The sequence below is a fragment of the Pristiophorus japonicus genome, chromosome 1 (genome assembly GCF_044704955.1).
Source record: "Pristiophorus japonicus isolate sPriJap1 chromosome 1, sPriJap1.hap1, whole genome shotgun sequence".
Lineage (NCBI taxonomy): Eukaryota > Metazoa > Chordata > Chondrichthyes > Pristiophoridae > Pristiophorus > Pristiophorus japonicus.
The window spans coordinates 442523070-443676502 of record NC_091977.1 but is presented as its reverse complement, the minus strand read 5'-3'; the positions used below and the strand labels follow the sequence as shown (position 1 = coordinate 443676502).

Genomic DNA, 1153433 nt, shown 5'->3' with positions numbered 1-1153433 from the left:
GCTATATACATTCCAGCATTTTGTTTTTTTAATTGATTTAAAACGAGACCACACATTTTTAATAGCTATTTTGTTTACTGAAATCCAATTTTTCTAAACTTCCATTTCAAATACTTGACAAAGATTTTTTTTTTTTCTCTTTCTCCTCCAACCCTTGTCCTTTTTTTCATTTCAGGTACTCAAGTACTGGACTCTTCCCAGTCAGAGGATGAAGAGGAAGAAGACAGTGATGATGAAGAGATGCCATCACTCAATCTTACACTTGCAGCCACCAGCTCAGCGCCTGGCACTGCATGTATTTAATAGACTAGGATAGAGGAGGGATCTGCACGAGGTGAGACACTTGGCACAAGTACACAGGAGCTATAGGGCAGAAGGAAAGGATAGCACAGATGCCAGCTCGCTGGAGGGCGAGGTCGTACTCTAGTTCTGCTGTCGAGGACTCAGATAAGGACTTCAATGGGCTAGGCTACAGAAGAATGTTGATGGGTATACAGAATCATATGTTTAGTGCATTGGAAAGGCTACCAGAAAGCCTGCGAATGATATCAATGAGCATGGAGGAGTTAAGTCCAACTTGGCACAGGGCTTTAAGTAGAGATTAGAGTTCATTCTTTCCAACATGGAATGGGTGGTCACCTCCATCAACTCAGCTGTGGTATCCACCATGATGAAGTGACTGATGGCCGATATGACAGCTTCCATTACAGCACAACCAGCTTCCATCAAGATCTGAGTGCTGCAGTGAAAGCTCAGACTGCTGCCTTAGAAGCTCAGTCTGCTGCCGTCATGACTCTGGATACCAGTGTTCAAAGGATCTTCCAGAGCATCACAGCAGTCCATCAATCAGTTCTCCAACAGATCAGCAGGATTGCTGAGGTACCACCCGGGGTGAGTGGCAGTTGCATTATGGAGCACAAACCTGCTGTCATCTCTCTGAATGACAGCATTACTGCTCTCACCATGCCACTCTGTCAGTCCCCTTGCTGTTGCCTGTCAGCCAGACAGCCCAGATAGCTGCAGTCCAGGACAAAATGGTGCAGTCTGAAGCCGGGCTTTCTAGGCTCAGATCTGCTCGAGGTCACCCAAGTCCATCTGCAGTTTCCTCAATTGAAGATTACCAGCGTTCCACCGCTATGCTGCAGCCACTGGGGAAACACCTCGTCGGAGCACTCAGATAGGCAAAATCACATGAAAGACAGGTGCTAAGGGAATGCACAAGGGTGATCAGTTTCATCCTGTTTAACATTGTGTTCAGCTGTGCAAGGTTAAGACAGGGCATTGGCTGTAGTGAGGAGTTGGAAAATGGCAACAGTGTCATCATCTCCCTGCTCTGCATGCTGCCAGCACTCATTTGGCACGTGTATGCAAACCCTTTTACCAAGATGGCGTCTTGATCATTTCCCATCGGAAGCGCGTGCGCGCATCTCGGACCCCATTTTTGAGTTATATGTGGCTACGTATCACCTAAATACGGGCACTACACGGCCCAATTTAACCCCCAACAACCACTACAAATAAACCCGCTAACCTCTAAAGACACTAACCACTAAAAATACAAGCCAATAAAAACAATGACCAATAAACATACTGACCAATAAAAACACTGACCAATAAACGAAATACTTGTGATGTAACATTTTGATTTTCTGTCTGTTTTAGACACACTGCTCCTCTCTTGGCTGCACCTTTATACTGTTGCCGCTGTGAGTTGGGTTGGGATGGGGGGGCGGCGGTGGAAGCTGGGAAATCCCGTGGTTTTTCGGGACCAATGTCCCTCTGTTGTGCCCAGTGAATGCATAATATCTAGGTGCAAAGCAGAGGAAAACGGGATGGAGACCTGTGTCGCTGGCGGTCTCGCCCTTTTGTGCTGCCTCAGGATTCCAGTGGCTTCCATTCTGGGCGACAGGAAACATTTAAGCGAGGTGAGGATGGTATGAGGACACCTCCTCCTTACTTTTCCTGCCGCTGAGCACCAACTGTCAGAACCAAAAAAGAGATAAGTTACTTTCTCTTCAGCAGCACTAAGAAGAGGATGGGGCGGAAAGACTTCTGGTTTCTGTTCCTGGACATCAGACAGAAAAATCTACAACAAGCAGCCATTACCTGTGCCTTAGACCTGTAGCGCGCACATACACACACACACACACACACACACACACACATACACACACTTCCAGGCACTAGTCCCTGCCCTGGGATTGATTGGATAATTTTTGTCTAATCCTGGAAATCAGGACATATTCAGGTCACATCAGGCAGAGTGCACTTCAGGTGTATTCCACCTGACTAGCACACAGACAAAAGAGGGGAAGAAAATCTGCCTCGCTTAGTTGGGCACAACTACTCAAAAGTATGTTTGATCTCTGTCAATAAATATTTTTTAATTAATTGATAATTTGTAAAAGACTCCTTTGATGGTGAAGATCAAAAGAATCTCAATTACCTCAAATGTCCGTAAAAAGCACAATGCCTTACAGTGAGATAGTTACATTTCATTTGAGCCTGCACACTAATATTGGTACCATTATATCCTAGAATGCCATTATAATTTCACAGTTGTTTAACTAATATGAATGCTTCTGGTTATCAACATGTCAGAGCCATGTTTATTGCACAGTTACAGCAATTTACAACGACACTCCAGGATATATAGCTTGAAGATGATCACAAGCGGTGGTGCATTAATCTTTTTACCACTTAATGCCACTTCATCAGATGAGGTAGCAATTCCATCTTCAGCAGGGATGTGAGTGGAGAGGCAGGATCTCAATGTTCACTCATATTGCAGTTAAGAAGGCTGTGTTCCACATGTGTACTCAAACATAGACATCGAATGTTGCTTGCTTGGCTTTCGAGGCATTTTTAATAAGGGCAGGCAAGGTAAGAGAAATCAGCAGCACCTTGGAAGAATGCATTTATAAAGCACATTACAAAAGCAAAATACTGCGGGTGCTGGAATCTGGAATAAAAACGGAAAATGCTGGAAATCTCAGCTGGTCAGGCAGCATCTGTGGAGAGAAAGCAGAGTTAACGTTTCGGGTCGATGAGCCTTCGTCAGACTAAAGCACATTAGTAATTTACAGTAATCTTCCCTCACTCTTTGTTAAAGTGAGTGAATTGCTTGGCACAAAAGCCCTGAGAACAATACAATGCCTTTTACAACCCTAGTCTTCAAACGGGAGTGGTTCCTTCCCCACAAATTTATATTTAGTCACCCCAATTAAAGCCCTACACGGACTCAAATTGTACCATGCATACATCTTTTTATCACATCCATTATAGGCTTGCTGACATCTGGATTTTGTAGACACCCATGGTACCTAAAGTTAATTCCAGCTCCTTCCATTATTTTTCGAGGAAAAGAAAGCCCACAATAACACGGTGAAAGAAGTCAAAATGGCAAACTCCCTACGCTTTCCCCTTCTGCAATCAGGAAGCCTTGTCAGCATCACTGAGGAAGGGGGCGGGCTAATCCTAGACACTGTGGGGGCGGGGGGGAGCAGGTGTGACTTCAGTCAGTTGGGGTGAGGGGTCAGATGTGACCTCAGTCACTGGGGATTGCAAGTCAGATGTGATCTCAGTCACTGGGAGAGTGGTCTGCTGTTAAAATATAGGCCTCGCTATACTGCACAAACAACATTTTCTGTCCTGGCAACTTGGCTGTGCTCCCACCCTGTGTGCACTGGATTGGGATAGATGCTGGCTGCAGATTGATCTGAATATTCTGTTTCTCATGCATGTCATTCTATTGTAGTCTCCATTACCAGTGAACAAAGTAAATCATGAAATGCTTTTCTCACTCCTTCTTCTGACTATGACATGTGACCATTGTTCCTCAGCAATGCATTCTGACCTCTCTTCCTGCTTTTTCTCCTTTGGATGTGCCTGGTGATTAAGGAAAAGCAGAAGAGTAACAAGTAGCAGGCCCGCCTGCATGCAGCCCTGCCAGCACATCAGAACACATGTGCTGCCAATCATTATATTCCTTGTAAACATCATCTTGGAGGCAACGACCTGGGAGAACTAGAAAGTGAGCCAGAGAGAATGGCACAAAGTGAAACACACAGCATGAGTGAGCAGGAACAGCTGGGGATAGAAGTTAAGGAAGAAGAGATTGTTAACTGGAAGGCTGGGAAATGTCATTCCTCAGCTGAAGAGCCTTGGGGCCCAGATCTCATAGGTACTGCTTTTAAAAACATGATGCCCCAGAGCATTAAACACACGTGCAGAACTGACATCTTGGATACTGTGCCACAGATGGCAGGTGAAATGAAAGAGTTCAGTACCCACACTGCAGTCCACCTTGAGGCATCCAGCAGATCTACCACAGAGGTCCCATGATAGAGGCCCGAAGCACTGTCTGCAGTTATAATTGTGACTTCTCAGATTATTGCTGCAAGTTATTGGAGCTGGAACACAAACAAGTATCTCTCATGGTTTTCATCATCATAGGCAGTCCCTTGGAGTTGAGGATGACTTGCTTCCACTATAAAAGTGAGTTCTCAGGTGACTGAGGAGTCCAATGCGAAACCTACAGTCTCTGTCACAGGTGGGGCAGACAGTGATTGAAGGAAGGGTTGGTTGGGGAGCCTGCATTGATGCACGCTCTTTCCGCTGTCTACGCTTGGTTTCTGCTTGTTCTCGGCAATGGGACTCGAGGTGCTCAACGCCCTCCCAGATGCTCTTCCTCCACTTTGGGCGGTCTTGGGCCAGGGATTCCCAGGAGTCGGTGGGGATGTTGCATGTTGTCAAGGAGGCTTTGCAGGTGTCCTTGAAGCGTTTTGTCTGCCCCACCTGGGGCTCGCTTGCTTTGGGAGTCTCGTGTCAGGCATGCGGACAATGTGGCCCACCCAATGAAGCTGATCGAGCAACCGAATGCTGCGCTGGTGCACTGAAGGCAATGTTGGACCTCGCCGTCATAACTACAGAGGAACCTCCCTGCTGTCGGCCACAGGGAAAATCATTGCAAGAATCCTCCTCAATGGTCTTCTCCCTGTGGCTGACGAGCTCCTTCCAATTCGCAATGCGGATTCCGCCCACTGAGGGGTACAACGGACATGATCCTCACCACACGACACCAACAAAAGAAATGCAGGGAACAGCACTAACCCTTGTACATGGCCTTCTTTGACACTGTCAACTGTGAGAAATTATGGAGTATCCTCCTCCGTTTCAGCTGCCCTCAAAAGTTTGTCACCATCCTCTGTCAGCTCCACGATGACATCCAAGCCGTGATCCTGATCAATGGATCCACCACAGACCCAATCTCATGGCTTTAGTATCTAATTGGTACCAGTAATTATGATTTCCAACATTAATGACCATGCAGAGACAATTCCCAGTATTAGCGACACAGAAGGAATGTGTTGACTTGATGGCACTGTCTCTCAGGATAGTGGCACATGTGTGTCCTCCCAACAGCCTTTTAGATATGTGTACATCAGGCACAAAGGGTGCAGGACCAGGCTGACCAAGCCCCAGCACAAAAGGTATTGTGAGATAGGAAGTTCATCTAGACACGCAGCAATGAGCCATCTCATGCACTTCTACTGCTCAGCTAGCATCTATAGAATCATAGAATGCTACAGCATGGAAGGAAGCCATTCGGCTCATCATTCCTGTACCGGCTCTTTAAAAGAGCTATCCAATTAGTCCCATTCCCCTGCTCTTTCCACATAGCCCTCTAAATTGTTTCCCATCAAGTTTTATCCAATTTCCTGTTTGAAATGTATTATTAAATCTGCTTCCACCACCCTTTGAGGCAGGACATTCTAGATCATAACAACTCACTGTGTAATTTCTTTCTCCTCATGTTCCCGCTGGTTCTTTTGCCAATCACCTTAAATCTGTGTCCTCTGGTTACCGACCCTTCTGCCAATGGGAGCTGTTTCTCTTTACTTATTCTATCAAAACCGTTCATGTTTTTGAACACCTTTAATAAATTTCCCCTTGATCACCTCTGTTCTAAGGAAAATAACCCCATTTTCTTGAATCTCTCAATATAACTGAAGCCTTTCATTCCCGGTGCCATCTAGTAAATCTCCTCTGCACCCTCTCTAAGGCCTTGACATCCTTCCTAAAGTGTGGTGCCCAGAATTGGCCACAATATTCCAGCTGGGGCCAACAAGTGTTTTATAAAGATTCAGCATAACTTTGTTGCTTTTGTACTCTCTGCCACTATTTTTCAAGGCAAGGATTCCGTATGCCTTTTAACAGCCTTCTCAACATGTCCTGCCACCTTCAAAGTCTTGTAAATGTACACCACCAGGTATCTCATTTCCTGCACCCTTTTAAAATTATGTTATCATCATTGAGGAGAGCTAGATTAGGGTTTGGACTTCACAAATAACACCAGGGAAATCAGAGTAGTAAGAAGCACTCAGCAGATTTGCACACTGTGGGCTGTAAATAAGATTGAGGTAGCACTCAAGATGCTGTACTTACAAACATTTGTCCGGACTTTGCGATCAGTGGCAAAGGAATGACACTCGCCATTTATTGCATTTACAGCTGCCCATAGACTTTTTGCAGCCTTTTTTGCAGCAACTTGCTGTCATCAGGCATCCGATACAACGTGGGAATGGATCTGTGGTATGTGTGAGCAGGTAATGCAACATCGTATCTCTTCAACCAATCAGAATGAAGAATAACCAGGAAGTATAAATTAGAATTTTTAATTCAATGTAAAATCATGTATAGAAAGCAAAATAAAGAGAGGGAAAGATGGGATTAAGGCTAGAATTTTCTTGACCTTGGCCAGTGCAGGCACTGGCCATATCAGGTCCCAAACCCACTGCTTGCACCGTCCCACTGTACAGAATTAACTCACCTTAATGGGGCCTATTTAGCCCGCCCAGCGTGTTACCAGGCCCAATTAAATGGTGCATGTCTGGTAGCATCATTCATGACGCATTATCAGCCTGTATCTTTAAAGTGACCATAGCCACATTAGATTTGATGTTTCATCTAACATAGTGCTGTCACCTTATGTATGTACAACATTGGAGTGCTGCAAACACTGACAATGACTGCACAGAGGCAGAGGGCTGCACCCAGATTATCCAATGAAGGAGGGAGTCAGAACATGCAGAGAGGTCCTCTTCCCTTCCAATGGGTGGAAGAGACTTGGTTGCACATTGCAGAGGAGGTCATAAGCAGGCATGTGGTCAGGAGAACCTGGGAGCAGTGTCACAAACGTTTCAATGATCTCATTAGATCAGGAAACGTTAGTACAAAGCCACACTCAACTGCATCCTGCTGTGCCTCTCATCACATCTCCATCACTCTGCCTTCCCTACCCTACTGCTGTACATCCTTACCCACACCATCATATATTGCACCTCCACCTATCCCTCTCCCTCTGTCTACATTATCACATCCCCATCTCAGTAGCCACTCCTCACACTCACCCTCATCCTAGTGCAATCATACCAATTAACAACACACAAGGGTAGGCAATGTTTATGTAAAGTTTCTGTTAATGTGGTGACAAACATAAAAATCTTTATTTTCAACACTTTCTGATCTTGGATAGATTTGTGTGCACCTTTGGAAGTGGCTTAGTGAGTTTCAGTGAATGGTGAGACATAACGGAACTTCCCAGCAATGGTGATGGGTGTGAAAGGAATTGCTTGGTCATTGTAAGGATACTTTATGGTGTTGATGTGGGGTGGTGCCAACCTGGTCGATCATGTGGCATCCATACGGGTGTAAGCATAAAGTTAATTAAATCTGGTCATGATGCGATCATCCCTGGCCTCCCAGGCAGCAATGTGCTCGGGTGCTGATGCCCTCAGTCCTGTGAAGCACCAAGTGATTGTGGAAAAGGTTAATGTTGTTGTTGGTGCTGCTGTGTGCCAAGTGATGCCGGTATTGGGACTCATCGTGGTCCAATTTTGAGGACTAGGATGAGACAATATAAATGGCACCCATGTTGATGGAAGATATGGCAGGTGAAGTACAGATTTCAGAAGCATTCTATCAATGGTGAGAGAGTTCTTCTAATGATGTGACACTGGATGGAGACTTTGTTGGGAACACTTGCAGCCTGCAGAATCTGTGCTGGAAATGGACTGAGCAACAGCTTCTGCCTGAGGAAAGTGACCATCTGTCAGATGGGAGCTTTTACTGTACATTTGCTGCTGTCAAGTAATCAGCTGGAGCAATGGCCACTGAACCCCCGCCTCAGGTTGACAGACATGGTTCCCAAACTGCATGAATCCCATGGCCATGCAGGGAAATTTAAAAAGTAAGTGAAGAAAGGCTCTCAAATGCCTATAAGCTACCTGATGATCATTTCAATTGAGTCCCCTACTGCTGCCGGTCAGGTTCGCTCTGCAATGACAGACGTGCCTGGGGGAAAGGCGCATGGGAGTGAGATGACAGTGAGTTCCCAACCTGCTCTCAAAAATAATAACTTTCCCACCATGCCCGGTACCACCCTGGAAAATTCCAGCCTAAGAGAGAGAGATAAAAGAGATATAAAGAAAAAGTAAATAAAAAAATGTTAATTTAATTTAAATTTTTAAATCTCCAACAATAATTAAGTTCTGAAGGAATGAGACTTCATATTTGTAAAACTAAATTTTCAGGGCCAGAGAAGTTGTTTGGTAGTAATTAAGATTATCAGACCATTAACACTTTACTTACAACTGACTACATCAGCCCTAAGTTTTTCTGGTGTGTTTAATGGATATCAGCAATTTCATGCACTTCATGTATTTTAATGCTGAATTTCTTGGCGAGGTACTGGTACAGAGAAACTCATGGAGGAGCAGGGCAAATCAGACAGCAACTTCCCAATTTCCGCGTTTAACTGTGTATGTGCAGGCACCAGAAGTTGCTGTCCGATTTACTCCATAATAAAGGCGAACGCCGATATCCTCATTGTTATTTCTATCGCAAATTCTGGACCAATACTGTTCCTACCAAAGTTGAACAGTAGTTTTGATGAAAGAGCGTGAATAGGAGTCACCTGAATGAAACTACATGACATCATATCTGTGGTGGGAAGGAGGAAACTGTAGCTAGGACTCTTCCTGCAGTTATCATCATCATCATAGGCAGTCTCTCGGAATTGAGGAAGACTTGCTTCCACTCTTAACATGAGTTCTTAGCTGGCTCGACAATCCAATACGAGACCTGTCGCTGTTGGGGTTGTCCATGAGGGTCCAGACATTCCAGGTCCCGAACTTCATGTTAAAGGAGTGGAAGATGCCTGCGCGTGAGTTCATTTAACGTGGGGTGGCCGTTACACACTGGCTACCACACGGGCTTAGCTAGGCAAGGTCTTGATTCAGTGGCAAGAGGGTCCATGATGACTGAAAACCAGGCACTGCTATATGGGCCTGATTGCCTACGGCGAGATGTTGGCCGCAAGCTCGTTGCTGAGTAGTGCCCTTGATGGTAGGTGGTCCGAGGCTTGGCTGGGGGCAGGCATTGGGAGGGTCAGTGGCCCACTGGGGCTCAGAGTGGGGGTTCAGGGGAGGTCACAGCCATGATGCTCACCATGTGCTGGAGAAGGAGAAGGAGAGCTCCTGTCGTTGCTGAAGGAGGAAGTCACAAGTCTAGATCATTGATGTATATCACAAGCAAGATGGCCGCGCATGCGCTCTGTATCTCGATGAATCACACAAACCTGCAGCTTTCCTTTACAAAGATGGTGGTAGTCAGCCTGTGCCTGTTATCACGAAAAAGCCCCGAGCGGGCTGAAGCAAATCCGAATCAACAGGGCGCAGGGGAGTAACGCACCTGGTGGGTAGGCTTCATAAACATCTGGTGTAGGTCGCAAACCCGGACTCAGAAACTATAGCTCCCAAATTTGCAGTCAGTTATGATAATCAAAAGAAAGTCTCCCATAAAAGATTGGCATGAATATATCTTGTAGCTGGTAAAAAGTTGTCCTCTGCATTCTCTTCAGGCTGCTCCTCTTGCTGATTCTTCTACAGCTCATGAGTGCTTTGTCCTCCAGGCATCCATGATGAGACCTTGTTGTAAGGCAATGTTGGCCAGCAGAAAGCACACAGCCACTTTTGGTGTCTGCACATACTACTGAACTCTATTGCACAGCACCCCCAGAACTGAAGTGTGCCTTCAGAATTCGAATACAATAGGTCTCATCAACTACTTTTATGCCAATGTTGATTTTGCTCCACAAGATGATTTTAGAAGTTTATATAAGATTACATAGAATATATGGACCCAACCAGTCCATGCTGCCATTTATGCTCCACTCGAGCCTCCTCCTCTCTTTCCTCATCTAAATCTATCAGCATAACCCTCTATTCCCTTCTCCGTCATATGCTTATTTAGCTTCCCCTTAAATGCATCTACACTATTCATTTCAACCACTCCCTGTGGTAGCGAGTTCCACATTATCACCACTCTTTGGGTAAAGACTTTTCTTCCGAATTCCCTATTGGATTTCTTGGTGACTATCTTATATTGATGGCATCTAGTTATGCTCTTCCCCACAAGTGGAAACATTCTCTCTGTATCCACCCTATCAAAATCTTTCATAATTTTAAAGACCTCTATTAGGTCAAGAGAAAAGAGACCCAGCCTATTCATCCTTTCCTGATATGTATACCTACACATTTCTGGTATCATCCTTGCAAATCTTCTCTGCATCCTCTCCAGTGCCTCTATATCCTTTTTATAATATGGTGACCAGAACTGTATGCAGTACTCGGGTATCACTTCCCATTAGTGCCTCGGAGTGGCGGTAAAGCCTTGCTCATGGCTTAACGCCCAACCGCGGAGATTTTAGCGCTGCCCGTGAAATTCGGTTCACTTTTACCGGCGGCACTAACAGTTATCACCTCACCCTCTAACGCCAGCCAGATCATGACGCCAGTATGTGTGCAACTCCTCACTAGTGCCCTGGATGTGAAATTCGGTCTGTGCGCCTCACTTTCCAACAGCCGCTGAACAGGCCAGAGAAAGCAGGTGGTCGCAGCTACTTGGGGCGATGCCGGGAGGGTATTTAAAGGGATGAACAACCAGGTTATTCAGAGGTCCACATAACACAGTGCGTGTATCTCTTGGATTGCTCCGGTAGATTGTCTTCAAAGTTACAGTTAAGTAGCAATTTTTGGTGTGCATTTAGATGGGTGCAATGCTGGCACGGCACCTTCACCTCGTCCAAGCAATTGGTAGGTGGTGTCTACAGAGAAAGGAGATTGGGAATGTGGAGCCACGAATGAAAAGAACCCGTAGACGTCGGGACAGTAGGCCTTACCCCCCACAGGTTTATTGGGAGCACTTCTCATACCGAGACATATCTGAGGAACAGTGCGTTAGAAGGCTGCGGTTCTGCAAGATGGTCATCACCGAGCTATGCCAGCTTCTGCAGCCAGGCCTAGAGGCTGATATCAGGACAAGGACATCACTGTCCATCGTAGTAAAGGTCACTGTGGCACTCAGTTTCTATGCCTTCGGCTCCACCCAGGCTACAGCAGTGGACATCTGCAGCGTGTCGCAATTTGCTGCTCATTGTTGCATCCGCAAGGTCACACACGCTCTCTACCGCAGGAGAATGGACTACATAAAGTTTCCCATGATGATGGAGAAACAGGAGGGTTCGTCAGGATAGCGGGATTTCCAATGGTTCAAGGCGCCATCGTTTGCACCCACTTGGTATTGTGTGCACCACACCAGAATGTGGAAGTGTTTTGCAACTGCAAGGGCTACCACTCTCTCAATGTACAGTTGGTGTACGACCACATACAGCGAATCCTCGCTGTGAATGCCCACTATCCTGGCAATGCACACGATGCTTTCATCCTGCAGGAGAGCACTGTGCCACGACTCTTCCAGCCACCACATGAAGGTTGTGGCTGGCTGCTCGGCAACAAAGGCTATGGTCTAGCCACTTGACTCATGACACCCCTCTGCAACCCCAACACGCATGCTGAGCATCGGTACAATCATCATCATCATCATCATAGGCAGTCCCTCGAAATTGAGGAAGACTTGCTTCCACTCTAAAAGTGAGTTTTCAAGTGACTGTACAGTCCAATATCGGACTTACAGTCTCTCTCACAGGTGGGGCACACATCGTTGAAGGAAAGGATGGGTAGGGAGTCTGGTTTGCTGCACACTCCTTCCGCTGCCTGCGCTTGTTTTCTGCATGCTCTCAGCGACAAGACTCGAGGTGCTCAGCGTAGTCGTGTTGGTTTGGTTCGTCTCCCCATTACTTACTTTCAGCAAAGGCTTCGTTTCATATTTCTGAGCGGCTTTTACCGGCGCTTTCATCCTTCTCCTCCTACATCTAAAGCACGATTCAAACAGTAATATAAATATAACCAACATCTGCACTATCACTAATACATGTGACATAATTCTTATCCAAGGGTGTACATAAACATTAAGTCCAAAATTTCATTGACCAACACTTTCTTTGTGTCCTTTTGCAGCTTAACAATCTTTTTCATCAGGATGATGTATTTTTCTCGTTGCTCACGGACACTCTTCTCCAACGCTGTCTGTTCCTCACTGAGTTTGGGAATGGGTTTTCTCTGAGGCTCTTCGAAGCCCTCATACCCCGCCTTTATAGTGCCTACCACCATTCCACCAATTGTTTCTTCTTTTAATTCTGGGTATATAATGTATCCCTGAATATTAACCTCTTCTCTGGTCGTGAAGCAAAAGTCGGTGGCAGTGATGGGACAGTGTGTTACTCCTTCCACAGTCATGTTAGTGGCTGTGGTGCTGCCACACCATTGCCCGTTACTTCGTGGTGCTGCTGTTGTCTTGAAATCCAGCATCAGCGGGGTTATGCTCAGAATGCATCCTTCTGTGCGGCTGTATCCACAGTCATCTTGATCAAATTTGGGATGTTCTCGGCACAAAACAACCTCGTTATTCTTATAACAATCTTTAATACACACACCCTTGGCATCATCTCCCTTCTTAATAATGTATTAGTGCAGTTTGTGGTATCTGACCCATGCTTGGTTTCTTATTTCTCCTATATTGTCAACTTTATACAGGAGGTTTCCCTTGGTCATATCATGTTGAGGTATTGACAGTACAAATCCGATTATATTCTGATGACCAGTTACACATTTAGTTTTAGGAACCCATGCATGGCTGTTTCGCCTGATTTCACAGGCGTCTGTTTCCCTTTTTCTCAAGGTCCATTCCCTGAATACATCATTGGTTATCCAATCTAGGACCTCCCCATTTTGTAGCTGTTCTAAGTTATGTTCTATTGTACTTATCATCCATGCTCCATATCTGGCGCTTACCATGGCGTTTCATCCGCTTTTGCTATTGTACTTTTGGTTCGCGTTTATTAAGTTAATTGTCTTAGCATGATCCCTTAGTGTGTGGGCCACTTGTAACAATTCTCGTTTGGCCCCATCTCCCAATTGGGCCTGCATTTTCTCATTATCATTACCCTTTCCACCAACCCTCTTAGGGTTTGGGTGAGTGTGTCAACCTGCTCTTCTACCATCTGGAGATCTATAGTGTTTACCGTGGTTACGCCCGCCGCATATCCCACGCCCATCATTTCTAATAGCCCCCTTTTTCGTCTAACCTTCCCTTTTAATGTGATAAACCTCAGGGTCTTAGACTCGGGTCCATCTAAGGCCCGCAGTGTCAGATTTAGAAATATCGTGATTATCTTCTGGCACACAGGCCTGTTGTGGAGAAAAGAATTGTTTAATTGCTCGATCAAGGGAGACACGGTCTATACCAGTTCCTTAACTGGATGCCTTCCCACCATTCTCATCTAATACTTCAGGAGCTGCTTCTTTTATACAGAATTCTTTGCAAAGTCATTATTTACATTACCATTGGTCAGTCTTTCTACCGTGTGACAATTTTTTTTGCTTTGTTACAGATTGTTCAGTTTTAACTTTGCTAATTGTTTCACATCCTCCTAGGGTATGAACATATGTATCCTGCATCCTGCCTCCTGCCAATAACAGGAATCTATTTCTTAGTTCTGAATAACAACAGGGAGCCACTTCCTAGGTCTATGACATTAGCTCTGAATAACAGGAATTGCACCATTGTCCTACAGTTGCACCTGCTAATTTCACATCAGCAAATTGTGCTTTTGCCTTCCTAATCCAAAACATGTTCAACTCTTTAATTCCCGCTTCAGGCAGTCTTGAGCCAGGGATTCCCAGGTGCTGATGGGGATGTTGCACTTTATCAAGGAGGTTTTGAGGGTGTCCTTCAAACATTTTCTCTGCCCACATGGGGCTTGCTTGCTGTGTAGGAGTTCCGAGTAGCGTGCTTGTTTTGGGAGTCTCGTGTCGGGCATGCAGACAATGTGGCCCGCCCAACGGAGCTGGTCAAGTGTGGTCAGTGCTTCGATGCTGGGGATGTTGGCCTGATCGAGAATACTGAACGAGAACATTGGTGTGTCTATCCTCCCAGTGGATTTGCAGGATCTTGCAGAGGCAGCGCTGGTGGTACTTCTCCAGTGCTTTGATGTATCTACTATATATGGTCCATGTCTCTGAGCCATAAAGGAGGGCGGGTATCACTACTTCCCTGTAGACCATAAGCTTGATGCCAGATTTAAGGTCATGGGGCTAGAACCTCCACTTATGTGCTTATCGCCCAAAAATGAGCATTATTTCCGGTGTGGGCGGCAAAAAGGGCTTTCAGATCGCCGGATTCTCGCCCATTCTCAAAACACCTAATTTATATTTTTGAAAATGGGCGTTACCGCGAGCGATATCAAATGTGCGGTAGCGTTAAATTTTTTTGACCTTCTGCCGTAAAGTGTGGCCGTCCTGAGCAACGGCATGGCAACGCTCGATTCACGCGATTCTGGAGGTCAAGGGTCACCATGACATGCGCAGAAGAGGAGACAGAGAGAGAGGGAGCTCAGAGAGACTGAAGGCGTGGCTGGGTGTGGTGTGGCTGTTTTGGGAGGAAGGAGGGAGACTTTAGAGCTTCACAGCAAGTAGACAAATAAAAAGTAGCTGTTATCAGCCACATATTTGACTGAATTTGGCCTATAATGGAGGGAGAGGAGGAGGCATCACAGCACGCTGTGGAAACTGATGCTGGAGAGAGCAGTGAGGTGGAAGAGGAGCACATTGGAGGCCGCAAAAGAGCCAGGAGGTTCTCGGATAAGGCAAATGCCTCCCTCCTGCAGCAGGTCGAGCTATGCTGGGGTGATTTGACACAGGGAGGGTGTGAGAAGTCCACCCCAAACACCTACCAGAGGATATGGACCGAGATAGCAGAGCTGGTCTCCTTGGCGACCAACGAGGTGCATGAGGGCAACCAATGCCGCAAACGATGGAACGACCTTATGGGATCCGCAAGAGTAAGTATTACATTAATTTACAGGTACTTATGTATTTATATCATTTGATTTGTAACAGTCATGAGTGACTATCAGAAGATGTGAGATCTTGCCCTTTTACTGGGAATGTTTTATTCAAAGTCTGCGGTCACAGTGTACGTCTTTAGTTAAAGAATGATAATAATCATAATAATCATGATTGCATCTGTCATTTATGTGTTGTATCAGTCTCTGTGACAGTCCCTAGCAATGATATCACGCAATGATCTCATGCCATGTCGTCCTGTCACCTTTTACAGAAGAAGCTATCGACGATGAGGTCCGTGCAGAGGCGAACGGGTGGGGGGCCACCAGTCCCCAGCGATATCACAGTGATGGAGGAGTGAGTGCTCACACTCGAGGGGAAGCACTCGCAGATAGCCACGGACACATCTGCATTTCCTGAAGTGGTGCCATTGTGTGATGTAGGTTCAATAGATGCCACACCAACTCATATCCGACCAATCATATATGATAGATGATTTCTGAAAATGTCATAGAAATAATGCTGGCCTAATGAAAATCATTGCAATGCAAATGTGTTGATGGTGGTGAAATGTGATGCCTGCGATGATTTTGAGAGCGGTGGTGCTTTTGTCGTGCATATGCTGTGTGTAGCACTGGACTCACCTTGTCACCCTGGAACCCCCTTCTCCTCCAATAAACTCATTTGTGTCTTGCAGCTCAGCAAGCAGCATGGCCCAGGCAAGGCCACAGAGGCCAGAAGGTGGGGGCGCGGGGAAGGAGTCAGCGATCGATCGTACTACATCTGGAGCTGAGGAGCTCCGATTGTCGCCCGTCAATCTGCTGGGTCTGTTCTCCACAGATGAGAGCGACGACTTCAAAGAACCTGCATCGCCATGGTCCAGAAGCCATTCCACCTCAAGACCATCTAATGGTCCTCCGGTCATTCCTGCCTCCACTCTGGAGGTGCCCGCCCCAAACACCTATCCATAGGGCACCCCAGGACGGTGCTGACCACACAGAGGCCTCATGAACACAGCAGGTCTGTTCCATGAGCGCGACATGACAGCGGAGAGATGGTATAGTTGTCGAGGAGTACTGTAGACATTGGTGACCAGCTCATCGAAGCATTAGGGGGCATATCCCGACACCCGGCCACCATGACTGAGTGCATTCCATGCATGATGGAGTCCCTGGATGCGATAGCCAGGAACACTGCTGCCACAGGCCTCCCAGTGGTCCCCGAGCGCGGTACTCCACCCCTAGGTTCCGCACCACCACTGCGAACGACAGATGAGAACAAGGGCCAAGATCCTGCTTCTGCATCAGAGAACGTTGCCCCCTCTGCAGCCCCCGCTCCTGTACCCATGCAACCAACGCATCTGTCTTCATCCCCCCCCAATGAGGCACCGCCTGAAGAGCTCCTCAGCCTGGCACTGTGGAACGAGGAGGGGAAGCGGTAGAGGTGGGGAGAAGAAGGGGAGGGGGAAGGAAAGTGAGGTGCATGTCCGCAGGTGATGGCTGTGTTATATCTCCATCTGGGTGTATACAATTTGTTGCAATGCATGAGGGCTGGGGACCATGCTCCTGCTTTGCCTTTGTATCCTGTATTGCTGGACATGTTGAACATGTGATTTATGTCAATGGTGGAAAAAGCAGGGTGTGGGCGGGGTGTTATTGACTGTGATACTTATGATTTCAGACCAATGTTGGTATTTAATTTTTGTTATTGAACATAGCTTTGTTGTGCATGGTCTCAGATAGCTGGACCATTACACACTGGTGATTCCTTACCATGAAAGGGTTAAATACAACTTAACATCAATCAACGTTAACTTTAACAGGCACCAAGGTGATGGACACCATTGATGTCTGAGCTGCATACACACAGCAGTGTGTCAGCGTTGTCACTCACATCAGAGCTCTTTCCGGCAAATCTTTCTGATGCCAGCTCCTCACGTAAGAGTGGGATTTAACAAATGCCAGCCACATCACTGGCATTCGTTCCGGTTAGTTCCACTTTTTGTGGGTGTTTTTTTAAGCGAGCGATATTGTGGGCGATGTGTGCGAGGTGGTGAAATTGACGATGGGCGATCTCCATGGCCGCTAGTTTGGGTAAATATGCTCTTTACATCAAAAAAACAGTGGGCGGGTGTTAATTTTGAATCTCAGCGTTAATTCCATGTGGAAAGTAACACTGGGCGATATTATGGGCGTTGAATTCACCCATTCTGCTGATTCCATTCCAAAAAAGTAGGCGGGCGGTAATATTTTTTTCTCGCCGTTTTGTCCATTGGGAAAATAATACTCAGCAATAAGTCTCCTAAAAAAGCCCATCAGGTTCCATTTTGTACCAAAATGTGCGATTATATGGGCGTTATACGTCATTTCAGCGGTAAAATGGGCGTTAAGTGGGCATTAAGCAGGCAAAAGAAGTGGAGGTTCTAGCCCCTGGTCTTCAAACACTCTCTTCCTCAAGCGATCGAGGGCTGCGCTGGCACACTGGAGGCAGTGTTGGACCTCTTCATCAATGTCTGCCCTTGCTGATAGTAGGCTCCCGAAGTATGGAAAATGGTTAACGTTTTCCAAGGCCGCGCCGTGGATTTTGATGACCGGGGGCAGTGCTGTGTGGCGGGGTCAGGTTGGTGGAGGACCTTTGTCTTACGTATGTTTAGTGTAAGGCCTATGCTTTCGTATGCCTCGGTGAAGATGTTGATGATGGCTTGGAGTTTGGCCTCTGAATGTGCGCAGACGCAAGCGTTGTCCGCGTACTGTAGTTTGATGACAGAGGATGGTACAACCTTGGATCTAGCCTGGAGGTGATGAAGATTGAACAGGTTCCCATTGGTTCTATAGTTTAGTTCCTCCCCCGCGGGGAGCTTGTTGAGAGTGAGATGGAGCATTGCAGCAAGGAAGATCGAGAAGAGCGTTGGCGCAGTGACACAGCCCTGCTTGACCCTGATCCGGATGTGGATTATGTCTCTCATGGATCCATTGATCAGGATCACGGCCTGCATGTTATTGTGGAGCAGGAGGAGGATGGTGACAAACTTTTGGGGTCAGCCGAAATGGAGGAGGACGCTCCATAGTCCCTCACGGTTGACAGTGTCAAATGCCTTTGTGAGGTCAAAGAAGGCCATGTACTGTTCCCTGCATTTCTCTTGAAGTTGTCACACGGTGAAGATCATGTCCATTGTTCCCCTTAATGGACGGAATCTGCATTGTGATTGTGGAAGGAGCTCTTCAGCCACAGGGAGAAGATGGTTGAGGAGGATTCCAGCGATGACTTTCCCAGTGGTCGACAGCAGGGAGATTCCTCTGTTGTTGCCACAGTCGGACCTGTCCCCTTTTTTGAAGTTGATCATGATTACGGCATCTCTGAGATCTCCTGGCATGCTCTCCTCCTTCCAGATAAGAGCGATGAGGTCATGCATTCGTGCCAATAGTGCTTCTCCGCCATACTTTAGTGCCTCAGCGGGGATTCCATCCGCTCCTGATGCCATGTTGTTCTTGAGCTGATGGATGGCCTTTCCTATCTTGTGTAGGGCTGGGGTTTTGCTGAGATGTTGGTGAATAGCATGCTGTGGGATGGAGTCGAGGACACTCGTGTCAAAGGCAGAGTCTCAATTACGGAGAACTTCGAAGTGTCCTTCCAACGAGCCCTGGCTGCCTCGGTGTCCTTAATGAGTGTCTCCCCATTCTTGGCCAGCAGTGGGGTGGGGCCTTGGGTGCTTGGGCCATAGGTGGAATTAACTGCGGTGAAGAATCCTCGCACATCATGGCTGTCGGCCAGCTGCTGGATCTCCTGTGCTTTCTCCACCCACCATCTATTCTTTAGGTAACGGGTTTTTTGTTGGACCTCGGCCTTCAGCCATCTGTAGAGCTGCTTTACTGTTCCCTAATTGGCTTGCTGCTTTAAGTTCAGAAATGCCCACGTTTGCGGTTTATTAGCTCCTGGTTCTCCTAGTCTTTCTCGTCAAACCAGTCTTGGTGTTTGCTGGTTGAATGACCGAGCGTCTCTTCGCAGGCACTGGTTATGGTGGCCTTGAGGGCAGATTAGGCGCTGTGGGCACTCTGCGTCTCGGAGTCATCGAGAGTCGCCAGGTTGGCGGGGAGCCGCTGGCTATATATGGCTCTCTTAGCTGGGTCTTTGAGTGCCTCGGCGTTGATTTTTCTACGGCATTGCTTCTGTTGCCATCGCCGCTTTGGGGCTATACTAATGTGGATGACGGAACAGATTAGGCGGTGGTCTGTCCAGCAGTCGTCTGCTCCTATCATGGAGCAGGTGATGCGCACGTCCTTGCAATCCCTGGCTTGAACGATGACGTAGTCGAGCAGGTGCCAGTGCTTGGAGCGAGGGTGTTTCCACGATGTCTTGTACTTGTCCCTCTGGCAGAAAAAGATGTTGGTGATGACAAGGTCATGTTCTAGGCACTTTTTCAGGAGCAGGGTACCGCTGGAGTTGGTTTTCCCTGCCGATCACGCCTCCCGAGAGGTCTGTCTCCTTACCGACTCTGGCGTTGAAGTCGCCGAGGAGGATCAGTTTGTCGACCATAGGGACTCAGGACAGGGATTGTTCGAGGCTGAAGTAGAATTCCTCTTTGACCTCATCTGTTGTGTTGAGTGTTGGGGCATACGCGCTGATAACTATGGCGCGCTCATTCCAGAATAGGGTGAACCGGAGTGCCATGAGTTATTCGCTTATCCCGCAGGGAGAGTCTCTGAGACGGCCGACCAGCTCATTCTTCATGGTGAAGCCAACTCCATGGAGGCGGCGTGTTCACCCTATCGATACAATGGGAGCCATGCGGCTACCCGGAACCTCATAGAGCAGACTATTGGGGTGCTAAATCACCATTTCCAATGCCTTGACCACTCTGGAGGCAGCCTTCAATACTCCTCTGATCAAGTCTCGCTCTTCATTGTGGTCTGCTGTATGCGGCACAACCTGGCCATCATCAGGGCCCAGGCATTGCCACTGGTGATTGCAGCTCCACCTCAGGAGGCGGAAGAGGAAGAAGAGCATTGTTGTATGTGTGGATTTGTTTTTACTCTGTACAACCATCAGAAGGCTCATCCCCTGGAGTCCCAAGGGATCCCATAATCCCTTGGGAGCACAGGTAGTTAAGGAGGCTTCACAGGTTGGAGAGGCACTCTGGTTACCTGCAATAAAAGACTAAGGTCACACTTTACTTTGAGCTCACAGTATTCAGTCTGATTCTTTCTCCATACACAACAACTAGCAACGAGATACAGATAGCGAACCCAAAAATGCAGAGAACAGTGGGCATCTTGAAGAAATTTTCAGAGGGAGATGATTGGGAAACTTTTGTGGAGCGACTCGACCAATACTTCGTGGCCAACGAGCTAGATGAGGAAGAGAGCGCTGCCAAATGAAGGGCGATCCTCCTCAACGTCTGTGGGGCACCAACGTATGGCCTCATGAAGAATCTGCTCACTCCAGCGAAACCCATGGAGAAATTGTACGACAATTTGTGCACACTGGTCCGAGAGCATTTGAACCTGAAGGAAAGCGTTCTGATGGTGAGGTATCGGTTCTACACCTACAAAAGGTCTGAAGGCCAGGAAGTGGCGAGTTATGTCGCCAAGCTAAGATGCCTTGCAGGACATTGCGAATTTGAAAGACATTTGGAGCACATGCTCAGAGACTTTTTCATACTTGGCATTAGCCACGAAACCATACTTTGCAAAATTTTGACTGCAGAGACCCCAACCTTGAGTAAGGCCAGACTGATAGCCCAGGCGTTCACTGCTACCAGTGTCAATATGAAGCAAATCTTTCAGCATACAAGTGCTGCTACAAGTACTGTGAACAAAGTGATGTTGTTTTCGAACCGTAACGTACAGGGCAGGTCACACAATACTGCAGCTGCACGTCCGCAGATGACTCAGCGTCCACCATCAAGGGTGATGAATGCAAGGCCGTTAACACCTTGTTGGCGTTGCAGGGGTGATCATTGTTTCCATTCATGCTGGTTCAAAGAGTATGTTTGCAAGGGCTGTGGAACAATGGGACACCTCCAATGAGTGTGCAGGCAAGCTGCTAAGCCTGTTAAACCTGCAAACCACCCTGTTGCAGAGGAGGACAGATCCACGGAGGATCACGATGAACCAGAGCCTCAGATAGAGGGGGCAGAGGTACATGGGGTGAACACATTCATCACAAATTGTTCCCCGATGATGCTGAATGTTGAAGTAAATGGACTTGTAGTGTCAATGGAGCTGGACACGGGTGCGAGCCAGTCCATCATGGGCAAAAAAACTTTCGAAAGGTTGTGGTGCAACAAGGCCTCAAGGCCAGTCTTAACTCCAGTTCGCACGAAACTAAGAACTTACATGAAAGAACTGATTCCTGTAATCGGCAGTGCTACCGTAAAGGTCTCCTACGATGGAGCGGTGCACAAGCTACCACCCTGGATGGTACCGGGCGATGGTCCCATGCTGCTTGGCAGGAGCTGGCTAGGAAAGATACGCTGGAACTGGGACGACGTCCGAGTGCTATCGCCCGCTGACGACACTTCATGTGCCCAGATCTTAAACAAATTTCCTCGCAGTTTGAACCAGGCATTGGGAAATTCCAAGGAGCAAAAGTGCAGATCCACTTTACTCCGGGAGCGCAACCCATCCATCACAAGGCGAGAGCAGTACTGTACGTGATGAGAGAAAGGGTAGAGATCGAGCTAGACCAGCTGCAAATAGAGGGCATCATTTCACCGATGGAATTCAGCGAGTGGGCCAATCCTATTGTCCCAGTCCTCAAGGGAGACAGCACTGTCAGAATCTGTGGCAATTACAAAGTAACTATCAATCGTTTTCCCGACAGGACTAATACCCACGACCAAAAGCCGACGACCTTTTTGCATCGCTGGCAGGAGGAAAGACGTTCACGAAGCTGGATCTGACTTCAGCCCACATGACACAGGAACTGGAGGAATCATTGAAGGCTTTTACCTGCATCATCACACACAAGGGTCTTTTTGTTTATAACAGCTGTCCATTTGGAATCCAATCAGCAGCGGCGATATTCCAGGGAAACATGGAAAGTTTACTGAAGTCGGTCCCGCATATCGTGGTCTTCCAGGACGATATCTTGGTCACAGGTCGGAACACAGTCGAACACCTGCAGAACCTGGAGGAGGTTCTTAGTCGACTCAACTGCGTGGGGCTCAGGCTAAAACGCTCGAAGTGCGTTTTCCTGGCACCTGAAGTGGAGTTCTTGGGAAGGAGGATTGTGGCGGACGGCATCAGGCCCACCAACGTGAAGACGGAGGCAATCGAGAACGCACCAAGGCCACAGAACGTGACGGAGCTGCAGTCGTTTCTGGGACTCTTGACCTACTTTGGTAACTACTTACCGGGTCTCAGCACACTGCTAGAACCACGACATGTCTTGCTATGAAAAGGGGGCAAATGGGTTTGGGGCAAAAGCCAAGAAAATGCCTTTGTAAAAGCGAGAAAATTGTTATGCTCAAACAAATTGCTTGTGTTGTATGATCCATGTAAGCGTTTGGTACTAGCATGTGATGCGTCGTCATATGGCGTCGTGTGTGTATTGTAACAAGCTAATGATTTTGGGAAAATGCATCCAGGAGTCTGTCCAAGGCTGAAGGAGCCTACAGCATGATTGAAAAAGGAGCATTAGCGTGTGTCAATGGGGTAAAGAAAATTCAACAATACCTGTTTGGGCTAAAATTCAAATTGGAAACTGACCATAAGCCAATTATATCCCTGTTTTCCGAGAGTAAAGGGATAAATACCAATACATCGGCCTGCTTACAGAGATGGGCGCTCACGTTGTCCGCATACAACTATGCCATCCGCCACAGGCCAGACACAGAAAACTGCGCCGATGCTCTCAGTAGGCTGCCATTGCCCACCACGGGGGTGGAAATAGCGCAGCCCGCAGATCTAGCCATGGTTATGCAAGCATTTGAGAGTGAGTAATCACCCTTCACTGCCTGGCAGATCAAAACCTGGACAAGCCAGTACCCCTTATTATCTCTAGTCAAAAATTGTGTGCTTCACGGGAGCTGGTCCAGTGTCCCAGTGGAAATGCAAGAAGAGATAAAGCCGTTCCAGCGGTGCAAAGATGAAATGTCTATACAGGCAGACTGGCTTCTGTGGGGCAATCGAGTAGTGGTCCCCAAGAAGGGCAGAGACATCTTCATCAATGACTTCCACAGTACCCACCCAGGCATCGTAATGATGAAAGCAATAGCCAGATCCCACGTGTGGTGGCCCGGTATCGATGCGGACTTAGAGTCCTGCGTTCACAGATGTAATACGTGCTCGCAGTTAGGGAGGCGCTGCTAAGTTTATGGTCGTGGCCCTCCAAACCGTGGTCTAGGGTACATGTCGACTATGCAGGCCCGTTCTTGGGTAAAATGTTCCTTGTGGTTGTAGACGGGTACTCCAAGTGGATTGAATGTGAGATAATTTCGGCTAGCACGTCCGCTGCCACTACTGAAAGCCTGCGGGCCATGTTTGCCACACATGGCTTACCCGATGTCCTGGTGAGCGACAACGGGCCATGTTTTACCAGTGCTGAGTTCAAAGAATTCATGACCCGTAACAGGATCAAACATGTCACAGCTTCCCCGTTTAAACCAGCGTCCAATGGTCAGGCAGAGAGAGCAGTGCAAACCATCAAGCAAGGCTTGAAGAGGGTAACTGAAGGCTCACTGCAGACTCGCCTATCCCGAATCCTGCAGCTACCGCACGAGACCCCACTCACTCACTGGGATCACATCTGCTGAACTACTCATGAAAAGAGCACTTAAGACAAGCTCTCGTTAGTTCACCCTGATCTATATGAACAGGTAGAGAGCAGATGGCTTCAACAAAGTACATACCATGATAGCGCAAATGTGTCACGCAAGATTGAAATCAATGATCCTGTATTTGTATTGAATTATGGACAAGGTCCCAAGTGGCTTCCCGGCACTGTGGTGGCCAAAGAGGGGAGCAGGGTGTTTTGGGTCAAACTTTCAAATGGACTCATTCACCAGAATCACTTGGACCAAATCAAACTCAGATTCACGGACTATCCTGAGCAACCCACCTAGGACCCTACCTTTTTTGATCCCCCAACATACACACCAGTGGCAACCGACACCACGGTTGACCACGAAGCAGAGCCCATCATCCACAGCAGCCCAGCAGGGCCCAACATACCAGGCAGCCCAGCAAGACCAGTTGCACAGCAGCCCAGCGAAGGTCCAACAAATGAATCAACAACACCAGCTTTCACACCAAGACGATCAACCAGGGCAAGAAGGGCCCCAGATCGACTCACATTGTAAGAAGTTACACTATCGACTTTGGGGGGAGTGGTGTTGTTGTATATGTGGACTTGTAGTTATTCTGTACAGCCACCAGAAGGCTCCTCCCCTTGAGTCCCAAGGGATCCCATAATCCCATGGGAGCACAAGTACTTAAGGAGGCTTCACAGGTTGGAGAGGCACTCTGTAGACCTGCAATAAAAGACTAAGGTCACACTTTACTTTAAGCTCACAGTGTTCAGTCTGACTCTTTCTCCATACACAACAAGCATGACGATGCACAGAATGGCGAGGCAGGCGAGTAGGAGGATCAGCAGCCACGGAAGATGCATCGTGCCAATGCTTCTGCTGCTAGGGCTGCACGTCAGCGCTTCATCCTGCATTGATTTCAATGAATCAATGACCAAATGACAACTGGGCTCCATAGTCACATCGCTACGTACTAGGCTCATAGCATAGCTCCATGAAATTCTCAATTAATACACATGACGGCAATACAGATGGTTAAATCAACATTATATTATCTCTCATAAGAGTGTGCCCTCAAGCAGCACACCAATAACCCTTCACCTGCAACTAATAAAGAATGTAACAAGTAACAAGTGCGCCTTGTAGACCAACACTCCTCCCAACTGAAATGTAAGACCAGCTTCCATGAATCATATTATACCATGGCCCTTCCACAAATAACAGGTGTCAAACACCAGGAACAAATTATGTACAATTATACTTACAAGATGTGGCCTTCTGGCCATGGTTGGAAAAGTAATTATTCTGACTAACTCACATATTTCCCACCCCTTCCCTTCCCCCCCTCCCCTCCCCCCCCCCGCCCATGCCGAGTGCGCCTCATTTATGTGCTCACAGTGCCTGCAGCAAGGCTGCTTGAAGGCTGCTGTGTCTGCGAGGCAGAGACTGCAGATGGCATACCAGGATGCCCTGATGCAGCTCTGGGCCCAGCTGCGGACTGCATCACCTCAGCTTGAGCGGCAGCAGTCTCTGATGGGTGGAGTGCAGACCGCGGCAGATACAAAGGCAGAGTGGCAATAGTGAGAGCCGGAATGCTGTCATCATGAGAGAAGACAGCTATTTACTTCGATGCATTGCTCCACCTCTGGGGATGAAGCTTAGCATCCAGAGCAATCTGCTGGAGCACAGATTGCTGGCCTGCTTCGGCACCGTGAATTCCCTGTTGGACTGTGGGGAATCCAGAGAGGATGGCAGCAGCAGTCAGTGCTTGCGTGGCATCAATTTGAATCTGCATCATAGAAACATAGAAACATAGAAAATAGGTGCAGGAGTAGGCCATTCAGGCCCTTCGAGCCTGCATCACCATTCAATAAGATCATGGCTGATCATTCACCTCAGTACCCATTTCATGCTTTCTCTCCATATCACTTGATCCCTTTAGCCGTCAGGGCCATATCTAACTCCCTCTTGAATATATCTAACAAACTGGCATCAACAATTCTCTGCAGTAGAGAATTCCACAGGTTAACAACTCTCTGATTGAAGAAGTTTCTCCTCATCTCGGTCCTAAATGGCTTACCCCTTATCCTTAGGCTGTGACCCCTGGTTCTGGACTTCCCCAACATCGGGAACATTCTTTCTGCATCTAAACTGTCCAGTCCCGTCAGAATTTTATATGTTTCTATGAGATCCCCTCTCATTCTTCTAAATTCCAGTGAGTACAGGCCCAGTCGATCCAGTCTCTCCTCATATGTCAGTCCTGCCATCCCGGGGATCAGTCTGGTGAACATTCACTGCACTCCCTCAATAGCAAGAACGTCCTTCCTCAGATTAGGAGACCAAAACTGAATACAGTATTCCAGGTGAGACCTCACCAAGGCCCTGTACAACTGCAGTAAGACCTCCCTGCTCCTATACTCAAATCCTCTCGCTATGAAGGCCAACATGCCATTTGCCTTCTTCACCACCTGCTGTACCTGCATGCCAATTTTCAATTATTGATGTACCATGACACCCAGGTCTCGTTGCACCTCCCCTTTTCCTAATCTGCCGCCATTCTACCTTCATGTTTTTGCGACCAAAGTGGATAACATCACATTTATCCACATTATACTGCATCTGCCATGCATTTGCCCACTCACCTTGCCTGTCCAAGTCACCCTGCAGCGTCTTAGCATCCTCCTCACAGCTCACACTGCCACGCAGGTTAGTGTCATCTGCAAACTTGGAGATATTACACTCAATTCCTTCATCTAAATCATTGCTGTATATTGTAAAGAGCTGGGGTCCCAGCACTGAGCCTTGAGGCACCTCACTAGTCACTGCCTGCCATTCTGAGAAGGATCCATTTATCCTGACTCTCTGCTTGCTGACTGCCAACCAGTTCTCTATCCATGTCAATGCATTGCCCCCAATACCATGTGCCTTAATTTTGCACACTAATCTCTTGTGTGGGACCTAGTCAAAAGCCTTTTGAAATTCTAAATGCACCACATCCACTGGTTCTCCCTTGTCCACTCTACTAGTTACATCATCAAAAAATTCTTGAAGATTTGTCAAGCATGATTTCCCTTTCATAAATCCATGCTGACTTGGACTGATCCTGTCACTGCTTTCTAAACGTGCTGCTATTGCATCTTTAACAATTGATTCCAACATTTTCCCCACTACCGATGTCAGGCTAACCGAGCTATAATTCCCCGTTTTCTCTCTCCCTCCTTTTTTACAAAGTGGTGATACATTAGCTACCCTCCAGTCCATCGGAACTGATCCAGAGTCAATAAATTGTTGGAAAATGATCACCAATACATCCACTATTTCTAGGGCCACTTCGTTAAGTACTCTGGGATGCAGACAATCAGGTGCTGGGGATTTATCAGCCTTCATTCCCATCAATTTCCCCAACACAATTTCCTGACGAATAAGGATTTCCTTCAGTTCCTTCTCGCTAAACCCTCGGTCCCCTTGTATTTCCGGAAGATTATTCGTGTCTTCCTTCGTGAAGACAGAACCAAAGTATTTGTTCAATTGGTCATGCCATTTCTTTGTTCCCCATTATAAATTCACCAAATTCTGACTGCAAGGGACCTACGTTTGTTTTCACTAATCTTTTTCTCTTCACATATCTATAGTGGTGCCGCTCCATCTCGTGAACGTGTACGCCTCTCAGCCCGGCCCGCAGCAAACGCGCTTCTTCGAAGAAGTATCCGCTCTTCTTGGCTCCGTCGACGTCGGCGACTGCATTGTCCCCGGGGGGGATTTTAACTGCACCCTCGAGGCGAGGGACCGCTCCGGTGCCCCGCAGAGCATGACGGCGATCGAGAAGTTGAGGGACCTGGTTGGGTCCTTCGACTTGGTGGACGTCTGGCGAAATCTCCAACCCGACTCCAGCGCCTTTACTTGGGTGAGGCCTGGAGTATGATAGTCCAGAATCGACCGCCTTTATGTGTCTCGGGCGTACGTTTCCTGCGTCCCGGCGGCCTCCATGCGGCCGGTGCCGTGTTCGGACCACCACCTGGTGTGGGCGGAGCTCGCTTCACTCAGCACGAGGACGGGGTCCGCGTACTGGCATTTCAACAAGCAGCTGCTGGAGGAGGAGCGGTTCCAGGACTCGTTCCGTCATTTCTGGGCCGACTGGAGAAGGAAGCAGGGGGGCTTCCCCTCCTTGAGGCTATGGTGGGACGTGGGCAAGGCTCACGTCCACGTCTTCTGTCAAGAGTACGCGAGAGGGTCGACCAAGAGGTGAGCGTCCAGGGTCGGGCGCCTAGAAAAAGAGGTGCTTGACCTGGAGTCCCATCTCGGTCAAGTCGTCGAGGACCCGGCCCTGCGGACGGTGTACGAAGCGAAGAAGGCCGCGCTGAAGGACCTGCAGTTCATTGGGTCCCGAGGCGCGTTCGTGAGGTCGCGGATCCGGTTCCTGCGGGATCTGGACCGCAGCTCCCCCTTCTTCTACTCGCTGGAAAAAAGACAGAGTGTCCGTAAGCAGCTCTTGACGCTGCTGGCTGACGACGGCTCTCTTGTCTCGGATCCGGAGGTCGTCAACAACAGGGCCTGTGAATATTACGGGACTCTGTTCTCTCCAGAGCCGTCCAGCGAGGAAGCGTGTAGAGTTTTGTGGGAGGACCTGACGAAGGTCAGCCCGGAGGGCGCCGAAAATCTGGAAGCTCCGCTAAGCCTGGCAGAGCTGACCGGTGCCCTCGACTGGCTCTCGAGGGGAAAAGCCCCGGGGCTGGACGGGCTGACTGTGGAGTTCCACAGGGCGTTCTGGAACGTCCTGGGGGGCGACTACGCGTGGGTCCTGGGTGAAAGTCTGGCGACCGGGGAAATGCCCCTCTCTTGGTGCAGGGCAGTCATTGTCCTGCTGCCTAAGAAGAGCGATCTCCGCCTCCTTAAGAACTGGCGCCCGGGCTCCCTCCTCAGCACGGACTACAAAATCTTCGCCAGGGCGATGTCTGCTCGCCTTGGCGCCGTGCTGGACCACATGATACACCCCGACCAGTCCTACACGGTCCCGGTCCGGACAATCCATGATAACATGCATCTGGTCCGGGACCTCATCCATCATTCCCAGGAGGCTGGTCTGTCGTCGCCTTCCTATCTCTCGACCAAGAGAAGGCGTTCGACAGGGTGGATCATGACTATCTGTTCGGGACTACGCGCTTTCGGGTTCAGGACACATTTCGTCGCCCGTATCCGACTTTTGTACACCGCCACGGAGTGTCTGATTAAGGTTAACGGGTCCTTGATGGCGCCCCTTCGCTTTGGGAGAGGGGTGCGCCAGGGATGCCCCATGTCCGGCCAGTTATATGCCATCTGCGTGGAGCCTTTCCTGCGCCTCCTGCGGACGAGGTTGACGGGACTGGCTCTGCAAGGGCCGGGCGTGGAGGTCGTCCTCTCGGCTTACGCCGATGACGTGCTCCTCGCGGTAGAGGATCCCGCTGACCTGCGGAGGATGCGTGAGTGCCAGGAGATTTACTCAGCCGCATCCTCCGCCAGGATCAACTGGGAGAAATGTTCCGGACTCCTGGTGGGCCAGTGGCGAGTGGACTCCCTGCCGGAGGAGCTCAGCCCTTTTGCCTGGAACACGACCCATCTCCTCTATCTGGGAGTCTACCTTAGCCCCGATGAGGAAGCCTGGCCAGCAAACTGGCAGGAGCTGGAGGCCAAGGTCGCCGCTCGCCTAGGGTGCTGGACATGACTGCTCCGAGTGCTGTCCTACAGGGATCGAGCGCTAGTCATAAACCAGCTGGTGGCTGAAATGCTGTGGTACCGGCTGGTCACTTTGACTCCTTCCCCTGCGTTTGTCACCAAGATACAGAAGAAGCTGGTGGACTTCTTCTGGAACAACAGGAAGCACTGGGTCTCTGCCGCGGTCTTCAGTCTCCCACTTGGGGAGGGCGGTCAGTCGTTGGTGTGCGTCAGCACCCAGCTCGCGACTGTCCGTCTTCAGACCCTGCAGAGATACCTTTACGTCGAGCCCTCTCCTAGGTAGCGCGCTCTGGCGACGTATTTCTTCCGCCAGGAGCACGGCCTCAACTACGACACGCAGCTCCTGTTTGTGAGTGTGGGGGGCGTCAGGACCGCCCTCCGGGAGCTGCCTGTCTTTTACAAAGAACTCACCAGGATCTGGAACAAAGTCTCCACCAAGCGCAGCTCTCCACTGGCTGGAGTGGCGGCCGTCCTGCAGGAGCCGCTGCTCGGGAATCCGTACCTCCACGACCGAGGTTTTAGGTGGCAGTCGGACGAGAGGGCTGTGGCTGGTGAGGTGACCAGGGTCAGAGACCTGCTCGATGGCGGAGGAGCGGGCTGGATGGCGCCAGACACGCTGGCGCAGTGCCTAAATTCGGCCAACGTCCGAAGCGCGGCCGATGCCATCGAGTCGCTAAAAACAGCTCTGGGCCCTGACTCCATTAGGTGCATTGTGGAGGCTCAAGCACGTGGGGAGATCCCGTCCGAACTGACCCCCGTCCGGACGGAATTCCTCATCGGCGCCAAACCCCGGAACCTCCCTCGGGAGCCGGCGCCTCACAACTTGAGCCGCCTCGTGGAATTCCCCTCCGTGCCTTTCAGTTCCGCGCGGAGGGGTTTCCTGTACGGGCTGCTCCTGCACACCCTCAACTTTGCCATCCTCGCCTGCCGTCCGGACATGCCATGGCGTACTGTCTTGCCATCCGGAGGAGGCTGGGGTCCCCGATGGAGGGCACTCTACGCGGGAGTCCTCCCACTATTTATCGGGGACTTGGCCTGGAGGGTGGTGCACGGAGCAGTGCCATGCAATAAGTTTTTAAGCCGGTTCACGGGCTCCCAGGCCACCTGCAATTTTTGCAGTCTGGAAGAGTCCATGTTCCATGTTTTCATCGAATGCACGAGGTTGCAGCCCCTGTTTTATTATTTAAAGGGGCTGCTCCTGAAATTCTGGCTGCACTTCAGTCCCACACTCCTGATCTTTGGGCACCCTGTTCGGAGGGGAGCGAGTAGGTCCGAAGGCCTCCTCGTAGGACTGCTCCTGGGCACGGCCAAGGGTGCCATCAGCCGGTCCAGGCAGCGGGCGGTCGTTCAGCCTGACTGCCTGCCTCTCTTCCGCGCGTACATCCGCGCCAGGGTGTCCTTGGAGATGGAGCACGCGGTGTCCACCGGTACGCTCGCGGCCTTCCCGAGAGGTGGGCGCCGGAGGGACTGGAGTGCATCGTTACCCCCGGCAACCAAATTTTAATTTGATTTTATGTATTTTACAGTTTGTTTTAATTGCCGGTTTTAGTGTCCCCCTCCCCTTTTATAGGGGGCACTTGTAGAATTAATGATTTTATGAACCAAAAAAAAATTTTAAAAAAAAAGTCCAAACAAAGTCAAAAATACAAACAAAAAAACAAAAAAAGGACAGTTTTGAAAAATGTTTGGAGTGTCCCCCAGATTGGGGGGCATTTGATTTAATGTTTATTTCATTATCCAACCAAAAAGAGTTCTGTGGAAAAGGGTGGAGCTGTTGGAGGCGTGGCCTGATCACTTGGAGCCTGGAGCAGTGAGGGAAGGAGCTCCCTGCTGTAGCTCCTGCCTGGAGGCCTTTGTGAACCCTGAGACCAGCCCAGGAAGACAGGGAATGGGCTTACTTCATTACAATCCATCCAGAGGGAGAGGAGGAGAGCAGACAATTCAACAACTTCATTACTTCCACAGAGAGTTGGAGAGAGGGGGAAAGAACAACAACCTGTGTGGAAGGAGGGAGACTCTACAACATTCTGCAGGTGGGTGTATTGCTGCATTCCCCTAAGGACATTGTTTTATTGGTGGGGGGAGAAAAGACGATTTCTTCAAGGCCCGGAACATCGCGGGGGGTTGTGTGTGTGTAGAAGTGTGTGTGGGGGTCTTGCTTACAGCTAGGCCCCACACACCACTGAAGCACCCCTCCCCCATTGCCTAGGCTGGGATAGCTGGAGCTACCTGGCTGAAGAATTATTAATCATCGTATTTAACATCGTTGGGAGTGCGTGCCTGGGTGGCTCCAGCTGCCCCAGGTGATGACATCTTCTCCCCCCACCCGAAGACCATCCTATAAGACTGTGTCTGGTTTTTCCATCATCTGGGGAGTGCACCCCCGAAGAAAACACCCACCCATCACTGCGTGGGGAGACCAGCCCTCACAGCTTCCCTCTTTCCCACCCCCCGACCTCTCACTCTGTCACTCTCTCTGTCTCTCCCCTCTCTCTCTGAGAGCCCCTTTCCTCCTTTAATTAAAATTAAATTAAGACAACTGAGCAGAGGGAGCAAGGCCCCTCCCCAATCGTTAACTAGGGGAGAGGTGTGCCCCATTAAGAGCTCCCTCTGCTCAAAACACCAACGAGGCCAATTAAAGACCATTAAGTCCTGTGACTTTGGGGTGGGTGTAGCCCTTAAAGGGACCCCATCATGGCGACCCCATCCACGCCGGTGGCAGGGCCAGCTAAAATGTACGCGCAGGCGGCGTCCACATCCACGGCGCCTCCTGCGCCTCCTGCTGCCCTGCCACCATTTAAACTAATTACAAAAAAACACGGGATCAAGAGCTACACTCACCCCACAATGAGCATTGAGGAGTGCGTGCGGGCGATGGCCATTGTCGCGGCCTCCAAAATGTCTGGGAAGGCTGTGTTCTTCCTGGGGTCAGAGCGGGCGGTGTCCCTGGCCATTAAAAAGGGGCTCACGGTGGGCGGGACGTTCCTGCCGGTGGACCCTCTCGAGGCCACCATGCAGAGTGTCATCCTTTCCAACGTCCCGCCCTTTGTTCCCGCTGAGCTCCTCCTCCCTCACCGACACCAACTGGGGGAGGTAAGGTCAGGGATTAGCCCCATACCGCTCGGCCTCAGGGAGAACAGCCTGCGCCACGTGTACTCCTTCCGCCGCCAGCTCTTTGTCCGGCTGGCGCGGGAAGAGACGACAGAGGGCAATTTTAATGTGGCGCATGAGGGGACTGCCTACCACGTCTTTTGGACGTCGGACGGCGTGCGGTGCCATGCCTGCAGGGAGGTGGGGCATGTTCGCAAGAACTGCCTCGCCTCCAAGGCCGGCAAACCACCGAGGGCGGCCAAGGCTGGCAGCGCCGCCACCCCTCCCCCTAGTTGTGTCCGCGTACCGGGAGCCGTGGATGCGCGGGCATCGTCGGAGGCCTTTGTTTTCACGGCCTCCAGCAGGGGGGAGGGAGATCGTCCGGCCGGAAAGAAGGCGCGGAGGAATGCGAAACATCTCGAGGCGGGTCCCCTCAGTGCGCCAGACAGTCTGATCACCGCGCTCAGCCCAACCCTGTCACCGGCGAGCGCGGGGTGCCCTGAGCCCGTGCCCGAGCCATTGACCAATACCGCAGAGGGGCTCGGGCGCGGGCAAGAAAAGAAAAAGGGGGGAGTGGAGCGGGAGGCCTCTGCAGACATGGAGGTCTCCCTGCCTCCGTGCCCCCCCAGGAACAAAAGGAGGCGCCGCTCCAATGAGGCGGAGGGGGAACAACATCCCTCCGCGGAGGAGTCGGTGCCCGCCGGGTGTCCCGCGTCCCCCACCAGCGCCCCCAAACTGCGCCGTAGGCGAGAGGAATCTGTCCCCGGAGAAGGTGGAGCAGTTGAGGCTGCCCAGTCTCTGCCTCCGGGGGATGGCATGGAAGATCTGCCTGTCGTGGGGGGCGTGGGGCCAGCGGAGGAATGCGTTGCCGCTGGGTCGAGCGTACCGGGGACTGAGGCAGGCGGGGCCGAAAAGGCCGAACCTCAGCCCGCCCAGCTGTTAACCAACTTCCCCCGGGAGTCGCTCGACCTGGAAGAAATACAAAGTGTTAACAATTTTAATGATTCTATACACGTTGGGCCAGGGGGTGGCGGCGGGGAGGGGGAAGAACACCAACCTTCACCCCCTACTTTGGAGCTGGGGGAATTGGAGGACCTGGAACATTTCTTTGACCAGGTCACTCCATGTACCCCGGGGGTTCCTGGGGCGGAGGAGGAACCCCTTCCGCTGTCGCTTCCCGACCCAGCACCACTTTTAAAATAGCCCAGTGGGGACTCCTCTGTCGACGATCCTGGGGGTGGGATCGGGGCAGAGACAGGGTCGGATGGAGCGGCCGGGCCGTTTGCCGTACCTCGTGCGGTCGACGGGCCGGCTGCTGGCGGCGACCTCCCGGAGGGGGACGGGGACTCGGTGGAGGACGCGGAAGAAGATCTCAAGTCCATCGCCAGTGAGGCGGTGGATCTCCTTGCGCCCGACGCTTAGTCCCACCTCATTCCTGTAAAGGAACTCCGGGACTTTTTGGTCCAGAGCCAGGGTCACTGCAACCGAAACCATCTGGCCCTGGAAAGATGTTCCGAGCCGGTGCTGCTCATCGCGTCCGTCCGCGCCGCCGCTAAAACCATGGCCGCGGGCGGGACCTTACCAAAGGCGCAAAGCCTTGAGCTGCGCCGGCTCAAAAGGTTCCTCGCTGGGCTGCTGAGGGAGTGGAGGTCAACAAACGACTCCACCACCCCCCCCACAATAGATTAGGTAGAGGTTACTTAATGCTTTTGTCATGAAGATAACCATAGACAGTCTCAACATCAACGGCAGCAGAGAGGCACGCCGTGGATTTAACAATTTTTCGCTCCTGCGGGAGGGGAAATATGCGGCGTGCTTCCTGCAAGAAACCCACACCGTTCTGGGAGACGAAGCCACGTGGCTCCCGGAATGGCAAGGAGAGGTCCGCATGAGCCACCTCACCGCCACTTCTTGTGGGGTGGCCATCTTGCTGGCCCCGCATTTTCAGCCAGAGATCTTGCGGGTCGAGGAGCACATGCCAGGTTGCTTGCTGCACGTTACGGTTCGCCTGAGGGACGTGCCACTCCATCTTGTGAACGTGTACGCCCCTCAGCCCGGCCCGCAGCAAACGCGCTTCTTCGAAGATGTGTCCGCTCTTCTTGGCTCCGTCGACGTCGGCGACTGCATTGTCCTCGGGGGGGATTTTAACTGCACCCTCGAGGCGAGGGACTGCTCCGGTGCCCCACAGAGCATGACGGCGATGGAGAAGTTGAGGGACCTGGTTGGGTCCTTCGACTTGGTGGACGTCTGGCGAAATCTTCACCCCGACTCCAGCGCCTTTACTTGGGTGAGGCCTGGAGTAGGATGGTCCAGAATCGACCGCCTTTACGTGTCTCGGGCGTACGTTTCCTGCGTCCCGGCGGCCTCCATGCGGCCGGTGCTGTGTTCGGACCACCACCTGGTGTGGGCGGAGCTCGCTTTGCTCCGCGCGAGGACGGGGTCCGCGTACTGGCATTTCAACAACCAGCTGCTGGAGGACGAGCGGTTCCAGGACTCGTTTCTGGTCCGACTGGAGAAGGAAGCAGGGGGGCTTCCCCTCCTTGAGGCTATGGTGGGACGTGGGCAAGGCTCACGTCCACGTCTTCTGTCAAGAGTACGCGAGGGGGTCGACCAAGAGGTGGGCGGCCAGGGTCGGCCGCCTAGAAAAAGAGGTGCTCGACCTGGAGTCCCGTCTCGGTCAAGTCGTCGAGGACCCGGCCCTGCGGATGGTGTACGAAGCGAAGAAGGCCGCGCTGAAGGACCTGCAGCTTGTCGTGTCCCGAGGCGCGTTCGTGAGGTTGCGGATCCGGTTCCTGCGGGATCTGGACCACGGCTCCCCCTTCTTCTACTCGCTGGATTAAAGACAGAGTGTCTGTAAGCAGCTCTTGACGCTGCTGGCCGACGACGGCTCTCTCGTCTCGGATCCGGAGGGCAACAACAACAGGGCCCATGAATATTACGGGGCTCTGTTCTCTCCGGAGCCGTCCAGCGAGGAAGCGTGCAGAGTTTTGTGGGAGGACCTGGCGAAGGTCAGCCCGGAGGGCGCCGAAAATCTGGAAGCTCCGCTAAGCCTGGCGGAGCTGACCGGCGCCCTCGACTGGCTCTCGAGGGGAAAAGCCCCGGGGCTGGACGGGCTGACCGTGGAGTTCCACAGAGCGTTCTGGAACGTCCTGGGGGGGCGACTACGCGCGGGTCCTGGGGGAAAGTCTGGCAACCGGAGAGATGCCCCTCTCTTGGCGCAGGGCAGTCATTGTCCTGCTGCCTAAGAAGAGCGATCTCCGCCTCGTAAAGAACTGGCGCCCGGTCTCCCTCCTCAGCACGGACTACTTCGCCAGGGCGATGTCTGCTCGCCTTGGCGCCATGCTGGACCACATGATCCACCCCGACCAGTCCTACACGGTCCCGGGCCGGACAATCCACGATAACATCCATCTGGTCCGGGACCTCATCCATCATTCCCAGGAGGCTGGTCTGTCGGTCGCCTTGCTATCTCTCGACCAAGAGAAGGCGTTCGACAGGGTGGATCATGACTATCTGTTCGGGACTCTGCGCGCTTTCGGGTTCGGGACGCATTTCGTCGCCCAGATCCGACTTTTGTACACCGCCGCGGAGTGTCTGATTAAGGTTAACGGGTCCTTGATGGCGCCCTCTCGCTTTGGGAGAGGGTGCGCCAGGGATGCCCCATGTCCGGCCAGTTATACGCCGTTTGCGTGGAGCCTTTCCTGCGCCTCCTGCGGACGAGGTTGACGGGACTGGCTCTGCAAGGGCCAGGTGTGGAGGTCGTCCTCTCGGCTTACGCTGATGACGTGCTCCTTGCAGTAGAGGATCCCGCTGACCTGCGGAGGATGCGTGAGTGCCAGGAGATTTACTCGGCCGCATCCTCCGCCAGGATCAACTGGGAGAAATGTTCCGGACTCCTGGTGGGCCAGTGGCGGGTGGACTCCCTGCCGGAGGAGCTCAGGCCTTTTGCCTGGAGCACGACCCATCTCCTCTATCTGGGAGTCTACCTTAGCCCCGATGAGGAAGCCTGACCAGCGAACTGGCAAGAGCTGGAGGCCAAGGTCGCCGCTCGCCTCGGGCGCTGGACAGGACTGCTCCAAGTGCTGTCCTACAGGGGTCGAGCGCTAGTCATAAACCAGCTGGTGGCCGCAATGTTGTGGTACCGGCTGGTCACTTTGACCCCTCCCCCTGCGTTTGTCACCAAGATACTGAAGAAGCTGGTGGACTTCTTATGGAACAACAGGAAGCACTGGGTCTCTGCCGCGGTCTTGAGTCTCCCGCTTGAGGAGGCGGTCAGTCGTTGGTGTGCGTCAGCGCGCAGCTCGCGACTTTCCGTCTTCAGACCCTGCAGAGATACCTTTACGTCGAGCCCCCTCCTAGGTGGCGTGCTCTGGCGACGTATTTCTTCCGCCAGCAGCACGGCCTCAACTACGACACGCAGCTCCTGTTTGTGAGCTTGGGGTGCATCAGGACCGCCGTCCAGGAGCTGCCTGTCTTTTACAAGGAACTCACCAGGGTCTGGAACAAAGTCTCCACCAAGCGCTGCTCTCCACCAGCTGGAGTGGCGGCTGTCCTGCAGGAGCCGCTGCTCGGGAATCCGTACCTCCACGACCGAGGTTTTAGGTGGCGGTCGGACGAGAGGGCTGTGGCTGGTGAGGTGACCAGTGTCAGGGACCTGCTCGATGGCGGAGGAGCGGGCTGGATGGCGCCAGACATGCTGGCGCGGCGCCTAAATTCGGCCCTTCCTTATTAGCCCTCCCAAAGTGCATCACCTCACACTTCTCTGAATAAATTCCATTTGCCATTGCTCTGCCCACCTGACCAGTAGATTAGCATCCTTCTGCAGCCCATTACTTTCTTCTTCATTATCAGCCACACAGGCAATTTTAGTGTTGTATGCAAACTTCTTAATCATACTCCCTATATTCAAATCTAAATCGTTAATATATACCACAAAAAGCAAGGGACCCAGTACTGAGCCCTGCGGAACCCCACTGGAAACATCTTTCCAGTCACAAAAACAACCATCAATCATTACCCTTTGCTTCCTACCTCCAAGCCAATTTTGGATCCAACTTGCCACTTTGCCCTGGATCACATGGGCTTTAACCTTCTTGACCAGTCTACTATGTGAGACCTTATCAAAAGCTTTGCTAACGTCCATATACACTACATCATACGCACTACCCTCTTCGACCCTCTTGGTTACCACCTCAAAAAATTCAATCAGGTTAGTCAAACATGATCTTCCCTTAACAAATCCATGCTGACTGTCCCTAATTAATCCCTGCCTTTCCAAATGTAGATTTATTCTGTCTTTCAGGATTTTTTCCAATAATTTTCCCACCACTGAGGTTAAGCTGACAGGCCTGTAATTATTCGGCCTATCCCTTTCTCCCTTCTTCAACAAGGGTACTACTTTAGCAATCCTCCAATCCTCCGGCACCATGCCTGAATCCAAAGAGGACTGGAAAATGATGGTCAAGGCCTCTGCTATTTCCTCTTTTACTTCGCTCAACAGCCTGGGATGCATTTCATCTGGGCCTGGGGACTTATTAACTTTCAAAGCTGCTAAACCCCTTAATACTCCCTTTCTTACTCTATTTATTTCATTCAGAATATCACACTCCTTCTCGATAGCAGTATCTGCATTGCCCCTTTCCTTTCGGAAAACAGATGCAAACATAGAAACATAGAAAGTAGGTGCAGGAGTAGGCCATTCAGCCCTTCGAGCCTGCACCACCATTCAATGAGATCATGGCTGATCATTCACCTCAGTACCCCTTTCCTGCTTTCTCTCCATACACCTTGATCCCTTTAGCCATAAGGGCCATATCTAACTCCCTCTTGAATATATCCAATGAACTGGCATCAACAACTCTCTGCAGTAGGGAATTCCACAGGTTAACAACTCTCTGAGTGAAGAAGTTTCTCCTCATCTCAGTCCTAAACGGCATATCCTTTGTCCTAAGACTATGTCCCCTGGTTCTGGACGTCCCCAACATCGGGAACATTCTTCTCGCATCCAACTTGTCCAGCCCCGTCAGAATCTTATATGTTTCTATGAGATCCCCTCTCATCCTTCTAAACTCCAGTGTATAAAGGCCCAGTTGGTCCAGTCTCTCCTCATATTCGTTAAGAACCTTACCAACATCTTCCGCCTCAACACAAAGATTACCCTCATGGTCTCGAATAGGCCCTACCTTTTCTTTAGTTACCCTCTTACTCTTAATATAGTTATAGAACATCTTAGGGCTTTCCTTCATTTTACTAGCCAAGAATTTCTCGTGCTCTCTCTTAGCATTCCTAATATCCTTTTTAATTTTGCCTCTTAACTTTCAATATTCCTCTAAAGATTCTATAGTATTTAGCCATTGGTATATGACATAAGCGTCCCTTTTTTTCTTTACCCTCCCCTGTAAGTCCCTAGACATCCAGGGAGCTCTAGAATTATTATTCCAAACCTTTTTCTTTAAGGGCACATGTTTGGCCTACACCTTCCTTAAATGCCTCCTACTGTTCCGACACTGATTTACCCACAAGTAGCTGTTTCCAGTCCACTATGGCCAAATCACTCCTTAACTTAGCAAAATTAGCTTTTCCCCAATTTGGGACTTTTATTCCAGGCCTATCCTTGTCCTTATCCATAACCGACTTGAATCTGACTGAATTATGGTCACTGAATTATGCTCTCCCACTGATACCCCTTCAACCTGCTCAGCTTCATTCCCCAAAATTAAATCCAAGACTGCCCCCTCGCATTTGGGCTAGCTACATACTGACTAAAAAATTTCTCTTGAATGCATTTCAAGAATTCTGCACCCTCTATACCCTTCATACTATATTTGTCCCAATGAATATTTGGATAGTTAAAATCCCCTACTATTACTACCCTATGGTTTTTGGACTTCACAGCAATTTGCCTACATATTTGCTCCTCTATCTCCCTCCCACTGTTTGGGGGTCTATAATACACGCCCAGCAGTGTGATCGCTCTTTTTTATTTTTCAATTTGATCCATAAGTTCTCATTTGATGATCCCTATAACATATCATTCCTCCTCACCGCTGTAATAGTTTCTTTAATCAATACCGTAACCCCCCCGCCCCCGCTCTCTTCTTACCCCTCTTTCTATTTTGTCGAAAAATCCTATAACCAGGAATATTGATCTGCCAAACCTGCCCCTCTTTCAGCCATGTTGTATCGCAGTTCTGGGCACCATGTGCCTTGCCGACACATGCTGAGCCACCTCCCTCCACAAACGTCTGAAAATTCTAGACCGTGGCCTTCTGCCACTCTCTGGCTGCAGGACATCCATTTGCCTCTATATAACCTCTATTAAAGCCTCCAGGGCCGCGTTGGAAAAAAGGTGGGCACGCTGGCGAGCTCCACCCTCAGCCATGTTGCCGCTCTGACCAGACTGCAATGATGAAACTGCATCTGTGCAAAGACATCTTACCTCCCCTTTAAGAAGTGGCTGGCGCCGGAATGGCTAATGACCATCGCCTTCATCCATATTCGGTCTGGGAATTTATCACAATGATTTTCAGCTTCACCACCCGAAGAGAATTGTGCAACGACTGATTTACCAATCCATTTCCCTCTCGGGGCACTGAAATAGAATTTTACAGTAGACGCTGTTAACTTTCCCAAGGCGCTACAGTTACCGACCATCTGGGCTTACCGCCGCAAAATGGGTGATACTGAACTTCTAGCCCTCAGTGTAGTCTAACCAAGGTTCAATACTGGTTAAGCATAACTTCCCTACTTTTCAATTTTAAGTTAACTAAACAATTGGCATACAAGGATAATAATGCAATAGTAAGACAAACAAGAGCAGCACAGGTCTTAAGGGAATACTTATACACATTCAATTATAAATGAGACAATCGGAATCTGTATTTTTTGACCTACAAAGTAGCTTCTTGGTAGAAGAGCTGAATGGCTTACACTGCCGCCTTTCATCTTTGAGATCCCACGCTCAATAAAAAGGAAAGGCAACTTCTAGTGAAATGTGACAGGCGCTATCTTGTCATTTTATGATAATCTTCTAAAAGCTGAGTCTGGAATCCACTGTAGAATAAGATAATTTCAGTTAACTGCAAATAATGTTCACTTGCTGAACAAGAGTCCTGGGAATACACTTTTTTTATTATCTTGGCCATATTATGGTTCTAGCAAGAAACATTTTTCACTATGAGAGGAATAATATTGTATGGTTTAACTAAAAGAAACAGAAGAAAAAACATCATTGTAAGTCTACCAGCAATGGAAGAAGAAAAGTTACAAACATTTTTAAAATCTGAACATAGTTTTCTTTTTATTGCATATGCAATTTAAACATGAATTTGATGTAAAGTCTGAAAATATCGGTCTCTCTAATATCCAGGGCTGAAATGACATTGGTACCTGGCACTAATAGCGAGGTAATTAGAAAATATCTGCACTGGCTGCCCTCGCACACAGCTAGCCATCAACAATTATCTGTGCTCCCATAGAATGAGACTGCAGAGTGATGCCTCAACCCAGAACCACTGAACTGTCAATGCAGAAATAGGTGGGTTTAAACTACTTTAATTCCTTGCTGCTGTTTGATATCTTCCAATAAATAATCCAAATTCACAAGCATACGCTACAGGTCACAATGTCATTTGCATGAAAATGAATGTCAATTTGCTCCAAAATAGAGAATAAATGCTTCCTGTGCTCATTCAAACCAGAAGTAAAGTGCAGTTGATTATTATTTGCACAGAATAAGATAAAATTTTATTGGTTCTTAGGGTATAAATTGCCTTGAAGCTTCATAACATTTACAGTTGATTAAATCAAGTGATAGGGTAGATAGAGTGAAACTTTTCTGCTGGTTGGGGAGTCTAGCACTAGGGAACAGAGCCTAAAAAATAGAGCCGTGTCTTTCAGGGGTGAAGCTAGAAAACACTTCTATGTGCGAAGGGTGACAGAAATTTGCAACTTTCTTCTGCAAATGGCAGCTGATGCTGGGTCAATTGTTCATTTTAAATGTGAGATTAATAGCTTTTTGTTGATCAAAGGTATTAAGGTATATGAGCCAAAGGCATGTATAAGGAATTAGGACACAGATCAGCCATGATCTCATTGAATGGCGGAACGGGCTCGAGGGGCTGGATGGCCTACTCCTGTTCCTATGTTCCTATGTTTCCACAAGTGAAATTCAACTTTAGAGGTTATCAATTGCTACATTTTAGCTCCATAATTATAATTGTGCTTTGTTGTAGTCACTGTAGTTCACTAAATCTTCATTTATATGTTTTTGCATAATGACTGTATGTGATAATGTTTGTTAGTTTTCCATACACCTGACAGATCTTAAAAATAGGAACTGGCCTAGCCTCTCAGCTTTGAGAGTGACAGGAATCAACAGATACAAACATATCATAAGGTTTCAAGACACATCTGTATGATGGATCTTTTTTTGACTGATAATGTAACATGGGATTCCTAAAATTAATAACTAGGAACTAAGGCCATGAAAATGTAAGACCAGATAAGAAACTGGAAGAAACTTTGCAGAACCTATCCTCAGGAGAGTTACTGGATTGGGTAGAGTCTATGGGGATGTCTATTGGTCTATGCCCGATTGGGTGGAGTGTAAAATGGGGCACAGACAATCTGATTCCATCAGTTTCTCCCCAGGTGGGATAGGTTAGGATTATCTCTGATGATGCAGCAGACTGCACAAGTTCCTGGATGGAAATACAATCCTGAGGGTTTAATATATTTTTATTTTTCTTGGTTTCCTACGTTCTTTTGTTGAGTTATGATTCATTTATAAAGCAATGAAAAGTCTGTATTGGGCGAGGAACATAGTGAATACACATATGGATTGTCACGACTGACTTACAGAATGATAGAAAATAAATAGTTATGATTCAACATAGGAGCATAAGCATTAAATGAGAAAACACCATTCAGCCCATCAAGGTCACAACCTGATCAAATTATAAGATTTGAGATCAGAGGTTTCAACAAAGTATGCAACCTTGTGATGTGATTATTGATATTATTGTGTTCCTAACACAGATGAAGCTGCACACAGGGAGGTTAAAGTAATAGTGACCTCGGTCTTTAATAAGACACTCCAGAGTGAGGAACAAGCCTTAGGGGCTTAGGGATGCTGGGATCTCTTGGGAATTCAGGGGATGCGCTCCCTGGTGGTGGAACATGGGAGTGCATGCTTTACAGATACACAACATCACTCCCCCCCAAAGTCAAAGTGAAAACTATTTACAAGGTGAGGCGGTCGGGAGCCTTTCTTTCCCTGGTGGACCGCCTCGGTACAAATGTCTGTTCTGGTGTGTTGGCTGTGCCCTCGCTGGGCTGGCATGTTGTTGGCCCTGCAGGGCTGCTGGGTGAGCCTGGCCTTGCTGGGCTGTTGGGCGTGATGGGTTCGATTTCCTGGTCCATTGGGTGTGTGTTGTGGGCTCGAAAAAGGTGGTGTCTGCTGTGGGTTGTTCAGGGCAGTCTGTGAACCGCAGCCTCGTTTGGTCCAGGTGCTTTCTGCAAATTTGTCCATTGTCTAGTTTGACTATAAACACCCTACTCTCTTCTTTAGCTATCACCGTGCCCGCGATCCACTTGGGACCATGTCCATAGTTTAGCACATACACAGGATCATTCAGTTCAATTTCCCGTGACACAGTGGCGCGACCATTATTTACATTTTGTTGCTGCCGCCTGCTCTTTACCTGATCATGCAGATTGGGGTGAACCAGTGAGAGTCTGATTTTAAGTGTCCTTTTCATGAGTAGCCCAGCCGGGGGCACCCCTGTGAGCGAGTGGGGTCGTGTGCGGTAGCTGAGCAGTAATCGGGACAGGCGGGTTTGGAATGAGCTTTCTGTGACTCGTTTAAGGCTCTGTTTGATTGTTTGTACTGCCCGCTCTGCCTGCCCATTGGAGGCTGGTTTAAACGGGGCCGAGGTGACATGTTTGACCCCATTGCGGGTCATAAATTCTTTAAATTCGGCACTGGTGAAACATGGCCCGTTGTCACTGGCCAATATGTCAGGCAGGCCGTGGGTTGCAAACATGGCCCTCAGGCTTTCAATGGTGGCAGTGGCGGTGCTTCCCGACATTATTTCACATTCAATCCATTTTGAAAAAGCATCCACCACCACCAGGAACAGTTTACCGAGAAACGGGCCCGCATAGTCGACATGGATCCTCGACCATGGTCTGGAGGGCCAGGATCACAAATTTAGTGGTGCCTCTCTGGGTGTGTTGCTCAACTGAGCACACATGCTGCATTGCCGTACACAGGACTCGAAGTCAGAGTCAATACCGGGCCACCACACGTGGGATCTGGCTATCGCTTTCATCATTACTATACCCAGGTGTGTGCTGTGGAGATCCGAGATGAACATCTCCCTGCCCTTTTTGGGTAGCACTACGCGGATACCCCACAACAGGCAGTCTGCCTGAATGGACAGCTCGTCCTTTCGCCGCTGGAACGGCTTGATTAACTCTTGCATTTCAACAGGGATGCAGGCCCGGCTCCCATGCAGTACACAGTTTTTACTAGGGACAGCAGAGGATCTTGGCTGGTCCAAATCCTAATCTGGCGGGCCGTGACAGGTGATTTATCATTTTCAAATACTTCTATGACCATCAACAAGTCTGCGGGCTGCACCACCATCAACAAGTTTGCAGGCTGCGCCATTTCCACTCCAGTAGTGGGCAATGGTAGCCAACTGAGAGCATCCGCACAGCTCTCGGTGCCTGGCCTGTGGTGGATGGTATAGTTATATGTTGATAGTGCGAGTGCCCACCTTTGGATGCAGGCTGAGGCATTAGTATTTACCCTCTGTTTTCAGCGAACAGGGATATGAGGGGCTTGTGATCGATTTCCAGCTCAAATTTGAGGCCAAACCAGTACTGATGTATTTTCTTTACCCCGAACACACACGCTAATGCCTCTTTCTCAATCATGCTGCAGGCCCTCTCGGCCTCAGACAAGCTCCTGGAGGCATCGACGACAGGTTGCAACTTCCCCGCAATGTTAGCTTGTTGTAATATACGCCCGACTCCGTACGACGACGCATCACATGTTAGCACAAGTCTTTTACACGGGTTATACAATACAAGCAGCTTGTTGGAGCATAAAATGTTTCTGGCTTTCTCAAAAGCAGTTACTTGGCTTTTTCCCCATACCCAGTTCTCACCTTTACGCAATAACACATGTCGGGACTCTAAGAGGGTGCTTAACCCCGGTAGGAAGTTACCAAAATAGTTGAGGAGTTCCAGGAACTACCGCAGCTCCGTGACATTCTGTGGCCTGGGCGCGTTCCTGATAGCCTCTGTCTTGGCGTCTGTGGGCCGAATGCCGTCCGCCGCGATCTTTCTCCCGAAAACCTCCACTTCTGTTGCCATGAAGACGCGATCCAGTCTCTGCAGGACCTCCTCCAGGTTTTGTAGGTGCTCGCTGGTGTCCCGTCCCGTGACCAATATGTCGTCCTGAAAAACCACCGTGCGTGGTAACGACTTGAGTACCCTCTCCATGTTTCTCTGGAAGATCGCTGCAGCCGGCCGAATTCCAAACGGGCATCTGTTGTAGATGAACAGTCCCTTGTGCGTGTTGATGCAGGTGAGGCCCTTCAAAGACTCCTCCAGCTCCTGTGTCATGTAGGCCGAAGTCAGGTTGAGCTTGGTGAATGTCTTGCCTCCTGCCAGCGTCACAAATAGGTCATCTGCCTTAGGGAGCGGGTATTGGTCCTGTAGCGAGAAACAATTAATAGTTACTTTATAATTGCCGCAAATCCTGACCGTGCCATCACTTTTGAGTACTGGAACAATCGGGCTGGCCCACTCGCTGAATTCCACTGGGGAGATGATGCCCTCGCGTTGCAGCCTGTCCAGCTCGATTTCCACTCTCTCCCTCATCATGTGAGGTATCGCTCGCGCCTTGTGGTGAATGGATCATGCCTCTGGGACCAAGTGGATCTGCACCTTCGCCCCGGAAAAGTTTCCAATGCCTGGCTCAAAAAGGGAAGGAAATTTGTTCAGAACCTTGATACATGAGGCCTCATCGACATGTGATAGCGCTCAGATGTCATCCCAGTTCCAGCGGATTTTGCCCAACCAGCTCCTTCAAAGCAGTGTGGGGCCATTGCCCGGAACAATCCAGAGTGGCAGTTCGTGCACTGTGTCCTTGTCGGTGACCTTGACCATGGCGCTGCCCAGGACAGTGATGAGTTCTTTGGTGTACGTTCTCAGTTTCGTGTGTATGGGGCTCAGGGCTGGTCTGAGTGCCTTGTTGCACCACAGTCTCTCAAACATCTTTTTACTCATGATGGATTGGCTAGCACCAGTGTCCAGTTCCATGGCCACGGGTAAGTCTTTCAATTTTACATTTAGCATTATAGGTGGACATTTTGTCGAAAATGTGTGCACCCCGTGTACTTCAGCATCTGCCTCCTCTCTCTGAGGCTCGAAATTGCTTTGATCCACAATGGACCGATCTTCCTCTGCCACGTGGTGGTTAGCAGGTTTTGCAGAGCTTGCAGCTCGTTTGCAAGCTCGTTGGAGGTGCCCCATTGTTCCACAGCTCTTGCAAACATACCCTTTGAAGCGGCATGAATAGGCTGAATGGAAGCCTCCACAACGCCAACAGGGAGTGAATTGCCTTGCATTCATCCTTTGTTGCGGACTCTGAGTCATCTGGTTCACCTGAGGCCTGCTGACAATTGCAGACTCGTGGTTTCTGTCCTGTACATTTCCAAATACAGTTCCAGTTAATTTATGAACATTGCTAGCACTTGTGTGCTGAGAGATTTGTTTGGTGTTATCACTGGTTGACATAAAACTCCTGTGCTATCGCAATGGCATAACTGAGGATCGGTGTTTCTACGGTCAAAAGTTTTCGTAGGATGGTCTCGTGGCCAATGCCCAGTACAAAAAAGTCTCTGAGCATCTGCTCCAGGTAGCCATCAAACTCACATTGTCCTGCAAGTCGCCTTAGCTCGGCGACATAGCTCGCCACTTCAGATCGCTGGCACGTGTAGAACCGATGCCTCGCCATCAGCACGCTCTCCCTCGGGTTAAGATGTTCCCGAACCAGTGTACACAGCTCCTCATACGACTTATCTGGAGGTTTCACCGGAGCCAGAAGATTCTTCATGAGGCTATCGGTCTGTGCCCCGCTGACCGTGAGAAGGACCACTCTCCTTTTTGCAGCGTTTCCTTCTCTGTCCAGCTCGTTGGCTACAAAGTACTGCTCTAGCCGTTCGACACAGTCCTCACCCTCCGAGAACTTCTCCAGGATGCCCACAGTTTGCTGCATCTTTGCATTGGATTCGTATTCTTGTCGCCAGTTATTGTGTTCTGAACACAGATGAGACTGCACACAGGGAGGTTAAAGTAACAGTGACCTCAGTCTTTACTAAGACACTCCAGCGTGAGGAACAGGCCTTAGGGACCGGCTTATATACAGTGTTTCCAAGGGATGCTGGGACCTCTTAAGACTTCAGGGGATGCGCTCCCTGGTGGCGGAACATGGGAATGCATGCTTTACAGATCCACAACAGATCTATCAAATACATACATTATATACATTTAAGCCTAGAAATTCCTGGAGATGGAGAGGGTGAATATCCTAATTTATGCAGGGATGTGCCTGGAATCTGAGTCGGAACCCAGTTACGCAGGAATTCCACCCCATTTACACTGGCCCTTAAAACTCTGGTGGGAGGGGACGCTACGAGTGGATCTTTTGCCTGTCCATGTCCACACATGAAGGGGGCGTGTCTAGAGGAGTTGCTGGACATCTTTAAGAATCTCACCCATTATGCCTTCAGTGTGTTTCAGTTCAATTCACACCACTGAGACTTGGCGTAAGTTCCGCTGAGGCTTTTTAAAAGACCCGAGACCGTGCCCAGATTTAATGCTGTTTGGTTCCCTTTGTAACTGAAGGACCTAAAAATTCAGGTCATTTGTGACTCCTGGTAATGCCCACTGGGGGCGCTAACAGGGCGCAAACGACTTTTCGTCCAGGCACGACACCGCTAACAACACCCGCTAAATTCAGCAGTTTAGTGGCAGCGGTAACGTGTAGCGCCCCACTCTGCTGCGCCGACGATGATGATGATGTCATCACTATGCGCAACACCCCGTTAGCGTCCCGGACCCTAAATTGGGTACCGCCCCCTGAAGCTGCGCCAGGCGATGGTAGCGACAGCTTGAGGGTGTGTACAGGGCAGCTGGCCGCTTGCTGGCGCAAGTTAAAGGGAAGGTAGTGCTTAAAAAAAAATTTCCTCTGATTCTGTCATGCCCTGTTGGCGCTTTGAAGGCACGGCACCCCCGCTCGCCGGTGGTCCAGGTAGGACCCTTTTGTTGCTGCAGAGTATGCAGCTTGGGCCCTTCCCTTTAATTAAGGGTGAGCCCCTCCTACGCGGCAGCGCAATGGAGCCCAATGCGTAGCACTGCTCCCCCCCCCCCCGATGTGTTCGCCCCACTACCACCCCAGAAAGGAAGGGAAGAGTTTTATTTTGCACTCCACTTCCTTTCGGAGGCATTAACCCCAATTTCTCGTGAGAGACGAGACTTTGCGCCTGGTGCAAGGTCTCGTGCCTTGCAAGTGTTACCTCTAAATGGGGCAGTACCCAATTTTTCCCCCCAAGATCTTTTTACCTGCTTTTTCTGTGGCCCCAGAATGGGTCTTGGGGACCCTCTCGTTGTTCCTCACGCTGCCTCACCTTCCAGCTGATGAATCGGGATAGGCACTGCTGAAGCATGCATGTGGGTTTAATGTGCTCATCCCAGTAATGTAAATGGTCCCATCCCCAGGATGGGGTCTTCGGCTTCAGATTGGGGCAGATGGCGGTTTCACTCCACCGCACTTGTGCCTGTGGAACAATTCCCTGGGAATTTCCGGAAGATTGCATCAGTCGGTCGTACTCTGCCTCTGAGTTTGCTTTAAGTAGCCATTCATCCAATTACTTATTCATGGGATCTTGCTATATTCAAAATGCTACTTTTTGCCTGCTCAAGTCTCTGCATTTCAAAATATTAATTCTGTGTGGAAATGCATTGAGAAATTTGACAAGGTGCTAATAGATGTCTTTTCATATGTATCAAAAATAATGTGCTATCCCAAAGCTTCTGACATTGTTTGGGCATGGGAGATTGGCCCACGAAACTGTCCCTCATTGCGCCAGTTTTATGTCCGTATAAGGACCAATTTCTAGGCCTATATACTTAGGCGAGGTCATTCCCTCTGCAAACATCTTCTCGCTAAGTTTTTTTTAGTTTTGCCCCATATGTCATCCGCCTTACATCAGGAATCATTCCTGTTCTCTACACATTATCCAATGCTTGCACATCTTTTATTGTCGTGTAATGACCAGAACAGTAAACAACATCCAAGTGTGGTCTGACTACTACACAGTACAACTTCAAGATAGGATCAGGAGCCTTACATCGCACCATTATGGTTAAACATCCAACCTTTTGTTAGCTTTTTCAATTACCTCACCAAACTGCCTAGTTATTGATAGTGGCAAACCCATTATTACTCCCAAGCTTCTTTCTGAGTCACCCTGTGCTAATTCTGTTCTGTTTGTTTTGCACTTATGTCACAGATTATTTCATCCATATGCAACATTTTGCATTTGTCAGTTTTAAATTTCATCTGATATTTGTCTGCCAATTTGCATAAATTATCCAAATCTCTCTCAAATCCCGAATTACTCAGGTTTACTGCACTGTCCCTTTCAGTATTATCTGTTAATTTTACAATTGATTTCAAAATCCAGGTCATTAATGTCAATAAGAAACAACAGAGACCCAGGCACCAACCTCTGTGAAACTACACTCAACATTCCCCACCCAGTCTGACAGAATACATCTCACTAGTACTTGGGATTCTCAAGCTTTCAGCTTACCTAGAAGGGTTTGCATCAAGAACCTTACTAAACATCATCTGAGCATCCAAATAAACTACATTATAGGGAATTCCACAATCTTTATATGTAACTTCCTTAGTTACAGGAAGAGAGACACACAATTATTTTAGCTTTGACAGCCATGCCACAGGAGATTGACTAACTTAACTTATAAGTTTTATGTCAGTGAATGTTGAGTGTATCCTGGTTATCTGATTGTTCCCTGCTAATCATATGCTTAGCAGAGACCAATCAGACTAGATCACAAGAAAGAATGTGGAGTCAACCCCCTCACCATGCTGAGCAATGCACAGAAATTCTGCTGGTTATGTATTCGTTCCAAGATATTTCCCATTGGCGCTCAAATTGCTATCACTATTGTGATGTTCAAAGGTTACTGAGAAATTGCTATGTATGAAGATAAACTGAACAATTCACACTCCCAAAGCAGATCTTCATCCATGGATGGAAAGTCCTGTGGGTCCAACTAACCTCAGCACCCAAATTTTGGTTATGCGCTCCTCGTGGTTGAAACTCACTGGAAGCATGGCACTGCAATGGATCAGTCATCCTTAATGACTGCAGGACATGTCATCTCACTATCATCAGCATATGTTGAGTGTGCTTTCACATGGCCAAGTTACTAGCCATCACACTGGTAGCCACAATAAATACTATAGAGGATCATAGGAACGCAGGAGTGTATATGACCAGGAATGACCATCGTGATCTATTTGGCCAACCCTGTGCCCCAGAAAATATCATGTGAGAGGGTTTCCACTCAGTTGAACTGGTTTGTTTGGCATAACTTGCCCGAAATCTGCGTAACCCAAAAGCCTGTAGGATTTTATGCACTGAACGCATTCTGCGTAAATCGGGTTTCCGCGATCTTTTGCGCCAGTTTAAAAAGTGCTAAAATCTGGCCCCACCCCCAGGATGAATTAATCAATGAAATAAAAATAGAAAATACTAGGAAGACATCGCAGGTCAACCATCACCTGAGAGATAAAGATAGTTAAAGATCTAGACAGGAGATGAGGAGAAATGTTTTCATTCAGAGAGTTGTCAGGAATTGGAACGCTTTACCTGAAAAGGTGGTGGAAGCTAATTCTATAAATAATTTTAAAAAGGAGTTCGACAGGTACTGGAGGATGAGGAGCACAGTCTAATGTTCAAAAAGAGGAGGTGTGAGACTAAGCACGACTGCTGTTTCAAAGAGCCAGCACAGGTCGAATGGCCTCCATCTGTGCTGTAAGTTTCTATGATTCTATGATTCTATTACCTGGGATAGGACCTTTAATTTTAGCATTGCTCTTAGATTACCAAAATCATTTCTGCACAATATATTTCGAAGCTATTGCCAATTTACTCAGCCTTTTCGACATTGAGAGAACGACCCAAAAGGTTCAGAGACTGTTACTCCTCAATAAACCTACTTTAATTTTGGATGAGTGAAAGTGAGGTATAGTGGGGTGATTTTCCCTACTCTAGGTGCGAAAGAGCCTTCAAGGTGGCCAAGATCGTGTATGATCTGATAGCCATTACAGAGATGTGGTTGCAAGGTGACCAGGACTGGGAATTAAATATTCAGGGGTACTTGACAATCCGGAAAGACAGACAGAAAGGAAAAGGAGGTGGGGTAGCTCTATTGATAAAGGATGGAATCACTGCAATAGTAAGAAATGATATTGGCTCAAATGATAAGGGTGTTGAAACAGCTTGGGTGGAGATAAGGAACAATAAGAGGAAAAAGTCACTGGTGGGCATAGTCTATAGGCCCCCTAACAGTAGCAACTCTGTTGGTCAGAGCATAAACCAGGGCCGAAAGGACTCCAAACCTGCCACACCTGTCCCTTTGGCGCACACCAGCTGTTCATCGTGCTGACAGATTCGGGGGACGTCAAACCGGCCGAAGGGACTCCGGGCTGGCACTGAACCGGCCAAAGGGACTCCGGGCTGGCACTGAACCGGCCGAAGGGACTCCGGACTGGCACTGAACCAGCCGAAGGGACTCCGGGCTGGCACTGAACCGGCCGAAGGGACTCCGGGCTGGCACTGAACCGGCCGAAGGGAGTCCGGGCTGGCGCTGAACCAGCCGAAGGGACTCCGGGCTGGCACTGAACCGGCCGAAGGGACTCCGGGCTGGCACTGAACCGGCCGAAGGGACTCCGGGCTAGCACTGAACCAGCCGAAGGGACTCCGGGCTGGCACTGAACCGGCCGAAGGGACTCCGGGCTAGCACTGAACCAGCCGAAGGGACTCCGGGCTGGCACTGAACCGGCCGAAGGGACTCCGGGCTGGTGCTGAACCAGCCGAAGGGACTCCGGGCTGGTGCTGAACCAGCCGAAGGGACTCCGGGCTGGCACTGAACCAGTCGAAGGGACTCCGGGCTGGCACTGAACCGGCCGAAGGGACTCCGGGCTGGCACTGAACCGGCCGAAGGGACTCCGGGCTGGCGCTGAACCGGCCGAAGGGACTCCGGGCTGGCGCTGAACCGGCCGAAGGGACTCCGGGCTGGCGCTGAACCGGCCGAAGGGACTCCGGGCTGGCGCTGAACCGGCCGAAGGGACTCCGGGCTGGCACTGAACCGGCCGAAGGGACTCCGGGCTGGCACTGAACCGGCCGAAGGGACTCCGGGCTGGCACTGTACCGGCCGAAGGGACTCCGGGCTGGCACTGTACCGGCCGAAGGGACTCCGGGCTGGCACTGAACCGGCCGAAGGGACTCCGGGCTGGCACTGAACCGGCCGAAGGGACTCCGGGCTGGCACTGAACCGGCCGAAGGGACTCCGGGCTGGCTCTGAACCGGCCGAAGGGACTCCGGGCTGGCACTGAACCGGCCGAAGGGACTCCGGGCTGGCACTGAACCGGCCGAAGGGACTCCGGGCTGGCACTGAACCGGCCGAAGGGACTCCGGGCTGGCTCTGAACCGGCCGAAGGGACTCCGGGCTGGCACTGAACCGGCCGAAGGGACCGAGGCGGTGGCGTTCAACCCAATGTCTTATACTCCCAACCAAATTTTAATTAATTTTAAAACTTTTAATCAACTTTTAAACTTATTAAACAATTTGGGAGAACTTTTAAAACTTACATTTTAAACTCTTAATCAAAATACTTTTAAATATCTATTATTAATCTACATCTTTTACTTTTTAACAACTTTTAGAAACTTTTTAAATTGTGGAAACTTTTATAATCTATTTATTGATTTACATCTTAGACTTTTTAACAACTCTTAGAAACTTTTCAACAAATTGGGAATCTTTATCAACTTTTAACTTTTAAAATAACTTTGGAAGTCACTTTCCTAATGCCTGCCCCCCAACCAAACCTCGGGCCATCTACCATCAATGGCACTACTCGGCGCCGAGCTTGCGGCCAACACTTCACCGTAGGCAATTCGGCTTATAGAGCTGTGCCTGGTCTCCAGCAACATTAACATTTCCCCAAAGCAGAGGGGACAGCAGAAGCAGTTCCGCAAAAAAGTTAATGCCGGGGCACTTAGTGACCCAGCTAAAGGAGCCCGACACAGCCAGCGCCTCACAGCCAATCTGGCGTGCCTTGATGACCCTGAGATGCTGAATGCCCACAACCCTTGGTCTGCCCTCCAGGCCTCGAAAACCAGTGCCTGTGAAGAGACACTTGGTCATTCAATCAGAAAACATCAGGATTGGTTTGATGAAAATGATCAGGAGATCAAAGAACTAATAGATCGCAAGCGCAAAGCATTTCTGAGCCTCAAGCAACAACCCAATTTGGGAACTGCAAAACAACATTACTTAGGCTCAAGGCTCAGGTCCAACAATAAAAAACCAGGACCTAAAGAACAGGTGGTGGATGGAGAAAGCACAGGAGATACAACAACTGGCCGACAACCACGATATGCGAGGATTCTTCACTGGGTCAAGGCCACCTACAGTCCAAACTCCCAAGGCCCCACCCCACTCCTGGCCAAGAACGGGGAAACACTCATCAAGTACACCGAAGCTGTCAGGGCCTGATGGAAGGAACACTTTGAAGATCTCCTCAATCAAGACTGTGCCTTTGACTCGAGTGTTCTCGACTCCATCCCACAGCATGCGACCCGCCACCAATGCAGTGAAACTCCAATGTGCACGAGGTAGGCAAAGCCATTAAACAGTTGAAGAATAACAAGGCTACGGGTGCGGATGGAATCCCTGCTGAGGCACTAAAATATGGTGGTGAGGCACTGTTGGTGCAGATACATGACCTCATCTCTCTCATCAGGAGGGAGGAGAGCATGCCGGGAGATCTCAGAGATGCAGTGATTGTGACCATTTTTTAAAAAGAGGACAAGTCCGACTGCAGCAACAACAGGGGAATCTACCTGCTATCAGCCACTGGGAAAGGCATGGACGATGTATAGAAGGCACCTCAAGTCGCTGGAGATATATCACCAACGACGTCTTCGCAAGGTCCTGCAAATCCCCTGGGACGACAGGCGCACCAACACCAGTGTCCTCAACCAGACTAACATCCCCAGTATTGAAGCACTGCCCACACTCATAGAAACATAGAAACATAGAAAATAGGTGCAGGAGTAGGCCATTCGGCCCTTCTAGCCTGCACCGCCATTCAATGAGTTCATGGCTGAACATTCAACTTCAGTACCCCATTCCTGCTTTCTCGCCATACCCCTTGATCCCCCTAGTAGTAAGGACCTCATCTAACTCCTTTTTGAATATATTTAGTGAATTGGCCTCAACAACTTTCTGTGGTAGAAAATTCCACAGGTTCACCACTCTCTGGGTGAAGAAGTTCCTCCGCATCTCGGTCCTAAATGGCTTACCCCTTATCCTTAGACTGTGACCTCTGGTTCTGGACTTCCCCAACATTGGGAACATTTTTCCTGCATCTAACCTGTCTAACCCCGTCAGAATTTTAAATGTTTCTATGAGGTCCCCTCTCATTCTTCTGAACTCCAGTGAATACAAGCCCAGTTGATCCAGTCTTTCTTGATAGGTCAGTCCCGCCATCCCGGGAATCAGTCTGGTGAACCTTCGCTGCACTCCCTCAATAGCAAGAATGTCCTTCCTCAGGTTAGGAGACCAAAACTGTACACAATACTCCAGGTGTGGCCTCACCAATGCCCTGTACAACTGTAGCAACACCTCCCTGCCCCTGTACTCAAATCCCCTTGCTATGAAGGCCAACATGCCATTTGCTTTCTTAACCGCCTGCTGCACCTGCATGCCAACCTTCAATGACTGATGTACCATGACACGCAGGTCTCTTTGCACCTCCCTTTTTCCTAATCTGTCACCATTCAGATAATAGTCTGTCTCTCTGTTTTTACCACCAAAGTGGATAACCTCACATTTATCCACATTATACTTCATCTGCCATGCATTTGCCCACTCACCTAACCTATCCAAGTCGCTCTGCAGCCTCACAGCATCCTCCTCGCAGCTCACACTGCCACCCAACTTAGTGTCATACGCAAATTTGGAGATACTACATTTAATCCCCTCATCTAAATCATTAATGTACAGTGTAAACAGCTGGGGCCCCAGCACAGAACCTTGCGGTACCCCACTAGTCACTGCCTGCCATTCTGAAAAGTACCCATTTACTCCTACTCTTTGCTTCCTGTCTGACAACCAGTTCTCAATCCATGTCAGTACACTACCCCCAATCCCATGTGCTCTAACTTTGCACATCAATCCCTTGTGTGGGACCTTGTCGAACGCCTTCTGAAAGTCCAAATATACCACATCAACTGGTTCTCCCTTATCCACTCTACTGGAAACATCCTCAAAGAATTCCAGAAGATTTGTCAAGCATGATTTCCCTTTCACAAATCCATGCTGACTTGGACCTATCATGTCACCTCTTTCCAAATGCACTGCTATGACATCCTTAATAATTGATTCCATCATTTTACCCACTACCGATGTCAGGCTGACCGGTCTATAATTCCCTGTTTTCTCTCTCCCTCCTTTTTTAAAAAGTGGGGTTACATTGGCTACCCTCCACTCCATAGGAACTGATCCAGAGTCAATGGAATGTTGGAAAATGACTGTCAACGCATCCACTATTTCCAAGGCCACCTCCTTAAGTACTCTGGGATGCAGTCCATCAGGCCCTGGGGATTTATCGGCCTTCAATCCCATCAATTTCCCCAACACAATTTCCCGGCTAATAAGGATTTCCCTCAGTTCCTCTTCCTTACTAGACCCCCCGACCCCTTTTATAACCTCCTTCGTGAATACCGAACCAAAGTACTTGTTCAATTGGTCCGCCATTTCTTTGTTCGCCGTTATGACTTCCCCTGATTCTGACTGCAGCGGACCTACGTTTGTCTTTACTAACCTTTTTCTCTTTACATATCTATAGAAACTTTTGCAATCCGTCTTAATGTTCCCTGCAAGCTTCTTCTCATACTCCATTTTCCCTGCCCTAATCAAACCCTTTGTCCTCCTCTGCTGAGTTCTAAATTTCTCCCAGTCCCCAGGTTTGCTGCTATTTCTGGCCAATTTGTATGCCACTTCCTTGGCTTTAATACTATCCCTGATTTCCCTTGATAGCCACGGTTGAGCCACCTTTCCTTTTTTATTTTTATGCCAGACAGGAATGTACAATTGTTGTAGTTCATCCATGCGGTCTCTAAATGTCTGCCATTGCCCATCCACAGTCAACCCCTTAAGTATCATTCGCCAATCCATCCCAGCCAATTCACGCCTCATACCTTCAAAGTTAGCCTTCTTTAAGTTCTGGACCATGGTCTCTGAATTAACTGTTTCATTCTCCATCCCAATGCAGAATTCCACCATATTATGGTCACTCTTCCCCAAGGGGCCTCGCACAACGAGATTGCCAATTAATCCTCTCTCATTACATAACACCCAGTCTAAGATGGCCTCCCCCCTAGTTGGTTCCTCGACATATTGGTCTAAAAAACCATCCCTTATGCACTCCAGAAAATCCTCCTCCACCGTATTGCTTCCAGTTTGGTTAGCCCAATCTATGTGCATATTAAAGTCACTCATTATAACTGCTGCACCTTTATTGCATGCACCCCTAATTTCATGTTTGATGCCCTCCCCAACATCACTACTACTGTTTGGAGGTCTGTACACAACTCCCACTAACGTTTTTTGCCCTTTGGTGTTCTGCAGCTCTACCCATATAGATTCCACATCATCCAAGCTAATGTCCTTCCTAACTATTGCCTTAATCTCCTCCTTAACCAGCAATGCTACCCCACCTCCTTTTCCTTTTATTCTATCCTTCCTGAATGTTGAATACCCCTGGATGTTGAGTTCCCAGCCCTGATCATCCTGGAGCCACGTCTCCGTAATCCCAATCACATCATATTTGTTAACATCTATTTGCACAGTTAATTCATCCACCTTATTGCAGATACTCCTTGCATTAAGACACAAAGCCTTTAGGCTTGTTTTTTTAACACCCTCTGTCCTTTTAGAATTTTGCTGTACAATGGCCCTTTTTGTTCTTTGCCTTGGGTTTCTCTGCCCTCCACTTTTCCTCATCTCCTTTCTGTCTTTTGTTTTTGCCTCCTTTTTGTTTCCCTCTATCTCCCTGCATTGGTTCCCATCCCCCTGCCATATTAGTTTAACTCCTCCCCAACAGCACTAGCAAACACTCCCCCGAGGACATTGGTTCCGATTCTGCCCAGGTGCAGACCGTCCGGATTGTACTGGTCCCACCTCCCCCAGAACCGGTTCCAATGTCCCAGGAATTTGAATCCCTCCCTGCTGCACCATTGCTCAAGCCACGTATTCATCTGAGCTATCCTGCGATTAGCTTTGCTGGGCAGGCCACATAGTTCGCATGCCAGATACGAGACACCCGAAGCAAATGCTTTATGCAGAGCTCCTTTGTGGTAAACGAGCCATAGGAGGACAGCAGAAACCTTATAAGGACACCCTCAAAGCCTCCCTGGTAAAGAGCGACATCACCACTGACACCTGGGAGAACCTGGCCGAAGACCGCCCGAGGTGGAGAAAGTGCATCCGGGAGGGCGTTGAGCTCTTCGCGTCTCAACGCAAATAGCGTGAAGAGGCCAAGCGCAGGCAGTGGAAGGAGCGCGCGGCAAACCAGCCCCATTGACCCCTTCCCTCGATGAATTTCTGTCCCACCTGTAACAAGGTCTGTGGCTCTCGTATCGGACTGTTCAGCCATCAAAGAACTCACTTTGAGAGTGGAAGCAAGTCTTCCTCGATTCCGAGGGACTGCCTATGATGATGAAACCAGGAAAAAGTGGGGACTTGTAAAAAGTTAACAGCAATAATCATGGGTGATTTGAACCTCCATATTGATTGGGCAAATCAAATTGGTCAGGGTAGCCTTGAGGAGGAGTTCATAGAGTGCGTAAGGGACAGGTTCCTTGAGCAGTACGTAACAGAAACTCGGCTATCTTAGATCTGGTCCTGTGTAATGAGACAGGATGAATAAACAATCTTCTAGTAAAGGATCCCCTCAGAATGAGTGATCATAGCATGATTGAATTTCAAATTCAGATGGCGGGTGAGAAAGTTGGATCTAGAACCAGCGTACTAAGCTTAAATAAAGGAGACTATGAAGGTATGAGGGCAGAGTTGGGTAAAGTGGACTGGGAAAATAGATTAAACTGTAGGATGGTTGATGAACAGTGGTGCACATTGAAGGAGATATTTCACAACTCTCAAGAAAAATATATTCCAGTGAGGAGGAAAGGGCATAAGAGAAAAGACAGCCATCCGTGGCTAACTAAAGAAATAAAGGACGGTATCCAATTAAAAACAAGGGCATACAAAGTGGCTAAAACAAATAGGAGGACAGAAGATTGGGAAGCTTTTAAAAGCCAGCAAAGAAAAAGTAAAAAAATGATGAAGAAAAGGAAGGTAGACTATGAAAGTAAACAAGCGCAAAATATAAAAACAGATATCAAGAGTTTCTATTGGTATATTAAAAGGAAAAGAGTGGCTAAAGTAAATGTTGGTCCCTTAGAGGATGAGACCGGGGAATTAGTAATGGGGAACATGGAGATGGCAGAAATGGCAGGAACGGCAGTAATCATGGGGATTTTAACAAATCGCACGGGGTAGCCTTGAGGAGGAATTCATAGAATGCATACGGGATTGTTTCTTAGAACACTATGTTACAGAACCTACAAGGGAGCAAGCTATCTTAGATCTGGTCCTGTGTAATGAGACAGGAATAGTAAACAATCTCCTAGTAAAAGATCCTCTCGGAATGAGTGATCACAGTATGGTTGAATTTGTAATACAGATTGAGGGTGAGGAAGTAGTGTCTCAAACGAGCGTACTATGCTTAAACAAAGGGGACTACAGTGGGATGAGGGCAGAGTTGGCTAAAGTAGACTGGAAACACAGACTAAACGGTGCCTCAATTGAGGAACAGTGAAGGACTTTTAAGGAGCTCTTTCAACAAAAATATATTCCAGTGAAAAAGAAGGGCAGTAAGAGAAGGGATAACCAGCCATGGATAACCAAGGAAATAAAGGAGAGTATCAAATTAAAAACCAATGCGAAGAAGGTGGCCAAGGTTAATGGGAAACGAGAAGATTGGGAAAATTTTAAACGACAGCAAAGAATGACTAAGAAAGCAATAAAGAAAGGACAGATAGATTACGAAAGTAAGCTTGCGCAAAACATAAAAGCAGATAGCAAAAGCTTTTACTGATATATAAAACGGAAAAGAGTGACTAAAGTAAATGTTGGTCCCTTAGAAGCTGAGAAGGTGGATTTAATAATGGGAAATGTGGAAATGGCTGAGACCTTAAACAATTATTTTGCTTCGGTCTTCACAATGGAAGACACAAAAACCATGCCAAAAATTGCTGGTCATGGGAATGTGGGAAGGGAGGACCTTGAGACAATCACTATCACTAGGGGGGTAGTGCTGGACAGGCTAATGGATCTCAAGGTAGACAAGTCCCCTGGTCCTGATGAAATGCATCCCACGGTATTAAAAGAGATGGCGGAAGTTATAACAGATGCTTTCGTTATAATCTACCAAAATTCTCTGGACTCTGGGGAGGTACCAGCGGATTGGAAAGCAGCTAATGTAATGCCTCTGTTTAAAAAAGGGGGCAGACAAAAGGCAGGTAACTATAGGCCAGTTAGTTTAACATCTGTAGTGGGGAAAATGCTTGAAACTATCATTAAGGAAGTAATAGCGGGACATCTAGATAGGAATAGTACAATCAAGCAGACACAACATGGATTCATGAAGGGGAAATTATGTTTAACTAATTTACTGGAATTCTTTGAGGATATAACGAGCATGGTGGATAGAACTGTACTGATGGATGTGGTGTATTTAGATTTCCAAAAGGCATTCGATAAGGTGCCACACAAAAGGTTACTGCAGAAGGTAAGGGTATGCGGAGTCAGAGGAAATGTATTAGCATGGATCGAGAATTGACTAGCTAACAGAAAGCAGAGAGTCGGGATAAATGGGTCCTTTTCAGGTTGGAAATCGGTGGTTAGTGGTGTGCCACAGGGATCGGTGCTGGGACCACAACTGTTTACAATATACATAGATGACCTGAAAGAGGGGACAGAGTGTAGTGTAACAAAATTTGCAGATGACACAAAGATTAGTGGGAAAGCGGGTTGTGTAGAGGACACAGAGAGACTGCAAAGAGATTTAGATAGGTTAAGCGAATGGGCGAAGGTTTGGCAGATGGAATACAATGTCGGAAAATGTGAGGTCATCCACCTTGGAAAAAAAACAGTAAAAGGGAATATTATTTGAATGGGGAGAAATTACAACATGCTGCGGTGCAGAGGGACCTGGGGGTCCTTGTGCATGAATCCCAAAAAGTTAGTTTGCAGGTGCAGCAGGTAATCAGGAAGGCGAATGGAATGTTGGCCTTCATTGCGAGAGGGATGGAGTACAAAAGCAGGGAGGTCCTTCTGCAACTGTACAGGTTATTGGTGAGGCCACACCTGGAGTACTGCGTGCAGTTTTGGTCACCTTACTTAAGGAAGGATATACTAGCTTTGGAGGAGGTACAGAGACGATTCACTAGGCTGATTCCGGAGATGAGGGGGTTACCTTATGATGATAGATTGAGTAGACTGGGTCTTTACTCGTTGGAGTTCAGAAGGATGAGGGATGATCTTATAGAAACATTTAAAATAATGAAAGGGATCGACAAGATAGAGGCAGAGAGGTTGTTTCCACTGATCGGGGAGACTAGAACTAGGGGGCACAGCCTCAAAATACGGGGGAGCCAATTTAAAACCGAGTTAAGAAGGAATTTCTTCTCCCAGAGGGTTGTGAATCTGTGGAATTCTCTGCCCAGGGAAGCAGTTTAGGCTAGCTCATTGAATGTATTCAAATCACAGATAGATAGATTTTTAACCAATAAGGGAATTAAGGGTTATGGGGAGCGGGCGGGTAAGTGGAGCTAAGTCCACGGCCAGATCAGCCATGATCTTGTTGAGTGGCGGAGCAGGCTCGAGGGGCTAGATGGCCTACTCCTGTTGCTAATTCTTATGTTCTTATGTTAAAATCTGAACAAATATTTTGTATCAGTCTTTACGGTAGAGGATGCTAACAATATTCTGACAGTGGATAGTCTAGGGGCTATATGGGGGGAGGAACTTAACACAATCACAATCACTCAGGAGGTGGTACTCAGTAAGATAATGGGACTAAAGACGGATAAATCACCTGAACCTGATGGGTTGCATCCTCCGGTCTTAAGAGAAATAGCGGCAGTGATTGTGGATACATTGGTTGTAATTTACCAAAATTCCCTGGATTCTGGGGAGGTCCCAGCAATTTGGAAAACTGCAAATGTAACGCCCCTATTTAAAAAAGGAGGCAGACAAAAAGCAGGAAACTATAGACCAGTTAGCCTAACATCTGTGGTTGGGAAAATGTTGGAGTCCATTATTAAAAATGCAGTCGCAGGACATTTGGAAAAGCAAAATTCGGTCAGGCAGACCCAGCATGGATTTATGAAGGGGAAGTCATGTTTGACAAATTTGTTGGAGTTCTTTGAAGATGTAACGAACAGGGTGCATTTTGACTTCCAGAAGGCATTTGACAAGGTGCCACATAAAAGGTTACTGCACAGGTAAAAGTTCACGGGGTTGGGGGTAATATATTAGCATGGATAGAGGATTGGCTAACTAACAGAGAACAGAGAGTTGTGATAAATGGTTCATTCTCTGGTTGGCAACCAGTAACTAGTGTGGTGCCACAGACATCAGTGCTGGTACCCCAACTATTTACAATCTATATTAACGACTTGGAAGAAGGGAATGAGTGTAATGTAGCCAAGTTTGCTGACGATACAAAGATGGGAGGAAAAGCAATGTGCGAGGACACAAAAATCTGCAAAAGGACATCGATAGGCTAAGTGAGTGGGCTAAAATTTGGCAGATGGAATATAATGTTGGAAAATGTGAGGTCATGCACTTTTGCAGAAATAATCAAAGAGCAAATTATTATTTAAATGGAGAAAGGTTGCAAAGTGCTGCAGTACAGTGGGACCTGGGGGTAAGTGTGCATGAAACACAAAAGGATAGTACGCAGGCACAGCAAGTGATCAGGAAGGCCAATGGTATCTTGGCCTTTATTGCCAAGGGGATGGTGTATAAAAGCAGGGAAGTCTTACTGCAGCTACATAAGGTATTGGTGAGGCCACACCTGGAATACTGCATGCAGTTTTGGCTTCCATATTTAGGAAAGGATATACTTGCTTTGGAGGCAGTTCAGAGAAGGTGCACTCGGTTGATCCTGGGGATGATGGTTTGACTTATGAGGAAAGGTTGAGGAGGTTGGGCCTCTACTCATTGGAATTCAGAAGAATGAGAGGTGATCTTATTGAACGTATAAGATTATGAGGGGGCTTGACAATGTGGATGCAGAGAGGATGATTCCACTGACGGGGGAAACTAGAACTTGAGGCCACGATCTTAGAATAATGGCCCACCCATTTAAAACAGAGATGAGGAGAAATTTCTTCTTTCAGAGGATTGTAAATCTGTGGAATTCGCTGCCTCAGAGAGTTGTGGAAGCTGGGACATTGAATAAATTTAAGACAGAAATAGACAGTTTCTTAAACCATAGGAGATAAGGGGTTTTGGGGAGCGGGTGGAGAAGTGGAGCTGAGTCCATGATCAGATCAGCCATGAATGGCGGAGCAGGCTCGAGGGGCCATATGGCCTACTCCTGTTCCTATTTCTTATGTTCTTATGTTCTTATATTAAGCTGAAACACCGGGTTCGCCCGCATTTAGCGCAAGATGGCATCTTGGTAAAGGAATTGAAGCTTGCACTCGGAACAGCCGCCCTGAGGATCGTTAAGGGGATGATTGCCACATAATTTGCCTCCTGACACTCAATAACGAGGCTGCCTAGCTTTTCGGTGGATAGCACTTGGCCTAACGCCCTCTCCTGACATCGACTAGCTGATTGGGAGTAAACAAGTCATTGCTGAGTATTTTCAGTGCTACTTGAAGATATATCAAATTTTACTGTTCACTTGCTGCGGAGGTTTGAAGAGGACATTTGAAACATATTGTGAGACTGTCTGAGACACTTTATCAAGACTTCACCAACGCTCAAGCATTTATTCTGGAAATTCTCTGTGAATTTCATCTGAAAAGTGTACGTGCTGTGCTACTCTGCATATAGGAGTCAACAAGAGAAAGGGTGTGCTTGGTCATCAGCATCTTGCTAGGGGTCCACCTTTAGTCTTCAGGAGGAATGGAAGGAGGAAATTAAGCCAGGCAGAGCAGCATCAGCTGCTGCAGGAGACACGGACAAGAGGGGCAGGAGGGTGAAGTAGACTTCTTCCCCCCTGCAGGTACAGAACATCCCTCCTCCTCTGGACCTCCTCCACCAGGACCTGCACTGCCACATCCAAAAACCTGTGCGCCCTTTCCATCAGCCCCTGATCCATCCTGAAATCTGCTCCTGTATGGTACCAGCCAGCCCACTGCACACTGTTGCTGTTACTTTGCTGACACTCAGAGGACGGGATGGGTGGCAGGTCAGCTGTAAAATTTAAAATGATTGACAGCTAGTCAGGACACCACTGCCAACCTGCCGCAACGCTACTTTCCCAGATATCAAGTCCATCAACGTTGAACAGACCCGCCACAGAGTGGCAGGGGAGGCAATTTAGGTCATTATTAAACTTGTTAAGAGCCTATTAACAAGAATTTTGAGCTGAACTTACTGCATTTGGAAGACAGATTGAACTTTATGCTGGTTGCAAGTGTTTGGAGCAAACTCTCTATCCAGTGTCACCTCATTGGAACAACCACTCTCACCATTGACAGGTCGCTTCACCTGCCATCTATTACATTAGCATCAGTGCTCTTGAAACTATCTCATCTTGGTCCTTAGAATCCCACCACGGTCTGCCCCAACACCAGCAGCACCAGGCACACCAGCACTACCCTTCTCTGCAATCAACTGATGCTGCACAGGACACAGGGCATCAGCATCCAAGCACATTGCTGCCCGGGAGACCAGAGATGGACTTACCATGGCCAGATTGACATTTCTTGAAGCAGTACACCCTGGCTGCTACATGATGTGCCAGGTTGGCACCACGCCACACCAACACCATAAAACATCCCTACAATGTACAAGCCATTCTTTTCACATTCATTAGCATTGCAGGGGGTACCGTTATGTCTCACCATTCACTACAACTCACGAAGTCACTTCCAAAGGTGCACACAAATCTGTCCAAGAATGCAAAGTATTGAAAATAAAGATTTTAATATTTGACAACACATTAACAGAAACTTTACATGTACATTGCATAAAACACCCAAGTGCCTACCCTTGTGTGTTGTTACTTGGTATGATTGGACTATTGGACTAGGATGAGGGTAAGTGTGAGGGGTGGGAAGTGTGATGGGAAGCGATAATGTAGAGCGAGAGGGATGGGTGGAGGTGCAAGGTAAGTTGGTGTAAGATGTGGTGGAGTCGGGTAGGGAAGGCAGAGCGATGGGGATGCGCTGAGTCCACAACAGGATGAAGTTGAGTGTGGCTTTGCAGTAACATTTTGTAATCCTCTGAGATTATTGAAAGGTTTGCACCACTGCAGCCTGGTTCTCCTGACGACATACCTGCATGTGTCCTCCTGTGCACTGTGCAACCAGGCTGCGTTGGTCTCCTGGTGAGATCTTTTCCGCCCATTTGAAGGGAAGAGAACCTCCTTGTTTACTGTGACTCCCTCCATAACCATATGGAGGAAGTCATGGGGGAGCCTGTGCACTTCTGTGCAGCACTTGTCCATGTTTGCAGTATCTCAATGCTGTTGAACAGTGACAGCATAATAAATTTACGCTGGTCCCTTTAAGGAAACCGACTGATGACGCGTCATAAAATGATGTCATCAGACCCGCTTCCGTCAATTGGCCGGGAAACGCGCTGAATGGGTTCAACAAGGCCAATCAGCATAAAATCATTTCACAGAGCGGACTAGAGCCAGCAGCGAGGCTGGGATCCACCACTGACCCCGGCCGCACTGGACCTGCCAACATAGGGGAAATCGTGGCCTTTCAGCATAAGTGGATGTGTGGAGACCACCACAGATACTGCTCCAGGAAAATTGCTTCTAATCATAGCTTGAGTGCTAAACCTGCAGGAGTCTGGTTAAGTGCCTCCAGGCAAGTTTAAACCATTGTAATGATCAATTAGACCCAAAATAATGTGCTAAAATCAGACTTTCAAACCGGCTTGTCTTATTAACACATCACCCATTGAGCACCTTTTTCACCTTTCCTCCAAAATAATCCCTTAAGTTTTGACTCTCAGAAGCAAAAGCTTGACTAGGAAGATCACAAATGAGCAGGTAAATTGGCTAATAGACTACACAACTGCTGGTCCTTACCATATTTCAAATTGCAAGAGTGATTGAAGCGAATAGTATAGGCATATTTAAGGAGCAGCTAGACAAGCATATGAGGGAGAAGGGAATGGAGGGTTATGCTGTTAGATTTAGATGAGGGAGGAGGCTCGAGTGGAGCATAAATGTTGGCATGGACTAGTTGGGCCGAAAGGCCAGTTTCTGTGCTGTATGTCCAACATAATATGTAAAAATAATTGTGCCAAGAAATATATCGGGAAAAGTGCCAGACACCATAATATATATGCATAATCATAAGAGCCTTGAATCGACTGTGTTAACATATTTGTTTTTAAGATTTTGTCGGGACTTCATTCCTTTAATTATAGTGATCTTCTCTAGAGTCATGGGGGCATGCAGGCATGACAGTTCTGCATTACGGAGCTCTGGGAGATTCAAATGGCCCTTGTCACCTGGCAAATGAAGGGGTGAAATGAAGAAAAGGTCTTTGTAAAATTTGGGAAAAGCCAAATTAATGTCTTTGATGCTGCAAGGAAATAAGACCACATGTACTTTGATTGATGGGCTATAGTATGCCTGCTGCTGCTTTTCCAGTGGTTTGCGAGAACATTGTCTGGTTTATTCCTGTGTGCTTCGTGTTTATGTTTCTGAATGATGCAGTTGGCCATGTGCCCAACTGCAAAACAAGGCACAAAACTTGTTTCGGATACTCGATTCGCTGCCTAATGTTCTTACTCATGTTGATTAATTTATATTCTGTCTTAAAGACCGTTTATTATTAGCTGCTGCAGAAATGCTGCTATGTTTTTCAACAGGTTAAATTAATCCAACTAATTCAACTATTATTTAATGTCAATCATTTAATTTTTATTCATTCTCGGGAAGTGGGCGTATCTAGCAAGGCCAGTGTTTATTTCTTATCCCTAATTGCCCTTGAGAAGGTGGTGGTGAGTGCCTTCTTGCAGCACTGCAGTCTGCGTGGTGAAGGTACATTACATCATCATCATCATAGGTAGTCCCTCGAACGAGGATGAATTGCTTCCACACCAAAAGGGATGAGTTTGTAGATGTTTCAATGAAGGACCCGATATTCCAGTCCTGAACTCTAGGGGTGGAAGAGGCCTGTGCGTGGATTTTTTTAACATGTGGTGACCATTGCACATCTGCCACCACACGGGCTTGACAGAGCTAGGCCTTTATCCAGTGGCAAGGATTAAACAGGACAACTGGAGACCTGCTCTGCTGCATGGACCTAGTGCGCACACATATCGCAGTGCTGCCCCTGGGCCCTCAGCTCTTCTGGGCCCCGTACCCCCATTTGCCACACCTCCGCCACGATCTCTCGCCACTGCTCCACACTGGAATACCAATCCACCTTTCTGATGTTCTATCCTGTATGTGGCATTTCAGGAGGCGACTAAACAAGGCTATAGCAAGTCTGGGGGAGCCGGTTCTGGGGGAGGTGGGACCAGTACAATCCACACGGTCTGCACCTGGGCAGGACAGGAACCAATGTCCGAGGGGGAGTGTTTGCTAGTGCTGTTGGGGAGGGGTTAAACTAATATGGCAGGGGGATGAGAACCTATGCAGGGAGACAGAGGGAAGTAGAATGGGAGCAGAAGTAAAAGATCGAAAGAAGAAAAGTAAAAGTGGAGGGCAGAGAAATACAAGGAAAAAATCAAAAAGGGCCATATTACAGCAAAATTCTAAAGGGGCAAAGTGTCTTAAAAAGACAAGCCTGAAGGCTCTGTGCCTCAATGCGAGGAATATTCGTAATAAGGTGGACAAATTAACTGCGCAGTCAGCTATTAACAAATATGATATAGTTGGCATTGCGGAGACATGGCTCCAAGGTGACCAAGGCTGGGAACTCAACATCCAGGGGTATTCAACATTCAGGAAGGATAGACAGAAAGGAAAAGGAGGTGGGGTAGCGTTGCTGGTTAAAGAGGAAATTAACGCAATAGTAAGGAAGGACATTAGCTTGGATGATGTGGAATCTGTATGGGTAGAGCTGTGGAATACCAAAGGGCAGAAAACGCTAGTGGGAGTTGTGTACAGACCACCAAACAGTAGTAGTGAGGTTGGGGTCATTCTTGCTGTTGAGGGAGTGCAACAAAGGTTCATCAGACTGATTCCTGGGATGGTGGGACTGAAATATGAGGAGAGACTGGATCAACCGTGTCTTTATACACTGGAGTTTAGAAGGATGAGAGGGGATCTCATAGAAACTTTCAAGATTCTGACGGGACGGGACAGGTTCGATGCGGGAAGAATGTTCCCGATGTTGGGGAAGTCCAGAACCAGGGGACACAGTCTTAGGATAACGGGTAGGCCATTTAGGACTGAGATGTGGAGAAACTTCTCAACTCAGAGAGATGTTAACCTGTGGAATTCCCTGCCACAGAGAGTTGTTGATGCCAGTTGATTGGATATATTCAAGAGGGAGTTAGATATGGTCTTACGGCTAAAGGGATCAAGGGGTATGGAGAGAAAGCAGGAAAGGGGTACTGAGGTGAATGATCGGCCATGATCTTATTGAATGGTGGTGCAGACTCGAAGGGCTGAATGGCCTACTCCTGCACTTATTTGCTATGTTTCTATGTTTCTATCAAATAAGAAATTAGGGATGCCTGCAATAAGGCTACAGCAGTTATCATGGGTGACTTTAATCTACATATAGATTGGGCTAACCAAATTGGTAGCAATACGATGGAGGAAGATTTTCTGGAGTGTATTAGGGATGGTTTTCTGGATCAATATGTCAAGGAACCAACTGGAGGGCTGGCCATCCTAGTGATGTGTAATGAGAAAGGACTAATTAGCAATCTTGTTGTGCATGGCCCCTTGGGAAAGAGTAGAATTCTTTTTTAAGATGAAGAGTGACACAGTTAATTCAGAGACTAGGGTCCTGAATTTAGGGAAAGGTAACTTTGATGATATGCGACGTGAACTGGCTAGAATAGACTGGCAAATGGTACTTAAAGGGTTGATGTTGGATAGGCAATGGCAAACTTTTAAAGATCACATGGATTTACTTCAACAATTGTACATCCCTGTCTGGAGTAAAAATAAAATGGGGAAGGTGGCTCAACCATGGCTAACAAGGGAAATTAAGGATAGTGTTAAATCCAAGGAAGAGGCATATTAATTGGCCAGAAAAAGCAGCAAACCTGAGGACTGGGAGAAATTTAGAATTCAGCAGAGGAGGTCAAAGGGTTTAATTAGGAGGGGGAAAATAAAGTATGAGAGGAAGCTTGCTGGGAACATAAAAACTGACTGTAAAAGCTTCCATGGGTATGTGAAGAGAAAAAGATTAGTGCAGTCAGAATCAGCTGAATTTATAATGGGGAACACAGAAATGGCAGACCAATTGAACAAATTCTTTGGTGTTGTCTTCACGAAGGAAGACACAAGTAACCTTCTGGAAATACGAGGGGACAGAGGGTTTAGTGAGAAGGAGGAAATGAAGGAAATCCTTATTAGTCAGGAAATTGTGTTAGGGAAATTTATGGGATTGAAGGCCAATAAATCCCCAGAGGCCTGATAGTCTGCATCTCAGAGTACTTAAAGAAATGGCACTAGAAATAGTGGATGCATTGGTGATCATTTTCCAACAATCTATCGACTCTGGATCAGTTCCTATGGACTGGATGGTAGCTAATGTAACACCACTTTTTAAGAAAGGAGGGAGAGAGAAAACGGGCAATTATAGATCAGTTAGCCTGACATCAGTTGTGGGGAAAATGTTGGAATGAATTGTTAAAGATGAAATAGCAGCGCATTTGGAAAGCAGTGACAGGATCGGTCCAATTCAGCATGGATTTATGGAAGGGAAATCATGCTTGACAAATCTTCAAGAATTTTTTGAGGATGTAACTAGTAGAGTGGATAAGGGAGAACCAGTGGATGTGGTGTATTTGGACTTTCAAGGTCCCACACAAGGGATTGGTGTGCAAAATTAAAGCACATGGTATTGGGGGTAATGTATTGATGTGGATAAAGAACTGGTTGGCAGACAGGAAGCAGAGAGTAGGGATAAACGGGTCCTTCTCAGAATGGCAGGCAGTGACTAGTGGGGTGACGCAGGGCTCAGTGCTGGGACCCCAGTCATTTACAATATACATCAATGATTTAGATGATGGAATTGAGTATAATATCTCCAAGTTTGCAGATGACACTAAGGATGCTAAGAGGCTGCAGGGTGACATGGACAGGTTAGGTGAGTGTCAAATGAATGGCAGATGCAGTATAATGTGAATAAATGTGAGGTTATCCACTTTGGGGGCAAAAACATAAAGGTAGAATATTATCTGAATGGCGATAGATTAGGAAAACGGGAGATGCAACGAGACCTGGGTGTCATGGTACATCAGTCATTGAAATTTGGCATGCAGGTCCAGCAGGCGGTGAAGAAGGCCTTCATAGCTAGGGGATTTGAGTATAGGAGCAGGGAGGTCTTACTGCAATTGTACAGTGAGGCCTCACCTGGAATATTGTGTTCAGTTTTGATCTCCTAATCTGAGGAAGGTCGTTCTTGCTATTGAGGGAGTGCAACGAAGGTTCACCAGACTGATTCCCAGGATGGCAGGACTGACATATGAGGAGAGACTGGATTGGATGGGTCTGTATTCACTGGAGTTTAGAAGAATGAGAGGGTATCTCATAGAAATATATAAAATACTGACGAGATTGGACAGGTTAGATGCAGGAAGAATGTTCCTGATGTTGGGGGAAGTCCAGAACCAGGGGACACAGTCTAAAGATATGGGATAAGCCATTTAGGACCGAGATGAGGAGAAACGTCTTCACTCAGAGAGTTGTTAACCTGTGGAATTCTCTACCGCAGAGAGTTGTTGATGCCAGTTTGTTGGCTATATTCAAGAGGGAGTTAGATATGGCCCTTACGGCTAAAGCGATCAAGGTGTATGGAGAGAAAGCAGGAAAGGAGTACTGAGGTGAATGATCAGCCATGATCTTATTGAATGGTGGTGCAGGCTCGAAGGGCCGAATGGCCTACTCCTGCACTTATTTTCTATGTTTTTATGTTTCTATGTCTGTGGGCTTCATTAGAAACATGTAGCAAGAAAATTTAGTCATTTATTCTATCACAGATGGTTCCTTTGTACACAGAGAGTCAGTTCATGAAATTTAAGATCCAGATTTCAGGAAAGACTAGGAAGGTCACCTGGCCAGTTCTGATAAGAATTTGAGTGCCAGCAATTACACCCCGAAAGAAAGGATGCTGATCCTTGTTTAGCTCAACACGTGGCCAAAGTCACAACTCCGAATACATCATCCAAATTGGTCTATTGAGTTAGAAGACTCGGCAAGTTGGATCTCCACAGTTGGTTTATGACCTGCACACAAATAAATGTTTCGTCTCAATAAGAGTTTCATGACCTGCACACAAGTAAATGTTTCCTCTAAATCATAGGATTACATGGGATAGATGGCACTGAAACAGACCATTTGGCACAATCAGTTCATGCCAGTGTTTATGCTCCACTCGAGCCTCCAACCGTCTTTCCTCATCGAACTTATCAGCATAATCCTTTATTCCCTTATCCCTTATATGCCTATATGCCTCCCCTTAAATGCATCTATATTATGCGCTTCAACTACTCCCTGTGGTCGCACGTTCAACATTCTCACCACTCTCTGGGTAAAAGAAGTTTCTTCTGAATTCCCTATTTGATTTCTTGGTGACTATCTTATATTGATGGCCTGTAGTTTTGCTCTTCCTCACAAGTGGAAACACTCTTTCTGTGTCTACTCTATCAAAACCTTTCATCATTTTAAACACCTCTATTGGATCACCCCTCAGTCTTCTCTTTCCAGCAAAGAGACCCAACCTGGTCATCCTTGTAAAGCTTTTTTGCACCCTCTCCAGTGCCGCTATATCATTTACATAATATGCCATCTAGAATTGTTACACAGTATTCCAAGTGAGGTCTAACCAAGGTTTGATACAAGTTTAGGATAACTTCTCTATTTTTCAATTATATCCCTCTAGAAATAAACTCAAGTGCTTAGTTTTTATAGCTTATTAACCTGCGTCGCTACTATTTGTTTATTTGTACTCTGAGGTCCCTTTGCTCTTCTACCCCATTTAGATTCTTATTTTCCGAGTGATATGTGACCTCCTTATTTTTCTTATCAAAATGTAATATTTGTGTAAAATTAATTTGCCAATTATATGACCAATCTGCAAGTTTATTAATGCCTTCTTGTAATTTGTTGCGGTCCTCCTCAGTGTTGACCATCCATCCAATTTGGAGTCATAGAAACATAGAAACATAGAAAATAGGTGCAGGAGTAGGCCATTTGGCCCTTCGAGCCTGCACCGCTATTCAATGAGTTCATGGCTGAACATGCAACTTCAGTACTCCATTCCTACTTTCTCTCCATACCCCTTGATCCCTCTAGTAGTAAGGACTACATCTAACGCCTTTTTGAATATATTTAGTGAATTGGCCTCAACAACTTTCTGTGGTAGAGAATTCCACAGGTTCACCACTCTCTGGGTGAAGAAGTTTCTCCTCATCTCGGTCCCAAATGGCTTACCCCTTATCCTTAGACTGAGACCCCTGGTTCTGGACTTCCCCAACATTGGGAACATTCTTCCTGCATCTAACCTATCTAAACACGTCAGAATTTTAAACGTTTCTATGAGATCCCCTCTCATTCTTCTGAACCCCAGTGAATACAAGCCCAGTTGATCCAGTCTTTCTTGATATGTCAGTCCCGCCATCCCGGGAATCAGTCTGGTGAACCTTCGCTGCACTCCCTCAATCTCAAGAATGTCCTTCCTCAAGTTAGGAGACCAAAACTGTACACAATACTCCAGGTGTGGCCTCACCTGTACAACTGTAGTAACACCTCCCTGCCCCTGTACTCAAATCCCCTCGCTATGAAGGCCAAAATGCCATTTGCTTTCTTAACCGCCTGCTGTACCTGCATGCCAACCTTCAATGACTGATGTACCATGACACCCAGGCCTCGTTGCACCTCCCCTTTTCCTAATCTGTCACCATTCAGATAATAGTCTGTCTCTCTGTTTTTACCACCAAAGTGGATAACCTCACATTTATCCACATTATACTTCATCTGCCATGCATTTGACCACTCACCTAAGTCACTCTGCAGCCTCATAGCATCCTCCTCGCAGCTCACACTGCCACCCAACTTAGTGTCATCCGCAAATTTGGAGATACTACATTTAATCCCCTCGTCTAAATCATGAATGTACAATGTAAACAGCTGGGGCCCCAGCACAGAACCTTGCAGTACCCCACTCGTCACTGCCTGCCATTCTGAAAAGTACCCATTTACTCCTACTCCTTGCTTCCTGTCTGCCAACCAGTTCTCAATCCACATCAGCACACTACCCCCAATTCCATGTGCTTTAACTTTGCACATTAATCTCTTGTGTGGGACCTTGTCGAAAGCCTTCCGAAAGTCCAAATACACCACATCAACTGCTTCACCCTTGTCCACTCTACTTAAAACATCCTCAAAAAATTCCAGAAGATTTGTCAAGCATGATTTCCCTTTCACAAATCCATGCTGACTTGGACCTATCATGGACTCAGTTCCACTTCCCTGCCCGCTCTCCATATCCCCTTATCCCCTTATCATTTAAGAAACTGCTTATTTCTGCCTTAAATTTATTCACTGTCCCAGCTTCCACAGCTTTCTGAGGCAGCAAATTCCACAGATATACAACACTCTGAGAGAAGAAATTTCTCCTCATCTCTGTTTTAAATGGGCAGCCCCTTATTCTAAGATCATGCCCTCTAGTTCTAGTCTCCCCCATCAGTGGAAACATCCTCTCTGCATCCACCTTGTCAAGCCCCCTCATAACCTTATACATTTTGATAAGGTCGCCTCTCATTCTTCTGAATTCCAATGAGTAGAGGCCCAACCTACTCAACCTTTCCTCATACCCATTATCCCCAGAATCAAACTAGCGAACCTTCTCTGAACTATCTCCAAAGCAAATATATCCTTTCGTAAAAATGGAAACCAAAACTGCACGATGTATTTCAGGTGTGGCCTCACCAATACCTTGTCTAGCCGTTGCAAGACTTCCCTGCTTTTATACTCCATCCCCTTTGCAATAAAGTCCAAGGTGCCATTGGCCTTCCTGATCACTTGCTGTACCTGCATACTATCCTTTTGTGTTTGATGCACAAGTACCCCCAGGTCCCGCTGTACTGTGGCACTTTGCAATCTTTCTCCATTTAACTAACAACTTGCTCTTTGATTTTTTCTGCCAAAGTGCATGATCTCACACTTTCCAACATTATACTCCAGCTGCAAAATGTTTGCCCACTCACTTAGTATGTCTATATCCTTTTGCAGATTTTTTGTGTCCTCCTCACACATTGCTTTTCCTCCCACCTTTGTATCATCAACAAACTTGGCTACATTACACTCAGTCCCTTCTTCCAAGTCATTAATACAGATTGTAAATAGTTGGGGTTCCAGCACTGATCCCCACAAGTTACTGGTTGCCAACCAGAGAATGAACCATTTATCCCGACTCTCTGTTCTCTGTTAGTTAGCCAATCCTCTATCCATGCTGATATATTACCACCATCCCCGTGGGTCATTGAATAAATTTAAGATAGAGATAGACATTTTCTTAACCAATAAGGAAAGAAGGGGTTATGGGGAGCGGGCAGGGAAGTGGACTTGAGTCCATAATCAGATCAGCCATGAGCATATTAAATGGTACAGCAGGCTTGAGGGACCATATGGCCTACTCCTGCTCCTATTTCTTATGTTCTTATGTTCTTCTGTTATGTTCTTATGAACCCTTCCAAAATGGATTTTTCAGCGGTGTGGCTGTCTTAATTTGAGCATAATCACCACTGAGAAATTCAGCATGCAGGTAAGGGTTTCTAACGAGCCAGTTGCTCCCTGGCCTATTTAAAGGCCAGAGTTTGCAGCAAGGCTCTGAGGGGGGAAGGAGTCTGGAAGGATGGCTGGTGCAAGAAGAGCCAACAGGTTCACTCATATGGAGCTGGAGACACTGATGGATGGTGTGGAGGACAGAAGAACAATACTGTTTCCTGACGTGGGGCGACCTGGCAGTCAGGCAGTACATAACACATGGAGGGAGATTTCAGGGGAGGTGTCAGCTGTTAAGTATGGAAGAACTCCACAAGACTGAGTACTGTGAGCTAAAACTGATGTGACCTTAGTCTCTTTAATACAATTCCAGAGTGCATAAGCAGCATGGCAGACAACCTTTTATACTCCCTTGCATGAGGTGTGCAGGTGACCCTTGGGCCTCTAACAGTTGTGCCCTCTGGTGGCAAGTCTTACACAGTTACAATGTTTACAGACATAACATCACTCCCCCCGCCCCAAAGTCTTTGATACAAATTATTTACAAGTTGAGACGATCCGGAGCCCAATATCCCTGATTGATCGTCTGAGTTCAAACTCTGGCATGGGTGAGTTGGTCAGATCATTGCTACACTGGTCTGACAGGACTGTTGGGAATGGTGGGGTCATCTTCTTGATTGACAGCGAGGTCGATTACTGGTTGGGTGTGTGTTGGTGGGTCGATGATGGTGGTGTGAAGACAAACGTAGGTTCCTTGCAGTTGGATTCAGGTGAATTTATAATGGGGAACAAAGAAATGGCAGACCAAATGAACAAATACTTTGGTTCTGTCTTCACGAAGGGAGACACAAATAACCTTCTGAATGTACGAGGGGACAGTGGCTCTAGTGAGAAGGAGGAACTGAAGGATATCCTTATTAGGTGGGAAATTGTTAGGGAAATTGATGGGATGGAAGGCCAATAAATCCCTGGGGCTTGATAGTCTGCATCGCAGATTACTTAAGGAAGTGGCCCGAGAAATAGTGGATGTATTGGTGATCATTTTCCAACAGTCTATCGACTCTGGATCAGTTCCTATGGACTGAAGGGTAGCTAATGTAACACCACTTTTTAAAAAAGGCAAGGGAGAGAGAAAATGGGTAATTATAGGTGGTTAGCCTGACATCAGCAGTGGGGAAAATGTTGGAATCAATCATTAAGGATGAAATAGCAGCGCATTTGGAAAGCAGTGACAGGATTGGTCCAAGTCAGCATGGATTTATGAAAGGAAAATCATGCTTGACGAATCTTTTGGAATTTTTTAAGGATGTAACTAGCAGAGTGGACAAGGGAGAACCAGTGGATGTGGTGTATTTAGACTTTCAAAAGGCTTTTGACAAGGTCCCGCACAAGTGATTGGTATTGGGGGTAATGTACTGACGTGGATAGAGAACTGGTTGGCAGACAGGAAGCAGAGAGTTGGGATAAACGGGTCCTTTTCAGAATGGCAGGCAGTGACTAATGGAGTGCTGCAGGGCTCAGTGCTGGGACCCCAGCTCTTTACAATATACATTAATGATTCAGATGAAGGAATTGAGTGTATTATCTCCAAGTTTGCACATGACACTAAACTGGGTGGTGGTGTGAGCTGTGAGGAGGATGTTGAGAGGCTGCAGGGTGACTTGGACAGGTTAGGTGAGTGGGCAAATGCATGGCAGATGCAGTATAATGTGGATAAATGTGAGGTTATCCATTTTGGGGGCAGAATATTATCTGAATGGAGGCAGATTAGGAAAAGGGGAGGTGCAACGAGACCTGGGTGTCATGGTTCATCAGTCATTGAAGGTTGACATGCAGGTACAGCAGGCAGTGAAGAAGGCAAATGGTATGTTGGCTTCATAGCTAGGGGATTTGAGTATAGGAGCAGGGAGGTCTTACTGCATTTGTACAGGGACTTAGTGAGACCTCACCTGGAATATTGTGTTCAGTTTTAATCTCCTAATCTGAGGAAGGACGTACTTGCTATTGAGGGAGTGCAACAAAGGTTCACCAGATTGATTCCAGGGATGGCTGGACTGACATATGAGGAGTGACTGGATCAACTGAGCCTTTATTCACTGGAGTTTAGAAGGATGAGAGGGCATCCCATAGAAACATATACGATTCTGACGGGACTGGACAGGTTAGATGCGGGAAGAATGTTCCCGATGTTGGGGAAGTCCAGAACCACGGGACATAGTCTTCGGATAAGGGGTAGGTCTTTTAGGACTGAGATGAGGAGAAGCTTTTTCACTCAGAGTTGTTAACCTGTGGAATTCCCTGCCGCAGAGAGTTGTTGATGCTAGATCATTGGATATATTCAAGAGGGAGTTAGATATGGCCCTTACAGCAAAGGGGATCAAGGGATATGGAAAGAATGCAGGAAAGGAGCACTGAGGGACTGATCAGCCATGATCTGATTGAATGGCGGTGCAGGCTCGAAAGGCCGAATGGCCTACTCCTGCACCTATTTTTCTATGTTTCTTCAGGTTGTGCCTGGTTGTTGGTGAACCACAGTTTGGTCTGATCCAAATGCTTTCTGCACGTTTGTCCATTCAGTAGTTTGACGATAAACACTCTATTCCCCTCCTTGGCCAAGACAGTGCCAGCGACCCACTTCGGACCATCACCGTAATTAAGGACAAACACAGGGTCGTTAACATCAATGTCACGTGATACAGCCGCGCGATCGTGGGACGTGTTTTGCCAGTGATGCTGGGTTTCCACATGAGCATTTAGATCCGGATGGTCGAGGGAGAGCCTGGTTTTGAGTGCTCTCTTCATTAACAATTCTGCAGGGGGAACACCAGTGAGCGCGTGGGGTCGCAGCCGGTAGCTGAGCAGAACCCGAGATAAGCGGGTCTGCAAGGAGATTTCCGTCATGCGTTTCAAGCTCTGCTTGATAGTTTGGACTGCCCATTCTGCTTTACCAATGGATGCGGGCTTAAATGGGGCAGACCTGACATGCTTGATGCCATTGCAGGTCATAAATTCGTTGAATTCCGAGCTGGTGAAACACGGTCCATTGTCACTGACAAGGACGTCGGGCAAGCCACGGATGGCGAACATAGCCCGGTGGCTTTCAATGGTGGCATAGAAACATAGAAACATAGAAAATAGGTGCAGGAGCAGGCCATTCAGCCCTTCTAGCCTGCACCGCCATTCAATGAGTTCATGGCTGAACATGAAACTTCAGTACCCCCTTCCTGCTTTCTCGCCATAACCCTTGATCCCCCGAGTAGTAAGGACTTCATCTAACTCTCTTTTGAATATATTTAGTGAATTGGCCTCAACTACTTTCTGTGGTAGAGAATTCCACAGGTTCACCACTCTCTGGGTGAAGAAGTTTCTCCTCATCTCGGTCCTAAATGGCTTACCCCTTATCCTCAGACTGTGACCCCTGGTTCTGGACTTCCCCAACATTGGGAACATTCTTCCTGCATCTAACCTGTCTAAACCCGTCAGAATTTTAAACGTTTCTATGAGGTCCCCTCTCATTCTTCTGAACTCCAGTGAATACAAGCCCAGTTGATCCAGTCTTTCTTGATAGGTCAGTCCCGCCATCCCGGGAATCAGTCTGGTGAATCTTCGCTGCACTCCCTCAATAACAAGAATGTCCTTCCTCAAGTGAGGAGACCAAAACTGTACACAATGCTCCAGGTGTGGCCTCACCAAGGCCCTGTACAACTGTAGCAACACCTCCCTGCCCCTGTATTCAAATCCCCTCGCGATGAAGGCCAACATGCCATTTCTTTCTTAACCGCCTGCTGTACCTGCATGCCAACCTTCAATGACTGATGTACCATGACACCCAGGTCTCGTTGCACCTTCCCTTTTCCTAATCTGTCACCATTCAGATAATAGTCTGTCTCTCTGTTTTTACCACCAAAGTGGATAACCTCACATTTATCCACATTATACTTCATCTGCCATGCATTTGCCCACTCACCTAACCTATCCAAGTCACTCTGCAGCCTAATAGCATCCTCCTCGCAGCTCACACTGCCACCCAACTTAGTGTCATCCGCAAATTTGGAGATACTGCATTTAATCCCCTCGTCTAAATCATTAATGTACAATGTAAACAACTGGGGCCCCAGCACAGAACCTTGCGGCACCCCACTAGTCACTGCCTGCCATTCTGAAAAGTACCCGTTTACTCCTACTCTTTGCTACCTGTCTGCCAACCAGTTCTCAATCCACGTCAGCACACTACCCCCAATCCCATGTGCTTTAACTTTGCACATTAATCTCTTGTGTGGGACATTGTCAAAAGCCTTCTGAAAGTCCAAATATACTACATCAACTGGTTCTCCTTTGTCCACTCTACTAGTTACATCCTCAAAAAATTCCAGAAGATTTGTCAAGCATGATTTCCCTTTCACAAATCCATGCTGACTTGGACCTATCATGTCACCATTTTCCAGATGCACTGCTATGACATCCTTAATAATTGATTCCATCATTTTACCCACTACTGAGGTCAGGCTGACCGGTCTATAATTCCCTGTTTTCTCTCTCCCTCCTTTTTTAAAAAGTGGGGTTACATTGGCTACCCTCCACTCCATAGGAACTGATCCAGAGTCAATGGAATGTTGGAAAATGACTGTCAATGCATCCGCTATTTCCAAGGCCACCTCCTTAAGTACTCTGGGATGCAGTCCATCAGGCCCTGGGGATTTATCGGCCTTCAATCCCATCAATTTCCCCAACACAATTTCCCGACTAATAAAGATTTCCCTCAGTTCCCCCACCTTACTAGACCCTCTGACCCCTTTTATATCCGGAAGGTTGTTTGTATCCTCCTTGGTGAATACCGAACCAAAGTAGATGTGCTGGATGGCATGATTATGCATTCAATCCATTTCGAGTAAGTGTCCACTACAACTAAAAACATCTTTCCGAGAAAGGGGCCAGCAAAATCTGCGTGCATCCTAGACCACGGTTTGGAGAGCCATGACCACAGACTCAATGGAGCCTCCCTTGGTGCATTACTCAATTGTGAGTACATGTTGCACTGCTGTGCGCATGACTCTAAGTCCGAGTCACTGCCGGGCCACCAAATATGCGACCTGGCTATAGCCTTCATCATAACTATGCCTGGGTGGGTATTGTGTCGGTCGCGTATAAACGTTTCCCTGTCTTTTTTGGGCAAAACCACGCGATTACCCCATTAGAGACAATCCGACTGGATGGACATTTCACCTTTGCATCGTTGAAATGCCTTAATTTCATCTTGCATTTCCCAAGGAATGGCCCACCAGCTCCTATTGAGGACGCAACTTTTTACAAGTGATAGCACAGGATCCTGGCTTGTCCAAGTCCTGATCTGGCGAGCAGTGACGGGGACCCCTCGCTCTCAGAAGCATCCATGACCAGAAGCAAGTTGGCGGGCTGCGCCATTTCCATCCCAGTAGTGGGCAATGGTAGCCGACTGAGGGCATCAGTACAGTTCTCCGTGCCTGGTCCGTGGCGGATAACATAGTCATAGGCGGACAATGTTAGTGCCCATCTTTGGATGCGTGATGAAGCATTGGTGTTTATACCTTTGCTTTCTGAAAACAGCAAAATGAATGGCTTGTGGTTGGTTTCAAGCTCAAACCGATGTCCAAATAGGTATTGGTGCATTTTCTTTACCCCATATACACATGCTAACGGCTCTTTCTCAACCAAACTGCAGGCTCTTTCAGCTTTTGACAGACTTCTTGACGCGTATGCAACCGGTTGAAGTTTGCCCTATACATTGGCTTGCAGTAACACACAACCGACCCCGTACAAAGATGAATATGTGGCTTGAGGAGTGGTGCAGAAGGGAGGGATTCAAATTCCTGGGACATTGGAACCGGTTCTGGGGGAGGTGGGACCAGTACAAACTGGATGGTCTGCACCTGGGCAGGACCGGAACCAATGTCCTTGGGGGAGTGTTTGCTCGTGCCGTTGGGGAGGAGTCAAACGAATATGGCAGGGGGATGGGAACCTATGCAGAGAAACAGAGGTAAATAAAATGGAGTCAGAAGCAACATATAGAAAGGAGAATAGTAAAAGTGGAGGGCAGAGAAACCCAAGGCAAAAAACAAAAATTCTAAAGGGGCAAAGTGTGTTAAAACGACTCTGTGCCTCAATGCGAGGAGTATTCGGAATAAGGTGGATGAATTAACTGCGCAGAGAGCAGTTAACGGATACGATGTGATTGGCATCACAGAGACATGGCTCCAGGGTGACCAAGGCTGGGAACTCAACATCCAGGGGTATTCAGCATTTAGGAAGGATAGACTGAAAGGAAAAGGAGGCGGGGTGGTGTTGCTGGTTAAAGAAGAAATCAATGCAATTGTAAGGAGGGACATTAGCCTGGATGATATGGAATCGGTATGGGTGGTGCTGCGGAATTCCAAAGGGCAGAAAACGCTAGTGGGAGTTGTGTATAGACCACCAAACAGTAGTAGTGAGGTTGGAGACAGCATCAAACAAGAAATAAGGGATGTGTGCAATTAAGATATAGCAGTAATCATGGGCGACTTTAATCTACATATTGATTGGGCTAACCAAACTGGTAGTAATGCGGTGGAGGAGGATTTCCTGGAGTGTATTAGGGATGGTTTTCTCGACCAATATGTTGAGGAACCAACTCGGGAGCTGGCCATCCTAGACTGGGTGATGTGTAATGAGAAGGGACTAATTAGCAATCTTGTTGTGCAAGGCCCCTTGGGGAAAAGTGACCATAATATCGTAGAATTCCTTATTAAGATGGAGAGTGACAAAGTTAATTTGGAAACTAGGATCCTGAACTTAAGGAAAGGTAACTTCGACAGTATGAGGCCTTACTTGGCTAGAATAGGCTGGCAAAGGATACTCAAAGGGTTGATGGTGGATAAGCAGTGGCAAACATTTAAAGATCACATGGATGAACTTCAGCAATTGTACATCCCTGTCTGGAGTAAAAATAAAACTGGGAATGTGGTTCAACCATGGCCAACAAAGGAAATTAAGGATGGTGTTAAAGCCAAGGGAGAGCCATATAAATTGGGTAGAAAAAGCGATAAACCTGAGGACTGGGAGAAATTTATAATTCAACAGAGGTGAACTAAGCGTTTAATTAGGAGGGGGAAAATAGAGTATGAGAGGAAGCTTGCTGGGAATATAAAAACTGACTGCAAAAGCTTCTATAAATATGTGAAGAGAAAAAGATTAGTAAAGACAAACGTAGGTCCCTTGCAGTTGGATTCAGGTGAATTTATAATGGGGAACAAAGAAATGGCAGACCAATTAAACCAATACTTCGGTTCTGTCTTCACGAAGGAAGATACAAATAACCTTCCGAAGGTACTAGGGGACAGTGGGTCTAGTGAGAAGGAGGAACTGAAGGATATCCTTACTGGTGGGAAATTGTGTTAGGTAAATTGATGGGATTGAAGGCCTATAAATCCCCGGGGCCTGATAGTCTGCATCCCAGAGTACTCAAGGAAGTGGCCCGAGAAATAGTGGATGCATTGGTGATCATTTTCCAACAGTCTATCGACTCTGGATCAGTTCCTATGGACTGGAGGGTAGCTACTGTAACACCACTTTTTAAAAAAGGCAAGGGAGAGAGAAAACAGATAATTATAGGCGGTTAGCCTGACATCAGCAGTGGGGAAAATGTTGGAATCAATCATTAAGGATTAAATAGCAGCGCATTTGGAAAGCAGTGACAAGATCAGACCAAGTCAGCATGGATTTATGAAAGGGAAATCATGCTTGACGAATCTTCTGGAATTTTTTGAGGATGTAACTAGCAGAGTGGACAAGGGAGAACCAGTGGATGTGGTGTATTTGGACTTTCAAAAGGCTTTTGACAAGGTCCCGCACAAGAGATTGGTGTGCAAAAACAAAGCACATGGTATTGGGGGTAATATACTGACGTGGATAGGGAATTGGTTGGCAGACAGGAAGCAAAGAGTCGGGATAAATGGGTCCTTTTCAGAATGGCAAGCAGTGACTAGTGGAGTGCCGCAGGGCTCAGTGCTGGGACCCCAGCTCTTTACACTGCCCCATTGTTTCGCAGCCTTTGCACACATAGTGCTTGACTCGACATTGTTGGGCTCAAATATTACCCCCGCAGTGCCAACATGGTGCTAATGGATTTGCATTCATGCCTGATGGCGACTCTGAGTCATCCTAGGTCTTGCAGCTGCAGACGTGTAGGCCCTGCCATGTGCAGTTCTGCCTGCTAGCGACGTTATTTTATGCACAATACTTGCCAGTGAGCTTCAATGCTGGGAAACTATCTGTCTGGTATTATCGCTCGTGGATATGAATGCCTGAGCTACCGTGATGGCTTGATGCTGAATTCTCGGGGTTCGGCAGACAGCAGTTTGAGAAGAATGACGTCGTAGCCGATGCCAAGCACAAAAAAGTCCCACAGCATTTCCCCCAAAAATCCAGCAAATTAGCAAGTTCCCGCAAGGCGTCTCAGGTCGGCGACATAACTCGCCACATCTTGGGCCTCGAAGCGGTGGTGGGTGTAGAAGCGATACCTGGCCATTAAGATGCTCTCCTTCGGCTTGAGGTCGTTCCAAATCAGCGTACACAACTCTGTATATATCTTCTCCGCTAGTTTCTCCGATGCTAGCAGATTCTTGATAAGGCCATATGTTGTGGATCCACACACGGTGAGGAGAATCGCCCTGCGCTTGATCGCTTTATTGTCCACATCCAGCTCGTTGGCTACGAAGTACTGTTCGAGATGCTCAACGAAGGCTTCCCAATCATCACCCTCTACTAATCTCTCTAAATTACCAACGGCAGCCATAACCACGTGAAAGTTCGTAATCTGTTACTCGTCGCTGATTGTTAAGTATGGAAGAACACCACAAGACTGAGTACTGTGAGCTAAAAATGACGTGACCTTAGTCTCTTTAATACAACTCCAGAGTGCCTAAACAGCATGGCAGACAACATTTTATACTCCCTTGCACGAGGTGTGCAGATGACCCTTGGGTCTCCAGCAGTTGCGCCCTCTGGTGGCAAGTCTTACACAATTACAATGTTTACATACATAACATCAGGCACCTCGATCTATGTGAGGAGGGTGCTGCCCGGTCTGCATCCGGCCCTTCCAGTGTGGCGATGGGTCAACGCATCCTAGCTCTGGGGCGATGGGGATCCTCCTCATCATCATCATCCTCCTCATGCACCTCCCCCTTCTCCTTCTGCGCCTCCTCCTCCTCCTCCTCCTCAGGTGGTACTGCTGGCTTGACCTCCAGCAGCCTTCCTCTCATGGTGGCCAGGTTGTGCAGCATTCAGCAGATCTCGATGATGAAGGAGACTCATTGGGAAGAGTACTGCAAGGTGCCACCAGAACAGTCCAGGTACCGGAACCTTTGCTTAAGGATGCCCATGCACTGCTCGATGATGCACCTGGTGACACAATGAGCGGCATTGTATGCATGCTCTGATGCTGTCCTGGGATTCTGCAGTGGAGTGAGCAGCCTAGTGTACAGAGGATATCCCTTGCCCCCAAACAGCCAACCACAATCCTGATTCGGGCCAATGAAGACGGCGGGCACACTCGTCTGGCACAGAATGAACAAATCATGGCTGCTTCCTCCCTTGTCCGCTGCCTGTCTGCACAGTGCTGACGGCGATGCCTTCTCCTGCGTGCTGCCCTGCTTCTGAGCAGGTATACCAGGTGTCGCCCTCCCAACACTCCTCCCATCCTCAGGGTGAACCCTGCTAAGCAGGTCTCTGCAGCGCACAGGACGCCACTAAAGAGTCAGACTTGAAAGTTGTACAAAAGTATGTGTAAACCTCTGAGCAGCAATCAGCAGGTTGAATGCTGCCAAAACATTTAATAAAACTATTAAAAGATAAACACAGTGGATGTTGTAATCTTAACTAAAAATACTAAAATTACTAAAACTATTTCCCTATCAAAGGGCCCCGATCGTGGCAACACTCCAGCAGTGTCCCATTCGAGCACCGACTCGAATACCTCGCAGGGACACTACTGGGAACAGGCTTACCTTTTAGCAGCTGAAAATCCCGGTCCTGGTGGCTTTTCAGCGACCTGCACACTGCAGAGCTCTCCGCTGGAAAGTCTCTTTTACAGCGGCTTCACTGCGCCGTTTCTGCCAGAAGTGAACACCGCTTAAATCCCTCCAGAGCTGAATATGCTCAGGGAGGAAAAAATCATCCGACCGCTGCATCCGATCGATTTTATCGGTCGCCCGTCCAAACTCTGCAGTTGCCATCCCTTCAGGGACAGTGAATTTCAGCCCCAATGTCTTTAGGTGAATTTCTGTGCCATCATTGTCATCTAGCCATATCTCAGAAATACGCAATATGTCTAAATTCTCCACCACAGCATAGGATTGCAGTTCTAACAATTTGCTTCCAATACTCCTTGCATTTACATAAAAGCAACTTAAAGGTCTCCCATCTAATTTCTTAAAGTTATTAATTCTATTTTGCTTCCTACCTGGTTCATCTTCCTGCTTAGCATCTATGTAGTTATCACTAACTTTGAAATATTCCCCTTCTGACTTAGTTTAAATGCTTTCTGAAATCATGCTCAAAACCCTCTGCCAGCCTGTTTGCTCCCACGTAGTTAAGATGGAGGCTGGTGTGTCTTTGAATAAAGAGTCAGACTAGATACTGCAAGTTCAAAGTAAGCTGTGACCGCAGTCCTTTATTACAGATCTCAGAGTCTCTCCAGCCTGTGAGGCCTTCTTATATACAGGTGCTCCCAAGGGATTGTGGGACTCCAAGGAATAAGACCTGTTATGTATGTAAACCTGTAAATATCATGTTATTTAGACATGGTATTTACAGGCTTACATACATAACAGAGGCCATCCCTCCTAAACAACTTACCTTGTCCAGCGAACACCTCCCAATTATTGATGAAGTGAAGCTTCTTTTTACAAAGGTACTGAAGCCAGATGTTGAATCCTTTGATTCGGCTATTCCTCTCCATCGATCTGATCTGGACATGACTGGTAATAGCCTGGAAACTACTACCCTTGCACCCCTTTGCTGAATTTTATTTAAATATTTCTTTGTCACTCATATATTACTTTTATTTTATGATTGTACAGTAAAGATTCAACACCCACCATATTAGATTGAATTTAAAATTTAATGTGGCCAGGGTCCCTTTAAGGATCTTGGCTTAGAACATGTCATGAATGACTTCACCAGACCTGTTCCATTTCATTGGGCCAGGTAACGTACTGGGGGGCTTAATAGGTCCCATTAAGGTAAGTTCATTCTGTACAGCGGGATGGAGCCAGCAGTGATTTCGGGACACACCATGGACACTGGTAAGGTAAGGTAAGATAAGGTAAGTAAAATTCCAGCCCATAGTACCTTGTAAGGGGAAGTAGATAAATATTTGGAAAAGTAAAATTTTAAAGGATATGAAGAAATGGCAGTGGAATAGGACTAAGGCTAAAGAGCTAACATGGCACACTAGGCCAAATGGCCTCATCTGTGCTAAGAAGAGTTAATTTAATTAAAAATTCAAAATGATTATGTTTGCATACTCAGTCCTTTTGAAAAGACAATAGACTATGATGAAGTGCAATGTACTAACCAGAAGGTTGTTCAAAGGACATATCCTTTAACTCAAAGCATCTATATCTCCAAAGTTGTTTTATTAAATAGATTTAGAATAAGATTAAGAGATAGCTATTTTAATTGCACAAATATCCGCTGCTCTTAATCCAATTAATATTGCTGCAATCTGGTTCTCAAAGCTTGTCTCGATTACACAACCAAGGAAATGAGCATTTTATTTGCCTTTAACTTAACCTTGTATTCAGTTAGTGCACAATATGCTTATTCATTTCTCTACTTTAAGTTTATATTGTTTTTAACTATTTGAGAGGAAATTAGATAAGAAAACAACAGTTTTTACAGCTGGATTTTAATGAAGAATCATAAAGAGTTTTATTAAAATGAACATCTTAAAAACTAACATTTGCAGAAGCAAATAATAACTCCATTACATGCTGTTGAGTAAGTTTGACAATATTTATCTATAGTTAAGGCATAGATTTAATCCCCCCAAAAAGCTGATAAAAGTGGATATGTTCCTTTGTATTTCTGGTGCTTTGATCTCCCATGCTCAATATACCCATGTTTGTCCATATCCTGATTAAATGAGAAAGTGTACAATTATCAGCAGAGTGCTAATCTGCACTTATTTGCTTTGCTCCTGCCCAATGTTCAAAAGCTAAGATTTGATTAACATCAGTTAATTACATAATTATTGGTTAGTTTTGATGTATTCTGTCAAGTAACATTTCAGAGAAATTGATCATGTCCGAAGATGTAAATGTTTTAGTCTGTCGAAGATGGTTGGGCAAGGCAAGAGGGGAAATGAACAGAAATGAAAGGGGTAAAGAGTGGATGGCAATGAATGAGGAGGTGGAAGTCGATTTCAGTGAAAAGGGAGAATGGATGGCAATGAAAGGGCGATGGAAGAATGGATGGGGTGGAACCCCATTAGAAATAAACCACCAATTATGTGCCTTCAAGATTTGGATTTTGCTTTCAGGTTTTCATGTAACTAAGTTATTTTTTCCTTCAGTACAAATAAAGAAATCTTATGTATACATACAGCTTATGTTACAAAACCAATGGGACTATTTTGTTTTCTCGTGTCAGATAACTTTAGGAGTTACGTTAAAGATTCTGTTCGAGTTCTGAAAAAATGGTTTGTTTGATTCAAGCAGAACTGAGCCAACAAACTGAACCTAATCGCTCACTCCCAGAATAAGGAACAGAAGTCTAGAAATTAATTTGTGCAATATTAGTACAGGATTGCTTAATATTTAAAATGTTTATACTCTAATATTGCATACAGTAATTTCAAGGCAATATTAGCCCTCACACAACCCGGTATTATGTTTTTTTTTAAGAAGTGCAGACATATTACTGCACAAGTTCAAATAAAAGAAAAAAGAGAAAAAGAACTTTCATTTCATGACCTCAGGCTATTTCAAAGCACTTCACAGCCAATTAAATACATTTGAAGTGTAATCACAGTTGTAATGTAGGAAATGCGGCAGTCAATTTGCGCACAGCAAACTCCCACAAACAGCAACTAAAATAAATTGTTTGTGTTATGTTTTTTTTAGTTTTTGTTTTTGTTTTTATTTTTTACTTCAGATTTTCAGCATCCGTAGAATTTTGCATTTGCATTTGTTTTATGTGTTGGTTGAGGGTTAGATATTGACCAGGGCTTCGAGAGAACTCTCTGCTCTTCTTTGAATGGTGCGGTGGGATCTACCTGAGAGGCCTTGGTTTAACATCTCATCCGGAAGATAGCTTCTCTGAAAATGCGGCACTTCCTCAGCACTGCATAGACGTATCAGTCTAGGTTATGTGCTCAAGTGGAGTGCAACTTGAACCCTCAACCTGAAAAGATGACAATTGCTTTATTAAAGTAAAATCGCAATTCAATATTCAATAATCTGCTTGAATTATCACAAAGGGTTTCTGCCACATGGTGCTGGCAATATTAATTTTTCTTAAATGTTTTTGGTGAATGCTTGTGTTCATGAAGATGAACCTATGCCCAGTCTACTGTCAGCCAGAAACAGTTTGTCAATGATACCTGGGATGAAGGGGAGCACTCTATTAATCCCTCAACATCTGCTCTGCAAGGATTTCTTGGGGAATAGCCATTTGCTTTCACCTCTTTGATGATTTGAAAGGGAGTACCTGGACCTAAAAAATAAGCGGATTAGGGTTGCCAACTTTGGTTGGACACATTCCAAGTGGTTGCATCATTTGACTTCTCACATTTCAAGCAATTATACTTCAGAATGTTTGTGCCTTTAAAATTAATAATTGAGTATAAAATAATTTTATGAAAGCATTCTTATTAATAAAATGTAAACAAGCACTGCTACTGAAAAAATAACAAACAAGTCCTCATTTTAAAAAGCTACAACAACCCTTGAATTAATGATTCAAGAGCAGTCACTCGCCATTCATTTTGTTGAGGACAGCATGGAACACTATCATTGGACGAACAGTCCCTGGACTTATTGTAATAACAACTACTCGCAGGTCCCACACTCTTCGCTCTGCAATCAACCTCCCACCAAGTAGGCATCACACACTCTGGGCCACGGCAGGTGTGCGCTGTATGTTTCTGACTTGGTCTGGTCACGGTTGCTGCACTATCACTGCCATTCAAAAAGCACTTCTGGAAGAAGGTGGCCAAGCGAGTGAGAGCTAGGGTTGCTAACTCGACTGCCAACTCCTGGGTTGCTTAGAGGACGAGACCAGGGAATTAGTAATGGGGAACATGGAGATGGCAGAAACTCTAAACAAGTATTTTGTATCAATTTTTACGGTAGAGGATACTACCAATATTCCAACAGTGGACAGTCAAGGGGCTATGGGGGGGAGGAACTTAACACAATCACAATCACTAAGGAGGCAGTGCTCAGTAAGATAATGGGACTAAAGGCAAATAAAGCCCCTGGCCCTGATGGCTTGCATCCTAGGGTCTTAAGAGAAGCAGCGGCAGAGATTGTGGATGCATTGTTTGTAATTTACCAAAATTCCCTGGATTCTGGGGAGGTCTCAGCAGATTGGAAAACTGCAAATGTAACGGCCCTATTAAAAAAAAGAGGCAGACAAAAAGCAGGAATCTATAGACCAGTTAGCCTAACATCTGTGGTTGGGAAAATGTTGGAGTCCATTATTAAAGAAGCAGAAATAGGACATTTGGAAATGCAAATTTGGTCAGGCAAAGTCAGCATGGATTTATGAAGGGGAAGTCATGTTTGACAAATTTGCTGGAATTCTTTGAGGATGTAATGAACAGGGTGGATAAAGGGGAACCAGTGGATGTGGGGTATTTAGACTTCCAGAAGGCATTTGGCAAGGTGCCACACAAAAGGTTACTGCACAAGATAAAAGTTCACGGGGTTGGGGATAATATCTTAGCATGGATCGAAGATTAGCTGACAAACATAAAACAGAGAGTCAGGATAAATGGTTCATTCTCTGGTTGGCAATCAGTAAGGAGTGGGGTGCCGCAGGGATCAGTGCTGGGACCCCAACTATTTAAAATGTACATTAACGACTTGGAAGAAGGGACTGAATGTAACGTAGCCAAGTTATCTGATGATACAAAGATGGGAGGAAGGGTAATGTGTGAGGAGGACATAAAGAGGCTGCAGGAGGACGTAGGCAGACTAAGTTAGTGGGCAAGAATTTAGCAGATGGAGTATAATGTTGGAAAATGTGAGGTCATGCACTTTGGCAGAAAAAAATCAAAGAGCAAGTTATTATTTAAATGGAGAAAGATTGCAAAGTGCTGCATTACAGCGGGACCTGGGGGTGCTTGTGCATGAAACACAAAAGGATACTATGCAGGTATCAGGATGGCCAATGGAATCTTGGCCTTTATTGCAAAGGGGATGGAATATAAAAAGCAGAGAAGTCTTGTTACAGCTGTACAGGGTATTAGTGAGGCCACACCTGGAATACTGCGTGCAGTTTTGGTTTCCATATTTACGAAAGGATATACTTGCTTTGGAGGCAGTTCAGAGAAGGCTCACTAGGTTGATCCCGGGGATGAATGGGTTGACTTTTGAGGAAAGGTTGAGTAGTTGGGCCTCTACTCATTAGAATTCAGAAGAATGAGAGGTGATTTTATCGAAACGTATCCGCTTATGAGGGGGCTTGACAAGGTGGATGCAGAGAGGATGTTTCCACTGGTGGGGGAGACTAGAACTAGAGGGCATGATCTTTGGATAAGGGGCCGCCCATTTAGAACTGAGATGAGGAGAAATTTCTTCTCTCAGAGGGTTGTGAATCTGTGGAATTCGCTGCCTCAGAGAGCTGTGGAAGCTGGGGCATTAAATAAATTTAAGACAGAAATAGACAGTTTCTTAAACTATAAGGGGATAAGGGATTATGTGGAGCAGGCAGGGAAGTGGAACTGAGTCCACAATCGGATCAGCCATGATCTTTTTGAATGGCGGAGCAGGCTTGAGGGGCCTTATGGCCTACTCCTGCTTCTATTTCTTATGTTCTTATGAGATCAATCTTAAGTTCCTGGAGTCTCCAGGACAGTCCATGGCAACCTTGATCAAGTAAGAGTGGGGCATTTATATGACAAAGCTAATTTTGTGCTAATATTTTTCAATTAATACCATATTGTATGTTATGTTAGAAATAAGCACTATTTTAATTAATTGACAATACATTAATTTATATTAAAAGAAACCTGTGTTAGTTTGTAGATAATGTCTCATCTTTATCTCATGTCAGTCTTTGTATGGCTGGTTTCTTTCTTTGCAGTTATCTTCTCAAATGTTCAAAATCTAAACTCCACTCTCTGTCAGTGATATTCCTTTGCATATTTGAGGTAATATGTGTGTGAAGTAATGTTAATATGTAGCAATTTAATGCTTTAACATAAAATACAGCGCATTAGTGCTCCTAAAATTCTTTAAGGGCAAAATTGAAGTAATAAATATTAACACACAGTGCACATGTGTCAAAGTTCTTGGGGCCAAAATTGATGGACATACCGCTGCATACCAAATGCAGACCGCTGACACACCGCCCAAAATCACGAAATTGCTCAAAAAATACCTACATACCACCCACATATCGCCCGCAGGAAATTCATCAGCAACATACTGCCGGGCAGAATGCATACCGTCCGCCCACATGGAGCACCCTACAGACCAACATTGGTAGCATACTGCCGACATACCAACTGAAAAAAGGTGGTTTTATGCCGATGGTATGTCAGCGTTATGTAAACTACAATGTTCCTCCCCCGCTCAGTGATCTAGTTCTCTCCCCTGACCCCTCAGAGATATAGTCATATAGTCCTCCCCCCAGCGATTCAGTCCTCCCCCAGAGATCTAATCACCCCAGAGATCTAATCCCACCCCCCAAGAGATCTAGTCCTCCCCCCAGATGTCTAATCCCCCGCAGAGAGATTTAATCCCCCAAAGACTTAATCTCACCCCCAGAGATCTAGTCCTCCCCTCAGAGATCTAATCCCACCCAGTGATCTATTCCCCTCCCAGAAAACCGTGAAAACAAACAAACAAACAAATAAATAAGTAGACAAATAAATAAATAAATAAATAAATAATATAAGTATTATAAATAAATCAAAAACACTGCACAAAACAATTAAAAATCTACAATTCCCTGCGATCTGACGCCGCAGTCTCTGGACTCTGGACTGCTCTTCTCGGAGGTGTAGTGGGCTGGGGCGGGGGGCGGTATGGGGGTCGATGGAAGAGCACGCGTGCGCAGAACTCTGGATGCAAAGTGTCCCGAGTCCCAGAAAAATTGCCCTGCACCGCAGCAGCCCGTCCATCCGCTGACACACCGCTCAGGACCGCCCGGACCAATGTTGCCAGCACTCCACCCCAGCGGTACTGGGCAATGAAGATTGACCGACCACTTAAGCCAGCCGAAAATTGGGCGGTCCAGCAATTTCGGCCCCTTATGGCTTATTAGCATTTTCCCTACTACTGACATCATAGAAACATAGAAACATAGAAAATAGGTGCAAGAGTCAGCCATTCAGCTCTTCGAGCCTGCACCACCATTCAATAAGATCATGGCTGATCATTCCCTCAGTACCCCTTTCCTGCTTTTTCTCCATACCCCTTGATCCCCTTAGCCGTAAGGGCCATATCTAACTCCCTCTTGAATATATCCAATGAACTGGCATCAACAACTCTCTGCGGCAGGGAATTACACAGGTTAACAACTCTCTGAATGAAGTTTCTCCTCATCTCAGTCCAAAATGGCCTACCCCTTATCCTAAGACTGTGTCCCCTGGTTCTGGACTTCTCCAACATCAGGAACATTCAACCCGCATCTAACCTGTCCAGTCCCGTCAGAATCTTATACGTTTCTATGAGATCCCTCTCATCCATCTAAACTCCAATATACCAAGGCCCAGTTGATCCAGTCTCTCCTCATATGTCAGTCCCGCCATCCTGGGAATCAGTTTGGTGAACCTTTGCTGCACTCCCTCAATAGCAAGAATGACCTTCCTCAGATTAGGAGACCAAAACTGAACACAATATTCCAGGTGCAGCCTCACCAAGGCCCTGTACAACTGCAGTAAGAACTCCCTGCTCTTATACTCAAATCCCCTCGTTATGAAGGCCAACATGCCATTTGCCTTCTTCACCGCCTGCTGTACCTGTATGCCAACTTTCAATGACTGATGAACCATGACACCCAGGTCTCGTTGCATTTCCCCTTTTCCTAACCTGTCGTGATTCAGATAATATTCTGTCTTCGCGTTTTTGCCCCAAAAGTGGATAACCTCACATTTATCCACATTATACCGCATCTACCATGCATTTGCCCACTCACCTAACCTGTCCAAGTCACTCTGCAGCCGCTTAACGTCCCCCTCACAGCTCACACCGTCACCCAGTTTAGTGTCATCTACAAACTTGGAGATATTACACTCAATTCCTTCATCTAAATCATTGATGTATATTGTAAAGAGCTGGGGTCCCAGCACTGAGCCCTGCGGCACTCCACTAGTCACTGCCTGCCATTCTGAAAAGGACCCGTTTATCCCGATTCTCTGCTTCTTGTCTGCCAACCAGTTCTCTATCCACATCAATACATTACCCCCAGTAACATGTGCTTTGATTTTGCACACCAATCTCTTGTGTGGGACCTTGTCAAAAGCCTTTTGAAAGTCTAAATGCACCACATCCACTGGTTCTCCCTTGTCCACTCTACTAGTTACATCCTCAAAAAATTCTAGAAGATTTGTCAAGCATGATTTCCCCTTCATAAATCCATGCTGACTTAGACCGATCCTGTCGCTGCTTTCCAAATGCGCTGCTATTTCATCCTTAATAATTGATTCCAACATTTACCCCACTATTGATGTCAGGCTAACTGGTCTCTAATTACCCGCTTTCTCTCTCCCTCCCTTTTTAAAAAGTGGAGTTACATTAGCTACCCTCCAGTCCATAGGAACTGATCCAGAGTTGAGAGACTGTTGGAAAATGACCACCAATGCATCCACTATTTCTAGGGCCACTTCCTTAAGAACTCTGGGATGCAGACTATCAGACCCCAGAGATTTATCGGCCTTCAATCCAATCAATTTCTTTAAAACAATTGCCCGCCTAATAAGGATATCCTTCAGTTCCTCCTTCTCACTAGACCCTCGGTCCCTTAGTACTTCCGGAAGGTTATTTGTGTCTTCCTTCGTGAAGACAGAACCAAAGTATAGGTTCAATTGGTCTGCCATTTCTTTGTTCCCCATTATAAATTCACATGAATCCGACTGCAAGGGACCTACGTTTGTCTTCACTCATCTTTTTCTCTTCACATATGTATAGAAGCTTTTGCAGTCAGTTTTTATGTTCCCAGCAAGCTTCTTCTCTTACTCTATTTTCTCCCTCTTAATTAAACCCTTTCTCCTCCTCTGCTGCATTCTAAATTTCTCCCAGTCCTCAGGTTTGCTGTTTTTTCTGACCAATTTATAAGCCTCTTCCTTGGATTTAACACTATCCTTAATTTCCTTTGTTAGCCACGGTTGACCACCTTCCACATTTTATTTTGACTCCAGACAGGGATGTACAATTTCTGAAGTTCATCCATGTGATCTTTAAATGTTTGCCATTGCCTATCCACCACCAATGCTTTAAGTATAATTTGCCAGTCTGTTCTCGCCAATTCACCCCTCAAACCATCGAAGCTACCTTTCCTTAAGTTCAGGACCCTAGTTTCTGAATTAACTGTGTCACTCTCCATCTTAATAAAGAATTCTACCATGTTATGGTCACTCTTCCCCAAGGGGCCTCGCACAACATGATTGCTAATTTATCCTTTCTCAATACACATCACCCAGTCTAGGATGGCCAGCTCCCGAGTTAGTTCCTCAACATATTGGTCTAGAAAACCATCCCTAATACACTCCAGGAAATCCTCCTCCACTGCATTGCTGCCAGTTTGGTTAGCCCAATCAATATGTAGATTAAAGTCACCCATGATAACTGCTGTACCTTTATTGCATGCATCCCTAATTTCTTGTTTGATGATGTCCCCAACCTCACTACTACTGTTTGGTGGTCTGTACACAACTCCCACAAGCGTTTTCTGCCATTTGGTATTCCGTAGTTCCATCCATACCGATTCCACATCATCCAAGCTAATATCCTTTCTTACTATTGCATCAATTTTCTCTTTAACCAACAATGCCACCCCGCCTCCTTTTCCTTTCTGTCTATCCTTCCCTGGATGTTGAGTTCCCAGCCTTGGTCACTCTGGAGCCATGTCTCCATGATGCCAATTACATCATACCCGTTAATTGCTATCTGTGCAGTTAATTCGTCCACTTTATTATGAATACTCCTCGCATTGAGGCACAGAGCCTTCAGGCTTGTCTTTCTAACACACTTTGCCCCTTTAGAATTTGGCTGTAATGTGGCCTTTTTTGCTTTTTGCCTTGGGTTTCTCTGCCCTCCACTTTTACTTTTCTCCTTTCTATCTTTTGTTTCTGCCCCCATTTTACTTCCTTCTCTCTTCCTGCAAAGGTTCTCATCCCCCTGCCATATTAATTTAACCCCTTCCCAGCAGCACTAGCAAACACTCCCCCTAGGACATTGGTTCCGGTCCTGCCCAGGTGCAGACCGTCCGGTTTGTACTGGTCGCACCTCCCCCAGAACCGGTTCCAATGTCCCAGGAATTTGAATCCCTCCCTTCTGCACCACTCCTTAAGCCATGTATTCATCCTAGTAATTCATACAGTAGTAGGAAAAATGCTAGAAACTATTATTAAGGTAACAGGGCAATTACAAAATAGTAATAGAATTGGATGGAGTCAACACAGATTTATGAAAGGGAAATCATGTTTGACAAATCTGTTTAAGTTTTTTGAGTTTGTAACTAGATGAAAAGATAAGGGGAAACCAGTGGATGTGGTAAAGTTGGATTTTCAGAAGGCATTTCATAAGATGGCATGCAAGAGATTATTAAACAAAATTAGGGCTCAAGGGATTGGGGGTAATATACTAGCATGGTTTGAGGATTCATTAATGGACAGAAAACAGAGAGTAGGAATAAATGGATCATTTTTGGGTTGGCGGACTGTAACTAGTAGGGCACCGCAAGAAACAGTGCTTAGGCCCCAGCTATTCACAATCTACATCAATGATTTCGATGAGGGGACCAAATGTGATATATCCAAGTTTGCGGATGATACAAAGCTAGGTGGAAATTTAAGTTGCGAGGATGATGTAAAGATGCTTCAAGGGGGTATAGACAGGCTAAGTGAGCGGGCAAGAACATTACAAATGGAATATAATGTGGGGAAATGTGAAGTTATCTATTTTGGTAGAAAAGCAGAATATTTTTTAAATGGTGAGAGATTGGGAAATGTTGCTGTTCAGAGGGACCTGGTTGTCCTTGTACACGAATCATTGAAAGTTTATATGCATGTACAGCAAGCAATTAAGAAAGCAAATGATATGTTGGCCTTCATTACAAGAGGATTTGAGTATAAGAGTAAAGGGGTCCGACATTCACCATCCCCGAAGGGCAGCTACCGCGGAGTTTGGGCGGTCCATCGAAAAAAAACGATCGGCCACCGCAGTCAGGTACTTTTCTCTCCCCGAGACATATTCAGCTCGGGGAGTATTTTTGTTCACTTCAGCTAAAAATGGCGCGGTGAAACCACTGCAAAGGAAGGTTTCCAGCGATGAGCTCTGAAGCGTGCGGGCCGCTGGAAAGGGGCTACCACAGCGAAATTCACCGAGGAAAAGGTAGGACTTTTCCCGGCGGTGCTCCCGCGAGGTTTTCGATGAGATGCTTGAAAGCAACACTGCTGGGGCCCTTTGGTAGATAAATAGTTTTATTACTTGTTCGTGTTTTTATTTCATTTTCCAGCATGCATTCCCCAGTATTTATGTCTTGATATTGTTTTATTAATTATTAATGTTTTTATTTCATTTTCCAGCATGCATCTGCAGTAGTTATCTTTTCATATCGTTTTATTAATTGTTTTGGCTCCATTAAACCTGCTGAGTGCTGCTCAGAGGTTTGCACATACTCCTGTACGTTTGTACAATTTTCAGGTCTGTCTCTTTAGTGGAGGCCTGTGGGCTGCAGAGACCTGCTTGGCAGGGTGCACCCTGAGGATGGGAGGAATTTTGGGAGGACGACACTGGTGCACCTGGTCAGAAGCAGGGCGGCACGCAGGAGAAGGCGTCGCCATCAGCAACATGCAGACAGGCAGTCGGCAAGGGAGGCAGCAGCCATGATTCGTTCATTCTGCTCCAGACCAGTGCGCCTGCCATCTTCACCAGCCCAAATCAGGATTGTGGTTCGCTGCTTGGAGACAAAGGATATTCCCTGTCCACTTGACTACTCACTCCTCTGCGGAACCCCAGGACAGCGCCAGAGCATGCACACAATGACGCTCATTGTGCCACCAGGTGCCTCATCGAGCAGTGCATAGGCTTCCTTAAGCAGAGATTACAGTGCCTGGGCTGCTTTAGTGGCACCTTGCAGTACTCTCCCCAATGGGTTTCCATAATCGTCATGGTCTGCTGCATGCTGCACAACATGGCCTTTATGAGGGGACAGCCATTGGAGGTTAAGCCAGCAGTACCACCTGAGGAGGAGGAGGAGGAGGAGGAGGAGGATCCATGTCACCCCAGAGCTAGGAGGCGGCGACCCATCGCCACCCTGGAAGGGCTGGGTGCAGACTGGCCAGCACCCTCCTGGGATGGTGCGTCCTCACATATATGTAGGTGCCTGACAGCTCCCCTGCAATCTCGCTCAATGCATTATGTACTGCCTGACTGCCAGGTCTCCCCACATCAGGAAACAGTATTATGTTCTTCTATCCTCCACACCGTCCATCAGTGTCACCAGCTCCATATCAGTGAACTTGTTTGCTCTCCTTGCAACTCTTACACCAGTCATCCTTCCAAACTCCTTCCAAACTCCTCCCCCAATCAGGGGCTTGCTGCAAGCTGGGGAGCTGGCTCATTAGAAACGCTTACCTGCGTGCTGAATTTCTCAGTGGTGATAACGCTCAAATAAGGACAACCACACCGTTGAAAAATTGACTTTGGAAGGGATCATTAGTGCTGGAACCAAATTGTTCACTTTTGGAGCTGAATATGGGGTGGCCCAGCCACGAAAAAATGTTGGCACTAATGGCCCCAAAAAGCTCAGAAACACCAGCTTTCCAACGGTACTTATTTTCGGACCCAAGATGTCTGACTGCTATTATATAGAAACATAGAAAATAGGTGCAGGAGCAGGCTATTTGGCCCTTCGAGCTTGCACCACTATTCAATATGATCATGGCTCATCTTCTAAACTCCAGTGAATGAAGGCCCAGTCGATCCAGTCTCTCCTCATATGTCAGTCCTCCCATCCTGGGAATCAATCTAGTGAACCTTCGCTGCACTCCCTCAACAGCAAGAACGTCCTTCCTCAGTTAGGAACCTGTACACAATATATTCAAGGTGTGGCCTCACCAAGGCCCTGTACAACTGCAGTAAGACCTCCCTGCTCCTATACTCAAATCCTCTTGCTATGAAGGCCAACATGCCATTTGCCTTCTTCACCGCCTGCTGTACCTGCATGCCAACTTTCAATGACTGATGTACCATGATACGCAGGTCTCATTGCACCTCCCCTTTTCCTAATCTGTCACTATTCAGATAATATTCTGCCTCCCTGTTTTTGCCGCCGAAGTGGATAACCTCACATTTATCTACATTATACTGCAGCTGCCAGGCATTTGCCCACTCTCCTAACCTGTCCAAGTCACCCTGCAGCCTCTTAGCATCCTCCTCATAGCTCACACTGCCACCCAGCTTAGTGTCATCTGCAAACTTGGAGATATTACATTCAGTTCCGTCATCCAAATCATTAATGTATATTGCAAATAGCTGGGGGCCCAGCACTGAACCTTACGGTACCCCACTAGTCACTGTCTGCATTCTGAAAGGACCCGTTTATTGCTGCTCTTTGTTTCCTATCTGCCAGTTCTCTATCCACGTCAATACATTACCCCCAATAACATGTGCTCTAATTTTGCACACTAATCTCCTGTGTGGGACCTTGTCAAAAGCCTTTTTAAAGTCTAAATACACTATATTCACTGGTTCTCCTTTGTCCACTCTAATAGTTACATCCTCAAAAAATTCTAGAAGATTTGTCAAGCATGATTAGCCTTTCATAAATCCATGCTGACTTGGACCGATCCTGTCACTGCTTTCCAAATGCGCTGCTATTACGTCTTTAATAATTGATTCCAACATTTTCCCCACCACTGAGGTGAGGCTAACCGGTCTATAATTCCTGTTTTCTCTCTCCCTCCTTTTTTAAAAAGTGGGATTATATTAGCTACCCTCCAATCCATAGGAACCGATCCAGAGTCTATAGAATGTTGGAAAATGACCTGCAATGCGTCCACTATTTCTGGGGCCACTTCCTTAAGAACTCTGGGATGCAGACTATCAGATCCTGGGGATTTATCGGCCTTCAATCCCATCAATTTCCCTAACACAATTTCCTGACTAATAAGGATTTCCTTCAGTTCCTCCTTCTCGCTAGATCCTCGGTCCCCTAGTATTTCCAGAAGGTTATTTGTGTCTTCCTCAGTGAAGACAGAACCAAAGTATTTGTTCAATTAGTCTGCCATTTCTTTGTTCTCCATTATAAATTCACCCTGATCCTGACTGCAAGGGACCTACATTTGTCTTCACTAATCGTTTTCTCTTCACATACCTATAGAAGCTTTTGCAGTCAGTTTTATGTCCCCTGCAAGCTTACTCAGCCATGATCTTATTGAATGGTGGTATAGGCTCGAAGGGCCGAATGGCCTACTCCTGCACCTATTTTCTATGGTTCTATGTTTCTATGTTACTCCCATACTAATTAAACCTTTTGTCCTCCTCTGTTGAATTCTAAATTTCTGCTAGTCCTCAGATTTGTTGATTTTTCTGACCAATTTATATGCCTCTTCCTTGGATTTAACACTATCCCTAATTTCCCTTGTTAGCCAGTTGAGCCACCTTCACCGTTTTATTTTTACTCCAGACAGGAATGTACAATTGTTGAAGTTCATCCATGTGATCTTTAAATGTCTGCCATTGCCTATCCACCGTCAATCCTTTTAGTATCATTCGCCAGTCTATCCTAGCCAATTCACATCTCATACCATCGAAGTTACTTTTCTTTAAGTTCAGGACCCTAGTCTCTGAAATAATTGTGTCACTCTCCACCTTAATGAAGAATTCTACCATATTATGGTCACTCTTTCCCAAGGGGCCTTACATAACAAGATTGCCAATTAATCCTCTCTCATTACACAAGACCCAGTCTGGGATGGCCTGCTCTCTAGTTGGTCCCTCGACATATTGGTCTTGAAAACCATCCCTTATACACTCCAGGAAATCCTCCTCCACCCTATTGCTACCAGTTTGATTAGCCCAATCTATATGCAGATTAAAGTTACCCATGATAACTGCTGTACCTTTATTGCACGAATCCCTAATTTCTTGTTTGATGATGTCCCCAACCTCACTACCACTGTTTGGTGGTCTGTGCACAACTCCCACAAGCGTTTTCTGCCCTTTGGTGTTCCGCAGCTCTACCCATGCAGATTCCACACCATCCAAGCTGATGTCCTTTCTTACTATTGCATTAATCTCCTCTTTAACCAGCAACGCTACCCCGCCTCCTTTTCCTTTCTGTCTATCCTTCCTGAATATAGGGCCCTGGTGAGACTGCACGTGGAGTATTGTGTATATTTATGGTCTCCTTGTCTATGGAAGGATATACTTGCCATAGAGGGAGTGCAACGAAGATTCACCAGACTGATTCCTGGGATGGGGGGATTATCCTATGAGGAGAGATTGAGTAGACTAGACTATATTCTCTGGAGTTCAAAAGAATGAGAGGTGATCTCATTGAAACATACACAATTCTTACAGGGCTTGACAGGGTAGATGCAGGGAGAATGTTTCCTCTGGCTGGGGAGTCTAGAAACAGGAGGTCACAGTCTCAGAATAAGGGGTCGGCCATTTAGGATTGAGATGAGGAGAGATTTCTTCACGCAGATGGTGGTGAATCTTTAGAATTCTTTACCCCACATGGCTGCAGAGGCTGAGTATATTCAAGACAGAGATCGATAGATTTTTGGATATTAAGGGAATCAAAGGTTATGGGGATCGTGCAGGAAAGTGGAGTTGAGGTAGAAGATCAGCCATGATCTTATTGAATGGCGGAGCAGGCTCGAGGGTCGGAATGGCCTATTCCTGCTCCTCTTTCTTATGTTATTATGTTCTTATGTTAAGGGCTTATTAAGTACCAACTAAAGCTGAATGTCAAAATTTGCTCATGCTTGCATACCAATAGATATGTTAATGGTGTCTTGCAAAATGTCAGGAGTAAGGCAGTGGGAAGAATCAGTGCCAAGCATGGAGTAAAGTGGAAGTCTGTACATTGCAAGCAACATGGCTACCTACACTTCAATGAAGGGATATCTATCAGTAAAGATGCTATAGATGCCACATGCAATCTCCTGGAACCAAACCTGCAGTCTCGAAGCAATTGTGTTGTCACTGGTAAAAGTGATGGTGCCACTCAACTTTTTCACCACAGGCAACAGGGGACATGCCAAGGATCTTTGGGGGAGAAATTGAATAAACGCGCCCTTAAGGCGCAAATATCATTGGGGCGCTAATTTTAGCGGCGGAAGTTTTGAAGCGCTGGCGGTAACAAAATTGATTGTTAGTGCCCTAAGAGTGGAATGCTAAGGGAAGCATTCCACACTTCTCTTAGGGCACTAAGCCGGTAGCACTACTGAAGTTCTAGCGCTAATCAAAACGGCAACATAGCGCTCTAATTAGGGCTGGATTTTGACCTTTTAGCATTTCGGGGCACAAATTGCGGTGGTGCGCAAAAGTTTGCACCGGGAAATAGTTTGAACGTAACATAAGAACATAAGAAATAGGAGCAGAAGTAGGCCATTTGGCCCGTCGAGCCTACTCCGCCAATAAATAAGATCATGGTTGAGCTGATCTTGGGCTCAGCTCCATATCCCTGACCGTTCACCATAACCCTTCACTCCCTTATCGTTAAAAAAATCTGTCTATCTCCACCTTATGGGCCCAAATTTGCCCAAGAGTTGCCCCGTTTTTTTTTGGAGTAAGTAGCTTTTTTTGGAGTAAGTTAAAAATCGCAAATTCCCCATTTAACTTGCTCCAATGTAAGTCAGTTAGTTAGGTTTTTTTTAGTTTAGTTTGTTCTCTCCAAAATGGGGAGTGGCAAGCCACTTACATCTCTTCTGGCCATAGAAGCAAATTTGGCCAGCTGAAAGTTACTCCAAACTAACTTGGACCAGTGTATGTGGCCACTTTTGTAGGCACAGAAAAACCTTACCTACAATTAAGAAATCACGCAGGTAGCCAGATATAGGAGGCGGGGGAGTGCGGGGGGAGGTGAGTTATTGGATTCCAAAGCTCTAAAGACCTTCACAACATCAGCACAACATTACAACATCTTCAGCACAACAGCTGCACAACATTATCACAAATAAATGAAAGATAAATCAGCTGCAGAAAATAGAGCAGTCCTATCTTGCCGACTGTAGAACGCATCGGCTAGCCCTCCCACTGGGGCTAGGGGCGGCAGGCACGCACGACTGTAGTGGTGAGGGATTTTTACTTTTTACAGTTGACCCTAGATGTTGCGTGGTCCTAATGGAGGATGATTCAGTTTTAATGCAAAATATCTTTGAATGTAAATTTTATAGTGCACTTCAACAATACCAACAACAACAACAACAGCCACAACAGGAAAGAAAGTCTGCACTCATCCTTCACCCACATCTCGGGGAAAGTGCACTTCCTTATAGGGTCAGTGATGGTGGTGGCGGGGGTTGGGGGCCCGGCTTGTGTCTGACCGGTGGCTGGTGCGTGGAGTGAATTGGGAGTGGCATTTGAGTCTCCGGCCCTTATTGCAGAAGCCAGCTCTCTCATGGCATCTGCCATCATCTACACACCCTCTGAAATGCCCACCCTGACTTCCCATCTTAGTGCAGAGATTTCACCCGATAGTGTCGCGACCTCATCACGCATCCCACTGGCGGCCGCCACGAGTGATCTTGTGAAGGCATTGGTCTCCTCACCTAATGAAACAACCTGATTAACTCTGCTGAGGTGCAGGCTGGGATGGTGGGGGACTGGGTGTCCCAAGATGCATTTCCCGACCGCCATTCGGACCCGCGACCCATGGAAGGTTGCCGAGGAGCTAATGGAGGGTTCTGGCAGTGTGATGCCCTGTGATATGTCCTGATCCATATCGCGGTCAGCATTCTCCTGAGCACACATTTCCATGGACCGCTCCTGCCCCCACCCAGCTTGGTCTGGAGCGCACGCATCTGGATCCTCAGGATCTTGAGGAGTGTCGACTTCTTCTGCAAAAGACAACACAACAGTCAAATGGTTAGCAGCACAGGAGGGGGCAGGATGGGTGGCATGAGTAGTCTCATGCATAGCAGGCCAGTCATCAGGTTGATTTGAAGGGCCACTATGCATTTTAATAACTCACCCTCACCCTCACCCTCGCGTATTGGTCCAGCTTGTGCAGAGCTGATTCTTTTTCTGCAGGTGCGAGTCAGCAAGGCAGCAACTCTCTGTTTCAGGGGTGTCTGTTGGTGCAGATTTGGCGGCCCTCCTCCTGTTCTAGTTCTCTCCCTCTTGTTGTGGGCCAATTTCTTCTGCAAAGATGAAAATATTAATTGTCAGACATGGTGCGCTTCTGATGGGTGGGACACATACAGATGCTCACATTTTCCACTGCAATTCAATTTAAAGATGAAGATATTACTTACACTCACTACTTGACCAACGTCCTGCCATTTCTTCTTGCACTGGCTTCCAGATCTTGCGGTGTTGACCCCAGCGGAGAAATCTTCTGCAACGAGGTTCCATCTTTTTCTCATTTCCTTGGGTGAGACCTTTGTCTGACCACTCTTGCTGATATCCAGCTCCAGCCATTTCTCCTCAATTACAGTCGCTAATTTCTCCACTCCTCATGGAGGAAATTCTTGGTTCGTCTTGCACACTCTTGCGCCATTCGTCTATTGGACTCAAACGCAGGTAATGTTCAAAAATCACACTTATACCTCTCTTACACCTATCCAGCACTCCTGTCCACTGCCTCAACCACACAAAAATCAATATTCAGACTCACCTTTATATATGCTCCATAACCAATTAATCTGATGACGATCTCCCTTTAATTGGCCGATTGCCAAGCTTCCTGTTACACTGCGCATGCGCGCAAACCGAAACGCCCATTGCGCATGTGCGCACGCTCAAACAGTCATGCGTGCCCCTGCCGGCACTCCACAACACGCTGGGCCCAAGCCCCACCACCCTGCCGGCCGCGCTGAGGAAGGGCGGCCAAAGCTCCACCGCACCCCCGCCCCCCCCCAGGCTCTGCTGTGTGACACCGATGGATCCGGACAACGAGGGAGCGGCCAAATTCACAGTTAGATTTTTAGCACTTTTTTTCCCCCAGGAAGTCAGCGCACCATATCGAAATACATCGCTCTAAGCAACTGGGGAAATTTGGGGCCTAAATATGTTCAATGATCGTGCCTCCACAGCTCTCTGAGGCAGAGAATTCCACAGAGTTACAACCCTCTGATAGCAGAAATTTCTCCTCCTCTCAGTTATAAATGGGCGGCCCCTTATTCTTAAACTATATCCCCTGGTTCTAAATTCCCGTACGAGTGGAAACATCCTCTCTGCATCTACCTTCTCGAACCCCCTCAGTATTTTATATGTTTCAATAAGATCACCTCTCATTCTTCTAAACTCTAATCAGTTTTTTCCTTTACATGTTGTTCACTGCAGAATGCAGTTTTTTGTTTCTTTAGATGTTGTTGATTGCAGGAATCAGTTATGTGTCCATAAGTGTTTAAGCATTGTATTATTTAGGGATTTGTGGGGCGGAGGGGCGGGGCATATTGAGACTGTTCAATGTTGGTAAAAATTGTTCTTTTCCCTTTGACATTGTGCAAATGAGACATAAGACAGCAATCAGTTGTAGAATAGCCAGCATGGTGGCATAGAGTGGCGAGGCAACGCTCAAACCTCCCGTTCCCCGTTCAAGCAGACCGGTTAATGATAAGCTGATGGCATAAGGCTCTTGCACCCGTCACATACCCATGCTGCCTCCCCCGTGGATATGGTCATTGCGGTATGGATTACTTGGCAGGCTCCTCTTCCTCATCCTCCTCCTCCTGACGTGGTCCTGCAATCTCCACTGGCAATGCCTGTCCCCTCATGATGGCTAAGTTGTGTAGCATTCAGCACACAACAATGAACTGGGAGACTGGCTGAGGGGAGTACTGAAGGCGGCACCCAGAGTGGACCAGGCATCGGAAGCGCTGCTTCAGCATGCCAATTGTCTGTTCAGTGATGTTGCAGGTGGCTGCATGGCTGTGACTAGTCACTGTTTGCCAACCAGAAAATGACCCATTTATCCTGACTCTCTGTTGTCTGCTGCTCGGCTTCTGTGGCAGGGTTCCGGAGGGGGGTCATGAGCCAGGTGGCTAAGCTGTATCCTTTGTCGCTGATCAGCCAGCTCTGACCTTGTCTTTGTCGCTGAAACATGTGTGAGACACTGCTCTCATGCAAGATGAAAGCAGTATGTGTGCTTCCTGGATAGCAGGCATTGATTGTGAGGATGCACTGAGTGTGGTCGCAGAGCAGCTGATCGTTTAGGGAGTGATATCCCTTTCTGTTTCAGAAGACCTCAGCATTCTGTGTTGGTACTCACAGGCCAACATGTGTACATTCAATGGCACCCTGAACCTTGGGGAAGCCTACAACTCATCCAAACCCTAGAGCCCTCTCATTCTCGCTCTCCCTGGTCATTGGGAACTTTATGAAATCCATTGTGCGTGCATGCAGTGTCCTTGTCACCTGGCGAATGCAGAAATGTGTAGCATGCTGCGAGATGCAGCATATGTCACCTGCTGCTGTCTGAAAGGATCTGGAGGCATAGAAGGCCATCGCCACTGTAATATTCACCTCAACGGGTAACACAGTCCTGTTAGCGCTGGTCGGCTGTAGATCTGCCTGTAGGGGCTGGCATATCTCTGTCAACACTTCTTTTCTGAAACACAGTCTTCGAATGCACTGCGCATCAGAAATGTGGTGATATGAGTGATAAGAAACATAAGAAACATAAGAAATAGGAGCAGGAGTAGGCCATACGGCCCCTCGAGCCTTCTCCGCCATTCAATAAGATCATGGCTGATTTGATCATGTACTCAGCTGCACTTCCCCGCTCTCTCCCCATAACCCTTTACTCCTTTATCGCTCAAAAATCTGTCTATCTTCACCTTAAATATATTCAATGACCCAGCCGCCACAGATCTCTGGGGCAGAGAATGCCATAGATTTACAACCCTCTGGGGGAAGAAATTTCTCCTCAACTTAGCTTTAAATGGGTGGCCATTTATTCTAAAACTATGACCCTTAGTTTTAGTTTATCCTATGAGTGGAAATATCCTCTCTGCATTCACCTTGTCGAGCCCCTCTCATTCTTCTGAACTCCAATGAGTATAGGGCCAACCTACTCAACCTATCTTCATCAGTCAACCCCCTCATCTCCGGAATCTATCTCGTGAACAGCCTCCAATGCAAGTATATCCTTCCTTAAATACGGAGACCAAAACTGCATGCCGTACTCCAGGTGTGGCCTCACCAATACACCATACAGTTGTAGCAGGACTTCTCTGCTTTTATACTTTATCCCCTTTGCAATAAAGGCCAACATTCTATTTGCCTTCCTGATTACTCGCTGTACCTGCATCCTAACTTTTTGTGTTTCATACATAAGGACCCCCAGGTCTCTCTGTACTGCAGCACTTTGCAATTTTTCTCCATTTAAATTATAATTTGCTTTTCTATTTTTTTTCTGCCAAAGTGGATAACCTCACATTTCCCCACATTATACTCCATCTGCAAAATGTTTGCCCACTCACTTAGCTTGTCTATATCCCTTTGCAGATTTTTTTGTGTCCTCTTCACAATTTGCTTTACCCCCATCTTTGTATCATCAGCAAACTTGGCTACATTACATTCGGTCCATTCATCCAAGTCATTAATATAGATTGTAAATAGTTGATGACCCAGCAAAGATCCCTGCGGCAGCCCACTAGTCACTGTTTGCCAACTGGAAACTAACCCATTTATCCCGACTCTCTGTTTTCTGTTAGTTAGCCAATCCTCTATCCATGCTAATATATTACCCTCAACCCCGTGAGCTTTTATCTTGTGCAATAACCCCTTATGTGGCACCTTATCGAATGCCTTCTGGAAATCCAAATATATCACATCCACTGGTTCCCCCTTATCCATCCTGTTTGTTACATCCTCAAAGAACTCTAGCAAATTTGTCAAACATGAGTCTCCTTTCATAAAACCATGCTGATTCTGCTTGATTGAATCATGCTTTTCCAAATGTCCCGTTAATGCTTCCTTAATAATGGACTCCAGCATTTTCCCAATGACAGATGTTAGGCTAACTGGTCTACAGTTTCCTGCTATTTGTCTGCCTCTTTTTTTAAATAGGGGCGTTACATTTGTGGTTTTCCAATCCACTGGGACCTCTCCATAATCCAGGGTAGATTACAACCAATGCATCCACTATCTCTGTAGCCGCTTCTCTTTTGATCCTAGGATGTAAGCCATCAGGTCCAGGGGATTTGTCTGCCTTTAGTCCCATTATTTTACCATTACTACTTCATTAATGATAGTGATTGCATTAAGTTCCTCCCTTCCTATAGCCCCTTGATTATCCACTATTGGGATGTTTTTAGTGTCTTCTACTGTGAAGACCGATATATTTGTTCAACGTCTCTGCCATTTCTCTGTTCTCCATTATTAATTTCCCAGTGTCATCCTCCAGGGGACCAACATTTACTTTAGCCACTCTTTTCCTTTTAATGTACCTGTAGAAACTCTTACTATCTGTTTTTATATTTTGTGCTAGTTTACTTTCTTAATCTACCTTCCTTCTCTTAATAATTTTTTTAGTTGTTCTTTGCTGGCTTTTAAAAAATTCCCAATCCTCTGGCCTCCCACATTGTATGCCTTTGTTTTCAATTTGATACCCTCCCTTATTTCCTTAGTTAGCCACGGATGGTTATCCCTTCTTTTACAGTCTTTCCTTCTCATTGGGATATATTTTTGTTGCGAGTTATGAAATATCTCCTTAAATATCTGCCACTGCTCATCAATCATCCCATATTTTAGTCTATTTTCCCAGTCCACTTTAGCCAACTCTGCCGTCATATCTTTGTAGTCTCCTTTATTTAATAAATAATGTTCCCTGTAAACCCATGGTGGTTACCGCTTCGTCCCAAACATCTGCGACCTCTTCAATTCCATTGCAAACCATTTCAATAAGCCTTCTTCTAGCTTGAAACCGCCTGCTACTAGATACTTTGCTGCCGAACTAGCATTACCCCCATTGAACTCTCTTACTGACCTTGAAAACAAAGGGTTAAATCTCATAAAAGTGTCGCTTTAAAATGTACACTTGCAGCATTCTCCACGCAATCATGGTAGTCACTGACAACTGCGATATAAGATCCTCCAGCCTCCCTTTAAATATGGCGCCAATTGCACTTGCTGCACCCTGTTTTTTTCGGTCGGGTCGTGGGGTGGCCGCTAAATCAGGCGTGAGGCCCGATAGTTCCACCTGGGGCGCTAGCGCAATCTTGCACGATGATTTAAGTCATCCTGATGTTCAAAACAGAGGGTGAGGCGCCGCCACAAAACTTGTGCCGAAAATTCAGGCTTGGCGCTAAATCCTGGATGTCCCATTTGACGTCCAGAAGCACCATTTGCCGCACCACCGAGGCACAAAACGGGGCTCAAATTAACGGAAAACCCAACCCCAAAAGTAGGATCACTGGAAAAGAAAAATATTAAAGTAAATTACAAATCACATGTTTCAAACATCAAACATCCCAAATAAAGTTATATCATATGAAATAATGAAGTAAATCACTAAAACTTACCTGCTTCACACATTAGTGCCCCAGGACAGCTCTGCACGCCAGCTTTCACTAGTGAGATTAGCGCCGGGTGCTAAGGCTGGCGAAAAAATTGAAGTTAGCTTCCTTGGCGCTACCGGGGCATTCCACACAGGAGCAACATTCCCTGGTGCTAATTATTAGCACTGCCGCTAAACCCCAATCAAGTTGGCGAGTGGTGCTAATATCAGCTCCCTTGTAGCACCCAAATGGCTCTATTCAATTTTAAGTCCCATCACTCTTTTCCTTTCCACCTATAGTTTATTCACATAGGCTTATGAAACTGTTGTGCCCAAAAGGACTATCATGGGGGCCAAGTTCCGGCCTGAGATGCTCCTGTTATTTTGGAGCAACTGATTTAGAATGGAGTATCTTAGAAATTGCAATTCTCGGCATTTAGTTTGCTCCAGTTCTAGTCAGTTAGAACAGTTTCAGTTTGGAACAGATTTTTTTTTTCAAAAAGGGGCATGTCCGGCCACTTACGCCCGATTTGAAAGTTTAGGCAGTGAAAACATACTCCAAACTAACTTAGAATGGAGTAAGTGTAGATTTTTGTACACTCACAAAAACCTTGTCTACACTTAGAAAATCAGGCATAGGTTACAAATCAGGCGTAGGGAATGGGGGCGGGGCGGGGGGGAAGTTTAAAGGGAAGTTTACAAACATTAAACACTTCAGTTTTACAAATAAAGAGCCATCAATAATAAATGATAAATACATCAATAAATCAACCAATAAATCAATCAAAAAAAATTAATAAAAATAAAAAAAATTAAAAAATCAATAAATAAAACATTTTCTACTTACCGACTACAGCACCGGGAGCCCTCCAACAGCGTGCTGGGACAGCCCCCCCAAGTGTGTCTCTGTCAGTGTCTCTATCTCTCTGTCTGTATGTGTGTGTGTTTCTTACTCTCTGTCTGTCAGTGTCTGTGTTTCTGACAGCGAGAGGAGGGGGAGAAGGGGAGTGGGGGAGGAAGGAGGAGGGAGGTAGATGTGGGTGGGGGAGGTGGGCGGGGTGGGAGGAGGGGGAGAGGAGAGAGGGGAGGGGGGAGAGGGGGGAGGGAGAAAAGGGGGGAGAGGGGAGGGAGGGGGGAAAGGGGAGGGAGGAGGGAGGGCGAGGGGAAGGAGAGGGAGGGAGGGAGGGAGAGGGGAAGGAGGGGAGGGGAGGGGGGGAAGGAGGGGGAGGGGAGGGGAGAGAGGGGGAGGGAAGGAGAGGGGGGAGGGGGGGAAGGAGAGGGGGGAAGGTGGGAAGGAGAGGGAGGGGGAGGGGCGAAGGAGAGGGGGGGAAGGAGAGGAGAGGGGAGGGAGAGGGAGGAGAGGAGAGGGGAGGGAGGAAAGGAGAGGAGAGGGGAGGGGGGGGAGGGAAGGAGGCTCAACGGCCAGGCCCAAGACTTAAGGCTGGATTTACAGGTAGGCGTCGGGTCTCGGGTCTCGGGTCTGGAGGGGGGGTGGGGGGGGTTGCGGAGATCGGGGGGGGAGGGGGGGTCGCGGAGATCGGGGAGGGGGGTCGCGCAGATTGGGCGTGGGTTGCGGAGATTGGGCGGGGGGATCGCTGAGATCGGGGGGAGGTGAGAGAGTCGCGGAGGTCGGGGGAGGGGTGGAGAGTCGCGGAGGTCGGGGGAGGTGGGAGAGTCGCGGAGGTCGGGGGAGGTGGGGAGAGTCGCGGGGGGGCGGGAGTCGCAGAGGTCAGGGGGAGCGGAGGTCGGGTCGGGGGGGAGAATCGCGGGGATCGGGGGGAGGGAGGAGGAGAGTCTCGGGGGGGAGGGGGGGAGAGTCGCGAAGGTCGGGTCGGGTCGGGGGGGAGAATCGCGGGGAGGGGGGAGGAGGAGAGTCTCGGGGGGGAGGGGGGAGAGTCGCGGAGGTCGCAGGGGGAGAGTCGCGGAGGTCGGGTCGGGAGGGGGAGCGGAGGTCAGGTCGCCGGGGGGCGGGGGGGAGCGGAGATCGGAGGGGCGGGGGGAGTCGCAGAGGTTGGGAGTCGCAGAGGTCGGGTCACCGGGGCGGGTGGGCGGGGGGGGGAGGGAGGGGGGGGAGAGTGGGGGTCGGGTCTGGTCCGGGGAGCGGGAGTCAAGTCGGGTCCGGTCGGGTGGGAGGTGAGCCTTATCCACGCAGCCCCAGTGAGGCCATTCGGCCAGAGCTAGGGGCTGCGTGATTTGGGCCCCTCCTCCACAGTTTTGGGCGCCTGGAGCTACTGCACATGCGCGCCCACTGTAGCGCGCATGTGCAGAGGTCCCGGCACTGTTTTCAGCACAGGGACCTGGCTCCGCCCCCCACAGCTCGTGCTGCGCCGCGCCCAGCTCCAGAGGACCTGCAGGGAGCCGGATAATAGGTGAGTTTTTTTTAGGCGCACTTTGTGGCGCGAAAAACGGGCGTCCAACGGCGCAGCCCGAAACTTGGGCCCACGGTGTTGTTATATATGAGCCTGGCAGCCACATAATCCATGTTTCACCTTATTTGTTTCAGCCTGTCACCAGCTAATTGTTATCTTCTGACAGGTTGACAATAATGCCATGCAGTGTTACTATGCTCGACAAAGTGAAACAAGAAACAAAAGATTCACAGACCGACTTGGCAGTGAAATAAAGAGTTTTCTAAGCTACCAGGGAAACTGGCATACATAACTGTGATAATAGTCCTATCATCACAGACTGCCTGCTAATAGAATGGAGCAATGCCTTTTTAGTTAAGAATTATTAGCAAATGCACATCCGTAACACCAGGTATATCTGTGAATGGAGCGATAATAATTGCTTCCTTCACGCTTTTTTGGTGCTAAAATTATGTTAGGAAACTGATATAGTGGATTTTCTTTGAAGTAAATTCGTGGTGACTTTCGAAATGATATTGGTCAGAGGACAGGATGAAATACTTCGTAACATCTGCTCAGGTGTTATAGTTTCCTCGAGTGGACTGCTGCTCTACCAAGTGGACTAGTGATGTACTGCAACTACTGATGTAAATAATAAAGGATCATGTGACACAGTCACACGCTGACAAGTTTATGTGTTAAGAGCCATCTTGGGTAGAGTATGTTTATTAGTGGTGTATTAAGAATATATCATATTGGTGTTGAAGATAAGATATTTTCAATCCCTAGGTGAAATTTTTGTTGGTGGATAATCTAGCCAACCAACTGAGAAACTTGGAGAGATTCTTTGTTTTGCAGAATAGCTAAAAATCCACGGTAAATTACAAGCACTCTTGCCTGAACTGTTGACGTTGCCAGAGACCATGTGGCCACACCTATGGGAATAATAAGGCATTTGGGTGAGCTCCATCATGACCGAGAGACTTTTGGAGCCTATGTGGAGCAGCTAGAAATGTTTTTCACCATGAATAGTATCATCGAAGTTCCCGATGATGAAAACCATAACCAGGTGGTTTTAGAAAGAAAATTGGCTATTTTCTGGAGATACATGCCATCAGGAGCACAAAGGTAGCTCACAGAGGTTCGCGAAATATCATCATCCAAGTCGATGTCACAGGAACCAGGATACCCATGGAAATCGACACTGGTGTATCCGTCAGCGTAGTACCGGAATCACTATATCTCATCAAGTTGAGTGATTTTCCACTAGAGAAATCGAAAATAGAGCTGCAAGGCTGCTCAGGAGAGAAAATTCCTGGGGTAAGACGTAAGACCATACTGGCGAAATACAATAATTAGTTTCAGTGCTTGCCTCTCATAGTAATGGCAGGAGACAAGCCTGCCTTGATCGGTAGAAATTCGTTGGGATCACTGAAGCTGGATTGGAATGAGATTTTTCATGTTGAAGCGAAATTTGCATCAAAAGATAACATCATCAAGTTTTATCCGAAGGTGTTGCACAAAACAGGCAGTCCGATCCTGGACTTCAAGACGAATGTCAGAGTGTAGAAGAACACAAGACCAGTTACTGCAAGCCATGTCCCATACCATACACACGCAAGGAGAAAGTTTGATCAGGAAAAGGTTAAGTTTGTTCACATTGATCATATTTTACCGAGAGATGTGGAAGGAGTTGAAAGTTGTAATGATTCGATTATTTCTGATGAGTCAAATAGCCTTGTTACAAGCAGAGCAACAGTAGCAGATCCTACATCAGATATACTAGAAACAAGTCAAAGAGAATGTCAGAATTTAATTTTGAGTCTGAGTCAGGCAGACAAACAGTCTGAAGATGTAGAGAATCCAAGTGTAGATCAAGGGTTACCCTTGGAGAAAAACACTCCTCTGGCTCAGAAAATCCATCCCAATATCAGGGTCTATTATCCAAGTAGTATGTGGCTTCCTTATAAGAACATAACATAATAACATAAGAAATAGGAGCAGGAGTAGGCCACACGGCCCCTCGAGCCTGCTCCGCCATTTAATATGATCATGGATGATCCGATCATGGACTCAGGTCCACTTCCCTGCCCACTCCCCATAACCCCTTATTCCCGTATCAGTAAAGAAGCTGTTTGTCTTAAATCCATTCAATGCCCCAGCTTCCACAGCACTCTGAGGCAGCAAATTCCATAGATTTACAACCCTCTGAGAGAAGAAATTCCTCCTCATCTCAGTTTTAAATGGGAGGTGGTATGTCTTGAATAAAGAATCTGAACAGGTACTGTAAGATTAAAGTAATGTGTGACCGTAGTCCTTTATTACAGGTTTCCAGAGCGCCTCTCCAGCCTGTGAGGCCTCCTTATGTAGAGGTGCTCCTAAGGGATTGTGGGATCAGCCCAACCAGCCCAACCAGTTGCAGACAAAGATAGAGGGGTGCGAAATCAAGAGGTGACGTCACAGCCAAGCTGGTAAGTGGTTGGCTGTTCGACTGGTAAGCATAACTCTCTTTTAGACTGGCTTTTAGATTGGTTTAATTGGCAGCCAATCAATAAGTAGCTGTTTGGTGTTTAAGTAAATTTTAGTAAGTAAATTAATTTAAGGGTTAAGTAATGGCAGGAGAGCTCGGACCCATGCCATGCTCCTCCTGTGCTATGTGGGAAGTCAGGGAAGCTTCCAGTGTCCCTGACTACTATGTATGCGGGAAGTGTGTCCAGCTGCAGCTCCTGACAGACCGCATGACGGCACTGGAGCTGCGGATGGACTCACTCTGGAGCATGCGCGATGCTGAGAATGTTGTGGATAGCACATTTAGTGAGTTGGTCACACCGCAGGTAAGGGTTAGAACAGATAGTGAATGGGTGACCAAGAGACAAGGCAAGAGCAGGAAGGTAGTGCAGGAGTCCCCTGCGGTCATCTCCCTCCAAAACAGATGTACCGTTTTGGAGACTGTTGGAGGAGATGACTTACCAGGGGAAGGCACCAGCAGCCAGGTTCATGGCACCGTGGGTGGCTCTGCTGCACAGAGGGATGGGAAAAAGAGTGGGAGAGCTATAGTGATATGGGGACTCTATTGTAAGGGGAATAGATAGGAGTTTCTGCGGCCGCAACCGAGACTCTAGGATGGTATGTTGCCTCCCTGGTGCAAGGGTCAAGGATGTCTCGGAGTGGCTGCAGAGCATTCTGGAGAGGGCGGGTGAATAGCCAGTTGTCGTGGTACATGTAGGTACCAACGCTATAGGTAAGAAGCGGGAAGAGGTTCTACAATCTGAATTTAGGGAGCTAGGAGTTAAATGAAAAAGTAGGACCTTAAAGGTAGTAATCTCTGGATTGCTACCAGTGCCACGTGCTAATCAGAGTAGCGGGAGCAGGGTAGTTAAAATAAATACGTGGCTTGAGCAGTGGTGCAAGAGGGAGGGATTCAAATTCCTGGGACATTGGAACCAGTTCTGGGGGAAGTGGGACCTGTACAAAAGGGACGGTCTGCACTTGGGCAGGACTGGAACTGATGTCCTAGGGGTAACATTTGCTAATGAAGTTCGGGAGTGTTTAAACCAATATGCTAGGGGGATGGGAACCTATGCAGCGAGATAGGGTGAAGTAATATGGAGTCAGAAACAGATGGTAGAAAGGTAAAAAGCAATAGTGGAAGGCCAAGTAAACAAAGGCAAGAAACAAAAAGGGCCACACAACATCATAATTCTAAAAAGGACAAAGGGTGTTAAAAAAACAAGCCTGAAGGCTTTGTGTCTTAATGCAAGGAGTATCCGTAATAAGGTGGGTGAATTAACTGTGCAAATAGATGTTAATAGATATGATGTGATTGGGAGTATAGAGACGTGGCTCCAGGATGATCAGGGCTGGGAACTCAACATCCATGGGTATTCAACATTCAGGAAGGATAGAATAAAAGGAAAAGGAGGTGGGGTAGCATTGCTGGTTAAAGAGGAGATTAATGCAGTAGTTAGGAAGGACATTAGCTTGGATGATGTGGAATCTATATGGGTAGAGCTGCAGAACACCAAAGGGCAAAAAATGTTAGTGGGAGTTGTGTACAGACCTCCAAACAGTAGTAGTGATGTTGGGGAGGGCATCAAACAGGAAATTAGGATTGCATGCAATAAAGGTGCAGCAGTTATCATGGGTGACTTTAATATGCATATAGATTGGGCTAAACAAACTGGAAGCAATACAGTGGAGGAGGATTTCCTGGAGTGCATAAGGGATGGTTTTCGAGACCAATGTCGAGGAACCAACTAGGGGGGAGGCCATCTTCGACTGGGTGTTGTGTAATGAGAGAGGATTAATTAGCAATCTCTTTGTGCGAGGCCCCTTGGGGAAGAGTGACCATAATATGGTGGAATTCTACATTAGGATGGAGAATGAAACAGTTAATTCAGAGACCATAGTCCAGAACTTAAAGAAGGGTAACTTTGAAGGTATGAGGTGTGAATTGGCTAGGATAGATTGGCGAATGATACTTAAGGGATTGACAGTGAATGGGCAATGGCAGACATTTAGAGACCGCATGGATGAACTACAACAACTGTACATCCCTGTCTGGCGTAAAAATAAAAAAGGGAAGGTGGCTCAACCGTGGCTATCAAGGGAAATCAGGGATAGTATTAAAGCCAAGGAAGAGGCATACAAATTGGCCAGAAATAGCAGTGAACTCGAGGACTGGGAGAAATTTAGAACTCAGCAGAGGAGGACAAAGGGTTTGATTAGGGCAGGGAAAATAGAGTACGAGAGGAAGCTTGCAGGGAACATTAAGACGGACTGCAAAAGTTTCTATAGATATGTAAAGAGAAAAAGGTTAGTAAAGACAAACGTAGGTTCCCTGCAATCAGAATCAGGGGAAGTCATAACGGGGAACAAAGAAATGGCAGACGAATTAAACAAATACTTTGGTTCGGTATTCACTGAGGAGGACACAAACAACCTTCCGGATATAAAAGGGGTCAGTGGGTCTAGTAAGAAGGAGGAACTGAGGGAAATCCTTATTAGTCAGGAAATTGTGTTGAGGAAATTGATGGGATTGAAGGCCGATAAATCCTCAGGGCCTGATGGACTGCATCTCAGAGTACTTAAGGACGTGGCCTTGGAAATAGCGGATGCATTGACAGTCAATTTCCAACATTCCATAGACTCTGGATCAGTTCCTATGGAGTGGAGGGTAGCCAATGTAACCCCACTTTTTAAAAAAGGAGGGAGAAAGAAAACAGGGAGTTATAGACCGGTCAGCCTGACATCAGTCGTGGGTAAAATGATGGAATCAATTATTAAGGATGTCATATCAGCGCATTTGGAAAGAAGTGACATGATAGGTCCAAGTCAGCATGGATTTGTGAAAGGGAAATCATGCTTGACAAATCTTCTGGAATTTTTTGAGGATGTTGTCCAGTAGAGTGGACAAGGGAGAACCAGTTGATGTGGCGTATTTGGACTTTCAGAAGGCTTTTGACAAGGTTCCACACAAGAGATTAATGTGCAAAGTTAAAGCACATAGGATTGGGGGTAGTGTGCTGACATGGATTGAGAACTGGTTGTCAGACAGGAAGCAAAGAGTAGGAGTAAATGGGTATTTTTCAGAATGGCAGGCAGTGACTAGTAGGGTACCGCAAGGTTCTGTGCTGGGGCCCCAGCTGTTTACATTGTATATTAATGATTTAGACGAGGGGATTAAATGTAGTATCTCCAAATTTGTGGATGACACTAAGTTGGGTGGCAGTGTGAGCTGCGAGGAGGATGCTATGAGGCTGCAGAGTGACTTGGATAGGTTAGGTGAGTGGGCAAATGCATGGCAGATGAAGTATAATGTGGATAAATGTGAGGTTATCCACTTTGGTGGTAAAAACAGAGAGACAGACTATTATCTGAATAGTGACAGATTAGGAAAAGGGGAGGTGCAACGAGACCTGGGTGTCATGGTACATCAGTCATTGAAGGTTGGCATGCAGGTACAGCAGGCGGTTAAGAAAGAAAATGGCATGTTGGCCTTCATAGCAAGGGGATTTGAGTACAGGGGCAGGGAGGTGTTACTACAGTTGTACAGGGCCTTGGTGAGGCCACACCTGGAGTATTGTGTGCAGTTTTGGTCTCCTAACTTGAGGAAGGACATTCTTGCTATTGAGGGAGTACAGCAAAGGTTCACCAGACTGATTCCCGGGATGGCGGGACTGACATATCAATAAAGACTGGATCAACTGGGCTTGTATTCATTGAAGTTCAGAAGAATGAGAGGGGATCTCATAGAAACGTTTAAAATTCTGATGGGTTTAGACAGGTTAGATGCAGGAAGAATGTTCCCAATGTTGGGGAAGTCCAGAACCAGGGGTCACAGTCTAAGGATAAGTGGTAAGCCATTTAGGACAGAGATGAGGAGAAACTTCTTCACCCAGAGAGTGGTGAACCTGTGGAATTCTCTACCACAGAAAGTTGTTGAGGCCAATTCACAAAATATATTCAAAAAGGAGTTAGATGAAGTCCTTACTACTAGGGGGATCAAGGGGTATGGCAAGAAAGCAGAAATGGGGTACTGAAGTTGCATGTTCAGCCATGAACTCATTGAATGGCGGTGCTGGCTCGAAGGGCCGAATGGCCTACTCCTGCACTTATTTTCATTGTTTCTATGAGCCCTCTGGTGGTTAAACAAGGTATTTACAGGTTTACATATATAACAGCACTCCCCCGCAAAGTCAATAGTGTGACTATTTACAATGTGAGTCGATGTGGGACCTTCCCTTCCCTGGTTGATCGTCTCGATGCAAATGCTGGTTTTGGTGAGTCGTTTGTTGGGACCTCGCTGGGCTGCTGGGTGTGGAGAGTCCTGCTGGGCTGCTGAAGGTGATGGGTTCTGCTTCGTGGTCAACCGCTGGGTTGCTTGCCACTTGTGTGTGTGTTGGGCGGGTAGGAAATGTAATGTTTATTGTGGGTTGTTCTGGATATTCCGTGAATCTGAGTTTGGTTTGATCCAAGTGTTTTCTGCAGATGAGTCCATTTGAAAGTTTGACCCGAATCACCCTTCTTTGGCCATGACAGTGCCGGGAAGCCACTTGGGACCTTGTCCATAGTTCACACAAATACAGGATCATTAATCTCGAATTCGCGTGATACATTTGCGCTATTCTGATATGTATTCTGTTGAAGCCGTCTTCTCTCTATCTGTTCGTGTCGATCAGGGTGTACTAATGAGAGCCTTGTCTTAAGTGCCCTTTTCATGAGCAGTTCAGCAGGGGGATCCCCAATGAGCGAGTGGGGTCTTGTGTGGTAACTAAGCAGGACTCGGGATAGGCGAGTCTGCAGTGAGACTTCAGTTACCCTCTTCAAGTTTTGCTTGATTGTTTGCACTGCTCGGTCTGCCTGACCATTGGACGCTGGTGTAAACGGGGCAGATGTGACATGTTTGATCCCATTGCAGGTCATGAACTCTTTGAACTCGGCACTTGTGAAGCACGACCCATTGTCACTCACAAGGACATCAGGCATGGCGTGTGTGGCAAACATGGACCGCAGGCTTTCAATAGTGGCAGCGGACGTGCTTGCTGACATTATCTCACATTCAATCCATTTGGAGTATGCATCTACAACCACAAGGAACATTTTTCCCAAGAATGGGCCTACATAGTCGACATGGACCCTGGACCATGGTTTGGAGGGCCAAGAGCATAAACTTAGTGGCGCCTCCCTGGGTAGATTGCTTAACTGTGAACATGTATTACATTTGTGCACACAGGACTCTAAGTCTGCATCGATACCAGGCCACCACACGTGGGATCTGGCTATCGCTTTCATCATTACAATCCCTGGGTGAGTACTGTGGAAGTTACTAGTGAAAGTGTCCCTGCCCTTTTTTGGCACCATTACCCGATTACCCCACAGGAGGCAATCTGCCTGTATGGACATTTCATCTCTGCACTTCTGGTACAGCTTTATTTCCTCCTGCATCTCTAACGGGACACTAGACCAACTCCCGTGGAGCACACAGTTTTTTACAAAGGAAAGTAAGGGGTCCTGGCTCGTCCAGGTTCTAAACTGTTGGGCAGTAACAAGTGATTGCTCACTCTCGAATGCTTCCATTACCATAACTAAATCTGCGGACTGTGCCATCTCCACACCTGTGGTGGGCAATGGCAGCCTACTGAGAGCATCGGCACAGTTTTCTGTGCCTGGCCTGTGGCGGATGGCAGGATTGTATCCTGACAACATGAGCACCCATCTCTGGATGCAGGCTGATGCATTCGTATTTATCACCTTACTTTCAGAAAAGAGGGATATAAGCAGCTTATGGTCGGTTTCCAATTCAAATTTGAGACCAAACAGATATTGATGCATTTTCTTTACCCCATAAACACACGCTAACGCTTCTTTTTTGATCATGTTGTAGGTCCTCTCAGCCTTAGACAGACTTCTGGATGCATAAGCAACCAGTTGCAATTTCCAAGATTAATTAGCTTGTTGCAATACACACCCGACGCATCACATGCTAGCACCAAACGCTTACATGGATTACAACACAAGCAATTTGTTTGAGCATAATAGTTTCCTAGCTTTCTCTAAGGCATTTTCTTGGCTTTTACCCCATACCCATTCATCTCCTTTACGCAGTAAAGAAAGCACTGGTTCTAACAGTGTGCTAAGACCCGGTAAGAAGTTACCAAAGTAATTCAGGAGTCCGAGAAACGACCACAGCTCTGTCATGTTCTGTCGTCTCGGTGCATTCTTGATTGCCTCCATCTTCGAATCGGTGGGCCTGATGCCGTCCGCCACGATTCTTCTCCCCAGGAACTCCATTTCAGGAGCCAGGAAAACGCACTTTGAACATTTTAACCTGAGTCCCACACGGTTAAGCAGACTAAGAACCTCCTCCAGGTTCTGCAGGTGCTCAACGGTGACCTATAACCAAGATGTTGTCCTGGAAGACGACGATGCGTGGGACCGACTTCAGCAAGCTTTCCATGTTCTTCTGGAATATCACCGCGGCTGACCGAATCCCAAATGGGCATCTTTTGTAAATGAAGAGACCTTTGCGCGTGTTGATGCAGGTGAGGCCCTTCGATGATTCCTGCAGCTCCTGCGTCATGTAGGCTGAGGTCAAGTCCAGCGTCGTGAACATTTTTCCTTCCACCAGCGTCACAAATAGGTCATTTGCCTTTGGTAGTGGGTATTGATCCTGCCAGGAGAAACAATTCATAGTTATTTTGTAATCACCACAGATTCTGACGGTGCCGTCTTCCTTGAGGACTGGAGCAATCGGACTGGCCCACTCATTGAATTCGATCGGCGAAACGATGCCCTCTCATTGCAGCCGGTCCAACTTGATCTCCACTCTCTCTCTCATCATGTACAGGACCACTCTCACCTTGTGATGGATGGGTTGCGCCACCGGAATCAAGTGGATCTGCACTTTTGCTCCTTGGACCTTCCCGATGCGCGGTTCGAACACCGAGGGGAACTTGTTTAGGACCTGGGCACGTAAAGTGTCGTCGAAGGATGAGAGCGCTCGGAGGTCGTCCCAGTTCCAGCATATCTTTCCCAGCCAGCTCCTGCCGAACAGTGTGGGGCCATCGCCCGGTACCACCCAGAGTTGTAAATTGTGTACCGTTCCTTCATAGGAGACCTTTATGGTGGCGCTGCCAATTACGGGAATCAGTTCCTTTGTGTACATTCTCAGTTTAGTATGAATGGGAGTCAGGGCTGGCCTTGAGACCTTGCTGCACCACAATTTATCGAAAGTCTTTTTGCTCATTATGGACTGGCTCGCACCCGTGTCCAGCTCCATCGACACCGGGAGTCCATTTAATTCAACCTTTAGCATTATCGGGGGCCACTTTGTGGTAAATGTGTGCACCCCATACACCCCTGCCTCCTCAGTCTGAGGCTCTGGTTCGTCATGATCCACCGTGGATCTGTCCTCCTCTGCAACATGGTGGTTTGCAGGATTGGCAGGGTTTGCAGCTCGCCTGCACATACATTGGAGGTGTCCCATTGTTCCACAGCCCTTGCAAACATAGCCTTTGAAGCGACATGAATAGAAATCATGATCACCTCTGCAGCACCAAAAAGGTGTTAACGACCTTGCATTCACTACCATTGATGGTGGACTCTGCGACATCTGCGGACATGCAGCTGCAGGCATGTGAGTCCTGCCCTGTACGTTATGATTCGAAAACAATATTACTTTGTTCACAGTACTTGCAGTAGCACTGGTGAGCTGAGAGATTTGTTTGGTATTGTCACTGATGGCGATGAACGCCTGGACTATCGCTATGGCTTTACTCAAGGTTGGGATCTTTACAGTCAAAAGTTTGTGAAGTATTACGTCATGGCCAATGCCAAGTACAAAGAAGTCCCTGAGCATGTGCTCCAAGTGTCCTTCAAATTCGCAATGTCCTGCAAGGCGTCTTAGCTCGGCGGCATAGTTCGCCACTATCTGGCCTTCAGACCTCTTGTACATGCAGAGCCGGTACCTCGCCATCAGAATGTTTTCCTTCGGGTTTAGATGCTCCCGGATCAGTGTGCACAAATCATCGTATGACTTCTCTGTGGGTTTCGCTGGAGCAAGCAGATTTTTCATCAGGCCGCAAACAGTGAGGAGGATCACTCTTTGTTTCGCTTCTCCTTCCAGCTCATTGGCCACGATGTATTGGTCGAGTCGCTCCACGAAGGTTTCCCAATCATCTCCCTCCGAAACTTTCTCCAGGTTGCCCACGGTTCTCTGCACTGTTGCGGTGGGGTTCGTCATCTGCATCTCGTCGTCAGTTGTTATGTCTTGAATAAAGAATCTGACCAGGTACTGTAAGCTGAAAGTAATGTTTGACTATAGTCCTTTATTACAGGTCTCCAGAGTGCCTCTCCAGCCTGTGAGGCCTCCTTATGTATAGGTGCTTCCAAGGGATTGTGGGATCCCTTGGGACTCAGGGGATGAGATCTCTGATGGTAAAACAAGGTATTTACACATTTACATATATAACAGGCGGCCCCTTATTTTAAGATTATGCCCCCTAGTTCTAGTCTTCCCCACGAGGGGAAACATCCTCTCTGCATCCACCTTGTCAAGCCCCCTCATAATCTTATACTTTTCGATAAGAACACCTATCATTCTTCTGAATTCCAATGAGTAGAGGCCCAACCTACTCAACCTTTCCTCATAAGTCAACCCCCTCATCTCAGGAATCAACCTAGTGAACCTTCTCTGAACTGCCTCCAAAGCAAGTATATCCTTTCTTAAATATGGAAACCAAAACTGCATGCAGTATTCCATGTGTGGCCTCACCAATACCCTGTATAACTGCAGCAAGACTTCCTTGCTTTTGATAAAGGACGGAATCACAGCAATGGTAAGAAATGATATTGGTTCAAATGATAAGGGTGTTGAAACAGTTTGTATGGAGATAAGAAACAATAAGGGGAAAAAATCACTGGTGGGTGTAGTCTATAGGCCCCCTAACAGTAGCAACTCTGTTGGTCGGAGCATAAACCAGGAAATAGTGGGTGCTTGTAAAAAGGGAACAGCAATAATCATGGATGATTTTAACCTCTATATTGATTGGACAAATCAAATTGGTTAGGGTAGTCTTGAGGAGGTGTTCATAGAGTGCGTAAGGGATGGGTTCCTTGAGCAGTATGTAACGGAATGAACCAGGGGGCAGGCTATCTTAGATCTGGTCCTGTGTAATGAGACAGGATTAATAAACAATCTTCGAGGAAAGGATCCCCTCAGAATGAGTGATCATAGCATGATTGTATTTCAAATTCAGATGGAGGGTGAGAAAGTTGGATCTCTAACCAGCGTACTAAGCTTAAATAAAGAAGACTATGAAGGTATGAGGGCAGAGTTGGGTAAAATGGACTGGGCAAATAAATTAAAGTGCAGGACGGTTGATGAACAGTGGTGTACATTTAAGGAGATATTTCACAACTCTCAAGAAAAATATATTCCAGTGAGGAGGAAAGGGTGTAAGAGAAAAGACAGCCATCCGTGGCTAACTAAAGAAATAAAGGATGGTATCCAATTAAAGACAAGGGCATAAAATGTGGCCAAAACTAGTGGGAGGACAGAAGATTGGGAAGCATTTAAAAGCCAAGAAAGAATGACTCAAAAAATGATTAAGAAAGGGAAGATAAACTATGAAAGTAAACTAGCACAAAAAAAAAGATAGCAAGGGTTTCTATAGGTATATAAAAAGGAACTGAGTGACTCGAGTAAATGTTGGTCCCTTGGAGCACAAGACCAGGGAATTAATACTGGGCAACAAGGAGATGGCAGAAACGCTAAACAAATATTTTGTATCAGTTTTTACGGTAGAGGACACAGAAACATAGAAACATAGAAAATATGCACCATATAAAAGGTTACTGCACAAGATAAAAGATCACGGGGTTGGGGGTAATATATTAGCATGAATAGAGGATTGGCTAACGAACAGAAAACAGGGAATAGGGATAAATGGTTCATTCTCGGGTTAGCAATCAGTAACCAGTGGGGTGCCGCAGGGATCAGTGCTGGGACCCCAATTATTTACAATATATATTAACGACTTGGATGAAAAGACTGAGTGTAACGTAGCCAAGTTTGCCAACGATACAAAGATGGGAGGAAAAGCAATGTGTGAGGCGAACACACAAAATCTGCAAAAGGACATAGACAGGCTAAGTGAGTGGTCAACAATTTGGCAGATGGGAGTATAATGTTGGAAAGTGTGAGGTCATGCACTTTGGAAGAAAAAAATCAAAGAGCAAGTTATTATTTAAATGGAGAAAGATTGCAAAGTGCTGCAGTACAGCGGGACCTGGGGGTACTTATGCATGAAATACAAAAGGTTAGTATGCAGATGCAGCAAGTGATCAGGAAGGCCAATGGAAGCTTGGCCTTTATTGCAAAGGAGATGGAGTATAAAAACAGGGGGTTCTTGCTACAGTTGTACAGGATATTGGTGAGGCCACATCTGGAATACTGCGTGCAGTTTTGGTTTCCATATTTAAGAAAGGATATACTTGCTTTGGAGGCAGTTCAGAGAAGGTTCACGTTTGATTCCACAGATGAGGGGGTTGACTTGTGAGGAAAGGTTGAGTAGGTTCGGCCTCTACTCATTGGAATTCAGAAGAATGAGGGGTGATCTTATCGAAACGTATAAGATTATGAGGGGGCTTGACAAGGTGGATGCAGAGAAGATGCTTCCGCTGATAGGGGAGACTAGAACTAGAGGGCATAATCTTAGAATAAGGAGCCGCCCATTTAAAACTGAGATGAGGAGAAATTTCTTCTCTCAGAGGGTTGTGGATCTGTGGAATTCGCTGCCTCAGAGAGCTGTGGAAGCTGGGACATTGAATAAATTTAAGAAAGAAATAGACAGTTTCTTGAACGATAAGGGAATTAAGGGTTATGGAGAGTGGGCAGGGAAATGGACCTGAGTCCATGATCAGTTAAATGGCGGAGCAGGCTCGAGGGCATTATGGCCTTCTTCTGCTCCTATTTCTTATGTTCTTATGTTCTTAAGTATAGTTCCCCCTGTGCGTCACAGTCTTTACTGAGTACTGATCGACCTGTTATCAGCATTACACCTATCAGTCTGTCCTTTGACCTGCAAAGCTACATTATAGATATCAGTTCCTCAGTTACCTGCATGCTCACAATTGTCCCAGTGGTCTGACGGGTTCATGGAGCACAACTTCTGATGACTGACCACGTCACCTTTCTCTGACAACTGCAGGCTGTTGTCCCCTCGTCTGTATGTTTATCCCTGCCTTTTCTGAGGTTTTGTTTCCATGGTTACCGAATCCTTACTGAATCCTTCCTTTGATCCATCGATGATCTACCTCTTTTGTGAGCATGCATTTAGCACTTCAGAAACTGGCCTATTGTCTCGTCTAGCGCTATCATGGAGCTCACTATGTTCAGTATCGGTGTTTATGTTTCTAACCTGCTCAACCTTCGCCATCTCCAGGCCAGGTCCAAGACCACCCTAACCTCTGTCGTCAAGCTACAGTATGCGGATGATGCCTGCATCTGCGCACATACAGGGGCCGAACTCCAGGACATAGTCGACGTATTTACTGAGGCGTACGAAAGCATGGGCCTTGCGCTAAACATCTGTAAGACAAAGGTCCTCCACCAGCCTGCCTTGCAGCACAGCACTGCCCCCCAGTCATTAAGATCCACGGCGCTGTCCTGGACAATGTGGACCATTTCCATTACCTCGGGAGCCTCTTATCAACAAGGGCAGACATTAACGACGAGATTCAAAACCGCCTCCAGTGCGCCAGTGCAGCCTTAGGCCACCTGAGGAAAAGAGTGTTTGAAGACCAGGCCCTCAAATCTACCACCAAACTCATGGTCTACAGGGCTGTAGTAATATCCGCCCTCCTGTATTACTCAGAGACATGAACCATGTATGGTAGACACCTCAAGTTGCTGGAGAAATACCACCAATGATGTCTCTGCAAGATCCTACAAATCCCCTGGGAGGAAAGACGCACCAACATTAGCGTCCTTGATCAGGCCAATATCCCCAGCATTGAAGCACTGACCACACTTGACCAGCTCCGTTGGGCGGGCCACAAAGTTCACATGCCAGACACCAGACTCCCAAAGCAAGCGCTCTACTCGTATCTCCTTCACGGCAAACAAGCCAAAGGTGGGCAGCGGAAACGTTACAAGGATACCCTCAAAGTCTACCTGATAAAATGCAACATCTCCACTGACACCTGGGAGTCCCTGGCCAAAGAGTGCCCTAAGTGGAGGAAGTGCATCCGGGAGGGCGCTGAGCACCTCGAGCCTCATTACGGAAAGAGCATGCGGTAAACCTGTCCGACCCTCCCTTACCGTCAATGACTCTCTGTCCCACCTGTGACAGGGATTGTGGTTCTCGTATTGGACTGTTCAGCCACCTAATCATGGGTGGAAGTTCAGAGCAGGTTCACTAGGTTGATTCCAGAGATGAGGAGGTTGACTTTTGTGGAAAGGTTGAGTAGGTTGGGCCTCTACTCATTGGAATTCAGAAGATTGAGAGGTGATCTTATCGAAACGTATAAGATTATGAGGGGGCTTGACAAGGTGGATGCAGAGAGAATGTTTCCGCTGATGGGGGAGACTAGTACTAGGGGCATAATCTTAGAACAAGGGGCCGCCCATTTAAAACTGAGATGAGGAGAAATTTATTTTCTCAGAGGGTTGTAAATCTGTGGAATTCGCTGCCTCAGAGAGCTGTGGAAGCTGGAACATTGAATAAATTTAAGACAGAGATAGATAGTTTCTTAACCGATAAGGGAATAAGGGGTTATGGGGAGCGGGCAGGAATGTGAACCTGAGTCCATGATCGGATCAGTCAAATCATATTAAATAGCAGAGCAGGCGCGAGGCGCCGTATGGCCTACTCCTGCTCCTATTTCTTATGTTTTAAGGACTCATTTTAAGAGTGGAATCAAGTCTTCCTCAATTCGAAGGGACAGCCTATGATGATGATGATTACATTTCTACAAAGGTTTGGTCGGTATCGGTGTTTTCATGTCTACAAAAGGCTTCTCACCAGTCAGTATCGTTTCCATTGTGTTGGGGTTTCTCTTGCAGTTTGTTTGGTTTTACATGTCCACAAAAGGTTTCTTGCAGTCCCATTTGTTATAAATGTAAACTTGTATTTACTCTGTGCAGCCACCAGAGGGCTTATCCCCTGGAGTTCCAAGGGATCCCATAATCCCTTGGGAGCACAGGTATTTAAGGAGGCCTCACAGGTTGGAGTGGCACTCTGGAGACCTGCAATAAAAGACTAAGGTCACACTTTATTTTGAGCTCACAGTGTTCAGTCTGACTCTTTCTCCATACATAACAACTGGCGATGAGATACAGATAGAGAACCCAAAGATGCAGAGAACAGTGGATTCCTGGAGAAATTCTTGGAGGGAGATGATTGGGAAACTTTTGTGGAGCGACTCGACCAATACTTCGTAGCCAACGAGCTAGATGGAGAAAAGAATGCTGCTAAACGAAGGGCGATCTTCCTCACCGTCTGTGGGGCACCAACGTATGGCCTCATGAAAAATCTGCTCACTCCAGCGAAACCCATGGAAAAATCATACGATGATTTGTGCACACTGGTCCAAGAGCATTTGAACCCGAAGGAAAGCGTTCTGATGGCGAGGTATCGATTCTACACCTACAAAAGGTCTGAAGGCCAGGAAATGGTAAGTTATGTCGCCGAGCTAAGACGCCTTGCAGGACATTGCGAATTTGAAGGACATTTGGAGGACATGCTCAGTGACTTTTTTGTAATCGGCATTGGCAACGAACCCATACTTCGCAAACTTTTGACTGTAGAAACCCCAACCTTGAGTAAGGCCATAGCGATAGCTCAGGCATTCATTGCCATCAGTGACAATACTAAGCAAATCTCTCAGCACACAAGTGCTGCTACAAGTACTGTGAACAAAGTGATGTTGTTTTCAATTCGCAACGTACAGGGCAGGTCACATGCCTGCAGCTGCACGTCCGCAGATGTCTCAGAGTCCACCATCAAGGGTGATGAATGCAAGGCCATTAACACCTTGTTGGCGCTGCGGAGGTGATCATCATTTCCATTCATGTCACTTCAAAGAGTACATTTGCAAGGGCTGTGGAACAATGGGACACCTCCAACATATGTGCAGGCGAGCTGCAAATCCTGTTAAACCTGCAAACCACCATGCTGCAGAGGAGGACAGATCCACGGAGGATCACGACGAACCAGAGCCTCAGACCAAGGAGGCAGAGGTAAATGGGGTGCACACATTCACCACAAATTGTCCCCTGATAATGCTGAATGTTGAACTAAATGGACTCACAGTGTCAATGGAGCTGGACACGGGCACGAGCCAGTCCATCATGGGCAAAAAGACTTTCGAGAAATTGTGGTGTAGCAAGGCCTCAAGGCCAATCTTAACTCCAATTTGCATGAAACTAAGAACTTACACAAAGGAACTGATTCCCGTAATGGGCTGTGCTACCGTAAAGGTCTCCTACGATGGAGCAGTGCACAAGCTACCACTCTGGATGGTACCGGGCAATGGTCCCACGCTGCTCGGCAGGAGCTGGCTGGGAAAGATACGCTGGAACTGGGACGACGTCCAAGCGCTATCACCCGCTGATGACACTTTGTGTGCCCAGGTCTTAAACAAGTTCCCTTCGCTGTTCGAACCAGGAATCGGGAAATTCCAAGGAGCAAAAGTGCAGACCCACCTAATTCCGGGGGCACGACCCATCCATCACAAGGCGAGAGCAGTACCGCACATGATGAGAGAAAGGGTAGAGATCGAGCAAGACCGGCTGCAAAGAGAGGGCATCATCTCACCGATTGAGTTCAACGAGCGGGCCAGTCCTATTGTCCCAGTCCTCGAGGGAGACGGCACCGTCAGAATCTGTGCCGATTACAAAGTAACTATCAATCGTTTCTCCCCGTGGGACCAATACCACTACCAAAGGCCGGCGACCTCTTTGCAATGCTGGCAGGAGGAAAGACGTTCACGAAGTTGGATTTGATTTCAGCCTACATGACGCAGGAACTGGAGGAATCATCGAAGGGCCTCACCTGCATCAACATGCACAAAGTTCTCTTCAATTATAACAGATGTCCGTTTGGAATTCGATCAGCAGCGGCGATATTCCAGAGAAACGTGGAAAGCTTACTGAAGTTGGTCCCACGCACCGTGGTCTTCCAGGACGACATCTTGCTTACAGGTCAGGACACAGTCGAGCACCTGCAGAACCTGGAGGAGGTTCATAGTTGATTCAACTGCAAGGGGCTCAGGTTAAAACGTTCCAAATGCGTTTTCCTGGTGACTGAAGTGCAGTTCCTGGGGAGCAGAATCGCGATGGACAGCATCAGGCCCACTGATTCGAAGACGGAGGCAATCGAGAATGCACCGAGGCCACAGAATGTGACGGAGCTGCGATCGTTTCTAGGACTCATGGACAGCTTTGGTAACTTCTTACCGGGTCTCAGCACACTGTTAGAACCACTGCACGTCTTACTGCGTAAAGGGGACGAATGGGTATGGGGCAAAAGCCAAGAAAATGCCTTTGTAAAAGCGAGAAAATTGTTATGCTCAAACAAATTGCTTGTGTTGTATGATCCATGTAAGCGTTTGGTACTAGCATGAGATGCGTCATCATATGGCGTCGGGTGTGTATTGCAACAAGCTAATGATTTCGTGAAATTGCAACTGGTTGCTTATGCATCCAGGAGTCTGTCTAAGGCTGAGAGAGCCTACAGCATGATTGAAAAAGAAGCGATAGCGTGTGTCTATGGGGTAAAGAAAATGCATCAATACCTGTTTGGGCTAAAATTCGAATTGGAAACTGACCATAAGCCACTCATATCCCTGTTTTCCGAGAGTAAGGGGATAATTACTAATGCATTGGCCCACATCCAGAGATGGGCGCTCATGTTGTCCACATACAACTATGCCATCCGCCACAGGCCAGGCACAGAAAACTGTGCCGATGCTCTCAGTCGGCTGCCATTGCCCACCACGGGGGTGGAAATGGTGCAGCCCGCAGATCTAGACCTGGTTATGGAAGCATTTGAGAGTGAGCAATCACCCATCACTGCCCAGCAGTTCAAAACCTGGACAAGCCAAGACCCCTTATTGTCCCTAGTCAAAAACTGTTTGCTTCATGGGAGCTGGTTCAGTGTCCCAATGGAAATGCAGGAAGAGATAAAGCCGTTTCAGCGGCGCAAAGATGAAATATTTATACAGGCAGACTGCCTTCTGTGGGGCAATCGAGTAGTGATTCCCAAGAAGGGCAGAGACACCTTCATCAGTGACATCCACAGTACCTACCCAGGCATCGTAATGATGAAAGCGATAGCCAGATCCCACGTGTGGTGGCCCGGTATCGAAGGGAACTTAGAGTCCTGCATGCACAGATGTAATACATGCTCTCAGTTAAGCAATGCACCCAGGAAGGCGCCGCGAAGTTTATGGTCTTGGTCCTCCAAACCATGGTCGAGGGAACATGTCGACTATGCACACCCGTACTTGGGTAAATTGTTACTTGTGGTTGTAGATGCGTACTCCAAATGGATTGAATGTGATATAATGTTGGATCGCATATCTGCTGCCATTACTGAAAGTCTGAGGGCCATGTTTGCCACACATGGCCTACCCGATGTCCTGGTGAGCGACAACGGGCCATGTTTTACCAATGCTGAGTTCAAAGAATTCATGACCCACAACGGGATCAAACATGTCACATCTGCCCCGTTTAAACCAGCGTCCAATGGTCAGGCAGAGAGAGAGCAGTGCAAACCATCAAGCAAGGCTTGAAGAGCATAACGGAAGGCTCACTGCAGATTCGCCTATCCTGATTCCTGCTTAGCTACCGCACGAGACTCTATTCGCTCACTGGGATCGCACCTGCTGAACTGCTCATGAAAAGAGCACTTCAGACAAGGCTCTCGTTAGTTCACCCTGATCTACATGAACAGGTAGAGAGCAGACGGCTTCAACAAAGTACATACCATGATAGCGCAAATGTGTCACGCGAGATTGAAATCAATGATCCTGTATTTGTATTAAATTATGGACAAGGTCTCAAGTGGCTTCCCGGCACTGTCATGGCCAAAGAGGGGAGCAGGGTGTTTCGGGTCAAACTTTCAAATGGACTCATTCACCGGAAACAATTGGACCAAATCAAACTCAGATTCACGGACTATCCTGAGCAACTCACCTTGGATCCTACCTTCTTTGACCCCCCAACATACACACCAGTGGCAACCGGCACCACGGTTGGCCACGAAACAGAACCCATCATCCACAGCAGCCCAGCAGGACCCAATATACCAGGCAGCCCAGCAAGGCCAACTGCACAGCAGCCTAGCGAGGGCCCAACAGTTGATTCACCAACACCAGCTTTCACACTGAGATGATCAAACAGGGCAAGAAGGGCCTCAGATCGACTCACCTTGTAAATTGTTACACTGTTGACTTTGGTAGCCGGGGGGGGGTGGGAGTGTTGTTATATATGTAAACTTGTATTTACTCTATACAGGCTCCAGAGGGCTCATTCCCTGGAGTCCCAAGGACTCCCATAATCCCTTGGGAGCACAGGTATTTAAGGAGGCCTCACAGGTTGGAGAGACACTTTGGAGACCAGCAATAATAGACTAAGATCACATTTTACTTTGAGCTCACAGTGTTCAGTCTGACTCTTTCTCCATACATGACACCATGGTGTTGCGGTAGATTAATATTAAGCATTTTAAACAGGAGTCTCCAAGAATTCTTACATCATACAGGAAGTCAGTATTTACAGCTTTTGTTTAATGCATTTTATATAAAATGTTTAAAAAGGTTTATGACGGATTTTGATTTCCTGGGCCTTACACTGGGTTCAAGCCTTACATGCCCCTGAATTGATGGCTCTGGGCTGGTGCTTGGGAGGGAGCAATTGATTGACTGCATTGGAGACATGCATTAGAGAATGAGCCACAGAGTAATGCACAGAATAATGCACAGAGCATGATTGGCAAGAGGAGCTGTGATAGAACATGAGGAAGATATTGCTGACACAAGGGTCAGGAGATATCATCCCTCAGCTGAAGAGCCTGTGAACCTAGATGTCATGATTTGCTTTTAAATCAAGGAAGCTTGAAGATTATGAAATATATGTGCAGGCAGTAAAGATGTGCAGCAGATGGTGGGTCAATTAGGGAAGTCCATTATCTGCACAAAAGAACATAAGAACATAAGAAATAGGGGCAGGAGTAGGCCATGTAACCCCTCGAACCTGCTCCACTATTCAATAAGATCATGGCTGATCTGATCATGGACTCAGCTCCACTTCCCTGCCCGTTCCCCATAAACCCTAATCCCCTTATCATTTAAGAAACTGAATATTTCTATCTTAAATTTATTCAATGTCCCAACTTCTACAGCTCTCTGAGGCAGCAAATTCCACAGATTTACAACCCTGAGAAAATAAATTTCTCCTCATCTCAGTTTTAAATGGGCAGCCCCTTATTCTAAGATTATGCCCCCTAGATCGAGTCTGCCCTATCAGTGAAAACATCCTCTCGGCATCCATGTTGTCAAGCCCCCTCATAATCTTCTATGTTTCGATAGGATCACCTCTCATTCTTCTGAATTACAATGAGTAGAGGCCCAACCTCTTCAACCTTTCCTCATAAGTCAACCCCCTCATCCCCGGAATCAACCGAGTGAACCTTCTCTAATCTGTCTCCAAAGCAAGTATATCCTTTCTTAAATATGGAAACCAAAACTGTACGCAGTATTCCAGGTGTGGCCTCACCAATCATCGTCATAGGCGGTCCCTCGAACGAGGATGACTTGCTTCCACAAGAGTTCACAGATGTTTCAATGAAGGACCCGATGTTCCAGTCCTGAACTCCAATTGAGGGGGTGGAAGATGCTGTGTGTGGATTTTTTTTAACGTGTGGTGACCGTTGCACATCAGCCACCACACGGGCTCGACTTTACGAGCCTTTATCTAGTGGCAAGGGTTGAACCAGGAGACTGGAGACCTGCTCTGCTACACGGACCTAGTGCGCACACCTGTCGCAGTGTGAGCTGGCCCGTGCTGCCTCTGGGGTCTCGACTCTTCTGGGGCCCGTACCCTCATTCACCACACTTTCACCCACGATGTTCCAGGGCCTGGCGCTCCAGCTCTATCTATAGCTCCGACCTTCACATAGGTCGGGGAGCATGATCACGCGGTGACCCACCGACTCAATGGAAACCTTGCATGACCAGTGGGCACCGCAGTATGTGACTCGTCTAATATAATGAAGAGAATAATATTTTAGTTGACTGGATCAATTTGTTTTGTTTAGCGATGGCCTAAACTTGGGAATCGGACACTTGTAGAGATATCTGTTCTGGTAGCCTTGACCAACAGAGATGTGGAGGCTTTAATCAATGCTCTGTATAACTGTAGCAAGACTTCCTTGCTTTGATACTCCATCCCCTTTGCAATAAAGTCCAAGATTCCATTGGCCTTCCTGATCACTTGCTGTACCTGCATACTATCCTTTTGAATTTCATGCACAAGTACCCCCAGATCCCATTGTACTGCAGCACTTTGCAATTTTTCTTGATTTAAATAATATTTGTCTGGATTGCAGTCCACTCTGGCATATGTGGCAGCTGAAGCGAAAGGCGCCATGACAGAGGCAATAAGGACAGTTTGACTTGAGATTGGAGAGGATAGTCTCTTCTGGTCTCCAAGTGGCTGAAGCTGGGTTATAGAAAAGTAGAAAAGTATCTTTCAAGACTCGCTAATCTCATTGGTAACATTAGACCTGCTTTCTCACAGATCAGCAGCCAAGCAGCACCAGTGCCAGTACCAAATGCATGGCAGGAATGTGCTCACGCTGACATGAAACCAGACCTATTTCAGTTCGAAAAGGCTTATATTCAGAGACGGCAGCGAGCCACTTCACACATTCCTGCATTTTTGGTAACACCTAGCAAGAACATGAGATTTCACAGCTGGAAGCTCATGCATTCAAACCAAGAGGAAGTGCAATGGCATGAAGCAGATACTCATACAGTATGAGATGTAAGTAAAATTATGGTAATATTGGCTACATGCAGACATTTAGAACTGGCTTGGATTTGGATAAAAATAAAAGGTTGTGAGTTGCCGTGCATGTTGGGTCTGTAGATGATGTTACATCTGTGGTAAGAAGGTGGAAGATATAGACAGGACTGTTTGTGCAGTGACTAGGGGCTAGATATTCCACTTTTTTTCCATGCTTAACGCCCACTTAACATCCATTTGACCGCTGAAATGAAGTATAATGCCCATATACCGCCCATTTAGCCACAAAATGGAAACTGACAGGGATTTTTCAGAAACTTATCGCCGAACGTTGCTTTCCCCCATGTGCTTAACGCCGGGAAAAAATAATACTGCCCGCCCACTTTTTTGGGGCGGAATCATCAGAATAGGCGAAATCAACACCCATCATATCGCTCAGCGTTACTTTCCGCACGGAATTACCGCCAAGATTCAATAATACTGCCCTCCCATTTTTTTGTTGTTGTAAAGAGCACATTTGCCAAAACTAATGCCCAGGAGATCACCCACTGTCATTTTCACCACCTCACAATATCGCTTGCCCAATAAACTGCCTGGAAAAAGTGGAACTGTTCTGAACTAAAGACAGTGGTGTGGCTGCCATTTTTTAAATTGCAGGTCGCTTCATTCAAAAGGCTGCTTCAACTTTGGGGGGATTTGGGTTAACTCTGGAGTTCTTATCAGGTGAAGTGACCATCTCAACAGACATATTTTCAGACTCCAGGCTATTGGGGTTTTACTCTAGGTGTACTTTAGGAAGGAAATTATTGCTTCTGATCAATCGCTATTATATTTTCATTGCAATGGGGCCAGCCATTTCTCAGCCTGCATCGATTAATACGCAGATGCTGCAGAGTGCAGATGGCTCAATGTGTGATGCACATCATTATGTGCCCAATTTAAGATGTGCAAGAATGAGGAGGAGGGCCAGACCATACACACCCTGCACTTATAGGGAAAAGAAGTCTTACTTCAACGTGTCTGACCACCCCTGCCTTTGGAGACTGCGCTTCCACAAGATGGTGATCAATGAAATATGTGAGCTCATCAGGTCACATATGCAGCGTGCCATCAGGACATCAGTGTCGGTCGAGGTCAAGGTCACCGTGGCACTGTCTTTCTATGCGTCTGGTTCCTTTCGGGCCTCTGCAGTCGAGATTTACCCTCTGTCTCACCTTGCCACCTATCGCTGCATTAGACAGGTCACGGAGGCCCTGTACACATGAAGGATGGACTTTATCAGCTTCCCCATGACCACGCAGGCTCATACTGAGAGGGCTGGAGCATTCTACAGCATTGCTAAGTTCCCCAGGGTAACAATACAGTGCACTCACATCGCCATGCGGCCACCTTCTCAGGACCCGGAGCTTTTTCGTGACAGAAAAGGATTTCACTCCCTGAAAGTCCAATTAGTTATCGACCACAACCAGATCATAATGGCAGTGAATGCCAAATGTCCGGGCAGCTTCGATGAGGCTTACATCCTGCGTGAGAGCGCTGTCTCTGACATCTTTAAGAGTCAGCCACAAGGACAATGCTGGATGCTTGGTGATAACCGATATGGCCTAGCCACCGAGCTGATGCCCCCACTGTGTGACACCCACACCAAGGCCGAGAGGCGATACAAGCAGAGCCACAGAGACACATGCAATGTGGTCCACAAAACAATAACTGTGCTTTGGTGGCAAAAACAGGAAGGCAGAATATTATCTGAATGGTGACAGATTAGGAAAAGGGGAGGTGCAACGAGACCTGAGTGTCATGGTACATCAGTCATTGAAAGTTGGCATGCAGGTACAGCAGGCGGTGAAGAAGGCAAATGGCATGTTGGCCTTCATAATGAGATGATTTGAGTATAGGAGCAGGGAAGTCTTACTGCAGTTGTACAGGGCCTTGGTGAGGTCACGCCTTGACTATTGCATACAGTTTTGGTCTCCTAATCTGAGGAAGGACATTCTTGCTATTGAGGGAGTGCAGCGAAGGTTCACCAGACTGATTCCCGCGATGGCAGAACTGACATATGAAGAAAGACTGGATCGACTAGGCTTATATTCACTGGAATTTAGAAGAATGAGAGGGGATCTCATAGAAACATATAAAATTCTGACAGGATTAGACAGGTTAGATGCAGGAAGAATATTCCCGACGTTGGGGAAGTCCAGAACCAGGGGTCACAGTCTACGGAGTCTAAGGATAAGGGGAAAGCCATTTCGGACCGAGATGAGGAGAAACTTCTTCACTCAGAGAATTGTGAACCTGTGGAATTCTCGACCACATTAAGTTGTTGAGGCCAGTTTATTAGATATATTCAAAGGGAGTTTGATGTGGCCCTTACGGCTAAAGGGATCAAGGGGTATGGAGAGAAAGCAGGAATGGGGTACTGAAGTTGCATGATCAGCCGTGATCATATTGAATGGTGGTGCATGCTCAAAGGGCTGAATAGCCTACTCCTGCACCTATTTTCTATGTTTCTATGTTTCACATGTCTGGACCACTCAGGAGGGAAGCTACATTACAATCCTGAGCAAGTAGGTAAATTTGTGGTCGTGTGCTCCTTGCTGCACAACCTGGCTATCAGGAGGGGACAAGAATTGCCAGAAGGGTCTGATGCTCTGCCTCAGGAGAGAGAGGAAGAGACTGGCTATGCAATTATGCCCACGAGCACCTCCAGACACCCCGTAGGAAAGGGCCCGTGGTGGCTATATAGCTGCAAGACTCTTACGTGAGGAGCTGATACTTGAATGATTTGCCTCAAAGAACATTGCTATGAATGACAATGCTGACACACTGCTTTGTGTGTGCAGCTCAGACATCAATGGTGCCCATCACATTGGTGCCAGTTAAAGTTTAGGTTGATTGATGTTAAGTTTTATTTAACCCTATCATGTTACGGAATCACTAGTGTGTAACGGCCCAGCTATCTGAGACAATGCGCAACAAGGTTGTTATATATGTACACTTGTATTTACTCTGTACAGCCACCAGAGGGCTCATCCCCTGGAGTCCCAAGGGATCCCATAATCCCTTGGGAGCACAGGTATTTAAGGAGGCTTCACAGGTTAGAGAGGTACTCTGGAGACCTGCAATAAAAGAATAAGGTCACACTTTACTTTGAACTCACTGTGTTCAGTCTGACTCTTTCTCCATACACAACAACTGGCGATGAGATACAGATAGCGAACCCAAAGATGCAGAGAACAGTGGGCATTCTGGAGAAATTCTCGAAGGGAGATGATTGGGAAACTTTTGTGGAGCGACTTTACCAATACTTCGTGGCCAACGAGCTAGTTGGGGAAGAGAGCGCTGCCAAACGAAGGGCAATCCTCCTCACCGTCTGTGGGGCACCAACGTATGGCCTCATGAAGAATCTGCTCACTCCAGCGAAACCCACGGAGAAATTGTACGACGATTTGTGCACATTGGTCCGAGAGCATTTAAACCTGAAGGAAAGTGTTCTGATGGCAAGGTACCGGTTCTACACCTACAAAAGGTCTGAAAGCCAGGAAGTGGCGAGTTATGTCGCCGAGCTGGGACACCTTGCAGGACATTGCAAATTTGAAGGGCATTTGGAGCACATGCTCAGTGACTTTTTCGTACTTGGCATTGGCCATGAAATCATACTTCGCAAGCTTTTGACTGTAGAGACCCCAACCTTGAGTGAGGCTAGAGCGATAGCCCAGGCATTCATTACCACCAGTGACAATACCAAGCAAATCTCTCAGCATATAAGTGCTGCTACAAGTACTGTGAACAAAGTGATGCTGTTTTTGAATTGTAACGTACAGGACAGGTCACATATACCTGCAGCTACACGTCTGCAGATGTCCGCAATGCAAGGCCATTAACACCTTATTGGTGCTGCAGGGGTGATCATCATTTCCATTCATGCCGATATAAAGAGTACATTTGCAAGGGCTGTGGAACAATGGGACACCTCCAATGAGTGTGCAGGCGATCTGCAAAACCTGTTAAACCTGTAAACCACTATGTTGTAGAGGAGGGCAGATCCACGGAGAATCACGATCAACCAGAGCCGCAGATCGAGGAGGCAGAGGTAAATGGGGTGCATACCTTCACCACGAATTGTCCTCCAATAATGCTGAATGTTGAACTAAATAGACTCCCGGTGTCAATGGAGCTGGGCACGGGCGCGAGCCAGTCCATCATGGGCAAAAAGACTTCTGAAAGGTTGTGGTGAAACAGGGTCTCAAGGCCAGTATTAATTCAAGTTCGCACAAAACGAAGAACTTACACGAAAGAACTGATTCCTGTAATCGGCAGTGCGACCCTAAACGTCTCCTATGATGGATCGGTTCACAAACTACCACTCTGGGTGGTAACAGGCGATGGTCCCACGCTGCTCGGCAGGAGCTGGCTGGGAAAGATACACTGGAACTGGGACGACGTCCGAACGCTATTCGTGTGCCCAGGTCTTAAACAAATTTCCTTCGCTGTTCGAACCAGGCATCGGGAAATTCCAAGGAGCAAAAGTGCCGATCCATCTAATTCCGGGGGCGCGACCCATCCATCACAAGGCGAGAGCAGTACCGTACTTGATGAGAGAAAGGGTAGAGATTGAGCTAGACCGGCTACAAAGAGAGGGCATCATTTCCCCGATCGAGTTCAATGAGTGGGCCAGTCCTATCGTCCCAGTCCTCAAGGGAGACAGCACCGTCAGAATCTGTGGCGATTACAAAGTAACGATCAATCGTTTCTCCCTACAGGATCAATAACCACTACCAAAGGCTGACGACCTCTTTGCAACACTGGCGGGAGGAAAGACGTTCACGAAGCTGGATCTGACTTCAGCCTACATGATGCAGGAACTGGAGGAATCATTGAAGGCCCTCACCTGCATTAACACGCACAAAGGTCTTTTTGTTTATAACAGATGCCCGTTTGGAATCCAATCAGCAGCGGCGATATTCCAGAGAAACATGGAAAGCTTACTGAAGTCAGTCCCGCACACTGTGGTCTTCCAGGACGACATCTTGGTCACAGGTCGGAACACAGTCGAGCATCTGCAGAACCTGGAGGAGGTTCTTAGTCGACTCAACTGCCTGGGACTCAGGTTAAAACCCTCGAAGTGCGTTTTCCTGGCACTTGAAGTGGAGTTCCTGGGCAGGAGGATTGCAGCGGATGGCATCAGGCCCACCAACGCGAAGACGGAGGCAATCAAGAACGCACCGAGACCACAGAACGTGACGGAGCTGTGGTCGTTTCTGGGACTCCTGAACTACTTTGGTAACTTCTTACCGGTCTCAGCACACTGCTAGAACCACTACATGTCATACTACGAAAAGGGGACGAATAGGTTTTGGGCAAAAGCCAAGAAAATGCCTTTGTAAAAGCAAGAAAATTGTTCTGCTCAAACAAATTGCTTGTGTTGTATGATCCATGTTAGCGTTTGGTACTAGCATGAGATGCGTTGTCATATGGCGACGGGTGTGTATTGCAACAAGCTAATGATTTCGGGAAACTGCAACTGGTTGCTTATGCATCCAGGAGTCTATCTAAGACTGAGAGAGCCTACAGCATGATTGAGAAAGAAGCGTTAGCGTGTGTCTATGGGGTAAAGAAAATGCATCAATACCTGTTTGGGCTAAAATTCGAATTGGAAACTGACCATAAGCCACTTATATCCCTGTTCTCCGAGAGTAAAGGGATAAATACCAACGCATTGGCCCTCATCCAGAGATGGGCGCTCACGTTGTCCGCATAAAACTACGCCATCCGCCACAGGCCAGACACAGAAAACTGCGCCGATGCTCTCAGTAGGCTGCCATTGTCCAGCACGGGGGTGGAAATGGCGCAGCCCGCAGATCTAGCCATGGTTACGGAGCATTTGAGAGTGAGCAATTACCCTTCACTGCCCAGCAGATCAAAACCTGGACAAGCCAGGACCCCTTATTATCTCTAGTCAAAAGCTGTGTGCTTCACGGGAGCTGGTCCAGTGTCCCAGTGGAAATGCAGGAAGAGATAAAGCCGTTCCAGTGGCGCAAAGATGAAATGTCTGTACAGGTAGACTGCCTTCTGTGGGGCAATCGAGTAGTGGTCCCCAAGAAGGGCAGAGACACCTTCATCAATGACCTCCACTGTACCCACCCAGTCATCGTAATGATGAAAGCGATAGCCAGATCCCACGTGTGGTGGCCCGGTATCGATGCGGACTTAGAGTCCTGCGTTCACAGATGTAATACATGCTCGCAGTTAAGTAATGTAGCTGGGGAGGCGCCGCTAAGTTTATGGTCTTGGCCCTCCAAACCGTGGTCTAGGGTACACGTTGACTATGCAGGCCCGTTCTTGGGTAAAATGTTCCTTGTGGTTGTAGACACGTACTCAAGTGGATTGAATGTGAGATAATGTCAGCTAGCACATCCACTGCCACTACTGAAAGCCCACGAGCCACGTTTGCCACATACGGCTTACCCGATGTCCTGGTGAGCGACAATGGGCCATGTTTTAATAGTGCGGAGTTCAAAGAATTCATGACCCATAACGGGATCAAACATGTCACATCTGCCCCGTTTAATCCAGTGTCCAATGGTCAGGCAGAGATTGACAGGCGAGAATCGGAGCTTCTCAGCATCAGATGTCAGATCGTCCGGTGAGTCAGGCCCCGTGCCCCCACCTTCTGGTCTCTGTGGTCTTGCCTGGGGCCATGCTGCTGGCTGAGCCGCAAAACACAAATGAGGTTATTAGAGGAGAAGGGGTTGCTAGTGTCACAAGGTGAGTCCAGCGCTACACACAGTATATGTATGACAAAAGCACCACCACTATCAAATCATCACAGACATCACATTTCATGACCATCAACATATTTGCATTGCCATGATTTTCATCAGCCAGCATTATTTCTATGACAATTTTAGAAATCATCTATCATATATGATTGTTCAGATATGAGTGGGTGTGGCATCTATAGACTTTACATGATGCAATGGTGTAAACTTTACTCACGTGGCTTCATTTCAGGTTCTGCAGATGTATCCTTGGCTGTCCAAGGGTGCTTCCCCACGAGTGTGAGCACCCGCTCCTCCATCTCAGTGATGTCGCTGGTGACCGGTGGTCCCCCACCCATTCACCTCTGCACGGACCTCATCATCGAGAGCTTCTTCTGTAAAAGGTGACAGGACGACATGGCATGAGATCATTGCGTGATATCATTGCTAGGTACTATCACAGAGACTGATACAACACATAACCGACAGATGTAATCATGATTATCATGATAATTATCATTCTTTACCTAAAGACGTACACTGTGACTGCAGACTTTGAATAAAACATTCTTGGTAAAAGTGCAAGACCTCACATCTGCTGATAGTCACTCATGACTGTTACAAATCAAATTATATAAATACATAAGTACATGTAAATCAATGTAATACTTACTCTTGCAGATTCCACAAGGTCGTTCCATCGTTTGCAGCATTGGTTGCACTAACACCCCTCATTGGTCACTGATGAGACCACCTCTGCTATCTCGGTCCATATCCTCTGGTATGCCTTTGGGATGGGCTTCCCACGCCCTCCCTGTGTCAAATCACCCCAGCGTAACTTGACCTCCTGCAGTAGGGAGGCATTTGCCTCATCCGAGAACCTCCTGGGTCTTTTGCGCCCTCTATTGTGCTCCTCTCTCCCACCTCACTGCTCTCTTCAGCATCAGTCTCCACAGCGTGCTGTGATGCCTCCTCCTCTCTCTCCATTATAGGCCAAATTCGGGCAAATATGTGGCTGGTAACACCGACTTTTTGTTTGCCTACTTGCTGTGAAGCTCAAAAGTCTCCTTCCTCCCAAAGCAGCCACACCACACCCAGCCATCCCTCTGAGCTCCCTCTCTCTGTCTCTCTCCTCTTCTGCGCATGTAATGGTGACTCTTGACCTGCAGAATCGCGGGAATCGAGCGTTGCCATGCCGTTGCTAAGGATGGTCTCACTTTACGGTAGAAGGTCAAAAAAATTTTACGCTACCGCCCATTTTATATCGCCCATTTTCAAAAGTGGAGACTAGGTGGTTTGAGAATGGGCGAGAAGCCGGCGATCTGAAAACCCTTTTTTACCACCCATGCTGGAAATATCACCCATTTTTGGGCGATAACCACAAAAGTGGAGGTTCCAGCCCTCGGTGCTTTGAGAATGGGCGAGAAGCCGGTGATCTGAAAACTCTTTTTTACTGCCCACGCCGGAAATAACGCCCATTTTTGGCCGATATGCCCAAAAGTGTATAATCTAGCCCTAGATGTGGTAATCAAGAGAAGGTCTTCATATCAGATCAGATCAGTACAAATGTGCTTTGCAGCGGCCAACAGGTTGTCAGAAAAATTATTCAAATAAAATGAAGATGTGGTCACAACATAATTTTGACTTTTAAAAACATATTAATGTCAACAAGGATAAAAGTATTATACCATGAAATGCACATTCTATTACTAAAATGCAGCTTTGTACAACCTGGCGCAATCCTTTAAGACCACAAGGTCTAATTGCTGTGCTTTCCTGAGATCATTTGGATGCTAAATGTTCTTAGGTAGATCCTGATATCAATTAGAAGTCAGAAGGAACCAGCAGGAAATGTAGACGTTTTTACTGTGTGGCATCTCATCTCTTCGTTTAAATTTGATCTCGGAATGTGGTCTTGCTGACAAGGCTGCAGCTATGAGGTTATGTTCATTTGCATGCACAAAGGAATAACACAGCAAGTTTTTTCTGTGTGGATTGAAAGACCAATACACTTGTGGCTTTACTCAAACACATTTACCCAAACATGGCATTTCTTTCTGGTATTAAGAATTCAGGTTTCTGATTAATTAAAAGCCAGATGTGCATATGGTAATTGTAGTACTTCTGTTTCCTAATTACTTAAATAATCAGTGTAGTAGAATGGAATGATAGAAACCTGTTTTATTCTTTATGCAATTGTTTCAGAGGGACATAATTAGAATTATGACTTTACATATATTTGCATATATTTTTAAACAATCTTTAATTTATTCTTTAGAGAATTGGAGATCAAGAAAAGCAATTGCTTGGCTGACAATATTAGTGATTCAGCACATTACATACATCTCTGTATGATCAAAAAATGTAGCTAGCAACTGAGAATGGGTCAGTGACAGTTTGAAAGACAGTTGGCAGATCTATAAAGTTGTTGGGCCATGCATTATTGGCAGATATTCTCATACTTAGAAGTAAAAAGCTCCTATGAACAAAGAAATGTATTAGTAATTGTCCACTTTGGATGTACATTGTATAATCCAATGGGATCTATCAAACACATCATGCTACTGGAAATAATAAAGAAACTTGAAATGAATGGAAAAGTCAAGGCCAAAATATTGATGTAACTTATGTCAATAGTGTTATGTGTGAATAAAGAGTCTGACTGGATACTGTGAGCTCAAAGTAAAGTGTGACCGTAGTCTTTTATTGCAGGTCTCCTGAGTGCCTCACCAGCCTGTGAGGCCTCCTTAAGTACCTGTGCTCCCAAAGGATTGTGGTATCCCTTGGGACTCCAGAGGATGAGCCCTCTGGTGGCTGTACAAGGTATATACACAAGTTTACATATATAACAACACTCACCTCCCCCAAAGTCAACAGTGCAACTATTTACAAGGTGAGTCAATCTGGGGCCTTTCTTACCCTGGTTGATTGTCTCGGTGCAAATGTTTGTTTTGGTGAATCGTTTGTTGGGGCCTCACTGGGCTGCTGTGCAGCTGGCCTTGCTGGGCTGCCAGGTGTGGTGAGTCCTGCTGGGCTGCTGCGGGTGATGGGTTCTGCTTCGTGGCCAACCGCGGTGTCGGTTGCCACTGGTGTGCATGTTGGTGGGTCAAAGAAGATAGGCTCCAAAGTGAGTTGCTCTGGATAGTCCGTGAATCTGAGTTTGATTTGGTCCAAGTGTTTCCGGTGAATGAGTCCATTTGAAAGTTTGACCCGAAACACCCTGCACCCCTCTTTGGCTACAATAGTGCCGGGAAGCCACTTGGGACTTTGTCCATAATTCAATACAAATACAGGATCATTGATTTCAATTTCGCATGACACATTTGTGCTATCATGATATGTACTTTGTTGAAGCCGCCTGCTCTCTACCTGTTCATGTAGATCAGGGTGAACTAACGAGAGCCTTGTCTGAAGTGTTCTTTTCATGAGCAGTTCAGCGGGTGGAATCCCAGTGAGCGAATGGGGTCTCGTGTGATAGCTAAGCAGGACTCGGGATAGGCGGGTCTGCAGTGAGCCTTCAGTTACACTCTTCAAGCCTTGCTTGATGGTTTGCACTGCTCTCTCTGCCTGACCATTGGATGCTGGTTTAAACGGGGCAGATGTGACTTGTTTGATCCCGTTACGGGTCATGATATCTTTGAACTCAGCACTGGTAAAACATGGCCCGTTGTCGCTCACAAGGATTGTGCGTGGCAAACATGGCCCGCAGGCTTTCAGTGGTGGCAGCGGACATGCTTGCCGAAATCATCTCACATTCAATCCATTTGGAGTACATATCTCAACCACAAGGAACATTTTACCTAAAACGGGCCTGCATAGTCGACATGAACACTGGACCACGGCTTGGAGGGCCAAGGCCATAAACTTAGTGGCGCCTCCCTGGGTGCATTGCTTAACTGCAAGCATGTGTTACATCTGTGCACGCAGGACTCTAAGTCCGCGTCGATACCGGGCCACCACACGTGGGATCTGGCTATCGCTTTCATCATTACGATGCCTGGGTGGGTACTGTAGAGGTCACGGATGAAAGTGTCTCTGTCCTTCTTGAGGACCACTACCCGATTGCCCCACAGAAGATAGTCTGCCTGTATAGACATTTCATTTTTGAACTGCTGGTATGGCTTTATCTCTTCCTGCATTTCCACTGGGACACTGGACCAGCTCCCGTGAAGCACACAATATTTTACTAGGGACAGTAAGGGATGCTGACTCATCCAGGTTTTAATCTGTCGGGCTGTGACGGGTGATTGCTGACTCTCGAATGCTCCATAACCATGACTAAATCTGTGGGCTGCGCCATTTCCACCCCCGTGATGGGCAATGACAGCCTACTGAGAGCATCGACACAGTTTTCTGCACCTGGCCTGTGGCGGATGGCATAGTAATATGCGGACAACGTGAGCGCCCATCTCTGGATGCGGGCTGATGCATTCATATTTATCCCTTTACTCTCGAAAAACAGGGATATTAGTGGCTTATCGTCAGTTTCCAATTCAAATTTTAGCCCAAACAGATATTGATGCATTTTCTTTACCCCATAGACACACGCTAACGCTTCTTTTTCAATTAGCTGTAGGCCCTCTCAGCCTTAGACAGACTTCTGGATGCATAAGCAACTGGTTGCAATTTCCCAGAATCATTAGCTTGTTGCAATACACACCCGCGCCCTACAACGACACATCATATGCTAGTACCAAATGCTTACATGGATCATACAACACAAGCAATTTGTTTGAGCATAACAATTTTCTAGCTTTTACAAAGACATTTTCTTGGCTTTTGCCCCATACCCACACATCTCCTTCACGCACTGATTCTAACAGTGTGCTGAGACCCGGTAAGAAGATACCAAAGAGCTCAGGTGTCCTAGAAACAACCACAACTCCGTCACGTTCTGTGGCCTCGGTGCATTCTCGATTGCCTGCATCTTTGAATCGGTGGGCCTGATGCCACCCGCTGCGATTTTCTCCCCAGGAACTCCACTTCAGGCGCCAGGAAAATGCACTTTGAGCATTTTAACCTGAGCCCCACGCGGTTGAGTCGAATAAGAACCTCCTATAGGTTCTGCAGGTGCTCGACTGTGTCCCGACCTGTAACCAAAATGTCGTCCTGGAAGACCATGCTCTGCAGGACCGACTTCAGCAAGCTTTCCATGTTTCTCTGGAATATTGCTGCGGCTGATTGAATTACAAATGGGCATCTGTTCTAAATGAAGAGAACTCTGTGCGTGTTGATGCAGGTGAGGCCCTTCGATGATTCCTCCAGCTCCTGCGTCATGTAGACAAAGGTCAAGTCCAGCTTCGTGAACGTCTTTCCTCCCACCAGCGTTGCAAGAAGGTCGTCAGCCTTTGGTAGTGGGTATTGATCCTGCAGAGAGAAACAATTGATAGTTACTTTGTAATCACCACAGACTCTGACGGTGCTGTCTCCCTTGAGGACTGGAACAATCAGACTGGCCCACTCGTTGAATTCGATAGGCGAAATGATGCCTTCTCTTTGCAGCTAGTCTAGCTCGATCTCTACCCTTTCTCTCATCATGTACGGTACTGCTCTCGCCTTGTGATGGATGGGTCGCGCCCCCGGAATTAGGTGGATCTGCACTTTTGCTACTTGGAACTTCCCGATGCCTGGTTCGAACAGCGAGGGGAACTTGTTTAAGACCTGGGCACACTAAGTGTCGTCAGTGGACGGGAGTACTCGGACATCGTCCCAGTTTCAGCGTATCTTTCCCAGCCAGCTCCTGCCGAGCAGCGTGGAACCATTGCCCGGTACCACCCAGAGTGGTAGCTTGTGCACTGCTCCATCGTAGGAGACCTTTACAGTAGCACTGCCGATTACGGGAATCAGTTCCTTTGTGTAAGTTATCAGTTTCGTGCAAATGGGAGTCAAGACTGGCTTTGAGGCCTTGCTACACCACAATTTTTCGAAAGTCTTTTGCTAATAATGGACTGGCTCGCACCCGTGTCCAGCTCCATTGACACCGGGAGCCCATTTAATTCAACCTTCAGCATTATCAGGGGACGCTTTGTGGTAAATGTGTGCACCCCATATACCTCTGCCTTCTCAGTCTGAGGCTCTGGTTCGTTGTAATCTGCCATGCATCTGCCTTCCTCTGCAACATGGTGGTTTGCAGGATTAACAGGATTTGCAGCTCGCCTGCACCTACTTTGGAGGTGTCCCATTCTTCCACAGCCCTTGCAAACAAATCTTTGAAGCGGCATGAATGGAAATGATGATCACTCCCGCAGCACCAACAAGTTGTTAATGGCCTTGCATTCATCACCCTTGATGGTGGACTCTGAGACATCTGCGGACGTGCAGCTGCAGACATGTGGGGCCTGCCTTGTACTTTGCAATTTGAAAACAACATCACTTTATTCACAGTATTTATATCAGAATTTGTGTGCTGAGGGATTTGCTTAGTATTGTCACAGGTGGCAATGAACGCCTGGGCTATCGCTATGGCCTTACTCAAGATTGGGGTCTCTACAGTCAAAAGTTTGTGAAGTATCATTTCATGTCCAATGCCAAGTACAAAAAAGTCTCTAAGCATGTGCTCCAAGTGTCCTTCAAATTCGCAATGTCCTGCAGGCATCTGAGCTCAGTGACATAACTCGCCATTTCCTGACCTTCAGACCTTTTGTAGGTGTAGAACCAGTACCTCGCCATCAGAACGCTTTCCTTTGGGTTCAGATGCTCCCAGAACAGTGTGCACAAATCATTGTATGATTTCTCTGTGGGTTTCGCTGGAGCAAGCAGATTTTTCATGAGGCCATACATTTGTGCCCCGCAGACAGTGAGGAGAATCGCCCTTCGTTTGGCAGCGTTTACTTGTTGGCCACGAAGTATTGGTCGAGTCGATCCACGAAGGTTTCCCAATCATCTCCCTCCGAGAATTTCTCCAGGATGCCCACTGTTCTCTTCATCGTTGGGTTCGTCATCTGTATCTCGTCGCCAGTTGTTATGCATGAATAAAAAGTCTGACTGGATACTGTGAGCTCAAAGTAAAGTGTGACCTTAGTCTTTTATTACAGGTCTCCAGCCTGTGAGGCCTTATTAAGTACCTGTGCCTCCAAGCGATTGTGGGATCCCTTGGGACTCCAGGGGATGAGCCCTCTGGTGCCTGTACAAGGTATATACAAGTTTACATATATAACAAATAGCATTGATGTGGCTTTAATATTTACAAAGCAAAAATAGCAGTGAAGAAAATACACAGGGAATATGCATGGATATAAATAATGGTACAATATACAGGCAACATAGATTAGGCATTGAATTAGATGCAGCTCAGTCAATAAACCACACTAATAGTGGCACAACAGCAAGAAAGCAATAAAGGTCTCTGGAGAAAAGTCGTTCCCTCCATTGACCTTGTAAATTTATATTACTGACATTGAGATGTTGAATGAGGGAAAGATGGACAACAAATGGCACATTTCCTCCTTTGATAGATATTTCCAATTCCACTTTTTAGTCGCATTTTATGAAAATATTCCTTTATTTGTGACCCAAAAATGAATTCCAGAAACATGTTTGAGCAAAAGTTAACATTATAAATGATTGCATTTACATTCCCGATAAAGATATTCTAATGTAATTTGCTTCATCTAATAGTTCCAAGTGCAGTGGTATGTGAGCTACATATCATTTTCAATATTAATTTGAGCTACATATCATTTTGCAAAATGAATTTGAGCTACCAGTTGACATTTCACAACTAATGCAAGTAGTAAAGAATTCAGTTCTACAGGTACTCTGCTAAATTTCCACAAATGGTTCAAATTGTTGTAATCTGTCAGTTGTATGTGTCGGTAACAATGAATGGAATTAGGGTCTCTTTTTCCACCCATCACCATTTTCTCTGAATTTGGGGCGGCTGCATAAAATGCCTATGGTGTAACTGAAGGAACTGTAGCATTTGACATATTTCTCAACATTTTCACCCTAGCAATCCTTTAACTGGGCACAAGGGATGCCTGTGCAACCAAGGAATCCAGCAAATCTAAGGGCTTCAAAGAGATGTTTCAAAGGCTAATTTCACTATCGGAATTAATTACGACCAGCTTGTAATGATCACAATCAGTCTGTTTAAAAACTGATCATGTTTATATCCTTAAAAAACAAATTGTCCGGACTGCAGACTTGCTTAATTTCCTCCCTTCCCATGTGACCCAGCGGCTCCCTTAATGGTACAGAAACCGACCTGAAATATCTAAATAGCACTGATCCCGGAAACTGGGATAGGGTCAGGGGCACAACTGGCAGGCTAGCAGGCCTGACCTGCTATAGTTACAGTGGGTACCATCTATTAATATAAGGAGCCACTGCCAACTAAAAAAAAAGCAAGAACTTACATTTATAGAGTGCCCTTCATTTCCTCAGGATGACCCAAAGTTTCTCACAGTTAAAGTATTACTTTTGAAGTATAGTCACTGGTGTTTTGTAGGGACAAAGATGACTGAGATAAATAACCAATTAGTCTCTTTGGGGGTTAAGGGATAAATGTTGACTAGGACACCAGGAGAATTCCCCTGCTCTTTTCTGAATAGTGCCACTGGATCTTTTACACCCCCTGGAGATCCAAGCAGGGCCTCATTTTAACATCTTATCAAAAAGACACGTCCAGTAATCCTTTAGCACTGCAGCAAAATTTCCGCGTAGATTATGTGCTCAAATCCTGCAGTGGTGATTGGACCTTCTGACTCAGAAGATGAAAGTCCTACCTTGGGTAAATTACTCACTAGCTTCCTAGTGTGCTACCTCATAAATGTAAATATTAAAGGCACTATATAAATGCAAATTATTGCCGTTGCTGTTGAAACAATCATCAACCATAAAAATAGTAAAGCAAGGGTACAAATCAAGTTTCAACTAGCTCAATAATATTAGCTCAGTAGCGAAAAAAACAAATGCTGCAGATCGGAATATACCAGATTCAAAAAAAAGGGAAGCTTATGACAGATACCGAGAACTCTATACTGCAGAAACTTTAGAGGAGCATAAAAAGTGCAGGGGTGCAAGTAAAAAAGATATCAAGAAAGCAAAGAAAGAGCATGAAAGAATGTTGGCAAGTAAAATCAGGGAAAGCCCAAAGATGTTTTATAAATACATTAAGAGGAAGAGGATAAGTAAAGAAAGAAGGGGGCTATTAGAGACCATAAGGGAAATCTGTGTGTGGAGGCAGAAGATGTGGGTATGATGCCTAATGAATACTTTGCATCTGTTTTCACAAAAGAGAGGCACAATGCAGACTTTGCAATGAGGGAGGGAGTGTGAAATATTCGACGAGATAAACATAGTGAGAGAAGAAGTATTAAGGGGCTTAGCAGCTTTGAAAGTGGATAAATCCCCAGGCCCAGATGAAAAGTGTCCCAGGCTGTTAAGAGAAGCAAAAGTGGAAATAGCTCTGACCATCATTTTCCAGTCCTCTCTGGCTACAGGTGTGACGCCAGAGGATTGGAGGACGTCTAATGTTGTACCTTTGTTTAAAAAGGGAGAAAGGGATAGACCAGTCAGCCTAATCTCAGTGGTGGGAAAATTATTGGAAAAAATTCTGAGGGACAAGATAAATCTTCATTTGGAAAGACATTGATTAATCAAGGACCGTCAGCGTGGATTTGTTAAAGGAAGGTCATGTCTGACGAACTTGATTGAATTTTTTGAGGAGGTAACCAGGAGGGTCGATGTGAGCAGTGGGTATGATGTAGTGTATATGAATTTTAGCAAAGCTATTGATAAGGTCCTATATGGCAGATTGGTCACGAAAATAAAAGCCCATGGGATCCAGGGCAAAATGGATCCAAAATTGGCTCAAAGGCAGGAAGCAAAGGGTAATGGTTGATGGGTGTTTTTGTGACGAGAAGGCTGTATCCAATGGGGTTCTACAGGGCTCAGTGCTGGGTCATTGCTTTTTGTGGTATATATCAATGACTTGGACTTGAATGTTGGGGGTATGATTAAGAAGTTTGCAGATGACTCTAAACTAGGCTGTTTGATTGATAATGAAGAAGAAAGCTGCGGACTGCAGGAAGATAGCAATGTACTGGTCAGGTGGGCAGAACAGTGGCAAAAGGAATTCAATCCGGATAAGTGTGAGGTAATGCATTTGGGAAGGTCTAACAAGGCAAGGGGATACACATTAGATCGTTCGACACTGAAAAGTGTAGAGGAACAAAGAGACCTTAGAGTGCAGGCCCACAGATCCCTAAAGGTAGCAGACCAGGTAGATAATTACATAGTATTTACAGCATAGAAACAGGCCATTCAGCCCAATGGGTCCGTGCCAGTGTTTATACTCCACACGAGCCTCCTCCCACCCTACTTCATCTCACCGTATCAGCATAACCTTCTACTCCTTTCTCACTTGTGTTTTTCTAGCTTCCCCTTAAATGAATCTCTGCTATTCGCCTCAACCATTTCCTGTGGCAGCGAGTTCCACATTCTCACCATTCTCTGGATAAATAAGTTTCTCCTGAATTCCCGATTGAAATTATTAGTGACAATTTTACATTTATGGTCCCAAGTTCGGGTCTCACCTCTGTATCCGCAGGACCCCCAAACTGTACCCACCGTAACCCCTCGTTCCGGCCCCCATACCCCATCGCTCTCACCATGTACACCATCCCCCTGAACCCCCGTACCCACCACCCTCACTCCCCATACCCCATCCGCCTCACTCCTCGTACACCATTCCCCTCACTCCTCGTACACCATCCCCCTCACTCCCCGGATCCCATCCCCCTCACTCCCTGTACCCCATCTCCCTCACTCCCCATACCCTATCCCCCTCACTCCCCAATCCACCCCTCATCCCCCCATACCCCAATCCACCCTCACCCCCCGATACCCCAACCCCTCACTGCACCACCATATACTTCACACCCTGTACTCCATCACCATCACCCCCTTGCACCCTCATCCCATCACCCCCCTTAACCCCAACCCCCTCACCCCCTGTATTCCAACCCCCTCACTTCATTCCCCTCACTGCCCCGTACCCCTTTTCCCCTCACCCCCATACCCCAACACTGTACCCCATCACCCTCACTCCCCTATCCCATCACTCCCCCTGCACCCCAACCCCTCACCTCATCCCCCCCATATCCCACCCCCTCATCCCTATACCTTAACCCCACCCCCTAGCCATCACCACCCCGCCCCCCACACCCCAACCCCCTCACCTCAGCACCGTATCCCCCCCAATATTGCTCAGCCCCCCTCCTCGTACCGCACTCATCCCATTCCCCTCACACCACCACCCCCCGTACCCCAACGCCCTCACCTCACCACCGTACCCCTTCACCCCCCAACTATCCCCCTGCCCCGAGCTGCGGGCCCCGTCTCAGTGTGCGGGCCCCAGGCGACCCTCCCGCCCCTTTCACCGTCCAATGTGGGAGGGCAGACAGGAAGGTGGTTACTTGACTTTATTAGTAGAGGCATGGAATAGAAGAGAAAGGACATTATGCTTGAATTATATAAAACACTGACTAGGCCGCAGCTAGAGTACTGTGTGCAGTTCTTGTCACCACATTACAGGAAAGATGTGATTGCACTAGAAAGGGTGCAGAGGAGACTTACAAGAATGTTGCCTGAACTGGAAAATTTTGGCTATGAAGAAAGATTGGTGATGGTGGGTCTGTTTACTTTGGAACAGAGGAGGCTGAGGGGAAACCTGATTGAGGTCAATAAATTATGAGGGGCCTGGATAGAGTGGATAGGAAGGACCTGTTTCCTTTGACAGAGGAGTCAACAACCAGGGGTCATATATTTAAAGTAATTGGGGGAGGTATAGAAACATAGAAACATAGAGGAGATATCAGGGGAAATGTCTTTACCCAGAGGGTGGTGTGGGTCTGGAACTCACTGCCTGAAAGGGTGGTAGAGGCAGAAAGCCTCACCACATTTAAAATCTGCACTTAAAGGGCCGTAACATACAGGGACACGGACCAAGAGCTGAAAAGTTGGATTAGGCTGGATAGCTCTTGGTTGGTCGGCATGGACATGATGGGCCGAAATTGCCTCCTTTCATGCTGTAAATTTCTATGAATCTATGATAATGAGATCCACATTGGGTAAAGGATCAAAATATAGCTGTAACATATGATTCAAACAGACTGTAGCATTTAAGTAAAACTATTGCAAGAATTTCTGCAAAACAGGATACTTGGACAAGAAGAAAATATGGATTTCACAGTTTTCAAAATTAAAATCTTAATAATTTGCTTTAATATTTAAACCGTGGTTCTCCTAAAAGTAATGGATACAATTACTCAAGAGCAACAAGGAATGAACTAATCCAGCTCTTCACTCTGATTTTCCTATATGCTTCATTTCATAATGCTGCCCTTACAGTCTTTCTCCAGTACCTTTCTTTCCTGTAAATTCTAAAATTACTGTTGAAAATATTTTTACAACAGATTTGTGGTAGTATGTTGCATGCTGCACAACTTGGCCATTATGAGGGAACATCCCTTGCCATCCCCGATCTTCGAGATGCTGAGGAGCAGGAGCGCAAGGAAAAGAAGACGGAGGAGAAAGTGCAAAAGGAAGTGGAAGAGGAAGAGGATGCTACAACATAGACAGCCCCAGTCTTCCTGGGCTCTCCGTGATCAGATTATTCATGAGTGATACCAGTAATCTCAATTACACCTCCCCAATGACCAACAGCCCCACAATCCTTACCTTTCCTCTATCACTCACCATCACATCGTTCTCCTTCTGACAACCCACAAATAAAAACCACTATCAAATACAAATTCAAATCCAATTTTATAAATTCACTCATTAAATTCATTCATGCATAAAAAATGAAACTAAGTACCATTGTGCATTCCCTTAGTGCCTGTCTTCCATGTGCCTTTGCCTATCCTATTGCTTGTACAAGGTACTTTCCTAATGACTGCAGCATGGGTGGAGGAAGACTGCTGACCTTCAATTGAGGAGACTGCAGATGGCCTTGGAGGACGACCTTGAGCAGCTCTGGGCCTAGAGCGACTGGCTGTAGACTGCACCATCTCGGCATGGACTGCAGTAGTCTGGGCTGGCTGGTTGGCTGACAGGTAACAGTAAGAGCACTGGTGGAATGGCAGGGGTGGGAGCAGGAATGCTGTCATCCTGAGAGGGGACAGCAAGTTTCATGGAGTCTCTGCCACTCTCCTGGGACAGTGCCTCAGCAATCCTAGTGATCTATTGGAGAACAGATTGCTGGGCTGCCACGACTGTTGCCCTGGAAGCCACTTTTAACAGTGGTATCCAGAGCCACCACAGTAGCAGTCTGAGCTTGCACAGCAGCAGTCTGAGATTCCATTGCGGCACTCAGACCTTTTATGGAAGCTGTTTGTGCTGCAATCGAAGCTGTGACACTGGTCATTAGATGCTGCATCATGGTGAATTCCACAGGTTTGTTGATAGAAATAATCAGCCATTCCATGTTGGAAAGGATGGCTCCAAGCTCTGTGCGAATTCTTGAGCCAAATTGGAGCTGGACTCCTCCATGCTCTTTAACATTGTGTGCATGCTTTCTGGCAGGTTTCCCAATGCACCAAGCATTTGGTTGTGTACACCCATCCCTTTCAGTAGGCTGCCAGATTTCCCAGGCCTCGAGAAACCGGGCAGCTGATGTGAGTCGAGGAGAGCTCCCAAAACTGCTCCCCCATTAAACTGTCCCCCGATACAAAGGCCCCCAGGATCGGGGATTGATCCCCGGGATCGGACACACCTCTGCCCTGCGGTCACGGATCAAACTTACCTACTCCAACCACCTGCTCCGGAATTCTCCCCGCCTGACAAGAAGCCAAGTCACTCAATCAGACTGACCTCTGAGCAAGGACCTGTCAGAGCCAAAAGAAATATGCTGCAGAATTAAAACAACTAGGTTTCCCTCTGTCAACCCTCCACATCTCCCTGCCAGCCCCACCCTCCACCAACTCCCACATCCTCCACAATGCCCCCCACCACCCTCCTCCCCTCACCCCCATACCCCTACATAACCAGCCCTGTTAGTATCCAGGCCTGTAAAAATGTGCACAGAAAAATAAACATCTCTCCTTAATCTAACATTGTGTTAGTGGTTGATGGTCAGGATGCTATTCATTTTGAAGAGTTAAATAAATAATATGCAATATGAAGGAAAGAAAAGTGAGAGAACGTTTTTTTTAAAGAAACCTTTAGGGCAGCTTTGCTGATCCATTTTACTGATACTTGATACGTCCTTACTATACAGTATAAATGCACACGAGGCCCATGCTTGAGAGAAGGTCAGTCTGTGACCAGTCCTTTATTCCATAGCACTCAAGTGATAGAAGTGGGTGGAGCTTCCCCTTTTATATCTGAAGGTCCAGGTTAGGAGTGTCTCCCACAAGTTCACCACCTAGTGGTCATTGTTCTCACAGTGTACAACTTAGATCAGATTATACATGGGTTACAATGCTGGTTGAATACATGACATCACCTACCCCCCCTCCGCAAAGTCTTATTGGGATCACAGGTTGAGTCTCTCAGGTGGTTTACGCTCCCTTGTAGAGCGCCTGAGTTGGGGCTCCGGTTGTTGGGCGATGGCCTGAGTGTCTGCTGTTTGCGGTGCATCAGGCCTGTCCGGACCGCCCACAGTGACTGGGCTCTCCACCCTTTGGTTCCTATGTTCGGTCACCTGTGGTGGAGTGAACTCTATATTGTGTTCTTCCTCTGCTTCTTCTATGGGGTTGCTGAACCTCCTTTTAGTTTGATCCACATGTTTGCAGCAGATTTGTCCATTGGTAAGTTTAACTACCAGAATCCTATTTCCCTCTTTGGCAATCACAGTGCCTGCGAGCCATTTGGTCATTGACATCAAACAGGGTCATTGACATCAATACATTGCGCCCTCGCATTCTTGTCATGGTAGTCACATTGTGACTGGCGCCTGCTCTCGACAATTTCTTTCATGGTGGGGTGTATAACGGATAACCGGGTTTTGAGCATCCTTTTCATTTGCAGCTCTGCGGGTGGAACCCCTGTGAGTGAGTGTGGTCGGAATATGTAGGCCAACAGGAGTCATGATAAGCAGCATTGTAGGGAACCCCCTTGGATTCTGAGCATCCCCTGTTTGATTATCTGCACTGCTCGTTCTGCCTGGCTGTTTGAGGCCGGCTTGAACGGTGCCGTTCTGACATGGTTAATTCTATTGCCTGCCATGAAGTCCTGGAATTCAGTGCTTGTGAAGCACGGGCCATTGTCGCTGACCAAGACGTCTGGTAGACCGTGGGCGGCGAACATTGTCCGTAGACTTTCTACCGTGGCAGAGGATGTGCTTGAATTTAAAATGTCACAGCTACGGACATACACAAAGCAGATCATTCTGGTGCTAGGCAGCGCCACGGTAGTCGTGACCCACAAAGATTCGGAGAACAGGTTGCCACTCTGGGTTGTCCCGGGGGACGATCCCGCACTACTGGGGAGGAGTTGGCTTGCTGTCATGAACTGGAAATGGGGCGATGTCAATGTAATTTCCTCTGTGGAGCGAGTATCATGCTCACAGATCCTGGACAAATTTGACTCATTATTTCAACCCGGCATCGGCACTTTCATGGGGGCCAAGGTAGTGATTCACATAAACCCGGATGCCAGGCCAGTACACCACAAGGCCAGAGCGGTGCCATACGTGATGTGGGAAAAGATAGAAGGCGAATTGGACCGCCTGCTGAGAGAAGGCATCATCTCGCCAGTCGAATTCAGTGACTGGGCGAGCCCGAGTGTGCCGGTGCTCAAGGCGGATGGGTCGGTCAGGATATGTGGCGATTACAAGGCCACCATCAATCGGGTGTCACTCCAAGACCGTAGCTGTGTGTCAATCGGTGATAATTTTGGCCTCCTGGCCTTGGGCGCCCAAAACTTTTCGAACTGTTTGATACCCATCAAGGACTGGCTGGCCCCCGTGTCTAGCTCCATTGATTCTGGGATGCCATTGAGGAGCACTTTCATCATTATCGGTGGCGTCCTGGTGTATGAACTGTATACATGCTGTATATGTAGCCCAACAGGAGGCATGATAAGCGGCATTGTTGGGAACCCTCTTGGATTCTGAGCATCCTCTGTTTGATTATCTGCACTGCTCGTTCTGCCTGGCCGTTTGAGGCCGGCTTGAACGGTGCCGTTCTGACATGGTTAATTCCATTGCCTGCCATGAAGTCCTGCAATTCAGTGCTTGTGAAGCACGGGCCATTGTCGCTGACCAAGATGTCCAGTAGACCGTGGGTGGTGAACATTGCCCGTAAACTTTCTACCGTGGCAGAGGATGTGCTTGAATTTAAAATGTCACACTCGATCCATTTGGAGTAGGCGTCTACTACAACCAAAAACATTTTTCCCATGAAAGGACCTGCGTAGTCCATAGTCCACATGGATGCGTGACCAAGGCGGGCCATGGCCAGGGGCTAAGGGGGGCTTCCCTGGGCTCATTGCCCAGCTGGGCACACGTGTTGCACCTGCGAACACAAAGTTCCAGATCTGCGTCAATCCCTGGCCACCAAAAGTGATTATACACGGGTTACAATGCTGGTTGAATACATGACAATACTCACTGTGGAAAATGGGTAACGAGTGATTTGGAAGTCAGGCAAGATTTTCAGTCATCTGGATTTGAGTGTGTGCTCGCAAGAAACTTATAAGAACCTCATTAATGCTCTAAGAGTTTTGTAAATTAATTAAAATACGAAGAAGCCCTGCTTAGTCTTGTAATATATTTGCTTCATGGGTTCTTCGCTTAAAAATTCAAGGCAACACATTGCGATCAAAAAATAGTTGTTTTTTTTAACAAAGGTTTAACAATCACACTACACATTACCAGTTCATCCACTAGGCTCAGAACTGCATACCTCATTGTGGATGACCTAGACCCAACTGACTGGGATTTCATTGAGTCTTGTGAACATAGAAACATAGAAACATAGAAAATAGGTGCAGGAGTAGGCCATTCGGCCATTCGAGCCTGCACCGCCATTCAATAAGATCATGGCAGATCATTCCTTCAGTACCCCTTTCCTGTTTTCTCTCCATACCCCTTGATCCCCTTAGCCGTAAGGGCCACATCTAACACCCTCTTGAATATATCCAATGAACTGGCATCAACAACTCTCTGCGGCAGGGAATTCCATAGGTTAACAACTCTCTGAGTGAAGAATTTCTCCTCATCTCAGTCCTAAATGGCCTATCCCTTATCCTAAGACTATGTTCCCCAGTTCTGGACTTCCCTAACATCGGGAACATTCTTCCCGCATCAAACCTGTCCAGTCCCGTCAGAATCTTATATGTTTCTATGAGATCCCCTCTCATCCTTCTAAACTCCAGTGAATAAAGGCCCAGTTGATCCAGTCTCTCCTCATATGACAGTCCAGCCATCGTGGGAATCAGTCTGGTGACTCCCTCAACAGCAAGAACGTCCTTCCTCAGATTAGGAGACCAAAACTGAACACAATATTCCAGGTGAGGCCTCACCAAGGCCCTGTACAACTGCAGTAAGACCTCTCTGCTCCTATACTCAAATCCTCTAGCTATGAAGGCTAACATACCATTTGCCTTCTTCACCGCCTGCTGTACATGCATGCCAACTTTCAATGACTTATGTACCATGACACCCAGGTCTCGTTGCACCTCCCCTTTTCCTAATCTGCCGCAATTCAGATAATATTCTGCCTTCGTGTTTTTGCCACCAAAATGGATAACCTCACATTTATCCACATTATACTGCATCTGCCATGCATTTGTACACTCACCTAACCTGTCCAAGTCACCCTGCAGCCTCTTAGCGTCCTTCTCACAGCTCACACCTTCCCAATTTAGTGTCATCTGCAAACTTGGAGATATTATACTCAATTCCTTCATCTAAATTGTTAATGTATATTGTAAAGAGCTGGGCTCCCAGCACTGAACCCTGCGGCACTCCACTACTCATTGCCTGCCATTCTGAAAATGACCCGTTTATCCCGACTCTCTGCTTCCTGTCTGCCAACCAGTTCTCTATCCACGTCAGTACATTACCCCCAATACCATGTGCTTTGATTTTGCACATCAATCTCTTGTGTGGGACCTCGTCAAAAGCCTTTTTAAATTCCAAATATACCACATCCACTGGTTCTCCCTTGTCCACTCTGCTAGTTATATCCTCAACAAATTCCAAAAGATACATCAAGCATGATTTCATTTCATAAATCCATGCTGATTGGTCCGATCCTGTCACTGTGTTCCAAATGCGTTGTTATTTCATCCTTAATGATTGATTCCAACATTTTCCCCACTACTGATGTCAGGCTAACCGGTCGATAATTACCCGTTTTCTCTCTCCCTCCTTTTTTAAAAAGTGGTGTTACATTATCTACACTCCAGTCCATAGTAACTGATCCCAGAATCGATAGACGTTGGAAAATGATCATCAATGCATCCACTATTTCTAGGGCCACTTCCTTAAGTACTCTGGGATGCAGACTATCAGGCCCTGGGAATTTATCGGCCTTCAATCCCATCAATTTCCCAAACACAATTTCCCGCCTAATAAGGATATCCTTCAGTTCCTCCTTTTCACTAGACCCACTGTCCCCTAGTACATTTGGAAAGTTATTTGTGTCTTCTTTTGTGAAGACAGAACCGAAGTATTTGTTAAATATGTCTGCCATTCATTTGCTGCTCTTTATAATTTCACCTGAATCCGACTGCAAGGGACCTACGTTTGTCTTTGAAACATAGAAACATAGAAAATCGTTTCAGGAGTAGGCCATTCGGCCCTTCGAGCCTGCACCGCCATTCAATGAGTTCATGGCTGAACATGCAACTTCAGTACCCCATTCCTGCTTTCTCGCCATATCCCTTGATCCCCCTAGTAGTAAGGATCTAACACCTTTTTGAATATATTTAGTGAATTGGCCTCAACAACTTTCTGTGGTCGAGAATTCCACAGATTCACCACTCTCTGGGTGAAGAAGTTTCTCCTCATCTCGGTCCTAAATGGCTTACCCATCCTTAGACTGTGACCCCTGGTTCTGGACTTCCCCAACATTGGGAACATTCTTCCTGCATCTAACCTGTCTAAACCCGTCAAAATTTTAAACGTTTCTATGCAATCCCCTCTCATTCTTCTGAACTCCAGTGAATACAAGCCCAGTTGATCCAGTCTTTCTTGATAGGTCAGTCCCGCCATCCCGGGAATCAGTCTGGTGAACCTTCGCTGCACTCCCTCAATAGCAAGAATATCCTTCCTCAAGTTAGAAGACCAAAACTGTATACAATACTCCAGGTGTGGCCTCACAAAGGCCCTGTACAACTGTAGTAACACCTCCCTGCCCCTGTGCACAAATCCCCTCGCTATGAAGGCCAAAATGCCATTTGATTTCTTAACCGCCTGCTGCACCTGCATGCCAACCTTCAATGACTGATGTACCATGACACCCAGGTCTCGTTGCACCTCCCCTTTTCCTAATCTGTCACCGTTCAGGTAATAGTCTGTCTCTCTGTTTTTACCACCAAAGTGGATAACCTCACATTTATCCACATTATACTTCATCTGCCATGCATTTGCCCACTCACCTAACCTATCCAAGTCGCTCTGCAGCCTCACAGCATCCTCCTCGCAGCTCACACTGCCACCTAACTTAGTGTCATCCGCAAATTTGGAGGTACTACATTTAATCCCCTCGTCTAAATCATGAATGTGCAATGTAAACAGCTGGGGCCCCAGCACAGAACCTTGCGGGACCCCACTAGTCACTGCCTGCCATTCTGAAAAGTACCCATTTACTCCTACTCTTTGCTTCCTGTCTGCCAACCAATTCTCAATCTACGTCAGCACACTACCCCCAATCCCATGTGCTTTAACTTTGCACATTAATCTCTTGTGTGGGACCTTGTTGAAAGTCTTCTGAAAGTCCAAATACACCACATCAACTGGTTCTTCCTTGTCCATCAACTGGAAACTTCACAAATGTTTTTCTCTTCACATATTTGAAGAAGCTTTTGCAGTCAGTTTTTATGTTACCTGCAAGCTTCCTCTCCTACTCTATTTTCCCCCTCTTAATTCAACCCTTAGTCCTCCTCTGCTGAATTCTAAATTTCTCCCAGTCCTCAGGTTTGTTGCTTTTTCTAGCCAATTTATATGCCTCTTCCTTGGCTTTAACACTATCCTTAATTTCCCTTGTTAGCCATGGTTGAGCCACCTTCCCCGTTTTATTTTTACTCCAGACAGGGATGTACAACAGCTGAAGTTCATCCATGTCATCTTTAAATGTTTGCCATTGCTTATCCACCGTCAACCCTTTAAGTATCCTTTGCCAGTCTATTCTCGCCACTTCACGCCTCATACCGTCGAAGTTACCTTCCTTTAAGTTCAAGACCCCAGTTTCCGAATTAACTTTGTCACTCTCTATCTTAATAAAGAATTCTACCATATTATGGTCACTCCTCCCCAAGGGGCCTCGCACAACAAAATTGCTAATTAGTCCCTTCTCATTATACATCACCCAGTCTAGGATGGCCAGCTCTCTGGTTGGTTCCTCGACATATTGGTCTAGAAAACCATCCCTAATACACTCCAGGAAATCTTCCTCCACTGCATTGCCACCAGTTAGGTTAGCCCAATCAATGTAGATTAAAGTCACCCATGATAACTGCTGTACCTTTATTGCATGCATCCCTAATTTCTTGTTTGATGATGTCCCCAATCTCACTACGACTATTTGGTGGCCTGTACACAACTCCCACTAGCGTTTCCTGCCCTTTGGTATTCCATAGCTCCACCCATACCGATTCCACATCATCCAAGCTAATGTCCTTCATTACAATTGTAGTAATTTCCTCTTTAACCAGCTACGCCACCCCACCTCCTTTTCCTCTCTGTCTATCATTCCTAAATGCTGAATACCCTTGGATGTTGAGTTCCCAGCCTTGGTCACCCTGGAGCCATGTCTCCGTGATGCCAATCACATCGTATCCGTTAACTGCTACTGCGCCGTTAATTCATCCACCTTATTCCGAATACTCCTCGCATTGAGGCACAGAGCCTTCAGGCTTGTCGTTTTAACACACTTTGCCCCTTTAGAATTTTGCTGTAATGTGGCCCTTTTTGTTTTTTGCCTTGGGTTTCTCTGCACTCCAATTTTACTTTGTTTCTTTCTGTCTTTTGCTTTTGTCTCCTTTTTGTTTCCCTCTGACTCCCTGCATTGGTTCCCATCCCCCTGCCATATTAGTTTAACTCCTCCCCAACAGCACTAACAAACACTCCCCCTAGGACATTGGTTCCGGTCGTGCCCAGGTACAGACCGTCCAGTTTGTACTGGTCCCACCTCCCCCAGAACCGATTCCAATGTCCCAGGAATTTGAATCCCTCCCTTCTGCACCACTCCTCAAGCCACGTATTCATCTGAGCTATCCTCCAGTTCCTACTCTGACTAGCATGTGGCACTGGTAGCAATCCTGAGATTACTACTTTTGAGGTCCTACATTTTAATTTAACTCCTAGCTCCCTCAATCCGTCTCGTAGGGCCTCATCCCATTTTTTACCTCTATCGTTGGTACCTATATGCACCACGACAACTGGCTGTTCACCCTCCCTTTTTAGAATGTCCCACACCCGCTCCGAGGCATCGTTGACCCTTGCACCAGGGAGGCAACATACCATCCTGGAGTCTCGGTTGCGGCTGCAGAAATGCCTATATATTCCCCTTACAATTGAATCCCCTATCACTATCACTCTCCTGCTCTTTTTCCTGCCCTCCTGTGCAGCAGAGCCACCCACGGTGCCATGAATGTGGCTGCTGCTGCTCTCCCCTGATGAGTCATCCCCCTCAACAGTACTCAAAGCGGTGTATCTGTTTTGCAGGGGGATGACCGCAAGGGACTCCTGCACTACCTTCTTTGCACTGCTCTTCCTATTGGTCTTCCATTCACTAGCTGGCTGTGTACCCTTTACCTGTGGTAAGACCAACTCACTAAATGTGCTATTCACGTCATTCTCAGCATCATGGATGCTCCAGATTGAACCCACCCACAGCTCCAGGGCTGCAATGCGGTCCGTCAGGATCTGCAGGCGGATACACTTCCCGCACACGTAGTCGTCAGGGACACCGGAAGCGTCCCTGAATTCCCACACAGTACAGGAGGAGCGTAACACGTGTCCGAGCTGTCTTGCCATGACTTAACCGTTAGATTAACCTAATTGGGCAACAACGATGTTAAAAGATTACTTACTGATATCGAAAAGAAAAAGAAAAGCTACTTACCAATCACCAGCCAATCACTTAGCTCCTTGGCTGTGATGTCACCTTTCGATTTCTTTCTACTTCCTTTTTGCCTCCCTGCTGCAGTTGCACTGGCTGGGCCTCTCCGACCATGAACATCCGAACTGCTGCCACATTGGGCCTTTCTAGGCCTGCCTCAGCGATCTCCCGCCTCTCCGACCATGAACAACCGAACTGCCGCCAAGTTGGGCCTTTACAGGCCTGCCTCAGCGATCTCCCGCCTCTCGCCGACCACAAACTCATCACGTGACTGGCTAAGCCACTCACAATGCAACAGCTCTAGAAATCTGTGAGTATCCTCACAATAAAATGGAGGCAGAAGCAAAAGATAGAAAGAAGAAAAGTAAAAATGGAGGGCAGAGAAACCCAAGGCAAAAATCTTTGTGCCTCAATGCGAGACGTATTCGTAATAAGGTAGACGAATTAACTGCGCAGGCAGCTATCCTCACAGGTGCATACATTACCAGTCTCTGAGAATGCATCTTTTGCTGTTTAAGCCTAGAAATGTAGTCAGTGTTAGGAACACGCATTGTGGCTTTTGAGAGTTTGTTAGCTTAAAAGTATATTGCTTTTTTTCTGTTGTTTATGCTTTATATTTCTTCCTCCATTTTTGTTGCAATTCATATTGCTTTTAGTATGTGAATTTCTGGGAGGGGGAAAACTCAACTGGTTTTTCCATCTCACTGCTTCTGGAAATTGAACTTTAGTTGCAGCAATTAGCATTCTGAAAGGAGTATCTAAGGTGATCAGGAACAGGTCTGTTTACTCCATATATACATATACACACAGACAGAGCATTGTTCGTTGCATTTTTTACTTGCTGTCAGTTACGCACAATTTTAATACAATTTTCTGAAAGCATGAACATAAGAACATAAGAAATAGGAGCAGGAGTAGGCCATAGGGCCCCTCGAGCCTGCTCCGCCATTTAATACAATCATGGCTGATCCGATCATGGACTCAGGTCCACTTCCCTGCCCGCTTCCCATAACCCTTTGTTCCCTTATCGGATAAGAAACTGTCCATCTCTGTCTTAAATTTATTCAATGACCCAGCTTCCACAGCTCTCTGAGGCAGCAAATTCCACAGATTTACAACACTCTGAGAGAAGAAATTCCTCCTATTCACAGTTTTAAATGGGTGGCCCCTTATTCTAAGATTATGCCCCCTAGTTCTAATCTCCCCTATCAGTGGAAACATCCTCTCTGCATCCACGTTGTCAAGCCCCCTCATAATCTTATACGCTGCGATAAGATCTCCTCTCATTCTCTGAATTCCAATGAGTAGAGGCCCAACCTACTCAACCTTTCCTCATTAGTCAAACCCCTCATCTCTGAAATCAACCTGGAGAACCTTCTCTGAACTGCCTCCAAAGCAAGTATATCCATTTTTAAGTATCGAAACCAAAACTGAACGCGGTATTCTAGGTATGGCCTCATCAATACCCTGTATAACTGTAGACAAGAATTCCCTACTTTTATACTCCATCCCCTTTGCAACAAAGGCCAAGATTCCATTGGCCTTCCTGATCACTTGCTGTACATGCACACTAACCTTTTGTGTTTCATGCACAAGTACCCCCAGGTCTTGCTGTACTGCAGCCCTTTGCAAATTTTCTGCATTTAAATAATAACTTGCTTTTTGGTTTTTTTCTGCCAAAGTACATAACCTCACATTATACTCCATCTGCCAAATTTTTGCCCACTCACTTAGCCTGTCTATGTCCTTTTGCAGGTTTTTTGTTTATTCCTCACACATTGCTTTTCCTCCCATCTTTGTATCCTCAGCAAACTTGGCTATGTTACACTCGGTCCCGTCTTCCAAGTCATTAAAATAGATTGTAAATAGTTGGGGTCCCAGCACTGATCCCTGTGGCACCCCACTAGTTACTGATTGCCAGCCCAAGAATGAACCATTTATCCCTGTTGGGGAGGGGTTAAACTGATATGGCAGAGGGATGGAAACCTATGCAGGGAGAAAGAGGGAAGTAAAATGGGGGCAGAAGCAAAAGATAGAAAGAAGAAAAATAAAAGTGGAGGGCAGAGAAACCCAAGGCAAAAATCAAAAAGGGCCACATTGCAGCAAAATTCTAAAAGGGCAAGGTGTGTTCAAAAGACAAGCCGGAAAGGCTCTGTGCCTCAATGCGAGGAGTATTCTAATAAGGTGGACGAATTAACTGCGCAGGCAGCTATTAATGAATATGATATAATTGGGATTAAGGAGACATGGCTCCAGGGTGACCAAGGCTCGGAACTCAACATCCAGGGGTATTCAACATTCAGGAAGGATAGACAGAAAGGAATAGGAGGTGGAGTAGCGTTGCTGGTTAAAGAGGAAATTAACGCAATAGTAAGGAAGGACATTAGTTTAGATGATGTGGAATCTGTATGGGTAGAGCTGCGGAATAGTAAAGGGCAAAAAACGCTAGTGGGTGTTGTGTACAGGCCACCAAACAGTAGTAGTGAGTTTGGGGACAGCATCAAACAAGAAATTAGGGATGCGTGCAATAAAGGTTCAGCAGTTATCATAGGTGACTTTAATCTACATATAGATTGGGCTAACCAAACTGGTAACAATACGGTGGAGGAGGATTTCCTGGAGTGTATTAGGGATGGTTTTCTAGACCAATATGTCGAGGAATCAACTAGAGGGCTGGCCATCCTAGACAGGGTGATGTGTAATGAGAAAGGATTAGGGTTAGGGTGGATAAAGGGGAATCAGTGGATGTGGTGTATTTGGTTTTCCAGAAGGCATTCGATAAGGTGCCACAGAAAAGGTTACTGCACAAGATAAAAGTTCATGGGGTTATGGGTATTATATTAGCATGGATAGAGGATTGGCTAACTAACAGAAAACAGAGAATCGGGATAAATGGGGTATTTTCCGGTTGGCAAACAGTAACTAGTGGAGTGCCACAGGGATCGCTGCTGGGGCCTCAACTATTTACAATCTATATTAATGATTTGGATGAAAGGACCAAGTATAGTGTAGCCAACTTTGCTGATGATACAAAGAGGGATGGGAAAGCAAGTTGTAAGGAACACACAAACAATCTGAAAATGGATATAGACAGGTGTATAATGTGGGAAAGTGTGAGGCTATCCACTTTGGCAGAAAAAATAAAAAAGCAAATTATTATTTAAATGAAGAAACATTACAAAATGCTGCAGTACAGAGAGACTTAAGGGTCATTGTACATTAAACACAAAAAGTTAGCATGTAGGCACAGCAAGTAACCAGGAAGGCAAATGGAATGTTAGCCTTTATTGCAAGGGGATAGAGTATAAAAGCAGGGAAGTCCTGCTACAATTGTATTATTATTAGTTGCTACAATTATTAGTTAGGCCACAGCTAAGAGTACTGCGCACAATTTTGGTCTCCTTGTTTAAGGAGGGGTATAATTGCATTGGAGGCAGTTCAGAGAAGATTCACTCGGTTGATTTCTGAGATGAAGGGGTTGACTTATGACAAAAGGTTGGCCCTGTACTTATTGGAATTCAGAAGAATGAGAGGTGATCTTATTGAAACATATAACATACTGAGGGGGCTCGACAATGTAGATGTGGAGAGGATGTTTCCCCTCATGGCGGAATCTAGAACGAGGGGACATAGGGCTAGAGTTTCCATTATTTTTACACCCACAACACCCACAATGTCCATTTTACCGCTGAAATTAGGTATAATGCCCAGATATCGCCCATTTAGCCACAAAATGGAAACTGACACCCATTTTTCAGACACTTATCGCCGAGCGTTACTTTAGTCATGTACGTAACGCCGGGAAAAGATAATACCGACGCCCACTTTTTTGGGATGGAATCATCAGAATGGGCGAAATCAACGCCCATAATATCGACCAGCATTACTTTCCGGACGTAATTAACGGCGAGATTCAATAATACCGGCCGACCACTTTATTTTGTCGTAAAGATCACATTTGCCAAAACTAACGCCTAGGAGATTGTCAGGCGTCACTTTCACCACCTTGCACACATCTCGCCCACAATATCGCTGGCCCAAAACACCGCTATAAAAAAGTGGAACTGTTCTGAACTAATCACAGCGGTGTGGGCGCCATTTTTCAAATCGCAGGTCACTTCATTGAAAAGGCTGTTTCAACTTCGGGGAAGTTTGGGTTGACTCTGGAGTTCTTCTCAGGTGAAGTGACCATCTCAACAGACATCTTTTCAGACTCTGGATGATTGGGTTTTACTGTCTTTTCGTGTGGAAATTATTGCTTCTGATCAATCGCTATTATACTTTCATTGGAATGGGGCCAACCAGTTCTCAGCCTGCCCGATTAGGACCGAGATGAGGAGAAACTTTTTCACCCAGAGTGTTGTGAACCTGTGGAATTCTCTGCCACAGAAAGTTGTTGAGTCCAGTTCGTTGGACATATTCAAAAGGGAGTTAGATGTGGCCCTTACGGCTACAGGAATCAGGGGGTATAGAGAGATGGCAGAAGTGGGGTACTGACATTGCATGATCAGCCATGATCATATTGAATGGTGTTGCAGGCTCGAAGGGCCGAATGGCCTGCTCCTGCACCTATTTTCTATGTTTCTATGTTTATATGCAATACACAGATGCTGCAGAGTGCAAATGGCACAATATGTAATGCACATCATTATGTGCCCAATCTAAGACGTGCCAGAATGAGGAGGAGGTCCAGACCATACACACCCTGCAATTACATTGTGCATTGTGCAAATAGATGTTAACAAATATGATGTGATTGGGATTACAGAGACATGGCTCCAGGATGATCAGGGCTGGGAACTCAACATCCAGGAGTATTCAACATTCAGGAAGTATAGAATAAAAGGAAAAGGAGGTGGGGTAGCATTGCTGGTTAAAGAGGAGATTAATGCAATAGTTAGGAAGGACATTAGCTTGGATGATGTGGAATCTATATGGGTAGAGCTGCAGAACACCAAAGGGCAAAAAACGTTAGTGGGAGTTGTGTACAGATCTCCAAACAGTAGTAGTGATGTTGGGGAGGGCATCAAACAGGAAATTAGGGGTGCATGCAATAAAGGTGCAGCAGTTATCATGCGTGACTTTAATATGCACATAGATTGGGCTAACCAAACTGGAAGCAATACGGTGGAGGAGGATTTCCTAGAGTGCATAAGGGATGGTTATCTAGACCAATATGTCAAGGAACCAGCTAGTAAGGAGGCCATCTTAGACTGGGTGTTGTGTAATGAGAGAGGATTAATTAGCAATCTCGTTGTGCGAGGCCCCTTGGGGAAGAGTGACCATAATAGGATGGAGACTGAAACAGTTAATTCAGAGACCATAGTCCAGAACTTAAAGAAGGGTAACTTTGAAGGTATGAGGCGTGAATTGGCTAGGATAGATTGGCGAATGATACTTAAGGGGTTTACTGTGGATGGGCAATGGCAGATATTTAGAGACCGCATGGATGAACTACAACAATTGTACATTCCTGTCTGGCGTAAAAATAAAAAAGGGAAGATGGCTCAGCCGTGGCTATCAAGGGAAATCAGGGATAGTAATAAAGCCAAGGAAGTGGCATACAAATTGGCCAGAAATAGCAGCGAACCCGGGGACTGGGAGAAATTTAGAACTCAGCAGAGGAGGACAAAGGGTTTGATTAGGGCAGGGAAAATGGAGTAGGAGAAGAAGCTTGCAGGGATCATTCAGACGGATTGCAAAAGTTTCCATAGGTATGTAAAGAGAAAAAGGTTAGTAAAGACAAACGTAGGTCCCCTGCAGTCAGAATCAGGGGAAGTCATAACGGGGAACAAAGAAATGGCAGACCAATTGAACAAGTACTTTGGTTCGGTATTCACGAAGGAGGACACAAACAACCTTCCGGATATAAAAGGGGTCAAAGGGTCTAGTAAGGAGGAGGAAATGAAGGAAATCATTATTAGTCGGGAAATTGTGTTGGGGAAATTGATGGGATTGAAGGCCGATAAATCCCAAGGGCCTGATGGACTGCATCCCAGAGTACTTAAGGAGGTGGCCTTGGAAATAGCGGATGCATTGACAGTCATTTTCCAACATTCCATTGACTCTGGATCAGTTCCTATCGAGTGGAGGGTAGCCACTCTGGAGGGTTTTCAAGGGGTTTTAAAAAAGGAGGGAGAGAGAAAACAGGGAATTATAGACCGGTCAGCCTGCCCTCAGTCGTGGGTAAAATGATGGAATCAATTATTAAGGAGGTCATAGCAGCGCATTTGGAAAGAGGTGACATGATAGGTCCAAGTCAGCATGGATTTGTGAAAGGGAAATCATGCTTGACAAATCTTCTGGAATTTTTTGAGGATGTTTCCAGTAGAGTGGACAAGGGAGAACCAGTTGATGTGGTATATTTGGACTTTCAGAAGGCTTTCGACAAGGTCCCACACAAGAGACTAATGTGCAAAGTTAAAGCACATGAGATTGGGGGTAGTGTGCTGACATGGATTGAGAACTGGTTGTCAGACAGGAAGCAAAGAGTAGGAGTAAATGGGTACTTTTCAGAATGGCAGGCAGTGACTAGTGGGGTACCGCAAGGTTCTGTGCTGGGGCCCCAGCTGTTTACACTGTACATTAATGATTTAGACGAGGGGATTAAATGTAGTATCTCCAAATTTGCGGATGACACTAAGTTGGGTGGCAGTGTGAGCTGCGAGGAGGATGCTATGAGGCTGCAGAGTGACTTGGATAGGTTAGGTGAGTGGGCAAATGCATGGCAGATAAAGTATAATGTGGATAAATGTGAGGTTATTCACTTTGGTGGTAAAAACAGAGAGACAGACTATTATCTGAATGGTGACAGATTAGGAAAAGGGGAGGTGCAATGAGATCTGGGTGTCATGGTACATCAGTCATTGAAGGTTTGCATGCAGGTACAGCAGGCGGTTAAGAAAGCAAATGGCATGTTGGCCTTCATAGCGAGGGGATTTGAGTTCAGGGGCAGGGAGGTATTGCTATAGTTGTACAGGGCTTTGGTGAGGCCACACCTGGAGTATTGTGTACAGTTTTGGTCTCCTAACCTGAGGAAGGACATTCTTGCTATTGAGGGAGTGCAGCGAAGGTTCACCAGACTGATTCCCGGGATGGCGGGACTGACCTATCAAGAAAGACTGGATCAACTGGGCTTGTATTCACTGTAGTTCAGAAGTTTGAGAGGGGACCTCATAGAAACATTTAAAACTCTGATGGGTTTGAACAGGTTAGATGCAGGAAGAATGTTCCCAATGTTGGGGAAGTCCAGAACCAGTGGTCACAATCTAAGGATAAGGGGTAAGCCATTTAGGACCGAGCTGAGGAGAAACTTCTTCACCCAGAGAGTGGTGAACCTGTGGAATTCTCTACCACAGAAAGTTGTTGAGGCCAATTCACTAAATATATTCAAAAAGGAGTTAGATGCAGTCCTTACTACTAGGGAGATCAAGGGGTATGGTGAGAAAGCAGGAATGGGGTACTGAAGTTGCATGTTCAGCCATTAACTCATTGAATGGCGGTGCAGGCTAGAAGGGCCGAATGGCCTACTCCTGCACCTATTTTCTATGTTTCTATGTTTCTATTACAGGGAGAAGAGGTCTTACCTTGATGTGTCCGAGCACACCTGCCTTTGGAGACTGCGCTTCCACAAGGTGGTGATCAATGAAATATGCAAGCTCATCAGGCCAGATATGCAGCCTGCCATCAGGACATCAGTGTCAGTCCAGGTTAAGGTCACCACGGCACTGTCTTTCCACGCGTCAGGTTCCTTTTAGGCCTCCCTGGTCGAGATTTCCCCTCTGTCTCACCATGTCACACATCGCTGCATTAGACAGGTTACGGAGGCCCTGTATGCACGTAAGATGGACTTTATCAGCTTCCCCATGACCACGGAGGCTCAGACTGACAGGGCTGGAGCATTCTACCGCATTGATAATTCCCCAGGGTGCAGCGAGCAACACAGTACACTCACATCACCATGCGTGCACCTTTTCAGGAGCCAGAGCGTTTTCTTAACAGAAAAGGATTTCACTCCCTGAAGGTCCAACTAGTAGTCGACCACAACCAGATAATAATGGTAGTGAATGCCATATGTCCGGGCAGCTTCGATGTGGCTCACATCCTGTGTGAGAGCGTTGTCTCTGACATGTTTAAGAGTCAGCCACAATGACAATGCTGGATGCTTGGTGACAACCGATATGGCCTCGCCACCTGGCTGATGACCCCGCTGCGGGACACCCACACCGAGGCCAAGAAGCGATACAACCAGAGCCACAAAGACACACGCAATGTGGTCCAGAAAACAATAATTGTGCTTAAGCAGTGTTTTAGATGCCCGGAGCACTCAAGAGGTGAGCTACAATGCAACATTGAGCAATTAACTAAATTTGTGGTCGTGTGCTCTATGCTGCACAATCTGGTTATCAGGAGAGAGAGGAAGAGGGGGATGAGGGGCTGGATGCTGACCTAAGGCCAGACAATCAGGTTAACTATGCAACCAAGCCCACGGCCCCCTCCAGACCGCTGGAAAGGGCCCATGGTGGCGACATAGCTGCAAGACTCTTACATAAGGAGCTCATGAATAAGCAATTTGCCTGAAAGAACGTTGTTGTGGTTGACAATGCTGACACACTGCTCTTTGTGCAGCTCAGATATCAATGGTGGGCATCACCTTGGTGCCAGTTAAAGTTAATGTTGAATCAAGTTAAGTTTTATTTAATCCTTTCATAGAAACATAGAAACATAGAAAATAGGTGTAGGAGTAGGCCATTCGGCCTGCATCGCCATTCAATTAGTTCATGGCTGAACATGCAACCTCAGTACCCCATTCCTGCTTTCTCGCCATACCACTTGATCCCCCTAGTAGTAAGGACTACATCTAACTCCTTTTTGAATATATTTAGTGAATTGGCCTCAACAACTTTCTGTGGTCGAGAATTCCACAGATTCACCACTCTCTGGGTGAAGAAGTTTCTCCTCATCTCGGTCCTAAATAGCTTACCTCTTATCCTTAGACTGTGACCCCTGGTTCTGGACTTCCCCAACATTGGGAACATTCTTCCTGCATCTAACCTGTCTAAACCCGTCAGAATTTTAAACGTTTCTATGAGATCCCCTCTCATTCTTCTGAACGCCAGTGAATACAAGCCCAGTTGATCCAATCTTTCTTGATTATGTCAGTCCCGCCATCCCGGGAATCAGTCTGGTGAACCTTCGCTGCATTCCCTCAATAGCAAGAATGTCCTTCCTCAAGTTAGGAGACCAAAACTGTACACAATACTCCAGGTGTGGCCTCACCAAGGCCCTGTACAACTGTAGCAACACCTCCCTGCCCCTGTACTCAAATCCCCTCGGTATGAAGGCCAACATGCCATTTGCTTTATAACCGCCTGCTGTACCTGCATGCCAACCTTCAATGACTGATGTACCATGACACCCAGGTCTTGTTGCACCTCCCCTTTTCCTAATCTGTCACCATTCAGATAATAGTCTATCTCTCTGTTTTTACCACCAAAGTGGATAACCTCACATTTATCGACATTATACTTCATCTGCCATGCATTTGCCCATTCACCTAACCTATCCAAGTCACTCTGCACCTCATAGCATCCTGCTCGCAGCTCACACTGCCACCCAACTTAGTGTCATCCGCAAATTTGGAGATACTACATTCAATCCCCTCGTCCAAATCATTAATGCACAATGTAAACAGCTGGGGCCCCAGCACAGAACCTTGCGGTACCCCACTAGTCACTGTCTGCCATTCTGAAAAGTACCCATTTACTCCTACTCTTTGCTTCCTGTCTGACAACCAGTTCTCAATCCATGTCAGCACACTACCCCCAATCCCATGTGCTTTAACTTTGCACATTAATCTCTTGTGTGGGACCTGGTCGAAAGCCTTCTGAAAGTCCAAATATACCACATCAACTGGTTCTCCCTTGTCCACTCTACTGGAAACATCCTCAAAAAATTCCAGAAGATTTGTCAAGCATGATTTCCCTTTCACAAATCCATGCTGACTTGGACCTATCATGTCACCTCTTTCCAAATGCGCTGCTATGACATCCTTAATAATTGATTCCATCATTTTACCCACTACTGAGGTCAGGCTGACCGGTCTATAATTGCCTGTTTTCTCTCTCCCTCCTTTTTTAAAAAGTGGGGTTACATTGGCTACCCTCCACTCCATAGGAACTGATCCAGAGTCGATGAAATGTTGGAAAATGACTGTCAATGCATCCGCTATTTCCAAGGCCACCTCCTTAAGTACTCTGACATGCAGTCCATCAGGCCCTGGGGATTTATCGACCTTCAATCCCATCAATTTCCCCAACACAATTTCCCGACTAATAAAGATTTCAGTTCCTCCTTGTTACGAGACCCTCTGACCCCTTTTATATCTGGAAGGTTGTTTGTGTCATCCTTAGTGAATACCGAACCAAATTATTTGTTCAATTGGTCTGCCATTTCTTTGTTCCCCGTTATGACTTCCCCTGATTCTGACTGCAGGGGACCTACGTTTGTCTTTACTAACCTTTTTCTCTTTACATATCTATCGAAACTTTTGCAGTCCGTCTTAATGTTCCCTGCAAGCTTCCTCTCGTACTCTATTTTCCCTGCCCTAATCAAACCCTTTGTCCTCCTCTGTTGAGTTCTAAATTTCTCCCAGTCCCCAGGTTCACTGCTATTTCTGGCTAATTTGTATGCCACTTCCTTGGCTTTAATACTATCCCTGATTTCCCTTGATAGCCACGGTTGAGCCACCTTCCCTTTTTTATTTTTACGCCAGACAGGAATGTACAATTGTTGTCGTTCATCCATGCGGTCTCTAAATGTCTGCCAATGCCCATCCACTGTCAACCCCTTAAGTATCATTCACCAATCTATCCTAGCCAATTGACACCTCATACCTTCAAAGTTACCCTTCTTTAAGTTCTGGACCATGGTCTCTGAATTAACTGTTTCATTCTCCATCCTAATGTAGAATTCCACCATATTATGGTCACTCTTCCCCAAGGAGCCTCGCACAACGAGATTGCTAATTAATCCTCTCTCATTACACAACACCCAGTCTAAGATGGCCTCCCCCCTAGTTGGTTCCTCGACATCTTGGTCTAGAAAACCATTCCTTATGCACTCCAGGAAATCCTCCTCCACCGTATTGCTTCCAGTTTGGTTAGCCCAATCTATGTGCATATTAAAGTCACCCATGATAACTGCTGCACCTTTATTGCATGCACCCCTAATTTCCTGTTTGATGCCCTCCCCAACATCACTACTACTGTTTGGAGGTCTGTACACAACTCCCACTAACGTTTTTTGCCCTTTGGTGTTCTGTAGCTCTACCCATATAGATTCCACATCATCCAAGCTAATGTCCTTCCTAACTACTGCATTAATCTCCTCTTTAACCAGCAATGCTACCCCACCTCCTTTTCCTTTTATTCTATCCTTCCTGAATGTTGAATACCCATGGATGTCGAGTTCCCAGCCCTGATCATCTTGGAGTCACGTCTCCGTAATCCCAATCACATCATATCCGTTAACATCTATTTGCACAGTTAATTCATCCACCTTATTATGGATACTCCTTGCATTAAGACACAAAGCCTTCAGGCTTATTTTTTTAACACCCTTTGTCCTTTTAGAATTATGATGTAGTGTGGCCCTCTTTGTTTCTTGTCTTTGTTTACTCGGCCTTCCACTATTGCTTTTTACCTTTCTACCATCTGTTTCTGACTCCATATTACTTCGCCCTATCTCGCTGCATAGGTTCCCATCCCCCTGCCATATTAGTTTAAACACTCCCGAACTTCATTAGCAAATGTTACCCCAAGGACATCAGTTCCAGTCCTGCCCAAGTGCAGACCGTCCCTTTTGTACAGGTCCCACTTCCCCCAGAACTGGTTCCAATGTCCATGTTAAGGAATCACCAGTGTGTAACGGTCCAGCTATCTGAGTCAATGCGCAACAAGGTTATGTTCATTCAAAACATTTTATATGACCATTGGTCTGAAATCATAAGTATCACGGGCAAAAACACCCCACCCCCACCCCACTTCTCCGGCCATTGACATCAATCAAATGGTCAACATGTTCAGCAACACAGAATACAAATGCAAAGCAGGTAGTTGGTCCCCTCCCCCCATACATTACAACAAATTGCATACACCCAGATGGAGATATAACACAGCCATCACCTGCGGACAGGGGTTCTTCTCTCCACCTCTACCCCTTCCCCTCCTCGCTCCATGCCACCTGACCAAAGAGCCCCTCAGGCGGTGCCTCATTGCAGGGGATGAAGGCAGAGGTGGTGGTTGCACGGATACAGGAGCAGGAGTGCCGAGGTGAGAACATTCTCGGATCCAGAAGCAGGATCTTGGTCCTGCCTCTCATGTGTTGTTGGCACTGGTGGTGCGGAACCTAGGGGTGGAGTGCCACGCTCCAGGACTACTGGGAGGCCTCTGCTAGCAGTGTTCCTGGCTATCACCTCCAGAGCCTCCGCCATCCGCGGAACGTACTCAGTCATGGTGGCCAGCTGTCGGGATATGCCCCCCAATGCATCGAGGATCTGGTCACCTATGTCTACAGTCCTCCTGGACAACTATACTATCTCTCCACTCTCATGTCGCACTCGTGGACTAGATCTGCCACGTCCACAAAACCTCCGCAGGGTCGGCGTTGTCCTGGGGACAAATGGGGTGCACTGTGGCGAGGTGCTTGGGCCCGGTACTTCCAGAGTGGAGGTGGGAATGGCCGGAGGAGCACTAGATGGCCTTGGGGTGGAATGCCTTCTGGAGCCTGGCGATGCAGACTCCTCAAAGTCCACGCTTTCATCCATAGAGAACAGACCCAGCTGATTGACGGGCGAGAATCGGACCTCCTCAGCACCAGATGTAGGATCGTCTGCGGAGTCCAGCCCTGCGCCCCCACCTTCTGGCCTCTGTGGTCTTGCCTTGGGACGCGCTGTTGGCTGAGCTGCAAAACACAAATGAGGTTATTAGAGGAGAAGGAGGTGCTAGGGTCACAAGGTGAGTCCAGCGCTACACACAACATATGCACGACAAAAGCACCACCGCTATCAAAATCATCACAGACATCACATTACATGACCATCAACATATTCTGCATTGCTATGATTTTCATTAGGCCAGCATTATTTATAGGACAATTTTAGAAATCGTCCAACGTAGATTATTGTTCGGATATGAGTGGGTGTGGCATCTATTGACTTTCGATCACGCAATGGTGTATCCGATTTATCCCTGCCCACACACGGAGCAGGTGAACGACCTCTCCCCCAATGGACCTCAGTCTGGAACAGAAATGAACTTTCTGGGAGTGAGCAATATCTCAGGAAAGTGGAGAGAGAGAAATCGAACCATCGCCACACTCATTGGGACTAGAGAAATGTCGCTGGGCTCACAGAGCAGATCTGGTGGGACCAAAACCCCCAGTGTCAGAGACGGGATAAAACGAGAAGCTTCAACAATGATTGGAAAGGTGTTTGATGGGACAGTGTAGAAGGGGACAGCTGACTGCAGTGCAGGCAGGTACAGCAGGAATAGCGAGGTCGGGGCGAAGGAGCGTCAAGAGTTCGTCGAGAGATGTGATCGGGGCCCAGGAGAGGCGAGAGTTCGGGGCCCAGAAGATGCGAGGGCCTAGAGGCAGCACAGGTCAGACCACACTGTGATATGTGTGCGCACTAGGTCCATGCAGCAGAGCTGGTCTCCAGTCGTCTTGATTAACCCTTGCCACTGGACCAAGACCTAGCTCTGTCGAGCCCATATCGTGGCTGGGGAGCAACGGCCACCACACATTAAAAAAATCCACGCACAGGCATCTTATACCCTTCAAAATGTAGTTCGGGATCCAGAATATTAGGTCCTTCATTGAAGCATCTGTGAACTCATCCCTTTTTGGCGTGGAAGCAAGTCATCCTCACTTCGAGGGACTGCCTATGATCAGATGAATGATGAGACTTTACTCACGTGGCATCACTTCAGGGTCTGCAGATGCTTGCGTAGCGGTCTGGGGCTGCTTCGTCATGAGTGTGAGCACCCGCTCCTCCATTACAGTGATGTCGCTGGTGACTGGTGGCCGCCCACCCGTTCGCTTCTGCATGGACCTCATCGTCGATAGCTTCTTCTGTAAAAGGTGACAGGACGACATGGCATGAGATCATTGCGTGATATCATTGCTTGGTACTGTCACAGAGATTGATACAACACATAATCGACAGATGTAATCATGATTATTATGATGATTATCATTCTTTACCTAAAGACGTACACCGTGACCACAGGCTTTGAGTACAACATCCCCTGTAAAAGTGAAAGACCTCACATTTGTTTATAGTCACTCATTACTCTTTCAAATCAAATTATATTAATACATAAGTACATTGAAATAAATGTAATACTTACTCTTGCTGATCCGACAAGGTAATTCCATCCTTTGCGGCATTGGTTGCCCTCACGCTCCTCGTTGATCGCCGACGAGACCACCTCTGCTATCTTGGCTCATATCTTCTGGCTTTTGGGGTGGGCTTCCCACGCCCTCCCTGGGTCAAATCACCCCAGTTTGACTCGACCTCATGCAGGAGGGAGGCATTTGCCTCATCCGAGTACCTCCTCGCACTTTTACGCCCTCCAATGTGCTCCTCTCCCAACTCACTGCTTTCGCCAGCGTCAGTCTCCATAGCGTGCTGTGTCACCTCCTCCTCTCAATCCATTATAGGCACCAAATTCGGGCAAATATCTGGAACAGCTAATTTTTTTTTCCCAATTTGTTCTAAAGCTCCAAAATCACCCTCCCTCCTCCCAAAGCAGCCACACCACATCCAAACATGCCTTCACTCCTTCTCAACTCCCTCTCTCTCTGTCTCCTCTTGTGCGCATGTTATGATAACCCTTGATCTCCTGAATCGTGAGAATCGAGCGTTGCCATGCTGTTGCTAAGGACGTCAACACTTTATGGCAGAAGATCAGAGAGATTTAACGCTACTGCCCATTTCATATCGCTTGCAGTAGTGCCCAATTTCAAAAATGGAGACTAGGGACTTTGAGAATGGGCGAGAAGCCGCCGATCTGAAAATCCATTTTTACCGCCCACACTGGAAATAATGCCTCTTTTTGAGCGATCTGCACAGAAGTGTAAAATCTAGCCCATTGTTTTAGAATAAGGGGTCGCCCATTTAAAACTGAGATAGGGAGGAATTTCTTCTCTCAGAGGGTCGTAAATCTGTGGAATTCCCTGCCCCAGAAAGCGGTGGAGGCTGAGTCATTGTAGAATCCGTTCTTCCCCCCACCCCGCAACAGTAAAAATTGGACTATTAAAGAAAAAAACAGAACTGCATTACAGCCCACAAAAAGAGCTGGGAAAGAAAGGGTTAATTCAAACATTGCAGCCAAATCATCAGAGCACCAGAAGAGAGACATCCATCATCATAGGCAGTCCCTCGGAATCGAGAAAGACTTGCTTCCACTCTAAAAATGAATCCTTAGGTGGCTGAACAGTCCAATATGAGAACCACAGTCTCTGTCACTGGTGGGACAGACAGTCGTTGAGGGAAAGGGTGTGCAGGATTGGTTTGCCGTACGCTCCTTCCGCTGCCTGCGCTTGATTTCTGCAGGCTCTCGGCGATGAGACTCGAGGGGCTCAGCGCTCTCCCGGATGCACTTTCTCCACTTAGGGCAGTCTTTGGCCAGGGACTCCCAGGTGTCGGTGGGGATGTCGCACTTTATCAGGGAGCTTTAGGGTGTCTTTGTAATGTTTCCTATGCCCACCTTTAGCTCGTTTGCCGTGAAGGAGTTCCGAGTAGAGAGCTTGCTTTGGGAGCCTTGCATCTGGCATGCGAATGATGTGGCCTGCCCAGCGGAGCTGATCAAGTGTGGTCAGTGCTTCAATCCAGGGGAAGTTGGCCTGGTCGAGGACGCTAATGTTGGTGCGACTGTCCTCCTGGGGATTCGTAAGATCTTGCAGAGTCATCGTTGGTGGTATTTCTCCAGTGACTTGAAGTGTCTACTGTACATGGTCCATGTCTCTGAGCCATACAGGAGGGCGGGTATTACTACAGCCCTGTAGACCATGAGCTTGGTGGTGGATTTGAGGGCCTGGTCTTCAAACACTCTTTTCCTCAGGCGGCCGAAGACTGTTCTTGCGCACTGGAGGCGGTGTTGGATCTCATCGTCAATGTATGCCCTTGTTGATAAGAGGCTCCCGAGGTATGGGAAATGGTCCACGTTGTCGAGGGCCACGCCTTGGATCTTGATGACTGGGGGGGAGTGCTGTGCGGCGAGGACAGGCTGGTGGAGGACCTTTATCTTACGGATGTTTAGCGTAAGGCCCATGCTTTCGAACGCTTCAGTAAATACGGTGACTATGACTTGGAGTTCAGACTCTGTATGTGCGTAGACACAGGCATCATCCGTGTACTGTAGCTCGATGACAGACTTTGTGGTCTGGAGTCGACAAAGTTTGAACAGGTTCCCACTGGTTCTGTAGTTTAGTTCCACTTCAGCGGGGAGCTTGTTGACTGTAAGGTGGAGCATGGCAGCGAGGAAGATTGAGAAAAGTGTTGGGGCGATGACACAGCCCTGTTTGACCCCGGTCCGGACATGGATTGGGTTTGTAATGGATCCATTGGTAAGGATCATGGCTTGCATGTCATCGTGGAGCAAGCGGAGGATAGTGACGAACTTTTTTTGGGGGCATCCGAAACGGAGAAGGATGCTCCATAGACCTCGCGGTTGACAGTGTCAAAAGCCTTTGTAAGGTCGAAGAAAGCCATGTATAAGGGTTGGTGCTGTTCCCTGCATTTTTCCTGCAGCTGTCGCGCTGTAAAAATCATGTCCGTTGTGCCCCGTAGGGGACGAAATCCGCACTGTGACTCCGGGAGGAACTCCTCAGCCACAGGGAGAAGACAGTTGAGGAGTACTCTAGGGACGACTGGCTGAGAATAGGGAGATTCCTCTGTAGTTGCCGCAGTCAGACTTGTGTCCTTTTTTAAGGATGGTCACGATCCACAGCTTTAATGGTTTTCTGTCTGGGCCAGGGAGTGGTGGCCAGAGAAAATCAACACAGACAATGCCATTCACACATTTGATGGTCCCGACCATTGCAGCAAAACTATGACTCATCGAGAGATTGGACATCATCAGAGCACCAGAAGAGAGACCGTCACACCTTTAATAGTTTCTGTCTGAAAAGATACAGGAACATTCAAGTATTTATTTACTTGAAGGGGTTACATTGTTAGACACTTTCCATATCTCAGGATCCTCCTATCCTGATGAAATGCATCCCAGGGTATTAAAAGAGATGGCAGAAGTTATAGCAGATGCATTCGTTATAATCTACCAAAATTCTCTGGACTCTGGGGAGGTACCAGTGGATTGGAAAGCAGCTAATGTAATGCCTCTGTTTAAAAAAGGGGGCGGACAAAAGGCAGGTAACTATAGGCCGGTTAGTTTAACATCTGTAGTGGGAAAATGCTTGAAACTATCATTAAGGAAGAAATAGCGTGACATCTAGATAGGAATAGTGCAATCAAGCAGACGCAGCATGGATTCATGAAGGGGAAACCATGTTTAACTAATTTACTGGAATTCTTTGAGGATATAACGAGCATGGTGGATAGAGGTGTACCGATGGATGTGGTGTATTTAGATTTCCAGAAGGCACTCGATAAGGTGCCACACAAAAGGTTACTGCAGAAGATAGAGGTATGCGGAGTCAGAGGATAGAGAATTGGCTGCCGAACAGAAAGAAGAGAGTCGGGATAAATGGGTCCTTTTCGGGTTAGAAATCGGTGGTTAGTGGTGTGCCACAGGGATCGGTGCTGGGACCACAACTGTTTACAATATACATAGATGACCTGGAAGAGGGAACAGAGTGTAGTGTAACAAAATTTGCAGATGACACAAAGATTAGTGGGAAAGCGGGTTGTGTAGAGGACACAGAGAGGCTGCAAAGAGATTTAGATAGGTTAAGCAAATGGGCTAAGGTTTGGCAGATGGAATACTATGTCGGAAAGTGTGAGGTCATCCACCTTGGGGAAAAAAACAGTAAAAGGGAATATTATTTGAATGGGGAGCAATTACAACATGCTGAGGTGCAGAGGGACCTGGGGGTCCTTGTGCATGAATCCCAAAAAGTTAGTTTGCAGGTGCAGCAGGTAATCAGGAAGGCGAATGGAATGTTGGCCTTCATTGCGAGAGGGATGGAGTACAAAAGCAGGGAGGTCCTTCTGCAACTGTACAGGGTATTGGTGAGGCCGCACCTGGAGTACTGCGTGCAGTTTTGGTCACCTTACTTCAGGAAGGATATACTGGCTCTGGAGGGGATACAGAGACGATTCACTCGGCTGATTCCGGAGATGAGGGGGTTACCTTATGATGATTGATTGAGTAGACTGGGTCTTTACTCGTTGGAGTTCAGAAGGATGAGGGGTGATCTTATAGAAACATTTAAAATAATGAAAGGGATAGACAAGATAGAGGCAGAGAGTTTATTTCCAATGGTCGGGGAGACTAGAACTAGGGGACACAGCCTCAAAATACGGGGGAGCCAATTTAAAACCGAGTTGAGAAGGAATTTCTTCTCCCAGAGGGTTGTGAATCTGTGGAATTCTCTGCCCAAGGAAGCAGTTGAGGCTAGCTCATTGAATGTATTCAAATCACAGATAGATAGATTTTTAACCAATAAGGGAATTAAGGGTTACGGGGAGCGAGCGGGTAAGTGGAGCTGAGTCCACGGCCAGATCAGCCATGATCTTGTTGAATGGCGGAGCAGGCTCGAGGGGCTAGATGGCCTACTCCTGTTCCTAATTCTTATGTTCTTATGTTATGTTATGTTCTTATCAACAAGAGCAGGCATTGACGACGAGATCTAACACAGCCTCCAGGTCGCCAGTGCAGCCTTCGGCCTCCTGAGGAAAAGTGTGTTTGACGACCAGGCCCTCAAAACTGCCACCAAGTTCATGGTCTACAGGGCTGTAGTAATACCCACCCTCCTGTATGGCTCAGAGATATGGACCGTGTACAGTAGACACCTCTAGTCGCTGGAGAAATATCACCAATGCTGTCTCCGCAAGATCCTCCAAATCCCCTGTGAGGACAGGCACACCAACATCAGCGTCCTCATCCAGGCTAACATCCCCAGCATTGAAGCACTGCCCACACTCGATCAGCTCCGCTGGGCAGGCCACATCGTTTGTATGCCAGACACGACACTTCCAAAGAAAGTGCTCTACACGGAGCTCCTTCACGGCAAATGAGCCAAAGGTGGGCAGCGGAAACGTTACAAGGACACCCTCAAAGCCTCCCTGATAAAGTGCGACATCCCCACTGACACCTGGGAGTCCCTGACCAAAGACCGCCCTAAGTGCAGAAAGTGCAACCAGGAGGGTGCTGAACACCTCGAGTCTCCATGCCAAGAGTGTGCAGAAATCAAGCGCAGGCAGCGGGAAGAGCGTGTGGCAAACCTGTCCCACTCACCCCTTCCTTCAACGACTATCTGTCCCACGTGTGACAGAGTCTGTGGCTCTCATATTGGACTGTTCAGCAACCAAAGAACTCACTTCAGGAGTGGAAGCAAGTCTTCCTCGATTCCGAGGAACTGCCTATGATGATGCTTGTTAAAGAAGCGTACCTTGGACTATGGCTCCAGAAAGGCTGATATCAGTGTAGGCCTAGGCAATGGACCAGATCCTAAACCATTTGAATATGAATGTTACTAGAAATCAACAATTATGTCATCTTGGGAAGGTTACATTGTAAAGGACCTCACCCTACAGACAGGCAGTGGCCAAAGTAATCATGGACAATGACTCTAAATGAGGGACGATTAGCCATCAAGAGCTCACATTTGATGCTGCCATTGTGTTAAGTCTGTTTCAAGATTGCAAGTTGGTTTTTGATATAAAGAAGACCCATTTTTCAAAGGCACAGGAAGCAGTACAGGAACAGAATCAAAACAGCAACAGAAGCCAGTCAGTCTTTGGGACACAAGCTGCAACCAAGAAAAGGGCCTACAGACAACCTCAGAGGAATTGGTGATTGTATGTTTGTTCCACCCAAATCATAGAAGGGTTTTATGATTGGGTCTGGGTAACTTTATGTGTAGCAGTTTAACTGTGTCAAGTTGTGCGGATGCAAATGATCCTTTTGTAGGGGTTTGTATTCTGGGGTTTGTTAGTTCCACGTAGATCATAGTGATTTATACAGGGGAGGTAACTGTGCGAATCAAATGACCCTTTCGTAGGTGTTTGTATTCTGGGGTTTGTTCGTCCCATAAAAATCGTGAAGTATTTATACAGGGGAGGTAATTGAATGTATGTTCAATAAACAAATGAATCTTGGTTGAGCCAAAACCCTGTGCCATGTGTATTTTGTTTTTATAAATCCTGATGTCAAAGAACTGTGTAACGGGCGACTAGGTATTTAGAAATCCTTACATCATTGAATATATTAACGGTGGAAATGGACAGATTTTTGAGGGATAAGGGAATAAAGGGTTATGGGGAGCAGGCAGGGAAGTGGAGCTGAGCCCATGATCAGATCAGCCATGATCTTATTAAATGGCGGAGCAGGCTCGAGGGGCCTACTCCTTCTCCTAATTCTTAAGTTCTTCTGTTCTTATGCCGTGCTGACAGAGTGCTCCACTGTCGGAGGTGCCGTCTTTTGGATGAGACGTTAAACCGAAGCCCCATTTGTTCTCTCAGGTTGATGTAAAAGATCCAATGGCACTATTTCGAAGAAGAGCAAAGGAGTTATCCCTGGTGTCCTGGCCAATACTTATCCCTCAATCAACATAACGAAACAGATTATCTAGTCATTATCACATTGCTCTTTATGGGAGCTTGCTGTGCGCAAATTGGCTGCCATGTTTCCCACATTACAACAGAGACTACACTCCAAAAGTACTTCATTAGCTGTCAAGTGCTTTGAGACATCTGGTGGTTGTGAAAGGTGCTATATAAATGCACATCTTTCTTACTTTTTTTAAATTATGAAAGAATTTGATAGGGTTGATGTGGAGAAAATGTTTCCACTTGCGGTGGAATCCAAAAATATGGGTCATAAATATAAGATAGTTACTAATAAATTCAATAAGGAACTCAGGAGCAACTTCTTTACCAGACTGGTGAGAATGTGGAAATTGTTATTACAAGGAGTCGTTGAGGCAAATAGCATAGATGCCTTGAAGGGAAAGCTGCATAAGTACATGAGGGAGAAAGGAATTGAAAGATATGCTGGTAGGGTAAGATGAAGTAGGATGGGAGGAGGCTCATATGGAGCATAAACACTGGCATAGACCAGTTGGACTGAATGGCCTGTTTCTATGCTGCAAATTCTATGTAATGGACATTAGCCTGGATGATATGGAATCGGTATGGGTGGAGCTACGGAATACCAAAGGGCAGGAAACGCTAGTGGGAGTTGTGTACAGGCCACCAAATAGTAGTAGTGAGGTTGGGTACAGCATCAAACAAGAAATAAGGGATGTGTGCAATAGAGGTACAGCAGTAATCATGGGCGACTTTAATCTACATATTGATTAGGCCAACCTAAGTGGTAACAATGCGGTGGAGGAGGATTTCCTGGAGTGTATTAGGGACGGTTTTCTAGACCAATATGTTGAGGAACCAACCAGAGACCTGGCCATCCTAGACTGGATGGTGTGTAATGAGAAGGGACTAATTAGCAATCTTGTTGTGCGAGGCCCCTTGGGGAAGAGTGACCATAATATGGTAGAATTCTTTATTAAGATGGAGAGTGACAAAGTTAATTCAGAAACGAGGGTCCTGAACTTAAGGAAAGGTAACTTTGACGGTATGAGGTGCAAATTGGCTAAATTAGACTGGCAAATGATACTTAAAGGGTTGACAGTGGATAGGCAATGGCAAACCTTTAAAGATCATATGGACAAACTTCAACAATTGTACATCCCTGTCTGGAGTAAAAATAAAACGGGGAAGGGGCCCAACCGTGGCTAACAAGGGAAATTAAGGATAGTGTTAAATCCAAGGAAAAGACATACAAATTAGCCAGAAAAAGCAGCAAACCGGAGGACTGGGAGAAATTTAGGATTCAGCCGAGGAAGACAAAGGGATTAATTAAGACGGGGAAACAGAGTACGAGAGGAAGCTTGCCGGAAACATAAAAAATAACTGCAAAAGCTTCCATAGGTATGTGAAGAGAAAAAGATTAGTGAAGACAAACATAGGTCCCTTGCAGTCAGATTCGGGTGAATTCATAATGGGGAACAAAGAAATGGCAGACCAATTGAACAAGTACTTTGGTTCTGTCATCAAAAAGGAAGACACAAATAACCTTCAGGATGTACGAAGGAACCGAGGGTCTAGTGAGAAGGAGGAACTGAAGGATATCCTTATTAGGCGGGAAATTGTGTTAGGGAAATTGACGGGATTGAAGGCTGATAAATCCCTAGGGCCTGATAGTCTACATCCCAGAGTACTTAAGGAAGTGGCCATGGAAATAGTGGATGCATTGGTGATCATTTTCCAGCAGTCTATTGACTCTGGATCAGTTCCTATGTACTGGAGGGTTGCTAATGTAACACCACTTTTTAAAAAAGGAGGGAGAGAGAAAACGGGTAATTATAGAATGGTTAGCCTGACATCAGTAGTGGGGAAAATGTTGGAATCAATCATTAAGGATGAAATAGCGGCGCATTTGGAAAGCAGTGATAGGATCGGTCCAAGTCAGCATGGATTTATGAAAGGGAAATCATGCTTGACAAATCTTCTGGAATTTTTTGAGGATGTAACTAGTAGAGTGGACAAGGGAGAACCAGTGGGTGTGGTGTATTTGGACTTTCAAGAGGCTTTTGACAAGGTCCCACACAAGAGATTGGTGTGCAAAATCAAAGCACATGGTATTGGGGGTAATGTACTGACGTGGATAGAGAACTGGCTGGCAGACAAGAAGCAGAGAGTCGGGATAAACGGGTCCTTTTCAGAATGGCAGGCAGTGACTAGTGGAGTGCCGCAGGGCTCGGTGCTGGGACCCCAGCTCTTTACAATATATGTTAATGATTTAGATGATGGAATTGAGTGTAACATCTCCAAGTTTGCAGATGACACTAAACTGGGTGGCGGTGTGAGCTGTGAGGACGATGCTAAGAGACTGCAGGGTGACTTGGGCAGGTTAGGTGATTGGACAAATGCATGGCAGATGCAGTATAATGTGGATAAATGTGAGGTTTTCCACTTTGGGGGTAAAAACACGAAGGCAGAATATTATCTGAGTGGCTGCAGATTAGGAAAAGGGGAGGTGCAGCGGGACCTGGGTATCGTGGTTCATCAGTCATTGAAAGTTGGCATGCAGGTACAGCAGGCGGTAAAGAAGGCAAATGGTATGTGGCCTTCATAGCAAAGGGATTTGAGTATAGGAGCAGGGAAGTCTTACTGCAGTTGTACAGGGCCTTGGTGAGGCCTCACCTGGAATATTGTGTTCAGTTTTGGTCTCTTAATCTGAGGAAGGACGTTCTTGCTATTGAGGGAGTGCAGCGAAGGTTCACCAGACTGATTCCAGGATGGCTGGACTGACATATGAGGAGAGACTTGATCAACTGGGCCTTTATACTCTGGAGTTTGAAAGGATGAGAAGGGATCTCATAGAAACATATAAGATTCTGATGGGATTGGACAGGTTAGATGCGGGAAGAATGTTCCCGATGTTGGGGAAGTCCAGAACCAGGGGACACAGTCTTAGGATAAGGGGCAGGCCATTTAGGACTGAGATGAGGAGAAACTTCTTCATTCAGAGAGTTGTTAACATGTGGAATTCCCTGCCGCAGAGAGCTGTTGATGCCAGTTCATTGGATATATTCAAAAGGGAGTTAGATGTGGCCCTTACGGCTAAGGGAATCAAGGGGTATGGAGAGAAAGCAAGAAAGGGGTACTAAAGGAATGATCAGCCATGATCTTATTGAATGGTGGTGCAGGCTCGAAGGGCCGTATGGCCTACTCCTGCACCTATTTTGTATGTTTCTATGTTTCTATGTAATGCTGTGATGTATATAAGTTAAGTAAGGCATCCCACCATTAACCAGAAGGCCAAGAAGGTTTTGGAGGGCACTGCCCTGACTGTTAACACTGGTGACCTTATGCTAAGCAACTGGAAAATTACCAAGAAAAGATGTCTGAGTTGATGAAAAGTACTAAAATAAGAATTAAAGATGACTGATGGCACACGCACATATATACATTTATATATTTGTGTTACAAGGGGAAGAGAAATAATAAAGATGAATGAGAACCAGTAAAGCAGTCCAAAAGACTGGAAAGATGCCACTGAAGAATTATTCATGTGTAGAAGCACTCAGTCACCTCTCAAATGCTGTTATCTTCTCTAACATTCTGTAGACAAGGTACTTTCCTATAAACTGTATATATGGCCATAAAACTGTGCTGTAACTTAAATTGGACAGCACAAAATATGTACTCATTCAATGCACATTTTCTTTTCACAGAAAACACCAACAAAGGTATAGTCAGCCGGGCAAATCCCTTACATTCTTCGAAGATGTAATAATGTTGGGGGGAGGAGGCAGTACATGTTATGGATAACACATAAACCAGAGGAGAGGAATAGACTTCTCCAGTTTGCAGAATTTAAATTTTCTAACTTATGTATGCATTTGTGTTTCAGCAGGTGTGAAGCAATAAATATGACATGCTGCAAAAATGTGTCATGTACTATCTGCACACCAACAACGTGACAAAGTATGTGCATATACTTACCAGGATCAGTTTTTCAAGCCCTCATGAGCAGCAATTTTCTGATGTGACCACCTCAATCGTGTAAGGACTCAGATAATCTCTGTGTGATCATGTGGTCTTTTCTTCTCTGCAAAGATATACCAGAACTATAAGAGCAGCAAGGCAGGCCATCACACCAAAAAACCTCAACACAGTATTTAATGTCATCAGTACTGAAACCAAGCCCGGAGAGAAACACTTCAGAGATTTTGCTGATTTAGAGGAAGAAGCAGAGTGAGTCACTTCACACTGGGAGAGAAAGGGCAAAGGTGGGGACTGAAGAAGGGCTGGCGGCAGCTGAGCAGCAGCCTAGTATTGCAATGATCTCTGTTGATTCACTTTGTGATTCAGACCTCATGGGGTTAGCTATGAAATTAAGTATATTACAGGAGCACACACAGGTGCGTCAATCACCTGCCTCCTTGCAGTGCATAATGCTACAGTTGGTTTGTAGTTGGGTGATGCAGTACAGCAAAGCAATGCTCTCTACAGACTGCTGTTGAGCAGCATACATACCAGCATCAATTACATCTGTAAGGGAGACCTCAGGCACACAAACAGTGAGCACCATTGGAATTATTTTCATGAGTACTCCCACTAATGTTGTCAACATATTGAGGTCAACAATCTAAGATGCAATTATATTAATATTGGTGTAGTTTCGGTCTGAACTTTCCAATCAGCAGGAATCCCACTGCATCCTGCATGTGTGTATGTGTGCGTATATAGGAGATTCACCAGGGCATTGCTCACTGCTAGACTGGAGTCCTGTGCATGTTTTGTGATGGCATGCAAACTGCACGGTAAATCTTGGGAATTGTACCCCACTTATTTGATACAATTCCTGTTGTTTACTTTTCCAAATATTAAGTTGATAGCATTGCTCAAGGACAAAATGAACAGGTTCATCCATCTGAGGGTCCTTAAGGAGATGGGACAGTGCTGTGGGAGGTGCTTACCCAGTATCTGTAATAGTTCACTGGTGTCAGCGGCTACTTCCTTCGACTAGAAGGAGGGTAATGTTGTTCCCATTTAAAAAAAAGGACAAGGCGAAACCTGGTAACTATAGGCCCATACGTCAGTAATAGGAAAGATGCTTGAGGGAATCATTGGGGATGTAACGGGCTACGGTAGCATGGTGGTTATGTGTTACTGGACTAGTAATCCAGAGGCCAGGACTAATGATCCAGAGACATAAATTCAAATCCCATCATGGAAGCTATGGAATTTGAATTCAGTTAATTAAGTTAATCTGGAATAAAAAGCTAGTATCAGTAATGGTGACCGTGAAACTACCAGATTGTCGTAAAAACCCATCTGGTTCACTAATGTCTTTTGGGGAAGGAAATCTTACCTGGTCTGGCCTATATGTGACTCCAGATCCACAGCAACGTGGTTGACTCTTAACGGCCCTCTGAAATGGCCTGGCATGTCATTTAGTTGTAACAAACTGCCACAAGAAACAATAATAACATAAAACCGGATGGACCACCCGGCATCGACCTAGGCACCGGCTTCGGACGCGACAATGTCACACCGAGCCCAGTCAATCCTGCAAAGTCCTCCTCACTAACATTTGGGGTCTTGTGCCAAAATTGGGAGAGCTGTCACACAGACTAGTCAAGCAACAGCGACATAGTCATACTCACAGAATCATACCTTTCAGCCAAAGTCCCAGACTTCTCCATCACCATCCCTGGGTACGTTCTGTCCCACCGTCAGGACAGACCCACTAGAGGTGGCAGCACAGTGGTATATAGTCGGGAGAGAATGGTCCTGGGAGTGCTCAACATTGGCTTCATGTCAAGCAGGGGCAAGGAAACCTCCTGCTGATTACTACCTACCGTCCTCTCTCAGCTGATGAATCATTACTCTTTCATGTCGAACACCACTTGGAAGAAGCACTGAGGGAATCAAAGCCACAGAATGTACTCTGAGTGGGGTGCTTCAATATCCATCACCAAGAGTGGTTCGATAGCACCACTGCTGTCCGAGCTGAGGGTGAGAGAACCAACACGTGCTATCAAGCGGCATTTACACACCAACAATCTGCTCACTGATGCTCAGTTTGGGTTCCAGTCGGCTCCAGACCTCATTACAAGGCAGCAAAGAGCCCATTAAAATTGAAGTCATGAGAATTAGGGGTAAAACGCTCCACTGGACACAAAGGAAGATGGTTGTGGTTGCTGTAGGCCAATGATCTCAGCCACGGGACATTGCTGCAGGAGTACTTCGGGGCAGTATCCTAGGCCCAACCATCTTCAGCTGCTTCATCAATGACCTTTCCTCCATCATAAGGTTAGAGGTAGGGATGTTCGCTGATGATTGCACAGTGTTCAGTTCCATTTGCAACTGCTCAGGTATTAAAGCTGTCTATGCCCATGTGCAACAAGAGCTAGACAGCATTCAGGCTTGGGTTGATAAGTGGGAAGTAACATTCGCACCACAGAAATACTAGACAGTGACTATCTCCAAAAAGAGAGTGTCTAACCACCACCCCTTGACATTTTATTGCATTATCATCGCTGAATCCCCCAACATCAACATCCTGGGATCAACATTGACCAGAAACTTAACTGGACCAGCCAAATAAATACTGTGGCTACAAGAGCAGGTCAGAGGCTAGGTATTCTGCAGCAAATGTTTCTATCTCTTGACTCCCCAAAGCCTTTCCACCACCTACAAGGCACAAGTCACGAGTGTGATGGAATACTCTCCATTTGACTGGATGAGTGTAGCTCTAACAACAAACAAGAAACTCAATGCCATCCAGGTCAAAGTGGCCCACTTGATTGGCACTCCATCCACCACCTTAAAGATTCATTCCCTTCACCACCAGCGCACCGTGGCTATAGTGTGCATCATCTACAAGCTGCACTGCAAGAACTCATCACGGCTTCTTCGACAGCACCTCCCAAAATCACAACAACTACCATCTCAAAGGACAAGGGCAGCAGGCACATGGGAACACCATCACCTCCAAGTTCTTCTCCAAGTCACACACCATCCTGACTTGGAAATATATCGCCGTTCCTTCATTGTTGCTGGGTCAAAATCCTGGAACTCTCTCCCTAGCAGCACTGTGTGAGTACCCTTGCCACATGAACTGTAGCGTTTCAAGAAGGCAGCTCATCACCATCTTCTCAAGGGCAATTAGGGATAGGCAATAAATGCATTGCCAGTGACGCCCAAATCCCAGGAACGAATAAAAAAATATACGTCCACTTAGACAGAGATAGCTATATCAGGAACATGCAATTCGGCTTCCAGAAAAGAAGGTTGTGTCTTAACCACCTTACCTCCAGTCTCAATTATTCAAATGCTCTCCTGGCTGGCCTCCCAGCCTTCTCCTCATAAACTTCAGCTCATGCAAATTTCTGCTTCCCATATCCTACCGACACCAAGTCACGCTCATCCATCATCCCTGTCTATCATGACCTGCATTGGCATCTATTCCCCCAATATCTTAGATTTAATATTCTTATCTTTATGTTTAAATTCCTTAATGGCCTTGTATCTCCCTATCTCTGTAACCTCCCTACATCTCCCCACCCACCTCCCCAAGCTTCATTCCTCTGCGTCTGGCCTCTTATGCATTCCTCGCTTCCTTTACCCCATCATTAACAGTCATGCTATAACCCACTTGGATCCCATGCTCTGGAATTCCCTCCCTGACACTCATGAGCAGGTGAAAAAGCTCATGGGTTTCAGAAGGAAACAGTGGGTCCACAATTGCTGGTGGAAGAGAAACCACCTGTGGTCACCAGGAACAACTGGTGGGAAAAGATGCCGCCCGCAAACTGGATGCTGAGAAGCAGTGCATATGTGACCATCATGTACAAGCACCAAGCACTGAGGGGCAATGATGTCGTGAGTATGTGAAAGGGTTTCTGTTAAGTATGGAAGAACTCCACAAGATTGAGTACTGTGAGCTAAAACTGATGTGACTTTAGTTTCTTTAATACAACTCCAGAGTGCCTAAGCAGCATGGCAGACAACCTTTTATACTCCCTTGCATGAGGTGTGCAGGTGACCCTTGGGCTTCCAACAGTTGTGTCCTCTGGTGGCAAGTCTTACACAGTTACAATGTTTACATACATAAAATTACTCCCCTCCAAAGTCTTTGATACAAATTATTTACAAGTTGAGACGATCCGGGGCCCAACTTTCCCTGGTTGATCGTCTGAGTTCAAACTCTGGCTTGAGGTGAGTTGGTCGGACCATTGCTGCACTGCGGCGCGGCTGGTCTGACAGTTGGGAATGGTAGGTTCATCCTCTTGATTGACAGCGAAGTTGATTGCTGGTTGGGTGTGTGTTGGTGGATCGATGATGGTGATATCCTCTTCAGGTTTTTCCTGGTTGTCGGTGAACCGCAGTTTGGTCTGATCCAAATGCTTTCTGCACATTTGTCCATTCAATAGTTTGACTATAAAACACTCTATTCCCCTCCTTGGCCAAGATAGTGCCAGGAACCCATTTAGGACCATGACCATAATTCAGGATAAACACAGGGTCGTTAACATCAATGTCACGTGATACAGCTGCGCGATCGTGGGACATATTTTGCCGATGACGTCGGGTTTCCAAATGATCATTTAGATCCGGGTGGACTATGGAGAGCCTGGTTTTGAGTGCTCTCTTCATTAACAATTCTGCAGGGGGAACTCCAGTGAGCGAGTGGGGTCGTCTCTGGTAGTTGAGCAGAACCCGAGATAAGCGGGTCTGCAAGGAGCCTTCCGTCACACGTTTCAAGCTCTGCTTGATAGTTTGGACTGCCCGTTCCGCTTGACCGTTGGATGTGGGCTTAAACGAGGCAGACCTGACATGCTTAATGCCATTGCGGGTCATAAACTCGTTGAATTCCGAGCTGGTGAAACACGGTCCATTGTCACTGACAAGGACGTCAGGTAGGCCATGGGTGGCGAACATAGCCCGGACGCTTTCAATGGTGGCAGTGGATGTGCTGGATGACATGATTACGCATGCAATCCATTTAGAGTAAGTGTCCACTACAACTAAAAACATCTTTCCGAGAAAGGGGCCAGCAAAATCTACGTGGATCCTGGACCACGGTTTGGAGGACCATGACCACAGACTCAATGGAGCCTCCCTTGGTGCATTGCTCAGTTGTGAGCAGGTGTTGCACTAGTGTACGCATGACTCTAAGTCCGAGTCAATGCCGGGCCACCAAACATGCGACCTGGCTATAGCCTTCATCATGACTATGCCTGGATGGGTATTGTGTAGATCGCGTATAATCGTTTCCCTGCCTTTTTTAGGCAAAACCACATGATTACCCCAAAAGAGACAATCCGACTGGATGGACATTTCATCTTTGTGTCGGTGAAACGGCCTAATTTCATCTTGCATTTCCCCGGGAACAGCCAACCAGCTCCCATTGAAGACGCAACTTTTTACAAGTGATAGCACAGGATCCTGGCTGGTCCAGGTCCTGGTCTGGCGAGCTGTGATGGGTGACCCCTTGCTCTCAGAAGCAATCATGACCAGAAGCAAGTCTGCGAGCTGCACCATTTCCAATGGTAGCCAACTGAGGGCATCAGCACAGTTCTCCGTGCCAGGTCTGTGGCGGATAACATAGTCATAGGTGGACAATGTTAGTGCCCGTCTTCGGATGCAGGACGAAGCACTGGTGTTTATACCTTTGCTTTCTGAAAACAGCGAAATAAGCAGTTTGTGGTCGGTTTCAAGCTTAAACCGGTCCAAATAGGTATTGGTGCATTTTCATAACCCCATATACACATGCTAACGCCTCTTTCTCGACCATACAGTAGGTTCTTTCAGCCTTGACAGACTTCTAGACACGTATGCAACCGGTTGCAGTTTGCCCGATACATTGGTTTGCTGTGACACACAGCCGACCCCGTACGAAGATGCATCACAAGCTAGCATTATTCGTTTACATGGGTCATACAGTACAAGTAACTTATTAAAACAAAGTAGGTTTCTGACCTTCTCAAAGGCTGTCTCTTGAGATTTACCCCAAACCAATCATCACCCTTACGTAGCAACATGTGCAACGGCTCCAGCAAAGTGCTTAACCCGGGTAGAAAGTTACCAAAGTAGTTGAGGAGTCCCAGGAACGAACGCAGCTCCATCACATTCTGTGGTCTGGGTGCATTCTTGATGGCCTCTGTCTTTGAATCCGTCTGATGCCGTTTGCCGCAATCTTTCTCTCCAAAATTCGACCTCTGGTGCCAGGAAAACACACTTGGAGCGTTTCAGCCTGAGTCCCACTCTGTCTAGTTGGCTTAGAACCTCTTCCAGGTTGTGCAGGTGTCCGGTGGTGTCACAACCGATGATCAGGATGTTGTCTTGAAACACAACGATGCGCAGAACCGATTTCAGCAGACTCTCCATGTTCCTCTGGAAGATGGCAGCAGCCGAGCGAATCCCAAAAAAAGTGGTAGTATATGTTGATGCACGTCAATCTTTTCGAAGATTCAGCCAGCTCATGTGACATGTAGGCGGAGTTTAGGTCCAACTTGGTGAACGACTTCCCCCAGCTAACATTGTGAACAGGTCATCCACCTTGGGTAGTGGGTACTGGTCCTGTAATGAAACTCTGGTGATTATTACTTCGTAATCTCCACAGATTCTGACCATGCCATCACTGTTCAACACCGGAACAATCGGACTGGCCCACTCGTTGAACTGGGCTGGCGTTGGGGACTAGATGGATCTGCACCTTGGCGCCTGTGAAATTGCCGATGCCTGGTTCAAATAGCGACAGAAACTTGCTCAGCACTTGGGCGCACGAGGCATCATCCACTGAAGATAGTGCTTTGATGTCGTTCCAGTGCCATTGAATCTTTCCCAGCCAGCTTCTGCCAAATAGCGTTAGACCATTGCCTGGTACAATCCACAGTGATAAATCATGCACAGCTCCATCGTACGATACCTTAACTGCCACACTGCCAATGACTGGTATGAGCTCTTTGGTGTAGGTGTGCAGCTTTGTCTGAATCGGACTCAGTTTGGGCCTTTGTGCCTTATTGCCCCACAGTTTCTCAAAAGCCTTCTGGCTCATAATTGACTGACTCGCCCCCGTGTCCAACTCCATGGATACCGGAATACCGTTCAATTTGACTTTCAGCATAATAGGAGGGCTCTTGGTGGTGAAGGTGTGTACCCCATACACTTCTTCCTCGGGTTGAGTTGCCTCTCTTGTTTGTTCTGCGTGATCCATGCTGGATCGATCATCCTCTAACGACTCTGCCATGTGGTGAGTCGCAGCTCTCTTGCACATTCGCTGGAGGTGCCCCATTGTTTCGCAGCCTTTGCACACATAGTGCTTGAATCGACATTGATGGGCTCGATGATTACCCCCGCAGTCCCAACATGGTGCTAATGGATTTGCATTCACGCCCGATGACGGAATCTGAATCATCCTAAGTCTTGCAGTTGCAGACGTGTAGGCCCTGCCAGTAGCAGTTCTGTCTGCTAGCGATGTTATTTTATGCACAGTACTTGCCGGTGAGCTTCGATGCTGGAAAGATATCTGTCTGGTGTTATCGCTCGTGGATATGAATGCCTGGGCTATTGTGATGACTTTGCTCAGGTCTCGGGATTCAGCAACTTGCGAGGAATGACCTCATGGCCGATGCCAAGCACAAAAAAGTCCTGCAGCATTTCCCCCAAAAATTCAGCAAATTCGCAAGTTCCCGCAAGGCATCTCAGGTCAGTGACATAACTCGCCATGTCCTGGCCCTCGGAGCGGTGGTGCGTGTAGAAGCGATACCTGGCCATTAAGATGCTCTCCTTCGGCTTGAGGTGTTCCGAACCAGTGTACACAACTCTGTATATGTCTTCTCCGTTGGTTTCTCCGGTGCTAGCAGATTCTTGATGAGGCCATATATTGTGGACCCACACATGGTGAGGAGAATCGCTCTGTGCTTGATCGCTGTATTATCCCCATCCAGCTCGTTGGCCGCAAAGTACTGGTCAAGACGCTCAACAAAGGCTTTCCAATCATCACCCTCTACAAATCTCTCTAAAATACTAATGGCAGCCATGACCGCGTGAAAGTTCGTAATCTGTTACTCGTCGCCAATTGTTAAGTATGGAAGAACTCCACAAGACTGAGTACTGTGAGCTAAAACTGATGTGACCTTAGTCTCATTAATACAACTCCAGAGTGCCTAAGCAGCATGGCAGACAAGCTTTTATACTCCCTTGCACGAGGTGACCCTTGGGCCTCCAACAGTTGCACCCTCTGGTGGCAAGTATTACACAGTTACGATGTTTACATACATAACAGTTTCAAAGGAGGACTTGAGAGGCACCAACTTCACACATGTATGGATGACCAAAAAAACATAGATGGAAGGACCAAGTAAAAAAAAACACAGCTCCAAAGGTGCAACAGCATGCAAGCTCAAGGCTCTGAAAGAGGTCCTTTTTGGGTTGGAAATCGGTGGTTAGTGGTGTGCCACAGGGATCGGTGCTGGGACCACAACTGTTTACAATATACATAGATGACCTGGAAGAGGGGACAGAGTGTAGTGTAACAAAATTTGCAGATGACACAAAGATTAGTGGGAAAGTGGGTTGTGTAGAGGGCACAGAGAGGCCGCAATGAGATTTAGATAGGTTAAGCAAATGGGCTAAGGTTTGGCAGATGAAATACAATGTCGGAAAATGTGAGGTCATCCACCTTGGAAAGAAAAAACAGTAAAAGGGAATATTATTTGAATGGGGAGAAATTACAGCATGCTGTGGTGCAGAGGGACCTGGGGATCCTTGTGCATGAATCACAAAAAGTTAGTTTGCAGGTGCAGCAGGTAATCAGGAAGGCGAATGGAATGTTGGCCTTCATTGCGAGAGGGATGGAGTACAAAAGCAGGAAGGTCCTGCTGCAACTGTATAGGGTATTGGTGGGGCCGCACCTGGAGTACTGCATGCAGTTTTGGTCACCTTACTTAAGGAAGGATATACTAGCTTTGGAGGGGGTACAGAGACGATTCACTCGGCTGATTCCGGAGATGAGGGGGTTACCTTATGATGATAGATTGAGTAGACTGGGTCTTTACTCATTGGAGTTCAGAAGGATGAGGGGTGATCTTATAGAAACATTTAAAATAATGAAAGGGATAGACAAGATAGAGGCAGAGAGGTTGTTTCCACTGGTCGGGGAGACTAGAACTAGGGGGAACAGCCTCAAAATACGGGGGAGCCAATTTAAAACCGAGTTGAGAAGGAATTTTTTCTCCCAGAGGGTTGTGAATCTGTGGAATTCTCTGCCCAAGGAAGCAGTTGAGGCTAGCTCATTGAATGTATTCTAGTCACAGATAGATAGATTTTTAACCAATAAGGGAATTAAGGGTTACGGGGAGCGGGCGGGTAAGTGGAGCTGAGTCCACGATCAGATCAGCCATGATCTTATTGAATGGCGGAGCAGGCTCGAGGGGCTAGATGGCCTACTCCTGTTCCTAATTCTGATGTTCTTATGTTCTTATATATAGCTTAAATTGTTTTAGTGTGTGACTATATTGATAAATTTTATTCAATTCAAATATATCTATAGGTGAGTGTGTGTGCATGTATGTGTGGGAGTATACGTTCCAAAGTCAAATTTTGAAATAAGTTGTTTTTATATAAATGGTTGTTAAAATATGAACCCTTTGTTAACTGTGATAATTATTCAGTATTGTAAAGTACACAATGTTTTATTTTTCAGTAGTGACTTTGGGAATTTTTAACAGCCTCAATGTTATTTACTATTACTAATCAAGCTAGCAGATTGCAAAGAGTAGAATTGTCTCATTAGGGCAAAACAGTTAGGAGTAATTTCCTAAATGAGCTCAGTGACAAAACTGTAATTGTTGGCACCATGAAATGCAACATGAAATCAATTATTATAATTATAAACAATTGCTCTTAGCTCTCAACCTGTGCGGTGGTACATTGCCTGATGTATAACTCACAATCTGTGCTCTCTGTGTCATGAATCTTGTAAAGTAGTGGGAGCAAAGAGAGGGTTCAATTATTCCACTGAGAATATGAACTATTAACCCAAAATTTGCAGTACTTCCCTTTCAATCAGTCACCATTTTATGGTTATGCTACTACAGTATGTACTAGGCTTTTTGTTCTCTTTAAACAGTTTCTTGAGATTTCAGGGTAGATTTTACAAATTTCTGCTCTCTGAAAATCCTGCAGGGCATGCTTATCTTGGCAACTGAATTTCCAATATGCATCTCCGGCACATGAAGCTCTGTGCTGGAAAAGCAAATTCATAAAATCTACCCCTTGGTGAAATGTCAGTCAATTTATGAACCAATTTCAAAGCTGAAGCTTTCAGCTCTTTTTGGTGCATCATCTGGATTTTGTCTAGCAGCAGTAATGTCGGTGTGTATTAACAGTTAATTGCTATAGAAAATCTGAGAATGTGTGTATGTCTGAATAATATTGCAAATATAAAGAACTCCTTTGATAAGATTGGTGTATCTGTGCCTTTTTGACAGCCATGTTCTAAATTACATATCAGCCAAGAGCTTACCAAATGAATGACATTGGCCTAGAAATTCAATAATGCTGCAATCGTCTTTCAGGCATGAAACGGGCGCCTAAGGGTCCATTAGGAAGGCAGTGTGCACATGCTTGTCCCGCGTCACAAGTGCAACACCTGCCACAATGGATTGGACTCATCCATAGGCTACACTGATTAACCAGTATTTCCTGCTGTATTGCCATCAGCTTTCTTCGGCAGGCTTAACTCGATGTCAGCATCTGAGTCCTCTGCAACAAAGCAGGTGTATAATTTTGCCAACCAGTGATCTGGCCCCTGTGCCATCCTATCAGCCTGCCCTAGGTCCTGCATACTTTTGCCCAATGATTATCGCATGGAGACTAAACCTCTAGCCTACACTCTAAAGTACACGTGATGCCAGCCTCTGAGCTGGTGCTTGCTATGGTCTGATCAAGTTACAGTGTATCTTCAGGAAGGCTGGCTTCCTCTTCCTGAAGTGACAGATGGGCGTCCACATTTTCAGTATCTGAAATAAAAGAGACGGAAAAGGTTAGCTTTTAGTGTCAAGGGTAACCAGTGAGAGATGAGTGGCTGCTGAATGCATCTGCAGTTTATTGTGCAGAATGTGTAAGGTGAGATAGAAAGGGAAAAGTGAAAAAGAGGGTAAGCTGTGAAGAAACACAGCATAATGGCCCAGAAATTCCTCTGGAGGTCTTCCCGTGGGCAATTGACTCCTCGCTGGATATTTTTTATGAATTTACCTGGTGGTCCAGGAGGCGCCCTGATTTCCGATGGGGAGGCGTTCTCCTCCCGCGCTGCGAAGCGTGTTCCCATGCAGAGGATGCAGTCATGTGTGACAGTTCAGCCAATCAGGTAAGTATTTCACAGGTTCCCATTAATAGCACTGAGACTCTCGTAACTACGAGTTCTCAGTGCTATTAATGGGAACAAAAATAATCACACAAAATAATAAAAAATAAAAAACAGACCACACATATTTAAAATTAATTGAAATTAAAGTTATTATGTCTTATAAAAATAAAATATTTTCCCGATTTTTTAAATTGTTTTTTAAATTATGGTTAAAAATAAACTTATCGTAGTGGGGAGGGTTTTTAACAATAAACTATGTGTTTATAATTTTATTTTATCATTCTTTTTGTGTGTTTTAAAACACCTGCCTGTAAAAGTAGGCTATGCACCTGCTTTTTCAGGCGGAAGATTTTTGAAGACATTTGCTGGGCAAGATATGGGTAAATAGTTCAATCTTGCTCGTACAAATGTCCTCACTCCCGATCTGACTACGATCTGTCAAACTCCAGCTTGACAGATCGGAAAAGCCGGTTTTCAGCGCATGTGCATTGCGTGCTGAAAACCGGCTTTTTCGATGCATTCCCCAGGTCCGTAGAAACTTCGTTCGGGCCCGGGATGTCGGAAATTCTGCCCCAATGTCTCGTCGAGCATTGCCACTCTCCACGCCCATGACTCGGCCTCCTGCCCATGATGTCTAGAACGTCTAACACAAGTGGGGAGAGGGTGTACAGGCAGCCACTGGCTTCTCCAGTCACCACCGCCTGCCTCATGTTATATCTAACTTTTCCGCCTGAAAATAACCCATCTGATTATCATTCCAATATAGGCGTATGCTTTAACCCGACTGATTTTCTGCTATTTACCATGCCCAGGCTCACTGTATGGTCTTAAACACTCCAGGCAGCTCAGGGAGTAGCTTCATGTCTAATTAAACTTTGTGAATAATTGGATTTTTTACTTACTCTTTTTTAATTTGTTATTTCATTTTTTCATTAATGTTTACCTTACCCAAAATATAGTAAAGATATGGCCAAGAAACCTTGTTTACAAACAAATTATATGGATGTATAATGGATTCATGCTGTGCTATTAACGTGCAATTAATTCGATCTAAATTATATCTTCCATGCCCCCATGTCTCTTGTCTACAACAAACAAGGTATAAATTGCTTTAATTTAGACACATGTATAAATATCTATTCAGTAATCAATTTAACATTCTCATTGGAATACAAAACCCAGGAGACAATAATTGAAATATTTCTATCTTCTTGAAACAAAGTGCAAAGCACTGCTCCTTGCTTATTATTTCAGGTAGCACACAACTTGTGGAATCTGCTCTCGGTATTTTATTGATAATTTGTTATTCTTCACCTTCCAGGCCTGCTCTGTTATGACACTAGTTGAGAAGGTCTTTGAAGTTTTATAATCCCTTTCTTTGCATGTGTGGACACGTTTCCAGTAAAAGAACAGGAGATCTGTGTAAATGAAACCATTGCTCCCTTTCACAATTCAGTCACAGACCAATTTAGAGTCAGCCTTATTTCATTTCAAGTGCAATATTGAAGATTTAGGACAACGATGATTAACGCTGTTGCTAAGTCTGAGAAAGTATGAAAACTCCAGAGTTCACATAAAATATGAAGGAAAGGGAAATGTCACCTGTGGATCAATCAAGATTTTTTTTAATTTGAAACTCTATTTCTGTTATGCATTCCCTACCTATACAGCACTAAGAGCTGGGAGCCCAGCTATTTACAATATACATTAATGATTTAGACGAAGGAATTGAATATAATATCTCCAAGTTTGCAGATGACACTAAGCTGGGTGGCAGTGTGAGCTGTGAGAAAGATGCTAAGAGGCTGCAGGGTGACTTGGACAGGTTAGGTGAGTGGGCAAATGCATGGCAGATGCAGTATAATGTAGATAAATGTGAGGTTATCCACTTTGGTGGCAAAAACAGGAAGGCAGAATATTATCTGAATGGTAACAGATGAGGAAAAGGGGAGGTGCAATGAGACCTGGGTGTCATGGTACATCAGTCATTGAAAGTTGGCATGCAGGTACAGCAGGTGGTTAAGAAGGCAAATGGCATGTTGGCCTTCATAGCAAGAGGATTTGAGTATAGGAGCAGTTGTACAGGGCCTTGATGAGGCCACACCTTGAATATTGTGTACAGTTTTGGTCTCCTAATCTGAGGAAGGACATTCTTGCTATTGAGGGAGTGCAGCAAAGGTTCACCAGATTGATTCCTGGGATGGCAGGACTGACATATGAAGAAAGACTGGATCAACTAGGCTTATATTCACTGGAATTTAGAAGAATGAGAGGGGATCTCATAGAAACATAAAATTCTGACGGGATTGGACAAGTTGGATGCAGGAAGAATGTTCCCGATGTTGGGGAAGTCCAGAACCAGGGATCACAGTCTAAGGATAAGGGGTAAGCCATTTAGGACCGAGATGAGGAGAAACGTCTTCACTCAGAGAATTGTGAACCTATGGAATTCTCTACCACAGAAAGTTGTTGAGGCCAGTTCGTTAGATATATTCAAAAGGGAGTTAGATGTGACCCTTACAGCTAAAGGGACTAAGGGGTATGGAGAGAAAGCAGGAATCGGGTACTGAAGTTGCATGATCAGCCATGGTCATATTGAAGGGACAAATGGCCTACTCCTGCACCTATTTTCTATATTTTTTGTTTCTCTTACTTTCTAAATCTTCTATGTAGAATATTCATTTACAGGAATGAAAACAGTATATCTTCTGATATATCTTCTGTCACCGGAACTATAAGAATTTTTTGGTTTTTAGTTTTGGCTCTGAGAGCTCGCCAAAGGTGGTCACAGGAAATTGCAGGTGTCAGCAGACCTTAAAAGGCCGTTGCTAAAATTTAAAGAGATAAGGTGACTTAAAGGTAAATGACTGCATAAGAGCCTAAACATTGTTGCACCCTTTACAAAAGCTGTAAGTATTTTAAAAGTATGTTAGCCTGTCTAAAGGACATATAAGGCAAAATCATGAAGACAAAAACCAGTGGCTAGCAAAATAAATGCGGAGGCAGGAGGAAGAGAGCAGTGCAGTACCTCATGTATCAGCACCTCCATTTGACAATTTGATGGCTGGAAAATTGGAGGTGCTGCAGCACGAAGTAGGCGTGAAAAGCATTTCCCTGTTTGGTACTCACTCTCCACAGAAGACCACAGTGCAGCATGCCCAGCAGGACGTAGCAGCCAGGGTCAGAGTTGTGTATACCCACTTAGTATTCCAGAGGAGGCCGTTTTGGGCAGGGACTAGGGTCAAGCAGAAACTATGCCTGCACCACATGATGCGCCTCTGACCCCATCCCGTATAGGGTTGCTGACTTTGGTCGGATGTATTCATGAAGGTTTCATCACATGGCCACCTGGCTCCAACTGCCTTGCCCAGTCAAACACCCTTTTTCCCATCACCAATATTTTTATAACAAATAAATAAAAATATTCAGAGAAAATTAAAAAAAAACACACAATGATCTCTATGATTTTTCTCCCGTGTTGCTCACAGCAGTATCCATGAGCTTTAACTCCTGGAGATTGCAAGGCAATCCTGGAGGGTTGGCAAGCTATATCAGGGAGCGCTTGCACAGTGTGGGCAGCATTGGCAGTGCTTTTATTTGTTCTGTCTTATAAAACTGCTGTGAAGTGCCTTGAGATGTTTTACTACGTTAAAGACGCTATCTAAATAAAGTTATTGTTGTTGTTTGTTGTTGTTGCTGACCTTGGCTGGCAGGGTGAGGAGTTTTGCTGCCACACCTTTCCAGTGTAAGTGGGTCTGAGGTCCCAGTTTAGCAGGTCAAAAATAATTCAATGCTGCTGCTTTCCCATTAGATTGGTTTCCTGAATGCAAATAGTTGCTTTTGTGAAAAAATCTTTTAATTTTAAAATCTTCCTGAGGCCCTCAGCAACACTGGATGTCAGGGATACAAAAAACATCCCTGGAGCCCAGTAATGCTCGGACACAAATGAAGCAAAATGCTGTACAGGTTGAACCTCCCTTATCGGCATGCTCGAGACTTAGCCTGTGCCGAATAAGGGATTATGTCGGATGTTGGGAGGTCACGTGTTATAAGGGGAGCAACGCTACACAAACTGTTTTTACATCTTCATTGGTGTCAATCATTGATCAAAAACCGACCGTGTCTTCATTTCTGTGCCATAGCGACCAAGTGCTCACATTATTGTGCAGATTAAGTGTAATGTTTACAACTTTCATGAACTCCAATCGCTGCCCTGACCTCACGATGCACCCCCCCCCCCCCCGATGATCTCTCTGCCGCACTTCCAGCTCCCAGCCTGCCCCGATATCCCTGACCGTTCCACTCCGTTGCAAACTCCGCCGGACCGGCAGTCCAACTGAGAAACAGATGAGCAATGAGAAAATATGACTGGTGTTGGCGATCTCTTCCACCGCCAACAATTTCACCCCACCCCCCCCCCCTTGGCCTTCCTTGCTGCTGCACTCCCAGCCCCTAGCCCCCAGCCAGCCAGCCAGCCCTGATATCCCCAAGCACCAGGGAACGTCCAAAACATGCAAATAATCGTAACTTTGCCTACCTGTACCAGCAATCTTTCGAGCACTTTGCTTTCATCTGCACTGAACTGGAAAACCCAATGCACTGTACGGATGTCTTGCTCAGTATCTGTACCATCCAATTAACTGACCTTTGCCATTGTATTGTAACAGCAAATATTCTGTAAGATTCAGGGCAATCTGTTTATAACTGGAGGGGAAATATCACAACATTAAACAGCCGACAGCTGCCGTGCCTGGGAATCGCTGATGACACCAGTCCTGAGTGCGGCAGAGAGACCATGGGGGTGGGGGGAGGGACAGAGGATTATGGGGTCAGGCCAGCGATAGCGGGAGTCGTCAGCAAGGAAGGACTTCAATTTGTTCATGTCAGAGGACCCAACTGCGTTTTGCGCATGCGCCCCCCTGGTGGCGGGAATGATGCCGAACGAGGGGTGGTGCCGGATAAGGGAGTCCCGGATAAGGGAGTTGTGTCTGCTTCATTCGCATCGTGTCATAATATAGTTGTCCATTGGTACACAGGCATATTATGTGCCATCCCCAGGCCAATCGCAGCTTCTGACGTGGAAAAGGGGATGGGTACCAGCCGTGACTAGATTCCGCCCCAAATTGCTCGCTTCAACTCGCCAGCTCATGCCATTTTAACCCCCTGACCTCATTACAGTATCCCCGACTGCCTCCCGCATGTACGTGGTGGGTCTGATGCGATGCCTAATGGGCAGTAAAGGGACATTAAGCAGCAGTGGGCCGCCACCGGGGACCCAAGGAAACAGTTCCAGGTAAGGTACGGGACAAGAAGGGTTCGAGCCAATCACAGTCAAGTGAAGGAACAGGGAAAACTGAGGGAGGGGTGGCCTAAGGATGCCTTGTGGGGCTCAGTCGAGCACACCTGTCCCTCCTGACCCTCATGGAATCCTTTAAAAAATGTTAAAAAGCACTTACCTGGTTCTCTTCTGGCCCTGGATAGGATAAGCAACAGCTTCCCCAGATGTACGCGACAATTTGCACGATTCACACAGCCCAGGGTTAAAATAGTGTTGGGTTTGAATTATGTCATTGGACCCGACAGTTGTATATTCATGAGGATCTCGACTGCCTGCTTCATAATGATTGTCAGTGCCTCATAATTCTGGGATAAATACCATATATTCCTGGAGATTTATTTGTTTTGAACCCTTTTAGCCTATCTAGGACTTCTTTCTAATTTATATTAAAATCATAAATTTTGCTTTGGTTATCTCTGGTTGGGGAAGACATGTTGCTCATGTTTGCTCTAGTGAATTAAAAATATTTACTGTCTTGTGTTCATCTGCAGTTTTGAGCTCCTTTTCCATCTTTTATGGTTCTCACCTCCTCACTAACTGCCCTCTTACAGTTGCAGTACTGAAATAATTCTTTACTGTTATGGTTTGCATCTGCCACTAAATTGCTGGGATTCAACAAATGGGGAGAGATTCAACAAAACTGACCTCCACGGATAATTCCAAACGACATTTTAAAATGGGCACCATCAAGGCCTAATCCAAATGGTTGGTTGGGCTGTTCATCATATTGTGCGCACATTGCTGCCATTTTGTGGGGCCACGAAAAGAGAGAGAAAGGGAAAGATAGTAAATGTGGAAGAGAACAAAATAAAAACTAAGCAATATTGCGTTGTGATTCATGTCCATTTGATTACCAGGTCTGTGTGGGTGACCTCAGAACCAATGGAAACATTTCTTCCTCACATTCCTCGCAGATTTATAAAACAGAAACTCACTGTAACAATCAGCTATTTTAGGTTCCACAGCCCCATTATGTACTGCTCGGAGAAAGAATGAACATTTAAAAAAATAAAATTGAAAAACTGTTGCATAGCCACCAACAAAAATTGACAACAGAATTTAAAAAATGTGCTGAAAACTGGAAAAACGGAAGCCATTTAAGTAGCATAGGTCCAGCCAAATAATCATGTGTCACCGGGCTTAGGAATTGTATTATATTTCTTTAACAGCAGTTTTATTTTAAGCATAACATCCAAAACTAATAAAATGTCTAATCTGTCTCTGAATTCATCAGGTGCACCCAGGCGGGAGATGCGAGGATCAGCTTGTTTGCAGACAGTGAGTTGTGTTTTGTCAGCTTAGTGGTCGATTTCCTGGTTTATGAGGAATTACTCCACAATCTCCAATTATAAAGCAACTGGGACAACACCAGCAATAAAGGGAGAAAAATGCTACTTCCTAAAGTGATTACTACATCCTCTCTGAAATGACACATATGCCCCAACCAATTAAAGGTACAAAATGAATAGACAGGACGGAAACCAATCTGTGGAGCTGTGGTTAATAAACTCCGGAGGAGTTTGGTGTGTGGCACTTTCCAGTTGATTGATGTTTATTTGAAGAAATAATAAAAACAGATCAAACCATATCACAGTTGGAGTTCATTTACCATTGCCTAATAGGCAACTGATAACAGGAAACAGTTATATCAGAAACCATGTACCTTTGGGAACAACAATAAAAGCCTTCAACTCATTATGAAGATATAATTGTAATCTTTCTCCATATTCATTTCCTCTAACCTTTGTGTAGTATCTAATATAAATGCATTTTGATGATAATACCATTTTAGACACATAGGCACTCAGACTGGTTTCTTCCTCACTAAACTCACAATCAACAGCCAGCAGTTACTCAGGAAGACTTATTCCAACGTTATTTGTATTTTATAACCATGCATTTATTTACACAGGTGTCTGTATTCTGTGAAAAAGGTCAAGCACAGCAGAAACAAAACAATATTAATGTGAAATGAAAATATCAACCGAGTATTTGATCATTTGTTCGTGAGCAGAGCCCAACATACATCTTTATTTCTCCATTTTGGAAAAATAATTATTATTTTGTTCTGTTATTGCATATTTTTACTATTATAAAGAAAAACATTTAAGGAATGTGCTCTCGACATGACAGGCATAACAAGGAGGATTTTAAATTAAGAAAAATAAGGACTTGGATTTATATAGCGTAATTTTTGACTTCAGAATGTCTCATAGAAATTTACAGTCAATAAAGTACTTTTGAAATGTAGGAATCATGGCAGCCAAGATACACACAGCAAGACCCCACGAAGAGCAATGTGATAATCACCAGGTAATCTGTTTAGTGATGTTGGTTGAGGGATAAATGTGGAGAACTCCCCTGTTTTTCTTCAAAATAGTATGATGGAATCTTTTACATTCACCCGAGATGGCAGGTGAAGCCTTGGTTTAATGTCTCATCTAAAAGCCGGTACCTTTGACAGTGCAGCACTCCCTCAGTATTGCACTGGAGTGTCAGCCTATATTTTGTAGGCTGGGTGTGTTTTGCTAAGGTTTAGAGTTTATTTCTACTTGATAGAATCTAACTAGAGGGATGGCAGGGCAGCTCAGTCCCGTGGATTGCACATCCTGTGGCATGTGGGAAGTCCTGGATGCTTCGCGCAGCCGGGATGACCACGTGTGCAGGAGGTGTCTCCGGCTGCACCAACTCGAGCTCAGTGTTTTGGAGCTTGAGCGGCGGCTGGAGTCACTGTGGTGCATCCGCGAGACTGAGAGCTACGTGGATAACACGTTTCTAGAGGTGGTCACCCTGAAGCTTAAGAGTGGGCAGGCAGAGAGGGAGTGGGTGACTGCCGGACAGAAGAGGAGGACTAGACAGGTAGTGCAGGAGTTCCCTGTGTCCATTTCGCTCTCCAACCGATACTCTGTTCTGAGTACTGGTGGGGGCGATGGTGGCTCTGGGGAGCGCAGCCAGAGCCAAATCCACGGCACCATGGGTGGCTCAGCTGCACAGGAGGGGAGGAAGAAGAATGGAAGAGCTATAGTGGTAGGGGATTCAATAGTCAGGGGAGCAAACAGGTGTTTCTGCGGCTGCAGATGTGGTTCCAGGATGGTATGTTGCCTCCCTGGTGCCAGGATTAAGAATGTCACTGAGCGGCTGCAGGGCATTCTGGGGGGAGAGGGTGAACAGCCAGAGGTCGTGGTCCACATCGGTACCAATGTGACATAGGTAGGAAGAGGGATGAGGTCCTGCAGGCAGAGTTTAGGGAGCTAGGAGAGAGATTAAAAAGCAGGACCTCAAAGGTAGTAATCTCCGGATTACGCCCAATGCCACATGCTAGTGAGTACAGAAATAGGAGGATAGAGCAGATGAATGTGTGGCTGGAGACATGGTGCAGGAGGGAGGGCTTTAGTTTCCTGAGGTATTGGGACCACTACTGGGGGAGGTGGGACCTGTACAAGCCGGATAGGTTGCACCCCAACAGAGCCGGGACCAATATCCTCATGGGGGGGTTTGCTAGTGCTGTTGGGGAGGGTTTAAACTAGCTTGGCAGGGGGATGGGAACCTGAAAATAAATTCAGTAGGGAGGGGAGCAAAGCTGGAATTAGAAAGCAAAAATAAAGAAAGTGAGTTTGAAGGAGAGAGGAAACAAGCAGGAAAAAAGGGTAAAATAACAAATTTAAAGGCTCTTTGTCTAAATGCACATAGCATTCAAAACAAAATAGATGAGTTGACGGCACAAATAGATACAAATGGGTATGATCTGATAGCCATTACAGAGACATGGTTGCAAGGTGACCAGGACTGGGAACTACATTTTCAGGGGTACTTGACAATCCGGAAGGACAGACAGAAAGGAAAAGGAGGTGGGGTAGCTCAGTTGATAAAGGATGAAATCACTGCAATAGTGAGAAACGATATTGGCTCAAATGATCAGGATGCTGAAACAGTTTGGGTGGAGATAAGGAATAATAAGGGGAAAAAGTCACTGGTGGGTGTAGTCTATAGGCCCCCTAACAGTAGCAACTCTGTTGGTTGGAGTATAAACCAGGAAATAGTGGGGGCTTGTAAAAAGGGAACAGCAATAATCATGGGTGATTTTAACCTCCATATTGATTGGACAAATCAAATTGGTCAGGGTAGTGTTGAGAAAGAGTTTATAGAGTGCATAAGGGACGGGTTCCTTGAGCAGTATGTAACAAAACCAACCCGGGAACAGGCTATCTTACATCTGGTCCTGTATAATGAGACAGGACTAATAAACCATCTCCTAGTAAAGGATCCCCTTGGAATGAGTGATCATAGCATGGTTGAATTTCAAATTCAGATGGAGGGTGAGAAAGTTGAATCTCAAACCAGCATTCTAAGCTTAAATAAAGGAGACTACAAAAGTATGAGGACAGAGTTGGCTAAAGTGAACTGGGAAAAAAGATTAAAGTGTAGGACGATTGATGAACAGTGGTGTACATTTAAGGAAATATTTCACAACTCTCAAGAAAATATATTCCAGTGAGGAGGAAAGGGTGTAAAAGAAAAGATAGCCATCCGTGGCTAACTAAAGGACAGTATCTAATTAAAAACAAGAGCATTCAAAGTGGCCAAAACTAGTGACAGGACAGAAGATTGGGAAACTTTTAAAAGCCAGCAAAGAATGACTAAAAAAATGACTAAGAAAGGGAAGATAGACTATGAAAGTAAACTAGCAGGAAATATAAAAACAGATAGCAAGAGTCTCTATAAGTATATAAAAAGGAAAAGGGTGGCTAAAGTAAATGTTGGTCCCTTAGAGGACGAGACTGGGGAATTAATATTTGGGGAGCATGGGGATAGCAGAAACTCTGAACAAATATCTTATATCAGTCTTTACGGTAGAAGACACTAACAATATCCCAACAGTGGAAAGTCAAAGGGCTATAGGGGGGGAGAAATTTAACACAATCACAATCACTAAGGAGGTGGTACTCAGTAAGATAATGGCGGATAAATCCCCTGGACCTAATAGCTTACATCCTAGGGTCTTAAGAGAAGTAACGGCAGGGATAATGGATGAATTGGTTGTAATTTACCAAAATTCCCTGGATTCTGAGGAGGTCCCAGCAGATTGGAAAACTGCAAATGTAACGCACCTGTTTAAAAAAGGAGGCAGACAAAAAGCAGGAAACTATAGACCAGTTAGCCTAACATCTGTAGTTGGGAAAATTTTGGAGTTCATTGTTAAAGAAGTTGTAGCAGGACATTTGGAGAAACATAATTCAGTCAGGCAGAGTCAGCATGGATTTAGGAAAGGGAAGTCATGTTTGACAAATTTGCTGGAATTCTTTGAGGATGTAACGAACAAGGTGGATAAAGGGGAACCAGTGGATGTGGTGTATTTGGACTTCCAGAAGGCATTTGTCAAGGTGCCACATAAAAGGTTACTGCACAAGATAAAATTTCACGGAGTTGGGGGTAATATATTGGCATGGATAGAGGATTAGCTAACGAACAGAAAACAGAGAGTCAGGATAAATGGTTCATTCTTGGGTTGGCAATCAGTAACTAGTGGTGTGCCGCAGGGATCAGTGCTGGGACCCCAACTATTTACAATCTATATTAATGATTTGGAAGAAGGGACTGAGTGCAATGTAGCCAAGTTTGCTGACGATACAACGATGAGGGGAAAAGCAATGTGTGAGGAGGGCACAAAAAATCTGCAAAAGGACATAGACAGGCTAAGTGAGTGGGCAAAAATTTGGCAGATGGAGTATAATGTTGGAAAGTGTGAGGCTATGCACTTGGGCAGAAAAAAATCAAAGAGCAAGTTATTATTTCAATGGAGAAAAATTCCAAAGTGCCGCAGTACAGCGGGACCTGGGGGTACTTGAGACACAAAAGTTTAGTATGCAGGTACAGCAAGTGATCAGGAAGGCCAATGGAATCTTGACCTTTATTGCAAAGGGGATGGAGTATAAAAGTAGACAAGTCTTGCTGCAGTTATAAAGGTATTGGTGAGGCCACACCTAGAATACTGTGTTCAGTTTTGGTTTCCATATTTAGGAAAGGATATACTTGCTTTAGAGGCAGTTCAGAGAAGGTTCACTAGGTTGATTCCAGAGATGAGGGGGTTAACTTATGAGGAAAGGTTGAGGAGGTTGGGCCTCTACTCATTGCAATTCAGAAGAATGAGAAGTGATCTTATCGAAACCTATAAGATTACAAGGTGGATGCAGAGAGGATGTTTCCACTGATGGGGGAGACGAGAACTAGGGGGCATAATCTTAGAATAAGGGGCTGCCCATTTAAAACTGAGATGAGGAGGAATTTCTTCTCTCAGAGGGTTGTGGATCTGTGGAATTCGCTGCCTCAGAGCGCTGTGGAAGCTTGGACATTGAATAAGTTTAAGACAGAAATAGACAGTTTCTTAACTGATAAGGGTATAAGGGGTTATGGGAAGCGGGCAGGGAAGTGGGCCTGAGTCCATGATCAGATCAGCCATGATCGTATTAAATGGCAGAGCAGGCTCGAGGAGCCAGGTAGCCTACTCCTGCTCCTAGTTCTTATGTTCTTATGTTGTGCTCAAGTCTCTGGAGTAAGACTTGAACCCACAACCTTCTGACTCAGTGACAATAGAGCAATAGACCAACTGCTATAGACTTGACTGTACTGACTGTAGACACAATTAGATAAATTAATGGTGCACACGCTGCATGCTGCAGAAGAGGCAGGCCTCAGGACCACCCAAAGTTGTTCTTTGGTCCTGATCACAATATTTTGGATGAGCTGGCAGCCCGTGCTGTGACCCCAGATACAGCTCCCCCTCCAATTTTGATCTACCTTCCTTGCCAGCAGCAGCCCAAAGATAAACCCGGTAGGGGTGGAGGAGAACTGACTGTGCACCAAGGTCCAATTTCACCTGTGTTATAACTGCCTATTAAACTTGGTCTCTAGGTGGCGCAAGTCAACCATTGTGTCACTTCATCACTTTAGCAATTCAATTCACTGTGCAGGCAAAAATCAGTGATGATCTGTAACATCATTCAGTAGTTGGTGGAATAATAGGGCAAACGCAGTAGAATACCCTTGATTAAACTCAATCCAATGCCTAGCTAATCAGGATAATGCATGTGGTATAGCATGGTTCCTGAACTAAAGGAACAATAAATTATATCAGGATACACGGCGTAGCATTCTCTGTGCAGTAAGCTTGATCAATATCAGTTTATATTTCTTATTTTTAGTTTAATTTCCTTGCAGCTGTTATTTATTTCATAAACTCCACAGTTGGTCAGAACTTTAGCTGTACGCTCTAGTGTTATAGCAATTTTGAACCCATTGGCTTAGAAATTTGGGAGCATACATTTTGGACATTCCCCCATGCAAGGTACTTACCATAAATAGGAGGGTCCAAGGAGCCCTGATACTGGATGGAAACATAGAAACATAGAAAATAGGTGCAGGAGTAGGCCATTCGACACTTCGAGCCTGCACCACCATTCAATAAGATCATGTTTGATCATTCACCTCAGTACCCCTTTCCTGTTTTCTCTCCATACCCCTTGATCCTTTTAGCCATAAAGGCCATATCTAACTCCCTCTTGAATATATCCAATGAACTGGCATCAACAACTCTCTGCGATAGAGAATTCCGCAGGTTCACAACTGTCTGAGTGAAGAGGTTTCTCCTAATCTCAGTCCTAAATGGCTTACCCCTTAGACTGTGACCTCGGGTTCTGGACTTCCCCAACATTGGGAACATTCTTCCTGCATCTGTCCAGTCCCGTCAGAATTTTATATGTTTCTATGATATCCCCTCTCATTCTTCTAAACTCCAGAGAATACAGGTCCAATCGATCCAGTCTCTCCTCATATGTCAGTCCAGCCATCCCAAGAATCAGTCTGGTGAACCTTCGCTGCACTCCCACAATAACAAGAATGTCCTTCCTCAGATTAGGAGACCAAAACTGAACACAATATTCCAGGTGAGGTCTCACCAAGATCCTGTACAACTGTAGTAAGACCTCCCTGCTACTATACTCAAATCCCCTAGCTATGAAGACCAACATGCCATTTGCCTTCTTCACCGCCTGCTGTACCTGCATGCCAACTTTCAATGACTAATGTACCATGACACCCAGGTCTCGTTGCACCTCCCCTTTTCCTAACCTGCCACCATTCAGATAATATTCTGCCTTCTCTTGCGTGGGACCTTGTCAAAAGCCTTTTGAAAGTCCAAATACACTACATCCACTGGTTCTTCCTTGTCCACTCTACTGAGCAGAAATTTTCTCCAATTAAATATTGGGAAGCCAAAGACATTGTCTTTGGTCCCCGCCACAAACTGTCTTCCCTAGCCACCGACATCATCCCTCCCCCTAGCATCTGTCGGAGGCTGAACCAGACTGTTCACAACCTAGGTGTCATATTTGACCCTGAAGTCAGCTCCCGGCTACATATCCGCTGCATAACTAAAACCGTCGATTTCCATCTCCGTAACATCGCCCATCTGCTGCTGAAAGCCTCATCCATGCCTTTGGTTCCCAGTTAAGCAATGCCTCGATTTCAAAATTCTCATCCTTGTTTACAAATCTCTCCATGGCCTCGCCCCTCCCTATCTCTGTAATCTCCTTCCGCCTCACAACCCACTGAGATGTCTACATTCCTCAAATTCTTCCCTCTTGAGCATCTCAGATAATAACTGCTCAACCATTGGTAGCTGTGCCTTCAGTTGCCTCGGCCCTAAGCTCTGGAATTCCCTTCCTAATCCTCTCTGCATCTCTACCTCTCGTTCTTCCTTTAAGATACTCCTTAAAGTTTACCTCTTTGACCAAGCTTTTTTTTTGTCTTATAACACTCCTCTGAAGCACCTTGGGATGTTTTACTACGTTAAAGGCGCTATATAAATACAAGTTGTTGTTGTTGTTGTTGTTGGGCCTGAGACCTCATTCTTATATCAATGGCGCTGCGGAAGAAGGCCAGACAGATAAGTGATAGAAATTCAGACCATTGTCAGCGCCACAGCGGCCCACGGGTTAGCGATCGGTGGCCAGAGAGGTATTGGCGGTCTGAGGCGGGAGGCGTGGTGGTTGGAGCTTGGGAGAGGGAGGCGGCAGATCGGGGTAGGGGATTGAGGTTGGGAAGGCCGGAAGTCTGGGCTGGGGTGGTGAGGGGAACGTTGCGGGGTAGGGCAGTTGGGGGTGAAGGCCAGGGGCTTAAGGTTGGGGATCTCGGGGAGAGAGAGATTGGAGGGCAGGGCTCGGGCATGGAGGTCGGAGATCTCGAGGGGAGGGAGATTGGGGGTCGGGGCTAGGGCCTGGTGTTGGGAATCTCGGAGTGAGGGAGAGTGGGGGTCGGCTCTAGTGCCTGGTGGATATCGGAGAGGGTGGTTTACAGGTAAGTTACTTACTTTTGTGTTGTGCAGGTTACCTTTAGAGTTGGTTTCCCTGAATACAGCCAGTGCTGGTTGCCTCATGGCAAAACAATGTTGCAGCGCAGACCTCAAGCAGGCGTCAGGCTCTTTATTTGCATCTTCAGAAAAAAAGGAAATAAAGGGAGTAAAATTCACCTTTAGGGAGGGTGCGGAATAGGCAGTAGTGGATTGGCGGCCCGTTAAGCAACCTGTCCGATTTTCCTTATCATTGGCCAATCAATTACCCTCAGTCTTATACCCAAAGATTAATTTCACCCCATAGTGCTTTTGAAGCATATTACACACAGGGATCTAAATTGTTATGCATTGCTCTTGGTTTCATATATAAAATGGGCATGAGTCATACCAATTTAGCAGTGGGATGGTCTGCGCCCAATTTGTGCAGCCGTTAGTCCCAGTGCCAAATTCATGGCACCATTTTTCAGGCATCCTCCCGGTGTTTGCTGCTTGAATATGTAAATATGGGGCTTAACCCCTGTTAAAGGATGCCTTTTCAAAATTAATAACTGATAAGCAGGCCAAGTCTCAGGCCGGCCCCGCTCAGGATTCTTCAACGCCCTCCATAGGCCCCAACTGTAGGGAACTATTTTCATGTTTTTTTTTAAATACCTTCCTATGGAGACAAGAGGAACAGCAGTGCTCCCTGACTCCACAGGCTTCGTGGTCACCCTTCTCCAATATCCTGCACAAACCCCCATCCCGAGACTGCTGTCAGCGAGGCAGGCGGCCCAAAACTTATTCCTCCTGTTGGGCAAGCTGCCTGTGCAGGCACCAGCAGCAGCAGCAGCTCATCCCAATTATTCAGATGAGGCCCTTAGCCCAATTTCAGGCAGGTCTCGGGCCTCTCTGATAGAGCACCTGCCTTGAAGCAGGTCTAGACTAATTTCTACCCCCTGTAGTTTAATAATCAGATGATCAACACAAAGGTTCTTTTTCTTTTGTTTTGTTGAGAGTTTGCATATCGTGGTAGTGACAGGTCAATTAAAATTTGGACACCAGATCATTAATTGCACCACAGCATGAATGAAACATTTTCAACATTTTCTGATGTGCAGTGCTATGTCGTGATGGTGCCCTGAGAGTATTGCTTTGTTGGAATAGTTACTGTGTTATTTAGGGAGCTAGAAGTTAAATTAAAAAGGAGGACCTCAAAGGTAGTAATCTCAGGATTGCTACCAGTGCCACATGCTAGTCAGAGCACGAATCGCAGGATAGCTCAGATGAATACGTGGCTTGAGGAATGATGCAAGAAGGAGGGATTCAAATTCCTGGGACATTGGAACTGGTTCTGGGGGAGGTGGGACCCAGTGCAAACCGGTTGGTCTGCACCTGGGCAGGACTGGAACCGATGTCCTCGGCGGAGTGTTTTCTAGTGCTTTTGGGGAGGGTTTAAACTAAAATGGCAGGGGGATGGGAATCAATGCAGGGAAGCAGAGGGAAGAAAAAAGGGGGCAGAAGCAAAAGGTAGGAAGGAGAAAAACAAGAATGGAGAACAGAGAAATCAAGGGCAAAAATCAAAAATTGTAACATAATTCTAAATGGACAAAGAGTGTTAAAAAAAAAGCCTGAAAACTCAATGCGAGGAGCATACATAATAAGGTGGATGATAGCTGTTAATGGATATTGGGATTATGGAGACATGGCTCCATGGTAACCAAGGCTGGTAACTCAACATCCAGAGGTATTCAATATTCAGGAAGTATAGACAGGAAGTCATTGAAAGTTGGCATGCAGGTACAGCAGGCAGTGAAGAAGGCAAATGTTATTTTGGCCTTCATAGCTAGGGGATTTGAGTCTCGGAGCAGGGAGGTCTTACTGCAGGTGTACAGGGCCTTGGTGAGGCCTCACCTGGAATATTGTGTTCAGTTTTGGTCTCCTAATCTGAGGAAGGACATTCTTGCTATTGAGGGCATGCAGCAAAGGTTCACCAGACTGATTCCCGGGATGGCAGGACTGACATATGAGGAGAGACTGGGTTAACTGGGCCTTTATTCACTGGAGTTTAAAGGATGAGAAGGGATTTCATAGAAACATATAAGATTCTGATGGGACTGGACAGGTTAGATGCAGGAAGAATGTTCCCAATGGTGGGGAAGTCCAGAACCAGGGGACATAGTCTTAGGATAAGGGGTAGGCCATTTAGGACTGAGATGATGAGAAACTTCTTCACTCACAGAGTTGTTAACCTGTGGAATTCCGTGCCGCAGAGAATTGTTGATGCCAGTTCATTGGATATATTCAAGAGGGAGTTAGATATGGCCCTTACGGCTAAGGGGATCAAGGGGTATGGAGAGAAAGCAGGAAAGGGGTACTGAGGGAATGATCAGCCATGATCTTATTGAATGGTGGTGCAGGCTCGAAGGGCCGAATGGTCAACTCCTGCACCTATTTCCTATGTTTCTATGAAGGAAAAGGAGGTGGGGTAGCATTGCTGGTTAAAGAATAGATTAATGCAATAGTAAGGAAGGACATTTGCGGGGATGATGTGGAATCTATGGCCCCAAGTTTCGACATGATTTGTTCCTGATTTTTAGGAGCAACTGGTGTAGAACGGAATATCTTAGAAATCAGAATTCTCGCCATTTAGTTTGCCCCAGTTCTAGTCAGTTAGAACAGTTTCACTTTGGAACAGAATTTTTTTTTCAAAAGGGGGCGTGTCCGGCCACTTACGCCTGTTTTCAAAGTTTTGTCAGTGAAAACTTACTCCAAACTAACTTAGAATGGAGTAAGTGAAGATTTTTGTACGCTCGAAAAAACCTTGTCTACACTTTAGAAAATCAGGCGTAGGTTACAAATCAGGCTACAAATCAGGCGTAGGGAATGGGGGGGGGGGTTTAAAGGGAAGTTTACAAACATTAAACACATCAGTTTTACAAATAAAGAGCCATCATCAATAATAAATGATAAAAACATCAATAAATCAACTAATAAATCAATCAAAAAAAATTTATAAGAAATAATTTTTTTTTAAATCAATAAATAAAACATTTTCTACTTACCGACTGCAGCACCGGGAGCCCTTCAACAGCGTGCTGGGATGCCACCACCGCCCCCCCTCAGTGTGTCTCTGTCAGTGTCTCTATCTCTCTGCCTGTCTGTCTGTGTGTGTCTCTCATTCTCTGTCTGTCAGTGTCTGTGTTTCTGACAGCGAGGGGAGGGGGAGGAGCGGGGTAGAGGGAGAGAGGGGGGGAGCAGAGGGAGGGAAGGGGGAGGGATGGGGAGAAGGGAGAGGGATGGGGGAGAAGGAGGAGGGAGGAGAAGGGGGAGGAGGGGAGAAGGCGGAGGAGAAGGGGGGAAAAGGGGGAGGATAAGGTGGGGGAGGGGGGGGAAAGGAGATGGGAGGGGGAAAGGAGAAGGGGGAGGGAGGCTGAACGGGCCGGGCCCGGCCAGGGCCCGAGACTTCGGGCAGGGCCCAAGACTTCGGGCAGGGCCCGTCCCCAGCACCAGATTTACAGGTAGGTGGCGTTGGGTCGGGTCGGGGGGAGCGCGGGTCGGGGGGGTGGTGGGAGGGAGGTCGGTTCGGTTCGGGGCAGGGGGAGGGAGGGAGAGGGAGGTCAGGTCGGGTCCAGTCGGGGGGAGGGGGGGAAGCGGGAGTCGGGTCGGTGTCGGTGTCGGGTCCGGAGGCGGGGGGCGCGGTGGGGGGGGGGGGAAGCGGGAGTCGGGTCGCTGTCGGGGTCGGGGTTGGGTCTGGTCCGGAGGCGGGGGGCGGGAAGTGGGAGTCGGGTCGGGTCGGGAGGAAGCAGGAGCTGGCCGTGGGAGGAGCCTTATTCACGCAGCCCCGGTGAGGCAATTCGGCCAGGGTTAGGGGCTGCGTGCTTCTGCCCCTCCCACACAGTTTTGGGCACCTGGAGCTACTGCACATGCGCGCCCACTGTAGCGCACATGTGCAGAGGTCCCGGCACTGTTTTCAGCGCAGGGACCTGGCTCCGCCCCCTACAGCCCCTGCTGCGCTGCGCCGAGCTGCAGACGATCTGCAGGGAGCTGGAGAATCTGGAAGTTTTTCTTAGGCGCACTTTATGGCACGAAAAATGGGCGTCCAGGTCGGGACTGCGCCGTTCTAGGCGCAGCTCGCAACTTGGGCCCGAAATGGGTCGAGCTGCGAAAAACCAAAGGGCAGAAAAAGCTAGTGGGAATTGTGTGCAGACCACCAAACAGTAGTCGGGAGGTTGAGGATGGCATCAAACAGGAAATTAGGGACATGTGCAATAAGGGTACGGCAGTTATCATGGGTGACTTTAATCTACATATCGATTGGGCTAACCAACCTGGTAGTAATACGGTGAAGGAGGAATTCCTGGAGTGTATAAAGGATGGTTCTCTAGACCAATATGTCGAGGAACCAACTGGAGCGCAAGCCATCCTAGACTGGGTCTTGTGTAATGAGAGAGGATTAATTAGCAATCTGGTTGTGCGAGGTCCCGTGGGGAAGAGTGACCATAATATGGTAGAATTCTTCATTAAGATGGAGAGTGACACAGTAAATTCAGAGATTATGGTCCTGAACATAAAGAAAGGAAACTTCGATGGTATGAGACGTGATTTGGCTAGGATAGACAGGCGAATGATACTTAAAGGGTTGACGGTGGATAGACAATGGCGAACATTTAAAGATCACATGGATGAACTACAACAATTATACATCCCTGTGTGGCGTAAAAAATAAAAAAGGGAAGGTGGCTCAACCGGGACTAACAAGGGAAATTAGGGAAAGTGTTAAATCCAAGGAAAAGGCATATAAATTGGCCAGAAAAAGCAGCGAACCTGATGACTGGGACAAATTTAGAATTCAGCAGAGAGGATTAAGGGTTTAATTGGAGGGGGAAAATAAAGTATGAGAGTAAACTTGCAGGGAACATAAAAACTGACTGCGAAAGCTTCTATAGATATGTGAAAAGAAAAAGATTGGTGAAGACTAATGTAGGTCCCTTGCAGTCAGAATCAGGTGAATTCATAATGGGGAACAAGGAAATGGCAGACCAATTGAACAAATACTTTGGTTCTGTCTTCACTAAGGAAGACACGAATAACCTCCCGAAAATACTAGGGGACCGAGGGTCTAGCGAGAAGGAGGAACTGAGGGAAATCCTTATTAGTCAGGAAATGGTGTTAGGGAAATTGAAAGGACTAAAGGCCGATAAATCCCCAGGGCCTGACAGTCTGCATCCCAGAGTACTTAACGAAATGGCCCTAGAAATAGTGGATGCATTGGTGGTCATTTTTCAACATTCCATGAACTATGGGTCAGTTCCTATGGATTGGAGGGTAACTAATGTAACCCCACTTTTTAAAAAAGGAGGGAGAGAGAAAACAGGGAATTATAGACTGGTTAGCCTGACATCGGTGCTGGGGAAAATGCTGGAATCAATTATTAAAGATGTAATAGCAGCGCATTTAGAAGCAGTGACAGGATCGGTCCAAGTCAGCATGGATTTATGAAAGGGAAATCATGCTTGACAAATCTTCTAGAGCTTTTTCAGGATGTAACCAGAAGGGTGGATAAGGGAGAACCAGTAGATGTGGTGTATTTGGACTTTCAAAAGGATTTTGACAAGGTCCCACACAAGAGATTAATGTGCAAAATTAAAGCACATGATATTGGGGGTAATGTATTGACGTGGATAGAGAAATCGTTGGCAGACAGGAAGCAAAGAGTGGGAATAAACAGGTCCTTTTCAGAATGGCAGGCCACAGGGTTCAGTGCTGGGGCCCCAGCTATTTACAATATGCATTTATGATTTTGACGAAGGAATTGAATGTAATAGCTCCAAGTTTGCAGATGACACTAAGTTGCGTGGCAGTGCAAGCTGCGAGGAGGATGCTAAGAGGCTGCAGGGGGACTTGGAAAGGTTAGGTGAATGGGCAAATGCATGGCAGTTGTAGTATAATGTGGATAAATGTGAGGTTATCCACTTTGGTGGCAAAAACAGGAAGGCAGATTATTATCTGAATGGTGACAGATTAGTAAAAGGGGAGGTGCAACAAAACCTGGGTATCATGGTACTTCAGTCATTGAAGTTAGGCATGCAGGTACAGCAGGCAGTAAAGAAAGCAAATGGCATCCTGATCTTCATAGCAAGGGGATTTGAGTATAGGAGCAGGAAGGTCTGACTGCAGTTGTACAGGGCCTTGGTGAGACCACACCTTGAGTACTGTGTGCAGTTTTGGTCTCCTAATCTGAGGAAAGACATTCTTGCTATTGAGGGAGTGCAGCGAAGGTTCACCAGACTGATTCCCAGGATGGCAGGACTGACATATGAGGAAAGACTGGATCAGCTAGGCTTATACTCACTGGAATTTAGAAGAATGAGAGGGGATCTCATAGAAACGTATAAAATTCTGACGGGACTGGACTGGTTAGATGCAGGAAGAATGTTCCCGACTTTGGGGAAGTTCATAACCAGGGGACACAGTCTAAGGATAAGGATTAAGCCACATAGGACCGAGATGAGGAGAAACTTTTGCACCCAGAGAGTTGTGAAACTGTGGAATTCTCTGCCACAGAAAGTTGTTGAGTCCAGTTCGTTGGACATATTCAAAAGGGAGTTAGATGTGGCCCTTACAACTAAAGGGATCAGGGGGTATGGAGAGAAGGCTGGGGTGGGGTACTGAGGTTGAATGATCAGCCATGATCATGTTGACTGGCGGTGTAGGCTCTAAGGGCCGAATGGCCTGCTCCTGCACCTATTTTCGATGTTTCTATGTTTCTATGTTGTGACACCATTTTAAGACCGAAATATAAATTGTGGCAAAAGTGCTGTCATCGCCAAAAGCTTTAAGAAAATGAAATTCCACTGAGTGGGTCGTTACTGCCATCAATTCTATTGTATTTTAACAAATTGCAAATGTAAATATTCTAATGTAGATGGATGGTTAACGTGTTCAACACCAGAGCTATCACTGGGGAACATTGGCCTAGAAATTGGAAGGTATTTGCGCTGACCACTTCGGCAAACAAATGGCGGCTATCTCATTTCCGTCCGCTGCCAGCGGGTCCTACAATGGCTGCCATTTTCAGCTGGGTGGCAGTGCTGTCAATGTCCGTGCTCATTAGGAATATGTAGATTTTGCAGATCATGACATCAATGTGTGTACAATGCTCAGCTGATGCCCTATCTGCTATTTTGGAGTGCGCCACTCAACTTATCGGCCTGTGTTAGTTACAGCCACCTCACCAACTGTTCACTAGCAGGAAGGAGCCTCCAGCAGCCTTATTTAAACTTGTAGCTGACATGTTTGTTCAGTTTGAATGGCTCTATGGAACTTTCTGTAACTCTAGCAGTTTTCTAAACTTCTTACAGTTCCTAAGGTGACAGTGAGTGTTGGTGCAAGTGGAGAATGCCTTAATTCTTATTTAAATGTTTCTGCTCACAACACTTGCTTACAGTCATGGGGGTTTTATTTGCAGTCCCCTTCATGCTCAAGTGTCATTGGGAGCAGGAGCAGAGCAGTGAAGAGGAGGAGAAGATACTCACAGAGGGAGGAGGAGGAGAGCCAGGAGGGCCCTCAACAGGAGGCCTTACATACCCCTAGGGTCTTCAGAGAGCATTCATCTTATATCCACTTAAGCAAAAAGCAGTATATTAGAAGATTCCACTTTAGCAAGGAAGTGGTTATAGAAATCTGTCACCTCCAGCAACCAGACCTACAGCGTCAGAGCAAGGCGAACACCACTCTCCCAGTAGCCCTCAAGATCACCGTGGCTCTTAATTTATTCACCAGCAGATCATTGCTGTCTACAGCAGGAGACATAGCTAACATCTCCGAGTTCACTATGCATCGCTGCATCCGGGAGATCACAGAAGATCTAAGCAGAGAGAAGCAGGAGGAGCTTTGCTAGGATAGTGGGCTACGCCATGGTGTAGGGCACCATTGACTGCACATACGTGGCTTTGTGGGTGCCAAATAACAATCTTGAGATCTTCTGTAACTGCAAAGGCTACCCCTCACAATCTGTAGTTGTGTGCAGAGCAAATCCTGATGATCAATGCCCGCTATCCTGGCAGCAGTCATGATGCCTTCTTCCAGCCACCATGTCAAACTTGAGGGTGACTCCTTGGAGACAAGGGCTATTCGCTCTGCACCTGGCTGATGACTCCCCTCTGCAACCCCAACACTTGTAGCCAGCACTCGTATAATGAGAGTCATGCAGCCACCAGGAACATCATCGAGCAGACCATTGGACTGCTGAAGCAATGCTTCCATTGCCTTGACCACTTTGGAGGAGACCTTTAGTACTCACCAGAGCAGGTGTCCCATTTCGTGGTGGTCTGCTGCATTCTTTACAACATGGCAATCATGAGGGATTACAGGACCACCTCGGGATGAGGAGGAGGGAGACGAGGAGGAGGAAGAGGAAGAAGAAGAAGAGCAACAGAAAAAGAAAGAGGAGGAGGTGGGCAGAAAATCCCCCTTCTGCATGGGCTGTCCGTCACCATCTCGAGGGACTCCGATTCGAGTGAATGAAACCCCAGATCCCCATCAACCACATCCTCATCATACCACACTCTTTCATGGAATATCACACTGCCCTCATGGGCACAAAGCTGAAGTTAGCGCCACCATAAAACAAACATTCAAAACAAAATTAATAAATTTGTAACTATTTAATTTACATTACAATATCAACATTACATTACAATATTGTGCAATCCCATTGTGCCCATCGTTCATGTGCCCTTTCCTACTCTGGTGCTCCCACGCAGTGCCCCTTAATGGCTGCAACATGGCTGGGGGAAGGCTGCTGAGTTTCAGATAGACTTGCAGGATGATCTCGACCAGCTGTGGACGTAGAAGGCCCAGCTGGAGACTGCACCACCTCAGCACGGGTGGCAGAAGTCTGGGCTGGTTGGCTGACAGGCAGCGGCAAGGGCAATGGCAGAGTGGCAGTGGTAGGAGTAGGAATGCTGTCATCCTGAGAGAGGACAGCAAGGTCCTGCTCGACTGGCCCACTTCCACTCCCCCGGCCCGGCAACTCAGCATTCCTAGCAATCTGTTGGAGGACAGATTGCTGGGCTGCTGCGACAACCTCTTTTGTCACTCATAAACCCAGCCACCAGCAGTCTGATCTTGCGTGGCAGCAAGCTGAGCCTGCAGGAGAGCAGTCTGCGCTTCCACTGCAGCACTGGGATGTTGGGTCACTTCCACCTCTGCTGAAATGGAAGCTGCGACATTGCCCATCACACGCAGCATCATGGCTGGGTTGACAAGGTCTCTTTGGAGTTGTCCATCATGTCCAGCCTGGAAATCATAGGCTCCAAGTTCTGCACAAAGCCCCGGGCAATGTTGAAACCGGACTCCTCCATGCTCCTTGACATTACCAAGAGGCTCTCTGGCAGGCTTGCCATTGCACATAGCATTTCTGTGTGCATGTCCATCACCCTTCTTCTGATGACATCATCTGAGTCATGTGCAGCAGAACTCGCCCTCCGCGGAGCTGGCCCCTGAGCTATCCTTTGCCCCTGGCCTTGTTGCAGACCACTCGAACCCAGTGCCCCACCATGTGCAGATCCCACATCTATACTACCCTCTAAATTCCACGCAGTGCTAGTTTCTGAGCTGGTGTCTGAGTGCCTGAGGCAGTGACTGTGTGCCTTCTTCTTCTCTTTCACTCTCCTTCATTACTTTGGGGACAGGCTGTGCAAGTGGTAGATCTGGGTCCTCTGAAAGAAGAAAGGCACAAGTTTGCTGATGATACAAAGATGGGTGGGAAAGCAAGTTGTGAGGAGGACACAAACAATCTGCAAAGGGATATAGACAGGCTAAATGAGTGGGCAAACATTTGGTAGATCGAGTATAATGTGGAAAAGTGTGAGGTTATCAACTTTGGCAGGAAAAAATAAAAAAGCAAATTATTATTAAATGGAGAGAAATTACAAAATGCTGACGGTCCTTGTGCATGAAACACAAAAAGTTAGTTTGCAGGTATGGCAAGTAATTAGGAATTCAAATGAAATGTTGGCCTTGTTATGTCTGTAATGCAGTTATGAATGACTCCACGAGGCAATGTACTGTACTCAAACTGTAGTGACCTTGGTCCTTTATTCGTAACTCCAGAGTGAGGCACAAGTATGTTGGGCAGCCTTTTATACTGGGCCCTGCACACCTATGCAGGTGACCCTCAGGTCTCCCACCGCAGTGCCCTCTGGTGGACAGCCTCTGCCACAGGGGCAGGAAACCCCGGTCTCCACCAGTTGTACCCTCTAGCGATCCCAACATAGTATATACATAGTGTAGACCTTATTGACAGTACATCAGGTAACAAGTCTCCATATTATGCAACTATACAGTGACTACACAGAGAGTATGTCTATAGTCTGCATATATAACTGGCCTTTATTGCAAAAGGAATGGAGTATAAAAGTAGACAAGTCCTGCTCCAACTGTATAGGGTATTGGTGAGGCCACACCTGGAGTACTGCATACAGTTTTGGTCTCCTTATTTAAGGAGGGATATACTTGCAGTGGAGGCAGTTCAGAGAAGGTTCACTAGGTTGATTCCTGAGAAGAAGAGGTTGACTTATGAGGGAAGGTTGAGTAGGTTTGACTTATACTCAATGGAATTTAGAAGAATGAGAGGTGATCTTACGGAAACAAAAAGATACTGAGGGGGTTCGACAATGAAGATGCAGAGAAGATGTTTCACCTTGTGTGGGAATCTAGAACTAGGGGCATAGTTCCAGAATAAGGGGTCGTCCATTTAAAACTGAGATGAGGAGGAATTCTCTGCCCCTGAGAGCTGTGGTGGCTCGGTCATTGAATATATTTAAAGTGGAGATAGACAGATTTTTGAATGATAAGGGAGTGAAGGGTTATGGGGAGCGGGCAGGTAAGTGGAGCTGAGCCCAATATCAGATTAGCCATGATCTTATTGAATGGCGGAGCAGGATCGAGCGGCCAAATGGCCTACTCCTGCTTCTATTTCTTATGTTCTTATGTAAGAGTCGGGTTAAGGAACAGGGAAATCAAGATATCCATAATAGAGCAGCTTGTAAGTGAGAAGAGATTGTGGGATGAGGGGGAAGAGGGATGTAAGAAGAAGGATTAGGAATGAGCATACCGTTATTGTCCCCAAGGGCTTCAACTTCACCCGTTGCTACGGCCTCAGCGACTTCTCCTCCAAGTATGTCGAGCACCGACTCCTCCATTTGGCTCAAGGCCTGTAAACCGGTTTGCTGCCTCCTGTCTGCCACTGCTCACGGTGATTGTGAGCCACCTTGGCCTGCAAGAGAAAGGGAAGTATGTCAGTGAGTGTGGTGCAATGTGTCTGTCAAGGTTGAATAGCTGTCAGTGTGTGCAAGGTGTGAGATGTGGGTGTGAGTATTGCAGCAGTGGTAAGGTTGTGAGAGTGAAGTGAAGCTATGAATGTAAGGTATGAGTGGTGAAAGAGAGAGATGTTGGAAGGTGAGTGATGCAGGTGTGATGCATTGAGCAGTGTGTGAGGCTTGTGGTGCAGATGGTGGGATAGGGCATTTGCTGAAGCATTCACTCACCTTGACCTACCATGTGAGGTCATTAATCTACTTGAGACACTTGATCATGTTGGCCGGGTCCTGACTCCACGGGGCCAAAATTGCTCCCCTCCTTAAGGCTTCTTAGAGGCGGCAATGGAGCGGATAGGCCTCACGGACCGGGAGCAGATGGATGGGTCGACCCATTCAAAATTGCCCCTGGGCCAGGAGCGGCAAGAACGGGTTTCCACACTGTCCATGCCACCAATCGATCATGCACGCACCAACCCCATTCCGACCATCGGCAACCACTTTCTGCTCGACGCGGGAAATTGCCCTGTGGGGGCGGAGCAGCCACCGGTCAATGCCACTGACATGTTCCCTCTGCATGATCCTGTGTGTGCCTGGGTGGCACACTGCCATCAGGGAGCGGGAGTGGTGTGCCATCAGCTGATCGCAGCATGGACATCATGTTCAATGCGCCAACGGGGCGCGCCAAAAAATCGGACCTTTTTTTTAAAAAAGTAACTGCACCTCCCCTTTAACTATCACTCCGTGAGCGCTGGCCGCCCAGTACATGCTTCCTGAAGCTGTCATCACCCGGTGCAGCTTCAGGGGGCGATACCCAATTTAAGATCCAGGCTGCTAACGGGGCGCTGTGCACAGTGTTGCTGTTGTCATCACCGGCGCAGAGGAGTGGAGCGCTATGAGTTACCGCCACTGCTAAGCTCCCGTCGAATTTAGCCAGAGTCGTTAGCGGTGCCGCGCCCGGTCGCAAAGTTAGTGTCCCCCGTGGGTGTTAACGGGAGGCATGAATGACCCGAATATTGAGGCCATAATGTTCAGAAGTGATTCACAGAGCTGTCCAGCAGTTTCTGATAATCTGTACCATTTAAAACACACCAATCTCACACATACTTGAAGTCAGATTTTTGTTTTTTACATTCCTTCCCCACATTGACTTTTGAATTGGTAGCCAATGCTGACAAAGTGTCCAGTAGAAAGTTTAATGGGACTATCCCCTGCTGACTGGCTTCCGATGACTCAACCTCCTTTCTCCTGTTACGTGAATTCTCCCACCACACCTCTTCCACCACCCATTGGCTAAATTTTGCAGTCATTGGCACCAACCCCCTCCCCCAGCCTCCTGCCACAATGAGATGATTTCCTAGGAGAGATGCAGACTACTGAATAGCACCTCTTCTTGAGGTGCAACGAGACCTGGGTGTCATAGTCCATCAGTCATTGAAAGGTTGGCATGCAGGTACAGCAGGCGGTTAAGAAAGCAAATGGCATGTTGGCCTTCATAGTGAGGGGATTTGAGTACAGGGGCAGGGAGGTGTTACTACAGTTGCACAGGGCCTTGGTGAGGCCACACCTGGAGTATTGTGTACAGTTTTGGTCTCCTAACTTGAGGAAGGACATTCTTGCTATTGAGGGAGTGCAGCGAAGGTTCACCAGACTGATTCCCGGGATGGCGGGACTGACATATCAAGAAAGATTGGATCAACTGGACTTGTATTCACTGGAGTTCAGAAGAATGAGAGGGGATCTCATAGAAATGTTTAAAATTCTGATGGATTTAGACAGGTTAGATGCAGGAAGAATGTTCCCAATGTTGGGGAAGTCCAGAACCAGGGGTCACAGTCTAAGGATAAGGGGTAAGCCATTTAGGACCGAGATGAGGAGAAATTTCTTCACCCAGAGAGTGGTGAACCTGTGGAATTCTCTACCACAGGAAGTTGTTGAGGCCAATTCACTAAATATATTCAAAAAGGAGTTAGATGTAGTCCTTACTGCTAGGGGGATCAAGGGGTATGGCGAGAAAGGAGGAATGGGGTACTGAAGTTGCACATTCAGCCATGAACTCATTGAATGGTGGTGCAGGCTCGAAGGGCCGAATGGCCTACTCCTGCACCTATTTTCTATGTTTCTATGTTTCCTCCTCTCCCATTTACCCTCTTTATCCGTCTCTCCCCATCTTTTCACTCCTCTTTTTTCCTTTTTCTTTACCTTCTCCTTCATTCATCTCCTTCCTCGTCCCGCCACATTTCCCCCTTCTCTTTCTCCTCCTTCTCCTTCTCCCTATATCCCTTCTCCATCCTTCCCCTACATCCTCCTTCCTCCCTCCCATTTTCTTGCCTCGGTCCAATTTTCCACATCCTCCAATGCTGCTTTCTTGAATACTATCCTTGGCCTTGACCCTTCGTCTACAACATCATGAGACCTTGAATAGTATAAGTGAAAAATAGTGGCTGTCCATTCTAGTTTATCCATCTTTGTCCACCCTAAACATCTGCTTGCTTATGTAAACCATATGACAGGTACATGTCAGCTATAATCGGCCTCGGTATTGTCAATCAGGTGATTAGCAGGGTCCAATCAAGAGTAACAAGACAGCTGCCATCTTTCTCTGTGCTCTCGGCTTTGTGGAGTACAGAGCTGCTTCTAAGGTGTTGTTGTCTGGCCCTCTGTTCTACCTGCTCAGTGTCCAGCCTTGTTCCTGGATATTCCTGGGCCTGTCCTGCTCCTCCAATCACACAGGTCCCAATTTCCCTGCATTCAGATGCAGACTTCACATTTTGATGAAGTCCAATGGGGGACTCCGCCCTCAGCCTTACCCCTTGCTCACAGCTTAGCACAGCTCTACACTTCAATCAGTGGAAGCCCGTGTGTGACATCAGCTTCAAAAGATTGCTTCCAAGCGCTTGGAAAAATCTGCAGCTATGCAGAGTAGGAAATGTTTAGAAGAAAAATTTTTTTTTTTTTTAAAGGTGCACTTACCTTTCAACTAAGGTTTAGACAGATGCATGTGCAGAACAAGATCACTTCCTCACTGTATATTACAAAGGAGGCAACAAGATCAATAGATTGAGGACCAGATCCAACCTAGTCCAGAGAAAGCTGAAGGAGAAGTTCTGAAAGCAGATTGGAACAGCGCACAATCGGTGACCATGGGAAGTGAGGAGATAACAGGAAGGCAGAGATTATTCAACAGCATCCAAAACATTGGAACCTTCAACTTGGAAGCATTAAGTGGCACAGCAGGGGAGAAACAACACCTCAGATACTGTAGCATTGCCTCACCGGAGTGTCAGCTGAGATTATGTGCTCGTATCTGGCATGCGAACAATGTGGCCAGCCCAGCGGACTCCCAAAGCAAGCGCTCTACTCGGAACTCCTTCACGGCAAACGAGCCAAAGGTGGGCAGAGGAAACATAACAAGGACACCTCAAAGCCTCCCTGATAAAATGCAATGTCCCCACTGACACCTGGGAGAACTTGGCCAAAGACCGCCCTAAGTGGAGGAAGTGCATCTGGGAGGGCGCCGAGCACCTCGAGTCTCATTGCTGAGAGCATGCAGAAATCAAGCGCAGGCAGCGGAAAGAGCGTGCGGCAAACCAGTCCCACCCACCCTTCCCCTCAATGACTATCTGCCCCACCTGTGACAGGGACTGTGGTTCTCCTATTGGACTGTTCAGCCACCTAAGGACTCATGTTTTGAGGGACTGCCTATGAGTATGTGCTCAAGTCTCTGGAGTGAAACTTGAATCCACAACTCAGAGGCCAGTGTGTCACATCTAAGCCAAGGCTGACACTGCCAGTGTTAAGTGTTGAGTTTACTAATATGCTTAGATTTCTTTCAACATCACTCTCAATTATTTCATACCATTTATGGAGCACATATGTCACTATTTGTCTTCCAACACCTTCAACTTATATATTTTGAATTTCTTTTGACAGTGCTTCATGCACCTACAGATTTTATTTAGCTCCTTTTGTAGTTCCTTGGTTTCTTCATTTGACTTGACTGGTTCAGTATATTTTGTGAATTCAATCAGGTTAATTTGATGTAAATTAGAAACAGAAGGGATCCCAGCACCAATCCCTGGGGTACCCCAATAAAAACTGATCCAATTCACATTCAGAATCTACTAGTTTATAATTCCTCAATTCTTTGAATTTTCCCCTTTAAAATAAGTTAACCAGAAACTGTTTTTTCGGAATGTTATTTATGTGCAGGAAGTATTCCATTGTGAGAGAAACTGATTATGAAGTTTTACAGGTTTATTTCAGTAATATTACTCACCTCATTTCAAAGCGGTTGGCTTTAGAATTGTAATTACTCTGCAGTAGTGTTTGGTCAATTATACCGCTTTCCTTTGAAATATTGTGACAGCATAAAGCCTGTTTCAAGGAAGAATGCACAACACAACCGTTTATACGAATTAACTGTCTAAATGTAACAGTACTTTTATTAAATTAATACAGGAAAGACCACAGCTGTCAAGACCTCACACTAACATATGCCATGTGCATATAACATTTTCATTATTCAGTCAGTGAGGCCTTCACTCATCTGGAGAAAGGCAGTGATTGCAAGGCAAATGGTTTGTAAAAAATATGTTCCGGTGTTTATAAAAAAAAGTGTCAATCTGGTTACGAGGTGCATGACAAAAGCAACATTTTGTCAAGCCAATGTCAATTAAGTATAAGCCTTAAATCGTTAACTTTCAAAACTTATTTTGACAAATTGTGAAGATAGTAATAACTTAAAAATTGTTAAATGAACCTTAATCATTGGTGAAGATGCCTAGTGAAAGGATTAGTGTAATGACAAGCCCAGCACTGTGAAACAGTGCACTGTGATTCTAATTATTCCTTTTCACTGCCACTTGATAAGATGTAATGCCCATCAATGTTCAAGTGATTCACAATACGTGTACTTTAATATAATTTACTTCTTGGGGTGTAGCATTTATCCCGCAATGTAGAAAGAATGATAAGCCTATTTACCATGGCAACTGGAACTCGAGGGAGCAACCTCATATACCCAACAAGGGACCATATGGGAATACAAGAACAAAGCAAAATGTTATCCTGAAAGTATGTTAGCTGGTTAATTGATTTGGAAATGAATAATATAATAGCATGATTGCCCAAACATATCACTTTGCGAACATAGCAGAGTTTCACATAGAATCCACTACAATCCTCCAATAACAAAAATTAATTTGAAGTTAACATTAAAATTTAATTATAAAGCCCCTTTAAATATTTAACATGAATTCAAAGGTCTCAGCTTTCTTCGCCCAGCATGATGTTCTGTCTCCACTGTTTTTGTGCAAATTAGTGTTCATTAAAAAATAAACTCCACCTGGTTATACTGCTGCAATGCCATCTCCACACACTCATATTAATCACCCTATTAAATATAAATAGACAAAGAATTTGATTGTTCTATATTTTCATCATACGCAAAAATATATTTTTTAATTCTTTCATATGCGAACACATTTATTTCAATATTTCAATTTTTTTACTTTGAAACTCCTAATTGAGTATTTATGGTCAATTAATTTACATATTGTGAAGTTCTGTGTGTGTGTTTTACACAAGCTGAAATATCCTCCAACAATCCATCAAAAATATGCAAAAGTTTTATCAATAATTGTAATGGCCTCTGTCATCTGGCAAATGCTGGGTTAATAATATCATGGGAGCTGGAAATTGAATTGATAAAATTATAATTATCATAAAAGTCAGCAAGACAAAAGGACAAAGCTCAATTATTTGAGATACACAATTTATGTGAATGTTGGTGCCATCTTAGAACATCGTATTACATAGTGATTACAGCACAGAAACAGCCATTCACCCAATCATAGAAACATAGAAACATAGAAAATAGGTGCAGGAATAGGCCATTCGGCACTTCGAGCCTGCACCGCCATTCAAAGAGTTCATGGCTGAACATGCAACTTCAGTACCCCATTCCTGCTTTCTCTCCATACCCCTTATTCCCCCCTAGTAGTAAGGACTACATCTAACTCCTTTTTGGAATATATTTAGTGAATTGGCCTCAACAACTTTCTGTGGTAGAGAATTCCACAGGTTCACCACTCTCTGGGTGAAGAAGTTTCTCCTCATCTCGGTCCTAAATGGCCTGCCCCTTATTCTTAGACTGTGACCCCTGGTTCTGGACTTCCCCAACATCGGGAACATTCTTCCTGCATCTAACCTGTCCAATCCCGTCAGAATTTTAAACGTTTCTATGAGATCCCCTCTCATTCGTCTGAACTCCAGTGAATACAAGCTCAGCTGATCCAGTCTTTCTTGATATGTCAGTCCCGCCATCCCGGGAATCAGTCTGGTGAACCTTCGCTGCACTCCCTCAATAGCAAGAATGTCCTTCCTCAAGTTAGGTCCATGCCGGTGTTTATGCTCCACACGATCTTTCTCGGTGTTTATGCTCCACACGATCTTTCTCCCATTCTTTGTCATCAAACCACATCAACATATCCTTCTATTTGGTCCCTTAGAAGATGAGAAGGGGGATTTAATAATGGGAAATGCGGAAATGGCTAAGACCTTAAACAAGTATTTTGCTTCGGTCTTCACAGTAGAAGACACACAAACCATGCCAAAGATTGCTGGTCACGGGAATGTGGGAAGGGAGGACCTTGAGATAATCACTATCACGAGAGGGGTAGTGCTGGACAGGCTAATGGGACTCAAGGTAGACAAGTCCGCTGCTCCTGATGAAATGCATCCCAGGGTATTAAAAGAGATGGCGGAAGTTATAGCAGATGCATTCGTTATAATCTACCAAAATTTTCTGGACTCTGGGGAGGTACCAGCGGATTGGAAAGCAGCTAATGTAACGCCTCTGTTTAAAAAAGGGGGCAGACAAAAGGCAGGTAACTATAGGCTGGTTGGTTTAACATCTGTAATGGGGAAAATGCTTGAAGCTATCATTAAGGAAGAAATAGCGGGACATCGAGATAGGAATAGTGCAATCAAACAGACACAACATGGATTCATGAAGGGGAAATCATGTTTAACTAATTTACTGGAATTCTTTCAGCATGGTGGATCGAGGTGTACTGATGGATGTGGTGTATTCAGATTTCCAAAAGGCATTCGAAAAGGTGCCACACAAAAGGTTACTGCAGAAGATAAAGGTATGCGGAGTCAGAGTAAATGCATTAGCATGGATCGCGAATTGGCTGGCGAACAGAAAGCATAGAGTCGGGATAAATGGGTCCTTTTCGGGTTGGAAATCGATAGTTAGTGGTGTGCCACAGGGATCGGTGCTGGGACCACAACTGTTTACAATATACATAGATGACCTGGAAGAGGGGACAGAGAGTAGAGTAACAACATTTGCAGATGACACAAAGATTAGTGGGAAAGCGGGTTGTGTAGAGGACACAGAGAGGCTGCAAAGAGATTTAGATAGGTTAAGCGAATGGGCTAAGGTTTGGCATATGGAATACAATGTCGGAAAATGTGAGGTCATCCACCTTGGAAAAAAAAACAGTAAAAGGGAATATTATTTGAATGGGGAGAAATTACAACATCCTGCGGTGCAGAGGGACCTGGGGGTCCTTGTGCATGAAACTCTTTTAGGAGAAAACAAAAAACATTAAACCGTGCTTCAAATACTAACCAGGCCTAACACTGCTTGGCTTCCGAGATCAGACGACATTGGGCATTTTCAGACTAGTGTGGCCGTAGGCTCCTTGTGCATGAAACTCTTTTAGAGTCTACCTGCAAAACATAAACATTAAACTGTGCCACCCGACCTGGGTGACACACCAGACATTTACAAGGCCCTTTTTTCCTTTTTTTTTTTGGCACTAAAATCACAATTTTTCCGGTGCCCCCTATAAAAGGGAAGGGGACACTAAAAACACCGGCAATTAAAACAAATTAAACTTTAAAACGTAAAATCAAATTAAAATTTGGTTGCCGGGCGTGATGATGCACTCCAGTCCCTCCGGTGCCCACCTCTCGCGGAAGGCCGCGAGCGTACCGGTGGACACCGCGTGCTCCATCTCCAAGGACACCCTGGACCGGATGTAAGAGCAGAAGAGAGGCAAGCAGTCAGGTTGAACGACCCCCTCGACCGCCTGCTGCCTGGACCCGCTGATGGCACCCTTGGCCGTGCCCAGGAGCAGTCCTACGAGGAGGCCTTCGGACCTACCCGCTCCCCTCCGCACAGGGTGCCCAAAGATCAGGAGAGTGGGACTGAAGTGCAGCCAGAATTTCAGGAGCAGCCCCTTCAAATAATAAAACAGGGGCTGCAACCTTGTGCATTCCATAAAAACATGGAACACGGACTCCTCCAGACCGCAGAAATTGCAGGCGGCCTGGGAGTCCGTGAACCGGCTTAAAAATTTGTTGCACGGCACTGCTCCGTGCACCACCCTCCAGGCCAAGTCCCCGATGAATAGTGGGAGGACCCCTGCGTAGAGTGCCCTCCATCGGGGACCCCCGCCTCCTCCGGACGGCAAGATGGTACGCCATGGCGTGTCCGGACGGCTGGCGAGGATGGCAAAGTTGAGGGTGTGCAGGAGCAGCCCGTACAGGAAACCCCTCCGCGCGGAACTGAAAGACACGGAGGGGATTTCCCCGAGGCAGCTCAAGTTGTGAGGCGCCGGCCCCCGAGGGAGGTTCCGGGGTTTGGCGCCGATGAGGAATTCCGTCCGGACGGGGGTCAGTTCGGACGGGATCTCCCCACGTGCCTGAGCCTCCTCGATGCACCTAACGGAGTCAGGGCCCAGAGCTGTTTTTAGCGACTCGATGGCATCGGCCGCGTGGCGGACGTTGGCAGAATTTAGGCGCCGCGCCAGCGTGTCTGACGCCATCCAGCCCGCTCCTCCGCCATCGAGCAGATCCCTGACCCTGGTCACCTCACCAGCCACAGCCCTCTCTTCCGACCGCCACATAAAACCTCGGCCATGGATTCCCGAGCAGCGGTTCCTGCAGGACGGCCGCCACTCCAGCCGGCGGAGAGCTGCGCTTGGTGGAGACTTTGTTCCAGACCCTGATGAGTTCCCTGTAAAAGACAGGCAGCTCCCGGAGGGCGGTCCTGGCACCCCTCAAGTTCACAAACAGGAGTTGCGTGTCATAATTGAGGTCGCGCTGCTGGCGGAAGAAATACCTCGCCAGAGCGCACCACCTAGGAGGGGGCTCGACGTAAAGGTATCTCTGCAGGGTCTGAAGACGGAAAGTCGCGAGCTGGGCGCTGACGCACACCAACGACTGACCGCCCTCCTCAAGCGGGAGACTCAAGACCGCGGCAGAGACCCAGTGCTTCCTGTTGTTCCAGAAGAAGTCCACCAGCTTCTTCTGTATCTTGGCGACAAACGCAGGGGGAGGGGTCAAAGTGACCAGCCGGTACCACAACATTGCGGCCACCAGCTGGTTTATGACTAGTGCTCGACCCCTGTAGGACAGCACTCGGAGCAGTCCTGTCCAGCGCCCTAGGCGAGCGGTGACCTTGGCCTCCAGCTCCTGCCAGTTCGCCGGCCAGGCTCCCTCGTCGGGGCTAAGGTAGACTCCCAGATAGAGGAGATGGGTCGTGCTCCAGGCAAAAGGCCTGAGCTCCTCCGGCAGGGAGTCCACCCGCCACTGACCCACCAGGAGTCCGGAACATTTCTCCCAGTTGATCCTGGCGGAGGACGCGGCCGAGTAAATCTCCTGGCACTCACGCATCCTCCGCAGGTCAGCGGGATCCTCTACCGCGAGGAGCACGTCATCGGCGTAAGCCGAGAGGACGACCTCCACGCCCGGCCCTTGCAGAGCCAGTCCCGTCAACCTCGTCCGCAAGAGGCGCAGGAAAGGCTCCACGCAAACGGCGTATAACTGGCCGGACATGGGGCATCCCTGGCGCACCCCTCTCCTTAAGCGAAGGGGCGCCGTCAAGGACCCGCTAACCTTAATCAGACACTCCGCGGCGGCGTACAAAAGTCGGATCCGGGCGACGAAATGCGTCCCGAACCCGAAAGCGCGCAGAGTTCCGAGCAGATAGTCGTGATCCACCCTGTCGAACGCCTTCTCTTGGTCGAGGGATAGGAAGGCTCCTTGTGCATGAAACTCTTTTGAGTTTACCTGCAAAACATAAAAACATTAAACGGTGCCACCCGACCTGGGTGACACTCCAGACATTTACAAGGCCCTTTTTTTTTTTTCCCCCCTTTTTTTTTGTGTGTTTTTTTTTGTTTTTCTTTTTTTTTTCTTTTTTTTTTTGGGGCACTAAAATCACAATTTTCCCCAGTGCCCCCTATAAAAGGAAAGGGGGACACTAAAAGCACCGGCAATTAAGACAAATTAAACTTTAAAACGTAAAATCAAATTAAAATTTGGTTGCCGGGCGTGATGATGCACTCCAGTCCCTCCGGTGCCCACCTCTCGCGGAAGGCCGCGAGCGTACCGGTGGACACCGCGTGCTCCATCTCCAAGGACACCCTGGACCGGATGCAAGAGCGGAAGAGAGGCAGGCAGTCAGGTTGAACGACCCCCTCGACCGCCCGCTGCCTGGACCCGCTGATGGCACCCTTGGCCGTGCCCAGGAGCAGTCCTACGAGGAGGCCTTCGGACCTACCCGCTCCCCTCCGCACAGGGTGCCCAAAGATCAGGAGAGTGGGACTGAAGTGCAGCCAGAATTTCAGGAGCAGCCCCTTCAAATAGTGGAACAGGGGCTGCAACCTTGTGCATTCAATAAAAACATGGAACACGGACTCCTCCAGACCGCAGAAATTGCAGGCGGCCTGGGAGTCCGTGAACCGGCTTAAAAATTTGTTGCACGGCACTGCTCCGTGCACCACCCTCCAGGCCAAGTCCCCGATGAATAGTGGAAGGACCCCTGCGTAGAGTGCCATCCATCGGGGACCCCCGCCTCCTCCGGACGGCAAGATGGTACGCCATGGCGTGTCCGGACGGCCGGCGAGGATGGCAAAGTTGAGGGTGTGCAGGAGCAGCCCGTACAGGAAACCCCTCCGCGCGGAACTGAAAGGCACGGAGGGGATTTCCCCGAGGCGGCTCAAGTTGTGAGGCGCCGGCCCCCGAGGGAGGTTCCGGGGTTTGGCGCCGATGAGGAATTCCGTCCGGACGGGGGTCAGTTCGGACGGGATCTCCCCACGTGCCTGAGCCTCCTCGATGCACCTAACGGAGTCAGGGCCCAGAGCTGTTTTTAGCGACTCGATGGCATCGGCCGCGTGGCGGACGTTGGCAGAATTTAGACGCCGCGCCAGCGTGTCTGGCGCCATCCAGCCCGCTCCTCCGCCATCGAGCAGGTCCCTGACCCTGGTCACCTCACCAGCCACAGCCCTCTCTTCCGACCGCCACATAAAACCTCGGCCGTGGAGGTACGGATTCCCGAGCAGCGGTTCCTGCAGGACGGCCGCCACTCCAGCCGGCGGAGAGCTGCGCTTGGTGGAGACTTTTTTCCAGACCCTGATGAGTTCCCTGTAAAAGACAGGCAGCTCCCGGAGGGCGGTCCTGGCACCCCCCAAGTTCACAAACAGGAGCTGCGTGTCATAATTGAGGTCGAGCTGCTGGCGGAAGAAATACCTCGCCAGAGCACACCACCTAGGAGGGGGCTCGACGTAAAGGTATCTCTGCAGGGTCTGAAGACGGAAAGTCGCGAGCTGGGCGCTGACGCACACCAACGACTGACCGCCCTCCTCAAGCGGGAGACTCAAGACCGCGGCAGAGACCCAGTGCTTCCTGTTGTTCCAGAAGAAGTCCACCAGCTTCTTCTGTATCTTGGCGACAAACGCAGGGGGAGGGGTCAAAGTGACCAGCCGGTACCACAGCATTGCGGCCACCAGCTGGTTTATGACTAGCGCTCGACCCCTGTAGGACAGCACTCGGAGCAGTCCTGTCCAGCGCCCTAGGCGAGCGGCGACCTTGGCCTCCAGCTCCTGCCAGTTCGCCGGCCAGGCTCCCTCGTCGGGGCTAAGGTAGACTCCCAGATAGAGGAGATGGGTCGTGCTCCAGGCAAAAGGCCTGAGCTCCTCCGGCAGGGAGTCCACCCGCCACTGACCCACCAGGAGTCCGGAACATTTCTCCCAGTTGATCCTGGCGGAGGACGCGGCCGAGTAAATCTCCTGGCACTCACGCATCCTCCGCAGGTCAGCGGGATCCTCTACCGCGAGGAGCACGTCATCGGCGTAAGCCGAGAGGACGACCTCCACGCCCGGCCCTTGCAGAGCCAGTCCCGTCAACCTCGTCCGCAAGAGGCGCAGGAAAGGCTCCACGCAAACGGCGTATAACTGGCCGGACATGGGGCATCCCTGGCGCACCCCTCTCCTAAAGCGAAGGGGCGCCGTCAAGGACCCGTTAACCTTAATCAGACACTCCGCGGCGGCGTACAAAAGTCGGATCCGGGCGACGAAATGCGTCCCGAACCCGAAAGCGCGCAGAGTTCCGAGCAGATAGTCGTGATCCACCCTGTCGAACGCCTTCTCTTGGTCGAGGGATAGGAAGGCTCCTTGTGCATGAATCCCAAAAAGTTAGTTTGCAGGTGCAGCAGGTAATCAGGAAGGTGAATGGAATGTTGGCCTTCATTGCGAGAGGGATGGAGTACAAAAGCAGGGAGATCCTGCTGCAACTGTACAGGATATTGATAAGGCTGCACCTGGAGTACTGCGTGCAGTTTTGGTCACCTTACTTAAGGAAGGATATACTAGCCTTGGAGGGGGTACAGAGACGATTCACTAGGCTGATTCCGGAGATGAGGGGGTTACCTTATGATGATAGATTGAGTAGACTGGGTCTTTACTCGTTGGAGTTCAGAAGGATGAGGGGTGATCTTCCAGAAACATTTAAAATAATAAAAGGGATAGACAAGATAGAGGCAGAGAGGTTGTTTCCACTGGTCGGGGAGACTAGAACTAGGGGGCACAGCCTCAAAATACGGGGGAGACAATTTAAAACCGAGTTGAGAAGGAATTTCTTCTCCCAGAGGATTGTGAATCTGTGGAATTCTCTGCCCAGGGAAGCAGTTGAGGCTAGCTCATTGAATGTATTCAAATCACAGATAGATAGATTTTTAACCAATAAGGGAAAATTAAGGGTTATGGGGAGCGGGCGGGTAAGTGGAGCTGAGTCCACGGCCAGATCAGCCATGATCTTGTTGAATGGCGGAGCAGGCTCGAGGGGCTAGATGGCCTACTCCTGTTCCTAATTCTTATGTTCTTATATTTCTTCCTCCCTCATGTCTTTATCTAGCTGCCCCTTAAATGCATCTATGCTACATGCCTCAACTACTCCTTGTGGTATTGAGCTCCACATTCTGCTCTGTGGGTAAAAAAGTTTCTCCTGAATTCCCTATTGGATTTATCAGTGGCTATCTTATATTGATGAACCCTAGTTCTGGTCTCAGCCGCCCACCCCCCCGCACCCCCCCCCCACCGCGCCCGCCACACCCCCACCAAATGGAAACATCGCCTCTAAGTCTACTCTATCAAAACCTTTCATAATCTTAAACACAACTATCAGGTCACCCTCAGAGTTCTTTTTTCTAGAGAAAGGAGTCCCAACCGTGAATGTAACACCCCTAATTAAAAAAGGAGGCAGACAGAAAGCAGGACACGATAAACCAGTTAGCCTAACATTAGTCATTGGGAAAATGCTTGAGTCCATTATTAAGGAAGCAGTAGCAAGACATTTGGAAAAGCATAATACAGTCAAGCAGAGTCAGCATGGTTTTATGAAAGGGAAATCATGTTTGAAAAATTTGCTGGAGTTCTTTGAGGATGTGTGGATAAAAAACATAAGATCATAAGAAATAGGAGCAGGAGTAGGCCACACATTCCCTCGAGCCTGCTCTGCCATTCAATAAGATCATGGCTGATCCGATCATGGACTTGGGTCCACTTCCCTGCCCGCTCTCCATAACCCCTTATTCCCTTATCATTTAAGAAACTGTCTATTTCTGTCTTAAATTTATTCAATGACCCAGCTTCCACAGCTCTCTGAGACAACGAATTCCATAGATTTACAACCCTCTGAGAGAAAAAAATTCTCCTCATCTCAGTTTTAAATGGGCGGCCCTTTATTCTAAGATCATGCCCTCTAGTTCTAGTCTCCCCCATCAGTGGAAACATCCTCTCTGCATCCACCTTGTCAAGCCCCTCATAATCTTATACGTTTCGATAAGATCACCTCTCATTCTTCTGAATTCCAATGAGCAGAGGCCCAACCTACTCAACCTTTCCTCATAAGTCAACCCCATCATCTCCAGAATCAACCTAGTGTACCTTCTCTGAACTGCCTCCAAAGCAAGTGTATCCTTTCATAAATATGGAAGCCAAAACTGCATGCAGTATTCCAGGTGTGGCCTCACCAATACCCTGTATAGCTGTAGCAAGACTTCCCTGCTTTTATACTCCATCCCCTTTGCAATAAAGGCCAAGATTCCATTGGCCTTCTTGATCACTTGCTGTACCTACATACTAACCTTTTGTGTTTCATGCACAAGTGCCCCCAGGTCCCGCTGTACTGCAGCACTTTGCAATCTTTCTCCATTTAAATAATAACTTGCTCTTTGATCTTTTTCTGCCAAAGTGCATGACCTCACATTTTCCAACATTATACTCTATCTGCCAAATTTTTGTCCACTCACTTAGCCTGCCTATGTCATTTTGCAGATTTTTTGTGTCCTCCTCACACATTGCTTTTCCTCCCATCTTTGTATCATCAGCAAACTTGGCAACTTCACACTCAGTCCCTTCTTCCAAGTCGTTAATATAGATTGTAAATAGTTGGGGTCCCAGCACTGATCCCTGCGGCACGCCACTAGTTACTGGTTGCCAACCCGAGAATGAACAATTTATCCTGACTCTCTGTTTTCTGTTCATTACCCAATGCTCTATCCATGCTAATATATGACTCCCAACCCCGTGAACTTTTATCTTGTGCAGTAACCTTTTATGTGGCACCTTGTCAAATGCCTCCTGGAAGTCCAAATACACCACATCCACTGGTTCCCCTTTAACCACCCTGTTTGTTACATCCTCAAAGAATTCAAGCAAATTTGTCAAACATGACTTCCCCTTCATAAATCCATGCTGACTCTGCCTGACCGAATTTTGCTTTTCCAAATGCTTCTTTAATAATGAACTCCAACATTTTCCCAACCACAGATGTTCGGCTAACTGGTCTATAGTTTCCTGTTTTTTGTCTGCCTCCTTTTTTAATAGGGGCATTACATTTGCAGTTTTCCAATCTGCTGGGACCTCCCCAGAATCCAGGGATTTTTTGTAAATTACAACCAATGCATCCACAATCCCTGCTGCTACTTCTCTTAGGACCCTAGGATGCAAACCATCAGGTCCAGGGGATTTATCTGACTTTAGTCCCATTGACTAAGGGGGAACCAGTGGATGTGGTGTATGTTAATTTCCAGAGAGCATTCATTCAGGTGCCGCATAAAAGGTTACTGCACAAGATAAAAGTTCATATGGTTGGGGATAATATACATGGATAGACGATTGGCTACCTAGCAGAAAACAGAGATCAGGATAAATGGGTCATTTTCCGATTGGCAGACGGTAACTAGTGGGGTGCAACAGGGATCGGTGCTGGAGCCTCAACTATTTACAATCTACATTAATGATATGGATGAAGAGACCGAGTGTAATGTAGCCAAGTTTGCTGATAATACAAAGATGGGTGGGACAGCAAGTTGTGAGGAGGACACAAAAAATCTGCAAAGGGATTTAGACAGGCTAAGTGAGTGAGCAAATCATTGACAGATGGAGTATAATGGGGGAACGTGTAAGGTTATCCACTTTAGCAGAAAAAATAAAAAATCAAGTTATTATGTAAATGGAGAGAAATTACAAAATACTGCGGTATAGAGGGACCTGGGGGTCCTTGTGCATGAAAAACAAAAAGTGAGTATGCAGGTACAGCAAGTAATCAGGAAGGCAAATGGAATGTTGGCCTTTTTACAAATTGGATGGAGTATAAAAGCAGAGAAGTCCTGCTACAACTGTACAGAGTATTGGTGAGGCCACACCTAGTGGACTGCGTATAGTTTTGGTCTCTATATTTAAGGAATGATATACACGTTGAGCGTCCGATATTTGGAGTTCCAAAATTCGGAATGTTCCGGAATCCGGACACCAGGCCAATCCGTGGCGGGGGATTGGAAAATATTCTGAAATCTGGACTCCCCCCACTTCGGCGGCCTGACTTCGCCCCGGCCCGATCTCACCCCAGCCCTCGGCAGCTCGACCTCTCCCGGGCCCTGCCTCGCCCCGGCCCTCGGCGGCCCGACCTCACCCTGGCCCTGCCTTGTCCCGGCCCTTGGCAGCCCGACCTCGCTCCGGCCCTCGGCGGCCCGACCTCGCTCCGGCCCGACCTCGCTCCGACCCTCAGCGGCCCGACCTCAGCCTGGCCCTCGGCGGCCCAACCTCTCTCTGGCCCGACCTCGCTCCGACCCTCAGTAGCCCGACCTCAGCCTGGCCCTCGGTGGCCCGACCTCTCTCCGGCCCGACCTCGCTCCGGCCCGACCTCGCTCCGACCCTCAGCGGCCCGACCTCAACCTGGCACTCGGCGGCCCAACCTCTCTCTGGCCCGACCTCGCTCCGACCCTCAGTAGCCCGACCTCAGCCTGGCCCTCGGTGGCCCGACCTCTCTCCGGCCCGACCTCGCTCCGGCCCGACCTCGCTCCAGCCCTCGGTGGCCTGATCTCGCTCCAGCCCTCGGCGGCCCGACCTCGCTCCGACCCTCGGCGGCCCGACCTCAGCCTGGCCCTCGGCGGCCCGACCTCGCTCCGACCCTCGGTGGCCCGACCTCAGCCTGGCCCTCAGCGGCCCGACCTCGCTCCGGCCCGACCTCGCTCCGGCCCTCAGTGGCCCGACCTCAGCCTGGCCCTCAGCGGCCCGACCTCGCTCCGGCCCGACCTCGCTCCGGCCCGACCTCGCTCCGGCGCTCGGTGGCCCAACCTCAGCCTGGCCCTCGGCGGCCCGACCTCGCTCCGGCCCGACCTCGCTCCGGCCCTCGGTGGCCCGACCTCAGCCTGACCCTCGGCGGCCCGACCTTGTTCTGGCCCGACCTCGCTCCGGCCCTCGGTGGCCCGACCTCAGCCTGACCCTCGGCGGCCCGACCTTGTTCTGGCCCAACCTTGCTCCGGCCCTCGGTGGCCCGACCTCAGCCTGACCCTCGGCGGCCCGACCTTGTTCTGGCCCGACCTCAGCCTGGCCCTCCGTGGCCCGACCTTGTTCTGGCCCGACCTCGCTCCGGCCCTCGGTGGCCCGACCTCAGCCTGACCCTCGGCGGCCCGACCTTGTTCTGGCCCGACCTCAGCCTGACCCTCGGCGGCCCGACCTTGTTCTGGCCCGACCTCAGCCTGGCCCTCGGCGGCCCGACCTTGTTCTGGCCCGACCTCAGCCTGACCCTCGGCGGCCCGACCTTGTTCTGGCCCGACCTCAGCCTGACCCTCGGCGGCCCGACCTTGTTCTGGCCCGACCTCAGCCTGGCCCTCGGCGGCCCGACCTTGTTCTGGCCCGACCTCGCTCCGGCCCTCGGTGGCCCGACCTCAGCCTGGCCCTCGGCGGCCCGACCTTGTTCTGGCCCGACCTCAGCCTGGCCCTCGGCGGCCCGACCTTGTTCTGGCCCGACCTCGCTCCGGCCCTCGGTGGCACGACCTCAGCCTGGCCCTCGGCGGCCCGACCTTGTTCCGGCCCAACCTCGCTCCGGCCCTCGGTGGCCCGATCTCGCTCCAACCCTCGGCGGCACGACCTCGCTCCGGCCCGACCTCGCTCCGGCCTGACCTTGCTTCGGCCTTTGGTGGCCGGACATCGCTCCGGCCCGACCTCGCTCCGACCCTCGGCGGCCTGACCTTGTTCCGGCCCAACCTCGCTCTGGTCCTCGGTGGCCCGACCTCGCTCCGGCCCGACCTCGCTCCGGCCCGATCTCGCTCCGGCCCTCGGCGGCCCGACCTCGCTCTGGTCTGACCTCGCTTCGGCCTTTGGTGGCCGGACCTCGCTCCGGCCCGACCTCGCCTCTGCCCTCGGCAGCTCGACCTCGCCCGGGCCTTACCTCGCCCCGGCCTTCGGCAGCTCGACCTCGCCCCGGCCCTCGGTGGCCCGACGTCCGGCCCGACTTCGCCGCGACTTTGCCGGTCCCGACTTCACCGTGACTTCACACACCCCGACTTCGTTGCAATTCACGCAGCCCGACTTCGCACCGGCCCTCGGCGACCCGACCTCGCCTCGGCCCAACGTCGCCCCTGCCCCCGCCTCTCTCGCCCCGGCCCCGGCCTCCTCCCTCCTCCCCCCCCTCCCCCTTACCTCGGTGGGCCGACCTCGCCCCCTTACCTCGGCTGCCGACCCTACCTACTTTGGCCCAAGCAAAGACGTTCCAAAATCCGGAAATACCCGGAATCCGGAACGGCCTCGGTCCCGAGGTTGCTGGATTTCGGACACTCAACCTGTACTTGCATTGGAGGCTGTTCATAGAAGGTTCACTAAGTTGATTCCTGAGTTGAAGGGGTTGACTTACAAAGAAAGGTTGAGTAGGTTGGATCTATACTCATTGGGGTTTAGAAAAATGAGAGGTGATCTTATTGAAATATATAAGATACTGAGAGGACTCGACAGGGTAGATGCAGAGAGGATGTTTCCCCTCATGGGGGAATCTAGAACGAGGGGGCATAGGTTAAGAATGGGTCGCCCATTTAAAACTGAGATGAGGAGGAATTTCTTCTCTCAGAACGTTGTAAATGTGTAGAATTCTCTGCCCCAGAGAGCTGTGGAGACTGGCTCATTGAATATATTTAACGTGGCAATAGACCGATATTTGAGCGATAAGTGAGTAAAGGGTTATGGGGAGCGGGCAGGGAAGTGAAGCTGAGCCCAGGATGAGATCAGCCATGATCTTATTGAATGGTGGAGCAGGCTCAAGGGGCCAAATGGCCTACTCCTGTTCCTATTTCTTATGTTCTTATGCTTTTATAACCTGCTCAATCTTTCCTGATAGGTATGGGCTGGATTTTAGGCTTTTCTGTTTCCGGGGCGAAAACAGAGGTGGGGCGGGAAAGTTACTGGACGGGAACAGTATGCGCTTTAGTATGTAAGTTTGGGTATCCGGACCCTGCTTCAGGGGGCGCAACACTAAGGGAGGCATTGTACATCTCTCATGTCGCAAGGATGGGAACCCCCGAGCTAAAGAGCTGGCCCAGGAGCGCTCCAAGAGAGGCCTGGGAAAAAATACTAAAAATAAACCAGCAAAACATTCCTAATACATTGCCCACGCCACCGCAACACAAATTGCACAAAAATTAAAAACAAAAAACACTTTTACAGCACATTACCTTCCTCTGCGCTGCCGGCATGGCTGGACCAGTCTGATTTCCCAAGCGGTCATCCTGGGCGCACTTCTGGGCGGACGGATCGGGCAAGAGTCAAAACGTGTGCCAGTGTCACAACCAGGGTCATTGCAAACCCGGCTCAGCTCTTCCCGGCAGTCCTACTCAGCGCCACCTCAAAACCCGACTTGAGGATCGCGACAGTGCACAGGGGACCACACCGCTGCCTTTCACGCCACTCCGGGCGAAACCCGGAGCACAAAAGTCCGGAAAATCCAGCCCATAACCTCTCAGTTCCGGTATCATTCTAGTAAAAAAAATGTTTCACCTTCTGCAGTGCCTCTATATTCTTTTTAGAACTGTTCACAGTACTACTAGTGTGGTCTAACCAAGGTTCTGTACAAGTTCTATACAAGTGTAACATAACCCCTCTGCTTTTTAATTCTATGCCTCTAGAAATGAACCCCAGTGCTTTGTTTGTTTTTTTATGGACTTATTCACCTATGTTGCTACTTTTAGTGATTTGTGCATTTGTACTTCCAGATCACTCTGCTCAACTACCCCATTTCAGCACTTATTTTCCAAGGAATATGTGGCCTCCTTATTCTTCCTACCAAAATGTAGCACTTCATGCTTATCTATATTGAAGTTCATTTGCCAATTACATGCACATTCTGCAAGTTTATTAATGTCTTCCTGTAGTTTGTTGCAGTCCTTCTCTGTATTAACTACACCCACCAATTTGGTGGCGTCTGCAAATTTCAAAGTTCTACGCCCGATTCACAAGTCCAAATTGTTTATGATACGTCCTTACTACACAGTATAAATGCACACGAGGCCCATGCTTGATTGAAGGTCAGTCTGTGACCTGTCCTTTATTCCTCAGCACTCAAGTGATGAAGGTGGGTGGAGCTTCCCCTTTTATACCTGAAGGTCCAGGTTAGGAGTGTCAGTGTCAGTGTTCTCACGGTGTCAGTTTATACATGGGTTACAATGCTGGTTGAATACATGACATCACCCCCCCCCAAAGTCTTATTGGGATCACAGGTTGAGTCTCGCTGGTGGTTTACGCTCCCTTGTAGAGCGCCTGAGTTGGGGCTCCGGTTGTTGGGCGCTGGCCTGAGTGTCTGCTGTTTGCAGTGCCTCAGTCCTGTCCGGACTGCCCACAGTGACTGGATTCTCCTCCCTTTGGTTCCGGTGTTCGGTCACCTGTGGTGGAGTGAACTCTATATCGTGTTCTTCCTCTGCTTCTTCTATGGGGTTGCTGAACCTCCTTTTTGTTTGATCCACATGTTTGTGGCAAATTTGTCCATTGGTAAGTTTAACGACCAGAATCCTATTTCCCTCTTTGGCAACCACAGTGCCTGCGAGCCATTTGGGCCCTGCAGCGTAGTTGAGGACAAAAACAGGATCATTTACATCAATACATCGCGCCCTCGCATTCCTGTCATGGTAGTGATATTGTGACTGGCGCCTGCTCTCGACAATTTCTTTCATGGTGGGGTGTATAAGAGATAATTGGGTTTTGAGCGTCCTTTTCATTAGTAGCTCTGCGGGTGGAACCCCTGTGAGCGAGTGTGGTCGGGATCTATAGGCCAACAGGAGGCGTGATAAGCGGTTTGTAGGGAACCCCCTTGGAATCTGAGCATCCCCTGTTTGATTATCTGCACTGCTCGTTCTGCCTGGCCGTTTGAGGCCGGCTTGAACGGTGCCGTTCTAACATGGTTAATTCCATTGCCTGCCATGAAGTCCTGGAATTCAGTGCTTGTGAAGCACGGGCCATTGTCGTTGACCAAGATGTCCGGTAGACTGTGGGCGGCGAACATTGCCCGTAGACTTTCTACCATGGCAGAGGATGTGCTTGAATTTAAAATGTCACACTCGATCCATTTGGAGTAGGCGTCTACTACAACCAAAAACATTTTTTCGCCCCATTTCCAGTTCATGACAACAAGCCAACTCCTCCCCAGTAGTGCGGGACCGTCCCCTGGGGCAATCCAGAGTGGCAACCTGTTCTCCAAATCTTTGTGGGTCACGACTACCGTGGCGCTGCCTAGCACCGGAATGATCTGCTTTGTGTAAGTCCGTAGCTGTGCATCAATCGGCAATAATTTTCGCCTCCTGGCCTTGGATGCCCACAACTTTTTCAACTGTTTGATACCCATCAGGGACTGGCTGGCACCCGTGTCTAACTCCATTGATACTGGGATGCCTTTGAGGAGCACTTTCATCATTATCGGTGGCGTCCTGGTGTATGAACTGTATACGTGCTCCACATGAACTTGCTGAACTTCAGCTTCCGCGATTTCCCCCAGTGTCCATTTCTGCAATTTCTGCAGGTATTTTGCTCATCTCTGCAAACTCCGGCTGAATGTATGCCTCCACGCCTCCAGCATGAGTTGCGGTTTGAAACAAAAGGTCACTTGCCAGTCGATCGTCCCTGACTGCCCCTGTTATTGTCCTTGAGTGCACCATTAACAGGTGTTGATGGCCCCATTACTGGCCGCATTGTCCCTTGCAATGGCGTGAATCGCTGTTCAGCTTGCCATTGTCTCTGTCGAACTCCCTCTCTGGGTTCGACTACATGTTGGGGCATGCCTGACTGCCCTTGTCTGCCTGGAGAACTGTGTGCTGCTTTAACAATGTTGAATCTCTGTCCCAACCATTCCTTAACACAGTAGCTCTCGTCTGTTCTGCTAGTGGCCATGCTCGCGTGGTTTAAATCCCAGTTTCTTGTCGCCATTGATACGTCCTTACTATACAGTATAAATGCACACGAGGCCCATGCTTGAGAGAAGGTCAGTCTGTGACCTGTCCTTTATTCCTCAGCACTCAAGTGATGAAGGTGGGTGGAGCTTCCCCTTTTATACCTGAAGGTCCAGGTTCGGAGTGTCTCCCTCCTAGTGGTCAGTGTTCTCACGGTGTACAACTTAGGTCAGTTTATACATGGGTTACAATGTTGGTTGAATACATGACAGTTTATGTAAATAGTGAGCAACTGTGGTTCCAGCACTGATCCTTCCCACCTTTTGACTGTCTGAGCAACTACACTGAGAGCACAAGGAGCAGCCAGATATAAACGTAGGCCCGAGAGCCCTGAGGGAGCACAAGCGTCAGGTAGCGAGGTAACAAAACCTAAAGTGACATCAGTACAAGGGAAGGAACTGATCGGTGATTGTTTTTTTTAAGTCTTGCGTTTATTTCTGTTAAGTTAGTTAATTGTTTATTAAATAGAGACATATCAGGGCACCTCAGTCCCATGGAATGCACATCTTGTGCCATGTGGGAACTCCAGAATGCTTTCCATGTTCTGGAGAATCGCATGTGCAGGAAGTGTCATTAGCTGGAGATGCTCGAGCTCCGGGTTTCGGAGCTTGAGCAGCAACTGGCATCGTTGTGGTGCATCCGTGAGGCTGAGAGCTACATGGATAGCACGTTTCAGGAGGTGTTCACCCTACATCTTAAGAGTGTGCAGGCAGAGAGGGAGTGGGTGACTGCTAGATAGATAAAGAGCAATAGGCAGATAGTCTCCTGAATGCATCTCATTCTCTAAGCAGTATTCAATTCTAAATACTGGTGAGGCTGATGGCTCCTCTGGAGAGTACAGCCAGAGCTAATTCCACAGCACCACAGGTGGCTCAGCTGTACCAAGGGGGTGGGTGGGTGTGAGGTGGAGGAGGAAGATTTAATAGTTCAGGGAGCAGGCAGGCGTTTCTGTGGCAGAAGACATGATTCCAGGATGGTATGTTGCCTCCCTGGTGCTAGGGTTAAGGATGTCACTGAGCAGCTGCAGAACTTTCTGAGGGGGAAGGGTGAACAGCCAGAGGTCGTGGTCCATATCGGTATCAATGACATAGGTAGAAAGAAGGATGAGATCCTGCAGGCAGAGTTTAGGGAGCTAGAAAATAGATTAAAGCAGGACCTCAAAGGTACTGTTCCCCGGACTACTCTCGGTGCCATGAGCTAGTGAGTATAGAACATAAGAATATAAGAATATAAGAAATCAGAACAGGAGTAGGCCATTTGGCCCCTCGAGCCTGCTCCGCCATTCAATAAGATCATGGCTGATCCGATCTTGGCCTCAACTCCATTTCCCTACCTGCTCCCCATAACTCTTGACTCCCTTATCATTCAAAAATCTCCACCTTAAATATATTCAATGACCCAGCCTCCACAGCTCTTTGTGGTAGACAATTCCAAAGATTCACGACTCTCTGAGAGAAGAAATTTCCCCTCATTTCCATTTTAAATGGGCAACCCCTTATTCTGAAAATGTGCCCCCTAGAAATAGGAGGATGGAGCAGATGAAGGCATGGCTGGAGAGATGGTGCAGGAGCAAGGGCTTTAGATTTATGGTACATTGGGACTGGTTCTGGGGGAGGTGGGACCTGTTCAGGCCAGATAAGTTGTGCCTCAACAGAGTTGGGACCAATATTCTCATGGGGGTGGGGGGGGGGGAAGTTGCTAGTGTCGTTGGGGAGGGCTTAAGCTAATTTGGCAGGGAGGTGGGCACCAGATTGTAGCATTAGATAGGAGAAATAAGGTGTGCAAAGGATTGGGAGAGACAGATAGCACTAGAATAAGAAATACTACAGTATTAGTGGGGCCAGACTGAGAGAGAATGCAAGAAGGTCTAAAATAGGCTTACAGTGCATGTGTGTAAATGCACAAAGTTTGGTAAATAAGGTTGGTGAGCTGCAGGTGCAAATAGCCACAAGGGAATATAATGTCGCGGCAATAACGAAGACCTACTCAAAAAAGGGCAGGAGTAGCTTTTATAAATTCCTTGCTTTCAGATGTTCAGGAAAGATAAGGAAGGAAAGAATGGGGGTGGGATGGCAATATTGATTAAAGAGAATATTACAGTGTTGTTAAGAAAGGATGTGCTGGAGGGATCATGGACAGAATCTATTTGGTTAGAGTTAAGAAACAATGGAGGTGCCATTACACTACTAGGTGTATTCTATAGGCCACCAACTAACAGGAAGGATATAGAGGAGCAAATTTACACGGAAGTTAGTGAGAGGCACAAGAACTATAGAGTGGTGATAATGAGGGCCTTCAATTATTCTATTATAGACTGGGATAGTAATAATGTAAAGGGTAGAGAGGTGGATAATTTATGAAGTGTGTTCAGGCGAACATTCTTGATCAGTGCATTTCCAGTCCACTGAGGAAGGAGGCATTGCTGGATCTGGTTCTGGGGAATGAGATGGGTCTAGTGGAGAAAGTGTCAGGAGGGGAACATTTAGGGAACAGTGATCATAGTATGATAAGGTTCAGATTAGCCATTGAAAAAGACAAGTAGTAATCTAGATTAAAAATACTTAATTGGAGGAAGGCCAATTTCAGTGGGTTGAGAATGGATCTGACCCAGGTAAATTGGAGTCAAAGATTGGCAGGCAAAACTGTAATCAAACAATGGGCTGCCTTTAAAGAGGTAATGGTTTGGTTACAGTCGAAGTACATTCCCAAGAGGAGGAAAGGTAGGGCAACCAAAGCCAGAGGTCTCTGGATGAAGAAAGAAATAGAGAGTAAGATGAAGCAGAAAAAGGGGGCGTATGACAGATGTCAAGTTGAGAATACAAGTGAGAACCAGGCTGAATATAGAAAGTTCAGAGAGAGAGTATGAGAATAGACTGGCAGCTGACATAAAAAGGAATCCAAAAGTCTTCTGTATGCCTATAAATAATAAATGGGTAGTAAAAGGGGTGAGGGGGGGGCTGTTTAGGGACCAAAAAGGAGACCTACACATTGGAGGCAAAGGGCATGGCAGAGGTACTAAATGAGTTATTTGCATCTGTCTTTACCAAGGAAGAAAGTAATACCAAATTTATTGTGAAAGAGGCGGTAGTTGAGATACTGGATGGGATAAAAATTGATAAAGGCGAGGTACTAGAGAGGCTGGCTGTATTTAAAGTAGATAAGTCACCAGATGGGATGCATCCTAGGATGCTGAGGGAAGTAAGGGAAGAAATTGCAGAGGTGCTCGCCTCAATCTTCCAATCCTCCTTCGATCGAGGAATGGTGCCAAAGCACTGAAGGATAGCAAATGTTACATCCCTGTTCAAAAAAGGGGAGAAGCATAAACCTGGCAATTACAGTCCAGTCAGTTTAATGCCGGTGGTGGGGAAGCTTTTAGAAAGAAAATTAACAGCTACCTGGAGAAGTATGGACTAAGAAAAGAGAGCCAGCAAAGATTTTTTAAGGAAAAATCATGTTTGACCTACTTGATTGAGTTTTTGATGAGGTGGATGAGGGCAGTGCAGTTGATGTTGTGTATCTTGACTTTCAAAAGGCCACATACTCAGATAAAGTGCCACATACTTGGCTTGTTAGCAAAATTGAAGCCCATGGGATAAAAGAGGCAGTAGCAGCAAAACATTGGCTACAGGATAGAAAACAAAGCTTTGTGAATTGCTGTTTTTCAGAATGGAGGAGTTATACAGTGGTTTTCCCCAAGGTTCAGTACTAGGATTGTAATGAATGCACCTGTGAGCATGCTCCCAGGTTTGTGGAGCTTTTGACTGGAGTGCATTATCACCCCCGGCAAACAAATTTTAATTTGATTTTATATGTTTTAAAGTTTAATTTGTTTTAATTGCCGGTTTTAGTGTCCCCCTCCCTTTTATAGGGGGCACTTGTAAAATTTATGATTTTAATGTAAAAAGAAAATCACAAAAAAAAACACAAAAACCCCCCCAAAAAAAACAAACAAAGGGCAGTTGAAAAGTGTCTGGAGTGTCCCCCAGATCAGGGGGCACTTGAACTAATGTTTATTTTGTCCTATTAAAAGAGTTGTGGAGCTGTTGCATCCGAGCCAGGGTGTCCCTGGAGATGGAGCACGCGGTGTCCACCGGTACGCTCGCGGACTTCCGTGAGAGGTGGGCGCCGGAAGGACTGGAGTGCATTATTACCCCCGGCAACCAAATTTTAATTTGATTTTATATGTTTTAAAGTTTAATTTGTTTTAATTGCCGGGTTTTTAGTGTCCCCCTCCCCTTTTATAGGGGGCACTTGTAATAATTTATGCTTTTAAAGCCCAAAAAGAAAACACAACAAAAAACACCAAACAAAAACAACAAAAAAACATTTTAGAAAGGAAATAAAAGGGCCTTGAAATATGTCTGGAAGGGGACTCTTGACTTAATTGGTTAATTTTGTTTCCAATGGAAAGAGTTGTGGTACTTTTGACTGCCTGCCTCTCTTCCATGGTTACATCCGCGCCAGGGTGTCCCTGGAGATGGAGCATGCGGTGTCCACCGGTACACTCACGGCCTTCCACGAGAGGCGGGCACCGGAAGGACTGGAGTGCATTGTTACCCCCGGCAATCAAATTTTAATTTGATATTATATGTTTTAAAGTTTAATTTGTTTTATTGCTGGGTTTTAGTGTCCCCCTCCCATTTTAGCCAGGGGGCACTTGTATAATTTGTGGTTTTAGTGCCCAAAAACCCCCCCAAAATTTTTTTTAAAAAGCCACCCCCCCCCAAAAAAAAACAAAAAAGGGCACTTGTAAACTATTTGGAGTGTGTCCCCCCCCCCCGCCCTTTAATAAGGGGGCACTTGATTTAATATTTATTTATTGTTCTCTCAAAAGAGTTGTGGAGCTGTTGCACTGTGAGTGACTTACCCAGTCACATGATGATCACAAGATTCAATAAAAACCCCGATTAATTGAGTTCAAGTTCTCCACGATGAGTTGGGCTGTTGTGAGCCTGATGGATGAACTGGTCATGTTGAGTTTCATTGTTAAACCTTTGCAAAGAAACCAGCTAGTTCTTTACAGCAAATGTGTAGCCATGAATTCTTAAGCAAAGAACCTATGAAGCAAATACACTACAAGGACCACTGCTGCTTTTGATATACATTAATGACTTGAGGTTACAAGGAACAATGTCAAAATTTACAGATGACAGGAAACTTGGAAGTGTAGTCAACAGTGAGGGAGATAGTAATAAACTTCAGGGCTGGACTTTCCACAGATGATCGCTGGGCTATCGCCCATCTATCACCCAATTAGGCAGGCCATCGCCCATTTTACTTAAAAAGTGGAAAGTTGGGCCAGAACATCGCCCGAAGATCACCGGCCCAACTTTTGGCATGCAAGAATTTCAGACCGGTGAGGTGATTGCCCACCGCACTTTGAGCACATCGTACACACATCACCGGGCTGATCGCTCGCTGAGTTAATCGCTGGAGATCGCTGGAGAAAAGCTGCACCCATTGGGCACTGTTCAGCAGCACTCGGCACTACAGACGCCATTTTGAATGTCGGTGGAAGTGAGAGGCTGCTTGAAGAAGGGGCTTATGAGGATAATTAATTTGTGAGTTATTTTAAGGCCCTTACTGACTCACCTGCTCATAAGAACATAAGAACATAAGAATTAGGAACAGGAGTAGGCCATCCAGCACCTTGAGCCTGCTCTGCCATTCAAAAAGATCATGGCTGATCTGGCTGTGGACTCAGCTCCACTTACCCGCCCGCTCCCCATAACCCTTAATTCCCTTATTGGTTAAAAATCTATCTATCTGCGATTTGAATACATTCAATGAGCTAGTCTCAACTGCTTCCTTGGGCAGAGAATTCCACAGATTCACAACCCTCTGGGAGAAGAAATTCCTTCTCAACTCGGTTTTAAATTGTCTCCCTCGTATTTTGAGGCTGTGCCCCCTAGTTCTAGTCTCCCCAACCAGTGGACACAACCTCTATGCCTCTATCTTGTCTATCCCTTTCATTATTTTAAATGTTTTATAAGATCACCCCTCATCCTTCTGAACTCCAACAAGTAAAGACCCAGTCTACTCAATCTATCATCATAAGGTAACTCCCTCATCTCCGGAATCAGCCTAGTGAATCGTCTCTGTACCCCCTCCAAGGCTAATATATCCTTCCTTAAGTAAGGTGACCAAAACTGCACGCAGTACTCCAGGTGCGGCCTCACCAATACCCTGTACAGTTACAGCAGGACCTCCCTGCTTTTGTACTCCATCCCTCTCGCAATGAAGGCCAACATTCCATTCGCCTTCCTGATTACCTGCTGCACCTGCAAACTTTTTGGGATTCATGCACAATATGACCCCCAGGTCCCTCTGCACCGCTGCATGCTATAATTTCTCCCCATTCAAATAATATTCCCTTTTACTGTTTTTTTTTCCAAGGTGGATGACCTCACATTTTCCGACATTATATTCCATCTGCCAAACCTTAGCCCATTTGCTTAACCTATCTAAATCTCTTTGCAGCCTCTCTGTGTCCTCTACACAACCTGCTTTCCCACTAATCTTTGTGTCATCTGCAAATTTTTTTACACTACACTCTGTCCCCTCTTCCAGGTCATCTATGTATATTGTAAACAGTTGTGGTCCCAGCACCGATCCCTGTGGCACACCACTAACCATTGGATTCCAACCCGAAAAGGACCCATTTATCCCGACTCTCTGCTTTCTGTTAGCCAGCCAATTCTCGATCCATGCTAATACATTTCCTCTGACTCCGTGTACCTTTAACTTCTGCAGTAACCTTTTGTGTGGCACCTTATCAAATGCCTTTTGGAAATCTAAATACACCACATCCATCAGTACACCTCTATCCACCATGCTCGTTATATCCTCAAAGAATTCCAGTAAATTAGTTAAACATGATTTCCCCTTCATGAATCCATGTTGTGTCTGTTTGATTGCACTATTCCTATCTCGATGTCCCGCTATTTCTTCCTTAATGATAGCTTCAAGCATTTTCCCCATTACAGATGTTAAACTAACCGGCCTATAGTTACCTGCCTTTTGTCTGCCCCCTTTTTGAAACAGAGGCATTACATTAGCTGCTTTCCAATCCGCTGGTATCTCCCCAGAGTCCAGAAAATTTTGGTAGATTATAACGAATGCATCTGCTATAACTTCCGCCATCTCTTTTAATACCCTGGGATGCATTTCATCAGGACCAGGGGACTTGTCTACCTTCAGTCCCATTAGCCTGTCCAGCACTACCCCTCTAGTGATAGTGATTGTCTCAAGATCCTCCCTTCCCACATTCCTGTGACCAGCAATTTTTGGCATGGTTTTTGTGTCTTCCGCTGTGAAGACCGAAGCAAAATAATTGTTTAAGGTCTCAGCCATTTCCACATTTTTCATTATTAAATCCCCCTTCTCATCTTCTAAGGGACCAACATTTACTTTAGTCACTCTCTTCCATTTTATATATCAGTAAAAACTTTTACTATCTGTTTTTATGTTTTGCGCAAGTTTACTTTCGTAATCTATCTTACCTTTCTTTATTGCTTTCTTAGTCATTCTTTGCTGTCGTTTAAAATTTTCCCAATCTTTTAGTTTCCCACTAACCTTGGCCACCTTATACGCATTGGTTTTTAATTTGATACTCTCCTTTATTTCCTTGGTTATCCACGGCTGGTTATCCCTTCTCTTTCACGTTCTACTTATTGAGAACAACTTTTAGGGCATTTATAGCAATAGTGATGGGGCCTGTAACTTCTCTACTATTATTGGTGAATAATCACATGCTGGAGACTGAAGATGGGTTTATTGAAGAGAGAGGTGGCAGACTGATGCAGAGGAGGAGACCTTACCCCCGACGAACTTACAAGGAAAAGCAATCATACCTGAACTTATCTGATAACACGTGCCTTAGGAGGCTGCACTTCCGAAAGGAGGTCGTCACTGAGATATGCCAGCTCATCAAGGGAAATCTGCAGCTTATCAGCACCATCAGGACCACACTACCCGTTGAGGTAAAGGTTACTGCGGCACTTTTCTTCTGTGCATAAGGCTCCTTTCAGGTCTCAGCTGGTGACATTTGTGGTACCTCACAGCACGCCACACATTGCTCCATTCGACAGGTGACTAAAGCCCTTTATGCATGCAGGATGGACTTTATAAGCTTCCCTATGACCAGGGAGGCACAGACCAGGAGGGCTTTGGGTTTCTCGAGAATAGCAAACTTCCCAAAGGTGCAGGTAGCAATAGACTGTACCCACATTGCCCTGAGAGTACCTTTACAGAATGCAGAGCTGTTTCGTAACCGAAAGGGATTCCACTCCCGGAATGTGCAGCTTGTAGTCGACCACAACCAAATAATCATGGCAGCAAATGCAAATTTTCCAGGCAGCATCCATGATGTGCACATCTTGCATGAGAGCACTGTCTCTGACCTGTTTAACAATCAGCCACAAAGTCAAGGTTGGATGCAGGGGGATAAAGGATATGGCCTTGCCAGCTGCGTAATCCCCAGACGAAAGCCGAGAAGCACTACAACGAAATCCATATAGCTACAAGCAATATCGTCGAAAAGACAATTGGAGCGCTGAAGCAACGCTTCAGATGCCTGAACCACTCTGGAGGCAGCCCGCAATACCACCCTGACCAAGTTGCTGAGTTTATTGTGGTGTGCTACATGTTGCATAACCTAACTATAAGGAGAGGACAATTGCTAGATGGGGCTGCCGGTCCACCTCAGGAGAGAGTGGAGGCCGAAGAGGCAGACGAGGAGGAGGAGGAGGTTGATGAGGATCTTGGGGAGGACAATCAGCCTGGCGATGAACCCCTGCCCCCACGCCACCCCGGAAGACTGGAAAAGCCCCGTGGGAGTTATGCAGCTACAAAACTCTTGCGTCGGCAACTCATAAATGAACGCTTTACATGAACATACATTGGTGACAGTTACAGTTACAGTTAGAGTTACGGAAAGACAATAGTTGCAGTTGCATTACGTTACATCCTTGCCTGGTCTGGCCTGGCCATTGTTTTCCAGCAATTGTATTCAAGTTTTACCTTACTGTACGTTATTAGAAGACATTGCAGAATAATTGTAAAATTCAATAACATTTTTTAATAATTTAACACAATAACTATTTTTTTTTGAACTGTAACAACACCCACCCCCACACCCAACAATCATTCAACAATAAATTTTAAAAAAACAACAATAAGAACACAACTATAAGAACAACAATAAAACACCCCCTCCCTACCTGCAGCCATGCTTCCCTCCAAATCGTGTACCCTCCCGTGTCTTAGCCCCCCATTTGAATCCCCGGGTAGCGGGATGAGGACGACTTGCAGGAGGCAAGATCAAAACTTCCTGCTGTGGAGGGGTGGGGGCAGGAGGGCTGCGGCTATTGAGGTGACATGATCCTCTCGGGAGTGGTGGAGGAGAAGTAGGAGGAGAAGACGTTTCTGAGGGAACGACTTCCGAGCCAGAAGGAAGTTCTTTCTCCTGACTTGCGTCTGTGCTGGCGGTTGGTGAGAGACGGCACCTTGGTGTGCAGTGCCGTCTCCCACCAGTCTCGCATGCCGCAAGGCATGGATGGCGGCGGTCTGCTCACGCATTTCCCTGATCACCTGCTGCATATTCTCTGATATGCGAGCGGACATCCGGGCAATGTTCCCCGTGAACCCACCAAACGCCTGGAGGAGCTAGCGATTTATCGCGATGCTCTCCATGCACAGTCTGTACATGCCCTCGATTCGATCTGCCAGTCGTGACACGTGCCGACCTCACTGACTCAACCTCCGTGGGGTCGGTGTGGGCATTGTATGCCTTGGAGTCAGCTGCTGCAAGCCACTTGGGCCCGTTACTTCTTCTGTTGAAAATAACAACGATGAAGTGGCTGCTGGTACATTGGCCGGGATGCAAGGGGCATCCTCCTCACTTTCAGCCTCAGCGCCCTCCTGCTCCTGCTCCTCCAGCTCGGGCTGCATTGTGTCGGTGTCCTCGGCACCCGTGGTGATTATTACCTGTAGGGGGCCAGGTGCGGCCTCTCTTTGTGCCATCGGAGTTGGGGGACCTGCAAAACACAATTGAGCTTATTGAGCTTATTAGAACAGAAGGGTACACATGATTCTTGTGCTGCGCTGGCATACGTAGGAGGAGCGGCACTACTACAATAAATGTGACCAAGAGACGCTACATCTTAATGCATCATATGGTAGTACATATGGTAGTACATCTATGTGGAATTCACTGCCCCAGAGAGCTGTGGAGGCTGGATCAGTCGGAGATAGACAGAATGATAAGTGAGTGAAGGTTTGTGAGGAGCGGACAGGGAAGTGGAGCTGAGCCCTACATCAGATCAGCAATGATCTTATCAAATGGCGGAGCATGCTCAACCGGCCAGATTGCCTGCTCCCGCTTCTATTTCTTATGTTCTTATGATGTTAACCTGAGAGTAGCACAGAAACTGCATGCATAACATGACATCATTCGTATATTATCATGAAATGATGTTACATTACTTTAACACTGCTTTACACATTACTCACGTGGTGCAAGGGAGGGTTCTGCAACACCATGGGTGGTGGCCGAATGACTGTGGGTCCCCACAAGTGCCACTGCACGCTCCTCAAGGTCGCTGAGCAGCTGTAGTTGAGCAGAGCCTCCTCCGGTGCGCCTCTGCTCCGAATGATTGTTAGATATCTTCCTCTGCAAACATGACAAGAGCATGGCACAAGCTAATTGACTAGGTACTATCATGGAAAGACAACAGGTTTCAACATTATATACTTATATGGTTTGTATCCACAATTGATGCATGGTTATAACATCAACGTTTGGATAAATATTTCATAAGATCATTTTTAGGATCACTACAATCTCCATGAGGTCCCCCAGGGGGGTCAGGAGGTAATCAGGACCGCTCGGGAATGACAGGAGCTAATGTCTGAAAGTGTCCCAGGGCAGACAGTGAGCCAGGGCAGCTTTCCCCCAGTCCAGGCTGGCCCACTGTGTAAGTGACAGCAGCCAGAGAGACTGACACAGTCTGGGTAAAGGGCACCAGACCCCTCATTGCTCAGTCGTGCCCCATCCATCAATGTAATCCAAAAAGAGATGGTGCTAAATTTTGAATTAAAAAGTCTTAAAAAGGGCGCAGGTTCCGAGCCCTGCCCAGATCTTAGCAGGGATTATATGCAAGAATAATCAGCTTAATTTCAATCCGGGAGATTTACATATTATGTGTATTATTTAAATTTAAAACATATTTAATACTTACTCTTGCTGAAGCAACCAGACTGTTCCAATGCTTGCGGCACTGGTCTGACCCCGTCACCTCGTGGGATGCCGATGAGATCACGTCGATGATCTCGCCCCAAATAAGAACGTAAGAAATAGGAGCAGGAATAGGCCATATGGCTCCTCGAGTCTGCTCGGCCATTTAATATAATCATGGCTGATCCGATCATGGACTCAGCTGCACTTCCCTGCCAGCTCCCCATAACACCTTAATCCCTTATCGGTTAAGAAACTGTCTATCTCCGTCTTAAGTTTATTCAATGTCCTGGCTTCCACAGCTCTCTGAGGCAGCGAATTCCACAGATTTACAACCCTCTGAGAGAAGAAATTCCTCCTCATCTCAGTTTTAAATGGGCGGCTCCTTATTCTAAGATTATGCCCCCAAGTTCTAGTCTCCCCTATCAGTGGAAACATCCTCTCTGCGTCCACCTTGTCAAGCCCCCTCATAATCTTATACGTTTCGATAAGATCACGTCTCATTCTTCTGAATGCCAGTGAGTAGAGGCCCAACCTCCTCAACCTTTCCTCATAAGTCAACCCCCTCATCTCCGGAATCAACCTAGTGAACCTTCTCTGAACTGCCTCCAAAGCAAGTATATCCTTTCATAAATATGGAAACCAAAACTGCACGCAGTATTCCAGGGGCTAGAGTTTCCACATTTTTTGCATGCTAAATGCCCACTTAACGTCCATTTTACCGCTGAAATGACATATAACGCCATATATCGCCCATTTAGCCTCAAATTGGAAACTGACGGGCATTTTTCGGAAACTTAGCGCTGAGTGTTACTTTCCCCATATGCGTAACGCCAGGAAAAATGATGCAGCTATCTGAGCCAATGCGCAACAAGATTTTGTGAAATAAAAACCATTTAAACCAACCGTTTCAACTGAAATCATCAATATTTCTGTAGAACCGACCCTCCCCCGCCGCACCCCCCCCCCCAACCCCCCACTTCTCCTCCCCACCTCTACCCCTTCCCCTTCCCCTCCCGACTCCAAACCGCCTGGCTGAGGAGCTCCTCAGGCTTCATTTGGGGAGGGGAGGATGACGGCCGAACTGTTGCTTGGATGGATACGAGAGAGGACGGTTGGGAGGTGGGAACATAGAAACATAGAAACATAGAAACATAAAAAATAGGTGCAGGAGTAGGCCATTCGGCCCTTCTAGCCTGCACCGCCATTCAATGAGTTCATGGCTGAACATGCAACTTCAGTACCCCATTTCTGCTTTCTCACCATGGCCATCTTGATTACTTGCTGTACCTGCATGCTAACCATTTGTGTTTCATGCACAAGTATCCCCAGATCCTACTGTACTGCAGCACTTTTCAATTTTTCTCCATTTAAATAATATCTTGCACTTTGATTTTTTTCACGCTTTCCAACATTATACTCCATTTGGCAAATTTTTGCCCACTCACTTAGCCTGTCTATGTCCTTTTGCAAATTTTTTGTGTCCTTCTCACACATTGCTTTCCTCCCATCTTTGTATCATCAGCAAACTTGGCTACGTTACACTCGGTCCCTTCTTCCAAGTCATTAATATAGAGCCGGCAGACTCAATGGGCCGTATGGCCTGCTTCTGTGCTGTACTATTCTATGATTATATGATTTTTTTAACATGCATGGATGCAATCAATCTGGTGTTTCATCCTCTCTAAGTTTAATTAGTTAATCAATTATCTCCCCCCTTTGTATCTTAAATGTCTTCTCATCTTTTTTGCTCTCTTCTTCTAATGTCATGTCCACCATGTTTGTCTCGCTGGTAAATAATAAGCCAAGGTAATATTAATATTTCTGTCATTTCACTGTCATTACTGTTGAATTTGATGTGTGTACAATTAGCGGTCCTATCCCTATTCTGATTTTTTTTGTTATTTATGTGTCTGTAGAATGCTTTATTATTTCTTTTTATATTTCTTGATAATTTAATTTTGTAGTTTCACCTTGCCTTCTTAATTCTTTTTTTGACTTGTTTCCTTACCTTTTTGTGTTAATTTGTTGCCATCTTCTTCTTTGTTGACAGCGTACTTACTGTATGCCTTTTTCTTTAGTTTCTATTTAGATCTTATTTCTATATTCATCCATGATGTCCCCTTACTGGCTAGTTTTTGCTTTTTAGTGGGATATATTTGTCCTGGTCTCTATTGATCAATGTTTTAAATGTTTTATTTCTTTGTCAGTAATTTTTTCCAATTTATTTGCCTTGTTCTATTCTCATCCCCTTTAAATCAGCTTTTTTTGCAATTTATTGCTTTGGTCTTTTTCTTACTGTGACATTCTCAATCTTTATCTTAAACCTTATTATGTTGTGATTGCTACTTTCTAGATGTTCACCTGTGCTTACTTCTGATATCTGTTTTGATTGATTTCCCTTGACTAGGTCCAACAGTGCTCCCCTTCTTGTTTGGCATTTTGCATACTGGTTAGAAAAGAACATAAGAACATAAGAATTAGGAGCAGGAGTAGGCCATTTGGCCCCTGGAGCCTGCTCTGCCATTCAATAAGATCATGGCTGATCTTCGACCTCAACTCCATTTTCCCACCCAATCCCATATCCCTTGATTCCTCTAAAGTCCAAATATCTATCTATCTCAGTCTTGAATATACTCAATGACTGAGCATTCACAGTCCCTTGGGAAAGGTAATTTTGAAGATTCGCAACCCTCTGAGAGAAGAAATTCCTCCTCATCTCAGTACTAAATGGCCAACCCCTTATCCTGAGATCGTGCCCCCTAGTTCTACACTGTCCAGCCAGGGGAAACAACCTCTCAGCATTTGCCCTGTCAGTCCCCCCTCAGACTCTTATATGTTTCAACGAGATCACCTCTCATTCTTCTAAGCTCCAGAGCAGATAGGCCCAATCTACTCAATCTCTCCTCATGGGACAACCCTCTCAGGCATCAGGCAGGGACCAATCTAGTAACCTTTGTTGCACCACCTCTAAGGCAAGTATGTCCATCCTCAGATAAGGGGATAAAAACTGTGATCTCACGAAAGCTTTTTACAATTGTAGTAAGACTTCCTTACACTTGTACTCTAACCCCATTGCAATAAAGGCCAACATGCTATTCACTTTCCTAATTGCTTGCTGTCCCTGCATGCTAACTTTCTGTTTCCTAAATAAGGATATATACATCTCTCTGAGCACCAACATTTAATATTTTCTTGCCATTTGAAAAATATTCTGTTTTTCTATTATTCCTACCAAAGTGAATAAACTTTTATTTCTCCACATTATAATCCATCTGCCACCTTATTGCCCACTCACTTAATCTGCCTTGATCCCATTGCAGGCTCTTTGTGCCCTCCTCAAAGCTTACTTTCATACCTAGCTTTGTATTGTCTGCAAACTTGGATATATTACATTTGGTCCCTTCATCTAAGTCATTAATATAGATTGTAAATAGCCGAGGCCCAAGCAATGATTCTTGCTGCACCCCACGAATTACAGCCTGCCAACTGGAAAATGACCCGTTTATCCTTACTCTCTGTCTTCTGTCCATTAATCAATCTTTCTATTCATGCTAATATATTACCCCCAACCCCATGAGCCCTGATCTTATGTAACAATCTTTTATGTGGCACCTTATCGAATGTCTTTTGAAAATCCCAATATATCTACCCTGTTAGTTACAACCTCAAAAAATTCTAATAAAGTTGTTGAACAAGATTTCCCTTTCATAAAACCATGTTTACTCGGCCTACCATTTCCTTAATCATGGATTCCAGCATTTCCAGTAACATCAAATGCAGCCATATGGGTTGAACTGAAGAACAAAAAAGGGGCAATCACACTGCTGGGAGTATAGACCCCCAAACAGTCAGAGAGAGTTAGAAGAGCAAATATGTAGGCAAATTTATGAGAAGTGCAAAAACAATAGGGCATTAATAGTAAGGGATTTAAACTACCCTAATATTGGCCTAGAAATACTGGCCTCCACGGAGTGCGTACGGACCCGGGAAGACATCATAAAAGCCGGTTTTCAGCGCACAATACGCATGCGCTGAAAACAGGCTTTTCCAATCTGTCAAGCTCTGGCTTGACAGATCCTCTGTATCCCCACAGCCAGGACATTCACATGGGCAAAATTGCAGTATTTCCCCATATCTTGCCCAGCGGATGTCCTGAAAACTCTAGTGCCTTGTAAAAGTAGATACATAGCCTCTACTTTTACATCGTAAGAGTTTTAAAACATACAAAAACATAGTATAATAAAATTAAAAAACACATTTTAATGTTAAAAACCCTGCCCACTAAGGTAAGATTATTTTAACCTATAATTTAAAAACTTTTTTGAAAAATCAGAAATATATATATTTTTTATGACATTTATTAACTTTAATTTAAATGAATCTTAAATATGTGGTATAGTTTTTCTATTTTTTATTTGCGTTTGGGTGTTTGGGGGTGTGTTTCTCAATCATAAGTAGGAATTCCTACTTTTTAGTGGGATATATTTGTCCTGGACTCTCTTGATCAATGTTTTAAATGTTTTATTTCTTTGTCAGTAATTTTTTCCAATTTGTTTGTCTTGTTCTATTCTTATCCCTTTAAAATCAACTTTTTTTGCAATTTATTACTTTGGTCTTTTTCTTACTGTGACATTCTCAATCTTTATCTTAAATCTTATTATGTTGTGATTGCTATTATCTAGATGTTCACCTATGCTTACTTCTGTTATTTGTTATGGTTGATTTCCCTTGACTAGATCTATTATTATGAATGAGAAAATATTGCACCTGGATTGGCTGCCCAGTACCATGTGATTCCATGTTACTCCAGCTCCAACATACGGACGTCCCAACGGCATATGCTCCGATGCGCAGGGAGAGGTGGCCTCAGGATCGGGATCGCTGGTGGGACAGCAGGAACAGTTAGGTGCGCATTTTTTTTACCTTTTTCTGTCGAGTGCGGAAGGAGTGGACCGGGATTTTTCGGCCATTGACTGGGATAGAATTAGTGTGAAAAGTATATACAGAGCATAATTCTTAAAATGCATTCAGGAGAACTTTTTTAGCTAGTACATAGCAAGCCCAACAAGTGAGGAGGCAGTACTGGGCTTAGTTTTAGGGAATGAAACTGGACAAGTGGAAGGGGTATCAGTGGGAGAGCATTTTGATGGTAGTGATCATAATTCAGTTAGAATTAAGGTAGTTATGGAAAAGGATAAATATAGACCAGGAACAAAAGTTCTCAATTGGGGAATAGCTCTCAGCGGTTGTGAGCCACCTTGGCCTGCAAGAGAAAGGGAGTGTGTCAGTGAGTGTGGTGCAACGTGTTTGGGTGATGCACCTGCCATGGTTAAATTGCTGGCAGTGTGTGCAAGGTGAGATGTGGGTGTGAGGCTTGCAGCAGTGGTAAGTGTGTAAGGTTAGCGTAAAACTACAATTGTGAGTTATGAGTCTTGTTTGGCAGAGATTGTTGGTAGGTGAGTGATGGTGGCGGGGTGCATTGAGCGGTGTGTGAGGCGTGTGGTGCAGTTGGTGGGATATAGCATTTGAAGATGTATTCACTCACCTTGTCCACTCGTGTGAGGCCATTCAACATCTTGTGGAACTGGATCCACCTCCTGGCAACAACAATGGTGGCAGCATTGATGGCTTGGGCTATCTCCTCCCACTATCTTCTGAAGTTCTGTCTCAAAGGCCTCCTGCCCCCCTGTGGCTAAAGGACCCTGGACCAAGGCCTCCAGTGCTGCATCTGAGAAGCAACGTATCCTTTCTCTCCCCTGTTGTTGCATTGCTGCGGCTAGAGTGACAATGAGGGGCTTCTCCAAAAAAGCACCTTCCCTTTAAGAGGTGCGGAGAGATTAGGCCAAATTTAATGGACAATCGACTGTGCCCGATATTGGACCCCCTGTTGAGCCAATGAGCAGCGCATTTAGTGCTGAGTTCAACAATGCAATCATTATAATGAGCAGGCAGCATGAATTTTGCGTGCTGCCTGCACCACTTTCAACAGGAGCAGGCGGATCACGCATCGCGATCCCTGTGCCTGATTTTGGGCCTGATCCAATTTCACCCCCTAGCAGTTTCCTGTTCCTGCAAAGGAGTATTTTTGCAAGATTCTTCCTCTGCTAATGCAACCTTTCTAGTTTAAAAAAAAATCCATAAGCAACATGTATCCTGCAGGTATATTATGTTGCACAAAACAAAATATTGAGAATTGCATACCAAGTACTACATTTTGGGATTCCCAGTATTGAACAAGGAATCAAATAAATACTGTTACTCAGCTAAAGGCAATGAGATGCAAAGTAATGAAATTTAGTATTGCAGACCATGGAATGGTCCAAATTAGTATTAATCTGGTAATCTCATAGATGAACCATAAGGAATGGCTGCACAGGAAAAAATGTAATTGCTGTTGTCAGAGATGCTCCTCTGAGGTGCAGAGTAAAGGAAGTTTTACCTTCCATCTTGCCATACCTGACTTCTTTCTTTTGCTGACACTGAGTGAGATAAATTGAAAATATTCAAATCACCAGCATCTCACTTTGAGCTGCTTCTCCAAAAAAGCACCTTCTCTTTAAGAGGTGCGGAAAAACACAAAGGGGCCGAAATTGCCCCTTTCCTTAAGGCCTTTCGTCGGCCATGCTGTGGAGTGGAATGGCCGCCATTTTGAAAATTGCCCTCCTGCTGTATCCCGGCGGTGACCCGCTCCCCCCACTTAAGCCCCACTGCTGCTGATCTGTCCTAAGTGCATCATCAGAGCGCACACCACCAATGTTCCCTCCCGAACATGAAATTCCACGGAGAAAATATTGCTGCCGCCGCTTGGTGCCTCCAACAGCTATTTCTGTTTGTAAAATGGCAGTGCGACCACAATGAGAGGAGAGGGCGCACTGCTGTGGCCGCCATCTTATTTTTTTTTTGTTAGCCAACTGCCAGGTCGGGCCGACAATTATGGCCCCAGGTTTGGCCGGGCCACCAACAGACAGTCTGGCACCTCCTCTTGGGTGCCAGGCCGCTGGCCCAGTCGAAACCCTCCCTGATGGCCCAGTGGACCTAACTAAAAGAATCGCAGAGTTCGTAGCGGCTCTCCCCTTTAAGTTAAGGGGAGGGACGTGGTGACGCGCAAGCACGATGAGGTCATCAGCGCTACGCTGATGAGTGACAGAGGCGGGTAGTCCACCCGCCTACCTCTTCCGACCCTCTAGTGTGCAAAGTTCTGCTATCTGACGCACTTCCGCCCCCATTATGACCAACTTTCGGGCCGCTGGAAAAAAAAAGCCAAAGAGCGGAATTTCCCTTAAGAGGCGGTGAAAACAGTTGAAACAGAGCAGGTGCGCCATGTTTCCGGCGGTGGGCAATTTCAGTCCCAAAATGTTAGCATGCAGGTCCAGCAAGTAATTAGAAAGGCAAATGGAATGTTAGCCTTTATTGCAAGAGGGATGGAGTATAAAAGTAGGGAAGTCCTGCTACAACGGTACAGGGCATTGGTGAGACCACACTTGGAGTACTGCGTAAAGTTTTGGTCTCCTTATTTAAGGAGGGATATACTTGCATTGGAGGCAGTTCAGAGAAGGTTCACGAGGTTGATTCCTGAGCTGAAGGAGTTGCCTTATGAAGAAAGGTTGAACATGTTGGGCCTATACCCAAAGAAGCTAAGAATGAGAGGTAATTTTATTGAAATGTACAAGATTATGAGGAGGCTTGACAGGGTAGATGCAAAGAGGATGTTTTCCCTCGTGGGGAATCTAGCACTATGGGGCATAGTTTCAGAATAAGTGGTCGCCCATTTAAAACTGAAATGAGGAGGAATGTCTTCTCTCAGAGCGTCGTTAATCTGGGACATTGAATATATTTAAGGTGGAGATAGAAAGATTTTTGAATGATAAGGAAGTCAAGGGTTATGGGGAGCGGCCAGAAAAGTGGAGTTGAGGCCAAGGTCAGATCAGCCATGATCTTATTGAATGGCGGAGCAGGCTTAAGGGGCCAAATGGCCTACTCCTGCTCCTATTTCTTATGTTCTTATGTTCTTATGTAAAACAATTGAAAAAGTTATACATTTTAGAAATAGAAGCTACAGAATAATATTGTTAGTCTTTGAAAGTTATTCAAAAGACATATTATAATGAAGGCACAAGTTACAGAAAAGATTTTTTGTAGGATATCCACAATCAAGGCGAAGAGTACTGTGAAGAAATAATGTCAGAGTAAACTATGTATCCTTTCGGTATCCAATAACATTTCATATTGAATAGGCATCCTTGAAGTATAGTCATTAGTTGAAATATTTCTCAGTGGAGCCTGGTAGACTGAAATTTAATTAAAGCAAATGTCCTTTGTAGACTTAAGGGAGATTTATCTTTACTGAAAGCATCTGCGAGTCACAATTAAGAACAGCATAGCATCATTTGCCTGTATGAGGCCTAATGCGAGTCATTTTTTTTCATTTTCAAGCATACCCTACTGATGTTTGTTGTGTTCTTGGCTAACAAATAAACAAAGACATAGCAGCTGCCCTGAAGAGAAAAAGACAGCACATACTCTGTCTGTAAATTGCCTGACAATGTGGAACTCAGTGATGGCTGGTGGATGTGCTTCATAATCAGCCATCTATTTGGTCTGAGCTTAACGTGTTTCCTTCAACAAAATGCCAGTTTGTCAGTGAAGAACAATTATTTGATGTCTTTTCCATACAGTTTGACAAATTGATTCCTGTGTAAATAAGTACAACGTTGTACATTGATAGGAAACATAGGAAACACCGGAATAGGAGGAGGCCTTTCAGCCCCTCAAGCCTGTTCTGCAATTCAATGAGATCATGTGTGGTCTATATCTTAACTTCATCCACCTGCCTTTGCGCCATATCATTTTATACCCTTCGCTAGCAGATGCTTTTAGCAAGGATAAATCTCCCTTAAGTCGACAAAGGACATTTGCTTTTAGTAAATTTCAATCTATCAGGCTCCACTGAGAAATGTTACAGCAAAATTGTAAAGGGGCAAAGTGTGTTAAAAAGATAAGCCTGAAGGCTCTGTGCCTCAATGCGAGGAGTATTCGGAATAAGGTGGACAAATTAACTGTGCAGATAGTAGTAAATGGGTATGATGTAATTGGCATCACGGAGACATGGCTCCAGGGTGACCAAGGCTGGGAACTCAACATCCAGGGGTATTCAGCATTTAGGAAGGATAGACAGAAAGGAAAAGGAGGTGGGGTGGCGTTGCTGGTTAAAGAGGAAATTAATGCAATAGTAAGGAGGGACATTAGCCTGGATGATGTAGAATCGGTATGGGTGGAGCTGCGGAATTTCAAAGGGCAGAAAACACTAGTGGGAGTTGCGTACAGACCACCAAACAGTAGTAGTGAGGTTGGGGACAGCATCAAACAAGAAATAAGGGATGTGTGCAATAAAGGTACAGCAGTATCATGGACGACTTTAATCTACATATTGATTGGGCGAACCAAACTGGCAGCAATGTGGTGGAGGAGGATTTCCTGGAGTGTATTAGGGATGGTTTTCTAGACCAATATGTCGAGGAACCAACTAGAGAGCTGGCCATCCTACACTGGGTGATGTGTAATGAGAAAAGACTAATTAGTAATCTTGTTGTGCGAGGCCTCTTGGGGAAGAGTGACCATAATATGATAGAATTCTTTATTAAGATGGAGAGTGACACAGTTAATTCGTAAATTAGGATCCTGAACTTAAGGAAAGGTAACTTCGACGGTATGAGGCATAAATTGGCTAGAATAGACTGGCAAAGGATACTTAAAGGGTTGACGGTGGATAAGCAATGGCAAACATTTAAAGATCACATGGGTGAACTTCAGCAATTGTACATCACTGTCTGGAGTAAAAATAAAACAGGGAAGGTGGCTCAACCATGGCTAACAAGGGAAATTAAGGATAGTGTTAAAGCCAAGGAAGAGGCATATAGTTTGGCTAGAAAAAGCAACAAACCTGAGGACTGCGAGAAATTTAGAATTCAATAGAGGAAGACTAAGGGTTTAATTAAGAGGGGGAAAATAGAGTACGAAAGGAAGCTTGCAGGGAACATAAAAACTGACTGGAAAAGCTTCTATAAATAAGTGAAGAGAAAAAGATTAGTGAAGACAAACATAGGTCCCTTGCAGTCGGATTCAGGTGAAGTTATAACCTAACCCTAACCCTAACCCTAATTTATAATACACTCCAGGAAATCCTCCTCCACCGCATTGCTACCAGTTTGGTTAGCCCAATCAATATGTAGATTAAAGTCGCCCACGATAATTGGTGTACCTTTATTGCACAGTTCTTTTATTCTTTGTCCCTCTCCCCCTTGGCAGCTGAACCACCCGTGGGGCCTTGGACTTGGCTCTGGCTGCATTTCCCAGAGGCGCCATCACTCTCACCGGTGCTCAGAAGAGAATATCAGTTGGAAAGTGAGATGGACTCATAGCGGGGACTCCTGCACTACCTGCCTTGCATTCTTCCTCCGTCTGCTGGTCACCCACTTCCCCTCTGCCTGCATGCTTTTAAGCTGCGGGGTGACCACCTCCTGAAACGTGCTATCCACGGAGCTCTCAGCCTCGCGGATGCACCGTATTGACTCCAGCCACCGCTCAAGCTCCGAAATGCGGATCTCGAGTAGTTGAAGCTGAAGACACCTCCTGCACACATGGTTGTCTAGGCCGCACGAAGCGTCCAGGACTTGCCACATGCTGCAGGACATGCACTCCACAGGCCTGAGCTGCCCTGCCATCCCTCTAATTAGACTTATCTGCTTTAAAAGAGAAAGAGAGATACTTACCAATCAAACAGCCAATCATTTACCTGCCCGGACGAGGGCTGTGATCTTCTCACCGGAAGTAAACTCCTCGCCGACCTCCGGGCCTCCTATTCCTCGCACTCATGACTTCCGGAACTCTCAGACTTCTGGGCCTGCTGAATTCCCTGACCTCCCGAACTCTCAGACCTCCCGAACACTCGGGCCTCCCGAACTCTTGGACTTCTCGAACTCCCGATGTTCTCTGTAAACCCGTGGGGGGTATGGCCCCCTCCCCAAACATCTGCGACCTCTTCGATTCCATTGCCCACCATGGACAAGAACCCTCCTTCCAACTTGAAGCTATCTGCCAATAGTAACCAGCGTGATTTGCTGGCAAGCTAGCATTTCCCCATTGAACTCTCTTACTGACCTTGAAAACAAAGGGTTAAATCACATAAAAGTGTTGCTTTAAACTGGAGACTTACGCAGCATTCTGCGCGCAACCGTGGCAGACACTGACAACTGCGATGTAAATCCTCCAGCCTCCCTTTAAATATGGCGCCAATTGCGCCTGCTGCACCCTGGGATCACCTTTTTTTTTCGGTCGGGTCCTGGGGTGGCCGCTAAATCAAGCATTAGGGCCGAAAGTTCCACCCGGGCCGCTAGCACAGCCTTGCACGACGATTGACATCAACAATACATTCAAGACGGAGGGCGGGGCGTTAAGTTTTTGCGCAGCCGCAAAACCATTGGCGAAATTCCAGCCGGACGCTAAATCCTGGATGCCCCATTTGATGCCCAGAAACATCATTTACCACTCCGCCATGGCGCGAAACGAGATGCAGGTTAGTGGAAAATGCAGCCCGCTGGGTTCTAACCTATGTTGGGATTTCCTACAATTAGGCTTATATTCCCTCTAATATAGAAGGTTAAGGCACGATTTGATTGAGCGTTTTAGGATTTTGAAAGGAATTAATATAATAGGTAGAGAGAAACCTTTTTGTGCTGCTGGGGGAATCTAAGACAAGGAGGCCGAACCTTAAATTCAGAGCCAGGTCATTCAAGAGGGAGAATAGGAAACACCTCTTTATCGCAAAGAGTGGGAGAAATGTGGAACTCTCTCCCATTAAAAGCTGTAGATGCTAGTTCAATTAATAATTTTAAAACTGAGATCAATGTTGTAATGAAGGCACAAGTAACAGAATTTTTTTTCTGTGATATCCACATTCAAGGAGAATAGTACTGTAGAGCAGTAATGTCGGAGTAAACTATGTACCTTTTGTCGAGCAGTAATGTCTTAAACTATGTACCCTTTCTGTATCCAATAACATTTCATATTGAAAAGGCACCTTTGAAGTATAGTCATCAGTTGAAACATAGAAACATAGAAACATAGAAAATAGGTGCAGGAGTAGGCCATTCGGCCCTTCAAGCCTGCACCACCATTCAATAAGGATCACTCCCTCAGTACCCCTTTCCTGCTTTCTCTCCATAACCCTTGATCCCCTTAACTGTAAGGGCCATATCTAACTCCCTCTTGAATATATCCAACGAACTGACATCAACAACTCTCTGCGGCAGGGAATTTCACAGTTTAACAGCTCTCTGAGTGAAGACGTTTCTCCTCATCTCAGTCTGAAATGGCCTACCCCTTATCCTAAGACTATGTCCCCTGGTTCTGGGCTTTCCCAACATCGGGAACATTCTTCCTGCATCTAACCTGTCCAGTCCCGTCAGAATCTTATACGTTTCTATAAGATCCCCTCTCATCCTTCTAAACTCCAGTGAATAAATGCCCAGTTGATCCTGTCATGTATTCAACCAGCATTGTAACCCAAGTATAAACTGACCTAAGTTGTACACTGTGAGAACAATGACCACTAGGTGGGAGACACTCCTAACCTGGACCTTCAGGTATAAAAGGGGAAGCTCCACCCACCTTCATCACTTGAGTGCTAAGGAATAAAGGACAGGTCACAGACTGACCTCTCAAGCATGGGCCTCGTGTGCATTTATACTGTGTAGTAAGGACGTATCAATGGCGACAAGAAACTGGGATTTAAACCACGCGAGCATGGCCACGAGCAGAACAGACGAGAGGTGCTGTGTTAAGGAATGGTTGGGACAGAGATTCAACATTGTTAAAGCAGCACACAGTTCTCCAGGCAGACAAGGGCAGTCAGGCATGCCCCAACATGTAGTCGAACCCAGAGGGGGAGTTTGACAGAGATAATGGCAAGCTTCCAGCGATTCACGCCATTGCAAGAGACAATGCAGCCAGTAATGGGGCCATCAACACCTGTTAATGGTGCACTCAAGGACAATAACAGGGGCAGTCAGGGACGATTGACTGGCAAGGAACCTTTTGTTTCAAACCGCAACTCATGCTGGAGGCGTGGAGGCATACATTCAGCCGGAGTTTGCAGAGATGAGCAAAATACCTGCAGAAATTGCAGAAATGGACACAGGGTGAAATCGCTGGAAGCTGAAGTTCAGCGAGTTCATGTGGAGCACGTATACAGTTCATACACCAGGCCGCCACCGATAATGATGAAAGTGCTCCTCAATGGCATCCCAGTATCAATGGAGTTAGACACGGGTGCCAGCCAGTCCCTGATGGGTATCAAACAGTTCGAAAAGTTGTGGGCATCCAAAGCCAGGAGGCCAACATTATCGCCGATTGACGCACAGCAACGGACTTACACAAAGCAGATCATTCCGGTGCTAGGCAGCGCCACGGTAGTCGTGACCTACAAAGATTTGGAGAACAGGTTGCCACTCTGGATTGTCCCAGGGGACGGTCCCGCACTACTGGGGAGGAGTTGGCTTGCTGTCATGAACTGGAAATGGGGCAATGTCAATGCAATTTCATCTGTGGAGCGAGTATCATGCTCACAGGTCCTGGACAAATTTGACTCATTATTTCAACCCGGCATTGGCACTTTCATGGGGGCCAAGGTATTGATTCACATAAACCCGGACGCCAGACCAGTACACCACAAGGCCAGAGCGGTGCCGTACGTGATGCGGGAAAAGATAGAAGGCGAATTGGACCGCCTGTTGAGGGAAGGCATCATCTTGCCAGTCGAATTCAGTGACTGGGCGAGCCTGATTGTGCCGGTGCTCAAGGCGGATGGGTCGGTCAGGATATGTGGCGATTACAAGGCCACCATCAATTGGGTGTCACTCCAAGACCAGTACCCGCTACCGAGAGCGGAGGACCTCTTTGCGACGCTATCTGGTGGCAAACTTTTTTCAAAATTGGACCTGACCTCAGCTTACATGACCCAGGAGCTGGCAAGTGAGTCGAAGAAGCTGACCACTATCATGACACACAAGGGGTTATTTGAGTACAACAGATGTCCGTTTGGGATTCGCTCGGCCGCCGCGATCTTCCAATGAAATATGGAAAGCCTCCTCAAGTCGATTCCAGGGACGGTGATTTTTCAGAACGACATCCTCATTACGGGTTACGATACTGAAGAACACCTCCACAACCTGGAGGAGGTGCTATGCAGACTGAACCGGGTAGGTCTGCGACTGAAAAAGGCGAAGTGTGTCTTCCTAGCTCCAGAGGTAGAATTCCTGGGGATGAGGGTAGCAGCAGACGGGATCAGCCCTACTGCATCCAAGACGGAAGCAATCCAGAGAGCACCCAGACCCCATAACACGATGGAGCTGCGTTCGTTCCTGGGGCTCCTGAACTATTTTGGTAACTTTTTTCCCAAATTGAGCACGCTGCTAGAGCCGCTACATGTGCTCCTACGCAAAGGTCGCGAATGGGTCTGGGGGGACAGCCAGGAAAGGGCTTTTAATAGAGCACGCAATTTGTTATGTTCCAACAATCTGTTAACGCTATATGACCCATGTAAGAAACTTGTGTTAACGTGCGATGCGTCGTCCTATGGTGTCGGGTGTGTGTTGCAGCATGTCAATGCCAAGGGTCAGTTACAGCCGGTAGCTTATGCCTCCAGGAGTCTGTCCCAGGCAGAAAGGGGCTACGGGATGGTAGAAAAGGAGGCGCTCGCATGTGTATATGCGGTAAAGAAAATGCACCAGTACCTGTTTGGCAGGAAATTTGAGCTGGAGACAGATCACAAACCCCTAACGTCCCTTTTGGCCGACAGCAAGGCCATAAATGCAAACGCATCGGCCCGCATACAGAGGTGGGCACTCACATTAGCTGCCTATGACTACACAATTCGGCACAGACCGGCACCGAAAACTGCGCCGATACACTCAGCAGGCTCCCACTAGCCACCACTGAGGGGGCTACCGAGCATGGTGCTGATGGTCATGGCTGTTGAAGCTTTCGGAAGCGAAGGCTCACCCGTGACAGCCTGTCAGATTAAAGTCTGGACAAATAGAGACCCGCTATTGTCTCTAGTCAAGAAATGTGTCCTGAATGGGGACTGGGCAGCCACGTACAGGGCATGCCCTGAGAAATTTAAACCATTTCACAGGCGCAAGGAGGAACTCTCGATTAGGCCGATTGCCTACTGTGGGGAAACCGCGTAGTCATGCCCCAGTTGGGCAGAGAGGTGTTCATCAGAGAACTCCACAATAGGCACCCGGGCATTGTCACGATGAAGGCAATTGCCAGGTCACATGTTTGGTGGCCAGGGATAGACGCAGATCTGGAACTTTGTGTTCGCAGGTGCAACATGTGTGCCCAGCTGGGCCGTGCGCCCAGGGAAGCCCCCCTTAGCCCCTGGCCATGGCCCGCCAATCCTTGGTCACGCATCTATGTGAACTACGCAGGTCCTTTCATGGGGAAAATGTTTTTGGTTGTAGTAGACGCCTACTCCAAATGGATCGAGTGTGACATTTTAAATTCAAGCACATCCTCTGCCACGGTAGAAAGTCTACGGACAATGTTCGCCACCCATCGTCTACCAGACATCTTGGTCAGCGACAATGGCCCGTGCTTCACAAGCACTGAATTCCAGGACTTCATGGCTGGCAATGGAATTAACCAAGTTAGAATGGCACCGTTCAAGCCGGCCTCAAATGGCCAGGCAGAACGAGCAGTGCAGATAATCAAACAGGGGATGCTCAGATTCCAAGGGGGTTCCCTACAAACCCGCTTATCACGCCTCCTGTTGGCCTATAGATCCCGACCACACTCGCTCACAGGGGTTCCACCCACAGAGCTATTAATGAAAAGGACGCTCAAAACCCGATTATCCCTATACACCCCACCATGAAAGAAATTGTCGAGAGCAGGCGCCAGTCACAATATCACTAACATGACAGGAATGCGAGGGCGCGATGTATTGATGTAAATGATCCTGTTTTTGTCCGCAACTACGCTGCAGGGTCCAAATGGCTCGCAGGCACTGTGGTTGCCAAAGAGGGAAATAGGATTCTGGTAGTTAAACTTACCAATGGGCAAATCTGCCGCAAACTTGTGGATCAAACAAAAAGGAGGTTCAGCAACCTCATAGAAGAAGCAGAGGAAGAACACGATATAGAGTTCACTCCACCACAGGTGACCGAACACCAGAACCAAAGGGAGGAGAGCCCAGTCACTGTGGGCAGTCCGGACAGGCCTGAGGCACTGCAAACAGCAGACACTCAGGCCAGCGCCCAACAACCGGAGCCCCAACTCAGGCGCTCTACAAGGGAGCGTAAACCATCAGAGAGACTCAACCTGTGATCCCAATAAGACTTTGCGGGGGGAAGTGATGTCATGTATTCAACCAGCATTGTAACCCATGTATAAACTGACCCAAGTTGTACACCGTGAGAACATTGACCACTAGGTGGGAGACACTCCTAACCTGGACCTTCAGGTATAAAAGGGGAAGCTCCACCCACCTTCATCACTTGAGTGCTAAGGAATAAAGGACAGGTCACAGACTGACCTTCTCTCAAGCATGAGCCTCGTGTGCATTTATACTGTGTAGTAAGGACATATCAGATCCAGTATCTCCTCATATGACAGCCCAGCCATCCCTGGAATCAGTCTGGTGAACCTTCGCTGCACTCTCTCAATAGCAAGAACATCCTTCCTCAGATTAGGAGACCAAAACTGAACACAATATTCCAGGTGAGGCCTCAAATAAAGCCCTGCATAACTGCAGTAAGACCTTCCTGTTCCTATACTCAAATCCCCTAGCTCTGAAGGCCAACATACATTTGCCTTCTTCACCACCTGCTGTACCTGCATGGCCACTTTCAGTGACTGATGAACCATGGCATCCAGGTCTCGTTGCACCTCCCCGTTACAGGATTTTTAGACAGGACAGTGAAGGGGGGGAGGGCGGGGTGAAAAGGAGAGTGGTTGCGGTATTGATTAAAGAAACTATTACAGCTGTGAGGAGGGATGATATGTTAGCGGGATCATCAAATGAGGCCATATGGATTTAACTTAAAAATAAAAAAGGGGCGATCACACTGCTGGGCGTGTATTATAGACCACCAAACAGTGGGGTTGAGATAGAGGAGCAAGTATGTAGGCACATTTCTGTGAAGTCCAAAAACCATAGGGCAGTAATAGTAGGGGATTTCAACTATCCTCATATTGTTTGGGCCAAATATAGTGTGAAGGTACAGAGGGTGTGGAATTCTTAAAATGCATTCAAGAGAACTTTGTTAGTCAGTATGTAACAGGCCCAACACGGGAGGGGATGGTTCTGGATTTAGTTTTTGGGGAATGAAGCTGGGAAGGTGGAAGGGGTATCAGTGGGAGAGCATTTGGGTGTCCGTGACCATAATTCAGTCAGATTCAAGGTAGTTATGGATAAGGACAAGGATAGACCAGGAATAAAAGTCTCAAATTGGGGAAAAGCTAACTTTGCTAAGTTGAGAAGTGATTTGCCACAGTGGACTGGAAACAGTTACTTGAAGGTAAATCAGGTCGGAACAGTGGGAGGCATTCAAGGAGGAGATCTGGAATGCTCAGGCCAAACATGTGCTCTTAAAGAAAAAGGGTGGGAATAACAATTCTCGTGCCCCTTGGATGTCTAGGGACTTACAGGGGAGGATAAAGAAAGAAAGGGAAGCTTATATCATATACCAACAGCTAAATACTGCAGAATCTCTGCAGGGATATTGGGCCCAAATTTGTCCCTCCGGTTTTTTCGGCGCATCTCTGAGCCCCTCGCCGACAGTTTACATCAGAAGCAGCGGCAAAAAAAATCCTTGCGATCATGGCCGATTCTCGGGCTGTCTGTGGAGCTGGTGAGGCACAGAACAAAGCACAGAACAAACAGTGCCGAGATCTCTGCACATGCGTGCTAGAGTCTGCACGCATGTGCAGTAGCTCCTGGCAAGCCATTTCTGCAAACGCACGCTGCAGGCTGTGTGGGAGGGGCCGAAGTACACCGTCCCTGGCCCTGGCCGAATGGGCTCCCTCATCGGCGGCCCGCTGCGTTCCCTGAGGTAGGACTTCTATTTTTTACTTGTTATTTACTGATTGATTTTGGTGCTTTAGGTGCAGGGTTCCTTCAATTTTTTTATTTTTTATTTATTGGCTGCTTATTACTTTGGTCTTGGTGCTTTCGGTGCAGGTTCCTTTTTGTGCTTTGTTTGATGCTTGGTGGTGCTTTAAATGTAGTTATTTGCACTGATTTCTTAACTGTAAGTAAGGTCTTTCTGTGCGGACAAAAGTGGACACATGCGCTGCCCTAAGTTAGTTTAGTACAACTTCTTTAAATAGTGTAAGTTGCTGGGAATGCCCCCTTTTGAAAAAAAACTGACCAAACAGAAAACCTAACTAACTCACTTACACTGGCGCAAATTAACTGGCCATTTTTGCAACTGAAAAGATAGAGAAAAATCAAGTTGCACCAAGAAAAACAGTGCATCTCATGGGGAAATCTGGGCGCATAGAAAGTTCAGAGGTAAAATTAAAAAGGATATTATGAATGCTAAGAGAGAGCATGAAATATTCTTGGCAAGTAAAATTAAGGAAAACCCAAAGGTGTTCTATAAATATATTAAGAGTAAGAGGACAACTAAAGAAAGGGTAGGGCCTATTAAAGACCATGAACATAAACTCTGTAGAGGCGGAAGATGTTGGCATTTTTCTGAATGAATACTTTGCATCTGTTTTCAAAAAGGAAAGGGGCAATGCAGATATTGCTATCGGGCAGGAGTGTGAAATTCTGGATGAAATAAACATAGTGAGAGAGGAGGTATTAAGCGGTTTAGCAGTTTTGAAAGTGGATAAGTCCCCAGGCCTGGATGAAATGCATCACAGGCTGTTGAGCGAAGCAAAAGAGGAAATAGCAGAGGCTTTGACCATCATTTTCCAGTCCTCTTTGGATTTAGGCATGGTGCTGGCCGACTGGAGGACAGCTAATGTGGTACCCTTGTTTAAGAAGGGAGAAAGGGATAGGCTGAGTAATTATAGGCCTGTCAGCCTAATCTCAGTGGTGGGAAAATTATTGAAAAAATCCTGAAGGACAGGGTAAATCTACATTTAGAAAGGTAAGAATTAATCAGGGACAGTCAGCATGGATTAATTAAGGGAAGATCATGTTTGACCAACCTGATTGAATTTTTCGAGGAGGTAACCAGGAGGGTCAATGAGGGTAGTGCATACAATGTAGTGTATATGGACCTTAGCAAAGCTTTTGATGAGGTCCCACATGGCAGACTGGTCATGAAGGTCTGGTCACCCATGGGATCCAGGGTAAAGTGTCAAGTTAGATCCAAAGACTTAGAGGTAGAAAGCAGGGCGTAATGGTTAATGGATATTTTTGTGACTGGAAGGATGTTTTCTGTGGGGTTCAGCAGAACTCAGTACTGTGTCCCTTGCTTTTTGTGGGATATATCAATAATCTAGATTTGAATATAGGGGGTATGATTAAGAAGTTTGCAGACGACACTAAAATTGGCTGTGTGGTTGATAATGAAGAGGAAAGTCATGGATTGCAGGAGGATATCAATCTACTGGTCAGGTGGGCAGAACATAGAACATAGAAACATAGAAAATAGGTGCAGGAGTAGGCCATTCGGCCCTTCAAGCCTGCACCACCATTCAATATGATCATGGCTGATCATGCAACGTCAGAAGCCCATTCCTGCTTTCTCTTCATACCCCTTGATCCCTTTAGCCGTAAGGGCCACATCTAACTCCCTTTTGAATATATCTAACAAACTGGCCTCAACAACTTTCTGTGTAGAGAATTCCACAGGTTCACAATTCTCTGAGTGAAGAAGTTTCTCCTCATCTCGGTCCTAAATGGCTTACCCCTTATCCTTAGACTGTGACCCCTGGTTCTGGACTTCTCCAACATCGGGAACATTCTTACTGCATCTAACCTGTCCAGTCCCATCAGAATTTTAGATGTTTCTATGAGATCTCCTCTCATTCTTCTAAATTCCAGTGAATATAAGTCGAGTTGATCCAGTCTTTCTTCATATGTCAGTCCTGCCATCCTGGGAATCAGTCTGGTGAGCCTTTGCTACACTCCCTCAATAGCAAGAATGTCCTTGCTCAGATTAGGAGACCAAAATTGCACACAATACTCAAGTTGTGGTCTCACCAAGGCCTTGTACAACTGCAGTAAGACTTCCCTGTTCCTATACTCAAATTTCCTCGCTATGAAGGCCAGCATGCAATTTGCCTTCTTTACTGCCTGCTGTACCTGCATGCCTACCTTCAGTGACTGATGAACCATGACACCCAGGTCTTGTTGCAACTCCCCTTTTAGTAATCTGTCACCATTCAGATAATAATCTGCCTTCCTGTTTTTGCCACCAAAGTGGATAACCTCACATTTATCCACATTATACTCCATCTGCCATGCATTTGCCCATTCATCTAACCTGTCCAAGTCCCCCTGCAGCCTCTTAGCATCCTCCTCGCAGCTCGCAATGCCACCCAGTTTAGTGTCATCTGCAAACTTGGAGATATTACATTCAATTCCTTCATCTAGATCATTAATGTATATTGTGTAAGGGGTTTTCACAGGGTTGTTGTGCCTTGGATGTCTCTCTCTGGGCTTCTGCCCTCACAGCTTATGCCTGGCCTGTGAGGTACCCTGAGTGCTGCAAGAGCACCCCTGGAGAGACTGTGTCCACAGCTTATGAAGGGGGTTTTGAGACTCGTGCGTCCCCACAGCTTATGCCTAGCCTGTGAGGCACCTGTGAGTGTCAAACACTCCTAACCCCTTCTTCCCTAGCCTGTGACACACAGTTGAGCGTTTTCGAGGTGCTCCTAGCTTCCCTTACACTGTTCTGACATAAGACTCACGATCAGGAGATGTAATACAATAGAACTGAGACAAGGTGATTCCAAGAGGAACTTTAGGCTTCCAATTTATTTGACAAGGTGCATCTCAACAAACAGCAATACACCAACAAAACAATCCCCCTAAATCCCACTAAACGGACACAACGAAAATCTTTACACCAGTTTAGCAGTACAATGCCCAACCTCCCACCTTTCCTGGCCTAACTGAGTTGGGAGTTCTGGGGACCAGAGGTTATACTCACTACTGTGCCTTCTGCAGTCTGGTGGTTTGTTTCTTCTATCTTCAGTGTCTTCGGACACTGGTTTTCCTTCCGTGTCGAGAGGCCTGTGGTTGTGGTTGTTGAATCACCAGGGCAGGGAAAATCATCACTCCTCTCTCTCACTACGTCAGAAACCCCTTTTTTTATAGCCAGATTATCCAGTCCGCCTCTCCTGCTGAAGTCGATTCTTCTCATTGGTGGACTTTTGATTTTGAAAAATACAACAGTTTGAGGTTTTTAGGTTTTTTCCCCACTGATCTTAACCTACTCAAGGTTTGAGTGGGTGTTGATTGCATTGGCCTCCTGTAGCCATTGTGCTAGTCTGGCCTGAGCCAGATATTTCTATGCCTGATGAAAAAGGTGTTGGAATATGTATGTGGCATTGTTTAAATGCTTAATGTTTTCAAGGGGCAAGTTTCGAGGGTATACAGTTCCCAGACAATTTGATTAGTTCCAATGTCCAAACTGGCCCTTTTGATATTGACTCCACCCCTTTTCTTGCAGACCTTTAAAAAAATCCCAAATTCGATTAAAGTTCGTAGTTTCTTCCATGTGCACTTTAGGATTTCAAACTTTCTGGTAGATAGTTCCAAATTAAATTCCCTTTCCTATGAGTCCAAACACTGGGGGGGGGTCTCCATTTGTGTCCCAAAGTTTTCCTTCCATCGGTTTCAATTCACAGCACAGACTGATCCCACAGCCCTTTTCCTTCTGGGTAAAATGAGAGGTTTTCGTCCTCCCCTACATAATCCCCCATCTGACACAGTCAGACACCACTCGAGTGTGTCAAAGTTCAGGGTGGTGAGAAAACTCTAGGTCTCCCAAATTGCCCAACTTTCCCCAGTTTAACTCTAAACTGATCCCGTCAATATATATCGTAATTCCTTTTAACGCTGTACTAAACACAGAAATCCAACAGGTTACAATACACGACAGCAACATACATATATGTACTTAAGGTTACAGCAGTAATTGTACATTGAGTCTCATTTCAGTCTCAAACGTATAACAAAAAAACCTGCCCTGCAAACTCCCCAGGAGCCATGTATGAAAACGCAGTCATCCCTGGAAATAACAAAACCGCCTAAGTGTCGCGGTCAAGCTTTGTTTACACACCTTGAGTGTTTAGCAACGGCTCTCCTGGCTGTGTAGTAGCCTGAGGAACTGCGTTCTTTTTCTTTTTCTCCTGAGCTTACAGCTTGTAACTAGCAGATAAACTACAATCAGGAGTTGGCCGATTACTAAGGCATGCGATCCCACCCGGATCCATGCAGGTATGTCTGCCCGTATTCCCAAATCCCACCATGCTGGGGGTTTAATCTGGGCAATCTCCCCTGCTAGAATTTCAGTTTTCTGCTCCATGGTGTAAAAATGTTTTTGAGACAAATCCACTGCCTGGAGGAGGGCTGTAAGTTTCTCAGGTAGTGGGGCAATGGGATAGCCAAACTGGGCGACATATTGTTGTAGATGGCTGAGGTTGTTTTGTACCGTGAGGTGAATTGTGGAAGGTTCAGGGATGGGTGCGATTCTGGTGTGTGCCACTTGAACCTCTGCCCTGGGTTTAAAGCAAAAGCTGCTGTACGGAATTGGACACCACCTTCCCGGTCCGTGTTCATACCGTTGGGCACTTGTGGTGACACAATATGTCCCACCGCCTACATATGCTACCTGTGGAGGCATATGGTTAGGGGCCATTACCTCCATTGTGCAATTGATAGGCTCTGCCCCAGCAGTGCTGAACCCGCATTGTGGTCTTGCAAAAGCGTTCAAGTGCTGGGGGCACAGGATTACCTGTGCTCCCCTGCTCCGACAACCCGAGAGGTCTGTACCTGTCACAGTGTGCTCCCACATTGTGACATCAGGTGGGACCTCTTGGAATCGAACATGCACCCCTCCACGAATGACTCCCACATTCTCCACTCGGTACAGGGGTGCTGGTCGTAGGGATGCCCCCATCACGGGCATCCTGACCACCACACCCATGGTGGTATGGTTTGACTTTCCACAGTCCACCGGTACCGGGTAGGCTTCCGATGCTACACGAAGTTGGCAAGGACTCAAAACATTATCGTAAGGGTGCAGTGCTGCTAAGTGCTGGTTGCTGATCCAGGAGGGGACCTGTCCCTGTCTCAGATCCTCGAGGTTACTCCGTCCCTCTCCCAGCAACCAGGCCCCATAGAGCACGCAGACCTCATTGGCTTGATCGGAGGCGTTTCTATCCTCCCGAATCAAGGCGTTTACAGCCCTGGCCTGCGCCTCCAATTGAGAGATAATCTCCTTTAAGTGAACTGTCATTGCCACCTCTTCGTGGAGCGCGGATCCCACCACGGTATTCTCGTCCCCCAGGACTTTGCGTAGCTGATTCTTTAACCCATTTATCTGGAGGGCCAGCTGCATGTTATCCAAACTGTTTATGGCGGACGCCCCGGTGTTAAACCCCGTAAGAATGTCATTTAAAGTGCCACGCTTCTGCCTGCCTGGTTCAGCCCGATCCCACTGTTTATACAAGTCTGTCACTTTGACATCCCCGAAGTCCAGTTCATAGAACTTCCGGAACATCTCCCGCAGCAGAGCCTGGTCTAACAGCTCGGTTTCCCGGGGACACCACGTGGGTAGGTGGACTTCTGTCAGATTTAGCACCACTGATGCCACTGCGTAGTGTACCCCCTGATAAAGTAGTTTCTCGGTAGGGACCAACACTAAACCATTCCCCGGCCCCTGGTTGTTGTCGGGCACTCGTGTGGGACGGTGGGCTTGGCCGTGGGTGGGGGCTTCCTTTCCCGAACTACAAGTTCAGTGGCATTTACTGGTACCCGGGGATTAGGGATCACACACGCCTCCCCGCTGCGATCCCATACCACCCCATCCCCGACATCCTGCCACCACCTATAGAAAGCAATGGAGACCCCCTCTGAACACCCGCGAGTGGATCCCCACATACACAAATAAATTCCTTGGTCGTACGCCCACCATTTCTCCCAGCACACCGTTACCCCGCCGGATGACCCCATGATGGTTCGGTAGGTATCATTATCCAGACGTTCCCAGTCCGAGTGTCGGTCTCTCATTTCCCTCTTGAGCTTTCTGAGCCACCACCACCGTCCCAGAGGTATGTCCCCTCGGCAAGTTAGGCATACCTTCCTGCCTTCTGTCACTCTCACTCTGGAAGTGGCCACAGTGATCTCCGGGCAGGGGATGGAGGCCTCTCCGTAGGTAAAGTCCTTATGGTTGGAGTACTTGGTGGAGTTCGATCCCAACCACCCAGGCCATTTCCCCTCGTGGGAGTAGGTGACCCGGCCATCCGCCGCCGGAGTCCCTTCTCCTGTGGTCACTGTCGGCGCTCTGCCCCCGGAGCATCCGAAAACCAGGGAGTCCTCGGTGTCCCCTCGGTGCCCGGTGCAGATCCTTAGCGATACCAGCATCACTAATGGCCAGTAGGGAGGTGTTGACATCTGAAAGGCAAGAAGAACATGGCCTTGCCTTGAGAGACCTCTCCAGGCTCAGCCCACTTAACATGTTCCAAACACAAAAATGCTGTACCCAACCGTCACTGCCTTACCTAAACACATATACACACAACACAAAGTAACAAAACAGGAAGTGAAAATATATACACCGCCACCCGTCCCCGGGTGGCCAGGCTATATCCTGTCACTGTACAGGCGTCGTCGACCACTTGGCTGACCGTACCCTGGGGACCAGGATGTCCTCCGCTGAGGGGCTCGTATGGTCCCCCTAAATGAGTCTTGTGCTGCCCTCCAAGGCCGTCCCGAGTTCCGGATGATCGGTGGGAGACCCTTGCTAGCGCAACAGAGCACCCTCCCTGTTGTCTTTCGCCTTCTCGGTCTGGGGCGGGGAGCTAAATAAACAGGGGACCACGGCGCCCTGGGCTGTGGCACTCTGTTACTCCTCCTTACTGTCGATGCAGAGTCCCACGTTATGGGCTGCAGTGCCATCTCCTCCACCTCTTGGGCTAGCCCCAGCTGATCCACCATGGGAGGTTCAGCTTCCCCTTGAACCTTGCTAATGGTAGAGCCTTTCTCCCTACTTCTGTTAGTGGGCTGGGAACCTCTACCCAGTGGTGGGATAGCCTTACTGGAGCAGTGAACCAGCCCCGGCTGTAGAGCTTCGGGGCCCGCTGCCTCCTCCGGAGCCTCCAAATCCACCGGGGCCTGTTCTTCCCCCAGTGCCTGATTCCCTTCCCTTGCTCGTCCCCTCTGTTTTTTACCTCTTTTGGGGTCAAACAATTTACACTGATTAATGTGATACCACTTCACCCGGCGAGGCAGTCGAACCGCATAGACCATAGGGCTAGCCTTGTCGACTATGCTGTATGGTCCCATATATAATGCTTCAAAAACCCCGACCCGAGCATAGTTCCTCACCATTACCTGGTCCCCTATCTCCCATTCGTGGTGTTTGCTGGGTTCTAGCAGCAATCGGTTACTCTGATGCTGTCTGCCCATGTTACTAGCAGCCTGCCAGTGAATCTGTTTCAGGTGTTCAAACAGGTTCCTGACAAACCGATCCCGGTTCACCTCTCGAAGCTGCCCTTCGGTGAGAACCGGCGCCAACACATGCACTGGGGTTCTCATGATCCGGCCCGTCATCAGCTCATGGGGTGAGTACCCTGTGCTCTTTGACTGACTGGCCCGGATTCCCATGAGGACCAACGGTAAGACCTCCACCCACTTGTTCGGTGAGTCTCCCGTCTCCTTGCGCAGCCTTTCCTTTAGGGTCCGGTTCAGGCGTTCTACGGGGCCTGAGGACTGAGGGTTGTAGGCGACATGCCATTTGGCTCTTATCCCCAGCACCTTTAGGGTGGCCTGCATCACCTGGCCGGTGAAGTGGCTTCCTCGGTCGGACTCCACGATTTGAGGTAGACCCCACCGAGAGAACACCTCCCTCACCAGGATTTTTGCAGTCCCCACCGCGGTAGCTGTTCGGCAAGGGAAGGCTTCCACCCACTTGGAAAACACATCCACCAGGACAAGGCAGTATTTATAACCTCCCTGGGCGGCCGGTAGGGGTCCGATGTAGTCGATCTGGATCGACTGCCATGGTCCCTCTACCCGCCTGACGTGTCCTATAGACGCCTTCCTTTTCTGAGGGTCTGGGTTGTTTGCAGCACAAACCAGACAGCCCGCACAGAAGTTGCGAACGTCTTCCCGGAGGCCTGGCCACCACCCTGCCTTTTCTACCCGTTGCCAGGTAGATTCTGGCCCAGGGTGTCCCGCACCTGGACCCTCATGGGCCAGCTGAAGGAATTCCCTCCGGTGTTGTGGCGGCACTACCCATTTGTCCCCTTTAAACAACATGCCTTCCCGCACAGCAATATCTACAGCACTGTATGGGCCCTCTGCCTTTTCCCCCCTTTTGATAGCAGCCAAGGCAGCCTTCAGGATCGGATCCTGCATCTGGACTACTTTACAGTCCGGGGCCGCAGCCGCCCCTACGCTCCCTTGTGTCCCTGGCTTGCTTCTTGCTGCTGCTATCCTGCCTGCCTCGTATGGGTCCCATGGGCGACCTGTGCGAGCACCTTCCTTTGCCAGCAGGTCTGCCTGCTGGTTACCTTCCCCCCGTGGCTCAGTTTTGGAGTGGGCCTTTACCTTATGGATATATACATCCCCGGTTTCTCCCACTGCAGCCACGATCTTTTCTAGAAGGGGTTTGGTCACAAGGGGCTTCCCATCTGCAGAGGTGTACCCCCGGCGTGACCAAATCGCCAGATACTCTGTACATGAATTGCAAGTGAACATGCTGTCCGAGCAAATCGTGTATGGGGTAGGGAATTCCTCGGGGTGTGTGACCACATACATCACCGCCGAGAGTTCCGCCTGCTGGGCGCTCAGGGTGCATGGGAGTTTAAGAGCCAAGGCAATTCCTGCCTTGGGATCCCAAACTCCGCAGCCCGTGAGTCTTGTACCCGCGGACACTGAACTGGAGCCATCAACATAGATCTCGCGGCCTGTGGGGTGTATCCCTGCCCGAAATCCAAAGTTAATGTCCCATACCCCCTCCACAGAGCATCGATGCGGCTGCCCTGGATAGATTAAATTTGCTGCGAGCCTGGCTCGCAGAGGCCCTTGACCTTTAAAGTCATTTGGGAGAGGAGGAGGGTCCAGCGAGTGATTCTAGCACTGCTCACTGTCCCGTCCTTAATCCTCCCGTCCAACAGCATCTGCGTCGGGGTATGATGGATGAGGAGTGTAATGGGGGATATTCCGGTAAAGATCTGAGCTCTCTTTACTGCCCAGTGGGTGGCAAGCAAGTGCCTCTCACAATTGGAGTATCCCTTTTCTACCTCCGTGAGGACCCTGGAGGAGTACACCACTGGTCTCAGCTGACCGTTTCGCCCCTGGAGCAACACTGCACTTAAGCTGTCACCACTGGCTGCCACCTCCAGGAAGAATTCCTCACCCCCATCAATTGCCCCGAGGGCTGGTGCTACCTGCAGGTCTCTCTTAAGACGGACAAATGCTGCCTCACAGCCCTCGTCCCATTCCCACTCGACCCCCTTATGTAGGAGTCTGAGCAGAGGGGCGGCAGTGGCTGCATAGTCCTCGATGAAGTCCCTACAGTAGCCAGTGATTCCCAGGAAAGACCTTACCCCCGACACATCCCTAGGGACAGGGAGTTCCTGCACTGCCTTTCTTCTAGCCTCATCAATGGCCCTTTCTCCTGCCCTTATCGTCAGGCCCAGGAATTTTACCTCTCCTAGACCTATCTGGGCTTTCTTGGGGTTAACTTTAAAACCCCCTTCCTTCAGTAATACCAGCAGTTCGGCCAGCAGTGGACCGTGTTCCTCACTGCTGTCTGTGAACAACAACAGGTCGTCCACATACTGGACCAGCTGGTGTGGCTGGCTGAAGCCTTTTAAGCAGTTCGCCATGCATTGGTGAAAGATGCTGGGACTATTATGAAAGCCCTGTGGGAGGCAGCTCCATGTATACTGCTGTTCCCGGAAGGTGAAGGCAAACTTGTACTGGTCTTCCCTCCGTACAGGGATAGACCAGAACCCGTTGGATATGTCCAACACTGTGAACGTGGTTGCGGATGCAGGGATTTCCCCTATCAGATCCGCAACCGCCGCTACTGTGGGGGCACAAGCTGGGATGTTTTTATTGAGCACCCTATAATCCACCGTAGCCCTCCAAGAATTATCTGGTTTCCTAACCGGCCAAAGCGGGGAGTTGACATGGGTGGCTATGGGTCTCAAAACACCCTGCTCGACAAGCGAGCTTAAAGCTGTCTCCAAGTCTGCTTCTGCCTCTCGGGGAAAGCCATACTGCTTTTGCGGGCGCGACATGGGATCCCCATCTATTCGAACCTCCACTCCTGTGACTCTCCCACAGTCGTGTTTATGGGTGGCAAATGCTGCAAGATTTGCTTGCACATAGTCCCGGTACTCGGCCGGGGTGTTACTGACCAGAACCTCCAGGTCGTAACCCCCTTTTGGCTTCATTGTACACAGAGTCCCTTTTCCCTGTTTCTTATCAATAACCATGACTTCTCCCTCTGCTCCCGTGCCCACTGTGCCCCATAGACAGTGATTCCTCAAGTCTACTAGGATCTGGCGAGCGATGATAAAATCAGCCCCCAAGATCCCTTTTCCCACCTGCTCCCAGTTCATCAGGACGCACTTCCATTGTGTTTGGAGTGCTCCTAAACGAACTGCAAGCGGGACTGAGAAAAACCCAGCCTTCTCATTACCTGTGAACCCAACTAGTTGATACGGCACCCCGTTTGATAGAGGTGAGGTTGCGGGGTCCTCCGAATGGACTATCGTGCTGGAAGCACCAGTGTCCAAAAGGTAGGCACCCAATACACCCTCAACCTCCATCTTGACCCAGGGTCGTCCCCAGGGGTCATATTCTAGTGGGCACAGGTATGCAGGCTGGGTCTGGGCTAGTCACGGTCTCTGTACTGGCAGGGTTGCTGGTGCTTCCCTGCCTGTTGCCGTGGCTACCTTCCCAGTCCCCTCTAGCGCTGTCCTCACTGCAGCTACTATCTGGTCAAGGGATAGTGAGGAGCTCACTCCACTTCCCCCACTCTGGGCGGCTCCTGGAGGACTTCTCCCCCCATATCTCTTTACTGGGCTCCTGCAATCCCTTTTAAAATGCCCAGCTTTCCCGCACCCGTAGCACACACCCTCCTTATCAATCGAGCGGCCACCCTCCTGGTGCCATTCCCTTTTGGGAATCGAGTTGGGCTTTACTTCATTTACCCGACCTTTGGAGGTTTTCTCCTCCTCCCCTCCTCCATTCCGTTGGACCAGTGCCAGTTGCCTGACCACTGCTTCCTCGGTGAGGTTGGGGTCCCGGGAATCGAACCACAGTTCTGCCCTGGCCTTGAGCCGGGGCAAGCAGTTTGCCACCAGCATCCTCAGCCAGCGGCCAGTCTGTACCGCGGAAAGATTCGCCCGGTCGAGGAGCTCCCCACAGGCTGCGTGGTATACCACCCACAGCCTGTCCGCAAACGCCTGCGGGGTTTCCCCTGCGAGCTGCCTTGTCCTTTTGACCCGTTCGAAAGGACTGCCGTCATCGAAGCCCATAGCCTCAAGGACGGCCCTCTGGACCTCAGTAAATGTACGCTGTCCTCTCCGGCATTCTGCCGGTAGGGCCTGGTACAATTTGCTGTCCAGAGAGAAGAGCAGCAGCTTGGCTGTCTCTTCCTCGTCGCACCCATTAATTTCCCCTGCCTGCATCACCTCCATGAAGTGGATAGACGGGTCCCCGCTGCGAGTGAGTTTGGCCAAATGGGCCACCATGGCCCTGAGTGATTGAACTCCATGGGGAATAATAAAGTCGCTCTCCAGCGCTCCCCGACCTTGGCCACCTGCCTGTGGAGGACCGTACTTGCGCTGCCTGACCGGGCACATCCGCCCTGGTTCAGGATCTTTCTGCGCTGGTCCCTCTACCTCCGGCTGTCCCACCATACCCGGTGCAGCAGACAGTGCCTGGTCGCCTGATCCAGCCTTTAACTGACCCTCGGCTGGAGCCTCACATCCCTGCTGCTGAGCGGGACACATTGGTCCTGCCCCCAGCCCTGGGTATGCTACTACCTGCGTGCCCCGCCCCTCCTGGTACCCCACCGGACAAACCACCGGTGCCTCAGGAGGCGGTCGGGCGTCTCTTGCCTTTGGATTCTCCTCTACCCCCCAATACTCTCCTTTGTCCCCTGTGGACCCTCCAGGTCCTATCAGGGCGACCATCCCCTTTGCCTGGGATAAAGCATGGGTGAGAGTTTTAATCCTCTCCTGGCAGGGACCGTGATCTGCGAACTCACTGCTACTGGCCACTTTATAGGCTGCCTGTACGTCTTTTAATTTATTCTCCAGTTCCCAAATTTTCTGGGTGTGCCGAGAATTCTGTTCCCGGAGGGACCCCTCACTACCCTTGGCCTCAGTGACCTGACACTGAAGATAGTCCCGGCTATTTCGGAAGGTCTCCTCCAACTGCCGGTTCCTTTGCTGCTCCCCAGCTAATTCGGCCAGCAGGTTGTCCCCAACCACAGCCCGGATAGCAGAGAGCTCCTCTGATTTCTGAAGACTCTGTTCCAAGTCCTTCACCCGCTGGTCGAGCTTTCGGACTTGGCGGGTGAGGCAGATAAGCCAGATGGCCTTTTCCACCTTGTGGTTGTGGTCCTTCCCTGCTGTCCACTGAGCAGCAGCATCCACTGGGCGCTCTGCCCGAGTGAGGGCTTGTACCCAAGGTTTGGTGAGGTTCACCTTGCCAAAAATGTATGAGGAAATTCTCTCCTCCATTTTAGTTTCCTCTCTTATCACCTCATCTGTTATATTAACATCTCCTGTTTGCTTATGTCCCATCTGGGTCGCCATGTTCTGTAAGGGGTTTTCACAGGGTTGTTGTGCCTTGGATGTCTCTCTCTGGGCTTCTGCCCTCACAGCTTATGCCTGGCCTGTGAGGTACCCTGAGTGCTGCAAGAGCACCCCTGGAGAGACTGTGTCCACAGCTTATGAAGGGGGTTTTGAGACTCGTGCGTCCCCACAGCTTATGCCTAGCCTGTGAGGCACCTGTGAGTGTCAAACACTCCTAACCCCTTCTTCCCTAGCCTGTGACACACAGTTGAGCGTTTTCGAGGTGCTCCTAGCTTCCCTTACACTGTTCTGACATAAGACTCACGATCAGGAGATGTAATACAATAGAACTGAGACAAGGTGATTCCAAGAGGAACTTTAGGCTTCCAATTTATTTGACAAGGTGCATCTCAACAAACAGCAATACACCAACAAAACAATCCCCCTAAATCCCACTAAACGGACACAACGAAAATCTTTACACCAGTTTAGCAGTACAATGCCCAACCTCCCACCTTTCCTGGCCTAACTGAGTTGGGAGTTCTGGGGACCAGAGGTTATACTCACTACTGTGCCTTCTGCAGTCTGGTGGTTTGTTTCTTCTATCTTCAGTGTCTTCGGACACTGGTTTTCCTTCCGTGTCGAGAGGCCTGTGGTTGTGGTTGTTGAATCACCAGGGCAGGGAAAATCATCACTCCTCACTCTCACTACGTCAGAAACCCCTTTTTTTATAGCCAGATTATCCAGTCCGCCTCTCCTGCTGAAGTCGATTCTTCTCATTGGTGGACTTTTGATTTTGAAAAATGCAACAGTTTGAGGTTTTTAGGTTTTTTCCCCACTGATCTTAACCTACTCAAGGTTTGAGTGGGTGTTGATTGCATTGGCCTCCTGTAGCCATTGTGCTAGTCTGGCCTGAGCCAGATATTTCTATGCCTGATGAAAAAGGTGTTGGAATATGTATGTGGCATTGTTTAAATGCTTAATGTTTTCAAGGGGCAAGTTTCGAGGGTATACAGTTCCCAGACAATTTGATTAGTTCCAATGTCCAAACTGGCCCTTTTGATATTGACTCCACCCCTTTTCTAGCAGACCTTTAAAAAAATCCCAAATTCGATTAAAGTTCGTAGTTTCTTCCATGTGCACTTTAGGATTTCAAACTTTCTGGTAGATAGTTCCAAATTAAATTCCCTTTCCTATGAGTCCAAACACTGGGGGGGGGTCTCCATTTGTGTCCCAAAGTTTTCCTTCCATCGGTTTCAATTCACAGCACAGACTGATCCCACAGCCCTTTTCCTTCTGGGTAAAATGAGAGGTTTTCGTCCTCCCCTACAATTGTAAATAGCTTGGATCCCAGCACTGAACACTGCGGCACCCCATTAGACACTGCCTGACATTCTGAAAAGGACCCGTTTATTCCCACTCTTTGCTTCCTGTCTGCCAACCAGTTCTCGATCCATGTCAATAGCTTACCCCCAATACCATGTGCCTTAATTTTGCACACTAATGACTTTTGTGGGACCTTTTCAAAAGCCTTTTGAAAGTCCAAATACACCACATCCACTGGTTCTCCATTGTCCACTCTACTAGTTACATCCTCAAAAAATTCTAGAAGATTTGTCAAGCATGATTTCCCTTTCATAAATCCATGCTGACTTGGATTGATCCTGTCACTGCTTTCCAAATGCACCGCTATTACATCTTTAATAATTGATTCCAACATTTTCCCCACTACCGATGTCAGGCTAACCGGTCTATAATTCCCTGTTTTCTCTCTCCCTCCTTTTTTAAAAAGTGGGGTTATATTAGCTACCCTCCAATCCATAGGAACTGAACCAGAGTCTATAGAATGTTGCAAAATAACGACCAATGCATCAACTATTTCTCGGTCCACTTCCTTAATTACTCTGGGATGCAGACTATCAGGCCCTGGGGGTTTATCGACCTTCAATCCCATCAGTTTCCATATTACAATTTCCTGACTAATAAGGATTTCCTTCAGTTCCTCCTTCTCACTAGACCCTTGGTCTCCTAGTATTTCCAGAAGCTTATTCGTGTCTTACTTAGTGAAGACAGAACCAAAGTATTTGTTCAGTTCATCTGCCATTTCCCTGTTTTCCATTATGAATTCTCCTGATTCTGACTGCAAGCGACCTACATTAGTTTTCACTAATCTTTTTCTCTTCACATATCTATAGAAGATTTTGCAGTCAGTTTTTATGTTCCCTGCAAGCTTACTCTCATTGTCTATTTTTCCTTCACCTAATTAAACCCTGAGTCCTCCTCTGCTGAATTCTAAATTTCTCCCAGTCCTCAGGTTTGCTGCTTTTTCTGGCCAATTTATATACCTCTTCCTTGGATTTAACACTTTCCCTAATTTCCATTGTTAGCCACGGTTGAGCCACCTTCCTTTTTTATTCTTACGCCACACAGAGATGTACAATTGTTGTAGTTCATCCATGTGATATTTAAATATTTCAGGGATCTGTGCTTGTCCACAGATCCCTGAAAGTAGCAGGCCAGGTGGATAAGGTGTTAAAGAAGGCATATGGAATGCTTGCCTTTCTTGCCTGAGGCATAGAATACAAGAGCAGTGAGGTTATGCTCAAATTGTATAATAGTCTGGTTAGGACACAGTTAGAATACTGCAGTTCTGGTCGCCGTATTATAGGAAGTACCGTGATTGCACTAGAGAGGATGCAGAGGAGATTTACGAGGATGCTCCCTGGAATGGAGAATCTTAGCAATGAGAACAGATTGGATAGACTAGGTTTGCTCTCCTTGGAACAGAGGAGGCTGAGAGGCCTGGATATAGTGGAGAGCAAGGGCCTATTACTCTTGGTGAAGGGGTCAATTACGAGGGGGCAAAGTTTTAAAGTGGTTTGTGGAAGGTTTAGAGGTGATTTGAGGGGAAACTTCTTCACGCAGATTGTTTGTGGGGGTCTGGAACTCACTGCCTAGAAGGGTGGTAGAGGCAGAAACCCTCACCACATTTAAAAGGTGGTTGGCTGGGCATTGGAAGTGCTGTAATCTGCAGGGTCCGGACCTGGAGCTGGTAATTGGGATTAGACTGGATAACCTCTTGTTGGCTGGTGCAGATACAATGGTAACATAGAAACATAGAAACATAGAAAATAGGTGCAGGAGTAGGCCATTCGGCCCTTCGAGCCTGCACCACCATTCAATAAAATCATGGCTGATCGTTCACCTCAGTACCCCTTTCCTGCTTTCTCTCCATACCCCTTGATCCTTTTAGCCATTAGGGCCATATCTAACTCCCTCTTGAATATATCCAATGAACTGGCATCAACAAATCTCTGCGGTAGGGAATTCCACAGGTTAACAACTCTCTGAGTGAAGAAGTTTCTCCTCATCTCAGTCCGAAATGACTTACCCCTTATCCTTAGACTATGTCCCCTGGTTCTGGACTTCCCCAACATCGGGAACATTCTTCCTGCATCTAACCTGTCCAGTCCCATCAGAATTTTATATGTTTCTATGAGATCCCCTCTCATCCTTCTAAACGCCAGTGAATATAGGCCCAGTTGATCCAGTCTCTCCTCATATGTCAGTCCTGCCATCCCGGAAATCAGTCTGATGAACCTTCGCTGTACTCCCTCAATAGCAAGAACATCCTTCCTCAGGTTAGGAGACCAAAACTGAATATAGTATTCCAGGTGAGGCCTCAGCAAGGCCCTGTACAACTGCAGTAAGACCTCCCTGCTCCTATACTCAATTCCCCTCGCTATGAAGGCCGATATACCATTTGCCTTCTTTACCGCCTGCTGTGCCTGCATGCCCACTTTTAGTGACTGATGTACCATGACACCCAGGTCTCGTTGCACCTCCTCTTTTCCTAATCTGCTGCCATTCACATAATATTCTGCCTCCCTGTTTTTGCCACCAAAGTAGATAACCTCACATTTATCAACATTATACTGCATGTGCCATGCGTTTGCCCACTCATCTAACCTGTCCAAGTCACCCTGCAGCCTCTTAGCATTCTCCTTACAGCTCACACTGCAACCCAGCTTAGTGTCGTCTGCAAACTTGGAGATATTACATTCAATTCCTTCATCTAAATCATGAATGTATATTGTAAAGAGCTGGGATTCCAGCACTGAGCCCTGCAGCACACCACTAGTCACTGCCTGCCATTCTGTTAAGGACCGGTTTATCCCGACTCTGCTTCCCATCTGCCAACCAGTTCTCTATCCATGTCAGTACATTACCCCCAATACCATGTGCTTTAAGTACTTCAGGGAATCGAATACAGCCAGAGTGATGTCCTAGAATGGTTGCCATTGCATGGATGGGTCGGAAAGGAATTTTGTCAGATTTTTTTCTCCAATTTGCCTGGGTTTTTATCTGTCTTTTGTGTCTCCCAGGAGATCGCATGGCTCCGGTTGGGGTGGAATGTAAAATGTTGCGATGCATGGGGTATTGCAGTTGTATGGGGCGGACTGGTTGGGCCGGGTGCTTTTTACCTTTCCGCCATTGTTCATTGTTCATAGGTTTATGTAATCTTCAGGGCTGCTGACCGAGGGCCGTGTGGTTCTTTGTCAACTGGCGCGGACATGATAATTCAAAATGGCCTCCTGCTGCGTTGTAGATTTCTACATTTCTATCGCTCATACTGTTGTGTATCTGTAAAGCATGCACTCCCACGTTCCGCCACCAGGGAGCGCATCCCGTGAGGTCCCAAGGGATCCCAGCATCCCTTGGGAGCACTGTATATAAGCCATCCCTAAGGCCTGTCCCTCACTCTGGAGTGTCTTATTAAAGTCTGAGGTCACTGTTTCTTTAACATCCCTGTGTGCAGCCACATCTGTGTTAGGAACACAATAACTGGCGATGAGAATACGAAGCTAATGCAAAGATGCAGCAAACTGTGGGCATCCTGGAGAAGTTCTCGGAGGGTGAGGACTGGGAAGCCTATGTTGAATGGCTAGACCAGTGCTTTGTAGCCAACGAGCTGGACGGAGAAGGAAGCGCTGCAAAAAGGAGAGTGGTCCTCCTCACAGTCTGCGGGGCACCGACCTACAGCCTCATGAAGAATCTTCTGGCTCCGGTGAAACCCACAGATAAGTCATATGAGGAGCTGGGTACACTGGTTCGGAAGCATCTTAACCCAGTGGAGAGCATGCTGATGGCGAGGTATCGGTTCTACACATGCCAACGATCTGAAGGTCAGGAAGTGGCGAGCTACGTTGCTGAGCTAAGGCGACTTGCAGGACAATGTGAGTTTGATAGCTACCTGGAGCAAATGCTCAGAGACTTTTTGTACTGGGCATTGGCCACGAGACCATCCTATGAAACCTTTTGACTGTAGAGACACCGACCCTCAGTAAAGCCATTGTGATAGCACAGGTGTTTATGTCCACCAGTGGTAATACCAAACAAATCTCTCAGCACACAAGTGCTAGCAATGTTCATAAATTAACTGGAACTGCGTTTGCGAGCAGAAATGTACAGGGCAGAACCCACGAGTCTGCAACTGCCAGCAAGCCCCAGATGACTCAGAGTCCCCAACAAAGGATGAATGCAAGGCAATTCACACCTTATTGGCATTGTGGAGGCTTCCATTCAGCCTATTCATGCCACTTCAAAGGTATGTTTGCAAGAGCTGTAGAACAATGGGGCACCTCCAACGAGCTTGCAAACGAGCTGCAGGCTCTGCAAAACCTGCTAACCACCACATGGCAGAGGAAGATCGGTCCATGGTGGATCAAAGCAATTTCAAGCCTGAGAGAGAGGAGGCAGATGCTGAAGTACACAGGGTGCACATATTTTCGATGAAATGTCCACCTATAATGTGAAACGTAAAATTGAATGGCTTACCCGTAGCCATGGAACTGGACACTGGCGCTAGCCAATCCATCATGAGGATCAAGATGTTTGAGAGACTGTGGTGCAACAAGGCACTCAGAGCAGCCCTGAGCCCCATCCACACGAAACTGAGAACATACACCAAAGAGTTTATCACTGTCCTGGGCAGCGCCATGGTCAAGGTCACCTACGAGGGCACGGTGCATGAACTGCCACTCTGGATTGTCCTGGGCAATGGCCCCACACTGCTTGGAAGGAGCTGGCTGGGCAAAATCCGTTGCAACTGGGATGACATCCGAGCGCTATCACATGTCGATGATGTCTCATGTACCCAGGTTCTGAACAAATTTCCTTCCCTGTTTGAGCCAGGCATTGGAAACTTTTCCGGGGTGAAGGTGCGGATCCACTTGGTCCCAGAGGCACTACCCATTCACCACAAAGCGCGAGCGGTACCTCACATGATGATGGAGAGAGTAGAAATCGAGCTGGACAGGTTGCAACGCGAGGGCATCATCTCCCCAGTGGAATTCAGCGAGTGGGCCAGCCCGATTGTTCCAGTACCCAAAAGTGATGGCACGATCAGGATTTGCGCCGATTATAAAGTAAGTATTAACCGTTTCTCGCGATAGGACCAATACCCGCTACCTAAGGCAGACGACCTATTTGCGATGATGGCAGAAGGCAAGACGTTCACCAAGCTCGACCTGACTTCGGCCTACATGACGTAGGAGCTGGAGGAGTCTTTGAAGGGCCTCATGTGCATCAACACGCACAAGGAACTGTTCATCGACAACAGATGCCCGTTGGAAATTCGGTCGGCTGCAGCGATCTTCCAGAGAAACATGGAGAGCCTACTCAAGTCGGTACCACATACGGTGGTCTTTCAGGATGACATATTGGTCACGGGTCGAGACACCGCCGAGCGCCTACAAACCCTGGAGGAGATCCTCCAGCGACTGGATCGCGTAGGGCTGCGGCTGAAGTGGTCGAAATGCGTCTTCCTGGCAACAGAAGTGGAGTTTTTGGGGAGAAAGATCACGGCGGACGGCATTCAACCCACAGACGCCAAATCAGAGGCTATCAGGAACGTGCCCATGCCACAGGACGTCATGGAGCTGTGGTCGTTCCTGGGACTCCTCAACTATGTTGGTAACTTCCTACCGGGGTTAAGCACCCTCTTACATGTGTTATTGCGCAAAGGTGAGAACTGGGTATGGGGAAAAAAACAAGTAATCGCTTTTGAGAAAGCCAGAAACATTTTATGCTCCAACAAGCTGCTTGTATTGTATAACCCGTGTAAAAGACTTGTGCTAGCATGTGACGCATCGTCGTACGGAGTCGGGTGTGTATTACAACAAGCTAACGTTGCGGGGAAGTTGCAACCTCTCGCCTATGCTTCCAGGAGCTTGTCTAAGGCCGAGAAGGCCTGCAGCATGATTGAGAAAAAGGCATTAGCGTGTGTATTCGGGATAAAGAAAATACATCAGTAACTGTTTGGCCTCAAATTTGAGCTGGAAACCGATCACAAACCCCTCACATCCCTGTTCGCTGAAAACAAAGGGATAAATACTAATGCCTCAGCCTGCATACAGAGGTGGGCACTCGCGCCATCAGCATATAACTATTCCATCCTCCACAGGCCAGGCACCGAGAACTGTGCGGATGCTCTCAGTCAACTACCCTTGCCCACCACGGGGGTGGAAATGGCGCAGCCTGCAAACTTGTTGATAGTGGCGCAGCCCGCAGACTTGTTGATGGTCATGGAAGCATTTGAAAATGATAAATTACCTGTCACGGCCCACCAGATTAGGACTTGGACCAGCCAAGATCCTCTGCTGTTCCTAGTAAAAAACTGTGTACTGCATGGGAGCTGGGCCAGCATCCCCATTGAAATGCAAGAGCCAATCAAGCCGTTCCAGCAGCGAAAGCACGAGCTGTCCATTCAGGCAGACTGCCTGTTGTGGGGTAACCGCGTAGTGCTACCAAAAAAGGTCAGGAAGACGTTCATCTTGGATCTCCACAGCACACACCTGGGTATAGTAATGATGAAAGCGATAGCCAGATCCCAAGTGTGGTGGCCCGGTATCGACTCTGACTTCGAGTCATTTGTACGGCAATGCAGCGTATGTGCTCAGTTGAGCAACGCACCCAGAGAGGCACCACTAGATTTGTGGTCCTGGCCCTCCAGACCATGGTCGAGGATCCATGTCGACTGTGCGGGCCCGTTTCTCGGTAAAATGTTCCTGGTGGTGGTGGATGCTTTTTCAAAATGGATTGAATGTGAAATAATGTTGGGAAGCACCGCCACCGCCACCATTGAAAGCCTGAGGGCCAGGTTTGCCACCCACGGCCTGCCTGACATACTGGTCAGTAACAACGGGCCATGTTTTACCAGTGCTGAATTTAAAGAATTCATGACCTGCAATGGGGTCAAACATGTCACCTTTGCTCCGTTTAAATCAGCCTCCAATGGGCAGGCAGAGCGGGCAGTACAAACCATCAAACAGAGTCTTAAACGAGTCACAGAAGGCTCACTCCAAACCCGCCTGTCCCGAGTACTGCTCAGCTACCGCACAAGACCCCACTCGCTCACAGGGGTGCCCCCGGCTGAGCTACTCATGAAAAGGACACTTAAAGCCAGACGCTCGCTGGTTCATCCCAACCAGGTAGAGAGCAGGCGGCAGCAACAAAATGTAAACGATGGTCGTGCCACTGTGTCACGGGAAATTGATCTGAATGACCCTGTGTATGTGCTAAACTATGGATATGGTCCCAAGTGGATCGCGGGCACGGTGATAGCTAAAGAAGGGATCAGGGTGTTTGTTGTCAAACTAGACAATGGACAAATTTGCAGAAAGCACCTGGACCAAATGAGACTGCGGTTCACAGACTGCCCTGAGCAACCCACAGCAGACACTACCTTTTTCGAGCCCACAACACACACCCAAAGGATCAACGACACCACCCCGGACCAGGAAATCAAACCCATCCCGCCCAACAGCCCAGCAAGGCCAGGCTCACCCAGCAGCCCTGCAGGGCCAACAACACACCAGACCAGCGAGGGCACAGCCAACACACCAGAACAGACATTTGTACCGAGGTGGTCCACCAGGAAAAGAAAGGCTCCCGACCACCTCACCTTGTAAATAGTTTTCACTTTGACTTTGGGAGAGGGAGTGATGTTGTGTATCTGTAAAGCATGCACTCCCATGTTCCGCCACCAGAGAGCGCATCTCCTGAAGTCGCAAGGGATCCCAGCAATGCTTGGGAGCTCTGTATATAAGCCGGCCCCTAATACCTGTTCCTCACTCTGGAGTGTCTTATTAAAGACTGAGGTCACTGTTACTTTAACCTCCCTGTGTGCAGCCTCATCAGTGTTAGGAACACAATATATACCTCCACATTTCTGATGCACAGGGCATTCGAAGATTGCGCTTCAGAAAAGAAGTGCTGACAGAGATATGCCAGCTCCTCTCGGCTGACCTACAGCCTACCAGTGTCAACAGGACTGCGCTGCCCGTCGAGGTGACGGTTACAGTGGTGATGGCTTTCTCTGCTTTCGGCTCCTTCCAGGCAGCAGCAGGGGATATATGCAGCATCTCACAGCACGCTGCACATTGCTGCATTTGCCAGGTGACAAGGGCACTGTATGCACGCAGAATGGACTTCATAAAGTTCCCAATGAGCAGGGACAGCCAGAATGAGAGGCCTATAGGGTTTGGTCAATTTGTAGGCTTCCCTAAGTTTCAGGGTGCCATTGACTGTACACACATCGCCCTGCGAGCATCAACACAGAATGCATAGATCTTCCACAACCGAAAGGATTACCAATCCCTAAACGTTCAGCTGGTCTGCGACCACACTCAGCACATCCCCACAGCCAATGCCCGCTATCCAGAGATCACACATGATGCTTTCATCTTGCGTGAGAGCAGTGTCTCACAAATGTTTCAGCAGCAAAGGCAAGGTTAGAGCTGGCTGATCGGGGACAAAGGATACTGCCTGGCCACCTGGTTCATGACCCGTCGCTGGAACACTGCCACAGAAGCCGAGCCACAGCATAATGACAGACATGCAGTCACGCACAACATCATTGAACAGACAATTGGTGTGCTGAAGCAGCGCTTCTGGTGCCTGAAACGCTCTGGAGGCAGCCTTCAATAATTCCCTCAGCTGGTCTCCGAGTTCATTGTCGTGTGCTGCATGCTACACAACTTAGCGAACAGGAGGGGACAAGCATTGGCAATAGAGATTGCAGGACCACCTCAGGAGGAGGAGTGTATGGTGTTTGTTTTTACACTCTACCTTGATTCGTTTGACCTCGGGAATTATAGGAAAAAGGATTACACGTGGCACAAAATGTAGGCTCACCCCAGTGTCAGCTTTATTAAGCAAAAAACTAACTAAAACTACAGAACTAGATTCCGGAGAGAATTGACTGAAGACACACAATCACCCGTCTAGTTTATCGCTGTCATCGTGGATTGTAGGTTTGTGCTCGTTGGTTCCTTGACCGGATGTTTCCTTTTCTAGCTGTTCTTTTCAGTTCTGTTCCTTCTGTGTTCATTCCATACTTTGCTTCGCTTCCGTACTGTTGTGTATCTGTAAAGCATGCACTCCCATGTTCCGCCACCAGGGAGCGCATCCCCTGAAGTCCAAAGGGATCCCAGCATCCCTTGGGAGCACTGTATATAAGCCGGCCCCTAAGGCCTGTTACTCAATCTGGAGTGTCTTAATAAAGACTGAGGTCACTGTTACTTTAACCTCCCTGTGTACAGTCTCATCTGTGCTTGGAACACAACAACTGGCGACGACTACACGAATCCAACGCAAAGATGCAGCAAACTGTGGGCATCCTGGAGAAGTTTTCGGAGGGTGAGGACTGGGAAGCGTATGTCGAATGGTTAGACCAGTACTTTGTAGCCAACGAACTGGACGGAGAAGGAAGCGCTGCAAAAAGGAGAGCGGTCCTCCTCACGGTCTGCGAGGCACCGACCTACAGCCTCATGAAGAATCTTCTAGCTCCGGTGAAACCCACAGATAAGTCATATGAGGAGCTGTGTACACTGGTTCGGGAGCATCTTAACCCAAGGGAGAGCATGCTGATGGCGAGGTACCGGTATTATACGTACCAGCAATCTGAAGGTCAGGAAGTGGCGAGCTATGTCGCCGAGCTAAGGCGACGTGCAGGACAATGTGAGTTTGATGGCTACCTGGAGCAAATGCTCAGAGACTTTTTTGTACTGGGCATTGGCCACGAAACCATCCTATGTAAACTTTTGACTGTAGAGACACCGAGCCTCAGCAAGGCCATTGCGATAGCGCAGGCGTTTATGTACACCAGTGATAACACCAAACAAATCTCTCAGCACACAAGTGCCAGCAATGTTCATAAATTAACTGGAACTGTGTTTGCGAGCAGAATTGTACAGGGCAGAACCCATGAGTATGCAACTGCCAGCAGGCCTCAGGTGACCCAGATGACTCAGAGTCCGCAACAAAGGATGAATGCAAGGCAATTCACATCTTGTTGGCATTGTGGAGGCTTCCATTCAGCCTATTCATGCCGCTTCAAAGGGTATGTTTGCAAGAGCTGTGGAAAAATGGGGCACCTCCAACGAGCTTGCACTCGAGCTGCAAGCTCTGCAAAACCTACTAACCACCACATGGCAGAGGAAGATCGGTCCACGGTGGATCAAAGCAATTTCAAGCCTCAGAGAGAGGAGGCAGATGCTGAAGTACATGGAGTGCACATATTTTCGATGAAATGTCCACCTATAATGCTAAACGTAAAATTGAATTGCTTACCCGTAGCCATGGAACTGGACACTGGCGCTAGCCAATCCATCATGAATAAAAAGATGTTTGAGAGACTGTGGTGCAACAAGGCACTCAGAGCAGCCCTGAGCCCCATCCACACGAAACTGAGAACATACACCAAAGAGCTTATCACTGTCCTGGGCAGCGCCATGGTCAAGGTCACCTACGAGGGCACGGTGCATGAACTGCCACTCTGGATTGTCCCGGGCGATGGCCCCACACTGCTTGGAAGGAGCTGGCTGGGCAAAATCCGCTGGAACTGGGATGACATCCGAGTGCTATCACATGTCGATGAGGCCTCATGTACCCAGGTTCTTAACAAATTTCCTTCCCTGTTTGAGCCAGGCATTGGAAACTTTTCCGGGGCGAAGGTGCAGATCCACTTGGTCCCAGAGGCATGACCCATTCACCACAAAGCGCGAGCAGTACCTCACATGATGATGGAGAGAGTGGAAATCAAGCTGGACAGGTTGCAACGCGAGGGCATCATCTCCCCAATGGAATTCAGCGAGTGGGCCAGCCCGATTGTTCCAGTACCCAAAAGTGATGGCACAGTCAGGATTTGCGGCGATTATAAAGTAAGTATTAACCGTTTCTCGCGACAGGACCAATACCCGCTACCTAAGGCAGATGACCTATTTGCGATGCTGGCAGGAGACAAGACGTACACCAAGCTCGACCTGACTTTGGCCTACATGACGCAGGAGCTGGAGGAGTCTTCGAAGTGCCTCACCTGCATCAAGATGCACAAGGGACTGTTCATCTACAACAGATGCTCATTGGGAATTTAGTTGGCTGCAGCGATTTTCCAGAGAAACATGGAGAGCCTACTCAAGTCAGTACCATGCATGGTGGTTTTTCAGGACGACATATTGGTCACAGGTCGGGACACAAAACCTGGAGGAGATCCTCCAGCGACTGGATCGCGTAGAGCTGCAGCTGAAGTGGTCGAAATGCGTCTTCATGGCAACAGAAGTGGAGTTTTGGAAGATCGTGGCGGACGGCAGTCGGCCCACAGATGCCAAGACAGAGGCTATCAGGAACGCACCCAGGCCACAGAACGTCACGGAGCTGCGGTCGTTTCTGGGACTCCTCAACTATTTTGGTAACTTCCTAACAGGGTTAAGCACCCTTTTAGAGCCCCTACATGAGTTATTGCATAAAGGTGAGAACTGGGTATGGGAAAAAAAACAAGTAATTGCTTTTGAGAAAGTCAGAAAAATGTTATGCTCCATCAAGCTGCTTGTATTGTATAACCCGTATAAAAGACTTATGCTAGCATATGATGCGTTGTTGTACGGAGTCGGGTGTGTATTACAATAAGCTAACGTTGCGGGGAAGTTGCAACCTGTCGCCTATGCTTCCAGGAGTTTGTCTAAGGCTGAGAGGGCCTACAGCATGATTGAGAAAGGGGCATTAGCGTGGGTGTTCGGGGTAAAGAAAATGCATCAGAACCTGTTTGTCCTCAAATTTGAGCTGGAAACCGATCACGAGCCCCTCACATCCCTGTTCGCTGAAAACAAAGGGATAAATACTAATGCCTCAGCCCGCATACAAAAGGTGGGCACTCGCGCTATCCGCCACAGGACAGGCACCGAGAACTGTGCGGATGCTCTCAGTCGGCTACCATTGCCCACCATGGGGGTGGAAATGGCGCAGCCTGCAAACTTGTTGATGGTGGCGCAGCCCGCACACTTGTTGACGGTCATGGAAGCATTTGATAATGATAAATCACCTGTCACCGCCCGCCAGATTAGGATTTGGACCAGCCAAGATCCTCTGCTATCCCTAGTAAAAAACTGTGTACTGCATGGGAGCTGGGCCAGCATCCCGATTGAAATGCAAGAGCCAATCAAGCCGTTACAGCGGCGAAAGGACGAGCTGTCCATTCAGGCAGACTGCCTGTTGTGGGGTAACCGTGTAGTGCTACCCAAAAAGGGCAGGGAGACTTCCATCTCGGATCCCACAGCACACACCCGGGTATAGTAATGATGAAAGCGATAGCCAGATCCCACGTGTGGTGGCCCGGTATTGACTCTGACTTAGAGTCCTGTGTACGGCAATGCAGCGTGTGTGCTTAGTTGAGCAATGCACCCAGAGAGGCACCATTAAGTTTGTGGTCCTGGCCCTCCAGACCATGCTCGAGGATCCATGTCGACTATGCGGGCCCGTTTCTCGGTAAAATGTTCCTGGTGATGGTGGATGCTTTTTCAAAATGGATTGAATGTGAAATAATGTTGGGAAGCACGCCACCTCCACCATTGAAAGCCTGAGGGCCATGTTTGCCACCCATGGCCTGCCTGACATACTGGTCAGTGACAACGGGCCATGTTTCACCAGTGCCGAATTTAAAGAATTCATGACCCACAATGGGATCAAACATGTCACCTTGGCCCCGTTTAAACCAGCCTCCAATGGGTAGGCAGAGTGGGCAGTACAAACCATCAAACAGAGCCTTAAACGAGTCACAGAAGGCTCACTCCAAACCTGCCTGTCCTGAGTACTGCTCAGCTACCACACGAGACCCCACTCGCTCACGGGTGCCCCCGGCTGAGCTACTTAAGGAAAAGACACTTAAAACCAGAATCTCGTTGGTTCACCCCAACCTGCATGATCAGGTAGAGAGCAGGCGACAGCAACAAAATGTAAACGATGGTCGTGCCACTGTATCATGGGAAATTGATCTGAATGACCCTGTGTATGTGGTAAACTATGGACATGGTCCCAAGTGGATCGCGGGCATGGTGATAGCTAAAGAAGGGAGTAGGGTGTTTTTAGTCAAACTAGACAATGGACAAATTTGCAGAAAGCACCTGGATCAAACGAGGCTGCGGTTTCACAGACTGTCCTGAACAACCCATCGCAGACACCACCTTTTTCGAGCCCACAACACACACCCAAAGGATTAACGACACCACGTCGGACCAGGAAATCGAACCCATCACGCCCAACAGCCCAGCAAGGCCAGGCTCACCCAGCAGCCCTGCGGGGCCAACAACACGCCAGCCCAGCGAGGGCACAGCCAACATGCCAGAACAAACAGTTGTACCGAGGTGGTCCACCAGGGAAAGAAAGGCTCCCAACCGCCTCATCTTGTAAATAGTTTTCACTTTGACTTTGGGGGAGTGATGTTGTGCATCTGTAAAGCATGTACTCCCATGTTCCAAAAGCTTGTATCAAATCAAGTTAATCAACTTTTAGTTTATGGCTTCGTTCTGTGCTTTCTGGAAAATGTGTAACCTTACAGGAGGATGAGAAAGACGAGGAAGAGGAGCTAGCCGAGGAACCCATACTGTGACCACCACGACCACAGAGGAGGCAGCGTGGAATGAGACCACCTCCCATTTCCCTGGAGTCACTCACTTTCCGACGGAGCAGGGCCTTAGCAACCGGCACACAATGTTTATGAACAACTTGCCCGCGGGACAGTGGGGAACGCAGAGAGTATGGTAGCAGACATGGACTGCATTACCTGCCCAAGCTGAAATAAAGCTTGTGCTGTGCCCGAGTTTGCGGTGTGATCAATGACACGTGCCAGACACTCTAGAACTCCACTGTTGCTGCTTGAGGCCACCAGCCTCTGTGTGTGGGCAATGATGACCTCGCTGGACTCACGACTCGCAACGACAATCTGTGAAGCTGCCTCCGCAACAGTCGCAGTGAGCTTGTCAGTGCTCGCTGGGATCCGGCCCAATGCGTCAATAAGGTCACGGTGCATTACTGTACTTTCCCTGGACACTTCCACCAGGTCCACTTCAATGTTTGCCTGTCTGTGAGCAGAGCGACTTTGTTGCCTCACCTTCCGCAGAGCTGGCCTGCAGGATTCCACCCTGGCACTGCGTTGCTGTTCGCCACTGGGGCCAGGAGCGTCCGATTCCTCAAAGCCTGGGAAGTCAGTATCATCGGCAGAAATACTTAATCCAGATTGGGCAACTGGTGGGCTTGGATGCTCCGCCGGAGCAATGTTCTCTAGTGCCTCGTCGTCGGCCGCATGGCCTGAAGTGGAGGCCTCCCTCGAGGGATGCTGCGCCTCTGGTTGGTCATCTGGAAGTAGAAAACAACAGATGAGTGGTTAGCAGCAGTCGAGGAGGCAGGGTGACCTGAGGAAGGTGGCATAGCATTTGAGGGTCATAGCAACTCTATAATATCTTTCCCCTCTGACAATGTGGTGCTCCCTCAGTACCGCCCCTCCGACAGTGCGACGCTCCATCAGTACCGCCCCTCCGACAGTGAGGTGCTCCCTCAGTACCGCCCCTCCGACAGTGCAGTCCTCGGCAGTGGGGGGGAGAAGAGGGTGGGGGGGGGGGGGAAGAGAGAGGAGGGGTTGCAGGGGAAGAGAGAGACGGGGGGGAGAGAGAGAGGCGGGGGTTGGAGAGAAAGGCAGGGGAAGCGCTGCATTGTCAGAGGGGGTACTGAGAGAGCACCGCACTGTCGGAGGGGCGGTACTGAGGGAGTGCCTTACTGCGCTGTTGGGGATGCCATGTTTCGGATGAGACATCAAACCGAGGCCCTGTCTGCTCTCAGGTGGACGTAAAGGATCCCATGGCACCATTGCAAGAAGAGCAGGGGAGTTATCCTTGGTGTCCAGGGGCCAATATTCATCCCAAAAACACAGACGATCTGGGTCATTAGCACATTGCTGTTTGTGGGAGCTTGCTGTGCGCAGATTGGGTGCTGCATTTCCCACATCACAACAGTGAGTGCACTCCAACAAAAAAAGGTGCGTCATTGGGCTGTGAGGCACTTTGAGACGTCCCGAGGTGGTGAAAGGCGCTATAGAAATGTTGTCTATGCTGCACCTGCCCGCCCCGGCGGGGGGCCACGGCTCAGTGGGCAGCACTCTCTCTCCCCACCCACACACCCCACTCTGCGGAGTCAGCAGGTCGTGGGTTCAAGTCCCCCCAACCCACCTCCCGCCTCTGCCACACGGGACTCGAGCGCGTAATCCCGCCGCGCTATAGTGGGATCTTACTGTACAGCAGAGCGGCGTGACAAATGAATAATAATGTGAGAAGCAGGCCGCGGGGCTCCTCCAGCCTCGCTCCGCTCCCCACAACATAAAAAGATAAGAAATAGGAGCAGGAGTCGGCCATACGGTCCCTCGAGCCTGCTCCGCCATTCAATACGATCATGGCTGATCCGAGCATGGAATTGGGTCCACTTCCCTGCCCACTCCCCATAACTCCTTATTCCCTTATCAGTTAAGAAACTATCTATCTCTGTCTTAAATTTATTCAATGTCCCAGCTTCCACAGCTCTCTGAGGCAGCGAATTCCACAGATTTACAACCCTCTGAGAGAAGAAATTCCTCCTCATCTCAGTTTTAAATGGGCGGTCCCTTATTCTAAGATTATGCCCTCTAGTTCTAGTCTCCCCCATCAGTGGAAACATCCTCTCTGCATCCACCTTGTCAAGCCCCCTCATAATCTTACACGTTTCGATAAGATCACCTCTCATTCTTCTGAATTCCAATGAGTAGAGGCCCAACCTCCTCAACCTTTCCTCATAAGTCAATCCACTCAGCCCTGTAATCAACCTAGTGAACCTTCTCTGAACTGTCTCCACAGCAAGTATATCCTTTCATAAATATGGAAACCAAAACTGCACGCAGTATTCCAGGTATGGCCTCACCAATACCTTATATAGCTGTAGCAAGACTTCCCTGCATCCATCCCCTTTGCAACAAAGACCAAGATTCCAGCCCTCGAACCTCCCCTGTCATTCAGAAACCTGTCCAATCGCGCGCGTGTGTGTGTGTGTGTGTGTGTGTGTGTGTGTGTGTGTGCGTGCGCACGCGACGGCCCGTGAGGGTTGCTGGATAAATGAACGTCTGCCCCGGAGATGGAGGGGGGCCGATGGAACATTGAGCACCCAGCGAGAGCAGATTACGTTTCAAACTGCTGCCTTTGTTTGTACATTTTCTTTTTTTAAACGCCCTTCTCCGTTTTATTCAACACCGTCTTCGGAAACACTATTTTATCTCTTCAAATGTGCAATTTGAAGCCCGGATTTCCCAGGCGAGGAATCACAGACTTGCCATGGTTGGTTAAAATACTGGTCAGGCCACCCCTCTACCATGTTAATTAAATGCAGTGATCTGACCAGCACCCACCCTCCCCTTCTCTAATTAATCGCCGGGCCCTGGAACATCATGGGCCACCCCGACCCATGGGAGAACACCACCTCAGGTCAGGACTATAAATAGAGCTGGAGCACCAGGCTCTGGAACATCATGGGTGGAGGTACGGCGAATGAGAATACGGGGGCCCAGAAGAGGCGTGGGCCCAGGGGCAGCATGGGCCAGTCCACAATGCGATATGTGTGTGCACTAGGTCCGTGCAGCAGAGCAGGTCTCCGGTCGTCCTGGTTAATCCTTGCCACTGGATAAAGGCCGAGTTCTGTCAAGCCCGTGTGGTGGCTGGGGTGCAACGGCCACCACATGTTAAAAAAGTCCATGCACTGGCATCTTCCACCCCCTCAATTGGAATTCAGGACAGGAACATCGGGTCCTTCATCGAAACATCTGCGAACTCTTGTGGAAGCAAGTCATTTTCGTTCGAGGGACCACCGTGATGTGATAATATCTCCCAACGCAGTGTATTCAGCTGCACAATCTATTTACATATCCTCACCACCCGAAGGGGGTTCAGCATCACTACCGGCAACTTTCCGACTTGGGACTCCAATGAGCGTAGAGACCCTCTCCTCTACGTCTGTCAGAGGAATTGTTTAAGGCGGACCCCCGCCTGTCCGTAGCTGCTCCGTCCTGTTGTGGGAGTGCTTTGACTGCAAAGAGTAAATAGCAAGAGTTCAAAGAGGGTTTCTCTGCTGTTGTGCCACATATGTCTGCCACAGTTGAATAGGTGACACTGTGTGAATGTTCTAGAGGCCTCCGTTCAATTTGTTTGAATCTTGCATGTGCTTCATCAGTATGTATTTGCAGGTTAGAGGCATTTAACATGGGGGCTGTAAGTGATCTTTCAGGAAGCGATCCGTGCAGTTAGAATGCATTGGGAGGGACGGTCTCAATGATACAAATTATATGCATAGACCATTAAAAGCTAATTGGTGCCGAAGTAAGCCTTCATCTTTGTTATGCATTGTGAAAGGCACCCCACTGAGTGTTGAGAGGGACCAGATACATGAAAAACTTCACATAGTGTGTGAGATTAATGTTACATGCATTGATGCAAATGGAACCCAGCCTGACAATTTGCAATATTTTTCAATTTTTTTCTGCGAAAGTGCATGACTTCACACTTTCCAACATTATACTCCATCTGACAAATTTTTGCCTGCCTATGTCATTTTGCAGATTTTTTGTGCCCTCCTCACACATTGCTTTTCCTCCCATCTTTGTATCATCAGCAAACTTGGCTACATTACACTCGGTCCCTTCTTCCACATCGTTAATATAGATTGTAATTAGTTGAACTTTTTTCAGCACTGTGTGCCAGTCCTGGGCATAGTGTCTGCAGCAGACACCTCCTGCGCAATCTCCCTCCATATTCTCTTAAACACAGGATGGAGTCATCTGGCTCCCCCATAAGATGGAGTGAGTCCCACCTCCTCTCCACCACACTCACCAAGGGCTCACTAGCCTCCTGGCTGAAGCGCCTGGCACGTTGCCTTCCCTCCTGCTTCTCCATCTCAGCAGAAGTGGCTGAAGTGGGTCGGTTTAAATGTGCATGCACGCAGGAAGCTGGCATGCCCTGCATTTGCATTTGTGACCGGAAAAGAAACCAAGAGGAAAAAAAAAAAATTCAACACGCAGGCACAAAATGGTCACCTCCTTCAACACCGAAAGTTTCGGCCCTGGCGCCGAAAGTCAGTCGTGTAACACCTGGCTTAACGTCAACACTCGCCCAGATCACTTTTTTGCCGAAAATTCCTGAAATCCTGAAAGCCGAAAATCCAGCCCCGCGTATCTCAAGCTTTTTCCATGTCGTGTCACTGGATTCCTGCTGACGATGTGGCAGGTGTCTGCCAGAACACTGTATAATTTCTTCCCCGAGTATTCTTAAGATAAGTATAAGGCTTTCTTGCCATTTTGTTTTTTAATTTTATGCTGGCATTTAGGCATTCAGGAGCCAGTTACCATTAATCTTTTTCGGCCACTAGCCCCCTTTACTGGTGAGCTTGCCAGCAGAGATCATCTGAGTTGACATGTTTGGGGGAAAGAGGAGAATCAGCAGGGAATGCCAGGCTGCTCAGCTGCCTAAGAGGTGCTCTGTGTCGTCTGTCTTACAGGCACCTGCACCTTTGCATCAGCAGAAAGAGGTGTTAAAACAGTGTTAAACCATTTAGAACTGACTTACAAGAGAAGACGAAAGCCTAGGAACTCAGCTACTTACTGTCTCCAGTATGGCCCATTTCTTGAAAAGAAAATGGCAGATGTCTCACTTCCACCCACCCCTCACATGGGATTTGGCGGCTGCCATTTTGGTGAGGGCCATAGCACTGCCGTTAGCAGCGCTGGCCCGAGAAATGCAAAATAGCAGAGCGTGATGTCAGTCGAAGTACAATGTCAATCTGACACCATGCTTTGCAAATTTGGACCTTTATGCTAACTTTAATGATGTGTCCTAAGCTTGCTCTGAAAAGCGAGCATGCAGCAGACTGACAAAGATGCTGTCAGTGCTACCTAAAGGGACACACACACCTTTCAGGTAAGTTTGTACTTAAGCTTTTCGACTGGATTTTTGGGGGGTAAAGTTCAGTAATGCCCTGATTGGTGCGTTAAGTTTTTGAAAAGTTAGCTCCCGACAAAATGACTTCCAAAATTATGGGAAATTGGGCATTTGTGCCCCAGGGGTGAAGGGGAGGCGGTAAATGAGGTGCTGATGGCCTGGGGCGCTGTCGGGGCGCTATTGCCAGAGAGTTACCCAATTTCAGCTGACCTGCGTTCAGCAATCAGCCTTCAATCCTTGCCTCTATCTCATTCCAGCCCTTTAAGAGGAGGTCATTTCAAACTGCTGCTGGTCATTTTCAGCATTGCTGCACTTGAGTCAGACCTCTCAGCAACTGAGGCACCTTTGTGCGATGGCTGGTGCGAATCCTCCTGCATCTCTTTAATAATGTGGCGTTGGAGACATTGGTGGGGGCAGTGGAAGGAAGGAAGGATGAAACCCAGATAGACCCTTTCTTGCTGGGGTATCCAGGCTGGTGTGCAACGGCCACCCCACGTTAAAAAAAACCCATGCACCAGCATCTTCCACTCTTCAACATGTAGTTCAGGACCTGGAATTTTAGGTCCTTCATTTGAAACACCTGTGAACTTTTTGACATGTAAGCAAGTCATCCTCGATTCGAGGGACTGCCTATGATAATGATGATGGTGATCCAGGATGCAATCATCTACCAGTGGTACCAGTGACCACAAGCTCAATTTCCCTTTCAACGTTTGTCTCACACTTTACCGCCCCTCTATCACTGACCATCGCAGCATTCTCTCGGCCACAATGCTGAAATAAAAGCACAACAATAGAAACTTTCCAATCCAGCTTCATCTAGATAGCATCAAGAAATCAACCAATCACCCATGTGCATTCCCAGGTGACTACCTTTGCTAATCCTACTGATATCATGCAGTGCTACCCCAGTGGCTGTAGCATAGTTGGTGGAAGGCTGCTGATTTTCAGTGGGGGAGACTGCAGATGGCCTTGCAGGACGACCTCGCGAAGCTGGTGGCTGGGTGTGTCAAATCAAGTGGCGATGTTTCTTCTTCTTCTTCTGCTTCTTCTTTACTCTCCTGTCCCTCGTCTTAGTTAACTACTGGCTGGGCAGGCTGCATTTCTTGGGTGTATGAAATGAGGAAGTTGCAAGTGTGGAGTTGTGGTGAGGGGAGGCTGGGAAGGTAAGAAGTACATGTGAAAAGGAGGGTAACGTATGAGGATCCCAGATGTTGTATCCTTGCAGCCCAGCCGTTGGTCAATGGCTCAGCACCGCCCCCTGCCAAGAATGGCCTGCACCATCTCCTCCAAAGGGATGAGGTGAAGCTAGGAATGGGAGGTGTGCCTTGTGTTTGGTACAATGAATGGTGGGAGGTGGTCGTGCTATGAGTAGTGTGCGAGGCTAGTGGTGTAGTTGATAGGAGATGGCTTTTGCTGACCTTGACCACTGTCTGAGGTTACAAAGCTTCTTTGGGCACTGGAGCTAGGTCATGGGGGTAAGACTGCTGGCATTGACGGCCTCGATGATGTGGTCCCACGCCTTTCTTTCTGGAGGGCCTCCTGGCCCCTGTGGGTAGAGGATCCCTCTTGCAGTGCTGATCCCTGCACAAAGCTGGAGTGCTGCGTGTGAGACCCTGGTTGCCCCTTCCCTGGATTGTTGAGCCATTTGTGTTTGTGCTGAAACACTTTTACCATTTTTTTAGGTACAGAAGGCAATTAATTCAGCTTTAAGAGCTGGAGACTGCCATTTGTGAATTATTTTTAATGTTTTTATTTCAGAAGGCAGTTGGGGCTGGATTTTCAGTTGGAGGCTTCTTAGGGTGCTAATCACAGCAGGTTGTTAAATTTTGTGCCGGAAAATGGTTTGTGATGGCAGCCAAAAAATTCGGTTGCTGTGCCCTGAGAGTGGAGTGAAGCACTAAGGGAGGCATTCCACACCTCTCTTAGGGCACTAGGCCTGGTGAGCAACTGAAAATCTGTTGCTAAAGAGCTGGCTTCAGAGCACCCGAAAAGAGGCCAACCTGCAACAACAAAAAATTAGCACAATAAACACAAAAAACATTCCTGATAAAGTACTGCCCCCAAATAAGGGTGAATCGACAGCTTTTAAAGTTTTAGCCCGATAATCCATATTATGGTCATAATTCTCCAGATGTTATATCACTTTAAGCTCCGTCAGTTGGTAGGATGACATTTCTTTTGGCTCATTTGTGGGCCTGAGCTGGGTGCCGCAGTCAGAGATCAGGCCTCAAACTGGTGTTCCAAGTTCAGCTCGGAATTGGGCTTTGGGTCTCATTAGCATTATTTGGGTGAACTGCCGGCACTTGTTGAGCCTCCACAGACCCAAAGATAAGTGCTGGAATGGGGGTTGATGGGGGTGGGTAGTGGAGCAGCAAGGTTGGGGGGAGGTGAGGGGATCATGGAGTACCATGGAGTCTGGGGAGCACACCTGCTCCACCTGGCTCCACAAAAATGTATTATATTATATTTTAAAAAGAAAACTAACTATTTGGTGGCACCCTCTGAAGAATCTGGATTGGAGCAGACTCGACTCCAGCAATGTCCATTTTCGGCGAGGGGACCTAAAACAGGCATCAAGCCCCTCAGTTACATCAAGCCCCTCATTTACAAATGTTTTAGATGGCTGCCAGGAATGCCTAAAAAATGGCCCGACCCAATATTGTGTCGGATGTATTACAGGCGTCATTTGGGCTCCGGGATGTTGGTCCCTGAATTTGGCCTTTGTAGTTCCCATTTTACACCCCTAAAACATGCACAACAAGATTCAATTTGTACCCCGATAGATCACAAATTAACAAATGGCGCTTAATAATTTGTGAGTTACAATTACTTAGCACAGATACACACTCAGGTAATCTACATGAACACAGGTCAATGAACTGGAGTTTCCTTTCTCTGGGCAATAAAGTGTTAGTCTTCATCACTAATGTTAAACACTAAATTAAAATAAGAAAATATCTTCTTGCTTTTGTTCTGCTGGTGCTTTTAGGCCAGGAGTGTAACCACCACCAGCTTAAAACAGAGGGGAAGAGTAGTCTGCCCAACCAGACTGCAACCAGGTTAAGTTGTTCATTGTAACTTCTCTGTTTGAGTTGATATTTGAGGATATTTGAACACACTGCTGGCATTCTTGCATTTTAAGCGTAGTGGAGACTAGGTTAAAAAACAGAATTGAAACTGGGGAAAAAAAAATACTGTTGCCCCATGTTCAATTACAACATTCCAATCCTTTAATTAGTGAGGAATTAGCAGCAGGAGCAAAATGCTTTTACCTCTTACTCTCAATTTCCACCAGATAAGAAATATTCAAGTATTTTTGCTTTCTTCATATGATGTTTATTTTACTGGGCTCTGAATCAGTATGACAGTGCTGCAAAAAATTTCATTTTGCTGCAGTCTTGGAATTAGTTTAAAGTAGTGCACCATGCTGTTACAGCACACATAGCACGACTAGCAATAAGGTATGATCCTAGCTGTTTGCATGTGAAAACAAATGTTAAAGATGCTTGTTAAGTCAATACGATAATAAATGTCATGCAGCACAGCAACATAATATGCATCATTGTTACATCTGGTTATGGCTGGCTTCTTCATATGTTAAATACTGTTGAGCACATCTACTTGAAAATAACACATTTGTAAATCTGATAGATTTAATTATCTTAAGAAATCTTTATAATCTTAGCAGCAAGCTTTAAAAATAGGTTTATAATTAGCGAACTTGGAATTATCATTAAGGTTCATGAAGTAATTTTGTTGTGATTAAATTAGCTGTACATCCTGTGGGTAGAGAAAGCATTTAGAAAACGAAAATATTTCTTATATGTATTGCAAGATTGCAAGATTATCTGGAGTCTCATCTGGCTTGAACAGTTAGCTTGAGCAGTTACAGTCGGGTGTTGTTAGCAGTCCTTTTCATGATCCTTACAAACACCTTTGTGTGGGTTGTAATTACATATTTTAAGATAATTGTGACTGAAGCTTATGAGTCCTGCTGGGGCAACGGATATAAATCAACAGACTCCACTTGGGGATTCTGCTAACTGACCTTTCTGGTATCATGCTGCGTTTTGAATCATCTGTCATGTTTTGTCCAACCTTCCCCCATGAAATTGGCTTCAAGTAGGCATTCCAGTTCAGGAAGTCACATTGAATAATATTTGCTGGCCAGAGAAAATTTTCTAGCTCTGTGATAATGAAGGTCTGCAGATAATGGGAAAATCTATAGTATCATTAGCAGCAATAGTACTGGCAGAGTAAATATGTAATTTTGTTCTACATTTCTCAGCCTCTTCCCATTAAGACTATGCTGAACAAACATTTGACTTAGCAAAGTCCTCACCATATAGCCTAAAGGCTCAACATCAGGACTTGATCTTGCTGTAATAATCCTTGCATTTATGCTTTGCCACTTCAAAATAGCTCAAAATGCTACACACAATTAAATAACTTTTGAAGTGCAGTGCCTGTTGTTACGTATGAAAATCTATCTATTACGCTCTTTTTAGGCAACAGGTGGGACCAATGTTAGTCTTGGCTGTTGAAACCGAGATAAGTACAACAACAATATTGGCCGCCCAAGTCCACAAGTGCTGAACACAGCCTGTGGCCAAGTTGCAGGTGTAAGTTATAGCTGGGATTGGATTCTCACCCACTGGCAATGGGATAAATTAATGCTGCTACAGGTCTTAAAGGACACAGTAGCTTAAAGGGGCATTGGTGTTCTGGCACAAAGGGCAAAGAGACTTACAGCTATTTTTCTGGCATGTCATCAAGTATTTGTATGAGTGGCAGGGTACCTTGCTATTCCAATAGGAAATTCACCCCACAGATACATTAGCCTAGATTTTCCAGTATAAAGTTTAGCCTTGGATGGCTAGAAACAAGTACCAAACTCACCTGGAGTGCAGTGTGTTTTGATCACAATTTCCTGTGGTCAGCTGATTATCATTATTATTTACAGTTTCAGTTGCAGCTTTGGAGATGTATAGGGAGGTGTTAAGGGGGCACTTGTTTTAAAGTTTTACAAAAATAGTTGTAGAGGGAGGTGGCCTAGGGAAGGGGCCAGAAAATCGCAATTCAGTTGAAATTTAAAAGTATGGGGACACTTAGAGGGAAGTGGCAGAATACATGACTAAAAATTATCTTTGAAAGGGCATAAAAGACATTTGTACCCCTTGACAGCCATTACCAAGGCTAAAGTGTGAGAGGAGCAATAAATGGCAGGCAAAAATAAAGTGAAAGGAATTCCAATGAGTAGACTTAAGTCTGTAGGTGAGTGATGGACAGCTCAGCATACAACCCCCAGTGTGATGGGTGCTGAAGTGGGAGTGGTACTGCATGAGGTGGTTGCAAGGAAGGTGTTATATATGCAGACTATAGATATACTCTCTGTGTAGTCAATGCATAGTTGCGTAAGATGGAGACTTGTTTACCTGGTGTACTTTCAATAAGGTTTACACTGTGTATATACTATGCTGGCACCACTAGAGGGTGCAACTGGTGGAGACCGGGGTTTCCTGCCCTGGTGGCAGAGGCTGTATAAAAGGATAGCTACCATGCGGCTAGCTCACTCTGGAGTTCGGATTAAAGGACCAAGGTCACTACAGTTTGAGTACAACACATTGCCTCGTGGAGTCATTCATAAGTACATTACAGACATAACAGAAAGTGTCCCTGTTTGTCATTCCCATGCACCCTCCTCATAGGGCAACATTGCAACCTGCCTGGCAGGAGGTGTTGATCTCCAAAGGAAGTGATTTCTCTTTGATTTCATTAAACCCACCTCTATGCACACAACACGAGCAACAAGGATTGGCAAAAGCAGCTGAAATACATGAGGAGTCAAATGATTTGTTTGAAAGAAAGGGAACTTCAATTCTGCTTGAATGCACAGCTATCAAAAATGGCTTTAGCAAATTCATGTGATTCACAGTACAGAACTGGCTAAAGAGGAATGAAGAGGCAATGGCTGGATTGAACTTACTGCACACAGGTGGAAAAGGGCTCTATTCCTAAATTGCAATTGGGAGGGATTAAGAAATTCTGAAAACTCTGACTAATTTGTGGTGTGATCATGATTATGACAGTATAAAAGTAACACTTACCAATCTCTTTCAACCCCCAAAAATGTTCGGGCCTGGAAATTGCAGTTGGAGGCGTATGCCTTCGAAACACAAGAAAACTACGTACTTACCTTGTGAAGCTTTGGACTCTTGCAGTCCTGAGACTGCAGGCATATGTCTGTGTAAAGGCCCATGCATCCTAGGGGTGCAAGCAGTTCATAAGTATCCCTGGATCATATGGCCTGGATCCTGCAGGGCACTTACAATGGCGTGCACGGTTATAGGTTCCATAGGTTCCGGGCCGTTATATATGAAGATATTCTCTTTCTTAAGGCTCAACAAAATATGAAATAGACTGGATTGTTGTGTACATGGCAGTCATCAGTGAAGTTTAAATTCAAGAATGTAGATAGTGAGCTCCAAACATAGGTTATCAAAGGTTCTGCTTCAAAGTTCTGTCAACTTGGATGGAGAAAGACCGTGAATTGAATGACATGCTAAAGATGAGCCAGCAGTTGAGCTTCACTCTTCAGCCACTGGCCGCTGGCCCCACTCAACGGCGGAGTCTCTGTCGTGCATGTGATGTGCACAATGGCTGCGGTAACTTTGATCTATTTGACCTCTCTTCCTCCCACAATGTGGACCTCTGACCTTCCCAATGCCTGCCCTCAGCCAGGCCTCGGTTTTCTCACCACCTCACCGAAGGGCGCTGCTCAGCACCGAGCTTACGGCTTGCATCCCGCCACTAGGCCCATTCAGCAGTGCCTGGTCTCCAGTTGTCTTGGACCCCCTTGCCACTGGACCAAGACCTTGCTCTGCTAAGCCCGTGTCGTTGCCGCTGTGCAATGGCCACCCCACGTTAAAAGAACTCACGCACAGGCATCTTCCACCCCTCAAAATGAAGCTCGGGGCTTGGAACGTCAGGACCCTGATGGACAACTCCAATAGCGACAGACTGGAACGCCGCACTGCCATCGTTGCCCTGGAACCTAGACGCTTTGATGTCGACATCGCCGCCCTAGGTGAGACCCGGCAGGTAGGGGAAGGCCAGCTCAAAGAAAAAGATGAAGGTTATATCTTCTTCTGGAAAGGCAAACCAGAGGAAGAACACCACCTCCACGAAGTCGGTTTTGCTATCAAGAATGAGCTGGTTGACCGCCTCAGAGACTCCCCTTGTGAGATTAGCGAACGTCTCATGACTCTCCGACTCACCCTAGCCCAGAACCAGTGTGCCACAGTTATCAGCACATAAGCCCCTATACTCAATGCAACAGATAAGGCCAAAGAGAGATTTTACTCCCGCCTCGAACAATCCCTGTCCTACGTCCCTACGGACGACAAACTGATCCTCCTCGGCGACTTCAACGCCAGAGTCAGTAAGGACACAGCCCTCTGGGGAGGCGCGATCGGCAGAGAAGGGGTAGGGAAAACCAACTCCAGTGGTGCCCTGCTCCTGAAAAAATGCCTAGAACATGACCTTGTCATCACCAACACCTTGTTCCGCCAGAGGGACAAGTACAAGGCATCGTGGCAACACCCTCGCTCCAAACACTATCACCTGCTCGACTGTGTCATCGTCCGAGCCAGGGATCACAAGGATGTGCGCATCGCCCGCGCCATGACAGGAGCTGACGACTGCTGGATGGACCACCGCCTAATCCGATCCACCATTGACATCAACATAGCCCCAAAACGGCGACGGCAGCAGAAGCAGTGCCGCAAAAAAATGAACACCGGGGCACTCAAAGACCCAGCTAAGAGAACCCTATACAGCCAGCGCCTCACAGCTAACCTGGCGGCCCTTGATGACCCTGAGACGCAGAATGCCCACAGCGCTTGGTCTGCCCTCCAGGCCCCCATAACCAGTGCCTGCAAAGAGACGCTCGGTCACTCAACCAGGAAACACCAGGACTGGTTTGATGAGAATGACCAGGAGATCCAAGAGCTAATAAATCACAAGCGCAGAGCATTTCTGAACCTAAAACAACAACCCAAATCGGGAGCAGCAAAGCAGCTTTACTGACGGCTGAAGGCCGAGGTTCAACAAAAAACCCACGACCTAAAGAAAAGATGGTGGGTGGAGAAAACTCAGGAGATTCAGCAGCTGGCCGAGAGTCATGATGTGCGAGGATTCTTCACCGCAGTCAAGTCCACCTACAGCCCAAGCAGCCAAGGCACCACCCCGCTGCTGGCCAAGAACGGCGAGACACTCATCAAGGCCACTGAGGCAGTCAGGACCCACTGGAAGGAGCACTTCAAAGATCTCCTTAACCGAGACTCTGCCTTTGACTCGAGTGTCCTCGACTCCATCCCGCAGCATGCTACCTGCCACCATCTCAGCAAAGCCCCAGCCCTGCACGAGGTAGGAAAGGCTATCCGTCAGCTCAAGAACAACAAGGCAACGGGAGCGGATGGAATCCCTGCTGAGGCACTAAAGTATGGCGGAGAGGCACTGTTGGAGCGAATACATGACCTCATCTCTCTCATCTGGAAGGAGAAGAGCATGCTGGGAGATCTCAGAGATGCAGTAATCATGACCATCTTTAAAAAAGAGGACAAGATCGACTATGGTAACTACAGAGGAATCTCCCTGCTATCACCATTGGGAAGGTCATCGCTAGAATCCTCCTCAACCATCTTCTCCCTGTGGCTGAGGAGTTCCTCCCAGTCACAGTGCGGATTCCGTCCACTACGGGGCACAACGGACATGATCTTTATGACGCAACAACTGCAAGAGAAATGCAGGGAACAACACTAACCCTTGTTCATGGCCTTCTTTAACCTTACAAAGGCCTTCGACACTGTTAACCGCGAGGGACTATGGAGCGCCCTCCTCCATTTCAGCTGCCCCCAAAAGTTTGTCGCCATCCTCCGCATGCTCCACGATGACATGCAAGCCGTGATCCTGACTAATGGATCTATCACAGACCCAATCCACGTCCGGACCGAGGTCAAGCAGGACTGCATCATCGCGCCAACCCTCTTGTCGATCTTCCTCGCTGCAATGCTCCACCTCACATTCAACAAGCTCCCCGCTGGAGTTGAACTAAACTACAGAACCAGTGGGAACCTGTTCAACCTTCGTCGTCACCAGGCCAGATCCAAGACCGTCCCATCCTCTGTCGTCGAGTTACAGTACGCAGGTTACGCTTCAGAGACTGAACTCCAAGTCATAGTCAACATCTTCACCGAGGCATACGAAAGCATGGGCCTTACACTAAACATCCGTAAGACAGAGGTCCTCCACCAATCTGACCTCATCACACAGCACTGCACCCCAGTCATCAAGATCTGCGGCGCAGCCCTGGAAAACGTGGACCACTTTTCATGCCTTTGGAGCCTGTTCACAGCAAGGGCATACATCGCGACGAGGTTCAACACAGCCTCCAGTGCGCCAGTGCAGCCTTCGACCGCCTGAGGAAGAGAGTTTTCAAAGATCAGGCCCTCTAATCTGCCACCAAGCTCATGGTCTACAGGGCTGCAGTGATACCCATCCTCCTGTATGGCTCAGAGACATGGACCAATACAGCAGACACCTCAAATTGCTGAAGAAGTATCACCAACGATTTATCTCCGCAAAATCCTGCAAATCCCCTGGGGGGACAGACGCACCAACGTCAGTGTTCTCGATCAGGCCATCATCGCCAGCATCGAAGCACTGACCACACTCGACCAGCTCCATTGGGTGGGCCACATTGTTCGCATGCCCAACACAAGACTCCCAAAGCAAGCGCTCCACTCGGAACTCCTACGCAGCAAGTGAGCACCAGGTGGGCAGAGGTAATGTTTCAAGGACACCCTCAAAACCTCCTTGATAAAATGCAACATCCCCACTGACACCTGGGAGTCCCTGGCCAGAGCCAACCCTAAGTGGAGGAAGAGCATCCGAGAGGGTGCTGAGCACCTCAAGTCTCGTTGCTAAGTGCATGCAGAAAGCAATGGCAAGCAGCAGAAGGAGCGTGCGCCAAACCAGACTCCCCACCCATCCTTTTCTTCAACGACTGTCTGTCCCACCTGTGACAGAGACTGTAATTCCCATATTGGACTGTTCAGTCACCTAAGAACTCACTTTCAGAGTGGAAGCAAGTCTTCTTCAATTTCAAGGGACTGCCTAATGATGATGATGATGATGATATCAATAAACAGGATAGAAAATGTGGAAAATAAACCAGTCAAGAAGCGGAATCCAAAACAAACCACCACACAAGCTCAAGAATATTATATGTGTGGAGTGCATATTCAAATCTAGCTGTCCAGCAAAAAGAAAAGCATGCTGATCCCATGGGAATAGGAGCCATTTTTACACTCCTGTTATTTACAAAGTTAAAATGCAATAAAGAATCTAATAGCTAAGCTGAAACTACAAACCTTTCGTGAACGAAAGGAAAAAACTCAACATATCAGAAATATATCAGAGGTCATCATCATCATAGGCAGTCCCTCGGAATCGAGGAAGACTTGGTTCCACTCATAAAATGAGTCCTTAAGTGGCTGAACAGTCCAATACGAGAGCCACAGTCCCTGTCACAAGTGGGACAGATAGTCGTTGAGGATAAGGGAGAATGGGACAGGTTTGCTGCACACACTTTCCACTGCCTGCGCTTGATTTCTGCATGCTCTCAGTGATGAGACGCGAGGTGCTCAGCGCCCTCCCGGATGAACTTCCTCCACTTAGGGCGGTCTATGGCCAGGGACTCCTAGGTGTCGGTGGGGATGTTGCACTCAGCAACTGAAACTCTCGTGCTGTCCTTGGGCACCAGTTCTGACTCTCTCCTCCTTTAATCCTTGCTGTAATATATCAAGCTTTGGCAGATGTGTCTGCCAAACCAGGCCAACATCCCCAGCATTGAAGTACTGACCACACTTGATCAGCTCCGCTGTGTGGGCCATATTGTCCACATGCCAGACACGAGACTCCCAAAGCAAGCGTTCTACTTGAAACTCCTTCACGGCAAACAAGCCAAAGGTGGGCAGAGGAAACGTTACAAGGACACTCTCAAAGCCTCCCTGATAAAGTCCAACATCCCCACCGACACCTGGGAGTCCCTGGCCATAGGTCATAGCCAATAGTAGCTCAAGAGACGAAATAGGAAAACAAGGAGAAAATAATTGATAATGGTGCTACAGACTGAAGGTGTACCAGTGAAATTAGTGGTTATTTCTACATGCCCATGACACATTATTAAGGAGTTTGGTTTCAAGGGTATTAAGTAGAATGTTTGCTCAAGACTGGGACTACAGAAAATCTTAGATAAGCTGTTTTATATTGTTCTCACACATCTGCCAAAGCTTGATATATTACAGCAAGGATTAAAGGAGGAGAGAGTCATAACTGGTGCCCAGGGACAGACGAGAGTTTCAGTTGCTGAGTGTAAGTAATAGAATTAAAAGATAAAAGAAAGTAAGGCATTTCCAAATTTGAAGTATATGCAAGTGAAACTATCCAGAGATTAATTCATGCAGCCCATCACACAATGACTTGGAAAACTTCCATTCATATTCAAGAAGAAAATTGTGAAGGAACTAAAAGGCAAAAATTGTATTTGTGGACAAGTGGTGCAGCCACAAACTGGGCGCAAGGGAAAGAAAAACCAAGGGCAGAGGCCTTATGCCAGATATGTGCCATGAACAATCTGCCCAAGATTTTCTGCCTATTGAGGGAGCTCAAGACTCACTTTGCTCATTACAGGCCTTAATCTTATATTTTGTGTGCAGGACTATCCAGCCACACAAATCCTGCTCATTCATGCCAATCACCTCTGTGCGCCTGTTTGGCAGCCAGCAGTAGGCTATTCTTCAAACTGTGCTGGTAAATTATTCAAACAAAGTTTGGGGTAATTTGGGGGCTTACCTGGGTTATATTACTCTAGTTGTGTTGTGTTTTTTTAATTGCACTTTAATTTATCCTTTTATTTTAGTTTTTTTGTCTCTTTTTACCAGTTGACATTCAAGGGAATTTGACTCATATTGCCAACAGCCTCCTTTGTCTGGCATGAGCATTCCTTTAAGAATTTATCTTGCCCTTAGGAAGCTGTAGAATGAGGAGTATTTCTACAGCTATGACCAGAAGCAGGTGGGATTGCATTGGAGGAGGGCTCATTGGACCCATGTCTATCTAATCAGCAATGTGTACGGACCCCACCATATTTACTTGGACATGTCTAAGGAGCTGTCTTTACCGTTTATGATTCGCTAGAAAGGCAGTCACGGAACTTTGCTGTCTCCTGCAGCTAGACCATCAAACCACCTCTATGACTCAGACAGATCTACCCATGACAGTGAGAACTACCACTGCTTTGAACTTCTTTGCTGTTAGTTCCTTTCAGGCTGCCATGGGAGATAGCTGTCATATCAGCCGATACACAGTAAACCGTATACAACAGGTAAATGAAGAATTGTTTGACAGAGCTGCTATAAGATTGCTGGAGTCCTGTGGTGGGTTCCTGTCTAGATAATTTACCCAGAATGGTGAACATTAAAGTAATTGGCCAACAGAATCACAAGCAAGTCCTCAATTGACCTCTTGGGAAACCCCTTCAAAAGGTACATCACTTAGAACACCAATGAATGGAATGACTTCCCCAACTCTCCATTTCTTTACAAAAGCAAAATACTGCAGATGCTGGAATCTGAAATAAAAACAGAAAATGCTTCAAATCTCAGCAGGTCAGGCTGCATCTGTGGAGAGTGAAACTGAGTTAACGTTTCGGGTCAATGACCTTTCGCCAGTTCTGACGAAGGGTCATCGACCTGAAACGTTAACTCTGCTTTCTTTCCACTTCTTTATCCAGGGAGTGGTAAGTATGTGGAATTTGCTACCACAAGGAGTAGTTGAGGCAAATAACATGGATGTATTTAAGGGGAAGGTAGATAAGTATATTAGGGAGAAAGATATAGGTTATTCTGACAGGGTTCAATGAATGGGGTGGAGGAGACCCATGTGGAGCATGAACACTGGCACAGACCAGCTGGGCCAAATGGCCTGATAATGTGCTGTAAATTCTACGTACTTCTATGTGATTTTCGAGCAGTCAGCTGGTAGACCATGCCAACCGACCACCCAATAGTGCCGGTGGGACGTTCGGCCCATGGGGTAGACCTCCCTTTGGGCAGTTGGGCAGCAGAGGGCATATCAACAGCAAATACACTCACAAAATGGAAGGAGAATACATTTTTTTATTTCTTACATCAATTCCATGCAGCCACCTGTAAAAGAGAGAGGGGGAGAAATTTGGGAGCTCCCCATTTGGGGCGTGAACTTTTGAAAGTTGAAAAAATTATTTTCAGCTTTTAAAAAATGTGGTATTTGTGCTCCAGGAAGGAAGTGGAGTGCTCAGCCAAGCGCCTGCATCCTCTAGCACTCCAGGAATGAAGTGGAGCGCTGGAGGACACAGGCTCGGCAGTAGCTGCACAATGGGCCTTGCAGCGCTGCCGTGTTCCGTGGCTCCTTCCCTCCCTTAAAGAGAACGGCCATCGCTGCAGGCTTTGCATTGGGACCTGTGATCTTGTCCCTGACGGCAGCCGTGACCTGGCCCGATCAGCCCCATGCACTCCAGCAAAGTGCCGGGCTAATCGATCACAGCCCAGGAGAATTAAAAAAAATTGAAAAACACGATTTTATACATTTTGCTACTTACCTCGGGAACCTCACCTTTAACCTTTGCCCCTGAAGTGCCCGGCCTCCCAAACAATGCCTCCGGCAGTTGTCAGGGTTTTCACCCAGTGATGCTGCAGGGAATAGAGCCGAAGTTTGGGTCCGGGGCGCGACCAGGGCAATGCGCACGGCAATGACATCACGATCTACGGGCGAAGAATATCGGAGCGTGAAGTCTTACCGCCGCCGCAATACTCTCGCCGAAGTTAGCGGGATTCGCTCAATTCGCCACACCGGGTCAGTAAGTCATTAGCATCCTATTATCGCCCCCCTCCGAGATGATAATGGGAGGGACTAAGGAGGCCAATTTCTAGGCCAGAGATTTTTAAATCAGAAAATAAATCTGAGGGTGAACTGTTATTAGAGAATAATAAAACTTTTAATTTACTGGAGAAAGAAAAGGATCTACTTAAGTTCCTTTTGCTCTCAAATTAAACAGCATGGAGTGAGCACAAATCCAGACCAAAGCAGCAAGTACAGCTGAATGTGTTGTATTCAGAACCAAGCTAGACTGGTTAAAAAAAATGTTTTCAACCTATATCTAATTTGTGGAGAAACAGTAACAGCACATGACATTTTTCCTTGTCTCATGAGATTTCAGCAGTAATGGGATGATATTGCTATATAATCATTCCACAACAATAATCGCAGAAGGGATTGTTAGAAACATAGAAACATAGAAACATAGAAAATAGGTGCAGAAGTAGGCCATTTGGCCCTTCGAGCCTGCACTGCCATTCAATGAGTTCATGGCTGAAAATGAAACTTCAGTACCCCATTCCTGCTTTCTCGCCATATCCCTTGATCCCCCGAGTAGTAAGGACAACATCTAACTCCTTTTTGAATATATTTTGTGAATTGGCCTCAACAACTTTCTGTGGTAGAGAATTCCACAGGTTCACCACTCTCTGGATGAAGAAGTTTCTCCTCATCTCGGTCCTAAATGGCTTACCCCTTATCCTTAGACTGTGATCCCTGGTTCTGGACTTCCCCAACATTGGGAACATTCTTCCTGCATCTAACCTGTCTAAACCCATCAGAATTTTAAACGTTTCTATGAGATCCCCTCTCATTCTTCTGAACTCCAGTGAATACAAGCCCAGTTGATCCAGTCTTTCTTGATATGTCAGTCCCGCCATCCCGGGAATCAGTCTGGTGAACTCCCTCAATAGCAAGAATGTCCTTCCTCAAGTTAGGAGACCAAAACTGGACACAATACTCCAGGTGTGGCCTCACCAAGGCCCTGTACAACTGTAGCAACACCTCCCTGCCCCTGTACTCAAATCCCCTCGCTATGAAGGCCAACATGCCATTTGCTTTCTTAACCGCCTGCTGTACCTGCATGCCAACCTTCAATGACTGATGTACCATGACACCCAGGTCTCGTTGCACCTCCCCTTTTCCTAATCTGTCACCATTCAGATAATAGTCTGTCTCTCTGTTTTTACCACCAAAGTGGATAACCTCACATTTATCCACATTATACTTCATCTGCCATGCATTTGCCCACTCACCTAACCTATCCAAGTCACTCTGCAGCCTCATAGCATCCTCCTCGCAGCTCACACTGCCACCCAACTTAGTGTCATCCGCAAATTTGGAGATACTACATTTAATCCCCTCGTCTAAATCATTAATGTACAATGTAAACAGCTGGGGCCCCAGCACAGAACCTTGCGGGACCCCACTACTCACTGCCTGCCATTCTGAAAAGTACCCATTTACTCCTACTCTTTGCTTCCTGTCTGACAACCAGTTCTCAATCCATGTCAGCACACTACCCCCAATCCCATGTGCTTTAGCTTTGCACATTACCTCCCACTCCCCGTTGAGCCGGTGATGCATGACAAAGCGCCATCTACAAATTACACCTTAGAATATTAATTAAAAAGCAGGAAGCATTCATTTTCATTTTAAGCCTCAAATGTTAGTTTCACAAAGGCTAGAATCAACTCCAAGTAAAGTTTTACCTCTCAAACTCTGGAGGCCAACGTGTTTGTCAAGGAAATATGAAGTGTCAGATTCAGATTAACCTAAAGCTTCTGAACATAAGAACATAAGAACATAAGAATTAGGAAAAGGAGTAGGCCATCTAGGCTCTCGAGCCTGCTCCGCCATTCAACAAGATCATGGCTGATCTGGCCGTGGACTCAGCTCCACTTACCCGCCCGCTCCCCGTAACCCTTAATTACTTATTGGTTAAAAATCTATCTATCTGTGATTTGAATACATTCAATGAGCTCGCCTCAACTGCTTCACTGGGCAGAGAATTCCACAGATTCACAACCCTCTGGGAGAATAAATTCCCTCACAACTCGGTTTTAAATTGGCTCCCCCGTATTTTGAGGCTGTGCCCCCTAGTTCTAGTCTCCCCGACCAGTGGAAACAACCTCTCTGCCTCTATCTTGTCTATCCCTTTCATTAGCTTAAATGTTTCGATAAGATCACCCCTCATTCTTCTGAACTCCAACGAGTAAAGACCCAGTCTACTCAATCTATCATCATAAGGAAACCCCCTCATCTCCGGAATCAGCCTAATGAATCGTCTCTGTACCCCCTCCAAAGCTAGTATATCCTTCCTTAAGTAAGGTGACCAAAACTGCACGCAGTACTCCAGGTGTGGCCTCACCAATACCCTATACTGTTACAGCAGGACCTCCCTGCTTTTGTACTCCATCCCTCTCGCACTGAAGGCCAACATTCCATTCGCCTTCCTGATTATCTGCTGCACCTGCAAACTAACTTTTTGGGATTCATGCACAAGGATGAGCCGCCTCGGGGAAATCCCCTCCGTGCCTTTCAGTTCCGCGCGGAGGGGTTTCCTGTACGGGCTGCTCATGCACACCCTCAACTTTGCCATCCTCGCCGGCCGTCCGGACACGCCATGGCGTACCATCTTGCCGTCCGGAGGAGGCGGGGATCCCCGATGGAGGGCACTCTACGCGGGGGTCCTCCCACTATTCATCGGGGACTTGGCCTGGAGGGTGGTGCACGGAGCAGTGCCGTGCAACAAATTTTTAAGCCGGTTCACGGACTCCCAGGCCGCCTGCAATTTCTGCGGTCTGGAGGAGTCCGTGTTCCATGTTTTTATTGGGTGCACAAGGTTGCAGCCCCTGTTCCATTATTTGAAGGGGCTGCTCCTGAAATTCTGGCTGCACTTCAGTCCCACTCTCCTGATCTTTGGGCACCCTGTGCGGAGGGGAGCGGGTAGGTCCGAAGGCCTCCTCGTAGGACTGCTCCTGGGCACGGCCAAGGGTGCCATCAGCCGGTCCAGGCAGCGGGCGGTCGAGGGGGTCGTTCAACCTGACTGCCTGCCTCTCTTCCGCTCTTACATCTGGTCCAGGGTGTCCTTGGAGATGGAGCACGCGGTGTCCACCGGTACGCTCGCGGCCTTCCGCGAGAGGTGGGCACCGGAGGGACTGGAGTGCATCATCACGCCCGGCAACCAAATTTTAATTTGATTTTACGTTTTAAAGTTAATTTGTTTTAATTGCCGGTGCTTTTAGTGTCCCCTTCCCTTTTATAGGGGGCACTGGGGAAAAATTGTGATTTTAGTGCCCAAAAAAAAAAAACAAAAAAAAAAAGAAAAAACACAAAAAAAAAAACACAAAAAAGGGGGGAAAAAAAAAATGGGCCTTGTAAATGTCTGGAGTGTCACCCAGGTCGGGTGGCACCGTTTAATGTTTTATGTTTTCACAGATAAACTCAAAAGAGTTTCATGCACAAGGACCCCCAGGTCCCTCTGCACTGCAGCATGTTGTAATTTCTCCCCATTCAAATAATATTCCCTTTTACTGTTTTTTTTTCCAAGGTGGATGACCTCACACTTTCTGACATTGTATTCCATCTGCCAAACCTCAGCCCATTCGCTCAACCTATCTAAATCTCTTTGCAGCCTCTCAGTGTCCTCTACACAACCCACTTTCCCACTAATCTTTGTGTCATCTGCAAATTTTGTTACACTACACTCTGTCCCCTCTTCCAGGTCATCTATGTATATTGTAAACAGTTGTGGTCCCAGCACCGATCCCTGTGGCACATCACTAACCACCGATTTCCAACCCGAAAAGGACCCATTTATCCCGACTCCCTGCTTTCTGTTAGCCAGCCAATTCTCTATCCATGCTAATGCATTTCCTCTGACTCCGCGTACCTTTATCTTCTGCAGTAACCTTTTGTGTGGCACCTTATCGAATGCCTTTTGGAAATCTAAATACACCACATCCATCGGTACACCTCTATCCACCATGCTTGTTATATCCTCAAGAATTCCAGTAAGTTAGTTAAACATAATTTCCCCTTCATGAATCCATGTTGCGTCTGCTTGATTGCACTATTCCTATCTAGATGTCCCGCTATTTCTTCCTTAATGATAGCTTCAAGCATTTTCCCCACTACAGATGTTAAACTAACCGGCCTATAGTTACCTGCCTTTTGTCTGCACCCTTTTTTAAACAGAGGCGTTACATTAGCTGCTTTCCAATCCGCTGGTACCTCCCCAGAGTCCAGAGAATTTTGGTAGATTATAACGAATGCATCTGCTGTAACTTCCGCCATCTCTTTTAATACCCTGGGATGCATTTCATCAGGACCAGGGGACTTGTCTACATTGAGTCCCATTAGTCTGTCCAGCACTATCCCCCTAGTGATAGTGATTGTCTCAGGATCCTCCCTTCCCACATTCCGGTGACCAGCAATTTTTGGCATGGTTTTTGTGTCTTCCACTGTGAAGACCGAAGCAAAATAATTGTTTAAGGTCTCAGCCATTTCCACATTTCCCATTATTAAATCCCCCTTCTCATCTTCTAAGGGACCAACATTTACTTTAGTCATTCTTTTCCGTTTTATATATCTGTAAAAGCTTTTACTATCTATTTTTATGTTTTGCGCAAGTTTACTTTCGTAATCTATCTTTACTTTCTTTATTGCTTTCTTCGTCATTCTTTGCTGTCGTTTAAAATTTTTCCCAATATTCTAGTTTCCCACTAACTTTGGCTACCTTATACGCATTGGTTTTTAATTTGATACTCTCCTTTATTTCCTTGGTTAATCCATGGCTGGTTATCCCTTCTCTTACCGCCCTTCTTTTTCACTGGAATATATTTTTGTTGAGCACTATGAAAGAGCTCCTTAAAAATCCTCCACTGTTCCTCAGTTATGCCACCGTTTAGTCTACTTTAACCAACTCTGCCCTCATCCCACTATAGTCCCCTTTGTTTAAGCATAGTACGCTCGCTTGAGACACTACTTCCTCACCCTCAATCTGTATTACAAATTCAACCATATTGTGATCACTCATTCCGAGAGGATCTTTTACTCGGAGATCGTTTATTATTCCTGCCTCATTACACAGGACCAGATCTAAGATCGCTTGCTCCCTTGTAGGTTCTGTAACATACTGTTCTAAGAAACAATCCCGTATGCATTCTATGAATTCCTCCTCAAGGCTACCCCATGCGATTTGATTTGATTCGATTTGACCAATCGATATGTAGGTTAAAATCCCCCATGATTACTGCTGTTCCTTTTCCACATGCCTCCATTATTCCCTTGTTTATTGCCCGCCCCACTGTGTAGCTTTGGTTAAGTTAATTGATTTGCTGAAGTGGGATTAACAGTAGAGCTGATAGGATTTTTAGGGTTTGAGAATGTGATATCTGTTGTGTATGGAGAAAGAGTCAGATTGAACACTGTGAGCTCAAAGTAAGGTTTGACCTTAGTCTTTTATTGCAGGTCTCCAGAGTGCCTATCCAACCTGTGAAACCTCCTTAAATACCTGTGCTCTGAAGGGATTATGGGATCTCTTGGGACTCCAGGGGATGAGCCCTCTGGTGGCTGTACAGAGTAAATACAAGTATACATATATAACAACACTCCCTGTCGCCCCAAAGTCAATAGTGTAATTATTTACGATCTGGGGCCCTTCTTGCCCTGGTTGATCATCTCGAGGTGAAAGCTGGTGTTGTTGAATCATTTGTTGGGCCCTCGCTGGGCTGCTGTACAGCTGGCCTTGTTGGGCTGCCTAGTGTGTTGGGCCCTGCTGGGCTGTTGTAGATGATGGGTTCTACTCCGTGGTCAACCGTGGTGCCGGTTGCCACTGGTGTGTATGTTGGGGGATCAAAAAAGGTAGGGTCCAAGGTGGGTTGCTCAGGATAGTCCGTGAATTTGAGTTTGATTTGGTCCAAGTGTTTCCGGTGAATGTTTGACCTGAAACACCGTGCTCCCCTCTTTGGCTGCGACAGTGCCGGGAAGCCACTTGGGACCTTGTCCATAATTTAATACAAATACAGGATCATTGATTTCAATCTCGCGTGACACATTTGCGCTATCATGGTATGCACTTTGTTGAAGCCGCCTGCTCTCTAACTGTTCATGTAGATCAGGGTGAACTAACGAGAGCCTTGTCTTAAGTGCTCTTTTAATGAGCAGTTCAGCAGGTGGTATCCCAGTGAGTGAGTAGGGTCTCGTGCGGTCGCTAAGCAGGACTCGGGATAGGCGCGTCTGCAGTGACCCTTCAGTTACCCTCTTCAAGCCTTGCTTGATGGTTTGCAGTGCTCTCTCTGCCTGATCATTGGATGCTGGTTTAAACGGGACAGATGTGACATGTTTGATCCCGTTACGGGTCATGAATTCTTTGAACTCAGCACTGGTAAAACATAGCCCGTTGTCGCTCACCAGGATATCTGGTAAGCCGTGTGTGGCAAACATGTCCCGCAGGCTTTCAGTAGTAGCAGCGGACATGCTAGCCGACATTTCCTCACATTTAATCCACTTGGAGTACGCAGCTACAACCACAAAGAACATTTTACCAAAGAACAGGCCTGCATAGTCAACGTGTACCCTAGATCACGGTTTGGAGGGCCAAGACCATAAACTTAGCGGCGCCTCCCTGGGTACATTGCTTAACTGCGAGCATGTATTACATCTGTGAACGCAGGACTCGAAGTCCGCATCGATACCGGGCCACCACACATGGGATCTGGCTATTGCTTTCATTATTACGATGTCTGAGTGGGTACTGTGGAGGTCATTGATGAAGGTGTCTCTGCCCTTCTTGGGGACCACTACTCGATTGCCCCACAGAAACCAGTCTGCCTGTATAGACATTTCATCTTTGCCGCGCTAGAGTGGCTTTATCTGTTCCGGCATTTCCACTGGGACACTGGCCCAGCTCCCGTGAAGCACACAGCTTTTGACGAGAGATAATAAGGGGTCCTGGCTTGTCCAGATCTTGATCTGCTGGGCAGTGATGGGTGATTGCTCACTCTCAAATGCTTCCATAACCATGGCGAGATCTGCGGGCTGCGCCATTTCCACCCCCGTGGTGGGCAATGGCAGCCTACTGAGAGCATCGGCGCAGTTTTCTGTGCCTGGCCTGTGGCGGATGACGCAGTTGTATGCGGATAGCATGAGCGCCCATCTTTGGATGCGGGCCGATGCGTTCATATTTATCCCTTTAATTTTGGAAAACAAGGATATAAGTGGCTTATGGTCAGCTTCCAATTCGAGTTTTAGCCCAAACAGGTACTGATGCATTTTCTTTATCCCATAAACACACGCTAACGCTTCTTTTTTAATCATGCTGTCGGCTCTCTCAGCGTTATACAGAGTCCTGGATGCAAAGCAACCGGTTGCAGTTCCCAAAATCATTAGCTTGTTGCAATACTCACCCGTCGCCATATGACGACGCATTGCATGCTTGTATCAAAGACTTACATGGATCATACAACACAAGCAATTTGTTTGAGCATAACAATTTTCTCGCTTTTACAAAGGCACTTTCTTGGCTTTTGCCTCAAACCCATTCATCCCCTTTTCGTAGTAAGACATGCAGTGGTTCTAACATTGTGCTGAGACCCGGTAAGAAGTTACCAAAGTAGTTCAGGAGCCCCAGAAACGACCGCAGCTCCGTCATGTTCTGTGGACTCGGTGCATTCTCGATTGCCTCCGTCTTCGCATTGGTGGGCCTGATGCCATCCGCCGCAATCCTCCTTCGCAGGAACTCCATTTCTGGCACCATGAAAACGCACTTCGAGCGTTTTAACCTGAGCCCTACGCGGTTGAGTCGACTAAGTACCTCTTCCAGGTTCTGCAGATGCTCGGCTGTGTTCCTACCTGTGACCAAGATGTCGTCCTGGAAGACCATGGTGTGCGAGACTGACTTCAGTAAGCTTTCTATGTTTCTCTGGAATATCGCCGCCACCGATCGGATTCCAAACGGGCATTTGTCATAAACAAAAAGACCTTTGTGCGTGTTGATGAAGGTGAGGCCCTTCGATGATTCCTCCAGTTCCTGCGTCATGTAGGCTGAAGTCAGCTCCTGCTTTGTGAACATCTTTCCTCCCGCCAGTGTTGCAAAGAGATCGTCGGTCTTTGGTAGTGGGTATTGGTCCTGCAGGGAGAAACGATTGATAATTACTTTGTAATCACCACAGATTCTGATGGTGCCGTCTCCCTTGAGGACTGGGACGATAGGACTAGCCCACTCATTGAACTCGATCGGGGAAATGATGCCCTCTCTTTGCAGCCGGTCTAGCTCGATCTCTACCCTTTCTCTCATCATGTATGGTGCTGCTCTTACCTTGTGATGGATGGGTCGCACCCCCGAAATTAGGTGGATCTGCACTTTTGTTCCTTGGAATTTACAATGCCTGGTTCGAACAGCAAAGGAAATTTGTTTAAGACCTGGGCACACGACGTGTCGTCAGCGGGCAATAGCGCTCGGACGTCATCCCAGTTCCAGCGTATCTTTCCCAGCCAGTTCCTGCCGAGCAGCGTGGGACCATCGCTCGGTATCACCCAGAGTGGTAGCTTGTGCACTGCTCCATCGTCGGAGACCTTTATGGTAGCACTGCTGGTTACAGGAATCAGTTCTTTCATGTAAGTTCTTAGTTTCATGCAAACTGGAGTTGAGACTGACCTTGAGTCCTGTCATGTTTGTAACTACAATGTAATCCACTGCATTACTGTATACACTCAACTTAGATGCACACCTTGACCACAGAGGGTGAACTTGTGGGAGACACTCCTTACCTGATCACACAGATATATAAAGGGAGGTCCCACGCAGGGTCATCACTTCTGGAGTCCTGTAATAAAGAGTTAAGGTCACAGAGTGGCCTTGTCCCTGGAATGTGCCTCGTGTGGTTTCATGCTGTAGAGTAAGGACTTTACATTGACGACGAGAAACGGGAATTCACGACCCACGAGAATGGCCACCGGTAGCACAGAGGAACGGTACTGTGTTGGGGAAGAATGGGACGATTTTGTCGAGTGGCTTCAGCAAAGCTTCGTAACTAAAGACTGGCTAGGGGATGCAGCGGCCAACAAGCGACGGGCTCATCTCCTGACCAGTTGCGGGCCAAAGACTTATGCGCTCATGAAGGACTTACTGGCACCCGAAAAGCCGTCGGAAAAAATCTTTGAAGAGCTCAGCAAACTAATCGGGGACCACCTCAAACCGGCGAGCAGCATACACATGGCTCGACACAGATTCTGCACCCACCGATGTCGTGAAGGACAGAGCATACCGGACTTTGTAGCGGACCTCCGGCGTTTGGTCAGCCTCTGTAAGTTCACAGACGCCTGCAGGGGGGAGATGTTAAGGGAATTCTTCATCGAGGGTATCGGTCATGCAGGAAATTTTCAAAAGTTAATTGAGACCAAGGACTTGACCTTGGAAGCGGCAGCGTTGTTAGCTCAAACTTTCATGGCGGGGGAGGAAGAAACAAAAATGATTTACGCGTGCAATTCTGCCTCTAACGCGGCGATGGATTAGGGAGTCAACATCATAAATGCTACTCAGAGCCCCGCAGGCAGGCAGGGGCAGTCCAACATCTACCAGGCAGCAATAGATCCCAGAGCAGGATCTCAACAGAGACAATGGCAGGCTGAACGGACATTCACGCCATCACAGTGGACAATGTGGCCCAGGATGGGGCCATTGACACCCACTAGTAGGGTACTTAAGAGCAGTCAAAGGAACAGTCAGCACAGAATTTCTGGCCATAGTCCCTTTGTCCCCAACAATGGAAACTTTAACTCATGCTGGACGTGTGGCGGAAAACACTCAGCCGGATCTTACAGATTCCAACATTTTGTCTGCAGGACCTGCAATCACAGTGGCCATTTAGCTCCAATGTGTAGAAAACCTGCAAACAGACTGATATATGAGACAGAGGGACCAGAATGGGGTTCTGTGAGGCAGGATGACTTTTGGGGCAAATCGATGGATGCCGAGGTTCAGCGGGTCCATGCGGCGAATATTCACAGTTGTTAGGTTCGAAAATCCACGGCTGCATTTTATTGGAACATCCTAAGGACAAGAAAACCAAGATGGGATCGTCCTATACATTTTAAATGAATATTTTTGGCCAAATAGAATCCTCAGACCAGGCAGACTGGGAAACGTGTGGGCGGATACAGACATTGTGGAGTCTGGCTCACAAACGAGACAGATGCACTGGCCAATGGGGGAAAAGTGCATTCTGGCAGGCCAATCAGGGGTCAAATCGGGCCTGAAGTGGGGAAATCCTCAGCCAATGGGGACTACCCGCCCCAGTTCGAAAATATGACTCACCCCTAATCAAATTATGAATGTGGACCATCATCTACCTAATTAATATGGACAGTGGACAATAGTCCTGAGATCACTGCGGTGATGGCCCATCAAAAGAGAGGCCCAAACCGATTGACTCCCAGGACTGTTACAATGGACCAGCAGACTTTGATGCACCAATGTGCACTGAAACAATACCCCTGTCCTTACACCTAACTGTATCTGTGACATCTTCTGATTAAATATTTAAAGCTATCTCCCCGCCCAAACTTACACAATGGACCACCAACTGAGTTTGGTCGCGAAAAGGCCAGAACTAAATTGGATACAAATATAGGACCTATGGAACCACCAGGAGGAAGAAGCAGCTGGATAAGTAGGAGAAGGAGTCGAGGAGCAGTAGCAGTCACAGACGGACAGAAACTGAGAGAGAACAGAGATGGACTGTTACCGGCTGGGAAACCTACCATCGAACGGGCCCTGGACTCGACTTGTGTGCAGAATATACAACCCAACTTCCGAGAGATCCAACATTATTTCAAGAAGCCGAGCCACACACTGAGCAACGCTCCGAGGTCAACCAGCTGAAGAACCGGAGACCAAAGTAACTGGGAGAGGCAACATTCACTCCAGCTACCCCGTAAACCAACCATCCTAAAGCTAAAAAAATAACTGTCAAAAGGGATCGTAAGTATTATCCTGGGGTTTCTTTTCCCAACTGTCAACCTAGGTCAGTCAGGTAAAAAGCGGGGTGGGGGTGGTGTTGGAAATGTCTTGAAAAGATAAAATTGTGTAAGGTTTTCATTGTGTCCGTTTCTTCCCATAGATTTTCATAGTTTATAAGTGTGTGTCAGATTTGTGTTTTGATGAAGTTTGTCCTTGTTGGAAACTTACCGTGGTTAATAAATTGGACTTACCCGTTTTTTCCGTACCAAGGACCACTTGTCTCTCAGTGTTTGGTTTTCCCTTGTAGAAGCTCATAATCCACCAAAATTCTGAGGTTAGAACCAGATAGGGGTGCTAGGGCGGTTTGAAACCGCCAGTTTAGTGGTCAGCAAGCCATAAGCTGCCGGACCATCCCTAGAAGGGACAGAGAGGCCCAATACTCCAACAGCCACCAAAGACCCCTGTAATTGGGCAGAGCAAAAACCCCTTACACAGTTCAGACACCAAAATGCCACCAATGATGATGAGGGTTTTGTTGAACGGCATTCCAGTACACATGGAGCTGGACACTGGGGCCAGCCAGTCACTCATGGGCGGTCAGCAATTCGAGAAGCTATGGCCGCTCAAAGCCAGTCGAAGCAAATTAGAACGTATTGACACACAATTACGGACTTACACCAAGGAAATCATTCCAATGCTAGGCAGTGCAATGCATGCTGTCACACACAATGGGCTAGTGAACCGGCTGCCACTCTGGATTGTCCCGGGCAATGGTCCCGCTCTTTTGGGGAGGAGCTGGTTAGCCGAGATGAACTGAAAATGGGGGGATGTTCACGCAATGTCCTCGGTGGAGCAAAGTTCGTGCTCACAAGTCCTACAACAATTCGAGTCACTATTTCAACCGGGTATTGGGACTTTCTAAGGCACTAAAGTAGTGATACACATCACCCCGGACGCTAGGCCACTGCACCACAAAGCCAGAGCGGTGCCGTATGTGATGCGGGAAAAAATCGAGAGCGAATTGGGCCAGTTGTTGTGAGAGGGCATCATCTTGCCTGTTGAATTCAGTGACTGGGTAAGCCCCATCATTCCCGTTCTAAAAGCAGATGGCTCTGTCAGGATCAGTGGCGACTACAAGGCCACCATCAATCGGGTGTCCCTACAAGACCAATACCCGTTCCCAAGAGCGGAGGACCTTTTCGCCACACTGGCAGGCGGCAAGCTTTTCACCAAGTTGGACCTCACTTTAGCCAATATGACCCAGGAACTGGCCGACGAATCCAAACTACTGACCACCATCACCACGCACAAGGGACTGTTTGCGTATAACAGGTGCCCGTTTGGCATTCGATCAGCAGCCGCGATTTTTCAACGTAACCTGGAAAGCCTGCTTAAATCCATTCCGGAAATGATCGCATTCCAGGAAGACATCCTCATCATGGGTCGAGACACCGAGGAACACCTCCATAACCTGGAGGAGGTGCTACGCCGACTGGACCGGGTAGGCCTGCGATTCAAGAAGTCTAAATGTGTGTTTTTAGCTCCTGAGGTTGAGTTTCTGGGCAGGAGGGTTGCTGCAGATGGGATTCGGCCCACCGAATTCAAAACAGAGGCAACACATCAGAGCTGCGTTCATTCCTGAGACGGTTGAACTATTTCGGGAACTTTTTGCTGAACTTGAGCACGTTGTTGGAGCCGCTACATGTGCTCCTGCGTAAGGGTTGCGATTGGTTTTGGGGGGACTGTCAGGAACGGGCTTTTGATCGGGCACGAAACCTACTTTGTTCAAACAAATTGTTGACCCTGTGCGACCCCTGTAAACATTTAGTTCTGACTTGTGATGCATCAGCCACAGGTTGTAGCTGACCCTCAGCAGGGTAATGCTGAGGGTCAGCTACAACCTGTGGCTTATGCCTCCAGGTTGCTCTCTCAAGCAGAACGGGGATATGGCATGGTTGTGAAGGAAGCGCTTGCATGTGTCTATGGTTGCATCAGTACCTCTTCGGCAGGAAGTTTGAATTAGAGACGGACCACAAGCCACTCACATCCCAGTTGTCAGACAGCAAGGCTGTCAATGCCAATGCATCAGCTCGCATACAGCGGTGGGCCCTCACGCTAGCTGCTTATGACTACTCCATCCGGCACCAGCCCGGCACTGAAAACTGCGCTGACACACTCAGCAGGATCCCATTGGCCACCACCGAGGGGGCAGCTGAGCAAAGCGCTGAGATGGTCATGGCTATCGATGCCTTTGACAGTGTAGGCTCCCCCATCACAGCCCGCCAGATCAAAATCTGGACAAATAGAGATCCCCTCCTATCTCTGATTAAGAAATGTGTCCTGACTAGGGATTGGGTGCCCGCACACGGAGCATGCCCTGAGGAGGTCAGACCGTTCCACAGGTGGATGGATGAGCTCTCCATCCAAGCCAACTGCCTACTATGGGGCAGCCGGGTAGTCATGCCCCAGAAGGGCAGGGAGGCATTTATCAGGGAACTCCACAGTGAGCACCCAGGCATTGTGATGAAGAAGGCCATTGCCCGGTCACACGTTTGGTGGCCTGGAATTGATTCAGACCTGGAACACTGTGCTTGCAGGTGCACGACATGTGCCCAGCTGGGTAATGCCCCCAGGGAGACCCTGCTCAGCCCGTGGCCCTGGCCCACCAAGCCATGGTCACGCATTCACGTTGACTATGCGGGCCCGTTCATGGGGAAGATGTTCCTCATTGTAGTAGATGCATACTCGAAATGGATCGAGTGCATCATCCTGAATTCATGTACGTCATCCACCACTGTGGAAAGCCTACGTGCAATCTTTGCAACCCATGGCTTGCCGGACATCCTGGTTAGTGACAATGGCCCGTGTTTCACGAGCTATGAATTCCGGAAGTTTATGTCGGGCAATGGCATCTACCACTTCAGGACTGCGCCGTTCAAGCCGGCCTCCAATGGCCAGGCGGAATGGGCAATCCAAATCATTAAGCAAGGTATGCTCAGGATTCAAGGACCCTCCCTACAATGCCGCCTATCGCGCCTCCTGCTGATCTATAGATCCCACCCGCACTTGCTCACGGGAGTCCCGCCCGCAGAGCTACTAATGAAACGGACATTCAAAACTCAGTTGTCCCTCATCCACCCAGTCCTGACCGACATAGTTGAGGGCAAGCGCAAGTCACAAAACGAGTACCATGACCGAAATTCAAGGGGGAAATGTATAGAAATAAATGATCCTGTCTTAGTCCTCAATCACGCCATGGGTCCCAAATGGCTTGAGGGTACTGTAATTGGCAAAGAGGGGAATAGGATCATCGTGGTAAAACTCAACAATGGCCAGATATGCCGTAAGCATCTGGACCAAGTAACAAAAAGGTTCAGCATGGACATGTAGGAACCTGAAGAAGACCGTGAGATGGAGCTCACACTACCGCCAGCAAAAGTGCAACAAGAGCAATCGGAAGAACGTACAGTCCCTGAGGTCAGCCCGGATAGGCCAGAATCCCCACAGGTGACAGACACTCACATCAGCGTCCAACAACCAGAGCCCCAACTGCGGCGCTCCAAGTGGGAGCGTAGACCACCTGAAAGACTGAACCTATGATCCCAGTAAGACTTTGTGGGGGGGAGGTGATGTCATAGAAACATTGAAACATACAAAATAGGTGCAGGAGTAGGCCATTCGGCCCTTCGAGCCTGCACCGCCATTCAATGAGTTCATGGCTGAACATGAAACTTCAGTACCCCATTCCTACATTCTCGCCATACCCCTTGATCCTCCGAGTAGTAAGGACTACATCTAACTCCTTTTTGAATATATTTAGTGAATTGGCCTCAACAACTTTCTGTGGTAGAGAATTCCACTGGTTTACCACTCTTTGGGTGAAGAAGTTTCTCCTCATCTCGGTCCTAAATGGCTTACCCCTTATCCTTAGACTGTGATCCCTGGTTCTGGACTTCCCCAACATTGGGGACATTCTTCCTGCATCTAACCTGTCTAAACCCATTAGAATTTTAAACGTTTCTATGAGATCCCCTCTCATTCTTCTGAACTCCAGTGAATACAAGCCCAGTTGATCCAGTCTTTCTTGATATGTCAGTCCCGCCATCCCAGGAATCAGTCTGGTGAACCTTCGCTGCACTCCCTCAATAGCAAGAATGTCCTTCCTCAAGTTAGGAGACCAAAACTGTACACAATACTCCAGGTGTGGCCTCACCAAGGCCCTGTACAACTGTAGTAACACCTCCCTGCCCCTGTACTCAAATCCCCTCGCTATGAAGGCCAACATGCCATTTGCTTTCTTAATCACCTGCTGTACCTACATGCCAACCTTCAATGACTGATGTACCATGACACCCAGGTCTCGTTGCACCTTCCCTGTAACATCACTGTATTATTGTATACACTCAACTTAGATGCACACCTTGACCACAGGGGGTGAACTTGTGGGAGACACTCCTTACCTGATCACACAGATATATAAAGGGAGGTCCCACGCAAGGTTATCACTTCTGGAGTCCTGTAATAAAGAGTTAAGGTCACAGAGTGGCCTTGACCCTGGAATGTGCCTCATGTGGTTTCATGCTGTAGAGTAAGGACTTTACAAGGCCTTATTGCACCACAACATTTCGAAAGTCTTTTTGCCCATGGTGGACTGGCTCGCACCTGTGTCCAGCTCCATTGACACCGGGATTCCATTTAATTCAACATTCAGCATTATCGGGGAACAATTCATGGTGAATGTGTGCACCCCATGTACCTCTGCCTCCTCGATCTGAAGCTCTGGTTCGTTGTGATCCTCCGTGGATCTGTCCTCCTCTGCAACGTGGTGATTTGCAGGTTTAACCTGCTTTGCAGCTTGCCTGCACACTCGTTGGAGGTGTCCCATTGTTCCACAGCCCTTGCAAATGTACTCTTTGAATCGGCATGAATGGAAATGATGATCACCCCCGCAGCGCCAACAAGGTGTTAATGGCCTTGCATTCATCACCCTTGATGGTGGACTCTGAGACATCTGCGGACGGTATGTGTGACCTGCCCTGCACGTTACGATTCGAAAACAACATCACTTTGTTCACAGTACTTGTAGCAGCACTTGTGTGATGAGAGATTTGCTTCATATTGTCACTGGTGGCAATGAACACCTGGGCTGTCGCTATGGCCTTACTCAAGGTTTGGGTCTCTACAGTCAAAAGTTTGCGAAGTATGGTTTCGTGGCCAATGCCAAGTACGAAAAAGTCTCTGAGCATGTGCTCCAAATGTCCTTCAAATTCGCAATGTCCTGCCAGACATCTTAGCTCGGTGACATAATTCGCCACTTCCTGGCCTTCAGACCTTTTGTAGGTGTAGAACCGGTACCTCGCCATCAGAACGCTTTCTTTCGGGTTCAAATGCTCTCGGACCAGTGCGCACACATCGTCGTACAATTTCTCCGTGGGTTTCGCTGGAGTGAGCAGATTCTTCGTGAGGCCATATGTTGGGACCCCACAGTCGGTGAGGAGGAGTGCCCTTCGTTTGGCAGCACTCTCTTCCCCATCTAGCTCGTTGGCCACGAAGTATTGGTCGAGTCACTCCACAAAAGTTTCCCAATCATCTCCCTCCGAGAATTTCTCCAGGATGCCCACTGTTCTCTGCATCTTTGGGTTCGCTATCTGTATCTTGTCACCAGTTGTTGTGTATGGAGAAAGAATCAGACTGAACACTGTGAGCGCAAAGTAAAGTGTGACCTTAGTCTTTTATTGCAGGTAACCAGAGTGCCTCTCCAACCTGTGAAGCCTCCTTAACTACCTGTGCTCCCAAGGGATTATGGGATCCCTTGGGACTCCAGGGGATGAGCCCTCTGGTGGCTGTACAGGGTAAATACAAGTATACATATATAACAATATCAAAAGAGATGGACTATTTTTAAATATTTTAGCGTTGGTTAAAAGGGTGCAAATTAAATCAAATTGAGCAACCAAAGCACTTCAAGTTTACTTATTTTCAGGTAGGCATTTTTAAACTAACTTTCTACTCAGCTTCCGTACGACATGGAGGCAACTTATTCTCTTCGCCTGATGTAGCATCACTTTTTGACTATTAATTAAAACTTAGAAACAGCCGTGTGAAAAATAACATTTCTAACAAATACTGCTGTATATTAACAATTCTTTTAAATATTACAATTAAAAAACATAGAAGAGCCGTAAATAACCAGCTAAGTATGCAAAAACACAAGGATTGAGAACGCTGTATAAAATTAGTATTGAAATGTAAAATGTATCAATGCATTTGTCTGAAAATTCCTTTGTCTTTTAATTCATTTTTAAAATGTTAATTAAGGCATTAAATCCTTTGCTTCATTCAGGGCATTTTATATAATTTATTAAAAAGGAGCAGGAGTAGGCCATTTGGCCCCTCGAGCCTGATCCGCCATTTAATAAGATTATGGCTGATCTGATCATGGACTCAGCTCCACTTTCCTGTCCGTTCCCCATAAACCTTTACTTCCTTATCACTCAAAAATCTGTCTATCTCCACCTTAAATATATTCAATGACCCAGCCTCCACAGCTCTCTGGGGTAGAGAATTCCACAAATTTACAACCCTCTGAGAGAAGAAATTCCTCCTCATCTCAGTTTTGAATAGGCGACCCCTTATTCTGAAACTATGCCCCCTAGGGCATGAAGGTTTGAAGTGGCAAAAATCACCACAACAGTTTCCAATGATGGACTGAATTCAGAAATAGAGTGAAAGCCTGCTTTTTTAAATAATATTTAATTCCAATTTATGGATTCTGGACCCCTCTTGCTGACATGCAGTGCTTAGCTGTGAAACATCAAAGGGTGAAGTTAATTGTCTTTATAGCAGCTTACAGAGCAATCCAAAGTATAGTTCTAACCCTGCAGTTGGTCTTCAGTGTTCATCATCCAAATCGACAGTGAAATAGCAATGAACCATAATGTATCTGGTACACTGTACCTTCTGGGGCTGAAATTATTTCTGCTATGTGTTAAAGGGTTTTCCACACTGACACCAATTAGATTTTGGACAGCAGGTGTATAAATGATGTACTCACCAATCACAAAAAGGCAACTAAGGAGCTTTCAGCACTGATACTTCATGCCAGACAAGGTCCGAGACACTCTTTTTCCATAAGATTTAGTGGCATCACTGTATAAGAAAGGATTTAAGTAATGAGAAGATGTAAAGAAGGTACTCAAGGCTTTCTGTAAAAGAGTTCCTGTTTATCATATGTTTATATTTAAATTATATTAATGCTAACAGCTCTCCATAGCAAATAATTTCCACCCATCTTGTGATAATCATTTTGAATTGAAACCCTATTGATTATTCGGTTAATAGAAGTAAATGGTTTAAATGAAAGAAATGTATTTAATGTTGTTACTAACAATACAATGGCTTCCCCTAAAAAAAACTGTACACGTAAGTCTGAGGCCTGCAACATGCTTGAGGCGCTCAGTATGAGCACAAAGGGGGAGCCTGGCACAAGCTGTGCACTAAGCTCATTAGTGCTCACGACTTCCCTGTTAATTTGGCAGCTACCGCATAATGCATGTGGAGTGCCTGAGCAGTGCCCCAGCCACACAGTGTCCATCTGGAACAGACACTGAAGGGAAGGCTGCCACCAAATGTTATTTAAAAATATCAGGTGCCGCTGCCCTTTAAACCCTTTGCAGGTGCTCCACTTTTGACCACCACCTAGGAAAGTGTCCAGTGCACAACAATTAGCCAGAAACCATTCACAGGCCTGATAATGCTGCCCCAGTGCTCCTAATGCATCATGAGTGGAGCGCCTTGAGCACCAATAAACTATTTGTTTGGGCTGGCCCTGCATTTTCAGGTGCATTCAACCCATTTGTTAGCAGGTGCAGGCAGCATTTCCTTTAAGTTGTCTGATGAGTATCACCACTTTTACTTAACACTGGGGGATTGTCTGCTCTCAGATGACTCAGAAAACAATATTCTAGTGGTGAACTAAGGTCTCAGGGGCTGATAATGAGATGTTCGATGGCTGCAGCACTGCTGTTCCATATTATTGGGTGCTGAGGCCTGCTTAACATGTTCGCTGAGCTCATTAAGGCCCAAAAATAAGAAAAGAAAGAGGTTGCATTGCCTGAATGTGCAGCTGTTCTGGAGCACAGGTACAGAAGCATGAAGATTGATGTCTGAAACCTTGCCTAATAGTGCACATTAGGACATATAAATAAACAACCATTTCTTCACAGCTATCTTGTTCCTAAATGAAGGAACACAATGCATTACTTTACAAGTTAAGCCAAATGTTCTTTTTTTAACAGTGTGTGGTACAAGTGAGTTAAGTATATTTATCACTAGTGCTTTTTTGGAACAGTGATTACATTTGATAGCAGACACATAAGACACTTGTAGCAAAGATAATAACACATGGAATTAAAGGGAATGTAGCCACATAAATAGAACAATATTAGACTGATATATTATATAAGCTTTTAGCTTAGTGGCAGCATTCCCACCTCTGAATCAGAAGGTGCCGGAATCAAACCTAGCTCCAGACAGCTTTGGAGAACGAAGACTATAGAGCTTCTCTTAATTTTGAGTTGCCATCCAGCAGGGCACTCGCATCTGCTGAGTAGTGGTGCCCCTCCTCACCTCCACTCACTGGGCTGAATTTTCATAGAATCATAGAATGGTTCCAGCACAGAAGGAGGCCATTCGGCCTGTTGAGTCCGTGCCAGCTCTCTGCAAAAGCACTTCAGTTAATCCCACTCACCCACCCTTTCCCCATAGCTCTGCAAATTGTTTTTCCTTCAGGTACTTATCCAATTCCCTTTTGAAAGCCACAATTGAACTTGCCTCCACCACCCTCTCAGGCAGTGCATTCCAGATCCTAAACTCGCTGCATAAAAACGTTTGTCCTCATGTCACATTTGGTTCTTCTACCAATCACCTTAAATCTATGTCCTCTGGTCCTCAACCCTTCCACTAATGTCAACAGTTGCTCTCTATCTACTCTGTCTAGACACCTCATGATTTTGAACACTCCTATCAAAACTTCTCTCAACTTCCTTGCTCCAAGGAGAACAATCCCAGCTTCTCCAGTCTATCCAAGTAACAGAAGTCCCTCATCCTTGAAACCATTCTTGTAAATCTTTTCCGCACCCTTTCTAAGGTCTTCACATCCTTCCGAAAGTGTGGTGCCCAGAATTGGACACAATACTCCAGTTGAGGTCGGACATGTGTTGTATATAGGTTCATCATAAATTCCTTGCTTTTGTACTCGATGGTGCTGGATTTCCAGTTTTTCATGTTTCTGGGCACAAGCCGCGGCGGAGCACAAAATTTAGCGTCAGGATAATGTTAGCGCCAGAGAGAGGAACTTTTGCCGAAGCAGTTCAGCCATTTCAGAAGAGATGATGGAGGAGGAGGAGGGAAGGCAGCATGCTAGGCGTTTCAGCCAGGAGGCAAATGATGCTTTCGTGGGGACAATGCATTGGAGATGGCAGAAATTGCATCTTCGGGGTGGTTCAAGACCACTGCCCGCTATATTTAAAAGGACTTGGAGGGAAATAACAGAGGAAGCCTCTGCCTCGAACACAGTGATCAGGACTGGCACACAGTGCCAAAAGAAGTTTAATGATCTGACAAGGGTCAGCAGAGTGAGTACAATTTTAATTCATGCACTCCTTCATTACTACAATTATAAATCTGACACACTATTTGTTCTCATGCTGTTGGTGCCTCTCAACACTCTGTGGGTTGCCTGTTACAATGCACGACACATAGGTCGGCTTGGTTTGGCACTCTATTTAACATGAATGATCTTTACACATTATTAAGATCGCTTTTTGAAAGATGTCATAAGAGCAGGGAGGTTATGCTTAAATTGTATAATACACTGATTAGGCCACAGCTGGAGTACTGCATGCAGTTCTGGTCGCCGTATTATAGGAAGGACATGATTGCACTGAAGAGGATTCAGAGAAGATTTACGAGGATGCTGCCTGGAATGGAGAATCTTAGCTATAAGGACAGATTGAATAGGTTGGGTTTGTTCTCCTTGGAGTGGAGGAGGCTGAGGGGGGACCTCGTTGAGGTGTATAAAATGTTGAGGGGCCTGTATATAGTGGATAGCAGGGACCTATTTCCCTTGGTGGAATGGTCAATTACGAGGGGGCATAGGTTGAGGGTGGCTGGTGGAAGGTTTTTTAGAGGGGATTTGAGCAGAAGCTTTTTCACACAGAGGGTTGTAGGGCTCTGGAACTTGTTGCCTGGAAGGGTGATAGAGGCGGAAACCCTCACCACATTTAAAAGGTGCTTGGATGTACACTTGAAGTGCCGTAACCTGCAGGGTTATGGACCTAGAGCTAATAAGTGGGATTAGACTGGATAACCTCTTGTTGGCAGACACGATGGTAAGTACTGCAGAGAATCGAATACAGTCCTGGACTAGTTTTGGTCGCCTGGATGGGTCAGAGGGGAATTTTCCCAGATTTTTTCCCCAATTGAACTGGTTTTTTATCTGGTATTTTTTGCCTCTCCCAGGAGATCGCATGGCTCCGAGTGGGGTGGTGTGTCAAGTTTTGCGATACATAGAGTATCACGGTTGTGTGGGGCGCACTGGTTGGGCCGGATGCTTGTTGCCTTTCCGCTATTGTTCATTGTTCATAGGTTTATATGTCACATTCAGGGCTATTGACCAAGGGCGGTGTAGCTCTTTGTCAGCCGGCGCGGACACGATGGGCCAAAATGGCCTACTTCTGTGCTGTAAATTTCTATGTTTCTATGGCTCCTCTCTTCGACGTACTCCTGATGAACCATGTGCAACACCCAAGGCCATTAAACAGAGGACTCTCGTACATTCAGACAGTATGGCATAAGTGCTTTGGTAGCTCTCTGTGTCACAAGAGCTGATAGACTCTCTTGTAACCATTCCCATTTTCATCTTTTCAGGCTAAGAAATCACACAATTGGTGTGAGTAGCTGTGGACAGGCGGCAGTCACCTCAGACCCGGCCACTGGCAGATTTGGAGGAGAGAGTGGCAGGCCTGATCGGCGTCACTGGTCAGATAATTGCTGGGGCGGTGCTGAGTTCCCTTCTGACACTGAGGGGAAGCAAATAGATTGCACAACTCAAAACACTACATTGAGAGATATAATGGAGTAATGCAGTAGCGGCAATCCTTCAAATGAGCCTGTGCTCTGCAACGTTCCTCATTTCACCCTGCCTCCTCTCTTCCCCTGCTGCTAACCACTCGTCTGTTGCTTTCTATTTCCAGATGACCAGCCACAGCCACAGGCACCGCATCCCTCAAGGGACCCCTCCACGTCAGGCCATCGTCTGAAGGAGGAGGAGGAGGATGAGGCGGACATGGAAGCCATGCAGTAGCGGCAATCCTTCAAATGAGCCTGTGCTCTGCAACGTTCCTCATTTCACCCTGCCTCCTCTCCTCCCCTGCTCCACCATCGGGACTCAGCTCCTCTGGGGATGATGTTCTGTTCTTGGATTTGAGGATTGGGAGGCACCTGGGCCCAGTGTCGTGCAGCAACACAGTGCTGGGGTGGAATACCGCAGGCCAGCACTCCAGAGGGTGAGTCGGCAAAGTCGGTCTGCTGACAGACAGGCAAACGTGGAACTGGACATGGTGGAAATCTCCAGGGTGAGCATACAAATCAGCCATCAGCTTCTTGAGGTTTTGGGATGGATTCCCATGAGCATTGACAGTCTGAAAGTGACAAGTATGGAGGTAGGGCCGCAGATTGTCGCTGCGAGCTGTGATAACAGCGAAGCCATCATTACACACACTTAGAGGCTGGTGGCCTCCAGCAATGACAGTGGAGTCCCGGAGAGTGTGGCGCATGCCCTTGACCACATTGCAGACTCGGGCGCATCACACTAATGCAGGGCACAGCCACTTCCTGTGCACATGTGCATCCGGAGCAGTTCAGCCATTCCAGAAGAGATGATGGAGGAGGAGGAGGGAAGGCAGCATGCTAGGCATTTCAGCCAGGAGGCAAACGATGCTTTCGTGGGGGCAGTGGATCAAAGATGGCAGGATTTGCATCTTCAGGGTGTTTCAAGACCATTGCTCGCTATATTTAAAAGGACTTGGAGGGAGATAGCAGAGGAAGTCTCTGCCTCAGACACAGTGACCAGGACTGGTACACAGTGCCGAAAGAAGTCGAATGCTCCATCAAGGGTCGTCAGAGTAGTGTTTCCGCTTGGGCAGGTGATGCAGTCCATGTCTGCCTTGATACTCTCCATGTTCCCCACTGTCACGTGGGGAAGTGACTGTTATGTATTTAACCCCTTGTAACCTGTATTACATTACCACCAGAGGACCTACCTGTTGGAGTCCCAAGGGATCCCAGCATCCCATGGGAGCACGGTATATAAGCACCCACCCACGAGGTACCTGCACTCTGGAGTCTTAGTAAAGGAGCTAAGGTCACACTTGCTCATTGTACACAGTACTCAGTTTCATCCTTTGTTGTGAACGTATCAATTGGCGACGAGGTAACGAACAACCGCGCAAAAATGCAAAGAACTGTTGATATCCTGGAGAAGGTCTCAGCAGGGGACAATGGGGAAGCCTTCATGGAGAGACTCGACCAGTACTTTGTGGCCAATGAGCTGGAAGGGGACGTGAACGCTGCCAAACGAAGGGCGATCCTCCAAACTGTCTGTGAGGCAACAACCTATGGCCTCATGCAGAATCTCCTAGCTCCGGCAAAACCAACAGAGAAATCATATGAAGAATTGTGTATGCTGGTCAGGGAGCACCTAAATCCTAAGGAAAGCGTTTTGATGGTGATGGTCGGAGGGCCAGGATGTGGCGAGCTATGTCACCGAACTAAAGCGCCTCACAGGACATTGCGAATTTGAGGGATTCCAAGAACAAATGCTTAGAGACGTTTTTGTACTGGGCATTGGCCATGTGGTAATCCTTTGCAAACTGTTGACTGTTGAAACTCTGAATCTAAGTAAAGCCATAACGATTGTTGTAGGCATTAGGCACCTACTGAATATATCAAAACACTAGGCATTAGGCAAGTGCTGAATATATCTAAACTCATATAGATTTAAAGTGGCCACATATAAAATGGCTGCCCAAGCATGATGAGAACTCCGTTAGTCAAGTAATGAACTGGGGCTGACCGAGCAATGACCGAGCAATGACCCTGTGAGGCCCACTACCGGGAATGCCTTAGCTCACTCACTTGAGACAAGATAACTATAAACGAACCATTATAGTACCTGATGTGGAATGTCCTTTGACTAAGGACTTCACACAGCAGAGCCCGAGGAACAGAGATAAGGGCGGGGGGGGGCCACCTCACATAACGAGGTCATTAATCAGCCCGAGCTGACAAAAAACGAACATACAGCCCCTGAGGTATCAGGGGAATTCTATTGGGTTAAAGAAACCTATATGTAATCTATAATCGTTATGGATTGTGTCCAGCCGAAGTGGGCTGAGTAACTGTAAAGAACTATTGTAAAACATATAAATATCGATGAATTTCTTTGTTCGTTGGAGAGAAGTGCCTGGATCCAGTTCTGAGGCTTCCTCCCCGCCGGCGAAAATAAAGGCCGCATTGGCGTTGGAACCGACTCTGAGTGTTGAGTGATTCTTCCGAGAAAACATTCATGCTAACAGTGGCATCACGAACAGCATTTTGAGGTCGCTGAACGCTCTTGGAGAAACCGGGTGGGTATACCTTAAACAAAATTTTATAACGGGTGCGTAAGGTGGATGCTGGTTGATCGACATGAGGAGACGGTCCAATATCTCAAACACCTAGCCTGAGCCTGAATTAAGAGGACTTTAGTCCCACGTGATGGCCAGGAACTAAGTAGGTGCCGGGAACACACTTGGACCGTGGGATCGTGATACCGAGAGACATCTTCTGGACCCAGTAGTGTGATTTGAAATATACCCCGGGGTAGAACCAAGCGGTGTACAGCGGCTAACGGAATCCAAACCTGTGAACAGGGTCGGACCAACGGGCAGAGCGGTGGTAGGTAGTCGTTAAGGATACGTAGGGCACTGCGGGAATTGCTTAAACGCGTTTTAAGAATTGTATAAGTTTGTGTAACAGCAGAACTTGTGACCTGACAGTAGCCAGGAGACGGTCTACTAAAAGTTATGCTAGGTAGCAAGCGGACCTCTGAGAGTAGATTCCTAACGGTTCTAGTCCTACCCAGGAATGGCCAATAAAACAAATAACCTCGAGTGGGGGCCAGAAGGGTCCCTTACCCGCCACCTGGCGGAAAAACAAAAGAAACTAATTGAGAAGATGATTAAGTCAGGATAGGACCCCCAGGAACTGCCAGCAAATCAGCAGGAATGGTGGGAGAAGGAAAAGAAAGATAAAAATGAAAAGGCTGTGGTCTTGATACTGCGAGCCCATGTAAAACTAACAGAGGAAGTAAATCAATATGTAAGAAATTAAAAAAAAACCTGATAGTGATTATCTTAAGTGAAGTATGGATCCAAGAATAGAGCTGGCAAAAAAAAATTAATAAGCTTTGTTGAATGAAGAGAGACTTTTGTGAATGTTTGTCGTTGAGAGTCCTTGTGTGATTTTTTGACTGCGGAATGAATTTTTTTTATGTTTTCATGTTTCCGAAAGCCTGGTTGGAAGAGGAGTGCAACTGTCTGTTTATTTTAGCTCCACCCACTTTTCCAAACAGAGTGAAAGTTTTTTTAACCCTTTGTAGTGTTGTCCTGTATGTGGGAAGTGTTAAGACATTTTAAGTTAGAAACGCAGGTGTGGATTTATTCGGATGATAAGTTACGGAGCGAGGAAATATACAAAGGATAGGTTTGTTGAGCAAAAAATAAAAAATACATGTTCCCGGTGGTTAAAAAAAATAATAATTTATTTGACACGCTCACTTATTTGTCGAAAGAAAACACGCAATCATTGATTACATTGGGTTGAAAGACATAAATTTAGTCTAGGAATGAGGTAAAGAATGCCTTTTTTTAAAAAAAAAGCTTCTAGCTCAAAAAAAAAGAGTTTTAAATAAAAATTAAAATTACAACATTTGAATTGGGATTTTGAGATATTAAGCAAAGGCACAACAAAATACTGAGATGGATTCAACAACAAAAAAAAAATTATTTAATTATTAAATTAAATCCCTTAAAGAAAAAAAGAGAAATAAAACTAAAAGGTTTGGAAACAATCTCGAAATACCTTCACGGATCAGATCAAACTCCTGAGCGAGTGGCGAGCTATCTGCGAAGGTGTAAAAGGGACTTTTGAAAAATGTTGGAACAGCAAGCTTTAGCAGTTTAGAAAAAATATTTGAAGAAAGGTGATCTCAAAAAAAAGAAGTAACGCACTAATTAGGTGTTGAAAAAAAAAAGGGTGGTGTTTGTGATGGAAAAAGTCATAACTTACTAAATACTAGTTGATATTGACTGTGAAAAAGATATTGGTTTAATTGGAAAAAATATTTTTTGGGAGGAGGTAAAAGACACTCTACATTGATAATGATTTTAAATTATGAGAAAGTTTCACTGCATTTTGAAAGATTTCCAAAATGGACAGTGTTTATCAAGAAAAGTCCCGAACAGTCTAAACAAGCAGGAGAGTTTTGAAAATAACGAGGAGAAAAGATCTAAGCTATGCGAACTCAGCACAGAAAGAAAAAATGGAACTGGCACAGAAGTTTAGATTTTGTGCTGAGAGAGAAATTTTTAAAAAAAAATTTAATTTCAGTAAACAAAATAGCTATTAAAAATGTGTGGTCTCATTTTAAATCAATTTTTAAAAAAATTATTTGGCAAGTACTTGAATTAGAAGTTAAGAAAAAATTGGAGTTTAATCTAAAATGCTGTTATTCCCGATGAGAAGATTTTTATTATGACCACTTTACTAATGATTTCTGCTGTTTTAACGGATTCCTAATTTCTAAGCAAGTTTTGAAGGCACAAAGACTTAAAAAAAAAGAATTTTTCGGATGATTACGTGAAGTCACGTAATGACATCAGGCTTTCTTACAAACCTGTAAAAGAGTTAACCCTTTCCATTGACAGCTATTTTATACTGGACATTATTAATTTGGATTTCTTAATAAAATAAAGAAGACTCACCTGACAGACAGAGGAAATGGTGGGATATTCAGAATAAAAATAAAACGGAACTAGCTGGTCAAGAGTTAAAAGCTAAGATAAACAGGCTGGAAGAGATGTTTTAAAAAACGGGACTAGACGGATAGTGCAGTGCGCAGCCATAACACCATGACCTATGGCAATAGAGCCAATGTACCCCACGGTGGGTAGGTGTAGTCCACAAACCCAACCTAACGGTAAAGCAGACAGCGATGTTTGGAGGAATAATGGTGGCATTGGTGTTGATTGGAATTTGGATAATATTTAGATGGGTCATTGTGCAGGCTCGAGCACAGCAGGCTCAAATGCAAAACTGACGGCAGCCCAGACAGGTACATGAAGTGATAGAGATACGACTATAAAGAATGTGGTTAACCTAATCCTTACCTCCGATTCCACAGAGTGACCGCGACACAAGTAGACCAGAACCTAACACCTGGTGACGACCAGGCTATCTGTTTAAAATTTTCAGATAAAACACTCACCAAGATGGGACCGCAGTGGTGACTTCGACTCTGGGGACTCATGATACTGGGAACCTCAAGACCCATGCAAACACTGGATGATACCAACGGATTGCAGCGCACTCAGGAAATAAACAACAACATGAACTATGGAGTCTTGTTTAATTTAACGGATGGAATGTGCATCCCAGCAGCCAAGGACTGGAGCAAGGACAGGACTTATTTTAATGCATGGTTACAAGTGAATCCTAATAAGAACCGGATATGTGTACAGTGCTCCATGGGTATAAGGAGCAGCTGCATTAAACGGAGGGATGTCAAAAGGCCCAATGAATGTACTTTCGGCATAATTTGTGCGCCTCCGGGACAGTCCCAGCAATCAGTCATCCGCAAAAAGGGAGTGGGGCTGTGTGGGTACTACAAGGAGGTGGGGGCGGCTGCAATATCATTGTATGTTTGCTTCTCACCCCCTCCGACACCGCGCCCCATAAGAACCACTACATTGCCCGAGGAACTGCCTTGTCCCATAACTACTAAGGGACCAGAAAATGGGATTGTAATGTACAACGAAGGGGAATTATTGTATGATAATGTTAAACATGAAATTGTGCCTGTCCTGATCAATATTTCAGGCATCCAGATGCCGGAATACTGTACAGAACAGTCAAGGAAAATGTAGAATGTATTACGTAGAGTTGTAATGCAGCAGGCTGCCGATGCAATGGGTGCCAGTAGATTCTGAGGACAGGGGTCAGCCCCCAGGATAAAGAGGGGAATAGTTAATGATGGGACCTCCGTAGTGAACTTGATAGACATACAAGGGTTAAACGAGAGGGTGGAACAGCTTAGAGGGGTGATGAAGGGGTTATTAGAAAGGGTGGAGCAAAACCAGGAAGACCAAGCCAACCTAGGAAAGGAGGATGCCGAAATCCAGTTGGATGGCATCTCAGTCCTGGAAGCTCACGCCAAAACCATCAATCACCTCATTGATAGAGAAAAAGAAGATACCGGAAAGCAAAGACAGGGGCAACTCTGTCACGCTTATGGTCTGTGGATGGTGGGACAGATCCGCCACAATCTCGACCAGATCCAAGGCGGGGAAGTACCCGATTGGATAGACAGTTCACATTTGGCTCAGTTGGCTAACCAAAGGGGGACACTGGATAATTGTACTCTGAAGGGACTGACCCGAGTATACCCAGCAATTCCAGATTGCCAGATGGGTAACTATACTGGGATAGGGATAGTCCTGATGATCCCTATAGCCACGCCAGACTCAGGGCCCTTCCCCCTGTACCAACTAGAGAATATCAGAGTAATACGGGAAAATGTCTCCATATGTTACTATCTGACCACCACCTCCGCCGTTCACCGAAACGACATACTTACCGGGATTTTCCGAACAGAATGCAAGCAAAGGGGGGAGATCACAGTATGCCCTCACCCGGTAGGCCGAGGTGAGCTAGACGAGTGCGGGTTTAACCGAACCGACGGGTGTGTACTAGAAATAGTGCCCGCACACAGGCACTTCGCGAGGGCAGGCTACGGAGGGAAGGGAAGATACCGCGTCTCTACCACAGAGCGTTCATACCAGTATAATGACCTGCAGTGCCCGATACCACAGCCGAACTTTTGCTTTGCGCCGCTACGACCTGTCGCAATCGGGCAAGCGCATATCACCCAGGTTAGGCGCCGGAAGCCCAAAGTTTTTGATGTAACCGATCAGCTCCACGATCATTTGCAGGATTATGATGAGCCAGATCAGGTCCCTATCCCACATCTAACCAAAGTATTACGAGAATTGAGGCTCAGGGTGGGTCAATCCGTAAAGCTCTACCACCAATTGCAAACTAAAATCAAAGTACTGGAAGAAGATATCGAAATAGACTTACAAAGTCAGAGTTGGTGGAGAAAGGTCTGGGACTGGGGAATAAATGTGAACATCCATCCTTGGATTCGAATAATTTCACACATACTGGTCGGGATACAATTGATCTTAGCAATAACATGGGGCATAATGGCCTGCCAGGCATGCAGGCACCACGCACAGCGAAGAGGGACCCATGACCGGTCCCCAAATACTAAACAAGCCTGTCTAATAAAGGGGCAGGAGGATTTGGCCTTTGTCAATTTGATTTAAGCAACCGGGACTCCTGAAACCGCGTGACTGGCCAGCACGTTGAGGCAGGGAGTACCGGGCCGTGCACAAAATCTAATAAAAGTAGGGCGGTCGGTTAAAGGGGGACTAGGACTAGTCCCTTTACTGAAAGGGGGGAATTGTTGTAGGCATTAGACACCTGCTGAATATATCAAAACACTAGGCATTAGGCACGTGCTGAATATATCTAAACTCATATAGATTTAAAGTGGCCACATATAAAATGGCTGCCCAAGCATGATGGGAACTCCGTTAGTCAAGTAATGAACTGGGGCTGACCGAGCAATGACCGAGCAATGACCCTGTGAGGCCCACTACCGGGAATCCCTTAGCTCACTCACTTGAGACAAGATAACTATAAACGAACCATTATAGTACCTGATGTGGAATGTCCTTTGACGAAGGACTTCACACAGCAGAGCCCCGAGGAACAGAGATAAGGGCGGGGGGGGGCCACCTCACATAACGAGGTCATTAATCAGCCCGAGCTGACAAAAAAGAACATACAGCCCCTGAGGTATCAGGGGAATTCTATTGGGTTAAAGAAACCTATATGTAATCTATAATCGTTATGATTGGATTGTGTCCAGCCGAAGTGGGCTGAGTAACTGTAAAGAACTATTGTAAAACATATAAATATCGATGAATTTCTTTGTTCGTTGGAGAGAAGTGCCTGGGTCCAGTCCTGAGGCTTCCTCCCCACCGGCGAAAATAAAGGCCGCATTGTCATTGGAACCGACTCTGAGTGTTGAGTGATTCTTCCGAGAAAACATTCACGCTAACGATAGCCCAGGCATTTATGTCCACCAGCGACAACACCAAACAGATTTCGCAGAGTAAAGAAGTTTCGGCCAGTACTATGCATAAAGTAATGTCGTTTTCGAGCAGGAATATACGTGGCAGAACGTACACACCGGCTGCTGCTGCCCGATCTCAGATGACCCAGAGTCCGCCATTAGATATGGCCCTTACGGCTAAGGGGATCAAGGGGTACGGAGAGAAAGCAGGAAAGGTGTACTGAGGGAATGATCAGCCATGATCTTATTGAATGGTGGTGCAAGCTCGAAAGGCCGAATGGTCTACTCCTGCACCTATTTTCTATGTTTCTATGTTTCTATGTTTCTAATCGTTAATGCGAGACAGTTAACACCTTGTTGACGCTCTGGAGGTGATCATCGGCCCTATCATTGTCGTTTCAAGCTTTATATGTGCAACGGCTGCAGAACAATGGGACACCTCCAGCAAATGTGCAGGTGAGCTGCAAACCCTGCAAACCACCGTGTTGCAGAGGAAGTTCGATCCACTGTGGATCAGGCTGAATTGAAGGCTCATACTAAGGAGGCAGAAGTGTACGGGGTACACACATTCACCACAAAATGTCCACCAATAATGTTGAAAGTTGAACTGAACGGAATTCCAGTATCTATGGAACTGGACACAGGTGCGAGTCAGTCCATAATGAGTAAAAAGGCCTTCGACAGGCTATGGGCAAAAAGGCACACAGGCCTAAGCTCAGCCCCATTCACACCAAACTAAGGAATTACACCAAGGAACTAATCCCTGTAATTGGCAGTGCAGAAGTCAAAGTATCCTATGATGGAGCAGTACACAAACTCCCGCTGTGGATTGTGCCAGGGGATGGTCCCATATTGTTTAGCAGAAGCTGACTGGGAAAAATCCGCTGGAACTGGGACGACATCTGAGGGTTTTCGTCTGTCGACATTGCCTCATGTGCCCAGGTTCTGAGCAGGATTCCATCGTTGTTCAATCCAGGCATTGGAAGCTTCTCGGGGACGAAAGTACAGATCCATTTAGTTCCCGGTACGCGACCCATCCACCACAAGGCACAGGCGGTACCATATATGATGCGTGAGAAAGTGGAAATTGAGCTAGGCAGGCTGCTGCGAGAAGGCATCATCACGTCGGTGGAATTCAACGAGTGGGCTAGTCCGATTGTCCCGGTACTTAAAGGTGACGGCACGGTCAGAATTTGTGGGGACTATAAAGTAACAAGTAACCGTTTTTCGCAAAAGGACCAGTACCCGCTACCCAAGGCAGACGACCTATTTGCGACCCTGGCTGGAGGGAAGACGTTCAACAAGTTGGACCTAACCTCAGCCTATATGACGCAGGAGCTGGAGGAATCTTGGAAAGGCCTCACCTGCATCAACACGCACAAAGGTCTGTTCATCTATAACAGATGCCCATTCGAGATTCGGTCGGCCGTGGCAATCTTCCAACGGAACATGGAGAGCCTGCTAAAGTCGATTCCTCGCACCGTGGTTTTTCAGGATGACATACGGGTTACAGGTCGGGACACCTTTGAGCACTTGAAGAATATGGAAGAAGTTCTTAGTCGGTTGGATCGCGTGGGGCTCAGGTTGAAAAGCTCAAAGTGCGTTTTCCTGGTGCAGGAAGTTGAGTTCTTGGGAAGAAGAATCGCAGCAGACAGCATCAAACCCACAGACGCCAAGACAGAGGCCATGAAGTACGCGCTGAGACCACAGAACGTGACGAAGCTGTGGTCGTTCCTGGGACTCCTTAACTATTTTCGTAATTTCTTACCTGGGTTAAGCACCCTGCTCGAACCCCTGCATGCGCTATTGCGCAAGGGAGACTATTGGGTATGGGGTAATTCACAAGGGACTGCCTTTAAGAAAGCCAGACATCTGTTGTGTTCAAACAAACTGCATGACCCTTATAAAAGATTAGTGCTGGCTTGCGATGCATCATCATACGGGGTTGGGTGTGTGTTACAACAGGCTAACGAATCAGGGATTTTGCAACCGATTACTTATGCATCCAGGAGTTCGTCCAAGGCCGAAAGGGCCGACAGCATGATTGAAAAAGAGGCTCTGGTGTGCGTTTACGGGGTAAAAATAATGCACCAGTACTTATTTGGCCTCAAGTTTGAGCTTGAAACTGACCATCAGCCGCTCATATCGCTGTTCTCTGAGAGCAAAGGGATTAACACCAATGCCTCTGCCCGCATGCAAAGATGGGCGCTCACGCTGTCGGCAAACAACTATGTAATCCGCCACAGACCAGGCACAGAGAACTGCGCAGATGCTCTCAGTCGGCTGCCATTGCCCACCACGGGAGTGGAAATGGCACAGCCAGCGGACTTGCTCATGGTAATGTATGCATTCGAAAACAAAAAGTCCCCCGTTATGGCCTGCCAGATCAGGACCTGGACCAGCCAGGATTCTTTAATGTCCTTGGTAAAAAACTATGTCCTCCATGGGAACTGGTCCAGTATTCCAGCAGAGATGCAGGAGGCGATTAAGCCGTTCCACAGGCGTAAAGACGAAATGTCCCTGCAGGCGGACTGTCTGTTGTGGGGCAATCGCGTGGTCTTGCCCAAGAAGGGCAGAGATACGTTCATTTGTGAACTGCACAGCACCCACACAGGTATTGTAATGATGAAAGCCATAGCCAGATCGCATGTGAGGTGGTCCGACATCAACTCAGATTTAGAGTCATGTGTGCGCCAGTGCAACACTTGTTCTCAGCTGAGCAATGTACCCAGCGAGGCACTGCTAAGTTCGTGGTCGTGGCTCTCCAAACCATAGTCGAGAATCCACGTGGACTATGCCGGCCCATTTCTAGGCAAAATGTTCTTGGTTGTCGTGGTAGCTTACTCAAAATGGATTGAATGTGCAATAATGTCTGTAAGCACGTCCACGGCCACTATTGAAAGCCTACGAACCATGTTTGCCACGCATGGCCTGCCTGATGTCCTAGTCAGCGACAATGGGCCGTGTTTCACCAGTGCTGAATTCAAGGAATTAATGACCCGCAATGAGATCAAGCACGTCACATCTGCCCCGTTCAAGCCCGCATCCAATGGCCAGGCAGAACGGGCAGTTCAAACCATCAAGCAAAGCCTGAAATGCGTGTCGGAAGGCTCCCTGCAGACCCAACTATCCCGAGTGCTGCTCAGCTACCGCACCAGACCCCACTCACTCACCGGAGTTCCCGCAGCTGAGCTGCTCATGAAAAGGGCACTAAAAACAAGGCTCTCTCATGTCCACCCTGATCTCCATGATCATGTGTAGGTCAGGCGGCATCAACAAAGTGTGTACCATGACCGTGCAAATTTGTCACTCGATACTGAAGTCAATTATCCTGTGTTTGTACTCAATTATGGACATGGTCCTAAATGGCTCGCTGGCACGGTCATAGCCAAAGAGGGGAGTAGGGTGTTTCACATCAAATTGGCCAATAGACTAACGTGCAGAAAACATTTGGACCAAATCAAATTGCGGTTCACCAACAGCTATGAACAACCCAAAGAAGACACCACCAACTTTGACCCACCAACACATACACAAGTGGCAACTGACATCATGGTTGACCACGAAGCCGAACTCACCATCCCCAGCAGCCTGTCAAGGCCGGTTGCCCAGCAGCCCTGTGAAGAACTAACTAACTCACCTGCATCAGCATTTGTACCGAGACAATCGACAAGGGATCATCTCACCTTGTAAATAAGTGTACTGTTGACTTAACGGGGGACTGATATTATGTATTTAACCCCTTGTAACCTGTATTACACTACCACCAGAGGGCCTACCTGTTGGAGTCCCAAGGGATCCTTGATGTTTTGGGATGGATTCCCATGAGCATTGACAGTCTTAAAGCGACAATTATGGAGGTAGGGCCGCAGATTGTCGCTGCGAGCTGTGATAACAGCGAAGCCATCATTACACACACTTAGAGGCTGGTGGCCTCCAGCAATGACAGTGGAGTCCCGGAGAGTGTGGTGCATGCCCTTGACCACATTGCAGACTCGGGCACATCACACTAATGCAGGGCACAGCCACTTCCTGCACGCATGCGCATCCAGAGCAGTTCAGCCATTCCAGAAGAGATGATAGAGGAGGAGGAGGGAAGGCAGCATGCTAGGCATTTCAGCCAGGAGGCAAACGATGCTTTCGTGGGGGCAGTGGATCAAAGATGGCAGGATTTGCATCATCGGGGTGTTTCAAGACCATTGCAAACTATATTTAAAAGGACTTGGAGGGAGATAGCAGAGGAAGCCTCTGCCTCAGACACAGTGACCAGGACTGGTACGCAGTGCCGAAAGAAGTTTAATGATCTGACAAGGCTGGTCAGAGTAAGCGTTCAGCTTGGACAGGTGATGCAGTCCATGTCTGCCTCCATACTCTCCGCGTTCCCCACTGTCACACGGGGAAGTGACTGTTATGTATTTAACCCCTTGTAACCTGTATTACACTACCACCAGAGAGCCTACCTGTTGGAGTCCCAAGGGATCCCAGCATCCCTTGGGAGCATGGTATCTAAGCAGGCCACCCACGAGGTACCTGCACTCTGGAGTCTTAATAAAGGAGCTAAGGTCACACTTGCTCATTGTACACAGTACTCAGTTTCATCCTTTATTGTGAAGGTATCAGTGACGGTCCTGAAACAGGCCAGCAAGGTGTTTCACATGATGCTCTGGTTGCTTGGGGCCAGCCCTGTCGGCGACAGAGTGGCTCGAGGGATATATGAGATGGTGTCATTCCTCCGGATGACAGTATTCCATCTCCCCCCATTCACTCACCAAGAAAGCATCATCGACAGTTGTCACCCAAACTACCTGTGACTTGCGACGTCGAGGAAGAGGCTAGTCTGTTGGTAGCCAGGCTTCGCCCCACGAGCTGTTCCAGTGCATTCCTAGACGCCGTCTCCATTATCTCTCCCCCAATACAGCAGCACTCTGGCAGCCTTACTGCATGCCCTGGTGCCAATTTTAATAGGAGCAGCAGGCTTGGGAGGGGGATGAAGGGAAGGGGGAGGCAAAAGCCAGTGGAAAACTGTAGTGGGGCAGGATGCAGTTTATTACTTCCTTTAAGTGTCACACTTCAGGTTGCAGATTTTTATTTTCTTAAAGTATCATCATCATCATTTTTGCAGTCAGTTTTTATGTTCCCGGCAAGTTTCCCTCATATTCTATTTTCCCCCTCTTAATTAAACCCTTTGTCCTCCTCTGCTAAAAACTAAATTTCTCCCAGTTCTCAGGTTTGTTGCTTTTTCTGGCCAATTTATATGCCTCTTGGATTTAACACTATCCTTAATTTCCCTTGTTAGCCACGGTTGAGCCACCTTCCCCGTTTTATTTTTTACTCCAGACAGGGATGTACAATTACTGAAGTTTATCCATGTGATCCTTAAATGTTTGCCATTGCCTATCCACCGTCAACCCTTTAAGTATCATTTGACAGTCTATTCTAACAAATTCACGCCTCAAACCATCGAAGTTACCTTTCCTTAAGTTCAGTACCCAAGTTTCTGAATTAACTGTGTCACTCTCCATCTTAATAAAGAATTCTACCATATTATGGTCACTCTTCCTCAAGGGGTCTCACACAACAAGATTGCTAATTAGTCCTTTCTCATTACACATCACCAATTCTAGGATGGCCAGCTCCCTAGTTGGTTCTTCAAGATATTGGTCTAGAAAACCATCCCTAATACACTCCAGGAAATCCTCCTCCACTGCATTGCTACCAGTTTAGTTCGCCCAATCAATATGTAGATTAAAGTCACCCATGATTACTGCTGTACCTTTATTGCATGCATCCCTAATTTCTTGTTTGACGCTGTCCCCAACCTTACTACTACTGTTTCGTGCTCTGTACACAACTCCCACTAGCGTTTTCTGCCCTTAGTATTCCGTAGCTCCACCCATACCGATTCCACATCATCCAAGCTAATGTCCTTTCTTACCATTGCATTAATTTCCTCTTTAACCAGCAATGCCACCCCGCCCCCTTTTCCTTTCTGTCTATCCTTCCTAAATGTTGAATACCCCTGGATGTTGAGTTCCCAGCCTTGGTCACCCTGGAGCCATGTCTCTGTGATGCCAATTACATCATACCCGTTAACTGCTATCTGCGCAGTTACTTCGTCCACTTTAATCAGAATACTCCTTGCATTGAGGCACAGAGCCTTCAGGCTTGTCTTTCTAACACACTTTGCCCTTTTAGAATTTTGGTGTAATGTGGCCTTTTTTACTTTTTGCCTCAGGTTTCTCTGCCCTCCACCTTTACTTTTCTTCTTTCTATCTTTTGCTTCTGCCCCATTCTACTTCCCACTGTCTCCCTGCAGAGGTTCCGATCCTCCTGCCATATTAGTTTAACTCCTCCCCAACAGCAGAAGCAAACACTCCCCTTGGACATTGATTCCAGTCCTGCCCAGGTGCAGATCGTCTGGTTTGTAGTGGTCCCACCTCCCCCAGAACCGGTTCCAATGTCCCAGGAATTTGAATCCCTCCCCCTTGCACCACTCCTCAAGCTATTCATCTGAGCTAACCTGCGATTTCTACTCTGACTAGCATGTGACACTGGTAGCAATCCTGAGATTACTGCTTTTGTGGTCCTACTTTTTAATTTAGCTCCTAGCTCCCTAAATTCGTCTTGTAGGACCTCATCCCATTTTTTACCTATATCATTGGTACCTATATGCACCACGACAACTGGCTGTTCACCCTCCCTTTTCAGAATGCCCTGCACACGCTCCGAGACATCCTTGACCCTTGCACCAGGGAGGCAATATACCATCCTGGAGTCTCGGTTGCGGCTGCAGAAACATCTATCTATTCCCCTTACAATTCAATCCCCTATCACTATAGCTCTCCTACTCTTTTTCCTCCCCTCCTGTGCAGCAGAGCCACCCACGGTGCCATGAACTAATATGGCAGGGGGATGGGAACCTATGCAGGGAGACAGAGGGAAATAAAAAGGAGGCAGAAGCGAAATATAGGAGGGAGAATAGTAAAAATGGAGGGCAGAGAAACCCAAGGCAAAAAACAAAAAGGGCCACATTACAGCAAGATTCTAAAGGGGCAAACAGTGTTAAAAAAACAAGCCTGAAGGCTCTGTGCCTCAATGCGAGGAGTATTCGGAAAAAGGTGAATGAATTAACTGCGCAAATAGCAGTTAACGGATACGATGTGATTAGCATCACGGAGACATGGCTCCAGGGTGACCAAGGCTGGGAACGCAACATCCAAGGGGCTTCAGCATTTAGGAAGGATAGACAGAAAGGAAAAGGAGGCGGTGTGGCATTGCTGGTTAAAGAGGAAATCAACGCAATTGTAAGGAAGGACATTAGCCTGGATGATGTGGAATCGGTATGAGTGGAGCTGCGGAATTCCAAAGGACAGAAAACGCTCGTGGGTGTTGTGCATAGACCACCAAATAGTAGTAGTAAAGTTGGGGACAGCATCAAACAAGAAATAAGGGAATGTGTGCAATAAAGGTACAGCAGTAATCATGGGAGACTTTAATCTACACATTGATTGGGCTAACCTAACTGGTAGCAATGCGGTGGAGGAGGATTTCCTGGAGTGTATTAGGGATGGTTTTCTCGACCAATATGTTGAGGAACCAACCAGGGAGCTGGCCATCCTAGACTGGGTATTGTGTAATGAGAAGGGACTAATTAGCAATCTTGTTGTGCGAGGCCCCTTGGGGAAAAGTGACCATAATATGGTAGAATTCCTTATTAAGATGGAGAGTGACAAAGTTAATTCAGAAACTACGGTCCTGAACTTAAGGAAAGGTAACTTCGACGGTATGAGGCGTGAATTGGCTAGAATAGACGGGCAAACGATACTAAAAGGGTTGTTGGTGGATAAGCAATGGCAAACATTTAAAGATCACATGGATGAACTTCAGCAAATGTACATCCCTGTCTGGAATAAAAATAAAACTGGGAAGGTGGCTCAACCATGGCTAACAAAGAAAATTAAGGATAGTATTAAAGCCAAGGAAGAGGCATATAAATTGGCTTGGAAAAGCAACAAACCTGAGGACTGGGAGAAATTTTGAATTCAACAGAGGAGGACAAAGGGTTTAATTAAGAGGGGAAAAATAGAATACAAGAGGAATCTTGCAGGGAATATAAAAACTGACTGCAAAAGCTTCTATAAATTTATGAAGAGAAAAAGATTAGTGAAGACAAACGTAGGTCCCTTGCACTTGGATTCAGGTGAAATTATAATGGGGAACAAAGAAATGGCAGACCAATTGAAGCAATACTTCGGTTCTGTCTTCACAAAGGAAGATACAAATAACTTTCCGAAGGTACTAGGGGACAGTGGGTCTAGTGAGAAGGAGGAACTGAAGGATATCCTTATTAGGCGGGAAATTGTGTTCGGGAAATTGATGGGATTGAAGGCCGACACATCCCTGGGGCCTGATAGTCTGCTCAAGGAAGTGGCCCTAGAAATAGTGCTCAAGGAAGTGGCCCTAGAAATAGTGGATGCATTGGTGATCATTTTCCAACAGTCTATCGAATCTGGATCAGTTCCCATGGACTGGAGAGTAGCTAATGTAACACCACTTTTTAAAAAAGGAGGGAGAGAGAAAACGGGTAATTATAGGCCGGTTAGCTTGACATCAGTAGTGGGGAAAATGTTGGAATCGTTCATGAAGGACGAAATAATAGCGCGTTTGGAAAGCGGTGACAGGGTCGGACCAAGTCAGCATCGATTTATGAAAGGGAAATCATGCTTGACGAATCTTCTGGAATTTTTTGAGGATGTAACTAGCAGAGTGGACAAGGGAGAACCAGTGGCTGTGGTGTATTTGGACTTTGAGAAGGCTTTTGACAAGGTCCCGCACAAGAGATTGTTGTGCAAAATCAAAGCACATGGTATCGGGGGTAATATACTGATGTGGATAAGGAACTGGTTGGCAGACAGGAAGCAGAGAGTCAGGATAAATGGGTCCTTTTCAGAATGGCAGGCAGTGACTAGTGGAGTGCCGCAGGGCTCAGTGCTGGGACCCCAGCTCTTTACAATATACATTAACAATTTAGATGAAGGAATTGAGTATAATATCTCCAAGTTTGCAGATGACACTAAATTGGGAAGGTGTGAGCTGTGAGGAGGACGCTAAGAGGCTGCAGGGTGACTTGGACAGGTTAGGTGAGTGTACAAATGCATGGCAGATGCAGTATAATGTGGATAAATGTGAGGTTATCCATTTTGGTGGCAAAAACACGAAGGCAGAATATTATCTGAATTGCGGCAGATTAGGAAAAGGGGAGGTGCAACGAGACCTGGGTGTCATGATTCATCAGTCACTGAAAGTGGGCACGCAGGTACAGCAGGCGGTAAAGGCGGCAAATGGTATGTTGGCCTTCATAGCTAGGGGATTTGAATATAGAAGCAGGGAGGTCTTACTGCACTTGTACGGGGCCTTAGTGAGGCCTCACCTGGAATATTTTGTTCATTTTTGGTCTCCACTCTGAGGAAGGACGTTCTTGCTATTGAGGGAGTGCAGCGAAGGTTCACCAGACTGATTCCAGGGATGGCTGGGCTGTCATATGAGGAGAGACTGGATCAACTGGGCCTTTATTCACTGGAGTTTAGAAGGATAAGCGGGGATCTCATAGAAACATATAAGATTCTGACGGGACTGGACAGGTTAGAATGTGGGAAGAATGTTCCTAATGTTGGGGAAGTCCAGAACCAGGGGACATACTCTTAGGATAAGGGGTCGTCCATTTAGGACTGAGATGAGGAGAAACTTCTTCACTCAGAGAGTTGTTAACCTGTGGAATTCCCTGCCGCAGAGAGTTGTTGATGCCAGTTCACTGGATATATTCAAGAGGGAGTTAGATATGGCTCTTACGGTTAAGGGGATCAAGGGGTATGGAGAGAAAGCAGGAAAGGGGTACTGAAGGAATGATCAGCCATGATCTTATTGAATGGTGATGCAGGCTCGAAGGGCTGAATGGCCTACTCCTGCACCTATTTTTCTATGTTTTTATGTTTCAACAGTACCCAAAGCGGTGTATCTGTTTTGCAGGGGAATGACCGCAGGGGACCCCTGCACTACCTTCCTTGCACTGTTCTTCCTGTTGGTCATCCATTCCCTATCTGGCTGTGTACCCTTTACCTGCGGTAAGACCAACTCACGAAACGTGCTATGCACGTCATTCTCAACATCGTGGATGCTCCAGAGTTCATCCACCTGCAGCTCCAGTGCCGCAATGCAGTCCGTCAGGAGCTGCAGGCAGATACACTTCCCGCACACGTAGTCGCCAGGGACACTGGACGCGTCCCTGACTTCCCACATAGGAAGAGCATAACACGTGTACGAGCAATCCTGCCATGACTTAACCCTTAGATAAACTTAAATTGGCAACAACAATGCTAAAGGTTACTGTTAGATCTCTTAATTTCCAATGAAATATGAACTCCGATTATAGTTTTAACTTCTTTATTTTTGGCAGTAACAAGTTCTTGGCTTTAAGCCAGGTCTTTGTCCTTCTGGGACCACATGGTCAAATTGGCTGTACTTATACCTGGATCAATTTACAGAAAAGAATTCACCTTCTTTGATCTTATTGGCTCAATTAATAGTCTTTTAACCTTTTAATTGGCTCGCTACCCAAGAGTCCTAAAATGTCAAGTTGATTGATGACTTAATGCAACATGCTGAACTGCATGTAGCAGCCTTGACTTGGGGATCTGTGAATTTTCACAGTCTGTCTAAATGCAGCCTGTTTGAATTCTCTATCAATCCCCCCTTTGATTCTTTCACAAACTGAATCATAAAACATCAGGTATCACTGGTTAATCATTCTACAAAATAATTTCATACATATTAATAGAGTTTCCTTCTAAAATTTGTTGATATGTTTCGCCACATGTCCGGACTAGTAGCTTCCACACAAATTTACACCAACCCGAGTTCCATCGTGGCCAGAATGGAAGTCTGGTTTTAGTAGGTTAATTAACCTTATTCCAATTTAATCCAAATCAATATCTTAATTCAACCAGTAAACAACCTTCCCTTAAGCATACAATACCCCTGTGCCACGTACAGACGGTATGCTGGGACCTGCAAGGTGTCTCACATGCGGGACAGCAGCTACAGCCGCCTGGTCGCAACAACATTTAATCAACATAAACAAACAATACAAAAGTAAAACAATTACAAGAAATAGAATTAAACCTTCCACCAATGAAGTTCCTATTGAACCTAGCCATTCAGTGGCTCCACTCCACAAAGTGAATGATGGGGGTTGCTTAAGTTTTTATACCTCCTTTTGGATATGCTCCGCTAAGTGGTTAATTTCTTCGGAGCTATCTGGGATATATGTGCAACACTCAGTTCTGAGTAGGGTGCAAGTACTTCCCTTTTCAGCCAGGATGTAATCAAGGGCCAGTCTATTCTGCAGGGCTACTGTGTGGATTGCTACCATTTCTGCATTGATTTTAACTAGGGCCTCTGAGGTATCATTGGCTACCCGTTCCACAACGGATGCCATGTTAATGGATTCCCTTGTCAGTCTGGCGGTCCCATACCTGGGGATCAGAATGGCAAAGAACCTCTCTGTTTCTGTGATAGCTCTCTTAGGACGGTGTAAATGTTCCGACAGTGACTTTATATGATACATATAAGGCACAATGTAGGCTAAATAGCAGGATCCCATCCAATTCTGGGGCAGCCAAGGGTAGGCCTTGTGGCCACACACCCAATAGGTGCCATTATAGGCAATGAAGGTTAGCTGTTTCTTTGTCAGCAACACTCCGGGGCCTGCCCAGGCTTTTCCATCTGTTTTATTCAGAATCCCCGTTACGTTAAAAATTCCCACATCGGCCCAGTTTGGACAGTTCCATGGCTTGATTATATTATAATTCCGGGAGCAGTTACTATACCCCATATTTTGGCCTCCTTTGATGTTTCGAATCAGACAGACCGATTCCCCCGGTCTTCCTATTCCCATTGTATTAGTGATAACAAAAAATGGGGGCCGTTTGGAATTATTGTAGCACGGTTGGTATCCCCCTTCAAAGGTAGTCAGATTGTAACCTGCTAACTTCCATTTACGTGCCCAGTTTTCCGTATCCTGAAACGCATTGCCTGTTTTGTTTTGATTAATTATCCACTCAGCCATTTCCGAGATATTCAAGGGAACTGGCCTCAAGGGAATCCCTCCCTTTGAGTGAATAGGAATATGCGCACACACCCAACAACTAGAAATGTTACCTTGTTTGGCATAAATGTATGAGATATATAAAAAGGTATTTACATGTAATTCCCTTGCTACCCTACTATTTCCCTTTGGTGCAGAGGGTCGGCTAGTAAGAAGTAGGCCTATGCCTAGAATACCTACAATCAATAATACAGTAAATTTAGACATTTTCGCAAAAAGTAACTGTCCTTATTAGATTTCAGCTTCAGTTACGGGTGCTCGTTTAACGTGTGAAGCGTGGATCCAGGCTTTCTTTCCTTGGACTTTAACAGCTGCCTGGGTGGTCAATAACACTTGATAAGGTCCCTCCCACTTGGAACCCAAAGGTTCTTTATGCAACTTTTTCACATACACCCAGACTCCCGGGATGATGTCGTGTCCTCCTTCTGGTGGATTACCCCAAGCTGCCGATACCTGTCGGGAAACAGAACTAATAGCATTGGTTAAGTTCTGACAGTATGATAACAAAGTGTAACTCATTCAGTGAACATCAGCTTTCCGTAAATCGATAGTTCCTGGCAGCGACATGGGTCTTCCTGTTATAATTTCAAATGGGCTTAGACCTGTAGTTCTGTTCGGGGTTGCCCCAATGCTACATAGCACTATTGGTAGTGCCTGGGGCCATAGTGTTCCTTCTTGGTGATATTTGGCAAGCCGTTGTTTCAGAGTTCGATTCATTAGTTCTACTTGTCCTGATGATTGTGGATGATAAGGACAGTGTAAATCCCATGTAATGTTCAGTAACCTACAGACTTCTTGGCAGACAGCACCTGTGAAGTGTGTTCCCTGATCTGAGTCAATGCTACTCGGGATTCCCCATCGGGGAATGTAATCCTTACACAAGACCTTTGCAGTGTGATTGGCTGTGGCTCTTTTAGTTGGGACAGCTTCTACCCATCTAGAGAATCTGTCGACCATGACAAGAATGTTAGTGTATCCTTGGCATGAAGGAAGAGATATATAATCAACCTGCAGATGCTGGAATGGTCCGACAGGGGCAGGGGGCCTCAGTTGGGGCATTACCGTGATGGGTCCAGAATTATTTTTCTGGCAGACCACACAGCGGTCTGTTACCAGCTGGGCATGTTTTTTAAATCCCCGACCCCACCAGCTTTTCTGGAACTGTGCCGTCATCTGTTGTGAGGCCAAGTGTCCCCACGAGTGGATCTGTTGGGCTAAAAAAGGCATAAGCGCTTGTGGCGCGACTGGCTTGTCGGTAACTCTTTGTCTCCAGACACCATCTTTGCATAGCTTAATTCCTGCCTCGATCCATGTCCATTTTTCCTCTCGGGAGCACTCGCCTTGCATTGTTTGAAGGTCTCGTGTCAGAGTCCTGAGTGCTTTCAATCTGCACATCTGTGTTGGTTCTTCTGGAGGAACACCTTGTGAGGTGGCATCTTTAGCTGCCTGGTCGGCTAGGGCATTTCCCTGTGCTTCTGTGGTATTTTCCTTGGTATGGGCCTTACACTTCAGGATGGACACTTCCTGAGGTAATTGTATGGCCTCCAGTAAGTCTCGGACTTCTTTTCCATTTCGGATAGGTGTACCTGCAGCAGTGAGGAATCCTCTTTTCCGCCATAACATACCAAAGTCGTGAGCGACTCCAAAAGCATAACGCGAATCTGTGTAGACATTAGCTGACTGTCCTTCTGCTATTCGACATGCTTCTGACAGGGCCCGTAACTCGGCCTGTTGTGCTGATGTTCCTGAGGGTAAACATCCTTTTGCCACTACCTCATATTGGGCCCAAGTTTCCACATGATTTGCGCCTGATTTTTAGGAGCAACTGGTGGAGAACGGACCAACTTAGAAATCGCAATTCTCCACATTTTTTTTCTGCAGTTCTAGTCAGGTAGAACAGTTCCACTTTGGAACAGAAATTTTTCTTCAGAAGGGGGCGTGTCCGGCCACTGACGCCTGATTTCAAAGTTTCCACAGTGAAAACGTACTCCAAACTAACTTAGAATGGAGCAAGTGAAGATTTTTGTAGAACTGAACACATTAAAAAATCAGGCGCAGGTTACAAATTAGGCATCCAGAATGAGGTGGGGGGGGGGGAGGGGGGGGAAAGGGAAATCATTAAATTCTATAATAAATCCTTATTTATACTTATACAAATATTATACAAATAAATCCAACCTGAATAAACATTTATAAGCAAAGAAAAGATTAAATAAACCATCTTCCTACCTGTGTGAAAGTGCTTCAGGCAGGCCTTTCGGGACCGAAGGCTGAAGGGCCGGCCCGAGACTTCGGGCAGGGCCCGTCCCCAGCACCAGATTTACAGGTAGGTGGTGTTGGGTCGGGTTGGGGAGGTTCGGTTCGGTTCGGGTCGGGGGGAGGGAGGGAGAGAGAGGGGGGGAGGGAGGGAGAGAGAGGGGGGGGGGGAGGGAGAGAGAGGGGGGGATGGAGGGAGAGAGAGGGAGGGAGGGGGAGGTCAGGTCGGGGAGGGGGAGGTCAGGTCGGGGAGGGGGAGGTCAGGTCGGGAAGGGGGAGGTCATGTCGGATCCAGTCCGGGGGCGGGGGCGGGGCCGGGGGGCGGGGGGAGCGGGGGTCGGGTCGGGTCCAGTCGGGGGTGAGCAGGAGCAGGAGTTGGGTCGGGTCCAGTCGGGGGGGGTGGAGGAGCGGGAGCGGGAGCGGGAGCAGGAGCGCGGGTCGGGTCGTGTCCAGTCGGGCAGGGGGGGGCGCGGGAGCAGGAGCAGGAGCAGGAGCGCGGGTCGGGTCGGGTCCAGTCGGGGGTGGGGGGGGGAGCGGGAGCAGGAGCGCGGGTCGGTCGGGTCGGGTCCAGTCGGGGGGGCGGGGGTGGAGTGGGAGTGGGAATCTGGTCGGGTCCGGTCCGGGGGAATGTGGCGGGGGGGGGCAGTGGGTGTCGGGTCCGGTCCGGAGGCAGGGGAGGGGGGGGAGCGGGTGTTGGGTCTGGTCGGGGGGGCGGGGAGAAGCAGGAGCTGGCCGTGGGAGGAGCTTTATTCACGCAGCCCCAGTGAGGCCATTGGGCCAGGGCTAGGGGCTGTGTGCTTCGGGCCCCTCCCACACAGTTTCGAGCGCCTGGAGCTACTGCACTTGCGTGCCCACTGTAGCGCGCATGTGCAGAGGTCCCGGCACTGTTTTCAGCGCAGGGACCTGGCTCCGCCCACTACAGCTCGTGCTGCGCTGCGCCTAGGACCAGAGGACCTGCAGGGAGGTGGAGAATATGGAGGATTTTTTTAGGCGCACTTTGTGGCGCGAAAAACGGGCGTCCAGGTCGGGACTGCGCCGTTCTAGGCGCGTGTGGAAACTTGTGCCCATTAGGTTGTAACTGCCCATCCTGCTTTTCTGGTACCATTGTCAACAAAGGAGGAACCATCTGGAAACAGGATGAGGTCTGGGTTGTGCAGAGGCTGCTCTGCTGCTAAGGCTGCTTCTTCTGTTTCTTTTAAAATCTCCACGCAGTCATGCTCTTCACATTCTCCCCCCTCTTGCTCCCTCGATTCTGACATCGGGAGCATAGTTGCGGGATTAACCGGGCTGGCCTGGACTATATGGAGATTAGGAGCTTCCAAAACTGCTGTCCAGCGGGTCCATCTTGCCGCTGGCACCTGAGACATTCTATTCATAGACAGCAAAGCATGTACGGTGTGGGGACACTTGACAATCAGCTTTTGGTCGAGGACTAGACCCGCAGTGGTCATTACCGCTCGATATGTAGCTTCCATGGCCCTTAGGCAACTTCCCCATCCGAGTGCTATCGCATCCAGTTTTGCCAAATAATAGCCAATAGGTCTTTGCCGATCCCCATGTTCTTGTGTCAGTATAGCTGTTATATATCCTTCTTTCTCATGGACAAACAGGGTAAATGGCTTACCACTGTTGGGGATTCCCAGAGCTGGTGCCGAACACAAAGCCTTTTTTAAACTCAGGAAGGCCTCTTGCTGTTCTTTAGTGAGGGTGATGGCTTCCTTAGAGGCACGTTTCCCCTTTAAAATATCATTCAGTGGCTGAGCAAGCTGTGTGAAGGAGTCAATCCAATTTATGTTAAAGTTACACAATCCCAAAAAAGACCTTAGTTCCTGAATAGTGGTGGGTTTTTTAGCAGCCCGAATGGCTGCAGTTCTATCCTGGGTAAGTTCTCTCTTTCCTTGTGAAATCTTTTGTCCCAGGTATACAACCTCTTCTTGGGATATTTGTGCTTTGTCGATGCTGGCTTTATGTCCTTTCAGCCAAAGGTGGTCCAGCAAAGCTCGTAAATCATGTTCATGCTGTTCTTCCGTGTTTGAAGCTAGCAAGATATTGTCTACATATTGGATGACTGTGGATGACAGGGGAGGTAATTCTCGGAAATGGCTTTGTAAAGCCATGTGGAATACTGTAGGGCTGTTGTGGAAACCCTGCGGTAACCGGGTCCAAGTATACTGTTGTCCTTGGACCGTGAAAGCAAACCACTGTCGAACCTCCGGTGCCAGAGGCACCGACCAAAATCCGTTGGCCATACCTATAACCGAGAAATATTTATGTTCCGGTTTGAGGGCATTAAAAATGGTGGAGGGATCTGCAACCAAAGGAGCTTTTTGATCAATACACTGGTTAGCTTTCCTATAATCGACAGTCAAACGCCAATTCTCATTGGATTTCTGTACCGGCCACACGGGGCTATTGGAGGAGCTATGCGTTTTAATAAGCACCCCTTGTTTCTCCAATTGCTGAATAACCGGTAAGATTCCCGCAATGGCAGTTGGACTGATGGGATACTGTTTAGTGCATGGAGGCTTGGTCCCTGTAAATGACACAGGCTCCATCTGGAGTAGGCCACAATCGTTCTTATCTTTAGCCCATATCGGGTATTGTAGGGGTAAGCATGTTAATTCCACCCCTGTGTCTAAAAGACAGTCCACATCGTTATCGCCCACCCTCACAGTTATATATAGCCCATCTCCCCTTTTTTGTATTAGTGCGAGGAGGGGGGCCAGGGCGGGCTCTAATCGTTTTTTGCTATCCCAAGTAACTCCTTCTATTGTTGTATTGTCAGTCGCTTAAATGCTTCTATGAGGTCGGTATCTTGTGACAAGCCTGGTTTGTTGGCTGAATTGTATCCCTGGCTGCGTCCTCTTCCCCAGCCACGACCTTTCTGTTTTGCCCTGCACGTCTTGGCCCAGTGACCTTCTTTCCCACAATAATGACATTTTCCGGGTAATTTTCCTAATGACTGTTTATCGGAACCCTGGGATTTCCATCCCATAGCCTGTACAGCTGGGACTTTAGCTCCCATATCCCGATCTAATTGGTTACATCGATCCACCAATGCTGCAAATGTAGTTCCTCTACCTTCCCAGTCCGGTAACACTACTTTAAGCATTTTGGACAGTTCTGGCTTTAGACCTGCCACGAAAGCTGCTTTCAGGGATCCAAACACTTGTTCATCCATTTCCTCATCCGTATTATTCATACCCAAATGTTCTAGCCACGTGCATCTAAACCGCTCGTCATACTCCAGGACCTCCTCTGTTCCTTTCTGTTGGCGGGCTGCAATTTTTCCCCAGTCTGTCTTAGCTGGACTGAAGGCTTGCAGCCAGTGTTTAATCGCCTCCCATCCTGCATCTAAATCTTGCTCATCCTGCCCCAAAGCTTCTTCTACCTTGTTGTGCAATTTTCTTCCCTGTGTTTTTGGCACCATTATGGTAAAAATTTGCACTCCGTCCCAGGGATGAAGTTGATATATATTTCTGAAGTGGTCCAATTGGTCCCACGTTTTTACTCCCCCTTTCTTTGGATTGGGCAATTCCTTGGACCATTTATCAATTTTCTCTGGGTCTGCCGGATCATGAAGTAAGTATTCTGCATACACCCTTTTCCTCGTTTTTTTGGTTCCGCCCTCATCGGCAGTCTCTTCTGATTTGACTACAACTCGTCTTTTTTTAAATGGGGCAAAGCGCACCCCTAATTCTTCATCCTCCGACACTGTGTTGTCGGAGGATTCAGAATCCGTATCTATTCCTCGGCCGTGTCTTCGGGTTTGCGCTTTTAATTTATCCAAACATGGGTACCCTGGGAATTGATCAATACATTTTCCTTTTCCTATTACTGTCTCTTGACCTAATGATTTTTTCCATTCTTTAATTTCACCTTTAAGATCTTTAACTTCCGCTTCCAGCTTTTCAAGTTCAAGCTTTTTCTGTCGCAGCTGTGTACAAACAGCTTGCAATTGATCCTTTGTACTGGTCAGTTCTCGATCATGTTGGGAACGCATTATAATTTCATTCCGCTTTCGAATCTGGCCCATAACTGCTAGGGACCATCTAGTTCGCTCTTTATTTTTCATACAGGTCGTTTTTCCCCAGACCCTTTTAATCTCGTCCAAGGACCATTGTCTTTTGGAGGTTCCGTACTTTGTTCAATCTTAATACAGGTTTTAGATAAGTTGAATTGTTGCTCTATGTATTCTTTCAACTGTTGGAGAATTTTATCTATCGAAACTTCAGGTGGTGCTTGCCCACCTTTAACAGTTGTTGGCAATTCTTTGCTCTTATCTCCTGCTGCCATAATACTGATTTCTTTACTGGGGTCTCGAGTCGTAGGCTTTCCAGCCGATCAATAGGTCGGTGATTAATTAACTAACACACCGCCGAAGTTTAGACGTCTATGGGACCTCGAGCCGACTACCAACCAGAGGGTTCACAAACTGGAGGCTTTTGGAATCGTGTAGAAGGAGAGGCGAATTTAGACTTTTGACCGAGGACTTTATAAAGAGTCCTTACCTCAGTATGTAGGTCCGATGTCCAAAATTCAGTTTCTTTCCTCAGGGATCCTGTTCGTGACGCCAAAATTGTTAGATCTCTTAATTTCCAATGAAAGATGAACTCCGATTGTAGTTTTAACTTCTTTATTTTTGGCAGTCAGCAGTAACAAGTTCTTGGCTTTAAGCCAGGTCTTTGTCCTTCTGGGACCACATGGTCAAAATGGCTGTACTTATATTTGGATCAATTTACAGAAAAGAACTCACCTTCTTTGACCTTATTGGCTCAATTAATAGTCTTTTAACCTTTTAATTGGCTCGCTACCCAAGGTCCTAAAATGTCAAGTTGATTGATGACTTAATGCAACATGCTGAACTGCATGTAGCAGCCTTGACTTGGGGGTTTGTGAATTTTCACAGTCTGTCTAAATGCAGCCTGTTTGAATTCTCTATCAGTTACTTACTGATATAGAAAAGAAAAAGAAAAACTACTTTCCAATCACCAGCCAATTACTTACCCCCTTGGCTGTGATGTCACCTTTCAATTTCTTTCGACTTCTTTTTTGCCTTCACTCCCCACTGCAGCTGCACCAGCTGGCCTCTTGTAGGCCTCACCATGCTGCTGCTCCGCCTCCCGACTCCCTGCTGGGCCTCCTTTCCGACGTTGGGCCTCTTGTAGGCCTCACCACGCTGGCTAGGTTGTGTAGCATGGAGCTCACCACAATGAGCTCAGAGACCTGCTGAGGGGAATATTGTAGGCAGCCTCCAGAATGTTCCAGAAATCGGAAGTGCTCCAATTGTCTGTTCAATGATGTTGCGGGTGGCTGCATGGCTCATATTATAGCGATGCTCAGCTTCTGTCTGAGGGTTCTGGAGGGGACGGTCATGAGCTCGGTGGTGAGGCCCTAATCTTTGTCCCCGATCAGCCAGCTATGACCTTGTGCTTGATGCTGGAACATGTGTAAGACACTGCAGTCACGCAAGATGAAAGCAAGATGCTCCCTGGATATTGGACATTGACTGCCATGATGCGCTGAGTGTGGTCAAGACAACCTCTGAACTTCCAGGGAGTGGAATCCCTTTCGGTTTCGGGATACCTCTCGATTCCGTAAAGATGCTCGGAGAGCGATGTGCATAAAGTCAACGGCACCCTGAACCTTGGGGAAGCCAACAAATTGTCCAAAGCTTATAGCCCTCTCATTTTGGGTCTTCCTGGGAAGTTTATGAAGTCCATCCTGTGTGCGTACAATGTATTAGTCACCTGGCGAATGCAGCAATGTGTAGCGTGCTGCAAAATGAAGCATATGTCCCCCGCTGATGCCTGGAAGGAGCTGGAGGCTTCAAAGGCCAGCGCTGCAGTCACCTTCACCTCGACGGGCAGTGCAGTCCTGTTGCCGGTGGTAGGCTGTCGGTCTGCCTGTAGGAGCTGGCATATCTCTGTGACCATCTCTTTTCTGAAGCGTATCAGAAATGTGTAGGTAGGACTGATGTTCCATGTAAATCCGTGGCGGGGTAAACGTCTGCAACCCCTTTGATTCCATTGCAAACGATCAACAATAAGCCTTCTTCCAGCTTGAAGCTGTATGGCAATAACAGCCAGCATAAACGGCTCCTGACCTAGCATGGCCCCCATTCTATTATCTTAATGAGCTTTAAAACAAACTAGAAACTCACATAAGAGTTCACAATCAAGTATGCAGTAACGCAACGTTCTTCTCCCAACCGTTGCAGTCATTCACAACTGCGACTTCAAACTTCACTTTAAAGATGGCGCCTACAAGCCTAATGCGTCCTGGATCCGTCTGGTTTTTATGGGCGGGTTCTGGGGCGGACACTAAATCAGGTGAAATGCACGAAAGTTCCACCCGGGGTGCAAGCGCAACGATGCATGACGATTTGCGTCATCCTAATGGTCAAGACGGCAGCGGAGCGATAAGTTTTAACGCTGCCACAAAACCATTGGCGACATTTTGTGCCCCTCGTTTAACGCCCCAAAACACCTGTTTTTGCACCCTGCCGATGCGCTAAATGAGGCGCAAAGTAACCGAAATCCAGCCCTTTGCCTCTAATTATTGAGCCCAGAATCCTATATGCTTTTTTAACTGCTTTCTCAGCCTACTCTGCCACCTTCAACGATTTGTGCACTTATACCCCCAGGTCTCTCTGTTCATGCACCTCATTTAGAATTGAACCCTTTAGTTTATATTACCTGTTCTCGTTCTTCCTACCAAAATGTATCATTTTGCACTTTTCTGCATTAAATTTAATCTGCCATGTGTCTGCCCATTCCACCAGCCTGTCTGTGTCCTCTTGAGGTGTATCACTATCCTCCTCACTGTTCACTATACATCCAAGTTTTGTGTCATGTGCAAATTTTGAAATGATTCCCTGTATACCCAAGTCCAAGAGCTAGATTTTGCATGTTTTTTTGCATACATAACGCCCACTTAACATCCATTTTACCACTGAAATTAGGTATAACGCCCTGATATCACCCATTTAGCCACAAAATGGAAACTGATGCCCATTTTTCAGAAACTTATTGGCAAGCGTTACTTTTTCCATGTACGTAACATCAGGAAAAAATAATACCGCCTGCCCACATATTTGGGGCAGAATCATCAGAATGGGTGAAACCAACGTCCATAATATTGCCCAGTGCTACTTTCCGCACATAATTAACGCCGAGATTCAATAATACCGACCGCCCACTTTATTTTGTCGTAAAGATCATGTTTGCTGAAACTAACGCCCAGGAGATCGGCCAGTGCCACTTTCACCACCTCGCACACATCTCGCCCACAATATCACTTGCCCAAAAAACTGCCCAGAAAAAGTGGAACTAACTGGAACTACTCACAGCGGTATGGATGCCGTGTTCTAAATCACATGTCGCATCATTTGAAAAGCTCTCTGTTTCAACCTCAGGAGAGTTCAGATGTACTCTGGAGGTCTTTGGAGGTGATGTGAACATCCGAACAAACATCTTTATCATACTGTGGATGATTGGAATTTAATAGGTGTCTTCGTCGGGACATTCATTCTTTGTGACTAATCAGTGGAAAACAGATAGCTATTGGAATGGGGCCTGTCCTTTCTCACCCTCTCTTGATGATCACTGCAGGCTCGAGATGGCAGAAGTTACGCTCGACAGCATCATGTGCCCAATGTAAGATGTGCCAGACTGATGAGGAGGACCAGACGTTACACCCCCCGCAAGTACAGGGAGAAGCAGTCTCACCTCAACTTGCCCGACACCACCTGCCCTCAGAGACTGCGCTTCCACAAAGAGGTGAGATATGCCAGCTCATAAGGGCAGATCTGCAGCCTGCCAGCACCATAAATGCTGCACTGTCCGTCAAGGTCAAAGTCACCGCGGCACTATCATTCTACACGTCAGGTTCTTTTCAGGCCTCAGCTGCCGACATTTGCAGTCTGTCTCAGCATTCCACACATTGCTGCATTAGACAGGTCACTGAAACTCTGTACGCACATAGGATGAACTTTATCAGCTTCCCTATGACCAGGGAGGCACAGACTGAGAGGGCTTTAGGATTCTACCAAATTGCTAACTTCCCCAAGGTGCAGGGAGCAGTAGACTGTACGCACATCGCGATGCGGGCACCTTTTCAGGATGCAGGTGTTTTCAGGAACCACAAGGGATTCCACTACCTGAATGTGCAACTCGTTGTCGACCACCAGCAAAGTGAATGTTAAATTTCCGGGAAGCATCCATGATGCTCACATCCTGCGTGAGAGCAGTGTATCTGACTTGTTTAACAATCAGCCACAAGGTCAATGCTGGATGCTCGGTGACAAAGGATATGGCCTCGCCACCTGGCTGATGACCCCTCTGCGTGACACCCATACTGAAGCCGAGAGGCGATACAACGAGAGCCACAGAGCCACTCACAATATCATGGAGAAAACCATTGGAATGCTTAAGCAGTGCTTTAGATGCCTGGACCACTCAGGAGGCGAGGTCCAATACCACCCTGAGCAGGTAGCTCAATTCGTGGTGGTGCGCTCCATGCTGCACAACTTGGCTATCAGGAGGGGGCAAGAATTGCCAGAAGGGTGTGACGGTCCACCTCAGGAGAGATAGGAAGAGGAGGACGAGGAGGTGGACGCTGACCTTGGGGCACACAATCAGGTTGACGCTGAAGCCATGCCCCCGCCTCCCTGTAGACCACATGAAAGGGCCCATGATGACATGATAGCTGCAAGACTCTTATTTCAGGAGCTCATAAATGAGTGCTTTTCCAGAAAGAAAGTTGGTGGTATTTAGAAGGCTGACACACTGCTGGGTGTGCAGGTCATATATCAATGGTGGGCATCACCTTGGTGACAGACGAGAGTGGACCTAAGCGGTGGGGATAAAAGGAACGAGCTGCTCGGAGCTGAAAGCAGTGCGAGAGGAGTGAAGAGGGGGACAAAATCAAAGTGTAACATCACGGGAAAGAAGACAGCTGCGCGGAGGTCGGAGCGGAGCAGGTCGGGAGCAGCGAGGCCAATAAAAAGATCCCAGAAGGCGGGAGAAGCTAGCTGGTGCAGGGGCAGAAGGTAAACAAAGAAGCAAAGAGAAATCAAAGTGTGATGTCACAGCCAAGCGGGTAAGTGATTAGTTGGTTGATTGATGAATATTTCACCTTTTCCTTTTTCTTTTTCTTTTCTTATCTGTAAGAAACCTTTGGCATTGTTACCAATTAGGTTAATTTAAGGGTTAAGTCATGGCAGGAGAGCCCAGACCCGTGTCATGCTCCTCCTGTGCTATGTGGGAAGTCAGGGACGTTTCCAGTGTCCCTGACAACTACATATGCAGGAAGTGTATCCAGCTGCAGCTCCTGACAGACCACATTGCGGCACTGGAGCTGCGGATGGATTCACTATGGAGCATCCGCGATGCTGAGGATGTCATTGAATAGCATGTTTAGTGAGTTGGTCACACCGCAGGTAAAGGCCACACAGGCATATAGGGAATGGGTGACCATCAGGCAGAGCAGTGGAAGGAAAGTGTTGCAGGGGTCCCGTGCGGTCATCTCCCTCCAAAACAGATACACCACCTTGGGTACTGTGGGGGAGATGGCTCATCAGGGGAAGGCTGCAGCAGCCAAGTCCATGGCACCAGGGGCGGCTCTGCTGCACAGGAGGGCAAGAAAAAGAGTGGGAGAGCAATCGTGATAGGGGATTCTATTGTAAGGGGAATAGATAGGCGTTTCTGCAGCCACAAACGAGACTCCAGGATGGTATGTTGCCTCCCTGGTGAAAGGGTCAAGAAAGTCTCGGAGCGGCTGCAGTGCATTCTGGAGGAGGAGGGTGACCAGCCAGCTATCGTGGTACATATAGGTACCAACAATATAGGTAAAAAATGGGATGAGGCCCTACAAGCTGAATTTAGGGAGCTAGGAGTTAAATTAAAAAGTAGGACCTCAAAGGTAGTAATCTCAGAATTGCTACCAGTGCCACGTGCTCATCAGAGTAGAAATTGCAGGATAACTCAGATGAATACGTGGCTTGCGGTATGGTGCAAGGGGGAGGGATTCAAATTCCTGGGACATTGGAACCAGTTCTGGGGGAGGTGGGACCAGTACAAACCAGATGGTTTGCACCTGGGCAGGAGTGGAAGCGATGTCCTCGGCGGAGTGTTTGCTAGTGCTGTTGGGGAGGGTTTAAACTAAAATGGCAGAGGGTTGGGAATCTATGCAGGGAAACAGAGGGAAATAAAAAGGGGGCAGAAGCAAAAGGTAGGAAGGAGAAAAGCAAGAGTGGAGGGCAGAGAAATCAAGGGCAAAAATCAAAAAGGGCCATATTACAACATAATTCTAAAAGGACAAAGTGTTAAAAGAACAAGTCTGAAGGCTCTGAGTCTCAATGCGAGGAGCATTCGTAATAAGGTGGATGAATTGATTGTGCAGATAGCTGTTAACGGATATGATGTAATTGAGATTACGGAGACATGGCCCCCAGGTAACCAAGGCTGGGAACTCAACATCCAGGGGTATTCAATATTCAGGAAAGACAGACAGGAAGGAAAAGGAGGTGGGGTAGCGTTACTGGTTAAAGAGGAGATTAACGCAATAGTAAGGAAGGACATTAGCGTGGATGATGTGGAATCTATATGGGTAGAGCTGCGAAACACCAAAGGGCAGAAAACGTTAGTGGGAGTTGTGTACAGACCACCAATCAGTAGTAGGGAGGTTGGGGATGGCATCAAACAGGAAATTAGGGACGTTTGCAATAAGGCTACAACAGTTATCATGGGTGACTTTAATCTACGTATTGATTGGGCTAACCAAACTGGTAGCAATACTGTGGAGGAGGATTTCCTGGGGTGTATAAGGGATGGTTTTCTAGACCAATATATCGAGGAACCAACTAGAGAGCAGGCCATCCTAGACTAGGTCTTGTGTAACAAGAGAGGATTCATTAGCAATCTGGTCGTGTGGGGCCCCTTTGGGGAAGAGTGACCATAATATGGTAGAATTCTTCATTATCATCATCATCATCATAGGCAGTCCCTCGGAATCAAGGAAGACTTGCTTCCACTCCCAAAGTGAGTTCTCTGGTGGCTGAACAGTCCAATATGATAGCCACAGACCCTCTCACAGGTGGGACAGACATTCGTCGGGGGAAGGGGTGGGTGGGGCTGGTTTTCCGTGCGCTCCTTCCGTTGTCTACGCTTGACCTCTTCACGCTCTTTCCGTTGAGACTCGAAGAACTCAACGCCCTCCCTGATGCACTTTCTCCACCTCAGACGGTCTTTGGCCAGGGTCTCCCAGGTGTCAGTGGTGATGTCGCACTTTACCAGGGAGGCTTTGAGGGTGTCCTTATAATGCTTCCGCTGCCCACCTTTGGCTCGTTTACCATGAAAGGATAAAGCATTTGCTTAGGGAGTCTTGTGTCTGGCATGCGAACTATGTGGCCTGCCCAGCGAAGCTGATCGAGTGTGGTCAGTACTTCAAAACTGGGGATGTTAGCCTGGACGAGGACACTGATGTTGGTGTGCCTGTCCTCCCAGGGGATTTGCAGGATCTTGCGAAGACATCGTTGGTGATATATCTCCAGCGACTTGAGGTGCCTTCTATACATCGTCCATGTCTCAGATCCATACAGGAGGGCGGGTATTACTACAGCCCTGTAGACCATGAGCTTGGTGGTAGATTTAAGGGCTAGGTCTTCAAACACTCTTTTTCTCAGATGGCCGAAGGCTGCACTGGTGCACTGGAGGCGATGTTGAATCTCCGCATCAATGTCTGCCTTTGTTGAAAAGAGGCTCCCGAGATATGGGGAATGGTCCACGTTGTCCTGGGCCGCGCCGTGAATCTTGATGATTGAAGGGCAGTGCTGTGCGGCAGGGACAGGCTGGTGGAGGACCTTTGTCTTACGCATGTTAAGCGTAAGGCCCATGCTTGCATCTGCCTCAGTGAATACATTGACTATATCCTGGAGTTCAACCTCTGAATGTGTGTAGACGCAGATATCGTCCGCGTACTGCAGCTCAACGACAGAGGTTGGGGTAATCATGGACCTGACCTGGAGGTGGCATCGATTAAACAGCTTCCCACTGGTTCTGTAGTTTAGTTCCACTGCAGCGGGGAGCTTGTTGATTGTGAGGTGGAGCATGGAGGCAAGGAAATTTGAGAAGAGGATTGGAGCGATGACACAGCCTTGTTTGACCCCGGTTCGGACGTGAATTAGGCCTGTAATGGATCCGTTGGTAAGGATCACGTCCTGCATGTCGTCGTGAAGCAGGCAAAGGATGTTGACAAACTTTTGGGGGCATCGAAGAAGGCCATATATAAGGGCTGGCGCTGCTCCCTGCATTTTTTCTGCAGCTGATGCGCTGCAAAGATCATGTCCGTTTTGCCCCGTAGGTGACGAAATCCGCACTGTGATTCCGAGAGGAGCTCTTCGGCCACAGGGAGAAGACAGTTAAAGAGAACTCACGCGACAACCTTCCCAGTGGCCGATAGCAGCGAGATTCCCCTGTAGTTGGCGCATCGGACGTGTCCCCTTTCTTAAAAATGGTCGCAATCACTGCATCTCTTAGATCTCCTGGCATGCTCTCCTCCCTCCAGATGAGAGAGATGAGGTCATGTATCCGCGCCAACAGCACCTCTCCGCCATACTTTAGCGCCTCAGCAGAGATTCCATCCGCACCCATAGCCTTGTTATTCTTGAGCTGTTTTATGGCTTTGCCTACCTCGTGCAACATTGGAGTTTCACTGAGTTGGTGGCAGGTCGCATGCTGCGGGATGGAGTCGAGAGCACTCAAGTCAAAGGCAGTGTCGCGATTGAGGAAATCTTCAAAGTGCTCCTTCCATCGGGCCCTGACAGCCTCGGTGTTCTTGATGAGTGTTTCCCCATTCTTCATTAAGATGGAGAGTGACACAGTTAATTCAGAGACTAGGGTCCTGAACTTAAAGAAAGGAAACTTCAAGGTATGAGACGTGACTTGGCTAGGATAGACTGGAGAATGATACTTAAAGGACAGACTGTGGATAGGCAATGGCAGACATTTAAATATCACATGAATGAATTATAACAATTGTGCATCCCTGTGTGGCATAAGAATAAAAAAGGGAAGGTGGCTGAACCGTGGCTAACAAGGGAGATTAGGGAAACTGTTAAATCCAAGGAAGAGGCATATAAATTGGCCAGAAAAAGCAGCAAACCTGAGGACTGGGAGAAATTTAGAATTCAGCAGAGGAGGACTAAGGGTTTAATAAGGAGGGGGGAAATAGAATATGAGAGTAAGCTTACAGGGAACATAAAAACTGACTGCAAAAGCTTCTATAGATATGTGAAGAGAAAAAGATTAGTGAAGACGAATGAAGATCCCTTGCTGTCAGAATCAGGTGAATTTATAATGGGGAACAAGGAAATGGCAGACCAATTGAACAAATACTTTGGTTCTGTCTTCACTAAGGAAGATATGAATAACCTCCTGAAAATACTAGGGGACCAAGGGTCTAGCGAGAAGGGGGAACTGAGGGAAATCCTTATTAGTCAGGAAATTGTGTTACGGAAATTGAAGGGACTGAAGGCCGATAAATCCCCAGGGCCTGATAGTCTGCATCCCAGAGTACTTAACGAAATGGCCCTAGAAATAGTAGATGCAATGGTGGTCATTTTCCAACATCCCATGGACTCTGGTTCAGTTCCTATGGATTGGAGGGTAGCTATTGCAGGAGTGCAGTGAAGGTTCACCAGACTGATTCCCAGGATGGCAGGACTGACATATGAAGAAAGACTGGATCGACTAGGCTTATATTCACTGGAATTTAGGAGAATGAGAGGGAATCTCATGGAAACATGTAAAATTCTGATGGGATTGGACAGGTTAGATACAGGAAGAATTTTCCCGATGTTGGGGAAGTCCAGAACCAGGGGTCACAATCTAAGGAAAAGGGGTAAGCTATTTAGGACCGAGATGAGGAGAAACTTCTTCACTCATAAAATTGTGAACTTATGGAATTCTCTCCCACAGAAAGTTGTTGAGGCCAGTTCGTTAGATGTATTCAAAATGGAGTTAGATGTGGCCCTTACGGCTAAAAGGATCAAGGGGTATGGAGAGAAAGCAGGAATGAGGTACTGAAGTTGCATGATCATCCATGGTCATATTGAATGGTGGTGCAGGCTCGCATGGCCGAATGGCCTACTCCTGCACCAATTTTCTATGTTTCTATGTTTCTAATGTAACCCCACTTTTTAAAAAAGGAGGGGGAGAGAAAACAGAGAATTATAGACCTGTTAGCCTGACATCGGTGGTGGGGAAAATGCTGGAATCAATTATTAAAGATGTAATAGCAGTGCATTTGGAAAGCAGTGACAGGATCGGTCCAAGTCAGCATGGATTTATGAAAGGAAAATCATGCTTGACAAATCTTCTAGAATTTTTTGAGGATGTAACTAGTAGAGTGGATAAGGGAGAACCAGTGGATGTGATGTATTTGGACTTTCAAAAGGCTTTTGACAAGGTCCCACAAGAGATTAGTGTGCAAAATTAAGGCACATGGTATTGGGGGTAATGTATTGACGTGGATAGAGAACTGGTTGGCAAACAGGAAGCAAAGAATGGGAATAAACAGGTCCTTTTCAGAATGGCAGGCAGTGACTAGTGGAGAGCCGCAGGGCTCAGTGCTGGGACCCCAGCTCTTTACAATATGCATTTATGATTTAGACGAAGGAATTGAATGTAATATCTACAAGTTTGCAGATGACACTAAGCTGGGTGGCAGTGCAAGCTGTGAGGAGGATGCTAGAAGGCTGCAGGGTGATTTGGACAGATGAGGTGAATGGGCAAATGCATGGCAGATGCAGTATAATGTGGATAAGTGTGAGGTTATCCACTTTGGTGGCAAAAACAGGAAGGCAGATTAATATCTGAATGGTGATAGAATTGTAAAGGGGGAGATGCAACGAGACCTGGGTGTCATGGTACATTAGTCATTGAAGGTTGGCATGCAGGTACAGCAGACAGTAAAGAAAGCAAATGGCATGCTGGACTTCATAGCGAGGGAATTTGAGTATAGGAGCAAGGAGGTCTTACTGCAGTTGTACAGGGCCTTGGTGAGACCACACCTTAAGATTTGTGTGCAGTTTTGGTCTCCTAATCTGAGGAAGGACATTCTTGCTATTGAGGGAGTGCAGCGAAGATTCACCAGACTGATTCCTGGGATGGCAGGACTGACAGATGAAGAAAGACTGGATCGACTAGGCTTATATTCACTGGAATTTAGGAGAATGAGAGGGGATCACATAGAAACATATGAAACTCTGACGGGATTGGACAGGTTAGATGGAGGAAGAATGTTCCCGATGTTGGGGAAATCCAGAACCAGGGGTCAAAGTCTAAGGATAAGGGGTAAGCCATTTAGGACTGCGATGAGGAGAAACTTCTTCACTCAGAGAATTGTGAACCTGTGGAATTCTTTACCACAGAAAGTTGTTGAGGCCAGTTCATTAGATATATTCAAAAGGGAGTTAGATGTGGCCCTTACGGCTAAAGGGATCAGGGGGTATGGAGAGAAAGCAGGAATGGGGTACTGAAGTTGCATGATCAGCCATGATCATATTGAATGGTGGTGCAGGCTCGAAGGGGCAAATGGCCTATTCCTGCACCTATTTTCTATGTTTCTATGTTTCTATGTTTAAGTTGATTGAAGTTAAGTGTAATTATACCCTTTGATGTTAAGGAATCACCAGTGTGTAACGGTGCAGCTATCTGAGCAAATTCGCAACAAGGTTATGTTAAATAAAAAACATTTAAACCGAACATTTGTCTGAAATCATAAGTATATCTGTAAAAACCAACCCTTCCCCCAAACTCCCCTGCTTCTCATCCCCACCTCTACCCCTTCCCCTTCCCCTCCTGACTCCAAGCTGCCTGGCTGAGGAGTTCCTCAGGTGCTGCTTCAGTGGAAGGGGGGGATGATGGCCGAACCGCTGCTTGGACGGATACGGAAGAGGACGGTCCCGAGGTGGGAACGTGCTCCGAGCCAGAAGCAAGATGTTGCTCCTTGGGGTGCAGTGCTGCGCTCCGGGACCACTGGGAGCCCTCTGCCACAAGTGTTCCTGACTAAGAGCTCCAGGGCTTCTTCCATCCCTTCCATGTTATATCTTATTTGTTGGACAAAAACTCGGTGCCAACTATGTTCTTGGTGCTTTGTAGGCTTTTTGCTACTGGTTAATCTCCCTCGTGCCTCTCACAACAGCCAAACAAGCACACACCACACCCACACACACTTTCAGTCCCTCTCTGCTCCCTCTCTCTCTGTCTCCTCTTCTGCGCATGTAATGATGACCCTTGACCTCCTGAATCGCGGGAAACGCGCGTTGTCATGCCGTTGCTAAGGATGTCAACATTTACGGCAGAAGGTCAGAGAGATTTAACACTTACGCCCATTTGAGAACGCTCGTGGTAACGCCTAATTTTTTAAATGGAGTCTAGGGGCTTTGAGAATGTAACGCCCATGCCATAAATACCGCCCATTTTTGGGCGATCGTCATAAAAGTGTAAAATTTTGCCCCATGTCATTAATATATATCAAGAAAAACAGTGGTCCTAGAACTGACCCCTGGGGAACAACATTGTATACCTTCCTCCTATCTGAAAAATAACCATTCACTATTACTGTCGGTTTACTGCTACTTAGCCAATTTTGGATCCATGCTGCCATTGTCCCTTTTATTCCATGGGCTTCAACTTTGCTGGCAAGCCTATTATGTGGCACTTTAGCAAATGCCTTTTGGAAGTTCATGTATACCACATCTGTCATGTATGTATGCTTGGGGTTACTAGCAACCAGGTGGCGCGACTGTCGGAGGTCATTGAGCTGTACGCACATGTGTGCAGACCAGGTATAAAAGGCAAGCCATCATGTAATATAATCACGTTGAGTCCTAATAAAGCAGAGCCAGGTTTGTACCTGTGTTAGTTTACAGTATTCAGTCTATCGAGTTATTACATACATAACAACATCAACCACATTGCCCTCATCAACCCTCTCTGTTATCTCATCAAAAAATTCAATCAAGTTAGTTAAACACAATTTGCCTTTAACAAATCCGTGCTAGCTTTCCTTAAATAATTTGCACTCATCCAAGTGTCTGTTAATTTTGTACGGGATTTTCATTTCTAAAAGCTTCCCCACTGTTGAGGTTAAACTGACTGACTTGTAGTTGCTGGGTTTATCTTTTCACCCTTTTTTGAACAAGGGTTTAACATTTGTAATTCTCCAGTTCTCTGGCACCACCCCTGCTTCTAAGGAGGAATGGAATATTATGGCCAGTACTTCGCAATTGCCAGCTTTACTTCCCTGAGCATCCTAGAATGCATCCCATCCAGTCCTGGTGACTTATGAACTTTAAGTACAGTCAGCTTTTCTAGTACCTCCTCTTTATCAATTTTTATCCCATCCAGTATCTCAACTACCTCCTCTTCCACTATGACTTTGGCAATAGCTTCTTCCTTGGTAAAGACAGATGCAAAGTACTCACTTAGTATCTCTTAGTCCCTAATCAACCTCACCCCTTCTCTTACTACCCATTTACTATTTATATGCCTATAGAAGACTTTTGGATTCTCTTTTATGTTAGTTGCCAGTATGTTATCATACTCTCTCTTTGCCCCTCTTATTTCCTTTTTCACATTCCCTCTGAACTTTTTATATTCAGCCTGGTTCTCACTTGTATTCCCAACCTGACATCGACCTTACATCCACTTTTTCTGCTTCCTCTTCCTTTCTATCTCTTTTATCATCCAGGGAGCTCTGACATTAGTTGCCCTACATCACCTGCTTGTAGGAATGTACCTTGACTGTGCCCGAACCATATCCTCTTTAAAAGCAGTTCATTATACGATTACAGTTTTGACTGCCAATCTTTGATTCCAATTTACCCAGGGCAGATCCATTCTCAACCCATTGAAATTGGCCTTCCTCCAAATAAGTATTGTTACTCTAGATTGCTCCCTGTCTTTTTCCATAGCTAATCTAAACCTTATGATACAATGATCACTAAATGTTCCCCAAATGTTCACCGACTGACACTTGCTTCACTTGACCCACCTCATGCCTCAGAATCAGATCCAGCAATGCCTCATCCCTTGTCGGGCTGGAAACGTACTGGTCAAAAAAGTTGCCTTGAACACACTACGGAAATTCTTCACCCTCTCTGCCCTTTACACTATTACTATCCCAGTTTATATTAGGATAATTGAAGTCCCCCATTATCACCACTCTATAGATCTTGCACCGCTCTGTAATTTCCCTGTAAATTTGCTCTTCTATATCCTTCCCACTAGTTGGTGGCCTATAGAATACACCTAGTACTGTAATGGCACCTCTATTGTTTCTTAACTCTAACCAAATAGATTCTACCCTTGAACTCTCCAGGACATCCGCTTCAGTACTATAATATTCTCCTTAATCAATATTGCCACCCCACCTACTTTCTTTCCTTCCCTATCTTGCCTGAACACCTTGGGGGAGAAATTGCCCTGTGACCCAATTGGGGGCGGTAACCTGCTCAGGGCAGTACTTCTTGCACCCGGTGCAGAAATCCCGCCCCGCCTGCTGAATTGGAGTGCACCCTGGGCTGCGCGATGGCGACCTGGACCACGCTAGGGGTCAAGTATTGGAGCCGACCGGTGAATCGGTGAATCGGCAAAACCGGGTTTACACACATGCCTACCTTAGACATTCTTGCATTTTCTCTTAGTCTGGCCCTACCTAATATCCTACTATTTCTTACTCTAGTGCTATCTGTCTCTCCCAATCCTTTGTGCATCTTGTTTCTCCTTTTTAATACAGTACTACATCCTGGTGCCCATCCCCCCTGCCAAATTAGTTTCAACCCTCTCCAACAGCACTAGCAAATCCCCCCTCTCCCCAGTGAGGATATTGGTCCCGACTCTGTTGAAATACAACTGTCTGGCCTGTACAGGTCTCACCTCCCAGAACTGGTTCCAATGTACCAGGAATCTAAGGCCCTCCCTTTTGCAGCATCTCTCCAGCCATGCCTTCTTCTGCTCTATCCTCCTATTTCTGTACTCACCAGCTCGCAGCACTGGGAATAGTCCAGAGAATAGTGCCTTTGAGGTCCTACTGTTTAATCTCTTTCCAAGCTCTCGAAAATCTGTCTGCAGGATCTCATCCTTTGTTCTATCTATGTCGTTGATACTGATATGGACCACAACCTCTGGCTGTTCACTCTCCCCATTCAGAATGTTCTGCAGCCGCTCAGTGACATCTTTAACTGTGGCACCAGAGAGACAACATACCATTCTGGCCACAGAACCACCATTCTGTTCCCCTAACTATTAAATCCCCTATCACAATTGCTTTCCCGATCTTCATACTCCACCTCCCCGCCACCCCGCCTCGTACAGCTGAGCCACCCGTGGTGCCGTGGACTTGGCTCTGGTTGTATTCCTCAGAGGAACCATTGCCCTCGCCAGTATTCGGTACTGATTATCTGTTAGAGAGTGAGATGCACTCAGAGGACTCCTACACTTACCGCTTGGCCCTCCTTATCTGTCAGGTGGTTACCCATTCCTTCTCTGCGACGAGTTACACACCGAAACCTGGAGCTTGAGCTCCTCCAGCTGATGACACATCCTGCACACATGGTTGTCCAGTATCCTGGATTTCCCACATGGCACAAGATGTGCATTCAATGGGACTGAGGTGCACTGCCATGCCTCTATTTAATAGAATAATAACTAATTAACAGAAATAAACTCAAGATTTAAAAAAAAACACCAGCTGCTCACCAATCAGTTCAATCTCTTGTGCTGACGTCACTTCAGGTTTTGTTACCTCACTCCATGACACTCACGCTCCCTCAGGGGTCTCGGGCCTACATTTATCTCCGGCCGCATCTCTCACTCTCCCGCAATTCGGCTTTTGGGTCTATTAACCTCGAGTCCTTGGGTTCTGTGACTTCAATCCTCCTTTTCAGTTAGAAAATTTCTGTTATGTATGTAAACTTAACTAGTGTGTAACACTTGCCACCAGGGGGCGCACCTGTTGGAGACCAAAGGGTCACATGCACACCCCGGCAAGCAGTTATAAAAGGCAGTCTACCATGCTGCTTCCTCACTCTGGAGTTGCATTAAAGAGACCAAGGCCACAACAGTTTGAGCTTACAGTATACAGTCTTGTGGAGTTATTCTGAACATAAAAATTGCCGAGTAACAGATCACGAACTTTCATGTGGATATGGCTGCTGTTAGTATTCTTGAAAGATTTGTTGAGGGTGATGATTGGGACGCCTTCGTTGAGCGTCTTGACCAGTACTTCGTGGCCAACGAGCTGGATACGAAGATACCGTGGTCAAGCGCAGGGTGATTTTCCTCACCATTTGTGGGTCCACAATATATGGCCTCATCAAAAATCTGCTAGCACCGATGAAACCAACGGACAAGACATATGCAGAGTTGTGCACGCTGGTTCAGGAACACTTCAAGCCGAAGGAGAGCATTTTAATGGCCAGGTATCGCTTTTATACTTACCATCGCTCCGAGGGCCAGGACATGGCAAGTTATGTCGCCGATCTAAGACGCCTTGTGGGACCGTGCATATTTGCTGGATTTTTGGGGGAAATGTTGCAGGACTTTTTCGTGCTTGGCATCGGCCACGAAGTCATTCTTCGCAAACTGCTGTCTGCCGAATACCTAGATCTGAGCAAGGCCATCACGATAGCCCAGGCTTTCATGTCCACGAACGATAACATGAAACAGATATCTTTGCAGCATCAAAGCTCACCGGCAAGTATTGTGCATAAAATAACGCCTTCAGCAGGCAGAACTGTATATGGCAGGGCCTACATGCCTGCAGAGGCCAGATCTAGGATGTGGGACGTGAATGTGAATCCATTAGCACCGTGTTGGCGCTGCGGGGCTAATCATCGGGCCCATCAATGTCGATTCAAGCATTACGTGTGCAAGGGCTGTGGAACAATGGGGCACCTCCAACGAATGTGCAAACGTGCTGCGACTCACCACATGGCAGATTGGCAAAAGATGACCGATCCGGCGTGGATCACGCTGAACGAGTAAGAGAGGCAACTCAACCCGAGGCTGAAGAGGAAGTGTATGGAGTACACACCTTCACCACCAAAAGCCCTCTGATAATGTTGAAAGTCAAATTAAATGGCATTCCAGTTTCGATGGAATTGGACATGGAGGCGAATCAGTCAATTATGCGCCAGAAGGCTTTTGAGAAACTATGGGACAACAAGGCACAAAGGCCAAAACTAAGCCCGATTCACTCAAAGCTGCGCACTTAATCGAAATAGCTCATACCAGTCATTGGCAGTGCAGCAGCGAAGGTATCGTACGATGGAACTGTGCATGATTTATCAGTATGAATTGTATCAGACGATGGCCCAACGCTTTTCGGCAGAAGCTGGCTAGGAAAGATCCGATGGAACTGGGACGACATCAAAGCACTGTCTTCGGTGGATGATGCCTTGTGCACCCAAGTGCTCAAAAATTTCCCATTGTGATTTGAGTCAGGCATCGGCAACATTTTGGGCACCAAAGTGCATATCCATCTAGTCCCTGATGCACGGCCCGTTCATCACAAGGCCCGAGCGGTTCCATATATGAGGCGAGAGAAAGTCGAGATCGAACTGGACAGACTTCAACGAGAGGGGATCATATCGCCAGTCGAGTTCAATGAGTGGGCCAGTCCAATTGTTCCGGTGTTGAAAAGCGATGGGACGGGCAGAATCTGCGGGGAGTCCAAGGTGTCGATCAAACGAGTCTCGTTACAGGACCAGTATCCACTACCCAAGCGGATGACCTGTTCGCAACCCTAGCAGGGGGGAAGTCGTTCACCAAGTTGGATCTAACCTCTGCTTACATGAAACAGGAGCTGGCTAAACCTTCAAAAAAAATTGACGTGCATCAACATGCACAGAGGACTGTTCATATACCACAGATGCCCTTTTGGGATTCAATAGGCTGCAGCCATCTTCCAGAGGAACACGGGGAGTCTGCTAAAATCGGTTCCGCGCACCGTGGTGTTTCAAGGTGACATCCTGATCACTGGTCGCAACACCACCGAACACTTGCACAACCTGGAAGAGTTTCTAAAGCGACTGGACAGAGTGGGACTCAGGCTGAAAGGCTCCAAGTGTGTTTTCCTGGTGTCAGAGGTCGAATTTTTGACGAGAAGATTGCAGCGGATGGCATCAGACCCACGTACTCCAAGACGGAGGCCATCAAGAATGCACCCAGATCACAGAATGTGACAGAGCTGCATTCATTCCTGGGACTGCTCAACTATTTTGGTAACTTTCTACTGGGTTTGAACAATCTGCTGGAACCTTTGCATTTATTGCTGAGCAAGGGCGACGATTGGGTTTGGGGTAAATCTCAAGAGACAGCCTTTAATAAGGCCAGAAATCTGCTAACAAGTTACTTGTATTGTATGACCCATGTAAATGTTTAATACTAGCTTGTGATGCCTCTTCGTACGGGGTCGGTTGTGTGTTACAGCAAGTCAATGTGTCAGGCAAACTGCAACTGGTTGCATATGTGCCCAGAAGTTTATCTAAGGCTGAAAGAGCCGAAGTATGGTTGAGAAAGAAGCGTTAGCATGCGTATATGGGGTTAATAAAATGCACCAATATATATTTGGACTCCGGTTCGAGCTCGAAACCGAACACAAACCGCTCATTTCGCTGTTCTCAGAAAGCAAAGGTATTAAAACCAATGCTTCGTCCCGCATCGAAAGAGGAGCACTAACATTATCTGCATATGACTATGTAATCCGTCACAGACCAGGCACTGAGAACTGTGCTGATGTCCTCAGTTACATAAGAACATAAGAACATAAGAATTAGGAACAGGAGTAGGCCATCTAGTAACCCTTAATTCCCTTATTGGTTAAAAATCTATCTATCTGTGACTTGAATACATTCAATGAGCGAGCCTCAACTGCTTCCTTGAACAGAGAATTCCACAGATTCACAACCCTCTGGGAGAAGAAATTCCTTCTCAACTCGGTTTTAAATTGGCTTCCCCGTATTTTGAGGCTGTGCCCCCGAGTTCTAGTCTCCCCGACCAGTGGAAACAACCTCTCTGCCTCTATCTTGTCTATCCCTTTCATTATTTTAAATGTTTCTATAAGATCACCCCTCATCCTTCTGAACTCTAACGAGTAAAGACCCAGTCTACTCAATCTATCATCATAAGGTAACCCCCCTCATCTCCGGAATCAGCCGAGTGAATCGACTCTGTACCCCCTCCAAAGCTAGTATATCCTTCCTTAAGTAAGGTGACCAAAACTGCATGCAGTACTCCAGGTGTGGCCTCACCAATACCCTGTACAGTTGCAGCAGGACCTCCCTTCTTTTGCACTCCATCCCTCTCGCAATGAAGGCCAACATTCCATTCACCTTCCTGATTACCTGCTGCACCTGCAAACTAACTTTTTGGAATTCATGCACAAGGAGTTGTGGTACCGGCTGGTCACTTTGACCCCTCCCCCTGCGTTTGTCGCCAAGATACAGAAGAAGCTGGTGGACTTCTTCTGGAACAACAGGAAGCACTGGGTCTCTGCTGCGGTCTTGAGTCTCCCGCTTGAGGAGGGCGGTCAGTCGTTGGTGTGCGTCAGCGCCCAGCTCGCGACTTTCCGTCTTCAGACCCTGCAGAGATACCTTTACGGCGAGCCCCCTCCGAGGTGGTGTGCTCTGGCGAGGTATTTCTTCCGCCAGCAGCTCGACCTCAATTATGACACACTCCTGTTTGTGAACTTGGGGGGTGCCAGAACCGCCCTCCGGGAGCTGCCTGTCTTTTACAGGGAACTCATCAGGGTCTGGAACAAAGTCTCCACCAAGCGCAGCTCTCCGCCGGCTGGAGCCGCTGCTCGGGAATCCGTACCTCCACGACCGAGGTTTTATGTGGCGGTCGGAAGAGAGGGCTGTGGCTGGTGAGGTGACCAGGGTCAGGGACCTGCTCGATGGCGGAGGAGCGGGCTGGATGGCGCCAGACACGCTGGCGCGGCGCCTAAACTCTGCCAACGTCCGCCACGCGGCCGATGCCATCGAGTCGCTAAAAACAGCTCTGGGCCCTGACTCCGTTAGGTGTATCGAGGAGGCTCAAGCACGTGGGGAGATCCCGTCCGAACTGACCCCCGTCCGGACGGAATTCCTCATCGGCGCCAAACCCCGGAACCTCCCTCGGGGGCCGGCGCCTCACAACTTGAGCCGCCTCGGGGAAATCCCCTCCGTGCCTTTCAGTTCCGCGCGGAGGGGTTTCCTGTACGGGCTGCTCCTGCACACCCTCAACTTTGCCATCCTCGCCGGCCGTCCGGACACGCCGTGGCGTACCATCTTGCCGTCCGGAGGAGGCGGGGGTCCCCGATGGAGGGCACTCTACGCAGGGGTCCTCCCACTATTCATCGGGGACTTGGCCTGGAGGGTGGTGCACGGAGCAGTGCAGTGCAACAAATTTTTAAGCCGGTTCACGGACTCCCAGGCCGCCTGCAATTTCTGCGGTCTGGAAGAGTCCGTGTTCCATGTTTTTATGGAATGCACAAGGTTGCAGCCCCTGTTTTATTATTTGAAGGGGCTGCTCCTGAAATTCTGCCTGCACTTCAGTCCCACTCTCCTGATCTTTGGGCACCCTGTGCGGAGGGGAGCGGGTAGGTCCGAAGGCCTCCTCGTAGAACTGCTCCTGGGCATGGCCAAGGGTGCCATCAGCCGGTCCAGGCAGCGGGCGGTCGAGGGGGTCGTTCAACCTGACTGCCTGCCTTTCTTCCGCTCTTACATCCGGTCCAGGGTGTCCTTGGAGATGGAGCACGCGGTGTCCACCGGTACGCTCGCGGCCTTCCGCGAGAGGTGGGCACCGAAGGGACTGGAGTGCATCATCACGCCCGGCAACCAAATTTTAATTTGATTTTACGTTTTAAAGTTTAATGTGTTTTAATTGCCGGTGCTTTTAGTGTCCCCTTCCCTTTTATAGGGGGCACTGGGGAAAAATTGTGATTTTAGTGCCCAAAAAAAAACCAAAAAAAGAAAAACACAAAAAAAAAAAGGGGGAAAAAAAAGGGCCTTGTAAATGTCTGGAGTGTCACCCAGGTCGGGTGGCACCGTTTAATGTTTTTTTGTTTTGCAGATGAACTCCAAAAAGAGTTTCATGCACAAGGAGTTGTGGTACCGGCTGGTCACTTTGACCCCTCCCCCTGCGTTTGTCGCCAAGATACAGAAGAAGCTGGTGGACTTCTTCTGGAACAACAGGAAGCACTGGGTCTCTGCTGCGGTCTTGAGTCTCCCGCTTGAGGAGGGCGGTCAGTCGTTGGTGTGCGTCAGCGCCCAGCTCGCGACTTTCCGTCTTCAGACCCTGCAGAGATACCTTTACGTCGAGCCCCCTCCTAGGTGGTGTGCTCTGGCGAGGTATTTCTTCCGCCAGCAGCGCGACCTCAATTATGACACGCAGCTCCTGTTTGTGAACTTGGGGGGTGTCAGGACCGCCCTCCGGGAGCTGCCTGTCTTTTACAGGGAACTCATCAGGGTCTGGAACAAAGTCTCCACCAAGCGCAGCTCTCCGCCAGCTGGAGCGGCGGCCGTCCTGCAGGAGCCGCTGCTCGGGAATCCGTACCTCCACGACCGAGGTTTTATGTGGCGGTCGGAAGAGAGGGCTGTGGCTGGTGAGGTGACCAGGGTCAGGGACCTGCTCGATGGCGGAGGAGCGGGCTGGATGGCGCCAGACACGCTGGCGCGGCGCCTAAATTCTGCCAACATCCTCCACGCGGCCGATGCCATCGAGTCGCTAAAAACAGCTCTGGGCCCTGACTCCGTTAGGTGCATCGAGGAGGCTCAAGCACGTGGGGAGATCCCGTCCGAACTGACCCCCGTCCGGACGGAATTCCTCATCGGCGCCAAACCTCGGAACCTCCCTCGGGAGCCGGCGCCTCACAACTTGAGCCGCCTCGGGGAAATCCCCTCCGTGCCTTTCAGTTCCGCGCGGAGGGGTTTCCTGTACGGGCTGCTCCTGCACACTCTCAACTTTTCCATCCTCGCTGGCCGTCCGGACACGCCATGGCGTACCATCTTGCCATCCGGAGGAGGCGGGGGTCCCCGATGGAGGGCACTCTACGCAGGGGTCCTCCCACTATTCATCGGGGACTTGGCCTGGAGGGTGGTGCACAGAGCAGTGCCGTGCAATAAATTTTTAAGCCGGTTCACGGACTCCCAGGCCGCCTGCAATTTCTGCGGTCTGGAGGAGTCTGTGTTCCATGTTTTTATTGAGTGCACAAGGTTGCAGCCCCTGTTCCATTATTTGAAGGGGCTGCTCCTGAAATTCTGGCTGCACTTCAGTCCCACTCTCCTGATCTTTGGGCACCCTGTGCGGAGGGGAGCAGGTAGGTCCGAAGGCCTCCTCGTAGGACTGCTCCTGGGCATGGCCAAGGGTGCCATCAGCCGGTCCAGGCAGCGGGCGGTCGAGGGGGTCGTTCAACCTGACTGCCTGCCTCTCTTCCGCTCTTACATCCGGTCCAGGGTGTCCTTGGAGATGGAGCACGCGGTGCCCACCGGTACGCTCGCGGCCTTCCGCGAGAGGTGGGCACCGGAGGGACTGGAGTGCATCATCACGCCCGGCAACCAAATTTTAATTTGATTTTACGTTTTAAAGTTTAATTTGTTTTAATTGCCAGTGCTTTTAGTGTCCCCTTCCCTTTTATAGGGGGCACCGGAAAAAATTTGATTTTAGCGCCCCAAAAAAAAAAGAAAGAAAAAAAAGGGGCCTTGTAAATGTCTGCTGTGTCATCCAGGGCGGGTGGCACGGTTTAATGTTTTATGTTTTACAGATAAACTCTAAAAGAGTTTCATGCACAAGGATACTGGAGGAGTCCGTGTTCCATGTTTTTATTGAATGCACGAGGTTGCAGCCCCTGTTCCATTATATGAAGGGGCTGCTCCTGAAATTCTGGCTGCACTTCAGTCCCACTCTCCTGATCTTTGGGCACCCTGTGCGGAGGGGAGCGGGTAGGTCCGAAGGCCTCCTCGTAGGACTGCTCCTGGGCACGGCCAAGGGTGCCATCAGCCGGTCCAGGCAGCGGGCGGTCGAGGGGGTCATTCAACCTGACGGCCTGCCTCTCTTCCGCTCTTTCATCCGGTCCAGGGTGTCCTTGGAAATGGAGCACGCGGTGTCCACCGGTACGCTCGCGGCCTTCCGCGAGAGGTGGGCACCGGAGGGACTGGAGTGCATCATCACGCCCGGCAACCAAATTTTAATTTGATTTTACGTTTTAAAGTTTCATTTGTTTTAATTGCCGGTGCTTTTAGTGTCCCCCTCCCCTTTTATAGGGGGCACTGGAAAAAGGAAAATTAGATTTTCATGCCCAAAATAAAACCCAAAAAAAGGAAAAAAAAAGAGGGCCTTGTAAATGTCTGGTGTGTCATCCAGGGCGGGTGGCACCGATTAATGTTTTTGTTTTGCAGGTAAACTCCAAAAAGAGTTTCATGCACAAGGACCCCCAGGTCCCTCTGCACTGCAGCATGTTGTAATTTCTCCCCATTCAAATAATATTCCCTTTTACTGTTTTTTTTTCGAAGGTGGATGACCTCACATTTTCCAACATTGTATTCCATCTGCCAAACCTTAGCCCATTCGCTTAACCTATCTAAATCTCTTTGCAGCCTCAATGTGTCCTCTTCACAACCCGCTTTCCCACTAATCTTTGTGTCATCTGCAAATTTTGTTACATTACACTCTGTCCCCTCTTCCAGGTCATCTATGTATATTGTAAACAGTTGTGGTCCCAGCACCGAGCCCTGTGGCACACCACTAACCATCGATTTCCAACCCAAAAAGGACCCATTTATCCCGACTCTCTGCTTTTTGTGAGCCAGCCAATTCTCGATCCCTGCTAATACATTTCCTCTGACTCCGCATACCTTTATCTTCTGCAGTAACCTTTTGTGTGGCACCTTATCGAATGCCTTTTGGAAATCTAAATACACCACATCCATCGGTACACCTCTATCCACCATGCTCGTTATATCCTCAAAGAATTTCAGTAAATTAGTTAAACATGATTTCCCCTTCATGAATCCATGTTGCGTCTGCTTGATTGCACTATTCCTATCTAGATGTCCCGCTATTTCTTCCTTAATGATAGCTTCAAGCATTTTCCCCACTACAGATGTTAAACTAACCGGCCTATAGTTACCTGCCTTTTGTCTGCCCCCTTTTTTAAACAGAGGCGTTCCATGAGCTGCTTTCCAATCCGCTGGTACCTCCCCAGAGTCCAGAGAATTTTGGTAGATTATAACGAATGCATCTGCTATAACTTCCGCCATCTCTTTTAATACCGTGGGATGCATTTCATCAGGACCACGTGACTTGTTTATCTTGAGTCCCATTAGCCTGTCCAGCACTACCCCCCGAGTGACAGTGATTATCTCAAGGTCCTTCCTTCCCACATTCCCGTGACCAGCAATCTTTGGCATGGTTTTTGTGTTTTCCACTGTGAAGACCGAAGCAAAATAATTGTTTATGGTCTCAGCCATTTCCACATTTCCCATTATTAAATCTCCCTTCTCATCTTCTAAGGGACCAACATTTACTTTAGTCACTCTTTTCCGTTTTATATTTTGGTAAAAGCTTTTGCTATCTGTTTTTATGTTTTGCGCAAGTTTACTTTTGTAATCTATCTTTCTTTCTTTATTGCTTTCTTAGTCATTCTTTGCTGTCATTTAAAATTTTCCCAATCTTCTAGTTTCCCACTAACCTTGGCCACCTTATACGCATTGGTTTTTAATTTGATATTCTCGTTTATTTCCTTGGTTATCCACGGCTGGTTATCCCTTCTCTTATCGCCCTGCTTTTTCACTCGAATATATTTTTATTGAGCACTATGAAAGAGCTCCTTAAAAGTCCTCCACAATTCCTCAATTGTGTCACCGTTTAGTCTGTGTTCCCAGTCTACTTTAGCCAACTCTGCCCTCATCCCACTGTAGTCCCCTTTGTTTAAGCATAGTACGCTCGTTTGAGACACTACTTCCTCACCCTCAATCTGTATTACAAATTCAACCATACTGTGATCACTCATTCCGAGAGGATCTTTTACTCGGAGATTGTTTATTATTCCTATCTCACTATGCAGGACCAGATCTAAGATAGTTTGCTCCCTTGTAGGTTCTGTAACATACTGTTCGAAGAAACAATCCCGTATGCATTCTATGAATTCCTCCTCAAGGCTACCCCGTGTGATTTGATTTGACCAATCGATATGTAGGTTAAAATCCCCCATGATTACTGCCGTTCTTTTTTCACATGCCTCCATTATTCCCTTGATTATTGTCCACCCCACCGTGAAGTTATTATTTGGAGGCTTATGAATGACGCCCACCAGTGACTTTTTCCCCTTACTATCTCTAATCTCCACCCACAATGATTCAATATTTTGTTCATTAGAGCCAATATCGTCTCTCACAACTGCCTTGATATCATCCTTTATTAACAGAGCTACCCCACCTCCTTTTCCTTCTTGTCTATCTTTACGAATTGTCAGATATCCCTGTATGTTTAATTCCCAGTCTTGGCCACCCTGCAACTATGTTTCTGTAATGGCCACCAAATCATACCCATTTGTAATGATTTGTGCCGTCAACTCATTTACTTTATTTCGTATGCTGCGTGCGTTTAGGTAGAGTGTTTTAATACTAGTTTTTAGTTTTGACCCCTCCTGCAGCCCCTTTATATTCATACATATTGTCCCTTCCAATCACTTTGTGGTTTACACTTGCCCCAGTGCTACTCCGCTCTGTTGCCTCCTGCCTTTTGCATTCTTTCTTGGGGTCCTGTTCATCTGAGCTCTCACCCACTCTAACTAGCTCAGAGCCCTCTCCTGGGTTCCGAATACTCCTCGCATTGAGGCACAGAGCTTTCAGGCTTGCCTTTTTATTCCACTTTAACCCTTTAGAATTTTGCTGTACAGTGGCCCTTTTTGTTTTTTGCCTTGGGTTTCTCTGCCCTCCACTTTTACTCATCTCCTTTTTGTCTTTTGCTTCTGTCTCCATTTTGTTTCCCTCTGTCTCCCTGCATTGGTTCCCATCCCCCTGCCATATTAGTTTAACTCCTCCCCAACAGCACGAGCAAACACTCCCCCTAGGACATTGGCTCTGGTCCTGCCTAGGTGCAGAACGTCCGGTTTGTACTGGTCCCACCTCCCCCAGAACCGGTTCCAATGCCCCAGGAATTTGAATCTCTTCCTGCTGCACCATTGCTCAAGCCACGTATTCATCTGAGCTATCCTGCGATTCCTACTCTGACTAGCACGTGGCACTGGTAGCCTTCCGAGATTACTACTTTTGAGGTCCTACTTTTTAATTTAGCTCCTAGCTCCTTAAATTCATCTCGTAGGACCTCATCCCTTTTTTTACCAATATCGTTGGTACCAATGTGCACCATGATAACTGGCTGTTCACCCTCCCTTTTCAGAATGTCCTGCACCCGCTCCGAGACATCCTTGACCCTTGCACCAGGGAGGCAACATACCACCCTGGAGTCTCGGTTGCGGACGCAGAAACGCCTATCTATTCCCCTTATAATCGAATCCCCTATCACTATTGCTCTCCCACTCTTTTTCCTGCCCTCCTGTGCAGCAGAGCCAGCCACGGTGCCATGAACTTGGCTGCTGCTGCCCTCCCCTGATGAGTCATCCCCCTCAACAGTACCCAAAGCGGTGTATCTGTTTTGCAGGGGGTTGACTGCAGGGGACCCCTGCACTACCTTCCATTGCACTGCTCTTCCTGCTGGTCTTCCATTCCCTATCTGGCTGTGGACCCTTCACCTGCGGTAAGACCAACTCGCTACACGTGCTACTCACGTCATTCTCAGCATCGTGGATGTTCCAGAGTGAATCCACCCTCAGCTCCAATTCCGCAACGCGGTCTGTCAGGAGCTGGAGACGGATACACTTCCCGCACAGAAGGAGCATATCACGTGACCGAGCTCTCCTGCCATGACTTAACCCTTAGATACACTTAATTTGGTGACAACACTGTTAACAGGTTACTTATGGATATAAAAAAGAAAAAGAAAAGCTACTCACCAATCACCAGCCAATCACTTACCACTTTGGCTGTGACGTCACCTTTTGATTTTTTTCGTCTTCTTTTTTGCTTTTTCTCCCGGCTGGAGCTGTACAAGCTGGCCTTTATCGGCCTCTCCACGCACCCCGGACTCGCGCTGCTCGAACTGCCACTCCTCCTCCAACATTGGGCCTTTATAGGCCTCTCCACGCATATTATGGTCACTCTTCCCCAAGGGGCTTCGCACAACAAGATTGCTAATTAGTCTTTTCTCATTACACATCACCCAGTCTAGGATGGTCAGCCCTCTAGTTGGTTCCTCAACATATTGGTTTAGAAAACCATCCCTAATACACTCCAGCAAGTCCTCCTCCACCGTATTGCTACCAATTTGGTTAGCCCAATCCATATGTAGATTAAAGTCGCCCATGTTACCTTTGATGCATGCATGTACCTTTGATGCTGTCCCCAACCTCACTACTACTGTTTGATGGTCTGTACACAACTCCCACTATCGTTTTCTGCCCTTTGGTATTATGCAGCTCTACCCATACAGATTGCACATCATCCAAGCTAAGGTCCTTCCTTACTTTCCTCTTTAACCAGCAAGGCTACCCCACCTCCTTTTCCTTTCTGTCTATCCTTCCTGAATGTTGATTACCCCTGGGTGTTGAGTTCTCAGCCTTGGTCACCCTGGAGCTATGTCTCCATAATCCCAATTATATCACATGCGTTAATAGCTGCCTGCGCAGTTAATTCATCCACCTTATTACGAATACTCCTCGCATTGAGGCAGAGCCTGAGGACCAAGGTGAGACAATATAAACTGCACCCATGCTGATGGAATAAAAGGGAGGTGAAGTTAAGATGACAGAAGCAATCTGTCAAAGGTGAGAGAGTTCTTCCAATGAGGTGACACTAGTTGGAGACTTTTCTGAAAAGTCTGCAGCCTGCAAAATGTGTGCAAGAATGCAGTGAAAACAGCTTCTGCTGAGGAAAGTGATTATCTGTCAGGTGAGAGTTTTTATAATACATTGATGCTGTCAACTAATCAGTTGTCGTAATGGTCACTCAACTCACACCTCAGGTTGACAGACGTGGTTTGCAAGTAGCTTGTTTCCCATGGCCATCAGTAAAATTTAAAAGGTAAGGGTAAAGCCACTCTTAAGGGACAGACAATTAGCTACTAATAATTTAAATTGGGTCGCCCACCTCTGCTGGTTGTGTTGGGTCCACGCTCAGAGACGCACCTGGGGGAAAGGTGCATGGGAGCAGGATGACAGTGGGTTCCCAAAAATAATGGACTGGATTTTCGGCTTTTTGGATTTCGGGGCGTTAAACGCGACGGGGTGTAAAATTTTGTGCCTGAAAATAATTTGCGTTTTCGTCCGGGAGATTTAGCAAAAAAGTCATTTGGAGGAGTATTGGTGTTAAGTCAGGCATTGCACGACTAACTTTGTACGCCAGAGACGAAAGTTTTGGCGTTAAAGGAGGCGCCCATTTTGCGCATGCACATTGAATTTTTTTTTTCTTTTCCGGTCGCAAACGCTAATGCAGGGCGCGCAACTTCCTTCGTACATGTGCATAAAAACCGACCCACTTCAGCCACTTCTGCTGAGATGGAGGATCAGGAGGGGAGGCAATGTGGCAGGCACTTCAGCCATAAGGCAAGTGACACCTTAGTCCATGTAATGGAGAGGAGGTGGGCCTCACTCCATCTTGCTGAGAGAGCCAGGTCACTTCCTCCTGTGCTTAAGAGAATATGGAAGGAGATAATGTAGGAGATGTCTGCTGCAGTCACTGTGCCCAGGATTAGCACATAGTGTTGCAAAAAGTTCAACGACCTTACGAGACTTGTCAGGGTGAGTATCATTTGAATCTATGTATGCCTCCATGACTACTAAAATTAATCTTACACACTATGTGAAAGTTGTCATGTATATGGTGCCTCTCAACACTCTGTGGGGTGGCTATCACAATGTATAAAGATGAAGGTTTACTTCAGCACCCATTGGCTTTTAATGATCCATGCACATTAACTCTATCATTCACATCGTCCTCATAATACACTCCAACTGCTGCCATGCCTTTCTGAAAGATCTCTTACAGCCCCCATGTTAGATGCTTCAAACCTACGAACAAATACTGACGAAGCACATGCAACATCCAAACAGATTGAACGGAAGCAACAATAACATTCACACAGTATCACCTATTGTACTCTGGTCATCATATGTGCCACAACAGCAGAGTACCCCTTTCTGAACCCTTCCTATTTTTCTCCTTGAAGTCCAAACATTCCCATAATAGAAGGGAGCAGCTGCGGACAGGCGGGGGTCGGCCTCAACCAGTCCCATTCACGGATATGGAGGTGAGGGTCTCACCCATAATTAGAGTCCCAGCTCGGGCAGTTGTCAGGGGCGATGCTGAGATTCCTTCAGGTAGTGAGGGTATGTAAATGGATCGCGCAACTCAAGGTACTGCATTGAGAGATATTATGGAGCTATGGCAGCCCTCCAAATGAATACGTGCAATGCCACCTTCCTCATGTTGCCCTGTGCCCTCCCCTGCTGCTAACCACTCCTCTGTTGTTTTCTACTTACAGATGACCAACCAGAGGCGCATCATCCCTCGAGGGAGGTCTTCACATCAGGACATGGTGGAAACAATGAGGGAGGGAAGGAGATTGCTCCTGCAGAGCATCGCAGCCCACCAGTTGCCCCATCGGGGTTATGTACATCTGGGGACGACACTGATTCCCGAGGTTTGAGGATTCAGAGGCTCCTGGTCCCAGTGGCATACAGCAACGCAGTGCCGGGGTGAAGTCTCGCAGGCCAGCTCTCCGGAGGTTGAGTCAACAAAGACGCTCTGCTCAAAGACAGGCAGACGTGGAAGTGGACCTGGTGGAAATGTCCAGAGAAAACACAGGAATGCACCGTGAGCTTATGGATGCATTGGGACGGATCCCGGCGAGCATTGACAAGCTCACTGCGACTGTTGCAGAGGCAGCATTGCATATTGTCATTACGAGTCATGAGTCTAGCGAGGCCATCATTGCCCACACACAGAGGCTGGTGGCCTCTAGCAGTGACAGTGGAGTTCCAGAGTGTGTGGCGCATGCCATTGATCATGCCACAGGCTCAAGCTTATCACAGGCATATGCTTTGCTTCAGCTTGGGCAGGTGATGCAGTCCATGTCTGCTTCCATACTCTCTGTGTTCCCCACAGTCCAATGGGGAAGTGACGGTGCCAAAGCAGGCCAGCAAGGTGCGGGGAGACATCGTACTCCGGTTGCTAAGGCCCAGCCCCATTGGAGAGTCAGTGGCTCCATGGAAATGCCAGGTGGTCTCATTCCTCAGGATGACAGCATTCCGGATCCCACCACTCACTCGTCAACCATGCTCCATACACGGTTGACACCCCAGCCACCTGTGACTGGTGACACTGATGATGAGGTGCCACAGTTCAAAGCTGGGCCTTCCAAACCAAGAGCTGGTTCAGGCTGTCCTGAGACACTGTCTGCATTATCTGGCTCTCCAACACAGCAGCCCTCTAGCAGCCTTGCTGCACACCCTGAGGACTCATTGAGGAAGAGCAGCAGGTATGGGAGGGAAGGAGGAAGAAATGTCTAGCAAAGACCCATTAAGGACTGGCATCACTTCATTGCCAGTAATGTTTGTACCTTTATGTGAAATCACTTTTTGTTCATTGTAGGGAGCAGTTTTGTGTTAATTTACATAGTATTTAAGGATTGCACAGTTTGGAGTTTTTTGGGTGGGGAGAAATTGTTAATGTTGGTTCATGATAAACATGTTTGTTTGACCTTTGCATAGGTGTCTCGTGTCTCATTCACAGAATCAAGTGTAGAATAGCCAGCATGGTGCAACCCCATCTTCCCCCTTCAACCATCATCATCATCCGGTCAATGATGAGCTGCCGACATAAGGCTCTTGCTGTGGTTGTGGAGGATGTGCACTGGGTTCTTCACCAGGCTCCTCTTCCTCGTCCTCCTCCTCCTGAGGCGGTCTTGCAATCTCCACTAGCAATGCCTATCCCCTCATGATGGCTAAGTTGTGTAGCATGCAGCACATGACAATGAACTCTGAAACCTGTTGTGGGGAGTAGTGAAGGCTGCCTCCAGAGCGGTCCAGGCATCGGAAGCGCTGCTTCAACATACTAATTGTCTGTTCGATGATGCTGCAGGTGGCTACATGGCTCTCATTATAGCGCTGTTTGGCTTCTGTGGCAGGGTTTTGGAGGGGTGTCATGAGCCAGGTGGCCAGGCCGTATCCTTTGCCTTTGTTGCTGAAACATTCGTGAAACACTGCTTCCACACAAGATGAAAACATTATGTGTGCTCCCTGGACAGCGGGCATTCACTGTGAGGATGCGCTAAGTGTGGTCGCAGACCAGCTGTACGTTTAGGGAGTGGTATCCTTTTCGGTTTCTGGAGACCTCTGCATTGTGTAACGGTGCTCACAAGGTGAAGTGTGTACAGTCAATGGCACTTTGAACCTTGGGGAAGCCTACAAATCATCCAAACCATAGAACCCTCTCATTCTGGTTGTCCCTGCTCATTGGGAACTTTATGAAGTTCATTCTGCGGACCTACAGAGCCCTTGTAACCTGGCGAATGCAGCAAAGTGCAGCGTGCTGCGAGATGCTGCAGATGTCCCCTGCTGCTGCCTGGAAGGAGCCAGAGGCATAGAAGGCCATTGTCCCAGTCACCTGCACCTTGACGGATAGTGCAGTCCTGTTGGCGTTGGTAGGCTGTAGGTCTGCCTGTATGAGCTGGCATATCTCTGTCAGCACTTCGTTTCGGAAGCGCAGCCTTCTAAAGCACTGCGCATCAGAGATGTGAAGGTATGAGCGATGTTCCTTGTAAACCCGTGTGGGGTAAAGCCTCCTCCACAAACGTCTGCGACCTCTTCGATTCCATTGGCCACAATAGACAAGAACTCTTCTTCCAGCTTGAAGCCGCCTTCCAATAGCAACCAGCATGATTTGGTGGCGTATGAGTATTGCCCCCATTGAAATCTCTCACTGACCTTGTAAGCAAAGTGTCATGGCACATAAAAGTGCTGCTAGCAACTCGGAGCCTCACGCAGTGTTCTGCATGCAACCCTAGCAGTCACTGACAACTGCGATACAAGATCCTCCAGCTTCCCTTTAAATATGCTGCTGATAGCGCCTGCTGCACCATGGGACAGCCTGTTTTTTTCATTATTTTTCTGGGGCAGTCGTTAAATGAGGCGTTAGGGCCGAAAGCTCCATCTGGGGCACTAACGCAGCCATGCACGACGATTCACGTCATACTGATGGTCAAAACGGAGGGCAGGGTGGTAAGTTTTTGCGCCATCTCAAAACCATTCACGAAACTTCCGGCTGGGCGCTTAATCCTGGACGCCCCGTTTCATGCCCAGAAACAGCATTCACCGCCTGCCGGGTGCAAAGTGAGGCACAAAAGAGCGGAAAATCCAGCCCAACAACTTTCCCACCCGACCCGCCTCCGATCGCACCTGCTACCACCCCGGAAATTTCCGTCTCATAAATTAGGAATTGAGAGAACAACATTGAACTTTGCTAATAATGCTGAATTGTGGAGTATGCAAATTTTGCTGAGGCTTGAGAAAAACTGCAGGAGGACGTAGATAAAGGGCAGATAAGTCGTAGGTTTGTTCAATGTTGAAAAAGTCTAAAATAATGCATTTTGGAACTGAGAATAGGGAATTAAATAGACCTTATCTGTCAGATTTTAAATGGAGTAGAGCAGCAGAGAGATCTTGGCATACAGCTACATCGGTCATTAAAGGTGACAGTATAGTAGATAAGGAAAGTCATAAAAAAGACAAATTGAACCCTTGCCTTTCTATTTATAGACATAGAATTCAAAAACGAGGAAGTAATATTGAACTTGTACAAGACCTTAGTTACTCAAATAGTAGTACAGTCCTACCACAAATTACCCCCTTTAAGTTAACCTTTTATTTTCAATTCTTGTTCTTCTGTTCCCTCTCTAATACATAGACATAAAAGACTGAAAAGCACCAATCACCATTACAACAATTAAAAAATTACTCGTGTTACATCAGTGAAATCACACCCTAATTTAAGTCAGTACCATCAAGAGAGCAATAGAAAAAGGGAGGGAAATACGTAAATAAAGAAAACAATGATTTACTCATTGCAATCCAGCCCTTCATTATACTCAGCCTCCTCCTCATTCTATTATCTTGCCCCATATAACCAATTAATTGCATTTACCACCCTCTCCTTATCATGGGACAGTGACCATGTCCTTGGCCTGAATAATATTGGAACACTACTGACAAACACTTGGTTACTCTAAAATGGCAGTTACAAATAGTTGTGAAAGGTGGATCAAACAGTGGGGTAGATTTCCCGAATTAACGCTCCTAGCACAAAGCTTTGCATGATAGGAGTGCATATTGGAAATTTCAGCATGGATATCAATGTACCCAGCATGATTTTCCATCTATTAAAATTAATGAATCCAATTTACACACTGGAGGTAGCTCAGAGCGACTTAGGTGATTCCTTGTCATTTTGTTTAGCATTATTATTCTATCAACCTTTTTTTATCAAGCTTGTTAGAAAAGTTTCCATTTCTGGCATCTAGTATCAGCATAAAACATTCTCCAACCAGATATAACCTCTAATCTGCACTAATAATTTGCTTAAGCCCAACCTTACACGAGCAACCCCTGCTGCATTTTATCCATGTCCCACATCAGCCATCTTCTGGCATCATTGATTGCCAACATATGTGATAATAATTAAGGGTAGTTTTGTACTTGGGCTCAAGCTCACTCAGAAACAGATTGACACAAAAACAAAATACTGCAGAGCTGGAATCTGAAATAAAAACAGAAAATGCTGGAACTACTCAGCAGGTCCGGCAGCAAAGGGTCATTAACCTGAAACATTAATTCTGTTTCTCCACAGATGCTGCCTGACTGTCCTCACTGGAAGTACATGTGTGCAAACATTTGGGTAGTATTAAGTATGTAGGCACCTTGGTAATGACTCCACGAGGCAGGGTTATGGTACTTAAACTGTGTAGACTGTAGTCCTTTATTTGCAGGTCCTTGAGTGAGGACACCAAGCTGTGAGCTCCCTTTTATACTGGTTTACCTGCAGTGTGCAGGTAATCCTTAGGTCTCCAGCAGCAGCACCCTCTGGTGTACAGGTAAGATGTGTACAGTGTAAGTGCAGCAGTGGGTAGGGTCCATACTCTGTGGTGTAGGTGAGTGTGTGGTTGTGTGGGCTCCTTGTCCTCCAATTGGGATGAGAGTCTGGCCATCCCAAGGTTTGCCAGGAAAGCTGGAGGGTACTGGCCACTCGCTCCTGGTGCTGGCCAGGGGGTGTAGGGCCAGTCTGGGGCAGTTTGCTAGTGGTGGTGGCTGTTCTGCCCATTGACCACTGTCTCTGTAGTGGGTCTGCTCCCACTGGGTGTGTGCGTGTCCTCCCCGGGGCATCACATTAGTTCCAAAGGTCCAGGCTACATGGTCTGGTAGCCTGCTGGACCTGGGGGTCTCCCACAGGGGGATTCCTCTTGCATTTACATTGTCCCTGTAGAACCCAGTGTCCTTTAACAGTCTTCTACCTGTGTACATGACACTTAGGCTCCGATCATACATAGTCGAGTCTATATTATTAACTACCATTACATTTTTAATTGCAGCATTTACATCACTTTCTTGTATCATGGTCTCCCCATACATGGTTACATTAGACATTTTGAATTTACTACCATAATCATTAGACCTTACAAGCTTGTTCTTACCCTTACTTACATAGGCATTCACTTCATTTTTTACATCAGTTACACCAGCATCACAATTCCTCGTTACATTTTCATACCTGCACCCGTTTACTACATTTTTAGCATTAAAGTCCTTGTCATCTTTTAGTTGAAAGTGTCCCTTTAAATTTTTTTGGTTACCTGTCTCCTTTAAGGGAGCCTTCCAATCTGATTCGCCACATAGTGTCATGTGTCACTCCTCCAAAGCTGTCTCTCATAGTCTGGTTGCGGCCATTTTGATTGTAGGTTCTTCTCCTCGTAGTGCGGTAGCCATCTTCTGGCTCTCCTCCAGGAAGGCTATGGTGGTCTTTTCTTCCTCAGGTTCGGCCCTGGATGTCGGGAATCCACTTCTCTCAATGATGTTCGCCTCTTGGAGTCCTGTCCCGGCCCAGAAGGTGAAGATTGGACTTTCGGTCCTGGAGATTTCGCCACGGAGTCGTGGAATCGTCGTCGCACAGTCGAGCTGGACGGTGAGATCTCTAGATGCAGCGAGGGATCTATGTTCGGGGCTGTATGGGATGTCGATTGCTGGAGCCCGGAGGCCATCGCCATTTTGACTGATTTGGCCCGGGTTCATCCAATTCTATCCCAGCAGTGTGGGACCATCGCTGGCAACGATCCACAGGGGGAGTTTGTTCATCACGCTGCCCTGGGAGACCTGGACGTCCAAGCTGCCAACAACCAGGATTTTACCTTTGGTGTAGGTGAGCAGCTTCGCTTGGACAGGAGACAGTTTTGGTCGATTGGCGGGATTTATCCAAATTTTTTCAAAGGTCGTTTGGCTCATCACAGACTGGCTCGCCCCTGTGTCGATCTCCATCGAAACTGGAACTCCGTCGATGTTTACTTCCATCTTCCACGGAGAACTTTTGGTGGAGCAGGTATAAATTCCATACTCTTCTTCCAGGGGTTGAGCAGCTTCATATTCATCTGTGTCGGAGCCCCGGTGATCAGCCAATTCTTCGGTGATGCGCTGAGTAAAGCTTTTTCTGCACATTCTCTGAAGGTGTCCTTTTTCTTTGCAGCCTTTGCATGTATAGTCTTTGTAGCGGCACTGGTGGGCCCTGTGGTATCCTCCAGCACCAACATGGGGCCATCCGGTTTGCCCCATGTGGCAGACTCGGGGTTGCAGGACTCAGGGCAGCATTTATGCCTTTAGAAGTAGCCATTCGCTGCACTGCATTTGCCGGTTTAGAGTCCTGGGTCAGTATTCGCCTGGAGTCGCTTGGCGAAATCATGTAGGCCTGGCTCATTTGAATTGCTTTCTTCAGGCTGACTGTGATGTCCACAGAGAACAATTTGTGTAGGAGGCCCTCGTGGCCGATTCTGATGACAAATATGTCCCTTAGAGCTTCATTAAGGTGGTTGCCAAAATCACATGGTGCAGCCAGTTTTCTTAAATGTGCAGCATACTTAGCAATTTCTTGGCCTTCGGGTCGCCGGTAAGTATAGAATCGGTGCCTGGCTGTGAGGATGCTTTCTTTTGGTTGTAGTTGCTCTTGTATAAGTGTTACATGTTCCTCATAACTCTTGTTTGTTGTCTTCTCCGGGGCTAGCAAGTCCCTGACAAGAAAGTGGATGGTGGGCCCACAACTGCTAAGCAGGATGGCCCTGTGCTTTTTCGGTCGTGTAGCTGGTGTGTCCCCATCCAGCTTGTTGGCTATGAAGAAATGTTCCAATCTTTCGACAAAAGCATCCCAATCTTCTCCATCGGTGAATTGCTGAAAGTTGCTGAGATTCAACATGCTGAGTGTGTAGTTCGTGACCTCCTCACCAATTATTAAGTATGTAGGCACCTTGGTAATGACTCCACGAGGCAGGGTTATGGTACTTAAACTGTGTAGACTGTAGTCCTTTATTTGCAGGTCCTCGAGTGAGGACACCAAGCTGTGAGCTTCCTTTTATACTGGGTTACCTGCAGTGTGCAGATAAACCTTGGGTCTCCAGCAGCAGCACCCTCTGGTGTACAGGTAATGTGTGTACAGTGTAAGGTACATTCAGTGTTACAGACATCATATAACAATACAAGCATGCATACATAACGATAGGATGACCCCTCTGGAGGACTGGTCAGCTAACGTTAACTGTCTTGGCCCAAACATGTAGAACGGCACCTAGCACTTGTGAAACATACCCCAAAAATAAAGGTAAGTGGGAGAATGGATGGGGTCAAGCCGAAAGCACCTATTCTGCCTAAACCTATTCCACAAAAGACTCTTGCATAACACAAAAGGAGGTCATTAAAATCAATGGCCGGAATCTTCCCAGCCCCGTGAGTGTGGGTTTGGAGTCGAGCCCACTCTCAAAATAGCCCTGATTGACAGTGGGTCGGGATCCCGCTCTGAACCTGCCTCCGTGTCAGTTTCTGACCTGTCAGATCTGCGTTTGGATAGCAGACCTGACAGCAAGCGATGGGACAGGTAATTAACAACATTAAAAGGTACTTAAATGCTCGTTAAGAGACTCAAAAGCAGGCACTTACAATTTGACCAACCTTTTGATGGGTTTGCTGTGCCTCAGAGAACACGCCAGTAGAGTGGAGTTGGGTTCTCAGTGACTCTCTATTGCTTTGGCTAGTTGACAGCTGCAGAAGTGGTATAAAGGCTACCCATCATCTTAGGCAGTCCCTCAGTATCGAGGAAGACTTGCTTCCACTCTTAGCATGAGTTCTTAGGTGGCTGTACAGTCCAATATGAGAACCACAGTCTCTATCACAGGTGGGACAGAGAGTGGTTGAAGGAAAGGGTGGGCGGGGAGTCTGGTTTGCCGGACTTGATTTCTGCATGCTCTCAGCGACGAGACTCAAGATCAGCGCCCTCCCGGATGCACTTCCTCCACTTAGGGCGGCCTTTGGCCAGGGATTCACAGTTGTCAATGGAGATGTCACACTTTATCAGGGAGGCTTTGAGGGTGTCCTTGTAATGTTTCCGCTGCCCACCTTTGGCTTGTTTGCCGTGGACGAGTTCCGAGTAGAGCGCTTGCATTGGAAGTCACATGAAAAGGCTACCATTTCACAGCTGTTAACTTTCCAATGTCAGAAGCTAAAGCCTTCAGGATTTGGAAGAGACTTTTGAATTGTATGCACTTTGGAAGTGTTTGCAATGAACTCTCCAATCACTGTCACCTACTTGGAACAACCTCTCTCATCATGACAGGCGCTTCTGTCTTCTCAACCTCACCTGCCATCTATTCCAGCAGCATCAATGCCCTTGAAAAAATCTCACCTTGATCCTCAGAATCCCACCACAATTAGCCCCAACACCAACATCACTAAACACACCAGCATCAACAACAACAGCACCAATCTTCTCCGCAATCACCTGATTCTGCACAGGACACAGGGCATCAGCACCCGACCACATTGCTGCCCAGGAAGCCAGTGATAGCCTCACCATGGCCACATTTACTTCACTTCATGCTGTACAACCTGACTGCCACATGATGTGTCAGATTGGCACCACCCCACACTAGCATGATAAAGTATCCCTGTAATGTCCAACCCATTCTTTTCACATTCATGACTATTGTGGGGGTACCCTTATGTCTCACCATTCTTTACAATTTACTAAGCCACTTCCAAAGGTGCTCACAAATCTGTCCAAGAACACAAAGTGCTGAAAATAAAGATTTCAATGTTTGACAACACATCAATATTAACTATACATGAACATTGGCTAAAGGACCCAAGTGTTGTTGGTTGGTATGATTGGACAAGGTTGAGGGTGAGTGTGAGGGGTGGATAGTGAAATGGGGAACTGATAATGTAGATAGAGAGAGAGAGGGATGGGTGGAGGTGCAAGGTAAGTTGGTGTGATTAAGGATGTGCAGGGGAAGATTAGGGACGGCAGAGTGATGGGGATGTAATGAGTGGCGCCGCAGGATGAGGTTGAGTGTGGCTTTGCAGTAACGTTTCGTGATCTACTGAGATAATTGAAAGCTCTGCTCCACTCCATCCAGCTCCTCCTGACGACATCCCTGATTGTGCCCTCCTGTGCAATGTGCAACCAGGCTGTGTTGGTCTCCTGGAGAGGTCTCTTGCATCAATTGGACTGGAAGACAACCTCCCTGCATGCTGTGACTCCCTCCAGAAGCATCTGGCGAGAATCATAGGAGAGCTTGTGTGCAGCCGTGCACCTTTATGCAGCGTTTGTCAGTGTTTGCAGTAGCTCAATGCTGCAAAACACTGACAGAACAACTGTCAAAAAAAATTGGGCATGGTCCCTTTAAGGACATCGACTGATGACGCAGATAATGTTATCAGTCCTGCTTCGAGTTAATTGGCCGGGAATCCTACATGGCGGGCTTAACAAGCCCCAGCCACAGAAGATTGAAGAGAGAGGGTGGGTTGCACATTGAAGCAAGTTTCCCATGCTGCACCAATGACGCCCACATCGAACTCGCCTCTGTTGGCCAATGGGTGGATTATCCTGTGACAGCAGCTTATCACTGCATTTAAGCTATCCCAACCATTGACATGCAAGTGATTTTCATGTGTACCATCTAACATGGCAGCAAGGAGGGAGAGAGCAAGACAACCCCTTTTGGGGATGCTGAGTTAGAAGCCTCTGCCAAACTTAACTTGATGCGATTACCATTCTTTTCATTTTATTCTTTCTCCCCATACTGTGTTTCTCACATCATTTCCTTTAGGGTATCTAGTGATATGGAAAAAAATGTGGGTAAGTGGAGTTAAGATACAGATCAGCCATGATCTAACTGAATGGCAGAGCAGGCTCAATGGGCTGAATGGTCTTCTTCTGTTCCTATTCTGGTGTCAGCTGTGGTTCAGCAGTAGCACTCTCGCTTCTGAGTCAGAAGACCTGAACCATAATCTAGACTGACACTACAGTGCAGTACTTAGGGATTGTCTTTCAGAGAAGATATTAAACCCAAGCCTCATTTGTCTTTTCAGGTGGATTTAAAAAGATCCAATGCCAATATTCAAAGAAGGGCAGGTGTGTTCTCCCTGATGTCCTTGTTAATATTTATCCCTCAATCAACATCACAAACTAATTATCTGGTCAATATCTCATTGCTGTTTGTGGGACCTTGTCATGCAAAGTGGCTGCCACATTTCCTACATTACAACAGTGACTACCACTTCAAAGTACTTCTTTGGCTATGAAAGGTGCTATTTAAATGCAAGTTCTTCCTTTCTTTATATGTTGCATATGTTGCATTGTAGCAACATAACACACAGTACCTTGGCATGTAAGTTGTGTTTGATGGCAATATTTGATGGCATGTAACGCCTCTGTTTAAAAAAGGGGGCAGACAAAAGGCAGGTAACTATAGGCCGGTTAGTTTAACATCTGTAGTGGGGAAAATGCTTGAAGCTATCATTAAGGAAGAAATAGCGGGACATCGAGATAGGAATAGTGCAATCAAGCAGATGCAACATGGATTCATGAAAGGGAAATCATGTTTAACTAATTGACTGAAATTCTTTGAGGATATAATGAGCATGGTGGATAGAGGTGTACCGATGGATGTGGTGTATTTAGATTTCCAAAAGGCATTCGATAAGGTGCCACACAAAAGGTTACTGCAGAAGATAAAGGTACGCGGAGTCAGAGGAAATGCATTAGCATGGATCAAGAATTGGCTGGCTAACAGAAAGCAGAAAGTCGGGATAAATGGGTCCTTTTCGGGTTGGAAATCGGTGGTTAGTGGTGTGTCACAGGGATCGGTGCTGGGACCACAACTGTTTACAATATACATAGATGACCTGGAAGAGGGGACAGAGTGTAGTATAACAAAATTTGCAGATGACACAAAGATTAGTGGGAAAGCGGGTTGTGTAGAGGACACAGAGAGGCTGCAAAGAGATTTAGATAGGTTAAGCGAATGGGCTAAGGTTTGGCAGATGGAATACAATGTCGGAAAATGTGAGGTCATCCACCTTGGAAAAAAAAACAGTAAAAGGGAATATTATTTGAATGGGGAGAAATTACAACATGCCGCAGTGCAGAGGGACCTGGGGGTCCTTGTGCATGAATCCCAAAAAGTTAGTTTGCAGGTACAGCAGAAAATCAGAAAGGCGAATGGAATGTTGGCCTTCATTGCAAGAGTGATGGAGTACAAAAGCAGGGAGGTCCTGCTGCAACTGTACAGGGTATTGGTGAGGCCTCACCTGGAGTACTGCGTGCAGTTTTGGTCACATAGAAACATAGAAATATAGAAAATAGGTGCAGGAGTAGGCCATTCGGCCCTTCTAGCCTGCACCGCCATTCAATGAGTTCATGGCTGAACATTCAACTTCAGTACCCCATTCCTGCTTTCTCGCCATACCCCTTGATTCCCCTAGTAGTAAGGACCTCATCTAACTCCTTTTTGAATATATTTAGTGAATTGGCCTCAACAACTTTCTGTGGTAGAGAATTCCACAGGTTCACCACTCTCTGGGTGAAGAAGTTCCTCCGCATCTCGGTCCTAAATGGCTTACCCCTTATCCTTAGACTGTGACTTCTGGTTCTGGACTTCCCCAACATTGGGAACATTCTTCCTGCATCTAACCTGTCTAACCCCGTCAGAATTTTAAATGTTTCTATGAGGTCCCCTCTCATTCTTCTGAACTCCAGTGAATACAAGCCCAGTTGATCCAGTCTTTCTTGATATGTCAGTCCCGCCATCCCGGGAATCAGTCTGGTGAACCTTCGCTGCACTCCCTCAATAGCAAGAATGTCCTTCCTCAGGTTAGGAGACCAAAACTGTACACAATACTCCAGGTGTGGCCTCACCAATGCCCTGTACAACTGTAGCAACACCTCCCTGCCCCTGTACTCAAATCCCCTTGCTATGAAGGCCAACATGCCATTTGCTTTCTTAACCGCCTGCTGCACCTGCATGCCAACCTTCAATGACTGATGTACCACGACACCCAGGTCTCTTTGCACCTCCCCTTTTCCTAATCTGTCACCATTCAGATAATAGTCTGTCTCTCTGTTTTTACCACCAAAGTGGATAACCTCACATTTATCCACATTATACTTCATCTGCCATGCATTTGCCCACTCACCTAACCTATCCAAGTCACTCTGCAGCCTCACAGCATCCTCCTCACAGCTCACACTGCCACCCAACTTAGTGTCATCCGCAAATTTGGAGATACTACATTTAATCCCCTCATCTAAATCATTAATGTACAGTGTAAACAGCTGGGGCCCCAGCACAGAACCTTGCGGTACCCCACTAGTCACTGCCTGCCATTCTGAAAAGTACCCATTTACTCCTACTCTTTGCTTCCTGTCTGACAACCAGTTCTCAATCCATGTCAGCACACTACCCCCAATCCCATGTGCTCTAACTTTGCACATCAATCTCTTGTGTGGGACCTTGTCGAACGCCTTCTGAAAGTCCAAATATACCACATCAACTGGTTCTCCCTTGTCCACTCTACTGGAAACATCCTCAAAAAATTCCAGAAGATTTGTCAAGCATGATTTCCCTTTCACAAATCCATGCTGACTTGGACCTATCATGTCACCGCTTTCCAAATGCACTGCTATGACATCCTTAATAATTGATTCCATCATTTTACCCACTACCGATGTCAGGCTGACCGGTCTATAATTCCCTGTTTTCTCTCTCCCTCCTTTTTTAAAAAGTGGGGTTACATTGGCTACCCTCCACTCTATAGGAACTGATCCAGAGTCAATGGAATGTTGGAAAATGACTGTCAATGCATCCACTATTTCCAAGGCCACCTCCTTAAGTACTCTGGGATACATTCCATCAGGCCCTGGGGATTTATCGGCCTTCAATCCCATCAATTTCCCCAACACAATTTCCCGGCTAATAAGGATTTCCCTCAGTTCCTCCTCCTTACTAGACCCCCCGACCCCTTTTATAACCGGAAGGTTGTTTGAGTCCTCCTTTGTGAATACCGAACCAAAGTACTTGTTCAATTGGTCCGCCATTTCTTTGTTCCCCGTTATGACTTCCCCTGATTCTGACTGCAGGGGACCTACATTTGTCTTTACTAACCTTTTTCTCTTTACATATCTATAGAAAGTTTTGCAATCCGTCTTAATGTTCCCTGCAAGCTTCTTCTCATACTCCATTTTCCCTGCCCTAATCAAACCCTTTGTCCTCCTCTGCTGAGTTCTAAATTTCTCCCAGTCCCCAGGTTCACTGCTATTTCTGGCCAATTTGTATGCCACTTCCTTGGCTTTAATACTATCCCTGATTTCCCTTGATAGCCACGGTTGAGCCACCTTCCCTTTTTTATTTTTATGCCAGACAGGAATGTACAATTGTTGTAGTTCATCCATGCGGTCTCTAAATGTCTGCCATTGCCCATCCACAGTCAACCCCTTAAGTATCATTCGCCAATCCATCCCAGCCAATTCACGCCTCATACCTTCAAAGTTAGCCTTCTTTAAGTTCTGGACCATGGTCTCTGAATTAACTGTTTCATTCTCCATCCTAATGCAGAATTCCACCATATTATGGTCACTCTTCCCCAAGGGGCCTCGCACAACGAGATTGCTAATTAATCCTCTCTCATTACATAACACCCAGTCTAAGATGGCCTCCCCCCTAGTTGGTTCCTCGACATATTGGTCTAAAAAACCATCCCTTATGCACTCCAGGAAATCCTTCTCCACTGTATTGCTTCCAGTTTGGTTAGCCCAATCTATGTGCATATTCAAGTCACCCATTATAACTGCTGCACCTTTATTGCATGCACCCCTAATTTCCTGTTTGATGCCCTCCCGAACATCACTACTACTGTTTGGAGGTCTGTACACAACTCCCACTAACGTTTTTTGCCCTTTGGTGTTCTGCAGCTCTACCCATATAGATTCCACATCATCCAAGCTAATGTCCTTCCTAACTATTGCCTTAATCTCCTCCTTAACCAGCAATGCTACCCCACCTCCTTTTCCTTTTATTCTATCCTTCCTGAATGTTGAATACCCCTGGATGTTGAGTTCCCAGCCCTGATCATCCTGGAGCCATGTCTCCGTAATCCCAATCACATCATATTTGTTAACACCTATTTGCTTAAGGAAGGATATACTAGCTTTGGAGGGGGTACAGAAACGATTCACTCAGCTGATTCCGGAGATGAGGGGGTTACCTTATGATGATAGATTGAGTAGACTGGGTCTTTACTCGTTGGAGTTCAGAAGGATGAGGGGTGATCTTATAGAAACATTTAAAATAATGAAAGGGATAGACAAGATAGAGGCAGAGAGGTCGTTTCCACTGGTCGGGGAGACTCGAACTAGGGGGCACAGCCTCAAAATACGGGGGAGCCAATTTAAAACCGAATTGAGAAGGAATTTCTTCTCCCAGAGGGCTGTGAATCTGTGTAATTCTCTGCCCAGGGAAGCAGTTGAGGCTAGCTCATTGAATGTATTCAAATCACAGATAGATAGATTTTTAACCAATAAGGTATTTAAGGGTTATGGGGAGCGGGCGGGTAAGTGGAGCTGAGTCCACGGCCAGATCAGCCATGATCTTGTTGAGTGGCGGAGCAGGCTCGAGGGGCTAGATGGCCTACTCCTGTTCCTAATCCTTATGTTCTTATGTTCTTATGGGGTGCTTTTCTGTAGATTTATAAAATATATCTCCTTTTGATTCTCTAACCGGCCATATAAAGAAACCCACGCAAAAAAAAATTGGGCATGGTCCCTTTAAGGAAATCGGCTGATGACGCGTCATCAGATGACATCATCAGTCCCGCTTCGAGTTAATTGGCCGGGAATCCCAAAGGGCGGGCTTAATAAGCCCCAGCCATAGAAGATTGAGGTTGTATAAAGTAATAGTGCAGAATGGAATGGTAGCTATGGTACTTGATGTAAAGCCAAGAGAAATGATGGGAATATTGTTCTGTTCCACTTTATTGGGACTTAATTAATTTAACTTAACCTAGTTAAAAGACTTAATTGAATCCGTTGTTGTGTATTTGCTTAATACATTGATTAAATAAAGAAAACTTGACAATATCGATTTATGTATACTTTTGCTGAACAGAATACAGCTTTTCCCACAGCATGCAAAATCAGAGAAAAATATTTCCAAACGATATTAATTCTTACCGTAACTGAAGGGTTTTAACACCTAAAACTAGAAAAAAATAGCAAGGAAAAGACTCTCAGAGAAGGTAGTTCATTTGGGGTTAACCAACATCTTTAAAAGGAGTTGGATTTCATATTCAGAACCATGCTGCTGATTAGTGCTCCAAAAAACCTTCAGTTGAGGACAGGAGGTTTGAGGAGACATGAGGCAGTCAGGCTGGGGGCTTTCATTCTTTTAGATTTTGCTTTCACTGCTGCAGGAAAAGGAATGCCAATGCTATATCTCTCAATACCACCTTTTGAAAATCCACCAAAAGAGTGGGTTTCTTTTATGTTGAGTTCTGTGGAATCTTGTTAGAGTGGTAAATGTGTTGTTTCATCTTCTTGCTACTACAAATGAATTAGCAGTCTATACATAAGAACATTAGAATATAAGAAATAGGAACAGGAGTAGGCCATACGGCCCATCGAGCCTGCTCCGTCATTCAATGGCTGATCTGATCATGGACTCAGCTCCACTTCCCCGCCCGCTCCCCATAACCCCTTATCCCCTTATCATTTAAGAAACTGTCTATTTCTGTCTTAAATTGATTCAATGGCCCAGCTTCCACAGGCAGCGAATTCCACAGATCCACAATCCTCTGAGAAGAAATTTCTCCTCATATCAGTTTTAAATGGGCGGCCCCTTATTCTAAGATCATGCCCTCTAGTTCTAGTCTCCCTATCAGTGGAAACATCCTCTCTGCATCCACCCTGTCAAGCCTCCTCATAATCTTATACGTTTCGATACGATCACCTCATTCTTCTGAATTCCAATGAGTAGAGGCCCAACCTACTCAACCTTTCCTCATAAAAACTCCCTCATCTCCGGAATCGACCTAGTGAACCTTCTCTGAACTGCCTCCAAAGCAAGTATCATCATCATCATCATCATCATAGGCAGTCCCTCGGAATCGAGGAAGACTTGCTTCCATTACTAAAGTGAGTCCTTTGGTGGCTGAACAATCCAACCCGAGAGCCACAGAGCTCGTCACAGGTGGGACAGACATTCGTCGGGGGAAAGGGGGTGATACTGATTTACCACACGCTCCTTCCGCTGCCTGTGCCTGACCTCTTCACGCTCGCAGCATTGAGATTCAAAGAGCCCAACGCCATCCCGGATGCACTTTCTCCACCTAGGGTGGTCTTCGGCCAGGGTCTCCCAGGTGTCAGTTGTCGCACTTCACCAGGGAGACTTTGAGGGTGTCCTTGTAATGTTTCCGCTGCCCACCTTTGGCTCATTTGCCATGAAGGAGCTCCGCGTAGAGCAATTGCTTAGGGAGTCTCGTGTCTGGGATGTGAACTAAGAGGCCTGCCCAGCGAAGCTGATCGAGTGTGGTCAGCGCTTCAATGCTGGGGATGTTAGCCTGGGCGAGGACACTGATGTTGATGGGTCTGTCTTCCCAGGGAATTTGCAGGATCTTGCGGAGACATCGTTGGTGATATATCTCCAGCGACTTGATGTGCCTTCTGTACATCGTTCATGCCTCTGATCCATACAGGAGGGCGGGTATTATTACAGCCCTGTAGACCACGAGCTTGGTGGTAGGTTTGAGGGCCTGGTCTTCGAACACTCTTTTCCTTCGGTGGCCGAAGGCTGCACTGGCGCACTGGAGGCGATGTTGAATCTCCACATCAATGTCTACCTTTGTTGACAAGAGGCTCCCGAGGTATGGGAAGTGGTCCACGTTTTTGATGATTGGGGGACAGTGCTGTGCGGCGAGGACAGGCTGGTGGAGAACCTTTGTCTTACGGATGTTAAGCGTAAGGCCCATGCTTTCATATACCTCGGTGAATACATCGACTATATCCTGGAGTTCAGCCTTTGAATGTGCGCAGACACAGGCATCGTCTGCATACTGCAGTTCAATGACAGAGGTTTGGGTGATCTTGGACCTGGCCTGGAGGCGGCGTAGGTTAAACAGCTTCCCAATGGTTCTGTAGTTTAGTTCCACTCCAGCGGAGAGCTTGCCGACAGTGAGGTGGAGCATGGCAGCGAGGAAGATTGAGAAGATTGAGAAGATTGAGAAGAGTGAGGAAGATTGACACTGTTGACCGTAAGGGTTTATGGAGCGTCCTCCTCCCTTTTGGATGCCCCCGAAAGTTTGTCAACATCCTTTGCCTGCTCCACGACGACATGCAGGCCTTGATCCTTACCAGCAGATCCACTATAGACCCATTTCACGTTCGGACCGGGGTCAAACAGGGCTACATCAAAGTAAGTATATCCTTTCGTAAATATGGAAACCAAAACTGCACGCTGTATTCCAAGTGTGGCCTCACCAATATCTTATGTAGCTGTAGTAAGAGTTCCCTGCTTTTATACTCCGTCCCCTTTGCAATAAAGGCTCAGATACCATTTGCCTTCCTGATCACTTGCTGTACCTGCATACTATCCTTTTGTGTTTCATGCACAAGTACCCCCAGGTCCTGCTGTACTGCGGCACTTTGCAATCTTTCTCCATTTAAATAATAACTTGCTCTTTGATTTTTTCTGCCAAAGTGCCACATATTGAGCTACATCAATTTGAATTGCACAATGGGTCTGATCCAATTCAGTCTGTATATTATGCTAATAGAAATTCTATTTGTTGTCATTCAGTGATGGAGTCCAGGCCTCAGATAACCATTTGAAAGTTTAAAAACTGATAAGTTTTAAATGTTCTATCATAGTTGAACTGCAATGAGTTACGGGCTGTAATTCAGTGTTTTTTGAACATGTACTGTATGTCATTATCAGAACTGTTTGGTTATGTTACAGATTTGGAACACCAACTGTTACTCTGTATATATATAAATATATATGCATGTATATAATGTCACTGCTTTCAGTATCAAAATCCTGCCAATTTCTTTTACAAGTATTCTTACCATACTGAGTGTAAAAAGACCCAATTCAGTCAAGCTGTTTTGCAACTCAGATTGGCTTAAGAGCATAAAATTGCAAAATCAAATTCACTGCTGTAAAGCAGGGCTATTTATGGAAATTTATGGAAATCCTGCAGTTGTGTTAAGAATAGTTTCCCAATGCTTGTATGTTGTTTTCTTAGAACTTGAGCTATCAGCTGATTGAATGTTGCAGGATTGTATGACAGACACTGGGGGGAGTTTGAACAGCAAAGAGTGAGTGGGTTTGGGAGCGGGTGGGTTGTTTTGACAACGCTGAAATTAACAACGCATCGGGAAGCCGGCTCTAACTCAACGACTTTCATATTTCACTCGAGTGTGAGAAAGCCCCTCGGGAGAAGTGGGTTCCCAATTTAAAGCTATTATGAGGTAGTTAAGAGGTAATTAACACCTTTTTTAACACGGGTTTGCAACTTTCACTGAGGGTCCACAGGTTTCCCATATTTCCTCAACTTCACCAGTGAAAGCAAGGTGAGAGCACAGTGGCAATTGAAGGCACTGAACAAAGGATAGGCAAAATATCCCATAAGTAGTGAGACCTCACACCTGCTTCCTTGCCCAAGTGAAAGGCTTTTACTCAGAGCACTTGTTCTGAGAGTTTGCTTTCAGTACTTTGCAGGTTATTTCTATAAATGTGGAGATGATTTCTATTACTTTGGAGGTGACTTTCACGACATTGGAATTGACTCATACCACTTTGGAGGTTTGTACACCTGATCTCCACTTTATATCTCTCAGGTCATCAAGGGTGCCGCTTATAATGTTTCACCTTGGACCTCAGATGAGAACCAAGATGAGTATCAGTAGCAACAAACCAGCAACACCAGCAGGAGCACCAGCAGCCTTCTCCTCACCGACCTGCATCTGCACAGGAGAGATGGGATGAGCTCAGATTGGTTTGAAACGGAGTGCTTCTAAACAGAGCGCTAAAGTTGGGAATTTGGAGTGGGAATTTGGAGCAGAGGGAATACTCCAAAATTCTCAATGAATATAAATACACCACAGGATAAGTGATCCATCTATAGCTAACTAAGGAAGTTACATATAATATTAGCTTAAGAGAAGAGACTTACGGGAGAGAAATTCAGGTCATTTGCACCTCCAGTTAACATCCCCGGGGGGCGCTAACAGGATGCCAATGACATGGCGACCAGGCGTGGTGCCGCTAATGACTCTTGCTAAGTTTGGCGGGAGTTTAGCGATGGCGGTAGCGTGTAGTGACCCGCTCTGCTTCGCCGGTAACGCTGACATCATCACTGTGTGCAATGTACCCTAAATTGGGTATTGTTCCCTGAAGTTGCCGCGGACGATGACAGCGACAGCTTCAGGGCATGCGCACCAGTCAGCTGCCTGCTCGCGGAGCGAACATTAAAGTGGAGGTGGCCGGATCTAGCTAAAAAAAATTGCTGATTTTTATGTGTGCCCCTTTGGTACTTTGGACCCGGGGTCCATGCCGTGATGGGTCAGCATAGCAATTTGCTTGAGTGCTGGGCTGTTGTCGTGGCACCCTCGCTCTCCGGTGGTCCAGGTAGGACCCTTTATTTGCTGCAGAGTATGCAGTTTGGGCCCTTCCCTTTAATTAAGGGAGGTGTTCCTCCTATGCTGCTTCCCACTCCCAAGGCATCGGCCCGCTACCGCCCTAGAAAGAAAGTGAAGCGCTTGATTTAGCACTCCACTTTCTTTCGGGAGTGGTAACCCCAATTTCTTGTGAGAGGTGAGACTTCTGCGCCTGGCGCGAACATAAGAACAAAATAAATAGGAGTAGGAGTAGGCCATTTGGCCCCTCAAGCCTGCTCCACCATTTAATAAGATCATGACTGATCTCATCTTGGGCTCAGCTCCACTTCCCTGCCCACACCCAATAACCCTTCACTCCCTTATCATTCAAAAATCTATCTATCTCCAACTTAAATATATTTAATGATCGAGCCTCCACAGCTCTCTGGGGCAGAGAATTCCACAGATTTACGACCCTCTGAGTGAAGAAATTTCTCCTCATCTCAGTTCTAAATGGGGGACCCCCTTATTTTTAAACTATGCCCACTAGTTCTAGATTCCCCCATGAGGGGAAACATCCTCTCTGCATCTACCCTGTCAAGCCCCCTCATAATCTTATACATTTCAATAAGATCACCTTTCATTCTTCTAAACTCCAATGAGTATAAGCCCAACCTGCTGAACCTTTCTTCATATGACAACCCCTTCATCTCAGGAATCAACCTCGTGAACCTTCTCTGAACTACCTCCAATGCAAGTATATCCCTCCTTAAATAAGGAGAACAAAACTGCACGCAGTACTCTAGGTGTGGATCTCAACAATACCCTGTACAGTTGTAGCAGGACTTCCCTGCATTTATACTCCATCCCCCTTGTAATTAAGGCCAACATTCCATTTGCTAGACCTGCATATTAACTTTTTGTGTTTCATGGACAAGAACCCCCAGGTCCTCTGTACTGCAGCATTTTATAATCACTCTCCATTTAAATAATAATTTTTTATTTTTCCTGTCAAAGTGGATAACCTCACACTTTCCCACATTATACTCCATCTGCCAAATGTTTACCCACTCACTTAGCCTGTCTATATCCCTTTGTAGACTCTTTGTGTCCTCCTCACAACTTGCTTTCCCACCCACCTTTGTATCATCAGCAAACATGGCTACATTACACTCGGCGTTGCAAGTCTCGTGCCCTGCGAGTGTGACTGAATTTTTAGTCGATAATGTTGCAAAGAACAGTAGTAAGTCTGAGGTTTGGGAGAACTTTAGAAACCAACAAAGGCTGACCAAAAAATTGAGAAGATGGAAGAAAACAGAATATGAGAGTAAACGGGCAAGAAATATAAGAACAGACTGTAATACTTCCACATGTATGTAAAAAGGAAGAGAGTAGCAAAAGTAAGCTTTGGTCTCTTAGAGGCTGAGACAGGTGTAATTATAATAGGGAACAGTAGAAGACACAAGAAGTTTCCTAAAATAGTGAGGAACCAAGGGGCTAATAAGAATGAGGAACTTAAACTAATTAATATCAGTAGAGTAAAAGTACTTGAGGAATGAATGGGACTAAAAGTCAACAAATCCCTTGGACATGATGATCTACACCTGAGGGTTCTAAAAAAGGTAGTTACAGAGATAGTGGATGCATTGGTGGTGATCTTCCAAAATTTCCTAGATTTTAGAATGGTCCCAGTGGATTGCAACATAGCAAATGTAACCCCGCTATTCAAGAAAGGAAGGAGAGAGAAAACAGAGACCTACAAGCCAGTTAGCCTGACATCAGTCATCAGGAAAATACTGGAATCCACTATTAAGGAAGTGGTAACAGGGCACTTAGAAAATCATAATATCATAGTAGACCATTGGCCCAGTCTCAAAAAACTGCTTTTCAGTAATCCCCTCAGAGGAAATACTTTTCAATAAGATCACCTCTCATTTAGGGACCACTTATCACAAAAATCAATGTTCCCATTCTCGAAAAGTGAGTATTTTGCAGAAATTTTCATTAGAAAATAGGTAGAAATCTCATCAAAATCCAGAGTGATGATGTAATTGCGCGTAACATAAATGAGCAATCACAACTGCTGTATTTGTCAGTACCGCGAAAGCAGCCAATCACGATCTCTGTACTGGAGTGCCTGCATGCACCGAAACAATGGCATGCTGCATGCATGTAGTTGTGGGAGCCAAATGCAACATAATTTATTTTTCGCACCCTAACTGGATAAAATTTTTTACAAGTGTTCACCAGTGGAAATTTACTGGAACTAGAGAAGCTAAAATTGGAGAGAATGCTATCAAACATTTAAATCCAGAGCTCAGTATTGCACCAGAAAGATTCACAACAATCCGACGTTCGATTGTATATCATCAGCAGAGCTACATACGTTTCACTGATAAATCCAAGATCGACAAAGCCAATAAGAAACAAGAGAGGGAAAATCAGAACTATGAACGGGAGTACACATGATTTTACAGTATTTCCTATGAAACTGTGTCAGCCTAGAAATGTTTATATCCAACTTTCATTCCTTAGTTCAATGGTTATGCCGTTTGACATGTTCCATTTCATGGGTCTGCTTCAGCCATATCATGGGCCTGCTTCAACCCCATATACTTATTTCTGTGTAGAGAGACTGGGGCCGAAATTGCCCCCTTTGTTAAGCTCCATTACCACCTCTAAGAGACGGGAATGCATTGGATAGGCCTCACCGAACGGTGGCAGATGGATGGGCTGACCCTCCCGTGTTTCCGTCCCGTCGGGCAGGCGCCGACCCCATTCCGACCGGCGGTGACCCCCTTTCCGACCCCGCGGGAAATTGCCCTGCAGTAAATTGTCCCGTGGAAAATTACCAAGGTGGAGTAGCGCTGCTACTGAAAGCGTTCTCCTCCGGGAAGCTGTGTGTGCTTGGGCGGTGCATCTGCCCTTAAAGAGGAGGGTGCTCTGCTGGGGTAGCCATGTTATTTACACTGCCAGGTCGGCCCGACAATCGTGTCCACGGGTTCGGCCAAGCCGCCAACAGGCAGCCTGGCACCCCCTCTTGGGTGCCAGGTTGCTGGCCCAGCTGAAACCCTCCCTGGTGGCCCAGTGGGTGCCAGTGTTCGCAGCAGCCCTTCCCTTTAACTGAAGGGGAGGGATGTTGTGATGCATCAGTGAATCCACTAAAAAAAACAATAGGTGCGGCCGGTTTGGGACGGAGGACAATTTCGGCCCCACTGATTCTAAACATCTCACTCTGGTCATAACACGCACAAACACAGTAAAATACAGGTTTTTTGACCAAGGGTCATTGTCAGTGGGACTGATTAGAATATCCATTTTATCATTCCTTCGCAGCCATTGCAGAACCAGTGTAGAACGAAGAGGAGAGGAGTGAAGCTGCTACCAAGTTTCGACTGATTTGCTCAAAGACAACAGACCCCAAGGTTATACCTGCAAGGGTTTCCCATCTTCTTCCAGCACAGTGCCTTCTCTGAAAGAAGGACAAGTACATTGTGGAGAGACACTGCTGAAAGAGATATAAAGAGAGGCTGGTAAAATGTGAGAGTAAAACTTCAGGTAAAATGCTCCTTGCAGCAGAAACCCGCAAAGATGAGGCAATCCTGTTGCATATCGATGGACAAGATCTTATTGCCCTTGAAGCAAGGTATCATCTTAGCTGCTACCAGAGCTACACCAGATTTCTGACCAGAAAGGAGAAGGAAGACCTACCAGAAGGCAACATCGACCAGACAGGATATAAGCACTTCTGTGATACAGTGATAGAGGGCAGGATTGTAAAGATCGGTGACGTTCTTAGAATGACAAAGTTGAACAGTTTGTTTAAGAAATGCTTTTTGAGAAAGAGGGTATCGATGCTTCTTCTCATAAAACATATAGTCTTAAACGTAGAATGCAGAAATCTTATCCTTTCCTGAAATTTGCCAGATCATCACACAGTAATGAGAGTGATCTTGTTTTTGTAGAAGATCTTGCAACAGAAGAAGTTGTTGAGGAAGCAGTCATATATTTGCTTTCAGAAACAAGCTCAAGTGAGACTAACGCAGACATGGATACCAGCATGGATCTTGGAGCCAAAGTTCCCATCAGAGGACCTGATTGCAAGCCCTTGTACCATGTTGCTCTGGCATCTCCAAAGGACCATGGGTGGAAACTTGAAGATGATGCACTTGTCACAGACTGGATGACACTTCCTCCAGCACCAGCATGTGTAATGGAGCTTGCAAATTGTTCATGCAAAAAGACTCACTGTGCACAAGGAGGTGCTCTTGTTTTCTCAACAAGCTATCTTGCGCCAACATCAGCTCCTGTGCAGGTTGTGAGAATGTTGTATTTGTTACATATGTAAACTTGTATTTACTCTGTACAGCCACCAGAGAGCTCATTCCCCGGAGTCCCAAGGGATCCCATAATCCCTTGGGAGCACAGGTATTTAAGAAGGCTTCACAGGTTGGAGAGGCACTCTGGAGACCTGCAATAAAAAACTAAGGTCACACTTTACTTTGAGCTCACAATGTTCAGTCTGACTCTTTCTCCATGCACAACAACTGGCCACGAGATACAGAAATCGAACCCAAAGATGCAGAGAACAGTGGGCATCCTGGAGAAATTCTCGGAGAGAGATGATTGGGAAACTTTTGTGGAGCAACTCGACCAACACTTCGTGACCAACGAGCTAGATGGGGAAGAGAGCACTGCCAAACGTAGAGCGATCCTCCTCACCGTCTGTGGGGCACCAACGTATGGCCTCATGAATAATTTGTTCATTCCAGCGAAACCCACGGAGAAATCATACGATGATTTGTGCACACTGGTCCGAGAGCACTTGAACCTGAAGGAAAGCGTTCTGATGGTGAGGGACCGGTTCTACACCTACAAAAGGTCTGAAGGCCAGGAAGAGGTGAGTTATTTCGCCGAGGTGAGACGCCTTGCAGGACATTGCGAATTTGAAGGACATTTGGAGCACATGCTCAGAGACTTTTTCGTACTTGGCATTGGCCACGAAATCATACTTCGCAAGCTTTTGACTGTAGAGACCCCAACCTTGAGTAAGGCCATAGCGATAGCCCAGGCGTTCATTGCCACCAGTGACAATACGAAGCAAATCTCTCAGCATACAAGTGCTGCTACCAGTACTGTGAACAAAGTGATGTTGTTTTCGAATCATAACGTACAAGACAGGTCAAACATACCTGCAGCTACACGTCCGCAGATGTCTCAGAGTCCACCATCAAGGGTGATGAATGCAAGGCCATTAGCACCTTGTTGGCGCTGCGGAGGTGATCATCATTTCCATTCATGCCAATTCAAAGGATACGTTTGCAAGGGCTGTGGAACAATGGAACAGCTCCAACGAGTGTGCAGGTGAGCGGCTAAGCCTGTTAAACCTGAAAACTGCCACGTTGCAGAGGAGGACAGATCCACGGAGGATCACGACGAACCAGAGTTTCAGATCGAGGAGGCAGAGGTACATGGGGTGCACACATTCACCACGAATTGTCCCCCGATAATGGTGAATATTGAACTAAATGGACTCCTGGTGTCAATGGAGCTGGACACGGGTGCGAGCCAGTCCATCATGGGCAAAAAGACTTTTGAAAGGTTGTGGTGCAACAAGACCTCAAGGACAGTCTTAACTTGCACGAGACTAAGAACTTACACAAAGAACTGATTCCTGTAATCGGCAGTGCTACCGTAAAGGCCTCCTACGATGGAGCAGTGCACAAGCTAACTCTCTGGGTGGTACCGGGCGATGGTCCCAAGCTGCTCGGCAGGAGCTGGCTGGGAAAGATATGCTGGAACTGGGACGAAATCTGAGCACTATCGCCCACTGACGACACTTCGTGTGCCCAGGTCTTAAATAAATTTCCTTCGCTGTTCGAACCAGGCATCAGGAAATTCCAAGGAGCAAAAATGCAGATCCACCTAATTCCAGGGGAGCGACCCATCCATCATAAGGCAAGAGCAGTACCGTACATGATGAAAGGGTAGAGATCGAGCTAGACTGGCTGCAACGAGAGGGCATCATTTCACCGATTGAGTTCGGCGAGTAGGCCAGTCCTATTGTCCCAGTGCTCAAGGGAGATGGCACCGTCAGAACCTGTGGCGATTATAAAGTAACTATCAATCGTTTCTCCCTGCAGGACCAATACCCACTACCAAAAGCCGTCGACCTCTTTGCAACACTGGCGGGAGGAAAGACGTTCACGAAGCTGGATCTGACTTCAGCCTATATGACGCAGGAACTGGAGGAATCGTCGAAGGACCTCACCTGCATCAATAAGCACAAGGGTCCTTTTGTTTATAACAGATGCCCGTTTGGAATCCGATCAGCGGCGGCAATATTCCAGAGAAACATGGAAAGTTTACTGAAGTCGGTCCCGCACACCGTGGTCTTCCAGGACGACATCTTGGTCACAGGTCGGAACACAGTCGAGCATCTGCAGAACCTGGAGGAGGTTCTTAGTTGACTCAATCGCGTGGGGCTCAGGTTAAAACGCTCGAAGTGAGTTTTCCTGGTGCCTGAAGTGGAGTTCCTGGGAAGGAGAATTGCAGCCGACGGCATCAGGCCCAACGCGAAGACGGAGGTAATCGAGAATGCACCGAGGCCACAGAACGTGACGGAGCTGCGGTCGTTTCTGGGACTCTTGCACTACTTTGGTAACTTCTTACCGGGTCTCAGCACCCTGCTAGAACCACTACATGTCTTACTACAAAAAGGGGGCGAATGATTTTAGGGCAAAAGCCAAGAAAATGCCTTTGTAAAAGCGAGAAAATTGTTATGCTCAAACAAATTGCTTATGTTGTATGATCCATGTAAGCGTTTGGTACTAGCATGTGATGCGTCATCATATGTCATCGGGTGTGTTTTGCAGCAAGCTAATGATTTCGGGAGACTGCAACCGGTTGCTTATGCATCCAGGAGTCTGTCTAAGGCTGAGAGAGCTGACAGCATGATTGAGAAAGAAGCGTTAGCGTGTGTTGATGGGGTAAAGAAAATGCATCAATACCTGTTTGGGCTAAAATTCGAATTGGAAATTGACCATAAGCCACTTATATCCCTGTTTTCCGAGAGTAAAGTGGTAAATACCAACGCATCGGTCCGCATCCAGAAGATGGGCGCTCACATTGTCCGCATACAACTACGCCACCCGCCACAGACCAGGCACAGAAAACTGCACCGATGTTCTCAGTAGGCTGCCATTGCCCACCACGGGCGAGGAAATGACGCAGCCCGCAGATCTCGCCATGGTTATGGAAGCATTTGAGAGTGAGCAATCACCCGTCACTGCCCGGCAGATCAAGATCTGGACAAGCCAGGACCGCTTATTGGGCCCAGGTTTCCACATGATTCGCGCCTGATTTTTAGGAGCAACTGGTGGAGAACGGACTATTTTAGAAATCGCAATTCTCCACATTTTTTTTTCTGCAGTTCTAGTCAGGTCGAACAGTTCTAGTTTAGAACAGAATTTTTTCTTCAAAAGGGGGCGTGTCCGGCCACTGACGCCTGATTTGAAAGTTTCCACAGTGAAAATGTACTCCAAACTAAAGTAGAATGGAGCCAGTGAAGATTTTTGTAGAACTGAAAAAACCTGTTCGACACATTAAAAAATCAGGCGCAGGTTACAAATTAGGCGTCCAGAACGAGGTGGGGGGGAGGGGGGGGGAGGGGAACTCATTAAATTCGACAATAAATCCTTATTTATACTTCTACAAATATTATACAAATAAATCCAACCTGAATAAACATTTATAAGCCAAGAAAAGATTAAATAAACCATCTTCCTACCTGTGTGAAAGTGCTTTCGCTAGGGAGAATTCTGCAGTCGTTCATGCCGCTGAGTGGGAGGGGGGGGGGAGAAAGCCGTTCGTGTCGCTGAGCGGGAGGGGGAGAGAGAGAGAGAGAGAGAGAGGGAGGGAGAGAGAGAGAGGGGGGGGGAGGGAGAGAGAGAGAGGGGGGGGAGGGAGGGAGAGAGAGGGGGGGGAGGGGGGGAGGGAGAGAGAGAGAGAGGGGAGGGAGGGAGAGAGAGGGGAGGGAGGGAGAGGGGGGGAGGGAGAGGCGCGGGGGGAGGGAGGGGGAGAGAGAGAGAGAGAGTGAGGGAGGGAGGGAGAGGGAGAGAGGGGGATGGAGGGAGAGGGAGAGAGGGGGAGGGAGAGAGAGAGAGGGGGGGGAGGGAGAGAGAGAGAGGGGGGGAGGGAGGGAGAGAGAGGGGGGAGGGGGGGAGGGAGAGAGAGAGAGAGGGGAGGGAGGGAGAGAGAGGGGAGGGAGGGAGAGGGGGGGAGGGAGAGGCGCGGGGGGAGGGAGGGGGAGAGAAAGAGAGAGAGTGAGGGAGGGAGGGAGAGGGAGAGAGGGGGATGGAGGGAGAGGGAGAGAGGGGGAGGGAGGAAGAGAGAGAGAGGGAGAGGGAGGGAGAGAGAGAGAGGGGAGGGAGAGAGAGAGAGGGGAAGGAGGGAGAGAGAGGGAGGAAGAGAGAGGGGGAAGGGAGGGAGAGGGAGGGGGGAAGGAGGGAGAGAGAGGGGGGGAGGGAGGGAGAGAGGGGGGAGGGAGGGAGAGAGGGGGGGAGGGAAGGAGAGAGAGGGGGGGAGGGAGGGAGAGGGAGAGAGAGGGGGGAGGGAGGGAGAGAGAGAGGGAGAGAGAGAGAGGGAGGGAGAGAGAGAGGGAGGGAGGGAGAGAGAGGGGGGGAGTGAGGGAGAGAAAGAAAGGGAGGGAGGGAGAGAGAGGGGGAGGGAGGGAGAGAGAGAGAGAGGGGGAGGGAGGGAGAGAGAGGGGGAGGGCGGGAGAGAGAGAGAGAGGGGAGGGAGAGAGAGAGAGAGAGAGGGGAGGGAGGGAGAGAGAGAGAGAAGGGGGGTGGGGGAGAGAGTGGGGGTGGGAGAGAGAGAGAGGGGGCCGGTGGGGAAGGGAGAGGTCAGGTTCGGATTGGATCCAGTCCGGGAGTCGGGAGTCGGGTCCAGTGGGGTGGGGGGGGCAGGGCGGGGAACAGGAGCGCGGGTCGGGTCAGTCGAGAGGGGGGGGAGCGGGTCTCGGGTCTCGGGTCGGGGCGGGGGGGGGGGAGCAGGTGTCTGGTCGGCGGGGGGTGGGGGAGCGCGTGTCGGGTCGGGTCTGGTCGGCGGGGGGGGCAGGGAGCGGGTGTCGGGTCGGGTCTGGTCAGCGGGGGCGGGGGGGGCAGCGGGTGTCGGGTCTTGTCGGGGGCGGGGAGCAGGAGCTGGCCGTGGGAGGAGCCTTATCCACGCAGCCCCAGTGAGGCCATTCGGCCAGGGCTAGGGGCTGCGTGCTTCTGGCCCCTCCCACACAGTTCGGCGCCTGGAGCTACTGCACTTGCGTGCCGATGGTAGCGCGCATGTGCAGAAGTCCTGGCACTGTTTTCAGCGCCGGGACCTGGCTCCACCCCCCCCACAGCTTGTGCTGGCTGCGCTGAGGGCCAGAGGACCTGTAAGTAGGTGGAGAATACCGAGGATTTTTTTAGGCGCCGTTTTAGGCGCGAAAAACGGGCGCCCAGCTCGGAGGGGCGCCCGTTTTTTTTCTTGTGGAAACTTGGGCCCATTTTCTCTCGTCAAAAGCTGTGTGCTTCATGGGAGCTGGTCCAGTGTTCCAGTGGAAATGCAGGAAGAGATAAAGCCGTTCCAGTGGCGCAAAGATGAAATGTCTATACAGGCAGACTGCCTTCTGTGGGGCAATCGAGTAGTGGTCCCCAAGAAGGGCAGAGACACCTTCATCAATGATCTCTACAGTACCCACTCAGGCATCGTAATGATGAAAGCGATAGCCAGATCCCATGTGTGGTGGCCCGGTATCGATGCAGACCTAGAGTCCTGCATTCACAGATGTAATACATGCTCGCAGTTAAGCAATGTACCCAGGGAGGCGCCGCTAAGTTTATGGTCTTGGCCCTCCAAACCGTGGTCTAGGGTACATGTCGACTATGCAGGCCCGTTCTTGGGTAAAATGTTCCTTGTGGTTGTAGACGCGTACTCCAAGTGGATTGAATGTGAGATAATGTCAGCTAGCACGTCTGCTGTCACCACTGAAAGCCTGCGGGCCATGTTTGCCACACATGGCTTAACCGATGTCCTGGTGAGCGACAACAGACCATGTTTTACCAGTGCTGTGTTCAAAGAATTCATGACCCGTTACAGGATCAAACATGTCACATCTGCCCTGTTGAAACCAGCGTCCAATGGTCAGGCAGAGAGAGCAGTGCAAACCATCAAGCAAGGCTTGAAGAGAGTAACTAAAGGCTCACTGCAGACTCGCCTATCCCGAATCCTGCTTAGCTACCGCACAAAACCACATTCACTCACTGGGATCCCACCTGCTGAACTGCTCATGAAAAGAGACTTAAGACAAGGCTCTCGTTAGTTCACCCTGATCTACATGAACAGGTAGAGAGCAGATGGCTTCAACAAAGTGCATACCATGATAACGCAAATGTGTCACGTGAGATTGAAGTCAATGATCCTGTATTTGTATTCAATTATGGACAAGATCCCAAGTGGCTTCCCGGCACTGTCGTGGCCAAAGAGGGGATCAAGGTGTTTCGGGTCAAACTTTCAAATTGACTCATTCATCGGAAACACTTGGACCAAATCAAACTCAGATTCACCCTGAGCAACCCATCTTGGACCCTACCTTTTTTGATCCCCCAACACACACACCAGTGGCAACCGACACCATGGTTGACCACGAAGCAGAACCCATCATCCACAGCAGTCCTGTAGGGCCCAACACACCAGGCAGCCCAGCAAGGCCAGCTGCACAGCAGCCCAGCGAGGACCCAACAAATGCTTCAACAACACCAGCTTTCACACCGAGATGATCAACCAGGGCAAGAAGGGCCCCAGATCGACTCACATTGTAAATAGTTACACTATTGACTTTGGGGAGGAATGTTGTTATATATGTAGACTTGTATTTACTCTGTGCAGCCACCAGAGGGCTTATTCCACAGAGTCCCAAGGGATCCCATAATCCCTTGGGAGCACAAGTATTTAAGAAGGCTTCGCAGGTTGGAGAGGCACTCTGGAGACCTGCAATAAAAGATTAAGGTCACACTTTACTTTGAGCTCACAGTGTTCAGTCTGATTCTTTCTCCATACCGCACATTATATTTGCCCGAGACTTCTAGGGCTGAGGAAACAGATACTCTTAATTCTGATGATGATTCATAGATATGCATTTCTTTTCAGCCTCTAACTTTGTTTCAGATCTATTTTGTTTTTTCGGTACTTCTATCTTTTAGCAAAATCAATACTATTATTTATATTATTATTATAATTATTATTATAATTATATGGTTGACAAATGAGTGCAGGTATCCATCTGAAATGTCAGTGCACATGAAGTAAATGGTTGCTATGGTAGATTTCTTTCTTAGTAACGGATATGAAAACAAAACTTAGATTTATGTATAACTGCACCATATGATGTGTACAGACCTCAGATGTCCTCAGTGATACTTCTTTTTACCAATTCTTACATTATCCATGCTTGGAATTTAGTAGTAGCACTGATATCATAGAATCATAGAACCATCGAATCATAGAGGTTTGCAGCACAGAAGGGACGTCATTTCAGCCCATCGTGTCCGTGCCGGCCAACAAGAGGCTATCCAGCCTAATCCCACTTTCTAGATCCAGGTCCCTAACCTGCACTTCAAGTGAATATCCAAATATTTTTTAAATGTGGTGAGGGTTTCTGCCTCTACCACCCTTTCAGGCAGTGAGTTCCAAACCCTCACAACCCTCTGCGTGAAGAAGTTTCCCCTCAAATCCCCTCTGAACCTTCTACCAATTACTTTAAATGTATGCCCTCTGGTAGTTGACCCCTCTGCTAAGGGAAATAGGCCCTTTCTATCCACTTTATCTAGGCCCCTCATCATTTTATACACCTCAATAAGGTCTCCCCTCAGCCTCCTCTTTTCCATGATTGCCAGGGCAGGCAGTTATGTACACTTTGCCCCTGATGGAGCCAGTCAGCCTAAGCGGCCACTCAGATTTTTGGCTCTAGCTGGCTTCCCACAGGTGCAGGGCGTCATCAACTACACACATGTGGCAATCAAGGCCCCCCCAGATCACCCCGGAATTGAAGGGCTTCCACTCCATCAATGTGAAGCTCGTCTGCAACCCACAAAATTGTCATTATGCAGGTGTGTGCAAGATTCCTAGGGAGCTGGCATGATACATTTGTCCTGCGCCACTTCACCCTCCCTCATCACTTTGCACCTCCGACCAGACTTATCGTCTGGCTTCTTGGAAACCAGATCTGTCCACTTAAGACATGGCTGAAGAGGAGACCCAAGAGTGCTACAATCAAAGCCATATGACGATGAGATGTGTCATTGAGCAAGCAATCAAGATGCGCCTCAGGTTCCTCGACAGATCTGGAGGCACCCTTCAATATGTGGCTGCCAGGTTCTTCAAAATGATTGTGGCTTGCTGTGCTCTGCAGAACATAGTGCAGCAGCAAGGATTAGAGCTGTAGGAAGAGCAAGGCACAGAGTACATTGCCTCTTCAAAGGAGAAAGATGATGAGGAGGAGGAGGAAGAGGAAGAGGATGAGGAGGAGGAAGAGGAATGTCATGTGTCCATGGCACCAGCAGTAGTGCACATTGCTGCCCAGGATGCCCGGGATGGACTCATCATGGCAAGATTTAGTTAGGTTGCACCTCTGTACCCATCTGACAGCCACATGCTGAACCAACTTGCCCCCTCCCCCAGCTCAAAGCAGTCCTGCAATGAACAAGGCATCCCTTTCACAGACACCTATTGCTCGGATTTAAGTCTTGTCTTACAAATCATCCGAACTGAGAAGGCCAGTTTCCAAGCTGCAATGCAAGCAAACATGGGCAAGACTGGAAAGTTGTGCAAAGAAATAATTTTATATGTGACTCAAAACTTATACATTAACTTTTCACTGTAACGTGTGCAACACACCCATGTGCACACCCTTGTGTAATTACTAATCTTTCATTTTCATCTTCCTACAACTGCTAAGTCAGGCAACCCCTGTGGCTTCAGCAGAGGTAGAGGCAGGCTGCTCACATCCCTGCTCTGATTGCTGAGATGCTCGTGGCCAACGCCTTCTGGATTTTGGAGCCCCACCAAAAACTGCTCCACATGCACCTGTGTCGGGGCAGACTCGGCCATCAGGACATGAGGCAGCATGTGGAGCACTGACTGAGGTGGGGGCAACAGGTGTGAAGTGGAAGCGCTTTGAGCAGAGTCCCCACTTCTATCCCCAGCTTCTACATTTCCCTTTCATGACCCCCCTGCACTTTCCTGCTAGCAATGAACTGGAGCGCATTTTGCTGCACATCACTGGGGCGCTGAAAGAACAATGCTTGGTTTTGATCCATCCGACTTAAGGTGGCATTCAAAGTGTGCAAACCATTAGTGAGGGCAAGCATGCACTCGTTTGACTGCCACGTTTGACTGCTCCATGTACATGGCCACTCTTTCCATGGACGAACGCATCAGAGCTAAGGCCTGCGACATCAAGCCATTCACGCTTCAGACGAATTCCTCCAAACTCCCTTCAAGCATGCACAGTGCGGCTGGAAATCCTGGCAGAGCCTCACACATTTTTTGCTGTTGCTGCAGAATCATCCTCTTTGTCGATGGCTCCCATGGTTCAGCACCTTCACCCAGCTGAGGAGAGCTTGGACCGTGCTGTGCCCTCTGACGAGGATTCTCTACTTTTGAAAGTCTTTTGGCTCATTATGGACTGGCTTGTTCCCGTGACCAGCTCCACTGACACCAGGAGTCCATTTAATTCAACATTCAGCATTATCGGGGGACACTTTGTGGTAAATGTGTGCACCCCATATACCTCTGCCTCCTCAGTCTGAGACTCTGGTTCGTAGTGATCTACCATGGATCTGTCCTCCTCTGCAACATGGTGGTTTGCAGGATTAGCAGGGTTTGCAGCTTGCCTGCACATATGTTGGAGATGTTCCATTGTTCCACAGCCCTTGCAAATGTATCCTTTGAAGCGGCATAAATGGAAACGATGATCACCTCCGCAGCACCAACAAGGTATTAATGGCCTTGCATTCACCACCCTTGGTGGTGGACTCTGAGACATCTGCGGACGTGCAGCTGCAGGCATGTGAGTCCTGCTCTGTACGTTACGATTCGAAAACAACATTACTTTGTTCACAATACTTGCATCGGCACTCGTGTGCTGAGAGATTTGTTTGGTATTGTCACTGGTGGCGATGAACGCCTGGGCTATCGCTATGGCTTTACTCAAGGTTGGGGTCTCTACAATCAAACGTTTGTGAAGTATTACTTCATGGCCAATGCCAAGTACAAAGAAGTCCCTGAACAGCTGCTCCAAGTGTCCTTCAAATTCACAATGTCCTGCAAGATGCCTTAGCTCGGCGACGTAGCTCGCCACTTCCTGGCCTTCAGACTTCTTGTACGTGTAGAACCAATACCTCGCCATCAGAACGCTTTCCTTCTGGTTTAGATGCTTCCGGACCAGTGTGCACAAATCATCGTATGACTTCTCTGTGGGTTTTTCTGGAACGAGCCCCGCAAACGGTGAGGCGGATCACCTTTAATTTCGCTCGTTGGCCACGAAATATTGGTCGATTCGCTCCACGAAGATTTCCCAATCATCTGCCTCCGAAAATTTCTCCAGGATGCCCACGGTTCTCTGTATTGTTGCGGTGGAGTTCATCATCTGTATCTCGTCGCCAGTTGTTATGTCTCGAATAAAGAATCTGACCAGATACTATAAGCTTAAGGTAATGTTTGACCGTAGTCCTTTATTACAGGTCTCCAGAGTGCCTCTCCAGCCTGTGAGGCCTCCTTTTGTACAGATGCTCCCAAGGGATTGTGGGATCCCTTGGGAGTCCAGGGGATGAGCCCTCTGGTGGTTAAACAAGGTATTTACAGGTTTACATATATAACAGAAGGAATCAAGAGACCTTTGAGTAAGAGTCATAGAATGAGTGGAACGTATGGATGGACAACATCTGTTGTGGGTGCTTATTAGGGAGCGGCTTTACGTTGCATTAAGATAAGGGTGAGTGTCAATGGTAGATGGTCAGATGGGGATGAGGAAGTGCATAGAGAGAGAGGGATGGGTGCACCTGGAAGTTACGTTGGTGTGAGGAGTGATGTGCAGGAGAAGACTGGGGAAGGCAGAGTGAGAAGGTTGAGGTGACACGCGCATCAGGATGTAGTTGAATATGCCATTGTACTCACTATTCCTGCCCTCGTGAGGTTATTAAAGCGTTTCCTGCTCCAGGAGTGTAGCACCACACTCCTGCTGCTCACTTTCTCTGCTATCTTCAGTCATGCGTCCTTCATCATTGAGGCTGGCTTCTTCCTCTCATCAGCAGGGAATAAAATCTCCCTGCGAGCCCTTACACCTTGTAATATGAGGTCTAGGGACATGTCACTGAAATGAAGTGCAGCCTTTGTATGTTGAGACTCCATTCAATAGTGCTTGATATATTTCTCCCACCTCCAAAATCCTTCAACTGTCATTGTTACAGTGTTCTTTTAAATACCTCAGCTGAAATAGACCCATGCATGTTATCATGCCTGCTCATACTAATTGGTCTGGAAACCTGGAAGTCAGATGTAAATGCAGTGGCTGGTTTAAAAAGCCACTGACAGAGGCATTGCTGCTACTTCCAGGTTTCCCATGTGCTGCTGGACCCCACCTCTCCCAGCAGGTAAATATTCCAGTACTGTATGTTTCCATTACAAATTATTCTGTTATAATACATTATTGATATTGGATGAAACTTTTCATAACACACATGACCAAGAATTTTACTGTTAAGAAAATAAATAAGTGTTTATTTTGAACTGTAGAAAGGAGAAACTTTAGTAATTTAGTGGATCACAATGTTACAATCTGGCCTTGTCTTTCAATTCTCTTTATTTATGGTCATTTCAAAATTCAGCTTCCAGAGGCAAGGCAAGTCTTCCTATGAACTGAAACATGACCTTATGCATAAAATGCTGCAAGTTGAACTATGAAGCCTTACACTTGGGGTATGTAAAATAAACTCCTGATCTCGCCAATAAATTGAAAAGCATTATGTTGACAGACTGAATAGCTCAGGCTAAAACAACTGATTCGGACTTATTCAGAGACCACAACATATACAGAGCAAAATGGGTCACGAGAGTAAAATAAAGTAGTGCTTAATTCACATCAGTACTACAAACCATTTTCTGCTTCCAAAATAACTTAAATTAGCTTTTTTTGTAAGCACATACCTTTAATCTCATGGAGTTCTTGCAAGGCATACTTGGTTGATTTGAGCAAACTAACTCAATGATCATTAGCTGTCACATTTATCCTCAGCCTGTAAGGTTTCTGGAACCAAATTTTAATTTGACTTTATATGTTTTAAAGTTTAATTTGTTTTATTGCCGGTTTTAGTGTCCCCCTCCCCTTTTATAGGGGGCACTTGTATAATGTATGGTTTTAGTGCCCCCAAAAAAACACAAAAATCCCCACAAAAAACACAAAAAAACCAAGAAAAAAACCTAAAAAGGGCCTTGATAAGTGTTTGGAGTGTCCCCCAGATCAGGAGGCACTTGATTTAATTGGTTAATTTTGTTTCCAACCAAAAGAGTTGTAAGGTTTCTGGATGCAGAATTATCAATCAGGCCAGATTTCAAAGGCACAAGGAGCTGCATTTCAAACATTTAGTTCAAGCAGACTCTCACTCCTGCAGGACAAAGCAAATTTGCCACAATAGGCAACACTCTTGTTATCAAACACTCTCTGGAGGAACAGCCCTTACAGTTTATGGCTCTGTCTCTTTCTCAACAGGCTGGTAAACAATTTAATCATTTCTATCATTTGGATCAGTTTTGTACCTTCTAATACTTAAGGAATTACAAATCATTTGCTCCTAAGTGATCATTATGTGTCTGATAGGAAAGAACAAAATATCAAAATTCAAGATTGAGATCGATAGATTTTTGAATATTAAGGGAATCAAGGGATATGGGGACAGTGCAGGAAAGTGGAATTGAGGTAGATCAGCTATGATCTTACTGAATGGCGCAGCAGGCTCGAGGGGCCGAATGGTCTACTCCTGCTCCTAATTCTTTTGTTCTTATGTTCTTGTCATATCCCTAATTACATGTCTATTATTTTACAAGGAATCTAAAACTTGATAACCAGGAGAAAATATCTGCTGCCATGTGGGGCTGGAGTCTTCTCTGTTGACCTATCCAAAATTGAATGGGATAGCGGCGGAGAAAATGAACCAGTGAGACCTATGTGCCCTGCCGGCAGTGGCCCAAAGGTAAGTCCTGAGAGGGAGGGATGGAATGACAATAAGGTGTGGGGGATGGGGTGGGTGTTGGGGGAGGCAGATGCTGTGGAGTTGGGGAGCATTCCTGCTCCTCCTAGTTCTACAGGAATTTTTTTTTAAATTTGTAAACTAATCTTTAGGTGGTGGCTGTTGCTTAGGCTATTGCCTCCCCTGACGAATTCTGGCTCTTATGCCTAATTTGCGTTTTAGACCCCCTTTATCAAATATATTTACATATATAAGGAGCCTGTTTTACTAGGCTGATAGCGATGCCTTAAAAATGGTCTGACCCAAATTTGAGTCAGATGTCTTTCAGGCATCCTTTGGGGATGGGACGTTGGTCACCGAAATTGGCCTTTGTTGTGCCCATTTTACGCCCATACAACTGGCGTAACAAGGTCCGATTTCTAACCAAAGGTACATGTTTCCACAAACCTTTTGAAGGTACAGACACTCCCACATCTTTAACCCCAACTGCCAGGCTAAAGTAGAAGTCAGATATGGGCATTGCTTCCTCTTCATATTGTGTCATATGCCAACATCCTCCAGCAGTAGTCTGGCATTCCCTAGAGTAATGTCTTCTTCTGCAGGAGTGTTAATTGGCTGCTGCTGTCCCTAGATCCTGCAATTGGTTAAGATTCGTGAAATAGATGGTAGGAAGGCAACAAGGATGGTGTGAGGCAACAAGGATCGAGATTATGTGACACTCCTAGTACCAGCAAACATAACAGCATGAGATGCTTAACATAATGGTTGCCAAGTAACCTGCTGCCTTGTGATGCCCTGAAAGGCAATGCTTGACTATTGTTCTGTAAAACACACATGTGCTTCTTTCTGATTCAGTTATTCATCTGGAAACATTTTCATCTTTAATGACCTAGTGATAACATTAAACTTTTCAAACACTGCAAGGTCAACATAAGAACATAAGAACATACGACTCTCTGTTTTCTGTTAGTTAACTAATCCTCTATCCATGCTAACATATTACCCCCAACCCATGAGCTTTTATCTTATGTAGTAACCTCTTATGTGGCACCTTATTGAATGCCTTCTGGAAATCCAAATACACCACATCCACTGGTTCCCCCTTATCCACCCTGCTCGTTACATCCTCAAAGAACTCCAGCAAATTTGTCAAACATGATTTCCCTTTCATAAAACCACGCTTGATTGAATCATGCTTTTCCAAATGTCCCGCTACTGCTTCCTTAATAATGGACTCCAATTTTCCCAATGACAGACGTTAAGCTAACTGGTCTATAGTTTCCTGTTTTTTGTCTGCCTCCTTTTTTAAGTAGGGGCAGTACATTTGCAGTTTTCTAATCTGCTGGAATCGCCCCAAAATCCAGGGAATTTTGGCAGATTACAACCAATGCATCCACTATTTCTGCAGCCACTTCTCTTAAGACCCTAGGATATAAGCCATCAGGTCGAGGGGACTTGTCCGCCTTTAGTCCCATTATTTTACCTAGTACAACTTCGTTAGTGATAGTGATTGTATTAAGCTCCTCCCTACCAGTAGCTCCTTGATTATTCACAATTGGGATGTTTTTAGTGTCTTCTACCGTGAAGACTGATACAAAATATTTGTTCAGCGTCTCTGCCATTATTAATTCCCCAGGCTCGTCCTCCAAGGGACCCACATTTAGGTTACTTAGGTTATGGCAGTCCCACTGACTGTTACAACCAACTTCCTTCCATATGGCCTATGCTGTTGCACATGATGGCCTCACCCCTGGTTTTCCAATAATGGAGTCCCTCTGCTCTAGAATTTGTGGCACAACACTTCCACATCAGCCTCCGAAATATTAGAAGCTCACTCTTTCCTTCTTTATCTCCAGCATTTCAGTTCCTCCTCCAAAAACCTGCTGAGCCCTTTAAATGCATGAAGCCATTTAAATAGGGAAGTTGTGCCCTTGCTCTGCTCCTTCCCAAATTGTCCAGGGTCCTAATCTGGCCCTCTGCTGGCAGGATTTCTGCCATTCTACTAGCATTATTTAAACTAGCTGATGCTGGGATTTCTGGTGGGATCAACCTCCTCCTTGTCTGGCGGCATAAGTTCCAATCCACTACACTTACACCAGTGGAGCAGGGTCACGGGAATTTCCACGCCATCCTGCTGACAAATCAGGTGCATTTCATTCTCGGAAGCAGTCAAGAGACTATGTTAAATTATTACAATACTGGGCATAGCTACAAATTCACATAAAAATGTACTGTGTAAAAAATCTTATTATTTAAAATGGTACCAATCTTGTTCTGTCACAGAAGGTAATTTGATCTCTGGTGGTACAGCGGGGCAAGGGATAGCTAATCCCTGGCAAGTAGAATAAGGATTTAATCTTCAGGGTCAGTGTCACATCAACCAGTATATGAGATCTGTAGAGATAAATTCTGGTGAAAAAGTTAAATTATCATAATTGCACTTTATAAGCTGTGATGTATTTTAGTACAAACAATTAAATAACAACACACAAGGATCTTAGAGTTTGGAAGAGTTAAGACTTGAAGCCTGGAGTGGTGAGAGAAATGTATTTTGCTGAGTGAAGTGGACAAATAGCAAATGTGGGAGGAGAAAATGAAGAAAGACTTATGAGTTGAACGGTATGTTGATCAAAAGAAGAGTGTCTACCTATTATTGTTGTTTTTGTGAAAGGGAAGAGAAATATGAACAAAATTTGAAAATTATATATTACAAAGTAGAAATCAAAGTTCTAAAAAGACTAAGAAATGAGCATTTGAAGCATAGAAACAGGATCTATTTAATTGACATTTTTATAAATGTATTTGATTCAGAAAAAATCCATGAGGATGTAACAACAGCAAACACAACTCTTTTTTTAAGGATCAAAAGGTTGTACAAAATTATAGACCATAAAGCCTAACATCAAGTACAGAGAAAACCTTCAAGCAGTTTTCATGATTCTGAGGGAAGGGAAGGGCATTTGGCAAAGCACAGCTTGATAAAGGACAACCAGCATGAATTCAAGAAAATTAGGTCATACTTAATTAACTTACTAGAGGTCTTTGAAGATATCGCTAGCATGGTGCAAAAGAGAAAGGCAGTCTATGTTACATACTTAAAATGAAGTGACAAGATGCCACAATGGAGATTAAGGTAAAGTAAGACTAGGGGAAAGCTGGTTAGAAAATTGCTTACAAAAACAAAAAACAGAGTAAACATAAATGGTAACTTTTCATGCTAAATTGTGTACCCTAAGATTGGTCTTGGGGCCCATGCTATTTGTAAAACATAATCTATAAAAGATTTAGATGATGTATTTAAGAAGAATATCCAAATTAACAAATTTTGCTAGAATTAGAGGCAAAGCAAAATATGAAAATAATGTACTCAGGTTCGCAATAATGCTGTGAGATACAGGAGAATTTCAATCTTTTGGTAAATTGGGCTCGAAAATGGAAAATGCAATTCAATGCACACAAATGTAAAATATTTAGCACTGGGGAAAGGAACCCAAATAGGAAGTGTGTGAATGGAAGTTATTTATTATACTGAGTAGGAAAGGGATTTGGGAGTCATTGTTGTGCACTCCACCCAGTGCATAGCAATAGCCATTGGTACAGCCTCACGTGACGCGAAGGCAGATCAGAAAGTTGGGCACAGAGGTCAACATAGCCAATTCACACTGCTGATAATTTCCTGGTTATTTTAATGACTGGAAAACCAGGAGCATCATGATTTGGGTGCGCTAACCCTTGCGCTCGATTCTTTGACCTGCACTCATTCTCAAGGTGGAGTCCACACCAGAATTTTAAGTTCCAAATATTTATCCCACTGTTCCTGAATCTTATGCTGAGCTTGGTTGGAACAGTGTAGGAAGCCAAAGATGAAGTCAGCATTCTTGACACTTGAGTCCTTTCTGCTGTTCTTTCTCCCCTCCCCTTGTTTAGTCTTATTATGGACTTGTTTACATTTATATCTCATTAGTTACCATGATTTAGAAACAGCAATTGAAATATCAAATATAACACCTTAAAAATAATGGGTGCAAATTATGAAACATATTGTTTTGTTAATCTGATTACCAGACATCAAAGAATATAGTAACAGAAACAATGGGAACATTTTATCTACATACCCAGTGGAAACTGGGTGGGTGGGCAGTTAAAATGTCGCAGGTGACCTATCCACCAATTTACCACCTGCTTCGTGCTGATCCTGATTTTAACCTTAGAGGTGTTTCAATGCAACTGCTGCCCATGTTCTTATAGGTGGTGGAAGTCGTGGATTTGGGAGGTGCTACCGAAGATGTCTTGGTGAGTTGCTGCAGTGCATCCTACAGTTAGTAGGCACTACAGCAATGGTGAGCCAGTGGTGGAGGGAGTGAATGTTTAAGGCAGTGGCTGGGCAGTGTCCTGGACAGTGTTGAACTTCTTGAGTCTTCTTGGAGCTGTTCAAATCTCGGCAAGCGAAGATTATTCCATCACATTCCTGACTTATGTCTTGTTTGTGGTCAGGATGTGGCCACTAACTGTAAAATTCTATGGGCTAGAAATTGGCGAGGTTTGCGCCCATTTACCGCAATTTTTCCACAGTAAAAGTGTGCTTTTTGGTGCTAAAAATGTTTTACGTCATTTTGCAATATTGGCCAGCAATTTACTGCTGGCAGTAAAAAATACCATCCACCCTTTTTTTGGACCATTTTTGTGACATCACTCGGTGTCAAATGCTCCAATACCGACGTTTTTGAAAAATTGGCCAATACCGCCATTTAAAAAACGCCCAAAAAATGCAAGTCTTACCAGGTTGGATTCATGACAAAGCTGGTGCTAATGGCATCATCTTGAAAAATGGAGTTACAGTTCAGTGAACGAAAGCATTTAGAAGGAAGGCTGTGTTTTACACTTTGAGCATTTTGTGAGTTTAAACTTCATTTTTAAAGACATTTCAGGACATTAAAAAGAATGGGGCCTATGCTATCTGCCATTATTGCTGGCTGCTTTTTCTATGTAGCAGAGGCCAGGAAGAAGGCTTATTCAACAGCATTATCAGTGTAATCAAAGAGAACATAAGAACATAAGAATTAGGAACAGGAGTAGGCCATCTAGCCCCTCGAGCCTGCTCCGCCATTCAAAGAGATCATGGCTGATCTGGCCGTGGACTCAGCTCCACTTACCTGCCCGCTCCCCATAACCCTTAATTCCCTTATTGGTTAAAAAATATGGTTAAAAGAGCTCGCAGACTTATGGGGAGGAGGCCTTACCCCCATAAGTTTTCAGGGAACAGTGCTGATACCTGCACCTGTCTGATGCACAGTGCGTTAGAAGACTGCCCTTTTGAAAAGAGGTGGGCACAGCGATATGCCAGCTCATAAAGGCAGACATATAGCCTACAAGCGTGAGGAGGACTGCACTGCCCGTCGAGGTGAAGGTGACTGCGGCACTTGCCTTCTATGCCTCCGGCTCCTTTCAGGCATCAGCAGGGGACATATACTCCATCTTGCAGTTTGCTACACATCACTACATTCGCCAGGTGACTACTGCACTGTATGCACACAGGAAGGACTTCATAAACTTACCAATGACCATGGAGGCACAGAATGAGAGGGCTATAGGCTTTGCACAAATTGCTGGCTTCCCGAAGGTACAGGCTGCCATTGACTGTACGCACATCGCCCTGCGAGCACCTTTTGAGGATCCAGAGGTTTATCGAAACCGGAAGGGATTCCACTCGCTGAACGTAGATCGTCTGTGACCACACTCAGCATATCATGGCAGTAAATGCAAAATTTGAGGGGAGCATCCATGATGCTTTCATCCTGCGTGAGAGCACTGTCTCACAGTTGTTTGAGCATCAACTAGAAGTCCAGAGCTGGATGCTGGGGGACAAAGGTTACAGGCTCACCACCTGGCTCATGACCCCCTCCACAACCCTCAGACAGAAGTTGAGCGCCGCTACAATGACAGCCATATAGCCACACTCAGCATCGTTGAAAAGACAATTGGAGTGCTCAAGCAGCACTTCCGATGCCTGGACCACTCTGGAGGCAGCCTGAAATACTACCCTCAGCAGGTCGCTACACAACTTAGCCAACATGAGGGGACAGGATTTGCCACTGAGGATTGCAGAACAACCTCAGGAGAAAGAGGCGGGGGAGGAGTGGTAGGAGGAGGACGAGAACGAGGAACCCATGCCACCACTGCCCCCACGACGACAGGGGAGGAGGCCTAGTGGAGCTTTCCCCACTACAAAAGCCTTACGTCAGCAGCTGATAATTGAATGCTTTGCATGAAGGCTGAGACTGCCCACTCGATCCCAGCATGTTGACTATTTCCCCTGTTATTCTGCATAAGTTTGGTTTAGGTGAAAAAATAAATTTAAATTTCTTAAACATTTGTACAGTTGTACATTAATCAAACTTTGTAAATGTTAATTTAGTAACATCAATAACATTTTTGAATGTTAAAATTTTTGAAATGTAAACTACTTAAATAACAGCAAAACAACAACAACAACAAAAGAACAAGACAACAACAAAACAACAACCCCTGCACCAAACATCTTTCAGCTGCAGCCACCTTTACCCCCCCACTAATTTGAACCCCCCGCCCCCATCGATTGTTGCCCTTGCCCCTGCCCCTGCCCCTACCTCTACCCACGTTGGGTCCAAGATGTTTTGCAGCAATACGTACAGGGCGCTGGTGTTGTTGAGAGAGAGAGACGTCGGAGTTGCCATTGGACTCCCTGAAGAAGCTGGGGCTGTGGAAGGCCCTGGCTTCTGAGTGGTGAACCTGTTGCTCAGCCTCACCACTCACTGGTTTTGTCAGTCTAGGTGACATGACACCGGGGACTGGAGTGCCATGAGTCGAGACCATTGCCGCTGGGCATTGACAGCCTTGGTGTTCTGCCTCATTGCAACTACAAGCTGTGAAAAACCGTCCCTTAAGTCCGCAGATAATGCTGCAATGTTTGAGGAGATCCCACCCATGACCTCGAGGAGCTGTTGGCTGAGCTGGATGCTCTCCCCAGACACTCCCACCAAATTTATTTGCTTGTCTGCATGCCTTTCGGCAGAGGGCCTTTGCCGATTCAGCCTCCGCACAGATGGCATACGGGCTTCTGCCCTGGGTGTGCTTTACTGCAATCCACTGGGACCCGGGACCTCGGATACTGGATAACCATGGAATGTGCTGGTGTCCTCCTCCGACAAACTGCTGCCTGCAGCTGCAGTCATTAGTGCCTGCCCAGGCTCCCCCACAACCCGCCCCCAATGACACATTGTTGTTCCTCCTTTGCCTCCTCCTGTGGAGGTTCCTCAGCAGAGCTGAGGTTGATGCCCGCGACCATGGCATCCGTCGAGCTGGGGCTTCCTCTGCTGCATTTGATGACTCGGAATCCACATATGCAAAAGAGAAAACAACAGAAGACTGGTTAGTAGCAGGGGAGGATGCAGGGTGACATCAGTAGGCTCACATAGCGCAGGCTCATTTGAAGGACCACCACTACTGCATTACATGTCGACGTGACAGTATGTCGCATAAACCGAAGCCTCACCCAGAGACAGTACATAACATTGAGCCAACCCAGACCCTGGATTTTGCAGGACTTACCCTCACTCTCCAACATGGGGTCAGCACCCCCACAGGTAGTCGATCTCTGCGAGGCACCCATCAGACCTGCCACGCGACTTTCAACGTGGGTGAGTGGGATCAGTTTTGCTGGACCGCTGCCTGTTTTCCACTGCTCTCGGCGGTTGCGGGACAACTTTCCCTGCAAAGCTGACAATACAAATTTTTAAGAGAGGGCCCTTCTGCTCTCGTAGTACACACAGACAGTCATCAAAGCAATACTGCGTGCATTTAATACAGTGCTCTGTTTAATGGACCTGGTAGTTGTACGTGGTTCATCAGGAAAACATCAAAGTGCAGAAACATCTTTTAAGATGTCAAAAGCAGTCTTTATAATGTGTGACGATCATTCATGGCAAATAAGGTGCAACACTAAACCTAGTGATACCCAACATGTGTCACATTTACAATTTAAGTAATTGGAGTGCATAACAAAAATATTATTTACTCTGATGACCCTGCAATGGTCATCCCACTTCTTCTTGCAATGGACATGGTCCCTCTGGATAGAGTCCAATGAGGAAACCTGCTTAGCCACATTTTTCATCACACATTTTATAACAGGTGAGTGTAGTTTTCCACGACGTTTCCGCGAGATCTCCCCCATCTGCTTTCTACAGCAGTGATGAGGGCTTCATTTACATCTTGAGTGAATTTCCTGGCCTTCTTCCTTGCTGAATCACCCGGCATTGTTAATTTTTGATGAACTGTGATGAACATAAGAACATAAGAAATAGGAGTAAGAGTAGGCCATACGACCTCTCAAGCTTGCTCCACTATTTAATATGATCACAGCTGATCCGATCATGGACTCAGGTCCACTTCCCTGCCCACTCCCCATAACCCCTTAATCTCTTATCGGTGAACAAGCTGTCTATCTCTGTCTGAAATTTATTCAATGTCCCAGCTTCCACAGCTCTCTGCGGCAGCAAATTCCACAGATTTACAACCCTCTGAGAGAACAAATTCTTCCTAATCTCAGTTTTAAATGGGTGGCCCCTTCTTCTAAGATTATGCCCTCTAGTTCTAGTCTCCCCTATCAGTGGAAACATCCTCTCAGCATCCACCCTGTCAAGCCCCCTCATTATCTTATACATTTCGATAAGATCACCTCTCATTCTTCTGAATTCCAATGAGTAGAGGCCCAACATCCACAACCTTTCCTCATAAATCTCCAGAATCAACCTAGTGAACCTTCTCTGAACTGCCTGGAGTGTATAAGGGATGGTTTTCGAGACCAATACATCAAGGAACCAACTAGAGAGCTGGCCATCCTAGACTGGATGTCGTGTAACGAGAGAGGATTAATTAGCAATCTTGTTGTGCGAGGCCCCTTGGGGAAGAGTGACCATAATATGGTAGAATTCTTCATTAAGATGGAGAGTGACGCAGTTAATTCAGAGATGAGAGTCCTGAACTTAAAGAAAAGTAACTTCGATGGTATGAGACATGAGTGGCTAGGATAGATTGGCAAATGATACTTAAAAGGATGAAGGTGGATAGGCAATGGCAGACATTTAAAGATCACATGGATGAACTTCAACAATTGTACATCCCTGTCTGGCGTAAAAATAAAATGGGGAAGGTGGCTCAACCGTGCCTAACAAGGGAAATTAGGGATAGTGTTAAATCCAAGGAAGAGGCATATAAATTGGCCAGAAAAAACAGCAAACCTGAGGACTGGGAGAAATTTACAATTCAGCAGAGGAGGACAAAGGGTTTAATTAGGAGGGGGAAAATAATGAGATTAAGCTTGCAGGGAACATAAAAACTGACTACAAAAGCTTCGATAGATATGTGAAGAGAAAAAGATTAGTGAAGACAAACATATGTCCCTTGCAGTCAGAATCAAGTGAATTTGTAATGGGGAACAAAGAAAAGGCAGACAAATTGAACAAATACTTTGGTTCTGTATTCACTAAGGAAGACACAAATAAACTTCCGGAAATACTAGAGGACCGAGGGACTAGCAAGAAGGAGGAACTGAAGGAAATCCTTAATAGTCAGGAAATTGTGTTCGGGAAATTGATGGAACTGAAGGCCGATAAATCCGCAGGGCCTGATAGTCTGCATCCCAGAGTACTTAAGGAAGTGGCCCTAGAAATAATGGATGCATTGGTGGTCATTTTCCAACATTCTATAGATTCTGGATCAGTTCCTATGGGTTGGAGGCTAGCTAATGTAACACCACTTTTTAAAAAAGGAGGGAGAGAGAAAACAGGGAATTATGGACCGTTTAACCTGACATCAGTAGCGGGGAAAATGTTGGAATCAAATTATTAAAGATATAATAGCAGTGCATTTGGAAAGCAGTGACAGGATCGGTCCAAGTCAGTATGGATTTATGAAAGGGAAATCATGCTTCACAAATTTTCTCGAATTTTTTGAGGATGTAGCTAGTAGAGTGGACAAGGGAGAACCAGTGGATGTGGTGTATTTGGACTTTCAAAAGGCTTTTGACAAGGTCCCACACAAGCGATTAGTGTGCAAAATTAAAGCACATGGGATTGGGGGTAATGTATTGACGTGGCTAGAGAACTGGTTGTCAGACAGGAAGCAAAGAGTAGGAATAAACGGGTCCTTTTCAGAATGGCAGGCAGTGATTAGTGGGGTACCGCAAGGTTCAGTGCTGGGACCCCAGCTATTTACAATATACATTAATGATTGAGACAAATTGAATGTAATATCTCCAAGTTTGCAGATGACACTAAGCTGGGTGGCAGTGTGAGCTGTGAGGAGGATGTTAAGAGGTTGCAGAGTGACTTGGACAGGTTAGGTGAGTGGGCAAATTCATGGCAGATTCAGTATAATGTAGATAAATGTGAGGTTATCCACTTTGGTGGCAAAAACAGAAAGGCAGAATATTATCTGAATGGTGACAGATTAGGAAAAGAGATGGTGCAACGAGACCTGGGTGTTATGGTACATCAGTCATTGAAAGTTGGCATGCAGGTACAGCAGGCAGTGAAGAAGGCAAATGGCATGTTGGCCTTCATAGCGAGAGGATTTGAGTATAGGAGCAGGGAAGTTTTACTGCAATTGTACAGGGCCTTAGTGAGACCACACCTTGAATATTGTGTACAGTTTTGGTCTCCTAATCTGAGGAAGGACATTCTTGCTATTGAGAGAGTGCACCGAAGGTTCACCATACTGATTCCCGGGATGGCAGGACTGACATATGAAGAAAGACTGGTTCAACTAGGCTTATATTCACTGGAGTTTAGAAGGATGAGAGGGGATCTCATAGAAACATATAAAATTCTGACCGGATTGGACAGGTTAGATGCAGGAAAAATGTTCCCGATGCTGGGGAAGTCCAGAACCAGGGGTCACAGTCTAAGTGTAAGAGGTAAGCCATTTAGGACCGAGATGAGGAGAAACTTCTTCACTCAGAGAATTGTGAACTTGTGGAATTCTCTACCACAGAAAGTTGTGAGGCCAGTTAATTAGATATATTCAAAAGGGAGTTCGATGTGGCCCTTACGGCTAAAGGGATCAAGCGGTATGGAGAGAAAGCAGGAATGGGGTACTGAAGTTGCAAAAATGATCAGCCAGCATCATATTGAATGGTGGTGCAGGCTCGAATGGCCTACTCCTGCACCTATTTTCTATGTTACGTTTCATCATTGCCTGGCCTGGCCTGGCCAGGCCATTGATTGCGACCCTTGTATTAATGTTTAACCTTATGTTATTCGAAGACACTGCAGAATAATTGTAAAGTTAAATAAAAATCTTTAATAATTTAACAATTGAGGTAAAAAAAAATGAAGCAAACTATATAACATCCATCTCCCCTCCCCCACCCCCAACAGTCACATAACAATAAATTTTCAATAACGATAAAAATATTAAAATATAACAGTACAAAAACCCCCATCTACACCCCCAACATTCAACAAATGTTTAATAACAATAACAATAATAACAATAGCAATAACCAGCCCCAAAAAGTCAACAATTTTAATAACAATAAAAACAATAAAAACAGTAACAAAAATAAGGCCCCCCATCTCAACCAACTGAATACCCCCTCACCTGCAGCCATGCTTCCCTCTACCTCTTCCCTTCCCTCTAGCCCCCTCATCATAACCCCCCCTTTCCCACTTACGCTTCCCCTTCTATCCTCACTAATGCCAAGTCGTCTTGCTGCAGGGCACCTCGAGCGCTGCTGCTGTGGTTGGGCTGACATTGGCAGATTCAATTCTTGGGCCCCAGGAGAAGAGGTTTCCAAAGAAACGTCTTCCGAATCAGAAGCAACTGCTTCCTCCTGACTCGCATCTGTCAACATTGGTGGTCTGGCACCTTAGGGTGTAGTGCCGTTTCTCGAAACCATCGCCTACCACATGGCATCGACAGAGTCGGCCGTTCACCGCATTGCTGCAACCATCAGCCCCATGTCCTTCGAGATTCATAAGAACATAAGAACATAAGAAATAGGAACAGGAGTAGGCCATACGGCCCCTCGAACCTGCTCCGCCATTCAATAAGATCATGGCTGATTTGATCATGGAATCAGCTCCACTTCCCCGCCCGCTCCCCATAACCCCTTATCTGCTTATCGTTTAAGAAACTGTCTATTTCCGTCTTAAATTTATTCAATGTCCCAGCTTCCACAGCTCTCTGAGGCAACGAATTCCATAGATTTACAACCCTCTGAGAGAAGAAATTTCTCCTCATCTCTGTTTTAAATGAGCGGCCCCTTATTCTGAGATCATGCCCTCTAGTTCTGGTCTCCCCCATCAGTGGAAACATCCTCTCTGCATCCACCTTGTCAAGCCTCCTCATAATCTTAAACGTTTCAATAAGATCACCTCTCATTCTTCTGAATTCCAATGAGTAGAGGCCCAACCTGCTCAACCTTTCCTTATAAGTCAACCCCCTCATCCCCGGAATCAACCTAGTGAACCTTCTCTGAACTACCTCCAAAGCAAGTATATCCTTTTGTAAATATGGAAATGAAAACTGCACGCAGTATTCCAGGTGTGGGCCTCACCAATACCCTGTACAACTGTAGCAAGACTTCCCTGCTTTTATACTCCATCCCCTTTGCAATAAAGGCCAAGATTCCATTGGCCTTCCTGATCACTTGCTGTACCTACATACTAACCTTTTGTGTCCATGCACAACTACCCCCAGGTCCCACTGAATTGCAGCAATTTGCAATATTTTTCAATTTTTTTCTGCGAAAGTGCATGACTTCACACTTTCCAACATTATACTCCATCTGACAAATTTTTGCCTGTCTATGTCATTTTGCAGATTTTTTGTGCCCTCCTCACACATTGCTTTTCCTCCCGTCTTTGTATCATCAGCAAACTTGGGTACATTACACTCGGTCCCTTCTTCCACATCGTTAATATAGATTGTAATTAGTTGGGGTCCCAGCACTGATCCCTACGGCATCCCACTGGTTACTGATTACCAACCCAAGAATTAACCATTTATCCCGACTCTCTGTTTCTTTTTAGTTAGCCACTCCTCTATCCTTGCTAATATATTACTCCCAACCCCGTGAACTTTTATTGTGTCCAGTAAACTTTGATGTGGCATCTTTGTTGTGTATGGAGAAAGAGTTAGACTGAACACTGTGAGCGCAAAGTAAAGTGTAACGTTAGTCTTTTACTGCAGGTCTCCAGATGCTCTCCAACCTGTGAAGCCTCCTTGAATACCTGTGCTCCCAAGGGATGAGCCCTCTGATGGCTGTACAGAGTAAATAAAAGTCCACATAAACAACAACACTCCCCCCCCCTCCGCCCAAGGTCAATAGTGTAACTATTTACAATATGATTCGATCTGGGGCCCTTCTTTCCCTGGTTGATCGTCTTGGTGTGAAAGCTGATGTTGTTGAATCATTTGTTGGGCCCTCGCTGGGCTGCTGTGCAGCTGGCCTTGCTGGGCTGCCTGGTGTGTTGGGCCCTGCAGGGCTGCTGTGGATGATGAGTTCTGCTTCGTGGTCAACCGTGGTGCCGGTTGCCACTGGTGTGTATGTTGGGGGATCAAAAAAGGTGGGTTGCTCAGGATAGTCCGTGAATCTGAGTTTGATTTGGTCCGACTGTTTCCGGTGAATGAGTCCATTTGAAAGTTTGACCCGAAACACCCTGCTCCCCTCTTTGGCTGCGACAGTGCCGGGAAGCCACTTGAGACCTTGTCCATAATTTAATGCCAATACAGGATCATTGATTTCAATCTCGCGTGACACATTTGCTCTATCATGGTATGCACTTTGTTGAAGCTGCCTGCTCTCTACCTGTCATGTCGATCAGGGTGAGCTAACAAGAGCCTTGTCTTGAGTGCTCTTTTCATGAGCAGTTCAGCAGGTGGGATCCCAGTGAGTGAGTGGGGTCTCGTGTGGTAGCTAAGCAGGACTCGAGATAGGCGAGTCTGCAGTGAGTTTTCAGTTACCCTCTTCAAGCCTTGCTTGATGGTTTGCACTGCTCTCTCTGCCTGACCATTGGACGCTGGTTTCAACAGGGCAGATGTAATATGTTTGATCCCGTTACGGGTCATGAATTCTTTGAACTCAGCACTGGTAAAACATAGCCCGTTGTCACTCACCAGGACATTGGGTAAGCCGTGAGTGGCAAACATGGTCCGCAGGCTTCCAGTGGTGGCAGTGGACGTGCTAGCTGACATTATCTCACATTCAATCCACTTGGAGCACGCGTCTACAACCACAAGGAACATTTTATCCAAGAACGGGCCTGCATAGTCAACGTGTCCCCTAGACCACGGTTTGGAGGGCCAAGGCCATAATCTTAGTGGCGCCTCCCTGGGTACATTGCTTAACTGCGAGCATGTATTCAATCTGTGAACGCAGAACTCTAAGTCCGCATCGATACCGGGCCACCACACGTGGGATCTGGCTATCACGTTCACAATTACGATGCCGGGGTGGGTACTGTGAAGGTCATTGTTGAAGGTATCTCTGCCCTTCTTGGGGACCACTACTCGATTGCCCCACAGAAGGCAGTCTGCCTGTAAAGACATTTCATCTTTGCGACGCTCGAACGGCTTTATCACTTCCTGCATTTCCACTGGGACACTGGACCAGCTCCCGTGAAGCACACAGCTTTTGACTAGAGATTGTGGGCCCAAGTTTTGGGCTGCGCCTAGAATGGTGCAGCCCCATCCTGGACGGCTGTTTTTCGCGCCCGAGAGTGTGTCAAAAAAATATCTTCAGCTCCACTCCGTCCCAGCTCCCGCTCCAACACCGCCCCACCCAGCTCCCGCTCCGACTTTCCCCCCAGCTCCCGCTCCGACGCCCCCCCCAGCTCCCGCTTCGACCCCCCACCCCCCCAGCTCCCGCTCCGACCCCTACCCCCTCAGCTCCCGCTCTGCTCCCCCGCAGCTCCGGCATCCCCCGGCCACCTACCTTTAACTCCGGTCCGCTCCCTCTTCCTTCGGCGAGGCCCACCCGCCTGGCATCTTGCTGGGGGCGGGCCCCGCCCGAACTCTTGGGCCCAGCTTCTTCACGTCAGCATTGCCCATTCAGCCTCCTCTCTCTCCTCTCCCCCTCCCTCCTTCTCCTCCCTCCCTCCCTCTCCTCTCCCTCTCCCTCCCTCTCCTTCCTTCCTCCCTCTCCTCTCCCCATCCCTCCCTCCCTCTCCTCTCCCCCTCCCTCCCTCTCCACTCCCCCTCCCTCCCTCTCCCTCCCTCTCCCCACCCCTCCCTCCCCCTCCTCCTCCCCCCCTCCCCCCACTCCCTCCCCCCCTTCTCCTCCTCCCTCCCCCCACTGCCTCCCCCTCCTCCTCCCCCTCTCCTCCTCCTCCCCTCTTCCTCTCCTCCTCTCCCCTCCTCTTCCCCCCTCCTTCTCCTCCCCTCCCCCCTCCCCTCGCTCTCAGAAACACATAGACACTGACAGACAGAGAGAGAGAAACACACAGACAGAGACAGAGAGAGAGAGACACACAGACAGAGAGAGAGAGAGACACACTGACAGAGACAGAGAGAGACACACTGGAGTGGGCCCTGTCCCAACACCCTGTTGGAGGGATCCCAGTGCTGCAGTCGGTGAGTAGAAAATTTTTTATTGATTGATTTTTTCATTTTTTTTATTTTTTATTAATTTTTTGGGATTATTTATTGGTTGATTTATTGATGTATTTATCATTTATTATTGATGATGGCTCTTTATTTGTAATGAAGTGTTTAATGTTTGTAAACTTCTCTTTCCCCGCCGCCCCCCCCCATCGTTCCCGACGCCTGATTTGTAACCTACGCCTGATTTTCTAAGTGTAGACAAGGTTTTTCTGAGCGTACAAAAATCTACACTTACTCCATTCTAAGTTAGTTTGGAGTAAGTTTTCACTGCCTAAACTTTCAAAAGGGGCGTAAGTAGCCGGACACGCCCCCTTTTGAAAAAAAAATCTGTTCCAAACTGAAACTGTTCTAACTGACTAGAACTGGAGCAAACTAAATGCCGAGAATTGCAATTTCGAAGATACTCCATTCTAAACCAGTTGCTCCAAAAAAACAGGAGCAACTCAGGTCGAAACTTGGCCCCAATAAGGGGTCCTGGCTTGTCCAGGTTTTGATCTGCCGGGCAGTGACGGGTGATTGCTTACTCTTAAATGCTTCCATAACCATGGCTAGATCTGCGGGCTGTGCCATTTCCACCCCCGTGGTGGACAATGGCAGCCTACTGAGAGCATGGGCGCAGTTTTCTGTGCCTGGCCTGTGGCGGATGGCGTAGTTGTATGCGAACAACGTGAGTGCCAATCTCTGGATGCGGGCCGATGCATTGATATTTATCCCTTTACTCTTGAAAAACAGGGATATGTGGCTTATGGTCAGTTTCCAATTTGAATTTTAACCCAAACAGGTATTTGTTGCATTTTCTTTACCCGATAGACACACGCCATCGCTTCTTTTTCAATCATGCTGTAGACTCTCTCAGCCTTAGACAGACTCCTGGATGCATAAGCAACCGGTTGCAGTTTCCCGAAATCATTCGCTTGTTGCAATACACACCCGGCACCATATGACAATGCATCACATGCTAGTACCAAATGCTTACATGGATCATACAACACAAGCAATTTGTTTGAGCATAACAACTTTCTTGCTTTTACAAAAGCATTTTCTTGGCTTTTGCCCCAAACCCATTCACCCCCTTTTCACAGTAAGACATGAATTGGTTCTCACAGGGTGCTGTGACCCGGTAAGAAGTTACCAAAATAGTTCAAGAGTCCCAGAAACGACCGCAGCTCTGTCACGTTCTGTGGCCTCAGTGCGTACTCGATTGCCTCCATCTTCGCATTGGTGGGCCTGATGCCTTCCGCCACAATCCTCCTTCCCAAGAACTCCATTTCAGGCACCAGGAAAACGCACTTCGAGCATTTTAACCTGAGCCCCATGCGGTTGAGTCGATTAAGAACCTCCTCCAGGTTCTGTAGGTGCTCGACTGTGTTCCGACCTGTGATCAAGATGTCGTCCTGGAAGACCACAGTGTGCGGGACCGACTTCAGTAAACTTTCAGTAAACTACGCCATCCGCCACAGATTCTGATGGTGCCCTCTCCCTTGAGAACTTGGACAATAGGATTGGTCCACTTGCTGAACTCGATCGGTGAAATGATGCCCTCTCTTTGCAGCCGGTCTAGCTCGATCTCTACCCTTTCTCTCATCATGTACGGTACTGCTCTCACCTTGTGATGGATGGGTCGCGCCCCCGGAATTAGGTAAATCTGCATTTTTGCTCCTTGGAATTTCCTGATGCCTGGTTCGAACAGCAAAGGAAATTTGTTTAAGACCTGGGCACACGAAGTGTCGTCAGCGGGCGAAAGCACTCGGATGTCATCGCAGTTCCAGCGTATCTTTCCTGGCCAGCTCCTGCCGAGCAGCTTGGGACCATCGCCCGGTATCACCCAGAGTGCTAGGTTGTGCACCGCTCCATCGTAGGAGACCTTCACGGTAGCACTGCCGATTACAGGAATCAGTTCTTTCGTGTAAGTTCTTAGTTTTGTGCGAACTGGAGTTAAGACTGGCCTTGAGGCCTTGTTGCACCACAACCTTTCGAAAGTCCTTTTGCCCATGATGGACTGGCTCGCACCTGTGTCCAGCTCCATTGACACCGGGAGTCCATTTAGTTCAACATTCAGCATTATCAGGGGACAATTCGTGGTGAATGTGTGCACCTCATGTACCTCTGCCTCCTCGATCCAAGGCTCTGGTGCATCGTGATCCTCCGTGGATCTGTCCTCCTCTGCAACATGGTGGTTTACAGGTTTAACAGGCTTTGCAGCTCGCCTGCAAACTCGTTGGAGGTGTCACATTGTTCCACATCCCTTGCAAACGTACTCTTTGAATTGGCATGAATGGAAACGATGATCACCCCCGCAGCGCCAACAAGATGTTAATGGCTTTGCATTCATCACCCTTGATGGTGGACTCTGAGTCATCTGCAGACGTGCAACTGCAGGTATGTGTAACCTGCGCTGTACATTATGATTCGAAAACAACATCACTTTGTTCACAGTACTTGTAGCAGCACTTGTGTGCTGAGAGATTTGCTTCGTATTGTCACTGGTGGCAATGAACACCTGGGCTATCGCTATGGCCTTACTCAAGGTTACGGTCTCTTCAGTCAAAAGTTTGTGAAGTATGGTTTCGTGGCCAATGCCAAGTATGAAAAAGTCTCTGAGCATGTGCTCCAAATGTCCTTCAAATTCGCAATGTCCTGCAAGGCGTCTTAGCTCGGCAACATAACTCGCCACTTCCTGACCTTCAGACCTTTTGTAGGTGTAGAACCGGTACCTTGCCATCAGAACGCTTTTCTTCAGGTTCAAATGCTCTCGGACCAGTGTGCACAAATTGTCATATGATTTCTCCGTGGGTTTTGTTGGAGTGAGCAGATTCTTCATGACGCCATACGTTGGCGCCCCACAGACAGTGAGGAGGATCGCCCTTTGTTTGGCAGCGCTCTCTTCCTCATCTAGCTCGTTGGTCACAAAGTATTGGTCGAGTCACTCCACAAAAGTTTCCCAATCATCACCTTCTGAAAATTTCTCCAAGATGCCCACTGTTCTCTGCATCTTTGGGTTCACTATCTGTATCTCGTGGCCAGTTGTTGTGTATGGAGAAAGAGTCAGACTGAACACTGTGAGCTCAAAGTAAAGTGTGACCTCAGTCTTTTATTATAGGTCTCCAGAGTGCCTCTCCAACCTGTGAAGCCTCCTTAAATACCTGTGCTCCCAAGGGATTATGGGATCGCTTGGGACTCCAGTGGATGAGCCCTCTGGTGGCTGTATAGAGTAAATACAAGTCCACATATATAACAACTCTGTCAAATGCCTTCTGGAAGTCCAAATAACCACATCCACTGTTGCCCCTTTATCCACCCTGTTCGCTACATCCTCAAAGAATTTCAGCAAAATTGTCAAACATGACTTCCCCTTCATAAATCTGTGCTGACTCTGCCTGACCAAATTATGCTTTTCCAAATGTCCTGCTACTGCTTCCTTAATAATGGACTCCAACATTTTCCCAACCACAGATGCTCAGCTAACTGGTCTATAGTTTCCTGCTTTTTGTCTGCCTCCTTTTTTAAATAGATGTGTTACATTTGCAGTTTACTAATCTGCTGGGACCTTCCCAGAATCCAGGGAATTTTGGTAAATTACAACCAATGCATCCACTATCCCTGCCGATACTTCTCTTAAGACCTTGGGATACAAGCCATCAGGTCAAGGGGATCTATTCGCCTTTCGTCCCATTATCTTACAGAGTACCATCTCCTTAGTGATTGTGATTGTGTTAAGTTGCTCCCCCCCTATAGCCCCTTGACTATCCACTGTTGGGATATTGTTTGTGTCCTCTACCTTAAAGACTGATACAAAATATTTATTCAGAGTTGCTGCCATCTCCATGTTCCCCATTATTAATTCCATGGTCTCGTCCTCTGAGGGATCAACATTTACTTTAGCCACTCTTTTCCTTTTTATATTCTTATAGAAACTCTTGCTATCTGTTTTTATATTTCGTTCTAGTTTACTTTCATTGTCTATCTTCCTTTTCTTAATCATTTTTGTCGTCATTCTTTGCTGACTTTTAAAAGCTTCCCAATCTTCTGTCCTCCCACTAATTTTGGCCACTTTGTATGTGCTTGTTTTTAATTGGATACCGTCTTTTATTTCTTTAGTTAACCACGGATGGCTATCTGTTCTTTTACACCCTTTCCTCCTCACTGGAATATATTTTTCTTGAGAATTATGAACTATCTCCTTAAATGTATGCCACTGTTCATCAACCATCCTACACTTTAATCTATTTTCCCAGTCCACTTTAGCCAACTCTGCCCGCATACCTTCACAGTCTCCTTCATAGTACGCTGGTTTGAGATCTTTCTCACCCTCCATCTGAATTTGAAATTCAACCATGCTATGATCACTCATTCCAAGGGGATCCTTTACTAGGAGATTGTTTATTCCTGTCTCATTATACAGGACCAGATCGAGGATAGCCTGCACCCTGGTTGGTTCCGTTACATACTGCTCAAGGAACCCATCCCTTATGCACTCTATGAACTCTTCCTCAAGGCTACCCTGACCAATTTGATTCGTCCAATCAATAAGGAGGTTAAAATCACCCATGATTATTGCTGTTCCCTTTTTACAAACCCCCACTATTTCCTGGTTTATTCTCTAACCAACAGAGTTGCTATTGTTAGGGGGCCTATAGACTACACCCACCAGTGACTTTTTCCCCTTATTATTCCTTATCTCCACCCAAACTGTTTCAACATCCTGATCATTTGAGCCAATATCATTTCTCACTATTGCAGTGAATCCATCCATTATCAATAGAGCTATTCCACCCCTGCTGATGTTTAAATCTCTTCGGCTCTTAAAAAAAAGACGTTAACCACGATTAGCTCCAAAAAAAAAGCGATAGCGGTATTTCACCAATTTCTAGCACATAGCCTTTCATCGGCTCTAGTAGCCACAGTATTAATGTGGCTGGTCCAGTTCAGTTTCTGGTCACTGATGATCCCCGGGATGTTGATGATGGCGGACTTGGCAATGGTAATCGCATTGAATGTCAAAGGGAGGTGGTTATGCTTTCTCTTGTGGATTTGTGTATTGCCTGACACTTCTGTGGTGTGAATGTTATTTTTCAGCCCAAGACTCGATGTTATCCAGTTCTTGTTCCATGTGGCCATAGACAGCTTCATTATCTGAGAAATTGCAAATGGAGCTGAAGACTGTGCCATCATCAGTGAACAGTTGTACTTCTGACCTTATGATGGAGGAAAGTCATTGATGAAGCAGCTGGACATAGTTGGGCCTAGGATGCTGCTCTGAGGGACTCCTGTGTCGATGTCCTGGGGCTGAAATGATCAGCCTCCGACAACTACAACCACCTTTTTTTGTGCCAGGTATGACTCCAGGTACTAAAGATTCTTCCCCCGATCCGCATTGACTTCGATTTTACTCGGACTCCTTGGTGCCACACTCAGTTGCATGCTGCCTTGATATCAAGGGAAGTAACTCTCACTTCACCTCTGGAATTCAACTCTTGTGTCCATGTTTGGACCAAGGCTTTAATGAGGTCTGGAACTAAGTGGTTCTGGCATAACCCAAACTGAGCATCAGTGAGCAGGTCACTGGTGAGTAAGTGACACGTGATAGCACCTTCCATCATTTTGCTGATCTTTGAGTGTATGTCAATGAGGTGGTAATTTGCCAGATCATATTTGTCCCACTTTTTATGGACAGGACATACCTGAGTAATTTTCCACATTGTTAGGTAGATGGTAGTGCTGTAACTGAACTGGAACAGATTAGCTAAGGGCTAGTTCTGGACACAGATCTTCAATACTACAGTTGGGATATTGTCAGGGCCTGTAGCCTTTGCTGTGTCCTGTGAAATCAGTCCTTTCTTGATGTCATCTAGAGGGAATCAAATTTGTTAAAGACAAGCATCTGTGATAGTGGGGACTTCAGGAGGAGGCCAAGAAGGATCATTTATTCAGCACTTCTGGCTGACGATGATTGTAAACACTTCAGCCTTGTAGTTTGCACTCACATGCTGAGTATGAATGGGAGTCATGGTAGGGGTGAATGATGGACAATGGTGCTACTGCAATTTCTATCCTTATGGATCCAAAAATTGTTACTTGCTTTAGATTCACTGCCATAACACTTGTAACTTCATTTGTATAAATAAAATTACATTCACCAGTACAGATTCATAGCACAGGACTGGTCTTGCAGAATAGAAGTGCAGCTTGTTACATTTAGAATAACTCCACAAGAATGTATACCTTAAACTCAAACTGTTGTGACCTTGGTCTCTGTATTGTAACTCCTGAGTGAGGAGGCAGCATGATAGATTGCCTTTTATACCCGCTTGTCCAGGGTGTACAGGTGACCCTTTGGTCTCCCACAGGTGCTCCCCCTGGTGGCAAGTCTTGCACATTGGTAATGTTTATATACATAACATAATTCCCCCCCAAAGCCTTATGTACAAGTTATTTACAAGTTGTTGCGATCCAGGGCTCTGCGTTCCCGGGTTAATTGCCTGACTTGAAGTCCTGGCATGGCTGAGTCGGTCGGATCATTGCTGCACTGCGGTGTCGCTGGTCTGATTGGACTGTCGGGCATGGTGGGTTCATGCTCATGGTTGACCACGAGGTCGATTGCTGGTTGGGTGTGTGTTGGTGGGTCAATGATGGTAATATCCTCTTCAAACTGTTCTTGGTTGTCAGTGAACCGCAGTTTGGTCTGATCCAGGTGCTTTCTGCACATTTGTCCATTCAAAAGTTTGACAACAAACATTCTATTCCCCTCCTTGGCTAAAACAGTGCCAGCAACCCATTTGGGACCATGACCATAATTAAGAACAAGCACAGGGTCATTAACTTCCATGTCGCGTGATACAGCCGCGCGATCGTGGTACACGTTATGCCGGTGACGCCGGGTTTCTACATGATCATTGAGATCCGGGTGGACTAAGGAGAGCCTGGTTTTGAGTGCTCACTTCATTAGCAATTCTGCAGGGGGAACCCCGGTAAGCGAGTGGGGTCGCGTGCTGTAGCTGAGCAGAATCCGAGATAACCGGGTCTGCAGGGAACCGTACCACAGAAAGTTGTTGAGGCCAATTCACTAAATATATTCAAAAAGGAGTTAGATGAGGTCCTTACTACTAGGGGTATCAAGGGGTATAGCGAGAAAGCAGGAATGGGGTACTGAAGTTGAATGTTCAACCATGAACTCATTGAATGGCGGTGCAGGCTAGAAGGGCCGAATGGCCTACTCCTGCACCTATTTTCTATGTTTCTATGTCACGCGTTTCAAGCTCTGCTTGATAGTTTGGACTGCCCGTTCCGCTTGACCATTGGATGCGGGCTTAAACGGGGCAGACCTAACATGCTTAATGCCATTGCAGGTCATGAACTCCTTGAATTCCGTGCTGGTGAAGCATGGTCCATTGTCACTAACAAGGACATCGGGTAAACCATGGGTGACGAACATGGTCCGGAGGCTTTCAACGGTGGCAGTGGACGTACATGACGACATTATTGTACATTCAAATCCATTTAGAGTAAGCGTCCACTGCTAATAGGAACATCTTTCCTAGAAAGGGACCAGCGAAATCTACGTGGACCCTTGACCACAGTTTGGAGAGCCATGACCACAGATTCAGTGGGGCCTCTCTTAGTGCATTCCTCAACTGTGAGCAAGTGTTGCATTGGTGTATGAATGACTCCAATTCCGAGTCAATGCTGGGCCACCAAACGTGCAACCTGGCGATAGCCTTCATCATGACTATGCCTGGGTGGGTACTGTGAAGGTCGCGTATAAACGTTTCCCTGCCTTTTTTTGGCAAAATGATACAATTCCCCCATAGGAGGCAGTCTGAATGGATGGACATTTTGTCCTTGCGTTGGTAAAACGGCTTAATTTTGTCTTGCATTTCCCCTGGGACCGCCAACCAGCTCCCATTGAGGACACAGCTTTTTACTAGTGATAGCACCGGGTCCTGGCTAGTCCAGGTCCTGATCTGGCGAACCATGACGGGTGACCCCTCGCTGTCAAAAGCATTCATTACAAGAAGCAAGTCTGCGGGTTGCGCCATTTCCACCCCGGTGGTGGGCAATGGTAGCCGACTGAGGGCATCCGCACAGTTCTTTGTGCCTGGTCTGTGGTAGATTACATAATCATATGCAGATAACATTAGTGCCCATCTTTGGATGCGGGACGAAGCATTGGTGTTAATACCTTTGCTTTCTGAGCACAACGAAATTAGCTACTTGTGGTCGGTCTCGAGCTTGAGCTGGAGCCCAAATAGGTATTGGTGCATTTTCTTAACCCCATATACGTATGCTAATGCTTCTTTTTCAACTATACTGTAGGCTCTTTCAGCCTTAGAAAAGCTTCTGGACACATATGCAACCGGTTACAGTTTGCCTGACCCCGTACGAAGATGCATCACAAGCTAGTACTAAACGTTTACACGGGTCATACAATACAAGTAACTTGTTGGAACATAGCAGGTTTCTGGCCTTGTTAAAGGCTGTCTCTTGAGCTTTACCCCAAACCCAGTCGTCACCCTTGCGTAGCAATAAATGTAATGGTTCCAAAAAAATGCTCAACCCCAGTAGAAAGTTAACAAAATAGTTGAGGAATCCCAGGAACGAACGCAGCTCCATTACATTCTGTGGTCTGGGTGCATTCTTGATGGCCTCCGTCTTGGAGTCCATGGGTCTGATGCCATCCGTCGCAATCCTTCTCCCCAGGAAGTCGACATCTGGCACCAGGAAAACATATGTGGAGCATTTCAACCTGAGTCCCACTCTGTTCAGTCGCTTGAGAACCTCTTCCAGGTTGTGCAAGTGCTCGGTGGTGTTGCGGCCAGTGATCAAGATGTCGTCTTGGAACACCACGGTGCACGGAACCGATTTCAGCAGACTCTCCATGTTCCTCTGGAAGATGGCCACAGCCGAGCGAATCCGAAAAGGGTGTCTGTGATATATGAACAATCCTCTATGCATGTTGATGCACTTCAATTTTTTTGAAGGTTCAGCCAGCTCCTCTGTCATGTAAGCAGAGGTTAGATCCAGCTTGATAAACGACTTCGCCCCTGCTAGCATTGCAAATAGGTCATCCGCTTTGGGTAGTGGGTACTGGTCCTGTAGTGACATCTATCAGCACTGTGCTATCACTCTCTCCTCCCCAAAAAGCAAGGGTAAAAATTTATCTCTGTTTTAAATATATCCTTTGAGTTATGATAAGGTATAGATAGATACCAAATTGGTATTGGTGTGAATTATTGACTAGAATGAGCCTATATTCTTTGGAGTTTAGAAGAATGAGAGGTGATGTCATTAAAAAGTATAACGTTCTTAGAGGGTTTGACAGGGTAGATGTTGAGAGGTTGTTTCCCGTGGCTGGAGAGTCTAGAATTAGTGGTCATGGTCTCAAGATAAGGGATCGGTCATTTAGGACTGAGAAGAGGAGGAAATTCTTCATTCAGAGGGTTGTGAATCTTTTGAATTCTCTTCCCTAAAGGGCTGTGGATGCACAGTCTTTAAGTATATTCAAGAATGGGATCAATAGATTTTTGGACTCTATGTGAATCAAGGAATATGGGGATAGGGCGGGAAAGTGAAGTTGAGGTAGAAGATCAGCCATGGTCTTATTGAATGGCAAAGCAGGTGCCAAGGGCCATATGGCCTAATCCTCTCCGAATTCTTATGTTGTTATGAACACAGCACACATTATTAGATCTGGGCCTCAAGAAGAGATGTACAGGCTTAAGTCAAATCTCCCAAAAGTCATGGCTCTTCTTTTAAATGTTTGTATCGTTTCGATATTTACATATTTGATATTGATAATCTTGAAATACAGTTATTTTATTTTTGTGCACTCAAAATATCATTTTATTCAAGGTCACAAAGAGCAGTTTCATATCACAAAATAAATGTGAATGATGTGCATCTCTGATTTGCTTTTTCATCAATATGTCAGAACTTTGTCAGGGCACCAAGAAGGAGATGGTCTCATGGAGCACAGTGAAAATACAAACCATGAGTACATTTTATCCTGCATCGGTAGAGAAACAGGGATGGCTAAAGACTGTCAGATATCAGTGGTATGTAAGCAAGTTACACCTTTAAAAATGTTTTTAATGTTTTTTCATACTTGTATACAGCCAGGAGATGCTGTAAATTATATCACAGGAGGAAGTATTCATGAAAATCCTTCAAATTATATGTGACAATCACACACAACAATTATGGGGTATTTTCACTCTGCTCCATGAGACCATTTCCTTCTTGGTGCACTGACAAAGTCCTGACATATTGTTGTAGGAAGGCAAAGGCACCTGCTGGATATATAAATATATATAAATGTATGTATGTATGTTTAAAATGTTAGCCAAATATAAAATGGCTGCCAGGGGGCTTAGCAAAGCATGATGGGGGCTTGGTTAGCCAAGCTAGCTAAAGCTGCTGACTGAGCACTGACCCTGCAGAGCCTGGACTCAGGAATGTCTTGAATCAACAGCTTGAGACAAGATAGTATAAAGAACACTGCGGTACCTAGTACGGAATGTCCTCAAGTCAGTGACCCCCATATAGGGTGCCTAGCAACCATAGAGATAAGGAACTAGACACCGGCAGAATCCATGAGCAACGAAGTTAAGGGGGGCCTGGAGAGCATCACACGGATAAGGATCAGCCCCCAACTGTCACAATATGATCATGCAGTCCCCTGATGTACCAGGGTTAATTCTATTGGCCCATTTAAACCTATATGTAATCTACAATCATTATGATTGGATTGTGTCCAGCCGAAGTGGGCTGAGTAACTGTAATGAACTATTGTAAAACATATAAATATCGATGAATTTCTTTGTTCGGTGGAGTGGAGTGCCTGGAGTTGGACATGAGGCTCGCTCCCCGCCGGCATAATAAAAGCCGTTTTGGCGTTGGAACCGACCTAGAATGTCGAGTGATTCTTCCAGGAAAATATTCGCACAAACACATATTGATGAAAAACATAAAGACAAAATATTATTTAAATGCTGATAGCTTGGGAAGGGACCTGGGTGTCCTTCTACACCAGTCATTGAAAGCAAACATGCAAGTACAGCAAGCAGTTGGGAAGGAAAATGGCATGTTGGCCTTCATTGCAAGAGGATTTGAGTACAGGAGCAAGGATGTCTTACTACAGTTATACAGAGCCTTGGTGAGACCGCACCTGGAGTATTGTGTGCAGTTTTGGTCCTCTTACCTAAGAAAGGATATACTTGCAACAGAGGGTGTTGTGTAGAGAAGAACTCCACGAGGCTGAGTACTGTGAGCGAAACATAGTCTTCTTTATTACAACTCCAGAGTGCCCAAACAACATGGCAGCCAACCTTTTATACTGGCCCTGCACGTGTGTGCAGGTGACCATTAGGACTCCAACAGTCACGCCCTCTGGTGGCAAGCATTACATAGTTACATACATTACCTCACTCCCCCGCCCCCCTCCCCCCTCCCAAAGTCTCTGGTACAAGTTATTTACAAATTGAGGCGATCCGGAGCCCTTCGCTCCCTGGTTGATCGTCTAAGTTCAAACCCTGGCGTGTGTGAGTTGGCCGGACCATTGCTGCACTGCACCACGGCTGGACTGACCGGACTGTCAGGAATGGTGGGTTCATCCTCATGATTGATAGCGAGGTCGATTGCTGGTTGGGTGTGTGTTGGTGAATTGTTGATGGTGATGTCCCCTTCCAGTCGTTCCTGGTTGTCAGTAAATCGCAATTTGATCTGATCTAAATGCTTTCTGCACTTTGGCCATTTAACAGTTTGATTATAAACACCCTATTCGCTTCCTTGGCCAGAAGAGTGCCAGCAACCTACTTGGGACCATGACCGTAATTCAGGACAAACACAGGGTCATTAACATCAATGTCACATGAAACAGCCACGTGATCATGGTACGTGTTCTGTCGGTGTCGCCGGGTTTCCAAGTGATCATTAAGATCCGGGTGGACTAGGAAGAGCCTGGTTTTGAGAGCTCTCTTCATTAACAATTCTGCCGGGGGAACCCTGGTGAGCAAGTGGGGTCACGTCCGGTAACTGAGCAGAATGCGAGACAAGCGGGTCTGCAGGGAGCTGTCCGTCACGTGTTTCATGCTCTGCTTGATTGTTTGGACTGCCCACTCTGCTTGACTGTTAGACGCGGGCTTAAACCGAGCAGACCTGACATGCTTGATACCATTGAGGGTCATAAACTCGTTGAATTCCGAGCTGGTGAAACACGGACCATTGTCACTGACAAGGACGTCGGACAAGCCATGGGTGGTGAACATGGCCTGGAGGCTTTCAATGGTGGCTGTGGATGTGCTGGTTGACATGATTACGCATTCAATCCATTTGGAGTAAGCGTCCACAACGACTAGAAACATCTTTCCAAGAAAGGGGCCGGCAAAATCTATGTGGATCCTGGACCACGGTTTGGAGGGCCATGACAACAGACTCAGTGGCGCTTCCCTTGGTGCATTGCTCAGTTGCGAGCAAATGTTGCACTGATGCACACATGACTCCAAGTCCGAGTCAATGCCGGGCCACCAAACATGCGACCTGGCAATTGCCTTCATCATGACAATGCCTGGGTGGGTACTGTGCAGGTCACGTATAAACGTTTCCCTGCCTTTTTTTGGCAAAACAACACGATTACCGCATAAAAGACAATCCGACTGGATGGACATTTCATTCTTGCGTGAGTGAAATGGCTTAATTTCATCTTGCATTTCCCCGGGAGCAGCCAACCAGTTCCCATTCAGGACGCAACTCTTTATTAATGAGAGCACAGGATCCTGGCTGGTCCAGGTCCTGATCTGGCGAGCTGTGACTGGTGACCCCTCGCTCTTAAAAGCATCCATGATCAGTAGCAAGTCTGCGGGCTACGCCATTTCAACCCCAGTGGGTAATGGTAACCGGCTGAGAGCAACGGCACAGTTTTCGGTGCCTGGTCTGTGATGGATAACATAGTCATAAGCGGATAATGTTAGTGCCCATCTTTGGATGCGGGACGAAGCATTGGTATTTATACCTTTGCTCTCTGAAAACAGCGAAATGAGCGGCTTGTGGTCAGTTTCAAGCTCAAACCAAAGTCCAGTAGGTATTGGTGCATTTTCTTAACCCTATATACATATGCTAACGCCTCTTTCTCTACCATACTATAGGCTCTCTCAGCCTTAGACAGACTTCTAGATGCGTACGCAGGTGGAGGTTGTCCAATACATTGGCTTGCTGTAACACACAGCCGACCCCGTACGATGAGGCGTCACAAGCTAACACAAAATATTTAATTTGGGTCATAGTGTACAAGTAACTTATTTGAACATAGCAAGTTCCTGGCCTTCTCAAAGGCTGTGTCTTGAGATTTGCCCCAAACCCAGTCATCACCTTTACGTAGCAACATGTGCAAAGATTCTAACAACGTGCTCAATGTGGGTAGAAAGTTACCGAAATAGTTGAGGAGTCCCAGGAACGAACGCAGCCCCGTCACATTCTGTGGTTTGGGTGCATTCTTGATGGCCTCTGTCTTTGCGTCCGTGGGCAGGAAAAAGAGTGGGAGAGCGATAGTGATAGGGGATTCAATTGTAAGGGGAATAGATAGGCGTTTCTATGGCCGCAACCAAGACTCCAGAATGGTATGTTGCCTCCCTGGTGCAAGGGTCAAGGATGTCTCGGAGCGGGTGCAGGACATTCTGAAAAGGGAGGGTAAACAGCCAGTTGTCATGGTGCACATTGGTACCAACGATATAGGTAAAAAACGGGATGAGGTCCTACGAGAAGAATTTAAGGAGCTAGGAGCTAAATTAAAATGTAGGACCTCAAAAGTAGTAATCTCGGGATTGTTACCAGTGCCACGTGCTAGTCAGAGTAGGAATCGCAGGATAGCTCAGATGAATATGTGGCTTGAGCAATGGTGCAGCAGGGAGGGATTCAAATTCCTGGGGCATTGGAACCGGTTCTGGTGAAGGTGGGACCAGTACAAACTAGATGGTCTGCACCTGGGCAGGACCGGAACCTATGCCCTAGGGGGACTGTTTGCTAGTGCTGTTGGGGAGGGGTTAAACTAAAATGGCAGGGGGATGGGAACCAATGCAGGGAGACAGAGGGAAACAAAATGGAGACAGAAGCAAAAGACAGAAAGGAGATGAGTAAAAGTGGAGGGCAGAGAAACCCAAGGCAAAAAACAAAAAGGGCCACTGTACAGCAAAATTCTAAAGGGTCAAAGTGTAATAAAAAGGCAAGCATGAAAGCTCGGTGCCTAAAAGTGAGGAGTATTCGGAACCCAGGAGAGGGGACTGAGCTAGTTAGAGTGGGTGAGAGCTCAGATGAACAGGACCCCAAGAAAGAATGCAAAAGGCAGGAGGCAACAGAGCAGAGTAGCACTGGGGTAAGTGTAAACCACAAGGTGACAGGAAGGGACAATATGTATGAATATAAAGGGGCTTCAGGAGGGGTCAAAACTAAAAATCATGGTTTAAAAACTAGTATTAAAACACTCTACCGAAACGCACACAGCATTCGAAATAAAGTAAATGAGTTGACGGCACAAATCATTACAAATGGGTATGATTTGGTGGCCATTACAGAAACATGGTTGCAGGGTGGCCGAGACTGGGAATTAAACATACAGAGGTATCTGACAATTCAGAAAGATAGACAAGAAGGGAAAGGAGGTGGGGTAGCTCTGTTAATAAAGGATAATATCAGGGCAGTTGTGAGAGATGATATTGGCTCCAATGAACAAAATGTTGAATCATTGTGGGTGGACATCAGAGATAGTAAGGGGAAAAAGTCACTGGTGGGCGTAGTTTATAGGCCCCAAATAATAACATCATGCTGGGGCGGACAATAATCAAGGGAATAATGGAGGCATGTGAAAAGAAACGGCAGTAATCATGGGGGATTTTAACCTACATATTGATTGGTCAAATCAAATCACATGGAGCAGCCTTGAGGAGGAATTCATAGAATGCATACGGGATGTTACAGAACCTACAGGGGAGCAAGCTATCTTAGATCTGGTCCTGTGTAATAAGACAGGAATAATAAACAATCTCCTAGTAAAAGATCCTCTCGGAATGAGTGATCACAGTATGGTTGAATATGTAATACAGATTGAGGGTGAGGAAGTAGTGTCTCAAATGAGCGCACTGTGCTTAAACAAAGGGGACTACAATGGGATGAGGGCAGAGTTGGCTAAAGTTGACTGGGAACACAGACTAAACGGTGGCACAATTGAGGAAAGTGGAGGACTTTTAAGGAGCTCTTTCATAGTGCTCAACAAAAATATATTCCAGTGAAAAAGAAGGGCGGTAAGAGAAGGGATAACCAGCTGTGGATAACAAAGGAAATAAAGGAGAATATCAAACTAAAAACCAATGCGTATAAGGTGGCCAAGGTTAGTGGGAAACTAGAAGATTGGGAAAATTTTAAACGATAGCAAAGAATGACTAAGAAAGCAATAAAGAAAGGAAAGATAGATTACGAAAGTAAACTTGCGCAAAACATAAAAACAAATAGTAAAAGCTTTTACCGATATATAAAACGGAAAAGAGTGACAAAAGTAAATTTGGCCCCTTAGAAGATGAGAAGGGGGATTTAATAATGGGAAATGTGGAAATGGCTGAGACCTCAAACAATTATTTTGCTTCGGTCTTCACAGTGGAAGACACAAAAACCATGCCAAAAATTGCTGGTCACGGGAATGTGGGAAGGGAGGACCTTGAGATAATCACTATCACTCGGGAAGTAGTGCTGGGCAGGCTAATGGGACTCAAGGTTGACAAGTCGCCTGGTCCTGATGAAATGCATCCCAGGGCATTAAAAGAGATGGCGGAAGTTATAGCAGATGCATTCGTTATAATCTATCAAAATTCTCTGGACTCTGGGGAGGTACCAGCGGATTGGAAAGCAGCTAATGTAACGCCTCTGTTTAAAAAAGGGGGCAGACAAAAGGCAGGTAACTATAGGCTGGTTAGTTTAACATCTGTAGTGGAGAAAATGCTTGAAGCTATCATTAAGGAAGAAATAGCAGGACATCGAGATAGGAATAGTGCAATCAAGCAGACACAACATGGATTCATGAAGGGGAAATCATGTTTAACTAATTTACTGGAATTCTTTGAGGATATAACGAGCATGGTGGATAGAGGTGTACCGATGGATGTGGTGTATTTAGATTTCCAAAAGGCATTCGATAAGGTGCCACACAAAAGGTTACTGCAGAAGGTAAGGGTACGTGGAGTCAGAGGAAATATATTAGCATGGATCGAGAATTGTCTGGCTAACAGAAAGCAGAGAGTCGGGATAATTGGGTCATTTTCGGGTTGGAAATCGGTGGTTAGTGGTGTGCAACAGGGATCAGTGCTGGGACCACAACTGTTTACAATATACATAGATGACCTGGAAGAGGGAACAGAGTGTAGTGTAACAAAATTTGCAGATGACACAAACATTAGTGGGAAAGCGGGTTGTGTAGAGGACACACAGAGGCTGCAAAGAGATTTAGATAGGTTAAGGTTTGGCAGATGGAATACAATGTCGGAAAATGTGAGGTCATCCACCTTGGGAAAAAAACCAGTAAAAGGGAATATTATTTGAATGTGGAGAAATTACAACATGCTGCGGTGCAGAGGGACCTGGTGGACCTTGTGCATGAAACTCTTTTGAGTTTACCTGCGAAAACATAAAACATTAAACGGTGCCACCCAACCTGGGTGACACTCCAGACATTTACAAGGCCCTTTTTTTTTTTCCCCCCTTTTTTTTTGTGTTTTTCTTTTTTTTTTTTTTTTGGGCACTAAAATCACAATTTTCCCCAGTGCCCCCTATAAAAGGGAAGGGGGACACTAAAAGCACCGGCAATTAAAACAAATTAAACTTAAAAACATAAAATCAAATTATAATTTGGTTGCCGGGCGTGATGATGCACTCCAGTCCCTCCGGTGCCCACCTCTCGCGGAAGGCCGCGAGCGTACCGGTGGACACCGCGTGCTCCATCTCCAAGGACACCCTGGACCGGATGTAAGAGCGGAAGAGAGGCAGGCAGTCAGGTTGAACGACCCCCTCGACCGCCCGCTGCCTGGACCGGCTGATGGCACCCTTGGCCGTGCCCAGGAGCAGTCCTACGAGGAGGCCTTCGGACCTACCCGCTCCCCTCCGCACAGGGTGCCCAAAGATCAGGAGAGTGGGACTGAAGTGCAGCCAGAATTTCAGGAGCAGCCCCTTCAAATAATGGAACAGGGGCTGCAACCTCGTGCACTCAATAAAAACATGGAACACGGACTCCTCCAGACCGCAGAAATTGCAGGCGGCCTGGGAGTCCGTGAACCGGCTTAAAAATTTGTTGCACGGCACTGCTCCGTGCACCACCCTCCAGGCCAAGTCCCCGATGAATAGTGGGAGGACCCCTGCGTAGAGTGCCCTCCATCGGGGACCCCCGCCTCCTCCGGACGGCAAGATGGTACGCCATGGCGTGTCCGGACGGCCGGCGAGGATGCCAAAATTGAGGGTGTGCAGGAGCAGCCCGTACAGGAAACCCCTCCGCGCGGAACTGAAAGGCGCGGAGGGGATTTCCCCGAGGCGGCTCAAGTTGTGAGGCGCCGGCCCCCGAGGGAGGTTCCGGGGTTTGGCGCCGATGAGGAATTCCGTCCGGACGGGGGTCAGTTCGGACGGGATCTCCCCACGTGCTTGAGCCTCCTCGATGCACCTAACGGAGTCAGGGCCCAGAGCTGTTTTTAGCGACTCGATGGCATCGGCCGCGTGGCGGACGTTGGCAGAATTTAGGCGCCGCGCCAGCGTGTCTGGCGCCATCCAGCCCGCTCCTCCGCCATCGAGCAGGTCCCTGACCCTGGTCACCTCACCAGCCACAGCCCTCTCTTCCGACCGCCACATAAAACCTCGGCCGTGGAGGTACGGATTCCCGAGCAGCGGCTCCTGCAGGACGGCCGCCACTCCAGCCGGCGGAGAGCTGCGCTTGGTGGAGACTTTGTTCCAGACCCTGATGAGTTCCCTGTAAAAGACAGGCAGCTCCCGGAGGGCGGTCCTGGCACCCCCCAAGTTCACAAACAGGAGCTGCGTGTCATAATTGAGGTCGCGCTGCTGGCGGAAGAAATACCTCGCCAGAGCACACCACCTAGGAGGGGGCTCGACGTAAAGGTATCTCTGCAGGGTCTGAAGACGGAAAGTCGCGAGCTGGGCGCTGACGCACACCAACGACTGCCCGCCCTCCTCAAGCGGGAGACTCAAGACCGCGGCAGAGACCCAGTGCTTCCTGTTGTTCCAGAAGAAGTCCACCAGCTTCTTCTGTATCTTGGTGACAAACGCAGGGGGAGGGGTCAAAGTGACCAGCCGGTACCACAGCATTGCGGCCACCAGCTGGTTTATGACTAGCGCTCGACCCCTGTAGGACAGCACTCAGAGCAGTCCTGTCCAGCGCCCTAGGCGAGCGGCGACCTTGGCCTCCAGCTCCTGCCAGTTCGCCGGCCAGGCTCCCTCGTCGGGGCTAAGGTAGACACCCAGATAGAGGAGATGGGTCGTGCTCCAGGCAAAAGGCCTGAGCTCCTCCAGCAGGGAGTCCACCCGCCACTGACCCACCAGGAGTCCGGAACATTTCTCCCAGTTGATCCTGGCGGAGGACGCGGCCGAGTAAATCTCCTGGCACTCACGCATCCTCCGCAGGTCAGCGGAATCCTCTATTGCGAGGAGCACGTCATCGGCGTAAGCCGAGAGGACGACCTCCACGCCCGGCCCTTGCAGAGCCAGTCCCGTCAACCTCGTCCGCAAGAGGCGCAGGAAAGGCTCCACGCAAACGGCGTATAACTGGCCGGACATGGGGCATCCCTGGCGCACCCCTCTCCTAAAGCGAAGGGGCGCCGTCAAGGACCCGTTAACCTTAATCAGACACTCCGCGGCGGCGTACAAAAGTCGGATCCGGGCGACGAAATGCGTCCCGAACCCGAAAGCGCGCAGAGTTCCGAGCAGATAGTCGTGATCCACCCTGTCGAACGCCTTCTCTTGGTCGAGGGATAGGAAGGCGACCGACAGACCAGCCTCCTGGGAACAATGGATGAGGTCCCGGACCAGATGGATGTTATCGTGGATTGTCCGGCCCGGGACCATGTAGGACTGGTCGGGGTGGATCATGTGGTCCAGCATGGCACCAAGGCGAGCAGACATCGCCCTGGCGAAGATTTTGTAGTCCGTGCTGAGGAGGGAGACCGGGCGCCAGTTCTTAAGGAGGCGGAGATCGCCCTTCTTAGGCAGCAGGACGATGACTGCCCTGCGCCAAGAGAGGGGCATCTCCCCGGTCGCCAGACTTTCCCCCAGGACCCGCGCGTAGTCGCTCCCCAGGACGTCCCAGAACGCCCTGTGGAACTCCACGGTCAGCCCGTCCAGCCCCGGGGATTTTCCCCTCGAGAGCCGGGCGAGGGCACCAGTCAGCTCCGCCAGGCTTAGCGGAGCTTCCAGATTTTCGGCGCCCTCCGGGCTGACCTTCGGCAGGTCCTCCCACAAAACTCTACGTGCTTCCTCGCTGGACGGATCCGGAGAGAACAGAGCCCCGTAATATTCACGGGCCCTGTTGTTGACGCCCTCCGGATCCGAGACGAGAGAGCCGTCGTCGGCCAGCAGCGTCAAGAGCTGCTTACGGACACTCTGCCTTTTTTCCAGCGAGTAGAAGAAGGGGGAGCCGCGGTCCAGATCCCGCAGGAACTGGATCCGCGACCTCACGAACGCGCCTCGGGACCCGACGAGCTGCAGGTCCTTCAGCGCGGCCTTCTTCGCTTCGTACACCGTCCGCAGGGCCGGGTCCTGGACGACTTGACCGAGACGGGCTTCCAGGTCGAACACCTCTTTTTCTAGGCGCCCGACTCTGGCCGCCCGCCTCTTGGTCGACCCCCTCGCGTACTCTTGACAGAAGACGCGGACGTGAGCCTTGCCCACGTCCCACCATAGCCTCAAGGAGGGGAAGCCCCCCTGCTTCCTTCTCCAGTCGCACCAGAATCGACGGAACGAGTCCTGGAACCGCACGTCCTCCAGCAGCCGGTTGTTAAAGTGCCAGTACGCGGACCCCGTCCTCGCGCGGAGCGAAGCGAGCTCCGCCCACACCAGGTGGTGGTCCGAACACGGCACCGGCCGCATGGAGGCCGCCGGGACGCAGGAAACGTACGCCCGAGACACGTAAAGGCGGTCGACTCTAGACCATCCAACTCCAGGCCTCACCCAAGTAAAGGCGCTGGAGTCGGGGTGGAGATTTCGCCAGACGTCCACCAAGTCGAAGGACCCGACCAGGTCCCTCAACTTCTCCATCGCCGTCATGCACTGCGGGGCACCGGAGCGGTCCCTCGCCTCGAGGGTGCAGTTAAAATCCCCCCCGAGGACAATGCAGTCGCCGACGTCGACGGAGCCAAGAAGAGCGGACACCTCTTCAAAGAAGCGCGTTTGCTGCGGGCCGGGCTGAGGGGCGTACACGTTCACGAGATGGAGCGGCATGTCCCCCAGGCGAACCGTTACGTGCAGCAAGCGGCCTGGCACGGGCTCCTCGACCCCCAAGATCTCCGGCTGAAAATGCGGGCCCAGCATGATGGCCACCCCACTAGAAATGGCGGTGAGGTTGCTCATGCGGATCTCTCCTTGCCATTCCAGGAGCCACGTGGCTTCGTCTCCCGGAACGGTGTGGGTTTCTTGCAGGAAGCACACCGCATATTTCCCCTCCCGCAGGAGCGAAAAATTGATCAAATCTACGGCGTGCCCCTCTGCCGCCGTTGATGTTGAGGCTGGCTATGGTTATCTTCATGGCAAAAGCATAGTGCAACCTCTACCTTAACCTATTGTGGGGGAGGGAGCGGAGTCTTTTGTTGAACTCCGCTCCCTCCGCAGCCCAGCGAGGAGTCCCTTGAGCTCGCGCAGCTCAAGGTGTTGCGCCTTTGTCAAGGGCCCGCCCGCGGCCAAGGTTTTGACGGCGGCGCGGACGGACCCCTTGATCAGCTCTGGCTCAGACCATTTTTCCAGGGCCAGTCGGGCTTGGTTGCAGCGACCCCGGCTCTGGACCAAAAAGTCCCGGAGTTCCTTTGCAGGAATGAGGATGGTCTCGGCGGCGGCCGTGAGCAGATCCACCGCCTCGCTGGCGGTGGTCTCTAGGTCTTCACCCGCGTCCCCCACCGAGTCCCCGTCCTCCTCCGGGAGGTGGCCGCCAGCAGCCGGCCCATCGACCGCACAAGGTATGGCAAATGAACCGGCCGCTCCAACCGGCCCTGGCTCTGCCCCGATCCCAGCCCCAGGATCGTCGGCAGAGGAGTCCCCACTGGGTTCTTTTAAAAATGGTGCTGGGTCGGGAAATGACAGCGGAAGGGGTTCCCCCTCCGCCCCAGGAACCGGGGAACAAGGAGAGACCCGGCCATAGGAAATCCCCAGGCTCTCCAAGTGCTCCAGCTCCACAGCAAGAGGCGAGGGTGGGTGTTCCTCCCCCTCCCCGCTGCCACCGCCCGGCCCAGCATCTACAGTGTCATAATAAGCATTAATTTGTGTTTCTGCCGGGTCGAGCGACTCCCGGGGGAAGTTGGGTATTGGCTGGGCGGGCTCAGGTTCGGCCTCTTCGGCCCCGCCCGCCTCAGTCCCCGGGACACCCGACCCGGCGGCAATGCATTCCTCCGCGATCCCCACGCCCCCCACGACAGGCAGATCTTCCACGCCATCCCCGGGAGGCAGAGGCTGGGCAGCCTCGACTGTCTCACCCTCCCCGGGGACAGACTCCTCTCGCCTACAGCGCAGCTTGGGGGCGCTGGTTGGGGACGCGGGACACGCGGCGGGCACCGACTCCTCCGCGGTGGGATGTTGTTCCCCCTCCGCCTCATCGGAGCCGTGCCTCCTTTTGTTCCTGGGGGCGCGCGGAGTCAGGGAGACCTCCATGTCTGCCGAGGCCTCCCGCTCCGCCCCCCCCTTTTCCTTTTCTTGCCCGCACCCGGGCCCCTCTGTGGTGTTGTTCAAGGGCTTGGGCACGGGCTCGGGGCACCCCGCGCTCGCCGGTGACAGGGTTGGGCTGAGCGCGGTGGTCAAATTATCTGGCGCACTGAGGGGACCCGCCTCTTGATGTTTTGCCTTCTTCCGCGCCTTCTTTCCGGTCGGACGCTCTCCCTCCCCCCCGCCGGAGGCCCTGAAAACAAAGGCCTCCGACGATGCCCGCGCACCTACGGCTGCCGGCACGCGGACGCAACTAGGGGGAGGGGTGGCGGCGGCGCCAGCCTTGGCCGCCTTCGGTGGTTTGGCGGCCTTGGAGGCGGGGCAGTTCTTACGAACATGCCCCACCTCCCTGCAGGCATGGCACCGCATGCCGTCCGACGTCCAAAAGACGTGGGAGGCAGTCCCCTCGTGCACCACATTAAAGTTCCCCTCCGTCGTCTCCTCCCGCGCCAGCCGGACAAAGAGCTGGCGGCGGAAGGAGAACACGTGGCGCAGGCTGCTCTCCCTGAGGCCGAGCGGTATGGGGTTGATCCCCGACCTTACCTCCCCCAGTTGGTGTAGGTGAGGGAGGAGGAGCTCAGCGGGAACAAAGGGCGGGACGTTCGATATGATGACCCTCTGCGCGGTGGCCTCGAGAGGGTCCACCGGCAGGAACGTCCCGCCCACCGTGAGCCCCTTTTCGAGGGCCAGGGACACCGCCCGCTCCGACCCCAGGAAGAACACGGCCTTCCCAGACATCTTGGAGGCTGCGACAATGGCCGAGGGGCCGACTACCCCAGCCATCGCCCGCACGCACTCCTCAATGCTCATTGTGGGGTGAGTGTAGCTCTTGACCCCGTGTTTTTTAGTGATTAATCTGAAAGGTGGCAGGGCAGCGGGTGGCGCAGGAGGTGCCGTGGAAGCGGTTGCCACCTGCGCATATGTCCTCGCTGGCCCTGCCACCGGCGTGGATGGGGTCGCCATCACGGGGTCCCTTTAAGGGCTACACCCACCCCAAAGTCACACGCCTTAATGGTCTTAATTGGCCTCGTTTGATTAGACTGAGCAGAGGAGCCCTTAATGAGGTACCTCTCCCCTAGTTGGCAATTGGGGAGGGGCCTTGCTCCCTCTGCTCAGTTGTCTCAATTGTTTTGTTTGTTTGTTTTTTTTGAAAAATTAGGAGGAAGGGGCCTCAGAGAGAGAGGGGAGAAACAGAGTAACAGAGAAAGAGAGAGGGGGGTGGGAAGGGGGGGGGGACTGCGAGGGCAGGTCTCCCCTCGCGGATGTGGGTGGGTGCAATCCCAGATGGCAAAACACAAAGTCTTTGGGGTGGTCTTCAGGTGAGGGGAGAAGATGTCTTCACCTGGGGTAGCTGGAGCCACCAGGCACACACTCCCAACGATCCTTAATAGGGTGATTAAGAAAAAATCTTCAGCCTGGTAGCTCCAGCTATCCCAGGCTAGGCAATTGGGGGGGGGGGGGGTTCAGTTGTGTGCGGGGCCTAGTTGTAGCAAGGCCCCCACACACACTTCCACACACACACACCCCCCGCGATGTTCCGGCCCTCAGTGGTCTTTTTTCCTCCCCCCACCGATTCAACAAAGTCTTTTTGGGACTGCACCAACACCCACCTGTAGAAAGTGTAGAGTCTCCCTGCTTCCACACTGGATGTTATTGTTGTTGGTCTTTTCCCCCTCTCTCCAACTCTTTGCAGAATGGTAAAAAGATGTACAAAGTTTTCTTTTCTCCTCCTCTCCCTCTGGGTGAAAGTTGGTGGTGAAGCCCCTTCCTTCCTTCTTTTCCTGGGCTGGTCTCAGGGCTCTCCAGGCAGGAGCTCAAGTTGATAGCTCCTCTCCTCTCTGCTCACAGCTCCAACTGTGCAGGACACGCCTCCACTGCTCCACGATTGGTCCTTGTGCATGAAACTCTTTTGAGTTTACCTGCAAAAACAAAAACATTAAAACCATGCCACCCGCCTGGGTGACACAGCAGACATTTACAAGGCACTTTCTTTTTCTTTTTTTTTTTTTTTTTTTTTTTTGGGGGGTTTTTTTGGGCACTAAAATCAAATTTTCCTTTTTTTCCAGTGCCCCCTATAAAAGGAGAGGGGGACACTAAAAGCACCGGCAATTAAAACAAAATAAACTTTAAAACGTAAAATCAAATTAAAATTTGGTTGCCGGGCGTGATGATGCACTCCAGTCCCTCCGGTGCCCACCTCTCGCGGAAAGCCGCAAGCGTACCGGTGGACACCGCGTGCTCCATCTCCAAGGACACCCTGGACCGGATGTAAGAGCGGAAGAGAGGCAGGCAGTCAGGTTGATGGCACCCTTGGCCGTGCCCAGGAGCAGTCCTACGAGGAGGCCTTCAGACCTACCCGCTCCCCTCCGCACAGGGTGCCCAAAGATCAGGAGAGTGGGACTGAAGTGCAGCCAGAATTTCAGGAGCAGCCCCTTCAAATAATAAAACAGGGCCTGCAACCTTGTGCATTCCATAAAAACATGGAACACGGACTCCTCCAGACCGCAGAAATTGCAGGCGGCCTGGGAGTCCGTGAAACGGCTTAAAAATTTGTTGCACGGCACTGCTCCGTGCACCACCCTCCAGGCCAAGTCCCCGATGAATAGTGGGAGGACCCCTGCGTAGAGTGCCCTCCATCGGGGACCCCCGCCTCCTCCGGACGGCAAGATGGTACGCCATGGCGTGTCCGGACGGCCGGCGAGGATGGTAAAGTTGAGGGTGTGCAGGAGCAGCCCGTACAGGAAACCCCTCCGCGCGGAACTGAAAGGCACGGAGGGGATTTCCCCGAGGCGGCTCAAGTTGTGAGGCGCCGGCCCCCGAGGGAGGTTCCGGGGTTTGGCGCCGATGAGGAATTCCGTCCGGACGGGGGTCAGTTCGGACGGGATCTCCCCATGTGCTTGAGCCTCCTCGATGCACCTAACGGAGTCAGGGCCCAGAGCTGTTTTTAGCGACTCGATGGCATCGGCCGCGTGGCGGACGTTGGCAGAGTTTAGGCGCCGCGCCAGCGTGTCTGGCGCCATCCAGCCCGCTCCTCCGCCATCGAGTAGGTCCCTGACCCTGGTCACCTCACCAGCCACAGCCCTCTCTTCCGACCGCCACATGAAACCTCGGCCGTGGAGGTACGGATTCCCGAGCAGCGGCTCCTGCAGGACGGCCGCCACTCCAGCCGGCGGAGAGCTGCGCTTGGTGGAGACTTTGTTCCAGACCCTGATGAGTTCCCTGTAAAAGACAGGCAGCTCCCGGAGGGCGGTCCTGGCACCCCCCAAGTTCACAAACAGGAGCTGCGTGTCATAATTGAGGTCGCGCTGCTGGCGGAAGAAATACCTCGCCAGAGCACACCACCTAGGAGGGGGCTCGACGTAAAGGTATCTCTGCAGGGTCTGAAGACGGAAAGTCGCGAGCTGGGCGCTGACGCACACCAACGACTGCCCGCCCTCCTCAAGCGGGAGACTCAAGACCGCGGCAGAGACCCAGTGCTTCCTGTTGTTCCAGAAGAAGTCCACCAGCTTCTTCTGTATCTTGGCGACAAACGCAGGGGGAGGGGTCAAAGTGACCAGCCGGTACCACAACATTGCGGCCACCAGCTGGTTTATGACTAGCGCTCGACCCCTGTAGGACAGCACTCGGAGCAGTCCTGTCCAGCGCCCTAGGCGAGCGGCGACCTTGGCCTCCAGCTCCTGCCAGTTCGCCGGCCAGGCTCCCTCGTCGGGGCTAAGGTAGACTCCCAGATAGAGGAGATGGGTCGTGCTCCAGGCAAAAGGCCTGAGCTCCTCCGGCAGGGAGTCCACCCGCCACTGACCCACCAGGAGTCCGGAACATTTCTCCCAGTTGATCCTGGCGGAGGACGTGGCCGAGTAAATCTCCTGGCACTCACGCATCCTCCGCAGGTCAGCGGGATCCTCTACCGCGAGGAGCACGTCATCGGCGTAAGCCGAGAGGACGACCTCCACGCCCGGCCCTTGCAGAGCCAGTCCCGTCAACCTCGTCCGCAAGAGGCGCAGGAAAGGCTCCACGCAAACGGCGTATAACTGGCCGGACATGGGGCATCCCTGGCGCACCCCTCTCCTAAAGCGAAGGGGCGCCGTCAAGGACCCGTTAACCTTAATCAGACACTCCGCGGCGGCGTACAAAAGTCGGATCCGGGCGACGAAATGCGTCCCGAACCCGAAAGCGCGCAGAGTTCCGAGCAGATAGTCGTGATCCACCCTGTCGAACGCCTTCTCTTGGTCGAGGGATAGGAAGGCGACCGACAGACCAGCCTCCTGGGAACAATGGATGAGGTCCCGGACCAGATGGATGTTATCGTGGATTGTCCGGCCCGGGACCGTGTAGGACTGGTCGGGGTGGATCATATGGTCCAGCACGGCACCAAGGCGAGCAGACATCGCCCTGGCGAAGATTTTGTAGTCCGTGCTGAGGAGGGAGACCGGGCGCCAGTTCTTAAGGAGGCGGAGATCGCCCTTCTTAGGCAGCAGGACGATGACTGCCCTGCGCCAAGAGAGGGGCATCTCCCCGGTCGCCAGACTTTCCCCCAGGACCCGCGCGTAGTCGCTCCCCAGGACGTCCCAGAACGCCCTGTGGAACTCCACGGTCAGCCCGTCCAGCCCCGGGGATTTTCCCCTCGAGAGCCGGGCGAGGGCACCGGTCAGCTCCGCCAGGCTTAGCGGAGCTTCCAGATTTTCGGCGCCCTCCGGGCTGACCTTCGGCAGGTCCTCCCACAAAACTCTACGCGCTTCCTCGCTGGACGGATCCGGAGAGAACAGAGCCCCGTAATATTCACGGGCCCTGTTGTTGACGCCCTCCGGATCCGAGACGAGAGAGCCGTCATCGGCCAGCAGCGTCAAGAGCTGCTTACGGACACTCTGCCTTTTTTCCAGCGAGTAGAAGAAGGGGGAGCCGCGGTCGAGATCCGCAGGAACCGGATCCGCGACCTCACGAACGCGCCTCGGGACCCGACGAGCTGCAGGTCCTTCAGCGCGGCCTTCTTCGCTTCGTACACCATCCGCAGGGCCGGGTCCTGGACGACTTGACCGAGACGGGCTTCCAGGTCGAGCACCTCTTTTTCTAGGCGCCCGACTCTGGCCGCCCGCCTCTTGGTCGACCTCCTCGCGTACTCTTGACAGAAGACGCGGACGTGAGCCTTGCCCACGTCCCACCATAGCCTCAAGGAGGGGAAGCCCCCCTGCTTCCTTCTCCAGTCGGACCAGAATCGACGGAACGAGTCCTGGAACCGCACGTCCTCCAGCAGCCGGTTGTTAAAGTGCCAGTACGCGGACCCCGTCCTCGCGCGGAGCGAAGCGAGCTCCGCCCACACCAGGTGGTGGTCCGAACACGGCACCGGCCGCATGGAGGCCGCCGGGACGCAGGAAACGTACGCCCGAGACACGTAAAGGCGGTCGACTCTAGACCATCCAACTCCAGGCCTCACCCAAGTAAAGGCGCTGGAGTCGGGGTGGAGATGTCGCCAGACGTCCACCAAGTCGAAGGACCCGACCAGGTCCCTCAACTTCTCCATCGCCGTCATGCACTGCGGGGCACCGGAGCGGTCCTTCGCCTCGAGGGTGCAGTTAAAATCCCCCCCGAGGACAATGCAGTCGCCGACGTCGACGGAGCCAAGAAGAACGGACACCTCTTCAAAGAAGCGCGTTTGCTGCGGGCCGGGCTGAGGGGCGTACACGTTCACGAGATGGAGCGGCACGTCCCCCAGGCGAACCGTTACGTGCAGCAAGTGGCCTGGCACGGGCTCCTCGACCCCCAAGATCTCCGGCTGAAAATGCGGGCCCAGCAAGATGGCCACCCCACTGGAAATGGCGATGAGATGGCTCATGCGGACCTCTCCTTGCCATTCCAGGAGCCACGTGGCTTCGTCTCCCGGAACGGTGTGGGTTTCTTGCAGGAAGCACACCGCATATTTCCCCTCCCGCAGGAGCGAAAAATTGTCAAATCTATGGCGTGCCCCTCTGCCGCCGTTGATGTTGAGGCTGGCTATGGTTATCTTCATGGCAAAAGCATAGTGCAACCTCTACCTTAACCTATTGTGGGGGAGGGAGCGGAGTCTTTTGTTGAACTCCGCTCCCTCCGCAGCCCAGCGAGGAGTCCCTCGAGCTCGCGCAGCTCAAGGTGTTGCGCCTTTGTCAAGGGCCCGCCCGCGGCCAAGGTTTTGACGGCGGCGCGGACGGACCCCTTGATCAGCTCTGGCTCGGACCATTTTTCCAGGGCCAGTCGGGCTTGGTTGCAGCGACCCCGGCTCTGGGCCAAAAAGTCCCAGAGTTCCTTTGCAGGAATGAGGATGGTCTCGGCGGCGGCCGCGAGCAGATCCACCGCCTCGCTGGCGGTGGTCTCTAGGTCTTCACCCGCGTCCCCCACCGAGTCCCCGTCCTCCTCCGGGAGGTGGTCGCCAGCAGCCGGCCCATCGACCGCACAAGGTACGGCAAATGAACCGGCCGCTCCAACCGGCCCTGGCTCTGCCCCGATCCCACCCCAGGATCGTCGGCAGAGGAGTCCCCACTGGGCTCTTTTAAAAATGGTGCTGGGTCGGGAAATGACAGTGGAAGAGGTTCCGCCTCCGTCCCAGGAACCGGGGAACAAGGAGAGACCCGGCCATAGGAAATCCCCAGGCTCCCCAAGTGCACCAGCTCCAAAGTAAGGGGCGAGGGTGGGTGTTCCTCCCCCTCCCCGCTGCCAACCCCCGGCCCAGCATCTACAGTTTCATTAAAATCAGTTCGTGTTTCTGCCGGGTCGAGCGACTCCCGGGGGAAGTTGGGTATTGGCTGGGCGGGCTCAGGTTCGGCCTCTTCGGCCCCGCCCGCCTCAGTCCCCGGGACGCCCGACCCGGCGGCAATGCATTCCTCTGCGATCCCCACGCCCCCCACGACAGGCAGATCTTCCACGCCATCCCCGGGAGGCAGAGGCTGGGCAGCCTCGACTGTCTCACCCTCCCCGGGGACAGACTCCTCTCGCCTACAGCGCAGCTTGGGGGCGCTGGTTGGGGACGCGGGACACGCGGCGGGCACCGACTCCTCCGCGGAGGGATGTTGTTCCCCCTCCGCCTCAACGGAGCCGTGCCTCCTTTTCTTCCTGGGGGCGCGCGGAGTCAGGGAGACCTCCATGTCTGCCGAGGCCTCCCGCTCCGCCCGCCCCTTTTCCTTTTCTTGCCCGCGCCCAGGCCCCTCTGTGGTGTTGTTCAATGGCTCGGGCACGGGCTCGGAGCACCCCGCGCTCGCCGGTGACTGGGTTGGGCTGTGCGCGGTGGTCAAATTATCTGGCGCACTGAGGGGACCCGCCTCTTGATGTTTTGCCTTCTTCCGCGCCTTCTTTCCGGTCGGACGCTCTCCCTCCCCCCCGCCGGAGGCCCTGAAAACAAAGGCCTCCGACGATGCCCGCGCACCTACGGCTCCCGGCACGCGGACGCAACTAGGGGGAGGGGTGGCGGCGGCACCAGCCTTGGCCGCCTTCGGTGGTTTGGCGGCCTTGGAGGCGGGGCAGTTCTTACGAACATGCCCCACCTCCCTACAGGCATGGCACCGCACGCCGTCCGACGTCCAGAAGACGCGGTAGGCAGTCCCCTCGTGCACCACATTAAAGTTCCCCTCCGTCGTCTCCTCCCGCGCCAGCCGGACAAAGAGCTGGCGGCGGAAGGAGAACACGTGGCGCAGGCTGCTCTCCCTGAGGCCGAGCGGTATGGGGTTGATCCCCGACCTTACCTCCCCCAGTTGGTGTAGGTGAGGGAGGAGGAGCTCAGCGGGAACAAAGGGCGGGACGTTCGATATGATGACCCTCTGCGCGGTGGCCTCGAGAGGGTCCACCGGCAGGAACGTCCCGCCCACCGTGAGCCCCTTTTCGAGGGCCAGGGACACCGCCCGCTCCGACCCCAGGAAGAACACGGCCTTCCCAGACATCTTGGAGGCTGCGACAATGGCCGAGGGGCCGACTACCCCAGCCATCGCCCGCACGCACTCCTCAATGCTCATTGTGGGGTGAGTGTAGCTCTTGACCCCGTGTTTTTTGGTGATTAATCTGAAAGGTGGCAGGGCAGCGGGTGGCGCAGGTGGTGCCGTGGAAGCGGTTGCCACCTGCGCATACGTCTTCGCTGGCCCTGCCACCGGCGTGGATGGGGTCGCCATCACGGGGTCCCTTTAAGGGCTACACCCACCCCAAAGTCACAGGCCTTAATGGTCTTAATTGGCCTCGTTTGATTAGACTGAGCAGAGGAGCCCTTAATGAGGTACCTCTCCCCTAGTTGGCAATTGGGGAGGGGCCTTGCTCCCTCTGCTCAGTTGTCTTAATTGTTTTTTTTTAAAATTAATTTGGGAGGAAAAGGGCTCTCAGAGAGAGAGGGGAGAATCAGAGTAACAGGGAAAGAGAGAGGGGGGTGGGAAGGGTGGGGAACTGCGAGGGCAGGTCTCCCCTCGCAGCTGTGGGTGGGTGCACTCCCCAGATGGCAAAACACACAAGCACAGTCTTTGGGTTGGTCTTCAGGTGGGAGAAGAAGATGTCTTCACCTGGGGTAGCTAGAGCCACCAGGCACACACTCCTAACGATGTTAATTGGGTAAATGAGAAAAATCTTCAGCCTGGTAGCTCCAGCTATCCCAGGCTAGGCAAATGTGGGGGGTGGGGGGGTTCCAATTGTGGGGGGGGGCCTAGTTGTAAGCAAGGCCCCCACACACACTACCACACACACACACACCCCCCGCGATGTTCCGGCCCTCAGTGGTCTTCTTTCCTCCCCCCACCGATACAACAAAGTCTGTTTGGGAAATGCACCCACACCCACCTGTAGAAAGTGCAGAGTCTCCCTCCTTCCACACTGGATGTTGTTGTTGTTGGTTTTTCCCCCTCTCTCCAACTCCTTGCAGAAATGGTAAAGTTGTTAAAAAGTTTTCTGTTCTCCTCCTCTCCCTCTGGGTAAAAGTTGGTGGTGAAGCCCCTTCCTTCCTTCTTTTCCTGGGCTGGTCTCAGGGCTCTCCAGGCAGGAGCTCAAGTTGATAGCTCCTCTCCTCTCTGCTCACAGCTCCAACTGTGCAGGACACGCCTCCACTGCTCCACGATTGGTCCTTGTGCATGAAACTCTTTTGAGTTTACCTGCAAAACATAAAACATTAAGACCATGCCACCCGACCTGGGTGACACAGCAGACATTTTCAAGGCCCCCTTTTTTTTTTTTAATTATTTTTTTTTTTTTTTTTTTTGGGGCGCTAAAATCAAATTTTCCCAGTGCCCCCTATAAAAGGGGAGGGGGACACTAAAAGCACCGGCAATGAAAACAAATTAAACTTTAAAACGTAAAATCAAATTAAAATTTGGTTGCCGGGCGTGATGATGCACTCCAGTCCCTCCGGTGCCCACCTCTCGCGGAAGGCCGCGTGCGTACCGGTGGACACCGCGTGCTCCATCTCCAAGGACACCCTGGACCGGATGTAAGAGCGGAAGAGAGGCAGGCAGTCAGGTTGAACGACCCCCTCGACCGCCCGCTGCCTGGACCGGCTGATGGCACCCTTGGCCGTGCCCAGGAGCAGTCCTACGAGGAGGCCTTCGGACCTACCCGCTCCCCTCCGCACAGGGTGCCCAAAGATCAGGAGAGTGGGACTGAAGTGCAGCCAGAATTTCAGGAGCAGCCCCTTCAAATAGTGGAACAGGGGCTGCAACCTTGTGCACTCCATAAAAACATGGAACACGGACTCCTCCAGACCGCAGAAATTGCAGGCGGCCTGGGAGTCCGTGAACCGGCTTAAAAATTTGTTGCACGGCACTGCTCCGTGCACCACCCTCCAGGCCAAGTCCCCGATGAATAGTGGGAGGACCCCTGCGTAGAGTGCCCTCCATCGGGGACCCCCGCCTCCTCCGGACGGCAAGATGGTACGCCATGGCGTGTCCGGACGGCCGGCGAGGATGGCAAAGTTGAGGGTGTGCAGGAGCAGCCCGTACAGGAAACCCCTCCGCGCGGAACTGAAAGGCACGGAGGGGATTTCCCCAAGGCGGCTCAAGTTGTGAGGCGCCGGTCCCCGAGGGAGGTTCCGGGGTTTGGCGCCGATGAGGAATTCCGTCCGGACGGGGGTCAGTTCGGACGGGATCTCCCCACGTGCTTGAGCCTCCTCGATGCACCTAACGGAGTCAGGGCCCAGAGCTGTTTTTAGCGACTCGATGGCATCGGCCGCGTGGCGGACGTTGGCAGAATTTAGGCGCCGCGCCAGCGTGTCTGGCGCCATCCAGCCCGCTCCTCCGCCATCGAGCAGGTCCCTGACCCTGGTCACCTCACCAGCCACAGCCCTCTCTTCCGACCGCCACATAAAGCCTCGGCCGTGGAGGTACGGATTCCCGAGCAGCGGCTCCTGCAGGACGGCCGCCACTCCAGCCGGCGGAGAGCTGCGCTTGGTGGAGACTTTGTTCCAGACCCTGATGAGTTCCCTGTAAAAGACAGGCAGCTCCCGGAGGGCGGTCCTGGCACCCCCCAAGGTCACAAACAGGAGCTGCGTGTCATAATTGAGGTCGAGCTGCTGGCGGAAGAAATACCTCGCCAGAGCGCACCACCTAGGAGGGGGCTCGACGTAAAGGTATCTCTGCAGGGTCTGAAGACGGAAAGTCGCGAGCTGGGCGCTGACGCACACCAACGACTGACCGCCCTCCTCAAGCGGGAGACTCAAGACTGCGGCAGAGACCCAGTGCTTCCTGTTGTTCCAGAAGAAGTCCACCAGCTTCTTCTGTATCTTGGCGACAAACGCAGGGGGAGGGGTCAAAGTGACCAGCCGGTACCACAGCATTGCGGCCACCAGCTGGTTTATGACTAGCGCTCGACCCCTGTAGGACAGCACTCGGAGCAGTCCTGTCCAGCGCCCTAGGCGAGCGGCGACCTTGGCCTCCAGCTCCTGCCAGTTCGCCGGCCAGGCTCCCTCGTCGGGGCTAAGGTAGACTCCCAGATAGAGGAGATGGGTCGTGCTCCAGGCAAAAGGCCTGAGCTCCTCCGGCAGGGAGTCCACCCGCCACTGACCCACCAGGAGTCCGGAACATTTCTCCCAGTTGATCCTGGCGGAGGACGCGGCCGAGTAAATCTCCTGGCACTCACGCATCCTCCGCAGGTCAGCGGGATCCTCTACCGCGAGGAGCACGTCATCGGCGTAAGCCGAGAGGACGACCTCCACGCCCGGCCCTTGCAGAGCCAGTCCCGTCAACCTCGTCCGCAAGAGGCGCAGGAAAGGCTCCACGCAAACGGCGTATAACTGGCCGGACATGGGGCATCCCTGGCGCACCCCTCTCCTAAAGCGAAGGGGCGCCGTCAAGGACCCGTTAACCTTAATCAGACACTCCGCGGCGGCGTACAAAAGTCGGATCCGGGCGACGAAATGCGTCCCGAACCCGAAAGCGCGCAGAGTTCCGAGCAGATAGTCGTGATCCACCCTGTCGAACGCCTTCTCTTGGTCGAGGGATAGGAAGGCGACTGACAGACCAGCCTCCTGGGAACAATGGATGAGGTCCCGGACCAGATGGATGTTATCGTGGATTGTCCGGCCCGGGACCGTGTAGGACTGGTCGGGGTGGATCATGTGGTCCAGCACGGCACCAAGGCGAGCAGACATCGCCCTGGCGAAGATTTTGTAGTCCGTGCTGAGGAGGGAGACCGGGCGCCAGTTCTTAAGGAGGCGGAGATCACCCTTCTTAGGCAGCAGGACGATGACTGCCCTGCGCCAAGAGAGGAGCATCTCCCCGGTCGCCAGACTTTCCCCCAGGACCCGCGCGTAGTCGCTCCCCAGGACGTCCCAGAACGCCCTGTGGAACTCCACGGTCAGCCCGTCCAGCCCCGGGGATTTTCCCCTCGAGAGCCGGGCGAGGGCACCGGTCAGCTCCGCCAGGCTTAGCGGAGCTTCCAGATTTTCGGCGCCCTCCGGGCCGACCTTCGGCAGGTCCTCCCACAAAACTCTACGCGCTTCCTCGCTGGACGGATCCGGAGAGAACAGAGCCCCGTAATATTCACGGACCCTGTTGTTGACGCCCTCCGGATCCGAGACGAGAGAGCCGTCGTCGGCCAGCAGCGTCAAGAGCTGCTTACGGACACTCTGCCTTTTTTCCAGCGAGTAGAAGAAGGGGGAGCCGCGGTCCAGATCCCGCAGGAACCGGATCCGCGACCTCACGAACGCGCCTCGGGACCCGACGAGCTGCAGGTCCTTCAGCGCGGCCTTCTTCGCTTCGTACACCGTCCGCAGGGCCGGGTCCTGGACGACTTGACCGAGACGGGCTTCCAGGTCGAGCACCTCTTTTTCTAGGCGCCCGACTCTGGCCGCCCGCCTCTTGGTCGACCCCCTCGCGTACTCTTGACAGAAGACGCGGACGTGAGCCTTGCCCACGTCCCACCATAGCCTCAAGGAGGGGAAGCCCCCCTGCTTCCTTCTCCAGTCGGACCAGAATCGACGGAACGAGTCCTGGAACCGCACGTCCTCCAGCAGCCGGTTGTTAAAGTGCCAGTACGCGGACCCCGTCCTCGCGCGGAGCGAAGCGAGCTCCGCCCACACCAGTTGGTGGTCCGAACACGGCACCGGCCGCATGGAGGCCGCCGGGACGCAGGAAACGTACGCCCGAGACACGTAAAGGCGGTCGACTCTAGACCATCCAACTCCAGGCCTCACCCAAGTAAAGGCGCTGGAGTCGGGGTGGAGATTTCGCCACACGTCCACCAAGTCGAAGGACCCGACCAGGTCCCTCAACTTCTCCATCGCCGTCATGCACTGCGGGGCACCGGAGCGGTCCCTCGCCTCGAGGGTGCAGTTAAAATCCTCCCCGAGGACAATGCAGTCGCCGACGTCGACGGAGCCAAGAAGAGCGGACACCTCTTCAAAGAAGCGCGTTTGCTGCGGGCCGGGCTGAGGGGCGTACACGTTCACGAGATGGAGCGGCACGTCCCCCAGGCGAACCGTTACGTGCAGCAAGCGGCCTGGCACGGGCTCCTCGACCCCCAAGATCTCCGGCTGAAAATGCGGGCCCAGCAAGATGGCCACCCCACTAGAAATGGCGGTGAGGTGGCTCATGCGGACCTCTCCTTGCCATTCCAGGAGCCACGTGGCTTCGTCTCCCGGAACGGTGTGGGTTTCTTGCAGGAAGCACACCGCATATTTCCCCTCCCGCAGGAGCGAAAAATTGTCAAATCTACGGCGTGCCCCTCTGCCGCCGTTGATGTTGAGGCTGGCTATGGTTATCTTCATGGCAAAAGCATAGTGCAACCTCTACCTTAACCTATTGTGGGGGAGGGAGCGGAGTCTTTTGTTGAACTCCGCTCCCTCCGCAGCCCAGCGAGGAGTCCCTCGAGCTCGCGCAGCTCAAGGTGTTGCGCCTTTGTCAGGGGCCCGCCCGCGGCCAAGGTTTTGACGGCGGCGCGGACGGACGCCTTGATCAGCTCTGGCTCGGACCATTTTTCCAGGGCCAGTCGGGCTTGGTTGCAGCGACCCCGGCTCTGGGCCAAAAAGTCCCGGAGTTCCTTTGCAGGAATGAGGATGGTCTCGGCGGCGGCCGCGAGCAGATCCACCGCCTCGCTGGCGGTGGTCTCTAGGTCTTCACCCGCGTCCCCCACCGAGTCCCCGTCCTCCTCCGGGAGGTGGCCGCCAGCAGCCAGCCCATCGACCGCACAAGGTACGGCAAATGAACCGGCCGCTCCAACCGGCCCTGTCACTGCCCCGATCCCACCCCCAGGATCGTCGGCAGAGGAGTCCCCACTGGGCTCTTTTAAAAATGGTGCTGGGTCGGGAAATGACAGCGGAAGGGGTTCCCCCCCCGCCCCAGGAACCGGAGAACAAGGAGAGACCCGGCCATAGGAAATCCCCAGGCTCTCCAAGTGCTCCAGCTCCACAGCAAGAGGCGAGGGTGGGTGTTCCTGCCCCTCCCCGCTGCCACCCCCCGGCCCAGCATTTACAGTGTCATATTTAATAGTTTGTGTTTCTGCCGGGTCGAGCGACTCCCGGGGGAAGTTGGGTATTGGCTGGGCGGGCTCAGGTTCGGCCGTTTCGGCCTCGCCCGCCTCAGTCCCCGGGACGCCCGGCCCGGCGGCTACGCATTCCTCCGCGGTCCCCACGCCCCCCACGACAGGCAGATCTTCCACTCCATCCCCGGGAGGCAGAGGCTGGGCAGCCTCAACTGTTTCACCCTCCCCGGGGACAGACTCTTCGCGCCTACGGCGCTGCTTGGGGGCGCTGGTTGGGGACGCGGGACACGCGGCGGGCACCAACTCCTCCACGGAGGGATGTTGTTCCCCCTCCGTCTCATCGGAGCCGTGCCTCCTTTTGTTCCTGGGGGCGCGCGGAGGCAGGGAGACCCCCATGTCTGCCGAGGCCTCCCGCTCCGCCCCCCCCTTTTTCTTTTCTTGCCCGCGCCTGGGCCCCTCTGTGGTGTTATTCAAGGGCCCGGGCACGGGCTCGGGGCACCCCGCGCTCGCCGGTGACTGGGTTGGGCTGAGCGCGGTAGTCAAACTTTCCGGCGCACCGAGGGGACCCGCCTCTAGATGTTTCTCCTTCTTCCGCGCCTTCTTTCCGCTCGGACGCTCTCCCTCCCCCCCGCCGGAGGCCCTGAAAACAAAGGCCTCCGATGATGCCCGCGCATCCATGGCTCCCGACACGCGGACGCAACTAGGGGGAGGGGTGGCGGCGGCGCCAGCCTTGGCCGCCTTCGGTGGTTTGGCGGCCTTGGAGGCGGGGCAGTTCTTGCGAACGTGCCCCACCTCCCTGCAGGCATGGCACCGCACGCCGTCCGACGTCCAAAAGACGCGGTAGGCAGTCCCCTCGTGCACCACATTAAAGTTCCCCTCCGTCGTCTCCTCCCGCGCCAGCCGGACAAAGAGCTGGCGGCGGAAGGAGAACACGTGGCGCAGGCTGTTCTCCCTGAGGCCGAGCGGTATGGGGTTGATCCCCGACCTTACCTCCCCCAGTTGGTGTAGGTGAGGGAGGAGGAGCTCAGCGGGAACAAAGGGCGGGACGTTTGAAATGATGACCCTCTGCGCGGTGGCCTCGAGAGGGTCCACCGGCAGGAACGTCCCGCCCACCGTGAGCCCCTTTTCAAGGGCCAGGGACACCGCCCGCTCCGACCCCAGGAAGAACACGGCCTTCCCAGACATCTTGGAGGCTGCGACAATGGCCGAGGGGCCGACTACCCCAGCCATCGCCCGCACGCACTCCTCGATGGTCATTGTGGGGTGAGTGTAGCTCTTGACCCCGTGTTTTTTAGTAATTAATCTAAATGGTGGCAGGGCAGCGGGTGGCGCAGGAGGTGCCGTGGATGTGGACACCGCCTGCGCATACGTCCTTGCTGGCCCTGCCACCGGCGTGGATGGGGTCGCCATCACGGGGTCCCTTTAAGGGCTACACCCACCCCAAAGTCACAGGCCTTAATGGTCTTAATTAGGCCTCTTATCTAAAAGACTGAAGCAGAGGAGCTCTTAATGAGGTACCTCTCCCCTAGTTGGCAATTGGGGAGGGGCCTTGCTCCCTCTGCTCAGTTGTCTTAATTGGTTTTTTCTTTAAATTAAATTTGGAAGGAAGGGCTCTCAGAGAGAGAGGGGAGAAACAGTGTAACAGAGAAAGAGAGAGGGGGGTGGGAAGGGGGGGGGGGACTGCGAGGGCAGGTCTCCCCTCGCAGCTGTGGGTGGGTGCACTCCCCAGATGGCAAAACAAAAAGTCTTTGGGGTGGTCTTCAGGTGAGGGGAGAAGACGTCTTCACCTGGGATTGCTGGAGCCACCAGGCACACACTCTCAACGATGTTAATTGGGTGATTAAAGAATCTTCAGCCTGGTAGCTCCAGCTATCCCAGGCTAGGCAAATGTGGGGGGGGTGGGGGGGGTTCCAATTGTGGGGGGGGCCTAGTTGTAAGCAAGGCCCCCACACACACTGCCACACACACACACACACCCCGCGATGTTCCGGCCCTCAGTGGTCTTCTTTCCTCCCCCCACCGATACAACAAAGTCTTTTTGGGAAATGCACCCACACCCACCTGTTGAAATGTAGAGTCTCCCTCCTTCCACACTGGATGTTGTTTGTCTTTTCCCCCTCTCTCCAACTCCTTGCAGAATGGTAAAAAAGATGTTGAAATGTTTTCTGTTCTCCTCCTCTCCCTCTGGGTAAAAGTGGTGTTGAAGCCCCTTCCTTCCTTCTTTTCCTGGGCTGGTCTCAGGGCTCTCCAGGCAGGAGCTCAAGTTGATAGTAGCTGCTCTCCTCACTGCTCACAGCTCCAACTGTGCAGGACACGCCTCCACTGCTCCACGATTGGTCCTTGTGCATAAATCCCAAAAAGTTAGTTTGCAGGTGCAGCAGGTAATCAGGAAGGCGAATGGAATGTTGGCCTTCATTGCGAGAGGGATGGAGTACAAAAGCAGGGAGGTCCTGCTGTAACTGTACAGGGTATTGGTGAGGTCGCACCTGGATACTGCGTTCAGTTTTGGTCACCTGACTTAAGGAAGGATATACTAGCTTTGGAGTGGGTACAGAGACAATTCACTCGGCTGATTCCGGAGATGATGGGTTACCTTATGATGATAGATTGAGTAGACTGGGTCTTTACTCGTTGGAGTTCAGAAGGATGAGGGGTGATCGTATAGAAATATTTAAAATAATGTAAGGGCTAGACAAGATAGTGGCAGAGAGGTTGTTTCCAGTGGTCGGGGAGACTAGAACTAGGGGGCACAGCCTCAAAATACGGGGAGTCAATTTAAACTGAGTTGAGAAGGAATTTCTTCTCCCAGAGGGTTGTGAATCTGTGGAATTCTCTCCCAAGGAAGCAGTTGAGGCTAGCTCATTGAATGTATTCAAATCACAGATCGATTTTTAACCAATAAGGGAATTAAGGGTTATGGGGAGTGGGCAGGTAAGTGGAGCTGAGTCCACGGCCAGATCAGCCATGATCTTGTTGAATGGCGGAGCAGGCTCGAGGGGCTAGATGGCCTATTCCTGTTCCTAATTCTTATGTTCTTATGTTCTTATGTTCTATGCCGTCTGCTGCAATCTTTCTCCCCAAAATTTCGACTTCTGGGGCCAGGAAAACACACTTGGAGTGTTTCATCCTGAGTCCCATTCTGCCTAGGCGACTTCCAGGTTGTGTAGATGTTCGATGGTGTCACGACTAGTGATCAGGATATCGTCTTGAAACACAACAGTGCATGTAACAGATTTCAGCAAACTCTTCATGTTTCTGTGGAAAATGGCTGCAGCAGAGCGAATCCCGAAAGGGCACCTGTGGTATATAAACAGTCCTTTGTGTGTGTTGATGCACGTCAGTCTTTTCGAAGATTCAGCCAACTCCTGGGTCATGTAGGCGGAGGTTAGGTCCAACTTGGTGAACAACTTCCCCCCCGCTAACGTTGCGAGCAGGTCATCCGCCTTGGGCAGCGGGTACTGGTCTCGGTTAATCGTTACCTTGTAGTCTCCGCATATTCTGACTGTCCCATCGTTTTTCAACACCAGAACAATTGGACTGGCCCACTCGTTGAACTCGACTGGCGATATGATCCCCTCTCGTTGAAGTCTGTCCAGTTCGATCTCGACTTTCTCTCGCCTCATGTATGGAACCACCCGAGCCTTGTGATGGACGGGCCGTGCATCGGGGCCTAGATGGATCTGTATCTTGGCGCCTGTGAAGTTGCCGATGCCTGGTTCGAATAGCGAGGGAAACTTGCTCAGCACTTGAGCACATGAGGCATCATCCACTGAAGATCGTGCTTTGATGTCGTTCCAATTCCATCTAATCTTTTCTAGCCAGCTTCTGCCCAACAGCGTTGGGCCATTGCCTGGAACAATCCACAATGATAGATCATGCACAGCTCCATCATACGATACCTTCACTGCTGCACTTCCAATGACTGGTATGAGCTCTTTGGTGTAGGTTCGCAGCTTTGCATTAATCGGGCTCAGTTTGGGCCTTTGTGCTTTATTGCCCCACAGTTTCTCGAAAGCCTTCGGGCTCATTATTGACTGACTCGCACCCGTGTCCAACTCCATGGATACTGGAACTCCATTTAATTTGACTTTCAGCATTATTGGAGGGCTCTTGGTGATGAAGGTATGTACCTCATACACTTCTTCCTTAGGTTGAGTTGCCTGTGCTGCGTGATCCACACCGGATCGATCATCCTCTGCCACGTAGTATGTCGCAGTAAGTTTGCACATTCGCTGGAGGTGCCCCATCATTGTGCAGACTTTGCATACGTAGTGCGTGAATTGACATTGATGGACCCGATTATTACCCCCGCAGCACCAACACGGTGCTAATGGATTCATATTCACCCTCGATGACGGACTCTGAGTCATCACAGGTCTTGCAGCCGCAGACGTATGGGCCCTGCCATATGCAGGTCAGCCTGCTAGCGACGTCATTTTATGCACAGTACTTGCCGGTGAACTTCGATGTTGAGAAGATATCTGTTTGGTGTTATCGTCCTTGGCCATGCATGCCTGGGCGATCGCGATGGCCCTGCTCAGGTCTAGAATTTCGACATTCAGCAGCTTTCGCAGAATGACCTTGTGGCTGATTCCCACGACGAAAAGGTCCCGCAGCATTTGCCCCAACACAGCTCCAAAATCGCAAGGTCCTGCGAGGCGTCTCAGGTCAGCGACATAATCCACTACGTCCTGGCCCCCGGAGCGATGGTGCGTGTAAAAACGATATCTGGCCATGATGATATTCTCCTTCGGCTTGAGGTGGTCCCGAACCAGTGTGCACAACTCTGTATATTCTTTCTCCTTTGGTTTTGTCGGTGCGAGCAGATTCTTCATGAGGCCGTATATTTTAGGCCCACAGACGGTGAGGAGAACCGCCCTGCGCTTGGCTGCGTTAGTGTCTCCTTCCAGCTCGTTGGCCACGAAGTACTGATCGAGACGCTGAATGAAGGCTTCCCAATCATGACCCTCTACGAATCTCTCTAATATTCCAAAGGCAGCCATGGTTGCGTGGAGGTTCATATTCTGTTACTCGTCGCCAATTGTTGTATACAGAAGAACTCCCTGAGGCTGAGTACTATGAGCTAGAAACATAGAAACATAGAAAATAGGTGCAGGAGTAGACCATTCGGCCTTTCGAGCCTCCACCAACATTCAATATGATTATGGCTGTTCATGCAACTTCAGTACCCCATTCCTGCTTTCTTTCCATATCCCTGATCCTTTTAGCCATAAGGGCCACATCTAACTCCGTTTTGATTATATCTGATGAACTGGCCTCAACAACTTTCTGTGGTAGAGCATTCCACAGGTGAACAATTCTCTGAGTGAAGGAGTTTCTCCTCATCTCGGTCCGAAATGGCTTACCCCTTATCCTTAGACTGTGACCCCTGGTTCTGGACTTCCCCAACATCTGGAACATTCTTCCTGCATCTAATCTGTCCAATCCCGTCAGAATTTTATGTGTTTCTATGAGGTCCCCTCTCATTCTTCTAAATTCCAGTGAATATAAGCCTGGTCGATCCAGTCATTCTTCATATGTAAGTCCTGCCATCCCGAGAATCAGTCTGGTGAACCTTCGCTGCACTCCTTCAATAGCAAGAATGTCCTTCCTCAGATTAGGAGACCAAAACTGTACACAATATTCAAGGTATGGCCTCACCAAGGCCCTGTACAACTGCAGTAAGACCTCCCTGCTCCTATACTCAAATCCTCTTGCTATGAAGGCCAACATGCCATTTGCCTTCATCACCGCTTGCTGTACCTGTATACCAACTTTCAATGACTGATGTACCATGACACCCAGGTCTCGTTGCACCTCCCCTTTTCCTAATCTGTCACCATTCAGATAATATTCTGCCATCCTGTTTTTGCCACCAAAGTGGATAACCTCATATTTATCCATATTATACTGCATCTGCCATGCATTTGCCCACTCACCTAACCTGTCCAAGTCACCCTGCAACCTCTTAGCTTTCTCCTCACAGCTCACAGCTTAGTGTCATCTGCAAACTTGGAGATATTACATTCAATTCCTTCGTCCAAATCATTAATGTATATTGTAAACTTAGTGTGACCTTATTCTTCTTTATTACAACTCCAGAGTGCCTAAACAACATGGCAGCCAACCTTTTATACTGGCCCGGCACGTGTGTGCAGGTGACCATTAGGGCTCCAACAGTCCCGCCCTCTGGTGGCAAGTATTACATAGTTACATTCATAACAGAGGGAGTGCAGCGATGGTTCACCAGATTGATTTCTGGGATCCAGGACAGTCATATGAGGAGAGATTGGGTTGACTAGGCCTGTATTCACTCGAGTTTAGAAGAATGAGAGAGGATCTCATTGAAACGTATAAAATTCTGATGGGGTTGGATAGACTGGATGCAGGGAGGACGTTTCCCTTGGCTGGGAAGTCTAGAACAAGGGGTCACAGTCTCAGGAAACGGGGTAGGAAATTTAGGACCAAGATAAGGGGACATTTTTTCACTCAGATGGTGGTGAACCTGTGGAATTCTCTACCATAGAAGGCTGTGAAGGCTAAGTCACTGAATATATTTAAGACGGATATAGATAGATTTCTGGATACAAAAGGCATCAAGGGGTATGGGGAAAAAGCAGGAATATGGTGTTGAGATAGAGGATCAGCCATGATCATATTGAATGGCGGTGCAGGCTTGAAGAGCCGAATGGCCTACTACTGCTCCTATTTTCTATGTTCCTTGGTAGGTTCAGTCTCACTAGGAAAACTATTTTTCAGCTCATACACTATGTTACTGAATTAAATATTAATATTACAGTCATAAAACTATTCAAACATCAGGAATAGTTTTATTATAGTAATATCAACTTTAAGCTATCAAACACCAAAGACACAATAAAAATAATAACACCGTAAGGGCTTTTCTCACCCTGTCATACCTTTCTCTCTTTTTTAATTTTAACATTCATTTTACTATTTTTGTAATCTGTTCTACTTCTGATCCACTTATCCTAAACCGCTTTCCTACTTCATTAAGGTAAAGTGTTAACCTTTATCTGCTGCTGCCGCCCTGTCTTCGACATTCATTTTGGAGGCAGGAACAACATTTATTTCAATCATTTGCACTGTCTAAAAACCAACTGTAAGGCTCGGTTTTCCAGATTTTCAAAACTGATAGTCACATCTATTCTTCACAAATAATGCTCAAAATATATGAAAGTGCATGACAGCACTTGACTATATCGACAGGGTTTGAACAATTAATACAACAGCCTCTTTCACCTCAGTGCCATCTTACACCATTGTGAAGAATGGTTTGAATACCATTGTGAGATCCCATAATTATTATAACATTCTTTCCAACCTCTGTTAAGTTATTTGTTAGATATTTTTAATGTAAATGTTGAATTGAAAAATATATAACATGATTTAAACTGCAGACTATTTACCGCATAGCGGTGCTTTGTTGGACATCTAAACACTGTCATCCAATTATGTTGTTTTCTATACAGATATCTGCTAAGGTCCTTAAGGAGTTTTATTGCATCAGATCATTGGCTTGACTGTACCAATAAGCGTTCCTGAAAATATATAGCAGAACAGACTGAAATGGCAAAGTATATTTTCCAGTATGATTTTTAAAGTGAAGTAGTGAAACGCTCTTGATGACGAAGGCAGAAGTTTTTATCCGACAAAGTATTGCTGTCACTGCCAATAATGTGTTTGATCAAACACACATTGCACTGTGAGAAAATGAAAAGAAACCACATCTCAATATTTTGTACTATTGAATCATTACCAGTACATTTCCTGCTGCCCTAAGAATGATCATATGGTTTAAAACTTATCTTGGCACATAAAATCTATTTTGCTCTTATACCTATAATAGCAGCATGACAGTATTGACACCATTGAGACAGGCAGCATTAAACTCACTTATAACTGTCATGTTGCACTTGCAGACACCAAAGGCTGTGATTGTACAAGACTCTCCAAATTAGAGTCAAAACCTCGAGCAATTGATGCATGGGATTACTTCCCTTGGCCAAACACGTCCAATTTAGTTATTGATTGTGTTGAATTTACACTAGTTACCTTCTCAAAGAATCCCGTAGATTAGTGAGGCATTACATATTGCTTAACAGGAAGAAAAGAGAACCTGCATTTTATATAGCATCTTATATGTCCTCATCATGTCTGAAGGTAATCTACAGCTAATAAAGTAATTTTGTAGTATAATCACTATTATGTAGGCAAGCAGAGGGCCCAATTTGATCACAACCAAATCCTACAAACAGCAATTAAATAAATGATTAGATAATTTATTTTTAGTGATGTTATATGATGTTAAATGTTGGGCAGGATGGTGAGAAAGCTCGACAGCTCTTCTTTGAATAGTGCTATAGAATATTATATGATACCAGAGAAGGCAGACAGGGCCTTGGTTTAACATCTTATCTGAAAGACAGCACATCCAGTGCAGCAGTCCTTTGGTACTTCACTGAAGTATCAGTCTAGATTATGTGCGATCAAGTCTGGAGTGGAGCTTGAATCCATGACTTTCTGACTCAGTGGTGAGAGCCAAGGCTTCTAAATCTATATTGACTGTGGCATAAACTTTTTAAATGAACACTAACAACATCTCAGTAAATACTCAAGCATGTTCCCCAATATGAGTCTTGGCCTCAAGTTCTTTCACCTTGTGCTCGTCTTGGATACTGTATTGAAGCTAATACAACATGAATGCCCAAAATCATTTCCTGTAGGTTTCTTATAGCCAACAGTTTTAGTTGGATTAGAATCTAGGTCTCAGTAAAGGGTAGATCTACTGGAAGGCCTCTAATCAGTATCAGCAACATGCGGCCCTATTTTCCTGCACTATCTTGCCCCAAATTAGGTGGTATAGCAGTGAAAATAGCAGGACAATGGGGTGTTGAAGCCTATCACCACCTCCCTGCCGCAAGCCTCACCACCCCATCCCAACTGGGACTTCCGCTAACCACATGCCACCCATCTCTTGTAAATACTGGTGGGGCTCAAGGTCTAGATTCCCAGAGGATGTTCCTCCCATTCTCCACTCTTACCACTGCTCCACTGGAGAAAGACGAAACTGGGCCCAGGGTAGCAACAGTAAAGCCCCAAATTTTATAAATGGACAAAGAGGCCCTTGTCGAAACCTCCTCTCTTTCTAATTTGGCTCCAATACACTTATCATTGTGGGCCTCAGTCCCTACAAAGCTGGTAAATGTGTTCATATTTGAAGCTATTCTGCCTCTTTAAGGTCCCTCTCCACCTCTTCTGGTGCTACAATGGTAGTCCTGCAACAGCACTACCTCATTCTCCTCATCGCCATTGGTGGATGCCATTTTTAGCAGCATGAAGCCTATAGTGCATCCCAAATTACGTCAGACCCAGGAAATTCAATGTAATACCCAGTCAGAGAAACTGATGCTTTATGTTGTTGATGCTTATCATACGCTTTCCACCGGAGGTGTTTCAATATTAGTCAGGAATACAAGGCACCTCTTCAATTGCAGTTGGTAGTTACATACTCAGAAGTCCAAGGGGTCAAAATTCGGTATTGCCCCATTTGGGGCAGTAACCGAGGCGAGGTGGGACTTTCTGCGTCCGGCGCGGAAGTGCCACCACAGCCGTGAAATTGTGGTTACCGTCCCTTAGAGGAAGTGGAGTGCAATGTTGGGCGCTCCACATCCACTCCGGAGCGGTAATCGCGCTGGTGCGAGCACAGAGCCCTCCTCTTCTATTAAAGGGGAGGACACGCTGCGAGCTCTGCAGTGAGGCAAGGGGCTTCCATTATGCCATTGGGTATGCAGGGTGCCGTGGTCGCAGCCCGGTACAGAAGCGGAGTGACGGGCTGCACCATCGGAGCACGAACCCCGCAAAATGGCCATCAAAAAGCCGGATTGGTAAGTCGGGCCAAGCAATATAAATGGTGCCATGCACCTCCCCTTTAGTTTTCACCCCGCGGCGGCCTCAAGGGGCACTAGCTAATTACCACCGCAGTGTGAAACCGGGTCACTGAACACAGCGATGACATCATCATCACTGGCGCAGCTGCTATGGGCGCTACCGGTGGGAGCGGGGCACGATTAGTTTGCACCTCCGCTAACTCCTGCGCAATTTCACGGGAGCCGGTAACGACCCCACCCTCCCCGGCGAGATATTGTTTGTGCCCCGTTAGCCCCAACAGAAGGGGCAAATTATGCAAATTTCTCCCCCCAAATCTTTGAATTGTGCCTTGTTAGAAATGTCCTAAAAGAAAATGTTGTTATTAATTTTATCGGGCATGTAGTACTACACATCACGTTACTTCACATCAACACAAAGGGGCAGGTTGTGTATGCAGGGGCAGAGTTTCGTACAGGAAATGCGGAAGACCGGTTTGCTCTGCATGCTGTGGAGTTTTAACTCCTGAGCAGCGTCTTTTGTCCTTGACAGGTTCCCTGCCCGGAGATTAGCCTGATTGACAGGCTTGGCTTCAGTCGGGCGTGTGCACTCTGGAGCTGGCCGCAGCACTATGTAGGTCCAATCCATGGCCCCGTGGGGAGTCCAATCCAGGGGAGAGATCCAATTCCCAACCCTGGGGGTCTTTGTATGAGAAAGCATTTGATGGGGGGGATCTTGAGGGGCCGGGGGAAAGCAATCCTACTTCTCCTGGCCCACAAACTGTGCCATAAAAGCACGTATCTTCTCCTGGAAGTTGTCCTTGCTTCTCTTCAGCTGCTAGGTTTCCAGAGGCCAGGGAAACCTGACAAGCCACGGTCACATTTGACAAATTTGCTGGAATTTTTTGATGATGTAACGAATAGGGTGGATAAAGGGGAACCAGTGGATGTGGTGTATCTGGACTTCCAGAAGGCATTTGACAAGATGCCACATAAAAGGCCACTGCACAAGATAAAAGTTCATGGGATTGGGGGTAATATATTAACATGGATAGAGGATTGGCTAACTAACAGAAAATAGAGAATCAGGATAAATATTTCATTCTTGGGTTGGCAATCAGTAACTAGTGGGGTGCCGCAGGGATCAGTGCTGGGACCACAACTATTTACAATCTATTTTAACGACTTGGATGAAGGGACCGAGTGTAACGTAGCCAAGTTTGCTGACAATACAAAGATGGGAGGAAAAGCAATGTGTGAGGAGGACACAAAAACCATGCAAAAGGATATAGACAGGCTAAGTGAGTGGGCAAAAATTTGTCAGATGGAGTATAATGTTGGAAAGAGGCAGAAAAAAAGTCGAAGAGCAGGTTATTATTTAAATGGTGATAATTTCAAAGTGCTGCTGTACAGCGCGACCTGGGGTCCTGGTGCATGAAACACAAAAGATTATATGCAGGTACTGCAAGTGATCAGGAAGGCCAATGGTATCTTGGCCTTTATTGCAAAGGGGATGGAGTATAAAAGCAGGGAAGTTTTGCTACAGTTATACAGGGTATTAGTGAGGCCACACCTGGAATACTGTGCACAGTTTTGGTTTTGGAGGCAGTTCAGAGAAGGTTCACAAGGTTGATTTCAGAGATGAGGGAGTTGACTTATGAGAAAAGGTTGAGTATGTTGGGCCTCTACCGATTGGAATTCAGAAGAATGAGAGGTAATCTTATCGAAATGTCTAAGATTATGAGGGGGCTTGACAAGGTGGATGCAGAGAGGATGTTTCCACTGATGGGGAGTCTAGAACTAGAGGGCACATTCTTAGAATAAGGGGCCGCCCATTTAAAACTGAGATGAGCAGGAATTTCTTCTCTCAGAAGGTTGTAAATCTGTGAAATTCACTGCCTCAGGGAGCTGTGGAAGCCGGGACATTGAATAAATTTAAGACAGAGATAGACAATTTCTTAAACAATAAGGGAATAAGGGGTTATGGGGAGCAGGTGGGGAAGTGGACCCGAGCCTATGATCAGATCAGGCATGATAGTATTAAATGGCGGAGCAGGCTCGAGGGGCTGAATGGCCTATTCCTGCTCCAGTTTCTTCTGTTCTTATATGTTCCTAAACATGAAAAACAAGATAAATCAGAGGCTGCCAGCCTCATCAAAATATTTAAATGCCCGCCCCGTGTCCGGCGTCCCTTAAACCCAGAAGTAGATGAGGTGGAGGTGGATTGAGGATGTGTTTGAGATTTTAAAAATTTTAACCTCTGATCAGACCCCAACCCACCTATTTTTGGGTGTTAAAATCCGGCCCAAAGTGTGTAATGTCACCCAAATCAACTTTAGACAATTGGTGTGTAGCCATCTCAGGAAGCTAGTCTCACGCCAAGTTACTTTCAGTTTTAATTTTAATGTTAGCAGAAAACAGACAGAACAATTTAACTGCCATTCAGATGTCAATGAGCACAGCTGTTGAGCTGCACGCTTGCATCTCAACCACTAAGCAGGTGGTACTCAGTAAGATAATGGGACTAAAGGCAGATAAATCCCCTGGATCTGATGGTTTGCATCCCAGGGTCTAAAGAGAAGTAGCGGCAGGGATTGTGGATGCATTGGTTGTTATTTACCAAAGTTCCCTGGATTCTGGGGAGGTCCCAGCAAATTGGAAAACTGCAAATGTAACATCCCTATTTAAAAAAGGTGGCAGACAAAATGCAGAAAACTATAGACCAGTTAGCCTAACATCTGTGGTTGGGAAAATGTTGGAGTTCATTATTAAAGAAGCAGTAGCAGGACATTTGGAAAAGCAAAATTCGGTCAGGCAGAGTCAGCATGGATTTATGAAGGGGAAGTCATGTTTGAAAAATTTGCTGGAGTTCTTTGAAGATGTAATGAACAGGGTGGATAAAGGGGAATCAGTGGATGTGGTGTATTTGGAGTTCCAGAAGGCATTTGACAAGGTGCCACATAAAAGGTTACTGCACAAGATAAAAGTTCATGCGGTTGGGGTAATATATTAGCATGGATAGAGGATTGGCTAACTAACAGAAAACAGAGAGTCAGGATAAATGGTTCATTCTCTGGTCCGCACCAGTAACTAGTGGGGTGACGCAGGGATCAGTGCTGGGATCCCAACTATTTACAATCTATATTAACGACTTGGAAGAAGGGACTGAGTGTAACGTAGCCAAGTTTGCTGATGATACAAAGATGGGAGGAAAAGCAATGTGAGGAGGACATACAAAATCTGCAAAAAGACATAGACAGGCTAAGTGAGTGGGCAACTGGAGTATAATGTTGGAAAGCATGAGGTCATGCACTTTGGCAGAAAAAAATCAAAAACCAAATTATTATTTAAATGGAGAAAGATTGCAAAGTGCCGCAGTACAGCGGGACCTGGGGTTACTTGTGCATGAAACACAAAAAGATAGTATGCAGCTACAGCAAGTGATCAGGAAGGCCAATGGTATCTTGGGCTTTATTGCAAAGGGGATGTAGTACAAAAGCAGGGAAGTCTTGCTACAGCTATAGAAGGTATTGTTGAGGCCACACCTGGAATACTGCAAGCAGTTTTGGTTCACATATTTACGAAAAGATATACTTGCTTTGGAGGCAGTTCAAAGAAGGTTCACTAGGTTTGATTCCGGCGGAGGGGGTTGACTTATGAGAAAAGGTTGAGTAGGTTGGGCCTCTACTCATTGGAATTCAGAAGAATGAGAGGTTATCTTATTGAAACATATAAGATTATGAGGGGACTTGACAAGGTGGATACAGAGAGGGTGTTTCCACTGATAGGGGAGACTAGAACTAGAGGGCATGATCTTAGAATAAGGGGCCGCCCATTTATAACAGAGATGAGGAGAAATTTCTTCTCTCAGAGGGTTGTAAATCTGTGGAATTCGCTGCCTCGGAGAGCTGTGGCAGCTGGGACATTGAATAAATTTAAGACAGAAATAGACAGTTTCTTAAACGATAAGGGGATAAGGGGTTATGGGGAGCGGGCGGGGACGTGGAGCTGAGTCCATGATCAGATCAGCCATGATATGATATTAAATGGCAGAGCAGGCTTGAGGGACCTACTCCTGCTCCTATTTCTTATGTTCTTATGAAGGGTCAAAAGTCACAGAGAACACCCCCCCCGCCCCGCCCCCGACCCCCGCCCGCCCAGCCCCTGCCACTGTTTGGGCTCATTAGAAAGGAAATTTAATTTGTGACTATCTACCGAAAAGTTTGAAATCCTAAAATACTTATAGAAGAAACTATGAACTTTAATCAAATTTTGGACTTTTACAAGACAAATTCAAGTCTGTGGGCGGGCGTAAAGAACCAAAGAAGCCAACTTGTTTATTGGAACTGTCTCGGTGTTGGGACTAAGGTAAATTGTCTGGAGGAATGGATATTCGAAAACCCTTCCCCATAACAGACATTAACATTACAACAATAATTCAGAGATGGCCAGCCATCAAACTAAACCGAGAAAAGCCATCTTCAAAATGAATAAGAACAAGGGGCCCACTACAACCTGTATGCAAAAATCAAGCACAAAAGGACATTGCGATTACCAAGCTAATATTTCCATCAGGAAACAGATTTAGAAATGCAACCCACCCAAGACATATTAACTTTTAACGAGCCCGCCAAAATGTTACAAAGAAAAGTCAAACCCACCAAATTTAAACAAAGAATTCTGGACTGATTTGGCACAAAGATGAGGACAACTCAAACCGTATAACTGGCCCCCTGTTTTAACAGAGGATATGATACACTTTGCCATAAAACCGAGGGTGTACCATACTACGCTGATGTCATCAAGAAGGGAGAGAAACCAACGCGACAGTTGTAAACTAACTTCTCCAGCCTCGAAGTCCTGAAGTCCTGAAGGAAGGAAGAACATCACCATCGCGGCAGCAACCGACCACAGCCAATGTGGTACCAACGAAAAACCACCGCAATCGACCAAACTCGAAACAAAACTCCAACAGAAAGAAACCGAAGAATCGAAAGTTTCCACTCGACAATCTAAGCCCTGACTACCAACAGGTGAAAACATTACCTAAAGAGACTTTGAACCTATTTCAAACAAAGGAAACCGGGTACTTACCCCATAGATCCAAAACGCGCCTTACCGCATTAGCGGACTCAACCCAACTGAAGATTGCGCAGTAAGAAGTTTTCCCTGACGTTCGGGGTACAGTAAGCAGAACCTACAGAATTCAATGAACCCCGAAATCACGAACGACCGCTAACTGACCAGAAAGGATTGGTGAGCATAATCCCTTTCTGCCCTGGATTCTAACCTAGCTAGGATTAGGTATTGGGAGGTGGGAGGTGTAATTTTACTGTAAACCCCTTTTGAATGTGTAATGTATTGTTCTTTATTAGAGTGATTATAAGTTTGACATTGTATTTTCTTATCTGTAATAAAATCAAAGTTCTTTTGCATCAAACCAGTTGTCCTTTGCACTTTGTCACAACCCCCAATTAAACCCAGAGTCGAGAGCCCAAGGGAATGGGAGCGATTCGAACCGCTCAAATAAGTCAGAGGTGAACCTGACCCCCGGGACCACCCCTTACAAAATGGTGACCGTGGAAGGACTCTGGTACAAGGGCTGTGATGCGAAGCGTGCTGGTTTGGGGGAAAGAACCAAGATGGAAGAGAGGAATTCCTCCTATAAGAAGGTCAATGTCACTAAGGAATGGGTGCTTGGTCTATTGCGCGCTGAGCGTCCAGTGGATGCTGCAGCCCAGTGGACAGCAAGCAAGGATCACAAAGAAGCAGTAGAGAAGGCAATTTGGTTGGTCTGTCTACAGCGACAGGTCCAACTCCTCGAAAAAAAACAATGAGACACTACAGGCAGAGTTATGGGAATGCACAGAGAACTATCAGGAAAGGGCTATGACAGAAGAAAGGTCATGTGGAGAATTCCGTAAGCTAAAACAGGACAGGCCCCAGATAATGGAAAGGTTTAGAAACAGTCAGGACTATTTTCAATGTCAGGTTACCGAGGCCAAAAGTAATGAAAAGTCACTGCGGAAGGAAAGCACTCGCCTCACCCTACAAGTAAAAGAGCTCTAGGAAAGATTAAAAGATGTGCAGGCAGCGTATAAAGTAGCTAGCACTAATGGGTTTGAATCAGGAGACCACGGTCCCCGCCAGCAACAAATCAAAAGTTTAAACCTTGCTCTGTCCAAGGCAAAAGGCATGGTATGCCTAATAAGCTCGGGTATGCCCCAGGTAAACCTGGAAGACAAGGAAGAAACTGTTCAGCCACCATCTGTGGCACCGGTGACTACTCTGGTGCAGCACCAGGAGGGGTGAGCGAGTTGCGAGGCAGACAGGGATAGTGAACCACTACCACCTGTGGCACCGAGTTTCAACTCCGTCTGGCAGCAGGGAGGAGGGGTAGGCAAGCCAGAACAAGGAGAGCCAGAAACAGGGCCAATGTGCCCGGTCCGGCAACAGAAGTTTGGCCCGCCCACCAGTGCCGGGGATCCAGGGCCCCTGGAAAGTCAGTTTTTGGTCCCCCACACTCCCCAACAGCTTAGGGCTATGTTAAGCCACCTGGGAAAGCTAACTCCAAAGGGAGACCCCTCGATTCACTTTATGGAGGTGGAACAGGCAGGGGATATTAATGGGTGCGATGATGCAAAAATGGCAAAGATGCTCCTTTTGTCCCTGGACAGCAAGCTGTACCAGTCCCTCTCTACTGAGAGCAAAAGGGGATGGAGAACACTTGCTGCCATCCAGAAAGACATTTTAGAAGCCATGGGCTGCAATGACAGGAGTCCCTTCTCCAGAGTAGAGAAAATGGTGCAGCTCGCAGGGGAAACCCCACAGGCTTTCGCAGACTGACTGTGGCCTGTGTACCAGAGCGCCTGTAGTGGGGACATCGACAGAGATAACTTAAGCCCAGACGAGTTAGCCCACTGGCTCCGAGGCCTAGTTTACCCTGAATAAGAACTAAGGCTGAGGCCTGGTTCAAGCCAAGATATCCCCAAGCCACCGAACAGGAAGTGCTTAGGCAACTGACCCGAGCTTACCGGAACGAAAGAGGGACGGAAAAGCACCCACAAAAGGGAAGGGTCCACGAAAGCTGAACTAGCCAAGATAAGAGGGTATGGCGCCAGGAGGCGGGCAACCCCTCCGATACAAAATCCACCTGCTTCGGGTGCGGAAAAAGTGGGCACTGGAGAAAGGATTGCAGAAATCCTTGGAAGAGTAGCGCAGGAAAGACTTCTCCAGCCCCGGCCAAAAGAGCCAAGACAAATAAGCCAGTCCCTCCCCACTCATTCGATACCTTCCTAACCATGCTCCGAACCATGTTAGATAGCCCTGGGAAGGTAGCCACTGCCACCAGTACCGAAATCCCATCTGCCCCCTCCCAACGAAAACCATGACTAGGACAGGCACAGCCTGTCCACCTGTGTACCTTCGAGTATGATGCTTTCGGGAGACCGACCATTCAGATGGAGGTGGAAGAGGTGAAAAGGACTGACCTGCTGGACATCGGTGCCTCAAGTACCCTTGTCTATGCAGCTAACCCCGCCACCTCACCTCTGTCTAACGGGGTCCCCTACAGCTTGGTGGGTTTCACAGGCACTGAACAGACTGGGTCATTGCTACAGTTGTACAGGGCATTGGTGAGGCCACACCTGGAGTATTGTGTACAGTTTTGGTCTCCTAACCTGAGGAAGGACATTCTTGCTATTGAGGGAGTGCAGCGAAGGTTCACCAGACTGATTCCCGGGATGGCGGGACTGACCTATCAAGAAAGACTGGATCAACTGGGCTTGTATTCACTGGAGTTCAGAAGAATGAGAGGGGACCTCATAGAAACATTTAAAATTCTGACGGGGTTAGACAGGTTAGATGCAGGAAGAATGTTCCCAATGTTGGGGAAGTCCAGAACCAGAGGTCACAGTCTAAGGATAAGGGGTAAGCCATTTAGGACCGAGATGCGGAGGAACTTCTTCACCCAGAGAGTGGTGAACCTGTGGAATTCTCTACCACAGAAAGTTGTTGAGGCCAATTCACTAAATATATTCAAAAAGGAGTTAGATGAGGTCCTTACTACTAGGGGGATCAAGGGGTATGGCGAGAAAGCAGGAATGGGGTACTGAAGTTGAATGTTCAGCCATGAACTCATTGAATGGCGGTGCAGGCTAGAAGGGCCGAATGGCCTACTTCTGCACCTATTTTCTATGTTTCTATGTTTCTCCGTTCTGCTCTCCATTTATTTAGGTACACTCCACACTAAATGGACTTCATCCTAGGTACACTCCACACTAAGTGGACTTCATCCTAGGCCACAGGATCTTGGTGGATTTAAGAAACCACTGTCTTTGGGGATCAGTCTGTACGGGACAGGAGAGTGAGGTCATGGTTATCCCAGGAAAACAGGGGAAAGGGACGGTGTGCACCATGAAGCCAAAGGAGGGTTACGACCTTGAATCACTGGTCAGTAACACTCTGATAGAATACCAAGAGCATGTGAGGAAAAACCTTGCAGCTTTTGCCACTCACAAACACAACTGTGGGAGAATAAACAGGGTCGAGGTTAGCATAGAAGGGGACCCCATGACCCGAGCACAGAATCAGTACAACTTCCCCAGGAAGACGTATGCAGACATGGAAACAGCCTTGGGTTCTCTGGTCAAACACGGGGTATTGAGACCAATAGCTACCCATGTGAACTCTCCATTGTGGCCGGTTAAAAAACCGGACAACTCCTGGAGAACCACGGTGGACTATCGAGTACTCAACCGTAACATCCCCGCCTGTGCACCCACCGTTGCTGCTGTCGCCGACCTCATTGGAAATATCACAGCCTCCGCGACCACCTTCACGGTGCTGGATATTTCCAATGGGTTCTGGTCCATACCTTTAAGAAGGGAAGATCAGTACAAGTTTGCTTTTACCTTTAAAGGACAGCAATACACTTGGAGCTGTCTCCCTCAGGGTTTCCACAACAGCCCCAGTATTTTCCATCAGTGTATGGTGACTGTTTAAAGAGCTTCAACAGACCCCAGCAGCTGGTGCAGTATGTGGATGACCTACTCCTGTTCACCGATGACGGGGAGGAACATGGCCCACTGCTGGCTGAGCTGCTGGAGCTGCTGAAAGAAGAAGGATTTAAAGTAAATCCCAAGAAGGCACAGATCAGCCTGAAGGAAATAAAATTCCTGGGACTGGCTGTGCGCGCTGGGGAAAGAGCCATTGACAAAGCTAGAAAGGAAGCAGTGCAGAAGTTACCCGCCTCCAACAAAGTAACAGGAGTAAGATCTTTTCTAGGGCTAACTGGGTACTGCAGAGATTTCATTGAGGATTGTGCAGCCATCGCAGCCCCTCTGCTCCGACTCCTACACAAGGGAGTGGAGTGGGAATGGGACAAAGGTTGCGAGGCAACATTTATCCAACTGAAGAAAGACCTGCAGACCGCACCAGTTCTAGGGACCATCGATGGGGGTAAAGAGTTTTTCCTGGAGGTAGCTGTCATGTATTCAACGATTATTGTAACCCATGTATAAGCTGACTTAAGTTGCACACCTTGATGTTTTGGTAATAAAGATAACTGGTCACAGAGTGACCTTCTCGCAAGTATGGGCCTCGTGTGCATTTATACTGTATAGTAAGGACATATCATTGGCGACGAGAAACTGGGATTTAAACCATGCGAGCATGGCCACTAGCAGCACAGAAGAGAGGTACTGTGTTGGTGATGATTGGGACGACTAAATTGAGAGACTACAGCAAAGTTTTGTCACTAAGGAATGGTTGGGACAGGATTCGGCCGACAAACACAGGGCTCATCTCCTGACGGTTTGTGGATCCAGAATGTACTCCCTGATGAAGGACCTTCTGGCACCAGAGAAGCCGGCAGACAAGACATTCGAAGAGCTCAGTAAGTTGATTGGGGAACACCTTAAACCGGCGGGCAGCATGCACATGGTGAGACACCGGTTTTACACGCACCGGCGGCGAGAAGGGCAAAGCGTTCCAGACTTCTTGGCAGATCTCCGGCGACTGGCGAGCCTATGTAAGTTCCCAGATGCATGCAGAGCGGAGATGCTGCGAGACTTTTTTATTGAGGACATCGGGCACGCTGGGGTTTTCAGGAAACTGATTAAGACCAAAGACTTGACCTTGAAAGCGGCGGCTCTGATAGCCCAGACATTTATCTCAGGGGAGGAAGAGACCAGAATGATGTATGACAAAAATCTTGGCTCAAATGCAGCAAACGACCAGGGAGTCAACATTGTTAACGCGGCAGACAAGGGCAATCGGACATGCCCCACCATGTAGTTGAACCGAAAGGGGGAATTCAACAGAGACAATGACTAGCTGAATGGCGATTCATGCCATCGCAATGGACAATGCGGCCAGTAATGGGGCCATCAACACCTGTTAATGTTGCGCTCAAGGACAGTTACAGAGACAGTCAGAGACGATCGACTGATAATGGACCTTTTGTTTCCAACAACGGGGCCTCCAGCTCATGATGGAGGTGTGGAGGCAAACACCCAGCCAGAGCTTGCAGGTATCAGCAATACACCTGCAGAAACTGCAACATCAGTGGTCACTTGGCACGTATGTGCAGGAAGCCTGCAACCAGGTTGACGGACGAGGAGGACGGGCCCGATGTAAGCCCTATGAGGCCAAATGAATACTGGGGGAAATCGCTGGAGCTGAAGTTCAGCGAGTTCATGTGGAGCACATATACAGTTCATATACCAGGATGCCACCGATAATGATGAAAGTGCTTCTCAATCGCATTCCAGTATTAATGGAGCTAGACACGGGGGCCAGCCAGTCCCTGATTAATTCAAACAGTTCGAAAGGTTGTGGGTGTCCAAAGACAGGAGGCCAAAATTATTGCCGATTGACGCACAGCTACGGACATATACAGAGGAGATCATTCCGGTGCTAGGCAGCGCCACGGTCATCATGACCCACAAAGTTTCGGAGAACAGGTTGCCACTCTGGATTGTCCCAGGGGACGGGCCCGCACTACTGGGGAGGAGTTGGCTTGCTGTCATTGACTGGAAATGGGGCGATGTCAATGCAATTTCTTCTGTGGAGCGAGTATCATGCTCACAGGACCTGGACAAATTTGACTCATTATTTCAACCCGGCATCGTGGGGGCCAAGGTCATGATTCGCATAAACCCGGACGCCAGGCCAGTACACCACAAGGCCAGAGCGGTGCTGTACGTGATGCGGGAAAAGATAGAATGCGAATTGGACCGCCTGCTGAAGGAAGGCATCATCTCGCCACTCGAATTCAGTGACTGGGCGAGCCCGATTGTGCCGGTGCTCAAGGCGGATGGGTCGGTCAGGATATGTGGTGATTACAAGGCCACCATCAATCGGGTGTCACTCCAAGACCAGTACCCGCTACCGAGAGCAGAGGACCTCTTTACGATGCTATCCGGTGGCAAACTTTTTTCAAAATTGGACCTGACCTCAGCTTACATGACCCAGGAGCTGGCGAGTGAGTCGAAGAAGCTGACCACCATCACGACACACAAGGGGTTGTTTGAATATAACACATGTCCGTTCGGGCGCCGCGATCTTTCAGCGAAATATGGAAAGCCTCCCCAAGTCGATTCCAAGGACGGTGGTTTTTCAAGATGATATCCTCATCACGGGTCGCGATACTGAAGAACACCTCCACAACCTGGAGGAGGTGCTACGCAGACTGGACTGGGTAGGGCTGCGACTGAAAAAGGCGAAGTGTGACTTCTTAGCTCCAGAGGTAGAATTCCTGGGGATCAGGGTAGCAGCAGACGGGATCAGACCTACTGCGCCTAAAATGGAAGCCATCCAGAGAGCACCCAGACCCCGTAACACGACGGAGCTGCGTTCGTTCCTGGGACTCCTAAACTATTTTGGTAACTTTCTTCCCAAATTGAGCACGCTGTTAGAGCCTCTACACATGCTCCTATGCAAAGGTCGCGATTGGGTCTGGAGGGACAGCCAGGAAAGTGCTTTTGATAGAGCAAGCAACTTGTTATGCTCCAACAAACTGTTAACGTTATATGACCCGTGTAAGAAACTTGTTTTAACGTGTGATGCGTCGTCCTATGGGGTCGGCTGTGTGTTGCAGCATGTGAATGCCAATGGTCAGTTACAGCCAGTAGCTTATGCCTCCAGAAGTCTGTCCCAGGCAGAAAGGGGCTACGGGATGGTAGAAAAGGAAGCGCTAGCATGTGTATAAGCAGTAAACAAAAATGCACCAGTACCTGTTTGGCAGGAAATTTGAGCTGGAGACAGATCACAAACCCCTAACGTCCTTTTTGGCCGACAACAAGCCATAAATGCGAATGCATCAGCACGCATACAGAGGTGGGCACTCACATTAGCCGCCTATGACTACACAATTCGGCAGAGACCGGGCACTGAAAACTGCGCTGATGCACTCAGCAGGCTCCAACTAGCCACCACTGAGGGGGCAACTGAGCATGATGCTGAAATGGTCATGGCTTTTGAAGCTTTCGAAAGCGAAGGATCACCTGTGACAGCCTGCCAGATTAAAGTCTGGACAAATAAAGACCTGCTACTGTCTTTAGTTCAGAAATGTGTCCTGAATGGGGACTGGGCAGCCACGTACGGGGCATACCCTGAGGAATTTAAACCGTTTCATAGGCGCAAGGATGAACTCTCGATTCAGGCTGATTGCCAACTGTGGAGAAACCGAGTAGTCATGCCCCAGATGGGCAGAGAGGTGTTTAACAAAGAACTCCACAATGAGCTCCTGGGCATTATCATGATGAAGGCAATTGCCAGGTCACACATTTGGTGGCCAGGGATAGATGCAGACCTGGAAACTTTGTGTTCGCAGGTGCAACACATGTGCTCAGCTGGGCAACGCACCCAGGGAAGCCTCCTTCAGCCCCTGGCCATGGCCTGCCAAGCCATGGTCAAGCATCCATGTGGACTATGCAGGTCCTTTCATGGGAAAAATGTTTTTGGTTGTAGTAGACGCCGACTCCAAATGGATTGCGTGTGCCATTTTAAATTCAAGCACATCCTCTGCCACGGTGGAAAATCTACAGGCAATGTTCGCCACCCATGGTCTACCGGATGTCTTAGTCAGCGACAATGGCCCGTGCTTCACAAGCACTGAATTCCAGGACTTCATGGCAGGCAATGGAATTAACCATGTCAGAACGGCACCGTTCAAGCCGGCCTCAAACGGCCAGGCGGAACGAGCAGTGCAGATAATCAAACAGGGGATGCTCAGAATCCAAGGGGGTTCATAGAAACATAGAAACATAGAAAATAGGTGCAGGAGCAGGCCATTCAGCCCTTCCAGCCTGCACCGCCATTCAATGAGTTCATGGCTGAACATGAAACTTCAGTACCCACTTCCTGCTTTCTCGCCATAACCCTTGATCCCCCGAGTAGCAAGGACTTCATCTAACTCCCTTTTGAATATATTTAGTGAATTGGCCTCAACTACTTTCTGTGGTAGAGAATTCCACAGGTTCACCACTCTCTGGGTGAAGAAGTTTCTCCTCATCTCGGTCCTAAATGGCTTACCCCTTATCCTTAGACTGTGACCCCTGGTTCTGGACTTCCCCAACATTGAGAACATTCTTCCTGCATCTAACCTGTCTAAACCCGTCAGAATTTTAAACGTTTCTATGAGGTCCCCTCTCATTCTTCTGAACTCCAGTGAATACAAGCCCAGTTGATCCAGTCTTTCTTGATAGGTCAGTCCCACCATCCCGGGAATCAGTCTGGTGAATCTTCGCTGCACTCCCTCAATAGCAAGAATGTCCTTCCTCAAGTTAGGAGACCAAAACTGTACACAATACTCCAGGTGTGGCCTCACCAAGGCCCTGTACAACTGTAGCAACACCTCCCTGCCCCTGTATTCAAATCCCCTCGCTATGAAGGCCAACATGCCATTTGCTTTCTTAACCGCCTGCTGTACCTGCATACTAACCTTCAATGACTGATGTACCATGACACCCAGGTCTCGTTGCACCTTCCCTTTTCCTAATCTGTCACCATTCAGATAATAGTCTGTCTCTCTGTTTTTACCACCAAAGTGGATAACCTCACATTTATCCACATTATACTTCATCTGCCATGCATTTGCCCACTCACCTAACCTATCCAAGTCACTCTGCAGCCTAATAGCATCCTCCTCGCAGCTCACACTGCCACCCAACTTAGTGTCATCCGCAAATTTGGAGATACTGCATTTAATCCCCTCGTCTAAATCATTAATGTACAATGTAAACAGCTGGGGCCCCAGCACAGAACCTTGCGGCACCCCACTAGTCACTGCCTGCCATTCTGAAAAGTACCCGTTTACTCCTACTCTTTGCTTCCTGTCTGACAACCAGTTCTCAATCCACGTCAGCACACTACCCCCAATCCCATGTGCTTTAACTTTGCACATTAATCTCTTGTGTGGGACCTTGTCGAAAGCCTTCTGAAAGTCCAAATATACCACATCAACTGGTTCTCCTTTGTCCACTTTACTGGAAACATCCTCAAAAAATTCCAGAAGATTTGTCAAGCATGATTTCCCTTTCACAAATCCATGCTGACTTGGACCTACAAAGCCGCTTATCATGCCCCCTGTTGGCCAATAGATCCCGACCATACTGGCTCACAGGGGTTCCACCTGCAGAGCTGCTAATGAAAAGGACGCTCAAAACCAGGTTATCCCTTATACACCCTACTATGAAAGAAATTGTTGAGAGCCGGCGTGAGTCACAATGTGACTACCATGACAGGAATGCGAGGGCGCGATGTATTGATGTCAATGACCCTGTTTTTGTCCTTAATTATGCTGCAGGGCCCAAATGGCTTGCAAGCACTGTGATTGCCAAAGAGGGGAATAGGGTTTTTGTAGTTAAACTTACCAATGGACAAATCTGCCGCAAACATGTGGATCAAACTAAAAGGAGGTTCAGCGACCCCATAGAAGAAGCAGAGGAAGAAAACAACTAGAGTTTACTCCACCACAGGTGACCGAACACCGGAACCAAGTGGAGGAGAGCCCAGTCACTATGGATAGTCCAGACAGGCCTGAGGCATCGCAAACAGCAGACACTCAGGCCAGCGCCCAACAACCGGAGGCCCAATTCAAGCGCTCTACAAAGGAGCGTAAACCACCAGAGCGACTTAACCTGTGATCCCAATAAGACTTTGAGGGGGAGGTGATGTCATGTATTTAACTATCATTGTAACCCATGTATAAGCTGACCTAAGTTGTACACCTTGAGGTCTTGGTAATAAAGGTAACTGGTCTCTCAAGTATGGGCCTCGTGTGCATTTATACTGTATACTAAGGACATATCAGTAGCAGCCAGTGGGGACAACCTGAGTGCAGTACTGCTCCAAGAGTAGCACGGCCGGCTGAGGCCAGTGGTCTACTCCTCCAGGATACTCACGGACGTGGAGAAGAGATACTCCAACTGTGAGCGGCGCCTCATGGCACTCACTGGGCTGTGAAAAGATCACTGATCTTCACAGGGGGATCTCCTATCACACTCCTTACCCACCATACACCCACCCAAATGCTCCTGGACAGGAGAATCAAGGATGGGACAGTGAGCAGTGCTCGCATTGCTCGCTGGACCCTGCTCCTCGCTCAAATGGACCTAAGGGTAAAGGGTCTCTGCGAGCCAAGATTCGCAGCCAACATGATTTATCCAGGGACAGCCCACCAGTGTTCCGTAGAAGGGGCATGGGAAATTAACATAGGCTTTCGGGCTGGGTTACAGCCGACAGGCCGAGAGATCTATGTGGATGGTTCAAGCACAGTATCTGCGGGTGAACAACTCACAGTCTACGAAGTTTATGACCCCAAGGCAGGCATTGCCCTGGCGATTAAACTCCCCAGTACTATGAGCGCCCAGCACGATGAATTGTCCATGGTGGTGTGCGTAGTCACACACCCCAAAGAATTCCCTACCCCATACATGATTTGCTTGGACAGTATGTTCACATGAAATTCATGTATGGAGTACCTGGCTATCTGGTCCCGTCGTGGATACACATACGCAGACGGGAGACCCCTGGCAATTAAGCCCCTACTGGAAAAGATCATGAAAGCTATAGGGGAGGAAGGGAATATCTATATACATAAGGTGAAGGCACATTCCACCACAGAACCCCGTAGCGAGGGAAACCAGAAGGCTGACATGTTGGCCAAGCAGGGGGCCTGCATGGGCAAGTTCTGGGATCTGTACAACCCAGGACCCATTGCAGCAGTCAGGGGCAGGATGGGGACGGCAGGGAAGGCAGGAATAGCTTTGCCCCCGGACCTACAAACAGTCCAGACCTAAGACCCCATCCTCAAAACTGTCCTGAACATGCTAGCTAAAGGGGAAAGGATAGACGGCCCATACGGCACCGCAGCAATTGCTATTAAAGAAGTCATGCTGTTCAGGGGGGAGCAATGGGTAGTACGGCAACAACACCAGAGAGAATTCCTCCAGCTGTCCCACGAGGGTACAGGAGCAGGACACCCCGGACCTGAGAACACTTGGCAACGAATGGAACAGGCAGGGTGGTGGCCAGGACTCAGGGAAGACATCCGCGAGTTCTGTGCTAGCTGTCTGGTGTGCGCGCTAACAACCCCGACCCCCAGAAAAGAAAGGTGTCGATGGGACATATCAGGATGGGACCCTGGCAGTCAATCCAAATCGACTACATCGGGCCCCTATCCACCTCCCAGGGAGGCTACAAGTACTGCCTAATATTGGTGGATGTATTCACCAAATGGTGGAAGCCTTCCCATGCCAAACAGCCACTGCCAGGAGCCTGGTCAGAGAAATGTTCTCTCGATGGGGACTACCACAATACGTGGAGTCCGAACAAGGGAGTCACTTCACCGGACAGGTGATGCAGGAGACCCTTAAGGTGCTCGGCATCAAAGGAAAATAGCATGTCGCCCACAACTCGCAGTTATCCGGGCCTGTGGAGCATTTAAACCGCACTATCAAAGAAAGGCTGCGCAAAGAGACAGGGGACTCACCCAAGGAGTGGATAGAAGTCCTACCACTGGTCCTCATGGGGATCCGGGCCAGCCAGTCAAAGAGCACGGGGTACTCCCCATACGAGCTCATGACCGGCAGAGCCATGCGAACACCCACCTATGTGTTAGCCCCGGTACTCACAGAAGGTCAGCTTAGGGAAGTAAACTGGGACAGCTTTGTCAGGAATCTGTGTAAACAGATTCACTGGCAGGCTGTTAACAACATGGGAAAACAGCATCGGAGCAACCGACTGCTGCTAGAGCCCCGCAAACACCACGAATGGGAGATAGGGGACCAGGTTATGGTGAGGAACTATGCTAGAATACGGGTCTTTGAGGCACTGTACATGGGACCGTACCACATTGTCAACAAGGCAAGCCCCAAGGTCTATGCCATAAAAATGCCCCACCGTACAACGTGGTTCCACATAAATCAGTGCAAACTTTTCAACCCCGGGGTGGCAGCTAAACGTAAGGGACAGCCAAAAGCTGTAGGAAAAGGGGAGGTGCAATGAGACCTGGGTGTCATGGTACATCAGTCATTGAAGTTTGGCATGAAGGTACAGCAGGAGGTGAAGAAGGCAAATGGCATGTTGGCCTTCATAGCTACAGGATTTGAGTATAGGAGCAGGGAGGTCTTACTGCAGTTGCACAGGGCCTTGGTGAGGCCACACCTGGAATATTGTGTTGAGTTTTGGTCTCTTAATCTGAGGAAGGACGTTCTTGCTATTGAGGGAGTGCAGCAAAGGTTCATCAGATTGATTTCTGGGATGGCAGGACTGACATATGAGGAGAGACTGGATCAACTGGGCTTGAATCCACTGGAGTTTAGAAGAATGAGAGGGATCTCATAGAAACATATAAAATTCTGACAGGATTGGACAGGTTAGAGCCAGGGAGAATGTTCCCATTGCTGGGGAGTTCCAGAACCAGGGGTCATAGTCTAAGAATAACTGGTAAGTCATTTAGGACCGAGATGAGGAGAAACTTCTTCACTCAGAGAGTGGTTAACCTGTGGAATTCTTTACCACAGAAAGTTGTTTATGCCAGTTTGTTAGATATATTCAAAAGGGAGTTAGATATGGCCCTTATGGCCAAAGGGATCAAAGGGTATGGAGAGAAAGCAGGAAAGGGGTACTGAGGTTGAATGATCAGCCATGATCTTATTGAATGGTTCGAAGGGCTGAATGGCCTGCTCTGGCACCTAATTTCTATGTTTCTATGTTTTTATGTTTCTATTTAACTGTAAACCATACTAAAGACAGTGACCTGCAGTCAGCAGCCCCTGACTGTGGAATTCCCACCGAGGATGTGGCAGACCCATAGACTGCACCTAGAGGGGCGGTGGACTATGTTAGTGGAGGAGCTGTCCCCCCAATCATTTGGGACTCAGACGCACCCCCAGTAGCCAGAGCCTTAAGAAGGACTCCCTGCACACCACAGCCAAAGACACCGTGGTACCAGCGCTCCAATTTGAATAGTTCAGCCCCGGAAAAGGGACCAGCCGCAAAAGGGTACCTAAGGTCAGAGACCAGCCCGCGTAGCCTCGGGCAACGAGGGACCCCCAGAAGAGATAGTGGTGGACCAGCCACCAAGTGGGAGTCCCCAGGCGATAGCCCTCGACCAGCAGAACCCCCAGGGGACTAATCGAACCAGGCAGCCACCCCCAAAGGAGCGGTGTGCTGCAGCACTGGAGGGGACGTTCCCCCAATAGTGTGGGACTCAGACCCACGCCCGGTCAGGACAAGCCGGGTCCTGCGGTGCAGGCCGACTTACTACCGGCCCTGCTAGACACCTAGAGGCAAAAGAAGAAAGAAAGAAGGCAGGAATTAACCTGGCCACCCGGAGACGGGTGGAAGATGTACATACAGAGTACACTATGAATTTAAGTATGTCCAGTGAGTAATTTAGAGTAGTATAAGATTATCTGTGTAATGATAAGTATATATGTATTAGTTACTGGGGTAAGAAAAATAATCTACTTGTGCAGCTATTAAAAGAGGTACAGGCCGGATAACAGCCGGGAGTAAGAAGAATCTACCGGTATAACTATTAAGGGAAGCATCGGTGAGATAACCAGCAATACGGCTGTGAGATAAAAGTTAGAAGCAGACATCAGACCACAAGGAACTGAATAAGACAGCCAGTCGATTAGACGACACAATGTCTGAAAGGAAGAGAGCCCAATTTGGAACTCGGTCATCTTTGTCAAGCCAGTGAGCTTTCTCAGGGCTAGACAATCTGTTTTATGTGCCCCTACAGGAGAGAGAACAACATGAGAAAGGTCCTGTTCCTGCTCGCTCTGATAGGGATGAGCAGCAGCGACCGAGGAGACGTGGAAAAATCCCTCATTTACGGGTGTTCAGGAGAAAGAGCACCGATCTTAACCGCCGGGGGTGGCACCGCAGGTGTGGTAGAACTCGCCATTTACGCCTACGAAGGAAGATGGCCAGGGTGGCTGGGATCTAATTCTACCCGCTACTCCAGCCAGGAAGGTTTTACTTATGGGGAGGCCTCAGTTCCATGCCCCCAGGATACAGATCATCGCTGCCCGAGTCAGTGTTACAGAGGGAAAGCGTGTGTGTTTGACTTGCAAAGGCAAGATTCCCCTGGGAAGATGTTGGTGGCTCAGAAAACTCAGCAAGGATGCATGGGACCAGGAATCGGACTGGGAAAGACTCGGTAATGACATATACTGCACCATCACAGGGACACGGGAAGGAGTAAAAGTGTTGGGACAAATGGTGGGAATCCGAACAAGGAATTTATGTTTGCATGTGGGGATCAGAGAGTATTTGTCCCGCAGGCATATCGATCGCCTTCGCCAGGCAATGGCAAGATGAAGGGGAAGGGATGGGGTGGGATTCTAGTCTACACGGGTGCGCGGTTCCACACTCCCCACTCCCAATTAACGCCACCGAACTAAGAGCACACATGAAGAAACCCCTGCCCACAACCCCGCCAATACACACAGTAATAGAAAGGTGTCCTACCACCACCAAGGGACCTGGGAATGGATCAGTATTGGTACCGACCGAAAAGGTGTTATACCAGAGGGTACATTATGCAGTAGCTTCAGTAATTTTAAACCTTACCGAGGTACACCAACCTGCATGGTGCTCAAAGGAAACAGAGCTGTTATACCAGGCCCTACTTAGAGACATGTTCAAGACATTTTATGAGTTAGACTTTGGAAATGTAGACAAAGCAGACCTATACACCCTAAACGCTAGGGACACCATGGGCTCGGGGAGAACTAGAAGGGGAATCATTAACGACGTTTTCACTGCCTACAATACAGGATCCTCTGTAATAAATAGCCTAGATGACATTGCACTACAAACACAGATAAACGGTTTAAAGAACCAATTGAGGAAAATCCAGAAAAAAGAGAACACAGTAGTAGGTTCAGAACTACACGAGGACCAGGCTATGACAGTCCATTTAAAAGAAATTGTGGCTGAGCTGGAAAAACATGCGCAGACAGTGAATGCACTCATGCGGGAGGATAGAAATGCTTCGGACCAGGCTTGCACAGAACGGGGTGTGCGTACTGTATGGGGCATGGTGGTTGGGCGAGTGCCACAACAACCTGGAGGATTTAAAACAAGGTTTTGTCCCCTCCTGGATCAGGAACAAGCACCTCGCAGCCCTCCACCCATACAGCAATTCACTAAGCCTGTGCCAGCTCCGCCTAGCTTCTGAAGCCTACTCTGTCCCAGTAGACTGTGGGAAATCTAACCACACCATTATGGGAATCGTACTAAGAATGCTGGTCATGGGTGGGACAGTCCGACCCGCACCGGTATACCAGGTGGAGAATATTGGAGTTATTCAGGGAGGTGCACACATTCGTTTTGCAGCGGTCCCACCCTATGTCATAAAGTAGGAGCACGCTGTAACGGGTACTGATCTCTCTGGATGCCGGAGCCGGGGTGCACACGTAATATTGTGTCCCCAGTACTTGAATGCCCATTCAAAGTCACAGTGTGGGTTTAAAGCTGCTAGTCCACAGCCTATTAACTGCACCATGGAGGTAATGGAACAAGACCATGTCCCTCCACAGGTAGCATACATAGGGGGTGGGACATATTGTGTCACCACCAGTGCACCGACTACCAACATGGACACTTCTGGTGTCCGGTAAGTGACAGCAGTTTTTGCTTCAAACCTGAGGCATCAGTTCAAGTGGCCCAGGAACAGATTGTCCCCATTCCTGAACCCTCCACTGTCCACCTCACTGTGAAGGAAAACATTACAAACCTGCAGGATTATGTTGTACATTTTGGCTATGCAATTCCTCCTCTACCCGAACATCTTACTACTCTGCTAAAAGCTGTAATTATCTCACAAAAGTACTTCTACACTCTGGAACAGAAAACAATTGAGATTGGGAAAAAGATTCTCGAGATCACAATTCTGCTTTGGTGGGACCTTTTCAGAAATATAGAAGGCCCAATCTGGATCCGAATCGCTTCGCACACTTTAGTTATTTGCCAACTCGCGATTATTCTTTACTTATGGTGTCTTACTTGCCGAGTGAAACGCAGAGGCCATCAGGTCAGGCCCCAAAGGATGCGATACGCTCCTTGGCCAAACTTGGGAATCGCACAGGGACGGGTGACACCATACTATCATGTTTAACTTCTGTTTGATTTTACCTGTTGTAAACTGCAAATATCGAATGTTGTAAGAGGATTACTCAAAATGCGTTCGACTGTGTATCTTTATTATTACTGAACTTAAAACGTGTTTGACCATGTACCTTTAATTTTTACTGAACTTAAAGTTGTGTTTGAATGTATACCGTTATATTACTGTGAAAACTGAGTAAAAGAGGGCATTGTACCCCCTCTATGCTGTAACCGAATTGTGGTGATTGTATTCGCCTGTAAATTCCATTGCATTTCAGCGGGGGATGCACGGCACTGTTTTGCTAGTATAAATGCAGGGAAGGCTGACTCTCAGGATCAGGTATTTTGCTTACCTTGCTTGACACTCAAGAGTGTAGAGTGTCAACAGCGGGGACTGAAGGTTCAAAATTCACAGAGAACCCCGCCCCCCCGCCCCCCCAGTGTTTGGGCTCATTGGAAAGGAACTTTAATTTGGGACTATCTACTGGAAAGTTTGAAATCCTAAAGTACTTATGGAAGAAACTACGAACTTTAATCGAATTTTGGACTTTTACAAGACAAATTCAAGTCTGTGGGCAGGCCTAAAGAACCAAAGAAACCAACTTAATTATTGAAACTGTCTGGGTGTTGGGACTAAGGTGAATTGTCTGGAGGAATGGATACTCGAAAAAACCTTCCCCACAACAGATAGTAACATTACAACAATAACTCAGAGATGGCCAGCCATCAAACTAAACTGAGAAAAACCATCTTCAACATGAATAAGAATAAAGGGCTCACTACAGCCTGTATGCGAAAACCAAGCACAAAAGGACATTGCGATTACCAAGCTAATATTTCCATCAAGAAACAGATTTAGAAATGCTACCCAGCCAAGACATATTAACTTTTAACAAGCCCGCCAAAATATTACCAAGAAAAATCAAGCCCGCCAAATTTAAACAAAGAATTCTGGACTGATTTGGCACGACGATTAGGACAACTCAAACCGTATAACTGGCCCCCTGTTTTAAAAGAGGGTATGACACACTTTGCCATACAACTGAGGGTGTACCATACTACGCTGATGTCATCAAGAAGGGAGAGAAACCAACGCAACAGTTGTAAACTAACTTCTCCAGCCTCGAAGTCCTGAAATCCTGTAGGAAGGAAGATCATCACCATCGCGGCAGCAACTGACCACAGCCAATGTGGTACCAATGAAAAACCACCGCAATCGACCAAACTCGAAACAAAAGTTCAACAGAAAGAAACCGAAGAATCGAAAATTTCCACTCGACAATTTAAGCCCTGACTACCAACAGGTGAAAACATTACCTCAAGAGACTTTGAACCTATTTCTAACAAAGGAAACCGGGCACTTACCCCATAGATCCAAAACGCGCTTTACCGCATCAGTGGACTCAACCCAACTGAAGATTGCTCAGTAAGAAGTTTTCCCCGACGTTCGGGCTATGGCAAGCAGAACCTACAGAATTCAACGAACTCCGAAATCGCGAATTACCGCTAACTGACCAGAAAGGATTGGTGAGCATAGTCCCTGTCTGCTCTGGAGTCTAACCTAGCTAGGATTAGTATTGGGAGGTGGGAGATGTAATTTTACTGTAACCCCCTTTTGAATGTGTAATGTATTGTTCTTTATTAGAGTGATTATAAGTTTGACATTGTATTTTCTTGTCTGTAATAAAATCAAAGTTCTTTTGCATCAAACCAGTTGTCCTTTGCACTTTGTCACCGCCCCCCCCCCCCGCCCCACAAATAAACCCAGAGTCTAGAACCCAAGGGAGTGGGAGTGATTCGAACCGCTCAAGTAGGTCAGAGGTGAACCTGATCCCCGGGACTACACCTTACACTTATTATGTTCTTATAAGATATTTTCTTTGCAATGCAGATCCACTCGAATAACTCAGGGCTGCTGGTCTGAAACCAACAAGATAATTAAAGTCTGTGGGGTGTTATCTTGAAAAACATAACTCATTGAAAGTTACCTAATCCAGATTTAATGTTGGTACTTTGTAAAGTTTTGACCACCAATTATAGGAAAAGATATTAAAGCAATAGAGTACACTGCGGAGATTCATCAGAATTATGTCAGGGATTGGAAGCTATATTTATGAGGAAAGACTTGAGTTACAAGGAATATTTCCACTGGAGCAGACAAGGCTAAGGAGACTTAATAGAGATTCTGGTTTTGATAGAGGGAATAGGGAAAAACTATTTTCTCTGGTTGAGCAATCAGTGATAACGGTCCTTCAAATTAAAAATATTACGAAGGGAGTGAGGAGAAAAGTTAGGAGAAATGTCTTAATACACATGTTATTGGAACATATAATCACAGGAGGTTATATAATTGCAGAGATGAATGCATCGTTTAAGGGAAAATGTAATAAATATCTGAGCAGAGGAATATATACGGTTATGGATAGAAAGTGAGCAGTGAGATTAATTTTGGATTGCACTGGCAAAGAAGCAACACAGACACATTGGGCCAAATGGCCTCCTTCTGTGCTTTTACACTTCTATAGTTTAAAGTGATTTTGTATGGTTACAACAAAACCTATGAATAGTGAATTTGCATATTTTGCTATATAGTTTATAGTTCTTTCTGCAATAGGTTGCAGTTAAAGTACATACATTGGTAAAAGAACCAGTGGCGACATGAGGGAAACATTTTATGCAATGAGTGGTTAGGATTTGGAATGCACTTCCTGATAGGTGATGATACTTTCAAAAGGTAATTGGATAAATACTTGAAGGAGAAAAAATTGCAGGGATATGGGGAAAGAGCGGTGGGGAGTGGGACCAACGTAGGACAGCTCAAGCCGAGAGTACAACAGAGTGAGCTGGGAACAGAGTCAGGACTTCTAAATTGGGAATTTGTTGAGAGTATGAAATCAGGGTCGAGCAGAAGAGAAATTGTAGTTAAGCTGTGGGTAAATACTACAGGTATTGGGATAAATTTTACACTTTTGTGCAGATCACCCAAAAATGGGCATTATTTCCGGCGTGGGCAGTAAAAATGGGTTTTCAGATCGCCAGCTTCCCGCCCATTCTCAAAGCACCTAGCCTCCATTTTTTAAATTGGACGTTTCCGCGAGCGATATGAAATGGGCGTTAGTGTTAAATCTCTCTGACCTTCTGCCTTAAAGTGTCGCCGTCCTTAGCAATGGCATGGCAATGCTCGATTCCTGCGATTCAGGAGGTCAAGGGTCATCATGACATGCGTATAAGAGGAGATAGAGAGAGAGGGAGCTGAGAGAGAGTAAAGGCATGTGTGGGTGTGGTGTGGCTGCTTTGGGAGGAAGAAGGGAGTGTTTCGAGCTTTATAGCAAATTGGGGGAAAAAAATTAGCTGTTACCAGCCAGATATTTTCCCGAATTTGGTGCCTATAATGGAGGAAGAGGAGGAAGCAACACAGCATGCTGTGGAGTCTGACGCTGGCAAGAGCAGTGAGCTGGGAGAGGAGCACATTGGAGGGTGCAAAAGAGCGAGGAGGTTCTCAGACGAGGCAGATGCCTCCCTCCTGCAAGAGGTCGAGTCACGCTGGGGTGATTTTACCCAGGGAGGGCATGGGAAGCCCACTCCAAAGGCCGACCAGAAGATATGGGCCGAGATAGTAGAGGTGGTCTTGTCGGCGACCAACGAGGTGCATGAGAGCAATCAATGCCGCAAGTGATGGAACGACCTTGTTGGATTGCAAGAGTAAGTATTACATTTATTTACATGTACTTATATATTTATATAATTTGATTTGTAAGAGTCATGAGTGACTATCATCACATGTGAGGTCTTTCACTTTTACCGGGAATGTTGTACTCAAAGCCTGCGGTCACAGTGCACGTCTTAGGTAAAGAATGATAATTATCATAATAGTCATGATTACATCTGTCGGTTATGTGTTATATCAGTCTCTGTGACAGTACCTAGCAATGATATTACACAATTATCTCATGCCATGTTGTCCTGTTACCTTTTACAGTAGAAGCTATCGATGATTAGGTTCGAGCAGAGACGAACGGGTGGGGCGCCACCAGTCCCCAGCGACATCACTGAGATAGAGGACCGGGTGCTCGCACTGGTGGGGAGGCACCCCCGGATGGCCACGCAAGCAGCTGCAGACCCTGAAGTGATGCCACGTGAGTGAAGTATACACCATTGCGTGATCTAAAGTCAATTAATGCCACACACACTCATATCCGAACAATAATATATGATAGATGGTTTCTAAAATTGTCCTATAAATAATGCTAGCCTAATGAAAATCATTGTAATGCACAATGTACTGATGGTCATGAAATGTGATGTCTGTGATGATTTTGATAGCGGTGGTGCTTTTGTCGTGCATATGCTATGTGCAGCGCTAGACTCACCTTGTGACCCTAGCACCCCCTTCTCCTCTAATAACCTCATTGGTGTTTTGCAGCTCAGCCAGCAGCGCATCCCAAGGTAAGACCACAGAGGCCAGAAGATGGGGGGGCGGGGCCAGACTCGGCGGACGATCCTACATCAGCTGCTGAGGAGGTCCGATTCTCGCCCATCAATCCGCTGGGTCTGTTGTCTACGGATGAGAGCGCCGATTTTGAGGCATCTGCATCGCCAGGCTCCAGAAGGCATTCGGCCTCAAGACTCCTTCGGCCATTCCCGCCTCCACTCTGGAGGTACCGGGCCAAAGCACCTCGCCACAAGGCACCCCATTTGTCCCCAGGACGGCGCCGACCCTGAGGAGGTTTCGTGGATGTGGCAGGTCTGGTCCACGAGCACCAGATGAGAGTGGAGAGATGGTTAAGTTGTCCAGGAGAATTGTAGACATTGGTGACCAGATCCTCAATGCACTGGGGGGCATATCCCGACAGCTGGCCACCATCTCCGGCACCATGACTGAGTACGTTCCGCGGATGGCGAAGGCCCTGGAGGGGATAGCCAGGAACACTGATGGCACAGGCCTCCCACTGGTCCCGGAGCGCACCACTCCACCCCTAGGTTCCGCACCACCACTGCCAATGACAGATGAGAGGCAGGACCGAGATCCTGCTTCTCGATCCGAGCATGTTCCCACCTCGGCATCCCCCTGCTCCCGTACCCGTGCAACCACCTTCATCCCCCACTATGAGGCATCGCCTGAGGAACTCCTTGGCCAGGCGGCATGGAGCGAGGAGGGGAAGGGGTAGAGGTGGGGAGAAGAAGGGCTGGGGGGGGAAGGAAAGTGAGGTGCATGTCCGCAGGTGATGGCTGTGTTATATCTCCATCTGGGTGTGTGCAATTTGTTGTAATGTATGGGGGGAGGGGACCACCCTCCTGCTTTGCATTTGTGTTCTGTGTTGCTGGACATGTTGACCATTTGGTTCATGTCAATGGTCGAAAAAGTGGGGTGGGAATGGGGTGTTTTTGCCTGTAATACTTATGATTTCAGACCAATGATCATATAAAATGTTTTTTATTCAACATAACCCTGTTGCACATTGGCTCAAATAGCTGGACCGTTACACACTGGTGCTTCCTTAACATGAAAGAGTATAATTAAACTTGAATCAACTTAAACTTTAACTGGCACCAAGGTGATGCCCACCATTGATGTCTGAGCTGCACACACACAGCAGTGTGTCAGCTTTGTCAATTACAGCAACATTCTTTCAGGCAAATTGCTCATTTATGAGCTCCTGACGTAAGAGTCTTGCAGCTATGTAGCCACCCCGGGCCCTTTCCTGCGATCTGGAGGGGGCGTGGGCATGGTTGCATAGTCAGCCTGATTGCCTGGCCTGAGGTCAGCATCCAGCCCCTCATCCTCCCTCTCCTGAGGTGGACCATCAGTCCCTTCTGGCAATTCTTGTCCCCTCCTGATAGCCAGGTTGTGCAGCATAGAGCACACGACTATGAATTGAGCTACTTGCTCAGGGTTGTATTGGAGCTCCCCTCCTGAGTGCTCCAGGCATCTAAAGCGCTGCTTAAGCACACTAATTGTTTTCTGGACCACATTACGTGTGGCTCTGTGGCTCTTGTTGTAACGCTTCACGGCCTCGGTGTGGGTGTCACGTGGGTGGGGGTCATCAGCCAGGTGGCTAGACTATATTTATTGTCACCAAGCATCCAACATTGCCCTTGTGGCTGACTGGTAAACATGTCAGCGCTCTCATGCAGGATGTGAGCCCCATCGAAGCTGCCCGGACATTTGGCATTCACTGCCATTATTATCTGTTGCGAAAAAGCTCTGGGTCCTGAAAAGGTGCCCGCATGGTGATGTGAGTACACTGTATTGCTCCCTGCACCTTGGGGAACTTAGCAATGCAGTAGAATGCTCCAGCCCTGTCAGTCTGAGCTTCCGTGGTGTAAGGCGTGGTTTGCAGGGGGTCAGCTTTCCCTTCTGACCTTATATGAGCGGTTCCGAATCGCTCCCACACCCTTGGTTCTAGACACTGGAATTATGAAGGGACTGTGACAGACTTGGACAGACAATCGGTTTCAAGGTAGGAAGCAGGTATGGCTTTATTGTGTTTCAAAAGAAGTAAAAGGCACACCTTTTATAACACACACAGACCAATACACACTGAGGGGTACAACACATTGAATCAAATGTCAAATTACAGCCTGTGGGGAAAAGAATACAGCTTAAACTCTAAATGGGGTAAAGAGGAGAATGCAGATACATTTACACAAGTTATCCCAGCCTCCCCCCTCCCAATTCCCCTAACTAACTAAGTTATAGCTCTGAGGGTTCAGGGGCTATGCTCACCAATCCCTTTAGACAGTTGCCGGTGAATCACGGTTTCGGGGTTCGCTGCACTTGACCTTCTAGGCGAGCCGCACCCCGGACGGAGGAGAGGACTTCGGACTGCGTAGTCTTCGGTTGGGGTGCGTCCGTTGATGTGCTAAGTTGCGTTTTGGTTGTATGGGGTAAGTACCCACTTCCTTTGGTTAGGAATAGTTTTAGTTAGTCCCTTTTGGTAATTTCTCCTCCGTTGGGTCATTCAGAAGTAGATTGTAGAGTGGTTGTCAATTTGGTTGCCGACAACCTTCCGTTTCGTGGGCCTCGTGCTCGGTCAGTTCCTGATGAGTTCTGGTAGTTTCCTTCATTATTCCATCTCTTCACTGTAGAGGAAGCAGGCTGCTTGTGTCTGTGTCTGTGTTCCAGTCTGTGTCCTTGTTCGAGTCTGTGCGAGTTCCAGTCTGTGTTCTGCTAGTCTTTCCTTGTAAAACTGGGGGATAGATATATCCCAAAAAAAAGCTCTGTTATCTCCCATCAAATCTCTTGAGCTCTGTTTAAACTGTTCTGTCCATTGATTTTCAAATGTCTCCTTTGTCAGCAGTAACTCGATTAGGGTGTGAGAATGTGCTGTCACTGGTTTGGCATTGTTTTAGGATTGTCCAGTTTCTTGACCATAATTTCGATTGTGCTTGATTGGGTAATTCGATTTTCTCTCAGAGGGTGAATAGCCTGGGATCCTTAATACATGAATTTGCTTCAGAGGTTGGCCCCACCTCCTGTATTTGGTAACTCTTTTTCGCAGCCGAAATGTTGTAGAATTTTAAAATTGATATGCTCCTTCCCATAGATGTTTAGGGGATCTCAAGCTTCTGTAATTTAGGTCCATTTTGAATTCCCTTTCCTATGAGTCCAAACACTTGGGGGGGGGGTCTCCATGAATGCATCCCCTTTTATCCCCCGCAGGCTTTGTCTGCCCCTTTAAACTCATTTTAAAAGCCCAGAAAGGGATTCTTCTCCTCTACAGGGGAAAGGTACCTGGAATCTTTGCGAGATATTGGTAAATTCTACAGTGGTGATGGAAAAGCTGATAAAGTCCATCCTACGCACGTACAGGGCCTCCATGACCTGTCTAATGCAGCGATATGTGGCATGGTGAGACAGAGGTGAAATGTCGACTGCGGAGGCCCGAAAGACACCAGACATGTAGAACGACAGTGCCTCAGTGACCTTGACCTCGACGGACAGTGATGTCCTGAAGGTGATGGCAGGCTGCAGATCTGCCCTGATGAGTTGGCATATTTCAGTGATCACCACTTTGTGGAAGCACAGTCTCCGAAGGCAGGTGTTCTCGGACATGTTGAGGTAAGAGCTCTTCTCCATGTAAGTACGAAGTACGGAATGTGTATGGTCTGGACCTCCTCCTCATTCTGCCACATCTTAGATTGGGCACATAATGGTGTGCATTAGATGCTGTGCCATTTGCACTCTGCAGCATTTGCGTAGCAATCGATGCAGGCTGAGAAATGGCTGGTCCCATTCCAAGAAAAATATAATACCGATTAATCAGAAGCAATAATTTCAACACTAAAAGACACCTAAAGTAAAACCCAATCGTCCAGAGTCTGAAATAATGTCTGTTCAGATGGTTACTTCACCTGAGAAGAACTCCAGAGTCAATCCAAACTCCCCCGAAGTTGAAGCAGCCTTTTCAATGAGGCGACCTGCGATTTGAAAAATGGCGTCCACACCGCTGTGATTAGTTCAGAACAGTTCAACTTTTTCAGAGCGGTGTTTTGGGCGAGCAATATTGTGGGCGAAATGTGAGCGAGGTGGTGAAAGTGATGCTGGCCGATATACTGGGCGTTAGTTTCAGCATATTTGATCTTTACAACAGAAAAAAGTGGGCGGACGGTATTATTGAATCTCGGCGCTAATTACATGCCGAAAGTAACGCCATGCGATATTCTGGGCATTGGTTTCACCCATTCTGATGGTTCCGCCCCAAAAAAGTGGGCGGGCGGTATTACTTTTTCCTGGTGTTATGTACATGCCGAAAGTAACGCTCAGCGATAAGTGTCTGAAAAATGGCCGTCAGTTTCCGTTTTGTGGCTAAATGGGCGATACTTGGGCGTTGCACCTCATTTCAGCGGTAAAATGGATGTTAAGTGGGCATTATGCATGTAAAAATAATGGAAACTCTAGCCCAATTGTCTTTTTTATCAAACTGAAATGTAAGCCTAGCTGAAAAATTACCTGTCAGTAGGCAGTTAACTGTCAGTCACTGTAAGTAGGTCACTGGCCAGGTGTTAATTAGCTACTGTGTGGCTGGGGGCTGACTAATCAGTTAAAACTGGTTTGTGTCTGAAAGGTATCTGAAGGGTAATGCTTCTTGAATGGGAACTTGGTGAAGGTGGGAAGGGGGCGCTCAGTAAGTTAACTGAGGAAGAAAAGCTGATATGCTAATAATGCCAGCTCAGGGTTGTTAAGCTGGCGTTTGAGTTAGAGACAGTCCAACACATAAGGCAGGGGAAGAAATATCTGGATAGTTTACTCCAGTGCACAGTCACATCACATAGACAGATACAGGTGCAGGAAAAGGAATGTGTGACTGACAGACAGGAGGGTAGAGGAACCTAGTGGAGGAATAGAAGGAGAACCTGCAGAATCTGGTCCTGTCCAACAGGTACACTGTACTTGCTACCTGTGGGAATAAGGAAAAGGCTGCAGGGAGATTGACCAGAATGCTAACCAAGGCACTTTGGAGCTGAAGGCAGTCGAAGCAGGGAGAAGAGCAGAACAGAAAGATTGTATTTAGGGGGATAGAGGGTATTTTCTGCAGTTGAGATCAAGAGTCCAGGAGTGTATGTTGCCAGGATAAGGGGTATCTCAAAGTTACTGGAATAGAACAGGCAAGAAGCTGAGGGGCAGGAGCACAAGGAAGGGGAGGAGGAGGAGCAAGTCCAGGAGGAGGAACAGGAAGTGGAGGAAGATGAAGTGGAAGAGAGGCTACAATGTAGACAACCCCTTTCTGCCCAGGCTCTACATGCTCAAATAATTTATGAGCGATATCGGTAACCTCAACCACACCTCCCCATTCACCAACAGTCCCACAGTCATTACCTTTTCTCGATCACTGACCATCACATTATCTTCTTTCCGATAACAAAAATAAAAACACCAGAAATTGCACATTCTAATCCAATTTGATAAATTCACTCATTATATAATGCATACAAAATTAAATCAATCAATTCCCTTAGTGCCTGTCTTCTGTGTGCCTTTGCCTGTCCTGGTGCTCTGACAAGGTGCATCCCCAAAGGCTACAGCATGGGTAGTGGAAGGCTGCTAGCGATAGAGATTGTAGGTAGGTGGGTGACGGGGGGGTGTAAAAAATTGACAGTGGATGGAACTGTGGCAGTCAATTCCAGAAGTCAAGCCCCGAGGACCTGGATGCAGTGCCGCAAAAAAGTTTAATGATCTCATGTGAATGGTCAAGGTCAGTTAATGCATCTTCAAATGCCCAAACCTACCATCTGCACCACTAGCCTCACACACTATTCAATGTACCACACCACCATCACTCACCTATCAACAATCTCTATCAAACACAACTCACATTCATAGCTTCAACTCACCCTCAAACACTTACCACTGCTGCAAGCCTCACACCCACATCTCATAGCTTGCACACATTGTCAGCTATTCAAACATGACAGCCGTATCACCCAAACACATTGCACCACACTCAATGAAAAACACTCGCAGGACAAATTGGTGCATGGCTGAAGGCAGCAGGAGTTAACCGGCAGGGGATAGGTGGATCTGCATGACCTTACCCTGAAGGAGGAGAGGGTGGCTGCCAACATTGCAGTGGCCTTCACTGAGGCCATGGCCAGTGGCAGAACTGAATCAATTGACGGTGATGGTATCTGCATACTTAATCCTCCTTCTCGCCTCCCCCTTCCCCCTCATCCCACAATGTCTTTTGATTTAAAAATTGCAGATTGTGTAAGTATTCAACTCTTACTTCCACCACTCCCCTTTCCCCACACACTGCAATCCTACCCTTGTGACTTTCTCCTTTCATAAGAACATAAGAACATAAGAAATAGGAGCAGGAGTACGCCATTTGGCCGCTCAAACCTGCTCCGCCATTCAATAAGATCATAGCTGATTTGATCCTGGCCTCAACTCCATTTCCCCGCCTGCTCCCCATAATCCTTGACTCCCTTATCAAAATAAAATCTGTTTACCTCCACTTTAAATATTTTTCAAAGACCCAGCCTCCAGAGCTCTCTGAGGTAGAGAATTCCAAAGATTCACGACTCTCTGAGAGAAGAAATTCCTCCTCATTTCTGTGACACCTTATTCTGAAACTATGCCCCCTAGTTCTAGATTCCTCCATGATGGGATACATCCTCCCTATAGCTATCCTGTCAAGCCCCCTCAGAATCTATGGGGTCAAGTTTCGGGCCGTGCCTAGAAGTGCGCAGCCCCGACCTGGACGCCCGTTTTTCGCACCTAAAAGCGCGACAGAAAAATACCTCTTAATTCTCCGACTCCTTGCTGGTCTCAGGGAGCTCGGCACGGCACGCACACAGCAGCGGGGGCGGAGCCACAGAGTCTTGCCGATTCTGCAAGTGGAGGGGGGGGCGAGGCTAGGTTAAATGAGGCAGCGTTGTGCCGGAGCCCTGCGCGTGTGCGTTGGAGCACGCGCGCACGCACAGTCGCCCAGAAACATTGGCACTCGGCCATTTTTAAAGGAACTTAAAGAAAAGTGCTGATTTGTCTCGTGGACCTCTGGAAAGGCTTGGGATTGAATTTTGGTGATTTTTTTGTGTCTGAAGGAATGCTTTTAGCAGCACTGTTGAATAAATCACCTGCTGAAATAAGTGAGTGCAGCTTTTCACTGCTAAACTTCCAGAACAGGTGCTGCATTGGTGCATGCAAATTAAGGACTGTGTGTTTTGAAAAATAAGAGTGTCAATTCAATACAGCAATGGAACAACGTCCACCAAGAACGAAGAATTTCTTACATGAGGAAATGGAGATATTAGTCAACGTCATTGAGCAGAGATGGCAGGAGCTAGATACTAGCAACAGAGGTCGAATAAACGTGCCACCTAAAGAAATGAAGAAACGCTGGAACCAAGTTGCAGAAGATTACTGCGCAGTGGTGCATACCATGAGATCTGGAAGCCAGTGTAAAAAGAAATGGCACGACCTTGGTCAAGTAGTTAGTGTAAGTAATATTTCCCATTTTTAATGTAATCGTGATTGTAATGTAACTATCTGTTTGTCCCACCCTGCAGAAAGACGCACTCTGTAAAAAGTTATATTTTACTCTTTGCAGAAGAAATTGGCCCACAACAAAAGGGAAGCAACTTGAACAGGAGGAGGCATGCCCAATCTGCATCCACTGACACCCTTGGAACAGAGGGTAGCTGCTATGATGAGTCGTACATGGAGAAAAGCAATCAGTACAGCACAAGCTGGGCCTGCACACGAGGAAGAGGGTATGTCCTTTCAAATCAATCTGCAGCCTGGCCTGCTATGTGTGAGAGTACTCATGCCACCCATCCGGCCCCCTCCCTTGCTGTTAAACATTTGACTGTTCTGATGTATTTTGCAGAACATGATGATGATGATGATGATGATGATGATGATGATGATGATGATGATGATGATGATGATGCTGCCAACCCTGAGGATCCTGAAGATACAGAACAAGAATCAGTACAACCAAATGCAGACAATCCAGACTGGATGATGGCAGCGATGACTAAAATGTCTACAGGGGAGAGCTTCCAAATTAATGTTTATGAGCCCCCATTAAGGGGCACCAGAGTTTCAACCCCTTGCATAGGTTCTGGTTCCACCTTCCATGGTTTTGATTCCCATGTTATGGGTCCCAGTGGTACTGCTGGTGTAATGCAGCAGTTTACAGCCAGTGCACCACCGTCCGAGCCTGCGCTTCCCACTTGCATAGGTTCTGGTTCCACCTTCCATGGTTTTGATTCCGATGTTGCGGGTCCCAGTGGGGCTGGTGATATCATGGAGCAGTTTACACCCACCATCCCAGCCCACGGCTCGCACTCAAGTGCTGTCGTCTGGAACACCGAGCGCCCCACCGTCCCAGCCCGCGCCTCTCTCTCTAGTACTGCCGTTTGGAACACAGAGCGTCCCACAGTCCATACCCGCGCCTCCCAGTGTAGTGGTGCCACGAGGCAGACCCAGGCAGAGGAGAAGGAGATTGGAGACACGCTCTCCTGAGATGCAGCGTACAGCAGATGCGGCTCAGGTTGTGGCATTGGGTATGGAGACCAATGAGCTTACCCGATCACTCATCGGTAGCGTCAGTGCAGTGGGTGAAGAGGTGACAGTCCTGACGGGAGAAATAGCAGTAATGACACGGGAACTTAGGGAGGGAATGTCCGAGGGAGTGGAATCAACGGCACAGGCAGTCAGGGAGGGCAGGCAAATGACGGCACAGGCCATCATGGAGGTAGCTGCTGCAATAAGGGCATAAAATGACACCCCCATGAAGAAGTGAACATTCACTGAGATGTGGATGAGAGATGGTTGCAGCCTTTCTTTGCTGCTTTTGTTCTTGTTCTTGATGTAGCTGTAGTAACGTTTTTGAAATTGAAATTGTTTTGTAAGTTTTGTAGCTTTACAACTTATAATTGATCTCAGGGTTTTTAAGTGATCTTACAGTGAAAATGCTCTCTCATTTTGTATTTTATTTAATTTTGCACCTAAAAAGTGATCCTGAAGTTTAAGTGATCTTGAGAGTGTAAGATTTTTCACATTGAAATTGTTTTCTAACTTTTGTAAATTTACAACTTATAAGTGATCTTAGGGTTTTTAAGTGATCTTTTGTATAAATGCTCATATTTTGTAACTTATTTAATTTTGCATCTAAGAAGTGATCTTGAAGTTTAAGTGATCTTAAGAGTGTAAGATTTTTCACATTGAAATTGTTTTGTAACTTTTGTAACTTTACAAGTTTATAAGTGATCTTAAAGTTTTTAAGTGATCTTCAAGAGTCATTACAAAGTAAAGTTTGATACAACAAATATTTTATTACAGTGACGTTAACTTTTCAATAAAATATTTTTTCATTAAAACTGATTCATCTTCCATTAACACAACACAATGTAGGAACAACTGCAAAGAATAAACATGTCCATGCGCAAAAGTGGTCGCAGAGCCCTCAGGCATCAGTAATTGAAGCGTTCACGGATGAGCTGCTGGCATAGGGCTCGAGCAATCGCTAAAGGAGCACGATGGACAGCCCTCCTCCGACCTCGTGCTCCGGCATCAGTCACTTGCATGCTTTCCTGATCGTCGTCATCATCCACATCCTGCTCTTCCGTAATACTATCATCATGCACTGGACCCTCATGTGGGTCTTCTGGTTCCACTACCAGCTCCTGCTGCCTCATGATGGCTAAGTTATGGAGCATGCAGCACACAACAGTGAAGTGACCGACAATCTGGGGAGAGTATTGCAACTGTCCTCCGGAATGGTCCAGGCATCGGAATCGCTGTTTCAATATGCCAATGGTCCTCTCAATGATGCTGCACGTCGCAATGTGCGCCATGTTGTATTGATGGTCAGCTTCTGTCCGTGTCACGCGTAGGGGCGTCATGAGCCAGGTGGTCAGGCCGTACCCTTTGTCTCCCAGTAGCCAGCTCTGCCCTTCTGGCTGCTGCTCAAACATGTCAGATATAACGCTGTCGCGTAGGATGAACGCATCATGGGTGCTGCCAGGGTATCTCGCATCGACTGACATGATGTGCTGCTTGTCGTCTCACACGAGCTGCACATTGATGGAGTGGAAACCTTTTCTATTCCTGTACTGCTCTGGATCTTCCACAGGTGCTCGCAAGGCTATGTGGGTACAATCAATGCAGCCCTGTACCTTTGGGAAGCCGGCAATCCTGAAGAAGCCCACAGCCCTCTCATGCATTGCTTGTGTGGACATTGGGAAATTGATGAAGTCATTCCTCCGTGCATACAGTGCAGCTGTGACCTGGTAAACGCAGGCATGTATTGCACGTTGAGAGATGGCGCACACATCTCCAGTTGTAGCCTGAAACGACCACGAGGCATAGAAGGCAAGTGCAGCTGTTACCTTCACTTCAACAGACAAGGCAGTTGGTGTTCTGCTTCTGGGCTGCAAATCTGCTCTCAGCATATCACAGATCTCAGCGTCAACTTCCCTGCGGAAACGCAGCCTTTTGACACAATCAGCCTTGCTCATGTCCAGGTACAAGCGCCTGGCTCGATATTGCCGACATGGGTAAGGTCTCCTGCCCATCAGCCTAGAGGCTATGACGTTCCTGGTGCGGTGAGCTCTAATCAATTCTCTCCTATGCAGTGAATTGCTGGTGAACCATTGCATAATCTGTGATGTTGACAATGCAGCACCCATTCTGCAAATTTAAGTTTCAAACTGGCTATCTGGCTGCCTCTCCCTATTCCTGGCCGAATGGCCTCATTCTCCCTCGCAGCTCGAAGGCTGCTTGCTGTGTCTTCGGCCCCAGTCAGCCACTGCCGCCGCCCCTATCCCGTGGCCGAATGGCCTCAGCTTCCCTCACAGCTCGAAGGCTGCTTGCTTGCTGTGTCTTCGGCTGTCGTCGAGCCACTGACGCCACCCCTGTCTCCAACATGGAAGGAAGGCCTGCCTGAAGCACCGCAGCTCGAAGGCTGCTGCTGCTTCACACAGGTAGAAATATTCAATATTTTGTCTTTGCTTTGTTTATAATTTTTTAGTCAGGATGGCTCTTTATTTGTATAAGTAAGACTGTTGAATGCTTGTAGAATGTAATTACTTCCCTTCCCCCCCCTTTCCCACCCCTCCTGATTTGTAACCTACGCCTGATTTGTAAAGTGTAGGCAAGGTTTTTCTGAGCGTACAAAAATCTACACTTACTCCATTCTAAGTTAGTTTGGAGTAAGTTTTCACTGCCTAAACTTTCAAAACAGGCGTAAGTGGCCGGACACACCCACTTTTGGAAAAAAAAATCTGTTCCAAAATGAAACTGTTCTAGCTGACTAGAACTGGAGCAAACTAAATGCCGAGAATTGCAATTTCTAAGATATTCCATTCTAAACCAGTTGCTCCAAAAAATAGGAGCAACTCAGGCCAAAACTTGACCCCTATATATTTCAATAAGATTACCTCTCATTCTTCTAAACTCCAAGGAGTATAGGCCTAACCTGTTCAACCTTTTTTCATATGACAATCCCTTAATCTCAGGAATCAACCTCATGAACCTTCTCTGAACTGCCTCCAACGCAAGTATATCCTTCCTTAAATAAGGAGACCAAAACTGTACACAGTACTCTAGTAGTGGCCTTTCCAATGCCCTGTGGAGTTAGAGCTGGACTTTCCTACTTTTATACTCCATTCCGCTTGCAATAAAGGCATTCGCCTTCCTGATTACTTGCTGTACCTGCATACGAACTTTTTGCGTTTCATGCACAGGAATCCCCAGATCTCTCTGTGCGACAGCATTTTGTAATTACTCTCCATTTAATAATAATTTCCTTTTTTATTTCTCTGACCAAAGTGGATAACCTCACATTTTCTCATTTTTTAATCCATCTGCCAAATTTTTGCCCACTCACTTAGCCTATCTATATCCCTTGCTTTCCCACCTATCTTTGAATCATCAGCAAATTTGGCTGTGTTACTCTTGGTCCCTTCATCCAAGTCATTAATACAAATTGTAAATAGTTGAGGCCCCAGCACTGATCCCCGTGGCACCCAACAGGATACAATTTACCCACCTTAAAATGACCCATTTATCCCGACTCTCTGTTTTCTGTTAGTTAGCCAATCCTCTATCTATGCTAATATATTACCCCCAACTCCGTGAGCTCTTATCCTGTGCAGTAACCTTTTGTGTGGCACCGTATCAAATGCCTTCTGGAAATCCAAATATACCACATCAACTGGTTCACCTTTATCTGCTCTGCTTGTTACATTCTTAAAGAATTCCAGCAAATTTATCAAACATGATTTCCCTTTCATAAAACCATGACTCTGCTTGATTGCATTATGATTTTCTAAATGTCCTACTATTACTTCCTTAATAATGGACTCCAGCATTTTCCCAATGACAGATGTTAGGCCAACTGGTCTATATTTTCCTCCTTTCTGTCTCCCTCCTTTCTTAAATAGGGATGTTACATTTGCGGTTTTCCAGTCCTCTGGGACCGCCCAGAACTCAGGGAATTTTGGTAGATTACAACCAATTCATCCACTATCTCTGCAGCCACTTCTTTTAAGACCCTAGGATACATGCCATCACATTCAGGGGACTTGTCCACCTTTAGTCCCATTGGTTTCTCTAGTGATTGTTTTCAGTTCCCGCCCGTGCCTCCCCCCCCCCCCCCCGCGTCCCCGCAATTACTCCCTGAGTATCAATTATTGGGATGTTTTTATTGTCTTCTACCGTGAAGACCGATACAAAATATTTGTTCAAAGTCTCTGCTATTTCCCTGTTTCCCATTATTAATTCTCTAGTCTCATTCTCTAAAGGACTAACATCTACTTTAGCTACTCCTTTCCTTTTTATATACCTGTAGAAGCTCTTATTGTCTGTTTTTATATTTCTTGCTAGTTTACTCTCATATGTTATCTTTTCCGTCTTTATCATTTTTTGTAGTCATCTTTTGCGAGTTTCTAAAAAATTCCCAATCCTCTGGCCTTCCACTGTCCTTCACAACATTGCATGCCCTTGTTTTCAATTTGATACCAGGGATGGTTCATCCTTCTCTTATCATCTTTATTTCTCACTGGAATAAATCTTTGCTGAGAGTTATGAAATATCTCCTTATATGTTTGCCACTGCATTTCTACACTTTAATATATTTTCCCAGTCCACCTTAACCAACTCTGCCTTCATACCTTTGTAATTACCTTTATTTAAGTTCAGGACATGAGTTTGAGACCTAGCTTTCTCACCCTCAAACTGAATTTGAAATTCTACCATGTTATGATCACTTGTCCCAAGAGGATCCTTCACTGCAAGATCATTCATTAATCCAGACTCATTACACATTATCAGATCTAAAATAGTTTGCTCCCTGGTTGGTTCCACAATGTATTGTTCCAAGAAACCATCCTGCATACACTTTCAGACACCCAAGAACTGCAATTTGGCCAGGCAGTAGTGGTGGAGACACAAGTGTATGCTCTATACACGGGCTGCCATATGATGTGCATCACCCCACCCCACTCCCCCACTCCAACACCATAAAGCATCCCCACAATGCCCAATCCATTCCTTTCACACTCATCATCATTATAGGGTGACTGTAATGTCTCACCATTCACTGCAACTCACTAAGCCACTTTAAAGATGCATACAAATTAGTCCATCAACACAAAGTGTTGAAAATAATGTTTTGTTCTACTCCAGCGGGGAGCTTGTTGAGAGTGAGATGGAGCATTGCAGCAAGGAAGATTGAGAAAAGCAAGGGTGCAATGATGCAATCCTGCTTGACCCCAGTCCAGATGTGAATTGGGTCTATGGTGGATCCATTGGTCAGGATCACGGCTTGCATATCATCATGGAGCAGGTGGAAGATAGTGGCAAACTTTTGGGGGCAGTTGAAACGGAGGAGGACGCTTCATAGTCCCTCGCGGTTGATAGTGTCAAAGGCCTTTGTGAGGTCAAAGAAGGCCATGTACAAGGGTTGATGCAGTTCCCCGCATTTCTCTTATAGTTGTCGCGCGGTGAAGATCATGTCTGTTGTACCCCTTAGTGAATGGAATCCGCATTGCAACTCTGGGAGGAGCTCTTCCACCCACGGGGAGAAGAAGATTAAGGAGGAGTCTTGCAATGGCTATCCCAGTGGCTGACAGTGGCTCTGAGATGTGGACCATATACAGCAGACATCTGAAAGCACTGGAGAAGTACCACCATTGCTGCCTCCAATAAGATCCTGCAAATCCACTGGGAGGATAGATGCACTAATGTCAGTGTTCTAGCTCAGGCCAATTGAAGCATTGACCACGCTCAACCAGCTCCGTTGAGCGGGCCACATCATCCACATGCCTGAGACGAGACTCCCTAAGCAAGCGTTCCACTCGGAGCTCCTACACAGCAAGCGAGCCCCTGGTGGGCAGAGGAAACGTTTCAAGGACACTCTCAAAGCCTCCTTGATAAAGTGCAACATCCCCACCGGCACCTGGAAATCCCTGGCCCAAGATAGCCAAAAGTGGAGGAAGAGCATCCGGGAGGGCGCTGAGCACCTTGAGTCTCGTCGCCGAGAGCATGCAGAAATCAAGCGCAGACAGTGGAAGGGGAGTGCAGCAAACCAGACTCCCCACCCACCCTTTCCTTCAACCACTGTCTGTCCCAGTTGTGACAGAGACTGTAATTCCTGCATTGGACTGTTGAGTCACCTAAGAACTCATTTTTAAAGAGATTTCGAAGAACTGCCTATGATGATGATGATGAAAATAAAGGTTTCAATCTTTGACACCACATTAACAGAAACTTTACATGAACATTGGATAAAACACCCAAGTGCCTATACTTATGTGTTGTTAGTTGGTATGATTGCATCAGGATGATGGTGAATGTAAGGGGTGGCTCGTGAGATGGGGATGTGATAAGGTAGATGGAGAAAGATGGGTGGGTGGTGGTGCAAGGTAAGTTGGTGCGAGTAAGGATATGTAGGAGTAGGGTAGGGAAGGCAGAGTGATAAGGACATGCTGAGAGGCACAGCAGGATGCAGTTACGTGTGGCTTTGTACTAACATTTTGTGATCTACTGAGATCATTGAAACATTTGCGCACTACACCCAGGTCCTCCTGACCACATCCCTGTTTAACCCCAAGTGTGGTTATCTTCACACTGGGTTTAGCAGGGAGTTTGAGAATGTCCAGTAGCCAGCGAAGATTCCGCTCAATCATGAGCTCAGTGGATGTCTTCCCCGTTAGCGAGTGCGTTATCGAACGCTATGTGCAGAGAATGGTTTGAACTGCTTCATCGACTGCTTGGCCTGCTGTGAGGTTGGCTTTCAAACCCTCTTTGATGACGCGGTTAAGACGCGCAACACCTCCGTTGCTTTGAGGATTATACCGAGCAGTAAGGCGATGCTCAATAGCATGACGAGTGAGGAAAACTGCGAACTGGTCGGATACAAACTGCGGTCCATTTTCAGTGATTATAACCTCTGGGAGGCCACACTTCATGAACACACGCTGCAGAAAAGCGACGATCGTTGATGAGGTCACTGAACTTGTTATAGCGGTTTCTGGCCATTTGAAATGCAGGTCATGTACTACAACAAGGAAACGCTGATGCTGTGGAGCTGCTTCAACTGGACCGAAGACATCCAATTGAAGTTGTTGCCATAGTCCTTGTGGCCATGGAATGGGCTTCATTGGCGCTGGTTGGATGTTTGTGGCCTTTTCGCTCAGACTGCATGCTTCACAATGTGAGACAAATATCGCCCATTTTATAACCTCTAGTTTCGCCTTTTTAATTTGGGTGATAGCCTTAGCAATGTGAAATGGGCGATAGTAATGTATTCAATCGTGCAATGCTGGTGTCCATAGCAATGGCCGTACTGCGCATGCACGTTTTTTTTCAGGCAACAAACTTTTCCCACGATTCGGGAGGGCAGGGGTCATCTGCGCATGCTCAGAAGGAAAAGGGAGGAAGAGAGAGAAGGAAGGTTTGTAGAGTCTTGTGCATTTGAAGGAATTGATACAAAGAATAATCAGATAACATGGAGATGGAGAACAAGGAGTTGGGAGAGAGTGTTGAGGAGGTTGCAGGGAGAAGGAGGGTGAAAGCCTTCTTTGAAGAGGTGAATGAGGTCTTCGTCCACAAGGTGGAGACTCGATGGATCCAATTAACCCGAGGTGGGCGTGGGAACCCCCCAGCCCCCCAAGAGTAAACTAGAGAATATGGGCGGATATTGCCACGATAGTCTCATCGGTAGCCCGTGATAGAAGAGAGGAAGACCAATGCCGCAAGCGCTGGAACAGTATTATTTCCTCGGCAAGAATAAGTATTAAATTATTAAATTTATAATTGTAATGATGCACTGCCTCATTAATTAGAATGTAAATCTGCCGGATTGTAATTAAGCTGGGTAATCTTGGGTAGCTTCCCTGTTAAGATTTGGACTGGGATCGGAACCTGCACCCTTTTACTCTAATGTTGCTGAGATGCTTTAAACTTAATTGACAATATTAATTATTATTTAAACGCATTGATCGAAAATTGGGGCCACAGGAATGACTGGAAACAGACAGACCGCAAACACGCGGCATTTCTACCACTTTAGTTTAGAAGGAGAATTATTAAATTATATTGCTGTTTGTGTGCTGTGAGCAAGTCTTTAACTTGGGCACCATCTCCTTTTTGGTTTGGTTGGTGGATGGGGGCACGACTGAACACTGACGGGTCTGCTCAGCTTTGCCAAGATTCTCCCCGGCTGCTGTCAGTCACACAGTGACACAGCCTGGACTGGGGAGAGCTGCCCAGGGACACTTTGGGACATTAGCTCCCACCACATGGAGGTCTCAGAGAACAGCCCAGGGACACGGTGCCCCCTCCTCTCATGGTCCTGTCATTGCCAAGCTCACCAGCTCAACAGATGTCTTAATTTCTTCCCCCCCACCCTTGGGGACCTCCATTGATTCCAATAAACCGCCTACCATCCCTCAGGCGCCAAATGGCATGGCCCGTCAATGGGGCCTTTCCTGGGGATTGTACGCGAGAGGGTTGGTGTCAAGCATTAGTTCGTAAACACGATCTTATTAAATAGTTTCTCTGAACGTAGATGTTATAACCATGCATCCATTGGATACAAACTGTATTAGCATATAATGTTAACATTAACGATGAATAGCATGTGGAGGTGACTAATTGTGGATTACAATATCTGTTGTGTTTCCATAATAGTACCTAGGCAATTAGCTTATGCCATGCTCTTGTCACGTTTGCAGAGAAAGATATCTAAGAATCAGGCAGAGTGGAGGCGGACCGGAGGAGAGCCTGCTGACCTTCACACTTTGACCAATCTCGAGGAGTGTGCCGTAGCCTTAGTGGGCACGCATAATCGTTCTGCACCCGTGGTGGTGCAGATCCCGTTGTTGCGCCACGTGAGTAATGTATAAATCACTGGTAATTTAAAGTAACTTAATGCCATTTGATTACAGTATATTAATGATGTAATGTTATGCATGCAGCTTCTGTACTCTTCTGTACTCTCATATTAATTATATGTAACGTCTTTCGTTCACATTTATTGCAGTAGTGTTGCTCCCCGTACATATGCCTGCGCAGCGCAAGCATTCTAATATCTCCCCTTCTCTTTTACTACCCTCAATTATGTTTTCCAGCCCCCAGGTGCAACGGGAGGCCCCTGGAGCATCACCCCAATCACTGCAGGTCATGCTGACCACAGGGGAAGAACAAGATACGACCAAGGAGCAGGATGATGAGCCTTAAGCGTCATCTGTCGTACCTGCGGCCACATTATCCTCAACGGATGAAGTAGCGGGGCCAAGCAGCTTGCAGCAGGGCACTCCGAGTCGTCCAGTGCCCACGCCGACCCTACTGAGGTTGGGTCAGCGAGGTAGGCATGCGCAGCAACAGGCAGATGTGAACAAGGATATTGTGTCTTTGTCGAGGGCGAGCGTTGACATTGGTCAAGAGCTCCTCCAAGCAATTGGTGGGTTGACCGGCAACATAGCCACACTATCTGTTAGATTCTTGGAGGACATGGGATAGATGGTTGCGGCAATGCGGGGAACTGCCAACTCTATCGATGGCATGCGGCAGGCGATAGTTTTGGGAATCGGCACTGCACCCCAAGGTGCCATACCACCAACAACTTCGACAGATGTGGGTCAGGAGGAAGCAGTTGCTTCTGACTCGGAAGAAGTTTCTTCGGAAACGTCTTCTCCTCAGCTCCCTGAAGTCAATCTGCCAAAGTCATCACCGCCACCCCGCCACCACCCCCTGCCGACAGCAGCAGCCCTTGAGGTGCTCTACTGCAAGATGACTTGGCCCCGTTACTAGGGGCGTAAGTGGGAAAGGTGGGGTTCAGATGAGGGGAGGAGGGTTAAAGGAGGAGGAGGGAAGTATGGCCATAGGTAGGCGGGGGGGCCGAATCTATTTTTGTTGTAAAAAATGTGTTGAATGTTGGGGGTTGTGGGAGGGTGTTATCATTAATTAAAGATCATTGTTGTTGGAAAAAATTTGTTGACTGTTGGGGCTGGGGAGGGAGGGGGGGGGTTGCGGGGGGGGTGCGGGGGATGGGTGCAGTAGTTTGTTATTGTTTGTTGACATTTTTTTTATGTCACTTGTTAAATTATTAATTTTTTTAATTGAACTTTACAGTTGTTGTGCAGAGTCTTCTAATAACGTAAGGTTAAATATCAATACAAAGGTTGCAAACAATGGCCATGGCCAGGCAAGGATGAAACGTAACACAACTGTAACTGTCACCAACGTAACATCACGCAAAGTGTTCATTTATGAGCTGCTGATGCAACAGTTTTGCAGTTGCGTAACTACCAAGGGGCTTTTCCAGTGGTATGTGTGGGGGGGGGCGGGGTGGGGGCATGGGTTCATCGCCAGGCTGATTTTCCTCCCCGAGGTCCTCGTCCTCCTCCTCCTTGTCCTCGTCTTCTGCCTCCCCTCTGTCCTGAGGTGGACCGGCAGTCCCATCTGGTAAATATTTTCCTCTCCTGATAGCTAGATTATGCAACATGCAGCACACCACAATGAACTCAGCGACCTGCTTAGGGTAGTATTGTAGGTTGCCTCCTGAGTGGTCCAGGCATCTGAAGCGCTGCTTCAGGACTCCAAATGTCTTTTTGACTATATTGCTTGTGTCTATATGGCTTTCATTGTAGCGCTTCTCAGCTTCTGTCTGAGGCTTACGCAGGGGGGTCATGAGCCAGCTGGCAAGTCCATATCCTTTATCACCCAGCATCCAACCGTGACCTCATGGCTGACTGTTAAACAGGTCAGAGTCAGTGCTCTCACGCAAGATGTGCGCATCATGGATTTTCCCTGGAAAATTTGCATTTACTGCCATGATTATTTGCTTGTGGACGATAATGAGCTGCAAATTTAGGGAGTGGAATCCCTTTCGGTTCCGAAAAACCTCTGAATCCTGTAAAGGTGCTCGCAGGGCAATGTGCATACAGTTTATTGTTCCCTGCACCTTGGGGAAGTTTACTATTCTCAAAAACCCCAAAGCCCTCTCACTCTGTGCCTCCCTGGTCATAGGGAAGTTTATAAAGTCCATCCTGCATGCATAAAGGGCTTAAGTCACCTGTCGAATGCAGCAATGTGTGGCATGCTGAGAGATGCAGCAAATATCACCAGCTGAAACCTGAAAGGAGCCCGATGCATAGAAGGAAAGTGCCGCAGTAACCTTAACCTCAACGGGCAGTGCGGCCCTGATAGTGCTGGTAGGCTGCAGAGCTCCCTTAATTAGCTGGCATATCTCACTGATGACCTCCTTTTGGAATTGCAGCCTTCTAACGCACGTTATCGGACAAGTCCAGGTATGATCACTTATCCCTGTAAATGCACTGGGTGTAATGTCTCCTCCTCCTCAGCAGTCTGCCATCTCTTTGATTGGGCACATAATGTTCTTCAATGAAACTTCTCAGCATGTGAGTAGTCATCAATACAGGCCTCATCACAATAAATCATTATAAATGCTCTAACCTGTCTTTTTAAATTATCCTCAAACAATACAATATAAACTGGAAATTATGTGATTAGATGATTGGCAAGATTCAAAAACACCCTTAAAATCACTCATGAATTACTTCAATGCTCCCAACCACTTCAAGCAACCTTTTATTAAACTTCCTCCGAGTTACAAAATGGCGTCCATACTGCCGAGTTAAGGTCAGGTGAGTGCAGTTTTTCTTGAGCGCCTTTTTGGGCGCAATATGGGCAAAATGCCAAAAGTAGCGCTCAGTGCTAATCTGGGTGATATTTGGGCGCTAGTTTTCATTATAAACAGTATTCTGGGCCTTGCACGAGTGATGGCATCATATTTTCTTTAAATAGGCCGGGCGATTCAGCTAATTTCTGTATGCTGAAAGTTACGCCAGCGATAAATGAGTGATAATTGGGCGCTAGTTTCCATTTATCATCAAATATGGGCGATAATCTGAATCTCATTGCTTATATGGGCGCTAAATTGGCACTAAATGGGCGATTATGTGCCGAAAGTCTAGCCCTTAAAAGTTAGCGCCCCGAATTTCTCCCCCTCACTGTCTCTCCCAGTCCTCTGTGCACCTTGTTTCAACTTTTAATACAATATCATGGTGCACAACCTGCGAGGGAATTAGTTTACACCCACCCCCACAGCACTAGTTAACCTGCCCGCAAGGATATTGGTCCCAGCTCTGTTCAGGTGCAACCCACCTACCTTGAACAGATCCCTCCTGCCACAGAACTGATCCCAATGTTCCAGAAATCTAAAGCCATCCCTCTTGCACCATACTGCTGTTGGTCAGTGAAAAAAGTCATGAAGTTGTTGCCCGGCAACAACATGCCCCTACAACCTCTCTGATATATCTGTGGACAGCTAACAGTCCTGGTCGGGACGGAGCCCAACACAGCAAAAACAGCAGGCCATGGACACCTGTCAGTGTCATATAGGTGTCTGATCATATCTAGACATCTGCAATGAGGAGATGGCACACTGTATCAGAGTTCACTCCTTAGCCTCAACCACTTAAAGCCCAGCACTGCAATCAATTTCAGTTAACTGTGCCTGGGCAGAAGACAACAACACGTTGCATTTATACAGCACCTGTAATGTAGTAAAGCGTCCCCACAGGATATCCTTCACAGGAGTGTTATCAAACAAAATTTGACACTGAGGTAGGTGAGGCCACACCTTGAATACTGTGTACAGTTTTGATCTCCTAATCTGAGGAAGAACATTCTTACTATTGAGGGAGTGCAGCAAAGTTTCACCAGACTGATTCCCGGGATGGCAGGACTGACATATGAAGAAAGACTGGATCAACTAGGCTTATATTCACTGGAATTTAGAAGAATGTGAGGGGATCTCATAGAAACATATAAAATTCTGATGTGATCAGGAAGAATGTTCCCGATGTTGGGGAAGTCCAGAACCAGGGGTCACAGCCTAAGGATAAGGGGTAAGCCATTTAGGACTGAGATGAGGAGAAACTTCTTCACTCAGAGAATTGTGGAATTCCCTACCGCAGGAAGTTGTTGAGGCCAGTTTGTTCGATATATTCAAAAGGGAGTTAGATGTGGCCCTTACGGCTAAAGGGTATGGAGAGAAAGCAGGAATGGGGTACTGAAGTTGCATGATCAGCTATGATCATATTGAATGCTGGTGCAGGCTCGAAGGGCTGAATGGCCTCCTGCTGCACCTATTTTTTATGTTTCTATGTTTCTACGTTAAGGAGCGTCTTAAATGAGGAAAGAGAGGTAGACAGGAGGAGAGGTTTAGGGAGGGAATTCCAGAGCTTAGGGCCTGGGCAGCTGAAGGCATGACTGCCAATGATGGAGTGATTAAAATCGGGAATGAGCAAGAGCCAGAATTGGAGGAATGTAGATATCACAGAGGGTTGTGGGGCTGGAGGAGATTACAGAGGTAGGGAGGGATGAGGCCAAAGTGCGATTTAAAAACAAGGATAAGAATTTTAAAATTAAGGCGTGCTCAACCAGGTGCCGATGCAGTTCAGCGAACACAGAGATGATGAGTGAATGGGACTTGGTGCGAGTTAGGATATGGCAACCAAATTTTGGCTGATGGTAAAATACTGGGAACCCAGATGTTCAGAAAAAAAATTAATCTGTTCATTTATCTGGTCAACAAATATATAGCAATTTGCAAACTGTGTGTTGAAATCAATCAATCATAATAAAAGCAACGTTGTACTTCAGGCAACAGTTAATTGACAGGATTTTGTAATCTAATTTTGTGATACACATTTTTCCAGGAAATAACAGTGCAGCAGCTTAAATAAATAGTTGCTCCTGTAGTTAAATTCAGTACTTAATAAGCAATCATTAAATTTATTGATATAAATATATGTTTTACTGCAAGTGCAGGACAAATTATAAAACAGTCTCAGCAGGAAGAAGGAGTGGGTGGATAAGGATAAAAGGGAATGACATAACAGAAACCGAGGTGTGAATTCTTCTGGGAAATGCTGTCAAGGCCACTTAAGCCATTGACTGTCAATTTTACAGACACAAGAACCCAAATGTCTCTAGTGAGGCTGATTACTGACTGGACTAGAATGGCTAATTAGTTAGTCTCAAACTATTTAAGTTAATTGCTATAAAATCAGTAACATGTCTTGCCTTTCACAGAAAATACAAACAACTGTGTTTGTGTTTGCTTTGAGGTTGCTCTGCAACCAGTATGTTGACCATTTTGATCATTTTCACCTTTGCGTTACAAGTACGTGGGTGGGCTGAGGTACAGATACGTTAATCTTAATAAAAGCGAAGAGAAAAAGCAATTCAATGAACTTTCCATAATGAAAAATTGTACATATTAATCTTTGTGAGTTGACACTGCTGAAATAAACTTTTTTCAAAAACATGGAATATTAGGTCTGGTAATTGACAGGATCCCCTTAGGTTGTCCAATCTTTTGGCAGTGTAGTAAGCCCTTGTACTATAATATAATCTTTGTTGAAAACTTATCCCTTTTCTTATAAATGTTCCTGTCACAATGGTTGATAATAAAGTAGAATGAATTTCAAAGTTATTACAATAAAACAGATCGCCTGTGGCATTGCTCACAGTAAATCAAATGATGTACTGCTTTTGGCTAGATTTTCCATCCACTAACTCTGAATGAGCAAAAAATATATATCATGTAGTTGACAATATATAATTCTACTGCCAAGATGGAGTTGTAAGTAACCACAGCCATAGGCCAATCAGAGCTTATTGTTGTTTGGTGAGGGAGGCTTGCAGATTAAAGGGTGCTTGTAAATTTTAGGCTCCAGATCAGGAACAAATAATGAGATCAATGTCTTTTCTAATATTTTGACATTTTAAGTATATTGTTTAAGTGTGACGGATGTTCTCCAAACCTTTATGCAGCATAATAAATCTCTGTAGCATTGCTCATGAATAGTCTGGAGCACCACTTACATGGCCCGTCCCTTTAAGGACGATAGCTCTAAATTGGCAAACCCAAAATAGTAGCTGATGCAAATTGCTGAGGTCATTCATGGGAAACACAACTTTCAGGCTTCAGATCAATAACTGCCTTCCTTTTAATATATTTGGCATCTGTAACAATATAGGGCAGACATGAGCTAGACTTTTTAATATACTGTCAGCCTTGGCTCAATGGTAGCACCAATGTTTCTGGGCAAAAGGTCATGGGCTCAAGTTTTACATTGAGATAAGTATATAATCTCGCTGACACTTTAGTTTAGTAATGAGGCGGTCCTGTACTGCTAGATGGGATGTAAAACCAAGCCCTCCCCTTAAGTGGATATAAAAGATCCCATGATATAATTTAAGAGCAGAGAAATTCTCTCCATGTCCTGGGCAACATTTATCCCTTAACCAACCCCACAAATGCAAATGATGTGATCATCTATCTCATTGAGGAAAGGTTGAGCAGGTTGGGCCTGCACTCATCGGAGTTTAGAAGAATGAGCGGTGATCTTATTGAAACATATAAGATTCTGAGGGGGCTTGACAGGGTAGATGCTGAGAGGATGTTTCCCCTCGTGGGGAGGCATCATTTCAGAATAAGGGGTTGCCCATTTGTGACAGAAATGAGGAGGAATTTCTTCTCTCAGAAGGTCGCGAATCTTTGGAATTCTACCCCAGAGAGCTGTGGAGGCTGGATCTTTGAATATATTAAAGGCTGAGCTAGATAGATTCTTGAACTATAGAGGAGTCAAGGGTTATGGGGAACATGCAGGAAAGTGGAGTTGAGCCCAAGATCAGATCAGCTATGATCTTATTGAATGGCGGAGCAGGCTGGAGGGGCCGTATGGTCGACCCCTGCTCCTAATGTTTATGTTCTTATGCTATTTATGGGCTGTGTGCAAATTGCCTAAGGTGTTTCCCTACATTACATCAGTCACTACATTTCAAAAATACTTCCTTGTTGTGAAGAAATTTGGGACATACTCAGGACATGACAAGTGCCTACATAAATGCAGGCTCTTTCTTTGATGCTAGCAGGTTATCTGTAACTTCATGGTATAGCTCATGGTGAGTCGAAAGCTGTTTTATGGTGATTGCACAATTAATTCAACAAATTGTAATTTTTCTTACAAAGTTTCTTTGATGAGATAATAAAGAAGGTTGATCAAGGTAATTCAGTGGACGTATATATAGACTTTCAGAAGGCATTCAACAAAGTGCCATGCAGGAGGCTTGTTAAGATGGAAGCCCATGGAATTAAAGGGAAAGTGGCAGTATGGATATGGAATTGGCTCAGTGGCAGGAAGCAGAGTGGTTGAATGCAGTAGTGTTCCCTAAGGGTCAATTTTCAGTCCATTGCTCTTTTTAATTTTTATAAATGACCTAGACTCGGGTGTAAAGAACAGCATTTGATGATATGAAACTTGGCAACGTAGAAGATAGTGCTGAGGATATTTGTAGACTTCAGGATGACATCGACAGGATGGTTAAATGGACTGAAGCATGGCAGATGGAGTTCAATGCTAAGAAGTGTGAAGTAATACACTTTGGGAGGACTAATATGGAAAGACAGTACACAATATGTTACGTATGTGAACCTCACCTGTGTGTAAGACTTGCCACTAGAGGGCACACCTGTGGAGACCTATAGGTCATCTGTGTACCCTGGTGCAAGCAGGTCTAAAAGGCAGTCCACCACACTGCTGCCTCACTTTGGAGTTATATTAAAGAGACCAAGGTCACAATGGTTTGAGCTTACAAAACAGTCTCATGGAGTTATTCTGAACTTAACAACTGGCGACGAGTTACAGATCACGAAATTTCACGCAGGAATGGCTGCCTTTGGTATTCTCGAGAGATTTGTTGAGGGTGATGATTGGGAAGCCTTCATCAAGTGCCTCAACCAGTACTTTGTGGCCAACAAATTGGACATGGCTGAAAGAGAGATCAAGTGCAGGGCGATTCTCCTCACCATATGTGGGCCATCGATATATGGCCTCCTTAAAAATTTGCTGGCACCGGTCAAACTAACGGACAAATCCTATGCAGAGCTGTGTACGCTGGCTAAGGAACACTTCAAGCCAAAGGAGAGCATCCTGATGGCCAGGTACCACGTTTACACGCACCATCGCTCCGAGGGCCAGAACGTGGCGAGTTTTGTCGCCTTGAGGGCAGTGCGACTTTGCAGATCCTTGGGGGAAATGTTGCGGGACTTTGGGTGATAGCCGGCCATTTTGGGCGATATATGGGTGATATATGGAGTTATTCTGAACTTAACACAATAAATGGCATAACTTTGCTCGAGCAGAGAGACCTGGTGTCCATATACACAAATCCTTAAAGGCGGTAGGGCAAGTTGATGGCATTTAAAAAAGTATGGGTTACTTGGGTTTATAAATAGAGGCATAGAATATAAAAGCAAAGAGATCATGCTAGAACTTTATATATGATTAGGCCTCAGCTGGAGTATTGTGGACAATTCTGTGCATCACACTTAAGGAAAGATGTAACGGCCTTAGAAAGGGTACAGAGAAAGTTTACCAGGAGGGTACCAGAGATGAGGGACTCCAGTTATGAGGAGAGGTTGGAAAAGTTAGGAATGTTCTCCTTGGAACAGAGAAGGTTAAGAGGTTACCTAATAGAGGTTTTCAAGATGATGAGCGATATTGATAGAGTCAATAGAAAAAAGCTATCCCTCTGGTGAGTGGTTCAATAACCAGATGTCATATAATTAAAATTATTGGCAAAAGATCTAGAGGGGAGATGAGATTTCTTTCCATCAGGGAATTATTAGGATCTGGAACACTCTACCTGAAAAGGTAATTCAATTAATAATGTTTGATCTCTTCACATGGTGGGTGATATTGAAGCTCTGGAAAGGGTGCAGAAGAGAGCCACTAGATTAATTTCAAGTCTAAAGCATCTTAGTTATCAAGATAGGTTAAAAAAATTGGGACTGTTTACCTTAGAGCAGCTTAGGCATAGGGGGGATATAATTGAAGTTTATAAGATAATAAAGGGAATAGACAGTGCTCCAGCTGACCGTTTATTTCAACTAAGTAGGTTAGGCACGGCCAGGTGACACAAATTTAAGTTGTATAGGTTAGATGTCAGGAGGTATTTCTTTTCACAGAGAATAGTACACCTCTGGAACATGCTGCCCTCTCATGTGGTGGATGCAGATTCACTGAACTCCTTCAAGCAAAAGCTGGATTTGTTTCTGGCTGCGGCAGAGACTAAACCTTACAGGTAGGTACTTCAGGGAATTTAATGGCCAGGGTGATCTCTTGGACTATCTTCGATCGCCTAGATGGGTCAGAGAGGAATTTCCCAGACTTTTTTCCCAAATTGGCCTGTTTTTTTAAATGTTTTTTTGCCTCTCCCAGGAGATCACATGGTCACAGGGTGGGGTGGAGTGTATATGTTGTGATACACAAGGTATCGCAATTGTGTGGGATAGGCTCGCTGGGCCAGATGGTCTTTACCTGTCTACCATTGTTTGTATGTTTAGAGTTGGACAGATACTTGAGAATGAGGAACTTACATGGTTATGGGCAAAAAGCAGGGAAATGGGACTAAGCATGACTGCTCTTTTAAAGAGCCAGCACAGGCACGATGGGCAGAATGGCTTTCTTCTGTGCTGTAAGTTTCTATGGGCTAGACTTTCCACTTCACATCGCCCATATATCACCCATATATCGCCCAAAACGGCCGGCTATCACCCATTTTGACCAAAAAGTGGAAATGCAGGCTGGAACATCGGCGAAAAATTATCCCCCCCACTTTCGGCTCACATCACCGAGCTGATCACTGAGGTGATCGCCCACACATCGCCCAATCTAACTTTCGGCACATCGCCGGGCTGATCGTTCGCCGAGAACATCGCTGGAGAATAGTAGCTTTTCCCGGGCTTTCCTCACAGAACTGGGCACTACAGATGCCATTTTGACGCCATTTTGAATATCAGAGGAAGGGAGAATGCTGCTAAAACAAGAGTGCTTACTAATTTATGGATTAAGTGTATTTTACAGATATATCCACTCAAATTTAAACTATATTTATTATAATTATATTTTCATTTATTTTAGTAGAAAGGTCAGTTTAGTAGTAGAAGGGGCATTTATATAAACAGTGAAAGTAATTGCAATAGTAATAGTGATTAAAGTGATGGGGGCTGCATGTTCTCTGCCATTACTTGTAAGTGCACAACTGCTGGCATCTGAGCTTGAGTTAAGAGAATGGTTTAGTGAATGTGTCAATCGTAGAGGTCACAGACTGACACGTGGATGTAGGAGGAGACCTTACAGCCGAAGAACTTACAAGGAAAAGCAATCCTACCTCAACTTGTCTGATAACACATGCCTTCTGAGGTTGCACTTTCGAAAGGAGGTCATCGATGCGATATATCAGCTCAACAAGGGGGATCTGCAGCCTGCCAGCACCATCAAGACCACACTGTCTGTTGAGGTAAAGGTAAAGATCTTTCTACGCATCGGGCTCCTTTCAGGCTTCAGCTGGCAACACCTGTGTTATCTCTCAGCATGGCACACACTGCTCCATTTGACAGGTGACTGAAGCCCTTTACGCTCGCAGGATGGACTTTATTAGCTTCCCTATGACTAGGGAGGCACAAACCAGGAGGCTTTGGGTTTCTCGAGACTAGCAAACTTCCTCAAGGTGCAGGGAGCAATAGACTACACACATATCGCCCTGAAATCACCTTTACAGAAAGCGGAGGTGTTTCGTAACCGAAAGGGATTTCACTCGCTGAACGTGCAGCTTGTTGTCGACCACAACCAAATTATCATGGCAGTTAATACTAATTTTCCAGGCAGCATCCATGATGCACACATCCTATGTGAGAGTGCTGTCTCTGACCTGTTTGTCAATCAACCACAACGTCACGGTTGGATGCTGGGGTATAAAAGATATGGCCTTGCCAGCTGGCTCATGACCCCGCTGCGTAATCTCATTACTGAAGCTGAGAAGCATTACAACGAAAGCCACATTGCTACACGCAACATCATCGAAAAAACAATTGGAGTCCTAAAGCAGCGCTTCAGATGCCTGGACAACTCAGGAGGCAGCCTACAGTACCATCCTGACCAGGTCGCTGAGTTTATTGTGGTGTGTTGCATGTTACATAACCTAGCTATAAGGAGAGGACAACATTTGCCAGATGGGGCTGTCGATCCACCTTAAGAAGGATTGGAGGCAAAAAAGGTAGATGACAAGGAGCAGGAGGAGGACGAGCAGGAGGAGGCCGATGAGCACCTCGGGGAGGACAATCAATCTGGCGATGAACCCATGCCCCCACGCCCACCCGCAAGACTGGAAAAACCCCGTGAGAGTTATGCGGCTGCAAAACTGTTGCATGAGCAGCTCATAAATGAATGTTTTGAATGAATTTACAATGTGGACAGTCAAAGTTACAGTTACGGTTATCGCAACAAAATGGTTGCGTTTGCGTTAGTGTTGAGATACATTACATCCTTGCCCAGTCTGGTCGGCCATTGTTTACATTGATATGTTATTATGTTATTATAAGAAAATGCACAACAATTGCAAATTGTAAAATGTAATAAAAATGTTTTACTCAAACAACATTTCTACGTTAACTACAACAACAGCAACCCAAACAACCCAACAACCCACCCACCCACTCACCCTCCCACCCAACCTCCCCAAACAACACTGTAAATGGTTTCTCTTAGGTGTTTTTGAAGCACCCCCCACTTTACAATAGTTCTAACGCTGGGAATTATTACTGTACAGAACAGATGAATGAACCACGGACAGATACCTTGGTCTCAACTGGCAATGTTTTTTTAAAATTAAAACACACACCTGCATCCAGTAAAACAACACACACTCTGGTGTGTAAAATAAACAAATGCAGTACAATACATAGTGTGACCTGTCTAAACAGGCCCCTAATGCGAAGTACCCATGTCTAAAACACCTCCCTGAAAACCTTGGTTGAGACTCATGACATCCTTTCACACTATGCGGTGGTCTTAAAGATCCGTGGACTGGGATAAATGCTCACCAATTACCCCTCTGGCTTACTTGCTGCTTATCCCGATGAGGCGCATCTTCTGGGTCCGTACCAAATTGTGGTATTCAAGTCCAGTCTCAAGATCAGCCTCCCAATCGAAATAGCAAGGCTCTCTTGGCTCGTAGCTGGTGGTTTCTTCTCTCCGTTCCAGATGGAGGGCTCGGTCCTTGTGCGTTGCAAGCAGATGTAGAAGAGGAGAGAGAGAGATGACCTCCAACAGCCGTTCTTATACCTGCAAGACTGCTTAAAATCCAACTGTCCTTCCCACCGGAGGCTGTCCAACTGAAAAATAAATATCAAGTCTTTGCCTGCCCCTTTATCAACTGGGCTGTCCCTCGATGGGTGGCTCCAATGAGTCTGTGGTCAAAATAACTTTCCTTTGTCTTTCGATGCTTGAAACCTCGGTCACTTTACTTAATTGCCCTGAAAGTCTGGCCTCCCCAGGTCCATACGAAGTTTGTACGGACCCGGGAAGGCATTGGAAAAGCCGTTTTTTGGCGCGCAATGCGCATGCGCTGAAAACTGGCTTTCCCGATCTGTCAAGTTTCTGGCTTGACACATGATCCACAGATCGGGAGCGAGGACATTTGTAAGTGCAAATTTCTGATATTTACGCATACAAATGTCCTCAAAAATCTTGCGCCTGAAAAAGCAGGCGCATAGCCTACTTTTACAGGCGCAAGTGTTTTAAAAAACACAAAAACATATAAAAATAAAGTTATGAAAACATATTTTATCATTAAAAACCCTCCCCAAAATAGTAAGTTTATTTAAAGAAACTTTTTTTAAAAATTGGGAAAATATATATATTTTTAAGACATTAATAACTTTAATTGAAATGAATGTAGTGTAGATTTTCTATTTTTTATTCATGTTTTGGGTGTTTGGGGCTCTTGCTCAATCAATCTAATAGGAGTTTAGGACCTTTCGGAACTCCTATTACTATGATACTTTACCTGATTGGCTGCCCAGAGCCATGTGACTCCAGCTCAAGGCCTGTGCACATCCAAACGTGCCCGCGCTGCGAGTGGCAGCTAGCTCAGGCCACAGCATTGGAAAGTCGAACGTGGGCAGCAGCTTAAGGTAGGTGTGTATTTTTTCTCTAAAATGCCCGCGGGAAGACCAAAACAGAATTTCAGGGCCAATGTCTCACAATTCCATGACAAAAGGCGCTCATCAACCATGATGTTACTGCATTCAGCCATTCTCATTCCCGCCCAGTGATGTGTATTCAACTTAAACATGTTTGACATGCTCCAGGTCAGCTCTTCTGCTGTACAGTGAATATGTCCCAGCAAAGTTCAAAACTTATAAATCCAAAAGTTTATGCCGATGTTTTTGCCGAATCTTAGAGCCGCCCCTATGATATTTCAAGAATACTTCTGGAATATCAAATGTCCGCTGGTGAAAACACGTCGTGGTCCTACCAACCCTATATACTTTACTTTTAACACCCCGAATATACATCCCTGAAATATAACCGTGCATCACACTGTTACCATACAGATACAGAAAGTTACATTCAAGGTTCGTTAACTACGGCCTCCCATCGACTCCGGAGCGCCTGACTTCTCTTTTTACAAGAAATACATAACAGGTACATCACAATCAAAAATTGTACAATGACGAGAGCATGTGAGTATATACGGATCCACGGAGGAACCTCCATACTTATACCAAGGTCCCACCAAGGCGGGGAATTTATCCCTTTAATTTCCTCCCCTGTGTCCCGTTTGTCTGTTCCAGTGTGAAATAATGTTTCTGCGAGAACTCAACGGCTTTTATGTACCCGCACTAAATGCCATTGTGACATCATTGAGCACCACTCGACTTTGCCTCCCCGGACCAATCTTATCGTGCACTCCCATATCATACAATCTTTCCCGACTCACATCCCCGAAACTGAGTTCAAAGAACTGGCGGAATATTTCTTTAATGAGCGCCTCATACAGCTGCTCATTTTCTTTTGGACACCACTCGGGCAGATGTACCCCGGTTAGGTTTAAAATGACTGACGCGACCGCGTAATGCACCCCCTGGAATAAAACCTTTCCAGTCGGAACTAAAACTAAACCATTCCCTGGGTCTGGTGTGGTGGCTGGACACCTAACTTCTGTCGCCTGTACCGGTGGGGCTGTGGGCAGGGGCTTCCGCTTGTGTGCTACATGTTCAGTGGCATTTATTGTGTTGGGAGGGTCTGGGATCATACAGGAGTCCATACTCCGATCCCATCTGATCCCAGCCTTGGCGTCTTGCCATTGCCTCGAAAAGGCAATCGATGCACCTGCTGGGCAGATCCTCTCCGACCCCCACATACACACATAAATTCCCTGTTCCTCCTTCCACCACTTGTCCCAGCACACTTCCACTCCCCCGTGTCCCTGTAATCTGTCGGTACGTATCGTTCCCCAGTCGTTCCCAGTCCGCTGTCTGGTTCCCCGTGTCCTGACTCAATTTCCTGAGTCGTCACCACCACCGTCCCAGGGGAATGTGTCCCTTGCACTTCAAGCATACGCGCTTGCCCTCAGTCACCCCAACCCGTGTGGCTGTGACCTTCAGTCTGGGAAACAGTATGGAAGCCTCCCGTATGTGAACCCAGCATGGCTGGAGTATTTCATCGAATTCGATCCCAGCCACCCTGGCCACCTTCCCTTGTGGAAGTAGGCTGCCATCCCATCTGTGTTCCCTGTCCTACCCCTCTGTGTCATGGTGGGTCTGTTCCCCTCCAGTACATCCACAGAGGAAGGACAACTCAGCATACCCTCTCCTGCTGTACCCTGTTCTGGCCAAGCTCCAAAGAACGATTACCAGGGTTGTCTCCATCTTTCTCTCGGCTTCCAGTGAAGATACAAAGAAACAACAACCTTTCTGTGAGAGGGTGTAGCTCCACAGGTCTGGCTTCATCAAAAACACGTTCTGTAAAAACACGAAAGTGAGAAGGAAACAATAAATACCGCTACCCGTCTCTGGATGGCCCTGCTAGGTCTCTACGACCCTGTGCCTTTTACGTCACCTTGGTAGTGTGTAAGGAGGCGACCATGCTGTTCTCGGCCGTGGGATTCTGCTACTCCTCCTAATCATCACCACCATGGGCTCCTCACTGTCCCAAACTATGGGAGGATGACCCGCATCCACCATGCCATTTACAGCCCTTGGTGCTTCTTTCTGTTTCTCACTCTTTCCCCTGGGTTAAGCAACTTGCACTGGTTCACATGGAATCACTTTGTGCGCTTAGGAAGCTTAACCCTGTACACAATGGGACAGGTCTTATCTACGACGCTGTAGGGTCCCATGTACAAAGGCTCAAATGTGCCCGGTCTGCGGAAATGAAACCGCGACGAGACCAGATGGCCAAGTATTCGGTGCATGAATTGCACGTGAACATGGAATCCGAGCAGATGCTGTATGGGGTCGGGAACTCGTCGGCGTGGGTAACGATGTACACCACTGCCAACAGTTCGGTGTGCTGAGCGCTCAGGGTGCTTGGGAGTTTAATGGCCCTTGCAATGCCTGCCGTCAGATCATAAATCCCGCACCCAATGAAACGCTTCCGTGCTACCACCGAACTGGATCTGTCGACATATATTTCGCGGCCCATAGGGTGTAACCCGGCCCGAAATGCTATGTCTACGTCCCATACTCTCTCTACCGAACACTTATGGGCTGTCCCTGCATAGATCATGTTAGCTGCCAGCTTGGGCTCACACAGGCCTTGCATTCTCAGATTCATCTGTGAGAGCAATAAAGTCCAGCGGGCAATACGAGCACTGTACACCGTGTCATCCTGTATCCTCCCATCTAATAACATCTAAGTGGGGGTATGGTGGGTCAGTAGAATGATCTGGGATGACCCCATGAAGAGCTGGTGGGAGTGCTTCACGGCCCAATGCGTGGCTAGGAGATGCCTCTCGCAATTGGATTATCCCGATTCTACATCTGTGAGGACTCTTGAGGAGTAAGCCACAGGTCTCAGTTTGCCGTGCCGTTCCTGGAGCAGCACCGCGCTCAAACTGTCCCCGCTGGCTGCCACTTCTAAAAAGAAGTCCTCCCCACCGTTAATCATTCCAAGTGCAGGTGCCTTCTGCAGGTCTCCCTTGAGACAATTGAACGTGGCCGTGCAGTCCTCACCCCACTCCCATCCCACTCCCTTGCGGAGGAGCTGAAGCAAAAGGGCTGCCGTGGCTGTGTAATCCTCAATAAAATCCCTGCAATACCCTGTGAGCCCCAGGAAGGATCTCACCCCCATCACGGTCATGGTGGCTGGTAACTCCTGCACCGCCTTCCGTTTGGCCTCGTCGATAGCCCTTTCCCCAGCCCTTACAGTCAGCCCGAGGAATTTGACTTCCCTCTGACCGATCGGAGCTTTTTTGGGATTGACCTTGAACCCGGTGTCCTTCAACAGCTCCAGCAGTTCGGCCAGCAGCGAGCCATGCTCCTCCCCCTCGTCAGAGAACAAAAGCAAATCGTCCCCATACTGCACCAACTGCTGGGGTCTGCTGAAACCCTTTAAATTGTTGGCCATACACTGGTGAAAAATGGAGGGGCTGTTGTGGAAACCCTGGGGAAGGCACATCCAGGTATACTGTTGTCCTTTCAATGTGAATCCAAACTTGTACTGGTCTTCTCCTTTGAAGGGAATTGACCAGAACCCGTTCGACATATCCAGTATCGTGAATGCGGTCGCGGATGCTGGAATGCTCCCTATCAGGTCGGCTACGGCCACAACAGTGACCACGCAAGCTGGGATGTCCTTGTTGAGCACCATGGTGGCCCTCCACGACAGGTCCAGTTTCCGAACCGGCCAAAGTGGAGAGTTCACATGTGTGGCTATGGGCCTCAACACCTCCTGGGCTACCAGGGATCCCAGTGCCATCTCTAAGTCGGCCTCTGCCTCCCTGGGGAAATTATACTGTTTCTGCGGCAGGGACATAGGGTCTTCTTGTACCCTGACTTCTACCCCCATCACCCTACCGCAGTCATGTTTGTGTGTGGCGAACGATGCGAGATTATCCCGCACGTAAGCCTGGTACTCGGCCGGGTTAGTATTAACCAATTGCTCTAGGTCGTAACTATCCTTCGTTTCATTGTACACACTGTGCCTTTACCTTCCCCTTTCCTTGGGATCACTACAATGTCTTCCTCCTTATCGGCACCCACTGCTCCTCAAAGGCAGTGATTCCTCAAATCCACTGATTCTGTGGGCTAACATAAAGTTGATCCCAAGGACTCCTAACCCCGGCTGCTCCCATTTCAGCAGGACGCACTTCCATTTTGCGTGGAGTGATCCTAACTCGATGGCTAGCGGCCTGGAGATCTCCCCCCCCCCCGCCCCCTGCTCATTCCCTGTGAACCCCTCCAGACTGTGTGGAACCTTGCTAGATCATGATGATGATGATGAGTCGGATTATTTGCGTGAATCAACATGCTGGAAGCCCCGGTTTCCAACAATTATTTCCCCACTACCTTCTCCACCCCCATCTTCACGCATGGTCTACTCCACTCATCGTACGTGAGCGAACACAGGTACTCAGGCTGGGTGCATGCTAGTCAGGGTGATGGGATTACCGGAGCGGTTGGGATTTCCCTGCTCACAGCAGCGTCTACCCTTCCCTGCTCTGGCACAAAAACTGTCTGAAGGGCGGCCACCAGAACATCAGATTGTTCCGGGGTCGGTCCCTTCGCCTCGACAGGTTTCGTCTTAGGCACTGGAAGATCCCCTTTCCCTTGCCCCCTCCTCGGGACCGGGCAGTCTTTCCTCCAGTGTCCCATCTTCCCACACCCGAAACACGTCCTAGCCGTCTCCGAGCTACCTCCTTCCTGGCGCCATTCCCTTTTACTGGGCTTCAACTCATGAACCTTCCCTTTAAGTAGTTTGACCTCCTCCTCCTCGCCGGCCTTAAATGCCAGACTCATATGATGGAGCACATTGGCCTCCCTGTTCTGGAGATCCTCAGGGTCAAACCAGTTCTCGGACTTTACCCTAATCCAGGGCAAACTCTTTGACATTAGGGTCCTGAGCCAATGGCTCCTTGGCTCCTTCTGCAATTGCGCTGGTCCAGCACTCCATGACAGGCTTTATTATAGACCGGCCAAAGCCGGTCTGCAAAAACCTGAGGTGCTTCCCCAGCCAGTTGCAGCATCTTTTCCAGCTTGGAGAATGGAGTACCTTGGGTGTAACCAATGGCTCTTAGGATTTCCTCCTTTAAGCCCTCGACGGTTCCCTGCCCCATTTTGCTTTCGGCAGATAGGGCCTGATACATCTTTCCCTTCAGGGAAAATAATAGCAGCTTGTGAATCTCCGCTTCATTACACCCATTAATCCCTCCCCTTTCCACCTCCGTGAAGTGGACCGATGGGTCTCCTTCGTTGGTAAGCTTGGGCACCCCTGAAATCATATTTTGCAGCTGTGGGGTTGTGGATGGGACCACAAAATCGCTTTGCAGAGCCCCCTGACGTTGGCTGCCTTCGGGCGCACTGTATTTCTGCTGCCGTATGGGATACATGGGTCCCTTTGGCGCTTCAAGCGATGGTCGGACGTTCCTACCTTGCCCCTAACCCTCGCTATCTTCTCCTTCCTCTTCCCAGTCCACCCGAGCTTCTCCTGGTCCATCAAGCAAACCATGCCTTTGGCTTTGGCAAGAGCTTTAGTCAAGTTTGGATTTTTTCTTGCCAGGGCCTGTGATTCCCACTCTCAAATCCCCTACTGCTAGCTACCCTGAAAGCTATCTTAATATCCTTCAGTTTCCCCTCCAGCCCATTTACTTTACCCACTAGACAAGCGGTCTACTCCCATGTGACCTGCTCATTGAGCTTGGCCTCTGTTACCTGACACTGCAGGTACTCTCTTTTGTTACGGGAGGTTTCCTCCTGAGTGTGCCTCTCCTGCTTTTCTTCGCTCAACTCATCTAAAAGCCCTTGTGGCTGACTGCTCCTCAGACTCTTTGAGCTCTGCCTGAAGCCTACCAACCTGCTCCCTAAGCATTTGGACTTACTTCTGCAGACACAGGAGCCAGATGGCCTTTTCTTTCTTATGCTCCTTACTACCTGTCCACTCAGCAGCTTTATCCTCCAGAATCTCAGCCCATAAAAGGTCAAGTACCCACTGTTGTGTTACATTAACTTTCCCAAAGATATATGAGGAAATCATAGCCCCCATTGCTGATCTCTTGGCCTTAATATCCTCCATAACTCTCTGTTCAGTACACCCAGCGTCCAGCCTGCGGTCACCAGATTCTGTAAGTGGTTTATCTTAGGTGTTTTCGAAGCACTCCCACTTTACAATAGTTTTAACACTGGGAATTATTACTCTACAGAACAGATGAAAAAGTCACGGACAGATACCTCAGTCTCAACCGGCAATGCTTTATTAAAGTTAAAACACACACTTGCACCCAGTAAAACCACACACACCCTGGTGTAAAAAACAAACAAATGCAGTGCAATATACAGTGTGGCCTGTCTAAACAGGCCCCTAACGTGAAGTACCCATGTCTAAAACACCTCCCCTGAAAACCCCTAAAGCTTGGTTGGGACACACGACATCCTTTCACACTATGCGGTGGTCTTAAAGATCCATGGACTGGGATAAATGCTCACCAATTACCCCTCTGGCTTACTTGCTGCTTCTCCCGATGAGGCACATCTTCTGGGTCCATACCAAATTGTGGTATTCAAGTCCAGTCTCAAGATCAGCCTCCCAATCGAAATTGCAAGGCTCTCTTGGCTCGTAGCTGATGGTTTCTTCTCTCCATTCCAGATGGAGGGCTCGGTCCTTGTGCGTTGCAAGCAGGCATAGAAGAGGAGAGAGAGAGATGGCTTCCAACTGCTGTTCTTATACCTGCAAGACTGCTTAAAATCCAACTGTCCTTCCCACCGGAGGCTGTCCAACTGAAAAATAAATATCAAGTCTTTGCCTGTCCCTTTGTCAACTGAGCTGTCCCTCGATGGGTGGCTCCAATGAGTCTGTGGTCAAAATAACTTGCCTTTGTCTTTCGATGGCCTGAAACCTTGGCCACTTTACTAAATGTCTTACAATTCCATGACAAAAGGCGCTCATCAACCATGATGTTACTGCATTCAGCCATTCTCATTCCCGCCCAGTTGATGTGTATTCAACTTAAACGTGTTTGGACCTGCTCCAGGTCAGCTCTTCTGTTGTACAATGAATATGTCCCAGCAAAGTTCAAAACTTATAAGTCCAAAAGTTTACGCCGATGTTTTCGCTGAATCTTACAACACCCCAACAGTAAACCATTAACTGCAAGAACAAACATTAACAATGAACACATCACCTGCGGCCATGTTTCCCTCCCGTACTTTAGCCCCACCCACCCAATTTGGTCCCCGGGTGACACCGAGACGTTGCGGGCGTGCAACTGCCAACGGCAAGACTTCCTGCTGTAGTGGGTGATTCGCCTTCCGACTCAAAAGGAATTGGTTCCTCCTGACCCGCTTGTATACTGGCGTTTGCGGTCTGCTGCATCACGTCACATTCAGGTGCAGCGCTGTGTCCCGCGAACAATGCATGCCGCAAGGCATTGGTGGCGGCAGTCTGCTCACGCATCTCCTCGCGCATCTGCTGTGACACCCGGGAGTAGACCTCCATGAAGGCTTCTATGAAGGCCACAAATGCCTGGAGATGGTCGCGACTTATCGCAACGATCTCGCACAGTTGAGCCAAGACATCCATGCGATTGGCCAGGGTAGGCATGTGCTCTACTCGCTGACCAACCTCCGTAGGGTCTGCGAGTGCACTAATGCTCGCCTTGGTGGTGACAGCTGCACGCTGCTTCTTCCGTCGAAGATGCTGACATAATGGCTGCAGGTTGCACAGGTGATTCGTGCTGAGGCAAAGGGATGCTAGGGACATCCTCCTCAGTTTCCACTTCCTCTTCCTCGTCCTCCTCAGGCTCAGTGGTATCATCCTCCTCCTCCTCCCCACCCGTGGTGAGGACCACCTGTAATGATGCAGGTTCAGGTTCAGGTCTGCACATTGGTGTCGTGGGACCTGCAAAACACAGTTGAACTTATTGAGCTTATTAGAACAGAAGAGTACACATTCTTGCGCTGTGCTGGCATACGAAGGTGAAGCATCATTACTACAATAAATGAGACCAGGAGACGTTACATTACAGTGCATCCTATGTTAGTACATATGGTAATACATCTGTGCAGAATTGAGTAACACAGAGAGTTGTGGAGACAGGATTAGTGTGAGATAGACAGATTGATTAAGAGGACCGTACATTCGTATAGTGTAATGAAACAACGTTACATTACTTTAACACTGCTTGACACGTTACTCACGTGACACTTCAGAGGGCGCTGCAGAACCACGGGAGGTGGCCGCTCGACTGTGGCTCCCAACCAGAGCCGCAGCATGCTCCTCAATGTCACTTAAAGGCTGTAAGGCAGCAGGGCCCCTTCCCATGCGCCTCTGCTGGGCCCGGTTGTTCGATATCATCATCTGCAAAAGTTGCAAAGTGCATGGCATAAGCTCTATGGTATAGGTACGATCATGGAAAGACATTTTCACAGTTATACCAAAATATCAGGGATAGGCGCTAATGATTGACACAAACATATGTCTCTCTAATACAATCTCCATTGAGGTCGGCAATGTCAGGAGCTAATGTACAAAAGTGTCCCACTGTGTACAAAATATATTTCAATTCAGGAGATAAGTAAAATTATAATTACAATGTTCATCAATACTGTTATGTATTGTCCAGGTACATTAAATGTATAAGTACAATGGTGCGCCACAGAGGGCGCTGTGGTGGGAGACCTGAAAATACCTGCAAGACAGAGTATGAAAGGCTGCCCACCACACCTGAGAGGCACTCTGGAGTTGCACAAAAAAGGACTAAGGTCACAGCAGTTACTACAACACCAGACTGTGTGGAGTCAGTGATTTGAGTGCTACATACATCACATTGGCAACGAGGACACGGACAAGCTTCACTCAACCATGGCTACTCTGGGCTCATTAAAGGGTTTTATGGTGGGCAATGATTGGGAGGCCTTTACGGAAAGGCTCGGGTACTACTTTATGGCAAACTACCTGACGGGGGGCACGGACGCACTGAGAGAGAAGCGTAAGGCTATATTGCTTTCCAGTTGTGGCGATGAGGTTTACTGTCTAATCAGGGATTTGCTGGCACCCGCGAGCACCAGGGATAAGTCATATGAGGAGCTGATCGAACTCATTCGTGACCAACTGAAACCGAAGGAGAGCATCCTCACGGCCAGGCACAAATTCTACCATCACTACAGACCCGAGGGCCAGGATGTCACCAAATATGCTGCGGACGTCAGGAGACTCGCGGCGCCGTGTGACTTTGGCACACACCTTGACGAGGCGTTGCGAGACGTTTTTGTTATGGGGATTGGCCATGAAGGTCTCCTTCACAAGCTGCTATCCACTGAACCTACAGTCAGCCTGCAGCAAGCCATCGCCATCAGCAGGGCATTTATGACCTCGACTTGCAGCACCAAGCAGATGATCTACACAGTCTCGAACCCGGCAGGCACTGTCCAGAGGCTAGCACCCACCACGGACAAAACTGAAGAACGTGGGCCAGAGCAGAGAGCATGGACCTCGGGGTCCTGGAACTCAGAGTCCGCCGAGGGGGGCTAATCGAGTAGCACCATGCTGGCGCTGCAGAGTATACGCAGGTTTGCGGAGTATATGTGCAATGCCTGCCACACGAAAGGCCACCTTCAGCGTATGTGCAAAAGAAACGTGACTCACCGTGTGGCTGAGGAGATGGTAGAGGATCCCAGCGAGGAGCAGGCAGAAGAAGATGATGTGTTTGGACTGTACACATGTACCGACGATTCGGCCCCAGTGATTATTGAAGCCAAGATTAACGGAGCCCCAGTGAGTATGGAAGTGGACACTGGATCGGGTCCGTCATTGATGAGTCAGGAAACTTTTGATAAACTGTGGGTCAATCCAGCTGCACGATCCAAGCTGGTCCCGGTCACGGCAAAGCTGCGTACCTACACCAAAGAACTGATACCTGTTCTTGGCAGAGCGGACGTGCAGATATCTCACGGGGGCGAGACGCACGGTTTACCTTTGTGGGTAATTACAGGCGATGGACTGATGCTACTAGGCAGGAGGTGGATGGGAACGGTCCGTGGGAGCTGGGAAGACTTCATTCCTCCACAGACTGCTGTCCCCCAGGTTCCCAAAGAGCAGCGCCGACCGAGCTGGAGGAGAAAGAAGCAGTTCATCGGCAGTCTAAATCCCCACACAGACGAGCAGACCCAGGAAGAGCAGTTTTGTAGGTGTGGGCTGATCGCTGAGGTGCGGCCCGGCGACGCGCTGCGGGCGATGAGCGGGAGGTCCATCGATGGCCGACAAATCCAGGGGGCCCACGCAGAGGAAAAGTCAGGCGGTGGTCGTGGCTACGCTGGTGGCGGCTACGGCGGCCGCAGGAGAAGCGGCTACGGTGGCCGCAGGAGGGGCCTCAGTTGCGGGGACAGTGACAGGAGCGGAGGCTACAGCGACGGCGGAGGCTACGGCGGCAGCTGGTGTGACTCGGGAGAACGCGACAAGTTTTATTTCTCAGATCTTTTCAGTGACGGGTTTCCTTCTCCGCATGTATAATCACACAATCGATCCAGCCTCTTTTAAAGCTTCTACTGCTTTGCTATGTGTTACGTCATTTACATCTACATCATTTACCCGAAGGATGCAATCATTCATCCGCAGTCTTCCATCCTGTGCAGCTGCACCTCCTACAATGATTTTTGTAATGAATATGCTCGGATCATCACCAATGTGCGGATTATCTGTGCCACCTGCAATGCTGAAGCTGAGGCCAGAATTTCCCCTTTCAAGTGTGATTTTATCCTTTCTTTCTTCTTTGTTCCTTCTTTGCCAGCGAGCTCAAGATGGTGGCGAGCCTCGTGGCAACAGAGCTCTGCAGAGAAAGGCAAGCAGAGCAACTAAAATGGTGGCGCCCAGTAAAAGCCTCGTGGGAAACACAAGATGGCGTCTTAAAAGGGAAATGCACCCAGGAGTCTTAAAAGGGCCTTACACCATTGGCGGTCCCCACAAAGAGACTTTTGTAAGGCAAGAGCGAGTCTAAATGAGCAATGTGAATGTAGGATGACAGATTTACGATAGAGTTAATATTTTAATGCTGAATGGTTGCTGTGTTTAAAATAATGGATATGAATTATGAAAAGAGTTAATACCAAGAGGTACAAGTAAAAGGGTAATGGATCCATGACTAACATGACTAATGGACTAATGCGATTTTCGATTTATGTGATTCATGCAATGGTTCAGCGGCTGCAGATGAGCCGCCAAGGTGACTACTTTCTGAGAACAGAGGCAACGCACCAGTTGCGATACCCTGTCTCAGCGCAGCCCATTACCTCGGGCAAAAAGGGGCAGTATACTGCCACCGTACCTCACCCAGAGGAGCTGAAATTAAATAACTGTTCAGTGTACCTGCAACCTTTTGACATAACATCTGTACCATATATTATATGTACCATACTAATGTACTGTCTATGTATACCTGCTTTCTGTTGGAGGTTATGCTCGTGACTTCATCACCCATGTAAGGACTGCAAGCACCACATGCTTGCACCGGATCGCAAGCATAATCTCCACATGGGGGAGAAGAGGGAAGTGGATGGTCATGGACTCACACTCACAAATCAACCAGGACGAACCAGGCCGAGGTTACTGGCAATGGCTTTGGAACTGGGGGGGGGAGTGAGATTTTATGTATTGTCCAGCTACATTAAATGTATAAGTACAATGGTGCACCACAGAGGGCACTGTGGTGGGAGACCTGAAAGTACCTGCAAGACAGAGTATAAAAGGCTGCCCACCACACCCGAGAGGCACTCTGGAGTTGCACAATAAAGGACTAAGGTCACAGCAGTTACTATAACACTAGACTGTGTGGAGTCAGTGATTTGAGTGCTACATACATCACAAATACAATGTAAAATCTGTACTTACTCTTGCTGAGGCAACTAGGTTGTTCCAACGCTTGCGGCATTGGTCAGACCCCCTTGCCTCATTGGACGCCGCAGTGACAATGTCTGAGATCTCGGCCCATACTTTACAGTACACCGGGGTGGGGGTTTCTCACTGCCACCCCGGGTTAACTCGCCCCACCTTGCATAAACGAGGGCCTCGTTCACCTCATCTGAAAAAGATTTGGACCTTTTGCAAGCCCCTTCCACAATCTCAGACGAGGATGATATCTTTAGAATATAATTTCAGTACTTACGTTTTTAAATTTTGTTTTGATATTTTAAAATTTTATCTGCTGGCTTTTAATTCTGTTCGTTTTGGATTTGAAGTAACTTTTCTATCTTTCTCCTCTCTCACTCACCCCACTGCTTTCTCTCTCTTCCTTCTCACTCTCTCTCTCTCTCCCCCACCACAAACGGCCTTCTGCGCATGCATGTGTGGATGATCCCTGACCTCCAGAAACGCGGGAAAGGCTGTCAACCGAAAAAAAAAGCATGCGCAGAAGGCCGTTGCTATGAAAGCTTTTGACTTCCAAATCGCTGGCCGTTCACTGAGTGCACGTTACATCACTGACCTTTTGCATTGCCCATTTCACATCGCTGGCCTATCGCCGAGTGGAAAATCGCAATCCAAAAAATAGGCGATGTTCCAGCAATCAATAAGGCTGAGACATCGAACATCGCTGGAACAGTGGCCATTTTTTGGATTGCGATATACAGCAAAGTGGAAAGTCTAGCCCTATGATTCTACAAAGTGTTTTTGAGAGTGTCAAAGACTTTTTGAGCTCAATTTATGTGCTTCTGTCTACAGTTTCATGGGAATTATAAGTCAATCACCTTGATTCTTGTTATATTTGTTTAGGTGGCTTGGCTCAATAGTAATATCCTTGCCTCTGAGTCAAATGGTTGAAGGTTCATAGTCCCACTCCAGAGACTTGAGCACATAATATAGGCTGACACTCCAGTGCATTACTGAGGAAGTGCTGTACTGTTGAAGGTGCCGTCTTTCAGATGAGACACTAAAGTGAGACCATGTCTACCTTCTCAGGATGTAAAAGATCTCACAGTACTTTACGAAGAAGAGCAGGTGAGTTTCCCTGGTGGTCCTGGCCAATATTTAGCCCTTAATTAACTTCACCAAATCAAATTGCCCCTTTATATAGCCCCGTTAGAATCTCGGGGGGCGCTAACAGGGTGCAAGAAACTTTTCGCCTGGGGCAGGTGACATTATCGCTTCCCAGGAAATTGCCCGGGAGTTTGCAGAGGCGCTGCCATGGCAGTGCCACGCCCTGTAGTTAACCCCCCCAGGCCACTGCCAACCGATGATGACATCATCGCCATGCGTGGCGACCCCTCGCCACCTTGTGCCAACCCCTTAACACCTCGCAGGGGAAATTGACCCATGGGTCGCGAAGCTCTCGGATCATTCCTAAAAGGGAGGGCGCCAGCGCCCCAGGCCGCTATCTTTTCTTTCCTGCTGACTCTCGGGTCGGCTCAATGATGGCGGCCCTCGCGTGGTCCAGGCCGCCATCATGCCGGGCTGCAGGCCCAGTCGTACGTTGCCCTGGTGGCCTAATGGATGCCATCAGTGGCCTTGCAGAGTGCACAGCAGCCCTGCCCTTTAATCAAAGGACTCTTGCTTCAGCGCCCCAGTAGCACCCCAGTTTACCGCCGCTGAATGAAGTGAAGATTGCAAGATTGCGCTCCGCTTCCTTTGTGTGGCGGTAAAGGCAATTTTGCGGTGGGGGCGGGACTTCTGCACCGGGTACTAAAAGTCCTGGCCCCGAACAGTTACTGCTCCAAAATGGTGCGCAGGGCAATTGTGGCCCCATTTTCTGGCCATTATCTCATTGCTGCTTGTGGGATCTTGTGTTCAAATTAGCTGCCTGTTTCTTACCTTATAACAGTGACTACACTTCAAAAAGTACTTTATTGGTTGTAAAGTGCCTTAGGATGCCCTGAGGTTGAACACAATAAGATCCCACAAGCAAAGAAAAAAGTCAAGGCAATAGAGCAGTGTAGTGATTTGCGTAAAGATAAGCAGTGTGCGACAGAAAGGGGCAGAGAGTTTACCGTAAAATGCATCAGCAAATAAGGGGAAAGCAGAGAATAATGGTAAAAAGTTCAAACTAAAGGCTCCTTACCTGAATGCACAATGCATCCATCACAAGATAGATGAATTAGTGGCACAAATACAGATAAATGGGTTTGATCTATTAGGCATTACTGACATGGTTGTAAGGTGACCAGGGTTGGCAACTAAATATTCGAGGGTACTTGACATTTCGAAAAGACAGGCAGAATGGAACAGGAGTGGGGGTAGCCCTGATAATTTTTTAAATGTAGTTTCTGGGATGTGGGTATCTTCTTGAACCACTGCAGTCTGTGTGGTGAAGGTGCTCACATAGTGTTGTTCGGGAGGGAGTGCCATGATTTTGACTCAGCGACAATGAAGGAACGCCAATATATTTCCAAGTCAGGCTGTTGATAGTGGGGGATTCAGCGATGGTAATGCCATTGAATGTCAAGGATGGTGGTCAGACTCTCGCTTGTTGGAGATACTCATTGCCTGGCATTTGCGTAGCGCGAATATTACATGTCACTTATCAGCGCAAGCCTGAATGTCGTCGAGGTCTTGCTGCATGCGGGCATGGACTGCTTCATTATCTGAGGAGTTGTGAATGGAACTGAACACTGTGCAATCATCAACAAACATCCCCACTTCTGACCTTTTGATGGAGTGAAGGTCATTGATAAAGCAGCTGAAGATGGTTGGGTCTAGGACACTGCCCTGAGGATCCACTGCACTAATGTACTGGGGCTAAGAAGATTGACCTCCAACAAGCATAACCATCTTCCTTTGTGCTTGATATGACTCCAGCCAGTGGACAGTCCTCCCTGATTCCCATTAATTTCAATTTTGCTATAGTTCCTTGATGCCATACTTAGTCAAATGCTGCCTTGATAATGGTCTCCTGTCGCAAATGCTAATGCAGGGCTTGGCTGCATGCGTGCACAGTACAACCGAGGCTGAATCAGCCATTTTACATTTGGATTTTGATGTCCTGATGAACCACGTGCAACTTCCAAGGCCATTAAACAGAGGACTATATTACATTCAAACAGTATGGTATAAGTGTTTTGGTGGCTATCTGTGCCACAAGAGCAAATGGACCCTCTTGTAACCATTCCAATTTTCATCTTTGCAGGCAAAGAAGTCTCATAAGTGCTGTGAGCAAAAGTGGACAGGTGGCGTTCCACCTCAGACCTTGCCACTCACTGACATTGAGGACAGAGTGGCAGGCCAGGCAGCTGCCACTGGGGCGCTGACCCCTGTTTGGATACTGAGGGTAAGTCCTGCACACTCCTGGGATAGGTTGGGGCAATGTCCTGCAGTGCCTCTGGACTAGGGTTGGGACAATGTCCTACACACTCCCTGGGCTGGGTTGGGGCAATGTCATGCAGTGCCTCTGGACTAGGGTTGGGGGCAATGTCATGCACATTACCTGGAATAAGTTGGGGCAATGTCCTGCAGTGTCTCTGGCCTAGCTATAATGGAGTAGTGGTGGTCGTTCAAATGAGCCTATGCTATGTGACCTTCCTCATGTCACCCTGCCCCCTACCCTGCTGCTAACCTTTCGCCTGTTACTTTCTATTTCCAAATGACCAGCCACAGGTGCAGCATCCCTCAAGGGACCACTCCACATCAGGCCATCGTCTGGAGGAGGAGGAAGAGGAGGATACCGATGAGCCGACTCTGACACAGCATCTGGCATAGCATTAATCGACTCCTGTTCCACAACTGGCACTCAGCCCCTCTCAGGACGACATGACATTCTTGGGGTTCGACGAATCCGAGTCTCCTGGGACCAGTGGCGTGCAGCAATGCAGTGCTGGGGTTGAATCACCGCATGCTATGGTGAGATGGCAAAGTCGGTCTGCTGACAGCCAGGCAGACGTGGAACTGGACAAGGTGGGAATGTCCAGGGAGAGCATCCAGATCAGCCGTCAGCTCCTTGATGTTTTGTATAGGATTCCCACAAGCATTGACAGTCTGAAAGCGGTCATTACGAACGTAGGATCGCAGATTGTCTGTGCAAGCTGTGATACCAGCGAAGTCATCAATACCCACATGAGGCTGGTGGCTTTCAGCAGTGACAGTGGAGTCCCAGAGAGTGTGGTGCGAACCCTTGCGAATGTGACACATCACAAGCACAAGCTCTGCTTCAGCTTGGGCAGGTGATGCAGTCTATGCCTGCCTCCATACTCTGCATTTTCCACCTTCACACCCAAACCACCTGTGACTGGCAACACCGATGAAGAGGCTAGCCAGTCAGAAGCCGGGCCTTCCATGCCACGAGTTGGTTCAGTGCGTCCCCAGACGGTGTCTCCATTGTCTCTCCCCCCAACACAGCAGCGCTGGCAACCTTACCACATGCCATCTTGGTGCCACTTTGGTAAGAGCAGCAGGCAAAGGAGGGTGATAAGGGGAAGTGTAAGATTTTGAAATCTCTGGCATTAAATTGACAGCAAGATCGATTCTTTTAAAACAATTTGGAATAGTTTATTAAACACACACACGTGCACATCTATCAGCAGTAGCCAGCTATCTACTTAGTTCCAATAGATACAATGTTGTTACAATAATGATTTATAAAAAGGTATATATCACTTCCCTCTGACAAAACACATGGCCTGCTTCTTGGTCTGTAGAGGAAGGTCCTGCTTTTGCCATGTGCTTAAGGAAAGAGAGCTAGCAATCTTTACTCGGGTTATTATACCCCTTAAGTCCATTGGGCTAGACCTTCCACTTCACATCGCCCATATGTCATCCAAAATGGCCGGCTATCACCCATTTTGAGCAAAGAGAGGAAATTCAGGTTGGAACATCTCCTGAAAATTAAGCCACCAAGTTTCGGCACACATCGCCGAGTTGATCGCTGAGGTGATCGCCTGCACACCGCCGAGTGGAACTTTCGACACATCGCCGGGCTAATCGCTCGGCGTGAACATCGCTGGAGAATAGTCGCTTTTCCTAGGCTTTCCTCACCAGACTGGGCACTACAGACGCCATTTTGAATTTCGGAGGAAGGGAGGAGGCAACTAAAAAACTCGAGCTTATATATTGTGAGTTATTTGAGATAGATCGATCCACTTTTACAGATAGATCCACTCACATTAATACTTATATTTAATTATACTAATATTAGCTTCCAGACGGAGGTCATCGATGAGATATGCCAGCTTATCAAGGGGGATCTACAGCCTTATATATTGTGAGTTATTTGAGAAAGTTTCCTAGAACAGTATGTCAAGAAACCAACCAGGGAGCAGGCTAATTAAGATCTTGTTTTGTGTAATGAGAGAGGGTTAATTCGTAATCTTATAGTAAAGGGTTCTCTAGGGAAGAGTGGCCAGAAGATGATAGAATTTCACATTGAGCTTGAGAGTCACATCCTTAAATCGGAAACAAGAATCTTCGGGCTAGAAATTCATTATAGCCCTGAAATGGGCAGTGTCATTCGAAAGGTTGAAGAATTAGCACAAGGCGCAAATGCTTTAGACTGCATGCAAAATTTGTGCTCACTGCTCAAAGAAATTATTGGAGTCCTAATTCAAGTCTTAAAACCCAAGCTCATTGGTGTTATACTCAGAGGGCTGAATTTTCAGGTTTTTACAACTTCGCCCGTTTCCGGGCGCAATTCGCAGCGGAGCCAAAGATTTAGCACTGGGTTAACATTAGTGCCAGAGCGAGGGACTTTCACGTAATGGAAGTTCATGAGGATCATTAGCATTAACTCCGGCGTTGCACCACAGACTTTGTGCGCCGGATCCGAAAGTTCCGGCGCTAAAAAATTGGCCGTTCTGCACATGCGTAATTTAAAAAAAAATGTCTTTCCTGACAGCGTCCATGATACACACATCCTGCGTGAGAGTGCTATCCCTGACCTGTTTGTCAATCAGCCAGAAGGTCATGATTGGATGCTGGGGGATGAAGGATATGGCCTTGCCAGCTGGCTGATGATCCCACTGCGTAATCCCATCACTGAAACAGAGAAACGTTACAACGAAAGCCACATAGCTACATGCAACATCTTCGAAAAGACAATTGGACTCCTAAAGCAGCGCTTCAGATGCCTGGACCATGCTGGTGGCAGTCTACAGTACCCTGACCAGGTCGCTGAGTTTATTGTGGTGTGTTGCATGTTGCATAACCTAGCTATAAGGAGAGGACAACAAATGCAAGATGGGGCTGTCGATCCACCCCCAGAAGGAGGGGAGGCGGAAGAGCCAGACGGCGAGGAGCAAGAGGAGGAGGAAGAGGAGGAGGAGGAGACTGGTGAGGACCTTGGGGAGGACAATCAGCCTGGCGATGAAGCCATGGTCCCCCCCCTCACCCCCACCAGATGACGAGAGATACCCCGTGGCAGTTACGCGGCTGCAAAGCTGTTGCGTCAGTAGCTCACAAATGAACACTTTGCATGAACTTACATTGGGGACATTCACATTTACAGTTACAGTTACGGTTAAACAAAAGTTGCATTTGCGTTGAGTTACATTGAGTTACGTTTTAGCCTTGCCTGCACTGGCCTGGCCTGTCCATTGTTGTACAACATTTGCATTAATGCTTAACTTAACTAAACTTATGTTATTATAAGACAATGCACAACAATTGTTAAATTCAATAAAAAATGTTATTGCAACAAAGACTATTTTTTTCAATTTTTATCAACACCCCCCACAACTGTAAACAAACATTAACAGTAACAGAATAAGATAACACAGCAAAAACAACCCCCCTCCCTAGCTGCGGCCACGTTTCCCTCCAGATCCTTTCCCCCCCCGCCGTTTCTTAGCCCCACCCACCCATTTTGGTCGTCGGAGACCGAGACGATGCTGGCGTGCAGCGTGCAATGGAAAGACTGCCTGCCGTGGTGGGGGTGTGAGAGTGGAAGACGAATCTGCCGATTTTTCTTCCGAGTCAAGAGGAAGTGGTTCCTCCATACTCGCTGGAGTGCTCGGGTGATACTCCGACCCAACATGACACCTTGGGGTGCAGCGCCGCGTTCAGCCAGCAGTGCATGCAGAAGGACATTTGTTGCGGCGGTCTGTTCATGCAACCCCTCCAGGGTCTGCCGTGCTACCTCCAGTAGCTCGACTTGCACAGCAGACATCTATGAAAAGTCATGCGCGAACTGAGAAAACCCCTGGAGAAGCTCGCGACCTATCGCGACCGTCTCCGAGCACATGGAGATCAAGCCCTCCAACTGATCGTCTGAGGGAGGTGATTGCTGACCTCGCTGACCCGGCCTCCGTGAGGTCGGCGTGCGCAATATAATGCGTCTTGACGTTGCCGGCTGCACGCCGCTTGGTCCCGGTGTCTCTTCCATCTCAGTTGGGATGACCACAGGTTCATCCCCCTCCATGATTGTCTGCTGCTGGTGCTCCTGGTGCTCCTCCTCTTCCTCCTTGGGCTCAGTGGTGGTGTAGCGCTCCTCCTCCTCCTCCTCCTCCTGTTCCTCCTCACCAGGTGCAGGTGCAGGTGCTGGTGCCACCTCGACCAGCGTCTCAGGATGGCCTTAAAAGCACATTTGAGCTTATTACAGAGTTTATTAGAACATAATGGTACACATTAACGAGAGACGTTATATATCAATACATTTCACTACCCCAGGAAGCTGTAGCGGCTGCATCCACTGCTCTTATTGCTTCTTATGCACAAAGGCTGCACGCATGACATGACACCATTCATATATTGCATATTGCATTATAATTACAGGACGTTACATTACTTTTTAATATTGTTTGACACATTACTCATGAGACGCATAGCTAGGCTCCGCCAGACTGCGGGTGATGGCCGAACAGCTTTCATGGCCCACCAGCACAGCTGCATGCTCCTCCAGGTCAGTCATTGGTTGCAGCTGAGCAGAGCCCCCTCCAGTGCGCCTCTGCTCAGCGCGATTGTTAGATATCTTCTTCTGCAAACAAGAAAAGAGCATAGCATAAGTTAATTGACTAGGTCGTATCATGGGAGGCACAGCAGTTTAAAACGTTACATGCAAATAGGATCATGCACGGTTGCTTAGGAGTTACAGCTTGATACATATACATCTCTCTATACTGCAGCAGCCAGAGAGACTTCCATCCCCTCAAATACTTCCAGGGTAGGTACAACATGGGTTCAAATACAGATTAAAGCTCCCTCTACACTGTCCCATCAAACACTCCCAGGACAGCTACAGCATGGGGTTATTTACAGAGTAAAGCTCCCTCTACATAGTCCCAGTTTCAGAGTCCTGTCCGGATCTTAACATAGAGTTTATGTAATACATGTATGAATAACAAGCTTAAATTCAATCCAGGAGATTCATTATAATTATTATTATAATTACAATTTGCATCAGTACAATAGAAAATGCAACTTACTCTTGCTGCGGCTACCAAACTGTTCCAGCGCTTCTGGCACTGGTCGGACCCCATCGCCTCATGGGAAGCCGAAGACACCATGTCCGCGATCTCGGTCCAAATCTTCCGATACACATGGAGCGGGGGTTTCCCACATCAATTGGCCCACTGGGATTGCACCTCATCAACAAGGGCCTCATTGGCTTTGTCACTGAAGGGTTTCGCCCACTTTCTCCCCTCTCAGCATCATGATCGCATTCAGACATTTTTACTAATATCTGAACTTTAAACTGTATATTATAAGTCTGTAAACTGTATCTGTATCTTATAAGTGTCTTATGTCTGTAAGCATCAGAAAATCTCTTTTCTGATCTGTAAACCTCTTTTCTCTCTTTCTCTTCTCTCCTCTAATTCACTGCCTTCTCGATATCTCCTCTCTCCCTCTCTCTCTCTCTCTCTTTCTGCCCCTCCCTGTGCCTTCTGCGCATGTGTGGATGACCCCTGACCTCTCAAAACGCAGGAAAACCAGTCACCAAGAAAAAAAAATCGCATGCGCAGAAAGCCATTGCTAGGGAAGCTTTTGCCTTCCACATCGCTGGCCGTTCGCTGGGCACACGTCACATCGCTCACCTTTTGCATCGCCCATTTCACATCACTGACCTATCACCGAGTGGAAAATCGCGATCCAAAATATGGGCGATGTTCCAGTGATCGGTAAGGCTGAGACATCGAACATCACTGGAACATCACCCATTTTTTGGGCGATAGCCAGCAAAGTGTAAAGTCTAGCCCAATGTTTTTCAGAAAGCCTCAGAATTGGGTCTTGGTTCCAAGGCTGTTCCTGATTGGCTTTTCCTCATACATGTGTCTATCTGGAGGCCCGATGCCATTGCTTGATTAGGTTAATGGCTTTCCAATTATCATCTTTTCTAGTTTGGTGAATTTAACAGCCATGCTTCCTTTGTTCTTTGGGCTCTGCCCAGCCAGAGGAGAGATGAACTTGGGGAAGTTATCCATTTTGTCTCTTCAAACTTGTCTTTGAAGAGACAATCTACACTTTTAACATTTATATACAGGCAACTGTCGATTATCCGTACACGGATCTAACGGAGAACCCACTGCATCGGCACTTTTTAAAACTGTGATAGTATCCCATGTACACATAATCCTGCACTGACCACTTTCTGCACCTGTCCACCACTGAGGGTGCCGCCCGGCCTCAGGGGTAAGTAAAGCCGAGTCTCATTCAACCTCCAGCGGGTTGAAGCCTTTAGACTGGCCATTTCACCTTTCAGCCTCGCCGCTGGGCCTGATCGCGGCACTAGCGGGAAATGAGCTCCGGTTTCTAGGCAGGATCTGGGGACCCTGCATGCTGGCACCTTCCGGCTTGTCTGTGCTCTTTCTCCGCCGACCGATGACTGCCGAAGGATTGGGGATTAGGCTCGTCGAGTTGGTGTTCGAACTACAGTAGTTTCAACATTGATTTGAGGGAGGGGTTGTTGACTCCAGCAATTTAATCTAGCATCAAGTTCTAAATTTGTGACCCAAACATTCTCGCCAAGTACGTGCACTCGTCCTAGCGGCAAAATTGTTTACCCGGATTAGCCTGATCCCCGAGGGATCCGGATAATCGAGAGTTGCCTGTATATAAGAATCAATTTTATCATAACAAAACACTTTTATTCTTACAGAAGGGGGGCAAAAGATGGTGGGAAACAATAATGGGGCAGGATATGATGTTGCTGCATTGTGTTGTTGATGCTGGATGCATCATATATTTTATGTTACAGTATCATTATGTAACAGATTATATTACAGTATCACACTGGATTATGTTCTGATAATGTTGTTCAGTTATCACACTGCTGGATGCAGCTCATTTTATTTGAGTCTCACAATAAAGGTTACAAAGTTTATAATGTTACATTGTTTTTGTTCACCTTAACCATTTCTGTCTAGTGTCTCATTTGCAAAATAAGAGGGGGAATAGTGAGCATGGTGGGATAGAGTGGTCAGGCAACGCTCAAACATGCCGTTCACTCTTCAAGCAAAGCATTCAATTATGAGCTGCCGATGTAAGGCTTTTGCAGCGGCAAAATCTCCACAATGCCTCCCCTGTGGTTGTGGTGGGGGTGGTGGTGGTGGCAAGGGTTCCTCACCAGGCTCCTCTTCGTAGTCTTCCTCCTCCTCGCCCTCTTTCTCATGAGGTGGTCCTGCAACCCCCATTGGCAATTCCTGTCTCATCATGATGGCTAAGTTGTGTAGCATGCAGCACACCACAATGAACTCAGGGACCTGCTGAGGGGAGTATTGCCGGCAGCTTCCAGAGTGGTCCAGGCATCAGAAGCGCGGCTTGAGCACTCGAACTGCTTGTTCGACGATGTTGCATCTGGCTGCATGGCTCTCATTATAGCGATGCTCAGTGTCTGTCTGAGGGTTCCGGAGCGGAGTGATGAGCCAGGTGGCGAGACCATAACCTTTGTCTCCAAGCATCCAGCTCTGGCCTTGTGGTTGATGCTGGAACATCATGGATGCTCCCTGGATATTGGACATTAACTGCCATGATGCGTTGAGTATGGTCTCAGACAATCTGTGCATTCATGGAGTGGAATCCCTTTTGGTTTCAGAAAAACTCTGCATTCTGTAAAGCTGCTCGCAGAGCGATGTGCGTACAGTCAATGGTACCCTGAACCTTGGGGAAGCCAGAAAATTGTCCAAAACCTACAGTCCTTGCATTTTGGGTCTCCCTGGTCATTGGGAATTTTACGAAGTCCATCTGGCGTGCGTACAGTGCATTAGTCACCGTGCAAATGCAGCAATGTGTAGTGTGCTGCGAGGTGCAGCATATGTCCCCCGCTGAAAGGAGCCAGAGGCATAGAAGGCAAGTGCCACAGTCACAGTCACCTCGACGGGCAATGCAGTCCTGCTGCCGCTGGTAGGCTGTAGGTCTGACTGAAGGAGCTGGCATATCTCTGTGACCACATCTTTTTGGAAGCGCAGCCTTCGAACGCACTCTGCCTCAGAGAGCTGGGGGTATGAGCGATGTTCCCTGTAAACTTGCAGGGAGTAAGGCCTCCTCCCCATACATCTGTGACCTCTTCAATTACATTGCAAATGATCAATAATATGTCTTCTTCCAACTTGAAGTCATATGCCAATAGCAGTCAGGATGACTTGCTCCCAACCTAGCATGGTCCCATCTTTTAAGATGTCCTGAACTGTCCTTGATAAAATAAACTAAAAACTCACATAAACTTCACAATCAAAAGTATGCAGTAATGCAGCGTTCTTCTCCCAATCCTTTGAACCACTCCCAACTGCAAATTTCTCCTCCACTTTCAACATGGCACCGTTAGCGTATGATGCGCCCTGGGTCCATCTGGTTTTTCTGGGCGGCTTCTCGGACGGACGCTAAATCGACCAAAATGCTCGAAAGTTCCACCCGGGGCAGTAAATTTTAGCACCACCGCAAAACCATTGGCGAAAGTTCTGCCCGGGCGCAAAGTCTTGTGCGCCTCGTTTCACACCCAATTTTTTTCCCCATCGAGGCACTAAATGGGGTGCAAATCAGCCAAAAATCCAGCCCAAAGAGCGGACCATTATAAGGTCAGTCTAATCGCAAGTCATGATTGCCACAGGCTTTTTTCAGTACTTAAAATTCTTAAAGGGGAGGTTCATTGATGCTGCAGAAACTTCATTCTCAACATTGCTGGTTGTGCAGCTGCCCCAGCAAGCAACAGCGGGTCAAGGAGAAGGAGCTGGATGATTGAAGTAACTGTACTCATGGCAGATCCACGCCCCAGGGAGAGAGCCCACAGATACAGCCAAGGGGGTAAGTGATTGGTTGGTGATTGGTGAGTAGCTTTTCTTTTTCTTTTTTATATCAGTAAGTAACATTGTTGTTACCAATTTAAGGGTATCTAAGGGTTAAGGCATGGCAGGAGAGCTCGGTCATGTGTTATGCTCCTCCTGTACCATGTGGGAACTCAGGGACACTTCCGGTGTCCCTGAGGACTATGTGTGTGAGAAGTGTATCCACCTCCATCTCCTGACGGACCGCGTTGCGGAATTGGAGCTGAGAGTAGATTCACTCTGGAGCATCCACGATGCTGAGAATGACATAAGTGGCACGTGTAGTGAGTTGGTCTTACCGCATGAGAAGGATCCACAGCCAGCTAGGGAATGGAAGACCAGCAGGAAGAGTAGTACAAAGAAGGTAGTGCAGGGGTCCCATCTGGTCATCCCCCTGCAAAACAGATACACTGCTTTGAGTGCTGTTGAGGGAGATAACTCATCAGGGGAGAGCAGCAGCAGCCAAGTTCATGGCACCGTGGGCTGGCTCTGTTGTACAGGAGGGCATGAAAAAGAGTGGGAGAGCGATAGTGATAGGGGATTCAATCATAAAGGGAATAGATAGGCATTTCTGCGGCCGCAACCGAGACTCCAGGATGGTATGTTGCCTCCCTGGCGCAAGGGTCAAGGATGTCTCCGAGCGAGTGCAGGAAATTCTTAAGGGAGGGAGAACAGCCAGTTGTCGTGGTGCACATTGGTACCAACGACACAGGTAAAAAAAGAGATGAGGTCCTACGAGACGAATTTAAGGAGCTAGGAGCTAAATTTAAAAAGTAGGACCTCAAAAGTAGTAATCTCGGGATTGCTACCAGTGCCATGTGCTAGTCAGAGTAGGAATCACAGGATAGCACAGATGAATATGTGGCTTGAGCAGTGATGCAACAGGGAGGGATTCAAATTCGTGGGGTATTGGAACAGGTTCTGGGGGAGGTGGGACCAGTACAAACTGGACGGTCTGCACTTGGGCAGGACCGGAACCAATGTCCTAGGGGGAGTGTTTGCTAGTGCTGTTGGGGAGGAGTTAAACTAATATGGCAGGGGTATGGGAATCAATACAGGGAGACAGAGGGAAACAAAAAGGAGACAAAAACAAAAGACAGAAAAGAGATGAGTAAAAGTGGAGGGCAGAGAAACCAAAGGCAAGAAACAACAAGGGCCACTGAATATAAAAGGGCTGCAGGAGGGGTCACAACTAAAAATCATGGTTTAAAAACTAGGATGAAAACACTCTACCTAAATGCACGCAGCATTCGAAATAAAGTAAATGAGTTGACGGCACAAATCATTACAAATGGGTATGATTTGGTGGCCATTACAGAAACATGGTTGCAAGGAGGCCAAGACTTGGAATTAAACATACAGGGGTATCTGACAATTCAAAAAGATAGGCAAGAAGGGAAAGGAGGTGGGGTAGCTCTGTTAATAAAAGATGATATCAGGGCAGTTGTGAGGGATGATATTGGCTCCAATGAACAAAATGTTGAATCATTGTGGGTTAAGATTAGAGATAGTAAGGGGAAAAAGTCACTGGTCGGCATAGTTTATAGGCCCCCAAATAATAACTTCACGGTGGGGCGGGCAATAATCAAGGGAATAATGGAGGCATGTGAAAAAGGAACGGCAGTAGTCATGGGGGATTTTAACCTACATATCGATTGGTCAAATCAAATCGCACAGGGTAGCCTGGAGGAGGAATTCATAGAATGCATACGGGATTGTTTCTTAGAACAGTATGTAACAGAACCTACAAGGGAGCAAGCCATCTTAGATCTGATCCTGTGTAATGAGACAGGAAAAATAAATGATCTCCTAGTAAAAGATCCTCTCGGAATGAGTGATCACAATATGGTTGAATTTGTAATACAGATTGAGGATGAGGAAGTTGTGTCAGAAACGAGCATACTATGCTTAAACAAAGGGGACTACAGTGGGATGAGGGCAGAGTTGGCTAAAGTAGACTGGAAACAAGGACTAAACGGTGGCACAATTGAGGAACAGTGGAGGATTTTTAAGGAGCTCTTTCATAGTGCGCAACAAAAATATATTCCAGTGAAAAAGAAGGGCGGCAAGAGAAGGGATAACCAGCCGTGGATAACCAAAGAAATAAAGGAAAGTATCAATTCAAAGACCAATGCGTATAAGGTGGCCAAGGTTAGTGGGAAACTAGAGGATTGGGAAAATTTTAAGCAACAGCAAAGAATGACTAAAAAAGCAATAAAGAAAGGGAAGATAGATTACGAAGGTAAACTTGTGCAAAACATAAAAACAGATAGTAAAAGCTTTTACAGATATATAAAACAGAAAAGAGTGACTAAAGTAAATGTTGGTCCCTTAGAAGATGAAAAGGGGGATTTAATAATGGGAAATGTGGAAATGGCTGAGACATTAAACAATTATTTGGCTTCCGTCTTCACAGTGGAAGACACAAAAACAATGCCAAAATTTGCAGGCCACAGGAATGTGGGAAGGGAGGACCTTGAGACAATCACTATCACTAGCGGGGTAGTGCTGGACAGGCTAATGGGACTGAAGATAGACAAGTCCCCTGGTCCTGATGAAATGCATCCCAGGGTATTAAAAGAGATGGCAGAAGTTATAGCAGATGCATTCGTTATAATCTACCAAAATTCTCTGGACTCTGGAGAGGTAGCAGCGGATTGGAAAGCAGCTAATGTAACGCCTCTGTTTAAAAAAGGGGGCAGGCAAAAGGCAGGTAACTATAGGCCGGTTAGTTTAACATCTGTAGTGGGGAAAATGCTTGAAACTATCATTAAGGAAGAAATAGCGGGACATCTGGATAGGAATAGTGCAATCAAGCAGACGCAGCATGGATTCATGAAAGGGAAATCATGTTTAACTAACTTACTGGAATTCTTTGAGGATATAACGAGCATGGTGGATAGAGGTGTACCGATGGATTTGGTGTATTTAGATTTCCAAAAGGCATTCGATAATGTGCCACACAAAAGGTTACTGCAGAAGGTAAGGGTACGCGGAGTCAGAGGAAATGTATTAGCATGGATAGAGAATTGGCTGGCGAACAGAAAGCAGAGAGTCGGGATAAATGGGTCCTTTTCCGGTTGGAAATCAGTGGTTAGTGGTGTGCCACAGGGATCAGTGCTGAGACCACAACTGTTTACAATATACATAGATGACCTAGAAGAGGGGACAGAGTGTGGTGCAACAAATTTGCAGATGACACTAAAATTAGTGGGAAAGCGGGTTGTGTAGAGGACTCAGAGAGGCTGCAAGGAGATTTAGATAGGTTAAGCGAATAGGCTAAGGTTTGGCAGATGGAATACAATGTTGGAAAGTGTGAGGTCATCCACCTTGGGGGAAAAAAAACAGTAAAAGGGAATATTATTTGAATGGGGAGAAATTACAACATGCTGAGGTGCAGAGGGACCTGGGGGTCCTTGTGCATGAAACTCTTTTTGGAGTTCATCTGCAAAACAAAAAACATTAAACGGTGCCACCCGACCACCAGACATTTACAAGGCCCTTTTTTTTTTTTTCCCCTTTTTTTTGGTTTTTTTTTTGTGTTTTTCTTTTTTTGGGTTTTTTTTTTGGGCACTAAAATCACAATTTTCCCCAGTGCCCCCTATAAAAGGGAAGGGGGACACTAAAAGCACCGGCAATTAAAACAAATTAAACTTAAAAACGTAAAATCAAATTAAAATTTGGTTGCCGGGCGTGATGATGCACTCCAGTCCCTCCGGTGCCCATCTCTCGCGGAAGGCCGTGAGCGTACTGGTGGACACCGCGTGCTCCATCTCCAAGGACACCCTGGACCGGATGTAAGAGCGGAAGAGAGGCAGGCAGTCAGGTTGAACGACCCCCTCGACCGCCCGCTGCCTGGACCGGCTGATGGCACCCTTGGCCGTGCCCAGGAGCAGTCCTACGAGGAGGCCTTCGGACCTACACACTCCCCTCCGCACAGAGTGCCCAAAGATCAGGAGAGTGGGACTGAAGTGCAGCCAGAATTTCAGGAGCAGCCCCTTCAAATAATGGAACAGGGGCTGCAACCTTGTGCACTCAATAAAAACATGGAACACGGACTCCTCCTTGTGCATGAATCCCAAAAGGTTAGTTTGCAGGTGCAGCAGGTAATAAGGAAGGCGAATGGAATGATGGCCTTCATTGCGAGAGGGATGGAGTACAAAAAGCAGGGATGTCTTGCTGCAACTGTATAAGGTATTGGTAAGGCCGCACCTGGAGTACTGCGTGCAGTTTTGGTCACCTTATTTAAGGAAGGATATACTAGCTTTGGAGGGGGTACAGAGACGATTCACGAGGCTGATTCTAGAAATGAGGGGGTTACCTTATGATGATAGATTGAGTAGACTGGGTCTTTACTCGTTGGAGTTCAGAAGGATGAGGGTGATCTTATAGAAACATTTAAAATCATGACAGGGATAGACAAGATAGAGGCAGAGATGTTGTTTCCACTGGTAGGTGAGTCTAGAACTAGGGGGCACAGCCTCAAAATACGGAGGAGCCAATTTAAAACCGAGTTGAGAAAGAATTTCTTCTCCCAGAGGGTTGTGAATCTGTGGAATTCTCTGCCCAAGGAAGCAGTTGAGAGTAGCTTATTGAATGTATTCAAGTCAAAGATAGATAGATTTTTAACCAATAAGGGAATTAAGGGTTACGGGGAGAGGGCGGGTAAGTGGAGCTGAGTCCACGACCAGATCAGCCATGATCTTATTGAATGGCGGAGCAGGCTCGAGGGGCTAAATGGCCTACTCCTGTTCCTAATTCTTATATTCTTATGTTTTTATGCTACATTCAAGCATTGGAGACGTTGGTGTTCGCTGTGGAGAGATGGAGGGTGGTGCTGTACCCTGCAAGTGGCAGGAGGCCCTCTCCGCAAGTCTTCCGCACGATGTGAAGGGAGGTCGCACAGCATATCTTGGGCAGCACTGTGGTCGCCAGGGCCCACACACAGTGCAGGAAGTAATTTAACGACCTCACTCGGGTGGTCAGGGTGCGTGAATGCTTCAACAAATGCGACATACCACCATCTGAACCACAGTCTTCACACACTGGCCAAAGCGCCACACCCTCAACACTCACCTACCAACTCTCACATCCACATCTCACATCTTGCACAAAATGACAGCTATTCAACTATGTTAGGCACATCACCCAATCACATTGCTCCACACTCACTCACACACTTTCTCTTTCTCTTGCAGGCCAAGGTGGCTCATAACATGAGGGAGCTGGAGCACACAGGCACGGACAATTCTACACCCAGCCACTGTCTGCACTGGAGAATAGAGTGCTGCAGATTATTGGGCGGCAGGTGGTGGGCGCAGTGGCCACTGGTGATGTTGACCCCCTTGCGGACAACAACGGTATGTTCATCCCTACTCCTTCCTCTCACATCCCACTTTCCCCACATCCCACAAGCATTTCGCACTTTCCAGTTAATCATGCTGTATGCATGCATTTCTCCCTTCCTGCACCCTCCCCTCACCATAACTGACTCTTGTGTCTTTATGCTTTCAGAAAATGAGCAACACCTAACCAGCCTGTCCCAAAGGGCACTGTAGAAAGCGAGGCAGGAGAAGAGGAGGAGGAGGAAGAACACACCATGTCATTGCATGTCTCATTCGCAGGAACCAGCTCAGATACTTCCACTATGCATTCTTTAGAGGTGAATATAGCAGCGAGATCTGCACAGGGTGAGGCACCTGGGGTGGGCTGCAACAAGGCCAGGGGGAAAGGGTAGCTTGGGGGCCAGCTCCATGGAAGGCAAGTTTGTGCGTGAGTTCTGCTGCACAGGACTCAGATAAGGACCTCAATGGGGAGGCGTATATAAGAAGAGTGATGGCCATGCACATGATAGCTGCAATGGCAAGGGTGCCAGAGAGCCTCTCGGCAATCGTAAAGAGCATGGAGGAGTTCACCTCCAGCATTGCACAGAGTTCTGTGCACACCGTGAAGTCCATCATTTCCAGTCTGCAGACAATGGTGGACTCCCAGAGAGACCGTGCGGGTCCAGACTTCATGACGCATATCATGGGTGATGTGGCAGCTTCCATTGCAGTACAGGTGGAAGCAACTCAATGTATTAGTGCTGTAATGCAGACAATGGTTGGTGGCATGGAAGCTCAGACTGCTCTCATGTTTGTCATTACCTTGACATTAGTGGGAATCTCTCCAGAAGATATGCACAGGGGGCTAAATCCAATAGCCCCTGAAAATGGGCAGGGGTATTGTGATGCGCGATTAGCCCACACCCATTGAACCCAATGCAGGCAGCATGTAAACTTTGTGCTGCCTGGCAATTTACCACATTGCAGTGTTGAGGTAGCACGAAATGTGCTGTTGTGTGAATGAGCACCTCAGCAAGGGACTCAAGTTTGCACAGGGCCAACACCACTTAAAGGTAGCCTGCACTACTTAAAACCAGTCTGCACCTCTTAAAGGGGACGTGCATTCGGGCTGGAGCAGGTGCTGGAAGTGGCTAATAAAGAGAGTCTGACCTGCAAGAACAGTGAATTATGACTTCACCCTCACACACTTAGCACTGCTGCAAGCCTCACACCCACATCTGACAGCTTGCACACACTGTCAGTTATTCAACCATGACTGTCACATCACCCAAACATATTGCATCACACTAACACACTTCTCACTCTGTTGCAGGACAAGGTAGTGCATAATCAACAACAGCTGGGGCTACACATCGGGGAATAGGCATACTTGCATGACCTATCTCCCAAAAAGAAGACAGTGGTCGACATAATTGGAGCAGCCATTGCTGAGCCCATGGTCAGCGGCAGTGCTGAAACAATCGAAGATGATGTTATCCTCTTACCCAATCCACCTTCTCACATCTCACTTCCCTCTCATCTGACAATCTCTTCTCATTTATAAGTTGCAGATGGTATAAGTATGCACCTCAGGTGGGGCAGATAATCGTTGAGGGAAAGGATGGGTGGGACTGGTTTGCCGCACACACTTTCCGCTGCCTGCACTTGTTTTCTGCATGCTCTCTGTGATGAGACTTGAAGTGCTCAGCGCCCTACTGGATGCACTTCTTCCACTTTGGGCGGCCACTGGCCAGGGACTCCCAGGTGTCAGTGGGGATGTCGCATTTTATCAAGGAGGCTTTGAAGGTATCCTTGAAAAGTTTCCTCTGCCCACCTTTGTCTCGGTTGCCGTGAAGGAGTTCCACGTAGAGCGCTTGTTTTAGGAGTCTTGTGTCAGGCATGCGAACAATGTGGCCTGCCCAGCAGAGCTGATCAAGTGTGGTCAGTGCTTCAATACTGGGGATGTTGGCCTGGCCGTGGACGCTGATGTTGGTCCCAGGGGATTTGTCGGATCCTGCGGAGACATTGTTGGTGGTACCTCTCCAGCGACTTGAAGTATCTACTGTACATGGTCCATGTCCCTGATCCATACAGGAGGGTGGGTATTACTCCAGCCCTGTAGACCATGAGCTTGGTGGCAGTTTTGAGGGTCTGGTCTTCAAACACTCTTTTCCTCAGGCAGCCGAAGGCTGCACTGGCGCACTGGAGGCAGTGTTGAATCTCGTCGTCAATGTCTGCTCTTGTTGATAAGAGGCTCCCGAGATATTGGAAATGGTCCACGTTGTCGAGAGCTGCGCCGTGGATCTTGATGACTGGGTGCAGTGCTGTGCGGTGAGGACAGGCTGGTGGAGGACCTTTGCCTTACGGATGTTTAGCGTAAGGTCCATGCTTTCGTATGCCTCCGTAAAAACGTCGACTACATCCTGGAGTTCAGCCTCTGTATGTGCACAGACGCAGGCGTCGTCCGCATACTGTAGCTCAATGACAGAGGCTGGGGTGGTTTTGGATCTGGCCTGGAGACGGCGAAGGTTGAACAGGTTCCCACTGGTTCTGTAGTTTAGTTCCACTCCAGCTTGTTGACTGTGAGGTGGAGCATGGCAGCAAGGAAGATTGAGCAGAGGGTTGGGGCGATGACGCAGCCCTGTTTGACACCAGCCCTGTTTGACATCTGCAGTCTCCCCCACTGAAAGCCTTCCACCCGCTATGCTGCAGTCACTGGAATAGCATTGCATAGGCACACAGAAGACAGGCACTAAAGGAATGCATAAGGGTGATTAGTTTGCATTTGTATGCAACGTGGCATGAATTCATTTATAAATTTGGTTTGGAATGTTTATTTCGTGCTGCTTTTTGTGCTTGCATTGTGGCCAAGCAGTCGCTGTTGTGGTCAATGACAGAGGGAAGGCAAGGTGTGGGACTGTTGATGTATGTGGAATTGGGGTTTCATTTACTGGTATCACAGCTGGATGAATCGATCATGGATTGCCCCACCAGAAAGCGGCTGTCTGGATTGCCTTCACACTTCCTCTCCCTCTTTCTCCTCCTCTTCCTCCTGCTCCTGAACTGGTCGCCATGACCCTGAGGTTGTTGTGCCCTCACGATGGCGAGGTTGTGCAGCATGCAGACCACCACAAATCACAATATCCACTCTGCCAAATACTGCAGGGCTCCTCCAGAGCAGTCCAGGTAGCAGAAGCGTTGCTTCAGCATGCCGTTGTTTCATGTGGCAGCATTGCTTTTGTTGTATGATTGCTGCTCACATGTGCATGGGTTACACACCAGAGTCAGGAGCCATGTTGTTAATGAATAGCTCTGGTCTCCCAGTAGCCACCTTCTCGTGTGTTCTTGTAGCTCAAATGCAGATGGGACAGCAGACTGCCTCAGAATGAAGGCATCATGACTGCTGCCAGGTTACCGGGCATTGACCTACATGATTCACTGAGTATGGTCGCACACCAGCCTGATATTGAGCAAATGGAATCCCTTTCAGTAGCAGTACATCTCAGAGTTGAGATGCAGAGGCCGCAAAGTGACATGCGTGCACATTTTTTTCTAAAGGTAATTATAGCACACTCAAGGATTATATTCGAAGTAATCAAGTGATAAAACATTTTTCTACATTTCAAAGTAATTAGCAAGAACTTCTTAAATATAAGAGTGTAGAATTTTGATTAGGGTTCTCCTGATCCACCAGAACTTCAACAGAAACCTCAAAGACCTTTTCCACCATTTCGCCCCGTTTTTGCCAATCTTTCACTGAAATTATGACAGGAAAATAGGAGAACTCCTGTGGAAATTCCAGGCAATAATACCCCCAAAAAAACGAATCCAAATTGAACAAGTTCTGATGTTTTTATAAAACATTATTTAATCAGACATGTATAGGTTTGGATCAAAATCAACTTTATCTCCAATAAAAATAAAACTGCTGGAAATGCAGACTAATTGACTTACTGTATATTCTCAAGTTCTGTTTTTCTTTCAGATTTCCAGTATTCATTGTTTACATTTTATCTCAGTTCCTATAAAGTGTCTATAACCAACACAAATTTGTAAACTGAGTGATATGCTAACCTCTATAATGAATCTAATATGCATTTATGAATGCAATGAGGAGAATTTTAACCCAGTAACAACTCACCTCTTTGAGTCATGTCAAGATGGCAAGATCAATTGTTGTTAGTAAAACAGCAAAGGGACAGCCCAAAAGTAACATTTTGAACTTCTGCCACTTTGGTCAGACCAGCCGAGCCCAGCTCACCCCTCTGCAGAATTCCAGGGACGGCACGGAACTTGTGCTCCGGTAACGCCATAAATCATGGGGTACTTGACACTTTTATACAAAGGACCGCATCCCTGAGATTTGGATAGGGTCATCGCTGGAATCGTGTTGCCATCTCTGGTTGGACATATTCCTGGAGGTTTCATCATATGACCTCCCACCTCTAACAGTCAAATAGCCTTTTTTTCTCATCTCCAGTATTTTTATAACTAATAGTGGTCAAAGAAAATTTTAAAAAGCACTCAATTGTTTTAATGCCCCTATGATTATTCTCCCTGTCCTCACAGCGGTGTCCTGGAGATTAATCTTTAATTGCTAGCGACTCCCGCTATAATCCTGAAGGGTTTGAAGGCGGGCCCGCTGCCAAAATGGCTTTGATTGACAGCAGGTCGAGATCCAGCTCTGGACCCCCCTCTGTGTGAGTTTCTCAACTGTCAGGTCAATGTTCGGATAGCAGACCCAACAGCAAGTCATGGGACAGGTAATTAACATTATTAAAAAATAGTTAAATACTAGTTAAGAGTCTTAAGAGTAGGCACTTAAAATTTTACCAACCTTTTGACAGCTTTGCCATCCCTCAGGGAACATGTCAGGTAAGTGGAGTTGGGTTCTCAGTGACTACCTATTGCTTTGGCTAGTTGACAGCTGCAGATGTGGTATAAAAGCTACCATTTCACAGCTGCTCACTTTCCAATATCAGAAGCTGAAGCCTTCAGATGTTGGAAAAGATTTGTGAGCTGTATGCACTTTGGAAGTGTTTTCAGTGAACTCTCCATTCACTATTACCTCCTTGGATTAACCTTGCTCACAATTGACAGGCGTTTCTGTCATCTCAACCTCACCTGCCATCTATTCCAGCAGCATCGGTGCCCTTGAAAAAAATCTCACCTTGGTCCTCCGAATCCCACCACGATCAGCCTCAACACCAACATCACCAGGCACACCAGCATCACCAACAACACTAACCTTCTCTGCAATCACCTGATGCTGCACAGTACACAGGACATCAGTACCCAGCCACAATGCTGCCCGTGAGGCCAATGATGGCCTCACCATGGCCACTTTTACTTCATTTCATGCTGTACACCCTGACTATCACATGGTGCGCCAGGTTGGCACCAGCTCCAGCTCTATAAAGTATCCCTGCAATGTCCAACCCATTCCTTTCACACTCATCACCATTGTGGGGGGTCTCTTGTCTCACCATTTAATACAACTCACTAAGCCACTTCCAAAGGTGCTCACAAATCTGTCCAAGAAAACAAAGTCCTGAAAATAAAGATTTAAATGTTTGACAATACAGCAACACTAACTGTACATGAACATTGGCTAAATGACCCAAGTACCTACCCTTGCGTGTTGTTAGTTGGTATGATTGGATAAGGATGAGGGTGAGTGTGAGGGGTGGCTAATTAAATGGAGAACTGATAATGTAGGAAGAGAGAGAGAGAGGGGGATGGTGGAGGTGCAAGGTAAGTTGGTGTGAGAAAGGATGTGCAGGGGTAGAGTAGGGAATGCAGAGTGATGGGGATGTGATGAGTGGCACAGCAGGATAAGGTTGACTGTGGCTTTGCAGTAACGTTTTGTGATCTGCTGAGATCATTGAAGGGTTTGCATCACTGCAGCCAGGCTCCTGATGATGTCCCTGCTTGTGCCCTCCTGTGTAATGTGCAACCAGGCTGTGTTGGTGTCCTGGGGAGGTCCCATCCGCCCATGGGAAGGGAAGAGGATCTCCCTGAGTGCTGTGACTCCCTCCATGAGCATCTGAAGGGAGTCATGGGAGAGCCTGTGTGCAGCTGTGAACCTCTGTGCAGAGTTTCTCAGTGTTTGCAGCTCCTCAATGCTGCAGGACACTGACAGAAGAACTGTCAAAACCATTGTGGGCATGGTCCTTTGAAGGAAACCGGCTGATGACGTGTCATCAAATGACGTCATCAGACCCGGCTTCCTCTTAATTGGCCAGGAAGCCCACAGGATATGCATAACAAGCCCAATCATGGGAAGATTCCGGAAAGAGAGCGGGTTCGTGTTGGGAGCGGGCTTTCCATCGCCAGTAACCCCAACCGCATCGATCTTGTCGCGTGTGGAGAAATCATGTCCCACAGTTCCAGCAGCATAGCTGCCAAACAGGAAATTCTAGGTTCTTGTTTTTTATTTAAGGTAGTTTTCTCCTCTGCTTCCTTGGTTCCCAGGAAGCATGCACCATCCATAGCCAGGAGGGTGGTTAGCAGACCTGTTATCATATCTCTACGATTACTGCTTGCTAAGTGATAGCTTTACAGTTGCATTTTCCTCTTTCTCAAGTTCTTTTTATTCATTCCTTGGATGTGGGTGTCACTGGCAAAGCCAGCATTTATTGCCCATCCCTAATTGCCCTTGAGAAGATGGTGGTGAGCTGTCTGCCTGAACTGCTGCAGTACACGTGGTGAAGGTACTCTCACAGTGCTGTTAGGGAGGGAGTTCCAGGATTTTCACCCAGCGACGCTAAACGAACGGCAATATATTTCCAAGTCAGGGTGATGTGTGACTTGGAGAGGATCTTTCAGGTGATGGTGTTCGCATGCGCCTGCTGTCCTTGTCCTTCAAGGTCGTCGTAGAGGTTGCGGGTTTGGGAGGTGCTGCCGAAGAAGCCTTGGCGGGTTGCTGCAGTGTATCTTGTAGATGGTACACACTGCAGCCACGGTGCACCAGTGATGGAGGAAGTGAATGTTTAAGGTGGGGGATGGGGTGCCAATCAAGTGGGTTGTTTTGTCCTGGATGCTGTCAAGCTTCTTGAGTGCTGTTGGAGCTGCACTCATTCAGGCAAGTGGAGAGTATTTCATCGCACTGCCGACTTGTGCCTTGTAGAAAGACTTTGAGGTGTCAGGAAGTGAGTCACTCACCGCAGAATACCCAGCCTCTGACCTGTTCTTGTGGCGAGTTCTTATGTGGCTGGTCCAGTTAAGTTTCTGGTCAATGGCGACCCCCAGGATGTTGATGGTGGGGGATTCGGTGATGGTAATGCCATTGAATGTCAAGGGGCAATGGTTCGAACCTCACTTGTTGGAGATAGTCATTGCCTGGCACTTGAGTGGCACAAATATTACTTGCCACTTATCAGCCCAAGCCTGAATGTCATCCACGTCTTGCTGTATTCGGCCATGCATTGCTTCATTATCTGAGGAGAAGCGAATGGCACTGAACACTGTGCAAACTTCAGCGAACTCCCCCACTTCTGACCTTATGATGGAGGGAAGGTCATTGATGAAGCAGCTGAAAATGGTTTCACCTCGGGCACAGCCCTGAGGAACACCTGCAGTGATGTCCTGGGGCTGAGATGATTCACCTCCAACAGCTACAATCATGTTCTTTTGTGTTAGGTATGACTCCAGCCAGTCGAGAGCTTTTCCTCTGAATCCCATTGACTTCAATTTTACGAGGGTTCCTTGGTGCCACACTCAGTCAAATGCTGCCTTGTTATCAAGGGCAGTCACTCTCACCTCACCCCTGGAATTCAGCTCTTTTGTCCATGTTTTTGACCAAGGCTGTAATGAGATCTGGAGCTGAGTGGTCTACCTGGAACCTAAACTGAGCATTGGTGAGCAGGTTATTGGGGAGTAACTGCCGCTTGATAGCACTTTCGACAACACCTTCCATTACTTTGCTGATGATTGAGAGTAGACTAATGGGCCAGTAATTGGCTGGATTGGATTTGACCCATGTTTTGTGGACATCACATACCTGGGCAGTTTTTCACAATGTCAGCTGGATGTCACATTTGTAGCTGTACTGGAACAGCTTGGCTAGAAATGCCGCTAGTGCTGGAGCACAAGTCTTCAACACGACAGCCTTGATGTTGTCAGGGCCCAGCTGAGGTGGGTTACTCTGTATGTGGGCCATTCTAATCAAAAACCTATATCTCGCCATTCCAAGGCACAATGTATTGATACTGCAGTAAATTATGTCACCATACACCTCTTTGTACCATTGATAACATATGGTCACAATAATATTTGCACAGAGCCATTTGAGACATCCAAACAAATTAACAAGTACACTTTTTAATGAAGACCTTGCCCCTTTAAGCTGGTTGCATTTTTTTCCATTATACATTCCAGTATCTTGCTAACTTAACTTTTCTTAGCCGACTAAGAAGTGCTGGCTGTTATTTTAACACATTTGTCACCTTTATCCCAAGACAGCTGGTTATGATGCTACAGTCTTCAGGCACATAATTGCAGCCAAAACTTGTCCTTCGTTGTGATTTGTACCAGCAGCAGAAGGAGTGATTCATCAGCACAGAATCAGTTTTGGGAATTTGAAGACTGAGTAGATCAGCATCAGCAAATTCATTGTTCTAAACAATGCTGTATCTGAAAATCTAATGAAAACTCAAAAATCAATGTCTTAAAGGGACTCTTTATTTCTCTTTATTTGTGGAGAGAGAATGGTCATTGATAGGAACCATTAACTCTCTCCATAGATACTGCCTGACATACTGAGTGCTTCCAGCATTTTCTGTTTCTCCTTTTGCGAAGTGTAATTTTACGAAGTAAAACTTAAACAACCCATAAATTGCTTCCACCAAACATTTAGTACACGACTTTTATCCTTTGTTCTATGACATTACACACATAGCTTGTGATTTAATTATTGTAAATGTCTCTCAACTGTTGATTTGTGCTGTAATTAGACCATGGCTGCATGGCTCAGTTGATAAGATTCTCCTGTCCAGGTCAGAATGTTGAGGGTTCAAGTCCTGCACCAGTGAATAATTGCAGAATCTGGCTGACATACTAGTACATTACTGAAGGGATGTTGTGTTGTCAGGGGTATTGGCCTAGAAATCCTGGTCCTCTGGTTCCCACGGACGCTCAACAGAAAAAAGTAAAAAAGATACGGACCTATCTTTATCCTGCTGCGGCCACCAGTGATCCCGGTCCTGCAGCCTCCACTCCCTGCGCATTGGAGTGCATGCACGTCGGGACGTCCGTATGCTGGAGCTGGAGTCACATGACACTGGACAGCAAATCCAGGTACAGTATTTTCTCATTCATAATAATGGGAACTCTGTAAGTAGGAATTCCCATTATTATTATTGAGAAACATGTCCCCAAACACTCAAACTCAAATAAAAAATAGAAAAAAATACATCACATATTTAAGATTAATTTAAATTAAAGTTAATAAATGTCTCAAAAAATATATATTTTTCTGGTTTTCTAAAAAAAGTTTTCTAATTATGGTTTAAAATAAACTTACCTGAGTGGGCAAGGTTTTTAACATTAAAATGTGTTTTTAAAATTTTATTTTACTATGTTTTTGTATGTTTTAAAACTCATTAGCCTGTAAAAGTAGGCTATGCACCTGCTTTTATCAGGCACAAGAGTTTTCAGGATATCAGCTGGGCAAGATATGGGTAAACACCACAATCTTACCCATGCGAATGTCCTGGCTGTAGAGATATGGAGGATCGTAAAATCCGCTTTTCAGCACATGCGCATTGTACATTGATATACGGACCCTGGGAGGCCGGGACTTCTAGGTGAGACGTTAAACTGAGATTAAGGGGGGAATTTTAATCTAAAAAAAACAGATGGGTTGAAGGCGTGGGGATAGTAAAAGTGTTAAAAATCAGCATCCTGACCTGAACCCGCCTCCAACCCGCCCACATCCAGTTATTTACAATATACATTAATGATTTAGATTAAGAAATTGAGTGTAATATCTCCAAGTTTGCAGATGACACTCAGACACTCAGCTGGGTGGCGGTGTGAGCTGTGAGGAAGACGCTAAGAGGCTGCAGGGTGACTTGAACAGGTTAGGTGAGTGAACAAATGCATGGCAGATGCAGTATAATATGGATAAATGTGAGGTTATCCACTTTGGTGCCAAATACACGAAGGCAGAATATTATCTGAATGGCGGCAGATTAGGAAAAGGGGAGGTGGAACATGACCTGGGCGTCATGGTTCATCAGTCATTGAAAGTTGGCATGCAGGTACAACAAGCGATAAAGAAGGCAAATGGTATGTTGACCTTCATAGCTAGGGGTTTTGAGTATAGGAGCAGGGAGGTCTTACTGCAGTTGTACAGGGCCTGGGTGAGCCCCCACTTGGAATATTGTGTTCAGTTTTGGTCTCCTAATCTGAGGAAGGACGTTCTTGCTATTGAGGGAGTGCAGCGAAGGTTCACCAGAATGGTTCCTGGGATGGCAGGACTGACATATGAGGAGAGACTGAATCAACTGGGCCTGTATTCACTGGAGTTTAGAAGGCTGAGAGGGGTTCTCATAGAAACATATAAAATTCTGACGGGACTGGACAGGTTAGATGCAAGAAGAATGCTCCCGATGTTGGGGAAGTCCAGAACCAGGGGACACAGTCTAAGGATAAGAGGTAAGCCATTTAGGACTGAGATGAGGAGAAACTTCTTCACTCAGAGAGTTGTTAACCTGTGGAATTCTACACTGCAGAGAGTTGTTGATGCCAGTTCATTGGATATATTCAAGAGGGAGTTAGATATGGCCCTTACAGCTAAAAGGATCAAGGGGTATGGAGAGAAAGCAGGAAAGGGGTACTGAGGTGAATGATCAGCCATGATCTTATTGAATGGTGGTGCAGGCTCGAAGGGCCGAATGGCCTACTCCTGCACCTATTTTCTGTGAATCTATGTTTCTATGTTTAATGGGGGCAGGCCGTCTACTTAAATATTATAATGAGGCTGGAAACCTCTTCTTTAACCTCCATTTTGTGTTTCATAGAATCATACAATCATAGAAATTTACAGCACGGATGGACATTATTTCGGCCCATCGATTCCATGCCGGCTGACCAAGAACTATCAGGGTAGTTGTGAGAGACGATATTGGCTCTAATGAACAAAATGTTGAATCATTGTGGGTGGAGATTAGAGATAGTAAGGGGAAAAAGTCACTGGTGGGTGTAGTTTGCAGGCCCCCAAATAATAACTTCACGGTGGGGCAGGCAATAATCAAGGGAATAATGGAGGCATGTGAAAAAGGAACGGCAGTAATCATGGGGGATTTTAGCCTACATATTGATTGGTCAAATCAAATCGTACGGGGTAGCCTGGAGGAGGAATTCATAGAATGCATACGGGATTGTTTCTTAGAACAGTATGTTACAGAACCTACAAGGGAGCAAGCTATCTTAGATCTGGTCCTGTGTAATGAGACAGGAATAATAAACAATCTCCGAGTAAAAGATCCTCTCGGAATGAGTGATCACAGTATGGTTGAATTTGTAATACAGATTGAGGATGAGGAAGTAGTGTCTCAAACGAGTGTACTATGCTTAAACAAAGGGGACTACAGTGGGATGAGGGCAGAGTTGGCTAAAGTAGACAGGAAACACAGACTAAACGGTGGCACAATTGAGGAACAGTGGAGGACTTTTAAGGAGCTCTTTCATAGTGCTCAACAAAAATATATTCCAGTGAAAAAGAAGGGCGGTAAGAGAAGGGATAACCAGCTGTGGATAACCAAGGAAATAAAGGAGAGTATCAAATTAAAAACCAATGGGTATAAGGTGGCCAAGGTTAGTGGGAAAATAGAAGATTGGGAAAATTTTAAACGACAGCAAAGAATGACTGAGAAAGCAATAAAGAAAGGAAAGCTAGATTACGAAAGTAAACTTGCGCAAAACATAAAAACGGATAGTAAAAGCTTTTACAGATACATAAAATGGAAAAGAGTGACTAAAGTAAATGTTGGTCCCTTGGAAGATAAGAAGGGGGATTTAATAATGGGAAATGTGGAAATGGCTGAGACCTTAAACAATTATTTTGCTTCAGTCTTCATATGGAAGACACAAAAACCATGCCAAAAATTGCTGGTCACAGGAATGTTGGAAGGAAGGACCTTGAGACAATCACTATCACTAGGGGGGTAGTGCTGGACAGGCTAATGGGACTCAAGGTAGACAAGTCCCCTGGTCCTGATGAAATGCATCCCAGGGTATTAAAAGAGATGGTGGAAGTTATAGCAGATGCATTCGTTATAATGTACCAAAATTCTCTGGACTCTGGAGAGGTACCAGCGGCTTGGAAAGCAGCTAATGTAACGCCTCTGTTTAAAAAAGGGGGCAGGCAAAAGGCAGGTAACTATAGGCCGGTTAGTTTAACATCTGTAGTGGGGAAAATGCTTGAAACTGTCATTAAGGAAGAAATAGCGGAACATCTAGATAGGAATAGTGCAATCAAGCAGACGCAGCATGGATTCATGAAGGGGAAATCATGTTTACCTAATTTACTGGAATTCTTTGAGGATATAACGAGCATGGTGGATAGAGGTGTACCGATGGAGGTGGTGTATTTAGATTTCCAAAAGGCATTCGATAATGTGCCACACAAAAGGTTACTGCAGAAGGTAAGGGTACGCGGAGTCAGAGGAAATGTATTAGCATGGATCGAGAATTGGCTGGCTAACAGAAAGCAGAGATAAATGGGTCCTTTTCGGGTTGGAAATCGGTGGTTCGTGGTGTGCCACAGGGATCGGTGCTGGGACCACAACTGTTTACAATATACATAGATGACCTGGAAGAGGGGACCGAGTGTAGTGTAACAAAATTTGCAGATGACACAAAGATTAGTGGGAAAGCGGGTTGTGTAGAGGACACAGAAAGGCTGCAAAGAGATTTAGATAGGTTAAGCGAATGGGCTAAGGTTTGGCAGATGGAATACAATGTCGGAAAATGTGAGGTCATCCACCTTGGGAAAAAAAACAGTAAAAGGGAATATTATTTCAATGGGGAGAAATTACAACATGCTGAGGTGCAGAAGGACCTGGGGGTCCTTGTGCATGAATCCCAAAAAGTTAGTTTGCAGGTGCAGCAGGTAATCAGGAAGGCGAATGGAATGTTGGCCTTCATTGCGAGAGGGATGGAGTACAAAAGCATGGAGGTCCTTCTGCAACTGTATAGGGTATTGGTGAGGCCGCACCTGGAGTACTGCGTGCAGTTTTGGTCACCTTACTTAAGGAAGGATATACTAACTTTGGAACGGGGTACAGAGACGATTCACGAGGCTGATTCCGGAGATGAGGGGGTTACCTTATGATGATAGATTGAGTAGACTGGGTCTTTACTCGTTGGAGTTCAGAAGGATGAGAGGTGATCTTATAGAAACATTTAAAATAATGAAAGGGATAGACAAGATAGAGGCAGAGAGGTTGTTTCCACTGGTCGGGGAGACTAGAACTAGGGGGCACAACCTCAAAATACGGGGGAGCCAATTTAAAACCGAGTTGAGAAGGAATTTCTTCTCCCAGAGGGTTGTGAATCTGTGGAATTCTCTGCCCAAGGAAGCAATTGAGGCTAGCTCATTGAATGTATTCAAGTCACAGATAGATAGATTTTTAACCAATAAGGGGATTAAGGGTTATGGGGAGCGGGCGGGTAAGTGGAGCTGAGTCCATAGCCAGATCAGCCATGATCTTGTTGTATGGCGGAGCAGGCTCGAGGGGCTAGATGGCCTACTCCTGTTCCTAATTCTTATGTTCTTATGTAACTATCCAGCCTAATCCCACTTTCAAGCTCTTGGTCTGTAACCCTGTAGGTTACGGCACTTTAAGTGCACATCCAAGTATCTTTTAAATGTGGTGAGGTTTTCTGCCTCTACCAGGCAGTGAGTTCCAGACCCCCAGCATCCTCTGGGTGAAGAAATTTCCCCTCATTTCTCCTCTAAACCTTCCCCAATTACGATAAAACTATGCCCACTGGTTGTTGACCCCTCTGCCAAGGGAAACAGGTCCTTCCTATCCACTCTATCCAGGCTCCCCATAATTTTACACACCTCAATCAGGTCTCCCCTTACAAAAGCAAAATACTGCGGATGCTGGATTCTGGATTAAAAACAGAAAATGCTGAAAGTCTCAGCAGGTCAGGCAGCATCTGTGGAGAGGAAGCAGAGTTAACGTTTTGGGTCGATGACCCTTCGTCAGAACTGGAGAGTGTTCGGAAAGAACAGATTCTTAACAAACAGTGACAGGGGGAAGGGAAGAAAGAACGAAAGGGAAGGTCTGTGATAGGTTGGAAGGCAAGATAGATTAGAGAGACACAAGGGATGATGGCCCAAATTCAAATAATAATGCCAGGAGTTGGAAAAACATTAGTCAAGATCGAGTGTGAATGGTGGAATAATGACCAACTGCCATTAAAGACAAGGAGAAAAAAAGAAACAGGCTCTGAGAGGTGGGGGGGTGGGGGGAGATGGGGGTGGCGGGCAGAGTCCAGAAGGCTGTAAAGTGCCTAAACGAAAGATGAGGTGCTGTTCCTCGAGCTTGAGTTGAGCTTCGTTAGAACAGTGTAGGAGCGGAGGACAGAGAGGTCAGAGTGGGAATGGAGTGGAAAATTAAAGTAACAGGCGACCGGAAGCTCAGGGTCACACTTGCGGACTGAATGGAGATGCTCCACAAAGCGGTCACCCAATCTATGCTTGGTCTCCACAATGTAGAGATCACATCATGAGCAGCGAATACAGTATATTAAATTGAAAGAAGGAATACTTGGGGGCCCTAGATAGTGGGAAGGGAGGAGGTAAAAGGGCAGGTGTTGCATCTCCTGTGCTTGCACAGAAAGGTGCTGTGGGATGAGGAGGGGTTGCTGGGGGTGACTGCAGAATGGACCAGGTTGTCTCAGAGGAAGCGGTCCCTTCGGAATGCTGAGAGGGGAGGGGAAGATATGATTGGTGGTGGGATCACACTGGAGTTGGCGGAAATGGTGGAGGCTGATCCATTGAACGTGAAGACTGGATGGGTGAAAGGTGAGGACAAGGGGAACTCTGCCATGGTTCTGAGAGGGAGGGGAAGAGGTGAGAGCAATGGAACGTGAAATGTAACAGACACGATCGAGGGCCATGTTAACCACGGTGGAGGGGAATTCTCTATTGAGGAAAAAAGAAGACATGTCATACATACTTGTGTGAAAGGTGGCGTCGTCAGAGCAGATGCGACGGAGGAGGAGAAACTGGGAGAATGGAATGGAGTCCTTACAGGATGGGACGTGGGAGGAAGTGTAGCCCAGGTAGTTTGTGAGAGTCAGTGGGCTTATAGTGGACACTGATCGAAAGCCTATCCCCAGAGATGGAGACGGAGAAGTCGAGGAAGGGAAGGGAAGAGTCGGAGATGGACCATGTGAAGTTGAGGGAAGGGTGACTGAAATTTTCAAGTTCAGGGCGAGAGCAGGAAACAGCACCGATATAGTCATCAATGTACTGGTGAAAGAGGTAAAGGTGTGGATCCGAGTAAGACTGGAACAAAGAATGTTCCACATATCCCACGAAAAGGCAAGCATAGCTAGGACCCATGCAGGTTCCCAAAGCAACACCTTTAATTTGGAGGAAGTGAGTTGAGTCAAAGGTGAAGTTGTTCAATGTGAGAACAAGTTCAGTCAGGCGGAGGAGAGTGGTGGTGGATGGGGACTGGTTGGGCCTCTGCCCGAGAAAGAAGCGGAGCGCCCTCAGGCCATCCTGGTGGGGGATGGAAGTGTGGAGGGATTGCATGTCCGTGATGAAAAGGAGACAGTTGGGGCCGGGAAACTGGAAACTGCTAAAGTGATGGAGGGCGTCGGAGGAGTCGCGGACATCGGTGGGAAGAGAGTGGACAAAATAGAGTTGAGATAGAAAGAAATAAGTTCTGTTGGGCAAGAACAGGCTGAAACGATGGGTCTACTGGGTCAGTCCTGTTTGTGGATCTAGGGAAGGAGGTAGAAATGGGCTGTGCGCGGTTGGGGAATTATGAGGTTGGTGGCTGTGGAGGGAAGATCTCCCCAGTAGGTCTCCCCTTAGCTTCCTATGTTCCAAAGAAAACAGACCCAGCATATCCAATCATTCCTCATAGCCAAAATTCTCCAGTCCAGGCAACATTCTCATAATTCTTCTCTGCATCCTTTCCAGTGCAATCACATCTTTGCTGTAATATGGTGACCAGAACTGCACACAGTACCCCAGTTGCGGCCTAACCAGTGTTTTATACAGTTCAAGCATAACCTCCTTGCTCTTGTATTCCTTGCCTCGACTAATAAAGGCAAGTATTCCATATGCCTTCTTAACCACCTTGTCTATCTGGCCTGCTACCTTCAGGGATCTGTATACTTGCACTCCAAGGTCCCTTTGTTCCTCTACACTTTTCAGTGTCAGCTGCAGAACACCAAAGGGCAAAAAACGTTAGTAGGAGTTGTGTACAGACCTCCAAACAGTAGTAGGGATGTTGGGGAGGGCATCAAACAGGAAATTAGGGGTGCATGCAATAAAGGTGTAGCAGTTATAATGGGTGACTTTAATATGCACATAGATTGGGCTAGCCAAACTGGAAGCAATACGGTGGAGGAGGATTTCCTGGAGTGCATAAGGGATGGTTTTCTAGACCAATATGTTGAGGAACCAACTAGGGGGGAGGCCATCTTAGACTGGGTGTTGTGTAATGAGAGAGGATTAATTAGCAATCTCATTGTGCGAGGCCCCTTGGGGAAGAGTGACCATAATATGGTGGAATTCTGCATTAGGATGGAGAATGAAACAGTAATTTCAGAGACCATGGTCCAGAACTTAAAGAAGGGTAACTTTGAAGGTATGAGGCGTGAATTGGCTAGGATAGATTGGCGAATGATACTTAGGGGGTTGACTGTGGATGGGCAATGGCAGACATTTAGAGACCGCATGGATGAAGTACAACAATTGTACATTCCTGTCTGGCGTAAAAATAAAAAGGGGAAGGTGGCTCAACCGTGGCTATCTAGGGAAATCAGGGATAGTATTAAAGCCAAGGAAGTGGCATACAAATTGGCCAGAAATAGCAGCGAACCTGGGGACTGGGAGAAATTTAGAACTCAGCAGAGGAGGACAAAGGGTTTGATTAGGACAGGGAAAATGGAGTACGAGAAGAAGCTTGCAGGGAACATTAAGGCGGATTGCAAAAGTTTCTATAGGTATGTAAAGAGAAAAAGGTTGGTGAAGACAAACGTAGGTCCCCTGCAGTCAGAATCAGGGGAAGTCATAACGGGGAACAAAGAAATGGCGGATCAATTGAACAAGTACTTTGGTTCGGTATTCACTAAGGAGGATACAAACAACCTTCCGGATATAAAAGGGGTCAGAGGGTCTAGTAAGGAAGAGGAACTGAGGGAAATCTTTATTAGTCGGGAAATTGTGTTGGGGAAATTGATGGGATTGAAGGCCGATAAATCCCCAGGGCCTGATGGCCTGCATCCTAGAGTACTTAAGGAGGTGGCCTTGGAAATAGCGGATGCATTGACAGTCATTTTCCAACATTCCATTGACTCTGGATCAGTTCCTATGGAGTGGAGGGTAGCCAATGTAACCCCACTTTTTAAAAAAGGAGGGAGAGAGAAAACAGGGAATTATAGACCGGTCAGCCTGACCTCAGTAGTGGGTAAAATGATGGAATCAATTATTAAGGATGTCATAGCAGTGCATCTGGAAAATGGTGACATGATAGGTCGAAGTCAGCATGGATTTGTGAAAGGGAAATCATGCTTGACAAATCTTCTGGAATTTTTTGAGGATGTTTCCAGTAAAGTGGACAAAGGAGAACCAGTTGATGTGGTATATTTGGACTTTCAGAAGGCTTTCGACAAGGTCCCACACAAGAGATTAATGTGCAAAGTTAAAGCACATGGGATTGGGGGTAGTGTGCTGACGTGGATTGAGAACTGGTTGTCAGACAGGAAGCAAAGAGTAGGAGTAAACGGGTACTTTTCAGAATGGCAGGCAGTGACTAGTGGAGTGCCGCAAGGTTCTGTGCTGGGGCCCCAGCTGTTTACATTGTACATTAATGATTTAGACGAGGGGATTAAATGCAGTATCTCCAAATTTGCGGATGATACTAAGTTGGGTGGCAGTGTGAGCTGCGAGGAGGATGCTATTAGGCTGCAGAGTGACTTGGATAGGTTAGGTGAGTGGGCAAATGCATGGCAGATGAAGTATAATGTGGATAAATGTGAGGTTATCCACTTTGGTGGTAAAAACAGAGAGACAGACTATTATCTGAATGGTGACAGATTAGGAAAAGGGAAGGTGCAACGAGACCTGGGTGTCATGGTACATCAGTCATTGAAGGTTGGCATGCAGGTACAGCAGGCGGTTAAGAAAGCAAATGGCATGTTGGCCTTCATAGCGAGGGGATTTGAATACAGGGGCAGGGAGGTGTTGCTACAGTTGTACAGGGCCTTGGTGAGGCCACACCTGGAGTATTGTGTACAGTTTTGGTCCCCTAACTTGAGGAAGGACATTCTTGCTATTGAGGGAGTGCAGCGAAGGTTCACCAGACTGATTCCCGGGATGGCGGGACTGACCTATCAAGAAAGATTGGATCAATTGGGCTTGTATTCACTGGAGTTCAGAAGAATGAGAGGGGACCTCATAGAAACGTTTAAAATTCTGACGGGTTTAGACAGGTTAGATGCAGAAAGAATGTTCCCAATGTTGGGGAGGTCCAGAACCAGGGGTCACAGTCTGAGGATAAGGGGTAAGCCATTTAGGACCGAGATGAGGAGAAACTTCTTCACCCAGAGAGTGGTGAACCTGTGGAATTCTCTACCACAGAAAGTAGTTGAGGCCAATTCACTAAATATATTCAAAAGGGAGTTAGATGAAGTCCTTACTACTCGGGGGATCAAGGGTTATGGCGAGAAAGCAGGAAGGGGGTACTGAAGTTTCATGTTCAGCCATGAACTCATTGAATGGCGGTGCAGGCTAGAAGGGCTGAATGGCCTACTCCTGCACCTATTTTCTATGTTTCTATGTTTCTATGTTTCTATTTAATGTGTATTCCATTGCCTTGTTAGACCTCCCCAAATGCATTACCTCACATTTATCCAGATTGAATTCAATTTGCCAGTGTTCTGCCCACCTGACCAGTACATTGATATCTTTCTGCAGTCCGTAGCTTTCTTCTTCATTATCAACCACACAGCCTATTTTAGTGTCATCTGCAAACCTCTTAATCATACCCCCCAACATTTAAGTTCACAAAAAGTAAGGCACCCAGTGGAACCCCAATGGATATAGCCTTCCAGTCACAAAAACAACCATCAACCCTTCTCTTCCTGCCTCTGAGCCAATTTTGGATCCAACTTGCCACTTTGCCCTGGATCCCATGGGCTATTACTTTCGTGACCTGTATCTGTATCTCTATCTGAATGGGTTTTGCACACCTCCTAAACTCGGCAGCTATAAAAAGGCGAGGACCGCTAGATCCAGGAGTTAAGTGCCTTTACATCTACCTGCTGGATCCAGGGTCCCTGCCTATCGCACCCCCCACGAACGGCAACCCCCCCCCAGGCTCCAATCACACACTCACACACCCAAGCTTCCGATCACCACTACCCCCCACTCCCCCACTCCCAGGCCACCAACTACCCTGCCTCCCCCCCCCACTGCCCCATGCCTCCAATACCTCCAAGAGACCTCCTTCCCCAGGCCCCCGATCCACTTCTCCTCCGGTCCTCCCTGTGCTGCTCCTCCAGCCCCCGATACTGCTCTAACCCACTCCCCCACCATCCTCCTTGGGTTCCCAACTCTCTTCAATTGAGATCACATGGAAGCATCAAAGCTTGCAACTAGCCTTCCTCTATTTCTGCTGCATGCAGGTGAGTTGTAGACTGTCCCTATGTAAGTGGACATTGAGGATAGAGAAATTGCATCTGTGAGACAGCAACATTTAAAGGGACAGTGCAGTAAGCAGTGCAGCAGTCATTTATTTGCTTTTAAACTCTTTGTACAAGCAGTTTTACTGATGTTACCTCCAGCAGAAGGGAACTTTCACTTTTGCTCCATATTTTGGTGAGGGCTGTGGAGTGTCTTATATAGAATTATATAGAAATTATGGGCTCAATTTTCACCACCATTGGATGGCATCTTTTTGGCGTTTGCTGATTTTTTTGGAGCAATCGTGAATTTGCAACTTTCCTCAAAGTTTGTATGCCGGCCATGACTATCAGTGGCGGATTCTTTGTACTCCAGATTTTTTGGTGCACATCTGGGTGAAAACTGATTTCGCCACTGTTTTTGGCCCTTTTTGGCCATTTAACCGATTTTCGCCAACACCGATTTTTTTTTCAGGACGGTGCAGAGTGGCCTTAAGTACCGATGAGAAAAACCCTTCATCAACTTAAGAAAATTGGCGCTGAGTATATTTCTGAGTTTTTGAAGCGAGGAAAGAAGACAATTTAAAAAACAAATTCATGATGATTTTTGCAGAGGGAACATGGAAAATAACTCGGAAAGTTAACTTTTCCCACAAAATATTTTTGAGAATGTTATGCGAGAAGACAAATTGTGACTCCACCCCACCACAGAATCTCTGCTCACGGGGCTACAGGCATGGGTCGGAGGAGTGCCAGCCGGCCGGCAGCAGGATCGCTCCCTTGGCCGGACACAAGCAGAGGAGCTCGGCGCTCGGATTCCACCTCCCCCACCCCCCGTCCCACCGTTCCCCTCCCCCCCCGGGCTTCTTTCTAAGCTGAGCGCCGATCTATTGTGTTACTATCTAAGGTTAATTTGCATGCATGCCATGCAAAGACAACAGATAATACAAAGCCAACATCAGAGAAACCAGATTGCTCGGGGATTGATGGAGAGGATGCCATACCCTGGTCGGATCTACAGGGAGAGAAGCTCATATCTACACCTGAGTGAGGCAGACTGCATTCACAGGCTACGATTTAGAAAGGAGGTCATCACAGAGATCTACCAGCTGATCAGAGCAGACATACAGCCAAGACGTGGCAGGAGGACTGCCCTACCTGTGGAAGTGAAGGTCACTGCAGCACTTGCCTTCTATGCTTCTGGTTTATTTCAAGCAGTAACTGGCGATATATGCTGCATCTCGCAGCATGCCACACATTGCTGCATTCGACAGGTGACTGGTGCACTGTTTGCCAAAAGGGACCAGTTCATCAATTTCTCTATTGTTATGTCTCAAATAAAGCAATGTGACTGAGTACTGTAGACTTGAGTAAGTGTGACCTTTGTCTCTTTAATCTGACTCCAGAGTGCTGGCACAGCATGGGAGGCCTGCTTATATACAGTGCTCCCAAGGGATGCTGGGATCCCTTGGGACTCCACAGATGCGCCCTCTGGTGGCGGTAGAATGCTGGTTACATGGTGTTGCATACATAACATCACTCCCCCACCCCCCAAAAGTCAATAATACACTTATTTACAAGGTGAGACAATCTGGGGCTTTCCACTCCCTAGTCGATTGTCTCAGTACAAACACAGGTGCAGGTGAGTTGGTTGGGCCTTCGCTGGGCTGCTGCATTGCTGGTCTTGCTGGGCTGCTGTGGATGCTGAGTTCAGCTTCGTGGTCAGCCGTGATGTCGGTTGCAACTTGTATGTGTACCGGAGGGTCGAAGTTGGTGGTGTCCTCTTCAGGTTGCTCGTGGCTGTCTGCGAATCGCAGTTTGGTTTGGTCCAAATGCTTTCTGCAAGTTAGTCCATTTGAAAATTTGACCTTAAACACCCTTCTTTGGCTATGACAGTGCCAGCAAGCCATTATTGACCATGTCCATAGTTGAGTACAAATACAGGGTCATTGACTTCAATATCGCGTGACAAATTTGCGCGATCATGGTACATGCTTTGTTGATGCCGCCTGCCCTCAACATTATCATGGAGATCAGGGTGGACTGGAGAGACCCTTGGTTTGAGTGCCCTTTTCATGAGCAGTTCGGCAGGGGGAGCCCTGGTGAGCAAGTGGGGTCTAGTGCGGTAACTGAGCAGGTCTCGGGACAGGTGGGTCTGCAGGGAGCCTTCCGACACGTGTTTCAAGCTTTGCTTGATGGTTTGGACTGCCCGTTCTGCCTGGTCATTAGATGTAGGCTTCAACAGGGCAGATGTGACGTGCTTGATCCCATTGCGGGTCATGACTTCCTTGAATTCAGCACTGGTGAAGCACGACCCATTGTCGCTGACAAAGACATCAGGTAGGCCGTGCGTGGCAAACATGGCTCGTAGATTTTCGATGGTGGCAATGGACGTGCTTACAGACATTATTACACACGCAATCCATTTTGAATAAGTATCCACAACAACCAAGACATTTTGCCTAGAAACGGGCCAGCGAAGTGAACGTGGATCCTTAGACAACGGTTTGGAGGGCCATGACCACAAACTTAGTGATGCCTCCCTGGGTGCATTGCTCAGTTGAGAGCAAGTGTTGCATTGGCGCACGCAAGACTCTAAATCTGAGTCGATGCCAGGCCACCACACATAGAATCTGGCTATAGCTTTCATCATTACTATGCCTGCGTGTGTACTGTGTAGGTCGTGTATGAACGTTTCCCTGCCTTTCTTCGGCAAAACCACGCGATTATCCCACAAAAGACAGTCTGCCTTTATGGACATTTCGTCTTTGCGGCGCTGGAATGGCTTGATTTCTTCATGTATCTCCGCTGGGACGCTGGACCAGCTCCCATGGAGGACACAGTTTTTTACAAGGGATAGTAAAGGATCCTGGCTGGTCCAGGTCCCGATCTGGCGGGCCGTAACGGGTGACTTTTCGCTTTCAAATGCATCCATCACCAAGAGCAAGTCTGCAGGCTGTGCCATTTCCACCCCGGTGGTGGGCAATGGTAGCCGACTGAAAGCATCAGCGCAGTTCCCTGTGGCTGGCCTGTGGCGAATTACATAGTTATATGGAGACAGTGTGAGCGCCCATCTTTGGACGCGAGCAGAGGCATTGGTATTAATATCTTTGCTCTCTGACAATAGCGATATGAGCGGCTTATGGTCAGTTTCTAACTCGAACTTAAGCCCAAACAGATACTGATACATTTTTTTTACCCTGTAAACGCATGCCAGAGCTTCTTTTTCAATCATGCTGTAGGCATTTTCGGCCTTGGAGAAACCTTTGGACGCATAAGCGACCGGTTGCAATGATCCGATTCGTTTGCTTGTTATAACACACACCCGACCCCGTACAAAGATGCATCACAAGCTAGCACTAAACATTTACATGGGTCATACAGAACAAGCAGTTTGTTGGAACATAACAGATTTCTGGCTTTCGCAAAAGCAGTCTCTTGTGATTTCCCCATATCCAGTCATCTCCTTTGCGTAGCAACATGTGTAGCGGTTCTAACAAGATGCTTAACCCGGGTAGGAAATTACCAAAATAATTAAGGAGTCCCAGGAGCGACCGCAGCTCCATCACGTTCTGTGGTCTCGGCGCATTCTTGATGGCCTCCATCTTGGCGTCAGCGGGTCTGATATCGTCTGCCACGATTCTTCTCCCCAAGAACTCGACCTCTGGCGCCAGGAAAACACACTTCAAGCGTTTCAACCTTAGTCCCACATGATCTAGCCGACTTAGAACCTCTTCCAGCATCTGCAAGTGTTCGATGGTGTCCCAACCTGTGATCAATATGTCGTCCTGGAAAAGCACGGTGCATGGAACCGACTTTAGTAGACTCTCCATGTTCCTTTGAAAAATATCCGCGGCCGATCGAATCCCAAATGGGCATCTATTGAAGATGAACAGACCTTTGTGCGTGTTGATGCAGGTGAGGCCTTTCGAAGATTCTGCCAGCTCGTGTGTCATGTAGGCTGAGGTTTGGTACAACTTGGTGAACATATTCCCTCCTGCCAGCGTCGCAAATAGGTCGTCTGCCTTGGGTAGCGGGTACTGGTCCTGCAGCGAAAAACGGTTAATCGTTACTTTATAGCCCCCACAAATTCTGACCGTGCCATCACCCTTGAGAACCTGAACAATCGGACTGGCCCACTCGTTGAACTCAACCGGCACGATGATGCCCTCGCGTTGCAGCCTGTCCAGCTCGATCTCCACTTTCTCTCGCATTATGTATGGCACCGCACGTGTCTTGTAGTGGATGGGTCGTGTACCGGGAATCAAGTGGATCTGCACCTTCGCCCAGAGAAATTTCCGATGCCCGGCTCAAACAATAATGGAAACTTACTCAGAACCTGGGCATATGAAGCATCATCGACAGACAAAAGCCGGCGGATGTCGTCCCAGTTCCAGCGGATTTTTCCCAGCCAGCTTCTGCCGAACAGTGTGGGGCCATCTCGTGGTACAATCCATAGTGGTAGTTCGTGCACTGCTCCATCATAGGAGACTTTTACTGCTGCACTGCCAATTACAGGGATCAGTTCTTTAGTGTAAGTTCTCAGCTTGGTGTGAATAGGGCTCAGCTTGGGCCTTTGTGCCTTGTGCACCACAGCCTGTCAAAGACCTTTTTGCTCATGATAGACTGACTCGCACCCGTGTCCAATTCCATGGATACTGGAATTCTGTTCAGTTCAACTTTTAACATGATCGGTGGACATTTTGTGATGAAGGTGTGTACCCCGTACACTTCTGCCTCCTCGGTTTGAGTCTCTAGTTCAGTTTGACCTGCCATGGATTGGTCTTCTTCTGCAACGTGGGGTTTGCAGGGCTTGCAGCTTGTCTGCACACTCGTTGGCGGTGTCCGATTGTTCCGCAGCCTTTGCACGCATAGTGTTCCAAGCGACATTGATGGGCTCGATAATCATCTCCGCAGCGCCAACAAGGTGTTAATTGCCTCGCATTCATGCTTGATGGCGGACCCTAAGTCATCTGAGGTCGTGCAGCTGCAGGTGTGTATTTTCTGCCATATGCATTCCTGCCTGAAAATTATGTTACTTTGTGTACAGTACTTGCCGATGCATCTTTATGCTGCGAAATGTGTTTGGTGTTATTGCTGGTGGACATAAATACCTGGGCTATCATTATGGCTTTGCTCAGGTTTGGTGCTTCAACAGTCAATAGTTTGCCAAGGATAACCTCATGGCGATTGCCAAGCACAAAAATGTCTCTTAGCATTTGCTCCAGGAATCCATCGAATTCGCAATGTCCTGCAAGGCGCCTTAGTTTGGCGACATAGCTCGCCACTTCCTGGCCTTCAGACCGTTGACATGTATAAAATCGATACCTTACCATCAGAACGCTCTCCTTCGGATTTAGGTGCTCCCAGACCAGCGTACAGAGTTCTTCATATGATTTGGTTGTTGGTTTCACCGGAGCAAGAAGATTCTTCATGAGGCCATAGGTTGTTGCCCCGCAGACGATGAGGAGGATCGCCCTTCGTTTGGCAGCGTTCACATTTCCTTCCAGCTCGCTGGCCACAAAGTATTGGTCGAGTCGCTCCAAAAAGTATCGGTCGAGTCGCTCCACAAAGTATTGGTCGAGTTGCTCCACAAAGTATTGGTCGAGTTGCTCCACAAAGTATTGGTCGAGTCGCTCCACAAAGTATCGGTCGAGTTGCTCCACAAAGTATTGGTCGAATCGTCACCTTCTGAGAATTTCTCCAAGATACCGACAGTTCTCTGCATTTTCACACGATGGTTCATTATCATCGCCAGTTGTTATGTCTCAAATAAAGCAATGTGACTGAGTACTGTAGACTTGAGTAAGTTGACCTTAGTCTCTTTATTCTGATTCCAGAGTGCTGGCACAGCATGGAAGGCCTGCTTATATACAGAGCTCCCAAGGGATGCAGGGATCCCTTGGGACTCCAACAGATGCACCCTCTGGTGGCGGTAGAATGCTGGTTACATGGTGTTGCATACATAACACCTATGACCACACAAGCAATGCGATACAGAGCTGTGGGGTTTTCCAGAATTGCTGGCTTCCCAAAGGTACAGGGTGCAATTGACTGTACTCACATCCTCAAGAGCACCTTTGGGCGACTCAAAGGTTTATCGCAACAGGACAGGGTTCCATTCCCTAAATCTCCAGCTCATCTACGACGATATGCATCGGATCATGGCAGTGGATGTCAAATATCCAGATAACATTCATGATTCTTTCATCCTACATGTGAGTGGTATATCTGCAATGTTTCAGGAGCTGCCAGAAGGGCACAGCTGCATGCTCGGTGACAAAAGGTATGGGCTTGCCACCTGGCTTATGACCCTCCTATGCAATCCCCGCACTGAACCAGAGTGTCGGTACAACATGTTGCACATAATGACATGGAGCATCATAGAGCTGACAATTGGCATACTGAAGCAGCATTTCTGATGCCTGGACCACTCTGGAGGCTACCTGCAATACGCCCCTCACCACATCGGTCAGTTCACTTTCATGTGCTGCATACTGCACAATTTGGCCACCATGAGGGGACAGGTACTGAACATTGAAGATCCTCCTGAGGGGAGAAGGGAGTGGGGGGAGGAGAAGGAGGAGGAGGAGGCTGACAACGAGGATGAGGATGAGGATGAGGAGGAGGAGGAGGAGGATGAGGAGGAGGAGCAGGAGCAGGAGCAGGAGCAGGAGGAGGAGGATCAGCAGCAGGAGGTGGAGGACAAACTCATACCATCACCTCAACCTGTAGTACGATGGCGGAGGAGGTGGCCTTGTGCACCTACAGCCATAGCTAGAGATTTGCATCAGTGGCTAATCCGTGATCGCTTTGCTGCCTGAAGGCTAAACGGCCTGACAGTGTTGACTCTTTGCACCTGATAGTCTGAAAAAATAATGTACATAATAATGTACGTAATGTTGTATTGGTTTATGCTGCTTTAATTTTAAAAATAATATGCACGATTATTTAAAAAATAATTAGGATTATTAAACATTTGTACAGTTGTACTTAACTTTAATTGAAAAAATTGAATCAAACTTGAAACTTTTCAATGAAGAAAACAACAAGTAGAAACAACAAACAAACTCTAGCTGCAGCCATCTCTCCTCCCCCTTATTCAAAGACCTTAGCACTGTGCATCCCTCTTGCCCCTGTTGTTGCCTCTACCCCTACCCGTGCCCATTGTTACAGACTTCTGCTTCCGCTCCCCTACCCCAAGGTTTTTTCTGTGTTCTGCGTGAAAGCGCATTTGTTGTTGATAGGTCTGTCCCTGTCCAACCCCATCAGACAGCATTGTGAAAGGCCCGGGTTCCTCTTCGGACTCTTCTTTAGCCTGTGGATCAACCCACAGCACACTACCTGAGGTTGGTCTGGGGATTGGAAAGTGAGTGTCAGCAGTTGATGCTGGCAATTGCTTTTGGGCAATGACAGCCTGGGTGTGTCCACTTATTGCAGTAGTTATCTCCGACATTCACTCCAGAATCTCCGACATCCCCTCCCTCATCTGTCCCGACAGTGCACCCATTCCTCCAGACAGTGTTGCTACTTCTACTAACAGTCCTGCTAATTCTACCCTCACCCCACACACGGGGGCCGACTTTGGTGGACCTACCACCCACTACCGCCTGCAGAATGCCCACATACAGCCAAGAATAGCAAGTTTGGTGGAAAACAGCTGCATACCACCGACATACCGCTGCGGCACGACATTGGTGAATGACATACCGCCGAGTGGTATGTGCATCGTCCGTCGACACTGAAGACCCAACATACCACCGAAAACTGGAACATTGATGACTCACTGCCGACGTACTACCTTGAAGCATACCATTCTGGAAAACGGGCTGTTATGCATAGAAAAGTGGGTGGAGTGCATGGTGCATTCATTTTGACATTGGAGGAGCATTGGAGCGCATCACTGGAGCAGGGAAAAAGTGAATTTTAAATCACTTGGAGGCAAAGAAAGAGTTGTGTAGGTCATTTTGTTTATTTAAAAATCGGCAGACATTGTGAAAAATCGGGAACATGTGAGAGAAGCAGCAGCATTTGGAGGAGAAGAGTTTAAAAGAAAGAAGTCCTTTAAGAGCCCATTGGTTGATCTGAGTATATTGGAGGAGATCGCTGTCCATTACATTGGAGCCTGCATTATCTCAGCCTGTATTGCTGACAACTTTTCGAATGCAGGATGCAGATGGCAGAATGTTAATTGAACAAAATTATCAGGGTGATGTAGTAGGTCGGAGAATGAGGAGGGGGAGGAGGAGGAGGAGCAGGCCTTACTCGTCAAGGAAGTTTAATGCAAAGCGCTCGTACTTGGACCTGACCGAGCGTATGTTCGAAGACTGTGCTTTAAAAAAGAGGTCCTAAATGAGATTTGCCAACTCAATAAGGCAGACCTGCAGCCCAGTGCCACCAACATTACTGCACTCTCTGTGGAGAAGAAGGTCACTGTGGCACTTTCCTCTTATGTGTCTGGCTCTTTTCAGTCATCAGCTGCGGACACATGCTGCATATCCCAGCATGCTGCGTATACCAGCATTTGTCAGGTAACCGATGCATTGTAGGCATGCAGAATGGATTTTATTAAGTTTCCAATGACCGTGGAGGCACAGAGTGAGAAGGCATTGGGTTTTGCATGCATCGCTGGCTTCCCAAAGATTCAGGGTGCTTTGGAATGTACCCATATTGCAATGAGAGCACCATTACAGGAGGCGAAAGCATACCGAAACCATAAGGGATTTCACTCCCCCAACGTGCAGCTGGTCTGTGACCACTTACAGCACATCATGACAGTAAATGACAACTTTCCAGGGAGCATCTTGCGTGAGAGCACTGTGTCGACCTGTTGAAGTCTCAGCCACAAGGAAATTGCTGGTTGCTGGGGGGCAAAGGGTACAGCCTCGCCATCTGGCTCTTGACCCCCATCTGGATCTCTCGGACACTATCATGTATCCTACATAGCTACTGTTGGTACTATCTTAAGGTGTGTCACCAGAGGGCACAGCAGTGGGAGACTCATGGTTACCTGTACAGGTGTGCCTGGCCTAGTATAAAAGGCAGGCCACCAGGTGTGATCCTCACTCTGGAGTTAACTAATAAAGGACTACGGTCACTACAGTTCAAGTACAACACAGTGCCTCGTGGAGTCATTGTTCGAGCATCTAAGTGTAAGGTTCTAAATTCCACAGCCGCATTTGAAACACCGCAAGGACAAGAAAACTAACATGGGATCGTTCCATACACTAAATGAACATTTTTGGCCAAGTAAATGCAGGCTGGGAAAATGTGTGGGCGGATACAGACATTGTGGAGTCTGGCTCACAAGCGAGACCAAGGCACTGGCCAATGGAGGAAAAGTGCATTCTGGCAGGCCAATCAGGAGTCGAGTCGGGCCTGAAGTGGGGAAATCATCAACCAATAAGGACTCCCCGGCCCAGTTTGAAAATGACTCCCGCACCACCCCCCCCAAATCAAACTACGAATGTGGGCCATTATCTACCTAATTAATATGGACAATAGCTCTGAATCAAAACTATGAATCACTGCAGGAATGGCCCACTGACTCCCAGGACTATAACAAAGGACCCACAGACGTTCAGGCATCTATGTGCACTGAAACAATACCCTGGTCCTCACACCTGTGTGTACCTGTGACATCTTCTGATTAAATATTCAAAGCTATCTCCCCACCCAAACTTACACAATGGACCACCCACTGGGTTTGAGCGCGAAAAGACCAGGACTGAATTGAATACAAATATAGGACACAGAACTACCAGAAAAACAATGTTGGAGAAAGACAGTTGTGGAGAAAAAGAGTTGTGGAGAAAAACAGTTGTGGAGAAAAAGAGTTGTGGAAAAAGGGAGTTGTGGAGAAAAGGAGTTATGGAAAAAGGGAGTTATGGAAAAAGGGAGTTGTGGACCAAAAAGGAGCGGAGAGAGTTTTACAAACTTTGATTTTGGTTGAGACTAAAAACCCATGAGCCAACTTCCTGGTTAGTAAGTGGCAGCAGGTGCTGCTGTTAGCCCTGAACACACTGGACAGGACGAGAATAGCCGAAGCATCAGGCTGGGGCACGCAGAGCAGTGCAGACCTGGACACCTGGTTCAATAACCTGGATTCACAGCTGTAGTCTGACGATAACCGAGAGGCAGATAGAAGAAACCGACGCAACATCGAAGAAGAAAACCGAACAACAACATAAGACCCACCCCAGAGGGACCCCGAGCTGAAATAAGTGCGACAGAACCCCGGAGTTGATAGGATTGTGAGTAGAGCCCAAAACCCCTCACAGACTCAATTTAGGATAGGAATTGGTAGGAAGGATGGGAGTGGGAGGTGTGGTTGTGTGTGAGTGGGATGTTTTAACCTCTTGTTTTCCCCTTCCCTGTTGCGAGATTTTTCGGGTTGTTGAATGAGATTTTGCCATTACTGCTATTTTATGACCTCTTCCTATGCCCTCTATCTTTGTGTTTGCTATTCTAAATAAACAACATTAGCCATTTTGTACTCTTACCCACTGTGTCTGGTGCCTCATTACTCACCCACCCTCATAAATCACACTATCAGAACCCAAGGGGAGTGTGGATTCGAACCCACACCCCAAGCTCCCCTTACATAAGGACACAACAACTGGCGACGAGATTACGAACTTTCACACGGAAATGCCTACCCTTGGTACATTGCAGCAGTTCGCCAATGGTGATGATTGGGACGCCTTTGTGGAGAGGCTAGAACACTTTTTCACAGCAAACAACCTGGCAGGAGACGACACGGCAGCACTGGCTGATAAGCGCTGCGCTATCCTGCTGACCAGTTGTGGGCCCAACGTCTATGGCCTCGTCAGGGACTTGCTGGCACCAGCGAAGACAACGACCAAGTCGTTCAAGGAGCTCGTAATCCTGATCCAGGAGCAAATCAAGCCCAAGGAGAGCATCCTCACAGCCAGACACCGGTTCTATACTCATCGATGGCCCAAAGGCCAGGAAGTCGCAAAGTAAGCCGCAGACCTCAGGAGGCTGGCGGCACCGTGCGAGTTTGGCACCCAGCTCAACGAAGCGCTGCAGGTCATTTTTGGCATTGGAATTGGCCACGAGGGCCTTCTTCACAAGGTACTGTCGGTGGATACCACAGTCACACTGCAGAAGGCCATCTCTGTGAGCCAGGCATTCATAACCTCGACCTGTGGCTCTAGGCAGATGTCTCACCCTCAGGACTCAAACCCTGTACTGTGCACAGAGTGGTGCCGTTCAGGAGCTGGACTCTAGAGCACGAATCCTCTCAGGGAAGAGAGAACAGACCCCCAAGTCCCCTAATTCAGAGTCCGCCGAAGTGGGCTAATCGAGTAGCACCATGCTGGCGTTGTGGAGGGCCGCCAGTGCCCAGGGCTCACCAATGCCATTTTAAAGACTATGTTTACAAAGGCTGCAGCACAAAGGGCCAGCTCCAGCGAATGTGTAAGAGAAATAGGACTCAATGTGTCGATGAGGAGTCCGTAGATGGCCATGAATCCAGCGTGGATTATGAATTGTTAGACAGAGAGGCAGCCCAGTGCCACAGGAAGGTACACAGCATGTGTACCTGCACAACCGAGTGCTCCCCGCTGAAGACGGAAATCAAGATAGAGGGAAGTCCAGTCTTCATGGAAGTGGACTCGGGGGCGAGCCAATCAGTGATGAATCAAGGAGCTTTTGAGAGGCTATGGGACAATCCGGCTGAACGACCCGAGTTGGCCCTGGTTCAGGCAAAGCTGCGCACCTACACCAATGAAGTCATCCCAGTCGTTGGTAGTGTGAATGTAAAGGTGGCGCAGTGCACAAGTTACCTCTGTGGATTGTTGCAGGTGATGGACCAATGCTGCTCGGCAGAAGGTGGACGGGGAAGATCCATTGGAAGTGGGAAGACTTCACTCCTCCAGCGATCGAAGCCCTCTGCACTCAGAGGCAAAGCAAGCCCTCACCTCAGGGTGGACCCAGCACCGGTGAGCTGACCAGCATGGCACCCGAGACACAGACCGCCCAGCATGACTGCTTGGAGATGATCCAGCTGAGACAAACCAAATGCACCTTCCAGGCTCCAGTGACAGGACTCAAGAAAATCAGATCCAGCAACGACTTCCCAACTACGAAGGCAGAACCCAGGGAGAAGAGGATCACCGCAGTCGACATCGTGGACAAAGAAAAGATGGCGCCCAAACCACGAGGTGATGCGCTGAAGACAAAGATGGCCGCAGCCAGACCACGAGATGCAACGCTGATGGAGCAACATATGGTACCAAACAGAGAAGCGGATTGGGGTAAAGCAAGCAAGACTCTCTTAAAGGAGGCCTGCAACCCACTACAATTAAAGGGACAGTTCCACACATTTAAGCAATGTAACAGGAATTGCAAGTTAGAGACAAAATGTGTAACGGATTATGTAAAGCGTGTAACTGACCATGTAAAATGTATAACTGATAATCGGAATTGTATACATGCAACCGGCGAGGACAAGTCGCGCGATTATGTACAATGTGTAATTGATGATCTGAACTGTGCATGTGCAATCAGTGAGGAAAAGTTGCACGATCATGATTGGTCCTCCAGAATGTCCATCATAAGTAAGGAAAAGCTGTGCGATGCAGGATTCCCATTGCACGCAGCCAATGCAGCGGGCAGACACTCATCCAGCACACAGGTCCAGCAAGCTACCCAACGCTGTAGCCAGGGACCAGAGTCATGCACCACAAAGTGTGGCCACAAGCAGCCAACACTCACAAGCTGCGAAGCAAGCGATCTCAGCAAGACAACGGTAACGGTAGTGATACCATGCCCTGGGTCGGCTCCATCTCTCAGGCAACCGATGGCACCAACGGCCAGGAGCCTGAAGGAACAGACTGCGCCAAGGCCTTACCCCTAGATGTAGGGTCACCTGTTCCCCCAGAGGAAGCATGCATCAGCCAGGATTTCAAACCAAGCGATGCTCAGGCCAGCGAGTCAGCAGTTCCCTGTGCACTGCTAGACGACAGCTCCTCAGGGAGTAGCAGCCACCCAGGGCTTAAAGGAAGGATGGGGGCTCACATACATCTGTGAACCTGCTTGATGCTAGGGACCACGGCAACAGCCCCGAGAGCAGGCTACGCGAGTCAACCAGCACCCGACTGCCAGCACCAGGCACTGAGCCGCCACCAGACTGCAGGGACACCACCCAGCAGCTCCGGAACTAGCTCGTGCTCAGTTGTAGTTTTAATGTAACTTTATTCTGGCAGCAGCAACAATCTTCTGGCTTTAAGCCAGGCCTTTGTACTTCTGAGACCACATGGCCAAAATGGCTATATTTATACCTGGGTCAATTTACCGAAAAGAACTCGCCTTCTTTGATCTTATGGCTCAATTGACAGTCTTTTAACCTTTAATTGGCTCGCTACCCAAGGTCCTAAAATGTCAAGTTGATTGGTGACTTAATGCAATGTGGTCTGTGTTCTTTCAAAACTGCAGCCAGGCTGCAGAGCTTGAATTCTCTATCAATCCCCCCTTTGATTCTTTCACAAACTGAATCATGAAACATCAGCTATCATTGGTTAAACATTCTACAAAATAATTTCATACATGTTAATAGAGTTCCCTTCTAAAATTTGTTGATGTGTTTCACCACATGTCCGGACTAGTAGCTTCCACACAAATTTACACCAACCCGAGTTCCATGGTGGCCACAGTGGAAGTCTGGTTTTAGTAGGTTAATTAACCTTATTCCAATTTAATCCCAATCAATATCTTAATTCAACCAGTAAACAACCTTCCCTTAAGCATAACATACCCCTGTGCCACGTACAGACGGTCTGCTGGGACCTGCAAGGTGTCTCACCTGCGGGACAGCAGCTACAGCCGCCTGGTTGCAACAACATTTAATCAACATAAACAAACAATATAAAAGTAAAACAATTACAACAAATAGAATTAAACCTTCCACCAATGAAGTTCCTATTGAACCAAGCCATTCAGTGGCTCCGCTCCACAAAGTGAATGATGGGGGTTGCTTATGTTTTTTTACCTCCTTTTGGATATGCTCCGCTAAGTGGGTAATTTCTTCGGAGCTATCTGGGATATATGTGCAACACTCAGTTCCGAGTAGGGCGCAAGTACCTCCCTTTTCAGCCAGGATGTAATCAAGGGCCAGTCTATTCTGTAGGGCTACTGTGCGGATTGCTACCATTTCTGCATTGATTTTAACTAGGGCCTCTGAGGTATCATTGGCTACCCGTTCCACAATGGATGCCATGTTAATGGATTCCTTTGCCAGTCTGGCAGTCCCATACCTGGGGATCAGAATGGCAAAGAACCTCTCTGTTTCTGTGATAGCTCTCTTAGGATGGTATAAATGTTCCGACAGTGTCTTTATATGATATATATAAGGCACAATGTAGGCTAAATAGCAGGATCCTGTCCAATTCTGGGGCAGCCAAGGGTAGGCCTTGTGGCCACACACCCAATAGGTGCCATTATAGGCAATGAAGGTTAGCTGTTTCTTTGTCAGCAACACTCCGGGGCCTGCCCAGGCTTTTCCATCTGTTTTATTCGGAATCCCGGTTACGTTAAAAATTCCCACATCGGCCCAGTTTGGACAGTTCCGTGGCTTGATTATATTATAATTCCGGGAGCAGTTACTATACCCCATATTTTGGCCTCCTTTGATGTTTCTAATCAGCCAGAGCGATTCCCCCGGTCTTCCTATTCCCGTTGTATTAGTGATAACAAAAAATGGGGGCCGTTTGGAATTATTGTAGCACGGTTGGTATCCCCCTTCAATGGTCGTCAGATTGTAACCTGCTGACTTCCCTTTATGTGCCCAGTTTTCCGTATCCTGAAACGCATTGCCTGTTTTGTTTTGATTAATTATCCACTCAGCCATTTCCGAGCTATTCAAGGGAACTGGCCTCAAGGAAATCCCTCCCTTTGAGTGAATAGGAATATGCGCACATACCCAACAACTGGAAATGTTACCTTGTTTGGCATAAATGTATGACATATATAAAAAGGTATTTACATGTAATTCCCTTGCTACCCTACTATTTCCCTTTGGTGCAGAGGGTCGGCTAGTAAGAAGTCGACAAATGCCTAGAATACCTACAATCAATAATACAGTAAATTTATACATTTTGGCAAAAAGTAATTGTAAGGTCCCTTCCACTTGGCACCCAAAGGTTCTTTATGCAACTTTGTCACATACACCCAGATTCCCAGGATGATGTTGTGTCCTCCTTCGGGTGGATTACTCCAAGCTGCCGATACCTGTCCGGAAACAGAACTAATAGCATTGGTTAAGTTCTGACAGTATGATAACAAAGTGTCATTCATTAAGTGAACATTAGCTTTCCTTAAATCGATAGTTCCTGGCAGCAACATGGGTCTTCCTGTTATAATTTCAAATGGGCTTAGACCTGTAGTTCTGTTCGGGGTTGCCCTAATGCTACATAGCACTATTGGTAGTGCCTGGGGCCATGGTGTTCCTTCTTAGTGATATTTGGCAAGACATTGTTTCAGAGTTCGATTCATTCGCTCTACTTGTCCTGATGATTGTGGATGATAAGGACAGTGTAAATCCCACGTAATGTTCAGTAACCTACAGACTTCTTGGCAGACAGCACCTGTGAAGTGTGTTCCCTGATCTGAGTCAATGCTACTCGGGACTCCCCACCGGAGAATGTAATCCTTACACAAGACCTTTGCAGTGTGATTTGCTGTGGCTCTTTTAGTTGGGACAGCTTCTACCCATCTAGAGAATCTGTCGACCATGACAAGAATGTTAATGTATCCTTGGCATGGAGGGAGAGATATATAATCAACCTGCAGATGCTGGAATGGTCCGACAGGGGCAGGGGGCCTCAGTTGGGGCATTACCGTGATGGGTCCAGAATTATTTTTCTGGCAGACCACACAGCGGTCTGCTACCAGCTGGGCATGTTTTTTAAATCCCCGACCCCACCAGCTTTTCTGGAACCGTGCCGTCATCTTTTGTGAGGTCAAGTGTCCCCACGAGTGGATCTGTTGGGCTAAAAAAGGCGTAAGCGCTTGTGGCGCGACTGGCTTGTCGGTAACTCTTTGTCTCCACATACCATCTTCGCATAGCTTAATTCCTGCCTGAATCCATGTCCATTTTTCCTCTCTGGAGCACTCGCCTTGCATTGTTTGAAGGTCTCGTGTCAGAGTCCTGAGTGCTTTCAATCTGCACATCTGTGTTGGTTCTTCTGGAGGAACGCCCTGTGAGGCGGCATCTTTAGCTGCCTGGTCGGCTAGGGCATTTCCCTGTGCTTCTGTGGTATTTTCCTTGGTATGGGCCTTACACTTCAGGATGGACACTTCCTGAAGTAATTGTATGGCCTCTAATAAGCCTCGGACTTCTTTTCCATTTCGGATAGTTGTACCAGCAGCAGTGAGGAATCCTCTTTTCCGCCATAACAGACCAAAGTCGTGAACGACTCCAAAAGCATACCGCGAATCTGTGTTGACATTAGCTGTCTGTCCTTCTGCTATTCGACATGCTTCTGACAGGGCCCGTAACTCGGTCTGTTGTGCTGACGTTCCTGAGAGTAAACATTATTTTGCCACGACCTCATATAAGGTTGTAACTGCACATCCTGCTTTTCTGGTACCATTGTCAACAAAGGAGGATCCATCTGTAAACAGGATGAGGTCTGGATTGTGCAGAGGCTCCTCTGCTGCTAAGGCTGCTTCTTCTGTTTGTTTTAAAATCTCCACGGTGTCATGCTCTTCCCTATGTTTTGGGCACCATTATGGTCAAAATTTGTACTCCGTCGCAGGGATGAAGTTGATATATATTTCTTAAGCAGTCCAATTTGGTCCCACGTTTTCACTCCCCCTTTCTTTGGATTGGGCAATTCCTTGGACCATTTATCAATTTTCTCTGGGTCTGCCGGATCATGAACTAAGTATTCTGCATACACCCTTTTTCTCGATTTTTTGGTTCGCCCTCATCCGCAGTCTCTTCTGATTTGACTACAACTCATCTTTTTTTAAATGGGGCAAAGCGCACCCCTAATTCTTCATCCTCCGACCCTGTATCATCAGAGGATTCAGAATCCGTATCTATTCCTTGGTCGTGTCTTCGGGTTAGCGCTTTTAATTTATACAAACATAGGTACCCTGGGAATTGACCAATACATTTTCCTTTTCCTATTACTGTCTCTTGACCTGATGATTCTTTCCATTCTTTAATTTCACCTTTAAGATCTTTAACTTCCGCTTCCGACTTTTCAAGTTCAAATCTTTTCTGTCGCAGCTGTGCACAAACAGCTTGCAATTGGTCCTTTGTACTGGTCAGTTCTCGATCATGTTGGGAACGCATTATAATTTCATTCCACTTTCGGATCTGTCCCATAACGGCTAGGGACCATCTCGTTCGCTCTTTATTTTTCATACGGATCGTTTTTCCCCAGACCCTTATAATCTCGTCCAAGGACCATTGTCCTTTGGAGGTTCCGTACTTTTGTTCAATCTTAATACAGGTTTTAGATAAGTTGAATTGTTGCTCTATGTATTCTTTCAACTTTTCGAGAATTAAATCTATCGAAACTTCAGGTGGTGCCTGCCCGCCTTTAACAGTTGTCGGCAATTCTTTGCTCTTATCTCCTGCTGCCATAATACTGATTTCTTTACTGGGGTCTCGAGTCGTAGGCTTTCCAGCCGATCAGTGGGTCGGTGATTAATTAACTAACATACCGCCGAAGTTAGACGTCTATGGGACCTCGAGCCGACTACCAACCAGAGGTTTCGCAAACCGGGGGCTTTCGGAATCACTTAGGAGAGGCGAATTTAGACTTTTGACCGAGGACTTTTATAAAGAGGAGTCCTTACCTCAGTATGTAGGTCCGATGTCCAAAATTCAGTTTCTTCCCTCAGCGATCGTGTTCGTGATGCCAAAATTGTTAGATCTCTTAATTTCCAATGAAATAATAACTCCGGTTGTAGTTTTAATGTAACTTTATTCTGGCAGCAGCAACAAGCTTCTGGCTTTAAGCCAGGCCTTTGTCCTTCTGAGACCACATGGCCAAAATGGCTGTACTTATACCTGGTTCAATTTACCGAAAAGAACTCGCCTTCTTTGACCTTATTGGCTCAATTGATAGTCTTTTAACCTTTAATTGGCTTGCTACCCAAGGTCCTAAAATGTCAAGTTGATTGATGACTTAATGCAATGTGGTCTGTGTTCTGCAGAGCTTGAATTCTCTATCACCAAGGAACCACAAAAAAAACCGCAAAACCCATTTACCTGAACTTGAATGTACATGAATGTTAGGAGCCTCCGCCACAATATGAGAAGGTGGGGGGAATGGAGTGGTCAGGAACACACACACACAAACAGCAACCACCAGCATGTTACTGACCCACTATCCACCCAAGGTTGAGCTGGCCCGCCCACTATCAGAGGTCTACCAGACAAAACTCATTATAGGGCTAAGCCCAGAGCACAGTTAATGTAGAGGTGATTTACACTGAGGTTTCAGGGGGGAGTGATGTCATGTATCCTAAGTGGCTACTGTTGGTACTATCTGTACAGGTGTGCCTAGCCTGGTATAAAAGGCAGGCCACCAGGTGTGATCCTCAGTCTGGAGTTAACTAATAAGGGACTAAGGTCACTACAGTTCAAGTACAACACATTGCCTCGTGGAGTCATTGTTAGAGCATCTAAGGACACAACAGACACAAGCCAAGCAACGCTACAACAAGAGCCATATAGCCACACGTAATATTGTCGAAAAGACAACTGGAGTGTTGAAGCAAAGTTTTCGATGCCTGGACCACTTGGGAGGTAGGCTGCAATACCACCGAGAGCAGAATGCTCAGTTCACAGTGGTGTGCTGCATGTTGAATAATGTAGCCATCATGCAGGGACAGGAATTGGCACAGAGGACTGCTGGACCACCTGAGGAGAGAGTGCAGTGGACAGAGGAGGAAGAAGAGGAAGTTGAGGGGGGTGGGAGGATGAGGAGGAGCTTGGCGATGAAGCCATGGCACCCCCACCACCACAGCATAGGCTTCCAGGAGAGTACGCCACCGCAAGATTGTTACGCCAACAGCTCATAAATGAACGCTTTGCTTGAATGTGGAGAGCTTCAACTTCTTCTGGTCAGTGTGTTGGACCCCGCTGACTGTTAACCCTACATCAAAATGTTTGACACTGTACAAGAGTGATTACATTCAATTGGAACGTTTATGTAGAAATAGGAAAAATATGGAAGCATTTTAAAGTTTTGTAAAACATTAATTTGTAAAACTGTTACAACTTAAATCTTGAAAAAATTAACTACTTTTTGAAAAACTGTTACAACTTTAAAACGTTACTTTTTGAAACGCTGTTACAACTTTAAAATTTATTTTTTGAAAAACTGTTGCAACTTTAAAATAACTTTAACAAATTTCAATAAATGTTTAACTTTTTATAACTTTCAATAATACTTTCCACATCAACTTTACAATTAAGTGTACATGAGAACATCACTGTCCACTACCGGGCTATGACTCCGACCGCGTACTGCCCCACCGCTCTTATCCTCGCTCCTCCCCTTGCCAGTGCCCAAGCCCACGGGCCTCCCTGTGGTGACACCAAGCCGGTATCTGCCGGTGTGCCCCGACTGCTGTTGTAGTCGTTTGGGGCGAGACGTTGGAGGTGCAATGAATGCAAGCTCAGAAGCTCCTGATGTGGAAGGCACGGCTTCAGGGCTGGGAGCTGCTGGCAGCCCCCCATCCTCAGTTGGTATCGACCAAACCACCACGACACGGTGGGGTTCCATGTCATATTCTGGTGCAATAGATTGCTGAATGCCAACGACGGAGTTGGTGTTTTGCTCCATCACGGTGATGCACCATGTCCTGGTATGCGCATGTCTGTCTATCAGCACCACCAGACCTTTGCTGCAACAACCTCCGTCGCAGCGATAAAGGTGCTGTAACACTGGATGTGCCTTGCTGGTGCACACGGCTTGTTCCCACAGAATCCTCGGAGCAATTTGGGAATCCGAGGAAGACGGATTTGGTGCTGGACAATGTTTCAGCTCTGACAGGTGCCGTTGATCTGTCCTGCTCTGACACCAGATCATATCTCCACCTCCACTGGCTGGAGGAAGATGTGCTGTGCCTGTTCCTCTTCATCATCTCTGTGAGGGGTGAGGTCGCAAAGCAGGTGGGTGATGATAGAGGTTGAGGCAATGGGTTGGTCTTCTGCACATTGTGCAGAGGAGTGGCTTGAATCCTCCGACTCTGGAAGTACAAAACAGTACATTGGTGCTTGGCACCAGGGGAGGGGTCAGGGTTACATGTGGAGTACAGTTACGTAGTGCAGTCTTACTTAAATGTCCACCATTGCTGCATTACTGCATGGCATATCACAGACAGACATACAATACATCTCCCAACATTGGAGTACATCACATGAGCCCAACATTACAGTTCAATCAAGTTAGATGGCAATACATGAGCCCAACATTACAATACATTACACGCCCGCAACACAGACCGTGGATTGTATTGAACTGATCATCCTGTGTGGTGGGTGGGTCAGCTCCAATGTGGGTGGTGGTGCGGTTGGTATCCCCGACGAGCGACAGGGCATGGATTTCTATGTCACTGAGGGATTGTTGCGTTGGGGGTCCTCCCCCAGTGCACTACTGATAAGCTGCTATTGCAGATTTCTTCTTCTGAATAGAGGAAAGTAAATCAAGGAGAGTGTCTTCAGTCCATTCAACATCACACACACAGACACACAGGCACACACACACACAGAGACACACACAGACAGAGACATTTACATGGTACATGGCACATGTGGGCTCCATAAATAAAATCATTACTTACTCTTGCAACCCTCACCAGGTCACTCCATCTCTTATAGCAGCGATCTCCACTCCGTACCATTGTGCTTGTTGAGGAGACAGCCTCCCTGATCTCATCCCATATTTTATTGTACACCTTTGGGAGCGGCCTTCCACGGCCATTCTTTGTTAAATCAGAGTACCTCTGCATTATGTTTTCCAGCAGGGCAGGTAGCTCTGTGTCATCGAAGGACGGAGCCCTCAACCTCCCATCCTTCTCAATAATTGTGCGCTTATCCTTTTTCTTCAGGTGTTCCATTATGATATTAATTTGTGTTTTGATGATTTATAGCTTTATTATTAGCTTGCTGAATGATTATGATGATATTACCAACCAAGGCAGCAGCCTTCGAGTGCCTTACTACTCTTTCTCACTGTCTCTCCTCACTGCCACTCTCTGTGCATGTTCACGTGACCCTTGACCCCTGAAATCGTGGCGAACTACAACTCTGCAAGAAAAAAGAAATTGCGCGTGCACAGTGGGTCGCTATACCGTTGATCGAGAAAAGGTTTTCTCCGGCTCGACTCGACTCGACTCTGCCAGATCACCCGCTGCGCAGTGCTTGCACAACATTGGCAGACTGCCGAAAAGAAGATGACCAAAGTTGATTCCTTGCATCTCGACAGTCTGCGACGGAAAAAACATCGGACCACCGCGATACCACTGGGAACTCGGCGGATCATCGGTAAGCACCAAAGTCGGCCCCATGGTGTCCAGGATCAATCTCGTTAGCTCAATGCTCTCCCCACTCATTCCCTTGAGCTGCCCTATGTCCCGTGCATCCCGCATTTCGGTTAAGCTCTCCTTCCCACCCTCCTCGGCCGTCTCCCAGGTGTGGCTTGCTGCAACCCTCAGACCGTACACCATGCAATGTTGAGTCGGTTGTATCGCTCAGCAAAGGGCTTGGTGCCTTCGGGGGGTTCAGGGGCTCCAATTCCAATGTAACCCTCTCAGTATTAGGATCTTCCTGCTGCCCTTCATTCTCGAACTCATCCTCGTCGTGATGTTGATGAAGAATATCTGGACTGACGGCTTCCTGATCATGCTCTGCTTCTACTTCTGCTTCAGCTTCTGTCTCTTCCTGATATGCAACATAAGAACATAAGAAATAGGAGCAGGAGTAGGCCATACGGCCTCTCGAGCCTGCTCCGCCATTTAATACGATCATGGCTGATCTGATCATGGACTCAGGTCCACTACCCTGCCCGCTCCCCATAACCCCTTATTCCCTTAACAGTTAAGAAACTGTCTATCTTTGTCTTAAATTTATTCAATGATCCAGCTTCCACGGCTCACTGAGGCAGCGAATTCCACAGATTTACAACCCTCTGAGAGAAGAAATTCCTCCTCATCTCAGTTTTAAATGGGTGGCCCCTTATTCGAAGATTATGCCCCCTAATTCTAGTCTCTCCTATCAGTGGAAACATCCTCTCTGCATCCACCTTGTCAAGCCCCCTCATAATCTTATATGTTTCGATAAGATCACCTCTCGTTTTTCTGAATTCCAATGAGTAGAGGCCCAACCTCCTCAACCTTTCCTCATAAGACAACCCCCTCATCTCTGGAATCAACCTAGTGAACCTTCTCTGAACTGCCTCCAAAGCAAGTATATCCTTTTTTAAATATGGAAACCAAAACTTACGTAGTATTCCAGGTGTGGCCTCACCAATACCCTGTATAACTGTAGCAAGACTTCCCTGCTTTTATACTCCATCACCTTTGCAATAAAGGCCAAGATTCCATTGGCCTTCCTGATCACTTGCTGTACCTGCATACTAATCTTTTGTATTTCAAGCACCAGGACCCCTAGGTCCTGCTCTACTGCAGCACTTTGCAATTTTTCTCCATTTAAATAATAACTTGCTTCGAGTTTTTTTTGCCAAGGTGCATAACCTCATACTTTTCAACATTATACTCCATCTGTTAAATTTTTGCCCACTCACTTAGCCTGTCTATGTCCTTTTGCAGGTTTTTGTGTCCTCCTCACACATTGCTTTTCCTCCCATCTTTGTATCGTCAGCAAACTTGGCTATGTTCGACTCAGTCCCTTCATCCAAGTCATTAATGGAGACCAGTTAGCCTAACATCTGTGGTTGGGAAAATGTCGGAGTCCATTATTAAAGAAGCAGTAGCAGGACATTTGGAAAAGCAAAATTCGGTCAGGCAGAGTCAGCATGGATTTATGAAGGGGAAGTCTTATTTGACAAATTTGTTGGAGTTCTTTGAGGATGTAATGAACAGGGTGGATAAAGGGGAACCAGTGGATGTGGTGTACTTGGATTTCCAGAAGGCATTTGACAAGGTGCCACATAGGAGTTTACTGCACAAGTTAAAAGTTCACAGGGTTTGGGGTAATATATTAGCATGGATAGAGGATTGGGCTAACTAACAGAAAACAGTGAGTCAGGAAAAATGGTTAATTCTCTGGTTGGCAACCAGTAACTTGTGGGGTGCCGCAGGAATCAGTGCTGAGACCCCAACTATTTGCAATCTATATTAACGACTTGGAAGAAGGGACTGAGTGTAACGTAGCCAAGTTTGCTGACGATACAAAGATGGGAGGAAAAGCAATGTGTGAGGAGGACACAAAAAATATGCAAAAGGACATAGACAGGCTAAGTGAGTGGGCAAAAAGTTGGCAGATGGAGTATAATGTTGGAAAGTGTGAGGTCATGCACTTTGGCAGAAAAAAATCAAAGAGAAAGTTATTATTTAAATGGAGAAAGATTGCAAAGTGCCACAGTACAGCGGGACCTCAGGGTACCTGTGCATGAAACACAAAAGGTTAGTATACAGGTACAGCAAGTGATCAGGAGGGCCAATGGTATCTTGGCCTTTATTGCAAAGGGGATGGAGTATAAAAGCAGGGAAGTCTTGCTACAGCTATACAAGGTATTGGTGAGGCCACACCTGGAATACTGCATGCAGTTTTTCTTTCCATATTTACGAAAGGATATACTTGCTTTGGAGGCAGTTCAGAGAAGGTTCACTAGGTTGATTCCGGGGATGAGGGGGTTAACTTATGAGGAAAGGTTGAGTAGATTGAGCCTCTACTCATTGGAATTCAGAAGAATGAGAGGTGATCTTATCGAAACATATAAGATTATAAGGGGGCTTGACAAGGTGGATACAGAGAGAATGTTTCCACTGATGGGGGAGATTAGAACTAGAGGGCATGATCTTAGAATAAGAGGCAGCCCATTTAAAACAGAGGTGAGGAGAAATTTCTTCTCTCAGAGGGTTGTAAATCTGTGGAATTCACTACGTCAGAGAACTGTGGAAGTTGGGACATTGAATAAATTTAAGACAGAAATCGACAGTTTCTTAAATGATGGGATAAGTGGTTATGGGAAGCGGGCGGGGAAGTGGAGCTCAGTCCATGATCAGATCAGCCATGATCTTATTGAATGGCGGAGCAGGCTCGAGTGGCCCTATGGCCTACTCTTGCTCCTATTTCTTATGTTCTTATGTTCTTATGTGTAAAACATAACAGAGCAGATGTTTGGTTAGCAACATGGGAGGGGGCAGAGGGGGCAGTGTGACATGAATACGCGGGTCACACAGCGCAGGCTCTTTTCAAAGACCACAATTCCAATACAGACTGTGCAATTTACAGGGCTTACCCTCTCTCGGTAACCTGGGTCCAGCATCCACATTGATGGTTGATCTTCTCTTGAGAGATTTAATCATATCAGCGATCCTCTGTTCCACGGCTGTTAGTTGCAGCCTACTTGGTGCATGCTCTCGGCAAACGAGCCAAAGGTGGGCAGTGGAAACGTTACAAGGACACCCTCAAAGCATCCCTGATAACATGCAACATCCCCACTGACACCTGGGAGTTCCTGGCCAAAGACTGCCCTAAGTGGAAGAAGTGCATCCGGGAGAGCGCTGAGCACCTCGAGTCTCGTCGCCGAGAGCATGCAAAAATCAAGTGCAGACAGCGAAAAGAACGTGCGGCAAACCAGTCCCACCCACCCTTTCCCTCAATGACTATCTGTCCCACCTGTGACAGAGACTGTGGTTCTCATATTGGGCTGTACAGCCACCTAAGAACTCATGTTAAGAGTGGAAGCAAGTCTTCCTCAATTCCGAGGGACTGCCTATGATGACTTGGTGCACCTCCTCTGGTTTTTGAGCTTTCTCGGTTGATCTGTGACAGCTTCCTCTGCAGAGATGAAAATAGAACTTTTTAAGAGAGTGTCCTTCTGCTGTGGTGGGCACACACACACACAAACACACATTAGTCACATTTACAAATGTAATTGCAGTGCATAAATAAAAGTATTACTTATAGTAACTGCTTGGCCAAGGTCCTGCCACTTCTCTTTGACCTGCATGCCACTTCTCAGGGTTATGACTACTGCATTGAACTCTTCTGAAACTTGGTCCCAAAGTTTTGTTAGTAGAGAGGGTTTCAGTTTTTTTTGTCCCATTCTTACTTTGTTGTCAAGCACATCCCATCTCCTCTCAATTATGTCTACCAGGGGCTCAATTTCTTCTGCTAGAAATCTCGTGGCCCTTCCCCCTTCCCCTTCTCCATCTCCTTGTTCTTCTCCTTCCCCTTCCATTGGATCCATCTTTTGCAGCTAAAATTTAAATGTCCAGATCCAGTTCCGATCCGAATGGGTTCTCACACGCTCTTGTTCCAGACCAGAAACTTTACTGTGGATGCGCGAGCACACCCATTACGTGGAAAAAGTGATTTTTTTTTTTATCAGGTGCATGCTCAGAGACTTTTCGACACACACTTGAAGCTCCACCCCCAGACTTAACTTCAAGTACCGCTGCGCCAAAATGACATTTTATTTGGCGAAAGTTGAAACTTTTTTTCGCAGCAATCGGGCACAAAAAAATCGGCCCTTAATCCTCCTGGATGCCAAAAATTGGCAAAGAGGAAAATTTAACCCTAAAACAGAAACCAGCTAGTTGGGTCAACCATTCTATGGTGGTGTTTAATCTCCACTCGAGCAGAAGTCCAAATTCCTCTTTTTCCATCTTCTTTTATGGGAGTGTTCCTCTCAGATCCACTGCAGTGCTGAAGGCTGTTGTGGGCTGCTGTTTGGCACCCTCCTGATTGCGCCCCTCCCAATCGGTTCCCCACCTTTCTCTTTCGACTCCTCCCTCCTGATCACATCTCCCAGGAAATATCAGAGGCAGAAGGGTCAGTAACCAAAGGACATAAATGAAAGGTAATTGCAAAAGACATGAGGAAGGCAACTACAAAGATATGAAGGCAGAGTTGGCTAAAGTGGACTGGGAAAATAGATTCAAGGGTAAGATGGTAGATAAACATTTAAGGAGATATTTCATAACTCTCAGCAAAGATATATTCCAGTGAGAAAGAAAGACTCTAAGAGAAAGATGAACTATTCGTGGCTACCTAAAGAAGTAAAGGATGGTATCAAATTGAAAACAAAGGCATATAATGTTGCGAGGAATAATGGAAGACCAGAGAATTGGGAAATTTTTAGAAATCAGTAAATGATGACGAAAAAAGTAATAGAAAGAAGTTAGTTTATGAGAGTAAACTAGCAAGAAACATAAAAACAGACAGGAAGAGCTTCTACATGTATATAAAAAAGAGAGTAGCTAAAGTAAACATTAGTCTCTTAGAGGATGAGACTGGGGAATTAATAATGGGAAACAGGAAAATGGCAGAGATTTTGAACAAATATTTTGTATCACTCTTCATGGTAGCAGACACTAAAAGCATCCCAATAATTGACAATCAAGGGGCTTATAGGGAAGGGTAACTTAAAACAATCACTATCACTAGAGAAAAAGTACTAGGCAAACAAATGGGACTAAAGGTGGACAAGTCCCCTGGACCTGATGGCCTCTATCCTCGTGTCTTAAAAGAAGTGGCTGCAGAGATAATGGATGCATTGGATGTAATTTACCAAAATTCCCTGGATTTTGGAAAGGTCCCAGTGGATTGGAAAACCACAAATGTAATGCCACTATTTAAGAAAGGAGGCAGACAGAAAGCAGGAAACTATAGTTAGCCTAACATCTGTCATTGTGAAAATGCTGGAATCCATTATTAAGGAAGTAGCAGCTGGTCATTTCGAAAATCATAATGCATTCAAGCAGAGTCAGCATGGTTTTATGAAAGGTAAATCATGTCTGACAAATTTGCTGGAGTTCTTTGAGGAGGTAACAAGTAGGGTGGATAAAGGGGAACCAGTAGATGTCGCGTATTTGGATTTCCAGAAGGCATTTGATAAGGTGCCACATAAAAGGTTCATCATCATAGGCAGTCCCTTGAATCAAGGATGACTTGCTTCCATGTCAAAAAGTTCACAAGTTCACAGGTGTTTCAATGAAGGACCTAAAATTCCAGGTCCGAACTAAATCTTGAAGGGTGGAAGATGTCTGTGCGTGAATTTTTTTAACGTGTGGCTTTGCACACCAGCCACCACACGGGCTTGACAGAGCTAGGTCTTGGTCCAGTGGCAAGGGTTAACCAAGGCGACTGGAGACCAGCTCTGCTGCACGGACCTAGTGCGCGCACATATTGCAGTGTGGGCTGGCCCATGCTGCCCCTGGGCCCTCGCCTCTTCTGGGCCCTGAACTCACGCCTCTCCTGGGCCTCGATCACGCCCCTCTACAATCTCACACCGCTCCTTCGCCCCGACCTCGCCGCTCCTTCGCCCCGACCTGGCCGCTCCTGCAGTACCTGCCCATGCTCCAATCACCGACCTGAACCTTGATGACATCCCTTTTCACTGCTGTTGCTCTCCGGAGCAGTATAACTGGGCTCCACGCACTCACTTCCACTGAACATGTGGAGTGGGCTGGCTGACGCACAGCGACAAGTTTCAGGATGGATCAGGGACGGAGGGTTACTATATAAGACAAGATTACTACACAAGACAATCACGGGATTGGGAGTAATATCTAAGCATGGATAGAGGATTGGTTAACAAACAGAAAACAGTTGGGATAAATATGTCATTTTCAGTTGGCAAACTGCAACTAGTGGGGTGCCACAGGGATCAGTGCTGGGGCCTCAACTATTTACAATCTATATTAATGACTTGGATGAATGGACTGAGTGTAGAGTAGCCAAATTTGCTGATGATACAAAGATAGGTGGGAAAGCAAGTTGTGAGGAGCATGCAAAGAATCTGCAAAGAGATATAGACAGGCTAAGTGAGTGGACAAAAATTTGGCAGATGGAGTATAATGTGGGAAACGGTTATACACTTTGGTAGGAAAAATAAAAAAGCCTTTTATTATTTAAATGGGGAGAGATTACAAAATGCTGTGGTACAGAGGGATCTAAGGGTCCTTGTACCTAAAACATAAAAGTTAGCATGCAGGTACAGAAAGTAATTAGGAAGGAAAATGGAATGTTTTCCTTTATTGCAAGGGAGATGGAATATAAAAGTAGGGAAGTCCTGCTCCAACGGTACAAGGCATTGGTGAGACCACTCCTGGAGTACTGCATACAGTTTTGGTCTCCTTATTTATGGAGGGATATACTTGCATTGGAGGCAGTTCAGAGAAGGTTCACAAGGTTGCTTCCTGAGATTAAGGGGTTGTCTTTTGAAGAAAGTTTGAGCAGGTTGGCCTGATACGCATTGGAGTTTAGAAGAATGAGAGGTGATCTTATTGAAATGTCTAAGATACTGAGGAGGCTCGACAAGGTGGAGGCAGAGAAGATGTTTCCCCTCATGGGGGAATCTAGAACTAGGGGGCATAGTTTCAGAATAAGAGGTTGCCCATTTAAAATGGAGAGGAGGAATTTCTTCCCTCAGTGAGGCATGAATCATTGGAATTCTCTACCCCAGAGAGCTGTGGAGGATGGGTCATTGAATATATTTAAGGTGGAGATAGACAGATTTTTGAATGATAAGGGAGTCAAGGATTATGGGGAACGGGCAGGGAAGTGGAGTTGAGGCCAAGATCAGATCAGCCATGATCTTATTGAATGGCGGAGCAGGCTCGAGGGGCCAAGTGGCCTACTCCTGTTCCCATTTCTTGTATTCTTATGTAAAAATTTACGCAGCGAGTTGTTATGATCATGAATGCACTGCCTGAACGGGTGGTGGAAGCAACTTCAATAGTAACTTTCAAAAGGGAGTTGAATTAAATTGAAAACATTTGCAGGGCTTTGAGGAAAGAGTAGGGAGTGGACTCATTGGATAACTCTTTCCAAGATCCGGCAAGTGATGATGGACCGAATGGCCTCCATCTGTACTGTATCATTCTATGACTTTATGGTGCTGCACAAGTAGGTAATTGACAAAAGCATGGACCAGGAAGGGCAGCAGCAAGAGTCCTCAGAAGCAGAAGGGGCGGAAAGATGTGAGGACAAGGAGCCACCACTTTGTTTCAAGCTGGTAGAGCAATTTGAAAAACATAAATAGAACAAAACATTTTCCTAAATAGCCTGGCCTATTGCCACAACCAAACATTCTTTTCTAAACTATGAACTTTAACATCAACAACCACATCACCCAGAACAAAGTACCCCTGCCCAGCGCAGCGCTTTCAATAAACATTGAAAGTAGCTCCGAACACAAAATGCCAGCTGCTATGCCTGTGTTTGATCCCACAATGCTCGCTCTATCTGTCAGTGTGTGTGTGTTGTGCACTTCATACTAATTTGGGTCTTCTTCTCATTGTAATCCCTATGGCAGGAACTGGTGAGGTGACTGTCAGCTGAATCTCACTGAGAGAGCCCTGCAATTGAGTTGGCTCTCAAGCTCAGTAATCACAAACTCCAGATGGTCCTGCTAGAGGTTGTTGTATTTCCACTTCCGCAGACTAGCCTGATCCTAGCCACTTTCAGGCTCCTAGGTGAGGTCAAAGAAGCAACCTCACTCAAGTCTATCCTGCCCCTGCTCCTGCCATCCATGTCACTGTGCCTGCAGATCCTTAGGTGAGCAGACCCCATCACAGCAATTGGATCATGAAACCCTGTACCCATCTCTCATCTCATTTAGCCAAACTCATCTGCCACCGTTGCTCATGAGGTGGTGTATGGCCTGTGTAGCAGCCGTCTGAGCTGTCATAACAGCCGCTGCTGTGAGAACGTAAGAATTAGGAGTTGGAGTAGGCCATTCGATCCTTCGAGTCTGCTCTCCCATTCAATATCATGGCTGAACTTCCACCCCAACTCCACCTTCCCGCACTATCCCCATGTTCCTAGACTCTCTTAGAATCCAAAAATCTATCGATCTCTGTCTTGAATATACTCAATAACTGAGGATCCACAGCTTAAAGATTTACAGTGTGAAGAAATTTCTCCTCATCTCAGTCCTAAATGGCCGGCCCCTTATTCTGAGACTATGACCCTGAATTCTAGACTCTACAGCCAGGGGAGTCATCCTCCCTACATCTATCCTGTCAAGCCCCTTAAGAATTGTATATGTTTCAATGACAACACCTCTCAATCTTGTAAACTAGAAATATAGGCCTAGTCTATTAAATCTCTCCTCATAGTGAGGGGCTGTATTGCAAATGTCCCAAGATCTGCTACTCATTCCAAAGTTGATTGAACACCCCATACTGGCAGGTACTGGAGTCTTCCCCATTTGTCGCAGTGTTTTGGAAGCAGATCCCCGAAACGACTCCAACAATCACTCATGCTCTGAAACATAGAAACATAGAAAATAGGTGCAGGAATAGGCCATTCGGCCCTTCAAGCCTGCACCGCCATTCAATAAGATCATGGCTGATCTTTCCCTCAGTACCTCTTTCCTGCTTTCTCTTCATACCCCTTGATCTCTTTAGCCATAAGGGCCACATCTAACTCCCTCTTGAATATATCCAATGAACTGGCATCAACAACTCTCTGCGGCAGGGAATTCCACAGGTTAACAACTCTCTGAGTGAAGAAGTTTCTCCTAATCTTAGTCCTATAGGCCTACCCCTTATCCTAAGACTATGTCCCCTGGTTCTGGACTTCCCCAACATCGGGAACATTCTTCCCGCATCTAACCTGTCCCATCCCGTCAGAGTCTTATACGTTTCTATGAGATTCCCTCTCATCCTTCTAAACTCCAGTGAATAAAGGCCCGGTTGATCCAGTCTCTCCTTATATGACAGTCCAGCCATCCCTGGAATCATTTTGTTGAACCTTTGCTGCACTCCCTCAATAGCAAGAACGTCCTTCCTCAGATTAGGAGACGAAAACGGAACACAATATTCCAGGTGAGGCCTCACCAAGGCCCTGTACAACTGCAGTAAGACCTCCGTGCTCCTATACTCAAATCTCCAAGCTATGAAGGCCAACATGCCATTTGCCTTCATCACCGCCTGCTGTATCTGCTAGCCAACTTTCAATGACTGATGAACCATGACTCCCAGGTCTCATTGCACCTCCCATTTTCCTAATCTGCAGCCATTCAGATAATATTCTGCCTTCATGTTTTTGCCCCCAAAATGGATAATATCACATTTATCCACATTATACTGCATCTGCCATGCATTTGCCCACTCACCTAACTTGTCCAAGTCACCCTGCAGCCTCTTGGCGTCCTCCTCACAGCTCACACCGCCACCCAGCTTAGTGTCATCTGCAAACTTGGAGATATTACCCTCAATTCATTCATGCAGCAACTACAACAAAAACAACTTGTATTTATATAGCGCCTTTATATAATGTTCCACGGCCCTTCACAGGAATGATATAAAATAAAATTTGGCGCCGAACCACATAAGGAGCAATTAGGACAGATGACCAAAAGCTTGGCCAAAGAGGTAGGGTTTAAGGAGCATCTTAAAGGAGAAAAGAGAGGCGTGGATTATATCTGATTTAACAGTTAGCGAAAGAAACATTAAAAATTGTTATGTCAAAAAGCAAAATTATAAAGGAGGTATACCATATTCACTTATAACTCAAGAGTTGCAGTTAGCTACTTTTCTTTTGTGCAAGAAGTCTTGCTTACTGAACAGGAATAATCTGAGATAAATTTGACAGTATTTCACATTCATGTTTTCAAATATTTCTAAATTCATAGGAAGCTTACATACATTTTTATTGTGATCATTGACACAGATTAAAATTGAATATGAAGGTACATTCCAAAATTTTATGTCCAGAAAAACAAATTTAAACAGTTTTTATTGGAAACTTAACTAATGTGCTTACCAATCTTTTATAGATACATTCTGCCTAAAGCAGCAACGTAGGTTAACTCCTTTCCATTATCATCAATTTAGACTGTGTTGATGTTCTACTCACTCCACCCAAAATTAGAATTCCATTTACTTTAAAGGCTATCAGTGTGAACACTAACAAGTTTTAATCAAAGTCACAGCACATAATGCAACCCATGTCTCATTTTTATTCCTGAAGTAAATCATACCCTGGAGAAATTATAACATTACAAGATACCTGCTTCACAATCTATTGGATTTTGATGAAGCTATTGAGAAAACCAAGGCATGATGCAGCCAGGCTAAAGCAATAGCATTGTGAAAACCAACTCATTTTATTTCCCAACTGAATTAACTGGGCACTACTACATTTCAGATATCACTATTGCTTTCATTAATTTTCTGCTCAATCTTTCTGCTCAGTCTTTTTTTATATTGGAGAATAATCAAATTGTATTTGACATTTTGTAGCTTACTGTTATTGATATTTTTGACTTCCAATATTTAGGTACTCTGAAAATTTCTGGAAGATGCTTGGAAATGTTTTTCTATTGATTGTTAATTTTCTTTTGCTTGAAACAACTGCCAATATCCATTATCTTAATTCATTGGAGTAGCACTCAATGTCTTCGGTATTTATTTTTTTGAAGTTTGTTGCTGCCATTTAGCAGTTGAATGTGACTGTTGGACATTCTATTGAAGGGCAATGTTCTCTGGCAAGTATTTCCAGTGTTAATTGCTCAATTAAACTCATTATCCAATTTCCATTCAACTGAACTGGCAGATATACTGACCTGTTGTGTTTTTTCCCCTGAACAGCACTTTAATTTCTGATTTGGGTTATCTTATTCTCAATTACTCAAACTAATTTATTGTCACTGAAGTTACTTGGATAATTCAACATGCACTTTATTTAATACAGGCCATTTGCAATTCAACAGTGTTTGCAATTTAAGCATTTTGCACATTTAAGATTTACGCTGGAGATGAGAGAAAATTGTGAACTTGAAATGACCAAATTAGGGCATTTCAGGTTATTCACAAACATCCAAGTTTCGTCTAAGTTTGATTAATTCAAGTTTTGATGGACTTGCTCCATTTTTAAACACAATGGCTGTGTACTTGAAATGAAGGGCAAAATATTCTCTTTTATGTACAGTGTTATGGATGAAGAAATAGAGAATTGTATATCCTAGTTTTTAGATCACAGTAAGTTAGGATGCATGGTAAGTTGTGTGGCTGAGAACAGATATTTACAAAGGGACATAGACAGACTAAGTGAATAGTGAAAACTATGGCAAATGGAGAATAATATGGGAAAGTATGAGATCATCCACTTTGGATCTGCGAAATATAAATCGGATAGTTTCTCAATGGTTAGAGACTGGGGCTGGCACACATGAACAAAATTATTCAAAAACTCTATGTTGGCCTTTATCACAGGGGGGTTGGAATTCAAAAGTGTGGAAGTGGTGCTTCAGTTTTACAGAGCTTTGGTCAGATTCCACCTGAAGTGCTGCATTCAATTTTGGGCACTGCACCTCAGGAAAGATATAAAGGCCTTGGAAGGGAAACAGTGCAGATTCACCAGAATGATGCCAGAGCTTAAAGGGTTAAATTATGCAGCTAGGTTGGTTTTTATTCTCTTGAGTATAGAGTTTCAGGGTGATCTAATCATGGTATTTAAAATGATTAAGTTGATAGGATAGACACAGCAAACTACTTTTTCTGGTGGGGGAATCCAGAATAAGGAGGTGTAATCTTAAAATTAGAATTGGGAAATTTAGGAGTGAAATCAGGAAGCACTTTTTCACAGAAAGTACAGTGAAAATCTGACATGCGCTCCCTTAAAAGGATGTGGCTGCTGGGTCAATTAAAGTTTTCTAAATGAGATCAACAGATTTTTGTTAGATATGGGTATCGAAGGATAAATGGAGTTGAGGTACAGATCAACCATGATCTCAAGCAGAATAGGCTTGAGTTGCTGAATGGCCTACTCCTCTACCTATGTGCCATCTTCCTTGTACTACCATTAAACAATACATTTAGGGTAGATACCCCACTGAATATTTACCACCACGACCTCTGACTTAAAAACATAAGAAATAGAAGCACGGGTAGGCCATACAGCCCCTCAAGCCTGCTCCGCCATTCAATGAGAACATGGTTGAACTTTAAACAATCCAGCCAGGGTAAACAGCCTCTCAGCATCTACCTTGTCAAACCCTTTAGAATTTTATACTTTTTAATGAGATCACCTCTCATTATTCTAAAGTCCAGAGAATGTAGATCCATCCTACTCAATCTCTCCTCATAGGACAGCCCTCTCATCCCAGGAATCCCAAATCCCTCTGAATTCCATTTACTAATCTCTCACAATTTAAAATTATATTCTGCTTTTCCATTCTTCCGACCAAATTGGATCATTTTAAACTTCCCCACGTTATGCTTCAGCTGTCACCGTCTTTCCCAATCATTCAATCAGTCTATATGCTTTTACGTCCTCCGAACAGCTTACTTTCCCACCTAGCTTTGTATCGTCAGCAAACTTGGATATGTTACACTCTGTCCCCTCATTTAAATCATTGATACAGATTGTAAATAGTTGATACCCAAGCACTGATCCTTGCGGCAATTTACTTGTTGCACCCTGCCATTCTGATAATTACACATTTATTCCTACTGTCTGTTTTCTGTTCATTAACCAATTCTCAATCCATGCTAATATATTACCCCCAATCCCTTGAGTACTAATCTTGTGTAACAACCTAATGTGTGGCACCTTATCGAAAGCATTCTGAAAATCTAAATATATTACATGTACTGGCTCCCCCTTATCTACCCTGCTAATTACTACCTCAAAAAACTCTAATAGATTTTTCAAATACAATTTCCCTTTCATAAAACCATGTTGACTCTGCCTCATCATATTGTGATTTTCCAAGTGCCCTGTTACCACGTCCTTAATAATAGATTCTAGTACTTTCCCTGCTACTGATGTCAGGCTAACTGGCTTATAGTTCCCTGTTTTCTCTCTCCCTCCTTTCTTGAACAGCAGGATTAGAGTTGCTACCTTCCAATCTATGGGGACCGGTCAAGAACCTAGCGAATTCTACCAGATCAAAATCAATGCATCCACTATCTCTGCAGCTGCCTCTTTTAAAATCCTGGGGTGTAGGCCATTTGGTCCAAGGGATTTGTCGGCTTTTAGTCCCATTAATTTCTTCAGTACTTTTTCTTTACTAATATTAATTAATTTAAGTTCCGAACTTTCATTAGACCTCACAATTTCCAGAATGTTATTTGTGTCTTCTACTGTGAAGACAGACACAAAGTATTTGTTTAAAGTCTCTGGCATTTCCTTATTTCACATTCTAATTTCTCCTGTCTACTTTCGCTAATCTCTTCCTTTTCACATACCTGTAAAATCTCTTACCATCTGTTTTTACAATTTACAATTTGTTTTTATACCACCCAAATATTCATAATGGAAGATCCAATGCAGCTGAGCCATTCTCTCCCTAGCTAGAGGTGCAGCATTCACCAATATCACTTTCATACACCTCCAATTGTGTAGTTCAAGAGCAATACATGGTAGAGCTTGTGGGGACAAGTTTGTCTGCTCAATCTCCCAACTGCACAATGCTGCATGCAAGAGGGAGATAGAAGTAAAATTACATTTTTAACAACTAAAAGTTTTATAATAAAAATAGAAAATGCTGGAAATCTCAGCAGGTCAGGCAGCATCTGTGGAGAGAAACAGAGTTAACGTTTCGGGGCGATGACCCTTCGTCAGAATTGGCAAATGCTTGAAAGAACAGATTCTTAAGAATCACTGAAAGGGGGAGGGGAGGAAAGAACAAAGTTGGAGATCTGTGATAGGGTGGAAGACAGGAGAGATTAGAGAGACTAAAGGGAGGATGGGCCGACTTGAGATGGTAATGGCAGAAGTTAGAAAAAGATTAATTTAGATAGGATGTGAGTGGCAAAATAATTACCAGCTGGCATGGGAAACAGAGAGAGAAAAAATACTAAGAGCAATGTATGGGCAGAGGTTAAGGTCTGAAATTGTTGAACTCGATGTTGAGTCCAGAAGGACACAGCGCAATGTAAAGTGCCTAAATGAAAGATGAGGTGCTGTTGCTCAAACTTGCTGTGAGCTTCATTGGAACAGTGCAGGAGTCCGAGGATGGAGAGGTCAGAGTGGGAGTAGAGCGGAGAATTAAAATGCCAGGCGACCGGAAGCTCGGGGTCACGCTTATGGACTGAACGGAAGAGTTCTGCAAAGTGATTGCCCAATCTGCATTTGGTCTCCCCAATGTAGAGGAGACCACATTGTGAATGGCGAATACAGTATGCAGTTGTACCTCTCCAGTCCAACATCCTTGGGACCTGACTGGTGCCAGACCAGAGAATTTTCTGGACTACAGGAGGTCATGCCGACCCTAGCGTTGTCAGCATTATCCTTGACTTACTGGGTACTGCTGACAATGCTGCTGACAACGACCCGGCCGCATTCTGCGCATGCGCTGTGCAGAAGCCTACTCCGCAACATTTCTCAGGCCCAGCTTCGGCGCCTCAATCAGCCGCCACGCTCCTCGCTCCCTTTCCGCGCCGACCCGACCCAGGATGAAACACTGGAGGAAATGGGGAGAAGAGGAGCAGCCAGCCCCAGGACATAGCGCGGGTCGTGACCCCCACCAGGAATGATGCCAGACCAGGGATGTTGCCGGACCAAAGCATCCCGGACTGGAGAGGAACAACCTGTACTAAATTGAAAGAAGTACAAGTAAATCGCTGCTTCATCTGGAAGGAGTAATTGGGGCCCTGGACAGTGGAAAGGGAGGAGGTAAAGAGGGCAGGTGTTGCATCTCCTGCGCTTGCACGGGAAGGTGCCATGGGAAGAGGAAGGGCTGCTGTGGGTGACTATGGAATGGACCAGGGTGTCGCGGAGGGAGCGGTCCCTTTGGAATGCTGAGAAGGGAGGGGAGGGGAAGATGTGATTGGTGGTGGGATCACGCTGGAGGTGGCAGAAATGACGGAGGATGTTCCGTTGAATGTGAAGGCTGGTGGTGTGAAAGGTGAGGACAAGGGGAACCCTGTCATGGTTCTGAGAGGGAGGGGAAGGGGTGAGAGCAGAGGTGCGGGAAATAGAACGGACACGTTCAAGGGCTATGTTAACCATGGTGGAGGGGAATCCTCGGTTGAGGCACTAGTGTGGAAGGTGGCATCGTCAGAGCAGATGCGACGGAGATGGAGAAACTGGGAGAATGGAATGCAAGCCTTACAGGAAGCGGGGTGGGGAGGAAATATAGTCCAAGTAGCTGTAGGAGTCAGTGGGCTTATAGTGAATGTTTCTCAATAGTCTATCCCCAGAAATGGAGACAGAGAAGGGAAGAGTCGGAGATTGACCATGTGAAGATGAGGGAAGGGTGGACATTAGATGCAAAGTGAATGAAATTTTCTAGTTCAGGGTGAGAGCAGGAAACGGCACCAATATAGCCATCAATGTATCAGAAAAAGAGGTGAGGGAGGAGACCTGAGTTGGACTGGAACAAAGAATGTTCCACATATACCACGAAAAGGCAGGCATAGCTAGCACCTATGTGGATTCCCATAGCAACACCTTTAATTTGGAGAAAGTGAGTGGAGTTAAAGGAGAAGTTATTCATTTGTTGTCAGCCATTTCCTTCCTGACCTAAAAATATATAGGGCTAGAAATTCAATATCACCCATTTTGAGGTGGTATTCCTGTCAGGGCAGTAACAGTAGCGCCCCCGAAAGTTTGCGCAAAATTAGGTTTCTGTATGCCAAGAGGGAAAGGGAGCGCTAAATCAGTCGTTGCACAATTCTCTTAGGGCGGTGGAACTGAAAATCTTAGCGGTAAATTTCCAGAAGGAATGCGCTTGCTGAAAGGCCACTATACATTCTGTGAATAGATGATTCTTAAAGGCATGGTAAGATAAGAATGCGCATGTACAGTTCCAGTCTTCTCAGTCTGCTCAGAGTGGGAAAATGGAGGAGGAAGGAGGTCACCAGCATGCGCACTGCTTCTCAGCCATGGCCGTCAAAGCATTAGTGAAGGCAGTGGAGAAATGGTGGAATGTGCTTCCCGTGGAAGGAGACCCGCTCCTAGAATCTTCAGGAGGTTATGTAGAGAGGTGGCCCAGCATGTCTCCGCCAGGAACACGGTGGCCAGAACTGCGACACAATGTCACAAGAAGTTCAGTGACCTCACTAGGATTGTGAGGGTGAGTACCCTTTCTATTAACGTTACAATGCCACAATATGGACGTCACGGTCTCACACAATGTCAAGTCTTTGCAGTACCTGCTGCTTCACTATGTGTACCAGGCCATGATCTTTGTTAGTGAAGACACTATAAAATTTCAGAAGCAGCTCAGCAGCCATGCCATGCACATTCAAGCGGCGTTCACCTTCTTCCCTGCTCAGCCTGACCCCTTCATGCACTATCATTTCACTCTTAATATGCATTTGCAATACTTCAGCCTCATCCTTCATCTTAGGTGGTTGTCACCTAATCCTACTGTTTACACAGCCACTCTATACATCCACGAAGATTCAAATGCAGATCTGCACACTTCCATACAGTAGCAGCTATTCAACTATGGAAGGCACATGTGGCACACGATGAGCTACACATTCACTCACACCTTCTTGTGTTTGTTATTGCAGTCGAAACCGGCATATAACAGGCGTGAACGGAGGAGGGGAGCCTGACATCCAGGACCTCACAGAGGTGAAGGAGCGAGTGTCCGCCCTCATGGGCACACCAGTTGGTGTGGCAGCAGTCGGCGAAGCCAAGCCCCCTGGGGACAGTGACGGTATGTTAATGCCCTTTGCATTTTATGTGAGACCCTTTACCCTTGATACCATGTGCCCCTTTACATATAAATGTTCAATGCCACCTCCTCCTTCCCTTCCTGCCCCCTCCCCTGCTGTTAACCACAGTTCTGTTGCTTTGTACTAACACATGATGAGCCAGAAGCATAGCAGCCTGCCCGTGAACGATGGCAGAGACAAGGAGGAAGGGGACAAAAGTCTTGCGACATAACGGGACCCTCCATCAGCAGCACTGAGTGTGGGCACCATCTCAGTGGAAGACACGCCATTCCTGGGCTTTGAAAAACCTAAGGCTCTTGACCCCAGTGGCCTGCAGCAACACCCTGTGCGAGGGGAAGCTCGAGAGCCAGCTCTCCGAAGGGTGAGTCGGCCCATGAGTCCTGCTCAGAGACTCAGATGTGGATCTAGACTTGGAGGCTATGTCGAAATAGTCCATGCTAATGCACCACGAGCTTATTTATACATTGGAAAGGGTCTCGTAGAATATGGATGCACTTGCTCTGAGGTAGGTGGAGGTCATCTCAAGCACTGCCCGTGCCTCTCAGCAATCCAACGAACCCATTCTTGCCCGGTTACAGAGGGAGAGGAACTCAATGAGCGACAGTGGAGTCCCAGAGGTAATGGCGCATGCCGTGGCTGATGTGGCAGCAGATATCACATCATAGGCCAAAGCTATGCAAGGCCTTCGTGATGTGATGCAGTCATTGGTTGCTGGCATCAACTCTCAGACTGCTGCGTTTCAAACTCAGTGTGTAGTGAGTCAGTCTCAGATGGATGCCATGCAAACACTGAGTGCTGCCATCCTCGCTGTCCAACGGGGAAGTGACTGTGCCGAAGCAAGCCAGCAATATGTGCTCCCACAGATTGTTCCAGAAGCTGAGGCTCTGCCCCGGGAAGTGGCAGTGGCCCGCTGGAAATGGAAGGTGCTGTCCTTGCTCAAGATGACAGCATTCCGGCTCCCATCACTGCCATTCCGACTTTGCACCTGCTGCGGTCTATACCCCAGCCATCCCAGACTGCTGCCGCCAATGCTGTGGCGGGTGCAGACCACAGCCGGGCCTTCCAGGCCCAGAGCTGGTCAGGGTGTCCTGCTGGGCCATCTATAATGTCTGCCTTACAGACACGGCAGCCTTCAAGCAGCCTTGCTGCAGGCACTGCAGATTCATAAAGGAGGAGCCATAGGAGTGGGAGGGGGGTGGGGGCAAAGGAAAGGGGTGGCAAATCACTGAGCAAGTCTCAATAAATGCTTTGGCCACCATGGACAGATGTCCTCATCCTGTAAATATCATAGTAAATATCTCGTTGTTGTTGTTTGATGCCTGCTATTGGTATATGGAACTCTTGCCGCTCCTTCGCCCCGACCTCACCGCTCCAGCTGTACTTGCCCGCACTCCAATCAGTGACCTGGATTTGGGTGACATCAAATCCAGTCGCCATCTTCAGCCATTGCCCTCCTGCAGCAGCACGTGCTGCTCCCTGCAGTGGCATGCCGCCGCACCTTACTCCCTGTAATGGCCCCAGCCTGCTGATGGTCTTGCAGGCCAGGACCATGCTGATTTCCGGGTCGGGCTGCCGCACGTCGCTTCCTCTAATGGCCTCGGCCTGCTGATAGTCTTGCAGGCTGGCACTGCGCATATTTCTGGGGCCCAGGTGAGGTATGAGTTCGGGGCCCCAGAAGAGGCGAGGGTCCAGGGGTAGCATGGGCCAGCTCACACCGTAATATGTGTGCGCACTAGGTCTGTACAGCAGAGCTGGTCTCTGGTCGTCTTGGTTAATCCTTGCCACTGGACCAAGACCTAGCTCTGTCAAGCCCATGTGGTGGCTGGTGTGCAACGGCCACCACACATTAAAAAAATCCATGTACAGGCATCTTCCACCCTTCAAGATGTATTTCGGGACCTGGAATATTAGGTCCTTCATTGAAACACCTCTGAACTCAGCCCTTTTTGACGTGGAAGCAAGTCATCCTCGTTTCCCGGGCTTGCTTATGATGATGGATGATGGATGGTGTATGGATCTGGGCCTAATATGGCACATGGAAGTTGGTGTGGACTTACGAATCTCAGGGGCGTTTGTGCACATATTGCTGAAGTTGATTGTGTGTTATGCTGTTTTAATAGGCATTTGTTAAATTTTTTATTCGTTGATGGTGAGGGGTTATTGGTGTACTGCTTAAGCGAGAATTTTGGTGCAGTTAATAAAATGTTCATTTGACCATTTGCATTCCTGTCTTGTGCATTAATATGGAATTTCACCATCATGTGCCATTATCGTAGCACATAGCTCAGGCAAAATCAATTACACCCGTCAGCTTCCTCCATTGAAGAGAAGCGATGCATTATGAGCTGCTGAACTGTGGCCCTTGCACCGGCAGCATTGCCATGGTGCCTTCTCCATGGCTTCTGCTCCTCCTCCTCATCTGGCTGGCCATTTGACATGCTCCTCTCCCTCTTCCTCCTTCTCCTGAGGTGGGGGCTGCAATCCTCACTGGCAATTCCTGCGCCCTCATTATTGCCAAGTTGTGCAGCATGCAGTTCACCACAGTGAATAACAACACCTGTTGAGGGCAGTATTGAAGGCTGCCTCCAGAGTCGTCCAGGCATTGGAAACGCTGCTTCAGCAGCCCTATTGTCTGCTCGATTATGTTGCGGGTGGCCATTTGGGTGGTGGGGTTGCGGATTGGGGACATTAGCTAGGTAGCCAGGCCATAAGCTTTGTCGCCAAGCACATTGCTATCACGCAAGATGAACGCATGCCAGGATAGCGGGCATTCACTGTGAGGATGCACTACGAGTGTTCGCACAGCAGCTGCACATTCAGAAAGTGGTATCCTTTTCGGCTTTGGAAGACCTTGGCATTCTGGAATGGTGCTCTCAAGACCATGTGTGTGCAGTCAATGGCTCCTTGAACCATCGGGATGCCCGCTATCCTGGCAAACCCACATGGCCGCTCATCCTGTATATCACTGCTCATTGGGAACGTTATGACCCCCATTCTCCATCTGTACAGAGTCTGTGTCACATCGCGGATGCAGCGATGTGCAGCGAATAGAGAGACGCTGCGTATGTCCCCTGATGCAGCCTAGTAGGAGCTGGAGGCATAGAAGGTCAGTGCCACAGTGACCCTCACTGTGATGGGCAGCGCAGTCCTGGTGCCGAAGTCTGGCTGCAGGTTTGGCTGCAGGAGATGGCATATCTCTGTCAGGACCTCCTTTTGGAAGCTCAGCCTTCTGACACATTGCTCCTCCAACATGTCGTGGTATGAGCGTTGCTCCCAGTAAACGGGGGTAAGGCCTCCTTCCCAATATCTATGGGGTCTCTTCAGTCATGGGCTGACATGGCCAACAGCCCTTCTATTTTGATGCCGCCGAACAAGAACATGTAGAAGGCAACACTGGCATGCTAGTTTTGGACCCATTTAACTCTCAAACCCAAGTTGCTAGGAACCTGTAAGGTCTGATAAATCTGCCGCTGCAAACTAAGAGGTTTGTGCACCATGCTCAGTCAAAACGTTGCGCTCACTGTGACCTCCGATTATTCCGGTTACTCCTCCCTTCAAATAGCCTCCAGTTATCGCCGAAAGTAGTTAGAACTGTATGGTTTCTCCGGCGTGTTCAGCAACGAATGCTAAATGAGGCGGAGACCCCTCATTTTGCAAGCGGGGCATTAGTGGGTCATTGCACGCGTAATGACATCATGATCTGACTGAGGTTTGATGGAGAGGTGGTAGCATTTTGCACCACCGATAAACCTGATCCAAATTTCACAGCGGGGCATTACAACATGCATGGCCAGGCGGTAAGCCATTCGAGACGCATTAATGCCCCTCCGGGGCGCGAAATGAGGAGGTACACAACCAAATTTCTTGACCCCTATCTTTGATTTTGCAGGTCAATCTCAACTCTACTAGTTTTCAATTGCCTAAAATGTGGCATCTTAACAAATTTATCTTTCTAAAAGTTAATCCCACCCACAAAACCGAGAACTAGGAATATAGGCAACTAGGATAACAAAGAAAAGAGTTCCCAAGTTAGTTTATTGAGAAATAAGATACAGAAAAGATATTACTTTGTTGAAAAAAATTAACATTAAAGGGCATAGATAATGGGTGAGTGCTGAGTGAGCAGATATCTTTAATGTTAAATATCTTCAATTAATTTATATTTCTACATTAGCACTAATGTTACAGGGATAAGCTTACAGTAAACAAGCAACTTCTGACATTTGAAATGGTTTATTATTGAAATATTAATGTCGTAATGCCAACTCTCAGGAATAATTGGGAGACACGAGATTTTTAATGAAAATGGTAAACGGTCTACAGAGCAGCTAGTGATCTGCGGAGCATGATTGTGGCTGTCACTCCAGGACAGGGCTGTGTAGCGAGTCCACAGTGACTTGAGCCCAAATATCAACCATCATTAAAACCCCACATCAATATCATTAGCACTGTCAAACACTTCACTGAGTCTTTGAAAAAGCAAGCATTTTGTTCAGAAAACAATAATTTTACGCTTACCTAACACTGAAAATCACCTGCTATAAACTCAAGAGGAGTACCCAAACATAGCAACATGCTGATTACAGGTCGGATTTTTAAAACGTTTTTTGTAAAGCATTTTCAAATGCAGTAATATATTTTTTGTAAAGAGCTATGACCTGCTGGGGATTAAATAAAGTCACCAATGAGATTTAAAAAAACAACTTTCAATCTATATTGGTTTATGTTTGAAAAAATAGTAACTCATGATTTTGTACCCAATCTCATGATCTTTTAAGAGTTTGTCTCCTGATTTATGAGGTGGTGAGGTTGGCAATACTGTTAATATTTATTTTAGTGTCACTGTGCATGAACTCCAACTGTATAAAACCATGTGGGCCATGGAAATGGTTATTTCTTTCGACCTGTTGGCTGTCACCGTTAAGTACGAAAGCTTACACCATCGATAGCTTGTGAGCTAGAAGAGATTGTGGGATGAGGGAGAAGTGGAAACAGAGAAGGAGGATTAGGTATGCAGCAATGTTCCCTTTAAGCTGTGTGCCTTAGCGGTCCCGCGCAGCTGTGATCCAGCTTTTAAATTGAACAAACCGCGCATGCGCAGAATTTTGAATGGGCCGTTAAAGGGGCCACGCATCCCCCCAAAAATTACAGGGTATACTGGTATGCAGATACCCTCATCATAGATACCTTCAGTGCCCACAGTGGCTATGGCCTCAGTGATGCTCTTTCCCATGAAGGCCAGCACTTTCTCCTCCATGGGGGTTCAAACATGCAGATGCGCTTATCCTACCCCAGTTCATTGCTGTTGCCTCCTGTTATGTGCCAGTTTTTCCTGCAAGAAAGAGGGAAGTTTGTCAGTGAATGTCCTGCATCATATTTGGGTGATGTGGCTGTCATGGTTGAATAGATGCCAGTGTGTGCGAGCTGTGAGTTGTTGGTGCGAGACTTGCAACGAGGTGTGTGAGGATGAGGTAAAGCATATGAATGATAGGGTTGAGTACTCATTGATAAAGATTGTTGGTAGGTGGGTTATGGGGGTATGGAGAATTGAACACTGGATGAGGCTACTGGTGCAGGTGGTAGGATACGGCATTTAAAGACTGAACTCACTCACCTTGACAACTCATGTCCGATCGTTCAACATCTTGGTGCAATACAGCCATGTTCTTTGAGCTACACTCCTGGCATTGACCACCGCCGCTACTTCTTCCCACTGCCTCCTGAGAAAATGTCTCGCGGGCCTCCTGCCCACTGTGCATACAGGATGTCTCTCCTTCTCTCCACATCTTGTACAGAGACCTCTTGTTACAAAACCTCTTGCATGTTCAACCATTCCTAATATCATAACACAGATTCACTTTTCAAAGGAGTCCCATCACTTCTTGCAGGCACAATGTATCTCCCCTTTAAGATGTGCAGGCTTGCAATTCCTGGGGCATTGGAACTGGTTCTGGGGGAGGTGGGACCAGTACAAACCGGACGGTCTGCAGCTGGGCAGGACCAGAACCAATGTCCGAGGGGGTGTGTTTGATAGTGCTGTTGGGGAGGAGTTAAACTAATATGGCAGGGGGATGAGAACCAATGCAGGGAGACAGAGGGAAACAAAATGGAGACAGAAGCAAAAGACAGAAAGGAAATGAGTAAAAGTGGAGGGCAGAGAAACCCAACACAAAAAACAAAAAGAGCCACTTTACAGCAAAATTCTAAAGGGTCAAAAAGTGTTAAAAAGGCAAGCCTGAAAGCTCTGTGCCTCAATGAGAGGAGTATTCGGAATAAGGTGGACGAATTAACTGTGCAGATAGCAGTTAACGGATACGATGTGGTTGGCATCACGGAGACATGGCTCCAGGGTGACCAAGGCTGAGAACTCAACATCCAAGGGTATTCAACATTTAGGAAGGATAGACAGAAAGGAAAAGGAGGCGGGGTGGCGTTGCTGGTTAAAGAGGAAATTAATGCAATTGAAAGGAAAGACATTAGCTTGGATGATGTGGAATCAGTATGGGTGGAGCTACGGAATACCAAAGGGCAGAAAACGCTAGTGGGAGTTGTGTACAGACCTCCAAACAGTAGTAGTGATGTTGGGGAGGGCATCAAACAGGAAATTAGGGGTGCATGCACTAAAGGTGCAGCAGTTATCATGGGTGACTTTAATATGCATATAGATTGGGCGAACCAAACTGGAAACAATGCGGTGGAGGAGGATTTCCTAGAGTGCGTAAGGGATGATTTTCTCGACCAATATGTTGAGGAACCAACTGGGGGGTAGGCCATTTTAGACTGGGTGTTGTGTAATGAGAGAGGATTAATTAGCAATCTCGTTGTGCGAGGCCCCTTGGGGAAGAGTGACCATAATATGGTGGAATTCTACATGAGGATGGAGAATGAAACAGTTAATTCAGAGACCATGGTCCAGAACTTAAAGAAGGGTAACTTTGAAGGAATGAGGCGTGAATTGGCTAGGATAGATTGGCGAATGATACTTAAGGGGTTGACAGTGGATGGGCAATGGCAGACATTTAGAGACCACATGGATAAACTACAACAATTGTACATTCCTGTCTGGCGTAAAAATTAAAAAGTGAAGGTGGCTCAACCGTGGCTATCAACTGAAATCATGGATAGTATTAAAGCCAAGGAAGTGGCATACAAATTAGCCAGAAATAGCAGCGAATCCCAGGGACTGAGAGAAATTTAGAACACAACAGAGGAGGACAAAGTGTTTGATTAGGGCAGAGAAAATAGAATTCGAGATGAAGCTTGCAGGGAACATTAAAATGGACTGCAAAAGCTTCTATAGATATGTAAAGAGAAAAAGGTTAGCAAAGACAAATGTAGGTCCCCTGCAGTCAGAATCAGGGGAAGTCATAACTGGGAACAAAGAAATGGCAGACCATTTGAACAAGTACTTTGGTTCGGTATTCAATAAGGAGGACACAAACAACCTTCCGTATATAAAAGGGGTCAGAGGGTCTAGTAAGAAGGAGGAACTGAGGGAAATCCTTATTAGTCGGGAAATTGTGTTGGGGAAATTGATGGGATTGAAGGTCGAGAAATCCCCGGGGCCTGATGGTCTGCATCCCAGAGTACTTAAGGAGGTGGCCTTGGGAATAGTGGATGCATTGACAGTCATTTTCCAACATTCCATAGACTCTGGATCAGTTCCTATGGAGTGGAGGGTAGCCAATGTAACCCCACTTTCAAAAAAAGGAGGGAGAGAGAAAACAGGAAATTATAGACTGGTCAGCCTGACATCGGTAGTGGGTAAAATGATGGAATCAATTATTAAGGATGTCATAGCAGCGCATTTGGAAAGAGGTGACATGATAGGTCCAAGTCAGCATGGATTTGTGAAAGGGAAATCATGCTTGACAAATCTTCTGGAATTTTTTGAGGATGTTTCCAGTAGAGTGGACAAGGGAGAACCAGTTGATGTGGTGTATTTGGACTTTCAGAAGGCTTTCAACAAGATCCCACACAAGAGATTAATGCGCAAAGTTAAAGCACATGGGATTGGGGGTAGTGTGCTGGCGTGGATTGAGAACTGGTTGGCAGACAGGAAGCAAAGATGAGGAGTAAATGGGTATTTTTCAGAATGGCAGGCAGTAACTAGTGGGATACCGCAAGGTTCTGTGCTTGGGCCCCAGCTGTTTACATTGTACATTAATGATTTAGACGAGGGGATTAAATGTAGTATCTCCAAATTTGCGGATGACACTAAGTTGGGTGGCAATGTGAGCTGCGAGGAGGATGCTATGAGGCTGCAGAATGACTGGGATAGGTTAGGTGAGTGGGCAAATGCATGGCAGATGAAGTATAATGTGGATAAATGTGAGGTTATCCACTTTGGTGGTAAAAACAGAGAGACAGACTATTATCTGAATGGTGACAGATGAGGAAATGGGGAGGTGCAACGAGACCTGGGTGTCATGGTACATCAGTCATTGAAGGTTGGCATGCAGGTGCAGCAGGCGGTTAAGAAAGCAAATGGCATGTTGGCCTTCATAGCGAGGGGATTTGAGTCTAGGGGCAGGGAGGTGTTACAGGGCCTTGGTGAGGCCACACCTGGAGTATTGTGTACAGTTTTGGTCTCCTAACTTGAGGAAGGACATTCTTGCTATTGAGGGAGTGCAGCGAAGGTTCACCAGACTGATTCCCGGGATGGCGGGACTGACATATCAAGAAAGATTGGATCAACTGGGTTTGTATTCACTGGAGTTCAGAAGAATGAGAGGGGATCTCATAGAAACGTTTAAAATTCTGACGGGTTTAGACAGGTTAGATGCAGGAAGAATGTTCCCAATGTTGGGGAAGTCCAGAACCAGGGGTCACGGTCTAAGGATAAGGGGTAAGCCATTTAGGACCGAGATGAGGAGAAACTTCTTTGTCCAGAGAGTGGTGAACCTGTGGAATTCTCTACCACAGAAAGTTGTTGAGGCCAATTCACTAAATATATTCAAAAAGGAGTTAGATGTAGTCCTTACTACTAGGGGGATCAAGGGGTATGGCGAGAAAGCAGGAATGGGGTACTGAAGTTGCATGTTCAGCCATGAACTCATTGAATGGCGGTGCAGGCTAGAAGGGCCGAATGGCCTACTCCTGCACCTATTTTCTATGTTTTGATCTTTGCCACTCACTATATCTGGCACCCTGCTGATGCGTGCAACTAATGAACTGCATGGGTAGCGCTGGCTTCACACATCAATCATTTAAAACATCGTCCTGCAATCCTCATGTTTCTATTCGGAGGTTGTCTAATTTAACTTCCACTGTTCCCCAGCAGTAAGAGGAAAAAAATGATATAAGTACATGATTATAAGAAATACGAACCTCTCAAATCTGCTCCGCCATTCAATAAGATCATGGCTGATCTTCGACCTCAACTCCACTTTTCTGCACTATCCCCATATCCCTTGATTCCCTTAATATCTAAATATCTATCGATCTCTGTCCAGAATATACTCAATGACTGAGCCTCCACAGCCCAGTGGGGTAGAGAATTCCACAGATTCACCACCCTCTGTGAAAAAAGTTTTCCTCATCTCAGTCGGAAAAGGCTGACCCCTTATTCTGAAACTGTGACGCCTGGTTCTAGACTCCCCAGCCAGAGGAAACATCCTCCCTGTATCTATCATATCAACACCTGTAAGAATTGTGTATGTTTCAATGAGATCACCTCTCATTCTTCTAAACTCTAGAGAACATAGGCCTAGTCTACGCAATCTCACCTCATAGGACAATCCCCCCATCCCAGGAATCAGTCTGGTGAACCTTCTTTGCACTCCCTCTATGGCAAGAATCTCATGCCTGGCATACAAACGATGTGGGCTGCCACGGAGCTGATCAAGTGTGGTCAGTGCTTCAATGCTGGGGATGTTGGCCTGGTCGAGGACGCTAATGTTGGTGCGTCTGTCCTCCCAGGGGATTTGTAGGATCTTGCGGAGGCATTGTTGGTGATATTTCTCCAGCAACTTGAGGTGTCTACTGTACATGATCCAAGTCTCTAATCCATAAAGGAGGGCGGGTATTACTACAGCCATGTAGACCATGAGCTTGGTGGCAGCTTTGAGGGTCTGGTCTTCAAACATTCTTTTCTTCAGGTGGCTGAAGGCTGCACTGGCGCACTGGAGGCAGTGTTGAATCTCGTCGTCAATGTCTGCTCTTGTTGATGAGAGGCTTCCGAGGTATGGGAAATGGTCCACGTTGTCCAGGGCCGCGGCGTGGATCTTGATGACTGGCGGGCAGTGCTGTGCGACGAGGACAGGCTGTTGGAGGACCTTTGTCTTACGGATGTTTAGAAACATAGAAACATAGAAAATAGGTGCAGGAGCAGGCCATTCAGCCCTTCTAGCCTGCACCGCCATTCAATGAGTTCATGGCTGAACATGAAACTTCAGTACCCCCTTCCTGCTTTCTCGCCATAACCCTTGACCCCCCGAGTAGTAAGGACTTCATCTAACTCCCTTTTGAATATATTTAGTGAATTGGCCTCAACTACTTTCTGTGGTAGAGAATTCCACAGGTTCACCACTCTCTGGGTGAAGAAGTTTCTCCTCATCTCGGTCCTAAATGGCTTACCCCTTATCCTCAGACTGTGACCCCTGGTTCTGGACTTCCCCAACATTGGGAACATTCTTTCTGCATCTAACCTGTCTAAACCCGTTAGAATTTTAAACGTTTCTATGAGGTCCCCTCTCATTCTTCTGAACTCCAGTGAATACAAGCCCAGTTGATCCAATCTTTCTTGATAGGTCAGTCCCGCCATCCCGGGAATCAGTCTGGTGAACCTTCGCTGCACTCCCTCAATAGCAAGAATGTCCTTCCTCAAGTTAGGAGACCAAAACTGTACACAATACTCCAGGTGTGGCCTCACCAAGGCCCTGTACAACTGTAGCAACACCTCCCTGCCCCTGTATTCAAATCCCCTCGCTATGAAGGCCAACATGCCATTTGCTTTCTTAACCGCCTGCTGTACCTGCATGCTAACCTTCAATGACTGATGTACCATGACACCCAGGTCTCGTTGCACCTTCCCTTTTCCTAATCTGTCACCATTCAGATAATAGTCTGTCTCTCTGTTTTTACCACCAAAGTGGATAACCTCACATTTATCCACATTATACTTCATCTGCCATGCATTTGCCCACTCACCTAACCTATCCAAGTCACTCTGCAGCCTAATAGCATCCTCCTCGCAGCTCACACTGCCACCCAACTTAGTATCATCCGCAAATTTGGAGATACTGCATTTAATCCCCTCGTCTAAATCATTAATGTACAATGTAAACAGCTGGGGCCCCAGCACAGAACCTTGCGGCACTCCACTAGTCACTGCCTGCCATTCTGAAAAGTACCCGTTTACTCCTACTCTTTGCTTCCTGTCTGACAACCAGTTCTCAATCCACATCAGCACACTACCCCCAATCCCATGTGCTTTAACTTTGCACATTAATCTCTTGTGTGGGACCTTGTCGAAAGCCTTCTGAAAGTCCAAATATACCACATCAACTGGTTCTCCTTTGTCCACTTTACTGGAAACATCCTCAAAAAATTCCAGAAGATTTGTCAAGCATGATTTCCCTTTCACAAATCCATGCTGACTTGGACCTATCATGTCACCATTTTCCAGATGCACTGCTATGACATCCTTAATAATTGATTCCATCATTTTACCCACTACTGAGGTCAGGCTGACCGGTCTATAATTCCCTGTTTTCTCTCTCCCTCCTTTTTTAAAAAGTGGGGTTACATTGGCTACCCTCCACTCCATAGGAACTGATCCAGAGTCAATGGAATGTTGGAAAATGACTGTCAATGCATCCGCTATTTCCAAGGCCACCTCCTTAAGTACTCTAGGATGCAGTCCATCAGGCCCTGGGGATTTATCGGCCTTCAATCCCATCAATTTCCCCAACACAATTTCCAGACTAATAAAGATTTCCCTCAGTTCCCCCTCCTTACTAGACCCTCTGACCCCTTTTATATCCGGAAGGTTGTTTGTGTCCTCCTTAGTGAATACCGAACCAAAGTACTTGTTCAATTGGTCTGCCATTTCTTTGTTCCCCGTTATGACTTCCCCTGATTCTGACTGCAGGGGACCTACGTTTGTCTTCACCAACCTTTTTCTCTTTACATACCTATAGAAACTTTTGCAATCCGCCTTAATGTTCCCTGCAAGCTTCTTCTCGTACTCCATTTTCCCTGCCCTAATCAAACCCTTTGTCCTCCTCTGCTGAGTTCTAAATTTCTCCCAGTCCCCAGGTTCGCTGCTATTTCTGGCCAATTTGTATGCCACTTCCTTGGCTTTAATACTATCCCTGATTTCCCTAGATAGCCACGGTTGAGCCACCTTCCCTTTTTTATTTTTACGCCAGACAGGAATGTACAATTGTTGTAATTCATCCATGCGGTCTCTAAATGTCTGCCATTGCCCATCCACAGTCAACCACCTAAGTATCATTCGCCAATCTATCCTAGCCAATTCACGCCTCATACCTTCAAAGTTACCCTTCTTTAAGTTCTGGACCATGGTCTCTGAAATTACTGTTTCATTCTCCATCCTAATGCAGAATTCCACCATATTATGGTCACTCTTCCCCAAGGGGCCTCGCACAACGAGATTGCTAATTAATCCTCTCTCATTACACAACACCCAGTCTAAGATGGCCTCCCCCCTAGTTGGTTCCTCAACATATTGGTCTAGAAAACCATCCCTTATGCACTCCAGGAAATCCTCCTCCACCGTATTGCTTCCAGTTTGGCTAGCCCAATCTATGTGCATATTAAAGTCACCCATTATAACTGCTACACCTTTATTGCATGCACCCCTAATTTCCTGTTTGATGCCCTCCCCAACATCCCTATTACTGTTTGGAGGTCTGTACACAACTCCTACTAACGTTTTTTGCCCTTTGGTGTTCTGCAGCTCTACCCATATAGATTCCACATCATCCAAGCTAATGTCTTTCCTAACTATTGCATTAATCTCCTCTTTAACCAGCAATGCTACCCCACCTCCTTTTCCTTTTATTCTATCCTTCCTGAATGTTGAATACCCCTGAATGTTGAGTTCCCAGCCCTGATCATCCTGGAGCCACGTCTCCGTAATCCCAATCACTATTATTTGTTAACATCTATTTGCACAATTAATTCATCCACCTTATTGCGGATACTCCTTGCATTAAGACACAAAGCCTTCAGGCTTGTTTTATTAACACCCTTTGTCCTTTTAGAATTTTGCTGTACAGTGGCCCTTTTTGTTCTTTGCCTTGGGTTTCTCTGCCCTCCACTTTTCCTCATCTCCTTTCTGTCTTTTGCTTTTGTCTCCTTTTTGTTTCCCTCTGTCTCCCTGCATTGGTTCCCATCCCCCTGCCATATTAGTTTAAATCCTCCCCAACAGCACTAGCAAACACTCCCCCTAGGACATTGGTTCCGGTCCTGCCCAGGTGCAGACCGTCCGGTTTGTACTGGTCCCACCTTTCCCAGAACCGGTTCCAATGCCCCAGGAATTTGAATCCCTCCCTGCTGCACCACTGCTCAAGCCACGTATTCATCTGCGCTATCCTGCGATTCCTACTCTGACTATCACGTGGCACTGGTAGCAATCCCGAGATTACTACTTTTGAGGTCCTACATTTTAATTTAGCTCCTAGCTCCTTAAATTCGTTTCGTAGGACCTCATCCCTTTTTTTACCTATGTCGTTGGTACCAATGTGCACCACGACAACTGGCTGTTCTCCCTCCCATTTCAGAATGTCCTGCACCCGCTCCGAGACATCCTTGACCCTTGCACCAGGGAGGCAACATACCATCCTGGAGTCTCGGTTGCGGCCGCAGAAACGCCTATCTATTCCCCTCACAATTGAATCCCCTATCACTATCGCTCTCCCACTCTTTTTCTTGCCCTCCTGTGCAGCAGAGCCAGCCACGGTGCCATGAACTTGGCTGCTGCTGCCCTCCCCTGATGAGTCATTCCCCTCAACAGTACCCAAAGCGGTGTATCTGTTTTGCAGGGGGATGACCGCAGGGGACCCCTGCACTACCTTCCTTGCTCTACTCTTCCTGCTGGTCTTCCATTCCCTATCTGGCTGTGGACCCTTTCCCTGCGGTAAGACCAACTCACTACACGTGATACTCACGTCATTCTCAGCATCGTGGATGCTCCAGAGTAAATCCACCCTCAGCTCCAATTCCGCAACGCGGACCGTCAGGAGCCAGAGGTGGACACACTTCCCGCACACGTAGTCATCAGGGACACCGGAAGTGTCCCTGAGTTCCCACATGGTACAGGAGGAGCATAACACCCGACCGAGCTCTCCTGCCATGACTTAACCCTTAGATACACTTAAACTGGTAATAACAATGTTAAAAGTTACTGACCAATATAAGAAGAAAAAGAAAAACTACTCACCAATCACCAGCCAATCACTTACCCCCTAGGCTGTGACGTCACCTTTGTATCTTTGCCTTCTCCCTGTAGCTGCACCGGTACGCCTCTCGCCGAGCCCGGACTCGCGCTGCTCCGAGCTCCCGCCTCCTCGACTGACTGCTCGAACTGCCTGACTCCCGCTGGCCTTTATAGGCCTCTCGCCGACCCCGGACTCGCGCTGCTCCGAGCTCCCGCCTCCTCGACTGACTGCTCGAACTGCTCGACTCCCGCTGGCCTTTATAGGCCTCTCGCCGACCCCGGACTCGCGCTGCTCCGAGCTCCCGCCTCCTCGACTGACTGCTCGAACTGCTCGACTCCCGCTGGCCTTTATAGGCCTCTCGCCGACCCCGGACTCGCGCTGCTCCGAGCTCCCGCCTCCTCGACTGACTGCTCGAACTGCTCGACTCCCGCTGGCCTTTATAGGCCTCTCGCCGACCCCGGACTCGCGCTGCTCCGAGCTCCCGCCTCCTCGACTGACTGCTCGAACTGCTCGACTCCCGCTGGCCTTTTTAGGCCTCTCGCCGACCCCGGACTCGCGCTGCTCCGAGCTCCCGCCTCCTCGACTGACTGCTCGAACTGCTCGACTCCAGCTGGCCTTTATAGGCCTCTCGCCGACCCCGGACTCGCGCTGCTCCGAGCTCCCGCCTCCTCGACTGACTGCTCGAACTGCTCGACTCCAGCTGGCCTTTATAGGCCTCTCGCCGACCCCGGACTCGCGCTGCTCCGAGCTCCCGCCTCCTCGACTAGCGTAAGGCCCATGCTTTCGTATGCCTCAGCAAATACGTCGACTCTCTCCTGGAGTTCAGCCTTTGTATGTGCGCAGACGCAGGCATCGTCCGCGTACTGTAGCTCAACGACAGAAGTTGGGGTGGTCTTGACCTGGCCTGGAGATGGCGAAGATTGAACAGGTTCCCAATGGTTCTGTAGTTTAGTTTCACTCCAGCGGGGAGCTTGTTGACTGTGAGGTGGAGCATGGGATCGAGGAAGATTGAGAAGAGGGTTGGGGCGATGACGCAGCCCTGTTTGACCCCAGTCCGGACATGGATTGGATTTGTAGTGGATCCGTTGGTAAGGATCATCTTCACGGCAAACGAGCCAAAGGTGGGCAGAGGAAACATTACCCTCAAAGCCTCCCTGAAAAAGTGCAACAGCCCCACTGACATCTGGGAGTCCCTGGCCAAAGTCCACCCTAAGTGGAGGAAGTGCATCTGGGAGGGCGCTGAGCACCTCGAATCTCATCGGCAAGCGCATGCAGAAATCAAGCGCAGGCAGTGGAAAGAGCGTGCTGCAAACCTGTCCCACCCACCCCTTCCCTCAACGACTATCTGTCCCACCTGTGACATGGACTGTGGCTCTTGTATTGGACTGTTTAGCCACCTAAGGACTCATTTTAAGAGTGGAAGCAGGAAACTATTGACCAGTTAGCCTAACATCTGTGGTTGGGAAGATGTTGGAATCCATTATTAAAGAAGCAGTATCAGGACACTTGGAAAAGCAAAATTCGGTCAGGCAGTCAGCATGGATTTATGAAGGGCAAGTCATGTTTGACAAATTTGCTGGAATTCTTTGAGGATGTAACGAACAGGGTGTATAAAGGGGAACCAGTGGATGTGGTGTATTTGGACTTCCAGAAGGCATTTGACAAGGTGCCACATAAAAGGTTACTGCACAAGATAAAAGTTCACGGGGTTGGGGGTAATATATTAGCATGGATAGACGATTGGCTAACTAGCAGAAAACAGAGAGTAGGGATAAATGGTTCATTCTCTGGTTGGCAATCAGTAACTAGTTGGGTGCTGCAGGGATCAGTGCTGGGACCCCAACTATTTACAATCTATATTAACGACTTGGAGGAAGGGACCGAGTGTAACATAGCCAAGTTTGCTGATAATACAAAGATGGGAGGAAATGCAATGTGTGAGGAGAACACAAAAAATCTGCAAAAGGACATAGACTGGCTAAGTGAGTGGGCAAAAATTTGGCAGGTGGAGTATAATGTTGGAAAGTGTGAGCTCATGCACTTTGGCAGCAAAAAAATCAAAGAGAAAGACATTATTTAAATGGAGAAAGATTGCAAAGTGCTGCAGTACAGCAGGACCTTGGGTACTTGTGCATGAAACACAAAAGGTTAGTATGCAGGTACAGCAAGTGATCAGGAAGGCCAATGGAATCTTGGCCTTTATTGCAAAGGGGATGGAGTATAAAAGCAGGGAAGTCTTGCTACAGTTGTACAAGGTATTGGCGAGGCCACACCTAGAATACTGCATGCAGTTTTTGTTGTGTATGCATGCCTGTTTATTGTGTGATGTCTGTAACACTGTTATGCAATACTGAATGTACCCTTACACTGTACACACCTTGCCTGTGCACCAGAGGGTGCTGCTGCTGGAGACCTAAGGGTTGCCTGCACATGGCCAGTCTGTGATGAGCCAAATGACCTTTGAAAAAATGTGGATGAATCCCGCCACTCAACCAAAACTGTCTCCTGTCCAGGCAATCAGTTAAAATCCAAATCGTTGGCAATGTAGATGTCCATGTCTCCTCAGGCGGCGTGTTGAACAAACTCCCCCTGTGGATTGTAGCCAGCGATGGTCCCACACTCTTGGGCAGAAATTGGATGGACCGGGTCCACATCAGGCGAAGTGGCCCTGTGGAAGAAAAGACCACCACAGCCCTCCTGCAGGAAAGCCAGAAAATGGCTGCAGCACCAGCAGCACAAGGAGAAACGCTTGAAATCAAAATCGCCGCCGCCATGCCACCAGTGAGCATGGAGGAGCATCACATGACACCGGACTTTAAAGCTAAAGATGCGATTAAAGAGTGCAAGTATGAAAATGTATGCAATGGAACAATGAATTGTGATGCTGGTTTAACTAATGTGACTAATGATATGAATGCAGGTGTCAGTAAGGTCATGAACAGGTTTATTATGCTTAACAGTAATGATAGAAATTGTGAAATGCCTAATGTAACCATGTCTGTTGAAACCAGGACACCCAAAAGTGATGCAAATGCTAGAATGTATAATGCAGGCTCGACTATGTGTGATCAGAGCCAAGGTGTCATGTATACCGGTAGGACACTGCCAAAGGACATTGGTTCCTACAGGGACCATGTTGATGCCAATAGAATCCCCCTGTGGGAGACCCCCAGGTCCAGCAGGCTGCCTGACCATGTAGCCTGGACCTTTGGAACGAATGTGATGCCCCTTGCAGGACACACACACAGGCAGTGGGAGCAGACCCACTGCAGCGACAGTGGTCAATGGGCAGCCCAGCCACCAGCAATGGCAACCTGCACCAGATCAGCCCTACAGCCCCTGGCCACCATGGCCAACACCAGGAGCATGAGGCCAATACCCTCCAGCTTCCCTGGCAAACCCTGGGATGACCTGACCCTCATCCCAATTAGTGGACAAGGAGCCCACCCAGTCTTGTGGCCCTGCCCACCACCCCACAACTACCCACATCAGAATGTATACACACCATCCACTGCTGCCGTGGCTACCTCCCCGAGGGATTCAACAACAGTGACACCCACTTGGTTTGTGTGTGAGGGAGGGGAAACTTACGAGGCCAGCCTCAAGCACAGGGGTCACACCTGGCAACCACACAACCCTCACCACAACCTCCTATAGCTCACCACTGATCACCTCCCCTGGTCATGACAACTAGGATATGAAAAATGCTCAGAAGGGAGTATTGGTGTGTATGCATGCCTGTTTACTCTGTGATGTCTGTAACACTGTTATGCAACACTGAATGTACCCTTACACTATAAACACCTTACCTGTACACCAGAGGGTGCTGCTGCTGGAGACCTAAGGGTTGCCTGCACACGGCAGGTAACCCAGTATAAAAGGGAACTCACAGCTTGTTGTCATCACTCAGGAGCTACAAATAAAGGACTACAGGTCTGCACAGTTTAAGTATCATACCCTCCCTCGTGGAGTCATTGCCAAAGGTGCCTACGTACAGAATAGTTTTGGTTTCCATATTTACGAAAGGATATACTTGCTTTGGAAGCAGTTCAGAGAAGGTTCACTAGGTTGATTCCGGGGATGAGGGGATTGACTTATTAGGAAAGGTTGAGTAGGTTGGGCCTCTTCTCATTGGAATACAGAAGAATGAGAGGTGATCTTATCGAACGTATAAAATCATGAGGGGGCTTGACAAGGTGGATGCAGAAAGGATGTTTCCACTGATAGGAGAGACTAGAACTAGAGGGCATAATCTTAAAATAAGGGGCCACCCATTTAAAACTGAGGTGAGGAGAAATTTCTTCTCTCAGAGGGTTGTGGATCTGTGGAATTCGCTGCCTCAGAGAGCTGTGGAAGCTGGGACATTGAACAAATTTAAGACAGAAATAGATAAGGGAATAAGGAGTTATTGGACCTGAGTCCATGATTGGATCAGCCATGATCGTATTAAATGGCGGAACAGGCTTGAGGGGCCGTATGGTCTACTTCTGCTCCTATTTCTTATGTTCTTATGTCTTCCTTGATTCCGAGGGACTGCCTATGATGATGATGGCAAGAAAATCCTTCCTGAGGTAAGGAGACTAAAGCTGTGCACAATACTGCAGGTGTGGTCACACCAGGGCCCTATATAATTGCGGTAAGACATCTTTACTCTTACACGCAAATCCTCTTGTAATAAAGGCCAACATACCATTTGCTTTTTTAATTGCTTGGTGTACCTGCATGTTAACTTTCAGTTTTATATGTACAAGGGCACCCAGGTCCCCCTGAATACCAACATGTCCCAATCTATTTTTCCTACCAAAGTGGATAACTTCACATTTCTCCACATTATGTTCCATTTGCCATGTTCTTGCCCACTCACTTATCTTGTCTATATCCCTTGAAGTCTCTTTGCATCCTCCTCATGACTTACATTCCCACCTAGCTTTGTATCATCAGCAAACTTGGATATATTGGGCTGGATTTTAGGCTTTTCCGTTTTTGTAGCGAAAATGAAGGTGGGGCGGAAAAGTTACCGGCCAGGAATAGTTTGCGCTTTGGTAAGGAAGTTTCAGCATCTGGGCCCTGCATCAGGAGGTACAGCATGAAGGGAGGCGTTGTACACTTTCCGCGGTGCGAGGAAGGGAAACTCGCCAACTAAAGTGCCGGTCCGTGTGCGCTCCGAGAGAGGCCTTGGGGCCAGGCTGGGGCGCGGGGGGGAGGGAGAGGGAACCTTAAAAAAAAAACACAAAAACATTTCCAAAACATTGCCCACGCCACCACAACACAAATTATGAAAAACATTAAAAGAACAAACACTCGCACTTACCTTCCTCTGCGCCGCCGGCAATGCTGGACCGCACTGATTTCCCAGGAGGTCATTGCGAGTGCGGGTGGATGGATCCTGCAAAAGTCCAAAATACTGCTGGTGTCGCAATGAGAGGTGTTGCATACCTGGCGCAGCTCTTCCTGGCGGTAGTACTCAGTGCCGTCGCAAAATGGGACGGAGGATCGCGACGGAGCACAGGAGACCTGAACGCCACCTTTTATGCCACTCCAGAGCGAAATGTGGATTGCAAAGGACTGGAAAATCCAGCCCTACATTTGGTCCCCTCATCCAAATCATAGATATAGATTGTGAATAGCTGAAGCCCAAACAGGGATCCTTGCGGTACCCCACTAATTACAGTTCGGGTGCCAATCCGAAAATGACCCATTTGTTCCTACTCTCTGTTTTCTGTCCGTTAACCAAGCCTCAATCCATGCTAGTATATTACCCCCTATCCCATGAACCCTAATTTTGTTTAATATCCTCTTGTGTGGCATCTTGTCGAATGCCTTCTGAAAATCCAAATACACCACATCCACTGGTTCCCCCTTATCTATTCTGCTAGTTACAACCTCAAAAAACTCTAACGGATTTGTTAAATATGATTTCCCTTTCATAATTTTGTGTTGATTCTGCCTAATCCTATTATTATTTTCTAAGTGATGCTGGAGATCGCTCGGGAGGTCAAAAGCAGGAGCACTGTGCCACACTCATGTATTTAATCAAGGAAGCGCTTTAATGACCTAACCAGGTCTGGAATGGTGAATATTGTAGCAAATTCGCCTACATCCTGCTGTGTGCATCATCCGCACCTCCTCCCTCACTCTTTCTTGTCAAACATACTCCATCATATCAGGTGAGGTGAAGTGAGGAGGTAAGGTGAGAGTGACTGCCCTTGACATCAAGGCAGCATTTGATCGATTGTGGCATCAAGGAGCTCTAGTAAAATTGAAGTCAATGGAAAAGAGGGGGAAAAATCTCCCCTGACTGGAGTCATAACTAGCACAAAGGAAGATGGTTGTGATTGTTGGAGGCTAATCATCTCAGCAGGAGTTCCTCAAGGCTGTGCCCGAGATGCACCCATCCTCAGCTGCTTCATCAATTACCTTCCCTCCATCATAAAGTCAGAAGTGGGGAAGTTCGCTGATGATTGCAGTGTTCAGTTCCAATCACAACTCTTCAGATAATGGCAGTCCATGCCCACATGCAGCAAAACCTGGACAAAATTAAGGTTTTGGCTGATAAGTGGCAAGTAACATTTGCACCACACAAGTGCCAGGCAATGACCATCTCCAACAAGAGAGAGTCTAGCCACCTCCCCATTCAATGGAAGTACCATCGCCGAATCCCCCATCATCAACATGCTGGGGGTTGCCATTGACCAGAAACTTAAATGGACCAGCCACCGAAATACTGTGGCTACAAGAGCAGGTCAGAGGCTGTGTATTCTTCAAGGAGTGACTCACCTCCTGACTCCCCAAAGTCTTTCCACAATTTTCAAGGCACAAGTTAGCAGTATGATTGAATACTCTCCACTTGTCTGGATGAGCGCAGCTCCAATAACACTCAAGACACTATCCAGAACAAAGCAGCCCACTTGAGTGGCACCCCATCCACCACCTTCAACATTCACTTCCTCCACTACTGGCGCACTGTGGCTGCAGTGTGTACCATCTACAAAATGCACTGCAGCAATTCACCAAGGCTTCTTCAATAGCACCTCCCAAACCCGCGACCTCTAATTCCTAGAAGTACAAGGGCAGCAGATGCATGGGAACACAACCACCTGTAAGTTCTCGTCCAAGTTACGCTGCAACCTGACTTGGAAATAAATCACCGTTACTTCATCGTCGCTGGGTCAAAATCCTGGAACTCTCTCCCTAACAGCACTCTCTAACCTCACGAACTGCAGCGTTTCAAGGAGGCGGCTCACCACTGCCTTCTCATGGGCAGTTAAGGATGGGCAATAAATGATGTCCTTGCCAGCGATGCCCACATCCCATGAATGAACATAAAGACAAATTCCTCACATCCATTTACCTTGCAAGCGAACCCATCTTTCTCTTTCTATGCATTTCCTCACATTCCCATCTATCCATTAACCACTGCCGCTCACCCTGATCTATATATAATTTGATGCCTCTCCTTGATAGTCACCCTCACCAAATGTAGTGCATCCATCGAGTAAACACATGGCATTACAGTTAATCATAGGTCTGCTCTTTGCCCCATTGCAGGAGAAGAGAAAGCAAAATACAAGGGAGGTGGTCCTCCACAGATCTCACAACTGTCAACTGCAAAGCAGAAATGATGGAGATCAGTGGCATCTCAGAATCCATGGCCATCGCAGATGGGGACGTCCCAGCTAACTGGTGACAGAATGAATTATCTACCATACAACAATCAATCATGTTGACTTGATTTCAGCAGCAAATGAAATGTGACAATCTTCAAAATGATAAGTTGCCACATTCTAATCTTAGCAATCATAGAATCATAGGGGCCGAAATTGGTGACAACCCAAGGCCTGCCCAAGTGGCGCCCAAACGACCGCCAATGGCCACTGAGAGACCGGGCGGTAATTTGCCTGGAAGATTCCTCTAAAAGAGGTGGCAGTACCGCCCAGCGGCCAAACAACGGCTTACGCCATCAATCTTTGCGGCAACAGGCAGGAGTTCTCAATCTCGGCAGCAAAAGCTATTGCCACCCAAGTGTCGCTGAGGAAGGAGTCGGGCTGAGTGAGGATGGAGGAGCTGAAAATAAAAATCATAGTAAACAAAAAAAACCACCGGAACACCTTCAGGGGACCCCATCCAGGTAAGTCGCTGTAAGAAAAAATGTTTTTAAATGTTCACTAACCTTTTTATCTTGTTCTTCAAACCTACCGTTGGGGTTAGACCTGCTTCCACGTAGCGGGCCATCCCCCTGCTGGCGGCAACTCCCGCCCGCATCAATCTGGCATCTCGGCGGGCGGGAGGCCACTGACGCTACTTGGCCGCCAGAGGACGTCAGCGGGTGGTTCCCGGTGGTACTCCCCTCCCGCCCACTCCAGCCTAAGTGGAAAATGGCGAGGAGAGGAAAATGGCAGCAAAACTCGGCGGCAGCAATATCGGGACCATAGAGCTTTACGGCACAGAAGGAGGCGATTTGGCCCATCATGTCTGTGCCAGCCGAAAAAGAGCTACCCAGCCTAATCCCACTTTCCAGCTCTTAGCCCGTAACCCTGAAGGTTATGGCACCTCAAGTGCATATCCAATTACTTTTTAAATGTGAGGAGGGTTTCTGCCTCTACCACCCTTTCAGGCAGAGTTCCAAACCCCCAACACCCTCTGTGTGAATAAAATTCCCCTCAACTCCCAATCCTTCTCCCAATTACTTTAACTCTATGCCCCCTCTCTGCTAAGGGAAATAGGTCCTTCCTATCCACTCTATCTAGGAGCCTCATAATTTTATACACCTCAATTAAGTCTCCCCTCAGTCTCCTCTGTTCTGAAGAAAACAACTGCAACCGATCCAATCTTTCCTTATAGTGAAAATTCTCCAGTCTTGGCAACATCCTTGTAAATCTACTCTGTACCCTCTCTAATGCAATGTACCCTCTCTAGTGCAAATATGATGATCTTCATAATGATAAGTTGTCACGTTCTAACCTTGCCAGTACTGGATTTTTTCATTTATTCTTTCACTGGATGGGGGCGTGGCTGGCAAACCAGCACATATTGCTCATTCCGAATTGTCCTTGAGAAGGTGGTGGTGAGTTCTTCATACCTATTCTCTCTGACAGGGCCTTCACACATGCAGCAGGAGTCCATGGACATCACCAACGATGAATCCTCAGAGGAGCTGATTCCTTTTGAAGGTGCGCCATCATAGGACTCATGCTTACCATACATCAGTTCAGATACTTGCACTTCGGTGGGGCCAGTTAGACAGATAGCTGGGTTTTTACCTGGTGATTCAGATTTCACAAGTGAGCAAGACAGACAGCGGTGGCAAGGACAGCTGTGGAGAGTCTGCATCGGAGGGCGTAGCCCTTTCTGAGCTCTGATAAGCTGGACATAGATGTTGTAACCAGGGGCCGCCAATGAAAAGGAAAATCGTCGATGAGTACAAGAAAATATGTGATGTGCTGATAGGCTTTCCATCATTGCAGAGAGAATGAAGGAGTCTGCCTCAAGCATGAGTGGATTGATTCCTCAGGGCATTGCATAAAGTCTTCTTGCATAGTTAGAGTGGCCAACTACGTGGAACATCAATAACAGCAATTAAATGTGTTCATGCAGGCCTTAACCACAGCCATGCAGACTATGGATGCCAACATGTCTGGCACCTTAAATAGAATGACAGACATCTTAGCCTTGGCCTTACAGCGCGTCATTGATCTGCACTAAATTGCTCTCCAGAAGCAGCAGCAGAATGGTAGCAGTGAAGTGCGGCTGGCCCATGAGAGTGATGATGGCAAAAAGGGACATGGAAGTGGGGACTCCACTTAAAGCGCTCTCACTTCTTATCCGTTGCTACCCTCACTCCTCAGTCGGAACCTGACATGCTGCCTCGTGTCCTGACGGTACCTGATATGCTGTTTCCAATGGTCAAGTCCGCCACTGCACAGGTGCAGGTGGAACAGTCTTTGGCGGGGCCCTCACGGGCTCCGAAATCCAGAGGGTGTTGGCCAAGAGCAACTAAGCACTCAGAGCTGGGATCAGAGCAGCCTGCTTCTATATTGCTCAAGCCTCAAGGGCTGCACCACATAGGAGCGGTAGGAAAAGGAAAAGTAAAGCTTTGTAGTTGCACAAAGGTATGCACATGGGTGTATGAAAAAATTTTATGTTGTGAAGATTCTATTCTTTAGAGTACTTAAGGAAGTGGCCCTAGAAATAGTGGATGCATTGGTGATCATTTTCCAACAGACTATCAACTCTGGATCAGTTCCTATGGACTGGAGGGTAGCTAATGTAACACCACTTTTTAAAAAATGAGGGAGAGCAAAAACGGGTAATTATAGACTGGTTAGCCTGACATCAGTAGTGGGGAAAATGTTGGAATCAATTATTAAGGATGAAATAGCAGCGCATTTGGAAAGCAGTGACAGGATTGGTCCAAGTCAGCATGGATTTATGAAAGGGAAGTCATGCTTGACAAATCATCTGGAATTTTTTGAGGATGTAACTAGTAGAGTGGACAAGGGCGAACCAGTGGATGTGTTGTATTTGGACTTTCAAAAGGCCTTTGACAAGGTCCCACATAAGAGATTGGTGTGCAAAATCAAAGCACATGGTATTGGGGGTAATGTACTGGCATGGATAGAGAATTGGTTGGCAGACAGGAAGCAGAGAGTCGGGATAAACGGGTCCTTTTCAGAATGCGAGCCAGTGACTAGTGGAGTGCCGCAGGGCTCAGTGCTGGGACCAGCTCTTTACAATATACATTAATAATTTGGATAAAGGAATTGATTGTAATATCTCCAAGTTTGCAGATGACACTAAACTGGGTGGCGGTGTGAGCTGTGAGGAGGATGCTAAGAGGCTGCAGGGTGATTTGGACAGGTTAGGTGAGTGGGCAAATGCGTGGCAGATGCAGTATAATGTGGATAAATGTGAGGTTATCCACTTTGGTGGCAAAAACACAAAGGCAGAATATTATCTGAATGGCGGCAGATTAGAAAAAGGGGAGGTACAACGAGACCTGGGTGTCATGGTTCATCAGTCATTGAAAGTTGACATGCAGGTACAGCAGGCAGTGAAGAAGGCAAATGGTATGATTGCCTTCATAGCTAGGGGATTTGAGTATAGGAGCAGGGAGGTCTTACTGCAGTTGTACAGGGCCTTAGTGAGGCCTCACCTGGAATATTGTGTTCTGTTTTGGTCTCCAAATCTGAGGAAGGACGTTCTTGCTATTGAGGGAGTGCAGCGAAGGTTCACCAGACTGATTTCAGGGATGGTTGGACTGACATATGAGGAGAGATTGGATCAACTGGACCTTTATATACTGGAGTTTAGAAGGATGAGAGGGGATCTCATAGAAACGTATAAGATTCTGACGGGACGGGACAGGTTAGATGCGGGAAGAATGTTCCCAATGTTGGGGAAGTCCAGAACCAGGGGACATAGTCTTAGGATACGGGGTAGGCCATTTAGGACAGAGATGAGGAGAAACTTCTTCACTCAGAGAGTTGTTAACCTGTGGAATTCCCTGCCGCAGAGAGTTGTTGATGCCAGATCATTGGATATATTCAAGAGGGAGTTAGATATGGCACTTACGGCTAAAAGGATCAAGGGGTATGGAGAGAAAGCAGGAAAGGGGTACTGAGGTGAATGATCAGCCATGATCTTATTGAATGGTGGTGCAGGCTCGAAGGGCCGAATGGCCTACTCCTGCACCTATTTTCTATGTTTCTATATTTAGTAGAAGCACATAAAAATTGTTACTTTGTACCACTTTCCTGTGATGCTCAATGATGGTTGTCAGGTGGCAACTCACCTTTACACTTGTTTGATGATGAATGGGAAGATATGAATTGACAGAGACCAATGGGAGGACATGCAAGAGGTGCATGATTGTTTGCTTGACTGCTTTGTGTCAGTGGCATTGGAGGTGGGGAGAAGAGTGGACATTGCATGTGGTTTTGACATCGGTCCAGTGGTAGTAAGTAACTGAACCTTGCATTAATAAGGGCAACTCAGGCAGCAATGTGAGCAGTTGGTGCTGTATTGGCATTGTCACTTTCGTCTTCCTCATCTTCCTCCTCTTCCTTCTCTTCCTCCGCAGACAATGTGTGTTTTGTGCCTTGTTCCTCCTGCAGCTCCAAACCTTGTTGTTATGCAATGTTGTGCAGAGTGCAGCACACAACGACCATTCTGGTGAGTACTGAAAGGCACCTCCAGATCTGTCCAGACACCTGAAGCACATTTTAAGCATACTAATCACTTGCTCAATGATACATCTGATGGTCATATGGCTCATTGTCTTAGGCTTTGGTGGTTGGCTTCCGCACAGGAGTCAGTGGCCAAATTTAAGGGGTTATCCCTTATCTCCTAGAAGCCACTCCTTAAGTCTGCTTGCAGGTCCAAAGACATCAGGGACGAAAGCCTCAAGGCAGCTCCTTGAGAATCTTGCACTCATCTGCATAAATATCATTTTGTGGTTGCACGCTAGCTGCACATTGATGGAGTTGAGGTCTTGTGGTTCACGAATACACCGGGGTGATCTGGGGTTGCATCGATTGCCCCATGTGTGCAGTTGATGATGCCCTGCACCTATGGGAAACCAGCCAGTGACACAAGCCCGAGCGTCTGCTCATCTGACTTATTTTATCACAGGCGAAGTTCACATAATTGCCAGACCTGGCAAACATCATCATCATCATCATCATCATCATCATCAGGGGCAGTCCCTCGAAGCGAGGATGACTTTCTTCCATGCCAAAAAGGGATGAGTTCACAGGTGTTTCAATGAAGGACCTAAAATTCCAGGTCCAGAACTACATCTTGAAGGGTGTAAGATGCTTGCCCGTGGATTTTTTTTAATGTGTGGTGGCCATTGCACACCAGCCACCACACGGGCTTGACAGAGCTAGCTCCTGGTCCAGTGGCAAGGATTACCCAAGACGACTGGAGACCAGAACTGCTGCACGGACCTAGCGCACACACATATCACAGTGTGGGCTGGCCCATGCTGCCCCAGGCCCTTGTCTCTTCTGAGGCTCAAACTCAAACCTCTCCTGGTCCCCGGTCACTTCCATCCACAAATTCTTGCCGCTCCTTCGTCTATCCTGCTGTGCCTGCCCGCACTGCAATCAGCGACCTGGCTTCGCAGCCGTCACCCGCCTGCAGCAACAAGCGCTGCCTCCTGCAGTGATATGCCGCCACATGCTGCTCCCTCCAATGGCCCCGGCCTGCTGATGGTCTTGCAGGCCGGGAGCACGCCGATTTCTGGGCCAGGCCGCCGCACGCTGCTCCCTCTAATGGCCCCGGCCTGCTGATGGCAACCAACCCATCAGTCACCTGCCTCATGCATTTGTGCGCCACCGACTGTGAGACCCTGGCAATGTCTCCAGCAGTGTCCTGGAAGAATCCAGAGGCAAAAGAATTGAGGATGGTGGTTGTCATGGATGTAAAAAAAAGAGTGACTCAAGTAACTGTTGGTCCCTTAGAAGATGAGAAGGGGGATTTAATAATGGGAAATGTGGAAATGGCTGAGACGTTAAACAATTATTTTGCTTCGGTCTTCACAGTGGAAGACACAAAAACCATGCCAAAAATTGCTGGTCACGGGAATGTGGGAAGGGAGGACCTTGAGATAATCACTATCACTAGGGGGTAGTGCTGGACAGGTTAATGGGACTCAAGGTAGACAAGTCTCCTGATCCTGATGAAATGCATCCCAGGGTATTAAAAGAGAAGGCGGAAGTTATAGCAGATGCATTCGTTATACTCTACCAAAATTCTCTGGACTCTGGGGAGGTACCAGTGGATTGGAAAGCAGCTAATGTAACGCCTCTGTTTAAAAAAGGGGGCAGACAAAAGGCAGGTAACTATAGACCAGTTCGTTTAACATCTGTAGTGGGGAAAATGCTTGAAAATATCAGGAAGAAATAGCGGGACATCTAGATAGGAATAGTACAATCAAGCAGACGCAACATGGATTCATGGAGGGGAAATCATGTTTAACTAACTTACTGGAATTCTTTGAGGATATAACGAGCATGGTGGATAGAGGTAGACTGATGGATGTGGTATATTTAGATTTCCAAAAGGCATTCGATAAGGTGCCACACAAAAGGTTACTGCAGAAGATAAAGGTACGCTGAGTCAGAGGAAATGTATTCGCATCGATAGAGAATTGGCTGGCTAACAGAAAGCAGAGAGTCGGGATAAATGGGTCCTTTTCGGGTTGGAAATCGGTTGTTAGTGGTGTGCCACAGGGATCGGTGTTGGGACCACAACTGTTTACAATATACATAGATGACCTTGAAGAGGGGACAGAATGTAGTGGAACAAAATTTGCAGATGACACAAAGATTAGTGGGAAAGCGGGTTCTGTAGAGGATACGGAGAGGCTGCAAAGAGATTTAGATAGGTTAAGCGAATGGGCTAAGGTTTGGCAGATGGAATACAATGTCGGAAAATGTGTGGTCATCCACCTTGGAAAAAAAAACAGTAAAAGGGAATATTATTTGAATGGGGAGAAATTACAACATGCTGCGGTGCAGAGGGACCTGGTGGCCCTTGTGCATGAAACTCTTTTTGGAGTTTATCTGCAAAAACAAAAGACATTAAACCATGCCACCCTACCTGGGTGACACACCAGACATTTACAAGGCCCTTTTTTTTTCCTTTTTTTTTTGTGTTTTTCTTTTTTTTTTTGGTTTTTTTTTGGGCACTAAAATCACAATTTTTCCCCAGTGCCCCCTATAAAAGGGAAGGGGGACACTAAAAGCACCGGCAATTAAAACAAATTAAACTTTAAAACGTAAAATCAAATTAAAATTTGGTTGCCGGGCGTGATGATGCACTCCAGTCCCTCCGGTGCCCACCTCTCGCGGAAGGCCGCGAGCGTACCGGTGGACACCGCGTGCTCCATCTCCAAGGACACCCTGGACCGGATGTAAGAGCGGAAGAGAGGCAGGCAGTCAGGTTGAATGACCCCCTCGACCGCCCGCTGCCTGGACCGGCTGATGGCACCCTTGGCCGTGCCCAGGAGCAGTCCTACGAGGAGGCCTTCGGACCTACCCGCTCCCCTCCGCACAGGGTGCCCAAAGATCAGGAGAGTGGGACTGAAGTGCAGCCAGAATTTCAGGAGCAGCCCCTTCAAATAATGGAACAGGGGCAGCAACCTCGTGCACTCAATAAAAACATGGAACACGGACTCCTCCAGACCGCAGAAATTGCAGGCGGCCTGGGAGTCCGTGAACCGGCTTAAACATTTATTGCACGGCACTGCTCCGTGCACCACCCTCCAGGCCAAGTCCCCGATGAATAGTGGGAGGACCCCTGCGTGGAGTGCCCTCCATCGGGGACCCCCGCCTCCTCCGGACGGCAGAGACCCAGTGCTTCCTGTTGTTCCAGAAGAAGTCCACCAGCTTCTTCTGTATCTTGGCGACAAACGCAGGGGGAGGGGTCAAAGTGACCAGCCGGTACCACAACATTGCGGCCACCAGCTGGTTTATGACTAGCGCTCGACCCCTGTAGGACAGCACTCGGAGCAGTCCTGTCCAGCGCCCTAGGCGAGCGGCGACCTTGGCCTCCAGCTCCTGCCAGTTCGCCGGCCAGGCTCCCTCGTCGGGGCTAAGGTAGACTCCCAGATAGAGGAGATGGGTCGTGCTCCAGGCAAAAGGCCTGAGCTCCTCCGGCAGGGAGTCCACCCGCCACTGACCCACCAGGAGTCCGGAACATTTCTCCCAGTTGATCCTGGCGGAGGACGCGGCCGAGTAAATCTCCTGGCACTCACGCATCCTCCGCAGGTCAGCGGGATCCTCTACCGCGAGGAGCACGTCATCGGCGTAAGCCGAGAGGACGACCTCCACGCCCGGCCCTTGCAGAGCCAGTCCCGTCAACCTCGTCCGCAAGAGGCGCAGGAAAGGCTCCACGCAAACGGCGTATAACTGGCCGGACATGGGGCATCCCTGGCGCACCCCTCTCCTAAAGCGAAGGGGCGCCGTCAAGGACCCATTAACCTTAATCAGACACTCCGCAGCGGCGTACAAAAGTCGGATCCGGGCGACGAAATGCGTCCCGAACCCGAAAGCGCGCAGAGTTCCGAGCAGATAGTCGTGATCCACCCTGTCGAACGCCTTCTCTTGGTCGAGGGATAGGAAGGCGACCGACAGACCAGCCTCCTGGGAACAATGGATGAGGTCCCGGACCAGATGGATGTTATCGTGGATTGTCCGGCCCGGGACCGTGTAGGACTGGTCGGGGTGGATCATGTGGTCCAGCACGGCACCAAGGCGAGCAGACATCGCCCTGGTGAAGATTTTGTAGTCCGTGCTGAGGAGGGAGACCGGGCGCCAGTTCTTAAGGAGGCGGAGATCGCCCTTCTTAGGCAGCAGGACGATGACTGCCCTGCGCCAAGAGAGGGGCATCTCCCCGGTCGCCAGACTTTCCCCCAGGACCCGCGCGTAGTCGCCCCCCAGGACATCCCAGAACGCCCTGTGGAACTCCACGGTCAGCCCGTCCAGCCCCGGGGATTTTCCCCTCGAGAGCCGGTCGAGGGCACCGGTCAGCTCCGCCAGGCTTAGCGGAGCTTCCAGATTTTCGGCGCCCTCCGGGCTGACCTTCGGCAGGTCCTCCCACAAAACTCTACGCGCTTCCTCGCTGGACGGATCCGGAGAGAACAGAGCCCCGTAATATTCACGGGCCCTGTTGTTGACGCCCTCCGGATCCGAGACAAGAGAGCCGTCGTCGGCCAGCAGCGTCAAGAGCTGCTTACGGACACTCTGCCTTTTTTCCAGCGAGTAGAAGAAGGGGGAGCCGCGGTCCAGATCCCGCAGGAACCGGATCCGCGACCTCACGAACGCGCCTCGGGACCCGACGAGCTGCAGGTCCTTCAGCGCGGCCTTCTTCGCTTCGTACACCGTCCGCAGGGCCGGGTCCTGGACGACTTGACCGAGACGGGCTTCCAGGTCGAGCACCTCTTTTTCCAGGCGCCCGACCCTGGCCGCCCGCCTCTTGGTCGACCCCCTCGCGTACTCTTGACAGAAGACGCGGACGTGAGCCTTGCCCACGTCCCACCATAGCCTCAAGGAGGGGAAGCCCCCCTGCTTCCTTCTCCAGTCGGACCAGAATCGACGGAACGAGTCCTGGAACCGCACGTCCTCCAGCAGCCGGTTGTTAAAGTGCCAGTACGCGGACCCCGTCCTCGCGCGGAGCGAAGCGAGCTCCGCCCACACCAGGTAGTGGTCCGAACACGGCACCGGCCGCATGGAGGCCGCCGGGACGCAGGAAACGTACGCCCGAGACACGTAAAGGCGGTCGACTCTAGACCATCCTACTCCAGGCCTCACCCAAGTAAAGGCGCTGGAGTCGGGGTGGAGATTTCGCCAGACGTCCACCAAGTCGAAGGACCCGACCAGGTCCCTCAACTTCTCCATCGCCGTCATGCACTGCGGGGCACCGGAGCGGTCCCTCGCCTCGAGGGTGCAGTTAAAATCCCCCCCGAGGACAATGCAGTCGCCGACGTCGACGGAGCCAAGAAGAGCGGACACCTCTTCAAAGAAGCGCGTCTGCTGCGGGCCGGGCTGAGGGGCGTACACGTTCACGAGATGGAGCGGCACGTCCCCCAGGCGAACCGTTACGTGCAGCAAGCGGCCTGGCACGGGCTCCTCGACCCCCAAGATCTCCGGCTGAAAATGCGGGCCCAGCAAGATGGCCACCCCACTAGAAATGGCGGTGAGGTGGCTCATGCGGACCTCTCCTTGCCATTCCAGGAGCCACGTGGCTTCGTCTCCCGGAACGGTGTGGGTTTCTTGCAGGAAGCACACCGCATATTTCCGCTCCCGCAGGAGCGAAAAATTGTCAAATCTACGGCGTGCCCCTCTGCCGCCGTTGATGTTGAGGCTGGCTATGGTTATCTTCATGGCAAAAGCATAGCGCAAACTCTACCTTAACCTACTGTGGGGGAGGAAGCGGAGTCTTTTGTTGAACTCCGCTCCCTCCGCAGCCCAGCGAGGAGTCCCTCGAGCTCGCGCAGCTCAAGTTGTTGCGCCTTTGTCAAGGGCCCGCCCGTGGCCAAGGTTTTAACGGCGGCGCGGACGGACCCCTTGATCAGCTCTGGCTCGGACCATTTTTCCAGGGCCAATCGGGCTTGGTTGCAGCTACCCCGACTCTGGGCCAAAAAGTCCCGGAGTTCCTTTGCAGGAATGAGGATGGTCTCGACGGCGGCCGCGAGCAGATCCACCACCTCGCTGGCGGTGGTCTCTAGATTTTCTCCCGCGTCCCCCACCGAGTCCCCGTCCTCCTCCGGGAGGTGGCCGCCAGCAGCCAGCCCATCGACCGCACAAGGTACGGCAAATGAACTGGCCGCTCCAACCGGCCCTGGCTCTGCCCCGATCCCACCCCCAGGATCGTCGGCAGAGGAGTCCCCGCTGGGCTCTTTTAAAAATGGTGCTGGGTCGGGAAATGACAGCGGAAGGGGTTCCCCCTCCGCCCCAGGAACCGGGGAACAAGGAGAGACCCGGCCATAGGAAATCCCCAGGCTCCCCAAGTGCTCCAGCTCCAAAGCAAGGGGCGAGGGTGGGTGTTCCTCCCCCTCCCCGCTGCCACCCCCCGGCCCAGCATCTACAGTTTCATTGAAATCAATATATTGTGTTTCTGCCGGGTCGAGCAACTCCCGGGGGAAGTTGGGTAATAGCTGGGCGGGCTCAGGTTCGGCCTTTTCGGCCTCGCCCGCCTCAGTCCCCGGGACGCCCGGCCCGGCGGCTACGCATTCCTCCGCGGTCCCCACGCCCCCCACGACAGGCAGATCTTCCACTCCATCCCCGGGAGGCAGAGGCTGGGCAGCCTCAACTGTCTCACCCTCCCCGGGGAAAGACTCCTCGCGCCTGCAGCGCAATTTGGGGGCGCTGGTGGGGGACGCGGGACACGCGGCGGGCACCGACTCCTCCGCGGAGGGATGTTGTTCCCCCTCCGCGTCATTGGGGCGGTGCCTCTTTTTGTTCCTGGGGGCGCGCGGAGTCAGGGAGACCTCCATGTCTGCCGAGGCCTCCCGCTCCGCCCCCCCCTTTTCCTTTTCTTGCCCGCGCCCGGGCCCCTCTGTGGTGTTGTTCAAGGGCTCGGGCACGGGCTCGGGGCACCCCGCGCTCGCCGGTGACGGGGTTGGGCTGAGCGCGGTGGTCAAATTATCCGGCGCACTGAGGGGACCCGCCTCTTGATGTTTTGTCTTCTTCCGCGCCTTCTTTCCGGTCGGACGCTCTCCCTCCCCCCCGCCGGAGGCCCTGAAAACAAAGGCCTCCGACGATGCCCGCGCACCCATGGCTCCCGGCACGCGGACGCAACTAGGGGGAGGGGTGGCGGCGGCGCCAGCCTTGGCCGCCTTCGGTGGTTTGGCGGCCTTGGAGGCGGGGCAGTTCTTGCGAACGTGCCCCACCTCCCTGCAGGCATGGCACCGCACGCCGTCCGACGTCCAGAAGACGCGGTAGGCAGTCCCCTCGTGCACCACATTAAAATACCCCTCCGTCGTCTCCTCCCGCGCCAGCCGGACAAAGAGCTGGCGGCGGAAGGAGAACACGTGGCGCAGGCTGCTCTCCCTGAGGCCGAGCGGTATGGGGTTGATCCCCGACCTTACCTCCCCCAGTTGTTGTAGGTGAGGGAGGAGGAGCCCAGCGGGAACAAAGGGCGGGACGTTCGACACGATGACCCTCTGCGCGGTGGCCTCGAGGGGATCCACCGGCAGGAACGTCCCGCCCACCGTGAGCCCCCTTTCGAGGGCCAGGGACACCGCCCGCTCCGACCCCAGGAAGAACACGGCCTTCCCAGACATCTTGGAGGCTGCGACAATGGTCGAGGGGCCGACTACCCCAGCCATCGCCCGCACGCACTCCTCAATGCTCATTGTGGGGTGAGTGTAGCTCTTGACCCCGTGTTTTTTTGTTATAAGTGTAAATGGTGGCAGGGCAGCGGGTGGCGCAGGAGGTGCTGTGGAAGCGGTTGCCACCTGCGCATACGTCCTCGCTGGCCCTGCCACCGGCGTGGATGGGGTCGCCATCACGGGGTCCCTTTAAGGGCTACACCCACCCCAAAGTCACAGGCCTTAATGGTCTTTAATGGCCTCGTATGTTAACTGAGCAGAGGAGCCCTTAACGAGGCACCTCTCCCCTCGTTGACAATTGGGGAGAGGCCTTGCTCCCTCTGCTCAGTTGTCTTAATTGGTTTTTTTTTAAATTTCGGAAGAAAAGGGCTCTCAGAGAGAGAGGGGAGAAACAGAGAGTAACGGAGAAAGAGAGAGGGGGGGTGGGAAGGGGGGGGGCTGCGAGGGCAGGTCTCCCCTCGCAGCTGTGGGTGGGTGCACTCCCCAGATGGCAAAACACAAAAGTCTTTGGGGTGGTCTTCAGGTGGGGGGAGAAGATGTCTTCACCTGGGGTAGCTGGAGCCACCAGGCACTCCTAACGATCTTTAATTGGGTGATTGAGAAAAACAACAATCTTCAGCCTGGTAGCTCCAGCTATCCCAGGCTAGGCAAATGTGGGGGGTGGGGGGGGTTCCAATTGTGGGGGGGGGCCTAGTTGTAAGCACGGCCCCCACGCACACTACCACACACACACACACCCCCCGCGATGTTCCGGCCCTCAGTGGTCTTCTTTCCTCCCCCCACCGATACAACAAAGTCTGTTTGGGGAAATGCACCCACACCCACCTGTAGAAAGTGTAGAGTCTCCCTCCTTCCACACTGGATGGTTGTTGTGGTTTTTCCCCCTCTCTCCAACTCCTTGCAGAATGGTAAAAGTTGTTAAAGTTTTCTGTTCTCCTCCTCTCCCTCTGGATAAAGTTGAAGGTGAAGCCCCTTCCTTCCTTCTCTTCCTGGGCTGTTCTCAGGGCTCTCCAGGCAGGAGCAAAAGTTGGTAGCTGCTCTCCTCACTGCAGCTCAGCTCCTACTGAGCAGGACACGCCTCCACTGCTCCACAATTGGTCCTTGTGCATGAAACTCTTTTGAGTTTACCTGCGAAAACATAAAACATTAAACGGTGCCACCCGACCTGGGTGACACTCCAGACATTTACAAGGCCCTTTTTTTCCCCCCCTTTTTTTTTTTTTGTGTTTTTCTTTTTTTGGTTTTTTTTTGGGCACTAGAATCACAATTTTCCCCAGTGCCCCCTATAAAAGGGAAGGGGGACACTAAAAGCACCGGCAATTAAAACAAATTAAACTTAAAAACGTAAAATCAAATTAAAATTTGGTTGCCGGGCGTGATGATGCACTCCAGTCCCTCCGGTGCCCACCTCTCGCGGAAGGCCGCGAGCGTACCGGTGGACACCGCGTGCTCCATCTCCAAGGACACCCTGGACCGGATGTAAGAGCGGAAGAGAGGCAGGCAGTCAGGTTGAACGACCCCCTCGACCGCCCGCTGCCTGGACCGGCTGATGGCACCCTTGGCCGTGCCCAGGAGCAGTCCTACGAGGAGGCCCTCAGACCTACCCGCTCCCCTCCGCACAGGGTGCCCAAAGATCAGGAGAGTGGGACTGAAGTGCAGCCAGAATTTCAGGAGCAGCCCCTTCAAATAATGGAACAGGGGCTGCAACCTTGTGCATTCAATAAAAACATGGAACACGGACTCCTCCAGACCGCAGAAATTGCAGGCGGCCTGGGAGTCCGTGAACCGGCTTAAAAATTTGTTGCACGGCACTGCTCCGTGCACCACCCTCCAGGCCAAGTCCCCGATGAATAGTGGGAGGACCCCTGCATAGAGTGCCCTCCATCGGGGACCCCCGCCTCCTCCGGACGGCAAGATGGTACGCCATGGCGTGTCCGGACGGCCGGCGAGGATGGCAAAGTTGAGGGTGTGCAGGAGCAGCCCGTACAGGAAACCCCTCCGCGCGGAACTGAAAGGCACGGAGGGGATTTCCCCGAGGCGGCTCAAGTTGTGAGGCGCCGGCCCCCGAGGGAGGTTCCGGGGTTTGGCGCCGATGAGGAATTCCGTCCGGACAGGGGTCAGTTCGGACGGGATCTCCCCACGTGCTTGAGCCTCCTCGATGCACCTAACGGAGTCAGGGCCCAGAGCTGTTTTTAGCGACTCGATGGCATCGGCCGCGTGGCGGACGTTGGCAGAATTTAGGCGCCGCGCCAGCGTGTCTGGCGCCATCCAGCCCGCTCCTCCGCCATCGAGCAGGTCCCTGACCCTGGTCACCTCACCAGCCACAGCCCTCTCTTCCGACCGCCACATAAAACCTCGGCCGTGGAGGTACGGATTCCCGAGCAGCGGCTCCTGCAGGACGGCCGCCACTCCAGCCGGCGGAGAGCTGCGCATGGGAGACTTTGTTCCAGACCCTGATGAGTTCCCTGTAAAAGACAGGCAGCTCCCGGAGGGCGGTCCTGGCACCCCCCAAGTTTCCTTGTGCATGAATGACAGAAGGATAGTTTGCAGGTGAAGCAGGCAATCAGGAAGGCGAATGGAATGTTGGCCTTCATTACAAAAGCAGGGAGGTCCTGCTGCAACTGTATAGGGTATTGGTGAGGCCGCACCTGGAGTACTGCATGCTGTTTTGGTCACCTTACTTAACGAAGGATATACTAGCTTTGGAGGGGGTACAGAGATGATTCACTAGGCTGATTCCGAAGATGAGGGGGTCACCTTATGATGATAGATTGAGTAGACTGGGTCTTTACTCGTTGGAGTTCAGAAGGATGAGAGGTGATCTTACAGAAACATTTAAAATAATGAAAGGGATAGACAAGATAGAGGCAGAGAGGTTGTTTCCACTGGTCGGGGAGACTAGAACTAGGGGCCACAGCCTCAAAATACGGGGGAGCCAATTTAAAACCGAGTTGAGAAGGAATTTCTTCTCCCAGAGGGTTGTGAATCTGTAGAATTCTCTGCCCAAGGAAGCAGTTGAGGCTAGCTCATTGAATGTATTCAAATCACAGATAGATAGATTTTTAACCAATAAGGGAATTAAGGGTTACGGGGAGCAGGCGGGTAAGTGAAGCTGAGTCCACGGCGAGATCAGCCATGATCTTGTTGAATGGCGGAGCAGGCTCGAGGGGCTAGATGGCCTACTCCTGTTCCTAATTCTTATGTTCTTATGTTCTTATGTAACCACAACGTGACACCACTGTATTACTGTATACACACAATCTAGATGCACACCTTGACCACAAGGGGTGAACTTGTGGGAGACACTCCTTACCTGATCTCCCAGGTATATAAAGGGAGGTCCCACGCAGGATCATCACTTGTGGAGTGCTGTGAATAAAGAGTTGAGGTCACAGAGTGACCTTGTCCCCAGAATGTGCCTCGTGTGGTTTCATGCTGTAGAGTAAGGACTTTACATTGGCGACAAGAAACGGGAACTCACGACTCATGAAAATGGCCATCAGTAGTGCAGAGGAATGGTACTGTGTTGGGGAAGACTGGAACGATTTTGTCGAGAGGTTTCAGCAAAGCTTCGTTCCGAAAGAATGGCTGGGGGATGCAGCGGCCGACAAGCGAAGGGCTCATCTTTTGACCAGCTGCGGACCAAAGACTTACGCGCTCATTAAGGACTTACTGGAACCCAAAAAGCCTGCGGACAAAACCTTTGAAGAACTTAGCAAACTGATCAGGGAGCACCTCAAACCGGCGAGTAGCATACACATGGCCTGACACAGATTTTACACCCACCGACGTCGTGAAGGACAGAGCATACCGGATTTCGTAGCGGACCTCCGGCGTTTGGCCAGCCTCTGTAAGTTCACAGATGCCTGCAGGGGTGAGATTCTAAGGGACTTCTTTATTGAGGGCATCGGTCATGCGGGAATTTTCCTCAAATTAATTGAGACCAAGGATTTGACCTTGGAAGCGGCGGCGTTGTTAGCTCAAACTTTCATGGCGGGGAGGAAGAGACGAAAATAATATATATGTGCGCAATTCTGCCTCTAACGTGGCGATGGGTCAGGGAGTCAACATCATCAATGTGACTCAGAGCCTGGCAGGCCGGCAGTCCGACATTCCCCAGGTAGCAATAGACCCCAGAGTAGGACTCTAACAGAGACAATGGCAGGCTGAACGGACATTCACGCCATCACAGCGGACAATGCGGCCCGGGATCGGGCCATTGACACCCACTAATAGGGTACTTAAGAGCATTCAAAGGGACAGTCAGCACGGAATGCCTGGCCATAATTCCTTTCTCCCCAACAATGGAAACTTTAATTCATGCTGGAGGTGTGGGGCAAAACACTCAGCCAGATCTTGCAAATTTCAACAGTTTGTCTCCAGAATCTGCAATCTCAGTGGCCATTTAGCTCGAATGTGCAAGAAGCTTGCAACCAGACTAATATATGAGGCGGAGGGACCAGAAGAGGGTCGTTTGAGGCAGGATGACTTTTGGGGCAAATCAATGGACGCCGAGGTTCAGCGGGTCCATGCGGTGAACAGTTCATACACCAAAACGCCACCAATGTTGAGGGTTTTATTAAACGGCATCCCAGTACACATGGAGCTGGAATCTGGGGCCAGCCAGTCACTCATGGGCGTTCAGCAATTTGAGAAGCTGTGGCAACTTAAAGCCAGTAGACCCAAATTAGCATGTATTGAGACACAATTACAGACTTACACTAAAGAAATCATTCCGGTGCTAGGCAATGCAATGTTGGCTGTCACACACAATGGGCTAGTGAATCGGCTGCCACTTGGGATTGTCCCGGGCAATGGTCCGCACTGTTGGGAAGGAGCTGGTTAGCCGAGATGAACTGGAAATGGTGGGATGTTCACGTAATGTCAAGTGTGGAGCGAAGTTCGTGCTCACAAGTCCGACAACAATTCGATTCGCTATTCCAACCTGGTGTCGGGACTTTCAAAGGCACTAAAGTAGTAATACACATCACACCAGGCCAGTGTACCACAAAGCCAGAGCGGTGCCGTATGTGATGTGGGAAAAAAATCAGAGCGAACTGGACTGGCTGTTGCGAGAGGGCATCATCTCGCCTGTTGAATTCAGCGACTGGGCGAGCCCCATCGTTCCAGTCCTAAAAGCGGATGGCTTTGTCAAGATCTGTGGCGACTACAAGGCCACCATCAATCGGGTGTCCCTACAAGATCAATACTCGCTCCCGAGAGCGGAGGACCTTTTCACCACGCTGGCAGGCGGCAAGCTGTTCACCAAGTTGGACCTCACTTCAGCCTATATGACCCAGGAACTGGCCGACGAACCTAAACTACTGACCACCATCACCACGCACAAGAGACTGTTCGTTTATAACAGGTGCCCATTTGGCATTCGATCAGCGGCCGCGATTTTTCAATGAAACATGGAAAGCCTGCTTAAATCTATTCCTGGAACGATCGTATTCCAGGACGACATCCTCATCACAGGTAGAGACACCGAGGAACACCTCCACAACCTGGAGGAGGTGCTACGCTGACTGGACCGGGTAGGCCTGTGACTCAAGAAGTCTAAATGTGTGTTTTCAGCTCCTGAGGTTGAATTTCTGGGCAGGAGGGTTGCTGCAGATGGGATTCGGCCCACCGAATCCAAAACAGAGGCGATTCGACGAGCACCCAGGCCCTGCAACACATCGGAGTTGCGTTCATTTCTGGGACTGTTTAACTATTTTGGGAACTTTCTGCCGAACTTGAGCACGTTGTTGGAGCTGCTACACGTGCTCCTACGTAAGGGTTGCGATTGGTTTTGTGGGGACTGTCAGGAACGGGCTTTTGATTGGGCGCGAAACCTGCTTTGTTCAAACAAGTTGTTGACCTTGTACGACCCCTGTAAAAAATTGGTTCTGACATGTGATGCATCGTCCTATGGGGTTGGGTGCGTGTTGCAGCAGGGCAATGCTGAGGGTCAACTATAACCTGTTGCTTATGCCTCTACGTCACTCTCTCAAGCAGAACGGGGATATGGGATGGTCGAGAAAGAAGCGCTCAAATGTGTCCATAGTGTAAAAAATATGCATCAGTACCTCTTTGGTAGGAAGTTTGAATTAGAGACAGACCACAAGCTATTACCATCCCTACTGTCAGACAGCAAGGCTGTCAATGCCAACACATCAGCCCGCATACAGCGATGGGCTCTCACGCTGACTGCTTATGACTACTCTATCCGGCACCGGCCCAGCACTGAAAATTGCGCTGACGCACTCAGCAGGCTTCCACTGGCCACCACTGAGGCTGCAGTGGAGCAAAGCACTGAAATGGTCATGGCTGTCGATGCCTTTGACAGCGCAGGCTCCCCCATCACAGCCCACCAGATCAAAATCTGGACAAACAGAGATCCCCTCCTATCCCTGATTAAGAAATGTATCCTGACTGGGGATTGGGTACCTGCACACGGAGCATGCCCTGAGGAGGTCAGACCGTTCCACAGATGGATGGATGAGCTCTCCATCCAAGCCGACTGCCTACTATGGGGCAGCTGGGTAGTTATGTCCCAGAAGGGCAGGGAGGCATTCATCAGGGAACTCCACAGCGAGCACCCAGGCATTGTGCTGATGAAGGCCATTGCTCGGTCACATGTTTGGTGGTCTGGAATTGATTCAGACCTGGAACACTGTGTTCGCAGGTGCACAACGTGTGCCCAGCTGGGTAATGCCCCCAGGGAGGCCCCGCTCAGCCTGTGGCCCTGGTCCACCAGGCCATGGTCACGCATTCATGTTGACTACGCGGGCCCGTTCATGGGGAAGATGTTCCTTATTGTGGTAGATGCGTACTCAAAATGGATCGAGTGCATCATCCTGAATTCAGGCACGTCATCCACCACCGTGGAAAGCCTACGTGAGATCTTTGCAACCCATGGCTTGCCGGACATCCTGGTTAGTGATAATGGCCCATGCTTCGCAAGCTACGAATTCCGGGAGTTTATGTCGAGAAATGGCATCAACCACGCCAGGACTGCACCGTTCAAGCTGGCCTCCAATGGCCAGGCGGAATGTGCGGTCCAAATCATTAAGCAAGGTATGCTCAGGATTCAAGGACCCTTCCTACAATGCTGCCTATCGTTGCTGGCCTATAGATCCCGACCGCACTCACTCACGGGAGTCCCGCCCGCAGAGCTACTTATGAAACGGACACTCAAAACCCAGTTGTCCCTCATTCACCCAGTCCTAACCGACATAGTTGAGGGCAAGCGCAAATCACAAAATGAGTACCATGACCTCAATTCGAGGGGGAGATGTATAGAAATAAATGATCCTGTACTCATCCTCAATCACGCCATGGGGCCCAAATGGCTTGAAGGCACTGTAATTGACAAAGAGGGGAATAAGGTCATCGTGGTAAAACTCAACAATAGTCAGATATGCCGTAAGCATCTGGACCAAGTAAAAAAAAAAAGGTTCAGCATCGACACGGAGGAACCTGAAGAAGACCATGAGATGGAGCTCACACCACCGCCAGTGAACGAGCAACAAGAGCAATAAGAAGAATGCACAGTCCCTGCGATCAGCCTGGACAGGCCGGAATCACCACAGGTAACAGACACTCACGTCAGTGTCCAACAATCAGAGCCCCAACTGCGGCGCTCCACGAGGGAGCGTAGACCACACGAAAGACTAAATCTATGATCCTAACAAGTCTTTGGGGGGAAGGTGATGTCATGTATGTAACCACAATGTAAAACCACTGTGTTACTGTATACACACAACCTAAATGCACACCTTGGCCACAAGGGGTGAACTTGTGGGAGACACTCCTTACCTGATCTCCCAGGTATATAAAGGGAGGTCTCACGCAGGGTCATCACTTGTGGAGTGCTGTGAATAAAGAGTTGAGGTCACAGAGTGACCTTGTCCCCAGAATGTGCCTCGTGTGGTTTCATGCTGTAGAGTAAGGACTTTACAGTGGTCACTTTGATAGCCACTGGTAGTGCGTGGCCACAAGGTCCAGCAGGGAGCAGTTCTTCTTCTACGAGGCTGCCACCACCTGGCGCGACAATCTGAGCCTCCAGAAGGAAGCTCAGCCTCTGTACACCCTGTTTTGTGGGGAGAGCCTCTTTGCGAGCTGCACCCCTCTGCTGCTCCCCGCTCTGCTGCTCCCCGCTCTGCTGCTCCCCGCTCTGCTGTCCAGCTGCAGATCTGTCAACAGCCTGTTGCTGCTGCTGATGGTCCTATTGCTCCTCATTCGAGATCCAATCTAAGGCGATCAGGGCACCTCCCATCCGATCTGATTCAGAAAACCTCCAAAGTGGAGAATGTAAACTCTCAGGAAACATAGAAACATAGAAAATAGGTGCAGGAGCAGACCATTCAGCCCTTCAAGTCTGCACCACCATTTAATATGATCATGGCTGATCATGCAACTTCAGTACCGCACTCCTGCCTTCTCTCCATACCCCCTGATCCCTTTAGCCGTAAGGGCCACAGCTAACGCCCTTTTGAATATATCCAACCAACTGAACTCAACATCTTTCTGTGGTAGAGAATTCCACAGGTTCACAATTCTCTGGGTGAAAAAGTTTCTCCTCATCTCAGTCCTATATGGCTTACCCCTTATCCTTAGACTGTGACCTGTGGTTCTGGACTTCCGCAACATCGGGAACATTCTTCCTGCATCTAACCTGTCCTGTTCTGCATCTAAAAGTACTGTGAACAAACCCTTTCCCACTAGTAGGTAAGAAAGCAGCTGTGAGTACTGAGTATTTATTGGAGTATTTGCATGACTTTTAATCAGCCCTTTGAATTGCTATTGTGTTCTTGGTTTCAATGGCAAGTTTGAGGTAGCCCAGAAAACATAGAAAATAGGTGCAGGAGTAGGCCATTCGGCCCTTCGAGCCTGCACCACCATTCAATATGTTCATGGCTGATCATGCAACTTCAGTACCCCATTCCTGCTTTCTCTCCATACCCCTTGATCTCTTTAGCCGTAAGGGCCACATCTAACTCCCTTTTGAATATATCTAACAAACTGGTCTCAACAATTTTCTGTGGTAGAGAATTCCACAGGTTCACAATTCTCTGAATGAAGAAGTTTCTCCTCATCTCGGTCCTAAATGGCTTACCTCTTATCCTTAGACTGTGACTTGAGGATGTGCCATTAAATTTGAAAATGTGTTGAAATATCACTCCAATTAAGTGATTAGCATATGTTAATAGCTAACCCGCCTCTCGTACAACCAGCCCAACGAATCCTGGCTAAACCTGGAAGTTGGCAGGTTGGAGGCGGCATCTACATACACCTAAACCCACATGCTGATCCATGTTGAAATTTCCCCCCTTTGTACCTATTTTTTGAAAAAGTTCTTACCTGGCCTAAAGGCAAAAGAAGATCTGTTGAAGAAGATAGAAATATGGCACAGACAACAAAACATGTTGGGGCAGAATTTCCAACGTCCCGTACCCATATGAAGTTTCTACGGACCAGGGAAGGCATCGGAAAAGCCGGTTTTCAGTGTGCAATGCGCATGCGCTGAAAACTGGCTTTTCTGATCTGTCAAGCTGGAGCTTGACAGATTATCTGCAGATCGGGAGCGAGGACATTTGTACGTGGAAGTTTGAGCTACTTACCCATATCTTGCACGGCAAATGTCCTCAAAACTCTTGCGCCTGAAAAAGCAGGTGCATAGCTTAATTTTTCAGGCGTAAGAGTTTAAAAACATAGAAAAAACATGATTAAAATAAAAATAAAAATACACATTTATGTTAAAACCCTGCCCTCTCAGATAATGTTATTTTAAACCCTAACCCTAACTTTTTAAAAATATCGACAATTTTTTTTCGTTAAAAAAATGTGTAACATTTTTAATTTCTATTAATTTATTGTGTGAGGTGTTTTTTTAAATGTTTTATGTATTTTTTTTGAGTTTTGGGGGTTTTCTCATTCATTGTATTAGGAGTTTCGTAACTCCAATTACAATGAATGCGAAAATACTTACCTGTGATTGGGTGTCCAGGCACACGTGACTCCTGCGGACATCCCGATGTGCACGCGCTGCGCGTCACAGGGAGAGGAGGCCTGTGGATCGGGAGTTCCAGCGGGCACCGCAGCTTCAGGTAAATGCGCATTTTAATTTTTATTTTTTATTGATTTGCCCGTGGGAAGCCCTCCTCGGAATTTCTGCCCCATTGATTCTTTTAACATCCATACATTTCAATAGTTTTCTTTCCTCTGCTATTCACTGTGGTGCAATTGCTTACTTAAAATGTATCTATCTTAAACCATATTTAACCCTGTCATTGTTTACTTATCCCAGCCTCAGCTATATACATTGCTACCGTCTTGCATCCTTAGATCCTGTATGTGTCTGCTTGGCACAGTGGTAGCACCCTTGCCTCTGAGTCAAAAGATTGTGAGTTCACTTCTGTGCTATATTGAGGACATACTGCATTGTCAGATGTGTAACCTTTCGGGTGAAATGTTAAACCAAAGTCCCCATCTGCCTGTTCAGGTGGACATAAAAGATCTCATGGCACTATTTGAAGAGAATATCCTTTGTTGTTGCACTAATCGTGTATGACATTCTTACAACAAAAATCTTTCTCCCTCCTCAAACAAAATATTTTGTTCAATTGTTTTTCATAACAATGCCGTTTTTAAGTAATATTAAAAGAAAATGAGGATATTAATGCTGCTGGTGATTTAGTTAGCTCCATTCATCTTGTCCCTTCAGAGAACTATTTTTTCTCGCGCGCTCTCTCTCCCCTCCCACCACTCCCTTGCTTCCTGTCTCTCCTCCCCTCTATGAGGAGAATAGCATGGATACATTTAAGGGGAGGCTAACTAAACACGAGGGAAAAATAAATAGACGGATATCCCGATAGGGTTAGATGAAGAGTGGTGGGAGGAGGCTCATGTAGACCATAAATGCCAGCTTAGACAAGGTAGGCCAAATAGCCTGTTTATATGCTGCAAATTCTATGTAACTCTATGTAATATTTATGTCCCAACTAACATCACCAATGCAGATTAGCTGTTGCTGTTTTGGGAACCTGACTGTGCGCAAATTGGCTGCCATGTTTCCCTACATAACAGTGACTACATTTCAAAAGGAACTATTGGTTATGAAGTGCTTTGGGACAACCTGAGGATATTAAAGGCATCATATAGTAGCAAGTTATTTATTTCCTTACTCTCTCAAAATACCTTGTTTAACTGCTCCCATATTTGCTCCAGATGGCTTCATAAATGGTATCCATCGCTGAGTACAAATAGCAACTTTTAAGTTCAGCAAGTTCCAACACCCAATTGCTGTAAACGAAATATGCAAAATAAATGTCCAATTTTTCAAACGTCAACATAAAGAGCACGAATATCCTTACTGGTCTAAGGGTATCTAAATGCTAATTTACAATCTTCAGAACTCTTGAGATCCAATATCACAAAACTATGGCTGAATAATATTGAAATTCTTGATCAATAATATGGTATAAATGTAATTAGGCAATTTTTGAAATGGTTTTCAGAAGTGTGCTAAAAATTAGATTTTTTGTTATTCAACATTTATTATATAAATTAACAACAAAATGTGTTTCAGTGTTAGTGGACGTCTGGGGAATCATTAAATGATAAAATTACTCCAGAGAAGCCTCAACTCATCTTTCCTGTACCAATTCTTGCAGCATTTAGAGCAGGTTGAAAACACAATTTGACAGATATAATAAAATCCTGATACCTTTTGCAAGTGAACCACTTGCCAATGATAATATCTGACTATCATGCATAGTCTGCAACAAATTCTTTGCAGCTATATTGATAAACTAGAAATATTTGGTGTCATGGGAGCTCATAAAGTACTCTCTACATATCTTATATATTCTATTTGGTACAAAGTAGGCTGTGGAATTGCTTGTCAAATCAGAAATGATTTCCTGGTTGAACAAGTGCACTTAACATTAGCGTCTAGACTTTCCACTGATGATATGCTATCGTCCATCTATTGCCCAAATAGGCAGGCTATCGCCCATTTTACCTTAAAAATGGAAAGTTGGGTCAGAACATCGCCCAATGATCGCCGGCCCAACTTTCGACACATATGATTTTGACATCGCCGAGGTGATTGCCCATTGCAACTTTCGCCACATCACCCACACATCGCCGGGCTGATCGCTCACCGAGAAGATCGCTGGAGAAAAGCAGCTCCCAGTGGGCACTACTTGGCACGACGAGAAAGCAAAGCTTTACTAAACTATTGGACATAAATCAGTGCAAGCCACAATTCAGGTTAAAAAATTGTTCCAGTTTTGCAGTGTGCACATAGGAGTTGTGATTGCTAAACTGGTCTATTCAAGTTCCGTCTGGGGCATGACAAGGGGTAACATCGCTAAGAAGTCCGTTGATGCAACTATGACAATGGTGAGAAGAACTCATTAACACCAAATGGGGGTCCTTCTCACCGTGTGAGCAAGTGGATGTTTGAAGGAATTGAGGTTTCAAAAGCTGGTGACACAGCAGCATAGCGTTTCTGAGTCTCAGGACACTATTTTAAACGTCGGAGGAACTGAGAGGCTGCTTCAACAAGGGGCTTATGAGGAAAATTGATTTGCGAGTGATTTTAAGAGCCTTATTGAAACTTGCCAATCATCGAATCACATTTCTATGTGTTGAGGACACATTTAGGCATTTATAGCGATTTAAAGTGATGGGGTCTGTAATTTCTCGACCAGTATTGGTCACTAATCACATGCTGCAGACTGAAGATGGGAGAAGGTATATTGAAAAGCATTATGTGCCCAATCAAAGTGATGGCAGACTGCTGTGGAGGAAGAGACCTTACACTCAACGCACTCACAGGGAAAAGCGATCATACCTGAACTTGCCTGATAACACATACCTTAGGAGGCTGCGCTTTCGAAAGGAGGTCGCGCTTTCGAAAGGAGGTCATCGCTGAGATATGCCAGCTCATCAAGGGAGATCTGCAGCCTTCCAGCACCATCAGGACCGCACTGCCCGTTGAGGTGACGATTACTGTGGCAATTTCCTTCTACGCATCGGGCTCCTTTCAGGCCTCAGCTGGCGACATTTGTGGTATCTCTCAGCATGCCACACATTGCTCCATTCAACAGGTGACTAAAGCCCTGTACGCTCACAGGATGGACTTTATAAACTTCCTGGCCTGACCTGGCCATTGTTTTCCAAACATGTATTGATGTTTTACCTTACGTTATTAGAAAACACCGCGCAGCAATTGTAAAATTCAATAAAAAATTTTCATAATCTAACAATTTATGTAAAACAAAATATAACACCCATCTCTCCCCTACAATCCCACCCCAACAGTCACCCAACAATAAATTTTAAATGCAAAAACACTCTCCCACCACCCCCAACATTCATAAATTTTTTAATAACAACAACAACAATAATAATATGAGCAATAACAATAACAATCCATCCTCCCTACCTGCATGTTAGATCTCTTAATTCTCAATGAGATGCGAATTCCGGTTGTAGATTTAACGTAACTTTATTCCAGCAGCAGCAACAGAACCTTGGCAGGGTTCCAGCTCTTTGTTCTGAAGCACATGGCTTAAAATGGCTGGACTTATCCTGGATCAATTTACAATCATGAACTCGCCCCCTTTGACCTTATTGGCTCAATTGATCCAACAGTATGTGTTGTTGGCCCATAATTGGCTCCCAGCCTAAAGTCCTGAAATGTCAAGTTGATTGATGCTTAAGGCATCGTGCTATCTCTCACATGTGACTGGGGTCTGTGTTTTCTCACAGATCCGTGGAGCCTTATTGAATTCTCTATCAATCCCCCCTTTGATTCTTTCACAAACTGAATCATAAAACATCAGGTATCACTGGTTAAACATTCTACGAAATAATTTCATACATGTTAATAGAGTTTCCTTCTAAAATTTGTTGATGTGTTTCGCCACATGTCCAGACTAGTAGCTTCCACACAAATTAAGCATAACATACCCCTGTGCCACGTACAGACGGTCTGCTGGGACCTGCAAGGTGTCTCACCTGCGGGACAGCAGCTACAGCTGCCTGGTTGGAACAACATTTAATCAACATAAACAAACAATATAAAAGTAAAATAATTACAATGAATAGATTTAAAACTTCCACCAATGAAGTTCCTATTGAACCTAGCCATTCAGTGGCTCCGCTCCACAAAGTGAATGATGGGGGTTGCTTAAGTTTTTCTACCTCCTTTTGGATATGCTCCGCTAAGTGGGTAATTTCTTCGGAGCTATAGAAACATAGTAGAAACATAGAAAATAGGTGCAGGAGTAGGCCATTCGGCCCTTCGAGCCAGCACCGCCATTCAATGAGTTCATGGCTGAACATACAACCTCAGTACCCCATTCCTGCTTTCTCGCCATACCCCTTGATCCCCCGAGTAGTAAGGACTACATCTAACTCCTTTTTGAATATATTTAGTGAATTGGCCTCAACAACTTTCTGTGGCAGAGAATTCCACAGGTTCACCACTCTCTGGGTGAAGAGGTTTCTCCTCATCTCGGTCCTAAATGGCTTACCCCTTATCCTTAGACTGTGACCCCTGGTTCTGGACTTCCCCAATATTAGGAACATTCTTCCTGCATCTAACCTGTCCAAACCCGTCAGAATTTTAAACGTTTCTATGAGATCCCCTCTCATTCTTCTGAACTCCAGTGAATACAAGCCCAGTTGATCCAGTCTTTCTTGATATGTCAGTCCCACCATCCCGGGAATCAGTCTGGTGAACCTTCGCTGCACTCCCTCAATAGCAAGAATGTCCTTCCTCAAGTTAGGAGACCAAAACTGCACACAATACTCCAGGTGTGGCCTCACCAAGGCCCTGTATAACTGTAGCAACACCTCCCTGCCCCTGTACACAAATCCCCTCGCTATGACGGCCAACATGCCATTTGCTTTCTTAACCGCCTGCTGTACCTGCATGCCAACCTTCAATGACTGATGTACCATGACACCCAGGTCTCGTTGCACCTCCCCTTTTCCTAATCTGTCACCATTCAGATAATAGTCTGTCTCTCTGTTTTTACCACCAAAATGGATAATCTCACATTTATCCACATTATACTTCATCTGCCATGCATTTGCCCACTCACCTAACCTATCCAAGTCACTCTGCAGTCTCATAGCATCCTCCTCGCAGCTCACACTGCCAACCAACTTAGTGTCATCCACAAATTTGGAGATAATACATTTAATCCCCTCGTCCAAATCATTAACGTACAATGTAAACAGCTGGGGCCCCAGCACAGAACCTTGCGGTACCCCACTAGTCACTGCCTGCCATTCTGAAAAGTACCCATTTACTCGTACTCTTTGCTTCCTGTCTGACAACCAATTCTCAATCCACGTCAGCACACTACCCCCAATCCCATGTGCTTTAACTTTGCACATTAATCTCTTGTGTGGGACCTTGTCGAAAGACCTTCTGAAATTCCAAATATACCACATCTGCTCGTTCTCCCTTGTCCACTCTACTGGAAACATCCTCAAAAAATTCCAGAAGATTTGTCAAGCATGATTTCCTTTTCACAAATCCATGCTGACTTGGATCTATCATGTCACCGCTTTCCAAATGCGCTGCTATGACATCCTTAATAATTGATTCCATCATTTTACCCACTACTGATGTCAGGCTGACCGGTCTATAATTCCGTTTTCTCTCTCCCTCCTTTTTTAAAAAGTGGGGTTACATTGGCTACCCTCCACTCGATAGGAACTGATCCAGTGTCTATGGAATGTTGGAAAATGACTGTCAATGCATCGCTATTTCCAAGGCCACCTCCTTAAGTACCCTGGGATGCAGTCCATCAGGCCCTGGGAATTTATCGGCCTTCAATCCCATCAATTTCCCCAACACAATTTCCCGACTAATAAAGATTTCCCTCAGTTCCTCCTTCTTACTAGATATCTGGGATATATGTGCAACACTCAGTTCCGAGTAGGGCGCAAGTACCTCCCTTTGCAGCCAGGATGTAGTCAAGGGCCAGTCTGTTCTGTAGGGCTACTGTGCGGATTGCTACCATTTCTGCATTGATTTTAACTCGGGCCTCTGATGTATCATTGGCTACCCGTTCCACAATGGACGCCATATTAATGGATTCCCTTGCCAGTTTGGCGGTCCCATACCCGGGGATCAGAATGGCAAAGAACCTCTCTGTTTCTGTGATAGCTCTCTTAGGATGGTGTAAATGTTCTGACAGTGACTTTATATGATACATATATGGAACAATATGGCTAAATAGCATGATCCCATCCAATTCTGGTGCAGCCAAGGGTAGGCCTTGTGGCCACACACCTAATAGGTGCCATTATAGACAATGAATGTTAGCTGTAACTTTGTCAGCAACACTCCGGGGCCTGCCCAGGCTTTTCCATCTGTTTTATTCAGAATCCCCGTTACGTTAAGAATTCCCACTTCGGCCCAGTTTGGACGGTTCTATGGCTTGATTATATGATAATTCCGGGAGCAGTTACTATACCCCATATTTTGGCCTCCTTTGATGTTTCTAATCAGACAGACCGATTCCCCCGGTCTTCCTATCCCCGTTGTATTAGTGATACCAAAAAATGGGGCCGTTTGGAATTATTGTAGCACGGTTGGTATCCCCCTTCAAAGGTAGTCAGTTTGTAACCTGCTGACTTCTATTTATGTGTCCAGTTTTCCGTATCCTGAAACGCATTGCCTGTTTTGTTTTGATTAATTATCCACTCAGCCATTTCCGAAATATTCAAGGGAACTGGCCTCAAGGGAATCCCTCCCTTTGAGTGAATAGAAATATGCGCACACACCCAACAACTAGAAATGTTACCTTGTTTGGCATAAATGTATGACATATATAAAAAGGTATTTACATGTAATTCCCTGGGTACTCTACTATTTCCCTTTGGTGCAGAAGGTCGGCTCGTAAGAAGTAGGCAAATGCCTAGAATACCTACAGTCAGTAGTACAGTAAATTTATACATTTTGGCAAAAAGTAATTGTCCTTATCTGATTTCAGCTTCAGTTATGGGTGCTCATTTAACATGTGAGGCGTGGATCCAGGCTTTCTTTCCTTGGACTTTAACAGCTGCCTATCAATAACACTTGGTAAGGTCGCACCCATTTGTCACTCAAAGGTTCTTTATGCAACTTTTTCACATACACCCAAACTCTCGGGATGATGTTGTGTCCTCCTTCGGGTGGATTACCCCATGTTGCCGATACCTGTCAGGAAACAGAACTAATAGCATTGGTTAGGCTCTGACAGTATGATAACAAAGTGTCACTCATTAAGTGAACATCAGCTTTCTGTAAATCGATAGTTCCTGGCAGCAACATGGGTCTTCCTGTTATAATTTCAAATGGGTTAAGACCTGTAGTTCTGTTTGGGGTTGCCCTAATGCTACATAGCACTATTGGTAGTGCCTGGGGCCATGGTGTTCCTTCTTGGTGATATTTGGCAAGCTATTGTTTCAGAGTTCGATTCATTCTCTCTACTTGTCCTGATGAGTGTGGGTGATAAGGACAGTGTAAATCCCACGTAATGTTCAGTAACCTACAGACTTCTTGGCAGACAGCACCTGTGAAGTGTGTTCCCTGATCTGAGTCAATGCTACTCGGGACTCCCCACCGGAGAATGTAATCCTTACACAAGACCTTTGCAGTTTGATTGGCTGTGGCTCTTTTAGTTGGAACAGCTTCCACCCATCTAGAGAATCTGTCGACCATGACAAGAATGTTAATGTTTCCTTGGCATGGAGGGAGAGATATAATCGACCTGCAGATGCTGGAATGGTCCGACAGGGGCAGGGGGCCTCAGTTGGGGCATTACCGTGATGGGTCCAGAATTATTTTTCTGGCAGACCACACAGCGGTCTGCTACCAGCTGGGCATGTTTTTTAAATCCCCGACCCCACCAGCTTTTCTGGAACCGTGCCGTCATCTGTTGTGAGGCCAAGTGTCCCCACGAGTGGACCTGTTGGGCTAAAAAAGGCGTAAGCGCTTGTGGCGCGACTGGCTTGTCTCCAGACACCATCTTCGCATAGCTTAATTCCTGCCTCAATCCATGCCCATTTTTCCTCTTGGGAACACTCGCCTTGCATTGTTTGAAGGTCTCGTGTCAGAGTCCTGAGTGCTTTCAATCTGCACATCTGTGTTGGTTCTTCTGGGGGAACGCCCTGTGAGGCGGCATCTTTAGCTGCCTGGTCAGCTCGGGCATTTCCCTGTGCTTCCGTGGTATTTTCCTTGTTATGGACACTTCAGGATGGACACTTCCTCAGGTAATTGTATGGCCTCTAGTAAGTCTCGGACTTCTTTTCCATTTCGGATAGGTGTACCAGCAGCAGTGAGGAATCCTCTTTTCTGCCATAACAGACCAAAGTCGTGAGCGACTCCAAAAGCATAACGTGAACCTGTGTAGACATTAGCTGTCTGTCCTTCTGCTATTTGACATGCTTCTGACAGGGCCCGTAACTCGGCCTGTTGTGCTGACGTTCCTGAAGGTAAACATTCTTTTGCCACTACCTCATATAAGGTTGGAACTACCCATCCTGCTTTTCTGGTACCCTTGTCAACAAAGGAGGAACCATCTGTAAACAGGATGAGATCTGGGTTGTGTAGAGGTTCCTCTGCTGCTAAGGCTGCTTCTTCTGTTTCTTTTAAAATCTCCATGCAGTCATGCTCTTCACATTCTCCCCCCTCTTGCTCCCTCAATTCTGACATCGGGAGCACAGTTGCGGGATTAACCGGGCTGGCCCGGACAATATGGAGATTAGGAGCTTCCAAAACTGCTGTCCAGCGGGTCCATCTAGCTGCTGTCACCTGAGACATTCTATTCATAGACAGCAAAGCGTGTACGGTGTGGGGACACTTGACCATCAGCTTTTGGTCGAGGACTAGACCCGCAGTGATCATTACTGCTCAACATGTAGCTTCCATGGCCCTTAGGCAACTTCCCCATCCGAGGGCTACCCATCCAGTTTTGCCGAATAATAGCCAATAGGTCTTTGCCGATCCCCATGTTCTTGTGTCAGTATAGCTGTCATGTATCCTTCTTTCTCATGGACAAACAGGGTAAATGGCTTACCACTGTCGGGGATTCCCAGAGCCGGTGCTGAACACAAAGCCTTTTTCAAACTCAGAAAGGCCTCTTGCTGTTCCTTAGTGAGGGTGATGGCTTTTTTAGAGGCACGTTTCCCCTTTAAGATATCATTCAATGGTTGAGCAAGCTGTGTGAAGGAGTCAATCCAATATCTGTTAAAGTTACACAATCCCAAAAAGGACCTTAGTTCCTGAATAGTGGTGGGGTTTTTTAGCAGCCCAAATGGCTGCAGTTTTATCCTGGGTAAGTTTTCTCTTTCCTTGTGAAATCTTTTGTCCCAGGTATACAACCTCTTCTTGGGATATTTGTGCTTTGTCGATGCTGGCTTGATGTCCTTTCAGCCAAAGGTGGTTCAGTAGAGCTCATAAATCTTGTTCATGCTGTTCTTCCGTGTTTGAAGCTAGCAGGGTATCGTCTACATATTGGATGACTGTGGATGACAGGGGAGGTGATTCTCGCAAATGGCTTTGTAAAGCCATGTGGAATACCGTAGGGCTGTTATGGAAACCCTGCGGTAACCGGGTCCAAGTATACTGTTGTCCTTGGACCGTGAAAGCAAACCACCGTCGAACCTCCGGTGCCAGAGGCACCGACCAAATCCATTGGCCATATCTATAACTGAGAAATATTTATGTTCCGGTTTGAGGGCATTAAAAATGGTGGAGAATTCTGCGACCAAAGGAGCTTTTTGATCAATACACTGGTTAGCTTTCCTATAATCGACAGTCAAACGCCAATTCTCATTAGTTTTCTGTACCGGCCACACGGGGCTATTGGAGGAGCTATGCGTTTTAATAAGCACCCCTTGTTTCTCCAATTGCTGAATAACTGGTAAGATTCCCGCGATGGCAGTTGGACTGATGGAATACTGTTTAGTGCATGGAGACTTGGTCCCGGTAAATGACGCAGGCTCCATCTGGAGTAGGTCACAATCGTTCTTATCTTTAGACCATATCGGGTGTTCATTCAATTCTTCTTTCTTCAAAGTTCTAATTGACCATGTCACCCGACCATCCTCGAAATGCAACGATGAATCTACTTGGATTAGAACGTCCATTCCCAAAAGTGGTTGATTTACTGGACCTATCCAGACTGGCATGGTTAGTTCATGTGGACCCAGCTCTTTTAGTACCAGTGTTGCCCTTTTAATTTCTATTTTATGGCCCCCAACTCCATAGGCTGTACGTGCCCTACCATCCAACGGCAAAAAGTCTCCATATTGTAGGGGTAAGCATGTTAATTCTGCCCCTGTGTCTAAAAGACAGTCCACATCCTTATCGCCCACCCTCACAGTTATATATAGCCCATCTCCCCTTTGTTGTATTAGTGCGAGGAGGGGGGCCAGGGTGGGCTCTAATCGTTCTTTGCTATCCCAAGTAACTCCTTTTGTTGTTCTATGGTCAGTCGCTTAAATGCTTCTATGAGATCATTATCTTGTGACAAGCCTGGTTTGTTGGCTGAATTGTATCCCTGGCTGCGTCCTCTTCCCCAGCCACGACCTTTCTGTTTTGCCCTGCACGTCTTGGCCCAGTGGCCTTCTTTCCCACAATAATGACATTTTCCGGGTAATTTTCCTTATGACTGTTTATCGGAATCCTGGGATTTCCATCCTATAGCCTACACAGCTCGGACTTTAGCTCCCATATCCCTGTCTAATTGGTTACATCGATCCACCAATGCTGCAAAGGTAGTTCCTCTACCTTCCCAGCCCGGTAACACTACCTTAAGCATTTTGGACAGTTCTGGCTTTAGACCTGCCATGAAAGCTGCTTTCAGGGGTCCAAACACTTGTTCATCCATTTCCTCATCCGTATTATTCATACCCGAATGTTCTAGCCACGTGCATCTAAACCGCTCATCATACTCCAGGACCTCCTCTTCTCCTTTCTGTCGGCAGGCTGCAATTTTTCCCCAGTCTGTCTTGGCTGGACTGAAGGCTTGCAGCCAGTGTTTAATCGCCTCCCATCCTGCATCTAATTTTTGTTCATCCCACCCCAAAGCTTCTTCTACCTTGTCGTGCAATTTTCTTACTTGTGTTTTTGGCACCGTTGTGGTCAAAATTTGCACTCCATCCCAGGGATGAAGTTGATATATATTTCTTAAGCGGTCCAATTGGTCCCATGTTTTCACTCCCCCTTTCTTTGGATTGGGCAACTCCTTGGACCATTTATCAATTTTCTCTGGGTCTGCCGGATCATGAACTAAGTATTTTTCATACAGCTTTTTCTTCGTTTTTTTGGTTCTGTCCTCATCCGCACTCTCTTCTGATTTGACTACAACTCGTTTTTTTTTAATGGGGCAAAACGCACCCCTAATTCTTCATCCTCCGACCCTGTATTGTCGAAGGACTCAGAATCCGTATCTATTCCTTGGTCGTGTCTTCGAGCTTGCGCTTTTAATTTGTCCAAACATGGGTACCCTGGGAATTGACCGATACATTTCCCTTTTCCTCTTACTGTCTCTTGACCTAATGATTTTTTCTATTCTTTAATTTCACCTTTAAGATCTTTAACTTCCACTTCCAACTTTTCAAGTTCAAGTTTTTTCTGTCTCAGTTGTTCACAAACTGCTTGCAATTGGTCCTTTGTACTGGTCAGTTCCCTATCATGTTGGGATAGCGTCATAATCTCATTCCGCTGTTGGATCTGTCTCATAATGGCTAGGGACTATCTGATTCATTCTTTATTTTTCATACGAGTCGTTTTTCCCTAGACCCTTTTGATCTCGTCCAAGGACCATTGTCCTTTGGAGGTACCGTACTTTAGTTTGATCTTAATACAGGTTTTAGATAAGTCAAATTGTTGCTCTATGTATTCTTTCAACTGTTCGAGGTTTCGTCTATTGAAACCTCAGGTGGTGCCTGCCTGCCTTTAACAGTTGTAGGCAATTCTTTGCTCTTATCTTCTGCTGCCATATTACTAATTTCTTTACTGGGGTCTCAAGTCGTAGGCTTTCCAGCCAATCAGTGGGTCGGTGATGAATTAACTAACACACCGCCGAAGTTTAGACGTCTATGGGACCTCGAGCCGATTACCAACCGGAGGGTTCGCAAACCGGAGTCTTTCGGAATCGTGTAGAAGGGGAGGTGACCGAGGACTTTTATAAAGAGGAGTCCTTACCTCAGTATGTAGGTCTGATGTCCAAAATTCAGTTTCTTCCCTCAGCGATCCTGTTCGTGATGCCAAAATTGTTAGATCTCTTAATTCTCAATGAGATGCGAATACCGGTTGTAGATTTAACGTAACTTTATTCCAGCAGCAGCAACAGAACCTTGGCAGGGTTCCAGCTCTTTGTCCTGAAGCACATAGCCTAAAATGGCTGTACTTATCCTGGATCAATTTACAATCGTGAACTCGCCCCCTTTGACCTTATTGGCTCAATTGATCCAACAGTATGTGTTGTTGGCCCATAATTGGCTCCCAGCCTAAAGTCCTGAAATGTCAAGTTGATTGATGCTTATGGCATCGTTCTATCTCTCACAAAGGCAGGGGTCTATGACTGTTTTCTCACAGACCCTTGTAGCCTGCTTGAATTCTCTATCACTGCGGCCACGCTTCCCTCCAGACCCTTTAGCCCCTCCCCCCCCGTGTCCTATGCCCCCATTTTAATCCCTAAGTAATGTGACCAGGATGACTTGCAGTAGGCGACCTCAAGGCCTGCTGCTGTGGGGGGCTTGACGGTAGCAGCATCCTCTCGAGGTGGAGGAGGAGAAGACATTTCGGCAGAAGCATCTTCCGAGGCAGAAGGAAGTTCTTTCTCCTGACTCGCATCTGTGCTGTTGGTTGGTGGGACCTTGGGGTGCAGTGTCATCTTCCAACACTATCGCATGCCGCAAGGCATGGACGGTAACAGTCTGTTGACCCATTGCCACAATCATGCGCTCCATACCTCCGATATGCGAGCGGACATTGTGGCAATGTTCCCGGTCAACCCGCCAAATGCTTGGAGGAGCTCTCGACTTAGATCGATGCTCTCACTGCACAGCACAACCATGTCCTTGTTAGGACCTGCCCATCACAGCGTGTGCCGACCTCGCTGACTCAACCTCCGTGGTGTCGGCGTGAACACTGTTGGACTCCTTGGGGTCGCCTGCTGCAAGCCGCTTGGGCCCGCTACTTCTTCTGTCGAAGATGATGAAGTAGCCTCAGGTACAACATTCACCAGATACGAGGGGTATCCTCGTCCATGTGTGTTTCCATTTCCTCCTCCTCTGGTTCGGTGATCTCCTCCTCACCACCCATGGTTATGATCACCTGTAAGGGGACAGGGACAGGAGCAGCCTCCCTTTCCACTTGTTGCGTTGGGTGACCTGCAAAACACAATGGAGCTTATTAGAACTGAAGGGTACAGATGATTCTTGCGCTGCGCTGGCATACCTACGAAGAGCAGCACTACTACAATAAATGTGACCGAGAGACGTTACACATTAATGCATCACTTGGTAGTACATCTATGTGGAATTCACGACCCCAAAGAGCTGTGGAGGCTGGATCAGTGACTGTATTTGAGGCAGAGATAGACAGACTTCTGAATGATAAGGGAGTGAAGGGTTATGAGGAGCAGGCAGGGAAGTGGAGCTGAGCCCTACATCAGATCAGCCATGATCTTATTAAATGGGGGAGCAGGCTCGAGGGGCCAGATGGCCTGCTCCTGCTCCTATTTCCTATGTTGTTAATCTGAGAGTAGTATAGCAGCTGCATGCAAAGCATGACATCATTCATATATTATAATGAAATGCCGTTACATTATTTTACCACTGCTTTACACATTACTCACGTGACGCAACCAGGGGATCTGCACCACCACAGGTGGCCGAGCGACCGTGGGACCCCACCAGTGCCGCAGCGCGTTCCTCCAAGTCCATTAGGACAAATAGTTGAGCAGGCACCTCTGCTCAAATCGATTCTTAGAGCATGGCATAAGCTAATTGACTAGGTACTATTATGGAAAGACAACAGGTTCCAACATTATATGCTAATACGGTTTGTATCCACAATTCATGCATGGTTATAACAAAGATCATGTTTAGGATCTAATGCTTGACATAAACATCTCGACTACAATCTTCATGCAGGGCCCCCGGGGTAAATCAGGACAGCTGGTGAGCTCAGCAATGTCAGGAGCTAATGTCCCAAAGTGTCTCAGGGCAGACACTGAGCCAGAGCAGCTCGCCCCCAGTCCAAGCTGGGTCATTGCGTAAGTGACAGCAGCCGGAGAGACTGGCACAGTCTGGGTAAAGGTGACCGGACCCCTCATTGCTCAGTCGTGCCCAATCCTCGAACGTAACCCAAAAGGAGATGGTGCCAAAATTAGACTTAAAGGGCACAGATTCTGAGCCCTGTCCAGATCTTAGCGGGTAATCTTTGCAAGAATAACCAGCTTAATTTCAATCCAGGAGATTTACATATAATGTGGATCATTACAATTTAAAATCTGTTTAATACTTACTCTTGCCGAAGCAACCAGGCTGTTCCAGCGCCTGCGGCACTGGTCCAACCCTCTCTCCTCATTTGATGTTGACGAGACCACGGCAGAGATCTCATCCCAAAGTTTCCAGTCGGCCCGGGATGGAAGTTTCCCACGCCCATCCCGGGTTAATTGGGCCCAGCGTGAGTACACCGCCCCGACGAGGGCCTCGTTGGCCTTGTCGGGGAAGGGTTTGGCCCTCCTCCTCCCCTCCACATCCTGGCCACTCTCCGACTTCTCAACGTTGGACATCAATCTCAATCTCTATAACCTCTAATCTCTTCTTTCTGCTCTCTCTTTACTCTCTCAAGGCTCTGTAGGCTCTCTCTCATAGAAACTAGTTGCAGGAGCAGGCCATTCGGCCCTTCGAGCCTGCACTGCCATTCAATATGATCATGGCTGATCATGCAACTTCAGTACCTCACTCTCGCCTTCTCTCCATACCCCCTGACCTCCTTACCCATAAGAGCCACATCTAACTCCCTCTTGAATATATCCAACGAAATGGACTCAACAACTTTCTGTGGTAGAGAATTCCACAGGTTCACCACTCTGGGCGAAAAAGTTTCTCCTCATTTCGGTCCTATATGGCTTACCCCTTAGCCTTAGATTATGACTCCTGGTAATGGTCTTCCCAACATCGGGAACATTTATCCTGCATCTTACCTTTCCAGTCCTGTCATAATTTTATATGCTTCTATGAGATCCCCTCTCACCCCTCTCATTCTTCTAAATTCCAGTGAGTATAACCCTAGTCGATCCAGTCTTTCTTCATATGTCAGTCCTGCCATCCCGGGAATTAGTTTGGTGAACTTTCGCTGCACTCCCTCAATTGCAAGCACATCCTTCCTCAGATTAGGAGAGCAAAACTGCACACAATACTCAAGGTGTGGTCTCACCAAGGCCCTGCACAACTGCAGTAAGACCTCCCTGCTCCTATACTCAAATCCTCTCGCTATGAAAGCCAGCATGCCATTTGCTTTCTTTACTGCCTGCTGTACCTGCATGCTCACCTTCAGTGACTGATATAGTACCATGACACCCAGGTCTCGTTCCACCTCCCCTTTTACTAATTTGTCACCATTCAGATAATAATCTGCCTTCCTGTTTTTGCCACCAAAGTGGATAACGTCACATTTATCCACATTATACTGCATCTGCCATGCAGTTGCTCATCCACCTAATCTATCCAAGTCACCCTGCAGCCTCTTAGCATCCCCCTCACAGCTCACATAGCCACCCAGCTTAGTGTCACCTGCAATCTTGGAGATATTACATTCAATTCCTTCGTTTAAATCATTAATGTATATTTTAAATAGCTGAGGTGCCAGCACTGAACCTTGCAGTACCCCACTAGTCACTGTCTGCCATTCTGAAAAGGTCTCGTTTATTCCCACTCTTTGCATCCTGTCTGCCAACCAGTTCTCTATCCACGTCAATACATTACCCCCAATACCATGTGCCTTAATTTTGTACACTAATCTCTTGTGAGGGACCGTGTATAAAGCCTTTTGAAAGTCCAAATACACAACATCCACTGGGTCTTCCTTATCTCCACTTTGCTAGTTACATCCTCAAAAAACTCTAGAAGATTTGTCAAGCATGATTTCCCTTTCATAAATTTGTGCTGACTTGGACCGATCCTGTCACTGCTTTCCAAATGCGCTGCTATTACATCTTTAATAATTGATTCCAGTATTTTCCCCACCACCGATGTCAGGCTAACTGGTCTATAATTCCCTGTTTTCTCTCTCCTTCCTTTTTTAAAAAGTGGGGTTACATTAGCTACCCTCCAATCCATAGGAACTGATCCAGATTCCATGGAATTTTGGAAAATGACCACCAATGCATCTACTACTTCTAGGGCCACTTCCTAAGTACTCTGGGATGCAGACTATCAGGCCCCGGGGATTTATCGGCCTACAATCCCATCAGTTTCCCTAACACAATTTCCTGACTAATAAGGATTTTCCTCAGTTCCTCCTTCCCGCTAGACCCTCGGTCAGCTAGTATTTTTGGGAGGTTATTCGTGTCTTCCTTAGTAAAGACAGAACCAAAGTATTTGTTCAATTGGTCTGCCATTTCCTTGTTCCCCATTATGAATTCACCTGATTCTGACTGCAAGGGACCTACATTCGTCTTCACTAATCTTTTTTTCTTCACATATCTAGAGAAGATTTGCAGTCAGTTTTTATGTTCCCTGCAAGCTTACTCTCATACTCTATTTTCCCCCTCCTAATTAAAACCTTAGTCCTTCTCTGCTGAATTCTAAATTTCTCCCAGTCCTCAGGTTTGCTGCTTTTTCTGGCCAATTTATATGCCTCTTCCTTGGATTTAACACTATCCCTAATTTCCCTTGTTAGACACAGTTGAGCCACCTTTCCCATTTTATTTTTACGCCAGACAGGGATGTACAATAGTAATAATTCATCCATGTGATCTTTAAATGTCTGCCATTGCTTATCCACCATCAACCCTTTAAGTATCATTCGGCAGTTTATCCTAGCCAAATCATGTCTCATACCATCGAACTTTCCTTTCTTTAAGTTCAGGAACACAGTCTCCGAATCAACCGCGCCACTCACCATCCCAACGAAGAATTCCACCACACCATGGCCACTCCCCCCAAGGGACTATGCACGACCAGACTGCCAATCAATCCCCCCACCACACAATCCCCCCTCTCCTCTCTATCCCTCCAATCTCTCCTCTCTCTCTCTCTCACCTTAGCTTCTGCACATGCCCGGATGACCCCTGACCTCCCGAATTGCAGGAAAGCTTCTTTGCAAAAATAAACGCATGCGCAGAAAGGCCGTTGCTAGGGACGCCTTGCCTTCCACATCGCTGAGGCCCACTTCACATTGCTAAGGCCCAATCCACATCGCTGAGCTATCTATGGGACATATCAGGAGGGTAGAGGGACCCTGGCAGTCGATCCAAATTGATTACATCGGGCCCCTACCCACTGCCCAGGGAGGTTACAAGTACTGCCTAGTCCTGGTGGATGTATTCAATAAATGGGTGGAAGCCTTCCCATGCCGAACAGCCACTGCCCTGGGAACAGCTAGGATCCTGGTCAGAGAAGTGTTCTCCTAATGGGGACTACCACAATACGTGAAGTCCAACCAAGGGAGTCACTTCACCGGGTAGGTGATGCAGGAGACCCTTAAGGTACTCGGCATCAGAGGAAAATGGCATGTAGCCCACAACCCGCAGTCATCCGAACCTGTGGAGCATTTAAACCGCATCATCAAAGAAAGGCTGCGCAAAGAGACAGGAGATTCGCCCAAAGGGTGAGTAGAGGTCTTACCCCTAGTCCTCATGGGGATCCGGGCCAGCCAGTCAAAGAGCACGGGGTTCTCCCCTTACGAGCTCATGACCAGCAGAGCCATGCGAACCCCCACCCATGTGTTAGCCCCGGTACTCACGGAAGGTCGGCTTAGGGAAGCGAACCACGACAGCTTTGTCAGGAATCTGTTTGAACACCTTAAACAGATTCAATGGCAGGCTGCTAACAACATGGGAAAACAGCATCGGCGCAACTGACTGCTGCTAGAACTCCGCAAACACCACGAGTGGGAAGTAGGGGACCAGGTTATGGTGAGAAACTACACTAGAGTAGGGGTGTTTGAGGCACTGTACATGGGACCATACTACATTGTCGACAAGGCAAGCCCCATGGTCTATACCATAAAATTGCCCCGCCGAACAAAGTGGTTCCACATAAACCAGTGCAAACTTTTCAATCCAGGGGCAGCAGCTAAACGTAAGAGACAGCCAAAAATGTAAACCGTGTTAAAGACAGGGACCCCCAGCCAATAGCCCCCGACTGTGGAAATCCCACAGGGGACGTGGCAGACCCAGAAACTGCACCTAGAGGGGCGGTGGACTGTGTTACTGGAGGAGCTGTCCCCCCAATCATTTGGGATTCGGAAGCACCTCCAGCAGCCGGAGTCTTAAGAAGGACTCCCTACACACCACAGCCAAAGACACCGTGGTCACCAGCGCTCCAATTTGAATGGTTTAGCCCCGGGAAAGGGACCAGCTGCAAAATGGCACCTAAGGTCAGAGACCAGCCCGCGAGCAGGGACACCCAGCCGGTGGCCTCGGGAAACAAGGGACCCCCAGAAGGGATAGCGGTGGAACAGCCACCAAGTGGGAGTCCCCAGCCCGTAGCCCTCGACCAGGCAGAACCCCCAGGGGAAGAAAGGAACCAGGCAGCCACCCCCAAAGGAGCGGTGTGCTGCAGCACTGGAGGGGACGTTCCCCCGATGGTGTGGGACTCAAACCCACGTCCGGTCAGGGTACTTAGGGTTAGGCGGTGCAGACCGACCTATTACCTACCTCGCTGGACACCCAGCAGGAGAAGAAGAAAGAGAGAAGGCAGGAATTAACCTGGCCACCCGGAGACGGGTGGCAGATGTACATATATAGTGATATGGATTTAAGAATGTTTAGTGAATAAGTTAGAGTAGTGAAAGATTATGTGTAATGATAAGTATGTATATGTATTAGTTAACTGGGGTGAGAAAAAGGAATCTACCTGTGCAGCTGCTAAAAGAGGCAGAGGCCGGGTAATGCCCGGGAGTAAGAAGAATCTACCGGTATAGCTATTAAGGAAACATGACTGTGAGATAAAAGTAAAAGCAGAAATCAGTCCACAATGAACTGTATAAGACAGCCAGTCAATTAAAGACTATGAGCCCAAATTGGAACTCGGTTACCTTTGTCAAGCCAGAGAGCTTTCTCAGGACTAGACAAATCTCTTTTATGTGCCCCGACAGGAAAGAGAGTAGCATGAGAAGGATTCTGTTCCTGCTCGCCCTGATAAGGATGAGCAGCGGTGACCGAGGAGACGTGGAAGAATCCCTCATTTACGGGTGTTCAGGAGGAAGAGCACCGATCGTAACCACCGGGGATGGCCCCCGAGACGTGGAAGAACTCGCCGTTTATGCCCACGAGGGAAGGTGGCCAGGGTGGTTGGGATGTAATTCTACCCGCTACTCCAGCCAGGAAGGTTTTACCGATGGGGAGGCCTCACTTCCATGCCCCCGGATGCGGATCATCGCTGCCCGAGTCAGTGTTACAGAGGGAAAGCGTGTATGTTTGACTTGCAAAGGGAACATTCCCCATGGAAATGGTGGTGGCTCAGAAAACTCAACAAGGACGCATGGAACCAGGAATCGGACTGGGAAAGACTCAGTAATGATACGTACCGCATCATCATGGGGACACGGGGAGGAGTAACAGTGTGTTGGTACAAATGGTGGGAATCCGAACAAGGAATTTATGTTTGCATGTGGGGATCAGAGAGTATTGTCCCACAGGCATATCGATCGCCTTCGCCAGGCAATGGCAAGATGAAGGGGAAGGGATGGGGTGGGATTCTAGCCTACATGGGTACGTGGTTCCACACTCCCCACTCCCAATTAACGACACCGAACTAAGAGCACACATTAAAAAACCCCTGCCCACAACTTGCCAATACGCACAGTAATAGAAAGGTGTCCTACCACCACCAAGGGACCTGGAAATGGATTAGTATTGGTACCGACCGAAAAGGTGTTATACCAGAGGGTGCATTATGCAGTAGCTTCAGTAATTTTAAACCTTACTGAGGTACACCTATCTGCATGGTGTCCAAAGGAAACAGAGCTGCTATACCAGGCCCTACTTAGAGACATGTTAAAGAAATGTTATGAGTTAGACTTTGGAAATGTAAACAAAGCAGACCTATATGTCCTAAACGCTAGGGACACCATGGGCTCGGGGAGACCTCGAAGAGAAATCATAAACAACGTTTTCACTGCCTTGTAACAGGAAGCAAAGAGTAGGAGTAAATGGGTACTTTTCAGAATGGCAGGCAGTGACTAGTGGGGTACCGCAAGGTTCTGTGCTGGGGGCCCAGCTGTTTACATTGTACATTAATGATTTAGACGAGGGGGTTAAATGTAGTATCTGCAAATTTGCGGATGACACTAAGTTGGGTGGCAGTGTGAGCTGCGAGGAGGATGCGAAGAGGCTGCAGAATGATTTGGATATGTTAGGTGGGTGGCAAATGTATGGCAGATGAAGTATAATGTGGATAAATGTGAGGTTATCCACTTTGGTGGTAAAAACAGAGAAACAGACTATTATCTGAATGGTGACAGATTAGGAAAAGGGGAGGTGCAATGAGACCTGGGTGTCATGGTACATCAGTCATTGAAGGTTGGCATGCAGGTACAGCAGGCGGTTAACAAAGCAAATGGCATGTTGGCCTTCATAGCGAGGGGATTTGAGTACAGGGGCAGAGTGTTGTTACTACAGTTGTACAGGGCCTTGGTGAGGCCACACCTGGAGTATTGTGTACAGTTTTGGTCTCCTAACTTGAGTAAGGACATTCTTGCTATTGAGCGAGTGCAGCGAAGGTTCACCAGACTGATTCCCAGGATGGCAGGCCTGACATATCAAGAAAGACTGGATCAACTGGGCTTGTATTCACTGGAGTTCAGAAGAATGAGAGGGGATCTGATAGAAATGTTTAAAATTCTGATGGGTTTAGACAGGTTAGATGCAGGAAGAATGTTCCCAATGTTGGGGAAGTCCAGAACCAGGGGTCACAGTCTAAGGATAAGGGGTAAGCCATTTAGGACCGAGATGAGGAGAAACTTCTTCACCCAGAGAGTGGTGAACCTGTGAAATTCTCTACCACAGAAAGTAGTTGAGGCCAATTCACTAAATATATTCAAAAAGGAGTTATATTTAGTCCTTACTACTAGGGGGATCAAGGGGTATGGCGAGAAAGCAGGAATGGGGTACTGAAGTTGCATGGTCAGCCATGAACTCATTGAATGGCGGTGCAGGCTCAAAAGACCGAATGGCCTACTCCTGCACCTATTTTCTATGTTTCTATGTTTCTATGACATAGAACTGCAAACACAGATAACAGTTTAAAGACCTAATTGAAGAAAATCCTGAAACAGAACACTGTAGTAGGATCAGAATTACACGCGAACCAGGCTATGACTGTCCATTTAAAAGAAATAGTGGCTGAGCTAGAAAAACATGCACAGACAGTGATTGCACTCATACGGGAGGATAGAAACGCTTCGGACCAGGCTGCACAGAACGAGGTGTGCGTACTATATGGGGCATGGTTGTTGGGTGAGGGCCGCAACAACCTGGAGGATTTAAAACAAAGTGTAGTCCCTTCTTGGATCAGGAACGAGCACCTCGCAGCCCTCCACCCGTACAGTAATTCAATAAGCCCGTGCCAGCTCCGCCTAGCCTCTGAAGCCTACTCTGTCCCAGTAGACTGTGGGAAATCGAACCACACCATTATGGAAATAGTATTAAGGATGCCGGTCATGGGTGGGACAGCCCAACCCGCACCGGTCTACCGGGAGGAGAACATTGGAGTTATTCAAGGAGGTGCACACATTCGTTTTGCAGCGGTCCCACCCTATGTCATAAAGTGGGAGCACGCTGTAACGGGTACTGACCTCTCCTGGTGCCGGAGCCGGGGTGCACACGTAATACTGTGTCCCCAACACTTGAGTGCCCATTCAAAGTCACAGTGTGGGTTTAAAGCTGCTGGCGCACAGCCCTTTAATTGCACCATGGAAGTAATGGAACAAGACCATGTTCCCCCACAGGTAACATACATAGGGGGTGGGACAAATTGTGTCACCACCAGTGCGCCCCACTACCAACATGGACACTTCTGGTGTCCGGTAAGTGACAGCAGTTTTTGCTTCAAACCTGAGGCATCAGTTCAAGTGGCCCAGGAACAGATTGTCCCCATTCCTGAACCCTCCACTGTCCACCTCACTGTGAAGGTAAACATTACAAACCTGCAGGAATATGTTGTACATTTTGGCTATGCAATTCCCCCTCTACCCGAACATCTTACCGCTCTGCTAAAAGCTGTAATTATCTCACAAAAACACTTCTACACTCTCAAACAGAAAACAATTGAGATCGGGAAATAGATTCTCGATATCACCATTGCGCCTTGGTGGGACCTTTTCAGAAATATAGAAGTCCCAGTCTGGATCAGAATCGCTTCCCACACTTTAGTTATTTGTCAATTCGCAATTATACTTTACTTATGGTGTCTCACTTGTCAAGTGAAAAGCAGAGGCCATCTGGTTAGGCACCAAGGATGCTATACGCTCCTTGGCCAAACTTGGGAATCACGCAGAGAGGGGTGACACCACACTACCATGTTTAATTTGTGTTTGATTTTACCTGCTGTAAACCGCAGAATATCGAGTATTGTAAGAGTATTACTTGAAATGTTTTGACTATGTACTGAACTAAAAATGTGTTTGACTATGGACCTTTATGTTACTTGAGAACGTGTTTTGACTATGTGCTTTGTTTTATTTTACTTAAAGTTATGTTTGATTGTATATCATTATTTTGCTGTGAAAATTGAATAAAGGAGGAACATGATGCACCCTCTATACTGCAACCGAATTGTAACGACTGTATTCGCCTGTAAATTGCATTTGCATTTCAACGGGGGATGCAGGGTAATGTTTAGCTAGTATAAATGCAGGGAAGGTTGACTCTCGGGACTGGACAGAGAGGGGGGTGAAAAAGGGAGTGGCCGCGGTACTGATTAAAAAAGCTATTACAGCTGTGAGGAGGGATGATATGTTAGAGGGATCATCAAATGAGGCCATATGGGTCAAACTGAAAAATAAAAAAGGGGCAATCGCACTGCTGGGCATGTATTATAGACCCCCAAACAATGGGAGGGAGATAGAAGAGCAAATATGTAGGCAAATTGCTGTGATGTCCATAAACCATAAGGTCGTAATAGTAGGGACTATCCACTATCCTAATATATTGTGAAGGGTATAGAGGATGCAGAATTCTTAAAATGCATTCAAGAGAACTTTTTAGTCAGTATGTAACAAGCCCAACACGGGAGGGGGCGGTTCTGGATTTAGTTTTGGGGAATGAAGCTGGGCAGGTGGAGTGGGTATCAGTGGAAGAGCACTTGGGTGCCAGTGACCATAATTCAGTCAGATTCAAGGTAGTTATGGATAAGGACAAGGATAGACCAGGAATAAAAGTCAAAAATTGGGGAAAAGCTAACTTTGCTAAGTTGAGAAGTGATTTGGCCGCAGTGGACTGGAAACAGCTACTTGAAGGTAAATCAGTGTCGGAACAGTGGGAGGTATTCAAGGAGGAGATCCAGAGGGCTCAGGCCAAACATGTACCCTTAAAGAAAAAGGGTGGGAATAACAATTCTAGAGCCCCCCGGATGTCTAGGGACTTATAGGGAAGGATAAAGGAAAAAAGGGAAGCTTATGTCATATACCGACAGCTAAATACTGTAGAATCTCTGGAGGAATATAGAAAGTTCAGAGGTAAAATTAAAAAGGATATTAGGAATGCTAAGCGAGAGCATGAAAAATTCTTGGCAAGTAAAATCAAGAAAAACCTAAAGATGTTCTATAAATATATTAAGAGCAAGAGGATAACTAAAGAGAGCATGGGGACTATTAGAGACCATAAGGGTAATCTGTGTGTGGAGGTGGAAGATGTTGCTGTGGTTCTTAATTAATACTTTGCCTCTGTTTTCACAAAGGAAAGGGGCAATGCAGATACTGCTATCGAGGAGGAGTGTGAAATTCTATGAAATAAACATAGTGAGAGAGGAGGTATTAAAGGGTTTAGCGGTTTTAAAAGTGGATAAATCCCCAGGCCCGGATGAAATGCATCCCACGCTGTTGAGCGAAGCAAAAAAAGGAGTAGCAGAGGCCTGGACCATCATTTTCTAGTCCTCTTTAGATTCAGGCATGGTGTCTGAGGACGGGTGGACTGCTAATGTGGTACCCTTGCTTAAGAAGGGAGAAGGGGATAGGCCGAATAATTATAGGCCATTCAGCCTAACTTCAGTGGTGGGAAAATTATTGGAAAATATCCTGATAGACAGGATAAATCTACATTTAGAATGACAAGGATTAATCATGGACAGTCAGCATGGATTTTTTAAGGGAAGATCATGTTTGACTAACCTGATTGAATTTTTCAAGGAGGTAATCAGGAGGATCGATGAGTGTAGTGCGTATGATGTAGTGTATATGGACTTTAACAAAGGTTTTGATAATGTCCCACATGGCAGACTGGTCATGAAGGTAAAAGCCCATGCGATCCAGGGCAAAGTGGCAAGTTGGATCCAAAATTGGCTTACAGGTAGGAAGCAAAGGGTAATGGTTGATAGATGTTTTTGTGATTGAAAGGATGTTTCCAGTGGGGTTCTGCAAGGTTTAGCACTGTGTCACTTGCTTTTTGTGGTATACATCAATAATCTGAATATAGGGGGTATGATTAAGAAGTTTGAAGATTACACTAAAATTGGCTGTGTGGTTGATAATGAAGAGGAAAGTCATGGAATGCAGGAGGATGTCAAACTACTGGTCAGATGGAAAGAACAGTGGCAAATGGAATTTAATTCAGAGAAGTGTGAATTAATGCACTTGGGGAGGGCTAATAAGGAGTGGGTATACACCTTAAATGGTAGGCCACTTAGAAGTGCAGATGAACAAAGGGACCTGGAGTGCTTATCCACAGATCCCTGAAAGTCGCAGGCCAGGTGGATAAGGTGGTGGCCTTCATTGGCCGAGGCATAAAATACAAGAGCAGGGAGGTTACGCTTAAATTGTATAATACACTGGTTAGGCCACAGCTGGAATACTGCATGCAGTTCTCGTCACCATATTATAGGAAGGACATGATTGCACTGGACAGGGTGCAGTGGAGATTTATGAGGATGCTGCCTGGAATGGAGAAGCTAAGCTATGAGGACAGATTGGATAGGCTGGGTTTTTTCTCCTCAGAGTGCAGGAGGCTGAGAGGAAACCTCATTGAGGTGTATAAAATTTTGAGGGGCCTGGATATAGTGGATAGCAGGGGCCTATTTCCCTTGGTGGAATGGTCAATTACGAGGAGGCATAGGTTTAAGGTAGTTGGTAGAAGGTTTAGGGGGGATTTGAGGGAAAGCTTCAACATGCAGTGGGTTGTGGGGGTCTGGAACTCATTGCCTGGAAGGGTGGTAGAGGCAGAAACCCTCACCCCATTTAAAAGGTGCTTGGATGGACACTTGAAGTGCCGTAACCTAGAGTTGGTAAGTGGGATTAGACAGGATAACCTCTTGTTGGCCGGCACAGATACGATGGTAGGTAATTCAGGGAATCTAATATGGCCAGCATGATCTCCTGGACTAGTGAAGACATTCAGGCTTGGGCTGATAAGTGGTAAGTAACATTTGCGCCATGCAAGTGCCAGGCAATGATCATCACCAACAAGCGAGAGTCTAACCAACTCCCCTTGATATTCAATGGCATTATCATTGCCAAATCCCCCACCATCAACATCCTGGGAGTCTTAACTATACCAGCTACATAGATAATGGGGCAACAAGAGCAGGTCATAGGATGGTTATTCTGCGGCGAGTGTCTCACCTCCTGACTTCCCAAAGCCTTTCCACCATCTACGAGGCACAAGTCAGGAGTGTGATGGATTATGCTCCGCTTCCCTGGATGAGTGCAGCTCAAACAACATTCAAGAAGCTCGACACGATCCAGGACAAACCAGCCCGCTTGATTGGCACCCCATCCACCACCTTCAACATTCACTCCCTCCACCACCGGCGCACCATGGCTGCAGTGTGTATCATGTATAAGATGCACTGCAGCAACTTACCACGGCTTCTTCGGCAGCACCTCCCAAACCTACAAACTCTACTACCTAGAAGGACAAGGGGAGAAGGCCAATGGGAGCACCATCACCTGCAAGTTCCCATTCAAGTTACACACCATCCTGACTTGGAAATATATCACCCTGGGTCAAAATCCTGGAACTTCCTGCCTAGCAGCGCTGTGGGAGTACCTTCACCACATGGACTGCAGCAGTTCAAGAAGGCAGCTCACCACCACCTTCTCAAGGGTAATTAGGGATGAGCAATAAATGCTGGCCTTGTGAGCGATGTCCACATCCCGGAACAAATAATTTAAAGAAAATCCTCAGGCACAATCTCTCTGTGTTTCAACACCACTGTCATTATCCCCTTCCTCAAGCAATCCTTTCTCAACCCCTCTGTTCTCACTAACTACCATTTAATCTCTAAACTTTTTTCCAGGTGAGCAGCGGATTGAGCTGAGCTGTGGTGCATTCTGCTTCACCTCCCCCTCCTCCTACGTCAAATAGCCTGTCAAGAGGCACTGTTGAAGCTCAGACTCAAACAAGAATAGTGGCCACTTAGGCAAGTTACTGGAAACCAACTCATGCCTGAGGAATTCTACACTAACCAGAACTCAACATATGGGGAAGAGGGGTTGACAAAACTGATGAGAAGATCAGGAACATGGCAGTGTACAGGGCTGGAAAGGATGTTTGCAGTCCACCAGACCCATCCCAAATTTTAAAAAGGGCCAAAACTCTTATACCCCCTCAATTGCTTCTTTGACCAACAAAAAACTATCCAGCTTCCTCTTAAATTTCTGACACTTGAAGGGATTTTAACTCAATGGCAGATAGCAGTAGAAAGGCTTCATACTTTCTGCCCAAGAGTTTATGTGAGAAGCCCGATCAATTTTAACTGGGCCTCATTGACATTTTGTCGGTCAGATGCTTGCCCAAAATGGACATAAAGAGGCACATGATCAGCTGCCATCCACCGGCATGCAGATAGGTCTCAGGGGATTCAGGTGGTTTTTGCACGTGTGAAGACGGGTGGGGGGCTGGAGGCTGAACTTCCCTTGTTGGGCCCTCAGAAGTGCTCTTGTACCTCCTAGCCCCAGAAAGATAGGTTTTTTGGTTACCTTTTGGGATCACCTCTTCTGCTCCAGCAGCTTTCACTGGTTGGAGTATCAATTGCGGATGCTATTATAGATCGCTAAAATTGTCCGGGAGTCTTTTGGAACGGTAGGGCCCTGATTTGCATATATTTATAAGGCTTGTGCCTGACTCATGTGGACGTATTAACCATCTTGTGTTAGAACATGGGGCAGTATCCGAGCAGCAAAAATATAGAAGAGTTTTGACTCCCATTCTGCCCAATTTTTGCTTTATCTGTTACTAATGTCACTTTGAGAAGACTGTTTCACATAAATTGTCATGGAAAAATTGTTGGAAGGAGAATTATGTGAAACATATTAAAAATCAAATGGTTTGAGGAGGCAGGAATGTTTTTTTAAGTGATGCAATACCTATAAACAGTCAACAAGCTATAACATTGGCCAAAAATTAATGATTTTAATTCAAAAATATTTCGGAATAGAATTTTCAATACCTCCAATGCAGCATCAAAAAAATAGGCGGGGACAATGCAGCTTTTCCTGGACCTGCCATTATCAACATTACCCGCAGTCAAAGTGCACCTCCCCTTTAAAAGGTGTAGGTTGCCTTTAAATGGCATCAACAACTGTTGGGGTAAAAAGAAGACTTTTCTTCTAGGTGGACTCCCTGATATAAGGAATGAACACCCGCCCGTATCCCTGTCCGTATAGCGACCACAGAATCACTCAGACGAAACCTCAGTTCAACCGGTCTTTATTCAAGCATGAAGGGGAAGTGTTCACAGATGAACCTTCTCAGAATAGAGGTTTTACAACTATAGTTATACATTTTTTGAGGTGTGCGACCCTCCTACAAAACCACCGATTGGCCTACTGCTATCAGCGAAGTTACATTGATTTATTGATCCTTATCAGACTGTCTCTCAATGGTTCCCTACACCTGTCCATCTCTCATCACATGTCACGCTTCCGGAATGTGTTATTCAGTGGTGTCAACTTTACCTCAGTTCCTCATAACATCTGAATTAACCTTGCTTCCCAGGGTTTGCTATCTTGTTCCCAAACACTGGCTTTCTTATCCTGTTCCCAAGAGAACTCCAGTCAAAATGTTCTAGTTCTCATGAGATCCCATGAGATTCAGATGCTGTTGCAATCTATGTTCTAGATTGTTAACTCTCCACTGCACTTGGTGGATGTGTTATTCAGAATGTAAGTTTCCCTCAGTCTGTATTAAGGTTAACACAACGGATGGTTCATTAACCATCAAGCTTTGCTGCATAGCAAGCTTTGTTGCTTCGCCTTCTTAAAACCCATTGTAAGCACGTGTATAAGTGTGCTTGACATACATAAGCGAGTTTTACATACAATCGGTCAATTTACGATATATTACAATCCCTACCGTAAAGTAAAGGAACTCCCGATTCATCAGAACCTCCTAATACTGATAAGCCCTACAATCTGGACCATGTGTCAGATCAATTCACTACCTTCAGTATCCACTTTAGTGACCATGTCTGTCTCCACTCTAGTGACTGTATTTTATCCCCTTACAACAACACCTGATATTAACATCGCTCGCTCCCGTTCCCTACTAGGTGAGCCAATAAACACAATGTTTTAGATCAATCAATATTTTCTTGCTTATAATCAATATTTTCTTGTGGCCCTTCCAGAAAGGCAGCTAAACAGAACATTTGTGAGCCACATTTCAGTCACAGAAGCTGCTTGTGGCTTGCAGGGTGCAAGGTTGATCACCCTTGATCCAACACATCTAGGTTAGAAGCTTTACTGGGATGAAACTTTAAAAGAAAACATTTAACTTTCTTGTACCTGATTTTGATATAGTTTTGCATTGCTACACTTTAATGGGCCTTTCAGTACATGATTTTAGATTTCACATGACTCTTCACCTATTATCATTATGTCATGTGATTCTGTATTTAGCAATAAGGAGTTGAGCCCAGTGTTGAAAAACTGTCACAAAATTCTTCATTCTTTTGAAGCTGTTTAGTGGTATCACTTTGTTATGTTGATGCTATATATCAGTAGAAATATAATTTTTATTTTCATTACTTTTTCCCGAGTTAAAAGTTTCTTGATTTGGGAAGTGGATGACCTGACAGTAATCCAATCAAATAGTTCCGATAACATCATAAACTGGGAGAGCAAAGGACGAGCAGTTTGTTAGTCATCTGAGTGCCGATATTGGATTACTGCCTGTAATCTTCTGCCACTCATCCAGCATTTACATCAACTTATTTTTAACCTCTGTTATTACTGCCACATTTCTTGTGCCATTGCAATGACGCCAAGTGATGAGGAACCTCACAGCATATCAAGTTGGTGACTCAATGATACAGGAACATCAAAGAATATCAAATTCTTTCAGAAGTTATTTTATATTATGGCCCAGAAATTTCTCTGTGGGTCTTCCCATGGGCAATTGTCTCCTCGCTCGATAATTTTTACAAATTTACCTGGTGGTCTAGGAGGTGTCCTGATTTCCGATGGGGAGGCTTTCTCCTCCCGCGCTATGAAGTGTGCTCCCGTCCAGAGGGTCCCAATGCAGAAGATGCAGTCACATGTGACTGCTCAGCCAATCAGGTAAGTATTTCACAGGTTCCCATTAATAGCACTGAGACGCGCATAACTCATCATCATAGGCTGTCCCTCGAAACGAGGATGACTTGCTTCCACGCCGAAAGCGGATAAGTTCACAGGTGTTTCAATGATATTCCGGATCATTACATCCTGAAGGGTGGAAGGCGCCTGTGCGTGGATTTTTTTTAATGTGTGGTGGCCGTTGTACCCCAGCCACCACACGTTAACGCGCGTAACTACGAGTTCTCAGTGTTATTAATGGGAACAAAAGCAATCACACAAAATAATAAAAAATAAAAAACAGACCACACATATTTAAAATTAATTGAAATTAAAGTTATTATGTCATAAAAATAAAATATTTTCCTGATTTTTTAAAAAGTTTTTCAAATTATGGTTAAAAATAAACTTACCATAGTGGGGAGGGTTGTTAACAATAAACCATGTGTTTATAATTTTATTTTACAATTTTTCTTGTGTGTTTTAAAACACTTGCGCCTGTAAAAGTAAGCTATGCGCCTGTTTTTTCAGGTGCAAGATTTTTGAGGACATTTGCTGGGCAAGATATGGGTAAATAGCCCAATCTTGCCCGTACAAATGTTCTCACTCCCGATCTGGCTACGATGAAGATCTGAAAAGCCGTTTTCAGTGTATGCGCATTGCGCACAGAAAATCAGCTTTTCCGATGCCTTCCCGGGTCCATAGAAACTTCGTATGGGCCCGGGATGTCGGAATTTCCACGGCAATAATTCAGAATCTACAAAATATGCAGAGATGATATGCCTATGATAAATATTTCTACATTACCTTTGTCTCATATCTGGAGATGTTTATTATATATCATGACTAGTTATGATAATCCTACTGTAAATGTTAGAAGAACTATCGGTGCAAAATTGGGATCGGTAGCACCCACGGTTTTGGCACTACAGGTGCCGTTTGGGTACCAAAACGGCATCTGATGCATGCACACACCTGTGCGGGGAATCACGCTGGATGATACATAGGTGAGGGTGCATCCAACATCCAATGGAAAAATGCAAAGCAGGTAGATCATGACATCAATCTAATGCTAATGTAACGCCTCTGTTTAAAAAAGGGGGCAGACAAAAGGCAGGTAACTATCGGCCGGTTAGTTTAACATTTGTAGTGGGGAAAATGCTTGAAGCTATCATTAAGGAAGAAATAGCGGGACATCTAGATAGGGATAGTGCAATCAAGCAGACACAACATGGATTCATGAAGAGGAAATCATGTTTAACTAATTTACTGGAATTCTTTGAGGATATAACGAGCATGGTGGATAGAGGTGTACCGATGGATGTGGTGTATTTAGATTTCCAAAAGGCATTCGATAAGGTGCCACACAGAAGGTTACTGCAGAAGATAAAGGTATGCGGAGTCAGAGGAAATGTATTAGCATGGATAGAGAATTGGCTGGCTAACAGAAAGCAGAGAGTTGGGATAAATGGATCCTTTTCGGGTTGGAAATCAGTGGTTAGTGGTGTACCACAGGGAGCGGTGCTGGGACCACAACTGTTTACAATATATATAGATGACCTGGAAGAGGGGACAGAGTGTAGTGTAACAACATTTGCAGATGACACAAAGATTAGTGGGAAAGCAGGTTCTGTAGAGGACACAGAGAGGCTGCAAAGAGATTTAGATAGGTTAAGCGAATGGGCTAAAGTTTGGCAGATGGAATACAATGTCGGAAAATGTGTGGTCATCCACTTTGGAAAAAAAAACAGTAAAAGGGAATATTATTTGAATGGGGAGAAATTACAATATGCTGCGGTGCAGAGGGACCTGGGGGTCCTTGTGCATGAATCCCAAAAAGTTAGTTTGCAGGTGCAGCAGGTAATCAGGAAGGCAAATGGAATGTTGGCCTTCATTGCGAGAGGGATGGAGTACAAAAGCAGGGAGGTCCTGCTGCAACTGTACAGGGTATTGGTGAGGCCGCACCTGGATTACTGCATGCAGTTTTGGTCACCTTACTTAAGGAAGGATATACTAGCTTTGGAGGGGGTACAGAGACGATTCACTAGGCTGATTCCGGAGATGAGGGGGTTACCTTATGATGATAGATTGAGTAGACTGGGTCGTTACTCGTTGGAGTTCAGAAGGATGAGGGGTGATCTTATAGAAACATTTAAAATAATGAAAGGAATAGACAAGATAGAGGCAGAGAGGTTGTTTCCACTGGTCTGGAGACTAGAACTAGGGGGCACAGCCTCAAAATACGGGGGAGCCAATTTAAAACCAAGTTGAGAAGGAATTTCTTCTCCCAGAGGGTTGTGAATGTGTGGAATTCTCTGCCCAGGGAAGCAGTTGAGGCGAGCTCATTGAATGTATTCAAATCACAGATAGATAGATTTTTAACCAATAATGGAATTAAGAGTTATGGGGAATGGGCGGGTAAGTGGAGCTGAGTCCACAGCCAGATCAGCCAAGCTCTTTTTGAATGGCGGAGCAGGTTCGAGGGGCTAGATGGCCTACTCCTGTTCCTAATTTTTATGTTCAATCAGCATGCAATGCTGATTTGAGGCCAGTGGTGCTATTTTGGAGCTCAATGATCCAACCAATGCCTTCTCTTAAACATGTACAGCTGAACACGTGTTCAGTAGCAGGAAGGACCTCCTCCCCTCCCCCATCAGCACTATTTAAAGGAATCATCAACTATTTACAGGTTAGTTGCTGCTTGATTTCTTCTGGCTGTTGCTACGATTCTACAAGTGTTTGGTGCTTTCTATAGATGTTTCAAGTTACAAAAGTCTACAGGGAGTGGTGTGGCAGGTGCTGAAAGGCATTTTGCTGAATTCAAAGATACTGCACATAATCTGAGGAAGGACTTTCTTGCTATTGAGGGGGTGCAGCGAAGGTCCATCAGACTGATTCCCAGGGTGGCAGGACTGACATATGAAGAAAGACTGGATCAACTCGGCTTATATTCACTGGAATTTAGAAGAATGAGAGGGGATCTCATAGAAACATATAAAATTCTGAAGGGACTGGACAGGTTAGATGCAGGAAGAACATTCCCGATGTTGGGGAAGTCCAGAACCAGGGGACATAGTCTAATGATAAGGGGTAAGCCATTTAGGACTGAGATGAGGAGAAACATCTTCACTCAGAGAGTTGTTAACCTGTGGAATTCCCTACCGCAGAGAGTTGTTGATGCCAGTTCATTAGATGTATTCAAGAGGGAGTTAGATATGACCTTTACGGCTAAAGGGATCAAGGGGTATGGAGAGAAAGCAGGAAAGCGGTACTGAGGTGAATGATCAGCCATGATCTTATTGATAGGTGATGCAGGATCAAAGGACCAAATGGCCTACTCCTGCATCTATTTTCTATACCTCTTGCAGCCAGACATGGGTGCACTAGTATGCCTTCACCTTGGAATACAGTAGGACTTGGAGAATGAACAGAGGCCCCACAAAGCAAGACAAAGTGCTGGAAGAGGGAGGAACAGTAGGGGGAGAAGGGCTCTCAGTAGGAGGCCATAGCCAACCAAGTTGTTCAGGGAGCAATTCTCCTACTTAAACCTCAGCGAGGAAAATGATGATAGACATCTACACGTCACTAAGGATGTGCTCACTGAAATATGCCACCTGCTGCAGCCACAACTGCAACCCCAGAGCAGGGCAAGGACCGCATTGCCACTGGATGTGAAGGTGACTGTGGCGATGAAGCTCCTTCCAGGCTGGAACTGGAAATTTTTATGCAACATCTCCCAGTTTGCTGCCTGCAATATATATAGCTCCACCTGTGGACTACTGTGGCACTACAGCCAGTGCTGTGTACAAATAAAGAGGGAACCAGTCACCTGACTAGAGTTCCGGAATGTTTTGCCATCTTAAGGTTGTGTGTGTGTTTGTGAGTTGTACTGAAGATACAACAATGGTGATGAGAATGGGATAATGGAAAAAAAAGCTGCAATTTTCATTGGTGGAGGATTCAGCCAACTGACAGAGAGACTTTGAGAGCTTCTCTGTTTTGATTAACAGCTACAAATCCAAGGAAAGTTGCAAGCACACTTGTCTGAACTGCCAGAGTCCAGATGGATGCACCTATGGGAATAATAGGGCATTTGGGGGAGCTTCCACACGTCCGTGAAAGTTTTGGAGCATATGTGGAGCAGCTAGAAATGTTTTTCACCGCAAATGATGTCCCCAATGATGAAAACCATAACCGGGTGGTGTTGGAAAGACAAAGGGCTATTTTCTTAACTGAAGCAGGGACTGAGGTGTATGAAACCCTGAAAAATTTGCTTGTGCCTTTCAAGCCAAAGGACACAACTCTTAAGCAGATTGGCATTACAGTCCTGAGCCCCTGGAAATTGCTGAAAGTTATCGTTTCAGAATACGAGATCAGTTAACCGAAGAAAATATCAGTGAGTACATTGTAGCATTAAAAAAGCTATCTATTCACTGTAATTTCAGAAACTTTCAGTACCGAGCATTGTGTGACCTCTTGGTTTGTGGGATGAAAAATGATGCGATCAAAAGAAAGTTATTGACAATGCCTAACTTGACTTTTGATTTAGCGTGCCAGACAGCAATGTCAATGAACATGGCCGACCAATATTCTGGAGAATTTCATGCTATTTCCAGTCGTCAGACAACCGAGGTGAATCGCCTGCAGGTTAAAAGTAAAAGGCAGTTGGACGCCCAAGGTCTCTGAAACTGTCAATGGTAACAGAGCATTGAAGTCCTGCTATTGATGTCTGGGACAACACATTACTCAAAGTTGTCCACATGTGAAGGCAGAGTATTTCATCTGCAGGAAAACTGGGCACCTTGCGAAGGCATGCTGACTGAAGGGTAAACCAGCTTTCAAAGCCATAAGTAGAAATCCCCAGAGATTACATAGCATGAAAGAAAAACAACAGGATGAGGAGGTTTTAGAGCTACACATCATCAGGAGCACGAGGTTAACTAACAGCGATTCGAAAAGTATCATCATCCACATAGATGTTGCATGAACCAAGATACCCATGGAAATTGACACTGGTGCATCCATGAGTGTTGTACCAGAGTTGCTATACCTCAACAAATTGTGTGATTTCCCATTGGAGAAATCGAAGATAGAGCTGCGAGGTTACTCAGAAGAGAACATTCCTTTGGTAGGTCGTATCACTGTACCGGTGAAATACAAGGATCAATTTCAGAGCTTGCCTCTCTTATTAGTGGCAGGAGACAAACCTGCCTTACTAGGAAGAAATTGGTTCAGATCACTGAAGCTGGATTGGAGTGAGATTTTTCGTGTTGAATCGAGATTCAGAAAGGATAATATCATCAAGAATTATCTAAAGGTGTTCTGCAAAACAGGCATTCCGATCCAAGGCTTCAAGGCGAGTGTCAGGGTACAGAAGGACACTAGATCGGTTTACTGCAAGCCACGTTCCATACCATATGCACTCAAGGAGGAAGTTGAGCAAGAACTCAAAAGACTAGAGACTGAGAACATTATTTGTAAGATAGATCTATGTAATTCGGCGACACCCATTGCTGTTGTACCGAAGTCCGATGGTAAGGTAAGATTGTGTGGTGATTATAAAGTAACCGTAAACCAAGTTCGAGAGGATAATCTCCCCAATACATTGCCAAATCTGGAAGATTTGTTCACTGACAGGTAGTCGGATCTTCTCAAAGTTGGATCTTACAAATACCTACTTACAACTTGAACTAGATGAGGAGTCCAAGTCATGCTTGACCATAAATACTCATCTAGGCCTATATCAATTTAATAGGCTACCATTTGGAGTGTCTTCCACCCCTGCCATATTCCAAGGGGTGATGAACCAGATTTTGCAAGGTACTGAAGAGGTAGTAGGTTATTTAGATGACATACTAATTTCAGCACCAAATAGGCAAATTCATAATAACATATTGAATGAAGTCCTCAAATGGCTAGAGAAGCACAGAATACGAGTGTCTGCTCGCAAGTGTGAGTTATTTCAAAACTCAGTGAAGTACTTAGGGTACAGAGTAGATAATGATGGTTTACATCTAACCAATGAAAAGCTGGATGCAATTAGAAATGCACCCACTCCCAAGAATGTCACTGAACTTCGATCATTTTTGGGTCTTTTGAACTATTATGTGAAGTTCCTACCAAATTTGGCTACAGTATTACATCCACTGAATAAACTATTGAAAAAACAGGTCCATTGGAAGTGATCAGAAGAATGCAATACAGCATTCAAGGAGTGTAAAAGCAAATTGGTAGAGAGCACCATGTTAGTTCACTATGATGTATCTAAGGAGATCAAGCTTGCATGTGATGCCTTTCCATATGGAGTTGGGGCAGTGATCTCCCATGTACTACATGGTGGGGAGGAGAGACCAATTGCTTTTGCTTCACGCACTCTCAGGGCAGTGAGCGTAATTATGCGCAAATCGACAGGGAAGCTTTGGCATTAATTTTTGGGGTCAAGACGTTCCACAAATACTTGTATGGTCATAAGTTTACCATCATTACGGACCATAAGCCCCTGACAGCAATCCTCCATCCAAAGTCTCCAGTTCCAACATTAGCTGCAGCCCGAATGCAGAGATGGGCTTTGATTTTGTCAGCATATACAAGATATTGAATACAGATGATCAGCTGATCACAGTAATGCTGATGCTATGTCTAGATTGCCTTCTCCATTACAAGTTACACCCGATAGAAAAGAAGTGTTCTATTTTTCATACATTGATGAACTGCCAGTCACAGCTGAAGAGATTGGTAAAGCAACCAAACATTTTTAAGAGAAGCAAGAGAGGCTCTGCCCATCATTTTTCAATCCCCTCTGTATGTGGTAGGATTAAAGAACTGCTTCAATATACTGTCGTATAAAAAGGGAGAAAGGGATAGACTGAGTAATTGCAGGCCAGTCAGCCTTACCTCAGTGGTGGGAAAATTGTTGGAAAAATTTCTTGGAGTACAGTATTAATCATCATTTAGAAAGGCACCGATTAATCAAGGACAGTCAGCATGGATTTGTTCAGGGAAGGTTGTGTCTGACTAACTTAATTGAATTTTTTGAGGCGGTAACAAGGAGGGTCGATGAAGGCAGTGCGTTTGATGTAGTCTACATGGATTTTAGAAAGGCTTTTGACAAGATCCCACATGGTAGATTGGTCAGAAAAGTAAAAGCCCATGGGATCCAAGGGAAAGTGACAAGTTGAATCCAAAATTGGCTCAGTGCCAGGAAGCAAATGGTAATGGTCGATAGATGTTTTTTGTGACTGGAAAGCTGTTTCCAACGGAGTTCTGCAGGGCTCAGTACTAGGTCCCTTGCTTTCTGTGGTATCCGTTAATGATTTAGACTTCAATGTAAGGGGCATGATTAAGAAATTTGCAGACGATAGCAAAATTGGCCGTGCGGTTGAAAGTGAGGATGAAAGCTGTAGACTGCAGAAAGATATTAATGGACTGGTCAGGTGGGCAGAAAGATGGCAAATGGAATTCAATCCAGAGAAGTATCAGGTAATGCATTTGGGAAGGGCAAACAAGGCAAGGAAATATTAAAAAATGGTAGGATACTCAGAAATGTAGAGAAAGGAGGGACCTTGGAGTGCATGTCCACAGATTCCTGAAGGAAGCAGGACAGGTAGTTAAAGTGGTTAAGAAGGCATGCGGGATATTTTTCCTTATTAGCCGAGGCATAGAATATAGGAGCATGGAGGTTTTGCTTGAACTGTATAAAACACTAGTTAGGCCACAGCTAGTGTATTGTGTACAGTTCTGGTCACCGCATTACAGGAAAGGTATGATTATACAGAGAGTACAGAGGAGATTTACAAGGATGTTCCCAAGACTGGAAATTTCTAGCTATGAAGAGAGCTTAGATAGACTGAAGTTGTTTTCTTTACAATAGAGGAGGCTCAGGGGAGACTTGACTGAACTGTATAAAATTATGAGAGACCTAGATAGAATGGATAGGAATGACCTATTTCCCCTAGCCGAGAGGTCCGTAACCAAGGGGCAGAGATTTAAAGTAATTGGTAGAAGGATTGGAAGGAAGTTGGAGAGAACTATTTTCACCCAGGGGGTGGGGGTATGGAACTCACTGCCTGAAAGGCTGGTAGAGGCAGAATCACTTACACATTTAAAAATAATTGGATATGCACGTGAAGTGCCGTAACCTACAAGGCTACAGACTAAGAGCTGGAAAGTAGGATTAGGCTGGATAGCTTTTTTTCAGCTGGCACGAATAGCCTCCTTCTGTGATTCATTTCTATGATTTTATGATCTATCAACACAACATTTTTTTAGAACTATATTAGGAAAAAGAGGGTGTTCAAGAGCAATGTTGGCCCCTTGAAAATCGATATTGGTGATATTGTCAATGATAATAAGGAAATGGCAGACACGTTAAATAATTACATTGCATCAGTATTTACAATAGAGGAAGAGGCTGGCATGCCAGAAATCCTAAGGAAATGAATATTCAATCAGGGACAGGGACTCAATAAAATTTACATAAGCAAAATAACTATAATGAAGAAAATAATGGCACTAAAGAGTGACAAATCCCCAGGACCAAATGGTTTCCATCCTAGGGTTTTAAAAGAAGTAGGTGAGCACACTGTAGATGCCCTAACTATAATCTTTGAAAGTTCTCTTGATTCAGGAACCGTTCCTTATGATTGCAAAATTGTGCATATCGCTCCGCTGTTTAAGAATGGTGAGAGAGGGAAACCAAGGTATTATAGATCAGTTAGCCTAACATCTGCTGTCAAGAAATTAATTGAGTCTATAATTAAGGATAGGGTAGCTGAACACCTTGAACATTTTCAGCCTATCAGAGCAAGCCAGCATGGGTTTGTAAAATGTAGGTCATGCCTCATAAAACTGATGGAATTTTTTGAGAGGTGACTAAAGTAGTGGACTGGGGAATGTCTATGGATGTTATATAAATGGACTTCAAGAAGGCATTTGATAAAGTCCCACATAAGAGACTGTTAAGTAACATTGAAGCCCATGGAATTGAAGGAAAATTATTGACCTGATTAGGAAATTGTCTGAGCGGCAAGAGACAAGGAGGGATAATGGGTAGGTACATTAATTGGCAGGATGTGTCTAGTGGTGTCCCATAGGGATCTGTGTTGGGGCCTCAACTATTCATTGTATTTAATAATGACTTGGATGATGGGACAGAAAGCCACATATCCAAATTTGCCAATGACACAAAAATAGAAAGAAATAATTACTTTTAGGTAGCGCCTTTCATGACCACCGGACGTCTCAAAGCGCTTTACAGCCAATTAAGTAATTTTGGAGTGTAGTCACTATTGTAATGTGTAATATAAGTGGCATTGTAGGCAGTGTAGATGAATGCATAACATTACAAAGGGATAGTTATAGATTAGGTAAATGGGTAAAACGGTGGCAAATGGATTTCAATGTAGACAAATGTGAGGTCATCCACTTTGGACCTAAAAAGGATAGAACAGGGTACTTTCTAAATGGTGAAAAGCTAAAAACAGGGAAGGTCCAAAGAGACTTGGGGGTCCAGGTGCATTGTTCATTAAAATGTCATGAAAAGGTACATAAAATTACCAAAAACACTATGGAATGCTGACCTTTATATCTAGAGGACTTGAATACAAGGGGATATAAGTTATGCTGCAGCTATACAAAACCCTGGTTAAACCACACCTGGAGTACTGTGAGCAGTTCTGGGCACCACACCTTAACAAGGATATATTGACCTTGGAGGGATGCAGAGTAAGTTTACCAGAATTCTACCTAGTCTCCAAGTGTTAAATTACAAGGAGAGACTACACAAATTAAGGTTAAATTCCCTAGAATTTAGAAGGTTCAAGGGAGATTTAATCAAAGTTTTCAAGATGTTAACGGGAACAGATAAGATAGATATAGAGAAACTATTTCCAATCGTCGGGGAGTCTAAACACTAGCGCCAAACCTTTCAGGAGTGCAATTAGGAAACACTTCTACACACAAAGGTTGGTAGAAACTTGTAAATCTCTTCTGTATATGGTAATTGATGCTAGATCAATTGTTAATTTTAAATCTGAGATTGATAGATTTTTGTTAACCAATGTATTAAGGGGTATGGGTTAAGTTAGGTATATAGAAACATAGAAACATAGAAAATAGATGCAGGAGTAGGCCATTCGACCCTTCGAGCCTGTACCACCATTCAATAAGATCATGGCTGATCATTCACCTCAGTACCCCATTCCTGCTTTCTCTCCATACCCCTTGATCCCTTTAGCCGTAAAGGTCATATCTAACTTCCTCTTCAATATATCCAATGAACTGGCATCAACAACTCTCTGCAGTAGGGAATTCCACAGGTTAACAACTCTCTGAGTGAAGAAGTTTCTCCTTATCTCAGTCCTGAATGGCTTATCCCTTATCCTTAGACTGTGTCCTCTGGTTCTGGACTTCCCCAACATCGGGAACATTCTTCCCGCATCTAACCTGTTCAGTCCCGTCAGAATTTTATATGTTTCTATGAGATACCCTCTCATCCTTCTAAACTCCAATTAATAAAGGCCCAGTCGATCCAGTCTCTCCTCATATGTCAGTCCAGCCATCCCGGGAATCAGTCTGGTGAACCTTCGCTGCACTCCCTCAATAGCAAGAAAGTCCTTCCTCAGATTAGGAGACCAAAACTGAACACAATATTCCAGGTGAGGCCTCACCAAGGCCCTGTACAACTGCAGTAAGACCTCCCTGCTCCTATACTCAAATCCCCTAGCTATGAAGGCCAACATACCATTTTCCTTCTTCACCACCTGCTGGAGTCAGGTTGCAGATCAGTCATGATCTCTTTGAATGGCGGAACAGGCTTGAGGGGCTAAATGGCCTACTTCTATTCCTATGTTCGAATGTTTCTATGTTCCTATCTCTCCTACTTTCCATTCCCTCCACCAAGGCCTCCAGTGCAGCATCCAAATAAACTTGCAACTGTCCCTCTCCTATGTTGTGTCATTCTTCACTGTTTCCCAGGTCAGTTCTCTTCAACCATGACTCCCACCACCTGCTGAAGGCAGAATGTACGCCCCTTTAAGAGGTGCAGGCTAGCTTTAAGCAGTGCAGGCTAGCTTTACCAGGCCCTAGCCTCTCAAGATAATGGCCTAGAAATCCCAGTCGAGGGCTTCCCGTGGGCGCTCGACAGAAAAAGATAGATAGGATGCGCAGCTACCTTAGCCTGCTGTGCCCACCAGTGATCCTGGTCCTGAGGCCTCCACTCACTGCGCTTCGGAGCGCGTGTACGTCGGGAGGTCCGTAAGCTGGAGCTGGAGTCACATGGCTCTGGGCAGCCAATCCATTTATGTTATTTTCTTATTCATAATAATGGGAACTCCGTAATTAGGAATTGCCATTATTATGATTGAGAACCGCCCCTCCCCCCCACACCCAAACAAAAATAAAAAATAGAAAAAATACACCACATATTTAAGGTTAATTTAAATTCAAGTTATTAATGTCTTATAAAAATATATATAGTTTTGCGATTTTTTAATAAAGTTTTTTTAATTATGGTTAAATAAACTACCTTAGTGGGCAGAGTTTTTACCATTAAAATCTGTTTTATAAATTTTATTTTACTCTGTTTTTGTATGTTTTAAAACTCTTACGCCTGTAAATGTAGGCTATGCGCCTACTTTTATCAGGTGCAAGAGTTTTCAGGACATCCGCTGGGCAAGATATGGGTAAATATCGCAATCTTGCCCATGCGAATATCCTGGCTGTGGAGATATGTGCGATCTGTCAAGCCAGAGCTTGACAAATCGGAAAAGCCAGTTTTCAGCACATGTGCATTGTGCGCTGAAAACCGGCTTTTGTGATGCCTTCCCCGGTCCATACACACTCAGTACGGACCCAGGGAGGCCGTGATTTCTCGGCCATTGTTTCCAGCTGATGCGTCCAGCAGTTAGCACTGGCTGGATGCAACGATCATTTAAGCAGGTGTGTGCTGAGCAAAGTTAGTGTGCTGCCTGCATTGCAATCAACGGGTGCGGGTTAATCACGCATTGCAATACTGACTCCCATTTTCGGGGGCTATCCAATTTAGCCCCTATGTGCCATTTTTAAAACTGAATTTAAATCACCATTTTTGTGATTATAGAGTGAATAAGAAAACTGAAGCTGTACTATGCTGTTCCTCTAATGACATGCTATGGAAGTATTATTTGTATTTTCACTGGGGGCTTAATTGGGCAGAGGATGAAAACAGCCAGGAAATGGGTGCTGTGCTAATAAGAAATTCCTGTTTGAAAGTCCGGATTTAGCCCACAATTTTTAGGCTAATTGATCATTATCATGATTTGAATGTGCCAGTAGGCGCTAACCAGGAACTTACAGGTTTAGCACTCAAGTGCTGATGAGACGCAATTTTCGTGGAGCAGTATATGTGGACTCCTCACACCTACTTCCACTGAATGGCTACGATTTTTCCTACCAGGTCGGGTACGAGGCGGGCGACTTCGGGTGCAAGCTGGAACCTCTCTCCCTTCTTCATCCGCCTCTGCCCAAGTGATTTTATGTGAATGGGGCTTGTTAAGCCCGCCCTGTGAGGTTCCCGGCCAATTAAAAGGAAGCGGGTCTGAAGACATCAGCCGATTTCCTTAAAGGGACCATGTCCACATTCTTTTTGACAGTTCTTCTGTTAGTGTTCTGCAGCATTGAGGTGTTGCAAACACTGACAAGCACTGCACAAAGATGCACGGCTGCACCCAGGCTCTCCCATGAATCCCTCCAGATGCTAATGGAGGGAGTCACAACACACAGGGAGGTTCTCTTTTCTTCCAATGAGTGGAAGAGGCCTCCCCAGGTTACCAATGCAGCCTGGTTGCACATTATAGAGAGGGCACAAGCAGGGAGGACCTGGTTGCAGTGGCGCAAACCTTTCAATTATCTCAGTAGATCACAAAACATAACAGGAAAGCCACACTCAACCTCATCCTGCTATGCCACTCATCACATCCCCATCACTCTGCCTTCCCTACCCTACTCCTGCACATCCTTACTCATGACAACTTACAGTGGAAAGAGAGTATATTCCAAACACTTCCAAACTGGATAAAGCTCAAAAGTGTTTTTCAAATCCTGAAGGTTCCAGCTTCTAACATTGGAAAGTGAACAGCTGTGAAATGGTAGCTTTTATACCAGTTTTACAGCTGTCACCCAGCAATGGAGACTCACTGACAACCCAATGTACTTAGCTGGTATGATCCTCGAGTGACAGGAACCTCATGGAACAGTTGGAAAAATGGTTAGTAGTTGGTAAAATGCTGTTTAAATACCTTTAAACATTATCTTAAGTATTTTAATTGGCTTACCCACCGCTTAGTGCCAGGTCTGCAAAGCGAAGGCAGAACCGGAACTTGGATAATTTACACGGAGGCGGGTTCAGAGCAGGGTACTGCCCTGCGATCAATCTTTTAGATTTTAACAGCGGACCCGCCTCCGAATTCGCCCTCTGTGCGCCGGCAAAATCAAGCCCTTGGAGTGGGATTTGAACCTGCATCATCATCATCATAGGCGGTCCCTCATATCATAGAAACATAGAAACATAGAAAATAGGTGCAGGAGCAGGCCATTCAGCCCTTCTAGCCTGCACCGCCATTCAACAAGTTCATGGCTGAACATGAAACTTCAGTACCCACTTCCTGCTTTCACGCCATACCCCTTGATCCCCCGAGTAGTAAGGACTTCATCTAACTCCCTTTTGAATATATTTAGTGAATTGGCCTCAACTACTTCCTGTGGTAGAGAATTCCACAGGTTCACCACTCTCTGGGTGAAAAAGTTTCTCCTTATCTCGGTCCTAAATGGCTTACCCCTTATCCTTAGACTGTGACCCCTGGTTCTGGACTTCCCCAACATTGGGAACATTCTTCCTGCATCCAACCTGTCCAAACCCGTCAGAATTTTAAACGTTTCTATGAGGTCCCCTCTCACTCTTCTGAACTCCAGTGAATACAAGCCCAGTTGATTCAGTCTTTCTTGATAGGTCAGTCCCACCATCCCGGGAATCAGTCTGGTGAATCTTCGCTGCACTCCCTCAACAGCAAGTATGTCCTTCCTCAAGTTAGGAGACCAAAACTGTACACAATACTCCAGGTGTGGCCTCACCAAGGCCCTGTACAACTGTAGCAACACCTCCCTGCCCCTGTACTCAAATCCCCTCGCTATGAAGGCCAACATGCCATTTGCTTTCTTAACCGCCTGCTGTACCTGCATGCCAACCTTCAATGACTGATGTACCATGACACCCAGGTCTCGTTGCACCTTCCCTTTTCCTAATCTGTCACCATTCAGATAATAGTCTGTCTTCCTGTTTTTACCACCAAAGTGGATAACCTCACATTTATCCACATTATACTTCATCTGCCACGCATTTGCCCACTCACCTAACCTATCCAAGTCACTCTGTAGCCTCATAGCATCCTCCTCGCAGCTCACACTGCCACCCAACTTCGTGTCATCCGCAAATTTGGAGATACTACATTTAATCCCCTCGTCTAAATCATTAATGTACAATGTAAACAGCTGGGGCCCCAGCACAGAACCCTGCGGTACCCCACTAGTCACTGCCTGCCATTCCGAAAAGTACCCATTTACTCCTACTCTTTGCTTCCTGTCTGACAACCAGTTCTCAATCCACGTCAGCACACTACCCCCAATCCCATGTGCTTTAACTTTGCACATTAATCTCCTGTGTGGGACCTTGTCGAAAGCCTTCTGAAAGTCCAAATATACCACATCAACTGGTACTCCTTTGTCCACTTTATTGGAAACATCCTCAAAAAATTCCAGAAGATTTGTCAAGCATGATCTCCCTTTTACAAATCCATGCTGACTTGGACCTATCATGTCACCATTTTCCAAATGCGCTGCTATGACATCCTTAATAATTGATTCCATCATTTTACCCACTACTGAGGTCAGGCTGACCGGTCTATAATTCCCTGCTTTCTCTCTCACTCCTTTTTTAAAAAGTGGGGTTACATTGGCTACCCTCCACTCGATAGGAACTGATCCAGAGTCAATGGAATGTTGGAAAATGACTGTCAATGCATCCGCTATTTCCAAGGCCACCTCCTTAAGTACTCTGGGATGCAGTCCATCAGGCCCTGGGGATTTATCGGCCTTCAATCCCATCAATTTCCCCAACACAATTTCCCGACTAATAAAGATTTCCCTCAGTTCCTCCTCCTTAATAGACCCTCTGACCACTTTTATATCCGGAAGGTTGTTTGTGTCCTCCTTAGTGAATACTGAACCAAAGTACTTGTTCAATTGGTCTGCCATTTCTTTGTTCCCCGTTATGACTTCCCCTGATTCTGACTGCAGGGGACCTACGTTTGTCTTTACTAACCTCTTTCTCTTTACATACCTATAGAAACTTTTGCAATCCGCCTTAATGTTCCCTGCAAGCTTCTTCTCGTACTCCATTTTCCCTACCCTAATCAAACCCTTTGTCCTCCTCTGCTGAGTTCTAAATTTCTCCCAGTCCCCAGGTTCGCTGCTATTTCTGGCCAATTTGTATGCCACTTCCTTGGCTTTAATACTATCCCTGATTTCCCTAGATAGCCACGGTTGAGCCACCTTCCCTTTTTTATTTTTACGCCAGACAGGAATGTACAATTGTTGTAATTCATCCATGCGTTCTCTAAATGTCTGCCATTGCCCATCCACAGTGAACCCCTTAAGTATCATTAGCCAATCTATCTTAGCCAATTCATGCCTCATACCTTCAAAGTTACCCTTCTTTAAGTTCTGGACCATGGTCTCTGAATTAACTGTTTCATTCTCCATCCTAATGCAGAATTCCACCATATTATGGTCACTCTTCCCCAAGGGGCCTCGCACAATGAGATTGCTAATTAATCCTCTCTCATTACACAACACCCAGTCTAAGATGGCCTCCCCCCTAGTTGGTTCCTCGACATATTGGTCTAGAAAACCATCCCTTATGCATTCCAGGAAATCCTCCTCCACCGTATTGCTTCCAGTTTGGCTAGCCCAATCTATGTGCATATTAAAGTCACCCATTATAACTGCTGCACCTTTATTGCATGCACTCCTAATTTCCTGTTTGATGCCCTCCCCAACATCACTACTACTGTTTGGAGGTCTGTACACAACTCCCACTAACGATTTTTGCCCTTTAGTGTTCTGCAGCTCTACCCATATAGATTCCACATCATCCAAGCTAATGTCTTTCCTAACTATTGCATTAATCTCCTCTTTAACCAGCAATGCTACCCCACCTCCTTTTCCTTTTATTCTATCCTTCCTGAATGTTGAATACCCCTGGATGTTGAGTTCCCAGCCCTGATCATCCTGGAGCCACGTCTCCGTAATCCCAATCACATCATATTTGTTAACATCTATTTGCACAATTAATTCATCCACCTTATTGCGGATACTCCTTGCATTAAGACACAAAGCCTTCAGGCTTGCTTTTTTAACACCCTTTGTCCTTTTAGAATTTTGCTGTACAGTGGCCCTTTTTGTTCTTTGCCTTGGGTTTCTCTGCCCTCCACTTTTCCTCATCTCCTTTCTGTCTTTTGCTTTTGCCTCCTTTTTGTCTCCCTCTGTCTCCCTGTATAGGTTCCCATCCCCCTGCCATATTAGTTTAACTCCTCCCCAACAGCACTAGCAAACACTCCCCCTCGGACATTGGTTCCGGACCTGCCCAGGTGCAGACCGTCCGGTTTGTACTGGTCCCACCTCCCCCAGAACCGGTTCCAATGCCCCAAGAATTTGAATCCCTCCCTGCTGCACCACTGCTCAAGCCATGTATTCATCTGCGCTATCCTGCGATTCCTACTCTGACTAGCACGTGGCACTGGTAGCAATCCCGAGATTACTACTTTTGAGGTCCTACTTTTTAATTTAGCTCCTAGCTCCTTAAATTCTTTTCGTAGGACCTCATCCCTTTTTTTACCTATGTCGTTGGTACCAATGTGCACCACGACAACTGGCTGTTCTCCCTCCCATTTCAGAATGTCCTGCACCCGCTCCGAGACATCCTTGACCCTTGCACCAGGGAGGCAACATACCATCCTGGAGTCTCGGTTGCGTCCGCAGAAACGCCTATCTATTCCCCTCACCATCGAATCCCCTATCACTATCGCGCTCCCACTCTTTTTCCTGCCCTCCTTTGCAGCAGAGCCACCTACGGTGCCATGAACTTGGCTGCTGCTGCCCTCCCCTGATGAGTCATCCTCCCCAACAGTACTCAAAGCAGTGTATCTGTTTTGCAGGGGGATGACCACAGGGGACTCCTGCACTATCTTTCTTGCACTGCTCTTCCTGTTGGTCTTCCATTCCCTATCTGGCTGTGGACCCTTCTCCTGCGGTAAGACCAACTCACTACACGTGATACTCACGTCATTCTCAGCATCGTGGATGCTCCAGAGTGAATCCACCTTCAGCTCCAATTCCGCAACGCGGACCGTCAAGAGCTCGAGGCGGATACACTTCCCACACACGTAGTCGTCAGGGACACCGGAAGTGTCCCCGAGTTCCCACATGGTACAGGAGGAGCATATCACATGACCGAGCTCTCCTGCCATGTCTTAACCTTAGATACCCTTAAATTGGTAATAACAATGTTATAGTTCACTTACTGATATAAAAAAGAAAAGAAAAGCTACTCACCAATCACCAGCCAATCACTTACCCCATTGGCTGTGACGTCACTTTTTGATTACTTTCTACTTCTATTTTGCTTTCTCTCCCGCTGTAGCTGCACCAGTATGCTTTTGACAGGTCGCTCCCCTCTCACCAACTGCCGCTGGCTCTCGATCTCCCGCTGGGCCTTTTATAGGCCGCTCCCCTCTCACCAACTGCCGCTGGCTCTCGATCTCCCGCTGGGCCTTTTATAGGCCGCTCCCCTCTCACCAACTGCCGCTGGCTCTCGATCTCCCGCTGGGCTTTTGACAGGTCGCTCCCCTCTCACCAACTGCCGCTGGCTCTCGATCTCCCGCTGGGCTTTTGACAGGTCGCTCCCCTCTCACCAACTGCCGCTGGCTCTCGATCTCCCGCTGGGCCTTTTATAGGCCGCTCCCCTCTCACCAACTGCCGCTGGCTCTCGATCTCCCGCTGGGCCTTTTATAGGCCGCTCCCCTCTCACCAACTGCCGCTGGCTCTCGATCTCCCGCTGGGCTTTTGACAGGTCGCTCCCCTCTCACCAACTGCCGCTGGCTCTCGATCTCCCGCTGGGCTTTTGACAGGTCGCTCCCCTCTCACCAACTGCCGCTGGCTCTCGATCTCCCGGATGACTTGCTTCCACGCCAAAAAGGGCTGAGTTCACAGGTGTTTCAATGAAGGACCTAATATTCCAGGTTCCAAACTACATCTTGAAGGGTGGAAGATGCCTTTGCGTGAAATTTTAATGTGTGGTGGCCGTTGCACACCAGCCATCACACAGGCTTGACAGAGCTAGGTCTTGGCCCAGTGGCAAGGATTAACCAAGATGACTAGGGACCTGTTCTGCTGCACGGACCGAGTGCACACACATATCGCAGTGTGGGGCTGCAAGGAACCCACAACCTTCTGACTCAAAGGCAAGACTGCTATCTACTGAGGCACAGGTGACACTGTAGAGTAACCTTCTAATTCTTTATTGTGTAATTTGTGTAAGGGAATCAGGAAGACACTTAACCCCAAGTTTTTTTCAAATTTATTTGAAGTTTGTATTCTATTATCTGTTTAGTTTTTGGGTTCCAAAGTTGCAAGCAAAGTAGTTTTAAATGAGAGATTCAGTCATGGAGAGAGCCTTTAGTGAGTGATGACACGGATCTTTCTTCCTCCTTTGCTGCTAGTTTATGAACTTCCAATAACCAGCAAGGTTAAGAGAAGACTAAAAACAGAAAATGCTGGAAATTTCAGCAGGTCAGGCAGCATCTGTGGAGTGGAAGCAGAGTTAACGTTTTGGATCGATGACCCGTCGTCAGAAGGTCAGAGGTTAAGAGAGGTATTCTCATAGCTAATTAATATCCCAATGTGGCTGCATGTTTGATGGGTTTGATTTATCTTAAATTGTCAGAATCAGTTTTCTGACCCGAAATTACTTTATTCAAGAATGCATGACTGATTCCTCTAATGTTTATTTTGAATCACTTTAGCCATTGATTATGTTGTATACAAGGGTTACCAATGGTGTGGTTACTTAATCAGTTGATTGTTAACTTACTATACTAATCAATCAAATTTGTTCTGTTTGGCTAATTTTGGTAACACTATTTAAATGCTTCCAAAAATAACAATCTGATGATAAAATAACTTTTAGTTACGATCGTTATGAAGTGATTTTGCCTTCCCAATCTGAACTGATGCTAATATCCCATACCAGGTTCCTCAACGTATGTCTAATCACTACTTGTGGATCACTTAGTCTTTTTTTGCAATTTTCAGTCTTCGTGGTCTTCTTGCACAACAGGCCTTGGCTTTTCAGTGCTGATTCCAACGTACTAGCAGCAACACACAAACTAGGGGCTAGATTTTCAACAGGTTTGCGACTGGTTTTCCGCCTGGGGCCTGGGCGAAGCACAAAACAAATTTTTTTGATGCTAATTGAGTTGCAAAACATTTTGCGCCCTGACGGAAATTTCAGCGGCGGTTTTGCGACGGCACTAAAACTTAGCGCCCACCCGATGGTTTCACCGTTTGGATGATGTCAATTGGCGTGCAACGCTGCACTCCTGCCCCAGGTGGAAAATTCGGCAACATCGCCCATTTTACTAACCGCCCAGAAACCAACTGAAAAAATCATTTGAACTTGGTCAGACCCAGGGCGCACTTGGAGCTAACGGCGCCATCGTGAAAATGGAGCAGAAGTTCAGTGCATGAAAGGATTTGGAGAAGGAAGGCTGCATTTTACACAGTGAAGTTTTATGAGTTTATCGTTAATTTTAAAGGATATTTAAGGACATTTTAAAAAATGAGGGCTATACGACATAAGAACATAAGAACATAAGAATTAGGAACAGGAGTAGGCCATCCAGCCCCTCGAGCCTGCTCCGCCATTCAATAAGATCATGGCTGATCTGGCCGTGGACTCAGCTCCACTTATCCGCCCTCTCCCCGTAACCCCTTATTGCTTAAAAATCTATCTATCTTTGACTTGAAAACATTCAATGTGCCAGCCTCAACTGCTTCCTTGGGCACGGAATTCCACAGATTCACAACCCTCTGGGAGAAGAAATTCTTTCTCAACTCAGTTTTAAATTGGCTCCTCCGTATTTTGAGGCTGTGCCCCCTAGTTCTAGTCTCCCCCACCAATGGAAACAACCTCTCTGCCTCTATCTTGTCTATCCCTTTCATGATTTTAAATGTTTCTATAAGATCACCCCTCATCCTTCTGAACTCCAAGGAGTAAAGACCCAGTCTACTCAATCTATCATCATAAGGTAACCCCCTCATTTCTCAAATCAGCCGAGTGAATCGTCTCTGTACCCCTTCCAAAGCTAGTATATCCTTCCTTAAGTAAGGTGACCAAAACTGCACGCAGTACTCCAGGTGTGGCCTTACCAATACCTTATACAGTTGCAGCAACACCTCCCTGCTTTTGTACTCCATCCCTTTCACAATGAAGGCCAACATTCCATTTGCCTTCCTGATTACCTGCTGCACCTGCAAACTAACCTTTTGTGATTCATGCACAAGGACCCCCAGGTCCCTCTGCACCACAGCATGTTGTAATTTCTCCCCATTCAAATAATATTCCCTTTTACTGTTTTTTTCCCAAGGTGGATGACCTCACACTTTCCGACATTGTATTCCATCTGCCAAACCTTAGCCCATTCGCTTAACCTATCCAAATCTCCTTGCAGCCTCTCTGAGTCCTCTACACAACCCGCTTTCCCACTAATCTTAGTGTCATCTGCAAATTTTGTTGCACTGCACTCTGTCCCAATTTCTAGGTCATCTATGTATATTGTAAACAGTTGTGGTCCCAGCACTGATCCCTGTGGCACACCACTAACCACTGATTTCCAACCAGAAAAGGACCCATTTATCCCGACTCTCTGCTTTCTGTTAGCCAGCCAATTCTCGATCCATGCTAATACATTTCCTCTGACTCCGCGTACCTTTATCTTCTGCAGTAACCTTTTGTGTGGCACCTTATCGAATGCCTTTTGGAAATCTAAATACACCACATCCATCGGTACACCTCTATCCACCATGCTCGTTATATCCTCAAAGAATTCCAGTAAGTTAGTTAAACATGATTTCCCCTTCATGAATCCATGCTGCATCTGCTTGATTGCACTATTCCTATCCAGATGTCCCGCTATTTCTTCCTTAATGATAGTTTCAAGCATTTTCCCCACTACAGATGTTAAACTAGCCGGTCTATAGTTACCTGCCTTTTGCCTGCCCCCTTTTTTAAACAGAGGCGTTACATTAGCTGCTCTCCAATCCGCTGGTACCTCCCCAGAGTCCAGAGAATTTTGGTAGATTATAACAAATGCATCTGCTATAACTTCCGCCATCTCTTTGAATACCCTGGGATGCATTTCATCAGGACCAGGGGACTTGTCTACCTTCAGTCCCATTAGTCTGTCCAGCACTACCTCCCTAGTGATAGTGATCATCTCAAGGTCCTCCCTTCCCACATTCCTATGACCAGCAATTTTTGGCATGGTTTTTGTGTCTTCCACTGTGAAGACGGAAGCAAAATAATTGTTTAAGGTCTCAGCCATTTCCACATTTCCCATTATTAAATCCCCCTTTTCATCTTCTAAGGGACCAACATTTACTTTCGTCACTCTTTTCCGTTTTATATATCTGTAAAAGCTTTTACTATCTGTTTTTATGTTTTGCGCAAGTTTACCTTCATAATCTATCTTCCCTTTCTTTATTGCTTTTTTAGTCATTCTTTGCTGTTGCTTAAAATCTTCCCAATCCTCTAGTTTCCCACTAACCTTAGCCACCTTATACGCATTGGTCTTTGATTTGATACTTTCCTTTATTTCCTTGGTTATCCACGGCTGGTTATCTCTTCTCTTGCTGCCCTTCTTTTTCACTGGAATATATTTTTGTTGCGCATTATGAAAGAGCTCCTTAAAAGTCCTCCACTGTTCCTCAATTGTGCCACCGTTTAGTCCTTGTTTCCAGTCTACTTTAGCCAACTCTGCCCTCATCCCACTGTAGTCCCCTTTGTTTAAGCATAGTACGCTCGTTTCTGACACAACTTCCTCATCCTCAATCTGGATTACAAATTCAACCATATTGTGATCACTCATTCCGAGAGGATCTTTTACTAGGAGATCGTTTATTTTTCCTGTCTCATTACACAGGACCAGATCCAAAATGGCTTGCTCCCTTGTAGGCTCTGTTACATACTGTTCTAAGAAACAATCCCGTATGCATTCTATGAATTCCTCCTCCAGGCTAACCCCTGCGATTTGATTTGACCAATCGATATGTAGGTTAAAATCCCCCATAACTACTGCCGTTCCTTTTTCACATGCCTCCATTATTCCCTTGATTATTGCCCGCCCCACCATGAAGTTATTATTTGGGGGCCTATAAACTACGCCGACCAGTGACTTTTTCCCCTTACTATCTCTAATCTCCACCCACAATGATTCAACATTTTGTTCATTGGAGCCAATATCATCCCTCACAACTGCCCTGATATCATCCCTTATTAACAGAGCTACCCCACCTCCCTTCCCTTCCTGCCTATCTTTCCGAATTGTCAGATACCCCTGTACGTTTAATTCCCAGTCCTGGCCACCTTGCAACCATGTCTCTGTAATGGCCACCAAATCATACCCATTTGTAATTATTTGTGCCGTCAACTCATTTACTTTATTTCTAATGCTGCGCGCATTTAGGTAGAGTGTTTTCATCCTAGTTTTTAAACCATGATTTTTAGTTTTTACCCCTCCTGCAGCCCTTTTATATTCAGTGGCCCTTTTTGTTTCTTGCCTTTGGTTTCTCTGCCCTCTACTTTTACTCATCTCTTTTCTGTCTTTTGTTTTTGTCTCCTTTTTGTTTCCCTCTGTCTCCCTGTATTGGTTCCCATCCCCCTGCCATATTAGTTTAACTCCTCACCAACAGCACTAGCAAACACTCCCCCTAGGACATTGATTCCGTTCCTGCCCAAGTGCAGACCATCCAGTTTGTACTGGTCACACCTCCCCCAGAACCTGTTCCAATGCCCCACGAATTTGAATTCCTCCCTGCTGCACCACTGCTCAAGCCACGTATTCATCTGTGCTATCCTGCGATTCCTACTCTGACTAGCACGTGGCACTGGTAGCAATCCCGAGACTATGACAGCCATTATACCTGGCTGCTTTTTCTATGCAGCATCGAGCTGGAAGAAGGCTTATTGATGAGCATTTTGAGCATAATCGAAGAAGTCACAGACGTATGGGGAGGAGGACTTACCACCCACCAGTTTACAGGGAACATCACTCATACTTCCATCTCTCTGAGGCACAGTGCATTGGAAGGCTGCGTTTCTGAAAAGAGGGGGTCACAGACATATGCCAGCTCATAGGGCTACATTTTACACTTTTGTGCAGATCACCCAAAAATGGGTATTATTTCCAGTGTGGGCGGTAAAAATGGGTTTTCAGATTGCCTGCTCCTTGCCCATTTTCAAAGCACCTAGTCTCCATTTTTGAAATTGGGCGTTACCGCGAGCGATATAAAATGGGCGGTAGCGTTAAATCTTTCTGACCTTATGCAGTAAAGTGTCGCCATCCTTAGCAACGGCATGGCCTTCATAGCGAGAGGATTTGAGTATAGGAGCAGAGAGGTCTTGCTGCAGCTGTACAGGGCCTTGATGAGACCACACCTTGAGTATTGTGTGCAGTTTTGGTCTCCTAATCTGAGGAGGGACATTCTTGTTGTTGAGGGAATGCAGCGAAGGTTCATCAGACTGATTCCTGGGATGGCAGGACTGACTTATGAAGAAAGACTGGATCGACTAGTATTATATTCACTGGAATTTAGAAGAATGAGAGGGGATCTGATAGGAGCATATAAAATTCTTACGGGATTGGACAGGTTAAATGCAGGAAGAATGTTCCAGATGTTGGGGAAGTCCAGAACCAGGGGTCGCAGTCTAAGGATAAGGGGTAAGCCATCGAGGACCGAGATGAGGAGAAACCTTTTCACCCAGAGAATTGTGAACTGATGGAATTCTCTACCACAGAAAGTTGTTGATGCCAGTTCGTTGGATATATTCAAAAGGGAGTTAGATGTGGCCCTTATGGCTAAAGGGATCAGGGGATATGGAGAGAAGGCAGGAGTGGGATACTGAAGTTGCATGATCAGCCATGATCATATTGAATGGTGGTGCAGGCTCGAAGGGCCCAATGGCTGCTCCTGCACCTATTTTCTATGTTTCTATGTTTCTATGGCAACGCTCGACTTCTGCGATTCAGGAGGTCAAGGGTCATCATGATATGCGCAGAAAAGGAGACAGAGAGAAAGGGAGCTGAGAGGGATTGAAAGCGTGTGTGGCTGTGGTGTGTGCTTGTTTGGCTGTTGTGGGAGGCACAAGGGAGATTCACCAGCAGCAAAAAGCCTACTAAGCATCAAGAACATAGTTGGCACCGAGTTTTTTCCAGCAAATAATATATAACATGGAAGGGATGGAGGAGGCCCTGCAGCTGGCAGCCAAGAACACTGGTGGCAGGGGGCTCCCAGTGGTTCCGGAGCGCGGCACTGCACCCCAAGGTGCCGCCCTCCCATTGCCAACTACATATGAGAGCCAGGAACAACATCTTGCTTCTGGGTCAGAGCACATTCCACCTCAGGACTGTCCTCTCCTGTATCTGTCCAAGCAGCGGTTCGGCCGTCATCCCCCACCCCCTCCGCCCAATGAAGCATCGCCTGAGGTGCTCCTCGGCCAGGCGGCTTAGAGTCAGGAGGGGAAGGGGAAGGAGTAGAGGTGGGGAGGAGAAGCGGGGGGGGGGGGGCGGTGGAAGGTTGATTTTTACTGAAATACTTATGATTTCAGACAAATGTTCGGTTTAAATGTTTTTTATTTAACAAAACCCTGTTGCGCATTGGCTCTGATAGCTGCACCGTTACACGCTGGTGATTCCTTAACATCAAAGGGCATAATTACATTTAACTTCAATCAACTTAAACTTTAACTGTCACCAAGGTGATGCCCACCATTGATGTATGACCTGCACACCCAGCGGTGTGTCAGATTTGTAAATACCACCAATGTTCTTTCAGGCAAAGCGCTCATTGATGAGCTCCTGACATCAGGCTCTTGGGGCTATCATGCCACCATGGGCCCTTTCATGTAGTCTACAAGGGGGTGGGGGCATGGCTTCAGCTTCAGCCGGATTGTCTGGGCTGATGACAGCATCAGCCTCCTTTTCCTCCTCTTCCTCTCTCTAGTGAGGTGGACTGTCAGGCTCTTCAGGCAATTCTTGTCCCCTCCTGATAGCCAAGTTGTGCAGTATGGAGCACACCACCACAAATTGAGTTACCTGCTCAGGGTGGTATTGGAGCTCGCCTCCTGAGTGGTCCAGGCATCTAAAGCGCTGCTTAAGCACTCCAATGGTTTTCTCCACGATATTGCGAGTGGCTTTCGTTGTATTTCCTCTCGGCTTCAGTGTGGGTGTCACGCAGGTGGGTCAGCAGCCAGGTGGCAAGGCTATATCCTTTGTCCTCAAGCATCCAGCATTGACCTTGTGTCTGATTGTTAAACAAGTCAGATACAATGCTCCCACGCAGGATGTGAGCATCATGGATGTTGCCCGGAAATTTAGCATTCACTGCCATTATAATTTGCTCGTGGTTGACAATGAGTTGGACATTCAGGGAGTGGAATCCCTTGCAGTTCCTGAAAATCTCTGCATCCTGAAAAAGTACCCGCATCGTGATGTGCGTACAGTCTATTGCTCCCTGCACCTTGGAGTAGATTGCAATTCTGGAGAATCCTAGAGCCCTCTCAGTCTGTGCCTCCCTGGTCATAGGGAAGCTGATCAAGTCCCTCCTGCGTGCGTAGAGGGCTTCAGTGACCTGTCTAATGCAGCAATGTGTGGCATGCTGAGACAGACTGCAAATGTCGCCAGCTGTGGCGTGAAAAGAAGCCGACGCATAGAATGACAGTGCCACGGTGACTTTGACCTCGACGAAGAGTACAGTACTGTTGGTGCTGGCAGGCTGCAGAACTCCCCTTATGAGCTGGCATACCTCAGTGATAACCTCTTTGTGGAGTCGCAGTCCCCGAAGGCAGGTGGTGTCGGACAAGTTGAGGTAAGACTGCTTCTCCCTAAGACAAAGGTCCTCCACCAGCCTGTCCTCACCGCACAGCACTGCCCCACAGACATCAAGATCCACAGCGCGGCCCTAGACAACGTGGACCACTTCCCCTATCTCGGGAGCCTCCTATCAACAAGAGCAGGCATTGACAATGAGATCCAACACTGCCTCCAGTGCGCCACTGCAGCTTTCGGCCGCCTGAGGAAAAGAGTGTTTGAAGATCAGACCCTCAAAACGGTCACCAAGCTCATGGTCTACAGGGTCGTAGTAATACCCGCCGTCCAGTATGGCTCAGAGACATGGACCATGTAGAGTAGACACCTCAATTCGCTGGAGAATTACCACCAACGATGTCGCCGCAAGATCTTACAAATCCACTGAGAGGACAGACACACCAATGTTAGCGTCCTCATCCAGGCCAACATCCCCAGCATTGAAGCACTGACCACACTTGATCAGCTCCGCTGGGCAGGCCACATAGTTCGCATGCCAGACACGAGAATCCCAAAGCAAGTGCTCTACTTGGAACTCGTCCATGGCAAACAAGCCAAAGGTGGCCAGTGGAAACATTACAAGGACGCCCTCAAAGCCTTCCTGATAAAGTGCAACATCCCCACTGACACCTGGGAGTCCTTGGCCAAAGACCGCCCTAAGTGGAGGAAGTGCATCCGGGAGGGCGCTGAGCTCCTTGAGGCTTGTCGCCGAGAGCATGCAGAAATCAAGCGCAGGCAGCGGAAGGAGCATGCGGCAATCCAGACTCCCCAGCCACCCTTTACTGCAAGCACTGTCTGTCCCACCTGTGACAGAGACTGTGGTTCTCGTATTGGACCGTACAGCCACCTAAGAACTGGTGCTAAGAGTGGAAGCAAGTCTTCCTCGATTCCGAGGGGCTGCCTATGATGATGATGATGATGATGATGATGAATGCCTGGTCCTTCTCATCAGTCTGGCACATCTTACATTGGGCACATAATGCTGTGGAGCGTACCTTCGGCCATCTCGAGTTTGCAGCATGTAATTGGTCATCAAGAGAGGGTGAGAAAGAACAGGTCCCATTGCAATAGCTCTGTTTTTCACCGATTGGTCACAAAGCATGAATGTCCCGACGAAGACACCTATTAAATTCCAATCGTTTACAGTATGATAAAGATGTTTGTACAGATGTTCACCTCACCTCCAAAGACCTCCAGAGTACATCCGACCTCCCTTGATGTTGAAGCAGAGCAACCTTTTAAATGATGCAACATGTGATGTAGGTCCATAATGTTGTGATTACTTCCGGTTCGTTCCACTTTATCCGGGCGGTTTTTTGGGCGAGCGATATTGTGGGCGATATGTGTGCGAGGTGGGGAAAGTGATGCTGGGTGATATCATGGGCGTTAGTTTCGGCAAATGTGATATTTATAGTGGGCGGTCGGTATTATTGAATCTTGGCGTTAATTCCATGCGGAAACTAACGCTGGGCAATATTATGGGCATTGATTTCGGCAATTCTGATGATTCCGCCCAAAAAAAGTGGGCGAGCAGTATTATTTTTTTCCAGGGTTATGCAAATGGGGAAAGTAACACTCAGCGATAAGTTTCTGAAAAATGCCCGTCAGTTTCCATTTTGTGGCTAATTGGGTGATATATGGGCATTATACGTCATTTCAGCGATAAAATGGACGTTAAGTGGGCATTAAGCATGCAAAAAAAGTGGAAAATCTAGCCCATAAAGGCAGACCTACAGCCTGCCAGCGGCAATAGGATTGCACTGCCCGTTGAGATGAATGTGATTGCAGCACTTGCCTTCTATGCCTCCAGCTTCTTTCAGGCAACAGCAGGGGACATATGCTCCATCTCGCAGTACGTTACACATTGCTGCATTCGCCAAGTGACTATTGCACTGTACGCACACAGGATGGACTTCATAAACTTCCCAATGACTAAGGAGGCACAGAATGAGAGGGCTGTAGGTTTTGGACGAATTGCTGGCTTCCCCAAGGTTCAGGGTGCCATTGACTGTACGCACATCGCCCGGCAAGCACCTTTACTCAATCCAGAGGTTTACTGAAACCAAAAGGGACTCCACTCCATGAATGTACAGATCGCCTGCGACCATACTCAGCACATTATGACAGTAAATGCGCAATTTGAGGGGAGCATCCATGATGCTTTCATCTTGCGTGGGAGCAGTGTCTCATGCTTGTTCAAGCATCAACCACATGGCTAGAGCAGGATGCTGGGGGTCAAAGGTTACGGCCTCGCCACCTGGCTCATGACCCCCCCTCCGGAATCCTCAGACAGAAGCCAAGCATCGTTATAATGCAAGCCATTTAGCCACACGCAACATTGTCAAACAGACAATTGGAATGCTCAAGCAGGGCTTCCTGGAGGCTACCTGTAATACTCAGCAGGTCTCTGAGTTCATTGTGATGTGCTGCATGCGACACAACTTAGCCATCATGAGGGAACAGGATTTGCCACTGGGGACTGCAGGACCACCTCAGGAGAGAGGGAAGGAGGAGGAGAAGGAGGAGGGCAAAGAGGAGGAGGACGAGGAGGAGGATGAGGACGAGGAGCCTGGCGAGGAACCCACGCCACTACCACCACCACCACCACAGGGGAGGCCTCGTGGAGCTTTCACCACTGCAAAAGCCTTACGTCAGTAGCTCATAATTCAACGCTTTGCTTGAACAAGGAATGGCACATTTGACGATTGCCTGGCCACTCTATCACACCATGTTGACTGTTCCCCCTCTTATTCTGCAAATGAGACACTACACATGAATGGTTAAGGTGAACAAAGTAATTTATTAAACATTATAAACTTTATAATGGGGAACAAAGAAATGGCGGACCAGTTAAACAAATACTTTGGCTCTGTTTTCACGAAGGAAGACACAAATAACCTTTCGAAAATACTAGGTGACCCAAGGTTTAGTGAAAAGGAGGAACTGAAGGATATCCTTATAAAGCGGGAAATTGTGTTCGGGAAATTGATGGGATTGAAGGCCAATAAATCCCCGGCGTCTGATGGTCTGCATTCCAGAGTACCTAAGGAAGTGGCCATAGAAAAAGTGGATGCATTGGTGATCATTTTCCAACAGTCTGTCAACTGTGGATCAGTTCTTATGGACTGGAGGGTAGATAATGTAACACCACTGTTTAAAAAAGGAAGGAGAGGGAAAACGGGTAATAATAAACCGCTTAGCCTGACATCAGTAGTGGGGAAAATGTTGGAATCAGTTATTAAAGATGAAATAGCAGCACATTTGGAAAGCAGTGACAGGATCGGTCCAAGTCAGCATGGATTTATGAAAGGGAAATCATGCTTGACAAATCATCTGGAATTTTTTGAAGATGTAACTAGCAGGGTGGACAAGGGAGAACCAGTGGATGTGGTGTATTTGGACTTTCAAAAGGCTTTTGACAAGGTCCCACACAAGAGATTGGTGTGCAAAATCAAAGCACATGGTATTGAGGGTAATGTACTGACGTGGATAGAGAACTGGTTGGCAGACAGGAAGCAGAGAGTTGGGATAAACGGGTTCTTTTCAGAATGGCAGGCAGTGACTCGTGGAGTACTGCAGGGCTCAGTGCTGGGACCCCAGTTCTTTACAATATCCATTAACGATTTAGATGAAGTAATTGAGTGTAATATCTCCAAGTTTGCAGACGACACTAAGCTGGGTGGCGGTGTGAGCTGTGAGGAGGACACTAAAAGGCTGCAGGGTGACTTGGACAGGTAGGTGAGTGGGCAAATGCATGGCAGATGAAGTTTAATGTGGATAAATGTGAGGTTATCCATTTTGGTGGCAAAAACACGAATGCAGAATATTATCTGAATGGCGGCAGATTAGGAAAGGGGGAGGTGCAACGAGACCTGGGTGTCATGGTTCATCAGTCATTGAAAGTTGGCATGCAGGTACAGCAGGCGGTGAAGAAGGCAAATGGTATGTTGGCCTTCAAATCAAAGGGATTTGAGTATAGGAGCAGGGAGGTCTTACTGCAGTTGTACAGGGCCTTGGTGAGGCCTCACCTGGAATATTGTGTTCCATTTTGGTCTCCTAATCTGAGGAACGATGTTCTTGCTATTGAGGGAGTGCAGCGAAGGTTCACCAGACTGATTCCTGGGATGGCGGGACTGACATATGAGGAGAGACTAGATCGATTGGGCCTTTATACATTGGAGTTTAGAAGGATGAGAGGGGATCTCATAGAAACATATAAGATTCTAACGGGACTGGACAGGTTAGATGCGGGAAGAATGTTTCCGATGATGGGGAAGTCCAGAATCAGGGGACACAGTCTTAGGATAGCAGGTAGGCCATTTAGGACTTAGATGAGGAGAAACTTCTTCACTCAGAGAGTTGTTGAACTGTGGAATTCCCTACCGCAGAGAGTTGTTGATGCCAGTTCATTGGATATATTGAAGAGGGAGTTAGATATGGCCCTTGTGGCTAAAGGGATCAAGGTGTATGGAGAGAAAGCAAGAAAGGGGTACTGAGGGAATGATCAGCCTTGATCTTATTGAATGGTGGTGCAGGTTCGAAGGGCTGAGTGGCCTACTCCAGCACATATTTTCTATGTTTCTATGTTTCTATGTTAATAAAATGTATTATTGTGAACTTTTATAACTTAACAGAATTGGGAAAATGTTAAAACTTTTATAAAATAGCAACAACAGCAAAACAACAACGAAGCAACAACCCCTGCACTGAATGTCTTTTACCTCCAGCTCCTGCGCCCCTCACCCTAACCCCCCTCCCTCGCATCATGAGCCTATCGAAGTTGGCATGAAGAGTTCGTGCAGCACAGCGGCCAGAGTCCTGCTGTATTGGCGGTGAGAGATATGGAGATGCCTTTTTTGAATCCACTGGAGAATCTCGGGGTATGGAAGGCCCGGCTTCTGAGTGGCAAACCTCTTGCTTGGCATCACCACTCACAAGTGATGTGGTCTGGGTGTGTCACTGGGAACTGTAGTTTCAAAGATGGAGGCCATCAATTGCGCGTGGGCATTGACAGCCTCACAGGTTTTGCAGCTCACACGGACAATCTGTGAGCCAACTTCCGTCACGTTCGCAGATAGTGTCGTGATTCTTGCGGGAATCCTACCCAATATCTCTAGGAGCTGTTATTTGAGCTGGACGCTCTCCCTGGGCAGACCCACCATGTCCAGGTATGCGTCTGCCTGTCTGTCAGCAGACCAGTTTTGCCGCCTCACGCTCCAGAGAGACGGCATACGGGATTCAACCCCGGTAGTTGCTGCGTGCCTCTTGTACTTGGGGCCTCGGATGGCTCAAAGCCTAAGAATTTTTCTTTTCGGACAAGATGCTGTCTGGAGAAAAAATGCATCAGCCCCTCCACCCACCCCCCAACCCCGCGCCCGCCCCCGCCCCCGGAATAGGCTACTTGGTCTGCTCTGCTCCTTGAAGTTCCTCACACTCGTCTCCCTCCTCCCGACGGCCTGAGGTGAAGGCTTCCACTGAAGGATGTGGTGCATACAACTCCTGATCTGGAAATAGAAAACAGCAGATGAGTGGTTAGCAGCAGGGGAGCGGGCACGGTGACATGAGTAAGGTTACATAGCACAGGCTCATTTGAATGACCGCCGCGACTCCATTATATATAGTCCAGAGACACTGCATAAGATTGCCCCAACCCTAGTCCAGAGACACTGCATCACATTGCCCCAACCCTAGTCCACAGACAACACATCACATTGCCACAATCCAGCCCAGGGATTTTGCAGGACTTACCCTTACTTTTGAATGGGGGCCCAGCACCCCCACGGCAGTTGCCCTCGCTGAGGCACCGATCAGACCAGCCACTCGTTCCTCCAGGTCTGTCAGAGGCATGGTTCTGGGTGGACCGCTGCCTGTCCGCCGCTGCTCCTGACGGTTGTGGGATATCTTCCCTGTAAAGTTGACAATGGGAATGGTTACCAGAGGGCCCATCTGCTCTTGTGGCACACACAGATAGTTATCAAAGCACTTATACCATACTGTGTGCATTGAATTCAGTCCTCTGTTTAATGGCCCTGAAAGTTGCACGTGGAAAACTTTGAAGTGCAGAAACAACTTTTAAGATCTCAGAAAGCAATCTTAATAATGTATAAAGATAATTCATGGCAAATAAGGTGCAACACTAAACCTAACTATACCAACATGTGTCAGATTTATAATTTAATTAATGAAGGGTGCATCAGTAAAAATATTACTTACTCTAAGGACCCTGCAATGATCATTGAACCTCTTACAGCACTGGGTGTGGGTCCTTCGGATGTCATCGATACAAGACACCTCCTCAGGGATTCTGATCTAAATCAACGAAAAAGCACTGGCATGGGTTTACTTGCACCCCTCCTGTTTAATTCCGCCATCTCCTTTCCACAGCAGTGACAAGTGCCACATTGGCCTCATTATTAAACTTTCTGGCTCGCTGCCTGCTCCCATCTCCTTCCATCGTGAATGCAATCTAAAAAATAGCTGATTCAGCCCTTGGTGTACTGCACATGCATGGGCGCTCCCTGACAGCTGACCAGAAATGTGGGAAGAAGAAAAAAATGGCAACAACAAATTCCCCCCAAAAAATTTGCACATGTGCAGAAGGTCTGATTTTTTTTCGGTCGCAAATTTCAGCTCCGGCGCACAAATTCAGTTGTACAATGCTGGATTTATCGCTATCGCTCTTGACCTTTTGGCGAATTTTGAGAGCTCTGGCGATAGCGGTATCCCAGCGCTAAAAAAAAATTCACCCAAAAACAGGCGTAATCACTAAAACCCACAATTCTTGCCCTAGGTATGATCATGCAGCTACTGTCATTTAACAGTGACAACAGTGACTTTCATCATCTGTCCAAAGACCCCTTCCCCTTTCCTTTGCACCAAACAGAAGACGTTTGGTATAGACTAGCAACTCATTACTGGCCTGTTTTGCTGTGCTTATCTCTATCTCCCACTTTGGCTAAAAAATGCGGCAGCAAATGGCATAGGAGGAAAAAACTTCTTGAGGTGGTTCTTACCACCCTTTTACATTGCAGTCACCAAAATTAGTGCCAGCATCAGTGGTAACCCTATTTAGTAAATGCAACATTACACAGTTTATTTGGGAAAAAAATAGGAAGAAATAGCTGAAATTCATACCTCATTCGAAGTACTCAGGTAAGAAGATTTATCATATCAGTTTGATTACAATGCTTTGCACACCTCTTTGCTGGAACACAGTAGGAGGTATTTGCATAAGCTTTGCACTTGCATATAAACATTCGTCAGGTGGATTAATTGTTTCTTATAGTCCTTTTAATTGTAATTTTGAAACTATAGAATTGCACATGAATGAAGCAACAAGGTAAACATTGATTGATAAACTTTAGAAAAGTAAGTTTGTTTTAACTTGTCAATAAAAATAATTAAATGAGTGAAGGTGGAGATGCTGAAATATTCAAAAGCACTATTCATGCAAGTGAGACCTGCTCGAAAGTGTGATAAAGTCAATAATTTACCTTCAATTGATCTGCATGCACCACCATTATAAAAATATATATAATAATGATTAAATAAAGTTTAATTTTAACTTATTACTCTTATATATTTTATTTTTATCTCGGCTATTGTAGACACTGAAGTTTATCTTTGGCAGAAGGGGTTTCAGCTTTCTGCAGAAGATTTTAGCTGCCTTAAAAATATCAAAGGGGAAACATTCGGGTAGTTTGCGCTTCCCGTTCGCGCCTCGGGGGGGGGCTAATGGGACGCAAACGAATTTCCGCTCAGGTACGGCGCTGCTACCGACTCCCGCAAAATCTCACGGGGAGTTTAGCAGCGACACTAACCGGCAGTGCACTCACTCCCATCAGTAGCGGCCTGGGCCGCTGCACAAGCAATGACAACGTCATCACCATACGCAGCGATTCATTTTTGCCCCGAACCAAAAATTCAGTAGCGCCCTGTGAAGCCGATCGCGGGGCGAAAATGTAAGAGGAGGTGCGGCAGTGAAAAATTTTAAAATGGCCGACTTCGTGGACTTCTTCAATGCAGATCCCGGGGTCTGTGCTGCAATCCTCCAGCCCTCACTCTGCTTGTGTGCCGGGCTGCTGCCATGGCACCCCGTTCCCTGGTGATCCAGCGATGGCCCCTTCTCCCTCCTGCAGGGTTGGCAGCTTGGCCCTCCCCTTTCATGGAAGAGGAGGGCCCTGTCTTCCCGCCAGCACTATGCATCCTTCCATGTAGCGCTGGAAAATTTGTGTCCATTTGCGCCCCCGAGTGGAAGTGGAGCACGAGATTTTGTGCTCTACTTCCTCTCGGGTCAGTAAGCCCATTATAGCTCGCGGGGTGGGACGTCCGTGCCTGGTGTAGGAAGTCCCGCCTCGCAGCTGTTACTGCCCCCAAATGGGGCGGTACCGAATTTTCAGTTGCAAGGATTTTGTTTTTAAATAACAGATAAAGTCATAATAATTACATATTTTAATACTTTGCTTTGGATCCAGTTTGAATTTCAATTTTCTTGATCTTTTTTTCATACTCGAAATATTAACAAGGCTATAAATAAGCTGTATTAATGTTGTCATATGGCCTTTCCACTAACTGCAGCAACAGAGACACACTTCCTGCTACAATTCTTTCTCAAACTGCCCATTTTAACATATGTTTACATTTTCAGTGCCAGTGAGTCATGCAGCCAGAAATTTAGACTAGCATTTTGACAGAGTATTAAAATATACTATTTTGAGATTATTAGCTGCTGCAATTCTCGTGGTTTGATGTAAAAAGGAATTGTTCCATGTCTATAAATATGAATACATTTATGCAAAAGAAAGTCTGTTGAATAACAAAATGTATCGGATGGTCTTTGTCTAGAACAATAGACAACTATTTAAAAATAAACTTTGCACTTTCTACAAAACTTGGATATATTTGTATTAATCTCCTAAATGAGAATGAAGTTTTAAATCTCTTGTGAGTCCATTTTTCTCTTGTTAAGATCTCAAGAATCTGAATATTGGCAGTGTCAAGCAAAAAAATTGTAATTCATTCATCTTTATTCATATATTCACAGCATTACACTGCTATAACCTTTGGAGACTAGGACTATTTTTAAATTTGTCAAGAACAACTGATTTATATCACAAAAAAGCAAATTCTGCTTAAAACTAATGATGAAATATTACAAGCATTGATCAGAAATAGTGCATTGAGGATTTAACCATATCTCAGAGTATTATCATTTACCTATGTAGGTTGGATTGTTAGACCTACTCTACAATATAAATATTCAACAATTAAATACAGGAGCTGTTGTGCTGAAGTGCTGGATACCGAATTGCAATACACAAGCTCCAATTTCAGTCTCATAAGAATATAAGAAAAAGAAGCAGGAGTAGGCCATACTGCGTCTTGAGCCTGCTCCACCTTTCAATAAGGTCATGGCTGATCTTCAACTTCAGCTCCACTTTCCTGCCTGATCCCCATAATGTTTGATTCCCTTTGAGTCCAAAACTCTATCGAACTTAGCCTTGAATATACTTAATGGGCTGGATTTTCGGTTCAGGGTTTTTAGAGACGGAGGTGGATAAATTTAGCGTTGGGAAATGGTTTGCGTCGGCAGCCACAAAATTCAGCAGTTGCGCCCTAACAGTGAGGGAAGCATTCCACACTTAAGGGAAGCATTCCACACTTATCTTAGGGCGCTAGGCCGGGTGAGCAACTGAATATCCGTTGCTAAAGAACCAGATTCATAACACCATAAGAGAGGCCTCCCTGGAAAATGAAATTGGCATAAAAAACACAACAAACATTCCCAATATATTACTCACCCCAAATGAAGATAAATCGCAAAGCGAAAACAAAATAATACAATCACACTTACCTCATGCAATCATTCCTTCGCTAGTACAGCTCTGACCGCCAGCTTTGGTCTTGGAAAACTGCAAATGAAATGCCCCTATTTAAAAAAGGAGGCAGACAAAAAGTAGGAAGCTATAGACCAGTTGGCCTAACATCTGTGGTTGGGAAAATGTTAGAGTCCATTATTAAAGAAGCAGTAGCAGGACACTTGGAAAAGCAAAATTTGGTCAGGCAGAGTCAACATGGATTTATGAAGGGGAAGTCATGTTTGACAAATTTGCTGGAATTCTTTGAGAATGTAACGAACAGGGTGGATAAAGGGGAACCAGTGGATGTGGTGTATTTGAACTTCCAGAAGGCATTTGACAAGGTGCCACATAAAAGGTTATTGCTCAAGATAAAAGTTCATGGGGTTGGGGGTAATATATTAGCATGGAGAGAGGATTGCGAACTAACAGAAAACAGAGAGTCAAGATAAATGGTTCATTCTCTGGCTGGCAATCAGTAACTAGTGGGGTGCTGCAGGGATCTGTTGTGTATGTATATACCCTGCACACTCAATGCACAGTTACATAAGACCATTGAATGTATCTTCACACTGTATACACTATGCCTGTACCACCAGAGGGTGCAACTGGTGGAGACCTAGAGTTCACCTGCACACTGCAGGTAACCAGTTATAAAAGGGAGCTCATCTTACCATACCCTCATTCAGGAGCTGCAATAAATGGACGAAGGTCACAACAGTTCAAGTGCAATCCCTTACCTCATGGAGTCATTACTGGAGAGCTTACAGACACAATAACTGACGACTAGAATATGAATTTTCATGGCTAACTTTGGCAACTTTCAACAATTCACTGATGGGGAAGATTGTGATGGGGATGCCTTTGTGGAAAGGCTCGAACTACTTCATCGTGAACAACCTGGCTGGAGACACACCGACCTCGCTGGCTGATAAGCGCAGAGCTATCCTGCTCAGCAGTTGTGGACCCACCGTTTATGGTCTTGTCAGGGACTTGCTAGCCCCAATGAAGACGACAACCAAAACATTCATGGAGCTCATAACGATAATACAGGAACAACTCAAGCCTAAAGAGAACATCCTCACAGCCAGACACCGGTTCTACACACACCGGCGGCCCGAAGGCGAAGAAATCGCATAATATGCTGCAGACCTGAGATGATTGGCTGCACCGTGTGATTTTGGCGACCACCTCAGCAAAGCACTGAGGGACGTCTTTGTTATTGGAATCAGCCACAAAGGCCTCCTCCACAGGCTGCTCTCTGCGGACACCACAGTCATCATGCAGGAGGTAATTAACATCAGCCAGGTGTTCACCCCCAGGACTCTAATCCGGCAAGTACCATGAACCGAATGGCGCCTTTCAGAGGCAAGGCTGCTACCCCGAGTCCCGCAATCCTGAGTCCACCGCAAGGGGCCAACCAGCCAGCCCCGATGCTGGCGCTGTGGAGGAAATCACAGAGCCCACCAGTACCGATACAGAGACTGTACTTGCAAAGGCTGTAACACTAAAGTCCATCTCCAGCGAATGTGTAAAATAAATTTTACTCACTGAGTCGCTGAAGAGTTGGCTGATCACCCGGGCTCCAGCACTGATGAAGACAAAGAGAGAGTTCAGGAGGCAGCTCAGCCCCAGGAAGAGGTGTATGGAGTGTTTACCTGCTCCACCGAGAGTTCCCCGTTGAAAATAGAAGTCGAAATCAACGATGTTCCAGTCTCGATCGAGGTCGACACAGGGGCGAGCCAATCGCTGATGAGCCAGGCGGCCTTCGAGAAACTCTGGGACAATCCCACCCAATGACCAAAAATGCTCCCGATCCAGGTGAAGTTGCTCACTTACACAAATGACACCATCCCAGTTGTTGGTAGCGTGGATGCCCAGGTGTCCTACGACGGCGTGATGTACAAGTTACCTTTGTGGATCGTTGCTGGTGATGGTCCAACGCTGCTAGGAAGAAGATGGATGAAATAAATCCAAATCTGTTGGAGCTGGGAAAACCCTGGCGATTGACGTCCTATGCGGCCCCAAATTTGGATCCATCATAGCACCTGAAGATCCGACCATCCAACTCGACTGTGCGGCGATGACACAGACAGCACTACCCAACGGCGAGATGATCCAACCCGAACGACCAGACCTCTCCTTCCAGGCTCCAGTGGCAGGACTCCAAAGGAAGAAGATCGATGCAGAAGGTAAATTCCCGGCTTCAGTGGCAGAACCTGGGGAGAAAAGGATCAACGTAGCCTACCTCGTGGAGAGAGAAAAGATGGCGCCCGCACCACGCAGTGAAGCACCTGAAATCAAGATGGCCGCGACCAGACCACGAGGAGCAGCGTTGAGGGAGCAACACGTGATGTCGAGCAGCGAACCGGATTGGGGTAAAGATTGCAAGGCCCTCTTAAAGAAGATCGGTAACCCAGAACAATTAAAGGGACAATTCCACTTTTCATACAGCGATACCAGTGATACTAATGTAAGAGATGTAATTAACAAATGCAAGTATCTAAATATACCTTTGAACAGCGATGCTGGTAGGATACGTGGAAAAGATATAATTGACGAATACAAGTATCTAAATGTAATATTTTACAGCAATGCCAGTAGTATACAGGGAAAAGATGTAATTGACAAATGTAAATTTGTAAAGACAACCAACAATGTCGAGTTGGGTGATTGCGGTCGGAGCTAATATATCATGAATGTAAATGATGGAATAATGTGTGATGCCGGGTTCTACATGTATGAGGACAAAACCAAGGGCAACCTCCCGTGGGAAGCACCCAGGTCCAGCGGGCTACCCGAACATGTAGCCTGCGCCTCCGGGACCAATGTGATGCCCTAGGGAGTGTGGACACACACAGTGGGAGCATACCCACTGCAGGTCCAGCGATCAGCGGATGGCACAGGCACCACTCCTGGCACCCTGCCCCAGATCGGCCCTATCTCTCTGGCCACCAGGTCCAGTACCGGGAGCAAAAGGCCAGCACCCTCCAGCCCTCCCGACGGGACCTGGGATGACCAGGCTCCCACTACCACTGAAGAGCAGCAGGGAGACCCTGCAGCCCTCAAAGGAGGACAGGGAGGTCACACATTCCTGTAGCTCTGCCCACCACTAGGAAACGGCAAAGGCCCTGAGACTCAGCCAGGGGAGCGATCTGATCCCACCCAGCTGGCAGGGGGTGCAGCACTGCCATCAGACAACCTGGACACAGTCCGGTTACTCTGGAACTAGCGTCCTCACCCACCTGCACCCACACTCCAGGGGCAAGACTGTAATACCATGTATGTACCTTACCTGTCATATGTACTCCTTCCACTTCTGCAAACCCAAACAATGATGTAACCAATCCTACTTTTTTCATTCTCTGTACATGTATGCAAATGCAGATGTCGAGCCACACACATGTCTATGTATGGGGAGGGGTGGGGGGGGGGTGAAATGGATGTATGTAGCCATGGACACAGATGGATCACACCCAGAATCTACTCAAACCCCCACTGCAACCTCCAACCGTCCACTGCTGACCATTTCCCAATGTCGTGACAATAAGGACTTGGGGGTCTACAGGGAGAGAGCCATTCCCAAGCACAGACAAAGTGCAAAGGCTTTGGGCACTCAAGTCGAGGGCCAGAGCACACAGTGCAAAAGCCAGTGGCACAAGACTTAGGGGGGAGTAATGTTGTCCATGTATATACCCTGTACACTCAATGTACATAAGACCATTGAATGTATCTTCACACTGTATACACTATGCCTGTACCACCAGAGGGTGCAACTGGTGGAGACCTAGAGTTCACCTGCACACTGCAGGTAACCAAGTATAAAAGGGAGCTCACCTTATTGTACCCTCATTTAGGAGCTGCAATAAATGGACTAAGGTCACAACAGTTCAAGTGCAATACCTTACCTCGTGGACTCATTACTAGAGTGCTTACAGACACAATAGGATCAGTGCTGGGACCCCAATTATTTCCAATCTATATTAACGACTTGGAAGAATGGACTGAGTGTAACGTAGCCAAGTTTGCTGATGATACAAAGATGGGAGGAAAAGCAATGTGTGAGGAGGACACAAAAAATCTGCTAAAGGACATAGACAGGTTAAGTGAGTGGGCAAAAATTTGGCAGATGGAATATAATGTTGGAAAGTGTGAGTTCATGCACTTTGGCAGCAAAAAAAATTCAAAGAGCAAGTTATTATTTAAATGGAGAAAGATTGCAAAGTGCCGCAGTACTGCGGGACCTGTGGGTACTTGTGCATGAAACACAAAAGGATAGTATGCAGGTACAGCAAGTGATCAGGAAGGCCAATGGTATCTTGGCCTTTATTGCAAAGGGGATGGAGTATAAAAGCAGGGAAATCTTATTACAGCTATATAAGGTATTGGTGAGGCCAACACGTGGAATACTGCTTGCAGTTTTGGTTTCCATATTTACGAAAGAATACACTTGCTTTGGAGGCAGTTCAGAGAAGGTTCACTAGGTTGATTCCAGGGATGAGGGGGTTGAATTATGAGGAACGGTTGAGTAGGTTGGGCTTCTACTCATTGGAATTCAGAAGAATGAGAGGTGATCTTATCGGAATGTATAGGATTATGACGTGGTTTGACAAGGTGGATGCAGAGAGGATGTTTCCACTGATGAAGGAGACGAGAACAAGAGGGCACGATCTTAGAATAAGGGGCCGCCCATTTAAAACAGAGATGAGGAGAAATTTCTTGTCTCAAAGGGTTGTAAATCTGTGGAATTCGCTGCCTCAGAGAGCTGGGACATTGAATAAATTTAAGACCGAAATAGATAGTTTCTTAAACAATAACGGGATAAGGGGTTATGGGGAGTGGGCGGGGAAGTGGAGCTGAGTCCATGATCAGATCTGCCATGATCTTATTGAATGGCGGAGCAGGCTCGAGGGGCTGTATGGCCTACTCCTGTTCCTAATTCTTATGTTCTTATATTCTCATGTTCTTATGTTCTTTCTTCGGCAGGTTGTCTACGGGCCCCTATGGGAGCAGCACAAAATAAAATTTGGGATTGGGACGACACATGGGCACGGCACATGGGACACATGCGGTGGTACTGCTCAGCACCGCCGCAAAACCGGGGCACTAACAGAAGTGCAATCCAAATGAAAATCCAGCCCAATGACTGAGCATCCACAGCCCTCTGGGGTAGAGAAAACCAAAGATTCACAACCCTCTGAGTGAAGAAATATCTCCTCATCTCAGTCCTAAATGGCTTAACCCTTATCTTGAGACTATGCCCCTTAGTTCAAGACTCTCCAGCCAGGGGAAACAACCTCTCAGCATCTACCTTGTCAAACCATCTCAGAATCTTATATGTTTCAATGAGATCACCTCTTACTCTTCTAAACTCCAGAGAGTATTGGTCCATTTGATTCAATCTCTCCTCATAGGACAAACTTCTCATCCCAGGAATCAATCTGGTGAACCTTTGTTGCACCCTCTGTTAATCTCTCAAGTAACATTCTCATTCTGACCTCTCTCAAATCAACAAGCTGTGTGAGGTAGTCAAAAACTCTTCCAAGTCACCTTTGATCTGTGACAGTATAGGCACTTGGTGTTTTCAAAACCCTCTGTGACAATCAAGCTGTCCGTCAACTGCTGTTTTTCCCCCGTTGAGTGGAAAACAGCAAAAATGGAAATTACTTTGAGTGATGTTAATGTTCAGATCAAATTGCGTTCTTTGCTATTTTAATCAAATTAACCCATTTAAAATAATCGGGTTAACAACTCTGTTAAGATAACAGAGAGAATAATTTGATATGGGCACATTAAGCTTTATACAATTGCATTACTCATCGTAATTTCCAGGCTAGTGGGTTAAATTTTCATCTTCACCGCCTGTGTGATAAACTGGTGAGGAAATCGGTAAAGACCCCACCCAGTTTTTATTGCATTTATTTAATTCAGTCCACTAACTACAAAGGATTAATATCAGACACTAATTTTTACAGGCCAGCATCTTCAGTGACAAGTTGTTATCCTCATGGAAACCACAGTGAATAAGAATATAAGAACATAAGAAATAGGAGCAGGATTAGGCCGTTCAGCCCATTGAGCCTGCTCTGCCATTCAATAAGATCATGGCTGATCTGATCATGGACTCAGTTCCACTTCCTTGCCCGCTCACAATAACCCTTTACTCCCTTATCGCTCAAAAATCTGTCTATCTCCGCCTTAAATATATTCAAAGACCCAGCCTCCGCAGCTCTCTGGGGCAGAGAATTCCATAGATTTACAACCCTCTGAGAGAAGAAATTCCTCCTCATCTCAGTTTTAAATGGGCGGCCCTTATTCTGAGACTATGTCCCCTAGTTTTACTTTCCCCTATGAGTGGAAATATCCTCTCTGCATCCACCGTGTCGAGCCCCCTAATTATCTTATATGTTTCGTTAAGATCACCTCTCGTTCTTCTGAACGCCAATGAGTATAGGCCCAACCTACTTAACCTATCTTCATAAGTCAACCCCCTCATCTCCGGAAGCAACCTAGTGAACCTTCTCTAAACAGTCTCCAATGCAAGTATATCCTTCCTTAAATATGGAGACCAAAACTGTGCACAGTACTCTAGCTGTGGCCTTACCAATACCCTGTACAATTGTAGCAGGACTTTTCTGCTTTTATACGCTATCCCGCTTGCAATAAAGACCAACATTCCATTTGCCTTCCTGATTACATCCTACCTGCGTACTAACTTTTTGTGTTCCATGCACAAGGACCCCCAGGTCCCTCTGTACTGTAACACTGAGCAATTTTTCTCCATTTAAATTGTAATTTGCTTTTCTATTTTTACTGCCAAAGTGGATAACCTCACATTTTTCCACATTATACACCATCTGCCAAATTTTTGCCCACTCACTTAGCCTGTCTATATCTCTCTGCAGATTTTTTGTGTCCTCCTCACAGTTTGCTTTCCCACCCATCTTTGTATCATCAGCAAACTTGGCTACATTCCACGCGGTGCCTTCATCCAGGTCATTCATATAGATTGTAAATAGTTGAGAACCTAGCACCAATCCCTGCGGCACGCCACTAGTCACTGTTTGCACGGAAAATGACCCATTTATCCCAACTCTCTGTTTTCTATTAGTTATCCAATTCTCTATCCATGCTAATATATTACCCCCTGCCCCGTGAACTTTAATCTTGTGCAATAACCTTTTATATGGCATCTAATCGAATGCCTTCTGGAAATCCAAATAAAGCACATCCACTGGTTCCCCCTTACCAACCCTGCTCGTTACATCCTCAAAGAACTCCAGCAAATTAGTCAAACATGATTTCTCTTTCATAAAACGGTGCTGGCTCTGCTTGATTGAATTATGCTTTTCCAAATGTCCCGCTACTGCTTCCTTAACAATGGACTCCAGCATTTTCCCAATGACAGATGTTAGGCTAACTGGTCTATAGTTTCCTGCTTTTTGTTTGCCTCTTTTATTAAATAAGGGCATTACATTTCTGGTTTTCCAATGCACTGGGATCACCCCAGAGTCCAGGGAATTTTGGTAGATTACAACCAATGCATCCACTATCTCCGCAGCCACCTCTTTTAAGACATTAGGATGTAAGCCATCAGGTCCAGGGGACTTGCCCGCCTTTAGTCCTATTATTTACCGAGTACTACTTCATTAGTGATAGTGATTGTATTAAGTTCCTCCCTTCCTATGGCCGCTTGATTATCCACTATTGGGATGTTTTTAGTGTATTCTACTGTGAAGATCGATACAAAATATTTGTTCAATGTCTCAGCTATTTCCCTGTTCTCCATTATTAATTCCCCAGTCTCATTCTCTAGGGAACCAACATTTACTTTATCCACTCCTTTCCTTTTTATGCTCCTGTAGAAACTCTTACTATCTGCTTTTATATTTTGTGCTAGTTTACTCTCATAATCTATCTTCCCTCTTTATCATTTTTTTAGTCATTCTTTGCTGGCTTTTAAAAGTTTCCCAATCCTCTGGCCTCCCACTAGTCTTGGCCACATTGTATGCCCTTGTTTTCAATTTGATACCCTCCCTTATTTCCTTAGTTAGCCATGGATAGTTATCCCTTCCCTTACAGTCTTTCCTTCTCATTGGGATATATTTTTGTTGTGAGTTATGGAATATCTCCTTAAATGTCTGCCACTGCTCATCAACCGTCCCACACTTTAATCTCTTTTCACAGTCCACTTTAGTCAATTCAGCCCTTATTCCTTGGTAATCTCATTTATTTAAGCTTAGGATCCTGGTCTGAGAATCAACTTTCTCACCCTCCAACTGAATTTGAAATTCATCCATGTTATGGTGACTCTTTCCGAGAGGATCCTTTACTACGAGATCATTTATTAATCCTGTCTCATTACATAATACCAGATCTAAGATAGTCTGCTCCCTGGTTGGTTCCGCAATCTAAACGAATGGTTCCCTAGTCGAGAGAACTTTGGGAGATTATAGTTAGGGCATCTACAATGTGCTCACCTGCTTCCTTTAATCCTTGGGATGGAAACCATCTGGCCCTGGGGATTTGTCACTCTTTAATGCCATTATTTTCTTCACTACAGCTATTTTACTTACGTTAATTTTGTTGAGGCCCTGGCCCTGATTCAATATTAGCTTCCTTGGGATTTCCAGCATGCTGTCCTCTTCCTCTACTGTCAATACTGATACAAAGTAATTCTTCAACTTGTCCACAATTTCCTTATTATCATTGACAATATCAACATTATCCGTTTTCCAGGGGCCAATATTGCTCCTGACCACCCTCTATTTCCTAATATAATTATAAAAAAAATTTGTGTTGATTTTGTTATTGTTTGAAAGTTTCTTTTCATTGTCCCTTTTGCAGCTCTTACTATCTGTTTTGTCACATTTTGCTGTCTTTTGTATCTTTCCCATTCGCCAGGAGCTGTGAGTTTTTTTGCATTTTTGTATGCTTTTTTTTTTAGTTTTATGTTGGCTCCTACCTCTTTAGTTGTCCATGGTATGTATTTTTTGGCAAGTAGAGCTCTTGCTCATTGGGGTATAAACTGGCTCTGTATCACAATAAATTATTTTTTTGAACACTGATCTTCTGTCATTTTACCCATTCACAGATTTGCTCACTTTACTGTGGACACAAACAACCTTCCGGATATAAAAGGGGTCAGAGGGTCTAGTAAGGAGGAGGAACTGAGGGAAATCTTTATTAGTCGGGAAATTGTGTTGGGGAAATTGATGGGATTGAAGGCCGATAAATCCCCAGGGCCTGATGGACTGCATCCCAGAGTACTTAAGGAGGTGGCCTTGGAAATATCGGATGCATTGACAGTCATTTTCCAACATTCCATTGACTCTGGATCAGTTCCTATAGAGTGGAGGGTAGCCAATGTAACCCCACTTTTTAAAAAAGGAGGGAGAGAGAAAGCAGGGAATTATAGACCGGTCAGCCTGACCTCAGTAGTGGGTAAAATGATGGAATCAATTATTAAGGATGTCATAGCAGCGCATTTGGAAAATGGTGACATGAGAGGTCCAAGTCAGCATGGATTTGTGAAAGGGAAATCATGCTTGACAAATCTTCTGGAATTTTTTGAGGATGTTTCCAGTAAAGTGGACAAAGGAGAACCAGTTGCTGTGGTATATTTGGACTTTCAGAAGGCTTTCGACAAGGTCCCACACAGAAGATTAATGTGCAAAGTTAGAGCACATGGGATTGGGGGTAGTGTGCTGACGTGGATTGAGAACTGGTTGTCAGACAGGAAGCAAAGAGTAGGAGTAAATGGGTACTTTTCAGAATGGCAGGCAGTGACTAGTGGGGTACCGCAAGGTTCTGTGCTGGGGCCCCAGCTGTTTACATTGTACATTAATGATTTAGACGAGGGGATTAAATGTAGTATCTCCAAATTTGCGGATGACACTAAGTTGGGTGGCAGTGTGAGCTGCGAGGAGGATGCTATGAGGTTGCAGAGTCACTTGGATCGGTTAGGTGAGTGGGCAAATGCATGGCAGATGAAGTATAATGTGGATAAATGTGAGGTTATCCATTTTGGTGGTAAAAACAGAGAGACAGACTATTATCTGAATGGTGACAGATTAGGAAAAGGAGAGGTGCAACGAGACCTGGGTGTCATGGTACATCAGTCACTGAAGGTTGGCATGCAGGTACAGCAGGCGGTTAAGAAAGCAAATTGCATGTTGGCCTTCATAGCGAGGGGATTTGAGTACAGGGGCAAGGAGGTGTTGCTACAGTTGTACAGGGCCTTGGTGAGGCCACACCTGGAGTATTGTGTACAGTTTTGGTCTCCTAACTTGAGGAAGGACATTCTTGCTATTGAGGAAGTGCAGCGAAGATTCACCAGACTGATTCCCGGGATGGTGGGACTGACCTATCAAGAAAGACTGGATCAACTGGGCTTGTATTCACTGGAGTTCAGAAGAGTGAGAGGGGATCTCATAGAAACGTTTAAAATTCTGACGGGTTTGGGCAGGTTGGATGCAGGAAGAATGTTCCCAATGTTGGGGAAGTGCAGAACCAGGGGTCACAGTCTAAGGATAAGGGGTAAGCCATTTAGGACCGAGATGAGGAGAAACTTCTTCACCCAGAGAGTGGTGAACCTATGGAATTCTCTACCACAGAAAGTAGTTGAGGCCAATTCACTAAATATATTCAAAAGGGAGTTCGATGAAGTCCTTACTACTCGGGGGATCAAGGGGTATGGCGAGAAAGCAGGAAGGGGGTACTGAAGTTTCATGTTCAGCCATGAACTCATTGAATGGCGGTGCAGGCTAGAAGGGCTGAATGGCCTGCTCCTGCACCTATTTTCTATGTTTCTATGTTTCTGTGATATTTTCTGTCTCATCGCATTGAAGTCAGCCTTACCTAAGTCTAGAATCTCAGCAGCTGCTTCACGTTTTGCCCTTTCAAACACTATGTTGAACTCGATCATGTTATGATCTCTGTTAGGTAAATGTTCATGCACATTAACGCTGTTGACTAAATCTGGCTCATTATCAGTACTAAATACAATATGGCATGCCCCTTGTTGGTTTGAGGACATATTGTTGCAGAAAACAATCCCGGGCACGCTAAAGAAATTCACTAACTTTCTGACAGGTGCTAGTCTGCTTATCTCAATCCAAATGAAAGTTGAAATCCCCCATTAAAACCACTCTGCCTTTGCGACACTTGTCATGTATGTAGACCATGTATACTAACTGTATAGTCACATAAGGAGTGCCACCAGAGGGCACTGCGGTGGGAGACCTGAAGGTCACCTGCATAGGTGTGCAGGGCACAGTATAAAAGGCTGTTCACTATGCTTGTGCTTCACTCTGGAGTTACAATAAATGGGACTAAGGTCACAACAGCTCAAGTACAACACTAAACCTCGTGGAGTCATTCATAAGAACAACTGGTGAAGAGATTACGAACTTTCACACAAAAATGACTAACGTTGGTGCTTCAGAAAAGTTCTCAGAAGGTGAAGATTGAGAAGCCTTTACAGAGCAGCTCGACCAGGTAGGCGATGATCCAGCCACGCTGGCAGATAAGCGCAGAGCTATCCTGTTGACCAGTTGTGGGCCTTATCAGGGACTTGCTTGCACCAGAGAAAACAATGACCAAGTCATACGAGGAGCTGAAAGTGCTAATTCTGGACCAACTGAAACTGAAGGAGAGCATCCTCACAGCCAGGCATCGATTTTATACACACCGTCGCCCCGAGGGCCAGGAAATCGTGAAGTACACTGCCGACCTCAGGAGGCTGGCAGGACTGTGTGAATTTGGCATATCCCTTGCCGATGCGTTGCGGGATGCCTTCATAATTGGCATCAGTCATGAGGACTTCTTCACAGACTACTCTCTGCCGAAACCACCGTCACTCTGCAGAAGGCCATCAGCATCAGCCAGGCGTTCATGACCTCAAGCTACAGCTCCAAGCAGATGACGACTCACTCTCAGGACTCAAACCCGGCAAGTACTGTCAATAGAATGATGCCTTTCACAGGCAGAACTGTTGAAAGTGAATCTGCCTGGAGCAGAGCGAATAGGCCCCTGAGTCCTTTAACTCAGAGTCCGCCGAGGGGTGCAAACATAAGTCGAGCAGCACCATGCTGGCGTTGCGGAGGTAATCACAGGGCTCATCAGTGTCAGTGCAGAGACTATGTGTGCAAAGGCTGCAGCACAAAGGGCCACCTCCAGCGAATGTGCAAAAGAGCTGTGACTCACCGCATGGAAGAGGAGTCAGCAGATGGCTGTGAACCCAGAGCGGATTACGAGGAGATGGCGTGAGAGGCAGCTCAGTTCCAGGACGAAGTTTATGGAGTATATACCTGCACCACAGATTGTCCTCCAGTGTCAATGGAAGTTGAGATAAATGACATTCCAGTCTTCATGGAAGTGGACATGGGGGTGAGTCAATCAGTAATGAGCCAGGAAGCCCTTGAGAGGCTATGGAATGATCAAGCTGAACGACCCAAACTGCTCCCGGTTCAGGCAAAGCTGTGCACCTACACCAAGGAACTGATATTAATTGTTGGTAGTGCGGATATAAGTGTATCCCATGATGGCGCAGTGCACAATTTACCATTGTGGATTGTTTCAGGTGATGGACCAATGCTACTTGGAAGAAGATGGATGGGGAAGATTCATTGGAACTGGGAAGACTTCATCCCTCCAGCAATCGACATTCCCCGTGCTCAGAGGCAGAGCAAGCCCTCACCTTCGGTTGGACCAGACACCGGAGAGCAGATCCGCGCAGCCCCCGAGCCACAGACCGCTCATCACCACTACGTGGCAATGATCCGGCCGAGGTGACCCAAACGCACCTTCCTGGTTTCAGTGGCAGGACTCCTGGGGAGGAAGATTGGATCTGAGGGTGCCTTCCCAGCTTCAGTGGCAGAATCCCTGGGAAAGAAGATCGCGGCAGTTGACATCATGGAAAAGATGGCATCCAAACCACGAGGTGCAGCGCTAATGGAGCAACAACATGAGGTTCCATGCAAGGAAGATGATTGAGGTAAAAGTAGTAAGGCCATTTTAAAGGAGGCCAGCAACCTGCCATTTTTGAATGAACTGCTTGAAATTGGTAACCAATGGAAAAGTCCAGCTGTAATGAGCAAAATGTTGTTGAGCGATGTCGGGTGCAAATTGCAATCAACCAATGAAGCGGGCGAACACCAAACTATCATATACAGGTCCAGCGGGCTATCCAATGCTGTAGCCTGCGTTCCCGGGACCAGAACGATGTATCATAAAGTGTCCCCACAGCTGACAGAAGTAGACAAGCCGCAGAGTAAACAATCCCCGGAGAGCAGAGGCACCGGTAACAATACCCTGATTCAGATTAGTTTATCATTGCAGGCACCCGATGCTAGACAAGACGAGGCAGCCCCCCCGTCACTTAGACGAAACGCTCACTCACTCAGACTGCTTCCCAGGGAGCAACAGCGACACTATGCAAATGAAAAGGACAGGGAGGTCACAGACACATCAGCTGTCTTTGGGCCTGCCCGACACTAGGAGTGACGGCAAGAGCCCTAAACTCCGGCAACCTTCTGATTTAATATCACATTTCTCTCTCTTACTCTACCTCTATCATGATTCTCTTTCTGTCTTAATTGTTTCTCTTTTACTGATTGTGCCATGTTTGGCTTTAACAACGAGAACCTGGTTTGCGGCTGTCGTTTGAGAAACAACTCTGTTAGTGTTCTACCAGTAGTTGTATGAGGAGTATTACAATATGTAAATGAAAAATTAGCCTATTTGTGGTCCAATGACAATTGTCATTTCTTTGGATTTGGATCCAACATTTGCTTGATGAGAGCACATTTTATACTTTGTACTGCGCGCTCTGATGCATCATTTGAAGCAGGGTGGTACGGTGAACTCTTGGTATGTTTCACACCATTTCTGCTTGTGAACTGTGCAAATTCTTCTGAACAAAATTGTGTCCCATTATCAAACACAATCTCTTCTGGGAGGCCATATGAAGAAAATAATCTGCGCAAATTGTCGAGTGTCTATTTTCCGCATTGGAAACACATCTACCCACTTCGAATGGCTATCAATCGCAATGAACAATTGCTGTCCTTCTAGCTCAACAAAATTGATAAGTAACCTTTGTCACACCCTGCGAGGCCATTTCCATGGCTGTAATGTTACTGATGGTGGTTTCTTGGTTATCGATTGCCATGTTGTACACTGACGAATGATGTACTCTATATCTTTAACTAGACCTGGTCACCATAACTAACTGCATGCAAGACTCTTGATCAAGTACATTCCCAGGTGCTGGTCATGAAGATTTCTTAATAGTTTGGACATGAATTTATTTGGGATAACCATTCTTATACCATACATGATACAATCTTTATCCACTGATAATGCTGAAACAAAGGGGACTACAGTGGGATGAGAGCAGAGTTAGCCAAAGTAGACTGGGAACACCGACTAAATAGTGGCACAACTGAGGAACAGTGGAGGACGTTTAAGGAGCTCTTTCATAGTGCTCAACAAAAATATATTCCAGTGAAAAAGAAGGGCAGTAAGAGAAGGGATAACCAAGGAAATAAAGGAGAGTATCCAATTAAAAAACAATGCGTATAAGGTGGCCAAGGTTAGTGGGAAAATAGAAGATTGTGAAAATTTTAAACGACAGCAAAGAATGACTAAGAAAGCAATAAAGAAAGGAAAGATAGATTACGAAAGTAAACTTGCACAAAACATAAAAACAGATAGTAAAAGCTTTTACCGATATATAAAACGGAAGAGAGTGACTAAAGTAAATGTTGGTCCCTTAGAAGATGAGAAGGGGGATCTAATAATGGGAAATGTGGAAATGGCTGAGACCTTAAACAATTATTTTGCTTCGGTCTTCACAGTGGAAGACACAAAAAACCATGCCAAAAATTGCTGTTCACGGAATGTGGGAAGGGAGGACCTTGAGACAATCACTGTCACTAGGGAGGTAGTGCTGGACAGGCTAATGGGACTCAAGGTAGACAAGTCCCCTGGTCCTGATGAAATGCATCCCATGGTATTAAAAGAGATGGCAGAAGTTATAGCAGATGCATTCATTATAATCTACCAAAATTCTCTGGACTCTGGGGAGGGACCAGTGGATTGGAAAGCAGCTAATGTAACGCCTCTGTTTAAAAAAGGGGTAAGACAAAAGGCAGGTAACTATAGGCAGGTTAGTTTAACATCTGTAGTGGGGAAAATGCTTGAAGCTATCATTAAGGAAGAAATAGCGGGACATCTAGATAGGAACAGTGCAATCAAGCAGATGCAACATGGATTCATGAAGGGGAAATCATGTTTAACTAATTTACTGGAATTCTTTGAGGATATAACGAGCATGGTGGATAGAGGTGTACCGATGGATGTGGTGTATTTAGATTTCCAAAAGGCATTCGATAAGGTGCCACACAAAAGGTTACTGCAGAAGATAAAGGTACGCGGAGTCAGAGGAAATGTATTAGCATGGATAGAGAATTGGCTGGCGAACAGAAAGCAGAGAGTTGGGGTAAATGGGTCCTTTTCGGGTTGGAAATTGGTGGTTAGTGGTGTGCCACAGGGATCGGTGCTTGGACCACAACTGTTTACAATATACATAGATGACCTGGAAGAGGGGACAGAGTGTAGTGTAACAACATTTGCAGATGACACAAAGATTAGTGGGAAAGCGGGTTGTGTAGAGGACACAGAGAGGCTGCAAAGAGATTTAGATAGGTTAAGCAAATGGACTATGGTTTGGCAGATGGAATACAATGTCGGAAAATGTGAGGTCATCCACCTTGGGAAAAAAAACAGTAAAAGGGAATATTATTTGAATGGGGAGAAATTACAACATGCTGCGGTGCAGAGGGACCTGGTGGCCCTTGTGCATGAATCCCAAAAAGTTAGTTTGCAGGTGCAGCAGGTAATCAGGAAGGCGAATGGAATGTTGGCCTTCATTGCGAGAGGGATGGAGTACAAAAGCAGGGAGGTCCTGCTGCAACTGTACAGGGTATTGGTGAGGCCACACCTGGAGTACTGCATGCAGTTTTGGTCACCTTACTTAAGGAAGGATATACTAGCTTTGGAGGGGGTACAGAGACGATTCACTGGGCTGATTCCGGAGATGAGGGGGCTACCTTATGATGATAGATTGAATAGACTGGGTCTTTACTCGTTGGAGTTCAGAAGGATGAGGGGTGATCTTATCGAAACATTTAAAATAATGAAAGGGATAGACACGATAGAGGCAGAGAGGTTGTTTCCACTGGTCGGGGAGACTACAACTAGGGGGCACAACCTGAAAATACGGGGGAGTCAATTTAAAACCGAGTTGAGAAGGAATTTCTTCTCCCAGAGGGTTGTGAATCTGTGGAATTCTCTGCCCAAGGAAGCAGTTGAGGCTAGCTCATTGAATGTATTCAAATCACAGATAGATAGATTTTTAACCAATAAGGAAATTAAGGGTTTTGGGGAGCGGGCGGGTAAGTGGAGCTGAGTCCACGGCCAGATTAGCCATGATCTTTTTGAATGGCGGAGCAGGCTCGAGGGACTAGATGGCCTACTCCTGTTCCTAATTCTTATGTTCTTATGTTCTTATGAATGAGGAATGGATAAATATCTTTCTCTGATACCTGGTTTGGCCAGCCATTTGCGATGTAATCAGACACCTTTGACATAACTGGGTCACGTTTGATTGCTCTACCAATCTCTTCTGCTGTGACTGACAGTTAATCAATGTATGAAAAATAGAACACTTCTTCCCTATTGGGTGTAACGTGTGATGGGGATGGCAACCTAGATATAACATCAGCATTATTGTGATCATCTGATCGTCTGTACTCAATGTCATATGTATATGCTGACAAAATCAAAGCCCATTTCTGCTATCAGGCTGCAGCTAATGTTGGAACTGAGGACTTTGGATGCAGGATTGCTGTCACGATGGTAAACTTATGACCATGCAAGTATTTGTGGAACTTCTTGACCCCAAACATTAATGCCAAAGCTTCCCTTTTAATGTACACATAATTAAGCTCACTGGTACTGAGAGTGCATGAAGCAAAAGCAATTGGTCTCTCCTCCCCACTATGTAGTACATGAGAGATCACTGCCCCAACTCCATATGGAGAGGTGTCACATGCTTGCTTGATCTGTTAGATACATCTTAGTAAACTAATATGGTACTCTTACCAACTGGTTTTATACTCCTTGAATGCTGCATTGTATTCTTCTGACCAGTTCCAATGGATCTGTTTTTTCAACAGCTCATTCAGTGAATGTAACACTGTAGCCAAATTTGGGAGGAACTCCACATAATAATTCAAAAGATCGAAAAACGATCGCAGTTCTGTGACATTCTTGGGAGTGAGTGCATTTCTAATATCATCCAGCTTTCCCTTGGTTAGATGTAAACCATCTCTGTCTACTCTGTGCCCTAACTACTCCATTGAATTTTGATATAACTCACACTTGCAAGCAGTCACTCATTCTTTGTGCTTCTCTAGCCGTTTGAGCACCTCATTCAACATGTTATTATGGATTTTCCTGTTTGGTGCTGAAATTAGTATGTCATCTAACTAATATACTACCCCTTCAATGCCTTGCAAAATCTGGTTCATCACGCCTTCGAATATGGCGGGGGCAGAAGACACTCCAAATGGTAGCCTATTAAATTGATATAGGTCTAGATGTGTAGTTATAGTCAAGCATGACTTGGACTCCTCATCTAGTTCAAGTTGTAAGTAGGCATTTGTGAGATCTAACTTTGAGAAGATCCGACCACCTGTCAGCATTGTGAACGAATCTATATTTGGCAATGTATTGGGGAGATTACCCTTTAGAGCCTGGTTTACGGTTACTTTATAATTACAACACAACCTTGCTTTACCATCTAACTTAGGTATAACTACAATGGGTGTAGCCCAATAACATAGATCCATCTTAGAGATCTCATCAACTTTCTTCTTGAGTGCATATGGTATGGGATATGGCTTGCAGTAAACTGGTCTAGTATCCTTCTTTACCCTGACACTCGCCTTGAAGCCTTGGATCAGACTGCCTGTTTCGCAGAGCACCTTCGGATACTTCTTGATGACATCATCCTTTGATGCAAATCTCGTTTCAATGTGAAAAATCTCATTCCAATCAAGCTTGCGGCACTGGAGCTGCGGGTGGATTCACTCTGGAGCATCCATGATGCTGTGAATGACGTGAATAGCACGTTTAGTGAGTTGCTCTTACCGCAGGTAAAGGTTACACAGCCAGATAGGGGATGGGTGACCAACAAGAAGAGCAGTGGAAAGAAGGTAGTGCAGGGGTCCCCTGCAGTCATCCCCCTGCAGAACAGATACACCACTTTGGGTACTGTTGAGGGAGATGACTCATCAGGGAAGGGTAGCAGCAGCCAAGTTCATGGCACCGTGGCTGGCTCTGTTGCACAGGAGGGCAGGAAAAAGAGTGGGAGAGCTATAGTGATAGGGGATTCGATTGCAAGGGGAATAGATAGGCGTTTCTGCGGCCACAACCGAGACTCCAAGATGGTATGTTGCCTCCCTGGTGCAAGGGTCAAGGATGTCTCGGAGCAGGTGCAGGACATTCTGAAAAGGGAGAGTTAACAGCCAGTTGTCATGGTGCATATAGGTACCAACAACATAGAAAAAAATGGGATGAGGTCTTACGAGACGAATTTAGGGAGCTAGGGGCTAAATTATAAAGTAGGACCTCAAAAGTAGTAATCTCAGGATTGCTACCAGTGCCACGTGCTAATCAGAATAGGAATCACAGGATAGTTCAGATGAATACGTGGCTTGAGGAGTGGTGCAAGAGGGAGAGATTCAAATTCCTGGGACATTGGAACCAGTTCTGGGGGAGGTGGGACCAGTACAAACCAGACGGTCTGCACCTAGGCAGGATCAGAACCAATGTCCTAGGGGGAGTGTTTGCTAGTGCTGTTGGGGAGGAGTTAAACTAACATGGCAGGGGGAAGGGAACCTATGCATGGAGAGAGAGGGAAATAAAATGGAGGCAGAAGCAAAAGATAGAAAGGAGAATCGTAAAAGTGGAGGGCAGTGAAATCCTTGGCAAAAAACAATAAGTGCCACATTACAGCAAAATTCTAAAGGGGCAAAGTGTGTTAAAAGATCAAGCCCGAATGCTCTGTGCCTCAATGCGAGGAGTATTCGGAATAAGGTGGACGAATTAACTGCGCAGACAGCAGTTAACGGATATGATGTAATTGGCATCACGGAGACATGGCTCCAGGCTGACCAAGGCTGGGAACTCAACATCTAGGGGTATTCAACATTTAGGAAGGATGGACAGAGAGAAAAAGGAGGAGAGGTGGCGCTGCTGGTTAAAGAGGAAATTAATGCAGTAGTAAGGAGGGACATTAGCCTGGATGATGTGGAATCGGTATGGTGGAGCTGCGGAATACCAAAGGGCAGAAAACGCTAGTGGGAGTTGTATACAGACCACCAAACAGTGGTAGTGAGATTTGGGACAGCATTAAACAAGAAATAAGGGATGTGTGCAATAAAAGTACAGCAGTTATCATGGGCGACTTTAATCTACATATTGATTGGGCTAACCAAACTGGTAGCAATGCGGTGGAGGAAGATTTCTTGGAGTGTATTAGGGATAGTATTCGAGACCAATATGTCGACGAACCAACAAGAGAGCTGGCCATCCTAGACTGGGTGATGTGTAATGTGAAGGGACTAATTAGCAATCTTGTGCGAGGCCCCTTGGAGAAGAGTGACCATAATGTGGTAGAATTCTTTATAAAGATGGAGAGTGACACAGTTAATTCGGAAACTAGGGTCCTGAACTTAAGGAAAGGTAACTTCGACGGTATGAGGCGCGAATTGGTGAGAAGAGACTGGCAAAGGATACTTAAAGGGTTGACGGTGGATAAGCAATGACAAACATTTAAAGATCACATGGATGAACTTCAGCAATTGTACATCCCTGTCTGGAGTAAAAATAAAACGGGGAAGGTGGCTCAACAGTGGCTAACAAGGGAAATTAAGGATAGTGTTAAAACCAAGGAAGAGGCATATAAATTGGTTAGACAAAGCAAAAAACCTGAGGACTGGGAGAAATTTAGAATTCAACTAAGGGTTTAATTAGGAGGGGGAAAATAAAGTACAAGAGGAAGCTTGCAGGGAACATAAAAACTGACTGCAAAAGCTTCCGTAAATATGTGAAGAGAAAAAGATTAGTGAAGACAAACGTCCTTTGCAGTTGGATTCAGGTGAATTCATAATGGGGAACAAGGAAATGGCAGACCAATTGAACAAATACTTCGGTTCTGTCTTCACAAAGGAAGACACAAATAACCTTCCGAATGTACGAGGGGACAGTGGGTCTAGTGAGAAGGAGGAACTGAAAGATATCCTTATAAAGCGGGAAATAGCATTAGGGAAATTGATGGGATTGAAGGCCGATAAATCCCCGGAGCCTGATACTCTGCATCCCAGAGTACTTAAGGAAGTGGCCCTAGAAATAGTGGATGCATTGGTGATCATTTTCCAACAGTCTATCGACTCTGGATCAGTTCCTATGGACTGGAGGGTAACTAATTTAACACCATTTTTTTAAAAAGGAGGGAGAGAGAAAACGGGTAATTATAGACAGGTTAGCCTGACATCAGTAGTGAGGAAAATGTTGGAATCAATCATTAAGGATAAAATAGCAGCGCATTCGGAAAGCAGTGACATGATCGGTCCAAGTCAGCATGGATTTATGAAAGGGAAATCATGCTTGACGAATCTTCTGGAATTTTTGAGGATGTAACTAGCAGAGTGGACAAAGGAGAACCAGTGGATGTGGTGTATTTGGACTTTCAAAGGGTTTTGACAAGGTCCCGCACAAGAGATTGGTGTGCAAAATCAAAGCATATGGTATTGGGGCTAATGTACTGGCGTGGATAGAGAACTGATTGGTAGACAGGAAGCAGAGAGGGATAAACGGGTCCTTTTCAGAATGGCAGGCCGTGACTAGTGGACTAGTGGAGTGCCGCAGGGCTCAGTGCTGGGACCCCAGCTTTTTACAATGTACATTATCGATTTTGATGAAGGAATTGAGTGTAATATCTCCAAGTTTGCAGATGACACTAAACTGGGTGGCGGTGTGAGCTGTGCGGAGGACGCTAAGAGGCTGCAGGGTGACTTGGACAGGTTAGGTGAGTGGGCAAACACATGGCAGATGCAGTATAATGTGAATAAATGTGAGGTTATCCACTTTGAGGGCAAAAACACGAAGGCAGAATATTATCTGAATGATGGCAGATTAGGAAAAGGGGAGGTGCAACAAGACCTGGGTGTCATGGTTCATCAGTCATTGAAAGTTGGCATGCAGGTACAGCAGGCGGTGAATAAGGCAAATGGTATGTTGGCCTTCATAGCTAGGGATTTGAGTATAGGAGCAGGGAGGTCTTACTGCAGTTGTACAGGGCCTTGGTGAGGCCTCACTTGGAATATTGTGTTCTGTTTTGGTCTCCTAATCTGAGGAAGGACGTTCTTGCTATTGAGGCAGTGCAGCGAAGGTTCAGCAGACTGATTCCAGGGATGGCGGGACTGACATATGAGGAGAGACTGGATCAACTGGGCCTTTATTCACTGGAGTTTAGAAGGATGAGAGGGGATCTCATAGAAACATATAAGATTCTGACGGAACTGGACAAGTTAGATGCGGGAAGAATGTTCCCGATGTTGGGGAAGTCCAGAACCAGGGGACATAGTCTTAGGATAAGGGGTAGGCCATTTCGGACTGAGATGAGGAGAAACTTCTTCACTCAGTGAGTTGTTAACCTGTGGAATTCCCTGCCACAGAGAGTTGTTGATGCCAGTTCATTGGATATATTCAAGAGGGAGTTAGATATGGCTCTTACGGCTAAAGAGATCAAGGGGTATGGAGAGAAAGCAGGAAAGGGGTACTGAGGGAATGATCAGCCATGATCTTATTGAATGGCATAGCAGGCTCGAAGGGCTGGATGGCCTACTCCCACACGTGGCTTTGCGGGCGTCACATAACAGTCCTGAGATGTCCCATAGCTTCAAAGGCTACCATTCACTTCATGTGCCATTAGTGTGCGACCATGCCCAGTTTTTCCTGATGGTCAATGCCCGCTATTCTGGCAGCAGTCATGATGCCTTCATTCTGCATCAGTCCGGTCTGCCAGCAAACTTCCAGCCACCACGTGAAACTCGAGAGTGGCTGCTCGGAGACAAGGGTTATTTGCTCTGTATCTGCCTGATGATTCCCCATCTTCAGGAACATCATCAAGCAGACCATCGCGCTATTGAAGCAATGGTTGCACTGCCTTGACCACTTAAGAGAAGCCCTCTAGTATTCGGCAGAGCGAGTGTCCCATTTTGTGGTGGTCTGCTTCATGCTTCACAACTTGGCCATCATGAGGACGTAGCCCCTGCCACCGAGGATTGCAGGTGTAAAATCCTTACGCAATACCACAAATCCACACGAGGCACATTCTATGGAAAAGGTCACTCCATGACCTGAACCTTTATTCACAGGACCAAGAAGTGATGACCCTGCGTGGGACCTCCCTTTATATACCTGGGTGACCTTTATATCCCACAAGTTCACCCCCTGTGGTCAAGGTGTGCATTTCTTACATATATACAGTCTTGCAGTGTTGTTACATACAGGTTACATACATGACATCACCTCCCCCTCAACATCTTATTGGGATCATAGATTAAGTCTCTCGGGTGGTCTGCGCTCTCTTGTGGAGCACCACATTTGGGGCTTTGCTTGTTGAGCCTTGGTATGCGTCTCTGTCACCTGTGGTGATTCCGGCCTGTCCGGGCTGACCGCAGGGACTGTGCATGCCGCTGAATGTTCTTGTTGCTCGTTCAGTGGCGGTGGTGTGAATAACATCTCATGATCTTCCTCAGGTTCCTCAGTGTTCATGCTGAACCTTTTTTTAACTTGGTCCAGATGCTTGCGACATATCTGCCCATTGTTAAGTTTAACCACTATGACCCTATTCCCCTTTTTGTCTATTACAGTACCCTCAAGCCATTTTGGCCCCAAAGCGTGATTGAGAACAAATACAGGGTCATCAATTTCTATACATCTCCCCCTTGAATTTCGGTCATGGTACTCGTTTTGGGACTGGTGCTTGCCCTCAACAATGTCGGACAGGACTGGATGAATCAGGGACAGCCGAGTTTTGAGTGTTCCTTTCATGAGTAGCTCCGCGGGCGGGACCCCCGTGAGTGAGTGCGGTCGGGACCTATAGGCTAGCAGGAGGCGCGATAGGCGGCATTGAAGGGAGTGTCCTTGAATCTGGAGCATGCCTTGTTTTATGATTTGGACCGCACGTTCCGCCTGGCCATTGGAGGCCGGCTTAAACGGTGCTGTCCTGACATGGTTAATGCCATTACCCGACATGAACTCCCGGAATTCGTAGCTTGTGAAACATGGGCCATTATCGCTAACAAGGATGTCCGGCAAGCTGTGGGTCGCAAAGACCGCGCACCGACTCTCCACAGTGGATGTCGTGTACGAGTTCAAAATGATGCACTCGATCCATTTCAAGTACTCATCAACCACAATGAGAAACATTTTTCCCATGAATGGGCCTGCATAGTCTATGTGAATACGTGACCATGGCCTGATGGACCAGGGCCACTGGCTGAGTGGGGCCCCCCTGGGGGCATTACCTAGCTGGGCACACGTCGTGCACCTGAGAACACAGTGTTCCAGGTCTGAATCAATTCCCGGCCACCACACATGTGACCGGGCAATGGCCTTCATCAGCACAATGCCTGGGTGCTCGCTGTGGAGTTCCCTGATGAATGCTTCCCTGCCCCTCTGGGGCATGACTACCCGGCTGCCCCATAGTAGGCAGTCAGCTTGGATGGAGAGCTCATCCAGCCGTCTGTGAAACAGTCTGACCTCCTCAGGGCATGCTCCGTGTGCGGGTGCCCAATCCCCAGTCAGGACACATTTCTTAATCAAGGATAGGAGGGGATCTCTGTTTGTCTAGATTTTGATCTGGCGGGCTGTAATTGGGGAGCCTGCACTGTCAAAGGCATCGACAGCCATGACCATCTCAGCGCCTTGCTTCGCTGCCCCCTCAGTGGTGGCCAGTGGAAGCCTGCTGAGCGCGTCAGCGCAGTTTTCGGTGCCAGGCCGGTGCCGGACGGTGTAGTCATACACAGCGAGCATGACAGCTCATCGCTGTATGCGAGCTGACGCATTGGCATTGACAGCCTTGCTGTCTGACAACAGGGAAGTTAACGGCTTGTGGTCCGTTTCTAATTCGAACCTCCTGCCAAAAAGGTACTGATGCATCTTTTTCACCCCATCGACACATGCGAGTGCTTCCTTCTCAACCAGCCCATATCCCCATTCAGCTTGAGAGAGTGACCTGGAGGCATAAGCCACAGGTTGTAGTTGGCCCTCAGCGTTACCCTGCTGCAACACGCACCCAACCCCATAGGATGACGCACCACATATCGAAACCAATTTTTTACGGGGGTTGTACAGTGTCAACAACTTATTTGAACAAAGTAGGTTCCACGCCCAATTGAAAGCCCGTTCCTGACAGTCCCCCCAAAACCAATCACAACCCTTACGCAGGAGCACGTGTAGCAGCTCCAATAATGTGCTTAAGTTCGGCAGAAAGTTCCCAAAATAGTTAAAAAGTCCCAGAAATGAACGCAACTCCGATGCATTGCAGGGCCTGGGCGCTCGTCGAATCACCTCCATTTTGGATTCGATAGGCTGAATCCCGTCTGCAGCAACCCTCCTGCCCAGAAACTCGACCTTGGGAGCCAAAAACACACACTTAGACTTCTTGAGTCACAAGCCTACCCGGTACAGTCGGCTTAGCACCTCCTCCAGGTTGTGGAGGTGTTCCTCGGTGTCACGACCGGTGATGAGGATGTCGTCCTGAAATACGATCGTTCCGGGAATGGATTTGAGCAAGCTTTCCATGTTTCTTTGAAAAATCGTGGCCGCTGACCGAATGCCAAATGGACACCTGTTGTAAACAAACAGTCCCTTGTGCGTGGTGATGGTGGTCAGTAGTTTAGATTCATCAGCCAGTTCTTGGGTCATGTAGGCTGAAGACAGATCCCACTTGGTAAACAGCTTGCCGCCTGCCAGCGTGGCAAAAAGGTCCTCCGCTCTTGGGAGCGGGTATTGGTCTTGTAGGGACACCCAGTTGATAGTGGCCTTGTAGTCGCCACAGATCCTGACCGAGCCATCCGCTTTTAGGATGGGGATGATGGGGTTTGCCCAGTCACTGAAGTCAACGGGCGAGATGATGCCCTCTCTCAGCAACCGGTCCAACTCGTTCTCAATTTTCTCCCGCATCACATACGGCACAGCTATGGCTTTGTGGTGCACTGGTCTGGCATCCGGGGTGATGCGTATCACTACTTTGGTACCTTTGAACGTCCCGGCGCCAGGTTGAAATAGTGACTCAAAATGCTGTAGGACCTGTGAGAATGAACTTCGCTCCACAGATGACATGGCGTGCACATCCCCCATTTCCAGTTCATTTCAGCTAAACAGCTCCTCCCCAACAGTGCGGGACCATTGCCTGGGACAATCCAGAGCGGAGCCGGTTCACCGATCCATTGAGTGTGACCACCAACATTGCACTACCAAGCACTGGAATGATTTCTTTGGTGTACGTCCGTAATTGCGTCTCAATGCTTTCTAGTTTGGGTCTGCTGGCTTTGAGTGGCTACAGCTTTTCGAATTGTTGAATGCTCATGAGTGACTGGCTGGCCCCCGTGTCCAGCTCCATGCGTACAGGGATGCCGTTTAATAGGACTTTCGTCATCATAGGTGGCGTTTTGGTACTTGAGCTGTGAATGTTTGCCACATGAACCCGCTGAACTTCAGCGTCCATTGATTTGCCCCAAGCATCATCCTGCCTCGCAGACCCCTCATCTGGTTCATCTGCCTCGTATATTAGCCTGGCTACAGGCTTTCTGCACATTCTGGCTAAATGGCCACTGAGGTTATAATTTCTGCAGACGAACTGTTGAAACCTGCAAGTCCTGGCAGCATGTCTGCCCCCACACCTCCAGCACGAACTGAGATTCCCATTGTTGTGAACAAAAGACCTGTTACAAGGCAATCCTCACTGATTGTCCCTTTGACTGCTCTTGAGCACCCTGTTAGTGGGTGTCAATGGCCCCATCCCAGGCTGCATTGTCCGCTGGGGGGGCGTAAATATCTGTTCAGCCTGCTATTGTCTCTGTTGGAGACTTACTCTTAGGTCTATTGCTGCCTGGGATGGGGCACTGTGTCACGTTTATGATATTGACTCCCTGATCCCCCACCGCGTTGGAGGCAGAATTGCGCACGTATATTATCTTGGTTTCCTCCTCCTCTGCCATAAAAGTCTGAGCCATCAACGCCGCCGCTTCCAAGGTCAAGTCCTTGGTCTTAATTAGCTTTCTGAAAAGCCCAGCATGACCCCCTGCAGGCGTCTGTGAACTTACAGAGGCTGGCCAAGCGCCGGAGGTCCGCAACAAAATCCGGTATGCTCTGTCCTTCCCGACGGCGGTGGATATAGAATCTGTGTCGGGCCATGTGTACGCTGCTCGCCGGTTTGAGGTGCTCACTGATTAGTTTGCTGAGCACTTCAAAGGTTTTGTCCGCCAGCTTCTCTGGTGCTAGCAGGTCTTTCATGAGCGCGTAAGTCTTAGGTCCACAGCTGGTCAGCAGATGAGCCCTTCGCTTGTAGGCCGCTGCGTTTCCCAGCCAGTCCTTCGTGACAAAACTCTGCTGGAGCCTCTCAATGAAATCGTCCCAGTCCTCACCAACACAGTACCATTCATCTGCGCTGCCAGTGGCCATTCTCGTGGGTCGTTGATTCCCGTTTCTCATCGCCAATGTAAAGTCCTTACACAATACCACAAATCCACACAAGGCACATTCTATGGATAAGGTCACTCCATGACCTGAACCTTTATTCACAGGACCAAGAAGTGATGACCCTGTGTGGGACCTCCCTTTATATACCTGGATGACCAGGTGAGGAGTGTTTCCCACAAGTTCACCCCTGTGGTCAAGGTGTGCATTTCTTACATATATACAGTATTGCAGTGTTGTTACGTACAGGTTACATACATAACAGCGGGACCACCTCAGGAGGAGGAGGAGGGAGGGGAGGAGGAGGAGGAAGAGGAAGATAAGCAAGAGGAAGAGGATGAGGAGGAAAGGAGGAAGTAGGCAGGCAATCCCCCTTCTGGTCGGGCTGTCCATGAATGATTCATCAGGCTCCGATTCTAATGAATGAAACTCCAGATTACTGTTGCTCACCACATCCTCATCATACCATCCCTCTGTCATAGAATATCACAGCGTCCTCCTGGGCACAAAGCTGAAATGAGAGCTACCACAAAAGATTCCAAACAAAATTAATACATTTATAAAAAATTAATTTATGCAACAACAACAACTTGTGTTTATATAGTGCCTTTAACATAGTAAAACATCCCAAGGCGCTTCACAGGAGTGTTATGACAAAAATAAAATTGACACCGAGCCACATAAGAAGAAATTACAGCAGATGACCAAAAGCTTGGTAAAAGAGGAGGTTTTAAGGAGCATCTTAAAGGATGAAAGAGAGGTAGAGAGGCGGAGAGGTTTAGGGAGGGAGGTCCAGAGCTTAGGGCCCAGGCAGCTGAAGGCATGGTCACCAATGGTTGAGCAGTTGTAATCAGGGATACTCAAGAGGGCAGAATTTGAGGAGCACAAATATCTCAGTGGGTTGTGAGCCTGAAGGAGATTACAGAGATGGGCGAGGCCATGGAGGGATTTGTAAGCAAGGATGAGAATTTTGAAATCGAGGCATTGCTGAACCGGGAGCCTGTGTAGGTCAGCGAGCACAGGGGTGATGGGTGAACGGGACTTGGTGCGAGTTAGGACACAGGCTGCCGAGTTTTCAATGGACTCAAGTTTACGTAGGGTAGAATATGGGAGGTCAGCCAGGAGTGCGTTGGAGTAGTCAAGTTTAAAGGTTACAAAGGCATGGATGAGACTTTCAGCAGCAGATGAGCTGAGGCAGGGGTGGAGATGGGTGATGTTACGGAGATGGGAATAGGCGGTTTTAGTTATGCTGCAGATATGTGGCCAGAAGCTCAGTTCAGGGTAAAATATAACACCAAGGTTGCGAACAATTTGGTTCAGCCTCATACAGGTGCTAGGGAGAACGATGGAGTCGGTGGCTAGGGAACATACGATATCAAGTAGTCACCTTTGTGCAATCCCTTTCTGCCTGACTTTCATGTGCCCTTTCCTGATCTATGAAGTGCTTCTACGAAGTGCTGCCCCAGTGGCTGCAGTATGGCTGGTGGAAGGCTGCTGAGTTTCCATGGGGGAGACTTCAGATGGCTTTGCAGGATGACCTCGAGCAACTTTGGCTCCAGAAGACCCGGTTGTAGACTGCACCACCTCAGCATGGGCGGCAGCAGTCTGGACTGGCTGGCTAACAGGCAACAGCAAGGCACTGGTGGAGTGGCAGTGGTAAAAATAGGAATGCTGTCACCCTGAAAGAGGACAGCAGGTTTTGCCCCACAAACCCTCGTCACTCGCCCAGGGCGGTGCCTCAGCATTCCTAGCAATCTGTTGGAGCACAGATTGCTGGGCTGCTGCGCCACCCTACAAGCACTGGTCGACAGTGGTAAAGTCTAAGCTTGGGTGGTAGGAAGCTGAGACTGAATGAGAATGTTTTGAGCTTGGGTGGCGTCAATCTGCGACTGCACAAGAGCAGTCTGTGCTTCCGCTGCAGCTCGCTTCTGCCTGTGCTGCAATGTTTGGGTCGACACGGTCTCTTTGGGAGTTTTACATCATTTTTAGACTGGAAATCATGGGCTGCCAGCTCTGCACAAAGCCGTGTGCAATTTTGGATACAGACTCCTCCATGCTCCTTGACATTGTGAAGAAGCTCTCTGGCAGTCTTGCCATTGCACCTAGCAATTCGGTGTTTATGCCCGTCACCCTTCTTCTGAAGGCCACCCAATCAAGGTCCTTATCTGAGACCTATGCAGCAAAACTCACGAGCGAACTCGCCATCCAGGGAGCTGGCCCTCGAGCAAACCTTTCCCCTGGCATTGCTGCAGCCCACTCGTGCCCAGTACCTCACCCTGTGAAGATCCCACTTCTACACTAGCGTACAAAGTACGTACAGTGCCAGTCTCTGAGCAGGTGTCTGTGAGTGACAGATGCAGTGACACTGTGTCTTCTTTTTCTTCTGCCCCTCGCTCTCCTTCATCACCTCAGGAACAGGCTGGTCTGGTGTTTGTTCTTGATTAGCTGAAAACAGAAAATCATAAGAATCAGGTTATGGTGAGGTGAGTGGGGTGAAACAAGATATGCATGCATATAGCATCAGCAGCTTGAAAGTGAGATGGGATTGTGAGATGAGGTGGAATTAGGATGTGAGAAGAAGGATTAGGAATGACTATACCGTAATTGTCCCCAAGGGCTTCAACCGTGCTGGTTGCCACGGCCTCCATGACCTGCCGCCCAATGATTTTCAGTACACGCTCCTCCAGTTGGCTGAGGTCCTGGATGGCAGCTTGTCCCCTGCCTATATACTGCTGCTCCCTCCTGTTATGCGCAACCTTGGCCTGCAAGAGAAAGGGATGTGTGTGAGTGAGTGTGGTGCAATGTGTTTGGGTGATGTGCCTGCCATGGTTGAATAACTATCAGTGTGTGCAAGGTGTGAGTTGTGGATGTGAGTGTTGCAGCAGTGGTAAGATTGTGAAGATGAAGTGAAGCTATGATTGTCAGATCTGAGTGGTGATAGGTAGAGATTGTTGGTAGGTAGGTAGGTGCTGGGGGTGTCGTGCAATGTGTAAGGCTTGTGGTGCAGATGGTGGGATATGGTATTTGCTGAAGCCTTCACTAACCTTGAGCAGTTGTTTGAGGTCATTAAACTTCTTGTGGCACTGGATCGCCGACCTGGGACCAGTGCTGGCTGGCACATATTTTTCATATTATGAGAATTTTATGGGGAATATTTTTCATAAAATAAAAATATTTAGAAATTTAAATTGTACAATGGATTTGATTAACTTCAATAATATTTTGTTTATTTCTCTTTCTGCGGGCTCTTTTTCCTTGAATTATCTCTACATTTAAAATATTGACCTCTTTGGAGTTGCTGGCTTGGAGACATTGCTGAGCCTAATGACACAAGCAACTGGAATTAACAACAGCAAAGAGCTAAACCCCGATTGTAACCTGGGCCGCATCCGGAACGGGCGGGAGTTCCCCACAGACTCCTTGGAGTGAGGCCTGGGCCATTTTAATTCTGGGCCTCATTTAAATCTGTCTCCTACCCGAGTGGGATCGATATCGTGATAGGCAGGCAGGAGCGAGAATTCACATTGGAAGCATGGATGCCAGGGAATGGTCCCTGGCATAATGGAGACCACATTATCATTAAAACTATGACATGGAATTCGATAGTGGCAAGAAGTTTCCTGAGTATTTATTTGGAATAGTATGTAAATGTATGACCCAAGTGAATTCGGAAACTCAGCTTGTGCCTGGAGATGAAAAAGGAGAGATGGTTATAGTCGGAGGATCTCTAGAGCCTCTAAACCGTTTATAATGAAGACGAAACCTGTTTATAATATCAATGAAGACTGTAACAAAGTCACCTTTTAAAATGTTACAAGCAATAAGACATCATGTGCAAATAGTTTAAATGGCATTTTTTATCAGCACTGACTTGTCCAATTATATTTCTCCTTGATTCAAAACTGAAACTAATCAGATCTATTTAGAGTTTCAATGTTTTTCTACAATTAATGATTCACTGAAGTGTATTTAATTTTACGATATATTTGAATTTACAGGGTTTCCTCTGTGTATGTATTTCATTCCTTTTATCTGTCTGCCTCTTTTTATCTTCTTTTCAATTTCTATCATTCTACATAAGAACATAAGAACATAAGAAATAGGAGCAGGAGTAGGCCATTTAGCCCCTCGAGCCTGCTCCGGCATTCAATAAGATCATGGCTGATCTGATCACGGACTCAGCTCCACTTCCCTACCCGCTCCCCATTGCTCAAAAATCTGCCTATCCCCGCCTTAAATATATTCAATGACCCAGCCACCACAGCTCTCCGGGGCATAGAATTCCATAGATTTACAACCCTCTGAGAGAAGAAATTTCTCCTCATCTCAGTTTTAAATGGGCGGCCCCTTATTCTAAGGCTATGTCTCCTAGTTTTAGTTTCGCCTATGAGTGGAAATATCCTCTTTGCAGCGACCTTTTTGAGCCCCTAATTATCTTATAAGTTTCAATAAGAACACCTCTCATTCTTCTGAACTCCAATGTGTGTAGGCCCAAACTACTCAACCTATCCTCATAAGTCAACCCCCTCATCTCCGGAATCAACCTAGTGAACCTTCTCTGAACAGCCTCCAATGCAAGTATATCCTTCCTTAAATACGAAGACCAAAACTGCATGCACTACTCCAAGTGTGGCCTCACCAATACCTTGTACAGTTGTAGCAGGACTTCTCTGCTTTTATACTCTATCCCCTTGCAATAATACCTTAGAGATAATGGGCCTGAAATCCCGGTTTCATCTTCCCATGGGCGTTCGACTAAAAATAGGAGAAAAGATGCGCACTTTCCTTTTGGTCGAATGCTCACCAGAGATTCCGGACTCGAGGCCTTAACTTCTTGCGCAACGGAGCGCGTTCATGTTGGGACGTCCATAGGAGCACGTGGGCCTGGACACCCAATCACAGTAAAGTATTTTCTCATTCATAGTAATAGGAGTTTCCTAAGTCCGAAACTCCTATTACTCTGGATGAGAATCCCTCCAAAACACTCAAACATTACATAAAAAATAATTAGAAAACACCTCACATAAATACATTATAGAAATTAATGTTGATAGAAATGTTTTCGAAAACAAAAATATTTGCCAATTTTTTTTTTCAAGTCGGAATTATGGTTTCAGATAAAATTACCTGAGTGGCCAGGGATTCCCAGGTGCTGCTGGGGATGTTGTATTTTATTAAGGAGGCTTTGAGGGCGTCCTTGAAATGTTTCTTCTTCCCACCTGGGACTTGTTTGCCATGTAGGAGTTCTGAGTAGAGCGTTTGCTTTGGGAGACTTGTATCTGGCATGTGGACAATGTGGTCCGCTCAACGGACGTGGTCAAGTGTGGTCAGTGTTTCCATGCTGAGGATGTTGGCTTGATCGAGAATACTGACGTTGGTGCGTCTGTCCTCCCAGGGGATTTGCAGGATCATGCGGAGGCTGGTGGAATTTCTCCAGCGATTTGAGGTGTTTACTGTATATCGTCCAAGTCTCTGAGCTATACAGGAGGGCAGGTATCACTACAGCCCAGTCGACCACAAGCTTGGTGCCAGATTTGCGGGCCTGATCTTTGAACACTCTCTTCCTCAGGCGGCCGAAGGTTGCGCTGGCGCACTGGAGACGGTGCTGAACCTCATCGTCGATGTTTGCCCTTGCTGATAATAGGCTCCCAAGGTATGCAAAGTGGTCCACATTGTCCAGGGCCGCACCGTGGATCTTGATAACCGGGGGTGGGGCGGGGGCGAGGGCAGTGCTGTGTGGTGGGGTCAGATTGGTGGAGGACCTTTGTCTTGCGGATGTTTAGTGTAAGGCCCATGCTATCAAGTAACCGTAAATCAAGTTCTAGAAGGTAATCTACCCAATACATTGCCAAATATAGAAGATTTGTTCATACGCTGACAGGTGGTCAGATCTTCTCAAAGTTAGTTCCCACAAATGCCTACTTACAGCTTGAACTAGATGAGCAGTCCAAGTCATAAGAACATAAGAACATAAGAAATAGGAGCACGAGTAGGCCAATGATGCCCCTCGAGTCTGCTCCGCCATTTAATACAATCATGGCTGATCCAATCATGGACTCAGGTACACTTCCCTGCCCACTCTCCATAACCCCTTATTCCCTTATCGTTTAAGAAACTGTCTATTTCTGTCTTAAATTTATTCAATGTCCAACTTCCACAGCTCTCTGATGCAACGAATTCCACAGATCCAAAATCCTCTGAGAGAAAAAATTTCTACTCATCTCAGTTTTAAATGGGCGGCCCCTTATTCTAAGATTATGCCCTCTAGTTCTAGTCTCCCCCATCAGTGGAAATATTCTCTCTGCATCCACCTTGTCAAGCCCCCTCACAATCTTATACATTTCGATAAGATCACCTCTCATTCTTCTGAATTTCAATGAGTAGAGGCACAACTTACTTAACCTTTCCTCATAAGTCAACCCCCTCATTCCCGGAATCAACCTTGGGAACCTTCTCTGAACTGCCTCCAACGCAAGTATATCCTTTTGTAAATATGGAAACCAAAACTCACACAGTATTCCAGTTGTGGCCTCACCAATACCCTGTACAACTGTAGCAAGACTTCTCTGCTTTTATACTCCATCCCCTTTGCAATAAAGGCCAAGATTCCATTGGCCTTCCTGATCACTTGCTGTACCTTTTTTGTTTCGTGCACAAGTACCCCCAGGTCCCGCTGTACTGCAGCACTTTGCAATCTTTCTCCATTTAAATAATAACTTGCTCTTTGATTCTTTTCTGCCAAAGTGCATGACCTCACACTTTCCAACATTATACTCCATCTGTCAAATTTTTGCCCACTCACTTAGCTTGTCTATGCCATTTTGCAAACTGTTTGTGTCCTCCTCATACATTACTTTTCTTCCCATCTTTGTATCGTTAGCTAACTTGGCTACGTTACACTCGGTGCTTTCTTCCAAGTCGTTAATATAGATTGTAAATAGTTGGAGTCCCAGCACTGATCCCTGTGGCACCACACTAGTTACTGGTTGCCAACCAGAGAATGAACCATTTATCCCAACTCTCTGTTCTCTGTTAGTTTGCCAATCCTCAATCCATGCTAATATATTACCCCCAACCCCGTGAACTTTTATCTTGTGCAGTAACCTTTTATGAGGCACCTTGTCAAATGCCTTCTGGAAGTCCAAACACACCACATCCACTGGTTCCCCTTTATCCACCCTGTTTGTTACATCCTCAAAGAACTCCACCAAATTTGTCAAATATTACTTCCCCTTCATAAATCCATGCTGACTCTGCCTGACTGAATTTTGCTTTTCCAAATGTCCTGCTACTGCTTTTTTAATAATGGACTCCAACATCTTCCCAACCACAGATGTTAGGCTAACTGGTCTATAGTTTTTGTCTGCCTCCTTTTTTAAATAGGGGAGTTACATTTGCAGTTTTCCAATCTGCTGGGACCTCCCCAGAATCCAGGGAATTTTGGTAAATTACATCCAATGCATCCACAATCCCTGCTGCTACTTCTCTTAAAACACTAGGATGCAAGCCATCAGGTCCAGGGGATTTATTTGCCTTTAGTCCCATTATCTTACTGAGTATCATCTCCTTAGTGATTGTGATTGTGTTAAGTCATGCTTGATTATAAATACGCATCTAGGCCGACATCAATTTAATTTGGAGTGTCTTCCGCCCCCATATATTACAAGGGGTGATGAACCAGATTTTGCAAGGCATTGAAAGGGTAGTATGTTATTTAGATGGCATGCTAATTTCAGCACCAATCAGGAAAATCCATAATAGTTCACATGCTCAAACGGCCAGAGAAGCACAGAGTATGAGTGACTGCTCACAAGTGTGAGTTATTTCGAAGCTCAGTGGAGTACTTAGGGCACAGTGTGGACAAAGATGTTTTGCATCCAACCAAGGGATAGTTGGATGCAATCAGAAATGCAACCACACCCAAGAATGTCACTGAACTTCGATCATTTTTGGGTCTTTTGAACTATTATGGGAAGTTCCTGCCAAATTAGGCTAACCACTGAATGTATTGTTGAAAAAATAGGTCCATTGGAACTGGTCAGAAGAATGTGACACAGCATTCAAAGAGTGTAAAAGCCAGAGTGTACCATGACATTAAACTGGGTGGCGGTGTGAGCTGTGAGGAGGATGCTAAGAGGCTACAGGGTGAGTTAGATGAGTGGGCAAATGCATGGCAGATGAAGTATAATGTGGATAAATGTGAGGTTATCCATTTTGGGGGCAAAAACACAAAGGCAGAATATTATCTGGATGACGGCAGATTAGGAAAAGGGGAGGTGCAATGAGACCTGGGTGTCATGGTTCATCATTCACTGAAAGTGGGCATGCAAGTACAGCAGGCAGTGAAGAAAGCAAATGATATGTTGGCCTTCATAGCTAGGGGATTTGAGTATAGGAGCAGGGAGGTCTTACTGCAGTTGTACAGGGCCTTAGTGAGGCCTCACCTGGAATATTGTGTACAGTTTTAGTCTCCTAATCTGAGGAAGGACGTTCTTGCTATTGAGGGAGTGCAGCAAAGGTTCACCAAACTGATTCCAGGGATGGCTGGATTGTCATATGAGGAGAGACTGGATCAACTGGTCTTTTATTCATTGCAGTTTAGAAGGATGAGAGGGGATCTCATAGAAACGTATAAGATTCTGATGGGACTGGACAGGTTAGATGAGGGAAGAATGTTCCCAATGTTGGGGAAGTCCAGAACCAGGGGACATAGTCTTAAGATAAGGCGTAGGCCATTTAGAAATGAGATGAGGAGAAACTTCTTCACTCAGAGAGTTGTTAACCTGTGGAATTCCCTGCCGCAGAGGGTTGTTGATGCCAGTTCATTGGATATATTCAAGAGGAGTTAGATATGGCCCTTACAGCTAAGGGGATCAAGGGGTATGGCGAGAAAGCAGGAAAGGGGTACTGAGGGAATGATCAGCCTTGATCTTATTGAATGGCGGTGCAGGCTCGAAGGGCTGAATGGCCTACTCCTGCACCTATTTTCTATGTTTCTATGTTTCTATGTTAGTTCACTATGACGTATCGAGGGAGAACAAGCTAGCATGTGACACCTCTCCGTATGTAGTTGGGACAATGATCTCTCATGTACTACATAGTGGGCAGGAGAGACCAATTGTTTTTGGTCACGCACTCTCAATGCCAATGAGTATAATTATACACAGATCGAAAGGGAATTTTGTGGTCAAGAAGTTGCACAAGTACTTGCATGGTCATAAGTTTACCATCGTTATGGACCATAAGCCCCTGACAGCAATCCTCCATCCAAAGTCCTCAGTTCGAACCTTAACTACAGCCCAAATGCAGAGATGGGCTTTGATGTTTTTCAGCATGTACATATGATATTGAGTACCAATGATCAGCTGATCACAGTAATGCTGATGCTATGTCCAGGTTGCCATCTCCATCACAAGTTACACCCAATAGGGAAGAAATGTTCTATTTTTCATACAATGATGAACTGCCAGTCACAGCTGAAGAGATTGGTAGAGCAACCAAACGTGACCCAGTTATGTCAAAGGTGTATGATTACGTAGCAAATGGCTGGCCAAACCAGGTATCAGAGAAAGATATTCATCCATACTTTGTTCGTAAGAATGATTTATCAGTGGATAAAGATTGTATCTTGTGGGGTGCAAGAGTAGTTATTCCAAATAAGTCTAGGTCTAAATTGTTAGGATATCTTCATGACCAGCACCTGGGAAAGTGCTGACCAAGAGTTTTGCATGCAGTTACTTAAGGTGGCCAGGTCGAGAGGGCTCGACTTTGCACTTTGTTCGCTAGGGCCCAAAAAATGGGCGATGTTCCAGCCTTAGCGATGTCGCAGCCTTCATGATCGTTGGACCATCGCCCATTTTTTGGATCACGACTTTCGGCTCGGCGATAGATCAGCGATGTGAAATGGGCAAAGTGAGAGCCCAACGATGTGACATCACCCAGCGATAGCCCAGCGATGTGAAATGGGCGAAGTGAGAGCCCAACGATGTGACATCACCCAGCGATAGCCCAGTGATGGTGAAGGCAAAAACTTCCCTAGCATGGGCAAATTTTTTTTTGGTTGCCACGTTTTCCTGTGTTTCAGGAGGTCAGGGGTCATCCACACATGCACAGAAAGGGGAGAGCGATCGAGAGAGGAGAGAGTGAGAGAGATAGAGAGAGAGGAGGTAGGCAGAGACAGAGAGGTGAGAGAAAAGAGAGAGAGTGAAAGAAAGACAGAGAAATATGTCTGACAGCGATGAAAGTGGGAGAGATGTGGAGAGGGGAAGGAAGAGGGCCAAACACTTCTCCGAGGTGGCCAAAGAGGCCCTTGTGGCAGAGGTGTACTCCCGGTGGGCCCAATTGGCCAGAGGAGAGCGTGGTGTGAAACCAGAACCACGGATGTACCGCAGGTAATGGGGCGAGATAGCCGATGTTGTCTCATCTACATCCCACGAGCCGAGGGGCCCCAACCAGTGCCACAAATGCTGGAACAGCCTTGTTGCTTCACAAGAGTAAGTACGACTTTATATTTTAATGATGTACATTCTAAGTATAATAATCATTATAATGGTAATTCTCCTGGATTAAATATAAGCTTGTTATTCTAACTTAGATAACATACATCATCCCCGCTAAGAACTGGACAGGGCCGTGAACCTGTGCCCGTTTTAAGTCTCTCTGGCTGCTGTCACTTACATAGAGGCCCAGCATGGACTGGGGGAGAGCTGCCTTTGCTCACTGTCTGGCCTGGGACACTTTTGGACAGTAGCTACTGTCATTGCCAACTTCAATGTAGATTGTATTCGAGAGAGATGTATGTGGCAAGCGTTAGCTTCTAAACACACCGATCTTTGTTATAACCGTGCATCAATTGTGGACACAACCCCTATTAGCATATAACATTTGAAACTGTTGTGTATAAATGACATAACCTAGTCAAGTAGCTTATGCCATGCTTTATTCACATTTGCAGAGGAAGATATCTCATAATGGGGCACATAAGAGGTGCACCGGGGGAGGCCCTGCTGTAATACAGCCACTGACCGACCTGGAGGAACGTGCTGCAGCACTAGTGGGGGCCCACAGTCGAACGGTCACCACCCGTGGTGTTACCGGACCATCCCATGCGCCGCGTGAGTAATGTGTCAAGCAGTGTAAATGCTATGTGACATCATTTCATTATCATATCATAGACGAATAATGTCATGTTATGCATGCAGCCTCTGTGCGACTCTCTGCCACACTCAGGTTGACAACATAAGAACGTAAGAGCAGTCCATCTGGCCATCTGTCTCCTTCTCTGTCCGCACCCCATAAACCCTCGCTCCCTTATCATTCGATTTATCTGTGACTGATCCAGCCTCCACAGCTCTCTGATGCAGTGATTTCCACATAGATGTACTGCCATAGATACCACCATATGATGCATTAATATGTAACGTTTCTCAGTCACATTTATGGGATTAATGCTGCTCCTCCTACATATGCCAGTGCGGCGCAACAATGCTTTCTGCTCTAATAATCTCAATTGTGTTTTGCAGCTTTTCCAGCTCCAGAGGCGTAACGGGAGGACAGACGCTCACATGGACCTGACCCACTGCATGCGTCATTCACCACGGGTGGTGAAGAGGAGGAGACCACCGAGCCCGAGGAGGAGGAATACCTGGAGACACAGGAGGATGCCCCTTGCATCCCTCTGTCTGGGGAACCAGCGGCCCCGATGGGGATGCCAACTGAGGAGGTACCGGCACCAAGCGGCATGCAGTTGGCGACAACAAGGCGCACATTGGTGCCATCGCAGACCCCACGGAGGCCAGGTCAGCGGCTTGAGCAAAGGCCTACCATGGACGACCTCATGGAGAGACTGACACGACTGTGCGAGGAGTCTGTCGTGATCCAGCGCGAGCAGCTCCAGGTGTTTGTGGGGTTCACGCAGGAATTGTCCCGGGTGTCTGCTCGCCAAGCGGAGGCAACGCAGCAGATGATCCTGGAGTTGCGTGAAACCCCCGCCTCCAATCATGCCATGCGGCATGTGTTCTTGGCGGTACACGGCACTGCATCCCGGGCTCCCGTGACCACAAGCACCGGCACACAGGCGGGTCAGGAGGATGCACCACCTCCTGACTCGGAAGGCGATCCCCCTGTTTTGTCTTCCCCTCCAACAGCCCCCCAGCATGTCCCCCACCAGGGCAGGAAGTCTTGCCATCGCCCACTGTATGCCGGCTTCGCAGCAGTATCCTGGGACCAAAATGGGTGGGTGAGGTAACGACATGGGAGGGGGTCCAGGATCTGGAGGGAAACATGGCCGCAGGTAGGGAGAGGGGTGCACTCTTTTCAATATTGTTCCTATTGTTCACATTTATTGTTGGTGTTGTCGTTTCACTGTTGCCGTGTGGGTGGGGCGAGGGGGGTTGGGGTGGGGCGTGGGGGGTGGGAGGTATCTTGGTGTTTGTAATTGAAAAATAACATTCAAAAGTTGTCACTTATTAAAACTATTTTATTTCACTTTACAATTGTTGTGCAGTGTCTTCTAATAATGTAAGTTAAAATAGAACATTAGTACAACTGTTGTTAAACAATGTCCAGGCCAGACCAAGTAAGTATGAAATGTCACTTATTTATATAAATATAATTAAACGTCTAATTGTGAGTGTATCTATCTTTAAAAGGGCCTTAAATAATTCACAAACTATCTGCGCCCCTGTTTAAGGGGCCTCCTCTCTTCCTCCAATGTTCAAAACGGTGTCCGTAGTGCCGAGATCTGTGAGGAAGGCCAGGCAATAGCAACTATTCTCCAGCGATGTTCTTGGCGAGCGATTAGCCCAGCGACGTACCGGCAATGTGCCAAAAGTTGGGCTGGGCGATGTGTGGGCGATCACCTCAGTGATGTGAGCCGAAAGTTGGGCCGGGCGATCAACTCAGCGATAACATTGGCAATGTGTCCAACTTTCCATCTTTGGGCAATATCAGCCCTTTTTGGGCGATATATGGGCACTAGCCCAGCGATGTGAAGTGGAAAGTCTAGCCCATAGAGTACATCGTGAGTCAGTTGGTAGGCACGAAATCAGAATCAGTACCATTACAGCCATGGAAATGGCCTCCCAGGGTGTGGCAAAGGTTACATGTAGATTTTGCTGAGCGAGAAAGACAACAATTGTTCATTGTGATTGATAGCCATTTGAAGTGGTTGGAAGTGTTTCCGATGTGGAAAATAACAAGAAGTAAAACACTAGACAATTTGCAAAGATTGTTTTCTTCAAATGGCTTCCCAGAAGAGATTGGGTTTGATAATGGGCCACAATTTTGTTCAGAAGAATTTGCATAGGTCACGAGCAGAAATGGTATGAAACATAGAAACATAGAAACATAGAAACATAGAAAATAGGTGCAGGAGTAGGCCATTCAGCCCTTCTAGCCTGCACCGCCATTCAATGAGTTCATGGCTGAACATGCAACTTCAGTACCCCATTCCTGCTTTCTCGCCATACCCCTTGATCTCCCGAGTAGTAAGGACTTCATCTAACTCCCTTTTGAATATATTTAGTGAATTGGCCTCAACTACTTTCTGTGGTAGAGAATTCCACAGGTTCACCACTCTCTGGGTGAAGAAGTTTCTCCTCATCTTGGTCCTAAATGGCTTATCCCTTATCCTTAGACTGTGACCCCTGGTTCTGGACTTCCCCAACATTGGGAACATTCTTCCTGCATCTAACCTGTCTAAACCCGTCAGAATTTTAAACGTTTCTATGAGGTCCCCTTTCATTCTTCTGAACTCCAATGAATACAAGCCCAGTTGATCCAGTCTTTCTTGATAGGTCAGTCCCACCATCCCAGGAATCAGTCTGGTGAATCTTCGCTGCACTCCCTCAACAGCAAGAATGTCCTTCCTCAAGTTAGGAGACCAAAATTGTACACAATACTCCAGGTGTGGCCTCACCAAGGCCCTGTACAACTGTAGCAACACCTCCCTGCCCCTGTACTCAAATCCCCTCGCTATGAAGGCCAACATGCCATTTGCTTTTTTAACCGCCTGCTGTACCTGCATGCCAACCTTCAATGACTGATGTACCATGACACCCAGGTCTCTTTGCACCTCCCCTTTTCCTAATCTGTCACCATTCAGATAATAGTCTGTCTCTCTATTTTTACCACCAAAGTGGATAACCTCACATTTATCCACATTATACTTCATCTGCCATGCATTTGCCCACTCACCTAACCTATCCAAGTCACTCTGCAGCCTCATAGCATCCTCCTCGCAGCTCACACTGCCACCCAACTTAGTGTCATCCACAAATTTGGAGATACTACATTTAATCCCCTCGTCTAAATCATTAATGTACAATGTAAACAGCTGGGGCCCCAGCACAGGACCTTGCAGTACCCCACTACTCACTGCCTGCCATTCTGAAAAGTACCCATTTACTCCTACTCTTTGCTTCCTGTCTGACAACCAGTTCTCAATCCACGTCAGCACACTAACGCCAATCCCATGTGCTTTAACTTTGCACATTAATCTCTTGTGTGGGACCGTGTTGAAAGCCTTCTGAAAGTCCAAATATACCACATCAACTGGTTCTCCCTTGTCCACTTTACTGGAAACATCCTCAAAAAATTCCAGAAGGTTTGTCAAGCATGATTTCCATTTCACAAATCCATGCTGACTTGGACCTATCATGTCACCATTTTCCAAATGCACTGCTATGACATCCTTAATAATTGATTCCATCATTTTACCCACTACGGGGGTCAGGCTGATCGGTCTATAATTCCCTGTTTTCTCTCTCCCTCCTTTTTTAAAAAGTGGGGTTACATTGGCTACCCTCCACTCGATAGGAACTGATCCAGAGTCAATGGAATGTTGGAAAATGACTGTCAATGCATCCGATATTTCCAAGGCCACCTCCTTAAGTACTCTGGGATGCAGTCCATCAGGCCCTGGGGATTTATCGGCCTTCAATCCCATCAATTTCCCCAACACAATTTCCCGACTAATAAAGATTTCCCTCAGTTCTTCCTCCTTACCAGACCCTCTGACCCCTTTTATATCCGGAAGGTTGTTGGTGTCCTCCTTCGTGAATACCGAACCAAAGTACTTGTTCAATTGGTCTGCCATTTCTTTGTTCCCCGTTATGACTTCCCCTGATTCTGACTGCAGGGGACCTACGTTTGTCTTTACTAACCTTTTTCTCTTTACATACCTGTAGAAACTTTTGCAATCCGCCTTAATGTTCCCTGCAAGCTTCTTCTCGTACTCCATTTTCCCTGCCCTAATCAAACCTTTTGTCCTCCTCTGCTGAGTTCTAAATTTCTCCCAGTCCCCGGGTTCGCTGCTATTTCTAGCCAATTTGTATGCCACTTCCTTGGCTTTAATACTATCCCTGATTTCCCTTGATAGCCACGGTTGAGCCACCTTCCCTTTTTTATTTTTACGACAGACAGGAATGTACAATTGTTGTAGTTCATCCATGCGGTCTCTAAATGTCTGCCATTGCCCATCCACAGTCAACCCCTTAAGTATCATTCGCCAATCTATCCTAGCCAATTCACGCCTCATTCCTTCAAAGTTACCCTTCTTTAAGTTCTGGACCATGGTCTCTGAATTAACTGTTTCATTCTCCATCCTAATGCAGAATTCCACCATATTATGGTCACTCTTCCCCAAGGGGCCTCGCACAATGAGATTGCTAATTAATCTTCTCTCATTACACAACACCCAGTCTAAGATGGCCTCCCCCCTAGTTGGATCCTCGACATATTGGTCTAGAAAACTATCCCTTATGCACTCCAGGAAATCCTCCTCCTACGTATTGCTTCCAGTTTGGCTAGCCCAATCTATGTGCATATTAAAATCACCCATTATAACTGCTGCACCTTTATTGCATGCACCCCTAATTTCCTGTTTCATGCCCTCCCCAACATCACTACTACTGTTTGGAGGTCTGTACACAACTCCCACTAACGTTTTTTGCCCTTTGGTGTTCTGCAGCTCTACCCATATAGATTCCACATCATCCAAGCTAATGTCTTTCCTAACTATTGCATTAATCTCCTCTTTAACCAGCAATGCTACCCCACCTCCTTTTCCTTTTATTCTATCCTTCCTGAATGTTGAATACCCCTGGATGTTGAGTTCCCAGCCCTGATCATCCTGGAGCCACGTCTCTGTAATCCCAATCACATCATATTTGTTAACATCTATTTGCACAGTTAATTCATCCACCTTATTGCGGATACTCCTTGCATTAAGACACAAAGCCTTCAGGCTTGTTTTTTTAACACCCTTTGTCCTTTTAGAATTTTGCCGCACAGTGGCCCTTCCTGTTCCCCGCCCCGGGCCTCTCCGCCCCCACCCCCCCCATCTCCCCTCCGTCTCCTGCCTCTGCCTCCCTTTTGTCTCCCTCTATCTCCCTGCATTGGTTCCCATCCCCCTGCCATATTAGTTTAACTCCTCCCCAACAGCACTAGCAAACACTCCCCCTAGGACATTGGTTCCGGTCCTGCCCAGGTGCAGACCGTCTGGTTTGTACTGGTCCCACCTCCCCCAGAACCGGTTCCAATGCCCCAGGAATTTGAATCCATCCCTGCTGCACCACTGCTCAAGCCACGTATTCATCTGCGCTATCCTGCGATTCCTACTCTGACTAGCACGTGGCACTGGTAGCAATCCCGAGATTACTACTTTTGAGGTCCTACTTTTTAATTTAGCTCCTAGCTCCTTAAATTCATTTCGTAGGAACTCATCCCTTTTTTTACCTATGTCGTTGATACCAATGTGCACCACGACAACTGACTGTTCTCCCTCCCATTTCAGAATGTCCTGCACCCGCTCCGAGACATCCTTGACCCTTGCACCAGGGAGGCAACATACCATCCTGGAGTCTCGGTTGCGGCCGCAGAAACGCCTATCTATTCCCATCACAATTGGATCCCCTATCACTATCGCTCTCCCACTCTTTTTCTTGCCCTCCTGTGCAGCAGCGCCAGCCACGGTGCCATGAACGTGTCTGCTGCTGCCCTCCCCCGATGAGTCATCCCCCCCAACAGTACTCAAAACGGTGTATCTGTTTTGCAGGGGGATGACCACAGGGGACCCCTGCACTACCTTCCTTGCACTGCTCTTCCTGCTGGTCTTCCATTCCCTATCTGGCTGTGGACCCTTCTCCTGCGGTAAGACCAACTCACTACACGTGATACTCACGTCATTCTCAGCATCGTGGATGCTCCAGAGTGAATCCACCCTCAGCTCCAATTCCGTAACGCGGACCGTCAGGAGCTCGAGGCGGACACACTTCTCACACACATAGTCGTCAGGGACACCGGACGTGTCCCTGAGTTCCCACATGGCACAGGAGGAGCATATCACGTGACCGATCTCTCCTGCCATGCCTTAACCCTTAGATACATTTAAATTGGTAATAACAATGTTACAGTTCACTTACTGATATAAAAAACAAAAAGAAAAGCTACTCACCAATCACCAGCCAATCACTTACCCCATTGGCTGTGACGTCACCTTTTGATTCCTTTCTACTTCTATTTTGCTTTCTCTCCCGGTATGCCTTTATAGGCCGCTCCCACCTCTCGCCAACTGCCGCTGACCCTCGAGCTCCCGCTGGGCCTTTATAGGCCGCTCCGACGCTGCTCCCACCTCTCGCCAACTGCCGCTGACCCTCGAGCTCCCGCTGGGCCTTTATAGGCCGCTCCGATGCTGCTCCCACCTCTCGCCAACTGCCGCTGACCCTCGAGCTCCCGCTGGGCCTTTATAGACCGCTCCGACGCTGCTCCCACCTCTCGCCAACTGCTGCTGACCCTCGAGCTCCCGCTGGGCCTTTATAGGCCGCTCCGACACTGCTCCCACCTCTCGCCAACTGCCGCTAACCTCGAGCTCCCGCTGGGCCTTTATAGGCCGCTCCGACGCTGCTCCCACCTCTCGCCAACTGCCGTATATAAGTGCAAGCCTTTCTATTTCTTTCAGTATTTAATATATATGCCAACAATGGTTCAAGGATAAAACTGATTTGATAAGGGCTCTGAAAGACTGGAGGAAAGTGCAATTGCATTGTACTTATAAATTAGTTTTGCATAGGGATAAATAAGGCCTGTGAATAAAACATCAGGGGTTAGTATGGGCGGTTAAACATTAAATTCAAGCCTTGGATAGTTAGTGTGCAAATACATTTTCATTCATCATAAATAAATATCTGGGGAGTGTGATTAATGTTAAAGAATAAACTACTGAAGTGTGTAGTTTTCAATTTGTATTAGCTTTCATAATTCATATTTGCTGGGTTGCTCTTGATACTGGTGTTATAGGCAAAATACAATAGGGAATTCCTTCCATCATTATCAAACAATACATGTTGGTGTGGATGTATAATTAATATAAAAAGCTATGTATGATTCCAATTCATTCATGATATAGTACTTCTGATACAGCAGGAGGTCTTGTTTATGATGCCAGCTGTTTGTTATTTATAATAATTCATTATTGGCTAAAAGGAACTCGTGCAAACATGGTTTTATGCTGTGCTCTGTGAAATTAAGATGACATATTTCAAAACTATTTCACTGAGAATTCAATCAGTAATCAGAGAGGGGACATTTTCATTCCACTAGATTTGGACCCAGATCCTAGAAGTGAAGGGCACTGCTCCAACCCATTGTGCTATCTGATTCGAATGTACAGAACAAACCTAGTGATATATATATGTTTGTATACAAATGGAAACTTGGCTTGAGCTCTTGTATTTCTTTGCTGTTGTTGAAAAATCATTGGCTACTTTAGTAACTAACGGGAGGAGGAGGCTCCATGAACATCCCCAGCCTCAGAATATTAGTGCAAAAGACAAGGCTGAATCATTCGCAACCATCATCAGCTAGAAGTGCCAAGTGGATGATCCATCTCGGCTTCCTGTTGAGGTCCCCACTATCACAAAAACCAGTCTTCAGCCAATTTGATTCATTCCACATGATATCAAGAAATAGCTGAATGAACTGGATAGAGAGAGGCTATGGGACCTGACAACATCCTGGCTGTTGTGCTGAAGACTTCTGCTCCAGAACTAGCCTTGCTTCTAGCCAAGCTGTTGCAGTACAGCTACAACATTGGCATGTACCTGACAAGTGGAAAATTGCCCAGGTATGTCCTGTCCACAAAAAGTAGGACAAATTCAATCCGACCAAATATCGTCCCATCAACCGATGCTCAATCATCAGCAAAGTGATGAAAGGTGTCGTCGAAAGTGTTATCATGCCCCACTTACTCATCAATAACCTGCTCACTAATTCTCAGTTTGGGTTTCGCTAAGACCACTTGGCTGCAGACCTCATTCACCCTTAGTCGAAACATGGACAAAAGAACTGAATTCATGAGGTAAGGTGGGAGTGACTGCCCTTGACATCAAGGCAGCATTTGATCGAGTGTGGCATCAAGGAGCCCTAGTAAAATTAAAGTCAATGAGAATCAGGGGGAAAATTCTCCACTGGCTGGGGTCATACTGAGCACAAAGGAAGATGGTTGTGGTTGTTGGAGACCAAACAACTCATCCCCACGACATCACTACAGGAGTTCCTCAGGGCAGTGTCCTAGGCCCAACCATCTTCAGCTGCTTCATCAATGACCTTCCCTCTATCGTAAGGTCAGAAGAGGAGAAGTTCGCTGATGATTGCACAGTGTTCAATTGTATTCGTAATTCCTCAGATAATGAAGCAGTTCATGCCTGTGTGTAGTGAGTCTTGGATGACGTTCAGGCTTGGACTGGTAAGTGGCAAGTAACATTTATGCCACACAAGTGTCAGGCAATTACCATCTCCAACAAGGGAGTGTCTAACCATCACCCCTTGACATTCAACGCCATTACCTTCATCAACATCCTCGGTATCACCATTGACCAGAAATTTAACTGGACCAGCCACATAAATACTGTGGCTTTAAAAGAGCAAGTCAGAGGTTGGGTATTCTGCAGTGAGTGTCTCACCTCCTGACTCCCCAAAGCCTTTCCACCATCTACAAAGTACAAGTCAGAAGTCTGATGGAATACTCTCCACTTTCTTGGATGAGTGCAGCTCCAACAACACTCAAAAAGCTCAACACCATGAACATAAGAACATAAGAAATAGGAGCAGGAGTAGGCCATATGGCCCCTCGAGCCTGCTCTGCCATTTAATAAGATCATGGCTGATCCGATCATGGACTCAGGTCCACTTCCCTGCCCGCTCTCCATAACCCCTTACTCCCTTATCGTTTAAGAAACTGTCTATTTTGGTCTTAAATTTATTCAATGGCTCAGCTTCCACAGCTCTCTGAGGCAGCGAATTCCACAGATCCACAACCCTCAGAGAGAAGAAATTTCTCCTCAGCTCAGTTTCAAATGGGCGGCCCCTTATTCTAAGACTTTGCCCTCTAGTTCTAGTCTCCCCTATTAGTGGAAACACCCTCTCTGCATCCACCTTGTCAAGCCCCCTCATAATCTTATACGTTTCGATAAGATCACCTCTCATTCTTCTGAACTCCAATGAGTAGAGGTTCAAACTATTCAACCTTTCCTCATAAGTCAACTCCCTCATCTCTGGAATCAACCATGTGAACCTTCTCTGAACTGCCTCCAAAGCAAGTATATCCTTTCGTAAATATGGAAAGCAAAACTGCACACAGTATTCCAGGTGTGGCCTCACCAATACCCTGTGCAACTGTAGTAAGACTTCCCCGCTTCCACACTCTATCCCCTTTGCAATAAAGGCCAAGATTCCATTGGCCTATCTGATCACTTGCTGTACCTGCATACTAACTGTTTGTGTTTCATGCTCAAGTACCCCCAGATCCCGCTGTACTGCAGCACTTTGCAATCTTTCTCCATTTAAATAATAACTTGCTCTTTGATTTTTCCTACCAAAGCACATGACCTCACACTTTCCAACATTTTACTCCATCTGCCAAATTTTTGCCCACTCACTTAGCCTGTCTATGTCCTTTTGCAGATATTTTGTGTTCGCCTCACACATTGCTTTTCCTCCTATCTTTGTACCGTTGGCAAACTTGGCTACGTTACACTCAGTCCCTTCCTCCAAGTCGTTAATATAGATTGTAAATAGCTGCGGCACCCCACCGGTTACTGATTGCCAGCCCGAGAATGAACCATTTATCCCTACTCTCTGTTTTATGATCAGATGAAGGACAAAGCAGCCCACTTGATTTGAACCCCATTCACCACCTTAAACATTCATTCCCTCCACCACTGGTGCACCGTAACTGCAGCGTGTACCATCTACAAAATGCACTGCAGTAACTCCACAAGGCTTCTTCAACAGCACTTCCTAAACCTGCCTAGAAGGACAAGGGCAGCAGAAGCATGGGAGCACCATCACCTACAAGTTACACACCATTCTGACTTGGAAATATATCGTCATACGTTCATAGTCGCTTTGTCAAAATCCTGGAACTCCCTCCCTAACAGCACTGTTGGTGTACCTTCACCACATGGACTGCAGTGGTTCAAGAAGGCTCACTGTTCGGAAATTTCTTTAAGATTAACTACATGATTCCTCGCGATTCAGACTCGAGTCCATTGTCCAAATGCAAATTTATTACTCAGACACCAAAAATATAATAACTATTATGGTTATACAATAAACTCATACAATTTGGTTTCCTGCAGACCCAATGTGATCAAGCTTCGCTTCCGTAGGTGTTGGGCTTCCGACCGACCCGTGAGCTCTAACTGCAAGAAGGCTGCTAACCGTTCTCTGTTACTCATCTGTCACATGTCCAAAAAGTCCTTCCAGGAGTCCTTAAAGGAACTTTCTATTGAATTGAGTCAAATCGCGTGATGCCAAGAATCCTCCTCACGAAACCTCTAGACCTTGACATAATGGCCATCTTGATGTTTCCTGACTGAATTTATAAAGGAGCAGGAAATGATCTGAACAATCCCAGATTGTTAATGTCACCTTGCTATGTGTTAGGTTTGGTGCCTCCATTGTTCTGTTTACTTTGATATTAGCATCTCACTTGGGATGTTGATGATCCAACTGCTTCTTCCTACTTTCCCATTATCTCGACTAATCTCCAATATTAGCACATCCTAATTGGACAATGACCCCGAGGTGTTATGATTAACTTTGATGGGGGGACACCTGACGTAAAGCAAATTCTAACACTCACCACCTTCTCAAGAGCAATTAAGGTTGGTCAATAAATGCTCGCCTTGCCAGTGACACCCACATCCTGTATACAAATTTTAAAAACTGGCGTTCCACATCATAAGGCATAGAAGTGAGAGGAAAAATTGGATTTCTGTTTAAAAACTGATAACCAGCTTTCCTTTAAGAATTTCATGAGCAGTCTGTCTCTGGTTCAAAAGCTGATAGACTCACATTCAGTGGAAGCCTAAAATGGGAGTTCTGAGGATCAATGGAAATTGGTCCTTGGGTCTCATCAGTATACTTGGGCCGAGTTGCCTAAGGAGGTACGACCAGCACCTGTACACAGTTGGTTAAGTGCCTAGAAAGGGACCATAACCAATTTCTACCCCAATTTCTTCTCCTCTTTAGATTGCGCTAAATCAATCCATATCAACAAAATGCCATGCAGGCAGCTATCACTTCAACTAACACTATTAATTTGTTTCATTTGCTGTTGTGTGCAAGTTGGCTGCCACATTTGCCCAAAAGTAATTTATTGTTTGTGAAGCACTTTTGAGATGTCCTGATGATGTGAAAGGTGCTATATAAATGCAAGTTCTTTTTTTTTCCTGTACTGTAATTGGCCAGGATGAAGTCTGTGAAAGACTTCTAATTTTCTATTCCTTCCTGTGGGAGAAGCTTGTTCAGAGCTGTCAACAGCAGAGATATTTGCAATTAACAAGAATGATGCAGATTATGAGCCTATTTAAATGTATGAAGGGATGTTTATTTTTAAAAGTGACTTTCATCAAAATAGATGATATATTTAAACCAGAATTAGCAATTCTCACTCTTGGTGGGTGTCACTTGCCAGGTCTGCTTGTTTTTGCTCTGTTCCTTTCCAAGACAACCTAGTAGAGAGAGAGATCTCACTGTGTGCAGAACTGGAGGGAAAAACCACTGCAGTATGGCTCTGTGGGTTAGGATGATCACATCAATGCACTTCAACGTGGGCTGCATCATGCAAATAGTTCTCTGCCAATCTTGCTGAGAATTCTAATTACATATATGAGTTAAAAGACAAATACTTGGCAGAAAATTGTGATCCTGAGGCAACTCCCTACAATTCAAAAGTCTTGGAATGTACATGGGTTGATTCCAGATATGTAAAAAAAATTGAGACCAAACACTTTTTTCCCCCCGAGTGGATTTTAATTGCCTTGTCAACCAGATTTTAAGCAACTATCTTTTCTTATAGATATATGATTCCAGAATTATTGCTTTATGAAAATACATATTTCGATGTTGTGAAATAAATAGCTTCAACAAAATAATTGGAATTTAAACCATTTGAGTTGTTCACTGGCTGCAATTAAACTGACCACTGTTCATTTCTATGCTGCTCACACTCCAGTTTGCCAGTCAGGATGTTGCTGTGGTGCATTGCACATCAGGGGATCAGAACAAACAATCATTAAAAACCTGAAGCAGGCCATGCATTCAACATTAATTATGAGATCGGTGTAAGTTGTACTGAGTGGTTCTGGGGAGTACATCAACTTCAGAAGAACAAAATAACTAATGCTGGACAATAAGAAAATCTTTTAAAAATGTTGTTACCTTCAAAATGTTTGTGCTCATTTTTTTTTACAAGGCAAGTTTCCATTCAGGTCAATCAACATGAATTAATATCAACAGAGAGCCAAAACTGGATATTGCTGTTGGAGAAAATGTGTTGTATGCTTTTTGATTGCTTTTGTACTTGCATGTAGTGGCAAACAATCAGATGAAATGATTTTTGCTGCTTGCAGCAATGAGTTAATTACCATTGAATGCCAGTGGGAGTACTGAATTAGTTCCCAATTTTCGGTTTTAAAATGTCAGCAGAGAAGACCTTTGGCCCTATATGAGGGACAATTCTATCGACAGGAGAAGCATTGTGAAGCTGCACCACAGCTATTCTGTCATCTTACGGACTTGCTTTTACAATATGTTTCTGACACAGACTGAGTCCTGTCCCTTTTGGGGAATGACTTGAGCTAATATTCTGGATGGAAGAGGATGTTATTTTTGAGTTGGTGGGAGTTTTATGAGCATCAAGAACAAGTTACTGATTCTAGCCTTGGGGAAACTCATTGTAGCATCAGAATCCAACTGTACTTACTGTCATTGCGGTCCTTATTGGAGGATTTCCTCTCTCCCTATTTACTAACATGGATATTCAAAGCAGCTCTTACTTGGCTTGTGTGATGCAATTTGATGCACTGGCTTAGGCCTGTTGTATCGCCTGTTGTATCACCTGCTGAAGCACAGAAAGTAAGAATGGGAGACACTTTCAATGCTGCTACCAAGGATATGCTCACTGCAGAATCTGCCTCTAAATCAACTCTTTGCACACAGCAACAATACTTTGCTGAGACAATGTTCCAGCTTTTGGAGCCAGATACATGTTTCAAAACCAATGAATATCTGCATAAGATTACACGGCAATGTGAGTCTCTATACACAAAAATGCAAGACATATACAAAACAGCAAGATTCAAAAGGTGAGATCCCATACACAACAAGGTGCCACCCCCTTCCACATGAAAAGTGAGACCCTTAAAAGAGAGACCCAAATCCACAATAAGCACAAGCTCCATACATACCAGAAAGCGGGCGCACCTATGAGTTTTGGAGTGGTACTTACCGCTGGAATTTCTGGTATGGTAAGTAGATCCATTTTCAGGACTTTGAAATGTCTTCAAAGTCCTACAGGAAATGGATCATAATGGGGGTGGGCCTTAGACTCACCACGCTCTCCCCACTCCGTTAAAGGGGAGAGAGGCGATCATTTTTTAACTTTGGCCACTGGGCCACCAAGGAGGGCTTCAGCCCACTGCTGGCTCCATCCTGCTGTTGAAAATTACTTTCCCTTAATAGGGCCCACCCTATGCATTAATCAGCCCAATTAAATGAAGCAGGTCTGGTGACGTCATCGATGACGTGTTTTCAGCCGGAATCTTTAAAGAGATTTGAATGTCAATATAATATAGTGCACTACAGCATTGGAGTGCTGCAAACACGGACAATGACTGTACAGGGGCAGAGGGCTACACCCACGTTCTCCAATACTCCCTTGATATGCTTATGGAGGGAGCCAGAGCACACAGGGAGGTCCTCTTCCTTTCCAATGGGTGAAAAAGACCTCCCCAGGACACCAAAACAGCCTGGTTGGAGATTGCAGAGGCGGTCACAAGCAGGCATATGGTCAGGAGCACCTGGGTGCAGTGCCGTAAATGTTTCAATGATCTCGTTAGATCAGGAAATGTTATTACAAAGCCACACTCAACTTCCTCCTGGTGTGCCTCTCATTATATCCCCATCACTCTGCCTTCCCAATCCTACCTTTGCACATCCTTACTCACACCAACACACCTTGCACGTTCACCCACCCTCTCTCTCTACCTACATTATCACTGCCCCATCTCACTAGCCAGCCCTCACACTCACCCTCATCTTAGTTCAATCATACCAACTAACAACACGCAAGGAGGCCACTTGGCTTTGGACATCCCACTCCATCGTAGTCACCCTCTAAAGATCTAACCCATACATTCTTTACACTCATTCTACCACTCTCACCCAATGTCTTCGTTACCTCATTGCAGGAAAAGAGAGCCCAAAATAAGAGGAAGAGGGGGAGAACCGGCGGTGGCCCTTCATCATTTGCAAACCTTACAACAGCAGAGGAGGAGGCTGCTTTAGAAATATCTGGAGTCAACGAGCAGCTGGAGGTGGGGGACGGAGATAGCAATCTGGTGACTTAATTACATAGCATACAGTTACAGGGCATACATCAGGCACTCATATGGGCATAATGGTATCTGTACCCATTCTTGATATGACATACCTAACTCATCTCTTTACTCTCCCACAGGTAAATCAAGAGCCCCCCCTGCCCCCACCCCACTCCGCTCCTAATGCCCAGGTTGAAGAGAAGGTCGCCACCTCAGAGGAGCCACCCACCCCTGAGGGTGCACCTTCACCAGACATAAGCGCACCCAGTGCCATCGCAGATACGCACACCTCAGTGATTGCCACATGAGATAGAGTAGTGTCGTCATCTGGTGTGTCACAACTCGCAAGTGAGTAAGAGCAGATGGTGGAGACAAGTATAGCAGTAGAAATTCCTTGCCAGAGGGCACAGAATGCTCCCAGCTCTGCTCATCTGCATAGAGATGCTGAGCCTCGGGGTCCATCCAGAAAGAGTACATTCCTGAAGCTGCAGGAAGAAGTGAAGGGGCTCTGACAGGTTTTGCGAGCGCGATGCCTGAAAATGTTCAGAGAATGGAGAGTCCATCTCTAACACGAGCACTAGCGTGTCGCAGGCGATGGCGACTCTAGGCTCCTCCATGGATAGGATGGCCATCTTCACGGAGCAGCTAATGCGCCACTCACAGGAACACATGGTCTCTATGGAAAAAAGATGGCAGAGGCTCATAGAACTTGGGGCCGAAATTTCCCCTTTGCGCAGGGCCAGTTAGCGCTGCCCGCATGCATTAATGGAGTGCTAGTGAGTTAGCGCATAGGTGCGGCGGCCACATCGACCCACGCTGAATTGCCCCCAGGGCTCCATCAGTGAAAAGTGGTTTGCGCCGCACCCCGCGATTAGCGCATCAGTGAGGCGCACACATGGCAATGATGTCATCACTGTGCACGCCGACCTCTTATCGCCCCGTGCTGACCCTTTGCGCCCCTCAGGGAAAATCCCGCTCAGGACACGAGGTCAGCATGGAGCGATACCACCAACAGCTTCTTGGGGCAAGAAGCTATGGTGGCTGTGGCGCCCCGACCACCCTTAAAGGGAAGGTGCAGTGCGGTGGCGGCTATCTTTTTTCTGTCGTCCGACTTTTCAGTTGGCCCGACAATGGCGGCCACTGGTGTTGCGAGCCACCAACATGCTCAGCCATGATCTTATTAAATGGCGGAGCAGGCTCGAGGGCCAAATGGCCTACTCCTGCTCCTATTTCTTATGTTCGTATGCAGATCGGCACCCCCTGTTGGATGCCAGGCTGCTGGCCCTCCCGACACCCTCCCTGGTTGCAAAGTGGGCGCCACTAAAGAGGCTGCCGAATTCGCAGCGTCCCTTCCCTTTAAAAGAAGGGGAGGGACATTGTGAGGTGTCAGCGTGATGCGGCATGTCTACACTGCACTGATGTCATCAGGCGGTGCTTATGTGCTGAGCGCAGCACTGAGTGTCGCACCCTGAGAGCGCCGCACGAATGTCAGGGGAACGCTGGGGGAACATTCCGTTACCGCAGGCAACATTTTTTTTTATCAAGGAGGCCAAAACTGTGACATGGACAGCGCTTCTTGCGCTGGTGCAAAAATAAATCACATTTAGTGAAAAGACCACCCCAAACCCAGCGCAGGGCAATTTCTGTCCCCTCCTCTCTAGGACTGATGTCAGCATACATGTGGGTCTTCATGGCCTCACTGATGTGCATCAATGAGCTTTCCAGCTCCTTGGCAGCAGGGAAATAAGCAGGCTGCCTCTACCTCTGCTGAGTCCACAGGACTAGCACTTCGTAGAAGCACACAGAAAAGAAAGATGACACACACTTAGATTCACAAGGTAGCAACTTGGGTGTTTTTTCCACTGTTTATGTAAAGTTTCCATTAATGTGTTGTCAAACCGGGCCAAACTTGCCCACCGCTGGAAAAGGGGCACACCTACCTCGTTTCTGTTGTTTGTTTCTCACGCGGTGGATGCGGTGGGCTCTTGAGCGAAATTCTGCACTTTGGCTTTTTTTCAGTGAACCGGAAGTCGCTCTTAATGGGGATGGATGTGCGGCACTGAGGGGAAGTTCACACTCTAGAGGGGCGGAAATTGGGAGCGGGTGTAGTGTCTGCTGCTGTCAGTCATCAGCGTTGCGCTGATGACATCATCACGGTGCCGTGTCACCATGGCTCTCCCCTTCACTTATAGGGCCACCAGGAAGGGTTTTGGCCGGGCCAGTGGCCTGGCACCGAGCAGCCTGGCTGAACCCAGGGGCATAATTGTCGGCCCAACATGGCAGTCGGTTGACAAAAAGAAACATAGCGGCAAAAAACTACTTTTGGCACCGGGCAGTGGGAGCAAGATTTTTTCGCCATCGGGGGGAACATCGGTGGTGCGTGCTCTGATGATGTGCTCAGGACAGATCGGCAGCAGCGGAGTGCTGGTGGAGGGAGTGGGTCACCACTAGGATACCACAGGAGCGGAACTTTCAAAATGGTGACCATTACACGAAAAATCAGCAACATTGCACTCAGCAGCGAGGCCGCCAATTTCCGGTGGTAACAGGCCTTAGGGGAAGGGGCAATTTCGGCCCCTTTATTTTCAACACTTTCCGGTCTTGGACAGATTTGTGTGCACCTTTGTAAGTGGCTCAGTGAGATGCAGTGCTTGGTTAGACATAATGGTACCTCCAGCAATCGTGGTGAGTGTGAAAGGAATGGCCTGGTCATTGCAGAGATGGTTTATGTTGTTGCTGTGGGGTAGTGCCAACCTGGTGCATCATGTGGCCGCCATATGGGTGTACAGCATCAAGTGAATTAAATTTGACCGTGACGAGGCCATCCGTGACCTCCCGAGCAGCAATGTGCTCGGGTGCCGATGCCCTCTGTCCTGTGCAGCATCAGGTGATTGCAGAGAAGATTGATGTTGCTTTTGGTGCTGCTGATGTGGCTCATGCTGCTGGTGTTGGGGCTGATCGTACTCAAATTCTGAGAACCAAGGTGAGAAAGTATAAACGGCACCTGTGCTGATGGAATAGATAGCAGGTCAATGGTGAGAGAGGCTTATCCAATGAGGTGACACTGAATGGAGGCTTTGCTGGAAAGACTGCAGCCTGCAGAATCTGTACTGGGAATGCAGTGAGAAGCAGCTTCTGCTGAGGAAAGTAATCACCTGTCGGATGGGAGCTTTTACTGTACATTTGATGCTGTCAACTAAGCAGCTGGAGTAATGTCCACTGAACTCTCGCCTCAGATTGACAGACGTGGTTCCTGAGCAATGTGTTAAAACTACTCTTAAGGTTCTGACAACTAACTACTAACAATTTAAATTGGGTTGCCTGCCCTTGCCGGTCAGGTTGGGTTCCCGCTGACAGACGTGCCTGGGGGAAAGGCTCGTGGGAGCAGGATGACAGCAGGTACCTGACCCGCTCCTAAAAATAACAACTTCTGATCATGCCCGCTAACAGCCCAAAAATCCCTGGCGCAAGACCCCTATAGATTCGAAAGGTGAGACCCCCATACACAACAAGGTGCCACCCCCATCCACACAAAAAGTGAGACCCTTAAAAGTAAGACCCAAATCCACCCTTAAAAGTGAGACCCGAATTCACAATAAGCATAAGCTCCATACATGAAGAGTGAGTCTCCTTTACAAACTTGCAATTCCCCCTCTAAAAACGCAAAAAAAAAACATAATATAACAAAAAGTGAGAACTACCATACACAAAAAAGTATGGCTACTCTTAATACTCTTAATAAAAAGACTACATATCAGGCTACATCTTTGTTACCCCAGCTTAGACCACTAAAATCTCCAGAGATATTGGTTTGTTTCTCAGGCCATGAAAACTTGGTAGAAGCTGATTTACAGACAGAAACAGGCGTTACCACATATCTAGATAAAGTGAAAATAGTTCAAAGTAACCAGCATCGATTTCAAAACTCCCATGGTGTTTGACAAACCTCATCGAATTCTTTGAGAAGGTAACAGATATGGTTGATGGGGGAAATGCAATGGATGTAGTGTATATGGACTTTGGGAAAGCCTTTGATAAGGTACCACACAGAAGATTATTAGAGAAGATTCGGTGTATGGAATTGGGAGAAGGATAAAAATTGGTTAGAAGGGAGGAAATAGTGAGTAGGGGTTTGATATTAACCTGGGATGGGCAGGAGAGGGTTGGTTGGGGGTTTAAACATGGTCCCAACTCGATACGTACGCACCTGCAGCCATTTTTACAGCATCGATGTGTTCCGCACTTGAAAGGCGTGATACTTCATTATAATATTTAAATCAGGCTCCCACAGTGCAGGTGTGAGTCTGATTTAAATTTAACACTGGCCGGCCGAGTTTCCCTAGGCTCGGGATGCACGGCAGCTAAATGGAGACAGGAGCAGCCAAATCAAGCAGGTAAGTGCTTTTTATAGCATTGCTTGTGAGCCAGGAAGAGCATATGTGCTTCCCTGGCCCCGACAGCAAACCTTCTGCCGACCATGTTCTCTCCTCACTGCGGCGATCATCTGAACCTCCCATCTCACCCACGACCATGCTCCGATCTTTGCATCTGTCCCGATTGTCAACCTTCAACCCCCTACCATGCCCAAAGTTTTGCCTCCCTCCCGATTGCTATGCTCTGAGCCATCCACCATGCCCAAAGCTTTGCCTCCCTCTCTCCCTCCTGATTGCTATGCTCCAACCTCCCCACCATGCCCTGATTTATTCTGATTGCCGGGGACCATCCCCAATTCCAATCAAGACTTAGTTCAGAAAAAATAGAATTATTTGATAAAGTATATGTTCTCAGGGGGCGAAATTCGGGTATTTTGCATCTCCTATTAGCGCCCGCGGGGGCACTAACTGGGCGCAAATGAGTTTTCACCCATGCGCGACGAAAACAGTGTCTCCCGCTAAATTGGGTGTGGGCTTCATGGGGGCATTAACAAGTAGTGCCCTGCTTGGCTGCGCCTGGTTACCACCCCAGAAGCTAAATTCGTGTCCCTTGTCTTCCCGCCTGCCGCTGACAATAACAGCTTCAGCTGTCGAGTAGTTTCAGTTGGGAGACGGCTGGAGGAGTGCTACTTAAAAATGTCATCTTTGGAAAGAAATTTAGTCGGTCATTACTGTTTGCAGTTTACTTCCACACAGACAGACAGGCTTTTTGACAGATTTCAGCGATTTTCAATTGAAGGAGTGTTCTGGCTATTAAACATTCCTGTCTTCCATTGAGGGCAAATATTAAATGACAACATTTATCTTGTTTCATGGGGGCTGTGAAAGCACTCGACCTCCTGCTCCGACATCATCGTCGGAGGCAACTTAGGCAGAGGCAGAGAAAATGGCAGAGAGAATGGCAGAGTGAAAGGCAGCAAGATTTGCCCAGAGGGAGGAGGCCCAACAGGGCTGTCAACAGGAGACCTTACCCTTCCAGAATATTCCAGCAACAGTTCTACATCAATTTCACTGAGGAACAATGTGTTCAAAGGCTGCGCTTCAGCAAGGACGTGGTCACAGAGTTCTGCCATCTCCTGCAACCAGACCTTAGGCCTCAGACTAGGGTGAGGACAGCTCTCTCAGTGGCAGTCAAGGTCACCATTGCTTTCAATTTCTAAGCCAGCAGATCCTTCCAGTGTGCAACTGGAGACATCTCCAACATCTCCCAGTTTGCTGTCCATTTCTCCATCCACAAGGTCACAGATGCTCTGTACAGAAGGAGAAGGGACTATATTTCCTTCCCCATGACCAGGGAGATTCGGCTGGAGCATTCACGTGGCTTTGCCAGGATAGCATGTTTCCCCGTGGTGCAGGGCGCCATCGACTACATCCACATCGTTTTGCGGGCACCGCATCACAATCCTGAGGTATTCCGTAACTGTAAAGGCTACCACTCACTGAATGTGCAGTGCAGTTGATGTGCGAGAACACACACCAAAACCTCACCATCACCGCCCGCTATTCTGGCAGCAGCCATGATGCATTTATCCTGCCAGCTCTGTTCCAGCCACCACATCAAGCTCGCGGCCGGCTGCTCAGGGACAAGGGCTATCCGCTCTCCACCTGGCTCATGACGCCCCTCCACAACCCCAACACTCCTGCCCAGCACTCATATAATGAGTGCCATGCTGCCACCAGGAGCATTATTGAGCAGACCAACGGAGTGCTCAAGCAACGATTCTGCTGCCTTGACCGCTCGGGAGGAATCCTCCAGTACTTGGCTGAGAGGTGTTCCTTTTTATCATCATTTGCACAACTTGGCCATCATGTGAGCGCAGCCATTGCCAGCAGGCATAACTCCACCACCTCAGGAGGAGGAGCAGCAACAGCAGTGATGGAGGAGGCAGCCACTCAATTTCTATTCTGCAAGGACGGTCTGCAACTGCCTCATCAGACTTTGGTTCCAATGAATTCCATCTCACTTCCAGGTGCTATGCCATCTCCATCAGCACATCAATTTCTCCTTTCATACCAAAGCCCCCAAACTGAAATGAGAGACACCACCAAAGATGTAACAATACAATTAAAATTTATCTCATAATATTTAACAGTATTGTAAACAACAATTATATTTAAGAATCGTTCTTGTACAATACTTTATAGCGCCTCTTAACACCGGTTTACCTATTCTACAGCTCCTCTGTAGTGTGTCCCCTATGGCTGGAGCACGGCTGTTGGAAGACTGCTGTGGGTCAGGGCCAGAGACTAGAGGTGGCCTTGCAGGATGCCCTCGACCAGCTCTGGGCCTGGAAGGCCCAGCTGTAGACTGCACCACCTCAGGCTGGGCAGTGGCAGTCTGGGCTGGCAGTGTGACAGACAGCGACAAGAACAATGGCGGAGTGGCAGTGGTGGGATCAGGAATGTTGTTGTCCTGAGAGAGGACAGCAGGTTCCTGCTCCATTGACCCACTGCTACTCCCCCAGGGAAGCACGTCAGCATTCTTCCAAATCTGCTGGAGCACAGATTGGTGGCCTGCTGCGATACCATAAGACTCCTGGTGGACTGTGGTGGACCTAGCAGTGATGACAGTAGTCAAAGCATGCATGGCATCCAGCTGAGACTGAATGAGAGCAGTCAGAGACTCGAATCCTGCAGTCATTGACTTCATGACAACACTAAGACCATGCGTGGCATCCAGCTGCGACTGCATGAGAGCAGCCTGAGCTTCAATGCCACCAACCATTGTGTGTATTATAGCACTAATACGTTATGTTGCTTCCGCCTGTGCTGCAATGGAAACTGCCGCATCGCCCATGAAACGTGTTATGAGGTCTGGATCCGCATGGTCTCTCTGGGAGTGGTTCATCATCTGCAGACAGGAAATGATGGGCTCCTTGGTGTGCGCAGAGCTCTGCAATGTTGGAGGCGGATTCCTCCACATTCCTTACCATTGCCGAGAGGCTTTTGGGCATCCATGCCATTGCACCTATCATGTTGTAGTGCATGCCCATCACTCTCCCCATCGCGGTCCTCATCTGAGTCCTGCACAGCCGAACTCGCACGCGAACTCTCACATGGAAGAACTGGCTCCCGATCTACCTTTTCCCCTTAACCTTGCTGCACCCCGCAAGACCCCGGTGCAACACCCAATACAGACCCTTCTGCTAAGTTAACCTCTAAGGACTGTGTAGTGCCGGCCTCTGAGCTGGTGCCTGCAAGTGAGAGATGTAATGACGCAGTGTCATGGCGGGGGGTTGGAGGGGTGTGGGTGGGGAGGGTACAGGTACAAGCTGCACATCTGCTTGCTGATGATCTGAAAGCATGAATGGTAAAAGATTCACGTTAAGATGATGGCCGGGGAATGGAACAAGGAAGGCAGACAGAATCAGGAGCTGGAAATTGATAAAGCCTTCTGGTGTGACGGGGAAGTGCGATGAGAAAAGGAGAGGGGATAAAGATACTGTTGTTTCCCCCAGTAGGGTCAACGTGTCCACTGACCACGATGCCTAGCACCTGTGGGCCAATGAGCCGCAGCACTCGTTCCTCCAGGTCAGACTGCTTCTGCATCTGAGTTTCACCTCTGCCAGTCCTCTGTTGCTCCCTTTGATTATGTGCTATCTTGGCCTGCAAAAGAAAGAAATTTCAATGAGTAAGAGTCCAGCTATATACGTGGAAGATATGCCTGCTATTGTTGAATAGCTGTGAATGTAGGCAAAGCATGAGATGAGGATGTGAGTTGAGTAGCTGCACATGTTTGGTGGGTGAATGGTGGAGGAGTGGTGATTTTCTCAGTGTGCACAGACAGAGGTTCAGAGGATAGTATATAGGAGGTGTGGAAGCATGTACTCACCTTCACCACCGACTGAGGTCGTTGAACTTCTTCTGACATTTTGTGAGGGTTTGATCGACTACAGTGCTGGCCGGTACCTCCTCGGCCACTTCTCTCAACATGGCCCTGAAGACCTGTAGCAATGGCCTCCTTCCAGATGCCGGGAACAGTGCAGCCCTCCTTCTCCTCACTGCCCCCACCAATGTCTCCAATGCCACACCATTTAATTATCTTGCCCTCTCCCTTGCAGAAGGATTTTCAGCAGTCATCCCAGAAAGTTGTTGCACGAGTTCACAGCTCTCCCTCAAATGCAGCACTGCTGAAAATGAGCAGCTGCAGCTTGATATAACATCCCCTTTAAGAGCTGGAACCAGCCAGTGTCAAGGATTGAAGGATGATAGCTGAATACAAGTGACCTGAAATTGGGTAGTGCCCCTGCAGCATCCCACTGCGGTCCATTAGCATCTCATTTACTGCTCCCCTTCCTTCCTGGGGCACTAAAACCCAATTTAGCAGAAATTAACAATCGTTTGAGCCTGGCACTAACTTTTCAAAATTTTTAAAGTTAATGGCCCAACCGGAGCACTACCAAATTTCACCCTCTTATTCTCTAACACTTGACTCAATGCAATAGATCCCAGCTTGTATTGTGCAAATAACAGCATGGATGAATACTGATCCAAATTGGAGATCTAAATTAAGTCAGATTTGGATGTTTCAGAAAAACTTGAAAAGACCAAAAATGACCGTGTTCGGACACCTCAGACAAAACCTTTCTTTTGACCTTCCAAAGATAGGAATCTCACTGAAAATGGAATTGCAGCCACAGACTTGTATCCTGTAATGCAATGCCTTAATGCACCAGCAAATGACTCATTTTTTGGAGCTTTGCTTTCGATTTACATGCTTTAAGTCAGGCGCAACACTTTTACATATACAGCAGTATTTAAAGGTATGATCAATTTTTTTCAAGCATGAGTAAATCTGATACAAACAGTTTCTAGCTGATAGATGCGAGTCACACGTCCTTGCTTGTGACTGCTTGAAAGTTCCTATTGTACATTCTGCAAATAACTTCATCTCACAAAGAACAGCAATACTTGCTAGTTTGTGCTCTCACAGAAAGCATAACTGAATTTTATTGTTGAATATACTGTCCTTGAATTGAAAATTTAAGTTGAATGAATGAAGATGAGATATTCTGGTGTAGAAAATTAATATGAGGCATTTTTTTTGTATTCGTTCATGAGATGTGGGCGTCGCTGGCAAGGCCAACATTTATTGCACATCCCTAATTGGCCTTGAGTAGGTGGTGGTGAGCCACCTTCTTGAATCGCTGCAGTCTGTGTGCTAATTAGATAATTAGAATTATCTATAGTGAAAATACTGATTAAAAGAAAAGCAAATATCTAGGTAGCAAATTAATTTCCTCATTCTTACATCCATGCTAACCAGCAGAAACAGCATGCTATAAACAGAGCCAAGTTATCCCATAACCAATGGAACAGATCATAGTTCTGCAGTCCTGCCACATCCAGTCATGAATGGATGTGGGCAATTAAATAACTAACAGGAGGAGGAGGCTCCATGAATATCTACATCCTCATTGATGGTGGAGCCAAGAAAGTGAGTGCAAAAGTGTTTGCAACCATCTTCAGCCAGAAGTGCCGAGTTGGTGATTCATCTTGGCCTCCTCTTGAGGTCTCCACCATCACAAAAGCCAGTCTTCAGCCAATTCAATTCACTCCACGTGATAACAAGAAATGGTTGAACACACTGGATACAGCAAAGGCTAGAGCACCCAACAACATCCCAACTATAATGCTGAAGACTTGTGCTTCAGAACTAGCCGCGCCTCTAACCAAGCTGTTCCAGTACAGCTACAACACTGGCATCTACTTGACAAAGTGAAACATTTCTCAGGTATGCGCAGTCCGCAAAAAGCAGAACAAATCCAATCCAGCCAATTACCGCCCCATCAGCCTACTCTCAATCATCAGCAAAGTGATGGAAGATGTCGTCGACAGTGCTATCAATTGGCACATACTCACTAATAACCTGCTCACTGATGTGCAGTTTGGGTTCTGCCAAGACCACTCGGCTCCAGACTCATTACAGCCTTAGTTGAAACATGGACAAAAGAACTGAATTTCAGAGGTGAGTTGAGAGTGACTGCCCTTGACATCAAGGCAGCATTTGATCGAGTGTGGAGCACTAGTAAAATTAAAGTCAATGGGAATCAGGGGGAAAAATCGCCATAGGCTGGAGTCATGCCTAACACAAAGGGAGATGGTTTTGGTTGTTGGAGGCCAATCATCTCAGCCTCAAAACATTGCCACAGGGCAGTGTCCTAAGCTCAACCATCCTCAGCTGCTTCATCCTAAGGTCAGAAGTGCGGATGTCTGCTGATGATTACACAGTGTTCAGTTCCATTCGCAATTCCTCAAATAATGAAGTAGTCCATGCCCGCATGCAGCAAGACCAGGCTTGCGATTATAAGTGGCAAGTAGGTCAGAGGCTGGTATTCTATGGTGAGTGACTCACCTCTTAAATACCAGGAAGACTGAAGTCTTTGTCTTCGGTTGATGCCGCAAACTACATTCCCTTTCTACTGATTCAATCTCTCTCCCCGGAAACTGTCTAAGGTTGACCAAGTCTATTTGCAACTTTGGTGTCACAGTTGATTACGATTTGAGCTTCCTACCTCATATCCATTCTAGCACTGTCTGCCCATTTGCACCTTTGTAATATCGCCTGTCTCCACCCTTACCTCAACTTATCTGCTGCTGAAACCCTCATCCATGCTGTTATCACCTCTAGACTTGAATATTCCGAAGCACCCCTGGCCGACCGCCCTAGTTCTTCCCTCCATAAACTTGATGTCATCCAAAACTCTGCCGCCCATGTGCTAACTCAAACCAAGTCCTGCTCACCCATCTCCCATGTGCTTGCTGACCTACATTGGCTCCCAGATAAGCAATGCCTCGATTTTAAAATTCTCATCCTTGTTTTCAAATCCCTCCATGGCCCCACACTTCCTTATCTGTGTAATCTCCTCCAGCCCTATAACCCCTCAAGACCTCTACACTCCGCCTATTTTGGTCTTTTGAACATCCCCGATTTTAAATGCTCCACCATTGGCTGACCTGCCTTTAGCTGTCTAAGTCCTAAGTTTTGGAGTTCCCTCCCTAACTCTCTCTGCCTCTCCACTTCTGTTTCCTTCTTTAGTACGTTCATTAAAAACTATCGCTTTGACCAAGCTTTTGATCATCTGCCCTAACATCTCCTTGGTGTCAATTTCTTTTTGATAACACTCATGTGAAGAGCCTTGGGATGTTTTATTACATTAAAGGCTCTATATAAATATAAGTTGTTGTTGTTGTTGACTCCCCAAACACTTTCCACCATTGACAAGGTACAAGTCAGGCTCGCACTGCTCTTGCGCGACTGAATCGAGGGCCCATGGTCAAAAAGGGGCAAAGTTCAATGCGCACATATGTAGGACATACTAAAAACAAGTTCAAATAATCACTCTGATAACTTAGTGGGCATGAAATCCCGGCCTTGCTGGGACCTGGTGAGGCCTCGCAAAAGCCAGCTTTCAGCACGCAATGTGCATGCAGCAAAAACGAGCTTTTCCGATCTGTCAAGATATCTCTTGACAGATCTTCCGCATCCCCGCAGCAAGGACTTTTGCGCGGGCGTGATTGGACTATTTGCCCATCTCTTGCCCAGCGAATATCCTTGAAACTTTTACGCCTAGTAAAAGCTCTACTTTTACCAGCGGAAGAGTTTTAAAACACATAAAAATTAAAGTTAATCACACATTTTTAGAGTAAAAACCCTGTCCATTAACGTAAGTTTATTTTAAACCCTGAATAAAACACATTAAAAAAAATCCAAAAAAAAATATTTTTTTTCTAAAACATTTAATTAACTTTAATTTCAATTAATTTTAAATATGTGAGTGTTTTTTTTTTATTATGTTGTGTTTGGGTGTTTTAGGGGGTATTCTCATTGATAGTAATAGGAACTCGGAGATACAGAGTTCCCGTTACTATCAATGAGAATCCTGTAGCGTGATTGATGGTCCAGGCCCAAGTGACTCCAGCTTTTTCTTGCGTATCTCGAAAAGAAGGCCTCCAACCGTAATTGAAGGCACCTCCGGGACCACCAAGTACTTTCATTGAACAATTTTGGGTCGGCGGCGTTCATCCGAAGGAAGCTTCCGACCGGAATTTCAGAGCCAGTATAAACGCAAATGAAATTTAAAGAAAACAGCCACTTAAAGGAAAATGGTAGCATGGGCCAAACATTTTCACAGCCTTTAGAAATACATTTCAATTCAATGGCAGCCTTTGACAAGTCTGGGACTGTGACCCTTGGTTCTGGACTTCCCAGCCAGGGGAAACATCTTCCCTGCATCTACCCTGTCAGGTGCTGTGGGAATTTTGTATGTTTCGGTGACATCGCCTCTCATTCTTCTAAACTCTAGACAATATGGGCCTATTCTACTCAGTCTCTCCTCATGGGACAGTCTCCCCATCCCGGGGATCGGTCTGGTGAACCTTCGTTGCACTACCTCTATGGCAGGCATGTCCTTCCTTAGGTGGGGAGAACAAGACTGTACACGGTGTTCCAGGTGTGGTCTCACCAGGGCTCTGTATAATTGCTATGGGATGTCTTTACTCTTCTACTCGGGTCCTCTTGTATTGGGGGCCAATATGCCATTTGCTTTCCAAATTGCTTGCTGTGCCTGCATGTTAACTTTGTGATTCGTGTACAGAGACACCCAGATCCCTCTGAGCACCAACATTTTCCAAGCTGTCACCATTTAGAGAATACTCTGCTTTTCTGTTTTTCCTACCGAGGTGGATGGCTTCACATTTCTCCACATTGTATTCCATTTGCCATGTTCTTGCCCACTCACGTAGTCTGTCTATAGCCTCTTGGGGCCTCTTTGCGTCCTCCCCACAACTTACGTTCCCACCTAGCTTTGTGTCATCAGCAAACTTGGATATATTACATTTGGTCCTCTCATCCAAATCATTGACATAGATTGTACCCCACTAGTTACAGCTTGCCAATCCGAAAATGACCGTTGATTCCTAGTCTGTTTTCTGTCCGTGAACCAATCCTCAGTCCATGCTAGTATATTACCCCCAATCCCATGAACCCTAATTTTGGGTAATAACCTGTGACTGGAAAGCTGTATCCAGTGGTGTACCGCAGTGCTCAGTGCTGGGTCCCTTGCTTTTGTGATTAAGAAATTTGCAGATGACACTAAAATAGGCTGTGTAGTTGATAATGAAGAAGGAAGTGCGGACTGCGGACGGGTTAAACTAATATAGCAAGGGGATGGGAACCTATGCAGGGAGACAGAGGGAAGTAGAATGGGGGCAGAAGCAAAAGGTAGAAAGAAGAAAAGTAAAAGTGGAGGGCAGAGAAACCCAAGGCAAAAATCAAAAAGGGCCACCTTACAGCAAAATTCTAAAAGGGCACAGTGTGTTGAAAAGACAAGCCTGAAGGCTCTGTGCCTCAATGCGAGGAGTACTCGTAATAAGGTGGACAAATTAACTGCACAGGCAGCAATTAATGAATATGATATAATTGGCATCACGGAGACATGGCTCCAGGGTGACCAAGGCTGAGAACTCAACATCCAGGGGTATTCAACATTCAGGAAGGATAGACAGAAAGGAAAAGGAGATGGGATAGCATTGCTGGTTAAAGAGGAAATGAATGCAATAGTAAGGAAGGACATTAGCTTGGATGATGTGGAATCTATATGGGTGGAGCTGCGGAATACCAAAGGGCAGAAAACGTTAGTGGGAGTTGTGTACAGACCACCAAACAGTAGTAGTGAGGTTGGGGACAGCATCAAACAAGAAATTAGGGATGCGTGCAATAAAGGTACAGCAGTTATCATGGGTGACTTTAATTTACATATAGATAGGGCTAAACAAACTGGTAGTAATACGGTGGAGGAGGATTTCCTGGAGTGTATTAGGGATGGTTTTCTAGACCAATATGTCGAGGAACCAACTAGAGGGATGGCCATCCTAGACTGGGTGATGTGTAATGAGAAAGGACTAATTAGCAATTTTGTTGTGCGAGGCCCCTTGGGGAAGAGTGACCATAATATGGTGGAATTCTTTATTAAGATGGAGAGTGACACAGTTAATTCAGAGACTAGGGTCCTGAACTTAAGGAACGGTAACTTCGATGGTATGAGACAGACTGATTCCCAGGATGGCGGGACTGATATATCAAGAAAGACTGGATCAACTGGGCTTGTAATCACTGGAGTTCAGAAGAATGAGAGGGGATCTCATAGAAACGTTTAAAATTCTGACAGGTTTAGACAGGTTAGATGCAGGAAGAATGTTCCCAATGTTGGGGAAGTCCAGAACCAGGGGTCACAGTCTAAGGATAAGGGATAAGCCATTTAGGACCGAGATGAGGAGAAACTTCTTCACCCAGAGAGTGGTGAACCTGTGGAATTCTCTACCACAGAAAGTTGTTCAGGCCAATTCACTAAATATATTCAAAAAGGAGTTAGATGTAGTGTTTACTACTAGGGGGATCAAGGGGTATGGCGAGAAAGCAGGAAGGGGGTACTGAAGTTGCATGTTCAGCCATGAACTCATTGAATGGCGGTGCAGGCTCGAAGGGCCGAATGGCCTACTCCTGCACCTATTTTCTATGTTTCTATGTTTCTATAACGTTCCGATTCTTGCCAAAAGTAATGAAGCAGTCCAACATCTATCCCTTTGTGGTTGGTGCATATGACTTGGAGTTCAGCATATTTATGCGCGCAGACCAACGTTAGCGTCCTCGACCAGGCCAACATTCCCAGCATTGAAGCACTGACCACACTAGATCATCTCCGCTGGGCAGGCCACATCGTTCACATCGAAAATAGGAGCAGTAGTAGGCCATTCGGCCCTTCGAGTCTGCACCGCCATTCAATATGATCATGGCTGATCCTCTATCTCAACATCATATTCCCACTTTTTCCCCATACCCCTTGATGCCTTTTGTTTTGAGAAATCTGTCTATCTCCCTCTTAAATATATTCAGTGACATAACCTTCACAGCCTTCTGTGGTAGAGAATTCCACAGGTTCACCACCCTCTGAGTGAAAACATTTCTCCTCATCTCGGTCCTAAATTTCTTACCCCGTATCCTGAGACTGTGACCCCTTGTTATAGACTTCCCAGCCAAGGGAAATATCCAGTCTATCCAACCCAGTCAGGATTTTATACGTTTCAAGGAGATCTCCTCTCATTCTTCTAAACTGTAGTGAATACAGTCCTGGTCGACACAATCTCTTCTTTTACGATAGTCCTGCCATCCCAGGAATCAGTCTGGTGAACCTTCGCTGCACTCCCTCTATGGCAAGTATATCCTTTCTTGGATACGGAGACCAAAACTGCACACAATACTCCAGGTGCGGTCTCACTAAGGCCCTGTATAACTGTAGTAAGACATCCTTGCTCCTGTACTCATGTCAGACACGAGGCTCCCAAAGCAAGCACTCTACTTGGAACTCCTTCACGGCAAGCGAACCAAAGGTGGGCAGAGGAAACATTACAAGGACACCCTCAAAGCCTCCCTGATAAAGTGCAACATCCCCACCGACATCTGGGAGCCCCTGGCCAAAAACCGCCCTAAGTGGAGGAAGTGCATCCAGGAGGGCACTGAGCACCTCGAGTCTCATCGCCGAGAGCATGCAGAAATCAAGCGCAGGCAACGGAAAGAGCATGCGGCAAACCAGTCTATCATGTATGTAACCATCATGCAACGGTAATCGTCATGTAACTGTAACCTTCATGCAACTCTTGTACACTGTACTTATACCCTAGAAATGCACACCCTGACCACAGGGGGTGAACACTCCTCACCTGGGTTTCCAGGTATAAAACCCAGGGTCAGCACTCCTTGGTCCTGGGAATAAAGGTTAACGTCACGTAGTGACTGTGTCTGCAGTACATGCCTCGTGTGAGTTTGTAGTACGGTGCAGGGACATCACATTTGGCGACGAGAAACGGGAATCACCGAACCACAAGGATGGCCACCGGTAGCACAGAGGAACGTTACTGTGTGGGTAAGGACTGGGACGACTTCGTGGAAAGACTCCAGCAGAGCTTTGTCACAAAGGACTGGTTGGGAGCGACAGTGGCTGACAAACGGAGGGCGCATCTACTGACCAGCTGCGGACCACAGACATATGAGCTGATGAAAGACCTGCTTGCACCCCAAAAGCCAGCGGACAAGTCCTTTGAAGAGCTCAGCCAGCTGATCAGTGAGCATCTCAAGCCAGCGAGTAGTGTACACATGGCCCGGCACTGGTTCTACACACCGGCGTCAGGAGGGACAATACATTTCGGACTTCATTGCGGACCTGCGGCGCTTGGCCAGTCTCTGTAAGTTCACAGATGCCTGCAGGGGGGAGATGTTAAGGGACTTTTTCATTGAGGGCATTAATCATGCCGGGATTTTCAGAAAGTTTATAGAGGCCAAGGACTTGACTTTAGAAGGGGCGACATTGATAGCTCAGACCTTCATGGCAGGGGAAGAGGAGACCAAACTAATTTACGCAGGCAGCCCTGGTCCCAATGTGGCAATGGACCAGGGAGTTAACATTGTGAACACGGCTAGGGACCCCGCAGGCAGGCAAGGGCATTTCGAAACCGCCCAGGCAGCAACAGACTCTAGGGTGGGCCCGCAACAGGGACAATGGAAAGGGGATCGGCAATTCATGCCATCACGAGGAACAATGCGTCCCACGATGGGACCAGTATCACCCACCATCAGAGTGCTTAGAAACAACCAAATGGGCAATCAGAGAGGAATGCCTGGTAACTGTCCCTTTGTTACAACAATCTCAGCTCATGCTGGAGATGTGAGGGTAGATATACTGTGAAAAGCCGCAGGTTCCAGCAATATACCTGTAGGATTTGTAACGTCAGTGGACACTTGGCCAGGATGTGCAAAAAGGCTGTGGCGAGGCTAATCTGTGAGACAGAGGAACCAGACGAGGGATCTGCAATGCAGGATGATGCCTGGGGTAAAACCATGGATGCTGAAGTTCTGCGGGTTCACGTGGCTCATGTCCACAGCTCATACACTAAAACGCCACCCATGATGATGAAAGTTTTATTGAATGGCATCCCGGTGTGCATGGAGCTGGATACGGGAGCTAGCCAGTCACTTATGAGCGCCCAACAATTTGAGAAACTGTGGCCACACAGAGCTAGCAGGCCCAAACTGGGACGCATTGATACGCAGCTACGGATGTACACCAATACACCAAAGAGATCAACCCAGTGCTAGGCAGTGCAAACTTGGTGGTAACACATAATGGATCACAGAACCGGCTGCCACTCTGGATCGTCCCGGGAAATGGCCCACGCTCTTGGGGAGGAGTTGGCTAGCCGAGATGAATTGGAAATTGGGGGATGTGCACACCATTTCATCTGTGGAGCGAAGTTCATGCTCACAGGTCCTACAAAAATTCGGGTCACTCTTTCAACCCGGTGTCGGAACGTTCAAGGGCACTAAAGTAGTGATACGCATCACTCCGGACGCCAGACCAGTGCAACACAAAGCCAGAGCGGTGCCGTATGTGATACGTGAGAAAATTGAAAGTGAATTGAACAGGCTGCTCAGAGAGGGCATAATTTCAGCCATTGAATTCAGCGACTGGGCAAGTCCCATCATTCCTGTCCTTAAAGCAGATGGCTCGGACAGGGTTTGTGGTGACTACAAAGCCACCATCAACCGAGTGTCGCTGCAAGACCAATACCCGCTCCCGAGAGTGGAGGACCTATTTGCCACGCTGGCAGGTGGCAAGCTGTTCATGAAGCTGAACCTCACTTTGGCCGACATGACTCAGGAACTGGCTGAAGAATCCACGCTTCTGACCACCATCACGACGCACAAGGGATTATTTATCGACAACAGGTGTCCGTTTGGCATTCGTTCGTCGGCAGCTATCTTTCAGCGGAACATGGAAAGCTTGCTCAAATCCATTCCAGGAACAATCATATTCCAAGACGACATCCTTATAACGGGTTGAGACACAGAGGAATACCTCCACAACCTGGAGGAGGTGCTATGCCGACTGGACCGGGTAGGCTTGCGGCTGAAAAAGGCCAAGAGTGTGTTTTTGGCTCCAGAGGTCGAGTTTTTGGGCAGGAGGGTTACCGCAGACGGGATCCGGCCCACTGAATCAAATACGAAGGCGATCCGCCGGGCGCCCAGGCCCAGCAACATGTCGGAATTGCGATCATTCCTGGGACATAAGAACATAAGAACATAAGAATTAGGAACAGGTGCAGGCCATCTAGCCCCTCGAGTCTGCTCCGCCATTCAATAAGATCATGGCTGATCTGTCCGTGGACACAGCTCCACTTACCCGCCCGCTCCCCGTAATCCTTAATTCCCTGATTGGTTAAAAATCTATCTATCTGTGACTTGAATACATTCAATGAGCTAGCCTCAACTGCTTCCTTGGGCAGAGAATTCCATAGATTCACAACACTCTGGGAGAAGAAATTCCTTCTCAACTCGGTTTTAAATTGGCTCCCCCGTATTTTGAGGCTGTGCCCCCTAGTTCTAGTCTCCCCGACCAGTGGAAACAACCTCTCCGCCTTTATCTTGTCTATCCCTTTCATTATTTTAAATGTTTCGATAAGATCACCCTTCATCCTTCTGAACTCCAACGAGTAAAGACCCAGTCTACTCAATCTATCATCATAAGGTAACCCCCTGATCTCCGGAATCAGCCGAGTGAATCGTCTCTGTAACCCCTCCAAAGCCAGTATATCCTTCCTTAAGTAAGGTGACCAAAACTGCACGCAGTACTCCAGGAGCGGCTTACCAATACCCTGTACAGTTGCAGCAGGACCTCCCTGCTTTAGTACTCCATCCCTCTCGCAATGAAGGCCAACATTCCATTCGCCTTCCTAATTACCTGCTGCACCTGCAAACTAACTTTTTTTCGGATTAATTTTAATTTGAAAATGCAGGAATAGAAATGCTATAATTTCACTGACTGGAGTGGTGAGATTATGCCACAATTTGTGTGCTCCATTTTCTGTTCAGTTATTTATTTTTGCATAACACTGTAAGCTACATGTATTTGTTTAAAACAACTGAATAAAAGCTTAATTTTAATTTGATTTTATGTTTTTTAAGTTAATTTGTTTTAATTGCCGGTGCTTTTAGTGTCCCCCTCCCCTTTATAGGGGGCACTTGGAGAAAAAATATGTTTTTGTGCCAAAAAAAAAGGGCCTGTAAATGTTTGGTGTTTCCCCCAGATCGGGGGGGCACGGTTTAATGTTTTTTGTTTACTCCCAAAAAGAGTTTCATGCACAAGGACCAATCGTGGAGCTTTGGAGGCGTGTCCTGCTCAGTTGGCTGAGTGAGCAGTGAGAGAAGGAGCTACCAACTTTGCTCCTGCCTTGGAAGGCCTTGAGGGCCCAGAGACCAGCCCAGGAATAGGAGGAAAGGGCTAGCTTGCTACCCATTCAACATCCGGAGGAAGAGGAGGAGCACAGAAACATTTACCAACTTTACTACAACTACAGAGAGTTGGAGCGAGGGGGAAAAAACAACAACCTGTGTGGAAGGAGGGAGATTCTACAACATTCTACAGGTGGGTGTTGGTGCATTTCCCCGAAAGATATTGTTTTATTGGTGGGGGGAGGAAAGAAGACTTTTCGAGGGCCGGAACATCGCGGGGGGTGTGTGTGAGTGGAAGTGTGTGTGGGGGCCTTGCTTACAACTAGGCCCCACACACAATTGAAACACCCCTCCCCCATTGCCTAGCCTGGGATAGCTGGAGCTACCTGGCTGAACATTCATTAATCACCCTATTGAACATCGTTGGGAGTGTGTGCCTGTGTGGCTCCAGCTGCCCCAGGTGAAGACATCTTCTCCCCCCATCCGAAGACCACCCCAAAGACTGTGCTTTTGTTTTTGCCATCTGGGGAGTGCACCCACCCATTGCTGTGAGGGGAGACCTGCCCTCGCAGCCTCCCTCTTTCCCACACCCCCTGGCTCTGTCTCTCTCTCCCTCTGTCTCTCCCCTCTCTCTCTGAGAGCCCTTTCCTCCTAATTTTTTAAAACAATTAAAACAACTGAGCAGAGGGAGCAAGGCCCCACCCCAATTGCCAACGAGGGGAGAGGTGTGCCTCGTTAAGAGTTCCTCTGCTCAGTCTTATTAAACGAGGCCAATTAAGACCATTAAGGCCTGTGACTTTGGGGTGGGTGTAGCCCTTAAAGGGACCCCGTGATGGCGACCCCATCCACGCCAGTGGCAGGGCCAGCAAGGACATATGCGCAGGTGGCATCCACATCCATGGCACCTCCTGCGCCACCTGCTGCCCTGCCACCTTTCAGACTTATTACCAAGAAACACGGGGTCAAGAGCTACACTCACCCCACAATGAGCATCGAGGAGTGCGTGCGGGCGATGGCTGGGGTAGTCGGCCCCTCGGCCATTGTCGCGGCCTCCAAGATGTCTGGGAAGGCTGTGTTCTTCCTGGGGTCGGAGCGGGCGGTGTCCCTGGCCCTTGAAAAGGGGCTCACGGTGGGCGGGACGTTCCTGCCGGTGGACCCTCTCGAGACCACCGCACAGAGGGTCATCATTTCAAACGTCCCGCCCTTTGTTCCCGCTGAGCTCCTCCTCCCTCACCTACAACAACTGGGGGAGGTAAGGTCGGGGATCAACCCCATACCGCTTGGCCGCAGGGAGAGCAGCCTGCGCCATGTGTTCTCCTTCCGCCGCCAGCTCTTTGTCCGGCTGGCGCGGGAGGAGACGACGGAGGGCTATTTTAATGTGGTGCACGAGGGGACTGCCTACCGCGTCTTCTGGACGTCGGACGGCGTGCGGTGCCATGCCTGCAGAGAGGTGGGGCACGTTCGCAAGAACTGCCCCGCCTCCAAGGCCGCCAAACCACCGAAGGCGGCCAAGGCTGGCGCCGCCGCCACCCCTCCCCCTAGTTGCGTCCGCGTGCCGGGAGCCATAGGTGCGCGGGCATCGTCGGGGGCCTTTGTTTTCACGGCCTCCGGCGGGGGGGAGGGAGAGCGTCCGACCGGAAAGAAGGCGCGGAAGAAGACGAGACACCTAGAGGCGGGTCCCCTCAGTGCGCCAGAAAGTTTGACCACCGCGCTCAGCCCAACCCAGTCACCAGCGAGCGCGGGGTGCCCTGAGCCCGTGCCCGAGCCCTTGACCAATACCGCAGAGGGGCTCGGGCGAGGGCTCCGGCTCCTGACGGTCCGCGTTGCGGAGTTGGAGCTGAGGGTGGATTCACTCTGGAGCATCCACGATGCTGAGAATGACGTGAGTATCACGTGTAGCGAGTTGGTCTTACCGCAGGAGAAGGGTCCACAGCCAGTGAGGGAATGGAAGACCAGCAGGAAGAGTAGTGCAAGGAAGGTAGTGCAGGGGTCCCCTGTAGTCATCCCACTGCAAAACAGATACACTGCTTTGAGTGCTGTTGAGGGGGATGACTCATCAGGAGAGGGCAGCAGCAGCCAAGTTCATGGCACCGTGGCTGGCTCTTTTGCACAGGAGGGCAGGAAAAAGAGTGGGCAAGCGATAGTGATAGGGGATTCAATTGTAAGGGGAATAGATAGGTGTTTCTGCGGCCGCAACCGAGACTCCAGGATGGTATGTTGCCTCCCTGGTGCAAGGGTCAAGGATGTCTCGGAGCGGGTGCAGGACATTCTAAAAAGGGAGGGAGAACAGCCAGTTGTCGTGGTGCACATTGGTACCAACGACATAGGTAAAAAAAGGGATGAGGTCCTACGAAATGAATTTAAGGAGCTAGGAGCTAAATTAAAAAGTAGGACCTCAAAAGTAGTAATCTCGGGATTGCTACCAGTGCCACGTGCTAGTCAGAGTAGGAATCGCAGGATAGCTCAGATGAATACGTGGCTTGAGTAATGCTGCAGCAGGGAGGGATTCAAATTCCTGGGGCATTGGAACCGGTTCTGGGGGAGGTGGGACCAGTACAATCCGGACGGTCTGCACCTGGGCAGAATCGGAACCAATGTCCTCGGGGGAGTGTTTGCTAGTGCTGTTGGGGATGAGTTAAACTAATATGGCAGGGGGATGGGAACCAATGCAGGGAGATAGAGGGAAACAAAAAGGAGGCAAAAGCAAAAGACAGAAAGGAGATGAGGAAAAGTGGAGGGCAGAGAAACCCAAGGCAAAGAACAAAAAGGGATATTGTACAGCAAAATTCTAAAAGGACAGAGGGTGTTAAAAAAACAAGCCTAAAGGCTTTGTGTCTTAATGCAAGGAGTATCCGCAATAAGGTGGATGAATTAACTGTGCAAATAGATGTTAACAAATATGATGTGATTGGGATTACGGAGACGTGGCTCCAGGATGATCAGGGCTGGGAACTCAACATCCAGGAGTATTCAACATTCAGGAAGGATAGAATAAAAGGAAAAGGAGGTGGGGTAGCATTGCTGGTTAAGGAGGAGATTAAGGCAATAGTTAGGAAGGACATTAGCTTGGATGATGTGGAATCTATATGGGTAGAGCTGCAGAACACCAAAGGGCAAAAAACGTTAGTGGGAGTTGTGTACAGACCTCCAAACAGTAGTAGTGATGTTGGGGAGGGCATCAAACATGAAATTAGGGGTGCGTGCAATAAAGGTGCAGCAGTTATAATGGGTGACTTTAATATGCACATAGATTGGGCAAGCCAAACTGGAAGCAATACGGTGGAGGAGGATTTCCTGGAGTGCATAAGGGATGGTTTTTTAGACCAATATGTCGAGGAACCAACTAGGGGGGAGGCCATCTTAGACTGGGTGTCATGTAATGAGAGAGGATTAATTAGCAATCTCGTTGTGCGAGGCCCCTTGGGGAAGAGTGACCATAATATGGTGGAATTCTGCATTGGGATGGAGAATGAAACAGTTAATTCAGAGACCATGGTCCAGAACTTAAAGAAGGCTAACTTTGAAGGTATGAGGCGTGAATTAGCTGGGATGGATTGGCGAATGATACTTAAGGGGTTGACTGTGGATGGGCAATGGCAGACATTTAGAGACCGCATGGATGAACGACAACAATTGTACATTCCTGTCTGGCATAAAAATAAAAAAGGGAAGGTGACTCAACCGTGGCTATCAAGGGAAATCAGGGATAGTATTAAAGCCAAGGAAGTGGCATACAAATTGGCCAGAAATAGCAGCGAACCTGGGGACTGGGAGAAATTTAGAACTCAGCAGAGAAGGACAAAGGGTTTGATTAGGGCAGGGAAAATGGAGTATGAGAAGAAGCTTGCAGGGAACATTAAGACGGATTGCAAAAGTTTCTATAGATATGTAAAGGAAAAAGGTTAGTAAAGACAAACGTAGGTCCCCTGCAGTCAGAATCAGGGGAAGTCATAACGGGGAACAAAGAAATGGCGGACCAATTGAACAAGTACTTTGGTTCGGTATTCACGAAGGAGGACATGAACAACCTTCCGGTTATAAAAGGGGTCGGGGAGTCTAGTAAGGAGGAGGAACTGAAGGAAATCCTTATTAGCCGGGAAATTGTGTTGGGGAAATTGATGGGATTGAAGGCCGATAAATCCCCAGGGCCTGATGGACTGCATCCCAGAGTACTTAAGGAGGTGGCCTTGGAAATACTGGATGCGTTGACAGTCATTTTCCAACATTCCATTGACTCTGGATCAGTTCCTATAGAGTGGAGGGTAGCCAATGTAACCCCACTTTTTAAAAAAGGAGGGAGAGAGAAAACAGGGAATTATAGACCGGTCAGCCTGACAACGGTTGTGGGTAAAATGATGGAATCAATTATTAAGGATGTCATAGCAGTGCATTTGGAAAGAGGTGACATGATGGGTCCAAGTCAGCATGGATTTGTGAAAGGGAAATCATGCTTGACAAATCTTTTGGAATTTTTTGAGGATGTTTCCAGTAGAGTGGACAAGGGAGAACCAGTTGATGTGGTATATTTGGACTTCCAGAAGGCGTTCGACAAGGTCCCACACAAGAGATTGATGTGCAAAGTTAGAGCACATGGGATTGGGGGTAGTGTACTGACATGGATTGAGAACTGGTTGTCAGACAGGAAGCAAAGAGTAGGAGTAAATGGAGACTTTTCAGAATGGCAGGCAGTGACTAGTGGGGTACCGCAAGGTTCGGTGCTGGGGCCCCATCTGTTTACACTGTACATTAATGATTTAGATGAGGGGATTAAATGTAGTATCTCCAAATTTGCGGATGACACTAAGTTGGGTGGCAGTGTGAGCTGCGAGGAGGATGCTGTGAGGCTGCAGAGCGACTTGGATAGGTTAGGTGAGTGGGCAAATGCATGGCAGATGAAGTATAATGTGGATAAATGTGAGGTTATCCACTTTGGTGGTAAAAACAGAGAGACAGACTATTATCTGAATGGTGACAGATTAGGAAAAGGGGAGGTGCAAAGAGACCTGGGTGTCATGGTACATCAGTCATTGAAGGTTGGCATGCAGGTGCAGCAGGCGGTTAAGAAAGCAAATGGCATGTTGGCCTTCATAGCAAGGGGATTTGAGTACAGGGGCAGGGAGGTGTTGCTACAGTTGTACAGGGCCTTGGTGAGGCCACACCTGGAGTATTGTGTACAGTTTTGGTCTCCTAACCTGAGGAAGGACATTCTTGCTATTGAGGGAGTGCAGCGAAGGTTCACCAGACTGATTCCCGGGATGGCGGGACTGACCTATCAAGAAAGACTGGATCAACTGGGCTTGTATTCACTGGAGTTCAGAAGAATGAGAGGGGACCTCATAGAAACATTTAAAATTCTGACGGGGTTAGACAGGTTAGATGCAGGAAGAATGTTCCCAATGTTGGGGAAGTCCAGAACCAGAGGTCACAGTCTAAGGATAAGGGGTAAGCCATTTAGGACCGAGATGCGGAGGAACTTCTTCACCCAGAGAGTGGTGAACCTGTGGAATTCTCTACCACAGAAAGTTGTTGAGGCCAATTCACTAAATATGTTCAAAAAGGAGTTAGATGAGGTCCTTACTACTAGGGGGATCAAGGGGTATGGCGAGAAAGCAGGAATGGGGTACTGAAGTTGAATGTTCAGCCATGAACTCATTGAATGGCGGTGCAGGCTAGAAGGGCCAAATGGCCTACTCCTGCACCTATTTTTTATGTTTCTATGTTTCTAAGATAAGGAAAAGGGGGGGGGGCGGAGCGGGAGGCCTCGGCAGACATGGAGGTCTCCCTGCCTCCGCGCACCCCCAGGAACAAAAGGAGGCACCGCCCCAATGAGGTGGAGGGGGAACAACATCCCTCCGCGGAGGAGGCGGTGCCCACCGCGTGTCCCGCGTCCCCCACCAGCGCCCCCAAATTGCGCTGTAGGCACGAGGAATCTGTCCCCGGGGAGGGTGAGGCAGTCGAGGCTGCCCAGCCGCTGCCTCCTGGGGATGGCGTGGAAGATCTGCCTGTCGTGGGGGGCGTGGGGCCAGCGGAAGAATGCGTAGCCGCCGGGTCGAGCGTCCCGGGGACTGAGGCGGGCGGGGCCGAAAAGGCCGAACCTGAGCCCGCCCAGCCAATACCCAACTTCCCCCGGGATTTGCTCGACTCGGCAGAAACTGACACTGCAGACAACTGCAATATACATCCACACGCTGGGCCGGGGGGTGGCGGCGGGGAGGGGGAAGAACAACAACCCTCGCCCCCTACTTTGGAGCTGAGGGACTTGGTGGACCTGGAGAATTTCCTAAACCAGGTCTCTCCGTGTTCCCCGGCTCCTGGGGCGGAGGAGGAACCCCTTCCGCTGTCGCTTCCCGACCCAGCACCACTTTTAAAAGAGCCCAGTGGGGACTCCTCTGCCGATGATCCTGGGGGTGGGATCGGGGCAGAGCCAGGCCGGATGGAGAGGTCAGGCCGTTTGCCGTACCTCGTGCGGTCAACGGGCCGGCTGCTAGCGGCGACCTCCCGGGGGAGGACGGGGACTCGGTGGGGGACGCGGGAGAAGATCTAGAGTCCATCGCCAGTGAGGCGGTGGATCTGCTCGCGTCCGCCGCTGAGACCCTCCTCATTCCTGCAGAGGAACTCCGGGACTTTATGGTCCAGTGCCGGGGTCGCCGCGACCAAGCCCGTCTGGCCCTGGGAAAGATGGTCTGAGCCGGTGTTGCTCATCGCTTCTGTCCGCGCCGCCGCTCAAACCATGGCCACGGGCGGGCCCTTATCAAGGGCGCAAGGCCTTGAGCTGCGCCGGCTCAAAAAGTTCCTCGCTGGGCTGCTGAAGGAGTGGAGGTCAACAAATGACTCCACTCCCCCCCACACAATAGGTTAGGTAGAGGTTGTACTGTGCTCCAGTCATGAAGATAACCATAGCCAGCCTCAACATCAACGGCGGCAGAGAGGCACGCCGTAGATTTAACAATTTTTCGCTCCTGCGGGAGGGGAAATATGCGGTGTGCTTCCTGCAAGAAACCCACACCGTTCCGGGAGACGAAGCCACGTGGCTCCTGGAATGGCAAGGAGGGGTCCGCATGAGCCACCTCACCGCCACTTCTAGTGGGGTGGCCATCTTGCTGGCCCCGCATTTTCAGCCGGAGATCTTGGGGGTCGAGGAGCCCGTGCCAGGCCGCTTGCTGCACGTAACGGTTCGCCTGGGGGACGTGCCGCTCCATCTCGTGAACGTGTACGCCCCTCAGCCCGGCCCGCAGCAAACGCGCTTCTTTGAAGAGGTGTCCGCTCTTCTTGGCTCCGTCGACGTCGGCGACTGCATTGTCCTCGGGGGGGATTTTAACTGCACCGCTCCGGTGCCCCGCAGTGCATGACGGCGATGGAGAAGTTGAGGGACCTGGTCGGGTCCTTCGACTTGGTGGACGTCTGGCGAAATCTCCACCCCAACTCCAGCGCCTTTACTTGGGTGAGGCCTGGAGTTGGATGGTCCAGAGTCGACTGCCTTTACGTGTCTCGGGCGTACGTTTCCTGCGTCCCGGCGGCCTCCATGCGGCCGGTGCCGTGTTCGGACCACCACCTGGTGTGGGCGGAGCTCGCTTCGCTCCGCGCGAGGACGGGGTCCGCGTACTGGCACTTTAACAACCGACTGCTGGAGGACGTGCGGTTCCAGGACTCGTTCCATTGTTTCTGGTCCGACTGGAGAAGGAAGCAGGGGGGCTTCCCCTCCTTGAGGCTATGGTGGGACGTGGGCAAGGCTCACGTCCGCGTCTTCTGTCAAGAGTACGCGAGGGGGTCGACCAAGAGGCGGGCGGCCAGGGTCGGGCGCCTAGAAAAAGAGGTGCTCGACCTGGAGTCCCGTCTCGGTCAAGTCGTTGGGGACCCGGCCCTGCGGACGGTGTACGAAGCGAAGAAGGCCGCGCTGAAGGACCTGCAGCTCGTCGGGTCCCGAGGCGCGTTCGTGAGGTCGCGGATCCGGTTCCTGCGGGATCTGGACCGCGGATCCCCCTTCTTCTACTCGCTGGAAAAAAGACAGAGTGTCCGTAAGCAGCTCTTGACGCTGCTGGCCGACGACGGCTCTCTCGTCTCGGATCCGGAGGGCGTCAACAACAGGGCCCGTGAATATTACGGGGCCCTGTTCTCTCCGGAGCCGTCCAGCGAGGAAGCACGTAGAGGTTTGTGGGAGGACCTGCCGAAGGTCAGCCCGGGGGACGCCGAAAATCTAGAAGCTCCGCTAAGCCTGGCGGAGCTGACCGGTGCCCTCGACCGGCTCTCGAGGGGAAAATCCCCGGGGCTGGACGGGCTGACCGTAGAGTTCCACAGGGCATTCTGGGATGTCCTGGGGGGCGACTACGCCGCGGGTCCTGGGGGAAAGTCTGGCGACCGGGGAGATGCCCCTCTCTTGGCGCAGGGCAGTCATCGTCCTGCTGCCTAAGAAGGGCGATCTCCGCTTCCTGAAGAAATGGCGCCCGGTCTCCCTCCTCAGCTCGGATTACAAAATCTTCGCCAGGGCGATGTCTGCTTGCCTTGGTGCCGTGCTGGACCACATGATCCACCCCGACCAGTCCTGCACGGTCCCGGGCCGGACAATCCACGACAACATCCATCTGGTCCGGGACCTCATCCATCATTCCCAGGAGGCTGGTCTGTTGGTCGCCTTCCTATCTCTCGACCAAGAGAAGGCGTTCGACAGGGTGGATCACGACTATCTGCTCGGATCTCTGCGCGCTTTCGGGTTCAGGACGCATTTCGTCGCCCGGATCCGACTTTTGTACGCCGCCGCGGAGTGTCTGATTAAGGTTAACGGGTCGTTGACGGCGCCCCTTCGCTTTAGGAGAGGGGTGCACCAGGGATGCCCCATGTCCAGCCAGTTATATGCCATCTGCGTGGAGCCTTTCCTGCGCCTCCTGCGGACGAGGTTGACGGGACTGGTTCTGCAAGGGCCGGGCGTGGATGTCGTCCTCTCGGCTTACGCCGATGACCTGCTCCTCGCGGTAGAGGATCCCGCTGACCTGCGGAGTATGCGTGAGTGCCAGGAGATTTACTCGGCCGCATCCTCCGCCAGAATCAACTGGGAAAAATGTTCCGGACTCCTGGTGGGTCAGTGGCGGGTGGACTCACTGCCGGAGGAGCTCAGGCCTTTTGCCTGGAGCACGACCCATCTCCTCTATCTGGGAGTCTACCCTAGCCCCGACGAGGAAGCCTGGCCGGCGAATTGGCAGGAGCTGGAGGCCAAGGTCGCCGCTCGCCTAGGGCGCTGGACAGGACTGCTCCGAGTGCTGTCCTACAGGGGCCAAGCGCTTGTCATAAACCAGCTGGTGGCCGCCATGTTGTGGTACCGGCTGGTCACTTTGACCCCTCCCCCTGCGTTTGTCGCCAAGATACAGAAGAAGCTGGTGGACTTCTTCTGGAACAACAGGAAGCACTGGGTCTCTGCGGTGGTCTTGAGGCTCCCGCTTGGGGAGGGCGGTCAGTCGTTGGTGTGCGTCAGCACCCAGCTCGCGACTTTCCGTCTTCAGACCCTGCAGAGATACCTTTACATCGAGCCCCCTCCTAGGTGGCGTGCTCTGGCGACGTATTTCTTCCGCCAGCAGCACGGCCTCAACTACGACACGCAGCTCCTGTTTGTGAGTGTGGGGGGCGTCAGGACCGCCCTCCGGGAGCTGCCTGTCTTTTACAAGGAACTCATCAGGGTCTGGAACAAAGTCTCCACCAAGCGCAGCTCTCCACCGGCTGGAGTGGCGGCCGTCCTGCAGGAGCCGCTGCTCGGGAATCCGTACCACCACGACCGAGGTTTTTTGTGGCGGTCGGACGAGAGGGCTGTGGCTGGTGAGGTGACCAGGGTCAGGGACCTGCTCAATGGCGGAGGAGCGGGCTGGATGGCGCCAGACACGCTGGCGCGGCGCCTAAATTCTGCCAACGTCCGCCACGCGGCCGATGCCATCGAGTCGCTAAAAAGAGCTCTGGGCCCCGACTCCGTTAGGTGCATCGAGGAGGCTCAAGCACAAGGGGAGATCCCGTCCGAACTAACCCCTGTCCGGACGGAAATCCTCATCGGCGCCAAACCCCGGAACCTCCCTCGTGGGCCGGCGCCTCACAACTTGAGCCGCCTCGGGGAAATCTCCTCCGTGCCTTTCAGTTCCACGCGGAGGGGTTTCCTGTACGGGCTGCTCATGCACACACTCAACTTTGCCATCCTCGCCTGCCGTCCGGACACGCCATGGCATACCATCTTGCCGTCCGGAGGAGGCGGGGGTCCCCGATGGAGGGCACTCTACGCAGGGGTCCTCCCACTATTTGTCGGGGACTTGGCCTGGAGGGTGGTGCACGGAGCAGTGCCGTGCAATAAATTTTTAAGCCGGTTCACGGGCTCCCAGGCCGCCTGCAATTTCTGCGGTCTGGAAGAGTCCGTGTTCCATGTTTTTATTGAGTACACGAGGGTGCAGCCCCTGTTTTGTTATCTAAAGGGGCTGCTCCTGAAATTCTGGCTGCACTTCAGTCCCACACTCCTGATCTTCGGGCACCCTGTGCGGAGGGGTGCGGGTAGGTCCGAGGGCCTCCTCGTAGGATTGCTCCTGGGCACGGCCAAGGGTGCCATCAGCCAGTCCAGGCAGCGGGCGGTCGAGGGTGTTGTTCAGCCAGACTGCCTGCCTCTCTTCCGCGCATACATCCGGTCCAGGGTGTCCTTGGAGATGGAGCACGCGGTGTCCACCGGTACGCTCGCGGCCTTCCGCGAGAGGTGGGCACCGGAGGGACTGGATTGCATCATCACGCCCGGCAACCAAATTTTAATTTGATTTTATGTTTTTAAGTTAATTTGTTTTAATTGCCGGTGCTTTTAGTGTCCCCCTCCCCTTTATAGGGGGCACTTGGAGAAAAAATATGTTTTTGTGCCCCAAAAAAACCCACAAAAAAAAAGCCTGTAAATATTTGGTGTTTCCCCCAGATCGGGGGGGCACGGTTTAATGTTTTTTGTTTACTCCCAAAAAGAGTTTCAGTTCCTCGTTAGTATAGTGGTGAGTATCCCCGTCTGTCTCGCGGGAGACCGGGGTTCAATTCCCTGACGGGGAAGCCGTTGTTTTTCCAAAAAGAGTTTCATGCACAAGGACCCCCAGGTCCCTCTGCACCTCAGCATGTTGTAATTTCTCCCCATTAAAATAATATTCCCTTTTACTTTTTTTTCCCAAGGTGGATGACCTCACACTTTCCAACATTGTATTCCATCTGCCAAACCTTCGCCCATTCGCTTAACCTATCCAAATCTCCTTGCAGCCTCTCTGTGCTTTCCCTCTAATCTTTGTGTCATCTGCAAATTTTGTTACACTACACTCTGTCCCTCTTCCAGGTCATCTATGTATATTGTAAACAGTCTGGTCCCAGCACCGATCCCTGTGGCACACCACTAACCACCGATTTCCACCCCGAAAAGGACCCATTTTTCCCGACTCTCTGCTTTCTGTTCGCCAGCCAATTCTCTATCCATGCTAATACATTTCCTCTGACTCCGCGTACCTTTATCTTCTGCAGTAACCTTTTGTGTGGCACCTTATCGAATGCCTTTAGGAAATCTAAATACACCACATCCATCGGTACACCTCTATCCACCATGCTCGTTATATCCTCAAAGAATTCCAGTAAATTCGTTAAACATGATTTCCCCTTTATGAATCCATGCTGTGTCTGCTTGATTGCACTATTCCTATCTAGATGTCTCGCTATTTCTTCCTTAATGATAGTTTCAAGCATTTTCCCCACTACAGATGTTAAACTAACCGGCCTATAGTTACCTGCCTTTTGTCTGCCCCCTTTTTTAAACAGAGGCGTTACATTAGATGCTTTCCAATCCACTGGTACCTCCCCAGAGTCCAGAGAATTTTGGTAGATTATAACGAATGCATCTGCTATAACTTCTGCCATCTCTTTTAATACCCTGGGATGCATTTCATCAGGACCAGGGGACTTGTCTACCTTCAGTCCCATTAGCCTGTCCAGCACTACCTCCCTAGTGATCGTAATTGTCTCAAGGTCCTCCCTTCCCACATTCCTGTGACCAGCAATTTTTGGCATGGTTTTTGTATCTTCCACTGTGAAGACCGAAGCAAAATAATTGTTTAAGGTCTCAGCCATTTCCACATTTCCCATTATTAAATCTCCCTTCTCATCTTCTAAGGGACCAACATTTACTTTCGTCACTCTTTTCCGTTTTATATATCTGTAAAAGCTTTTACTATCTGTTTTATGTTTTGCGCAAGTTTATCTTCGTAATCTATCTTTCCTTTCTTTATTGCTTTTTTAGTCATTCTTTGCTGTTGTTTAAAATTTTCCCAATCTTCTAGTTTCCCACTAACCTTAGCCACCTTATACGCATTGGTCTTTGATTTGATACTCTCCTTTATTTCCTTGGTTATTCACGGCTGGTTATCCCTTCTCTTACCGCCCTTCTTTTTCACTGGAATATATTTTTGTTGCGCACTATGAAAGAGCTCCTTAAAAGTCCTCCACTGTTCCTCAATTGTGCCACCGTTTAGTCTGTGTTTCCAGTCTACTTTAGTCAACTCTGCCCTCATCCCACTGTAGTCCCCTTTGTTTAAGCATAGTACGCTCGTTTCTGACACAACTTCCTCACCCTCAATCTGTATTACAAATTCAACCATGCTGTGATCACTCATTCCGAGAGGATCTTTTACGAGGAGATTGTTTATTTTTCCTGTCTCATTTCACAGGACCAGATCTAAGATAGCTTGCTCCCTTGTCGGTTCTGTAACATACTGTTCTAAGAAACAATCCCGTATGCATTCTATGAATTCCTCCTCCAGGCTACCCCATGCGATTTGAGTTGACCAATCGATATGTAGGTTAAAATCCCCCATGACTACTGCAGTTCCTTTTTCACATGCCTCCATTATTCCCTTGATTATTGCCCGCCCCACCATGAAGTTATTATTTGGGGGCCTCTAAATTATGCCCACCAGTGACTTTTTCCTCTTTCTATCTCTAATCTCCACCCACAATGATTCAACATTTTGTTCATTTGAGCCAATATTGTCTCTCACAACTGCCCTGATATCATCCTTTATTAACAGAGCTACCCCACCTCCTTTCCCTTCTTGTCTATCTTTCCGAATCGTCAGATACCCCTGTATGTTTAATTCCCAGTTTTGGCCACCCTGCAACCATGTTTCTGTAATGGTCACCAAATCATACCCATTTGTAATGATTTGTGCCGTCAACTCATTTACTTTATTTTGAATGCTGCGTGCATTTAGGTAGAGTGTTTTAATTCTCGTTTTTAAACCATGATTTCTAGTTTTGACCCCTCCTGCAGCCCCTTTATATTCAGTGGCCCTTTTTGTTTTTTGCCTTGGGTTTCTCTGCCCTCCACTTTTACTCATCTCCTTTCTGTCTTTTGCTTTTGTCTCCTTTTTGTTTCCCTCTGTCTCCCTGCATTGGTTCCCATCCCCCTGCCATATTAGTTTAACTCCTCCCCAACAACACTAGCAAACTCTTCCCCTTGGACATTGGTTCCGGTCCTGCCCAGGTGCAGACCGTCTGGTTTGTGCTGGTCCCACCTCCCCCAGAACCTGTTCCAATGCCCCAGGAATTTGAATCCCTCCCTGCTGCACCACTGCTCAAGCCACGTATTCATCTGTGCTATCCTGCGATTACTACTCTGACTAGCATGTGGCACTGGTAGCAATCCCGAGATTACTACTTTTGAGGTCCTACTTTTTAATTTTGGTCCTAGCTCCTTAAATTCGTCTCGTAGGACCTCATCCCTTTTTGTACCTATGTCGTTGGTACCAATGTGCACCACGACAACTAGCTGTTCTCCCTCCCTTTTTAGAACATCCTGCACCTGCTCCAAGCCATCCTTGACCCTTGCACCAGGGAGGAAACATACCATCCTGGATTCTCGGTTGCGGCCGCAGAAACGCCTATCTATTCCCCTTATAATTGAATCCCCTATCACTATCGCTCTCCCACTCTTTTTCCTGCCCTCCTGTGCAACAGAGCCAGCCATGGTGCGAGGAACTTGGCTGCTGCTGCCCTCCCCTGATGAGTCATCCCCCTCAACAGTACTCAAAGCAGTGTATCTGTTTTGCAAGGGGATGACCACAAGGGACCCCTGCACTACGTTCCTTGCACTGCTCTTCCTGCTGGTCTTCCATTCCCTATCTGGCTGTGGACCCTTCACCTGCAGTAAGACTAACTCGCTACTCGTGCTGCTCACGTCATTCTCAGCATCGTGGATGCTCCAGAGTGAATCCACCCTCAGCTCCAAATCCGCAACGCGGTCCGTCAGGAGCTGGAGGCGGATACACTTCCCGCAGATGTAGTCGCCAGGGACACCAGAAGTGTCCCTGAGTTCCCACATGGTACAGGAGGAGCATATCACATGACCGAGTTCTCCTGCCATGACTTAACCCTTAGATTAACTTAAATTGGCAACAACAATGTTAACAGGTTACTTACTGATATAAAATAAAAAAGAAAAGCTACTCACCAATCACCAGCCAATCACTTACCCTCTTGGCTGTGACCTCACCTTTTGATTTCTTTCTACTTCTTTTTTGCATTCTCTCCCCGCTGCAGCTGCACCGGCTCGCCTCTCCACGCACCTGGGCCTTTATAGTCCGCTCCGACACCACGCACTCCCACCTCTCGGACTGCCGCCGCCTCTCCACGCACCTGGGCCTTTATAGTCCGCTCCGACACCACGCACTCCCGCCTCTCGGACTGCCGCCGCCTCTCCACGCACCTGGGCCTTTATAGTCCGCTCCGACACCACGCACTCCCGCCTCTCGGACTGCCGCCGCCTCTCCACGCACCTGGGCCTTTATAGTCCGCTCCGACACCACGCACTCCCGCCTCTCGGACTGCCGCCGCCTCTCCACGCACCTGGGCCTTTATAGTCCGCTCCGACACCACGCACTCCCGCCTCTCGGACTTTTGAACTATTTTGGGAACTTTTTGCTGAACTTAAGCACATTGTTGGAGCCGTTACACATGCTCCTCTGTAAAGGTTGTGAATGGCTTTGTGGGGACTGTCAAGAACGGGGTTTCAATAAGGCGAGGAACCTGCTGTGTTCTAACAAACTGTTGACTTTGTATGATCCCTGTAAAAAAACTGGTTTTAACGTGCGATGCATCGTCCTACGGGGTTGGGTGTGTGTTGCAGCAAGGTAATGACGACGGCCGACTCAAACCGGTGGCTTATGCCTCCAGGTCACTCTCCCAGGCAGAGCGTGGATATGGCCTGGTCGAAAAGGAAGCACTCACTTGTGTTTACGGTGTGAAAAAGATGCACCAGTACGTTTTCGGTAGACGGTTCGAGCTAGAGACAGACCACAAGCCGTTAACATCCCAGTTGTCCGACAGCAAGGCTGTCAATGCCAATGCGTCAGCCCGCATACAGCGATGGTCTCTCACACTGGCTGCGTATGACTACACCATACGGCACCGGCCAGGCACCGAAAATTGCACTGACGCGCTCAGCAGGCTCTAACTGGCCACCACCGAGGGTGCACGGAGCAAAGCGCTGAGATGGTCATGGCCGTTGAGGCTTTTGACAACGCAGGCTCCCCCATCACAGCCCGCCAGATGAAACGCTGGACCAACAGAGACCCCTCCTATCCATGATAAAGAAATGTGTCCTGACTGGGGATTAGGCGCCCGCACACAGGGCGTGCCTCGAGGAGGTCAGACCGTTTCAGAGACGGATGGATGAGCTCTCCATCCAAGCCGACTGCCTGCTATGGGGAAGCTGGGTAGTCATGCCCCAGAAAGGCAGGGAAGCATTCATCAGGGAACTCCACAGTGAGCACCCTGGCATCGTGTTAATGAAGGCCATTGCCCGGTCACATATATGGAGGCCGGGGATTGACTCAGACCTGGAACTCTGGGTTCGCAGATGCACTCAGACCGTGCCCCTGGCCCACCAGGCCATGGTCATGTATTCACGGAGACTATGCGGGCCCGTTCATGGGGAAAGTGTTCCTGATCGTTGTCGATGCATACTCGAAATGGATCGAGTGCATCATATTGAACTCGTGCATGACATCCATCACCGTGGAGAGTCTGCATACGGTTTTCGCGACCCACGGCTTGCCGGACATCCTGGTCAGCGACAATGGCCCGTGTTTCACCAGCCATGAATTCCAGGAGTTTATGTTGGGTAATGTTATCAAACACTTCTGGACAGCACCGTTCAAGCCGGCTTCCAATGGCCAGGTGGAACGTGCGGTCCAAGTTATAAAACAGGGAATGCTACGCATCCAAGGACCCTCCCTTCAGTACCGCCTATCGTGCCTCCTGCTGGCCTACAGGTCCCACCTGCACTCGCTCACAGAAGTCCCACCAGCGGAACTCCTCATGAAACGCATGCTTAAAATGCGGCTGTCCCTCATTCACCCAGCCCTGGCAGACATCGTTGAGGGCCAGCGCCAGTCCCAAACCGAGTTCCATGATCGAAACTCAAGGGGGAGGTGTATAGAAATGGATGACCCGATATTTGTTCTTAACCATGCTTTGGGACCCAAGTGGCTTGAGGGCACAGTAATTGGCAAAGAAGGAAATAGGGTCATAGTGGTCAGACTAAACTATGGGCAGATTATGCCGCAAACACTTGGATCAAGTAAAGAAAAGGTTCAGCATAGACACGGAGGAACCTGAAGAAGAGCATGAGATGTCACCCACTTCACTGCCAGTGGACGAGCAACGAGGAAAATCCACAGCATGCACAGTCCCTGCGGCCAGCCCGGACAGGCTGGGATCACCTCAGGTGACAGAGACGCATGCCGAGGCTCAGCCACCAGAGCAACAACTGCGGTGCTCCACGAGAGAGCGTCGACCAGCTGAAAGACTTAACCTTTGACACAAAAAGACGTGAGGGGGGGAGGTGATGTCTTGTATGCAACCATCATGCAACAGTAATCTTCATGGAACTGTAACCTTCATGCAACTCCTGTACACTGTACTTATACCCTAGAAATGCACACCCTGACCGCAGTGGGTGAACTTGTGGGAGTCACTCCTCACCTGGGTATCCAGGTATGAAAGGGGAGGTCCCACCCAGGGTCAGCACTCCTTGGTCCTGGGAATAAAGTTAAGGTCACATAGTGACTGTGCTGCAGTACATGCCTCGTGTGAGTTTGTAGTACGGTGCAGGGACACCACGCAGTCCCACCCACCCCTTCCTTCAACGACTATCTGTTCCACCTGTGACAAGGACTGTGGTTCTCGTATTGGACTGTTCAGCCACCTAAGGACTCATTTTTAGAGTGGAAGCAAGTCTTCCTTGATTCTGAGGGACTGCCTATGATGATGATGATGATGCATATGATGCTGCCTGAGGTGGATGTGCTCAGAAAAGTATAAGTGCCTGACATGCAATACCAGCAGATAAAGCTCCCCGCTGGCAAAGCAGACTTGTACAAGTACCCCTGGAGTGCTGCGAGGTGCTAAATTGGTGGAACTCTGGGGAAGATCGAGTTGGTTCTTATATAGAAAATGAAAAGACATGTGTGATAGATCCTGTGAGGTCAGCCCAGTGTTATATCCTTGAGCACCAAACTTAAGACTGGAAAATTTACCCATGCATGCTCTATTCACCCAGTGCAGGTGGATGAAGAAATATATTTGTACCCCTCACGTAATGCAATTTCAATCGTAGCCACAAAAATAAATTAATCTTGATTGAGAAGATTATCAGATATATATATGCAAATTAATTTTGTTGATCAACAAAATCCCCTTCATATTCCCCTTTATAGCCTGACCATAGCACTATTATTGAGCAGAACTCTGCATATATTGAAAGTTGATCAAATAAAGATGATAGATCAAATAGTATATCCCAATCAAGATTAATTTATTTTTGTGGCTATGATTGAAATTGCATTACGTGATGGGGTACAAATGTATTTATTTTATTTATTAAGTTGAAATGGTCATTGTGATAGATCTCTTCAAAAGTTTGATCGGAGTCAGGTCACTATTGTGGTTGACAGATCATAATGTGGGGAAACATATCAGACAGATATTAAAGTGCTTTGGCCATCAGTGAGAACAGCAGTGAGTTGTCATGGTTTCAGCAGTCCAGCAGAGCTGCATTCTCGGACAGATCCCTTGTGAATAATAATGTAAACATGGAGTGCACTGTGCTAAACTACAAAGCAATTTTCAGACAGAGCAAACATAAGGACTGTTGTTTTTCATCATTGTGAAATACATGCATGGGCTAGACTTTCCATTATTATCGCTATCACCCAAAAATGGGCGGCATTTCCGGCGTTAGTGGTTGTTTTATTATTCAGGATCGCCGTAATATCGCCCACTTTAAAAAACGCTATTTTTGCCTTTTTAATTTGGGCGATAGCATTAGCGATGTGAAATGGATGATAGCGATGTATTCAGTCATGCAAGACCGGCGTCCATAGCAACGGTCGTTCTCCGCATGAGCGTTTTTTTTACACTCAATTAATTTTTCCCGTGATTCGGGAGGTCAGGGGTCATCAGGGAGGGAGAGAGAGAAGAAAGGCTGTGTTGAGGAAATGGAGATGGAACATGAGGAGTCGGGAGAGTGTTGCGAAGGTTGCAGGGAGAAGGAGGGTGAAAACCTTTTCTGATGAAGCCAACGAAGCTCTGGTCCACAAGGTGGAGACTCGGTGGGGCCAATTAACCTGGGGTGGGCGTGGGAAACCTCCCCGCCGGATCTACCGGCGAATATGGGTGGACATTGCCGAAGTGGTAACTTCGGCAGCCCACGAAGTGAGAGAGGCAAACCAGTGCCACAAGCGCTGGTGGCATTTGCAAGAATTAGTATTAAATTATTCTATTTATAATTGTAATGATGCACTGACTCATTAATTAAAATGTAAATCTGCCAGATTGTAATTAAGCTGGGTAATCTTGGGTAGCATCCCTGTTAAGATTTGAATTGGGGTCGGAACATGCGTCCCCAGGAGTCTAACCCTGGGAGGGCAGGGCCCAGGACTCTAACCCTGGGAGGACAGGTGTCCCAGGAACCATTCTGTGCAAATGTATATTCATAATCTTGCTGAGATGCCTTAAACTGAATCGACAGTATTATTATTTAAATGCTCTGATCAAAAATTGGGGCCAAAGGAATGACTGGAAACAGACAGTTTGCAAACACTCGGCATTTTTACCACTTTAGTTTTGAAGGAGAATTATTGAATTATATCACTGCTTGTGTGCTGTGAGCAATTCTTTAACTTGGGCACCGTCTCCTTTTTGGTTAGGTTGGTGGCTGGGGCACGACTGAGCACTGAGGGGGCAGCTCAGCTTTGCCCAGACCGTGAGTCTCTCCAGCTGCTATAAGTCACAAAGTGACTTGGAGTGAACTGCCCTGGCTTACTGTCTGCCCTGGGACACTTGGGACATTAGCTCCAGCCACATGGAGATCTCTGTTCACACGGTGCCCCTTCCCCTCATGGTCCAGTCATTACCGAACTCACCAGTAATCCTGATCCCCACACCCCACCCCTCGGGGACCTCCATCGATTGCAATAACCCAGCTCCCTCCACTCAGGCAGCAAATGGCATGGCCCGTGGATGGGCCCTTTCCTGGGATTGTACGTTAGGGGGTTGGTGTCACACATTAGTTCCTAACCACGATCTTATTAAATTTCTTCCCTGAACGTAGATGTTATAACAATGCATTCACTGCATACAAATCGTATTAGCATATAAAGTGAACAATGAATAGCATGTGTGATGACTAATTGTGGATTACAATATCTAATAGCACCTAGGCAATTAGCTTATGCCATGCTCTTGCCACGTTTGCAGAAGAAGATATCTAAGAATCAGGCGGAGCAAAGGCGGACCGGAGGAGGGCCTGTGGATCTTTTTCAGTTAACTGACCTGGAGGAGCGTGCCTCAGCCCTTGGAGGGGCGCATAATCATTTTGCCACCCGTGGTGGAGCAGATCTCGTTGTTGCGCCATGTGAGTAATGTGTAAAACAGTAGTAATTTAAAGAAATATGATGCCATTTGATTATATATATGAATGATATAAGAACATAAGAACATAAGAACATAAGAATTAGGAACAGGAGTAGGCCATCTAGCACCTCGAGCCTGCTCCGCCATTCAAAAAGATCATGGCTGATCTGGCCGTGGACTCAGCTCCACTTACCCGCCCTCTTCCCGTAACCCTTAATTCACTTATTGGTTAAAAATCTATCTATCTGTGATTTGAATACATTCAATGAGCTAGCCTCAACTGCTTCCTTGGGCAGAGAATTCCAAAGATTCACAACCCTCTGGGAGAAGAAATTCCTTCTCAACTCGGTTTTAAATTGGCTTCCCCATATTTTGAGGCTGTGCCCCCTAGTTCTAGTCTCCCCGACCAGTGGAAACAACCTCTCTGCCTCTATCTTGTCGATCCCTTTCATTATTTTAAATGTTTCTATAAGATCACCCTTCATCCTTCTGAACTCCAATGAGTAAAGACCAAGTCTACTCAATCTATCATCATAAGGTAACCCCCTCATCTTCGGAATCAGCCTAGTGAATCATCTCTGTACCCCCTCCAAGGCTAGTATATCCTTCCTTAAGTAAGGTGACCAAAACTGCACGCAGTACTCCAGGTGCGGCCTCACCAATACCCTATACAGTTGCAGCAGGACCTCCCTGCTTTTGTACTCCATCCCTCTCGCAATGAAGGCCAACATTCCATTCGCCTTCCTGATTACCTGCTGCACCTGCAAACTAACTTTTTGGGATTCATGCACAAGGACCCCCAGGTCCCTCTGCACCGCAGCATGTTGTAATTTCTCCCCATTCAAATAATATTCCCTTTTACTGTTTTTTTTTCCAAGGTGGATGACCTCACACTTTCCAACATTGTATTCCATCTGCCAAATCTTAGCCCATTTGCTTAACCTATCTAAATCTCTTTGCAGCCTCTCTGTGTCCTCTACACAACCCGCTTTCCCACTAATCTTTGTGTCATCTGCAAATTGTGTTACACTACACTCTGTCCCCTCTTCCAGGTCATCTATGTATATTGTAAACAGTCTGGTCCCAGCACCGATCCCTGTGGCACACCACTAACCACCGATTTCCAACCCGAAAAGGACCCATTTATCCCGACTCTCTGCTTTCTGTTAGCCAGCCAATTCTCGATCCATTCTAATATATTTCCTCTGACTCCGCGTACCTTTATCTTCTGTAGTAGCCTTTTGTGTGGCACCTTATCGAATGCCTTTTGGAAATCTAAATACACCACATCCATCGGTACACCTCTATCCACCATGCTCATAGAAACATAGAAACATAGAAAATAGGTGCAGGAGTAGGCCATTCAGCCCTTCTAGCCTGCACCGCCATTCAATGAGTTCATGGCTGAACATGCAACTTCAGTACCCCATTCCTGCTTTCTCACCATACCCCTTGATTCCCCTAGTAGTAAGGACTTCATCTAACTCCTTTTTGAATATATTTAGTGAATTGGCCTCAACAACTTTCTGTGGTAGAGAATTCCACAGGTTCACCACTCTCTGGGTGAAGAAATTCCTCCTCATCTCGGTCCTAAATGGCTTCCCCCTTATCCTTAGACTGTGTCCCCTGGTTCTGGACTTCCCCAACATTGGGAACATTCTTCCTGCATCTAACCTGTCTAACCCCGTCAGAATTTTAAACGTTTCTATGAGGTCCCCTCTCATTCTTCTGAACTCCAGTGAATACAAGCCCAGTTGATCCAGTCTTTCTTGATAGGTCAGTCCCGCCATCCCGGGAATCAGTCTGGTGAACCTTCGCTGCACTCCCTCGTTATATCCTCAAAGAAATCCAGTAAATTAGTTAAACATGATTTCCCCTTCATGAATCCATGTTGCGTCTGCTTGATTGCACTATTCCTATCTAGATGTCCCGCTATTTCTTCCTTAATGATAGCTTCAAACATTTTCCCCACTACAAATGTTAAACTAACCGGCCGATAGTTACCTGCCTTTTGTCTGCCCCCTTTTTTAAACAGAGGCGTTACATTAGCTGCTTTCCAAGCCGCTGGTACCTCCCCAGAGTCCAGAGAATTTTCGTAGATTATAACGAATGCATCTGCTATAACTTCCACCATCTCCTTTAATACCCTGGGATGCATTTCATCAGGACCAGGAGACTTGTCTACCTTGAGTCCCATTAGCCTGTCCAGCACTACTTCCCTAGTGACAGTGATTGTCTCAAGGTCCTCCCTTCCCACATTCCTGTGACCAGCAATTTTTGGCATGGTTTTTGTGTCTTCCACTGTGAAGACCGAAGCAAAATAATTGTTTAAGGTCTCAGCCATTTCCACATTTCCCATTATTAAATCTCCCTTCTCATCTTCTAAGGGACCAACATTTACTTTAGTCACTCTCTTCCATTTTATATATCGGTAAAAGCTTTTACTATCTGTTTTTATGTCTTGCGCAAGTTTACTTTCGTAATCTATCTTTCCTTTCTTTATTGCTTTCTTAGTCATTCTTTGCTGTCGTTTAAAATTTTCCCAATCTTCTAGTTTCCCACTAACTTTGGCCACCTTATACGCATTGGTTTTTAATTTGATGCTCTCCTTTATTTCCTTGGTTATCCACAGCTGGTTATCCCTTCTCTTACCGCCCTTCTTTTTCGCTGGAATATATTTTTGTTGAGCACTATGAAAGAGCTCCTTAAAAGTCTTCCACTGTTCCTCAATTGTGCCACCGTTTAGTCTGTGTTCCCAGTCTACTTTAGCTAACTCTTCCCTCATCCCACTGTAGTCCCCTTTGTTTAAGCATAGTATGCTCGTTTGAGACACTACTTCCTCACCCTCAATCTGTATTATAAATTCAACCATACTGTGATCACTCATTCCGAGAGGATCTTTTACCAGGAGATCATTTATTATTCCTGTCTCATAATGCTATGCAAGCAGCTTCTGTACTCTCATGTTAATTTTTTGTAACGTCTCTCGTTCACATTCATTGCAGTAGTGTTGCTCCTCGTACAGTACAAGCATTCTCATGACTCCCCTTATCTTCTACTAACCTCAATTATGTTTTAGAAACATAGAAACATAGAAAATAGGTTCAGGAGTAGACCATTCGGCCCTTTGAGCCTGCATGCCATTCAATAAGATCATGGCTGATCATTCCCTCAGTACCCCAGCATTTCCAGCTCCCCAGGCTCCCCAGGCGCAACGGGAGTCCCCTGGAGCATCACCCCAATTGCTACAGATCGTGCTGACCGAGGAGGATGATGAGCCTCAAGGGTCATCTGCAGAACCTGCGGCCACATCATCTTCAACGGCTGAAGTGGCGGGGCCAAGCGGCTTGCAGCAGGGCACTCCGAGTCGTCCAGTGCCCACGCCAACCCCACGGGGGTTGGGTCAGCAAGGTAGGCACGCACAGTGACTGGCGGATGTGAACAAGGATATGGTGTCTCTGTCGAGGGCAAGCATTTATATTGGTTGAGAGGTCCTCCAAGCAATTGGTGGGTTGACCGGCAACATTGCCACACTATTTGCTAGAATCTCGGAGGACATGGGGCAGATGGTTGCGGCAATGCGGCAAATGGCCGGTTCCGTCGATGCCATGCGGCTGCCGGTGGTTTCGGGATACAACGCTACACCCCAAGGTGCCGTACCATCAACAATGTCATCAGATGCGATTCAGGAGGAAGCAGTTGCTTCTGACTCGGAAGACGTTTCTTTGGCAACATCTTCCCCTTGGTCCCCTGAATAGAATCTGCCAACGTCAGCCCTCTCGAGGTGCTCTACTGCAAGACGACTTGGCCCCATTACTAGGGGCGTAAGTGGGAAAAAGAGGGGTCATGAAGAAGGGAGTAGAGGTAGAGGAGGGAAGCATGACCGCAGGTAGGTGGGGGGGGGCGGTGGCGGGGGGAGGGGGGGTGCGGTGCTAATCTAATTTAATTAAAATTGTTGCCTGTTCTTATTGTTATTAAAAATGTGTTGAATGTTGGTGGTGGTGGGAGAGTGTTTTTGTCATGTTATCGTTGTTTAAAATTTATTGTTGGGTGAATGTTGTTTACTGTTGGAGGTGGTGGGGAGATGGGCATTCTAGTTTGTTTATAAATTTTTTTTACATCAATTGTTAACTTATTAAATTTTTTTATTGCACTTTACAATTGTTCTAATAACGCATGGTTAAACATTAATACAAGAGTTGCAAACAATGGCCAGGCCAGGCAAGAATGAAACGTAACACAACTGTAACTGTCACCAACGTAACTTCACGTAAAGCATTCATTTATGAGCTGCTGACGCAACAGTGTTGCAGCTGCGTAATTACCATGGAGCTTTTCCAGTGGTGTTCGGGGGGTGGGGGCATAGGTTCATTACCAGGCTGATTTTCCTCCCCGAGGTCTTCGTCCTCCTCCTCCTTGTCCTCCTCTTCTGCCTCCCCTCTGTCCAAAGATGGATCGGCAGTCCCATCTGGCAATTGTTGTCCTCTCCTCTAGCTAGGTTATGCAACATGGAGCATACCACAATTAACTCAGTGACCTGCTCAGGGTGGTATTGTAGGTTGCCTCCTGAATAGTCTAGGCACTCCAATTGTCTTTTTGACGATATTGCGTGTGGTTATATGGCTTTTGTTGTAGCATTTCTCGGCTTCTGTCTAGGGCTTATGGAGGGGGTTCATGAGCCAGCTGGTAAGACCATATCTTTTATCCCCCAGCATCCAACTGTGACCTTGTGGCTGACTCTTAAACAGATCAGGGATGCTCCCTGGAAAATTTGCATTTACTGCCATGATTATTTGCTTGTGGTCAACAATGAGCTGCACATTCAGGGAGTGAAATCCCTTTCAGTTCCGAAACACCTCTGCATCCTGTAAAGTTGCTCACAGGGCAATGTGTATACAGTCTATTGCTCCCTGCACCTTAGGGAAGTTTGCGATTCTTGAGAACCCCAAAGCCCTCTCACTCTGTGCCTCCCTGGTCATAGGGAAGTTTATAAAGTCCATCCTGCATGTGCAAAGGGCTTCAGTCACCTGTCGAATGCAGGAATGTGTGGCGTGCTGAGAGATGCAGCAAATGTCGCCAGCTGAAGCCTGAAAGGAGCCCGATGCATAGAAGGAAAGTGCCACAGTAACCTTAACCTAAACGGGCAGTGTGGTCCTGATGGTGCTGGTAGGCTGCAGATCTCTGTTAATTAGCTGGCATAACTCATTGATGACTTCCTTTCGGAAGCGCAGCCTTCTAACGCACGTGTTATCGGCCAAGTCTAGGTATGATCGCTTATCCCTGTAAATGCATTGGGTGTAACGTCCATTCCTCCTCAGCAGTCTGCCACCTCTTTGATTGGGAACGCTCTTCAATGAACCTTCTCCCATCTCTATTCTGCAGCACGTGAGTAGTCATCAATACTGGTTGAGAAGTTACAAGCCCCATCACTATAAATGCCCTAATCTCTCTTCAACTATTCTTAAATTGTCCTCAACATATGCAATATAACCTTGAAATTGACCATAATGTGATTAGATGATTGGCAAGATTCTAAAACGCCCTAAAATTCAATCACAAATTACTTCAATGCTCCCATCCACTTCAAGCAGCCTTTTATTAGACTTCCTCCGAGTTACAAAATGGCGTCCATACTGCCGGGTTAAGGTCAGGTGAGTGCAGCTTTTCTTGAGCGTCTTTTTGGAAGAGCGATCATTTGGGCATAATATGGGCGAAATGCCGAAAGTAGAGCTCGGCGATAATCTGGGTGATATTTGAGCGCTAGTTTCCATTATAAGCAATACTCTGGGCCTTGCACGAGTGATGATGTCAGACTTAATTTTTAAAAAGGCCGGGCGATTCAGCTCATTCCTGTATGCCGAAAGTTGCGCCAGCGATAAATGGGTGATAATCGGGCGCTAGTTTCCATTTATCATCAAATATGGCGATAAACAGCATTTCGGCGCTTATATTGGCGCTAAATAGGCGAATATGTGCTGAAAGTCTAGCCCTATATAGAATGTATCCATAATATTTGTTACTGTATATGCTTCTCTTTCTTTGCAATAAATCAGTGTCAATGAATTATAACTCAAGTAAGTTTCAAAATGCAACAATACAAATAGTACAAAATGTAAGTGATTCCTTCAATATTTCTGCTTCATCACAGATATGTATTTTCACAGAGAGATTCCTTGCAGCTTATGGGTTTTAATGAGATTATCATGGCAGCTTTACATGATACTCCTCTCTTGCAGCACCTGGGAAACGCCCAGTTCATAGAAACATAGAAACATAGAAAATAGGTGCAGGAGCAGGCCATTCGGCCCTTCTAGCCTGCACCGCCATTCAATGAGTTCATGGCTGAACATGCAACTTCAGTACCCCATTCCTGCTTTCTCGCCATACCCCTTGATCCCCCTAGTAGTAAGGACTTCATCTAACTCCTTTTTGAATATATTTAGTGAATTGGCCTCAACAACTTTCTGTGGTAGAGAATTCCACAGATTCACCACTCTCTGGGTGAAGAAGTTTCTCATCATCTCGGTCCTAAATGGCTTACCCCTTATCCTTAGGCTGTGACCCCTGGTTCTGGACTTCCCCAACATTGGGAACATTCTTCCTGCATCTAACCTGTCTAAACCCATCAGAATTTTAAACGTTTCTATGAGGTCCCCTCTCATTCTTCTGAACTCCAGTGAATACAAGCCCAGTTGATCCAGTCTTTCTTGATAGGGCAGTCCCGCCATCCCGGGAATCAGTCTGGTGAACCTTCGCTGCACTCCCTCAATAGCAAGAATGTCCTTCCTCAGGTTAGGAGACCAAAACTGAACACAATACTCCAGGTGTGGCCTCACCAAGGCCCTGTACAAATGTAGCAACACCTCCCTGTCCCTGTACTCAAATCCCCTCGCTATGAAGGCCAACATGCCATTTGCTTTCTTAATCGCCTGCTGTACCTGCATGCCAACCTTCCAGGTGCTACAGAGAGAAAAAAGGGGTGGGGGAAGATTTGTTACTGAGTCACCACCCCTTTATGTTGCCCAGGATTTCTGGGGCTTCCCCAGATAAGCAGACCTGGGCTTGCAACAAGCACAGGCCAGAGCAGTCATGGAAATGCAATGATACGGGGTGTTCCCATCCTTCCACTTTAGTTTTCTTTCCATTGGAAGGGCCACCATTTGTAGGGGTGCCGAAGAAGCATTCAGGCCTAATGTCTCGGTGTGCCTTCGAATGGAATGTCTGAGGGAGCCATGAGGCAAGGCAAGAGAGACCTGAAAAAGTCAGTGAAACTTTCTTTTGCGGCCTCCCTTCAATCCTCAGACTGGAGGTCTCCTGGTTTTACCAGCAGCCGGTATCTCAGGCCTTCAGCTGAGGCAGTCCCCCGCACTCCATCCCCTTCCCCCCAGTCCCCCGAACCCTGCACAAGGACTGCCCTGAGCTGGGTTTACAACCAGGCCATGCAAATGTCCTGGCTCGTCCAAGCTCAGATACACTGAGGACTGGACTGGCATAGCACACTTTAGCTGTCAAATGCCTGTCCACTGCCTGGGCAAAAGGGTGAGGAATATTAGACTCATCACTCTTCATCACTCTTCACTCATTATCAAAGCCCATCTTGGGCCTGAAAGTCCGGCATTGCCGGATCCATATGGAATACATATGGGCCCGACGAGGCCCTCTCAAAAGCCAGTTTTCGGCACACAATGCGCATGTGCCGAAAACCAGCTTTTCGGATCTGTCAAGTTTTAGCTTGACAGATCAAATACATTCTCGCAGCCAAGATATTCGCATGGGCAAGATTGCACTATTTGCCCAGCCAATGTCCTCAAAAATGTTGCGCCTGGTAAAAGCCGGCACATAGACTACTTTTACCAGCGTATGAGTTTTAAAACATATAAAAAACATATAAAAGTAAAATTTAAAAACACATTTTTACATTAAAAACCCCACTCACTAAGGTTTAAACCTGAATTACACTTAAAAAAAAATAAAAAATATTTGTTTTCTAACACAAATTTAATTAACTTTAATTTAAATTAATGTTAAGTATGTGAGGTGTTTTAAAGGTTTTTTTATTTGTGTTTAGGTGTTTGGGTGGGGTGGTTCTCATTCATAATAATGAGAAGCTTAAATAAAGGAGACAATGAAGGTATGAGGGCAGAGTTGGCTAAAGTGGACTGGGAAAATAGATTAAAGTGTGGGACGGTTGATGAACAGTGGTATACATTTAAGGAGATATTTCATAACTCTCAAGAAAAATATATTCCAGTGAGGAGGAAAGGGAGTAAAAGAAAAGATAGCCATCCGTGGCTAACTAAAGAAATAAAGGACGGTATCCGATTAAAAACAAGGGCATACAAAGTGGCCAAAACTAGTGGGAGGACAGAAGGTTGGGAAGTGTTTAAAAGCCAACAAAGAATGACTAAAAAAATGATTAAGAAAGGGAAGATAGACTATGAAAGTAAACTAGCACAAAATATAAAAACAGATTGCAAGAGTATAGAAAAAGGAAAAGAGTGGCTAGAGTAAATGTTGGTCCCTTGGAGGATGAGACCAGGGAATTAGTAATGGGGAACATGGAGATGGCAGAAACTCTGAACAAATATTTTATATCAGTCTTTACGGTGGAGGACATTAATAATATTCCAACTGTGGATAGTCAAGGGACTATGGGGGGGGAGGAATTTAACACAATCACAATCACTAAGGAGGTGGTACTCAGTAAGATAATGGGGCTAAAGACGGATAAATCCCCTGGACCTGATGGTTTGTATCCTAGGGTCTTAAGAGAAGTAGTGGCAGGGATAGTGGATGCATTGGTTGTAATTTACCAAAATTCCCTGGATTCTGGGGAGGTCCCAGCAGATTGGAAAACTGTAAATGTAACGCCTCTATTTAAAAAAGGAGACAGACAAAAAGCAGGAAACTATTGACCAGTTAGCCTAACATCTGTGCTTGGGAAGATGTTGGAGTCCATTATTAAAGAAGCAGTAGCAGGACATTTGAAAAAGCAAAATTCGGTCAGGCAGAGTCAGCATGGATTTACAAAGGGGAAGTCATGTTTGACAAATTTGCCAGAATTCTTTGAGGATGTAACGAACAGGGTGAATCAAGGGGAACCAGTGGATGTAGTGTATTTGAACTTCCAGAAGGCATTTGACAAGGTGCCACATAAAAGGTTACTCTGCAAGATAAAGGATCACAGGGTTGAGGGTAATATATTAGCATGGAAAGGCTAACGAACAGAAAACAGAGAGTAGGGATAAATGGTTCATTCTCTGGTTGGCAATCAGTAACCAGTGGGGTGCCACAGGGATCAGTGCTGGGAGCCCAACTATTTACAATTTATATCATTGACTTGGAGGAAAGGACTGAGTGTAACGTAGCCAAGTTTGCTGACGATAAAAAGATGGGAGGAAAAGCAATGTGTGAGGAGAACACACAAAATCTGCAAAAGGACATAAACAGGCTTAGTGAGTGGGCAAAAACTTTGCAGATGCAGTATAATGTTGGAAAGTGTGAGGTCATGCACTTTGGCACAAAAAAAATCAAAGAGCAAGTTCATATTTAAATTGAGAATGATTGCAAAGTCCTGCAGTACAGCGGGACCTGGGGGTACTTGTGCATGAAACACAAAAGGTTAGTATGCAGGTACAGCAAGTGATCAGGAAGGCCAATGGAATCTTGCCCTTTATTGCAATGGGGATGGAGTATAAAAGCAGGGAAATCTTGCTACAGTTATATAGGGTATTGGTGAGGCCACACCTGGAATACTGTGTGCAGTTTTGTTTTCCATATTTACGAAAGGATATACTTGCTTTGGAGGCAGTTCAGAGAAGGTTCACAAGGTTGATTCCAGAGATGAGGGGGTTGACTTATGAGGAAAGGATGGGCCTCTACTCATTGGAATTCAGAAGAATGAGAGGTGATCTTATCGAAACGTATAAGATTATGAGGGGGCTTGACAAGGTGGATGCAGAGAGGATGTTTCTGCTGATAGGGGAGTCTAGAACTAGAGGGCATATTCTTCGAATCAGGGGCCGCCCATTTAAAACTGAGATGAGGAGAAATTTCTTCTCTCAGAGAGTTGTGGATCTGTGAATTCACTGCCTCAGAGAGCTGTGGAAGCTGGGACATTGAATAAATTTAAGACAGAAATAGACAGTTTCTTAAACAATATGGGAATAAGGGGTTATGGAGAGCAGGCAGGGAAGTGGACCTGAGTCCATGATCAGATCAGCCACGATCGTATTAAATGGCCGAGCAGGCTTGAGGGGCCTTATGGCCTCCTCATAAGTCAACCCCCTCATCTCTGGAATCAACCTTGTGAACCTTCTCTGAACTGCCTCCAAAGCAAGTATATCCTTTCGTAAATATGGAAAACAAAACTGCACACAGTATTCCAGGTGTGGCCTCACCAATACCCTATATAACTGTAGCAAGATTTCCCTGCTTTTATACTCCATCCCCATTGCAATAAAGGGCAAGATTCCATTGGCCTTCCTGATCACTTGCTGTACCTGCATACTAACCTTTTGTGTTTCATGCACAAGTACCCCCAGGTCCCGCTGTACTGCAGGACTTTGCAATCGTTCTCAATTTAAATATGAACTTGCTCTTTGATTTTTTTTGTGCCAAAGTGCATGACCTCACACTTTCCAACATTATACTGCATCTGCAAAGTTTTTGCCCACTCACTAAGCCTGTTTATGTCCTTTTGCAGATTTTGTGTGTTCTCCTCACACATTGCTTTTCCTCCCATCTTTTTATCGTCAGCAAACTTGGCTACGTTACACTCAGTCCTTTCCTCCAAGTCAATAATATAAATTGTAAATAGTTGGGCTCCCAGCACTGATCCCTGTGGCACCCCACTGGTTACTGATTGCCAACCAGGGAATGAACCATTTATCCCTACTCTATTGCTTATGTTCTTATGTTCTTATGTAACTCGTACTTACGGAGTTCCCATTATTATGAATGAGAATACTGTACCTTCATTGGCTGTCCAGTGCCATGTGAGTCCAGCTTCTCCCTCCGCATCTCCAAGATGTGAACGCACTCCGATGCGCATGAAGAGGGGGCCTCCGACCGAAATCGCTGGAGAGTGCAGGAGCAAAAGGTAAGTGTGGATCTTTTTTTTATTTTCAGGCGAGCGTCCGCGGGAAGCCCAGAATCGTGATTTCAAGCCCATTATTTGTGAAGGTGATATTCCTGATAATACATTTTTGAAGAATGTCAGAGGCATTAAAGATTATTTTCCATTTTAAATACACCATAGGAAAATGGTTCATTCATACGTACACTGGTTTCATCTCAGTGTGTTCTGGACTAGTGGGAGAATTGAGAAAACTTCACACTTACTGACAAATCCTGCAGAAAAGCGCATTGGAATATTATTAGGATCCTTGCAAGTTTTGGAAATAAATCCTGAAGAATATTATAAAATATTCAATAATATATTAATTTTATGCACATATTTTTGATAAATAGCAGGTTTTGTATAGAAACAAACACATATCAATGCAATATACCAGTATAACTTTATATTTGAGTAACATTGTATAGTGTGAATTTATTCAATGATGCCTTTGTTATCAACTGCATCATGTGATGGAGTCTGCACATACTGAGGGAGAGGACACAATGACAGACAGAACTCTTGATGCTTCTAAAGTTCTCCCACATATTTTATAGTTTAAAATCTCATGAAACTTATGAAAACTTTGTGCGGGTTTCAGTAAGTGATTTGTAGAAGGTGATGGTTTGTAATGGAAATTGAAGACGGACTGTGAAGGCCATCAGCAAGTATTCTGAAACTGTCTCTCTGCACCAATCTTTGTCTGTGTTAATAAAATATATTCTTACAATAGCTGACATTGCTGCTATGACGAGGTGATGAGAACAAGAGCAGGCTGTCATTGTTAAAGATTGAAGTAATACAATGTATTGTCAGAGTTGTTTTCATTCTTTTCAACTTCACCTTGAGCAAGCAACAAAGAACTTCTTATTGGCATCGCTCTTTATAAAACAAATATAGAAGCTGTGTGTTCAAAAAACGAAGACAATATGGAAAATTGACTTATTGTTCGTGGATTAAAAACTGAAATCACACAGAATGATTATATTTTGGACTAAATCTTAACTTCCAAAAACGGATGGGTTGGGTTCGGGTAAGAGGTTAAAATTCAAAAAATCTGAAACAGGAATCCAAGACACCTCAAACCTGCCCATTTCCCATTTTACCGGCGGTGGGTCACCAATCCACTCTCAGGAGATGGGTTGGTAATTGAAATATTTAAATGAGGCTGCGTGGCTTCATTTTAATAGTTATTCTATTTTTAACCATAGATGGCTGGGTTTCAGAGCCTTGGGAAACCCGGCAGGTGAAAGGAGGTGAGAAGGGTTGAATAAATGAGGTAAGTGCCTTTACAGAACTGCTTGTGGGCCAGGAGGAGCAGGAGTTTGTGATATATTCTTACGACATCACTAAAGCACACACACACAAGATGGCTTGATTACATCACATGACTTGTCACATGACTGTTTTATTGTTTATCTGCATCATCATCATCATAGGCAGTCCCTCGGAATCAATGAAGACTTGCTTCCACTCTTAAAATGAGTCCTAAGGTGGCCGAACAGTCCAATACGAGAATCACAGTCCTTGTCATAGGTGGGACAGATAGTCATTGAGGGAAAGGGTGGGTGGGACAGGTTTCCCGCACGCTCTTTCCGCTGCCTGCGCTTGATTTCTGTAAGCTCTCGGCTATGAGACTCGAGGTGCTCAGCGCCCTCCCAGATGCACTTCCTCCACTTAGGGCAATCTTTGGCCAGGGACTCCCAGGTGTTAGTGGGGATGTTGCACTTTTTCAGGGAGGCTTTGAGGGTGTCCCTGTAACGATTCCTCTGCTCACCTTTGGCTTTGCACGGCCATGAACAACGTGGACCATTTCTCATACCTCAGGAGCCTCTTATCAACAAGAGCAGACATTGATGACGAGACTCAACATCACCTCCAGTGTGCCACTACAGCCTTCGGCCGCCTGAGGAAAAGAGTGTTTGAAGACCAGGCCCTCAAAACTGCCACCAAGCTCATGGTCTACAGGGCTATAGTAATACCTGCCCTCCTGTATGGCTCAGAGACATGGACCATGTATAGTAAACACCTCAAGTCGCTGGAGAAATACCACCAACGATGCCTCTGCAAGATCCTAGAAATCCCCTGGGAGGACAGTTGCACCAACATTAGTGTCGTCGACCAGGCCAACATCCCCAGCATTGAAGCACTGACCACACTTGATCAGCTCCGCTGGGCAGGTCACATCGCTCACATGCCAGACACGAGACTCCCAAAGCAAGCACTCTACTTGAAACTCCTTCACGGCAAACGAGCCAAACATGGGCAGAGGAAACATTACAGGGACACCCTCAAAGCTTCCCTGAAAAAGTTTATCTGCAGCAGTAGATCCATTACCACAGTATTCAACTAGGTGGAGCAGTAGTCCACTAGAGGGAGCTCTATAGTCCACTAGGAGGAGCTCTATATTATACTTCTCCCTCCTTAACAAAAAAGTAATCATAACAAAATAATCATTATACATAACTTGGATGGTTATACACAACAAAAGATATGGATTTATTTTGTCATATTTACAAATCAAAGTTAACTACTGGTATTCTGTTTCAAAGGGGATACCTTTGCTCTGAACAGAACTTTCCAAGCATGGTGTCGAACTTAGACTCATTCTAGGCTGATCCTGAGAAGAATTTTTCTCCAAGGGCTTCCCTTGATCTACATTTGAACTCTCTGCAACTTCAGACTGTTTGTCTGCCTGACTCGAACTCAGAGTTAAATTCTGACATTCTCTTGGACTTGTTTCTAGTACATCTGATGTGGGATTTGATACTGGTACTCTACTTGTAACAAGACTATCAAACTCAGCAGAAATAATTGAATACTTTCAATTCCTTCCACATCTATAAGTAACATATGATCAATGTGAACAAACCTAATCTTTCTCTTCTACTGATTGTGCCAAGTTTAGGTTTAACGACGAGAATCTGGTTCATGATTGTCATTTGAGAAACAACTCTGCTGGTGTTCTACCAATAGTTGTATGAGGAGTATTACGATATGTAATATGTCCTTACTATACAGTATAAATGCACACGAGGCCCATACTTGAGAGAAGATCACTCTGTGACCAGTCCATTATTAGCCAGCACTGAAGTGATGAAGGTGGACAGAGCATCCCCTTTTATACCTGAAAGTCCAGGTTAGGAGTGTCTCCCACAAGTTCACCACCTAGTGGTCAGTGTTCTCACGGTGTACAACACAGGTCAGTTTATACATGGATTACAATGACAGTAGAATACATGACATCACCTCCCCCGCCAAAGTCTTATTGGGATCACAGGTTAAGTCTCTCTGATGGTTTACGCTCCCTTGTAGAGCGCCTGAGTTGGGGCTCCGGTTGTTGGGCGCTGGCCTGAGTGTCTGCTCTTTGTGGTGCCTCAGGCCTGTCCGGACTGCCCACAGTGACTGGGCTCTCCCCTGCTTGGTTCCAGTGTTCGGTCACCTGTGGAGGAGTGAACTCTACATCGTGTTCTTCCTCTGCTTCTTCTATGGGGTTGCTGAACCTCCTTTTTGTTTGATCCACGTGTTTGAGGCAGATTTGTCCATTGGAAAGTTTAACTACCAGAATCCTTTTCCCCTCTTTGGCAATCACAGTGCCTGTGAGCCATTTGGGCCCTGCAGCGTAGTTGAGGACAAAGACAGGGTCATTGACATCAATACATGGTGCCCTCGCATTCCCGTCATGGTAGTCACATTGTGACCGGCGCCTGCTCTCAGCAATTTCTTTCATGGTGGGGTGTATAAGGGATAACCTGGTTTTGAGTGTCCTTTTCATTAGCAGCTCTGCCGGTGGGAGCCCAGTGAGCGAGTGTGGTCGGGATCTATTGGCCAACAGAAGGCGAGATAAGCGGCTTTGTAGGGAACCCCCTTGGATTCTGAGCATCCCCTGTTTGATTATCTGCACTGCTCGTTCCGCCTGGCCGTTTGAGGCCGGCTTGAATGGCGCTGTTCTGATATGGTTGATACCATTTCCTGCCATGAAGTCCTGGAATTCAATGCTTGTAAAGCACGGGCCATTGTCGCTGACCAAGACGTCCGGTAGACCATGGGCGGCGAACATTGCCCGTAGACTTTCTACCGTGGCAGAGGATGTGCTTGAATTTAAAATGTCACACTCGATCCATTTGGAGTAGGCGTCTACTACAACCAAAAACATTTTTCCCATGAAAGGACCTGCGTAGTCCACATGGATGCGTGACCATGGCTTGGCGGTACCAGGACCAGGGGCTAAGGGGGGCTTCCCTGGGCGCATTGCCCAGCTGGGCACACGTGTTGCACCTGTGAACACAAAGTTCCAGGTCTGCATCTATCCCTAGCCACCAAACGTGTGATCTGGTAATTGCCTTCAACATGACAATGCCCGGATGCTCATTTTGGAGTTCTCAGATGAACGCCTCTCTGCCCATCTGGGGCATGACTACGCGGTTTCTCCCATAGTAGGCAATCGGCCTGAATCGAGAGTTCATCCTTGCGCCTGTGAAATGGTTTAAATTCCTCAGGGTATGCCCTGTACGTGGCTGTCCAGTCCCCATTCAGGACACATTTCTTGATTAAAGGCAGTAGTGGGTCTCTATTTGTCCAGACTTTGATCTGACAGGCTGTCATGGGTGAGCCTTCGCTTTTGAAAGCTTCAACAGCCATGACCATCACAGCAGCATGCTCAGTTGCCCCCTTGGGTGGCTAGTGGGAGCCTGCTGAGTGCATCAGCGCAGTTTTCAGTGCCCGGTCTGTGCCGAATTGTATAGTCATTGGCGGCTAACGTGAGTGCCCACCTCTGTATGCGGGCCGACGCATTTGCATTTATGCCCTTGTTGTCAGCCAAAAGGGACGTTAGGGTTTGTGATCTGTCTCCAGCTCAAATTTCCAATGCCAAACAGATACAGTTGTATAGGGCCTTGGTGAGGCCACACCTGGAGTATTGTGTACAGTTTTGGTCTCCTAACTTGAGGAAGGACATTCTTGCTATTCAGGGAGTGCAGCGAAGATTCACCAGACTGATTCCCGGGATGGTGGGACTGACCTATCAAGAAAGACTGGATCAACTGGGCTTGTATTCACTGGAGTTCAGAAGAATGAGAGGGGATCTCATAGAAACGTTTAAAATTCTGACGGGTTTAGACAGGTTAGATGCAGGAAGAATGTTCCCAATGTTGGGGAAGTGCAGAACCAGGGGTCACAGTCTAAGGATAAGGGGTAAGCCATTTAGGACCGAGATGAGGAGAAACTTCTTCACCCAGAGAGTGGTGAACCTGTGGAATTCTCTACCACAGAAAGTAGTTGAGGCCAATTCACTAAATATATTCAAAAGGGAGTTCGATGAAGTCCTTACTACTCGGGGGATCAAGGGGTATGGCGAGAAAGCAGGAAGGGGGTACTGAAGTTTCGTGTTCAGCCATGAACTCATTGAATGATGGTGCAGGCTAGAAGGGCTGAATGTCCTGCTCATGCACCTATTTTCTATGTTTCTATGTTTCTATACTGGTGCATTTTTTTTACTGCATATACACATGCAAGCGCTTCTTTTTCTACCATCCCGTAGCCCCTTTCTCCCTGGGACAGACTTCTGGAGGCATAAGCTACCGGCTGTAACTGACTCTTGGCATTAACATGCTGCAACACACACCCGACCCCATAGGACGATGCATCGCACGTTAAAACAAGTTTCTTACATGGGTCATATAGCGTTAACAGATTGTTGGAGCAGAACAAATTGCGTGCTCTGTCAAAAGCCCTTTCCTGGCTGTCCCCCCAGACCCATTTGCGACCTTTGCGCAGGAGCACGTGTAGCGGCACTAGTAGCGTGCTCAATTTGGGAAGAAAGTTACCAAAATAGTCCAGGAGCCCCAGGAACGAAAACAGCTCCGTCGTGTTACGGGGTCTGGGTGCTCTCTGGATCGCTTCCGTTTTGGATGAGGTAGGTCTGATCCCATCTGCTGCTACCCTCATCCCCAGAAATTCTACCTCTGGAGCTAGGAAGATGCACTTCGCCTTTTTCAGTCGCAGACCTACCCTGTCCAGTCTGCGTAGCACCTCCTTCAGGTTGTGGAGGCGTTCTTCAGTATCGCAACCCGTGATGAGGATGTTGTCTTGAAAAACCACCGTCCTTGGAATCAACTTGAGGAGACTTTCCATATTTCGTTGAAAGATCGCAACGGCCAAGCGAATCCCGAACGGACATCTGTTGTACTCAAACAACCCCTTGTGTGTCGTGATGCTGGTCAGCTTCTTCGACTCACTCGTCAGCTCCTGGGTCATGTAAGCTGAGGTCAGGTCCAATTTTGAAAAAAGGTTTCCACCGGATAGCGTCGCAAAGAGGTCCTCCGCTATCGGTAGCAGGTACTGGTCTTGGATTGACACCCGATTGATGGTGCCCTTGTAATCACCACATATCCTGACCGACCCATCCGCCTTGAGCACCGGCACAATCGGGCTCGCCCAGTCACTGAATTCGACTGGCGAGATGATGCCTTCCCTCAGCAGCGGTCCAATTCGTCTTCTATCTTTTCCCGCATCACATACGGCACCGCTCTGGTCTTGTGGTGTACTGGCCTGGTGTCCAGGTTTATGTGAATCACTACCTTGGCCCCCATGAAAGTGCCGATGCCGGGTTGAAATAATGAGTCAAATTTGTCCAGGAACTGTAAGCATGATATTCGCTCCACAGAAGAAATTGCATTGACATCGCCCCATTTCCAGTTCATGACAGCAAGCCAACTCCTCCCCAGTAGTGCGGGACCATCTCCCGGGACAATCCAGAGTGGCAATTTGTTCTCCGAATCTTTGTGGGTCACGACTACCGTGGCGCTGCCTAGCACCGGAATGATCTCTTTTGTATATGTCCGTAGCTGAGTGTCAATCGGCAATAATTTTGGCCTCCTGGCCTTGGATGCCCACAACTTGTTGAACTGTTTGATACTCATCAGAGACTGGCTGGCCCCTGTGTCTAGTCCATTGATACTGGGATGCCATTGAGGAGCACTTTCATCATTATCAGTGGCGTCCTGGTGTATGAACTGTATATGTGCTCCACATGAACTCGCTGAACTTCAGCTTCCAGCGATTTCCCCCAGTGTTCATTTGGCCTTGTAGGGCTTACATCGGGTCCGTCCTCCTCATACATCAACCTGGCTGCAGGCTTCCTGCACATACGTGCCAAGTGATCGCTGACGTTGCAGTTTCTGCTGGTATATTGCTGATACCTGCAAACTCTGGCTGTGTGTTTGCCTCCGCACTTCCAACATGAGCCATTGTTGGAAACAAAAGGTCCATACCAGTCAATCGTCTCTGACTGTCTCTGTAACTGTCCTTAAATGCACCATTGACTGGTGTTGATGGTCCCATTACTGGCCGCATTGTCCCTTGCGATGGCATGAATCGCCGTTCAGCTAGCCATTGTCTCTGTTGATTTCCCCCTTTGGGTTCGACTACATGCTCAGGCATATCCGATTGCCCGTCTGCCTGGAGAACTGTGTGCCACGTTAACAATGTTGACTCCCTGTCCATTTGCTGCATTTAAACCAAGATTTTTGTCAAACATCATTCTGGTCTCTTCCTCCCCCGAGATAAATGTCTGGGCCATCAAAGCTGCCGTTTCCAGGGTCAAGTCTTTGGTCTCAATCAGTTTCCTGAAAACTCCAGCGTGCCCGATGCCCACAATAAAAAAGTCTCGCAGCATCTCCGCTCTGCATGCATCTGGGAACTTACATAGGCTCGCCAGTCGCCGGAGGTCCGCCACGAAGTCTGGAATGCTTTGCCCTTCTCGCCGCCGGTGCGTGTAAAACCGGTGTCTCGCCATGTACATGCTGCTCACCGGTTTAAAGTGTTCCCCGATCAACTTACTGAGCTCTTCAAAAGTCTTGTCCGCCGACTTCTCTGGCGCTAGAAGGTCCTTCATTAGGGAGTACGTCCTGGATCCACAAACCGTCAGAAGATGAGCCCTGCGTTTGTCGGCCGAATCCTGTCCCAACCATTCCTTGGTGATGAAACTTTGCTGTAGTCTCTCAATAAAATCATCCCAATCATCACCAACACAGTACCTCTCGTCTGTGCTGCTTGTGGCCATGCTTGCGTGCTTTTAAATCGCAGTTTCTCGTCGCCAATAATATGTCCTTACTATACAGTATAAATGCACACGAGGCCCATACTTGAGAGAAGGTCACTCTGTGACCAGTCCTTTATTAGCCAGCACTGAAGTGTTGAAGTTGGGTGGAGCTTCCCCTTTTATACCTGAAAGTCCAGGTTAGAAGTGTCTCCCACAAAGTTCACCACCTAGTGATCAGTGTTCTCATGGTGTACAACTTAGGTCAGTTTATACATAGATTTCAATGACAGTAGAATACATGACAATATGTAAATAGAAAATTTGCCAATTTGTGATCCAATGACAACTGGCGTTTCTTTGGATGTGGATGCAACATTTGCTTGATGAGCGCGTGTTTTACAATTTGTACTGTGTGCACCTGCTGCACCATTTGAAGCAAGTGGTACAGTGTAATCTTGGTATGTTCATAAGGGATGGTTTTCTAGACCAATATGTCGAGGAACCAACTAGGGGGGAGGCCATCTTAGACTGGGTGTTGTGTAATGAGAGAGGATTAATTAGCAATCTCATTGTGCGAGGCCCCTTGGGGAAGAGTGACCATAATATGGTGGAATTCTGCATTAGGATGGAGAATGAAACAGTTAATTCAGAGACCATGGTCCAGAACTTAAAGAAGGGTAACTTTGAAGGAATGAGGCGTGAATTGGCTAGGATAGATTGGCGAATGATACTTAAGGGGTTGACTGTGGATGGGCAATGGCAGACATTTAGAGACCGCATGGATGAACTACAACAATTGTACATTCCTGTCTGGCGTAAAAATAAAAAAGGAAAGGTGGCTCAACCGTGGCTATCAAGGGAAATCAGGAATAGTATTAAAGCCAAGGAAGTAGCATACAAATTGGTTAGAAATAGCAGCGAACCCGGGGACTGGGAGAAATTTAGAACTCAGCAGAGGAGGACAAAGGGTTTGATTAGGGCAGGGAAAATGGAGTACGAGAAGAAGCTTGCAGGGAACATTAAGGCGGATTGCAAAAGTTTCGATAGGTATGTCAAGAGAAAAAGGTTAGTAAAGACAAACGTAGGTCCCCTGCAGTCAGAATCAGGGGAAGTCATAACGGGGAACAAAGAAATGGCAGACCAATTGAACAAGTACTTTGGTTCGGTATTCACTAAGGAGGACACCAACAACCTTCCGGATATAAAAGGGGTCAGAGGGTCTAGTAAGGAGGAGGAACTGAGGGAAATCTTTATTAGTCGGGAAATTGTGTTGGGGAAATTGATGGGATTGAAGGCCGATAAATCCCCAGGGCCTGATGGACTGCATTCCAGAGTACTTAAGGAGGTGGCCTTGGAAATAACGGATGCATTGACAGTCATTTTCCAACATTCCATTGACTCTGGATCAGCTCCTATCGAGTGGAGGGTAGCCAATGTAACCCCACTTTTTAAAAAAGGAGGGAGAGAGAAAACAGGGAATTATAGACCGGTCAGCCTGACCTCAGTAGTGGGTAAAATGATGGAATAAATTATTAAGGATGTCATAGCAGTGCATTTGGAAAATGGTGACATGATAGGTCCAAGTCAGCATGGATTTGTGAAGGGGAAATCATGTTTGACAAATCTTCTGGAATTTTTTGAGGATGTTTCCAGTAAAGTGGACAAAGAAGAACCAGTTGATGTGGTATATTTGGACTTTCAGAAGGCTTTCGACAAGGTCCCACACAAGAGATTAATGTGCAAAGTTAAAGCACATGGGATTGGGGGTAGTGTGCTGACGTGGATTGAGAACTGGTTGTCAGACAGGAAGCAAAGAGTAGGAGTAAATGGGTACTTTTCAGAATGGCAGGCAGTGACTAGTAGGGTACCGCAAGGTTCTGTGCTGGGGCCCCAGCTGTTTACATTGTACATTAATGATTTAGACGAGGGGATTAAATGTCGTATCTCCAAATTTGCGGATGACACTAAGTTGGGTGGCAGTGTGAGCTGCGAGGAGGATGCTATTAGGCTGCAGAGTGACTTGGATAGGTTAGGTGAGTGGGCAAATGCATGGCAGATGAAGTATAATGTGGATAAATGTGAGGTTATCCACTTTGGTGGTAAAAACAGAGAGACAGACTATTATCTGAATGGTGACAGATTAGGAAAAGGGAAGGTGCAACGAGACCTGGGTGTCATGGTACATCAGTCATTGAAGGTTGGCATGCAGGTACAGCAGGCGGTTAAGAAAGCAAATGGCATGTTGGCCTTCATAGCGAGGGGATTTGAGTACAGGGGCAGGGAGGTGTTGCTACAGTTGTACAGGGCCTTGGTGAGGCCACACCTGGAGTATTGTGTACAGTTTTGGTCTCCTAACTTGAGGAAGGACATTCTTGCTATTCAGGGAGTGCAGTGAAGATTCACCAGACTGATTCCCGGGATGGTGGGACTGACCTATCAAGAAAGACTGGATCAACTGGGCTTGTATTCACTGGAATTCAGAAGTATGAGAGGGGACCTCATAGAAACGTTTAAAATCCTGACGGGTTTCGACAGGTTAGATGCAGGAAGAATGTTCCCAATGTTGGGGAAGTCCAGAACCAGGGGTCACAGTCTAAGGATAAGGGGTAAGCCATTTAGGACCGAGATGAGGAGAGACTTCTTCACCCAGAGAGTGGTGAACCTGTGGAATTCTCTGCCACAGAAAGTGGTTGGGGCCAATTCACTAAATATATTCAAAAGGGAGTTAGATGAAGACCTTACTACTCGGGGGATCAAGGGTTATGGCGAGAAAGCAGGAAGGGGGTACTGAGGTTTCATGTTCAGCCATGAACTCATTGAATGGCGGTGCAGGCGAGAAGGGCTGAATGGCCTGCTCCTGAACCTATTTTCTATGTTTTTCTATGTTTTTCTATACCAACTTGGCAGATCTCTCAGAACATTCAAAAGTCATCTCACTACCAATGAATTAAATAAAATATGTCTCCAGTCAGTGAATGTGGTTTGTTGTATTTCATACTTAATTGCTACGCAATTTGGCACCTTAAGGCTGCCCACTTCCGGCATGGCCCGTGTTGTTCACCATCTTGGTGAGGGCGATAGGGCGGACAGGATGTGCGTGTACCGGCAATATGCAGAGTAGGCAGATCATGATGTCAGTCAACATGTAGCACTGATTTGACGCACGACTTGCCATTTTGGACATCACCGCTCCAAACAACGCCCTCTCCGAAACACGCACAGCTGAACGTTCATTTAGCTGCACAAGGGACCCCCCACCAGCGCTATTTAAAGAGATACATCCAACTTGCGGGTAGTTTGATTATTTCACTTGTAGTGGCTCGTGCAGAGTTTGTATGAATTTTGGCTTGATGGAAGACATTTATAAAGTTGGTAAAGTGTTCAGGGAGTGCTGCTGGATGTTGGGAAGGTGTTGGCTGCTACTGGAAGGACTCTGAGTACACCCAGTCATGTGTGCTCAACTTGCAGTCCCCCTCGCACTGCAGCATGACAGGAAGATGGAGCAGAGGCAGCAAAAAAGACAAGCTGCTCATAGAGGGAGGAAGAGGAATGGGGTGGGCTCTTAGCAGAAGGCCTTACCCCACCTAGCACTTCTCCTACCTGCATCTAAGCAAGAAGCTGTGCATTCAGCAGCTCAGCTTCACCAAGGAGGGTGTCATGGCACACTTCCATATCTTGGAACCTGAAACCTCAGGGCAGGGCGACGACGGTGCTGCCAGTGACCCTCAAGATGACCGTGGTCCTGAATTATTTTGCCAGTGGATCCTTCCAGGCTGAACAGGTGACAGCGCTAACATCTCACTGTCCAGCGTTGCATCCAGGAGGTCACAGAAGCTCTGTATTCTAGGAGAAGGGACTTCATTGTCTTCTCTCTAAACAGAGAGAAGCAGGAGGAGCACACATGTGGCTTTGTCAGGATTTCAAGGTTCCCCATGGTGCAGGGCACCATAGACTTTGCACACCACATATCAATACTGAGATGTACTGTAACCACAAAGGGCACCTCTGTGTACTTAATGTGCAGTTGCTGTGCAACCACACAGAGCACATCATAACGGTGAATGCCTACTATCCTGGCAGCAGTCATGATGCCTTCATCCTATGCCAGTCCACTGTGACAGCAATCATCCAGCCACCACGTCGAACCTGAGGTTAGCTGCTAGCCAACTAGTGCTCTCCACTCTACACCTGGGTGATGACACCCCTCTGCAACCCCACCACTTGTGGCTAGCACTCATACAACAACAGCCATGCTGTCACGAGGAACCTTATCGAGCAGACCGTCGGGGTATCAAGCAATGGTTCCGCTGCCTTGACCACTCCAGTACTCGCTGGAGCAGGTGTCCACATTTGTGGTGGTCTACAGCAACCTCTCCAATTTGACCATCACGAAGGCACAACCTCAGGAGGAGGAAGAGGTTGAAGAGGAGGAGGAAGAGGAGGAGGCAGGCTTTAAAACTCTGTTCCAGTCAAAATATCAGAGTGTTCTTTATCAGACTTCGGTTCGCCTGAATGAAACCCCCAGATCCCCGTTGCTCAACACTTTCCAAACGAACCATCGCTCTATCACGGAACATCGCAGCATCCTCTTGGCCACAATGCTGAAATGAAAGCCACCACAAAACAAACATTGCAAGAATAATTTATAAATGATTAATTCTAAAACTACAAAAAAAGGTCAACTAATCACCTTGTGCATTCCTTTGGTGCCGACCTGTCATATGCTTGTGCCTATTCTAGCACTTCTGTAAAGTGCTCCGCCAGTGGCTGCAGTATGGCTGGTGGAGGGCTGCTGAATTTCCATGAACGAAACTGCAGATAGCCTTGCAGGACAACCTCGAACAGCTCAGGGCTTAGAAGGCCAGGCTGTAGACTGCACCACCTCGGTAGGGGCGGCAGCAGTCTGGGCTGGCTGGATAACAGGCAACAGCAAGGCTATTGGCAGATTGGCAGTGGTGAAAGTCCAAATGCTGTCATCCTGAGAGAGGACAGCTGGTTCATGCTCCATGGATCCATTAGCACTCCCCAGGGGCAGTGCTGCAGCAATCCAAATAACAGATTGCTGGACTGATGTGAGACACAGAAAGCTGTTATCCACACTTGTAAATGCAGCCATGATGGCAGTAGTCTTTTTTTATTGATTCATGGGATATAGGCATCACTGACAAGGCCAGCATTTATTGCACATCCTTAATTGTCCTTGAGAAAGTGGTGGTGAGCTGCCGCCATGAGGTGAAAGTACTCCCACTGTGCTGTTAGAACAAAAGAACATAAGGCCCCTTGAGCCTGCTCCACCATTTAATACAATAATGGCTGATCTGATCATGGATTCAGGTCCACTTCCCTGCCCGCTCCCCATAACCTCTTATTCCCTTACTGTCTATCTCTGTCTTAAATTTACTCAATGACCCAGCTTCCACAGCTCTCTGAGGCAGCAAATTTCACAGATTTACAACCCTCTGAGAGAAGAAATTCCTCCTCAACTCAGTTTTAAATGGGCGGCCCCTTATTCTAAGATTATGCCCCCTAGTTCTAGTCTCCCCTATCAGCGGTAACATCCTCTCTGCATCCACCTTGTTAAGCTCCCTCATAATCTTATACTTTTCGATAAGATCACCATCCATTTTTCTGAATTCCAATGAGTAGAGGCCCAATCTACTCAACCTTTCCTCATATGTCAACCCCCTCATCTGCGGAATCAACCTAGTGATCCTTCTCAGAACTGCCTCCAAAGCAAGTATATCCTTTCTTAAATATGGAAACCAAAACTGTACGCAGTATTCCAGGTATGGCCTCACCAATACCCTGTATAATTGTAGCAAGACTTCCCTACTTTTATATTCCATCCCCTTTACAATAAAGGCCAAGATTCCATAGGCCTTCCTGATCACTTGCTGTACCTGCATACTAACCTTTTGTGTTTCATGCACCAGTACCACCAGGTCCCGCTGTACTGCAGCACTTTGCAATCTTTCTCCATTTAAATAATAACTTGCTCTTTGATTTTTTTCTGCCAAGGTGCGTAACCTCACACTTTCCAACAATATACTCCATCTGCCAAAGTTTTGCCCACTCACTTAGCCTGTCTATGTCCTTTTGCAGGTTTTTTGTGTCCTCCTCACACATTGCTCCCATTGCTTTTCCTCCCATCTTTGTATCGTCAGCAAACTTGGCTACGTTGCACTCAGTCCCTTCATCCAAGTTATTAATATAGATTGTAAATAGTTGGGGTCCCAGCACTGATCCTTGCGGCGCCCCATTAGTTACTGATTGCCAACCAGAGAATGAACCATTTATCCCGACTCTCTGTTTTTTGATCGTTAGCCAATCCTCTATCAATGCTAATATATTACCCCCAACCCCATGAGCTTTTATCTTGTGCAGTAACCTTTTACATGGCACCCTGTCAAATGCCTTCTGGAAATCCAAATACACCACATCCACTGGTCCCCCTTTATCCACCCTGTTCGTTACAGTCTCAAAGAATTCCAGCAAATTTGTCAAACATGACTGCCCCTTCATAGATCCATGCTGAACCTGCCTGACTGAATGATGCTTTTCCAAATGCTACTGCTTCATTTTCCCAACCACAGATGTTAGACTAACTTCTCTATAGTGTCCTGCTTTTTGTCTGCTCCTTTTTTAAATAGGGGCATTATATTTGCAGTTTTTCAATCTGCTGGGACCTCTCCAGAATTTAGGGAATTTTGGTAAATTATAACCAATGCATCCACAATCCCTGCCGCTACTTCTCTTAAGACCCGAGGATGCAAGCCATCAGGTCCAGGAGATTTATCCACCTTTAATCCCATTATCTTACTGAATATCACCTCCTTAGTGATTGTGATTGTGTTAAGTTCCTCCCCCCCCCCCCCCTCATAGCCCCTTGACTATCCATTGTTGGGATATTTTTAGTGTCCTCTACCGTAAAGACTGATACAAAATATTTGTTCAGAGTTTCTGCCATGTTCCCCATCACTTATTCCCCTGTCTCATCGTAAGGGACCAACACTTATTTTAGCCACCCTTTTCCTTTTTATATAGCTGTAGAAACTCTTGCTATCTGTTTTTATATTTTGTGCCAGTTTACTTTCATAGTCTATCTTCCCTTTCTTAATCATTGTTTTAGTCATTCTTTGCTGGCTTTTAAAAGCTTCTCAGTCTTCTGTCCTCCCAATAGTTTTGGCCACTTTATATGCCTTTGTTTTTAATTGGATACTGTCCTTTATTTCTTTAGTTAGCCACGGATGGCTATCTTTTCTTTTACTCCCTTTCCTCCTCACTGGAATATATTTTTATTGAGAGTTATGAAATATCTCCTTAAATGTATGCCACTGTTCATCAACCGTCCTACACTTTAATCTATTTTCCCAGTCCACTTTAGTCAACTCTGCCCTCAAACCTTTGTAGTCTCCTTTATTTAAGCTGAGTATGCTGGTTTGAGATCCAACTTTCTCGCCTTCCATCTGAATTTGAAATTCAACCATGCTATTATCAATCATTCCAAGAATATCCTTTACTCGAAGATTGTTTATTAATCCTGTCTCATTACACAGGACCAGATCTAAGATAGCCTGCCCCCTGGTTGGTTCTGTTACAAACTGCTCAAGGAACCCATCCCTTATGAACTCTTCCTCAATTTGATTTGTCCAATCAATATGGAGGTTAAAATCACCCATGATTATTGCTGTTCCCTTTTTACAAGCCCCCAATATTTCTTGGTTTATACTTCGACCAACAGAGTTTCTACTATTAGGGGGCCAATAGACTACGCCCATCAGTGTCTTTTTCCCCTTATTGTTCCTTATCTCCACCCAAACTGTTTCAACATCCTGATCATTTGAGCCAATATCATTTCTCACTATGGCATTGATTCCATCCTTTATCAACAGAGTTACCCCATCTCCTTTTCCTTTCTGTCTGTCCTTCCAAATTGCTAAGTACCTCTGAATGTTTAGTTCCCAGTCTTGGTCATCTTGCAACCACGTCTCTGTTATGGCTACCAGATCATACCCATTTGTAACTATTTGTGCCGACAGCTCATCTAATTTGTTACGAATGCTGCGTGCATTCATTTAAATGTGTTTTCTTATTATTTTCTCCTGCTATGACCCCAGTTTCTGATACACTCTTATGTTTATAGATTCTGTCCCTTCCTGTCACGCTCTGGTTTTCATTTCCCCAATGCTACCCTGCTCTATTGCCTTCACCTTGTTCTTTGAGTATTTAGGTTTCTGCTCAGCTGAACCCTCTCCCCCACTAATTAGTTTAAAGCTCTCTCTGCAGCTCTAGTTATTCGGTTCACCAGGACTCTAGCCCCAGCACATTCCAAGTGGAGTCCAAGCTGACAGAACAGCTCCCTCTTAGCCCAGTACTGGTGCCAGTGCCCCAGGAACCAAAACTAATTTCTTCCACGCCTGTCTTTAAGCCACGAGTTTAGCTTTCTGATCTTATTTAACCTATGTAAATTTGCTCGTGACTCAGGTAGTAATCCAGAGATTATTACCTTTGTGGTTCTGCTTTTTAAATTGGCCCCGAGCTGCTCATAATCCTTTAGCAGAACCTTCTTGTCTGTTCTATCTATGTTGTTGGTACCTACGTGGACCATGACAACTGGATCTACCCCCTCCCACTCCAAGTTCCTCTCCAGCCCTCAGGAGATGTCCTTAACCCTGGCACCGGGCAGGCAAAACAGTCTTCGGGATTCACGCTCATGGCTGCAGAAAACAGTACCTATCCCCCTAATGATACTGTCCTCTACTACTGCAATGTCTCTTTTTACTCCCCCTGCTTGAATGGCCTCCAGTACCACGGTGCTGTGATCAGTTTGCTCATCCTCCCTGTAGTCCCTGCTCTCATCCACACAGGGAGTAAGAGCCTTGAACCTGTTGGACAAGAGCAAGAGCCAAGGCTCCTGGATCCCCATAACTTCCTGGATCATAGTCACACCCTCCTGTCCTTGACCGTTAGCCAAATCTGAGTTCGTTAACCTAAGGGGTGTGACTACCCCCTAGAATACAGTGTCCAGGTAACGCTCCCCCTCCCTGATGTGTCGCAGTGACTGCAGCTGAGGGAGGGAGTTCTAGCATTTTAACCCCGCAACAATGAAAGAACGGCAATATTTTTCCAAGTCAGGATGTTCTGTGACTTGGAGGGGAACTTGGAGGTGTTGGTATTCCCATGCGTCTGCTGCCCTTGTCCTTCTAGGTGGTAGAGGTTGCGGGTTTTGGAAGTGCTGTCGAAGAAGCTTTGTGGAGTTTGTCATGTATGTACTTTTGGGATCACCAGCCACTAGATGGTGTCACTGTTGGAGGCCATATAAAAGACCAGCCATTTTGTATGTTAGTCACTTTGGGCCTTAATAAAGCAGAGCCAAGGTTATACCTCTTGGAGTTAAACAGTACTCAGTCAAACAGTTATTGCATACACAACATTTAGCGACGAGGCAACAAGAACCTTTGCATGCAAAAATGAGCACAATTGGATTGTTGGAGTGATTTGTGGAAGGAGAAGATTGGGCAGACTTTGTGAGCAGTTTGAGCCAGTTCTTCGTGGCCAACAAAATGGAGGAGTTCGGCGACGCAGATCGGCACCGGGCGGTGTTCCTCACGGTTTGCGGTCCAAATATTTATGGTTTGATAAAGAATCTACTCCTGCCTGTGAGACCAACAGAGAAGACGTATGAAGAATTGTGTACACTGGTAAAGGACCACCTTAAGCCAGACGAAGGCATCATCATTTCGAGATACAGATTTTACACGCACATTTGCTCAGAGGGCCAGAATGCGGCAGAATTCGTTACCGATCTGAGACATCTAGCGGGAACGTGTAAGTTCGGGGCTGTGTTGGCAGACATGCTGCGGGACGTCTTTGTAATCGGCATCAACCATGAGGTGATCCTGCATAAACTACTAGCGGTGGAGACATTGGACTTGAACAGGGCCATCATGATCGCTCAGTCATGCATGACGATGGATAGAAGTCTAAAGCGGATATCAGTGAAAAATCAAAACTCGGCAAGTACTATAAATATGATTGATTCGGCGTTCGGCAGAGCGGCACATGGCAGGACCTACCTTACTGCATATGCGAAGCCTGTGGCTGCCCAAAGTCCGCCAGCGGGAATGCATCCAATTTCTCCGTGTTGGCATTGTGGGGGACATTACCGGCACCAGCAGTGCCGATTTAAGCAATAGTGTTGCAAAGGCTGTCTGAGAGTGGGGCATCTCCAGCGCAAGTGTCCTCAAATGAGCAAGCGTGCTGCGATACAACACGTGGAGGATGATGGTCAGACTAGCATGGATCCGGACACGCAATCTGACATACCAGAGGAGGAAGTGTACTCATTCCTAATTAAGAGCAAACTGATAATGATCAACATGAAATTTAATGGGGTGCCGGTAACAATGGAATTGGACATGGGGGTGAGTCGATCGATAATGAGCCAGAGGGCATTCGACAAGTTGTGGGATACTAAGGCTGTGAGGCCCAGGCTGAGTCCAGTCAATGCCAAGTTGCACACGTACACCAAAGAACTCATAACGGTGATTGGCAGTGCCACAATTAAAGTGTCGTATGACGATGCGGTTCACGAGTTACCGCTATGGATTGTCCCAGGCAATGGCCCAACGTGGTTCAGCAGGAATTGGCTTGAAAAAATCGATGCCATTGGAACAACATCAAGGCATTGTCGTTGGAGAAAGATACATGTGCACAAGTACTGAGCAAGTTCCTCTCGTTGTTCGAACCAGGCATCGGCAACTTCACGGGAGCCAAGGCACAGATCCACGTGAATTCGGATGCAAGACCTGTCCATCATAAAGCTCGGGCAGTTCCATATATGATGAGGGAGAAGGTCGAAATTGAACTGGACAGACTCCAGCGTGAAACGATCATGTCACCGGTTGAATTTAATGAATGGGCCAGCCTTATTCTTCCTGTGCTGAAAAGTGATGGCACAGTCAGAATCTGTGGAGACTACAAGGCTGCGATCAACAGGGCTTTGAAACAGGATCAGTACCCGTTACCGAAGGCTGATGACTTGTTTGCAACGCAAGCCAGGGGAAGTCGTTCACCAAACTGGACTTGACGTCGGCCTACATGACACAGGAGCTGGTCGAGATGTCGAAGAGACTTACATGCATTAACACGCATAAAGGACTGTTTATTTATCACAGGTGCCCGTTTGGAATTCGCTCGGCTGCAGCAATATTTCAGAGGAACATGGAGGGTCTACTGAAGACCGTTCCCAGAACCGTCGTGTTCCAGGAGGACATCCTGATCACAGATCGTGACTCCGAGGAACATCTGAACAACCTGGAAGAGGTTCTACATCGTCTGGACAAAGTGGGACTCAGACTGAAATGCTTGAAGTGCATCTTCATGGCACCAGAGGTCAAATACCTGGGGAGGAAAATTGCTGCTGACGGCATCAGGCCCACAGACGCGAAAACCAAGGCCATCAAGAATGCACCCAAGCCGCAGAATGTGACGGAGCTGCATTCATTCATGGGTCTACTCAACTACTTCGGTAACTTCCTGCCTAAATTGAGCACCTTATTAGAACCACTGCACATGCTGCTAAGAAACGCGACAACTGGGTGTGGGGTGTGTCTCAAGACAGAGCTTTTGAGAAAGCCACTAATCTGCTTTGCTATAACAAGCTGCTGGTATGTTATGACCCATGTAAATGTTTAGTATTGGCCTGTGATGCTTCGTCATATGGAATTGGTTGCGTACTCCAACAAGCTAATGAGTCGGGTAAACTTCAACCAGTTGCGTATGCTTCAAAAAGTTTATCTAAAGCGGAAAGAGCGACAACATGGTAGAGAAAGAAGCACTAGCCTGTGTGTATGGGGTTAAAAAGATGCATCAGTACCTGTTTGGTCTTCGGTTTGATCTGGAGACAAATCACAAGTCGCTCATTTCAATGTTCTCTGAAAACAAAGGTATCAATACAATGCTTCATCCCGCATCCAGAGGTAGGCGCTGACATTATCTGCTTATGATTATGTCATTCGCCATAGAACTGGCACCGAGAATTGTGTCGATACTTTGAGCCATCTGCCAGGTTGTTCAGATGTTCTTCGGAGCTGTCTGAGATACTCATCACAGAATACCCAGCCTCTGACCACCTGTTGTAGCCACAGTATTTATATGACTGGTCCAGTGATGTTTCTAGTCAATGGTGATACCCAGGGTGTTGATGGTAGGGGATTTGGCAAGGGTAATCCCATTGAATGTCAAGGAGAGGTGGCTAGAATTTCTCTTGTTGGAGATGGTCATTGCCTGGCACTTGTGTGACACATATGTTCCTTGCCACTTATCAGCCCAAGCCTGAATGTTCACCAGGTCTTGCTGCATGCAGCAATGGACTGCTCCATTATCTGAGGAGTTACGAATTTCACTGAACACTGTGCAATCATCATGAAAAATCCCCACTTTTGACCATATGATGGAGGGAAGCTCATTGATGAAGCAGCTGAAGATGCGTAGGCCTAGGACACTGCCCTGAGGAACTCCTACAGGGATGTCTTGGGGCTGAGATGATTGACCTCCTACAATCACAACCACAACCATCTTCCTTTGTACTAGGTATGACTCCAGCCAGTAGAGAGTTTTCCCTACACAGCAAGCTCCCACACACAGCAATGTGATAATGACCAGATAATCTCCTTTTGTTATGTTGATTGAGAAATAAAAATTGGCTGTGACACCGGGGATAACTCCCCTTCTCTTCTTCGAAATCATGTCATGGGTCTCCACCTGAGAGGGCAGATGGAACCTTGGTTTAACGTCTCATCTGAAAGACGGCCCCTCCGACATTGCAGCACTCCCTCAGCACTGCACTGGAGTGTCAGACTAGACTTTTGTGCTCCAGTCTAGGCATTATTTAAATGCTTGCTTATCTTTCAGTTTTGATGAAGAGTATGCGCCCAAAACAAAATAACCTGTCTTTTTTCTATTCAAAAGGTGAATATATTTTCAGGATTTTCTATTTTTATTTCGACAAGTTTTTATTTTTATTTCTGTATGTTCTTGTTCGTTTGCCCTCCTATACCATTACGTCAAAATAGAATAATCAATTATTCCTTTATGTTTGGGATATATTAATGCTAAAATTTGTATGTCTCCTCGTGCTTTTCCTGGATAAGAAAATGAAATTGCCCATTGCCGGATCATCTCACGTTTCACAGCCATTTCATTAACAGAAGGTACGCAGTGGGCAATCGTGAGATACCGAAGGCAAAGGGAGGGAGAGGGAGAAGGAAGGTTTGTGTGGAGGGATTTTTTGAAGGAGTTGGGAAGCAGATAAGATGGAGATGGAGCACGAGGAGTTGGGAGAGAGTGTGGAGGAGGTTGCAGAAAGAAGGAGGGCGAAAGCCTTCTCCAAAAAGGCAAACAAGGCCTTAGTCCACGAGGTGGAGACTCGGTGGGAACAAGTGGGCGTGGGAAATCTCCCCCCTGGATATACCAGAGAATATGGGCTGATATCGCCGCTATAGTGTCATCTGTGGCCCACGATAGAGAAGAGGCAGACCAGTGCTGCAAGCACTGGAGCAGTCTTGTTTCATCGGCAAGAATAAGTATTAAATTATTAAATTTATAATTGTAATGATGCACTGACTCATGCCAGATTGTAATTAAGCTGGGTAATCTTGAGTAGCTTCCCTGTTAAGATTTGGACTGGGGTCAGAACCTGCGCCCGTTTACTCTAATATTGCTGAGATGCCTGGAACTTAATCGACAGCATTAATTATTATTTAAACGCTTTGATCAAAAATTGGGGCGAAAGGAATGACTGGAAACAGACAGACTGCAAACACTCAGCATTTCTACCACTTTAGTTTAGAAGGAGAATTATTAATTTATATTGCTGCTTGTATGCAAGTCTTTAACTTGGGCACCATCTCCTTCTTGGTTAGGTTGGTGGATGGGGGCACGACTAAACACTGAGGAGTTCGGTGAGCTTTGCCCAGACTGTGTGAGTCTCTCCGGCTGCTGTCAGTCACACAGTGACCCAGCCTGAACTGGGGGAGAGCTGCGCTGGCTCACTGTCAGCCCTGGGACACTTTGGGACATTAGCTCCAGCCACACGGAGATCTCAGAGCACAGCCCAGGGACACGGTGCCCCCTCCCCTCATAGTCCTGTTATTGCCGAGCTCATCAGCTCAACAGGGACCTCCATCGATTCCAATAAACCGCCTACCTCCCCTCAGACACCGAATGGCACGGCCCGTGGATGGGGCCTTTCCTGGGGATTGTACGCGAGAGGATTGGTGTCGAGCATTAATTTCTAAACACGATCTTATTAAATAGTTTCTCTGAAAGTAGATGTTCTAACCATGCATCCTTTGGATACAAACCGTAGTAGCACATAACATTAATGTTAACGATGAACAGCATGTGGGGTGGTTAATTGTGGATTACAATATCTGTTGTGTTTCTGTAATAGTACCTAGTCAATTAGCTTATGTCATGCTCTTGTCACGTTTGCACTATCTAAGAATCAAGCAGAGCGGAAGCGGACCGGAGGAGGGCCTGCTGACCTGCACCCTATGACTGATCTGGAGGAGCGTGTCACAGCGTTAGTGGGCAGGCATAATCGTTCTACAACCCGTGGTGGTGCAGACCCTGTTGTTGCGCCACGTGAGTAATGTGTAAACCAGTGGTAATTTAAAGTAATTTAATGCCATTTGATTATAATATATGAATGATGTAATTTTATGCATGAAGCTTCTGTACACTTCTGTACTCTCATTTTAATCATATGTAACGTCTCTCGTTCACATTTATTTCAGTAGTGTTGGTCCTCGTACATATGCCTGCGCAGCGCAAGCATTCGCATGTTTCCACTTCTCTTCTACTAACCTCAATTATGTTTTCCAGCTCCCCAGGCTCCCCAGGCGCAACAGGAGGCCCTTGGAGCATCACCACTACCTCTTCAGGTCATGCTCACTATGGGGGAAGAAGAAGAACATACGACCGAGGAGGATGATGAGCCAGGAATGTCACCTGTGGTACCTACAGCTACACCTTCCTCAATGGATGAAGTCGTGGGGCCAAGTGGATTGCAACAGGGCACTCTGAGTTGTCCAGTGCTCACACCAACCCCATGGAGGTTGAGTTGGCGAAGTAGGCACACACTGCAATGGGCAGATGTCAACGAGGACATGGTGTTACTGTCGAGGGCAAGCATCGACATAGGTCGAGAGCTCCTCCAGGCGATTGGTGGGTTGATCGGCAACATTGCCACACTATCTGCCACTGTCTATCGGAGGGCATGGGCCAAATGGTTGCAGCAATGGGGCGAACCATTGACTCTGTTGATGCCTTACGGCACGCAATTATTTCGGGTTACGGCACTACTACCCCAAGGTGTCATACCACCATCTAGCACAACAGATGCGAGACAGGAGGAAGAACTTCCTTCTGACTCGGAAGACATTTCTTCACAAACGTCTTCTCCTCGATCCACTGAGGTCATTCTGCTGATGTCACCCCGCCACCATCCCCACGCCCCCGCCCCCCCCCCCCCCGCCCCGCCCACAGCAACAGCCCTTGAGGTGCCCTGCTGCAAGATGTCTTAGTTCCATTACTAGGGGATTAAGTGGGAAAGTAGGGGTTACAACGAGGGGGGGCATCAAGTTAGAGGAGGGAAGCATGGCCGCAGGTAGGGAGGGGGGGGCCGTATATTATTGTTATATTATTGTTTTTAATTTGTTGATTGTTGCCTGTTGGGGATGATGGGAGGGTGTTCTCGTTATATTGTTGTTGAAAACATTTTGTTCACTGTTGGGGGTTGCGGGGTGTGTTATATATAGTTTGTTAAAAAATATTTTAAAACAGTTGTTAAATTATTCATTTTTTTTATTTAACTTTACAATTGTCGTGAAATGTCTTCTAATAATGTAAGGTAAAGCATCAATACAAGGGTTGCAAACAATGGCCATGGCCAGGCCAGGCCAGGCAAGGATAAAACGTAATATAACACAACTGTAGCTGTCACCAACGTAACTTCATGCAAAGCGTTCATTTATGAGCTGCTGATGCAACAGTTTTGCAGCTGCGTAACTACCATGGGGCTTTTCCAGTGATGTGTGGGAGGAGGTGGTGGGGGCATGGGTTCATTGCCAGACCGATTGTACTTCCCAAAGTCCTCGTCCTCCTCCTCCTTGTCCTCCTCTTCCGCCTCCCCTCTCTCCTGAGGTGGACCGGCGGTCCCATCTGGCAATTGTTGTCCTCTCCTGATAGCTAGGTTATACAACATGCAGCACACCACAATGAACTCAGCGACCTGCTCAGGGTGTTATTGTAGGTTGCCTCCTGAGTGGTCCAGGCATCTGAAGCACTCCAATTGTCTTTTCAACGATATTGCGTGTGGTTATATGGCTTTCGTTGTAGCGCTTCTCGACTTCTGTCTGAGGCTTATGCAGGGGGGTCATGAGATAGCTGGCAAGGCCATATCCTTTATCCCCCAGCATCCAACCGTGACCTTGTGGCTGACTCTTAAACAGGTCAGAGCCAGTGCTCTCACGCAAGACGTGCGCATCATGGATGATTTTCATTTACTGCCATGATTATTTGCGTGAGGTCGACAACGAGCTGCGCTTTCAGGGAGTGGGAATCCCTTTCAGTTCTGAAACACCTCTGCACCTTGTAAAGGTGCTCGCCGGGTGATGTGCGTACAGTCTATTGCTCCCTGCACCTTGGGGAAAATTCCTATTCTCGAGAACCCCAAAGCTCTCTCGCTCTGTGCCTCCCTCGTCATAGGGAAGTTTATAAAGTTCATCCTGCATGTGTAAAAGGCTTCAGTCACCTGTTGAATGCAGCAATGTGTGACATGCTGAGAGATACCGCAAATGTTGCCAGCTGAAGCCTGATAGGAGCCCGATGCGTAGAAGGAAAGTGCCGCAGTTACCTTAACCTCAACGGGCAGTGCGGTCCTGATGGTGCTAGTAGGCTGCAGATCTCCCTTAATTAGCTGGCATATCTCACTGATGACCTCCTTTCAGAATCGCAGCCTCCTAAGGCATGTGTTATCGGACAAGTCCAGATATGATCGCTTATCCCTGCAAATGCATTGGGTGTAACGTCTCTTCCTCCTCAGCAGTCTGTTACCTCTTTGATTGGGCACATAATGCTTTTCAATGAACCTTCTTCCATCTCTATTCTGCAGCATGTGAGCAGTCATCAATACTTGTTGAGAAATTACAGCCTCCATAACTATAAATCACTATAAATGCCCTAATCTGGCTTCTTAAATTGTTCTCAATTAGATGATTGGCAAGATTCAAAAACACCCTTAAAATCACTCACAAATTACTTCTCCTCCCAACTACTTCAAGCAGCCTTGTAGTAAAGATCCTCCGAGTTACAAAATGACGTCCATACTGCTGAGTTAAGGTCAGGTGAGTGCAGCTTTTCTTTTTGGGCGAACGATCATTTGAGCGAATTATGGGCGAAATGCCGAAAGTAGCGCAGCAATACTATGGGCGATAATCGGGCGTTAGTTTCCACTTTTCATCAAATATGGGCGATAGCATGAATCTCAGCGTTTATATGGGCGTTAAATGGCCAATGATGTACCGAAAGTCTAGCCCCAAATATAATATATGCACTAACTGTTCTTTTCTGGTAATTAGCTACAGATTAGCATTAGGCATTCGTATTTGTATCACAGTTATTAATGCTTCAGTCATCACACAGCAACTGTGTAAATTATGCCTGAGAACCAGAGACCACCATGACATCTGCCACAGGAAGGAAAAGAAACGGAATATAATAGATCACAATAAATTATAAACTTCTTGAACTTTGTTCTTGGAATTAAGACATCATGGGCTAGATTTTACACTTTTGTGCATAGTGCCCAAAAATGGACATTATTTCCGGCGTGGGCGGTAAAAATGGGTTTTCAGATCGCCGGCTTCTCACCCATTCTCAAAGCATATAGGGCAAGACTTTCCACTTTGCTATCTATTGCCCAAAAAAATGGCCGATGTTCCAGCGATGTTCGATGTCTCAGCCTTACCGATTGCTGGCTCATCGCCCATTTTTTGGATGACGATTTTCCACTCGGCAATAGGCCAGCAATGTCAAATGGGTGATGCAAAAGGTCAGCGATGTGACGCTCGCTCAATGAACGGCCAGCGATGTGGAAGGCAATAGCTTCCCTAGCAACGGCCTTCTGCGCATGCAATTTTACATCTTTTTTCCAGTTGACAACATTTTGCGCATTTTGGGAGGTCAGGGGTCAACCACACATGTGCAGAAGGCTGTTGGGGAGCGAGAGAGGGAGAAGAGATAAAGGAGAGAGTTGTTGGAGTTTGAGGGAGGAAATTTGTGGAGTTTTGTGGCGTTTTATGGAGTTTTTTGCCGTTGGAAATTGGGATAAAGTGTTTTTTGCCATTGGAGAGTTGGATAAAGTATTTTTTGCCTTAGGAGAGTTGGAGATTTGGATAAATTGTAGAGATGTCATCGTCATCATCATCCGAGAGTGTGGATGGGGGTCGGAAAAGGGCAAAGCTGTTTTCGGACAAGGCCAACGAGGCCCTCATCGAGGAGGTCCGCTCCAGGTGGGCAGTACTTACCCGAGGTGCTAAGGGCAAACCTCCACCCCGGGCGTACAGGAAGCTGTGGTCTGAGTTTGCGGACGTCGTCTCCTCGGCATCGCAGGAGGCAAGGAGGCCCGACCAGTGCTGGAACCGTTGGAACAGCCTTGTGGCGTCAGCTAGAATAAGTACAGATTTTATATTGTATTGACAAAGATTGTAATTAAAACTGTAATAGTAATCTCCTGGATTGAATTACATTTTGTAAATTCTTACATACATACATATATACATACGCATATATACATATGTAGATCCAAAACATGCTGATCTTTGTTATAACCGTGCATCAATTGTGGATCTCATTTGCATGTAACGTTTGAAGCTGTTGTCTTTCCATGAAACTACCTAGTCAATTAGCTTATGCCATGCTCTTTCTCTTTTCACGTTTGCAGAAGAAGATAGCTAACAACAGGGCACAGCGGAGGTGCACCGGAAGGGGCCCTGCTTACATGCAGACTTTAAGTGCGCTGGAGGAGCATGCAGCAGCGATGGTGGGGACCACCAGTCACTCGGCCACCACCCGTGGTGTTGCGAGCCCCTCCCATGCGTCACATGAGTAATGTGTGAAACAGTTTTAAAGTAACGTAACATCATTTAGTTAAAATGCAATGTACGGATAATGTAATGTCATGAATGCAGCCTTTGTGCTACTCTCAGGTTGACAACCTAAGAACATAAGCAATAAGAACAGGGGAAGGTCATCTGGCCAACTATTCCCTTCTCTGTGCACTCCCCATAAACCCCTGTGTTCATCTGTGTCTGATGCAACCACGGCAGGTTTTCTGGGGCATTTAAATCCACATGATACATTAATATGTGAAGTCTTGTTGATAATGTGTACCCTTCTGTTCAATAGGCTCAATTGTGCTTTGAAGGTCAACCAGAGGCGCAAGTGGAGGCCGCACAGGAGGAGGAGGAGGATACGACTGAGCCAGAGGAGGAAGAGGAGGAAGTCACAGAGGAGGATGAACCTGCGGCCATCATGGAAGTTGCTATTGCGACTAAAGAGGCACCGGGACCAAACGGCGTGCAGCCGGCAACGCCAAGGCGCATTATAGTGCGCACGCCGACCCTACGGTGGTTGAGTCAGCAAGTTCAACACTAGCCTGCAGTGGACGATTGGATAGAGGGCTTGATCTTCCTGTGCAAGGAGATGGTCGCCATAAACCGCGAGCATCTCCAGCAGTTCGCGTGGGAATTTTCCCGGGTGTCTGTTGCCCAAGCGGAGACAATGCAGCAGACGCTGGAGGAGATGCACGCACAGACCACCACCACCAATGCCTCGCGGTGTGCATTGCTGGCTGATCTCGCCGCTGCACCCCAAGGTGCCATGATCGATCAAAGCACAACCCCCAGCACACAAGCGAGTCAGGAGGAAGCACTTCCTTCTGACTTGGAAGACGATGTCCCAGCCCGTCTTCCCCACCAACACTCCCCCAACAGCCGATCGTGCCACCATCACCCCCACCACGGCAGGAAGTTTTGCCGTTGCCCGCTGCACGCCCACGTCGTCTCGGTACCGGGGAACTAGGACACGGGGTGGGGGGTGGGGGGGGGGGGAGGTGCAGGATCTGGAGGGAAACGTGGCTGCAGGTAGGGAGGGGGGTGTTACTTTTGTTCATGTTTGTCTTGTTTTTTCTTGTTCTTCTTGTTACTGTTGCTGTTGGGGAGGGGGTGAGGGAGGGCTGGGTGGGGGCTGGGTGGGTGGGGGGGTGGTGTTTAAAATTGAAATTGTTAATAATAAAATTTTGTTCAAGCTTACAATTGTTGTGCATTGTCTTTTAATAACGTAAGTAAAGTTAAGTTAAAACATTAATGCAACTGTTGTACACTTTAAATATAAATATGAATATAAAGGTGAGTGGATCTATCAGTAATATGATGTTAAAATCCCCTTGTTTTATCAGCCTGCTCCCTTCCTCCGACGTTCAAAATGGCGTCCGTAGTGCCAAGTTCTGTGAGGAAGGCCAGGAAAAAGCAACTATTCTCCAGCGATGTTCTCGGCGAGCTATCAGCCCAGCGATGTGCCGGCGATGTGCCGAAAGTTGGGCTGGGCGATGTGCGGGCGATCACCTCAGCGATCAGCTCGGCGATGTGAGCCGAAAGTCAGGGGGATAATTTTTCGGTGATGATCCAGCCTGAATTTCCCCTTTTTTGTCAAAATGGCCGATGAAAGGTCGTTTTGGGCGATATATGGGCAATATATGGATGATGTGAAGTGGAAAGTCTAGCCCCTAATCTCCATTTTTGAAATTGGGCGGCAGCGTTAAATCTCGTTAACCTTCTGCCGTAAAGTGTAGTCGTCCTTAGCAACGGCATGGCAACACTCGATTCCCGTGATTCAAGAGGTCAAGGGTCATAATGACATGCGCAGAAGATGAGACAGAGAAAGAAGCAGCTGAGAGGGACTGAAAGCGTGTGTGGGTGAGGTGTGGCTGCTTTGGGAGGAAGGAGGGAGAGTTTAGAGCTTTAGAGCAAATTGGGAAACAAAAATTAGCTGTTACCAGCCACATATTTGCCTGAATTTGGCCTATAATGGAGGGAGAGGAGGAGGCATCACAGCACGCTGTGGAGACTGAGGCTGGAGAGAGCAGTGAGGCGGGAGAGGAGCACATTGGAGGCCGCAAAAGAGTGAGGAGGTTCTCAGACGAGGCAAATGTCTCCCTCCTGCAGGAGGTCGAGTTACGCTGGGGTGATTTGACACAGGGAGGGGGTGGGAAGCCTACCCCAAAGGTATATCACAAGATATGGACCGAGATAACAGAGGTGGTCTCGTCAGTGACCAACGAGGTGCGTGAAGGCAACCAATGCCACAAACGATGGAACGATCTTGTGGGATCCGCAAGAGTAAGTATTACATTTATTTACATGTACTTATGTATTTATATAATTTGATTTGTAACAGTCATGAGTGACTATCAGCAGATGTGAGGTCTTTCACTTTTACCGGGAATGTTTTACTCAAAGCCTGCGGTCACGGTGCATGTCTTTAGGTAAAGAATGATAATTATCATAATAATCATGATTACATCAGTTGGTTATGTGTTGTATCAGTCTCTGTGACAGTACCTAGCAATGATATTACGCAATGATCTCATGTCATGTCATCCTGTCATCTTTTACAGAAGAAGCTCTCGACGATGAGATCCGTGCAGAGGCGAACGCGTGGGGGGCCACCGGTCACCAGCGACATCACTGACATAGAGGAACGGGTGTTTGCACTCATGGGGAAGCACACCCGGACAGCCACGGAAGCATCTGCAGACCCTGAAGTGATGCCACGTGAGTAAAGTTTACACCGTTGCATGATGTAAAGTCAATAGGTGCCACACCTATTCATATCTGAAAAATCATATATGATAGATGATTTCTAAAATTGTCCGAGAAATAATGCTGGCCTAATGAAAACCATTGCGATGCAAATGTGTTGATGGTCATGAAATGTGATGTCTGTGATGATCTTGATAGCGGTGGTGCTTTTGCCGTGCATATGCTGTGTGTAGCGCTGGACTCACCTTGTGACCCGAGCACCTCCTTCTCCTCTAAAAATCTAATTTGTGTTTTGCAGTTCAGTCAGCAGCGTGGTCCCAGGCAAGACTACAGAGACTAGAAGGTGGGGGCTCCAATTTTCGACCGTCAATCCACTGGGTCTGTTCTCTACGAATGAGAGCACGGACTTCGAGGAACCTACATCACCACGCTCCAAAAGCCAATCCACCCCAAGGCCATCTAGTGGTCCTCCGGTCATTCCCGCCTCCACTCTGGAGGTACTGGCCCCAAGCACCTCACCACAGGGCACCCCATTTGTCCCCAGGATGGTGCTGACCCCGCGGAGGCCTCGTGGACGTGGCAGGTCTGGTCCACAAGCACCACATGAGAGCGGAGAGATGGTACAGTTGTCCAGGAGGACTGTAGACATTGGTGACCAGCTCATCGAAGCATTGGGGGGCATATCCCAACACCTGGCCACCGTGACTGAGTATGTTCCATGGATGGCAGAGGCCCTGGATGCAAAAGCCAGGAACACAGCTGGCACAGCCCTCCCAGTGGAGCCAGATCGCGGCCCACAACTCTAGGTTTCGCACCACCAGTGCGAATGACAGATGAGAGGAAGGACCAAGGTCCTGCTTCTGGATCAGAGAATGTTGCCCCCTCGGCAGCCCCCGCTCCCATAACCTTACAACCTGGCTATCAGGAGGGGCCAGAGGAAGGGATAGAGGTGGGGAGAAGAAGGGGAGGGGGGAAGGAAAGTGAGGTGCATGTCCGCAGGCGATGGCTGTGTTATATCTCCATCTGGGTGTATGTAATTTGTTGTAATGTATGGGGGGAGGGTACCACCCTCCTGCTTAACTTTTGTATTCTGTGTTGCTGGACCTGTTGAACATTTGATTGATGTCAATGGTGGAAAAAGCGGGGTGTGGCGGGGGTTGGGTGTTTTTGCCAGTGATACTTATAATTTCAGACCAATGGTGGTATAACATTTTTTTTATTGAACATAACCTTGTTGCGCATTATCTCAGACAGCTGGACCGTTACACACTGCTGATTCCTTAATAGGAATTGGTTAAATAAAACTTAACTTCAATCAATGTAAATTTTAACTGGCACCAAGTTGATGGGCACCATTGATGTCTGAGCTGCACACACACAGCAGTGTGTCAGCGTTGTCACTCACAGCAACGTTCTTTCAGGCAAATTGTTCAAATATCAGCTCCTCACGTAAGAGTCTTGCAGCTATGTAGCCACCACGGGCCCTTTCCTGCAGTCTGGAGGGGGTCGTGGGCATGGTTGCATAGCCAGCCTGATTATCTGGCCCTAGGTCAGCGTCCAGCCCCTCGTCGTCCTCTTCCTCTCTCTCCTGAGGTGGAGCATCAGTCCCTTCTGGCAATTCTTGGCCACTCCTGATAGTAAGGTTATGCAGCATGGAGCACATGCCCATGAATTTACCTACTTACTCAGGGTTGTATTGTAGCTCCCCTCCTGAGTGGTCCAGACATCTGAAGTGCTGCTTAAGCACAGTTATTGTTTTGTGGATCACATTACGTATGAATCTGTGACTTTGGTTGTGTCGCTTCTCAGCCTCGGTGTGGGTGTCACGCAGGGGGGTCATCAGTCAGGTGGCTAGGCCATATCGGTTATCACCAAACATCCAGCATTGTCCTTGTGGCTGACTCTTAAAGATGTCAGAGACAGCGCTTTCACGCAGGATGTGAGCCTTATCGAAGGTGCCTGGACATTTGGCATTCACTGCCATCATGATCTGGTTGTGGTCAACACCTAGTTGGACCTTCAGGGAGTGAAATCCTTTTCTGTTATGAAAAAGCTCTGGGTCCTGAGAAGGTGGCCGCATGGCGATGTGAGTGCATTGTATTGTTCCCTGCACCCTGGGGAAATTAGCAATGCGATTGAATGCTCCAGCCCTGTCAGTCTGAGCCTCCGTGGTCATGGGGAAGCTGATAAAGTCCATCCTTCACGCGTACAGGGCCTCCGTGACCTGTCTAATGCATCGATGGGTGGCATGGTGAGACAGAGGGCAAATCTCGACCATGGAGGCCCGATAGAAACCGGACGCGGAGAAAGAAAGTGCCATGGTGACCTTGACCTCGACCGACACTAATGTCCTGATGGCAGGCTGAAAATGTGGCCTGATGAGCTCACATATTTCATTGATCACCACCTTGTGGAAGCGCAGTATCCGAAGGCAGGTGTGGTCGGATTCATCGAGGTAAGACCTCTTTTCCCTATACGTGTGGGATGTGTACAAGATTGGGAAAATTTTCGACGACAGCAAAGAATGACTAAAGAAAGGAAAGATAGATTACGAAAGTAAACTTGCGCAAAACATAAAAACAGATAGTAAAAGCTTTACCGATATATAAAACGGAAAAGAGTGACTAAAGTAAATGTTGGTCCCTTAGAAGATGAGAAGGGGGATTTAATAATGGGAAATGTGGAAATGGCTGAGACCTTAAACAATTATTTTGCTTCGGTCTTCACAGTGGAAGACACAAAAACCATGCCAAAAATTGCTGGTCACGGGAATGTGGGAAGGGAGGACCTTGAGATAATCACTATCACTAGGTGGGTAGTGCTGGACAGGCTAATGGATCTCAAGGTAGACAAGTCCCCTGGTCCTGATGAAATGCATCCCAGGGTATTAAAAGAGATAGCGGAAGTTAGAGCAGATGCATTCATTATAATCTACCAAAATTCTCTGGACTCTGGGGAGGTACCATCAGATTGGAAAGCAGCTAATGTAACGCCTCTGTTTAAAAAAGGGGGCAGACAAAAGACAGGTAACTATAGGCCGGTTAGTTTAACATCTGTAGTGGGGAAAATGCTTGAAGCTATCACTAAGGAAGAAATAGCGGGACATCTAGATAGGAATAGTGCAATCAAGCAGACGTAACATGGATTCATGAAGGGGAAATCATGTTTAACTAATTTACTGGAATTCTCTGAGGATATAACAAGCATGGTGGATAGAGGTATACCAATGGATGTGGTGTATTTAGATTTCCAAAAGGCATTCGATAAGGTGCCACACAAAAGGTTACTGCAGAAGATAAAGGTACGTGGAGTCAGAGGGAATGTATTAGCATGGATAGAGAATTGGCTGGCTAACAGAAAGCAGAGAGTCGGGATAAATGGGTCCTTTTCGGGTTGGAAATCGGTGGTTCGTGGTGTGCCACAGGGATCGGTGCTGGGACCACAACTTTTTACAATATACATAGATGACCTGGAAGAGGGGACAGAGTGTAGTGTAACAAAATTTGCAGATGACACAAAGATTAGTGGGAAAGCGGGTTGTGTAGAGGACACAGAGAGGCTGCAAAGAGATTTAGATAGGTTCAGCGAATGGGCTAAGGTTTGGCAGATGGAATACAATGTCGGAAAATGTGAGGTCATCCACCTTGGGGAAAAAAAACAGTAAAAGGGAATATTATTTGATTGGGGAGAAATTATAACATGCTGCGGTGCAGAGAGACCTGGGGGTCCTTGTGCATGAATCCCAAAAAGTTAGTTTGCAGGTGCAGCAGGTAATCAGGAAGGCGAATGGAATGTTGGCCTTCATTGCGAGAGGGATGGAGTACAAAAGCAGGGAGGTCCTTCTGCAACTGTATAGGGTATTGGTGAGGCCGCACCTGGAGTACTGCGTGCAGTTTTGGTCATCTTACTTAAGGAAAGATATACTAGCTTTGGAGGGGGTACAGAGACTATTCACTAGACTGATTCCGGAGATGAGGGGGTTACCTTATGATGATAGATTGAGTAGACTGGGTCATTACTCGTTGGAGTTCAGAAGGATGAGGGATGATCTTATAGAAACATTTAAAATAATGAAAGGGGTAGACAAGATAGAGACAGAGAGGTTGTTTCCACTGGTCAGGGAGACTAGAACTAGGGGGAACAGCCTCAAAATACAAGGGAGCCAATTTAAAACTGAGTTGAGAAGGAATTTCTTCTCCCAGAGGGTTGTGAATCTGTGGAATTTTCTGCCTCGGAAAGTAGTTGAGGCTAGCTCATTGAATGTATTCAAATCACAGATAGATAGATTTTTAACCAATAAGGGAATTAAGGGTTATGGGGAGCGGGCGGGTAATTGGAGCTGAGTCCACGGCCAGATCAGCCATGATCTTGTTGAGTGGCGGAGCAGGCTCGAGGGGCTAGATGGCCTACTCCTATTCCTAATTCTTATGTGTATGGTCTGGCCCTTCTCCTCATTCTTGCACATCTTAAATTGGGGGCATAATGATGTGCATCACACACTGAGCCATCTGCACTCTGCAGCATCTGCATATTAATCGATGCAGGCTGAGAAATGGCTGGCTCCATTGCAATGAAAGTGTGATAGTAATTGATCAGAAGCAATAATTTGCTCACTAAAATACACCTAGACTAAACCGCCAATTGTCCAAAGTCTGAAAATACGTCTGTTGAGATGGTCACTTCACCTGAAAAGAATTCCAGAGTCAATACAAACTGCCCCAAAGTTGAAGCAGCCTTTTGAATGAAGCGACCTGCGATTTTAAAAATGGCAGCCACACCGCTGGCTTTAGTTCAGAACGGTTCCACTTTTTCTGGGCGTTTTTTTGGGTGAGCGATATTGTGGGCGATATGTGTGCGAGGTGGTGAAAGTGAAGCTGGGCGATCTCCTGGGCATTAGTTTAGCCAAATGTGCGCTTTACGACAAAAAAAGTGGGCGGGCGGTATTATTGAATCTCGGCATTAATTCCGTGTGGAAAGTAACGCTGGGCGATATTATGGATGTTGATTTCGTCCATTCTGATGACTCCGCCCCAAAAAAGTGGGCGGGCGGTATTATTTTTTCCCAGCGTTACACACATGGGGAAAGTAACATTCGGCAATAAGTTTCTGAAAAATGCCCATCAGTTTTCATTTTGTGGTTAAATGGGCGATATGTGGGCATTATACGTAATTTCAGTGGTATAATGGGCGTTAAGTGGGTGTTAAGCATGCAAAAAGTGGAAAATCTAGCCCCTAGTCACTGCACAAACAGTCCTGTCTATATCTTCCACCTTCTCACCACAGATTTAACATCATCTACAGACCCAACATGCACGGCAACTCACAACCTTTTGATTTATCCTAATCCAAGCCAGTTCTAAACTTTGTCAAAAACAATGTCTGCATGTGGCCAACATTAGTGCTACCAAAATCTAGCCCCATATGAGCACATCTGCTTTCTATTCACTCCATTGCTCTATGTGAATGGCACTCAGCTCTTTTAATGTGCTGTTCCATGGGAGAAAAGTAGAGGGAGCAGAAGTAACAGCTGAGCTGCATTAAAAATATTTGCATTGCGATATCAAGGTGGACCTTTTTGTCGAAGAGGTACTGAAAAGAAAGAAAAATATACCTTGGGGTGTAATGTACAGGACTCTCATTCCAACAGAGAGGAAGAATATCAGACATCATCTGGCTCTGAAAATTTATATATTTTTGCGGTCAAGAGGTTAGGTTATGAGTGCCTCATGTGATTAAATATGTTTGTCAGGTGGTCTCACAAGAAGTATGTGCCAGAAAAGGACCATGATGGACATTAGTGATGAATCTAATACTTCCAGTATATGCTAGCCCTGGTGCAATGTTGACATCATTTATTTTGGCCACTCATAGCACTATGTCAGAGCTTTATATATAAATGAATGCACAAAGTCCAATTTACCAGCTTCCTGTACTGCTGCTGTATTTGCCTTTGATTGGAAAGAGGCAATGAGACAGTAAAAGACGAATGTTATGCCAGCTACAATTGAAGTGCTGTCGGCACAAAGAAAATCAATGCAAGACTACTTCCAAGAGGTTTTAACCATTATCCTGATCGTAAAATTCCATTGCAGCAGTGCAAATTGTGTACCTTTATGCCAAACTGAAAATTTAGCCCTCAAAATATAAGTATAAATATAAGTATCATTGTTTTAAAATTTTAACAGCAAAAATGGTACAAATAGATCTGTAATATGGAATAAAATGAGGGCATGTCAGATTCAAGAAAGTAAAGTGGTGAATAAATACTAATTTTCATCTCATTTCGTACTGCTTTTTTTAGTTAAGACCTACAAATCACATTCACTTTAAAGGATTTGGAAACTTGTAATTGAAAATTACTTTTGTAAAAGTCAAGTCATATCTGCCAAATTTAATATAGTCCTTGAAGTAAATAATGGAGTGTATTGATAAAGGTAAATCAATAAATGGCACGTAAATAGATTTTCAAAAGGTGTTTGATAAGGTGTCGCATAGAAGGGTTGTTGTTGAAATTAAAAGGAACGTGGCAGCTTGGATAGGAAGTTGGTTAATGAGGGATCGATTTTCAATTCTGGCATACAATGGGTGGATAATGGGCATTCCATCCACCTACCTGCCCAATGACGACGGTGGAAGGCCAAATCAATTTTCATGATCGGGTCTCATTTATATGCAGGAGACAAGCTGCCAACACCGAGCACCCTGCTTATAGGCTGCTCGCTGTTTAGAAAGGCAGGAAATCTGGTAGGCTTGGTGCTGGATGCCTTCCAGGGAACTTCCAAAGGTGGTGGAGAAGTCCACTACCAACTTCTGAGCAAGACATTCACGCTTTGCAACCACCCATGGAGTGGTGGTCACCTCAATGGATGTTGCTGCTGGGTCCTCCTTACGCGAGTATGTGGCACCAGTAGTAGCATCTCTCAAGGAGGTTCATACTGCAACCATGCAGGCTCTGGTCTGCACCATCTCCTTCCCCCTTGGATACGCTGTAACACAGATGGATTATGGCTACTGTCACATCACAGATCTCCTCACATATCAGAGCGAAAGCATTGAACCACATTCCGATAGCAGGGGTAGCCATGCAATGGGTGTAGACCATGTTGTCCTCTCTCAGCATGGCAGCACGTCCACAACCTCACCAATCCCCCTCAACCAATGCCCATACTGGTGCCAGAAAGACAGCTGGGCCTGACTGCCCTGGCAGCCATGGAAATGCTGCAGTCAGCAGCCGGGCCCTCTCACATCCATTCCTAGAGGTCACATACCACAAGCAACTCAAGAGCCCTCGACTGAACCACAGTGGGTAAAATGAAAGAAGATCAATGGGAGGTGTTAAAAAAAGAATTTAACATGATACAGAACCAGTTTATACTCCTGAGGAGCAACAGCTCTATTTGCCAAAAAGAAAACAGGCATGGACAACTAAGGAAGGGACAGCATAAAACTAAAAGAAAAAGCATACAGAAATGCAAAAAATAGCACAGATCCTGGCGAATGGGAAAGATACAAAAAGCAGCAAAGGGTCACAAAACAGATAATAAGGGCTCCAAAAAGGAAGCATGAAAAGAAACTTGCAAGAGATATCAAAATCAATACCAAGAATTTTTACAATTACAATAGGAAAAAGAGGGTAATCAGGAGCAATGTTGGCCGGTTAAGAACTGAAAGCGATGATATTGTCAATGCATCAGTAATAGCATCTCTCAACCCGCCCTCCTGTATGGCTCAGAGATGTGGACCATATACAGCAGACATCTCAAAGCGCTGGAGAAGTACCACCTATGCTGCCTCCACAAGATCCTGCAAATCCCCTGGGAGGATAGATGCACCAACATCAGTGTTCTTGCTCAGGCCAATATCCCCAGCATCGAAGCACTGACCACACTCGACCAGCTCTGTTGAGCGGACCACATTGTCCGCATGCCTGACACAAGACTCCCAAAGCAAGCGCTCTACTCAGAACTCCTACACGACAAGCAAGCCCCAGGTGGGCAGAGGAAACATTTCAAGGACACCCTCAAAGCCTCCTTGAAAAAATGTAACATCCCCACCGGCACCTGGGAATTCCTAGCCCAAGACCGCCCAAAATGGAGGAAGAGCATCCGGGAGGGCGCTGAGCACCTTGAGTCTCGTCGCCGAGAGCATGCAGAAACCAAGCGCAGACAGCGGAAGGAGCATGCTGCAAAACAGGCTCCCCACCCACCCTTTCCTTCAACCACTGTCTGCCCCACCTGTGACAGAGACTGTAATTCCCATATTGGACTGTACAGCCACCTGAGAACTCACTTTTAGAGTGGAAGCAAGTCTTCCTCGATTTTGAGGGACTGCCTATGATGATGATGTCAATGATAATAAAGAAATGGTGATCATGTAGAATAATTACTTTGCATAAATATTTACAGTTGCAGAAGAGAATAATATGCCAGAAATTCCAAGGAAACTAATATTGAATCAGGGACAGGGACTCAATAAAATTAACATAAGTAAAATAAAAGCAGTGAGAAAATAATGTCACTAAAGATTGGCAAATCCCCAGGACCAGATGGTTTCCATCCCAAGGTTTTAAATTAAGTAGATGAGCAGATTGCAGATGCCCTAACTATAATCTCCTAAAGTTCTCTCGATTCAGGAATGATTCCTTTAGATTGGAAAATTGTGCACGTCACTCCACTATTTAAGGTGAGAGAGGGAAACTGGGGAATTATAGACCAGTTAGCCTAACATCTATTGTCGGGATATTGCTGGAGTCTATAATTAAGGATAGGGTGACTGAACACCTTGCAAGTTTTCAGTTCATCAGAGATAGCCAGCCTGGATTTGTGAAATGTAGGTCACGCTTGACAAACCTGCTTGAATTTTTTGAAGAGTTAATTAAAGTGGTCGAGAGGGGAATGTCTATGGATGTTATTTATATGGACTTCCAGAAGGCATTTGATAAAGTCCCACATAAGGGCCTATTAACTAAGGTAAAAGCCCATGGAATTGAGGGCAGATTATTCACCTCAGGAAATTGGCTGAGAGGCAGGAGACAGAGACTAGGGATAATGGGTCGGTATTCAAATTGGCAGGATATGACTCGTAGTGTTTCACAGGGATCTGTGTCATGGCCTCAACTATTCATAATATTTATTAATGAATTAGATCATGGCTTAGAAAGTCATATATCCAAATTTGCCGATGACACAAAGTATCGATGAAAGCATAAAATTACAAAGGGATATTGAGAGATTAAGTGATTGGGCAAAACTGTGGCAAAATTGATTTCAATATAAGCAAGTGTGAGGTCATCCACTTTGGACCTTTAAAGGATAGAACAGGGTACTTTCTAAACAGTGAAAATCTAAAAACAGTGGAGGTCCAAAGAGACTTGGAGGCCCAGGTACATAGATCATTAAAATGTCATGAATAGGTACAAAAAATAATCAAAAAGGCTAAAGGAATGATGGCCTTTATATCCAGATAACTAGAATACAAGGGGGTAGAAGTTATGCTGCAGCTATACAACAACCTGGTTAGACAACACCTGGAGTACTGTGAGCCGTTCTGGGCACCACACCTTAGGAAGGATATAGTGGCCTTGGAGAGAGTGCAGCGTAGAGTTACTAGAATGATATCTGGACTTCAAGGGTTAAGTTACGATGAAAGACTACACATATTACGGTTGTATTCCAGAATTTAGAAGGTTAAAGAGTGATAAATTTTCAAGATATTAAGGGGATTAGATAGAGATAAACTATTTCTACTGGTTGGGGATTCTAGGACAAGGGGCCATAGTCTAAAATTTAGAGGCAGACCTTTCAGGAGTGAAATTAGGAAACACTTCTAAACACAAAGGCCACGATTTCGTCACCCGTGGCGACTCCAGTGCAACTGGCATCAGTGGCGTGTGGGGAACCCGCTCTTCTCTGCAGCCCGCTCTCTCGAAACAATCTTCCCCAGATTGGACTGGTTAAGCTCGTCCTGTGAGGTTCCCAGCCAATTACCATGAAGCAGGTCTGTTGACATCATTCAATGATGCATCATCAGCCAGTTTCCTTAAAGGGACCATGCCCACATTCATTTTGACAGTTCTCAGTCTGTTCTGCAGCATTCAGGTGCACTTCTGTGCACTAAGCACTGCACAGAGGTGCACGGCTGCACCCTGGCTCTCCCATCACTCCCTCCAGATGCTTATGGAGGGAATCACAGCTCACAGGGATGTCCTCTTCCCTTACAATGGGTGGAAGAGACCTTCCCAGGACACCAGTGCAGCCTGGTTGCACATTGCGCAGAAGGGCACAAACAGGGATGTGGTCAGGAGGACCAGGCTGCAGTGGCGCAAACTTTTCAATGATCTCAGCAGATCGCAAAACATTGCTGTGACACTCATCACATCCCATCAATCTGCTTTCCCTACCCTACACTTGCACATCCATACTCACACCAATTTACCTTGCAGCTCCACCCATTTCTCTCTCTCAAGGGTAGGCACTTGGGACCTTTAGCCAATGTTCATCTAAAGTTTATGTTGATGTATTGAAATCTTTATCTGCATTTTTGGAAGTGGTTTAATGAGTTGTAGTGAATGGTGAGACATAAGGGTACTCCCCACAATAGTGATGAGTGTGAAAGGAATGGCTTGGGCATTGCAGGGATGCATTATGGAGCTGATATGGAGTGGTGCCAACCTGGCACATCATGTGGCAGTCAGGGTGTACAGCGACAAGTGAAGTTAATGTGTCCCTGGCCTCCCGGGCAGCAATGTGGTCGCTTGCTGATGTCCTGGGGCCAAAATTGCCCCTCTTCTTAAGGCCTCTTCCTGGCGGTCTATCGATTTCTCCCACCAGCACCCCCCCCCCCCCCAACGCTCTGCTGCTGCCAATCCATCTTAAGCACGTCATCGCCGTGCGCACCGCTGACCTAACCGCCCCCCGCTGGTGACATTCCCCTCAGAAAATCTTCGGCCCGCCCGGCGGTGCCAAAACAAGCTTTTTTCCGATGGTCCAGTGAGACTGTGACCTTCTGCAGTGGCCGTGCGGCTTCCCTTAAAGGCTGCAGTTTTTTTTGTCGGCCGACTGATAAGTCCGCCCGACAAATATGACCCTGAGTTCAGCCGGGCCGCCAACAGGCAACCTGGCACCCCCTCTTGGGTGCGAGGCTGATGGCCCGCCCAAAACCCTCCCTGGTGGCCCAGTGGGTCGAAGTTTTATAATTGCGGAGGCTCTCCCCTTCAAGTGAAGTCACCAGACCTGTCCAAGAAGCACTCCAATGATCTGCACTGATGAGGGCTCTGGTTGACCCATGGATCTGACTTTAGCACAGTTTGGTCAGTGAGTGTGGGCTTCTGAATTGAGTCATGAGCCAAGTATGCAGGGATAGCCCTTATCCCCAAGTAGCCAACCTCTCACTTGTTGTGCAGAGTCAGCGGTTAGGGTTGGAATGGAGGATTGGAATAAGAGTTTTTGTTTTTTGTTTTTTGGATTTTTTGGGGGGTTTCTGGTATTCCCTTTAGTTTGTGTTCAGGATGCAGGACGTCATCTATATGTCTCCCCTTTGCACTGTACACTCGTACTGCCACGCTTCTGGATCAATATGTCTCGTCTCTGCGAGGATGTTGTCTATATGTCTCCCCTTTGCACCGTACACTCGTACCGTTACACTTCCGGGTCAATATGTCTCGTCTCTGCGCCATACGCCCGTACCACTTCTGGGTCAATATGTTTCGTCCCTATGAGGACCTCATCTATATAGTCGTACCCTCGCACAGCCATACCTCCTACACGCGCGCTTCTCAGAGCATACCTTCAACCCCCTCTCACCCACAGATTGTCCTTGTCCTTTGCCTCCATCCCTCCGGGGCCTGCTACAGTTGGTTCTTTTGTACAGATGTTCATCCCTACCGGTCTACAATGTCATAGCTCTAACTTGAAGGTGGTAAATCAAAACATATTCACCCCAACAGCTGGAGCATTATTCCGTTCGGGAAGACTGCATCATGCTCGCAGCGCCAAATTGTAGAGGGATAGCGGAAAGGCTTCCCTTTCCACGAGTGGACCCCTTGATATAAGGGGTCGACACTTGTCCCAATCCGTGTAGCAACCCTCGAAGTTAATAGACGGAGACGGAAGGCAAGGTTCAATGATCTTTAATCACGAACGGTCTGGGAGCAATTTCTCAACACAGCCGCCTGTGAGTGGAAATGCTCTGCGAACTGCAAATTCATACATCTTTTATACAATTTCAAAGACCCACTTACTTCCCCAATACAACCTCCCACGACTCCTGATTGGTTACCTTATCAGTAATACCTTGGATCGGCAGTTTCAGGCCTTCTCTAGGGTGACCTCACCTTGTTAGAATGTGCTGACCTGGCGGCCTACGGCTTGGGTTGGTTATTGGGGCTATCGAGCTCTGTTATAATTACAGGGTTAGGAATGGACCTCGGACATAGGCCTTTGTAATGGTCACTTTTATAAGGGTGTGTAAAGGAAATAACATATCAGAATGATTAATTACAGGAGGTCCCATCACAGGAAACCCAGAGGGGCAGATAAACAGGGCAAGGGGTCTAAAGTGACAATGGAAACATTCCATCTGGTCAAGACAGGAGAGATAAGATAACATTCCAATGTGCTAATAAACCATTGAGACACAGTGAGGTTTATGGAGTACTGGAGATAGGCGTGTATGAATTGTACCTTTACTTTGAATGCCAAGGATTTCAACGATACACCTTTTCTGACTAACTAACTTGAAACATTTTGTATATACCCCTAATGCCAAAACTATTTTTCCTCTTACATAGGTATGTGAAAGTTGTCCAGCCACTTTAAGAATTTAAAAAGTGATTCGGTAATCTAAAATGGCAATGGGGGTGCAGCACCTTGGGGCGCAGTGCCGCGAAGCCCTCTGCCACCAGTGTTCCTGGTTACCAGCTCCAGGGCCTCCACCATCCCTTCCATGTTATATCTTATTTGTTGGACAAAAACTCTTGGTGCTTAGTAGGCTTTTTGCTGCTGGTGAATCTCCCTCATGCCTCCCACAACAGTCAAACAAGCACACACCACAGGCACACAGGCCTTCAGTCTCTCTCAGCTCCCTCTCTCTCTCCGTCTCTTCTTCTGCGCATGTCATGATGACCCTTGACCTCCTGAATCGTGGGAATTGAGCGTTGCCATGCTGTTGCTAAGGACGGCGACACTTTACGGCAGAAGGTCAGCGAGATTTAATGCTACCACCCATTTCCTATCGCTCGCGGTAACGCCTATTTTCAAAAATGGAGACTAGGTGCTTTGAGAATGGACGAGAAGCCGGCGATCTGAAAATCCTTTTTTACTGCCCATACCAGAAATAACGCCCATTTTTGGGCGATAAGCCCAAAAATGGAGAATCTTACCCTATATATTGGTGCGATATATTAATATACAAACAAATTATCTGGACTAGGGTACAGGGGCATTATGTCAAAATTTACAAATGGCATAGAAATAGGGAATGTCATTAAATTTGAAAAGGAGCATAAGCAACTTTGGGAGAACATAAACAAATTAATAGATTGGGCAAATAGATGTTGTTGTGTATCTGTAAAGCATGCACTCCCATGTTCCGCCACCAGAGAGCGCATCCCTTGGGAGCACTGTATATAAGCCAGCCCCTAAGGCCTGTTCCTCACTCTGGAGTGTCTTAATAAAGACTGAGGTCACTGTTACTTTAAACTCCCTGTATGCAGCCTCATCTGTGTTAGGAACACAGCAGATATCAGATAAATTTTAATGTGGAAAAATATGAGTTTTGGAAGGAAGAACAAGGAGAGGACTTAGATACTAAATGGTTAAACTTTAAAGGAGTACTGGAGCAAAGAGACTTAGAGGATCAGATGCACAAATCTTTAAAAGTACAAGCTGTAAAGTTTTTTAAATAGGGGTATAAAACACAAAAACAAAGAATCAATACTAAACCTATACAAATCATTGATTAGGCCACAGTTAGAATATTCTTTCTAGTTTTTGATGCCCTACTTAGAAATGATGGCACAGTCATGGAGAGGATGTAGAAAAGATTCACTAAGATGATCCCAGGGATGAGAGGCTTTAATTATGAGGAAAGATTAGAAAAAGTTTTTCTAATCTCTCCTCATAATTAAAACCTCTCACAGGGGTTTGTTAACATAGTGGTTAGTAATCCAGAGGCTTGGACTAATGATCTGGAAATTTAAGTTCAAATCTCACCATTTTAAATTCAATTCAATAAATCTGGAATTAAAAATTTGGGCCTAGAATTTGGGTATCACCCTGTTTGGGGACAGTAACACTGAGGAGGCGCGAGACTTTGCGCCAGGTGCAGAAGTCTCGCCCAATCACAATAAATTCAGGTTACCACCCCCAGAAGGTAACGGAATGCATACCTCAGTAGTGCCGTGCACTGGGCCGCGTAGCACTGCCGCATATGAGGGGCTCTTCCTTCAATTAAAGGGAAGGGCCCAAGTTGCATACTCTGCTAAAGAAGAACCAGCCTACCTAGACCACTGGGGAGCAGGGATGCCGCGCAATCGCAGCATCAACAGCGCGACTGGAGCGGCAATGAAAATGGCACATTTTTTTTCTCAGCAGGCAGGACATCTCCCCTTTAAATTTCACCCCTGAAGCTGTTATCTTATCGCCCGATGCAACTTCAGGGGACGAAACCCAATTTAGGGACTGGGGAGCTAATGGGGCAATACGTATGGCGATGACATCACGATCTCCGGGCACAGGAGATCGGGACACAACACCGTACAGCCGCCACTAAACACCTGCCAAATTTAGCGGGAGTTGTCAGTGGTGCCGCGCAATTTCTCCCCCCAGTGTCTGTAACGGTAACCACGGGCTCAAGTTTCGGAACCCCGCTAGAACAGTGCATCGGAGAGGCTCGCCTAATTTGTAGAACAGAAATTGCACCGAATACTTACCGCGCGATTCTCCGATAGCTGTAGGCCCGTTTCCAGCTCGGCACGGCGCAGCAGGAGCTGCTGGGGGCGGAGCTACAGCTCTGCGCCAAAAACAGTGCCGGCAGCTGCGCGCATGTGCAGTAGCTCCTGGCCCTCCCAGCGCGTCCTGTCTCTGGGCGACGACCCTATCCCTGGCCGAAGGGATGTCGCCCCGATCCCAGGCCGGGTGGTCTGACACCACTTACCTCGTCGGTGGCGGGGCCCGCCCGCCCAGCATCTCGCTGGCGGCGGGCCCCTCCCAAAGTCCTCGGTAGTGACGATCATCTGCTGGGTGCGGGCCCCACGTGAAGTGGTGTTGTCGTTGGCGGCGGGGCCCGCCTGACCGGCATCTCCTGGTGGGGACCGTCCCAGCACACTGTTGGAGGGCTCCTGGTGCTGCAGTAGGTGAGTAGAAAGTTAATTTTTTATTTATTGATTGATTTTTTATTATTTTTTTCATTTATTTTTGATTGATTTATTGGTTGATTTATTGATTTATTTATCATTTATCATTTATTATTGATGATGGCTCTTTATTTGTAAAAGTGAAGTGTTTAATGCTTATAAACACCCCCTTCCCCCCTCCACCCCACCCCCCTCATTCCTCGTTCCCTAAGCCTGATTTATAAGTAGGCAAGGTTTTTCTGAGTGTACAAAAATCTACACTTACTCCATTCTAAGTTAGTTTGGAATAAGTTTTTGCTGGCGTAAGTGGCTGGACACATCCCCTTTTGAAAAAGAAAATTCTGTTCTAAATTGAAACTATTCTAACTCACTAGAACTGGAGCAAACTAAATGCCGAGAATTGCAATTTCTAAGATAGAAACATAGAAACATAGAAAATAGGTGCAGGAGCAGGCCATTCAGCCCTTCTAGCCTGCACCGCCATTCAATGAGTTCATGGCTGAACATGAAACTTCAGTACCCCCTTCCTGCTTTCTCGCCATAACCCTTGATCCCCCGAGTAGTAAGGACTTCATCTAACTCCCTTTTGAATATATTTAGTGAATTGGCCTCAACTACTTTCTGTGGTAGAGAATTCCACAGGTTCACCACTCTCTGGGTGAAGAAGTTTCTCCTCATCTCGGTCCTAAATGGCTTACCCCTTATCCTCAGACTGTGACCCCTGGTTCTGGACTTCCCCAACATTGGGAACATTCTTTCTGCATCTAACCTGTCTAAACCCGTCAGAATTTTAAACGTTTCTATGAGGTCCCCTCTCATTCTTCTGAACTCCAGTGAATACAAGCCCAATTGATCCAATCTTTCTTGATAGGTCAGTCCCGCCATCCCGGGAATCAGTCTGGTGAACCTTCGCTGCACTCCCTCAATAGCAAGAATGTCCTTCCTCAAGTTAGGAGACCAAAACTGTACACAATACTCCAGGTGTGGCCTCACCAAGGCCCTGTACAACTGTAGCAACACCTCCCTGCCCCTGTATTCAAATCCCCTCGCTATGAAGGCCAACATGCCATTTGCTTTCTTAACCGCCTGCTGTACCTGCATGCCAACCTTCAATGACTGATGTACCATGACACCCAGGTCTCGTTGCACCTTCCCTTTTCCTAATCTGTCACCATTCAGATAATAGTCTGTCTCTCTGTTTTTACCACCAAAGTGGATAACCTCACATTTATCCACATTATACTTCATCTGCCATGCATTTGCCCACTCACCTAACCTATCCAAGTCACTCTGCAGCCTAATAGCATCCTCCTCGCAGCTCACACTGCCACCCAACTTAGTATCATCCGCAAATTTGGAGATACTGCATTTAATCCCCTCGTCTAAATCATTAATGTACAATGTAAACAGCTGGGGCCCCAGCACAGAACCTTGCGGCACTCCACTAGTCACTGCCTGCCATTCTGAAAAGTACCCGTTTACTCCTACTCTTTGCTTCCTGTCTGACAACCAGTTCTCAATCCACGTCAGCACACTACCCCCAATCCCATGTGCTTTAACTTTGCACATTAATCTCTTGTGTGGGACCTTGTCGAAAGCCTTCTGAAAGTCCAAATATACCACATCAACTGGTTCTCCTTTGTCCACTTTACTGGAAACATCCTCAAAAAATTCCAGAAGATTTGTCAAGCATGATTTCCCTTTCACAAATCCATGCTGACTTGGACCTATCATGTCACCATTTTCCAGATGCACTGCTATGACATCCTTAATAATTGATTCCATCATTTTACCCACTACTGAGGTCAGGCTGACCGGTCTATAATTCCCTGTTTTCTCTCTCCCTCCTTTTTTAAAAAGTGGGGTTACATTGGCTACCCTCCACTCCATAGGAACTGATCCAGAGTCAATGGAATGTTGGAAAATGACTGTCAATGCATCCGCTATTTCCAAGGCCACCTCCTTAAGTACTCTAGGATGCAGGCCATCAGGCCCTGGGGATTTATCTGCCTTCAATCCCATCAATTTCCCCAACACAATTTCCCGACTAATAAAGATTTCCCTCAGTTCCTCTTCCTTACTAGACCCTCTGACCCCTTTTATATCCGGAAGGTTGTTTGTATCCTCCTTAGTGAATACCGAACCAAAGTACTTGTTCAATTGATCCGCCATTTCTTTGTTCCCCGTTATGACTTCCCCTGATTCTGACTGCAGGGGACCTACGTTTGTCTTCACCAACCTTTTTCTCTTTACATACCTATAGAAACTTTTGCAATCCGCCTTAATGTTCCCTGCAAGCTTCTTCTCGTACTCCATTTTCCCTGTCCTAATCAAACCCTTTGTCCTCCTCTGCTGAGTTCTAAATTTCTCCCAGTCCCCAGGTTCGCTGCTATTTCTGGCCAATTTGTATGCCACTTCCTTGGCTTTAATACTATCCCTGATTTCCCTAGATAGCCACGGTTGAGCCACCTTCCCCTTTTTATTTTTACGCCAGACAGGAATGTACAATTGTTGTACTTCATCCATGCGGTCTCTAAATGTCTGCCATTGCCCATCCACAGTCAACCCCCTAAGTATCATTCGCCAATCTATCCTAGCCAATTCTCGCCTCATACCTTCAAAGTTACCCTTCTTTAAGTTCTGGACCATGGTCTCTGAATTTACTGTTTCATTCTCCATCCTAATGCAGAATTCCACCATATTATGGTCACTCTTCCCCAAGGGGCCTCGCACAATGAGATTGCTAATTAATCCTCTCTCATTACACAACACCCAGTCTAAGATGGCCTCCCCCCTAGTTGGTTCCTCAACATATTGGTCTAGAAAACCATCCCTTATGCACTCCAGGAAATCCTCCTCCACCGTATTGCTTCCAGTTTGGCTAGCCCAATCTATGTGCATATTAAAGTCACCCATTATAACTGCTACACCTTTATTGCATGCACCCCTAATTTCCTGTTTGATGCCCTCCCCAACATCCCTATTACTGTTTGGAGGTCTGTACACAACTCCTACTAACGTTTTTTGCCCTTTGGTGTTCTGCAGCTCTACCCATATAGATTCCACATCATCCAAGCTAATGTCTTTCCTAACTATTGCATTAATCTCCTCTTTAACCAGCAATGCTACCCCACCTCCTTTTCCTTTTATTCTATCCTTCCTGAATGTTGAATACCCCTGAATGTTGAGTTCCCAGCCCTGATCATCCTGGAGCCACGTCTCCGTAATCCCAATCACATCATATTTGTTAACATCTATTTGCACAATTAATTCATCCACCTTATTGCGGATACTCCTTGCATTAAGACACAAAGCCTTCAGGCTTGTTTTATTAACACCCTTTGTCCTTTTAGAATTTTGCTGTACAGTGGCCCTTTTTGTTCTTTGCCTTGGGTTTATCTGCCCTACACTTTTCCTCATCTCCTTTCTGTCTTTTGCTTTTGGCTCCTTTTTGTTTCCCTCTGTCTCCCTGCATTGGTTCCCATCCCCCTGCCATATTAGTTTAAATCCTCCCCAACAGCACTAGCAAACACTCCCCCGAGGACATTGGTTCCAGTCCTGCCCAGGTGCAGACCGTCCGGTTTGTACTGGTCCCACCTCCCCCAGAACCGGTCCCAATGCCCCAGGAATTTGAATCCCTCCCTGCTGCACCACTGCTCAAGCCACGTATTCATCTGCGCTATCCTGCGATTCCTACTCTGACTATCACGTGGCACTGGTAGCAATCCCGAGATTACTACTTTTGAGGTCCTACTTTTTAATTTAGCTCCTAGCTCCTTAAATTCGTTTCGTAGGACCTCATCCCTTTTTTTGCCTATGTCGTTGGTACCAATGTGCACCACGACAACTGGCTGTTCTCCCTCCCATTTCAGAATGTCCTGCACCCGCTCCGAGACATCCTTGACCCTTGCACCAGGGAGGCAACATACCATCCTGGAGTCTCGGTTGCGGCCGCAGAAACGCCTATCTATTCCCCTCACAATTGAATCCCCTATCACTATCGCTCTCCCACTCTTTTTCTTGCCCTCCTGTGCAGCAGAGCCAGCCACGGTGCCATGAACTTGGCTGCTGCTGCCCTCCCCTGATGAGTCATTCCCCTCAACAGTACCCAAAGCGGTGTATCTGTTTTGCAGGGGGATGACCACAGGGGACCCCTGCACTACCTTCCTTGCTCTACTCTTCCTGCTGGTCTTCCATTCCCTATCTGGCTGTGGACCCTTTCCCTGCGGTAAGACCAACTCACTACACGTGATACTCACGTCATTCTCAGCATCGTGGATGCTCCAGAGTGAATCCACCTTCAGCTCCAATTCCGTAACGCGGACCGTCAGGAGCTGGAGGCGGATACACTTCCCGCACACATAGTCGTCAGGGACACCGGAAGCGTCCCTGAGTTCCCACATGGTACAGGAGGAGCATAACACCCGACCGAGCTCTCCTGCCATGTCTTAACCCTTAGATACACTTAAACTGGTAATAACAATGTTAAAAGTTACTGACCAATATAAGAAGAAAAAGAAAAACTACTCACCAATCACCAGCCAATCACTTACCCCCTAGGCTGTGACGTCACCTTTGTTTTTTTGCCTTCTCCCTGTAGCTGCACCGGTACGCCTCTCGCCGACCCCGGACTCGCGCTGCTCCGAGCTCCCGCCTCCTCGACTGACTGCTCGAACTGCCCGACTCCCGCTGGCCTTTATAGGCCTCTCGCCGACCCCGGACTCGCGCTGCTCCGAGCTCCCGCCTCCTCGACTGACTGCTCCGAGCTCCCGCTGGCCTTTATAGGCCTCTCGCCGACCCCGGACTCGCGCTGCTCCGAGCTCCCGCCTCCTCGACTGACTGCTCGACTCCCGCTGGCCTTTATAGGCCTCTCGCCGACCCCGGACTCGCGCTGCTCCGAGCTCCCGCCTCCTCGACTGACTGCTCCGAGCTCCCGCTGGCCTTTATAGGCCTCTCGCCGACCCCGGACTCGCGCTGCTCCGAGCTCCCGCCTCCTCGACTGACTGCTCCGAGCTCCCGCTGGCCTTTATAGGCCTCTCGCCGACCCCGGACTCGCGCTGCTCCGAGCTCCCGCTCTATTCTAAGCTAGTTGCTCCAAAAAAAAGGAGTAACTCAGGCCGAAACTTGAGCCCCATGAAACTGCCAGATTGTCAGAAAAACCCATCTGCCCTTTATTTTTCACCTGCCCAAGAATTACCCATTGACACTGAAATGGCCTAGCAAGCCAGTCTGTTGTATCAAACCAATATGAAAAAAACATGGTTTCTTTGACAGCACCTCCCAAACCCATGATTTCTGCCACCTTGACAGCCACAGGCAGTACTGTCCATGTCCGAGTACGAGACTCAAATTGTAGCTGCAGCAGGTGGCATAGTTTAATGACAGTCTACTGTGTGAAGCAAAGGAATCTGAGGCATTGCTCGTTAGTGACCTAATGTAGAAGTGTTCCCAAAAGAGCCACTGTGGGTATGACCTCTTGTATAGTGCCCTTCACCTCACTCTTCTGTGAGCTGCTACAGCTCTATCCTGTCTTCTTTGTTGCTTCCCCTTGTCCTCTAGCCCCAACGTCAACCCTACCAGACCATCCATGACTACAGCACAAGTGTTGTGAAGGCAGCCAAAAACAGTGCAGCGTCAGCAAACACTTCTCCGAATTAGGTTTCACAGTCAAAAAAAGGCAAGAAAATGCCAAGATGTTAACCAGTAACTGACCTTGGATGAACCCTTTAAATAGCACTGTTGATGGGTTCTTCCTGCCTGGTACCCCCACACTTGCTGGGCGGTTTTATAACATGGCGAGTCAGCATTGGGGCAGTTCAATGTCAACAAACTTAGGACCCCATGTGATTTAAATAGTTTTAGTGCATGTCGTCTACGCCTACAGAGCAGCCAAATCTAATATGGCGGATGCGCACTTCCAGCATGTAATGAGTGTGTGGCCCTGCCCATCATATGGGATGCTTCAGCGCCCATTTGCATTAGAATAATGGGCACGGCACCATCGAATTTCTAGGCCTAAGTGTTTTTTTAATAATTTGCATTATAATCACTTTGCATGTTTAATTAAATTTTTTATAAGAAATATTTCTCTCTAACTTCAATACATAAATAGTGCATGTGCATAACTTAATTTGCCAAAAGTCCTCAATTAAAGTATGATACACTGACCGGGATGCTATCAAGATCTGGGGTCTTTACCTCCAACATAATTAGAAATGTACCTGAAATCTTATAAAAAATACAGCATTGCAGTTTTAATAATCCTCTGGAGACATTGTAAGAGTATTGCTCGTGATGAGATTAATTTAATTTCAATATTAACTGGCCACAATCACTGAGAAACTCACTAGACAGTTTCTAGAGAAGGTCAAATTTTAGTAAGAAAGTAGTTTTTACCTTATGTGAATGTAAGTATATATTTTCAACAAATGGTATAGATGCTTTTATGAAACAGAGATTAAGCATCGTGGATGTTAAAGGTGGATGAAAGGTCTGTAGTTCTCTTTACATCTTAGTTTCTACAAGGTTCCAACTATTTATCAGTATTCAGCCCGAGAATCCTTTAAAATGCATGTGCGGTGTGGGTTTTGAATAGATGCTGTGCATGCTGAGACATAACCAGTAGACACACGCTTTCAGAAATGTGAAGGTTGCAGTGACAAAAACTGTGACAATAACGGAAGGGTAGTGAGCTCAGGATCAGGTAATGAGGGAAATATCTTTGTAAAGATCAATACAAAGAAAGACAACGTGGAGAGCTTGTGGCTGTCTGACAGGCGAAATTAGACTAGAACCTGTCAGCAGCTACTCAACAATATCACTAGGCACCATGTGCCCTTGGTGAATATAAGAAAAGCTTTTATTTTTTTACTTACGGCTTCCTAGCCAGTTTAATTAAATGTTTTAGTTGATTGTTGCTTTAATCATTCCTACCACTGAAACTCACAGTACAAACTTGATAAGACTTTGCTCTTTGGAAATGATTGTAATTAGTTCCACCCATTTTTTTTCTCTTCCTCTATGTATCCTGATCGTGGTATTTTAACGTTACAAGCAATTAACTATGGTCAGAATTCAAACTTTAACTACAAATTTGCACTACAACTTTCAAAGGTGGCAGTTCAAATAATTAAAATATCAAAGCAATTTAATTACCTCTTACATTAGTTGTGTATTATGTTACAGAATTTTACTCTTTCAGGAAAGGTTAACAGGGTAAAAAGGTAGCAATCTATTTGACAATTGGTCATATGTTAGAAAAGATGCAGGCAGAAAAAACCAAATAAATATCAAGAAAAACCGTGAATGCTGGATATCTGAATAAAAACAGCATGGGCTGGATTTTCGGCTTTGCTCATTCCATGGCAATAATGGCGACAGGGCAGCCCTGTTAGCACCTGGGAACAGTTTCCGCCTCAGTCAGCAAAATTGGGCAGCTGGACCCTGAGTGTGGGGCGGAGCGCTAAGGAAGGCATTGCACACTGCTTTTAGGGTGCTTGGCCCGCTGAGCATGTGAAAATCCCAAGCTAAACAGCCAGCCTTGGAGTGCTTGAAGAGAGGCCTAGGAAGGAAAAAAAACTGAAAAAAAACCCAAAACATTCCCAATAAATAACTCACACCGCCACAACATAAATCACCAAAAAAAACAATCACACTTACCTGAGGTGGACATTACCTACCTTGTAATAGAGCACCCCCTAGTGGACTACTGTTCCACCTAGTGGACTACTATGGTAATGCAACTGCTGATGTAAATAATAAAAGCGTCATGTGGCAAAGTCACATGATGACAGTTAGAGCCATCTTGTAGAGTGTGTTTGTCAGTGATGTCATAGGAATATATTACAGTGACAAATGAAGATAGGATTTCTGGATGCCCAAGCTGAAATTTTTGTTGGTACATAATCCTGCTTATCAACAGAGAAACTTTGAGAGGTTCTTTGTTTTGCAGAACAGCTAAAAATCCAAGGTAAATTACAAGTACAATTGGCTGAACTAAAGAGTCCAGATGACCGCGCTTATGGAAACAACAGGGTGCATGGGTGAATTCCATCGCACCCGAGAGACTTTTGGAGTGGCTAGAAATGTTTTTCACTGTAAATAGTATCGTCGAAGTCTGTAATGATGGAAACCGTAACCGGGTGGTTTTGGAAAATAACGGGCTATTTTCTTGACTGAAGCAGGCCCCCCGATGTATGAAACCCTGAAAAATGTGCTTGTTTCTGTCGAGCCAAAGGCCACGCCACTGACAGAGATTCAGGACTACAGTCCTAAGCCCCTGGAAAGTGCTGAAAATGATCGTTTTGGAATACAAGATCAATTAATTGACGAGACTATCAGTGAGTACATTGTAGCTTTAAAAAAGCTATCCATTCACTGTCATTTCGGAACTTTCAGGACCGAGCATTACATGACCGCTTTGTTTGTGGGATGAAAAATGAAGCAATGAAGGAAGTTGTTGACAATCTCGAACTTGACTTTTGATTTAACTTATCAGACAGCTATGCCGATGGATATGGCCGACCAATACTTCCGAGAATTTTGCGCCATTTCCAGTCTTCAGACAATCGAGGTGAAGCGCCTGCAGCTTAAAAGTAAAAGGCAGTTGGGCCCCAAGGCCTCAGCAACTGGCCAAGGTAACATTGAAGTCATTCTATCGGTACCTGGGACAACACTTTGCTCAAAGCTGTCCATATGTGAAGGCAGAGTGTTTCTTCTGCAAGAAAACAGGGCATCCTGTGAAGACGTGTCGACTGAAGAGTAAACAGACTTTCAATGGTAGAAGTAGAAATTGCCAGACACTATACAGCATTCAAGAGAAGCATCAGGATGAGGAAGTTCTGGAGATACACATCATCAGGAGCATGAGGGTACCTAACAGCAATTCGCGATGCATCGTCATACAAGATTTTCGACTGGAGAAATTGAAGATAGAGCTAAGAGGCTACTCAGCAGAGCAAATCCCTGTTGTAGAAAGTATCGTCATCATCATCATCATAGGCGGTCCCTCGTATCGAGGATGACTTGCTTCCATGCCAAAAAGGGATGAGTTCACAGGTGTTTCAATGAAGGACCTAATATTCCAGGTCCCGATACAAGGATCAGTTTCAGAGCTGGCCTCTCATAGTAATGGCAGAAGAAATTGGTTGGGATCATTAAAGCTGGATTGGAATGAGATTTTTCATATGGCAACAAAATTTGCATTGAAAGATAACATCATTAACCAGTATCCGAAGGTGTTCAGCAAAACAGGGCAGTCCGATCCAAGAGTTTAAGGCCAGTGTCAGAGTGCAGAAGGATGCTAGACCAGTTTACTGCAAGCCACACCTGGTATCATATGCATTCAAGGATAAAGTTGAGCAAGGACTCAAAAGACTAAAAATTGAGAACATTATCTCTAAGATAGATCTAAGTAATTGGGCTATACCCACTGTTGTTGTATCTAAGCCAGATGGTAAAGTAAGATTGTGTGCTGATTATAAAGTAACCGTAAACCAACTTTTAAAGGGTAATCTACCCAATTCATTGCCAAATGTAGAAGATTTGTTCACAATGCTGACAGGTGGCCAGATCTTCTCAAAGTTAGATCTGACAAATGCTTACTTACAACTTGAGCTAGATGAGGATAAACTTGACTATAAATACTCATCTAGGCCTATATCAATTTAATAGGCTACCATTTTGAGTGTCTTCCGCCTCCATCATATTCAAGGGGTGATGAGCCAGATTTTGCAAGGTATTGAAGGGGTAGCATGTTATTTAGATTACATACTCATTTCAGCACCAAACAGGCAAATCCATAATAATATATTGAATGAAATGCTCAGACGGATAGCAAAGCACAGAGTACGAGCGACTTCTCAAAAGTATGAGTTATTTCAAAACTCAGTGGAGTACTTAGAACACAGAGTAGATAAGGATGGTTTACATCCAACCAAGGGAAAGCTGGATGAAATTAGAAATGCACCCACTCCCAAGAATGTCACTGAACCTCGATCATTTTTCAGTCTTTTGAACTATTATGGGAAGTTTCTAACAAATTTGGCTATGGTATTAAATACACTGAATGAGCTGTTGAAAAAACAAGTCCATTAGAAGTGGTCAGAAGAATGTGACGCAACATTCAAGGAGTGTAAAATTCAATTGGTAGCGAGTACCATGTTAGTTTACTATGATGTATCAAAAGGAGATCAAGCCAGCATGTGACGCCTCTCCATATGGAATTGGGGCAGTGATCTCTCCTATACTAGTTAGTGGGGAGGGGAGACCAGTTGCTTTTGCTTCACGCACTCTCAGTGCCAGTGAATGTAATTATATGCAGGTTGAAAGGGAAGCTTTGGCTTTGATTTTTGGGATCAAGAAGTTCTACAAGTACTGGTCATAAGTTTACCATAATTACTGACCATAAGCCCCTGACAGCAATCCTCCATCCAAAGTCCCTAGTTCCAACATTAGCTGCAGCCCGAATGCAAAGATAGGCTTTGATTTTGTCAGCATATACATATGATATTGAGTACAGATGATCAGCTGATCACAGTAATGCTGATGCTATTGTCTAGTGCCATCCCTCTCACAAGTTACATCCAATAGGGAAGAAGTATTCTATTTCTCATACATTGATGAACTGTCAGTCACAGCTGAAGAGATTGGTAGTGAGAATATGGGAAAATGTATAGAGACAGTGAAGTTGAGAATGTGGGAAAAGGTATAGAGACAGTGAATTGAACAAAGGATTCATGGAGAATAGCATTAAGAATGTCAGACTGCAAATGTTACAACATTGGCACAAATAACAGACTGGCTCAAGGTCTTGCTAGTCACACCAGTAAACTTGAAACAATAACAAGGGTGAGAAAGGCTCTTTGTGTAAAAACAGTTGAACAATTGCTGCTACACATAACTACGTGCCCATACCTAATTGGGCCAGGAAGGCCAGATGTCGGCTCATGAGTGGACAAAGGGAAGGAGGGATCATAAGAGGATAGGGTGAACTGAATGTCACTCAAATTGTATCATGTACTGAAAATGTATAACTGTTGCGCCCCTACATTGTAACAGGACTTGTCCGTGGGGAGTGAGTGCACTCTAAAGGGAGAGCATTCCTTCGTTCTGATAAGTCCCGGCCGGTGAAACAATTAATAAAGTCTGATTTGTTATAAGCGGCTACGGTGTTCGACTCAGTGAATTCGCTGAACCAGATTGAGGGAAAAGAATCCGTATCAACATTTGGTGTCAGAAGTGGGATCTCAACAGACGACTGCCGAAAACTTGCGAATTAAGAGCCAGACTAGCCTTGGACGAGACGGGAGGAAAGTGGCCACTGGAGTGAGTATACTTTAAATACCGCTCCAGTTTCCTTCGGTTTCAAAAGTCTGAGGAAAGTTTGGCCACTCGCTGGTTCTCAGGTAGCGTCTGAACGAGATCCAGGACAATCTGGCGAATACCTTCTAAACTTAGAATAGGGAAGGATAGGGAAATTGCGCGGCGACGCGAACCGTGCGGCGACACGGAAGGATAGGGAAATCTGGAACCTAGAATAAATTAAGTAAGGCTTAGAATAGGTAAATCTGGAACCGAGAAGTAAGGCATATCACGCAGCAACACGAACAGGAAAACCGCGCGGCGACGCAGAGGGATAGACAATCGCGCGAACCACGTGGCGACGCGGAGGTTAGGGAGTTAGGTAAATTAAGCCGTGGGGCGACACGGGACTGTGTAAATTTAAAATTGTACTTATTCCAGGTACGGCGTCGATCTTGTAAATCACTTGGTCTGCCTAGGCTCTGGGTAAGATAACTTAAACCACCGCGAGGCGACACGGGGACAATCGGGACTAATTAGGACCCTGATCCAACATGGGACGACGCGAGGAATCGCGATTAATTAAGACATCCTACACAGACCGAGGATGGGTAATCATTTAGATAAAACTACAAAAGTTATGCGAGGAATTCCCTGAAAAAGCTGGACAATTTAGACTGTTATCTGGAACTTTGAACAAATTACTAGGAGATGATCAATGGCCACTAGGGGGCACCAAAAGCGTGGAGGTAGCAAAACGGGCGCAGGGATTGATTTGGAAGAGGGGATGAGGGAAAGAGGATAGGGATCTAATAGCCGCATGGAGGCATTACTGTCAAAAGCTAAAAGATGCATCACTTCTGTCGAGTTGGCAGGAAAATGCCACTAAATTAGGACTTTCACTGACAGAAGGAGGATATATTAAAACCGTAGACATCTTAAAGAAAGAGTGCGCGCATGAGAAACGTACTAAGAGTTCCACTGGGACCTCTGAGAAAGGTATTGACCAAGTACGTAGTCAAATGGTTGGCTTTGCATTGACCGAGGCTGATGAGGAAATTGATGAATGGTCACTGACTCGGCGCCCAACGGTGCCTCCCGCAGCCCCTGGCCCCTTACCACAGTCCTCTTCCCGTCCGCATCCACCTTACACTCCGGCGGTAGGAGGTAAAGATAAAGATAACCCCACACCAACGAACAGACGGACCCTTCATCCTCCGATAGCGACTCAGATCCCCAGTTCACGAGCCATGTAGCCGAGAGGACCAGATCTCACACCCGGAAGGGCAGATCTACATCTCGAAAGCACAGGCAGTCCCGTGAATCCGCTAGTCAGAATGCCAGTCGTGAAAGGCAAAACAAACCCTCCCACCGATCGGGATGCGGAGGTGCTGCGCAGTCAGACGGCTCCGAGCCACCCTCCGACCCAGAAATGTCTCCCGAGGTTGACGCCTCCATCCCAAAGCCCCGGCAACAATTCCCAGTCCGACCAATGCCAAACCCTGATGCACAACAAGCTGCAAACCACCCCACCATAGATGTCCATGTGCCTTGGAAACCGAACGAAATTATGGCCATTCTGGCCACCATGCCAGATCGAAAGAGAGAACCTGTCAAGTTTATAGATCATCTTCGAACTACCATCGCAGTTTATAATGCAGAATCAAGGGACCTGTGGGCCCTGGTACAGCAGACCCTGAGCCCAACTGAGCATGCCCGATTTCTAACTCACCTAAGACGTGCAACCCATGATGCATTGCTGGTTGCACACCCTAACAATGCCCAGGACTGCCTGAACACTGTTTTTACCGCTCTCGGCACAACCCTTCAGAAGCCCATCAGTATGGCTGCAGTATTAGAAACTAAACCCAAACGAGACGAAACTGCCGACGAATTCATGGAAAGATTCATTGAAATATACGGAGGTCAATCAGGAGATAATGCCTTCAGGGCAGGAGAGGATTCACCTCAATTCTGCGCTATCCTACTTCAGTGCCTGCCCTATTTGATTGCTCACGCTATCCAGACCAATAATATGAATTAGGCAGATAACAGTAAAGCCCAGATGGAAAGGGCGGTGAAATATTATTGGCAGGAAAAGAAAGGAGAGGGGGGAGGTGCGCCCCCAATCCGGGTCAAGACTGAATACGTGACTAGAAAGGGAGAGCCTCCTCGAGGGGAAAGATCGACACCCGACCCAAGAGAATATCAAATGGAACCACAGTACTGTGTAAGGGGTTGGGTAGATAACCGGGGATATGGGTATACCCAACACCCCAACGGCCCCGGCCCTGCAAACTATGGACCATCACATGGTCCTCCCCGATCAGGAAGAGGAAGCGGTCAGGGCTGGGGAAGGAGGGGGCAATGCTTCAATTGTGGGCAAGAAGGACATTGGAATAGAGAGTGCCCCTCCGATCGGCACGAAAGAGGAAGAGGAGGGGGGCAAGGGGGGAGAGGACGGGGATCTTATACTAACTTCTCCCAGAACAATCCCTTTGGCCAACCGTCCCCCGATTATTTGTATTGACCACGTAGCTTGATTGTACAGGGAACCTCCCCGGATGACGAACCGATGATATCGTTAAAAATTCGGAATGAGTGGCAACCCTTCTTGATAGATACGGGAGCTTCTATGTCTTCTGTACAGTCAAAGCTTAAACTCCCTGCCTCCACTGAGACACAGGGACTGTCAGGGTTCCTGGGACAAGTCTCTACATTCCCGGTGTCAGAACCGGTTAAAGTAGGTTACCAGGAAGAATCGGTGGAACATCGATTTGTTATCACAACCAATCTGGACTGTAACTTGATGGCTAGAGACCTCCTCTGCAAATTCCAGTTGCATTTGGAGTGCGGAGATGATGGGATTATTGTAAAACAGGGAACCCTTAAGCGGCAGTATTATACCACTAGAACCCCTCAGTGGTGGTCTCTGGACCTGCCGCAGGCACCTTATCATGTGACCCTAGCATACGATCCCAGGGGCAAGAATCAGGATCTCCAGAACCTTTATCAGGATCACGAAGGGGAAGAGAAGGAAATTCTCTTAAGGGCCAGAGTGACTGGACCAGAAGGGAAGGCAGATTTTGTGGAAATGGATAAGAATCTGTGGAGACAGCCCCCGACGGTGGCACCACATGTTACTCATGAAGTATTACCTCCCCACCACGCTAAAGATTTAGGAATTATGGTGCGCCAAGCTATAGACGAGGCTGACCCTACCAGCCCGGATTTGCAGATTGTAAAACATGGCTGAACAGTCCAATTCCACAGGGACCCCAAGAAGGTCCTAACGACTCTGTAGCATCATACTGGCTCTAACATACCTGACTATGTGGATCCTCATGTATGGGCAGAGGACCCCTCCCAAGTGGGTTATACTCCCATTGATCCGATTGAGATCCCAGTGCAGGGCAACGTGGACTGGCCCTCTATCCGACAGTACCCACTGAAACCACAGGCAATACCAGGTATCCACCGATTGATCAAGGGACTAGTGGAACAGGGGATTTTGGTCCAATGCCAGTCCCCGTGTAATACCCCTATACTGGCAGTCCCTAAGCCAGGCAAGCCAAACGAATACCGCTTAGTCCAAGACCTTCGAGCTATCAATGCTATCATCCAGCCCCTGCACGCTCTGGTTCCCAACCCAGCACAGATACTGTCATTAATCCCAGCAAACGCCAAGATCTTCGCAATAATAGACCTCCAATACGCCTTCTTCACTTTGCCGCTAGCCCAGGCGAGTCAGTACCTATTCGCCTTCACTTACCAGGGACAGCAATACACCTGGACTAGACTTCCCCAAGGGTTCATCCACTCCCCGACCTTATTCTCAAGGTGCCTGCAGAGACAGTTAAAGTCCCTCACGCTGACTAAGGGATCCACTTTGATTCAGTATGTGGACGATTTACTGGTAGCCAGCGCAGATGAACCAAGTAATCAGGAGGATGCTAATCAGTTACTGAATTACTTGTCCTCCCTGGGATACATAGTTTCCCCATCAAAGGTCAAAATTGGCCAGTCTCAAGTCAAGTTTCTTGGGATCATTTTATCAGGCATCCACCGAGCCTTGGAGCTCGCCAAGTCAAACCCATTTGCCAGTTTCCAGTCCCTAGCGCGGCTAAACAAATGCGACAGTGGTTGGGGATGATCAATTACTGTAGATCCTGGATCCCTAATGTTGCCCTGATGACTAAGCACCTCACACCGCACACAAACAAGGAAGGCAGCTTTAAATTAAAAACCGCAGACGTCCAAGCCTTTAAGGAACTAAAGACAGCCCTGCTGCAAGCTCTGGCTTTGGGTCAGCCCCTCTATGACCGGCCCTTTCAACTGTATTGTACGATCCTGAAAGACTGTGCTACCGCTGTCTTAACTCAGAAACACGGGGATAAGCATAGGCCTGTTGCCTAATAGACCCCGTTGCCTTGGGGCACCCTGTATGTACTCAAATATTAACCGCCATCTACAATAGCCTTCAATCCGCCGCCAACCTTACCCTCCAGCAGGATATTGTTGTATACACCTTTCACTCCGTAGCTGCCCTCCTGGGTCAACTGCAGACTCAACACCTTACCATGGCCAGGCAAAGCAGATATGAGATCTACCTACTAAATAATCCTAAGCTGACCTTTCGGCACTGTACTGCCATTAATCCGGCCTGTTTTCTTACCGAGCCACCCCAAGATGAGGAAGAACCCAGTCATGACTGTTTATCTTTAATTCAAGAGGCCACCTCGGTTAGGGAAGATTTAGTTGATGTACCAATGGAGGACCCCGACTGTATTATGTATGTTGACGGAAGCTCTTCCATTGACCCAGAAGGCGGACGAATTTCGGGATACGCCATAGTAAACCAGGAGAATCAGGTCTTGGAATCTGCCGCCTTTGAAACCGCCCATTCCGCCCAACAAGCTGAACTATTCGCCCTCACCTGAGCCTGTATCTTGGCTAAAGACCTCAAGGTCAATATCTATACCGACTCTAGGTATGCCTTTGGGGTAGCCCCTGATTTCGGGCAATTATGGAAAAATAGGGGATTCCTAACCTCACATGGGAATGAGATATCCCATAGGCAACTAGTATCTGACTTGTTGCAAGCCCTCATGCTCCCCAAGCGCATTGCCATTGTTAAATGTACCGCCCACACCACCGGAAAATCCCCAGTTGATATAGGAAACCACTGTGCTGACAAATAGGCCAAACAGGCCTCTCGTGGACAACAAATAGTAGTGCCCAGAATGATGAGTCCTGCAAAGGATAAGTTAGCCTCGGAAAAACCAATGCCAACCATCCAAGATGTCATTAAAGCACAGGAGGATGCTCCTGAAAAAGATAAACTGTTGTGGAAAGATTATGGATGTACTTATGACAATGTTTCTAAACTCTGGACCACTCCCGCGGAACAGACTTGCATGTCTGACGAGTTGGCCCTATGGGTTATTGAATGTATGCATTTTGCTACTCATTTTGGAGCAAGGACAACAAGTGACACACTTTTGGCCACTTGGTGGCACCCTAGACTCCAGGCGCTGGCCCAGAACATCAGTGGTCGCTGCCTTGTTTGCCAACAGCATAATCCAGGGAAGGGAGTCCCCTGTGATTGGGGTAAGACGCCCCTACCAGAAGGTCCCTTTGAGACCTTGCAGTTGGACTACATTGAGTTGCAAAGAGTTCAGTGTTACAAATATGTGTCAGTAATAGTAGATGTGTTTAGCAAATGGATCGAAGCCTACCCTACCCTGGACAATAAGGCTCAAACTGTTGTTAAGGTGTTAGTGAGAGAAATTGTTCCTAGATATGGTATCCCAGCTCGACTGAGTTCCGATAATGGCCCTCACTTTATTGTCCAAGTTAACAAAGAATTCTGTTCCCAGATGCGCATTAACCAGCAGCTGCATTGCGCCTACCGACCCCAAGCTGCAGGACTAGTTGAACATGCTAATCAAACTCCTAAAACCAAGCTTGCAAAACTGGTAGCATCAACCGGACTCAATTGGCTCAAACTCCTTCCCATAGCCCTATTCCAGATCCGAACTACTCCCACCGGTAAGGCTAGACTGACCCCCGCTGAGGTCATTTATGGTAGGCCCCTTAGGACCCCCTGGAATCAGAATGTCCCCTCCACTGTCCAATTCCACCACATGACTGAGGAAATGACCACCTATGTTCTTTCTCTGACTCAGGCTCTGCGAATAGCCCACAACCAGGTTCGAGATGCTCACCTCGACCTCCCAGTTTTGCCCGAATCGTCCCTCGTGGCACCAGGGAAGTATGTCCTGATTAAGAAATGGATTCGAAAGGGATTAGAGCCATGATGGGAGGGGCCTTTTCAGGTATTACTTACTACCCCCACTGCAGCGAAGGTTGAGGGGAAAAGTGCCTGGGTTCACCTGCACCACTGCAAGCTCACCACCCTCTAATGAACCTATTTTACTGGTTATTCTAACTCCTGTTTCTGTTCCAGACTTCCTCTTCTCTATAGCTGAATAAGGTCCTTCCTAGGAGCATCGCGACTAACCGAGTGGGTCCCAAGGAGAACAGTTTGAACTCCTACCCGTAGTGATAGACAACCAGCTACACCGACGGTGACCTGAGAAGAGAGGCGAGAAAACCGAACTCTTTGAATCAGCAAAATATTCGGACTATTTATCCTTGTCCATAGAGACGCTACAAGAAACATTTTGTTCCCGAGTAATAAGATGAAACTGTGTCTGGGTGCCACAGTCTGTATAGTAGTGTTAGTGTACGACAGGTGCGACGCATGGGAGGGGAGACTGAAGCGAGAGCTCCATGTAAACACCTTTTTGTATATGTCTTATGTTTATGCGCGAAATGGGAACTTTTCTAGATGCTGGGTGTGCTCACATATCCCTATACATTCCAAAGGGGGAACTCCTTTGCGCCCCGTTCCACTGACCCTAACTGAGACTGTCAAGTGGCTTCTGAGCCAGACTAGCATGAGAGGAGGGGGGCCAATGCAAATACGAAAGATGAAAGGTGGGTCAAGAGAGGGATCACGGAGCGCAGGAAGAGCATCATACCGTTACCGCGTGGACAACCACGGGGACATCACCAAGTGGGAGAATGCTGGGTACCCCATTAGTCAAACGTTCCAGGGATGGTACCAACCACCTTATGACCATAAAAAGGAACCCCCATTCTTAGTCCTGACCAATACCTCGGGGATCGGGAGGCCAACCGGGAACATATGTTTAACCCGAAATGACACCAGTAGCAAGGGACATATTATAGGGTACAGCGATTGCCCACACAGTCTCAACATCACAACAGGTGCACGAGTCACTATCCTCTCTCACCTTCCGAATAAAACAGGTGGAGGTCTGTGGGCCCAGTCTTGGGACCCCAACACAATATATCAGAAGGCAGCGTATAACGGCACGTATTTTGTGTGCGGGAATAGGACATATCCCTGGTTGTCTAGGCGATGGATAGGGTCCTGCTATCTGGGATATGTGGTGCCATTTGTGCAGCAAACACGTACCCTGGTGAAGCACATGCCTCCAGCCGACACAGGCGAGCCCTCACCCCCGCCGAAAGGTTCTTTGGGGTCATGATGTTCCCATTCGGGATAGGACGCACCATGGATGAAGTACAGAACCTAGAGAGGGTATTGGAACAGATAGCTAACTATACCGCTGAAGCTCTGGAGGACATCACGGCCAAAATGGTAGCAATGCGGACCGTAGCATTACAAAACCGAATGGCCCTCGATTATCTGTTAGCTGAGAAAGGGGAAACGTGTGCCCTGATAGGATCTGAATGTTGCACTTACATTCCCGATAGTTCAGAAAACATAACCAATCTCGCTGATCACATAAGAAGGGAGATAAAGAAGTTATCCACGCCAGCAGGAGGATCTAGCTGGTTTGATTGGCTATTAGGTGGATCCTGGGGATCCTATCTAATGCATGGGGCAATTATTCTTATCGTAGTAATAATTACCTGTTGCTTGATTGTTGGTGGCTTTAACCTTTGTTGTAAAGTCATGATGGCAAGGTTAGCAAACCCTCTTGTGGCCATGGGCTCCCGGGTTATGATCCAGCAAACTAAAGACCTACTCGACAAGGGGGATCAGGAAAGAGAGTGCGAACGGCTGAATGCGATACTCCTGGAATAATCCTAAAGGTTATCATGGAATGATAAAAGGGGGGAATGAGAATGTGGGAAAATGTATAGAGACAGTGAATTGAACAAAGGATTCATGGAAGAATAGCATTAAGAATGTCAGACTGCAAATGTTACAACATTGGCACAAATAACAGACTGGCTCAAGGTCTTGCTAGTCACACCAGTAAACTTGAAACAATAACAAGGGTGAAAAAGGCTCTTTGTGTAAAAACAGTTGAACAATTGCTGCTACACATAACTATGTGCCCATACCTAATTGGGCCAGGAAGGCCAGATGTCGGCTCATGAGTGGACAAAGGGAAGGAGGGATCATAAGAGGATAGGGTGAACTGAATGTCACTCAAATTGTATTATGTACTGAAAATGTATAACCGTTGTGCCCCTACATTGTAACGGGACTTGTCCGTGGGGAGTGAGTGCACTCTAAAGGGAGAGCATTCCTTCGTTCTGATAAGTCCCGGCCGGTGAAACAATTAATAAAGTCTGCTTTGTTATAAGCGGCTACGGTGTTCGACTCAGTGAATTCGCTGAACCAGATTGAGGGAAAAGAATCCGTATCAACATTAGAACAACCAAATGTCAAAGGTGTATGATTACATAGCAAATGGCTGACCAAACCAGGTATCAGAGAAAGATATTCATTCATACTTTGTTCGTAGGCATTAATTATCAGTGGATAAAAATTGTATCATGTGGGGTGCAAGAATAGTTATGCCAAATAAGTTCAGGTTCAAATTATTAGGAGACCTCCATGACCAGCACCTGGAAATGTGCTTGACCAAGAGTTTTGCACGCTGTTACTTATGGTGGCCGGTTTTAGATAAAGATATAGAGTACATCATCAGTCAGTGGACAACATGTCAATCGGTCAGCAAGAAACTACCATCAGTACCAGTACAGCCATGGAAATGGCCCCCCAGGATGTGGCAAAGGTTATATGTAGATTTTGCTGAGCTAGAAAGACAACATTTATTCATTGTGATTGATAGTCATTCAAAGTGAGTAGAGGTGCTTCCGATGTGGAAAATAAGTAAAACGATAGACAATTTGCAAAGATTATTTTCTTCATATGTCCTCCCAAAAGAAATTGTGTCTGATAATGGGTTGCAATTTTATTCAGAAGAATTTGCACAATTCACGAGCAGAAATGGTATGAAACATACCAAGATTCCACTGCACCGCCCTGCTTCAAATGGTGCAGCAGAGTGCAGAATACAAATTGTAAAATGTGCCCTCATCAAGCAAATGTTGGATCCAAAATCCAAAGTGATGCGTTCATAATAAAGAATGAAACTGAATACTGTGTACAATGAGCAAGTGTGAACTTAGCTCCTTTAATGAGACTCCAGAGTGCAGGTACCTCATGGGTTGCCTGCTTATATACCATGCTTCCAAGGGAAGCTGGAATCCCTTAGGACTCCAACAGGTAGGCCCTCTGGTGGTAGTGTAATACAGGTTGCAAGGGATTAAATACATAACATCACTCCCCATAAAGTCAATAGTATACTTATTTACAAGGTGAGGCGATCTGGGGCTTTTCGCTCCCTTGTCGATCGTCTCGGTACAAATGCGGGTATGGGTGAGTTAGTTGGTTCTTCGCTGGGCTGCTGGGCAGCCAGCCTTGCCGGGCTGCTGGGGATGGTGAGTTCAGCTTCGTGCCAACCGTGATGTCAGTTGCCACTTGTGTGTGTGTTGGAGGGTCAAAGTTGGTGGTGTCTTCTTCGGGTTGTTCGTAGCTGTTGGTGAACCACAATTTGATTTGGTCCAAATATTTTCTACATGATAGTCCATTGGCCAATTTGACCTGAAACACCCTACTCCCCTCTTTGTATGTGACCGTGCCAGTGAGCCTTTTGGGACCATGTCCATAATTGAGTACAAATACAGGGTCCTTGACCTCAATATCGCGTGACAAATTTGCGCGGTCATGGTACACACTTTGTTGATGCCGCCTACCTCCATGTGATCATGGAGATCACGGTGGACAAGAGAGTGCCTTGTTTTGAGTGCCCTTTTCATGAGCAGCTCAGCTGGGGGAACTCCGGTGAGTGAGTGGAGTCTGGTGCGGTAGCTGAGCAGCACTCGGGATAGTCGAGTCTGCAGGGAGCCTTCTGACACGTGTTTCAAGCTTTGCTTGATGGTCTGAACTGACTGTTCTGCCTGGCCGTTGGATGTGGGCTTGAACGGGGCAGGTGTGATGTGCTTGAACCCATTGCGGGTCATGAATTCCTTGAATTCAGCACTGGTGAAACACGGCCCATTGTCACTGACTAGGACATCAGGCAGGCCGTTTTCAATAGTGGCCGTGGACATGCTTACATGACAACCAAGAACATTTTTCTTAGAAATGGGCCCGCATAGTCCACATGGATCCTCGACCACAGTTTGGAGGGCCAAGACCACAAACTTAACTGTGCCTCTCCGTGTGCATTGCTCAGCTAAGAGCAACTGTTGCACTGGTGCATGCATGAATCTAAATCTGAGTCGATGCCGGGCCACCACACATGCGATCTGGCTATGACTTTCATCATTACAATGCCTGGGTGGGTGCTGTGCAGTTCACAAATGAACGTATTTCTTGGGCAAGGCCACGCGATTGGCCCACAACAGACAGTCCGCCTGCAGGGAAATTTCATCTTTGCGCCTGTGGAATGGCTTAATTGCCTCCTGCATCTCCGCTGGGACACTGGACCAGCTCCCATGGAAAACACAGTTTTTTACCAAGGACAGTAAAGGATCCTGGCTAGTTCAGGTCCTGATCTGGCGGGCCGCAACGGAGGACTTTTTGTTTACGAACGCATCCATTACCATCAGCAAGTCCGCAGGCTGTGCCATTTCCAGCCCGGGGGTGGGCGATGGCAGCCGACTGAGAGCATCAGCGCAGTTCTCTGTGCCCGGTCTATGGCGGATTACATAGTTGTATGCCGACAGCGTGAGCGCCCCTCTTTGGATGTGGGCAGAGGCATTGGTGTTAATCCCTTTGCTCTCAGAAAACAGCGATATGAGCGGCTAGTGGTCAGTTTCAAGCTCAAACTTGAAGCCAAATAAGTACTGGTGCATTTTCTTTACCCCATAAACGCATGCCAGAGCCTCTTTTACAACCATGCTGAAGGCCCTTTCGGCCTTGGACAAACTCCTGGATGCATAAGCGACCGGTTGCAAAATCCCCGATTCGTTAGCCTATTGTAACACACACCCGACCCCGTATGATGACGCATCCCAAGCTAGCACTAATCGTTTACATGGGACTCATAATAAAGGATGAAACTGAATACTGTGTACAATGAGCAAGTGTGACCTTAGCTCCTTTAATGAGACTCCAGAGCGCAGGTGCCTCGTGGATGGCCTGTTTTTTACCATGCTCCCAAGGGATGCTGGGATCCCTTGGGACTCCAACAGGTAGGCCCTCTGGTGGTAGTGCAATACAGATTGCAAGGGGTTAAATACATAATATAAAGAATTGGCAGTTGTCGTTGGATCACAAACTGGCTAATTTTCCAATTACTTATCAAAATACTCCTCATACAACTACTGGTAGAACACCAGCAGAGTTGTTTCTCAAATGACAGCCACGAACCAGGTTCTTGTTATTAAAGCCAAATTTGGCAGTCAGTAAAAGAGACAGAAAGAGAGTCATGATAGAGTTAGAGTAAGAGGGAGAAGTATGAAATAGAATCAGAAGGTTAGAGTGAAGAACCATCACCATAAATGGTTAAAGTGGTTACCAGGAAGAGCCGTGAAGATATGTGGCCCTCGCACATATTTGGTCAAGATGTTTGATCATGGACAAGTTAGATTTGTTCACAATGATCATATTTATTCTACAGATGTGGAAGGAATTGAAAGTTGGAAAGATTCGATTATTTCTGATGAGTCAGATAGTCGTGTTACAAGTGGAGTACCAGTAGCAAATCCTACATCAGATGTACTAGAAACAAGTCCAAAAGAAAATCAAAATTTAACTCTGAGTCAGAGTCAGGCAGAAAAACAGTCTAATGTTGTAGCGAGTTCAAATGTAGATCAAAGACTCAGCCTAGAGTGAGTATAACTTCAACACCAAGTTTGGAAAGTTCAGTTCGAGAGTGAAGGTGAAGGTATCCTCTTCAAAACAGAAAACCAGTGGTTAAGTTTAATTTGTAAATATGGAAAAATAAATCCATGGAGCAGAAATTCATGGTCCGGATAAGGGCCATTACCGCGGTTTTGCAGCCACCATGCAGCGGAATCAAGTGGCCGCCGCATTCCAGCCAATAGGCTGCCATGACCCATATTAAGCGCAGAAGTTTTTCAGGCAGTGTCCACTTCCACCCCAAACTGCAGACTTCCGCTGCGGTATGGGTCCTGCCGCCATAATTACATCATTAAAGTGTGCATCGCTGCCACCTATTTTCAGTATAAGAAAGCCTGCTTTTTTTGTGACAGTGCCCCAACCAGCTTTTTGGGTCGGTGCACCTTTCCGGGCTGCTCGAAACTGCCAGAGGAGGAGAAGAGATGTTTGGTGCGTTCGGTTATGTGTTGCGCAAACTTTATCGGATATTTCTGTGGGTATTTGGAAAACCTGCAGCGGGCTTTGGAGAACATTTTCAGAGCTTACAACATTTTTTTCACTCTCATTGAATAGTCATGGCGTGTGGGCCGCATTTTCTGCTACACACTGGCCTGCTTGTGAGGGTCGAGCCTGCAGACAGAATAGGCTCTGTGTTGGCAGGCGAACGCCTTGTGCACAGCAAAATGCGAGAGGCAGGGTGGCATGCAGCAAAAGATGGCACCATCAGCAACGTGTACAGAGGCAGCGGGTAAGAGAGGCACTGCCACGGCTGCCCAACAGAGCGAAGGGCCTGCAGAAGGCCGCAGACCTTCACATATAGAGGGTGGCCAGGAAGGAGGTGGCTGGCTCACCGCACCATATACAGGGCCAGGAGCCTTGCCAGCAGCAGCCTGCAGAGGCTCCAGAACATCACCAGGAACAGGGAGAAGGCGATTAGCCAGGTGCCATCAGAGGGGCCCAGCACAGACCCAGGGTTAAGAGGCTCTACCATCAAAGTATGTACGATGACAGTTTTCCTTCCTGGAGCTCAGTGATGAGCAATGTTTACGAAGACTGCAATTTAGAAAGGATACAATGAGGCAGCTGTGCAATGTCCTGCAGCCAGATCTGCAGCCTCACACAAGGCTGAGGACAGCTCTTACTGTTGAGACCAAGGTCACCATAGCTCTGAACTTTTACGCGATGGGCTCGTTCCAGTCTGCCACTGCAGACATATCCAACAGTTCCCAATTTTCCACCTATCGCTCCATCCAGCAAGTGACTGATGGTCTGTATAAGAGAAGAGTCCAATATATCTCCTTCCCGATGATCAGGGAGAAGCAGGCGGAGAGCAGGCCGGATTTGTCAGGATTGCAGGGTTCTCCAGTGTGCAGGGTGCAATCGACTGCACACACGTTGGCTTGAGGGCCCACTGAACCATCCAGAACTCTTTGTGAACAGAAAGGGATTCCACTCCCTGAATGTGCAGCTGGTGTGCGACCACCAGTGTAGGATCCTGGAAGTTGATGCCAGGTACCCAGGCAGCAGTCACAGTTCGTTCATCCTGCATCAGAGCAATATGCCCGCCGTCTTCACCGGGCCAAACCAGGATTGTGGATGGCTGCTTGGGAACAAGGGATATCCTCTGTCCACTTAGCTGCTGACTCCAGTTCGGAACCCCAGGATTGCGGCCGAGCATGCCTACAATGACGCTCATTCTGCCACCAGGTGCATCATCGAGCACTGCATCGGGATCCTCAAACAGAGGTTCCGTTGCCTGGACCACTCTGGTGGTGCTTTGCAGTACTCTCCTGAACAGGTCTCCATATTCGTGGTGGTCTGCTGCATGCCACACAACCTGGCTCTCATGAGGAGCCAGTCACTAAGGTCGAGCCAGCAGTACCACCCGAGGAAGAGGTGCAAGAGGAGGAGGAGGAGGAAGAGGAGGAGGACCAGGATCCCTATCGCCAACCATCCAGGAGACATCGTCTCAATCCCAAATCTGCAAGGGAGGTGCAAACATGTCCGATTTCTGCTTGATTCAGATAATTTCATCCCCCATGACCCTTCAGCTTCTATTTTCAATGGTCATCCCAATGAGTGCCTTCATACATAATTGTCCACTCTCAAATGATATACCTGGCTAGATATAGATGCAAAAAATAAAGATTTATCATATCATCCAAATCAGTGCAAAAAATTAACAGAACAAAAAACAGTCCAAAAAACTTACACAACATCATTTCTCACCCTTGTGCATTTCCTTATAACTCCTCTTATGCGTGTCTAAACTACTACTACGCCTCAGGGTCTCCCCTTTGGCTGCCACATAGGCCTGGGAAGGCTGCTGTGTTTCCTGTGTGGAAGCTGCAGATGTTCTTCTAGGACCAGCTTTGGGCCTGGAAGGGTCGGCTGCAGACTGGTGAACACCCTCCGAGGAGGGTTCAGTCTGGCTTGGCTCGGGCGAGGTTATGCGTGGAGGCAATGGCAGAGTGTTAGGTCTGGGGACAGGAATGCTGCGATCCTGAGGGAGCGCATCTTCTGTATCCTGGTCCGAGGAGCCTGAGTCACTCTCCGGGGGCGGCACATTACCACCATCACCAATCTGAGGGAGGTCAAATCGGTGCTGTGGTACAAGACCGGAAGGTCCCCAAAAGGTGGAGTGCGCTTCAGGGTGTCAGCAATGCCTGGCACTGGTCTGACAGGTGGTGCCTCTTTCTGTCCTTGGCTGCCACTTGGTCCAAGGGTTGTCTGAAGGCCTGGCGCTGGTCTCACAGGTGCTGGCTCTCTCTGTCCTCAGCTACCACTTGGTCCAAGGGTTGTCTGAAGGCCTGGAACTGGTCTCACAGGTGCTGGCTCTCTCTGTCCTCAGCTACCACTTGGTCCAAGGTTTGTCTGAAGGCCTGGCGCTGGTCTCACAGGTGCTGGCTCTCTCTGTCCTCGGCTGTCACTCGGCCTCTCATCTGCAAGCATTAATGGGAGAAGGGCTGCCGTGAGGGTGAGGTAGAGGATTGACGCATGGAAGCTGCAACGAGCAGACTTTCAGAGGGAAAGGCACAGTAGGCGCTGGCGCATTCAGGGAGAAAGATCATTAAAGGAGGGCCTTCACTTACCCACTTTCAGGGAGAGATAGCATTAAAGGAGGTCCTCACTTACCCATGCTGTCCACATCGGCATCGCCAGTACCAGAGGCCACAGGGGCGGATTCATCTGCAAGCATAAATGGGAGAAGGGCTGCCGTGAGGGGGAGGTGGGGCAATGCCACATGGAGCCTGCAACTAGCAGACTTTCAGAGGGAAAGGCACAGCAGGCACTGGAGCATTCAGAGAGAGATATCATTACAGGACGGCCTTTGCTTACTCACATCAGCATCACCAGTACCGCTGGCCACAGGGAAGGCAGCATGTCTGCCGATGAGCACCTCGACTCTCTCCTCTAAGCATGTGTGAGGATTGGGAGATTGGGCTCGCCACCATCAGTCCTCCTTTGCTCCATCCTGTTGTATGCAATTTTGGCCTGCAAAACATGGAATGGTTGGTGAGTACCACTGTGATGGCACATCAGAAATGAGTGCACAAGTGTGTCCCTGAAATGCAGCTGCAACTGTGAGATGAGCGGGAGCATCCATTACACCAACCCACACAAAAGTATATATAGAGGCCTCAGCAATGAAATGCTGCTTCAGTGACTATACAGTGAAGGTGGGAAATAAGAGAAGGATGAAGGAGAGTCTCGCAGATGGAAGGCAAGCAGTTGGTGGAATAGGTACTCACTTTCATCAGATGGATGATGTCGTTCAGCCATTTTCTGCATTGCATGGTGGTGCGGTTATGAATGGAGGTCCCAGAGACCTCCACAGCAATCTCCCTCCGTGCATTTGTAAAGACCTCATGAGTGGGTCTCCCCCCATCTGGGTAAAGGACTCACCTCCTTCCCTCCACAGCCTGCATCAGAGTATCCAACTCGCCATCCAAAAATCGTCTTGCCCTTCTTGGTCCAGCAGCACCAGCCATCCTTCAATATAACTCCTTCATTGCCAGGGTCTAGTGAAAAAGACTGGCCTTTAAGAAGGCCAGAGAGCAGCTGGCTCATTAGCTGCACATGACCAGAAGGCTGAATTTCCTTGTGGTTATTCCGCTATAATCAATCCACCCACACGGCAATGTTAGAGAGGGAAATTCTCCCCGAGAGCAAAGGCACCCGTAGCACAATATTAGAATTAAATGTGTGTGTAAAATGTATAATGATGGCTGCTTGTGGCTCAGCGAAGCCCCAAGGGATTTTAGCCAGCAGAAAAGGGACTGCATTCTTAGTTACTGATAACTGCTGTGTTCTCACACAGAAACACACTACAGCTCTGCAGATGTTCGTAATCGGGCTAAGGCCCCAGACGAGACATCCTGGTCCATGTTAGAACAATACGACTCTGCAACAGGACTAAGATAAGGAGACTACCCAAAGACAGCACCCAAGGACAGTAAAATAAGGGGCGCCTGGACCATGTCACAAGATCATCATGAGTAACTCTTAGCAACACATCTCTAAGCAACACATCTCTTAGCAACACATGAGGCAATCACGCAGTCACCTAATGTTTAGAGACCACTTCTGTTGGTCTAATTGAATCTATATGTAATCTATGATTAATATGATTGGATAGTGTCCGGCCGAAATGGGCTGATGTAACTGTAGTAAACTGTTGTAAAACATATAAAAATCCATGAAACACTTTGTTCTGTGGCGAGAAGTGCCTGAATCGTTCAGTGGCTTCATCTGCCCGCCGGCGTAATAAACCGTTTTGACGTTTGGAACCGACCCAGAATGACGAGTGATTCTTGAAGGGTACATTCGCGCTAACAGCTGCAAACTCCCGATTCCCGCCGCTCATTACCGCCGGAGCCCATTTCAAAAAAATCAATGAAAATCTATCAACTGTCCGCTGCAGAAATAGCAGCGGTAATCGCGCAAAAAAAACGTTAGGTTTGCCGGGTTTGTGACGGGTCTGAATTTCGGCCCCCATATCTTTTGTTGTGTACAACCAAGCAAGTTATGTATATGATTATTTTGCTATGATTACTTCTTCATTAAGGGGAGAAGTGTAATAGAGCTTTCCCTAGTGGACTACTGCTCCACCTAATGGGCTACTGTGGTAATGCAACTGCTGATGTAAATAATAAAAGGACCATGTGGCAAAGCCACATGATGACATTTAGAGCCATCTTGTAGAGTGTGTTTGTTGGTGATGTTGTAAGAATATATTACATACCTCACTGCAGCTGCTACAGCTCGGATCACCCGCTTTCACAGGCAGTCCCTGCACGGCGCTCTATGGAGTGCTAGGATTGGGCTGGACTCAAAAATCGAGCTGGTGTCACAACCAGGGGCATTGCACACCGGCTCGCCTCTTCTGGGCAGTAATAGAAACATAGAAACATAGAAAATAGGTGCAGGAGTAGGCCATTCAGCCCTTCTAGCCTGCACTGCCATTCAATGAGTTCATGGCTGAACATGAAACTTCAGTACCCCATTCCTGCTTTCTCGCCATACCCCTTGATCCCCCGCGTAGTAAGGACTTCATCTAACTCCCTTTTGAATATATTTAGTGAATTGGCCTCAACTACTTTCTGTGGTCGAGAATTCCACAGGTTCACCACTCTCTGGGTGAAGAAGTTTCTCCTCATCTCGGTCCTAAATGGCTTACCCCTTATCGTTAGACTGTGACCCCTGGTTCTGGTCTTCCCCAACATTGGGAACATTCTTCCTGCATCTAACCTGTCTAAACCCGTCAGAATTTTAAACGTTTCTATGAGGTCCCCTCTCATTCTTCTGAACTCCAGTGAATACAAGCCCAGTTGATCCAGTCTTTCTTGATAGGTCAGTCCCACCATCCCGGGAATCAGTCTCGTGAATCTTCGCTGCACTCCCTCAATAGCAAGAATGTCCTTCCTCAAGTTAGGAGACCAAAACTGTACACAATACTCCAGGTGTGGCCTCACCAAGGCCCTGTACAACTGTAGCAACACCTCCCTGCCCCTGTACTCAAATCCCCTCGCTATGAAGGCCAACATGCCATTTGCTTTCTTAACCGCCTGCTGTACCTGCATGCCAACCTTCAATGACTGATGTACCATGACACCCAGGTCTCGTTGCACCTCCCCTTTTCCTAATCTGTCACCATTCAGATAATAGTCTGTCTCTCTGTTTTTACCACCAAAGTGGATAACCTCACATTTATCCACATTATACTTCATCTGCCATTCATTTGCCCACTCACCTAATGCTCCACGCCCCGCCGAAACGTAGCCCCGAAAATCCCAGTGGGGCGCTGGAGGTTGGCCGCCTACCCGGAAGAGCTTACCATTGCCATTGCCGCCCCTCTGGGGCAAAAACAGAGGTGGCAACAAGCGTAAAATCCAGCCCAAAATGTTTGAAGAATGTAAAAGAAAAAAGTTAACATTTCAGATGGGTCCCATCATTAGTCGAGACAAATTGTCCCACACTTTATCCTTTCTTTCTCAGATGTTGCCTAGCCTGCTGTGCATTTGCAGTATTTTCTGTCTTTATTTAACAAACTAGCAGATCTCCCATGGTGTTGTTTATGGTGAGTCAGACAATACACTGTTGTGTAACAATGGGGGTTATGCCATGTAAGGAATAACATCAGGGCTACTAATTTACAGTAACAATACGGGAACCCAGTTGCACATGCGAGGAAATAATTGCTCATGTTCATCCTCTCTCGGGTAATTTGTCTGTACTTAGACATCAGACACAAAATCTCATACCTCAAAGATCAGGGCCATCTGGCTGCTACTGTGGAATAGCAGCCCGAAGGCCCCAACTGCCTGAATTCATCTCAGAGTGTGGCAGAGGGGCGGGTGGCATTTAATAAAATATTGTACCTGTTTGAGTTTATCTTCAGTCTGCCCCTGGGACCCTTGCAGACCCAATATTCAGTGGAGATCGTGGGCAGACCTTCGTGCCAGCTTTTCATGAAGAGCCCTGTGCTGAAGCATCATTCAAGACAGGAGGCTAGGTTTACTGGGCTTGGACCTATTTGCAGACACAGACACCAGTGTGCAATCAGTACATGCTGTCAGGTTCTTCCTCACACATAAACATACACAGGCATAAATTTTAAATTGCATTGCAACCAGTATAAGTTTTACGAGATCAAAGGGTTTGAAATTTACCTTCAAACGCTTGTCTTGAATAATTTTCAAAAGTAGCCAAATAAATGTAGTTTTCGGCTCCATTATTTTTGGAGTAAATTTAAATTTGAGCTTCTTGTTGGAAAAGTAGCCAAGATAAACTTATTATCATGGATTAGTTGGTTTTCAGAATACTTGTTTTAATTGGAGTAGATATCATGTATCTTACATTATTATATATAACTGTATCCTAACATGCTATACATGACTGTAATAAGATATGACCTGTAACCACCAGCATACCTTACCACCAGGGGTGCACTTGCAAGAGACAGGTATATAAGGACAGGTCTCAGGCAAGTGCAGCATTCCAGAGCTGTGAAATAAAGGTGCAGGTCCAGAGTGACCTTGACTTCACTACATGCCTCGTGTGAATCTGTACTGAGGGGACAGGACTTTACAGTGATCATAAGAACATAAGAACATAAGAATTAGGAACAGGAGTAGGCCATCTAGCCCCTCGAGCCTGCTCTGCCATTCAATAAGATCATGGCTGATCTGGCCATGGACGGGTTACGGGATTACAGAATCCACAGAATGGCGAACAACGGATCAGATGAAAAGTACAAAGCGGGAGACAATTGGGAGGACTTTATAGAAAGGCTCCAGCAAAGCTTTGTAACCAAAGACTGGTTAGGCGACGATAAGGCAGACAAGAGAAGAGCCCATCTCTTGACCAGCTGTGGCTCGAAAACATACGCTTTAATGAAGGATCTGTTGGCACCCGAGAAACCAGCAAGCAAGTCGTTTAAAGAATTGAGCACACTGGTAAGAGACCACCTGAAGCCAGCGAACAGCCTACACATGGCCAGACACAGGTTCTACAACTACAGACGCTGTGTAGGCCAGAGCATACCCGACTTCGTGGCGGAATTTCGGAGGTTGGCTAGTTTATGTGAGTTCTCCGATGAACTGAGGAGAGAAATGCTGAGAGACTTTTTCATTGAAGGAATAGGCCACGCAGGCATATTCCGAAAGCTCATAGAGACCAAGAACCTGACCTTAGAGGCAGCAGCACTGGTTGCACAGACATTCTTGGTAGGGGAAGAAGAAACGAGGTTGATTTACAATGCAGGTACGACAACTAACGAAATATCGGAAGAAGTTCACAGCACTAAACAAGCTGCTATCCCCACACACAGACAAAACCGGGAGAACAGGCTCTTGACAGCAGGCAGAAGCCATCAAGGGCCACAGGAACAGCCGTTCACACCTCATCAACCCACAATGTGATCAATCAACTACAAACTGAGAGAAGCTCAAAAGAGATCAGCCAGACGCAGCTCATTCTTTGGGAACACTTTAAACAATAGAACAGTTGTGTGCTGGAGGTGTGGGGGTGGGCACTCGTCAAGGAGATGTTGATTTCAGCAGGTTGTTTGCAGAAATTGTGAATATATAGGGCATTTGGCCCACATGTGCAAAAAAATGGCAGCTCGGCTGGTATATGAATTCGGATGGGTCGGAAAGCGGACTAGAAGATGGTGGGGTCAGTACCCGTAGCACCGATGTACAACGGGTCAACACGATCAATGGCCGCTGCTCCTACAACATAACGCCTCCTATAATGATGAGGGTCCCTACTCAACGGGAGATGGATACGGGAGCGAGTCAATCTCTCATGGGCGCTCAACAATTTGAACAACTGTGGCCGCATAAAAGAGACAGACCAAAACTCACACTAAGGACCTATACCAAAGAAATCGTACCAGTCCTCGGCAGCGCCATGCTCTCTGTCACACACAAAGGGACAGTGAACCGACTTCCCCTGTGGATTGTCCCCGGAGACCCCCCAGCACTGCTGGGGAGAAGCTGGCTGGCAAAACTAAACTGGAAATGGGATGATGTCCATGTCATGTCATTAGAGGAACGTATCTCCTGCTCAACAGTTATAAAACGATTTGAACATCTCTTTTAGCCATGTGTGGGCACTTTCAAAGGGGCCAAAGTCAAAATCTACATCACACAGGATGCTAGACCGGTCCATCACAAGGCCAGAGCTGTACCCTATGTGATGAGGGAAAAGATTGAACACGAACTAGACAGGCTTCTGCGGGAAGGCATTATATCACCTGTGGAATTTAGCGACTGGGCAAGTCCCATCGTCCCAGTCATGAAGCCTGATGGATCCGTATGAATCTGTGGGGACTACAAATCTACCATAAACAGAGTCTCCCTACAGGACCAGTACCCACTGCCCAGAGCGGAGGATTATTTGCCACATTGGCTGGAGGTAAACTTTTCTCAAAATTAGACCTCACATCTGCGTATATGACGCAAGAATTGACCGAGGAATCCAAGCTATTCACCACCATCAACACACATCGAGGCCTTTTCATGTACAATCGATGCCCATGCGGCATCAGGTCGGCAGCTGCCATATTCCTGCGCAACATGGAGAGTCTGCTCAAGTCCATTCCGGGGACGGTTGTATTTCAAGACAACATACTTATCACGGGCAGGGACACCGACTCCCATCTCCGTAATTTGGAGGAAGTACTAAAGCGGTTGGATCGGGTTGGCCTACGAGTCAAGAAATTCAAGTGCCTGTTTCTCGCACCCGAGGTTGAATTTTTGGGCAGAAGGATTGCCGCTGATGGGATCCGCCCAACAGAGTCCAAAACAGAAGCAATTCGCCTGGCACCCAGGCTCCAGAATGTCTCAGAACTGCGCGCCTTTCTTGGGCTACTCAATTACTTTGGGGACTTTATGCAGAACTTAAGCATGCTGCTGGAGCCTCTCCACGTGCTACTCAAAAAGGGGTGCGATTGGTTTTGGGGGGACGCCCAGGAACGCGCCTTCAATAAGGCACACAACCTTCTGTGTTCCAACAGTGTTTTGACTTTCTTTGACCCAGGTAAAAAGCTAGTTCTCACATGCGTCAGCGTATGGGGTCGGGTGCGTTTTGCAACATGTCAATAGTGCGGGCAAATTACAACCCATAGCTTATGCCTCCAGGTCACTTTCCCGGGCGGAGCGCGGGTACGGAATGGTAGAGAAGGAGGCGCTCGCGTGCGTGTACGGTGTCAAAAAGATGCACCAATACCTTTTCGGGGCCAAGTTCGCATTAGAAACCAACCACAAGCTCCTCACGTCCCTCCTATCCGAGAGCAAGGCAATAAACGCCAACGCCTCGGCGCGAATTCAACGGTGGGCACTCATGCTGGCGTCCTACGACTACACAATAAGGCACAGACCAGGCACAGACAACTGTGCCGACGCGCTCAGCAGGCTACCCCTAGCGACCACGGAAAGGTCTGACGAACAGGACTGTGAGATAGTCATGGCAATCAATGCCTTTGAGTCCACAGGTTCGCCCAATCAGAGCCTGGACGGCCAGCGACCCCACGTTATCTTTAGTAAAAAGATGTGTCCTAACCGGTGATGGGGCAGAGGCTCGCAATGCCTGCCCCGAGGAATTAAAATCCTTTCACAGGCGCATGCATGAGCTATCACTACAAGCAGACTGCCTGATGTGGGGCAGCCGAGTAGTCATGCCTCTGCGAGGCAGAGAGGCATTTGTCCGGGAGCTCCACCGCGAGCACCCGGGGATCGTTCTCATGAAGGCCATAGCCAGATCCCACGTCTGGTGGCCTGGTATTGACGTGGACTTGGAGCTCTGCGCCGAAGGTGCACCATTTGTGCCCAATTCAGCAATACCCCCAGGGAGGCTCCACTGAGCCCCTGGCCCTGGCCTACCAAACCGTGGTCACGGGTGCACGTAGACTATGCAGGCCCATTCATGGGCAAAATGTTCCTCGTAGTTGTAGATGCATTTTCAAAGTGGATCGAATGCACCATTTTAAACTCGAGCACAACCCCCACCACTGTGGAGAGCCTTGCAACCATGTTTGCAACGCACGGAATCCCTGACATATTGGTCAGTGACAATGGTCCGTGCTTCATCAGCGCAGAATTCCAGGACTTTATAATTGACCACGGCATAAATCACGTCAAGACGGCACCGTTCAAGCCGGCCTCCAACGGCCAGGCAGAGAGAGCAGTGCAAATCATTAAACAAGGCATGCTTAAAATTCAAGGTCCCACGCTGCAGGGTCGCCTGTCGTGACTGCTGCTAGCATACAGATCTCGTCCACACTTACTAACTGGGATCCCCCCCGCGCAACTGTTGATGAAAAGGACTTTAAAAACAAGGCTCTCATTAATCCTCCCAGACATGCACAAAATCGTTGAGGCAAAGTGCCGTAAGCTGACTGAGTACCATGACAGAAATTCAAGGGGGAGATGGAATGAGATAGGGGACAAAGTGTTTGTACTAAACTATGGCAGGGGTCCCAAATGGCTTGCAGGGACAGTAACGGGCAAGGAAGGAAACAGGCTACTGGTAGTACAAATGGACAATGGCAAAACCTGCTGGAGGCATGTAGACCAAGTCAAAAGCAGATTTACCAACAACACTGCGGAACCAGAGGCAGACTACAATGTGGAATTCGCACCACACCTGGCGGACAGACAGAGGGAAGAACCTGAGGAAAGGGCAATCCCAACAGACAGCCCAGGCGAGTCAACAACAATCACACCAATTGAAACAGACAGCCCAAGCGAGATACCAGCAACCACACCCAAAGAAAAACAGACACCAAGGCAAACAACTGAACCACAACTCAGACGCTCCACGCGAGAGCGTAGACCACCTGAGAGACTGAACCTATAAAGACAATAAGACCTTGGGGGAGGGTGATGTCATGTATCTTACATTATTATATATAACTGTAATAAGATATGGCCTGTAACCACCAGCATACCTTACCACCAGGGGTGCACTTGCAAGAGACAGGTATATAAGGACAAGTCTCAGGCAAGTGCAGCATTCCAGAGCTGTGAAATAAAGGTGCAGGTCCAGAGTGACCTTGACTTCACTACATGCCTCATGTGAATCTGTACTGAGGGGACAGGACTTTACAGTAGACTTTCCCCAAGGCCTTCATCGCCCGATTGCCGCCCAGAAAATACCGCTAAGCTTCATCAGTTAACGTCAGCGAAAGTTTCCACTAATTAGGTCATTAAAACCGTCCGGTGAAAAAATGGTTCTTACCACCAAGATTCTCGGTGGTTTCTGGGCGGTTACAGCCAAAAGTGGCGAGAATGAACTGTTCTTAAAATGTTTTTTAAAATTTACTCTGAGACTGCGGTTAGGCCTCGGGAGAGGGAAAACTCAAAAAATATTTTTTCATTTTAGCAAAAAATAAAAAGTTATAAAACATTCTCAAGACACTTTTTAACATAATTGCCATTTTAGAATTTTAAAAATAATTATAAAACCTTTAACTTACCTTTTTTTGCAGGGTACTCACCTACCGCCCTGTTTCAGGCAGCTTTTCATGGGCGGTTTCTTTGACGGTGTGTATGGGTCCTCCGTTGAGGTAAAACTTAGATCCTGGTGGTTTTCTTGGCGGTGCACGCAGATGCATGTGGGCGGTTCGCTACCCGGCGGTCTTTTCAAAATGTGGACGGAACTTTTTAAAAAATATAGAGGAAACTTTCGCCGGGCGGTTTTTCATCAAAAAACAAATGTACCGCCGAGAAAACCGCCGAAAATGAAGGCAAAAGTCTTAATATCTTATAACCATTAATATATTATTATCATCAGTAATAGAAATCAACTATATGCAATGATAGCCTGAATTATATATGACATGTACCCTTTTGCTTATAATTAAAAGTCTGTGAGTAAGCTGCAACCCAGACAGCCTGAGGTGAGAAATAGGATTGCCATAGTCGAATAGGGAAGCTGTTGGGTGAATTCACGAAAGTTGGATATCAGCCATCAGTAAGGATGAGGCATAGACTGCAACTAACCTAGGACCCTAGGTCAGATGTAGCTGTGACTATGTTGGAATGTCTTGGCGTCGCCACCTATACACCGCTTGGTCCCGCTGCCTTTTCCATCTCAATTGAGATGGCCACAGGTTGTTCCCCGCCCACAAAAACAATCTCATCCTCCTCCTCCTCCTCCTCTTGCTCCGGCTCAAATTGAGTTATGGATTGAGTGTTAACATCCTTCTCCTCCATCTCTTTCTCCTGCGAACTGTTGGAAGGGTCGATATTTGCGGATGTCTCCGCTAAACCACTTGGCTCAATGGACACTTGACTTTAGAAAGATGAATGAAATTTCTAAACCACTTATAACAATGCATATCAATACATATGTCAATATCAATATCATTATCAATATTTCAATAACCCAAAACATTGCAATACTTTTCAAAACCCCATATGCACAAACATTCACCGGGGGTAACGTGGCCTCATTCGTAAATCAAGAGTACATCAAAATTATTGAATTACAATTGCATAACTTTACACTCGTAACTACGATATTTTTAGTATGTATTTAGTAATGTTTGACACATTGCACAGTTCCCATTACTCACAAGACTGAAGGGTGGGCTCGGCCACACCACAGGTCGTGACCGAACGGCTTTCAGGCCCCACGAAGGCCACCGCAAGCTCCTTGTATTGTGTTAGCACGTGTACCATTGCGGAGCCGCCGCCCGTCCTCCTTTGCTCCGCATGGTTGATAGTTATCTTCTTCTGTAAATGATAAGATAACATTGCACAGCATAAGCTAATGGACTTGACAATAAACATTTAAGACTGACAGATTTAAATGTTCAATTATTAATTAACATTGCAGTGCATATGAATAATTTTTAATACCATAAGATTCAACTTAGTATTAGGGTGAATAAATGTATTTATAACTTAATTATTTTATATTATAAATAAATGATATTGAAGATTCTAATTACAATTTATAAACATCAAGTAAATAATACATATGTATGATTTTTAAATATAACTTTTAAATATGTTTTAAATATAGAATATAAAATACATATTACTCTGCCTGCTGCCAGCAGGCTGTTCGATCTCTTGCGACACTGGTCAGCAGTCCGCACCTCATTAGATGTCGATGTCACAACATCGGCAATCTCCACCCATATTCTGCGATATGCACGGGGTGGAGGTTTCCCATGCTCACCCCGTGTCAAGTCCTCCCACCTAGTAATCACTACATTTACAAGGGCCTCGTTGGCCTCCTCGCTAAATGCTTTGGCCCTTCTCCTTTCACTCCCCCTTTGCTTTTCTAGCTGCATCAACATTACTGTAAGATACTAGATTAGTCAAATATTTCAAAATTGTAAAATTTGTAAGCTTTCTCAGTTTATATCCACAGAGCAAACAAACAATCCTCTCGCCTTCTCTCCCACTCTCTCTGACCCTCCCTATGCTTCTGAGCATGTGTGATGACCCATGACCTCTCCAAACGTGGCAAAAAAAATTAACCCCCAAAAAAATATCCCACACATGCATACAATAGCGTTGCTAGGGAAGCTTTTTTTTTCTATGACTTCCGTTTGACTTCCGCTTTCTTTGGGCGATCGTGAGATCGCCGAAAAATCAGATCGCCCATTTGACATCGCCGGTGTAAGGCCGAGTGGAAAATCGCAAAAAAAAAATGGGCCTTGTGCCGGCGATCAGCACGGGTGAGACGTCCCACATCGCTGGAACATGGCCCTTTCTTTACGCCTTAGCCACCTAGTGGAAAGTCGAGCCCATAGGCCTTTCACAGAACCAGCAAGGGCATGTATCTCTACAGTATGGAGACATATATATATATAGAATTTCAATTTTGGCCATCTTTTTACCACCCGTTTACCGCCCAAATATGCTCAATAATTGAAATTACCGCCCATTTACTGCCCGTTTAAGACCCGAATTCGCCAGCGGTAATGCCATGCAATTACCACCGACGTTGCTGCAGATTGCCCGCCCACTTTTCATGCCAAAAAATGCAGAAACTTCCCCAGTGCGAAATTTGCCGATTCACCGGTTTTTACCGGCCGCTATCACTGAGGAAACGTACCGTCCATTTTTTAGGTACTTAACATGCCTTATCCCAGCGTTATGCCTCCAACTTTGGAAATCATTTTTTTTTGGGGGGGAAAAGGCTGTGTTAAGTTGCCAGCATCCTGGAATTTATTTTTGAGTGATTTTGAGTGATTTCTGGAGAAGTTAATAATGGATTTTGATTTTGATTATATTGTAGATAATAATAGCATTGACTTTAATTCTTTTGTGGACATCTGAACATTTTTGAGTACTTTAAAAGAAATTGGGCCTGTACTTTCACTGCCAATATTGCTGACTACTTACATGATGCAGAATAGAGCTGGAAGAAGGTTTGTTGAAGAGCACTATGTGCCCAATCAAATAGGACGCAGACTCTTGAGGAGGAGGAGACCTTACCCTGAACGAAATTACAGGGAGCACTATTCGTACCTGCACCTGACCGATAGGCAGTGCACTAGAAGGCTGTGCATCAGCAATGGCCTGGAGGAGCTCTTGACGCACGTCGATGCTCATCCAAGACAGTCCCACCATGTCCAGGTTCACATCTGCCTGTCTCAAGAAGGTTGGATTCCGACAAGGAACCGGTGGCCGCAGGTAGAAAGGATCTTCAAGTCCCGCCATCCCTCCTCCTCCTCCTCCTCCAGCACCACCGTCACAAACTTTTGGGGAGTGTTCTCCTCCTCCTCAACCATCTCTTTCACCGTCTCTTCCACCACCATCTCTTCCATCGTCACTTCCTCGAATAACTCGTCTCTGGGAGGGAGAAGCGGCTCCTCCTGTGCAACTGCAAAATATAATATTAATGATTAGTGGCAGGGGAGGGGAGGGAGGGGTAGGGTCAGAGGTGACATGAGTGCAATTCACTTTGCGCAGGCTTATGTAGAGGAGCAAACCGCTGCATCATGTATTACTGAGAATCATTACATGAAACAATCAGAAACAGAGTAGACAGAAACTGCATGACTTAACAAAACTTGAGTCCCAAGCAGTATTTTGCTTTCCAAGTGGCAGAGTATGATCAGCCAAAAATTCATGTCAGAACTAACAATATTTAGTACTCCCAGCATTACATTACATTCTACATTATATTGACATAACATTGAATTACATGACCGCAGTACAGCCCAGGGATTATGCAGACTTACCCTCCATGAGAACCAGTTCAGCACCAACACGCATGGCGGTGCGATCATGTGCTCCCGTCAGGGCTGCAGCATGCTCTTCCAGGTCCGACAATTCGACCCTCTTCGGTGGACCTCCACCCGTTTTACAGAGCTCCGCCCTATTGCTGGCTAATTTTTTCGGCAAAGATGACAAAATATATGTGTAAACTAATTTCACAGGTACTATTATGGAACACACACATAGATAAATAGTTAGACATCCTCAATTAACCATCTCCAGTCCTTTCGTCAATGAATGCACCATTTAAATACCATTAGGACGCAAGTGTTGCATGATGAACACATCAACATACAAAAGACTAACGCAATGAGATCGATGATGGGAAATAAAAAATGACACCAAGCTTTACAACATAATAAAAAGGGACACTACATTAAGAGTAATTAGTCAGTGCTTGATAAAAGTTATTAGTTACTCTCGCTGACCCAACGATGTCATTCCAACATTTGCGGCACTGGTTTAGGCCCCTGGCATCACGGGAGCGTCAGATGACACCGCCTCTGCAATCTCTCGCCATATTCTTTAGTACACGCTTGGTGCAGATTTTCCTCACCCACCCCGGGTCAATTGCTCCTAGCGAGATTCCTTCTCGTGTACCAACGATTCCTGCGCCTCCTCCAAGAACAGCACTGCCCTTCTCCGCCCACCTACCTCCCTCTCCACCTCCATATCTTCTCTTCGCATATTAAACTGTATTCATTATTTATATTTATATTTATATTTATTAATTGAACTATATATATAATTATTATTTATTATTATTTATGATTATTATTATTTATTTATTATGTAGTATTATGTATTATTATTAGTATGTTGTCAGGAAGGATAGACAGAAAGGAAAAGGAGGTGGGGTGGCGTTGCTCGTTAAAGAGCAAATTAACGCAATAGTAAGGAAGGACATTAGCTTGGATGATGTGGAATCGGTATGGGTGGAGCTACGGAATACCAAACATCAGAAAACGCTAGTGGGAGTTGTGTACAGACCACCAAACAGAAGTAGTCAGTTTGGGGACAGCATCAAACAAGAAATTATGGATGCGTGCAATAAAGGTACAGCAGTTATCATGGGTGACTTTAATCTACATACTAATTGGGCTAACCAAACTGGTAACAATGCGGTGGAGGAGGATTTCCTTGAGTGTATTAGGGATGGTTTTCAAGACCAATATGTCGAAGAATCCTAGACTGGGTGATGAGTAATGAGAAAGGATTAATTAGCAATCTTGTTGTGCCAGGCCCCTTGGGGAAGAGTGACCATAATATGGTAGAATTCTTTATTACAATGGAGAGTGACACAGTGAATTCAGAGAATAGGGTCCTGAACTTAAGGAAAGGTAACTTCGATGGTATGGGACGTGAATTGACTAGAATAGACTGCCGAGTGATATTTTAAGGATGGACGGTGGATAGGCAATGGCAAACATTTAAAGATCACATGGATGACCTTCAACAATTGTACATCCCTGTCTGGAGTAAAAATAAAACGGGGAAGGTGGCTCAACCGTGGCTAACAAGGGAAATTAATTAAGGATAGTGTTAAATCCAAGGAAGAGTCATATAAATTGGTCAGAAAAAGCAGCAAACCTGAGGACTGGGAGAAATGTAGAAATCAGCAGAGGAGGACAAAGGGTTTAATTAGGAGGGGGGAAATAGAGTATGAGAGGAAGCTTGCTGGGAACATAAAAACTGACTACAAAAGCTTCGATAGATATGTGAAGAAAAAAAGATTAGTAAAGACAAATGTAGGTCCCTTGCAGTCAGATTCAGGTGAATTTATAATGGGGAACAAAGAAATAGCGGACCAGTTAAACAAATACTTTGGTTCCGTCTTCATGAAGGAGGATACAAATAACCTTGTGGAAATACTAGGGGACCGAGGTCTAATGAGAAGGAGGAACTGAAGGAAATCCTACTTAGGCTGGAAATTGTGTTCGGGAAATTGATGGGATTTATGGCCGATAAATCCCCGGGACCTGATAGTCTGCATCCCAGAATAGTTAAGGAAGTAACCCTAGAAATAGTGGATGCATTGGTGATCATTTCCAACAGTCTATCGACTGTGGATCAGTTCCTATGAACTGGAGGTTAGATAATGTAACACCACTTTTTAAGAAAGCAGGGAGAGAGAAAATGGGTAATTATAGACTGGTTAGCCTGACATCAGTAGTGGGGAAAATGTTGGAATCAATTATTAAAGATGAAATAGCAGCGCATTTGGAAAGCAGTGACAGGATCGGTCCAAGTCAACATGGATTTATGAAGGGGAAATCATGCTTGACAAACCTGCTAGAATTTTTTCAGGATGTAACTGGTAGAGTGGACAAGGGAGAACCAGTGGATGTGGTGTATTTGGACTTTCAAAAGGCTTTTGACCAGGTTCCACACAAGAGATTGGTGTGCAAAATTAAAGCACATGGTATTGGGGGTAATGTACTGATGTGGATAGAGAACTGGTTGCCAGACAGGAAGCAGAGAGTCGGGATAAACGGGTCCTTTTCAGAATGGCAGGCACTGACTAGTGGGGTGCCGCAGAGCTCAGTGCTGGAACCCCAGCTATTTACAATATACATTAATGATTTAGATGAAGGAATTGAGTGTAATATCTCCAAGTTTGCAGATGACACTAAACTGGGTGGCGGTGTGAGCTGTGAGGAGGATGCTAAGAGGCTGCAGGATGACTTGGACAGGTTAGGTGAGTGGGCAAATGCATGGCAGATGCAGTATAATGTGGATAAATGTGAGGTTATCCACTTTGGTGGCAAAAACACGAAGCAGAATATTATCTGAATGGTGGCAGATTAGGAAAAGGGGAGGTGCAATGAGACCTGGGTGTCATGGTACATCAGTCATTGAAAGTTGGCATGCAGGTACATCAGGCGGTGAAGAAGGCAAATGGTATGTCGGCCTTCACAGCTAGGGGATTTGAGTATAGGAGCAGGGATGTCTTACTGCAGTTGTACAGGACCTTAATGAGGCCTCATCTGGAATATTGTGTTCAGTTTTGGTCTCCTAATCTGAGGAAGGACGTTCTTGCTTTTGAGGGAGTGCAGCGAAGATTCACCAGAGTGATTTTCCGGATGGCAGGACTGACATATGAGGAGAGACTGGATCGACTGGGCCTGTATTCACTGGAGTTTAGAAGGATGAGAGAGGCTTAGAAACATATAAGATTCTGAAAGGACTGGACAGGTTAGATGCAGGAAGAGTACTCCCGATGTTGGGAATGTCCAGAACCAGGGGACATAGCCTAAGGATAAGGGGTAAGCCATTTAGGACTGAGATGAGGAGAAACTTCTTCACCCAGAGTGTTGTTAACCTGTGGAATTCCCTACTGCAGAGAGTTGCCGATGCCAGTTCATTGGATATATTCAAGAGGAAGTTAGATATGGCCCTTACGGCTAAAGGGATCAAGGGGTATGGAGAGAAAGCAGGAAAGGGGTACTGAGGTGAATGATCAGCCATGATATTGAATGGTGGTGCAGTCTCGAAGGGCTGAATGGCCTACTCCAGCACCTATTTTCTATGTTTCTATGTTTCTAATTCAATTCAATTGCTTTTCAAATGCTTTTCTCCTCACTGTTCTCCTAGTTCTTCACAATAATCCTCTCTCTCTTCCTCACCACTAGCAACAAGCCTCTCTCTCTTCTCTGCGCATGAGTACGGTCAAATCTGACCCCAAAATCGTGGGAGAAGGACCGCGCACGCGCAGAGAAGAGAAAAATGCTCGTTGCTAGGGGCTTGCTTGCCTTTACAAAGGTAAACAGATCGCTGATGCCGAAGGACCAATGCCACCGCCCATTCCGGCCTGCTATCGCTCAATACCGCCACCGCCGACATCCAACCGACAAAATTCGCGGGAGCGCCGGTTCTCAAGACGCAACCGGTGGAATACTGATAAGATTCGGGCGGTAGCGATGAGCAATGAAATTCTAGCCCATGTTCTTTTGTGTTGCTATAACTACTACAGATATAAGTCTTTATGGTCAAAAACAGATGATGTAACGGGGTCATAAGAGTAGAACCTGTGTAAGCCAAGGTGCTGCGGACATGGCTGCTTTATGATTCGATTTTGGGTATTGGTTGTAAGCCAGTGATTAGTTCAGTGAGACGCCATCGGCTAGAAGTTTGTTTGGATAGCGCCCCTCACGAGGCTCGGAACAGTGGCGCTGAAGAGTTTGCAGCTGCGAGCGCTGGCATTCGTGCTGGCATTTAAGAACATAAGAACATAAGAACATAAGAAATCAGAGCAGGAGTAGGCCATATGGCCGCTCGAGCCTGCTCAGCCATTCAATACGATTATGGCTGATCCGATCATGGACTCAGGTCCACCTCCCTGCCCGTACCCCATAACCCCTTATTCCCTTATCGTTTAAGAAACTGTCTATTTCTGTCTTAAATTTATTTAATGCCCCAGCTTCCACAGCTCTCTGAGGCAGTGAGTTCCACAGATCCACAACCCTGTGAGAGAAAAAATTTCTACTCATCTCAGTTTTAAATGGGCGGCCCCTTATTTTAAGATTATGCCCTCTAGTTCTAGACTCCCCTATCAGTGGAAACATCCTCTCTGCATCCACCTTGTCAAGCCCCCTCATAATCTTATACGTTTCGATAAGATCACCTCTCATTCTTCTGAACGCCAATAAGTAGAGGCCCAACCTAATCAACCTTTCCTCATAAGACAACCACTTCATCTCCGGAATCAACCTTGTGAACCTTCTCTGAACTGCCTCCAAAGCAAGTATATCCTTTCGTAAATATGGAAACCAAAACGGCACATGGTATTCCAGGTGTGGCCTCACCAATACCCTGTACAATTGTAGCAAGACTTCCCTGCTTTTATACTCCATCCCCTTTGCAATAAAGACCAAGATTCCATTGGCCTTCCTGATCACTTGCTGTACCTGCATACTAACCTTTTGTGTTTCTTGCACAAGTACCCCAGGTCCTGCTGCAATGCAGCACTTTGCAATCTCTCTCCATTTAAATAATAAGCTGCTCTTAGATTTTTTTCTGCCAAAGTGCATGACCTCACACTTTCCAACATTATACTCTGTTACACTCATAATAAATGGTCAGACTGAGTACTATGTGTAATGAGCAAGTGTGACCTTAGCTCCTTTATTAAGGTTCCAGAGTGCAGGTACCTCGTGGATGGCCTGCTTATATACTGTGCTCCCAAGGAATGCTGGGATCCCTTGGGACTCCAACAGGTAGGCGTTCAGGTGGACAGGTGTGATGCATATTACAAGTGGTTAAATACATAACATCACTCCCCCATGAAGTCAACAGTACATTTATTTACAAGGTGAGACGATCTGGGGCTTTGCACTCCCTTGTCGATCGTCTCGGTACAAATGCTGGTGTGGGTGGGTTGGTCAGTTCTTCACTGGACTGTTGGGCTGCCGGCCTTGCCAGGCTGCTGGGGATGATGAGTTTGGTTTCGTGGTCAACCATGATGTCAGTTGCCACTTGTGTGTGTGTTGGAAGGTCAAAGTTGGTGGTGTCCTCTTCAGATTGTTTGTAGCTGTTGGTGAACTGCAATTTGATTTGGTCCAAGTGTTTTCTGTGCGTTTGACCATTGGTCAGTTTGACCTGAAATACCCTACTCCCCTCTTTGGCCATGACTGTGCCAGCAAGCCATTTGGGACCATGTCCATAATTGAGCACAAACACAGGATCATTGATCTCAATATCGCGTGACAAGTTTGCGCAGTCATGATACACACTTTGTTGATGCCACTTGTCCTCCATGTGATCATGTCGATCAGGATGGACAAGAGAGAGCCTTGTTTTAAGCGCCCTTTTCATGAGCATCTCAGCTGGGGGATTCCCGGTGAGTGAGTGGGGTCTGGTGCGGTAGCTGAGCAGTACTCGGGACAACCGGGTCTGCAGGGAGCCCTCCGACACGTGTTTCAAGCTTTGCTTGATGGTCTGAACTGCCTTTTCTGCCTGGCCATTGGATGTGGGCTTGAATAGGGCAGATGTGACATGTTTGACCCGTTGCGGGTCATGAATTCTTTGAATTCAGCACTGGTAAAGCACGGTCCATTGTCGCTGACTAGGACATCAGGCAAGCCGTGCGTGACAAACATGGCTCATAGGCTTTCAATGGTGGCCGTGGATGTGCTTACAGACATGATTGCACATTCAATCCATTTTGAGTAAGCGTCCACAACAACCAAAAATATTTTGCCGAGGAATGGGCCCGCATAGTCTACATGGATCCTTGACCACGGTTTGGATGGCCATGGCCACAAACTTAGTGGTGCCTTTCTGGGTGCATTGCTCAACTGAGAGCAAGTGTTGCACTGGCGCACACATGACTCTAATTCTGAGTCGATGCCAGGCCACCACACGTGGTATCTAGCTATAGCTTTCATCATTACGATGCCTGGGTGGGTGTTGCGCAGTTCGCAAATAAATGTGTCTCTGCCTTTCTTGTGTCTCTGCGATTGCCCCACAAAAGACAGTCCGCCAGCAGGGACAGCTCATCTTTGCATCGTGGAATGGCTTAATCGCTTCCTGCATCTCCACTGGGACACTGGACCAGCTCCCATGGAGGACACAGTTTTTTACCAAGGACAGTAAAGGATCCTGGCTGGTCCAGGTCCTGATCTGGTGCCCCATAACGGGGGATTTCTTGTACTCAAATGCCTTCATGACCATAAGCAAGTCCGCTGGCTGTGAGATTTCCACCCCGATGGTGGGCAATGATAGTCGACTGAGAGCATCTGCGCAGTTTTCTGTGCCCGGTCTGTGGCGGATTATATAATTGTATGCCGACAGCGTGAGCACCCATCTTTGGATGCGGGCAGTGTTAATCCCTTTGCTCTCCGAGAATAGTGATATGAGCGGCTTGTGGTCAGTTTCAAGCTCAAACATGAAGCCAAATAAGTACTGGTGCATTTATTTTACCCCGTAAACACACATCAGAGCCTCTTTTTCAACCATGCTGTAGGCCCTTTCGGCCTTGGACAAACTCCTGGATGCATACGCAACTGGTTGCCAAAAGTCCCGATTCATTAGTCTGTTGTAACACACACCCGGCCCCATATGATGACGCATCGCAAGCTAACACCAATCGTTTACATGGGTTATACAGGTCAAGCAGTTTGTTAGAACACAATAAGTTTCTGGCTTTCTTAAAGACAGCCTCTTGTGAATTACCCCATACCCAGTCATCTCCCTTGCGCAGAAGCGCTTGTAGGGATTCTAGAAGGGTGCTTAACCCAGGTAGGAAATTACCGAAGTAGTTAAGGAATCCCAGGAACTACCGCAGCTCTGTCACGTTCTGTGGTCACGGCGCATTCTTGATGGCCTCCGTCTTGGCGTCGGTGGGTCTGATGCCATCTGCTGCGATTCTCCTTCCTAAGAATTCGACGTCCTGTGCCAGGAAAACACACTTCGAGCGTTTCAACCTGAGCCCCACGCGATCCAACCGACTAAGAACCTCCTCCAGATTCTTCAAGTGCTCCAAAGTGTCCCGACCTGTACCCAATATGTCGTCCTGGAAGACCACTGTGCAAGGAACCGACTTTAGCAGGCTCTCCATGTTCCACTGGAAGATCGCTGCGGCCGACCGAATCCCGAACGGGCACCAGTTGTAGATAAACAGACCTTTGTGTGTGTTGATGCAGGTGAGGCCTTTTGAAGACTCCTCCAGCTCCTGCGTCATGTAGGCCAAGGTCAAGTCCAGCTTGGTGAACGTCTTCCCGCCAGACAGGGTCGCGAATAGGTCATCTGCCTTGGATAGCGGGTACTGGTCCTGCAGCGAAAAACGGTTAATCGTTACTTTATGGTCCCCGCAAATTCTAACCGTACCGTCCTCCTTGAGTACCGGAACAATCGGACTGGCCCAGTCATTGAATTCCACCAGCGCGATGATGCCTTCACGTTGCAGCCTTTCCAGCTCGACTTCCACTTTTTCACGCATCATGTACGGTACCGCCTGAGCCTTATGGTGGATGGGTCATGTGCCGGGAACCAAATGGATCTGCACTTTTGGCTCCGAAAAGCTTCCAATGCCTGGCTCGAATAACGAAGAGAACTTGCTTAGAACCTGAATACATGCGGTGTCTTCGACGGGCGAAAGTGCTCGGATGTCGTCCCAGTTCCAGCGGATTTTCTCCAACCAGTTTCTGCCAAACAACGTGGGGCCATCCCCTGGCACAATCCACAGCAGGAGTTCGTGTACTGCTCCATCATAGGAGACTTTGACTTCTGCACTGCCAATTACAGGGATTAGTTCCTTGGTGTAAGTCCTTAGTTTGGTGTGAATGGGGCTGAGCTTGGGCCTGTGTGCCTTCTTCCCACACAGCCTGTCGAAGGCCGTTTTACTCATTATGGACTGAATTGCCCCCGTGTCCAGCTCCATAGATACTGGAATACCATTAAGTTCAACTTTCAACATTATTGGTGGGCATTTCGTCGTGAACGTGTGTACCCCGTACACCTTTGCCTCCTCAGTACTAGTTTCCGATTCCATCTGATCCACTATGGATCGATCTTTCTCTGCAACGTGGTGGTTTGCAGGGTTTGCAGGGTTTGCAGCTCGCCTGCACATTCGTTGGAGGTGTCCCATTGTTCTGCAACCATTGCACGCATAGTGCTTAAAGCGGCACTGATGGGGCCGATGATCACCCCTGCAGCGCCAACAGGGTGTTAACTGCCTCGCATTAACAGATGATGGCGGACTGTGAGTCAACTGAGGTCAGGCCACAGCAGCCGGCGTATATGATCTGCCAGGTATATTTCTGCTCAAAACCAACGTACTTTATGCACAGTACTGGCCGAAACTTCTTTGTTCTGCGAAATCTGTTTGGTGTTGTCACTGGTGGACATAAATGCCGAGGCTATCGTTATGGCTTTACTCAGATTTGGAGTTTCTACAGTCAACAGTTTGCGAAGGCTTGTCTCATGTCTGATCCGATGTACAAAAAAGTCTCTGAACATTTGATCTAGAAATCTCTCAAACTCACAATGTCCTGCAAGGCGCCTTAGTTCGGCGACGTAGCTCGCCACTTCCTGGCCCTCCGATCGTTGACACGTGTAGAACCGATATCTCGCCATCAAAATGCTTTCTTAGGATTTAGGTGCTCCCGGACCAGCGTACACAATTCTTCATAGGATTTCTCTGTTGGTTTTGCCAGGGCCAGGAGATTCTTCATGAGGCCATAGGTTGTTGTCCCACAGACGGTTAGGAAGATCGTCCTTCATTTGGTCGCGTTCTCGTCCCCTTCCAGCTCGTTGGCCATGAAGTATTGGTCAAGTCTCACCACGACAGCCTCCCAATCATCCCCCTCTGAGAACATCTCCAGGATGCCGACTGTTCTTTGCATTTTCGCGCGGTTGTTCATTACCTCATCGCCAATTATTATACTCATATAAATGGTCAGACTGAATACTGTGTGTAATGAGCAAGTGTGACCTTAACTCCTTAAGGTTCCAGAGTGCAGGTATCTCATGGGTGACCTGCTTATATACTGTACTTCCAAGGGATGCTGGGATCCCTTGGGACTCCAACAGGTAGGCCCTCTGGTGGACAGAAGTGATGCAGGTTACAAGGGGTTAAATACATAACATACTCCATCTGCCAAATTTTTGCCCACTCACTTAGCCTGTCTATGTCCTTTTTCAGATTTTTTGTGTCCTCCTCACACATTGCTTTTCCTCCCATTTTTGTATCGTCAGCAAACTTGGCTACGTTACACTCAGTCCCTTCTTCCAAGTCGTTAATATAGATTGTAAATAGTTGTGGTCCCCGCACTGACCCTGCGGCACCCCACTGGTTACTGGTTGCCAAACCGAGAATGAACCATTTATCCCGACTCTCTGTTTTTTGTTTGTTAGCCAATCCTCTATCCATGCTAATATATTACCCCCAATCCCGTGAAATTTTATCTTGTGCAGTAACCTTTTATGTGGCACTTTGTCAAATACCTTCTGGAAGTCCAAATACACCACATCCACTGGTTCCCCTTTATCCACCCTGTTCGTTACATCCTCAAAGAATTCCAGCAAATTTGTCAAACATGACTTCCCTTTCATAAATCCATGCTGACGCTGCCTGACTGAATTTTGCATTTCCATATGTCCTGCTCCTGCTTCTTTAATAATGGATTCCAACATTTGCGCTGCCATTCGCGTCGCGTGCAAATTCAGTGTGCCGGTACCGGCGGCGCAGAGGAGTATCGCCCGGGGGCGTGGCGCCAGTGTGCACGGATGTAACATTTGGTTTGTGCTGCACCCGTAGCGCCCTGTAGTGACACCGCCAGAGAGAGCTGGTGTGCAGAGCTGTCCCGGGCCGCTAAGCGAAGGAATGACTTCATGAGGTAAGTATGATTGATATTTCTTGGGGGGATTTAACTTTATTTGGGGTGAGTAATGTATGGGGAATGTTTTTTGTGTTTTTTGTTCCGATTCTTTCTTTTGCAGGGAGGCCTCTCTTAGGGCACTACCAGCTCGGCTCTTTAGCTCCAGATATTCAGTTGCTCACCTGGCCTAGCGGCCTAAGAGAACTAAGGAACACTTCCCTTAGTGCTTCACCCCACTGTCAGGGTGCAACCACTGAATCTTTTGGCTGCCGTCGCAAACGATTTTCCAGTGCTAAATTTAACAACCGCCCGACATTAGTGCTTTAAAAAACCTTCAACCAAATCTCTTGGCCAATAGGTTTTTAATGAAAGTAAAGCTATAGGAAACGGCTCTCAACAGACAAGTGTAGAAGATTTCAGAAAGAGTCGAAGATTTCAAGAAGAATCCAGGAGACAGAGAGGCGAGAGACAAGAGACACAGGGTGCAGCTTACTCACGGTTGCGGCTTCTACCCAGGGGTAATGCAAGTCTCAATTATTCTCTATAAACTGCTGCTCGAACATTGTAATGTATTAAGTCTTGCTTCTGCTGAATAAAGTTAAATCACTGTCCCCAATACGGATCAACCTCGAATCATTTGGAACCAAGGTACCTTTGTGATCCTACAAACCTTATTGTGATAATATGGAATGTATTGAATGTATAGTGTATTCGATATGGAGTTTGAACATGTCCACAACCCCCACACCTAACATCATTTTTAACACACAAATTTAAACAATACTAAGTTGCTAACATATTTTGTTTACTATAACAGCTGCTGGAAAGGGAGTGAGAGGAAATTAAAGAGTGGCAGTGAAAAGCTGCTTTTATATTGGTTTTGTGGCATGTTAGCGCTGTCAGCTCCCAGTGCGTGGGTCTTGCTCAGCCGGTGACAATTCCCAGATAAATTTGCCTGGTCCCTGAGGCCAGTGACTCAATCCTCCCTCTAAACCTATTTTTTTCAGAGAAGCACATTTTTTTCAAGCACCTCCAATAATAAGTTGATTGCACAGCAGTCAATAGACCTTACAAAAACAAAATACTGCGGATGCTGGAATCTGAAATAAAAACAGGAAATGCTGGAAATATTCAGCAGGTCAGGCAGCATCTGTGGAGAGAAAAACAGAGTTAATGGGCCAGAAATTGCGATTTCGCCGGATCCGTACGAAGTGCGTACACACACAGCGAGGCCTCGCAAAAACCGGTTCTTAGCGCACAATGCACATGCGCCGAAAACCGTCTTTTCCGATCTGTCAAGATTTCTCCGTACAGATCCAATGCAACCCCGGGAGAAGGACATCCGTGCAGGGGAGATTGGGCTATTTGCCCAACACATGCCCGGCGAATGTCCTTCAAACTTTTACACCCAGTAAAAGCATGCGTATAGCCTACTTTTACCAACGTAACTCTTTTAAAACATCTAAAAATTACATTTAAACACTCATTTTTATATTAAAAACCCTGCCCATTAAGGTAAGTTTATTTTTAACCCTATTTCAACACATTCTTTAAAAATTTAATTTTTTTTTCTAGAAGATTTAATTACATTTAATTTCAGTTAATTTTAAATATGTGAGGTGTTTTATTTATTTATTATGCTGTGTTTTAGTGTTTTAGGGGTTTTTCTCATTGATAGTAATGGGAGCTCGTACAAACAGAATACTGCATAGTGATTGATGGTCCAGGCCCATGTGACTCCAGCATGTACGTACGTATGTGAAAGACATCGCCCTGTACGCTGCACAGTGAATCTAGGCCTCCGACCTGAATCCTACTTTCCTCCGGGACCACCAGGTACTTTCGTAGATTTTTTTCGGTTCAGAGATGTTCGTACGAAGGAAGCCTCCGATCGCAATTTTTCCCCCAACATTTCAACCAGAACCCTTCGCCAGAACTGGAAAAAGTAGAGATGTACTCTTCAAGTGTAGGGGCAGGGAAAGGGGGGAGGGAGGAAAGAACAAAAGGGAAGGTCTGTGATAGGGTGGAAGGCAGGAGTGATTGAGAGACAAAAGGGATGAAGGTACAAGGCAAAAGGAGATGGTAATGGGGCAAATTATGAAACAAAAGATAGTCTAAATAGGGTGTAAATGGAGATGGCAGAATCATCAACAGCTGCTTTGGGAAAGAGAGAAAAAAACTCAAAAAAAATAAGGGCAGAGGTTATGGTCTGAAATTGTTCAACTCGATGTTGAGTCCAGAAGGCTGTAAAGTGCCTAAACAAAAGATGAGGTGCTGTTTCTTGAGCTTACATTGTGCTTCATTGGAACAGAGGCTGAGGACAGACAGATCAGAGTGGGAGTGGAGCGGAGCATTAAAGACCAGAAGCTGTGGGTCACGCTGACAGACTGAATGAAGGTGTTCTGCACAGAGGTCATCCAATCTGCATTTGGTCTCCCCAATGTAGAGGAGACCACTCCGTGAGCAGTGAATACAGTATATTAAATTGAAAGAAGTATAAGTAAATCGCTGTTTCACCTGGAAGGATTATTTAGGGCCCTGGACGGTGGGAAGGGAGGAGGTAAAATGGCAGGTGTTGCATCTCCAGCGCTTGCACAGGAAGGTGCCATGGGAAGAGGAGGGGGTGCTGGGGGTGATTGAGGAATGGACCAGGGTGTTGCGGAGGGAGCGGTCCCTTCAAAATGCTGAAAGGTGATGGGAGGAGAAGCTGTGTTTGGTGTGATCACGCTGGAGGTGACGGAAATGGCAGAGGATGATCCGTTAAACATAGAAGTTAGTGGGGTGAAAGGTGAGGACAAGGGGAGGACAAGGGGTCAATAGATCTTACTTATCTTCTGAAAAGTTCAGTTTATTCACGGGAATCCTTTATAGAATCATAATCTTACAGCACAGAAGAAGGCCATTCGGCCCGTCGTGTCTGTGCCAGATCTTTGAAGGAACTGTTCAATATAGTCCCACGCCCCAGCTTTTTCCCCATAACCCCACAAATTAGTCCTCTTAAAGTATATGTCTAATTTGTAAGGAAATATAGGTTTCAAACGTATTTAGGGAAACTGGTCCAAAAGAATTAAAAATTGCAGCCTTGCCTAGAACAGTGGATTTACCTTAAACTGCTGCAATTGATAATCGACTTTTCCAAACTACCGAGTAGTCTGTTTATTCCTTTGTCCAATTTACAATCTCTTGACTTAGTTAATAACATGGGGCCTTCGTAGACTACATTTAATTTCTTAGCTTTGATAAGCCACTATTGTATTCATTCGTTTAATTACATTAGTGAAGAGAAGATGTTTTGAGACTTGATTGTAGTCAGTAAGTTTCAAGGTCTGCAGGATGTACCATTAACCCAGAGACAACAGAAGCTTGTGATAAGACTGAAGACAGAGATAAAGGGCTCAATTTACCCAAAAGCATTTTTTTGGAGTACTTGAAGTGTTACACACGATTTTTTGGGGCCCAAGTACGCCAAAAAAAAGTATTCTAACGTTTCCCCGTTGGATTTCTTCTGAGAAGGAGGAACTGAAGGATATCCTTATTAGGCGTGAAATTGTGTTCGGGAAATTGATGGGATTGAAGGCCAATAAATCCCCGGGACCTGATAGTCTGCATCCCAGAGTACTTAAGGAAGTGGCCCTAGAAATAATGGATGCATTGGTGGTCATTTTCCAACAGTCTATCGATTCTGGATCAGTTCCTATGGACTGGAGGGTAGCTAATGTAACATCACTTTTTAAAAAGGGAGGGAGAGAGAAAACAGGTAATTATAGACCGGTTAGCCTGACATCAGTAGTGGGGAAAATGTTGGAATCAATCATTAAGGATGAAATAGCAATGCATTTGGAAAGCACTGACAGGATCAGTCCAAGTCAGCATGGATTTATGAAAGGGAAATCATGCTTCACAAATCTTCTTGAATTTTTTGAGGATTTAACTAGTAGAGTGGACAAGGGAGAACCAGTGGATGTGGTGTATTTGGACTTTCAAAAGGCTTTTGACAAGGTCCCACACAAGAGATTGGTGTGCAAAATTAAAGCACATGGTATTGGGGGTAAGGTACTGACGTGGATAGAGAACTGGTTGGCAGACAGGAAGCAGAGAGTCAGGATAAACGGGTCCTTTTCAGAATGGCAGGCACTGACTAGTGGGGTGCTGCAGGGCTTAGTGCTGGGACCCCAGCTCTTTACAATATACATTAATGATTTAGATGAAGGAATTGAGTGTAATATCTCCAAGTTTGCAGATGACACTAAACTGGGTGGCGGTGTGAGCTGTGAGGAGGACGCTAAGAGGCTGCAGGGTGACTTGGACAGGTTAGGTGAGTGGGCAAATGCATGGCAGATGCAGTATAATGTGGATAAATGTGAGGTTATCCACTTTGGGGGCAAAAACACGAAGGCAGAATATTATCTGAATGGCGACAGATTAGGAAAAGGGGAGGTGCAACGAGACCTGAGTGTCATGGTTCATCAGTCATTGAAAGTTGGCATGCAGGTACAGCAGGCGGTGAAGAAGGCAAATGGTATGTTGGCCTTCATAGCTAGGGGATTTGAGTATAGGAGCAGGATGGTCTTACTGCAGTTGTACAGGGCCATAGTGAGGCCTCACCTGGAATATTGTGTTCAGTTTTGGTCTGAGGAAGGACGTTCTTGCGATTGAGGGAGAGCAGCGAAGGTTCAGCAGACTGATTCCAGGGATTGCTGGACTGTCATATGAGGAGAGACTGAATCAACTAGGCCTTTATTCACTGGAGTTTAGAAGGATGAGAGGGAATCTCATAGAAACGTATAAGATTCTGACGGGACTGGACAGGTTAGAATGGTCCTGATATTGGGGAAGTCCAGAACCAGAGGACATAGACTTAGGATAAGAGGTAGGCCATTTAGGACTGAGATGAGGAGAAACTTCTTCACTCAGAGAGTTGTTAACCTATGGAATTCCCTGCCGCAGAGAGTTGTTGATGCCAGTTCATTGGATATATTCAAGAGGGAGTTAGATATGGCCCTTACGGCTAAGGGGATCAAGGGGTATGGAGAGAAAGCAGGAAAGGGATACTGAGGGAATGATCAGCCATGATCTTATTGAATGCCTGTGCCGGCTCGAAGGGCTGAATGGCCTACTCCTGCACCTATTTTCTATGTTTCTATGTTTCTATTTAAGCTTGACGTAACTCGACCTTTAGTTTTGGGGGTGGAGTCTTGATCTGTGCCAAAAAGATCAAGCTGCCATGGTAACCAGGGACACAATGCGAGCTGAGGTTGCAAAGTGAAGCATACAGCCAGCTCCCAACACATTAAAAAAATTGAAAAACACATGATAGCAACTTATCTCCAACCCTGTCAGAAGGGCTTGCTGGTCCAGTCCCATTCTTGGACCCACTGGTTCAATTCTGCGATCTCTTTCTCTCTCTCTCTGTATCTGGCCGAAGGGCTTTCCGGTGCATTCTCCCGCCCCTAGCCCTGGCCGAAGGGTTTGCCGGTGTGCTCTCCCGCCCCTAGTCCTGGCCAACGGGCTTGCCGGTGCGCTCTCCCGCCCCTAGCCCAGGCCGAGTGGCCTCCTGGTCCGCTCCCCGGCCCTTAGCCCAGGCCGAGTGGTCACCTCCTTCGCGGTCCCTGCACCTAACTACACCTGAAAGGCTTCCCCCCAACCCCTCTTCCTCCCCCACCTCTCTCTCTCTCCCCCCCTCTCTCTTACCGTTCCTGCTGCTGCTGTCCGGGCATCTGCTGCACTTACCTGCGCCGATTTCCTTACCTGCGCTGATTTCATTAACTCTCTGCAAGGGTTTTCTCAAGAGGCCACATACACTGGCATAAGTAGAAATGGAGTAACTATTAGCTGGCCAAAGTTGCTTAAATGACCAGAATTGGCGTAGGAGAAAAAAAAAACTTACCTGAAAAAAACGTAACTAACTGAGTTACGCTGGTGCAAATTGATTGGGGAAACTGGGGATTTTTAAGTTAGGCCGGACAAACCAGCCTACTGCAAAAAAAACAGCGCAAATACTGGGGAAAATTGAGCCCAAAGAGAAGCCCAAGCAATGTCTGTGCCTGTATGTATCTTCAATATGATTGGGTAGATTGGGAGGCATATTGTAGAAAACGTGATTGGACAAATTCTGTTGCAAGTTCCTGTTTGTGGGGTATAACCAGGGGCTTGGGACCACTCTCATTGTAGAAGATTTGACAGTGAGCACTTGGATAGTGAACAAGGATGAACTGTCGAGGGAACGTGGAACAGGAGTCACAACTTCTGTATAATTCTCAACTATACCTTGTAAACTGCTGCTCAAATATTGTAATATATTAAGTCTTATTTATATCATAAAAAAGCACCACTGTTACCAATATGGTGCCAGCTTTTGACAATTGAAGTGAATCCAAAAGGTCAATAAATTGCCTTTTGAAGGTTCTAATGGAATCTGCTTCCAATACCCATTCAGGTAGTATGCGCCAGATTTTAACAATCTGTGTGAAAAATATTCTCTTTTCCCCTCTAGTTCTTGTGCAAATTATTTTAAATCTATGACCTCTGGTTACTAGCCCACTTGCCAGAGGAAACATTTTCTCCCTACTTGCCTCATAATTTTGAACACCTCTATTAGGTCGCCCATGGACATTCCCTGCTCTAAGGAAAACAACCCCAGCTTCTCCAATCTCTCCACATAACTGAACACCCTCATCCCTGCTATCATCCTGGTAAATCTCCTCTGTACACGCTCCAAGGCTTTGACATCCTTCCTAAAGTGTGGTTCCCAGAAATCTACACAATACTCCAGCTGAGGCCTAACCAGTAATTTGTAAAGGTATAGCATGACTTTTTTGTTTTTGTATTCAATGCCCCATTCACAAAACCAAGTACCCCATATGTTTTCTTAACTGTCTTATGAACTTGCTCTCCCACTTTCAAAGATTTGTAAATTTGCACCCAGATCCCTCAGCTCTTATAGCCCCTCAAAATAGTACCATTTAGATTATATTGCCTCTCCATGTTCCTCCAAATTGCACCACTTCACATTTATCTGCATTAAATTGTATCTGTCATGTGTCGGCCCATTTCACCAGCCTATGTCCTCCTGAAGTCAGCTGTTATCCTCCTCACTATTTACTACATTATTATGTTTTGTATCATTCGCAAACTTCAAAATTGTACTCCCTATTCCCAAAATCAGGTCGTTTACATAACAAGAAAAGTGATGGTCCAAATACCAAACTCTGGGGGACCCGACTGCATACTGCTCTCTCGTCAGAGAAAAATCCATTCACCACTGTTCTCCACCTCCAATCCCTGAGCTACTTATGTACAGAAATTACAACCATCCATTTAATCCCATGTGCTTCTATTTTCCGAATAAATCTGTTATGTGGTACTTTATCAAATGCCTTTTGAAATCCATACATACATCTACTGCACTCCCTTCATCAACCCTGTCTGTTACTTTATGAAAGAACTCAACCAGGTTATTCAGACACAATTTGCCGATAACAAATCTGTGCTAGCTGTCCATTATTAGCCATGGTTTAAAAAATATTTGTTCCTGGGATGTGGGTGTATTACCCATCCCTAATTGCCCACGACAAGGCTGTGGTAAGCCAAGTTTTTGAATCGCTGCAGTCCTTGAATCCCATAGTGCTGTTAGAGAGGAAATTCCCGGATTTTCAACCAGCGACGATGAAGGAATGACAATATATTTCCAAGTCGGAATGGTGTGAAACTTGGTGGGGAACTTACAAGTTGTTATATATGTAAACTTGCATTTACTCTGTACAGCCACCAGAGAGCTTATCCCCTGGAGTCCCAAGGCATCCCATAATGCCTTGGGAGCGCAGGTATTTAAGGAGGCCTCACAGGTTGGAGAGGCACTCTGGAGACCTGCAATAAAAGACTAAGGTCACACTTTACTTTAAGCTCACAGTATTCAGTCTGACTCTTTCTCCATACACAACAACTGGCGACGAGATACAGATAGCGAACTCAAAGATGCAGAGAACAGCGTGCATCCTGGAGAAATTCTCGGAGGAAGATGATGGGAAACTTTTGTGAAGCGACTCGACCAATACTTCGTAGCCAACGAGCTAGATGGGGAAGAGAATGCTGCTAAACGAAGGGCGATCCTCCTCACCGTCTGTGGGGCACCAACATATGGCCTCATGAAGAATCTGCTCACTCCAGCGAAACCCACGGGAAATTTGTACGCCAATTTGAGCACACTGATCCGAGAGCATTTGAACCCGAAGGAAAGCGTTCTGATGGCGAGATACCGGTTCTACACCTACAAAAGGTCTGAAGGCCAGGAAGTGGCGAGTTATGTCACCGAGCTGAGACGCCTTGCAGGACATTGCGAATTTGAACGACATTTGGAGCACATGCTCAGAGACTTTTTCGTATTTGGCATTGGCCACGAAACCATACTTCGCAAGCTTTTGACTGTAGAGACCCCAACCTTAAGTAAGACCATAGCGATAGCCCAGGCGTTCATTACCACCAGTGACAATATGAAGCAAATCTCTCAGCACACAAGTGCTGCTACAAGTACTGTGAACAAAGTGATGTTTGTTTTCGAATCATAACGTACAGGGCAGGTCACACATACCTGCAGCTGCACGTCCGCAGATGTCTCAGAGTTCACCATCAAGGGTGATGAATGCAAGGCCATAAACACCTTGTTGGCGCTGCGGGGGTGATCATCGTTTCCATTCATGCCGATTCAAAGGGTATGTTTGCAAGGGCTGTGGAACAACGGGACACCTCCAATGAGTGAGCAGGCAAGCTGCAAATCCTGTTCAACCTGCAAACCACCATGTTGCAGAGGAGGACAGATCCACGGAGGATCACGACGAACCAGAGTCTCAGACCAAGGAAGCAGAGGTACATGGGGTGCACACATTCACCACGAATTTTCCCCCGATAATGCTGAATGTCAATGGAGCTGGTGCGAGCCAGTCCATCATGGGCAAAAAGACTTTCGAAAGACTGTGGTGCAACAAGGCCTCAAGGCCAGTCTTAACTCCAGTTCGCACGAAACTAAGAACTTGCACAAAAGAACTGATTCTTGTAATCGGCAGTGCTACCGTAAAGGTCTCTTTCAATGGAGCGGTGCACAAGCTACCACCCTGGGTGGTACCGGGCGATGATCCCACGCTGCTCGACAGGAGCTGGCTGGGAAAGATACGCTGGAAATGGGACGACATCCGAGCGCTTTCGCCCGCTGACGACACTTCATGTGCCCAGGTCTTAAACAAATTTCCTTTGCTGTTCGAACCAGGCATCGGGAAATTCCACGGAGCAAAAGTGCAGATCCACCTAATTCCGGGGGCACGACCCATCCATCACAAGGTGAGAGCAGTATCGTACATGATGAGAGAAAGGGTAAAGATTGAGCTAGACCGGCTGCAAAGAGAGGGCATCAGTTCACTGATAGATTTCAACGAGTGGGTCAGTCCTATAGTCCCAGTCCTCAAAGGAGACGGCACCGTCAGAATCTGTGGCAATTACAAACTAACTATCAATCGTTTCTCCCTGCAGGACCAATGCCCACTACCAAAGGCCGACGACCTCTTTGCAATGCTGGCGGGAGGAAAGACATTCACAAAGGTGCATCTGACTTCAGCCTACATGGCGCAGGAACTGGAGGAATCATCGAAGGCCCTCACTTGCATCAACACGCACAAAGGTATTTTTGTTTATAACAGATGCATGTTTGGAATCCGATCAGCGGCGATGATATTCCAGAGAAACATGGAAAGCTTACTGAAGTTGGTCCCGCACACCGTGGTCTTCCAGGACGACATCTTGGTCACAGGTCGGAACACAGTCGAGCATCTGCAACACCTGGAGGAAGTTCTTAGTCGACTCAACCGCGTGGTGCTCAGGTTAAAACGCTCAAAGTGCATTTTCCTGGTGCCTGAAGTGGAGTTTTTGGGAAGGAGGATTGCGGCGGACAGCATCAGGCCCACCAACGTGAAGACGGAGGCAATCGAGAACACACTGAGGCCACAGAACGTGATGGAGCTGTGGTCGTTTCTGGGACTCCTGAACTACTTTGGTAACTTCCTACTGGGTCTTAGCACTCTGTTAGAACCACTGCATGTCTTACTATGGAAAGGGGGCGAATGGGTTTGGGGCAAAAGCCAAGAAAATGCCTTTGTAAAAGCAAGAAAATTGTTATTCTCAAACAAATTGCTTGTGTTGTATGATCCATGTAAGCGTTTGGTACTAGCATGTGATGCATTGTCATATGACGCGGGTATGTATTGCAACAAGCTAATGATTTGGGGAAATTGCAACCGGTTGCTCATGCATCCAGGAGTCTGTCTAAGGCTGAGAGAGCCTACAGCATGATTGAAAAAGAAGCGTTAGCGTGTGTCTATGGGGTAAAGAAAATTCATCAATACCTGTTTGGGCTAAAATTCGAATTGGAAACTGACCATAAGCCACTTATATCCCTGTTTTCCGAGAGTAAAGGGATAAATACCAACGCATCGGCTCGCATCCAGAGATGGGCGCTCACATTGTCCGCATATAACTATGCCATCCGCCACAGGCCAGGCACAGAAAACTGCGCCGGTGCTCTCAGTCGGCTGCCACTGCCCACCACGGGAGTGGAAATGGCACAGCCTGCTAATCTAGCCATGGTTATGGAAGTATTTGAGAGCAACCAATCACCCGTCACTGCCCAGCAGATCAAAACCTGGACAAGCCAGGACCCCTTATTATCTCTAGTCAAAAGCTGTGTACTTCCCGGGAGCTGGTCCAGTGTCCCAGTGGAAATGCAGGAAGAGATAAAGCCGTTCCAGCGGCGCAAAGATGAAATGTCTATACAGGCAGACTGCCTTCTGTGGGGCAATCGAGTAGTGGTCCCCAAGAAGGGCAGAGACACCATCATCAATGACCTCCACAGTACCCACCCAGGCATCGTAATGATGAAAGCGATAGCCAGATCCCACGTGTGGTGGCCCGGTATCGAAGAGGACTTAGAGTCCTGTGCTCACAGATGTAATACATGCTCGCAATTAAGCAATGTACCCAGGGAGGCGCCGCTAAGTTTATGGGCTTGGTCCTCCAAACCGTGGTCTAGGGTACACGTCGACTATTTTTGGGTAAAATGTTCCTTGTGGTTATAGATGCGTATTCCAAGTGGATTGAATATGAGATAATGTCGGCTAGCACGTCTGCTGCCACTACTGAAAGCCTGCGGGCCATGTTTGCCACTCACGGCTTACCCGATATCCTGGTGAGTGACAACGGGCCATGTTTTCCAGTGCTAAGTTCAAAGAATTCATGACCCTTAACAGGATCAAACATGTCACATCTGCCCCGTTTAAACCAGCTTCCAATTGTCAGGCAGAGAGAGCAGTGCAAACCATCAAGCAAGGCTTGAAGAGGGTAACTGAAGGCTCACTGCAGACTCGTCTATCCCGAGTCCTGCTTAGCTACCGCACGAGATCCCACTCACTCACTGGGACCCCACCTGCTGAACTGTTCATGAAAAGAGCACTTAAGACAAAGCTCTCCTTAGTTCACCCTGATCTACATGAACAGGTAGAGAGCAGGCGGCTTCAATAAAGTGCATCCCATGATAGCGCAAATGTGTCACACGAGATTGAAATCAATGATCCTGTATTTGTATTGAATTATGGACAAGGTCCCAAGTGGCTTCCGGGCACTGCCGTAGCCAAAGAGGGGAGCAGGTTGTTTCAGGTCAAACTTTCAAATGGACTAATTCATTGGAAACACTTGGACCAAATCAAACTCAGATTTACGGACTATCCTGAGCAACCCACCTTGGACCCTACCTTTTTTGATCCCCAACATTCACACCAGTGGCAACCGGCACGACGGTTAACCACGAAGCAGAACCCATCATGCACAGCAGCCCAGCAGGGCCCAACACACCAGGCAGCCCAGCAAGGCCAGTTGCACAGCAGCCCAGCAAGAGCCCAACAAATGATTCAACAGCACCAGCTTTCACACCGAGATGATCAACCAGGGCAAGAAGGGCCCCAGATTTACTCACATTGTAAAGTTATACTATTGACTTTGGGGGGGAGTGTTGTTATATAAGTGAACTTGTATGTACTCTGTACAGCCATCAGAGTGCTCATCCCCTTGAGTCCCAAGGGATCCCATAATCCCTTGGGGGCACAGGTATTTAAGGAGGCCTCACAGGTTGGAGAGGCACTCTGGAGACCTGCAATAAAAGACTATGGTCACACTTTACTTTGAGCTCACAGTGTTCAATCTGACTCTTTCTCCATACATAATACAGGTGATGGTGTTCCCATGCGTCAGCTGCCCTTGTCCTTCTAGGTGATACAGGTCGCGGGTTTGGGAGATGCTGCCAAAGGTGCGCAGGGCCCTCCCAGATGCACTTCCTCCACTTAGGGCGGTCTTTGGCCAGGGACTCCCAGGTGTCAGTGGGGATGTTGCACTTTTTTACGGAGGCTTTGAGGGTAGCCCTGTAGCGTTTCCTCTGCCCATCTTTGGCTCGTTTGCCGTGAAGGAGTTCTGAGTAGAGTGCTTGCTTTGGGAGTCCAATGTCTGGCATGCGAACGATGTGGCCTGCCCAGCGGAGCTGATCAAGTGTGTTCAGTGCTTCAATGGTGGGTTGTTGGCCTGGTCGAGGATGCTAATGTTGGTGAGTCTGTCCTCCCAGGGGATTTGTAGGATCTTGCGGAGGCATCGTTGGTGGTATTTCTCCAGCTACTTGAGGTGTCTACTGTACATGGTCCATGTCTCTGAGCCATACAGGAGGGCGGGTATTACTACAGCCCTGTAGACCATGAGTTTGGTGGTAGATTTGAGGGCCTGATCTTTGAACACTCTTTTCCTCAGGCGGCCGAAGGCTGATTTCTGGCGCACTGGAGGCAGTGTTGAATATCCTCATCAATGTCTGCTCTTGTTGATAAGAGGCTCCCGAGGTATGGGAAATGGTCCACGTTGTCCAGGGCCGTGCCATAGATCTTGATGACTGGGGGGCAGTGCTGTGCGGCGAGGACAGGCTGGTGGAGGACCTTTGTCTTACGGATGTTTAGCTTAAGGCCCAAGCTTTTGTACGCCTCAGTAAATACGTCGACTATGTCTTGGACTATTACCCAGGTGCTCTCCCACTGAAATGCACTCCACTTGCCCTACTTCATTCACTAGAATTAGATCCAGCATGGCTTCATTCCTCAGGCTAGAAACCGACTGATTAAAGTTCTCCTGAACACATTTTAGTAATTTGTCGCCCTCTTTGGCCTCTTTATTTCTCAGTCTATGGGCCCAAGTTTTGGGCCGCGCATAAAACGGCGCAGCCCGGACCTGGACACCTGTATTTCACGCCACAAAGTGCGCCTAAAAAAAACGTACCTATTCTCCGGCTCACTGCAGGCCCTCTGGAGCTGGGCGCGGCACGAGCTGTAGGGGGCGGAGCTAGGTCCCTGCACTGAAAACAGTGCCGGGACCTCTGCACATGCGCGCTACAGTGGGCGCGCATGTGCAGTAGCTCCAGGTGCCCAAAACTGTGGGAGGGGCCCGAAGCACACAGCCCCTAGCCCTGGCCGAATGACCTCACTGGGGCTGCATGAATAAGGCTCCTCCCATCCGAGCGGACCCGACTCGACCCCCGCTCTCCCCCCACCCCCCCCCCACCCCGGCGACCTGACCTGACCGCCGCGCACCCCCCCCCCCACGACTCTCTCACTCCCCGCCCCCCCCCCCACGACTCTCCCACCCTCCCACCCCCCCCGACCTCCGCGAATCCCCCCCCCGGACCTCTGCGACTCCCCCTTCCTCACCGGATCTCCGCAACTATCTCCTCCCCGCCCCCCGGACCTCCGCGACTCTTTGCCCTCCCCGGACCTCCGCGACCGCCCCCCCCCCCCCCCGAGACTCGACGTCACCTACCTGTAAATCCAGCCCGAAGTCTTGGGCCCGGCCATTCAACCTCCTTCTCTCCCTTCTCTCCCTTCCTTCCCTCCCTCCTTCGCTTCCCTCCCTCCATCCTCTCTCCCTTCTCCCCCTCTCCCCCACTCCATCCCTCCCTCCCTCCATTCTCTCTCCCCCCTCCTCTCCCCCCCTTCTCCCCCCTTCTCCTCCTCTCCCCCCTCCCCCTCCTCCTCCCCCCCACCCCCCTCCACCCCCCTCCTCCTCCCCATCCCCCTTCTCCCCCATCTCCTTTTCTCCTCCCCCCACATCCCCCCACCCCCCCTCCAGCTCCACCCCCACCTCCCCTCCACCTCCCCCTCCACCCCTCCCCCTCCACCCCCCCACCCCCCTCCACCTCTCCCCCATCCCCCTCCTCCTCCCCCCCACCCCCCTTCTCCCCTTCCCCCTTCTCCCCCTCCCACCCACCTTCTCCCCCTCCCCTTGCTGTCAGAAACACAGACACTGACAGACAGAGAGTGAGAGACACACAGACAGACAGACAGAGAGATAGAGACACTGACAGAGACACACTGGGGGGGGCCGTCCCAGCACGCTGTTGGAGGACTCCCGGTGCTGCAGCCGGTAAGTAGAAAATGTTTTATTTATTGATTTTTTTTTACATTTATTTTTTATTAATTTTTTTTGATTGATTTATTGGTTGATTTATTGATGTATTTATCATGTCTTATTGATGATGGCTCTTTATTTGTAAAACTGAAGTGTTTAATGTTTGTAAACTTCCCTTTAAACGCCCCCCCTCCCATTCCCTATGCCTAATTTGTTACCTACGCCTGATTTTCTAAAGTGTAGACAAGGTTTTTTCGAACGTACAAAAATCTTCACTTACTCCATTCTAAGTTAGTTTGTAGTAAGTTTTCACTGTCTAAAAATTCTGTTCCAAAGTGAAACTGTTCTAACTGATTAGAACTGGAGCAAACTAAATGCCGAGAATTCAAATTTCTAAGATACTCCATTCTAAACCAGTTGCTCCAAAAAATCAGGAGCAACTCAGGCCGAAACTTGGCCCCGTAATTAGGGTAGTTGAAGTTCCCTTCTGTTACTGCTCTATTATTTTTACATTTCATAGAAACATAGAAACATAGAAAATAGGTGCAGGAGTAGGCCATTCGGCCCTTCGAGCCTGCACCACCATTCAATAAGATCATGGTTGATCATTCCCTCAGTACCCCTTTCCTGCTTTCTCTCCATACCCCTTGACCCTTTAGCCATAAGGGCCATATCTAACTCCCTCTTGAATATATCCAATGAACTGGCATCAACAACTCTCTGCTGTAGGGAATTCCACAGGTTAACAACTCTCTGAGTGAAGAAGTTTCTCCTCATCTCAGTCCTAAATGGCTTACCCCTTATCCTAAGACTGTGTCCCCTGGTTCTGGACTTCCCTACCATCGGGAACATTCTTCCCGCATCTAGCCTGTCCAGTCCCGTCAGAATCTTGTAAGTTTCTATGAGATCCCCTCTCATACTTCTAAACTCCAGTGTATAAAGGCCCAGTTGATCCAGACTCTCCTCATATGTCAGTCCCGCCATCCCGGGAATCAGTCTGGTGAACCTTTGCTGCACTCCCTCAATAGCAAGAACGTCCTTCCTCAGATTAGGAGACCAAAACTGAACACAATATTCCAGATGAGGCCTCACCAAGGCCCTGTACAACTGCAGTAAGACCTCCCTGCTCCTATACTCAAATCCCCTAGCTATGAAGGCCAACATACCATTTGCCTTCTTCACCGCCTGCCGTACCTGCATGCCAACTTTCAATGATTGATGAACCATGACACCCAGGTTTCGTTGCACCTCCCCCTTTCCTAATCTGCCGCCATTCAGATAATATTCTGCCTTCGTGTTTTTGCCCCCAAAGTGGATAACCTCACATTTATCCACATTATACTGCATCTGCCATGCATTTGCCCACTCACCTCACCTGTCCAAGTCACGCTGCAACCTTTTAGCATCCTCCTCACAGCTCACACCACCACCCAGCTTAGTCTCATCTGCAAACTTGGAGATATTAGACTCAATTCCTTCATCTAAATCATTAATGTATATTGTAGATAGCTGGGGTCCTTGAAAGTTGCCTGCAGATTTGCTCCTCTAGCTCCTTCTCACTATTTGGTGGTCTGTAGTTAACACCCAGCAATGTAGCAGCATGTTTTCTGTTCCTTAACTCTAATCAAATACAATCAGTCTTTGAACCCTCTGTAGATCTATAATTATCCTTGATCAACACTGCCACATCCTTACTTTTTTCCTTTCACTATCTCTCCTGAATACATTATAGCAGGAATGTTTAGTTCCTATTCCTGTCCATATTTAAGCCAGGTCTCCATTATAGCCACTATATCATAACCCCATGTGGAAACTTTTTCCGGCAGCTGATCAACCTTATTTGTAACACTTGCTGCATTAAAACACATGCATTCCAACACCATGTTAATCTGCTTTGCTATTTTCCTCCATTTAAATCTTGCTCTTTCTACACTGTTCTTTATTCTGTTGTTGTTTGTCCCTGCTACTTTTCTATGTACATTGTCTTTCTTCTCTGCTACCAAGTCCTGGTTCCCCTCCCCCTGCCAAATTAGTTTAAACCCACCCTACAGCACTAGTTAACATCCCCGCAAGAACATTGGTCCCAGTCCTGCTCAGGTGCAACCAGTCCGACATGTACAGTTCGCTTCTGCCCCATAGCTGCTCCAACTGCCCCAGGAAACTGAAGCCTTCCCTCCTGCCTGACTTCTCCAGCCTACACTTCACCTACACTATCTTCCTGTTTCTGTACGCACTAGCATGTGGCACTGGGAGTAATCCAGAGCTTACCACCTTAGAGGTCCTGCTTTTTAATCTTTGATCTATCTCCTGAAACTTTGCCTGTACGAATTCAACCCTTTCTTTTATTCGTTCCTGGGATCGCTGGCATCGCTGGCAAGGCCTAATTGCCATTGAGAAGGTGGTGGTGAGCCGCCTTCTTGAACTGCTGCAGTCCTTGTGGTGAAGGTACTCCCACAGTGCTGTTAGGGATGGAGTTCCCGGATTTTCACCCAGCGACCATGAAGGAACGGTAATATAGGATGGTATGTAATTTGGAGAGAAACTTGCAAGTGATGGTGTTCCCATGAGCCTGCTGCCCTTGTCCTTCTAGATGGTAGAGGCATGGGTTTGGGAGTTGCTGCAGTGTATCTTGTAGATGGTACACAGTGTAGCCATGGTGCGCCGGTGCTGCAGGGAGTGAATGTTTAAGGTGGTGGGTGGGGTGTCAATCAAGCGGGCTGCTTTGTCCTTCATGGTGTCAAGTTTCTTGAGTGTTGTAGGTGCTGCACTCATCCAGGCAAATGGAGAGTATTCCATCACACTCCTGACTTGTGCCTTGTGGATGGTGGAAAGGACGATGGGGAGTCAAGAGGTGAGACACTTGTCGCAGAATAGCTAACCTCTAATCTGCTCTTCCAGCCACAGTATTAATGTGGTTGGTCCAGTTAAGTTTCTGCTCAATGTTGATGGTGGGGGATTCTGGAATGGTAATGCTGTAGAATGTCAAGGGGCAGTGGTTAAACTCTCGCTTGTTGGAGATAGTCATTGCCTGGAACTTGTGTAGCACGAATGTTATTTGCCACTTATCAGTGTAATGGTTGAAGCTTTTTGACTGATTATTGCCACCGTAGTTGTCATGATGTTTTCCCGCCACTGGATGGCATTTTCCAATTGGAGAGAGACAGACAAAGAGAAAGACAGAGAGAGAGAGGAACACAGCCAGAAAGCAGCAGGGACCTGCCTCCATTTTAGTTAGAACTGTCTGTAACTTTTGTTATTTAGAAACAAATCTTCTGTAAACCTTCCCAGAAGTACAGTTATGTAAGTAACGTCTCATTATCCAATCATTCTGGAATTATTGTATTTTATCTTTGATGTACAGTAAGAGATAAGTAACTTCTCTTTATTGCTGGTTTTGTTTAATTGTTACTGTTGTATTACAAGAATTCTAGATCTGTCTTTTATTCATTATCAACAGTTTCACATTGCATTATTAAAGGGTTTGGATTTTGAAGCTCTGACCTTTAGCCACATTTCTTGGTGTCGTGTTGAAGCTAGCTGGAGAATCAGAGTTATCGCTTGCCGTACGCTACACTCTGACAGAAACCAGTACAGTGAAAGTAACTGTGAAACACGACTTAAGTATAACCTCAAGTCATCACCCAGATCACTAGGGAAAAGATCATCGTGTCAGGCATTCCCAATAGCACAAATACACTCCACGAGGAAACTCTATGCTCAGAGCTTGAGATCTCTCCCCGTGAGCCAGACCCTCCGAGTCGATCACGGAGAGAGATGTACCCTATCCCAAAAGCCCTCAGCAATGACATTGAAGCAAGAAAAAATAAATTACATCGTCACTGGTGGAGAACCCAACTAATTCTTGAACAACTTCAAGATTCCTAGACAATGAGAACACTTTTCAAACAGCCAGGGCCGAGGGTCGCTCGGCACTCCAGATGAACGAGGAGCTGTGGTCGGCGCTCTGCGACCTCTACAGTCAAGATAAAATGGAAGCATTCAAGGAAGATGCTCAACAAACTGAATCAATCTTCCGAGAAAACTGTCACCTCGTGAACTGCGCCATCCCCCACATGATGGAAAGGCTCCACCCTGTGGCCCTAGGTTAATGGTCGAGCATCAGGTCAAGTGTTAGCAGATGGTTGGGACACTTGACAAGATGCTTAAGAACATCATCCTCAAGTCGGACTAACTTGAACAACGCTCGAGCCGCCGCCGCCGCTGCCACCAAGAACGCAGACTTTGAGGAGGTCATAGCGAGACAAATGGCCGAGTCGAAAGCAATAGAAGCGCAGGCCGAGGTGGACCTCCAGACACTTCAGGCCAAGTTGAAAGCAGAAGAAGTGAGACAAACGATGTAATGTATGGAGAAAGAGTCAGACTGAACACTGTGAGCTCAAAGTAAAGTGTGACCTTAGTCTTTTATTGCAGGTCTCCAGAGTGCCTCTCCAACCTGTGAGGCCTCCTTAAATACCTGTGCTCCCAAGGGATTATGGGATCCCTTGGGACTCCTGTGGATGAGCCCTCTGGTGCCTGTACAGAGTAAATACATGTTTACATATATAACAACACTCCCACCCCCACCCAAAGTCAATAGTATAACTATTTACAATGTGAGTCGATCTGGGGCCCTTCTTGCCCTGGTTGATCGTCTCGGTGTGAAAACTGGTATTGATGGATCATTTGTTGGGCCCTCGCTGTGCAGCTGACTTTTCTGGGCTGCCTGATGTGTTGGGTCCTGCAGGTCTGCTGTGGATGATAGGTTCTGCTTCGTGGTCAACCGTGTTGCCGGTTGCCACTGGTGTGTATGTTGGGGGATCAAAAATGGTAGGGTCCAAGGTGGGTTGCTCAGGATAGTCCATAAATCTGAGTTTGATTTGGTCCAAGTGTTTCCGGTGAATGAGTCCATTTGAAAGTTTGACCCGAATCACCCTGTTCCCCTCTTTGGTCACGACAGTGCCGGGAAGCCACTTGGGTCCATAATTCAATATAAATACAGGATATTGATGTCAATCTCGCGTGATACATTTGCGCTATCATGGTATGTGCTTTGTTGAAGCCGCCTGCTCTCTACTTGTTCATACAGATCAGGATGAGCTAAGGAGAGCCTTGTCTTAAGTGCTCTTTTCATGAGCAGTTCAGCAGGTGGGATCCCAGTGAGTGAGTGGGGTCTCGTGCGGTAGCTAAGCAGGACTCGGGATAGACGAGTCTGCAGTGAGCCTTCAGTTACCCTCTTTAAGCTTTGCTTGATGGTTTGCACTGCTCTCTCTGCCTGACCATTGGAAGCTGGTTTAAACGGGGTAGATGTGCCATGTTTGATCCCATTACGGGTCATGAATTCTTTGAACTCAGCACTGGTAAAACAAGGCCAGTTGTCGCTCACCAGGACATCGCGTAGGGTGTGTGGCAAACATGGCCCGCAGGCTTTCAGTGGTGGCAGCAGATGTGCTAGCCAACATTATCTCACATTCAATCCACTGGGAGTACGCGGCTACAACCACAAGGAACATTTTACCCAAGAACGGGCCTGCATAGTCGACGTGTCCCCTCGACCACGGTTTGGAGGGCCAAGACCATAAACTGAGCGGCGCCTCCCTGGATACACTGCTTAACTGCGAGCATGTATTGCATCTGTGAACGCAGGACTCGAAGTCCGCATCGATACCAGGACATCACACGTGGGATCTGGCTATCGCTTTCATCATTACGATGCCTGGGTGGATACTATGGAAGTCATTGATGAAGGTGTCTCTGCCCTTCTTGGGAGCCACTACATGATTGCCCCACAGAAGGCAGTCTGCCTGTATAGACATTTCACCTTTGCGCTGCTGGAACGGCTTTATCTCTTCCTGCATTTCCACTGGGACACTGGACCAGCTCCCGTGAAGCACACTGCTTTTGACTAGGGATAATAAGGGGTCCAGGTTTTGATCTGCCGGGCAGTGACAGGTGATTGCTCACTCTCAATTGTTTCCATGACCATGGCTAAATCTGCGGGCTGCGCCATTTCTACCCCCGTGGTGAGAGCACCGGCGCAGTTTTCTGTGCCTGGCCTGTGGCGGATGGCGTAGTTGTATGCGGACAACATCAGCGCCCATCTCTGGATGCGGGCCGATGCATTGGTATTTATCTCTTTACTCTCGGAAAACAGGGATATGAGAGGCTTATGGTCAGTTCACAATTCGAATTTTAGCCCAAACAGTTATTGATGCATTTTCTTTAACCCATTTACACACATTAATGCTTCTTTCTCAATCATACTGTAGGCTCTCTCGGCCTTAGACAGATTCCTGGATACATAAGCAATCGGTTGCAGTTTCCCAAAATCATTATCTTGTTGCAATACACACCCGACGCCATAGGACGACGCATCACATGCTCGTACCAAATGCTTACATGGATCATACAACACAAGCAATTTGTTTGAGCATAACAATTTTCTCGCTTTTGCAAAGGCATTTTCTTGGCTTTTGCCCCAAACCCATTTGATCCTTTTCGTAGTAAGACATGCAGTGGGTCTAACAGTGTGCTGAGACCTGGTACGATGTTAACAAAATAGTTCACAAGTCCCAGAAACGACCACAGCTCCGTCACGTTCTGTGGTTCGGTGCGTTCTCGATTGCCTCCGTTTTTGCGTTGGTGGGCCTGATGCCATCCGTCGCAATCCTCCTTTCCAAGAACTCCACTTCAGGTGCCAGGAAAAAAACGCACTTCGAGCGTTTTAACCTGCGCCCCACACGGTTGAGTCGACTAAGAACCTCATCCAGGTTCTGCAGATGCTCAACTGTGTTCCAACCTGTGACCAAGATGTCGTCCTGGAAGACCAAGGTGTGCGGGACCAACTTCAGTAAGCTTTCCATGTTTCTCTGGAATAATCGCCGCCACTGATCGAATTCCAAACGGGCATCTGTTATAAACAAAAAGAGTTTCTGCGTGTTGATGCAGGTGAAGGCCTTCGATGATTCCTCCAGTACCTGCATCATGTAGGCTGAAGTCAGATCCAGCTTTGTGAACATCTTTCCTCTCGCCAGCGTTGAAAAGAGGTCGTCGGCCATTGGTAGTGGATATTGACCCTGCAGGGAGAAACGATTGACAGTTATTTTGTAATCACCACAGATTCTGACAGTGCCATCTCCTTTGAGGACTGGGACAATAGGACTGGTGCACTCGTTGAACTCGATCAGTGAAATGATGTCCTCTCTCGCTCAACCTCTACCCTTTCTCTGATCATGTACGGAACTGCTCTCGCCTTGTGATGGATGGGTCACGCCCCCAGAATTAGGTGGATCTGCACTTTTGCTCCTTGGAATTTCCCAAAGCCTGGTTCGAACAACGAAGGAAATTTGTTTAAGACCTAGGCACACGATGTGTCATCTGCGGGCGATAGCGCTCGGACGTCGTCCCAGTTCCAGCGTATCTTTCCCAATCAGTTCCTGCCGAGCAGCATGGGAGAAAGCAGGAATGGGGTACTGAAGTTGCATGTTCAGCCATGAACTCATTGAATGGCGGTGCAGCCTAGAAGGGCCGAATGGCCTACTCCTGCACCTATTTTCTATGTTTCTATGTTTCTATGACCATCGCCCGGTACCACCCAGAGTGATAGCTTGTGCACCACTCCATCGTAGGAGACTTTTATAGTAGCACTGCCGATTACGGGAATCAATTCTTTTGTGTAAGTTCTTAATTTAGTGAGAACTGGAGGCCTTAAGGCCTTGTTGCACCACAAGCTTTCAAAAGTCTTTGTGCCCATGATGGACTGGCTCATGCCCGTGTCCAGCTGCATTGACACCGGGAGTCTATTTAGTTCAACATTCACCATTATCGAGGGACAATTCGTGGTGAATGTGTGCACCTCATGTACCTCTGCTTCCTCAATCTGAAGCTCTGGTTTGTCGTGATCCTCCATGGATCTGTCCTCCTCTGCAACATGGTGGTTTGCAGGTTGAACAGGATTTGCAGCTCGCCTGCACATATGTTGGAGGTGTCCCATTGTTCCACAGCCCTTGCAAACGTACCCTTTGAAGCGGCATGAATGGAAACGATGATCACCCCCGCAGCGCCAACAAGGTGTTAATGGCCTTGCATTCATCACCCTTGATGGTGGACTCTGAGACATCTGCGGACGTGCAGCTGCAGGCATGTGTGACCTGCCATGTACGTTGCGATTCGAAAAAAACATGACTTTGTTCACAGTACTTGTAGCAGTACTTGTGTGCTGAGAGATTTGCTTAGTATTGGCACTGGTGGCAATGAATGCCTGGGCTATCGCTATGGCTTTACTCAAGGTTGGGGACTCTACAGTCAAAAGTTTGCAAAGTATGGTTTCGTGGCCAATGCCAAGTACAAAAAAGTCTCTGAGCATGTGCTCCAAATGTCCTTCAAATTCGCAATGTCCTGCAAGGCATCTTAGCTTGGTGACATAACTTCTGGCCTTCAGATCTTTTGTAGGTGTAGAACCAGTACCTCGCCATCAGAACGCTTTTCTTCGGGTTCAAATGCTCTCGGACCAGTGTGCACAAATCATCGAACAATTTCCTTGTGGGTTTCGCTGGAGTGAGCCGATTCTTCATGAGGCCATACGTTGGGTGCCCCACAGATGGTGAGGAGGAATGCCCTTCATTTGGCAGCATTCTCTTCCCCATCTAGCTCGTTGGCTACAAAGTATTGGTCGAGTTGCTCCACACAAGATTCCCAATCATCTCCCTCCGAGAATTTCTCCAGGATGCCCACTGTTTTCTGCATCTTTGAGTTCTCTATCTGTATCTCGTCACCAGTTGTTGTGTATGGAGAAAGAGTCAGACTGAACACTGTGAGCTCAAAGTAAAGTGCGACCTTAGTCTTTTATTGCAGGTCTCCAGAGTGCCTCTCCAACCTGTGAGGCCTTCTTAAATACCTATGCTCCAAAGGGATTATGGGATCCCTTGGGACTCCAGGGGATGAGCCCTCTGGTGGCTGTACAGAGTAAATACAATATCAAATGGCTGAGTTGAAAGTGGCAGAAGCAAAGGCTGAGGTGGACCTCCAGATACTTCAAGCCAGGAAAACCTTCGCCGTACAGCAAGCAAGGGTAGAGGAGATGGAGCGAGCCGAGCAAGAGGCACGGAGGCCTTGGATCCGATCCTCACCAGAGCAGATCTCAAATGGCCATGCCTCGCAATTTCGGCACCTCGCAGACAGGTCGGTTCACTCTGGCCCTGTGTACCGGCTTCGGACAGCGGCCCCGATCTTTCAGCCATCCGGAATGGAACGATGAGCTGTGCCACCAGCCAGCGACGTAGCACCGAACTACTTGAGCCATCATCCTCTCGGGCTGGCAAGCAACAGGAGGGAACCATTCCTCAAACTGACAAAGGACATTTCCGACACTCTCACTCGTCAGTGCCAGCCTGCATGTCCATGATGGGGACCCTATCATGTTCAGCCATGCATTCGAAGCCATGGTAGAGCAGGCCACCACTCCAGCCACGCAGAAGCTTACCTTTCTTGCCAAGTTCACAAAGGGGAAGCTCAAGGAATTGGTAGACAGGTTCCGGCACCGGTACGTTGCGGAACCTGAAACGGCCTACCAGGAAGCGTGGAAGGAACTTGAAGAGAGTTTTGGTGATAAGACAAAGATTACAACATCTGTCCTTAAAAAGCTCAACAGCTTTCCGAAGTTCAGGGCAGATGAAGGCCACAAGCTTCTCAAACTTGCCAAATTGTGCACAGACATCACAGCACAGATGGATGACTTGCCCGATTTGGGGCTGCTCAACTACCCACACTATCTTTGTCCGATGCTCGAAAAACTCCCTACCTACTTACGCAATGCATGGAGGAAGCGTGTGTCAGAGCATAAAATCAATAACCCTGGTTCTCTCACCACCTGCCGCAGTCCTAGTCTGGCAGCGATGTCCTTCAAGACTCGACCAGCTCGGTCAGTATTGGTGCTACCGAGCCACTCTTGGTGATGGACATTGAAGTCTCCCACCCAGAGTACATTCTGGGCCCTTGCTACCCTCAGTGCTTCTTCCCAAGTGGTGTTCAGCATGGAGGAGTACTGATTCATCAGTTGAGGGAGGGCAGTAGATAGTAATCAACAGGAGATTTCCTTGCCCATGGGGTCTGGAGTCAATGTTGAGAACTCCCACAGCTACTCCCTCCCAACTGTATATCACTGTGCTGCCACCAGCTGGTGGATCTGTCCTGCCGCTGGGATAGGACATACCCAGGGATGGTGATGAAGGAATCTGGGACATTGGCTGAAAGGTATGATTGAGTGAGTATGATTATGTCAGGCTGTTGCTTGACTAGTCTGTGGGACATTTCTCCGAATGTCTCCAGATGTTAGTGAGGAGAACTTTGCAGGGTCGACTGGGCTGGGCCGTTGTCATGTCCAAAGCCAATGTCAGGTCATCTGTCTGAGTTTATTCTTATTATTGTTTTTCATAGTGGTTGTGTACAACAGAGTGGCTTACAAGGCCATTTCATAGAGCAGTTATGAGTCACACATTGCTGTGGTTCTGGAGTCACAAGTAACCAGTGGGGTGCCGCAGGGATCAGTGCTGGGACTCCAATTATTTACAATCTATATTAACGACTTAGAGAAGGGACGGAATGTAATGTAGCCAAGTTTGCTGACGATGCAAAGATGGGAGGAAAAGCAATGTGTGAGGAGTAGACAAAAAATCTGCAATAGGACATAGACAAGCTAAGTGAGTGGGGAAAATTTGGCAGATGGAGTATAACTTTGGAAAGTGTGAGGTCATGCACTTTGGCAGGAAAAATCAAAGAGCAAGTTATTATTTAAATGGAGAAAGATTGCAAAGCGCTGCAGTACAGCGGGACCTGGGGATACTTGATACTTGAAACACAAAAGGTTAGTGTTATGTATGTAAATCTGTAATTACCATGTCTAACCACCAGAGGGCTTATCCCCTGAAACATCTACAAAAAGTTCAAACCGCCTCGTATCTTACAGCAAAATCTGCATAAATACATAACATGACTGGGCAACTAGGAAGAATGTGTTTGTCCCTGTTAGTTTAGCTGAGTCCCAAGGCACGAGTCCGGGGAGTTCAGGAGGCCTATACAGGCCCAGAATTCGTCGAGGAGGAGGGAGCTCGGAGCAGCGCGAGTCGGGGGAGTTCGGGAGGCATTGCGGCACTGGAGCTGCGGGTGGATTTACTCTGGAGCATTCACGATCTGAGAATGACGTGAATAGCACGTTTAGTGAGTTGATCTTACCGGAGGTAATGGGTACACAGCCAGATAGGGAATGGGTGATCAACGGGAAGAGCAGTGCAAGGAAGGTAGTGCAGGGGTCACCTGCGGTCATCCCCATGCAAAACAGATACACCGCTTTGGGTACTGTTGGGGGGGATGACTCATCAGGGGAGAGCAGCAGCAGCCAAGTGCGTGGTACCATGGGTGGCTCTGCTGCACAGGAGGACAGGAAAAAGAGTGGGAGAGCCATAGTGGTAGGGGATTCTATTGTAAGGGGAATAGATAGACGTTTCTGCGGCTGCAACCGAGACTCCAGGATGGTATGTTGCCTCTCTGGTGCAAGGGTCAAGGATGTCTCGGAGCAGGTGCAGGATATTTTGAAAAGGGAGGGTGAACAGTCAGTTGTTGTGGTGCATATAGGTACCAACGATATTGGTAAAAAATGGGATGAGATCCTACGAGACGAATTTAGGGAGCTAGGAGCTAAATTAAAAAGTAGGACCTCAAAAGTAGTAATCTCGGGATTGCTACTACTGCCACGTGTTAGTCAGAGTAGGAATCGCAGGATAGCTCAGATGAATACGTAGCTTGAGGAGTGGTGCAGAAGGGAGGGATTCAAATTCCTGGGACATTGGAACCGGTTCTGGGGGAGGTGGGACCAGTACAAACCGGACGGTCTGCACCTGGGCAGGACCAGAACCAATGTTCTAGGGGGAGTATTTGCTAGTGCTGTTGGGGAGGAGTTAAACTAATATGGCAGGGGGATGGGAACCTATGCAGGGAGACAGAAGGAAGTAGAATGGGGGCAGAAGCAAAAGATAGAAAGAAGAAAAGTAAAATTGGAGGGCAGAGAAACCTAAGACAAAAAGCAAAAAGGGCCACATTACAGCAAAATTCTAAAGGGGCAAAGCGTGTTGGAAAGACAAGCCTGAAAGCTCGGTGCGTCAATGCAAGGAGTATTCGGATAAGGTGGACGAATTAACTGCGCAGACAGCAGTTAACGGGTATGATGTAATTGGCATCACGGAGACATGGCTCCACAGTGACCAAGGTTGGGAACTCAACATCCAGGGGTATTTAACATTTAGGAAGGATAGACAGAAAGGAAAAGGAGGCGGGGTGGCATTGCTGGTTAAAGAGGAAATTAATGCAATTGTAAGGAAGGACATTAGCTTGGATGATGTGGAATCGGTATTGGTGGAGCTACAGAATACCAAAGGGCAAAAAATGCAACTGCGAGTTGTGTACAGACCACCAAACAGTAGTAGTGAGGTTGGGGACAGCATCAAACAAAAAATAAGGGATGCATGCAATACAGGTACAGCAGTTATCATGGGTGACTTTAATCTACATATTGATTGGGCTAACCAAACTGGTAGCAATGCGATGGAGGAGGATTTCCTGGAATGTATTAAGGATGGTTTCCTAGACCAATATGTCGAGGAACCTACTAGAAAGCTGGCCATCCTAGACTGGGTGATGTGTAATGAGAAAGGACTAATTAGCAATCTTGTTCTGGTCAAATTCTTTATTAAGATGGAGAGTGACACAGTTAATTCAGAAACTAGGGTCCTGAACTCAAGGAAAGGTAACTTCGATGGTATGAGGTGTGAATTGGCTAGAATTGACTGGCAAATAATACTTAAAGGGTTGACGGTGGATAGACAGTGGCAAACATTTAAAGATCACATGGATGAACTTCAAGAATTGTACATCCCTATCTGGCATAAAAATAAATCGGGAAAGGTGGCTCAACCATGGCTGACAAGGGAAATTAAGGATAGTGTTAAATCCAAGGAAGAGTCATATAAATTGGTCAGAAAAAGCAGCAAACCTGAGGACTGGGAGAAATTTAGAATTCAGCAGAGGAGGACAAAGGGTTTAATTAAGAGGGGGAAAATAGAATACGAGAGGAAGCTTGCTGGAAACATAAAAACTGACTGCAAAAGCTTCAATAGATATGTGAAGAGAAAAAGATTAGTGAAGACAAACGTAGATCCCTTGCAGTTGGATTCAGGTGAATTTATAATGGGGAACAAAGAAATGGCAGACCAATTGAACAAATACTTTGGTTCTGTCTTCATAAAGGAAGACACAAATAACCTTCCGGAAGTACTAGGGTACCGAGGGTCTAGTGAGAAGGAGGAATTGAAGGATATCCTTATTAGGCGGGAAATTGTGTTAGGGAAATTGATGGGATAAATCCCCGGGGCCTGATAGTCTACATCCCAGAGTACTTAAGGAAGTGGCCCTAGAAATAGTAGATGCATTGGTGATCATTTTCCAACAGTCTATCAACTCTGGATCAGTTCCTATGGACTGGAGGGTAGCTAATGTAACACCACTTTTTAAAAAGGGAGGGAGAGAGAAAACGGGTGTAATGTCTGTAAGCTTGTAATGTTTGTAGCTCCACATTATGGATGTGGACGTATTGTGTACTGCAAGTGCAGTGTTAATAATAAACAGAACCAGGCACCTTTCCGGAGAATTCCGAGAGAGCTGCCTGCCATGTTAGGAAGCTGTGTGTGCTGTGCTCTGTGAATATATCACATTTGATGGAAGATGGGATTTTTCGGATGATTTAAAGCTTAAATTTTGTTGGTGAAGGATTCAGCCAGCCAACAGAGAGACTTTGGAAGTTTCTGTCTTTGGAAAAAGCTACAAAACCCGAGATAAAATACAGCACATGGTGTGAACAGCTAGAGATCAAAATGGCAGGTGTATTGGGACAGTTGGGTGAATATAGACACGACTGGGAACGTTTTAAAACGTATGTGGATTGGCTAGAATTGTATTTCATTGCAAAAAACATAATTGAAGTTCCAGACAATGCAGTCTAGAACCGGGCTGTGTTGGAATGTAAGAGAGCGATCTTCTTATCGGAGGCAGGTCCGGCATTATATGACACTCTTGTAAATCTGCTTGTGCCTGACGTGCCAAAGGACACAACGCTCAAAGAGATTTTAATGAAGCTGGAGCAGCACAAAAACCTCAAACTGTTAGAAATTGCTGAAAGCTATCATTTCGGGATTCGGAATCAAAAAGCTGATGAAAGTATCAGTGATTACATCATTACATTAAAGAAGCTATCGATGCACTGTAATTTTGGAAACTTTCAAAACTGAGCATTACGGGATCGTTTTGTTTGTGGGGTGAAAAATGATGCGATCAGAAGGAAGTTATTGATGATGGATGACTTGACTTTCGAGATTGCTTGTCAGACAGTGAGGTCGATGAGCATGGCCGAACAATATTCCCAAGAATTAAATAATGATTACGGTCATCAGTTAACTGAGGTAAATCACCTGCAGGTTCAAAGTAAAAGACGGGCATGGCCGAACGTCTCAGAAACTGGAAATTCTACCAGAGCGTCGAAGTCGTGCTATAGGTGCTTGGGACAACACATTGCTCAAAGTTGTCCATACGTGAAGGCAGAGTGTTTCTTCTGCAAAAAGACTGGGCATCTTGCGAAGGCATGCCAACTGAAGGGTAAACCAGCTTCCAAAGCTATGAGTCAAGCATTCAAAGCTATGAGTAGAAATCCCAAGAGACTACATAACATGGAAGAACAACAACAGGACGAGGTGTTTTTAATGTAGAAAATAACAACAAGTAAAACATTGGACATTTTACGAAAATTATTTTCTGCGTTTGGCCTCCCTGAAGAAATTATTTCAAATAATGGACCACAATTTCTTTCAGAAGAATTTGCACAATTCACGAGTAAAAATGGTGTGAAACATACCAAGGTTCCACCATAACATCCTGCTTCAAAAGGTGCAGCAGAACGCACTGTACAAATTGTAAAATGTGCCCTCATAAAACAAATGTTAGATCCAAATCCAAGGAAACGACAGTTGTCATTGGATCAGAAATTGGCTAATTTTTTGATTACATATCAAAATACTCCTCATACAACTATTGGTAGAACACCAGCAGAGTTGTTTCTCAAATGACAGCCTTGAACCAGATTCTCATTGTTAAAGCCAAATTTGGCACAGTCCATAGAAGAGACACAATTAAGACAGAAAGAGAATCGTGATAGAGGTAGAGTAAAAGAGAGAAATGTGAAAGTAAACCAGAAGGTGAGAGTGAAGAACCATCACCATAAATGGTTAAAGTGGTTGCCAGGAAGACTGGTGAAGATATGTGGTCCTCGCACATATTTGGTAAAGATGTTTGATAATGGACAGGTTAGGTTTTGATACACCAGTAGCAAATCCTAAATCCAATGTACTGGAAACAAATCCAGGAGAGAATCAGAATGAAAGTCTGAGTCCGAGTCAGGAAAACAAAGAGCCTGAAGTTAGAGTGAGTTCAAATGAAAATCAAGGAAATTCCATGGAGGAAAACGTTTCTCAGGATGAGCCTCAAATGAGTGTGAAATCGACACCATGTTTGGAAGGTTCTGTTCAAGCGCGAAGGTATCCTCTTCGAAACAGAAAACAAGTGGTAAAGTTAAATTTGTAAATATGGAAAAAAAAAGTTTATCCTGTGTTATGTATAAACATGAAAGTTATGCATGATGTTTGTTATGATGACTTCTTCATTAAGGAGGGAGAAGTGTAATATCTGTAAGCTTGTAATGTTTGTAGCTCCACACTGTGGATGTGGACGTATTGTGTACTGCAAGTGCAGGGTTAATAATAAACAGAAGCAGGCACCTTTCCGGAGACTTCCGAGAGAGCTGCCTGCCATGTTAGGAAGCTGTGTGTGCCGTGCTCTGTGAAGATATCACAACGGGGAATTATAGGCCTGACATCAGTAGTGGGGAAAATGTTGAAATCAATTATTAAGGATGAAATAACAGCGCATTTGGAAAGCAGTGACAGGATCGGTCCAAGTCAGCATGGATTTATGAAAGGAAAATCATGCTTGGCAAATCTTGTGGAATTTTTTGAGGATGTAACTAGTAGAGTGGACAAGGGAGAACCAGTGGATGTGGTGTATTTGGACTTTCAAAAGGCTTTTGACAAGGTCCCACACAAGAGATTGGTGTGCAAAATCAAAGCACATGGTATTGCGGGTAATGTATTGAAGTGGATAGAGAACTGGTTGGCAGACAGGAAGCAGAGAATCGGGATTAACGGGTCCTTTTCAGAATGGCAGATAGCGACTAGTGGAGTGCTGCGAGGCTCAGTGCTGGGACCCCAGCTTTTTATAATATACGTTAATGATTTAGATGAAGGAATTGATGTAATATCTCCAAGTTTGCAGATGACACTAAACTGGGTGGCAGTGTGAGCCGTGAGGAGAACGCTAAGAGGCTGCAGAGTGACTTGGATGGGTTAGGTGAATGGGAAAATACATGGCAGATGCAGTATAATGTGGATAAATGTGAGGTTATCCACTTTAGGGGCAATAACACGAAGGCAGAATATTATCTGAATGGCGGCAGATGAGGAAAAGGGGAGGTGCAACAAGACCTGGGTGTTATGGTTCATCAGCCATTGATAGTTGGCATCCAGGTACAGCAGGCGGTGAAGAAGGCAAATGGTATGTTGGCGTTCATAGCTAGGGGATTTGAGTATAGGAGCAGGGAGGTCTTACTGGAGTTGTACAGGGCCTTGGTGAGGCCTCACCTACATAAGAACATAAAAAGAACATAAGAATTAGGAACAGAAGTAGGCCATCTAGTCCCTCGAGCCTGTTCCACCATTCAAAAAGATCATGGCTGAGCTGGCCGTGGACTCAGCTCCACTTACCCGCCCGCTCCCCACAACCCTGCATCCCAGAGTACTTAAGGAGGTGTCCTTGGAAATAGCGGATGCATTGACAGTCATTTTCCAACATTCCATTGACTCTGGATCAGTTCCTATGGAGTGGAGGGTAGCCAATGTAACCCCACTTTTTAAAAAAGGAGGGAGAGAGAAATCAGGGAATTATAGACCGGTCAGGACATCGGTAGTGAGTAAAATGATGGAATCAATTATTAAGGATGTCATAGCAGCGCATTTGGAAAGAGGTGACATGATAGGTCCAAGTCAGCATGGATTTGTGAAAGGGAAATCATGCTTGACAAATCTTCTGGAATTTTTTGAGGATGTTTCCAGTAGAGTGGACAAGGGAGAACCAGTTGATGTGATATATTTGGATTTCAATAGGCTTTCGACAAGGTCCCACACAAGAGATTAATGTGCAAAGTTAAAGCACATGGGATTGGGGGTAGTGTGCTGACATGGATTGAGAACTGGTTGTCAGACAGGAAGCAAAGAGTAGGAGTAAATGGGGACTTTTCCGAATGGCAGGCAGTGACTAGTGGGTTACCGCAAGGTTCTGTGCTGGGGCCCCAGCTGTTTACACTGTACATTAATGATTAAGACGAGGGGATTAAATGTAGTATCTCCAAATTTGCGGATGACACGAAGTTGGGCGGCAGTGTGAGCTGCAAGGAGGATGCTATGAGGCTGCAGAGCGACTTGGATAGGTTAGGTGATTGGGCAAATGCATGGCAGATGAAGTATAATGTGGATAAATGTGAGGTTATCCACTTTGGTGGTAAAAACAGAGAGACAGACTATTATCTGAATGGTGACAGATTAGGAAAAGGGGAGGTGCAACGAGACCTGGGTGTCATGGTACATCAGTCATTGAAGGTTGGCATGCAGGTACAGCAGGCGGTTAAGAAAGCAAATGGCATGTTGGCCTTCATAGCGAGGGGATTTGAGTACAGGGGCAGGGAGGTGTTGCTATAGTTGTATAGGGCCTTGGTGAGGCCACACCTGGAGTATTGTGTACAGTTTTGGTCTCCTAACCTGAGGAAGGACATTCTTGCTATTGAGGGAGTGCAGCGAAGGTTCACCAGACTGATTCCCGGGATGGCGGGACTGACCTATCAAGAAAGACTGGATCAACTGGGCTTGTATTCACTGGAGTTCAGAAGAATGAGAGGGGACCTCATAGAAACATTTAAAATTCTGATGGGGTTAGACAGGTTAGATGCAGGAAGAATGTTCAAAATGTTGGGGAAGTCCAGAACCAGGGGACACAGTCTAAGGATAAGGGGTAAGCCATTTAGTACCGAGATGAGGAGAAACTTCTTCACCCAGAGAGTGGTGAACCTGTGGAATTCTCTACCACAGAAAGTTGTTGAGGCCAATTCACTAAATATATTCAAAAAGGAGTTAGATGAAGTCCTTACCACTAGGGGGATCAAGGGGTATGGCGAGAAAGCAGGAATGGGGTACTGAAGTTGCATGTTCAGCCATGAACTCATTGAATGGCGGTGCAGGCTAGAAGGGCCGAATGGCCTACTCCTGCACCTATTTTCTATGTTTCTATGTTACCCTTAATTCCCTTATTGGTTAAAAATCTATCCATCTGTGATTTGAATACATTCAATCAGCTAGCCTCAACTGCTTCCTTGGGCAGAGAATTCCACAGATTCACAACCCTCTGGCAGAAAAAATTCCTTCTCAACTCGGTTTTAAATTGGCTCCTCCGTATTTTGAGGCTGTGCCCCCTAGTTCTAGTCTCCCCGACTCGTGGAAACAACCTCTCTGCCTCTATCATGTCTATCCCTTTCATTATTTTAAATGTTTTTATAAGGTCACCCCTCATCCTTATGAACTCCAACGAGTAAAGACCCAGTCTACTCAATCTATCATAATAAGGTAACCCCCTCATCTCCGGAATCAGCCTAGTGAATCGTCTCTGTACCCCCTCCAAGGCTAGTATATCCTTCCTTAAGTAAGGTGACCAAAACTGCACGCAGTACTCCAGGTGCGGCCTCGCCAATACCCTGTACAGTTGCAGCAGGACCTCCCTGCTTTTGTACTCCATCCCTCTCACAATGAAGGCCAACATTCCATTCGCCTTCCTGATTACCTGCTGCACCTGCAAACTAACCTTTTGGGATTCATGCACAAGGACCCCCAGGTCCCTCTGCACCGCAGCATGTTGTAATTTCTCCCCATTCAAATAATATTCCCTTTTACTCTCACAACTGCCCTGATATCATCCTTTATTAACAGAGCTACCCCACCTCCTTTCCCTTCTTGTCTATCCTTCCGAATTGTCAGATACCCCTGTATGTTTAATTCCCAGTCTTGGCCACCCTGCAACCACGTTTCTGTAATGGCCACCAAATCATACCCATTTGTAATGATTTGTGCCATCAACTCATTTACTTTATTTCGAATGCTGCGTGCATTTTGGTAGAGTGTTTTAATACTGGAATATTGTGTTCAGTTTTGGTCTCCTAATCTGAGGAAGGACGTTCTTGCTATTGAGGGAGTGCAGCAAAGGTTCACCAGACTGATTCCCAGGATTGCTGGACTGACATATGAGGAGAGACTGGATCAACTGGGCCTTTATACATTGGAGTTTAGAAGGATGAGAGAGGATCTAATAGAAACATATAAGATTCTGACTGGACTGGACAAGTTAGATGCGGGAAGAATGTTCCCGATGTTGGGGAAGTCCAGAACCAGGGGACATAGTCTTAGGATAAGGGGTAGGCCATTTAGGACTGAGATGAGGAGAAATTTCTTTGATCAGAGAGTTGTTAACCTGTGGAATTCCCTGCCGCAGAGAGTTGTTGATGCCAGTTCATTGGATATATTCAAGAGGGAGTTCGATATGGCCCTTACGTCTAAGAGGATCAAGGGTATGGAGAGAAAGTAGGAAAGGGGTACTAAGGGAATAATCAGCCATGATCTTATTGAATGGTGGTGCAAGCTCGAAGGGCCGAATGGCCTACTCCTGCACCTATTTTCTATGTTTTTATGTTTCAATGCAGGTACAGCAAGTGATCAGGAAGGCCAATGGAATCTTGGCCTTTATTGCAAAGGGGATGGAGTATAAAAGCAGGGAAGTCTTGCTACAGTTGTACAGAGTATTGGTGAGGCCACACCTGGAATACTGCGTGCAGTTTTGGTTTCCATATTTACGAAATTGCCCATTTAAAACGGAAATGAGGAGGTATTTCGTCTCTCAGAGGGTCGTGAATCTTTCGAATTCTTCATCCCAGAGAACTGTGGAGGCTGGTTCATTAAATATATTTAAGGTGGAGATAGATTTTTGAACAATAGAAGAGTCAAGGGTTGTGGGGGGTGGGCAGAGATGTGGTGTTGTGGCCAAGATCAGATCAGCCATGATCTTATTGAATGGCGTAGCAGGCTCGAGAGGTCAAATAGTCTACTCCTGCTCTTATTTCTTATGTTATATTATCAGCTAGTTTATGCCTCGGAGTGAATGGTGCCTAAATAATAAAATAAAATTTAGAAAACACATAGAGCCTGAAATTCCGATGTCCCGGGTCAGTACGAAGTTTCTATGGACCCGGGAAGGCATCAGAAAAGCCGGTTTTCAGCGCGCAATGCGCATGCGCTGAAAACCGGCTTTTCCGATCTGTCAAGTTTATGGCTTGACAGATCTCGCGCATATCGGGAGCGAGGCACTTGTAAGGGCAAGATTTGCGATATTTACGCAAATGTCCTCAACAATCTTGCGCCTGAAAAAGCAGGCGTATCGCCTACTTTTACAGGCGCAAGTGTTTAAAAACATACATAAACATTAAAATTAAATTAAATAAACATATATGAAAACATATTTTATTGTTAAAAACCTTCCCCACTATGGTAACTTTATTTTAAGGCATAATTAAAAAAATGTTTTAAAAAGTCAGGAAAATATATTTTTTTATAAGAACTTTAATTTAAATGAATCTTAAATATGTTGTGTATTTTTATATTTTATATTGGTGTTTTGTGTGTTTGGGGGCATTTCTCATTCATAATAATAGGAACTCCAACTTACGAAGTTCTCATTATTATGAATGAGAAAATACTGTACCTTGATTGGCTACCCAGAGCCATGTGACTCCAGCTCCAGCATACGGACGTCCCAACGTGCATGCGCTCCGATGCGTAGGGAGTGAAGGCCTCAGGATCGGAAGTTCGAGCGGGCGCAGCGCCTTCAGGTAAGGGCGCATTTTTTTTCTTTTTTCCACTAGTTTGCCCACCGGAAGACCTCAATCGGGATTTCTGGGCCATAATTTTTAAAACTTTTTTAAAAATCGGAATTATTTTTTCCAAGACATTTATTAACTTTAATTTCAATTAATTTTTATTATGTGAGGTGTGTTTTTTATTTTATATTATGGTGTTTAGAGTGTTTGTTTGTTTTTTCTCATTAATACAATGAGAACTCGTCGATACGGAGTTCTCATTGCCATTAGTGAGAAAGCTGTGGAATACAGTATCTGCTGCATCTTCTGCGTCCAAACCTGGAGGATGTTCCGCATTTCGCAGTGCGGGAAGAGAAGGCCTCCCCACCACAGGCGCCGTCGGGACCACCAGGTACTTTCGTAAAAATTATCCGGTCGGAATTTCAGGGCCATTAGTTCAGTGCCTCTGGATTACTAGTCCAGCAAAGTAACCACTATGCTACCTATGTCATTGCTTCAAACATGGAACACGATGTCTGGCTGTCCTCCTTGCCCTCGCAGAATGTCCTGCACCCGTTCAGTGATATCTTTTACCCTGGCACCAGGGAGGCAACAGACCATTCAGGACTCGCATCTAAGGTTGCAGAAACACCTGCCCTTCCCCCTGACCATCAAATACCCTGTAACAACTGTATTTCTACATTTTTTTGTTCCCCTCCTGCAACCCGTGCAGCCAAATGCCATGGATTTATTTCTGACTGCACTTCACCAAGGTGTCATCACCCTCACTGGTTCAACACTGAATCCAGTTTATGAATGCCACAATCCCAATGGAATTCGGCACTGCCTGTTCCTCCTAGTTGCCTGGTGGTCATCCAATCCCTCTCCTCCTGAACTCTCTGTAGCTGTGGCGTGACCACCTCCGAAAGCATGCTGTCCTCAAAACGCTCAGCTACCCGTCTGCACTGTAGTGGAGCCAGCCGCCCTTCAAGCTCTGAAACTCTGAGCTCAAGCTTCCTGCATATGTGGTTTTTCCAGAACACACAAAGTGTTCTGGAGTGCCCACATGGTACAGGATGTACATGCAAAGGGCCTCATCTATCCTGCCATGTTAGCTAACAGTTATTTAGCAGTTATTTAGGCTGGGTTCCATTTTTTCTATCTAATCGTAGCCAGAGAATCACCTGCAATGGTGTCTCTTCCCGCCCCCGTATCATTACCTCTGGTATCCCTCAAGGACCTATCCTTGGCCCTCTCCTGTTTCTCATCTACATGTGGCCCCTTGGCAACATCATCCGAAAACACAGCGTCAGTTTCCAAATGTACGCTGATGACACCCAGCTCTACCTCACTAACACTTCTCTTGACCCCTCCTCAGTCTCTAAATTGTCAGACTGCTTGTCTGACATCCAGTTTTGGATGAGCAGAAATGTTCTCCAATTGAATATTGGGAAGATCAAAGCCATTGTTTTCTGACCCCGCCACAAACTCTGTTCCCTAGCCACTGACTCCATCCTTCTCCCCTACCTCTGTCTGAGGCTGAACCAGCCTATTCTAACACACTCCTGGCTGGCCTCCCACATTCTACCCTTTGTAAACTAGAGGTGATCCAAAACTCAGATGCCCGTGTCCTAACTTGCACCAAGTCCCGCTCACCCATCACCCCTGTGCTCGCTGCCCTACATTGGCTTCCGGTTAAGCAATGCCACGATTTCAAAATTCTCATCCTTGTTTTCAAATTCCTCCATGGCCTCACCCCTCCCTATCTCTGTAATCTCCTCCAGCCCCACTACCCCCCGAAATGTCTGCACTCCTCTAATTCTGCCCTCTTGAGCATTCCTGATTATAATAGCTCAACCATTGGTGGCCATGCCTTCTGTTGCCAAGTCCCTAAGCTCTGGAACTCCCTGCCTAAACCTCTCCGCCTCACTACCTCTCTTTCCTCCTTCAAGACGCTCCTTAAAACCTATCTCTTTGACCAAGCTTTTGGTCACCTGCACTAATTTCTCCTTATGCGGCTCGGTGTCAAATTTTTATCTCATAATATGCCTTGGGATGTTTCATTACATTCAAGGTGCTATATAAGTACCAGTTGTTGTTGTTATTGTTTATTTAGCTTTAAGGCTATTTAACTGTTTAGCTAACACTAAAGCACATACACTGTCCACTCTTTAAAAAAAACCACTAAAAAGACTCATCACACTAAACACTAAAACATTAACCACTAAACAAAATACATACATTAGCTTAACACTAACCTCCAAAACCAATAACTAATAAGCTAAATACTTACCTGTAGCTTGCCCCCACCACTCCTCCTTGTGTTGTGATTTTTCCGCCTGTTTCAGACTGGTCATTGTTCCTCGGACCTCCCGTGATGCTCTGCCTTCGACAGTTCTCTTGCGTTTCATATGTAGCCTAACCTCGGGCCACTCCCGATGCACTATTGGAACAATAAGTATTCTTTAGTTTAAAAAGTTATGAAATCTTAGAGAGCTCTTTATGTGACAAATGGGCATCATCTTCATGTCTTCAATACTTTCTATACTGATGACCCCACACCAGTTCTTCAACAGCACATCCCAAATCCACGACCTCTACCAGCTAGAAGGACAAAGGCAGCAGCTGCATGGGAACACCATCACCTCCAAATTCCCCTCCAAGTCACACACCATCCTGACTTGGAAATATATCACCGTTCCTTCATCGTTGCTGGGTCAAAATCCTGGAACTCCCTCCCTAACAGCACTGTGGGAGTACCTTCACCACAGGGACTGCAGCGGTTCAAGAAGGCGGCTCACCACCACCTTCTCAAGGGCAATTAGGAATGGGCAATAAATGCTGGGCTTGCCAGTGACACCCACATCCTAGGAATTTTAAAAAAGTTGCACAATAGTGGAGTGGAAGCCCTTGCATTGGACAAAAGCTGCAGGCTTGTGTGAAGGAGCCTGCAGGGCAACATGGGTACAACAAAAAATTATTTTTGGGCAGGCGCATGCCAAATTTGTGGGCCTGGAGGTTTGGAAACAGCGACTGTTCACACTGTTGCCTCAATGATCAATAAATCCTAAATCAGAACACCATGATCTGTTGAGATCAGCAACATCAGCTTCATAGGAACTTGCATTTAAACTTTATGTGCGTGGTCCAAAGTATCACTCTGTAGCTCATAAAGATAAAAAGCTCAGTCACTGCTGTACTAGATGCAAATATAAATACATTGGCCCTGAAATTGCTCAGAATGTGCTCCCGCTGATTATGCCAGGACCGTGGTCACTGATGCCTTCCAGCACTGACCCTGCCAAAGTTGACATGGTCAATGGGAGGGCACCTTATTAGTATGGGGCAGGTGAGTGAAAAAGCTACTTTGGGTATATCCTTGATGCCTCCTACCAATGTGGATCACCATTGAAATAACAGGTTGAATGCTTTGGATAAATTATTACCTGCAGAAAAAGGATAGAAACAATTAAAAACAGCCATTTCAGTGGTGGTTCTACTGGTCTCCGGCCAAATTAGGAGATTAAGAGAGCTCCTGCGGAACATTCAGACCATTATATTTAAATTGATACTCGCTATCATTTTTTATTATCAGTGCCAGAGATGAGATGGGTGATTTAGGAATACGATTTTAAAACCAATGAGCATCAAAACGTTTGCTCATAACTAAAAGTAGGACTTAAGAGTAATTTATTTTTGAATTATATTTTTGAAAATTAAATTCACTACTTGGCACCCACTTGCAAAATTGTAAATGTGCAGCACTGTGAGTAAAAATATTTAACATATTATTGAATGAAATCAGTTGTTTCAGCACATAAAATATTCTTCCACTGCATTCCTGGCAAATGTAACTTGGTTATTCCAGATAAAGTGAGCCGGTCAAACCTGTTGTGAGAATTACGATTACCTGCCATGGGGAAATTGTTTGGGTAGAGATGTATTGAGATAATTAGCCCCCTAGTTCTTATGGTGAGATTCCACAATTAAACTAGCTTGTTTATTTGTGTAGAGGGATTTATGCTTCAAGATAGCATTGCCAATGCTAATGGATACTAAACAAAACAGAGTTACGAGCCAGGATTTTCAATTTTGTTATATCCATATATGGACACAATTGTGGAGTAATGGACTGCAAATATTGACCGGGATCACTTAAGCAAATTGCTGTGCATGACATGCATTTCCGATGGGATTCTGCAAGAGGCAAGAGCTTCATGTTAATATTATAATGAAGAGGAGATGACATCATATGGAAGTCCTTACTATTTACTGTTGTTTATGCTGGATATACATTCAGTCATAAATACATTCATGTAAGACAGACAATCAAAATTACTTAAAAGCTGTTCAATGCTGAAATGATGGTTTAAGGGGACAGAGGAAGATAAATCATTTTTGAAGGAACCATTATTAATATTTATGTGCATTTTTTTGTTATCCACTTTTGTATTCTTATTTGGGGTTGTGGCATTGTCATGTTTTACTTAGGTCCTAGAAATTTGGACAATGACTTCCCTATGGAAATCCCACTGTACTGATGAGTTCTGGAGGAAGAAGTGGAGGAACAGAGGGAAACCATTTTGTTTAAGGCCGCCAAGGCCACCTCAAAAAAGGTCTTGATCTTGGTCTCTGCACTGCTAAATTGGTTATCATTGCACCTGTAAAAAAGTTGCAACAATGTTGAATGTAGACTCCAATAACTGTCATCAGAGGTAGCCAATTTATTCTTTAAAGCTGATATAGTATACGAAAAGCCTCCACTCCATGCATATGTGAACAAACACAAATGGCAACGAATAAACAATCACTATGTATTATATGGAGAGCATCGGTTACAAAAATGTATTGTTAAATAAGACTGAGTTATTCGGTTGTATGTGGGGGTAATTTTATGAAAATGCACTTCTTAATTTTAAAGGATGGAAAATCGTGGGTAGTGAATTCCCAATTTCCACTTCCAGTGTGCAAGGTTTCATGCTGGAAATGTGATTTTTTTTTAAATACCCTGTGCTTTCATCCATGAACAATCATAATTAAAGATCCTATGCGATTAGTTAGCCCTCTGATCTTTCACCTATGGAATCTGGATTTGAATCAATCCCTTGTCTTTGCCAACTGTAAAGAGCTTAAGTGAAATGACTTTAAGCAGTCTTAACTTAGTTCTTATCAAACACAAATCTGCAGCACAAAAGTACCCACTAATTGGAACTCATAGAAAGATGAATAGTGTGAGAATATAAAGGTCGAGTTGTGTTAGGTCAAGCTATATTGTTGGGGCAGTAGATGGAGCCTTACTCTGCTTCTGAACTGTGCTACACCTGACTGTTAGTACTTGATACTCACAATTAAATATAGACTAGTAAATGGAAAACATGTTCCATTCCGCAGAACTGACATCCCTCACCATGACAATGAGAGAAAGCACTCAGAAAATAATTAACCAACAATCGTAATTAATTCAGTGTGTGACCAGTGGAGCTGCAAGATACTCTCTTGACTTAGATAGAATGTATTATATGTCAATGTTTTCCTAAATGTAAGATTTCAAAATGTAAATGTAAATGCAGTGTTTGAATACATCCTTCCCTTATCCATGACCATATCTTAGTTAAGTCCCAGAAAGTTAGACAATGGGTAACCCAATGGGACCACTGCTAATTTTTATGTTTCTAGAGGGAAAAAAGGAGCAACAGAGGAAAGCCAGGAAAGTGAGGAAGTACTCAAGAAGACTGTAGCCATTTAAAAACCCTATCCTCCCTCATCCCTTCTTTCCCCTCTAGCTCCCCTCCTCCACTGCCACCTTCTCCCCTTTTCCCTCTCCCCTTCTCATCCCTCTCCTCTCACCTCTGCCTCTCTTTCCCTCTCTCTCTCTCCCCTCCTGTCTCACCCATCACCCCATTCTCCCCTTCTCTCCAAGGCCTCCCCTCTTGTTTTCTCCCAAATACTTCCCTCCTTTCCCCATTCCCACCTGTTTTACACTCTTCTCACTCCTCCCCTCTTTAGCTCTTCCTCCTTCACTTTATTTGCCTTTTCTTTTCCACTACCCTCGCCCTCCACTCTCCCCTTCTCTTCCTCTCTCTCTACCTTGATCTGCACCCTCTTTTGAGCTCAGTTTCTCTCTCTCTTTCTCTTTCCTTCTCTCTCACAGTCTCTTTCTCTCCTTTTTTGATCTAAACAGGTAATTAAATTTGGCATTACTATTTGGAAATGTAATTTTACAATATTAGAACATTTGGTTGGAAACAGTGTTGCATGTGCAATTTATTACAAGTTTGTTTTAACTTTCTCGTCTCTTAACATGTTCTAGTGTTTAGAGGCAGCACCTTTACCTAAACTATTATTACTGTTACAGAAAGTCATTCTTGAATCCAGTTTTTCTGCACTGTATGTGCGTGACTGTAATTTTATTTGATGTTTAAGGCTCTTACTGTAGGCCATAAGAATCATTGTATAGTTTTGTTTTACCTGTTATTTTACTTGAATAAATGTCATCTCTCTTACAATACCATGCCCAGCCTGCCGCACAAACTCAAATAAAATGAACATAGAATTATAGAATGGTTACAACATGGAAGAAAACCTGCCGAGACATGCCAGCTCTCTGCAAGAGCACTTCACCTAATCCTAAACCCCAGCTCTTTCCCCGTAGCTCTGCAATTTTCTTTCTTTCAGGTACTTATCCAACTCCCTTTTGCAAGCAGTGATTGAGTCTGCCTCCACCGCCCATTCAGGCAGTGCATTCCAGAACCTAAGCACTCGCTGTGAATAAAAGCTTTATCTTATGTCGCCTTTGGTTCTTTTACCAATCACCTTAAATCTGTGTCCTCTGGTTCTCGACCCCCATTTGCCAATGGGAACAGTTTATCTCTATCTACTCTGTCCAGACCCTTCATAATTTTGAACGCCTCTATCAAATCTCCTCTCAATCTTCTCTGCTCTGAGGAGAGCAACCCCAGCTTCTCCAGTCTATCCACGTAACTGAAGTCCCTCATCCCTGGAATAATTCTCATAAATCTTTTCTGCATCCTCTCTAAGGCTTTCATATCCTTCCTAAAGTGTGGTGCCCAGAATTGGACACAATACTCCAGTTGAGGCTGAACCAGTGTGTGGTGACAGATTAAGAAAAGGGGAGGTGCAACGAGACCTGGGTGTCATGGTACATCAGTCATTGAAGGTTGGCATGCAGGTATAGCAGGCGGTTAAGAAAGCAAATGGCATGTTGGCCTTCATAGCGAGGGGATTTGAGTACAGGGGCAGGGAGGTGTTGCTACAGTTGTACAGGGCCTTGGTGAGGCCACACCTGGAGTATTGTGTACAGTTTTGGTCTCCTAACTTGAGGAAGGACATTCTTGCTATTGAGGGAGTGCAGCGAAGATTCACCAGACTGATTCCCGGGATGGTGGGACTGACCTATCAAGAAAGACTGGATCGACTGGGCTTGTATTCACTGGAGTTCAGAAGAATGAGAGGGGACCTCATAGAAACGTTTAAAATTCTGACGGGTTTAGACAGGTTAGATGCAGGAAGAATGTTCCCAATGTTGGGGAAGTCCAGAACCAGGGGACACAGTCTAAGGATAAGGGGTAAGCCATTTAGGACTGAGATGAGGAGAAACTTCTTCACCCAGAGAGTGGTGAACCTGTGGAATTCTCTACCACAGAAAGTAGTTGAGGCCAATTCACTAAATATATTCAAAAGGGAGTTAGATGAAGTCCTTACTACTAGGGGGATCAAGGGGTATGGCGAGAAAGCAGGAAGGGGGTACTAAGTTGCATGTTCAGCCATGAACTCATTGAATGGCGGTGCAGGCTAGAAGGACTGAATGGCCTACTCGTGCACCTATTTTCTATGTTTCTATGTTTCTATGTTATACAAGTTCATCATAGTTTCCACGATTTTGTACTCTATGCCTCTATTCATGCAGCTCAGGATCCCATAAGCTTTTTTAACTACTTTCTCAACCTGCCCTGCTAACTTCAATGATTCATGCACAAAGACCCCTAAATTTCTCTGTTCATGCACTCCCTTTAGGATTGTACCCTTTAGTTTATATTTCCTCACCTCATTCTTTCTACCAAAATGTATCACTTCCTACTTTTCTGCATTGAATTTCATCTGCCACGTATCCACCTATTCCACCAGCCTGTCTATGTCCTCTTGAAGTCTATCACTAATCTCTTGACTGTTCACTATACTTCCAAGTTTTGTGTCATCTGCAAATTTTGAAATTGTGCCCTGTACATCCACATCCAAGTCATTAATATATATCAAGAAAAGCAGTGGTCCTACTACCGACCCCTGGAGAATACCACTGCATACCTTCCTCAAGTCCAAAAAACAATCGTTCATCACTACTCTGTTTCCTATCACTAAGCCAATTTCATAACCATGCTGCCACTGTCCCTTTTATTCCATGAGCTTCAACTTTGCTGGCAAGCCTATTATGTGACACTTTGTCAAACGTCTTTTGGAAATCCATGTACACCATGTCAATCGTATTGCCCTCATCAACCCTCTCTGCTATCTCCTCAAAAAACTCGATCAAGTTGGTTAAACATGATTTGCCTTTAACAAATTTGTGCTGGCTTTCCTTAATTAATCCACACTTGTCCAAGTGACTGTTATTAATTTTGTCCCTGATTATTGTTTCCAAAAGTTTTCCCACTACTAATGTTAAACTGACTGGCCTACAGTCGCTGGGTTTGTCTTCACACCTTTTTTTGAACAAGGGTTAACATTTGCAATTCTCCAATGCTCTGGCACCACCCCTGTTTCTAAGGAGGATTCCCTCAGCATCCGAAGATGTATCGTATCCGGTCCTGGTGACTTATCTACTTTAAGTGAAGCCAGCTTTTCTAGTACCTCATCTTTATCAATTCTTATCCCATCCAGTATCTCCTCTACCTACTCCTTTACTATGCCCAAGGCAGCATCTTCTTTCTTGGTGAAGACAGATGCAAAGTACTTATTTAGTCCCTCAGTCCTACCCTCTGCCTCCACGCATAGGCCTCCTTTTTGGTCCCGAATGGGCCTCATCCCTTCTTTTACAACACATTTACTATTTATATGCCTATAGAAGACTTTTGGATTACCTTTTATGTTAGCTGCCATTCTATTCTCATACCCTCTCTTTGTCCCTCTTATTTTCATTTTCACTTTTCCTCTGAACTTTCTACATTGAGCCTTATTCTCAGATGTATTCTCGACCTGACATCTCATACGCACTCTTTTGCTGTTTCATCTTACTCTCTATCTCTTTCGTCATCCAGAGAGCCCTGACTTTAGTTGCCCTACCTTTCCCCCGAGTGGGAATGTACATCGACTGTACCCAAACTATTTCCTCATTAAAGGCAGCCCATTGTTCCACTACAGCTTTGCCTGCCAATCATCGATTCCAATTTGCCCAGGCCAGATCCGTTTTCGTCCCACTGAAATTTGCCTGCATCCAGTTAATTATTTTTACTATAGATTGCTCCCTGTCAATTTCCATAGCTAATCTAAACCTTTTGATACTATGATCACTGTTTGTTAAATGTTCACCTACTGACACTTGCCCCACTGACCTACCTCATTCCCTAGAACCAGATCCAGCAATGCCTCTTTCTCATTGCGTCAGAAACATCAAGAAAGTTCTCCTGAACATACTTCAGAAATTCTTCCCCCTCTCTGCCCTTTACACTATTATTATCCCAGTCTATATTAGGAGAGTTGAAGTCCCCCATTATCACTATTCTATAGTTCTTGCATTTATCTGTAATTTCTCTGCAAATTTGCTCCTCCATATTTTTCCCACTAGATGGTGGCCTATAGAATACACCTAGTCGTGTAATGGCATCTCTATTATTTCTTAACTCTGAACAAATAGATTCTGTCCTTGACCTCTCCAGGATATCCTCTCTCTCCAGCACTGTAACATTCTCCTTAATCAATACTGCCACACCACCTCCTATCATTCCTTCCCTATCTTTCCTAAACACCCTATATCCAGGAATATTTAATACCCAATCCTGCCCTTTTTTGAGCCAGGTCTCTGTTATTGCCATGACATCACATTCCCATGTAGCTATACACGCCTGCAGCTCACTAACCTTGTTAACTATGCTTCGTGCATTCACATCCATACACTGTAAACCAATCTTAGACCATTCTGTGTTCTCTCTTACTCTGACCCCACCTAATACCGTACTCTTTATAACGTAGCCAAGTTTGCTGATGATACAAAGATGGGAGGAAAAGCAATGTGTGAGGAGGACACAAAAAAAATGCAAAAGGACATAGACAGGCTAAGTGAATGGGCAAAATTTTGGCAGATGGAGTATAATGTTGGAAAGTGTGAGGTCATGCACTTTGGCAGAAAAAAAATCAAAGAGCAAGTTATTATTTAAATGGAGAAAGATTGCAAAGTGCTGCAGTACAGCGGGACCTGGGGGTAGTTGTGCATGAAACACAAAAGGTTAGTATGCAGGTACAGCAAGTGGTCAGGAAGGCCAATGGAATCATGGCCTTTATTGTAAAGGGGATGGAGTATAAAAGCAGGGAAGTCTTGCTACAGTTATATAGGGTATTGGTGAGGCCATACCTGGAATACTGCGTGCAGTTTTGGTTTCCATATTTACAAAAGGATATACTTGCTTTGGAGGCAGTTCAGAGAAGGTTCACTAGGTTGATTCCGGGGATGAGGGGTTTGACTAATGAGGAAAGGTTGACTAAGTTGGGCCTCTACTCATTGGAATTCAGAAGAATGAGAGGTGATCTTATCGAAACGTATAAGATTATGAGAGGGCTTGACAAAGTGGATGCAGAGAGAATGTTTCCACGGATGGGGGAGACTAGAATTAGGGGGCATAATCTTAGAATAAGGGGCCGCCCATTTAAAACTGAGATGAAGAGAAATTTATTTTCTCAGAGAATTGTAATTCTGTGGAATTCGCTGCCTCAGAGAGCGGTGGAAGCCGGGACATTCAATAAATTTAAGACAGAGATAGACAGTTTCTTAACCGATAAGGGAATAAGGGGTTATGGGGAGCGGGCAGGAAAGTGGACCTGAGTCCATGATCAGATCAACCAAGATTGTATTCAATGGTGGAGCAGACTCGAGGTGCCGTATGGCCTACTCCTGCTCCTATTTTTTATGTTCTTATGTATTTCTTTCTTTAGTGCTATCCGTCACTCCTAATCCTTTGAGCCCTTTGTTTCTCCTTTCTATTGCTACATCCTGGTGCCCATCCCCCTGCCAACTTAGTTTAAACTCTCCCCAACAGCACTAGCAAACTTTCCCATGAGGATATTGCTACTGGCTCTGTTGAGGTACAACCTGTCTGGCTGGTACACTTCCCACCAGCCCAGGAATCTGAAGCCCTCCCTCCTGTACTATCTTTCCAGCTATGCATTCATCTGCTCTATCCTCCTATTTTTATACTCTCTCACGTGTGACACCGAGAGTAATACAGAGATTATTACCTTTTGAGGTCCTGCTTTTTAATCTCTTTCCCAGCTCCCTAAAATCTGCCTGCAGGACCTCATCCCTCTTTCTATCTATGTTGTTGGTAACAATACGGACTACGAACTCTGGCTGTTCACCATCTCCGCTCAGAATGTTCTGCAGCCACTCAGTGACATCCTTGACCCTGGTACCAGGGAGGCAGCATACCATCCGGGAGTCACTTCTGCGGCCACAGAAACGTCTGTCTGCTCCCCTAACTATCGCATCCTCTACTACTATTGCTTTCCCTATTGCTTTCCCTGTCTTCCTCCTCCCTCCCCCATGTACAGCTGAAGACACCCATGGTGCCATGGATTTGGCTCTGGCTGTACTCCCCAGAGGAACCATCGCCCGCACCAGCATTCAGTCAAGGATACTGGTTGCAGTGCGAGATGCGCTCAGGGGACTTCTGGACTACCTGCCTGGTCCTCCTCTTCTGTCTGGCAGTCACCTATTCCCTCTCTGCCTGCGCACTCCTTAGCTGTGGGGTGACCACCTCCTGAAATGTGCTATCCATGTTGCTCTCAGCTTCGTGGATGCACAGCAGTGACGCTAGTTGCTACTCGAGCTCCGAAACCCAGAGCTCAAGCTCCTCTAGCTGAGGACAGCTCGTGCACCCGTGGTTGTCCAGGACACGATGAGCATCCTGGAATTCCCACATGGCACAGGATGTGCATTCCGCTGGACCGAGTTGCCCTACCATGCCTTTATTTAGTTGACTATTAACTATTTTTTAAGAGGGAGAAACCCGAGGACGCAAGCCACAGATCCCATTGCATTTGGATAACTGTTTGTAAATAGGTCCAATTTGGATTTAAGGCTATTTTGGAATTAATGAATTGTGAGAATTTGTATCAGCAAGGAATAAATTGACAAAACTTTAGTCACAGCCTCAGATATTGCCTAAAATAATGGATAAGTAAGTATGAATATCTGGAACAACAGTAATTACTGAATTCACACTCCATATCATTAATTTCTAAAACAAGTTAAATGTGAAATACAAAACCTCCAGTTTACTTATCTGTAGTAAGTTGAAATAAATATAGGGATGTGTCTGCTTACCAGATGTGTAATTCCTTAAAGCACATTTACCAAACGCAAATCTGATGAGACAGTTCTGAGAATCTGTAGTCATTAGATAATGCCCGATAGAGTGCTCCAAATAATTGCTAAGACAGTTGTGCAAGTGGTTTTCAGTAAGAGAATAATAAGCTTCCCTTAAATGTTAATTAACTCCTTATTGTTTCATCCAAAACTAACAATAACTCATTTGAACATAAGTCCAGAGTAAGGACAGGGCATTCAGCTCATCAAACTATTTCAGAGCCCAGATACAATTATTTTATCATGGAGTCACCACCACCATCTCCATGAAAAGATAATCAAGCAGTGTTGTTAATTTCTTTACATTTTTCAATCTCTAAACTCTAGATAGTATTATAAACATATAGGATACAATTTCTTCGGCGTTTCCCCAAACTCCCTTGATAACTTCACCAGAAGATTGCCAGAAAACCCAAAGAAACAGCATAAGTAGCCATTTATACTGGTTCTCTGGGGTTTCTGCTTACTTTACAGTGGCAGATTGGGAGAACCCAGGAACCCAGGAACCCAGGCAAGAGTATAATAGTAATGTAGCTAAAGTTGAAACAGTGTTCCAAGACATTGTTAAACTTGGCAATCGATCTGGACAATTCTGATTGCAATATATGCACCTGTGAGCATGCTCACAAGCTTGTGAAGCTGTTACACTGTAAGTGGCTTACCCAGTCACGTGATGTTCACAAGCCTCAATAAAACCCCAGTCAATTGAGTTCAGGTTCTCCACGATGAAGTGAGCAGTTGTGAGCCTGGTGCATGAACTTGTAGTATTCAGTTTGATTGTTAAACCTTTGCTAATAAACCAGCTAGTTCTTTAAATGTGTAGCTATGAATTCGTAAGCAAAGAATCCATGAAGCAAATACACTACACTGATGAAAGGGCATCGACCTCAAATGTTGGCCGCGATTTCGCCACATGCGGTGGGATTGATGCGGTCGGGATTACTGGCGGTGGAAAGCCCTTTCCCGACTTGCGGCTATGGGCTTCCCGGCCAATTAAGAGGAAGCCGGTCTGATGATGTAATTTGATGACACGTCATCAGCCGGTTTCCTTAAAGGGACCATGCCCACAATGATTTTGACAGTTCTTCTGTCAGTGTCTTGCAGCATTGAGGAGCTGCAAACATTGAGAAGCGCTACATAAAGGTGCAGGGCTGCACCCAGGCTCTCCCATGACTTCCTTCAGATGTTTATGGAGGGAGTCACAGCATGCACGGAGGTACTCTTGCCTTCCCATGGGTGGAAGGGACCCCCCAGCACACCTACCTGGTTGAACTTTACACAGGAGAGCACAAGCAGGGATGTGGTCAGGAGAAGCTGGCTGCAGTGGTGCAAACACGTCAATGCTCTCAGTAGATCATGAAACGTTACTGCAAAGCCACACTCAACCTCATCCTACTGTGCAACCCATCACATACCCATCACTCTGCCTTCCCTACTCTACCACTGCACATCCTTTCTCACACCAACTTATCTTGCACCTCCACCCATCCCGCTCTTTCGCTCTATATCTACCTTATCAGTTCCCCATTTCAATAGCCACCCCTCACATTCACCCTCATCCTTGTCCAATCATATGAACTAACAACACACAAGGGTAGGTACTTTGAACCTTTAGTCAATGTTCATGTATAGTTAATATTGATGTATTGTCAAATATTGAAATCTTTATTTTCAGGACTTTGCGTTCTTGGACAGATTAATGAGCACCTTTGGAATGGCTTAGTGAGTGGTGAATGGTGAGTCATAAGGGCACCCCCCACCCCCCCACACAATCATGTGGTAGTCAGGGTGTACAGCATGAAGTGAAGTAAAAGTGGCAATGGTGAGGCCATCACTGGCTCCCTGGGCAGCAACCTGGTCAGGTGCTGATGTCCTGTGTACTGTACAGCATCAGGTGATTACTGAGAAGGTTGCTGTTGTTGGTAGAGATGCTGGTGTGTTTACTGATGTTGGTGTTGGGGCTGATCGTGGTGGGATTCTGAGGACCAAGGTGAGATTTTTTTCAAGGGCACCGATGTTGCTGGAACAGATAGCAGGTGAGGTTGAGATGACAGAAACGCCCTGTCAATGGTGAGACAGATTGTTCCAAGGAGGTGGCAGTGAATGGAGAGTTCACTGCAAACACTTCCAAAGTGCATACAGCTCAAAAATCTTTTCCAAACCCTGAAGGCTTCATCGTCTGACATTGTAAAGTGAACAGCTGTGAAATGGTAACTATTATACTACTCCCGCAGCTGTCAACTAGCCAAAGCAATAGCGAGTCACTGAGAACCCGACACATTTACTTGGCATGAAACCCAAGGGACGGCAAAGCCGTCAAAAGGTTGGTAAAATTGTAAGTGCTTGCTTTTAAACATCTTAACTACCATTTAAGTACATTTTAATTATGTAAATTACCTGTCCCGCCGCTTGATGTCGGGTTGGCAAACTTCACAGTTGAGAAACTCACACGGAGGCGGGTTTACAGGGGGATCTCAACCCGCTGTCAATCAAAGCCATTTTGACAGCGGGCCCGCCCCCAAACCCGCACTCACAGGGCTGGGAAGATTCCGACACCTAACTCTGTTTCTCTCTCCACACATGCTGTCTGAACTGCTGAGTATTTTGAGCATTTTCTGTTTTTATTTCAGATTTCCAGCACCTGCAGAATTTGCTTTTGACTTGGACAATTTGGTTGTTCTGACTTGCTTCTGTGATAGTGAAGATCATCTCTACATTCACGGAGAAATAGTTATGATGACCATGAAGCCGATATGAGTAAAACCTTCTGTGCACTACCGAGAGAGAACCCTTGTTATTCAAAACCTTCCTGCACTAAAGAGAGAGAACCCTTGTTATCCATAAACTTACCGATATTGGGGTCTGCACTAAATTTAGATAAGCGAAAAATTCACTATGGAATTAGCAGTGTCAATCTGGTATTATACGGAAATGATTTGCAGAGCAGAGCTATGCAAATTCTTATAGATAGATCCTTCAAAATCCAAGTTATGGAGCTAGATTTTCCATTATTTTTGCATGCATACTGCCCACTTAATGTCCATTTTAATGCTGAAAGTAGATATAACACCCATATATCACCCATTTAACCACAAAATGGAAACTGACTCCCATTTCTCGGTCACTTATCGGCAAGCATTACTTTCGGCATGTACGTAACGCCGATAAAAAATAATACCGCCCGCCCACTTTTTTTGGGTGGAATCATCAGAATGGGCAAACCAACGGCCATAATATCACCCAGCATTACTTTCGGCACGTAAATAATGCCGAGATTCAATAATATTGACCGCCCACTTTTTTTTGACGTGAACATCACATTTGCTGAAACTAACGTCCAGTATATCGGCCAACGTGACTTTGAGCACCTCGCACACATATCGCCCACAATCTTGCTCGCCCAAAACACCGCTGTGAAAATGTTGAACTGATCTGAACTAATCACAGTGGTGTGGACACCATTTTATAAATCGCAGGTTGCTTCATTGAAAAGGCTGCTTCAACTTTGGGGGAGTTTGGACGTACTCTGGAGTTCTTTTAAGGTGATGTGACCATCTGAACAGACATCCTATCATACTGTGGATGATTGGATTTTACTTTAGGTGCCTTAGTGGGGAAATTTATTGCTTGTGAACAATCGGCATTATACTTATAGTTATTAGAATGGGGCCAGCCATTTCTCAGCCTGACTTGATGATAACGCAGATGCTGTAGAGTACAAATGGCACAACGGCTAATCCACAGCATTATATGCCCAATCTAAGACGTGCCAGACTGATGAGGAGGACCAGACCATACACTCCCCGCACTTACAGGGAGAAGCAGTCTTACCTCGACTTATCCAAAAACACCTGCCTTCGGAGACTGCGCTTCCACAAAGTGGTTATCAGTGAGATATGCCAGCTCATCAGGGCAGATTTGCAGCCTGCCAACACCATCAGGACCTCATTGTCCGTTGAGGTCAAGTTCACCGTGGCACTGTCGTTCTACGCGTCCGGTTCGTTTCAGGCCTCTGCTGGCAAAATTTGCGCTATAGCTCAGCATGCCACATATTGCTGCATTAGACAGGTCACTGAAGCCGTGTATGCACGTAGGATGGGCTTTATCAGCTTCCCTATGACCACAGAGGCTCAACTTACAGGGCTCTAGGATTCTACCGAATTGCTAACTTCCCCAAGGTGCAGAGAGCAATACACTGTACGCACATCGCCATATGGGCGCAGAGGCTTTTCACAACTGAAAAGGATTTCACACCCTGAAGTTCCAACTCGTTGTCGACCACAACCAGATAATTATGGCAGTGAATGCCAAATTTCCGGGCAGCATCGATGAGGTTCACATCCTGCGTGAGAGCACTGTGTCTGACATGTTTACCAGTCAGCCACAAGGTCAATGCTGGATGCTTGGTGACAAAGGATATGGCCTCGCCACCTGGCTGATGACCCCCCTGCGTGACACCCACACTGAAGCTGAGAAGCAATACAATGAGAGCCACAGATCCACATGCAATGTGGTCCAGAAAACTGTTGGTGTGCTTAAGCAGCATTTTAGATGCCTGGAGCACTCAGGAGAGGAGCTACAATACAACCCTGATCAGGTAGCTCAATTTGTGGTCGTGTGCTCCATGCTGCACAACTTGACTATCAAGAGGGGGCAAGAATTACCAGAAGGGACTGATGCTCCACCTCAGGAGAGAGCGGAAGAGGAGGACGAGGAGTTGGATGCTGACCTCGGGCCAGACAATCAGGTTGACTATGCAACCATGCCCACACCTTCCCTCCAGACCACAGGAAAGGGCCCGTGGTGGCTACATAGCTGCAAGACTCTTACGTCAGAAGCTCATAAATGAGCGCATTGCCTGAAAGAGCGTTGCTGTTATTGACAAAGCTGACACACTGCTGTGTGTGCAGCTCAGACATCAATGGTGGGCATCACCTTGGTGCCAGTTAAAGTTTAAGTTGATTCAAGTTAAGTTTAATTATAACCTTTCTTGTTAAGGAATCACTAGTGTGTAACGGTTCAGCTATCTGAGACAATGCGCAACAAGGTTATGTTAACTAAAAAACATTTAATCCAACCATTTATCTGAAATCATAAGTATAACGGTCAAAAACACCCCACCCCCAGCCCACCTCACAACACATTTTAGAACATTGACATCAATCAAATGGTCAACATTTCCAGCAACACAGAACACAAATGCAAACCAACAGGGTGGACCCCTCCCCCCATACTTTACAACAAATTGAGATGGAGATATAACACAGCCATCATCTGCAGAAATGCACCTCACTTTCCTTCCCCCTTCCCTTCTTCTCCCCACCTCTACCCCTTCCCCTCCTGACTCCACGCCGCCTGGCCGAGGAGCTTCTCAGGTGGTGTCTCATAGGGGGGGATGAAGGCAGAGCCGATGGTTGCATGGATACGGGAGCGGGGGATCCCGAGGTGTGAACTTTCTCCGATCCAAAAACAAGATGCTGCTCCTGCCTTGCATGTGTCGTTGGCACTGGGGGTGTGGCATCTTGGGGTGCAGTGCCGTGCTCCGGGACCACTGGGAGGCCAGTGCCACCAGTGTTCCTGGCTATCGCCTCTAGGGCCTCAGCCATCTGCGGAACATACTCCGCCGTAGTGCCGGAGATACTGGCCAACTGTCGGGATATGCCCTCCAATGTCCAATGTCTGGAGGATCTGCTGACCTATTTCAACAGTCCCCCTGGACAAGTCTACCATGTCACCGCTCTCATCTGGCACTCATGAAGCAGACCTCCGCACCTAAGAAACCTCCGCGGGGTCGGCACCGTCCTGGGGACAACTGGGATGCCCTGTAGCGAGGTGCTTGGGCCCGGTACCTGGAGAGAGTGGAAGTGGGAATGGCCGCAGGAGCACTAGATGGCCTTGGGGTCGAATGCCTTCTGGAGCCTGGCGATGCAGGCTCCTCAAAGTCTGCGCTGTCATCAGTAGAGAACGGACCCAGCAGATTGACGGGCGAGAATCAGAGCTCCTCAGCACCAGATGTAGGATCGTCCGGCGACTCCGGCCCAGCGCCCCCACCTTCTGGGCTCAGTGGTCTTGCCTTGGGATGTGCTGCTGGCTGAGCTGCAAAACACAAATGAAGTTATTCGAGAAGAATGGGGTGCTAGGGTCACAAGGTGATTACAGCGCTACACACAGCACGACAAAAGCACCACCGTTATCAAAATCATCACAGACATCACATATTGCAATGATTCTCATGGGGCCAGCATTATTTAGAGGACACTTTTAGCAATCATCTATCATATATGATTGTTCTGATATGAGTGGGTGTGGCATCTATTGACTTTACATCACGCAATGTTGTATACTTTACTCACGTGGCATCACTTCAGGTTCTGCAGCTGCTTGCGTGGCCGACCGTGGGTGGGTCCCCATGAGTGTGAGCACCCGTTCCTTTATTATCATCATATGCAGTCCCTCGGAATCAAGGAGGACTTGCTTCCACTCCCAAAGTGAGTTCTTTGATGGCTGAACAGTTCGATATGAGAGCCACAGACCCTGTTACAGGTGGGACAGACATTCATCGAGGGAAGGGGTCGGTGGGGCTGTTTTGCCGCGCACTCCTTCCACTGCCTGCTCTTGGCCTCTTCATGCTCTTTGCGTTGAGACTCGTAGAGCTCAACTCCCTCCCGGATGTACTTTCTCCACCTCAGGCGGTCTTCGGCCAGGGTCTCCCAGGTGTCAGTGGTGATGTTGCACTTTACCAGGGAGGCTTTGAGGGTGTCCTTATAACATTTCGGCTGTCCTCCTTTGGCTCGTTTACCATGAAGGAGCTCCGCATAAAGCATTTGCTTAGGGAGTCTCGCATCTGGCATGTGTACTATGTGGCTCGCCCAGCTGATCGAGTGTGGTCAGTGCTTCAATACTGGGGGTGTTAGCCTGGTTGGGGACACTGATGTTGGTGCGCCTGTCGGTGAGGTCGATGATGACTGGTGGCCCCCCACCCGTTCGCCTCTGCTTGACCCTATTCCTCGAAAACTACTTCTGTAAAAGGTAACAACATGACGAGATGGCATGAGATCATTGCGTGATATCATTGCTAGGTACTATCACAGAGACTGATACAACACATAACCGACACATGTAATCATGATTATAATGAAAATTATCATTCTTTACCTAAAGACATACACCGTGACCGTAGGCTTTGAGTATAGCATTCCTAGTAAAAGTGAAAGACCTGACATTTGATTTCAATCATTCATGACAATTACAAATCAAATTATATAAATATATAATTACATGTAAATAAATGTTATACTTACTCTGGCGGGTCTGACAAGGTCGTTCCATCGTTTTCGGCATTGGTTGCCCTTAAGCACCTCGTTAGTCGCCGACGAGACCACCTCAGCTATCTCGGCCCATATCTTCTGGTAGGCCTTTGGGGTGGGCTTCTCATGTCCTCCCTCCCTCAGTCAGTTGACCCAAGCATGACTCGACCTCCTGCATGAGGGAGGCATTTGCCTCGTCCAAGAACCTCCTCACTCTCTTTTGTCCTCCCATTTGTTCCTCTCCCAGCTCAATGCTCTCGCCAGCATCAGTCTCCACAGCGTGCTGTGTCGCCTCCTCCACTCCCTCCATTATCGGCACCAAATTAGACAAAATATCTGGCTGGTAACAGCTAACTTTTTTCTCACAATTTTGTATTAAGCTCGAAACTCTCCCTCCTACCTCCCAAAGCAGCCAAACAAACATCCACACCACACCCACACATGTCTTCACTCCCGCTCTGCTCCCCCTCTCTCTTTCTCTCTTATGCACATGTAATGATAACCCCTGACCTCCTGAATCGTGGGAAACGAGCGTCGCCATGCCATTGCTAAGGACGGTGACACTTTACGGCAGAAGATCAGAGAGAATTAACGCGAACGCCCATTTTAGATCGCTCGCGGTAATGCCCATTTTATGAAATGGAAACTAGGGGGTTTGAAAATGGGTGATAATCCGGCGATCTGAAAACCCATTTTTACCGGCCACGGCGGAAATAACACCCATTTTTGGGCGATCTGCACAAAAGTGGAAAATCTACCCCCATGGTCCTGAATATCACGTAGAATAATGGATAAGAAAGTTTACAGACTCCTGGAGCATCAGTAATGAATCAATTATTGATTCATCTCATTAATTTGTGGAACAAGTAAATGTATAATTAAAACCTTCAATTACAACTGTCTTCAGTAAATTAGAATAAAAGCATTAACATATAAATGCAAAGTTTGAATTTTTAGTATTTTAAAAGCAGATGAAATTCATTGTACTTTATACTTACACATAGGGGTAAATTTTAGTCTTTACTGCCTGCGTGGTAATCTGATGGACGGATCACATGCCCTTCATGGAACCCAACTGTTTTTCATTCAATTGAAGTCAATAGAATGAGAATCAGGTAGATTCTATAAGGGATGAGTGCTCCACTTGCCAAATTACTGCCCAGGCAGTAAAAACTCAAATCTATTCACCCCGGACTATCATACCTGCCTGGTAAAGGCCACCTGTACAAGTAATTTTACCTAGAAATAAAAAAACTCACATCTATACAGCACCTTGCACATTGGCAGGACATCACAGGGTGCTTCACAGGGAAGACGAGTTCAAACTAGTGATAGTCTATTTTTGGTTTGATGTCAGGAAATTTTCCTTCACACAAAAAGTGATCAACACATGGCAGAGTAGCAGAGACAAAAACATTGAAGAAACAACTGGATACTATAATGGGAGAGTGTCATTTTTTTAGTATGGATGTGGTTGGATGGACTCAACCATGTCTATCTTATGAGATGTAAGCCAGTTCTTAGAGTGGAAGGACCTACATCACAACACTTTCTGAATTTGGTACTGATTAGTAATCTCATGCAGAGGGACTGTAGATGGTTAGTGAATTGAAAAATGTCACATTAGTCAAGTAAGCTGAAGTTAGGGCTGAGACACATTGTTGAGCATAATAAAAGGAGCTTTGCTTTGTACCTTGCTGTACTATGCCTGACCTGGAGGTGCTTGGTTCTAAAACACAAGGGGATACTTTTAACGTCATCCACTAGGTGGAAAACTGGTGGGTTTGGGTACAATACTCATTTTATACCCCACCCGATTTTACTCTCCATTGACTTCAATGGAGAATAAAATTGGATGTGGTCTAAAATGGGTGGCTGACTCGAACCCATCTATTTGCCACTTGGTGGGTTAGGTTAAAATTATCCCTAGAGTATCTACAACTTAAAGTATTAGGTTATTCCCAAGTATTAGCATCCCTCATCTTGATGATCACAAAATTTGCAAAGAAGATTTAAATGACAGAGGAAAATGATGCTTGTGTTAAAATAAAATAATATTAAACTAACTCATCTTGGGAAAACTACTATTCCTAAAAGGTAGCCACATTTTAGACCTGTGCATGGGCTAAATTTTCATCTTCATTACTGGGTAGTAACCTGGCAGAATGGATAGGCTGCCCATTGTGGAACCCGCCTGGTTTTTATTCAGTTGATTGCATGGAATGAAAATCTGGCAGATTTTTAAAAAACTGAATTCAAATGATCAAACTACAATGGTGGGGTTTGAATTTATGTTCTCTGGATTATTAGTCAAGAGGTCTGGATTGCTCGTCCAATAATATAATCACTACATTATCATACCAAAAGAAAGACTTAAAGAAAGTCTTACATTTATATATCGCCTTTCACGACCACTGGATGTCTCAAAGCGCTTTACAGCCAATGAAGTAATTTTGGATTGTAGTCACTATTGTAATATGGGAAACGCAGTAGCCAATTTGCGCACTGCAAGCTCCCACAGACGTAAATGTGATAATGGCCAGATAATCTGTTTTAGTTATGTTGATTGAGGGATAGATACTGGCCGCCTGGTACGCGTCCTCTGAAGCTGTCGCTATCATCGCCTGGTGCAGCTGCAAGGGGCGATACCCAATTTAGGGTCCGGGGTGCTAGCGGAGTGCTGCGCACGGTGATGATGTCAGCATCGCCAGCGGAGCGGGGTGATATGGGTTACCGAATTTAGCGGAAGTCGTTAGCGGTGCCGCGCCCAGTTGAAAAGTCATTTGCACCCAACAGGAGGCTCAAATTACTCAAATTTATAGGCCTTTGTGTTTAGTATCTCAGTGGTTCGTGTTAAATAATTTAATATCTTTTCTGCCTAAGTTAGGGTTAAACTAAGAAGTTTAGTTAGTAGTCTAATAAATAAAGGCATGGCAGGGCAGCACAGTGCCGTCGAATGCACAGCCTGTGCCTTGTGGGATATCCTGGATACTTCTCGTATCCTGGACAACCACATGTGCAGGAAGTGTCATCAGCTGGAGGAGCTCGAGCTCCGGGTTTCTGAGATTGAACAGTGAACTTGAGCAGCAGCTGGTGTCACTGCATTGTATCTGCGAGGCTGAGAGCTATGTGGATAGCATGTTTCAGAAGGTGGTCACCTGCAGTTTAAGAGTTTACAGGCAGAGAGGGAGTGGGTGACTGCCAGACAAAAAAGGAGGACCAGGCAGGTAGTGCAGAAGTCCCCTGAGTGCATCTCACTCTCTAATCGACTGGTGAGGGTTATGGTTCCTCTGGGGAGTACAGCTCTTAGCGCCGCGTGCTGAACCCTTTCGGGCGCGAGCAGGTGTCAGCGCCAGCCTTGGGGGTCACAAAGCGGGCCAACATCCACTCGAAAGGCGGAAGTTAAAGGGGTGGTCGCCAGTGCCCCACGCTGCCATCTTGGCGGTTTTGCCAACTTTCCAGTTGGCTTCAACACTTCTACCATAGCGTGGTCTGGGCCGCCATCATGCAGACCGGTACTCCATTTTTAGTGCCGGATTGCAACCCCGGTACCACGCTGCCTTGGTGGCCTAGTGGAGGCCATCAGAGGCCTTGCAGATTGCGCAGCGGCCCTCCATTTTAAGAGAAGGGGAGGGGCGCTGAAACGCATCAGCGCTAAGCAGAACATCTGCGTAGTGCTGTCGATTGTGCCCCGTAAGTACCACTGGATCCGCCCCGACAGAAAGTGGAGCGCTCAAAATTGCACTCCACTTCCTCTGAGGGGCGGTAAGGCTAATTCAGAGGCCGGAGCGGGACCCCCGCACCAGGCGCAAGATGTACTGCCCTGAGCAGTTTACCACCCGCAATTTCACCCCTAAAGAGTTTAGTGAACAAGCAGATGAGCTGAGGACACAGGTAGACATGTGGAAGTATGATATCATACTGAAACATAACTGAAAGAAGGGCAGGAATGGAAGCTCAACATTCCTGGTTACAGGTTCTTCAGATAAGATAGGAGGGGGATAAAAATGGAGGGGGGTCACAATATTGGTTAAACAAACAGTTACATCTGTGAGGAGGGATGATATGTTAGAATGATCATCAAATGAGGCCACGTGGGTTGAATTGAAGAACAAAAAATGGGCAATCACACTGCTGGGAATATACTATAGACCCCCAAATAGTCAGAGGGAGATAGAAGAGCAAATATGTAGGCAAATTTCTGAGAAGTGCAAAATCAATAGGATTGTAATAGTAGGGGATTTCAACCATGCTAATATTAACTGGGATATAATCACTGTAAAAGGTATAAAGGGCATAGAATTGTTTTAACGAATTCCGGAGAACCTTTTTAGCCAGTACGCAGCAAGTCCAAGAGAGGGAACGGTTCTGGACATAGTTTTAGGAACTGAAGCTGGGCAGGTGGAAGGGGTATCTGTGGAAGAACATTTTGATGGTAGTGATCATAATTCAGTTATGCAAAAGGACAAGATAGAGCAGGAGTAAAAGTTCTCGATTGGGGAAAGGCCAATTTTACTAAGCTGAGATGTGATTGAGCAAAAGTGGACTAGAAATATCTAATTAAAGATAAATCAGTGTCAGAGCAGTGGGAGATAGTGAGGCTTCAGAGCACAAGATTGGATAGGCTGGGGTTGTTTTCTTTGGAACAGAGGAGGCTGAGTGGAGACTTGATTGAAGTGTATAAAATTATGAGGGGCCTAGATACAGTGGATAGGACGGACATATGTCCCTTAGCAGAGAGGTCGATAACCGGGGGCATAGATTTAAAATAATTGGTAAAAGGATTAGAGGGGATTTGAGGAGAAATGTTTTCACCCAGAGATGGTGGTGGTCTGAAACTCACTGACTGAAAGGGTGGTAGAGGCAAAAACCCTAATCACATTTAAAAACTACTTGGATATGCATTCTCAGTGAAAGTCAGCAGCCTTCAACCAGCCACTGGGTTAGCGTTTCATAGAAGCACACAGGAGACAAGCACTAAGGCAACGTACAAGCATGATTAGTTGACTTTGTTATGTAATATTGGATGGACTGATGTATAAAGTCGTTTGGAATGTTGGTTTTGTGGTGGCTTTTATTGTAGCATTGCAGCTAAGAGAATACTGTGATGGTCAATAACTGAAGGAAGGTAAGGTGTGGCACTGTGGATGAATGGGGATTTTGGGTTGGGTTCACTGGTACCGCAGTTGGATCAGTTGATCAGGGACAGCCCGACCAGAAAGAATCTGTTTTGGTTGCCTCCTCCCTCCTCCTCATCCTCAACTCTTTGGCGTATACCTGCTGGCAAGGGCTGTGTCCTCATGATGGCAAATTTGGACAGCATGCCGCAAACCATAACAAATCTTGAGACATGCTGTGGTGAGTACTACAGGGCTCCAGGCAGTGGAAGCATTGTTTAAGGGCGCCACTGGTCTGCTCGATCAAATTCCGTGTGGCAACATGACTTTCATTATATGTATGCTGCCCACATGTGGTTGGGCTGTGCATCGGAGTCAAGAGCTAGGTAGCTGTGGATAGCCCTCGTCGCCCAGTAGCCAACCTCTGGTTTGTCATGATTGCAGAAAAGTGGAGTGCTGCAGAATTAAGCCATCATGGCTGCTGCCAGGATACTGAGCATTGGCTTGCATGATGAACTGATTATGGTTGCACATCAGCTGGACATTGAGTGAGTGGAATCCCTTCCATTTGCGGGACATATCCAAGTTCACATGCAGCATCTGCAAAGCAATGTGTGTGCAGTCAATGAGACCCTGCACCATAGGGAAGCCTGCTATCCTGGAGATTCCACCTGCTCACTCCAACTGCTTCTCCCTAACAAGAAAGAATGAAATGTATTCACCACCCTTAGCATACAGAGCCTCAGTGACCTGCCTTATACAATGGCGAACAGCGAACAGCGAACTGTAAGATGTGGGCAATGTTGCCTGCTCCAGAAGGAGCCCAATGCATAAAAATTCATGGCCATGCTCACCTCACAGCCACTGTCAAAGTCTTCCTCACCCTGCTCTGAGACTGCAGGTCTGCCTGCAACAGCTGGCAGATGTCTGAGAGTACCTCCTTAGTGAAGCGGAGGCGTCGCATGCACTGTTCCTCGCTGAGGATGAGGTAGAAGATGTGCTCCCTGAATACCCTGAATGGAAATGTCCTCCTGTTGAGACCTTCTCCTCCTCTTCTCTCTTCAAGCAGCTTGTCCTCTGTGTCACCTCTGCTCATTCTCCCTATCAAACAGCAGGCATAGGGAGATACAAACTACAGCACCCATGTCTGGGAGCAACTGGTCTGAGCAGAAGCCTTGAAGTAACTGCCACACCACTCTGTGGAGACTTCAGCAACTTGAAATAAGACACCAAACCAAGAAATACTTCTATAAACGCAAGAGCTAGTAGAAATCAAAAAGCAACTAACCTGAAAGCAGGTAATGATTCCTTTAAGTAGTGTTGGTGGGTGTCCTTCCTGCTGCTGAATGTATGTTCATCTCAGCGTGTTTAAAAGAGGGAGTTATCTGTAGCGTTGAGATCGAAAATAGCAGCGCTGGCGTCAAATAAGCATTACATGCTGACTGACGTCATGATCTACGTACTCTAGATAATTTCACCGCACGCTCCCAGCACCCGCACTAGTGACCTCACCAGAGGTGTGCGCGCGCAGCACTAACACCATTTTGGCCGCGAAACAGCACCCATAGCGTCGAGAAACTGGGTGCTGCAGAGCTGAATTTCTTGGTTTCTGAATCCATTCAACATTAACAAGGCTCCACAGCAAGAGCAGCATTTTATAATTTTGGCCTTAGTGTTTCAGGCTATATCATGTCATTGCACATATATCCAGCTGATGGAACCTTGTAATGAAGGTAATGGCATCATTCATTCTGTAAGATGCGATGGGCTGACAAGTAAGACCATGGTCTGCTGATGGAATGAACACAATAAGTGACTTTGTAAAAGGAGAAGTTTCTCTTCAATTTTACTCCAACCCAGTTCCACACTGAAGGCTGCTGCCACTTATGTAACAGTATGGGCTGGATTTTACGAACCTCGGCAGTTCCATGGCGGGCGATGTCGGTGGTGGGTCCCGACCTAACCGCCAGCTCCAGCACGCTGTGTAGAATGATTTTCCCCTGATTGGGCTTGTTAAGCCCGCCCCGGGTATTTCCCGGCTAATTGGTGATGCGTCATCAACTGGTTTCCTTAAAGGGACCGTTCACAAATTTATTCTGACATTTGTGCTGTCAGTGTTCTCCAGCATTAAGGTGCTGTAGAACACTGACAAGCACTGCACAAAGATGCAGGGCTGCACCCAGGCTTTCCCATGACTCCCTCTATATGCTTATGGTGGAGTTACAGCATGCAGGGAGGTTCTCTTCCCTCCCAATGCGCGAAAGAGACCTCCCCAACGCAGCCTGGTTGCACATTACACAGGAAGACACAAGCAGGGATGTGGTCAGGAGGACCAGGCTGCAGTGGCACAAACCTTTCAATGACCTCAGTAGATCACAAAAGCCACACTCAACCTCACAAGAACATAAGAACATAAGAAATAGGAACAGGAGCAGGCCATACGGCCCCTCGAGCCTGCTCCGCCATTCAATAAGATCATGGCTGATCTGATCATGGAATCAGCTCCACTTCCCTGCCCGCTCCCCATAACCCCTTATCGTTTAAGAAACTGTCTTAAATTTATTCACTGTCCCAGCTTCCACAGCTCTCTGAGGCAGCGAATTCCACAGATTTACAACCCTCTGAGAGAAGAAATTTCTCCTCATCTCTGTTTTAAATGGATGGCCCCTTATTCTAAGATCATGCCCTCTAGTTCTAGTTTCCCCTATCAGTGGAAACATCCTCTCTGCATCCACCTTGTCAAGCCCCCTCATAATCTTATATGTTTCGATAAGATCACCTCTCATTCTTCTGAATTCCAATGAATAGAGGCCCAACCTACTCAACCTTTTCTCATAAGTCAACTCCCTCATCCCCAGAATCAACCTAGTGAACCTTCTCTGAACTGCCTCCAAAGCAAGTATCCTGCTATGCCACTCATCACATCTCCATCACTCTGCCTCCCTACCTTACTCCTGCACATCCTTACTCACACCAACTTACTTTGCACCTCCACCCATCTATCTCTATCTACCTTATCACTACCCCATCTCACTAGCCACCCCTCACACTCACCCTCATTCTAGTGCAATCATTTCAACTAATAACACACAAGGGTAGGCACTTTTATGTGTTAGGCAATGTTCATGTAAAGTTTCTAGTAATGTGCTGTCAAACATTGAAATCTTTATTTTCAACACTTTGTGTTCTTGAACTGATTTCTATGCACCTTTGGAAGTGGCTTAGTGAGTTTCAGTCCAAGGTGAGACATAATGGTACCCCCCACAATGCTGATGAGTGTGAAAGGAATGGCTTGGGCATTGTAGGAATGCTTTATGGTGTTGGTGTGGGGTGGTGTCAACCTGGCACATCATGTGGCAGCCAGGGTGTACAGCATCAAGTGAAATAAATCTGGCCATGGTGAGGCCATCCCTGGTGTCCAGGGCAGCAATGTGCTCGAGTGCTGATGCCCTCTTTCCTATGCAGCAAAAGTTGATTACGGAGAGGAATGGTGTTGTTGTTGGCGCTGCTGGTGTGTCTGATGCTGCTGGTGTGCCTGGTGATCTGGTGTTCGGACTGATCATGGTGAGATTCTGAGGACCAAGGTGAGGGAGTACAAAGATGCTGAGGAATAGATGGCAGGTGAAGTAGAGATGACAGAAGCAATCTGTCAATGGTGGGAGAGGCAATGAGGTCAAACTGGATAGAGACTTGTATAAAGACTTGCAGCATCCTAAAGCTGTAGTGGAAATGCAGTTTAGAGAAGCTCGTGGCTAAGGGAACATTTCTCAATCATCTGGGAGCTTTGACTTAACATTTGAAGCTGGCAACTCATCAGCTGAAACAATGGCTAGTAACCTCCTGCCTCTGCTTCACAGACGAAGTCTCAGCACAGTAGGAAACCAGTGGGTGACCTGTCAAATTCAAAAAGCTGGGGAAAAAAAATTGTTACGTGGATGTAAACAAGCAACTAATGACCTGAATTGCCTCCCTCGCCGCTGTGTGTCAGGTCCGTTCAACACTGGCAGATCCGACATTTCGTAAAGGTGCATGGTGGCAGGTTGACAGCGGGCTCCCGACGCGCTGTCAAAAAAACAACTTTCCCATCCGACCCACCCTGATCGCGCCCCCTGACCCCCCTGGGAAATTCCCCCCGATGAGTCACCAAGAAAGAGATGGAAGAGAAGAAACATCAACTTGTGGTACACTCACAAGTCCCCATGCATGCAGCTTATAACTGTGTCTATCTCCATTACCTACCTTTGCTGCTTCTCTCACTCTTTCTTTTATGTTTCTCTCTCTGACCTCCTACTCCCAAATGTTAGACTATCAGGCAAGGCCTTTTGTGATACTTATGCTTCCAAATTCCAACATCTCTCTTGTATCATTGCATCTCCAGTACTAATAGCACCCGAGTACAAGCCACTCCTCCAAAGTTGGCCACAACAAAGTATGCAAAAACATAGCTCACATACTGGATATTACCATATGTATTTAGGGCCAGAAGAGCAACTATTGTGTCCCAGCATTTACACAAAGAACTACTCTGATCTATGTATATTTTATAACAAACAAAACTGTGTAGAAATATTAAAGAAAGAAAACATTTTACGAATGCATCTGTCCTTATATGACTGCAAAGGTAGTCATGCATATTGGCAGTGGCACAACCTATGCACTAAACTTTCAAACAAGGTGATGTATAATCCACCTGTTATTAATCTGTTTAAGCCAAAAAGCTATGCTTTTACCAGGCATAAGAGTTTGAAGGACGTTCGCTGGGCACTCTCTGTCTGCAAAGGCCCATCTCCCGGGGATGCGTGCAATCTGTCAAAAGAATTTTGACAGATTGAAAATGCCGGGTTCAGACGCAAGCGCTTTGCGCACCTAAACTCGGAATTAGCGGGGCCTCTTCGGGTGCGTGTGCACATCGTATGCACCTGGAGATGCCGGAATTTCAGAGCAAATATAATTTGGGACTTGTTTGTTGGAGTTCTTAATGAAATTACTGTACTCTTGTTGTTAGGAGGTATTGCCATTGAACTATTTATTAATGACTATAAATTCCCTTACTTGGAATTGCCTTTCATCTCTATAGCCAACAAATAGGGTGAATTATAAAGGGCTTTGTTTCAGGCCGACTCTGGCTTTGTAATTCCCCTTTTCCCTTTTTTAAATATCTTTGACTTTACTTGTTGTCCTGTTGCTTTCGGAGTATTTGGGGAACAATTCGGGTCGTTTGCACGGGAGGAGCAAACAACTTCTCACCAAGGGCGCGTGCCTTTACCAACTCCCGCGAGATTCCGTGGGAGTTTAGCGGCAGCGTTAACTGGAAGTTTGCGCTCCTGCCGGTAACATCCTGGGCCGCTGCGCTGGTGATAACGATGTCATCACCATGCACAGCGACCCGTTTTTGCCCCAGAGTGAAAATTCTGTAGCGCCCCGTGAGGTTGCTGGAGGCGTTGCCTCGTGGGGAGAAAATTATAGGGGAGGTGTGGCTAAAAAAATTTTAAATGGCCAACTTACCAGTCGCGGCCAGCTCATCTTCATATTGCTGGGTCCGTGCCACGATGTTATAGCCTGACACTCCGCTTGTATGCCAGGCTGCTGCCGCGGCATCCCACTCCCCGATTAATGGAAGGGGAGGGCCCTGTGTTCCCACCAGCGCTATGCGCGTTTCCGCAAAGCGCTAGAAAATTCACATTGGTTAGTGCCACGGACCCGTCCCCAAGAAGAAGTGGTGTGTGAGATTTTTCACTCCACTGACTTTCGGGGGTGGTAAGCTCAATTTAGCTGGCGGGTTGGGACTTCTGCACCTGGCACAGTAATTCCCACTACTTTGCTGGTGCTGCCCTGTAGCGGTACGCAATTTTGCACTCATATGGTATTTACATAGAAATAGTCAATGCATTTTGTAGGAATGTAGGAACAGGAGTAAGCCACTCAGCACCTTGAGCCTTTTCCGCCATTCAATTGGATCTTGGCTGATCTATATCGTAACTCCATCTACCTGCTTTGGTTCTGTGACCTTTAATACTCTTGCCGAATAAAATCTATCAATTTCAGTTTTGACATTTTCAATTGACCTAGTGCCAACAGCTTTGTGGGGGAGAGAGTTCCAGATTTTCACTACCCTTTGTGTGAAGAAATGCTTTCTGACATCACCCCTGAAAGGCCTCGCTCTAATGTTAATTGATCTGGACTCTCCCACAAGAGGAAATAGTTTCTCTCTATCTACCCTATCAACCCTTTTGATCATCTTAAACAACTCAATTAGATCACCTTTAAGAAACATAGAAACATAGAAAAATAGGTGCAGGAGTAGGCAATTCAGCCCTTGGAGCCTGCACCATTCAATAAGATCATGGCTGATCATTCCCTCAGTACCCCTTTCCTGCTTTCTCTCCATACCCCTTGATCGCTTTAGCCGTAAGGGCCATATCCAACTCCCTCTTGAATAAATCGAACGAACTGGCCTCAACAACTCTCTGCGGTAGGGAATTCCCCAGGTTAAAAACTTTCTGAGTGAAGAAGTTTTTCCTCATCTCAGTCCTAAATGGCTTACCCCTCCTTATCCTTAGACTGTGACTCCTGGTTCTGGGCTCCCCAAACATCAGGAACATACTTCCTGCATCTAACGTGTTTGGTCCCGTCAGAATTTTATATGTTTCTATGAGATCCCTTCGCATTCTTCTAAACTTCAGTGAATACAGGCCCAGTCGATCCAGTCTCTCCTCATATGTCAGCCCTGTCATCCCAGGAATCAGTCTGGTGAGCCTTCGCTGCACTCCCTCAATAGCAAGAATGTCTTTCCTCAGATTAGGAGACCAAAACTGAACACAATATTCCAGATGAGGCCTCACCAAGGCCCTGTACAACTGCAGTAAGACCTCCCTGATCCTATACTCAAATCCCCTAGCTATGAAGGCCAACATGCCATTTGCCTTCTTCACCGTCTGCTGCACCTGCATGCCAACCTTCAATGACTGATGTACCATGACACCCAGGTCTCATTGCACCTCCCCTTGTTCTAATCTGCCGCCATTCAGATAATATTCTGCCTTCCTGTTTTTGTCACCAAAGTGGATAACCTCACATTTATCCACATTATATTGCATCTGCAATGAATTTGCTCACTCGCCTAACCTGTCCAAGTCACCTTGCAGCCTCTTAGCATCCTCCTCACAGCTCACACTGCCACCAAGCATAGTGTCATCTGCAGACTTGGAGATATTACTCTTAATTCCTTCATCTAAATCATTGATGTATATTGTAAATAGCTGTGGTCCCAGCACTGAGCCCTGCGGCACTCCACTAGTCACTGCCTGCTATTTTGAAAAGGACCCGTTTATCCCGACTCTCTGCTTCCTGTCTGTCAACCAGTTCTCTATCCACATCAATACATCACCCCCAATACCATGTGCTTTAATTTTGCACACTAATCTCTTGTGTGGGACCTTGTCAAAAGCCTTTTGAAATTCCAAATACACCACATCCACTGGTTCTTCCTTGTCCACTCTACTAGTTACATCCTCAAAAATTTTTAGAAGATTTGTTAAGCATGATTTCCTTTTCATAAATCCATGCTGACTTGGACCGATCCTGTCACTGCTCTCCAAATGCACTGCTATTTCATCTTTAATAATTGATTTCAACATTTTCCCCACTACTGATGTCAGGCTAACCAGTCTATAGTTCCCCGTTTTCTCTCTCCCTCCTTTTTAAAAAAGTGATGTTACATTATTTACCCACCAGTCCATAGGAACTGATCCAGAATCGATAGACTGTTGGAAAATGATCACCAATGCATCCACTATTTCTAGGGCCACTTCCTTAAGTACTCTGCGATGCAGACTATCAGGCCCTGGGGATTTATCAGCCTTCAATCCCATCAATTTCCCTAACACAATCTCCTGACTAATAAGGATTTCCTTCAGTTCCTCCTTCTCGCTAGACCTTCGGTCCCCTAGTATTTCCGGAAGGTTACTTGTGTCTTCCTTCATGAGGACAGAACCAAAGTATTTGTTCAATTGGTCTGCCATTTCTTTGATCCCCATTATAAATTCACCTGATTCTGACTGCAAGAGACCTACGATTGTCTTCACTAATCTTTTTCTCTTCACATATCTATCGGCGCTTTTGACGCTAAATCCCCAGGTCCTGATAGTCTGCATCCTAGAGTACTTAAGGAAGTCTATCAATTCTGGATCAGTTTCTATGGACTGGAGGGTAGCTAATGTAACACCACTTTTTAAAAAAGGAGGGAGAGAGAAAACGAGGAATTTTATGTTCCCAGCAAGCTTCCTCTCATACTCTATTTTCCCCCTCCTAATTAAACCCCTTGTCCTCCTTTACTGAATTCTAAATTTCTCCCAGTCCTCAGGTTTGCTGCTTTTTCTGGCCAGTTTATGTGCCTCTTCCTTGGATTTAACACTATCCCTAATTTCCCTTGTTAGCCACGGTTGAGCCACCTTCGCCATTTTATTTTTACTCCAGACAGGGATGTACAATTGTTGAAGTTCATCCATGTGCTCTTTAAATGTTTGCCATTACCTATCCACCGTCAACCCTTTAAGTATCATTCGCCAGTCTATTCTAGCCAATTCACGTCTCATACCATCGAAGTTACCTTTCCTTAAGTTCAGGACCCTAGTCTCTGAATTAACTATGTCACTCTCCATCTTAATAAAGAATTCTACCATATTATGGTCACTCTTCCCCAAGGGGCCTCACACAACAAGATTACTAATTAGTCCTTTCTCGTTACACATCACCCAGTCTAGGATGGCTAGCCCTCTAGTTGGTTCCTCGACATATTGGTCTAGAAAACCATTCCAAATAGACTCCAGGAAATCCTCCTCCAGCGTATTGCTACCAGTTTGGTTAGCCCAATCTATATGTAGATTAAAGTCGCCCATGATAACTGCTGTACCTTTATTGCACACATCCCTAATTTCTTCCATACTCAATGGAATACAAACCTGGTCTATGAAACCTCTCCTTATAATATAATCCTTTTAGCCCGAGTATAATTTTGGAGAATTTGCATTGCATCCCTCTAAGGCCAATATATCCTTCCTGAGGTGTGGTGCCCAGAACTGAATGCAGTACTCCAGATGGGGTCTAACCAGAGTTCTGAACACTTGTAACATAACTTCCACCCCTTTGAATTCCAGCCTTCTGAAAGAAAGTCCAACATTCCATTAGCATTTTAAATTATTTTTGGCACCTTCCACTAGCTTTTAGTGAATTCTGTAATTGGACCACCAAATATCTCTGCTCACCTGTAGTTCCTAGCACCTCACTGTTTAGAAAATTCTCGAATCTATCTTTCTTCAGTCCAAAGAGAATGACCTCAAACTTTCCCACATATTGAGCGATATAAAAAAAAGGTAGATTTTAATTAGATAAATCTAATTAAAGGGATGGCAGGGGAGCTCAGTCCTGTGGAGTGCATGTCCTGCGGCATGTGGGAAGTCCTGGACACTTCGCACGGCCTAGACAACCATGTGTGCAGGAGGTGTCTCCAGCTTCAACTACTCGAGCTCCGCGTTTCGGAGCTTGAGCGGCGGCTGGAGTCAATACAGTGCATCCATGAGGCTGAGAACTACATGGATAGCATGTTTCAGGAGGTGGTCACCCGCAGCTTTAAAACATGCAGGCAGAGAGAAAGTGGGTGACCACCAGGCGAAGTAAGAATGCTAGGCAGGTAGTGCAGGAGTCCTCCCGTGAGTCCATCTGGCTTTCAAACCCATATTTACTTCTGAGTATCGGTGAGGGCGATGATGCCTTTGGGGAGTGCAGCCAGAACCAATTCCAAGGCACCACAGGTGGCTCAGCTACACAGGAGGGAGGGACAAAGAATAAAAGAGCTCTAGTGATAGGGGATTCTATAGTTAGGGGAACAGAGAGATATTTCTGTGGCCATTAGACGTGACTCCAGAATGGTATGGTACCTCCCTGGTGCCAGAGTCAAGGATGCCATAGAGCGGATGAAGGGCATTCTGGGGGAGAGGGTAATCAGCTAGAGGTCGTGGTCCATATCAGGACCAATAACATAGGTAGAAAGAGGGATGAGGTCCTACAGGCAGAATTTAGGGAGCCAGGAAGAAAATTAAAGGGTAGGATCTCAAAGGTAGAAATCTCCAGGTTACTACTGCTGCCATGTGGTAATGAGTACAAGAATAGAAGGATAGAGAGGATGAACACATGGCTGGAGAGTTGGTATCGGAGGTGTTGTGTATGGAGAAAGAGTCAGACAGAACACTGTAAGCTCAAAGTAAAGTGTGACCTTAGTCTTTTATTGCAGGTCTCCAGAGTGCCTCTCCAACCTGTGAAGCCTCCTTAAATACCTGTGCTCCCAAGGGAATATGGGATCCTTTGGGACTCCAGGGGATGAGCCCTCTGGTGGCTGTGCAGAGTATATACAAGTCCACATAGATAACAACACTCCCCACGAAAGTCAATAGTGTAACTATTTACAATGTGAGTCGATCTGGGGCCCTTCTTGCCCTGGTTGATCGTCTCAGTGTGAAAGCTGGTGTTGTTGAATCATTTGTTGGGCCCTCGCTGGGCTGCTGTGCAGCTGGCCTTGCTGGGCTGCCTGGTGTGTTGGGCCCTGCTGGGCTGCTGTGGATGATGGGTTCTGCTTCGTGGTCAACCGTGGAGCCAGTTGCCACTGGTATGTGTGTTGGGGGATCAAAAAAGGTAGAGTCCAAGGTGGGTTGCTCAGGATCGTCCATGAATCTGAGTTTGATTTGGTCCAAGTGTTTCCGATGAATGAGTCCATTTGAAAGTTTGACCTGAAACAACCTGCTCCCCTCTTTGGCTGCGACAGTGCCGGGAAGCCACTTGGAACCTTGTCCATAATTTAATACAAATACAAGATCATTGATTTCAATCTCGCGTGACACATTTGCGCTATCATGGTATGCACTTTGCTGAAGCCGCCTGCTCTCTACCTGTTCATGTAGATCAGGGTGGACGAACGAAAGCCTTGTCTTAAGTGCCCTTTTCATGAGCAGTTCAGCAGATGGGATCCCAGTGAGCGAGTGGGGTCTCGTGTGGTAGCTAAGCAGTACTCGGGATAGGCGAATCTGCAGTGAGCCTTCAGTTACCCTCTTCAAGCTCTGCTTGATGGTTTGCACTGCTCCCTCTGCCTGACCATTGGATGCTGGTTGGAACGGGGCAGACGTAACATGTTTGATCCCATTACGGGTCATGAACTCTTTGAACTCGGCACTGGTAAAACATGGCCCGTTGTCGCTCACAAGGACATCAGGCAGGCCGTGCGTGGCAAACATGGCCCACAGTCTTTCAGTGATGGCAGCGGATGCGCGTGCCGACATTATCTCACATTCGATCCATTTAGAGTACGCATCTACAACCACTAGGAACATTTTACCCAAAAACGGGCCTGCATAGTTGACATGGACCCTGGACCACGGTTTGGAGGACCAAGACCATTAACTTAGTGGCACCTCCCTGGGTGCATTGCTTAACTGTGAGCATGTGTTACATTTGTGCATGCAGGACTCTAAGTACACATCGATACCGGGCCACCACACGTGGGATCGGGCTATCGCTTTCATCATTACAATGCTTGGGTGAGTACTGTGGAGATCACTGCTGAAAGTGTCCCTGCCTTTCTTGGGGGCCACTACCCAATTACCCCACAGAAGGCAGCCTGCCTGTACAGATATTTCAGCTTTGCGCCACTGGTAAGGCTTTATCTCTTCCTGCATTTTCAATGGGACACTGAACCAGCTCTCGTGAAGCACACAATTTTTTACTAGAGACAGTAAGGGGTCCTGGCTCTTCCAGGTTCTAATCTGTCGAGCTGTGACAGGTGATTGCTCACTCTCGAATGCTTCCATTACCATGAATAAATCTGCGGGCTGTGGTGCCATTTCCATCCCTGTGGTGGGCAATGGCAGCCTATTGATAGCATCGGCACAGTTTTCTGTGCCTGGCCTGTGGCGGATGGCGTAGTTGTATGCGGACAACGTAAGCGCCCATCTCTGGATGCGGGTTGATGCGTTCGTATTTATCCCCTTACTTTCGGAAAAGAGTGGTATCAGTGGCTAATGGTCAGTTTCCAATTCAAATTTGAGCCCAAACAGTTATTGATGCATTTTCTTTACCCCATAAACACACGCTAACGCTTCTTTTTCGATCATGCTGTAGGCTCTCTCAGCTTTAGATAGACTTCTGGATGCATAAGCAACCGGTTGCAATTTCCCAGATTCATTAGCTTGTTGCAATACACACCCGACCCCATACGACGACGCATCACATGCTGTACCAAACGCTTACATGGATCATACAACACAAGCAATTTGTATAAGCAGAACAATTTTCTAGCTTTTACAAAGGCATTTTCTTGCCTTTTGCCCCATACCCATTTGTCTCCTTTACACAGTAAGGCGTGCAGTGGTTCTAACAGTGTGCTGAGACCCGGTAAGAAGTTACCAAAGTAGTTCAAGAGTCCTCGAAATGACCACAGCTCCGTGACTTTCTGTGGCCTTGGTGCGTTCTCAATTGCCTCCGTCTTCGAATCTTCTCCCCAGGAACTCCACCTCAGGCGCCAGGAAAATGCACTTCGAGCGTTTTAACCTGAGCCCCACGCGGTTGAGTCAACTAAGAACCTCCTCCAGGTTCTGCAGATGCACGACTGTGTCCGGACCTGTAACCAAGATGTTGTCCTGGAAGACCACTGTGCACAGGACTGACTTCAGTAAGCTTTCCATGTTACTCTGGAATACCGCAGTGGCTTATTGAATACCAAACGGACATCAACACCTTTGTGCGTGTTGATGCAGGTGAGGCCCTTCAATGATTCCTCCAGCTCCGGCGTCATGTAGGCCGAGGTCAAGTCCAGCTTTGTGAACGTCTTTCCTCCCGCCAGCATCGCAAAAAGGTTGTCTGCCTTTGGTAGTGGGTATTGATCCTACAGGGAGAAACGATTGATAGTTACTTTGTAATCACCACAGATCCTGACGGTGCCATCTCCCTTGGAGACTGGAACAATCGGACTGGCCCAGTCATTGAATTCGATCGGTGAAATGATGCCCTCTCATTGCAGCTGGTCCAGCTCGATCTCCACCCTCTCTCTCTCATGAACGGTACTGCTCTTGCCTTGTAATGGATGGGTCGCACCCCGGAATTAGGTGGATCTGCACTTTTGCTCCTTGGAACTTCCTAATGCCTGGTTCAAACAGCGAGCGGAACTTGTTTAAGACCTGGACACACGAAGTGTCATCAATGGACGAGAGCGCTCGGACGTCGTCCCAGTTCCAGCGTATCTTTCCCAGCCAGCTCCTGCCGAGCAGCGTGGGGCCATCGTCTGGTACCATTCAGAGTGGTAGCTTGTGCACCGGTCTATCGTAGGAGACCTTTACAGTAGCACTGCCGATTACGGGAATCAGTTCCTTTGTGTAAGTTCTCAGTTGAGTGCAAACGGGAGTCAGGACTGACCTTGGGCCTTGCTGCACCACAATTTATCGAAAGTCTTTTTGCCCATTATGGACTGGCTCGTGCCCATGTCCAGCAACATTGACACCGGGAGTCCATTTAATTCAACCTTCAACATTATCAGGGGACATTTTGTGGTAAATGTGTGCACCCCATATACCTCTGCCTCCTCAGTCTGAGGCTCTGGCTCTTCGTGATCCACTATGGATCTGTCCTCCTCTGCAACTTGGTGGTTTGCAGGATTAGCAGCGTTTGCAGCTCGCCTGCACATATGTTGGAGGTGCCCCATTGTTCCACATCCCTTGCAAATGTACCCTTTGAATCGGCATGAATGGAAATGATGATCACCCCCGCAGCACCAACAAGGTGTTAATGGCCTTGCATTCATCACCCTTGATGGTGGACTCTGAGACATCTGTGGACGTGCAGCTGCAGGAATGTGGGGCCTGCCCTGTATGTTGCGATTTGAAAACAATATTACTTTGTTCACAGTACTTGTGGCAGCACTCGTGTGCTGAGAGATTTGCTTGGTATTATCACTGGTAGCAATGAACGCCTGGGCTATCGCTATGGCTTTACTCAAGGTTTGGGTCTCTACAGTCAAAAGCTTGCGAAGTATCACTTTATGGCCAATGCCAAGTACGAAGAAGTCCCTGAGCATGTGCTCCAAATGACCTTCAAATTCGCAATGTCCTGCAAGGCGCCTCAGCTCGGCGACATAGCTCGCCACTTCCTGTCCTTCAGACCTTTTGTAGGTGAGAACCAGTACCTCGCCATCAGAACGCTTTCCTTCGCGTTCGGATACTCCCGGACCAGTGTGCACAAATCATCGTACGATTTCTCTCTGGGTTTGGCTGGAGCAAGCAGATTTTTCATGAGGCTAAACGTTGGTGCCCCACAAACGGTGAGGAGAATTGCCCTTCGTTTGGCAGCATTTGCTTCTCCTTTCAGCTCGTTGGCCACGGAGTATTGGTTGAGTCACTCCACGAAGGTTTCCCAATCATCTCCCTCCGAAAATTTCTGCAGGATGCCCACTGTTCGCTGCATCATTGTGTTCATCATCTATATCTCATTGCCAGCTGTTGTGTATGAAAAAAGAGGCTGACTAGATACTGAGCTCAAAGTAAAGTGTGACCTTAGTCTTTTATTGCAGGTCTCCAGAGTGCTCTCCAGCCTGTGAGGCCTCCTTAAGTACAGGCGCTCCCAAGGGATTGTGGGATCCCTTGGGACTCCAGGGCATGAACCCTCTGGTGGCTACACAAGATATTTACAGGTTTACATATATAACAATAAGGATGGGCAATATACTCGCCGTTAGTTTCGGCCGATGTGACTTTTTTACGACAAAAAACAGTGGCTTGCGGTATTATTAAATCTCAGCATTAATTTCATGCTGAAAGTAGCGCCGGGTGATATTATGGGCATTGGGATCACCCATTCTGATGATTCCGCCCCAAAATAGTGGGCGGGCGGTATTATTTTTTCTCGGCGTTACTCATATGCGGAAAGTAAAGCTTGCCGAAAGGTGACTGAGAAATGGGAGTCAGTTTCCATTTTGTGGCTAAATGGGCAATATCTGGGCATTACATGTCATTTCAGCATTGAAATAGGCGTTAAGTTGGCGTTATTAATGCAAAAATAATGGAAAATCTAGCCCTGAGATCTGTGAGTTGGTAAAAGTGGACCTGCAACCTAAAAGCGTCAGGAGGACTGCTTTGTCAGTTGAAGTGAAGGTGACAGCTGCACTTTCATTCTATGCATCCGGATCGTTCCGAGCTACAGCTGGGGATGTGTGCGCCATTTCTCAACATGAAACGCATGTCTGCATTCAGCAGATGACTGCTGCACTATATGCCCGGAGGAATGACTATATAAAGCTCCCCATGACCACACAGGCAATGCGTGACAGGGCTGTGGGCTTCTCCAGGATTGTTGACTTCCCAAGCAACAGGGCTGCGTTGATTGTACCCACTTTGCCTTGCGAGTGCCTTTGGAGGATGTACAGGAACAGAAAAGGCTTCCACTCCATTAATGTGCAGTTCGTGTGTGACAACATGCATCGTATCATGTCAGTTGATGCAAGATACTCTGGGAGCACCGACAATGTGTTCATCCTACCCAAGAGCGCTATATTTGCCATGTTTCAGCAGCAGTCAGAAGGGCAGAGCTGGCTACTAGGAGACAAAGGGTACGGCCTCGCCACCTGGATCATGATGCCCCTATGCGTAACTCAGACAGAAGCTGACCGGGAATACAACATGTTGCACATTGCGATACGCTGCATAATAGAGAAGACCATTGGCAGCTTGAAACAGAATTTCCGATGCCTGCACCATTCAGGAGGTTACTTGCTATACTCCCCTGAGATTGTCGGTCAGTTCACTGTTGTGTGTTACATGCTGCATAACTTAGCCATCATGAGGTAGCAGCAGCTGGTAGTAGAAGATCCACCTGAGATGAGAGTGGCTGATGATAATGATGAGGAAGATGCAAATAACGAGGAGGAAGAGGAGGACGAGGACGAGAAAGCCATGCAACTACCTGAACCTGGAGCATGACGGCGGAGGAGGCTCGAGCCTTGCGCCAGCAGCTCATCCGTGAAGACTTTGCTGCCTGAATGCTCAGGGGCATCTATTCCACATGGACCATGTTTACTACTTGGAGCTGTTTCGTAATGTTGTGTTGTGTTAAAACATAGAAAACATAGAAAATAGGTGCAGGAGTACGCCATTCTGCCCTTCAAGCCTGCACCGCCATTCAAAGAGTTCATGGCTGAACATGCAACTTCAGTACCCCATTCCTGCTTTTTCGCCATACACCTTGATCCCCCCTAGTAGTAAGGACTACATCTAACTCCTTTTTGAATATATTTAGTGAATTGGCCTCAACAACTTTCTGTGGCAGAGAATTCCACAGGTCCACCACTCTCTGGGTAAAGAAGTTTCTCCTCATCTCGGTCTTAAATGGCTAACCCCTTATCCTTAGACTGTGACTCCTGGTTCTAGCCTTCCCCAACATTGGGAACATTCTTCCTGCATCTAACCTGTCTAAACCCGTCAGAATTTTAAAAGTTTCTATGAGATCCCCTCTCATTCTTCTGAACTCCAGTGAATATAAGCCCAGTTGATCCAGTCTTTCTTGATATGTCAGTCCCGTCATCCCGTCTGGTGGACCTTCGCTGCACTCCCTAAATAGTAAGAATGTTCTTCCTCAAGTTAGGAGACCAAAACTGTACACAATACTGCAGGTGTGGCCTCACCAAGGCCCTGTACAACTGTAGTAACACCTCCCAGCCCCTGTACTCAAATCCCCTCGCTATGAAGGCCAACATGCCATTTGCTTTCTTAACCGCCTGCTGTACCTCCATGCCAACCTTCAATGACTGATGTACCATGACACCCAGGTCTCATTGCACCTCCCCTTTTCCTAATCTGTCACCATTCAGATAATAGTCTGTCTCTCTGTTTTTACCACCAAGTGGATAACCTCACATTATCCACATTATACTACATCTGTCATGCATTTGCCCAACCTATCCAAGTCACTCTGCAGCCTCATTGCATCCTCCTCGCAGCTCACACTGCTACCCAACTTAGTGTCATCTGCAAATTTGGAAATACTACATTTAATCCCCTCGTCTAAATCATTAATGTACAATGTAAACAGCTGGGGCCCCAGCACAGAACCTTGCGGTACCCCACTAGTCACTGCCTGCCATTCTGAAGAGTACCCATTTACTTTGCTTCCTGTCTGCCAACCAGTTCTCAATCCACATCAGCACACTAACCCCAATCCCATGTGCTTTAACTTTGCACACTAATCTCTTGTGTGGGATCTTGTCGAAAGCCTTCTGAAAGTCCAAGTACACCACATCAACTGGTTCTCCCTTGTCCACTCTACTGGAAACATCCTCAAAAAATTCCAGAAGATTTGTCAAGCATGATTTCCCTTTCACAAATCCATGCTGACTTGGACCTATCATGTCACCTTTTTCCAAATGCGCTGCTATGACATCCTTAATAATTGATTCTATCATTTTACCCACTACCAATGTCAGGCTGACCGGTCTCTAATTCCCTGTTTTCTCTCTCCCTCCTTTTTTAAAAAGTGGGGTTAATTGGCTACCCTCCACTCCATAGGAACTGATCCAGAGTCTATGGAATGTTGTAAAATAACTGTCAATGCATCTGCTATTTCCAAGGCCACCTCCTTAAGTACTCTGGGATGCAGTCCATCAGGACCTGGGGATTTATCGGCCTTCAATCCCATCAATTTCCCCAACACAATTTCCCGACTAATAAGGATTTCCCTCAGTTCCTCCTTCTTACTAGACCCTCTGACCCCTTTTATATCCGGAAGGTTGTTTGTGTCCTCCTTAGTGAATACCGAACCAAAGTACTTGTTCAATTGGTCTGCCATTTCTTTGTTCCCCGTTATGACTTCACCTGATTCTATTAATGGAACAAATGATGGAAATGATTCTTGTTTACTTCAAAAGTTGTGCTAATAAAACAACAAATAATGTAAATGATTCAGTTATAATTTAAAATATGTTTTATTCAAAAGTGAAACAAATATTTATTTGTACTTAAGTTTGATAAACATATTCTTGTATCAAACTTTAAAGTTTTCACTTAAAATTACTTACAAACTTTAAGATCACTTACTAACTTATAAATTTCTATAACTTACAAAAAACTTTTAATTTGAGAACAGTTACAATAGTAACAACAATAATAATAAAAACAACAACAGCAGCAGCAGCAGCAGCAAAGAAAAGCTGCACCCATCTCTTCTCCACCTTATTCTAAGACCGCCCACTGCGCTTGGTCTTGGTGACTGCACCCCTGCCCACAGGAGGCGGCGCAGAGATTCTCGAGTTGGTACCAAGCTTATTCTTTGAATATCTCGAGTAATACGCATTTCTTGATGGGTTGGGGGCACGCGATAATGTGGAAGGGCCTCTTCAGAGACTGATCTGGGATTGGAGTGGGAGTGGCAGTTGATTCTGTCAATGGGCACGGGGTCTGGGCATGTTCCATTATTGCAGCAGCTAACTCCAACATTCCCTCCCTCATGTGCCCTGACAGTGTCAACTACCTGTGACATGCCCTCCCTCATGTTGAGCAACAGTGTGTCAACTGCCTACAAGATTCCCTCCCTCATGTTCACTGACAGCGCATCAGCTACCTGCGACATTCCCTCGCTCATGTGCACCGACATGATTCCAGCTGACTGAGATCTTCTCTCCCTCATGTTCCCGGACAGCATTCCCATTTCTTGTGAGAGTGTTATTGTTTCTCCCGACAGTCCTCATACCTCATCACCCACCCCACTGATGGTGTCCAGGAGTGATCGCGTAAGGTTAATGCTCTCCGCATTCATTGCCATCATCTGAACCACATCTGTTAGATCCTGCACCTCAGGAAAGTGCGTGCGAGCTCTCCTTCCCCTCCTCATCCTAGGCGTGGCTCGCAGCAGTGGGACCCGCAGTCTCGGATGGTGGGGCCCTGGTGTGCCTTGCTGCATTCCATTGGGACCCACAGCCTGGGACAGTGGGGCCCCGGGTGTGCCTCGCTGCACCCCAATGAGACCCACAGCCTTGGATGGTGGGGCCCTGGGTGTGCCTTACTGCACCCCACTGGGACCCGCAGCCTCGGACGGTGGGTCCCTGGGTGTGCCTCACTGCATCTAACTGGAATCCCCAGCCTCGAATGGTGGGAAACCATGGAATGTCCCACCAACACTCAAACCACTACTCAGGGAAGGGGCTAGCACCTGATTAGGCGGCACCTCCTCCAATGTGAGAACAACAGTGGTGACTTCATCCATCCCCTCCCATGGTAAATATCCCCCCATGCTCTTGGTCTGGAAGGTGTGATTGGAAGATGTCAGGCTCGTCATCTGAATCTTCTTCTGCATCGTCAGGGACGGTCTCAAGTTCTTCAAAATATAACAGAACAGACAAATGGTTAGCAGCAGAGGAGGCGGCATGAGTAGGCACACACAGCACATGTAGCAGGCTGATTTGAAGGACCACGTTGAATGATAGCACAATGCATCAACTGAAGCATAGAAACATAGAAAATAGGTGCAGGAGTAGGCCATTCGGCCCTTCGAGCCTGCACCGCCATTTAATAATATCATGGCTGATCATTCACCTCAGTACCCCTTTCCTGCTTTCTCTCCATACCCCTTGATCCCTTTAGCCATAAGAGCCATATCTAACTCCCTCTTGAATATATCTAACGAACTAGCATCAACAACTCTCTGCGGTAGAGAATTCCACAGGTTCACCACTCTCTAGGTGAAGAAGTTTCTCCTCATCTCGGTCCTAAATGGCTTACCCCTTATCCTTCGACTGTGACCCCTGGTCCTGGACTTCCCCAGCATCGGGAACATTCTTTCTGCATCTAACCCGTCCAGTCCCATCTGAATTTTATATGTTTCTATGAGATCCCCTCTCATTCTTCTAAACTCCAGTGAATACAGGCCCAATCGATCCAGTCTCTCCTCATATGTCAGTCCTGCCATCCCGGGAATCAGTCTGGTGAAACTTTGCTGCACTCACTCAACAGCAAGAACGTCCTTCCTCAGATTAGTATCTGAGGGAGACATCCCCATGAACCATGGCTAGCCCGTGCAGTACTTAACATTTAGCAAAGCCAGACTGTGGAATTTGCAGGACTTATCCTCTCCCTCGAGGGTGGGCCCAGCTTGTGCAGTGGCTTTTCTCCAGGCAGCACCTATCAAAGCAGTGACACTCAATTCCAAGGGTATCAGTAGGTGCAGATTTGCCGGGCCTCCTATTCTTCCAGTTCTTTCTTGTTTGTTGTGTGCCACTTTCCTCTGCAAAGATAAAAATATAACATTTTAGAGAGGGTGTTGTTCTGCTCGGTGGGACATATAGAAACATAGAAACATGGAAACATAGAAACTAGGTGCAGGAGTAGGCCATTCGGCCCTTCGAGCCTGCACCACCATTCAATAAGATCATGGCTGATCATTCCCTCAGTACCCCTTTCCTGCTTTCTCTCCATACCCCTTGATCCCTTTAGCCGTAAGGGCCATATCTAACTCCCTCTTGAATATATCCAATGAATTGGCATCAACATCTCTCTGCGGCAGGGAATTCCACAGGTTAACAACTCTCTGAGTGAAGAAGTTTCTCCTCATCTCAGTCTTAAATGGCGTACCCCTTATCCTAAGACTATGTCCCCTCGTTCTGGACTTTCCCAACATCGGGAACATTCTTCCCGCATCTAACCTGTCCAGTCCCATCAGAATCTTATACGTTTCTATGAGATCCCCTCTCATCCTTCTAAACTCCAGTGTATAAAGGTCCAGTTGATCCAGTCTCTCCTCATATGTCAGTCCAGCCATCCCTGGAATCAGTCTGGTGAACCTTTGCTGCACTCCCTCAATAGCAAGAAAGTCCTTCCGCAGATTAGGAGACCAAAACTGAACACAATATTCCAGGTGAGGTCTCATCAAGGCCCTGTACAACTGCAGTAACACCTCCCTGCTCCTATACTCAAATCCCCTGGCAATGAAGGCCAACATATCATTTGCCTTCTTCACCGCCTGCTGTACCTCCATGCCAACTTTCAATGACTGATGAACCATGACACCCAGGTCTCGTTGCACCTTCCCTTTTAATAATCTGCTGCCATTCAGATAATATTCTGCATTCGTGTTTTTGCCCCCAAAGTGGATAACCTCACATTTATCCACATTATACTGCATCTGCCATGCATTTGCCCACTCACCTAATCTGTCCAAGTCACCCTGCAGCCTCTTAGTGTCCTCCTCATGGCTCACACCGCCACCCAGTTTAGTGTCATCTGCAAACTTGAAGATATTACACGCAATTCCTTCATCTAAATCATTAATGTATATTGTAAAGAGCTGGGGTCCCAGCACTGAGCCCTGCGGCACTCCACTAGTCACTGCCTGCCATTCTGAAAAGGACCCGTTTATCCTGACTCTCTGCTTCCTGTCTGCCAACCAGTTCTCTATCCACATCAGTACCTTACCCCCAATACCATGTGCTTTGATTTTGCACACCAATCTCTTGTGTGGGACCTTGTCAAAAGCCTTTTGAAAGTCCAAATACACCACATCCATTGGTTCTCCCTTGTCCACTCTGCTAGTTACATCTTCAAAAAATTCCAGAAGATTCGTCAAGCATGATTTCCCTTTCATAAATCCATGCTGACTTGGACCGATCCTGTCACTGCTTTCCAAATGCGCTGCTATTTCATCCTTAATGATTGATTCCAACATTTTCCCCACTACAGATGTCAGGCTAACCGGTCTATAATTCCCCGTTTTCTCTCTCCCTTATTTTTTTTAAAGTGGTGTTACATTAGCTACCCTCCAGTCCATGGAAACTAATCCAGAGTCGATCGACTGTTGGAAAATGATCACCAATTCATCCACTATTTCTAGGGCCATTCCTTAAGTACTCTGGGATGCAGACCATCAGGCCCTGGGCATTTATCGGCCTTCAATCCCATCAATTTCCCCAACACAATTTCCCGTCTAATAAGGATATCCTTCAGGTCCTCCTTCTCACTAGATCCTCGGTCCACTAGTATATCCGGAAGGTTATTTGTGTCTTCCTTCGTGAAGACAGAACCAAAGTATTTGTTCAATTGGTCTGTCATTTCTTTGTTCCCCATTATAAATTCACCTGAATCTGACTGCAAGGGACCTATGTTTGTCTTCACTAATCTTTTTCTCTTCACATATCTATAGAACTTTTGCAGTCAATTTTTATGTTCCCGGCAAGCTTCCTCTCATACTCTATTTTCCCCCTCTTAATTACACGCTTAGTCCTCCTCTGCTGAATTCTAAATTTCTCCCAGTCCTCAGGCTAGCTGCTTTTTCTGGCCAATTTATATGCCTCTTCCTTGGATTTAACACCATCCTTAATTTCCCTTGTTAGCCATGGTTGAGCCACCTTCCCCATTTTATTTTTACTCCAGACAGGGATGTACAATTGTTGAAGTTCATCCATGTGATCTTTAAATGTTTGCCATTGCCTATCCACAGTCAACCCTTTAAGTATCATTTGCCAGTCTATTCTTGCCAATTCACTCCTTATACCGTCGAAGTTACCTTTCCTTAAGTTCAGGATCCTAGTTTCTGAATTAACTGTGTCACGCTCCATCTTAATAAAGAATTCTAGCATATTATGGTCAATCTTCCCCAAGAGGCCTCGCACAACAAAATTGGCAATTAGTCCCTTCTCATTACACATCACCCTGTCTAGGATGGCCAGCTCTCTAGTTGGCTCCGTGAAATATTGGTCTGGAAAACCATCCCTAATACACTCCAGGAAATCCTCCTCCACCGCATTGCTACCAGTTTGGTTAGCCCAATCAATATGTAGATTAAAGTCGCCCATGATAACTGCTGTACCTTTATTGCACGCATCCCTATTTCTTGTTTGATGCTGTCCCCAACCTCACTGCTACTGTTTGGTGGTCTGTACAGAACTCCCACTAGCGTTTTCTGCCCTTTGGTATTCCGTAGCTCCACCCATACAGATTCCACATCATCCAGGCTAATGTTCCTCCTTACTATTGCATTAATTTCCTCTTTAACCAGCAATGCCACCCTGCCTCCTTTTCCTTTCTGTCCATCCTTCCTAAATGTTGAATACCCCTGGATGTTGAGTTCCCAGCCTTGGTCACACTGGAGTCATGTCTCCGTGATGCCAATTATCTCATATCCATTAACTGCTATCTGTGCAGTTAATTCGTCCATCTTATTCTGAATACTCCTTGCATTGAGGCACAGAGTCTTCAGGCTTGCCTTTTTAACACACTTTGTCCCTTTAGAATTTTGCTGCAATGTGGCCCTTTTTGTTTTTTGCCTTGGGTTTCTCTGCCCTCCACTTTTATTATTCTCCTTTCTATCTTTTGCTTCTGCCTCCATTTTATTTCCCTCTGTCTCCCTGCATAGGTTCCCAATCCCTGCCATATTAGTTTAACTCTTCCCCAACAGCACGAGCAAACACTCCCCCGAGGACATTGGTCCCGGTCCTGCCCAGGTGCAGACCGTCCGGTTTGTACTGGTCCCACCTCCCCAGAACCGGTTCCAATATCCCAGGAATTAGAAGCCCTCCCTTCTGCACCACTCCTCAAGCCACGTATTCTTCTGAGCTATCCTGCGATTTCTACTCTGACTAGCACGTGGCACTAGTAGCAATCCTGGGATTACTACTTTTGAGGTCCTCCTTTTTAATTTAGCTCCTAGCTCCCTAAATTCGTTATACAGATGGTTACATTTACAATTGCAATTCCATTGACAAATGAAAGTATTACTTACATTAACTACTTGACCATGGTCCTGCCTCTTTTTGCACTGGCCTCCATACCTCGAGGTGGTCACCATTGCACAGTAATCATCTGTAAGTTGGTTCCAGCGTTTCTTCATTTCTTTGGGTGGAACTTTTATGTGACCTCTGCTCATGTCCAGCTCCTGCCGTTTGTCCTCAATCACAGTAACTAGTGCTTTCACTTCATCCTGTAAGAAATACTTGGTCCTTGTTGCATCTTGTATTGCAGCTCCGATTTTTCCAATCAGAATTAAAGGTCACACATACAACTGGCTCTTTAAAAATGGCCGATTGCACACTCGGAGCTATACTGTGCATGCGTGCCCATAGGAATCACGTTCTTTTTTTTTCGCGCAGGCGCCGAAGGGGCAGCATAATTTTTTCGCCGCAGACATTAGGCTTCACCCCCCCCCGAGGCTACAGGACAGGCTGTGCGGCGCCAATTTTGAAAAATAGAGCGGGAAAACTTGACACATTTATTTTTGGAGTAGTTCTGGCCTAGTAAAACCTCTGGCAATATGCCAAAGAACAGCTTTGGGCAAAATTGAGCCTTGTATGTGTGGGTAATAGAATCTTGAAGTGGTCCAGAAAAGAACTGAAAAAAAAGACAAACAGAAGAATAACCAGAGGGACATGAGAACATAAAAAACGTAAGAGCAAGTAGCATGAGTAGGCCATATAGTCCCTCGGTCCTGTTCCACCATTCAATAATATCATGGCTGACCTTCGACCTCAACTTCACTTCCCCACCCGATCCGCATATTCCTTGATTCCCCTAAAGTCCATGGGCTAGATTTTACACTTTTGTGCAGATCGCCAAAAAATGGGTTTTCAGATCGCCGGCTTGTCGCTCATTCTCAAAGATGCTAGTCTACATTTTTGAAATTGGGCGTTAACGCGAGCGATATGAAATAGGCGGTAGCATTAAATCTCTCTGACCTTCTGCCGTAAAGTGTCGCCATCCTTAGCAACGGCATGGCAATGCTCGATTCCCGCGATTCAGGAGGTCAAGGGTCATCATAACATGCGCAGAAGAGGAGACAGAGAGAAAGGGAGCTGAGAGGGAGTGAAGGCATGTGTGGGTGTGGTGTGGCTGCTTTCGGAGGAAGGAGGGAGAGTTTAGAGCAAATTGGGAAAAAAAATTACCTGTTACCAGCCAGATATTTTTCTGAATTTGGTGATTATAATGGAGGGAGAGGAGGAGGTGACACAGCATGCTGTGGAGACTGATGCTGGCCGGAGCAGTGAGCTGGGAGAGGAGCACAATGGAGGGCGCAAAAGAGCCAGGAGGTTCTCGAACGAGGCAAATGCCTCCCTCCTACAGGAGGTTGAGTCACGCTGTGTTGATTTGACCCAGGGAGGGCGTGGGAAGCCCAGCCTAAAGGCTTACCAGAAGATATGGGCCAAAATAGCAGAGGTGGTCTCGTCGATGACCAATGAGGTGCGTGAGGGAAACCAATGCCGCAAACGATGGAATGACCGGCGGATCAGCAAGAGTAAGTATTACATTTATTTACATGTACTTATGTATTTATATAAATTGATTTGTAACAGTAATGAGTGACTATCATCAGATGTGAGGTCTTTTACTTTTACCGGGAATGTTGTACTCAAAGCCTGCAGTCATGAGATACGTCTTTAAGTAAAGAATGATAATTATCATAATAATCACGATTACATCTGTTGGTTATGTGTTATATCAGTCTCTGTGGCAGTACCTAGCAATGATATCACGCAATGATCTCAAGCCATGTCATCGAGTTACCTTTTGCAGAAGAAGCTATTGACGATAAGGTCTGTGCAGAGCCAAATGGGTGGTGGGGGGGAGGGGGTCACCAGTCCCCAGTGACATCACTGACATGGAGGAGCGGGTGCTCGCACTCGTGGGGAAGCACCCTCGGATGATCATGCAAGACCCTGAAGTGATGCGACGTGAGTAAAATTTATACCATTGCGTGATGTAAAGTCAATAGATTTCACACCCACTCATATCCGAACAATAATACATGATAGATGATTTCTAAAATTGTCCGATAAATAATGCTGACCTAATGAAAATCATTGCAATGCCGAATATGTTGATGGTCATGAAATGTGATGTCTGTGATGATTTTGACAGCGGTGGTGCTTTTGTCGTTCATATGCTGTGTGTAACGCTGGAATCACCTGGTGACCCGAGCACCCGCTTCTCCTCTAACATTCTCATTTGTGTTTTGCAGCTCAGCCAGCAACGCAGCCCCAGGCAAGACCACAGAGGTCAGAAGGTGGGGGCATGGGGCCCGACTCTCCAAACGATCCTACATCTGGTGCTGAGGAGCTCCGATTCTCGCCCATCAATCCGCTGGGTCTGTTCTCCACAGATGAGAGCGCGGATTTCAAGGAACCTGCATCACCACGCTCCAGCAGCCATTCCACCCCAAGGCCATCTAGTGCTCCTCCAGCCATTCCCATCTCCACTCTGAAGGTACCGGGTCAAAGCACCTTGCCTCAGGGCACTCCATTTGTCTCCAGGACGGCGCCGACACCGCAGAGGTTTCATGGACACGGAAGGTCTGTTCTACATGCAAGTTTCCAGATAGAAACATAGAAAATAGGTGCAGGAGCAGGATATTCAACCCTTCGAGCCTGTACCACTATTCAATAAGATCATGGCTGATCAACCAGAGTACCCCTTTCCTGCTTTCTCTCCATACTCTTTGATCCCTTTAGCCGCAAGGGCTATATCTAACTCCCTTTTGAATATATCTAATGAACTGGCATCAACAACTCTCTGTGGTAGAGAATTCCACAGGTTAACAATTCTCTGACTGGAGAAGCTTCTCCTCGTCTCGGTCCTAAATGGCTTAACCCTTATCCTTAGACTGTGACCCCTGGTTCTGGACTTCCTCAACATCGGGAACATTCTTCCTGCATCTAACCTGTCCGGTCCCGTCAGAATTTTATGTGTTTCTATGAGGTCCCTTCTCATCCTTCTAAACTCCAGTGAGTACAGGCCCAGTCGATCCAGTCTCTCCTCATATATCAGTCCTGCCATCCCGTGAATCAGTCTGGTGAACCTTCGCTGCACTCCTTCAATAGCAAGATCATCCTTCCTCAGATTAGGAGACCAAAACTAAACATAATATTCCAGGTGAAGCCTCACCAACGCCCTGTACAACTGCACTAAGACCTCCCTGCTCCTATACTCAAATCCCCAGCTATGAAGACCAACAAACCATTTGCCTTCTTCACCGCCTGCTGTACCTGCATGCTAACTTTCAATGACTGATGTATCATGACACCCAGGTCTCGTTGCACCTCCCCTTTTACTAATCTTTCACCATTCAGATAATATTCTGCCTTTGTGTTTTTGCCACCAAAGTGGATAGCCTCACATTTATCCACATTATACTGCATCTGCCGTGTATTTGCCCACTCACCTAATCTCTCCAAGTCATCCTGCAGCCTCTTAGCATCCTCCTCACAGCTCACAACGCCACCCAGCTTAGTGTCATCTGCAAACTTCGAGATATTACACTCAATTCCTTCGCCTAAATCATTAATGTATATTGTAAATAGCTGGGGTCCCAGCACTGAGCCCTGCGGCACCCCACTAGTCACTGCCTGCCATTCTGAAAAGGACCCATTTATCCCAACTCTCTGCTTCCTGTCTGCCAACCAATCAGTACATTACCCCCAATACCATGTGCTTTAATTTTGCACACCAATCTCTTGTGTGGGACCTTGTCAAAAGCCTTTTGAAAGTCCAAATACACCACATCCACTGTTTCTCCCTTGTCCACCCTACTAGTTACATCTTCAAAAAATTCCAGAAGGTTTGTCAAGCATGATTTCCCTTTCATAAATCCATGTTGACTTGGACCGATCTTGTCACTTCTTTCCAATTGTGCTGCTATTTCATCTTTAATAATTGATTCCAACATTTTCCCAAGTACTGATGTCAGGCTAAACGGTCTATAATTACCTGTTTTCTCTCTCACTCCTTTTTTAAACAGTGGAGTTACATTAGCTACCCTCCAGTCCATAGGAACTGATCCAGAGTTGATAGACTGTTGGAAAATGATCACCAATGCATCCACTATTTCTATGGCCACTTCCTTAAGTACTCTGGGATACAAACTATCAGGCCCCGGGGTTTATCGGCCTTCAATCCCATCAATTTCCTTAACACAATTTCCCGCTTTATAAGGATATCCTTCAGTTCCTCCTTCTCACTAGACCCTCGGTCCCCTAGTATTTCCGCAAGCTTATTTCTGTCTTCCTTCATGAAAACAGAACTAAAGTATTTATTTAACTGGTCCGCCATTTCTTTGTTCCCCATTATAAAGTCACCTGAATCTGACTGCAAGGGACCTATGTTTGTTTTCACTAATCTTTTTCTCTTCACTTATCTATAGAACTTTTGCAGTCAGTTTTTATGTTCCCAGCAAGCTTCCTCTCATACTCTATTTTCCCCCTCCTAATTAAACCCTTTGTCCTCCTCTGCTGTATTACAAAATTCTCCCAGTCCTCAGGTTTGCTGCTTTTTCTGCCTAATTTATATGCTTCTTCCTTGGATTTAACACTATCCTTAATTTCCCTTGTTAGCCATGGTTGAGCCACCTTCCCCATTTTATTTTTACTCCAGACAGGGATGTACAATTGTTGAAGATCATCCATGTGATCCTTAAATGTTTGTCATTACCTGTCCACCGTCAACCCTTTAAGTATCACTCGCCAGTCTATTCTAGCCAATTCACGCCTCATACCATCGAAGTTACCTTTCCCCACGTTCAGGACTCTTGTCTCTGAATTAACTGCGTCACTTTCCATCTTAATAAAGAATTCTACCATATTATGGTCACTCTTCCCCAAGGGGCCTCGCACAACAAGATTGTTAATTAGTCCTTTCTCATTACACATCACCCAATCTACGATGGCCAGCCCTCTAGTTGGTTCCTCGATATATTGGTCTCGAAAACTATCCCAAATACACTCCAGGAAATCCTCCTCCACCGCATTGCTTCCAGTTTGGTTAGCCCAGTCAATATGTAGATTGCAGTCACCCATGATAACTGCTGTACCTTTATTGCACGCATCCCTAATTTCTTGTTTGATGCTGTCCCCATCCTCATTACTACTGTTTGGTGGTCTGTACACAACTCCCATTTGCGTTTTCTGCCCTTTAATTCCGTAGCTCCACCCATACAGATTCCACATCATCCAAGCTAATGTCCTTCCTTACTATTGCATTAATTTCCTCTTTAACCAGCAATGCCACCCCACCTCCTTTTGCTTTCCATCTATCCTTCCTAAATGTTGAATATCCCTGGATGTTGAGTTCCCAGCATTGGTCACCCTGGAGCCATGTCTCCGTGATGCCAATTACATCATATCCATTAACTGCTATCTGCGCAGTTAATTCGTCCACCTTATTCCGAATACTCCTCGCATTGAGGCACAGAGCCTTCAGGCTTGTCTTTTTAGCACCCTTTGCACCTTTAGGATTTTGCTGTAATATGGCCCTATTTGCTTTTTCCTTTGGGTTTCTCTGCCCTCCACTTTTACTGTTCTTCTTTCTATCTTTTGCTTCTGCCCCCATTCTACTTCCCTCTGTCTCCCTGCATAGGTTCCCATCCCCCTGCCATATTAGTTTAACCCCTCCCCAACAGCACTAGCAAACACTCCCGCTAGGACATTGGTTCCAGTCCTGCCCAGATGCAGACTATCCGGTTTGTACTGGTCCCACCTCACCCAGAACTGGTTCCAATGTCCCAGGAATTTGAATCCCTTCCTTCTGCACCACTCCTCAAGCCACATATCCATCAGAGCTATTCTGTATTTTCCTACTCTGACTAGCACGTGACACTGGTAGCAATCCTGAGATTACTACTTTTGAGGCCCTACTTTTTCATTTATATCCTAGCTCCCTAAATTCATCTTGTAGGACCTCATCCCGCTTTTTACCCATATCCTTAGTACCTATATGCACCACGACAACTGGGTGTTTACCCTCCCCCTTCAAAATGTCCTGCACCCACTCCGAGACATCCTTGACCCTTGCACCAGGGAGGCAACATACCATCCTGGAATCTCGGTTGCGGCCGCAGAAACATCTATCTGTTCCCCTTGTAATAGAATCCCCTATCACTATAGCTCTCCCACTCTTTTTCCTGCCCTCCTGTGCAGCAGAGCCACCCACAGTGCCATGGACTTGGCTGCTGCTGCCCTCCCCTGATGAGTCATCCCCCTCAACAGTACCCAAAGCGGTGTATCTGTTTTGCAGGGGGATGACTGCAGGAGACCCCTGCACTACCTTCCTTGTACTGCTCTTCCTGTTGCTCACCCATTCCCTATCTGGCTGTGTAACCTTTACCTGCGGTAAGACCAACTCACTAAATGTGCTATTCACGTCATTCTCAGCATCGTGGATGCTCCAGAGTGAATTCACCCGGAGCTCCAGTGCCGCAATGCGGTCTGTCAGGATCTGCAGCCGGATACACTTCCCGCATAGGTAGTCGTCAGGGACACTGGAAGCGTCCCTGACTTCTCACATAGTACAGGGGGAGCATAACACGTGTCCGAGCTCTCCCGCCATGACTTAACCCCTAGATTAACTTAATTTTGCAACACTAATGCTAAAGGTTACTTACTGATAAAGAAAAAGACAAAACTACTCACCAATCACCAGCCAGTCACTTACCCACTTGGCTGTGACGTCACCACAGGGGATGGCAGCCACAAACAAGACATCAGCACAGTGAAGCAAGTGGTTACCTGGAGCAAAACAATTAAACAAACAAGCAGTAGTTATGTGATTGAGGGGATGGTTAGCCTTTTTTTTATCTGTTCAACTCAGTGTCCTGAATGATATTTGCCTCTCAGGTGCCAGGGACATAACAGAACATGTTGGAACCAATGACATAGGAAAGAGTTAAAGAGAAGTCATGCAGAGGGATGCTTGAGTAGTTGGATCAAAGCTGATGAGCAACACCGTAAGGGTAGTAATCTCAGAATTACTCCTGGTGCCATGCACTGATGCACTGAGTTACTTGGAAAGACAGAAATTAGAGACATTAATGCATGGCTTAAAAAAAGATGCTGAAGGAAGAGTTTCAGATTCTGGAGTATTGGGGCAAGTTCTGGGAAAGGTGGAAGATGTACAGAAGAGATAGGGCCAAAATTGCCCACCGCCGAAAACGAGGCACACCTACCATTTTTGATGTGTTCTGGCCACCCCAAATGCATGGTCTAACTGTCGAAATTCAGCACTTCGGGGATTTTTTTTGAAAGGAACGGAAGTGGCTTCATCATGGGGGCGGAAGTGGGGACGGGACAGAGTAGCCAAAGCTGTCAGTCATCAGTGCCGCGCTGATGATGTCATCGTGCTGGCGCGTCAAAATCTCTCCCCTTCAGTTAAAGGGGAGAGCCGCTGCGAACTCTGCAGCCACTTTAGTGGCAAACACTGGGCCACCAGAGAGGGTTTCGGCCAGGCCAGCAGCCTGGCATCCAAGAGGGGTGTACAAAGGCTGTCTGTTGGCAGACCAGCCGAACCAGTGGCCATAATTGTCAGCCCGACCTGGCAGTCAGCCAACAAAAAATATAGCGGCATGGCAGTGCGCCCTCCCTATTAAGGGCGGCCATGGCACAGAGTGTACCAATAGCAAAAGTTGACAAGGGCACCGACCTGCAGTAGGACCACTCCCGTGGGGCAATTTTCAAAAGGGGCAATTCCCCGAGGGATAATTTCACGAGGGGGCCCCTGCCAGTCAGTAAGGGGTCAGCGTGTGCACGCCACGGTGGGAAAATGTGTGGAGCGGTCCCGGACACCGCTCCACAACTGAGGAAGCGCAATTTCCAAAATGGCGGCCCCTCCACAGAGGCACGGCGGCCATTCCACGCCGTCACTTTCAGGTGGTCAGAGACCATATCGGAAGGAGCAATTTCGGCCCCATAGTCTTCACCAAAACTGAAATGGGACAAATGTCCTTGTACAGAGAATTAATTAGATAGTCGAAGAGGATTTAAATGCATGCGGCAGTGGAGAGGGATAGACAAACTCCATTTTGCTGGTGCTCATTAACTGCAGGTTCTGGGTGGACACAGGCCGGACCTTAGAGTTTGTCCACTCAATTGATTAGTTGTCATGTTCACGATGGACCTCGGATTGAACAAGTGAAAGTGATTAGGATAACACAACCCAGAATCTGCAGTTAAGAAGTATCATCAAATTAGTGGCCCTGAAATCCTGGTTCTGGGCTTCCAGTGGGCGGTCGCCTGAAAAGAAGAGAAAAGACACGCACTTACCTTTAGCTGAGGTGCCCACCAGCAATTGCGGTTTTAGGCCTAAGAGGCATGCGCATCAGAGCGCATACACATCTGAACGTACATAGAGCTGGAGCTGGAGTCATGTGAGCCCATCAAGGTAAAGTATTTTCTCATTCACAATAATGGGAACTCCGTAAGTAGGAGTTCTCATTATTATGAATGAGAAACCCCAACCAAAATACCTAAACACAAATAAAAAATAAAAAATCACCCTACGTATTTAAATTAAAGTTAATAAATGTGTTACAAAAATATATATTTTTCCAATTTTTAAAAAAAATTTGTAATTATGGTTTAAAATAAAACTTAACTGAGTGGGCATGGTTTTTAACATAAAAATGTGTTTTTAAATTTTATTTTTACATGTTTTTTATATGTTTTAAAACTCTTACGCTGGTAAAAATAGGCTATGCACATGCTTATACCAGGCGCAAGAGTTTGAAGGACATTTACAGGGCAAGAGATGGGTAAATAGTACAATCTTGCCCATGCCAATGTCCTGACTGCTGAGATGCATTGGATCTGTCAAGCCAGAACTTGACAGATCGGAAAAGCATGTGCATTGCGCACCAAAAAACGGCTTTTGTGGTGCCTTCCCGGGTCCGTACACACACCGTTGAGACCCGGGAAGGCTGGAATTTCAGGCCCAGTATATTAGAATGCATGAACAACATGCAAAAAGGGCAAGCTGAGCAAAGGGTGAATACAAAATAAAAACGTAGCAAATCAGCAATCTTTGGATTGACAAAAATGAGGTGACCAAAATGTGCACATTTTTCATCCAATGAAACGTAAGAGTATTGTGGCAGTCATTACGAGCAAACAAATTGCAAAAACCCATAATGATACAATCTCGTGAATGGGACAACCCTCACAGTGAGACTACTAGCAAGACCTATGAGCATTACTATCATACAAGTCTGGGCTCCGGCACTGCTCATTGAAGATGAGAATGTTAAAGCAATTGACAGCAAACAATTGAAGCTAGTCCAAAGCAAGTCATACTAATCACCATGAGAGACTTTAACCCAAGGGTCAGAAATAACTCTTTGCATAGAAGTGTTGTAGGACAAGTAAAGAAAGACAGAGAAGACTGATGAGTTTAAGAACTGCTGTGTGGCAACACCATAAATGCATTTAAAAAAATACATCTACACAGAGTGACCAGACAAGATGAACCCCCATAAACATCTGCATCAGTAAGCTAATGATAACAATCAGGAGGTAAAAAAGAAAAAAAAAAGAGCGCGTGGCCTAATGCATAAGGCATCTGACTTCGGTTCAATTCTCGACGTTATCAGCGGATTGCAGGCTCGAGTCCTGACATGGTCAATTAACTCACGGCGTGAAATTGTTCACGGGCTCCCAGGCCGCCTGCAATTTCTGCGGTCTGGAAGAGTCCGTGTTCCATGTTTTTATTGAATGCACGAGGTTGCAGCCCCTGTTCCATTATTTAAAGGGGCTGCTCCTCAATTTCTGGCTGCACTTCAGTCCCATACTCCTGATCTTTGGGCACCCTGTGCGGAGGGGAGTGGGTAGGTCCGAGGGCCTCCCCATAGGACTGCTCCTGGGCACGGCCAAGGGTGCCATCAGCCGGTCCAGGCAGCGGGCGGTCGAGGGGGTCGTTGCATTGCTATTGATTGCGAAAGACTTGTTTTAATTTGTTTTAATTGCCGGGTTTTTAGTGTCCCCTTCCCCTTTTATAGGGGACACTTGTGTATATATATATCTCTGGTTTTACTGCCCAAACAAACAAAAAAAAACACAAAAACCACCAAAAAAAAAAGGGCATGTGAAAAGTGTTTGGAGTGTCCCCAGATCGGGGGGCACTTGACTTCAATGTTTAATTTTGGTTTCCCCAAAAAGAGTTGTTTGAAACTGGCCCTTATCCAGGGCTTAGCTCCAGCGAATCTGGCAGGTTTACGTTGCATTGCTATTGATTGCGAAAGACTTGTTTTTTGGGAGTCAGCAGTCCTTTTAGCCTACTAAATCCAATAGAAAGTTGTATCGGCAAAAGCTATTTGATAAACAGGCTTTAGTTTGGGCATTCTGACGGCAGTATAAGACCCTAGCATCCCACCAACCCCAATATGAAAGCAGTTTATATCTTGTGCTGTATTTTACAGTAACCTTCAAGGCTTACATTGGTGCTGCTCTTTATAAGTCATGAAAGTTTTCCTTCACTTCGATCAACATTCTCCTTCACATTGCGATGTGTGCACCATGCCTGTGATGTACTTCCAAGCATTCCTTCTCTGCATACTTGGGGCTTATAAACCCTCCAAAAAACCGACCTCTTTGACCAAGCTTTAGGTCACCTGTCCTAATTTTGTTTGATAACGCTCCAGTGAAGCACCTTGGGAAGTTTTACTATGTTAAAGGTGCTATATAAATGCAAAGTTGTTGTTATTGTTCATACCAATACCTGCCCTGCCATCTCCCACATGAGTGATGTCATGGACCAGTGATTATCAGCAGCCTGCCATTGAGCATTTGGCAACACCAGTGGCATTGAAGTGGCAACCTCAATAATATAGGCCATAGGCACAATACAAAACCTGCTATTGCAACTTTGTGACCCAATCCCCAAGAAGCTATCATGGCTGGCTTCAAAACGGTGTTGCAAAAGCTATATACTGCAAATGCTGGAAACCTAAAATAAAATCAGAAAATGCTGGGAATACTCAGCAGGTCAGGCAACATCTGAGAGAAACAGAGTTAACATTTCAGGTTAATGACCTTTCCTCAGTTCTGACGAAAGGTCATCGACCTGAAACATTAACTCTGTTTCTCTTTCAACACGGTCTTGTTAGAATCATTGCTTCTCAGGCAGTCTCTGTATGGCAAAGAGGTTACCCAGCACTCGAGTACAAGGTGAGTTACTTTACATAAAATCATTGCAGTACTGATGCACAATTAATGAAGTTACTCGGGGGCTGAAATTTGGTTGCTAACACCAGATGATAACGCTGGCGGTAGGCATTGACTGGGCCGCAGCAGCTTCACGGCTGCATTGACTCCTGGTGCGAAAATTGGTTCTGGTTTTTCAAGGGCATAAAGAATTGCCGCCCTGCCGACTACCGCCACGGAAATCATGACATCTCGGCAAATTCAATTTTGCCATCTCACTTACCGGCTGGCGGCCAACACACCACAATAAGTTGGTGTTCACAAGGCGGGTTAGGATTCTGGGGTGACATTTAAACTGAGTTGCAACCGGTGCACAGAGGTCACAGTCAGTGCAGCGTTCAGTCCTCACATAGTGTGTAGGTGTTGGCGTGCTGTGTCTGCTGACTACTCGGCTCGACTACTAGGATTTCCCAAACATTGGTGGGCTTCAGCTCATTCACATTGACAACTTGTATCTCGCTGTTACCTCTGTAACTCAATGGGGGCAGTGATAGCACACCACACCATCCTGCAGCGAAGACTTCAAAAATCAAAAATGTATTTATTTAACAGTAAAACCATAGTGTGCTGTAAAATAACACAACATAACAACATAATCTTCTGCAAATAATCAAACCCACAAGACCCCTTCAAACATTCCCAGCAACATCCAAGTGCAACAATTTATATGAGTTCATTTTCCAACAAGGTAGCCATCTATGGCAAGTATCAAGCAATTGTTTGCTGGTTCATCCAAGTGAAACTATTTGCATGAGTTCAGATTTAAACAAGGTTTAACAAGGCCAGCATCTGTGGCCACCATCTCCCAATTGTTTAATGGATTTTGCTGAGTGCTTATCCGTCCCTTCCATTCTCCCCCTCCCACGCCTCCTGCTCCTCCTCCATGGGATCTCAGGGCCTGCAGCAAGGCCGGTATTCAGTTGCTCACTTTGAGCCACTGCCACACATGATGGCTTAGTAGAACGTCCCCAACCAGTTCGAACCCTGGAAGGCCTGGCTGCGGACCGCATCACCTCAGCATGGGCGGCAGCGCTCTGGTGTGGATAGGTTGCAGAGAGCGGCAGATGCAAAGGCGGAATGATGTCGTCCTGAGCGAGGCCATCAGGTTCCAACAGGCCCAACATGCTGCTACTCCCCCGGGGCAGAGCCTCAGCATCTGGAGCAATCTGTGTGAGCACAGATTGCTGCTCTGCTTCGGCAATGTTTGGTTCCCGTTGAACTGATGGGGCTCCAGACATGATGGCAGCAGTCAGTGCGTTCGTGGCATCAATTTGCCTCTGCATTAACACAGACTGTGACTGCAGCACACCATAGAGCTGATCGATGCCACCACATCAAAAACCCACCAGACAGATACAGACAAGTAGCACCGTCAATTGTTTCACACAGTCAAACGACTGCAACAACAACAAATTTCATTTATATACCGCCTTTAACATAGTAAAACATCCCAAGGCACTTCACAGGAGCGTTATCAAACAAAATTTGACACGGAGCCACATAAGGAGATATTAGGGCAGATGATCAAAAGCTTGGTCAAAGAGGTAGGTTTTAAGGAGCATCTTAAGGGAGGAAAGTGAGGTAGAGAGGTGGAAAGGTTTAGGGAGGGAATTTCAGAGCTTAGGGTCACGGCAGCTGAAGGCACAAGGGCCAATGGTGGAGCGATTAAAATCGGGAATGGATAAGAGGCCAGAATTGCAAGAGCGCAGATATCTCAGAGGGTTGTAGGGCTGGAGGAGATTACAGAGATAGGGAGAGGTGAGGCCATGGAGGGATTTGAAAACAAGGATGAGAATTTTTTAATTGAGGTATTACTTAACCAGGAGTCAATGTAGGTCAGTGAGCATGGGGGTGATGGGTGACCAGGACTCGGTGAGAGTTAGGATACAGGCAGCAGAGTTTTGGATGAGCTTAAGTTTAGGGAGGGTGGCAGATGGGAAGTCAGCCAGAAGGAGCATTGAAATAATCAAGTAACAAAGACAATGATGAGGGTTTCTGAGATGAGCTGAGGCAGGGACAGAGTTTGGCAATATTGTGAAGGTGGTAGTCGGCAGTCTTAGTGGGGCACGGATACATTGTCGGAAACTCATCCCGGGATTAAATATGACACCAAGACTGCGAACAGTCTGGTTCAGCTTCATACAGATGCCACGGAGTGGGATGGAGTTGGTGGCTAGGGAACGGAGTTTGTGGCGAGGACTCAAGATAATGGCTTTGGTCTTCTCAATATTTAGTTGGAGTAAATTTCTGCTCATCCAGTACTAGATATCAGACAAGCAGTCTGACAATTTAGAGAGAGTGGAGGGATCGAGAGTGGTGCTGGCAAGATAGACCTAGGTATCATCAGTGCACATGCAAACCTAATTGTTATCTATTTTTGTCCTTTCAGGAGAGAACAAAGAGTGAGGGGGGTGGGTGGGGAGGCTCCGAAATCTCTGAGCCCTGAGAACCCGTCATGAGGACAAGGCGGTGGAACAGCTGGGCTGCTGCACCACTGTGGTCGCAGTGGAGGCCGAGGTGGGGAGTCCAGAGCCAGCTAAGTACCTGTCTGCCTGCTATCTATCAATGCTATCCAGGACAGTGGCCCAGCATTCCCCTACCTACCACCCTCACTCCACCACCCCCCCCCCCGCCCCCCACACAGGGTAGCTCAGCAAGGTGAACAGGTAACCATTCTAACACTCTGCTTTTTCTTCCCACAGGTAATTCAAGTTGCTAGAAGTTCATCGCTGTGGAGGGGGAGGAGGATTAACTGGTGGAGGAAGAGGAGGTGGAGGAGGGGGCAAGGCAGGAGAAGAGGGTGGCAGAGCAACTTCCGGAGTAGCTGGAAAATGTGGACCCTGGTTTTGTCGAACAATTTATCTCCATTGAGCATCCAGATGAGGAGGTATTGAAAAGCTAGAGCCACAGACCTCTGCTCTTTCCTGGGAGTGCACCTTCCCCCCACCTTCAGGCCACCTCCAAGCTCAGTCAGAATCACCCAGCTCTCCTCAACCACATACCAGCATGGATATGTTCCACCGGAACAAGCAAAAGCCTCAAGGCCAGGTGAGCATTCTGTGCCACAATCCAGTTTCGGGCATGGGAAGACTCTGAGGAGTTAGAGGATGTCACCACCTCGCCAGAGAGATCAGCTAGAAAGCAGCCACGGACTGGTGAGTCAGTGGAGTCTGATTTGCTGACTGCAGGCTTGAAGAGGCCCCTGCTGGTCCAGCATCAGAGGGATATGAGGATTCTGGGATCCATCAGCAGTAACATGGAGCTTCTCGCGAGTGTGACCTCAGAGTCTGCTGTCATGCTGAGAACCAACATTGCACAATCTTAGAGATACGAGAATCAATGTCGCAGGTGGCCACTGCATTGGGACATCTAGCAGGTCTCCTGACAAGGCACGGTGAGGGAGCAGTCAGGGCTTCCAACTTGATGGAAGCTCAGACTTCTGCTCTTGAGACTTTGGGAGACAGGCAAGAGGGCACAATGAGTCATGGCTTCCTATCTGATAATGAGGCCTTGTGGGATCTGACGCCTGCCATCGTGCCAGTCATCTGGCTGATAATTGGGGCCACAGATCAAGACTGCAGTAGAAGGGCAGGTGATACCATCCAAGTGCCTGCTGCTGCCATTTCTCTGGGCAGCAGCACCAACCTGGACTCAGGCCATCAAACAGCAGGCACGGTGCCACATTTACATGGCAGATTGCATGCGGCAATTCAGAATCTCCCTTCAGGGATACAGCCAGCAGCAGCCCTGCTCCAGCAGCATGCAGCTGTCAGCATGGACTATCACAGGCCCATGACTCATCAGCCTCGCATCCTTCCATCATCATTCCCACCTTTCCAGTCCCAAGTTTATTGGGACATAGCATGGAGCAGCAGCTGGCCGAAGGGCTTGTCTAGGAGCCAGGGCCAAGTGGGGTGCCTGGAGGGAGTAGAGGGAATAGAATTACTGTCACTATTTGCTATTTGCACCAATTTAATATGTCTCTAGACGCAAATACAAAGGAAATTCCAGGCTCAGATGTCAACACATCTGTGGGTAAAATTTGACTTTGTGCGTTCATGTAAAATGGGTTATAGCGAACAGCAGCCTATTTTACAGTATCGCACAAAGTCAATATAAGAAACATAGAAACATAGAAAATAGGTGCAGGAGTAGGCCATTCGGCCCTTTGAGCCTGCACCGCCATTCAATGAGTTCATGGCTGAACATGCAACTTCAGTACCCCATTCCTGCTTCCTCGCCATACCCCTTGATCCCCCTAGTAGTAAGGACTACATCTAACTCCTTTTTGAATATATTTAGTGAATTGGCCTCAACAACTTTCTGTGGTAGAGAATTCCACAGGTTCACCACTCTCTGGGTGAAGAAGTTTCTCCTCACCTCGGTCCTAAATAGCTTACCCCTTATCCTTAGATTGTGACCCCTGGTTCTGGACTTCCCCAACATTCGGAACATTCTTCCTGCATCTAACCTGTCTAAACCTGTCAGAATTTTAAACGTTTCTATGAGATCCCCTCTCATTCTTCTGAACTCCAGTGAATACAAGCCCAGTTGATCCGGTCTTTCTTGATATGTCAGTCCCGCCATCCCGGGAATCCGTCTGGTGAACCTTCGCTGCACTCCCTCAATAGCAAGAATGTCCTTCCTCAAGTTAGGAGACCAAAACTGTACACAATACTCCAGGTGTGGTCTCACCAAGGCCCTGTACAACTGCAGTAACACCTCCCTGCCCCTGTACTCAAATCCCCTCGCTATGAAGGCCAACATGCCATTTGCTTTCTTAACCGCCTGCTGTACCTGCATGCCAACCTTCAATGACTGATGTACCATGACACCCAGGTCTCATTTCAACTCCCCTTTTCCTAATGTGTCACCATTCAGATAATAGTCTGTCTCTTTGTTTTTACCACCAAAGTGGAAAACCTCACATTTATCCACATTATATTTCATCTGCCATGCATTTGCCCACTCACCTAACCTATCCAAGTCACTCTGCAGCCTCATAGCATCCTCCTTGCAGCTCACACTGCCACCCAACTTAGTGTCATCCGCAAATTTGGAGATACTACATTTAATCCCCTCGTCTAAATCATTAATGTACAATGTAAACAGCTGGGTCCCCAGCACAGAACCTTGCGGTACCCCACTAGTCACCGCCTGCCATTCTGAAAAGTACCCATTTACTCCTACACTTTGCTTCCTGTCTGCCAACCAGTTCTCAATCCACGTCAGCACACTATCCCCAATCCCATGTGCTTCAACTTTGCACATTAATCACTTGTGTCGGACCTTGTCGAAAGTCTTCTGGAAGTCCAAATACACCACATCAACTGGTTCTCCCTTGTCCACTCTACTGGAAACATCCTCAAAAAATTCCAGAAGATTTGTCAAGCATGATTTCCCTTTCACAAATCCATGCTGACTTGGACCTATCATGTCACCTCTTTCCAAATGCGCTGCTATGACATCCTTAATAATTGATTCCATCATTTTACCCACTACCGATGTCAGGCTGACTGGTCTATAATTCCCTATTTTCTCTCTCCCTCCTTTTTTAAAAAGTGGGGTTACATTGGCTACCCTCCACTCCATAGGAACTGATCCAGAATCTATGGAATGTTGAAAAATGACTGTCAATGCATCCGCTATTTCCAAGGCCACCTCCTTAAGTACTCTGGGATGCAGACCATCAGACCCTGGGGATTTATCGGCCTTCAATTCCATCAATTTCCCCAACACAATTTCCGACTAATAAGGATTTGCCTCAGTTCCTCCTTCTTACTAGACCCTCTAACCCCTTTTATATCCGGAAGGTTGTTTGTGTCCTCCTTAGTGAATACCGAACCAAAGTACTTGTTCAATTGGTCTGCCATTTCTTTGTTCCCAGTTATGACTTCCCCTGATTCTGACTGCAGGGGACCTACGTTTGTCTTTACTAACCTTTTTCTCTTTGCATATCTATAGAAGCTTTTGCAGTCCATTTTAATGTTCCCTGCAAGCTTCCTCTCGTATTCTATTTTCTCTGCCCTAATCAAACCCTTTGTCCTCCTCTGCTGAGTTCTAAATTTCTCCCAGACCCCGGGTTCGCTGCTATTTCTGGCCAATTTGTATGCCACTTCCTTGGCTTTAATACTATCCCTGATTTCCCTTGATAGCCACGGTTGAGCCACCTTCCCTTTTTTATTTTAACGCCAGACAGGGATGTACAATTGTTGTAGTTCATCCATGCGGTCTCTAAATGTCTGCCATTGCCCATCCACTGTCAACCCCTTAAGTATCATTCGCCAATCCATCCCAGCCAATTCACGATACATACCTTCAAAGTTACCCTTCTTTAAGTTCTGGACCATGGTCTCTGAATTAACTGTTTCATTCTCCATCCTAATGTAGAATTCCACCATATTATGGTCACTCTTCCCCAAGGGGCCTCGCACAACGAGACTGCTAATTAATCCTCTCTCATTACACAACATCCAGTCTAAAATGGCCTACCCCCTAGTTGGTTCCTCGACATATTGGTCTCGAAAACCATCCCTTATGCACTCCAAGAAATCCTCCTCCACCGTATTGCTTCCAGTTTGGTTAGCCCAATCTATATGCATATTAAAGTCACCCATGATAACTGCTGCACCTTTATTGCATGCACCCCTAATTTCCTGTTTGATGCCCTCCCCAACATCACTACTACCGTTTGGAGGTCTGTACACAACTCTCACTAGCGTTTTCTGCCCCTTGGTATTCCGTAGCTCCACCCATACCAATTCCACATCATCCAAGCTAATGTCTTTCCTTACAATTGCAGCAATGCCACCCCACCTCCTTTTCCCTTCTGTCCATCCTTCCTAAATGTTGAATACCCTTGGATGTTGAGTTCCCAACCTTGGTCACCCTGGAGCCATGTCTCCGTGATGCCAACTGCTATCTGCGCAATTAATTCGTCCACCTTATTCCGAATACTCCTCACATTGAGGCACGGAGCCTTCAGTCTTGCTTTTTTAACACACCTAGACCCTTTAGAATGTTGCTGCAAAGTGGTCCTTTTTGTTTTTTGCTTTGGGTTTCTCTGCCCTCCACTTTTATTCATTTCCTTTCTGTCTTTTGCTTCTGTCTCCATTTTGTTTCCCTTTGTCTCCCTGCATTGGTTCCCATCCCCCTGTCATATTAGTTTAACTCCTCCCCAAAAGCACAAGCAAACACTCCTCCTAGGACATTGGTTCCAGTCCTGCCTAGGTGCAGACCGTCTGGTTTGTACTGGTCCCACCTCCCCCAAAACCGTTCCAATGCCCCAGGAATTTGAATCCCTCCCTGCTGCACCACTGCTCAAGCCACGTATTCATCTGCACTATCCTGCGATTCCTACTCTGAATAGCACATGGCACTGGTAGCAATCCCGAGGTTACTATTTTGAGGTCCTACTTTTTAATTTAGCTCCTAGCACCTTAAATTCGTCTCGTAGGACCTCATCCCGTTTTTTACCTATATCGTTGGTACCAATGTGCACCACGACAACTGGCTGTTCACCCTCCCTTTTCAGAATGTCCTGCACCCGCTCCAAGACATCCTTGACCCTTGCACCAGGGAGGCAACATACCATCCTGGAGTCTCGGTTGCAGCCGCAGAAACGCCTATCTATTCCCCTTACAATTGAATCCCCTATCACTATCGCCCTTTCACTCTTTTTCCTGCCCTCCTGTGCAGCAGAGCCAGCCACGGTGTCATGAACTTGGCTGCTGCTGCTCCCCACTAATGAGTCATACCCCTCAACAGTACTCAAAGCGGCGTATCTGTTTTGCAGGGGGATAACCGCAGGGGATCCCTGCACTACCTTCCTTGCACTGCTCTTCCTGTTGGTCTTCCATTCCCTATCTGGCTGTGGACCCTTTACCTGCGGTAAGACCAACTCACTTAACGTGCTATTCACGTCATTCTCAGCATCGTGGATGCTCCAGAGTGAATCCACCTTCAGCTCCAGTTCCGCAACGCGGTCCGTCAGGAGCTGGAGGCAGATACACTTCCCGCACACGTAGTCGTCAGGGGCACCAGAGGCGTCCCTGATTTCTCACATAGTACAGGAGGAGCATAACACGTGTCCGAGCTCTCCTGCCATGACTTAACCCTTAGATTAACTTAAATTGGCAACAACAATGCTAAAAGTTACTCGCTGATATAGAAGAGAAAAAAGAAAAACTACTTACCAATCACCAGCCAATCACTTACCCCCTTGGCTGTGACGTCAGCTTTCTATTTCTTTATACTGCTTTTTTGCCTTCTCCCTGCATCGGCTGGCCTCTCGCCGACCCCGGACTCACGCCTCTCCACGCACCTCCTGGACTGCCGCCACGTTGGGCCTTTTATAGGCCTCTCGCCGACCCTGGACTCACGCCTCTCCACGCACCTCCTGGACTGCCGCCGTGTTGGGCCTTTTATAGGCCTCTCGCCGACCCTGGACTCACGCCTCTCCACGCACCTCCTGGACTGCCGCCGTGTTGGGCCTTTTATAGGCCTCTCGCCGACCCTGGACTCACGCCTCTCCACGCACCTCCTGGACTGCCGCCGCGTTGGGCCTTTTATAGGCCTCTCGCCGACCCCGGACTCACGCCTCTCCACGCACCTCCTGGACTGCCGCCACGTTGGGCCTTTTATAGGCCTCTCGCCGACCCCGGACTCATGCCTTTCCACGCACCTCCTGGACTGCCGCAGCATTGGGCCTTTTATAGGCCTCTCGCCGACCCCGGACTCACGCCTCTCCAAGCACCTCTGTGATTATAAGCCCCAGTAATACGTTTGCCAGTTTTTATCAGTGCTGTGGGCGACAAACATAGATTGGCCCGGATTTTGCAGTCGGCAGCATAATTGCAGATTACACCACTAGCATGTTGCAAGGCTCCAATGAAAAGTTGCTGTCAGGTGCTGCAGAGTAGTGGCCCACAGATCCCAGAGGCGCACCATATGCAGAAACATACCTGGGGATCTCGTGAGCCAGTGCTCCAATCAAATTGTATATCTTCCAGTGACTCAAATGGAGTGGCTTTGGAGAAAGGCTAGGGAGCAAGTCACTTGTCTGCCCTCTTCTCTGTAGATGGTTCGTTGCCAAATGGCTCCAGTTTGGAAAAAGTGAGAAAGTAAGATTGCTGTGGAGCCCTCATAATGAAACAATGTTATCACATAATGTAATAATATTCATTGCTAAACTGATTTTTCTTCTAAATCCTGTGTAAGTGTCAAAGTCTGCAGACAATTAATAACGATTAAATGAAAGGATTTTCACAAAATGAAGATTTGTTTATTGCGGCGTATCCCCTTATGCTGTGCAGGGGCTGCAGAGCAGTGGCCCACAGATCTCAGGGGTGCACCACCTGGGATCACGCCTGTTTGCACCAACTGTAACATTTTCAGGTGTAATTGCTGGGCAGTTGGTGGGCAATTAGTTCAACTCTGTGCCAGCAATTAGGATTTCAATGTCGGAGTGGATGATCTGTCAAGTCAGAATTTGCAAGTGCATGCGGAAATCCCGAACTAGCTGTCCATTTCAAGGGAAATATGACAGCGTACTCTGAGAGTATGCCATCATACCGACCGCAAAATCTGGGCCAACATTATCGGCCCTCATGTGTACTGCTGCACCGTGCTGATGGGCGCTTTAAGCAGCTGATTAATTGAATTGTTCAGCGACCTAAATTGCTATTTAATGCTGAGTGGGATTCCACTAAATGAATGGGCCAAAATTAAGCGTGGATATTAAAATCAGCTGACTTTAATGGGGGATATTTATGTGCTGATATTAAGAGGAGAGGCTGAAAGCCGTTAATTAATCAGTCATTCATGTACCTGTTAGCACTGAACAGGAGTCGTAGGAGTGCAGGAGAAACTAATTAGTGCATATTTTATATAAATTGGTTTTGGCAACTAAGTTTGAACTTTCCATCCATACGGTCATTATAAGTGGATTCTACTGTATGCAGGACAGAAAAAGAAATGACTAAAATCATTAAAAATACAGTATTGATTTCTTTACTAATACACCCAATCATAGCCATACACTTGGAAAACAAAGAGGAATTATCTGTGAGCTAACCTTGCTTCATTGGCAAGGCAAGATCCCTGGCTCAGTGCATTGCAAAATTCACCCTCATATTAATATTATAGGCTTCAAATTAAATTTAAATATATAACCCACATAATATTCCAAAACCCCAGACACTTTTGAAATGAGCCCTCTGACATTATTTAGAGTTATGAAAATCACTTTTAAGTATCTGGTAATATTATGTGTGTGGGGCAATATTATTCGAATCCCTAACTTCATTATTATGTATCATATGTGGTCAGTTCCTAGTTTTCCATTCCTCCACAGTAATTGAAATTCACTTGTTTGCATGCAAAACTATAACATTTATGAGAGAATTCCCTGGAGTTCAGCAAATAGGAAGAAATTTTATGCACCTATTGACAGTTGCTGACTGCTAAAATTGTTTCCTTCTGGTTGGTTTCAGTTGCAGTGGCAGGAATTTGAATCCAAAAGTTAAAAGGTATATATGGCTGAAGTAACTATAAATAACCTGTAATGATGGTTCATACTGCAGTTAAAAGTGAAGTTAGGTGATTTTGCAGTTTAGGCAGTCCCTGGAAAAAATAAAACTTCTCTTTACAAAAAAAACATTCATGAATTCACTAGCAATAGCAAACAAAGGAAATATTAACTGCTTCCCCTATATTGGCTGCCAGAAAAGTTTGCAAATAAGTTTTCAGATGTGGAGATTGTTGTGTATGGCGAAAGAGTCAGACTGAACACTGTGAGCTCAAAGTAAGGTGTGATCTTAGTCTTTTATTGTAGGTCTCCAGAGTGCCTCTCCAACCTGTGAAGCCTTCTTAAATACCTGTGCTCCCAAGGGATTATGGGATCCCTTGGGATTCTGGGGAATGAGCCCTCTGGTGGCTGTATGGAGTAAATACAAGTCCACATATATAACAGAGATGTTTTTCACTGAACGTAAAACAAGTTATTTGATGAAGTGAAATTATCCCTCTGCCAAATGTTAATATATTTGTTAAAATTATATACCAATTATAAATGAGGCAAAAGCTACATATGAATATATGCATCAAAATAGAAACTGGGAGACCAACAAGATAAAAAGGCACCACATGTGATATATTCCCAAAGCTGAAATTTGCAATTTAGTGAGGAAAGAGACACCAGGCTGTAGAGTTCCAAACTGACAACAAAATTGAAACGAGGAACTGATGTGGAAAGAAAAAGAAAGAAAAAACATACAATGGTTACTATGGACAACTGGTTAAGCCACTGTAACTCTGGAAGAACAAGTCAGAGCTTGTGCAGTGCAAGCTCCATGCAGTTGCCGTCCAATTTCACATCATGTCTTATAACCAGCATAGGACCACAAGTTACAGTGCCAAATCAGCCTGCCACCTGTTTCAGGTGGGCGCCCAGGGAAATTAAAAATCATGATTTGGACTTTCAGAAGGCTTTCGACAAGGTCCCACACAAGAGATTAATGTGCAAAGTTAAAGCACATGGGATTGGGGGTAGTGTGCTGATGTGGATTGAGAACTGGTTGTCAGACAGGAAGCAAAGAGTAGGAGTAAATGGGTACTTTTCAGAATGGCAGGCAGTGACTAGTGGGGTGCTGCAAGGTTCTGTGCTGGGGCCCCAGCTGTTTACATTGTACATTAATGATTTAGACGAGGGGATTAAATGCAGTATCTCCAAATTTGCGGATGACACTAAGTTGGGTGGCAGTGTGAGCTGCAAGGAGGATGCTATTAGGCTGCAGAGTGACTTGGATAGGTTAGGTGAGTGGGCAAATGCATGGCAGATGAAGTATAATGTGGATAAATGTGAGGTTATCCACTTTGGTGGTAAAAACAGAGAGACAGACTATTATCTGAATGGTGACAGATTAGGAAAAGGGAAGGTGCAACGAGACCTGGGTGTCATGGTACATCAGTCATTGAAGGTTAGCATGCAGGTACAGCAGGCGGTTAAGAAAGCAAATGGCATGTTGGCCTTCATAGCGAGGGGATTTGAATACAGGGGCAGGGAGGTGTTGCTACAGTTGTACAGGGTCTTGGTGAGGCCACACCTGGAGTATTGTGTACAGTTTTGGTCTCCTAACTTGAGGAAGGACATTCTTGCTATTGAGGGAGTGCAGCGAAGATTCACCAGACTGATTCCCGGGATGGCGGGACTGACCTATCAAGAAAGACTGGATCAACTGGGCTTGTATTCACTGGAGTTCAGAAGAATGAGAGGGGACCTCATAGAAACGTTTAAAATTCTGACGTGTTTAGACAGGTTAGATGCAGGAAGAATGTTCCCAATGTTGGGGAAGTCCAGAACCAGGGGTCACAGTCTGAGGATAAGGGGTAAGCCATTTAGGACCGAGATGAGGAGAAACTTCTTCACCCAGAGAGTGGTGAACCTGTGGAATTCTCTACCACAGAAAGTAGTTGAGGCCAATTCACTAAATATATTCAAAAGGGAGTTAGATGAAGTCCTTACTACTCGGGGGATCAAGGGTTATGGCGAGAAAGCAGGAAGGGGGTACTGAAGTTTCATGTTCAGCCATGAACTCATTGAATGGCGGTGCAGGCTAGAAGATACTTGGAAAAGCAATCTTACCTGAACTTGTCTGAAAACACTTGTCTTAGGAGGCTGCGATTCCGGAAGGAGGTCACCGATGAGATATGTCAACTCGTCAAGGGTGATCTGCAGCCTTCCAGCACCATCAGAACCGCACTGTCCGTTGAGGTGAAGGTTACTGCTGCCCTAGCCTTTTACGCATCGGGATCTTTTCAGGCTTCAGCTGGTGACATCTGCCATATCTCTCAGCACGCTAAAAACACTGCTGCATTCAACAGGTGACTGAAGCCCTTTACGTCGCAGGATGGACTTCATAAGTTTCCCAATGACTAGGGAGGCACAGACCAGGAGGGCTTTGGGTTTCTACAGGATATAACACTTCCCCAAGATACAGGGAGCAATAGACTGAAATCACATTGCCCCAAAAGCACCCTTAAAGAACGCGGAGATATTTCGTAACAGTAAGGATTCCACTCATTAAATGTGCAACTTGTTGTCGACCACAGTCAAACAATCCTGACAGTAAATGCTACATTTCCTGGCAGCATCCATGATGCGCACATCCTACGTGAAAGTGCTATCCCTGACCTGTTTGTCAATCAGCCAGATTGGATGCTGGGGGATAAAGGATATGGCGTAATCCAGTCACTGAAGTACAGAAACGTTATAATGAAAGTCACATAGCAACACGCAACATCGTTGAAAAGACAATTGGAGTCCTAAAGCAGCTCTTCAGATGCCTGGATCATTCTGGAGGCAGCCTACAGTACCACCCTGACCAGGTCGCTGAGTTTATTGTGGTGTGTTGCATGTTGCATAACCTAGCTATAAGGAGAGGACAAGTAATGCCAGATCGGGCTGCAGGTCCACCTCCAGAAGGAGGGGAGACAGAAGAGTCAGCCAACGAGGAGCAAGAGGAGGAAGAGGCGGAAGAGGATGTAGGTGAGGACATAGGGGAGCGCAATCAGCCTGGCAATCTGTCACCGGTACCACCACCCCCTCCCGAAGAGCAGTAGCCAATGGCAGTTACACGGCCATTAAACTGTTGCATCAGCAGCTCATTAATTAACGCTTTGCATGAACTATCGTTGTGGATATTCAAATGTTCAATTACGGTTAGGGATAATCAAAAGTTTCATTTGCGGGGGTTTCATTGTTGTCTTGTCTACACTGGCCTATCATCGGCATTAATGCTTACTTTAAGTAAAATTTAAGTAAAGTACTGCTATAATAAAAGAATAAACAAATAAGGATGAACCACTGTAAATTTTGTTAACTAATGTAACTAAGAGAGAAGGCACAAAATTTGTTGAATTAAAGTTTTTTTTTATTAACAAAGACAGCTAACGAATTCATGTTTAAAAAACTATTTAACAACACCCTACCTCCACCCACCGCCCCCCCCCCACCCCCCCCACAACCCACAACCCACAACCCTCAAATCCCAATGAACCTTGAACAAAACGTTAACAATTTTCCAACAACAAAAATCAATTCAACAATGAAAAACACCCCCCCGCCGCCGTACCTGCGGCCACGTTTCCCGCCAGGTCCTGTCCCACCCCGTGTTACATAAAAACATAGAAAATAGGTGCAGGAGTAGGCCATTCGGCCCTTCTAGCCTGCACCGCCATTCAATGAGTTCATGGCTGAACATGCAACTTCAGTACCCCATTCCTGCTTTCTCGCCATACCCCTTGATCCCCCTAGAAGTAAGGACTTCATCGACTTCATCTAACTCCTTTTTGAATATATTTAGTGAATTGGCCTCAACAACTTTCTGTGGTAGAGAATTCCACAGGTTCAGCACTCTCTGGGTGAAGAAGTTCCTCCTCATCTCGGTCCTAAATGGCTTACCCCTTATCTTTAGACTGTGTCCCCTAGTTCTGGACTTCCCCAACATTCGGAACATTCTTCCTGCATCTAACCTGTCTAATCCCGTCAGAATTTTAAACGTTTCTATGAGGTCCTCTCTCATTCTTCTGAACTCCAGTGAATACAAGCCCAGTTGATCCACTCTTTCTTGATAGGTCAGTCCCACCATCCCGGGAATCAGTCTGGTGAACCTTCACTGCACTCCCTCAATAGCAAGAATGTCCTTCCTCAGGTTAGGAGACCAAAACTGTACACAATACTCCAGGTGTGGCCACACCAAGGCCCTGTACAACTGTAGCAACTCCTCCCTGCCCCTGTACTCAAATCCCCTCGCTATGAAGGCCAACATGCCATTTGCTTTCTTAACCGCCTGCTGCACCTGCATGCCAACCTTCAATGACTGATGTACCATGACACCCAGGTCTCTTTGCACCTCCCCTTTTCCTAATCTGTCACCATTCAGATAATAGTCTGTCTCTCTGTTTTTACCACCAAAGTGGATAACCTCACATTTATCCACATTATACTTCATCTGCCATGCATTTGCCCACTCACCTAACCTATCCATGTCGCTCTGCAGCCTCATAGCAACCTCCTCGCAGCTCACACTGCCACCCAACTTAGTGTCATCCACAAATTTGGAGATACTACATTTAATCCCCTCGTCTAAATCATTAATGTACAGTGTAAACAGCTGGGGCCCCAGCACAGAACCTTGCAGTACCCCACTAGTCACTGCCTGCCATTCTGAAAAGTCCCCATTTACTCCTACTCTTTGCTTCCTGTCTGACAACCAGTTCTCAATCCATGTCGGCACACTACCCCCAATCCCATGTGCTTCAACTTTGCACATTAATCTCTTGTGTCGGACCTTGTCGAAAGTCTTCTGGAAGTCCAAATACACCAGATCAACTGGTTCTCCCTTGTCCACTCTACTGGAAACATCCTCAAAAAATTCCAGAAGATTTGTCAAGCATGATTTCCCTTTCACAAATCCATGCTGACTTGGACCTATCATGTCACCTCTTTCCAAATGCACTGCTATGACATCCTTAATAATTGATTCCATCATTTTACCCACTACCGATGTCAGGCTGACCGGTCTATAATTCCCTGTTAACTCTCTCCCTCCTTTTTTAAAAAGTGGGGTTACATTGGCTACCCTCCACTCCACAGGAACTGATCCAGAGTCAATGGAATGTTGGAAAATGACTGTCAATGCATCCACTATTTCCAAGGCCACCTCCTTAATACTCTGGGATGCAGTCCATCAGGCCCTGGGGATTTATCGGCCATCAAACCCATCAATTTCCCCAACACAATTTCCCGACTAATAAGGATTTCCCTCAGTTCCTCCTCCTTACTAGACCCTCCGGAAGGTTGTTTGTGTCCTCCTTAGTGAATACGGAACCAAAGTACTTGTTCAATTGGTCCGCCATTTCTTTGTTCCCCGTTATGACTTCCCCTGATTCTGACTGCAGGGGACCTACGTTTGTCTTTGCTAACCTTTTTCTCTTTACATATCTATCGAAACTTTTGCAATCCGTCTTAATGTTCCCTGCAAGCTTATTCTCGTACTCCATTTTCCCTGCCCTCATCAAACCTTTTGTCCTCCTCAGCTGAGTTCTAAATTTCTCCCAGTCCCCGGGTTCTCTGCTATTTCTGGCCAATTTGTATGCTACTTCCTTGGCTTTAATACTATCCCTGATTTCTCTTGATAGCCACGGTTGAGCCACCTTCCCTTTTTTATTTTTACGCCAGACAGGAATGTACAATTGTTGTAGTTCATCCATGCGGTCTCTAAATGTCTGCCATTGCCCATCCACAGTTAACCCCTTAAGTATCATTCGCCAATCTATCCTAGCCAATTCACGCCTCATACCTTCAAAGTTAGCCTTGTTTAAGTTCTGGACCATGGTCTCTGAATTAACTGTTTCATTCTCCATCCTAATGCAGAATTCCACCATATTATGGTCACTCTTCCCCAAGGGGCCTCGCACAATGAGATTGCTAATTAATCCTCTCACATTACACAACACCCAGTCTAAGATGGCCTCCCCCTAGTTGGTTCCTCGACATATTGGTCTAAAAAACCATCCCTTATGCACTCCAGGAAATCCTCCTCCACCGTATTGCTTCCAGTTTGGTTAGCCCAATCTATGTGCATATTAAAGTCACCCATTATAACTGCTGCACCTTTATTGCACGCACCCCTAATTTCCTGTTTGATGCCCTCCCCAACATCACTACTACTGTTTGGAGGTCTGTACACAACTCCCACTAACGTTTTTTGCCCTTTGGTGTTCTGCAGCTCTACCCATATAGATTCCACATCATCCAAGCTAATGTCCTTCCTAACTATTGCATTAATCTCCTCCTTAACCAGCAATGCTACCCCACCTCCTTTTCCTTTTATTCTATCCTTCCTGAATGTTGAATACCCCTGGATGTTGCGTTCCCAGCCCTGATCATCCTGGAGCCATGTCTCCGTAATCCCAATCACATCATATTTGTTAACATCTATTTGCACAGTTAATTCATCCACCTTATTGCGGATACTCCTTGCATTAAGACACAAAGCCTTTAGGCTTGTTTTTTTAACACCCTTTGTCCTTTTAGAATTTTGCTGTACAATGGCCCTTTTTGTTCTTTGCCTTGGGTTTCTCTGCCCTCCACTTTTCCTCATCTCCTTTCTGTCTTTTGCTTTTGCCTCCTTTTTGTTTCCCTCTGTCTCCCTGCATTGGTTCCCATCCCCCTGCCATATTAGTTTAACTCCTCCCCAACAGCACTAGCAAACACTCCCCCTAGGACATTGGTTCCGGTCCTGCCCAGGTGCAGACCGTCCGGTTTGTACTGGTCCCACCTCTCCCAGAACCGGTTCCAATGCCCCAGGAATTTGAATCCCTCCCTGCTGCACCACTGCTCAAGCCACGTATTCATCTGCGCTATCCTGCGATTCCTACTCTGACTAGCACGTGGCACTGGTAGCAATCCCAAGATTACTACTTTTGAGGTCCTACTTTTTAATTTAGCTCCTAGCTCCTTAAATTCGTTTCGTAGGACCTCATCCCTTTTTTTTACCTATGTCTTTGGTACCAATGTGCACCATGACAACTGGCTGATCTCCCTCCATTTTTAGAATGTCCTGCACCCGCTCCGAGACATCCATGACCCTTGCACCAGGGAGGCAACATACAATCCTGGAGTCTCGGTTGCGGCCGCAGAAACGCCTATCTATTCCCCTTACAATTGAATCCCCTATCACTATCGCTCTCCCACTCTTTTTCCTGCCCTCCTGTGCAACAGAGCCATCCATGGTGCCATGAACTTGGCTGCTGCTGCCCTCCCCTGATGAGTCATCCCCCTCAACAGTACCCAAAGCAGTGTATCTGTTTTGCAGGGGGATGACCACAGGGGACCCCTGCACTACCTTCCTTGCACTGCTCTTCCTGCTGGTCTTCCATTCCCTATCTGGCTGTGGACCCTTTCCCTGCGGTACGACCAACTCGCTACATGTGCTACTCACATCATTCTCAGCATCGTGGATGCTCCAGAGTGAATCCACCCTCAGCTCCAACTCCGCAATGTGTTCTTACACCACCTGCCCGTTTTGGTCTATGCTGACCAATACGAATACGTTGTGCAGTGTTCCTGCCGTAGTGGAGGTGAAGGAGTGAAAGTTGAAACCTGAGGCTCCACTTCCGAGTCAGAAGGAACTGTGTCCTCCATACTCACTTGCGTGCTTGGGGTCTTGCTGCAAGCTGACATGACACCTTGGGGTGCAGCACCGTGTGAAGCCATCAACGCATGCTGAAGGGCATTGGTTGCGGCGGTTTGCTCACCAACGGCCTCCAACGTTTCTCATGCTGTCTGTGTTTGCACAGAAAACCAGTTGGAGAAGTTTGTGCTGAACTCACTCCAGGTTGCTGGAAACTGGCTCCAGTTCGCGGAGAAACCCTAGGTTGCTCACCCCGCTGACCTGACCTCTGTGGGGTTGGCATTTGCAATATTTCACATCTTGGCATCACCACCTGCACACTGCTTGGTCCCGGTGCCTCATCCATCTCAATAGAGATGGCCGCAGGTTGCTCCCCCCCCCCCCCGACAAAAACAGTATTGTCCTCTTCCTCCTCCTCCTCCTCCTCCTGCTCTTGCTCCACAGTTGGCAGTTGTTCCTCCTCTTCTTCCTGCGAGGTATTTAATGGTGCAGGAGGAGTGGATGAGTCCACTGATTCTAACGACACTTGACCTTAAAAAGACGAATGACATTTCTAAACAACTTATTAGGACATTAATGGTGCTCATTATTAGTAAACATACATATCAATACATATCAATTTTTCAATAACCCATAACATAAGAATACTTTTCAATACCCCACGGGTATTGAAAAGTATTCTTACAAGTGTTCACCAGGGCTGCCATGACCTCATTCGTAAATCAAGAGTACATCAAAAGTATATATCAAATTGCATTATAATTGCAGGACATTACATGCGTAACTAAGATACTTTTAAGATGTCTTTAATAATGTTTGACATATTGCATAGTTCCCATTACTCACGAGACTCAAGGGTGGGTTCGGCCACACCACAGGTTGTGACCGAACAGCTGTCAGGCCCCACTAAGGCGACTGCAAGCTCCTCGTATTCCGATAAAATCTGCACCTGAGCAGAGCCGCCGCCCGTTGTCCTCTGCTCGGATCGATTGATTGATATCTTCTTCTGTAAATGATATGATAACATTTCATGGCATAGCTAATGGACTTGGTAATAAACATTTAAGATTGACAGATGTAAATGTTCGATTAGAAATTCGCATTGCATTGCATATGAACAATATTTCATAATATAAAAATTCAACTTAGTGTTTGGATGCATAAATTAATTCATAATTTAATTAATTAATACTATAACGAAATGACATTCAAGATTCCAATTAAAATTTGCATGCATCATTTAAATATTACATATGTAAAATTTAAAATATAAAATGCAACTTACTCTAGCTGCTGCCAACAAGCTGTTCCACCTTTTCCTGCACTGGTCAGGTGTACATACTTCATTTGAGGCCGAGGTCACGACATTGGCAATCTCAGCCCATATTTTCCGATAGGCACGGGGTGGAGGTTTCCGATGCCCACCCCCCCATGTCAAGTCATCCCGCCTGCCACTTACTATGTTAACGAGTGCCTCGCTGGCCTCCTCACTAAAGGGTTTAGCCCTTTTCCTCTCACTATCTCCCTCCATTCTTTCTTTTATCTTTTATATCTATTATATTTCAATATATTTCAATATATATTTCAATATATTATACAATATATTATATTGTATTATTTTTCAATATTGTGCAAAAAAAAATAATTATAATTCGATAAGAATAATTATTTTTCAATCCGTATTCAAAAATCACTTCCACCAAACACAAACAGCTCTTCCTCTCTTCCTTCCTTTCTCTCTCTCTCTCTCTGACCCTCCCTGTGCTTATGAGCATGTGTGATGACCCCTGACCTCTCAAAACGTGGCAAAGAAACTCAACCACAAAAAAAATCCCACACATGCGCAGAATAGCGTAGCTAGGGAAGTTTTTTTTTTGCTTCTGTTTTCGGTGGGCTGCCGAAAAATCACATCGCCCATTTGACATCACCAGGGTAAGGCTGAGTGGAAAACCGCAAAAAAAAATGGGCCTTGTGCCAGCGAACAACAAGGCTGAGACGTCCCACATCGCTGGAACATGGCCCATTTTTTGGGGCCTTAGCTACCTAGTGGAAAGTCTAGCCAATGGAATCATCATCATCATCATAGGCGGTCCCTTGAATGAGGATGACTTGCTTCCACGAGAGTTCACAGATGTTTCAATGAAGGACCCGATGTTCCAGTCCTGAATTCCAGTTAAGGGGGTGGAAGATGCCTGTGCGTGAATTTTTTTAACGTGTGGTGACCGTTGCACATCAACCACCACATGGGCTTGACAGAGCTAGACCTTTATCCAGTGGCAAGGATTAACCAGCACGACTGGAGACCTGTTCTGCTATAGAGTCATAGAATGGTTACAGCACAGTAGAAGGCTATTCGGCCCATCGAACTCATGCCAGCTCTCTGCATGAGCACCTCAGCTAGTCCCACTCCCTGACCTTTCCCAGTAGGTCTGCATTTTTCTTTCCCTCAAGTACTTAACCAATTCCCTTTTACAAAGTCATGATCCAATCTGCCTCCATGACCCTCTCAGGCAATGCATTCCAGATCCTAATTACTTGCTACATAAAAAAGTTTTTCCTCATATCACCTTTGATTCTTCTACCAATAGCTTTAAATCTGTGTCCTCTGGTTCTTGACCCTTCTGTCATTGAGAACAGTTTCTCTCTATCTACTCTGTCTAAACCCCTCATGATTTTCAACACCCCCATCAGATCTCCTCTCAACCTTCTCTGTTCTAAGGATAGCAATCCCAGCTTCTCCAGTCGATCCACGTATCCGAAATCCCTCATCCCTGTAACCATTCTTGTAAAGCTTTTCTGCACCTCTCTAAGGTCCTCCGATCCTTCCTAAAGTGTGGTGCCCAGAATTGGACACCATACTCCAATTGAGGTCGCACCAGTGTTTTATAAAGGCTCATCATAGCTTCCTTGGTTTGTACTCTGTGCATCTATTCATGAAGTCTAGGATCCCATATGCTTATTTAACCGCTATCTCAACCTGCCCTGCCACCTTCAACAACTTGTGCACATACACCCCCAGGTTTCTCTGTTTGGGCACCCGCTCTGGAACTTTATCCATTAGTTTATATTGCCTCTCCTCATTCTTCCTACCAAAATGTATCACTTCACACTTTTCTGTGTTAATTTTCATCTGCCACGTGACTGCCTATTCCACCAGCCTGTTTATGTCCTCCTGAAGTCTATCACTATCCTCCTCACTGTTCACTATACTTCCAAGTTTTGTGTCATCTGCAAATTTTGAAATTGTGCCCTCTACACCCAAGTCCAAATCATTAACATATATCAAGAAAAGCAGTGATCCTAGTACTGAGCCCTGGGGAACACAACTGTGTATGTTCCTCCAGTCTGAAAAACAACCATTCACCATTACTCTCTGTTTATAGTCACTTAGCAAATTTCGTATGTTATGGTCTTGAATAAAGAGTCAGCCTAGATACTGCAAGCTCAAAGTAAGGTGTGATCATAGTCCTTTATTACAGATTTCAGAGTGCCTCTCCAGCCTGTGAGGCCTCCTTATATACAGGTGCTCCCAAGGGATTGTGGGATCACTTGGTACTCCAGGAGATAAGCCCTCTGGTGGTTAAACATGGTATTTACAGGTTTACATACATAACAACACTCCCCCCACCCCCCAAAGGTCGATAGTGTAACAATTTACAATGTGAGTCGATCTGGGGCCTTCCTTTCCCTGGTTGATCATCTCGATGCAAATGTTGGTCTTGGTGAGTCATTTAGTCGGCCCTCGCTGGGCTGCTGCGCAGCTGGCCTTGCTGGGCTGCTGACGGTGATGGGTTCTGCTTCGTGGTCAACCACTGGGTCGATTGTCACTTGTGTGTGTGGTGTCCATGCACCGTACTACAAACTCACACGAATCATGTACTGCAGACACAGTCACTACGTGACCTTAACCTTTATTCCCAGGACCAAGGAGTGCTGACCCTGGGTGGGACCTCCCCTTTTATACCTGGAAAACCAGGTGAGGAGTGTCTCCCACAAGTTCACCCCCTGTGGTCAGAGTGTGCAATTCCAGGGCACAGGTACAGTGTACAGGAGTTGCATGAAGGTTACTGTTACATGAAGATTACCGTTGCATAATGTTTACATACATGACATCACCTCCCCCCTTACGTCTTTTTGTGTCAAAGGTTAAGTCTTTCAGGCGGTCGACGCTCTCTCGTGCAGCGCCGCAGTTGTGGCTCTGGTGGCTGAGCCTCGGCATGCGTCTCTATCACCTGAGGTGATCCCAGCCTGTCCGGGCTGGCCGCAGGGACTGTGCATACTGTGGATTGTCCTCATTGCTCGTCCACTGGCAGTGGTGTGGGTGACATCTCATGCTCTTCTTCAGGTTCCTCCGTGTCTGTGCTGAATCTTTTCTTTACTTGGTCCAAATGTTTGCGGCATATCTGCCCATAGTTTAGTCTGACCACTATGACCCTATTCCCTTCTTTGCCAATTACTGTGCCCTCAAGCCACTTGGGTCCCAAAGCATGGTTAAGAACAAATACCAGGTCATCCATTTCTATACACCTCCCCCTTGAGTTTCGATCATGGAACTCGGTTTGGGACTGGCGCTTGCCCTCAACAATGTCTGCCAGGGCTGGGTGAATGAGGAACAACCGCGTTTTAAGTGTGCATTTCATGAGGAGTTCCGCTGGCGGGACTTCTGTGAGCGAGTGCAGGCAGAACCTGTAGGCCAGCAGGAGGCATAATAGGCGGTACTGAAGGGAGGGTCCTTGGATGCGTAGCATGCCCTGTTTTATAACTTGGACCGCACGTTCCGCCTGGCCATTGGAAGCCGGTTTGAACGATGCTGTCCGGACGTGTTTGATACCATTACCCGACATAAACTCCTGGAATTCATGGCTGGTGAAACACGGGCCATTGTCGCTGACCAGGATGTCTGGCAAGCCGTGGGTCGCGAAAACCGTACGTAGACTCTCCACGGTGATGGGTGTCGTGCACGAGTTCAATATGATGCACTCGATCCACTTCGAGTATGCATCGACAATGACCAGGAACATTGTCCCCATGAACGGGCCCACATAGTCTACATGAATACGTGACCATGGCCTGGTGGGCCAGGGCCATGGGCTGAGTGGAGCCTCCCTGGGGGCATTGCCCAGCTGGGCACACATCATGCACCTGCGAACCCAGTGTTCCAGGTCTGAGTCAATCCCCGGCCACCATACATGTGACGGGGCAATAGCCTTCATTAACACGATGCCAGGGTGCTCGCTGTGGAGTTCCCTGATGAACGCTTCCCTGCTTTTCTGGGGCATGACTACCCAGCTGCCCCATAGCAGGCAGTCGGCTTGGATGGAGAGCTCATCCATCCGTCTCTGAAACGGTCTGACCTCCTTGGGGCACACCCTGTGTGCGGGCGCCCAATCCCCAGTCAGGACACATTTCTTTATCATGTATAGGAGGGGGTCTCTGTTGGTCTAGAGTTTGATCTGGCGAGCTGTGATGGGGGAGCCTGCGTTGTCAAAAGCCTCAACGGCCATGACCATCTCAGCACTTTGCTCCGCTGCCCCCTCGGTGGTGGCCAGTGGGAGCCTGCTGAGCGCATCAGCGCAATTTTCGGTGCCTGGCCAGTGCCGTATGGTGTAGTCATATGCAGCCAGCGTGAGAGACCATCGCTGTATGCGAGCTAACGCATTGGCATTGACGGCCTTGCTGTCGGACAACAGGGATATTAATGGCTTATGGTCCGTTTCTAGCTTGAACCGTCTACCGAAAAGGTACTGGTGCATCTTTTTCGCACTGTAAACACAAGCGAGTGCTTCCTTTTCGACCATGCTGTATCCACGCTCTGCCTGGGAGAGTGACCTGGAGGCATAAGCCACTGGTTGGAGTCGGCTGTCATCATTACCCTGCTGCAACACACACCCAACCCCATAGGACGATGCATCGCATGTTAAAACCAGTTTTTTACAGGGGTCATACAAAGTCAACAGTTTGTTAGAACACAGCAGGTTCCTCGCCTTATTGAAAACCTGTTCTTGACAGTCCCCCCAAAGTCATTCACAACCTTTATGCAGGAGCATGTGTAACGGCTCCAACAATGTGCTTAAGTTTCCAGAAAGTTCCCGAAATAGTTCAAAAGTCCCAGGAATGATCGCAACTCCGACATATTGCCGGGCCTGGGCACCCGGCGGATCGCCTCCATTTTTGATTCAGTGGGCCGGATCCCGTCTGCGGCAACCCTCCTGCCCAAAAACTCGACCTCTGGGCCAAAAACACACAATTGGCCTTTTTCAGCCGCAACCCTACCCGGTCCAGTCAACGCAGCACATCCTTCAGGATGTGGAGGTGTTCCTCGGTGTCTTGACCCGTTATAAGGATGTCGGCTTGGAATACGATTGTTCCAGGAATGGATTTGAGCAAGCTTTACATGTTCCGATGAAAGATAGCTGCCGCCGAACGAATGCCAAACGGACACCTGTTGTTGATAAATAATCCCTTGTGCGTCGTGATGGTGGTCAGAAGCTTGGATTCTTCAGCTAGTCATGTAGACCGAAGTGAGGTCCAGCTTCGTGAACAGCTTGCCACCTGCCAGCGTGGCAAAAAGTCCTTCGCTCTCGGGAGCGGGTATTGGTCTTGCAGCGACACTCGGTTGATGGTGGCTTTGTAGTCGCCGCAATTCCTGACCGAGCCATCTGCTTTAAGGACAGGAACGATGGGACTTGCCCAGTCACTGAATTCAACGGCCAAAATTATGCCCTCTCTGAGCAGCCTGTCCAATTCACTTTCAATTTTCTCCTGCATCACATACGGCACCGCTCTGGCTTTGTGGTGCACTGCTCTGGCGTCCGGAGTGATGCGTATCATTACTTTAGTGCCCTTGAACGTTCCGACACCGGGTTGAAAGAGTGACCCGAATTTTTGTAGGACCTGTGAGCATGAACTTCGCTCCACAGATGAAATGGCGTGCACATTCCCCCATTTCCAATTCATCTCGGCTAGCCAACTCCTCCCCAAGAGCGCGGGGCCATTTCCCGGGACGATCCAGAGTGGCAGCCGGTTCTGTGATCCATTATGTGTTACCACCAAGTTTGCACTGCCGAGCACTGGGATGATTCTCTTTGGTGTACGTCCGTAGCTGCATGTCAATGCGTTCCAGTTTGGGCCTGCTAGCTCTGTGTGGCCATAGTTTCTCAAATTGTTGGGCGCTCATAAGTGACTGGCTAGCTCCCGTATCCAGCTCCATGCGCACTGGGATGCCATTCAATAAAACTTTCATCATCATGGGTGGAGTTTTAGTGTATGAGCTGTGGACGTCAGCCACGTGAACCTGCTGAACTTCAGCATCCATGACTTTTCCCCAGGCATCATCCTGCATTGCAGACCCCTCGTCTAGTTCCTCTGTCTCGCAGATTAGCCTCGCTACAGCCTTTTTGCACATCCTGGCCAAGTGTCCACTGACGTTACAAATCCGACAGGTATATTGCTGGAACCTGCAGCTTTTCGCAGTATGTCTACCCCCACACCTCCAGCATGAGCTGAGATTCTTGTTAACAAAGGGACTTTTACCAGGCATTCCTCTCTGATTGCCCATTTGGTTGTTTCTAAGCACTCTGATGGTGGGTGTTAATGGTCCCATTGTGGGACACATTGTTCCTCGTGATGGAGTGAATTGCCGATCCCCTTTCCGTTGTCCCTGTTGCGGGCCCACCCTAGAGTCTGTTGCTGCCTGGACGGTTTTGAAATGCCCTTGCCTGCCTGCGGGGTCCTGAGCCGCATTCACATGTTAACTCCCTGGTCCATCGCCACGTTGGGACCAGGGGTGCGTGCGTAAATTAGCTTGGTCTCCTCTTCCCCTGCCATGAAGGTCTGAACTATCAATGCCGCCCCTTCTAAAGTCAAGTCCTTGGCCTCTATGAGCTTCCTGAAAATCCCGGCATGATTAATGCCCTCAATGAAAAAGTCCCTTAACATCTGCCCCCTGCAGGTGTCCATGAACTTACGGAGACTGGCCAAGCGTCACAGGTCCGCAACAAAGTCCGAGATGTATTGTCCCTCCCGACGCCGGTGTGAATAGAACCAGTGCCGGGCCATGTGTACGCTACTCGCCAGCTTGAGATGCTCACTGATCAGCTGGCTGAGCTCTTCAAAGGACTTGTCCGCTGGCTTTTGGGGTGCGAGCAGGTCTTTCATCAGCTTATACATCTGTGGTCCGCAGCTGGTCAGTAGATGCGCTCTCCGCTTTTCAGCCGCTGTCGCTCCCAGCCAGTCCTTCGTGACAAAGCTCTGCTGGAGTCTTTTCATGAAGTCGTCCCAGTCCTCACCCACACACGTTCCTCTGTGCTACCGGTGGCCATCCTCGTGGTTCGGTGATTCCCGTTTCTCGTCGCCAAATGTGGTGTCCATGCACCGTACTACAAACTCACACGAGGCATGTACTGCAGACATAGTCACTACGTGCCCTTAACCTTTATTCCCAGGACCAAGGAGTGCTGACCCTGGGTGGGACCTCGCCTTTTCTACCTGGAAACCCAGGTGAGGAGTGTCTCCCACAAGTTCACCCCCTGTGGTCAGGGTGTGCATTTCTAGGGTATAGGTACAGTATACAGGAGTTGCATGAAGGTTACAGTTACATGAAGATTACCGTTGCATGATGGTTACATACATGACAGTGTGTGTGTTGGAGGGTCGAAAAAGGTGGGGTCTATTGTGGATTGTTCTGGATAGTCCGTAAATCTGAGTTTGGTTTGGTCCAAGTGTTTCCTGCAGGTGAATCCATTTGAGAGTTTGACCACAAACACCCTACTCCCCTCTTTGGCCAAAACAGTGCCAGAAAGTCACTTGGGACCTTATCCATAGTTCAACACAAATACAGGATAATTTATCTCAATTTTGCGTGACACATTTGCGCGATCATGATATGTATTCTGTTGAAGCCCCTTGCTCTCTACCTGTTCATGTAGATCAGGGTGTTCTAACGAGAGCCTTGTCTTAAGTGTCCTTTTCATGAGCAGTTCAGCAGAAGGGATCCCAGTAAGTGAGTGGGGTCTTGTGCGGTAAATAAGCACGACTCAGGATAAGCGAGTCTGCAGTGAGCCTTCAGTTACCCTTTTCAAGCTCTGCTTGATTGTTTGAACTGCTTGTTCTGCCTGACCGTTGGACGCTGTTTTAAACGGGGCAGATATGACATGTTTGATCCCATTGCGGGTTATGAACTCCTTGAACTCAGCACTGGTAAAGCACAGCTCATTGTAACTTACAAGGACATCAGGCAGGCCGTGCGTGGCAAACATAGCCCATAGGCTTTTAATGGTGGCATCGGACGTGCTTGCCAACGTTATCACACATACGCATCTACAACCACTAAGAACATTTTTCCCAAGAATGGGCCTGCATAGTCGACATGGACCCTTGACCACAGTTTGGAGGGCCAGGACCATAAACTTAGTGGCACCTCCCTGAGTGCAGTGCTTAACTGTGACCATGTATTACATTTGTGCACTCAACACTCTAAGTCTGCATCGATACTGGGTCACCACACGTGGGATCGATACTGGGCCACCACACGTGGGATCTGGCTTTCATCATTACAATGCCTGGGTGGGTGCTGTGGAGATCACTGATGAAAGTGTCCCTGCCCTTTTTTGGCACCACTATCCGATTACCCCATAGGAGGCAGTCTGTCTGTATAGACATGTCATCTTTGCGCTGCTGGTACTGCTTTATTTCTTCCTGCATCTCTAATGGGACACTAGACCAACTCCTGTGGAGCACACAGTTTTTTACTAAGGACAGTAAGTGGTCCTGGCTTGTCCAGGTTCTAATCTGTCGGGCGGTAACAGGTGATTGTTCACTCTCGAATGCTTCCATTACCATAACTAAATCTGCAGGCTGTGCCATCTCCACCCATGTGGTGGGCAATGGCAGCCTGCTGAGAGCATTGGCACAGTTTTTTGTGCCTGGCCTATAGTGGATGGCGTAGTTGTATGCGGACAATGTTAACACCCATTTCTGGATGCGGGCCGATGCATTCGAATTTATCCCCTTGCTTTCTGAAAAGAGGGATATAAGCAGCCTATGGTCGGTTTCCAATTCAAATTTGAGCCCAAACAGTTATTGATGCATTTTCTTTACCCCGTAAACACACGCTAACACTTCTTTTTCGATCATACTGTAGGTCCTCTCGGCCTTAGGCAGACTTCTGGATGCATAAGCAACCGGTTGCAATTTCCAAAATTCATTAGCTTGTTGCAATACACACCCGACCCCATACGACGACACATCACATGCTAGTACCAAACGCTTACATGGATCGTGCAACACAAGCAATTTGTTTGAACGTAACAGCTTCCTAGCTTTCTCAAAGGCACTTTCTTGGCTTTTACCCCATACCCATTCATCTCCTTTATGCAGTAAAGACTGCAGGGGTCTAACAATGTGCTAAGACCCGGTAAGAAGTTACCAAAATAGTTCAGGAGTCCTAGAAACGACTGCAGCTCTGTCACATCGTATGGTCTCGGTGCATTCTTGATTGTCTCCGACTTCGAATCGGTGGGCCTGATGCCATCTGCCACGATTCTTATCCCCAGGAACTCTACTTCAGGTGCCAGGAAAAGTCTGAGCCCCACACGGTTGAGCCAATTAAGAACCTCCTCCAGGTTCTGCAGGTGCTCGACGGTGTCCCAACCTGTAATCAAGATGTCGTCCTGGAAGACCATGGTGCGCGGGACAGACTTCAGCAAGCTTTCCATGTTCCTCTGGAATATCGCCGCTGCCGATCAAATCCCAAACGGGCATCTGTTGCAAATGAAGAGACCTTTGTGTGTGTTGATGCAGGTGAGACCTTTCGATGATTCTTCCAGCTCCTGTGTCATGTAGGCCGAGGTCAAGTCCAGCTTTGTGAACGGTTTCCCTCCCGCCAGCGTTGCAAATAGGTCGTCTGCCTTCGGTAGCAGATATTGATCCTGCAGTGAGAAACGATTGATAGTTACTTTGTAATCACCACAGATTCTGACGGTACCGTCTCCATTGAGGACTGGAACAACCGGACTGGCCCACTCATTGAATTCAATCGGCGAAATGATGCCCTCTCGTTGCAGCCTGTCCAGTTCGATCTCCACCCTCTCCCTCATCATGTACGGTACTGCTCGCGCCTTGTGATGGATCGGTCATGCCCCCGGAATCAAATGGATCTGCATTTTTGCTCCTTGGAACTTCCCGATGCCTGGTTTGAACAGCGAGGGGAACTTGTTTAAGACCTGGGCACATGAGGTATCGTCGACAGACGAAAGCACTCGGACCTCGTCCCAGTTCCAGCGTATCTTTCCCAGCCAGCTCCTGCCGAACAGCGTGGGGCCATCGCCCGGTACCACTCAGAGCAGTAACTCGTGCACCGCTCCATCGTAGGAGACCTTTACAGTAGCACTGCCGATTTACGGTAATCAGTTCCTTTGTGTACGTTCTCAGTTTAGTACGAATGGGAATCAGGACTGGCCTTGAGGCCTTGCTGCACCACAATTTATCGAAAGTCTTTTTGCTCATTATGGACTGGCTTGCGCCCGTGTCCAGCTCCATGGACACCGGGAGTCCATTTAATTCAACCTTCAGCATTATCGGGGACACTTTGTGGTAAATGTGTGCACCCCATAAACCTCTGCCTCCTCGGTCCTGAGGCTCTGGTTCGTCGTGATCCACCGTGGATCTGTCTTCCTCTGCAACATGGTGGTTTGCAGGATTAGCAGGGTTTGCAGCTTGCCTGCACATACGTTGGAGATGTCCCATTGTTCCACAGCCCTTGCAAACATATCCTTTGAAGCGGCATGAATGGAATCGATGATCACCCCCGCAGTGCCAACAAGGTGTTAATGGCCTTGTATTCACCACCCTTGATGGTGGACTCTGAAACATCTGCGGACATGTAGCTGCAGGCATGTAAGTCCTGCCATGTACATTTCGATTCGAAAACAACGTTACTTTGTTCACAGCACTTGCAGCAGCACTCGTGTGCTGAGAAATTTGTTTGGTATTGTCACTGGTGGCGATAAACATAGAAACATAGAAACATAGAAAATAGCTGCAGGAGTAGGCCATTTGGCCCTTTGAGCCTGCACCACCATTCAATAAGATCATGGCTGATCATTCCCTCAGTACCCCTTTCCTGCTTTCTCTCCATACCCCTTGATCCCTTTAGCCATAAGGGCCATATCTAACTCCCTCTTGAATATTGCTGTGGCTTTACTCAAGGTTGGGGTCTCTACAGTCAAAAGTTTGCGAAGTATTACTTCATGGCCAATGCCAAGTACAAAAAAGTCCCTGAGCATGTGCTCCAAGTGTCCTTCAAATTTGCAATGTCCTGCAAGGCGCCTTAGCTCGGCGACGCAACTCGCCACTTCCTGGGCTTCAGACCTCTTGGACATGTAGAACCAATAGCTCGCCATCAGAATGCTTTCCTTCGGGTTTAGATGCTCCCGGACCAGTGTGCACAACTCATCGTATGATTTGTTTGTGGGTTTCGCTGGAGCGAGCAGATTTTTCATGAGGTCATACGTTGGTGCCCCGCAAATGGTGAGGCGGGTCGCCCTTCGTTTTGGCAGCGTTGGCTTCTCCTTCCAGCTCATTGGCCACGAAGTATTGGTTGAGTCGCTCCACGAAGGTTTCCCAATCATCTCCCTCTGAAACTTTCTCCAGGATGCCCATGGTTCTCTGCATTGTTGTGGTGGGGTTCGTCATTTGTATCTCGCCGCCAGTTGTTATGTCTTGAATAAAGAGTCAGACTAGATATTGCAAGCTCAAAGTAAGGTGTGACCGTATTCCTTTATTACAGATCTCAGAGTGCCTCTCCAGCCTGCGAGGACTCCTTATATACTGGTGCTCCCAAGGGATTGTGGGATGCCTTGGGACTCCAGGGGATAAGCCCGCTGGTATTTAGACATGATATTTACAGGTTTACATACAAAACAGTATCCATGCTGACAGTCTCTTTTATTCAATAAGTTTCAACAATGCTGGCAAGCCTATTATGTGACATTTTATCACATGCCTTTTGGAAGTCCATGTACACCATATCAACCACATTACTCTCATCAACCCTCTCTGCTAACTCATCAAAAAACACAATTACGTTAGTTCATCACAATTTGCATTTAATAAATCCATGTTGTTTTTTTTTAATTAATCCACACTTGTCCAAGTGACTGTTAATTTTGTCCCGGATTATTGTTCCTAAAAGCTTCCCCACTACCGACTGGCTTGTAGTTACTGGCTTTATTCTTACACCCTTTTTGGAACAAGGATGTAACATTTGCAATTCTCCAGTCCTCTGGCACCACCCCATATCTAAGGAGGATTGGAAGATTATGGCCAGTACCTCTGCAATTACCATCTTCACTTCCCTCAGCATACTGGTGACTTATCTACTTTAAGTACAGCCAGCATTTATAGTACCTCCTCTTTATCAATTTTTATCCCATCCAATATCTCAACTATCTCTTCTTTCACTATGACTTTGGCAGCATCTTCTTCCTTGGTAAAGACAGATGCAAATTACTCATTTAGTACCTCAGCCATGCCCTCTGCCTCCATACATAGGTCTCCATTTTAGTCCTTAATCCTTTTTCTGCTTCATATTACTCTCTATTTCTTTCATCATCCAGGGAGCTCTGACTTTAGTTGCCCTATCTTTCCCCCTAGTGGGAATGTACCTGAACTATTTCCTCATTAAAGGCAGCCCTTTAAAGGTTGATGAGAGCAATGTGGTTGATATGGTGTACATGGACTTCCAAAAGGCATGTGATAAAATGTCACAAAATAGGCTTGCCAGCATTGTTGAAACCTATTGAATAAAAGAGACTGTCAGCATGGATACTGTTTTGTATGTAAACCTGTAAATATCATGTCTAAATACCAGAGGGCTTATCCCCTGGAGTCCCAAGGCATCCCACAATCCCTTGGGAGCACCTGTATATAAGGAGTCCTCGCAGGCTGGAGAGGCACTCTGAGATCTGTAATAAAGGAATACGGTCACACCTTACTTTGAGCTATGCCTGCCAATCATTAATTCCAATTTGCCCAGGCCAGATCCATTCTCATCCCACTGAAATTTGCCTGCCTCCAGTTAGTATTTTTCCTATAGATTGCTCCCTGTCCTTTTCCATAGCTAATCTAAATCTTATGATACTATGATCACTGTTCGCTAAATGTTCACCTACTGACAATTGCCCCACTGACCAACCTCATTCACCAGCACCAAATCCAGCAATGCCTCCTTCGGCATTGTGCCCGAAACATACTGATCAAGAAAGTTCTCCTGAACACACTTCAGAAGTTCTTCCTCCTCTCTGCCCTTTACACTATTATTATCCCAGTCTATATTAGGATAGTTGAAGTCCCCCATTATTACTACTCGAAAGTTCTTGCATCTCTCTCCTAATATCCCTGCAAATTTGCTCCTCTATATCCTTCCCACTCGTTGGTGGCCTATAGAATACACCAGCAGTGTAATGGCACCTCTATTGTTTCTTACCTCTAAACAAAAACTTTCTGTCCCTCCAGAACATCCTCTCTCTCTAGCAGTGTAATATCCTCCTTAATCAATACTGCCACCCCACCTCCTTTCTTTCCTTCCCCTTCTTTCCTGAACACCTTATATCCAGGAATACTTAGTACCCAATCATGTCCTTTTTGAGCCAGGTCTCCATTATCACCATGGCATCATATTCCCATGTGGCCATTTGCCCCTGCAGCTCACTAACCTTGTTTACCACGCTTCGTGTGCTTACGCACATGCACTGTAAACCTATCCTAGACTATGTATTCTCTCTTAGTCTGGCCCCACCTAATACCATACTATTTTTTACCCAAGTGCTATCTGTCTCTCCCAATCCTTTGTGCACTTTGTTTTTCCTTTCTGATGCTACATCCTGGTGCCCACTCCCTGCCAAATTAGTTAACCCCTTAATACAACAGCACTAGCAAACCTCTCCAAACATCCACATCAATGTCAAATTTCTCCCCCGTGATTTCCATTTTATGGGACACTGGCACAGTTTGGGATAAGATAGGAGCTATTCCGCAAGACTGCACTGCATCTAAACAGGAAGGATCTGGTGCACTGGTAAAATGGATAAATAAGGAAGTGGAGTCATTTAAATTAGGAATGAACAAAGCAGGGAAAATAAAATTAAAGAGGAAATAGAGAAGGTAGAAATAGATGCGTATGGTATGCAAATTAAAAGAATTTAGCAAAAGGAATAGCATGAAGAAAACGTAAAGGGAGTAGAGGTGAAAAACAAATTGTCCAGTTATAAGGAAAAGACTGTGATAAAGGAAAGATGTATTAGATTTGACAAAAAATCAAAGGAAAAGACATAACATTAAATGCAAGAAAAAGATAAAGGAATATTCCAAAATGCTCAACTGAGAAATAAAAACTCCATGGGAAGAGTGATTCATCCATGGCTAACTAAAGAAGTTATAGATAGTATAACATTAAAAGAAGAGGCTTTTAATGTTGCAAAGAATAGTATTACATCTGAGGATTAGGAGAGCTTTAGAAACCAGCAAAGGATGTCCAAAAATGATTAAAAGGGAGAAAATAGAATATGAGAGTAAACTAGCAAGAAATATAAAAACAGATTGTAAGAGCTTCTACAAGTATGTAAAAAGGAAGAGTAGCAAAAGTAGCATTGGTCCCTTAGAGCTGAAACAAGATAAATTATAATGGGGAATAAGGAAATGGCAGGGGCTTTAAACAAATATTTTGTATCTGTCTTCACAGTAGAAGACACAAAAAGCATACCAAAAATATGGGGGATCCAAAGGGCGAATGAGAGTGAGGAACTTAAAGTAATTAATATCTGTAGAGAAAAAGTACTTGAGAAAATAATGGGACTAAAAGCCAACAAATTCCTGGACCTGATGGTCTACATCCTAGGTTCTAAAAGAGGTGGCTGGAGAGATAGTGAATGCATTGGTTATGATCTTCCAAAATTCCCTAGATTCTAGAATGGTCGCAGAGGATTGGAAGGTAGAAAATTAAAGAAAGTAGGGAGAGAGAAAACAGGGCTTGATATCAATTGTCAGGAAAATGTTGGAATCCATTGTTGAGGAAGTGGTAACACGGCACTTAGGAAATCATAATATGATTAGGCAGATTCAACATGGTTATATGAAAGGGAAATCATGTTTGACAAATTTATTGGAGTTTTTTGAGGATGTATCTAGCAGGGTGGAGAAAGGGGGACCATTGGATTTCCAAAAGGCATTTGATAACGTGCCATGTCTCCTTATCTGAGGAAGAATATACTTGCCTTGGAGGCAGTGCAACGGAGGTTCACTAGATTGATTCCTGGGGTTAGAGGGCTGTCTTATGATGAGAGATTGTGTAGAATAGACCTATACTCTCTGGAGTTTAGATGAATGAGAAGTGATCTCATTGAAACGTGCAAGATTCTGAAGGGGATTGATTGGGTAGATGCTGACTATAGGCTGTAGTGTCTAGAAATAGGGGGCACAGTCTCAGGATAAGAGGTAGGCCATTTAAGTCAGAGATGAGAAAGAATTTCTTCACTCAGAGGGTTGTGAATCTTTGAAATTCTCTGCCCCAGACGGTTGTGGATGCTAAGTCTCTGAATATATTCAAGGCTGAGATCAATAGAATTTTGAGGTCTAAGGGAATCAAGGGATATGGAGATAGGGCAGGAATGTGGAGTTGTGGCCGATGATCAGCCATGATCTTATTGAATGTTGGAGAAGTCTCGAGGGGCCGTATGGCCTACTCCCTCTCTTATTTCTTATTTTCTTATGTTCTTAAAAGGTTGTTACGCAAGGTAAGGGCTCTTGGGATTAGTGGTAATATATGAGCATAGATAGATGATTGGTTACTGGACAGAAACAGAGAGCAGAGATAAAGGGGTAATTTTGCAGTTGTCAGGCTGTAACTAGTAACTAGTAATGGCCGTCATCAAAGTCACAAATGACTTCTTTTGTGACTGTGACAAAGGCAAACAATCCCTCCTCATCCTTCTTGACTTCTCTGCAGCCTTTGACACCGTTGACCAGTTTATTCTTCTCCAAAGCTTCTCCACTGTCATCCATCTGGGTGGGTTTGCACTTCCTGGTTCCATTTTTAGCTATCTAATCGTAGCAAGAGAATCACCTGCAACCGCTTCTCTTCCTGCCCCCGCATCGTTACCTCTGGTGTCTCCCAAAGCTCTATCCTTGGCCCCCTCCTGTTTCTCATCTACATGTTGCCCTTTGACGACATCATCTGAAAACGCAGCGGCAGTTTCTACATACACACTGATGACACCCAGCTCTACCTCACTACCATGTCTCTCGACTCTTCCATGATCGCTAAATTATCAAACTGCTTGTCCGACATCCAGTTCTGGATGAGCAGAAAGTTTCTCCAATTGAATATTGGGAAGACCGGAGCCATTGTTTTCGGTCCCCGCCACAAACTCCGTTCCTCAGCCACTGACTCTATCCCTCTCCCTAAGTTCTGTCTGAGGCTGAACCAGACTGTTAACAACCTACCAACAATCTCTACCTTTCACCATGCAGGCCTCACAATCATAGCTACACTTCACCCTCACAACCTTGCCACTGCTGCACCACTCACACTTACAACTCACACTTGCACACACTGACAGCTACTCAACGATGGCATCACCCAAACAACTTCCACTACACTCAATGACACATTTCCCTTTCTCTTGCAGAGCAAGGTGGCTCACAACCGGCATGAACAGCGGAAGATGGGAGGTGGTCAAGCCGCTTTACTGGCCTTGCGCTTGACATCATTGCAGGGGAAGTCACTGAGGCCGTAGCAATGGGCGAAGTTGAAGCCCTTGGGGGCAACAACAGTATGCTCATCCTTAATCCTTCTCACATCCCACTTCTCCCTCATCCCACAATCTCTTTTCACTTACAAGCTGCTGATGCTGTATGCATAGATAACTTTCTTTCCCCACCCCTCCTCTCAGCACAATCCGACCCTTGTGCCTTTCTGCTTTCAGATACCCAAGAACTGCCACCTGCACAGCCTGTCCCTGATTAATGGAGGAATGTGGAGATGAAGAAGATGGCACGGTAAAGGTTAGTATAGATGTGGGATCTGCACAGGGTGAGGCCCCGGAGGCTGCAGCATGGCTGGTGGAAGGCTACTGACTTTCAGCGGGGGTCACTGCAGATGGACTTGCAGGATGACCTCGAGGAGTTGGTAGCTGTGAGTGTCAAATTGAGTGACGTTTCTTCTTCTTCGTCTTCATCATCTTCTTCTCTTTCCTCTCCCTCTTCTTGATCAACCATTGGTTGGGGAGGCTGGATTTCTTGGGTTTGTGAAATGAGGAAGTTACAAGGGTAGAGTTGTGGTGAGGGTGGGTGAGAAAGCAAGAGCTTACACCATGTGCACCTTGTAAATCAGAAGATATTGTGGGATGAGGGGGAAGCAGGATGTGAGGAGTAGGATAATGTTTGAGGATACCAGCATCTTGTTCACTCACGTATGTTTCTCTCTTGTGTTGATATTTCACTTCAGCAACCATTTTCCCCTAAATTGAACAGTCATACAATCATATGCTCTGATTGTACAAGAAGTTGCTGACTTATGATTTTCCAGTGCAATATATTTCTTCTCTTGTGTTGATATTTCACTTCAGCAACCATTTTTATTTTGCAATTATCCTCTGAGCTCTGTTCACTCATGAATATCAATTGACAATAATGACCTATGCTTTTTTAACAGTCACCTGGTCAATAAAATTAACCTGGAAATAATCATTTACTCTGCAATATCATCATGAGAATGCTTATTGCATTTGTAACAAATTCCTGTTATTCTGACAAGAGGGATAAATCCCAAGGGATTAAAGTCACTGTTAAAGTAGCAAAGGAATTTGATATGAATTTGTTAAGCTTTTGTATGATCATATTTCCGATACAGAAGATAAACTTCCCTGAAACGTGTTGTGAGTTTTGTCTAAGCTGTCATTTGCTGTCATAACCCCATTAAATCTCATCATTTGCACAGGTCACCTTTCTGCTTATTAAAGCAGCAAATTTGAATAATAACAACTTTCCTCTGATGTGCTGCTCACAGAATTTAAACTCTAGTGAAGTTGAAAGTAATTGCAATTGGTCCAATGTGTTTTAATACTAAAATGTTCTTCATGTATTAAGTTTCAAGCCAGCACCAACTTTTCCCCATTTCTGAATTGTGAAGTGGGAAAATGTCAAGAAAACCATACTCAGTTCAGGATGGCTTCGAATTTAACATTGGAATCCCAGACCGCTTGTAATATAAATTTTCCAATGGAAACTACACTTGTTATAATAATGGGAATTGCAAGCATAATGTGACAAGTACAGACTGGAAGAACTCACTGGTAAAGACAACTAGAAGTGTGACATTTTAGAGTCCTTGAGAGGACTTGTAGATAGCATATGAAACAGGAATTGTATGTTTATACAGCCTGTCCTCATAAATATCTTATGAAAATATTGGCAACTTACATATTCATAACTGCATCAGTAACCTTTGCCTGCAGTAGTAGCAAAACTACCAAAATATATTGTTTGGATCTGAATTATTCATATTATTCGCATATTGCCGAACAATAACCCCAGAACTAGTTACTTAATTAGCATATTGTGAAATATTAGCATTGGCATAATTTGATTGCATAACATGCAAATACTATGGCTAGAAAGAAAAACAATCTTAAAACATGCTTCCGACACAGGTCCCGATGTTTACGGAGATGCGTTGAGGAAGCGGGGACACGTGTCTGCAGCCGGGAAATCCGGAAATGCCGGATACACGGAGGTCCTGCTGAATTTAACGGCACAACCTCGTTAGAATTCCTTTACTCCATTTCCCGCACAGCAGCCAGCAAGATTGAAGGGGAAATCCTGCGATGGAAGATCAGAGAAGATAGAGGGTGGGCTTGGAGCATGGTAGCGAGAATGGAGGGAGGGTGATATTGCTGAAGGGAGAGATCACAGGGAAGGAGAGATTGCAAGGGGACGAAATCATGAAGGGAGCAAGCGTGGCAGGTGGTCGTCCGATCACGGGGAGAGAGAGATTGCGGCAGCAGGTTTGCTTCTGGGGCTGGGGAAAAGCACTCCTGCTCCTCTTGGCCCATATGCAGTGCCGGGAAAGCACTTAGCTGCTTGAGCTGGCAGCTCCCACCTCCCTTTAGCTGCTGGGTTTCCCAAGCCTTGGGAAACCCATCCCGCAGCCATTAAATATAACTGGCTCCCTAAATCTGAGGCATGGAGCTTTATATAAATATTATAATTACAGACTCATCTCTCGAGAGCAGGCTACTCGGCTGCTCCCAAACCCACCATGGTAAAACCAGAAGTAAGCGCATTCACAGTGGGTTGGGGTCTGGTTTCATATTTTTACAGATTTAACCCCGACCTCTCCCACCTGTTGTGGGAATTTAAAATTACCCCCACAATCTTTATATAGAACCGAATCATGTACTCAGGACAATTTCAAAGCACTTTTCAACTTAAAAGCAGTCAGTGTCATTATGTAAACAAGCCCTTCAGAGATGACTGGGCCACTACTTCCCCACTGGTGACCTGGCCTCTTATGACTAGTAAGCATCATGGTTGTGACCTGCAACCCTGAACTCCAGTGGACCACTGACTCTCCCAATGCCTGCCCCCCAATCAAGACCCAGACCACCTAACATCAAGGGCGCTACTCAGCGCCGAGCTTGCGGCCAACATCTTGCCGTAGGCAACCAAGCTCATACAGCAGTGCCTGGTCTCCAGTCGTCTTGGACCATCTTGCCACTGGACCAAGACCTTGCTCAGCTATGCCCATGTGGTAGCCAGTGTGCAACAGCCACCCCACGTTAAAAGAACTCATGCACAGACACCTTCTACTCCATTAACATGAAGTTCTGGATCTGGAACATCAGGACACTCGTGGACAACACCAACAGCAACAGGCTGGAATGCCACACTGCCATAGTTGCCCGGGAACTTAGACGCTTTGATATCGAAATCGCCACCCTAAGCGAGACCCGGCGGGCAGGGGAAGGCCAGCTCAAAGGGAAACCAGAGGAAGAACACCGCCTTCACGGAGTCAGCTTCGCCATCAAAAACGAGCTGGTCGACCATCTCAAAGACTCCCCCTGCGGGGTTAATGAACGCCTCATGACTCTTCGACTCACCCTATCCCGGAACCAGTGCGCCACAGTCATCAGTGCGTATGCCCCAACACTCGATGCAACAGATGAGTCCAAAGAGGGTTTTTATTCCGACCTCGAAAAATCCTTGTCCTGCGTCCCTGTGGGTGACAACCTGATCCTCCTCGGTGAATTTAACGCCAGGGTCGGCAAGGACACAAACCTCTGGGGACGCGTGATTGGCAGAGAGGGGGTAGGGAAAGCCAACTCCAGCGGTATCCTACTCCTGATAAAATGTCTAGAACATGAATTGCCATCACCAACACCTTGTTCCGCCAGAGGGACAAATACAAGGCATCGTGGCAACACTCTCGCTCCAAACACTGGCACCTGCTCGTCTATGTAATCGTCCGAGCCAGGGATCACAAGGATGTGCACATCACCCGCGCCATGACAGGAGCTGACGACTGCTGGATGGACCACTGCCTAATCCGATCCATCATTGACATCAACATAGCCCCAAAGCGGAGGGGGCAGCAGAAGCAGCGCCGCAAAAAAGTCAATGCCGGGGCACTTAAGGACCCAGCTAAGGGAGCCCTTTACTGTCAGCACCTCACAGCTAACCTGGCGTACCTTGATGACCCCGAGACACAGAATGCCCACAGTGCTTGGTCTGCCCTCCAGGCCTCCATAACCAGTGTCTGCAAAGAAGCACTCGGTCACTCAACCAGGAAACACCAGGACTAGTTTGATGAGAATGATCAGGAGATCCGAGAGCTAATAGATCACAAGCGCAGGGCATTTCTGAGCCTTAAACAACAACCCAATTTGGGAGCAACAAATCAACATTACAGACGGCTCAAGGCTGAGGTCCAACAAAAAACTTGGGACCTAAAGAACAGGTGGTGGATGGAGAAAGCACAGGAGATACAGCAGCTGGCCGACAGCCATGATGTGCGTGGATTCTTCATTGCAGTCAAGGCCACCTACGGTCCAAACACCCAAAGCCCTATCCCACTGCTGGTCAAGAACGGGGAAACACTCATCAAGGACACCGAGGCAGTCAGGACCCACTGGAAGGAGCACTTCAAAAATCTCCTCAATCAAGACTCTGCCTTTGATTCGAGAGTTCTCGACTCCATGCCGCAGCATGATACCCGCCACCACCTCAGTAAGAACCCAACACTGCACGAGGTAGAAAAAAACATAAGTCAGCTTAAAAACAACAAGGCTACGGGTGCAGATGTAACCCCTGCTGAGGCACTGAAGCATGGTGGAGAGGTGCTGTTGGCGCGAATACATGACCTCATCTCTCTCATCTGGAGGGAGGAGAGCATGCCGGGAGATCTCAGAGATGCAGTGATCATGACCATCTTGAAAAAAGGGGACAAGTCCGACTGTGGCAACTACAGAGGAATCTCCCTGCTATCAGCCACTGGGAAAGTCGTCACGAGAGTCCTCCTCAACCGTCTTCTCCCTGTGGCTGAGGAGCTCCTCCCGGAGTTGCATTGCGGATTTTGTCCCCAAGGGGCACAACGGACAAGACTTTTGCAGCGTGACAGCTGCAGGAAAAATGTAGGGAACAGCGCCAGCCCTTATACATGGCCTTCTTCGACCTTACAAAGGCCTTTGACACAAAGGCCCACGAGGTTCTATGGAGCGTCCTCCTCCGTTTCGGATGCCCCCAAAAGTTCGTCACCATCCACTGCCTGCTCCACGACGACATGCAGGCCGTGATCCTTACAAACGGATCCATCACAGATCCAATCCATGTCCGCGCTGGGGTCAAACAGGGCTGCGTCATCGCCCCAACCCTCTTCTCAATCTACCTCGCTGCCATGCTCCACCTCACAGTCGACAAACTCCCCGCTGGAGTGGAACTAAACTACAGAACCAGTGAGAACCTTTTCAACCTTCGCCGTCTCCAGGTCAGGTCCAAGACCACCCCAACCTCTGTCGTCAAGTTACAGTACGCGGATGACGCCTGCGTCTGCGCAAAATACAGAGGCTGAACTCCAGGATATCGTCGATATAATTACTGAGGCGTACAAAAGCATGGGCCTTACGCTAAACATCAGTAAGACAAAGGTCCTCCACCAGCCTGTCCTCGCCGCACTGCCCCCCAGTCATCAAGATCCACAGCGTGGTCCTGGATAATATTGACCACTTCCCTTGTCTCAGAAGCCTCCTATCAACAAGAGCAGGCATTGATGACGAGATCCAACACCACTTCCAGTGCGCCAGTGCAGCCTTCCATCGCCTGAGGAAAAGAGTGTTTGAAGACCAGACCCTCAAAACTGCCACCAAGCTCATGGTCTATAGGACTGTAGTAATACCCACCCTCTTGTATGGCTCAGAAACATAGACGATGTATTGTAGACATATCAAGTCACTGGAGAAATACCACCAATTATGTCTCTACAAGAATCTACAAATCCCCTGGGAGGACAGACGCACCAATATTAGCGTCCTTGTCCAGGCCAACATCCCCAGCATTAAAGCACTGACCACACTTGATCAACTCCGTTGGGCAGGCCACATAGTTCGCATGCCAGACACGAGACTCCCAAAGCAAGCGCCCTACTCGGAACTCCTTCACGACAAACGAGCCAAAGGTGGGCAGCGGAAATGTTACAAGGACACTCGCAAGGCCTCCCTGATAAAGTGCAACATCCCCTGGGAGTCCCTGGCCAAAGACCGCCCTAAGTGGATGAAGTGCATCCAGGAGGACGCTGAACTCCTCGAGTCTCGTCGTCGAGAGCATGCAGAAATCAAATGCAGGCAGAGGAAAGAGCGTGCGGCAAACCGGTCCCACCCACTCCTTCCCTCAACAACTGTCTGTCCCGCCTGTGACAGAGACTGTGGTTCTCATAATGGACTGTACAGGCACCTAAGAACTCAGTATTAGAGTGGAAGCAAGTCTTCCTCGACTCTGAGGGACTGCCTATGATGATGATGATGAGTAAACAAGCCCAGCAGCTAAAATGCATACAGCAAGATCCCACAAACAGCAAATAAATGATTTTGGTAGTGGTTGACGGAGAAATGTTGGCCAAGACATTGGGACAAATTTTCTCTCAATGCATCCCTTGCTCTTCTTCAAAGAGTTCTGTGAGGTCTTTCACATCCACTTGAGGAAGCAGATGGAGCCTCACTTTAAAATGTCATCCAGGAATTGGCACATATCTGAAGTGTCAGCCTCGATTATATGTTCAAGTCCATAATGGGGCTTGAACTCATGACTTCATAGGTAAGTGTGTTACCGACTGTGGAAAACCCACAACAGTACCGACTGTGGAAAACCAACAACAGTATCAATAAAAGTAAATGAATTTAATGACAAAGTTTACTGCTGCTAATTTAAAGAAAAATTGACGACCTACAAATCAAAGCCGATTACATGTCTATACCACTATGTTTTCAGCCATGATTAATCCAGACGGACTTAAGGAGAAGCCAGATTTACTGAACATAACAAAATAAAGCATGAATATGCCATAAAGTACAAATTAAACAATCTTCTTAAGAACCTTCCAGATACAGGTACAACTTTTTGTGGAAATACATTGGTTACAGAAATTAATCTTGGTGTTTCTCAGTAGCATGACTGTGCAAGTCATGTGCTTTTCTTTAGTCACTTCTGTATTCTTCAACAAATACTGAGTTAAATCAGTGGCCAAGGCCATTTTCTAATCAGAAGTTAGAATAAAAATGAAGTTTCTCCGTTATGGAAAATAAGCAATTAACTTTAGGGGCCCATAGTTGGTCGACATACCACCCCCTACCGCCTGCGTACCGCCCACATACCACCCAAAAACTGCGATTTTGGTCAAAAAACACCTATACACTGCCGACATACTGCTCGGCGGAACATCCATCATGCAGGACCACCCGCATACCACCCAAAAAGTCCAATTTTCATCGCATACCGCCGACATACCAATGCAGCTGCAAACCGTCATGGAAAAAATGATTTTATGTGGTGTTAAGTGGGTTGGAATGGGCAGAGTGCACGGAGCCGCCATTTTGGAAATCGGGAATTGTCAGTTAAAGCAGCCCCTCTGTATTTCTGAGGTGAACAGTGATTTTACAGTGCAATTTAGAAAGGAAAAGATATTTTTATTGTTACTGAGTAACTTATTAAGATAGAAAGTGTAAAGTCCTGTCCCCTCAGTACAGATTCACACGAGGCATGTAGTGAAGTCAAGGTCACTCTCGACCTGCACCTTTATTTCACAGCTCTGGAATGCTGCACTTGCCTGAGACCTGTCCTTATATACCTGTCTCTTGCAAGTGCACCCCTGGTGGTAAGGTATGCTGGTGATTACAGTTCAAAACTTATTACAGTCATGTATAGCATGTTAGGATACAGTTATATATAATAATGTAAGATACCTGACATCACCCTCCCCCAAGGTCTTATTGTCTTTATAGGTTCAGTCTGTCAGGTGGTCTACGCTCTTGCGTGGAGCGTCTGAGTTGTGGTTCAGTTGTTTGCCTTGGTGTCTGTTTTTCTTTGGGTGTGGTTGCGGGTATCTCGCCTGGGCTGTCTGTTTCAATTGGTGTGATTGTTGTTGACTCGCCTGGGCTGTCTGTTGGGATTGTCCTTTCCTCAGGTTGTTCCCTCTGTCTGTCCACCAGGTGTGGTGCGAGTTCCACATTGCAGTGTGCCTCTGGTTCCGCAGTGTTGTTGGTAAATCTGCTTTTGACTTGGTCTACATGCCTCCGGCAGGTTTTGCCATTGTCCATTTGTACTACCAGTAGCCTGTTTCCTTCCTTGCCCGTTGCTGTCCCTGCAAGCCATTTGGGACCCCTGCCATAGTTTAGTACAAACACTTTGTCCCCTATCTCATTCCATCTCCCCCTCGAATTTCTGTCATGGTACTCAGTCAGTTTACAGCGCTTTGCCTCAACGATTTTGTGCATGTCTGGGAGGATTAATGAGAGCCTTGTTTTTAAAGTCCTTTTCATCAACAGTTGCGCGGGGGGGATCCCAGTCAGTGAGTGCGGACGAGATCTGTATGTCAGCAGCAGTCGTGACAGGCGACCCTGCAGCGTGGGACCTTGGATTTTAAGCATGTCTTGTTTAATGATTTGCATTGCTCTCTCCGCCTGGCCGTTGGAGGCCGGCTTGAACGGTGCCGTCTTGACGTGATTTATGACATGGTCAATTATAAAGTCTTGGAATTCTGCGCTGGTGAAGCACGGACCATTGTCACTGACCAATAGGTCAGGGATTCCGTGCGTTGCAAACATGGTTGCGAGGCTCTCCACAGTGGTGGAGGTTGTGCTCGAGTTTAAAATGGTGCATTCGATCCACTTTGAAAATGCATCTACAACTACGAGGAACATTTTGCCCATGAATGGGCCCGCATAGTCTACGTGCACCCGCGACCACGGTTTGGTAGGCCAGTGCCAGGGGCTCAGTGGAACCTCCCTGGGGGCATTTCTGAGTTGGGCACAAATGGTGTACCTTCGGACGCAGAGCTCCAAGTCCGCGTCAATACCAGGCCACCAGACGTGGGATCTGGCTATGGCCTTCATGAGAACGATCCCTGGGTGCTTGCGGTGGAGCTCCCGGACAAATGCCTCTCTGCCTCACAGAGGCATGACTGCTCGCTGTCCCACATCAGGCAGTCTACTTGTAGTGATAGCTCATGCATGCGCCTGTGAAAGGGTTTTAATTCCTCGGGGCAGGCATCGCGAGCCTCTGCCCAGACACCGGTTAGGACACATCTTTTTACTAAGGATAACGTGGGGTCGCTGGCCGTCCAGGCTCTGATTTGGCGAACCGTCATGGGCGAACCCGTGGATTCAAAGGCATTGATTGCCATGACTATCTCACAGTCCTGTTCGTCAGAGCTTTCCGTGGTCGCCAGGGGTAGCCTGCTGAACGCGTCGGCACAGTTGTCTGTGCCTGGTCTGTGCCTTATTGTGTAGTCATAGGACACCAGCATGAGTGCCCACCATTGAATTCGCGCCGAGGCGTTGGCGTTTATTGCCTTGCTCTCAGATAGGAGGGACGTGAGGGGCCTGTGGTCGGTTTCTAACGCAAACTTGGCTCCGAAAAGGTATTGGTGCATCTTTTAGACACCGTTCACGCACACGAGCGCCTCCTTCTCTACCATTGCGTACCCACGCTCTGCCCGCTAAAGTGACCTGGAGGCATAAGCTATGGGTTGTAATTTGCCCGCACTATTGACATGTTGCAAAACTCACCCGACCCCATAAACTGACGCATCGCATGTGAGAACTAGCTTTTTACCTGGGTCAAAGAAAGTCAAAACACTGTTGGAACACAGAAGGTTGTGTGCCTTATTGAAGGCGCGTTCCTGGGCGTCCCCCCAAAACCAATCGCACCCCCTCCAGAGTAGCACGTGGAGAGTCTCCAGCAGCATGCTTAAGTTCTGCATAAAGTTCCCAAAGTAATTGAGTAGCCCGAGAAAGGTGCGCAGTTCTGAGATATTCCGGGGCCTGGGTGCCAGGCGAATTGCTTCTGTTTTGAACTCTGTTGGGCGGATTCCATCAACGGCAATCCTTCTGCCCAAAAATTCAACCTCGGGTGCGAGAAACAGGCACTTGGATTTCTTGACTCGTAGGCCTACCCGATCCAACTGCTTTAATACTTCCTCCAAATTACGGAGATGGGAGTCGATGTTCCTGCCCGTGATAAGTATGTCGTCTTGAAATACAACCGTTCCCGGGATGGACTTGAGCAGACTCTCCATGTTGCGCTGGAATATGGCAGCTGCCGACCTGATGCCGAATGATAATCGAATGTACATGAAAAGGCCTCGATGTGTGTTGATGGTGGTGAGTAGCTTGGATTCCTCGGTCAATTCTTGCGTCATATACGCAGATGTGAGGTCTAATTTTGAGAAAAGTTTACCTCCAGCCAATGTGGCAAATACGTCCTCCGCTCTGGGCAGCGGGTACTGGTCCTGTCGGGAGACTCTGCTTATGATAGATTTGTAGTCCCCACAGATTCGTACGGATCCATCAGGCTTCATGACTGGGACGATGGGACTTGCCCAGTCGCTAAATTCCACAGGTAATATAATGCCTTCCCACAGAAGCCTGTCTAGTTCGTGTTCAATCTTTTCCCTCATCACATAGGGTACAGCTCTGGCCTTGTGATGGATCGGTCTAGCATCCTGTGTGATGTAGATTTTGACTTTGGCCCCTTTGAAAGTGCCCACACTTGGCTGAAAGAGATGTTCAAATCGCTTTATAACTGTTGAACAGGAGGTCTGTTCCTCTAATGACATGGCATGGACATCATCCCATTTCCAGTTTAGTTTTGCCAGCCAGCTTCTCCCCAGCAGTGCTGGGGGGTCTCCGGGGACAATCCACAGGGGAAGTCGGTTCACTGTCCCTTTGTGTGTGACAGAGAGCATGGCGCTGCCGAGGACTGGTACGATTTCTTTGGTATAGGTCCTTAGTTTGGTATCGACCCTTGTGAGTTTTGGTCTGTCTCTTTTATGCGGCCACAGTTGTTCAAATTGTTGAGCGCCCATGAGAGATTGACTCGCTCCCGTATCCAGCTCCATGTTGACAGATATCCCATTGAGTAGGACTCTCATCATTATAGGAGGCGTCCTGTTGTCGGAGCAGCAGCCATTGATCGTGTTGACCCGCTGTACATTGGTGTCCCGGTAATGGTGGAGGTCACAGACTGATGAGGAGGAAGAGGAGGAGGCCTTATCCACAAAGGATTTTCAGGGAGAAGCATTCATACTTCGACCTGACCGATTGACAGTGTGTTCGAAGGCTGCGCTTCCGAAAAGAGGTGATCACTGAGATTTGCCACCTCATTAAGGCAGACCTGCAGCCCAGTACCACCAACATTACTGCACTCTCTGTTGAGATGAAGGTGACTGCAGCAGTTTCCTTTTAAGCATGTGGTTCTTTTCAGGCATCAGCTGGGGACATATGCTCTATTTCTCAGAATGCTGCTCATCGGTGCATTCGACAGGTAACCGAAGCACTGTGTGCACACCTGATGGAATTTGTAAACTTCCCAATGACCAGGGAGGCACAGAGTGACAGGGCTTTGGGTTTTACATGCATTGCCGGCTTCCCCAAGGTGCAGGGTGCTGTTGACTATACCTATATTGCCCTGCGAGCACCATTACAGGAGGTGGAGGTATACCGAAACTGGAAGGGATTTCACTCCCTCAACATGCAGTTCGTATGCGACTGTACACAGCGCATAATGGCAGTGAATGCCAACTTTCCAGGGAGCATCCATGATGCGCACATCTTGCGTGAGAGCACTGTGTCTAAGCTGTTGAAGTCTGAGCTACACGGTAAATGCTGGATGCTGGGGGACAAAGGGTACCGCCTTGCCACCTGGCTCTTGACCCCCACCTATGGAACCCTCACACAGAATCTGAGCAACGATATAATAAGAGCCATATAGCCACACGCAATATAATCGAAAAGACAATTGGAATGCTGAAGCAGTGCTTTCGATGCTTGGACCACTCAGGAGGCAGGCTGCAATACCATCATCGTCATAGGCAGTCCCTCGAAGTCGAGGAAGACTTGCTTCCACTCTAAAACTGAGTCCTTAGGTGACTGAACAGTCCAATACCAGAACCATAGTCCCTGTCACAGGTGGGACAGATAGTCGTTGAGGGAAAGGGTGGGTGGGATTGGTTTGTCAAATGCTCATTCCGCTGCCTGCGCTTGATTTCTGCATGATCTCGGCGATGAGACTCGAGGTGCTCAGCATCCCCCCGGATGCACTTCCTCCACTTAGGGTGGTCTTTGGCCAGGGGCTCCCAGGTGTCAGTGGGGATGCTGCACTTTATCAGGGAGGCTTTGAGCGTGTCCTTGTAACATTTCCTCTGCCCACCTTTGGCTCATTTGCCGTGAAGGAGTTCCGAGTAGAGCATTTGCTTTGGGAGTCTTGTGTCAGGGATGCGAACAATGTGGCCCGCTCAGCGGAGCTGGTCGAGTGTGGTCAGTGCTTCAATGCTGGGGATGTTGACTTGGTCGAGGACGCTAATGTTGGTGCGTCTGTCCTCCCAAGGGACTTGCAGGACCTTGCGGAGACATCGTTGGTGGTATTTGAGAAGGAATTTCTTCTCCCAGAGGGTTGTGAATCTGTGGAATTCTCTGCCCAAGGAAGCAGTTGAGGCTAGCTCATTGAATGTATTCAAATCACAGATAGATAGATTTTTAACCAATAAGGGAATTAAGGGTTATGGGGAGCGGGCGGGTAGGTGGAGCTGAGTCCACGGCCAGATCAGCCATGATCTTTTTGAATGGCGGAGCAGGCTCGAGGGGCCAGATGGCCTAATCCTGTTCCTAATTCTTATGTTCTTATATTATGTTCTCCAGAGATTTGAGGTGTCTACTGTACATGATCCATGTCTCTGAGCCATATAGGAGGGCGAGTATCACTACAGCCCTGTCGACCATGAGATTGGTGGCAGATTTGAGGGCCTGATCTTCGAACACACTTTTCCTCAAGTGGCCGAAGGCTGCACTGGCGCACTGGAACCGGTGTTTAATCTCGTCGTTAACATTGCCCTTGTTGATAAGAGGTTCCCAAGGTATGGGAAGTGGCCCACGTTGTCCAGGGCCGCGCCATGGATCTTGATGACTGGGGGGCAGTTCAGTGTGGCAGGAACAGGCTGGTGGAAGACCTTTGTCTTACGGATGTTCAGTGTGAAGCCCATGCTTTCATATGCCTCAGTGAAGGTGTTGACTATGACTTGAAGTTCAATCTCTGTATGTGCGCAGACGCAAGCATCGTCCACATACTGTAGGTCAACGACAGAGGTTGGGACGGTCTTTGATCTGGCATGGAGACGACGATGGTTAAACAGGTTCCCACTGGTTCTGTAATTTAATTCCACTCCAGCAGGGAGCTTGTTGAGTGTGAGGTGGAGCATGGCAGCGAGGAAGATTGAGAAGAGAGTTGGCGCGATGACGCAGCACTGTTTGATCCCGATCTGAACGTGGATAGGGTCTGTAATGGATCCGTTGGTAAGGATCACGGCTTGCATGTCGTCGTGGAGCAGGTGGAGGATGGTGACAAAATTTTGGGGACAGCCGAAACAGAGGAGGACGTTCCATAGTCCCTCGTGGTTGACGGTGTCAAAGGCCTTTGTTAAAGAAGGTCAAAGAAGGCCATGTACATGGGTTGGTGCTGTTCCGTGCATTTTTCTTGCAGCTGTCGCACTGTAAAAATCATGTCCGTTGTACCCCATAGGGGACGAACCCCACACTGTGACTCCGGGAGAAGCTCCTCAGCCACAGTGAGAAGACGGTTGAGGAGGATTCTAGCGATGACTTTCCCAGTGACTGATAACAGGGAGATTCCTCTGTAGTTGCCGCAGTCAGACTTGACAAAAAAAACACTACGTTAATCCTCTTGTCATGGCCTGAAAGCGCGAGTGCATCGCCGTAACCTTAAGATGAATAACATCATCCGTGTGACACGGAACCTACATTTACATTGTACATGGCACATGAGGTGTGCATAAATAAAATCATTACTTACTCTTGCTACCCTCAGCAGGTCGTTCCACATCTTATGGCATCTTTCCCGGGTGCGTACCATGATATTTTGGAGAATACAGCCTCCCCGATCTCATCCCATATCCTGTTGTACTCCTTTGGGGGGGTATTTTCCACGACCAGCCTTCGTTAGCTCAGAGTACCTCTGTTATATGCTCGTGAAGGGCAGATAACACCGTCTCATCAAAGCCGGGCGCCCTCATCCTCCCATCCTTTTCGATGTTCCTGTGCTTTGATTTTTTTTTTACATTTCCATAATATTTCTGTTGTTATGATTTTTGCTTTGTAAAATACGTCTTCTTATTCTTCAAACTGTAGAATTATTAGTTGTTAGGAATATTGTTTAACTCTGCAATGTTTTTAAAATAACTTCCCGTCGACTAGCTTGCTGCTCCTTCTCACGCTCTCTCCCTCCTCTGCAAGTCACTGCACATGTGCTGGTGACCCCTGACCCCAAAATCACGGGTAAAACGCTTCTGTGAAAAAAACGGAACAGAAAAAAAAATCACGCATGCGCAGTTCAGTGCCCACCGTCCATCGAAGAGAAAGTCGATAAGAGTTGTATAAGATTCTGACGGGACTGGACAGGTTAGATGCGGGAAGAATGCTCCCAATGTTGGGGAAGTCCAGAACCAGGGGACATAGTCTTAGGATAAGGGGTAGGCCATTTAGGACTGAGATGAGGAGAAACTTCTTCACTCAGAGAGTTGTTAACCCTTGGAATTCCCTGCCGCAGAGAGTTACTGATGCCAGTTCATTGGATATATTCAAGAGGGAGTTAGATATGGCCCTTACGGCTAAAGAGATCAAGGGGTATGGAGAGAAAGCAGGAAAGGGGTACTGAGGGAATGATCAGCCATGATCTTATTGAATGGTGGTACAGGCTCAAAGGGCCAAATGGCCTACTCCTGCACCTATTTTCTATGTTTCTATGTTTCTATGATCTGGATCGACTACTAGGTTACATACCGCCCACTGCAGACTGCTGGTATACAGCCGACATAACGGCGAAAATATTTTGACCAATTTTGTCCTCTTCAGTCTCAGCGGTACGCCGGCGGTTTGAAACGACGCACTGCCGGCATACCGCCGAGAAATGGGTGGACCTTATGCATCAGGCCCTAGATGTTAAGTCTGGTGTCATGGTCCATTTTCTGGTTGGCAGATTGGGTCCTGCTGGAGAGGAAAGTGTGAGCACGAGCTGGGAAATGGGATCAGGTACCCCTTACACACAATACCTGCCTGATTTGTGCTGCCTGTGACCTCGTGGCAGGAGCTTTAATCAATGGGAAAGGACTTCTCCACAAATCATACAAGTCCCTGAAAATTCAGCAAATAAATGGAAAGTCCCTGCTGCAGAGCTTTCCTGCTTTCTCTCCTGAACTGTACGCTGTTAGCCCATGTAATGTGGGAGATGAAAGGAACACATGTTCCGACCTTTGAAGAATTGATTTCATAAAGCTGTGTTGCCGTTTCTTCGGAAGAGATTTGCTTGTTAGATTGCTGCTTTCTGCTTGAGTTTTGCTGCATTTTCGTTGAATTATTTTCTTCATTGTTTCCTGCTTTTCTGCTTTTTCTCTGCCTTGTTGCATTTCTGAATTTTTTTACAGCTGAAATTTAGGTTGCTGCAATCAAAATTCAACATGAGAATTGCTCTGGGTGCTCTCTCATTGAGGTATTGAGGAGAAAAACAAGGATCTCAGGAGGGTTGCGAGTCAGTTGTGTCAGCAGCTTTAAAGAGAAAAGACAAGCTAACACTTCAGGTATGACCCTTTGTCAGATTCTGAGCGACCCGCTGTTTATTTCCAGCATGTTTTGTTTTTATTTCAAATTTTCAGGGTTTTTTTTTGCATTTTCTTTGTATTTGAGAGGCAATTATAATTACGCCAGAGGCAAATTGCTTGCACCCACCTTTGCCCAAACAGTCATGTCTGCAGATGCAGGCACATAGTGATGACTGAAGAAAACTGCTGTAACAGGTTCTACTTTACTAGGGAAGCAGTGAGAGACTTATGTCATACCCTCAGGCTTAATGTGTAAACAAGATTCACTACAGGGACAGCTTGACCAGTGTTTGTGAAGGTGATAACTGCACAAAATGTTTATGCTACTGGATCCTTTCAATTCTAGGGATCCAGGGCTCATTTTTCCCCAAAGCCATTTTTTGGCATATTGCCATAGTTCCGCCCGTTTTTCTAGGCCACAACTACTCCAAAAATAAATGTGCCAAGTTTCCCCATTCTATTTTTGGAATTTGGCGCCGCTCAGCCTGTCCTGTAGCCTCAGGGAGTGGAGCCTAATGTCTGCACCGAAAAAGCGATGCCGCCCCTTCTGCGCATGCGCGGGGTGGAAAAGGATGTTTTTGACGTGAATTCTATTGGCGCACATGCGCAGTACAGCTCCCGGTCTGCAATCGGCCATTTTTAAAGAGCCAGTTGTGTGTGTGAGAACTTTGAGTGCTGTGTGGAAAAATCGGAGATGCAATACAAGATGCAACACGGCGCAAGGACCAAGAATTTCTTACAGGAAGAAGTGGAGGCACTAGTTACTGTGATTGAGGGCAGATGGCAGGAGCTGGACACCAGCAGAGGTCACATAAAAGTTCCACCCAAAGAAATGAAGAAATGCTGGAACCAACTTGCAAAAGACTACTGTGCAGTGGTGACCACCCCGAGGTCTGGAGCCAGTGCAAAAAGAAGTGGCAGGACCTTGGTCAAGTAGTTAGTGGAAGTAAGACTTTCATTTTTCAATGGAATTGCAATTGTAAATGTAACCATCTGCATATGTCCCACCCAGCAGAAAGACACCCTCTCTAAAAAGTTATATTTTCATCTTTGCAGAGGAAAGTGGCACACACCAAAAGAGAAAGAACTCAAAGAAGAGGAGGCCTGGAAAGTCTGCACCCACTGACACCCTTGGAAGAGAGGGTCGCTGCTTTGATGGGTCCTGCCTGGAGAAAAGCAAACAACACTGCACAAGCTGAGCCCACACTTGAGGGAGAGGGTAAGACCTGCAAATTCCACAGTCTGGCTTTTCTAAATGTTCAGTATTGCACAGGCTTGCCATGCTTCGGATCATAGGGATGTCTCCCTCAGCTACACTTTGGGTGATGCAATGTTCTATCATTCACCATGGTTCTTCAAACCAGCCTGCTGCCTGCGCTGTGTGAGCCTGTTATATTTTGCAGAAAATTAGGCCAACCCTGACAATGCAGAAGAAGATTTAGATGAGGGCGAGCCTGAAGGGGAGAACATCTTCCAATCCCACCTTCCAGACCAAGAGCATGGGGGGGAGGGGGAGGGGGAGGGGATGGATGAAGCCCCCACTGTTGTACTCACTTTGGAGCAGCTGCAGGTGCTGCCCATTGAGGTGCTAGACTCTTTGCTGAGTAGTGGTTTGAGCGTTGGTGCGACATTCCATGTGGTCCCACCATCCGAGGAATGCAGCAGGGCACACAGAGGTCCCCAGCGTCCCAGGCAGCGGGTTGCAGTGGATGCAGCAAGACGTACACAGGGCCCCACTGTCCAAGGCTCCATTTCCCATTGGAATGCTGCGAGCCACACAAAGGGTGAGAAGAGGAAGGAGAGCTCGACTGCACTCTCCTGAGATGCAGGATCTAACAGGGCCTGATAGAATGCATCCCAGAGTACTTAGGGAAGAGGCCCTAGAAATAGTAAATGCATTGGTGGTCATTTTCCAACATTTTATAGACTCTGGATCAGTTCCTATGGATTGGAGGGTAGCTAATGTAACCCCACTTTTTAAAAAAGGAGGGAGAGAGAAAACAGGGAATTATAGACTGGTTAGCCAGACATCGGTAAATATAGAAACATAGAAACATAGAAAATAGTTGCAGGAATAGGCCATTCGGCCCTTTGAGCCTACACCACCATTCAATAAGATCATGGCTGATCATTCCCCTCAGTACCCCTTTCCTGCTTTCTCTCCATACCCCTTGATCCATTTAGCACACAGGGCCATATCTAACTCCCCCTTGAATATATCAAACGAACTGGCATCAACAACTCTCTGTGGTAGAGAATTCCATAGGTTAACAACTCTCTGAGTGAAGATGTTTCTCCTCATCTCGGTCCCAAATGGCTTACCCCTTATCCTTGGACTGTGACCCCTGGTTCTGGACTTCCCCAACATCGGGAACATTCTTCCTGCATCTAACCTGTCTAGTCCCGTCAGAATGTTATATATTTCTATGAGAACGCTATCATTCTTCTAAATTCCAGTGAATCCAGTCTCTCCTCATATATCACTTCTGTCATTCCAGGAATCAGTCTGGTGAACCTTCGCTGCACTCCCTCAATAGCAAGAACGTCCTTCCTCAGATTAGGAGACCAAAACTGAACACAATGTTCAAGGTGAGGCCTCATCAAGGCCCTGTACAATTGATTAATACCTCCCTGCTCCTATACTCAAATCCCCTAGCTATGAAGGCCAACATGCCATTTGCCTTCTTCACCACCTGCTGTACCTGCATGCCAATTTCCAATGACTGATGTACCATGACACCCAGGTCTCGTTTCACCTCACCTTTTCCTAATCTGCCGCCATTCAGGTAATGTTCTTCCTTCATGTTTTTGCCACCAAAGTGGATAACCTCACATTTATCCACATTATACTGCATCTGCCATGCAGTTGCCCACTCACCTAACCTGTCCAAGTCACCCTGCAGCCTCTTAGCATCCTCCTCACAACTCACACCGCCACCCAGCTTAGTGTCATCTGCAAACTTGGAGATATTACACTCAATTCTTTCATCTAAATCATTAATGTATATTGTAAATAGCTGGTGTCCCAGGACTGAGCCCTGCGGCACCCCACTAGTCACTGCCTGCCATTCTGAAAAGGACCCATTTATCCCGACTCTCTGCTTCCTGTCTGCCAACCAGTTCTCTATCCACGTCAATACATTACCCCCAATACCATGTGCTTTAATTTTATACACCAATCTCTTATGTGGGACCTTGTCAAAAGCCTTTTGAAAGTCCAAATGCACCACATCCACTGATTCTCCCTTGTCAACTCTACTAGTTACATCCTCAAAGAATTCTAGAAGATTTGTCAAGCATGATTTCCCTTTCATAAATCCATGCTGACTTGGACCGATCCTGTCACTGCTTTCCAAATGCGCTGCTATTTCATCTTTAATAATTGATTCCAACATTTTCCCCACTACTGATGTCAGGCTAACTGGTCTATAATTCCCCATTTTCTCTCTCCCTCCTTTTTTAAAAACTGGGGTTACATTAGCTACCCTCCAGTCCATAGGAACTGATCCAGAGTCGATCGACTGTTGGAAAATGATCACCAATTCATCCACTATTTCTAGGGCCACTTCCTTAAGTACTCTGGGGTGCAGACTATCAGGCCCTGGGGATTTATTGGCCTTCAATCCCATCAATTTCCCGAACACAATTTCCTGTATAATAAGGATTTCCTTCAGTTCCTCCTTCTCGCTAGACCCTCGGTCCTATAGTATTTCCACAAGGTTATATGTGTCTTCCTTCGTGAAGACAGAACCAAAGTATTTGTTCAATTGGTCTGTCATTTCTCTGTTCCCCATTATAAATTCACCTGATTCTGACTGCAAGGGACCTATGTTTGTCTTCACTAATCTTTTTCTCTTCACATATCTATAGAAGCTTTTGCAGTCAGTTTTTATGTTCCCAGCAAGCTTCCTCTCATACTCTATTTTCCCCCTTCCTAATTAAACCCTTTGTCCTCCTCTGCTGAATTTTAAATTTCTCCCAGTCCTCAGGTTTGCTGCTTTTTCTGGCCAATTTGTATGCCTCTTCCTTGGATTTAACACTATCCCTAATTTCCCTTGTTAGCCACGGTTGAGCCACCTTCCCCATTTTATTTTTACTCCAGACAGGGATGTTCAATTGTTGAAGTTCATCCATGTGATTTTTAAATGTTTGCCATTGCCTATACACTGTCAACACTTTAAGTATCATTCGCCCGACTATTTTAGTCAATTCACGTCTCATACCATCGAAGTTACCTTTCCTTAAGTTCAGGACCCTAGTCTCTGAATCAACTGTGTCACTCTCCATCTTAATAAAGAATTCTACCATATAATGGTCATTCTTCCCTATGGGGCCGCGCACAACAAGATTGCTAATTAGTCCTTTCTCACATAACACATCACCCAGTCTAGGTAGTGGGGAAAATGTTGGAATCAATTATTAAAGATGGAATAGCAGCGCATTTGGAAAGCAGTGACAGGATCGGTCCAAGTCAGCATGGATTTATGAAAGGGAAATCATGTTTGACAAATCTTCTAGAACTTTTTGAGGATGTAACTAGTAGAGTTGACAAGGGAGAACCAGTGGATGTGGGTGTATTTTGACTTTCAAAGGGCTTTTGACAAGGTTCCACACAAGGGATTAGTGTGCAAAATTAAAGCACATGGTATTGGGGGTAATGTATTGATGTGGATAGAGAACTGGTTGGCAGATAGGAAGCAAAGAGTGGGAATAAACGGGTCTTTTTCAGAATGACAGTCAGTGACTAGTGGGATACCGCAAGAGTCAGTGCTGGGACTCCAGCTATTTGCAATATACTTTAATGATTTAGACGAAGGAATTGAATGTAATATCTGCAAGTTTGCAGATGACACTAAGCTGGGTGGCAGTGTGAGCTGTGAGGAGGACGCTAAGAGGCTGCAGGGTAACTTGACAGGTTAGGTGAGTGGGCAAATGCATGGCAGATGCTGTAAAATATAGACAAATGTGAGGTTATCCACTTTGGTGGCAAAAACAGGAAGGCAGAATATTATCTGAATGGTGACAGATTATGAAAAGGTGAGGTGAAATGAGACCTGAGTGTCTTGGTACATCAGTCATTGAAAGTTGACATGCAGGTACAGCAGGCGGTGAAGAAGCCAAATGGCATGTTAGCCTTCATAGCGAGAGGATTTGAGTATAGGAGCAGGGAGGTCTTATTGCAGTTGTACAGGGCCTTGGTGAGGCCATACCTTGAATATTGTGTACAGTTTTGGTCTCCTAATCAGAGGAAGGACATTCTTGCTATTGAGGGAGTGCAGCGAAGATTCACCAGACTGATTCCCGGATGGCAGAACTGACATATGAAGAAAGATTGGATCGACTAGGCTTATATTCACTGGAATTTAGAAGAATGAGAGGGGATCTCATCGAAACATATAAAATTCTGATGGGATTGGACAGGTTAGATGCAGGAAGAATGTTCCCGATGTTGGGGAAGTCCAGAAACAGGGGCCACAGTCTAAGGATAAGGGGTAAGCCATTTAGGGCTGAGATGAGGCGAAACTTCTTCACTCAGAGAATTGTGAACCTGTGGAATTCTCTACCACAGAAAGTTGTCGAGGCCAGTTCGTTAGATATATTCAAAAGGGAGTTAGATGTGGCCCTTATGGCTAAAGGGATCAAGGGGTATGGAGAGAAAGCAGAAATGGGATACTGAAGTTGCATAATCAGCCATGATCACATTGAATAGTGTTGCAGGCTCGAAAGGCCGAATGACCTACGCCTGCACCTATTTTCTATGTTTCTATGTTTCTATGTGGTTCACATGATGGCAATGAGTATGGAGAGCATTGACACCCGATCACTCCTGGACACCATCAGTGGGGTGGGTGATTGGGTATCGGAACTGTCGGAAGAAGTAACAACATTCTCACGAGGAATGGATTCGCTATCTGGGAACAAAAGGAAGGGACTATCTCAGTCAGCAGAAACAACGTCGGTGTACGTAAGGGAGGGAATGTCGCAGGTAGCTGATGCGCTGTCAGTGAACATGAAGAAGGGAATGTTGCAGGTGTTTGACACACTGTTGCTCAACATGAGGGAGGGCATTTCACAGGTAGGTGAGACCCTGCCGGTGAACATGAGGGAGGGAATGTTGGAGGTAGTTGAGACACTGTCAGGGCATATGAGGGAGGAAATGTTGGAGGTAGTTGAGACAGTCAGGGCACATGAGGTAGAGAATGTTGGAGTTAGCTGCTGCAATAAGGGAACATGCCCAGACCCTGTGCCCATTGACAGAATCAATTGCCACTCCCACTTCAATCCCCCAGACCAGCCTCTGAAGAGGCGAAAGCCAGTCCCTCCATATTACCGGCTGCCCCCCCCCCCCACCGCCCTCCCCCGCACATTACCCGAGATGTTCGAAAAAATAAGCTTGGAAATATCCTGAGGAACACTGCGCCACCGCCTGCGGGCAGTGGTGGTGGAGTCACCAAGACCAAGCGCAGCGGGCGGTCTTAGAATAAGGTAGAGGAGAGATGGGTGCAGCCTTTCTTTGCTGCTGCTGTTGTTGTTGTTATTATTGTTGTTACTGTTGTAACTGTTCTCAAATTATTTACAGTATTTGTTCCATTATTAAAACAACTTTTGGAACTCAAGCAGAATCATTTCCATTATTTGTTCGATTATTAACATAACATTTTGAAGTAAACAAGTATAATTTCCATCATTTGTTCCATTAACACAACATAAAATTACAGAACAGGTCCAAACAGTAAACATGGTCCACCTGTAATAGTTGCCGCTGAGCCTTCAGGCAGCAAAGCTTTCATGGATGTGCTGCTGGCGCAAGGCTCGAGCAATCGTTAAAGGGGCATGACGGCCCGCCCTCCTCCGCTGTCATGCTCGGGGTTCAGGTAGTTGCATGGCTTCCTCATCCTCATCCTCTTCATCATCTGCATCTTCGTCATCATTATCATCAGCCACTCTCACTTCAGGTGGGTCTTCTACTATCAGCTGCTGCTACATCATAATGGCTAAGTTATGCAGCATGCAGCACACAACAGTGAACTGACTGACAATCTCAGGGGAGTATTGCAAGTAGCCTCCACAATGGTCCAGGTATCGGAAACACTGTTTCAAGATGCCAATGGTCCTCTCTATTATGCTGTGTGTCGCAATGTGCAACGTGTTGTATTCCCAGTCAACTTCCGTCTGAGTTACGCGCAGGGGCATCATGAGCCAGGTGGCAAGGCCGTACCCTTTGTCTCCCAGTAGCCAGCTCTGCCCTTCTGGCTGCTGCTGAAACATGGCAGATATAACGCTCTCGCATAGGACAAACACATCATGGATGCTCCCAGGATATCTTGCATCAACTGACATGATGTGATGCATGTCGTCACACAGGAGCTGCACATTAATGAAGTAGAAGCCTTTTCTGTTCTAGTACATCTCGGAATCCTCCAAAGGTGCTCAGAAGGCGATGTGGTACAATCAATGTAACCCTGTACTATGGGGAAGCCGTCAATCCTGGAGAAGCCCACAGCCCTGTCACACATTGCCTGCGCAGTCATGGTGAACTTTATGTCGTCATTCCTCCAGGCAGAAAGTGCAGCAGTCACCTGCCGAATGCAGATATGTGTTGCATGTTAAGAAATGGCGCACACATCCCCAGTTGTAGCTTGGAACGATCCAGATGCATAGAATGAAAGTGCAGCTGTAACCTTCACTTCAACTGACAAAGCAGTCCTCCTGATGCTTCTAGGTTGCAGGTCTTCTTTTACTAACTCGCAGATCTCTGTTACAACATCTTTGTAGAAACGCAGCCTTCTGAAACAATCTGCATCACTCAGATGCAGGTACGAATGCCTGTCTCGATATACACAGCATGAGTAAGGCCTCCTGCCCATCACCCTATTTGCTCTGAGGTTCCTCATGCGATGAGGATGTTTCCAGTAGAGTGGATAAGGGAGAACCAGTTGATGTGGTATATTTGGACTTTCAGAAGGCGTTCGACAAGGTCCCACACAAGAGATTGATGTGCAAAGTTAGAGCACATGGGATTGGGGGTAGTGTACTGACATGGATTGAGAACTGGTTGTCAGACAGGAAGCAAAGAGTAGGAGTAAATGGGTACTTTTCAGAATGGCAGGCAGTGACTAGTGGGGTACCGCAAGGTTCTGTGCTGGGGCCCCAGCTGTTTACACTGTACATTAATGATTTAGATGAGGGGATTAAATGTAGTATCTCCAAATTTGCGGATGACACTAAGTTGGGTGGCAGAGTGAGCTGCGAGGAGGATGCTGTGAGGCTGCAGAGCGACTTGGATAGGTTAGGTGAGTGGGCAAATGCATGGCAGATGAAGTATAATGTGGATAAATGTGAGGTTATCCACTTTGGTGGTAAAAACAGAGAGACAGACTATTATCTGAATGGTGACAGATTAGGAAAAGGGGAGGTGCAAAGAGACCTGGGTGTCATGGTACATCAGTCATTGAAGGTTGGCATGCAGGTGCAGCAGGCGGTTAAGAAAGCAAATGGCATGTTGGCCTTCATAGCAAGGGGATTTGAGTACAGGGGCAGGGAGGTGTTGCTACAGTTGTACAGGGCATTGGTGAGGCCACACCTGGAGTATTGTGTACAGTTTTGGTCTCCTAACCTGAGGAAGGACATTCTTGCTATTGAGGGAGTGCAGCGAAGGTTCACCAGACTGATTCCCGGGATGGCGGGACTGACCTATCAAGAAAGACTGGATCAACTGGGCTTGTATTCACTGGAGTTCAGAAGAATGAGAGGGGACCTCATAGAAACATATAAAATTCTGACGGGGTTAGACAGGTTAGATGCAGGAAGAATGTTCCCAATGTTGGGGAAGTCCAGAACCAGGGGTCACAGTCTAAGGATAAGGGGTAAGCCATTTAGGACCGAGATGCGGAGGAACTTCTTCACCCAGAGAGTGGTGAACCTGTGGAATTCTCTACCACAGAAAGTTGTTGAGGCCAATTCACTAAATATATTCAAAAAGGAGTTAGATGAGGTCCTTACTGCTAGGGGGATCAAGGGGTATGGCGAGAAAGCAGGAATGAGGTACTGAAGTTGAATGTTCAGCCATGAACTCATTGAATGGCGGTGCAGGCTAGAAGGGCCGAATGGCCTACTCCTGCACCTATTTTCTATGTTTCTATGTTTCTATGACGTCGAATCAATTGTCTCCACCGCAGCACCATCATGCTGAAGGCTTGCACAAGGTATGGCATTGTCATTATTGCCCTCATGATTAAATTTTACCTTTGTAAGAAGCTCAAAATGCCAGGCAGGTCAGACAAGGTTATTTGTTCTCTCTCCCCCCACAAGGTCAGCATAGACCACACCCAGGTCTGAGTAGGTGCAGTGATCAGGAACGCCCCTACCCCCATCCCGCTCAACCCTCCAGGCTACATTTAATAGGTAGTGCAGACTTCTGATGCCTTCCGTATGCCTTCCACAGCCCCCCACACCCCCTCGAGTTTCTTTTGAAGCCGCGCCCCGAGCCCCTGTATCCGGGCGAGTCTCAGATTCTGCCGGCTGATGCTCGGACCCTCGAGCCCTGTTTGCAGATGTTCGGTGGTGGCGTGTCAATTTAAAAAAAATGAAAACTTACAGAATTCTATCAAACTTCCATTTACTGCATTTTAAGATTTTAAAAAATCTTTATTATGCATATTTAAGTGTTCTTATTAGTCAGATAATTGTGTTAGGGAAATTGATGGGATTGAAGGCCGATAAATCCCCAGGGCCTGATAGTCTGCATCCCAGAGTACTTAAGGAAGTAGCCCTAGAAATAGTAGATGCATTGGTGGTCATTTTCCATCAGTCTATCGACGCTGGATCAGTTCCTATGGACTGGAGGGTAGCTAATGTAACACCACTTTTTAAAAAAGGAGGGAGAGAGAAAACGGGGAATTATAGACCAGTTAGCCTGACATCAGTAGTGGGGAAAATGTTGGAATCAATTATTAAAGATGAAATAGCAGCGCATTTGGAAAGCAGTGACAGGATCGGTCCAAGTCAGCATGGATTTATGAAAGGGAAATCATGCTTGACAAATCGTCTAGAATTCTTTGAGGATGCAACTAATAGAGTGGACAAGGGAGAAGCAGTGGATGTGGTGCATTTGGACTTTCAAAAGGCTTTTGACAAGGTCCCATACAAGAGATTGGTGTACAAAATTAAAGCACATGGTATTGGGGGTAATGTATTGATGTGGTTGGAGAACTGGTTGGCAGACAGGAAGCAGAGAGTCGGGATAAACGGGTCCTTTTCAGAATGGCAGGCAGTGACTAGTGGGGTGCTGCAGGGCTCAGTGCTGGGACCCCAGCTATTTACAATATACATCAATGATTTAGATGAAGGAATTGAGTGTAATATCTCCAAGTTTGCAGATGACACTAAGCTGGGTGGCGGTGTGAGCTGTGAGGAGGATGCTAAGAGGCTGCAGGGTGACTTGGACAGGTTAGGTGAGTGGGCAAATGCCTGGCAGATGCAGTTAAATGTGAGGTTATCCACTTTGGTGCCAAAAACATGAAGGCAGAATATTATCTGAATGGTGGCAGATTAGGAAAAGGGGAGGTGCAATGAGACCTGGGTGTCATGGTACATCAGTCATTGAAGGTTGGCTTGCAGTGCAGCAGGTGGTGAAGAAGGCAAAGGGTATGTTGGCCTTCATAGCGAGGGGATTTGAGTATAGGAGCGAGGAGGTGTTACTGCAATTATACAGGTCCTTGGTGAGGCCTCACCTGGAATATTGTGTTCAGTTTTGGTCTCCTAATCTGAGGAACGATGTTCTTGCTATTGAGAGAGTGCAGCGAAGGTTCACCAGACTGATTCCAGGGATGGCTGGATTGTCATATGAGGAGAGACTGGATCAACTGGGCCTTTATTCACTGGAGTTTAGAAGGATGAAAGGGGATCTCATAGAAACATATAAGATTCTGACGGGACTGGACAGCTTAGATGCAGGAAGAATGTTCCTGATGTTGGGGGAATCCAGAACCAGAGGTTACAGTCGAAGGGGTAAGCCATTTAGGACCGAGATGAGGAGAAACTTCTTCACTTAGAGAGTTGTTAACCTGTGGAATTCCCTACCACAGAGAGTTGTTGATGCCAGTTCGTTAGATATATTCAAGAGGGAGTTACATATGGCCCTTACAGTTAAAGGGATCAAGTGGTATGTAGAGAAAGCAGGAAAGGGGTACTGAGGTGAATGATCAGCCATGATCTATTGAATAGTGGTGCAGGCTCGAAGGGCCGAATGGTCTACTCCTGCACCTATTTTCTATGTTTCTATGTTTCTTTGCTCCCTCGAAAACTTCGCTGAAAATAAATGGCATCTTTCTGCACTGATTTTTTAATGCGCGCTGGTTTTTCTTAACTCATCAGAAGGTTTTTTGGGAGTGGTCACATACGCCAACCTGGGAGAAATTTTTTTGTGACAAACATACATAATTGAGAAAAACAGGTGCAGACATCAGGTTACGCCCCCGATGATGCAAAAAAAACCGAACCTAAAAAAATCGTAACTGTGAAGTATATAATGACTCAAAAGACTTGTTACTGTAAACTCACTCAGGTGTAAACCTGGTCCACTTTATTCACGCCCAAATGAACTACAAGACATGGTACCAGCACTTATATACCAGGGCCCGCACACACGCGTGTACAGCCCGATGACTTCCGACTGTGGCGCCCCCTGGTGTCTAGTGACCCCAAGCATCAGTACATGACAACATCCCCCTTCAAGATCTTAGTATCAGTCTCTTTCCAAATTAAGACGGTCTGGGGCTTTCTGCTCATGAGTTGATCGTCTCAGTTCAACTCCAGTTCCGGGCGAGCGTTCTGAGTCAGTAATAACTGGAGGCCGAGTAGCTGATCTGATGGGATTGATAATGACCATGTCAGAGACTGAAAGTCCAGGTTCGGTAATGACAGCAAAGTCCTCTGATGAATGACCATTGGTTGGTTGGTCACTGACGTCACCTTCCTCACCCGGTTCCAGTTCATCCGTGTGCTGAAGTTTCACTTGATCAACATGTTTCCTGCATGTTTGCTCATTCTTGAGCACAACAATAAACACTCTGTTACCCTCCTTGGCTGTGACAGTACTGGCGATCCACTTTGGACCTTGACCATAGTTCAATACATAAACCGGATCGTTGACAGAAATATCATGTGACACAGCAGCACGATCATGATACAATTGCTGACTTTGACATCTGTTTTCAACACGATCATTTAAATCGGATGAACAAGAGAGAGCTTGGTCTTGAGACTTCTCTTCATCAGTAGTTTAGCAGGGGAAACCCCGGTAAGTGTGTGAGGTCTTGTCCTGTAACTAAACAATATGCATGACAAACGAGTCTGCAGTGAACCCTGAGTTATATGTTTCATGCTCTGCTTGATCGTTTGAACAGCACGCTCTGCTTGACCATTAGAAGCAGGTTTGAATGGGGCTGACCTCACATGTTTAATACCATTTGAGTTTCATGAACTCTTGAAACTCCAGACTTGTGAAGCAAGATCCGTTGTCGCTCACAACAATGTCAGGCAAACCATGAGTAGCAAACATGACAAGAAGGCTCTCAATGGTAACTGTGGACGTACTGGATGACATAATACACTCTATCCACCACAAAAAAAACATCTTTCCCAGGAAAGGGCCAGCAAAATCAATGTGTGTCCTCGATCATGGTTTAGGTGGCCATGACCAAAGACTCACCCGAGATTCCGCTGGTACTTTACTTAGCTGCATGCAAGTATTGCACTGATGCATACATGATTCCAGATCAGAGTCAATTCCAGGCCACAAAACATGAGCCCTGGCAATGGCTTTAATCATGACAATGCCAGGATGAGTGCTATGTAGTTCACGTACAAATTTTTCTCTGTCTTTCTTGGGCATGACAACACGATTGCTCCACAGTAGACAATCTGACTGAATGGACAGTTCATCTTTGCGACGGTTGTAAGGTTTGGTCTCATCACACATCTATATGGGTATTGCAGACCAATCATCACTGAGGACACAACATTTTACAACCATTAAAGTAGAGTCATGGCTGGTCCAGATCCTAACTTGTTGAGCAGTGACAGGGGTACCTTCACTCTCAAAAGCCTTCATTACTAGCAGTAAATCTGCAGGTTGAGGCATCTCCATATCTGGTGTAGGAAAAGGCAGACGACTCAGTACATCGGCACAATTCTCAGTGCCCGGTCTATGATGAATAACATAATCATAGGCAGACAGCATCAATGCCCACCTCTGAATGCAGGTCGATGCATTGGTATTAATACCTTTGTTTTCCGAAAACAATGAAATGAGTGGCTTGTGATCCATTTCAAGTTCAAAACGAAGACCAAACAGGTACTGATGAGTTTTTTTTACCCCATATACACAGGCCAAAGCTTCTTTTTCTACCATGCTGTAAGCTCTTTCCACTTTTGACAAATTTCTCGAAGCATACGCAAAAGATTGTAGTTTACCCGACTCATTTGCTTGTTGGAGTACACAGCCAACCCCATATGATGAAGCATCACAGGCCAATACAAGATGCTTACATGGATCATAGTGAACCAGCAGCTTGTTTGAACAGAGCAGATTCTTAGCTTTCTCAAAAGCTCTATCTTGAGATACACCCCAGAACCAGTTGTCGCCTTTTCTGAGCAGCATGTGCAGTGGCTCTAGTAAAGTGCTCAATCCGGGTAAAAAACTTACCGAAGTAGTTGAGTAGCCCAAGGAATGAACACAGCTCCGTCACATTCTGAGGCCTGGGTGCATTTTTGATGGCCTTGGTTTTCGAATCTGTCGGCCTGATGCCATCAGCAGCAATCTTCCTCCCCAGGAATTCAACTTCAGGTGCCATGAAGACACACTTTGAACGTTTCAGCCTGAGTCCCACATTGTCCAGTCGATGTAAAACGTCAACAAGGTTGTTCAGATGTTCAGCAGTGTCGCGACCTGTGACCAGAATGTCATTTTGAAACATGATGGTTCTTGGGACGGAATTTAGTAAACTCTCCATATTCCTCTGAAATATGGCTGCAGCCGAACGAATTCCAAAAGGACACCTGTTGTAGACAAACAGTCCTTTATGGGTGATGATGCTGGTGAGTTTCTTCGAAGCGTAGACAAACTCCTGTGTCATATAGGCTGACGTCAGATCCAGGTTCGTGAACGACTTTCCACCAACTAGCATGCGAACAGGTCATCAGTTCTTGGTAACGGATACTGATCCTGTTTCGAAAATCGGTTCATCGTAACCTTGTCGTCTCCACAAATCCTGACAGTGCCATCACTCTTCAACACAGGAACAAAGGACTGGACTACTCGTTAAACTCGACCGGTGATATGACCCCTTCACGTTGGAGTCTGTCAAGCCTCAATTTCAACCTTCTCCCTCATTATATAGGGAACAGACCAAGCTTTATGATTGGCAGGCCTTGCATCAGAATCCAGATGAATTTGCACCTTGGCTCCCGTAAAATTTCCAATGCCCGTTTCAAACAAAGAAGGAAATTTCTTCAACACTTCAGCACACAAAGTGTCATCCACCAATGACAACGCTTTGATATCATTCCAATTCCACTTGATTTTCTTGAGCCAATTCCTGCTGAACAGCGATGGACCATTGCCTGGGACAATCCATAACAGAAGATCATGAATCACACCATCATATGATACCTTGACGACTGCACTGCCAATCACCGGTACGAGTTCCTTAGTGTAAGTACGCAACTTGGCATTGACTGGACTCAGCTTAGGCTTCACCACCTCAGTGTCTCACAGCTTGTCGAATGTCCTTTGGCTCATTATCGACTGACTCGCACCCGTGTCCAGCTCCATCGATACTGGCACCCCATTCAGTTTCACATTAACCATTATCGGCTGGCTCTTTCCCAAGAACGAATACAGACCATATACTTCCTCCTCGGGTTGTGCATCCGGGCCAGCACTAGACTGGTCATCATCACCAATGTGATGAGCGGCAGCATGCTTGCTCAGTTGTGGGCACATTTCCTGAAGGTGCCCCACTTTGGAACAGCCGTTATATATGTACTGCCTAAACCGACACTGATGAGGCCGATGATTGCCCCTACAACGCCAACAGGGTGAAATTGGATTCGTACCAGTTGGTGAACTTTGAGCAGCTACAGGTTTCACATAAGCAGTCGAGTAGGCCCTGCCATAAGCAGCTCTGCCAGACGACAACACAATCTTATTTACACTACTTGCCGTGGAGCTCCGACTTTTCGATGATATCTGCCTCAAATTATCATCAGTCATCATGCATGCCTGGGCAGTCACGATGGCTTTGCTCAAATCCAGCGTCTCTGCACCCAATAACTTCCGAAGAATCACATCATGGTTGATGCCTATCACGAAAAATCTCACAGCATGTTTTCCAACATGGTTCCGAACTTACACGGCTCAGCAAGATGTCGCAGGTCGGCAACGAATCTCGACACATCGTGGCCCTCAGCACGAACATGTGTGTAGAAGCAATAGCGTGATATGATGATCCCCTCATTTGGCTTGAGATGGTCACGTACCAAAGCACACAAATCCTTGTATTCTTTGTCCATTGGAAATGCAGGCGAGGACAGATTCTTCATGAGGCCATATATTCTTGAACCACAAACAGTGAGGAAAACCGCCCGGTACCTAACAGCATCATCGTCTCCCGCCATGTAGTTGGCCACAAAATACTGATCCAGGCGGTCGATAAAATCCGCCCAATCCTCGCCATCCACAAATCTCTCCAGAATTCCAATAGTGCTCATTGTGCATGCAAAGGTTCTTAAATACCTCGTCGCCAAATGTTGAGTATATAATGCCTCAAAACACTTGTTACTATAAACTCACTCAGGTGTAAACCTGGTCCACTTTATTTGTGCCCAAAGTGATAACAAGGCATGGTACCAGCACTTATATACCAGGGCCCGCACACACGCATGTACAGCCCGATGACCTCCGACAGTGGCGCCCCCTGGTGTCTAGTGACCCCAAGCATCTATACAAACTGAGTTTCGCTGGCGCACATTCATTGGGGAAACTTACATTTTTTAACTTACACCAAAAAAAGCGGCACATGCCAAAAAAATGGCACAAATCACTGGGGAAAATTGAGCATTAGTCATTCAACAGTGCGATGATGCACACAGCCAGGCCTAACTTATTCATAAACTTCGACATGAAAGGCTGAAAACAGCATGAGATTAGAGTACACTTTTTCCATGCAGCATGATTCCCCAGAGCGAAAGGCAATATTGATGATAGTGTAGTTATCTGGATGCCAACACTCAATGCTATAGCATTTATGGACGACAAGGGACTCCATTCAATAAACATGGTGGCCATCAGCAGAAAATGATGTAAGTGGGTGGCTACTTTCATGGCCACAATCACAATGCATTCATTTTAAGACAACCTGTTGTTCCCCCATTATTTGAAGGTGGAAGCAGATTGGACAGGTGGCTGCTAGGTGTCCAAGGGTATCCTCTTCAGCTCCAGCTCATGACCCCATTGTGATAGCCAGCACAGGCATGACAGGCCGAATGGCCTCCTTCTGTGCTGTAAGTATCTATGAATCTATGAATTATGCTGAACTTGATAACTTGCAGAAAACAGAGATATGAACACACTAAGCTGCTGTACTTAGTTTTCAGAAACATTCTAAGTTAGAACTTTATTTTTTGCCATTTATTTAGTAGATGACATTCGTAATTTAAGTTGCCTAAAAAGTCACTGAAAACAAACCCTCTATTTCATCAATGGTATGTGTAGGCAAATTATCATTCTATACTGTGCATACAATGTAGAGTAAATCAAACACACAATGATGACAAAGAAGTGTTTTGATGGGTTTTATTTCAGAATTAAATATGTTAAGAAAGGGCCGAGATTTTAGCACAGATTTTTATCTTGGGCGAAAAGCAAGCATGGGACCAGTGGGGAGAGCATTAAACTTGCCCTGGTTCACCATTTTAACTCATCTGCATAGACCAGGCCTCACTTCTACCCAAACCCAGCAGCATGTCATCAGACTGACGGGAAGAATCGGGCAAGCGCAGTAGAAAGCCTCAGCCGGGTCTCCACAGGAACGGTACCCAGTGTAATGTCTGTGAGCTTGTAATGTTTGTAGCTCCACACTGTGGATGTGGACGTATTGTGTACTGCAACTACAGAGTTAATAATAAACAGAACCAGGGGGTTCTGGAGACTTCCGAGAGCTGCTTGCCATGTTATAAAGCTGTGTGTGCTGTGCTCTGTGAATATATCACATTTGGTGACAAGGATGGGATTTTTCGGATGATTTAAAGCTGAAGTTTTGTTGGTGAAGGATTCAGCCAGCCAACAGAGAGACTTTGGAAGCTTCTCTGTCTTTGGAAAAAGCTACAAAATCTGAGGTAAAAAACGAGCACACTAGTTTAAACTGCAGAGTTTAAAATGGCAGCACCCATAGCAGTAATGGGACATTTGGGTGAATATAGACACGACCGGGAATGTTTTAAAGCGTATGTGGATCGGCTAGAAATGTATTTCACTGCAAATAACATAATCGAAGTTCCAGACAATGCAGTCCAGAATCAGGCGATATTGGAACGGAAGCGGGGTATTTTCTTATCTGCAGTTGGACCTGAATTGTATGAAACCCTTGTAAATCTGCTTGTGCCTGACGAGCCAAAGGACACAACGCTTAAAGAGATTTTAACGAAGCTGGACTAGCACTACAACCCCAAGCCATTAGAAATTGCTGAAAGCTATCATTTCGGGATACGAAATCAAAAGTCTGATGAAAATATCAATGATTACATTGTAGCATTAAAAAAGCTATCTATTCACTGTAATTTCGGAAACTTTCAAAACCAAGCATTGCAGGATCATTTTGTTTGTAGGGTGGAAAATGATGCGATCAGAAGAAAGTTATTGATGATGGATGACTTGACTTTTGAGATTGCTTGTCAGACAGCGAGGTCGATGGGCATGGCTGATCAATATTCCCGAGAATTAAATAATAATTACGGTCGTAAGTCAACCGAGGTGAATCGCCTGCAGTTCAAAGTAAAAGACGGTGGGGGCCCAAAGTCTCAGAAACTGGAAATTCTAACAGTGTCGAAGTCATGCTGTAGGTGTCTGGGACAAAACATTGCTCAAAGTTGTCCATATGTGAAGGCAAAGTGTTTCTTCTGCAGAAAGACTGGGCATCTTGCGAAGGCATGCCAACTGAAGGGTAAACCAGTTTTAAAAGCTATGAGTAGATATCCCCAGAGACTACATAGCAATGGAAGAACAACAACAGGCCGAGGAGATGTAAGAGTTACACATCATCAGGAGCACAAGGTTAACAGACAGCGATTCGGAAAGTATCAAAATTCACATAGATGTTGCAGGATTCAAGATACCAATGGAAATCGACACGGGGGCATCCGTGAGTGTAGTACTGGAGTCGCTGTACCTTGACAAATTGTGTGATTTCCCATTGGAGAAATACAAGATGGAGCTGCGAGGCTACTCGGGAGAGAAAATTCCTGTGGCAGATCATATCACCGTACTGGTGAAATACAAGGATCAATTTCCAAACTTGCCTCTAATAGTAGTGAAAGGAGACAAGCCTGCCTTACTAGGAAAAGAATTGGTTGAGATCACTGAAGCTGGATTGGAGTGAGATTTTCCGTGTGGAAGTGAGATTTGCATCAACAGATGATGTTATCAAGAAATATCCGAAGGTGTTCTGCAAAACGGGCAGATCCAAGGCTTCAAGTGTCAGGGTACAGAAGGACGCTTGATCGGTTTACTACAAGCCATGTTCCGTACCATATGCACTCAAGGAGAAAGTTGAGCAAGAACGCAAAAGACTGGAGACTGAAAACATTATTTCTAAGATAGATCGATGTAATTGGTCTGCACCCATTGTTGTGGTACCTAAGTCCGATAGTAAGGTAAGATTGTGTGGTGATTATAAAGTAACCGTAAACCAGGTTCTAGAGGGTAATGTCCCCAATACATTGCCGAAGAGAGAAGATTTGTTCACAACACTGACAGGTGGTCAGATCTTCTCAAAACTGGATCTTATGAATGCTTACTTACAGCTTGAACTAGATGAGGAGTCCAAGTCATGCTTGACGATAAATACTCTTCTAGGCCTGTATCAATTTAATAGGCTACCTCCCCTGTCATATTCCAAGGCGTGATGAACCAGATTTTGCAAGGTATTGAAAGGGTAGTATGTTATTTGGATGACATATTAATTTCAGCGGCAAATAGGCAAATTCATAATAACATATTGAATGAAGTCCTCAAATAGCTAGAGAAGCTCAGAGTACGAGTGACTGCTCACAAATGTGAGTTATTTCAAAACTCAGTGGAGCACTTAGGGTACAAAGTAAACAAAGATGGTTTACATCCAACCAAGGAAAAACTGGATGCAATCAGAAATGCACCCACTCCCAGGAATGTCACTGAACTTCGATCATCTTTTGAGCTATTATTGGACGTTCCTACCAAATTTGGCTACAGTTATTACTGAATGAACTTTTGAAAAAACAGGTTCATTGGAAGGGATCAAAAGAATGCAATACAGCATTCAAGGAGTGTAAAAGCAAATTGGTAGAGAAGACCATATTAGTTCACTGTGACATATCTAAGGCGATTAAGTAGCATGTGATGCCTCTCCGTATGGAGTTGGGGCAGTAATCTCTCATGTATTACGTAGTGGGGAGGCGAGACCATTTACTTTTGCTTCACGCGCTCTCAGTGCCAGTGAGCGTAATTATGCGTAAATCGAAAGGGAAGCTTTGGCATTAATTTTTGGGGTCAAGAAGTTCCACAAATACTTGTATGGTTGTAAGTTTACCATCGTTATGGACCATAAGCTCCGAACAGCAATTCTCCATCCAAAGTCCCTAGTTCCAACATTAGCTGCAGCCCGAATGCAGAGATGGGCTTTGATTTTGTCAGCATATACATGATATTGAATACAGACGATCAGCTGATCACAGTAATGCTGATGCAATGTCTAGATTGCCTTTCTCATCACAAGTTATACCAAATAGCGAAGAAGTGTTTTATTTTTCATACATGGATGAACTGCCAGTCACAGCTGAAGAGATTGGTAGATTGTATCTTGTGGGGTTATACAAAATAAATTCAGGTCCAAATTATTAGGAGACCTCCATGACCAGCACCTGGGAATGTGCTTGACCAAGAGTTTTGCACTTAGTTATTTATGGTGGCCAGGTCTTGATAAAGATATAGAGTACATCTTGAATCAGTGCACGACATGTCAATCGGTAAGTAAGCAACCACTATCAGTACCATTACAGCCATGGAAATGGCCTCCCAGGGTGTGGCAAAGGCTACATATTGATTTTGCTGAGTTAGAAGGACAACAATTGTTGATTGTGATTGATAGCGATTAGAAGTGGGTTGAGGTGTTTTCAATGTGGAAAATAACAACAAATAAAACATTGGACAGTTTGCAAAGTTTATTTTCTTCATTTGTTTCAGATAACATAGAAACATAGAAACATAGAAAATAGGTGCAGGAGTAGGCCATTCGGCCCTTCTAGCCTGCACCGCCATTCAATGAGTTCATGGCTGAACATGCAACTTCAGTACCCCATTCCTGCTTTCTCGCCATACCCCTTGATCCCCCTAGTAGTAAGGACTTCATCTAACTCCTTTTTGAATATATTTAGTGAATTGGCCTCAACAACTTTCTGTGGTAGAGAATTCCACAGGTTCACCACTCTCTGGGTGAAGAAGTTTCTCCTCATCTCGGTACTAAATGGCTTACCCCTTATCCTTAGACTGTGTCCCCTGGTTCTGGACTTCCCCAACATTGGGAACATTCTTCCTACATCTAACCTGTCTAACCCCATCAGAATTTTAAACGTTTCTATGAGGTCCCCTCTCATTCTTCTGAACTCCAGTGAATACAAGCCCAGTTGATCCAGTCTTTCTTGATAGGTCAATCCCGCCATCCCGGGAATCAGTCTGGTGAACCTTCGCTGCACTCCCTCAGTAGCAAGAATGTCCTTCCTCAGGTTAGGAGACCAAAACTGTACACAATACTCTAGGTGTGGCCTCACCAAAGCCCTGTACAACTGTAGCAACACCTCCCTGCCCTTGTACTCAAATCCCCTTGCTATGAAGGCCAACATGCCATTTGCTTTCTTAACCGCCTGCTGTACCTGCATGCCAACCTTCAATGACTGATGTACCATGACACCCAGGTGTCATTGCACCTCCCCTTTTCCTAATCTGTCACCATTCAGATAATAGTCTGTCTCTCTGTTTTTACCACCAAAGTGGATAACCTCACATTTATCCACATTATACTTCATCTGCCATGCATTTGCCCACTCACCTAACCTATCCAAGTCGCTCTGCAGCCTCATAGCATCCTCCTCGCAGCTCACACTGCCACCCAACTTATTGTCATCCGCAAATTTGGAGATACTACATTTAATCCCCTCGTCTAAATCATTAATGTACAATGTAAACAGCTGGGGCCCCAGCACAGAACCTTGCAGTACCCCACTAGTCACTGCCTGCCATTCTGAAAAGTCCCCATTTACTCCTACTCTTTGCTTCCTGTCTGACAACCAGTTCTCAATCCACGTCAGCACACTACCCCCAATCCCATGTGCTTTAACTTTGCACATTAATCTCTTGTGTGGGACCTTGTCAAACGCCTTCTGAAAGTCCAAATATACCACATCAACTGGTTCTCCCTTGTCCACTCTGCTGGAAACATCCTCAAAAAATTCCAGAAGATTTGTCAAGCATGATTTCCCTTTCACAAATCCATGCTGACTTGGACCTATCATGTCACCTCTTTCCAAATGCACTGCTATGACATCCTTAATAATTGATTCCATCATTTTACCCACTACCGATGTCAGGCTGACCGATCTATAATTCCCTGTTTTCTCTCTCCCTCCTTTTTTAAAAAGTGGAGTTACATTGGCTACCCTCCATTCCATAGGAACTGATCCCGAGCCAATGGAATGTTGGAAAATGACTGTCAATGCATCCATTATTTCCAAGTCCATCTCCTTAAGTACTCTGGGATGCAGTCCATCAGGCCCTGGGGATTTATCGGCCTTCAATCCCATCAATTTCCCCAACACAATTTCCCGACTAATAAGGATTTTCCTCAGTTCCTCCTCCTTACTCGACCCTCTGACCCCTTTTATATCCGGAAGGTTGTTTGTGTCCTCCTTAGTGAATACCGAACCAAAGTACTTGTTCAATTGGTCCACCATTTCTTTGTTCCCCGTTATGACTTCCCCTGATTCTGACTGCAGGGGACCTACGTTTGTCTTTACTAACCTTTTTCTCTTTACATGTCTGCAGAAACTTTTGCAATCCGTCTTAATGTTTTCTGCAAGCTTCTTCTCGTACTCCATTTTCCCTGCCCTAATCAAACCCTTTGTCCTCCTCTGCTGAGTTCTAAATTTCTCCCCGTCCCCGGGTTCGCTGCTATTTCTGGCCAATTTGTATGCCACTTCCTTGGCTTTAATACTATCCCTGATTTCCCTTGATAGCCACGGTTGAGCCACCTTCCCTTTTTTATTTTTACGCCAGACAGGAATGTACAATTGTTGTAGTTCATCCATGCGGTCTCTAAATGTCTGCCATTGCCCATCCACAGTCAACCCCTTAAGTATCATTCGCCAATCTATCCTAGCCAATTCACGCCTCATACCTTCAAAGTTAGCATTCTTTAAGTTCTGGACCATGGTCTCTGAATTAACTGTTTCATTCTCCAACCTAATGCAGAATTTCACCATATTATGGTCACTCTTAATGGACCACAATTTCGTTCCGAAGAATTTGCACAGTTCACGAGCAAAAATGGTGTAAAACATACCAAGGTTCCACCATACCACCCTGCTTCAAATGGTGCAACAGAGCACACTGTACAAATTGTAAAACATGCCGTCACAAAACAAATGTAGATTCAAATCCAAAGAAATGACATTTGTCATTGGATCACAAATTGGCTAATTTTTTGATTACGTTTTGTAATACTCCTTACACAACTACTGGTAGAACACCAGCAGAGTTGTTTCTCAAACGACAGCCACGAACCAGATTCTCGTTGTTAAACCCAAATTTGGCACAGTCCATAGAAGAGACACAATTAAGACAGAAAGAAAATCATGATAGAAGTAGAGTAAAAGAGAGAAGTGTGTAATTAAACCAGAAGGTGAGAGTGAAGAACCATCACCATAAATGGTTAAAGTGGTTACTAGGAAGAGTGGTGAAGATATGTGGTCCTCGCATATATTTGGTCAAGATGTTTGATAATGGACAAGTTAGGTTTGTTCATATTGATCATATTTTACCGACAGACCTGGAAGGAGTTGAAGGTGGGAATGATTCAATAATTTCTGACTCATCAGATAGTTTTGATATACCAGTAGCATATCCTACATCTAGTGTACTGGAAGCAAATCCAAGGGAAAATCAGAATGTAAGTCTGAGACCGAGTCAGGAAAACAAACAGCCTGAAGTTAGAGTGATTTCAAATGAAAATCAAGGAAATTTTGTGGAGGAAAACATTCCTCAGGATGGGCCTCGAATGAGTTTAAATTCGACACCCTGTTTGGAAGGTTCTGTTCAAGAGCGAAGGTATTCTCTTCGAAACAGAAAACAAGTGGTTAAGTTAAATTTATAAATATGGAAAAAAATAAGTCTATATCCTGTGTTAGGTATAAACATGCAAGTTATGTATGATGTTGTTATAATAACTTCTTCATTAAGGAGGGAGAAGTGTAATGTCTGTGAGCGTGTAATGTTTGTAGCTCCACACTGTGGATGTGGACATATTGTGTACTGCAACTACAGAGTTAATAATAAACAGAACCAGGGAGTTCGGGAGACTTACGAGAGCTGCCTGCCATGTTTGAAAGCTGTGTGTGCTGTGCTCTGTGAATATATCACACCCAGCAAGGTAGGTGAAGGGGAGTACCTCGGGCAATCATGGGAAGCTTGGGACAAATGAGGCTCAAGGATTATTTGTGGAGCCCAAAGGAGCACCCCCGCTTCTTCTGGCCCCAAGAAAATCTTTAAAAAAATAAAATAATTTTAACTATTCAGCACCCTCTGGGTCGGCTGATTAGCCGGTTAAAATAGCATTGGGATAATGTCATCAGACCTTGACTTTTGAAAGTCATTCCCAGGGTGAGGGCCTCATATGCTGCCTGAAACATGTCTATTAAAATAACTTGTGCAGCATGGCTCCAGTGATTGCCACACTGCCAATATTTTACTCCCCTGGCATACCCCATTCTTGTTGGGCATGGAGTGTTAAACGCAAGGTTTTTATTTTACTTCAATCAATGATTTTGAACACGTGAATTTAAATGTGTTTACAGGTCAAACAAATTGATTTAATAATGTTGTACTTACTTCAGTGTACTTCACTCACAGTGAACATGATGCTAACATATTTTTGATGGTGAAATGTCAAGACATCTATTTATTATATACACAGTTCATTCACATGATTTCAGACTTCAGAGATGAATCTCTACAAATGTTATGGTCCACTCAGGCTGAGAATCACATCGATACCAAGTGACCAAAGGCCCACTTGCACCATTATTCTTCAGTCTAAGTGGCTGCTGCAGGAAAACTGGTGTAAATCTGGGAAATTCATAATTACCATTGACTCGAATGGGAGGTGAAGCTATGAAAATCAAATCTTGGAGGTTTCAGCGAGGGTGTGGGTGGAACGGTGCAGAAGTCCCAGGAAATTATGGCATGGCATGAAAAATGGAGTAACTCACTTGCACCATAATTTCCTCTGTCTTTTACAGTGCAAATCGAACCCAATACCATACTGCACAAGTCTCCAAAAAATTCTGGGCCAATGTTTTACGCTTCCAAAACTTTGCTCAATGATCATCCTGATTTTAGCCAGGGACTCAGTGTAGTACTTCTCAGCTCTTTTGATTGAAGAGGATACCTGGAATCCCTTAAGAGCCATCTCTGTGGAACAGTTCTTGAATGTTGGACTGTGGAAAAATGTAAGAATCATGGCAGCTCGCCAGATACCTGGGGCTAGATTTTACACTTTTGTGCAGCTCACCCAAAAATGGGCGGTATTTCCGGTGTGGGTGGTAAAAATGGGTTTTCAGATCGCCGGCTTGTCACCCATTCTCAAAGCCCCTTGTCTCCATTGTTGAAATAGAGCGTTAACGTTAAATCTCTCTGACCTTCTGCTGTAAAGCATCGCCATCCTTAGCAACGGCATGGCAATGCTCGATTCCCGCGATTCAGGAGATCAAGGGTCATCATGACATGCGCAGAAGAGGAGACAGAGAGACATGGAGCTGAGAGGGATTGAAAGCGTGCGTGGCTGTGGTGTGTGCTTGTTTGGCTGTTGTGGGAGGCACAAGGGAGATTCACCAGCAGCAAATAGCCGACTAAGCACCAAGAACATAGTTGGCACCAAGTTTTTGTCCAACAAATAATATATAACATGGAAGGGATGGAGGAGGCCGTGGAGCTGGGAGCTAGGAACACTGGTGGCAGAGGGTTCTCAGTGGTCCAGGATCGCGGCACTGCACCCCAAGGTGCCGCACCCCCATTGCCAACGACACATGAGAGCCAGGAGCAACATCTTGCTTCTGGCTCGGAGCATGTTCCCACCTCAGGACCGTCCTCTCCCGTATCCATCCAAGCAGCAGTTCGGCCGTCATCCCCCATGTCCCCCCACCTCTAATGAAGCATCGCCTGAGGAGCTCCTCGGCCAGGAGTCAGGAGGGGAAGGGAAGGGGTAGAGGTGGGGAGGAGAAGCGGGGGAGTGGGGGGCGAAAGGTTGTTTTTTACAGAAATACTTATGATTTCAAACAAATGTTCAGTTTAGATGTTTTTTACCTTGTTGCGCATTGGCTCAGATAGCTGCACCATTACATGCTGGTGATTCCTTAACATCAAAGGGTATAATTTCACTTAACTTCAATTAACTTAAACTTTAACTGTCACCAAGGTGATGTCCACCATTGATGTATGACCTGCACACCCAGCAGTGTGCCAGCCTTGTAAATACCACCAACGTTCTTTCAGGCAGAGCATTCATTTATAAGCCCCTGACGTAACAGTCTTGCAGCTATCATGCCACCACAGGCCCTTTCATGAGGTTTACAGGGAGGCGGGGGCATGGCTTCAGCGTCAGCCTGATTGCCTGGGCCGATGTCAGCGTCCGCCTCCTCGTCCTCCTCTTCCTCTCTCTGATGAGGTGGACTGTCAGACTCTTCTGGCAATTATTGTCCCTTCCTGATAGCCAAGTTGTGCAGCATGCAGCACACCACCACGAATTGAGCTACCTGCTCAGGGTGGTATTGGAGCTTGCCTCCTGAGTGGTCCTAGCATCTAAAGCGCTGCTTAAGCACTCCAATGGTTTTCTCCACGATATTGCGAGTAGCTCTGTGGCTCTCGTATCGCTTCTCGGCTTCAGTGTGGGTATCATGCAGTGGGGTCATCAGCCAGGTGGTGAGACCATATCCTTTGTCACCAAGCATCCAGCATTGACCTTGTGGCTGATTGTTGAATAAGTCAGATACAGTGCTCTCATGCAGGATGTGAGCATCATGGATGCTGCCCGAAAATTGAGCATTCACTGCCAGTATAATTTGCTGGTGGTCGACAACCAGTTGGACATTCAGGGAGTGAAATCCCTTGCGGTTCCTGAAAACCTCTGCATCCTGAAAGGTGCCCACATCACGATGTGCGTACAGTCTATTGCTCCCTGCACCTTGGGGAAGTTAGCAATTCGGTAGAATCCTAAAGCCCTCTCAGTCTGAGCCTCCCTGGTCATAGGAAAGCTGATAAAGTCCATCCTGCATGTGTACAGGGCTTCAGTGACCTGTCAAATGCAGCAATGTGTGGCATGCTGAGACATATCGCAAATGTCGCCAGCTGAGGCCTGAAAAGAACCCGATGTGTAGAACGACAGTGCCACAGTGACTTTGACCTCGATGGACAGTGCAGTACTGATGGTGCTGGCAGGCTTTAGATCTCCCCTGATGAGCTGCATACCTCAGTGATAACCTCTTTGTGGAAGCGCAGTCTCCAAAGACAGGTGGTTTCGGGCCAGTTGAGGTAAGACTGCTTCTCCCTGTACCTGCGGGGAGGTATAATGTCTGGTCCTCCTCATTAGTCTGGCACATCTTACATTGTGCACATGATGCTGTGGAGCGTACCTTCTGCCATCTCGAGTCTGCAGCATGTAATTGGTCATCAAGAGAGGATGAGAAAGGACAGGCCCCATTCCAATAGCTATCTGTTTTCCACCGATTGGTCACGAAGAATGAATGTCCTGATGAAGACACCTATTAAATTCCAATCATTCACAATATGATAAAGATGTTTGTTCAAATGTTCACATCAACTCCAAAGACCTCCAGAATACATCCGAACTCTCGCGAGGTTGAAGCTGAGCAGCCTTTTAAATGATGTGACATGTGATTTAGAACATGATGTCCATAACGCTGTGAGCAGTTCCAGTTAGTTCCACTTTTTCCCGGCGGTTTTTTGGGCGAGCGATATTGTGGGCGAGATGTGTGCGAGGTGGTGAAAGTGACGCTGGGTGATCTCCTAGGCTTTAGTTTTGGCAAATGTGATCTTTACGACAAAATAAAGTGGGTGGTCGGTATTATTGAATCTCGGCATTAATTACGTGTGGAATGTAACGCTGGGCAATATTATGGGTGTTGGTTTCGCCCATTCTGATGATTCCGCCCAAAAAAAGTGGGCGGGCAGTATTATTTTTTCCTGGCGTTATGTTCCTGGGGAAAGTAATGCTCAGCAAAAGGTGTCTGAAAAATGGGCGCCAGTTTCCATTTTGTGGCTAAATGGGCAATATCTGGGCGTTATACGTCATTTTAGCATTAAAATGGACATTAAGTGGACATTATTCATGCAAAAAAAGTGGAAAATCTAGCCCATAATGTTAAAGAGGTGCGTACAAAGATTGACATCGCACTAATTTTGTATGGTACAGCTTAGTCTGTAGAAGTCCGAACTCCTGTCAAAACCCCCTGTGGCATTTTGAATGGGGTCTGAAACATAAAGGTTCAGACTTTGATTACTTTAAGAGTTATGGACAGAGCTATGCTCGCAGTGGATTGTCCCTCAGCTGGGTGGCACAAGATGGGACATCTAACCAATCCCCATAGGTAACCACAGGCACTGATCTACAGTCATATCCAGCTAAATGCGTTCCTGTGAATGGCTGCTGTGAGCATTCTATGCAATCTGTGTACCCTTTCAGCCCTTTACCTTCTGTGCCTATGCATTAAATATAAATCAGGCAGGGTGTACATTGGGAACCATCAGTTTTCCACCTGTATGCAATGTGAAAATTACCCCCCTTTACTCCAGCATGTAACCAACAGAGATTTCAATTTCTGTCAGCAGTGGCAGTTACTGCTGTGACCTCAATTTTAGATATTCTTTGATGGATTTAACGCATTTAACAATGAGCATCAGATCTAAAACCTAATAAAGAAATTATCCCCATAAAACACAACTAAGGCCAGGATATTCCTCAGAGCTGCTGCCTCCTGTTGATGCCATGTCCATTATTTTCCATTTGGCGTTCAGTCAACAGAAAGGTCATCTGGACTCAGCAATTAATCCCTCAGGTGCCTAAATCCAGAGACCGAGCATTAACACAACCACGCAAACAATCTACTCGCTTACCCTTTATCCATGCCCAGAATAGTTAAGCAATTACCAAAAATAACGGAAGCTAGATACTAAAAAAACCTCATTCTGGAATAGAGACTCAAAAATTAAACTCAAAATTGTTCCAATCAAGATTTTAATTAAATGTGGCCAACAACTCTATTATTATAGCCTTCAGCCTTTCAAAGAGGTCAAAACAAGTGTGAGACAGTTTTTCATATGTCTGTGATTTGAATCAACAAATAATTCAGAAAACGCAAGGGAAGTAGGGGATAATGCAATACTGTGAGAAAACACCAGGGAAGTAGGGGACATTGCAATACTGTGAGAAAAGGAAGTAGCTATTTGCACTCGGAAATACTCTGATAGGCTCTCCATGATCACATGACCTGATTGCTGATGGTCCCCTTGGAGGATAGGCCACACCCAGAAGTTTCTCTGGAATGTGTAATTGGAACCGCTCTGCTCAAGTTCTGAGTGACTTTCCAACGTGTAATTCAAGCCATTCTTACTTCAGTCCCCAGACAAGACAGAGCTCCCAACCCCAGCCCAAGATCCTGACTCTCCCCCAGCCAAAGTTCATGCCTCCCCCCCACCCTCAGTTCATGCCTCTCCCCCCACCCTCAGTTCATACCTACCCCCCACCCTCAGTTCATACCTCTTCCCCCACCCTCAGTTCATGCCTCCCCCCACCCTCAGTTCATACCTCTCCTCCCACCCTCAGTTCACGCTTCTCCCCCACCCTCAGTTCATACCTCTCCCCCACCCTCAGCTCATGCCTCCCCCCCTCCCTCAGTTCATACCTCTCCCCCACCTGCCGCCCTCCCGTCGGTCTACCCGCAGCCCCCCCAACATACCCGCCAGTCAACCCGCCTCGCCTGCCAGTCGCTTCCCCCCACTGCATTGGAGAAGTTGAGGCCGAAATTCACCCCTGCCTGAAACGGGTCGCACCTTCCTCTTTTGAAGTGATTTCTCCGCCGAGTCGGATGAGGTGACCTCTTTCGCAAAATTCAGTTCTTTGTCATTTTTTTTGAAGCAGAATGGAAGTCAGTCATAATGGGCGCAAAAGTGCTCCAGACTGGTGGAAGTGAAGCCTGGATGAAGTCTCCACCGCTGTCAGTCAGCAGCGGAGCAGTGATGACATCTTTGCACGTGTGCGTGACCACTTCTCTCGCCTTCACTTAAAGGGGACAGAAGCAGCGATTCTTTAGGCTCGGTCCACTGGGCCACCAGCAAGGGTTTTGGCCTGTTGGCGGTCCGGCCGAACCTGAGGGCACAATTGTCCAGCCGACCTGGAAGTCGGACGACATAAAAAATAAAATGGCGGCCACGGCAGTGGGCCCTTGCCTTTAATGACTGCCACACAGCCAAGTCCCACACAAAGACAAAGTACACCGACAGCAAAAGCTGTCGGGGCACCGCTCGGCAGATCGAGGATTTTTACAGCTGAATTTGTCTGGAGGTGCAGGAGATCAGCGGTGCGCGCTTTGATCATGTACTGAGGATTGGTGGGCAGCAGCGGGTCGGAAGTGGGGACCACCAGAAAAAACCCCGAGCTGAATTTCGCTGGCGGTGGCCATTGGCCAGAAGTTGCCGGCCACTCGACTCCGCCACTTGGCCGCCGCTTTCCGGTGGTAAGCAGCCTTTTTCGGGAGCTGAATTTTGACATTGTCAAGTCTAAAGTTAACAAAGGCATGGATGAAGGTGCTCCACCTCACACTCAACAAGCTCCCCGCTGGAGTGGAACTAAACTATAGAACCAGTGGGAACCTGTTCAACCTTCGTCGCCTCCAGACCAGATCCAAGACTGTCCCATCCTCTGTCGTCGAATTACAGTACACGGACAACGCTTGCGTCTGCGCACATTCAGAGGCTGAATTCCAAGTCATCGTTGTTGTATATGCAAACATGTAAATACCTTGTTTAACCACCAGAGGGCTCATCCCACAAACCCTTGGGAGCACGTGTACATAAGGTGGCCTCACAGGCTGGAGAGGCACTCTGGAGGACTGTAATAAAGGACTAAGGTCACACATTACTTTAAGCTTACAGTATCTCGTCAGATTCTTTATTCAAGATACAACGAGATACAGATGACGAACCCCGCTGCAATAATGCGGAGAACCATGGGCATCATGGAGAAATTTTTGGAGGGAGATGATTGGGAAACCTTCGTGGAGCGACACGACCAATACTTCGTGACCAATGAGCTGGAATGAGAAGCGAACGCTGCCAAACGAAGGGCGATCCTCCTCACCGTTTGCGGGGCACCAACGTATGGCCTCATGAAAAATCTGCTCGCTCTAGCAAAACCCACAGAGAAGTCGTACGATGATTTGTGCACATTGGTCCGGGAGCATCTAAACCCGAAGGAAAGTGTTCTGATGGCGAGGTATCGGTTCTACACGTACAAGAGGTCTGAAGGCCAGGAAGTGGCGAGCTACGTCGCTGAGCTAAGGTGTCTTGCAGGAAAATTGCAAATTTGAAGGATACTTGGAGCACATGCTCAGGGACTTCTTTGTACTTGGCATTAGCCATGAAGTAATACTTTGCAAACTTTTGACTGTAGAGACCCCAACCTTGAGTAAAGCCATAGCGATAGCCCAGGCATTCATCGCCACCAGAGACAATACCAAACAAATCTCTCAGCACACGAGTGCTGCTACAAGTACTGAGAACAAAGTGATGTTGTTTTCAAATCGTAACGTACAGGGCAGGACTCACATGCCTGCATCTGCATGTCCGCAGATGTCTCAGAGTCCACCTTCAAGGGTGGTGAATACAAGGCTATTAACACCTTGTTGGCGCTGCGGAAGTGATCATCGTTTTCATTCATGACGCTTCAAAGGATACATTTGCAAGGGCTGTGGAACAGTGGGACACCTCCAACATATGTGCAGGTGAGCTGCAAACCCTGCTAATCCTGCAAACTGCCATGTTGCAGAGGAGGACAAATCCATGATGGATCACGACGAACCAGAGCCTCAGACTGAGGAGGCAGAGGTTTATGGGGTGCACACATTTACCACAAGGTGTCCCCCGATAAAGCTGAAGGTTGAATTAAATGGACTCTCAGTGTCAACGGAGCTGGACACGGGCGCGAGCCAGTACATAATGAGCAAAAAGACTTTCGATAAATTGTGATGCAGCAAGGCCTCAAGGCCAGCCCTGACTTCCATTCGTACTAAACTGAGAACGTACACAAAGGAACTGATTCCCGTAATCGGCAGTGCTACCGTAAAGGTCTCCTATGATGGAGCGGTGCACAATTTACCACTCTGGGTGGTACCGGGCGATAGCCCCACACTGTTTGGCAGGAGCTGGCTGGGAAAGATATGCTGGAACTGGGACGACATCCGAGCACTCTCGTCCGTCGACGACTCAGGTCCTAAACAAGTTCCCCTCGCTGTTCGAACCGTGCATTGGGATGTTCCAAGGAGCAAAAGTGCAGATCCACTTGATTCCGGGGGGTGACCCATCCATCACAAGGTGAAAGCGGTACCGTACATGATGAGAGAGAGGGTGGAGATCGAGCTGGACCGACTGCAATGAGAGGGCATCATTTCGCCAATCAAAATCAACAAGTGGGGTTCCAGTCCTCAAGGCAGATGGTACCGTCAGAATCTGTGGTGATTACACAATAACTATCAATCGTTTCTCCCTGCAGGATCAATACTGCTACCAAAGGCAGACGACCTATTTGTGATGCTGGCGGGAGGAAAAACGTTCACGAAGCTGGACTTGACCTCGGCCTACATGACGCAGGAGCTGCAGGAATCATCGAAATGTCTCACTTGCATCAACACGCACAAAGGTCTCTTCATTTACAACAGATGCCCATTTGGGATTCGATCAGCCGCGGCGATATTCCAGAGGAACATAGAAAGCTTGCTGAAGTAGGTCCCGCGCACCATGGTCTTCCAGGACAACTTCTTGGTTACAAGTCGGGACACCGTCGAGCACCTGCAGAACCTGGAGGAGGTTCTTAGTCGGCTTAATCGTATGGGGCTCAGGTTAAAATGCTCGAAGTGCATTTTCCTGGTGCCTGAAGTGGAGTTCCTGGGGAGAAGAATCGCGGCGAACGGCATCAGGCCCACCAATTCAAAGACGGAGGCAATCGAGAACGCACCGAGACCACAGAACATGACGGAGCTGCGGTCGTTTCTAGGACTCCTGAAATACTTTGGTAAGTTCTTACCGGATCTTATCACACTGTTAGAACTCCTGCACTCTTTACTGTGTAAAGGAGATGAATGGGTATGGGGTAAAGGCCCAGAAAATGCCTTTGAGAAAGCTTGGAAACTGTTATGCTCAAACAAATTGCTTGTGTTGTATGATCCATGTAAGCGTTTGATACTAGCATGTGATGCGTTGTCATACGGTGTCGGGTGTGTATTGCAACAAGCTAGTGAATCTGAGTTTGGTTTGGTCCAAGTGTTTTCTGCAGGTGAGTCCATTTGAAAGTTTGACCAGAAACACCCTACTCACCTCTTTGGCCACGACACCACTTGGTCCCAGAAGTCTGTCTAAAACTGAGAGGGCCTACAGCATGATCGAAGTAGAAGAGTTAGCATGTGTTTATGGGGTAAAGAAAATGCATCAATATCTGTTTGGGCTCAAATTTGAATTAGAAACCAACCATAAGCCACTTATATCCCTCTTTTCTGAAAGTAAGGGGATAAATACGAATGCATCGGCCCGCATCCAGAGATGGGCGCTCACGTTGTCCGATGCTCTCAGTAGGCTGCCATTGCCCACCACAGGGGTGGAGATGGCACAGCCCACAGATTTAGTTATGGTAATGGAAGCATTCGAGAGTGAGCAATCACCTGTTACCACCCAACAGATTAGAACCTGGACGAGCCGTGACCCCTTACTGTACCTAGTAAAAAACTGTACTCCACGGGAGTTGGTCTAGTGTCCCATTAGAGATGCAGGAAAAAATAAAGTCGTACCTGCGGCGCAGAGATGAAATGTCCATACAGGCAGAATGCCTCCTATGGGGTAATCGGGTAGTGGTGCCAAAAAAGGGCAGGGACACTTTCATTAGTGACCTCCACAGTACCCACCCAGGCATTGTAATGATGAAAGCAACAGCCAAATCCCACATGTGGTGGCCCAGTATCGATGCAGACTTAGAGTCCTGCATGCACAAATGTAACACATGTTCAAGTTAAGCAATGCACCCAGGGAGGCGCCACTAAGTTTATGGTACTGGACCTCCAGACCGTGGTCCAGGGTTATGCAGGCCCATTCTTGGGAAAAATGTTCCTTGGGGTTGTAGATGCGTACTCCAAATGGATTGAATATGAGATAATGTCGGCAAACATGTCCGCTTCCACCATTGAAAGCCTACGGGCCATGTTTGTTATGCACGGCCTGCCTGATGTCCTTGTGAGTGATAATGTGCTTCACCAGTGCCGAGTTCAAAGAGTTCATGACCCGCAATGGGATCAAACATGTCACATCTGCCCCGTTTAAACCAGCGTCCAATGGTCAAGCAGAGCTTGAAGAGGGTAACTGAAGGCTCACTGCAGACTCGCCTATTCCGAGTCCTGCTTAATTACCGCACAAGACCCCACTCGCTCACTGGGGTTCCCCCCGCTGAACTGCTCATGAAAAGGGCACTTAAGACAAGGCTCTTGTTAGTGCATCCTGATCTACACGAACAGGTAGAGAGCAGGCGGCTTCAACAGAATACATATCATGATTGCGCAAATGTGTCATGCGAAATTGAAATTAATGATCCTGTATTTATGTTGAACTATGGACAAGATCCCAAGTGGCTTCCCGACACTGTCGTGGCCAAAGAAGGGAGTAGGGTATTCCTGGTCAAACTTTCAAATGGACTCACCTGCAGAAAACACTTGGACCAAACCAAACTCAGATTCACGGACTATCCAGAACAACCCACAATAGACTCTACCTTTTTCGACCCCCCCCAACACACACACAAGTGGCAACCGACCCAGCGGGTGACCACGAAGCATAACCCATCACCTGCAGCAGCCCAGCAGGACTCACCACAACCAGCAGCCCTGCAAAGCCAGCTGCACAGCAGCCCAGCGAGGGCCCAACAAACGACTCACCAAAACCAGCATTTGCACCGAGACGATCAACCAGGGAAAGAAAGGCCCCAGATCGACTCACATTGTAAATAATTACACTATTGACTTTGGTGGGGGGGGGAAGGAGTGTTGTTATATATGCACACCTGTAAACACCTTGTTTAACCACCAGAGGGCTCATCCCCTGGAGTCCCAAGGGATCCCACAATCCCTTGGGAGCACCTGTACATAAGGAGGCCTCACAGGCTGGAGAGGCACTCTGGAGGCCTGTAATAAAGGACTATGGTCAAACATTACTTTAAGCTTACAGTATCTGGTCAGATTCTTTATTCAAGATACAACAATCGTCAACATCTTCACTGAGGCGTACAAAAGCATGGGCCTTACACTAAACATCCGTCAGACAAAAGTCCTCCACCAATCTGACCCCGCCACGCAGCACTGTCCCCTAGTCATCAAGATATATGGCATGGCCCTGGACAACGTGAACCACTTTCCATACCTCGGGAGCCTATTATCAACAAGGGTAGACATCGACGACAAGGTTCAACACCGCCTCCAGTGCACCAGCGCAGCCTTTGGTCACCTGAGGAAGAGAGTTTTCGAAGATCAGGCTCTCAAACCTGGCACCAAGTTTATGGTCTACAGGACTGTAGTGATACCCGCCCTCCTGTATGGCTCAAAGACATGGACCATATACAGTGGACACCACAAATCGCTGGAGAAATACCAACGATGCCTCCGCAAGATACTGCAAATCCTCTGGGAGGACAGACGCACCAACGTCAGTGTTCTCGATCAGGCCAATATCCCCAGCATCAAAGCACTGACCACATTCGACCAGCTCCGTTGGACGGGCCACATTGTCCGCATGCCGGACACAAGACTCCCAAAGCAAGCGCTCTACTCAGAACTCCTACACAGCAAGCAAGCCCCAGGTGGACAAAGGAAATGTTTCAAGGACACCTTCAAAGCCTCCTTGTTAAAGTGCAACATCCCCATCGACACCTGAGAATACCTGGCCAGAGCCAACCCTAAGTGGACGAAGAGCATCCAGGAGGGCGCTGAGTACCTTGAGTCTCGTCGCTGAGACCATGCAGAAAACAAGCGCAGGCAGCGGAAGGAGTGTGCGGCAAACCAGACTCTCCGCCCACCCTTTCCTCCAACGACTGTCTGTCCCACCTGCGCTGGAAACTGTAATTCCAGAATTGGACTGTTCAGTCACCTGAGAACTCATTTTGGAGTGGAAGCAAGTCTTGATTTCGAGGGACTGCCTATGATGATGATGAGGGGATAGAGCAATACTGTTGGAAAACACCAGGGAAGGTAGGAGATACTTCAGTACTGTGAGAAAACACCGTCCAAGATGAGAGAAAATGTTGGAGTACTATAGCTTGGAAATTAAGCTGAACAATGTGAACCTACTTATATTAAACAAATAAATGCCTCTATTAAACAGAGGAATTTGATATAAACATGTTAATCATTCATCTGCTAATATAGTTCTGCATAACCTCTGAACTTACATTGAAATAATTTGTAAAATTATACTGGAACTGTGATGTTTTTTATTATGATTTGACTGTACCCAGAATTAGCAAGAAAACTATGCGATAATTCAAGCAGTAGCACATCTATTGGAAAGGTTTGCATGAACAAAATTATTTTTTTATTCATGATTTGTTTTCAATATTGTTGACATTCTTAATTTTAGGCTTAATGAACTAATGCAGTTGTGATTCAACAACTCATCTCCTAACTTTTTCAACATATAAGTAGATGTGTGATTTAATTCAGACAGAAAATAGAGAAATAAAATTGAAGGCTTAATGTTATTCCTTTACTTGCTGTAATGGAAAAGCAGCATCAGATTAAGTTGGATGTAATGCACATCAGCAGGCTATTCATTCATCTCTGTTGGATGTTCTTCAACTTAGAATTAGCTAAGTGAGGCTGAAACTGTTATGTATGTAAACATTACCAATGTGTAAGATTTGCCACCAGGGGGCGCACCTGTGGGAGACCCAAGGGTCATCTGCACACCCTGGGCAAGCAGGTATAAAAGGCAGACCACCATGCTGCCTACTCAATCTGGAGTTACAATAAAGAGACCAAGGTCACAACAGTTTGAGCTTAAGATACACAGTCTTGTGGAATTATTCTAAACGTAACAATTGGCGACGAGTAACAGATCACGAACTTTCATGCAGTCATGGCTGCCGATGGTGTTCTTGAGAGATTTGTTGATGGTGATGATTGGGAAGCCTTCGTTGAGCATCTTGACCAGTACTTTCTGGCCAACGAGCTGGAAAAGGAAGAAACCACGGTCAAGCGCAAGGCGATTCTCCTCACCGTTTGTGGGTCCACAATATATGGCCTCATCAAAAATCTGCTAGCACCGACGAAACCAACGGAGAAGTCATATGAAGAGCTGTGCACGCTGGTTCGGGAACACCTTAAGCCGAAGGAGAGCATCTTGATGGCCAGGTATCACTTTTATACGCATCATCGTTCCGAGGGCCAGGACGTGGCGAGCTATGTCGCCGACCTAAGACGCCTTGCGGGACCGTGCGTATTTGCTGGATTTTTGGGGGAAGTGTTGCGGGACTTTTTCATGCTTGGAATCGGCCACGAGGTCATTCTTCGCAAACTGCTGTCTGCCGAATCCCTAGATCTGAGCAAGGCCATCACGATAGCCCAGGCTTTTATGTCCACGAACAATAACACTAAATAGGTATCATTGCAGCATCGGAACTCAACGGCAAGTACTGTGCATAAAATAATGCCTTCAGCAGGCAGAAGTGTACATGGCAGGGTCTACACGCCTGCAGAGGAGAGACCTAGGATGACTCAAAGTCTGCCGCGGGGCATGAATGCGAAACCATTAGCACTATTTTGGCGCTGCAGAGGTAATCATCGAGCCCATCAATGTCGATTCAAGCACGACGTGTGCAAGGGCTGTGGAACAATGGGGCACCTCCAGCGAATGTGCAGACATGCTGCGACTCACCACGTGGCAGAGTTGGCAGAAGATGACTTGTCTAGCGTGGATCATGCTGGACGAGTAAGAGAGACAACTCAACCCGAGGCTGAAGAGGAAGTGTATGGAGTACACACCTTCACCACCAAAAGCCCTCCGATAATGTTAAAAGTCAAATTAAATGGCATTCCAGTTTCCATGGAATTGGACATGGGTACGAGTCAGTCAATTATGAGCCAGAAGGCTTTTAAGAAACTGTGGGGTTACAAGGCATAAAGGCCAAAGCTAAGTCCAATCCACACAAAGCTGCGCAATTTCACCAAAGAGGTCATACCAGTCATTGGCAGTGTGGCAGTGAAGGTATCGTACAATGGAGCTGTGCATGATTTACCACTATGGATTGTACCAGGCGATGGCCCAATGCTGTTCGGCAGAAGCTGCCAGAAAAGATTTGATGGAACTGGGATGACATCAAAGCACTGTCTTCGGAGGATGATGCCTCGTGCACCCAAGTGCTAAACAAATTCCCGTCGTTATTTCGAGCCAGGCATCGGCAACTTCACAGGTGCCAAATTGCAGATCCATCTAGTCCCTGATACACGACCCGTTGAACACAAGGCCTGAGCGGTTCCATACATGATGCGAGAGAAAGTCGAGATTGAGCTGGACAGACTTCAACGAGAGGGGATCATATCGCCAGCCGAGTTCAACGAGTGGGCCAGTCCAATTGTGCCGGTGTTGAAAAGCAATGAGACGGTCAGAATCTGCGGGGACTACAAGCTAATGATCAACCGAATTTCGTTACAGGACCAGTATCAACTACCTAAAGCAGATGACCTGTTTGCAACACTAGAAGGGGGGAAGTCGTTCACCAAGCTGGATCTAACCTCTGCTTACATGACACAGGAGCTGGCTGAATCTTCGAATAAATTGACATGCATCAATACGCTCAGAGGACTGTTCATATACCACAGATGCCCCTTTGGGATTCGTTCGGCAGTGGCCATCTTCCAGAAGAACATGGAGAATCTGCTGAAATCGGTTCCGTGCTCCGTGGTGTTCCAAGACGACATCTTGATCCTTGGCTGCAACATGACTGAACACTTGCACAACCTGGATGAGGTTCTCAAGTGACTGGACAGAGGGGACTCAGGTTGAAATGCTCCAAGTGTGTTTTCCTGGCCCCAGAGGTCAGATTTCTGGGGAGAAAGATTGTGGCGGACGGCATCAGACCCACGGACTCCAAGACGGAGGCCATCAAGAATGCACCCAGACTACAGAATGTAACGGAGCTGCGTTCGTTCCTGGGACTCCTCAACTATTTTGGTAACTTTCTACCGGGGTTGAGCACTCTGCTGAAACCATTGCATTTATTGCTATGCAAGGGTGACGACTGGGTTTGGGGTAAATCGCAAGAGACAGCCTTTAACAAAGCCAGTAACCTGCTATGTTCTAACAAGTTACTTGTATTGTATGACCCGTGTAACCATTTACTACTAGCTTGTGATGCATCTTCATACGTGGTCAGTTATGTGTTACAGCAAGCCAATGTGTCAGGCAAACTGCAACCGGTTGCATATGCGTCCAGAAGCTTCTCTAAGGCTGAAAGAGCCTACAACATGGTTGAGAAAGAAGCATTAGTATGCATATACGGGGTTAAGAAAATGCACCAATACCTATTTGGGCTCCGGTTCGAGCTTGTAACCAACCACAAGCCGCTCATTTTGTTGTTCTCAGAAAGCAAAGGTATTAACACCAATGCTTTGTCCCGCAACAAAGATGGGCACTAATGTTATCTGCGTATGATTATGTAATCCGCCACAGACCAGGCACTGAGAACTGTGCGGATGCCCTCAGTCGGCTACCATTACCCACCATCGGGATGGAAATGGTGCAACCCGCTCCTTGTAATGGATGCTTTTGAGAGCGAGGGGTCACCCGTCATGGATCGCCAGATCAGGATCTGGACTAGCCAGGACCCGGTGCTATCACTTGTAAAAAGCTGCATCCTCAACGGGAGCTGGTCGGCGGTCCCAGGGGAAATGCAAGACGAACTTAAGCCATTCCACCGACGCAAGGACGAAATGTCCATCCATTCAGACTGCCTTCTATGGAGGAATTGTGTAATTTTGCCAAAACAAGACAGGGACACGTTTATACGCGACCTTCGCAGTACCCACCCAGGCATAGTCATGATGAAGGCTATCACCAGGTCGCATGTTTGGTGGCCTGGCATTGACTCGGAATTTGAGTCATGTATACACCAATGTAACACTTGCTCACAGTTGAGCAACGCACCAAGGGAAGCCCCACTGAGTCTGTCACTGGTCAAGGGTCTACATAGATTTCGCTGGCCCCTTTCGAGGAAAGATGTTCCTAGTAGCAGTGGACACTTACTCCAACTGGATTGAATGTATAATAATGTCGTCATGTACGTCCACTGCCACCATTGAAAGCCTCCGGGCCATGTTCGCCACCCATGGATTACCCGACGTCCTTGTTAGTGACAACGGACCATGCTTTACCAGCTCAGACTTCAATGAGTTCATGACCCACAATGGCATCAAACATGTCAGGTCTGCGCCGTTTAAGCCTGCATCCAATGGCCAAGCGGAACGGGCAGTCCAAACCATCAAGCAGAGCTTGAAATACGTGAAGAGCGGTTCCCTGCAGACCCAGCTATCTCGGATTCTGCTCAGCTACCGCACGCGACCCCATTTCGTTACCGAGGTTCCCCCTGCAGAATTGCTAATGAAGAGAGCACTCAAAATCAGGCTCTCCTTAGTCCACCCGGATCTCAATGATCATGTAGAAACCCGACGTCACCGGCATAACATGTACCACGATCGCGCAGCTGTATCATGTGACATTCAGGTTAATGGACCTGTGTTTGTTCTTAATTATGGTCATGGTCCCAAATGGGCTGCTGGCACCATGTTAGCCAAGGAGGGGAATAGAGTGTTTGTTGTCAAACTTTTGAATGGGCAAACGTGCAGAAAGCACCTGGATCAGACCAAACTGCCGTTCACTGACAACCAAGAACAGTTTGAAGAGGACAGTAAATAGGGGTATTAAATTTGTGGTTTTCCAATCCACTGGGACCTCTCCAGAATCCAGGGAATTTTGGTAGATTGCAACCATTGCTTCCACTATCTCTGCAGCCACTTCTTTTAAGATGCTAGGATGCAAGCCATCAGGTCCAGGGGACTTGTCCACCTTTTTGTTCCATTAGTTTGCCTAATACTTTTTCTCTAGTGCTAGTGATTGTTTTATGTCCCGTCCCCCTCCACCCAATAGCCCCTTGATTATAATCATTAAGATGCGCTTCGTGTCTTCTACTGTGAAGACCATTACAACATTTTTTGTTTAAAGTCTCCACCATTTCCCTGTTTCCCATTATTAATTCCCCAGTCTCATCCTCTAAGGGACTTATGTTTACTTTAGCAACTCCCTTCCTTTCTATATACCTGTAGAAGTTCTTACTGTTATTATATTTCTTGCTAGTTTACTCTCATAAGCTATCTTCTCTCTCTTCATTTTTTTGTCATTCTTTGCTGGTTTCCAAAGATTTCCCAATCCTCTGGCCTTCCACAGTTCTTTGCAACATTGTATGCCTTTGTTTTCAATTTGATACCATCCTTTACTTCCTTAGTTAGCCACGGATAGTTTATTCTTCTCTTAAAGTCTTTCTTTCTCACTGGAATATATCTTTGTTGAGTGTTATGAAATATCTCCTTAAATGTTTGCCACTGCTACTCTACAGTCTTACCCTTTAATATATTTCCCCAGTCTACTTTAACTAACTCTGCCTTCATACCTTTATAATTACCATTATTTAAGTTCAGGACAGCAGTTTGAGACCTAGCTTTCTTACCCTCAAACTGAATTTGAAATTCTACCATGCTATGATCACTCTTCCCAAGAGGATCCTTCACTACGAGATCATTAATTAATCCAGACTCGTTACACGTTATCGGATCTAAAATAGTCTGCTCTCTGGTTGGTTCCACAATGTATTGTTCTAAGAAACCATCCCGTGTATACTCTTATGAACTCTTCCTCAAGGCTACCTTGGCCAATTTGATTTGTCCAATCAATATGAAGATTAAAATTGCCCATGATTATTGCCGTACCTTTCTTACAGGCCTCCATTATTTTTTGATTAATACTCTGTCCTACAGTGTGGCTACTGATTGCGAGTCTGTAGACTACTCCCACCAGTGACTTCCTTCGCTTATTATTTCTTATCTCCATCCAGACTAATTCTACATCTTGATCTTCTGAGCCAATATCATTTCTCACTACTGCACTGATCTCATCCCTTATTAACAGAGCTACCCACCTCTTTTTCCTTTCTGACTATCCTGACAAAATGGCAAAAAGCCCTGAATATTTACTTCCCATCCTTGGTCACCTTGCAACCATGTCTCTGTAATGAGAAGCAGATCACATTTACTTCTATTTGTGCCATCAACTCATCTATCTTGTTATGAATGCTGTGTGCATTCAGATATAAAGCTTTTAATTTTGTCTTATGTGTATACACTTTGTCCCTTCCTGTCACACTCTGGTTAACATTACCCCTGCACTTTTGCGTTTTCCTTTCTGTTTGACTTTTTCAATTTCCGCTCACCAGAACCCTTCCCCTCCACTATTTAGTTCAAAGCCCTATCTACAGCCCTAGTTATTCGATTCGCCAGGACACTGTCATCAGCCTAATTCAAGTGAAGCTGGTTCCGACGGAAGAGCTCCATTTTATCCAAGTACTGAATTAAAACCTATTTCTCCCACACCAATCTTTGAGCCACGCGTTCATCTCTCTGATCCTATTTACCCTATACAAATTTGCTCGTGGCTCAAGTAGTAACCCAGATGTTATTACCTTTTTAATTTAGCCCCTAGCTGCTCATACTCCCTCAGCAGAACCTCTTTGTCCAACTATATTGTTAGTACCTATGTGGACCATGACAAATGGATCTTTCACCGCCCACTCCAAATTCCACTCCAGCCCAGTGGAGATGTCCTTAAACTTGGCAGGCAACACAGCCTTCGGGACTCATGCTCTTGGCTGCAGAGAACAGTATCTATCCCTCTAACTATACTGTCCCCTACCATTACCACATTTCTTTTTGCTCCCCCCACTTCAACGGCCCCCAGTACCACGGTGCTCTGGTCACTTTGCTCATCCTCCCTGCAGTCCATGCTCTCGTCCACATAGGGAGCAAAAACCTCGTACCTGTTAGCCAATTGCAACGGCTGGGCTCCTCCATTACTACATCCTGGGACCCCATACCTGCCTCACTCGTAGTCACACCTTCCTGTCCCTGACCACGGACCAAATTTGAATTATTTAACTTAAGGGATGTAACTTTCTGCTGGAACACAGTGTCCAGGTATTTCTCCCCCTGAAACTCGGACTCCAGCTCATTAACAAGGAGCCAAAGTTCCTCGAGCAGCCAACATTTACTACAGATGTGGTCACTGTTGATCACACTGGTGACCATCAGCTCCCACATGCTGCAGCAGTAATACATTGCTACCCCCGCCATCTCCAATGTCTTTTATTTAATGAGGATGATAAATTCTAGTTGTTTCAACAACCCAGTAGCTTTCATGGTCATTTTCTGGGGCTATCAGACTTATTACATTCAATTTCACAATTTACTGTGGTGAGATTATAAACACACAACCTCTGGATTGTGAATCCAATATTATAACCGTTAGGTTACCATACTCACACTTAATAAGAGAAAGAGAAATAAAGGAACCAGATTGAGGTGAAGATCAGCTTGACCAGACTTGATACAAAGTAGGTGTAACATCTGAAAATGCTGGAAATCTCAGTGGAGAAAGCAGCGTTAAAGTTTCAGATCGATGACCCTTTGTCAGAACTGGAGAGTATTCGTCAAGAACAGATTCGTAACAAGCACTGAAAAGGGGAGGGGAAGAAAGAACAAAAGGGAAGGTCTGGGGCGGTAAATGGTGTTTCTGTGCGTCAAACGGGGTGTCCAGCATTTAGCGCCCGGCCAGAAGTTTCGGCAATGCAGCGGCGCAAATAACTTACCGCCCCATCCTCCATTTTGACCGCCATAATGACGTCGATCGTTGTGCAAGCCTGCGCTAGCGCCTCGGGTGAAACTTTCGGCCCTAACGCCTGATTTAACAACCGCCCTAGGACCCGACCGAAAAAAACAGGCGGTCCCAGGGTACAGCAGGCGCAATTAGCGGTATATTTAAAGGGAGGCTGGAGGATCTTATACCACAGTTGTTAGTGACTGCCACAGTTGCGCACAGAACGCTGCATGAGTCTACAGTTTAAAGCGGCACTTTTATGTGACTTAACCCATTGTTTTCAAGGTCAGTAAGAGAGTTCAATGGGAGCAATGCTAGTTCATCAGCAAATCATGCTGGTTGCTATTGGCAGGCGGCTTCAAACTGGAAGAAGGGTTCTTGTCCATGGTGGGCAACGGAATCGAAGAGGTTGCAGACTTTTGGGGAGGAGGCTTTACCCACCATGGGTTTACAGGGAACATTCCTCATACCTCCACATTTCTGATGCGCAGTGCGTTCGAAGGCTGCGCTTCAGAAAAGAAGTGCTAAAGTGATATGCCAGCTTCTACAGATGGATCTACAGCCTACCAGTGCTAACAGGACTGCGCTGCCTGTTGAGGTAAAGGTTACAGTACAATGGTCTTCTATGCCTCTGTCTCCTTCCAGGCACCAGCAGGGGACATATGCAGCATCTTGCAGCATGCTGCACATTGCTGCATTTATCAGGTGACAAGGGCACTGTAAGCATGCAGAATGGACTTCATAAAGTTCCCAATAAGCAGGGACAGCCAGAATGAAAGGGCTATCGGGTTTGGCATGATTTGCAGGCTTCTCCAAGTTTCAGGGTGCCATTGACTGTACACATGTTACCCTGCGAACACCAACACAGAATACAGAGATCTTCCGAAACAGATAGGGATACCACTCCCTAAACATTCAGCTGGTCTGCGACCACACTCATCACATCCCCATAGTCAATGCCTGCTATCCAGGGAGCGCACGTGATGCTTTCATTTTGCGTGAGAGCAATGTTTCACGAATGTTTCAGCGACAAAGACAAGGTTGGAGCTGGCTGATAGGGGACAAAGGATACGGCCTGGCCACCTGGCTCATGACCCCTCTCCAGAACCCTGCTACAGAAGCCAAGCAGCGCTCCAATGACAGCCATGCAGCCACCCGCAACATCATTGAACAGACAATTGGCGTACTGAAGCAGCGCATCCGATGCCTGGGCCACTCTGCAGGCAGCCTTCAATATTCCCCTCAGCAGGTCTCCGATTTCATTGTGGTGTGCCGCATGCTGCATAACTTAGCCATCATGAGGGGACAAGCATTGTCAGTGGGGTTGCAGAGCCACCTCAGGAGCAGGAGGATGAGGAAGAGGAGCCTGTGGAGGAACCCAGACCGTGACCACCACAACTACAGGGGAGGCAGCGTGGAGATGTGGCCGCTGCAAGAGCCTTATGTCGGCAGCTCATCATTGACCGGTTTGCTTGAATGGGGAAGGGAAGGTTTGAGCCTTGCCTCGCTGTTCTATGCCACCATGCTGGCTATTCTGCAACTGACTCTGCAAATGAGACACAAGACAGAAATGTCAAATGTCAAACAACAGTTTTTAGCAACATTAAACATTTATGGACACAGAACTGATCTTTGCAATCAGCAACATCTAAAGTAACAAAAAACTGCATCCTGCAGTGAACAACATGTAAAGGAACAAAAAACTGCTTCCTGCAGTGCACAATATTTAAAGAGAAAAAAATGTTTCGTGCAGTGAGCAACATCTAAAGGGACAATGAGTTATTACTAGCTCGTAGTGGGTCTTGGACAGACATTCCCCTCACCCCCTTCCCTTCACAGCGCTCCCATGCCTGCTGCTCCTCACAATGAGGCCTTATGGCATACAGCAAGGCTGCTAAAGGGCTGCTGTGTTGGGGGGCCCAGACAATGGAGACAACGTCTGAAGACGCACTGAACCAGGGCCCGGCTTTCGACTGGGGTGCCTCTTCCTCTGCGTTAACAGTCGCAGGTAGCTGGGGTGTCAACCATATATGGTATATGGTTGGTGAGTGACTGGTGGGAGCAGGAATGCTGTCATCCTGAGGAATGACACAACCTCCCATTTCCCTGGATCCAGTCACTCTCCAACGGGGCTGGGCCTTCGCAACCAGAACATGATGTCTACGAACAACTTGCTAGCCTGCTTCGGCACTATCACTTCCCCGAGGGACAGTGGGGAATGCAGAGAGTATGGAACAGACATGGACTGCATCACTTGCCTAAGCTGAAATAAAGCTTGTGCCTGTGATGCGCCCGAGTCAACAGCATGATCAAGGGCACGTGCCATTCTCTGTAACTCCATTGTCACTGCTCGAGGTCACCAGCCTCTGTGTGTGTGGGCAATGATGATCTCGTTGGACTCACGACCCGCAATGACAATCTGTGATGCTGCCTCCACAACAGTCTCAGTGAGCTTGTCAATGCTTGCTGGGATTCATCCAATGCATTAATAAGATCACGGTGCATCACGGTTTCCTTGGACATTTCCACCAGGTGCACTTCAATGTCTGTCTGTCTGTGAGCAGACCAACTTTGACGACTCACCTTTCGGAGAGCTGGCCTGCGGGATTCCACCTCGGCACTGCATTGCTGTATGCCACTGGGGCCAGGAGCCCCCGAATCTGCAAAGCCCGCGAAGTCCGTGTTGTTATGTATGCATACTTGTATGGTTATATGATGTCTGTAACACTGAATGTACCTTACACTGTGCACACCTTACCTGTACACCAGAGGGTGCTGCTGCTGGAGACCTAAGAGTTACCTGCACACTGCAGGTAACCCAGTATAAAAGGAAGCTCACAGCTTGGTGTCTTCACTCGAGGAGCTGCAAATAAAGGACTACAGTCTACCCAGTTTAAGTACCATACCCTGCCTCATGGGGTCATTACCAAAGGTGCCTAAATACTCATTAACTGGCGACGATGTCACAAACAACACGCTCAAGGTGTCGAATCTCAGCAATTTTCAGCAATTCACCGATGGGGAAGATTGGGATGCTTTCGTAGAAAGATTGGAACATTTCTTCATAGCCAACGACCTGGATGGGGACACACCGGCTATACAACCGAAAAAGCGCAGGGCCATCCTGCTTAGCAGTTGTGGGCCCACCATCCATTGTCTCATCAGGGACTTGCTAGCCCCGGAGAAGACAACCACCAAGAGCTATGAGGAACTTGTAACACTAATACAGGAGCAACTAAAACCAAAAGAAAGCATCCTCACAGCCAGGCACCAGTTCTACACTTACCGGCAACCCAAAGGCCAAGAAATTGCTAAGTATGCTGCACATTTAAGAAGACTGGCTGCACCATATGATTTTAGCGACCACCTTAATGAGGCACTAAGGGACATTTTTGTCATAGGAATCGGCCACGAAGGCCTCCTATGCAAATTGCTCTCTGCGGACATCACAGTCACCCTGCAGAAAGCAATTCAAGTGAGCCAGGCCTACATGATTTCGGCCGGAGACTCCAGGTGAATACTGATCCAGGACTCTAAACTGGCAAACGCAGTGCACCGCATGACTACTTCTAAAGGCAGAAATGCTGCCCCAAGTCCCGCAACCCTGTGTCCGCCACATGGGGCAAACTGGATGACCCCGTGTCAGTGCTGTGGAGGAAACCACAGGGCCCACCAGTGCCGCTACAAAAACTAAACATGTAAAGGCTGCAAAGAGAAAGGGCACCTTCAAAGAATGTGCAGAAAAAGCTTTACTCAGCGCATCAATGAAGAGTTGGCTGATCACCGGGGCTCTGGCACAGATGAAAATGAAGCTGCTCAACCCCTGGAAGAAGGATATGGAATTTATACCTGCTCCACTGAAAGTTCTCTGTGGAAGATGAAAGTAGACATCGTGGAGTCCCAGTTTCCATGGAGATCGACACAGGGGCGAGCCAGTCTTTGATGAGCCAAATGACCTTTGAAAAAATTTGGATAAATCCAGCTACTCGACCAAAACTGTCTCCTGTCCAAACGAGGCTGCTCACCTACACCAAAGGTAAAATCCAAATCGTTGGCAGCGTTGACGTCCAGGTCTCCCAGGGCAGTGTGTTGAACAAACTCCCCCTGTGGATCATTGCCGCCGATGATCCCACGTTGCTGGGAAGAAATTGGATGACCCAGTCCAAGTCAGTCAAAGTGGCGATGGCCTCCGGGCTCCAGCAATCGGCATCAAACATGGATCCATCGCTGAATCTATAGATCCCACTGTCCAGCTCAACTGCGCGGCGATGACTCCACAACACCGTGGCGAAATTCCAGGACTGAAAACCCAAACTTCTCCTTCCGGGCCAGGGCAGGACTCCAATAGGTGAACATCCTCGAGAGAAGAAGATGCCCGACGTCCATGGCCAAACCTGAGGAAGAAAAGACCACCACAGCCTAACTGGAGGAGAGCTAGAAGATGGCGGCCACACCACGAGGAGAAGAACCTACAATCAAAATGGCCACAACCAGACCACAAAGGGCAGCGTTGGAGGAGCGACACGTGGCACTGAACGGCCAATCAGATTGAAAAACTCCCTTAAAGGAGACCGGTAACCAAAAAAATTTAAAGGGACAATTTCAACTGAAAGATGACAGAAACTTTAAAGCTAAAAATGCAGTTAAAGGGTACAAATATGATAATGTAACTATGAATTGTGATGCTGGTATAACTAATGTGAAAAATGAAATGAATGCATGTGTAAGTAAGGTTAAGAACAAGCTTGTTATGTGTGATGATAAGGACAGAGAGTTTCAAATGTCTAATGTAACCATGTCTGGTGAGACCTTGATACAAAAAAAGTGATGCAAATTCTTTAATTAATTATATAAAGGTAGTCAATAATGTAGACTCAACCATGTACAATCAGAGCCAAGGTGTCATGTACACAGGTAGGACACTGTTAAAGGACATTGGGTTCTACAGGGACCATGCAAATGCTAGAGGAATCCCCCCGTGGGAGACCCCCAGGTCCAGCTGGCTACCTGACCATGTAGCCTGGACTTCTGGAACAAGTGTGATGCCCAGGAACCCACATGGTCTGTGTATGTGGGGGGGGTGGGGGGGGGGAGAAATGTATGAGACCAGCCTCAAGTACAGGGATCACACCTGGTATCTACAAAACGCTCACCACAAACTCCCATAGCCTACTACTGATCACCTCCCCCTGCCAGGTCATGACAATAAGGACTTGAAAAATGCTTAGGGGGGAGTGTTGTTATGTATGCATGCTTGTATCATTATATGATGTTTGTAACACTGAATGTACCTTACTCTGTACACACCTTACCTGTACACCAGAGGGTGCTACTGCTGGAGACCTAAGGTTTACCTGCACACTGCAGGTAACCCAGTATAAAAGGAAGCTCACGCTTGGTGTCCTCACTTGAGGAGCTGCAAATAAAGGACTACAGTCTACACAGTTTAAGTACCATACCCTGCCTCGTGGAGTCATTACTAAAGGTGCCTACATACTCAATACACGTCATTGCCAGAAGTACTAAATCCGAATTGGGCAACTGGTGGGCTCGAATGCTCTGCCAGAGTAGTGTCCTCCAATGCCTCATCGTCGTCCACATGGCCTGAAGTGAAGGCCTCCCTCGAGGGATGCTGCGCCTCTGGTTCGTCATCTGGAAGTAAAAAAACAGCAGATGAGTGGTTAGCAGCAGGGGAGAGGACAGGGTGACATGAGGAAGGTGGCATAGCATAGATTCATTTAAGGGCTGCCGCAACTCCATAATATCTGGCAACGCGGTGCGTTCAGTCGCGCAATCCATTTACATATCCTCACCACCTGAAGGGGGCAACTGTCCGACCTGGGAATCCGATGAGTGCAGAGACCCTCTCCTCTACATCCGTCAGAGGAATTGTTTAAGGCGGACCCCCGTAGCTGCTCCATCCTGTTGTGGGAGTGCTTTGACTGCAAAGAGTAAATAGTAAGGGTTCAAAAAGGGTCTCTCTGCTGTTGTGCCACATATGCCTACCACCATAAAATAGGTGACACTGTGTGAATGTTCTAGAGGCCTCTGTTCAATCTGTTTGGATCTTGCACGTGCTTCATCAGTATAAATTTGAAGGTTAGAGGCATCTAACATGGGTGCTGTAAGTGATCTTTCAGAAAGTGATAGGAGAAGTTGGAGTGCATTGCGAGGGATGATTTTAATGATTCAAATTATGTGCATAGATCATTATAAGCCAATGGTTGCCGATGTAAGCATTCATCTTTGTTATGCATTGTGAAAGGCACCCCACTGAGTGTTGAGAGGGACCAGATACATGAAAAACTTCACAGTGTGTGAGATTAATGTTACATGCATAGATGCAAATGGTACTCACCCTGATGAATCTTGTGAGGTCATTGAACTTTTTTCGGCACTATGTGCCAGTCCTGGGTACAGTGTCTGCAGCAGATACCTCCTGTGCAATTTCCCTCCATATTCTCTTAAACACAGGAAGGAGTGGTCTGTCTCCCCCTGGAAGATAGAATGAGTCCCACCTCCTGTCCACCATGCTCACTAAGGTCTCACTAGCCTCCTGGCTGAAGCACAAAGTTCACTGCCTTCCCTCCTGCTGCTCCTCCATCTCAGCAGAAGTGGCTGAAGTGGGCTGGTTTAAGTGCACATATGTGCAGGAAGCTGGCACACCCTGCATTTGCATTTGTGACTGGAAAAGAAAGCAAGAAGAAAAAAAAACAATCAATGCGCATGCGCAAAATGGCCACCTCCTTCACCACCAAAAGTTTTGGCTACGGCGCAATGCCTGACTTAACATCAACGCTCCTGCAGATCACTTTTTTGCCTCGAGGGGAATCAAGGGATATATGGATTGGGCAGGAAAGTGGAGTTGAGGTCGAAGATCAGCCATAACCTCATTGAATGGCGGAGCAGGCTCTAAGGGCCGTATGGTCTACTCCATCTCCTCATTTTTATGTTGTTATGTTCTTATGTTACAGTGGGTGATTGAGCAAACAATAAACATCTTGTATTTATATAGCACCTTTAAAGTAGGAAAGCATTCCAAAGCCTGTTGCAGGCGTGTAATCAGACAAAAAATTAACACTGAACCAAAAAGATATTATGGTAGGTGACTAAAAGCTTTGTCAAAGTGGTAGATTTTAAGGGGAGGTCTTAATGTAGGAGAGAGGTGGTGAGATGGAGAGGTTAAGGGGGAGAGTTCGAGAGATTAGGGCATATATAACTAAAGTCATCACCACTAAATGGTGACAATGGTGAGACGAAGGGAGTGGGGGATGCACAAAAGACCAGAGTTGTGAAAGAACTTTATAAAAACCAGAGTAATTGGTGCATAAAGTACCCCCACCATAGGTCTCTCTCTCTAAAGCTCTCTCTCACCTAAAGCAACAATCACCAAAGTATTAGCCTGTGGGACCTGAACAGAACTTACCAAATCTCAATTACCGCAACTAGGGGGCTGTCCCCATTCAAAGTAGTATCCACAACATGGTTAGGATTAGAAACCTCCTTTTAGCCAAGGTAAGGCATGTTGTTTTTTATATGCAGAGTTAGCAGTAGTGAAAGTAGCTTTAGTTATATTCACAAAAACTGAATTATTCCTTTATGTAGAAATTTAAAAAGAGAACATATATTCACTATAAATTATAGCAGTTCTAGAAAATAATGGATTTGGTTATGTGCATATTTTATTTAAATGTCAGATGCTAGGTTACATTTTTATAGCTATGAGAAACACAGAAACATAGAAACATAGAAAATAGGTGCAGGAGTAGGCCATTCGGCCCTTCTAGCCTGCACCGCCATTCAATGAGTTCATGGCTGAACATGCAACTTCAGTACCCCATTCCTGCTTTCTCGCCATATCCCTTGATCCCCCTAGTAGTAAGGACTTCATCTAACTCCTTTTTGAATACATTTAGTGAATTGGCCTCAACAACTTTCTGTGGTAGAGAATTCCACAGGTTCACCACTCTGGGTGAAGAAGTTCCTCCTCATATCGGTCCTAAATGGCTTACCCCTTAATCCTTAGACTGTGTCCCCGAGTTCTGGACTTCCCCAACATTGGGAACATTCTTCCTGCATCTAACCTGTCTAACCCCGTCAGAATTTTAAACGTTTCTATGAGGTCCCCTCTCATTCTTCTGAACTCCAGTGAATACAAGCCCAGTTGATCCAGTCTTTCTTGATAGGTCAGTCCCGCCATCCCGGGAATCAGTCTGGTGAACCTTCGCTGCACTCCCTCAATAGCAAGAATGTCCTTCCTCAGGTTCGGAGACCAAAACTGTACACAATACTCCAGGTGTGGCCTCACCAATGCCCT

At 47.1% G+C, this 1153433-nt stretch overlaps 1 protein-coding gene across 1 annotated transcript; it reads left to right on the top strand.

Moving 5' to 3' along the window:
- The first annotated feature begins 240621 nt into the window (after positions 1-240621).
- On the top strand, positions 240622-242360 carry LOC139268129 (putative uncharacterized protein FLJ44672). The gene is made up of 2 exons (XM_070886195.1): positions 240622-240898; positions 241717-242360. The coding sequence occupies exons 1-2, from the start codon at positions 240622-240624 to the stop codon at positions 242358-242360; spliced, it is 921 nt and encodes a 306-aa protein (XP_070742296.1).
- The last annotated feature ends 911073 nt before the right edge of the window (positions 242361-1153433 follow it).

Bases quoted from the DNA above. Each gene is read 5' to 3' on its own strand.
- LOC139268129 (XM_070886195.1), top strand. From the start codon at position 240,622: ATGTTCCGGAATCCGGACACCAGGCCAATCCGTGGCGGGGGATTGGAA. The intron at 240,899-241,716 runs GCCCGACCTCAG...GCCCGACCTCAG, and splicing joins CCTCGCTCCGACCCTCAGCG to CCTGGCCCTCCGTGGCCCGA.